This window comes from Bos mutus, chromosome 13 (assembly GCF_027580195.1).
Source record: "Bos mutus isolate GX-2022 chromosome 13, NWIPB_WYAK_1.1, whole genome shotgun sequence".
Lineage (NCBI taxonomy): Eukaryota > Metazoa > Chordata > Mammalia > Artiodactyla > Bovidae > Bos > Bos mutus.
In genome coordinates, this window is record NC_091629.1 from 80,128,322 (window position 1) to 81,247,087 (window position 1,118,766).

Consider the following 1,118,766-nt stretch of genomic DNA (forward strand, 5'->3'; position numbering starts at 1 on the left):
TGTCCCACTGGCCAGCCATTTGAGTGAAGCATCTTGGATATCCAGCCTAGCTGAACTTTCAGATGACTGTAACCCAGATATCACCTGATTGCAACTGTCTGAGAGACCCTAAGAAATAACTGCCCAGCTGAGCTATTCCTGAATTCCTGATCCACAAAACCAAAAACAAAAAAACTAAAGCTGCTATGTTTTTAACAGGGGGGTAACCTGGTATGTAGCAATACTGCCAGCAGTAAAAACCAAAAACGCAGTAACAATACCAGATGGATATGATTGTAACCAACCAAGATGGTTGGTAAAGATGCTGGAAGTGATGGTGAAATAACATAGCTTTAAAATGTTACATTTACACTTACTGATTGTGACTCAGTTTTGTCACCAGGGTAAACTCAAACAAAAAGCATGACAGAAGTACTGGGTTGAGGGCCAAGCCTTGGTGGCCTCCCATCCCCACTAGGGTGTTAGAGATACCATTTTATTCACAGTATTGACTTCTTTGAGCTTATAAATGTCATGACTGCTTCATACTGTCAAGCAAGGACTGGTTTTGCTTCCATGAATTATCTATGAAACATAGACCACGTTTGAACCTTAATAACCACTTTAAAATGTGATGTTTGCCTACAAAACAAAAGAAAACTGCAATAGATGTGAAGGAAGAAGAGGATTCCAATTTCAAAAACATCTGTGTAAACTCTGTTTTTGTAAAATGGTTTTAATCTGGTTGAATTTAAAGATGACATACGACAAAACTCAAGATGCAATTTTATTCAAAAGTATATGGGGAGTATCTGAGAGTTCATTCATTACCTGAGACCTGATTCATTACCTGAGATCTCTACAAGGGTCACTAAGTGTGTTGTTTGATTTTTGTTGTTTATTGAAATATATATATATATATATATATATATATATAAAAATTTACTAAATACGGTTCAATGATTTTTTTTTTACTGCTCAACACTCCTAGGAAATCAGAGCCCAAGTATGAAAACAGAACACTGCCATTTCCCTAGGAGTCTGTCTGTATCTTCCTCCAGTTTCTACCTATTCTAACCTTTAACACAATAAATTAATTTGTCTTGTTTTTGAACATCATATAAAAATGTCATAAATTATGTATCATTTTGTATGGGTTTCTTTTACTCGGTGTTATGTTTGTGAAATTTGTACATGTGGTCAGATGCAGCTGAATTTTGTTAATTCTCATTGCAGTATGGTACACCAGTATGCCAATATATAATACCATAATTTACTTACCCATTCTATTGATGGCCTCAATGGGTTTATAATATTTTATTCAGCTTAATGAAGAATTTTCTGCTTTAGCTGGAGTAAGTCCACTGAAGATCTTAAATATCCAATGTGATAGTTTTTGGAATATGGGCTCACTATGATCTTATTGTTGATCTCCCACCATGGAGAATTTCTGAATGGCAACCATTGTCTTTGATAATTTTTTTTAATGGCAAAAGATGCAGAGCTGACTCTTTGTGTGCCATGTTAATGATCTTCTTTGAGTCACGGAAATCCTCTGGACCTAGCATCCATTAGCATACAGCTCTAAAAATGTCTATGCTTTCTGTTGAGGGTAAGTTTATGGCAAGAAAAAAATTGAACTAAGGAAATCCTTGAGCTCATAAGGTTTCACAGGACCAACCAAATCAAAGTTCTGATTGCAGTTTACAGTGTTAGTGGACTCATGAAGAACAAGTTAATGTTAGCTTCAGAAGCCATGCTGTGAGGTAACTCTCTTTATGTGAAAATATCAAATGACACTACCTTCATATTAGGAAATAGAATCCATGCAATTCACACCTGTTAGAAAAAAGCAAGCTCAATAACACTCTCCAACAGCAATGATGATTGTGATAAACAAAGGAGATCTTTTGGGATCAACAAGGGTATAGGACGGAAACAGGCTGTGATGTCTCCCTACAACTTAGACCCCTATCTGACTAGTTGACTCTTCTTTTGTATAAAACTAGGAAACATCGTGTCAAACCTAAAGATTCTCTTTACTCAGACTCCTTAAGTCACAACTTTATGCAATGCTATTTTAGGAAGGATTCTACTTCTACACCCTCTAATTAATCTAGCATTAATTCTGCATGTTTACAATGTGAATCCATTTTTCCTAAAGTTAGTTTCTTAAAACCTAGACATTGCTTTTTGGCTTGGTTCATTTTGTGGTTTGCTGGGGGTGATTTTTTATTAACTGAGGGAATATTAACTGCTATTTCAAATAAGCCACAAATATCAGTGGTTCAGACAATAGACATTTATTTCTCACCCACACAGTAGTACAATGCAAGTATCCTTGGTCAGCAGATAGCCTTGAAGGTGACATCCAGGAGTCCCATTCTGTGCTTCTCCCTCCCCAGAGAGGAAGAAGTTTAGAGACCTTTGCAATTTAGATAGCAAACAAAGAGAGAAAAATAGAGAAGATAATTGATTCTGGAAAGGACATACATCACCTCCATCCACAGGGAACTAATCATCTGGCCCTGGTGAGATGCAGAGGACTCTGGGAAATATAGTCTCTTTGTGGGCAGCTGCTTTTCAGTTAAGTAGGGAGCACAAATTTTGGTGGAGAGCTATCCATCTTTTCTATAGAAAGGATGGGATAGTACATTTTACCTTATTTTATAAGGAAAAATTATAAAAGCCAACGTGGGTTTTAAGTAAAGTATAAGATCTAAGACTTCAAAATTGGGTGTGCAAGTTGGGGTTTGACAGAAAACAACAAAATTCTGTAAAGCAGTTATTCTATAATTTAAAAATAAATAAATAAATAAAAATTGGGTGTGCAAAACTATATAATTTTACCTTTTATAATTCAGAATAACTTACATTTTGAAGCTCTATGCCTCTAGTATGGCACAGTCATTTAATTTGGGGTGGGGGGCAGCTATCCAAGGTATGCCTTTTCCAAAATTATTTGGAAAAATTCTAGCATTCTAGAGTTCTAGAGGGCAGGGAGCAGGCAGGAATATTACCATTGATTCATCTGTTGACATAGGTCTTTGAGAAATATCCTCTATAGTAGAAAGTTTAGCTCTTCTCAGAGCATGGGAATTTTCATGGGTTTTCCCACAAATGAATCTCTTAGAAAAGAAATACTGAAGGGATGGCATTCTGTTCCTCTTTGTGCTCAGATCCCAGAATGCTCTCAAGCACTAATTTCCTAATCCTAATTCCAAATAGAGGAATTTAGTTAGAAATTTTAGCAAGAGAAATCCTTCTTCTTTCACATTTCTGGCCAAAATGTTCTATGTAAACTGAGATCCTCTCTTTTTTCCTAAAGTTTAGATTGTTCTTCAAACTTGCCAACTATATTACTGCCTCTGGACCCTTGCACTTTCCATCAATAATGGATATCCAGAACTTAAAAACAGTATTTGGGACCTAGTCATCAGTCATTAATTTGTGAGGAATGAATTACTTTCAAGACAGATCATACAATTCCCATTTTATAGAAATAAATTCTGTGACTTCATAATGCTAAGAAATCTTCAAAAAATTTCTAAAACTGGTAAATGAAAGGTCCAGAATTTTTTTAATTGAAGGATAATTGCTTTACAGAATTTTGTGGTTTTCTGTCGTACATCAACAAGAATCATCCATAGATGCAACTGTGTCCCCTCCCTCCTGAACCTCCCTCCCATCTCCCTCCCCACCCCACCCTTCTAGATCGTCACAGAGCACATGTTAGGTTCCCTGAATTATATTGAAAATTCCCATAGCTATCTATTTTACATATGGTATTGTAAATTTCCATGTTACTCTCTCCATACATCTCACCCTCCTCCCCTCCCCCTGTGTCCATAGGTCGTTTCTCTATGTCTGTTTCTCCATTGCTGCCTTGAAAATAAATTCATCAGTGTCATCTTTTTAGATTCCATATATATGTGTCAGTATATGATATTTATGTTTCTCTTTCTGACTTACTTCACTCTGTATAATAGGCTCTAGGTTCATCAACCTCTTTAGAACTGACTCAAATGTGTTCCTTTTTATGGTTGCATAATATTCCATTGTGTATATGTACCACAGCTTCTTTATCCATTCATCTGTTGATGGACATCTAGGTTGCTTACATGTTCTAGCTATTGTAAATAGTGCTGCAATGAACATTGAGATACATGGGTCTTTTTCAATTGAAGTTTCCTCAGGGCATATGCCTAGGAGTGGGATTGCTGGGTCATATGGTGGTTTTATTCCTAACTTTTTAAGGAATCTCCGTACTATCTTCCATAGTGGCTGTATCAATTTACATTCCCACCAGCAGTGCAAAAGCGTTCCCTTTTCTCCACACCCTCTCCAGCATTTATTGTTTGTAGACTTTTTGATGATGGCCATTCTGACTAGTGTGAGGTGATATCTCATTGTGGTTTTATTTGCATTTCTCTAATAATAATGAGTGATGTTGAGCATTTTTTCATGTGTTTCTTAGCCATCTGTATGTCTTCTTTGGAGACATGTTGTTTTAGGTCCTTTTCTCACTTTTTGATTGGGTTTTTTGTTGGGCTGTTTGTTTTTCTGGTATTGAGCTGTATGAGCTGCTTGTATATTTTGGAAATTAATTATTTGTCAGTTGTTTCATTTGCTATTATTTTCTCCCATTCTGAGGTTTATCTTTTCACCTTGTTTGTAGTTTCCTTTGCTGTGCAAAAGCTTAGGTTCCACTTTATTTTTGTTTTTATTTCCATTACTCTAGGAGGTGGGTCATGGAAGATCTTGCTTTGATTTATGTCATCAAGTGTTCTGCCTATGCTTTCCTCTGAGCTTTTTATAGTTTTTGGTCTTACATTTAGGTCTTTAATCCATTTGAGTTTATCTTTGTGTATGGCATTAGGAAATGTTTCATTTCATTCTAATTTCATTCTTTTGCACACAGCTATCCAGTTTTCCCAGCACCACTTATTGAAGAGGCTAACTTTGTCCATTGTATATTCTTGCCTCCTTTGTCAAAAATAAGGTACCCAGAGGCACGTGGGTTTATCTCTGGTTTCTTTTGTATTTGGTAGTATAGTCATTTTCACAATATTGATTCTTCCTACCCAGGAACATGGAATATCTTTCCATTTGTTTATGTCATCTTTGATTGCTTTCATCTGTGTCTTAGAATTTTCCATATACAGGTCTTTTGTCTCCTTAGGTAGGTTTATTACTAGATATGTATTCTTTTTGTTGCAGTGGTGAATGGGATTGGCTCCTTAATTTCACTTTCTGATTTTTCATTGTTAGTATATAGGAATTCAAGTGATTTCTGTGTATTGACCTTGTATCATACAACTTTGTTAAATTCATTGTTTAGCTCTAGTAATTTTCTTTTACTAGAAAATAGATAGTTTCTTTTGGGTTTTCTATGTGTAGTATCATTTCATTTGCAAAAGAGAGAGTTTTACTTCTTCTTTTCAGATCTGGATTCTTTTTATTTCTTTTTCTTCACTGATTGCCATAGCTAGGACTTCCAAAACCATGCTGAATAACTGTGATGAGAATGGACAACTTTGTCTTGTTCCTGATCTTAGAGGGAATGCTTTTCATTTTTCCTCATTGAGAATAATGTTTGCTGTGGGTTTATTCTATACGGCCTTTACTATGTTGACCAAGGTTCCTCCTGTGTCTATTTTTTGAAGATTTTTTTTTTTTGTCATAAACAGGTGCTGAATTTTTCAAAGGCTTTTTCTGCATCTATTGAGATGATCATATGGTTTTTATTTTTCAATTTGTTAAGATGGTGCATCACATTGAAATTGGTTTGTGTATATTGAAGAATCCTTGCATCCCTGGCATAAAATATTGATCATGGTATCAATGAGCTTTTTAATCAAATCTGTTTGCTAGAATTTTGTTGAGGATTTTTTCATCTATGTTCATCAGTTGGAATTTTCTTTTTGTATGTGTTGTTTTTGCCTGGTTTTGGTATCAGGGTGATTGTGGCCTCATAGAATGAGTTTGGAAGTGTTCCTTCCTCTGCAATTTTTGGAAGAGTTTCAGAAAAATAGGCATTAACTCTTCTCTAAATGTTTGCTAGAATTACCTGTGAAGTCATCTGGCCCTGGGCTTTTGTTTTTTGGGAGATTTTTGATCACTGTTTCTATTTTGGTGTTTGTAATTGAGTTGTTTATGATTTCTATTTAGTCCTGGTTCAGTCTTGGGAGGTTGAACTTTTCTAAGAATCTGTCCATTTCCTCTAGGTTGTCCATTTTGTTAGTATATAGTTGCTCATAATATTCTCTTATGATCCTTTGAATGTCTGTGTTGTCTGTTGTAACCTCTCCTTTTTCATTTCTAATTTTGTTAATTTGATTTTTCTCCCTTTTTTCCTTGATGAGTCTGGTTAGTGGTTTGTCAAGCTTGTTTATCTTCTCAAATAACTGGCTTTTAGTTTTATTAATCTTTGCTAGTGTTTCCTTCATTTCTTTTTCACTTATTTCTGCTCTGATCTTTATGATTTCTTTCCTTCTGCTGACTTTGGGACTTTCTTGTTCTTCTTTTTCAAGCTGCTTTAGATGTAGTTAAGTTGTCTATTCAATGCTTTTCCTGTTTCTTGAGTTATGATTGTATCACTATAAACTTCCCTCTTAGAACTGCTTTTGCTGAATTCCATAGACTTTTGGTTGTTGTATTTCATTGACATTTGTTTCTAGGAATCTTTTGATTTCCCTTCTTATTTTTCCAGTAACATCTTTGTTATTTAGTAATGTATTGTTTAATCTCCATGACTTAGTGTTTCTCAGGTTTTTTTTTCCTCCCTGTAGTTGATATCTAGTCTCATAGCTTTGTGGTCAGAGAAGATACTTGAAACAGTTTCAATTTTCTTAAATTTAATGAGGCTTGACTTGTGGCCCAAGATGTGGCCTATCTTGGAGAAAGTTCTATGTGCACTTGAGAGGAAAGTGTGCTCTGCATTTGGATGGAAAGTCCTGAAGATATCAATTAGATCCATTTGGACTAATGTTTCATATAAGGTTTGTGTTTCCTTATTGATTCTGTTTTGATGATCTGTCCACTGGTGTAACTGGAGTGTTAAAGTCCCCCACCATTATTGGGTTAGTGTCAATTTCCTCTCTTATGCCTGTTAGTGTTTGCCTTATGTATTGAGGTGCTGCTATGTTGCGTGCATAAATATTTACAATTGTTATGGCTTCTCCTTGGATTGATTCCTTGATTATGTAGTGTCCTTTGTCTCATAATATTCTTTATTTTAAAGTCTATTTTGTCTGAAATAAGGATTGCTTCTCTGGCTTTCTTTTGGTTTCCTTTCACGTGGAATGTATTTTTCCATCCTTTTACTTTCCATCTGTGTGAGTGTCTAGATCTGAAGTGGGTCTCTTGTAGGAAGTATATATATGGGTCTTGTTTTTGTATCCATTCCAGTCAGTTTGTATCTTTTTGTTGGTGCATTTAATCCATTTACATTTATTGATACATATGCTCCTATTGGCATTTTCTTGGTGACTGTATTAACTGTGCTAAATGTTTCTTGCATTTTCTTCATTCTATTTTCAAGTCTTTAGAACATCTTTACTATCATTATTCTGAGTTCTCTTTCAGGTAGATTGCTTATTTGCTCTTGTGAATTTCTACCTTGTTCTTTCATTTGTGCTATATTTCTCTGTCTTTTCATCATTTTTCCAACTTGCTCCATTTGAGGTCTCCTTTATCCAGGCTTTAGGGTTATATTCCTTCTTCCTTTTGATTTTTGCCCTTGGAGGGAATGGTTGGTTGAATGGTTTGTGTTGATTTCTTGTTGGGGTAGAGAAGGACATGGCAACCCACTCCAGTGTTCTTGCCTGGAGAATCCCAGGGACGGGGCAGCCTGGTGGGCTGCCGTCTGTGGAGTCGCACAGAGTCAGACACGACTAAAGCAACTTAGCAGCAGCAGCAGCTGGTTGGGGTGGCTTGTGCCCATGTTCTCATTTCTGGGAGCTTAACCTGGCCCCCCTGGAGGCCTGGGGTCTTCTGCTGTCGCCTAGAGGTTGCTTTGTAGGAGTCGTTCCATATCTTGATGAATTTTTGACATATTTGTGGGTAAGCTGGTGATCTCCCTGTCTTACTCCTCCACAATCTTCTTCTGCCTCTAGCTTCCACCTTTTAAAGGCAGCCACCACCAGGGCCAGTGTGATGATAATGGAGAATCAGGAGACCCACAATGCCTTCTTTCTGTAGTTCTGGGCTTTGTGAGGTTTTAGCTGAGTGCTGCTTTCTAGTAAGCTGATCTTTCTTCTGTCTTCAGGTATTTGCAGACACATCCACACACTAGCCTCTTACTCCCTCCTGAGAGTTCTAGAATTTTAACCTGGACAGTCAATCTGCATTCACATGTATTTTAAAAATATGTATAATATGTTGCTTTCTCCCAATTCATCTGCAGTGCCTTAGAGAGATTCCTGGACTCGGCATATGAAAAGTCTTTGTCTTAGTATATTTGTGATTTGGGGAAAATCACTTAGTCTTACTATGTCTCAGTTTCCTCATCTGCAGACTAGAAATAATGATGCATGTCTTACTGGTGACTGGAAGATTTAAATGATTATATGTGCATGCATGCTCAGTTGTGTCCAACTCTTTTTGACCACACGAACTGTAGCCCACCTGGCTCCTCCATTCATGGGATTTTTTAGGCAAGAATACTGGAGGTGTTGCCATTACCTCTTCCAGGTGGTGAGTTAAGGCAATTATGTCAGGTGTCTGTGGTTGCAACAATATGTAACAGTGACAACCACACAGCCACAGTGGCATACAACAGTAAACTGATTGCTTACATATATGGGGTCAGCTGGGGTTCAGGTGAGCAACTCTGCTCTTGACTGGACTCATTTATGTATCTGGGGTTAGGCTGGCTGTCAGCTGATCTAGGCTGGCCTTGGCTGGGATGATTGAGTAATTTGGTTCTGTTCCATTTATATCTCATCCTAGCAGGTTAGCCTGAAAATGTCATTATGGTGAGAACAAGGGCACAGAGGGTAACAGAAACAAGAAAATGCTCTTGAGCCAAGGCTCAGAAGTAGCATAACATTGCTTCTACTACATTCTGCTAACTGAAGCATGTCATACAGCCTAGTCCAGGCTTAAAGACTGGGGATATTGACTCTACTTCTTTAGCAGAGGGAATAGAATGGCGATTCACAAGGCCAAGGGCTTACTTATAGAGAGCAAAAACAATCAGGCCATTAACACAACATTTTCTGTAGTGATCAATAAAGTTTAGTTCAATCTGAGGGGCATTTGGGCACACTAAAAAACTTGGAATCTGTGGGACAGTCATTCTGGAATCAGTTTCATTAACTCATTTAGCTTCTTCCTTTTCCATTCCATAAGGTGAATTTCTAGCTACCTTCTGAAAGGGGAAAAGAGGATAGACACCTCTCAGTGGAAAAAGGCCCACTCATCTAACTGGAGACTGCCCCTTACTGCCAGAAAATCCACAGTGAGTAAATTACCAATGTCTATCTCACTCTGTCATCTCTCCCAGTGAAAGAAAAGTCACTCTCTTGTTTCTAAATGAACTTAAAGCATTTCTATATTCAGAGGGCCAGGCAGAAATTCCATCAGTATAGTATCTAGGACAGTTTAGAAGCTCCTTCCTATACTGTCTCAGGGTCTAGTGAGCATGCCCTGGGTATTCTAGTGGACTTGCTCACTTCCTGACCCTTCTCTACTATGCTGGCTCTGAAGACATTATGAGGTTAGGTGAGCTCCAAGATCATGGGATAATGGAAGAAACAATAGGCACTTCTACTCTGGACTCCCAACTCAGGGACTGAACACAGGTCTCCTGCATTGCAGGTGCATTCTTTACCTGCTGAGCCATTTAAGGGAAGCCCAGTGCAGCCATTAAAAAGGAACAAAATTGGGCCATTTGTGTAGACATGGATGGACTTAGAGACTGTCATACAGAGTGAAGTAAGTTAGAAAGAGAAAAACAAATATTGTATATTAATGCATATATGTGCAATCTAGAAAAAATGGACACAACTGAGTATCTGAAGTAAAACACACCCCACCTTACAAGACTTATTTCCTTCTGAAATCTCCATCTGGTCTATCTGTAATCCTTATAGTAACATAACTATGACTTTTTTCCCCTCAGTGAACAAATTGCCCTGATGCTGTTTGCTGAAACAGAATTTGTCTCCTACCTGTTCTGGGCTTCATTGTTAAGTTTTTGTTACACTTCACCTGATTTTTCTAATTGTTTTGAGGTCTGTAGGTGAGTAGTGTTGATTTACAGGGTTGCTAAAAGTAATCAATAAGCAATCAGTAATAATAGAAAAGAGTTTTATCTGAGCCAAACTGAGGACTGTAACCTAGAAGCCACATTATCCCCAGATTACTCTGAGAAACTGCTCCAGAGAAGCATGGTTTTCAGTACAGTTTTGTATCTTGTCAGAGCAAAGAACATTAAAATTGATGCAGCTACTGTGAAGATCAGTATGGAGGTTCCTTAAAAATTAAAAATAGAACTACCATGACCTAGCAACCCCACTACTGATACCCAGAGAAAACCATAATTCAAACAGATACATGCACACCAGTGTTCACAGCAGCATTATTTACAATAGCCAGGACAATGGAAGCAACCAAAGCATCCATCAACAGAGGAATGGATAAAGAGGATGGGGAACATATATATACACAATGGGAAACTATGCAGCCATGAAAGTGAGAATTGCTCAGTTGTGTCTGACTCTTTGTGACCCCACAAACTATATAGTCCATGGAATTCTCCAGACCAGAATACTGGAGTGGATAGCCTTTCCCTTCCCCAGGGGATCTTCCCAACTCAGGGACTGAACACAGGTCTCCTGCATTGCAGGTGCATTCTTTACCTGCTGAGCCATTTAAGGGAAGCCCAGTGCAGCCATTAAAAAGGAACAAAATTGGGCCATTTGTGTAGACATGGATGGACTTAGAGACTGTCATACAGAGTGAAGTAAGTTAGAAAGAGAAAAACAAATATTGTATATTAATGCATATATGTGCAATCTAGAAAAAATGGTATTGATGATCTTATTTGAAGAACAGAAATAGAGACACAGATGCGGAGAACAAATGTATGAAAACCAGGGAGAAAGAGGGAGTGGGAGCAATTATATTGGAACTCTCTCACACACACACACACACATTTATGGGTGTGCTCAGCTGCTTCAGTCATGTCTGACTCTTTGTGACCCTATGTACTGAAGCCTACCAGGCTCCTCTGTCCATGGGGTTCTCCAATCAAGAATCCTGGAGTGGATTGCCATGCCCTCCTCCAGGGGATCTTTGAGACCCAGGGATTGAACCTGAGCCACTGAACCATATCTCCAGGGGATATATATATATATATATATATATATATATATATATATGTGTGTGTGTGTGTGTGTATATATCCAGGAGAAGGAAATGGCTACCCACTCTTGTATTCCTGCCTGGGGAATCCCATAGACAGAGGAGACTGTTGGGCTCCAGAGAACTGGTGGACTACAGTCTATGGGGTTGCAAAAAGTCAGACATGACTGATCATTTTTCTCTTCTTTGATACTATGAATAAAATAGAAAACTAGTGAGTACCTTCTGTACAGCTCAGGGAACTCAGTGCTTTGTGGTGACCTAAATGGGAAGAAAATTCAAAAATGATAGGTATTTGTATATGAATCCCTGATTCACTTTGCTGTACAGTAGAAACTAACTCAAGATTGTAAAGCAACTGTACTCCAATAAAAATTAGTTTTCAAAAAGAACAAAGAACATTAAATAAATCAAGGATATGTTCCTTTAAGATTAAAAAAAAAAAAAAAACTGAAGAACCAGACTAGCCACATATATACAGAGAATCAGTATGGCCTTGGCACCTGAGAAGGCAGTCTTATTATCAAAGAAGTGCCAGAAATTCTTCCCAGGAAGATAGGCATTTAATCTTTATTTTTAACATGGACATTATTTGCTTCTGGTCAATGTGCCCTTTTGTTTAATAGCTAAAGAAGGTGTGCAATATATGTTTGCTAGGCCACAAACCAGAGAAGGCAATGGCAACCCACTCCAGTACTCTTGCCTGAAAAATCCCATGGACTGAGGAGCCTGGTGGGCTGCAGTCCATGGGGTCACTAAGAGCTGGACACGACTGAGCGACTTCACTTTCAATTTTCACTTTCATGCACTGGAGAAGGAAATGGCAACCCACTCCAGTGTTCTTGCCTGGAGAATCCCAGGGACGGGGGAGCCTGGTGGGCTGCCATCTATGGGGTCACACAGAGTCAGACACGACTGAAGCGACTTAGCAGCAGCAGAAGCAGCAGCAGGCCACAAACAGATTGTTCTAGTCAGTATAAAATTCAGTTAACTCGTGTGCAAGCCAAAATGACTTCACCATACTTCAATGGATGAGAATTTCTTTTAACAATAACCCACTCCCTAAATCCCTTGCTGTACAGCAAGACTTCAATAGGTTAACTTCATCTTTTTTTCCCATACATACTCCACCCATGTTATATATAAAACTATATTTTTATGAACCTGCTTTGTTGACTATATAATAATGAGCAATTTCCCTCTCCAATAAATTTCTGTCTATAATGTCCTAACACAACATCCCTTTGCACATTTAACCAAGTGTTTTGTTGAGCACCTAGATATTTTTTGGTTTGTCATGTTCATAAATGAAGAAGAAAGTTCTGAATGTCATATTTCTGCAACCAGTTCTTACAGATGAGTTATTGTCACTGCATTCGATGTTTCCACTGTGTAGGGGATAGAGTTTAAAAGCTATTAATCCAGACACCTGGTTATAATCCCAGAGCTTGGATTTATCCTAACGGAGCCAGCCTAAAGTTCTCTACACAGGGAAGTCTGAAAACCTATATTCACAGGAAAAGATGAGTGGGAACTCTCCAGCCTCCTTCTATTCATCAGCATTTTCAATAATTGTGCCTCGCCCCCACTCCTCACTAGTGTTATGGAAGAGGGAAGACAGATATCCTATGCCCATCTTAGAGAAGGGGGTTCTGAAAATGTGAGTGCTTGGTCCAAGTCACACTCCTCAGAAATCGTGGGATCTGTCCTCCAGCTCAGACTTTTTGACACTCAGCCTGCTGTTTTCCACTGCAGTGTGTTACAGGGACTTATTTGCAATAATAATTGTTGTAACAGGTAACTTAAGAGTCGGACACAACTGAGCGACTGAACTGAACTGAACTGAACTGTTATTAGACTTGTATTATATGCAAGACTGTGTTCTCAGTGCTTTATATGTTTTAACTCCCTGAATATTCAAAACCATCATATGTGGTAGATGTTATTATTGTTGTTGTTATTTGCTGAGGTAGTGACTGGGAGAGATTAAACAGTTTTTCAAGATCACATGGTAGATAGTAATAGAACTGCAATTCAAACTCAATTAAGAGATCAAGCTCTTAGCCTCTGTAACCCATGGATAAATATTGACTGTTAAATATAATTCAGGGTTACCATGAGGTTAGCCTGGAGCCTCACCTATCAATATTATTGCCATGCTAAATCCCAGGAAATTCCTCCTCATCTTCTTTTTCCTTTTCATAATTCTCCTGTGAACACACACACACACAATTGGAATGTTGCTTGAGCTAACTCGAGATCACAGAAGAATGTCCTTATCATCAAAACAAAGTAATCCCTTTTGGTAATCCTTCTATCCCCCTACAATCCCTTCTGGGCCAAATCTCCTTCAATCTTATTGCCTTCAGCTATAAATGATAAATTAATTGTTCATCTGTATTTTATTTCTTCTTGTTTAAAATATTACTTATTGTTTTCGTCTGATTATAAAAGTAGTATACACTTACTGAAAAAAATATGGGAAACAGAAAAGTATAGGCAATAAAGTAAAACCATCCAAAATCTCTCTGGACCTGAGAGATAACACCTGTTAATGTTTTTTTCCTATCTTCTTCTGCACATCCTCCGTAGAACTAGATCATACTGTAGTATTATTTCATGCTGGCTTTTTTCACTTAATGTATCATGAACATTCCCCTGTTTTATTAAGTACAGTGTGGCTTCTAACAACTGCATGATATCCCATCGTATTAATTAATATAGTAATTTAATTAATACACATTGATGAGCATCATTTTACACACATCTGTGTCTTATTCCTGATAATTTTTTTAGGAATGATTCCTAGAAGTAAAATTGCTGGTTCTAAAGTGCACACTTTCAGGTTCTCAGTGTACCAGCTGTCAAATTCTTCTCTAGAAACAGGTACCAGTTGGCACATGTTTCCATATGGATTTAAAATGGTGCCTGGATCCTTTTTGAGCCTGTCTCTAAAGGACCAGAGCTCCTTTGTACTTTCTAGATCTACATCTGGTCAATCCAACCCCCTGGGATGACATTTGTGGTCACTATGGGGCCACATACACCCAGATCCCCACAGTCAGATAGACTCATCTCTGCTCACACTAAGGTTTTTATTGATCCCATTTCAAAATGACAAAAGGACTAGCCCACCAGACACTTCTGTTCATGGGATTTTCCAGGCAAGAATACTGGAGGGAGTTGCCATTTCCGTCTCCAGACAAGTTCAGAAATACCTACAGACTTAGTAGGTAGAACTAGAACATGCATCATCAAAACTCTGCTAAAATAAAAGCTGAAAGTAAAGGTTTCAAAGTAAATGAAACCCCAATCTTAACTGGTGTCTGTTCACTGAAATATTTATCAATATGTTAGACGCTGGACAGAAAGACACAGTGCCTGTCTTCAAGGAGGTAATGGTCTAAAAGTGGGCACAAAGAACTAGACCCATGCAGAGAGTAAACCAGGGCGTTTACAATAAGCAGAATAGTGTCCAGGACTTCTCCCGTTGTCTTTGAATGGCAGATGGTAGGAGGTGAATACTACATAGACACTGAAGAGCTGCCAGACACATCTCACAGGGTCAGGACCAACTTTGCTTCAACTATCTTCTCATCCCTTCCTTATTGCAGCCTAAACGGTCTTAGTGGAATTTATTGGAGACACCAGGATTGAGTTTTCGGTGGAAAACTACTCCCTTCTATGAGATGTGGGAAGGAGATACTCTTTCCTCCCCATAGCCAGGTGAGAAGGGCCTACGAGGCTTGTTACCTGGAAGCAAGAGGGACTTCCTCGCTGTGCCTGACAGCTCCATGCATGTGTAGTTCTGATCATTGACACTTCGCACAAGTGAAGGTAATTGTCAAGACATGGAGGGGAAGTAGAGCAGCCCTGCCTCCACTTTGGGCACAGAGAAGGTTTTAAGTTTTTGAATTTGGGTCATTTACCCAATGCGGGCCTGGTCTGGCACTGTCTTTCCATTACTCTGAATACTCGGGTGGCAGAGGGACCACAGCAGAAGGAGATTGTGAAGTGCACTGTGGGAGCTGGAGATGGGGAGATGAAGGGGTGTTTGATGAGCTCGCCTGGAAGCAGAGCCTCTTCCTGCCAGGGATCTGGGCCCTAGCAACAACTTCAAGGATGCCCCACCAGGAGTCGGCATTTGGACCACTAACCCATCAGGGCAGGATCACAGCAGCATCTGTGAAGATACCCTGTCTGCCGTGGGTGTCTGGCTCATTGGCCATCCTCTCAGTCATTCTAAATGAGCAAGAATGACTCATCTAAGTGACATATTTCTATGCTTATGCAAAGCTGTGTCTGGAGACACTGTCCTGGCTGTAAATATGCAGACAAAAGTAGCGTTTGGTTCCTCAGAGGAGCTTGCCTGAAGAGGCGAATATGAGATCAGGTCATGAAACGCACACATTTTTCTTCCTCACAGCCAGTAACCTCAGGGTCAAGTCCTTGACAAAGGATGGTGATTACCCATCTGCTGTATCCAGGAATTTCAGCCTTTGCGCTTTCAAAGTGGCTTCAGCTATTTGACAGTTTGCTTAATTTTTCAAACTGCCTCAGGCTACTTTGTAAGTGTTGAGGCAAATTTCAGTTGTGTGTGTGTATATCCCAGTGTAGGACGTGAAGATTTACACACGGACCGGGTACCTTAGATCAATACCAAAGCGAGTGTGCTCTCATAATAAACAAATGACTACAGCTGGAGTGTAAGCTGACTAATCAGCAAGCATAGGTCAATGTTCAAGAAATCAACCCCAGTTTATTCTTATTCTTATATATAGGTTTATGTTCTAAGGTCTCTGCAGTTAGGCAAAGCCCTAATTTGTAATGCCTATTTCAGCTATAAGCAGAAAAATTACCACCTGAAGTCAGTTAGGGAATCTCAGTAAACATTTATTTCTGTGATTTAAAAAGATAACCAAAGCTAATTTATTTTAAAGCACAAGAGCAATAAAGCATTTTCCAAACTTATTATAGACATCTGCTGTGGGCTTGACCCAGAGGATACAAGGGGGAACAGAGTGGATGTGGTTTTGCCCTCAGAGAGCTCACAGTCTGGCAGAGCGTTTGCTTGCAGCGCTGATGGTCATTCCAGTAACTATTAACTCTTTCCCCATAATCACTATTTTGTTTCAATAATTCATGAATAAGTTGCCACAAAATGTGGCAGTCTAAAACAGTCACTTAATTTTTGTTCACCATCTTGTGGCTCAGAAATTGGGAAGGGTTCTCCTGGGGCTTCTCATATGGTTGAAGTCAAATATCTGGGGCAAGAGTCATCCGATGGCCTGACTGATGTTTGATGCCTGATGGGTCTGAGGGCCATAGGGGCTCACGTGACTGTCAGCCAGAAGCTCATCTCGGCTGATGATGGGAACAGCTCCATATGGCCTTTCCAGCATGGTAGTCTCAGAGAAGTTGTGTTTCTTGTATAGTAACTCTCTTTCCCAGAACAAGTGCCCTAAGAGAGGCAACAGAAGCTAGATAACCTTTCCTGACTCCGCTTTGGAAGTGGTATTCTTTTGATTTCAATCAAGTCACCATAGTTGGCTCAGATTCAAGTGGAGGAGACACAGAGCTCACCTTTTGATGGGAAGGGTCCCGAAGAATTTTGGGTCATGTTTTAAAATCACCACAATCATAATCTGAAAGAGAGATTTTTCAGGTGGTAAATGGTCTCCCAAAGTTTATATGACTGTTTAGGGAACCTATTACAGCAGAGAAGGCTGAGACCATACTCAGACAGGACTGGAATTTGAAGACAAGACAGCCTCCTCCACTCTCTCTCCCTCTACAGTTTCTGCAAAACTAATTGAAGCAATTATTTCTCTACTTATTCCATTTGATATCAAGCTTCTTAATAGCTATTTTGGGACAGAAGCCTACACTGTCACAACCAGTACTGGCACTGATACTTGTAGCATTTTGGAAAAGGGGAAATTTTACCCTGCTGAAACAAGAGCTTTCTTGTTCAGATTTGCCAATCAAAACCCAAATGAGCATATTTATTCTTTGAACTAGTATAAAATTAAGAGCAGAGAAGTTAACAGTTATTAAGGACAGCAGGTGTCATATGCTTGTCATATTACACAAAACACCCCTGAGGTATATTCACCAAGTCAATCTATTTTTACCTATAACCTTTTTTACTTTCTAAGCGTAACTTTCTCACATCCACCTGATGCCTTCCACTCTGGAAGGACTTTCCTAGGAAATAAGACATTCTCTGATGAAATTTTGAGGGTTCAGTTTTTTATTTAAGAAAATCTTTTATTACTAATATAACATTTTGACCTCATTGGGGGTAGAGATATTATTTAATATTATAGTATGTTCCCTACATATGAACAAGTTCTGTTCTGAGAGCACGTTTGTAAGTCCAATAAGCACAGAAAAGTCAGCCTAGGTACCCAGCTAACACAATCAGCCATATAGCAGTGTATAGTAATAGGCTTATATGTTTCACACAAATGATACACAACAAACACAAAAGATAAAGAAAACATTTCAAATTTTACATTACAATACCTTAAAACCCAGCTGGCATTCAGGGGCTGGCATTGAGGAGGGAGAGGAGGTGTGGAGATGCACAGCTAAAGGAACGTCAGCAGTAGGAGGTGGAGAGAGAGCTGCAATTTCACTCACAGCTGACATGATTGGACACGCGCATGCCATTCACATCTTTGTAAGTTTACAGCCTGAAGGTTTGTATGTAGGGGACTTACAGGATACCACATTTGCCACAGTCTCAGCAAGTAAGAAACCTCTTGAGGCTCCTCTCTCCTTCCTGAATTGTCTAGAATTCCAGTGCAGATGGGTCACTAGCTCAGGTCAAAGGGTCAGCATTATTTCCCATGACCAAGCAGAGAGGGGTCCAGAAGACTTGGTCAGTTTAACGCTTTTATCTGCTATCATGCGGTGTCATTGCTAAACACAGCTCTTTGAACACTGCCCACTGATGTAGGATGGTGGTCTCAATCTTATAGGTGTTGGCATTATGCGCCAGGTTAGTCTCTGAAAATCAGTTTTGTTTAGTGTTTATGCATGTATGTGCATGCTGAGTTGCTTCGGTCGTGTCCAATTCTTTGTGATCCTATGAACTGTAGCTCACCAGTCTCCATCTTCAAATATTATCACATTATGGATTAGAGCTTCAACGTGATTTTCAGGGGAACACTATTGGGTTATGATAGGCTTCCCAGGTGGCTCAGTGGGTAAAGAATCTGCCTGCAATGCAAGAGACGCAGGAGGTGCATGTTCAGTCCTTGGGTCAGGAAGATCGCCGAGCAGAGTTCCCTGTGTCGTACAGTAGGTCCTCGTTAGTTATCTATTTGTACACAGTAGTGTATACATGTCAGTCCCAGTTTCCCAGCTCATCCTGCCTCCTCTTCCCCCTTGATGTTCATACATTTGTTCCCTATACCTGTGTCTCTGCTTCTGCTTTGCAAACAGGCTCATCTCTATCATTTTTATAGATTCCACATATGTGCATTAGTATACAAAATTTGTTTTTCTTTCTGACTTACTTCACTTTGTTTGACAGTCTCTAGGTCCATCCATGGAGAAGGCAATGGCACCCCACTCCAGTACTCTTGCCTGGAAAATCCCATGGATGGAGGAGCATGGTGGGCAGCAGTCCATGGGGTCGCAAAGAGTCGGACATGACTGAGTGACTTCACTTTCACTTTTCACTTTCATGCAGTGGAGAAGGAAATGGCAACCCACTCCAGTGTTCTTGCCTGGAGAATCCCAGGGATGGGGGAGCCTGGTGGGCGGCAGCTGTGGACAAAACTGAAGCGACTTAGCAGCAGCAGCAGCAGGTCCATCCACATCTCTCTTTACTTACTTAGATGTTCTTACAAAATATCACCACAATGCCAAGGAGTTTGGGTTTAGAAGATTTCCAAATACAGCCAGGCACAGAGCTAAACACCTACCTGCCTTTCACCAACTTCTAGATCTTAGTTACCACCATATTAGGAGTGTTTTGAAGAATTTGGTTTCCTTCTCTCTTGATAAACCCCGGTCAAGATCACCCTAGACTATTACAGAATCTTACTGACTTAGAACTTCCAAAGACACAGGCCATCTCTAGATAGTTTGTCTTCTAGAATACTTCTTGGTTCCCAGTGGAATCTTCCCAACTTTTCTAAGACAAACACAGTACAAACCAAAGGACTGAGGAAAGGGCAAACTCTGGCCAAAAGGAAATAAGGATAATAGTGATGACAACAGTAACAAACAATACACTTTATGTGTTTACTATGTGCTAGGAAGCAACAGTTAGAACTGGACCTGGAACAACAGACTGGTTCCAAAGAGGGAAAAGAGTACGTCAAGGCTGTATACTGTCACCCTGCTTATTTAACTTATATGCAGAGTACATTATGAGAAACATTGGTCTGGAAGAACCACAAGCTGGAATCAAGATTGCCGGGAGAAATATCAATAACCACAGATATGCAGATGACACCACCCTTATGGCAGAAAGTGAAAAGGAACTAAAAAGCCTCTTGATGAAAGTGAAAGTGGAGAGTGAAAAAGTTGGCTTAAAGCTCAACATTCAGGAAACTAAAATCATGGCATCTGGTCCCATCACTTCGTGGGAAATAGATGGGGAAAGAGTGGAAACAGTGTCAGACTTTATTTTTCGGGGCTCCAAAATCACTGCAGATGGTGACTGCAGCCATGAAATTAAAAGACGCTTACTCCTTGGAAGAAAGTTATGACCAACCTAGATAGCATATTCAAAAGCAGAGACATTACTTTGCCCACAAATGTCCATCATGTCAAGGCTATGATTTTTCCAGTGGTCATGTATGGATGTGAAAGTTAGACTGTGAAGAAAGCTGAGCACTGAAGAATTGATGCTTTTGAACTGTGGTGTTGGAGAAGACTCTTGAGAGTCCCTTGGACTGCAAGGAGATCCAACCAGTCCATTCTGAAGGAGATCAGTCCTGGGATTTCTTTGGAAGGAATGATGCTAAAGCTGAAATTCCAGTACTTTGGCCACCTCATGCAAAGAGTTGACTCATTGGAAAAGACTCTGATGCTGGGAGGGATTGGGGGCAAGAGGAGAAGGGGACGACAGAGGATGAGATGGCTGGATGGCATCACTGACTCGATGGACATGAGTTTGGGTGAACTCCGGGAGTAGGTGATGGACAGGGAGGCCTGGTGTGCTGTGATTCATGGGGTCGCAAAGAGTCAGACACAACTGAGTGACTGAACTGAACTGAACTGAGGCATTGTTCTAAGTGCTTTATATTTCTAACCCATTATATTTTCACAGTGATTTCTTATCTTAACAGATGAAGAAACTGAAACATAAGCAGGGCAGCAGCTTGTCCATGTGACATTGTTAGGAGTGTCACCAGGACATGGACCTACTAGGTATTTTGGCTCCAGAGTTCAGGTTTTTACCTGGACTAAGCTGAATGGCATCCTTTAACAGTGGGCAAAGTTTGATCCATGGACCCGCATCACCAGTAGGACCCGGGAGCTTGTTAGAGATGAGGAATCTCAGGCCCTTCCAAAAGCTGTTGATTCAGACCCTGAATTTTAACCCCAGGTGACTTTGATTTTGAACGTGCACAGCAGTAAATGGCAGCTTGTAGCAAGCAGCAGTGAGCAGTAGCTGGAAGTACTTTCCCAGACCAGGAGTCCTAACCACTGGACCAGAGGGGCCGGCAGTGAGGGCTAGTGTCCCTAGTCCTTGCCTGCCTAGTCAAGAATGAATTCAGGTGAGGACATACAAGGTAAAGAGTAAAGAAAGCTTTTGAAAAGTGCATGCAGAAAGGTGCGTGGGCAGGCTGAGAGAGAGTCACACTTTTGGGAAGTTTAAATTCTTTAAAAGGGGCAGTTTTCTGGGACTTGTCTTCCCTCAGGTCCATTGTCTTGCTTTGTCCCCTTCCCTGGTTAATTTGCCTTAGGACCCTCCCTTGGGGTGTGCACACCACTTAGCCAAGATGGATCTTGAAGTGAAGGCTTCTGGAAGGAGCAAGACTGCTTATGGCCTGGAATTATCCTCTGACTTTTGACTCCAAGGAACCTTTCTGCATACATGTTGTGTCTCTCTTATCCTAGAAAGGGGGAAGTGGAGATCCCTTAATCCTTTGCTCAAATAGAGTTTTGCCTCTCTTTGTCCTTGCCATAATTATTTTCTTGAGATGCTTACAAGAGACAAAGACTGGCTATTTACCCTGTTTCTGCTGTTACTTCCATTTCAGAGGGCAAACTGGAGACTGGTTGTAAACTCCTCAACTGGAACCCACCTCTCTCTTGTCTCAGGAAATGCAAAGAGGAGGCTAGCTGATTGCAAATGTCCTACCTGGAGCCCCTCTCTCTCCTTTGGGGGCACATTCATGTTGGAGGAGTGCTGCTCCAGAGTGGTATATGTCTGCTCACCTTAACTTTGCATAACTTAGAGTCATCCTAAACTCCTTTCCTTCTGTCATACCTGGCATCCAAGCCATTAGCAAATTCTGGCAACTGTTACTTAAAATACATTCAGAATCTAATACTTTCACCTCCCCCACTGCTATCACCCTGTTCTCAAGCTCCATCTCTTCTCCCTGGATTTGTCAGTAGACTCCTTACATACTTCTGTCTTTCTGTTTGTCTCCCAAACAGCAGCCAGCCTATGAAGAGAGGGTGTTGCTCTACTTAGAACCATCAGAGTTTCCTAGCCTACTCAGATCAAAACCCACAAGGCACTGCATAATGGCCGTTTGCTTTCTCCTCTGTGACCTCAGCACTTTACTCCTGCTCACTCTGCTCCATTCACACTGACTTCCTTACCCTTTAAGTATGGTAACAAACCACTCTGAAGTTCCCTTTTCACATTCCCTGGAATCACCTTTCCTGCCTCTATCTGCACAGCTTGTTCCTCAGGGCTCCCGGGCAGCCTTCCTCAGCTGCTTTGCATCAAGTAGCCAGACTCCCCCCATCCTAGCTTTCCTGTCCCCCTTTCTCTGTTTGCCTTTCCTCTACTGCACTTTACCAGCATCTGAATACTTTTACACTTCACATTTTTATTTATTGCCTCTTAGCTACACTGTAATATAAGGTCCATTCACTGCTATGAATGGTCCTGCGCACAGTAGGTGCTCAGGCACCTACTGTGAATGCGGTAATGAGTGAATGAAGGAGGAGATACTTAAGTACTGAAGTGAGAGTTAAAGATCAGTAGGAAATGGCAGTTCCTATTTAAAAATTTTTTTAAAAGTCATCCTTAGACCCTCCATAGGCTAAAATAGCAGATTTTGCTTTAGAGTATATTGTTGGCCCCATGGAAATAGCAGGCAATAATGAACAATTAAAAGTTCTTTTTGAGGCCAAATGAAGCAATGAAACAACTCTAAGTTTCTGCCTCCTAACCTAGATGGCTGAGAAGGTAGTACAGGGGTTTGGTTTGGTTTTTTAAAATTCAGCTCATCTAGGGAATGCACTGATGGGTGGGGCTGTGGTGGTTTCATCTGGAACAGGCCAAGCAGCTGGTTGCTGGTTGACTGGCTGTCAGCTAGTCTTGGGTTCAGAATGTGCCAGAGACCATGTTGCAGCCTTCACGTGGTTTCCTTGTTTAGTCCTCATCACAGTTCGGTGGGGAGTACGCACTCTCTATGTTAAAGATGAATTAGCAGAGGGCATTGTGCATCCTGAGTCCCGTGGTTCTAAGAGTCAGGATTCCCGCTTCTGCAGAGCATTTCCCCTGGGCTCTTATTCAAGTCTTGCGATGCTCTGTGGGTGCTGGGGCACGTGCGTTCCTTAACACCTGGTTGAAGATGAGAGACCAAAGGTTCCTAAAACTTTAGAGACTGGGCTCAGATTTGGCACTGTATCAGGTGAGTCCTACTATCTCACCTCCTCTCTCCACATTCTACACCGTAACAAGGAGGTGGCTAGATACTACTGGCAATTCTACGCTTCCAACAAAGAAGTAAATTCCAGCCACTCCCCAGAAGTATTGAATGCAAGGTATTTGTTACTTTGGAGAATTTAAAATGACCGTGAGATCTCCAGTGCAAATGAATCCACTCACCTGGGGTTGGACTTAGCATAGCCAAATTTGCTAGTTTAAGAGGCACAGAAATCTGAATATCTCCTTTTTTTCCTGAAACTTGGCCTCTGTTCACTGGTGCTGAATAGAAAAGTGGAGACAGTTTTGGGTGAAGTAGAAAAGAGTGGCTTTTCTTGCTTTGCCCTACAAAGAGGGACACAGTGGGCTAATGCCCCCAAGACTGTGTGGCCCATCTGGAGGGGGTAGTGAGTTTTACAGTGTTCAGGGAGCAGGGTGTGGTTCAGGGAGCTCATGGACAATTCTAGGATTAGTTGGCTTCAAGCTGAAGTTTCAGGCATTATCAATCTCCTGGTTCCAACCAGTCTTGGGTCAATGTTCTTGTGGTCAGCAGTGTTCATCCAGAGGTTTGCTTCCTGTGAAAACAACTTAGGAATGTGTGTCCGGCCTTTATCTATATTGTTCTGGAAACTGAGAATTTGGTGGTTTGGCTATGTGGCAGAATTATGATCTAAACTGTTAGCAGTTTCCCAGCCCAAGAGCTATTTTCTACATCTTCAAATTTCCCAGCCATTAACTCTCGAGTCAATCTTTTACTTCAATGTACACGGTTTCACGGTCTCCCTGTGGACAGGACCAGGGCTACATTGCTGGAAGGATGGAACGTCCCTGTGTGGTCCAGCTCCTATGGCGGTGCCCGGAAGCAGTTTCCTAGAATGCAGCGCTCACTCCCAGGGGTTGGCAAAGTAATCCCAGGAGGCCAAGCCCAGCTGTACCCATGCCTTTAAGGAGGGTTTAGGGCTGCTCTCTGCTACAAAGGGAAAGTTGAACACTTGTGACAGAGATCATAAAGCCCACAAAACTGAAAATATTTGCTGTTTTTAGAAAAATGTCCTACCTTCCCTTCAAACCTCAAAATGTCCTAGTAGATAGGACAGTGGCCACCTGGCTCCTCCTCCAAGGCTCTGTGCCCTCCATAGGGTCTGCCCAGGGATCACTGCACGCTTACAGCTTTGATTGTGAGAAGTCCTATCTCCTGCCTTCATGTCATCTCAGTATTCAGATTATGCTGGAGGACACATGCTTGCGGTGCAGAAGCTGTTCTTGCTGGGTCATTGTAGGGGAGGGTATTTGGTGCAGGGGGAAGGGTTTTGCTTCCATATTAGCCCCAGTGTGACTCCAGAGTATTAAAGCAACTGTGACAGTGGCCCACCTCTCAGCTGGGGAAACAGTGCAGGCAGCTCTCGGCCAAGCTGACTGAGGCTCCTTGGGTTCAACCCAGAGTTGGAGAGATGGGCCAGGATGCATGGAGGGCTCCCTGGGTTATTCAGGAACAGGGTTGGGGCTGGGTTGTGTACTGAATTTCTCAAGTGAAGGCTGATCTCATCCTTGCTGGCAAAGCTGGCATAATTCTGGGTCAGAAATTATGGTGGTACCTAATTCTCTGTTGCCCAGCTTCAAGCTAGAGCTTGTGTTTCTCAGGGCAAGAAATACATGGGAGAGAGTATAATTCAAGTTAGAGATGATGGATGAATTTTAAGAATTTAACAAAATTCTATTCAACCTCCTGTATTCATATGACCATTTCTTTAGGGACAGAGTTCAGATTTAATCAGATTCTTAAAGATATCAATGACCAAAAACAAGTTAAGTTTGTAAGATTCTGTTTTTTTCCATAGAACCCATTGGATATGTTTTGTTGCTTCCTATATAAAATTCCTTAAGAATCGGTAACATAACCACAGAATCATATGGAACTTCTGAAAGTGATTTATCAGGCATTAGTTGAGTGTGTACTGAATGCTGTTCATGGTATGCGTGTTTCAGTCAGTTTGGGCTACTATAACATAGTACCACACCAGATGGCTTCTAAACAACAAAAAAGCATTTCTTATAGTTTTGGAGGCTGGAAGTCTGAGATCAGGATGCAAGCTTAGTTGAGTTCTGATGGGAACTCTCTTCTGGGTTTTAGAAACTATTTCCTTCTCACTGTATCCTCACATGGCTGAAAAAAAGCAAGCTAGTTCTGTGGCCTGTTCTTATAGAGGCACTTATTCCATTTGTGAGGACTCTACCCTTGTGACCTCTTCATCTCCTAAAGACCCTGCTGCCAAAAACCGTCACACAGGAAGTTAGAGTTCACATATGGAAGGGGGGCAGTATCTGCTACATGATTTTGTGAGGTTCAGGGCAAAATGAAAGTGTGGGAGCCTGTATAAAAGTTATTAAGAATTTTAAGATAGTGTCAGCAGTGTACTAAACCAAGCCTGGGCTTTGTGTGCCTACATGGGCTGAACACAGTTTGAGCAAAGAATGCTCAAACTACCACACAATTGCACTCATTTCACATGCTAGTAAAGTAATGCTTAAATTTCTCAAAGCCAGGCTTCAGCAATATGTGAACTTTGAACTTTCTGATGTTCAAGCTGGTTTTAGAAAAGGCAGAGAAACCAGAGATCAAATTGCCAACATCCGCTGGATCATGGAAAAAGCAAGAGAGTTCCAGAAAAACATCTATTTCTGCTTTATTGACTATGCCAAAGCCTTTGACTGTGTGGATCACATTAAACTGTGGAAAATTCTGAAAGAGATGGGAATACAAGACTACCTGATCTGCCTCTTGAGAAATTTGTATGCAGGTCAGGAAGCAACAGTTACAACTGGACATGGAACAACAGACTGCTTCCAAATAGGAAAAGGAGTACGTCAAGGCTGTATATTGTCACCCTGTTTATTTAACTTATATGCAGAGTACATCATGAGAAATGCTGGACTGGAAGAAACACAAGCTGGAATCAAGATTGCCGGGAGAAATATCAATAACCTCAGATATGCAGATGACACCACCCTTATGGCAGAAAGTGAAGAGGAGCTAAAAAGCCTCTTGATGAAGGTGAAAGTGGAGAGTGAAAAAGTTGGCTTAAAGCTCAACATTCAGAAAACGAAGATCATGGCATCGGGTCCCATCACTTCATGGGAAATAGATGGGGAAACAGTGGAAACAGTGTCAGACTTTATTTTGGGGGGGCTCCAAAATCACTGCCGATCGTGACTGCAGTCATGAAATTAAAAGACGCTTACTCCTTGGAAGGAAAGTTATGACCAACCTAGATAGCATATTCAAAAGCAGAGACATTACTTTGCCAACAAAGGTCCATCTAGTCAAGGCTATGGTTTTTCCTGTGGTCATGTATGGATGTGAGAGTTGGACTGTGAAGAAGGCTGAGCACCGAAGAATTGATGCTTTTGAACTGTGTTGTTGAAGAAGACTCTTGAGAGTCCCTTGGACTGGAAGGAGATCCAACCAATCCATTCTGAAGCAGATCAGCCCTGGGATTTCTTTGGAAGGAATGATGCTAAAGCTGAAACTCCAGTACTTTGGCCACCTCATGTGAAGAGTTGACTCATTGGAAAAGACTCTGATGCTGGGAGGGGTTGGGGGCAAGAGGAGAAGGGGATGACAGAGGATGAGATGGCTGGATGGCATCACTGACTCGATGGACATGAGTCTGAGTGAATTCTGGGAGTTGGCGATGGACAGGGAGGCCTGGTGTGCTGCGATACATGGGGTCACAAAGAGTCGGACACGACTGAGTGACTGATCTGATCTGATCTGATCTGATGGGCTGAACACCCATGAAACCACACTAAAGGAGGGAGATCTCACTGGATGGATTTTCTTATGGAAATAGGAAGAAAGAGAAGGCACTGGAGTAGCTGAAATGAGGGAATGGGTGGAAATTTGGAATTGTCCTTCAGGGGACTTGGAGATCATACTGACTATGGACTTGAAAAAGAGTTACTGGGCAGAGATAAAGGCCCAGCATTTGTCAGAGAACCTGACTTTGTAAGAATATGGTTGTGACTTTTCACTATTGGATTTCAGAAGATTAGTTATAGGGCTTTAAACAACCTGAATAGTAGGACTGAGGCTTTTCTAGGTATATGTTATTGAAGATCAAAAGAACAAAAGAATAAAAGTTAGTAATCAGACTAGTAGGAATTACTAAATCCCTGAGGATGGGTCAGGGGAATTACCATGCATAGAAGGTATTCATATAATGCCTGAGAGTTGAACAGCCTGTGGGTCAAGGTCTTAAAAAAAGATAAATAAATAAATAAGTGTAGAAAAATGATGAAAAGGAAGGAAAATTGAAAGATTGTGGACTGAGATGGTGTCACTGGGATTTTAGATTGTAGGTGTGGAGTTCTGAGTTTGATTAAGTCCAGGATCCAATTCTGTTGACTTGAGGCTGCTTGAAATGATAATGACTTGACTCACAGAACATCAAACTTCAAAAAATGTAAATCTTAGGATCTAATTGAGACGAGTTATTCTCCTACACGGAAGGAGCGTCCTTAACTACATACAGCAAATTGGGTGTTGATAGATGCTGCTGCATATGGTGTGACAGATGGGAAAATCGGGGAATGTGTTCTTCCCTTGTCACAGACGTGTTTTCTCTTGATGGCTTTGCTCCTTTATGGGCACAGTTGTGCTTCTCACAGTTCTCATCTCCTCCCCTGTCAGCTGCAGAGAAAGGATGTGCCAGAGGGGATTGAGGAAGCTGGCTGGCATGTCACTGTCCAGGGAACCACAATACCATTTCTACTCTGATTTTGTAAATACATTTTTCAAAAAAGTGCTACAGACCATGAGTTTACACACACTGGAGTCCATATATTAGGCCCTGAGGTCCCCTTCCCATTAAAACTCCTCCATAAGGCTAATGCTTTTCCTTGATTCTAACAGTGAAAATTAGTCTCTCCTGTTTTGTATTTTATAAGAAAAATTCTGCAATATGTACACTTCTGTATTTGACTTCTTATGCTCAACGTTGCATTTGTGAGACTTACCTATGTTGTTACATTGACTGGTTTATCCATTCTCATTGCTGTATAATATCTCCTTGTATAAATACACAACTTATTTGTCCATTCTACCATAGGACACTTGAATTGTTTCTAGCTTGAGGCTACTAAGAAGAGAGTGGTTTCTTGTATGTCTTCTGTGAATTCTATTTACATTTCTTCCACCCTCTTCTTCTTTTGCCTTGAATCTTTCCCAGCATCAGGGTCTTTTTCTTTGCATCAGGTGGTCAAAATATTGGAGCCTTAGCTTCCAGCAACAGTCCTTCAAATGAATATTTAGGGTTTATTTCCTTTAGGATTGACTGGTTTGATCTCCTTGCAGTCCAAGGGACTCTCAAGAGTCTTCTCCAACACCACACTTCAACAGCATCAGTTCTTCGACACTCAGCTTTTTTATAATGGTCCAACTTTTATATCTATACATGACTACTGGAAAATCCATAGCTTTGATTATACAGATATGAATTTGAGCAAACTCTGGGAGATAGTGGAAGACAGAGGAGCTTGGCATGCTACAGTTCATGAGGCTGCAAATAGTTGGATATGACTTAGCAACTAATGTAACTTTTACATTTCTATTGTGTCTGTACTTAAAGTTGGCATTGCTGGTTCCCAAAATATACCTACATATTCAGTTCTACTCATTAATGTCAAATAGGTTTCAAAAATGATTGAGCTAATTTTCATTTTCATGGCACTGTAGGAGAGTCTCAGTTTCCCCACATCTTTGACAACGTTGGTCTTATTTGTCTATTTAAACTTTAGTCAGCCTTTTCAGTTGTCCGATATCACATTGTATTCCTTCCTATTTACCTGGTATGGGCCCAGGACTATGCTGGATTCTGAGGGATGCTCCCAATTTTTCAGGACCTCTCTACTTGCAAATGAAGGAAACTCAACTTGAACTGCTGTAAATAAACACAGAAATAGATTTTTTTTTGTTTTTGTCTGAACTAAGGTATGGGAAGGAGGCTGAAGTGGAGACTTGAACAGTGTCAGGACCCTTGGTCTTTCATCTCTGCCTTTATCTGAGTTTGGAACTCTAGTTTAAATAGTGTAGGTATCTTGGGGGCATTTGGGGGCAACAGAATGACAAAATAAATGTAATTTAAAAAAAGTCTGGTAATGGTGTGTTGAACTGGGAATATGGAGACAGGAGGCTAAGGAGCTGGAGAATAGCCAGCCCCTGGATGTGGATATTTGGAAGACATTGCAAATATCAAGTATCTGAAGACCTTGACAACTGAATGGTTTGTCATGATGAAAGTGGAGAAATTAGTCAAATTAGTTATGAGGGTAGAGTGATGCTTGGTTTATAAGCATAAGCCTAAAATTAATAGCATCCATTTCTAATGACGAATCACTTATTCAGGACACAAAATTCAGTTGAGCACAGATCACAGCTTCTTCTGTCCTAATAAATATAGGATGTTGAGGGTTTGATCCATTGCTGTGTAATATATAACCCCAACATTGGTGGCTTAAAACAACTGTAAAGATTTTCTGGTTATCTCTCATGATTCTGAGGGCTCAGAGGGCTCAGCCTGGCAGGGTAGCTCATGGAGCTGCGGTCATGATGTCAGGGATGCTGATGTCCTCTGAAGACTTCCTTGGGCTTATGTCTGGTGGTCAGAGACTGGGAGCTCAGTTGACAATGTCAGCCGAGACACCTACACATGATCTTCCCTTGTGGCATGGACTTCCTCACAGCCTGGTAGATGGATTCCAAAAGCAAGTTTCCCAATAGACCAAGGCAGAAGTAAGTGCTTTATTTATGATACAGTCTCAGAAGTCTTACAGTGTTACTCCTTTCTGTTCTGTTGGTAAAGGCAATCACAAAACATCTGTCCAGGTTCAAGGGGAAAGGAAACAGCCTCATGACTTGATGGAATGGATGCCACCATCACATTGTAAGAAGAACATATGGGATGGGATTTGGTGGCCATCTTTGAAAAATAACAATTCAAAGGTGGAGGTAATTCCTATTTCTTCTCTTTTTTCGGTGTATTTCTAAGAATTGATAAGAACATGAACCAGAATGAGGGCAAAATGAATGGACAACAAAAGGAGAGATCAGAAGTATGAATTGTTGCTATAAGGATTTAACCAGATTTAAGATTCCGGACTGATACAGCTTTCTACCTCAGTGAAAGAAAAGTAAACTCAGAATGATGAAACTGTTGAGGTGAAGCAGGTCATTAGGGAATATCTAGCACATTCCCTCAACTCCAGACAAAACCAAGTGCAGCACATTCCAAGGAGAGATTTAAAAATCACCCTGTCTGGAATGTACCCATACATGGAGATTCTATAGAATTTTTTGATTGCGTGTTACAGGTTTATTAAAGAATTTGAAACCTTTAAATTTTTTAAAATGCTATCAGTGTTTATATTTCCCTCACCATTACATCTCATGGTATCATTGCAACCTAGGTCTAAATCTGAAATATGCAAACAGATTCTGTCAATATCCATGGGGTGAAAAATCTGCTCTAAACCAAAATGTAGCTTTTCATTCTCTTAAATGTTCCTCTTTCCTTTCCAGAAATATCTTACTGTTGCAGGAAGGGGAACCTCTTCCAGGGCTGGAGAATGGGCTCTTGTCTAATGCTTGGGGATGAATTGTCTGAGGAGACATGCATGTTGACAAAGATGCTTTATTGAGAAGGGGCTCCCCGGGCAGAAAGCACCAGGGTGAGGGAACCCAGGAGAACTGTTCCACCGCATGGCTTGCAGTCTCAGGTTTTACAGTAAGGGGTTAGTTTCTGGGTTGTCTCTGCCGATCATTCTGACCCAGGGCCCTTCCTGGTGGCTCACGCATTGCTCAGCCAAAAGGGATTCCAGCCAGTAGGATTCTGAGAGTTTGGTAAGACATGCGGTGTCTCCTTTTGATGTTTTCTGAATTCCTCCAGTTGGTGTGGCTTGTTAATTTCGTGTTCTTTTCCAGGACCGCCTGTTGTAAAATAACTCACGCCAGTGGTTTCTATGGTGCCCAGCCAGGGTGGGCGGATTCAGTGTTTCCTCTAACACGAACGCTAGATATTCCAAGATCTGCTAACTATACAGCCACCACAATAATTGAGGCTGAAGACTTACTTTAAGAGGAGAATCTATGTCCAAATAAAACTATTTGCAAAGAAACTGTCTTTAATATAGAAAACTGATTATTGCCAAGATGCTCACTCATCCTCATCCTCTGGATAGTAGCCTCATTCTGTGGGGTTTGCCAAGCTGTCCAGCTGCCTCCTTTCCCATGTCTGTCTCCCTCCATCTGTCTCCTCTTCTTCGCCTGTGTGACCGTAAGACCCTGGGCTCCACACAACTTGGTTTGAAAGTCATGGGTTCCCTAGAATTCTGAGCAGATGGGTAAGAATGATTAGCAGAGAGCTTTTGAAGTACTCTCCACATGGCATTATCACTATCATCATCACTATCGTGATCATCTTTAGAAACACTAAAAACCTAAACCTGCATGTTCATAAGCTCCGTGCAAGGTCAAATAGAGAGGAAGTATACAATTACCTCATTTGAAGAAAAAACAGCCCAGGCTGACAAGGCACAAAAAACAAAGCATGGGGGAAATAATTTCCCAAATTCAGAGTTAATATTAACATTTTTAATCTATTCTATCCAAAGAACTTAATATCCCCAGTCAACAGTTCTAAGAGAGGGGAATGGGTCTGGGAGTGACCAGCCTTGCATTGATTTCAAATCCAAGAAGAGAGATGCAAGATCTGTGCGGGGCTATGGGAGTCTCCTCTTTGTTAGAAGTCCAACTTCCTTTTCTTAGGCCTAAGCTAACTCTCCGGGTATAGTGGGGCAGTCCATCACAGAGTCCTGTAAACTTCCCTGCAACCATGGCCTGCAGCCCAAAATATTGTTAAAAGGCAGATCCTGATTGAGTAGGTCTGGGGTAGAGACAACGTCCCATATTTATAATAAACCCCTAGATGATGTCCAAAGACCACACCTGGGGACAAAGTGTTTAGAGAGACATCCTTAGAGTGTTTGAATGCATTGATTTACCAGGTTACAACTACCTGAACAAGAAAGGGAGTACTTGGAAATTTCTGGCTCATCAATTGGAAACAGTGACAAATTCCATCTACTTTCTGATACTTACTGGTGGCTAGACAAGGTTAATTACTAGTTATAAGTACTGATTAAAAAAAAATGAAAGAGGTTCTGTATATACTCCTGCATTACAGGCAGATTCTTTGCCGTCTGAGGCAAAGCCTGACTCTATGCATACATGTATATATATAAAGAATATACTATATAATATTTAACATACTAAAGCAAACACACATATATGTGTAAATATAAAACTGACTCCATCCATCAAGAATTTACCATTTAGGAATCTAGAGAGATGGTACTGACAAACCTTTATGTAGGCCGCTGTGGAGACACAGGCATGGAGAACAGACTTACGGACGCTGGGGAGTGGGGGAAGGAGAGGGTGGGCTGTGTGGAGAGAGTAACATGGACACATACACACTACCATATGCAAACTGGATAGCCAATGGAAATCTGCTATGTGATTCAGGGAACTCCAACTGGGGCTCTGTAACAACCTAGACGGGTGGGATGGGGAGGGGGAGGGAGGTTCAGGAGGGAGGGGACATTTGTATACCTATGGCTGATTCATGTTGAGGTTTGGCAGAAATCAACACAATAATGTGGAGCATTTATCCTTCAATTAAAAATAAATTAATTTTAAAAAGAATGTGCCATTTATACTTTCCTGTTAAACTAATGTAGAACAAGTTTCACAGTGGCCTTTGAAAAGAAAGACAATGCAAACTGATTGCATCACTTTAGTCCCTTTGTTTATGACATCAGCAAGAATGGATTGGGTATCTATTGTATCTCAAGCATTGGAAGCCAAGAAAGATAATGTCCTTACCTCTGGGGCGGGGGATGGTGATTCAGAGTCTTGTGTAAGAGACAGATACCCGTTTCTAGGCAGTGTGGTAATTTTATAACACTGAAGTTCTCTCTCCATATGTCTGAGAAGACATTTCTGTTTACAAACTTGTTATTGAAACTTTCAACAAAGCAGGTGCAAAATGAGAAAGAATTCTTATCCTGGAAAGCATATGGCTGCAACAGATGACTGTTTTCTTAGTACAGGAAACTGTCTAACAGTGAGAAAACGTCAGAAGCTTAAGTGAATGAAACGGAATCACAAATTCTTGACAACCTGCCAGATTGACTCTCCTGTGAAAACTAATGTTTGTTGTTTTGAAATGACGTACTTTCTCTTTTTTTGAGGCCCTCTACTCAATATGTGAGTTTAGTCTATGGCCAGTAGCTAAGCTTTCTCTCTCCTTGGTAGGTAATGACTTCTTTGAAAAGCCCTGAGAGCAATTATGGATCGTGTCCACATAATAACTTCTTTCCTCTAAGAAGATTAAGTTTCGGCCTTTCTCTAATATCCTCAGATCAGTGACCAGAAAGTTTATCAAACTCTCCAGAACTGTGGCCAGATCCTACAGAACTTCTGTGAGAGTAATTTAAAAATACAGGCATAGAGTTATGAAAACGACATCCCTTTTGCTGTGGTTATGACTCAAGGTTTCATTTTATCCTTTAGCACCCCTTCATTGGGTCCACAGATTCCATATGCTCATGCAGCTGTCCTGATTTCCTCAATTCAGAAAACCTCCTCTTGGGTTTGACACCAAGTTGGATAAATGGCAATCTATTCTAAAATCCAGATATCTTGGTTAATGCTCTCCAAGGACCAGACATTTCAGGCATGGTTTTGATAGTCATATAAAGGAGGGAAAGACAAACTGAAGCTCAATGAAGTTTACAAGGGCCACCAACAGAGCAAACCTCCGAGTGGGACTGAGCGGGTATATGGAGAGATTCAGATAGCTCCTTGGAATTTGCCCTTCTGTCAGTGATGATCCAGGGAGTCTGACTCATCCCCCATCATCTTTTTAAACTCTAACTGTACTCCTAGTACATGGGGAAGAACTCTCAACAATGGATGTCCTGCCTATAGAAGTTGTGTGTGCATGCTTAGTTGCTGAGTCCTATCTGACTCTTTGTGACCCCATGGATTATAGTCCCCCAGGCTCCTTTGTCCATGGGATTTTCCATGCAGGAATACTGGAGTGGGTTGCCACTTGCTCCTCCAGGGGATCTTCCCAGCCCAGAGGCTGAACCTGTGTCTCATGCGTCTTCTGCATTGGCAGGCAGATTCTTTACCACCGAGACACTGGGAAGCCCTTTTCTCAGGGAGCTTTGATATTTCTTAAGTATCAGGAAGAAAGTGAGGGAGCAAGTTCAAGAAATGATTTATCTAGGTAATATTTCCCACCTGGACTGTCTCAGGATTAGCACAGGTTTATAGAGTGCCCACTTGTCTCCAGATTTCACGTTCACTATATCATTTAATTTTTTGTTACTTTTTAATGATAGATCCACTTTTGTTTATTTACTTATTTAAAATTGTTGGTCATGCCCTACAGCATGTGAGATCTTAGTTCCCTGACCAGGAATCCTTGCCCCTGCACTGGAAGATGGAGTATTAACCCCTGGACCACTGGGGAAGTCCGTGTATCATTTAATCTCGGCCATGATACTGTGAGGTAGGAACTTTTATCCATTTTGTAGTTGAGGAAACAAGTTAACAAAAACAAAGGAACCTGTACAAATTCAAACAGCTAGTTAAGTGATGGGACTGAGTTTTGACCCAAGATCTTCAGGTTGAATTTTTATTTTGTTAATCACAAATATGGCTTAAAATTTTTAAAAATTTTATATTGGGGTATAGTTGACTTACACTGTTGTGTTAGTTTCAGGGGTACATACAGCAGAGTCATTTAGTTATACATATACATACAATACGGAGAAGGCAATGGCCCCCCACTCCAGTACTCTTGCCGGGAAATCCCATGGACAGAGGAGCCTGGTAGGCTACACAGTCCATGGGGTCACGAAGAGTTGGACATGACTGAGTGACTTCACTTTCACTTTTCAGTTTCATGCATTGGAGAAGGAAATGGCAACCCACTCCAGTGTTCTTGCCTGGAGAATCCCAGGGACAGAGGAGCCTGGTGGGCTGCCATCTATGGGGTTGCAAAGTCTGACACAACTGAAGCGACTTAGCAGCATACATACAATATTCTTTTTCAGATTCTTTTCCCATGTAGGTTATGATAAAGTATTGAGTAGAGTTCCCTGTGCTATGTAGTAGGTCCTTGTTGATTATCTATTTCATGTAACACAGTGTGACTTTAAATATGATGCTTGACCAAAGGGGCTTAGGGCCCAGTGTAAAAAAGAACACTGGTCTGAGGCGTGGAAATTGACTAGAGTAAGTGTGCCCAGGACATACATTTCACGGATAATGTATCCATTGCCTCTGTACCTCCCAAGAAATCTCCTGTTTGTCCACTTAGGTTCTAGGCCTTGTGTGTGTGTGATTTTTGGAGAAATAGAAAGAACTGGAAGAAACACATATGGTTAAATAGTTGCTGGGATATTTAGGACTTCGAGAAGCTGATGATGGGGAGAAAACTGTCTCATGTGATAATATTTACCTCTACCTTGACACCTTTTGCATCTTCTTGGATTCATTTAATTTTTTCTAAAAAAATTAGGGACTTGTGTTTCTTTGGAATGTGATCACATACATTGATTGATAGCTGGCCACGGTTATCCAGTTACCTCTGGGATCTACAGTGAATAGAGAGTCGCTGAGGAGATGGGTCCTGTCTGTCAATCCACTCTGACTAATATTTGCTTCAAGGTTTTATTGTGCAGCTTGGTTCCAGGGTTCGCTATGAAACATTAGGGCATCTCGGGGGGCAGGGCACTTCCGCTCAGGCTTGAATTCACAATAAGTTCACCTTGCTCCGCAATTTCCTCAGAAAAACATGTTTGAAAGGAGTTTGTGTCCGATTCCCTAGTCCCTTGACTCTGTCTTAGAGAAATGACACCATGAAAGTGGCTGACTTTTCTCCTTAGAATGCACAATGACAGTAGAATAAGCAAGCAACATTCATATCAAAGAACCTACTTTCAGATTTCTTCCATTAGGAGGACATCTCTTGATGTGCTTAAGAAGTTCTCCTGCACAGATTACATCTGTGAAACTGGCCAAGGATCACGTTCTGTGCAGAACAGGCTGCCTGGGAACAGAGACCAAGACAAAAGGAGGATGAAGACCTCAGAGGCAGGGACAGATGGGATGGGAAAACCTTATGGAAACTGCTCGTAAGTAATTACTTGAACACATCATCTGAGGCATTTGAATGTCCTCACCAAGGTCATTAGCTGTGTATGGAGCAAAGTCTTATTTTTAAAGTTTGACGCAGTCCGAGGAATGCTTTGTTCCTAATTTAGAGCACTTGTACTGGGAGCTTCCAAGCCCCCGGCGTCCACTGCCACCCACCGCGTGCTTTGCAGTGGGCCAGAGTCCGCTGGTGGTGAAGTCCCAGAGTTCGTCAGCCCCACAGGGAGCAAGCAAAGCCTGGGAGAGAGCTTATTTTGGGGAATTATTTAGAAAGAAAATGAGCTTTTGAAAAAGACCTCTTGGGTATTAGAATTTGGATTCTATTTTAGTAAGTATTCACTTCTCTCCCCTTTCTGTTGTGGGCAGAGGATTCTCTTTTGCTCTTTTAATTTTGGGATTGGCCACGTAACTTACTTGGCTTATAACATGTTTGCAGGTAGGAGGCAGACAGAGGTCTTAACTGAACTTGTGCAGTTCAGCATGGCTCTTTCACCCTGGTGATTTTTCAGAAGAGCTTCTTTTGGGTAGCTGCCTCTCCTATGAAGAGCAAATTTGAAATCAATGCATAGTCTGGTGGACCCACAGCCTAATGCAGAACCATCCAGCTGAATCCAGCCCAGATCTGTGATCTTTAGGATGTTTATTACATAGCATTATGATGACGGTAGATGACTAATACATGGAGTTAATAATTTCTATTTTTTTTTCTGTGTGGGGGTGGATGTTTATGTAGACTACTATGATAGAGTTAAAACTCCTTTCACACAAGGTATGGAAGGGAGCTTCAATTAGCTTCAATTTAGAATTCTGAGACCAAAGAAAGCAGAGGCTTGTGACACAGCAAGCCACACTCTAACACAAACATCAATTGCCCTGAAGTGAGTCCACAGACAGCCAGGTTTAGCAGACACTGAACGGCAGTGTCAGAGCATTTAAGTTAATTTGGTCCATAAGGCTGAAAAATTCATCGAACCCCTCTGGCCCATACAGACTACCTTAAAAACTGTCTAAAGTGTGAACTTAAGTTGAAAATTTTAAAAAGTCAAATTTAAGTTGAAAATTTAACTTAAGTCAAATTTAAGTTGAAAATTTAACTTAAATTTTAGAATCTCTAGCATCTCTTAGAAAAAATCAGAATGCCAGAAAATGGTGAGCTCACATTTCTTGCCGATAACAAATGTGAGAGCTGAGTCGTTCCCCTTAGTTATGCTTTTCAGCTTGTGAAGTCCCTGCTGTGTTCTGTTACTCATTTTCAGCTGTCTAGTGTGATTCAGCTGCTTGTCTCATCCTTAAGGACCAGGCATTGGGAATTGTATAATCTCCTAACTCAACAACCCTCTCTTCCTTTTAAGGAAATCTACAGAGGTAAAGAAAGACACCCTGTTTAGCTCAGAGGAGATTCTCAGTAGGGTGACCCTACATCAGTTTTGCCCAAGATAGTCCAGGTTGATGTCTCTTGTTCTGGGTTAGTTTATCAATTTGCATGAATGGCTATGGAGGCCCATCTGGCAGGTGACACTGGCTTTTAGTACCTTAGATGCATCTCACATGCCTGTTCATTCAGTCTTTTGCTCACAGCATGATGGTCTCTGGTTGTTCAAAGTCTTACATGGTGCTCGAGGCAGAGGCTGTAACACCTAGCTGGCACTGGCTTCGGTAGTGACATGCAATTACTATCATCTCATTCTATTGGTCAGGATGTCACCCAGATTCAGGGAACAGAACTTAGATACCACCCAGTGCTGAATGAGTAGGCAGTTAGTGACCAGAGCCAAATCTGTTATTCCACTCAATGTGCATTCTTTCATTCCAAGAAGCCCTATGTGTCTCCAGTCTCCATTTCACTTTTGATTTTTCCACTTGCATTACACTATTACACATATTATATTATTAATGTATGAGCACCTGTGTATTCTAAGAGAAGTAAGCCAAGAATGGTCTTCTAAAGGTCTTAAAAAATATTGGAATTATGTGCAAAAGTTGTTTGCACACAATTTGGACAGTCAGAGCTCTCTGTTACAGACGTAGTTCAAGAATTTATTAAAGGGTTTAGATAGCTCATCACATCCCTAAAAGGGTCTGAGAACGAGGCTTGGAAACTACACAGCTAGGAACAACTCCAACGTTATAGCTCAGACTGCTCTGGGGAAAAACTCCTGCCTCTGCTCTTGGATGAACTCACAACACCTCACCAGCTGCCACGGAGCCCAGTGCCAGGACCTCCACCCATGCTGTTTCTGAAAGCTCACCATCTTGGCCTTTATCCTAGCCAGAATGAATCTGGACATCCCTGCTTCCAAATGCTTTGTACATTTGTACCTGAATGGTTGGTCCTAGGCCATGTGTCTGTACCACGGTTGCATCTATAGGAAGTGAATTTCTAGCATCTCTTCTGGGGATATGCAGATTCATAAGGTGGAAAAATCCTCAAGCACAAAAACAGTGTTTATAAGGTACTGAGGAGGCAAAAATCACAAAAAAGTCCACCATATGAATGTGTACATGCATGGACTTTTCTGAATCAAGGTTTCCTAGTTTTCATGATATCTTCAGAGAGCGTCCTAATCCTTACCTAATAAGAATCACTGTTATATGGACTTCCCTTGCAGAGACACAAATCTGTGTGTTTGTGTCCATTTGTGTACATGAATCCTTTATACTTTTTAGAATTGAAGATTGTGAGGTTCAATTTTCTACCTCTGTCTACTCCAATACCATAACTCATTAGTAAAAGCCAGATGGATACAAGAGTGGTATTTTTGTTTATTGCTAAACTTTGCCAACAAAGGTTCGTCTAGTCAAGGCTATGGTTTTTCCTGTGGTCATGTATGGATGTGAGAGTTGGACTGTGAAGAAGGCTGAGCGCCCAAGAATTGATGCTTTTGAACTGTGGTGTTGGAGAAGACTCTTGAGAATCCCTTGGACTGCAAGGAGATCCAACCAGTCCATTCTGAAGCAGATCAGCCCTGGGATTTCTTTGGAAGGAATGATGCTAAAGCTGAAACTCCAGTACTTTGGCCACCTCATGAGAAGAGTTGACTCATTGGAAAAGACTCTGATGCTGGGAGGGATTGGGGGCAAGAGGAGAAGGGGACGACAGAGGATGAGATGGCTGGATCGTATCACTGAGTCAATGGACGTGAATCTGGGTGAACTCCGGGAGTTGGTGATGGACAGGGAGGCCTGGCGTGCTGCGATTCATGGGGTCGCAAAGAGTCGGATATGACTGAGCGACTGATCTGATCTGATCTGAAACCTGTTTTGTGTCCTCCTGTGGGATAATGGTAAAATATAAAGTTCACTAAAGCCTTGATTAACAAGAATGCTTATTTTAATAGATTTTTTTGTTTAACTTTTACTTTGAGAACAGAATGGCAACATCAAAAGAAAACAAAAATAACAGACTGCTTCCAATAAGGATTTGTTCTAAAAATACCCTTTCTGGGGTGAGAGTAGCTTAGAATAAGACCACATTCAGCTCAGGTTTCTACAATTTCCAATAATTGATGCATAAGCAGATTCCTAGGAGGTGATTTAACTCACTATTTAAAAAAAACAATTAAAACAATTTTTTTTCTACTATTTAAAAAAAAAAAACAACTTTTCTCACTATTTTCTTGCTATTTAGGCAAAATGTAGAGTAAAATATTTTGGGAGATTCCAGACAATAGAACTTAGATTCCAGAACATTAGAACTTAAAGAAACCACAAGTCTGAGACTTAGAGAGGGTGAAGTATTTTACAAGATTAGCAAGCTATGGCAGAGACTGAACTGAAACTGAAGACTTCTTATTCCCAATGTGGTATCCTCTCCTCTAAAACACCTCAGGAATGTTTGTAACAAAGATTTTGTATCAGTTAGTTACTGCTGTGTAACAAACCACCTAAAAATTTAGCAGCTGAAAACAAAATCATTTATTCATGTTTACAAGTATGCAGGTTGGCTGAGTGGTTCTGCTGCATTGGGCTTTCTCTGCCTCTTTAACTGGGCTCACTACAGGTCCATGTTCAGTGGTTGGTTGGCTTGGTGGCTTAGCCAGTCTCGGTTGGGCTCTATCACACATTATCTGATATAATGTCACATCTGGTGCTTCAGCTGGGAAAATGAGGTCACCTCCGCTTCATGAGGTTCTATTCTGCAGGCTACGCAGATCTTTTCTCATGGTGATCTCAGGACTCCAAAAGGTAGAATCTAGTCTGTGAAATGGATTATTGGAATCATCCCTCTCCATTATCCAAAGCCCATCTTAAAGCCTACCCAGATTCATGGTTGAAGATGAGACATCACCCCATTGAGGGCAGAATCTATTAAGTCACAATACCAAAACATAGAGAAGCTGTAAAAAAATTAGTGCCATTTGTTTTCAATCAATTTGTGTGTGTGTTTATCACTCAGTCATGTCAGACTGAGACCCATGAACTGTAGCCCACCAGGCTCCTCTGTCCATGGAATTCTCCAGGCAAGAGTACTGGAATGGGTTGTATTCCCTTCTCCAGGGGATCTTCCCCACCCAGGGACTGAACCTCTCTTGCACTGCAGGCAGATTCTTTACCATCTGAGCCACCTGGGAAGCCCTTTAATCAATCTACCATAACTTAATTAATTCATTCAAACTTTATTGTCTTTTGTAATACTTTATTGATTGTGTCTGGCCTAGTGCTACAATAAGCATTAGGGATATAATAAAGTCAATCCTCTACTTATTTCCTAGTCAAAAATATCATATAACCAAATCATTTTTTTTTTTTTAGGTAATTTGGTAACTCAGGATCAGTTTTGTTTGTTTGTTTTTAAATCACTGTCCTGAAAGTCTTTAGTCCTTAAATTTGATATTATACCTTCTATTAAAAATCATGCAAAAAGTTCAAGAGTAAAATAGTGTACATAAATTAAAATTGACTTTAGTGAGACTAATTGACTTCTCAGAGGTGCAGCCAACAGGGAACTGTCAGGCTAGATGAGTTTTTACACATCTAAGGGAGAAATTGGAGCCCTAAATGCTAAATTTAGCTTCCAGGGATATCATAGGTACATTTGACAATCTGAAGGTCTTTAGATTATATGGAGAGTTTTTACCATTTCTATTTGATATTTCATATGTAATTGCTATTTCAGGTGAGATGTATGAGGGAGACTGTAGAACGACAAATGAGCCACTTAACTTTTAGACTCCAATTGACTAATACTAACTGGTTATTGGTAGCAATATTTTCATGTTATCCAGATGTAGGACCTGGTCTAGGCAGAACTGAGGATGTCCTTTAGGCAAATAGCTTAAGATTTTCAAAATATACCCAAGAGAAACTGAGTAACTCTCCTGTAGAGAACAACTAAAATGTTAAAGTAGAAACCAAAATATTTGCTTACAGGTAATGAGGAGATTGGGAAATGAAGAAACTTGGAAAGGAGTACGTCAAGGCTATATATTGTCATCCTGCTTATTTAGCTTATATGCAGAGTACATCATGAGAAATGCCAGGCTGGATGAAGCACAAGCTGGAATCAAGATTGCTGGGAAAAATACCAATAACCTCACATATGCAGATGACACCACTCTTATGGCAGAAAGTGAAGAAGAACTAAAGAGGCTCTTGATAAAAGTGAAAGAGGAGAGTGAAAAAGTTGGCTTAAAACTCAACATTCAAAAAACTAAGATCATGGCATTCAGTCCCATAACTTCATGGCAAATGGATGGGGAAACAGTGACAGACTTTATTTTTTGGGCTCCAAAATAACCGCAGATGGTGACTGCAGCCATGAAATCAAAAGACATTTGCCCCTTGGAATAAAAGCTATGACCAACCTAGACAGCATATTAAAAAGCAGAGACATTACTTTGCGACAAAAGTCCATCTAGTCAGCTATGGTTCTCCAGTAGTCATATATGGATGTGAGAGTTGGACTATAAAGAAAGCTGAGTGCAGAAGATTTGATGCTTTAGAATTGTGGTGTTGGAGAAGACAGTCCCTTGGACTGTGAGGAGATCAAGCTGGCCAATCCTAAAGGAAATCAGTCCTGAATATTCATTGGAAGGGCTGATGCTGAAGCTGAGGCTCCAATACTTTGGCCACCTGATGGGAAGAACTGGCTCATTGGAAAAAACCCTGATGCTGGGAAAGATTGAAGGCAGGAGAAGGGGACAACAGAGGATGAGATGGTTGGATGGCATCACCGACTTGATGGACATAACTTTGAGTAAGCTCCGGGAGTTGATGATGTACAGGGGAACCTGGTTTTCTGCAGTCTATGGGGTTGCAAAGAGTCGGACACAACTGAGCAACTGAACTGAACTATTTGGAGCCAAGGGAGGTAACAAAAAAGACAAATAGCAAAAAGCATAATATTATAACCTTAGAATTAGAATCTAGCACATAATAAGAATAATTCAATATATTGAATGTTTTTACTATGAAAAGAATATACTCTTTTATTATTTCTGTTCACACCTGTTGTCTTAACTTTCAGTAATAAAATTAAATAAATTTGATTCCTTAATCAGAACAAATTGCTTTACACATTATTTACATTTTGCCAAAGTCTACAGCTTTGGAATAGAAAAAGCAAAGTATAGTATCAAGCATATTCAAGAGAAAATCCAGATGTGGCCAGGTCTGGGTCTGCCCTTTGCTGTAGGTAACTGGGGAACCACTTAGGGAAGCAACTCTTGGAGGATCAAAAGGCATTAAATGCCATTTGATGCTGAAGACCCTCTGTCCTGGTCTGGGTGAGTGTGAGTGCATATGCATATGTGAGGCACTCTCACAATAAAAGGGAATTAAACCTTCCCTTTTTATCTTTACTGGGATACAGCCTTACAATATGATTCATTTTTAGGAGATAACCTTAAAGATATACTTTTCTGGAAACAATTATAATCAAGAAAAAAGCTGAGCTTCCAATCCAATTGAGTCTGGGGCAGAACTGGTTCCTGGGAACATGGTAGGTGTTTATTAAATTGTGTTAACTGAATGTTTGGAAAATGTTGGTACTGGAGTATTTAAAGCTTCTCCCAGTATAAGAATAATTCTATTTTTGCTCACTTCACTTATGAGTCTTTTTGGGGCTGAATTAAGCAAGACTGGAGCATTCAAGAAGGATAGGATGATTTACATTGGTAAGGTTAAAGGATAATTCAGAAGGTTAAAGAAAATAGGATAAATCCAGAGATGAAGGTATGGGGGAGAGAAGGCAAGAGCTTGAAATTTGGAGAGAAATACTTTTTCAATTTGAATTTATATACATATACATGTATGCATGTAGTTATTTATTTAATTTTTTAAGCAGTGCCATGCTGCCTGCAGGATTTTAGTTCCCTAACCAGAGTTTGAACTCTGGCCATAGCACTGAAAACACTGAGTCCTAACCACAAGACAACCAGGGAACTTCCAAAGATCCTTTATACCTGATAATCATATACAGAGAGACAAAAAGAAATGGGAAAAACAGTTTTAAGAGACTTTGTAGCATGTTATGAACCAAATCCTATTTTGGTATGTTTTATAGATATTTCACAACAAATTTATTTCCTTTGCAGCTATTTTTTGGATCTTGGACTGTTGCTGCTTTGAATGCAGTGCTCTCTGGAGATTGAGCTTTCTAGCAATTTTAAATAAATGAAATGTACAATTGTCGGTTCTTATGAAGTAGAAATTTCTTTGAAATAAAGTGAAAGAAAGGAAATTATGATATCTTATTGATTCTAGAACACACTTTTACGTTTTTAAAAATTGCTAACATTTTTAATTGAAGTCTCATTGATTTACAGTGTTATACTGCTTTCAGGTATGCAGCACAGTGATCCAGTATTTTTATAGATTGCTGCTGCTGCTAAGTCGCTTCAGTCATGTCCGAATCTGTGTGGACACAGCCCACCAAGCTCCCCCATCCCTGGGATTCTCCAGGCAAGAACACTGGAGTGGGTTGCCATTTCCTTCTCCAATGCATGAAAGTGAAAAGTGAAAGTGAAGTCGCTCAGTCGTGTCCAACTCTTAGCGACCCCATGGACTGCAGCCCACCAGGCTCCTCCATCCATGGGATTTTCTAGGCAAGAGTACTGGAGTGGGGTGCCACTGCCTTCAAAAGTTATTACAGAGAACAAGATGGTGGAGGAGTAGGTGGACGTGGAGTACATCTCTCTCCACGGATGCATCAAGAACACACCTTTAGACACAGAAGTTAATGCAGAACACCAGCTGAGAGTGGACAGGAGTACCTGACCAGCAGAAAAGAATATATAGAACCATGGAAAACTTGGTAGGATGAAGGGGGGAAAACAGGAGTGTTAATAGGACTGGATCGGCCCTCAGTGGGGAAGGGGGCAGGGAACTGAAGCAGAGGTCCAATCCCCACATCAGGGCAGTTGTCTAAGTCAGAGGAGAAGTCATTTAAGGCTGAGAGTGAAACAGCTAATCTGTGGCAGCCTAAACGGAATGAGAATCAGATAGTCCTTGCCACAGCCATATATACCCCAGACAGGAATGCAGGTCCTGTGCAAGGTGCAGTGGCTGGGAGCTGGAGTTTGGGGATTGTGGAGCGATCCCAGGAAAGGGTTGCTGTTGACTGTGGAGAGATGGATCAAAGGGATGTGAGGGAGGAGACTGTGGTGGGAAATGCCTGTGGAGGAAAGCCAGGCAGCCATGGAAGCAAGGAAATACTGCTGAGTCACATGTAGAGGGTAGAGCCATCACCATAGCCTCTCTCTCCCCACACGCCAGCATCGGCAGCTGAACAATGGAGAGGCTGGCCCTTCAAACACCTGATGCACAGAACCACAGAGCAGGACCCCACCCTGGGTGCCCCTTTAAGTGACTGATGCATTGATCCGAAGGGTAGGACCCCACCCAGGGGGGCAAGCCACTATATTCCTGATGGACTGAACAACAGAGAAGGACCCCAGGCAAGGGAGCCCTCTAAGTGCCCGAACTGGCAGAGCTATGGAAAAAGACTGGCCAAAGAGGCCTTCTGATGGCCAGCTACAAGAGACTTGAAAAAAGACTCTGATAGGGCTGTAACTCCTGTGGTGGAGGCAGTCTGTGTCCCTGCACACTTGGCACCACCAGGGTCCCTGCAAGCCAAGCAGCTGCACCACCTTCACACTCAAATCTCACTGGGGCAGAGGTGCCACAGGCGGAAAAAAAAGTCTGTGTCTTTGTGCCCAGGGTTGCTTCAGACGTGTCCAACTCTTTGCAACTCTGTAGACTGTGGCCTGCCTGGCTTCTCTGTCAGGGGGGTTCTCCAGGCAAGAATACTGGAGCATATTGGCCAATACTGGCTGTCATATCCTTCTAGAGCACTATATTTCCTGCTGCCCTAGCCGCCAACTCTCTTGAGTACCTGGTGCTGCCAGAACCCCTGTCACCCAAGCAGCTGCACCACCTCCACACGTAGACCTCAGATGGGCAAACCCAAATCCTCCAGGGTAGCTTCAGGAGCAAACCCCATTGGATGATCCACATGCAGAGGTGGAAATAAAACCACAATTGAAACCCAGGGGCAGTGTGGCTAAGGAAGAAGACCCAAAACCTTCCCACCAGCTGTATAAACTGCATATTAAAACCACATGATCAACTAGGCAGACTCTGTGTCTATGGATTATATAAAAGGGCATTGAGACAAAAGAAAAGTTTAGACAAAAGAAAACACACTAATTCTGATAGCTGTGGACATTGGAGGCCAGAACACACAGGAGTAGGACCAGATTAGAATCTGAGCTGCCCCCACAGCAGGCAGAGATCAGCACAGTGTTGCAGGGCATCCTATGGAGGTGAGGTGGACTGTGACTCCCAGAGGGACTCTGACAGCGGTGACTCAAGAAAAACATTATTCTGATGTTTTGACTTGTTCTGTAGATTGTTTTGGATATTTTTCCTTCTCCCCGCTTCCCCCACTCCCCGCGTTGTAGTTGTCGATTTTATTGGCACTATGAAATCTAATTAAGCTTTTGAGCTTTTTTTCCCCTCAGTCGCATTTTATTATTGTTGCTATAAGCCTCTGCCTCTACATTGGGCTTTTGCAGTTCTGTGGAGTTTTCTCTTTTTTTAATCTTAATTTTTTAAATCTATAATTATTTTTCCTGCATTTATTCCTTTGTTTGCTTTTACTGCTGTTCTTTTCCTCTTGCAGTTAAACTTTAAGGTATATAAATCTTCTTTATCTACCTCTATTTAACTTTGCATATTTATTCTTTCTTTCCTTTTCTCTCAACGTATTTGTTACTTTTGTTTTCATTGCTTTTTTCTCCACTTGGCACCTTGCTCTAGTTTCTTTTTCCAGTTTGTGCCTTAGTGAGTTTTGTTCTTAACTGGTAAATATAATTTTTTATTTCCTTTGTTCACTGGGTCAATCTACTGTACTTTATTTTTGTTGGACTGTTTTGACTTTGCTTATGAGTGTTTATGTATATGTGTATATTCCATTATTTTAATTATTATTTGCTTGATTTTGTAATTGCCGTTTATCTGGGGTTCATCTTTGGTTTATCATTTTTGCGTATTTGTTTTAATTTCACTTAATGCCATAACAAACCACTTGTGGAATCTTTGTTCCTGACCAGAGATCAAACCCTGAGCCTTTGGAGTGGGAGCACTGACTCCAACACCCTAGACAGCCAGAGTAGTAACCTTAGGGAGTACTGAATAGTGAGAACTCACACAGAGACAAGACCCAGCATCACCCAATGACAAGTAGTACCCTGTGCAGGACACCTCATCTAAAGAACAAACAAGACAAAAATACAAACCAAATCATCAGGAGACAGGATTACCACCTCACTCAGCCTTGCCCATCAGAGGAATAACAAACAAACAAATGAACAAACGAAAACTCAGCACAAATCTCACCCTATACAAAGCTTACACAAACCACTGGACCAATCTTAAAAGGGCAGAAGTCAAAAGGAAGAAAGAATTAAACCTTGATGCCTGGGAAAAGGAGACCTAAAACACAATAAGTTAAAAAACAATGAAAAGGCAGAGAAATACTACACAAATGAAGGAACAAACTAGAAACACAGAAGTCCAAATAAATGAAGAGGAAATAGACTAACTGAAAAAGAATTCAGAATAATCATAGTAAAGATGATCAAACCCCTTGAAAACAGAATGGAGAAAATGCAAGAATTAATTAACAAAGATCTAGAAGAATTAAAGAATAAACATACAAACAACACAATTACTGAAATTAAAAATACTCTAGAAGGAATCAATAGCAGAATATCTGAAGCAGAATAATGAATCAGTGAGCTGCAAGATAAAACAGTTGAAATAACTTCTGAAGAGCAGAATAAAGTAAAAAGAATGAGAAGAACTGAGGATAGTCTCAGAGACCTCTGGGACAATATAAAATGCAGCAACATTCAAATTATAGGGGTCCCAGAAAAAGAAGAGAAAAAGAAAGACTATGAGAAATTTTTTGAAGAAATTATAGTTTAAAACTTCCTTAACATGGAAAAGGAAAGAGTCAATCAAGTCCAAGAGGCGCAAAGAGTCCCATACAGGATAAATCCAAGAAGAAACATGCCAAGACACATACTAATCAAACTAACAAAGACTAAGCACAAAGAAAGAACATTAAAAGCAGAAAGGGAGAAGCAACAAGTAACATACAAGGGAAACCCCATATGTTTAACAACTGATCTTTCAGCAGAAACTCTGTAGGCCAGAAGGGAATGGTAGGATATATTTAAAGTACTGACAGGGAAAAATATACAACCAAGATTACCTTACCCAGCAAGGATCTCATTCAAAATTGATGGAGAAATAAAAAGCTTTTCAGACAAGCAAAAGTTAAGAGAATTCAGTACCACCAAACCAGCTTTACGAGAAATGTTAAAGGGACTTATATAGATAAGAAATACAAGAGAAGAAAAAAGATCTACAAAATCAATCCCAAACAATTAAGAAAATGGCAATAGAAACATATTTATCAATAATTACTTTAAATGTAAGTGGATTAAATGCTTCAACCAAAAGACATAGACTGGCTGAATGGGTACAAAAACAAGACCCATATATATGCTGTCTACAAAAAACTCACTTTAGACCTAAAGACACGTATAGATTGAAAGTGAGAGGATGGGACAATATATTCCATGCAAATGGGAAGCAAAAGAAATCTGGAGTACTACTACTACTACTAAGTCACTTCAGTCGTGTCCGACTCTGTGCGACCCCATGGACGGCAGCCCACCAGGCTCCCCTGTCCCTGGGATTCTCCAGGCAAGAACACTGGAGTGGGTTGCCATTTCCTTCTCTAATGCATGAAAGTGAAAAGTGAAAGTGAAGTCGCTCAGTCGTGTCCAACCCTCAGCGACCCCATGGACTGCAGCCTTCCAGGCTCCTCCATCCATGGGATTTTCCAGGCAAGAGTACTGGAGTGCAGTGCCATTGCCTTCTCTGAAATCTGGAGTAGCAATCCTCATATCAGATAAAATAGACCTTAAAATAAAGAATATTAAAAGTAATAAGGAAGGACACTACATAATGATCAAGGGATCAATCCAAGAGGAAGACATAACAATTGTAAATATCTATGCACCCAAAATAGAAGCAACTCAATACATAAGACAAACCTAACAAACATAAAAGGAGAAATTGACAGTAACACAATAATAGTAGGAGACTAACACCTTACTCACACTAATGGACAGATCACCAAAACAGAAAATTAATAAGGAAACACAAGTCTTACATGATACATTAGATGGGATGGAAGTAATATCTTCAGGACATTCCATCCAAATGCAGAAGAACACACCTTCTTCTCAAATGCACATGGAACATTCTCCAGGATAGACCACATCTTGGGTCACAAATCAAACTTCAGTAAATTTAAGAAAACTGAAATCATATCAAGCATCTTCTCCAACCACAACGCTATGAACTAGATGTCAATTACAAGGAAAAAAACTGTAAGAAACACAAACACATGGAGATGAAACAATACATTTCTAAATAACCAACAGGTTACTGAAGAAATCGAAAGGGAAATAAAACATTTTCTAGAAACAAACAACAATGAAAACATGACAACTCAAAGCCTGTGGGATGCAGCAAAAGCAGTTCTAAGAGGGAAGTTTATAGCAATACAATCTTAACTCAAGAAACAAGAAAAACATCTAATAGACAACCTAACTTTACACCTAAAACAACTGGAAAAAGAAGAACAAAAAAAGCCCCCAAATTTAGTAGAAGGAAACAAATCAGAGCACAAATAAATGAAAAAGAAATGAAAGAAACAGTAGTAAAGATTAATAAAACTAAAGGCTGGTTCTTTGAGAAGATAAATAAAATTGACAAACTTTAGCCAGACTCATCAAGAAAAAAAGAGAGAAGAATCAAATCACCAAAATTAGAGATGAAAAAGAAGAGGTTACAAAAGACAATGCAGAACTATAAAGAATTATAAGAGACTATTATGAACAACTATATGGCAGTAAAATGGATAACCTGAAAGAAAAGGCCAGGTTCTTAGAAAAGCTCAATCTTCCAAGACTGAGCCAGGAAGAAATAGAAATTATGAACAACCCAATTACAAGCACTGAAACTGAAGCTGTGATTTAAAAAATCTCCCAAAAAACAAAAGCCCAGGACAAGATGACTTCACAGGAGAATTCTATCAAACATTTAGAGAAGAGCTAATGTCTATCATTCTAAAACTCTTTAAAAAAATTGTAGAGGATGGAACACTTCCATCCTCTTGTAGAACTCATTCTACAAGGCCACCATCACCCTGATACCAAAACCAAAGACAACACAAAAAAAGAAAACTACTGACCAATATCACTGATGAACATAGATTCAAAAATCCTCAACAAAATTTTAGCAAACAGAATTCAACAGAACATTAAAACTCTCATACACCATCATCAAATTGGGTTTATTCCAGAGATACAAGAATTCTTCAATTACACACAAATCAATCCATGTGATACACCACATTAGCGAATTGAAAGATAAAAACCATATGATAACCTCAACAGATACAGAAAAAACCTTTGACAAAATTCAGCACCCATTTATGATTCAAACTCTTCAAAAAATGGGCATAGAAGGAACCTACCTCAACATAGTAAAGGCCATATATGATAAGCCTACAGCAAACATTATTCTCAATGGTGAAACAGTGAAAGCATTCCCCCTAAGATCAGGAATTAGACAAGGGTGTCCATTTTCACTACTATTATTCAACATAGTTCTGGAAGTCTTAGTTACAGCAATCAGAGAAGAAAAAGAAATAAAAGGAATCCACATCAGAAAAGAAGAAGTAAAGCTCTTATTGTTTGCAGATGACATGATACTGTACATAGAAAACCCTAAAGATAATATAAGAAAATTATTAGAGCTAATCATTGAATTTAGCAAAGTTGTAGGATACAAAATCAATACACAGAAATCACTTGCATTTCTATATACTAATAATGAAAAATCAGAAAGAGAATTTAAGCAATCGATCCCATTCACCACTGCAACAAAAAGAATTAAATATCTAGGAACAAACCTACTGAAGGAGGCAAATTGTACACAGAAAATTGTAAGACACTAATGAAAGAAATCGAAGATGACATAAACAGATGGAGAGATATTTCATGTTCTTTAGTAGGAAGAATCAATATTGTGAAAATATACTACCAAATGCAATCTACAGATTCAATGCAATCCCTATCAAATTGCCAATGACATTTTTCACAGAACTAGAACAAAAAATTTCACAATTCATATTGATTCACCAAAGACCCCGAATAGCCAAAGAAATCTTGAGAAAGAAGAATGGAGCTGGAGGAAACAACCTTCCTGACTTCAGACTATACTATAAAGCTACACTCATCAAGACAGAATGGTACTGGCACAAAATCAGAAATGTAGACCAATGGAACAAGATAGAAAGCCCAGAAATAAACCCATGCACCATGGGTACCTTATTTTTGACAAAGGAGGCAAGAATATACAATGGGGCAAAGACAGCCTCTTTGATAAATGGTGCTGGGAAAACTGGACAGCTACATGTAAAAGAATGAAATTAGAACTCTTCCTAACACCTACACAAAGATAAACTCAAAACAGATTAAAGATCTAAATGTAAGACCAAAAACTATAAAATTCTTAGAGGAAAATATAGGCAGAACAGTCGATGACATAAATCAAAACAAGATCCTCTATGATCCACCTCCTAAAAGAATGGAAATAAAAACAAAAGTAAGCAAGTGGGGCCTGATTAAACTTAAAAGCTTTTGCACAACAAAGGAAACTATTAGCAAGGTGAAAAGACAACCCTCAGAATGGGAGAAAATAATAGCAAATGAAGCAACTGACAAAGGATTAATTTCCAAACTATACAAGCAGCTCGTACAACTCAATACCAGAAAAACAACCCAATCAAAAAGTGGGAAAAAGACCTAAACAAACATTTCTCTAAAGAAGACATACAGATGGCTAACAAACCCATGAAAAGATGCTCAGCACTGCTCATTATTAGAGAAATGCAAATCAAAACTACCATGAAATATCACCTCACACTGGTCAGAATGGACATCATCAAAATGTCTACAAACAATAAATGCTGGAGAGGGTGTGGAGAAAAGGGAATGCTCTTGACTGTTGGTGGGAATGTAAATCGATACAGCCACTATGGAAGATGGTATGGAGATTCCTTAAAAAACTAGGAATAAAACCACCATATGACATAACAATCCCATTCCTAGGTGAATACCCTGAAGAAACCAAAACTGAAAAAGACACATTATCCCATTGTTCATTGCAGCACTATTTACAATAGCTAAAACAAGGAAGCAACCTAGATGTCCATTGACAGATGAATGGATAAAGAAGTTGTGGTACATATACAAAACGGGATATTACTCAACCATAAAAAAGAACACATTTGAGTCAGTTCTAATGAGGTGGATTAACCTAGAATCTATTATACAGGGTGAAGTAAGTCAGAAAGAGAAAGATAAATATCATATTCTAACACATATATATGGAATCTAGAAAAACGGTACTGAAGAATTTTTCACAGGGCAGCAATGGAGAAACAGACATAGAGAATAGACTTATGAACATGGGGAGAGGGGAGGAGAGGGTGAGATGTATGGAAAGAGTAACAGGGACACTTACATTACCATATATAAAATAGATAGCCAATGGATTTGCTGTATGGCTCAGGAAACTCAAACAGGGGCTGTGAATCAACCTAGAGGGGTGGGATGGGAGGGAGACGGGAGGGAGGTTCAAAAGGGAGGGTTCATACGTATACCTATGGCTGATTTATGCTGAGGTTTGACAGAAAATAAAACTCTGTAAAGCAACTATCCTTCAATAAAAAATAAATTCTTAAAAAAGTTATTACAAAGTAATGGAGATAATTCTCTGTACTGTACAATATATCCTTGTTGGTTACCTGTCTCTATACATAGTAGTTTCTATCTCCTTGTCCCATAGCCCTATCTAGCCCCTCCTCCCTTTCCTCTCCCCACTGGTAACACTAGTTTGGTTTCAATGTCTTTGAGTCTGTTTCTTTTATGCTATACGCATTTGTTTGCTTTATTTTTAGATTCCAAGAATAAGTGATATCATAGAATATTTGCCTTCCTCTGTCTGACTTACTTCACTAGGCATAATATTCTCCAGGTCCATCCACACTGTTGCAGACAGGAGCATTTCATTCTTTCTATGACTGAATAATATGCTGTATCTTCTTTTCCCATTCATCTGTTGAGAGGACTTAGGTTGCTTCTGTATCTTGGCTATTGTAAATAAGGATGTTATGAACATTGGAGAGCATGCATTTTTTTGAATTAGTGGTTTTTGTTTTGTTCTGGTTATATACCCAGGAGTAAAAATGCTTGAACATATGGAAGATTATATGATAGAGATCATATCGTAGATCATAAGGTGGAAAAGCTCTATACATTAGGCAAAAACAAGATCTGGAGCTACCTGTGGCTTAGATCATCAGTGCCTGATCACAAAATTCAAGCTTAAATTGAAGAAAGTATGGAAACCACTAGGCCATTCAGGTATGACTTAAATCCCTTATAGTCATAAGGGATTATACATTATACACTGGAGGTGATGAATAGATTCAAGGGATTAGATCTGGTAGACAGAGTGCTCGAAGAACTTTGGACAGAAGTTTGTAGCATTGTACAGGAGGCAGTTACCAAAACACTCTCAAAGAAAAAGAAATACAAGAAGACAAAGTGGTTGTCTAAGGAGGCCTCACAAATAGTTGAGAAAAGAAGAGAAGTGACAGGCAAAGGAGAAAGGGAAAGATACACCCAAGAAAAAGCAGAGGTCCAGAGAATAGCAAGGAGAGAAAAGACAGCCTTCTTAAGTGAACAATGCAAAGAAATAGATCAAAACAATAGAATGGGAAAGACGAAAGAGTTCTTCAAGAAAATTGGAGATACTGAGGGAAAATTTCATGCAAAGATGGGCACAGTAAAGGACAGAAGTGAAAGCCACTCAGTTGTGTCTGACTCTTTGTGGCCCCATGGACTGTAATTCTCTAGGCCAGAATACTGGAGTGGGTAGCCTCTCCCTTCTCCAGGGGATCTTCCCAACCCATGGATCAAACCCAGGTCTCCCACGTTGAGAAGACTCTTGAGAGTTCCTTTCACTGCAAGGATATCAAACCAGTCCATTCTAAAGGAAATAAGTCCTGAATATTCATTGGAAGGACTGATACTGAAGTTGAAACTCCAATATTTTGGCCACCTGATGTGAAGAACTGACTCATTGGAAAAGACCCTGATGCTGGGAAAGATTGAAGGCATGAGGAGAAGGGGACAACAGACGATGAGATGGTTGGATGGTATCATCGAGTTGATGGACATGAGTTTGCTCTGGGAGTTGGTGATGGACGGGGAAGCCAGGCGTGCTGCCCTCCATGGGGTCACAAAGAGTTAGACATGACTGAGCGACTGAACTCAAAGGGCAGAAATGGCAGGGACCTAACAGAAGCAGAAGAGATTAAGAAGAGGTGTCAAGAAGAACTGTACAAAAAAGGTCTTAATAACCCAGAGAACCATGATGGTGTGGTCACTCACCTAGAGCCAGACAGCCTGGAGTGTGAAATCAAGTGGGCCTTAGGAAGCATTACTGTGAACAAAGCTAGTGGAGGTGATAGAATTCCAATTGAGCTATATAAAATCTTAAAAGATGATGTTGTTAAAATGCTGCAACATGATAGCAAATTTGGAAACTTCAGCAATGGCCACAGGACTGGAAAAGGTCAGTGTTTATTCTAAACCCAAAGAAAGGCAATGCCAAAATGTTGAAATGTTTGAACCACTGTACAATTGTGCTCATCTTACATGCTAGCAAGGTAATGCTCAAAATCCTTCAAGTTGGGCTTCAGCAGTATGTGAACTGAGAAATTCCAGATGTACAAGTTGGATTTAGAAAAGGCAGAGAAGCCAGAGATCAAATTGCCAACATCCATTGGATCATAGAAAAATCAAGGGGATTCCAGAAAAACATCTACTTCTGCTTCATTGACTACACTAAAACCTTTGACTGTGTGGATCACAACAAACTGTGCAAAATTTCTTAAAGAAGTGAATACTAGACAACCTTACCTGCCTCCTGAGAACTTGTATGTGGCTCAAGAAGCAACAATTATAACCAATGCTCAGTGGGTAATGAATCTGCCTACAATTCAGGAGACACAGAGATGCAGGTTTGTACCCTGGATGGGGAAGATTCCCTGGAGGAGGAAATGGCAACCAACTCCAGTATTCTTGCCTGGAAAATCCCATGGACAGAGGAGACTGGCGAGTTATAGTCCACGGGGTCACAAAAATTGGACATGATGAAACAAAACAATGGAATAATGGACTCATTCAAAATTGAAAAAGGAGTATGTCAAGGCTATATATTGTCACCTTGCTTATTTCACTTCTATGTAGAGGACATCATGTGAAATGCTGGGCTGGATGAATCCCAAGCTGGAATCAAGATTGCCAGAGGAAATAACAACCTCAGAAATGCAGATATGAAAGAGCCTCTTGATGAGGGTGAAAGAAGAGAGTGAAAAAGAAGGCTTAAAACTCAACATTCAAAAAACTAAGATGATGATATCTTGTCATCAAGATATCATGATGGCATCTTGCCATACTTCATGGCAAATAAAAGGGGAAAAAGTGGAAAGAGTGACTGGTTTTATTTTCTTGGGCTCCAAATCACTGCAGATGGTGACTGTGACCATGAAATTAAAAGCCACTTGCTCTTTGGAAAGAAAGTGAAAGTTGCTCAGTCTTGTCCGACTCTTTGCAACCCCATGGACTGTATAGTCCATGGAATTCTCCAGGCCAGAATACTGGAGGTATTTCCCTTCTCCAGGGGATCTTCCCAACCCAGGGATCGAACCCAGGTCTCCTACATTGCAGGAAGATTCTTTACCAGCTGAGCCATAAGGGAAACCCAAGAATACTCTAGTGGGTAGCCTAGCCCTTCTCCGGCGGATCTTCCTGACCCAGGAATTGAACTGGGGTCTCCTGCATTGCAGGTGGATTCTTTACCAGCTAAGCTATGAGGGAAGCCCAGAAAGCTATGACCAATTTTGCTTGCTGTTGTTCAGTGTCTCAGTCGTGTCTGACTCTGTAACCCCATGGACTGCAGCACGCCAGGTTTCCCTGTCCTTCACCATCTCCCAGAGTTTGCCCAAACTCATGTCCATTGAGTCAGTGATACCATCAACCATCTCATCCTCTGTTGTCCCCTTCTCCTCCTGCTTTCAATCTTTCCCAGAATCAGGGTCTTTTCCAGAGTCAGCTCTTCTCAACAGGTGGCCAAAGTATTGAAGCTTCAGCTTCAGCATCAGTCCTTTCAGTGAATATTCAGGGTTGATTTCCTTTAGGATTGACTGGTTTGATCTCCTTGAAGTCCAAGGGACTCTCAAAAGTCTTATCCAGCATCGCAGTTGAAAAGCATTAGTTTTTTGGCACACAGCCTTCTTTATGGTCCAACTCTCACATCCATACATGACTACTGGAAAGATCATAGCTTTGACTATATGGACCTTTGTTGCAAAGTACTGTCTCCGCTTTTTAATACGCTGTTAAAGTTTGTCACAGCTTTTCTTCCAAGGAGCAGGGTCTTTTAATTTCATAGCTGCAGTCACCATCCACAGTGATTTTGGAGCCCCCAAAAACAAAGTCTGTAAGTGTTTCCATTGTTTCCCCATCTTTTGCCATAAAGTGATGGGACCAGATGCCATGATCTTCGTTTTTTGAATGTTGAGTTTTAAGCCAGATTTTTTCACTCTTCTCTTTCACTTTCATCAAGAGGCTTTTTTGTTCCCTTTAGTTCTACCTCTACTTTCTTGTAAATTCCATTTGCTTGAAATATTTTTACATCTCCTCATTTTAATTCTCTGTGTGTCTTTAGCTCTGAAATTAGTCTCCTATAGCCAGCATATAGATGAGTTTTTTTGGTTTAAACCAATAAGCCACCCTTTGTCTTTTGATTGGGATGTTTATTTCATTGACACTTAAAGGATTGATAAATATGTACTTTTGGCATTTAATTTATTTTTTTTAGCTTCTAATAGCATTATTTTATTCTTTCATTGGCTTTTTATTTTTTTTAATTTTATTTTATTTTTAAACTTTACAATATTGTATTAGTTTTGCCCAACATCGAAATGAATCCGCCACAGGTATACCCGTGCTCCCCATCCTGAACCCTCCTCCCTCCTCCCTCCCCATACCCTCCCTCTGGTATAGATCAGTCTTACTTTTGGCATTTTATTGTCTTCTCTTTGTTTTTGTAGTTCTCTGTTCATTTCTTCTTCTTTTTATTTCTTCCTCTATAGTTTGATGATTTTCTTTAGTAGTATGCTGGGATACACTTTTACTTTTAACTTTCTGAAGTTGGGGTGTGCCTTTATGTTTGATGAAAAGTCATAGTTTTATTGGCAAGATTTTTCTAGATTATTGATATATTTCTTATTGACACATTGAGTTTTTTGATAACATAAGTTTGATAACATAAATTGTTAGCTTCAATTCTCAAAGGTTATGTGGTAAATATTTCCTTAGCAATATTCAAACTTTCACTTGTCCTTAATAAATTTCCTTCCATAAAAAATTCACTAAATCTCAGTGAATTCAGCCCATTTTTATGGGACTTAATTTTTAGTTTGTTCTTGAAAGGCAGAGTCAAATCTTGGAAAATAAACACATACATGAGATTTAGTGAAAAAAAAATAAGCAGACCAATTACTTTTTGGCTTCACATAGAAAATAACCAGGAGCATATTCCAAATTAACTCCAGGTATTCAGTAACTAAGGGAGGAATGATAATTGAGAGAGGCTTCTTAGATAAAGCTTTGGGATAGATAGGCACAAAAGGGATTGGAGGACAAAAATCAAGAAAGGGGACCCAGATTTTAAAATATTTACCCAATTAAAAACTCAAAAAGATTTTGAATAGACATTTCTCCAGAAAAGATATGCATATGGTCAAGACACACATCATTAGTCATCAGGAAAATGCAAATCAAAACTGCAGTGAAATACTTTTCACATCTACTAGAATGCTGATAATCAACATGACAGAGAACAACACGCATTGGCAAGGATGAGGGGAGACTGGACTCTTCATACATTGCTAGGGTTCTAAAATGGTGCAGCCACTTTGGAAAACTACCTGGCTGTTCCTCAAAAAGTTAAATGGAGTTAATATACAAATGGGCAATTCTACTTCTATGTATATACCCAAGAGAACTGAAAACATTTCCAAGCAAAAGCTTGTACATGACTATTTATTTATAACGGTCAAAAAGTAAAAATAATTAAAATGTCCATCAAGTGATGAATGAAGGAATGAAATGTCTATAAAATGGTGTATTATTCAACTATTAGGAGGACATAACTACTGATTCATGTTGTAAACTGAACCTTAAAATTTTTGTGCCAAATGGAACAATCCGGACCCAAAAGGCCACGAATTATATAAATCTGATAATTTAAAATGTCCTGAGTAGATAAATCCACAGAGATAGAAGATAGCCTAATGGTTTCTGGGGGTTAAAGAGAGGAGGCAGGGAAAAGGAAGAGTGGAAAGTCCTGTTGATGAAGATGGGGTTTCCTTTTGGGGAGATGAAAATGTTCCGAAATTAGAGTGGTGATTGATGAATAACTTTTGACTAAACTAAAAGCTATTGAAGGTGTACTTTCAAAAGATGAACTTTGTGTATGTGAATAAACTGCTAAATAAAACTGTAATTAAAAATATATGCAGAATGCCCAAAGAAACAACTGTACGTGAATTCCAGGGGACAAAGAATGGCTCCCGAGTTCACAGCTGTGGGCAAATTGGGGCTGTTAGTATATGCACTGGAATGCAAAGTGAGACTAGCTTTCTCCATCTGTGTTCCAGAATCTACTATTTGGTGACTGATGGACTTTCATCTGTCTCTCGCAGTGTTGTGTTTTGGGGTTGGTCCGGCAACTAAGGGTGGTTCTGTGCGGTCTAGCCCTGTTATCAGAGAGCTGTGAATAAATAATACTGTAGCTTTGCGTTAGTAACTCTTATTCTTCATATATAAATTGTTATTTTTTTCTACATTAGCACTAATAACTGGATAAGTAAACAAATTTATTCACAATAAATGAAAATTTACTGAGGGATTTAATTATGGTGTGTTTGGGGATGAGATGTGACTTCTGATATGAAAGGTTGTCAATGGAGGATGGGCCAGTACACTGCAGTTGGTACGTCTCTATATGTGGAAGAAATTACATGGTTTTGATGGATTCATTGTGTCAGTGGCCACCCTGTGTCCACATGATTTTCTCTATAGCACCGTAGTATCCTTTTAATCTTATACAGGACTGGTCTTGTGGCTTATGTTCACCAACAGAATGTGTTGGGAGTAATGGTGTGCTAGTTCTGAGTTTAGACTTCAAGAAGCCTTGAAGGCTTTTGAAAGGCTTTAGCTTGTTCTCTGGTTGCTGTCTTGGACATGTGAAAAACCCATTGCTAGCCTGCTGAAGGGTGAAAAAAATCACATAGAGAAGAGCCAAATCAGTCTAGTTGTTCCAGCCAACATTCCAGACATGTAAAATAGCCCAGCCAGGGTTAACCACCAGGAACTCATAGTTAACTGCAGGTTGACAGATGAGCCCAGATGAGATCAGCCTAGCCAAGCCCAGGTGAGCAGAACCAGGTACTTATCTGTAGACTCACGATAAATGGAACATTTTTTAAAAAATATAACACTGAGTGTTGGAGGTGTTTGTAATGCAGCAAGAGATAACTGATAAAGCACAGGTGAAGGGAAGCTTGGGAAGATCAATGAAAGCTTCCTAGAAGAAGTGAAATTTATTCTATAAACCTCAAGTTCAATCAGAGTTAGGGAAAAGAGAGAACTTGAGTGTGTGTATAAGTGTGTTTTCAGGAGGGTTCAAGGAAGGGAAACAGAAAGTTCGAATCTAAGTAGTTGAGGGAATAGTATTTAAAAAGCCCAGAAGGTGATAAGGCAGGAGTGGAGAGTTACGTACAAACCAAATCATGTAAGATCTTAAACATTTATTATGGGATTTAGACTTTATCCTGAAGACAGCTGGGGTTTTTTTAAAGGCTGTTAATCTCAGTTTTGTTTGTATATGATCAGTCTGGCTCCAACATGTAGAAATGGTTACATGATTTAAAACTAGAGGCTGCAAACCATTTAGAACCTTGGCAGGTGGGAGGAGATGGAGGCTGAAACTAGCATTAGCAGAGGGGATAGAAAGAGAATGGATCCGCAGGCTATTCCACAGGGTCAGAACTGACCCAGGTTGGTGGATTATTGGAAGGGGGATGAGGGAGAGGGGACTGTCAGGGATGATGTCCACCTTTTGTCTTGGGCAACTGAATTGATAATGATTTTATTCTTTGATGTAGAAAACAAAGGCTATAGAGCAGGTTTGAGTGTAAAGAAATTCGGTTTGGTGCATACGGTATGCGGCAGGTTCAATTTTCCACAGATGGCCGTGCATATATTTTCATATACTTCAATGTGAGTGACATTGCTCCCAAAGTGAAATGTGTGTGTGAAATGTGAAATGTGCATGCTTGCGTGCATGTGCTCCATCTGACTTTTTGTGGCCCCTGGACTGTTGTCCGCCAGGCTCCTCTGTCCATGGAATTTTCCAGGCAAAATACTGGAGCGAGTTGACATTTCCTCCTCTAGGGGATCTTTCCAACCCAGGGATTGAATTCACATCTCTTGCATCTCCTGCACTGGCAGGCGGATTCTTTACCACTGAGCCACCTGGGAAGCATTTGGAGGCCTATGAGACATTCTCATAACTCACATGTATATTTCTTTTTCAAAAATCAACGTGGCAGACTCTTTTTTATCTTTTGTATAAGAAAACTTACGTCAAATACCCTGTCAGTGCTTGTCACATCCATTCTTTGTCAAAAAATCCTTTGACAGTTTCGCCTTCCTTACCTTTGGTCGAAGAAGGAAGGGAATAAGGGAGAGTCCTGAATACAGGAGCAACTGGCAAGTTCAATGCCACTCCGGATGGAGGGGTGGACTGGCGGAGTGCTGGCAGCCGGGCCCTTGAGCACAGGCACTGCAGCCTCTGGATTTCCTGCACAGGCACTAAAGCGCCCCATGAGGGTGGGCATTATGGCCCTAAAAACTGGCATCAGAGCTGCTCCCACCTTCCTGCCCATCAAAAGAAGCTTGCTCCCAACACCACGAAATAATAGCTGGGTTGTGTTAAGAAATTTTTATTGTTTCCTTTGGATTTGTGATGAAAGCACATAAAATTACAAGTGGAAGAAACATCATGCCACAAAATTGCATAGAATTATTACAAAAATGTGAATTATGCATTTTAAATAATTTGAGATAGAAGAACCAAAATATGTACATTTTAAGAGCTTCAAATATTTTGTCCTATCTTTTTTTTTCTTCTGAAAAGGCAAAAGTCACAATGTCCAATCCATCACAAACAATATTTATACAGTGCACAAGCGCAACATTAAATTCAAAGTAATGCAAGCAATGGCCCTTTCTTTTGGAATTATTTAATGACTGCTTATCTATCACAGGAGTATTAATTAATGTATGGTGATACTGAAATGTTATAATGAACTGTTAAAAACCAAAACCACATGGCATGTCATTAGAACTTTGAAAATTGGTTTACACGGCCAAAACCACGCTATTCTCAGTAGTGTAAAGGATCAGAGGGGCACAGTCTAATTTAATACACAGTTCTACTCTCTATTATAGGAAAACCACAGTACAGAATTTCACACATTCAACAAGGAACAAGGCAAATACAGAAAGGCACAAACTGCACACCATATAGACCCTTTTTCTTTATCTTACTCTAGTTCAAGTAATATTAATATTATTAAATGATAGTATCACTGTAGTAGTTTCAATGATGCAAGATGGACAGTGTTACACACTAGCCCCACAACTGCAAAAAGTGTTACTGTACAGATTTAAAAATGTGATTACAGGAAATGGCCAAATACAAACGTATTGCAAAATGGTTACAGTCACTAAGATAATGGAATCCAACTACTAAACAGTTTTGTGTAAGTCAAGGTTATTCAACTTCAGTCTATCTCTGGACTAAAATGTGATATGACGTTCTGTAATAATCACCACTGTGTGTTTTGGTTATTAATGCTATTGTTAGTTCATTCTTCTGCAATTTTATACAGTCTGTAATTTTGTTTATAAAAATGCAGCATTCTATTTTGACCATTCTTGCTTCCTTATGATTAATGCCTTTCTTTCAAAGTGCAAAAGTTGAATGATGTACAAAAGTGTTCTCATTCAGTAGAAGTGAAGCTTTATTAAGTGTCTAATTAACACCCCAAATCCTTTAGATCAAAATATAATCATCTCCAAAGGGGATGGGATTTTTTTCCCCTTGTGTCTCCCTAGATGTGTTTTTTTTAATCAAATACTCTTTCCTAATGTTTAAACTAAGCCTTCATTTTGATTAAAACTTAATCGTGATCCCTAGTTATTGCTTAAAGTTAAATAGAATAATTTTCATAAAAATATGAAATTCTTGAAACACAATTTTCAGGACACAACTAGCTTTTGTGTTTTAAAATGTTTTGCTAAGCTACAATCAGGCAGGTTTTTTTAAAGTAAAATAAAACTGAGCATCTTGCTTCAGGCCTTTAACTTCAATGCTACTTGTGTTACTCTCTTAATTATATTTTCCTCTATATAATTATTCTCTCTTAAGACCTTTCAATAATGTTTTAGATCCATTTTATTATAATATAATTTGTTTCTCTTACACCACTTAACATAGGAACTTAATTAAAAAACAGTTAAGTGAATTAAATGTACATAGCAAATATATAATGAAAGATTTTTTAATGTGAGAAATAAATTGAAATCTGTCAGACATAAAAGTTATGGAAAATACTAATACATTTCCATATTGCTGTCCTATATATTTTTGTATATTCTTACCATTAAAACAAGCTTAAAATACTTAAAATCCAGTTTTTGATCTTGCAAAATACACATCAAAACCATATTCTAAGTTTTCAATCTACCTCAACTTGCATCAGAATCTGTCAACTGTTTCTTAGAATTTTGACACAATTTAATTTCCATATAATCTATATGTTTGACCGTTTTCTTCTCTATGTTGAATTTGGTTTTAAGTCTTGTGGAAGAGATTTGGGTCATTGCCAATTAAGAAACTCATATCCAAACTCATATGAATGTGTGTGTGCTGTGTATGCACTTATATGGCTGAGTGCATATATATATACATGGAGATTAACTTGTAACATTTATATGTAGGTCTGTGTAGTCTCTAGATAAATATTCAATCTTTATCTCTGTATTAAAATAAAGGAACCATAAAGAAGTCAGACAGCAAAATGACTGCTGGAACCTGTTCACTCTGATTGAATCTCTGCTCAACAGACATTGGCTCAATGAGTTTTATTCAACTGAACAGATCTTTGCAGTTTTTTTTTTAATGATTTTAGGCCAAGGACCAATGAATACCCAGACTCTGAGTGCAATAGTTGACTCAGATAGCACACTGCCTGGAAGTGTGCAGCCACCTTGCTCATGCAGCCAAATGTACAAGCCATGTTGTCAAGTCTGGAGATGGCTTCACTGAACATCAAGGCAGAAAGCCAGCATATTAAGTCACTGTGGTATCCAATAAAGCCGTGTCAGCAACAAGTACATTGATGCCTCTATGATAAACAAATCAGCAAACAGCAAGCCACCAGTGCTTGCAAAGCAAAGGATGAAACAATTTAATACGCATGTTAACCCAAAGATATGGTAGCTGAGGGGCAGTTAGGGGAAAAAAAAGCTCAAAGTTGGCTGTGCAATAGTGTTAAATAATGCTATGCATTTCTCAACTATTTCTATTACTTTGACATACTTTACACCAGAGCTTCAAATAAAAACATGAGCTTGCTTTTCTTCAAAGAAGACACTATCCTTCATTAAATGTTCCATTGAGCCTGGAAGTTACCTGCTTTGAATGTACTATTAGAAAGAAAACCAGAAGCCCACATACATGCACTCTTTACTAGCAGATCTGCAGTAGTTTCCACATGACACATGGAGCTTGGGCACAGGAAGCTGCATGGATCCTTCTGGAACTCTCCCTCCAGGTGGATTTTAATCTAAGGGATGCCTCTCAGGAAGATGCTCCTGGGCAGTGATCTTTGTAAGAAGAGAGAGTTTGATGGAGCTGGAGCGACAATGCGTGTTCTGAAGGCCTGGCAGGAATGATCACAGAGGGGTATCAAACTCTTTTCCTGGGTTTTCTCCTTCCAATTCTTCACTGGAAGGAGGCTTCTGGTTTAGTTTTCCAGAGTCTGAGGTCATCAGGGGAGGGGCAGAGCTGTGATTGCTGTCTTCACTAATCTTCCCTTTCATGGCTTCCTGCACAAATTCCAAAATCTCCAGGGGCAGCCTTTTGAACTTGTCTTGGTATTCCTGCTCCAGTTCCACCTGTAGCTGGGAGACAGCAAGAGACAGAGGGTGATTTTATGTCATTTAGGTTTCTATGAACACCCATGGAGGAGCTCCTTGAGAGATGGACAAAGACTGCGGAGGAATCAATTAATTTTAATGTCATCCACTGGTCCCTACTACGGAAAATTCTTCAAGGATGGAAATACCAGACCACCTTACCTGTCTCCTGAGAAACCCGTATGCAGGTCAAGAGGCAACAGTTAGAACCAGACATGGAACAATGGCCTGGTTCAAAACTGGGAAAGGAGTATGTCACGGCTTTGTATTGTCACCCCACTTGTCTAAATTCTATGCAGATTACAGCATGTGAAATGCTGGACTGGATGAATCACAAGCTGGAACCAAGATTTCCAGGGAGAAATACCAACAACCTCAGATATGTAGATGATACCACTTTAATGGAAGAGAGTGAAGAGGAACTAAAGAGCTTCTTGATGAGGGTGCAAGGAGAGGGTGAAAAAGCTGGCTTAAAACTCAACAATCAAAAAATGAAGATCATGGCAACCAGTTCCATCACTTCATAGCAAATAGAAGAGGAAAAACTGAGAACAGTAACAGATTTTATTTTCTTGGGCTCCAAAATCACTGCAGATGGTGACTGCAGCCATGAATTAAAAGATGCTTGTTCCTTGCAAGAAAAGCGATGACAAACCTAGATAGTGTATTAAAAAGCAGGTACATCACTTTGCTGACAAAGGTCTGTCTAGTCAAAGCTATGGTTTATCCAGTAGTCATGTATGGATGTGAAAGGTGGACCATAAAGAAAGCTGAGCAATGAAGAACTGATGCTTTCAAACTGTGGTGTTGGAGAAGACTCTTGAGAGTCCCTTGGACTGAAAGGAGATCAGACCAGTTAATCCTAAAGGACATCAGTCCTGAATATTCACTGGAAGGACTGATGCTGAAGCTGAAGCTCCAATACTTTGGCCACTTGATGTGAAGGCCCAACTCATTGGAAAATACCCTGATGCTGGGAAAGATTGATGGCAGAAGTGGGTGATAGAGGGTGAGATAGTTGATGGCATCACTGACTCAGTGGACATGAGTTTGAGCAAACTCCAGGAGATAGTGAAGGACAGGGAAGCCTGGCGTGCTGCAGTCCATGGGGTTGCAATGAGTTGGCCATGACTTAGCAACTGAGCAACAACAATAACAACTGGTTACTTACAGAGAAGATGTAAATCCGAGGGGAGTTGGACATGTCATTTGTCCTTACCTAAAAGTCAATTCTGAGTTATGTGTGGCAAAATAAAGTTAAAGGCCATTTATTTAATATAAATACATACATGCAGAGGTGGGTCTGCTGAAAAAGTTTACAGAAGTAATCTGCCATGATGTGAAGTTCTTAAATTTAGAGACTGGCAACTCCTGATAGCTGGGGGTGCAAAGTCAGCCAGAAGTCAGGCTGTGAGAGCCAAGGAGTCCACTGGAGTCGACAGATGGTCAAGGAGTGGGCTTTATGATGTGCAGCCTCACCCAGAGGCTGGGGAGCCAACACTTCTACTAAACAGGAGCTCAGTGCGTTTCACAAACCCGGCATAGTTAGGCAACCAACTTGAACTTTATAGTGACTTCTTTTAACATCTCTTTATTCTGATTCCTTTTTTAATTCTAATTTTTATTTGCCTTGTAAACTGTTTCTGTTGAATTTTAAACTGCCTTCAGATTTATCTGTTTAATGTTCTGGACAACTTTTGGTATTTCAAAATTATAGAACTTTTCTTCAAATGCAGACGTACGGTGGCCTCAGCCATAAAACAGGTAAAAGCCTGGAGTCTGGCTGAAATGGGGTGAGGGGAGGTGCGTGCTGCCTGCTGGGAAGCTCTGCTGAGCAGAGTTCAATTGAAACCCAGAATCTTGAATAGAATTCTCTTTATTTATTGAATGGTAAGCAGGGGGCTTAATCTTAGAAGCCGCATGTGAGACCAAATGCTTTTTCTAAATGCCCAAGATCTTGCATTTCTCAGCAACTCACGGGTAATTCCCATGTGGATGTGGCTGATTGGTCCCTGATTCAGACACCCTGATGATCTTCCTGTCCTGGTTCTACTCTGAGCTCCCAGTTTTGCTTTGGTCTTGACTTGGCTGTATGTCTTCCATCTGCAACTTCAGGGCAGTCTGAATGCCGAGGAACACTGAGGGCACAGACAGTCCTCAGGGTACCTGCCCCACCATGTCCTGATTCCCTTTTCTCACCCACATTCTGGACAGCACCAGCAGCTTGAAACATCCCCTTTAGTTCACTTGCTTTTTCTCCTTGCTTCTATGCCAGGGAAGTATGGCGAACTTTGTTATTTAATACTGATCAGTAATCCCTTATCTGCAATTCTAAAATCTCCGAGGTTCTATAATTAAGAAGCTTAAAAATTTGTCACAAAATGGTCTTTGTGACACTAATTGATATAAGCCTATTTATCAGTTCAGTCCAGTCGCACAGGCGTGTCTGACTCTTTGCAACTCCATGGACTACAGCACACCAGGCTTCCCTGTCCATCACCAATGCCCAGAGCTTGCTCAAACTCATGGTCATCAAGTTGGTGATGCCATCCAACCATCTCATACTCTGTCATCCCCTTCTTCTCCTGCCTTCAATCTTTCCCAGCATCAGGGTCTTTTCCAATGAGTTGGCACTTCGCATCAGGTGGTCAAAGTATTGGAGCTTCAGCTTCAACATCAGTCCTTCCAAAGAATATTCAGGACTGATTTCCTTTATTATTGACTAGTTTCATCTCCTTGCAATCCAAGGGACTCCCAGATAGTCTTCTCCAACTCCACAGTTCAAAAGCATCAGTTCTTTGGTGCAGTTTTCTTTAAGGTCCACGTCTCACATCCGTACATTCAGTTGAGTTCAGTTGCTCAGTCATGTCCGACTCATGTGATCCCCAAAACTGCAGCACACCTGCCCATCCAATCATGATTACTGGAAAAACCATAGCCTTGACTAGATGGTCCTTTGTTGGCAAAGTAATGTCTTTGCTTTTTAATACGCTGTCTAGGTTGGTCATAACCTTCCTTCCAAGGAGCAAGCGTCTTTTAATTTCATGGCTGCAGTCACCATCTGCAGTGATTTTGGAGCCCAGGGAAATAAAGTCTGACACTATTTCCATTGTTTTGCCATCTATTTCCCATGAAGTGATGGGACCAGATGCCATTATCTTCATTTTTTGAATGTTGAGTTTTAAGTCAGCTTTTTCACTCTCCACTTTCACTTTCATCAAGAGGCTCTTCAGTTCTTCTTTGCTTTCTCCCATAAGGGTGGTGTCATCTGCATATCTGAAGTTACTGATATTTCTCCTGGCAATTTTGATTCTGGCTTGTGCTTTATCCAGCCCAGCATTTTGCATGATGTACTCTGCATATAAGTTAAATAAGCAGGGTGACAATATACAGCCTTGTCATACTTCTTTCCCAATTTGGAACCAGTCTGTTGTTCTATGTCCAGTTCTAATTGTTGCTTCTTGGTCTGCATACAGATTTCTCAGGAGGTAGGTAAAGTGGTCTGGTATTCCATCTCTTTTAGAATTTTCCATAGTTTGTTGTGATCTGCACAGTCAAAGGCTTTGGCATAGTCAGTAAAGCAGAAGTAGATATGTTTCTGGAATTCTCTTGCTTTTTTGATCATCTAGCAGATGTTAGCAGTTTGATCTCTGGTTCCTCTGCCTTTTCTAAATCCATCTTGAACATCTGGAGGTTCACGGTTCATGTACTCTTGAAGCCTGGCTTGGAGAATTTTGAGCATTACTTTACCAACGTGTGAAGTGTGTGTTAGTCGCTCAGTTGTGTCCGACTCTTTGTGACCCCTAACTTGTGAGATGAATGCAATTGTGTGGTAGTTTGAACATTCTTTGGCATTGCCTTTTTTGGGGACTGAAATGAAAACTGACCTCTCAACTCCTGTGGCCACTGCTGAGTTTTTCAAATTTGCTGCAATATTGAGTGCATTCAGGTATGGCCTAAATCAAATCCTTTACGATTATACAGTGGAAGTAACAAATAGATTCAAGGGATTAGATCTGATAGACAGAGTGCCTGAAGAACTATGGATGGAGTTCATGACATTGTACAGGAGGCAGTGAACAAGACCATCCCCAAAAAAAGAAATGCAAAAAAGACAAAATGGCTGTCTGAGGAGGCCTTACAAATAGCTGAGAAGAGAAGAGGAGCTAAAGGCAAAGGAGAAAAGGAAAGATATATCCATCTGAATTCAGAGTTCCAAAGAATAGCAAGGAGAGATAAGAAAGCCTTCCTCGATGATCAACATAAAAGAAATAAAGGAAAACAATAGAATGGGAAAGTCTAGAGATCCCTTCAAGAAAATTAGAGATACCAAGGGAACATTTCATGCAAAGATGGGCACAATAAAGGACAGAACCGGTATGGACCTAACAGAAGCAAAAGATATTAAGAAGAGGTGGCAAGCATACACAGAAAAACTGTACAAAAAAGATCTTCACGACCCAGATAATCACGATGGTGTGATCACTCACCTAGAGCCAGACTTCCTGGAGTCTGAAGTCAAGTGGGTCTTAGGAAGCATCACTATGAACAAAGCTAGTGGAGGTGATGGAATTCTACTTGAGCTATTTCAAGTACTAAAAGACGATGCTGTGAAAGTGCTGCACTCAATATGCCAGCAAATTTAGAAAACTCAGTAGTGGCCACAGGACTGGAAAAGGTCAATTTCATTCCAATCCCATAGAAAGCCAGTGCCAAAGAAATGTTCAAACTACTGCACAATTGCACTCATCTCACATGCTAGCAAAATAATGCTCAAAATTCTCCAAGTGTGGCTTCAACAGTACATGAACCAAGAACTTCCAGATGTTCAAGCTGGATTTAGAAAAGGTAGAGGGACCAGAGATCAAATTGCCAACATCTGTTGTATCATAGAAAAAAGCAAAAGAATTCCAGAAAAACATTTACTTCTGCTTTATTGACTATGCCAAAGCCTTTGACTGTGTGGATCACAAGAAACTATGGAAAATTCTAAAAGAGATGGGACTACCAGACCACCTGACGTGCCTCCTGAGAAATCTGTATGCAGGTCAAGAAGCAACAGTTAGAACTGGACCTGGAACAACAGACTGGTTCCAAATCAGGAAAGGAGTACAACAAGGCTGTATATTGTCAGCCTTCTTATTTAAGTTATATGCAGAGTACATCATGGGAAATGCTGGGCTGGATATAGCACAAGCTGGAATCAAGATTGCTGGGAAAAATACCAATAACCTCACATATGCAGATGACACCACCCTTATGGCAGAAAGTGAAGAGGAACTAAAAAGCCTCTTGATGAAAGTAAAAGAGGAGAGTGAAAAAGCTGGCTTAAAACTCAACATTCAGAAAACTAAGATCATGGCATCTGGTCCCATCACTTCATGGGAAATAGTTGGAGAAACAATGGAAACAGTGACAGACTTTATTTTGGGGGGCTCCAAAAGCACTGTAGATGGTAACTGCAGCCATGAAATTGTAAGATGCTTGCTGCTTGCAAGAAAAGCTGTGACCAATCTAGACAGCATATTAAAAAGCAGAGACATTACTTTGCTGACAAAGGTCCATCTAGTCAAAGCTATGGTTTTTCCAGTAATTATGTATGGATGTGAGAGTTGGACTGTAAAGAAAGCCGATTGCCAAAGAATTGATGCTTTAACTATAGTGTTGGAGAAGACTTTTGAGAGTCCCTTGGACTGCAAAGAGATCAAACCAGTCAATCCTAAAGGAAATCAGTCCTGAATATTCATTGAGAAGACTGATGCTGAAGCTGAAGCTCCAATAGTTTGGCCACCTGTTGCAAAGAACTGACTCATTGGATAAGACCCTGATGCTGGGAAAGATTGAAGGAGGGAGGAGAAGGGGATGACAGAGGATAAGGTGGTTGGATGGCATCACCAACTTGATGGACATGAGTTTGAGCAAGTTCCGGGCCTTGGTGATGAACAGGGAAGCCCGACGTGCTGTAGTCCAAGAGGTCACAAAAAGTCAGACACTACTGAGCAACTCAATTGAACTGAACTGAGTGCAGCACTTTTACAGCATCATCTTTTAGGATTTGAAATAGCTCAACCAGAATTCTATCACCTCCAGTATTTTTGTTTGTAGTGATTCTTCCTAAGGCCCACTGACTTCGAACTCCAGGATGTCTGGCTCTACATAAGTGAGCACACCATCATGGTTATCTGGGTCATTAAGATCTTTTTTGGTATAGTTCTTCTACCACCTCTTTTTAATATCTTCTGCATCTTTTATGTCCATCCATTTCTGTCCTTTATTGTGCCCATCTTTGTATGAAATGTTCCCTTGGTATCTCTAATTTTCTTGAAGAGATCTCTAGCCTGTCCCATTCTATTGTTTCCCTCTCTTTCTTTGCACTGATCACTTAGGAAGGCTTTCTTATCTCTCCTTGCTATTCTTTGGAACTCTGCATTCAGATGGATATATCTTTCTTTTTCTCCTTAGCCTTTTGCTTTTCTTCTCAGCTATTTGGAAGGCCTCCTCAGACAACCATTTTGCCTTTTTGCATTTTTTTTCTTGGGGATGGTTTTGATCACCACTTCCTGTTCTGATGTCACGAAACACCGTCCATAGTTCTTCAGGCACTCTGTCTATCAGATCGAATCCCTTGATTCTATTTGTCACTTCTACTTTATAATTGTAAGGGTATTTATAATCATAAGGCTATTTGTAATCATTGTTTAATCCCACTTCATGTGAATATCCATACATGGTACTGTAGCTATATTAATTTGCTTGATTATGAGGGTGACCCAGGCCCCCTTGGGGTATATCATGCTTATGGTATATGCATCATATTCTCTTTCTAAAATCAGCAAATTTATGAATTTTGAAAAACAAGACGCCCCAAGAGTCTTGAATTGTGGATATATTTAAATGACCTTTTTTTTTCCTTTTCATATCAAAAAGTACCTAATAAAATTGCTTGGCCTGAGTATTGAAAGTTCCCTATTCTCCTCAAATATTAAATGTCGGGCATTTATGAATATGTTTTGCTGGCATATGAATTCCAATCAGCCAGGAAGGAAGCGTGCTATGACAGTGATACCCACAGGGCCCTGAGGGTCACACTGCCATGATGGTCAAGTCACCTTCACAGACAGCTGCACCCTCAGGGTCAGGGGACAGACCATGGGAGGATCAGACGCAAGACCATGGCCAGTTCCTCCCCAGGTTGGGTTTTTACACTGTCCCACTCAGGCATAAGTGAAATCTCAGTGTGGTGTCTGATGTTTTCCATTTACCTCCATCCTGACCTCATCATGGATTTGCCTCAGTTTTAGTTCAGCAACATGGACAATTAAAGTTTTGCTTCCAAGGAATGTAGGGAAAAGGAGGAAAGCATGGAGCCCTGTATTTAAGAAACAGCAGATTTCATTTAGGTTAGTTTGGGCAGCCTTCAGCTATAAATATATTGTACCTGACCTAGCAACCAATTTCTCTTAGATGACTGGTAGACAAGACCGCATGGTGCCTGGTAGGCTGTTACTTTTTTTAATTTATGAAAAAAAAAATGAAATGTGAGAAAATGCCAAATAAACATTTAAACTAACATTTTCTAATAATATTTTAATAATCTAATTTAATAATTATGATTTTGTACCCAGTTCAGATATGTGGCTATTTTTTCTCACACCACCAAGCAATCCTCTGTGACCAGCTGGGTGTCCTACAATTAAACTCAGTTCTGACATGATTTACCTGGAGATAGAGTCAGATCACACAGTTTAGGGGCTCAGTCCACAAGACTGTGCCCTGCCCTCACCCCCACCCAACTTTAATGCGGATCTTAAGTCCAGGTTGCCACCTGTACTTCTGCCCGACCTGCTCTAGTTTGGAGGCTCCCAGAAGCCCCTCACTGGGATCTGTTTCTTTGAGAACTTAGCGAAACATTTTACTTACTAGATCATCGGTTTATTATAAAGTGATTTAACTCAAGAACAGCCAGATGTACAGAACAAGGTATGGGAAAAAGGCACAGAACTTGCGTGACCTTCCCAGGTGGGCCCCTCTGCCCAGTCTCCACCTGTTCACCAACCTGAAGAGCTCTGAACCCAGTCCTTTGGGTTTGTGGAGGTTTCCTATGTAGTCATGACTGATGTCACTCCTTGCCTTTGGTGACTGAACTCCATCTCCAGACCCTCTTCTCTCTCCACAGGTTGAGAGGAAGTACCTGAAAGTATCAACCCTCCAATCACTAGAATGGTTCCCCTGATAACCAGTCCCATCCTTAGGTGCCTCCCCTAAATCACCTCCCTAACATAACAGAAGGAGAAGGCAATGGCAACCCACTCTAGTACTCTTGCCTGGAAAATCCCATGGACGGGGGAGCCTGGTAGGCTGCAGTCCATGGGGTCGCTAAGAGTCAGACACGACTGAGCGACTTCACTTTCACTTTTTACTTTCATGCATTGGAGAAGGAAATGGCAACCCACTCCCGTGTTCTTGCCTGGAGAATCCCAGGGATGGGGGAGCCTGGTGGGCTGCCGTCTATAGGGTCGCACAGAGTCGGACACGACTGAAGTGACTTAACAGTAGCAGCAACAGCAGCAACATGACAAAAGACACCTTTATTGCTTTTAATACTTAGGAATTCCAAGGATTTCAGGAGTTCTGTGCCAGGAACTGGGATGAAGACCAAATGCATATTCCTTATTATAAATCACAATATCATGATAATAATAATAATCTAATTGTAATTTTTTAAATTTAAAAATTGATCCAATTGTGGCTAAACTATAATTTTGGTAGATTCCTCCTTTTATCATGGGTTAGTTTATTATGGGTTTATTATGCTCTAAACTATTGTAATAAATCCAAATGATTAATTTATAAGCTAAATTAAATGTACATTAAATTGCCATATATTTCACTCTTTAAAAAGTCTTATTTATTAGTGAATTACAAAAGTGCATTTATTATTGAATTCCAACTTAGAGCTTTTCTTTTTTTACTTTTCTTGTAAATGGAACACTTATTCATTGTAAGAGAAAACATGAAAACTATGTAGTGCAAGATCTGGCTCTGTTTCCTAAAAGCCCCATTGATGAGGAATCTAGAGCTATTCTGGTCCAAGGGTTGCAAAGTCAGGTGTTCGGGGGAAAAGGCAAGTCAGGAAAAAAAGAGAAGTGGGCTGTGTGCAAGGAAGTGGGCATTGGGGAGGACACACCAGTCTAAAAGATCTAACAGGGGTGCCAGACCCTCGCTCAGACAGAAGCTTGCCAGATTCTAATTTTCAAGAGAAGTCAGACATGCAAATTTTCATGTAAGATCTCCTGAGTTTTTATTACTGGCAATCAATTCAGTTCACACTCATGAGTCCTATTGTGGAGAGTTTCTAACTTCTCTCCTCACAGACTTAAATGTGACTGAGATCAGAGGACCTGAGAGTTTGGGTCCCACTGTGGAATTTCAGTTTGGATCCCTCTTCATTTTTTCTCCCTACAATTGTGAGCTCCACTGACCACCACCATTTACTCTTGATTACTCCCTGCTCGTGTCCAGGGGGATGATCTCCCATCTAATTGCCACCTTATGGTTCATGTACTCAAATACAGCGAGCTTCAATTCTGTGCAACTCAAGCTTTGTGTTCTGCATAGATGGGCAGCAATTCTTCACCCCTCCTTGTAGTCATAACCTTTGCAGCTCTTCCCACCAAAAGTGGGGCGTATTTTTCATTTTCCTGAGTCTGGGGGGGGCTTTGTGATTTGCTTTGTCCAGTAGAATAAGCCAGAGATACAGTATGCAGTTCTGAGCCTAGACCTCAAAAAGCTTTGTGTGTTTCCACTCTCACTGCTGGAAGCTTATTCAGGTGTTGTGTGAAGAAGCGCAAGCTACCCTGCGGGAGGAGGAGACACATGGCCCAGTTATACTCTTTCCCATCACTTCAAACACCAGACATAAAAGTGGAGCTATTATAAACCAACCAGCCCTTAACTGACCCCTCAGCCAAACAGAGACTAGAGCCAGGCTACTGGGATCAGCTGGCCCAGATTAGAACTGCTGTGCCAGTTCACAGACTCATGAGCTCAGGAAGTGCTTGCTTTATGCACTTAAAGTTTCATGGTTATTTGTTAGATCAACAGTATTATGACAATAACATATAGTGGGGGGAAATCCATGAATCACACACAATTTTATTCAATTGGTGCCATCTTTCTATTGTTATGACCTCTAAACACATTGTTGAGGGAAAAATCACCGCAGAACAGACACATCGTCATGAGAAGGTTGATTTTGCAGGATATACCTTGGAGCTTGTCTATATTAGTAAACATGAGCTCCCTTGACCTTAGGTTTGTAAGATCTATTTCTAGAAAATGGGAAAAAACAGGGAAGAACACTGTCGAATTTAATCTCCAATTTTAAGGCAAATTGTTACATTATACTCAGATATTAATACATAAAAGCATAGTCAGAGTTTGTTTTATAGACTGAGTTCTCCAATTTGACTGCTGCTGCTGCTGCTAAGTCACTTCAGTCGTGTCCAACTCTATGCGACCCCATAGACGGCAGCCCACCAGGCTCCTTTGTGCCTGGGCTTCTCCAGGCAAGAACACTGGAGTGGGTTGCCATTTCCTTCTCCAATGCATGAAAGTGAAAAGTGAAAGTGAAGTCGCTCAGTGGTGTCCGACTCTTCACGACCCCATGGACTGCAGCCTACCAGGCTCCTCCGTCCATGGGATTTTCCAGGCAAAAGTACTGGAGTGGGGTGCCATTGCCTTCTCCGCCAATTTGACTAGCTAGACTCAATTTCTAAATTTCTTAGTTAACTTGATTTTTCAAAAGATGTTGCCCACTCATTGCTTCTGTGAACTCTGGAAAGTTAAGCAGGAAAAGGCAACACAGTCAAGTTCAAATGTGTTCAGTGCTCCCTGATTATATTGTCCAACATTTTTTAACTCAGAGCTCTTCTGTCTCTGGTATTATTTTCAGCTGCCTTAAGAAATAGAGATCTGATTAGTTAAGCAAGGTTTTTAGATACATAAATATAAGTGAAAACCAAGGAGAAAGCAAAGTTACTCTTAAAGATTCGTTTACAAATGAATTCAAACACTCAGTATAGCATAAATGTGTTATAAATAAAAAATAAGCCAGATGACTGAGTTATTAAAGTGATATAATCAAAACCAATTTTTTAAGGAAACAAAATCAGAGAATAATGAGCTACAGTGGGATAATGAAGACAGAAGAACTACTGAAGCTTAAAAAAATGCTACAAACAATTCACAGATATTAAGAAGATAGTCACAATTTGACCTCAAGTCCAACTCAAGTCATTTTACCCAATGAAGTATATCAAAGACCTTAACATAAAACATAAAGCAATAAGAATTTGCAGAGAAGACTTAGGGAAATAATTGTATAACCATGGGGCTTCAGAGGTGGCTCAGTAGTAAAGAATCTGCCTGCAATTCGGGAGCCACAGGAGATATGGGTTCAATCCCTGGGTCAGGAAAATCCCCTGGAGGAGGGCATGAAAAGCCACTCCAGTATTCTTGCCTGGAGAATCCCATGGACAGAGGAGCCTGGCGGGCTACAGTCCATAGTGCTGCAAAGAGTCAGACACAACTGAAGCGACTTAGCACTCATGTACACATAGAGACATTTTAAGCAAGAGAGAAAAATCATAAGCTACAAGTATTATAGGTATATTTATCTAAGTGAAAATAGCCTTTTCTGGAAAATGGGCAAAACCCAAGCAGTTCATAGGAGAAGAAAAGCAAATATTCAATATACATATGAGAAGACGTTCACTCTCACTAGCAATCAGGGATGTGCCATAGCCTAATGCCTTTTTAAAGGGCATTATACTGGTAAAAAAACTTTTTTTTTTTGAGATAAGCAATAACATCTAGTGGGTAACTGACACTTTCAAACATTAGACAATAATCTGATTATATTTATAAAAAGGAAAAGGTACATAGCTCTCGACTCAGCACTCCACGTTTGGGAATCTGGCCCAGAGAAATAGAAATACTAACTGGTAAGGATGGAAACACTAACATACTTACTGCAGCAGCTGCTGCTGCTAAGTTGCTTCAGTCCTGTCCGACTCTGTGCGACCCCCAGGCTCCCCGGTCCCTGGGATTCTCCAGGCAAGAACACTGGAGTGGGTTGCCATTTCCTTCTCCAATGCATGAAAGTAAAAAGTGAAAGTGAAGTCGCTCAGTCGTGTCTGACTCTTAGCGACCCCCCATGGACTGCAGCCTACCAGGCTCCTCTGTCCATGGGATTTTCCAGGCAAGAGTACTGGAGTGGGGTGCCATTGCCTTGTCCTACTTACTGCAGCACTGTAGAGCCAAAAACTGAAAAAATAACAGCTAACAGCAGTGAACACCCAGAAAAAAACCCTCAATAAATTTTTGCCACCTGTGTATTGTCATTGTTTATCATTATATTTTGGAGTGAACCATTTGAAAATAAATTTCAGACATCAAGGCACTTCACCCTTAAAAATAAAGACAATTTTCCTACCTAGTGGCAATACCTTAATCATTTAAATAAATTAATAATTGCTTAGTATTAGCTAACACCCAACCATGTTCAATTTTCCCATTACTCTTCCTAGTTTTTTCTAGTTTTTTTTTTTTTAACTAAAATTCAAAGTTCATTTTTGCATTTGATTGTTATGTCTTTCTCATTCTTAGCACTTGAATTATTTATTGTTTTACTTTTTTTTTTATGACTTTAGATTTCTTTGAAGAACCCTATTCAACTTCCTTGTGGAATTCCCACATTCGGAATTTGTCTGATTATTTCCTTATGGTGTCATTTAAGTTGATCCTAGAAACCCTAAATTCTCTGTAAACTGGAAGTAAGAATCTAGACTTGGTTAGACGGAGATTAAACATTTGTTTGGGCAAGAACAGTTAGTAGGAACTCTTTTTGGGGTTGGCCAAAAAGTTCATTTAGGCAGAAAAGCCTAAAAGAACTTATTTAAAAAAATTTTTTTTAATTGAGGGTAATTGCTTCACAAATGTGTTATCCTCCGGGGTAAAACAAAGCAAATCGGTTGTAACTTCATCGAGCCTCCCTCTTGAGCCTTCCCACTAACCCCCTCCCCGTCCCACCCCCGCCAGGTCATCACAGAGGGCCGGCCAGGTTCCCTGGGTTATACAGCAGGCTCCACTAATTACCTGTTTTATATACAGCTGGGTGAGCTTTTTGTCCAGCCCAATATGTCTGCATTGCCTCAGGGCACAGAGTGCCAGGTGGTTGCATTATCTGGTTTTAAGACTGATCCCTTGGCTAAAAGTAGTAACTAACAGACCTCAACTTTGTCTAATGTTTTTTCTTTTGAAATCAACACTTATTCTGAGGGGTAAAACTCTATCCACGTAAAATTTCCTTCGAACCCTTTCATGAATGTGATGAGTCTTGCTTATCTCTTTGGAGGTAAACTCTTCCTTATTTACCTAGCATTTTTCTGTAAGGAAGACGTGGAGATGAACTATAATTCCTCCTCAAAAGGCAGGACAATCTTTTAATGATTTTTGTTTAATTACATATATTGTGGTTAAGGAGTTGGAACAATAATTATTTCAAAAGATGGCAACTGTTTTCTTTTTCTTTTCTTCCTTTGAAAATAACAGGAGATGATATTTTAATTCCTGTTGTCCAAATCAGTTGCAGCCATCATTCTTTCCGAAGCTCACATTCTGTCATATGTGATCAGGGGGCTCCTTTCAGGCTGCCTCGTGGGTGCTTTTGCCATACACCCTCCCCTCTTAGTTTTTGAGCACTTGCTGATTTTTGAGGTTTAACAAGGTACCTTGGACATCCTGTGTATTTTCCTTGCCTCAGACCTGATATCAGGCACTTTTCGAAGGAGCCTGTGCAGAAGGTAAGCCAAGCTCTGGGTGCTAAAACATTGACTGCGACTGGACTGTCGCTGTGTTTAGGCCATCTCAGGGGACAGAATGCGTATTTTGAAAAAATCATTAGTACATATTTCAAATTTAAATGTCACATAATAGAGTTTTTTCTTAACTTTGGTTTTTTTATTTGTGGTTTTAAAATTTTGTACTTTATTTGTGTATTTGGCTTTCTGATAACATTAAGCTATTTACTTACTTGATTTGCATGCAATACACTGAAATAGAAAATTATGATCTATCAACAAAATGACCATCTTTGCATGAAATATTCCCTTGGTATCTCTAATTTTCTTGAAGAGATCTCTAGTCTTTCCAATTCTGTTGTTTTCCTCTATTTCTTTGCATGGATCACTGAGGAAGGCTTTCTTATCTCTCCTTGGTATTCTTTGAAACTCTGCATTCAGATGCTTATATCTTTCCTTGTCTCCTTTGCTTTTTGCTTCTCTTCTTTTCGCAGCTATTTGTAAGGCCTCCTCAGACAGCCATTTTGCTTTTTTGCATTTCTTTTTCTTGGGAATGGTCTTGATCCCTGTCTCCTGTACAATGTCACGAACCTCTGTCCATAGTTCATCAGGCATTCTGTCTGTCAGATCTAGTCCCTTAAATCTATTTCTCACTTCCACTGTATAATCATAAGGGATTTGATTTAGGTCATACCTGAATGGTCTAGTGGTTTTCCCTACTTTCTGCAATTTAAGTCTAAATTTGGCAATAAGGAGTTCATGATCTGAGCCACAGTCAGCTCCCAGTCTTGTTTTTGCTGAATGTATAGAGCTTCTCCATCTTTGGCTGCAAAGAATATAATCAATCTGATTTCGGTTTTGACCATCTGGTTATGTCCATGTGAAGAGTCTTGTGTTGTTGGAAGAGGGTGTTTACTATGACCAGTGCATTCTCTTGGCAAAACTCTATTCGCCTTTGCCCTACTTCATTCTGTACTCCAAGGCCAAATTTGCCTGTTACTCCAGGTGTTTCCTGACTTCCTACTTTTGCATTTCAGTCCCCTATAATGAAAAGGACATCTTTTTTGGGTGTTAGTTCTATAAGGTCTTGTAGGTCTTCATAGAACCGTTCAACTTCAGCTTCTTCAGTGTTACTGGTTGGGGCATAGGCTTGAGTTACCATGATATTGAATGGTTTGCCTTGGAAACGAACAGAGATCATTCTGTCATTTTTGAGATTGCATCCAAGTACTGCATTTTGGACTCTTTTGTTGACCATGATGGCTACTCCATTTCTTCTAAGGGATTCCTGCCCACAGTAGTAGATATAATGGTCATTTGACTTAAATTCGCCCATTCTAGTCCATTTTAGTTTGCTGATTCCTAGAATGTTGACGTTCACTCTTGCCATCTCCTGTTTGACCACTTCCAATTTGCCTTGATTCATGGACCTAACATTCCAGGTTCCTATGCAATATTGCTCTTTACAGCATCAGACCTTGCTTCTATTACGAGTCACATCCACAACTGGGTATTCTTTTTGCTTTGGCTCCATCCCTTCATTCTTTCTGGAGTTATTTCTCCACTGATCTCCAGTAGCATATTGGGCACTTACCAATCTGGGGAGTTCCTCTTTCAGTGTCCTATCATTTTGCCTTTTCATACTGTTCATGGGGTTCTCAAGGCAAGAATACTGAAGTGGTTTGCCATTCCCTTATCCAGTGGACCACATTCTGTCAGATGGGCTTGATAAAGGACAAAATGGTATGGACCTAACAGAAGCAGAAGATATTAAGAAGAGGTGGCAAGAATACAGAGAAGAACTGTACAAAAAAGAGCTTCATGACCCAGATAATCACAATGGTGTGATCACTCACCTAGAGCCGGACATCTTGGAATGTGAAGTCAAGTGGGCCTTAGAAAGCATCACTAGGAACAAAGTTAGTGGAGGTGATGGAATTCCAGTTGAGCTATTTCAAATCCTGGAAGATGATGCTGTGAAAGTGCTGCACTCAATATGCCAGCAAATTTGGAAAACTCAGCAGTGGCCACAGGACTGGAAAAGGTCAGTTTTCATTCCAATTCCAAAGAAAGGCAATGCCAAGGAATGTTCAGACTATGGCATAATTGCAGTCATCTCACACGCTAGTAAAGTAATGCTCAAAATTCTCGAAGCCAGGCTTCAGCAATACATGAACCGTGAACTTCCAATGTTCAAGCTGGTTTTAGAAAAGGCAGAGGAACCAGAGATCATATTGCCAACATCCTCTGGATCATCGAAAAAGCAAGAGAGTTCCAGAAAAACCTCTATTTCTACTTTACTGACTATGCCAAAGCCTTCAACTGTGTGGATCACAATAAACTGTGGAAAATTCTGAAAGAGATGGGAACACCAGACCACCTGACCTGCCTCTTGAGAAATTTGTATGCAGGTCAGGAAGCAACAGTTAGAACTGGACATGGAACAACAGACTGCTTCCAAATAGGAAAAGGAGTACATCAAGGCTGTATTTTGTCACCCTGCTTATTTAACTTACATGCAGAGTACATCATGGGAAATGCTGGGCTCGAAGCAGGACAAGCTGGAATCAAGATTGCCGGGAGAAATATCAATCACCTCAGATATGCAGATGACACCACCCTTATGGCAGAAAGTGAAGAGGAACTAAAAAGCCTCTTGATGAAAGTGAAAGTGGACAGTGAAAAAGTTGGCTTAAAGCTCAACATTCAGAAAACTAAGATCATGGCATCTGGTCCCATCACTTCATGGGAAATAGATGGGGAACAGTGGAAACAGTGTCAGACTTTATTTTTTGGGCTCCAAAATCACTGCAGATGGTGATTGCAGCCTTGGAAGGAAAGTTATGACCAACCTAGATAGCATATTCAAAAGCAGAGACATTACTTTGCCAACAAAGGTCCATCTTGTCAAGGCTATGGTTTTTCCAGTGGTCATGTATGGATATGAGAGTTGGACTGTGAAGAAGGCTGAGCACCAAAGAATTGATGCTTTTGAACTGTGGTGTTGGAGAAGACTCTTGAGAGTCCCTTGGACTGCCCTAAAGTCCATCCTAAAGGAGATCAGCCCTGGGTGTTCTTTGGAAGGACTGATGCTAAAGCTGAAACTCCAGTACTTTGGCCACCTGATGCGAAGAGTGACTCATTGGAAAAGACTCTGATGCTGGGAGGGATTCGGGGCAGGAGGAGAAGGGGACGACAGAGGATGAGATGGCTGGATGGCATCACCGACTTGATGGACCTGAGTTTGGGTGAACTCCAGGAGTTGGTGATGGACCAAGGAGGCCTGGTGTGCTGCGGTTCATGGGGTCGCAAAGAGTCGGATACGACTGAGAGACTGAACTGACCTAATAAAATGACCAAGTGAAACTTGTAACTTTTTTGAAGTTCTTTTTTTTTCTTCCACAGAATACATCCCATGAAGAATGTAATTACATTACTCCTAAATTCACTTGAAACAATTATATTCTTTGCACAGTTGTGTTGCTTTGATACATACATAAGGTCATTGTTTTAGTTTGTTTTCTCATTAGACATTTTAGATTATTTCATTTTTTCTTTCTTTGAGAGCATCTGCTATATTTTAAACATTTAAGTGCTCAAAGCCTTTTTACCTTTTAAAAATATCTCTGGCCTTTAGGAAATAGATACAGTAATATGGTACTATAATTATCTTGTTCAAAGTATTTTGAAATTTAATGCTAAAAGTTAGGAAAATGATAAAACAAGTAAACAAGCAAATAAAAATCAATGAAACTTAGAATCTGTGTAAAATACAACAGAAGGCTTCCACTTAAAGAAATATAATTTATCCAATAAATGTAAACCAATAAATTTTCCTGAAAACAGGGATATATAATTATGTTACTGTGATAAATGAAGAAAGTCGACATACAGGAGTATATGTACTGTGGTTATGAGAATATATTCTAAGAATATAGAATGATTTTGAAAAGAAATCCTGATATATAAACTGTGGTGGGATTATGAATATTTTTATTTTTTACTTCTCATTTATGATAATGTGAATATTTATTTTTAGCACAAAATAACATTATAAAGGAAAACAAAATTTAATATATATTTAAAAATACAAAATAGAAAAACACAAATGTGGATGTGAATGTGGATGACTGAATAGGAAAACCTGATGAAAAATTATTACAGAGACTATGGTATTTTAACGTTAATGTCTTCAGTTAATTAGCAAAGAGGCTATCAAAAACAAAAGTATAAAAAAGTACATACTCAGAGTGGATGGTTTCAAAATCAGTCTGAACAACCTTGCAAAGTTTTGTCTTATTTTTAGAATAATCTCATGAATTTGTACTTTGACCAAGAATAGAAATAACAGAATCACATAAAAATTACAGAGTGAGGTCAGTCAGGTTATCAGAGGATAGACAGAAAATGGGATATGGGAAAATGGGACTACATTATATATCCCAATCATTCTTGGTTGTGTTTATTTGTTTTCCTCTAAATTTTTGTAGAATAAGTTACAATGGGACTTTGAGTAAAAATGGTGGAGCAATTCCTTTTTCTGCTCCAAAAAAAGGGAAATGCTAAATGAAACAGAGTGTATTCATTTATTTAAATTTGTAAATGATTTCTCATATGAGAAAAGGAAACCCCAAAGTCATGGGGATACCGAGGAACTCAAAGCCAAAAGGCTCATGGATGGCAAAGTAGATTGGCTATTTTGGGTGGTTTCATGTTCTAAGGCGATGGGGAGAAGGCCTAAGAACTTGGGATGTTGAAGTGCTGAAACTAAAGTCCCTGCAGAAAGCCTGGAGTCTCCACACTTGAAATGAGGACTCATAAAACACAATCTGTAATCTTGGGGACAAGTTGAAGAAGCTAGTGATTCATGGGGCTAAATGGAGGAAAAATGTCAGCAACAAGGAATCAATAACCCAGACCAGCACAGTAGTGAGAGAAATTTCCAAATTCACATTACCCCTGTTCAAGGGTACTCAGTGTCAATAAAACAAAGAAATAACTGTTCAAAAATTGAGACTTCTCGGGGATCCATTGGCGAAGACCCTGAGCTTCCAGTGCTGGGGGGCCTGGATTCCATCCCTGGTCAGGGAACCAGATCTTGCATGTTGCAACTAAGACCCAACACAGCCAAATAAATAAAATATTTTTTAAAATTGTTCAAAAATTAATAAAACCTAAGAGTCTCAGAGCAGAGGCACAGCAAGTTCAGACTATTTGGAGTCTCTACAACCCAAGATAGGAATAACTTCTGTAGATAAAGAATTCCCACTGAACTTGAACTCAAAGTTCAAAATTACAAACCACTCAGGTAAAATGCAGCATTTGTTCAACCTTGTGATTCAAGGTTGCTATCAGCAATGGAAATCTAAAGAAAATGAGTAAATGATGATCTGCTTATTTCTAGGTCAAAATGGAAAGTACTCCAGACCAACATACAAATAAATGGAATAGTTCACGCTAATGTGGAAGAATACAATTAATTCATAATAGGGGTACATTCCTGATGCTTTTAATCAAGTGCTGGACTGTGGTGCATGCCTATATTTTTGGCAGATTTTTCCTAAATAATTACATCTTCTTGAAAATGATGTTAAAATGAATTTTCATCTTTTGAACAAATGCCAACAAACAATAGAGCCTGTTGCAAAGGGCAAGGAAAGCAACAACAAATTAAACTGATGTCATAGATCAACACAAGTGGATTTTTCATTGAGGGATAGATAAGATCCTCTGGCCACACAGGGTGGTTGCATTTTACTATTGACCTTGGGCAATTTATTTAATGTCTTGGAATTTAAATAGTCTCATATATAAAATGGGAATAATAATATCAGTTTCCATAGACAAGGCTGTTATGGAAAGTTTAAATAAGAAAATGCATGTTAAATAACTAGCATATTGTGCTTGCTTGTTAATTAATTTTGTGTAACTTTATCTCTGAAGAGAGAGAAAAGAACTCACAAATGAAAACATCCAGTACCCTGTTTACTAAGTGGTCTTTGTTGTTTCCATTTATATCATTTGAGTCATTATTTGGTCAATGCAAGATAATTATGGTGCTTGTTAAATCTCTCTTTTTTGGACTCTGTTCTGGGTTGCTGTTGATTTTTGAAGCATCTATTAACAAATATTTTTGAGCACCCTGATTGGTGCAAGGTCTTGTGTTTCATGCTGTGAAGAATGAAAACCTTAGAATTTTTCCAGAGAGACAAGTGATGTGGACGGGCACGTAAGTCAGGCTGAATGGCTGCCATGATAAGATGTGCTGCTGCTATTGTTGCTGCTAAGTCGCTTCAGTCACGTCCGACCCTGTGCTACCCCATAGACGGCAGCCCACCAGGCTCCCCCATCCCTGGGATTCTCTAGGTAAGAATACTGGAGTGGGTTGCCATTTCCTTCTCCAATGCATGAAAGTGAAAAGTCAAAGTGAAGTCGCTCAGTCGTATTCGACTCTTAGCGACGCCATGGACTGCAGCCTACCAGGCTCCTCCGTCCATGGGATTTTCCAGGCAAGAGTACTGGAGTGGGGTGCCATTGCCTTCTCCACAAGATGTGCTATGGGTGTTAAACATGAAGAGTAGATCAGAGTCTTGAAGTGATCCAAGAAATACTTTATGAAGGAAGTGAAAGTGAAAGTCGCTCAGTCATGTCTGACTCTTTGTGACCCCATAGGCTATACAGTCCATGGAATTCTCCAGGCCAGAATACTGGAGTGGGTAGCCTTTTCCTTCTCCAGGGGATCTTTCCAACCCAGGGATCGAACCCAGGTCTCCCGCATTGCAGGAAGACTCTTTACCAGCTGAGCCACAAGGGAAGTGGGGCTTAAATCGCTGGGCTTTGTGGGAGTCTGCTAATACACTTGGTATTATCACTATCCTGGGGCAGAAGCTTTAAAACTTCTCCCCATGGGGTATACAATAAGTGAAATTTACAGGGTGGGGTGCTGGAGCTCTCTAGCTATAACTTCTCTTGTATAAGTACAAGTTTATCTATATATGGATACATCTGTAAGTAGATATAGATATGTCTCTCTATATATCTATATCTTTGAGTCTGCTCTAATATATAAATTAAATCTTTACCAAATTTCTTTAGTGTATGTAATTAGCCACAGATTACAATGGAGGAGCCTTGTGGTCTGTGGTTGAGAATACTTTTTAAAAATATGGCTGCCTGTTAAAAGCGACATGATAAGCAAGTTTCAGGTCAGTGCCTCTCAGAAGTTAATGTACATACAAAGCACCTGATGATTTTGTTGAAATGCAGATTCTGATTCAGTAGATCTGGGGTGGAGGCGTTGAGATTCTGCATTTCTAACGAGTTCTGGGGTGGTGCTGATGTTTCTGGTCTAAGGACCATTGTTTGAATAACACCACTTTAGACAAAGGATGTCCAACAAAGTTCTCTTTTTGGGTTTCCCTACTCAAATATTATTTCAAGATCTGGATTTATCTTTAAAAAACCCTCTTTTTGTAGATTTCATACCTCTGAATCTCTGAAGTTGGCCAGTGTTCAGATTTGGATTCAAAATATTTGTTGGTGGCTATTGAGTAAAGGCAGAATGAGGATTTTCCAGTCAATAGAAAGGAAAGATGGAGGGATCAAGGACAAAGTAGGCAACAGATCCAAGTGCTGAATCAGGGGCTTCCCTGGTTCACTCAAGGTCCAGTGGTTAAGACTGTGCTTCCACTGCCAGAGGCATGGGTTTGATCCCTGGTAAGAGAACCCAGATCTCACATGCTGTGTGGCATGGCCAACTACCTCCCTGCTCCCCACCAAAAAAAACCACCACCAACACAACTGAATCAAGTGGTAGATCCAAACACTGAATCAATAAAAGAGGAAAGACAGGAGCTAGAGATCCCGTGGTTTACTAAGCATAGTTCCTAACACGTATTTGCATGTTAAATTTTATTTCAAACCAAAAGCCAAATGCATAGCTTTTATGTGTTGTTGTTGTTCAGTCACTGAGTCATGGCCAACAGTGTTCCTTGTCCTTCACTGTCTCCTGGAGTTTGCTCAAACTCGTGTCCATTGAGTTGGTGACGCTTTTGTGTGTAAACTCCTCTATACATACATATACTCCATGAAACTGCCCATCGAGAAAAGTGGCTCTTCATACATCAAAGAAAATCAGATTCCTTTGACTTTTTTCCTAGCTCCAACCTCATTTCTTCTTCACTGTCCTTTCTGAAATAAATGTCTCTTGAAATGCTGCAATTTCCCAACTTAACCTGTAATTTATACCTTTTTTGATTCTTAAAATGTATTTCATAATTTCTTTTGTAAGCAATTTACAGGTGTCTAAAGATTATTGTAGAAACCTTTGAAAGGGACATTAGCAATTATATAGTGAGCTCTTCTAAGATGAGGTAGTATTGGAAAGGAATTTTAGAAATTATATAGTCAAACCTTTTTTCCCCTTAGTACAAACCTGTGACTGAAAGAAGTTAAGTGGTTTTCTCAAGGACTTAGTTTGCTAATAGCGAAAGCAGGACCAGAACCTAGTTGATTCTCCTCTACAATAGACTGACTGGATTAATGGCCTGATGCTTACCTCTCCCTGTTTCCACCCACCGTCTTTGCCTTATAACTCTAAGTTTCTCTTAGGAAGGAGATAGACTCTATTTCTCCACCACTTGAATATGAGGTGGTCAAACACCGTTTTTGGCCAATAGAATGTTAGCAGAAACCACCCAAGCAGACACTTGGAAAAGCATGTGCATATTTCAGTTTTCACTCCTGTTATTCTGCCATGGGCATGGGAGCATGCCTAGACTAGTCTAGTAGAGGATGAGGCCTATGGAATAGAGCTTAGTCACCCCAGTCATCCCAGTCACACACCCCAAAGATCAAAGAGCAGCTGACTGGTACCCGGAGATGTGAACAAGTCTGGCTGAGATTAGTAGAGTCACCTACATGACCTACTTAATTAATCATAGATGTTGAACATGCCAAACTAAGACCAGCTATATTCAGCCCAGATCAGTTGAACTCTGAAAAGTCATGAATTAAATAAATATTGCATGTCAGTGAAGATTTGTGGTTTGTTACACAGTGGTTATTGTAGCATTTCCCTATGACCCTCATAATTTCTCTCAAAAGTGTCCATGAAACTCTGTGGTGAAGGATACCAAAATCTGAGGATGTTTACGTTCCTTATATAAAATGGTGCATATAACATATGAGCATTCTCCCATATCCTTTAAATCACCTCTAGATTACTTTGAACAGTTAATACAATGTCAATTCTATGTAAATGCTGTAAATTCAATGCAAATGCTATATAAATTCTAATAGTTGCTGGCATATGGCAAATTCAAGTGTTGCTTTTTGGAAATTTCTGGAATTTTTTTCCCAAAGATTTTCAATTTGAAGTTGGTTGACTCCACAGATATGGAACGCATGCATATAGAGGGTTGACTATACAAAAATGTAAGGCAATAATTATGCCATTTGGTAAGCCACTTCATCCCAGCTAACCTGTGCATTCTAGACCTTGAAATTTTTGTGTTAGAATTGGAGTTGTTTTTGCTGTTCAGTCTCTAAGTCATGTCTGACTCTTAGCAACCCCATGGACTGTAGCACACTAGGCTCCTCTGTCCTCCAGCATCTGGAGTTTGCTCAAACTCATGTTCATTGAGTCAGTGATGCTATATAACCATCTCGTCTTCTGTCCCCGCCATCTCCTCCTGCCTTCAATCTTTCCAAGAATCAGTGTCTTTTCCAATGAAATGGTTCTTCACATAGGTGGCCAAAGTACTGGAGCTTCAGCTTCAGCATCAATCCTTCCAATTAATATTCAAGGTTGATTTTCTTTAGGATTGGCCAGTTTGGTCTCCTTGAAGTCTAAGGGATTCTCAAGAGTCTTCTCCAGCACCAGCTTGAAAATATCAATTATTCAGTGCTCAGCCTTCTTTATGGTTGAACTCTCATGTCTGTACATGACAACTGGAAATATCACAGCTTTGTTTAGATAGATCTTTGTTGGCAAAGTGATGTCTCTGCTTTTTAATATGCTGTTTAGGTTTGTAATAGCTTTCCTTCCAAGGAGCAAGCTTCTTTTAATTTCATAGTTGTCACTGTCCACAATGATTTTGGAGCCCAAGAAAATAAAATCTATCACTGCTTCCACTTTCCCCCTGTCTATTTGCCATGAAGTGATGGGACCAGCTGCCATGATCCCAATTTTTTTAATGTTGAATTTTAAGCCAGCCCATTTACTCTCCTCTTTCACTTTAATCAAAAGGCTCTTTAGTTCCATGTTGATTTCTGCCATTAGAGTGGTATCATCTGCATATCTGAGGTTGTTGACATTTCTCCCAGCAATCTTGATTCCAGTTTGTGATTCATCCTGCCCAGCATTTCACATAACATATTCTGCATATAAGTACAACAGTTCTCCTTTCCCAATTTTGGACCAGGCCATTGTTCCATGTCCGATTCTAACTGTCACTTATTGATCTGCACACAGGTTTCTCAGGAGACAGGTAAGGTGGTCTGGTACTCCCATCTCTTTTAGAATTTTCCACAGTTTGCTGTGATCCACAGAGTCCAATGGTTTAGCATTATCAGTGATGCAGAAGTAGATGTTTTTCTGGAATTCTGTTTTGCTTTTTCTATGATGTGACAAATGTTGGCAGTTTGATCTCTGGTTCCTCTGCCTCTTTGAAACCCAGCTTGTACATCTGGAATTTCTTGGTTCATGTACTGCTGAAGCCTAGTTTGAAGGATTTGAACATAACCTTGCTAGCATGTGAAATGACCGCAAGTGTACAGTAGTTTGAACATGCTTTGGTACTCTTGTCTTATGGATGCCTGCTCTTAAAGCCTAGTGAAACTGACTCTTCCTAAAACAGAGTTCCCCTGCTGAGTTTATGATTAATCTCTCTATTCAAAACTTTATTCCATTTCTTGTTCACCCTGGTTCCCTTTAAGACTGAGGAATACCAAAGAAAAGGGGAGATTGAAACTGAGCAGGACCCTGCTGGGCTCTCCTGGGTATAAAAGCCCCTCTTTGTCGCCTGTTTCTTGTTTGCAGAAAAAGCCTTTAGTTTTCTATATCTTCCTGAGTTCCAAAGAGCAGGCACAAAGGAGTTACTAATTAGAGAAGTGAAGGAATGCAGAAACGAAGGAAACACATTTAAACAAGAAAAGAAATGATCATTTAAACAATAGTCAGTGACAAAACAGAGTCTTAGTTTCTGCTCCAGAGATATACACACAGTTTGACACATACCTGTGAGTTTTTCTGTAAAAAATAAGATACCCCCACCCGGGTGGAGGATGGTGACTATATGCTGATCACAAGCACAGAGACTCCAGACTGTTTGGAACTAGAAGCCTCATGGTTAAGATTCCTGTTAAGATCCCTGTTACCTCACCACCTACCAATCAAGAAAGTCACTTAACCTGAAGCCCTCACCTCAAATACTGTCTTAAAAAACCCTTCCTTGAAAGCCATTGGGAAGTCTGGGTCTTTTGAGTTTGAGCTGCACACTCTCCTTGCTTGGTGCCCTGCAAATAAATGCTGTACTTTGCTTCAGTACAACCCAGTGTTAACAGATTGGCTTTGCTGTGCAGCAAGCAAGTGGATCCCAGCGTGCTTGGTAACACTGGGAATTTTCTGTTTTCAGTTTGCTGCTTTCTGTAGGAAGACTCAACTGGGGCTTATCACAGCTGGGAATAAAAATGACTGTGAAAGAGAAAAACAATTTTGATTTTAACAAAATGATTATTCATAGTCCAGAGACACCCTGTCAAACTGAAAGATGCTATTGTACTTAAAATACCAAAAGATGGTCTAAATCTTTGAAGACCTGTGCTCCAGGCTGTGGGAGCTAAGTAACTTGAATGAACACATATTCTGTACATTATTAACCATTATTTTTTAAATAAGGAAACTGAAGCCTACCATCTAAGCGGTCTAGGGCAGATTCAAGGTCTAAACATCAAATTCTTGCCTTCTAACCAAGGCTCCACCCCTACCATTCCAGGCCAATCTCCTCCTTCTGTAAAAACATGGTTTGTGAAGATTTTAATATTCTGCACATTGAGAGAAGTATAACAAATAACTTCAGCGTATTTCCCTTATGTGTCTAGGATTTTAAAGTTGCTGTCACAAATAACTGGGAAGTGTCTTTTACTGAAAAGTGATGCTGAGGAGGGGTTTCATAGTATAGGGTCTAACTGACATGCTCTTTTAATAATAGAGTACACTGGGGAGAATGGATACTGGTACACGTAGGTCTGAGTCCCTTCACTGTTCACCTGACACTACCACAACATTGTTAATTGGCTATACACCAATAGAAAACAAAAAGCTAAAAAAATAACAACAACAGAGTGTGGGCATACTTTGGAGATACTGTGGTTTCAGTTTCTGACCACCACAATAAAGTAAATATTGCAACAAAGCAAGTGGCATGAACTTTTTGTTTCCTAGCATGTATAAAAGTTACACTCATACAATACTATGGTCTACTAAGTATACAAAAGTATTGTATCTAAACAACAATGTGCATACCCTAATTAAAAATACTTCATTGCTAAAAATGCTAGCAATCGTCTGAACCTTCCATGAATCAGAATCTTTTTGCTGGTGATGTGTTTGAAATATTATGAGAATTACCAAACTGTGACATAAAAACACAAAGTGAGCAAATGCTGTTATAAAAATGGTACTGATAGACTTGCTTGAAACAGGGCTGCTACAAACTCTCAATTTGTAAAAAAATAAAATAAAAATAAAAAATCGCTATCTGCAAAGTCTGATAAGGTGATGTGCAATAAAACAAGGTATGCCTGTATGGGTTCATGGAAAATAATAACGGCTCCAATCTGGCTGCAATTAGCCTGATTTATTTCTAAACCTTCACTGGGCTTTTCTGTTTGTGTCTGTCATGCTTGGAAGACACTGGCTGTTCACTCCCCCTATGCAATTTTTCAGTTTAGGATCTGTTTATTTGGTCAGCTGGCTATTTTCCTGTTTGTCATTAAGTGCAGTCTAATTTAATCAGACTATTTCTGTAAAGAGTCAGCTACTCCAAGAAAGGATAAGCAAATGGAAAACTGGAATAATGAAAAATTCTAGTTTAAAAGAGAAAATAAAGATCTCTTGGGATAGAACCTATCCAGTATATATAGCTAGTAAATTGCAATGAAATAGGGAACCACAAAAATAACGATGGTAACACAGTGAAAATAGTAATTGCAGTTTTACTGTGTGTTTACTGTTTGTTATGCACAGTTCTTAGGACTTTTCATGTATGAATTGATTTAATACAGGAACATTAATTTCAAAATCTCTAAATTCAGAAACAACATAAAGCTACATAAAGCAGTTTGGCATATGGCATAAAGCAGTTTGGTATACGGCAATAGAGAAATACCAACACCTGTGGCCGAATGGAATTGTATTTCCTGTATAAAATACTCAAATTAAAAAATGGTAATATGTACCAAAAGCCCAATAGAAGGCTCAATTTAGTCTGCAGTTTGTGGCTCCTGATTTAGCTGCTCTATAAAGAGCAAGGGCATGACAACAAAGGGTGTTTTCTGTCTACAGGAGGGATGCTAAGAAGACAGCACCAGAAGAATCTCGTTCTCTCAACCACAGAAACCCTGAAAGATCAATAAAAAGCCTCTGGTCAATGGAAATATAAGGTCATTCAAGGGCTAATTATTTTTAGATGAAGTGTGTACATTTTCTCCATCAAGTGGAATGCCACCAGCAGGGAAGAATTGAACTTGCATTATGATTTCAATTCCTATGCTGAGTCATACTAGAAACAAATGTCTATAGTACAGATGGTGCTGTAATCATTTCAGATAAGTGGGAGTCCCAGGGACTTGTCCTCCTGGCAGTCTTGGGATAGGAGCCCTTAAAACCTGCCAGAGTGGCCTCCCAAGGCTTTTTCTCAAGGAGGTCCTGCCCTGATGGGCCTCTCTTTGGATCAGTGTCCTCACCTGTACACACTTCTGTCTTAACTTCTTTTAATTCATAATTAGCCCCGCTTGATCTCCAGCTAAAAATGCTCTTTCTTGACTTAAAGCCTGTGCATTTAAAAAGCAAGAGACAGACTGTGTCGAGCGTCCTTGAATGAACTCAGCCACGTCCCTGGAGAATGCTCTTCTCCTGATCACCTAAAATTAGTTTTGGTTTTTCTTTTTATAAATGTGTATTTCACAAGTGGTTAGCTGTACTTGGGTTTTATCAGGATAATTGATCTTGATGTTTAGGGAGTGAGTATTTTCTAGACAGTCACGCCTTCTAAACATGATGTTTATGTCTTCTGCCTAAAAGGCTGTGGTTTTAGGTTGACCATTTATAACTCGATCTGAGAGGAAACTAGACATTTGATCTCTTGGCCTCAGAGGGGTTTGGAGAAGTCTGGTTGTCACTCCTGAATTCTCTATCCAAGGTCAAGTTGGAAACTATGATGAATTTTCTTAGAGACAGCAAACTGAAACAAGGCTGAGAAGAAAGGTAAATGAGAGACTGGGGCCAGGCTACGATCACAGACAGTGGTCCTCGGGTCCTTGGTTACCAAGAGGAGCTGCCCAATCTTGCCAACTAGACTGCTCCATGTTTACTCAAAGTTGGTACATCTGATTTTTCAAAGAAAACTAGCAGTCTGGATCATCCTGTTAAATCTTCTGGTTTGTCAGTGTTAGCATTTATATTAGAAATTTAAAAAACACCTTGCAGGTCAATTTGCAACTTCTAGACTATCTGGGTACTATATTCTGTGGGTATGTCTTTGGACTTGATAGGTAACTACCCAGAAGTCTACCAAGGCCTCCCCACTCAGGAACTGGCTACCACCCTCTTTGCTGCATGAATGGAGACATAACCATATTGTGCTGGTGTCCTGAATCTGTGGCAGGATGCTCATCATTGGGAAAAAGAAGATCCTTATATATGAGATAAGCTTTTGACTCTATACTGCACCAAGTTCCTCTGTCCATGGGATTTTCAAGGCAAGAGTACTGGAGTGGGTTGTCGTTTCTTTCTCCAGGGAATCTTCCCAACCCAGGGATCGAACCCAGGGCTCTCACATTGTAGACAGACGCTTCACCGTCTGAGCCACCAGGGAAGTCCCTTTATATATGAGATAAGCTTTTGACCCTATTCTAGGCAGCTCCTCCAGAAGGAACTTGTTAAATAATTTGATGTCTATTTTTCTATTTCCTTCTTTATCAAAAGCTGGTGATATGACTACTAAACCCATGGGGTCTGGAATATGGAATCTGATAAAACTAATTGCAAGGTGTTTTTATAGAAATGCTTTTTTTAAAGTCTTTAAGGCCAGATTCTTTCTCTGATGGATCTCTTTCTTTCTTTTTTTTTTTGTTCATGAAGTCTACAGAAGTGATTTGGAACACAAAGTGTTTGCTCTGCTGAATTTACCTTTGGGGTCTTACATGAAAAGCAAAAACTGAAAGTGAGAGTCACTCAGTCATGTCCGACTCTTTGCGACCCCATGGACTGTATGTAGCCAACCAGGCTCCTCTGTCCATGGAATTCTTCAGACAAGAATACTGGAGAGGGTAGCCATTTCCTTCTCCAGGGGATCTTTCTGACCCAGGGATTGAATATGGGTCTCCCTTATTACAGGCAAATTCTTTATCACCTGAGCCACCAGGGAAGCGCTTACATGAGTGGCAGTTAATTCAGTGTCTACATTGTAGACAATGACCAGCCATCCCCTGAATTTACAGTCACCCTCCAAAGTGTCTGCTGTGCCTGGATGGCAGCTGCCTTGACAGGGACAGTGCTTATAGGTCCTTTTCACCATCTTCGCCCCTGGGATGGGGGTAGGCATTTGACCTGCCCTTGCAAATGAAATATCAGGATTGGCTTCTTCCAGGCATATAGGGGCATCTCTACTGTCTCTTTCCCTTTTCCAGCAGAGTCCTAGACAATGGAGCTACATAATGAAAAGGATATGGTTATCTAAATTACCATGTGGAATCATGCTGTCTACTATTGTTGAGAATCATTTATATATTTAATGATTAAGTCTTGCTAAGAAAGTAGCATCAGATTTGGAAACTATTTTGTAAACCTAAACACATTTGACTGTTGTCAGGGTACAATGTCAGATATAAAGTACCAGATACAATACCATTGGACTCTGGATTATGGAGGCTGCAGCATTATAATCTTGGAAGGCAGGGACGCTTCTCATTTATTCAGAAGTATGGATAACTGTAGAAGTGATTATACCATAGAAACCTTTGGAGTAGATTGCCCCTGACTCTCGGTCAGGTCCAAGCCGCGGCTCCTTAGTCCAGTCTAGGGTGAGGGCTAAGCCGGCCAAGGCCCCACCTCATCCCCAGTTCTGAGTTTTGCGTGACATATTTGGGACTAGGATGGCTCGCTGGCTGGCAAGGTCAACTGAGAACTAGAACTGGATTGGTAGAATCAAGTAGCTTTCCCTAAATAGCCACTTATTCCTGTGTAAATAAAGATGCCCATGACCCATCAGAAGGGCTTTTAATCCCCTCGATTGGGTGATTTGAAGAAATCACCCAGGTTTTTGAAAGTAGCCTCAGGGTTATACACACCAGGAGACGGTTACCTCATGGGAAGGTGGAAGCAGAAAGTAAGATTTGGTAAATTAGCTCTGCTTGTTTTCCAAGCAGATAAAAAAGGAATAATGTTTTAACATCGGTTTGCAATAATAATACTTAATTGGGAAGTCACCCAGTTCTGTCCTTACAAGCATAGCTTCATGATAGCCATAGACTGTATGTTCTGTATACATTTTAATACAGTGATGACAATGGAAGAAAATAGAGACTTTTTCACCCCCATAATTTCCCTGTAGAAGAGAAATAAAGATTGATGGAAAGTGATAATGCCTTTGGGATTCATAACATCAGCTCTTTCTTTTAGCTGTTAAAGTAGGTGTATAAAGTACTCAAGATCTATTGTTAGAATTAGTCTCTAATTTTACTTTAAATGCAGAATAACCAAATATTTCCCAAGCAACTTTAAGAAGCTATCTTTACAGTACAAAATTGCCTAATAAATATGAATCATAACTAGGAGAAACATTTGTCATATCTATACATATTCCCTTAACCTTAACATAAATCATGCAACACAAATTATGTGAGAATGTATTAGTTAGCATAACACTGGCTGCTGTAATAAATTGCACCAAAATACGGGAGAATTCTATTTCTTTGTCATGTAACAATTCAGTGTGAGTGTTTCTGGTTGGTAGACAGCATGCTTCCACATGGAAACTTAGAGAACCATATCCTTTTCATTACGCAGCTCCATCGTTGTCTAGGATGTCTAACTTGCTAACAAACACACACCCTATACTGCTACCTTCCTTTTCCCATCTCCCTTCCCTACATTCCACTAGTTTCCTGGAATCACTTCTCAGAATCACTGCATGTACTTAAGTCGATGTCTCAGGGTTTGCCTCTGGGGGTACCCAAACCAAGACATTAGCTCAGCTTTTGAATTACTAGCTGGCATATATTAGGTGGGCTTCCTTGGTGGCTCAGCGGTAAAGAATATGCCTGTCACTGCAGGAGATGAGAGTTAGATCCCTGGGTCAGGAAGATCCCCTGGAGAAGGAAATGGCAACTCACTCCAGTTTTCTTGCCTGGGAAACCCCATGGACAGAGGAACCTGATGGGCTGCAGTCCACGGGGTTGCAAAGAGTCGGACATGACTCATTGACTAAACAAAAACAACAACATATAAAAATTGCAGGGGGTTATTATAATTTTGAGATTGATGTGTCCCAGTGTCTAATGCACATTGATATTATTTGACTTGCTTATAAACTACTTGAGCTGAAGATCTACCTTAAATCATCCAATGCCTAGATTTAGACTGAAAAAGCCATTCCTTTCTGAATCTACGTAGATCTAACTGGTCTTGAAGTGCATTATATTCAAGCAGATGCTTTTCCTGCTTTTTTCACTTGTGTCCCTGTTGAAGTGTATGAATTTTTTCAGTTAATCATTGGATTGCTAATGAATATTTATTGAGCATCTACTAATGTAAATGGTTGGCTCTGAGGTAGTTGGCTTGAGGAATTCTGAATAGTGTTTCACAGTTGTCTCTTAAGGGTTAGAAACTTAAAATATAATTGGTGAGCCAAGTCAAAGTTACAAAATAACATGAGCTATTCATACAAGATGAACTGCCTGTTCAGTATGTTTTATTGATTTGGGAACTGTGAATCACTGTGGGGAGACCTGCCTCTGAGCTAATCCATCAAATTAAAGCTTCTAGTTACCATGAAAATGAACTAATCACCAGTGTCTTAAGCACAGAGAAGTTTCCTTTCACTAGGCCTTTAGCGATGTTCCTGTAATATTGTCAAATAACAATGACTTACTATGAATATTTATGAAGCTTTTATTATATGCTGGGTACTGGTTAAACGACTAACATGAATCACCTGCATCTATTACTTCTTTGAATTCGTACATTACTCTATGAGGTAAATACTACCATCAATTAGTAGCTATGTCACACAGCTGTAAATAATGAAGTCTGAATTCAAACTATGTTATTATTACACTACAGTTTCTCTTATAATAACCGTCTCTTCTATTAAACATGAGCAAGAAGCCATATATGTGTATTCCCTCAAGGATTCACTAAAGCAGAAAGCTGGCAGGAGCTTTTTTATAGACTGGAGGAAGAACAAAGGCAAAACTGATATGTGCTATCATGGTAGGTGGAATGGAGACAGGACATTATATTCTCTTTTCTTCCCTCTCCTGTTCCCACTGTGTTATCCAGGTCTTACCACATTCAAGTAGATATTTATTCTGCTGAACAGTCCATAATCTTTGAAAATATTTTACATGGTCTAATATACTTCAACTTGGAGTCTACACTGGAAAAAAGACTTCAGTAAAAAAACCAATACCAATACCTCAGAATTAGAGATTCTGCAAATAACCAGACAGATAAAGAAAAAAAAAAAAAAAAAGCAGGTTCTTGAATTAATATAGGTCTGAGGTAAAAAATTCAAGAGGTTTTCCAAAGATAGCCAGAATGCCATCTCTAGAAGGAAAAGTTCTCCAACTCAGCTATGTGGGATAAAATCACCTTATAAAGCATTGCTACTCAAAGTACTTTTTTGCTTGTACTCAAAGTACATTGCTACTCAAAGTATCTTATCAAGCTTACCCCAGACCAAGAGAATCAGAATTTTTATTCTGAACAAGATCTCTAGGTAATTCATATGTATACAAAAGTTTGAGAAACATGGATTTAAATATATTTATTATTTTTAAAATATGGATATGAAGGGTTAAACTGAAAAATGTTTAAGTTGTGCTGTTTTGAAATATTTTCTATTTTTCAATAGATGTTATTTATAAGAAAGTTACAAATACAGGGCTTTTTTGAGATAAATTCAAGGTATTGAGCCAGTTAAGGATGAATCCTTTCTTCCTAAGTTCTGGCCTTAGAAGTGGATGAACCAACTAGGAATAGGAAGGGCTATCTTACCAGACACAGGGTGTTATGGAGTTATCGTAACCAAGAGGTCAGTTCACACACACACGGATAGACACGTTAACCAATGGAATGGGATGGGTGGCTAAGAAACTGGCCTGTGTATGTATGCAACTTTGATATATGAACATGGTGACATGACAGATCATTGGGAAAAAGAGGAACTGATACACAAATATGTCTTTTAGAAGACAATATAAATAAATATAATTCAGACCTTGAGGGTAGTTAAGGATTGCTTAAACAAGCCTCAAAAGCTAACACTAAGCGTTAAAACAAAAATTTTAACACTTAAAATTAAGAAATCTGTTAATCAAATGACACTGTCAACAAAGTAAGAAACAAGTTATAAATTTGGCCAAGATGTTCACAATAGACCCCCGACAAAGGTGCAGTATTGAGAATGTATAAAAACTTCTATAAAGCAATAAGAAAAAATGACCAGTTTTTAAAATGAGTATAAGAAAGGCATTTTACTTAAGAAACACATCTAGCCAAAACCAGAGTTACAGCAAAGAAACAGAAATGAGAATACATACACTCATTCATGAGATGTCACTGTATTCCCATCTTAATGGGAACTCTTTAGAAATCTGACTTGAATATTGACTGTTGGCAAGTGTCTGGATCAGGGTTCCTTATATACTGCTTAGGAAGTGTAAAATGATAGAGTTACTTTGGAAGACATTTGGCTTTGTCTTGTAAAATTGAAGATTCATATTCCTTGCTGCTAAGTCGCTTCAGTGGTGTCCGACGCTGTGCGACCCCATAGACAGCAGCCCACCAGGCTCTTCCGTCCCTCAGATTTTCCAGGCAAGAACACTAGAGTGGGTTGCCATTTCCTTCTCCAGTGCATGAAAGTGAAAAGTGAAAGTGAAGTCACTCAGTCGTGTCCGACTCTTAGCGACCCCATGGACTGCGGCCCACCAGGCTCTTCTGTCCATGGGATTTTCCAGGCAAGAGTGCTGGAGTGGAGCAATTTCACAGTTTGGTATACAATCAAGAAAAACTCTTCGGACTTCCCTGGTGACCCCGGGAATAAGAGTCTGCCTTGCAGTGCAGGGGATGTGGGTTCAATCCCTGTTGCAGGAACTATAATCCCACATGCTGTGGAGCAACAAAGCCCAAGCCCACATGTGGCAGCTAGAGTCTGAGATTTGCAATGATGGATCCCAAATACGGCAACTACGATCTGACATGCTCAAATAAATATATACATAAAAGAAAAACTTATATTAGGGTACAGGTGCAGGAACATTCATAGCAGATCTGTGTATCACAGTAATAAACGAAAAATCCCTAAAGTGCCCCTCAGAAGGAGAGTGCATAAACTGTAATATACTCATGGAGTAAAATGTTAGACTGCAAAACAAACTACAGCCACATTCAACAGTATAAACACACATATGCAGATCTAATTAATTTTATTAAAAATTCTTACTATTACAAAAAAGATCTTCACGACCCAGATAATCACAATGGTGTGATCACTCACCTAGAGCCAGACATCCTGGAATGTGAAGTCAAGTGGGCCTTAGAAAGCATCACTACGAACAAAGCTAGTGGAGGTGATAGAATTCCAGTTGAGCTATTCCAAATCCTGAAAGATGATGCTGTGAAAGTGCTACACTCAATATGCCAGCAAATTTGGAAAACTCAGCAGTGGCCACAGGACTGGAAAAGGTCAGTTTGCATTCCAATCCCAAAGAAAGGCAATGCCAAAGAATGCTCAAACTACTGCACAATTGCACTCATCTCACACGCTAGTAAAGTAATGCTCAAAATTCTCCAAGCCAGGCTTCAGCAATATGTGAACTGTGAACTTCCTGATGTTCAAGCTGGTTTTAGAAAAGGCAGAGGAACCAGAGATCAAATTGCCAACATCCACTGGATCATGGAAAAAGCAAGAGAGTTCCAGAAAAACATCTATTTCTGCTTTATTGACTATGCCAAAGCCTTTGACTGTGTGGATCACAATCAACTGTGGAAAATTCTTCAAGAGATGGGAATACCAGACCACCTGATCTGCCTCTTGAGAAATTTGTATGCAGGTCAGGAAGCAACAGTTACAACTGGACATGGAACAACAGACTGGTTCCAAATAGGAAAAGGAGTACATCAAGGCTGTATATTGTCACCCTGCTTATTTAACTTCTATGCAGAGTACATCATGAGAAACGCTGGGCTGGAAGAAGCACAAGCTGGAATCAAGATTGCCGGGAGAAATATCAATCACCTCAGATATGCAGATGACACCACCCTTATGGCAGAAAGTGAAGAGAACTCAAAAGCCTCTTGATGAAAGTGAAAGAGGAGAGGGAAAAAGTTGTCTTAAAGGTCAACATTCAGAAAACGAAGATCATGGCATCGGGTCCCATCACTTCATGGGAAATAGATGGGGAAACAGTGGAAACAGTGTCAGACTTTATTTTTCTGGGCTCCAAAATCACTGCAGATGGTGATCGCAGCCATGAAATTAAAAGACGCTTACTCCTTGGAAGGAAAGTTATGACCAACCTAGATAGCATATTCAAAAGCAGAGACATTACTTTGCCAACAAAGTTTCGTCTAGTCAAGGCTATGGTTTTTCCAGCGGTCATGTATGGATGTGAGAGTCGGACTATGAAGAAGGCTGAGCACTGAAGAATTGATGCTTTTGAACTGTGGTGTTGGAGAAGACTCTTGAGAGTCCCTTGGACTGCAAGAAGATCCAACCAGTCCATTCTGAAGGAGTTCAGCCCTGGGTATTCTTTGGAAGGAATGATGCTAAAGCTGAAACTCCAGTACTTTGGCCACCTCATGTGAAGAGTTGACTCATTGGAAAAGACTCTGATGCTGGGAGGGGTTGGGGGCAAGAGGAGAAGGGGACGACAGAGGATGAGATGGCTGGATGGCATCACTGACTTGATGGACGTGAGTCTGAGTGAACTCTGGTAGTTGGTGATGGACAGGGAGACCTGGCGTGCTGCGATTCATGGGGTCGCAAAGAGTCGGACACGACTGAGCGACTGATCTGACCTGATTATTATACATAGTTGTTGTTCAGTTGCTCAGTCGTGTCCAGCTGTTTGTGACCAATGGACTGCAGCATGCTGGGCTTCCCTGTCCTTCACCATCTCCCAGAGTTTGCTCAAACTCATGTCCATTGAGCCAGTGATGTCATAGTATGCACAGAGAAAAGTACGTATATCCTAAGTGTGATAGACTGATACTTTAAAAGGCCACACTTCATTCTTCACCTGTGCATTTTATTTTTTGTCAATAGAGGATGACAAAAGTGGCACTGTACGAGTCCTATTTCTCAAAGGCCCCTGTGCTTCCATTCCTGCTCTTTGAACACCATCACCAGCACATGAATAAGCTTGGGCTTGCCTGTTGTCAGATGAGAAGCTAGGTGGGGAGACCCTGAGCTCCCTGAAGCCAACCTAGACCAGCCTAGAGCCAGTTGACTCCCAATCCTGAAAGAGCGTCCAGCCAAGCTCAGCAGAGTTCAGCTGACATGTGAGTGACGTCGAGAAAGACCAGAAGAGTCCCAACTCTAAAACTTGTGACTAAGGCTAAATGCTTATTGCTTAGGCACTGAGTTTTTGACTGATATTTGTTATGCAACCACAGATAATACAATAAGTCAATGGATTTATGCTTTTTCTTTCATAAAGTAAGCACATTCATCTAACCAGTGCCCAGATCAGGAGAACAAGAATAGCATTTGAGAAGTTTCCCTTTTACCATCTTTCAATTGCTAGTCACCCTGTCCCCCACTGAAAGTAACTATACTTTTAACTTAATCTAAATGTAGTAATATCATGTATGCTTTTGTATCTGGCTCCTTTCACATAATATATCACTTGTAAAAAGCATTCATTATGTTGTGCGCCATTGCAGACTATCCAGTCTCATGGCTGTGCAGTAGTCAATGATGTGACTATATTACACTCCATTTATCCATGTAACACTTGATGGACATCAGGCTGATTCCAACTTGGGACTATTACAAACAGTACAACTATAAACATTCTGGTATTTGTCTTCTGGTGACTATATGTGCACATTTCTGCATATATTATATTATATTGTATTATATTATAAACAGACCAGTGGGGCTTCCCTGGTTGCTCAGTGGTAAAGAACCTGCTTGGCAATGCAGGAAATGTGGTTCGATCCCTGGGTCGAGAAGACCCCCTGGAGAAGGCAATGGCAGCCCACCCCAGTATTCTTGCCTTGGAAATCCCAGGACAGAGCAGCTTGTTGGGCTGCATCTCTATGTGGTCTCAAAAGAGTCGGACATGACTTGGTAACTAAAAACAAAAACAACATATAGACCAGTATGGTCTTGTATGAACCACTGAGAAGGGTGTGTCGTGAACTAAGGATTATTATCAGGTGTACACAATTCTGTACACCTGATGTAGTATCCATTTAAAAATGTGTAGAGGTACCTAAATGAAGGATACAGTTTGATCAGAAGGGCTTCCCAAAAGTCACCAATCTATGTGGCAATTTTATATTTGAAAAGATCGAAGACCATGAAGTTTAAATGACTTGGCCAAAGTCATTCAGATATTTTTCATGACATGAATCCATTGTGGAAAAACATTGTAAAGACAGTTTGGTTTTCTTTCTCTATGGTTTATGCATGGCATGAATTCTGTTTCCTTACAAATGCCAAGTTCTGATGTTGAAAATGTTGCCAACATAATCTAGCATTGGAGGTATCAATTGCTTCTTAAAATTAAATATTCCTGCTTTCTTCCGTTTGAAGTGTATTCTTTCTTCAGATAAATTTTCTGAACTTTCTTATTGAACTTGCTGAACTTTCTTATCGAACTTGCTAGAGCGCAGAATGAGGAAATTATAAAAGTAGGCTTTTTGTTCTGTTTTGCCAGTAATGTCATGAATTGCATCACATTTCTTACATTTCTTAGAAGTTGGAGGCAATCCTGCCTGGGGAAGCACTGATGATTTGGGGTAAGTTCTGTTGCAGCTGGACAAACTTGGCCTTTATAGACTTCCCTCTTCAAGTTTAAATCAAGAGGAAGATTTGACCACAGAGTTTCAATGGAAAACTGGCATTGTTTTTATATCACTTATTGCTTACCTCAGAGCACAATTCAAAGTATACTCTGGGCTTCATTTCTCTTATTAGACAATCGCCTAGAATTTGTAGGGGTGGATTTCAGGGAGGACCAGGCCTCTCTTCCCCCCTTTTCTGAAATGTCTGAATCTTTCTCTTTTCTAATCACAAGCTCAAGAATGTCAATAGAGAAAGATTTCCAGATCAATTTTACATTTTGATCACTTTCCCTTCTTAATCTGATGTTTTTGCTACTTCCAAAGCAGAGAGAAATTCTAAATTTCACCACACACACATCATTTAAAATCCCCCCCTCCCTGTTAGGTTATTTAAACTTTTCCTACATATCAATTAGTTTGAAATAATAAGTCTTTAGGCTATCCACTAATTGCTGCACTGTAGACACGATCTGTATTTAAAATTATGCCAGGAAAATTAAGCTGCAGCACAAAGGAGTCTTGGCTAACAGAGAAGGCGTCTTAGCCCTTCGGAGGAGCAGAGAGAGCTAACGGGGACAGGGAATACACAGGGGGCTCCTTTCCCAGTTCGTCATTCACCAGGGTGCGATGTGAAAACAGACTGCTCCAGCTGTAGACTCCTCTTCCTTGCTTTACCGTTCGCATTTTGAATTCTTACTGTATTTGGTCATGCGAAGGCAGAAGAAAACGGTTGTCAGCCAAATGTCCTTTTCTAGTAGAAATTTATTATAAATAGTCTCAAGGCAACTCGCCTTCATAATGAATTTCCCAACCTCTCCTCCCACTGCAAAAACAACACATCTTGGGCTGTGATCTTGGTTAATTTTGCAGGAGGTAAAGAGGATGGAGAGAGGAGAGGTGTGACAGCCGGCAGCCTTACCCATCAGTGGCTCGATTTTGGTAAACACGGTGGCTTTATTGGAAGAAATATCACTTACAAAGAAGAGGAGGTGGCAGGATTCCCTATAGCTGGCTGAAACCCCTGGCGCTTTGGGAGTTTCATAAACTTCCCTCTAACCCTCATCAAAGCTCTAAGTTGAGCTGAAAAAGGCCCGCTGAGATCTGTCCGACTCAGTCCCACCCTACTGAGCTGTAGTTTCAACAACTGAGAATTGCGGCATTAATTTTTAAAAAGGAGGATGGAAAGAAAGAAAGTTAGAAGGTGACTCACAGGTGAATTTTTTCATACCCACCCCCCCCCAAAAAAAAAGTTTCAGTTTATGGGTGTATATTTTGCCTTCAAGTGTTCTTGCCTGGAGAATCCCAGGGACGGGGGAGCCTGGTGGGCTGCCGTCTGTGGGGTCGCACAGTGTCGGACACGACTGAAGTGACTTAGCAGCAGCAGCAGCTCCTCTCCCCTTTCCTCTCTGACTTCTTGTTTTTGCCTTGTTTTGCGATAAATCATTTTGACTTCAGGTCTGGCAAAGGGAAGTGCTGCGGAGTCGTTCTCGCCCTCTAGTGGTGAAAGGCTACCTTAACGTGCAGGTCTCCCGGTTATCCTCAAAAGATCCTATGAGATCTTTGTAAGCAAGAACGGCATACAGCGAAGGAAGAAGCAAGTACATCTTGCTAACTGAGGCACAAAATAAACCAAGCTAGAGTACAGACATTCACAGAAACAGTTTACATCTCTGGCGTTTAGATGCTGAGTGTAGTTCCGTGAAGTGGCTTGGTGGTACCCATCTCCTGAGTTGAGTTCTGCCGCAAAACAGATGCTGGACACTATTCTCCTCCTTTTTCAAAGTGAAAATCCTCTTTGAATTTCTTTAGGTTAGCCAAACAGGTCCTAATGTAGGTCTTTCACAAAAATGTAGCTGCATAAAGTGAACTTTGGAAAAGCGGGGGATCCTGTACTAGAAACAGTTTATGACAAATAATGTTAGCATTTTCTTTGTAGAAGAATGCTTTTGCTGGATCCCACCCAATCATAATATGTCTCAGCACAGAAGACTGCTGAAGGGGCAGAAAACATCCCATTCTGGCTGTCATTGTTCAGGAGATTCACACAGAAGTAAGAGATTTTTTCCAGGGAAATTTCACACCCTTGCTTGTATTGAATTTATAACTTAGAGGCAGTTATCCTTAAGTCTTTACATTTTTCTCTGCTGTAAAGTGTTCAGAGCAGCACTGCTCATAATAGTCCATCAAGAGTGAAATGGGTAAATGAATTGTGATGTATTCAAATACACCCAACTGTGGCTACATACAACAAATAAGTGATGCCAGATGCAGAAGACTACAAACTGCATGGACCTCCCTGGTGGCTCAGATGGTGAAGAATATAACTGCAGTGCAGGAGATCCAGGTTCTATCTCTGGGTCAGGAAGATTCTCTGAAGAAAAGAATGGCTACCTACTCTAGTATTCTTGCCTACAGAATTCCATCCACAGAGGAGCCTCATGGGCTACAGTCCATGGGGTCATAAAAGAGTCAAACACAACTGAGCGACTATCACTTTCACAGACTGCATGAGTCTACTAATGTAGAGTTTCAAAACTTCAAAAAAAAAATCACTAAGTTGACTGAAGTTGGAATGATTACTTCACTATGGAGGTAGTATTGATTGGAGCTGAGGATAAGGAGAGTTCTAGGACACTGATAATATTCTGATATATATTATAATATCAGAATTATATATTATTTATTAATATATAATTATTTATATTAATAATATATTATTAATATATATCATATATATGATATCTATATAATATCAGTACAATATCTTATATTGATATAAGTGGCAATTTCATTACCTTTTAAAAAATTTGTCAAGCTGTTCACTTACGGCCTGGACATTTAATGTTTCTTCCCATGTTTATTCCCTATGGAAATAGGTGAACATGGAAATACTCTATTTTACTTTTAATATGTCTGTCATTTATTTGAAATGCTTTCCCTGGATGAGCTACTTTTCAGAAACTTCAAAGTGTATACACATTTTTGTGCCATCTTGAAATGTGTCTGGTTGGTAGGGGTGATTATGAGGGCTACTTCCCACTCACCTGCTGAAGGAAGCTCATCTCTCCTCCCCGGTCCTTATCTCCCCACTGGTCTATGGACTGTTGCCCTGTAAACGACACTGTGACCTCTGGTCACCACCCTGGGGCCATGCTAAAACCAGAGCTCACTTCCCGGACACTGGGGTGGTCCAGGGGCTGCTTGGATGTAGTGCTGGCGTATTAAGCATCCTCTGTCTGGGATATCTAGCACTGCTGCTGCTGCTAAGTCGCTTCAGTCGTGTCCGACTCTGTGCGACCCCATAGACGGCAGCCCACCAGGCTCCCCCGTCCCTGGGATTCTCCAGGCAAGAACACTGGAGTGGGTTGCCATTTCCTTCTCCAATGCATGAAAGTGAAACGTGAAAGGGAAGTCGCTCAGTGGTGTCCGACTCTTCACGACCCCATGGACTGCAGCCCACCAGGCTCCTCTGCCCATGGGATTTTCCAGGCAAGAGTACTGGAGTGGGGTTCCATTGCTTTCTCCGTATCTAGCACTAGGGAGGTACAAATGACAGGCAAAGAGTACAAGAAAACAACAAACATTACGCAGAGAGGAAAGAGTGGAGGGAATCAGAAAGAAAACAATGCTTCTGTAGGTTTGTGAGGACCTCTGGCCCTTTCCCTTCTTAGGCTCTAAAAGTGACCCTTTTCACACTTAGCAAATCAATCCCAGAACAAGGAATGCCTCTTAACTTGGGGCTCGTTATCTGTCTAGGACCGACCCCTGGATGATGTGCTTTCTGAGAGCAAGGGAAAGGTGAGGACCCACAGGCCCACCCTGAGGACGCTGAGATTCAGCCAGCTGCGCCTGCGTGGGTGAGGGTCCCCACTTCTAGGCCTGATGAGTCTCCAGAGGAAGGGGAAAGGGGCGATAGAACAAGCGGATAGGAGAGCAGGCGTCACTTCCGGGAGCAGCCCAGGCCGGCGGCAGCAGACTCTTCCCGGTTAGAGGGGGTGAGGGTTTCCGGGTTCTGGCCTGAGGATGGCTCTGTTGTCGATGAAGAGGTACAGCCTGTGATGGGGCAGTTTGCTCAAGCTCTTCAATTAGCAGTTAGAAAAATAATCAACCTTTCTCTTGGGAGACCTAAGGAGAAGATGCCAATGTCAGTAGTTACTGTTTAGAAATGACACTTAGTAATCGCAGGTGTGGCTGAAGTGACAGAATAATTGAGAGGCAGGGAAGAAGCACAAAATCAAGAAAAAGTGCAAAGAGCTGATGGCTCTGATAGCACAGCTGTGGTGATCATGGCAGACATTACTAATCAACTGTGGCAGTCTCTCTGGGGGAGTCTGCATAGCCATGGAATCCTCATCAACATAAAATGCCAGACATCTACCACGATATGTTGGAGGTGGCAAGGAAGAAGAAACATGTCATCAGGATAAGACACTTGGGGACTAAAGGTTGGATGGGCACTTGGGGTTATTTGCCACCCAGTATAGCAGTGGCCAAGCAATGACTATCTCTCAGGCTAGTGTGACCTGTTGAAGCAAGGTTCATATATAAGGAAATACTCATATCATAAATGACAAGGGATCTTGAACAACAGGAAACTTGCAGTTATTAACGATAAACACCTATAGAAGGAGGAGATGTAAAGTTTGGAGTATAAAGCAGTGGTGATGGTGGTGGTGGTATGTGTCTGTAAGGCAGCAATGAAAGATGGTGATTTGGGCTACAGGGAGCGCATATGCTCATCTAAAGTGGGAACCCACTGCTCTGGTCCAGCCAATCACTGCCAACTGGTGACATTGACTCAATGCAGCTGTGATCTCCAATATTTCAAAAGAAGTCAGAAAACATTTTAAAATAAGAAATCCCTTGATTTTTAGAAGTTAGAAATCAGTTCAAAGAGAAAATTATAGTAAAGAAAAAGTACTCTGACAACGGTGAGTCAGCTAAATTGTTTCTTCTGTTTATTTCAGCCTGGTTGTCTGTCTGCAACATCTGGCTCATGGATTTTGCTTGGAGCAGGATTTTCAGAGACTAACTTTGACAGCAGGCTGGGTAATTTCTTCAGATACTTAGGCTGAGACTCGCCAATCAATTGCCCTGGGGAGTTTAGCCTTTTATCTCTTCCTAACCAAGTAAAAGGAGCCTAGCCTTGTTTCTTGGAGAAGGCAATGACACCCCACTCCAGTACTCTTGCCTGGAAAATCCCATGGATGGCAGAGCCTGGTAGGCTGCAGTCCATGGGGTCACTAAGAGTCGGACACGACTGAGTGACTTCACTTTCACTTTTCCCTTTCACACATTGGAGAAGGAAATGGTGGCCCACTCCAGTGTTCTTGCCTAGAGAATCCCAGGGATGGGGAAGCCTGGTGGGCTTCCATCTATGGGGTCACACAGAGTCGGACACGACTGAAGCGACTTAGCAGCAGCAGCAGTAGCCTTGTTTCTAAGGAACATTTGCCTCATCCATGATTCATGAGGGCTATTGGTACAACTACAGCCTCTTAAATGCCAAGCGCATTTCTTGGTTCTATAAGCTCAGGGAGAAATGTGTCTTGTGGGTGTTTTTGAGCAACTTGGTCCACCCTGAAGCTACAGGGTCTGCTCTTGCTGTGACAAACATTAACATTCACAGTGTCACCTCCTTTGGTCTCAAGGGACAGAAACTCTGCTGGGAGTCACACAGCTCCCAGTTGAAAACGGCAGCACATTTACTGCACATGTGAGTTCTAGGAGGTCGTGGAGGGGAATGGTTTGGAGAAGGACTTCCAGGTTCCAGGTGCCTTGATTGACGTCTCACCTCTGCCAGTGAGGAGCTGCAGGAGCTTGGGCCAGTGGCCCGTCTCTGAATCTCAGTCTCAGTTTCCATGCATAACATGAAGACGCTGAATCAGCCCCACAGACAGAGTGGAAGGTCACAGGAGAAGTCTCAGTGCTTAAGCCCCTAGAAAGAACTCATTCAAATAAGCTCTCTTTATTCAAAATCCTGAAGCCAAGGTGGGCTTCACTTTCCAGGGGAACATCCAGATGAAGGCAGTGCCCAGTTGGCTGTTTGGCTTCTCCGGTATTTCTTTTTTTTTTTAATTTTATTTTATTTTTAAACTTTACATAATTGTATTAGTTTTGCCAAATATCAAAATGAATCTGCTATTTCTAAGTCACACGTGATAACAGCATTCTAGCAGAAAGAGCTCCCATAAGCTGAGGGTGCAGCCAGCCTAAATCTCTAATTTTCTCAAAGCCTGTGGCCACTCTCCTCAAATTAATAGTTTGGAAACTCTAGCTCTTTGGCTACCAAGCTCCCAAAACATGATGCATCTGCAAAAAGCATGATGAATTCCTGGTTTGACATTCCAAGTGTGGCCTCCTCAGTGTTGGGACACTTAGGTGGTGTGTCGTAAGAAATATAGTGGGTCTTTGGTTCTTACACAGTGCTCTTAAAACCCTTGGAATTTCCTAAGTGATTGGAGTGTCTTTATATCTGAGTTAATGCTGATGAGGTAACTTAGAGTAGGGCCCCTGGGTAATATCAGAATGAGACTAATCAAAAGAAGGACCAAGTGATGACAGGGTTGGAAACTTCAGCCCCTAGTACCAATCACCAGGGAAGGAAGGAGTTAGCTTGAGAATGGTTTACAAAAACTTTTGAACAACAGTGTTCAGAAAGTTTCTGCATTGGAGAAACCCTGCTGGGAGGAGGGTATACCCTAGCTCCTAGGGACAGAAGGTCCTGCAGTCTGGATGCTTCCAGACCTTGCCCTGTGTGCCTCTTTATCCATTGTTCATCTGTACCCTTTTTAACAAACTGGTTAACGAAAGTGACATGCCTTTCTGAATTCTATAAGTCGTTCTAGCAAATTGTCAAACCTGAAGAGGAAACTCCCAATTTATAGCTTATTGGTCAGAAGTATGGGGAGCTCAAGACTTGTGATGAGCATCTCAAGTTGGAGCAGACTTGTGGACAGAAACCTTAAGCTGTGGAGTCTGTGCTAACTTGGAGAAGTTAGGGTCAGCATTGAATGGGAGGACCCCAGCTACTCTCAGAAAATTGGCTGGTGTCATGAAACACATCACTGGGAAACCAGGCTTTCCTTCCCAAGTGGCTCTGGGCGCCCTTTCCAGGCCCACATAGTCTTCTTCTCTTAGTCAGTCCTCCTGAGGGCAGACCTTGCTGCCATTTTGCATATACCTAAGTCTGGGGCATCACCAAGGGAGGATGCTTGATGGGAATAAGGACGGATCTTGGACACATGTGCTGAGGTGCCCCCTCCTGTGGACAGAAGATCCTGTTGGATACAAGAAAATGAGTTGAGTGGATGGTGAGGCATTCGAAGGGAAGGGAGAAGGCCATGGGTTGAGAGTCTCCTTTTGTCTTGGGTCCTGCCAATATTATGAAATGGGTGGTCTTGACCTTCTGAATCACAATCTAAGGATCGTGGCTGAGAACCTTGCTGGAGTGGTTGCTAAATTTATTTAAACAGAAGTACTTCACCTTGGCTGCACATCAGAATTGCCTGGAAGCTTTCAATGTGACCAGGCCTTATCCCACACCAATGACATCAGGCTCTTAGGGGGTGGGTCCCAGGCATCAGCTCTTCTCAAAGATCGCCTGTGATTGTAGTATTTAGCCAAGGGTGAGAGCCCTTGAGGTTAGTAAGATTAGATGGATCGTGGGCCAGGGCTCAGTGTGACAGAGCTGGGGATTATTTTAGAGGGTAAATCATGGCATCCCTAAAAGTGTCAGCCTCCACCTGGCTCCAGCTGACTGAGGCCAGGTGGGAAGAAGGCTTGCTCTGGCCAGCTTATCCCAATTTTCAAGGGAAGCTCCAGGTGCTTACATGCGATTTCACACTTTGGATATGTTAGTAGCTAATTCTACACAGCAGTAGTGAAACAGCTACTGTCATGATTTGGTGTTTGGGCGTCTGAGTTAGAGTCTTCCTGCTCGCAGTGTAGTCCAAATAGTAGCATCGGTTTCACCTGGGAGCTTGTTATAAAGTCAGACTATAAAGGTAGACTTGTTATAAAGTCTACACAGACCTTGGAGAAGGAAACGGCAACCCACTCCAGTACTCTTGCCTAGAGAATCCTGTGGACAGAGGAGCCTGGTGGGCTGCCGTCTATGGGGTCGCACAGAGTCGGACACGACTAAAGTGACTTAGCGTGCATGCATGCCTTGGAGAAGGAAATGGCAACCCACTCCAGTACTCTTGCCTGGAAAATCCCTGGTAGGCTGCAGTCCCTGGGGTCATTCAGCGATGGACTCGACTGAGTGACTTCACTTTGACTTTTCACTTGCATGCATTGGAGAAGGAAATGGCAACCCACTCCAGTGTTCTTGCCTGGAGAATCCCAGGTATAGGGGAGCCTGGTGGGCTGCCGTCTATGGGGGTCGCACAGAGTCGGAAACAACTGAAGCAACTTAGCAGCAGCAGCAGCTACACAGACCTACTAAATGAGAGCCTGCATTTTAATAGGATTGCCCAGGTGATTTGCATGCATATTAAAGTTTGAGAAACTGATTAGCAGGTTAAACAGTATGGTGACAGCAAAGACCAAACTGTAGGAGTGCTTCCTTTATGTGCCACCAGTTTGCCTGAGTTTCCTGGTTGTAGAATTGTATACTTCCTGCTGTGTTACTTCAACAGTCAGCGCCTGCCCGGGAGGAGACTGGGCATCAGACGGCACCTACAGCTCTGCTCTGTCTCCGCTGTTAACACCAATGTTCGTGCTCTGTTGCTCATGTTGCTCTCCTACTTTTCTGAAAGGTGAAATGTAAGAGAAGCTCTTTTCCAACTTTAAAACATTCACATTTAGTTGTTCTTCCTTCCCTGCACTGTCCACCGAGGCCCCTAGAAGGCTTCGTTTTAAACGTCCTGCTCCCTGCGCGCAGCATGTTCACAGTTCGTGTTCACTTCATTTCCCGAGCATTCTTCCCGCTCTCAGCACCTTTGCTATCCGGATCATGCTCTTATCATTACGATTCAACTTAACTGACGAAAAACAGGCTTTCAGAAGCCTGGCATAATGGAAAGAGAATTGACTTGGATGAAAGTTTAGCCAACTACAATTTCAAAGTAAACTTCTTGGTATCTGGGCAACAAATGCAATTAAGTTCATTAGAGAGATATCAGTCTTGGAGTGGTGTGTTTATCAATTTTATTAAGCATGTTAGAATAATGAACCAACCCTTTAGCCTTGTGGACTTTCTTGACTATTGCTTATTTTCTATTTTGCTGATTCCTAGTTTCATTTTTTATATTTCCTTCCTTTTACTTTCTCTGGGTTAAAGGTGCTCTTTCCTTTTTACTTTCTTGAGACGGATGCTTAGAGTATTAAGTTTCTTCTTTTTTAATACATACATATATATGTATGCATATGTATGTATATATACATGCATATATATACACATATATATGTATACACACATACATGACGGAATATTACTCAGCCATGAGGAAGCTGGCCCTGGTCATTTTATTCAGGCTTTGAGGATGTTGTAAAGTACGGTATTGGCAGTGGTCAAATTTCATTCTATTTTTACACTGATGTCATCATTTCCTTGTTTTGTCCAGATTTTATTACAATTGGCAACAGTGGCCACACAAGCCAAGGTGCTTAAAACTACTGACAAAGGGTATTCGTTCCAGCTATGAGAAAGGTTGGACAATGCTAATGTCTTATTTACATTTACCCCCTTGTTACTCTAAAACAGAGACCACATCAGATAACTAGCTTTTGGCACCAAGCAAAAGAATCCAGTCAAAGCTGCTCCAAATAAGTTCAACATCCCTATAAAATGACTCCAAGATGTTACAACAAGCATGAATCACACATTCAAGGGCATGAGCTCAGTCAGTGGAGAACCTGAATTTGAAACTGCAGAACCTGAGAGCCTCCACATATATATATATATATATATATATACACACACAACCAACAGATATCATGACCTGCATAGTTCAGATTTATTTCCTTTAGTGACATTTACTCTGGAATCCTGGTCTTAATATATACTGGCACAGGTGTTAAGAATGGAAATTACAAACCAGGAGTGGCCTGCACACGTTTACCCAGTGCTTGCTGAAAAGCCCTTGCCAGCAAAAGGATTTGTCTTATGGAAGAACAGAATTATGAAGGCAGAAAACACTCGGGATCCACCTGAACACAGAATCAACAGAACTGCTGATCCCAGGTACTATGATTGCTCTGATTTTTTAAAAATCAAGATTGGTTTTAGAAAGAAAAAGGTGAGAACATTAGCCTCATGATTCCCACAAGAGGAGAAATAACTTGTCTGTATTTATAACAGTCATGAGAAGAGGTTCTTTTCTTTAAAATACAGCCATAGCTTAAGGTAATTAAGGTAACATGATGGAGTGTATTGTTTAAGAAATCACTCCATATAGTGACTTAATTGCCATTACTTACTTATTTTAAGGAAACTGCCTCATGAGTTAACAACAGGCTACTTCTGCACATAGATTGCAATCCTAGAAATGCTGATAGAAAGGTTTTTATTAGTTGCTTTCTCTCTCTCTTTTTTTTTTTTTTTTTTACTTATAATTGTGGATGCTATACCTGCATATAAAATAAAAACTGATTTCAATTTTAAAAAGAAGGGGAAGTCATTCAGTACAATGGGTGGCTCAGATCACATTATTCTTGATGAGATTCATTCTGAAGAGGTCTCTTACTAAATTAAAAAAGAAAATGAAATCAACTGAGGATTTCATGTTCAATTTGCTCTTACAGCATTTGTGAATTTATTGCCTCCAAAAAAAAAAAAAAAGCATACTGACCAAAGTTATTGGGAAGTTTTGAAAGCCTGGAAGTTTCAAAGACAGAGTCCATACTTTGCTCTGAGATAATTCACTCAACTTCCCAGTGCCTTTGAAGACTTTGCACCTTCCCTAGATGTTTGCAATATTCTTCTCCACCCAGCTTGCAATGCCCTTTCTCCTGTGCAGCTTCCATAGACTAATCACTCTTTTGCTGTTATTAAATTTTTGTCTACCGAAGGTCAGAGTCACACAGCCCGGCCCTTATCTCTTCTCATCATTTCACTTTGTTATATCACCATAATGAGATTACCAGCAACAGAAAGCAGGGACCAGGCCCTTCATCTTTAGATGCTCCCACTAGTTTTGGATTGGCTGATTGAGGTGCAGGGCTGTGCATGGGCTCAGACAGGAGAAGGCCTATTAATGCTGCTTCAGAATAGTCTGCGAGATACTTTTGCGCCCTATGACAGCACCGCAAATGCTGAAGAATTCTCAGCAGTGAAATGAGAACAAAACACTTGGTGAAGTACGTAAGAAAAACAACACACACATCAGCCTTGAATGTTTTGGAGTTCACAGCTTTAGCAGTTTCTTTTAGAAGTACAAAAAAAAAAACTAATAATGAAAAGAAAGTAGGCTTTGGAGCCTGCTATAATCATGTCTGATGTCTTGTCCTACTACATGTGTGTTGTGAGATCAGTCACTTAGCTGGTTTGAGCTCTTTGTTTCTTCATGGTGTGTGTGTGTGTGTGTAGTTGTGATAGTATCTATTTCCCGGGTTTACTGGGACATGACACATAATGTTAAATCCAGACCCCGCTGGATCATCCATTGAAGGCTGACCCTCCTCCAAGTAAGACGGAATTCTCCTGTCTAATGGTCTTTAAACTGAAGCATCTTCCTGGTTCTACAGCAACTTCTGGCTTTTGAATTTGAACTAGGACACCTACTCTGCAGATTTTGGACTTGCCAGCTTCCATAAGTGTGTGAACCAATTCCTTATAATAAATCCTTTTATATCTCCTATTGGCTCCGTTTCTCTGGAGAGCCACCTCCACCAGGTCACCCTCTTGGTTATGCCTTCCCCAGCCATCCTAGTAGTTAGGCTTCCCAGGCGGATCAGCAGGAAAGAATCTGCCTGCCACTGCAGGAGACGCAGGTTCAATCCTTGTTCCAGGAAGATCTCCTGGAGAAGGAGATGGCAGCACACTCCAGTATTCTTGCCTGAAAAACCCCAATGGACAGAGGAGCCTGGAAGGCTACAGTCCATGGGGTTGCAGGGCTGGACACGACTTAGAGAATAGCAACTACAATAAACCATCCTAGTAAGAATGGAGAACTTCCACTCCCCATCCCGTCTCTCCCTTTAATTTTCTCTGTAGTTTTTGTTTCCACCCATCATGTTATATATTTTGCTTCATTATTTTACTTATTACTTGCTTATGAACAGTTCATGGAAACAGACATTTTTGTCCATTTTCTTCCCTGCTGTATCCCCACCACTTAGAACTATGCCTGGCACACAGAAGATGCTCAAATATCTGTTGAATGAATGAACTTGAGAAAAAAGTATAAGAGTTGCTTTTTGCCAAATACTGTTTTTTGAGCTCTAGAGATTTCACACATACAATTTATAAGAAATGAGGTTGTAATGGTTTAGACTACTGCCACAGAGAATGTTCCAGATAAGGATGTGCAAGCGCAGGAAGGGAGAAAGACCTTCAAGATATCTCACCCAGAAAGCAGACATTAGGAGAGGCTACCTCCTCTAGGGTGGGGGTAGCATACCCAGATAGCATATTAGTTTCTTGTGGGGACTGTAACAAATTATCATACATTAAGCGGGTTATTCTCTTACAGTTCTGGAGGCCAGAAGTCTGAAATCAAGATGTTGTTGGGAAGACCACAACCTTTCCAAAGGCTCTTGTGGAGAACTGGTCCCTTGACTCTTCCAATTTCTTGTGGCCGCCAGCTTTCTTTGACTTGGGCATTCAACACTCCAGTCTCAGCCTCTGTGGTCACATTGCCTCCTCTTTTCTGTGTGTCAAACCTATCCTTGCCTCACTCTTATAAGGACATGACCTACTGGATATAGGTCCCACTTGGGAAATCTAGGATGACCTCTTCATCACAAAATTCATCACTTAATTACATTTTCCAAGGGTCCTTTCCCCAAATAAGGTAATATTCATAGATCCAGGGAATTAGAATGTGGACGTGTCTTTTAGAGGACACCCTTCAATCCACCATAGTTTTGAAAAGAATTGGAGTTTGCTATGATTATACAACAATTCTTTATTGTTTCCAGCTGCCAATATGGGCTGCTTTCTGAGGGATGTGAGTCTTTGTCCACATCTGCTTGGATTTCCCTAAGGACCCAGATTAATTCATGTGGTTAAATTTTAAACAACTACTTACTGAAAATCTTTGCTCAGGAAGCCATGTGTTGAAAGCATTATCAAACGTTTTCCTTAAAACAAGGAGTCAAGTGTGGGTCAGGCTTTCAGTCCGGATTCTTTCCACTCATTTCCCATAATCTTATGATAGGGATTCTTACAATCTGGCTCAAGAGCTACCATGTGCTTCAGTCCATGGAAAAGAAATACAATGCACTTTCCACTCAAGTTTACAAAATGTCAGTAGTCATCAAGATCATTTTTCAAGCCATGATACCGTACAAGGACATGCAAAGAAATCCAAGTTCAGAATTTCTGGCTGTATTTCCTGGTGCTAGCCTTTATATCTCCTGACTGCATTTTCACCTTCCCCTGACATTCAGGAGACCTGAAACTTTTAAATGAAATTTAATTTGTTTAAAGTATTATAATGGACACTTTTTAGGACCAAGTGTTCCACAATTTATTTAAGTATCATACATAACTAACTCTCCATTTCTCTGATTAAGTATAAACAATTGTTCTATTTCAATTTTAAGACCACTAAATTTTATTGCAGCCAGTAATAGTTTTTATTTTGCTGTTAGAAATGGAACCACTTAAGTCTTAGTCCTCATCATCCCTAGGTCAATAACATGTTTATTACAAGGTCATATACAAATGGCAAGTAATAGCTACCAAGTGAATTCATTAGTCTGAACAGTCTGAACTTAACTTTCAAAATCCCATGAAAATTACATTTTAACTGGAAGAATGGGGAAGTATTTGTGAAACTTACTTCACAAAATTCATTTATCAAAAAATAAATTCCCATTTAAACTCTTTTATTTCAGGGCTTAGCTTTTAAGAAAAAGAGGCACATTATAATAAAAGGAACTGGTGAGATTTACTCAACATCCCAATATCTAAGGTATGTCCTGAGGTCATTAGTGATGGACGTCACTCTTTTATAATGACCTGACCTTCATGCTGATAACCCGAAGGCACTGGAAGCCAAGGTCAAATTATGCAGTGATTTGGATAAACAGCAGGGAGAGTCTAAATAAGTCTTGAGAAGAGGAAAGGTCACTGGTTAGCCTCTGGTTGACATCTGGATGAAACCTGATGGGATGGCTTATCACGTGGCAGACAGGCGTGTGAGCCAGTGACAAAGCTGGGCTGCCCTCTCCCTGCGCAGGCTGTCCTGAACTTGAGAAGATGTCATACACTCTGAGCGCAGAGGGCCCCACCTGCGGAGAACAGCATTGCTTCTAAAGGTTGCATCTGGTCTCAGAGTCATCCCTGTGGAATCTGGGCTAGAATATACCTTCTGCCTAGATATACTGATGCAAGCCTTTGGATACATTTGATTGCAATAACACATGGAGATTCACATTTAAGAGGTAACCATGAGACTCAAATATTTTTAAAAAGCAATTATATAGTTTTGTTTCATTTAGAAAGGGTGGTTGTTCTGTTACATAAAGGAACAGGGAAGTAATGAGTTAGCAGTCTGCTAATGTGTTCTTTATCTTTCTTCATCATTGGTTGTGGAATAGTCTTATTCTACAAAAGATATATTGGGTGATCCTTACTTCTGCTTTCTTCTCAAGGGCATAGACACGAATAGCCTTCTAACTAGTCTCCTGGTTCTCTTTTCTACTAGAATGGAAAATGGACCATGTATCTTCAATGGTTGCTATTGTCCTCTGAGTAAAACTCCAAAGCCCTTATGGCTTCTTACAGTGATCTGCCTGTTCTGGCTCCATGTTCCTCCTCAGCCTCATCGCTATCCTAATGGACTTCTTTCATTTCCGCCAGCGGTCCCCTCACCTCTGGGCAGCCATACCTGCTCTCCCTCTGCCTGGAACCTCTTCTCACAACTTCTAGAGTCCTCACTCTTACGCACACCTGTTAGTGCCTCAGCATTCACATCCTCTAGGAATGACACATGGTGAAGCTAAGACTCTGTTTTATTATTAACAGGTTATTTCTTGCTACAGCAGTTATATATCAAAGACCACTGGTCCAATAAGCATTTAAAAAGAGACTTAGGGTTATAAACATAGACAATTTGAAATAATTACGAAAGACAGTTTGGCCTCATGATATTTTCTGACAAAGCCATCCATCTATCTGGTCTCAGGTACTGTGTGTGGTGAAAAAAGACCTAGTGCTTCCAAAACTGCCACTCTGTGCTCCAGTTCAATTCAGTTCAGTTGTTCAGTTGTGTCCGACTCTTTGCGACTCCATGGACTGCAGCACGCCAGGATTCCCTGTCCATCACCATCCCCCCTGGCGCTTGCTCAAACTCATCACGGAGTTTGATGGACACATCAAGTCAGTGATGCCATCCAACCATCTTATCCTCTGTTGTCTCCTTCTCCTCTTGCCTTCAATCTTTCCCAGCATCAGGTCTTTCCCAATGAGTCAGTTCTTTGCATCAGCTGGCCAAATTATCAGAGTTTCAGCTTCAACATCAGTCCTTCCAGTGAATATTCAGGACTGATTTCCTTTAGGATTGATTGGTTGGATCTCCTTGCAGTCCAAGGGACTCTCAAGAGTCTTCTCCAACAACACAGTTCAAAAGCATCAATTCTTCAGCACTCAGCTTTCTTTATGGTTCAACTCTCGGATCCATACATGAGTACTGGAAAAACCATAGCTTTGACTAGATGAACCTTGGTTGGCAAAGTAATGTCTCTGCTTTTTAATATGCTGTCTAGGTTGGTCGTAATTTTTCTTCCAAGGAGCAAGCATCTTTTAATTTCATGGCTGCAGTCACCATCTCCAGTGATTTTGGAGGCCCCCCTCCCAAAATAAAGTCTCTCACTGTTTTCATTGTTTCCCCATCTATTTGCCATCAAGTGATGGGACCAGATGCCATGATCTTTGTTTTTTAAATGTCGAGTTTTAAGCCAAGTTTTTCACTCTCCTCTTTCACTTTCATCAAGAGGCTCCTTAGTTTTTTTCACTCTCTGCCATAAGGGTAATGTCATCTGCATGTCTGAGGTTATTGGTATTTCTTCCAGCAATCTTGATTCCAGCTTGTGCTTCATCCAGAACAGCATTTTGCATGAAGTATTCTGCATTTAAGTTAAATAAGCAGGGTGACAATATACAGCCTTGACATACTCCTTTTCCTATGGAACCAGTCTGTTGTTCCATGTCCAGTTCTAACTGTTGCTTCCTGACCTGCATACAGATTTCTCAGGAGGCAGGTCAGGCGGTCTGGTATTCCCCTCTCTTTCAGAATCTTCCACAGTTTATTGTGATCCACACAGTCAAAGCCTTTGGTATAGTCAATAAAGCAGAAGTTGATGTTTTTCTGGAACTCTCTTGCTTTTTTGATGATCCAGCAGATGTTGGCAATTTGATCTCTGGTTCCTCTGCCTTTTCTAAATCCACTTTGAACATCTGGAAGTTCACGGATCACATACTGTTGAAGCCTGGCTTGGAAAATTTTGAGCATTACTTTACTAGTGTGTGAGATGAGTGCAATTGTGCGGTAGTTTGAGCATTCTTTGGCATTGCCTTTCTTTGGGATTGGAATGAAAACTGACCTTTTCCAGTCCTGTGGCCACTGCTGAGTTTTCCAAATTTGCTGGCATATTGAGTGCAGCACTTTGATTTGAAATAGCTCAACTGGAATTCCGTCACCTCCACTAGCTTTGTCTGTAGTGATGCTTCCTAAAGCCCATTTGACTTCACATTCCAGGATGTCTGGCTCTAGGTGAGTGATCACACCATCGTGGTTATCTGGGTCATGAAGATATTTTTTGTATAGTTCTTATGTGTATTCTTGCCAGCTCTTTTAATATCTTCTGCTTCTGTTAGGTCCATACTCTGTGCTCCAGTTTAGTTCAGTTCAGTCGCTCAGTCGTGTCTGATTCTTTGCAACCCCATGAATTGCAGCACGCCAGGCCTCCCTGTCCATCACCAACTCCTGGAGTTCACTGAGACTCACGTCCATTGAGTCAGTGATGCCATCCAGCCATCTCATCCTCTGTCGTCCCCTTCTCCTCCTGCCCCCAACCCCTCCCAGCATCAGAGTCTTTTCAATGAGTCAACTCTTTGCATGAGGTAGCCAAAGTACTGGACTTTCAGCTTTAGCATCATTCCTTCCAAAGAACACCCAGGACTGATCTCCTTCAGAATGGACTGGTTGGATCTCCTTGCAGTCCAAGGGACTCTCAAGAGTCTTCTCCAACACCACAGTTCAAAAGCATCTATTCTTTGGCACTCAGCCTTCTTCACAGTCCAACTCTCACATCCATACATGACCACTGGAAAAACCATAGCCTTGACTAGATGAAACTTTGTTGGCAAAGTAATGTCTCTGCTTTTGAATATGCTATCTAGGTTGGTCATAACTTTCCTTCCAAGGAGTAAGTGTCTTTTAATTTCACAGCTGTAATCACCACCTGCAGTGATTTTGGAGCTCCAAAAAATAAAATCTGACACTGTTTCCACTGTTTCCCCATCTATTTCCCATGAAGTGATGGGACCAGATGCCATGATCTTCGTTTTCTGAACGTTGAGCTTTAAGACAACTTTTTCCCTCTCCACTTTCACTTTCATCAAGAGGCTTTTTAGTTCCTCTTCACTTTCTGCCATTAGGGTGGTGTCATCTGCATATCTGAGGTTATTGATATTTCTCCTGGCAATCTTGATTCCAGCTTGTGCTGCTTCCAGCCTAGCGTTTCTCATGATGTACTCTGCATATAAGTTAAATAAGCAGGGTGACAATATACAGACTTGACGTACTCCTTTTCCTATTTGGAACCAGTCTGTTGTTCCATGTCCAGTTCTAACTGTTGCTTCCTGACCTGCATACAGGTTTCTCAAGAGGCAGGTCAGGTGGTCTGGTATTCCCATCTCTTTCAGAATTTTCCACAGTTTATTGTGATCCACACAGTCAAAGGCTTTGGCATAGTCAATAAAGCAGAAATAGATGTTTTTCTGTGCTCCAGGGATCTCAATAATAATTTCAAAATGCTTTCAGTAATAAAAAGTTTTATGCTAAGGTTTTTGTTTTGTTTTATTTAAAAGCCAAATGGCCTAAATAAAGCCAAATAGCTTATACATTTCTAGTTTGTTCTACTCTCCCCATTCTTTAATATTAAATCAAGTAAATCAGATGCATGTCAGTGGGAAATTTAAATGTCAAAATGGATGATATTTACCACTTCCCTTTTACTATGGAAATACTGGATCAATGATTCCTTCCGGGAGTGCTCCTGTTAACATTCTAATGAATCAGGGACACTGGATATACCTGTTGGCTGGAGGATATAAAGAAAGTGCAAACTAAGGTAGGTATACAGGATTCAGGCTCTGAAACCTTAGAGACTGAAGTATAAGTGTTCATGTTCTTAAGCTGAATTCCCTCCAGCAGCCAACGACAGGTTGAGGTCAACTGACATGAGAGGTCAGTGGGCACACATTTCTAAGGGGAGACTTGTACACATGCCTGAACTTGAGTCATGCCCAGGAAAACCTAGACAGCAATCTTTGGGGTCATGGACTCTTCTTAATGATTATTCCTGTGAAGTCAATTAGGCTCAAAGCTAATGCTAAAGAATTAGAGGCTTAAACAAGAAATACATTTGCTAAGGATTTCCCCTGCCCCTCAGATACAATCTTGTCCAGCAACTTATCAAATGCATAGGCTGGGCTCCCTAGGGTGCTTTGTAACAGACCAGTCAACTCACAGGTATAGAAGATACAATCCTACTCCTGCAGAAATTCTCGATAGCCTTGTGGCATTTCTAATAGAGAATGACTTCATTAAGTTCTTGCATGGATTTAAGCCTGGCCTAATAAGAGACTACAAATTCGTCTTAGTGAATGTATTCTCAAGAGGTGGGAAGAGAGGATAGACTAAGAGCTGAAGGATACTGAGTTGGCCAGGTCCCACTGCAAACTAATTTTTCATTGTCTCAGCCATTAGCCTAAGAGAAGGTTAAAAAGATAATTGGCATTGCTGTCAAGAGGGTAAGTGAATTTCCTTGTTTCATATTGTCAAGCCTTTGAGAGAATATAATTTGCCTTTTGACAATGAGGAGGATAGTGGACCACGGAGAGAAGTGAGCTTTAGACAGTATTTTTTAAAAAATTACAAAAAGACACTGAGAAAGCTGAGGGTTTGATGAAGCCCTTAGGATTCATGTTAAAGGTGACCTCCCAGTATTTCTGGAGGCTTAACACTCCAGTCACATCCTGAAAGGCAGGGTGGTGTCCTACAGCAATCAAGTCAAGACATGGGTTCTGCACACGTGTTCTCTTCCTCTGATGTCCTTTTTCAAACCATACAGGTCAGCCTCTAGTAAAGTGGGTTGTGACACTGTTACAGGGAAGAATAAAATCTGACTATATGTTGGATCTGTTTCTTTTACTTTAACCTTTTCTACTCATTGCTTCTGTTCACTGCAAGGACACTGTCTATACATAATGGCCTGTCTCAGGGAACCCTGCACTTCTGCCTGAAATGTTAAACCAAAATGCCTTTTGTTCAGGGAAACATCTGACCCTGTACTCCTGTGAACGAATACAGGAAGTAAGAAATTAACATGTCTTTTCCCTGAGGCGGGCCATTCCAGGAGATGTTTGCAAGACTTGTGACCTTTCTGCTTTACTGTCCCACTTCCTACCCTGCTGGATTCCAGCAGGCATCCAGACCCCAATAAAATGGTGATTTTGAGATGATCAGTCTACCATCTTTTCAGTCAGCCTGAAATAAAGTCATTATTCCTTGCCTCAATACCTCGTCTCCAGTGAACTGGCCTGTCATGTGGTGAGCAGAATGAGTTTGGACTTGGTAACAACACTATTACCCTCCCTCCTTTAACTCAAATGTGGGCAAACTTTTCTGAAAAGCCCGAGTAAATATTTTAGATTTTGCAGGCTTTAAGGTCTCTATCATGGCTACTCAATGGGGCTGCTGCCAGGGGAAAAGTCAAAAACAGAATGAAAAGGATGGGGTTCAGCTGTGTTCAACAAACTTTATTTAATGACACTCAATTTTGAATTTCGAATGACTTTCCCTGCGGTCTAGTGGTTAAGACTCTGCTCCCAGTGCAGGGGCTCTGGGCTTGATCCCTGGTCAGGGAACTAGATTCCATGTGCCACAACTAAGCATTCCCACGCCACAACTAAAGAGCCTGCCTGCATGCCACGTAATGAAGATCAAAGATCCCTGCTGCAACTAAGTGCAACCACAGTAAATAAATACATATTAAAAAAAATAAAAGTTTCTTCCTTTGATTGTTTTTCAATCATTTCAAAATGTAAAATCATTCTTAGTTTGTGGGCTCTGCAAAAACTGGTAGGAGCCTGGATTCTGATTCTTTCTTCAGTTCAGAGCTGTTTCACAGAACTTTCTGCAATGGTGTAAAAGTTGGATATTGGCACTGTCCAATACTGTAGACGCTATTGAATTGTGGCCAGTATGATGGAATAACTTAATTTTTAATTTTAATTAATTTAAAATTAAGTCACTATTTGTGGATTAGTGGCTTCCATGTTGGACATGCAGTTCCATTATATTCTTTCCTACTATCTTGAAAAAACATGATTTCCTCTTACCTATATTAAAATGAACAGCAAAAGAAAAGGAATCCTACTTGCTGCTTAAGTTATATAGTTAGTGCTCCTTCTGGGGATATTGCAGGTTGGTGTTTTGGTTTTAATTACATAGTAAATATGGGCAAACACACAGAGAACATGCGAATATTCATAGTGCACACAGGCACACAGGAACACAATGCAGCTCTTTCTTGGCATGACATTACTACCATGTTCAGTGAATGAATAATCATGGAAAGAAAACCATGCTTATCAATAAGGATCTTTCCATCTCATGCACTGCCTACTATGGAAACACAATATTGGACAATGAAAACCATTGTATAGCATGAACTTAAGCTTTTTAGTTGGTTTCTTCAATTATTTGTCACAAAATTCTATACTTTCTTTAGCTATACTTTGCAATAATGAACTTGCAAAACTGACTGAATGGGTGTCCTCTTCTACAATATGCAAAAGGATCATTTCTAAGTAAATGACAGTGAAAACTCCAGGTCATCTCAAATAAAATCTCAGAGCATCTCTGGGCAGCACCTCATGCAGATCTCACAGATAGATCAAGAAGAGAGTAATTGACCCTTAAAAGACAAAAGCATAAAGTCACTAACATTTAAATGGGTTTGATAACAAGCATCATTTAGCAGGCATATAAAGTCCTATTCATGAAACTCTAACCCAATTATAAAATATCTTTTGATTAAACCCATGTATGGTGAAACTTCTCCTATCATCCCTGGAAGAGGCAATTCATGGTTAACTAAGGAAATTCTAGAGTGAGAGATGGATGATAGTTGTCTATCCTTGGTAAAACAACACAACACAAAACAAAATAGGAAAGAAGTGTAAGTTAATTTTGGGGGAAAAAAGAAAAAGACTTGCCCCTGCAATCTTGTGTTGTTTTCAGAATAACCCCAACCCAAGGAGCATCTTAAAATCTCTTCAAGGCTCCATCTGTGGTCTCTTCTCTCTTTTGATAGTCTTTCTCTTGGAAACTTCATTTAATGCTCAGGCATTCTTCCATATTTATATTATATATGATTTTCAAATCTTTTTTTCCTCCAGAAGACTTCTCTCAATTCCAAATGGATATATCTCACCGTTTCCTTAATTTCTCTACTTAGATTTCAATCATACCATGTCCAGTACTAACCTCTCCTCATCTTCAGCTTTGCTGTCTCCTGCCATTCTCTAGGCCAGTGTTAGATGACAATACTCTCCCAGTTGCACACACTATTAACCCACATCACTCCTTGACTTCTTCCTTGCGCTACACTGTATCATCAACCCAGTACTAAGCTCTACCTCTCACATTCTTATACTTCTCTCCATCTCCAAGTCCATACTGTGAATGTCTGTTGCTGCATTGAGTCCTAACTAACCTCTTGCATCCTGTTTGACTTTTCCACCCTTCTATTTGTTCTCCACTTCAATCATATCACTACCTCTACCCAGGGTTAAGGCTTATTAGAATAAAAACCAACCTTGCTAAGGCAGCAACCAAGGTTGTATGGGTTTCACTTCTGTCAACATTTCTTTTCCCATCATACACTCTCCTCCTTGTTCTCTGTGCCCTACTGGTTCAGTTTCTTGAACACACTATGGTCCCTACAGCTACAATGTCTTTGCAAGTACTAATTCTTATTTCTAGAAGGGCTTCCCTTTATTTTCTTGGGCTCCAAAATCACTGCAGCTATGAAATCTAAATTAAATTAGACAGTGACTAATTGAAATTAAAAAATTAAAAAATGAAATTAAAAAATGCTTGCTCCTTGGAAGAAAAGCTATGACCAACCTAGACAGTGTATTAAAAAGCAGAGTCACTACTTTGCCAACAAAGGTCTGTCTAGTCAAGGCTATGGTTTTTCCAGTAGTCATGTATGGATGCGAGAGTTGGACCATAAAGAAAGCCGAGCACTAAAGAAATAATGCTTCTGAATTGTAGTTTTGGAGAAGACTCTTGAGAGTCCCTTGGACTGCAAAGAGATCAAACCAGTCAATCCTAAAGGAAATTAATCCTGAATATTCACTGGAAGGATTGATGCTGAAGCTGAAGCTCCAATACTTTGGCCACTTGATGTGAATAACTGACACATTGGAAAAGACCCTGATGCTGGGGAAAGGTTGAAGGCAGGAGGAGAAGGGGACAACAGAGGATGAGATGGTTGGATGGCATCACCGACTCAATGGATATGAGTTTGAGCAAGCTCTGGGAGATGGTGATGGACAGGGAAGTCTGGCGTGCTGCAGTCCATGGGGTCATAAAGCGTCCACATGACTGAGTGACTGAACAACAACAACAACAGCAAGGGCCTCCCTCCATCCATACACTCCCCCTTGCTCCATGGATCTGCAACATTTACTCAGTTATGTCCTACTGAGCTTCAGCTCTCAGTTCAAACATTACTTGCTTCAAGAAATTCCCCCTAATCTTTATCTTTTTATTAGATCATTCTGTAGTTTTCTTCTTAGAACCACGTTTCTTTCCTACAGAGGTGTCTCATTCATTTATGTGATTATTTTGTCTCATGCATTTTTGTGATTATATGCTTTTGTCTATCTCTGTCACTTCTCTGAAGCTCCATTAGAGCGGGGATCATGTCTACTTTCACAAACCATGGTTTCCCAAGAACCTGACATGGTGCTGGCACGTCAGTACATTTACAAAATGTTTGAGTAGATGAGTGAGTGCAGCAATGGAGACCTGGAGGTAGTGTGATTGAGTCCATGGAGGGCTCTGGATATGGGAAAGTGTATAATATCAACCTTCTTTGCAAGCCCAAAGTACTTCAAGGGGTTTTCTCCTATATAGCTAGTTTTGACCTGTGGACTCTGTGGCCCAACACCAATTAATATACAGGTTATTATGGTGTGGGCCAGAGAAGGCAATGGCACCCCACTCCAGTACTCTTGCCTGGAAAATCCCGTGGACAGAGGAGCCTGGTAGGCTGCAGTCCATGGGGTCGCGAGGAATCAGACATGACTGAATGACTTTGCTTTCACTTCTTACTTTCATGCTTTGGAGAAGGAAATGGCAACCCACTCCAGTGTTCTTGCCTGGAGAATCCCAGGGATGGGGGAGCCTGGTGGGCTCTCGTCTCTGGGGTCGCACAGAGTCGGACACGACTGAAGCGACTTAGCAGCAGCAGTAGCAGCATGGTGTGTGCTCTTGTGTACCGTTTACAAACTCAATCCTTCTTGCCTCTAAATTACCTTTCTTATTTTCCCTTGATCTTATTTCCCTCATTTATTTTCTATTGATTTTTATCTTTCTATTCTGAACACACTATTTTAATCTGTGTTCCATCTTATTGGAATCTTTTTATAAAATAACATTTATAATTATACTTATTAATCTCAGTCCTTACTGTACCAGTAAAGGTCTGAAGTTCAAATTGGGAACCAGTTCTGACGGTCAAAGGAAAACCCAGTAGCCAGTTGGATACACAAGCCTCTCTGTCTTAGTATTATTATTATTATTTTTGTCCTTGAGGCTACTTGTAGTTTTTATCACACATTCTTTATCATCTGCTCCCTGCTGTCCTTGAATGCCCCTGAATTTCTGGGCATGCAACAAAATTAAGGTAAACGAAGCAGAGATAGGACTTACTCAGACTCATAGCATCCAATGAAAGTAATAGTGAAATCATACAGCCAGTATTTCAACCTGTGCTGTGATCTTTGGATTTACCTTCAATGTATTCTTCTGGGAGTGGGTAAATGTCTGAGGGTCTACGCTTGGTATATCAGCACTCTTTCCCAAGGTTCCCTCTCAGAGATATATTTGCATCCATCTGACATTGATTCATGTAGCCAGATGGCAGAGGACAGAGCTGGATCACTTAACACAATGTGTGACCCACTTAGAAGTTGAACAATCTGTGATTTAATATTAAATAAAAGAATTGAGCTTTTGAGTTAAAAATGCAGATTGGTTTGTTGGTTATCTTATACTCAGCATGAATAGTCTGAATGCTGAGTGCATCGGTTTGACATAAAATGCAAAACTAATTCCCCAAGGGTGGGTGATGGGATGTGTTGGTAGGTGTCATTACCAATCTAGTGCAGTGGTAACAAAAATCATTGAGAACCAAGAGTGCACATTTCAGCACCTAAGGAGTGAAAGGTCACTAGCAGACAACTGTGATAACCTATGGCATGGTCAGTAGTGTCCTACAGTAGTTAGAAAGCACAAATTCCTCAAAGAATTTCTGAACTATCTCACAGAGATTGTAGAGGGTAACTGCATCCTTTATACCCTCTTGCTTTGAGCATGTTCTCTGTTGGAAAGGGTGTAAATAAAAAAAATATGAATGGAATCAGAGCATTCCATAAAAACAAAGATATAGTTGGGGCGAGTGTCCCTACATCAACCAGTGAACCAGTTATGCTAAAAAATGGCCTTGTTCAAAACTGGACACAGATATGTCTAATCAAATGGTAATATTTTAGCATGATATAAAACTGGGTAGAGCGCATTGACTAGGAAGCTAATGTAGCATTGTATCAGGGATATTGCAGCAACTTCTTTGTTCTCCCCGGGTCATTTCTCATCTTTCTTGCAACAGACCAAAAGTAGAAGCATGATTTCACTAATCAGTCTTGGAATTAAAAAGGGTTTTCTCAGCTGGGTTTTTCAATGATATTTATGAGGAAACATTTAGAGAGATGTAGGACCATTATTTCAGAAACTGATGCAGTGACTCATGTTTTGTTGCTTCTTATTTTTTGCTGTCTGGTGGAAGCTCTGGCATTTGGTGCTATGATGACCTTTCTATCCTAAAGCTTTCATTATCTCTGATATTCTCATCCTCTAATCTTCATGATGTCTTGAGGTGTCACTATGGAAATACCCCCAAATATCCTTAAACAGAAATACCCAGAATCTTGTCCTTAGTTCTTCAGTATCTTGGCCTCTAAATTACTCTGTTCTTGATTTTACACTGACCTCTACAAGCCCTTGCACCTAAGAGCTGGAGCCCTGTCCATCCCCAGCATGAGGTTCCTGGTACTACCTTTCTGTTCAACCTACATCCTGGCATCTAGTATAATGCCTAACACATTAAAGATGACAAATACTTGTTGAATGAAGGAAGGAAGGAACTGGCTCTTTGAAATTTAATGTTTCCCAAATTAAAAAAAAATTATCCAGAGACAGACGAAATTATATGTAGAATCTAAAAACATGGTACAAATGACCTTATTTACAAGACAGAAATAGAGTCACATATGTAGAGAAAAAACTAACAGTTACCAAAAGAGGGAAGAAGGGGCCGGGTTAAATTGGGAGATGGGTATTCATATATACACATTGCTATATATAAAACAGATATCTATAAGAACCTACTGTATAGCACAGGAAACTCTACTCAATACTCCATGATGACCTATATGGGAAAAGAATCTAAGAAAGAGTGGATATATGTATAACTTAGCTGTACTGCAGAAACTAACACAATATTGTAAGTCAATATACTCCAATAAAAATAAAAAGTGCTAAGTTTTTTGCCCAAAATATTTAACAAAAATATTTATTAATGCCATTATTTTTTTTTAAGTATTTACTTATCTGGCTGTGCTGTGTCTTAGCTGTGACCCTTGGGAATCTTTAGTTGGAGCATGTGGGATCCAGTTCCCTGACCAGGGATCAAATCCAGGTCCCCTGCATTGGGAGCATGGGGTCTTAGCCACTGGACCACCAGGGACGTCCCCATTATTTTTAATTGACAATCTACATGCCAACCTTAGTGAAAGTGAAAGTTGATCAGTGGAGTCCAACTCTTTGCAACCCCAGGGACTATAGCCTGCCAGGCTCCTCTGTCCATGGCATTCTCCAAGCAAGAATACTGGAGTGGGGGTTGCCATGCCCTTCTCTGGGGATCTTCCCGACCCAAATCTCCCGCACCAAGGCAGACTCTTTACCTTTTGAGGTACCTGGGAATCTGCCAGGTACTTAGGGCAAGACTAAAAGAGATGTGGCCCCTGTGCAGAAGTAAGGCCGCTAGCAAACACGTAACCACATGAACATGATAGGGGATAGTGTTGCAAATAAAAGGAAACAGACAGAGGCAATAAGAGTCTATTACGTAGTCTGAGAAGTTCTCTGTATGGAGTTGCTATTTGAACTGAGGACTGAAGAAAAAGGAGCAGCCACAGGGAAATCTGGAGGTGTGGTGGCTGGCAGCAGAAGGCAGAGAGGACTGGCCCAGGACTGCGCTGGGCTGAGCCGCGCAGCACGAGGGAAGGGCAGACTGCAGAGGGAGTGAGGCAGCGGAGAAGCCCGCGGAGAAGGCGGGCTTCATTTAATACTTTCCGACACGCCCACAGGGCGGTTAGCAAAGGAGCGACTTGATTTGAGTGAGTTTATTTTCCCTTTCTACATGTAATCATGGCAAATCATTTCAATCCTAGGAAAAATACTAAAGATGGCAGCATATGAAAAATCCCACCTGTTAAATTGAATTTAGTGTGTCAAAACATCATAATTACTCTTTCTTTCTATTTAAAACCTATGTTTCTTAAATATTAAATAAATATAAAAGTGGGTAAAATACTCATAAGATATCAAGAACAGTTTATTACTAATTAATACCCACTGCTGAGGCTGCTGCTGCTAAGTCGCTTCAGTCTTGTCCGACTCAGTGCGACCCCAGAGAAGGCAGCCCACCAGGCTCCCCCGTCCCTGGGATTCTCCAGGCAAGAACACTGGAGTGGGTTGCCATTTCCTTCTCCAATGCATGAAAGTGAAAAGTGAAAGTGAAGTCGCTCAGTCGTGTCCAACTCCTAGCGACCCCATGGACTGCAGCGTACCAGGCTCCTCCGCCCATGGGATTTTCCAGGCAAGAGTACTGGAGTGGGTTGCCATTGCCTTCTGACCAGTTTATAAAACACTGGGCTTCAAGTTCTTATTGTGCCTCTCCACAATCTCATCTCTCTGACGACTCAGAAGGAAAAGCAGTCTAGGGTTTTGTTGTTTGTTTGCTTATCATTCCCACACTTAAAAAGTACTTTACCAAGTTTGCATTCCTAAGCAACATACTAATCTGCTTTGCAGGTTTTTAAACTCATAAAAGTGGAAGCATGTTCTCTGGCCACTTGCTTTCCACTAAATACTGTGGTCCAGGTTGCTGTCTGTGGCTCTAAGTCAAATTTATTTGGTGGTGGTGGTTCAGTTGCTTAGTTGTGTCCAACTGTTGCTACCCCATGGACTGTATCCCCCCAGGCTCCTCTGTTCATGGGATTTCCCAGGTAAGAATATTGGAATGAGCTGCCATTTCCTTCTCCAGGGGAACTTCCTGACCCAGGGATTGAACCTGTATCTCTTGCATTGCAGGTGGTCTGCTGCATTGCCAGCAGATTCTTTACTAACTGAGCCATCAGGGGAGCCCTTCATATTTATTTTGTTGCCATGTAATATTCTTGTGTACATACTATTAAAATTTCTTCATTCTATTCTTGAAGTATAGTTATTTCCAATGTTTTTTTGGTATAAAGAGTATTGTTATGAATTCTTGCCCAGTTCTCGAGATGCATGTAAGTGGGAACTTCTCTAGGGAGTTTCTACCTTGGTGAGGAATTTCCGGTCCTGGGAATGTATTATCTTCAGCTTTCCTAGATTGTGTCAAGTTGTTGCCCAGTGTATTTGGACCAGTTTACATTGCTAGTGATAGCAATCTAGAACTGTCCTAGGCGTACCATTTTCTTGCAAATCACCTGACATCAGCAGACATAAAACTTTTGCCAATCTGACAGTATACAGTAATATAACGTTAGGGCTTAAATGTGCATTTCCTTAACTACCAAAGAGGGCTTCCTTGGTGGCTCAGATGGTAAAGAATCCACCTGCAATGTGGGAGACCTGGGTGTGATTCTGGGTTGGGAGGATCCCCTAGAGGAGGGCGTGGCAACCCACTCTAGTGTTCTTGCCTGGAGAATCCCATGGACAGAGGAGCCTGGTAGGCTACAGTCCATGGGGTCACAGAGAGTCAGACACGGCTGAGAGACTCAGCACAGCACAGTTACCAGTGAAGTTCAGCGTACTTATGTTACTGGCCATTTGTGCTTCTCAACAGAAGCATGGAAGTTCTTGCACATTTTCCAATTGTTTGTCTTTTTCATTTTTTAATAGAAATTAAGTTTATATTTTTATTTTTAAATTTTGAAGTATTATATAATTGTCGTAATTTTTTCAATAGTAATTATATTTTAATTTTATAATTTATTTATTTTTTGAAGTATAATTGACATACTTTTTCTTAACCTATAGAAATCTTATATATCTTATGGACATTAATTTTTTGATGTTATATGTGTTGCTGTTACATTTTCCACTTTCTTTAAAGAGTTTTATATATATATATATATGTATACATATACATAATTTTACTTATTTATTTTCGGCTTTGTTGGGTCTTGGTTGCTGTGTGGGCTTTTCTCTCACTGCAGACAGTGGGGGCTACTCCCTAGCTGCAGTGTGTGGGCTCCTCACTGCAGTCTTCTCTTGTGGAGCGTGGACTCTAGGGCTTCAGGAGCTGTGGTGCTGGGCTCAGTATCTGCGGTTCCTGGGCTGGAGCACAGGCTCAATAGTTGTGCACAGGCTTGGTTTTGCTCCATGGCGTGTGAGATCATCACAGACCAGGGATAGCGCCCATGTCTCCTATAATGGCAGGTGGATTTTTCACCACCAAGTCACCAGGGAAGCCCTCTAGAGTATTTTGATGAACAAAATAGCTTTTAATTTAGGCCAAATCATCAATATTTCCTTTTATGTCTTGTTCTTTTCTCTTGATATTGTTAGAAAAAGCTTTCCCTTTCCCCAGTTCACAAACATACTCTCCGTTACCTTCTAAAGATTCATAGTTTTATATTTCATATTTAAGTCTTAAATGCATTTGGACTTGATTTTTGAGTATGATGTGAGGTAAGGATCCAATTTTTTTTTTTTTTTTTGGCATATCAATAACCAATAGCCCTGACAGCATTTCTCCAAAACCCTTAGTCTCTTAGATAAAATTTTGAGTGCCAATTTTATCATAAGTCAGATTTTCACATCTCAGTACATTTGTTTATACACCACCTATTGTGTCAATGTTCAACTTGCCAAATTCCACCAATATCTTAACTACTATATTTTCATGATGACTGTGTATGATAAGTCTTTACACTCATACTTTGTTCCTTTTAGGAGACTCAGCAACTTATGGGCTTTTGCTTCTCCATGTAAATTTTGGAATCAGTTTGTCCAATTCTACAAATGTTGAGGGGACTTTTTTTTTGGCATTGCCTTTAATCTATAGATCAATTTGGAAGAACCCATTTTTTTATGCTATTGACTCTTCTAATTCATTAGCATATTATAATAGGTCTTCTTTGATGTTTTTCAATAGAGTGTTATATATTTTTCCATGATCTCTAATACATGTTGCTAAAGTTATTGGGTACTGTATATCTGCTACAGTATTAGAAATTTTAAAATTATGCTAGCTGCCTATTGCTTACTTACAGATATGCAATTGATTTTTGTATATTGATTTTATACTCAGTAAATTTGCTAAACTCTTATTGATTAAAATAGTTTATATGGAAATCCTTTTTAATAGAGAGTCATAGCAATTGCAAATTATATTTTTCTTCACATAATGTCTAATTGCTATACCACTTTTTTTTCTTTTTCTTTGATAGAAGGGAATAATAAGGGAATAACAGTGGGCATCTTTATCTAAGAGGACTATTTTAAGTATGAAATTTCCCTTGGATTTGAGTTTTGTCTTGTTGTACATGCACATAAAAACATTATTAAAGTTTTCAATTTGTGTTGTTTTATCTGAATTTTGTATACTTTAATGATATTTTTGGAGGGGTTTGGAGGGTTTGGATATATTTGGAGGGGTCTGCTTGAAATATTGATTGCTAAAAGAAATATGAATATTTTCTACTAGAGAGGTAGATTCAATATTGCCAATATTTTTGCTTTATCCATTATAAGACTGCACATTATTTTGTGCACAGAAGTTTAAAATTGTTATAGTCTGTTAGAGAACTGAAAATTTTACCATGACATAACAGCCCTCTTTCTTTTTACCTTAAAATTCATTTTATTTGATACAAACATAGCCCATGCAGGTTTCTTTAGATTAGCATTTTCCTGGTATATTTTTTCTTTTCCTTTCCTAGTCCTCATTCTTCAGCTATGTTCTTATTAAACAAAGTAACTAAAAATAACAACAACAACAGTAACATAACAAAAAAGCTGAGCTGAAAATCTTTTATGTTTATAAATGGAAAAATTTAGCAGACATACTTATTTAATTCCTCTAACTAGGATATAGATTTATGATTTCCTTCAGTGAAGGTCCTTTTATGGCAAACACTCAGCCCTTCCTGCCACACTCTCACCTAAACATCTACAGTCATCTTGAGTTGATTGAAGGTGCGTTTATTGCTTTCACTCTAAGTGATACTTTCCCTAGATATAAATTGCTAGATTAGCAAATATTTTCCTTCAGCACATTGATGATATCATCCCACTGTTTTTTTTTTCTTCCATTGTTACTGCCAAGAAATCAATTATCTAATTTTTATTTCTCTTTAGTTGTTTTAAAGATATTTCCTTTAAGATTTTAAACTTTTTCCTTTCCCTTCTGAAATATCAATGTGATGTATTTAGATATAGAGATGTTTAAAATGCTTCTTGATTAGGATTTCTGAATCTATGAGTTTGGGTCTTTCATCAATTCTGTCCACAACATATTTTGAATATTTTGCTATCCTCATTTTTGCTCACCTCTTTTTCTCACTCTATCTTTCATGCCTCTTAATCTCTGTATTGTATTTTCTCTTTGACATTCTTCTATATTCCTGAGTCATATTATAGACCTCTTTTTAAATTTACTACTTTTCTCTCTATTGCTGGAACGATGCATTACATTTTAAATGTAATTATCTATTCAATTATAGAAATTCAGTTTGTTTTCAAACATACATCATTGTTTTCAGCCGACTGATCTTCACTCGTATTGTCAGTCTTAAACGTACTTCTTTAACATCCTGTTCTCATAATACCAAAATACTAAGTTTTTGTAGGGCTCGTTCTACAGTCTTCTGTTTCTGCTGTGGTTCTCACTCATGGACTTTCTCTATATTCACTGTAATTGCTTTGATGAGTTGATATTTCTTGGAACTTTAATAGCTTAAAGCCTGCTTTGAAAACAGCCTCTTTTATAGACAAACTGATTAGTTATGCCAGGAGACCAGAGGATTTCCAAGATGAGACAGATTTACACTAAATTCTGAATTTGTCAGGTGGTGTGAATTGAATTCAGGCTTCAAGTTCACATGAGGGAGAGCTTTTAATCACAAATTCTCAGGAAGGATTTTTTTCTACCTCTGTTTAAAACCCTAGTTGTGCGAGTAACAATTTTCTTGCAGTTCTCTGAGATGACGGCTTCTTTATTCATGCCTTCCCTGAGATTATGTGGCTTCTTGCAGTCCCAGGTTTATGTGGTGAGTCTATTACTAGACTTCCCACTTTCGCTTCATTTCCTGTTTTCCCCTTCCTCATGCATCATGAAAAATCTAAGCTCAGTAACTGGCAGATAACTTCAAGGTGAAAGACAGCTTTACTGCTCTGTCTGCCTCTCTGGGTACTTGCTTTCACTAGGAGCATGTTCTTTGAGCATTCCTTGATTTCTTTTCCATTCACTGACTTATTTAAACATATTTTAAAAGTAATACAGAATCTTTGTTTTCATTGGAAACTCAGGACTCTCCAACTTGCTTTGGGACGTTTTTACATTTTAGATCCTATCAACAGCAGATGTAGGTTTTTATATGGCAGAGGAAAACAGGTGGCTTCAGGATTGCTTCGGAATCACTGTAATTCTACTAAAAACTTATCAAGTTTGAAGGGCTTATTATCAGAAATGCAGTGATATCCAGAAACCATAATTGCTCCTTTTAGTCTAAACCGGCTTTTTTAAAGCTAGAAAATGAGACAAAGAGGGCACTACAAAGAAGTGGACCCAGATGGACACTTACAGAAAAGCTTACAATTTCAAACAGTCTCCTATTTTGAACTAACTTTTACCAGTAATGGAGTCTTTTACATTAAAATTCAGAATATTTTTGATCACCTACATAATATATAGAGATAGATTATTTTAAGAAACGCATGCAAATACATAATATAGAAAGTGTATAGCATCCTGCCCACCCTCTCCAATCTCAGCCCCTTCTTCAAGTTAACCACAGTTTAAAACTTTGCTGTGTAAATGTCCAGAACTTCTATATCTATTCTTCATAGTCATATCTATACATATACACAGAAAGAAATACAGTTTGTTCTGCTTTTAAAAAATATATAGGTGGTGTCTGAAGATATTTTAAAATTCTACTCTCTTGCTTAATAGTACAGATATGTAATTCTGCATTAAATCACTTAATGGAGACTTTGCTTCACTCCCTCCAAACTTCCACTTTTTCTTAGAGAAGCCTGATCTCATTCTGACCTTCAAGTTGTGACCTATAGTTTTCTTTCTGGAAACTGTTTTTGGTGCTCCAAAACTTCCCAGCTTTGGAACTTACTGTAGATTTTTCCTTTCTTATTGCTGAACCTTTCAATTTGGTAACTAATGTCCTTCAATTGTGAAAATTTTTCCTATCATATTTCTTTGATAATTTGCTTCCCTTGGTTTTCTTTTTGGTTTCCGTCTTACAAGGGGGTCCTATGCTCTGGGTGCTTAGTTTTCTCCCTCTTTTTTTCTGCAAAATCAGTTACCTCCCTTCTATTTGCCTTCTACCTTCCAATTGTATATTGATCTTCTAAACACCATTATCTCCTCCTTTGTATTCTTCAATTTTTTTTTCACTATCATTTTATGAGAAACCACTTAAAACATCATTTCTAGGAATCTGTCCTACAGAAATATACAAGCCTCCTTAAGAATATTATACATAGTTTGCATAAATATGTATGTAAAACCATATCTTATGGCTTCTGCTGTTTTATATTTTACATGATTGTTCTGTGTATGTACATACATGTGTGTGATTATTGCTACTATAGAAGAAAGTTGTTGACTTTTACTATTTAAATTGCATCCAGTGTCTGTCTGTCTGGATGCAAAAAATAATATTTTTTCTTATGTAAGTTTTCAGCTGTCCTCTGATCAACAGATAATTTAATGTTCAAAATGTATAGGTCTTTTTTCTTTCCTTGGGTCTCACTATAACTTGCTAAGATGCAACGTGATTGGGAGCAGAAAGGAGTGGGCTCGGGAAGACAAAGGAAGCAGGAGACTGATTTCTGGCCTGGTCCCTTCACTGCCTGTAAGTGGACCCTCTGGGCCGCTTTTTACATCTGCTAAGTGAAGGTGTCAGCTCAGCTTATCTCAAAACCCCTCGCACTTCTTGCTGTCTATGTGATTTTCTAAAATTTTCTACCTTAGGATCACCAGAGTTAGCAATAGCTCTGTTATCCCACCTTTGAATGATTATAAATTCAACTTGTCCACAGTCCATCAACACATTTTTCCATGAATAATGAGAACAGCAGAGCATGACACCAGAGTCTGAACACAAGATGTTGTCAGGTTGGTAGAAAAATCCTCTATTAAGTCAGGGCAGATAAATCAATCAGGGAAAATGCTGTTCCTGGACACTGCAAGCAAGCCTTCAAGGTTATGTAATCAATTTTTCAATTAATATGCTTCTCTGTCCTTTTAATTGTGTATAAATTAATAGCAGCTGAGAATGAATAAAGAAAAGAACACAGAAGGAAGAAGAATGGAACAAACAACAAAATAGAGCAGAAATCACATTTATCTGATGTCTGCGCAACAGAGAAGGGAAACGTGATCTGAAATCAAAGGGAGCTGGATTTTTCAAGTAGTGGGCCTTATACCTGGGTATAATCAGGGTAGATACAGCTGTGTAGCAGGACACAGCAAGATGCACTCATTTTAGAACATGTTTGCTGATGTCATAGTAGAAGTATGTGTATAATAACATTTACACATGTTTTTAAAAAGTCAATCGATTAACCAATTTAAGAGATAGGTAATATACATGGTACAAAACCCAAAGTGAGTAAGAGGTTATTTAGGGGCACTCATACCCTCATTGTATTATAATACAATTTCACTGATAATAGGTTACTAAGTTTCAACACAGGCTTCTTTAGATTAAAGGTATGTAGGAGAAGGCAATGGCACCCCACTCCAGGACTCTTGCCTGGAAAATCTCATGGACGGAGGAGCCTGGTGGGCTGCGGTCCATGGGGTCGCTGAGTCGGACATGACTGAGTGACTTCACTTTCACTTTTCACTTGCCTGCATTGGAGAGGGAAATGGCAACCCACTCCAGTACTCTTGCCTGGAGAATCCCAGGGGCAGGGGAGCCTGGTGGGCTGCAGTCCATGGGGTTGCACAGAGTCGGACATGACTGAGTGACTTCACTTTCACTTTTCACTTTCCTGCATTGGAGAGGGAAATGGCAACCTGCTCCAGTACTCTTGCCTGGAGAATCCCAGGGGCAGGGGAGCCTGGTGGGTGCTGTCTATGGGGTTGCACAGAGTCGGACATGAGTGAAGCGACTTAGCATGCATGCATAGCATGTACCCAAACAATGAGTAAGTCTGCTTCTGCTTACATATATTAATACATGCAATATACGTAGAGAAAATATTTTAAATATATACAACATATTTAAGTAAATAAATATATATATGTATAAGTATCGTCATGGATGGATGGACAAATAGACAAACGGACTGCTTTCAAATCCACTGCCCTCCAGTTTCAAGAGACAAAAAAATATTAAAAAGAAAACCCATTTTCTATTTTACTCCTTGACATGTGAGTACTATAATTCCTAGATTAGAGATCTCTATGATAAAATAGTTCTCAATAAACAATTCCTAGGTTTTTCAACTAAATTAGCTCTAATCCTTAGAGAGAATGTTCCTGAAAGCCAGAATCCTGGTAATGCAATGATAGAAGGGCGTTGAGGACCATCCCAAGTGTCTATTCTTCATCTTGGGCTCTTACAAAATCTCACATAATAGCTTTTACCCATGTTAGTTTGCCAATAGTATTTAAATACTCAGGAATTGTAAGTATGTAAATGATCATAATAAAACTCTGGCCAACACACTTTGTATATTTAGGTACAAAGCTTTAAAAAAAAAAGAAGTGATTATTTGTGAAAGTTGCAGCTGAGCCACAGTTCTGGGGATTGTGTCAGCATGGAGAGGAGACTGGCAGGCCAGACCGAAAGCTTTGCTGGCTTTCGCGCCCTTGCTGGGAGGTACCTTCACCTATGGATGCATCTACAGGATTAACCCTTTGAAATAACAGAGAAGTGGCTGTCAAGAGCCAGTCTTATTAATCTATTAGGAATATCTAATATTAGAGCTGCTCTTAACAGAAGGGTATTCTGAGCTCTTACATATGAAATGGGCATTAAAAATAAATTTCTGCAGAATTAAATTCAGCAGAATTGAGCATAATTTTCAGCCCCAAAACAGTAAACATTTCTTCTTCTAAAAATAAGCATTTAAAAGGTTTTGACTAAAAATCTTGCTGAAGCATTTGAGCAGAGTTCAATTTGGTAGAGAAGTTGATGGGCGAGAACAGGGAAAGGTTCGCGCCACCCAGGCAAGGATGCCTTTTGTTCCTGTGCGACCTAACCTTCATGAAACTGTCTGTCATTCACCTCACTACAAACATCTCTGTGTCACAGCAAGTGCTGGGTCAGGAGAGGACATGGTGTCCAGGAAACCTGCAAACAGGTTAGAAAACTCCCAGGTGACCCATTCCTTTTCAAATGCCTCTGAGCGGCTGGCCCTGCACAGCGCAGTGCCTGAGCTCCCTGCCTGTGAAGCGGCTGTCATTTAAGTCACAGTGGAGGCACCTCCCCAAACCACTCTCCCTAGAGGTATCGGAGCTGTTCTTCAAATGACGGTGAGAGGAACTGTGCTGCTGCTGCTGCTAAGTCGCTGCAGTCGTGTCCGACTCTGTGCGACCCCAGAGAAGGCAGCCCACCAGGCTCCGCCGTCCCTGGGATTCTCCAGGCAAGAACACTGGAGTGGGTTGCCATTTCCTTCTCCAATGCATGAAAGTGAAAAGTGAAAGTGAAGTCGCTCAGTCGTGTCCGACTCCTAGCAACCCCATGGACTGCAGCCTACCAGGCTCCTCCGTCCATGGGTTTTCCAGGCAAGAGTCCTGGAGTGGGGTGCCATTGCCTTCTCCAGGAACTGTGCTAGCCTTTCTATTAAAGGAAATGTCAGTTTCCTTAGAGTTGCTTCAAAATTCCAGTTTCCTATACTGTTAGTTGTATGTTTCTTGCATGTATCACTCTCTTTAGCTAAAGTGCAGTCTTTCAAGATGTTCTTCCTATTTTCAATTCTCCAAGATGGTGGCTAAATCTCTATAGATCATGGGTCTTCAAAGTGGGAGAAGAGTTGGTGGTGGCTGAGACCCACTAGGCTTCCCTAGTGTGAAGGGCCTGCTCTAGGTTTTTCCATGGACTAATGGCTACTGCCCATTTGGGATGATTGATTGGTGGCTGCTGCTTTAGTCCATGGGCTGGACCAACTGACCTGGGGAAACCGCTTTGTCTTGTTCTTAAGCTTCTACCGGCCACTCCCACCACCACCATTTCCCATCACTGGGGCATTCAGAGACGCCCCAGTCCTTCCAAGGCACACATGATATGGGAGCCAGGAGCTTTGCCCAGAATCTTCCAGATGCTGGCCCGGAGAGAAGAAATCAGAGAGGTACATACACATCTCACCTCCTGCTCTATCCTCACTGTCCTTTCCTTCCCCACAATTCCTAGGGTTGGAAAAGGCAGGCCCTCCTCTCCCTGTGTCATATCCTGAGTCCTGGGGTGGGTGGTTAGTAAGGCTCTAGCCCTTCAAGCCTGGAGTTAAAAGAAACTAAAGGAATTTGGAGAAATTCCTTTCTCTCTTGAAATCTCTCTTTTCCAAGATTTCTGGCCTGTTAATTAGGGTCTTCTTCCTTGCTGGCATCTGGTCCTATCATTTTACAGCAAATAGATGGGGAAACAATGGAAAGTGAGAGACTTTACTTTTGGGGGCTCCAAAATCACTGCAGATGGTGACTGCAGCCATGAAATTAAAAGATGCTTGCTCATTGGAAGAAAAGCTATGACCAATCTAGACAGCATATTAAAAAGTGGAGACATTACTTTGCTGACAGAGGTCCATCTAGTCAAAGCTCTGGTTTTCTAGTAGTCATGTACGGATGTGACAGTTGAACTATAAGAAAGCTGAGTGCAGAAGAATTGCTACTTTTGAACTGTGGTGTTGGAGAATATTCTTGAGAGTCCCCTGGACTGCAAGGAGATACAACCAGTTCATCCTAAAGGAGATCAGTCCTGAATATTCATTGGAAGGACTGATGTTGAAGCTGAAACTCCAATACTTTGGCCACCTCATGTGAAGAACTGACTCAATAGAAAAGACCCTGATGCTAGGAAAGATTGAAGGTGGGAGGAGAAGGGGACGACAGAGGATGAGATGATTGGATGGCATCACCAACTTGATGGACATGAGTTTGAGTAAACTCCGGGAGTTGGTGATGGACAGGGAAGCCTGGCATGCTGTGGTTCATGGGGTCTCAAAGAGTCAGACACGACTAAGTGACTGAACAGAACTGAACTGAATTGATGCTGCACTCTCATTAATATATCCTTTTTATGCTGACTATTGATTCATCAGATGAAAACATAACCCTGCCAACCACTTCCTTGGCAGTCATTTATTTAGTAATCTCATGATAAACTAGCCTGGATCCTAGGTTACATGTGCTCACTCATCTGTTTTCAAGTGTGTCTTCCCTTGACTCCTGACATCCCTCGTTACTATTCCAGATTTCTGGGTTCCTTCAAGTCTGGGCTTTGAGAAGAGGGTTAGACAAGCTGTCTACTGTTCCTTGCCTCTGGCTCATCCCACTCTTGTTTCACTTTGCTCCCACCTTGCCTGTGACCCCTCACTCAAACCCAGGGCACCAATAACCTTCTGGTCACTAAACTCAAGTGACGCCTGGTCACTGAAGTAGCATCTACTCAGTTCCAGAAACACTATGGGTGACTCCCTTCCTAGGGAGGCCTTTTATTTCTCTTGGTTTCCTTCCCGACTCACAGGGTGTAGCTTTTCTGTCCCTTTCCTGTCCCTTTCAGGCCTTTTCTCCTCTACCAAACTTCTTAAAATGAAGAGTTGTCTGGAAACAGTCCTAGGATACTTTCTCTTTTCCCTCTCTATGCCAAGGATCTTATCCATCCTATTCTTCAGTTCAACCTAGATTCACAATTCTCAAACATTTGCACATGTAGGTTATCTGGAGAAAGGGTGAAAACTTCAAGTCACTTAATCTTTTCTGCTTGAATGCCTTCTTCTCTCATCACCCTCATGATCGCCTCATACAATATGCTGATGATAAAATAAATTGTAAATGAACAGGGTTGTAGTCAGAAAACAAGCTGTTCTGGGGTGTCAATTTGGAGTGAAAGACGTGGGTAGGCAATGAGTACTGTCCCTCTGTGACTCGGACAAACCACTTTTACCTCCTGGGCTACAGAGTTTAGAGGCCATAGGTGTGACTTATTTTTAGTTTTAATAAAAGATTGAATGAGAATTGTGCCAAGTGACATTTCATTTTCAAAGTCTGAGCTACTTCTAACTGGCTTGGAAGAAAAGGGTAACATTGGAATGAAATGTTTACTACAAAAAATAAAATTTCATCTGAAAGCTGTTATTTACCCCAGTAGTTTTCTATTTTATTTCATTTATTGTTACTTAAAACTGTTAGTAGAGACAAAAATGGCCTCTTTAAAATGAACAAGGCCAGTGTTGGCTTAGTTTTCACTATGGGGTAGTATTAGCAGTGGGGGGGATATTATGTTATAGCTGAGGCAGTTTTCCAGTGGGAGACATTGCTAAGTGGGTTAGAAAAATGTTGTCAATGCTTGGATTAGTTTTGAGGGGACTTTTCTGTCGCTCTCCAATTTTTTGACATGTGCAGAGCCTGAGAGTTCACAGGCCAGAAAGCAGCATTGACTCTGGTGGAGGAAACATATAAAAAAAGGTTTTAAAAGGTAATATATCAATATATATAAAGAAGGCTGAGTGCTTTCAAACTGAGTGCTTCAGAGTCCTTTAGAGAGCAAGGAGATCAAACCAGTCAATTCTCAAGGAAATCAACCCTGAATATTCATCAGAAGGACTGATGCTGAAGCTCCAATACTTTGACTACCTGATGCAAAGAGCTGACTCATTAGAAAAGACCCTGATGCTGAGAAAGACTGAAGGCAGGAGGAGAAGGGGACGACAGAGGATGAGATGGTTGGATGGCATTACCGAGTCAATGGATATGAGTTTGAGCAAACTCTGGGAGATGGTGAAGGACAGGGAAACCTAGTGTGCCTCAGTCGAGTTGCAAAGGGTTGGACACGACTGAGCAACTGAACACCAACAACAATATCAATATTACATTTTAGTAGAAAGTTTAATTTACAAAAGATGAGTAAGAATGTTTGCAAAAGGAACTCTGCGTAATTCTGACAAAAACTTATGCCATAAACAGTTAAGATTTGTGTCAGTGGTATGCTGGTCAATATTAATAGGCCGTTCTCCTGGGGGAAAAATAGCCTGCTTTGTAGCATTTGTTGATTTGGTGTAAATATACCCCCTGTAGCCTATTTCAAGTTTCTAACATGATGCTCCTGAACTGAGAGTTAGGAAGAGGTGTGTGGTAGGAATCCTTTGCGGTGCCGCTACAGCCACCGTAGATGTTACTTACCTCCAGGGCACAGACGACAATGAAATGTCTTACCTAATTAGCAATGGTGACTTTGGGATATTTATTTCTTTTGTTTTTTTCTCCTTTTCCTTTTTATCTCTTTTTTATAAATTGAAGTACAACAATGTGTTAGTTTACAATATTATGTTAGGTGTACAGCAAAGTGATTTATATATATGTATATTCTTTTTCAGAATCTTTCCCCTTATAGATCCCTTTGTTTTTAGTATGATTTGTTTAACTGTAAATTTATATAATTTACTTTTTCCCTGGTGGCTCAGAGGGTAAAGCATCTGCCTGCAATGTGGGAAACCCAGGTTTGATCCCTGGGTCAGGAAGATCCCTTGGAGAAGGAATATGGCAACCCACTCCAGTATTCTTGCCTGGAGAACCCCACGGATGGAGGAGCCTGGTAGGCTACAGTCCATGGGGTCGCAAAGAGTCAGACACGACTAAGCGACTTCACTTTCACTTTCTTTTCACTTTTTAATAGTGTTTGTGTTTAACAACCAGCTCACAGAATCCCTGGAAAAATTTTAAATAAGTTCCTGTGAGCTAGTATAACCAACTCTAGCTCACCTCTAGTTTTTCCTCAGAAAAAAAGGAAAATCAATATTAATATTTGCTTAAGCAATATTGCTTAAGCAGTCCATTCTAAAGGAGATCAGTTCTGAGTGTTCATTGTGAGGACTGATGTTGAAGCTGAAACTCCAATACTTTGGCCACCTGATGCAAAGAGCTGACTCATTTGAAAAGACCCTGATGCTGGGAAAGATTGAGGGCAGGAGGAGAAGGGGACGACAGATGGTTGGATGGCATCACCGACTCAATGGACATGGGTTTGGGTGGACTCCAAGAGTTGATGATGGACAGGGACGCCTGGTGTCCTGCGGTTCATGGGGTTGCAGAGTTGGACATGACTGAGAGACTGAACTGAACTGAAGCAATATTTAATTGCATTCAAGTTATGAGAGGTGGAACTTTGCTTTAGATTTTTTTTTTTAACTTGCTAATTTTCCAGAACCCTATATTATAGGTTAATAGACCAATAAAATACAGGAATTAAAATCATGGATTGCTAGATCAGTAGGTGATAGTTTTCTGCATACATATATTAACTGAGTGTGAGGTATGTATCTCCTCTCAGGGGAAAAAAAACAGAAAAAAGATATTTGTTTTTTGAATGATGTGTTTTATGAACTGAACTGTGTCCTCTCAAAATTCATATATTGAGGCCTCCAACATACTGACTATTTAGAAATGGAGCCATTGAGGAAGTGAAGTGAAGTGAAGTTGCTCAGTTGAGTCCAACTGATTTGCGACCCAATGGACTGTAGCCCACCAGGCTCCTTGGTCCATGGAATTTTCAGGCAACAATACTGGAGTGGGTTGCCATTTCCTGCGCCAGGGGATCTTCTGACCCGGGAATTGAACCCTGGTCCAATGGCACCCCACTCCAGTACTCTTGCCTGGAAAATCCCATGGACAGAGGGGCCTGGTGGGCTGCAGTCCATGGGGTTGCTAAGAGTCGGGCACGACCGAGCGACTTCACTTTCACTTTTCACTTTCATGCATTGGAGAAGGAAATGGCAACCCACTCCAGTGTTCTTGCCTGGAGAATCCCAGGGATGGGGGAGCCTGGTGGGCTGCGTCTATGGGGTCGCACAGAGTTGGACACTACTGAAGTGACTTAGCAGCAGCAGCTCCTGCATTGCAGGCAGATGCTTTTACCATCTGAACCACAGGGGTAGCCACGAAGGTTAAATGAAGTCATAAGGATAGGGCCCTAACCTGACAGAGCTGGTGTTCTTATAAAAAGAGCAAGATGTACAGAGTTTCTCTCTCTCTCGAGTGCAGGTCAAAGGCTGGGTAAGGACACAGCAAGAAGCCACAGCCGACAAGGAGACAAGAGGCCAAGAGGCCTCACAGAAGCCATCCCTACTGGTACCTTGATCTTGGACTTCAGACTGCAGAATGGTAAGAAAATAATTTTCTCTTGTTTAGGCCACCCTGTTGGAAATATTTTGTGATGGCAGCTTAAGCTAATACAACATTAAATTATGAAATTATGTGCAACTCCACAGCAGTTGCACGATCCTTGCACCGCAGACTTTTTCATGATGTCATGAGGAGTTCCTTCCCATCTGCTCCTCTGCTGGATAAACTCAGACTTCATCCTGTAGGTCAGGGATTACCAGCTCTGGGAAACTTTCCTAGGTTTCCCCAGGAAGAGTCAGCCCTTCCTCTGCTATAAATAGCTCTATTATAAAGATGATAATAAGAGTTTGGTTCCAACACAAATCCTTTGTAGAAAGGCAGATTATACATTAGAAATCCAGATTCAGCATGTTACCTTTCTGGGCTGTCCATATGTTAGCCACTAGCAGCATGGAGCTGTTTATGATTAAATTTAAATAAAATTAAACATTCAATTCCTCAGTTACACTAATCACATTTTAAACATTAATTAACACCTGCGGCTACTGCACTGAACTCTGAGACATGGAACATTTCCATCACTGCAGACAGTTCTATTGGACAGGGTTGCACTAGACTGTAAGCAATCTGTGGTGGGGCCAATGGGGGTGTGTGTGGTAAGGCTGCAATCTTATTACATCATTTTATTTTCCCAGCACGTAGCCCAGTGCCTGCTATGCAGTAGCATTCAATAAATAATTGAATTAAAAGAAAAAAATTGATGCTATTTACAGTTGTAGCTCCGTAAGCATTCATGGTTCCTAGAGACCAGAGAAATGAACACACATATAAACATTTATTTTTATTACTGACAAGTAAATGAAAACTAAGAAATTTCATTTTCCCTGGGATGAGAACACCCATATGCAGCATTAAGATATAATTATAGAATTTCTCTCTCAGGTGTTCATATAGCAATCTATAGCTGTTAACTCAGAAGCCCAGTATTGATTCTAATTTCTTTTTTCTAGGTCATCTATGCTCCATTGTTCTATAACTGACCCTATGGACTCATTAAATCTTTCAGCACGATATTTATGCAAACCTATTTAATGAGTCCTCCAACACCTTGAATTCTCTGGATCTCATACCTATTATTTTAGTGGCAAACTTCTGAGTTTAATTAACTGTATTCTTCATGGACTAAAGGAGACCATAAAAAGTCACGCAGTTGGTACACAACTTTCAGACAATCTCTTTGATGCCGCATTTAAAGATCCTCAAAAAGACATGGAATAATCCGTGGGAATCTCTTTGGGTGTTTAGATATTCTACCTCTCAGAAACTTTTCTCTCTTGCTTAAGTCTTTCATAATTTAGACCAAAGCAGTTCTTCTCACTCTAACTCCAGAGCAAAAGGAAAACAGGGCCCCCCGTCCTATGCTCTGGAGAAACCCCTTTCTGTGTTTTAACTCAGACATAAACATTAGACTGACCAAAAAGTTCATTTGTGAACTTTCTGGACAACCCAAACAATCTGAAAGGAGATACTGCTCTTCCAAGATGTTGCTTTGGATTTCCTAGTAATCTCAGGGTAAATACTAGGACTGAGTAGAAATATTATTTGAATGAAAAACTGAAAGCTGTAAAAATAATTCTTTAACAAATACAAATAGACCACAGAGCAGAGCTGTGTGTGGACCCCAACTCCTTTCTCATAATGCAGGATGTGACTTTCCAAATGGGAGAAGTAGGTAAGTTAACAAGGATGCTCTTCTAGAGCTGGGCAAAGAGGAGGGTTTAAGAGGACAGAGTGTGAAGAGATGAGAAGAAAGGTATTCTCAAGGGAAGCAAGCCCCCTCAGTCTCTGGTTGGCCTCAGCATCAACACACACAAGCTGGGTGTCTGTGAGTGGAGACGTGGGGAGGAGGAGGAAAGACAAGATTGGGAGGAAGTAAGGACGTCTGACCTCAACCCCAGTGCTTTAAGGAGTGGGGGGGAGGGCGTTCACCAAGCATGGATCCTTTGAATGTACTCATGCAGGCCCCACCATGTCTGATTCCCTCCCACAATCCCCGCCTACCATTCCCACTGGATGCATCAGACACAGAAAACAGCTACCCATACCTCAAGCACAGGTTTCCTGGAGATGAGGCCTGTTTTCACCAGGCTGGAAGTTTTCTAACATTTAATCTTGGGAGAGGTTCTTCTCCAAGACATTTGTTAATAACAAGTGATTTTGAGAAACTTAATGTCCTGCCAATTCCTCTTGCTGTTGTGACCAATTTGGGGACTAAACCCCTGGCAACATTTGGTGGTGATTTGTAGAGGCTGGGGTGTGCCACCAGCAAACAAGCTTTGTTCCATGTGACTGGTGTCTGGCCCTTCTAAACACCCAGAGACCTGCTTCCTGCAGCAGAGAGGCTGGGAGTCTCTCCATTTTACAGATGAGTATACTGAGGCACAGATGGTGTGCCCTTATTGCTTGCCTGTCCATGAGATGTTAGAAAGTGATATCACACCCTGACATCTAGATCACAAAATCATAGTTTCTGATATTCACTGGGGAGGCTGAAAGATTCAAAACATGGAGTCTCCAAGGCTTGACACTTCTTGTATGACTTTAATAAAGTAATTAAGCTTTCCAAACTTTACTCAACTGTATAATGGCAAGAATAAGATGACACATGTGATACACTTTGAAGGTGTCGGCAACATAGTTAAGTGCTCAGTAAATGCTGGTTGTTCTTGTTTTTATTATTTAAGTGTCAGGAAAAAATGTTAATGTGCTTCTATGGCCTTGAATTGCTCTTTTTTTTTTTTAAGAGTGTGTAAGAACTGTGGTTTTTGTGTTCCCTATTAAAATAGGCATAAAGCAGACACTTAATGCAAATTGATGGTTTTCCAAAGCTTTATCATTGTCATTTTCAGAAATTAATTTTGTTTACTTATTTTTGTTTTTATTATTATTATTTAAATAGATCATTTTATAACTCTACCTAAAGGTTAATGCATACATACAATGAGAAAACATCCTTTTTTGTTTTTAATCTTGCCCTATTTAGTGATTTATATTTATTAAAAAATAGTTAACAGAGTTAAAAAAATGATAACCTGATCAGCTTCACCTATTAGTCTTTAGTTAATAACAAGAAATATATTTTTTTATCCCTGAAGGTTTGCATTCATGAATGAAAAGATGTGAAATTTCAAGTGTTTATATGATGAATATTCTTGGGATCAATTTCATAGCAAAAAAAACTCATTCCTTTCCAGCAAATGTGTGATAGTTTTAGGTACTATTACTTTTCATTATTCATTTTGTTTTTAACTTTATCAATGGAGATACATTTAAGGTGAAGAAGGGACATTTAGGGAAATATTAAACTTGGTCCTGAGAGACTTAGGTAGGTTGATAAGTCCAAGGAAAAAGGGGTCTGGGGCTCTTAAGGAAGAGAAAAGGACACACTTTTTTTCTACATTCACTCACCTTAGTCACATAGACATTTTTTTTTTCTTTAAGCCAAGAGCTAATGATTGATTACACAACAAAACAACTCATCTTGCTCGAGGGTATGTTTTTCCTTAAACTCTGTACCAATGTATTCTGCTTGAGGACATGTTTCTCCTTAAGAAAGTGAAGTTGCTCAGTAGTGTCCTACTCTTCGCGACCCTATGGACTGTAGCCTACCAGGCTCCTCCGTCCATGGGATTTTCCAGGCAAGAGTATTGGAGTGGGTTGCCATTTCCCTCTCCAGGGGATCTTCCCAACCCAGGGATCGAAGCCGGGTCTCCCGCATTGTAGGCAGACGCTTTTACCATCTGAGCCACCAGGGAAGTCCTTCTTAAGAACCTTCTGACTAATCTTGTCATCTTAAAATGTAAATTGTAGGAGTAGATCTAGTAAGACCTTTACAAACTTGAGACATTCTTTTGATTTATTGTTAATAACTAATAGAAAAAGTATAGAACTCCCTTGCTAAGACTAGTGACAGGGTACTCTCCGTCCCCCTCTGACATCTGTGTTGGAAGCTTCCTCTGTCCTCTTTCACTAATAAAACTTCTGCCACACAAAAGCTCTGAGAGGTCAAGCCCGGTCCCTGATCCTGAAGTTAAATCTTCTTTGGAGACCATGAATCTGATATCCTTCACCATAAGCTATCAGTACAAAATATACTTTCCATATACTGCTGTAAAAGAAGAAAATTTTGCTCTTTTGCAAATAGAAAAAGTGTAATTGTTTTAAATTTTAGCAATGAGATCTATTTTTCCATGGAAAGTGTGAAATTGGCTTATTTTTATGTTGCCTTTTTATATGTGGGTAGCTAAAGGGGTCAAACTAACTATGTGATTAGATAATTTTTAATGTCCAGGTATTGTGGGAATCTCTCTCTCTTTTGAAAATAATTATTGTTGCTAAGCAGGAAGCTCACTCACATTCTGAAGGGAGATCAAATTGCGAACCAGCCATTACAAGTCTGATGGAGCACAGTGACAAAAATGTAACCTTTAAGTCTCTATTGCATTTGTTTTGAAAGACAAAACCCAAGTCATTTGTCTGTGATTCACTGTCATTCAGAGAGAATTCAATACTCTACCTGGGGTATTAAATGTATCACAATAACTCAAAAACACCAGGACCAGCAAGTGCAACAAAAAAGCAATCCAATGCTTATAATAAATGACTTTAAAGGCAGCCTAAACATTGATAACCCAATGAGGAAGACATCTTCAAGGTCTCCCTGACACCTTCCTGGGGAAATCTACTCACCCCTCCTACACCCCATCTTCCAATGCGAGCTTTATCACAAGGTCACTACAGGGACAAGATCATCACTGCTGGGAGGACATGGACAGAATTCATAGCCACCCTGTGGTGTGACTCTCAAATAACATTCTCTGCCCTCTAGTGTCACCGTCAATCAGTTCAGTTGCCCAGTCGTGTCCGACTCTTTGCAACCCCATGGACTGCAGCACGCCAGGCTTCCCTGTCCATCACCAACTCCCAGAGTTTACTCAAACTCATGTCCATTGAGTCGATGATGCCATCCAATCATCTCATCCCCTGTCATCCCCTTTTCTTCCTGCCTTCAATCTTTCCCAGCATCAGGATCTTTTCAAATGAGTCAGCTCTTTACATCAGGTGGCTGAAATATTGGAGTTTCAGCTTCAACATCAGTCCTTCAAATGAATATTCAGGACTGATTTCCTTTAGGATGAACTGGTTGGATCTCCTTACAGTCAAGGGACTCTCAAGAATCTTCTCTAACACCACAGTTCAAAAGCATCAATTCTTTGGCGCTCAGCTTTCTTTATAGTCCAACTCTCACACCCATACATGACTACTGGAAAAACCATAACTTTGACTAGACGAACCTTTGTTGGCAAAGTAATGTCTCTGATTTTTAATATGCTGTCTAGGTTGGTCATAGCTTTTTTTCCAAGGAGCAAGCGTCTTTTAATTTCATGGCTGCAGTCATCATCTGCAGTGATTTTGGAGCCCAAAAAAATAAAGTCTGCCACTGTTTCTCCATCTATTTGTCATTGAAGTGATCGGACCGAATACTATAATCTTTGTTTTCTGAAAGTTGAGCTTTAAGCCAACTTTTTTACTATCTTCTTTCACTTGCATCAAGAGGCTCTTTAGTTCTTCTTCACTTTCTGCTATAAGGGTGGTTTCATCTGCATATCTGAGGTTATTGATATTTACAGTCACAGTCAATAGCACAAAATAAAAAGATATCAAAGGGTCAGACTCTTGATTCGGCCAAAAAATTAAAACACAATAAAACATCATGAAGGCAGCTTAAAGCTTTTCCTTCCAGGTGCTTCAGCCAGAAGCATTAGATCCCTGCTATTCAAATGTGGTCCCTGGAGATGCAGCAGCCAGGATACCAATGGGAGTGAGTCAGAAATACAGATCTCAGATCCCATCCAGACCTCCTGAGTCAGAATCTGCATTTTTTTTAAGGACCTCCAGGTAATTCATGATGCTCTGAGCTACAGCATCACTGTATGTGGCAATTGATGTAGAGGATGACAAAAAACTTATACCTCTTTCTCAATAAAATAGCTGTTTCTCACTAATTCCTCAACATGTTTCTAAACTGCACTGCTTCACAGATCAACAAGTACTTGAAGACAAAACCATTAAAAATCTCACTACAAAAAAAAAAAAATAATAAATAAATAAAAAAATAAAAATCTCACTACAAATCTATTTTCAATGCATCAGAATAGAAGTTTGCTTTCTCTGTAATCATAACAAAGCCTCTTTTATCCCTGAAATGCACACCGATTGCAATGGCATAGTTCATTTTCTTATTAGCAAATAGATATCATTATGTATTTCCTCTAGCAAGTTAAAAACCTCTTTAATTTTCAAGCTTCAATTTGTTCCAACTAGAAGTCCCTGGCCCAAGCTCCCTATTGGTGAGATAGTTACAAGAGTTCTTGGTTCTAAAGAATCAGTAAATCCTGAGATATCCCCTTGAGTCAAAGTACCATGCAGGAATACAACGACTTTTACTGGAGTTTTAAAAGGAGAGGTGTGATGAATTGAGTGGAGTGAATCAAGAAGATTTCCTGAGAGTTAATTTAACCCCATTGGATTTTAAGGTCATAAGATTGGAAACCAGTGCTTTGAGAAGGAGGAATTTAAAACATGTTTCAAAAGTGGAAATAATAGTGTGAGTGTAGGAAAGATCAAGGACAAAGGGGAAGCCAGTATTGCAAAGAGAAAAACAAAAAGATGACAGAAGACAGCAATATGGAAGAAGGGAATTTATGACAGAAGAAGAGAGAACAGTGAGGAAGCAGTAAACACCCAAGGAAGACAGGCGAAGATTAGAGACACATCACCCACCCGACCACGCAGGAAAATGGTGAGAGTGTAGAGCGCGGAGCAGAGGTGCAGGGCCACGCACAGTGCCTGTAACCCGGACGGCCACACGCCATCCTTCTCTTAAAAGTGCCCCCTCCCATCGTGTCCTACCTGGCCGGAAGGACACCGGTCTCACTGGTCATCACTTGAGAGCTTGAGGGTTGGGGGGAGTAAAGTTGGGGGAAACAGAGGGATCCTCATGGCAAGTTTCCGACAAGAATGAGGAGGAACCGTCCCCCTGTGTGGAAAAAAAGCGAGGCTGTCATTTTTGCGACACTGAAACTGATTTCCGAGTCATGTGCTGTTTCAAATTCTCTGTCTGGGAGCTCTGTTAGAGTGCCTTCTAGAATGGAGATTTAAAACCTCCAGTGCCTTTATGCTTCAACACTTCTGTCACAGATGCAGTGGAACTGGCAATGGAATTTTCTTTGGTTCTTCCCTCCCTTTGTAGGGATTAGATATTCACAACTCCTGCTTTTGCGAAATTCTCCATGAAAGTGCACTACTGTCAAGAAACCTAAGAAAAGACTGCACTGAGTCACAGACAGTAGTTGAACAATACAGTCCAGTGAGTCTTTGCTTAACAGCTATACTTTTAGGGACTATACTTTCCTCTGGAAAAGACAGAACTATTTTTTAACATACGAAATTAGTTTCGTTATCTGTCAGCATAAGCAATTGAAAATTAAATTGAATTTAAAAAATATGCATTGAGCACCAGCTGTGAATCAGGCATTGTTCCTAGATGCCTAGAACTCAAGAGCATCAGTGAGTCAAAGCCCTGCCATCATGGAGCTTACTTTCTAATGGAGAGAAACCCATACTGAGTAATACACTAAGAAAGAAGTCGGTGAACTAAAGAGAGGTAATAAATGCTATAAAAACCAGAAAGTGCAGCAGAATAAAGGAGAGAGGTGATGCCAGGGATGGGAGGATGGACAAGGAGTGTAAACTTAAAGTGGTCACGGAAGGCCTCTTTGAAAAGACAGATTTGAGCCAAGACTTGAAAGGCAGGAGACAGTTGCCCAAGCAGACATGTGAGAAATGAATATTCTTGGCAGAAAGAATCTGTGCAGTAGTCCAAGGTGGAATTGGCCTGGCTTGTTGGGGCCCAGAGAGGAGCCCAGGATGGCCTGAGCAGAGAGGAGGGTCAGTGAGGACAGGCAGGCCTGCAGCTAAGTGGGGTCAGATCACGTCACACCTTGTCGACTCTGACTCTGAGATATAAAGGGAGCCGTGCAAGGATCTTGAAGAGTGGTCTGGTTTATGTTCCCAGAGGGTGACTCTGGCTGCTGTGCTGGGAACTGTCTGTGACTGGGCACACATGGAAGCAGGAAGACCCCTTAGGAGGTTATTAAGAAATCCTGGTGAAAGATGGCAGTGACTTTGCACTGCATGATTGATCTGCAGTTGATAGCTTAATGATTATAAACATGTCCTAACTGCTTTTATAATATTTTTCAAGACCTAGGGTTATTTTCATTCCATCAAAAACAGAGACTCCATAAAAATTTAAGACTTGAAACAGCGTATTATGTATTTCCCCAACCTAGTGAAATCCTTTTCAACCAAAGCTAGAAGACAACATATTTATTTTTTAGTCACCAAATATATTAGTGCTATGGCTACTATCTTAGATATGATTTTTCCATTTATTAGCATAATTAGCTAGATCAAAATCTGTTTTGATGCCCAAATGATTAGGCACACTAAGCTTCCCCCTAAGTGCATCAAGTTGTATATGTGTGTGAGAAATGGCCATAAAGAGTACATAGTGGAAAACCCATCCAAACTATCAGAAACATGATAAACTGTTTAACTATTCTAGAGTCAGAAAAAGTTAAAACCAATTCTATTGATAAAACTCTTTGAAATATAAAATATTATTCATCTTGGTTTCAATTATAAAATCAAAGATTTGTCAAATTCAAAGATTATTCTCAGCAAATGAGTATAATAAATGCAGGACCTTGTGTCAACTGCTTTTTGTTGACAGGAAATGTATAAGCAGGACTCTAAGTGGTAGGTAAATTTGTTACATTAATTTGGCCTTAATATGTGGAAACTAGAGTGACTCTTGTTCTGAGAAATTGCTTTCCTATCTGAACGGAAACTTTCTTCAGCATGTGCCTTTTTGCACTAGCCTTTTCTCTAGTTTCCACATATCACTTCATCAAAAATTTCAAAGCACTAACACATTTCCTTTTGGAACTTCTATAAGTAAATATTTGTCTTGGGTTGAGTTTGGCCATTCTCACCCTGAAAATGTTGAAGGTCATAGAAAGATCAGATATTAGTGTCCTGAGATCTATTAAATTTTACATTTAATAGTCTGTTTGATTATTTTTACTATGCTAGTTATATCAGAGCAGGGCTTTAAAAACAAACTGGAGCATGACAGAGGATGAGATGGCTGGATAGCATCACTGACTCGATGGACGTGAGTCTGAGTGAACTCCGGGAGTTGGTGATGGACAGGGAGGCCTGGTGTGCTGCAATTCATGGGGTCGCAAAGATTCGGACACGACTGAGCAACTAAACTGAACTGAACTGAACTGGAGCTAAATTAGGAACAAAACATCTAATGACTGTTGGCAAAATTCATATTAATCATGCACAGTGATAGGCACACAGTGTTGAAAGAAAAGTAAATCCAAAAGGTTCTGTGGGCCATCCATGGTTTTGGACTTCTGGTTTATGGCAGGTGGGTAGATGAAAGTCAGTGGCGTTGAAGTCCATCTCAGTGGACTTCTTTATTGATAGCATCTTTATTGATGGTAAACTCAGTGCCTGTTGGGAAGACTCAACTCCACCAATATAAATGTTATCTGTTATAGCAGGTGTTGAGTGTTGTCTTTGGATCCACTTTCCTCCATCCATTACACCCATCACCACACTCCCACACATTTTCTCATCCTTAGAAAAGGAAAATAAGGACAAAGGAAAGGAAAAGAAAGTTAATAGGGTGGAGGAAAAGGGGAGTAATCAATGGTGCCCAGGAGAATCTCAGTTCCAAATCTGTTTAAATCTCAAACTCAGTTGTCTTGTAGGGGCCAACAGATAACAGAGATGCATGCAGCAGCCTGGGGAATGCCCTGCAGGTCTGAGGAGCAGCTTCCTTTCAGTTCTAGAAATGTGTTTCCATGTTGGATCCCTGTAATTATATAATCTAATCTTTAAAGAAAGAAAATTGAATAAGAAAAGTGCTGATTTAAAAATAATTGTGAGATGGTTTCATCCTGGCTTCAACCTGGCTAGGCTGGACATATGCCAGAGTTTCCTTTCTGTATGTTCCCAGTTAGAGTGGGTTGGAGGGCTGATTAGAAAGGCAGCAGCCACATAACAACACACATGCCTTGTTGCTGATCTGTTGACTTGTCCTGGGGTGAAGCAGCAACTGGGCCTGTAATCACTTTCCCTCCTGCTTGGGTCTTGCTTTAGTTGTTCTGACTCCTAGGCCAGCTAGGCGTGTGTGTGCATGTGTGTATTCAACCCTGTGACAGAATTTCAGCTTCTTCAGGTTATCCTGATGGCCAAGCCCCACTGTGGTCTTCTCTTCCAGACTTCCTGCCAGCCAGGGTCCAACATTAGACTGAGAGACAGCCTTGTGGAGACTGCACAGCCAGCCCCCACAATGACATGAGCCAATCCCCTGTAACACATACACATAACCTCCTCCTGGCTCTGCTTCTCTAGTTGAACCCCAACTGATACAGATGCTCACATAATGTCCAAACTGACACTAAACCCAATGTATTTTAGAAACACTATGTGGAAAATTTCTATTTCTGGTAATGGTTAGGTTATTTGGACCATTATTCTCATTGAAAAACAACTAGAAAAGCTGAATTTGATATTAAAACCATATTCTTTAAAGAAACTAAGAATCACAAAAATTTAAGGAATGATCAGGCCTAAACTCCAAGGGATGGCAAAACCTACACAGGTAATTAGCAGGGAAGTTGCTTTTATCCTAAGGGGCTTTTGCTAATGTTGGAAATTTTGAATTTATCTTTTGACAGCCTTCTAGGATAAGGACAAAATTCAAAGAAAGCCTGTGGCTTGAAGGAATGAGGAATCTCACAGGAAACCTTTCCTACAATAAGCCAGACACACAAATCATAGATTTGAAAATAAAATACATAGAATTTCTAGAATTAAATAAAATACAAAAGCTATAATTAACAGAGTGGATGAGTGAAATAGCAGTATAAACAAAGAATTAGGGAATTAGAAAAAGGACCAGAGATAAAATTGTCCACAGCACAAAGGATGGAAAATACTAGAAAGAGTTAAAAAAAGGAGAAAGAATAAGAAGGTCCATTCTATCTTATATGTAAATAATGTGATGGAAGGAATTTTTTAGAATACATATCAGAAATCATTTTACTGACATGATAGCTGAGATTTCACAGGACTAGTGAAATCTAACCATCCAGTCACCTCAAATGCTTATATAGATACATTAAAGGAATGTGCATAAAACATAAAGAACATTACATAAAACTTAAAAAAAAAAATCTAAATGCATGCAAAGGAGGAAAAATACAGGTTACCACCAAAAGAATTACACTAGGATTTATAGTTAACTTCTCAGTAACAGGAGCAACTGGATGAATCTTATTTTCAATGTTCTAAAAGAAAATAACTGCCAACTTAAAATTTTATACCCAGTGAAAATTTTATACCCAGTGAAAGCTGCAGAATGAATGTCAAATAAAGACATTTACACACAGAAATGAAAACAAACAAACAAACAAAAAAAATCCAAGGAGTTTACCATGAGTAGACTCTATGAAAAGAACTTCTAAAGGATGTAGCAGATAATGATCCCAAATGGATGATCTGAGACACAAGTATCCAGCTAAGAAGTTTGTGAATACAAAGATAAATCTAAATGAATGCTGCCTATATAACACAAAATAATAATGTCTTGTGGGTGTAGAAATCTATATAATTAAATTTCAAAAATAAATCAAGAGGAGACAAATGGTGTTTAAAAAACTGTTTTAATGTTTGAATATTGCCCAAAGGAAGTAAAGCATGACTAAGCTTTACTTTAAAGAAAATAATGAATAGCTATATATATTTTTAAAAGGCAATTCTTCACATTGATAAAAATTAAAAGGAAATTTCTTCCAACCAGAAAAATAAAAAAACCAAACCAACGGATGGATCATCCAGTACTTGACAAAAGTAAAACTGGTAAGCATCCAGTTTGTACTCTTTGGTCTGGCTTTTATGAGAGGGCCCAATGAATGCTGGCAGAGAGAATGCACATTTTTCCAGAGGATCAGAGAAGGCACAAATGAATCATGGAATACAGGAGCATCTACTTTAAATCCCTAAATTGGTCTCTCTCTGAACACTGGGAAGGCAGACTGAAATAACTGCGTGTAGGGTTCTACCTCAGGGCCCAGTGGTGGGTCTGACAAGACTAACTTCAACCAGAGGGATGAGACACTCACCTTGTTACAAAGATGTCAGGGGAGAAATGAGGAAAATCAGTCTATATTCCCCTGGTGAAGAGGCGGGGAGGGGGAAACAACAGTAGCTACATGATGAAATGTTCTTTGGGTAGAAATTAAAATGCCCTAAAGCTTCCTGGAATTCTCTCTTGCTGATGAGCTCAATTAAAACAGAAAACCTGTGTTCTAAGAAGCATCAAAGACAAATTAAGCGTCAGAGAAAAAGCAAATTACATATTTATCGACTTTTATGAGGTTATGGAGATGGTTCATTAAAAAGTCCCCTGAAAAGATGATTCTTCTCATAATGATAGCCCATAGCTGCAAAATGATCAATAGATATTGGAAGAACCACAGCAGATTCAGGGCAATTCCTGATTAATGATGCTTCAACATGTTAAACTAAATCTCTTTGAAGTGTTCAAGAAAAAGGCAGATATCTTTTTCAGAATGAATCAATTCTGAGTCACACACAACCACAAAAGGTGTTATTTCTTTGCACTGGCAGTTGGGTCCTTGAGTTGTTTCTAACACTGTTTGTACACATAAGCTCTTTCCTGCTGACTTTGGCAAACCCAAGTATGGAAATCCCAAGGAAAGCAATTATGTCACTGAGTTGAAAGACTGGTTAGGGTTTATTGCATTCATCTTAAGAATTCTGAAGGTATAGATTTAAAAAAAAGGACACTTTGAACGAATCTAAAAACAGCAGCCATTCAAAGACTGAATCAAATACCTGGCTGCAAATAAACATGCAGTTGAGCATATCTCCAGAATTTAGATCTCTATTGACAAGGTGCTGAGTATTCTTTCTTAAGAACTTAATAAATTTCCGTGGGATTTATGTACAGGAATGTACAATATAATGTTATGCCCAATTGAGGGCCAAAATGTTTCTATTGTATAAGTTGCCTCTAGGGATCATTTACTTCCAGTTTCCTCAACTCTCTCAAAAATTACACACAAAAGAAACAGACTTACTGAATCTCCTTTCAAATGTGAAAAATGGATTCTACACATAAGCTTTCACACTGGGCGGGGGCGGAGGAAGCTTGCTAAATTTGGTCCCCTACCAAATACATATCAGCAGGATGAAAGTTCTTGCCCATGAGTGGAAATGAAATGGATTTTTAACCTGGTTTTGCCTGAGGCACCTTATTCTGTTCTGTTGTGCAAGGGTAAAAACGTTTGGAACTTGAGTTGATCCTTCAAGATCGTAAGCACATGGTTGAATAAAAGGCTATATTTTCAATTAATCTACATCCGTTAACTAGCTCTAAATCTAGCTAGAATTCCTTGCCTCTGAAGAATGGTTGTTTTTGAGCAACTGGATTTTCAAATTTCTTTGGTCAAAAAAAAATTTTATACTTGTTAGTTCACTTTTAAAGGAACTGTTTGGTTACCAAACACTTGGAAAATCACACAGATTGTGATTGTGGTTCAGGAAAACTGCAAATAGTGACACTTGGAGAAAAATAGGAATGGAAAAAGGGCATCTTCCTTGTTTAAGTGGAGGTTAAGAACAGAAAGTACATGATCACAATCATTAGAATAAGTGTATGAAGAGGAAGAAAATGATTGTAATCAACAGTACGGCAAAAGCCACTAATGAATGGGAAGAAATATGATGCCATGTAGTGCATGATTTGCTGTAAGTGAAAGATTAGCCTTTCCTGGTTTCTAATTAAAAATTGCTTATCCCACCTGAAAAAAACACTTGAAGGAGGAACTTTATTCTCTTCGGCAACTTCTGACAAAGTTTGTCATCTTTCCTCTTCATAAAATTCAGTTCAGTTCAGTTCAGTCGCTCAGTCGTGTCCAACTCTTTGAGACCCCGTGGACTGCAGCAAGCCAGACTTCCCTGGCCATCACCAACTCCTGGAGCTTGCTCAAACTCACGTCCATCGAGTTGGATTCATACAATTGCAGCTATCTTAATATTACCTACTACATTGTCAACTCAATTTCCCTGTCCAACATTGAGTGATGAAACAGTTTATAAATTTCTACATGTCATAAAATCACCCTGTCTTCTCATCTTTCTGACTGAATGGAACTCACTCAATTAACCTTTCTCTTAGACACTGTTGGTCACTTTCATTTCCTTGAGTTGCCCCTCTTTCTATTTTGTTTCTACTTTTGTTAGTTTCCCTCACATCTATGTCAGGTTTTAAAGGGCATTCCAATACTGGATGTGAAGAGGGATTATTTCAAAGCCAGTGCTATTCTATTTTTGGTCCACATCCAGTAGTTACATGAGCAAGGAGGACTGCTCTTCTGGCCTGGCCTTTCACTTGCTCAGTTAGCCATCCTGTGTTTTGGTCCTCCATTTGAAAGGCACTTGATCTTACTGTTTTATTCCACTGATAATTAGTGCTCCTTCTGGTCACGGTCATTTCCCTTTATTAGTCACTGTGTCCTACAATATTAAAAATCATGGTTTCTTATTACAGTGTGGTTCCAAAGCACATGTCATGCTGTCAAAGCACAAAATTTTTAGGCCCTGAAGAACACTTCTCAATAAATGCTTTAGTTGGATATAGAACCAATGATCTTCGAGGGCAACCTTCAAATCCAGACACGATAGGATGGTCATTAAGAGCAACCTCATGAGTGAAAAGCAAAGGGAAACCATTATGGTACCTATTTGCAATAAAAAATAAAGACAACTGAATGACTAAAAATTCATAAACACTTCAGATCTCTTTCTAAGGGGTCAAGAAAGAAATGGAAACTTGTTGTACATGTGGTAGGGCACACACAGTTAATTACCTACCTAATTGGTGTCTCTCCTCTTAACAAGAAAACATCAGTTTTGTTCAGAAGCCTGGTGAGTGTGGAACTGAGGAGAAAGTGAACTTCCTCTCCCCTTCTGGGTAAGTCCTAATTACTTTAAGCCTATCATGAAAATTACACTCTCCTGCTTGTAATTAGTTTAGGAATGGGCATATGACACAATTCTAGCCAATGAGGGGAGGCCTATTGAGGAGATTTAGGAAGTTTTCCTCAAACTTATAATCAGTTACAAGATGAAGACTATTTGCCTTTGAATAGTTTTATGTAAGGCTGTAATGCATGGAGCTATGGCAGCTATCTTGTAACTGTGGGTTTGCAGCCTGGGGATGAAAAGCAACAATATAAAATAACACAGGTAAAATTCTGAAAATACTCTGATTTTTTTTTTTTTTTTTTTTTTTTATTATAAAAATTTCATAAAGGAAGTCAAAACCATGTCAATTTTGCAAACACTGTCCAATGACAAAGTAAGAAAACTCAACTTGGTTTCTGGAAAACTTCATGTTAAAATTCATTTCCGTCCCAAAAGACTATTGAAACTGCTAAGTCGGCTACCTGAAAGACAATGTATGTAATCAAACACTTGCTTTTTATTTTGGAAAACTATGCTACAAATGTTTTCCATCATAGGCTTAACAGTGGCTGGAAGATCAATGAAAAACAATATTTACCTCTGTGACCACAGAAGACTGGTGATCATGACTGCATCTGCTATTTGAAGCTGGTATTGCTATTCTGTCAGCTACAATCCCAAAAGCTTTTTCCCTTACTCGGGTTCTTAGAACACCTATTTTCCTAAGGAATTCAGTGATAGTTCTAAGTAAAAACAGTAAGTAGTACAACTAACTACTACTGTTTCCTCTCACAGTCAACCCTAACTTCTTTCTGTGAAACATGATGTTTATATCACCAAATTTTCCACTGGTAAAAAATTCTTCATGCTTCTTAATTTTGAAATTTTTCATAAACTTTAGGGTTAAACTCTGGTTGGTAAATTTTTTAGACTAAGAACACTGGATAAGCTTTTCTTCATTGGTGTCAATCCTGGTGTCAAAGTCTTGAGCATTCACTGATGCTTGCATGTGTTATAGATGGGTTCTCCGGTGTTTAATAAGGTGGGAATTTTGACTGAATTTTTTTCCACATTCATGACATGTAAAGGGCTTCTCTCCTGTGTGAATTCTTTGATGTGTGTGGAGATGTGAATTTTGACTGAAGCTTTTCCCACACCAGGAGCATTTATACGGTTTTACTCCTTGGTGTGTGGTTAAGTGCTTATTAAGATCTGACCTCCATCTAAACCTCTTATCACACTGCTGACATTTATACGGTTTCTCCTCAGTGTGAATTCTTTGGTGCTTAATAAGGTCAGAACTAACTCTGAAGCTTTTCCCACATTCCTGACATTTAAAAGGCTTCTCTGTTGCACGTTCTTTCTTATGAAGCTCCATAAGTTTCAGCAGCTCTTCCTCCCACCAGTTGGAAAGTTTATTTCTTTCCTTCACTGGAAAATCTTGGTGCCATTTCCCCAGCCTATGCACATCACCATGATTTTCTTTGCCTGTTGTTTTCTGATGAACATTCACACTGGCTTTTTTTGATACTATGTCTCCTGGTACTTGTATTTCTAAGTCAGAAAGACACATGAGTTGATGATTTTCCATGTCATTTTTCAGTTTTATCTCTGAAAGCAGCTCTCCAGGATTGTCTTTGAACATTGGAGATCCTTGAATATATGGCTCTTCCCCTTGCTCTAAATAGATCACTTTAGGTTTGGGGAGCACAAATAATGCTAGAGAGATGACAGACTCATAGTTCTCGTGCATTACGTCATTGTAGAGGGCCTTCTGAGTGGGATTCAGTAGTTCCCATTCTTCCTGGGAAAAGTATATGGCCACTTCCTCAAATGTCAACAAACCCTGGGACTCAGGCAAGATGAACTCAGGTGCCACTGTCCAGTCTTTGGTGTTTGTTTCCTCAGGAAGGGCTAGGATCTGGTAAGTAGGTACCACCCTCTCACATACGGGCTCAGGTTCTTTGTGGGTGTTCCTGCTCAGTGGCTCTTGTAGACCCTGGTGTATATTCCAAACTTCTTCCTCCAGGGACATGCCCACTGGCTGGGACTCTGCTGGCTTCAGCTGGAAGCCTGGGGCCTCTGCTGCTTCTCCCAAGAGCACTGCCTCCTTTCCCAGCTCCTGGACTGCAACCTTCAGATCTACTGTCATCATTTTGATCTAGGAACAATTCTGCTCCTGTGCCAGATACACCACCAGCTCCAGATCTGACAACTGAGGCCCAGTCTGGTCTGGAACAAAGTCAATAAAACAATCTTCTTCCTTTGTCCTTCTGGGAAGATGAAAGCCTTCACTTCCTGGACCTTTTGAGGTGCTCCTTTCCATTGTATCAAAACTTGTAGGAGAGCTCAGACGGCCTGGCTTCACGGAAGCCGCTCCCTCTTCCCAGGGCTCAACCGCAAGTCGCCTCCAGTCTAACAGTGGCTCTGAGGAGGACTGCCCCCGCCTCGCCGCCTAGCGCGCCACTCAGAGGCTAGAGGCGGGGGGAAGAGGGGAACGCCGGGTTCCACTTAGATTCCCCGGGGCCGGAAAACCCGGTCAACCGGAAGGGGAAGTGACGTACTTCCCAAATACTCTGATTCTTGATGAGGTTATTCAACCACTAAATTAACTATTCTTGAACTTTCATCACCTTTGAACTTCCAGTAATGTGATTTACTAAACATTATTGCATAATCCAGTTTTAACTGGGTTTTCTGTAAAGTTGCTGCTATATGCACACTGACTGATATATTATCCAACAGTTATTTGGTCTAATATTTGGTTATATTAATGAAGACATTTACTACTGAAGTTGATTTTAATCATGGTGAACCAGAGCAGTAACATAAAACCTTTGTAGAGTTATTTATACTGAGACTTAAACACATTTGTGATTGCATTTTATTTATGAGTAAAGTGGGCTTCTGAGGTGGTACTAGTAGTAAAGAATTTGCCTGCCAATGCAGGAGGCACAAGAGATGTGGATTTGATCCTTGGATCAGAAAGATCCCCTGGCGTATGAAATGGCAACCCACTCCAGTATCCTTGCCTGGAAAATTCCATGGGCAGAAGTGTGCAAAGAGCTGGAAATGACTGAGCACACACATACACACACACACACACACACACACACACGTAGAGTAGTTGACATTTTTGGACAAAAATGAAAATGAAGCAAAACTGTGTGGGAATAACAATGTTTTCCAAGAGAGATTTTGTAGAAATATAAAAATTGGCTAGTGAAATATCAATCTTAAGCTAAGTATATCATACCAGTGTACAAAGCAATGACAAATTGGAATTCAGACAACATGGATTGAAAATGTATGTATTTGAATATATCACTGGGGACTCATTATTGTTAAGGCATTTCTGAAATTTCAGTTGAACTTTGATCTCTTGTTCCAAACATTTGCAGTTCATGGGGTTACAAGGAGTCGAACACACCTTAGCAACTGAACAAAAACATAAATCTTTTTAAATATAAATTTTTTAACATAAATTTTAAACATAAAACATAAATATTCATGAACATAAGAATATTAAATATTCTTAGCCACCCTCTCAAGTCGATTATGCATTAGTAAGGTGGAATACATTTTAACATAATTTTAGACATTGCAATGCTCTCTATTTAGGATTGATTTTATTTTTTAAAAGCTCAAATGTTTGGAGCAAGACATCCAGGTTTGACTGAAATTTCAGAAACACCTTAACAATAACGATTCCCCAGTTATATATTCAAATACATACATTTTCAATCCTTGCTGTCTGAAACAGTATTAAATTGTGTATTTATATAAAAATATAAAAATTAACAGCATGCCTCAGTAATTATTAATTCTTGGGTTTTCCTCACAGTTAGAGAATCTATATTCCCAAGTCAAAAAACTTTGAATTAGCAACATTAAATAAAAGTTCTGTCCAACAAGTATGAAAGGATAAGAGCAGACACAACCACAAAAATGTATTAATATTTTAAATTAGCCACAAGAAACCTTTAAGAAGTAGACTGATGAATGGACTATTCAAAGAAACAAAAGTGACAGTTGATCTCTGCAGGTACTTAATGGCAGAGCCTGTTAAAGAAGGTAATTTAGAAGGTGTTTACAAGAAGGTATCTTCTGTTAAAGAAGAACAGGAAAACTGAAAAGCACACTTTCCACAAACAGAACAATAGTCAATGACAAATCAAAATTAATGGAATGATCTAAAACTGAGGTTTTGGCTGAGAGTATTTGATTTATATATATTTAGTTTAAATATGTATATTTAAAGTTAATATTCATGAAACAATTGATTTTTACCAAATAAACATAAGGTAATTTTAAAGTGGAGCCCCAATAAACTATTATGGGGAAAAAATTATTTTCTTTCTGTTTTTTTTTTGTTTGTTTGTTTTGGCTTAAGAGAATATTTTGTTAGATTAAATACCAGGGTGATTTTGGTACAAGACATCCTCTGCTGGACAGAGCCTGACATTACAATATTACATCATCTGTTTAGAGCTACAGAGGCTTAGCTAACTTCTCTTTTCTTTCCTGGGAGGTAGGGGGTGAGGGGGTGGAGGGGGAAGGTGTGCTTTAAAAATATCTCTGCCTGAGCTGCATCCAAGACTAACTAAAATCAAACTTCAGGATCTGAGTTTCATGTATTTGCAGTTTTTAAAGCTGACCAATATTGGGGAAGGAAATGGCAATCCACTCCAGTGTTCTTGCCTGGTGAATCCCAGGGACAGAGGAGCCTGGTGGGCTTCTGTCTATGGGGTCGTAGAGTTGGACACGACTGAAGCAACTTAGCAGCAACAGCAGCAGCAGCAGCAGTGATGATAAATGCTTACTGAATATTGCTGTCAAGATTTTTTTCCATCATTGAGAAAGTTACATGACTTTCACGTGCAAGAACTGGTCTGAGACTGTGTGAGAGGGATCTATGAACTAGGGAGCTTTTATTCTAATTAAATGGAAAGAAAATGAAGTTACTGTGTATGATTATTTGGTTCAGTTTACCTTGGGCTTTTCATCCAGGATCTGCTGGCGGATTTCTTTGTGTTTCTCTACGAGTTTTTCTTGCCGTTTACTTTGCGCCTCTTCTAACTGTAAGACAGTTACAGAGAAAGTCATTTTCATCTAAACATTCAAGTGAATGTTTTCAGGGAAAAAAAAAAAAAAAAAAACTTTTCAGATCTCTGGCATGCATTTAACTATTTCACATCCTGGTCAGAACTGTCCTTATAGGAGACATGTAAGTGTTGAAGCTGGGTGATGGGCACACAGGGGTGGGAGTGATATGACCACTGGATATACCATTTTCACAGCTTTGTTAATGTCTGAAAATCTCCATAATACCAATTAAAATTAATTAAAAACCTTTAGAAGTTGTCATCTACCATTGGTGACAACTAAAGTTTCTTTGGGGCTTCCCTGCTGGCTCAGTGGTAAAGAATCTGCCTGCCAATGCAGGATATGCGGGTCTGATCGCTGATGTGGGAAGATGCTCTGGAGAAGGAAATGGTAACCCGTTACAGTATCTTTGCATGGGAAATCCCATGGACAGAGGAGCCTGGCGGGCTACAGCTCATGGGGTCGCAAAAGAGTCAGACACGACTTAGAAACTTAACAACAGCAGCAACAAAAGGTTCTTTTCAGGGAGGTCCCCTTGACATCATGTTTCTAGGTTCCTGACTCTAGAAAAGATTCTTAACATCTATCTTGAGATGAACCTTTCTATACAGAGGTTTGCAATTAAACTTGCAGAAACACTGATTACACACTGGCTGCTCTGGGCAGTTGCTCGGCTGGGTGCTGGTGATAAAGAGTTACCGTGAAGCGTAGCATTTCCCTCCAGAGACTCACACAGTACTCATCAAACACGTTTGCAAAAGAGAGGGATTCATGAACACGACATACCCTCTTGATGTACTGCACCACCTCCTGGATGTATGACCGGATCATCTCTGTCTTTTCCCTGAAAGTGAATGACAAAGAAATCATCACATGCACTCATCCATCATCGACAAACATGGGAACTGCAGGTTTCCAGATGAAAGTTTACGGAACTCTCAACTTTCTTCTTACTGCTGCAAGGAAGATACAACTTGTCAGCTCTGACAGAGGTCAGGTTCTACTCAAGGTACAAGCTCTATTTTCACTAAATGGCAGGAAGGCTGTCTGACAATATCAGAAGAGAAGATAGAGCTTTTTCCTTAGGGCCTGTGGGCACCTCAGTGCTTCACCGAAAACCCTTACAAAGTGAGTCTTTGGTAGGTTAATTTGAGGAGAAATTTCGCAGGTAGGTCTTTGTACGGTTGAGCCGCTGTTATTCTGTATAGGACAATCCCCGAGTAAAAGGTGGGAGAAAGGGTTCTTTCTACTTACTCCTCCATCTGGCTTTTGTCTTTGGATTTTGCTTCTGTTATCTTCTCCTGCCTCTTTTTATCCATTTTCTTCTTTAATTCCTTCTTCTCTCTGAAGACAAAATGGAAGCAAAAGGGAAAAATGGTCAATTCAATAGCAATTTGTACTTAATACATTTACATATACAAATCCAATGTAAGAGAATGGAGGCTTACTTCTCACAGATTTCTTTGAGCTTCTTTAACTGATTATTCTGACATTCTTCAGCAACATCAGTCAATTTTTGAATAAGCTGGCGGGGGCGGGGGGGGGTGGAGAAAAAAAACACGCCAGGTGGCTATTTTACATGATCACAAGCAAAGCACCCTTTCCCTCCCCCACCCCACATCAAACAGTATCTGAGGTTAGAAAAATCTGTGATTGATGTTTCTGTGCTACGTGTGCTAAGTCACTTCAGATGTTTCTGACTCTTTGAGACCCTGTGGACAGCAGCTCACCCAGCTCTTCTGTTCAGGGGGTTCTCCAGGCAAGAATATGAGTGGGTTGCCATTTGCTTCTCCAGGTTAGCAAGAGTAAAATCGTCAAACATTTTACAACACATTGGTAATAAGGAAATAATTTTAGACTATACATTATCTAGGTTTTAATATGTAATTCTTACTATCTCTTTCTAATTAAACAGGATTTCTTAGAGTATTGGGCTTGCTTTTGCCAAGTGCAATGATAGCTAACAGTGTGGACCCAGGTACCAATTCCCACTCTATGACCTACTAAAACTATGATTTTGGTCATAGAGCCTCCATTTCCTGAACCCACATTTTCTTGGTTATAAATGAGATAATCAATGCTTTTCTATCTTGGAGGTACTATGAAGTTTAAAATAAAAGTGAGTGTGATACAAATGTAAGTTTGCCGAGGTCCAGCCCTGGCTGATCCAGGGAGTTCGAAGGGGAGACAGTGTCGGCGATTAATTTAAATATTCATCAAAGATATAAAGAGTTATAGAATGAGGATAGCTCAGTAGGAAAATTCAGCGGAGAAAAGAGGCTGAGTAGCTTGGTTTACGTGGAAAATCAATATAACCTGTGACATCAGGTTAGCTCTGACCATGGAGGCCGCAGGCGCCCTCTCGAATAGCGGAAGGTGCCCCACCTTAGGCACCTTCTCGAGTGGGTCTTAGAAGCCCAGGCAAATAAATGGTCGCAGAGGACCTCCACGCTCCATATGGAGACTCAGCCAGAATGTGAAAAGAAAGAATGACATGGGGAGACCAAGCTTCAGTGAGCAAGGCCCGTAGCTTTATTTTCAACAGGGGCTTTTATACCCTAAGTTGCACATAGAGGATAATAGGAGATGTGAAATCATGCAAAGTCAGCAGTCTTTGATCCTTATCGAAACCAGGGTTTCTTTCCTGTGAACTTATCTTACACAAATGGTTTAGGTGATTTACATCATCTTCTGGCCAGAAGGCCTATTAACATTTTATGACTCTTGACAAAGGTTTGTCAACAGTAAGACTTATTTTCTCTAAGAGTAATTATTTTAAGGTTTGGCACCATCCTCTGAAGGTGTTAGATAAAGTTGCATTCCTATAGGGCAGAGGTGCAGTGGGTTTACAACAAAGGAAAAAATTTATTACCTTAAGGGTCTAAAGTTTTTAACACCAAGGCCACTACTTATTTTTTCTACATACCAGGTATATTAATTAATACACATTCAAGGATACTTGGCAGCAAGCATTGGCTCATCAATGAAATCCTTTACTAGTTTTATTCTGACAGTTTCTAACTCTCTGAGAGGCTCTAAGCTATTTGAATATCTTCCCGTGCTTCCCATGCCTCTCGAGGCTGGGAGACTGAAAACAGTCCTATGCATAGCTGTAGGAGTCTGGGTAAACTTGTCAGGCGAGTCAGAGAGCTATCTGAGGGGTTTGGATTTAAACACTCCTAATGCCCAGGAACTTTATTAACTGGAGCTGTAAGTTAACTCTTTATCAGAGAGAGCGAGATGGTGGTGGGGGACAGCCCCCAGTAAAGTCAGAGGTGAGAGCACAAAGCAGTAAAGTAGGCAGAACTCTGGTTTTGGGGGGTAGATGCTCGAGAATATCCAGGGGGACTCCTGAGGCTCGATCCCGCTTTTGCATATGTCGAGCCTCCTTCCTCACGACCTTTGCCATGGGTGGAGGTCCTCATGCCGGCTCTCGGCATAAGTTATAATCAACTGTGATTTATAATTCTTGGTTTCCAGTTATTATTCATTGCTTAATCACTTCAAGGATAATATGAGTTACCCATCTTGGAAACTGATGTTTTGTATCCTGTGTGGGCAACTTCCAAAGAGCACTGGAAATTCTCTTCTGTGCTACCATTTTGAATTTTGTCTTGCATTTATTTGCTTACCAGACTAAGATTCAAGAGGGCAGTGGCTATGTTTTCAAATCCCCAGCTCTCCACAATTTCTAGCTTTCAGTAGGTGCTCAATAAAAGCTTGTCAATTATGGGAGAGTAACTGTGCCTTCCAAGCACTGCTCTTTCTTTATTCTACATGAAGAACCTATGGAACCTTCTGCCATTGCTTAGGCAGCAGTAGCACCTGGACTTAAGTCTTCTTACTGGTGCACCAAATAGATGGTGTGGACTTCCTGTTGAACATTTACCCTGTTCCCCAGAGATGGAGATTCTCATATACAGCTGCCATTCATATATATGCCGTAGCTACAACAGTAAAGGCAATATAATCATAATGCTAGCAAACTTTCATTGATAATTTACACATGCCAGGCACAGTTTGATAAGTTTTAAATGTACTAACTTATAATATTTTACTTATTCAGTCCTAAGAGTTGTCCTATGAGGTCATATTGACACATGAGACTCAAATTTGGGGCTCAGGGCCACAGAGAAGTACTTGGCAGAACTGGGGATGTGTGTGTGCATGCATGCTAAGTCGCTTCAGTTGTGCCCAACTCTTTGAGACCTTATAGACTGTAGCCCATCAGGCTCCTCTGTCCATGGGATTCTCCAGGCAAGAATACTGGAGTGGTTGCTAGGCCTTCCCTCGGGGGATATTCCAGACCAAGGGATCAAACCTGTGCCTCATTATTTCTCCTAGCAGGTAGGTTCTTTACCACCAGAACAACCACCTGGGAAGAGCGGAACTTGGTACAAACCCAGATAAATTAGGCTCCCAAGCTTGTGGTCGTCACCACTTTCCCAGGCCACCTTTTTGTTATGATTTTAGAAATTGTTTTTAATAACCTCTTCTTATCTGAAAGAATAAAAGAAGCTGCGGGAGAAATTCTTTTACAGAATTGCCATAAAGAATCCACATTAACTTGACATTAACATGAAATTGAATGCACTCATCCGTGAGGCAGATTAAATCTGAACAAATATTAACTGGAGCTTGGGGCAGCAGAAAACCTATTTGATCATTCAAAAGACAGTACCTGATCATGACTGTCACAATTAAAGAAATCAAGAAATATTACATCCTGCTAATGCTATTTATCAAATGAGTTAGATGTAAAATTCCACTGCAGACTCTTGCCATTTCCTTGAGGATTCTCACAACACCTCTATTCTAACTGAGAGGTACCCACAGGGCTTTCCCCTCACAGGGGACCTTCCTCCTCCCCAGTTCAGCCCAAGGAATTACCGAGGGTAATCCAGGGATCCCCAACCTTGGCAACATCAGAATCTCTTGTGAGCAACTGCTTGAAAACACAGATTTCAGGGCCTGTTCCTAGGCCTATTGCCGCTACATGTTTAGGGACAGGGCTGGGGAATCAGTGTTTCCAAAGTCTCTGTTGATTCTGGATTCTTTGCCAGATATAGGGGGTCTCGGTGGTCTCTCATTTGATAGCCCCTGCTAAGTCTCCCAGCAGTGCTTCTGAATTCAGTGATATCCATGCTTCTGCTGCCATGTTCTCATCTCCAACGTTCAGCCTTGTCCAGGATCATTTCTCGATTTTGCCAGCTCCTGCTCACATTTACAGCTCCCTCCCACCCTCTTTCTCAGCAACACCAACATCCAGGCAGTGAAGCCACTGAGCCTGAGACCGCTCAGCCCTTCAGCTCACTCGGTTCTGAGGTTGACTTCCATCTGTGTTCAGCGCCCCCACAGCTGCCAGCACCAACCTCCCTCCCGCACGCTGCACACCCTGGCCTTCCTCCTTGCTCCTCCCTTGGACCATCTGCACTTGCTGCTTATTCTTTTCAGAGCTAGTTCCCACCTCCTGTGCTCCCAGAACACACACATTCATCCAAACTATTCAAATCAGCCACCATTCAGCAAATATTTGTCAAATGCTTACTTAATACCCGGCATTATTCTAGAAACTCTGAGCTATGCATTGGCTTTACAGATTCTGCTACTTGAAGTGTGGGACAGGATTCATCAGCATTGGCATTGCCAGAGAATGCAACAAAAAATGCAAGTTCTCAGCCCCTACCACTTTAGATTAAATAAAGATCTGCATTTTAATAACATTCCCAGGAGATTCATGTGCACGTTATTGAAGAAGACGGAAACAGTATAGAAACTGTTATGGACTGAATGTTGTGTCCCTCCCAAATATCAATAAATATATTGAAATCCTGGACCCTCAATGTAAGAGGTGGGAACTTTGGGTGATTAGGAGCCTTCATGAATGGATTAGTGCCCATAATTGTAAAGCACTCCAAGAGCTCCCATACCCTCTGCACCACATAAGGACACAGAATAAAGCTCTCTATGAACCAGGAACTGGGCTCTCTCCAAACACTAAATCTACTGGCATCTTAATGTTGTACTTCTCAGCCTTCAGAACTGTGAAAAATAAATGTGCGTTGTTTAAGCCACCCAGGCTCTAAGGCACCCTTTCAAATTCCCTCTTCTCTGTCTCAAAAGAGCTGTGAAACTTTATCTTCATTGTCTTCATTACCCCAAACTCAGCTAGCTTCCTCAACCCCTGAGGCAGGGATAATGCTTTCTTCCTTGGTGGTTGTGAAAGCTGGAGATGGACATGCGATTCCACATGCACCACGTCACAGGCTCTTGGTTGGTTTACCCTGCCTTCCCTGAAAAAAGGGGCTCCCCTCGCATTGCTTCCCATCTTCCCCCTGCAGGAAGACCACCATTTCACTTTCTTCTCTCAAACTTTCTTCATATTGGACACACTCTTTCCTTTTGCCTAAAAACACATCTCTATTTTCTTATCCTCCAGAGCACTAAACTTTTGTTCCATCTTTGACTTTCCTTTTCTTTCTGTGCCTAACATGGAAGACTGGCGGCTGCTTCCACAACTGTAATGCCCCACCTCACACCCTTCAACCCCACCATCTCGCTTCCACTCCAACCATCGGCATTTACCTGATTTCGCTTTAAGATTACAAAAACTCTTTTGTTATTGAACTCATTGGCCAAGTCTCAGTAGTGAACTTTTTATTATTCTAGAGATCCACAAGTTTTTTTAGTTCACAGTACCCTTAAGATCTCAATAATTTTTTCATGGCACCCCTAAGCCAAAAAAGAAGGAACAGTTCCATTTATCAAGAGATTAGGTTTAAATAACTCAATAGAAGTGCTTTGAACAGATTCCAATAGATGCTGCTGTTTCTTTCAAAAATGCAAACATCTCACAATGCCCTTATGAGTTCAACATGGTATCTTGTGGTGCCACAGCACACGGTTTGGGAATCATGACTTTATCTTCTTGATAGTATGTCAGCTGCCAACCACTCTCATAAGAAACTCTCTTCTCTTCCTTTACAGGATCTTCAACATTTCCCACATCAGTCTTCTCTGACTCTTTTAACTGCTTCAGTACATTTTTGTGTCAATGGCCTTTGAGCATCTCTAGCTGAGGACAGTTCCCCAGCATCTCAACATCTCTCATAGAAGATGAGTCATCGTATTTTCCCATTAGGTATCATCACTCAGTTTAAAAAGTGTACATTACATTTGACTGGCCCCTTGAGTGATTTCCCCATCTAGTGAGTCATGGGAATTTGTTCATTTATCTCGTCATGAAGTATCTCTTAACTTTGTGTTCACAATACTCTGTGCAGATTCTCATTAATCCTATCTGGACTTGGCAAGCATTCCTTCCTTGCCTTCAGTCTCTTCTGAATTTTTCTACTCCATACCAAATTGCATTTTTCATATGTCCCAGAGTCTTAACTGGCTATCCTCAAATATGTTATCTGTTGTTGCTGTTCAGTTGCTTAGTAGCATTTGACTCTTTGTGATCCCATGGACTGCAGCAGGCCAGCCTTCCCTGTCCTTTACCATCTCCCAGAGCTTGCTCAAACTCATATCCATTTTTGGATGGGTGCCATCAAACCACCTCATCCTCTGTAATCCCCTTCTCCTCCTGCTTCAATCTTTCCCAGCATCAGGGTCTTTTTAAGGACTCAGTTCTTTGCATAAGGTGGCCAGAGTATTGGAGCTTCAGCTTCAGCATCAGTCTTTCCAATGAATATTCAGGATTGATTTTTTTAGGATTTACAAGTTTCATGTCTTTGCAGTCAAAGGGACTCTCAAGAGTCCTCTCCAACACCACAGTTCAAAGCAACAATTTTTCAGTGTCCAGCTTTATGGTCCAACTCTCACATCCATACATGACTACTGGAAAAACCCAGTTTTACTAGACCAACCTTTGTCAGCAAAGTAATATCTCTGCTTTTTAATACGTGGTCCAGGTTTGTCATAGCTTTTCTTCCAAGGAACAAACATTTTTCCATTTCGCATCTGCAGTCACATCTGCATTGATTTTGGAGTCCCCCAAAATTCTGTCACTGTTTCCATTGTTTCCACATGTATTTGCCATGAAGTGATGGGACCGGATGCTGTGATCTGTTTTTTGAATGTTGGGTTTTAAGCCAGCTGTTTCACTCTCCTCTTTCACCTTCATAAGAGGCTCTTTAGTTCCTCTTCACTTTCTGCCATAAGGGTGGTGTCATCTGTATATCTGGAGTTACTGACATTTCTCCCAGCAATCTTGATTCCAGTTTGTGTTTCATATAGCTCGGCATTTCACATGATATACTCTGCATAGGAAGCATCACTACAAACAAAGCTAGTGGAGGTGATGGGATTCCAGCTGAGCTATTTCAAATCCTAAAAGATGATGCTGTGAAAGTGCTGCACTCAATATGCCAGCAAATCTGGAAAACTCAGCAATGGCCACAAGACTGGAAAAGGTCAGTTTTCATTCCAATCCCCAAAAAAGGCAATGCAAAAATGTTCAAACTACTGCATAATTGCACTCATCTCACACACTAGTAAAGTAATGCTCAAAATTCTCCAAGCCAGGCTTCAGCAATATGTGAACTGTGAACTTCCAGATGTTCAAGCTAGTTTTGGAAAAGGCAGAGGGACCAGAGATCAAATTGCCAACATCTACTGGATCATCGAAAAAAGCAAGAGAGTTCCAGGAAAACATCTATTTCTGCTTTATTGACTATGCCAAAGCCTTTGACTGTGTGGATCACAATAAACTGTGGAAAATTCTGAAGGAGATGGGAATACCAGACCACCTGATCTGCCTCTTGAGAAATTTGTATGCAGGTCAGGAAGCAACAGTTAGAACTGGACATGGAACAACAGACTGGTTCCAAACAGGATAAGGAGTATGTCAAGGCTGTATATTGTCACTCTGGCTATTTAATTGATATGCAGAGTACAGCATAAGAAATGCTGGGCTAGAGGAAGCACAAACTGGAATCAAGATTGCCAGGAGAAATATCAAGAACCTCAGATATGCAGATGACACCATCCTTATGGCAGAAAGTGAAGAGAAACTAAAGAGCCTCTTGATGAAAGTGAAAGAGGAGAGTGAAAAAGTTGGCTTAAAGCTCAGCATTCAGAAAACTAAGATCATGGCATCCGGTCCCATCACTTCATGGCAAATAGACGGGGAAACAGTGGCTGACTTTATTTTTTGAGCTCCAATATCACTGCAGATGGTGATTGCAGCCATGAAATTAAAAGATGCTAACTCCTAAGAAGGAAAGTTATGACCAACATAAACAGCATATTCAAAAGCAGAGACATTATTTTGTCAACAAAGGTCCATCTAGTCAAGGTTATGGTTTTTCCAGTAGTCATGTATGGATGTGACAGTTGGATTATAAAGAAAGCTGAGCGCCAAAGAATTGATGCTTTTGAACTGTGGTGTTGGAGAAGGCTCTTGAGAGTCCCTTGGACTGCAAGGAGATCCAATCAGTCCATCCTAAAAGAGATCGGTCCTGGGTATTCAGTGGAAGGACTGATGTTGAAGCTGAAACTCCAATACTTTGGCCACCTTATGAGAAGAACTGACTCATTTGAAAAGACCCTGATGCTGGGAAAGATTGAGGACAAGAGTAGAAGGAGATGGCAGAGGATGAGATGGTTGGGTGGCATCACTGACTCAATGGACATGGCTTTTGGTTGACTTCGGCCGTTGGTGATGGACAGAGAGGCCTGGCGTGCTGTGGTTCATGGGGTCACAAAGAGTCAGACACAACTGAGTGACTGAACGGAACTGAACTGAACTGTTCCTGGGGTTCTCAAGGCAAGAATACTGAAGTGGTTTGCCATTCCCTTCTCCAGTAGACCACATTTTGTCAGAACTCTCCACCATGACCCGTCTATCTTGGGTGGTCCCACATGGCATGGCTCATTGAATTTCATTGAGTTAGACAAGGCTGTGGTGCATGTGATCAGATTGGTTAGTTTTCTGTGATTGTGGTTTTCAGTCTGTCTTTCCCAAAGAAAGGCAATGCCAAAGACTATTCAAACTACCGCACAACTGCACTTGTCTCACACACTAGGAAATTAATGCTCAAAATTCTCCAAGCCAGGCTTCAACAGTACATGAACTGTGAACTTCCAGATGTTCAACCTGAATTTAGAAAAGGCAGAGGAACCAGAGATCAAATTGCCAACATCCATTGAATCATCAAAAAAGCAAGTGAGTTCCAGAAAAAACATCTATTTCAGCTTTATTGACTATGCCAAAGACTTTGACTGTGTGGATCACAACAAACTGTGAAAAACTCTTAAAAAGATGGGAACATCAGAACACCTGACTTGCCTGTTGAGAAATTTGTATGTAGGTCAGGAAGCAACAGTTAGAACTGGGCATGGAACAACAGACTTGTTCCAAATAGGAAAAGGAGTACATCAAGGCTGTATATTGTGACCCTGCTTATTTAACTTATATGCAGAGTACATCATGAGAAACACTGGGCTGGATGAAGCACAAGCTGGAATCAAGATTGCCGGGAGAAATATCAATAACCTCAGATATGCTGATGACACCACCCTTATGGCAGTGGTGAATGTGAATGTGAAGAATAACTAAAGAGCCTCTTGAGGAAAGTGAAAGAGGAGAATGAAAAAGTTGAGTTAAAACTCAACATTCAGAAAACTAAGATCATGGCATCTGGTCCCATCACTTCATGGCAAATAGATGGGAAAACAGTGGAAACAATGACAGACTTTATTTTTGAGCTCCAAAATCACTGCAGATGGTGACTGCAGCCATGAAATTAAAAGACGCTTGGTCCTTGGAAAAAAACTTAGGACCAATCTAGACAGCATAGTAAAAAAGCAGAGACATTGCTTTGCCAACAAAGCTCTGTCTAGTCAAAGCTATGATTTTTCCAGTAGTCATGTATGGATGTAAGAGTTGGACTACAAAGAAAGCTAAGCACTGAAGAATTGATGTTTTTGAACTGTGGTGTTGGACAAGACTCTTGAGAGTCCCTTGGACTACAGGAGAGCCAACCAGTCAATACTAGAGGAAATCAGTCCTAAGTATTCATTGGAAGGACTGATACTGAAGCTGAAACTCTAATACTTAGGCCACCTGATGCAAAGAACTGACTCATTTGAAAAGACCCTGATGCTGGGAAAGATTTTAGGCAGGAGGAAAAGGGGATGACAGAGAATGAAATGGTTGGATGGCATCACTGACTCTATGGACATGAGTTTGAGTAAACTCTGGGAGTTGGTAATGGACAGGGAGGCCTGGCATGCTGCAGTCCATGGGGTCTCAAAGAGTTGGGCACGACTGAGTGACTGAACTGAACTGTACTGACCCTGACCTTGGTGATAGTTCTGGTGCATCATGTCCAAGCCATGGTCTGTCTTGTTGAAAATACTTTTAAAACTACATAATTTTGATATTTAACAAGCTAAGCTTTTAGGAACAAATGCCTTATTGTGAAATCCAGGCATGTGTTTTTTTTTTAATGTGGCTTTTGTATGCAATTAATGAAAATAGTATTTCCCTAGCATCCCAAAAATGTGTTTTAAAAAGGATAATATCTGTGTTTAATATGACAAATGTCCTTCCACTCTGCTCAGTTTCCCTGTGTCTCCCCAACACTCCCATACTATAGACCCTTCCCTGTAACATTCTGCCTTTTCCAGCTGTTTTTAAAAACTCTTACTATAATTCTGCTCTTATAGCATTTACTGTTTTCATTTAAACTTCTTCTACTTAAATTCCAGGAGGCAGAGTGATTAATATTATAAATTTGTTAATAATACTGGTTTTCCAGTAGTCATGTATGGATGTGAGAGTTGGACTATAAAGAAAGCTGAGCATTGAAGAAATGATACTTTTGAACTGTTGTCTTGGAAAAGACTCTTGAGAGTCCCTTGGACTGCAAGGAGAGCAAACCAGTCAATCCTAAAGGGAATACATCCTGAATATTCATTGGAAGGACTGATGCTGAAGCTGAAACTCCAATACTTTGGTCACCTGATGTGAAGAGCCGACTCATAAGAAAAGGCCCTGATGCTGGGAGAGACTGAAGATGGGAGGAGAAGGGGACGACAGAGGATGAGATGGTTGGATGGCATCACTGACTCAATGGCCATTAGTTTAAGCAGCCTCCAGGAGTTGGTGAAAGACAGGGAAGCCTGGCATGCTGCAGTCCATGGGGTCACAAAGGTTTAGACATGACTGAGCGACTCAACAATCACAACATTGTCGGACTCACATTAAACTAGCAATGAGATTACATCTATGCATATATTTTCTGGTAAGGAGAAGCCTGTGTGCTGCTTTGGAAAGGAATAATACTAATATACAGGCTTCCCTGGTGGCTCAGCAGTAAAGAATCTGCCTGTAATGCAGGAGCGACAAGTTAGTTCCATGGGTCAGGAAGACCCTCTGGAGAGGGAAGGGCAATCCACTCCAGTATTCTTGTAGGGAAATCCCATAAAGAGAGGAGCCTGGCGGGCTACAGTCTATGGGGGTCACAAAAAGTTGTACACAACTGAGTGACTAAACAACAGCAACAATAATACTAATATACAGAGAAAATCAGGAGAGAGAGAGGTAGATAGGCAGACAGACATAGAAAGAGCTGTAAGTGATTTCTGGCAAGTGTCTGTCCACTCCTTTCCTCCTCCCTTGTCAGTCCTTTTAGGTCAGTCCTTTCTTCACATGATCTACTCTGTGTAATTTTATAGTATATACTCATCTTGTCCAAGTCCAATATAGGTTTCCAACACTTGCAACTGAGAGAATCTTGACAAAAATAAATAAATACATAAAAATTTCACCTCTTAAACCCTAAATAAGATGAAGGACTCTGAGTATTAGGCCTAGGATTTCTATTGCATGAGGCATGAAAACTGAACCCAGAAGGATTTTTCACACAATAATTGAAGTGCTTTTTAACTAACCTAAGGGTACCCTCATTTCAATGTATTTTTAAGCAGACAGGCTCTAATCAAAGAGCTGTTACATCATATATTAGTCACAAAACTCACCGAAGATAGAAAAGAACAAAGGATTAGTTTAGAATTCCTAGGGGAGAAAAATCAGGAGAGTACATAGTAAACTGAAATGCAGTAAATAACATTTAATTTTAACTTTTAATATGATTTTTTTTCTGACCCAAAGGAATAGACACATTTAAATTATTTTGCTTATTTATTTACCACTCATGACAACTCTCCTAGTTAAGTATTCCAAACCTTCTAAGGAATGAAAAAGAAAAGCCCTGGGGAATATAATGTCATGCTTATTCTCAGCTCCATGCTGAGTTTCACTTGGTTTAGTCATTTGAGGGTGAAAGAATGGTTTCCAAGGAGAATAATAATTCCTTAACTCTAACTGGAAAGGGATTAAAAGAAAAAAGTATGTGGACAGAAATTGCCATGTTTGGAAACTCTTCTAAGAAGGATAATTTGGGGAAGTGGGCAAAGAGCCAACTATAGAATGTTCATGATTGCGCTCAGTTTTGTCCAAATCTTTGTGGCCCACGTACTGCAGCCCACCAGGTTACTCTGTCCATGGAATTTAATGCAAGTATACTTGAGCAGCTTGCCATTTCCTACTCCAGTAGGTTTTTTTCCAACTTAGGGATCGAACCCACATCTCTCATGTCTCTTGCATCACAGGTGGATTCTTTACCACTGCACCATCTGGGAAGCCCAATAGAATGTTCATCCTTCAGGCAAACTCATTTCCCTTCTCCTTCCACTCACAGCTGGGAGAGAGAGCACCTACTCTTGCCTTTTTAGAAACTTTTTTATTTTATATTGGAGTATAGCTGACTAACAATGTTGTGATAGCTTCAGGCCACGGCAGACTGACCCAGCCATACATACACATGTATTATTCTCCCCCAAACTCCCTTCCTGACCAGGCTGAGCAGACCTCCCTGGACAGCACTTTCTTTTGTGCTAGTCAAAGCATCCATTCTGAGCTCTTACCATAATTTTTTTTTCTATGAAGAATTAATTTATGTTGCTTCTAAACTAAATAACAATCTATGTATTACATACATTATTGATAATTTTAAAACAAGGGGAATGTTTATACTGGGATGTAAACTGGCTTTTCAAATTGAGAAATATTCATTTATTCATTTCACTTGTATTTTCTGAGCACCTATGATGTGCTGGATACTGTGTGATGCTCCAGCTAGGAGCTGGCGGACAAGTCCTGTCCAGGTGGAGCTCATTTCACCCACCAGCTCCCTTTTCTTCTCCAAAGGAGGAGAAAGTCTTGGACTAAATGAGCAACCATCTTGATCATTTCTGAGGCAGTCTATCATACCTATGAAATTAATTTCATTTTATATTTCCATAGCTAAACAGAATTTGGAGCTGCTCATTTGAATCTAAAGATTTAAACAATCCTTGAAATTTCCTTTTTTACTTGCTGGGCAAAGCAAAAAATGAAAATGAAAATCTGATCGCAACTCTTAATCAATGTCAATAAGTTGGCCTAATGAATCTATAACATTTAAAATTATTTTTCACTTTTGAAATATACTAAAGTAAATGTCAGTTTCTTAGTTTCTGGGAAATGTAAATGGGTCAATGTAGCATACTCCCTTGAATGATATTTCTGATATTCTTTTATGAGGCTATCAACTGGAAATGCTTTGATGCATGAGACAGGGTGCTCAGGGCTGGTGCACTGGGATGATCCAGAGCAATGGGATGGGGAGGGAAGTTGGAGGGGGGTTCAGGATGGGGAGTACATGTACACACATGGCTGATTCATATCAATGAATGGCAAAAACCCCTACAATATTGTAAAGTAATTAGCCTCCAACTAAAATAAATAATTAAAAAAATAAAAAAAAAAAGAAAAAAATCAAGAAATTTGGTAAACAAAACTCTGAATGAAGTTGAGATGTTTTATCACCGTAGATGATGCTTACATTTTGCTATCTTAACCCTTGAGCCTTGTTTCCTCATCAGTAAAATATGGCATCTAAATGATCGCTAAGATTCCTTTGATAAATTATAAAATTATGTTATTCTATCATTATAAAATTTTTTTAGAATTCAATGATGATTTTAAAATGTCCTAAAATAATAAAAGTAGATATTTATGGCCATGAAATATTTATTTTAATGATAAAGGAATTTACGTTATGATAAAAGTTTCATTAAAAATAATTTATATATAGCTTTAAGTAAAAATTTATAACAAGCAAAGACTTATCCCTTTGTAATTGTAAAAGACTAATGAACTTACTTGTAAGAGTTTTGAAAAGTTGGTGAAACAACTATTTTTGATTTAATTGAAAGAAAAAGATTGCATAGGATCAAATCAGTTGGAATCATCACATCTGGTTAAACCAATTGGAAACAAAAATCCAAACCACCAAAATTTTAGGATAAGGCTTCACAATTCTGAAAGATGTCAAGACCATTTAATTTAGAATAAATGAAATAAACAAACATTGCTTATCAGTCAGATGTGGGAAAACAGCAATAACCTTTCAAACTGGAGGTTTTCAAATAATTAGCAAAGGAGACATGCCTAAAAGAGGCAAGACTTGTCCTATGGATCATAACTGAAATAATGCAATAAATCAAGGGCTTAATATTTCAATGTGTGTATTCAGTCCCTCGGTTGTGTCTGACTCTGTGACCCCATGGACTGTAGCCTGCCAGGCTCCTCTGTCTGTGGAATTTTTCAGGCAAGAATACTGGAGTGGGTTGCCATTTCCTACTCTAGGGCATCTTCCCGATCCAGGGGTTGAACCCACGTCTCTGGCGTCTTCTGCATTATCAGGAGAATTCTTTAACACTGCACTGCCTGGGAAGCCCTTAATATTTCAGTAGTCCATTTGAAAGCTAGACCTAGAAGATCTGCCCATGAAGATAAACAGCACAGCATGTCAGCTCCTTTTTTTCTTAATGCAAAATACATCATTTCAAACATCTCTCACTTACCAGATGGAGTGCAATGAGTCTTGTAATTCCAGAGGGCACAAACTAAATTATCAGACTTGTGGATTCTATTTTGGAATTATCCTTTCAGCAAAATTTCTTCTGTTCTCTAAGATCCTTTAAGTTGGTATAAGACAAGACTATTATTTTCTTTGCCTTGGGGATGGGTTCTGTTTACTGACTCTTTTCCCTTCATCTTACCTAAGTAGTTATCAGTTAACACAAAAAATACACTGACATATTGTGCACACACACACCCACAACAACAACATTTGCTTATTGATTTAAACTGAAATCCCTAATTATCATTTTAATAGATATGAGAATTGAATGATCTCTGTAGTCTATAGAAGTCAGAGGGAAACCAGAAGTCAGAGGGAAACCAGAAGTCAGAGGGAAACTTAACCAGTATTCTTGTACAAACTTTTTCTTTTAGAAATAAGGATACATACACTTAAAATGGTGAAATGATTTAGCTCAAGCTGCATAACTAAAAATGGAAGCCATGTCTTCTCACTGTAAATCTTGTGCAAACTGTCCTTTGATAAAGAATGGTGACTATGTTCTAGGCACGGTGTTAGGTTTTCTGTGGATTATTTTATTGACTCTCACATCCAAACTGTGAGGGCTATGTGTTGATTTTTGCAAAGAAAAATGGCCCTCATGCTCCACCATTCCCTGAATTCACTCTTTGCAATGAGTTGCAGGTCCCCTGAAAAAGATACAGTCTATTTCCCTACCCCTGTATCTGGGTGAACCTTACGACCTGCTTGGAGGAAGATGTTATAAGACCTGTCAGGAACTTGCCCCCTTCTGCTTGCTCTCAATTAGAATCCTTTCCAATTTCCATACAGAGAAGCCCAGTTAGCCTTGCTAGATGATGGGAGATGTGTGTCAGTCACCTGCCTGGGCCAGCTGACAGTCAGCCAAACTTCAGGAGCAGAGCCTCTAGGTAACTGGCAACTGAACCACAGATCATGAATGAGCTCAGCCAAGAGTAGAAGATCCTTCCAGAGAGTCAAGTTCAAATTGCTTCACAAAGAAACATGGACTAAATAAATAGTTGTTGTTTTAAGTTTTGAGATGTTTATTATGCAACAAAGCTAACGAATATGGATAGGCATACTACTAGAAGGTTCGTCTGTCTTCGCAACTGTGTTCTTAACCATGGTGAGCCCCTGAGGGTAGGGACTACATTTAGGCTGGGGCCACGGGAATCCCCCTACCAGTATAAGAGCTGTGGTAGGCCTTCAGTAACTATAGCTTATATGATTACATAAGCATATTTTATACTCTCTAATTTGCCCAACTTCCCAAAATAATAAATTAAAAGACATAGCATAGACTCTGTAGGTCAAAAGAATAAGACAGTCCAACAGAAAAGTAGGCAATGGATATAAATTGTTTGTAGAAAAAAGAAATACAAATGGGCAATACACATATGGAAATATGTTCATTTTTTATCATAATTAAATCAATAGAGATGACAATAAATATCATTTCTATATATTTATCCGTATCTATCTATCTATCTGAGCTTCGCAGGTGGCACTAGAGTTAAAGAACCTGCTTGCTAATGCAGGAGACATAGAGACTCAGGTTCAATCCCTAGGTTGGGAAGATCTCTTGTAGGAGGGCATGGCAACCCACTCCAGTGTTCTTAGCACGCACTCACTCACTCACTCACTCAATCTATCTATCTATCTAATCTAGAACAACATCAGTTCAATGAATTATGCAATGATGATCAGGAAGACTGACAAATAAGAACACATTTTGACAATTATTTCATTCTTTATTTCACTACTAAAGCCTTTTATTTATTTGTCATTTCTTTTTTGGTAGAGAAAGTAAAGTTTTCAGGAAAGCTAGATCATCAATTTCCCAAGAAAAATGACCTACATTAAAGTCAGCATATTGGAAGAAGACAGATCACACCACCACAGCCACAGCAGATTAGTTACTTCCTGACACTGAAGTTACTCCTGGCACACATAGAACCAGAGACAGCAGAAAACTCAAGATTGGCTTCCAGAAAGGCTGCAGCAGCAAATAACGCTGATAGAAATCATCAGAAAAGAAGATGCTGAGCTCCCTCAGTCTGTAACAGGACATCAAAAATTGCAATACAAGTTTATATTTGAATTCAAGAATTCCTAGCCAATCCATGTATTGTTAAAAAAAAGGGGGGGGGTGGCGTTTACTAAAAGCAGTGATTTGTGTACATTATCTCACTATTTTTTCTTACAGTTCAATAAAGTGAGGATTATTCTTATCTCCACTGGACAGATGAGAAAACAGAAGTCCTGAGTGGTCACATAGCTACTCGGTGGGGGACTGGTGGCCAGAAATGATGACATTTGACCCCACACCCTCACTCATCACCACTTACACCTTGATGGGCCTTTCCGTTAGCAGCTGGTCAGTATCCACCCAGGGCTTTCACTGTGAAACATAACTTCCATTCCCCAGAGTTGACAGGGAACTGGGGCACCCAGTGAACACTCAGCAGGTGCTACTGTGGGTTTGAGGCCCGAGACTGCTTGCCGATGGGACGGATAGGAGGGTATATGAGAATAATCCCCGCCATGAGATCCACGTGAAGGAAGGAGAAATGAACGGCTTGGAACACTTGGGATACAGAGTATGAGAAGAGGAGGAAAGGCAGGGAGGAAAGCACACTCAGCCTCTGCAGAGGGTAAACAGAAGGGTGCTGTGAGAGGGGATGCCCCTGAAAGGGAGAAAGAGGAGGGAAGACGGAACAGTGGGTCTAACCCTGTGGCAACTGAGAAGCGACCCCATGGATGTCACTGTAAAACCTCTTTTTCTTGAGCTGTGGGTATTGTGCCTTGAATGTGATGCTGGGGCTGATTCTGAAAGTAATCAAGAACCCTCAGAGGGACCCCCTAGGAATTTCTCTTATCAAGCTCACATTTAAAATTAAGACCTTATCCTAATGGTGTCAGGGTCAGCCTATGGCAGCTGATGAAAAACAGGTAGGTTAGAGCAGATTCCCCAAACATAAGAGTTCTTTCCTGAACACAGAGCCTTCACTGGGTTCCACAAACCCCCAAGATATTTATGAAAATTTTTCAGAGGGCGCAAACACTTGAATGGGGTCAGAGAACTGACATCTTTATTTTCACTTATGCCCAACTGAAAGTGTTTGCTTCTATCATATGAACACAGGCAGGAAATCACAGAGGGGATTTCTATAGCATCTGTCCCCTTTATGACTAAGAGATAACCATTCAGCTTGACGGTCAAGGTGTGAGAAGTAGAGACAAATTTTCTATCTCAACCTAGAACCTTATGCTTATTCTAAAATGCATTTTGAGAAAAGGCTCTAAAACCTGTTTCTCTAACTTTAAAGTATAGCAAGTCACCTGGGCATCTTATCAAAACGCAAATTGTGATTTAGCAGGCCTGGGGTGGGACCTGAGACTCTGCATGTCTAACAGGCTGGCTTCAGGTGATTTGGGGATCGCACTGTGAGTAATTGGGCTACAGAGCTGTTTGCACATAGAATTTTAAGGCTAATTATTCTTATTTGGACAGTAGAACAAGTCCTTTGAAGCTACAGAGTGTATCAATCAAGCTTGGTGTGCCTCCTACGAAAACATGAACAGTCACCTCAAAAATATTCTTTTGGTGTTTATTTTTATGGTTAGGCAAATTGTTCCCACACCTGTGTCTCTGTATCAGTTTGCTGGTATCTGTGGTTTCATTTCTCGTGTGGTGTCATGACTGGAGTACACGTTCCCTGCGTGTGTGCTGATCACGCCTTTCTCATCTGTATCTCCAGTGTCTATCAGAGGGTTTGGCAGATATTAAGTTGTAATGAATATTTGGCAGGGAGTTTATAGATGATGTGGTTTCTTTCTCAATGCTTAAACTGTGGGTTTACATTTGCATTTAATTCCCAAAGCAATTTTAGGAGATAAAATATCTTCTGTTTAATTTCCTCATCACCCAAATACTCCTTTTTACCTGCGGCCTATTTGCTGTTTAATTACACTTCCATTTGTCTCATTTAGCTTAAAAGGACATTTTTAATTCAGAACCATAACCAAAGATAGAATTGGCACCTCCAGGCGTCTTTCAATCAAAATACTTCCTGGTAGAACAATTTCTAGTTATTACAAATGGGGTTGACACAAAGTTCTAATCCACATGTCAGCTATAAAGACATGTCATATAAATTGAGGATGCTCTGAAATGACTTTAAAATAAACTCTGTGTTGCTCTAAATCCAAGATGTTTGGATCTGAGCCTTCTTAAAAGCGCCCACACAAGTGTGTTCAAAGGCACTGGGGCATTCTCTAACCCCAGATCCACAATCACAGTGGTGAAAGAGGCAGCATTTCAAGCAGGTTCCATACATTTGGCCTGAAAGGGCAGCCTGGCTTGGACATATGCATTTGTTTTTCTGAAAACCCTTTAAAGCTTTCACTATGGACTCACTCATTCCTTCCTGGGGAGAAGGAGGCAGAAGCACATGTTCTGGGATGTCACCTGCACCGGGCCCTTCCGGTGGGTTTTCCCACCTAAAAGTTCAGCTTGGTCTTCTTTAGCTCCCTGCCAACCTTCTCCTTCAGGGGACAGTCTGTCCAGCAGCTTTCTATGCCCCATCTAGTGGTATCTGATGTGGTGTCAACACTCACGTAAAATTACCCCTGGGACTTTGAGCTCGTGTAGCTGTTTCTTGGGATTTCTGCACCTCATTTCTGAAACTCAAGCCTCCTTGTCCCCAGGAGGCCTTTCTGGAATATGTGGGTTTCTGTTTCCACTCACACCCCTAATTTTTATTTCAGGAATCTGCTATGAATCCTGGGATTCCCTCTTATTCCACCATATCTCTTCTGAATAGCCATGTTTCTTTCCTTGGGGAAAGGATCCTGCTGTGGACTGGTGCTCTGAGGAAACTCCAAATGATTATGCCTGGATTGCTTAAGTCTTTGTGGTTCAAAAACTAACTAATTTAGTTCGTCGTGGAAACTTGGGAAAGTCACTACATTTCTCTCAAGTTTTTAATCTGCAAAATGGGCTGACAACAGTACCAACTGGTAGTGTTCTGAAGATTAAATTGGATAATTTCTCTATGATTTAGCACAGCGTATGGTCAATGGCAACCCACTCCAGTATTCTTGCCTAGAGAATCCCATGGACAGAGGAGCCTGGTAGGCTACAGTTCACAGGGTCGCAAAGAGTTGGACACGACTGAGCAACTTCACTTCACTTTACTTTACTATGGTTCCATGGGGAGTGTTCAATATACAGTTGCTACTTTAATTTTTATGATTGTTATTATTTCTGGAGTCCTAGATATGCGGGACTGAGAAGACCAATGGTAGTAGACTGTAGCTCCCAAAGCTATTCTCTCCTGTTAAAATTCACTTGTACTTTCTCAGGCCTGGCAAGGCAATCTCTAGCTTATAGGAAACCTGACCTCTACCCAACTGTAATTTCACTGCTTGATCTTATTTCAATAGTTCAAAAATAAGGCAGCCCCTCAACAGCATGTGAAGCTTTAAAAATAAATCCTTGAGCCCAATGTTTAGATTTAGAGCAGTGGGTCTCAAAAGGGGGGCCTGGGACCAGAAGTGTCAGAATTGCCAGCCCCACTCTAGGCTTGCTGAACTGACAGTTCAGCATAGGGTCCAACAATCTGTGAGTTAACCACCCTCCAGGTGATTCTGATGCCTCTCAGGTTGACACTAACTGACCAAGTGGAACCTGATTTTTGACAAGCTCCTCCTGTGATTTTGACCTGCTCTTTCACATACTATCATTGCAAGCTAGACCGGTAATAGAACAAGAGCATTACCCTGAACCATCTAACACACAGTCGTGACGAAACCATCCACTGTTTACCACCTACCAGCAGAGAAAGCTTCAGAATTCTCTTTCATGGAGAGGCCTCCAGCAGTGAAATGAACAAATCATATAAACACCTCTTAGAATCCATTTACCCTAGGTACACTAATTTCTATTACACTTACTCATTTGTTTTGTTTTTGGCATAAACTTATTTTCAAGGCTACTTTATTGCTTGATTCATTTAATTTACCTGTCACCAAACATTTATCATGTCCCTATTAGGTGTCAAGCCATCAACAACAATGAAATGCAAGTTGGTGCAGTCACTATGGAAAACTGGCGGTTGCTCAAAAAAGTAAAAGTAGACTTGCCACCTGATCCAGCAATACCGCTCCTGGGCATGTATCTGGACAAAACTATAATTCAAAAAAATACATGCATCCATGTGTTCATAGCCAATGGCTACTGGCTACTGGGGCTTCTCAGATGGCATGGTGGCAAAGAATCTGCCTGCCAGTGCAGGAGACACAAGAGACGTGGGTTCAATCCCTGAGTCAGGAAGACCCCATGGAGTAGGAAGTCCAATATTCTTGCCTGGAAAATTCCATGGGCAGAGGAGTCTGGTGGGCTATACTCCAGGGGGTCGCAAAGAGTTGGACACCACTGAGCACAGCACAGCAGCAGCACATTGGCTATTGACAGTAGCCAAGACAGGGAAGCAACCTAAATGCCCATCTGCAGATGAATGGATAAAGAAGATGTGGTACACACATACAACGGAATGTTACTCAGCCTTAAAGAAGCGAATTAATGCCATTTGCAGCAAAATGGATTGACATAAAGATTATCATACTAAATGAAGTTAAGTCAGAGAAAGACAAACACCATCTGATATCACTTATATATGGAATCTAAAATATGACACAAAATGAACCTATCTAGGAAACAGACTTACAGACACAGAGAACAGACTTGTGTTTGCCAAGAAGAGGTGGGAGAGGGACAGATTGTGAGTTTAGGATTAGTAGATGCACAGTATTATGTAGAGGATGGATAAGCGACAAAGGCCTACTGTAGAGCACTATATTTAACATCCTGTGATAGGCCACAATGGAAAAGAATTTTTAAAACATGTATGTATATATATAATTGATGCTTTTGAACTGTGGTGTTGGAGAAGACTCTTGAGAGTCCCTTGGACTGCAAGGAGATCCAGCCATTCAATTCTAAAGGAAATCAGTCCTGAATATTCACTGGAAGGACTGATGCTGAAGCTCCAATACTTTCGCCACCTGATGTGCAGAACTGACTCATTTGAAAAGACCCTGATGCTGGGAAAGATTGAAGGCAGGAGGAGAAAGGGATGACAGAGGATGAGATGGTTGGATGGCATCACCGACTCAATGGACATGAGTTTGAGCAAGCTCTGGGAGTTGGTGATGGACAGGGAAGCCTGGCATGCTGCAGTCCATGGGGTCGCAAAGAGTCAAACATGACTGAGCAACTGGACTGAACTGAACTGATATATAATGGAATCACTTTGCTGTACAGCAGAAATTAATACAATATCATAAATCAACTATATTTCAATAAAGGGCTTCCCTGGTGGCTCAGATGGTAAAGAATCTGCCCACAATGCTGGAGACCTAGGTTCTGTCCCTGGGTTGAGAAGATCTCCTGGAGAAGGGAATGGCAACCCACTCCACTGTTCTTGTCCATTATTCCACGAACACAGGAGCCTGGCAGGCTACAGTCCACGGGGTTGCAAAGAGTTGGACACGACTGAGCAACTAACACTTTCACTTTCATTAAAAAAAAGAAAAAAATGGAGTGTCACAATTACTGAGAAAACGTTTTGGAGGACAAAACTGATCATTCATGGAAATGGTGGCATTTCCTTTCATAGGGAGCCTCAGAAACTGAGTGGACAACATTCCATACTGGCCACTTAAATATTGCCTTTTCTAAATCTAGGCAAGTGGATTGTATAAACTTTTCTGCTCTTTTTATACCACTGCAAAGCTACACTACTGCATAAAAAGTGAACCTTTATTTGCAGTGTGTTCTTAATTTTCTTAAATATAACTGTTTTCCAATTCCTTGTAAGATTTTCAAAATATCCCCCCAAATGATTATAACCAAGAAATGAATTAGTGAAAATAAAAATAAAACATAGCCTCATTGGAGAATAGAGAAGAATTTGGAAAAGATATTAGAATAATGGAATTTACAAAATATTAGTAGGGTGGATGCTATTTGCCTCATGTAATTTCCATTTCTAAGAAATGATGTCTTTGTTGCTTTTTAAAATCCAGCTCCTGAGTTTTGATCATGCTTTTATGTCAAGCATGTGTTAAATCACATGTCACAATATGGATCTGAGAAACGCATCTTACCTCTCTCTATAACCTGGTAACAAAATAAGATTATTCAATAAGGAAGCAAAATGAAAGTGCCAGCCAAACTTGCTGCTGCCTCCTGTTACATTATCCAAGAGCATCAAACATGGATACCTATGGCCAATCCATGTATGGCGAAAACCATCACAATATTGTAAAGTAATTATTCCTTAAATTGAAATACATAAATTAATTTTAACATTCTTTATAGAGAAAAAGGTTTGGGTATAGACACATAAATCACATTTTTAAGGCTTACCAGTTTAATGTGTTCTCGTTTCTGGTATTTTTCGCTATAGTATTGCTCTTGTCGAAGATTAAGCAGCTGCTGCTGCTGTTTGTCCTTCAGATCTACTAACTTTTGGGTCATTTCGGCATCCAGGGCAGCAAGGTCTTGCTCAATTGTTGATGAGACGTGGTCAGGGCTACTGGGTTCTGATCTGCAGAGACAAAGAGCTCGGCTCACAAAATGTGCAGTTCAGAGCAAGGTAGAGAGAGGGCTGCTCACCAAAGTCCTTCCTAGAGAGAGGAATGTGTTTGGAAATAAATAGTCAAGTGGTTGAGACAGAGGCTGATACCCCAAGGACAAGCTTAGCAAGAGAGGGTCTCCAAACACGGAAAGTGGAGGAAATTTGTGTTGCTGTACAAAGAGGTAGGGGCTGAAAAGGAAAGCCAGGTAGCTAGGGTTCCTCACGATGGTGCCGAAGAGGATAAACCTCCTTGGGAAAAACAATGTCTAATAAGGACTTTTTGAGGCTTTTGTTTTTTTAACATAGGATGTATAACACAATTCCCAGCTACATCTCTTCTATGCATTTCCTATACATTTCTCCCCTACAACATTGATAATGCTGTAGGGGAGAAATGCTGAATTTTGCTTCCAGATGATGCAGATTGACAACAGAGAGCATAGGCAGACAGCACGGCAACACTCCCACCTGACATGTTCTGTTTCTTGACATCTTTTAATAACAAAGATTTGTCATTAACATAGTTTTCTCTGGGAGCTGAACCAACTTCATTGATATCTCCACCCAAATAGCACTTTGGTTCCAAGAGAAAGGAAGATGAATTGAGTTCATTATAATACATTTGTCAAGAGCTCACTCTGTGCAAGGGGAGTTCCTTTGAGTTATTCATAGATAATTACACAGATATTTAGACGCTTAGGACTAATGTTGAAACAAAACAAAGCAGTTCTCACTAATTTATTATTGTGCTAAAGTATATAGTGTGGTTCCTTCAAATTTTGTGCTCTTACTTCTTTAGGTCAAATAGAGAGGCGGTGTTGGAAACAGTACTAAGAGCAGGTCTGTTCTTTTCATTTACATAGAAACCTCTGCAGGAAGAACCACCCAGAATATCAGATTCTGTCTCTGTGGTTTCACTTGTGACCAAGTGGAAGAGGTTTCTTGGATCAGCTGGTACTGATTCCTCTTGCTTTCTCTTCGGATTAGGCCAACACAATAGTGCCATATGGATAAGCAGTTGGTAGAAGCTAGTGTTAAGATCCTAATTTGTCAAATAAGGCATTCAGGATTCCCTCAAAGATCTAAACATCAGCATCGCATGGCAGCACTGAAGTGGCCCTCTATTCTGCACAAATATAAGTCTATTTATCAGCATCAGAGTGTTGGTGGGGCAACCTCCATCTTGGCATGGACATGAGATACATTTGTCATCTTCTGTAGCAGGAAGTTGGTGCAGCCAGAACAGAGGTGATGCTTGAATGAGTGACAACCACGCCAGCAGAGACACCAGGGTAACCTTTCGTGACCACTCAGCAGGTAACAGGGGTGCTCTGCTTGGCTTCTGGCTTTCACAGTAAGCCAACAAGAAGGCACAACCACCTCCAGTTTGCATCTGAGGAAACTGAGGTTCAGTGAGGCAACTTTCCTGAGGACACAGTACAAGGGAGCGGCAGTGCTGCTCACCACAGGACAGCAGTCTAGAAACCGCAGTCTATGCTCTGGGAACAACACAGTGCCCGATGGAAACTGTCTGAATGATCTGCTCTTTGCATTAGGTGAAAGCTCAGTTGAGATGATGGGTATTTGAATAAGAAACTAATTTAATCTAATATTTTGCACACGAAACTTACAAACCAATGTTACCTCAATAAAAAATACATCTAAAATGTAGTTATTAATTCATTTGAAAAGAACAAGCTGATTACATATTAATATGTATTAATTCCCTGAGCTTCCCTGATGGCTCAGGTGGTAAAGATTTGCCTGCACTGTGGGAGACCTGGGTTCAACCCCTGGGTTGCAGAGATGCCCTGGAGGAGGGCATGGCAACCCACTCCAGTGTTCTGGCCTGGAGAGTCCCCATGGACAGAGGAGCCTGGCGGGGTCACAAAGAGTCAGACACAACTGAGTGACTAAGCACAGCACACACACACACATTAATATATTTTGTGAAAAATAGCCATACTTTCTAAACACAAAGAAAGTTAGTGGGATTTTTATGGACATTGCATCCATTTATTACTCTGAGGTGTTCTCAGGATTTTTACATGTATCATAGGGAGATGGACAAACAATCAGATCTCAGTGGCTTTGCCTCTTGGAAAAAAAAGTCTCTCCTGATGTATTTTCTGATGCTAGATGCTTAAAAATTTTTGTTTGTTTGTTGAAAGAAAGTATAGGAAAATAACCAAGGGATGATGTTTCTGCATCATCTTCAAAAACAAGGTTGAAGACATTATTCCCTGATGCCTAATTTTGCCTGCATATGATCCAAGAGATGCATTGAATCTTTTTCTTTGTAATTTATTAGTGATACCAGGAAAATGTTTCTTCCTCTTAGAAAAGAAAGCAAGTTTCCTTTAACCAGATAAGGAGAATTATCTAACCCATATTTCCTTTTCTAAGAAGCTAAGACCTAACTTCAGGGTTCAAGGACAGAAATTACATTAAAAGGTTAGTGCTGTCCAGTTGAGATATAATATGGGCCATGTATTTGATTTTTTTTGACATAGCTATCTTAAGAAGAAAAAAGAAATGAGTAAAATAAATTCTAATAATGTATTTTGCATAGCCTGATTATTTCAGTATAGAATTAAACTAAAATCAATATATGTTAATTTAAAAACATGAGTTTTTTAGTAAAGTCTTTGAATTCTGGTGTGTATCTTGTACTTGAAAAACACTTTAATTACACTGTGTCGCTGTTTGTGGCTGGTGACTCACGTACTAGGCAGCAGGTCTGGCAACTGGTAGACAGGCTGTGTGTATGTGTGTGCGTTTGGGTTTTTTTCCTACTTTTATAGGATTTTTTTTATGTCTTCTATGATAAGTTATTTCAGTATTCTATTGGAAGTTTGCAGGATATGACTTATAAGTAAATAAATATAGGAATAAACAAATGACTACATACATAGCACTAAAAGAGAAATTCAGGAGAAGTTTTAGGCCAAGTTTTCCTTAACTGTTTGTAACTGTGGGTAAATGTTAAGCCTTTAGTTTTCAGATTCCCCCCTGAAGAATTGACAGCAGTTCACCTAGATGGCTTCTAAGGCTGCTCCAGGTCTAAAACATGATGATTTTGCAGATTTAAAAAGCCCATGTACTAGATTTTGATTGTTTTAAAGTTAAACATATGTTAAAACATATGTCACAAGATGCATCTGGAAAAGGCCTCTTACCTCTCTCTAACTTGGCATCAGGATTGGAATACTGAGTAAGGAAGTAAAAGGAAGGAATGGTACAGTCTTCCTGACTCAGTTTTTATGCTCTCATATTTTCCCACATTACCACCTTAGGCACACTGGGGTGATAACTGAATAGGTCATGTTCACTGCTATGTCCCCATTGGTTGAATAAATGTGTGAGAGATGCTTCTCCCCAGAACTATCTGAGTACCTGGAGCTGTGGGGCTTAGGCCCTGACAAGGCATTATCTGGACAGAGGTTTGTGGGTTTCAGATAGGGCAGCAAAGGGTAGTAGAGATTCTCTTTTCAGTAAGACCAGTTGCCCCTTCAGTGAGGTTCTAGTCCACAGCAAAATGTCATATCCCCCAGGTTGCAAGTTGCATGCTTACTTGCTTCAATTCAGTTCAGTTCAGTCACTCAGTCATGTCCGACTCTTTGCAACCCCATGAATCATAGCACACCAGGCCTCCCTGTCCATCACGAACTCCAGGAGTTCACTCAAACTCACATCCATCAAGTCAGTGATGCCACACAGCCATCTCATCCTCTGTCATCCCCTTCTCTTCCTGCCCCCAATCCCTCCCAGCATCAGAGTCTTCTCCAATGGTCAACTCTTCGCATGAGGTGGCCAAAGTACTGGAGTTTCAGCTTCAACATCAGTCCCTCCAATGAACACCCAAGGCTGATCTCCTCTAGAATAGACTAGTTGGATCTCCTTGCAGTCCAAAGGACTCTCAAGAATCTTCTCCAATACCACAGTTCAAAAGCATCAATTCTTTGGCGTTCAGCCTTCTTCACAGTCCAACTCTCGCATCCATACATGACTACTGGAAAAACCATAGCCTTGACTAGACAGACCTTTGTTGGCAAAGTAATGTCTCTGCTTTTCAATATGCTATCTAGGTTGGTTATAACTTTTCTTCCAAGGAGTAAGCATCTTTTAATTTCATGGCTGCAGTCACCATCTGCAGTGATTCTGGAGCCCAAAAAAATAAAGTCTGACACTGTTTCCACTTTTTCCCCATCTATTTCCCATGAAGTGATGGGACTGAATGCCATGATCTTAGTTTTCTGAATGTTGAGCTTTAAGCCAACTTTTTCACTCTCCTCTTTTACTTTCATCGAGAGGCTTTTTAGTTCCTCTTCACTTTCTGCCATAAGGGTGATGTCATCTGCATATCTGAGGTTATTGATATTTCTCCCGGCAATCTTGATTCCAGCTTGTGCTTCCTCCAGTCCAGTGTTTCTCATGATGTACTCTGCATATAAGTTAAATAAGCAGGGTGACAATATACAGCCTTGACGTACTCTTTTTCCTATTTGGAACCAGTCTGTTGTTCCATGTCCAGTTCTAACTGTTGCTCTGACCTGCATATAGTTTCAGTCATGTTCAAATCTTAGCAACCCCATGGACCGTATGTAACCCATCAGGTTCCTCTATCCATGGGATTTTCCCAGCAAGAATACTGAAGTGGGTTGCCATTCTCTCCGCCAGGAGGTCTTGCTGACCCAGGGATGGAACTTGTGTCTCCTGCATTGTGTATCAGCTGCAATATGGCTAGTCAACCAGCTGGTCTTGGGCCTACAGGCTAGAACTCAAGGGTAGAACTTCCTGTGTATCTAGTCTCAAAATCTGGTCAAAGAAAGAAATTTACAGGCAAAAGTGAACTGAGGGGACACCAGAGCTGTAGAGAGAGGAGGGGGTTGGGTGGTGTTCCTTCTTGCAGTGGTATAGATCCAAACCATGGTACAAAACACTGAAAATTCATCACCTATATTTCAATGAAAAAAGTCAAGTAAAAACCACAATATGACAATTTGCAAAGGAAGAAATATATATTGACAATAAATATACCAAAAATTCAACTTAATAAAGAAGTGCAGATTAAGATACTAAAAGCATCACTTTTTCCTCCATCAGTTTGCACTTTCATATCTTGCTGATAGCTACAAACTGAAATAGAAATGTCTTTAAATTGATCTAGGGATCTCATTTCTAGAATTTTAAGAAAATAATTAAGAATATGTGAAAGATTTATCCATACATATTTATCACTACATTTGTTGCAATGCTGCTGCTAAGTCGCTTCAGTTTTGTCCTACTCTGTGCGACCCCATAGACGGCAGCCCACCAGGCTCCCCTGTCCCTGGGGTTCTCTAGGCAAGAACACTGGAGTGGGTTGCCATTTCCTCCTCCAATGCATGAAAGTGAAAAGTGAAAGTGAAGTCGCTCAGTCGTGTCCGACTCTAGCGACCCCATGGACTGCAGCCTACCAGGCTCCTCCGTCCGTGGGATTTTCCAGGCAAAAGTACTGGAGTGGGGTACAACCCTTATGTTCAACAATAGAAAATCATTTAGATAAATTGTAGTTTGTCCATTAAAAAAACATTGAAAATGCACACAAATAACACTCTTTCTTTATACTATAAAACAAACAAAAAATACCCATTCAACTTACTTTTTCTTATTGTCCTTTTTGGCTGTCTTTTCCAGAGCTGCTCTCCTTCTCAAGTAGTCGTTCTGGATTTCATTGTACTTTGTAGTGTGCTCTTTGATGAGGTCGGTGGTTTTCTTGTGGTGTCTCTTAACCAGGTCCTTCATTTCCTTGTAGTGCTTCTTTTGAAGTTTCACAAACGACTTCTGCTGCTTTAGCTCTTCAATCGTCTGCGCTTCTACTTCTGCAACAAATGGGTAGGAAAGCTCAGAGAGTGGGAGGGCTAGGCGGGCAGAGCCGCGGCTGCTGAGCAGTTATCTGTCTGACCCTGGCCCACAGGCTGGAGGGCAGGGCTTGGAGGTTGGACGGTGCTCCCGGCTGCTGGCTATTGCGTGCTAACTTTGTGACTATGTTACCAAATTTCTCAGACTCAGTTTCTTTACTGGTAAGTTTTTTAAACGTTGCTGCTAAGTCGCTTCAGTCGTGTCTGACTCTTCGCGACCCCAGAGACGGCAGCCCACCAGGCTCCCCAGTCCCTGGGATTCTCCAGGCAAGAACACTGGAGTGGGTTGCCATTGCCTTCTCCAATGCATGAAAGTGAAAAGTGAAAGTGAAGTCCCTCAGTCGTGTCCGACTCCTAGCGACCCCGTGAACAGCAGCCTACCAGGCTCCTCCGTCCATGGGGTTCTCCAGGCAAGTTAGGGTTCCCCAGAAACAGAGCCCAAGGGAGGGATTCAGGCATGTGTGATCTACCACGGGGCCCTCAGGAGGGGAGTGAGGGCAGCGTGTACAGAAGCAGCAGCAGCTGATGCGGTCTCGGCCGGGGTCTGCTCTGCCTGACCCCAGGGGGCGCTCTGCAGCTGAGACTACAGCGTCAGTTTCACCTTGAAGCAACATACTTGGCAATGACAGTGGGAGAGGCATAAGCTCCCTGGAGAGGGGGCTTCCTTTCAGCTGGGGGCAATTTTCTTTCTTTTAATGAAAGACCTCCTACACAATCTTCATCTATCCCTGTGGTTTGCTGCTGCTGCTGCTAAGTCGCTTCAGTCGTGTCCAACTCTGTGCGACCCCATGGACGGCAGCCCACCAGGCTCCTCCATAGTCCATGGGATTTGCCAGGCAAGAGTACTGGAGTGGGTTGCCACTGCCTTCTCCGTGTGGTTTGCTAATGTTTGCAAATAGCAATACACCTGCTTTGATACAAATCTTTGATGCCTAGAACATCAAATGCATCAGGGCATTGTCAGAGACACAGCTGTGTAACAAGTAGCTCAAAGGGATATAATGAGATATGCTGCATGATCGAGTACCTGACACAGCAGCTAGATATTTCTCAGATGAGAAATCCTTCTTCCCGATCAGTGTGCCTTCCGTGAAGGCAGTTTTCAAAAGCAGAGGAAGTTCTGAGCTGTTAGCAACCAACGTTCACTACAGCTGGGAGCTGGGAGCACCAGATGGCAGAGGCAACTTGGGTGGGCACCAAAAGGATTCACTTCAAGGATCACACAATGTCTATTTCTTAAGGTTGTTATGGTGATGATGAAAGAATTAATGCAGTTTTTAACAGTTTCTGGCTTAACAAATGTGTGCACAGGTTCTTGAGCACCATTTCTCAGGGGCACTATTCACAGGATGGACATGGCAGGTTTGTATGTTTCTCATAAATTGCTCCAGTATAAATCAGTAAGATGAAGGAAGGTCCTTACTGTGATTTGCCCAAAGGCACCATGAGGTTAGTGGTAGCTTACATGACTACATACTGTTTTATTTAATGCCAAGAAAACACTTAATGTGACAGAGCTTGAGCTTAAAACAGTCTGCATTTTATTGATTTATTTAATCAATTTTAGAATATGCACTTAAAAATATGTTAACATTTCTAAAACTAAGATGCATCATATAGTTAATGGATAGTCACAATTTGTTGGTGCTTTTCCTTCTAGGCACTCCATGAGTAACGGGAGACCTGAAAACGGATGGTGCCTTAAATTCAATGAATTATCATTTATTTAGACCTGGATTAAGTCATGGTTCACATGTTTCCAATCCTTTGATGTGAACTTTCCACTTCTGGGAACAAAAATAAGTCATTATAAATATTTAGCACTGTCAAGAGATTCAGAGATAATATATGCCATGAATAACAACAGACCTAAATAGAAAATGGAATGTCTAGTGGATAAACATTGATATCAGAGTAATAATTTATGTTCTTAAATGCTAAGGTCTTTAAGCAATTGAAATATGCTTCCCTTTTAATAATGGATCTATTCTCCTGACATTCAATTCCTTTTGAGAAAGAGGCGAGGGAAAGAAACACGTCCATTTGTTTAACAGTTTCCCTCAGGCCTGAGTGAACTTACTATGGTTGCATAATGAGTTATTATGTTAAAATTTATAATCCTAAGGAATCACTGCCGTTTTGGTGACATATTCAACCCCACTTCTTTAAAAATGATGTGCAATGTGTCAGCTGTGGCAAGTTTTAGGAACAAGGCTCCAGGTGTTCCAATTTATGATTTAAAATAATCCCATTGAAAGTACTATTTAAAAAAAAAAAAAAACCTGTGGATAAAAGGCTACTTTTTGAATATGTCCTTAAACATAAAGAAAATGTCCATTTATATAAGGAAATAGATAGCACTCATAAGCAAACCACCCTGATATAATCACTGCTAATATATTGATACAAATACCCACTTTTCATCTATGCATTTGTGTATTTTTAAATAATATTGCAATCATGCTCTGATTTATTTTTTCTCGTTTTGTGTGTGAACATTTTATTGTTTCTCATGGAATGAAGTCTATAAACACATGTTTTCTTTTCATACATTTCTAAAATAATTTTGATGCATATTTTATGTGTTATTTTGGTGAAATCATAAATACACATTCCTTTCAATTTTCACAAAGTGAACAGGCTTCTATAGCCACCACTTAGACCAAAATCAGGATATTATCAGACCCCAGAGGCCTCTTTGTGACTCCTGCCCTTGCACCCACCCTCCATGTAGAATCCAAATCCTTGTTTCTAAGAACACAAATCACTTTTGCCTGTTTTTGCACTTTATGTAGCTGGGATCGTAAAGAAAGTGCTCTTTTGTGCCTGTTCTCCTTTCTCCAACATTATGCTTATAAATTTCATCCATGTAGTTCTGTGTAATTGTAGTTTATATCTACAGATGAATCCTATTTTATTCTGTCACTCAACCACAATTTATTTATCCACTCTCTTGGTTATGGATACTTGGGTTGTTTACGGTTTGGGCTTCTGACCTGTAGTTCTGCTTTTGGTGTACATTTCTGTTGTATATTGGGCCAACATGCTACATAAAGCTACACACTGCTCACTGTATTAAAGAAAGGTCATACCAATTTTAGTCCTACTAGTTTAAGAAACTTACTGACTATAAGTAGTTGCAAACTGTATCATCATTCTCAAACACCGTGTATTCTATGGTCACAAATAGTCCATATTCTGCATTTCTAAAACATGCTTTATTGTGGGTACTTCGGGAAGACTGCATTCCTGTTCATTGGGTCACATTTCCAACATGAAACTATTCCTTGATTCCAAAATATATGAAAATATGTTATTTTTTATATCAATAAGGTCCTATCTACCAAGTATGGTTACTTCTCTGTGATTACATTATGTAACATGGGTTGAACCAGGATATATCTGTAGATGGTTTTAGAAAAGAAATACCAATCATGTTATATTTCAAAGATAAAATTTCCTCTCTTCTAAATACTTACACTGTGTAATATTCAGGTGTCTAAATCCATAGGGGGCAAGATGGTATTTACCTGTTAAAACACTCTGAATAAGATCTTCTGTTTTGGCAGGTGCCTTTACAGAACCTAAAATAAAAAGACAAAATAAATAGCCTCCTATAACTTTTAAAATTATCTTCTTCCTGTAAAACAACGTTTGGCTCTGGTCTCTAAGTTTCTTTATTACAGATTACAAATTCCTGAAGAAAATTATCCTAAAAACATTCTAAGACATGTCTTCATTTTGTAATTTTGTGTCAAACAAATTAAATGTGAACCTATATGCTCCATTTATAGAGAGAAAGGACATCTCTCCACTTTGAATCAAAACTCTGTCAACAAATTCAGTTTTGACAATGCTACCGCCACCTTCTGGCAAAATCAGGAGTGACAAGTGAAGACCACTGGTAGGTCAGCAGGCAGGAACAAAGTTTCAGGCAAGACCTATTGGGTGCCAAAGTCACTGGTTAAAAGTTTAAGGAGAAACAGGATAGTCTCATGGTCTTGAAGTCTCTCCCCCAAGATATTTATTAACTATAAAGGGGAAAAGTACAACTCTAAGTGGGGGAATCAGGCAGGTGGCACCTTAATCAAGTAACCCAACATGAGGTACAGCAACATCAGGTATTCCTGACATGATGCTCTGAGAACAGCATCGCTTCTGTGACGTTCCTGTCACAAATGCACACCTCCAGTCTACCTGTGAGAAAACATCGGGCCAATCCAAGTTGAGGTGCCGTCTACAAAATAACGGACCAGTACTCTAAAAGTACACAGGGCATGGAAAAATGAACAGACTGAGGGACTGTTGCAGATTCAAAGACGCTAAGGACACATGACAATTAATACAGTGTGGGATCCTGAGTTGGAACCTGGAACAATAAAGACATTAGTGGAAGGCAGGTGAGGTTCAAAGTCTATGGTTTAATTCAAGGCACTATGCCAATGTTAATTTCCTGGTCTGACTCTGACCGATGTTAACACCAGAGAAAAGGAATCCATCTTTGTAATGTATTCTGTGTTATTTCAAAAATGGTTCTAAAACACCCAGTTAAAAAAATCAAATGCTAAAATGCTAAGTTTTATCCTACTCTCAAAAGCACAAGGTTATTCGCTATTTAAAAAACTTATTCATATTCTAGAAACACACAGAATGTTTGTATTTGGTACATAAAATCTTCATTTGAAAATATCACGTCTTGTTTATACTTGTCACTCCTTAATATTAATCTCAACAATCTCCTTTCTTAAGTAGCCTCCGTAGGAGCAGAGAAGCTAAAGGGAAGAATTTTAGGATCATGGAGAATGGTGTCAGTTTTGCCTTCACTCTACATTAGCAACATGGCCTTCAAGAAGTAACTTGTTTCTGCAATTTAAAACTGCAATTTATTCATCTGTACTGTGGGGACGATGGTGGAATCAGCCCTCAGAGGCCTGGTCTGAGAGTGAAATGAGATAATCCATGTGAAGGGCTGAGCATGCTCAGCACGTGGTTGGCACTTAAAATCAGTGAAAAGTGAGCTGGAGAAAGACGGGAAGGAATTCTTGGTAGAGACTTAATTTAGTGAAGCAGAACTAAGAATGTACTTCTAAAGCATAAAGTATAAGGTGTTTGAAGAACCCCTCAACACCCTGCCAGCAGATGGACCAACATCCATTAATAAATAAAGATATGGGGAATCTGGGTGATATTTTGTTTTGGTTTCACAAGTTATCAGCAGAGCCAGATGAGCATTTACGAGTCTCATAAAGGACTTACGAGTCCTTCTTTCTTTCCTCCCTCCCTTCCTTCCTTCTGTTATTCATCCCTCAGCAAACATTCCTGGACCGCCTCCTAAGTCCATGTGTCTCCCTCGCCTCATGATGCTAACTCAGTCATGCTGCCCGCTTTTAGTGTGGACACACTAGAGACTGCTGTTTACGTAGTGCAGCTCTTTCCTCGGAATATTTACCTGGAGCTGGCTGGCTGTGCAGAGCCTGGGAGGGTGGTTTGGGTGTCAGGGACGTTGTGTGATTCACCCCGTTTTCTGCTGGAGTTGGCCTGGCTTCACTTGGAGCTTCTGATGGTGTTTCCCCAGGATCAGCCTAAAATCATAGACATACTTTCATTTTCCACACTTCTTACAGTTCTTTTGTTATCTTCTGAAACCCACAAAGTTACATTTGATGCCATTTCCACAACGCATCTGGACTCTGAATTATCACATTTGAATCTATGTGGAAAGCAGGATAAAAACAGCATGGTATTGAACCATGATTGTGGTAGGTTAATTGTATTAAAGCCCCAATATCTATGCCTTCCTGTGTTCTGGCCCTTGAGTGTGTCCTCCCATACTGACAGTGGAATTGAGCATGTGATTTGCTTTGGTCAAATGAAAGAGCAGCAAACTTAATGTAAGCAATGGATTGAAAAGCCGTGTGCAAATGTTTCTTCTCTCTCAGACCCCTGCTATAGCCATGGAGCATGAGAATCCATGTGGAGGCGAGCTGAGTCACACAGGCAAGGACATCCTGGACCAGGCAGCCCCAAGCTGACCATGGAAACTTAAGTGAGTCCAGCTCAGATGAGCTGAGACTAGTCCAGATCAACAGAACTGCCCAGCTAACCAAATGACTCATGAACAATAATAAGCAGTTGATGTTGTAAGCCACTAAATTGTAGGACTATTTGTTATGCAGCAGTAACCAACTGACAGTGGTTATAAGTGTTGATTTTAAAGTCAGACTTATCTGGGCTATAAGGCCCTGCCACTTATCAACAGTGTGATATTGAGCAAGTCACTTAACTGTCTGCCACTCATTTTTCTCATCTTTATTGATGAGGATATGTATTGGACTGGCCCAAAAGTTCATTTGCATTTTTTGAGACACCTTACAAAAAAAACTCAAACTTTATGGCCAACTCGATATGTACTGGGGATCATATTGTCTACATTGTAATGCTGTTTAGAGAATCAAGTAAGTTACTATTTATAAAGTGCTTAGAATAATTCCTGGCCCACAGTATATATGTGCATGTTAAAGAGACAAAACATTTAAGCTTGTATAACACTACCAATGAATAATAGTAACAAATACATCAAGTGAAAGTGAAGTCGCTCAGTCACGTCCGACTCTTTGCCACCCCATGGACTGTAGCCTACCAGGCTTCTCCATCCATGGGATTCTCCAGGCAAGAATACTGGAGTGGGTTACCATTTCCTTCTCCAGGGGATCTTCCTGACCCAGGGATCGAACCTGGGTCTCCCACATTGGAGGCAGATGCTTTAACCTCTGAGCCACCAGGGAAGCCCTATTAACATGTATGAAATTTCAAGACTTCCCTGGTGGCTCAGACGGTCTGTCTACAATGCAGGAGACCTGGGTTTGATCCCTGGGTGGGGAAGATCTCCTGGAGAAGGCAATGGCAACCCACTCAAATATTCTTGCCTGGAAAATCCCATGGACGGAGGAGCCTGGTAGGCTACAGTCCACAGGGTCGCAAAAAGCTGGACATGACTGAGCGACTTCACTTTCACTTTCTATGAAATCTCTACTGCATTCCCTGTAGCAGCGAGTCTGCTATGCACTGTGCAGAGCAAACATTTAATGTTTGATGAATAAATGTTGATCTTAATAAAACAGTTGCCTCCATAATTATATACCATCTCAGTGGTGCTTCCTGGGGTTCTACAATTCTTTTCTCAGAATTACCTTCTGAGTTCAGGGTGGATTTTCCTGACAATGAGGCTACCCCAATGCTCTACTTTGCAGTATCATTAAAAATATAATTAGGAAATGGCCAGAAGTCATTTAGAGCCCAATGTTATGACATTTTGTCATGTAATTACAGAAAGCAGGTTGTATTACAATAGCATTTTTAGAAAATGTAAGATGAGAATGAAAATAATTACTCTCATTGTCACAAGTGGCTTTTTTAAAATTTATTTTAATTGGAGGCTAATTACTTTACAATATTGTAGTGGTTTTTGCCATATAAGTGACTTTTAATCTGTCCCCCAAAGCATCTTTAAAACATGTTCCAACACTGCTTTTGGTGATGGATGGCAAACTTATTTTAATTCAATGAACAATCCCTGTTTACCTACCACAGCCTGCTCTGCTCAGAGCTGTGACGCTGAGATGCAAGAGATGAGCTGGGGTCAGTGGTGATGGTGGGGCAGGGAGGCAAGAACCTAGGCCTGTGGAACTCACGATACAGAACGCTGGCTTCTGAAAGATGGCTGCTCTGAAGGGGGAAGTTCTGGTGTGTGTTATTCAGTTACATCCATCAGGAAAATTCTCCTTAAAATCATGATGCCCAGGAGGGGATTGCATATTTTTTGTTCAGCAAGAGATTGCAACCTGAAGGCTTATGGTTCCACTAGAGTGCATGGAAATGCTAAGTGTTGCCAGATTTTAAAATGAAGGAGATTTTACCTTAATAAAATGGATTTCCTACTTCACTTGAAAAATCATATAGGGTACCACTGGACCTGCAATCTCACTCTGGATGAGAACAGAGGGGTTTCTGCTCCTTTAGCACAATTCCATCTTACTCATTTACCTGCCTTGGTCCTGTAGTCACTGGGTTTGCAGGAGACACTTGAGAAGAATGAACTATCAGAGATGTTTGACCACAAAATTCCTAAAGAAAGTGTATTTACATTGCACAGAAGAGAGCTGAAGTAAAGGGAGTGCTGGAAAGAGGACTGGGTCATCAGCAAAGTTACCCTCAGCTTTGTCCTCTGGCTTGAATACTGTGAGGGAAAATTTTACGCCTCCCAGTTGTAGGGGGTCTCCACCGTCATCAAACTCAGCCACCTGGGAAGTAGGGACAGAAGGTGCTCTGTTCCATGGGCAATCTGGAACCCATTTATATCCGGGCAGGTTTCTGGAACCATGAGGGGAATAAACTAGATTCTTTCCGGTATGACAGCTAGCTGATACCAGCCATCTGGAGGAAGACAGGGAAGAGGACAATTTTTATGGAGCAAAGAATGGAGGTGGTGGAAAGTCAGTTTCCATGAAGGCAATCATGTGTGGCTGCTTTTTGGCAATTAGGAGGAGTGTCAGGGGCCCTCAGGCTGGAGGCATATTCAAAATGAACGCAGAAGGTTATTTCACCTGTATCCAGTTTGCAGGTATTCCATGCCAATGTGTCCCCTTGGGAAATCAAGTTCAATCATTAACTCTAGTTGAGATGCAGGAAATAGAAACCTCTGCTTATCAAGGGTGTGTAAGACAAAGCCCTTACATTCCAGAAATTGATATAATGTATGAATTCAAAGACATTTTTAAAAAAGCAGATACATGTTGGCTTTCCCTTAAGAATCCACCTTGCAACGGAAGGGACACTGGTTGGATCCCTGATCTAGGAAGATTTCATATTCCTTGGAGCAACTAAGCCTGTGCACCGCAACGACTGAGCTCAGGCGCCCAGGAGCCGGTGCTCTGGGGAAGCCACCGCAGTGGATCGCAGACACAGGACAACGAAGCGAAGCCCCCACCCCCCGCAACTAGAGAAAGCCCGTGTGCAGCAAGGAAGACCCAGCACAGCTGAAAAATAAACAGATTTTTTTTTTTTTAAAGCAGATTAACGTTGAGGAAATACAACTGGCAAAAATTTTGTAGTTACAACTGAGGATCAAGAGATCGTCAAAGCCTGGAGCTGGATTTGGGGCAGGCTCTGGATAAATGCTTGGTCCGGGGGTCCTGCTCCAGGAAGGGCAGGCTGCATGGCATACATAATCCCAGGGTCACGTGGGGCCCCTTGCACTGTAACAAGCAGTTGGTAGAAATGATGGAGATGAGCAAAGCAGACGAGATGGAATGCCACAGGGCGAAGCGAGGCTGTGCCCAGACCTGGAGAAGGAGCCGCTTAGAGCGGTGACTGCTTTCAGCTCGGGCTTCCAGGAAAGTTGGAAAACTGCGTTTTTGTCAGCTGTCTCCCATTTTAAAACCACTGAGAAGCCAAACAAAGCTCATCTTCAGAGTGCATTTGGCTGAGAAGCTGCGCACCTGGGCTCTGCGCTCGGAGGAGAGAGCTTGCCAGGATTTCAGTCCGTCTGGGCCAGCTGTGGGCCCACCCGACGGCTGGAAACCGAGTGGGTGGGGCCACCTGCCTGCACTCCCCGCCCACTTTCCTTATCGGGGCCAGCAAAGGAGGGCAGAATGCTGAACGCTAAGGACTCGGGGCCCCTTGTGCAGACTGACCCTTGTCAGAGACCTCTTAGGATTTCCTGGAAACTGATTATAAGCTAGTGAGAATTTATAGTGGCATAAGCATCAGACTGATGCTTAAAATATGTTGCTAAAGAAGGGCAGTATATACAGATTTGAATTGGCATCTCCCTGATGAAGATCACCATGTGCCAGACACTGTCACACATGCCAGCTTCATCTCAGCCAGCAGGGAAAGCAGTCACTCAACTCCATCAGACGGCGGAGATTAGTTGTTCAGTCGCTCAGTCGGGTCGGACTCTGCGATCCCATGGGCTGAAGCATGCAGGCTTCCTTGTCCTTCACCATCTCCCAGAGCTTGCTCAAACCATCAGGGGCATTAGTAAGTGTCTTTACTAAAGACTCTGTTAAAAGTCACTAGTAACTTGCTGGAAGCCACAATGTTAACAGGGGCATTAATGTTTGAATATATGTTACAGTCTAAAGTCTAGGTTTTTCTACCGCATTAGTTCACCCTCTATTCTGATAAGAGCAACTTAAGCAACTATAATAGTAACTTACTTTATTGATGAGCTACAGAGATGTATAAATGTAAACATTATTCTCAAAGAGCTTACTCTGTTGCACTAAAAAAGCATTCGTGTATTAAAAATGAGTTGAATAAAACAGCTAAACACAAGAATTTGTGGGAGGGAGCCCAATGCAATACTATAATTTCTAATATCATTGAAAGGTTGAATAATTCACATGAGATGAAATGCAAAAACCAGATCCCTTGCCCCACTCACAAGCATAAGTGGAAGGCAATACTTGTGACTTTATTTCTCCCCAGTCCAAATATTCTTTTTCATGAGTTAGAATAAAATAAACCTGCAATCCTTTCTCATTGCACTGAAAATTACAATAGAAACAAAAGAACTAGAAATATTTTCTCAATTTAATGGCAAGACTCTTGGGATCCAATTAAACAAATTTTCAAGGAAAGAAGTTTCAGAAGTTTATTTCACTTGCACTAAATTTTGCTTATGTGAGTAGAGAAAAATGAGTTACAACAGAAATAGTTCACTACTCTCCAGTGGCCAAGTGGAAGCATTACACTATTTTTCTTTCAAAACATGAAATAGTAGACATTTTTAAAGCCAAGATTTTATAAAAAATATTTTTATCCTTCCTATTTCCAATATGAACAGAAAAACCTTAAAATATAACATAAGTGGATCAGTAAAAAATATAACTAGAAAGACCATTTTCACAAGTTTTAGAGGAGGAAAGGCTACGTGGAATGCTAGGTAAAAAGACTTCAGTCCCAGGCATTAAAAATTGGGTCTGACAATTAAGCAATAGAGAACTAGCATTTAGGGAATTTAGGGAGGAGGTTCATATGGTAAAGTAAAAGGTTTTCCAAATACCAGATGTGTGACTAGGCTATTGGTGGTGTTGGTGTTCTGCCTGAGTCATCTAAAAATACAAAAGTAATTAGCCTCCAATTAAAATAAATCAATTAAAAAAAAAACAAAAAACACAGTGCCTTCCATGTCATTGTTAGGATAATACTATCTTCACTTGGATGCCAGAAGGGTGAAGGCAAGGGCAAAGTCATTACTGTCTCCAGAATATTTAGGTCAAGGCTCATAATTTCACCATGTAGAGATCTAGTTCACTCAGGATTAATTCAGGCAGTGGAAGTGGCTACATCAAAACCAGCCTTTCCCTTAACAAAGAGCTTTCTTAAACACCTGTACAATTGGTACCTTAAATTTATACTACTTGAGTGAAATTAGATTATGTATCTGCCCCACATTTCTAAAAAATTTACATTTCTAAAACCTGTATCCTAATGTATGTGTTCTAAAGCACTGAGGGATGATGTATGCTAATATTTGCAGCCTACTTTTAAATGCATTAAAAATCAGATGGAATAATGAAAGAATAGAGGGGTTACATGTGTGATCTATATATCCATACACAGATGGATATATATGTGATAAAGAAAATGCATCAAAATCGGAATTGTGGAATCCAGGTGATATACGGGTGCTCTTTGTATAATTCTTTCAACATTAGTGCATGTTTGAAAATCTTTATAATACGTTACGACAAAGCCTCTATCTTTTTAAGAGTCTATCAGAGTGAGTTAGAAGCAAAAGACAGCTTTAAGGAGCTGAGCAAATTCATTTGTTGATTTCAGTTTTTGTCATCATATGTGTCATCATCATTCAAAGAAACTATCAGCATTCACGAGGTATCTCTTTGATGAAGCCTTAGTGACAGCTGCAAGTTACATGCATATGTGTGAATTTTAATTAAAGTCAGTTTCTTCCTCCAGACTGTAAGGACTATAAAAGCATCTGATTTTTCTAATCATTATATCTCTATATTGCCCAGTATGGAAACTGACACAGTGTGTTAAAAAAACCCAAATTTATTAAAATGAATGCATGAAGAAATCGTTTGTTTCCTCCTCATGTATAATCAATAAACGAAGTATTAGTGACAGAGTCCTGAAATTAAAGAACCACTTGAATGTTATGATAAAAAGATATTTTTTGAATGAATGAATCAATGGGTGAAAAATATGAAGATGCTGCTCTTCCTGTTGTCTGTGGTTAGAGAATCTGCATTTAATTCATAGTTGCAATAATTTATTTAGAAGGAGATTAAATGGTGACAGGACATAGCTCTGCTGAGTATTTTGTGTTGCGTATGTTACTCTTTTTACCAAATTTAATTTATTGGAAATATTTTGATATAGTCTCCAAAGAAATCAGCAGAAACAAACTCTTTGAGTCAGGCAGAAATCATGGATTTCTCCTTTAAAGAAGTCGTGGACCAACCACCCTTCACATTCATTTTTTTGTGTCTTTCATATTAATTAAGTGAAATCATTTGGCAATGACTATGGCCTATCACTCACAGAACATATTCTGGGTCTGTGATGACATGGAGGGTGGGGTGGGGTGTGTGGAAGGGAGACGTGTATGCTTGTGGCTGATTCACATTGTTGTAGGGCAGAAGCCAACACAGCTCTGTGAAACAAGTATCCTCCAATTACAGAAAAAGAACAGATTCTGGACAATTCCCCAAGAAGAGTTTTTCCTGTCACCCTTCCCAGTTTCCAGACGACAGTTGAGAATGCATAGAATTCTTGACTTTGTAATTTCATTTTGATTCCATGTGGGGAGAGCCACGTGCTTGAGAGACAGACATAGGGCTCCAAGCCAATGGTTCTCAACGTGTGGCCCTGGACCGGCAGCATTAGCGTTGCTGCAAACTCGTCAGAGTGCCAGTTCCTGGTCCATCCCAGATCTGCGGAACCAGAAACTGTGGGGGCAGGCCCAGTGATCTGTGTTTCTAGGAGCCATCCAGGTGATCCTGATTCACAATAATACTAACGTCTGAGAGCTCCACTACTCAAAGCATGATCCAGCAGCACCGGCATCACCTGGAAGCTTATTAGAAATGCATAATTTTGTGCCCTGCTCCAGACCTATTAAATCTGAATTTGCACGATAGCAAGATCTGTATGCCGGAGAAGGCAATGGCAACCCACTCCAGTACTCTTGCCTGGAAAATCCCATGGACGGAGGAGCCTGGTAGGCTGCAGTCTGTGGGGTCTCTAAGAGTCGGGCACGACTGAGCGACTTCACTTTCACTTTTCACTTTCATGCATTGGAGAAGGAAATGGCAACCCACTCCAGTATTCTTGCCTGGAGAATCCCAGGGACAGAGGAGCTTGGTGGGCTGCCTTTTCTGGGGTCGCACAGAGTCGGACACAACTGAAGCGACTTAGCAGCAGCAGCAGCAGCAGCAAGATCTGTATGCAGATTAAAATTTGAGAAGTCTTGCTCTAAGGCAGAGTGAAAAACTGTCATTTTTTAAAATTAGTGCCAAATTCTTAAATAGTGGATAAAGTGTCAAGCTTCCATCTTGGAAAACTTAAATGACATCCAATGCCTTATTGAGTTTAAACACTATACGTTTTTGAGAGCACCACCTTGGACTTTTTGCTATTGGATTATTTTACTGCCAAAATTCACACTAGACCATAGGATATTTTTCATCCTGAATAATTAAACCCTTTGAAGATGGCCAGTGTGCTACACACAGAACTAAGAAGTAAATGGTTTTAGATAAATTTCAGCTCACTTATAAGAGCATGGGTGAGAAAACTAAAAAAGTAGGCCTCTTGGAATAACTGAAATTTGAGTATTAGCAAATAGCTTTCTCTTTCAACATTAAAAGGACGTGAAGATCACTCACACACTTCACCTGTATCATGCACATACAGATGATAGAGGGCTAGCAGGCAGTGTACAAATTAACCTAACAGATCCCACATATATAAACTGAACTCTTTGAAGAGTCAAGTGCTAATAATATCCAGTGATTTAAAGGAAGAAATCTTGACATTTGATTAAACAGAATACTGAATTCAAAGTATTACTATTTAAGGTAAATGTCTTATATTCCGTGCTCAGTCTTCCAGGTGACCTGCTAAAGGGGCCAGAAAGATGAACAAGGGCTAGTCCTTATTAAAGGTTAGTAGAAAACTACAGTTTTGTTATTGAGGTAGTGCAATGTGGTGTAGTGTTGACCTTTGCTACTCAGGGTGTGAGCCATGCAACGATGCTATCCCATCGCTGGGGCTTGTCAGAGATGCTGAGGCCCACGTCCTAGCCCAGACACACTAAACCAGGGTCAGCATGTTGTCATGATGCCCCGCCCTGCACATAAACTTCCAGCAGTGTTGATGTAGAACATGAATTCTGGAGCCAGATTGCTTGGATTTCAATCTCAGTTCTGCTCCTTAGTATCTGTGTGGCACTGGGCAAGGAATAGAATCAGTCAGTGCCTCAGTTTCTTCATCTGTTAAGTAGGAATAATAAATAATCATTAAGAAATACGGACATTTTAGGACTTCACATGTGTTAATAGATGAAAAGGGTCAGAATGGTGCCAAGTTCACAGGAAACACTCAGTAAAATATTTCTTCACTCCTTGTGCTGAAAAGAAGTCATGTTCAAATAGTGCATTTGGAATATCACATACTATTTTGCAGTCAAGCCACTGGATATTTACTTTATGCTCTTCAGAGGTTTATTTTGAAAAAGAGAAAATAAAAGTGGTACTGATATCTCATTAGTGGCATCGCTCAGTCGTGTCTGACTCTTTGTGACCCCATGGACTGTAGCCTACCAGGCTCCTCCATCCGTGGGATTTTCCAGGCAAGAGTACTAGAGTGGGGTGCCATTTCCTTCTCCAGAGGATCTTCCCGACCCAGGGATTGAACCCAGGTCTTCTGAATTGTAGGCAGACACTTTACCGTCTGAGCTCATCAGTCATCTCTAATAACCACATTAAACTAGTAGAGCTGTGGAAAATTTATTTTTAATTAAGAACTTTTGTAAAGGAATACTATACATTCATAGAAAACATGCTAGAATGATGACCACCAAAAATGTTAACCTGATCTGCAAGATTACTGAGAGGCCTTTTTGTTTCTTTATTATGTTTTAAAATTTTTATACACCATTTTATCTAGAGAAGTAACTAAAAATATTATAAAGCCTTAGTAATGACTCAGATTAGGTAACTTTCTATGACTTTACTAACCCACGATCCTGATTTATGACTTTAAAAGAGACAAAATAAATTCAGCAACTCAAATCTATTATTCCTTAATTTCTAATTATATACTGGAATTATATATATATATATGTAACTATATATTTTTTTTTTCACATGATCTGAAACAAATGTCTATTGTTCAAAGCAATGGGGGAATTTTTAAATTTCCTACTTTTTTGGTTTGCCAATTACCTATGAAGACAATTTATTAGACTATTATAATTCTGGGAATATTTTGTAGTTCAATAATGTCTTTCATTTTCAAATAGAAATGACCTTTATAACTACCAAGTTAAAAGGATTATACTAAAAAAGTCTTTGCTGCTAAAATAGTGTCTCCAGTGTCTGCCATGTCCTAGATAGAATTTTCTTTTGAGAAAACCATAGTTACTTCTTTTCAGTGGCCTCATTCAAACAAACTTACATTATTACAAGACAAAATAAAGGGCATGCTGGTGTTCAAAGGTGTGAAATGCCATTTTTCTCGCAGCACTATATGGTAAGGGCAAATAATTTTTCTTCTTGAGTTTTAGAAATGAGGTCAGTTAAGGGTTTAGACATTTCAAAGGAAAAAAAAATGTATTTTCTACAGGACCATGTAAAATTTATGCAATTCAATGTGAAATTTATGTGATTCAATGCTTCTAAAATTATTTCTGCAACTGAAAATGTTCAAATATTATTTGAGTGTAACCAACATTATACATTTACTGAAAATCCTTATGACCATTGTTTTAGAGGAAAAACAAAAGTAATGTTGACCTAAAATTCTACTTCTGTATTTTTATATCCATTATTCTTATATTCTCCACAAATAGCTTTTATTTAAAAAAAAAATTAAAGTATAGTTGATTTACAATGGTGTTAGTTTCAGGTTTACAGTAAAGCAGTCAATTATATATATATATATATTTCAGATTCTTTTCCATTATAGGCTGTTACAGTTCTGTTTGCTATGTGTGCTGTTTATCTATTTTATATATAGTCGTGTGTATCTGTTAATCCTAAACTCCTAATTTGTCCCTCCTCCTTTATTTTAGGTAATATAAGTTTGTTTTCTTTCTTTTTTTTTTTTAATTTTATTTTTTATTTTATTTTATTTTATTTTTTTTGCTGGGGAAGAACTCCAGAGGATTCCATGTACAAATGGCCCATGGGGAGCCACGTTTGAGGAACAGCAAAGAGGTTTGTTTTGGGAACAGGAGGTTTGGGGTGCAGAGAGGAGAGGGTTTGTAAAGTTTATTTTTAAACTTTACATAATTGTATTAGTTTTGCCAAATATCAAAATGAATCCGCCACAGGTATACATGTGTTCCCCATCCTGAACCCTCCTCCCTCCTCCCTCCCCATACCATCCCTCTGGGTCGTCCCAGTGCACTAGCCCCAAGCATCCAGTATCGTGCATCGAACCTGGACTGGCAACTCATTTGTTTTCTACCTCTGTGGGTCTATTTCTGTTTTGTGAATAAGTTTATTTGTATCACTTTTTAGTTAAGTAAGACAGAGAAAAAAAATATTACATGATATCACATATACGTGGAATCCAAATAGCTTTTTGGTATGTGGTATCTGGTACTTTGAAAGGACAGTGACATAAAAGATCTGCAGTCTCAAAGGCCTTAGGTCTCCTACTCTGCAAAGTGACATTTTTCTCATTAGAGAAACAGTCTCTAACTGTTTCATTACAAGGCTTTTACCTCTATTACTATATTATATAAGCTGAAATTGGTGGTGTCTTGAAATCTCTTCAAGTCAGAGCTTACTCCTTGGAGAAGATGGCCAACATCTAGGTACAAGTCGATGATACAGAAAGTATTGTTTTGAAATAGTAGTAAAACATAATTTTATCTGAAAATGCTTTCTTTAAACACCTATTTTTTTAAGAAAATAAATTGCATCCAGTTGATTAAAGAGATTCCTGTTTTCTAATTAGAGAAGGCTTAATAGTAATCTAATTATATCTCCATATATTATCTTTCGGAGAAGGTGATGGCACCCCACCCAGTACTCTTGCCTGGAAAATCCCATGGACGGAGGAGCCTGGTAGGCTGTAGTCCATGGGGTCACGAAGAGTCGGACATGACTGAGCGACTTCACTTTCACTTTTCACTTTCATGCGTTGGAGAAGGAAATGGCAACCCACTCCAGTGTTCTTGCCTGGAGAATCCCAGGGACGGGGGAGCCTGGTGGGCTGCCGTCTATGGGGTCACACAGAGTCGGACACGACTGAAGCAACTTAGCAGCAGCAGCAGCATATTATCTTTACCATGAATTATATTTTATGAAACATGTTATTAAGTTAAAGTCAGTAGAAGAGAAAAGAGTTTCAGAGCTTGGAAACCCACTGATATCTAAGGGGAGCCTTTAATTTCATATTGGTGTTTATATGAGTAAAACAAGAAATTCACTAGTCTTAATCTTTTCAAAGGCCATTACAAAAAAAAAAACAATATTATCTTTGAAAAAACACTGAAATTAAAGATGTAACTATTGTCAAACATTTAAATTCTAGTTCCCAGAAAAAAAAAAAAAAACAGAAAGTGTATTCAATCTTTGGGATTCCTTATTAGCAGAATTGTACTTGGGATTCTTGTTTGCGTGATAAATTGAGAGGATGTTCTCAGGTGAAAACTGCAGGGAAGTGAGGAAAACAGACTAAGACAGGGAAACAAGATAAACCCAGAGTGGTTTCAGCTGGAGTCTAGCCTCAGCCTGATCCTGTAGCGTGGCGGGTGGGGTGGGGCATGGGAGCTTGAACTGCAGCATTGAAGGTGCCCATCCAGAAGCGAGAGCCTGGGCTGTTATTCTGTATCTGACAGTCACAGGACACAGTCACCTCCTTGAAAGAAGAATCTGCTAGACATCTGATAGAATCTGCAAGGCAGTTCCTATCAGCCTAGGCCAGGCTTCTGGAGAAGTGTGCGGCCATGAGCTGTTTTCAGCCCACCCTGCAGCAGCTCTGCAAAGGAACTCTGGGCTGGTACCAGCAAAATCTGCTTAGAGCATGGATGACATGCTTGCTCTCTGTGCCCTCTGGACCAGCCAAGCAGTGAGTGCTCAGACTAACTGCTCAAATTCAAGCAGTAGGCCTAAGTGGTGCTGTCTTTTTTTTTTTTTTAAGTGGTGTTTTTTTATTCAATTCTTTTTAAAATTTATTTATTTATTTAATTGCAGGATAATTACTTTACAATATTGTGATGGTTTTTGCCATACATCAACATGAATTGGGCTTCCCGGGTAGCTCAGCTGGTAAAGAATCTGCCTGCAAAGCAAGAGACCCTGGTTCCATTCCTGGATCATGAAGATCCCTGGAGAAGGGATAGGCAACCCACTCCAGTATTCTTGGGCTTCCCTGGTGGCTCAGACAGTAAAGAATCCACCTGCAATGTGGGAGACCTGGATTTGATCCCTGGGTTGGGAAGATGCCCTGGAGGAGGGCCTAACAAACTACTCCAGTATTCTTGGCTGGGGAATCCCCATGCACAGAGGAGCTTGGCAGGCTACAGTCCATGGGGTTGCAAAAAGTTGGACACAACTGAGCGACTAAGCACAGCAAAGCAACAACATGAATTGGCCACAGGTATACAAGGAAAAGCTTTACAGACAAGTAAAAGCTAAGTGGCTTTTAACATATGAAAAAGAAACATATGCTAAGCATAGGTGTCAAAGACACAACGTTGGAAGTAATTCATGTCTACTGTTAGGTGTACTTTTCCAGGAGTGTAACATTTCCCTGTTACTCCATTTTCTGCATACAAAGAAAAACATTATTTATGAAACTTTCCAGGCTAACTTTAAATTTCATCAAACAGGACAATATATTTATGGGTTCTATAGGATATGATGCTTGCAGTGTAAATAAGAGCCTGAAAAATTTTATTTTGACATTAGATATTTTTCTTTTTTTAAAGAATATTTATTTATTTGACATGCAGGATCTTCACTGTGACATGCAAGATCTTTCACTGTCATGTATGGACTCTCTAGTTGTGCACACAGGCTTAATTGCTCCTCAGACATGTGGCATCTTAGTTTTCTGACCAGAGATAAAACCTGTGTCCCCTGCATTGCAAGGCAGATTCTCAACCACTGGACTACCAGGGAAAACCATATTTTTCTTTTTTTCATTTCATTTTCTCTCACATTCAATTAACTCAACATCTTAGATCACAAATTTCTAAAATTCTATACAAAAAACAAAGAAATAATCATAAATGTGCTAAAAAACATACTTATATGTTTACTGAAGACCTATTTAAAATATTAAAGTATTCAAAATATCCAATTAAAATAGAGATTAGAAAGATAATGTGCAGCTATGTAATGGAAGATTACAAAGTTATTAAAAGTCATGTCATAGAATATTTTAGGACATGGAACTGTTTGCATTAAATGAAAATAAAAGGTTAAAACACAGATTGTGAATATTATCCCATTTTATGAAAAAGTACTAATTGTGCATAAAGAGACTAGCTGCGGGTATACCCCTTATGTGCATAAAGAGACTAGCTGCGTGTATACCCCTTATGTGCATAAAGAGACTAGCTGCGTGTATACCCTTTATGTGCATAAAGAGACTAGCTGCGTGTACAGTGTTGGGAGTCCCAGGTTCCACTAGCGGTAAAGAGCCCACCTGCCAATGCAAGAGACATAAGAGACGTGGGTTCAATCCCTGGGTCGGGATCCCTAAGAGGAGGAAATGGCTACCCACTCCAGTAATCTTGTCTGGAGAATCTCATGGACAGAGGAACCTGGCAGGGCTACAGTCCATAGGGTCACAAAGAGTCAGACATGACTGAAGTGATTTAGCACACATGACGCACATGTGTACAGTGTTATCTCTGTGTGGCTTGGGTGTTTGGATTAAAGGTGATGTATTTGGGATTTTCTTTTCTCATTTCCATTTAAAAATTTTTCTATGACAATTCTAGGTTTCTTTATTCTTTTGGAATAAGAAAAAGCTGATTTAATAATATCAACTTGAGTGGACTTGCTATTAAAGAAACCCAAACAAATTTCAAGGTTTTTTCCTATACTGATAATTCTCCAATTTTTCATCTGTTTCCCTGAATCTATCCTCTGAATATTCAAATGAAGTGTGAAAATAGCTAGTTTTTAATCACTATTTGTAATGTTTATGTCATCCCAATAATCATGAAATTCTATTTCAGTCTACATGGAAACTTCATATTTTTTTTTTAAATAAACACTTCAAAGATTTTATTCAACTCGATTAATTACTAAATCAATCAGATGACAAGGCAAATTCACCAGGATTTTGAGGAAGCTTCATATTTTTAAACTTCACTTCTAATATTTCTAGGCCCTTTCTTACCTATTCTTTGCATTGTGACATCTAATTTAGAATAACACACCAATTATTTTGGGAATATGTATTATAATACATAAATACACAGTAATAATAGTTGCCACTTTGTGGCCTATATAACAACAGGTACTGTGTTAACTTTTGTACTATAAGAAATCACAAAAGCACTTCGAAAACCCTGTACTTTAAAGACAAAAGAAAATGATGATGATCTTCTTCTTTTCTACATGTTTTATTCACCTTTAATCAACATGAAATGATCTAGAAAATTTCCCCTCAAACAGCAAGATGTCTACTGTTTAATGTGGTCACAAAAGAAGATGCTGGTGGTGGCCACAGAATGCCAAAAGAGAATGAAATATGAAAAATTCAGGGTATCTTCTAGATGTTTTGGGAGATGAGGCTGAACTCCACTAAAGTGGTTTTCCAGTGTTCTCTTTTCCTTTCCTGAGGGTGATGTTATGTAGGAAAAGCTAGCAACAAGATTCGGAAATCATGCTTCATGCCATGCACAAGGCTAGAACAACCCTCTCACCTCTTTCTTCACTTCTTCTTCATCTTCCAGTGTCAAAGCAGCCAGTTGTTTAGCTCTCTGCTCCATCAGATTCACATATCGGATTGGATTTGACAAAGCTTCAATCACATCTAAATAGGAAAGAGACATTTTAGATTGATGGTCCTGGAGATACTGATTATCCACCATGCATCAATCTATCCATCCATCCCTTTATCCATCCTTCCAATCACCCATCCATCCATGTATTTGTTCATCATCTCTCTACTTGTCCATCCATTTACTGATTCACCATCCATCTTCCATCTACCCATATAACTATCTACTTATCCATCCAACACTTTGGAAATGGACAAGAGCCCACTGGCTGAACCTCAGGAAGTCAGAACTCAAAGGTCATCTCTGAGCCACACTGGACAAGCTCCAATTCAGGATGTGCCAGTGCTCCAAATTTTTAAGTTTTATTTGAGCATTTCATCCAATTCAGACATGGCCCACAAATCTGTCCTGTTTCCCACACTGGTGATTCACAGGGGAGACATTTCCCATAGAAAGGCTGCTTTACAGACTGTTGAAACAACCCAGTGATTTAGCAATATGGGTATCATTTGAACATGATGCTGTCTAGCTGGAATGAGTTATGGCTGCTGTCTTCAGATTGGACACCTGCTCCAAGACTGCCATAGTCTCCACCACTTCCCAGGATCTTCCACTCAGGTACCTTGGCACCACAAGCATTTAAATGTATGATTCCAGGCTGACATCATCATAAGTTAATTTCTATAGTTTAAGATTTCACTCATAGAAAGGGTCAGGATTCTAAAACTGGCTGAAGGCAAATTCACTGCACAGACCTAGATAGACTGTGTAGTATCAGGTAGCATTGGTTAGAAAGTACTGAACTCATGAGAATAATATTACCAATGGATAAAAATGCTCAATAATTTATTGAGATTTAAACTAAAATTTATTCACAAAGGTTTGATGAATTTACTTCTAAACATGCATACAAACATAGAGGTGATTCTGAGGTCACACTCTCTTGCCTTTGTTTAGTCCTGTTTTCTTTCCACTGAGTCACAAAAATACGGATGACCCCAGATGGAGCTATCCTTCCGGGTTAGGTGGTTTACCTGCATATGTGTCTGGGACATAGTCCTTCACCTCTATGTAGACAAAGAGCGCTGGCAGCATGAGAGGCTGGTTCCTCTCATTCCTCAGACAGATGTAGTGATAGCCTGGGGGGTGACATGATACCATGCATCACAGTTTCTCATAATGCGAAACATCTGTTCAATCGGAGTACTTATTTCAGATGACTCTGGATGACCAACAGCTTACTTCTACCTCATTTTAATCATATGCTCTTGACTGATAGGCTATTATTTTTCTCATCAAACAGGAAACTAATGTTGACTCTGATTTTTTTTCTCCCTTTCCAACCCTGTTTTTCCCCACAAGAGAGAATTTGAAACCATGTGTCACAGATTGAATTATCAGTCCAAATTTGTGCCCTGTATATGATTTCTTGGTTGGGGGGTTAGCCTGTTTGGACAATGGGATGTTAGTGATGTGTACAAGCAGAGGCTTCACACGCACTTGCAGATACAAGCGTGCATCCCACTGGGCTGCCGTGAGATGCCTGGGAGTGCAACTGCTTCTTCACCTGGAGCCCCTGCGTGAGCAGGTGTGGGAAGCCCACAGCCTGAAGCACAGCTGCACAGCCAAACCTCACCAAGCCCTACTACTCCATGCCTGTGAGCACGAAGATGAAACGCCTTTTATAAGCCTTTTAATTTTCAGGTAGTTTGTTACACATTACATCTGGCAAGAGTCGACTGGCCTAGTAGTCATAGCACATCACAAAAACATAATATTGCCAGATGAAATATATAATCTCATAATCCTTTTTACAGAGTGAAACACCAAAACAACAAGTAGCTTCCTACATCATTCTTTAATAATCTTCTAAGGCAGTGATGATTTTCTTTACAACTTTGATAAAAAGTTTCCCACAATGCTATCCATACCTGGCCGAATTGCTTGTACTGGCAAGATTCGGTGACCAATAAATTTACCTCCTTCTTCATAAACTGCTATCCTCAGACAGGCTAGCGAAGGAAGAACCACCTATAGGACATTGAGAATACATGTGGTTACAAAAAGGAGTGACTCCCAGAGAGAATTAGAAAGGTAATATTCAAACAGGCCCTACTTTTCCAAATCCAAGTAGAAGTTTCTGCTGAGCCAATTGATAAAAAGTTAAGTTACTGCTCTATAATTTAGATTTTCAAAAAGAGAAGGATTACCAGAGATATGGCTTCATCTGTGTTTTATCACCTTTTCAAAATGAGGAATCTGTTCAACAAACAGACCATTTTCTTTTGACATGAACATTCTCAAGGCAGAAATGACAAAAGTTCTATGTTTAAATTCTGTGAGTTAATGGTTTAATCACAGTTTGAGCATTCACTATTATATTTTCAAAGCAAACTACCTTTGTACTTTGGAGCAAATGCAAAAATTATAAAGTAGCTTTCAAGGATAGCTTTCAAAATAAGATTGCTTTATTTATTTGTAAATTCCCAAATTAGCCATAAGTAGTACTCTTGCCTGGAAAATCCCATGGCTGGAGGAGCCTAGTAGGCTATAGTCCATGTGGTCGCAAAGAGTCAGACACGACCGAGCGACTTAAAAAAAAAAATTACTTTTTTTTTTCTCTCAGTGTAAAACATCTGGAGTACATATGCAACTATACTATATCAACATGTCAAGACCATGAGGCCAATTATACCTTAGATATGTATTTCTTTAGATCATAAGAAAACTAACATTTATTGACTACTTTCAATGGGTTAGATATTTTCTAAATGTTTTCAGTATATTTAGAAAATACTCATATAAGAATGCTATGATGTAGACAGTATTACTAAATCCAATTAACATAAAAAAAAAAAGCTGGAGTGCAGAGATCTTTACCACAGATAGGATACCCTCTTTGCAGAAGACTGCCTTTGTAGATATTTTGGCCAGATAAAAGCAAAGTGATAAAGAGTGCACTCTACTTTCTACTGCACTTAATGTCTTCCTTTTTGTTTAAACCATGTGTGAAAAAGATCTGGTTTTTGGTGAAAGCAGAGGGAAAGACAAGTTGAATGTAAAAGGTGACTCTATCAGATAGAATCCAGACAAGTTACAAAGACCAGTACCAGTGGTTGGAGATCCCAGGAGTTTAATTGCTGTGCTTTTTAAAGGAAGCACGGAGATTCCAGGAGTTTAATTGCTATGCTTTTTAAAGGAAGCACGGAGATTCCAGGAGTTTAATTGCTGTGCTTTTTAAAGGCAGCACGGACTTCCTTTATTTTGGCTACCGTATTACTCCCTACTTACCATTCCACTTCATTCGAATTGTAGTGAAGATATATCATTTATCACTTGTATTACGAGAGGCTATGAGTTAAAATTACATGTTATTCTGGTCTTCCAAATGAGGTATCCTAGAATTAACTGATTCACAATTATGAAAAATCCAAGCAAGCAATTCACAGAAATCTTGAGGTTTTCAAGATAGTTTTGAAAATGCTATTATATTATTAATGTGTAACTTCCCAAATGAAACAATAAGTAATTCCTCATTTCATATTTTTTCCAGTATGCTGCTGCTGTATAGAACACCTGAAATGACTCTTTGCGACTCCATGGACTCCTCTGTCCATGGGATTCTCCAGGCAAGAATACTGGAGTGGGTTGTCATTTCCTTCTCCAGGAGATCTTCCTGACCCAGGGACTGAACCCAGGTCTCCCACATTGTAGGCAGATGCTTTACTCTCTGAACCACCAGGTAAGTCATAAAACACCTAGAAGAAGCATTAACATCTAACGTGAAGGACATAAGACCAACCTTTTTGAATACAATGGGTTCTTCTTCCCAGATGGGATTTACAGCGTTTCCTTGTGATGTTTTGGTCTTAAATGCCTTCCTCCTTGTGTCCACAGGCAAACCAAACATATCCACTTCCACATAAGTCCCGACTTTCTTATCAGAGAGAAACTGACCTGAAATAATCTAGAAAGTTTTTTTAAATTAAAAAAAAAAACAACTCTTAAAAATGAATAACAATTATACAAGAGAAAACTTCAGGGAGGGACAAATGCTAATGATGACTGTTGAGCCATAATCAAAGTAAAACATAAACAACAGTACAAATATTATTTCTTTCTGGTTAAAGAATTGTTAGAAGAATAATGATAATGCCAGGGTTAGGGGTTAATTAATAAGACAAAGTTGTATAGGGGTGAAATACATGAACAAGCATGAAAAGTTTGATGAGATTATGGCTTTTACATTTGAGAGATACTATGTATTAAAAGTTAAAAGTTGATTTTTAGAGCCAACTGAATATAAGGATTTTTCTAATACTTAATAACTTTATAAGAGAAAAAAATTCTCATTTTAGCATGATTCAGTTCAGTTCAGTTGCTCAGTCGTGTCTGACTCTTTGTGACCCCATGCACTGCAGCATACCAGGCCTCCCTGTCCATCAAGAACTCCAGGAGTTTACTCAAACTCATGTCCATTGAGTCAGTGATGCCATTCAACCATCTCATCCTCTGTTGTCCCCTTCTCCTCCCGCCTTCAATCTTTCCCAGCATCAGGGTCTTTTCAAATGAGTCAGCTCTTTGCATTAGGTGGCCAAAGTTTTGGAGTTTCAGCTTCAACCTCAGTCCTTCAACATCAGTCTAGACCACCTGACCTGCCTCTTGAGAAATATGTATGCAGGTCAGGCAGCAACTGTTAGAACTGGACACGGAACAACAGACTGGTTCCAAATAGGAAAAAGGAGTACGTCAAGGCTGTATATTGTCACCCTGCTTATTTAACTTATATGCAGAGTACATCATGAGAAACGCTGGGCTGGATGAAGCACAAGCTGGAATCAAGATTGCCGGGAGAAATATCAGTAACCTCAGATATGCAGATGACACCACCCTTATGGCAGAAAGTGAAGAACTAAAGAACCTCTTGATGAAAGTGAAAGAGGAAAGTGAAAAAGTTGTCTTAAAACTCAGCATTCAGAAAACTAAGATCATGGCATCCAGTCTCATCGCTTTGTGGCAAAAAGATGGGGAAACAGTGGAAACAGTGGCTGACTTTATTTTTTGGGGCTCCAAAATGAAAATGAAAATTAAATGAAATTAAAAGATGCTTATTCCTTGGAAGGAAAGTTATGACCAACCTAGACAGCACATTAAAAAGCAGAGACATTACTTTGCCAACAAAAGTCCGTCTAGTCAAGGCTATGGTTTTTCCAGTGGTCATGTATGGCTTTGAGAGTTGGACTATAAAGAAAGCTGAGTGCTGAAGAATTGATGCTTTTGGACTGTGGTGTTGGAGAAGACTCTTGAGAGTCCCTTGGACTGCAAGAAGATCCAACTAGTCCATCCTAAAAGAAATCAGTCCTGAATATTCATTGGAAGGACTGATGTTGAACCATGATTGTAGATGAAATTAAAAGGTTGCTTAAGAGTACAAATTTAACACATAGCATAGTAGAAAGTCTAGGATTAAAAAAATCTTCTTGTTCATAAAATTCAATTTGACAGACTAGTTATAATACCATGCTCTCCAATTCTCAAAATTGTTACACTTTAATAAAAAGCCACAATAATGATAAAAGTACTAAAAACAAATACCAACTTTAAACTATTAAACTCAGTTTATCATCACTCCTAACTGCACTGGTTAACCATCCACATGATTGTGGTATCCTTTGCCTAGCTATAAAGCTAATGAATATCATGGAATTAAATGAGGTTTTAAAACTACACGCTCATAATTTTCAGAATCTGAGGGGTTCTCAAATGTTATAAAAGTTAATGGAGACAGACACAATGTCCTTCTGCTTTAACAACAGAGAGGGAAATGTGGAAAGCAAGTGTTGGTGGAACGGACTCAGTGATCTGTGTTATCTGATTGACAAAGCTTCACTTTCTGAGCTCCAGTCGGTGACAGGAGACAGAATCACCAAGATGATGGCTGGGCTGGAAACGGACACAATGGCGGCCTGGGGATGGCCATGGTGACTGGGGAGGCCAATGGCAGCTGCATGCTGATGTGGTTAGAGATGCCACACAAGTTAGAAAGTTATGAGGAGGAGGCTGTTTACCCTGGGAATGCATTTACCCTGGGAAAATGCATTTCTCCTGAATATTCTCTGTGCCTGAGTGCATGAGACCTGCAAGGAACAATCTCTTTGTTTCCTTTGAGGTTCTACATGAGAACAACGTAGCAGACATTTTATAGTATGTTTGAAACTTCCAAGTTAAACGAGTCATGCTGGGAATTCAGATGCATCAAAGATGGTGTGTGCTTAAGATTTTTTTAAATGAGTTTTAAATTTTTTCTTTTCCTTCTTTTATCTTTATCTGCTCAGCATGTGGATCTTAGTTCCCCACCCAGTGATTGAACCTGCACCCCCTGCATTGGCAGTGTGGAATCTTAACCACTGGACCCCCAGGGAAGTGACAATATGCTTAAGATTTTGATTAAAATAGACTTCTTAACTAAATTAATAACACTGAGGCTCAATATTCTCTTAAGTAAAATAGGATCATGGAACACAACCAGAGCTCAGAGGTCCACTCTGGCATTATAAAGTCTATGTCAGGGGATCAAAACAAAGGCAATACTGGGTGGATGTGAGCTGCATTTTGGCTCCAGCCGTCATGGTGAAGGCAGGATTCTGCTGCAGGGTCTCTGAGGCATTATGGCCTGTCCATTCAGAGGACACTGACATCTCCAGAGCAGTGTCTCCACTCTGGACTCGGGCAGCAGTGTACACCTGTCTGGGACTCAGCTGTTTTCCCCAGTTTCTCTATGTGTTTATTTATAATCACTTACATTGTCATGGTAGAATTTTCAAGAAAGAATAAACAACAAAGCAAACATATAAAATGAGATGAATTGTCAAACAAGGACAAAAGATTATTTTGATAAAATATCACTATCAGTTTGACCTGACTACAACTACAGTTAACAAGAATTCTAAAATAGCATTTTATCTGTGAGTGATGTTTGAGTTTATCTTAATCAAACTTGACAGGAATTAAACATCCTTTGCTGAAAACAATTTCCGAAACTAAATATAATCTTGAAGCTCTAATTCTGCCAACTCCACTTGGCAGATATATGGGGTGAAATAATTTCAAATGATATCATTGAGAAACACTCCAGTGCAACTTTATTTTTAATCTCTAGTGTAAATGACATAAATTTTAAAGTAAAAAAGGGTTCAACAAGCTTAGAATAGATATAAATTAGTGAAATTGTTATTGTTATTGTTCAGTCACTAAGTCATATCTCTTTGTGACCTCGTGGACTATATAGAGTACTTTTTTAACACAGTTTTTTATATGCTTTTGGTTTAGGGTCAATCGGAAAATTGCATTTATGCTTTATTAAAAAGGTTTCTTAGTGCTGCAATTATCCAGTTAAACAGAAAAGAATAGAACTGCTTTATGATCCAGCAATCCCATTGCTGGGCATACACACTGAGGAAATCAGAAGGGAAAGAGACACGTGTACCCCAATGTTCATCGCAGCACTGTTTATAATAGCCAGGACATGGAAGCAACCTAGATGCCCATCAGCAGATGAATGGATAAGAAAGCTGTGGTATATATACACAATGGAGTATTACTCAGCCATTAAAAAGAATACATTTGAATCAGTTCTAATGAGGTGGATGAAACTGGAGCCTATTATACAGAGTGAAGTAAGCCAGAAAGAGAAACACCAATACAGTATACTAACGCATATATATGGAATTTAGAAAGATGGTAACAATAACCCTGTGTACGAGACAGCAAAAGAGACACTGATGTATAGATCAGTCTTATGGAATCTGTGAGAGAGGGAGAGGGTGGGGAGATTTGGGAGAATGGCATTGAAACATGTATAATATCATGTATGAAACGAGTCGCCAGTCCAGGTTCGATGCACGATACTGGATGCTAGGGGCTGGTGCACTGGGACGACCCATTGGGAAGGTATGGGGAGGGAGGAGGGAGGAGGGTTCAGGATGGGGAACACAGGTATACCTGTGGCAGATTCATTTCGATATCTGGCAAAACTAATACAATATTGTAAAGTTTAAAAATAAAATAAAATTAAAAAAAAAGTAAATGAAACTTAGCTACAACAATCAATGGCTTATAGGGTTCATGTAAAAAGTTTTTTATAAAAATGATTTCCCATTTATAGTATTAAAAATATTTTCTCACAGCTAAAAAATACCTTGTATCTCCTATAAAATCAATTTCAAAGACTGCAGAAATCATTTGCAATTAATTTTTTGAGGGTCAGATATATGTTTAATGATGTGATTCTTGTATTTAAGCCACCAGGGAAGCCCTTAATACCATTACTCACTATGTGTTATAAATTCCTGAATACTCTGATAGATTTTCAAAAGCCATGCTATGGTAACTGGAGGACTTTTATTCAATATTTAATAATTTATTTAGAGAATACCTTTATTTTCTCTAATTTTGCTCAGTGTGGCTATTTTTCTAAAACTAACGGTGGGAGAGAAGACCAGATTTCTCCAATATGAGTCACTGATTTTTGTGGTTTTGGCTTTCCTGGTGGCTCAGACAGTAAAAAATCCACTTGTAATGCAGGAGATCTGGGTTTGATCCCTGGGTCGGAAATATCCCTTGGAGAAGGGAATCCCCTCTCCATATTCTTGCCTGGAGAAACCCATAGACAGAGGAGCCTGGCAGCCTACAGTCCATGGGTTTGCAAAGAGGTGGACACGACTGAGTGACTAAGCGCATACACACACACACACACACACACACACACACACACACAGCTTTTGTGGTACATTTCTCTGTAGGATCTTTGCACCTAAAGAAAGGACTAGCCTTTCTTTAGGTGAATCTCAGCAACTTGCTTCACTGATTTTGGATCTAATTTTTAGCCCATTAAAAAGTGGGGCATCTTGTGCATATAGCTTTTGAAAACTTTTAAATAATTTTTAATATGAATATGAAAACTTTTAATGTGAATGAAAACTTTTAATATGAATATAACTTTTAATATTAAAACTTTTAATATGAACTTTCTGAAACTTTTAATATGAATATGAAGGAAGTGAAGACTTTATTGGGAAGTAAATGCTTAATGACTAAATTACTTTACACAAAATAGGTGTTGTTGAAGACTTTTGCTGGGTACAGTCGTGTGATGGGGTGAACATACCTTAACAGATAAAGTGTTGGCCACTATGCCGTCCACGATGCCTTCTGTGAATGGATCAAAGTGCTTGTCAGGTCTCCTCATGAACTCCGGCTTCAGCCTGTAGCCACTCTTCCCATTGTATTCATACATCCCCATGTTTATCTGCATAGCCAGGTCTGTGAATAAAACACACAAACCTTACTGGGACTGTATTTACACCTGGAGCAAGAACATAAGATTGTATTACAATACACTTCTGCTCCCCCTTTAAGAAGAAAGACTTATTATAGAAACTTAGGAAACAGACAAGAAAAAAAAAACCAAGCTGTCATCTCCAAATTCAGAGGTAAACCACTGCCAACAGGTTGGTGTATATTTTGTTTTTCTATTTAAAACATATTCATATATTTGAATATATAAATTATATGCAGTATGTCCATTTCATTAAATATTCATTTGCTTTAATTTTAACAACTGTATAAAATATTTTTGGATAGATATACCTGAATACACGGACTATACCAGGCCCCACTCTGGACATATTTATGCCTCTTCCAAATTTTTATCATTACATATAATGTTTTGATTTTACCACGTTGTTGAGGTGAAATCTTTGAAATCTTTGAAGACATCATTAATGATGCTCTTAGGAGTGAATTCTCTAGGTCAGAAAATATGTTTATTGCAAAAGCCTTTTGATAATTCTTACTAAGATGCCCTTCAGAAAGTTTAAATCTCCAATCCATGTTTTTGAGGATGGACTTCTTCATACTTAACCAACAGTAGATACTATAATTCTTTTTTTAATTTATAGGAAAAATTTTTTCTTTTAATTTTTTTTATTTGTTTGATTACTTACTACCAATATCTAATCACTCCTTGACTTGTTTCTAATGGACAAAGATTCCTGGTCAAAGTTTGCTAAGACTTGATCAATGTATGAAATAAATGTCTACATTATTTGCAATTGCTAGAGCTAAACAAACAAGCTTTAAAGTCATAATGAATTTGAGAAGCTATCAATTTGTTCCAGATTGTCTGAGTTACAACTCATCTCTATTTAGATGGACAAAAAAGAATTTGATAGTAGAATTATTTCAAAGTTTCATGTAACAGGGAAAAGTCAGTGAATTTTTATTTATCATTTTGTAAGTTATTATGACTGTGATACCAAAATTGGATAAACTACCAAAATTATGCTTGAAAAATTAACTTCAAAAGCCTAAAAATTAATTGCCAAGTCATATTTTCTAAAAAAACAATACATAAGCAAGTAGAATTTTTCTCAGGAACAAAACGATACTTACATATTAGGAGATATACTAATAAAATTTATCACATTTCTCACAAAGAGGAAATGAACATATGATCATCCTGATAGATGCCAAAGAGACATTTAATAATATTCAACATAAATTCCTAAAACCAGTGTTGTCATTTAGGCCATGTGTAGATTCCTTTAGTGTGTAAAAGACTGTCTCAAAGTCACAGCTAGCATCTACTCATAGGCATCATGATGTGAAATTCTCATTAGTGTCAAGATGAAGTGTCCACTCTTAATACTATTTGTTAATATTATTTTAGAACAGTCAGTCCAAGGCAAAGAAACACTGAACGGTAATACAAAGGAGAATTTCCTTTTACATATATTAAACCATATTATTAAACATTATAATAATAACAAGGTTATTGGCTCCAGGAAGGTGAAAAATTTATTAATGGAGAAGACTTATAAATTGAAAAAATGGACCCAAATTAACAATGAAAAAGGCAACCTCTAGTATAAAAGACTGATCTCTTACCAAGATTATACATGAAAATTTAATCTGTGTAGATGAAAGGGTTAAATTACATGTGAAAAAGAAACTACGAAAGAAATAGGAGTAAGCATGGATTGATTTTCAGATGTGGAGCTTGTGATTGTTAGAGTAAACTAAGATTCCATAAAACCAAACATTAATCAATCCCATCTCATTTGTCCCATAAAATAAGACAACATAACTTTTATATTAAAAGTACTGCTATAAATGAACAGAAAAATTGATAGCAGTCCTGAATAAAAGCAGAAATGCAAAAATAAAAATCATATCATTCCATCATAGGGGATTGCAGTGCAGAAGTAGAAAGTCAAGAGATACCTGGAGTAAGAGCCAAGTTTGGCTTTGGAGTACAAAAGGAAAAGGGCAAAGGCTAAAAGAGTTTTGCCAAGAGAATACACTGGTCATAGCAAACACCCTCTTCCAACAACACAAGAGGATTCTACACATGGACATCACCAGATGGTCAATACAGAAATCAGATTGATGGTATACTTTGCAGCCAAAGATGGAGAAGCTCTAGACAGTCAGCAAAAACAAGACCTGGAACTGACTGTGGCTCAGATCATCAGTTCCTTATTGCAAAATTCAGACTTAAATTGAAAAGTGTAGGGAAAACCATGAGGCCATTGGGTATGACCTAAATCAAATGCCTTATGGTTATACAGTGGAGGGGATGAATAGATCCAAGGGATTAGATCTGGTAGACAGAGTGCTTGAAGAACTAAGGACAGTAGTTCATAACCCTATTCAGGAGGCAGTGACTAAAACCATCCCAAAGAAAAAGAAATGCAAGAAGGCAAAGTGGTTTTCAGCAGGCTTTATAAACAGCTGAAAAAGAACTGAAGCAAAAGATAAAGGAGAAAGGGAAAGATATACCCAACGAAAGGAGAGTTCCAGACAATGTCAAGGAGAGATAAGAAGGCCTTCTTAAATGAAGTATGCAAAGAAACAGAGGAAAACAATAGAATAAGGAAGACTAGAGATCTCTTCAAGAAAACTGGAAATATCAAGGGAATATTTCATGCAAGGATGGGCACAATAAAGGACAGAAACGGTAAGGACCTAAGAGAAGCAGAAGTGATTAAGAAGAGGTGTCAAGAATACACAGAAGAACTATAGAAAATTAACTTCAAAAGCCTAAAAATTAATTGCCTAAAGGAAATCAGGTCTTAATGACCTGGAAAACCACGATGGTGTGATCACTCACCTAGAGCCAGACATACAAGAGTGTGAAGTCAAGTGGGCCTTAGGAAGCACTACTATGAACAAAGCTAGTGGTGGTAATGGCATCCCAGGTAAGCTGTTTCAAATCCTAAAAGAGGATGCTATTAAAGTGCTGCACTCAATATGTCAACAAATATGGAAAACTAAGCAGTGGCCAGAGGACTAGAAAAGGTCAGTTTTCATTCCAATCCCAAAGAAGGGCAATGCCAAAGAATGTTCAACTACTGTACTACTATGCTCATTTCACATGCTAGTCTGTTTATGCTCAAAATCCTTCAAGCTAGGCTTCGGCAGTATGTGAACTGAGAACTTTCAGATGTACCAGCTGGGTTTAGAAAAGGCAGAGAAACCAGAGATCAAAGTGTCAACATTCAATAGATCATAGAGAAAACAAGAGAATTCCAGAAAAACACCTACTTCTGCTTCAATGACTATGCTGAAGCCTTAGACTGTGTGGATCATGGCAAACTGGAAAATTCTTAAAAAGATGGCAATACCAGACTATCTTATCTCTTGAGAAACCTGTATGTAGGTCAAGAAGCAACAGTTAGAATCTGTCATGGAAACTCACTGGTTCAAATTTGGGAAAGAAGTACGACAAAGCTGTATATTGTCATCCTGCTTATTTAAAGTATATGCAGAGTACATCATGTGGAATGTCAGGCTGGATGAATCACAAGCTGGAGTCAGAATTGCTGGGAGAAATATCAACAGCCTCAGATATGCAAACGATACCACTTTACTGCCAAAAAGGGAAGAGGACCTAAAGAGCTTCTTGATGAAAGTGAAAGAGAAGATTGAAAAGGCTGGCTTGAAGCTAAGCATTCAAAAACTAAGATCATGGCATCTAGTCCCATCACTTCACGGCAAATAGAAGGGGACAAAGTGGAAGCAGTGACATATTTGCTTTTCTTGGGCTCCAAAATCACTACAGATGGTGACTGCAGCCATGAAATGAAAAGATGCTTGCTCCTTTGAAGGAAAACTATGACATACCTAGACAGCATTATTAAAAAGCAGAGACAGTACTTTGCAGACAAATGTCCTATAGTCCAAGCTATGGTTTTTCCAGTAGTCATGTATGGATGTGAGAGTTGGACCGTAAAGAAGGCTGAGGGCCAAAGAACTGAGAGTCCTTTGGACTGCAAGGACACCAAACCAGTCAGTCCTAAAGGAAATCAGTCCTGAATATTCATTGGAAGGACTGATGCTGAAGCTGAAGCTCTAATACTTTGACCCCCTGATGGAGGAGCTGACTCAATGCAAAAGACCCTGACGCTGGGGAAGACTGAAGGCAAAAGGAGAAGGGGAGCAGAGGAGGAGATGGTTAGGCAGCATCACTGACTACGATGAATTTGAATTTGAGCAAACTCCAGGAGATTGTGTAGGACAAACATGAATTTGAGCAAACTCCAGGAGATAACGGAGGACAGTGGACAGTGAGGAGAGTGGAGGACAGCCTGGGGTACTGCAGTTCATGGGGTTGCAGAGGGTTGCAGGCTTAGTGACTTAACAACAACAAAAATAAGAGCACAAACTTACAATGTTCAACACTCAAAGAAATGAAATGAAAAAGAACAAGGAGATATTTGTCTGAATTATTACTATTATTTAATAATACTTAACCAAGAACACAAATGTGAGGGAAAAACATACCATATACTGCTGATTGAGAAGAAATCTCGTGCCACATTTTTGATGTACAATTTGGCATTGTACAAAGGCTCTTAAAACTTTCACTTAATTCTATTTTAGGAACTTTTCCAAAAGAACATTAGGAGATAAACTTGATAATTTATATTTCAGCCTGTTCTCAGGGCATTATTTATAGCAGAAAAAAAAGTCCTAAAGTTCAGTGATAGGAAATCTGCTTTTGTTAATTCTGAGATGTACTTAATATATAGCTACTAAAATTCATGTTTCCATATAATAAATATATATGAAGATATATATTTTAACAAGGTATTAAGTGAAAAAGCATATATATGCATAGCCAAAAACTTACAGATCACAAAGCCAGAAGTTAACAATGTTGAGAGAATCTCTGAGTGGAAACATTCCTGGAAGTTTTATTATTTTCTTTATACTTATTTTGAATTTGTAATATTTTTTAGAATAAATGTGTATTACTTTTAAAAGTGTAAAAATTTGTTTGAAAATAAGTAAAACAAATCTAAATAAAGACATCTATAAACTATCAGAGATAATTCCTCAATATTCAAAATTTGCCTTTTTTGTAATGATATTTTCTTTATGAAAATGTGTTTTGTTTGTTTTTTCAATCCAGTGTGGCAGTCTTTCTCCTCCTTGGGATGATTTTCAGGCACTTGGAAATGTGGCTTTTATAGGATGGAAATGAATACTAACTGTGACTTACCCACTGTTTGGAAATTAAGAGCAACCATTTGGCAGCCTGCATTCCAGAAGAGCTGAGGCATATAGTTAGATGAATCCACGCGTGTTCCCTTTGGATATATCCTGCTAAGCTGCATTTTGTTATATCTGGGCCATCATGTTAAGTAGTGAATACAATTACAAAAAGAATTAGCCAATAATACTAACTGAGAAGCTGCTTCCCATCTTTCTCTGAGGGGGAAATGAATTAAAGATGGATGATCTCATTGAACTAGTGAGTGAAATACGTAAAAAGCTTTCTGAACAAACAGAATAAATGTGCTTTTATAATACAAATGGAGTGTCATCTTTGCAGAGCCTTGTGGGTAAAAACTAATGAAGCAGCAAAAATGGTTGAGTCAATGCAATTTTTTGGAGATTATTAAGGACTGGCTTAGTGATTAAGGACATAAAAGGAAATCCAAATGTAGCAAATCATAGGACAGGATGATATTGTGCTTGGCAGAAGCAGATAACATGAACTGTACAGCTATTTTTGAAATGCTCTCTGCTCATTTTCTTAATCTTCTCAGGAAATGCTCTTTGCCAAAACTATGGTACTCTTTATGACTGATAACAAGGTTAATATAGCACAGAAGACTTTGACTCATATTTTGATTCCTACCATCATCAGTTTTCTATCCTGAGAACCTTTTAGTTATTGAATGATGCTATATCTTTAAAACACAATTAACTATTGCTATTACCAAGCTTTAAAGACTGCTCCTGCCAATGCAGGAAATGCAAGAAACACAGGCTAGGTCCCTGGGTTGGGGAGATCAACCTGGAAATGCAACCTGCTCCAGTATTCTTGCCTGGAAAATCCCATGGACAGAGGAGTCTGACAGGCTACAGTCCATGGGGTTGCAAAGAGTCAGACACGACTGAGCAACTGAGCGCACACACACACACACATTACCAAGTTTGGCAGAGGTCAGCTCAGGTTCTGGGCTTGACAGGGGACTTAGGCCAAAGAGGGTTTGAAATTTAATTCTGAAACTTGTTAGCTGTATGATCCAGGACAAGTTATTTCCCTTTTCTGTGCCTCAGTTTCTTCATCTATAAAATATATATGATACCTATATCATAGGGCTGTTGTGAGGATTACATTAAGACATAACAAAAGTCTACCATGTAGTTAGTACTTATTGATTACTAATGATTATGTCTATCATCACTTTGTTTATGGAGTTTACATCTGTTTCCTCTCCTATTGTTAATGAACTTTAAAGATGATATTTTTTCTTTTATATAACTAGGACATTTAATATTAATTTTATGAAAAAAATTCTAATGTTTATGACATTTTATTTTAATTCAGGAATGAAATTAAAAAACTGTCATCAGGAGTCTCAACAAAGCCATTATTAGTAATATATATTTATTATATATATTATATATTATTAGTAATATATATTTATATTCTCATCATCCCAACTATTTTCCAAATGGATGTCTATTACACGTAAGCATGTGAGACACCAGAAAGGTATCTCTATTATCTATATAATATTCTTTACGCACATCATATTTTACATATGTATAAAGTACACACACACATTTTACATATGTGATCCCTAACCCAAACAGCAAGCCACAAAGCTGGTATCATCATTTCTGTTTATAGGTGAGAAAACTTGGAATTGCCAAGGGATATAGAGCTTGATGGTGTGAAGGTAACCTGAAATTGTCCTTTACTCCAAGGCCAGTTCTCTTCCCACGGGCCAGACTATCCTTCTCACCACTGCATATGAAACCTGAAAGTATTTATCACTCCCAAGTGACAGACTTTAGCCATTTCATGAAGCTTTCCCTTATAAAAGACAAAAATTAAACCAATAGCACAAGACTTCATTTATGTCAATTCAGCACATGTCCAAGGATACTCTACAAATTCCACCGGAGACTTTGTAAGTTGCTCAAGACCTTTGGTTTCCACAAAGGAAGACATCTCGAAGCTTCTATTTCTTTCTGTGTTAACGACAGCAAAACAAGTGAGAAATAAAATTCAGTGTTATAAATAATAGCATATAAGAAGTAGGCAAATGTCCCATGAAACTGAGGGCAAAGACCCTCAAATAACTTTTATATTTAATTTTAATTTTCAGTCTTAGTTGTATCTTCTAATATTTGCTACCTGGTTAGGTGTTGTGCAAGTGAGGGACACGGTGGCCTCAGTGTTAGAAGATGAATTTTAGACATGGAGAGTGTGGCCAGGCAAGCTGATCTGTCAAAAGAGGACCTTTTGTTCTAAATCCATTTGGATTGGTTTCTTGAAGCCATCACTGAGAATTAACAATACAGACCACGACCACATGTACATTCCTGCCAGATGTCAGCACTTGACTATACCCACATTGTCATCACCTCAAGCTTGTAGGTACCCTTTTGGTTGAAAGAACTAATGTGACCTTAGAATTTTGTTATTTTAAAGCAGAAGGATCCTTGAACATTTTCCAGTTGGATGGCCTCATTTTCAGATTACATGTCAGGGGCCACAGAGGTGAATATCCTAGAAGGTCTCAATATTCTTGGACACGGAGCAACATCTTGAAAGCGAAAGTCAAGCTTCCAATTAGAGTGAGAGAAACCAAAAGAAGTTATCTTAGTTTAGAAAGACAAAGAGCCAAACAGCTTCTCTGACCTCTTTCCAACTAGAAATCACACTGCTACATATAAAGACATGTGACTTGGAGCTCAGTGATTTAAACCAAGTTACCGTCAGGCATTGTTCCCTCTTTGATGCCCATTTTCCAGAGTTAAAGCCTCATTTTTCTTCCCAGTCATTCCCACATTCCTCCTTTATCCACCTCTTCACCTTCCCCGATTTAGTCAGCTCTAAAGGAAACGCTTGCTTCTCTTGGCCCATCAAAATTCTACTTTCATATGACTATTTTAAGCACAGCTGTTAATTAAAATTAAGTTGCTTTAATAGGTTCTTTGTAAACTATGTGCAGTGTTCTTTTGGAAAAAGTGAGAAAATGGTGTAAGATACAAGGAGAAAGTACTTGTTTGTAAATCTTTGGCTGGTGCTGTTGTTATCAGGTTCTTAAGGCCTAAATGTACCAGCTCCTTCCCAGTTTGGCTACTTGTCTGGGAGCTTTTGAATCATGAATTAAGCAAACATTTAGCAGCCAAAGACAGTCATAGTAATATAAAAATAACCACTTTATAGGATGTTTCACAGCTTGTGGTAAGAAGACTAGTAATTGTAACATCAAACAAACTGTTGAAATTTTTATGTCTAAACCTTATTGAAAGTTAGGCTTCCCTGGTGAGTCAGACAGTAAAGAATCTGCCTGCAATGCAAGAGACCCCAGTTTGATCCCTGGGGAAGGGAATGGTTACCAATTCACTATTCTTGCATGGATAACTCAATGAGCAGAGGAGCCCGGTGGACTACAGTCCATGGGGTTGCAAAAAGAGTCAGACACGACTGAACACTTTGATAAAATGGCTCCTTTCTCTTGCATCCAGTATGGATGGGTTGTCGGATGAAGTAAAACATCAAGTGATGTGAAGTTAATTATATATTCCCCTAAGTATATAAAACATAGGCTGAACAAATGAAATGTGGGTCAACCGATTTGGTTCCATTTCTATTTATCAGGATCGATCAAGTCTCTGCTTCCTTTTAAAGGATGGCTAAATAGTTTATTTCAACACTGTCATTTATATAATTGCCCTGTGTGGTCATGAATGAAAAACAATGTAAAATCCTCAATTAACTGTACTCTGGTCAGGTATCTTTTAGATAATCATATATAGCCTATAGGTCTATTTAGAATTTTGGGAAAATATCATGGAATATGTTCTCATATGGTTATATAGATGTATACAATACATATAAATATATACTTATGTATATCTGGGGTTTCCCAGGTGGCCCTAGTGGTAAAGAACCTGCCTGCCAATGCAGGAGACTTAAGAGACTCTGGTTTGATCCTTGGGTTGGAAAGATCGCCTGGAGAAGGGCATGGCAACCCATTTCAGTATTCTTGCCTGGAGAATCTCATGGACAAAGGAGCCTGGTGGGGTCTCAAAAAGCTGGACACGATGAACCTACTTACCATGTATGTTTATTTAGATATATAAAAATCAAACAGTAAAGACATGCATATTTTAAAAACTTCATAGAATAGTTCTAATAAGGGTAATATTTCTTTGGTCTAATTATCTTGCGGGTATAATATACTCATTATATACTACACCAGGGGTTTTTCTCCAGGGCAAACTTACTTTTTGAAATTTCAAATGACTCGAACTTGACTGGCTGGATATAGTTCACCAGATTAGACATCTCTTCTGTGGCCATGGCCTCGCTCCCTGCGGTCCCCTGGAAGCAGGAGTAAAAGCAGTGTTCCCAGAGTCAGCATTATGTTAGTGAGGGTTGCTTTCCCAGGGCAATGATCAAATGACCCATGAGGGCAGAAAAGGATCACTCCTTTTCTGAAAACAGTTATTGCCAACAGAAAATGGATCAGAGGAGAAAGGAAAAGCAGCACCTCGCGTTACACAGTGAGGGGTGGGCCAGGGCGCGCTCCCGAGCACCCAGTTCCAGCAGCGTCAGGACCACCCGAAAGCTTGCAGGAGAGCAGCCTCCCAACCCTCCTGAACCAGGATCTGTAATGTACTAAGGTGACCCAAACGCACAGCAAAGTCGAAGAAGCCTCGAGCTGTGTCCCATCTGTCAAAGCAGGGAGTCTGCAGGTGATGTCTGAAGTTAATATATCGAGAATTCATTGTACAAGACATGCCGAGGGGTCACTGTGCCCGTGCCCTGCAACTACTGAAGCCCGCTCACTCTGGAGCTCCTGGATTGCAACTAGAAAGTCTGTGTGCTGCCAGGAAACAGTCCCTCTGACACAACCAAGATCCTGCAGGCCACAACTAAGAGCTGACACAGCCAGATAAATCAATAGTTTAAAAAGAAGTCATCATACAATACGAAAATGAGCATGTAGGTGACCACTGGATGAATGGAAAATTGTTATTGAAAAGGGTCGCCAGTGAAAGTGGGTTGGGGTGGACAAACAAATATTGCTTTTCTTTAGAACCTTTCCGATCGGCCTCCCTTCCTAGCTCCTGGGCGCCGATTAAGCAAGCAGCACAATGCATCTTTCCCGCTGGCTCAGTGGTAAAGAATCCGGCTGCAGTGTGGGAGAAGACAGGTTCGATCCCTGGGTTGGGAAGATCCCTTGGAGAAGGAAATGGCAACCCATTCCAGTATTCTTGCCTGGGAAATCCCATGGACAGAAGAGCCTGGTGGGGCCACAAAGAGTCAGACACGACTTAGCGACTATACAACAATACATAGAAGGTCAGGAGCTCAGGTTCTAGAGCCAGTCTGAGGCAAGTTACTTAACTGTTCTGTGCCTCAGTTTGGTCACCTATAAAATCAGGAAAAAATCAGTCTCAATAACAAATAGAATTCTTGTGATTATTAAGTGTGTTAACTTATGTGAAAGAGCTCAGAACAGTGCCTGGCATATTAAAGCCTCATGTTACTTTAGCTAATATTAGCTATTCTATAAATACCACTTTGATGAAGTTTTTAATAAAGAAGAAAACCTACACTGCAGTAACTGATATGGGCAGACCTCTGTAGGCTGATTTAACATTTTCTCCCACTTTTAGAAGGCAGAGTACAAGGGAGACAAGGTTTCTTCTGAAAACTTCTATAGCAAGATTAGTATTAAATGCTAAATAGGAAACAGCCATTGTAAATGGTTATCCAAATAGTTTTAAAATGATCAAAAGTTACTGATAAAAAGTTCACACAATTGAAATAATTCTCAAGAAAAGCTACTTTGTAATAGTTTTTCTTCTGGGTATTAAGTTGAAATTTAGTGGGGAAAAAATAATTAAGAATTTAGACTACATTCAAGGAAATAATTATAAGAGGAAGAACACTATGTCAGAACAGCTTATTATTTGTTATTTATCTTTATTAATTAAATTGTAAAGATATAATTACTGAGACATACTTTTCAATATATTTGAAAGCAGATTCAGTATAAATGTTTTGAACAGGACTCCTGCTAAAAGTTTTAAAATGTCAATTGACCTATCCTTGATTTGCTTCTAGAGTCTGTGCAATTAATACTTCTGAGTTATTTGGGGAATCTTGAACTTCTAAATATTAAACATACGTAAATATTCAGTAGAAATCTCTAGTGGTTCCAAAATTATAAGAATGGGGAATTCCATGAAGGTCCAGTGATTAGACCCCAGGCTTCTACTGTTGGGGCTTGGATTCAATCCTTGGTCAAGAAACTAAGATCCTACAAGCCAGGCAGCCAAACAAAGGTCAAAATCACCACGAGGAAATTAATGTCAAGTTTACAAACATTTTTCCAAACCTCATGTCTTCTCTGGACTTTGGACCATGACATCCATTTAACTGCCTCGAAAACTGAAGTGGGAAGATGGAGATCACAAATTTTGAACTCACCCTCAAGATACTACATTTGATGAAAGACAGCCTCAGCAAAACTGTTCCTTAGAACTTTGCTTAACACAATACTTGGTTTAGTGATCAATTTTGCATTTTCAGTTTTAAACTATTTTTACCACTAGATGGCAGAATGTGACCAGAACTACATTCAGAGTGAGCGGACTGGAATGGCAAGTTGGTGAAAACTCTCTGACCAGAAGTCAAGCCCTAGAAACCTACCTCATCCATTGAAGACTTTTTACAGTCATCATCATCGTCATCATCGTCACTCTCTGTATCAGCTTCTCCTGTCAAATTTTAATAACAGACCATGAAGTAAACAAGCAATTACAGGTTTGAAGCACATGTGACATGTATATTTACCAAACATTTCCTTGAAAGTTGGCCTTTCACTAAAATTATCCTTTTGGATATTTAAATTTTATTAATTATAAAGCGTTATACTGGGTTTGAATTGTTTTTCTATATTTGATGTGTGAAATTTCCAAACTCTATAAAAGATGCTTGTCTTAGCATTTTTATCTATGTTTTGCAAAGCATAGGGCATCTTTTACAGTTAGCTCTCTCTGGTACACATATCCTATCTTGATGTATACATCCTCTTTCAGGGTCTCTATGACCTAAAACAGATAAACAATCACTTTTCCATCTTTCCCTTTTCTTCTCAGCCCTAACTCTTCATGCGATTCTTGGCCAGTGCTCAGTGACCTTGGCCAGAGAGGACTTCATGGAAGTGGAAGTAGAGGACAAGAGCTGGGACAGGAACAGGGGCTATAGCAGCAACCTGATTCTCCAGAACTGTAAGGTACTGACTGTATCCTGTGATTTGCCCGCAGGCTTATCTGATGGAGGCATTGTTGTCTAAGGGCTTCCCAGGTGGCACTAGTGGTAAAGAACCTGCCTGCCAATGCAGGAGACAGGAGATGCAGATTTGATCCCTTGGTTGGGAAGATCCCTGGAGGAGGGCATGGCAACCGACTCCAGTATTCTTGCCTGGAGGATCCCGCAGCCAAAGGAACCTGGCAGGCTACAGTCCATGGGGTCGCAAAGAGCTGGACACGACAGAAGCAACTTAGCAGGCACACAGGCATGAACTGTTGTCTAAACAATGCATGTATCTTTACAAATGGCATATTCTATTTAAAAGGGCAGAATAAAATGGATGAATCTTAAGTAATTATGCATGGGAATCTCCCTCAGTCAGATCTCATGCAGTTTCATATTTAGCCAATATGCTGGCTTTTCAGTAGATTGTTTTTCTCTCTAAAGTTGAGGTGGATGTTTACATCCTTAATCATCATTACATACTTAAAGAGTCACATTGGCATGCAGCATTATGTTCTTCACAGCTCTGGGATTCAGTTAGACCCAGTGATATCAGTTACATAACAAGATTTTCAAGTAAAAAGTAATGAAAGCATACTTCTAAATTGTTTGATTTGACTTCCAGTGTCCAGACAGTGCAATAGCATAATAAACCCAGTAGATGGCAATCATGGCTCGACAACAAGGCAGTTTACATGGGCCAGCACCTCCCCTTCCTGCCATCTATAAATTAACTCCCCTGCTCGGGCTCTGTAAAAGGCACTGCCACTGCCTCCAAGAAGATTATTAATGTTTTCATTTGGCTGACAACGAGAGCAGTGGGCAAAGTATTCATGAAATAATCTTCAGAGGAAAAAGTTGTCTGGGACCAACATGGTTTATTATTTACGGCTTGTTTGTTAAAGAAAGCCACATATAACTGTTTTATGAAGCTAATATTGTGTTAGTTAATAAGGGTGAATCAATTCCACTTTGAATAGAAAACACTGCTTATTCTATAGAGATACATTCTTTTAAGAGGTTGATGCAAAATTTCTTACAGTCAAATTTATTGTCTCAAGTTTTGGTAACCACTTTTTTTTTTTTTAAATTAAAGAGGAGGTTCTTTTTATTGACTAATTTAAGTGTGCTTCATGCTACAACACACCAGAATTTCAAATAATCATGCCATTCTCCGGTTTATGTGAGAAAGAAAGGATTTGTCATCCTTTATGAGTAGGGATCTGGTTTCTCCCTTAGATTTTGGAGGGAACTTGAAGGAATCCTGTTGCGTAATGTTAATAATAATAAATTATCCTAGTTCTTTAAACAAGCGTACAGGCAAAGGGCTGGATCTCTTGGGGGAAGATCCCACCAAGAGGTGCTAAGAAAAGTAGATTAGCTTTGGTATAAGAAATATTTCATTTTTCAAGTTACTTGATTTCCCAATACTGAGCACACCGACAAGCCAAATGGCAAATTAGTAGCAGTCTTTATTCAGGGGCCCACTTACATATATAAATGTCAAAAAATTTCCATCACAATAAATAAATATTGCACAACAAAGAATGGGGCTGGTTTAGGAAATCCACTGAATTACTAACAGATTGTAGCTCTTTCTCTGAATTAAGCAATAATGTTCATCGCCTGTAAAAATCGTCATTTGTGTCATGCATCCAGTTAATAAGAAGAAGAGAACTGGCGAAGGTAAAACAACAAGCTCCCACACACAAGGGAAGACTTGGTTTACTCAAGGGATAGAATCGTGCTGGGAGATTGGTGGCCTGTTAGTGACTTGCTTTCCAAAACTTCAAAAAGAACATTCTCACTGAGACTAGAAGTTATTTTTGAAAAAAAGAATCAGAATTGTGTAGTTATGTTTTAAACACACTTTTAAAAACTACCAAAAAAATCTTTCTAGGAATTACATAATGTCTGTGGACAAGGATTTTAATGTAAACAATAAAAGTAATTGGTAACTATGATGGAAAAGTAGAAGAAAAGATAAGTCAGGCTCTTGATGAATTTTTTTTTTTTTTTCTGATTTACCTAGAGTTTGTATTTTAACTTTTTAAATTTATTTTTAAATCTTTTAATTGACATATGATAGATATACAGAGAAGTATGCATACCACATGTGTACAGTAATGGTACCCAGATCAAAACATAACCAGTGTTCAGAAGCCTCCTTGGGTCCCTTCCGGTCACCTCTTCACCAGGAGTAACCCTCTCTTGACCTCCAAAAGTCCTGGTTAGTTCTGCCATTTCTGTACTTTATATAAATGGGATCAGACAGTGGATACTTACTTTTGCATTTGACATCTTTTCCTCAACATTATATTTCTAAATGAGAGTCATCTATGTTGTTGTGTGCACTGAAGACTGCTACACATTATTCCATGAGGTGAATATTGCACAATGTATTTATCTGTTGATGTGCTATTCTGAATAGTGCTGCTTTAAGCAGTTCTTGCCCATACTTCTTGGTGAGCATCTACATGTACTTCTGTTGGCTATAGACCTAGGAATAGAATTCTCTGGGGTACAGGGACTTCATATGCATCTGTTCAGTTTAGCTTCTGTAGAGGCTGCCAAACCCTTTTCCAAAGCCACTGTCCCAATGTTAGCTAAATTTTTATTGAAGAACTTTCTAGATTCAAGCTTAAAGTTTGCTTCACATATTCAGCCTCCAATCAGGAGATCTTCATAATGCCATCACTTCAGATCTTTTCAGACTACCAAGATTCTGACTAGAACTGGAAAAAAACTTAGACTGAATGACAAATAATTCAAAGGAAATGGGTGACTGCTTTGAATTCTTTTTTCGTCAATCACAAAAGTCTATTTCAACTTAAATCTAATATGAAAATAAATGATACTAAACATCATCTAGTAGCTCTAGTAGATAATTCAAGTAACCTACCATTTACATTTTAAAAGAGTTCTGGAAAATATGGATGAACTGAATGACTCAGAACTCTTCAACAATGAGAATGCATTTGGTGACCATCTTGGGTCCAGATCTGCAGTTAATGTCAAGGGATCACTGTCCTGAGAAGCTTAAAAATCACCTGGCTCCTCCAGAGATTATTTGGCTTATATGGCGACCTCCCCAAAATGTCCATGTCCTGTGAACATCTCCTGTGTCCTGTGAATACATGGCACAGGGGACTTTTCAGATGAGATTAAGTTAAGGACCTTGAAGCGGGAGAGATTATTCTGGATTATCTGGATAGGTCCAGTGTAATGACGTGAGTTCTTAAAAGCAGAGGACCTTTTCCAACTGTGGTCCTAGGGAGACATGGTGACGGAAGAAGTGAGATGGGATCTTGCTGGCTTTGAATTTGGAGGAAGGGGGCCATGAGCCAATGGATGTGGGTTGCCTCTAGGAGCTGAAAGTGCAAGGAATGATTCCCTCAAGCTCCAGAAGGAAAAGCAGCCCTGCTGATGCCTGGAGTTCAGCCTGGTGAGGTCACGTGGGCCTCTGCCTCACAGAACTGGGGGCTCATATGTTTGTGCAGTTTTAAACCACTGGCTTTAAAACAGAAATAGAAAACCAACACAGTTTACTGTGCCCAGGTGGAAATGTTAAAAGTCCTTCTAAGTTACTTCCAGAGCAGCCGTTCTTAAACCCACACATAACAGAGGAATGAGAGTCTACCAGCCTCTCACCGGCTCCTGGGGACGAGGGCTCAAACACACTGGAGGAGTCGCTGTACGTGTTGGAAGCTTGTTCTGAGAGCTTCTTCTTGCCACTTCCTTCTGACGACTTGTGTGATTTCTTCTTATTTTTCACCAAAATTTTGTACATTAAATCCATAGGACTTGGAAGGGGAACTCCAGATTCCAACTAAGAAAGAAAAACACGTTCTTTAAAAACACTGACCTTTCCTTTCAGATTCTATCCCCAAACCCAAGGACTGCATTAGATACCACAAGCTTCTAGACTGTTCTTTACTACCTTCAACACAGCTCATTAAAGTATCTTATGTAGGGGCTGGTTCATAGCTCTTCCTTTTTTCACATGAAAGGTATATTTTAAATACTGTACCCTTTATTTTTCCACAAGAAATACACATGAATACAGCCATAGACATGTATTGGGTGATTTGGCCTGCTAACCTAAAGTTTCATGAGTTTTCTGTTGGGCATGAATCCAACCATCTTGATTTAGAACAGATTGGAAGGCCTCGGCTTGGATTATCAAAGGATGGAAACCTGTCACAGTGTGACTCCTGCCAGGAAGATGGCAAAGACAAGCAGGAGCTTCTGGGAAAGTCCTCAGAATCCACTTTTCAGATGATGCAGTTTAAAAGCAGCAAAGTCCTCATCCTGGCATGAGACTGTAAAGTGGCACATCTTCTTGGCCTCAGCAGAAGTGGACTGGGTGGCTTCAGATTTACCTACTGCCCTGAGATTCAAGCTGTTTGCAAGCCTTGTTTCTAGTGTATTCAGCTTGTCCATCTAATGGGGAAAATCAATTTCCCATGAGAAGGATATTATATATCAGACAGCATGTGTGCAAGTCTCAAAACACGTTATTTTTAGAAAGTCTATGGGCTTCTGTAAGCGGGTCCTCGATTCTTCACTTGCAACCAATTTGAGGACTGGTGTGAAAACAGGAGAGACGGGTGGAGAGTGGGGCAGGGGCTGAGGAGGGAAGAGGCAACGAGACCATCTTTCTGCTGCTTTCCTTCCCCAAGCAGGGATACGGCCACAGCAACAGGGCAGCCTGGATTGTGCTGGGCACATGCGGAAAAGAGAAGCGTGGCCAGCAGGGGCAGGCTGGAATGCCCCCCACCGCCTTCAACGTCCTGTTTTCCTGGCCCGCGTCTTTCAGAGGTGAGGATCCCAGACGTGCTCAAAGCCTGCGCCCCGGGGCTCCCTCTGTGGGCGGATGCTGTGGTGGGGATTTTGCAGCCCCGGCTGGCTCTCGAGGGGCAGGGAGCGGAGCAGGGTGAGGGCAGAGGAGCAGTCAGACAGGGGTTTGCCCCCTCAGGGGCTCCCCGCCAGCCTCCCGAGGGCTCACAGTCAACTGCGTGACACACACCAAGAGACAGACACACGGAGCGGGCTAAGGGAGCCCCCCTAAGCCGGTCATAGGGATGGGCTCAGAACGCTTACCGGGTACTTGTCCAGCGGCTCCATGAGGAGGGCGTCGCCAAAGATGAGTCTGCAGTACTCCGCCATCTTGGCTTGCTGCTTCGGCCTGAGGGGAGAGAGGCGAAAGCGGGCGGTGATGCAAGAGGCGCCTCACTCAGCATGGCTGCACCGTACAGGTCACAGACAGACGGCATTCCTCCCCTTACCGTTGGGACTGCTTTCATCTTTCTGAATTCCTGCTTGCAATTCCCACTTGTGTGGATGTGAATGCCACAGGGAGGTGGAGAGAGGAGGCTCTTCCACCGAGGACACAGATGGAGGGGACAGCAGGTCACCTGCCTATTCCTGGATGCTTGAATGTCCCAGGGTTAGAGACTCAGTCCCTTTTGGTTAATTTCCCAATTCTAAGTCAAATGCCAGATACTTGGGGGTAGAACTCATTCATGACTCTATGTGAATTTTTGGGTGAGATTTGTCTAACAGATGGAGTTGCACTGCAAAGAAGTATTTAAAAGGAGGTGAAGAAACAGGGAGGAAGGTGGACAGAGAAAAAGAGAGAATCTAAAAATGCAGAAGCGAAAAGGCTGACAGGCAGAAGTGTGTCCACTTGGGAGAGGGCACTGAAGGAAAGACAAGTGAAGCAGGCATCTTGGGGAACGGTGTCTGCAGCCCTTTTGTGCACAAGAGGGGCACAAAGCTGGTGTCAGCCTAATGAGGTGCCAGGGGAACTTGGTCTGATGGGAAAAGGCTGGAGCTGTTAAGTTGGTTGAGCTGAGTTCCAGGCTCTCAACCTCTCAGGGTCTATAAAAAGTAGAGGAAAATAATTGTTCTTGGAAAGGGGCAGAGGATGCTGAGGAGACGAAGTGAAGTCATAGATGCAAACACCTTTGAAGAGGAAGATGATCCCAATGCTGCAAGGAAGCCTCTGCCAGCTAGACGGGAGGAATGAGAGCCTGCTCATGTATAAACAGAGTTGATACGAAGGAACATCCATAATCTTTGAAAACTGCTTCCCTTGACCTTTTAAAAAGCCATTCTCGTTCTGTAGGATGTTAAATATCATTATAAAGGTATCCAATTCCATCAGGTTTTATGGACTGTGATTTTGATCTATAGGCTGTTGGACTGGATTTCCAATAGTTGTCTCTACGTGCTGCAATGTTAATACATTTTAGCAGAACTGGGGCTGTAGTAAGAATAAGTAAGTGATAAAACTTCTTTACTACAGTGCAAATTGATTAACAAATGTAATTCTAATTTTCATTCCTTTTACCATGACTATTATACCTGGATCATGGACCATGCTTTTTCCTGGGAAGGGGGATGTTTTGGGGGTCAAATCATATTGCAATGGATCCATAGGGAAAGCACTCTTCATATCCCCTTTCTAAAAAACATATATTTAGAGGAGGTGTCAAATGAGTTCTCTGGGCTTCACATTCAAGCCCAAGTTCACTACCTTCTTGAACTGCAAGGGGAGGCAAAGCAGAGCTTCACAGAACTTGCAAAACTCTACACGACAACTCCCAAATTCTCATGACACCCGTTTTGACCAGTTGGGGATTATCCTGTGTGACTCACGCAGCCTTTGGAATATCCTGCAGTTCTCCCAGCAGTATCACTGATGGAGGAAACCCTGCCAACTGAAGAACTGATCCTAAAAGCACTGGGAGTGGTTGTTAAAGGATAACGTGTTATAGTTGAGGGACAAGCAGAAGTGGCTGATTTGGCAAAGCATCCCTGGGCATTCACAGTTCAGACGCCTTTGCCCAAAAGACAGCTGGTTCCAGGGCTCCACCAAGCCAGTGGGCTCTGCAGCTGTAGATTAGAAAAGCCCATTGAGCCTGGGCCTACATGTTCCATGCTGCCCCAGGGTTCTCCAGGTGAGTGGAGTGGGTTGCCATCCCCTCCTTCAGTGAACCACGGTTTCTTAGAACTTTTCACTATGACTCGTCCGTCTTGGGTGGCCCTGCACTGCGTGGCTCCTAGCTTCGTTGAGTTACACAAGCCCCTTCACCACGGCAAAGCTGTGGTCCATGAACAACAATAACAATGTGAATAACAACAGCAACTACTTTCCAGGCTGCACAAAAGAAACTGTCCAACCCTTCCACTTCACTTTCATGGAATGATGCTATTAAATGGAGTTTTTCTGTTCCAAGTGTGGTCCACAGATTAGCAGCATCAACAGGGTTTGGAGCTGGTTAGAAAAGCAGATTCAAGGCCTCCTGGGAAGACAGGCAAGTTCCATGTTGGAATCTCAGGTTCTGAGTCAGAAAGGAAGGAAAGAAGGGAGCAGGGCTCAGGGGTCTCAAGAGGCCCCCTCTGGAGGATTCTCATATACACTCAAGTTGGGGAACCACTGTGATGGGTGAACTAACTCACCAGGTTCCTCAAGGATGTCACTTTCCTTGAGAGCCCCAAGTTCCTTTGCTCAGAAGCCTGGAGTGAAAAGGAAGGATTTATTCCCTAACACCCTGCTTTTGGGATTTCTAGTGGAGCTGTATTCTCACTCTTAGAGGAACTTCAAGATGATGTCCCAGGTGTGTCTAAACAGGTGGCAGGTAGACTCTGTCCTCTGTCATGCGGTCCCCAAATCAGACCCTGGGGAGGATTTTGCTAAGCCAAAATCTTACTCGATTCCACTAAAGAATCACCTCGGCTTTTAATGCTGCAGGTGCCAGAGCTCTGTCCCCAGGCCCCTGATTCACTGAGCTGGCAGTGAAGCCTTGGAACTTGCATTTGTAACAAGCCTGCAGGTAATAAACAGCTGGTTAATGAACCTCAGTGTTTAGAGCAGTGCTCTATCACTTCACCAAATCACCTGGGGTCTTAAGAAAATGAAGATTCCAAGGCAAAGACTGGGGTGAGGCCTGAGATTCTGCATTTCTAACAAGCTTCCTGATCATGTAGATGCTGCTGGTCCATGGATCAACCACACTTTGGAGAGCAAGGATCTGTGTTTGACCTAAACTCTAAAACCTGCTTCACCATGAGCCAAGATGGGGATAACAAGAGGCAGTGTCCATGGATAAAGGAAGATGTGTTTGAAGATCAAACACACATGCACATCTAGAGGGGACCTAACTAGAACAGAAAGCAAACTGAGCAGAAGAAGTCAGAGGAGAACAAAGAAACTTTAATTGTGGGTCATAATTGCACAAACAAGGCATTACATTTGCCATGAGAGAGAAAAAAAAAAATCCTAAAGCATTTAGAACATCAACACTGGCTACCATGGAGATACAGTGAGAGGAAAATATTCACAAATACATTTTGAGCTTCAGGCCACACCAGACTTATATGGACATGTTAAACATTGGCAAGATGATCAGTTTTCTGACCAAGGAGCAAGCCCACATCATCCAAGGTGAACTAAACCAACCTCCTTCTCTATATATGAAATATATATGAAGGATTTACAAATCCCTTCCTATATATAAAGGATTTACAACTTCTGGCAATTAAGGACTTCATCCAAAATCTCACATTCTCTGTGGCTGAACCAGGTGTGGTGGTTTCTTCACTTGAGTGTAGTGGAGAATTCTTTTAGTGAAAGTGCTAGTTTACAAATTACAAAGTAGGTGGCCCATCAGTTAACTGGGACTTGTAAAAAATATGATTCAAAGTCTTACTATACAAATTCAAATACAGGTGTGGAGGTGAAGCTCAGGAATTCTGCATTTTATGGGGCTGTGACATAGCAGGTGGAAGAAAATTTGTCAGCTGCTCACTGAAGATTTCTCCTTGTCACTCATTGATAGGTAGTTTCAAATATTAGGAGAGAAAACCAAAAAAAATTCAGAGGTTTCCTTCCTTTTTTTCCAATGTGGGTTTGTTTTGAATGCATGGCTCAAGTGGGCTGGGACTAGGGTTCTGATTCTGGCATTTTGTATACACAGTACAAAGGAGAAAAAAATTACTTGCTAGAGATGGAGAAGGCAATGGCACCCTACTCCAGTACTCTTGCCTGGAAAATCCCATGGACGGAGGAGTCTGGTAGGCTGCAGTCCATGGGGTCACTGAGGGTTGGACACGACTGAGCGACTTCACTTTCACTTTTCACTTTCATGCATTAGAGAGGGAAATGGCAACCCACTCCAGTGTTCTTGCCTGGAGAATCCCACGGACGGCGGAGCCTGGTGGGCTGCCGTCTATGGGGTTGCACAGAGTTGGAGACGACTGAAGTGACTTAGCAGCAGAGATGGCATATAGGTTTCAGATATTTTGGGTGTGTGTGTCCTGTATTGAGTAAGATTCTGTATCTGGTGTATCTAGTTCAGTGGAGAGGAGTGCTATAATTGATGAATGGTATCCACCACTGATTTGTTCAGCAATGAGGTGGGATGGCCCACGAGTCAAACATAATGTTTTACCGGCAAAGGGGAAGCTTGTCAATTTTCTTGGGGTGTGTGACAGTCCTCCCAGGAAAGAACTGTAGCTGAATGATGTTGATATGTGTGTGAGGCTCAAGGACAATGGAAATAGGAAGCAAAAAACTTCCTCCCACAATACAATTCAGCATCTCAGGATTTCACTGCCATTCCATCATCTCAGTGGTTTGGGATCAATATCATAGCATCCTAGGAAGGCTGTTTTCCTGATTTCTTTTGTTATTCATGCATTATTAATGAACTTTTAGCAGCTCAATTTCTCATTTTTTTTCCAACCTGAAAGGGCTGTATTAGGGGACAATCTTTTTTATGTTATGTCCACTGTAGATTTAGTTTTCATGCTCAGTTTGGCTCTCTGTATGATTGGGGTTGAAGACTAAAAAAATATGCTGTGGTTAAGGTCATGAGCCACAAAAACATGACCACTTGCAGGCTGTTGCCTTGTGGAATGCTCTGCTTGTCTTTATCCATGTTTGGAATGCTCATGATCCTTTGGTTTAGGCTTGGGGGTGGTATTGCTTAAACAGATGAGTTTTGAAGCCACATTAGCCAAATTTAAATCCCCACTCTCACATTTTAGCTGCCTGGCCTTGGGCAAGTTACTCACCCTCTTTGGGATTCAGTTTCATCACTTGTAAAATATGGACAATGATAAAAATATTTATTTCTGGGAGCACCTGGGTTTGTGGTGAGGTTACATGAGCTAATGCTTGGAACCTTGCTTGGCACATAATATATAGTCAATAAATATTAGCCATTGTTTAGTTTGTGGTGCTGGTGGTTGTTGATGCCTCTCTGGCTACATGGTAAAGTCCAATGACACTCAAGGGTGGACACTCAAGGTTATGACACTCAAGGATGGTACCGGAATTTTTCATTTTGTCTAACTTACATAGAAACATTTCCTGAAGAAAATGAGTGTACTAGACTTGGAGATATTTCTGCAAAAAGGAAAGGACACGTCAATCTCTCCAGGAAGTAGTGTTCTTGAAAAAAAGGCATTGTTAGAGCCCAATTACAAATAGATGGGCCAAGATGAGGAAAGTCACACGCACACCAGAGTTGTCACAGCAAGTGAAGTACTAAATACAGGAACTAAAGAGGTTCTCCTTTCATTAGAAAAGAAATTGCAATGAAACAGAATAAATGCTTTTCTCTTCAGTTGCCCCTCAGGAGTGCAGGAGTGCTAGAAAAACTATGTGCCAAATGATTACATTATTCACTGGGTGTTGTTTCCTAATGAAATAGAGTCATGAGCTGGTAAATGTAGTATGGATTTCCTGAGGGCAAACTAGAAATACAAATAATTATAATTTGGTTACTTCTAAATAAGGTCTCTCTTCACATATATATAAACAAATGATTTAACTATTTTGAAATTGCTCAAGCTGAAATTCGGTCACTACCTAACTGGTTCTTTAAGGTTTAGTGAATTCTTTAAGAATTAGTGAATTGAAGCCTGTGTTGCAAATTAGTTGGACAAAGGGAATCAGTGGCCTGGAAAAGATTTTCTACTGAAAGGAGGATAAAAAGAGATCTAAGAAATCTGTGGGCCAACTTGGGATAGGTGTTGTAGGCTTTTAGTGGAGAAAACTGGCTTAGGTGGCAGCTTAGATGCTTGAATGAAACAGAGAGCTTCCCAAACGCTCTTGTGAGCAGTGGTGGTCAGTACTAGTGACCATAGTGTCTGACTAGTCTCCAGACATTAATTCCAGAGACTAGAATTTTAGTTTATTCAATTTTGACTCAACGTAGATGAAAATCTTTCACGTTGAAGCTCTTTAGATTGAGTAACTGTGTGATAAATTAATATGTACGTATCTGATGTAAATGTGCCTAACTCTGATCCTTTGCCTTAAAATGAATGAAAGAGGTAAGTAAAAATTACCTATTTTTATGTGGCTCAGCAAAAAACTCACATTGTTTTGAAATAAAATATTAACAAATGGGAAACCAACAAAAATAGGAAGGAGGGAGAATTTGGTGGTCTGAGTTCTGTGTAAGTACAAAGTGGCAAAATATAATTAATATATTTAACTCACCTCTATCAGCTCTAGTGTGTACAGAACCGGCCATTTTAGGGTGGCAAAACTGACTATAAATTTGCACACAGTAGAAAGAGCTAATGAAGGAGGGTTATAAGAGCAGCCACTGAAATAGAGACATGTATTATATAAGGAAATGGGTTTCATTTCATTGTAAAAAGAGGAGTCCTTAAATTAAAACCCTATCATGGCAAGAAAATAGATTCCACAAGTCCAATGGATCATTCTAATATTAATGAAATTTAAACCGATGAATCCCATCATATACAGATGAACATATGCCACTTAATATACAGCTTAATTGAGGAACAGCATTAATAATGTCAAATATCTTAAATCTGATGAACAATGATTAAACATGCTCTGTCTGGAGAAAGGACTCACTACTGAATGTGCTGAATACTTACGAGTCCACATGGTTCTCAAATGAAAGCAGAATTGGAAAAGGTGAAGTCTTAAATGCACATTCAGCAATGGCTTCAATCACTTCCTAGAAATGAGAACATATGTATTCAATAAGCCAGAAGTTTAATGTGTCTATTTTTTTGAGTTAAACCCTTTAATACCATTGTCTTTTTCATTCATAGAATTGTATCAAATGGCCTAAAATAGCTAGAAGGGGTTTGCAGGCTGCTGGATTGTAAATTTTATTACTCTTATCTTAGCAAGATAAAAGAAAGAAAACTGGATTTGGGTGGAGGGGAGTCATAATTGTGAAGGGGAATGGTTCTCCTCTTTGGTAATTACATTTATTATTTTTTAATAATAAAAGAATTCTAATCTCATTATAAGAATTTTGGACAAAGAGAAGGCAAAATTTTTCATCCATAAATTCACCTGTTGAATCAAACCACTGCAGGCATTTTGTTATATTTATTTCTACATTTGTTTCTCGTGTATTTGCATAACTTAGTAAATATTTTATTTGTATTTTAATATTGTTATGAATATTGCTTATTGCTATGTTTATTGTTTATATTGTTGTGAATATTGTTTATTGTTATGTTTACTGTTTATATTGTTTAATATTGCTATGTATTGTTAATATTGTCATCCAAAGTATACAGCTGAAAATTTTTAATATTCACACTTTGCAATCATCTCCCCAGTCTAAGTTAAAACATTTAGTCACCCCCCCACAAAGCTATGTCCCCATTAGCAGTCACTCTACATTTTCCCAACCCCATCCCACACACTCAGACATAGGCAACCACTAATCCATGTTCTGTCTCCATAGACTCACCTACTCCTAACATTTCAAATAAATGAATCATACGACATGTGGCCTTTTATGTCTGGCATCCTTCACTGAGCCTACTTTCAGGGTTCATCCATTCTGTAATATGTGTCAGTACTTCATTTTTTAATCTATTTTTTTAATGTATAGGTCACAGCTTTAATATCTGTATACAATTTTAGGGAGTGGCAATATCATAATTTATTTAACCACTATCCAATTGTTGGACAGCCATATTTTAAGAGCTATCATTCAAATAATTCTCCAAAGAAACTCTTCATTTTTCCCTTTAATTTTGAATTATTTTTAAAGAATGAATTATCAGAAGGGGAATTATCAAATTAAAAATAAGAATATTTTTCTAGTCTCCTGTGTTTCTCCAAATTACTTTTCATCTTAGACTCCCTAGAATAATAGAACAGCTTTCAATGCATATTCACCAACTTTGGACATTAGTTTTTCAAAATGTTTTCCTTGGTATTAAAGGATGGTATTAAAGGAGCTGGTGTTAAAGGATGGATCTTATTTATTTTTAATTATATCACTGTCAATACTCTTGTGGCTTCACATCCTTTTTTTTTTTTTTAATTTTGTTTACATTTATTCTTTACATCTTCTCCTTCCAAGTAGGAATTTTTACTCTGAATCCTTATGCCTGAGGCCTTTCCATTATCTTCTCTACTTTCCTTGAAGAATTCATAGCTTGCTTTCTATCCATGCCAGGAAGCTATTTCTCTGGCCGCAGAGTATAAATAAGGCTTTCTAATTCTAGACTGCATTTGCATATACCCTCTAAGAAGGAATTGACTGCATGGAGCAAAAGAATCACTCACTGTTTCTAACAGTGAATTCACAGATTGCCTTTCATACATTATTTTAGTTGATACCATCAAAAATAAGTGTGCTATAAATAGCAAGCAATGGTCAGATTTTAAACTCTTTATTTGATTTATTTGAGTGTGGGCTTTGGATTCAAACAGGCTTGTATTTGAATCCTTCTTCTTAGCCTTACAAGCTGTGTGACCTTGAGAAAAATCACTTAATACCTCTGTGCATTTAGCTTGCTGGCCTGCAAAGTGGGAGTAATAAGCCTCATTCCACAAGCTTGTGAGGATGCAGAGAGAGGAGATAAAGGACGCAGCTTGTGATGGGCAGATAGTCTCAAGGGAACCAAGGTTACTTACCTTGCTGATGCCTCCCTCTCCATTCACCCTAAACCCAACTAATACAAACATAGCTGCCATTAGATGAGTGTTTACATTCCAGACAAAGATCTTATCTCATGTCATAGACATTCCCTAAGGAAAATACTATATGTTATCTTACAGATTATAAAATGAAAACTCAAGAGATATTAACCAATATGCCCAAGATCACAGAGAAGAGAGTCCAAGAAACCCCAGGAAATTCTGTCTGACTCTAGAGTTTGTGTGCTTAACTATTTTGCTAAATCCCATGCAGCTAACTGGAGAGGGCAATGGCAACACACTCCAGTACTCTTGCCTGGAAGATCCCATGGATGGAGGAGCCTGGTAGGCTGCAGTCCATGGGGTCACTAAGAGTTGGACACGGCTGAGCGACTTCCCTTTCACTTTTCCCTTTCATGCATTGGAGAAGAAAATGGCAACCCACTCCAATGTTCTTGCCTGGAGAATCCCAGGGATGGGGGAGCCTGGTGGGCTTCTGTCTATGGAGTTGCAAAGAGTTGGACACGACTGAAGTGACTTAGCAGCAGCAGCATGCAGCTAATGACCTTAGCTACCTAAGATCAAAGGCCTCAAAAGAATCACACAGCACTAGTCACAACAGCCAAGACATGGAAAAAACCTAAATGTCTGCTGACAGATGAATGGATAAAGAGGATGTGGTATATATATACAAAAGAATATTACTCAGCCATAAAAATAACAAAATAATGCCTTCTGCAGCAACATGGATGCAACTAGAGGATATCATACTAAATCAGAAAAAGACAAATACCGTATGATATCACTTATATATGGAGTCTAAAATATGGCACAAAAGAACCTATCTATGAAACAGAAACAGACTCACTGACATAGAGGTGAAACTTGTGGTTGCCAAAGGGGAGAAGGGAGGGGGGCGTGGATTGAGAATTTGGGGTTGGTAGGTGCAAACTATTACTTATAGAATGGATAAACACCAAGATCCTACTGTATAGCATAGGAACTATATCTAATCTCCTGGGATATGCCATGATGGAAAAGAATATAAAAAAAGAATGTATATATGTATATTACTGAATCATATTGTATGGCAGAGTTTGCAAAACATTATAAATCAACTATACTTCAATTAAAAAAAAAGAACTGCAAAGAGATATCATAAGGGAAGTGGGTAGATACATGGGATAAAAGGGGGCTAGATTTTGTTTATTTCCTAAATTTGGCACTGTTTTATTGGCTACAGGCAAAGCACATGAGAGCCACTCTTGATTCCTCTTTCTATCACATCTTTTAATTCATATGTAATCCTGTCCAAATATATATTTGGAATATAACCAAATATTTCCACCTCCACCTTTATCATCCTGGTCAAAAATCCTTGTACTAACTGCTGGGATAGATTTTGTTGTCATCCCCACATATTCACTCCCCTTCCTGTGATATCTGTTGAAAGTGGGCATGGCCTTGTGTTTTGTTTTGGTTGTTGAAATGCATGTGAAAATGACACAGAGTTTTGTTGAACGGGTTTTAGAGAACCATCTTGGTTTTTGCCATTTTTCTTTTCTGATTGCAATGAGCAATCTCAGATTGGTGCTGCTTTTTCTGTATGGATTGCAGATAATATAGCAAGGAGCGATAAGAAAGCCTTCCTCAGTGATCAATGCAAAGAAATAGAGGAAAACAATAAGAATGGGAGAGACTAGAGATCTCTTTAAGAAAATTATAGATAACAAGGGAAAATTTCCTGCAAAGATGGGTACAATAAAGGACAGAAATGGTATGGACCTACAGAAGCAGATGATATTAAGAGAAGGTGGAAGGAATACACAGAAGAACTATACAAAAAAGATCTTCATGACCCAGATAACTGGGTAAATAACCCAGGTAACTCATGTAGATCCAGACATCCTGGAGTGCAAAGTCAAGTAGGCCTTAGGAAGCATCACTACGAATAAAGCTAGTGGAAGGTGATGGAATTATAGTTGAGCTATTTCAAATCCTAAAAGATGATGCTATGAAACTCAATATGCCAGCAAATTTGGAAAACTCAGCAGTGGCCACAGGACTGGAAAAGGTCAGTTTTCATTCCAATCCCAAAGAAAGGCAATGCCAAAGAATGTTCAAACTACTGCACAATTGCACTCATCTCACACGCTAGCAAAGTAATGCTCAAAATTCTCCGAGCCAGGCTTCAACAGTACATGAACTGTGAACTTCCAGTGTTCAAGCTGGTTTTAGAAAAGGCAGAGGAACCAGAGATCAAATTGCCAACATCTTTTGGATCATCAAAAAAGCAAGTGAGTTCTAGAAAAACATCTACTTCTGCTTTATTGACTATACCAAAGCCTTTGACTGTGTGGATCACAAGAAACTGTGGAAAATTCTGAAAGAGATGGGAATACCAGACCATTTGACCTACCACCTGAGAAATCTGTATGCAGGTCAAGAAGCAACCGTTAGAACTGGACATGGAACAACAGACTGTTTCCAAATCAGGAAAGGGGTATGTCAAGGCTGTATATCATCACCCTGCTTATTTAACTTATATGCAGAGTACATCATGAGAAATGCTGGGCTGGATGAAGCACGAGCTTTAATCAAGATTGCCGGGAGAAATATCAATAACCTCAGATACGCAGATGACACCACCCTTATGGCAGAAAGCAAAGAACTGAAGAGACTCCTGATGAAAGTGAACGAGGAGAGTGAAGAAGTTGGCTTAAAACTCATCATTCAGAAAACTAAGATCATGGCATCTGGTCCCATCACTTTATGGCAAATAGATGGGGAAACAGTGGAAACAGTGAGAGGCTTTATTTTTTTGGGCTCCAAAAATCACTGTAGATGGTGACTGCCAGAATGAAATGAAAGGACGCTTGCTCCTTGGAAGAAAAGCTATGATCAACCTAGATAGCATGTGAAAAAGCAGAGACATTATTACTTTGCCAACAAAGTTCCATCTAGTCAAAGCTGTGGTTTTTCCAGTAGTCATGTATTGATGTGAGAGTTGGATTATAAAGAAATCTGAGAGCCAAAGAATTGATGCTTTTGAACTGTGGTGTCGGAGAAGACTCTTGAGAGTCCCTTGGACAGCAAGGAGATCCAACCAGTCCATCCTAAAGGAAATCAGTCCTGAACATTCATTGGATGGACTGATGCTGAAGCTGAAACTCCAATATTTTGGCCACCTGATATGAAGAACTGACTCACTAGAAAAGACCCTGATGCTGGGAAAGATTGAAGGTGGGAGGAAAAGGGGACGACAGAGGATGAAATGGTTGGATGGCATCACTGACTCGATGTACATGAGTTTGAGCAAGTTCTGGGAGTTGGTGATGGAAGGAGGCCCTGGTGTGTTGCAGTCCATGAGGTCGCAGAGTTGGACACAACTGAGCAACTGAACTGAACTGAATTCCAGACCTGCGTATCACCATTTAGGCCAATGAGAGGCCTGAAGGTGAGTGAAAACCCAAGGGCCTATGTCGCTTTGTGTTTGACCAATGAAATGCACACATTTGTAGAGTCCGTGTCCCCACCTGTCTTTCTTGTTCTCTGGGTGGTGTTCTCTCTATTCCCATAGTAGAGATTCTGGTGTGCCCTGAAATGCTGCTGAATTCTAGGTTTCCTAGACCTTCTTGACTCATGTATCCTGAGAAAGTGAAAGTGTTAGTCACTCAGTCATGTCCAACTCTTCACGACCCCATGAACCGTAGCCCACCAGGCTCTTCTGTCCATGGAATTCTCCATGCAGGAATACTGGAGTGGGTAGCCATTCCCTTCTCCAAGCGATCTTCCCCATACAGGGATCAAACCCTGCCTTGGGGGTGGATTCTTTACCAACTGATCTACCAGGGAAGCCCTTTGTGTATCCTGCCTGCCCCTTTCCTGCCCCTGATACTGTACACATTTGGTCTTTGCATTTGACTGAGGGCCCCATGTTCACACTGAAGCCTGCAAACACACCACTTACATCCTTCTCAGCTCCCACTGGGCCTCTTACCAAGACTGGGCTATGTTTCATTTGCCACGTAGTGTGGCCTTCTGGCCTCTTCCTAGAGGTGAAGTGGAGGCCAAACGTTGTGTCTGGGCACTCCCCACATCCTCTATCATGACAGTTTTACAAATGACTTCATTCAACCCCCAACTTCACCCTGACTTAATAACACCTTGCATATTTAATACTGCTACTATTTAAAAGTGTGGCTTTAAAAGTTTCAATTATAATGTCAGTAGCTAACATTTATAGAGTACTCACTATGTACCATGTATCATTCTAAGCCATGTTGTATATTAAGTAGGGTCACTGAATTCTTCCCTGGTGGTTCAGTTGGTAAAGAATCCACCTGCAATGTGGGAGACCTGGGTTCGATCCCTGGGTTAGGAAGATCCCCTGGAGGAGGGCATGGCAACCCACTCCAGTATTCTGGCCTGGAGAATCCCATGGACAGAGCAGCCTGGCGGGCTACAGTCTATGGTGTCGCAAAGAGTCAGACACGACTGAACGACTAAGCACAGCACTGAATGCTCAGCACACCTCTAGGAGGTAAGCACTGTTATCATCCCCATATTCTCCTGAGAAAGAGGCTGGATCTGTAAGGGAGCTTCCCCTGGTCGTGCAGGCAGTCAGTGCCAGAACCCCAGCCGGCAGCTCCAGAACTGCACTCTGAACCTCAACAGTCTCCTTGCTCTCTTCCTCCCAGACTCGCCCTCCTCGCTCTCCCCATCTCCACCATAGCTCTAGCCTTGGAAACCTTTCTGAACCTTTAAACACTGCCGAATTTCATCTTACAATTTTACTAGTTATTTTTCAGTCATTAACTCGTGTCTGACTCTTCTTGTAACCCCATGGACTGTAGCCTGACAGGCTCCTCTGTCCTTGGGATTTTCCTTCTGGGAGTGGGTTGCCATTTCCTTCTCTAGGGGATCTTCTTGATCCAGGCATCGGACCCGTGTTTCCTGCATGGCAGAAGGATTCTTTATACCTGAGTCACCTGGGAAACCCTAACAATTTTACTTGAGAGAACTTAAAAAACAAGTTCCCTGTGAGGGCTTTTGGTTTTTCATACCTTTGGAATACTTTGCATGGGGCATCCGAGGATGAGGATTCTGCTGAAGATGAGACCAGTCATAATTTTTAAGTTTGGTGCCAGGTTCGATCCCTGGGTCAGGAAGATCCTCTGGAGAAGGAAATGGCAACCCACTCCAGTATTCTTGCCTGGAAAATCTCATGGATGGAGCCTGGCAGGCTACAGTCCATGGGGTCGCACAGAGTTGGACATGACTGAGCGACTTCACTTCACTTCACTTCTTTCACATAAGCTGTCCTTAGTGGACGACGGGCCTGAAAGTACCTTAGTGGTTGATTGCCCCTTATTAAGCCAAAATCACTTTTTTCATAGATTTCTAATACTGGATCCAGTAATCTATACACTATATGGCTCAATTACTAGCTTCCAGTGGGAAAAACTGCCCTTGAAATCCTTTACCCTTGACAGACAATAGCAGGGTGTATTTGGATATCCATTTTATGTGAGCATTTATGTAGCAGTTAAATTGCATCCTAAATTATTATTACTTCTCCCAGAGAATGATGCTTTATTTCCAGAAATGCTCCATTTAACCACATACTCAAATTTAATATATTTTTATTATATACTTTATCACTTGACTCTGTTTTCCATCTTACATAATTGCTGGTTGTTACAAAGGAGCTGCCTGGGCTGGGGGAGGGGGGCAGGAGCAGCTTGGGGGTGGAGGAGGCAGGTGGGCGTCCAGGGTGGGAGGAAGAAGACTGCATGGGAGCAGAGAGAATGCAGACCAAACGGCGAATTACTATGTCGTGACCATTGGAGAGACTAAGGCAGTGAGGCAAAGACACCAGCGGGCAGATATATGGGGTGTGTAATAAATAAATCCAGAATGCAAAATAAAAAGTCCTCCATAAAGAGGCTGAATTACAGCATGTCCACTTTCCCAGAACACACCTTTTTATTTTGGCCCAACAATAAATAGGCGGTAGATGCCAATAGGAACTTCCGCTGTGGGGATACATCATAGACCTCACAAAGCTTTCCAGATCACATAGACTTAGAGCAGATAAACTGTGTGACATAAAATGATGGACTTTTGCACTTGGTTTATTTTGCTGCTGCAATACACACTGTGGCTATAGAATATAGTCTAATTACACCATGCAGATCAGGTCCAAATATACAGGATAGCCCAGACAGGCAAACATTGAGAGAATTTTTTCACCACCTATCAACATAGGAATTTTACAGCAAAAATGGAGAAAGACAAAATTCATCTTCCTGATGAACAGAGGCAAGAAAGACTAAAAATGAAGTCTCCACTATAGTTTGTCTATTTGTTTGGGGGTGGAAATAAAGTGAGAAAGTGTTGTTCATTTGTGTCTGATTCTTTGAGACCTCATGGACTGTAGCCCACCAAGCTCCTCAGTCCATGGAATTCTCCAGGCCAGAATACTGGAGTGGGTAGCCTTTCCCTTCTCCAGGGGATCTTTCCAAACCAGGGATCGAACCAGGTCTCATACATTGAAAGCAGATTCCTTACAGTCTGAGCCACCAGGGATGGAAAAAGTGGCACAATTCTGTAAAGCAATTATCTTTAAATAAAAATAAATTAATTAAAAAATTTTATTGTTGTTCAGTCGCTCAGTCGTGTCCGACTCTTTGTGACCCCACTGCAGCATGCCAGGCTTCCTTTCACCAGTACCTATTACATGCCAGTTCTTTTTAAACATTTTTTTAAAGATTTTTTTTCTGGACCATTTTTGAAGTCTTTATTGAATTTATTACAATATTGCTTCTATTCCTGTTTTGGCCACGAGCATGTGGTCTCTTAGCTCCCCAGCCAGGGATTGAATCCACACCCCCTGCATTGGACGGTGAAGTCTCAGCCACTGTACTGCCAGGGAAGGCCCTTTGCCAGCCTCTTTTTAAAGTGCTTGGGGAAGATTAGAAAACAAAACAAAGATCCCTATTTTTTATGGTGCTCAATGCTATTAGAAGGCCACAGCTAATGGTGCTAATGGTAAAAAATCTGCCTGCCCATGCAGGTGATATAAGAGACACAGGTTTGATCCCTGGGTTGGGAAGATCCCCTGGTGAAGGAAATGGCAACATACTCCAGTATTCTGGCCTGGGAAATTCCAAGGCTACAGTCCATGGGTCACAAAGAGTTGGACATGACTGAGTGAACACACACCACAGCCAATAAAGAAGGAACTCAATAAATAACTGAGTAAATTAAGCAGAGTGTTAGAAGGTGCCACTTGGTAAATGGAAGAAATAAAGTGATGGGAGCAGACCAGGGAGGTAGGAGTGGGTGTGATGGCTGGTCACAGTATTAAATAGGTCCCAGGAGGCCTCCCTGAGAAGGTGGCATTTGAGAAAGACTTCAAGGAGTTCCCTGGTGGCTCAGATGGTAAAGAATCTGTTTGTAATGCAAGAAACCCAGGTTTGATCCCTGGGCCAGGAAAATCCCCTGGAGGAGGGAATGGCAACCCACTCTAGTATTCTTGCCTGGAGAATTCCATGGACAGAGGAGCCTGGCAAAGAGTCGGACACGACCGAGCAACTAACACTTGCAAGGAGTTGAGCGGTGAGCCATGCAGATAACTTGGGGAAGACTGTCTCAGGCAGAGGCACAAACTGACAAAGGCTGGGAGGTGTCCCTGCCTAGCTTGGTCAGGAAATGGCACAGAGGTCCGTGGAGCTGCAGCCCAGGGAGTCACGGGCAGGGTGACTGAGGGTGAGAGAGCACAGGGCCGTGGCCCCATTTCTCTTCTTACCCTTTATGAAAAAGTCACTGTACACAGTCGGTGCTGGAAAAGCAGGCTGCATGCTGATAATCAGGCAGAGCGGGGCTGGGACTTGGGTGAGGCAGATGAGGTGCCTAAGTGCAAAATTTAAAGAGATGCTCAATCTCAGGTGCCACCTCTGCATTTACACACCAGTGAGAATAGACACCTCTATAAGTTTTGCATGTAAGACATTTCGCTCACCTCCCTCTAGTCCTAATCCTGATGCAGAGAGTTCCTGCTCTGTTTCTGCAAAACAGGCTGGAATTTCTATTCCTCACACTCATCCCCACCCAGCACCACCACCAGACACTCACATCTCTGACAAAATTATCTATCCTGCAAACACACAATAGCAGGAAGCAGAGCTGTGCCAATCAACCGCCAGGATGACGAGTTTCCTGCTCTTTTTTGGCCGTACCTCACCCTCAACTGCCGTAGGCAGAGAGAGGAAGCAGAATTCTGAGCTAGATTTAGTTTTTTAGTCTCTAAATCTGTCAACAAGTGTGTGCATGTGGTTGAAAAATTGTGCTTCTGGAGCCCAGGAATAGATGCTCACCAGCCCGTGACTCTGGGGTCACAAATGTGATTGAAGGACCACTTGTAAGGTCGAGTGAACAGGGAGATTCATTCCAAGCTGACTTGATGGCTGAGGCAAGAAGCAAAAGCTTCATATAAAATAAATATGCCTTAGAATGTGCTTGGTGTTTATATTCCCCCTGTAGTCCCCCTTACCCCTAAAGGAACTCAGACAACCTTGAAGATTATAAATGTTTAAGAAAATATAATTGCTCCTCACATGGACTCATGAGTGGGTGGTGGGCAGGGCTGTGAGTGGCCCTCCTGGAGTGGGTATGTGCACAAGTCCATCGGTCCCCTAGCTCACAAGGCTTCCATCTGGATGTGTTGTCTCCCATTGCATGATCCTCTTCATCCATCAACAGATGGATGAACCCATATTGCATCCACTCCACACAATGGTTGTGTGTCCCCCACTTTTTAAAAAGATCCCAACAGGTTAGGGCTGGTATCTTAGCCGACAAGGGACCATGGCAGGAGATGGGAAGGTGGGGGACTACAGAAATGGAACCAAAACACATGGATCTTCCATTAAAGAAAAACCAAAAGACATTGAGTGCTCACCCCATGAATGACCTGGTGAAGGTAATATTGTATCAGTTTTACAGATGAAAAGTTAACTTACAGAACAATTAATATAATTTGTCTAAGGACACCCAACTGATAAAAGCAAAGACAAGATTCAAACTTAGCTATGTTGATGCCCAAATTCATTGCTCCACAGTGAGATAGAATTGAACAGTTTTCTATTGCTTTTCTTTGATTACCAGCTCAATAAAATCTGAGCAGTGAAATACCAAAAAAAAAAAAAGAGTGCTCAACTTCAGGAGCAGATAAAACTTCTAAAGATTTTCATCAGAATTAAGGTCAACCCCATATTAAACATTGTTGTAAAATTTTGTGAAAGTGAAAGTCACTCAGTCATGTCTGACTCTTTGCGACCCCATGGACTATACAGTCCATGGAATTCTGCAGGCCAGAATGCTGGAGTGGGTAATTGCTATATAGTAACCTAAGTTTCAGAATACTTTGGCCACCTGATGTGAAGAACTGACTCACTGGAAAAGACTCTGATGCTGGGAAAGACTGAAGGCAGGAGAAGGGGACAACAGAGGATGAGATGGTTGGATGGCATCACCGACTAAATGGACATGAGTTTGAGCAAGCTCCAGGAGTTGGTGATGGACAGGGAAGCTTGGTGTGCTGCAGTCCATAGGGTTGCAAACAGTTGGACACAGCTGAGTGACTGAACTGAAGTTTCAGAAATCATGAAAAGTCAATTTCATAACATAGTAAATACATTTTAAGGTGTAAATATTCCTTCTGAACATATATATGCTGTCAAGTAAAATATTAGGAAATCCATTTGTCTAAACTGAATCCTGGCTGTCCCTTGAAAATCTTGGTTCTTTTTGCTGCCCTCTCAAATGATAGATGTTCATTTTATCACATCCCAAGTGTTCCAGGGCTAAAAGCTGGGAATTGGAAACTTTTTGCTCCCAATGCTCCCAATGTGGAGAAGGCAACCCACTCCAGTACTGTTGCCTGGAGAATCCCATGGACAGAGAAGCCTGGTGGACTACAGTCCATGGGGTTGCAAAGAGTCAGACATGGCTGAAGCAACTTAGCACAGCAAATTCTTTATATATGTTGTATTTTGCAATGACAAAATACAATTTAAAAAAAGAGAATGTGCTAAATAGGCAAATAAATTGTTATTTCCTTTTATAAGACAATTTCCTTAGATTTTGGTGATCAGTTCATCTAATGCCAATCACTCATGTGAAAACTGCTAAATTTTAGCCTCAGAAATTACAAATATGATTAATAGCCTATGGACTTAACTGTGATCCTTATACTGCTAAACCTGCTGAAGCAGATTTTACCCAAAAAGGGGGTCAGGTCTCTCTAGCTTCTTCTCTTAGTAATATTCATTCACTCTACCTTGAAGGATATTTCTGTGGTCATGGTGAACCCATGGGTGATGACTGGCTCCTCTTCTGCAGTTCGTCCCTTCCAGCAGTCCAGCTCCACACAGCGACAACCAGACAGGAGCACTTGGCGATACATCTCAACAGAGGAGTTTCCAGCCAGCTGGCCAGCTGTAAAATGTCAATAAAATGAATCTCAGACTCACACAAAGCAAGGAACACACTGATGGTTTCCTAGAAGAGATCTTCAACAATGGGAAAGCAAAGAGTTCAAGACCTTGAGTAGTTCTCAGCCTTTCTTCTGTCTCAACATACCAGAGGTAGTAACATAATCCCAAATGGAACTGTTGCCCCCTAGCAGGGGTTTGGAGAAGAGAGACTAAAAGGATATGTAACAATAACAGCAACTCATGTTTATTAACTGCTAACCATGTGCCAGCTATAATTCTTTGAACTTTATATATATTACTACATTCAATCTTCACAAAAATCTGCCCAATATCTTTGTTATTAAATGCCTATTTTCAGATAATAAACATGGCATAGAACATTTTATTTGTCCAAGTTCCCAACGCCTGTAAGTGGAAGATCAGGATTATAACTTCAAACCTCAGTCTTGTCATTCTGACCCTCCCTATGAGTAAGTATTACTGACAGGCTCTTGTATTATACAAGTCAAACTTTCTGTCATTTTTGTCCGAGGCACAAACACTTAGCATAGCTAAACATTATCTTTGCAAAATGGAAATAACTTTGTAGAACTAAATTTAAATTTGACAAATGAAGTGTAGAATTTGTACTCTATAAGACACTGTTTAACAAAATTAAACAAGACCTAGATAAATGGAAAGACATCCCATGTTCACGGAGCAGAAGACTTAAAATTGTTAAGGTGGCACTATGTCTCAAGTTGATTTACAAATTCAATTCCCATAAAAATCTTATCAGTCTTTTTTGTATAAATTGATCCCAAAATTCATATGGAAATTTAAAGGACCCAGAATAGCAAAAATGATCGTAAAAAATAAGGTCAAAGTTGGAAGACTTCCCAGCTTCAAACTTAACTACAAACTCCAGTGATCAAGGCAGAGTGGTAATGCCATAAGATTAGATACATAGGTCAATGGAATAAAATTGAGACTCCAGAGATAAGCCCTCACAATTATGTTAAACTGACTGACAGCTAGGATTCTAAAACAATTCACTGCAAAAAATCATCTTTTTAAGAAATGATGCTAGGACAGCTGGATTGCCATATGGAAAATAGTGAAGTTGGATTCCTATTACATCATACAAAGAATACACACACACACACACACACGCAATCAATGAAGCTCCTAATTGTATGGGCTAAAATGATAAAACTCTACACAGAGAATGTAGAGGTAAATTTTTGTGACTTAGGTTAGGCAATTGTTTCATAGATAAGACATCAAAAGTACAAATAGCAAAGAAAATAGACAAAATGTACCAAAATAAAAAACCCCTGGAAGCAGAACTGAAAATCTCCAGTAAAGTGATATGAATTGTAGTCAACAAGCACTTGAGAAATCTGTGGGCAGGCGTAGAAGCCCAACTATTTCTGTTTCACTTAAGAAGTCAATGGAAGGTTGTAATTTCTTGATAAATTATTTATTTATTTATGGTTGCACCTTGCAGATTGCAGGATCTTTGTTCCCTGACCAGGCCTTGAACTCGGTTCATGGCAGTTACAGCTCCAAGTCCTAACCACTGGATTACCAGGAAATTTCTTTGATAAAGTTTTTTGAAGATTAATAATAAGTAATTTTTGAGGCAAGTCCACTACCATCAACACACAAGTGGAAGTTTTTGGATTTCCACATTAAAGATTTCCTGTGACTTATATTCTATGTGCCTCCATTTTTTCAGCAGTAATTTAAAACTGATATATCAATGAAAACTGCCAAAATGATTTTGAAATGGACAAGATCTGCTTAGTGGAGACACACAGGACAGAGAAAATGGGATTAAACCTATGGCTTAATTTTAGTTTTATATGCATTTCACAACATCCAGTATCAGCATAGCAATAGGGTGACATTTTTCAGTTCTATAGAGCCCTAGTAAATGCATGGAAAGGCTGAATAAGTAGGTTTGCAAAATCACTTTTCTTTACTGGAAAAAATAAGGCATTTTAAATACACAAATATTTGCAAAAGCAGAAATGCTGACAAAATACCCTAGAAAGTTTCTGATGCTAGATAATTAATTTACCATTTATAATAGCTTCAAAGTTTGTTGTAATAAAGACTTTTCTGCATAAACAAAAAAGGGAGAGTGGGAATGAAGGAAAAATGATGTTCATTTACATGTTAAACTTAAGGGAGGGCTACTTTAGCTAAAGAAGTGAAGAATTAAAATAATTAATCAGGTTAACTCATTAAAAATGCTAGCTCCTGCAGAAAATTGCACAGCTATTCAAGAGTAGAGCAGATTTTCTTGTGTACTACCTAGGATATTATTTAAGTATATTACTGATTATATCCAATAGTGTTACAAATGTGCAATTTCATTAATATTTTGTTAAGTGTTACTAACTTCGGTAAGTAAGACCTAACAGAAAGACCTAACAGAAGCAGAAGATATTAAGAAGAGATGGCAATAATACACAGAAGAACTGTACAAAAAAGATCTTCACAACCCAGATAATCACGATGGTGTGATCACTCACCTAGAGCTAGACATCCTGGAATGTGAAGTCAAGTGGGCCTTAGAAAGCATCACTACAAACAAAGCTAGTGGAGGTGATGGAATTCCAGTTGAGCTATTCCAAATCCTGAAAGATGATGCTGTGAAAGTGTTGCACTCAATATGCCAGCAAATTCGGAAAACTCAGCAGTGGCCACGGGACTGGAAAAGGTCAGTTTTCATTCCAATCGCAAAGAAAGGCAATGCCAAAGAGTGCTCAAACTACCGCACAATTGCACTCATCTCACACACTAGTAAAGTAATGCTCAAAATTCTCCAAGCCAGGCTTCAGCAATATGTGAACCGTGAACTTCCTGATGTTCAAGCTGGTTTTAGAAAAGGCAGAGGAACCAGAGATCAAATTGCCAACATCCGCTGGATCATGGAAAAAGCAAGAGAGTTCCAGAAAAACATCTATTTCTGCTTTATTGACTATGCCAAAGCCTTTGACTGTGTGGATCACAATAAACTGTGGAAAATTCTTCAAGAGATGGGAATACCAGACCACCTGATCTGCCTCTTGAGAAATCTGTATGCAGGTCAGGAAGCAACAGTTAGAACTGGACATGGAACAACAGACTGGTTCCAAATAGGAAAAGGAGTACATCAAGGATGTATATTGTCACCCTGCTTATTTAACTTATATGCAGAGTACATCATGAGAAACGCTGGACTGGAAGAAACACAAGCTGGAATCAAGATTGCCGGGAGAAATATCAATAACCTTAGATATGCAGATGACACCACCCTTATGGCAGAAAGTGAAGAGGAACTAAAAAGCCTCTTGATGAAAGTGAAAGTGGAGAGTGAAAAAGTTGGCTTAAAGCTCAACATTCAGAAAACGAAGATCATGGCATCCGGTCCCATCACTTCATGGGAAATAGATGGGGAAACAGTGGAAACAGTGTCAGACTTTATTTTTCTGGGCTCCAAAATCACTGCAGATGGTGACTGCAGCCATGAAATTAAAAGATGCTTACTCCTTGGAAGGAAAGTTATGACCAACCTAGACAGCATATTAAAAAGCAGAGACATTACTTTACCTAGAAAGGTCCATCTAATCAAGGCTATGGTTTCTCCAGTGGCCATGTGTGGATGTGAGAATTGGACTATAAAGAAAGCTGAGCGCAGAAGAATTGATGCTTTTGAACTGTGGTGTTGGAGAAGACTCTTGAGAGTCCCTTGGACTGCAAGGAGATCCAACCAGTCCATTGTGAAGGAGATCAGTCCTGGGTGTTCTTTGGAAGGAATGATGCTAAAGCTGAAAGTCCAGTACTTTGGCCACCTCATGCAAAGAGTTGACTCATTGGAAAAGACTCTGATGCTGGGAGGGATTGGGGGCAGGAGGACAAGGGGACAACAGAGGATGAGATGGCTGGATGGCATCACTGACTTGATGGACGTGAGTCTCAGTAAACTCCAGGAGTTGGTGTTGGACAGGGAGGCCTGGCGTGCTGCGATTCATGGGGTCGCAAAGAGTCGGACAGGACTGAGTGACTGATCTGAACTTCGGTAAGGAAGTTGTCGGTAGCAAACAAGCTTTAGAAGAATGACATAGCCCAAGGACATGACATAAACTGATTAGAACCAGTTCACGTCCAAAATGGTAGACAAGTCCACTTCCACTATACCTCAAACCTCAGAATATACTCATTGTAACACATCAGCAAGTTAAATGACACACCCACAGGCACCATGACAGCTCCAAGTAGTTGTTCAGTCAGTCATGTCTGACTGTTTGTGACCTCATGGACTGCAGCACACCAGGTTTCTCTGTCCTTCACCATCTCCCGGAATTTGCTCAAACTCATGTCCCTTGAGTTGGTGATGCCACCCAACCATCTTGTCCTCTGTGGTCACCTTCTCATCCTGTCTTCAATCTTTCCCAGCATCAGGGTCTTTTTCAATGAGTCAGCTCCTTATATCAGGTGGCCAAACTATTGGAGTTTCAGCATCAGTCCTTCCAATGAATATCCAAGATTGATTTTCTTTAGGATCTCCCTGAAGTCCAAGGGACTCTCAAGAGTCTTCTCCAACACCGTAGTTTGCAAGCATCAATTCTTCGGCATTCAGCCTTCTTTATGGTCCAACTCAAACATCCTTACATGACTACTAGAAAAACCATAGCTTGAACTATACAGACCTTTGTCAGCAAACTTATGTCTCTGCTTTTTTTTTTTAATTTTATTTATTTATTTTTGGCTGCACGGGTCTTCGATGTTGTGTGCTGGCATTCTTTAGTTGTTGGGGGGAGGCTACGCTCTAGTTGTGGTGCACAGCCTTCTCATTGGTTGTCTTGTTGCAGAGCACAGGTTCTAGAGAATGAGTTCAGTGGTGGGGCTTAGTTGCTCCATAGCATGTGGGATCTTCCTGGACCAAGGATCGAACCCATTTCCCCTGCATTGGCAGGCCAATTCTTAACCATTGGACCACCAGCGAAGTCCATGTCTCTAGGTTTGCCATAGCTTTTCTCGCAAGGAGCAAGTGTCTTTTCATTTTATGGCTGCAGTAACCATCCACAGTAATTTTGGAGCCAAAGAAAATAAAGTCTCTCACTGTTTCCATTGTTCCCCCATCTATTTGCCATGAAGTTATGGGACCAGATCCATCATCTTCTTTTCTTTGAATGTTGATTTTTAAGCCAGCTTTTTCACTCTCTTCTTTCACTTTCATTAAGAGGCTCTTTAGTTCCTTTTCCCTTTCTGCCATAGGCATGTTGTCATCTGCATATTTGAGGTTGTTGATATTTCTCTCCACAATCTTGATTCCAGCTTGTGCTTCATCCAGCCTGGCATTTTGCATGATATAATCCAAGGTTGACCATCAAAAAATTGGGCAGTGGCCCAATTTCTGGAAATCTCTGCCCTTTATCCCAAATAGTTGGAATAATCTTACCACTCATTAGCCCATGAAATTATCCAGCCCATAAAAATTAACCACACTACATTTTAGGGTTGCTCTTGCCTTCTGAGATGGTCTACACTGTCTGTGGAGTGTAATTCTCTCTAAATAAGTCCACTTCTTACCTATCACTGTCTCTCACTGAATTCTTTCTACAATGAGACATCAAGAACCAGAACTTCATTAAGTCTTGAGACCAGGTGTGTGATCTCAGTTAAAAGACTGTGGGCTCAAATTCCATCCTGAGTTGCAAGGTTTCACACTGAAGGTATATCTTACTTAACCCACAGCAGAGTGTTTGTCATAAAAGATTCAAAATGTTTCCAAAACAGTTTTTTTTTTTTTGGATTTGCTTTCTACACATATATTTTTTTATCATTCAAATAGAAGGGATTTGATATACATTTTGAATGTTGATCAGTTAATATTTTGAAAGACATGGTAAGGCATGGAGTTGAGTTTGTGAGACAGAAAGATTCTGAGAAGAAAAACAAATCAAAACAAAGAAAGGGAAGGGGGAGAGTGTATATGTGTTTGTTTGTGTGTGAGTGTGTGTGTCTGTGTGGTGTTTACTGTTCAATATCTAAGACTCCCAAAATTTCTCTAAGGTAATTTGGTTCATTCTCAAAATGAACAATTTGTATTTGAAATGGAAACCTCTCAAAGGAAGCATTAAAAACCATGCATTTATCCATAATTGCCTTATTGCTTGGAATGCATATTTGGTTCTCCGTGTTTTCCTTCATTTATGGAGCTTTTTTCCAAATATATGAATTATTACTGATATTCTCCCCTACTCCATTTCTGCTTAAAGCCTCAAAGCTGGTTTATTGTTCTCTAAAATTTCTAACTCCTCATTATTATATTCCATCCACTCATTATATTTTCATTTTATTAGATCTGATAAATTGACCTTCTGGGGCCAGGGGATTGCTGTGGGTTAGGATTAATGATATGTCATGAGTCATTCAACCCTTGTTGTTTCTGAAACTAGTATCTGACATCATCTCTGCCTGGCTGTGAACATATTTTGGAGTACATTCCAAGCCCATGATTGAACTTTGGAACTGAAACTCTATCTCAGATTAATTCATAATACCACCCGGAGTCATAGCTCTGCACCTTTTCACTTGACTGCATTCATTTCGGGCAGCTGGTTCCATTCGCTTGAGCTTTGTCTCAGATTATCCAAGGCATCCATAGATGGAAGAGACCAAAAACTGAAAATAACAATTCCTCCATTAACACAGTCTTCTGAGAAATTTCTCATCTTGTGGACTATGATGATTGATTGCCTATATTTATATCTACTATTATTTATTGTCTTCTCTTTAACCTCAGGGAAAGAAGGTTATAGAATGTGATGCATTTGTTAATTCAGTGGCTTTCTTCAGTAAACACTGTCTCCTTCAAAAAATGGAGATAGGACCATTTCTCCTTGCTTGAAATTCTGTAAAACCAACAGCTACACTTGAGAAAACTATTCAAAATACAGAGGATGTGTTGTTCATCCTGACCATCTCTAGGACTATTGGTTTGATCTGATCTCTCTCTTCCATATTTTCTATCTGCCAACTTATACTTAAATTGAAGTATAGTTGACTTACCACGCCATGTTAATGGTACAGCGAAGTGATTCAGTTATACACAAACACACACAATGTGTGTGTATGTACTTTTTTACAATCTTTTCCATTATGGTTTATCACCATGAAGCTCTTTTGAAATAGACCCAATTGCCATGGGATGGCTTAGGCAAGTGGGAAAACAACTTTAAGCATATTCCTTATTGATTATAGGAGCCTCACCACTAGGGTCTATGCACATTCTCAAACATTCTCCGTGGGAGGCAAATACTGGTGGCTTAGGATGCAAAAATGACACAAGACATCTTCCTTACCCTTACCATTTAGGCAGGGAGGTAAGTATTGTATAAAGAAAGGAGAATTTTTTTTTTTTTTAGGGGAACATTCTTATGTGTCAGGGAATTTAAACCCTCACCCCACTATCACACTTCTCGTTGTCATTTCTTCCTCTCTTTCCTTGGCAACAGAATAATCTGTTTAGATTCTAATAAGCTTTAGGGTCTCCTTCCCAGGTCTGGGGTAAATCTTAATTCTTCTCAGCCAGTCATAGTCGTTCTGTGGCCCCTGCTAATGCTATTTGTAGGTCATTGCTATATGGTGTAACTCTGCTCTACATCCAGTAGGGAATAAAGGAAAGTCTACTGGGTGGGGAGTGGGGAACCTCACTCACACAAAGGGCCACAAGACAGAGATGTCCCTGGGCCACACGTGGAGCTTATTTCTTAGGAGGCGATGCCCCGGGTGAACAGCCGTCTTGAAACTGTAAGAGGAGCGAAAATATGGAAAGCATCTGGGTCTCTTACGACACCAACAATTCCGGATTTAATCGACCCTCAATCACTCTGCTTCTGGATTTCTTGTTGTATGAGGTAATAAATTTCTTAATGTTTAAACCACGGAGTAATAGTTTCCTTTTACATAACCAGGTGGCACCAGTGGTAAAGAACCCATCTGCCAGTGTAGGAAACAGAAGAGACATGGGTTCCATCCTTGGATTGGGAAGATCCCCTGGAGGAGGGCATGGTAACCCACTCCAGTAATGTTGGCTGGAGAATCCCATGGGGTGGACAGGTGACCCTCGGTCCATCAGGTCATGAAGAGTCAGACATGACTGAAGCGACTTGGCACACATCACCCAAAACATACTGGCTGTTTCAACTTCCTTTCATTTTCTAAATGAAGAAGTTAAAGTTGAGAAGAGTTCATTTACTTAAACACAAAATTAAACGTGGTCTGTTTATTATTTGCTAAGCTCAACTCTTTACATTCTACCACCCAACTTTCATTGGCCTGTGTGCTAACTAAAAATTGGCACTTGCCATCTGCCTCTACAAGAATTAGGTCACTAGTCCCTGTAGACCTTCATACACACTGAAAGGAGTTCAGGGTGGAGACGGCTCTATGCTCTGGGAAAAAACTGGCAGAACTGGTCTTCAGATACTTATATATCTCCAGGAGAAGATCTTATGAGCCCAATTGTTGCATCTTCTCATCCCTAGAAAAGCACTAAAATGTCTAACAGTGACACCAGCTCCTTGTGACTAGCAGCAAGCCTCTGTCAAAGCCTCCATAGCCTCTGACCACACATACCCATCTTCACTAAAATCATAAATACTATCTTCCCTCTCTCTTTGGAGCACTTTCTCAGAGCTATCTGAAATGTTGTTTCCCAGGCTATCGTCCTGATTTTGCCCCCAATAAAACGTAATTCACAACTTCCATCTTGTGCATTTTTTCAATTGACATATGTGCTCTTTAAACAAAAAATAGATGATGAAAAGTTGCATATGCCAAGGACTAAATGAGTCGAAGAGATGAAGAGAGGGAGTGACAGTAAGCCAGGGTTGGTAGTGACTGACAACCCACCGAGGTTGGAATGACTGATTCTGACAAGAGGGAAACTATTTTAAAGGGTATAGGTATATTTTTAGAGCTTTTCTGCAGTCAAGAACATACATCTTAGGAGTTGAATAATCAGATAGTTTAATTCATTAGACTGATAGCTAAAACCTCCAATGTACTGCTTTATTTCCTAAGCTGAATAAAAAATGTGAATTATTCAGAGATAACATCACTTTGCTTTTCCTGAGTATATGGAGCCATTATCTCCCACAAGCTGGAATCAAGATTACTGGGAGAAATATCAATAGCCTCAGATATGCAGATGATACCACTCTAATGGCAGAAAGTGAAAAGGAACTAAAAAGCCTCTGATGAGGGTGAAAGAGGCCAGTGAAAAAGCTGGCTTGAAATTCAACATTCCAAAAATTAAGGTCATGGCATCTGGCCCCATCACTTTACGGCAAATAGATGGGGGTAAAGTGGAAACAGTGACAGATTTTATTTTCTTGGGCTTCACAATCACTGTGGACACTGACTGTAGCCATGAAATGAAAAGTTGTTTGCTCCTTGGAAGTAAAGTTATGATAAACAGAGACAGTGTATTAAAAAGCAGAGACATCATGTTGCTGACAAAGGTCCATATAGTCAAAGCTATGGTTCTTCCCGTAGTCCTGTACGGATGTGAGAGCTGGACCATAAAGAAGGTTGAGCACCAAAAAGTTGATGCTTTTGAATTGCGGCACTGGTGAAGACTCAAGAGTCCCTTGGACAGCAAGGAGATCCAACCAGTCAATCCTAAAGGAAATCAACCCTGAATATTCATTGAAAGGACTGATGCTAAAGCTGAAGCTCCAATACTTTGGACAACCGAGCAAAGAGCTGACTCACTGAAAAGGACTCTGATGCTGGGAAAGATTGAGGCCAGGAGGAGAAGGGGGGTGACAGGATGAGATGGTTGGAGGGCATCACTGACTCAATGGAGATGAGTCTGAGCAAACTCAGGGTGATAGTGAAGGACAAGGAAGTCTCAGGTGCTGCAGCCCATGGGGTCTCAAAAAGTCAGGTATTACTTAGCAACTGAACAACACCTCCCATACTGTTTGGAGTATGGAAAGATTTACTTAGAGCTAAAAAATTTTAGGTTGAAATGAATGGACACTGTTCAGTCCTGCTGCTGCTGCTAAGTCACTTCAGTCACGTTCGACTCTGTGCAACCCCATAGACGGCAGCCCACCAGGCTCCCCCGTCCCCGGGATTCTCCAGGCAAGAACACTGGAGTGGGTTGCCATTTCCTTCTCCAATGCATGAAAGTTAAAAGTGAAAGTGAAGTCACTCAGTCGTGTCCAACTCTTAGCGACCCCATGGACTGCAGCCTACCAGCCTCCTCTGTCCATGGGATTTTCCAGGCAAGAGTTCTGGAGTGGGTTGCCATTGCCTTCTCCAGTTCAGTCCTGAAACAATCTTGTTTTGAGTCATAAGGGTAGATTTCTCAAAGGAAAACAATAATTTAAATCATAGTCACTACTTGATGTACTGCCAAGTCTATCCAAAACCCTAGAAAATGACCATTGTAATTAAAAATCTACTTATTTTGTGAGTGTATTTCTCTCAGTGATCCAATTTTATTTTTCCTTCTGGGTGTCTTGATAGTCAACAAAGGGGCAATAATGAGCAGGGAAATAGACATAATAATCAATAATGCATTGCTAAATGGATTGGTTTTTATACTGTTTATTAATTTTTACACTTCCTTAGAATGCTCAAAAGAAAACATTTGAAATATTGAAATTCTCCTTTGAATTTAGACTGGTATTTCTCAGGAAATACTCCAAGGAGATAAGTTCTTAAAATGTTCCAAGGAAATAAGTAGTGTGGTCATGACTTGGGGCGGCGGGGGGGGAGAGGATTGATCTTAACCTTAGTGAGAGTGTCTCTGTAAGTCTTTTGTCCTGTATTTGAAACATACTGCAGTAAGTGCCAACCTTTCTTTGTGCCTAGCATTTTAAAGGCTCACGTGAATAGAAAAACTTTTCTTTTTCCACCAAATACACCTTGTATGAAATAATGTTTCTATAGAAAATGTTTCTACTTCTTCTGGAACTGCTTGTAAAGTATAAAATCTAATTCATTTTCTAGATACTGATTTTAACATTTAACTGGATTCTATGGTGTTATTAAAATTTTATAATATTCATGATTGGCTTTTTGAAGTTTGAATTTCTGTATTACAGATGTTCATATTTACCCAAAGATCTCTGAAAGATGAGTTGTACATGAGGTTTATCTATATTTAAAACAAGGACACTAATAATATCATATGAATATCATACAAAGTAAAACCAAATTTTACCTCAAAAGAGGATTTCAGTCATAATCTCAAGATCCTATATTAGAATTTATATGTCGTTTTTAAAATTAATAATATAGAATTCTCCTTAATTCCACAGAAGGAAAATAAGAAATTTTGACTGGTATTGGGACAAAATAATGTTTTAAGCATGGAAATTTACATAATGCAAACTTTAGTTTGACAATATATGGCTCTGAAAAATGAAGAAGATTAGTTTAAAAACAACCTTAAAGATCAGAACATGATCTAACATAGTAACAGTTTTAAAAATTGAATATTTAAAAATATGTGAATTCTAATACTACAAGAAATTTAAAAATTGGGGAGAGTTGGTATACTTGGTCAGAAATCATGTATATCAGATGGTGGTGATATGAAATCACTGTTTAGAAATTTGGAGCTAGCTATTGGAGTTCTTTCTTCAATGAAAAATAGAGTGGACCCTTCACTTTTTTAGTAGCTGAAAGACCCACTTTCTGAAAACTATCGGCCATTAATATGCTAACATCCCAAACCCAACTTACACAAAGAAGCCAAGTTCTTTACCTCATATGTGCTTAAACAAGTTAATCAGAGGGAGGGCAAATTAAGAAATTAATTGGATTAAAAATACTTAGTAAAAAGCAGTTAAAAAAACAGAGCTGCTAAGAAAAAGTTAACAGTATTTTGTAGTTTTATTGCTTGCATTGATATTGAACAAGTTTCTTACAGTTATTATTGTGTTGCCAGTCAAGCAAATGAGTGATTATGCATAATTTGGAAGGAATCAAGACTGATAAAGGAAGCACAGCTATAGAATCAAGAATTTAAATTGGAAGGAATAGAAATAGTTAAGTGAACTCTTGTGCCTTCACAAGAAAACAAAAAGTATCTTTTCTTGCTTTGTTCACTGAAATGGTCCAGAAACATTCCATAGCACAGGGTTCAAATTGCTGTTATCCATACACATATTTTTCACACTAAAAGCAACAAGGACTCATTGAGGGTAAAGTCTGATTCCATGCATGGTGCAGGAAGGAACAAGGTGAGTCTGCAAGATCTCTATGTGCCAGAAAATAAGGCCATCTTCAAAGATTAATGGGTCATGTGAAGAAGAGAGAGCAGCCAACCTAAAAAATGTTCCCACTGACCACAGCTGAGACAATCTGACATCAAAAGGAGAATAGAGGCTGTGGTTGAGTGAATCTACATAAACTCTGAAAACTTGAGGTCCATAATGATACACATTAATTGACACACCCAGTCAATCTTGCAACTCAATTGTTTTGGTACCATTGCCTCTTTTATTTTATGGCAAATAATATAGATACTAATGGATGTAAATATATTCATTTTTGGACTTAAAAGGGGCTATTTGTAAAATTACTGCATACTGTGACTTCTAGATGAAACAACATCTAGAATTCACCCGAACATACATTTTTATGAGTTTTGTGGTCCTAAGTATATGATGAATGCAAGATTCAATCATGTGTCAAAGTCTTCACAGTTACATTTCTTAGTATCCTATTAAGTCAAAGATCTAGACTCTTAACTTGAGCTTCCATGTCAGTCCTGTCCGACTCTTTGTGACCCCATGGACTATAGAATCCATGGAATTCTCTAGGCCAGAATACTGGAGTGGGTGGATCCTTTCCTTTCTCCAGGGGATCTTCCCAACCCAGGGATGGAACCCAGGTCTCCCACAGTGCAGGCGGATTCTTTACTGTCTGAGCCACCAGGGAAGCCCAAGAATACTGAAGTGGGTAGCTTATGCCTTCTTCAGTGGATCTTCCCAGCCCAGGAATTAAACTGCGGTCTCCTGCTTTGCAGGCTGATTCTTGAGTTTCCATAGATCTCCTCAAACTTAGATGAGAAAAATGATTACATCTTCAACTCAAACCACCATGTGCAGTTTAACATTCTCTTCAGTTATGAATGTAGGTCACAAATCACTGTAGTATTAGTGATACTATGACTTTGTAACTACTAGAAATCACAGACATTTTCATATCATATTTCAACTGTTACAAATATCACATGCATTATTTATGATTCTTAAAAATTGTGTTAATAAAATACATATGATTTAAATTGTGTTAGTAAAATGTACACAACTGTATCAAAAATTTGTTTTTTAATATTTGATAAAAATATTTCAATGGAATTTATTTCCTCTTTAATTTTACATACATTATTTTATGCATTTAACATCCTTAGAAGGGTTCATAGGCTTCACCAGAGTGCCATATACATCAATGACACCAAATAAGATTAAGGATCTCTGAGAGGGAAAAAAGTCCTTTACAAAGTCTTAACAATTTGAGTGGGAGCTGCAAAACTTTTGTAATAAGCCTAGGAAACAGAATCCAAGAAAGTGGGCTAAGTGGAGACTCTCTTCTTGAAGCTATGAAACCTGTAGTAATTTTAAAAGAAGACTAAAAATATTCTAACACTCCTCCCACTGAGGGCTGTGGTCTGTGTCCCCTACCTTGAAACTGGGCAGGGTTCTGACTTTTTTGACAAAGCAGTGACAGTATGGAACTTCAGAGGCTAAGTGCACAAAGACAATTAAGTTTCCTCCGTGTTCTTTGGGACACTTGCTTTGGCAGCTATAAGCTGCCATGTAAGATGCCCACCTAACCTGAGGAAGTCCAAGCCACACAGGGAGGCCTTATAGGCAATTAGGTCAGCAGTCCTAACTAAGCCCAGCTATTGTGTCGCTAGCCCAAGAGCCAGACATGCTTGTGGAGAAGCTTCCAGATGATTCCCACAACCAAGGTGTTTGCATCACCCCAGGCATTGGCTTCCCAGCTGGAGCCCAAGACAACAGAGAACAGGAACAAACCATCTGCTCTGTGCCTTGTCTGAGTTCTTGACCTATAGAATATGGACCAAAATTAAACGGTGGCTCTTTTATGCCCATGAGTGTTTATGTGATACGAGAAGAGATGACCAGAATGGGTTTATGATGAGCCAAACATGAATCTAATTAGTTTTATACCATGAATCTCTCTTAGTAGGCAATGTGGTTGAATCAAAACAGGCCACACAAATAGTCTGAGAGCCATCCAATTTTCAAGAAAATCATGCCGTTGCAGTTCAGTTGATGGTAGAACTCAGTATATGATTCTGACTAGATGGTCTAGGATCATATGGAACCATCCTGAGAGTGCCCATTCCAGCTTTCCGGCGGCCACATATCTGTCTAAGAGGCATTTCTACTCTAAGCTATTTTCACCAAGTATGGGCTACCAGGCCAACCCTGGATTTGATGCCAGCACAACATACATTTGTGTCTAGAGGAATGAATTCCTTTAAGGAATTTAGAAGAAAGAACTGCTTGTTTGTCAGATGGCTGAGCCCTGTGAAAACCTCACACATATTAAGTGCCTGGATCTCACTGCCATTATGTGCATGGCACTGCTGGTCTGTCTTGCTACACAAACCACATGCCCCCAGACAATAAGCTATAAACGCATCAGAACCACCCCTAAGGCATGGTGAGCAGCTACTGTTTACAGATACCAAATGAGACCCCAGACTTTACTTTGTTTGCATTATGGTACATAAGGTCTGACTATCTTATATTCATTTGGATAATGGATTATGTGAAGAAAGAGCATGTAAGGTTTTTAAAAGTCTTTTTTTTTTTTTTTAACCAGTAGGTCTTTTTTTACAGTCTTTCCAAAGCTAGTAATCAGAGAGTATTCTGTAAGAAATATATTTTTATTATAAAAACATTTTTAGCTTATAGAAATTGGTATTTATTAAACTTTTAATTCTAAACTATATAGAGATTATAGATATATATATATATATATATATATATATTTTATATATTTTTTAATATTTTTTCTATTTAAAAATCTACTAAAGACTAGATTGTCAATCTACTCAATTGATATTCCTCAATTTAGGGCCAAGTTAGGAAACATAGTGTTGCTTTTTTCCTCCTTTATTATAATATTTTGGAGAAGGCAATGGCACCCCACTCCAGTACTCTTCCCTGGAAAATCCCATGGACGGAGGAGCCTGGTGGGCTGCAGACCATGGGGTCGCGAAGAGTCGGACATGACAGAGCGACTTCACTTTCATTTTCCCTTTCATGCACTGGAGAAGGAAATGGCAACCCACTCCAGTGTTCTTGCCTGGAGAATCCCAGGGACGGGGGAGCCTGGTGGGCCGCCGTCTATGGGGTCGCACAGAGTCAGACACGACTGAAGCAACTTAGCAGCAGTAGCAGCAGCCTTATAATATTTACAACAAAGTATAAGTTGTTGCCCACAAGAAATTTGTTTATGTCTAAAACCCTGTACCTTCCCTGGCTCAGTGGTGAACAATCTGCCTGACAAGCAGGAGATGCGGGTTTGATCCTGGGTGGGGAAGATCCCCTGGGGAAGGAAATGGTAACCCACTAACCCACTCCAGTATTCTTGCCTGAGAAATTCTGTGGACAGAAGGGCCTGGTGTGATAAAGTCTATGAGATTACAAAAGTCAGACACAACTTAGCAGCTAAACAACAGCAATAATAAAGCCCTGTCCACTTTGAGAAAAATTATTAATTTACCTTAAAGCCAAAGTTATTTAGGGTTTTGGAAATTTTCTGTAGATGAAAACAGTCCAGAGAACTAGACAGGATAATAAATGGATTGAAGTCCATTGAAGAATGAATACAGTTACATAAAAATTCCATTGGTCTGAAGATATCAGACATGGATACATTTCAGATGAGTTGAAAATGTAGGAAGTATGTTACAGTATTAGTTGCTCAGTCGTGTCTAACTCTGCGACCTCATGGACTGTAGCCTGCCAGGCTCCTCTGTCCATGGCGATCTCCAGGCAAGAAGGACATGTGAATAAATGATATTGTTACTTTTGGGAAGAGCCTTTAGTCATGGAACCCCCAGTTCTCAAAGGATTTTTCACAGGAAGTGAAAGGAAATCCACCTGTACTTCTGAATAACAGAAAGCAGAGGTTGGTGACATTCAGTGAGACTGGCTACAATAATTGTCAAAGAACTATAAATTCATACCTGTGAGGTAGGTGTTGTGTGAGGAATTAATGAAATAGTGAGAAAGGGGCTGAGACATATCTTCATTCAAATCCAGTTTCTCAGGTGAAACGACTCCATTTTCTTCTCCACTCAGATAGCGCATAAATCCATCCACTGATATCTGTCCTAGAGGAAATGAAGAGTTAAGAGGAATGTGAATGTAATATTTTTATGGGTTTCTGATATCATATTATTATTATTTTGCAGAAAACTCTTGTAGCATCCAAGATGGAAAACATTAGCCACAACTGCAATTTGATATGGATAAACAGTAGTCTAGGGTCATGCTGCTTTACTATACTTATCCCCGAATGCCAGAAATTATAGAGAAAATGTAATTACAAGAGTCTCACACACTTTCGGAGAATTTAAATACCTAAACATGGATCAACTGCTTTTAAAATATAAGAATGGTTACAATCCTATGCATGGACACCAAAATGTTTTTAGTGCTTATCTCTGGGTAGTAAAGTTAAGGGTACATTTCCCAATGTTCTCTCATAAAAACATGTTACTTTTATGATCAAAAGACTTATTCACACATGGTTTTATTATTTAAAATAAAGTGAAAATGTTTTCAAATAATAATCTTTTTCCTCTGAAAAAGGAAATAAATATGACCATAACTGAGGAATAAAAATCTGAATGTTCATAAAAATGAAGGTCCTTAACATTTCTTATTTAGAATGACTTTTCTTCAAATGAAAGAAATATGACTCACACTTTAGCTTACTCAGATTCTATTTAGAATTTTTCTTTTGTTGTAATATTTCTGAGGTGACTAATACTAAATATTGAGATAATTCTTTATCATTACTAAAGTAATTTTTATATAATACATGGAGAGAGCCATCTTCACGGTTTTGGCTCATCATCAGAGCTTGTTTTTTCAATATTAACAATCAAAGCCTCAAAACCCAACCAACCAACCAAAGAAACAAAACAAACACAACCACCAGGTCATTTGTGAATAGTGAAGATCTTTCTGGTAAATATTAGAGGATAGTATTTCTTTTTCCTTGTTGAAAAAGTTTTCTATTAATATAAAAGTAGTATATGTTTATGGAAGAAAAAATAGGAAATGACAAGAGCAGAGAGGGAAGAAAACTGAAATTTTTCTGAACATGCCTAACTCTTCATTCAGAGAGAATTACTATTAAAATCTTAGTATATACACTTCCAGAGGAAGAAATGTATGTATGCATGTGTATGTATAGTTCTTTTATGAAGATGCAGTCATATATATATATACTGAAAAATATATTATGAACATCATCATATAATATTAATATTTATATTTTGAAAGTGAAGTTGCTCAGTCATGTCTGACTCTTTGCGACCCTGTGGACTGTAGGCCACCAGGCTCCTCCAGCCATGGAATTTCCCAGGCAAGAATACTGGAGTGGGTTGCCATTTCCTTCTCCAGGGGAACTTCCCGACCCAGGGATCGAACCCAGGTCTCCTGCATTGCGGGCAGAGGCTTAAACCTCTGTATTATAAAATATATAGAGCTATAACATGACTAACGAATATTCCATTATCTTTGGAGTTCTCATTTTTCACTAGTATAAATAATATTGTATTGAATACTCTGGTAGCTGAATCTTTGTATAAACTTTTTCCTCAGAATGAGTCCTCTGCAATAGAATTGCTGGTTCAAAGACTGCATATTTTTCAGACTTTTAGTATACGTAACAATTTGCTTTCTGTTAAAAGTTCTAGCAATTTACTCTTTCACCAATGGTTTGCCTTCTCTTCATCCCGATGTCAAACTCAGAGGTAAAAACATGATAGCAGGGGGGTGGTCCTAAGATGGCAGAGGAATAGGATGGGGAGGCCACTTTCTCCCCCAGAAGTTCGTCAAAAGATCATTTGAATGCTGAGAAACTTCCACAAAATAACTTCTGAATGCTGGCAGAGGACACCAGGCACGCAGAAAGGCAGCTCATTCTCTTCGAAAGGAGGTAGGACAAAATACAAAAGATAAAAAGAGACACAAAAGAATTAGGGATGGAGACCTGTCCTGGGGAAGGAGACCTGAAGGAGAAGTTTCCAAACACCAGGAAACCCTCTCACTGGCAGGTCTCTGGGGAGTTTTGGAATCTCAGAGGGCATCATAACTGAGAGGGGAAAAAAAAAAAACCCACAGACTATGTGTCTAACCGCAACTCCCAGCGGAGAAGTAGCCCAGACACTCGCATTCACCACCAGCGAGCGGGGGCTGAACAGTGAGGTGCAGGCTGCACGCTTAGGGTAAGGACTGGGCCTGAATGCCCTGAGGGAAATCTGAGGGAGCTAATGTGAGATAGCAACCCAAACTGTGGGATAGCCAGAGAGAGAAAAAAAAAGAGAGAATTTTCCCACAAAAAGCTCACATCTTTTTGATTTGAGCAGCCTGGCCCACTCATAGAACAAAGGACTGAGAGATCACTAGAGGAGAGCTAGCCAGCTACAGACCAGCCCAGCCCCCGCCGGAGGCAGAGAGGCAGGCAGGCAACAGCCAGAGGCAGAAGGCAAGGGGCAATCTTGGCCCCAGAGATGGCATCCTCCACCAAACTGTCAGCAGGCTCCCAGTTGCTAACCACATCTTCCTGGGATTTTGGACAGTTGACATCCACCAGGAGGGTCGCAGTTAGAGATAAGTTCCTCAGAGGAGACACAAGGCACACCTGAGATGGCACTCTCGTGGCGCACCCAGGAAACCAAGAGGCTGGGACAGGGGAGGTGATAAAATGCCCCGCCCAGCTGGGAAGACTGCGCTCACCATGCACCTGGTCGCCTGAGCTGCTCGGACCTGGGAAGGGGACAAATTGCAGGCCCAACCTAGTCTGTGCCTTTGTGGAGTACCTGAAAATCTGAACCTGAGCAGATTAGACCTGGGAAGTGCACGCAACCCAGGGCCCACTTTAGACAGCTCCCTGCAGAGCAACCTGGAGCCTGAGCAGTGTAGACTGGGGAAGTACACATGCCGTGAGCAGCGGAACCCCAGTGTGGCCCAGGCACTGCGAGCACTCCCCACACACGCCAGTATATTTGTTTGCAGTGCTCCTCCCTCCCCACAGCACAACTGAACAAGTGAGCCTAAATAAGTGACCACCTTTGCCCCCTCGTGTCAGGGTGGAAATTAGACACTGAAGATACTTGCAAACAGAGGAAGCCAAAATAAACAAAGAAGAGGGAACCGCTCTGGAAGTGACAAGTGCAACAGATTAAAACCCTATAATTAGCATTGACTACATTGGAAGGGGCCTATAGACCTTGAGAAGAAGTATAAGCTGGAACAAGGAACTATCTGAAACTGAACTGATCCCACATTGCCCTCAACAGCTCCAGAGAAATTCCTAGATACATTTTTAATATTATCATTTTTTAATTTTTAAGTTATTACTCCTTTAATTTTCATTTTGATAACCTATTACTTTATAAAAATACTATTTTTAAAGCAAATTCATATATATATATATTTCATAATTTTTGCAATTTTATTTTGTTTTTTTATTATTGTATTTTTGAGAGTCTAACCTCTACTCTAGATTTTTAATCTTTGCTTTTTGGCATTTGTTATCAATTTTGTACCTTTAAGAATCTAATCCTCAGTACACATTTTTACTTAGGGGTGTGGTTACTGGCTTGATTGCTCTCTCCCCTTTTGACTCTCCCTTTTCTCCCCAGGTCACCTATATTTCCTTCCTCCCCCTTCTCTTCTCAACTCTGTGAATCTCTCTGGGTGTTCCGGGCTATGGAAAACACTTAGGGAACCTATTACTGGCTAGATCTGTCTCTCTCCTTTTGATTCCCCTTCTCTCCTCCTGGTCACTGCTGTCTCCTTCCTGCCTCTTCTCTTCTCTATGTAACTCCGTGAACCTCTCTGAGTGTTCCAGACTGTGGAGAACAAATAGGGAATTGATTACTGGCTAGATTGCTCTCTCCCCTTTTGATTCACCCTCTTCTCCTCTTGGCCTCCTCTATCTCCCTCCTCCCTCTTGTCTTCTCCATGTAACTCTGCGAACCTCTCTGGGTGTCCCTCACTGTGGAGAATCTTTTCTCCATTAACCTAGATGTTTTAACATCTGTGCTGTTTGGATGGAGAAGTCTCGAGGCTACTGTAAGAATAAGACTGAAAACCAGAGGTAGGAGGCTTAAATCCAAAACTTGAGAACACCAGAAAACTCCTGACTCTAGGGAACATTAATCAAGAGTTCATCCAAAAGCCTCCATACCTATACTGAAACCAAGCTCCACCCAAAAGCCAACAAGTTCCAGAGCAAGACATACCATGCTAATTCTCCAGCAACGTAGGAACATAGGCCTGTGCATTAAAATACAGGCTGTCCAAAGTCACACCAAACCCATGGACACTTCAAAACTCACTACTGGACACTTCATTGCATTCCAGAGAGAAGATATCCAGCTCCACCCACCAGAACACAGATGCAGGCTTCCCTAACCAGGAAACCTTGACAAGCCACTAGTCCAACCCCACCCACAGGGAGCAAACTCCACAATAAAGAGGAACCACAAACTTCCAGCATACAGAAACACCACCCCAAACACAGCAATCTAAACAAAATGAAAAGGCAGAGAAATATTCAGCAGGTAAAGAAACATAAATGCCCACCAAACCAAACAAAAGAGGAGGAGATAGGGAGTCTACCTGAAAAAGAATTCAGAATAATGATAGTAAAGATGATTCAAAATCTTGAAAACAAAATGGAATTGCAGATAAATAGACTAGAGACAAGGATTGAGAAGATGCAAAAACTGTTTAACAAGGACTTAGAAGAAATAAAAAAGCGTTAATCAATAATGAATAATGCAATAACTGAGACCAAAATCACTCTGGAGGGAACCAACAGTAGAATAACTGAGGCAGAAGATAGGGTAAGTGAGGTGGAAGATAGAATGGTGGAAATAAGTGAAGCAGAGAAGAAAAAAAAAAAGATTAAAAGAAATGAGGACAATCCCAGAGACCTCTGAGACAATGTTAAATGCCCCAACATTTGAATCATAGGAGTCCCAGAAGAAGAAGACAAAAAGAAAGGCCAAGAGAAAATACTCAAGGAGATAATAATGAAAACTTCCCTAAAATGGTGAAGGAAATAGCCACCCAAGTCCAAGAAACCCAGAGAGTCCCAAACAGGATAAACCCAAGGCAAAACACCCCAAGACACATATTAATCAAATTAATGAAGATCAAACACAAAGAGCAAATATTAAAAGCAGTAAGGGAAAAGCAACAAATAACACACATGGGGATCTCCATAAATATAACAGCTGATCTTTCAATAGAAACTCTTCAGGCCAGAAGGGAATGGCAGGACATACTTAAAGTGATGAAAGAGAAAAACCTACAACCCTGATTACTATACCCAGCAAGGATCTCATTTAAATATGAAGGAGAAATCAAAAGCTTTACAGACAAGCAAAAGCTGAGAGAATTCAGAACCACCAAACCAGCTGTTCAACAAAAGCCAAAGATCTTCTGTAGACAGGAAACACAGAAAAGGGTTTATAAACTCAAGTCGAAAACAACAAAGTAAATGGCAACAGGATCATACTTATCAATAATTACCTTAAATGTAAATGGGTTGAATGCCCCAACCAAATGACAAAGACTGGCTGAATGGATACAAAAGCAAGACCTCTATATATGGTCTAAAAGAGATCCACCTCAAAACAAGGGACACACACAGACTGAAAGTGAAGGGCTGGAAAAAAATATTTCATGCAAATGGAGATCAAAAGAAAGCAGGAGTGGCAATACTCATATCAGATAATATAGACTTTGAAATAAAGGGCGTGAAAAGAGATAAAGAAGGACACTACATAATGATCAAAGGCTCAATCCAAGAAGAAGATATAACCATTACAAATATATATGCACCCAACTTAGAAGCAATGCAAATATGTAAGGCAAATGTTAAGAAGTATGAAAGGGGAAATTCACAGTAACACAAAAATAGTGGGAGATTTTAACACCCCACTCACACCTATGGATAAACCAGCTTCCCTGGTGGCTCAGATGGTAAAGCGTCTGCCTGCAATGTAAGAGACCTGGGTTCAATCTCTGGGTCATGAAGACCCCCTGGAGAAGGAAATGGCTACCCACTCCAGTACCCTTGCCTGGAAAATTCCTTGGACGGAGGAGCCTGGTAGGCCACAGTCCATGGAGTCGCAAAGAGTTGGACATGACTGAGCGACTTCACTTTCACTTTAACTCTTATGGATAGATCAACTAAACAGAAAATTAGCAGGGAAACATAAACTTTAAATGATGCAATGGACCAGTTAGACCTAATTGATATCTATAGGACATTTCACCCCAAAACAATGAATTTCTCATTTTTCTCAAGTGCACATGGAACATTCTGCAGGATAGATCACATCCTGGGCCATAAATCTAGCCTTGGTAAATTCAAAAATATTGAAATCATTTCAAGCATCTTTTCTGATCACAATGCAGGAAAAATAGATGTCAATTACAAGAAAAAAAATCTATTAAAAATACAAACATATGGAGGCTAAATAACACACTTCTGAATAACCAACAAATCACAGAAGTAATAAAAAAAGAAATCAAAATATGCATAGAAATGAATGAAAATGAAAACACAACAACCCAAAACCTATGAGATTCAGTAAAAGCAGTGTTAAGGGGAAGGTTCATAACAGTACAAGCTTACCTCAAGAAACAAGAGAAAAATCAAATAAATAACCTGACTTTATACCTAAAGCAAGTAGAAAAAGAAGAAATTAAGAACCCCAGGGTTAGTAGAAGGAAATAAATCATAAAAATTAGGGCATAAATAATTGAAAAAGAAACAAAGGAGATGATAGCAAAAATCAACAAAACTGAAAGCTGGTTCTTGGGGAAGATTAAAAAAATAGAGAAATCATTAGCCAGATTCATCAAGAAAAAAAGGGAGAAGAATCAAATCAACAAAATTCGAAATGAAAATGGAGAAATCACAACAGACAACACAGAAATACAAAGGATCATAAGAGACTACTGTCAGCAACTATATGCCAGTAAAATGGACAACTTGGAAGAAATGGGCAAATTCTTAGAAAAGTAAAACCTTATAAAACTGAACCAGGAAGAAATAGAAAATCTTAACAAAGCTAAATCATCTAAATCATCACAAGCACAGAAATTGAAACTGTAATCAAAAATCTTCCAACAAACAAAAGCCCAGGATCTGATGGCTTCACAGGTGAATTCTACCAAAAATTTAGAGAAAAGCCAAAACCTATCTTATTCAAACTGTTCCAGAAAATTGCAGAGGAAGGTAAACTGCCAAACTCATTCTATGAGGCCACCATCACCCTTATACCAAAACCAGACAAAGATGCCACAAAAAAAGAAAATTACAAGCCAATATCACTGATGGGTATATGCAAAAATCCTTAACAAAATTCTAGCAAACAGAATCCAACAACATATTAAAAAGATCATACATCATGACCAAGTGGGCCTCATCCCAAGGATGTAAGGATTCTTCAATATTTGTAAATCAATGTGATACAACACATTAACAAATTGAAAGACTTAAAACCATATGATTATCTCAGTATATGCACAGAAAGCCTTTGACAAAATTCAACATCCATTTATGATAAAAAAAAAAAACCCTCCAGAAAACAGGAATAGAAGGAACATACCACAACATAATAAAAGCCATATATGATAAACCCACAGCAACATTATCCTCAGTGGTGAAAAACAAAGCCTTTTCCCTAAAGTCAGGAACAAGACAAGGGTGCCCACTCTCACCACTACTATTCAACATAGTTTTGGAAGTTTTAGCTACAGGAATCAGAGAAGAAAAAGAAATAAAAGGAATCCAGATTGGAAAAGAACTAAAACTCTCACTGTTTGCAGATCATGGCATCTGGTCCCATCACTTCATGGGAAATAGATGGGGAAACAGTGGAAACAGTGTCAGACTTTATTTCTTTGGGCTCCAAAATCACTGCACATGGTGATTGCAGCCATGAACTTAAAAGACGCTTACTCCTTGGAAGGAAAGTTATGACCAACCTAGGTGGCATATTCAAAAGCAGAGATATTACTTTGCCAAAAAAGGTCCATCTAGTCAAGGCTATGGTTTTTCCAGTGGTCATGTATGGATGTGAAAGTTGCACTGTGAAGAAAGCTGAACACTGAACAATCGATGCTTTTGAATTGTGGTGTTGCAGAAGACTCTTGAGAGTCCGTTGGACTGCAAGGAGATCCAACCAGTCCATCCTAAAGGAGATCAGTCCTGGGAGTTCATTGAAAGGACTGATGCTAAAGCTGAAACTCCAGTACTTTGGCCACCTCATACGAAGAGTTGACTCATTGGGAAAGACTCTGATGCTGGGAGGGATTGGGGGCAGGAGAAGAAGGGGACGACAGAGGATGAGATGGCTGGATGGCATCACCGACTCGATGGACATGAGTTTGAGTGAACTCCAGGAGTTGGTGATGGACAGGGAGGCCTGGAGTGCTGCAATTCATAGGGCCGCAAATAGTCGGACACAACTGAGCGACTGAACTAAACTGAACTGAACTATCCTTGAATGGTAAGAGATACGTCACCTGTAAATGGAAAAACTGTTTACTCACAGTGTAAATTTTTTATATCCAATAAATTTCTCAAAATAACTGATGAGTACATTCCCTAATTCTGGAAACATTATAGTTAAATTGTCCTTTATATTTTCCAGGAATTAATAAATAAATGAAAAGAAGAAATCTGGTTATTGGATTTGAATGAGTGGAGCTATTTAAATGGAAATCTTAAAGAGGAACAATTATCTGCACTACAAACTGCTTAAAAATCTACTCTAACATGCACCTTGATTAATATCAATAATTACCAAAGGAAAAAGTGCTAAGATAGTTTCTCTTGCATTAGAAATGAGAAATGTGACACAACATTCCTTACACTGTTATATTTGTGTGACCAATTCCTAATAGAGGCAAAAGTTTATATCTTCAAATAATCATCACCTACCAAAGTGATCATTTCAATCATTCTGATTGATGAGTACTCTTCGGTTACTACCTTTGAAGCCTTCCTTTGAAATTCATTTACAGTGGGATGCCTATATTCTTTCAGACTGGTTTCAATTTTTGTAAGCAAACCAAAGTCAATGTCAATGCCACTTAGGGCCAAAGTTGTTTCAGTGGGTAGTTTCCAACAATATTTTAAAACTTAAAACATGTAGAGGTAAAACATTTGTTAAAAAATTGAATTTCTTCCTAGTTTTCTATTTCATCCCTTTTATTAGTAGGAACAAAGATCATATAGCAGGAGTACAAAAGATGAAGATCTGGGATACTTAAATTAAGCTTTAGAAGCCAGGGTGAGACAGCCTTGCTAGGATCAGGGCTACTGGGGCGCCAGGTCCTGGGTCTTTTCCTGCTCTGCCTCATTGGGACTTTTTAAAATAGAAAAAATGGGTGTTATTTTTACTTATTTTTTTGTAAAGTGATTTTCAGTTTGTCATTTGAAGTTTGGGTGGTCCTTCATCTGCATTGTGTACAATAATCATTTCACTCTGATTAATGCCATTTTGCCAGCTTCTTCTCAAATGAGTTTCCGTTCCTCCCTCCCTCATCTCTTCCTTCTCCTCTGTCTGCTTACCTTCGACTCACTTAACATTTATTGAATCTCTGCAATGTAATGAATTCACAGAAATATAAAGCACAGCAAAGCCTCTGCCTTCAAATAGATCATAATGTAACAGAAAATAAGACCATTCACCCCTTGAACAGCAGGCATGCACTACTCCAGAGCAGGACATGCATGTCTCTTTGTCATCCTTGGGAACTACCATGATTCTCTGTGCACAGTTGGTACAAAGTCAGCACTTACTTTGATGATTAGTGATTCAAAATAGAAGAGAAATTGTTTTGAAACTGGAAAATCACCAAGGATGGCATAATTTTGATTCTTTTATCTGCTTAGGTCGAATCATACGAAATTGTTAAAATCTGGCATTTTTAACCTACAGTTTCATACAACTCAATTTCTACTGCTATTCCTCAAAGCACACAGTAAATGCAGGTGTCTTTGGGGCCAACGAAGGAAGGTAATATGACTCCCGGAATAAAGTGTGCCCCAAGGAAAATTCGCAAGTGTATACTTCTTCTAAAGGCATGCAAATATGGTGTGGCCACAAATATCACTTTTTATGTTGCTGCAGTGAACACTGAGTCTGTGTTTGTGTCTGATATCTTGAGAATAAACATTCTTTGATCTGATCAGCAACTTGTAAAAGCAATTAAAACAAACTGTATGCCAATATGGTTTGGGTAATAAGTTAATTTTAACTTTTTAGCCTCAATTTCTATGTATTACCTCTAGTGCCTTATGTTGAGAAAGGTTCTGAACCATGCTTGTGATTAATTTTTATGACAGTGATGGGTACAGGATAGAAAGTTATTCCCAAATGAGAATATTAAAATTATGGTCAATTGGTGCTCTGAAACATGCCAAAGAACACGTGTCAAAATTTTATTTAGTTCATTAATGAGGAAATCAGGAACATGACAAATCTATTTCAAAAGAGGCTATGAAATATTGACACATACATATATGTATGTCAGAACCCCTCTCAAACAAACAAACAAACAACACCAAAACCAAACTTATAAAAATATAGCTAAATTCAATATAAACCTGGTTAAAGTTCTATAGGTTAATTAAGTGTATCCTTTGGGTTATCTACTCTACCTTTATTATTTCCTGGAAATTAAAGATTTTAACATAATTTTTAGCATAGATTGACATCAGTAAAAAACAGAGTTAAGTGAGTCAGTGTTTGTAAGGATTATTTACAATTAATTATATCAAATAATTTCAAAATCCCCAGTGAAGGAATTCAGAGAAGGCAATGGCAACCCACTCCAGTACTCTTGCCTGGAAAATCTCATGGATGGAGGAGACTGGTAGGCTGCAGTCCATGGGGTCGCTAAGAGTCGGACACGACTGAGTGACTTCATTTTCACTTTTTACTTTCATGCATTGGAGAAGGAAATGGCAACCCACTCCAGTGTTCTTGCATGGAGAATCCCAGGGATGGAGGAACCTGGTGGGCTGCCGTCAATGGGGTCACACAGAGTCGGACACGACTGAAGCGACTTAGCAGCAGCAGCAACAGCAGCAGTGAAGGAATTTGCCTTCACTGAATAAGGACATGTGAGTCTGGAGGACAGTTCAGAATATGATTGCAGACTGCAAGTAGGCAGACACCTGGGAGTAACTTTTCAACCGCAAAGCTTTGTCTTGCTAACTAAAGGAGCAAATATGCAAGACTTTTAATGTGTCAAATGATTAGACAGGGATATGTTGAAATCAAGAAAAGCCAATGAAAAAGTAAAGAGGGAGTTGGAGGTTTGTAAGTTACAAGGCATCAGCTAAAGGGGTCAAAAGTTCATTTGCAAAAATGTAGATATGTTTGACATAATGAATTAGCCTAAAAATAAAGTTCTGACTAGTAAAGGCTTTCAGAATAAAACACACCCTTAGAGGATGTTCTTTCCTTGCATGTAACCAACAGCTGGAATATTGCTGTTGCTGTTGACTTAAATGCACCAGTACTTTTCCACCAATGTCTTACTGTTTTTGCAAAGCTGCTTACGATTTTTTCTTTCAGGTCCACTGAGGCATGCAGACAAAAGAAAAGCCTTGTGAATTAAGATAGGAAAAACAGTGTTTTTCTAAACAAATTTGTCAAAATTAGTAACAGTACAAGATATGTGGCTTCCTTTCCTGCCAGCAGTAACCGATCAGTGACAAATTCTTCAACTACAGGAGAGAAAACTAGATGGGCTCGTATGTTTCTTTCAATTCTAAAATACTACGAATTCAAGTAGTTAAATATATTAGGGATAATTACCAGATAAAACAAAATGTCATGTATTAGAATGAGATTATGAAACATCAAACCAAAATTAAAAGCAATGTGATGATTTTATGGAATAAAATCAACAGGAAAAGAAGTTCAGAAGGATAATGCCAGCTGGGAAAGGCTAAAAATAAAGCCGTTTACATATTTTCTTAATAAAAGATTGATATGCTTCCAAGTGGACATGTCACTCTTATAATGGCACCTAAAGATCTTTATAAGCATATACATTATCTGAACTTCTTGGAACAAAGTAGGAAAAATACATCTCTCACAGAATGTAGAAACAATGCTCTACAAAGCTTTTTGGTTCAAAAGAAGTTCTCATGTATATTGAGAAAAAAGGCTGGTGATCAAAAGTGAAAAGATCTGATTTAAATGGGGAGGAACCATCTTATAAAGGGATATGAGAGGAAAGTGGAATGACAAAATGATGGTCCCTAATGGCCATTTATACGACCTCTCATTTCTCAGCAATATCTTCACTGCAAAGAAACTGGCAAATGTCAGGTGGCTTTGGAATGCCAGGAACTGGACCTCTGCCTCCTTTGACCTCTCTGTCCCCTTGTAGATAGTGACTGAGGCTCCACTGGTATCTTCCTGAACATGTCAGAAAGACAGAAATTTGAAATTCTGTGACAAAAGGAGACCTTCCAGGGATGCTTTTATTTATTTACTTATTTTTAATGAAAAAAAGTGTTTGTTTTTTTTTTTTTTTGGCTCTGCTGGGCCTTCGTTGTGGTGCACAGGCTCCTTGCTGCTGCTCTAGGGCTTTCTCTAGTTTCAGCAAGCACTGCTATTCTCTAGCTGCAGGGCTTTTTTTTATGGGAGTGGCTCCTCATTGCAGAGAGCAGGCTCTAGGGCATGGGCTTCCACAGGTGTAGTGTGTGGGCTCAGTAGTTGTGACTTGCAGACTCTAAAGTGCTGGCTCAATAGTTGTGGCACATGAGCTCAGTTGAGCCATGGTATGTGGGATCCTAGTTTCTGGACCAGGGATTGAACCCATGTCCTCTGCACTGGAAGGCAGATTATTAACCACTGGACCACCAGAGAAGCTTTTATATCTTACAGTAAATCTAGGACATTCAGCTGGATCCATTTCATGTTTACAAGTGCATGCCAAGGCCTTTAAATATATACTGGGGAACAAGCTATTCCACTGCCTTCTTTAAACCGGGAAGCATCCTGTGGACCTTTGGAACAATTAAGAATAGGAAGATCTGTGTTCAGAAAAGGGAGCTCTGGAGAACAGAATGGAACAATCTTTGCTTTCTGGACTTGTTTTCTTATTTTCTCTAGTCCTGACACTCATTATCTATTAACTTTTAGAAACCTACTTCCCACAGAACTTTCAAGCTTGACTTCCTGTTCCAGGCATCTAAGAAAAGATATTTCAGCTTAAGTCTCTACATCAAGAAGACACAGTTATCTAAACCTCTTTGCAATTTGTTCAAACACAATAAGTATTCTCCCAGTTTCATTTTCAGTCACTTTTTTCCCACTTCTATTCTTTGTTGAATCTCTTTCATTTTTTCTAGACCATGTCTTCCTCCTTCATATTTAGTCTTCATTTTAGTGTGACCACATTTGTCAGTAGCTTCCTGGGAAAGGGTTCCTAGCTTTTGAATTTTTTGAGCCTTGGATGGTTAAAAATCGCTTCATGACTTTTGTATCCTTTACTGATGGTTTAGTTGGGTATAATATTTTCTTTTAGTTTTTGACAGAAAATTGGCTTCATTGTCTTTTAACTTCTAGTATGGCTATTAAGAGATTTAAAGACTTATTGATTGATCATCCTGAAAACATATATGCCCTGTTTTCTTGGGGCTTCTCTGGTAGCTCTCCACAATGCGGGAGACCTGGGTTCGATCCCTGGGTCGGGAAGATTCCCTGGAGAAGGAAATGGCAACCCACTCCAGTATTCTTGCCTGGAGAATCCCATGGACGGAGGAGCCTGGTGGACTATAGTCCATGGGGCTGCAAAGAGTCGGACACGACTGAGTGACTTCACTTTCACTTTCCTGTTTTCTTATTTGTTTATTTTGTCTCTTTGGAAATTTCAAATATCTTATTCAGTCCCAGTTTCTTAAAATTCACAATGATATGCTTTGTTATTGGTTTATCCCCTGTACTGGATATTCTTGGAGCCTTTGGAGTTGGAAAGCTATTTTCCTATTTGGAACATTTTTATAAATTATCTCTGTACTTATTTCTGTTCTCACTATTCTGGAATATTTGATCAAATTTTACATTTTTATACATATCCCTCCAAGTTTTCTTTTTATTTCCTTGCTTTACTCTCTAGGAGCTTTCCACAACTTTATTTCCAATTCTTCTTTGAGTGTTTTGTTTCTGTTACCCTCTATTTAATATCTAAAAGTCAGTTTATATTCTCTGACATTTCTTTTAAAAATAGCATTTTTTCCAATGGCTTAATATATTCTATTATCATTCTAAGGATATTAATTATAATATATTATATATTATTATATATATATTATATATTATTATTATATATATATATATATTATAAATATATATATATTTGGAGTTTTCTTCTCACTACATATTCATTGTTTTCCCCAAGGTAGTTTTATTCCTATTTATTTCTACTTTTTAAGGAAGTTTTCCTTATATATCTAGTGATTTTTAATTGTCTGTTCATATTTCAAATTGGTGGACTAAAAAGATAATTGGAATTTTCATATCATCAATATATCTGAAAGTGAATCTTAAAAGTATGAGAGCTAATAAGGCATTATTGTAGAGGGATCATCAGTCTTTGTCTCTTTGGAGTAACTCCTAATGTCAATACCTTTAGGTCTTTCTTCTTGAGCTGATCAAGTCCTGAGAAATCTGTTTAATTACTTGCAGGGAGAATAAAAGCCTGGACGCCAGCCTTCCAGAGCTAATGTGGGAAGAAGTAGCCAGTATGTTTATGATCCTTATATTGCTTTGCTTTCAAATGATAGGTAGCTCTGCTTTCACCTGGGGCTTTGTCTTCCCCAGACCCTCTGTTTTCTTGTCTCCAATAAGTGAGTCTTTAGTTTCCTCCCAGGTGGGAGTTCTATGTGTGTACGTGTGTGTGTGTGTGTGTGCACACGCACATGCTTTGTCGCTCAGTTTTATTTGACTCTCTGAGGCCCCGTGGACTATAGCCTGCCAGGTTCCTCTGTCCACGGAATTTTTCAGGCAAGTTCAGGGAGTTCTGATTATTGCTTACACAGCTGTCAACAGATTCTCCTTATTTTAGACTGTGGCTCTAAACCCACTTCAGAGGAAATTAACATGATCAATTTCTGAGACTTTTAAGGTTTTCACAGAATAACTTAGGTTGGTCCCCAAAGTCTCACACAGTAACCTATGATCAGTTTTCTCAGATATGATATAGCTAGAAACCTATACGTAGCTGCCAAAATTATGAGGCTATTGTCTTTCATCCTATTATTATTTCCACCCTTGCTCAATTATGCCTTAAAATATCTCTTTTAATGCAATTTTCATGTAGTCTTAAGAGAGAGTTTAATTATATGAATATGTCTAGGCCATTCTATTTATCCTGATGTTCCATGGTTTTTCTACTACACCAGACTGCAAAATTTTGCTAATTAAGTTTAAAAAGTTAGATTTCATATGCTTTGTTCTTTAATCCCACTATTTTTAGGCAAAAGGAAATCAAATGAGAGAAACTGAAGGCTCTCTGTCATAGTCCTGCTTTACCTGGCCAGGGGTTCATGATGAATCTCCTTGGTTTTCTTTAATTCATATATTTTTGGTGAAAAGTATGCAGTGATTCATATCACCACAAATGGCATTGTATGGATAATTTGTCAGCCATATTTTCCATGCTGTATCTTTTCCCAGGTAGGAGGTCAGTCACAAAGGCAGCCTGAGCTCCCAGGTACTTATCAGGTGGGAGTATTTAACAGGTGAGATACTTCCTTTCTTCTAAGACCCTCTTACCCTGCTCTGATACAGGTGGCAACAAAGCATTATAGCTTTGTCTCAGGGAATGGAGAGACAGAGGAGAAGGAAAACTAAAGAATACCTTTTCTATTTGGTTCTAAGGATACTCTATTGGGTTCCTTGTCCCCAAGTCTAGGGGACATCCCAAGTCCTGAAGAAAGAAACCTATGGCTCCTTTCCCCAGAGATGCTCCAGAAATTTCCAAGCCCCCATATTCCCCATCAGCTGGAAAAGCAGAAGAGTTTTATTTTATTTTTTGGCCCTTTGGCATGGCGGTGACTTAGTTCCCAGAGCAGAGATTGAACCTGCACCCCCTGTACTGGAAGTATGGAGTCTTAACCACTGGACCACAGGGAAACTTTTATCTTTATTCTTTCCCTCTGCCTAGCCCCTGAGGGAAGCACTAACAGTTCAGTTCAGTTCAGTCGCTCAGTCGTGTCCGACTCTTTGTGACCCCATGAATTGCAGCACGCCAGGCCTCCCTGTCCATCACCAACTCCCAGTGTTCACTCAAACTCACATCCATTGAGTCAGTACTGCCATCCAGCCATCTCATCCTCTGTCGTCCTCTTCTCCTCCTGCCCTCAATCCCTCCCAGCATCAGAGTCTTTTCCAATGAGTCAACTCTTCACATGAGGTGGCCATAGTACTGGAGTTTCAGCTTCAGCATTGTTCCTTCCAAAGAACACCCAGGACTGATCTCCTTCAGAATGGACTGGTTGGATCTCCTTGCAGTCCAATGGACTCTCAAGAGTCTTCTCCAACACCACAGTTCAAAAGCATCAATTCTTCGGCACTCAGCTTTCTTCACAGTCCAACTCTCACATCCATACATGACCACTGGAAAAAAGATAGCCTTGACTAGATGGACCTTTCTTGGCAAAGTAATGTCTCTGCTTTTGAATATGCTATCTAGGTTGGTCATAACTTTCCTTCCAAGGAGTAAGCGTCTTTTAAGTTCATGGCTGCAATCACCATCTGCAGTGATTTTGGAACTCCAAAAAATTAAGTCTGACACTGTTTCCACTGTTTCCCCATCTATTTCCCATGAAGTAATGGGACCAGATGCCATGATCTTTGTTTTTTGAACGTTGAGCTTTAAGCCAACTTTTTCACTCTCCACTTTCACTTTCATCAAGAGGCTTTTTAGTTCCTCTTCACTTTCTGCCATAGGGTGGTGTCATCTGCATATCTGAGGTGATTGATATTTCTCCCGGCAATCTTGATTCCAGCTTGTGCTTCTTTCAGCCCAGCGTTTCTCATGATGTACTCTGCATGTAAGTTAAATAAGCAGGGTGACAATATACAGCCTTGATGTACTCCTTTTCTTATTTGAACCAGTCTGTTGTTCCATGTCCAGTTCTAACTGTTGCTTCCTGACCTGCATATAGGTTTCTCAAGAGGCAGGTCAGGTGGTCTGGTATTCCCATCTCTTTCAGAATTTTCCACAGTTTATTGTGATCCACACGGTAAAGGCTTTGGCACAGTCAGCATTAAATGTCTAAAACCATGAAAATAGAAGCAGGGGACTAAAATAATTCACAATAGAGTAAGTCAATCCTCAAACAATAAAAGAGTTGACTGTCCTGCCTGACATAGACATAAGTTACCTGCTCTATTAATACTTTCTCCTCCTAACTTCTTTGATCAGTATTGCTAGAATTTCTTTTGAAATTCACAAGTAAGAAGTTTATTTGAAAAAATCCATAGGCCCTTGCCTTCTACCCAGAAGCTTATAAAAGTGACTTTCAGTGACGTTAGATAACAAAAGCTGATGGTCCTCCTTGAACTGATGAGGAGGTGACGGCAAGTCCGTAGCACCAGACTCACTCATGATACTTTACATGGGCTCTCTGGCCAGGAGGGAAAAGGACAGCAGGGAATGGTTGTAAGCTAATCTCTAAACAAAATTCATGATTCATTACTAAGGTGCCTTGTTTTGAAAGTTCCTGGTCAGGCTCTTTCCTGTTCAGTGTATGTGTTTTACTGGGATGGTTACCTTGCAAATGACCTCATCATGGCATTCAAGCAGCAACACGGGACGGCTGCTGAGTTCATCCTGACAGCAGACATAAGGGAACAGTGGCACAGCGCTAAAGTAAAAAACAGTGATGATGCCGTGAAGGGCCAAAAAAAGACGATACGGTTGTCTATGTTGAAAAAAAAATGCTAAGAAAAAGAATGTATTCTTACTTGAAAGGAAATATACTATATATATGCAAGCAAGATGGTAAGGAAAAAGAGAACCAGCTTTTGAAGAGTTTAGTGAATTTAGTCTATTTCCTGTATAGTACTTAACAAATCTTTATATACTGTTTGCGTGCTTAGTCGCTTAGTCGTGTCCAGCTCTTTGTGACTCCATGGATTTGTAGCTTGCTAGGCTCCTCTGTCCATGGAATTCTCCAGGCAAGAATACTGGAGTGGACTGCCATTCCCTTCTCCAGGGGATTTTCCTGACCCAGGGACTGAACCCAGGTCTCCTGCATTTCCAGCGGATTCTTTACAGTCTGAGCTACCAGGGAAGCCCGTATACTGTTTGCTATAAGCAAATATTCATTCCATCCTCACAGTAACTCTCTGAAGTGGGTACTATTTTTATGCTTATTTTATGAATGAGAAACTCCAGGCAAGTAGCTTGCTCAAGGTCACATGGCTTACAAGTGAATAAAATGGGATTTGAATGCAAAACCAGGTTTTTTGTTCCATGCTATTAACTACTATGCTAGCCTGCTGTAGAGCACATACTCTAGTACTGGAAAAAGGCATCAATAAATCATCACCATCATCATCATCCCAACAGGAAGGGCTAGCATTACCTGGGCAGTGATCATGTGCCAGGCACAGAAATCCTATAAGAAAGGTACTTTTTAATTCCCATTTTCAGTTGAGCAAACTAAGGCTTAGAGAGGTTAGCAACTTGTCTAAGGTCACAGGGGTACTCAATTTGAGTGCTGGAGGCAGTGCCAGGGCAACAGAAAGGCAGATGGTAGTGAGTGTGACTGACGATGTTTTATCTCCATAACTTTCCCAGCACTAGCCCGGATGAGAAACAAGGATGATGAAAAGGAGAGAACCCTGCCTCTGTAGCAGTTGGCGTCAATCTGGGCACCACAGATTAGTCCTAAAAATAGCCCCAAATGTGACCAAGGAAGCATTTTTTCCCATGATTTACTTATCTCTCCAAAACGTGTGACTTTAATCTTTCTGTTAAAAGAAGCTGGGCTCAGGCAGGACAAATGACCCATCTGGCAGAGGCATAAGGAAGGATTAGCTCTTTGATTTGGCTTTGTCTATCAAGGTCTAAAATTCTTTTCCAGACTTAATTTACATTCTATTCTCTGCAAGTAATTTAGAGGCACCCGCTAGCATTTTTATTCTCCCAATCATGAGTCTAACTCTTAGAAAGAAAAATAAAACACAGGAAAAACATGTTGTGCCAAGGTAAGCACAGCAGAAGTGCTAAACAGAGGCTGTGATATTGCTTTGTGGGTTTTGAAAAAAAATATACAGGTTACCTTTTAAAAGGAACAGCCAAATGCATGCAAATATTATCTTTCAAGGCTGGAAGCACAGAGAAATCTCTACAAATTATGCTTTGGAAAACAGATGGCCTAAGAATCCTCACAGAGTTATCACACAGTTGAGATGGGCAACTGGACAATATCTCTGCCAGCTAGCGTGGCCACCAGCCTCACTTTTTGGAGTCAAATGCCAATTGGGCAGGATCTGGCACTCACATGTTTGGATGTCACTGGGATTAGGCAGTTGAAAATCCATTCATCATCATTCAAACCCTGCTCTTACTGTAATGATACCAGAGCATGTTGGAAAGTTACTGGTCCGACGGCTTAGCACCTCCTAAAACCACTTCCAAGCAGAGCCCTCAGAAGTAATTTCCTTGGCTCATATTGGTTCTCAGTGCTGTGACTGTGATGTGTGTTCTGCTAGACCAGCTAGGAGAAAGTAAGTGCAGATAGTTCAATATCCCAGGGCTCACCAAAATCTATTTGCCTGTTATTTCAGAAATAATCTATTAAATGCCCCCTTTTTAATTATCTTTTCTCAGGCACAAATTTGCCTATTATGTTTGCCAACTAGCTGTGTTTTTGTGTAATATGTGAACTTTGCTGGCTTCTTTGTCTATTTTACCCATTTCTTTCCAATTCTGGAGTTACTATACTCCATAAATGTCCTCACACATTATTATTTTATCTTAGGTTGGAAAGTGTCATGCATTCTTAATCTATCTTGATGGCAAAAACTGCTCGCTCGCTCTCTCTCTTCAGTTGCTCAGTCGTGTCCGACTCTTCCGACCCCATGGACTGTAGCCTGCCAGGTTCCCCTGTCTATGGGATTCTTCAGGCAAGAATACTGGAGCAGGTTGTCATTTCCTTCTCTCTATAACCGTAACTATATAAAAATACAAGCCCAAGATACCAATGATAATATCCATTAAATGGATATGTGTTCTGCAGATCAACCTCATGACCCAGCTGTCATGGCTTGTGTGCCCCTGTATGTAGTTCTACTTGCATTCAGTTGAACTTGTTAATGTGGTTTGTATGGAAGTTCTTAATAATAACACCTCACTTTGAATTAGCACTTTTCCTTTTTCAAAGTATTCTCACATCTGCAATTTCTTTGCATCTCACTGTTCTACTTGGTAGGTAAGACGGCATTTTATTATTTAACAGGACAGATGAACTTTGACTGAGATTAAGCAGTTCTTTTAAATTGACATGATTAGATAAGAACAAAATCCAGATTAAAACTCCACATTCTTAAACATGGGTTTGGTGTTTTTTTTTTTTTTTCCACTAAATTTATGTAAGGGCTGATTGATCATTTAAAGCTAGAGGTACACAGAGGGTAGGGAACCAGTCTATCACATTTTATTAGTGCGCATCACATTGCTCTATCAGAGGAGACCCTTCACAATGAATCTCAGTCATGTCCAACTCTGTGCAACCCCATGGACTGTAGCGTGCCGTGCTCCTCTGTCCACGGGATTCTTCAGGCAAGAATATTGGAGTGGGTAGCTGTTCCCTTCTCCAGGGGATCTTCCTGACTCAAGGGTCGAGCCTGGGTCTCCTGCATTGCAGGCAAATTCTTAACCATCTGAGCCACCAGGGAAGCCCGCTGACAATAACACAAAGGAAACCAAAATGTTCTAGGTCCTAGACCAGGACGTCTGTTTAGATTCTTCGAATCTAAACAAAGAGAAATAGCAACATGAAAAAGAAGCACTTTAGGTTCCTTTTCTACATTTAAGGTAGAGTGTTAGGTGAGGAGTTTGATTTTTTTCAAACATCCTCATTTGTCTTCTTAAAATTGTGCTATCCCTACACTACAGGTAATTTTGCTTCTGTAACTGGAGTCCTACAGATGGCACTGGTTCAGAGAGACAGGCCTCCTACCATCTCTGCAATGAATGAATGAAATTATTGGTCAGTCTCAGCTTCCTGACATTAATCAGCCTTTGCCATGGCATATATTTCAGCTTTTTTTGTGAAGCATTAGGGTAGACAGCCCACACCTCACTTCATCTGGCTTCCTTGTGGTCATCATATATTTTCCATGGAGTTGATTCCCTTTGCATTCAATTTCCTTCCCACTTATTTGGTATAAAATCAACTATCAGCCAAACTCAGCTGTGGCACACTTTGGGGCCAAGTGCCTGTGGCTTCAAGGCTTTTCTACAGCACAGTGCAACTGCTAAACTGTTTCTTCTAACTGAGTCATTGGCCTCCATCCCTACCCCTGCTGAGAAGGGAAAATGTGTAATACTGACTGCTAATGCTTTTTTGTGATGGGAGGTCTAGAGATCTAGAGGAAAACAGCCATTATCTGCTTTGTCCCAGTAGTTCTCACACGCAATGGCAACGCATCTTGGGAAGGCATAATCTGATGAGGGAAAGATGTTTTAAAAAGACTTGGCAGACTGGGGTGGAATACGCTACCAATTCCCTTCCCTACCTCTTAAAACTTGCATTTGTTTTCGTCTTTTATGATATAAACAACCAGACTGGTTGTTTTCTGAACAGAGGCCACTTCAGCTGTGAATGAACCCAGTTGTGGCTTTCTGGCTAGAGTTGTGATTCTTAGCAGACACTGAGGTTACTGAGAGAAAAACACTAGGACTCCTGGACCAGGCATTTGCCTTCCTCAAGCCCACTTCCTGCCTCCTGGGAAACAAGGAAATGCAATCAGAAAAGGAAATCCAAGGAAGTTACCAAGTGAACTAACAAACAATGGACTCATAATGGCTCTCTAGAAAAAAATATATATTTTTTTCATTTCTGCCAATCTCAAATATTTCAGAGAAGTCTATGAACAGATGAAACACAGAGTTAAGAGGAGCTTGGAATATACTCACAGAAGCTAATGTCATTCTTCTATGACCTTCCACAGAGGTTAGAAAGTCAATAGGTGGGATTTAAATGGGCTCATAATCAGTAAAATACTACAGTGGCTTTTCAGCAGCTTTCTCAGTATAGGAACTTTAAGGCATGAAAAGAACTGGCTTTATCACACAGCTTTTATCTGTCTTTGTCTTTTGGGAAGAAAACCTATCTTATTTGAGTTGACTCTGTTCATTGATTTCTGTTCTTTTATTTCTTGTATTGCTACACAGATCATGCATATAAAAATATTTAAGTGAATGCCACCTTAACGGTGAGACAGATCATTAGGCCAGTCAATATCACCTCCAGATGAGTGGTTTTAGACTGAGCATCTTGAATCTCCTGGGGTTTGGCAGAAGTGCCTTCAGAGGAAGGTATGGAGCAGAAGAAGAAACAGGAGTAGGGCAGCTGTCTTCAGCTACAATGCACGGTCCCCAATTCAACCAAATAGTGCTTCTACTGGTTGGAAAAACCAAAAAGTTTTTCTTACACATTGACCAATGAGTGAGCCATTGTTAGAAGAAACAGACACAAAAGTATCCTGTGTCAAAGGCGGTCTGAAAACTACTGCTATGGATGCAAATTGCTAACTTCTAAATAGATGACACTGCCTTTTCTGAGCAAGTCCTAACAGAGGGCTCCACGTGGAGTCCAGAGAAGTGAAGAGAACTCCACACTGGGACACAGAAAATACAGTTCTACTCTCAACATTGTCACTTCCTTAGCTGCCTCTTCTACGACCAGTGAGATAGGGCTAAAGGGATAAGTTGCTTGTACACAAGAGATCCTGTGATTTTGAGGCTTCCAGCCAGGACTTCAGGAGTGATAACAGCTAAGACCTTAGTGACAGGTGAGAAAGGATGAGCCATGAGCACAGCCCTTTATTTATTTTTTTCCTCTCAGTGTTCAGCTACACTGACCTTACCCATCTTTCACTTTAGATTCTGTTAAGGCCATTTGTAGAAAAGTGTTTGCCTTAGTTTAGGTTCTTCTAAAAGTAGGCTTTGAGATAAGGATTTGAATGCAACAGTGGAAGGTAACCTAGGAACTAACAGGGGAGTGCAGAAACGAGAAGGGACGAAAAGGCAGCTAATAAACGGAATGTTATAAAGTAGGTTACAGTTGTTGGCAACTGGGTTTTAAACCTACTTGAGAGCTTTGGAGGATATGGAGAATACTTATTTAACTGTCCCACACAGTGGGCAAGGAAGAGAGGTACTACTTCCCGAGGGAAATTTACTCCTGGGGACATGAAGTCCTGGACACTTGGAGGTTGGCTGTAGTTGGGCTGAGAGAAAGAAAGACCTGGAGAGTTGCAGAAGATGCTGTGGACTAAATTGGAACCATGAATGCCAAGGGATAGGGAGTAAGCACTGATGTTTACTAGTGTTGGTATCATCCCATTTTACAGATGAGGAACCTGAAGTTCAACAAGACAAGTCAAAGTCACTTAACTGGCTTAACTATAACACAACACCAGCTTCTTTTTAAAATTATGGCATGTTTCACTTCTTGAGGATACACAATACACATTTATAAAAATAATCATCATTTTGATAACTTCTACCTAGTAAAGAGAAATGGTGCTGGGAAAATAATGATTTTTAAAATTCTAGTAGGAAAATTAAGTGTTAAAGTAAACAGTAAGATTCCAGTATAAATCTTTATACTTTAAAATATAATTATAATTCAACTTAGTAAAAATATAGATAAAATATTTGAGTCAGAAATGAACATTTCTGCACAGAAACGACTTGCCATATTTTTTCAGGTTTCATCATCAAATGAGCCTAATTTATTATTAATTGCAGTAAGTTAAATAAGCCTGTTAGCCAAGACACAGAAGCATTCAGGAAAGTCTTGCCCAGTGCTCTGAATCTCACTTTCAGACCCACAAATGGGTTGAAATTATTCAGCATAAATACTAATTCTTATTTTTCATTAGTTCAGACCAACAAGAGTTCAATGGGCAACAGTTAAGATATGCAACCTTCTTATCATGAGCAACTTATTTAATTCTTCCAGTAAATCTCTCAGAATATATTCAAAGATGAGCAAAGTAGGGGGTGGAAACAGTCAAAGGTTTAAATGGCTTCCTAAGGTATCATAATAGGTGGATAAACAGTGATGATAAGTTGTTGATTTCTGACCAGTTTTAGTGAGACCTGCTGTTTTATCTGCCTGGTGACTAGTTTTTTTCCAGGTAGCACACACAGGCTGAATTTCAGGGAACCACCTCTCTCCCACTCTCAATCCAAGTAGTTTAGGTATCTGACTCTTTATTGGCTCTAGGGGGAGTCATGTGACCAGTGTTTGTCCAATTGGTATACTCCATCCTCCAGGCCACAGGGGTCCTAGTTCAGGAGTGGTCCTGGGTGACTTTTAAGCCGTGCTCTGGTTTCTGGGATTTTGATGGAACTATGAGTAAGAGGAGTTTCTGCATACTGAGACTGGCAGGCCTGGAGCTGCTGGTGGGTTTCTTGCCAGGAGAGTCTGTCCAAGAATTACGGTCAGTACAGAGAACGTCACTGGGAGATGAAAGGTGGGTCTTGAGAACATCATTTGAGCCCCTGGATAAAGTTATGCTGCAAGTCATTAACACACTCGCTTTTTGCCTTTATGCACCAATTATAAGCATATATGTTTATATGCATCAATTTCTTTCTGTGCTTGTTTCAGTTAAGTTTGTCATTTTTCAACTAAAGGAGTTCCACCTAATACTGCAAGCTGCAAGACTGCCAAACCCAGTGCCCAATCTAGCACACTCTGAGTGCTTCTTGCTGCTGATAATAATGACACAATATAGTTCACTTGTAGGAGTTTCTTAAAATGATATTGAAAATACAATGGGGTTATTTCTAGTGATGCAAATCATTATTAGTGTAGGTGGATTTGGAACAAAAATGCTTTCTATACCTGAACTTCTATTTGCTTGGTTTAAAACAAAATAGCTCTGCTATTATTCATTTTGAGTTCACCTATTAAACTAGTAACTCACAGTATTTTAATAATTTAATTGCAACAAAGCAGGGAAGCTTTCATATGCCACACCTCGTAAAAATTTCAGGGAAAGAACATGTTAAAAAAGAAAATTACCTTGAAACATTTGCTCATATTATAATCTATTATATTAATTCAATTGTTTAACAAATACTTATGAACACCTGCTTTTCACAGAAGAATAAAAGTATGAACAAATTAAACTTTTCTTTTGGTTTGGCAGCTTAAACAGTATTTGGTCTTCTTTCACAGACATAACTGCTGAATCTAGAGGTCTGTAGGCTGTTACCTAAGGCACCAATACAAATATTTCATTTTTCATATGAATTTTACTCACTGTCTTCCTTCTAAAGAGTTTAAGTGATAAAAAATTAACAGTTTAAGAAACATTAATCTTCAAACTTACATTCATGACTGTTCAATAGAGGCAGGGGTCATTGTGTAGCCCTATGTTAAGCATAGTTAGTCCTCAAGTGCAAACAACATGGTAAGGAAGAAACATTTGCTGACTTGGGGCCGCATGAATTTTTTAGTGTGTGATTTTAAATTATAGAAATAAATCTAAAATCTAACTCCCTTGAGAACAGTAGCTTCTGCAACAAGATTCCAACTCTGTGCAACCCAAACACATGAACGTTTGGCCTTAGACAGCACAGAAACCTTCCAATTATTTATAACCAGTGCATATCCACAGAGACCGAAACTCCAGTGTGGAATGTGGATAACACACTGACGATAGCAGCACAGAGCATCACCCATGGTCAGCTCTTCCGGGTTTTCATTTCATGTTTCCAGGTGCTGTGCCTATGCTCAGTCTTAGCCATTAGGCTTTTAGCTACATTAAAATTTTTTCATTTAAATGAAAATTACCTTCTATGTTGAAATTTTATAAAATGCACATAATACTAAACATTAGCACATGTCAAGTTTGTGTGTTGTCTATTTGTTATGCACCTAAATTTAGAATACGTTTTTTGATATCAGAGGTATAAGTGCATTTTTGTTATTACATATGTATATTCTGGCTTCTCAGGTGGTGCTAGTGGTAAAGAACCCACCTGGCAATGCAAGATTAGCAGGAGATGTGGGTTTGATCACTGGGTGGGAAAAATTCCCTGGAGGAGGGCATGCCAGCCCACTCCAGTATTCTTGCCTGGAGAATCCCATGGACAGAGAAGCCTGATGGGCTGCAGTCCATAGGGTCACAGAGTTGGACATGACTGAAGCAACTTAGCATGCCTGCTTGTATATTCTGTATGTATCTTATTCCCATCATTTTATATCAAATATAGGCAAATATGGAAGTGTTTTTTCTCAGATTTTTGAGACTGAGTTTGGGGGTCATTTTAATTAATGCTTGAACACATTTGAAGAACTAGGCAAAATGTAAAGTACAACAGAAAAAAATATAATATTAAATTTCACTACTTATTTTCTTAGGTGTTTATTGATTAAAATGGAAACTTACATTACCATTTGTAAAATATACAGCCCATGGGAATTTGCTGTATGGCTCAGGAAACTCAAACAGGGGCTCTGTATCAACCTAGAGGGGTGGGATGGGGCGGGAGATGGGAGGGAGGTTCAAAAGGGAGGAGATATATGTATACCTTTGGCTGATTCATGTTGAGGTTTGACAGAAAACAGCAAAATTCTGTGAAGTAATTATCCTTCAGTAAAAAATAAATTAATTAAAAAAGATATTAGCTCATTGAAAATTAAAAACTGCTTTTTTGAAGAGTATCTTGATATGAGATCTTATTTTTTTTTTTAACTTTACAATATTGTATTGGTTTTGCCATATATCAACATGAATCCGCCACAGGTATACATTTGATCTCAAAGATTTGGTTTCCTGCTTTGCAAAATGATAATGTATATTTTGAAAGTCACATAATAAATGAAAGCTAATTTCCTTGCATATCAATCAATGAAGCCATATAATAAATACTTTATTAAATTGTACTTTGTTGGACATATAAAGGAGTTCCTAAAAATATGTTAAAAGTCAAACATCAAATAATATGAACTGCAATGTCAAAAAAAACTTTGAACAAATTTGGAAAAAATATCTCAAAGTCTTCGTTACTAAAAAATTGAAGTCTAATCCAACTATTTCTTATTACTACAAACACATATTTCAAAATTGTTATCCTTTTGACAATGTTACAACAGTTTCTAGAAAAACAAAACAATCTTCTCTAATCTTTGTTGTTCACATAAACAGAGCCCAAGCAGCAGACAAAACGACTTGGTGTGAGACATCACAAGTTCATCTTCTTATTGAAGTTTTGGGATTGAGAAATGAATACTGTGGTTAAAAAAAATCACATCAAGGCTGACATGGAGACTTCACAATCAATTACCATATGAAGGTGTAGAAAAAATAAAGTTGTAGAAAAATAAATTAAATTGCTATTTTATGTCTTAAATTTTATTTATTCATTTATTGGTTTTGTTTTGTGAGATCTTAATTCCCTGACCAGAGATTGAACACAAACCCCCTGCAGTGGAAGCATGGAGTCTTTAACCAGGTAAGTCCTCAGAGTTGCTGTATTAAATATACCTGAATTATATATGTCTGCATGATTATGGAATTTATATCTAGTATGGCTGCAAAACGGCACTAAACACTCTTGCATTTGCAAGAGTCTAATCTTAATTTCCATTAGAATCAAAATTGGTTTCTCCAGGATGACAGAGTTTTACAATAACCTATCAGAACATTTTCCTTTGTATCCTCTACTTTGTCTGAGTCATGTATGGGGTGTCACACACTAGATGAAGTTCGGACCATCAGCAGTGTGGTGTGAGGGGATGAGAAACGGGCACGGTTTAGATTCTGAAGGGCCTCATCGGTTTCACAAGAGCTTTTTGTTTTCCTGGTGTCATGGGCTGTTTTTAGAAGTCTTGTCGGACTTGTTAAAACACTGTTAGTTATTTTTGGCGAAGTTTGGACTTCAGAAGGGAACGGTCAAGCTATCCATGCGAAATTCCCGAGGAGTCTCTGGTTTAATGATAGGGAGAAATCCCAAGTCTATGGCACCAGGGAAGAAAGAGCACCAGACCTGAGGAGGCTGGAGGGCTGGCCTGGCAACACCAACATGTGCTGTTGGGCCAGTCGTTTCCTTCAACGTCAGCAACGGCAAGAATGATGCTACAGCAAAGGCAAAGTGCCTGACACAGAAACAGACTAGAATGAAAATATGTAAAGTAATAAAACTAAAAACTAAAGTAAATCATCTCTAAATTCTCAACTAATAACATGTAGAATAGAATTAATGATAAGATATTAGTTCGTTAGTGAAGTCGCTCAGTCGTGTCCGACTCTTTGCGACCCCATGAACTGTAGCCCACCAGGCTCCTCTATCCATGGGATTCTCCAGGAAAGAATATTACTTTGATATTAATAAATACTTCCATTTCTCATTTAGAGGACTAGTTCCAGAAAAAAATGCAATATGCAAAACTAACTTTTAAATCTACTTTTATGATAACTATTCTTATTAATGACCATAAGCTTACCAGAGCTGTCTGTTACTTATGAATTACTTGCATATTAACAGGAAATATATTTCTTCTTAATAATTATTTAATTGCACTTTATTTTCTTTACTCCTTATGGAATATTGTCCAAGTTGGACAATATCTAGGCAATTTACAGTAACATCAGTAATAACATACTAATTTTCTCAGTGAAGGAATTTCAATCCAGGGAGACTTGGTCACTAGTGATAAAGGAAGAACTGATGATCCAGTTCAGAGACAATGATGTCACATATTAATACGATTAGAAACTCCTTGAAACTGAATTTTCATGATTTATTTTTGCAAGTCTTTTCTCCAGAATCAAAGATATAAATATTTCAATAACTTTCTGGCAATTTAGTTCATCAATCTGATACCAGTTTTTTCCTCTTACAAACACTAAATTCTTTAAGCACAGAAGAACAAAGTTTAAAATATTATTTCAAGTGGAAAAATTCAATAGTGTAAGCTAGAATAAGATAAGGTTCTAATGGATTGAGTATTCTCTTCAGTGTTAGTGATTTAGAAATATCTGTGGGTCATGTCACAGAACTAGAAACAGAACCAAAAGGGTAATTTTTAAGATAGTGAGTATCCTGTCTGAAGAAAGGTGCATTCAGTCATGGGGAAAATTTAAAACAAAACAAATGATTAGACATTTAAAAAACAATGTTGCATGCACGCTAAGTCACTTCAGTTGTGTCTGACTCTTTGCAACCCCATGGACTGTTGCCCGTCAGGCTCCTCTGTCCAGGGGATTCTCCAGGTAAAAATACCGGAGCTGGTTGCCATGCCTTCCTCCAGGGGATCTTCCCAGCCCAGGGATTGAACCCACATCTCTTAAGTCTCCTGCATTGGCAGGTGGGTTCTTCACCACGAGCACCACCTGGGAAGTCCCCAAAATGATGTTACATACACATGTATACATAACAACAACACAAACATCACACAGTGATGGCGACGGCTTTGTTGCTCAGTCATGGCTGACTCTTTGTGACCCCATGGACTGTAGTCTACCAGGCTCCTCTGTCCGTGGGATTTCCCATGCAGCAATACTAGAGTAGGTTGCTATTTCCTTCTCTAGGGGATCTTCCCAAGCCAGAGATCAAACCCAGGTCTCCTGTAGTGCAGGCAGATTCTTTACCAAATGAGCCACCAGATAAACATCACATACCAAACTTAAAAAAAAAAAACAAAAAACCCTAAATGACCCTTGATGTCCGTGACTATGAAGAGTGGCCCACTCACAATTAGAACTCGAGCCTCATTCTGGTGTGGGAAAAAGTGAACTGACCTTTTTTGGCGAGGCTGTTGTTAGGTTCATACTTCTCAATCAACACTTGGACTTGCTCTTGCTTTAAAGGTGGGTAAAGTATTTCATTTAGCCGGGGATCTCGCTGCTTGAGGTTGATAAAATCCATCATCTGATCAACTGTAAGGTATGGTTTGCTTTTGGCACCACTAAAAACAGTTAAACACCAGGAAATTAGCAGGTTTTTCTGTCAAGTCTCATGCATGTATTTGCATTTAGCAGCTCTGTAGAAATAAATGCCTGCCATACCTGGCAAGAGCATGCTATACTGGAATTCCTATCTTGCCCTAAACACACTGTGTTGCTCCATCACAACTGCTGTATCTCTGTGGGATGCAAACACTTTGCAATGACTGCCACCAAATCCCAATGCCCTTGAACTATACCAGATGCAAAAGAAAACCACAGTAGGGAACATGTATTCTGTGTGTGAAGGTGCAGCACTCTAAAGGGAACACAGGTTATGGGTTGCTGTTTTGATTATGATGCTAAACTGGTTTAGTCATCAAATTCTCATATTCTGCTTAATCACCCTAAAGATGTATTTATTACTCATTACTAAAAAGAACAAATATGATTGGGGACATTTTCCTTTTCATTAAAATTATGTTTCAGCAAGAGTCTATAACTCTGAAATGTAGTGTGATTCAAACTTCCCATTTCAATCCCGTTGACAACCCAAAGACAAGTTCAGAGGTACAGATGTTGCAGATGTTCTATCAATAACTGGTGGCAATGAACTCAGCAAAGTACTGTGCTTGATTTCCATATGAAAAAAATTTTTATTTAGCTTATCAATTTTGGATTGGTCTGTCAGCATGTGGATTTCAGTGTATCAAGGAGGTTAAATTGCTACTTCCCCATATTTGCCTTGGTGTTTTGATTTGCTTCTTAAAAAAATCATTTAAAAAAAGTAATGTCTGTATAATTTCTAATATAAAAGCAAACAATTTTCAGCTGGGGGGGAGGGTTAGTGATCTGAAATTCTCATTTCACTGATGCAATGCAGAGAAGTATGATGACAGGTTCCCGGTTCAGCATTCTTTCTACAACATGAGACTATCTCTGCAAAGACTCTTGCCTACATGCCACTCAGTTCTAGCCACAGTCTTCAAACCATGCAGAGACCCTCGAGAATATTAAGACAATGACACCCTGCAACAAGTCACAGCAAATTTCACTCATTACAAGCAGTGATTGAACCTCAGAGGTAGGAATGTGTGATGGTCTCCAACAAATGACGCAGAAACACTGCTGTTACTCATTGTACAAAGAATTTCTGACATCTCCCTCTACCACTCCACTACAGCCACACTGAGTACCACTGAGTACCACTGTAAGCAGGAACAAACAGGTTAAAATGTATTCTCTTACAATTCGGAAAAGATGTTATCAATTTCAGGTCGAGGACAAAGGTTGTTCAGGAAAACTCTGTACACTTCAGGAGTGAAATCTTCTTGAGGTATCGAATCATTCTGGGGAATAAAATAAGAGGGTCAGTAAATGGTCTTTTTCTTCATTATCTTTCCTCCCTGTTTTGTCTCTCTTTCCTCCTTCCCTCCTCCTTTCCTCTTTCTTTTCTTTTAAGAGCTCAGGGTAAGCACTCAGAAAGCATCTATGGGCTAGCATTACAGGGACACTAGTTTTTGAGGTACCAAAAACTAATTTTCTGTTTTCTCATTATATTTTAAGCTTAAGAGTTTTCTCCTTCTGAAGGGATGTTAAGGCAATTTCTAAAGTAAGTTAGACCTAGTGAAACATGGTCTGTTCAGCAATTTTTTTCTTTTAGGTTGCTTTTCCTGGTGACTTTAACCTCATTTTTAATTGTGATAAAATACACAGAACATAAATAAGTCATTTTCACCACTTTTAAGTGTACAGATCAGTGGCATGAAGGACATTCACATTGCTTATGTGCTGTTTAGCAGACTTTTGAATGAATGTATTTTTCTTTCAAGAACCTGGAGAAAGATATTTTCAAAATGAAAACATAAAATTCCAATTTTGTGTCTTTTTTTTTTTTCAAACAGTGTTCTTTCTTTTTTAAAGTAAACTGATAAGTTGCAACACAGTTTTCCTAAGTAGGACACCAGTCATTATTGGTCACTGATTCCCCTCAGTCCTACTGTTTAGAAAGCAAGTCACTGATATAAAAGCTGACTTCTGTGACTAAACTGTCTGTTTAGTGCAGCTGCCATGGAAACTGGAAGCATGTCTTCCAGCATTTGTTAACAGGAAGGACACTCTTCACGCCGCTTTTCCTATTTCGGGTATGTGTTTATATGATTATTTTTATTTTTAAGCCCTTAAATCAAAGAAAACATCCTTCCTTTTACCACATACATATTTTTGTAAATATATTTTTATAGAAGTATCTAAAAATTATTGTCTGAGACTGCACTGCTTGCTAACAGATAAGAAAACTTAGCTCACCACTTGGCAAACAGCAGGAGTCCTATATTTGAGAAATGAATAAATAAAATAACATTTTCTTTACTAAATTGATTTATAGAACAGGAAAAAAGTCCATTTTGCAAAATAGCATTTTGAGACAACCAAACAACGCATATCATTTATATATAGCAAGAAGCATTAAATGATTAAGCTCAGTTACCTGGACACTAACTTTGAAATCATGAGTACAAGCAGCCAGTTCCAAGAAGGAAATTCCAACATATTGTTTCATGATGTTTTGCCACTCATAAAATGGGGAAAAGTTTAACCTATGAACAGGTTTCCAAAATTCCATTTAATTTACAAAGTGAGAGAAATCCTTTTGACTGGAGAATGTACACTTTTTTAACTGCCACACTCTCTGAGTTAGACACCCATGTCTCTTATAAGTAGCTTTGAAAATAGACAAAAATGAGCATTGCTATTCCGAGAGATACAGGGAAGAGAGATTTAAAAACAAATCTCCAGGAAATAATCAGTGCCTCATTTGGCCAACTCAAGCATCAGACTTTATTGGAGTTGATGAACCCCAAATTTGTTCTCTTATACTCCCCACTATTTCATTACTATTTAGAGCTCACTCTACTTGCCCTCCTCCTGATCTCACTAAAAGCATACAAGCAGATTTTGTCGAAGGTATCAATCATTGTCTTCCTTTTCTTAGCGGCTTCCTTTATCTTCCTCCCTTCTTGTCTTAGCTTAAAACCTCTTCCTCCTACACCAGGTTTTAATTTCCATTCTGTGCTACCCTCACACCATCTTGTCTCCTGTTTCAGTTCTTATTTAACGTGGTTTTGTGCTTCCAACTGTACAGTTTTCCGTGTTACTTGCTAACCTGCAGACCGACACAAACTAGGACCTGTGTGTTGCTTGTTAACTTCTCAGTCTCTGTAGCATATAGCGGGTCCATAATAAATATTTACTAAATGAATGAATGTAATTTATGAAAAAGATGGAAGTTGATAGCAAATATGCTTCCCACAAGACATCAGATTCAACTAAAGCCATTTACAAAAGAGTCCATACACATTTCATAAAATGACATACTTTACTAAAACTCTATTTTTTAATTTACCAGCTATAAATTAGAACTTCTTATTAGAGGGAACACATTGATGAAATAATCTGAATAAACACAATATTACTTTTATTACCAGTCGGATGTTAGCACCTAGAAAATGGAAAATGTTTCAATACAGTTTCATTTTTCTTTGGCCCAACTTGACTGATGAGGATACCCTTTGGGGTCAGTGGGTAAAAATGAGGGAAAAACGTTTTGGAGCAATAAGTTGAAATGAGCATCACTGAAAGCTAAAGTGAAAGAATATGGAGGAGATATTGAGGGAAAAGCTATGGTCAGTTAATAATTCCTTACATTTTAAGTAAGGCTGGAATGTGCAAAGATCATTCACGTATTTTATTTTCCAGGGTCTCATGATTTGGTAAAGTGGATAGAACAGACTCATTGTGTTTGAGCAGGACGAAACCCAAGGATGAGGCTCAAGAGCATACCAAAACGTCAGACACTCTTCTGTGAACACGTCTTAACCAACCAGGTAGAGATGACACGTTCTTGTTTTGCGTGTCTGCAATCCACCTGCATGTACCTTCTCTATAGCACCCACCACACAGTTTCCTTTAGTTTTTATATTTCTGATCATCGACTAGACTGTGTGTTTTTGAATAAGGCGCACTAGCTCTTATTTAATTCCTTTGTGTCTCTAGAATAATGCCTGGCAGATAATATACACCTGATGAATGTTTGCTGAATTCCCTCAGGCTATGGCACCAGACCTTAGATCTGTCTTGTGGTCCAGGACTTCGTTTACCTCATCATGCCTCCAACACAAAACAGATCATCAATGATTATTTGTTGCCATTACTATCAAACTTTTTTGGAAGAAGGATTAAGAAGGCTAATACAGTCTGAATCAGGCCCATTTATTCCAGAAACTACAAAGTATTTTCATTAAAAATGGAGTTGCTTCAATTCTGTGGTTGAATACAAAGAATCTACCTTCAGCATAACTTGAAGGTAGTACCGATGGTGTTCACATTTCCAGATCCCAAAAACACGTTATGAAATACCTACGTGCCAAATTAAAAATAACAAAGTGAAGTAAGCCGGACAAAGACAAATATTATATCATTTATATGTAGAATCCTAACAAATGACACAAATGAACTTACATACAAAACAGAAATAAACCCGGAGGCATAGAAACAAACTTATGGTCACCAAAGGAGAAGGGCGAGGAGGGGTAAACCAGGAGCTTGGGGTTAATACACACACACTTCTGTACGTAAAGTAGATAACCAACGAGGACCTACTGCATAGCACAAGGAGCCATACTCAGTATTTCATGATGCTCCATAAGGGAAAAAAAGAATCTGGGAAAAAATACATGTACATAAAAAAGAGAGAGATATGCATATTTATATATGCATATAAATAATTCTCAGAGGATAATAAGAATAAATATTTATTGAGCACTTACTATATGCCAAGCATATAGATCCAGGAGCTTTACTTGAATGCTTTCATTTAACTCCTTGTCAGCTCTATGAGGTCGGAATGGTTAGTGATCACTTTTACAGATACAAACACTAAGGAGATGGGAGTTTTGAAAACTTGTCTATGGCATCAAGTTGGTGGGGGCAGGTTTTCTATGTTTTAAATTAAGGTTTCTTGATTCCTCAACTCATGCTGTAATCCAGAAAACTAAATTTCAAGCCAGTTTTTGGATATTGTTTGTATTTTCTTATTTATACATTTATAGATTTAAAAACTCTGTAATAAATAATTATTTAACATTCAGAAGTGTTATTCTGAAACATTAATTTCAGTGGACTCTAATGAATAAGGAGTCCACATGCACATTTTATCTTGCCTAATAAATGAATCATTTTCCAGTAAATTCAGGATTTCAACCTGCTCTTAATATTTTTGTTCTAAAGAGATAAAACAAAAGTTACAGCCAGAGAGGATGTGAAATAATTACAAGTAAGCTACTGATAATGAACCAAATACTTAATGTGGTTCTAAAATGGAATTGTGTATTAGTGATTTTAACATTCACAGCTGAATAAGTAACTCTATTCCTGATTTACATTCTGGGTATAAGGTATAGGAGAAAGTCAACATATTGCAGTTATCCTGGGAGAAGTTCTTTTGTGAATTTCATTCATACTATTCTTTACTAAAATGTATCAAATTCTGTAAATCCAAAATAATCACTTTTTTTGGGGGGTTGTATTACATGTATGTTGATAGCTATAGTAAAATTTATTATTTAAAAAATACATAGATTTATTCCTATTTTTTTCATTAAAAGGCCAGTGCTATGCCAAGATTATAATGTGATTCCAAATGTCACTAAGCTTTTTTTCAAGTTAAAAAAGCCTTAAATCTAAGGGAATTTGGTGCAAGTAAATTATTTTCTGTTCTCAGAAAGCTTGTGGGCAAAGTACCAATTTTATGAATATGGAAAGGTCTCAAAGTTCTCACTGAAATATATATTTGGATTATTAATAGAAGACAGTCATTGGTTTGCCTCTCTTTTTACATACAGTACTACTTTTAAACAATTAAGGTAACTTTAATAAGCAATTGAAATAGCTAAAGGAGTACCCATTAAGGTTATTGTTATTGTTATTTCGATGGATCATGTTGATCAGGATACGAGTTCAAGCACATTAATTATCCCTAACAATGTGCACAAAGATAATGTTTAAAAAAATCACAACAGGATATCCACAGTATTTCTGGTAATGTATCTATTTACAGAACACAATTAAACCTAGTTGAACAGTTCAGTTCAGTCCAGTCACTCAGTCGTGTCTGACTCTCTGCGACTGCAGCACTCCAGGCCTCCCTGTCCATCACCAACTCCCAGAGTTTACCCAAACTCATATCCATTGAGTCGGTGATGCCATCCGACCATCTCATCCTCTGTCATCCCCGTCTCTTCCCACCTTCAACCTTTCCCAGCATCAGGGTCCTTTCAAATGAGTTTGCACAACCACCGGCTGTACGAGGCTCCCCATATGTACCGTAATTAACACAATCTGCCATTTATGTAACCTTTTCTTCTGTGAAGCGTTTAAAACACCTCTTGTCAGTACACCTTTGGTAATTAGTGGATATTTTCTAGAGCCACTGTTCTGTAGATATGAAATTACAGCAAAGATTCAAAATATATAGCCAGTTCCAGGAAACATGTGTTTCCTAGCTCTGAAACTGACTTTGGTTTATAGATCTTTTCACAGCATCTAATTCTACCACTCCTCCAAGTAGAGTATACTTTACTGTGAATAATGAGTTTTAAAAACTTTATGATGGAGGTTGATTTTTTTTTAAATCTCCAATTTGTTTTCAGAAAATTGTCATAACATTTAATTTACTAAAGATAAATATTGTTTCAATTTAAACCCTGCTATTTGAATCTCATTTTCCTTTAAAAATGTCTCCAGTTGACACTGGTTTGAAAGTGCAAACCTATAAATAAAAGACACAGTGGATTATAAAGACTCAATTTGTAATTATTGACTGAATTCTCAGAATCCAATTGTTTAGAAAGTTGTAATTTGCAGAGAACTGATTGATGGATTTGATTTTCTATTCAGTTTCTTCTATTCCTTTTTCCCTTGGCTAGATTTATAGTAACAAGTTAACATTTTTTATCTCCTCCCCCACAACAAGATGTTAGGTCAAATCAGGTAAAGGTCAAATCAGGAACAACTACAGAGAAAACAAATTCTTTGCACATCTTTCTAAATGTTTCACGCTTCTTTTTTCATGCTTAAAACAGTGATATTTTTACAGTTACTTAAACTGGTAAACTTTTTCCAGACTCATGGTGCTGCACAGTTTTCTTTTTCTGGAATGAATTTCTCTTATTCTCAATAGCAATGCTCCATTCCATTTGTTCATGGCGTTTTCCCCAATTTACATGTGTCAGTTGAATTTTTTAACTGGCACCCTCAGAGAATGTATAGTCCTTGAATCCTGGGACTGGAATTTTATTTTTCTCACTACCATATTATCAGGGATGGAGGGCACACAATAAGAGCTCAAGAGATACTCCTTGAGTCTGAATGGATAAAGAAGGTGTGGATAAAAATATAGTGGAATATACGTGGTGTATATAATGGAATACCATTCATCCTTAAAGAAGAATTAAATAATGCTATTTGCAGCAACACGGACAGACTTGGAGAGCATCGTGCTTAGTGAAATAAAATAGACAGAGAAAGAATACTATGTGATTTTACTTATATGTGGAATATAGAATATGGCTCAAATGAATCTACCTATGAAATAGAAACAGACTCAGAGATATCAAAAACAAATTTAGGGTTACCAAAGGGAAAAGGTGAGGTGAGGGGGAGATGGGGGGAGGGGTGGATTAGTGGTTTGGGATTAGCAGATGCTAAGTGTCAGACTTTATTTTTCTGGGCTCCAAAATCACTGCAGATGGTGACTGCAGACATGAAATTAAAAGACGCTTACTCCTTGGAAGGAAAGTTATGACCAACCTAGATAGCATATTCAAAAGCAGAGACATTACTTTGCCAACAAAGGTTCGTCTAGTCAAGGCTATGGTTTTCCCAGTGGTCATGTATGGATGTGAGAGTTGGACTGTGAAGAAAGCTGAGTACCAAAGAATTGATGCTTTTGAACTGTGGTGTTGGAGAAGACTCTTGAGAATTCCTTGGACTGCAAGGAGATCCAACCAGTCCATTCTAAAGGAGATCAGCCCTGGGTGTTCTTTGGAAGGAATGATGCTAAAGCTGAAACTCCAGTACTTGGGCCACCTCATGCGAAGAGTTGACTCATTGGAAAAGACTCTGATGCTGGGAGGGATTAGGGGCAGGAGGAGAAGGGGATGACAGAGGATGAGATGGCTGGATGGCATCACCGACTTGATGGACGTGAGTCTGAGTGAACTCCGGGAGTTGGTGATGGACAGGGAGGCCTGGTGTGCTGTGATTCATGGGGTCGCAAAGAGTCGGACACAACTGAGCAACTGAACTGAACTGAACTATTATATTAATATACAGGATAAATAAATAACAAGGTTCTACTGTATAGCATAGGAAAAAACTGTATTCATAGTGGAATCATTTTGCTGTAGAGCATAATCAACACACATAAATCAATTATTTTTCAATTAAAAAAATAAGAAAAAATACTACAGGTCGAATTTAAAAAAGACATATTTGTTGAGTCAAGGACAGGATCTTAACTGTTACATCTTCTGGCTCCAAAGCATGAAACAAAAGAGCAATAATAACAAGCTTGATCATTTTCTTTTGCTTATTAAAGTGATGCTGAAACGTTTTGGGGAGCCCTTCCATAGTTCTGTCCTGTTTGCAGCATCAGCAACTTTTTCCACAGACAGCAAGAGACTGACAGCAAACAGTCACTCTTTTCTTTTCTGTTACCTACAAAAGTCTTTAATCTGTTTCATTTTTTTTTTTCAAAAAAATTCTCAATAAGAACTGGCCAACGCAACAGCTCTTGACACTTTTCATAACTTATTCACAATTTAAGAATGTTTTCTCAACTTCATTCAGTGCAACTTCAATGTTGCCAGTATGTTTCAAGAGACTCAGAGGTTCTTTCTTGGGTATAAGTGTTATTTTTGCTTACTTGTTGCTTAGATACGAGGATAAAAATAATTTGTAAAAGAAAGGAGTGTTCTGCATAGAGGACAAGAAAAAGGTTTTATGCAATATACCCAGTTACCCCAGAAACAACAGTAAATTGTTTTAGAACCAAGTATGTAGAAATGCATTTAAATGAAGGCAAATTACTTTTTTTAGGAGGTTAATGTATAGTGCTGCTGCTGCTGCTAAGTCACTTCAGTTGTGTCCGACTCTGTGCGACCCCCCAGACGGCAGCCACCAGGCTCCCCGTCCCTGGGATTCTCCAGGCAAGAACACTGGAGTGGGTTGCCATTTCCTTCTCCAATGCATGAAAGTGAAAAGTGAAAGGGAAGTCGCTCAGTTGTATCCGACTCCTAGCGACCCCATGGACTGCAGCCTACCAGGCCCCTCCATCCATGGGATTTTCTAGGCAAGAGTACTGGAGTGGGGTGCCATTGCCTTCTCCGTAATATACTACGTGCCTCAAACGCACTAGGCGAAAAACCAAAAGCATCTCACATCCTTGTCCTCTCACCTATCTGTCACTTAGGTGCAAAGTAGGCAACATCCAAAATGTTTTGATTCTGCACCCTTCCCAGACAAAGCCTTTTGAGCACTGCCCTGCATAGTATGCAAATAACATTTATTTATAAAAATGTACTGCCATTCTACTTATTAACTTATCAGTCTTAAACCTAGACTTTTAAAAGGGAGATAAAATGAAATTAATATTTTAAAATCCTCCTAATCATAATTCTTAATCATCAGTTAATATCTCAAGGAACATCAAGAAAGGATTTGTTATTAATGAGCAGCTTAAATTCTTGATAATGTTAATATTTTTTTGCCAATACATTTTTGGCATTAGTTGGTTATTTTTTTAAAAAATTTACAAAGAACAAGGGGCTTTCTTATTGAAAATACTGGGATTACGGGATTGAAAAAGATACATAGAGACCCATATATTGTAAATATTAACAAATAAGTCATATTCTTAACTTTAAAAATGTTTGGATAATATCAGGGCATGGTATATTTTAGCATGATTATCCAGAGCTATTAAGCAGTGGTAATTTTAGGAAGGCGTCATGCTCACCCTTGAAGATGGAAGACTACAAGCCTCTAAAGCTGTCTCGACTCGCTTCCGGTCTGCTGAGAACAGGCGGTATATGCTGTGAAGGGAAAGCAGGCCAGGTGAGAGAGCTGCAGATGCCAGCCGCAACACCCCACTCACTCAAACCTCGGCATCCCTCACCTGTAAAGACCTAAAATATAACACTTGCTCCAGTATCAGCATCTGCGCTCTGAGAGATATATGTGTGTGCTTTTCAAAATCAAAGTGTCTAATAGAAAATTAATATTTTGAGACAATGATGACCCAATTAAAAACCATTGCATTAAAAATGCTTCTAGTATTAAGCTTTAAAATAAATATCTTAACAATTTTGTTTCCTTGCTGCTACCCACTGCTCTGAAAGTGTACATTGTTAATATTATTATTAATTAATACCTTTTTATGAGCAGAAGCTCACTGGTAGCTGTCAAAAGTTGAAGGCTTTTGACTGAATATGGTCTAGAAATGCACTTTTTTGGTCAGTGATTTTGCTTTAAAATATATAACTTAAATAATGGACAGTTTAATAATTTGGATTTATGGGTTCTATTGAAACATTAGGAAATCTATCACCTGGAAACCACTAGCCCCATGGGAAATCTGGTAGAGCTGAGTTATCCTTGTCTCTTTGAGACAGATTTCATTCTTCAGTTTTCCTTCTTGCCCCTGGCCTGCTTTGTCATGGATGTTCTCTGCCTAACTTCTGTTGACATTTGAGTTTGCAACCCTTTTTTCAAGGCTAGTGTCATCTTGGAAGAAAGAGGCATCACGGTTGCCTAATTCCCATTCCTACACTAAATCTGGGTCTCAGATGTTCTTTTAGGTTTAACAGCAAAGGTCTCCCATCCCCTCCACCCACTTCCTGCTTTGGTGTTCCTTGAAAGTGACGCCACGGGGAAGGAGGAAGCCCAGGAAACCTCTGTGAGGAAAGCAGCTGCACCAATGCACATACAGTGCATGTGGGGCCTGGCGACCACACAGCTCCAGGCTCCCCTGGACCAGAGCAGAGGCACAGCACAGATTCAGGTCTCTGAGGAAACAGAAATAGAAAATAATGGGAATCGCTTGCACAGCTTACTTTTTGAGAGGAATGCGTCCTTCTGGAGTGACTTGCAGCTTAAGTTTAGTATACCTGTTGGAGAAGCAGAAAACAGTGTTTAATTTTTTTAAAAAAAGCTTTTTATTGAAGAATCAAATGCATAGAAAAAGGCTTTTTCATATGTACAGTTGGCTGAATTTTCACCTATTGTCCAGGTTTCTGCAATCAGCACCCACATCAAGAAAAAGAATATTCTTATTTTAATAGAACCCCAGGAGCCCTTCTCATGCCCCTTCCAGAGCTGGTCCCCCAAGAGCAAACCATTATCCTGCCTTTAAACATTCAGATTAATTTTGCACTTTACATAATAGAATCACACTCTTTTATGGCTTCTTTCACTCAATATTATGTTTTCAAGATCCATCCATATATTTGCTTTTCACTATGAATCTTTCACTCTCATTGCTGTATGGTATTCCATTGTGTGAATATAAAACTGCACTTATCTCTTTCACTGCTTCTGGGCATGTAGACAGAGAGAAGGCATAGGAAAGCTTCAGTTCGGTTCAGTTCAGTTCAGTTGCTCAGTCGTGTCCGACTCTTTGCGACCCCATGAATCGCAGCATGCCAGGCCTCCCTGTCCATCACCAACTCCCGGAGTTCACTCAGACTCACGTCCATTGAGTCGGTGATGCCATCCAACCATCTCATCCTCTGTCTTCCCCTTCTCCTCCTGCCCCCAATCCCTCCCAGCATCAGAGTCTTTTCCAATGAGTCAACTCTTCGCATGAGGTGGCCAAAGTATTGGAGTTTCAGCTTTAGCATCAGTCCTTCCAATGAACACCCAGGACTAATCTCCTTTAGAATGGACTGGTTGGATCTCCTTGCAGTCCAACGGACTCTCAAGAGTCTTCTCCAACACCAGAGTTTGAAAGTATCAATTCTTTGGCACTCAGCTTTCTTCACAATCCAACTCTCACATCCATACATGACTACTGGAAAAACCATAGCCTTGACTAGATGGACCTTGTTGGCAAAGTAATGTCTCTGCTTTTTAATATGCTTACAAACTCTATTGAGGAGTATATAACTGGGACACCAACTGCTCATGCACACAGCCATTCCATTCCTAGGTGTAGATGCGACAGAAATGCTTACAGCGTGTTCCCCAAAAGGCACGCTCTAGAATGACCATAGCAGCTATTCATAGGGAGATGCCTGTTGGAAGTGGACATCTGCAATAGGCATGATGAGCCAACTAGCTGTTTTACTAGCTGTAACATGCTATGTCTACGTGTCACTTTCCACCAACATTCTGTGTGGCACAGCAGATTTTCCAGAAAGTCTGTTAGATGAAGAATGGTAAGGAGACAATTGAAACAACAACAAAAAAAAGCAGAATAAAGGGAGGAGGAGAGGGGAAGGCATGTAGAAAGGGTCCTGAAGGTGACAAAGTAATGCGATGAGAGGATGACACGAAAGAGCATTTGAGTAAACCTGTGAAGTCCGGGTTAACAGCAAAAGAAATTCAAGAAAGAGTATGAAAGAAATGTGGACTGGAGTCTTTGGTTTGGAATGATGGGTATGTCTTACAGAAGAGGGAAGACAGAAAGTTATTAAATAAAAATAGAGGACCACCTAGTAATGTTTCCATTTGTGGTTTTGATTTCAAGGCTTTCCAACCTCCTGAACATCCAGTGTCCAAACTGATCACAACCAGCTTTCCTACTTGCTCATCTGGCAGAAATCATTATTTTCCTTGGTCAAATAAATTTCAGAAAAACTATGTAATTCAAGAGTGACTGGGTACTCCTGATTTGCTTTTTTTCTTTTCCTTTTCATTCTGCTTTTCCCCTTACATTCTTTTTCTCCTTTCTTACTAACAGTTGCTATGATTGTCTAGAAGAACAGGAATCAGGACATCAGCTAACTGATTTAAGCTGCATCTATCAGAGATCTTAGACTCTGGAGAATTGAGTCCCATATGTTGTTCGTTCTCTTCCTCAGATTAATAATCAATACAATGCAGGCAGATGTAGGGCTGAAGACTCTCTGAGATGAATAATTTTTGATTCTGGGCATAGTTGCCAGGATTTAGAAGTATCTCCTTACTGAGTGTCAAAGGCATTGACATTCTCAGTGTAACACAGATGTAGAGCTCAGAGGAAAGAGCAATCTTTACTGGAAGTATTCCAATTCCAAGCAGTGAACCTATCAGTTCTCTAACAAGTCCCAGAGGGAAATTTATGTTTATCAATGTGAGAAGCCAGTGCAGCATAAACAAAAGACTCACAAAGGAGAAAGGAAACTGACTCAGATGAAGCAACACCCTTTGCAATAAAATTAGAGCTACTTACGCCTTTTCCAGAAATGCGTCCCTGGACATGTTTTGGGCCAGCAGGTTTGTTGCCAAACTGAAAACCTCATTTGTCCATTCCTGAAAAATGTGAATCACACTTTCATTAGCTTAAATACTGTGCAGTCATTAGACATATGTTTTTAGCAAGGCTACTAGGAAGACAAATTAGTTCAATTTGTATGCCTAAGGGTTTTTTCCCTTTTTTTCCCTCTGTTAAAATGACACAATTAAATTCAGATCACGGAATGACTACTCTTTTCCTAAGGAAATGTTCTTTACCCATGAACAAAATTTTACCTGCTTTTTAAAATACCTAGAGATAAGAGAACTGATGTATTGCCTTTAATAACCAAGTATGTCTCACTCTTTTTCTTGCATTATTAACACATAGAGAATTTTAAAATGTAGTCAATTATATTTCCAACAGGGCTTCCCAGGTGGCGTTAGTAGTAAACAAGCCACCTGCCTATGCAGGTTTGATCCCTGGGTTGGGAAGATCCCTTGGAGGAGGAAATGGCACCCTGCTCCAGTATTCCTGCCTGGAGAATGCCATGGACAGAGGAGCCTGGCGGGCTACAGTCCATATGGTACCAAAGAATCAGGTATGACTGAAGCAACTTAGCACATATGCATATTTTCAACACATCTGCAAATAAGATCTTCCTATTTTACTACTCAAGTCAAAACAGCTACACCAGGGAATCTTTAAATGTTAAGTACAGTTCTAGAAATGTCTCAACTAGCTGCAGTCCCAGTGTCACACGGTACTCAGTACTGTTCCCTCCCCTCAGCTCTGTCCATTCCTTACTGCTGTCCTAATCCCAATCCCTACCTCACACCATCCAACTCTGATTTCTCTTGGCATCCAAAATAAAAAATGCAAAAGAACAAATCTACAAAAAAAGCTGAAGTTCCATTCTGGGTGATGATCTGGAACACTCAACATTCTGGGCTGCAAAAAAAGTCTCTAAGAGAAGATGAGATAAGAGCTAAGTAATGTAATCATCTGATGTTGTAGTTGACTTGACTCCCTCTTCAATGTTCAACAGCTTTTCCATCTAATTTTGTTATTTCTACTATAGTTTTTACTGTTATTTTGTGTTTTGCCTCCTGGTTTATGATAATATGCAAATAATATGCCATCATGTAATACAGAAATAATAGAGGTAAAACTTGGGGTACCAAGTGATGAGGGAGGGAAAGGGACACTTTAAGCAGAGTTTTGTGTGTTTGTTTTTATTTTAAAATATTGAGCTTATTTAGAAAAATCAGCACAATATAAACTGCCACACAAATAGTTATCAATGACAGATGCTCCTATCCATTCAAGTATAGATATGTAACTCCTTAAATTAAAGATCTTTAATTTTCTTGAGAGTCCCTTGGACTGCAAGGAGATCCAACCAGTCCATCCTAAAGGAAATCAGTCCTGCATATTCATTGGAAGGACTGATGCTGAAGCTGAAACTCCAATACTTGGGCTACCTGATGTGAAGAACTGACTCATTGGAAAAGACCCTGATGCTAGGAAGGATTGAAGGTGGGAGGATAAGGGGATGACAAAGGATGAGATGGTTGGATGACATCGCTGAATCGATGGACATGAGTTTGAGTAAACTCCGGCAGTTGGTGATGGACAGGGAGGCCTGGTGTGCTGCAGTCCATGGGGTCACAAAGAGTCGGATACAACTGAGCGACTGAACTTAACTGAACTGAATTTTCCTTGACCATAAAGAAAGCTGAGCACCGAAGAATTGATGCTTTTCAACTGTGATGTTGGAGAAGACTCTTGGGAGTCCCTTGGACTGCAAGGAGATCCAACCAGTCAATCCTAAAGGAAACCAGTCCTGAATATTCATTGGAAGTACTGATGCTGAATCTGAAGCTCTGATTCATATACTTTGGCCCCGTGATGTGAAGAACTAACTGATTGGAAAAGAACTGACTGCAGCGTGGTGTGCTGCAGTCCAAGAGTTGGCTATGACTGAGCAACTGAACTGAACTGAATTTTCCCTGAAGACTTTTAAATTCTGGGGTTATATAAACTTAAGCAAAAAACATTCACATTAAGCACAGATCAATTTTGCACAAATAAGTGTGATCAAGCCACTTAAATTATCACCTGAAATAACTTGGACTTCAAAGAAAAATCTCAGATAACATTATACACCATATGTTCTGTAAAAAGATTCACATTATTCTGTGGGTTATAACTTACTGGCAGAATTTAGTGAGAATGGGGAGTAGCCTAAAATGAATTGGAAAAAAAGAAGGGAAGTTGTAACAAGAAAAGTAGAGTTGGGGAAAAATAAATTAAAAAAGAAAAGTAGAGTTTGGGGACTTCTGTCGTGGTTCACTGGTTAAGACTCCATGCTCAATTATGGGGGCTCAATTATGAAGCTGTCATAGTCCAGGTGAGAAGTATTGACACTCTACAGATTGTTAGTGGAGGGCTTGGGGAAGACAGTACAGAAGAGCTGTCAGTGAAGTAAACTTGATGGACACAGAGGAAAACTTTGGAATAACTATTAATAGCTTTAAAATAAAATGTTCTCAGATTAGATTACTTTAAACTAAGAGTAATAACTACTGGCACTGATTTTCAAAATATGTTTCTGGTATAATACTTAATATTTTTCAGGTTAGGGGTCAAACTGTAGACTTTTCCAACTCCAAGGAAACCTTGAGTGTGTGTGTGTGTGTGTTAGTTGCTCAGTCATGTCTGACTCTTTGCAACCCCATGGACTGTAGCCCGCCAATTCCTCTTTCCATGGAATTATCCAGGCAAGAATACTAGAGTGGGTTGCCATTTCCTTCTCCAGGGGATCTTCCCAACACAGGGATCAAACCCAGGTCTCCCACATTGCAGGCAGACTCTTTTTCACCATCTGAACCACCAGGGAAGTCCATGGCAACCTTATGCATTGGTAAAAGTATTTATAATTGAGGGCAGTGTACCATTTTGTATATTTACTGGGGGCCAATTGCACACCAGAAATAGGTACAGTGAAGGTATTATGAAGAGCTAAGGAGATTTAATTTGGCCTGACATTTAAGGTTGAAAGCTAAGACCTCTATTACATTCAGTTCAATAGAAATATAATGGGAGGTACACAAATAATTTAAAATTTCCAGAAGCCACTTTTTTAAAAGGTAGAAATAAACAGGTGAAATAAATTGAATAATAAATTTTATTTAACCCAATATTTCAAACATATTATTTGCTATATAATCAACATAAGATTATTGGGCAATTTTCTTTTCTTCTTATGCACTTGGTCTTTGAAATGAGGTGTGCATTCTGCACTTACAGCTATCTTAATTTGCACTGGCAACCTTTCAAGGGTTCAACATCCACACATAGTTGGGAGTTGTGGCTACGTTATTGGTCAGGACATGTCTTCTAGATCCTTTGCTCTTTCTATGGGTTCTTTATAAAGCCAGTTGAAGGACTGCATCATTACCACATTCACTGAACAGTCGTAGCTCATTCAGAAAGTAAGGCATAACTTATTTCATCACATTCTCAGAATGTGAGCATCTAAATTTCCAAGTATGGAATTCCTAGAATCCACTGATTTCCTGTAGCCTTTTGAGGTATGCAGAAGATCTAATCCAGCCTGAATCAAAGACTCAAGGTCTCAAGCAGTGACCAAGACAACTTTAGAAACAACACAATCCTTGGCTAGGTACTGGTGTCAGTCCATATTATATGGAGCTAAAACAGCATGGTATGTTGCAGTTCATGGGGTCACAAAGAGTGGGACATGACTTAGCAACTGCACAACAAAAAAACAACATGTGTTTACTTTGGGCTCCCCAGAACCTGAGACAGGATTTAGGAGAAATGGGTTTATTATGAAGTGTTCTTGGGCAACATTATCAGGAAGTGAGCAGGAATGGGAAGGGAAGAGGCAGAAGGGTGAAGTACCAAGCAAACTCTGCAGATGGTAATTTTGGTGTAATTCTTCCCTGTGCAGAACACTATTAAAACTTGAACTTTCTGATGAGCAGAAAGGGAGCTGGAGTTTGAAGATCCCTGTGCCTAACCTTCTTGGAGGGCACAAACAAAATTTTGTGCAGACCAAGACCCAGGAGAAAGGAGCAGTGACCACAAAAGAGACTGACCCAGACTTGCCCATGAGTGTCCAGGAGTCTTTGGCAGAGGCGTGGGTCAGCAGTGGCCTGCTGCAGGGTCAGGGGCACTGAGTGCAGCAGTGCATGCATGGGACCTGTTGAAGGAGGTGCCATTATCTCATTACCTCCACCATAGTTTGGCCTCAGGTCAAGTTACAGGGAGTGAACACAGCCCCACCCATCAACAGAAAGTTGGATTACAGATTTACTGAACATGGCCCCACCTATCAGAACAACACCCAGTTTCCCCCTCAGTCAGTCTCTCCCATCAGGAAGCTTTCATACACTTCTTATCCTTCTCCATCAGAGGGCAGACAGACTGGAAACCACAATCACAGAAAACTAAGCAATCTGATCACATGGACCACAGCCCTGTCTAACTCAGTGAAACTATGAGCCATGCCATATAGGGCCACCCAAGACAGATGGGTCATGATGGAGTATTCTGACAAAACGTGGTCCACTGGAGAAGGGGATGGCAAACTACTTCGTATTTTTGCCTTCAGAACCCCATGAACACCATGAAAAGGCAAAAAGATAAGACAATGCAAGATGAACTCCCCAGGTTGGTAGGTGCCCAAAATGCTACTGGAGAAGAATGGAGAAATAACACCAGAAAGAATGAAGAGATGGAGCCAAAGCAAAAACAACAGCCAGTTGTGGATATGACTGGTGATGGAAGCAAGGTCCGATACTGTAAAGAGCAATATTGCATAGGAACCTGGAATGTTAGATCCATGAATCAAGGCAAATTGGAAGTGGTCAAACAGGAGATGGCAAGAGTGAACACTGACATTTTAGGAATCAGTGAACTAAAATGGACTGCTGCTGCTGCTAAGTCGCTTCAGTCGTGTCCGACTCTGTGCGACCCCAGAGACGGCAGCCCATCAGGCTCCACCATCCCTGGGATTCTCCAGGCAAGAACACTGGAGTGGGTTGCCATTTCCTTCTCCAGTGCATGAAAGTGAAAAGTGAAAGTGAAGTTGCTCAGTTGTGTCTGACTCTTAGCGACCCCATGGATTGCAGCCCACCAGGCTCCTCCGCCCATGGGATTTTCCAGGCGAGAATACTGGAGTGGGTCGCCATTGCCTTCTCCACAAAATGGACTAGAATGGGTGAATTTAACTCAGATGACATTTATATATACTACTGTGGGCAAAAATCCCTTAGAAGAAATGGTGTAGCCATCATAGTCAACAAGAATCCAAAATGCAGTATTTGGGTGCAATCTGAAAAATGACAGACTGATCTCTGTTCATTTCCAAGGCAAACAATTCAATATCACAGTAATCCAAGTCTATACCCTGACCAGTAATACTGAAGAAGCTGAAGCTGAACAGTTCTATGAAGACCTACAAGACCTACTAGACTAATACCCAAAAAAGATGCCCTTTTCATCATAGGGGACTGGAATGCAAAGTAGGAAGTCAAGAAATACTAGAGTAACAAGCAAATTTGGCCGGAATACAGAAAGAAGCAGGGCAAAGGCTAATAGAGTTTTGCCAAGAGAACACACTGGTCATAGCAAAAGCCTCTTCCAACAACATAAGAAAAGACAACCATGGACATCACCACATGGGCAACACCGAAATCAGATTGATTATATTCTCTGCAGCCAAAGATGGAGAAGCTCTATACAGTCAGCAAAATCAAGACCAGGAGCTGACTGTGGCTCAGATCATGAGCCAAATTCAGACTAAAATTAAGGAAAGTAGGGAAAACCACTAGACCATTCAGGTATGACCTAAATCAAATCCCTTATGATTATACAGTGGAGGTGACAAATAGATTCAAGGGAATAGATCTGGTAGACAGAGTGCCTAAAGAACTATGAATGGAGGTTTGTGACATTGTACAAGAGGCAGTGATCAAGACCATCCCCAAGAAAAAGAAACACAAAAAGGTAAAACGGTTGTCTGAGGAGGCCTTACAAATAGTTGTAAAAAGAAGAGAAGTGAAAGGCAAAGGAGAAAAGGGAAGATATACCCATTTGAATGCAGAGTTCCAAAGAATAGCAAGGAGAGATAAGAAAGCCTTCTTCAGTGATCAATGCAAAGAAATAGAAGAAACAATAGAATGGGAAAGACTAGAGATCTCTTCAAAAAAATTAGAGATACCAAGGGAACATTTCGTGCAAAAATGGGCATAATAAAGGACAGAAATGGTATGGACCTAACAGAAGCAGAAGATACTAAGAAGAGGTGGCAAGAATACACAGAAGAGCTATACAAAAAGATCTTCATGACCCAGGTAATCATGATGGTGTGATCACTCACCTAGAGCCAGACATCCTGGAATGTGAAGTCAAGTGGGCCTTAGAAAACATCACTATGAACAAAGCTAGTGGAGGTGATGGAATTCCAGTTGAGCTATTTCAAATCCTGAAAGATGATGCTGTAAAAGTGCTGCTCTCAATATGCCAGCAAGTCTGGAAAGCTCAACTGTGGCCACAGGACTGGAAAAGGTCAGTTTTCATTCCAATCCCAAAGAAAGGCAATGCCAAAGAATGCTCAAACTACCACACAATTGCCTTCATCTCTGGCTAGCAAAGTAATGCTCAAAATTCTCCAAGCCAGGCTTCAAGAGTACGTGAACCATGAACTTCCAGATGTTCAGGCTGGAATTAGAAAAGGCAGAGGAACCAGAGATCAAATTGCCAACATCCACCTGATCATCGAAAGAGCAAAAGAGTTCCAGAAAAATATTTACTCCTGCTTTATTGACTATGCCAAAGCCTTTGACTGTGTGGATCACAAAAAACTGTGGAAAGTTCTCAAACAGATGGGAATACCAGACCACCTGTCCTGCTGCCTGAGAAATCTTTATGCAGGTCAAGAAGCAACAGTTAGAACTGGACATGGAACAACAGACTGGTTCTCAATTGAGAAAGGAGTATGTCAAGGCTGTATATTGTCACCCTGCTTATTTAACTTATATGCAGAGTACATCATGAGAAACTCTGGGCTGGATGAAGCACAAGCTGGAATCAAGATTGCCGGGAGTACTATCAATAACCTCAGATATGCAGATGACACTACCCTTATGGCAGAAAGTGAAGAAGAACTAAAAAGCGTTTTGATGAAAGTGAAAGAGGACAGTTAAAAAGTTGGCCTAAAACTCAACATTCAAAAAACTAAGATCATGGCATCTGGTCCCATCACTTCATGTCAAATAGATGGGGAGACAATGGAAACAGTGACAGACTTTATTTTTGGGGGGCTCCAAATCACTGCAGACGTTGACTGTAGCCATGAAATTAAAAGACACTTGCTTCTTGGAAGAAAAGCTATGACCAACGTAGACAGCATATTTAAAAGTCAGAGATATTATTCTATCAGCAAAGGTCAATCTATTTAAAGGTATGGTTTTGCCAGTAGTCATGTATGGATGTGAGAGTTGGACTAAAGAAAGCTGAGAGAATTGGACATAAAGAAAGCTGAGCACTGAAGAATTGATACTTTTGAACTGTGGTGTTGGAGAAGACCCTTGAGAGTCCCTTAGACTTTCCAAGGGTGAGTGATCCAACCAAGGTGATCCAACCAGTCCATCCTAAAGGAAATCAGTCCTGAATATTCATTCGGAGGACTGATGCTGAAGCTCCAATACTTTGGCCACCTGATGGGAAGAACTGACTCACTGGAAAATACTGATGCGGAAAGATTGAAGGCAGGAGGAGAAGGCGATGACAGAAGATGAGGTGATTGGATGGCATCAACGACTCGATGGACATGAGTTTGAGCAAGCTCCAGGAGTTGGTGATGGACAGGGAAGCCTGGCATGCTGCAGTCCTTGGGGTTGCAAAGTCAGACACAACTGAACAACTGATCTGAACTGAACTGTGCCTGTCAGTCTTGGGTCAGGGCTGCTGAAGGGGATGGCAATCCTCAGGCCTTTTCTGCTTTCCTTGATAGCAAAGGGGGATCTGGCATCCAGAGGGCACAGCCAACAAAGAGACATGGGTGCAGGTTGTTGAAAGTTAAAGCCAGTCCCCAGTTGTGTGTGAACTGGTGAAACGGTTGGAGGGGATCTTGGCAGGGCACTGCTATGGGCAGCAGCAGGATAACAAATTCCAGGACGTTTGTTTGTGTACCAGAAGAAACTACACTGTGTAAATGGGAGATGGGCAACCACAGGATCAGAGAACTGGTTCACACAGGTTCTGGAACCAGGCTGCTCAGACTTCTGTGTGCATACAGATCACTTAATGATTCTTGTTGTGTAGATAGATGCTGATGCGGATGCTGGGGACTGGAGGCAGAGAATCCTCATCCCAGGGGAGGGCCATGCTGGAAGCAGGAGGATTTACAGCCCTGACCAAAAACTTGGTAGAAATGTTGGACTTTAAGCTCCACACCAAATCATCTGACTGAAACTCTGCATTTCCCCAAGAAACCTGTATATATTTCATGCATGTTAAAGTGTAAGCATTCTTCTGGGCCAGGGACAGCACTTTGAGGAGCAACCTGCTCCAGGACCTGACTTAGGAAGCATTACTCTAATCTTTGTCTACTTGCTTCCCAAGCAAAGAAGGAAATAATTTTGGCTATTAGTTTTAGAATAACCCCAAAGCCCTTCCAGCTGTATTAAGAACAATGTGGCTAAGAAGTGTGGCCAAAGCAGCTTAGAGCAGCCTTGGCTTATCATGAGATTATGACACAGGCTTTGCTTCAGGGTAGATGGATCCTACACTGGCAGTGTTCTCATTTCTCCAGTGCTGGGCCCTAGTTAGTATAGCTTTGGAAGGATGGCTTCTTATTTAATCTGGAGGATTTGTATTTCAACTTTCACAGGCAAAGTTCTGATGATTACCACTAAGCTGGGTTCAGCCCCTGCTGTCTAAATCCTGAAACTCTTTAAGTTAAGTTTTCTGCCTTAGGATCAATCTCTTTTCCTGATGAGGACTACAGAGGCCTGAACTAGAGAAAACAGATCTAAAAATCACCTGTCATGGAATTTCATCTGGAGCTTAAATGCATGTGTTCTGTGATGACTTCGCAATTCCCTCACCCCAGGGTCATTACTGAGATCTCAGTCTTGACACTATTAAATTTTCCAAACCTGTTACAAAGTTGTTGTTCAGTCGATCAGTCACGTCCGACTCTTTGCCACATGGACTGCAGTGTACCAGACTCCTCTGTCCTCCACTGTCTCCCAGAGTTTGCTCAGATTCCTGTCCATCGAATCACTGATGCTATCTGATCATCTCATCCTCTGCTGCCCCTTTCTCCTTTTGCCTTCAATCTTTCTAAGCATCAGGGTCTTTTCCAATGAGTTGTAGTCATGCTTCCTAAGGCCACTTGACTTCACACTCTGGGATGTCTTGCTCTAGGCGAATGACCACATCATTATGGTTATCTGGGTCATTAAGACCTTTTCTACATCATTCTTCTGTGTATTCTTGCCACCTCTTCTTAATGTCTTCTGCATCTGTTAGCACCTTACTGTTTCTGTCCTTTACCATGCCCATCCTTGCATGAAATATTCCCTTGATATCTTCAGTTTTCTTGAAGGGACTTTTACTCTTTCTCATTTTACTGTTTCCCTCTGTTTCTTTGCAGTGCTCACATAAGAAGGCTCTCTTACCTCTCCTTGCTATTCTTTGGAGCTCTGTGTTCAGTTTGGTATACCTTTCCCTTTCTTCCTTGCCTTTTGCTTCACAAAGTTACTCTACTTTTATTTCTAAAGTTATTTCAGTTCTGTCATTCTTGCCACAGGATTTATGTGTTTGCTTAATATTACTAACAATTGTTTCACAATGTTCAGTTACTCTCATTGGTATTGTTTAAGTATTTACTAGGCACTGAGGCACGTACTATTTAGTATTAGTAGATACTTTGCATCCAACAACTTAATTCTCATAGTAATTCTCTTGGAGGCAGGTACTGTTATTAGCCTCATTTTACAGATGAAAATTTAAGGTTTCAAAGCTCTTATAAAACTTATTTATATCCTCAGAGCTAATAAAACAAGTTTGGGGTTGGATCACTGGTTTCTTAGGATCCAAATCCTATACTCTTAGATACTATGCTTTTTATCATTTTGTCCTAGATAATTTTAGGGTGGCTGAACATACAGTTGAACAAGATAAAAAAAAGATAAGTCCACGTTACTGTATTTAAAACACTGATTTACAGTTGCTGCGGGCTAGGCACTGTTCTAACATTTTTGTAAGTAACTAACTCATTTAATCCCCACAATCACACAGTGAGATATTAATGTTATTATCAGTCCAGTTTTACCAATGAGAGAGCTGAGACACAGAGGCATTCAATTCAAGCGTAAAGTCTCACATCTAGTTACAGGCACACCTGAGATTTGAAACCAAGAAGCTTGCCTCCGGAGACTAAACACCTTGCTAACTATGCTACAGTGATGAAACAAACTGCAAAGCTTATAAATACCTTACCACTATGTCATAATGATGGTAGAGGGGAAATGATAACAGGGCTGAGGTTGATCACAAAGTGTCAGTCCAAAGCCTTTGAACTTGGATAGAGGAAGTCACAGATTCAACTCAAACTTGACTGGACTCACATGAAGAGAGAGATTCAGTCCAAACTTTTGGATCTAGTCATGCCATGTCTACCAGTCATGCTGTTGTTCAACAAGTGTTCACAGTTCAGAGAACATTTCTCCTATTGGCAATTCACACTTCTTAACTTTTTGGCTCAACTTATGAACACAAGTTGATATTTCTGTTTGAAATACAGATATTTCTGTTTCCCATTGTTCTGATGCATACTATCTTTAATATTTTAATGTATTGTTAATCTTTCCTTTTTTCAGCACTACATATCTCTGTTATACCTGAAAATGCAGAAAATAGTGTAACTAACACATATCCAATGTAACAACTGGTACCATTTTGTGATATTTGCTTTAGTGCTTTTTAACTGTTATATACTTAAGACCCTGGTGCAGACTTATTCTGTGTTGTTCTTCTGCTTGATTCCATTCTTCTTGCTTTCTTAGGAGCAAGCTCTATTTTGAAAAGTAGACATAAAGAATATCTATTTTCATATGATATTCTGAGGACAATGGTCTTTATCAGTGTTCAACAAACCCCTGAAGGCTAAATCCAGCCTGCCACCTGTTTTTGTAAATAAAGTTTTACTGCTACACAGCCATGCTTATTCATTTACATATTGTCCATGGCTGCTTTTGTTCTACAGGGGCAAAGTTGAATAGTTGCCAACACAGACTCCCAAAGGGCAAAGTATTTACTGACTGGCCCTTAACAGAAAAAAATTTTGCCAGTCCTGGTATGGACTCCTATATGGCTATATAAAGTATTACATAAATCATATCAAACTGGATGCATCCTTTGGCCAGCTGCTATTTGCAATCAACATTATGTCTTTAAAATGTGTTCCTACTTCTCATTTAGATCAAAGTTATTAATTTTAACTACTAAACTATTCCACTGTAAGAATGTGTGCTCAGTCGCTTGAAGTTTGACTCTGAGACCCCATGGACTGTAGCCCGCCAGGCTCCTCTGTCCATGGGATTCTCCAAGCAAGAATACTGAAGTGGGTTGCCATGCCCTGCTCCAGGGGATCTTCCCGACCCAGGAATTGAACCCATATCTCTGGCATCTCCTGCATTGCAGGCAGGTTCTTTACCCACTGAGCCACCTGAGAAGCCCTCCAGTTGCTTCTTATATATATAAGAATATAAAATTTATTAATCCTTTCTTTTGTTGATGGACACACATGGTTTCTTTGCACAAACCAACTTCCTGCTGCCTCAAGCCACATCCAGAAGTTTCTCTCGGGTAACTACTATCGTGATGTTTTCTTTGGATGCGGCATCTTCAGCAGTACCAGATGCCGCTCGCTGCTTGCTCACCAAAGCAGTAAGGACCTTCTATGTTCCTTTTGGCAGTGTAGGAGAGCTTGTGTTTTTCTACATTTTAAAAAACACTTGCTATTATCAGCCTTTCAGAAATTGTTTGCAAATCTGATAGATGCAATGTGGGACCTTGGATTGGCCTTAATTGCCATCACTGATTTACCTGTCTGGTTGGCTTTGTTTAATTCCTGTCAGGGCTGTTCCACTTTATCTTTTCTGCAAATGTCCTGTTAACATTCATTTTTCTTTTGGTTATTTGTGCTTATTGTCTTTAAAAAGAGGAAAGTTTTGTTTGTTGGAGGTTTGTGCTCAAACACAGGGTAATAGTCAGTCTCAGTCTTACTGACAAAAACAGAGACACACAATGACTGTCTTGTAAATGCCACCTACGATCGTGTCATGCCAGGCACCCAGTTTACGGCTGTGACCTGACACCAAGCAGCTGGAGTCACAAAGAAAAGGCAGAGTGTGAACTCTGTCCTCAGAAGCATGTATTTGTTCAGTGAGATCTTTGGGGAAACAAAAACATTCTAAAAGGAACACTGAATCAATCTCTCTGCATATATTGAATATAACCAATTATGAGCCAATGGTTACCCTAATGAAATAAAAGGAGTCACAAATGATAATCTAAAAGCAAGTATTTTCAAAGTACCTGATTTGGAAACCTCAATCTATGTTTTTTTTTTTTTTTTAAATAAAAGATTCTTGGAATAAATAATAATTTAAAATGGAATATTTTAATATTTGTGAGCTATGTGAAAGTCCTAACAATTTTAATAGCTTTCCATTATTTTTTAGTTTGTTGGCAAACTCCTATTGCCATAATTGATAATGGTGTCATTTCTATTACTTCTGCTCATGAGCAGGCAGCAGGTTGGGATTTGAGTAAGAAATCCCAACCTGGCTCATTCAGGGTTGCATTGCCTGGCTGAGCATGTTTCTCTTACCTGCTGGCAGGCATCAGATTTCATCTTGCCATGCATTTGCCTTAATGGCACAGTAAAGAATGTTTTCATCATGAAAGACGGTATATGAGCTGCAAAGACTTTCATTAAAAGCAGAAAAGACTGTCTGAGTAGTAACCGAGTTTATGGGTCTATATTGAGTATTTAGAATTTTGGCAAAATTTCTGATACAGTTCCCTTGTTTTAGGTGGCAGTGCTGATCTTATATCTTACATTCAAAATGTTCACCTGATACAAATATAACATAATTACCAAAACAAAACAAAAACCAGGAAGCATATAACAACCCAATATTATCAGAGTTGGGATACTAGAAAAATCATATTACTCAAATGACATAATATCAAGGAAAGGTGCATAGTTATTTTCAGACGATGTGATTCAAATATCTTTAGTCTATAGTTGCCCAAACCACAGCTCAAATTAGCCTAGGAAATATGAGAATTTGCCAAGGACACTGGATCATTACTGTAACTGGAGGGAACATCTGACAAACTGCAGCAAAAACTTGTGTAGTTATAAGATCATAAGGAACCAGGGGCCTGAATGGCAGAAAGACTTTCTTCATTGCTTTTTCACTTCTCTCTCTTCCTGATATCATTACTTTCTTCCTGATTGACCAGCTTCTTCTCCATGGTCACCAATTGCACCAAGAATTGTCACATGTGGCTCCTCTCATCACTAGAGAGAGTCTGACTGATTTCCTACTTCCAGTAGGAAAAATCCTGGGAAAGGTCTCTGACTGGTTGCTCTACCTCTAGAACAATCCATTTGGATGTCCATGAGAACCAGATCACTGGGCCTGGAAGAGAAGCAGTGAGTAGAAGCATGAAGAGTATAGAAAACACTGCATATAGCCATTCATGGGAGTATATGAAAAAGCAGGAGGAAAAAAGGATATGTGTTATCCCACAACCTGTGTGGGATCTCACAGCTCTGTAACCCTTCTTTTTATATCCCAAGAAATAGATATGCACTTGATGACCTGAGTTGACTGCATGAGTGAATGAATCTGTAAATAAAAGGGAATTACATCCATGCTATATAATTTATGCTTTGTGAAATTCATTTTTATGTATCCCTTGTTATAAGTATTTAGTCACCATGGTTTGCTCTGGTGTTTTGGATAATAGCTTCACACATTTCCTATTGTAATTTGAACTGTGCTAGAATAGGTTATAAGAACTCAGAGTCCTGTGCATAGCAATTTCCAATTAATAAAGTACAGAATTTTTAGTTTTAGGGCCTAGAGCATCTACATTGGCTTCATAGATATGCTTTATGCTTTGTTCTGTTTGGGAATGCTTTCTGAAGACTTGTTGCTCAATTATTTTTCCCTGGATAAGTGAAGCACGCTGTAATAAATGGTACCTGATGGTCTAAGGAAGAGTTCAGTGTTCAAGTGCAGTGTTCAAGATATGGATGCAAGAATCACACTTTGAGAGCTAACAGTCTACTATATCCCTAATCTCTGCTCTTACACCTTTTAACATTCTACTGAGCAATGGGAAAAGCTTAATGTGGTAACAGCAAATTGAAAAAAATCTTAAGAGAATTCTTCAGAGAGGGGAGAAAAACCCCCAAAGAGCAACATACTTGGTACAGAGTGGAAAAAGAGAAAAATGTTTGCTTTGGTTACGTTTTCATGATGAGAGGTTTTCAGCTGTATCACTGTGAGTCTCACGTATTTTTTTTTTCTTTTTTTTTTTAATTTTATTTTATTTTTAAACTTTACATAATTGTATTAGTTTTGCCAAATATCAAAATGAATCCGCCACAGGTATACATGTGTTCCCCATCCTGAACCCTCCTCCCTCCTCCCTCCCCATACCATCCCTCTGGGTCGTCCCAGTGCAATAGCCCCAAGCATCCAGGAGACATCCACCTCTCTGTCCAGCTAGTTCCTGAGTCATTGTTTATTTGTATAACTGAGAAAGGTCCATCAAATGCCTCAGATGAAATTTCCAAAGCTTTGCTTCCATGGCGTTCATGTCATTCCACCATATTCTTAAAGTGGTTCTGTCCAAAACGCTCATCTCACTTTTACAAAAACACTTGCTATTATGAACCCTAAGCCTAGCAGTATCCATGCAAATTACTACCTTGATTGCATTTACCAAGGTATTATGTATTATAGACAGTAAAAATGTATGTAACCAGGTTCTGAAATTATAATTGATACTATATTTTTTAAGCAAGTCTATTTGAGGAGATCAAATGAAAAAAATTTAAAAGAGAAAAAACAGCTAATTTCTTTAGTAAGATGCATATCAAGGCTGAAAAAAGAGGAGCAATCACAGTTTCTTGGGAGTTAAGTGGTGCTGCTTTTTGTTAAATGGAATTTGTTTGACAAAGCCAAAACTGCATTCCATGAAACTGATTAGTAACTACACGCAGGTACTTGCTCATTAAAACTTAGTACACAAAATTTTAAAATATAATTTTCTCTATTGGAAACCAATTTGTTTCAAATAAACTTAATTATGCCAACCTCCACGTTTATTTTAAAACTTTTTTCAAGCCAGATTCTTCTTTTTTTTTTAATGAAGGAGTATTTGGCCCTTGGTAATTGACTTCACCTGTTAGTCCTTTCTCTCTGATAACTAGTCTTTGTCCTTGGTTCTGATGGCCTCACCTTCGGTCAATTTTCACTGCCTATGAGGGTGAAGGAAGGATGAGTCTTAAACACAATCTGTGCTTGTCTTTTCATTTAAATTTACAATACTGATACCTGTTTATTTAATGCTTCTCATTGACTCTTATATTGTTTATGCTTTTACTAGTTTATTTAAACATATATTTCATTGGGTTTCAGAACCCTACTCTGCCACTGTCTAGCTGTGGAACCCCTACTGAGAGCTAATGTCCATTTTCTCCTTCTGTCCTGAATGAAATCTAACATTATTCAGGCCAGAATATATAACTGAAAAATCTACTTTTCCCCAGCGTCTCCAGCAGTGAGAGTGGCAAGGTGACACACGGTGTCTGGCGCCGTCGGGAGTCTACGGGGAGGCTCTGGGCAAGTGTGCTTCCTGATTAGGGGTTCTGTCGTCTTGCTGCTGGGAACACGGATAGCTGGAGTGGCAGAGGCATTCCTCTTCTTAAATTTTGTGGGGTTTCTTTAATATTTATAAACAATATATTTGCAGTACTTTTTTTTAATTGACTGGTTTTAGAACTTAACTATTGATTTTCACTCTGGTTGATGAGGTTTTCTTAATTTATTTAATTGGAGGGTAATTACTTTACCACACTGTGATGATTTTTGCCATGTATCAGGATAAATCAGCCGTAGGTATGCGTGTCTCCTCCACCCTGAAGCCTCCTCCCTCCCCACCCCAACCCCCTACACTGTCACGGAGCACAGGCTCCCGGTGCCCTGCTTCACGCGTCGGACTCCCACTGGTCATTTATTTCATGTATAGTAATGTATATATTTCAATGCTATTCTCACCCTCTCCTCTCACTGAGTCCAAAAGTCTGTTCTTTACATCTATGTCTCCTTTGCTGCCCTGTATGTAGGATCATTGGTATCACCTTTCTGGATTCCATATATATGTGTTCATATATAGTATTTGTCTTTCTCTCTTTGACTTACACACTCTGCACTGATGAGGTTGATGAGGTTTTAAATCTGTTACCATATCTCCCATCTCCCCTTTCTCCTTCCTCCTGATAGAATTGTCATCACTAGTTTTCTTTTTCCCCATCACTATAACTTCAAGCAACATACTCAAACCACTTTGTAATCCACCAATTAAAGATAGTATCATTCGCTTCTCTGTTTGTGAAAGGACATTTACCTGCAAATCTTTTCACCACTGATTCTTGTTTAAATTTACTTTCTAACTTGTCAAAGTTGAAATATGTTTGTCTTATCCAGTATCCATAACTGACTTTAATATTTTGCATATAGATTGAGTCTAAAAGTTTAAAACTAATAAAAATAAAAATTTACATGACTGCATAAAAAGCAAATATACTTTTCTGTTGGGTCATATATTAGACTTTGATTATTTTACTTGCTGTAGTTATACCACCATGAACTACATGACTTTCAAAAGAAAACATTCCTAATACCAACACAATATGGATCTTTTTTGACTGCTCCTTCTATTGTTGAAAATCCTGTATATTTTCAGCATGGTTTGAGTTTAACTAGTGCATTTCTTATACATTTATCTCTTTTTCAACTTTAATTTTCTTTTAGGGAGAAGAAGCTTAAGCCATTTGCATTTATCTTATATCTTGTAGCTTCCTACTCATATTTCCTGAACCTATTCCAATCCTACACTTTCTATTTCAGCTTCAAGACCACACCTTCCTTGAGCTCTAACTTGTTTTCTTGTATTATGTTTTTCATATTTTCCTCTCTTCTGCTTTCTCTTTTCATTGGCTACCACCCTAGCTAGACTGATTATACCTATATTTCTTATATCTTCACTTTTCTTATCCTTTTTTTATCTTTCACTTTCTAGTTGTTTGTCTGCTGCCTTCATTGTTGTTGTTTTGCTTGGTTCCACATTCTGAGACATTTCCCTCACCTCCTCTTTTAGTAGTTTAGTAGAATTTTAATTATTGTTTCATTATTTTATATTTTATTTCTAAGAGAACTTTCTTATTTTTGTTACCCGCTTTTCATTACATCTTGTTCTTTTCTTAAGGGTAAAATATATTTAAAATTCTCTCTGAAGATACTTCCTAGTTTTTTTTTTTTTAACTGTTTACTTAGTTATACTAATGGGGCTTTCCTGGTAGCTCAGACGGTAAAGCATCTGCCTACAATGTGGGAGACCCAGGTTTGATCCCTGGGTCGGGAAGATCCCCTGGAGAAGGAAATGGCAACCCACTCCAGTATTCTTGCCTGGAAAATCCCCTGGACCGAGGAGCCTGGTAGGCTAAAGTCCATGGGGTTGCAAAGAGTTGGACATGACTGAGCAACTTCACTTTATTATTACTTCTTTTTTCTGTTCATCTTTGCATCCTTATCAATCAGTATTGTAGGTTTTTTTCAATAGCTTCTGGATATTTTATTGTCAGTTCCCATCTTAGATGGGGCAACAGAAGTGCTGGCTGGGAGCCCTGAGTATGGGAGTGGGGTTGACCAGCGAGCCGACTTCTTTTCCAGTGAGCATGTGGGTTCCAGCCACCATGGTGTGGTATCCACAAATGTTAGAATGAGAACTTTACTCTGGATCTTGAACTCCAGTGCTACCCACAATGATACTTTTCAATCATTTATCCAATTTCATAAAAGACACACCACTCAAATTTTTGATGCAGAAAGTAATTGGTTATTGATTATTCTATATGAGGATCAGGAGTAGGGAATGAAAGGCTGTTTTTTTCACTCCCACTTCTTAGTCCATGTTCTGCTGGGCTGGTGGAACTCAAGCCTGGAGCATCTCTTGATTGTTTCTGAGCAGGTCAGGGACTTTCTCATCTGTTGTTTTCTCCACTATGACATCTCTTCATTTTTCTCCCCCTCTGCGAACTTAGTGAAATATGTCATGTCCTAGTGACCTATCTTGTTCTCTTCATCATTGTGTATTTATGTTCCTTTATCATTATTTTCACAGTACCTCAAGAGAGATAAGACGTCATACCTATGCTTGTTTTGCTGTTTTGGGCTAATACTATTTTAAAATTTGTGTCCAAAACCAAATTTCTGATCTTCCCAGATAGGAATATTTATTTCAATAAATTAAATTAAAAGAACCTCTGAGATCATCCTTAGTTCTCTCTCTCTCATGTCATGTATCTGGTTCATTCAGTAAATCTTCTGGCTTCACATTCAAAATGTGTCAGGAACCTAACCATTCTCACCACCTCTATTCCAGGACTCTGCTCTCCCTATCTCTGTTTCTATACCCTTACTTACAACTTTTCAACAGAGGAATCAGAACAATCCTGTCAAAATGTCACCCCAAATCCATCCCTTACTCAAAACAATGTAATAGATACTTGTGTCATTGAGAGTAAAATCATTCTCACAGTGGCCACCTACCGCTATTTGGGTCACTTGCCGACACACCCAGCCTCTCCCTCTGCTCTCTCCCTGCTCATCATTCCCTCCACCAATGTGCTGGGTCATACCTGCCTCAGCACCACTCTCCTCTGTGATGACCACTTGACACACTCCATCATTTGCAAGGTCTCCCTCACAGATCATCGTATCTTAGTGTGACTCTGGCTGATGAACTGATTTAGTTATTTATTTTATGACTCCATTTCATAGTCATTATTACCTTATTAGTTTTACCTCTGTATTATGTGCTTGTGTTTTTAGGGAAATATGTACTTATCACAGTCTGTGTTCAAATACTATTATACAATTTCAGGTAAAATATGAGAACTTTACAACAGCATGTTTCACTTTTCTCTTTCTATGCTTCAGACTATTGTTGGCACACGTTTAGTTCTAAATTTAAAATATACTATACAACATACTGCTATTATTTTCATATAGATTAAAAAAACTTTATTGAGATATAATTCATCCATCTAAAGTGTGAAATTCAGTTATTTTTTTCCTTTCTTTTTTTAAAATTAATTTATTTTAATTGGAGGCTAATTACTTTACAATATTGTATTGGTTTTGCCATATATCAACATGAATCCACCACAGGTGTACACATGTTTCCCATCCTGAACCCCCCTCCCACCTCCCTCCCCATACCATCCCTCTGGGTCATCCCAGTGCACCAGCCCCAAGCATCCTGTATCCTGCATTGAACCTGGACTGGTGATTCGTTTCTTATGTATCCCCCCAAATGCTTCCTATCTCCCTTCTCTGCTTTATTCCTTCCTAGCTCCTATTACCGTCTTATTTATTTTGTTTATCATCACCCTACCCCACCATTAAGTAAGCTTCATGAAGACAATCATTTTTGTTTATTTTATCCCCAGCACTCAAAACTGTGGCTGGTACAGAGTAGGCAATGAAGTATTTGTTGAGTGAATGATTATTACTATATAACCAATATATTAAACTGTAATTTTCAAAAAAAATTTATTCTTAAGGGCAGCCTATTCCTTGGGAGCATTTGATGCATTGGAAACATAAACGTAACAACCGATATTAAGGCAGTAGATGAAACAGATCAACCTGCCACTTTCAAAGGGTGTCAGGTATTTTTCCATAGTAATGAAGCATGGAAGCCAAATTTTCTTAGATTTCTTCTTCCTTTCCAAAAATTATAGTTTTTTAAAAAGTATTTTTGTGTCTTCTTTAAGGCTAGATACACAGGAAATACAATCAGGGCTTTCTCAGCTGCCAGAGAGGCAGAGGAATAAGGAGGAAGCAGCTTATTTCTGTTTTATTGGGCGACTGGAAAGAAAGGGAAGATGCTGCTGCTTAATCAGTTTCTGACTTTTTTCCTGGGGAAAAGCAGACTTGCACTCACAGTAGCCCACAGTCTGAAGTCATGCTTATTTCTGAGTCTTGGCATATATATCCTCCCTTAAGTTGGGCATTGATTCCTCTTTGTGGCACCCTTGAATCCTGCCTGGCTCAAAAGAAGCTCTCCTGGGGAAGGTGGGTAGGTATGATTTCTGCCACAGTCAACAGAATAGCAATTGGTTGTTCTTATCTGGATGTAAGAAGAGATTAATTTCTGAATTGCCTTTTTCTCTCCTTTTTTAAAATGAATTTTTTTTTGGGGGTGTGACTTTGAACTTTTAAACCTTTATATGGATATTCCAGACAGGTGACATTTTCACAATTTAAAAGTTTAAAATATATATCCTTTATCTGCCCCATAATCATCTGAAATTCAAGTGCAGAATGTGGGGTGGATCTCATTTTCCAAAAAAGAACATCCACGACTATCAAATCCTAAGACTAACAGAGAAATATATGGACCTTGTAAGAACTTGGGCCTTATTTATGACTGGATGAAGGAATATCCTAAGATGATATAGGTATGGCTTATTAATATGAGAAAGTGAGAATGCCAGTGAATGAAGATCTCATGAAACACAATAACCAAGAGGGCTAACTTTTCACATGTGTAAAAAGCAATATATATTCAATACAGTCGTATTTTTGGCATGTATATTCTACCTCCAAGGAGATCAGCACAGTTTTCCATTATGTTCCAAAGTATATTGCCAAAAAGAATATATGGTACCTTATTCTCTTTTTCTTCACCATTTTTTGTTTAAAAAGTCAAACTTATAGCCACTGTTCATCCACCATAAGTTGGTGCTAAATTCAAAAAGAAAGTGAGATAAACTTAATTGTGTACAGAAAACCTGTTACTGTTTGAAAATTCTTATCTCAACATATATGTCCCCAGAATAGAAAGAAATATATGAACTTCATGTCTCTTGAGGTTATTTTTAAATATCTATACTATTAATTTGGAAGGAAGTCTAAGAAAAGTGGAAAGTTTTTGAGGAATCAAGTTCTATATCAGGAGTGGTCAGAGGACTGAGGCAGGACCATTCACTAGTCCCTCTTTCCCTTTTCTATTTCATTTAGTAGACTATAATTTCTTTTTCTTAAAAAGCGCCACTTTTGTGGTACAATCTCTTATTCCTTTCCTGAACCATCTCAACTATTTGGCCAGTTGAAGATATTTTTCCTTTTCTTCAGAAAAATGTGGTAACTGATGGATAGAGGAGGAGGAGGACAATAAATGATTCTGGGTTGTGCTTGGAAGGATGAAGAAGGTGGAAGCCATTGGGCATCCTGGCAGACCTTGGAAGAGGCCCGTGTTCAGAGCAAGAAATCTGGAACAACTAGTTCAAGGGCCTCAATATTTTCAACTTAAAAACAAGGGGATTAGAGCACATGATGTTCAAAGTCTCGGGAGCTCTATAATATTCCATGAGCTATTGACTGTTTTCAAGGACCCACCAGCTTTTTTCTTCCTTTCTTGGTCCTTTCGTTCCTGCACTCTGTCCTGTTTTCCTTTCTTCTTTCCTTTTTTAAACGTCCTCCTCTGCCCCCGCAGAAGACACATTTATTGGGTACCTATTATCAGTTGAGACTAAGATAGATCTTGGGAACACAAATGACTGAACTATATTTTCTGACTTTGAGCAGCTCACAAATCCAGGATAGGGTGTCAGACATAGTGACAGATAATTATAGTGTGATAAATGCAATGGGATGATCAAAGAAAAGGAAGAAACTCAGTTATTCATGGAAATCATGGGACAGAGGGGAGACAGGTGAGTTGTATACACGGTGAGTCTCTAAAGGAGGCTTGGAAATTCTGCTGATGGACAGAGTGGAGAAAGGATATCTAGGAAAGCACGTAAGTCCGAAGGCACTGGTTATGAAGGCAGGAGGAATCGCAAGTGGTTAGGAACTGCTGAGGCGGAATGGTGCTGGGTCCAGGCAGCGATTCGGCAGCTCCTAAGGGCACAGGCTATGCTTGTTTTCACCACTGGCAACTCCCTAGTGCTTGGCACATGCTAGGCCTTCAAAGAATATTTACTCACTAAATGAATGACAACGACATAGAGAAAACTTCATTTTGTAGGTAATAATGCCACAGAAATGATTTGAAGTCTGATCAGGTTTGAGGCTTTTTAAGGATCATTGCTAGCAGATAGACACACAGAGCTGGAGAACAAAGAGAGAATTCTAGAAAAGGAGGTAGAAGGTAGTTACAGAGAAGACCTGTCATGGACTTGAACAAGATGGGAGAGGGTAGCAGGATGAGGAAGGAGAGGTGGGAGCTAATTAGGAAATTCAGAGAGCTTGCAACATATTTGGATGGAGGGTAACCAACTGGTGTGGATGAAGTTAAGGCAAGCTTCCATGACACTTCCCAAATGAGTGAACTAGACTCTCTATGCTATTCATACCTGCTCAAGTAACAGATGTTACCCCCAAATTCTAAAATATACCCTGAAGGCTGATGTCAGTATATAAAACATTTTTTTGGAGCGCTCATTTATTTTGTGACAGCTACTTTAATAGCTAACATTTTAACAGAGATCCTCTATTAAACTTTTTCTCTTTTTTTTTGCATGAGTGAGTTAACATTTAAAAAACTAACTCTAACAGTTTGGAAAATTGGCAATATCCATCTAAGCTTTGGGCTTCCCTGATGGCTCAGATGGTAAAGAATCTGCCTGTAATGCAAGAGACCTGGGTTTGATCACTGGGTTGAGAAAAATCCCCTGGAGAAGGGAATGGTTACCCACTTCAGTGTTCATGCCAAAGCTGAATTCTGTCTCTTGGGGTGATGGGCTATCTCGCTATCATAATGCACTGAACAAGGATCTGGGATAGGAACTGGGCAGGTGGATGAGTGGCCAGGGACCCAGCCATGGAAAGGGACCTGAACCCAGAGGAAGACATGCAGAAAATAATTTTAGATTTCTTAATCCAAATAGAGAAGGCTTCACCTCTGCTGCCTTTGCACACAGAGATTCTTCACTAATCATAAGACAGATTCCATTTCTTACTGAAATTTTTTGATGAAGACAGGTTTCCCACTGGATCCTTGAGACTTGATAGCAAACACCAACATATTGCAATCCTGTGAATCCTGCCCCTGGTTCAGAGCAATCTGTTTTCCAACCCACACAATGGTGTTTAGGCTGCATGACTTCAGGAAGAAGCACAATTAGATGCCTCTGCGTCGCCTCCCACCTCAAAGGAAAGCAGAATATTAGAAAGAGGCACTAGAATTGGTCAGGAAGAAGAAAATTATTTTATCTTCAGACTCTTTGACCAATGGAAAAATTTGCATGGACCTGATGAATGGTTAACTTGTTCACATGATATAGATTTTTGGGTTGATGTAAATGATCTGTCTTTTGCAGTCCATATTAACCTTACCAGTAAGATCATTTATATATATAATTTTATTTGAATTATTTATTTTGGCTGCACTGGGTCTTCATTGCAGCACCTGGCTTCTCTAGTTGCAGCGTGCAGGCTCAGCAGTTGTGACCCGTGGGCTTAGTTACTCTGCAGGATGTGAGATTTTAGTTCTCTGACCAAGGATTCAACCCAGATCCCCTGTACTCGAAGCGTGGAGTCTTAACCACTGGACCACTAGCAAAGTCCTCACCAGTCAGCTCTTTAAAGAAATTCACCAACTGGTGCAGAAAAAGCCTTGAGGATTTAAAAGTTACTTAGGATACTTACTTACTTATGCTTAGCTACTGACTTCTATTCCCTTTGTCACCGAGAAAACAGAGGCAACCAGAAAACCTCCATCATTCCCTCTACCACATGGACCGCCTACCAGCATCTCTACTGATGGACTCCACTTTTCCTCCTCTTATCAGTCAAGTGTCCTTGCTCCTGTCTGAGCCCAGTCCCTCTATTTGTGAACTAAGACAGATTCCAATTTTTTTTTTTAACACATTTTTTTTTAACAAAGGACCAGATAGTAAATATTTTAGGCTTTGTACTCCATATGGTTTATGTCATAATGACTCAACTATGTCTAGAGAAAGCAGCCATAGACAATATGTAAAGAAATGGGTTTGTTGTGTTTCAATAAAACTATATAAAAACAAGTGATAGGTCAGGCTTGACCTCAGGCTATACTTTCCTGAATGCTATACTAGGTCCTGCCATGCTTGCCTACTTAAGGACATGCTCCAGCAGTTCTCCAACTCTCTTGTATTCTTTACCGTCCACAGGATCATTGCCACCAGCATACATGCATGTTGTGGTTTCTCCCATCTTAAAACTATCTCTTGATCTTGCTTCCCTCTTCCAGCAATCTTCTCATCTTTCCCCTACCTTTTACACCAAAACTTCCCACAAGAACAATCTCTTTTGTCTTCTTCATTTCTCTCCACTGATTCCTGAGCTGCTGCTGCCAAGTCACTTCAGTCGTGTCTGACTCTGTGTGACCCCATAGACGGCAGCCCACCAAGCTCCTCCATCCCTGGGATTCTCCAGGCAAGATTACTGGAGTGGGTTGCCATTTGCTTCTCCAAGGCATGCATGCTTGCTAAGTCGCTTCAGTTGTTTCCGACTCTGTGCGACCCTGTGGACAGCAGCCCACTGGGCTCCTCTAGGAAAGAATACCGGAGTGGGTTGCCATTCCTTCTGCAGAGCCCACTCCAATAGACTTTTGATTCCACTGTTCCACGGAGTTGCCCTAATCAAGGTCACCAGTGACCTCCATACCCTTGAATCCGACAGTCAGTTGTCAGCCGTCATCTTACTTGACCTGAGAGCAACAGCTGGCCCTGTTGATCACTCTTTGCTTGAAATTCTGTCTTCCCCTGACTTCTAAACTCACAGACTTGCCTCACTGCCAGGGCACTGACCACTCCTTGTCAGACTGCTTCTTCTGATTCTCTCTTATCCCCTCAGTCTCTTCAAGTTGGCGTATCAGTGACTCAGGCCTTGAACATTTTTTCTATCTACAGTTGCTTCCTGGCTGATCTCATCCTGGCTCATTAAATACTATCTATAACAGGATGACTTCCAAATTGATGCATTCAATGCCAGGCTCATATATTTAACTGCCTACTCAACATATCTGCTTGGGTATCTAATAATAATCTCAAACCAAACATAATCAAAGCTGAACCCTTGCTGTACACCACCAAATGTGTTCTACTTTAAATTCTCCCTATGGAGTACGTGGTACTTCCATCCTTTCTGTCTGTTGGGTCAAAAGTCTAACATCATTCTTGATTCTTCTCTTTCTCTTAAATGCAACATACAATCACAATTGTTCATGCTCTTGATGGTACCCTTAAGTAGATGTAGATATAGATACTCAGATTCCCTTCTTATCTCTACAAGCTCCCTCTTCCTTCAAGACACTAACAATCTAATTAAAACATTTCTATAGCTTCTTAACTGATCTTCCTGTTTCCATTATTGTCTCTTCCCTTGCCGTCAATCATTGACTGAAGAGTTGTCAGATCATGTCTATCACCTGCTCCAAACCCTCCAGTGGCTTCCATATCCCTCAAAATAAAGTCCTTCAAAAGCCTACACCACAAAACAAGAAATCAACTTCTATTGCCTTTGCTAATTTCCTTTGCTGGTACCTCCAACTTTGCCAGGAGTCCTGTATTAATACCTGTGTGTGAAGTGTGTGGAGGACTGTTGGGAGTTAATAGTGGAGGGTAAAGGGAAGGATGATGATACCCTCCATCTCTCTGTAGCTCTGAGGAGGAATCAGGGCATCCCAGAGAGGGGGGCTGAAGTCAGGGACAACAAACACGGATGTGCTCATCGGTCCTCAAGGCAGTAGGAGATGCAGGAAGAAGTGTGAGACTCAGAGGACAGAGGTGAAACAAACCCCCTATTTTCCAAGTCTATTAAAGGGAGGTATCCCTTGAGGGAGCAGAGAGATCTGATCTTTAGGACACACAGGGTTGGCAAATTGTGCTGCATATCAAGAAGAATACTGTTGTTTAACTACAAAAGATACCACTTTTGTAGTCCAACCACAGAGGGAAAAATTTAAAGATACAGTTTTCTCCCCAATCCATCTTTGAAAGGAGTCACTTGTCTAAAAAAATAAATAAAAAAGTCAATCTCAAGTGATTTATGTAACAAGAAAGCATGAAAATCTGGAAAAATATATTTAGGAAAGTTGAAGTCCTGGTTCTGACAAAAAAATTAATTAACAGATTTCTCAGGAATCGATGATACTGTTGCAGTTGAGCAACTTCCTTCAGATTTTTGCCTTCTCTGAGCACTCCATCAAGAAATACTCCCCTTCCTCCACCATCACACTCTTCTTCTGCTTTATCCCTCCACACAGACCTCCATCTGACCCACAATCAGTGTGCTTCATCATCACGATTTCTCTATTTTCTACAGAATGCTGTGTCCCTGACACTGGCACAGAGAAGGCACCTGACAAATGCGTGTTGAATGAATGAATGAGTCCGAATCCCTTTGTCAACAATTTCTTCCGGAGACATCTGGCTTTCAGAGCAGCTCAGGTTCCTGTTGGGCATTCTATACAATGAGGCAAACTGTCTCCTTCGGTGCGGCCACTACACAAGGTACTATGTACGTTGGCTCCCGAGACTAAATAGAGGGTGTGATGTTATGAGAGAGTACTGACAATTACAAGGGTGGAAATTAAGTTTTCAGAGCACATGGTGTTTGCAAATCTAAACCTTCTGGATGAGCAATTTCAATGGGGGAAAAATACCCTACAGAATATCACAGTCAGGGAAGGCAAAACATATTCTGTAGCTTCATTAATTATACCAGGCAAGTAGCTGCTGGAAAAATGTCTATAGATGTAGTTCTGACAGGGAATACTACAGGGCTTGCTAATCACAATCTCTAAAGGAAATTAATGAGCAGAAGACCACAGAGAGGAGAAAATTAAAATGTTTAGAACATAAGTGCACAAAGGTTTATTGTGACATAAAATATGCAGATTGGTTTGTAATATGAAATCTATATTCACTCATAGGAAAAGCCTCCCTGTAAGTTACTGTCATTTAGTAAATCCTTCTGACTGAGAGTTAATGAATATTATAAATTGGTCATTTTACTAAGAACTGAATATGATCGTAGTCTAGCAGTGATATTTTAAAATTATTGTAGAAATATTTAGTATTTATTTATCTATGTTCATTCATCCATCCAATCATACATACATATACTGAGAAGTGAAGTGTATACACTCAACTGATTACCAGCTGGTACCGGAATAAGGATTGCAAAGCAAGTACAATGCGGCCACACAGACAGTGTTTCACTGAACTGAAGTCTCTCCAAGCACAAATTATACCATAGATGTAAATGGGTGACTTAGTTCTTGAAGATATAAAATAGATTGAGTTTGTAAAACAGCCTTAAAAAGTAGCTTCTCAAGACTCCAGAGTATCAAAACTAGATAGTATTTTATTCATTCCATTGTAAGAATTGAAATTGCTATTATGCAACTTTTGGAAATAAACCTCTACCATAATCAGTAATTGATGCTTTAGAATTGTGGTGTTGGAAGAGACTCTTGAGAATCCCTTGTACTGCAAGGAGATCAAACCAATCAAACCTAAAGGAAATCAACTCTGAATATTCATTGGAATGACTGATGTTGAAGCTAAAACTCCAATACTTTGGCCACCTGATGCAAAGAGATGACTCATTAGAAAAGACCCTGATGCTGAGAAAGACTGAAGACAGAGAAGAAGAGGATGATAAGGATGAGATGGTTGGATGGCATCACTGACTCAATGACATTAGCCTGAGCAAACTCTGGGAGATGGTGAAGGACAGGAAAGCCTGGCATGCTGCAGTCCATGGGGTTGGGGTTGCAAAGAGTAGGACATGACTGAGCGACTGAACAACAAATAATCACTAATAAATTAGAAGTCAGGACATATTATTTGGTGCATGTAGCTCAGAAAAATGTCAGAGCACAGAAGGTCAAAAAATTATAGATCGTAATGCTCAGACAATGAACACTGGCCTGACATGACCCCATAGTTGTCATCCATGATGTGAGAAGCTATATAAGGCCACAGATATGATATGCAGATTTCAACTTTTACTTAGATTCATATACTTTTTTTTGCCACTTAATTTATTTTTTAATTGAAGGATAATTGCTTTGCAGAGTTTTGTTGTTTTCTGTCAAACATCAACAATAATCAGCCATAGTTACAGCCATGTCCCCTCTTGAAAGAAACTGTGTGTAGGGTCAGGATCAACATTGAAAGTGAAAGTTGCTCAGTCATGTCCAGCTCTTTGTGACCCCATGGACTATATGGTCCATGGAATTTTCCAGGCCAGAACACTGGAGTGGGTAGCCTTTCCCTTCTCCAGGGGGATCTTTCCAACCCAGGGATTGAACCCAGGTGTCTCACATTGCAGGTGGATTCTTTACCAGCTGAGCCACAAAGGAAGCCCAAGAATACTGGAGTGGATAGCCTATGCCTTCCCAGTGGATCTCCCCAACCCAGGAATCAATCCGGGGTCTCCTGCATTGCAGGCGGATTCTTTACCAGCTGAATTACCAAGGAAGCCCCAGGACCATCGTTAGTATCTTACAAACTATAATCATGGAAAAAGAAACCTTTCCCTTCAATATGTTCATTTCAAGCTCTTTTAATGGCAATTGAATAGTTTTAGAGAAAACATCAAATTACTTGAGTCCAAGTTGCCCAGAAGTTCATAGCTTCTTATTTGATATACCCTGCCTTTCTTCTGATTATTTCTGTATTCGTCTGAAAGGCCCACTATCTTAGTAAATTAGAAACTCTTTAATGAAGAATCCTTATCTAATTCATCTTTCTAGTACATGGCTGAATAAATATTTTTTATTATTTAAGATTTTTATTTAAAATTTTAAGAATTTTTCATCCTTTCTCATATTAATTGAGCAGTTACTATGTACATAATCATGGATTAGGTGCTGCCCATTGTAAAAGAAATTGAATAGGTATTGAAAATGTCTGCCTTTGAGGAGACAGATGGAAAGAAGAAGGTAAGGCTAAGAGAAAATGAGTTGGGATAAGATGTTTAGATGAAATGGAATGTGGTTTCATCTGTATTCTCGTTTGAAAAGAAATGATATCAAATGCCCGATTTCTAAGGAAAAAATCCATAATTTTAAGTCAACGCCATTATTTGAAAGTGTTTGAATCACACTTCTAATTGGCAGCAAGTTGATTTTTAGATGGAATTTTAACACAAGATAAATACGATGAAAACTCAAAGTCTTTCAAAGGAATCAGGATAATATACGAATTCAGATTGAGGTGATCAGCTTCAAAGGTTTCAATCCACCATACCTTGGCCACTTCTTCTTGGAAAGCCACGAGGTTCAAATGGGAGATGTTCACTAAGTCAGGCCCATACACCACTGTGATCATGCGATGTTCCAGGCGCCCAATGTTCCCCACATCCAGAAGTTCACGTAATTTAGGGTCCTGGATAATAAACAAAGATTGAAAACATTAGTCAGCTAGAGATCCCAACATGGCAGCATAATTTCAGAAGAATTAGAGCTAGAATGCCCCCAAAATAGTTTCCTTTTATTCTTTGATTTTTTTTTAATTTTAAAATTTTTATTGAAGTACAGTTGATTGACAATGTTGTGTTAGTTTCAGGTGTACAGTAAAGTGATTTGGTTTTATATATATATATATATATATATATACACATATGTAAAGCTTCCCTATGTAATATAACATTTTGGAGAAGGAAATGGCAACCCACTCCAGTGTTCTTGCCTGGAGAATCCCAGGGATGGGGTGGGGCCTCGTGGGCTGCCGTCTCTGGGGTCGCACAGAGTCAGACACGACCAAAGCGACTTAGCAGCAGCAGCAGCAGCAGAGACAGAGAGGCAGAGGGCAATGGCACCCCACTCCAGTACTCTTGCCTGGAAAGTCCCATGGATGGAGCGGACTGGTAGGCTGCAGTCCATGGGGTCGCAAAGAGTCGGACATGACTGAGGGACTTCACTTTCACTTTTCACTTTCATGCATTGGAGAAGGAAATGGCAACCCACTCCATGTTCTTGCCTGGAGAATTCCAGGGACAGAGGAGCCTGATGGGCTACAGTCCATGGGTTGCAAACAGTCAGACATGACTGAGTGACTAACACTTTCACTTTTCATATGTATATATTCTTTTCCAGATTTTTTTCCCTCATACATTATTACAGAATATCTAGTGTGTATATGTTAATCCCAAGCTCCTAATTTATTCTTCCTCCCTCCTTTCTTCTTTGGTAACCATGTTTGTTTTCTATGACTGCGTTGTAAATAGGTTTATTTGTATCATATTTTTAGATTCCACATATAGCAATATCATATGATATTTGTCTTTCTCTGTGTGGCTTACTTCACTTAGTATGATACTCTCAGGACAAAGTTGCCTTTTATTCTTAATAGAAATTGGTATGACTTGAAGTCTCTCACCACAGAAAGGTCCAGAGAGGTGAAACAATTTGCCCAAAGGTTGTGGAGAAAGGATTTCTGGATCAAGATTTATGATCCTCATGGTCTCATGGTAAGTGAAAGAAGTCAGAAAGAGAAAGACAAATACCGCATGATATCACTTAGCTGTAATCTATAAGTTCTGAAGTCATAGTAACAGAGATTATAGAGTGGTGGTTACCAGGAACTGGAGGATGGGAAAAAATGGGAAGATGTTGGTCAAAGGGTATAAATTTCCAGATATAAGGTGTGAACATCTATTGTCCAGCATGTGACTATAATTAATATTGATAATGTTATATTACATACTTGAAAAATAGGAGGGGAGTAGATCTTAAATGCTCTTACCAGAAGAAAAGAAGTGATAATTATGTGAGGTGATGGAGGTGTTAGCTAACACTCTGCTGGTAACCATTTTGCAACATATGAGTGTAACAAACCAACATGCTGTACACCTAAGCTTCCACAAGGTGATGTCAGTTATATCTCAATAGAACTGGAAGGAAGACCTCTGCAGTCAAGGTCATTCTGTCATTCAGTAACACATTTTTATGTGTCACAATTCTCCCTCGATTTCCTCCAATCAACCCATGAATTGAAATGCAAAAATCTCATCCCTCTCCTCATGGACACATTTTAAATGAAAAAGGTGGTTCTGGCGGAATCAAAGCACAGCAATGCCATCTAGGGCTGGGTCAGGAAACTAGCTGAGGGCGCAGCGCGGGCCGCCTCCAGCATCAGCAATGGAGAAAGCACGGCTGTGAGACGCAACAAGATGCCAGCACAGGCGACTGCTGCTGTTCAGCTGCTCAGTCTTGCCTGACTTTTTGTGACCCCATGGACTGCAGCACACCAGGCTTCCCTGTCCTTCACCATCTCCTGGAGCTTGCTCAAACTCATGATGCCAGCCAACCATCTCGACCTCTGTTATCTCCTTCTCCTCCTGTCTTCTATCTTTCCAAGCATCAGGGTCTTTTCTAGTGAGTCGGTTCTTCATATGAGGTGACCAAAGTATTGGAGTTTCAGCTTCAGCATCAGTCCTTCCACTAAACACCCAGGACCGATCTCCTTTAGGATGGACTGGTTGGATCTCCTTGCAGTCCAAGGGACTCTCAAGAGTCTTCTCCAACACCACAGTTCAAAAGCATCAATTCTTCGGTTCTCAGGCTACTTGATGGTCCAACTCTCACTTCCATAAATGAGATGGACTTTTGTTAGCAAAGTAATGTCTCTGCTTTTTAGTACTCTCTCTAGGTTTGTCACAGCTTTTCTTCCAAGGAGCAAGTGTCTTTTGATTTCATGGCTTCAGTCACCATCTGCAGTGATTTTGGAGCCCCCCAAAATAAAGTCTGTCACTGTTTCCATTGTTTCCCCTTCTATTTGCCATGAAGTGATGGGACTGGATGCCATGGTCTTAGTTTTCTGAATGTTGAGTTTTAAGCCAGCTTTTTCAATCTTTTTTTTCACTTTCATCAAGAGGCTCTTTAGTTCCTCTTTGCTTTCTGTCATAAGGGTAGTATCATCTGCATATCTGAGATTAGTGATATTTCCCCTGGCAATCTTGATTCCAGCTTCTACATATCCAGCCCGGCATTTTGCATGATGTATTCTGAGTATACATTAAATAAGCAGTGTGACAATACACAGCCTTGACGTACTCCTTTCCCAACTCGGAACCAGTCCGTTGTTCCATGTCCAGTTCTAATTGTTGCTTCATGACCTGCATACAGGTTTCTCAGGAGGCAGGTGAGGTGGTCTGGTATTCCCAACTCTTTAAGAATTTTCCACAGCTTGTTGTGATCCATATAGTCAAAGGCTTTAGTATACAGTCAGTGAAGCAGAAGTAGATGTTTTTTCTGGAATTCTCTTGCTTCTTCTATGATCCAATGGATGTTGGCAATTTGATCTCTGGTTCCTCTGCTTTTTCTAAATCCAGCTCAAACAACTGGAAATTCTTGACTCACATACTGTTGAATCTTAGCTTGGAGAATTTTGAGCATTACTTTGCTAGCATGTGAAATGAATGCAATTGTGCAGCAGTTTGAACATTCTTTGGCATTGCCCTTCTTTGGAGTTGAAACGAAAACTGACATTTTCTAGTCCTGTGGCCCCTGCTGAGTTTTCCAAATTTGCTGGCATACTGAGTGCAGCACTTTAACAGTATCATCTTTTAGGATTTGAAATAGCTCAGCTGGAATTTCATCACCTCCACTAGCTTTGTTCTTAGTGATATTTCCTAAGGTCCACTTGACTTCACACTCCAGGATGTCTGGCTCTAGGTGAGTGATCAGACCATTATGCTTATATTGGTCATTAAGATCTTTTCTGTATAGTTCTTCTGTGTATTCTTGCTACCCCTTCTTAATATCTTCTGCTTCTGTTAGGTCCATACCATTTCTGTCCTTTATTATGCCCATCTTTGTATGAAACGTTCCCTTGGTATCTCTATTCTAGCCTCACAAATACTGGGATTTGGACATAGAGAAATTCTGCAGTCTTTGCAGAGCAGATGTTCTTTAGGAAATCAGAAGCATGTATCTTTTGAAGACCTAGACCTGCTGGGAAAAGGATGTTTCCAAAGTTTCTGAATTCATAATAAAATCTACCCTAGTGCTCTGTTGGTTTGGCTGAATTTATTTTCCTTCCATAAGACAGGTCCTGAAGACAATGAGAGGGTCATGCAGAAAATTAGCCTCAAATGAATCACTTAGCAAATTTGCAGCCAGCTTCTGAGCAAGGAATAACTTACATTCTTATTTATTTAGCTACATGCTGGATCAACACAGCTTAATGACTTAGGCTGGTTATTCTGATCTCCCTTCTGAGGTTTTTATACACAGCACCCTTGTAAAGAAATAGAGAACTATAAAAACAAACAAACAAACAAAAAAGAAGAAAACAATATCTTTCCAGGTGAGTTATTTTATTTGGTGACATTAATTCTCCCTTTACTTAATAAACTTTCTCCTCTGTTTGGCTGCATGAAGAGGAACCCTTTCAGGTAATTTAGGAAGAGAGAAAATTTCATTTCAAAGCTGCACTCAATATAATAGAAACTTCAGTTTGACTAACACGTTGATAATTTATCAAGAACATCAGGTCTTTGTGAAAGATCAAACGCTATCACAAAAACATAATTTGCATGACCTAGAAAAGGAAAGGAATACAGTAAAAAAAATGCTAAACAAACAAACCTAGCAAAACGGGAAATTTTTATCACTTTACCATTAATGTAAGATTAAGGAAAAATGTTCAGAAAGAATGAACTTTTTCTGAAGGCTGATTAAAGAATGATACCAGCTGTTCTGTGAAACAATTAACTGCATCCAGGTTTTGAACACCACTGAGGCGAGGTTCAGAGAGAAAGCACATTGATCAGTACTTAAATTGTTTTGTGTGTACTTGAAGAAAATCATAATCCTCAGAAACCACCTGAAACTTGTAATTATAAATCTCTAGTGATTGTAGCGTTCATTGATATCCTTATTTCTACATTGAACGGGACAATTTGGGGAAATGAAAGGGCTCTGACTTTGTACCGTTCCTTCCTTTCAGTGAGAGCCACGTGATCTATCCTCTGGCTCTTTTCTCTCTCAAGTATTTTCTCTTCCTTCTATACACTTTCCTGCCTGATTCACATGTCCATTAAAAATACTTTGGCCCACTTATTAAATCAATAGTTGAATATTGATTAAATCAATCAATAGTTGATTCATGGATTCATTAGAATTTCCCTTGAGAAATAGGCAAGTAGAAAGCATCCAAAGAATGTGCCCAGAATAGAAAATAATTCTGGAAAGACTTCTAGAATTCCCACTCTCTCTAACAATACTGTTAGGTACAGAATTTATAAGAAAGATGACTCTGTGGAATTTCCATTAAGTTTTCCCACTAATGACTGTTCATACATATTTTTAAAAGCTATTGGTTTTATGTAACTAAAATTTTGTAATGAAGTATTTAGAAGTGATATCTAGGATTGCAAGGATAATGCAGGCTGGCAAATGACAGTGATGATTGAATATGAGGGGTAGTTATTTGAGGATTTATTATTATATCTCTATGTATCTGAGATGAAAGTGAAAGTTGCTCAGTCATGTATGACTTTTTGTAACCCCATGAACTATACAGTCCATGGAATTCTCCAGGCCAGAATTCTGGAGTGGGTAGCCATTCCCTTCTCCAGGGGATCTTCCCAACCCAGGGATAGAACCCAGGTCTCCTATATTGCAGGCAGATTCTTTACCAGCTGAGCCACCAGGGAAGCCAGTTAACAATTATACAATAAATGAAAAGAAGATTATTGAGCATGAACTGGAGAAGCAAGACATTTGGAACTATTTTTTCAAGGGAAACCTCACTAGTTTAGAGTCATGTAGTTCTGAAAGTAAACAGAGAAATCATTTAAATATATAAGAAGCAACTTTCTTTCTAATACCCTTTCTTGGTGATGGATCAGAATTTTTAAACTGTATCTTTCTTTTCCATCCTTAATGATTTTATTTCTCTTTAAAACTGACCCTTTTCTTCATCTATTTCATTTTTATCAACACCAAACTTGATTATATTAGAAATGCCTTCCTGAAGACATGACTTCACTTTTCTTTTCCCCTAAACTCTAAAAGTTTTCTCATTCTGAACACAACAGCTCAATCCGATGTGGTGGCTTCAAGCCTCATTCTTCATTCCTGAGCAGATTGATATGTGAAGGGTATTTTCGAAAAAGATATTGATCCTTTCAAGTACCAAAAGTTGCCCTCTATTGTTTTCCGCAGAGGAAATCCTAGGAGAGTAGGCAAAAGAGGGAAATTATCTGGAAGAATAAAGATCAAAGGCATCCAGTGTTTGCAGAAACTTCTAAGTGGAACAGCCTGAAAGTAAACGTGTCTAGGGAGTTCCTGGCACCAGTGGCTAGAACTTGGCGTTTTCACTGCCCGGCCAGTTTCAGTCCCTGGTTTGGGAACAAAGATCCGCATAGCACAGCCAACAAACAAATAAACAAAAACAAACAAAAAATAAAATAAGCATGTCTAAACTATGGTTGCCTCTGGGGGACTGTTTCTCAGATCTGGGGACATGAGTGGCTGCATTTCAAAAACAAACAAAATAAAACTATGCTGTAACAATAACAAAAATCTACAGACAATTTGCATAAAACCCCTCCCCAGAACCTATTCTACTAAGGAAATTTATATCTTGCTTCTCATTGATGGAATCTCCTGACCAGTTTTCAGAAAAGGATTTACCTACATGGGTTACTACGAGATTCAGACATATTTCTTAGTTTCTGAAATGATAAACATTCTTTGTAATTTTTACAAAGAAAAAAACATGCTATCTCCACAACTCTATAAAAATATTAAATTTCTCTGTTGCAGAGCCTGAAAGAGTATAGCTCAGAAAAAAATCAGGTGAGGTGAACTTGGAATTTCTAGTTTCAGGAATCTGTCACTCAGGCCTACTCTCCCCAGAAAAGAGCCCTCATGATGTCTCCACAGCTGGAATTAGCCAGACCAACAAAGACTCCTGGCAGTTAAATGTACTTTTAAAGTTAAGTGCTGGATCATCTCTGTTGCCATAAAAGTTACAAAATAGAGACTGTCTGACTAAATAAACTCATTTTCTCTCAATCATCAGGATTCATGATTAAATTACTTCAGTTCTACTGCAAAGAAAGCTAAACTGCTCAGATTAATGATTCCCATTTCCAGGTAAAAGGCAACTGAAAAAGTCAAGACTAGTCTACACCTGAGATAGTGTGTGTTACTATAATTATATCATTCAACATGGTTGAAATGAATAAAAGAGAACATCACAAGCTAAAGGATGATTTTTAAAACAGTCAAATTCCAGTTTCAACATTCATTCTTTGATTTATATGACTTTTAAAGAAAAACTATTTGTAGTTCAGATATTCACAAAATAAAAAATCTTTTCAATACCTTTAGATTTCATTTTGACACAAGAAAACATTCTTGGTGCAGAAAACATACCTCACTCATTTTTTATCCCCATAAAATACATCTTGACTGGATGTTAGGCTTATGGAGGCAATTTACATATTAGGCTAATTTCATTCCTATCACTTAATACAGCGTTTTCAATCCGAATTACAGTTAAATGGATGTAACTTTAATTCATCATTTACATAAAAGCCAGGTATGTAAAAGTCTATTAAAACTCAGTACAGCAATCAGAAATGAAAGAGATAGATTAATTATTAAACTAAAATGACGTTAGTATGTTTATGCTTTATTTAACTCTGTTGTGAAAGAAAGATATAAACTTATGCTGAGGATGGTTTTCCATAAAAGTCATGAATTTAATTTTTGACTTTTGGAAAATAAAAAAAATAGATGAATGAATCAAATGTCATGAGGAATACCATTCTCTTCTTCAGGATGTACCAGTAGTTTTTAGCTCACACAGCCAGCAAGCCTTTTTGGATAAACACTCACCACGTGCATGGACTGAACACCAAAATGCCGAGCCCTGAACACCCCCCTCCACAGAGGGGAAGACTTGGAGTACGTGCGAGCTGTGCGTGCACGCCAAGTTGCTTCAGTGTGGTTGACTCTGCAACCTTATGGACTGTAGACCCCCAGGCTCCTCTGTCCCTAGGATTCTCCAGGAAAGAATACTGGAGTGGGTTGCCATGCCCTCCTCCAGGGGATCTTCCCGACCCAGGGATCGAATCTGCATCTCTTATGTCTCCTGCATTGGCAGGTGGGTTCTTTACCCCTACTACCACCTGGGAAGCCCAGGTGGATGTTGTTTATCCATTTTTTCCTGTAAGTGACAATGGGGGAGCTTGAATATTTTCAGCTTTTCTTTTAGATGGAAGGAAGAGTTAGGTGAGAATAGACTGACTATAGCAAAGAAAAGTGACTATCAGCAAATACTAGAAAGAAAAAGAGCGGTACCAACCTTCTTATCTTACAGAGGCATTATCATTATCATAGCTTGTTTGGGTATAGTGGTGATGAAGTTGCATACAATCTCCACCGCACATGGGAGACTTCCATGTACGAGTAAAGAAATCTTTCAGTGGTGAAGAGAAAGTTTAGTTGGCCCGGCTATGCATATCCATCCAAAATAAAGTGCCTTGAAGATGCCAGATATTATTTTATTGAGCTAAAGACTAACAAACTGTTGAAATATAAATATAAATACAATTTGATGGAGTTGGTATAAAAATTGAGCAAATAGTTCAGATGGCAGAACAAACTTAAATAAACTGGCATCCATTCAAGTCATGTTTTGTAGTGATATTTTAGGCAGCTCCTTAAAATATAAAATAATCCAAATGTGAAATTAAAATAGGAAAGAAATATGGTCTAATGGCGCCTCTTGTCTTGTTCAGAAAGAATGGAAGCTAAACAGCGAAGTTCAATCATTATTAGCACAATCATCTTTCAGTTCAGTTCAGTTCAGCCGCTCAGTCGTGTCGGACTCTTTGCGACCCCATGAACTGCAGCACGCCAGGCCTGCCTGTCAATCATCTTTATGGAATGTCAAATGCATGAAATATATAGCAGTTGTTTTTTTTCGAAAAGTCAGTGGGAAAAGTAGTCAGTTTCCTCCACCACATCTAGTCAGTATTTGTCAAACTGAAAAATTCTAAAGTATAGACAGCTTGTCATTCATTCCTCAAACTCTCCCCATGGCCTTCTTTGACACATGCAGCCACCACCTAACTCTCAGCTAAATTCATATGCACAGTCATTTCCACTCCAATGCATGAAGAGCCACACGTCCTGAGGGCTCGTGGTCTGTGCAAATCAGGCAATTAGCCCTCGTATCTTCCTTCCTGTTTAAAATCCACCATAGAAAGGTGACATGTAGTCCCCTTCAGCTTTGTGTGTGTGAGCTGCTTCTGGGTAAGTTTCAATATCACTGTGCCCAAGTTTTAGAATAATGAGCCCTGTTTGTTAAAAGAATGCAGATAATGTTTACTAAGTTGTCTCTAGGCCGTGAGTCCTTTATTGGTTAGATTTTTTTTTTTTCCTATTTTGTTGTGGGATCTGCCTCCTTATTTGACACAGTTAGAGGGCACCCACGGGGTTTCTGAAACCTCAGAACATAAGTTTAAATTAAGCATATAAAAAAAGAAGGTCCAAAAATTCCCTACTAATGACAAACACAAACAATGCTCCCTTTGCCATTTCTGGAAAATCTGAGTGCTTAGCATAGATGCTAAGGACTTCTGACAGTTGGAGGGAGACTGTGGAAATTGTATCCTGTTTCACTGACTGAGTTTTGAGTAAGCCAGTTAAAAGTAATGCAACTTCTTGAGTTTTCTTAACCCTTCTGTGATTCAGTTTCTTTGTTACAGGAATAAATGAATAATTATACGTTAAGTGCTCAGGGCAGCACATAACAAGAAATCAATACTTGAAAAAGAAATCAATAGCCTGAAAATGAAATACAATATGGGGGCATCTACTGGATAATTTAATTTCTTAAGGGCACCAGAACATGTTAAACAAAGGTAGAAGCTGTAAATATATGCATGTAAATATAAATATATGTCTTTCTTGGTAAGTCACAAAGTAGATAAATATATGTAAATATTTATAAATATTTAGTTACAAATATATATATTTATATATATGTTTATTTATAAATATATATATTTATTTATCTACTTTGTGACTTACCAAGAAAAAAACATATATTTATATTTACATTTATATATTTACAGCTTCTACCTATATTTTAAACACACACACACTTAACTTTTATATTTTCCTTAACTTGCTCTTCCACAAGAAGCATAATTTAAAGAGTGCTAAAAGACACTTCTACAACTATTATGTTTCTGACTCCTATGTTTAAGCAGCTTCGACTTATTTTTTCTGAGCTTCAGCTTAATTTTCACTCATATGCTTGATGATGATGCCTACTCACCTTAAAGCATTAGTGTGGTGATCAAAATTAAATCTGCAACTGTACTGTGTCACATGTAAAGAAATAATTCATATATTTCTTGTGATGACTGACATAATAAACTTAAGTATCACATGAAAAATAGCAGTGAAAAGACTGTAAGCTGCTTACCTCCTTATCTCTCCTTATTAAAATTATAGAGAAATAGGAAGCTCAGGGGCTGCCCAGGTGCCACTAATGCAGGAGACGTAAGGGACACAGGTTCCATCCCTGGGCTGGGAAGATCCCCTGAGGAGGGCATGGCAACCCACTCCAGTGTTCCTGCCTGGAGAATCCCACGGACAGAGGAGCCTGGCAGGCTACAGTCCATAGCGTAGCACAGAGTCAGACATGACTGAAGCAACTTAGCATGCACACAAAGAAGTTTATAGGAGAGAAATTTTCCTGTCAATGTGTTATAGGAAACTGAAGGAGTTTGAAGTGAATTGGATAATTTATCTAGAACCCAAATATATTGAGTTGGCCAAAATGTTTATTCAGATTTTTCCATAGCACCTTATAGAAAAATGCAAATGAACTTTTTGGCCAATCCAATAGATGGAATATGTGTTTATTAAAGATTCTAAAAATATTTCAAATTTTCAGATTTATATCCTAGTTTTACTCATATCTCTTTTCTTTTCCATTATTCTAGATAAATTAACTATATTCCATAATGAATAGAGATCAATAATGTATTATTAATTCAGGAACATAGAGCTATAAAGCTCTTTATAATTCAAAGTCTGGAGGAGGTCTGATGCCTACTTTTACAAGAAATAACTAGTAGCATCTAAACAAGTCCTGTATTAAATATGCCTTTTTATGCACATGCTTCTCTTTGAAAGTAAGAAAATGTTTTCTAAAGCTCTTTGCTATCCATCCTTCAAAATAACCCAACATTTTACCTGAAGCCCAAAGTTGTCATCTCTAAGACCAGAACTTTCAATGAGAAAACAATTATCTTGAGAGTTATTTGAATGTTTCTAGTCAGTAATATTAGGCAGGTCAATAATATCTCCATGCCATTATGATATCACCAAGATTGTTAGTACATTTCTAAACAGGAATGAAACGAGAATTCAATGAGTTTGAAGCTCTCAAAACTTTACAAAAATTGTACAAAAAAGCAATTAAGTATTCCCAGGACATTATTAGCCAATTCTTTGCATTTTACTTGTCCACTTGCACTCAGTTTTTAAAAATTAATTAATTTATTTTAATTGGAGGCTAATTACTTTACAATGTTGTAGTGGTTTTGCATACATTGACATGAATCAGCCACGGGTGTACATGTGTCCCCCATCCTGAACCCCCCTCTCACCTTCCTCCCCATCCCATCGCTCAGGGTCATCCCAGTGCACCAGCCCTGAGCACCCTGTCTCATGCATCGAACTTGGACTGGCGATCTATTTCACATATGGTAATATACATGTTTCAATGCTATTCTCTCAAATCATCCCTCCCTCGCCTTACCCCAGAGTTCCAAAAGTCTGTCCTTTACGTCTGTGTCTCTTTTGCTGTCTCGCTTATAGCATCATCATTACCATCTTTCTCAAACCCGGGTCTCCTGAATTCTAGGCAGACACTTTAACCTCTGAGCCACCAGGGAAGCCCATCTAAAGTCCATATATATACATTAATATACTGTATTGGTGTTTTGTTTTCTGACTTACTTCATTCTGTATAATAGGCTCCAGTTTCATCCACCTCATTAGAACTGATTCAAATGCATTCTTTTTAATGGTTGAGTAATAGTCCATTGTGTATATGTACTACAGCTTTCTTATCCATTTGTCTGCAGATGGACATCTAGGTTGCTTCCATGTCCTAGCTATTGTAAACAGTGCTGCGATGAACATTGGGGTACACGTGTCTCTTTCAATTCTGGTTTCCTTGGAGTGAATGCCCAGCAGCGGGACTGCTGGGTTGTATGGCAGATATATTTTCAGTTTTTAAAGAAATCTCCACACTTCTCTCCATAGTGGCTGTACTAGTTTGCATTCCCACCAACAGTGTAAGAGAGTTCCCTTTTCTCCACACCCTCTCCAGCATTTATTGTTTGTAGACTTTTTGATAGCAGCCATTCTGACTGGAGTGAGATGATACCTCATTGTGGTTTTGATTTGCATTTCTCTGATAATGAGTGATGTTGAGCATCTTTTCATGTATTTGTTAGCCATCTATATGTCTTCCTTGGAGAAATGTCTGTTCAGTTCTTTGACCTATTTTTTGATTGGCTCATTTATTTTTCTTGTATTGAGCTGCATGAACTGCTTGTATATTTGTGAGATTCTTTGTTGGTTGCTTCATTTGGTATTATTATCTCCCACTCTGAAGGCTGTCTTTTCACCTTGTTTATAATTTCCTTCATTGTGCAAAAGTGTTTAAGTTTAATTAGGTCCCATTTGTTTATTTTTGCTTTTATTTCCATTACTCTGGGAGGTGGGTCATAGAGGATCTTGCTGTGATTTATGTCAGAGAGTGTTTCGCCTATGTTTTCCTCTAAGAGTTTTATAGTTTCTGGTCTTACATTTAGATTTTTAATACATTTTGAGTTTATTTTTGTGTATGGTGTTAGAAAGTGTTCATTTCATTCTTTTACAGGTGGTTGACCAGTTTTACCAGCAGCGTTTGATCACTTTTAAAGTCATTTACTTTAACTTTGTTCTCAAATATCACTTACCCTCTTTTTCATCTTTTCTGCTCCTTTCCACTCTTTTCAGTCATCTTTTCTCTTCTCTATCAAAGTAGGCCCTGGGGGATTTTTTAAATCCTTTGGAAACTGGCAAACTAAATGTTTTGACATCATCTTAAGAAGATTAACATTTAATGCATGGACTGTTTTAGAATGAATTTTAAAGTAACCCAGTTTCATATCAAGAGAAACCATCCTATTGTCAAGGATTAGCTCAAATTATTCCACTTCTTGAGTTCTCTAATTAATTCATTCAAATATTTGCTTTATGATTAATTCATAGCAAACTGACTTGGGGGCTCAAAAATAGAGCAGTATATAAAATGGAATCAAGAGGATTGATTCACGCACTTTCCTTTTTTTTTTTTCTTTAATGATTCCCATTCACTATTTTTCGTGCAAAGTATGCTTCAGACAATACTGGAAGATTTCTTCAGTTTCATTTCAGTCCAGTGATTTCCTAGCACTGTTGGCAAATTTCAACAATTAAGGACAAAAATAGATTACACTGAACCATGAATAGGGTGGGCTTCCAGGTGCTGCTAGTGGTAAAGAACCCGCCGGCCAATGCAGGAGACAAGAGATGCTTGTTCAATCCCCGGGTGGGGAAGATCCCCTGGAGTAGGGCATGGCAACCCACTCCAGTATTCTTGCCTGGAGAATTCCACGGAGGAGCCAGGTGGGCTACAGTCCATAGGGTCAGAAAGAGTGGACACAACAGAAACAACACACACGCATGCGGAAATCGGTCGCCTCTCATGGTATGCTGGTACATGTTTAAGGGTTTCAAAGGTAAAAAAGAAACAAAAACAAAAACAAAACCCAAGCAAGCAAACAAGAAGAAAGCTCCCACAGCCCTGTGGGGGCCACAGTTGTGGCATTTCCTGCTTTTCATAGTGCGAATACTATCACCACAGCAAATGCGAGCTGCCTGAATAACATCACTGAAGTCAGACGTGGAAAGAGATGTACAGCAGCACGCTATTATATAATATTTCACTGCACAGATATAAGAGCTACAGATAGCCTCAAGATCACAGATAATCACAAAATACAACACAATACATAGAAAGCAATGTTTTGAGCATTTATTACCTTTGTTTTTAATATAATTTCTTTGCTTGTAAATTCATCTTTTTGAATTTATGATAATGGCTATGTTTAATAACCAGTAACAAATTTAGGTCTGGGGGGAGTAGATGGTACGGTCATGAACTGGGTTTTTAATACGCCAGTCTGAGGTGCCTTGGAGATCATTCCTCCTTGTGAAGGAATCTGATTGCCAGAGTCCTCTCTACCAGAGAATGGCTACAGAAAGAAAGCCCCTGACTTCAGGTTTACCCTGGATTAGATCCTAAATACAGCAAAACAACCTGCAGAGCAAGATGTCAAATGGATTTGTTACTTTCTCCTCTTCCATGGATTTCAGGTCATTGTTCTTTAACCTGTCAAATATATATTTTTTCCTTTGGTTCATATCATTAAAAGCATTTTATATTTATCAAAATGTAGCCTAAGGAAGCCAAATGAAGTATATACATTTAAAGAACAATTTTTAAATGGCTTAAAGAGAGGTGACACATTTTGAATAGGTCTCCCCGCAAGACAGATGTTAACAAAGATTTCTCTGCATTGTTACATTTAGTTAGTGGAAGTAGATGATTGAATTATAAGGCACTTTATCAAACATACTGATTTCTAAGCCCATTATATTTTAAGAGGGTCATTTTGAATACTGATTTAGAATAAACAAAGCATCTTCAAAGTGTGATATATTAGATATTTATGTAACTATAACAAAAGAACTATGAATTAGTGTCTTTATTATGAATTTGATTTTACAAAATCCAAGTGATTTGCAAAACTCTTAAGTAATTTAGTGGTATTTCAAGTCAACATATAAAACAAAAATCACTTAAGCACATAGAATGGAATTTTATGCAGCATTTAGAAGTCATATTTATGATTCAATATTATATGTAAGAGCAACTCTAAGAAGTTATACACATGATATTAATAATGATCTCTGTTCATTTCCAAGGCAAACCATTCAATATCAGGGATTTCCAAGTCTATGCCCTGACTAGTAACGCTTAAGAAGCTGAAGTTGAATGGTTGTATGAAGACCTACAAGACATTCTAGAACTAACACCCAAAATAGATGTCCTTTTCATTATAGGAGACTGGAATGCAAAAGTAGGAAGTCAAGAAACACCTGGAGTAACAGGCAAATTTGGCCTTGGAATACAGAACGAAGCAGGGCAAAGACTAATAGAGTTCTGACAAGAGAATGCACTGGTCATAGTAAACACCCTCTTTCGACAACACAAGAGAAGATTCTACACATGGACATCACCAGATGGTCAACACTGAATTCAGATTGATTATATCTTTTGCAGCCAAAGATGGAGAAGCTCTATACAGTCAGCAAAAACAAGACCAGGAGCTAACTGTGGCTCAGATCATCACTTCCTTATTGCAAAATTCAGACTGAAATTGAAGAAAGTGGAGAAAACCACTATACCATTCAGGTATGACCTAAATCGAATCCCTTATGACTATACAGTGGAAGTGAGAAATAGATTGAAGGGACTAGATCTGATGGACAGAGTGCCTGATGAACTATGAATGGAAGTTTGTGACATTGTATAGGAGACAGGGAACAAGACCATCCCCAAGAAAAAGAAATGCAAAAAGGCAAAATGGCTGTCTGAGGAGGCCTTACAAGTAGCTTTGAACAGAAAGGAAGAGGAAAGCAAAGGAAAAAAGGAAAGATATACCCATTTGAATGCAGAGTTCCAAAGGATAACAAGGAGAGATAAGAAAGCCTTCCTCACTGATCAATGCAAAGAAATAGAGGAAAATAATAGAATGGGAAAGACTAGAGATCTCTTCAAGAAAATTAGAGATACCAAGGGAACATTTCATGCAAAGATGGGCTCGATAAAGGACAGAAATGGAAGGGACCTAACAAAAGAAGAAGATATTAAGAAAAGGTGGCAAGAATACACAGGAGAACTGTACAAAAAAGATCTTCATGGCCCAGATAATCACGATGGTGTGATCACTCACCTAGAGCCAGACATCCTGGAATGTGAAGTTAAGTGGGCCTTAGGAAACATCACTACGAACAAAGCTAGTGAAGGTGATGGAATTCCAGTTGACCTATTTCAAGTCCTGAAACATGATGCTGTGAAAGTGCTGCACTCAATATGCCAACAATTTTGGAAAACTCAGCAGTGGCCACAGGAATGGAAAAGGTCAGTTTTCATTCCAATCCCAAAGAAAAGCAAAGCCAAAGATTGCTCAAACTACCACACAATTGCATTCATCTCACATGCTAGTAAAGTGATGCTTAAAATTCTACAAGCCAGGCTTCAGCAATATGTGAACCATGAACTTCCAGATGTTTAAGCTGGTTTTAGAAAAGGCAGAGGAATCAGAGATCAAATTGCCAACATCTGCTGGATCATCAAAAAAGCAAGAGAGTTCCAGAAAAACATCTATTTCTGCTTTATTGACTATGCCAAAGCCTTTGACTGTGTGGATCACAATAAACTGTGGAAAATTCTGAAAGAGATAGGACTACCAGACCACCTGACTTGCCTCTTGAGAAATTTGTATGCAGGTCAGGAAGCAACAGTTAGAACCGGACATGGAACAACAGACTGTTTCCAAATAGGAAAAGGAGTACATCAAGGCTGTATATTGTTGCCATACTTATTTAACTTGTATCCAGAGTACATCATGAGAAATGCTGGGCTGAAGGAAGCACAAGCTGGAATCAAGATTGCCAGGAGAAATCTCAGTCACCTCAGATATGCAGATGACACCACCCTTATGGCAGAAAATGAAGAGGAACTAAAGAGCCTCTTGATGAAAGTGAAAGAGGAGAGTGAAGAAGTTGGCTTAAAGCTCAACATTCAGAAAACTAAGATCATGGCATCTGGTCCCATCACTTCATGGCAAATAGATGGGGAAACAGTGGAAACAGTGGCTGACTTTATTTTTCTGGGATCCAAAATCACTGCAGATGGTAATTGCAGCCATGAAATTAGAAGACACTTACTCCTTGGAAGGCAAGTTATGACCAACCTAGACAGCATATTAAAAAGCAGAGACATTACTTTACCTAGAAAGGTCCATCTAATCAAGGCTATGGTTTCTCCAGTGAGAGTTGGACCATAAAAAGAAAGCCGAGCACAGAAGAATTGATGCTTTTGAACTGTGGTGTTGGAGAAGACTCTTGAGAGTCCCTTGGACTTCAAGGAGATCCAACCAGTCATTCTAAAGGAGATCATTTCCGGATGTTCTTGGAAGGACTGATGTTGAAGCTGAAACTCCAATACTTTGGCCACCTGATGTGAAGAGCTGACTCATTTGAAAAAACCCTGATGCTAGGAAAGATTGATGTCAGGAGGAGAAGGGGACGACAGAGGAAGAGATGGTTGGAAGGCATCACCGACTCAATGGACATGGGTTTGAGTGAACTCTGGGAGTTGGTGATGGACAGGGAGGCCTGGCATGCTGTGGTTCATGGGGTTGCAAAGAGTCGGACATGACTGAGTGACTGAACTGAACTGAACTGATTGAGTTGGCCAAGAAGTTTGTCTGGGCTTTTCCATCATGTGTTACAGAAAAACTCTAATGAACTTTTTGGCAAACCCAGTATTAGCAGTGCTCAGGCCTACATTGTGAGATGCTATTTTTTTCAAATGAAAATAAGTTTTGAATGTGAAGATGTTGCATACTCATAAAATGTCAACTAATTCAGAAAAGGGTAATGAAACTACATTAACTGAAAATTCCACCAGCCTGAAGCAACCACTAAAAATACGTCGGAAAGCACCTTTCTAGATCAGTGTTGCCTGATAGAACTTTCTGTGTTGACGGCACTCTTATGTGTCTCTGCTGTCCAGTAGGGTTGCATTAGCCACAATTAGTATTCAAGTACTGAATACTTGGGGCTTCCCTGGTGGTCAGGAAAGAACCTGCCTGCAATGCAGGAAACCTGGGTTGAATCCCTGGGTTTGGAAGATGCCCAGGAAAAGCATATGGGAACTCACTCTAGAATTCTTGCCTGGACAATTCTAGAATTCCTGCATTGCATGTTGGCTCTTTATCAGTGAGCCACTGAGGAAGTGACCCCACAATATTCCATTATATAAATATACCATGATTTATTTAGTATGTCTTTCATCACTGGATAGGTTTTACTTTTATAAGCAATACTTTAACAAACATCTTTGTATCTACATTATCATGTACTTGACTGAAGATCTGCTTGAGGTAGGGTCACGGGTATCTGCAATACATGATCTGTACTGTGAGGCATATTGCTAGGTGCCCTCTAAAGTTTTTACTAGTTTATAACTCCATAAATGCCTGATGAGGTCTCAAACACGGGTTGTTGGCAATTTCATCTTTGATAGTTTACTGGAAGAAAGATAATATATTGTTATTTTGTTTTTAAAATTATTTGTGAGGATAAGTATCTATCTATGTATTGGCTATTCAGATGTCTTTTATAGTATGAACTGTTTGTCCAGGCTGTTATCTCATTCTAGTAGGATATTTCTCTTTCTGGTTAATTTATAAGAAGATTTTGCTTTTATTGACACTTTGCCTGGTATATATGTTGCAATATTTTTTTTCCAAATGTGCCATTTGTCATAAATGCTTGTCATGATGCATTTTTCCTTGATAGAAAATTTTCAGATTCTGATATTCATATCTTTCAGTCTTTTCATTTATTTTCTGATATATTGTCATGTGTGATATTACAGAAATAATCAGTTTATAAGAATTTATTTTTTCTCTATCCTTTCTGTAATTTGAAAATGTTTACAAGAATCATGCATTCTTAATACATTACTGTAATAACAAGAAAAATAAAATGAGGAAAAATGCTTTTAAAAAAACTAAAAATCAAGTTTTCTTTTAAATGGGAACTTGTGCTACCATTTTCTTTTCCATTGATAGATGGGGATTCACAAATGTTAGACTTTGTAAGAGAATCTTATGCTATTGACTGAAGGTTACATATTAGTATAGAAGGGAGCAGTCTGTGAGCATACATTCTGAATTTCCCCTTTGAGGTTATTGCAATACCCATAGGGTTGCTTAATGAATACAGCTAATGTTCCTGAAGTCAGTACCCAAATGTCATCATTGTTGAATATACTTCTAGAAGTCCTTGAAATGGCTCTGCAATAATCATGCTCTAATACCTGAGTACTTGAAATATATACATGTATGCACATACACAGCTTTTAAGCATTAGATGGGATGCTGAAAAAAAATACTTGATGGTGGTCATTTTACATGACTGCTGTTTTTCCTATGTGTGTGGCACACAGCTTTATCATGTTCAGGAGAGATTACAAATTCAACATAGTATTGGACATAACTTGAAGACCTTTAAACATCTTTTTTCTTTTAGAGAAATAAAGAGACTCATATTTAGATATTTAATACATGCAGTAGAGCCAATATTCACAGTTTCAAGCTTCATTGCTTTATGGTTAAAAAGAAAGCAAATAGAATGGCCTTGCAGGCACCCACCTCACATCCAGATTCACTTCTACTTCTCTGTGAAGCCCTAACCTGTCTGGCTGACATACTTGAATGCACCATCCATGTAGGACCCTCACGTTCTTCCTGGAAGGTCTTTGACAGAAGGTAACTTTCTCCAGATCATCTCAGAAAATGCCCTTTGTTCAGAAGGAAGGGTGGCTTTTTCATTAATTGAGTTGGTAGTTTCCTTTTTGCATAATGAAGCTTTGCCATGAAGGGGCTTAAAGCTCACAGGGTGGGCTATGGGGGTCCACAGATGCTGAGATCCAGCTGTAACTGGGGCAGAAAGGTCAGTGGTAACCTGCAGAGCTGCGGCATTCAGTGGGTCCGTGATAACCCAGGGCACTCAGGGAACACAGGGTGCTCCATGTAATGCCTCCAGGATCTATAAGCAGAGGGTGATGGTTCTCCTCCAACTCTAGAACTCCGCTTGGTCATAGTAGAGGACAGGGCTCTTGGCTACGGAAAATAAGGCCATGAGGAGACAGGACCTGGAATGTACAGGGTACTGGGTTGAGGAGGGTCAGCTAGCTTTGGTCTACACACCACCTTTTCTCTACTGTGCCCATCCAGTGAGCAACAAAGATGAGGCCTTCTGGTCAGCCTTCTTCAAAACTGCTTTTTGTATCTTTATATCACAGAATCCCAGGAAAACGGTGAATATTTACTTCTGGTGACCGTTAGTATAAGAACTGATTCACCTATGTACAAATCAATATTCTGAGAGCTTTAATCACAAAAATGCTTTTTTGAGGTATTCTTTCAGTTGTACTCTCTCCATTAATTTAACAAACTTTATGCTTCTATTTTCCTTCCCTATACGTTTGTTGTTCAGTCACTCAGTCATGTCCAACTCTTTGCAACCCCAGGGACTGCAGCTCCCCAGGCTTCCCTTCCTTCACCATCTCCCGGAGTTTGCTCTGTATTAGTGCTATGTTAGTATCACGGCATACTCTTTGCTCTCAAGATTCTGATAATCAGGTAGAGGAGAAATGTACATAGACGCTTAGCGTGTAATGGGAGAAATGTTTTGGGAGCACTAAAGAAGGCCACCGACTATATTTAAGGAAGTTAAAACCAGCTTTAAAGCTGGTTGGTTTATCTTCTTTTTAAATTAATTTTTACTGGAGTACAGTCACTTTACACTGTCGCATTCATTTCTATTGTTCAGCTAAATGAATCAACTGTATACACACACCCCTCCCTTTGGACTTCTGTCCATCCAGGTCACTACAGCACATTGAGTAGCGTCCCCTTGCTGTACAGTCTGTTCTCAGATCTATTTTATCCGTAGTAGTGTATATGTGTCAATCCCAATCCCCCAACTCCTCCCATCCCCACTATTTCTCCCCTGGTATCCATATATTTGTTCTCTACATCAGTGTCTCTAATTGTGCTTTGCAAATCAGATCATGTATGCCATTTTTTTCTAGATTCCACATGTATAAAGCTGGTTGGTTTATCAACAGAAAAAAAGTTGTCTCAAGACTATAGCTCTTAAGAGTTTGCAGACACATGAATAATGCTAAGGAACTGTTCTGAAAACACCAGTAGAAATACTTGGAATGCTGATCAAAGGGTCAGTGCTTTCTGCACACCCAGCCAATAAAACTCCTTAAGCTGTGTTTGACCAATAAAATTACTTCCAGTTCATGTTATTAGCTTTCACGGTAATCCTAGTCCTCATTAAAAAGTTGTTTTTATAGCTTCTACAAGTGAAAAATATATGGAAATCATGTTTTTAGGAATTGAGGAACTCATAATTTTATTATTAAAATAAAGCCTTAATAGAGGCTTCTAACATTATCAGATAGACAACAAGGTAACTTGATGTGAATGAAATGAGTACATGGAACTCTTTCTTTATTTCATAACTAATAGCTCAAGAAGATAGAGTCTGATGAGGCCATCTTGCATACATATTCTAACCTTTAAAACACAAGGGCTTTTACTTTAAAATAAAATTATGCACTAATACACAGCTTCACACACACACACACACACACACACACAAATATATATATGTACTTCCCTATTCCACCATCAGTTCAGTTCAGTCATTCAGTCATGTCCGACTCTTTGCGACCCCATGAATTGCAGCATGCCAGGCCTCCCTGTTCATCACCAACTCCCAGAGTTCACTCAAACTCATGTCCATCAAGTCAGTGATGCCAACCAGCCATCTCATTCTCTGTCGTCCACTTCTCCTCCTGCCCCTAAACCTTCCAAGTGTCAGTCTTTTCCAATGAATCAACACTTCGCATGAGGTGTCCAATGTACTGGAGTGTCAGCTTTAGTATAAGTCCTTCAAAAGAAATCCCAGGACTGATCTCCTTTAGAATGGACTGGTTGGATATTCTTGCAGTCCAAGGGACTCTCAAGAGTCTTCTCCAACACCACAGTTCAAAAGCATCAATTCTTCAGCGCTCAGCTTTCTTCATAGTCCAACTCTCACATCCGTACATGACCACCAGAAAAACCATAGCTTTGACTAGATGGACCTTTGTTGGCAAAGTAATGTCTCTGCTTTTTAATATGCTATCTAGGTCAGTCATAACTTTCCTTCCAAGGAGCAAGCATCTTTTAATTTCATGGCTGCAAATACCATCTGCAGTGATTTTGGAGTCCCCCAAAATAAAGCCTGACACTGTTTCCACTGTTTCCACATCTAATTTCCATGAAGTGATGGGACCAGATGCCATGAACTTCGTTTTCTGAATGTTGAGCTTTAAGCCAACTTTTTCACTCTCCACTTTCACTTTCATCAAGAGGATTTTTAGTTCCTCTTCACTTTCTGCCATAAGGGTGGTGTCATCTGCATATCTCAGGTTATTGATATTTCTCCTGGCAATCTTGATTCCAGCTTGTGCTTCTTCCAGCCCAGTGATTCTCATGATGTACTCTGCATATATGTTAAATAAGCAGGGAGACAATATACAGCCTTGACATACTCCTTTTCCTATTTGGAACCAGTCTGTTGTTCCATGTCCAGTTCTAACTTGCTTCCTGACCTTCGTACAGGTTTCTCAAGAATATAGAGGGTTATATTCTGCCATAGCCCTCTATAAATTAAAATAAAGTAAAAATTTAGGTATAAATTCCCTCAGTGATATGGAACATAGACTGATTTTTCTATAAAGCTTAAAAATATGATATATTTCTTAGATGCTTATAGTTTAGCTTTCATTTAAGGTTTTTTCTTTTTTGGTTGTCAAATTTCTTAAATTAAAATACAGTATTTTAAAATGAAACTTATTATCATGCTCATAATGAAGTTGTACCTAAAACTTACACTATATTAAAAAATATTAACTCAAAATAACTCAGAGATCTAAATGTAAAATCACTAAATCCAAAATCACTGCAGATGGTGACTGCAGCCATGAATTTAAAAGACACTTGCTTCTTGGAAAAAAAGCTATGATCACCTAGGCAGCATACTAAAAAGCAGAGACATTACTTTGCCAACAAAGGTTCATCCAGTCCAAGCTATGGTCTTTCCAGTATTCATGTATGGATGTGAGAGTTGGACTATAAAGAATGCTCAGTGCCAAAGAATTGATGCTTTTGAACTGTGGTGTTGGAAAAGACTCTTGAGAGTCCCAAGGAGATCCAACCAGTCCATCTTAAAGGAAATTAGTCCTGAATATTCATTGGAAAGATTGATGCTGTAGCTGAAACTCCAATACTTTGGCCACCTGATGTGAAGAACTGACTCACTGGAAAAGACTCAGTGAGTCTGGGAAAGACTGAAGGCAGGAGGAGAAGGGGAGGACAGAGGATGAGATGGTTGGATGGCATCACCAACTCAATGGACATGAGTTTGAGTAAGCTGTAGTAGTTGGTGATGGACAAAGAAGCCTAGTGTGCTGCAGTCCATGGGTTCGCAAAGAGCTGGACATCGCTGAGTGACTGAACTGGACTGAAATGTAAAAGATAAAGCTACAAAAATCTTAGAAGAAAAATCTATGTAATCCTTGATTCAGCTCTGGTTTCTTAGACACTGAGAGCACAAGCAACAAAAGAAAAAAGAGATAATTTGGATTTCATCAGAACTGAAAACTTTGTGCTTCAAAGAGCACCATAAAAGTAAAAAGTGATAGATGGAGAGAAAATATTTGTAAATTCTATATGATAAGAAATTTAATAGATACACTGCTGGGGCCATGGAAAATCCTGCAGTCACTGAAAATAGCTTTGCAGTTCCTCAAGTTGCTAAACATAACATGATCATGTGATCCTGCAATTCCACTCCTATGTAGTCATCCAAGTGAAATAAAAACATGTACAAACAAAATCTTGTACATGAAAACTCATAGTAGCAACATTCAAAACAGCTAAGAAGTAGAAACAAAGTAAATGTCCATCTGCTGGTCTGTCTCCACAGTGAAATAGTATACTGCAATGAACAGCAACAAAGTATTTTACACAGCACAGTATGGGTGAATCTTGAAAATATTATGCTAAGCTAAAGAATCAGGTCATGAAAGACCATGTATTGTATGATTCTGTTTACATTAAATCTCTGCTGCTGCTAAGTTGCTTTAGTCGTGTCCGACTCTGTGCAACCCCATAGACGGCAGCCTACCAGGCTCCCCCGTCTCTGGGATTCTCCAGGCAAGAACACTGGAGTGGGTTGCCATTCCCTTCTCCAATGCATGAAAGTGAAAAGTGAAAGGGAAGTCGCTCAGTCGTGTCTGACTCTTAGCGACCCCATGGACTGTAGCCCATCAGGCTCCTCCGTGCATGGGATTTTCCAGGCAAGAGTACTGGAGTGGGATGCCATTGCCTTCTCTGACATTAAATCTCTAAAATAGTCAAATCTATAGTGAAAGAAAGTAGATTAATAATTATCAGGGTCTGGTTGGAGGCAGGAAAGGGTGCGATTGTTCATGAGCACAGGAAAGGGTGCAATTGTTCATGTTTTATAATGGTGAGAATATTCTTGGGGTGAATTAATTGGTGTGAGAATACAAATGTTCACCCAGGTGCCCCCTAAAGTATCTGTGTACCTCTACTATGCTGTGAAAAAATCGGCTCTATGTCTCAGACAGAAGACATGAGTAAAAATGGAATTTAGTGTTTTTGGAGAAGGCGTCAAAATATAGTTATTCTTGGTAACTGAAGAGTTTTCTTGGACTAATAGTGAATTGAAGGGAAAGAAGATGCTTAAAACAATGGAGGCTAACTAGGAAGATGCCCTGTGGTCAGCATTTATAACAACCACAGCTTTTTTAAAAAATTAATTTATTTTATTTTTAAAATATAAATTTATTTATTTTAATTGAAGGCTAATTACTTTAGAATTTTAATGTATACTGTTAGCCTGGCTCAATGACAACTCCTTTAGGCTAATCCTCACCATTCCCACTTTTTCAAATGCTGAGGAGCTTCTAAACTGTCCATCTCCTCATTCTTAAGCTCTAAGCCACAGATAAAAATGCTCAAACTAGGACTAAATTCTTTGGGAAATATATAGTCACAGCCTATTGGGGGCAGGAGGAGAAGGGGAATACAGAGGATGAGATGGCTGGATGGCATCACTGAGTCGATGGACATGAGTCTCAGTGAACTCCGGGAGTTGGTGATGGACAGGGAGGCGTGGCGTGCTGCGATTCATGGGGTCGAAAAGAGTTGGACACGACTGAGCGACTGATCTGATCTGATCTGCTCTGATCTGATGTCTATCTACTGGGAATCTAATCCCCAGTAACTAACATTGTTTTTGTTCTACTGCCCAGCCTGCTCTGTAAATGAATGAAAAAATGCAAAAAAGTTGGAGGAAAAGAACACTTATCAACCAATAAAGTTTCTCTCATTGGGAAAGGAATCAGAGAAAGGTATTTAAATTTCCCTAAACTTAAAAGTCCTAGGAATGCTGAGGTCAGTTCTTTAGGGTATATTTAAAAGATTAGGGTATCTATTTATATTTCAAAACATTTTAGGAACAAATATACAGTTCACCACTCTTGTACAATTGATCAACAATTATGATTAAGTGAAAATTGAATTCATTCAAATATTTGAATCTTTAAATAAAACAAAGCTTTGTTTGGAACCCCAAATAACTACCTCTAGTTTAAAAAATTTTTAACCCTCATTTACTTATTTATTCAGAAAATATTTGAGTTTCTACAGTGTGCATTTCCCTATGCCAAATGGCTCATGTTTATGTTTTTATAAACTGTGTTTTTGAAGCTTCATATGAAAAGCATTAGTGTCTCATGCAACAACCACTCTACTAATCAAAGTATCACTTTCTAAACATCAGGAAAATATTTCACTTGGATATTTAGCAAATGTCGCATGGTAATATAGAGCTATCTAATTTAAGGTGAGCATGATAAAGTCCTTTTGGGGCTGAAACAAGTTTGTCCATGGGTATATCCTTTTATTTTAAGCTAGAGATGATTATATTTTGAGGCCCATTTACTACCTGAGTAAGGTGAGGAATTTTGTTTATCAACCTTATGGTAGAACCCCAAATCTTCACAAAATCCACAAGCTTATTCTCAAAGAAATATTTATTTTGCATGTGCTATATGACCCACTTCCCAGAATATTGGAAATAAAAGCAAAAATAAACAAATGGGACCTAATTAAACTTAAAAGCTTCTGCACAACAAAGGAAACTATTAGCAAGGTGAAAAGGCAGGCTTCAGAATGGGAGAAAATAATAGCAAATGAAGCAACTGACAAACAACTAATCTCAAAAATATACAAGCAACTCCTACAGCTCAACTCCAGAAAAATAAATGACCCAATCAAAAAATGGGCCAAAGATCTAAATAGACATTTCTCCAAAGAAGACATACAGATGGCTAACAAACACATGAAAAGATGCTCAACATCACTCATTATCAGAGAAATGCAAATCAAAACCATTATGAGGTACCATTTCACTCCAGTCAGAATGGCTGCCATCCATAAGTCTACAAGCAATAAATGCTGGAGAGGGTGTGGAGAAAAGGGAACCCTCTTACACTATTGGTGGGAATGCAAACTAGTACAGCCACTATGGAGAACAATGTGGAGATTCCTTAAAAAACTGGAAATAGAACTGTCTTATGATCCAGCAATCCCACTGCTGGGCATACACACTGAGGAAACCAGAAGGGAAAGAGGCACGTGTACCCCAATGTTCATCGCAGCACTGTTTATAATAGCCAGGACATGGAAGCAACCTAGATGCCCATCAGCAGATGAATGGATAAGAAAGCTGTGGTACATATATACAATGGAGTATTACTCAGCCATTAAAAAGAATACATTTGAATCAGTTCTAATGAGATGGATGAAACTGGAACCTATTATACAGAGTGAAGTAAGCCAGAAAGAAAAACACCAATACAGTATACTAACGCATATATATGGAAATTAGAAAGATGGTAACAATAACCCTGTGTACGAGACAGCAAAAGAGACAGACACTGATGTATAGATCAGTCTTATGGACTCTGTGGGAGAGGGAGAGGGTGGGGAGATTTGGGAGAATGGCATTGAAACATGTATAATATCATGTTTGAAACGAGTCGCCAGTCCAGGTTCGATGCACGATACTGGATGCTTGGGGCTGGTGCACTGGGATGACCCAGAGGGAGGGTATGGGGAGGGAGGAGGGAGGAGGGTTCAGGATGGGGAACACAGGTATATCTGTGGCGGATTCATTTCGGTATTTGGCAAAACTAATACAATATTGTAAAGTTTAAAAAAAAAAAAATCAGGTCTTCAGTACAGTTCAGTCACTGAGCCGTGTCTGACTCTTTGTGACCCCATGGACTGCAGCACGTCAGTCTTCCCTGTCCATCACCAACTCCTGGAGCTTACTCAAACTCATGTCCATCGAGTTGGTGATGCCATCCAACCATCTCATCCTCTGTCATCCCCTTCTCCTCCCACCTTCAATCATTCCCAGCATCAGGGTATCTTCCAATGAGTCAGTTCTGCATATCAGGTGGCCAAAGTATTGGAGTTTCAACTTCAACATCAGTCCTTCCAATGAATATTCAGAACTGATACTCTTTAGGATTGACTGGTTGGAAATCCTTGCAGTCCAAGGGACTCTCAAGAGTCTTTTCCAACACCACAGTTCAAAAACATCCATTTTCGGTGCTCAGCTTTCTTTATAGTCCAACTCTCACATCCATACATGACTACTGGAAAAACAATAGCTTTGACTAGATGGACGTTTGTTGGCAAAGTGATGTCTCTGCTTTTTAATATGCTATCTAGGTTGATCATAGCTTTTCTTCCAAGGAACAAGTGTCTTTTAATTTCATGGATCAGTCACTATCTGCAGTGATTTTGGAGCCCACCCAAATAAAGTCTCTCACTGTTTCCAATGTTTCCCCATCTATTTGCCATGAAGTGATGGGACCAGATGCCATGATCTAGTTTTCTGAATGTTGAGTTTTAAGTCAACTTTTTCCCTCTCCTCTTTCACTTTCATCAAGAGGCTCTTTAGTTCCTCTTCACTTTCGGCCATAAGGGTGGTGACATCTGCATATCCAAGGTTATTGATATTACTTACTCCCTGCAATCTTGATTCCAGCTTGTGCTTCATCCAGTCCGGCATTTTGCATGATGTATTCTGCATATAAGTTAAATAAGCAAGGTGACAATATACAGCCTTGACATACTCTTTTCCCAATTTGGAACCAGTCTGTTGTTCCATGTCTGGTTCTAACTGTTGCTTCCTGACTTGCATACAGATTTCTCAGGACGCAGGTCAAGTGGTCTGGTATTCCCATCTCTTGAAGAATTTTCCACCATTTGTTGTGATCCACACAGTCAAAGGCTTTAGCAGAAGTAGATGTTTTTCTGGAACTCTCTTGCTCTTTCAATGATCCAGTGGATGTTGGCAATTTGATCTCTGGGTCCTCTGCCTTTTATAAATCTGGCTCAACATCTGGAAGTTCACAGTTCACGTACTGTTGAAGCCTGGCTTGGAGAATGTTGAGTATTAGTTTGCTAGCATGTGGATGCAGAGAAGGCAATGGCAACCCACTCCAGTACTCTTGCTTGGAAAATCCCATGGGCGGAGGAGCCTGGTAGGCTGCAGTCCATGGGGTCGCTAAGAGTCAGACACGACTGAGCGACTTCCCTTTCACTTTTCACTTTCATGCATTGGAGAAGGAAATGGCAACCCACTCCAATGTTCTTGCCTGGAGAATCCCAGGGACAGTGGAGCCTAGTGGGCTGCCATCTATGGGGTCGCATAGAGTCGGACATGACTGAAGCAACTTAGCAGCAGCAGCACGTGGATGAGTGCAATTGTGTGGTAGTTTGAGCATTCTTTGGCACTGCCTTTCTTTGGGATTGGAATGAATACTGACCTTTTCCAGTCCTGTGCCACAGTTGAGCTTTCCAGATTTGCTGGCATCTTGAGTGCAGCACTTTCACAGCATCATGTTTTAGGATTTGAAATAGCTCAACTGGAATTCCATCACCTCTACTAGCTTTGTTCTTAGTGATGTTTCCTAAGGCCCACTTGACTTCACAATTCCAGGATATCTAACTCTAGGTGAGTGACCACATCATCGTGATTATCTGGTTCATGAAGATCTTTTTGCATAGTTCTTCTGTGTATTCTTGCCCCTCTTCTTAATATCTTCTGCTTCTGTTAGGTCCATACTATTTCTGTCTTTTAGTGTGCCCATCTTTGCATGAAATGTTCCCTTGGTAACTCTAATTTTCTTGAAGAGACCTCTAGTCTTTCCCATTCTATTGTTTTCCTTTATTTCTTTGCACTGATCACTGAGGAACGTTTTCTATCTCTCCCTGCTATTATTTGGGACTCTGCATTCAGTTGGGTATATCTTTCCTTTTCTCCTTTGCCTTTAGCTTATCTTCTTTCCTAAGCTATTTGTAATGCCTCATCAGACAACCATTTTGCCCTTTTGCATTTCTTTACCTTGGAGATGGTCTGAAAAATCCAGAGAGAATGAAGAGACAGAGCCAAAGTAAAAAAACCAAAAACAAAAAACAAAAAAAACCACCCAGTTGTTGATGTGACTGGTGATGGAAGTAAAGTCCAAGGCTGTAAAGAGCAATGTTGCATAGGAACCTGAAACGTTAGGTCCACGAATCAAGATAAATTGGAAGTGGTCAAATAGGAAATGGCAAGTGTGAACATTTGCATTTTAGGAATCAGTGAACTAAAATGGACTGGAATGGGTGAATTTAGCTCAGATGACCATTATATCTACTACTGTGGGCAAGAATCCCTTAGAAGAAATGGAGTAGCCATCACTGTTAACAAAAAAGTCCGAAATGCAGTACTTGGGTACAATCTCAAAAATGACAGAATGATCTCTGTTCATTTCCAAGGTAAACCATTCAATATCACAGTAATACAAGTCTATGCCTCTACCAGTAATGCTGAAGAAGCTTAAGTTGATCAGTTCTATGAGGACCTAAAAGACCTTCTAGAAAGAATACCCCCAAAAGATGTCCTTTTCATTATAGGGGAATGGAATGCAAATGTAGGAAGTCAAGAGCTACCTGGAATAACAGGCAAGTTTGGCCTTGGAGTACAGACAGAAGCAGGGCAAAGGCTAATAGAGTTTTGCCAAGAGAACACACTGGTCATGAATATTCTTCCAACACCCTCTTCCAACAACACAAGAAAAGACTGAACCATGGACGTCACCAGATGGTTGATACCGAAATCCAACTAATGAAATTCTTTGCAGCCAAAGATGGAGAAGCTGTATACAGTCAGCAAAAACAAGACCAGGAGCTGATTGTGGTTCAGATCATGAACTCCTTATTGCCAAATTCAGGCTTAAATTCAAGAAAGTAGGGAAAACCACCAGACCATTCAGGTATGAGCTAAATCAAATCCCTTACAGTGGAAGTGACAAATAGATTCAAGGGATTAGATCTGATAGACAGAGTGCCTGAAGAACTATGGAAGGAGGTTTGTGACACTGTACAGGAGGGTATTAGGTCTTAGAGTATGTGAAAATGGAATCTTCTGAGTTGGGCATGTTACTTACGCTTCGTGCTTTCTCTATTTTAAGGAAATATTCATGAATTTATTTTAAGAGATAACCTACGCACATTAAAGAGTACAGAGTGCATTCATTTTAAGTCTACAGCTTGACATACATATTTTCTAGTCACATTTATATCTATTTTAAAAATATTCTCATTCTTCAGTCTCTCAAATTCACTCACGTTTTATCATCCTGACTGCATTCATTCATTCAATGCATATTATTGAAGGCAAACATGTGCCAGAGACATGTAAACAACACATATAATGTTTATAGTATAGAAGAGCAATGGACAAACAACTAAATGAATAAGAAAATTCCAGAAAGAGATAACTCTATGAAGAAAATAAAGTGAGACAAGGTGAAATAGCGAGTAGATTGAGGTTACAGGGCCAATTTTAGATGGAGTGACAAATGAGGGCTCCATAGCAAAGCCCAGACTGCAGAAGAAGGAGCCACACAAAAGTCTGGAAAAGGATGTTCCAGGCAGTGGCGGTGCTCTGAGGTGGGAAAGCACTGGCTTATGCAAGGAACATAAAGATCAAAAAGGCTGGAATACAGCAGGAGAAGGGCACAGTAATCTATGGTGAGGTTAATTGGGCTGGGCCATCATGTGGGCTCTTGTCAGGATGGAGTTTGGATTTGTATGGAAGTCCACTTGTATGGAACACAGGAAAGCTGTTAAGCTTAATGCAGGGGGTTGACGTGATTTGATTTACACTTTTGGAAATTCACTTCGCCATGTGAAAAGCTGGAAACAGGAGGGCCAATTAGGAAGCTATTTCAGTCTATTTTATGGTGGTTGGATTAACGTGGAGTAGGGATGGCAGTGGAGTCATTTTGGATGTGATCTGGACAAGAGGCGACAGGCCTTATTGAGGGATGGGATATAGTCACAGTGGCAGGTGGTGCTGAAGAAAGGAATTAGGGAGGTTTCCAGGGAGCCTTCTAATAGGGATGAAGGTGTTGCCATATACTGAGACTGAGATTACATAAAAAGGATAAATTTAGGAGACAGGACCAATATCGCCTGAATAGACTGTTAGAAAAACTTCCTTAGTGATGGATACCTTTCGGCATGTTTCTAGCAACTCATTCTAGACAAAAATCTTATTTACCAAAGCTGATCTAAAAGAAAAGAAAATTTTTAACAGATCTCCAAATCAAAGAAAACTCTGAAATGGTTTTCAACTTCTTAAAGAAAGGTTCAGGGCTCATACAAGTTTGAGAGGAATTCTGTCAAATGTAATGTAAAATCAATTTTACATCAATAATTAGAAATAAAAATGAAATTAACAAGTTCCTTATTAAAAGCTTGACAAAGCTAGCATAAACAAAAACAGACCACTGACTTCTGAATATATAAATGTCTTAGAAAGAATAGTAGCATTTTGAGCTGGAGAGGGCAATAATAATTAAATATTACTTCTCATAGCAGTAGTGGTAATCTAATGCTGATCAAGTGCTTATTCTGCATCAGACATATTTTCATATAATATTCAGATAGGAAGACAATATTAAAAAGAATATTGGAAAAAATTGGAACAAATATTTGACAGATAAAGAGAAAGGTTGATATTTTTTAGTGTAAACAGAGACCTTACATATCAATACAGTGGAAAAATACTCAGTAAAAGCACAAAAATGTAGGTATAAGGATGCCATGACAAACCTAGACAGATAGACACTGTATTAAAAAGCAGACACATCACTTTGCCTACAAAGGTCCTTACAGTCAAAGCTAAGGTTTTTCCAGTAGTCATGTATGGATATGAGAGCTGGACCATAAAGAAGGCTGAGTGCCAAAGAATTGATGCTTTCGAACTGTGGTGCTGGAGAAGAATCTTGAGAGTCCCTTGGACTGCAAGATCAAACCAGTCAGTCCTAAAGGAAATCAACTCTGAATAATCATTGGAAGAACTATTGCTGAAGCTGAAGCTCCAACACTTTGGCCACCTGATGTGAAGAGCTGACTCACTGGAAAAGGCCCCGATGCTGGGAAAGACTGAGGACAGAAGGAGAAAGCGGTGGCAGAAACAGAGATGGTTAGATAACACTACTGACTCAATGCACATGAATTTGAACAAATTCCGGGAGACAGTGGAGGACACAGGAGATTGGCATGCTGTAGCCTGGGGGGTCACAAAGAGTTGGCAATGACTTAGCAACTGAACAATGACAACTAAGGATATTAGTTCACAGTGATACAACGATTATATTCACTTGTGGACAATTAATCAATTAATCTAGTAAATTACATCTGTAGGCTGGAATACTAGGCAGCCTTTAAAGTGGTACTCATAATATGGAAGAACACTTCCTGTCAAGGGAAATATGATATGCTAAGGGGAAAACAGGTTTCAAACTGGAATCTGTTGTGCATTATTAACTGTATCTGTGTGTGCATGTGTGCTCTGTGCTCACAAGATACAGTGGATGTTATTTCTTAGTTGTGATGATTCAGGAAAATTGTTTTCTATTTTTTATATTTGTCTCTATAATATTTCTAATACATAAATTATCATATTTCTAATATAAAATATATTTTATATTAGAGATAGATAAATAGATAGTTGGGAGGTTTATATAATAAAATGTTAATTTAAGACTTAATCTTTGCTTTTCACTCTAAGTGAATCTTCATAAGATTTTTTTTTATTTACTGAAAAAATATCCTAATAAAACTAATATATGTCCAGTAGCTAACAAATTCTTTACGCACAAAAGACAATACTTGAAGAATTTTATGATGCATAACTGTAGGGGACACTCTGAGAGCATATCATAAAAGATAACATCTATATAAGAGTCCTTAAAGACAATAAACAACAAGGTCCTACTCTACAGCACAGTGAGTGAACTATATTCAGCATGCTGTGATAAATCACTATGGAAAAGAATACTAAAAATTCCCACCAACAGTGTAAGAGGGTTCCCTTTTCTCCACACCCTCTCCAGCATTTATTATTTGTAGACTTTTGGATTGCAGCCATTCTGACTGGTGTGAAATGGTACCTCATAGTGGTTTTGATTTGCATTTCTCTGATAATGAGTGATGTTGAGCATCTTTTCATGTGTTTGTTAGCCATCTGTATGTCTTCTTTGGAGAAAATTTAGATCTTTGGCCCATTTTTGATTGGGTCATTTATTTTTCTGGAGTTGAGCTGTAGGAGTTGCTTGTATATTTTTGAGATTAGTTGTTTGTCGGTTGCTTCATTTGCTATTATTTTCTCCCATTCTGAAGGCTGTCTTTTCACCTTGCTAATAGTTTCCTTTGATGTGTAGAAGCTTTTAAGTTTAATTAGGTCCCATTTGTTTATTTTTGCTTTTATTTCCAATATTCTGGGAGGTGGGTCATTTGTGATGTAAGTGTTTTGCCTATGTTCTCCTCTAGGAGTTTTATAGTTTCTGGTCTTACGTTGAGATCTTTAATCCATTTTGAGTTTATTTTTGTATATGGTGTTAGAAAGTGTTCTAGTTTCATTCTTTTACAAGTGGTTGACCAGATTTCCCAGCACCACTTGTTAAAGAATTGTCTTTAATCCATTGTATATTCTTGCCTCCTTTGTCAAAGATAAGGTGTCCATAAAATTGGATTTATCTCTGGGCTTTCTATTTTATTCCATTGATCTATATTTCTGTCTTTGTGCCAGAATGCAAACTAGTACAGCCACTATGGAGAACAGTGTGGAGATTCCTTAAAAAACTGGAAATAGAACTGCCTTATGATCCAGCAATCCCACTGCTGGGCATACACACTGAGGAAACCAGAAGGGAAAAACGTGTACCCCAAATGTTCAACAGCACTGTTTATAATAGCCAGGACAAAGCAACCTAGATGTCCATCAGCAGATGAATGGATAAGAAAGCTGTTAGTACATACACAATGGAGTATTACTCAGCCATTAAAAGAATACATTTGAATCAAATGAGGTGGATGAAACTGGAGCCTATTATACAGAGTGAAGTAAGCCAGAAGGAAAAACACCAATACAGTATACTAACGCATATATATGGAATTTAGAAAGATGGTAACAATAACCCTGTATATGAGACAGCAAAAGAGACACTGACGTAAGAACAGTCTTATGGACTTTGTGGGAGAGGGAGAGGGTGGGAAGATTTGGGAGAATGGCATTGAAACATGTAAAATATCATGTATGAAACGAGATGCCAGTCCAGGTTCAATCGATACTGGATGCTTGGGGCTAGTGCACTGGGACGACCAGAGGGATGGTATGGGGAGGAGGAGGAGGAGGAGGGTTCAGGATGGGGAACACATGTATACCTGTGGTGGATTCATTTTGATATTTGCAAAACTAATACAATTATGTAAAGTTTAAAAATAAAATAAATTAAAAAAAGAATACTAAAAATTAAAACAAGTAGATTCCATAAGGAATAAAACTCTACTCATGGAATATATATAACTGTTTATATAATTGCTTTATAGTATCAGAAGGGGGGTCCTGTAGAACATTTTCTGAAATTAAATTTTTAAAGGCTCATTTTTATCCTTTCTGCCTCTTTTCTAATCCTCATGCTAACAATGATAGGCAACAAAAAATTTCCCTTGTTCTGTTTATAGTTCAAAATCCTGTTTGACTCATGAAGAAATTCTAGTAAGAAAATTTCCATGGCCAGCACTCAAATTAGTTTTATGAATACTCTATGTTCTACTGTATACTCAGAAAACTTTAGTAATCATGCATTTAAACTGTATCATGTATCTATAAAAAATATTAAAATTATGATATATCCCATATCAAATGATTATGGGTTAGAGAATTTTTTCATCTCTAGGTTTATGGTCTAGATTGGCATAACTGAGCAGTTGCATTTCAAAGTGCTTTCATTTTTATTGTATCTTTTAAAAACTGTGGTAAGAGTCATGTAACAAAATTAACCATTTTTTAAGGTGAAGCATCCAGTGATATTTAGTACATTTGCAATGTTACACAGCTGTTAACCTCTAATTAGCTCTAAAACATTTTCAGGACCCCAGAATAAAACCTAGTGTTCTAAGTAGTTGAAATTGGTCACTTTTACTTGTCCAACATAGATGGTCCTGAGGAAACCAAAACTGAAAGAGACACATGTATCCCTTTGTTCACTGCAGCACTATTTGCAATAGCTAGAACATGGAAGCAACCTAGATGTCCAACGACAGATGAGTGGATAAAGAAGTCATGGTACATATACACAATTGAATATTACTCAGCCATAAAAAGGAACACATTTGAGTCAGTTCTAATGAGGGGGATGAACCGAGAACCTATTATACAGAGTGAAGTAAGTCAGAAAGAGAAAGATAAATATCGTATTCTAACTCATATATACGGAATCTAGAAAAATGGTACTGAAGAATTTATTGACAGGGCAGCAATGGAGAAACAGACATAGAGAATAGACTTATGGACATGGGGAGAGGGGAGGAGAGGTTGAGATGTATGGAGAGAGTAACATAGAAACTTACATTACCATATGTAAAATAGATAGCCAACAGAAATTTGCTATATGGCTCAGGAAACTCAAACAGGGGCTCTGTATCAACGTAGAGAGGTGGGATGGGGAGGGAGAAGGGAGGGAGGTTCAAAAGGGAGGGGATATATGTATACCTACAGCTGATTCTTGCTGTGGTTTGACAGAAAACAGCAAAATTCTATAATGCAACTATCCTTCATTAAAAAAAAAATTAAAAAAATACACACTGGATTTTGAAAAGAGTATAAAAAAGAATATAAAATATCCACTAATTATTTAAAAAATAGTTACATGCTGAAATGATATTTTGGATATGCTAGGTTAAATAAAATATTAAAATTAAAAAAAAAGCAAAAGCTGCTAATTCTAAACGATGGAATTATTGGTTAGTATCAAGTTGAAACAAGTATCTATTAGTGCAAAAGTGGCTCTCAAACTTATATATGCATCAGAATCACTTACAGGGTTTGTTAATACACATTGCTGATCCCCATCCCAGGAGTGTGATTCAATAAGGTGAGACCTGAGATTTTGCATTTCTAAGAATTTCCTAGAGGATGCTGGTCTTGGGATCAAAATTTGATAACCACTGACCTATGAATTCAGAAACAGTTGAACTGACAAACTTTGACTCTTGTTTCAGTTTTTAGGACTCCCTCCTCTTCGTAGAGAGAGCAAATGGCCCAGTTGGAGCCAGTTGGTGATGCTAAAACCCACCATCAGGGATAGCTCAAAAGCTATCTTGGGAGTTCCACTTCAGGAAAAGTGCAAATGTTAACTTGATTTTGGACTAGAGCCACTTTGAAAACCTTAAACATTGGGCTTAATCATAGATTTAGAGGAATGTATACCAAAAAAAAGGGCACTTGATTCTTGAAATGTATTTTTACTGACAAGTTCCTTTCATAGTGAGTTAAGTCAATGAGCAAAAATAATAAAAAATAAACAAAAGCATCTGGAATATTTCAGTTTTTCAAAATAAGTGAAAATCAAAATTTCTTTCTTGCTAGAGCTGCTGCTGCTGCTGCTAAGTCGCCTCAGTCGTGTCCAACTCTGTGCGACCCCATAGATGGCAGCCTACCAGGCTCCTCTGTCCCTGGGATTCTCCAGGCAAGAACACTGGAGTGGGTTCTTTCTAGAGCACTTATCCTGTTTTTCCATAGACAATAAATCTTTCATTCTTTATGGTTGCAGAGTTCTTAATACAGTTCCAATGATCCTACAATACAAACAATGTAGTGCTTTAACAGTGAGTTTTATGTATCTGGGGTGTTTGAAACCAAGGTGTGCTATGGACAAAAAACAAAACAAAAGCTATATGCTGGGCCTCTAACGGGGGATTTAACTGTTTTTTGGAGCCCGGTTCTCTAATAGGCAAGCCTTTAGAAAAATTCTACTGCTTGGGAAGAGCAAGGAAAGATCTCAACTGAGATACCAGCTTTAAACTGTTCAGTTCACTTTTAGAAGCCATAGAAATTAAGCTCTTTTTAAAAAAGAAAAGCCTACATATTTGACACTACTGTAATTAATGTAGTGTAACTCACAGCACACAGGTTTTCTAAATCATCAAGAACAATAGATCAAGAGAACAATTAAGCATAATTTCTAAGCTTCTTTAAAGACTCTCTCTGTTTGCCCTGTCAGTAATGGAAGCTTTTCTGTTAATATTCTTTGACCTGAATGCATTCATCTATTAGAATTCTAAAAATTTTGATTTGGTTTCAGCTAGAATCCATGACCTCTGATTAATGGTTGTGTATTACACATTTTGTAGATAAAATACTTTTGGACAGGGATAGATAAGTCTATTCATGTTAATTCACCATTGACATTCAGTGTTTAATTCAATTTTCAGAAGTGATGCTATTCCTGGCATTTCAGTAAACCCATTTTAATTAGTATCTCCAACCCTCTTTAAATGCCATTTTGTAGTTTATATACCTCCTTTAACTTAAGAAGCCTTCTTCTGGGATTTGCCAGTCAAACTTGCCTTTTCTAATGAAAAAAAAAAAAAAAGGCTTCAAAATTTGGTGTCAAACACTGTCCTTTATATAGAACATCCATATGGATATTAGAAAACTGTGCTTTGTTTTTTATGATCAGTTTTCAAACCAGTTTCATCAGACAAATTGAATTCTTATCTTAGAAAAGGTGATGCCCCACTTGAAAACGTGTTTACAATTAAAAAAAAATTTATGTGGACCATTTTTTAAATCTTCATTGAATTTGTTACAATACTGCTTCTATTTTTTCTTTTTATTTGTTTTGGCTGTGAGGCATATGGGATCTTAATTCCTTGACCAGGGAATGAACACATACACCTTGCATTAGAAAGGAACATCTTAACCACTGGACTGGCAGGGAAGTCCCTAAAATGTGTTTTTAAGAATGTGAAATTAGATGAACTTCAAGTCTCCTTAAAGTAGAACTCATGCAGTTGTAGGAGATTAAATAGTAGTAGCAATGGTGGTAGAGCTGGAAAAAGGGAAGGAGGGCGAGAGACATAAATAGAACCATGAAACTAATGAGTTTTTCAGAACAAACCTTGTCTCAAAGTAAGGGGAGATCACACCAGTTAACATAAGGAGGTTTAGATGACTTGTCATTTCAAACTTGGCTCTCCATCAACATCTAAAAGTTTTCCAACAAATATGGATGCCTCCACTTTACTCTGATACAAAGGAAACTAGCTCAGGGTCATCTGGTTTAGAAATGACCCCCTGGGTGAGTTTTGCTTTGCCCCATTGTTGTTTTCAGTTGCTCAGTCAAGTCTGACACTTTATGACACCAGGGAATGTAGCACACCAGGCTTCCCTGTCCTTCACCATCTCCTGGAGCTCGCTCAAACTCATGTCCATTGAGTCGGTGATGCCATCCAACCATCTCGACCTCTGTCATCCCCTTCTCCTCCTGCCTTCAATCTTTCCCAGCATCAGGGTCTTTTCCAATGAGTCAGTTCTTCACATCAAATGGCCAAAGTATTGGAGCTTAAGCTTCAGCATCAGTCCTTCTAAAGAATATTCAGGATTGATTTCCTTTAGGATCAACTGGTTGGATCTCCTTGCTGTCCAAGGGAGTCTCAAGAGTCTGCTCCAACACCACAGTTTAAAAGCATCAATTCTTTGGTACTTAGCCTTCTTTATGGTCCAACTCTCACACCCATACTTGACTACTGGAAAAACCATAGCTTTGACTAGAAGGAATTTTGTCCAAAAGGACAAGCAAACTTGGTTACCACTTCTATATCCACTAAAATAATTTCAAAAAAAAAAAAAAATCAATTGGTTTCAATTGATTTTTTTTTTGAAATTATTTTAGTGGATATAGAAGTGGTAATGTGAAATCTTACAATTTTAAAAGTGACTTGAAAAGTCACCTGATTCAACATTTCTGTTTTACAGTCATGGACTGGAACATTTAACAATGTTTAATAATTAGTCCATGGCCACCCTGCTTGGGAAAACTAGAACTCAGGACCTCTGACTTCATGTGCAACTTGTTTCTTGGGTTTTAATTATTATGTTACCTACACAAATGCCAGTATAAGCAATTCTGTATTACTACTCGACTAATTTGGAAAATTTACAACCTCAGGTAAGAGTGTTATTAACTGGGACACAATGGTGACAAGTGTCGTCGTTGTTGTTCAGTCGCCCAGTTGTGTCCAACTCTTCCCAACTCCATGGACTGCAACACGCCATGGGACACAATGGTGAAAATGTACAGCTATGTTATTTCTCCCCCATTCAAGCTTGCAGGATGAGTGCAAGTACTCTCAAAAATAGAAAGAAAAATTAGAAAATGGAAAAACAAAAGACTTCCGAGGTCTTCAATAAGGGGTGTCTCTGCTCCCAGGTTTATTTTGCTACTTCATGTTTGGTTTTTTCTAACTCCTTGGAATGCCATGGAGTTCTCCCTTGGATGGGCTGGAATATATATATATATATATATATTTTTTTTTTTTTTCAGTCACACAGGATCTTATTTCCCCAACCAGGAATCAAATCCATACCCCCTATATTGGAAGTGTGGAGTCTTAACCATTGGATCTTCAGTGAAGTCCCTGGAATACATTCTTGTTGGAATTCCCCCTTACTTGAACCATAATGATATTATTATATAAGAAAGAATAGAATTAAACTAACACACTCCCTCTCGAGAGAGTCCCTGGCAGGGTACACAGTAAGAATAGTGCTGTGCATGGTCAGATAATTGTTTTAGTTTCTATCAATTAATAATAACCCAACTCATTTAGTATAAGCCCTAGGAGAATTCTCTATTGGTAATGCTCAGAGCTAAGTGGATCCTTCATCATTTCCCTTTTGGAGTTCCCAACAGCTTTTATATTTTATAGCTTTGACATTAGTCTTCTAAAATAGCAAAGACAGCAGATCACTTTTTGTTCTTAAGATTTTGGCACAGTTTTACAAACTATATAATGCTTTTTTGAAGTAAAAATACTTTCATCTACTAAAAGATATTTTTAGGCCTGCAAATTTAATAAAAATATCATCATTATATAACTTCTGAGAGCTCATCCTCTACACTTTTATGAACTCTTAAACTAAAACATACCATGTGATGCTGAAGACATATGTCTCAAAGATTCCACAGTGTATTTATATAAGGGTCTCCGTGTTTATAGCTCAGAGTTTTGAGTTAATATCATGGTTCTGGATTTCTGGACTCACAAGGTATAGAGGGAAACTTAAATTGCTCTTAATCTAATTTTCATCAAAACAAATATTGCAACAACAAATGTGAAAAGGAGACCTGTCAAACCTGCAAATTTAATATTACAAGTTTTTCCTATTTGACAATGATCACTAGGGTCTATGGCACATTGGGATTTGTCATGGTGAGTATTAGACTATACAAGGCCATCAGGGAGTAGGGAAATTAGCAAGCCTGGCCTAGCCACTGGCCCATCATCTGCTTTTAAAGGCAAATTTCCTTTTCTACTCTGTTTCATATTGATAAGAAATCTTCCATCATTACATTTAGTTGTTTAACATGTTTTCTTTGTGAAAAAATGTGCCTAGAATAAAAGTCAAAGACTGAGATTGGTGAAATGATCCAGAAAGTTGACTCTTCAGACATATCTTCTGTGACATCAAGGACATGTCAATTCTGTAAGTCATACTGCTTTTCTAAAAGTCAGACAGTGGAAACAATATCATAAAATGTCTTTGACCCAGTTTAATTGATGTAATTAATCAATAAGGCATGTTTCTTCACTAGGTCTGCATGCATTCGGCAGGGGGGGTTAATTGAATCTGGGGGTGCTGAGCTGGGTGCTAGAGTGGATTGAAATACAGTATTGAATAAGACATGGTTCCTTCTCTCAAGGAGTTTTTACAATTTGGCAGGAAATATAAAACGTGAAAACCATGAAGAAGTATTAACAAACTGTTAAATTTGCATAGAGAGGAAGCAATAAATTTGATTCGATAGGAACTGGAAATAAGAGGTAGTGTCCAAATTTGAATTTAAAGAATGGAGAATATTGAACACATGGAGCTGTCAAGGAGCAGGAGATGTTAAGGAGCAGGGTTGCCTCAAGTTTGGGAAACAGTGGAAGTAATACTTTAAAAAAATAGCATGAGGACTCAGAGGATAAGGACTTAGCTTGGCATTCTCAGGTCAGTTCAGTTCACTTGCTCACTTGTGTCTGACTTTTTGCCACTCCATAGACTGCAGCACGACAGGCCTCCCTGTCCATCACCAACTCCTGGAGCTTACTCAAACTCATGTCCATCTAATCAGTGATGCCATCCAACAATCTCATCCTCTGTCGTCCCTTTCCTCCCAGCTTCAATCTTTCCCAGCATCAGGGTCTTTTCCCATGAGTCAGTTCTTTGCATCAGGTGGCCAGAGTTTCAGCTATGGCATCCGTCCTTCCAATGAATATTCAGGACTGATTTCCTTTAGGAGTAACTGGTTGGATATCTTTGTAGTCCAAGGGACTGTCAAAAGTCTCCAACACGAAGTTCAAATGCATCAATTCTTCGGCGCTCAGCTTTCTTAATAGTCCAATTCTCACATCCATACATGACTATTGGAAAAATCAAAGCTTTGATTAGATGGACCTTTGTTGGTAGAGTAATGTCTCTGCTTTTTAATAGGCTCTCTAGGTTGGTCATAGCTTTTCTTCCAAGCTTTTAAAAGCAAGCGTCTTTTAATTTCACCACTGCAGTCACCATCTGCAGTGATTTGGGAGCCCAAGAAAATAAAGTCTGTCACTGTTTCCACTGTTTTGCTGTCTATTTGCTATGAAGTGATGGGACTGGATGTCATGATCTTAGTTTTCTCAATGTTGAGGTTTAAGCCAACTTTTTCACTCTCCTCTTTTACTTTCATCAAGAGGCTCTTTAGTTCTTCACTTTCTGCCATAAGGGTGGTGTCCTCTGCATATCTGAGGTTATTGATATTTCTCCTGGCAATCCTGATACCAGTTCATGCTTCCTCCAGCCTAGCATTTCTCATGATGTACTCTGTATATGAGTCAAATAACCAGGGTGACAGTATACTACCTTGACGTACTCTTTTCCCGATTTGGAACTAGTCTGTTGTTCCACGTCCAGTTCTAACTGTTGCTTCTTGACCTGCATACAGATTTCTCAAGAGGCAGGTCAGGGGATCTGGTATTCCCATCTCTTGAAGAATTTTCCACAGTTTGTTGTGATTCACACAGCCAAAGGCTTTGGCGTAGTTAATAAAGCAGAAGTAGATATTTTTTGGAACTCTCTTTCTTTTTTGATGATCCAGAGGATGTTGGATCTCTGGTTCCTCTGCCTTTTATAATCCAGCTTGGACATCTGGAAGTTCACGGTTCATGTACTGTTGAAGCCTGGCTTGGAGAATTTTGAGCATTAGTTTACTAGCATGTGAGATGAATGCAATTGTGTGGTAGTATGAACATTCTATAAGATTTTGTATGTCTTCATAGAACCATTCAGCTTCAGCTTCTTCAGCATTACTGGTTGGGGTGTAGACTTGGATTACTGAGATATTGAATGGTTTGCCTTGGAAATGAACAGAGATCATTCTGTCATTTTTGAGATTTCATCCAAGTATTGTATTTTGGATTCTTTTGTTGACTGGGATGGCTACTCCATTTCTTCTAAGGGATTCCTGCCCACAGTAGAAGACATAATGGTCATCTGAGTTCAATTCACCCATTCCAGTCCATTTTAGTTCACTGATTCCTAGAATGTCGACGTTCACTCTTGCCATCTCCTGTTTGACCACTTCCAATTTGCCTTGATTCATGGACCTGACATTCCAGGTTCCTATGCAGTATTGCTCTTTACAACATTGGACGTTACTTCCATCACCTGTCACATCCACAACTGGGTGTTGTTTTTTCTTTGGCTCCTTATCTTCATTCTTTCTGGAGTTATTTCTCCACTCTTCTCCAGTAGTTTATGGAGCCCCTACAGGCCAACGGAGTTCATCTTTCAGTGTCATACCTTTTTACCTTTTCATACCAAGATGGAGGAATAGGATGGGGAGACTACTTTCTCCCCCATAAATTCATCAAAAGATTATTTGAATGCTGAGCAACTTCCACAAAACAACTTCTGAACACTTACAGAGTACACCAGGCAACCAGAAAGGCAGCCCATTCTCTTCGAAAGGAGGTAGGACAAAATATAAAAGACAGAAAGAGAGACAAAAGAGAGTCGGAAACCTGTCCTGGGGAGGGAGTTGTGAAGGAGAAGTTTCCACACAATAGGAAACCCTCTAACAGGCAGGTCTGTGGGGAGTTTTGGAATCTCAGAAGGCAACATAACTGGAAGAAAAAACAAAAAAACAACATAACACGCAGCTAACCACAACTGCCGAAAAGAGAAATTTCCTGTGAAAGACTCTAACGTAACAACTTAATGGGCAGCCTGGCCCACTCACAGAACAAAAGACTGAGTGACTACCAAAGGAGAGCTAGCCGGCTGGGTACTGCCCCTCCCCGCAGAGACGCAGGCTTATGACAGCCAGAGTCAGAAGACAAGGGACTGCTATAATCTCAGCCCCAGAGACGGTATCTTCCAGCCAACTGCGAGCAGGCTCCCAGCTGCTAACCACATATTCCTGAGATCCTGGATGGTTGATATCATCCAGGAGGATACAGCCTGAGATCACTCCCCAGAGGAGACATACAGCACATCGGAGATGGTGCTCTTGCGGCACACTGAGAAACTGAGTGGCCAGGACCGGGGAAGTGATTAAGACACACGGCCCACCTGGGACAGTGCGCTCACCAAGCACCTGGTCGTCTGAGCTGCTCAGAGCTGGGAAGGCAAAAACGCACGCCCAACCCACAAAGACTGAGCCAAAAGTGTGTCTGAGTGCCTCCTGTGGAGGTACAGGTCAGCAGTGGCCTGCTGCAGGGGCTCTGGGTGCAACAGACCTGCAAGGGTATGGCACAAGCTCTCTTGGTGGAGGTTGCTATTAACCCCACCATAGAGCCAGCAGAACTTACACAGGACTGGGGAAATAGACTCTTGGAGGGCACAAACAAAACCTTGTGAGCACCAGGACACAGGAGAAAGGAGCAGTGACCACACAGGAGACTGACCCAGACTTGCCCGTGAGTGTCCAGGAGTCTTTGGCAGAGGTGTGGGTCAGCAGTGGCCTGCTGCAGGGTCAGGGGCACTGAGTGCAGCAGTGCATGCATGGGACCTGTTGAAGGAGGTGCCATTATCTTCATTACCTCCACCATAGTTTGGCCTCAGGTCAAGCAACAGAGAGGGAACACAGCCCCATCCATCAATAGAAAATTGGATTAAAGATTTACTGAGCATGGCCCCGTCCATCAGAACAACACCCAGTTTCCCCCTCAGTCAGTCTCTCCCATCAGGAAGCTTTCATGCACTTCTCATCCTTCTCCATCAGAGGGCAGACAGGCTGGAAACCACAATCACAGGAAACTAACCAATCTGATCACATGGACCACAGCCTTGTCTAATTCAATGAAACGATGAGCCATGCCATGCAGGGCCACCCAAGACGGACGGGTCATGGTAGAGAGTTCTGACAAAATGTGGTCCACTGGAGAAGGGAATGGCAAACCACTTTAGTATTCTTGCCTTGAGAAGCCCAGGAACAGTATGAGAAGGCAAAAACTTGGCATTCTAGGTTGTGACAATTCACCCAAGACTGGAGGGAAAGGAAAAGAACTGAAGTCAAGAAAGGTAAAAACTTGGTAGTTCTAAAAAGATGTACAATATGATTAAAGGTGTGGAGACATGAACCAACATGGTATACCAGAAATTAGACACTGCTGGGTTGTAACGGAGTGAAATGAGTATACAGCACCATGCAAAGAGAAGAGGTTGTAGTTTTTTGCCACTCCATCTCATCCTGAACAATTCTGCAAGAGGCTGGTCTAAGGAGGAGTCAAACAGTGACGTCTTCTGAGGTGTGCATATTTAAGTTAGTAAACTTGAGGAGTGGCAATGGAGTCTATCCCTTATGGCCCTTGCTCATATGATGGTACGGTGGCACTGGCTTGAGTGTGACTTACCTCTGGCAGCTAAGAGATCCTGAAAGGATCTAGATTTGGGTCCTACAACTTGCAGATATGCATCCAGAACAGAAGTGCTAAGAGTCTGGGATGTGTTTTGCTCCAGAAACTGGGCAAAATCTCCAAGGATCACATTGAGACTGTGACTATCACATGGGTAAGGGTGCCCAGTGGGGCTGATGAGAGGGTGCGCTCTTCCAAGTAGCAAAAGGCTAATGAGTCTTGAGATAATGGTGGATGAAAGAGATGTTTGAAATAGGCAATGAAAGGTCACTATGACTTACTAGTCCTAGTATTAAGGGAAACGATTATTCCACAGATAAATGACAATCTAGGAAAATCTACAGTGTAAGGTCAGATGGTGGTTGCTTTTGGTGGGGAGATAATTGAGGGAGATTTCTGGAGTACTAGAAATGTTCTATCTCTATGTAAGTGATGACTGTGTGTATGTATGTGTCTATAAATTTATCAAGACATACCGCTAAGATTTAGTCCCTATACTCAATGTAAGTTATACCCTAATAAAATATAAAATTTAAGAAGGTGAAGTCGCTCAGTCGTGTCCAACTCTTTGCGACCCCATGGACTGTCACCTACCAGGTTCCTCCATCCAAAATTTAAGAAAGAGGAAACTAAAGATGAGATATTCACAATTTCTGGTTCTGAATCCTACTGCTGATATGATTTATGTATTTCCATATTTATAGAATTCCTATTTGGAATGGATCAAGGCATCCTGCCAGTTACTATTCCTTCATATTTTGGATATCATCAAATTTTGCCACTTGTTTATAATCCTTATACAATCTATCCATGTTTTAAAAATACGTGTTACTTTTTAGAAAGTATTCAAAATGACTCTTATTAATAAGCTAATTCCAGAAGTGTTCTTCCTGCAGTTAATTTACAAATGCAGATGGAAACTAATATTATTTTTCACTGCTAAAGTGCTTCATTTAATTTCTCTAAGGTTTTTGTATTTTGCCCCGGAAACACTCATTTAAATGCAGGTGTGAGGATGCATAAGCTTCTTAGCAGTGACTCATAGTGCTGACAGGCCCCTTTTTATGATTTTTCCAGACGGAGAGGAATGGTTCAGCATGTTAAGTAGCTACAGATGGTATAATTTAGCCCTTAATGGCTGCTCCACGTGATTGCCTATTGCCTCTAAATTGCTCTACCTTAAATGTCATGCTAATACACTGGAGTTTCATTTCTCCTTCTCTCAACTTGGTTAAACAAAGGAGGATCCAAAGTTCAAAATGCAAAATTGAAAACTCCCCTCAAAAACATTTTGAGGTTACTACTAGATATGTACAAAGGAAGGAGGGAGAATTACAAATGAGATTCCAGAAAGCTCAAGAATCAAAGGGATGCTCTTTGCTCAAAGGAAGGATGAAGATCAAAAGTTCTCTAGACAATTCATTAGTTAGCACATGAGATATACCAGGGATCATATGCTCATTCAATGGAGGTTCTTCTGGACTGGGTATGATAAGTCATGTTCCCTAAAAGCAGAGCCTAAAATGGGGAGTCTCTTATGCTGTTTTTCAGATTCTTTTCCCTTCTAGGTTATTACAAAATATTGATTAGAGTTCCCTGTGCTATACAGTAGGTCCTTGTTGGTTATCTGTTTTATATATAGGAGTTACATATGTTAATCCCAGACTCCTAATTTATTCCGTGCCTCTTTCCCCTTTGGTAACCATAAGTTTGTTTTCTATGTCTGTGGCTCTATTTCTGTTTTGTAAATGGGTTCATTTGTATCCTTTTTAAAAGATTTTATATATAAGTGATATCATATGATATTTGTCTTTCTCAGTCTGCCTTACTTCACTGAGTATGAAAATCTCCAGGTCAAGATGGGAACTCTTAAGCCAGTGATTTTTTAAAAGAGACTCTTGGGAAAAAAACACATAAGGAAATAAGAGAAGCAAGATGGGGAAGGGGAAGCAGGTGGGCAAGGATGTGATTTCATCTGTGACTAGTCTCAGCATGATCCCAGAGGGAGCACTGGCACACACAGGGTACCACAGTGTTGTCCCAACTCGTGGCAGGAGGGCTGACCTTGGATGCTACTGCTATGAGTCAGTCTTTGGCTACAGGCCACCACTGGGTGCAGGATATTACCATCCATGCATTTCCAGGCAAGGCAGCTCCCATCAGCTGAGGACAGTTCTCAGATGAAGGGGGTGGCTAAGAGTTGTTGGCAGCCAGGACACACAGCATCTGGAGGACAGACGCACTGCCTTAGGAAAGGGATGGTGTGGAGCACCAGCTGCACCTCCAATGACTGAGCCCATCATGCAACGTCTGCCACACTTTTTCAACTCAGCTTTGGGCAGTGGTGTGCTCGTAAACATTTAAAACCCAGTCCTTGGGTGGCCCTGATTTGTAGTACTATTTGCCAATGTCTAGCATAGGAATTCTACCAGCATAGCCAATTCTGACCTATCAGCCTGACTCCCTAAATATGGAATTGGGAAGAAATGAGCAGAATTAGCTCTTGTGAGCTGATGTGAGTTGGTACCAGCATGACTCTGGCTTACAGCATTCACATTTTATTCCTTATCTTGCCAAATCAAGATTCATGGTCTTTGGAACTGAATGGTAGCTGAGATACAGAAGTTTGGAAGAGTCTAGATCTCTCTAATCCAGATTTCTGAATTCAGGTGGTCTTGCAAAGCAGACCTAAGGGTGACCAGCCATCCTTGTTTACCTGGGCTATCTCAGTTTTGGCACAGAAACTTTCTCTTGCATCCCAGGGAAACTCCTCAATCCTGGACAGGCAACCTTGGCTGGTAGGCCACTCTAGCATTCCCCATAAAGTGCTATATGTTTTAATATTGTTCTTTCTGATTGCCCATAGTAATTGTCTATATTATGCATTGTAACATTTAGCTCTATTCTGATGAAAAGCTATTTGAACTCAAGATATCCAAAATGGAGCCAATTATCTTTATCCCCAAACTTATTCCTCATAATCATTTCTGAATGATCCAAGCAAGATTTTGAGAGTCATTCTAGGTTCATCTCTCATCTTCACCATCCATATCCAAATGGTCACCAGATCACTTCTGTTAACAGTCATTGGCCAGAGCTAATTACAAGGCTCCAATTTAACTGCAAGGAAAACTGGGAAATGCAGGAAAGCATTTGGGACACATAATTAGCACAGTGGTCTCAACTGCATGAGTGTGTACTAAGGACCAGGCGCTTCATTAGGTGCTGGGGAACAGATGTGGAAAAGACAGATAGAGTCCCTACCCTAAGTGAGTACAGGATCCTCTATAGTAGAGCCCCTAAAACCTTTAAAAAATGAAGCTTTTTCATATTATTTTTCTGATTAAAACTCATAAATTGTCCCTTACTGTTGGTGGGGTAAATTCCTTAGTACAGCATTTAAGGCCCTCCTTGATCCTGAACTTCCTGCTTAGCCTAATTTCTCACCACTTTTCCATAGGCATCCAGGTTCTGGTCATACAGGAAGTGTTTTTAGCTCCTTATGACTAGCTCATTTCTACTTCTGTGGCTTTGAATATACAGTTCCCACTGCCTGAGATGTTACCCACACCCAAGCATCAAATTCATCCTTGAAGATCTATCTGAAGCTGTTTGTGACTCATTTCAACAGAGTTGACTTCTAACTGTAGCTCAATCATTTGTTTTCCTATAATTTGTGCTCAGTAAATTGTGAGCCCCTTGAGAGTCTAAGTGCCATTTGATTAAAATCCCGCAGCATTTATCATAGTGCCTGGCACATAGCAGGTACTAAATAAATCATCATTAAAGTGTATTTAGCTGACCTGCCATCTACTTATCTGAGATAGCTTCCCCTGAAACATTTTTGTCCATTCAGAGAGTATGTCATATATTTTTCATACACATTTAGCAGAATGCTAAGATAGGCCTGTGTTAATGTTGAACACAGCGGGGAAAAAAAAAAATCACAGAAAAAAGACAGGATAGCCAGAAGTCAAATGGGACTGAGAAATCCTTTAAAAATATTTTGAGAATGCTGTGGTCATTGTATCACCAGGGGGCCAGTTTACATGATTTTATGAAATAAAGTTGAGACTTACTGAACTCTCTCAGAACAGTAATATATTATTGCTTTAGGAATATAATTTTCAAATGGGGGTTGTATTAACCAAGCCTTTTTATTTTCTACTTTTCTGATGTTTGACATCTCCTCAGGCCTTGATGACACTCAAGGGAGTGCCCCTTCCAGGGTTAACTTCCTGGCCCCTTCCAGGCCAGTAGATAGTTTACCAAGAAGAGTAAACAGTTCATGCTGAAGGTTCATATACAAACCAACCAATTCAGAGCCACACCCCCAGCCCACCCCACTTCCTCTCTTGGGCCCTTCTACTCCCTGCCCTGATCACCCAGGGCTAACACTTACACCCCAGCTCCCACTGAAATTATTCAAACCAGCCAATCCTTGGCCTGCTGACCCCACATCGCCCATTCCTTCTAGGAGAAGCCACAGTAATGGCTCTTGTCTACATCTTCCCTTTTCTTCTTTCTCCTTCTGACTGACCCTACTGCTTCTCCATAAGGCCAATCGTGCCATGGTGTGTGCCCTCCTTTCAGGCACTATGAGTAGCAAACTGGCTTTCCAGTGGCAGCTGTCTTCTGATCTGTTGGTCTCACCATAACTATGAATAGTAAAACCTACATTGTAAAACAGGGGTGGGATCATCTTCCATGAGCCAGAATGTAGGAAGGACATATAGGCATGTAGGGTTCTAGTCCCCCATCAAGAAGATACAAGTGTGATGTAAGTAGATTATCTACAAAATGGCTGTCATGATTCTGCCCTCTGTAACAATGACCATGCAAGGCTCCCTTCCCTCATGTCTCTCCTACCCCAACGACTAACTCTGGGTTTGGCCAATGGGACAGCACTGAACGTGATGCTAACAGAGGTTTTAAAAGTTCCTGACCATTGGTCACATCCTCCTTTGCTGCTGGGAGTGCCTCTGCTACCATCGGAACAAACTCAAGCTGGCCCACTGGAAGACAAAAGATTTCTTGGCAAGAGGTCTCAGCTATCCTAGCTGAGAGCCTAGGCATGTGAGTGAGGTCATTGCTGACTGGCAAGATGCTACCTCAGATTAGATCTGCCTAGTCAACCTGTAGAATAGTGAGAAATAATAAGCATTCATTGTCCCATTCTGTTCCATGCAGCTGAGGAAACTGCCTTCCAGAGCATTACTAAAGTCTACTGTCATACCAGCAATTGGAAAAACTTCATATAATTCTAGAGAATTCAAGAGCAGGCCAGGTGCATTCCTCTGTATTTGTTCAATTCTTGTTATGGGGGAAAAAATGAAGAGATCACAGTTTGAACAGTCTCAGAACTTACAAAAATAAATCTATTGCATTTTTTACTTTAATTTGATACCATATCCTTAAAATAGAATCATGGACATATTTTAAGAATTTCTGTTCATTGCCCAGGTGCTTTTATACTTATAATTAACAAGTGACAATTAATTATATATTTGCATATTGAGAAATCAAATTGTATCAGGTAGGAATTATCATATTAATGCCATGGAATGAACTGACCCAACAAATAATGGCTTAAAACAATAGGCAGCTCTTTGGTTCTCACTTCTGTGGGTGGGTTGTGTGGTTCTGCTGGTCCCAACCCGGTATGCTCACGTGCCTGCAGGTAGAAGTGCTGTCAGCTGACTTAGGCTAGTCTTGGCTGAGACAGCTGAGGGTACCAGCTCTGCTCCACGTGCTTCCTCTTCGAGCAGGTTAGCCTGGGCAAGTTCTTCTTATGGCATCTGAGGGCAACTCTAAGAGTAAGCCTGACTGCACTATGAATTCCTGTCTGTGAATTTCACATTAGCCACCACTTCACTTGCCACTGTGAATCACATTGGTTGAGCTTGAAGTCAGAGCAGAAGGCAATTATAAAGTTACATGTCTAAGGGCATGGCTGTAGGACGAGGAGCACATCACAGTGAAGAGCTGGGGCCAGGAAAGCAATCAATCTCCCAACAAAGCAAACAGCAGCAAGAATATCTAAAGGAAAATAGGTGCTCTGAAAACAAACTAGATTAATATTCTACCATCTGTCATGAATGCTTGGGAATGCAGACATATGTTTATTAAATTAATTGCACTGAACTAATATTTATTCCTATCAAGATGTTGTGACTGCTCCATTTTATTATTGATCTACTCACTTGTGATTATATATGAGAGGCTTAAAGAGAGCTTGAATCATTGCTTAAAAAACAGTTTGAATCAAGAGCTTCATTGCATGAAATTGTGATTTATTTCTCAGGAATCCAGGTCACAGTTGGGTTCTTTTTTTGATGACCCTGACTGGTAATGGACATAGAAGAAAAGTGTACTGTTTAAAAACCTAGAGAAAACTGAAGAGTAAGAAAGGGATATTTTACCTAAGAATTTAATTTCATTTCTACACTCTGGATAGTCCTTTAAACAATACTGGTTGGAACAAATTTGCATACAACTTTGTAATATATTTACTTCTCTTATAAATAACTTAGATATGTTCTCTATCATAACTTCTAATCATGATCCTTTTGATCAGTCAACACATCCTTTGTTTCCATTGCTTACTTAGGAGAAGTTATTTCTTGTTGATTAATTTTTATGGGTCAATATCTTTGTTCCCTTCACTCTGTGCTTCAACAGACTGAAGACTATTCAGTTCTGATCATGTACAACCTTCACCGAAATATTGCTTTAATCATCCTGGAGAGAAAAAGGTATTATATAGAAGTGCCTGTCTCAAGTCCATCCAAAGAAAGTTGGTTCATTCAGCAAAAATATTAATGGCAGATATAATATATACCAAGCACTGGACTAGCCTCTGGAAAACACAACACACACACATGCACAATGTTGGCATTGTCCTTGCCTTGACTAAGCTATTCATCAGTGAAGACAAAGAAATGAGTACACCAAAGTAAATTACAAAGGCTTACAAAGGTTAAGATTATAGTTGTTATTAAGTTTTATTAGAATAAAGAGATGAAAGAGCTCTCTATGGCCTAGAGGACCAGGTTTATTAGTTGCTGGAGCAAATTTTTAAGAAGTGATCACAAAGGCAGAGGCCCCACAGCCCACACTGCATGGACCCAGTTGTAATGAGAATCTGGTATATATAAAAGCACAAGTGGTTTTCACAGGGCAGTTAAATACAGTTAGCAATAATGAGCTCCTTGGCATTTTAACTTTGAAAACAAAATCAAACAAAAACGACACAGGGAAGAAGCCAAAAGTAATTAATAACCTATAAATTAGTTTAGAGAAGAGAATTAGCATGGTTTTCTGTATATGCATTTACTTTTAGTCTTTTTTGTAATTTAAATTTATTTATTTTAATTGGAGGTTAATTACTTTATGATATTGTATTGGTTTTGCCATACATCAACATGAATCTGCCACAGGTGTACACATGTTCCCCATCCTGAACCCCCCTCCCACCTCCCTCCCTGTACCATCCCTCTGGGTCATCCCAGTGCACCAGCCCCAAGCATCCTGTATCCTGCATCAAACCTGGACTGGCGATTCGTTTCCTATATGATATTATACACGTTTCAATGCCATTCTCCCAAATAATTCCACCCTCTCCCTCTCCCACAGAGTCCAAAAGACTGTTCTATACATGTGTCTCTTTTGCTGTCTCGCATACAGGGTTATCATTATCATCTTTCTAAATTCCATATATATGCGTTAGTATACTGTATTGGTGTTTTTCTTTCTGGCTTACTTCACTCTGTATAATAGGCTCCAGTTTCATCCACCTCATTAGAACTGATTCAAATGTATTCTTTTTAATGGTTGAGTAATACTCCATTGTGTATATGTACCACGGCTTTCTTATCCATTCATCTGCTGATGGACATCTAGGTTGCTTCCCTGTCCTGGCTATTATAAACAGTGCTGTGATGAACATTGGGGTACACGTGTCTCTTTCAATTCTGGTTTCCTCAGTGTGTATGCTCAGCCATGGGATTGCTGGGTCATAAAGCAGTTCTATTTCCAGTTTTTCAAGGAATCTCCACACTGGTCTCCATAGTGGCTGTACTAGTTTGCATTCCCACCAACAGTGTAAGAGGGTTCCCTTTTCTCCACACCCTCTCCAGCATTTATTGCCTGTAGACTTTTGGGTCGCAGCCATTCTGACTGGCGTGAAATGGTCCCTCATTGTGGTTTTGATTTGCATTTCTCTGATAATGAGTTATGTTGAGCATCTTTTCATGTGTTTGTTAGCCATCTGTATGTCTTCTTTGGAGAAATGTCTATTTAGTTCTTTGGCCCATCTTTTGATTGGGTCGTTTATTTTTCTGGAATTGAGCTGTAGGAGTTGCTTGTATATTTTTGAGATTAGTTGTTTGTCCGTTGCTTCATTTGCTATTATTTTCTCCCATTCTGAACGCTGTCTTTTCACCTTGATTATAATTTCCTTTGTTGAGCAAAAACTTTTAATTTTAATTAGGTCCCATGTGTTTAATTTTGCTTTTATTTCCAATATTCTGGGAGGTGGGTCATAGAGGATCCTGCTGTGATGTATGTCAGAGAGTGTTTTGCCTATGTTCTCCTCTAGGAGTTTTATAGTTTCTGGTCTTACGTTTAGATCTTTAATCCATTTTGAGTTTATTTTTGTGTATGGTGTTAGAAAGTGTTCTAGTTTCATTCTTTTACAAGTGGTTGACCAGTTTTCCCAGCACCAATTGTTAAAGAGATTGTCTTTAATCCATTGTATATTCTTGCCTCCTTTGTCAAAGATAAGGTGTCCATAGGTGTGTGGGTTTATCTCTGGGCTTTCTCTTTTGTTCCATTGATCTATATTTCTGTCTTTGTGCCAGTACCATACTGTCTTGATGACTGTGGCTTTGTAGTAGAGCCTGAAGTCAGGCAGATTGATTCCTCCAGTTCCATTCTTTCTCAAGATTGCTTTGGCTATTCGAGGTTTTTTGTATTTCCATACAAATTGTGAAATTATTTGTTCTAGCTCTGTGGAAAATACCGTTGGTAGCTTGATAGGAATTGAATTGAATCTATAGATTGCTTTGGGTAGTATACTCATTTTCACTATATTGATTCTTCCGAGCCATGAACATGGTATATTTCTCCATCTATTAGTGTCCTCTTTGATTACTTTTAGTCTTTTAAATTTATTTTTTAAGCTTTTTTTTTTTTTTTTTTAAATACCAGCTCTCATCAGACTCTTTAGATACTAAACTAGGACACTGTATCATAAGATAATTTTAATTAATTTTTTCTTTTGCTAGAAGGTCATCAAAGAATATGTGAAACTGTCTTATGACTGAATGTGTTGCCTTCAAGACTGAAAAAATATTTATCTGTGATACATCTACATATAACACATGATTCGATTGCTGGTATTTCCTTAACAGAATTTATTTTACCATTCATTCTTTATCTCCATCTCCTCTGTTAGGGTTCTCTACTTTCTTTCCATGATTTGATCTTATAGAATTAAGATCAATTCTGCAATATTATTTACTTCCTATAGTGACCTCTGTTTGGTCTTCATCTCAACTAGAGGTATCATTCACCATCACACATAGCTTTTAAAATCTCAGAAATTTAGGAGGTTTATAGAATATTATGTAGTTCATTGAGGACTACCACTTAAAAAATTGAAACAAGAAATGGCAGGAAACATGATCCCACATTCAATTTTAGTTTGGCTAGATAAAGTTAAAAATGAGTGAATGCCTAAAAATATTACCAGGAAAAATGAGTAATGAATTCTTTCTAAGCCTTATATATCCATGTTATACAAATATTTCTAAAATGAATTTCCATTATTTAAGTGTGTGTGTATATATATATACACACACATACATGTGTCTACTACTACTACTACTAAGTCACTTCAGTCGTGTCTGACTCTGTGCGACCCCATAGACGGCAGCCCACCAGGCTCCCCCTTCCCTGGAATTCTCCAGGCAAGAACACTGGAGTGGGTTGCCATTTCCTTCTCCAATGCATGGGAGTGAAAAGTGAAAGTGAAGTCACTCAGTCGTGTCCAACCCTCAGTGACCCCATGGACTGCAGCCTTCCAGGCTCCTGCATCCATGGGATTTTCCAGGCAAGAGTACTGGAGTGGGGTGCCATTGCCTTCTCCGATATGTGTCTATGTGTATACATATATACTTATGAAAGTAAATATACATATACTTACATGAAAAACTGGGAAACTATAAATTTAAATTATTGTCTGGAAATACTGTTTGAAAGTATGTCAGTGTTATGTTGTTTCCAAACCTTTTGCTAAAACTGAGAAAAGAGATTATTAATCTCTGTTTTAAAATTAAGAATATCTAGTCAGAGAGAGTTCTTTTATTCTCCTTGGTGTCTTTTTTATTGCTTTATACTCTGCTCATCCCAGACAGAGGAATTGCATCAGTAATGAAGATAGGTTCATAGGAAAGCCTTTAACAGTCTGGCACAGTCTTTGAACTCCTAAATAGCATTTTTGAAAATTAAGATATGAAATCAGGTTAAGTGCTTCAGGAGGACAAGCTAAGCTACTTGCCTTTCATGAAAATTAGACAGAAATCCCCAACAATCAGATGTTTTTCAAATATTACAATTGTGAAGTAATTTATACAATTAAAGCAATTATATTTCTTAAACAATTTAAAAAAAAAAAAAAGCATTCTGCCCCTGAATATATGTGAGCATGTGTGATTTTAACTGGGATGATATTTTTATTGTATTGTATAAATTAGTCTAGTCTGTTAATGACCTAGTTAATATGCATATATTTGAAGTATGGGTATCCCCCATGAAGCAGGAAGACTTGGTCCTCACTCAATTTGATCAATCGGTTTCAAACGGTGTTTGATGTACATCTCTAAACTTGTTATTGGTGTAAAATAAAGAGATAAAACATAGCACGGACCATTTCTGAAGGTGGGTTGAACATCAACTCATATACAATGTTGGGGGAAAGGCAAATCAAACCAAGATGATTACGGGTCAGAATTCCACCTGAAATCCAGCTTTAATTTGTAATTTCAAAATTTCAAACTGAAATCCTCATGTGCAGATGAACATGAGCCCCTCTGTGAGCACTCAGGTGAGTTGAGAAACAACCAAGAGTTTCCCCACTTATGGTCAATCAGTTCCATCCACCAAAGTGATGACCAAAACACCAATCCAGGAGAATTTATTTCCAGATACAGTGCTAAGATGGGGTCACCACTTGGTCCAGGTCTAGTTCAAAAGACAAAAGGAATGTTAGCCCCACTTCTTATAAATTTTCTTTGCCCAATTTATGTCAGAGTCAAGAACAAAAACATGGCAGTCACAGGAAATCTATGTATTCCCAGATACATGCTGTGGGCACAATAATCAGCTTTCATGGTAAGAGGAGAACGGAGAACTCCCCATGGGGTCCTGATGCTGTCTACTCAGGTCTCCGTGTCTGCTTCTGACTCTGCTTGGGACTAAACATATGTTAAGCAGTTCCCACGTTGAATGCTTCACTTGAAAGTCCAAGACAGCTAATTTCTTCCTCTCTAAATATTTGAAGATGCACAATTCACTGATTTCCATAAGACTCATATATTAAAAATCAGGATGTCTGATTTCTCTATCACATCTGTGCATCTTGGAGCAAGTCACTAAGTGTCACTATGACCTCAATATGTTGATCAGTGATTTAGACTCAGTGGCTGACTTTTTTTCCCTGTACTGGTCTTCATTGCAGTGTGTGAGCTCTCTCTCATTGTGGTGCACGGGCTTCCCTAATTGTAACCTGTGGGCTCAGTAGCTGTGGCATGGGCTCTCCATTTGTAGTGTACAGGCCTGGTTTCCTTGTGGCATGAGGGATCCTGTTCCGTGACCAAGGATTGAACCTGCATCCCCAACATTGGCAGGTGGATTCTTGGCCACTGCACCACCAAAGAAGTCCCTCGGTGGCTGATTTCCAATGGGGTCATGGGAGCCTCATCTGGACTACTAGCAACAAGCACTGGAGGAACTCTGTTTTAACTTCCATGTGTCTCCTTCCACCAAACCTCTGCTGGCATCCTGATCATTCCCCCATTATCATTTTATTGTGTGTTTAGACTTGACCTCAACTGCCAGCCTTTGTATCTTTTTGGATGGAGTGATTTTTCTGTGTCCAGAGACTGCTTAGTTTCTAGCAGCCTGGAAGTGCCACAGAATTAATATTCCCTAGAAACACCCTCCGGAGAAGGCAATGGCACCCCACTCCAGTACTCTTGCCTGGAAAATCCCATGGATGGAGGAGCCTGGTAGGCTGCAGTCCATGGGGTCGCTAAGAGTCAGACATGACTGAGCGACTTCACTTTTACTTTTCACTTTCCTGCATTGGAGAAGGAAATGGCAACCCACTCCAGTGTTCTTGCCTGGAGAATCCCAGGGACGGGGAGCCTGGTGGGCTGCCATCTCTGGGGTCGCACAGAGTCGGACACAACTGAAGCGACTTAGCAGCAGCAGCAGCAGCATAAACACCCTCAACCAGTGACTAAAGGAAGTTTGTGGATAAATACTCTAGCTCCCTTGCATCTCAGGTGGGAAACCTGAGCTTTGTACTCAATCCCAGTTTCCAGTTTCCAGTGGGATTGATTCTGGTTGCCCACGGTGGTAACTAGCTCAATAACACATCCTTTACTGACTATATTCCTTCCCTGTCTCACTTCCCCGTTTCACTTTCCCAAACCTCCAGGGTTATTTCTTGAGAATTCCTTCAGAATAAACTATTTCCAGTCAAATCCCTGACTTAGGACCTGCAACAAACTAAGATACTTTCCACTACTAAGTGTTTTGCAGTGAAAAATAATTCAGGATCATAAATGTTTATTTTTCTATTTTCTATTGACTCTGACATTCTATGATCTGAAGATTCCCTAGTCTTAACCTTAGCATTTGCTGTGTACACTGATTGCTATTAATTTCTGAGATCTATTAATATATGCTTCAAACATGAATCAGACTATAAAAACAAAGTCTTAGAGGAAAATTTAAAATGTTCACATTTATTTTACTCTTCTTTTGCCCACTAAATGATGATCATCAACTACAGACAGCAAAGTATAAGTGCTCAATTATCATGAAAAAACAGGCTTAAAAAGGAGTGGAATTCTTGGCTTTTTGCCTTGTCTACCTTTGATCATTCCCTGAAAGTCATGACAGCAAATATCGCTGTAATCACCCACTGATACTCCAGAGTTCCACTCGGACAGAAACAATAAGTGAAATTAAAAAAAGAAAAAGAAAAAAAGAACTCATGATTTTGGGAGCTTGGAGCAAGGCTTGATTAGCAGATATCGACATGAAACTCAAAGTGAAACCATTTAGATGTTGATCTTTTTACAGAGGGATCATAAGGATCATGTGGCCAGAGTCTAACACTCATGAATTAGAATGTGACTAATTGGGAATTCTTTTTGTTACTGATGGAAGTGTAAACTGGTACAACCACTTTGAAAAACAGATGTATATGTAAGCATCCATACATATATTTGTTTTAAAATAGAAAAAATTATATTTAGAAATAGTCTAAATGTCCAATGGTTTAGAAAAGATATACAAAATTTGCAATAGGTTCAAGAGACCTTTTAAAGACATACAGAGATTTGCCCTTCCCTGCTAAATATACTCCAGTATGTCTCACTGTTCTTTGCATGAAACTCAGATGAAATTACTATGCTTTCCAAAGTTCTACATAATCTGGTATCTATGAACTGCTCCAAACTCTTCTCAGCCCACACTCTTTTTCATACCCCATATCTTTGTTTCACAGGACTGTCGTTTCTCCAGAAGCTCAGGATCCTTTGCATTTAAAAAAAAAAAAATTAATTGGAGGGTAAGTACTTTACAATATTGTAGTAGTTTTGCCATACACTGACATGAATTAGCCATGGGTGCACATGTGTTCCCCATCCTGAACCCCTCTCCCATCTCCCTCCCCATCCCATCCCTCTGGGTCATCCCAGTGCACCAGCCCTGAGCACCCTGTCTCATGCACTGAACCTGGACTGGTGATCTATTTCACATATGGTAATATACATGCTTATTTAACTTCTATGCAGAGTACATCATGAGAAACGCTGGGCTGGAAGAAGCACAAGCTGGAATCAAGATTGCCGGGAGAAATATCAATAACCTCAGATATGCAGATGACATTACCCTATGGCAGAAAGTGAAGAGGAACTAAAAAGCCTCTTGATGAAAGTAAAAGTGGAGAGTGAAAAAATTGGCTTAAAGCTTAACATTCAGAAAATGAAGATCATGGGATCTGGTCCCATCACTTCATGGGAAATATATGGGGAAACAGTGGAAACAGTGTCAGACTTTTTTTTTTAGGCTCCAAAATCACTGCAGATGGTGACTGCAGCCATGAAATTAAAAGACGCTTACTCCTTGGAAGAAAAGTTATGACCAACCTAGATAGCATATGCAAAAGCAGAGACATTACTTTGCCAACAAGGGTCCGTCTAGTCAAGGCTATGGTTTTTCCAATGGTCATGTATGGATGTGAGAGTTGGACTGTGAAGAAAGCTGAGTGCTGAAGAATTGATGCTTTTGAACTGTGGTGTTGGAGAAGACTCTTGAGAGTCCCTTGGACTGCAAGGAGATCCAACCAGTCCATTCTGAAGGAGATCAGCCCTGGGTGTTCTTTGGAAGGAATGATACTAAAGCTGAAACTCCAGTACTTTGGCCACTTCATGTGAAGAGTTGACTCACTGGAGAAGACTCTGATGCTGGGAGGGATTGGGGGCAGGAGGAGAAAGGACGATAGCGGATGAGATGGCTGGATGGCATCACTGACTGGATGGACGTGAGTCTGAGTGAACTCTGGGAGTTGGTGATGGACAGGGAGGCCTGGCGTGCTGCGATTCATGGGGTCGCAAACAGTCGGACACAACCGAGTGACTGAACTGAAGTGAACTGAATATACATGTTTCAATGCTATTCTCTCAAATCATCCCACCCTCGCCTTCTCCCACAGAGTCCAAAAGTCTGTTCTTTACATTTGTGTTTCTTTTGAACTTTAAGATAAGAGATCAGATAAGATATAGTTGCTCAGTTGTCTTCAACACTTTGCATCTCCATGGACTGTAGCTTTCCAGGCTCCTCTTTCCATGGAATTCTCCATGCAAGAATACTGGAATAAGTAGTCATCCCCTTCTCCAGGGGATACCTTCCCAACCCAGGGTTCCAATTCAGGGTCTCCTGCATTGCAGATAGATTCTCTACTGCAACCATCTGAGCCACCAGGGAAGGCCTCTTATGCTAACAGGCCTTCTTACACTGCTATATTTAAAATGGATAAACAACAAAGTCCCTGTGCACAGGGAACTTGGCTAAATGCTATGTGGCAGCCTGGATGGGTGGGGAGTTTGGGGGAGAATGAATACATGTATGTGTATGGCTGAGTGGCTTTGCTGTGCACCTGAAACTATCACAACATTGTTAATCGCCTACACCCCAATACAAATAAAAAGATAAAAAAAAATACTAATGGACCTTCTTGATCTATACCATGACTTTGTTTGCCTGGAAAGCTCTTCTCTTCATGCACATCTCAACTTAAACCTTTTCTCCTCAAGAGTCCTTTAACCAACCTTTCCAAACAGAAAAAAATTCATCTTGTTACTCTAACAGGCATCTTTCTTTAATTCCTTCACATCGTGTGTCTTGTTTATTTGTTTATTTGTTTATTGTTGGTTTTCTCCCATGGAGATATCAGCTCCATGAGATCAGGGAGCTTACTTGTCTCATCTAATGCTGTGTATGTAGTAGCTAGAATAGTATCTGGAATCAGATTGGTACTTAGTGAATATGTATATACTAAATGTGTATGAACAAATGAATCAGCTTGGTGGCTCAGTTGTGCTTCCTCTGGAGATGGGTGTGTATGTGTGTCTATATCTGTGCATATATGTACCTACCTGTATACATGTATATTTGCATACCATAGTAGGTACTGGCATTGTTTCCTCAGCACTTATGCTCACTGTGTAATAGCCACCAATTTTGAATGGAATCAGCCCATCTACAGTTGTAGAGCAGTGCCCTGATTGCCTTAAAGTCAGTCTTATCATCTGGCCATACTTTTGATTCAGTGATGGCCATGTTGTTGTTCAGTCACTCAGGCCTGTCTGACTCTTTGTGACCCATGGACTGCAGCACGGCAGGCTTCCCTGTCCTTCACCATCTCCCAGAGTTTGCTCAAACTCATGTTCATTTGAGTCGATAATGCCATCCAACCATCTCATCCTCTGTCATCCCCTTCTCCTCCTGCACTCAGTCTTTCCCAGCATCAGGATCTTTTCCAATGAGTCAACTCTTTGCATCAGGTGGCCAAAGTATTGGAATTTCAGGTTTAGCATTAGTCCTTCCAATGAATATTCAGGGTTGATTTCCTTTAGGATGGACTGGTTGGATCTCCTTGTAGTCAAAGGGACTCTGAAGAGTATTCTCCAACACCACAGTTTGAAAGCATCAATTCGTTGATGCTCAGCCTTCTTTATGGTCCAGCTCTCACATATAACCCAGTGGTGGGCATATAACTCAGAACTTTGGCATTTTGTTCAATGCTTGAGGAAGAGAAGTCCTATTCTGAGCCTCAACATGACCAAAGCAGCATCTAGTTCTAGTTTCTGCTGGTATCAGAGTGACAACCAAGAGAAGAGCCTGCTTGCATGTGAAAGCAGACATTCCAGAAGGCAGAGTGAAGAGAAAGTAACCAACTAGATTCAACAAACTGACTGACATGCTGGATCAAGCCTGAAGCCCAACCATGGGCTTTCCAGTTACACAGGGCACTGGGTTCACTCATTCACTGCTCAAGCAAGTACAAATTGGATTTTCTGTTACTTGCAAATAAAACACTGTACCTGACAATGGCGCTAAATTCTAATTACCATTAGCAGTTTGGGTATATTTTCTTCCAGTAAATTTTAAAGCTGTTAAAAGGTAAGATAGTTGTAACCAGAATGCACATATAGCTTCATATAATTTTCTTCTAGTTATTGTTATAGCATAAATATTGACTTTCATGCTAATTCTTATCTTCACAACCATAGTCTTGTTGATTATATAAATATCCACTGATTGCATACACTATAACTTAACCATTTGTCCATTTTTCAGACACATAGGGTATTATCACTTATGCTTTAATTTCTTCTCAAAATTCTCCAAGCCAGGCTTCAACAGTACATGAACCATGGGCTTCCAGATGGAAGCTGGATTTATAAAAGGCAGAGGAACCAGAGATCAAATTGACAACACCTGCTGGATCATCAAAAAAGCAAGAGTTCCAGAAAAAAACATCTACTTTTGCTTTATTGACTATGCCAAAGACTTTGTGTGGATCACAACAAACTGTGAAAAACTCTTAAAAAGATGGGAACACCAGACCACCTGAACTGCCTCCTGAGAAATCTGTATGCAAGTCAAGAAGCAATAATTAGAACTGGACATGGAACAATAGACTGGTTCCAAATCAGGAAAGGGGTATGTCAAGGCTGTATATTGTCACCCTGCTTATTTAACGTCTATGCAGAGTACATCATGTGAAATACTGGGCTGGATGAAGCACAAGCTGAAATCAAGATTGCTGAGAGTAATATCAATAATCTCAGATATGCAGATGACAGCACCCTTATGGCAGAAAGCAAAGAGGAACAAAAGAGCCTCTTGATGAAAGTGAAAGAGGAAAGTGAAAAAGTTGGCCTAAAACTCAACATTCAGAAAACTAAGATCACACCATCTGGTCCCATCACTTCATAGCAAATAGATGGGAAAACAATGGAAACAGTGAGAGACTACTTTTTTGGGGCTTTGAAATCACTGCAGATGGTGACTGCAGCCATGAAATTAAAAGATGCTTGCTCCTTGGAAGAAAAGCTATGACCAACCTAGACAGCATATTGAAAAGCAGAGACATTACTTTGCCAACAAAGGTCCGTCTAGTCAAGGCTATGGTTTTTCCAGTGGCCATGTATGGATGTGAGAGTTGAACTATAAAGAAAGCTGAGTGCTGAAGAATTGATGTGTTTGAACTGTGGTGTTGGAGAAGACTCTTGAGAGTCCCTTGGACAGCAAGGAGATCCAACTAGTCACTCCTAAAGGAAATCAGTCCTGAATACTCATTGGAAGGACTGATGCTAAAGCTGAAACTCCAATACTTTGGCTACCTGATGTGAAGAGTTGACTCATTGGAAAAGACTTTGATGCTGGGAAAGATTGAAGGTGGGAGGAAAAGGGAATGACAGAGGATGAGATGGTTGGATGGCATCTCTGACTCAATGGACATGGGTTTGAGTAAGCTCTGGGAGTTGGTGATAGACAGGGAGGCCTGGCATGCTGCAGTCCATGGGTCACAAAGAGTCGGACACAACTGAGTGACTGAACTGAATTTAATTTCTTAATGCTTTTTACTCAGAAATTTAATTATTAGGTCATAATGTATGTAAATTGTTTTTCCTTTTGAAAGACAATGCCAAATTGCTCGTAAAAATGATTTATTTTTTTAAATTTTTTATTTTTTTTCTTTTCTTTTAAATTTTATTTTATTTTTAAACTTTACAATATTGTATTAGTTTTGCCAAATATCGAAATGAATCCGCCACAGGTATACCCGCATTCCCCATCCTGAACCCTCCTTCCTCTTCCCTCCCCTCCCCTCCCTCTGGGTCGTCCCAGTGCACCAGCCCCAAGCATCCAGTACCGTGCATCGAATCTGGACTGGCGACTCGTTTCATACATGATATTATACATGTTTCAATGCTATTCTCCCAAATCTCCCCACCTTCTCCCTCTCCCACAGAGTCCATAAGACTGATCTATACATCGGTGCCTCTTTTGCTGTCTCATACACAGGGTTATTGTTACCATCTTTCTAAATTCCATATATATGTGTTAGTATACTGTATTGGTGTTTTTCTTTCTGGCTTACTTCACTCTGTATAATAGGTTCCAGTTTTATCCATCTCATTAGAACCGATTCAAATGTATTCTTTTTAATGGCTGAGTAATACTCCATTGTGTATATGTACCACGGCTTTCTTATCCATTCATCTGCTGATGGGCATCCAGGTTGCTTCCATGTCCTGGCTATTATAAACAGTGCTGTGATGAACATTGGGGTACACGTGTCTCTTTCCCTTCTGGTTTCCTCAGTGTGTATGCCCAGCAGTGGGATTGCTGGATCATAAGGCAGTTCTATTTCCAGTTTTTTAAGGAATCTCCACACTGTTCTCCATAGTGGCTGTACTAGTTTGCATTCCCACCAACAGTGTAAGAGGGTTCCCTTTTCTCCACACCCTCTCCAGCATTTATTGCTTGTAGACTTTTGGATCGCAGCCATTCTGACTGGAGTGAAATGGTATCTCATAGTGGTTTTGATTTGCGTTTCTCTGATAATGAGTGATGTTGAGCATCTTTTCATGTGTTTGTTAGCCATCTGTATGTCTTCTTTGGAGAAATGTCTATTTAGTTCTTTGGCCCATTTTTTGATTGGGTCATTTATTTTTCTGGAGTTGAGCTGTAGGAGTTGCTTGTATATTTTTGAGATTAGTTGTTTGTCCGTTGCTTCATTTGCTATTATTTTCTCCCATTCTGAAGGCTGCCTTTTCACCTTGCTAATAGTTTCCTTTGTTGTGCAGAAGCTTTTGAGTTTAATTAGGTCCCATTTGTTTATTTTTGCTTTTATTTCTGATATTCTGGGAGGTGGGTCATAGAGGATCCTGCTGTGATGTATGTCAGAGAGTGTTTTGCCTATGTTCTCCTCTAGGAGTTTTATAGTTTCTGGTCTTACGTTTAGAGCCCACTTTCACCATTACTATTCAACATAGTTTTGGAAGTTTTGGCCACAGCAATCAGAGCAGAAAAAGAAATAAAAGGAATCCAAATTGGAAAAGAAGAAGTAAAACTCTCACTGTTTGCAGATGACATGATCCTTTACATAGAAAACCCTAAAGACTCCACCAGAAAATTACTAGAACTAATCAATGATTATAGTAAAGTTGCAGGATATAAAATCAACACACAGAAATCCCTTGCATTCCTATACACTAATAATGAGAAAACTGAAAGAGAAATTAAGGAAACAATTCCATTCACCATTGCAACGGAAAGAATAAAATACCTAGGAATATATCTACCTAAAGAAACTAAAGACCTATATATAGAAAACTATAAAACACTGGTGAAAGAAATCAAAGAGGACACTAATAGATGGAGAAATATACCATGTTCATGGATTGGAAGAATAAATATAGTGAAAATGAGTATACTACCCAAAGCAATTTATAGATTCAATGCAATCCCTATCAAGCTACCAACGGTATTCTTCACAGAGCTAGAACAAATAATTTCACAATTTGTATGGAAATACAAAAAACCTCAAATAGCCAAAGCTATCTTGAGAAAGAAGCATGGAACTGGAGGAATCAACCTACCTGACTTCAGACTCTATTACAAAGCCACAGTTATCAAGACAGTATGGTACTAGCACAAAGACAGAAATATTGATCAATGGAACAAAATAGAAAGCCCAGAGATAAATCCACGCACATATGGACACCTTATCTTTGACAAAGGAGGCAAGAATATACAATGGCTTAAAAACAATCTCTTTAACAAGTGGTGCTGGGAAAACTGGTCAACCACTTGTAAAAGAATGACACTAGAACACTTTCTAACACCTTACATAAAAATGATTTAAATATTTAATACCATCAGCATTCTGCTTGTATTGGACTTTGTCACAATTTCACTTTTTAAAAAAAATTTAAATGCATTTAATATTTGATTTCTTGTATATTTTAATTTGCATTTTCTCTGATTCTTAATGTTTGGATAATTTCTCATATATATTTTATCATTGATATTTATTCCTTTGGGAAACATTTGTCACTTCATAGTTGGAATTTATAGTGAGCTTTTCAAACTCACTGCGGCCAATGCTATCAGTATCCTAGTGATATCTTCTGAGTTCTCATCACTCCCATGTACCCAGATAAATGACTTTCCCAGAAAACAGCAGAAGCTCTTTGCTTAAGAGATTTGTTGCTGGTGCTCACTTGATCCAAGAATGGGACAAGCATGAAATGCTTGATTCAAGTGCCCTTACACAAAGCAGAAGCATCCATCATTCAAAATCTGATAGGAGTTAGCATATAACTACCCCAGCTTCCTCTCCTTCATGTGGAAAACAGTGAGGCCAAGTCTTTACATTCTTGCTCAGAGCACCCCAGTGGGACTGAGTTCCAGTTGTCCATATTGTCAGTTTCTTGATGATTCACATCATGTTGGCTGCTTTCCCTTTCCTGCATCATTTCTCACTCCTATATTGGTGCTTATTGACATCACCTTCCAAATAAATTCTGTGCTCAAAACCTTCTCCCAGTCTGTCTCTCTCTAGGGTATGCAACTTAAGACACGCATCAGGTGAGATTTATTATGGTATAATAACTTAATACTTACAGAGAATATAAAATCTTCCCTACTCTACATTAGAACTCCTCAAATTCAAAATGAAGCAGTTCACTTTTCTTTAGAAATAAACAGAAGTACTTGTACAATGTACATTCACTATTTAAAATTTCTTAAAACACATTAAAGAAAAAGAAGTAAAAATAGCTAATGATTTGTTATGATTTTTAATCTAAAAGGAATATTTATTTGTTATATTGTAGCTTTGGGATTTGTTTGTTTGTTTGTTTTTCCCCTCTGGGGGAATTCTTAGAGTTTTTGATAAGTACAAATTTCTTTCTCCCTAGGCTTCAATCGTCATGCTTTAAGGAAATCTTTTGAAAGGAAGGCAGCATCTGTTGCAATAACTAGGCCCTTTCATTAAATTTATCCTGTAAGAAAAGCCCACATAATAACTGGTTTTTGACTTCAGTTCAAATAGAGCTTTGGTTAGGAAATTCTCAGAGGTAAAACAGCAAGAGTAATGGGAACTTTTCATATTTTAAAGTTTTCCAACAACCACAATGCACTTTTTTCCAGAATATATTTGGTTTGTGCTATTTGAAGTTCATCTGGAATTTAGATGGTGTTTTACAGATTTTATGAAGAGTCTATTATCCAGGTATATATGACCTACTGTTCTAAGGATTCATAACATAAAAAGAAATTCTTCTTTCAAAAGATAGTTTGTTGCTAAGACAATATCACAGCTATACATGTGTATCCTTTCCAAATACTGCATTTTAGAACTTCTAACTTCTTTGGATAGTTCAGTATGAGATCCATAATTCAACTGATCTTAAATTCCCTTTAAAGTCATTTACTTCAAAGTCATGTCTTTGATTGCTAAGCCACAACTTCTAAATAATATTTTTAAAGAAATTTTTACAACTTCAATGGGCATTTCAGCACTTGTTGCTTTTGAGGCGAACAGGAGCATGTACCACCTACTAATAATGATTATTGATTAACTTATTTCAAAGCATAATGAAATTGTTTCTGATGTATACTAGTGATGTTACAGGCTTATAGAATCACAATACTCACTCAAAATGTATGAAACCTGTAAGGAAGATTTTGCCGTTATAATTTAGAGAGATGTTCCATCCAGATCTTAACATTGTTGTAGAATATTGCACTTATGAACATCATGTGCTCAGGACTCGGGCTTTCTACAAGGCCAAAATGAGGTGTAAAGATTGGGATGTCTGAATAACTTAAGCTAAAAGCTGTTAGTATAATTGAGTGAAAGGGTTCAAGAGAGAGGGGGAGACTGAATGAAATCACCACAGACCTCCACCAGAGCCACTGCTTTAACAGTCCTCTTTATCTTGTAACTGAAATACTTGATCCCCGGTTTGGTCCATCCTAATCGGAGCTCAAGATTCAGAACACATCAGTCAAGAGGCTTCCTGGAAACCTATATTAGCTTAGCTGGCTGAAAAGTCTACTCCCTTCCAATGTTTATGAGGCAAATTCCTAGGTCCATATCACATAATGGCTCCAAATACCAATAATACCCTCATTGTGAAAAACTAGATGTGGTCTGATCAAGTTACCTGATGCAAAGCCAGAGTCCCAAGTGCTGTTCCTGCTCCAGCTCTCCCGGCAAATCTAAACTGTCTGTTGCAGAGTAATCTGAGGAATCCCCAAGTACAACTGATACTATCAAAACTGGAGTATCAGCATATTCTGACTGGATCACAGAAAGGATCTTCTATATAGATGTGATGTTTCCTGAATGTGTGGTTTTTAAAAATCAGAAGTGAATTATACTCTCAAGATAGCTCAAGCTAGGTACCTGAGATCCAGAAACTCTAAAACAGGCTCCAGCACCCTTAAGTACTATATAGTCACATATCATAGCTAATTGTGCACTAAATTTATGTTACATCACTGGGAATAGTCCAAGGAAACTCAGTAATGCCTGTTTATTAAATTTCATGCTATGATTATCAAGCAAGCACAACAAAGCTAAAATATATTCTACGGGAACTTCAACTGCTTAAAAGGTGTCCAATGGAAACGTTATATTTTTTGGTGATATTTAAATAATGATCACCATCTCACTCATAGTCACATGATTCTGGAGAAACGTTATGTTTCACATTTCCAAAGATAAACCACACATTATTCCATTATTTCTCAGCCCTGTTTGACTTTGAAGGCGCTGGGATATCTGTTGTCCTGTTTATTAGTAAAAAGCAACTTTTAGGTGAAGTATGCACTTGATTCATAGACTAAAAAAACACTGTAAGTGTGGGTTCACCCATTCACTTGGCATATATTTTTAAACTTATTTATTGTAATTGGAGGATAATTTACAATATTGTGATGGGTTTTGCCATACATCAACATGAATGGGCCATAGGTATACATGTGTCCTGAACCTCCCTCCTTCCTACCCCATCCCTCTAGGTCATCCCAGAGCACCAGCTTTGGATGCCCTGCATCATGCAGGGAACTCACACTGGTCATCTATTTTATATTTCAATGCTATTCTCTCAAATCATCCCACCCTTGCCTTCTCCTGCTGAGTCCAAACATTCTTTATATATAATGATGTCTCCATCTATGAATGAGGTACAGGCTGGTTTGAGGTACATTTCTCAAAGAAATACAGCTCACAAGTAGACAGTGGCTACTGTAAGGTTGTCAAATATACTGTGTAAAATTGGAACCAATTTGGAGGTTTAAAACTAATATAAAAATTAAAAAAGGAATTATTTTAAAATATCTATGTCATATCTAAATTCTGTGTGTGTGTGCTAAGTCACTTCAATTGTGTCTGACTCTTTTGCAACCCCATGGACCGTAACCTGCCAGGCTCCTCCGTCCATGGGATTTTCCCGGCAAGAATACTAGAATGGGTTGCCGTAACCTTCTCCAGGGGATCTTCCTAACCCAGGGATTGAACGCATGTCTCTGGCGTCTCCTGCCTTGCAGGCTGATTCTTTATTTAAGTTATGTAGTTGATAGCAAAAAATGAGGTGAAACTTTGGAACTGTTGAGTTTGTTTTTGTTTTCTTTTAATATATAAGAACTGATTTTCCTTCTTATGAAGCAAACCCAGAGTTGGGATCCAGGCTGATGTGGTGGCTTCATTCAGTAGGCATACAAATGCCTTGTAAATTCCGGCTCTACCATCCTTAGCAATGACTTCTGACTGCAAAGTCGCTTCATGGTCCAAAATGGCAGTTGGAGCTTCAACCTTTACCTCTGTCCTATGGGCATCAGGAAAAACAAAGGCAGGGAGGATAAAGGGGACAACCTGACCTTGGTAGACATACCCTGTTGGAAAAAACTTTAAAGTCCTACCTTATGCTTTTGCCTACATCATTTGATCATAAATTAGTCACACAACCAAACCTAGTCTTTCAGCTGATTACATTGCCACCGTGAATATTACTGAAAAAAAGGAGGGAAAGGGTATTGGTTGAGCAAATACACTGTATATTTGTGTATATATGTGTGCTCATTCAGACCTACTTTCCAGTCTTCCTCATCCTGCTATGGGCTCCAGGAGAGAGACCTCAATGACGTATAGCCATCAGCCTTCAATCTGTGGCTTTCCTTGGAGTTTGGACAATGAGACACTCCAATGGGAGACTGAAAGTGCGGGGAGGGAAGTGAAAGAGCCTTTATTCCTTCTGCTCAAGCTAAGTCCAAACCCTTACAGATGGAAACTTGTTATTCTTCAAATGAGATCTTTTAACTCGATTTGTCTTCTTTCTTTGATAAAGTTGTACCACCCCTCCCCATACTATTTTAAGAAAATCAAGTACTTGCTTTCTAATTCTTAAGCAAAGTTTCAATTCATTGAGTGAATGCAAGTCTTATTTTCCAATTCACAGAAGGACAGTTACAACTGAAAATCATTTACAAATTATCTGCCTTCCTACCTTGTGGTTTAATATATTATGTACACTCCTTTTTTTTTTGGCTGTCAGCCTCAGAGGTCTACATTATAAGCCACCAGGAAGGTGCAGTTTCAGGCAAGTGGAGAGGTAATGTCATTCATGGTCCACAGATTGGCCAGAAATGTGTCTCTCATAAAGGTGAGAGGATGTTTACTTTAACAATCCAGATCTCCATGCTGTACTTTTCCTGATTTAGAATTTATTCTAGTTAGTAAAAATAGAGTGTCACCCAAACTTAGTCATTTGAGATTAGAAATATTTTAGAAATTACTTCATTTCAGGGATTTCTAATATTAAGATTATCCCCCCAATGTTGCCTAATTTAAATCCATGTTATGCTTATTAAAAATGCCACCCTTTTCTTTGAAGAGCTATTTCCTGTCCACAGAGGAGTTGGTGTACAATTTGGCTAAAAGACTGCATACCATTCTGTTGGGAGAGTTGGCTTCATACAAATTAATGCAGCCAGAGCAAACGAGATTGCTTTGGCATGGTCTTTGCTTAAATATGCAGCAAAAGCAAAAACTATTTCAATGAGCAGGGACACTTAGTCTGCTTTTTTGCTCTTATTGAAACAATTACCTTTCCTTTCCCAAACTCTCAGATACACCCTTGCTTTACCAGGCCACAGATAAAGCACTGCTTTCTATAAAGCAGAAGTTCTCAAACACGACCATACATTTGGATCACTGAATAACTTTTCAGATTCCTAGTCCCTGGATTTCACTCCATCCCAAGTACATCAAGATCCTGGAGTGGGGCTGGACATTAAAGCTTTTAAGGCACCCAAGGTGATTCCAACGTGCAGCCATGGTTGAGCACCACTGCTATAAAAGGACACGGTTCAAGGTGTGTGTAGAATGTGGGTTTAATTTATGTGTCCCACTCAGGCAGCCCTTCCTCATTTAGCTATGATGGAGTGTGGTTAAACAGGCTAAGAGCTAACTGAGCAAAGATCTCCCTCCCCTCCATCTTTCTTCACCCAGGGGAAAATCTGCTAAAAGGAAATCAGAAAGCATGCTAAGACTTTGTTTTATCTCATACCAGGGAGAATTTCTTGCTGCAAGGATATCAAATTGACTTAGCTCTATAATTTCAAGTGACGCAGTATGTGTGTGGGGGATGACATATTAGCTCATGTGTGTTGACTGTAGTGAATGTTCTTCATTTTATACAAAAAATTCCATTAACTGTAGACTTGACTTTCTTTAAGGGATTTCTTAATTGATGACTTGATGTTAATTTGGTTACAATATAAAGCATGTTTATTCTATAAACTACAGTCTCTAATTGCATCTGTTAATGAAAGTTAATCTTTGTGCAAATTGAGGCACTAAAACAAGTTTATGTACACAAACGAAAGGTAATGAGTAGAGGAAAAATGTAAAAAACAAAAACAAAAACAAAAAAAACACTTTACTTTTATTGACAGAATTAAGCCTTAGTAGTTATTTCAACATGACAGAACAGAAAGTGTTCTTGGACATCTACCTGAAATGTCAAACCTATTAGATTTCTAGTTTCCATTGTTATGTGGGCTTGGTGCCAACTTGAGCTAACTAATAGACATATTTTCAAACTGCTTATGTCCCAACTGTCTTAGAAGTACAGACTAAGAATGCTGCTGCTGCTGCTGCTAAGTCACTTTAGTCGTGTCTGACTCTGTGCGACCCCATAGATGGCAGCCCATCAGGCTCCCCTATCCCTGGGATTCTCCAGGCAAGAACACTGGAGTGGGTTGCCATTTCCTTCTCCAATGCAGGAAAGTGAAAAGTGAAAGTGAAGTCGCTCAGTCGTGTCCAACTCTTTGCGACCCCATGGACTGCAGCCTTCCAGGCTCCTCCATCCATAGGATTTTCCAGGCAAGAGTATTGGAGTGGGGTGCCATCGCCTTCTCCGAGACTAAGAATGAGGGTCCCAGAATTATACATCATTCCACTGCTCAATACAAATCTTATTTACATGAGTCACAATCATATTATGTTCTAAGTTAAAGATACCAAATTTTACAATAGAAAATGTAAATCTAGTTCCATTACTTTAGGCTAGAAGATATAGTCACACATCACAACAAGATGGTAAAGTATACACAGAAGGCTCTCTAACTAAAAGATACATGAATAGGCAAATAATTTCTACCCATAGTGTTCAACATTCTACCTGAAACCATCCTTGACAAATCCCAGGTCATCTCTCCACGGCAATTTCCCCATCACTTGGCCTCTTAGACAGGACTCTGCTCATGTCTTCCCATAACTTGATTAATCCACACATTCATCTTTTGGACAGCTTAACTCTACTGACCATTAAGCTCTTTCTAATGAAAAACCCTAATTATCCTGCTGATACGAGAGTTTATTCTTATTGTCATTCCTCAATGAGCATAGTGAAAAGAAGACCATCCTGTGGCTTACTTAAAGATACTCTTGCAGAATTTGAAACTGCAAAATGTATGATTTGGATAAAACATACGCACATGGCCAAGATTGGATGGGAAAACGTGTATGATTAGTTAGCTCTTTTTTTGACCCTGGTTGCTTTTATATTTTTGAGCATATTTAAGAGTTGATTTAAAGTCTTTTTCTAATACGTTCAACATCTGCTCTTTCTTGAGAAGAATTCCAGGTAATTTCTTTTTTTCCTGTGAATGGTCAGATGTTCTCATTTCTTTGCATGCCTCCCTCATAACTCTTTGTTGAAAACTAAATATTTTGAATATTATGTGATGACTCTGAAAATCAGATTCTTTCCCCTTCTCAGTGTTTGTTGTTGCTGCTTGTTATGGGCTGGAATTGTTTCTTTGTTTAGTGAATTATATAAACCATGGTAAAATATACATATTAAAATTTCCCATTTTAACCATTTTAAAGTATTTGGTCCAGTGGCATTAAGTGAACTCATATTGTTGTGCTGTGCTATCATCACTGTCAGCATCTCCAGAACGTTTTTATTTTCGCAAACCAAAACTCTGTCCTCATTAAGCAATAACTCCTCATTCTCCTCAACAGCCCATGGAAACTACCACTTTACTTTTTGCCTTGAGAAATGGACGATTGCCTGCCATATCAGTAAACCAAAGATGGCACAGTCATCAGCAACTGCAGCCGTCGCAGATGGTGAGCCGGTGAGCCCCGAGGGAACAGGAAGGAAAGAACACCTGCCATCCAGCAGCCATCAGACTGCAGCCACTTCCTGAGGAGGGTATGGGGCAAGGCTAGGTTAAATGTCACAGAGCTCTCATATAGTGTTTAAGTGGCGTTTGCCTTGATTTACCTTTTGCTTGGTTCCTTTAAATCTTTGACCATTTTTCATGTTTGATTATGATAAGTTTTACTAGTTTTATTGGTGTTTCTGTGGAGGAGTGGACCCTTGGAGTTCCCAGTCTTCTATTTTTGCTGACTTTATCACTAAACCTCACATTTATAACTTTATACTTTTAATAGGGTTATTCAGTTCAGTTCAGTTCAGTGTCTCAGTCGTGTCCGACTTTGCGACCCTATGGACTGCAGGACGCCAGGCCTCCCTGTCCATCACCAACTACCGGAGTTTACTCAGACTCATGTCCATTGAGTCAGTGATGCCATCCAACCGTCTCATTCTCTGTCATCCCCTTCTCCTACTGCCTTCAATCTTTCCCAGCATCAGGGTCTTTTCAAATTTGTCAGTTCTTTGCATCAGGTAGCCAAAATTTTGGAGTTTCAGCTTTAGCATCAGTCCTTCCAATGAATATTCAGGACTGATTTCCTGTAGGATGGACTGGTTGGATCTCCAAGGGAGACTGGCTGCAGTCCAAGGGACTCTCAAGAGCCATCTCCAACACCAGGTTCAAAATCATCAATGCTTTGGCACTCAGCTTTTTTTATAGTCCAACTCTCAAGTCCACAGATGACTACTGGAAAAACTATCGCTTTGACTAGATGGACCTTTGTTGGCAAAGTAATGTCTCTGCTTTTTGATATTCTGTCTACGTTGGTCATAGCTTTTCTTCCAAGGAGCAAGTGTCTTTTAATTTCATGGCTGAAATCACCATCTGCAGTGAATTTGTAGCCCAAGAAAACAAAGTCTGTCACTGTTTCTACTGTTTCCCCATCTATTTGCCATGAAGTGATGGGACCAGATGCTATGATCTTAGTTTTCTGAATGTTGAGTTTTAAGCCAATTTTTTCACTCTCCTCTTTTACTTTCATCAAGAGGTTTTTTAGTTCCCCTTCACTTTCTGCCATAAAGGTGGTGTCATCTGCATATCTGAGGTTAGTGATATTTCTCCCAGCAATCTTGATTCCAGCTTGTGCTTTATCCAGCCCAGCATTTCTCATGATGTACTCTGCATATAAGTTACATAAGCAGGGCGACAATATACAGCCTTGGCAGACTCCTTTTCCTATTTGGAACCAGTCTATTGTTCCATGTCCAGTTCTAACTGTTGCTTCCTAATTTGCATACAGATTTCTCAGAGGCAGGTCAGGTGGTCTGCTATTCGCATCACTTTCAGACTTTTCCACAGTTTACTGTGATCCAGTCAAAGACTTTGGCATAGTCAAAAAAGCAGAAATAGATGTTTTTCTGGAACTCTCTTGCTTTTTCAATGATCCAACAGATGTTGGCAATTTGATCTCTGGTTGCCTTTTCTAAATCCAGCTTGAATATCTGCAAGTTCACGGTTCACATACTGTTGAAGCCTGGCTTGGAGAATTTTGAGCATTACTTTGCTAGTATGTGAGATGAACACAATTGTGTGGTAGTCTGAGCATTCTTTGGCATTGCCTTTCTTTGGGATTGAAGTCTTCCCTGGTGGCTTAGAGGTTAAAGCATCTGCCTGCAATGCGGGAGACCTGGGTTCGATCCCCGGGTCAAGAAGATCCCTTGGAGAAGGAAATGGCAATGTGCTCCAGTATTCTTGCCTGGAGAATCCCATGGATGGAGAAGCCTGGTGGGCTACAGTCCACAGGGTCGCAAAGAGTTGGACGCAACTGAGCGACTTCACTTTCTCTGGGATTGAAATGAAAACTGACCTTTTCCAGTCAGTTTTAACCTTTTTAATAGGGTTGAATTGGATTGACACGGCAGGTCAAGCAGAGGATTATGATGTCAAACCAGTGGTATGAGCTTTGAAGTAAAAGAGGCAGGTCTGATACAATCTGGACACACATCCCCTCTTTTTTCCCCTTCTTCTCAACTTACATCATATAATTCAGAAGCATGAGGTAAACACCAACTCACAGTCTGACCATCCACCACCACCTGGAGGGTGGCATCTCACTGAATGTAAGAACTTAGCTTTAGCTGTTTGAGGCAGCTTTTACAATGTAAGTACTTCTAAGACATACTTTCTCCCTCCTACTTGGTCTTAAGACTTCTCTGGCAAGGTCACACACTTGCATTTTCTATAAATTTCTGGCTGTATTTTAATTTTTAAGTGTTTCTCTCAAATGTGACAAGTTAAAAGCAAGTGGAAACAATTTGCTTTAATGGTAAGTTTGGATCCAGTGTGTATATTAGGGTAGGTTAAGGTGCCCGCTGTCATCATAAATGCTACAGGAGCTATTAGTTGTCAGGGCTTCATTACAAGCATCAGAAAATTGCTTAAGTTGGAGGGGAATAGACTATAATTTCCATGTCTGCCCCAAATAATCAGTTACTGACAACTCAGACAATTCTTACCAATAAAGATAAATCCAACTTTCTCTTTTCCATCAAAAATTAGCATATTATTTTCAGAAAGAATTTTTTGAGTAATTTCTAGACCTGACTAAAATTACATGAAAGAACAGTGAGTCAGTCATATGACTGAATTTTAAATAAACAGAAATTTAATCAGTGACCATGAGTGTCTGTGGATATGCTGAGCACCCCATCTTTGCATGATCAAAAGTCTATCTGATAATAACCAAAACATCTAGGTTAATGTTATGATTGAAAAATTCTTTGAACTAAAGATCTTTCTGTGATTTATGTCAAAGAGTGTTCTGCCTATGTTTCCCTCTAAGAGTTTTATAGTTTCTGGCCTTATTTTTAGGTCTTTGATCTATTTTGAGCTTTTTTGTGTGTGTGGTATTAGGGAGTAAATTTCATTCTTTTACATGTAGCTATCTAGTTTACCCAGCACCATGTATTGAAGAGACTATTAATGAAAATAAAAATAAAAACAAATGGGACCTAATTAAACATAAAAGCTTTTGCACAGCAAAGGAAACCATAAAATGAAAAGAAAACCCTCTGAATGGGAGAAAATATTTGCAAACAAAGCAGTCAAAAAGGGATTAATTTCCAATACATATAAATAGCTTATGCAGCTCAATATTAAAAAACAAACAAACCAATCAAAACTGGGCAGAAGATCTAAATAGAAATTTATCCAAAGAAGACATACAGATGGCTAAAAAACACATGAAAAGATGCTATTCAGTTCAGTTCAGTTCAGTTCAGTCGCTCAGTCGTGTCCGACTCTTTGTGACCCCATGAATAGCAGCACGCCAGGCTTCCCTGTCCATCACCAACTCCTGGAGTTCACTCAGACTCATATCTATTGAATCAGTGATGCCATCCAGCCATCTCATCCTCTGTCATCCCCTTCTCCTCCTGCCCCCAATCCCTCCCAGCATCAGAGTCTTTTCCAATGAGTCAACTCTTCGCGTGAGGTGGCCAAAATACTGGAGTTTCAGCTTTTGCATCATTCCTTCCAAAGAAATCCCAGGGCTGATCTTCAGAATGGACTGGTTGGATCTCCTTGCAGTCCAAGGGACTCTCAAGAGTCTTCTCCAACACCACAGTTCAAAAGCATCAATTCTTCAGCGCTCAGCCTTCTTCACAGTCCAACTCTCACATTCATACATGACCACAGGAAAAACCATAGCCTTGATTAGACGAATCTTTGTTGGCAAAGTAATGTCTCTGCTTTTGAATATGCTATCTAGGTTGCTATTAGAGAAATGCAAATCTAAAGTACGTGAGGTATCACCTCACACTGGTCAGAATGACCATCATCAAAAAATCTACAAACAATAAATGCTGGAGGGGATGTAGAGAAAAGGGAACCTTCCTACATTGTTGCTTGGAATGTAAACTGGTATAGCCACTATGGAGAACAGTATAGAAGTTACTTAAAAAACCAAAAATAGAGCTACCATATGATCCAGCAATCTAATCCTGGGCATGTATCTGGAGAAAAGTATAATTGGAAAAGTTACATGCACCCCAGTGTTCATTGCAGCTGTATTTACAATAGCCAGGACATGGAAGCAACCTAAATGTCTACCAACTGAGGGATGGATAAAGAAGATTTGGTACACATATACTTAGCCATAAAAAAGAACAACGTAATGCCATTTGTAGCAACATGGATGGTCCTAGAGATTGTCATACTGAGTGAAGTATGTCAGACAGAAAAAGATAAATACCACATAATATTGCTTATATGTGGAATCTAAGAAAAGAGTACAAATGAACAAATCTACAAAACAGAAATAGAGTTACAGATGTAGAAAACAAACTTATGGTTACAGGAGGTAAACAGGAGAGGGAAAACTGGGAAGACTGGGATTGACTTATACACACTACTATATATAAGAGATAACTACTAAGGGTCTGCTGGGCTTCCCTGGTGGCTCAAGAATCTGCCTGCAATGCAGGAAGTGCAGGAGACTCAAGTTCGATCCTGAGTCTGGAGAAGTTCTCTGCAGGAGGGCATGGCAACCCACTCCAGTATTCTTGCCTGCAGACTCCCATGGACAGAGGAGCCTGGTGGGCTACAGTCCATAGGGTCACAAAGAGTGGGGCACAACTGAAGGAAGTTAGCAGGCACGCATGCAAGGATTTAATTATAGCACAGGGAACTCTACTGAACACTCTGTAATGGCCAATATGGGAGGAGAGTCTAAAAATGAGTGGATATATGTATATAAATAAGTCAATCAAAAAAAAATAAGTCAATCATTTTTCTGTACACTTGAAATTAACACTACATTATAAATCAACTATACTTCAATAAGGTTTCTTTTTTTTTTTAAGAAAAAAAAGAAAAATTCTTTTAGTTAATGTGTCTAATCTCTTGGGTATCTGTCAGCTTCCTTCAACCTGATCCTGTGATCACATCCATCTCTCTTCTCCCAGTTTAATCATTTTGCTTTTTTCAAATCATAAACAATTCTGCCTATTCATTAATATCAAGCAATAGGGCAATAGGACTAGAGAAAGACACAAGTAAACGGAATTGTGCTATATTCCACATATTGGAAATCTTTCTGATGTATGAAATGTCAGTGTGTAGAATTTACTCATCTGGCTACTTTGAAGGATATTAAAATGTGGGAAAATTTTTCTCAATGCAACTTTAGATATTCAATATGAGGCCCTATTTTAAAAGGGAACAAAATAAAAGCAATCACAGATTTTACCAAGAAACTGATTTTTTTTTTTTTTTAACTTGGCCATTGACAGGGTAAGTTTCAATTTTCTGGAGAGTTTCTTTAAATAGAACAGTACTGATTCCAGTAATTTCACATGAATTAGATCATACCATAGGCTGAATTTGAATTTAGCTTCCAAGCTAAAGTAGAAAAAAACCCCAAACAGATAATACCAGTATTGTTAATCAGGAACTCAGAAGCTGGGCAATATCTTTAGTTAATGTTGCTGCTGCTGCTGCTAAGTCGCTTCAGTTGTGTCCGACTCTGTGCGACCCCATAGATGGCAGCCCACCAGCCTGCCCCGTCCCTGGAATTCTCCAGGCAAAAACACTGGAGTGGGGTGCCATTTCCTCCTCCAATGCATGAAAGTGAAAAATGAAAGTGAAGTCGCTGAGTCATGTCTGATTCTTCTCGACCCCATGGACTGTAGCCTACCAGGCTCCTCCGTCGATGGGATTTTCCAGGTGAGAGTACTGGAGTGGGTTGCCATTGCCTTAGCATTCCTTTATTGAGATGTGATTGATATACAGATAATGTACTGTGTTCAGTTCAGTCACTCAGTCATGTCCAGCTCTTTGCGACCCCATGAATCGCAGCACGCCAGGCCTCCCTGTCCATCACTAACTCCCAGAGTTCACTCAAACTCACATCCATCGAGTCAGTGATGCCATCCAGCCATCTCATCCTCTGTTGTCCCTTTCTCCTCCTGCCCCCAATCCCTCCCAGCATCAGAGTCTTTTCCAATGAGTCAACTCTTCACATGAGGTGGCCAAAGTACTGGAGTTTCAGCTTTAGCATCATTCTTTCCAAAGAACACCCAGGGCTGATCTTCTTCAGAATGGACTGGGTGGATCTCCTTGCAGTCCAAGGGACTCTCAAGAGTCTTCTCCATCACCACAGTTCAAAAGCATCAATTCTTCGGCACTCAGCTTTCTTCACAGTCCAATGTACTGTGTAGATCACAACAAACTGTGAAAATTTCTTCAAGAGATGGGAATACCAGACCACCTTACTTGCCTCCTGAGAATTCTGTAGGCAGGTCAAGAAGCAACAGCTGGAACTGCACATGGAATAACAGACTGGTTCCAAATTGGGAAAGAAGTATGTCAAGGCTGTGTATTGTCACCCTTCTTATTTAACGTATATGCAGAGTACATCATGAGAAACATGGGGCTGGATGAAGCACAAGCTGGAATTAAGATTGCCAGGAGAAATATCAATAACCTCAGATAGGCAAATGACATCACACTTATGGCAGAGAGTGAAGAAGAACTAAAGAGCCTCTTGATGAAAGTGAAAGAGGAGAGTGAAAGAGCTAGCTTAAAACTCAACATTCAAAAAATGAGGATCATGGCATCTGGTCCCATCACTTCATGGCAAATAGATGGGAAACAGTGGCTGACTTTATTTTCTTGGGCTCCAAAATCACTGCAGATGGTGATTGCAGCCATGAACTTAAAAGACACTTACTCCTTGGAAGGAAAGTTATGATCAACCTAGACAGCATATTCAAAAGCAGAGACATTACTTTGTCAACAAAGGTCCATCTAGGCAAGGCTATAGCTTTTCCAGCAGTCGTGTATGGATGTGAGAGTTAGACTATAAAGAAAGCTGAGCACCGAAGAATTGATGCTTTTGAACTGTGGTGATGGAGAAGACTCTTGAGAGCCCCTTGGACTGCAAGGAGGTCCAACCAGTCCATCCTAAAGGAAATTAGTCCTGAATATTCATTGGAAGGACTGATGTTGAAGCTGAGACTCCAGTACTTTGGCTGCCTGATGTGAAGAGCTGACTCATTTGAAAAGACCCTGAAGCTGGGAAAGATTGAAGGCAGGAGGAGAAGAGGACGACAGAAGATGAGATGGCTGGATGGCATCACTGACTCGATGGACATGGGTTTGGGGAAACTCTGGGAGTTGGTGATGGACAGGGAGGCCTGGCGTGCTACAGTTCATGGGGTCGCAAAGAGTCAGACAGGACTGAGCGACTGAACTGAATCTTGTTAGTACCTTTAAAAATTTAAGCCACTTTAGTGAATATATAGTTGTAGAATAGTTTTTTTTGGGGGGGGTGGGTAGTAAATGATTTTATTAAGGCTCCTATTTTTCTCTAGATTCATTTGCTAATTTTTTTGTTTTTAAAATATTTCTACATTCCCAAATGCTATCAATAGTTGCACACAAGAATAAGAAAAACATTATGCACACAAGATTAGAAAAACAAATGTTTCATTGTTTATGTGTGCAAATATCAGAAGCAGGCACATGGCAGAAAGTACACCTGTATAAGAATCTGGAGTTGTTTTTTTTTGAGGGGGTTGATTTTTTTTAAATTTTATTTTTTGGCTGCACCTCTGGGCATGCAAGATCTTAGTTCCCAGACCAGGGATTGAACCTGCTGTACCTGCAGTGGGAGAGCAGAGTCCCTAGGAAAGTCCGGTTGTTTTGTTATTTTAATAAAAAGCATTCAAAGACTGAGAACTCTGTGGATCTTAAAACAAGATTTCTAGGCATCAGATTCTTGTTTTATTTCAGGAAGTTATTTCACTTTGAACTTGCAGTTGTGTTGCCCTCACGGACCAACATTCGCTAACTGAGATTTTTGGCATTCCACTAAAACTTCAATGGCAAATCTAAACAGTGAGAAACTGTCCACATTCTGCCTTACAGCAAAACCCAAAGGAACCCTGAAATTGCCTTTTTTGTACTTGTAACGAGTGTGCCTTTTGAGTTGTGATTACTGTGTGTGTCATGAGAAACTATTGAATGCACACAGGTTATAAAATCACCCTGGTCCTGATATCTGACATAACTATGGCCTCCACTTGGGAACTGGGCACAAAGCTCAGCTGCTGAAGCTTCAGCCCCACACCACAGAAGGCAGTTATGGATGCAAATAGGACTGTTTTTGGGGGTCATTGCATCTATGAGTGTGCAGCTCAGGAGGAGCTTTCTTTAGACACATGCTCCTTGCTTACCAACCCAAGATTATCCTGGATTCTTAGTAACTCCCCAAGGTGATTAACACATAATCACTATGAAATCAGCTTGAAAATGCTTTTCCAGGTATAAAACTTACAACCTGGATGGGGAACTGGGAGTGCTGGGCCACATGTGAAATGTCTGCTGCCTGGGGGTGGCGATGAGGGGAATGGCATCTGGCTATGCACCTGGAATTTAGTCCACCACACTCAGCCGGTCAAAGAGCAAGTATTCACTATGGAATTGCACATGTCTGTGTGTGGTGGCAGGGAGTGGCTCTGGCATCTGGCTATGCACCTGGAATTTAGTCTACCACACTCACTTGGTCAAAGAGCAAGTATTCACTATGCAATTGCACATGTATGTGTGTGGTGGTTGTGGTGGGGGGGGGGGATTGGCCTTACATTTCTTTCCTAATGAACTTTTTAAATTTATAAAACAAAGCAGAGGTAGAAATGTAATCCCAGCAAAGTCCAATCCATTGTATTCTAGTCGGCATCCTATTTTTTGTAAGGGCAGTTCAACCTGAAATGCTGACACAATTTCCCAGAAGTTAATCAGGTATTGACTGTTTTCCCCATCCTTCATTCTCCTATTTCTCTCCTCTTATCCACATCCCTAAAAATCTAGCAAATATGGTGGAACACCAAGAGCCAAGGATGTCTATTCAGAGAAGTAATAAATACTGAGTTAGGGAAATAGAACTTCAACGTCTTCTCTACACAGTAAGCAAAGGAAGAAATCTCTTTTTATTTTTTTTAAACCACATTTACATTTTAATAGTTATTTTATTGATTATTTACTTATTTGTTTTTTTCTTTTTCTTTTTATTTATTTATTTTTTAGTCTTTTTTTTAATTTTTTTTTATTATTATTATTTTTTATTCAATTTTAATTTAAAAAAATTATACATGTGTTCCCCATCCTGAACCCTCAGGTCTCTGGGGTGGCACACAGGATCTTCCCTGTGGCATGTGGGATTTTATTTCTGTATTTATTTTTTAGTCACAGCATGAGGACTCTTAGTTGTGACAGGTGGGGATTGAGTTCCTGGGACTCTTGCATTGGCACCATGGAGTCTGAGCCACTCACTGTACCACGAGGGAAGTCCTCAGAAGAAATGTACTTTGAATCTGGGTTGGGCAGGTGCCAAATTAATCACAAATAATACTAAAATATTTAGTAACCCACACGGCAGGCACACCGATCACCTAGAACAGCTGGTGTCTGTAACACAAGACGAGGGTCTTGGAATCTCCTGTCGTGGTCTATGTTGACCCTCATTTGTGGAATCACGGGCAGAAACTCGTACCAGGGCAGTGGCCAAGTCCTCTAGAGACTTTGGAGAAGCAGCTCTTTACTAACTGATATAAAAGTACTTCAATATTTTAACAATTAGTTGGACATAATAGTCTGATAAGCCTAGCCTTAAGCCTCAAATCTCAATTTAATCTCAGCTTTTCAAGAATACCAAGCCCGCTCTCTCCGTTTGGATTGTTCTTTCAGAAGTAGACCTTCTTACAGAAATCCAAAGTCATTCCCTTTCACAGAAAAATCTAAAGCCAAGACAAGGATTCTAACACAAGTAATTTATTCGGAAAATACTGGTGGGCAACGGAAGTGAGAAGGGAAGGGGGGCAGTGAGGCAGTGGTATGGGGCAGTGAGGCAGTGGTACACAGCAGTGAGCACTTAGATGACAGGCCTTTGTCACTGGGGCCCTCTGCGGACGCTGTGGCCAGCTGGGGCTGAGGAACCGAGTGTTAACTCCCGGACAGCACGGGCTGCAGGCTGCTTCTGGGAGTGCTCACCCCCAGTGCCCAAATGGACTGTCCATCAGAGAAAGCCCTGGGCAAAAACATCCAGTTACAGGGTGGGAGACAGCAGGGAGCGCAGGACAGACAGGAAAGGTCACCACCACCCAGAACACCTCCATCAGGCCTTTAGAAGACATGAGGCCCATGAAAGAGGAAAGCTGAGTACACATTTCAGTTGGAACCAAGAAAAGTGACCAAGTGTTTAGAAATACAAAAAATGTTTCTCATAAATTAGAATAAAAGACTGAGAATATTTACTTTTTAAAGCAGATATTTATTTACTGCTCTGATCTACTCATTAAAAAAAAATTACAGTAGATCTCTTCTCATATAAAGATTTTTTTTTTTTTGTAGCATTTGTTAGAGCCAACTTAAAGGTAAAATTTCTACCCTTCTAGAAAATCCCAATTAAACTAAAACTAAAAAAATCCCAATTTAGCAAGAAAGGAATTTATGAGTGATTTGTGGTGAAATGCAGTCACTAATATTTTACATTCAAGACAATTTTGATATTACACTTAATTCAAATTATTCCTGTTAATCAGCCCAGATCTTATTTAATGCAAAGTCTAAATGTCTGTTCTTCGTCCACCTCACTTCTCTGTTTTAGAATCTAAATTGGTATAGCTCTTAGTTTGGTCCTGGTAAAAATTTCATCATTCAGAGAAAGAAAGAGAGGGAGAGAGAATGGATTAGCTAGTAAGCTGGGATTCTCCAACATCTTAACTGCTCAGGGTTATTCTTTTAATTCATTACACATCATGAATTTCGTGCAAGGTTTGCAAGAAACCATAGAAAAAACTTAAAAGCAAAGCATTGGTTTAAAGTTTGACACTAAGAATAACTCAAGGCACTGTGATGGTCCAGAGAACGAAGGGAGGTTTGGGAAGAGTATGAGCTAGGGCTTACTTTAGTAGTCAGAGCTAAATGGTATGTACAATGGAATCACTTTGCTTTACACAGATTACATAATTAACACAACATTGTAAATCAATTATACTTCAATAAAATAAATTTAAAAAGTTAAATGTCACTTTGCCATCTGGACTTTCCAGTGTGTCCTGAACTGCTCCGAAACTGTTTTTAATTACTAATTGGCTTAAAAAAATAAGAATACATAAAAGCAACCACTGACAACTGGGTCTAGATTTCCTTCTTTAATTCCACTTTCTCTCAAATATAAGAGTAGCTGAAGGGAGGGTTTCATTTTTATGTGCTTAATTTATCTCCTCATATCCCTTTTAATTTCTTTTGGTCTTCAAGAAATATGTCTTCCTTTTCCTTTCTGCATCACTGAAGACTATTTGTTGAGAAATGGTAAAATACTTCACTTTCTTGGAATCCAATAATTTTCCAGTGGTTAAGTCTTCTTGATCAACATTCAAAGCACAGCAAAACACTCTAACTTATTCTACAAATATTCATGAGAACCCACATGGGTTAGATATTGAATTAGATATTGAATATATAAAGTTAAATAGATACAACCAATGTTCTTATGGAATTTACAGTCTAGTGGTGGAGATGGTGGACACAAATAAACATAAATTTACAAATGGAAATAAAGGCTCTGAAGTACAATGAGTCAGTCCACTGAACATGTGCATATAGGATAAATAAGGGATAGATAGACAGACAGACACACAGATAAAGATTGATCCTAGAGGCAGAGTCTCAGTAGTTACACAGACTTCTCTGAGGAACTGGCACTTGAGATATAAGGTGAAGGAAAAGAATGAACCAAGAGAAGAGATGGGAGATAAAATGCAGTCTTGATGGAGGGGCTCTCCTTCTCTTGAAGGAGAGGAGAATAGTAACAGATTGTCTGGAGAAGTAAATGGGTCTAGAACAGGACTTTGGTCCTGGTACTTAGAGCAATGAAAGCTATTGAAGGGGTTTAAATCTGGGGCTCACTTGATATACTAGTTAATCTGAAAATATCACTTTGACTATAATGTGGACCAAATGCTAGACAGGAGCACAAGTGAATGGTGGGTAAACCAGTTAGGAAGTCACTGTGAAACACTAACCGACAAAGCAGGGATGGTTGGAAAAGAGAAAATGAGTGCACCCACGACATGCTAGAATGGATTTCAGAGGTAATATTCAGGAACACTGAATGGTCTGGAAATGGACTGGAAGGACAAAGTATAAAAGATGACACTTAAATCCCCAGCCTACAAAACTGGACGGAAGGAGGGGACACCATATAAACCAAGGAGGCAGCACTGTTACAATGCACTTGACACATGTCCCCATGCAGGAATAATTTCCTTTGAATCAACCTTAGGTTTCGTAAGGAATAACTGTCTGGTCCAGATCTGTGATGGATAATTAGATCCTCTTTTGGGTAAAACCCCAAATTCGAAAGTACTGTAGTTGTTTATTTTTAAAAAGTGATCCTGAAATCAGCTATAGCGCTTCAGTAAACAGAAGAGCGAGAGTAGATATGGAATGAGCACAGACACAAACTGCTGGATGCTGACTGAGTAGCCTGAAGAGACAACGAGCTGGCTTTATTACGAGTTTAGGGAAATGAGAAAGTTCTGCAAAGTGACAGCCTGCCACTTCTGATTCTTCAGAGAAGAAATGGGTACATTTGTTTTATCAGTGGGGCATTACAGCACTAACTGTTAATTAACGCCAACTCTTGATTTACAACCAGGAGGTGCAATTATACAGCTTCAGATACATATAGCAAAATATGTTCTGTGGAAACAATGAAGTATACAAAGCCACTGCCAGCAGATAATATTAAGAAAAGCACAGGCGAATTCCAAAGAAGAACTCATTTGCTGTGACATTAAAAAAATAAAAACCTCTTATTTGCAAAATAGAAATGTGATTTTTGTCAGGAAGCTTTATGGCACTAGTTATTTCCTACAAACACACCACTTGAATAAGAAGCAGCCAGCCCACAACAATGGTAATAATGTTTATTAAAATATCATCAACTGCTAATTTCAGCCACAGATCTGAGATTTGTCATCCATGTTCTGAATATACTTATTTTTGTAGTAAGGTCTGTTTAGGGGGTGACTAAGCTTTGATACACAGGTTGCATTATATTCTCTTTCTCCCACATTGTAAGTGTATGATATGAGTTTATCTGTAGAATCAGAGTGGCATTCTTGGCATTATAAGAATGTTCTGAATCACAGTGTTGTCTCAAAACACAGTTTAGGAACTAATTTGTGAATGTATCATATGTTAACAAAATACAACCAAGAAGTTCACTGGAATGATCTTTGATATCCATCCAAAGTGATCACTGGACCAGGAAATCATCTCTATGTTCTAGATTGTGTAAGACTATGCAGATGTATTGAATAGATTTTCTAGTGTTCTGCACTGTGTCAGGAAGGAGAAAACTACATTTTCTCAAAAATTTCCAGTAAAGCCACCATGTGGATTCCACATACAGCTTTCTGCTAGATATTCTGCAATGGTGATACACAAAGAATGCAATATTTATTTCTTTTTTTGATAATTTTGCCACCTTAAGTAGGTTACTTTAACTTGAGCTTAAATCCCTCTATCTGTAAAACTGACATGACCTTACTCTTCTCACAAAGCCATCTTGAAGATTAAATAGGATAACAGATGCATATGTATTCAGTATAGAAAAAATACCCAATAATATTAGCTGTACCACTGGCACAACTAACTTGGCATGTGTTAAAAATAAATATACTATCTTTCATCCAAAGCATTCTTTCCAAGGATTTTCATTTTGGCTGGAAATCTGAACATCTTCTTTGATACTTCTTGTTTACCTCCCACACCCAGGAAGTTTTAAAGTCCAGCCCCTTTTTAATATCAATGTTACTTGTATTTGTGCTTATGAGACAGGAAATGGGCAAGGCACAACCATTAAAAAATATTATATAACCACTAAGAAAAACAGAAAACCCAAAAAAAAAATATTATACAACCACAAAACCCAGTTACAACCTACTAGGCCCAAGATGGCAGAAGATTTGATTTCCAGGAGACCTTGGCCTCATTATATACTCACTGTAATACATCAGAATCTAAATGATGCACGCACAGGGGCCATGATTATTCGGAGGCTAATCATAAAGGCCAAAAAAGTGGATGGTGGTCCAACTCCTGGAAGTCCTCGCCCTTTCCCCATAGCAGTTGGAATATTCCTCCCACTCTTTAGCCTATGAAACAACCCAGCCCATACAATCAAATCACCCCTCTCCTTGGGACGATTTTCTCCTGCTGAGATGGCCCCCACTCTGTCTGTGGAGTACATATCTTTCTGAATAAACTTGCCTTCACTTTGTTATGACTCACTGTTGAATTCTTTCGTGCACTAGACCAAGGCCCCTCATGTGGTGGCCCATCCCAGGGACTCACCTGCGACCTGGGACTTGACCCTCCTCTGGCACCTCAGTTTCCTGCAGCACTTAGCTTCTTCTCCCTACCTACTGTACTAGTTCAAAGCTTCACTTTCTGTCCCCTTGATCATTGCATTAGTTTCCTAGTTGGCCTCCCTATTACTGATATCTCCCAACATGAGTGCACACACAGCAAAGTTGCCAAATTCATTTTCCACTGGCACACTTCAAGTCATACTTCTGCTCAGAAATCTCCAGTGGTTTCTCATTTCCAGCCAAGAAAGGCTGTCGCATAAAGCCTTCCAGGGTCCTGTCCTCAATTCCCCTTCTTCAGCCTGGTCTCCCGCACTAGTGCCCTGAACACCATTCTAAAATGCCCTGTATTTTTTGGACTCCTACTTTTCCACCAGAGCTTCCTTTCCTGTTCTCAGGGGATCCCTACTCACTCCTGAATGCTCACTTCAAACACCATCTCTCTCATGAAGTCTTCCAAGAAACAAGTGTTTATCCCTTTTCCAACTCCATTGTACTACGTTTTTTCTTCTGATATTTTCCACATATGGTTTTGCATTCAAATTACTTTTAGACATATATGATCCATCCTTCCAGATGACACTGAATCTGTGTTTTATTTATCTTTTCCTTGACTGTGTTTTTGGAGAAGGCAATAGCACCCCACTCCAGTACTCTTGCCTGGAAAATCCCATGGGTGGAGCAGCCTGGTAGGCTGCAGTCCATGGGGTCACAAAGAGTCGGACACGACTGAGCGACTTCACTTTCTCTTTTCACTTTCATGCATTGGAGAAGGAAATGGCAACCCACTCCAATGTTCTTGCCTGGAGAATCCCAGGGACGGGGCAGCCTGGTGGGCTGCTGTCCATGGGGTCGCACAGAGTCGGACACGACTGAAGCGACTTAGCAGCAGCAGCAGCAGTGACTGTGTTTTATTCATCTTTGTATATAATTCCAGGCCTTGCTCATGCTAGAATCTCAAAAAGGTCATTGAATACATGAATGTAAATATCTTTTCAAATCTACTTTGTGACTTTCAAATTTGTTACATGTGTCCTTTCTTTACTAAACACATTTTTGCCTTTCACCATTTTTTCTTTTATTGAGAAGAATCTACCTAAAATATGTATTAGAAGTAGGTGATGGCACCCCACTCCAGTACTCTTGCCTGGAAAATCCCATGGATGCAGGAGCCCGGAAGGCTGCAGTCCATGGGGTCTCGAAGAGTCGGACACGACTGAGCGACTTCCCTTTCACTTTTCACTTTCATACATTGGAGAAGGAAATGGCAACCCACTCCAGTGTTCTTGCCTGGAGAATCCCAGTGATGGGGGAGCCTGGTGGGCTGCCGTCTGTGGGGTCACACAGAGTCAGACACGACTGAAGTGACTTAGCAGCAGCAGCAGCAGCACATGTATGGAGAAGGCAATGGCACCCCACTCCAGTACTCTTGCCTGGAAAATCCCATGGATGGAGGAGCCCGGAAGGCTGCAGTCCATGGGGTCGCTGAGGGTCAGACACGACTGAGCGACTTCACTTTCACTTTTCACTTTCATGCATTGGAGAAGGGAATGGCAACCCACTCCAGTGTTCTTGCCTGGAGAATCCCAGGGACGGGGGAGCCTGGTGGGCTGCCGTCTATGGGGTCGCACAGAGTCGGACACACTGAAGTGACTTAGCAGCAGCACATGTATGTGAACATTCATAAAAGCTGACCACATCCTGAAATTGTCAGTGTCACTAGTACCCAATATTTGGAGTCATTTCCAGCTTCTTGGTCTCGTTGACATGAATGTAAACAAGGATGGAAATGTTAGTAACCACTTTCATCTATACGGTCACTTTGAACTTTCAAAGCACTTTCCCAGCTCTTATGGTGCACCTGACCCTTAAGCCGTAAAGTGGGAACAGGGGTTCTGATCACTACTTGAGAGAGAAGAAAGTGTCTTCCCAAGGAGAGGTGACTCACCCAAGGTCACAAAGCTGGGAAATAGTAGAAGTGGAAACAGAAATAGAAAACTATGTCTTCTAGATGCTGATTAGGTGTTTCTTCATTTCAGTATCTCGTTGGATTCTCTTTTATTCTGCCAACTCCTAAGCTTTTGGGGATCCAGGAATGATTTTTTGCAGCATACAATCTTATACATGCCACACATGCTGTTTCTCCCCAAGTTTGGAGGGAAGTGTGGCTTCAACTGTAACACTTCATAAAACGTTTTATCTCACTGCTTTATTTTACATTATTTAAATTTATCCTTGGTAGGATGTGCCTGACATTTTTTTATTTTTAACTTTTGGGGATAATTTTCATAGAATGCATTCATTCTGTGGATGCATAGATGGGTTTTGACAAACGGCTATGTGTGTTTTTCCCACAGTCAAGATACAGACTGTTTCCATCAGGCTTTGTAGCCCATGCCCCATTTCCAGGCCACCACTGATCCGCTCTCTGCCTAACATTTGAAGCTGTGCTTTGCATTTGCAACTATAGGGCAGGTCAATTAGCTTTGGGTCTCAATGTCCTGATCTGTACAAAAGACACTGAACATCACCTCTAAGGACCTTTTTGGTTCGAAGTATATTATTATATTAAGTATATGAGAACAATAACTCCCTAGAATTTGAAAAATAATTTTCCAATCAAATCAGAAAGAAAGGCAATTTTGCTCATGTCACTGAACCCTTTTATTCTGTTGTTCTTTCCCCTGAACTCCACCATTTCTGGTCAAAAGCTTCCATCATGTGATTTCAGAACAGGTCCTAGACCATACTCACAGCCACAAGGATACTTAGGCAAATCTACATAATAGCCACTGAGACGTTTGACAAGAGTGATCCATTAATGTGGAGAATGTGGGAAGAACACATCTATTGTGTTCAAAACGATCAAAAGTGGCTGCCACTTTCGCTAGCTCACTGTCAGGATTCCCACTGATGCTTGCTTTTGGGTTTTACTTGCTGGGGTTTAAGAAATACACCCTTTCCATTTAGGCAAAGATAAGGTGAATACCTGAGGCACAAATGGATTGTCACATGGTCAAATTCTTGTCTATGAAAGAAAATGTCATGCCAACACAGAAGCCTGGAGACCATTCACTTCTGAAATGTTGACCTGGCCATTCATATGCATGTTCAGCATGGCAGAAAGAAGAGGAAGGGGGGCTGTCTGAGACTACTATATGAGTTAAATCAACGAGTGCCTGCATTGACAGGGCATCTTGTGTGCAGTGCTTCTGCTACAGAATGTGCTTTCAGTCTATTTAAAATTCTACCTCTGATTGGGAGGAAAATTACTCACAGCTGGGTAACAAAGTCACATCTGTGTTCAGTAGCTAGCTGAAACCACCTCATTCCTATTTATCTGATCTGAACTCTACTGCTATTTCAAAATTTTATGCAAATATAAAGGGAGGGAAATTTGAAGGGAAAATTACATCTCAGAAGTCTTTGTGGCTTCTGGATTTGAGACACTGCTTAAAGGTCAGTGTTGATTCAGTACTGGATTATTAAACCATTACATGAGGCATGGAGCAAATTATGTTTTTACTCAGCTACTTCCAAAAAAATGAATATAAATCATCCAAAAGAACAGTAGATTATAGACCTTGTCCTGAATGCTCATCAGTACACACCCCCATTTTATCATCTTTCTTTCTTCACTTGGATTTGTTGATTAATTATTCAATCATCACAACCATTTACAGCACTTTTTATTTGTTTGTTTATAAAATGAGGAGAACAACACTGCCAGAAATAGAGCACACTTGTGTGTCCAGAAGAGTGGGGCTTAGTGACCCTTGGCATTGACATCTCCACTTTGCAAGTCATTGCAAGTCTGCCCTCTTAGCATGTTACTCTTCTGTCCCATGACCACCAAAGGCTCGGCTCTCAAGAAAGTCTGAATGTCTTGGAATGACCTTCAAGACCTCCCTCAAGGTTTGAAGAGAGTTAGCAGTTTGCCAGAAGTCATATTACTACTAAATGATGGCGCCCAGATACTATCCCTCACAGGGTTGGTTCTAAAGCCTTAACAACTAATTTCTAATCATACAGCTTATCATACAATCTATGTTTAATCTAGAAGTGCTTAACTGAGATAAGGGATCCATTAAAGTGGTTCAGATGGTAAAGAATCTGCATGTAATGCAGGATACGTGGGTTTGATCGCTGGGTCAGGAAGATCCCCTGGAGAAGGGAATGGCAACCCACTCCTACATTCTTGCCTGAAGAATTCCACAGACAGAGACAGACAGCCTGGCAGGCTGGGGTCAGAAAGGGTCAAACACGACTGAGCAACCACACAACCGAGGCAAGAACCTCATTACTTAAAATAGAGGAGACGGAACAAAAACAGGTCGGTGTGCCTTCCTTTTCTATTTGAACGCAGGGTCGGTAATGCCTTTTCTTGTCACGTGTTTGCACATATGACACACGAGCACTGTCCGAGGCCAGGCTGTCCACATGATAAAAAATAGCACACCTCACTGCATGAGCAGGAGAATTATTAAACAAACAAATAAATATAAGGAATCAGGGTTCTAAATCACTGGCTTGTAACAGCCCTGGAAAAAAGTGGTATTTTCATGAGCCAAAAACAAGTACTAACTTCAATAGCTCAATTGAAGGTGTAACAATGCTGCCTTTATTCACCGTCTGTCAACAATGTGGAGAAGGTGGGAATAATTCCAGTCATTAGAGTATCTGACACAACCTCCATTCCGCTTTTCATCAATGGGGGTTTATGACCAGGTGCGCTCCAGTGGTTTGGAAACATTTTAAAGGAAAACAGGCTTGTGGGGTCATGAAGGCTTGAGGGGTAACTTGAGAGATGAGAGGGAGGGAGTTGTCTGGAGGTTCCAAATGAATCAGGAGGAAGGTTTGTGTGAAAGGAGCCATTTAGCCTGACAGGTACAAGGCACAGGCTTTCTGAGACACAATGTGCTTCTAATTGCTGGCTGAAAAGTTATTTCCTTTTCTGTCTTCTAAAATATGCAAGACTTTTTCCATGTTGTGATTTACAACTGGGTTAGGTTTCAACCACCTGTGGGTCTCTGCAAACTGTGGCGTGTGTTCCCAGTGAGATAACATGTTTTGACAGAAGCTTCACCACATCAAGAAAGCTAGAGGGATGAAAAATCCCACCCTGCTCTCTGGATGAGACGGTTATTGACACAGAAAGACAATATCAAAGAATTGCTCATTCACTGGACCCCAAAGTTAAATAAGGACTTCAATATAAATGAATTTTTCAGATGAATGAAAAAAATCTGTAAACCTTTTTCTTTTCTGCCTTGAGTATAAAGAGCACTTAACATTTTAAAAAATAAACTAATATCATTCTATGAGCATCCATGAGTATGCTGTCCTAGATGGAAAATATATTGAATCATTCCTCTTACTATCAATTATTAATTGATTATTTAGTAGGGAATAAGACTGACATGACCTCGACTCCATCAGGGCTGTTAAGATACGGAAGACCATTTGGTCAACTCTCAGTCTGATAAGCTTGTTACATTCTTATCTCTGTGTATTTCCATTGGTGTTTGTGTTTTTAAAATGTCACTCAATTAAACAACAAAAAGAAAAAAGGACAAACAGAAGGAAAGAGAGAAAGATAGAAAGGAAGACAGAGAGGAAGAAAAGACCATTGTGAGCATCTGGTCCGTGTCAAGTATAATCTCAGGCACTGGCAATATAACAGCAAACAAGACAGGTGAGTCTTTTCCTGTTCTCCAGGGGAGAGATTGTAATTTATTATCTTTAGTTCTGTTTATCCTCAGCATCAGCATTGTACCTAAGATAGTTACTAAATATGTGTTCACTGGGTCCCTGAATAAATGAACATGAACTGGTATGGTACAGGCTGGGAAAACATATTTCACAAGTTTATTTGAAATGCATCAAAAATCAGAGAAATATGATTTCAGATTATTTTTCCAGAAGCATTTCTTTAGAGTATTCATGACATCAGAACTAGCACTTTACTAAATGGTTTCTTTTGCCATAAAATTGACTAAAGAAATGGTTGTCTGTTCTTTGTAAATGGCACTTCTGCTTTATCTGTGAGAATTAAGAGTACGGTGAAAATATTTGATGACTTTTTTTAGGGTGAGACAGTTAAGAAGTTAGCCATGAAATGAAATGGGGGACTGGTAAGGGTAAGATATTTTAAATTTATTCTCTTACAGTCCCAGAACTGAGGCACTGTCCTTTGATATCAAGAAATAGGATTGTTAGAGAGCTTTGACAAAATGTCAGATGTAGCGTGAAATATAGTACAAAGAAACAAAAATACAGCTAAGTGCTGGTTAATTTGTGGTGTATTAGCATGCTTCTCAGAGAAGGCAATGGCACCCCACTCCGGTACTCTTGTCTGGAAAATCCCATGGACGGAGGAGCCTGGTGGGCTGCAGTCCATGGGGTCGCTGAGGGTTGGACAGGACTGAGCAACTTCATTTTCACTTTTCACTTTTATGCATTGGAGAAGGAAATGGCACCCTACTCCAGTGTTCTTGCCTGGAGAATCCCAGGGACGGGGGAGCCTGGTGGGCTGCCATCTATGGGGTTGCACAGAGTCGGACACGACTGAAGCGACTTAGCAGCAGCAGCATGCTTCTAATAAGTGGATTTAGTTTGTCCTTCTGTGTTGATACTTGCAAATTGTCTGTTTCACCCCATGTACATATTTTAATTGACTATTTGCTCATTAATTACACATAAGACTAACTGAATCCATGGAATATCAATCCCCAATGCAAACAAAATACCATTTACTCATACATTTAGACACATAATGCGAATCTCCAGTGATCTCACAAAGAGGAACACTAGTCACTAGTCTTGATTGAGTCAGTGCTGATGCGGGTGGCCTTTAGTGAGTTCTGCTTCTACTCACTCTCCCAGGCACTCCACAGTCATGGAAAGACAGTGATTTTAAGGTTGAGAAACTTATCTTCAGTAGAAAATAATTTGTATCTTCTCTTTCAAAAATTTTCAATCCAAATATTAGTTTGCTATCCATTTAACTATATGTGTTATTATAAGTAAATATTTAAAAATTTCACCTAAATGCTTTTTCCATAATATAAAATTATACTGAAGGATTTCAGGAAGGTCCTTTTATTAGAGCATTCTACTTGGCAAAATGCTGCTTAAGAGTTTTCACTTTCTATAGTTGATGGTCAGATACTCTGCGTGTTTTAGGTATGGATGTTTTAAGTATGCTTTAAGTCATCCTGCTTATTTAACTTATATGCAGAGTACATCCTGTGAAATGCTGGACTGGATGAAGCACAAGCTGGAATCAACATTGCTGGGAGAAATAACAATAACCTCAGATATGCAGACGACACTACCCTTATGGCAGAAAGAGAAGAGAAACCAAAGAGCCTCTTGATGAAAGTGAAAGAGGAGAATGAAAAAGTTGGCTTAAAGCTCAACATTCAGAAAACGAAGATCATGGCATCTGGTCCCATCACTTCATGGCAAATAGATGGGGAAACAATGGAAACAGTGAGAGGCGAAGATCATGGCATCTGGTCCCATCACTTCATGGCAAATAGATGGGGAAACAATGGAAACAGTGAGAGGCTCTATTTTCTTGTGCTCCAAAATCACTGCAGATGGTGACTGCAGCCATGAAATTAAAAGACGCTTACTCCTTGGAAGAAAAGCTATGATCAACCTAGACAGAATATTAAAAAGCAGAGACATTACTTTGCTGACAAAGGTCTGTCTAGTCAAAGTGACGGTTTTTCCAGTAGTCATGTATGGATGTGAGAGTTGGAGTATAAAAAAAGCTGAGTGCTGAAGAATTGATGCTTTTCAACTGTGGTGTTGGAGAAGACTCTTGAGAGTCCCTTGGACAGCAAGGAGATCCAACCAGTTCATCCTAAAGGAAATCAGTCCTGAATATTCATTGGAAGGACTGATGGTGAAGCTGAAACTCCAAAACTTTGGCCACTCGATGAGATTCATTGGAAAAACCCTGATGCTGGGAAAAATCGAAGGTGGGAGGAGAAGGGGATGACAGAGGATGAGATGGTTGGATGGCATCACCAACTCGATGGACATGAATTTGTGTAAACTCTGGGAGTTGGTGATGGACAGGGAGGCCTAGTGTGCTGTGGTCCACAGGGTCGCAAAGAGTCAGACACGACTGAGCAACTGAACTGAACTGAAGTATGGATATGTCTTTTTAAAAACTTTTTATTTTGTATTGGAGTATAGTAATTAATAATGTTTTGATAGTTTCAGGAGAACAACGAAGGGATTCAGCCATGCCAGGAGGTGCTGTGTGTGTGTGTGCTCAGTCACTCAGTCCTGTATGACTCTTTGGGACCCCATGGGCTGCAGCCTACCAGACTACTCTGTCCATGGGATTTTCCAGGCAAGAATACTGGAGTCAGTTGTCATTTCCTTTTCCAGGGGATCTTCCTGACCCAGGGATCAAAACTGGGTCTCTTGAATTGCAGGCAGATTCTTTACCAAGTGAAAGAACAGGAGGAGACATAAGAGATGTGGGTTTGATCCCTGGGTTGAGAAGATCGCTTGGAAGAGCACATGGCAACCCATTCTAGTATTCTTGCATGGAGAATCTCAACAGAGGAGCCTGGAGTCTACTTAGCAGGCTAGTACACAGGGTTGCAAGGAGTTGGACACAACTGAAGCGAATTAGCACATGTGCACATATATGTGTCCATTCTCCACAGACTCCCCTCCCATGCATATCTTGATACTATTTTTTTTCTTTTGAGAATGCAATTCAGTTCTACATATAATTCATTATTCACTCTGAATGCCCAGGAAGATCTGCAATACCCATCAATCAAAATTCCTCACAAACAAGTGTTTGCACACAAACACTTGAGGAAGACGGGAACTGTGAACTTCAGTGTAAGACTCATTTTTTCTTCTAATAAATCCATTGACTTTTAAAGATATTCTCATATTTGATGACAGTATAACACAGCTTAAGAACAGAATCTTTAGGACTGGTATGAAAGGTGAAAGTCGCTCAGTTGTGTCTGACTCTTTGTGACCCCACAGACTATACAGTCCATGGAATTCTCCAGGCCAGAATACTGGAGTGGATTGCTTTTCCCTTCTCCAGGGGATCTTCCCAACTCAGGGATTGAACCCAGGTGTCCCACATTGCAGGCAGACTCTTTACCAGCTGAGCCACAAGGGAGAGGCACGAGTACAAGGGAAAGTAGTACCCAGCTGTGGAAGTCATTCCCTGATATGGATGCCTGACTCTAAGAAAGAAGTGGATATGCTTAGGATCGCTATGGCTCCCTGGTGGCTCAGACAGTAAAGACTCTCTTGGTCAAACAAGAGAGGTATTTCAAGTAAATGAAATTTTAAATAAATACACCCAAATTTATTGATAAATAAGGGAATCTGACATCTGTTGAGGTTATTCCCAATCCTAAATATTTTTCTTAAGCAAAGTTTCTGGATGTAGGAAGAAAAGTTTTGAACTTAATGGGCATGAGGATATCACCATACGGTAATAAGCATTTTCATCACATCCTTATTGTAAGAAAGATGCTTGCAGACCCCTGTCTAATTTGTGGCAATTCCAGAAAGCGGCAGCTGATGTTCAAAGATGGGTTACCAGTCCCTTCTCCAGGGGGTCTTCCGGACCCAGGGATTGAACCTGGGTCTCGTGCTTTGCAGGCAGATTCATTACTGTCTGAGTCACCAAGGAAGCTCTAAGTAGTCAAACCCGATAGACTGGGGCACTTTGACATATAGCAATAGGCAACTTGGGCCACATGCCTTTTTAGGGAAATAGTTGAACACTAGTATGACTGATGGAGACCAAGGTAAACTATAAGCCAGAAGGCGCAGCATGAGAAGCTCATCATGATTTAAACCTTAAAAAATTTATTAGGGGCTTAAAATGGTGATTTTCCTCACATTTTTTTTATATATAGCTATACATTTTCTTTCTTTTAAAAATAATTTCTTCCATTATAAACTAATACAACAGTTTAGCAAAACACTTGGAAACTGGAGAAGAAAAAAGTATTCTCCTAACTCCACCAGGCTTACATCATTGCAGTTAGCTATTTTGGGAAATTACCATCAGTATTTTTTTTCCCCTTGATCATGTGCATTTTGTGATATTAGCATTATAACCAAGGGTGGATCTAGGCTAGTGGTACCTGAAACTTATATAATGTAATTGGGGTGGGGGGAAGGAAAAATCTTATTTCGAGAGGAAATTTAAATACTTTTACTTAAAAATTTTCTTTCCAAAAATATATAACCATATGAAACACATTGCTACAAAGTCTCTAGGAGCTTTTAGAGGGGCTTGTATAAACGAGAGGCCCTATAGATTAGGTTACACTCATGCCGCATGCTCAGCAGCTCAGTCGTGTCCGACTCTTTGCAACTTCATGAACGGTAGCCCACCAGGCTCCTCTGTCCATGGAATTGAATTACCCAGCAGGAATACTGCAATGGGTGGCCCTTTCCTTCTCCAGAGGATCTTCCTGACCCAGGGATAGAACCCACCTCTTCTATGGCCCCTGCACTGACAGGTGGATTCTTACCAACACATTCTATTATTCTTGTCTGGAGAAGCCTATGGGCAGAGAAGCCTGGGTCCACAGGGCTGCAAAGAGTAGGACAGGACTGAAGCAACTTAGCATGCATGCACATAATGAATACACACATATATTTATATTTTATTTTCTCTCATAGTATATATCAAAATAATTTTCCATGTCAAAGCCTAGCCTTTATGATACGAGCTTTAAAGATTGCATATTTTCCTTTTGAGTTAGTGTCCTTTACTTGCCCTGAGGCAGAGTTTTTGAACCTTGTAACTATTGATATTTTCATTTGGGAGTGGGTAATTCTTTGTTGAGGTGGATAGTTCTGTGCATTACCAAATGTCTCCTCAGGGGCAAAACTGCCCCTCCCTTTGAGAGCCACTGCCCTAATAAAAGTCCTACTCTGGTTACTTATATTATTTCTTTTTTTCCATTATAATTGAAGCATTTTCATGAATATAATTTTGTTCAAGTTTTAACTTTTTAAGTTAAACTCTTAGAAATGGAATTATTATGTTAAAGAGAATGGCACTAATATGGCTTTTGATGTATAGTGTCAAATTCCCTTCCCATTATCTTAATTATAGGGCAACACAAGTTAGTATATATGTAGGTTCATCATATAATTATATATTATAATGAATCACAAAGTACTATGTTTAAGCTACACAATATAGTTATATGATTATATTTAAGTCACTTATCTTGCTGATAAATTCTAACTTTGTCTCATAGTTTACCCTCCTATAGAATGCTCAGCAAAGAAATTCTGAATTGACTCTTCCCCCTTTTCTTACTTTAAAAGTAAAAAATTTATATTTTGGAACAGAATCGTTCTACTTCTGTCAACCAGGAGAAGGGACTTGAAAACATCATTCCAGTGTGTTGTTTCCCTCACTATCTGCCCAGTTTAGCCCTTCGCAAGGAAAGCCCATATGTGAATTCAGAAAGCAAGTAGGAAAGCTGTTTCAGTGTGATGGGCCTGCTGGGTTGGGGACACTGTTGGCTTCTTGCTGGGCTCGCTCTCTGCACAGGGAAGATAGAGCAGGCTCGCCAGCCTGGGTCTCCACCTCATGGTGGAAATGAACTGCAGCTCTGGAGTCCCCCTGCACCCCCAACCCCAGAGATCAACAAAGATTTCACTTTTTATGTGTCAATAAGAGAATCTAAAACATGGCTTTTTTGCTCTGATGCCTGCTGTGAATATCTGTCTCTGACAGAAATCTCTCAAGCCTGACTCTCTTTCCCACATGTTGGAAACATTACCTCCGGTTGCTTTACTCCAGTTTCCTAGTGTTTAAGGAGCTGGGCACGCCTCTCTGAGCTGCCTGGCCCAATGGGGTTTGTCTCTGAGGAGGCCACAAGCCTTCTCCCATAGGCCTGCCTCGCCGTTGGCTCCTGCTCAGCTATGATGGCCAAAGCTCTCAGCCACTAGGTAGGTACTGTTGTTAGGTGAAAAGCTAAGTGGAGATGATGTTGTCATTGATCTAAAATATTCCTATAGGTGAATATTAGGTAAGAGTTCAAGGAATCAGTCTCTGTATTAAAGTAAGGCTGTGCATGCGTGCTAAGTCACCAGCTGTGTCTGACTCTGTGTAATCCTATGGACTGCAGCCTGCACACAGAGGATCTGTTTAAATTTTAAAAGAATGTGCCATTTACTTTTTAAGATGAAAAGATGACTGTTCATCAAATTTCTGACAAATACTCATAGAAGCAATAGATAGAAGTCATAAATATTAGTTAACATTGTTGATATAAAGACATATTCACAGATACCCAAGAAAAGTATAGGTAATCCTTCCCTAAGAGATCACAAAATTAATGTACACTTACAAATTTACTTAATGAATAGCCTCTGCAATGTAAAACATAAAATTCACAATTCTCAGAGTATTGTATCAGAAGAAGAAGAATGATTCTGAATTCCTGTGATCTGAATTTTGATTGAGGATCATACAGTGGATTGTGAAAGACTTTATTGAGACTATATGGGAAATTAATATATGTTCATTAATGAAACTGAATGGCTTTTAGTGTGTTTTGAAGAAAGGAACTGACATAGTACAGGTAGACAAGCAGCATAAAGTCTGCCTGTGAGAACGTTCCACGGCAGTCCACGCTCACGTACCAGGACCGATCAGGGTGGTTTGGCCTTCCATCTCCCCTGCCTTCCTCCCGCATTTCCTTTCTTCTTTCCCCAAATCCCTCTTTTCTTTTTTTTTTTTTTTCTTCTCTCCCCTTCACTGTCCCATTTTTTCCTTTTCTTCTAAAGACTTTTTGCCAAATTTCATGAAAATAGAAGTGAAACATAGATTGTCTTTAAATCTTAATATATTCTCATCCATACTCTCAAATGGAGAAGGCAGTGGCACCCCACTCCAGTACTCCTGCCTGGAGAATCACATGGATGGAGGAGCCTGGTGGGCTGCAGTCCATGGGGTCGCTACGAGTCGGATACGACTGAGCGACTTTACTTTCACTTTTCACTTTCATGCATTGGAGAAGGAAATGGCAACCCACTCCAGTGTTCTTGCCTGGAGAATCCCAGGGACGGGGGAGTCTGGTGGGCTGCCGTCAAGGGGGTCACACAGAGTCGGACACGACTGAAGTGACTTAGCAGTAGCAGCAGCATACTCTCAAATTCCACAAATGGGTTTATGGCTTTATTCTATTTCTGTTCACTGTGAGTCTTCATAATCAGTTAATATAAATTTACCATGTAAATTCACCCAGGAATGCCCTTGACAAAAGCGGACACACAAATGGTGTGTCTGTGCCAGGGAAACGGCAAACAAAGGAAGGGACACCAGGGCCTCCCTAGCGACTCTCTGGCCAGTTTGGGGAGCCTGGTGTGGAGGGCAGGCCTGTGCGCCACGGGTCTGGGAGGACCTGCTTCTCCTCCTGACACCTGGCAACCAAGACGTGTACCTCACCTGCCTTTTAATGGGCGAGATTATACAGTGTCTGTGTGTTTAGTGACTGATACAACAGCTTTCTTGCTGAAGAATCTAATACTACCAATAGCTCAGAAGACCTCACTAAGTTTCCAGTTTAGATGCTCATTTTGTTTTATTTAAATAGAAATAAATGCAGGCAATGTAAAGTTGGTTCACAAAGCATATTAGACTGTCAGATAAGGCACTTTCTAGAGTAAGAAAGGAAACAAAATAATAATGTCTCAGAAAAGGTAATGGGTCTCTCCATACCCCAACTTACAGGTTAAGCAGAGGCCAGTAGATCAGACTTTACCATTAAATCCACTATTATTTGAACATTGCTATATATATATATATATGTTATTTTTAATTTCTAGTTTTTAAAAATATAGTCAAATAAAATTAAACTAAAACTGTTTTTAAAAAATTACTTATTCTTTAACAGTTTCATGGGTCCTAAAATCTTGGATAAGTGGTAATGATTTTGTTTTTGATATAACATCATCACAACATTTTCAAGATATATATTTTTTAGTCTAGAAAATGTTATAAACTCTTGGTGAACCACTTTTTCTATATCTTCCCTTCTACCCACAGTCTGCTCGGGTGCTGTGCCAGTTTCAGGTGAACAATGCAGGGACTCAGCCATACCCAGGGGTGCTGCACGTGTGTGTGCTCAGTCGCTCAGTCCTGTCCGACTCTCTGCGGCCCCAGGGACTGGAGCCCACCAGGCTCCTCTGTCCATGGGATTCTCCAGGCAGGAATACTGGAGTGGGATGCCATGATCTCCTCCAGGGACTCTTCCCAGTTCAGGGATTGAACCCAGGTCTCCTGCATTGCAGTTGGATTCTTTACCGACTGAGCCACCAGGGAAGCCCCTACTGGGGTGGTCAGGATGAATTATTTAATGCATGAGGGGAGAAACAGAGTTTTAAGAAGCATTGATGAAATTACATAAAAGAGCGTTAATTTTACATGAGCTCCACATATCCTAGAGAGTAGATTATAAATACAAATGTGGAATGTCGGCCTCATTTACTAGGAAGATGTGTTCTAGGAATGAGGAATACAGGTACTAACTTCAACATAACATTCTAATTGCAGCTACTATGTCTTGCCATTTTTGTTCATAAAGTAAATTTCTTTAATCTAATTGATTTAGACTAGAGTCAAAACAGCACAGAACATGCATTAACCATATTCACCATTTCTCTGGATCACAAATATGTGCTGCAAGTGTAATTTAGTATGATGTTTATCTCCCTCACATCATGCCTTTTAAAGAGGAAAGCATTGCAGAGTCCTTTCTATAGAGTTTAAATAAATTGCTAACAGTGTGTATTTTCCTCTGATGAAACTTGCATTTTCATCCATTCTAGGTTCACTCCTCTTTAGGCAAAAAGATTATGATTCTACCTATCTTTCTAAAGTCTCTACTTCACTTGTCCATCCTTTAGCCCTTCTGTGTATTATTCCATCAAAGCTCAGTTTTAATTTTTACTGCTGACTGTCATCTAATCAAAAAGATTCATAGTTATATTAATAGATCAGTAGAAAAGAATAGAAATACACAAGCAAACCAAAAACACAATTATTTGGTCCATAATTAAGTTGACATAACAAGTAGGTAGTGGAAATGATGAATTATTCCACTATTGTATAAATAAATTTTATAAAATATTATTATATTAGATACATATATTACTTATACATAAATATTAAACAACTATATATTTGTATAGATGAGAGTGAAAGTGGAGAGTGAAAAAGTTGGCTTAAAGCTCAACATTCAGAAAACGAAGATCATGGCATCCGGTCCCATCACTTCATGGGAAATAGATGGAGAAACAATGGAAACAGTGTCAGACTTTATTTTTCTGGGCTCCAAAATCACTACAGATGGTGACTGCAGCCATGAAATTAAAAGACACTTACTCCTTGGAAGGAAAGTTATGACCAACCTAGATAGCATATGGAAAAGCAGAGACATTACTTTGCCAACAAAGGTCCGTCTGGTCAAGGCTATGGTTTTTCCAATGGTCATGTATGGATGTGAGAGTTGGACTGTGAAGAAGGCTGAGTGCCAAAGAATTGATGCTTTTGAACTGTGGTGTTGGAGAAGACTCTTGAGAGTCCCTTGGACTGCAAGGAGATCCAACCAGTCCATTCTGAAGGAGATCAGTCCTGGGATTTCTTTGGAAGGAATGATGCTAAAGCTGAAACTCCAGTATTTTGGCCACCTCATGCAAAGAGTTGACTCATTGGAAAAGACTCTGATGCTGGGAGGGATTGGGGGCAAGAGGAGAAGGGGACGACAGAGGATGAGATGGCTGGATGGCATCACCAACTCAATGGACGTGAGTCTGAGTGAACTCTGGGAGTTGGTGATGGACAGGGAGGCCTGGTGTGCTGCGATTCATGGGGTCGCAAAGAGTTGGACACGACTGAGCCACTGATCTGATCTGATCTGATATTTTCAATTGTATAAATACATATATTATAAAAGTTACTATCATTATTAGGATCTGGGAAAAAGTTGGGTCAGACTCACACTTTATATCACAATAAACCCAGAACAACCAAATAACAACCAAATATGTTTGTATATAAAACCTGAAAGCATTAGTTATGCTAATAACAGATAAGACTTTTTAATAATTGATTGGTCTAATAGTAAAGATGTAGAATTGTTTAAAAGTACAATCTTGAATTTTGATTTAGAGGAAAAGATACATTGTGTTTAAAAAGGTGAAAGTGTGAGTCACTCAGTCATGTCTAACTCTTTGTGACCCCATTGACTGTAGCCCACCAGGTTCCTCTGTGCATGGGATTCTTCAGGCAAGAATACTGTAGGAGTGGGTTGTCATTTCCTTCTCCAGGAGATCTTCCCAACCCGGGGATCAAACCTGAGTCTCCTGCATTGCAGGCAGATTCTTTACCAAATGAGCCACTAGGGAAGCCCTGTTCATACATTGTGTTCAAGAATATGTAGGCATTTTTGAAAAATGATCACATATTAGCAATAAAGCTAATGTTATCAAATTTCAAAGTATTAGTATCATATTCAACATATTCTCTGACCACATGCAATTTAATTTAAATAAATTACAAGAAATGCCCCACTTTTTTATAGGTAGAAAACACACTTCTAAACAGTTTGTGAGTCAAAGTGTAAATATTAATGGAACTAGACTATATGTATTAAGAGATGAATTACAGACGTACTATGCATTAAGGTTGGTAAGACCGAGACAAAATAACAGTTCAAGAAAAATTAACTAGTCATATATTTAAATCAGAGAATAAAATAGGCTTGAAATTAAGAAATGCTACATCCAATTTAGAGATTTACAAAATATAACTGACAAATGATATCATTTCACTCACTCAACTGAAAAGCTTAACCTTTAAGTACTAGCAAGGATATGGTTTCACAACAACTCTCACCTACTCCTGATGTTAAGATAAATTAGACCACCTGTTTGGAAAAGTTAATAATAACATAATTGGGTTGAAAATGCTCACAGTCCATAATGCAGAAATTTCACTGTTAGTTATACTCCAAGAGTTACAAAATTTTTGAAAACATGTACAATGGAAGACGTTGACAAGAAGATTCATGCAATACAGAAATAGTAAAAATGTTGATTGGTACAAAAATGTCTACTGCTAGAATGGATACATGAACTACAGTGTGTTCTTACAACAGAATATCGTATAAGCAAAGACAGAAGAACTATGCTCACACAGATCAATATGAATGATCTCAGAAATATAATGCTTTGAGGAAGAAGCAAACTGCAGAAGAATTTATACTGAATGCTTCCATTTAGGTACCTATATTTTAAAGTAATACATTATTTAGGAACCTATATATGTATACATATATATATATATGAAATATATATATATATGTATACCTACTCTACTTATTCTTGAGAAGGGAATGGCCAACCACTCTAGTATTCCTGCCTGGAGAATTCCATGGACAGAGAAGACTGGTGGGCTACAGTCCATGGGGTCCCAAAGAGTCAGACAGGACTGAGTGACTAACATTACACGATGCTACTTATAAATATACACATATATAGAAGTGGTTCTTCTATATACAGTGAGCTTCCCTGGTGGCTCAGATGATAAAGCATCTGCCTGCAATGTGGGAGACCCGGGTTCCATCCTGGGTTGGGAAGATCTCCTGGAGAAGGAAATGGCAACCCACTCCAGGACTCTTGCCTGGAGAATCCCCGGGACGGAGGAGCCTGGTAGGCTACAGTCCATGGGGTCACAAAGAGTCGGACACGACTGAGCGACTTCACTTCACTTCACTTCACTTCATAGAAGTGGTAAAAATATAAAGAAAACACAGGGCATCATAAATAAACATTCAGGGACAGAGTGTCCAGGGAGGGACATTCTCTGATAGCACAGAATCGCCCTACAGCGAGCATGGCGCCTGCGCGCACTGGTCGTGTCCAACCCTTTGTGACCCACGGACTGGAGCCCACCAGTTTCTTCTGTCCATGGGATTTCTTGGGCAAGAATACTGGAGTGGGTTGCCATTTCCTCCTCCAGGAGATCTTCCCGACCCACGGAGCAAGCTAATACCTACTAAAATCGCCAAAGCACATACTCTTATAAAACTAAGTACCAAAAATAACCCCCCACAGATAGTAATGTGCATCTAAGGTAATTCACTGCAGCACTGTTTGTAACAGTAAAATATTGGAAACTTTCTAAGTCATATTCTAGAGTAGCTGGTTGACTCAGCTACGGTTCATCCATGCAATGAAATACAACGGAGCCAAAGAAAAGATCCTTCAAGCTCCTTATGACTTAGTGCATGAAGACTTCAAAGGCACTGTTGAAAAAAGACTTACAGCATTGTATATAATATGTCAACAACATACTCATAAAATAGGATGAAAAATATATATACTTGTAAATTTAAAATTAAAGTATGTGAAAAATCAAGATCATTGTTTGAAGGGAAAGTAACAGGGTGGATGGGAAACAGCTAAGAGTGGGCTTTTTATTCTGCATCATTTTATACATTTTTCCTTTTGTAAAAAACATTTCATTTTATATTGGAATATAGCCTATTAACAGTGTTCTGATAGCTTCAGGTAGACAACAAAGGGATGTTGAACTATTTGAATATGTTATTTCTGGAGAAGAGGACAGAATGGACTGGAGAAGGATATCTACTAAAACTGCAATACAACACTAATATGAACTACTGATAAAATAAAAGACCATGAAAAAATAAAAATAAAACCATCCAGTTCTCATTTACTAGGACTCTGTTAAGAGACTGAACCAAAAAAATCTGTCAATGATTCGCCAAATACCATAGAAATGGCACTTCCTTAAAAGATGGAACTTTTCCTGATCTATAAAAACATATCACAAGAAGCCACAGGGTTACTGAAAACCCCCGCAAATGTTCCTTGGGCATGGGTCATAAGTTGTGCAGGAAGTGCTGTTGTTCATAGTGTCTTGGAGAAGAAGTAAAATATATTTAAAATAACTGACAGAAAATTGAAATTATCTTTTTCTCAAAGATACAAGAAACTGTTAATATTGCCATCAAGAACACAGAGGGGCACATTTGTGAATATTTTAGTCTTTTAATTACTACAGATTTTCATAAATTTCTTGATGAGAACACAATTTAAAATTTATCTATATGACAAACCCACAGCAAACATTATCCTCAATGGTGAAAAATTGAAAGCATTTCCTCTAAAGTCAGGAACAAGACAAGGGTGCCCACTTTCACCATTACTATTCAACATAGTTTTGGAAGTTTTGGCCACGGCAATCAGAGCAGAAAAAAGAAATAAAAGAATCCAAATTGGAAAAAAGAAGTAAAACTCTCACTATTTGCAGATGACTCCTCTACATAGAAAACCCTAAAGACTGCAGAAAATTACTAGAACTAATCAATGATTACAGTAAAGTTGCAGGATATAAAATCAACACACAGAAATCCCTTGCATTCCTACACTAATGAGAAAACAGAAAGAAATTAAGGAAACAATTCTATTCACCATTGCAACGAAAAGAATAAAATACTTAGGAATATATCTACCTAAAGAAACTAAAGACCTATATATAGAAAACTATAAAACACTGGTGAAAGAAATCAAAGAGGACACTAATAGATGGAGAAATATACCATGTTCATGGATTGGAAGAATCAATATAGTGAAAACATATACTACCCAAAAATTTAGGATTCAATGCAATCCCTATAGCTACCAACAGTATTCTTGTAGAGCTAGAACAAATAATTTCACAATTTTATGGAAATTTAAATAGCCAAAGCAATCTTGAGAAAGAAAAAATGGAACTGGAGGAATCATTGACTTCAGGCTCTTGCCACAGTTATCAAGACAGTATGGTAACAAAGACAGAAATATAGATCAATGGAACAAAGTAGAAAGCCCAGCTAATATGGACACCTTATCTTTGACAAAGGAGGCAAGAATATACAATGGATTAAAGACAACCTCTTTAACAAGTGGTGCTGGAAATCTTCAACCACTTGTAAAAAGAATGAAACTAGAACACTTTCTAACACCATACACAAAAATAAACTCAAAATGGATTAAAGATCTCAGCGTAAGACCAGAAACTATAAAACTCTAGAGGAGAACATAGGCAAAACACTCTCTGACATACATCACAGCAGGATCCTCTATGACCCACCTCCCAGAATATTGGAAATAAAAGCAAAAATAAACAAATGGGACCTAATTGTTTCTGCACATCAAAGGAAACTATTAGCAAGGTGAAAAAGATGAATTATTTCTGTTCTATATATCAGTGTCTCTTTTGATACAGGGTTATCGGACGTTAGTATACTGTATTGGTGTTTTTCCTTCTGGCTTACTTCACTCTGTATAATAGGCTCCAGGTTCATCCACCTCATTAGAACTGATTCAAATGTATTCTTTTTAATGGCTGAGTAATACTCCATTGTGTATATGTACCACAGCTTTCTTATCCATTCATCTGCTGATGCACTCTCTGACATAAATCACAGCAAGATCCTCTATGACCCACCTCCCAGAGTAATGGAAATAAAAACAAAAATAAACAAATGGGACCTAATTCTTTTAAAAGCTTTTGCACAACAAAGGACACTATAAAGAGGTGAAAAGGCAGCCTTCAGAATGGGAGAAAATAATGCAAATGAAACAACTGACAAAGAATTAATCTCCAAAATATACAACAGCTCATGCAGTTCCATACCAGAACTCAAAAAGTGGGCCAAAGAACTAAAAAACGTTTCTCCAAAGAAGACATACAGATGCTAATAAATAATGAAAAGAAATCACTCATTATCAGAAAGATGCAAATTCCATCTCACATTTTTGATGGCTGCCATCAAAAAAAAAAATAAATAAATAAATAAATAAAAGGGATCCCTTTTCTCCACCCCCTTTCCAGCATTTATTATTTGTAGACTTAATGATGGCCATTCTGACTGGTGTGAGGTAATAACTCATTGAGTTTTATTTTATTTTTTCTATTTTTATTTTTAATATAAATTTATTTATTTTAACTGCTAATTACTTTACAATATTGTATTGGTTTTTGCCATATATTAACAGGACTCATTGTAGTTTTAATTTGCATTTCTCAAATAATTAGTGATAAGCAAAAAAAAAAAAAAAATAGCAAATGGACAAACAACTAATCTCAAAAATATACAAGCAACTCCTACAGCTCAACTCCAGAAAAATAAAACAATCAAAAAATCAAAGATCTAAATAGACATTTCTCCAAAGAAGACATACAGATGGCACATGAAAAGATGCTCAACATCACTCATTATCAGAGAAATGCAAATCAAAACCACTATGAGATACCATTTCACACCAGTCAGAATGGCTGCAATCCAAAAGTCTACAAATAATAAATGCTGGAGAGTGTGAGGAAAGGGAACCCTCTTACACTGTTGGTTGTTCATACTATGGAGAACAGTGTGGAGATTCCTAAAAAACTGGAAATAGAATGATCCAGCAATGGGCATACACACTGAGGAAACCAGAAGGGAAAGAGACATGTGTACCCCAAAGCACTGTTTATAATAGCCAGGACATGGAAGCAACCTAGATGTCCATCAGCAGATGAATAGATTGGTACATATACACAAAAGTATTACTCAGCCATTAAAAAGAATACATTTGAATCAGTTCTAATGAGGTGGATGAAACTGGGGCCTATTATACACAGTGAAGTAAGCCAGAAGGAAAAACACCAATACAGTATACTAACACATTATGGAAAAAGATAAATGAGACAGCAAAAGAGATAATGAAATAGAACAAAATGGACTCTGTGGGAGAGGGAGAGGGTGGGAAGATTTGGGAGAATGGCATTGAAACCTGTATAATATCATGTATGAAACGAGTCGCTAGATGCCCAGGTTCAATGCACAATGCTGGATTTGGGGCTAGTGCACTGGAACACCCAGAGGGATTATGGGGAGGGAGGAAACGGTTCAGGATCAACACATGAGAAATAAAGGAAAAAAATTAAAAAAAAAAGTTAAGAAAAAAATTTATCAACACTTCTTAAAATAGACCAAGAACAAACAGGCAAAATAAATCAGTGCAAAGTAAAAACATCAAGTATGTGAGTTTGTTCATGGGATTCTCAAGGCAAGAATACTGAAGTGGTTTGCCATTCCCTTCTCCAGTGGACCACATTTTGTCAGAAATCTCCACCATGACTTGTCCGTCTTGGGTGGCCCCACAGGGCATGGCTCATAGTTTCACTGAGTTAGACAAGGCTGTGGTCTATGTGATCATATTAGTTAGTTTTCTGTGATTGTGGTTTCCATTCTGTCTGCCCTCTGATGGAGAAGGGTAGGAGGCTTATGGAAGCTTCCTCAGGGGAGAGACAGACCTTAACATTCATTCATTGGAAGGACTGATGCTGAAGCTGAAGCTCCAGTACTTTGGCCACCTGATGCGAAGAACTGACTCATTTGAAAAGACCCTGATGCTGGGAAAGATTGAAGGTGGGAGGAGAAGGGGACAGCAGAGGATGAGATGGTTGGATGGCATCACCGACTCAATGGACATGAGTTTGAGTAAGCTCTGGGAGTTGTTGATGGACAGGGAGGCCTGGCATGCTGCGGTTCATGGGGTCACAAAGAGTCGGACACAACTGAGTGACTGAACTGAACTGATGTGTGCTTGAGATATGATAAAAATCTATTATTGAAGAGACTGAACATGCAAATATCCACATGTGGACCTACCTGTGCCTCCACAATGAGAAATCATTAAGAGGTTGGTGTGTGGAGCTCTGTTTTCACTGTCAAACAGTCACAACTTTAGCAGAATCTCCTCAAACTTGTTTATCTTGTCTGTTGTGATCTTTTAGAGTTATATAGGAAATACCCTTTCAGTTTCTATAGGAATTGTCACAGTTTTTAATCTCCTTTTTTTCTCATTAGGGAGATTGAGAATTGAATACTATATGATCTAATCTTGGCCATATGTGTCCACAAGGAAGACACATAACCTCTGTGGGTTTTAGTGTCATTTTCGGTAAATGATAATGTCCCTTCTATGCCTATCATTCTATAATGTCAGAGTGACCACTAGTGGCTTCTAGAATTCCTGTAACTCTCATTAATAACTCCTTTTTACACTGACACAAATCAAAGCAGCAATTCCATGAGTCTTCTCTTACAGGATGTTATCAGCTACAATGATTAAACAAATAGGACTTTATCTTCTTTTACATGAGAAGTATGAAGTATATGGATTCTGTCATTGGTTTACCAGCTTAACAATTTCAGGACTGGCATCTTTACAGTTCTACTGGGCAGACCCTCAAGGTCACAATATGGCTGCTGCAGATGCTGCCAAACAAGATAAAGACTCTGCATCATCAGGCAATTCTGCACTTTCCAATTACAGGCAATCACTGTTCTAGTATCTATTACTATAGACTAACTGTGCCTCTTCTGGATCTCATATAAACGGAATCACATGGTATCTAATCATTTATATTTGGCTTCTTTAACTTTTTTTGGACATTCATTCACATGACAGTAATTGTTGAATAGTATCATGTGGTATGAATATACTATAATTTCTTTATCCATTCTCCTATGGATAGGTATTTGGATTGTGTCCAGCTTTGTGCTACTGTTTGAATAAGATTGCTATGAACGTTCATGTGCACGTCTTTGTGTGCACTCATACATCTATTGGGTAAAAATCCAGAAGTGGAATTGTTGGGTCATAGGTCCAACGTATGTTTAGGTTTACAAAATACTGCTCCCTCTAAAATGGCTACAGCACTATTTTGCAGTTATTTTTGATGACTGCATAATTCTGGAATTGATGCATCATCAAATATGTAATTTTTCTATACTGTTGGACAATTAATTTATATTGTTTTCAATACTACTGTCTTAAAACAAATAGAAAATTTTGCAATTAATGCCTTCGTGAAATTAATTTTTATCTGTTGCTGGAATATTTCTGCTGTTGGGATATTTATTTGAGACAACAGGGAAGAGTTAGTGTATTATCATCACTTTTTACTTTACAAAAATCTGGAGTAATTTACACTGCCTCAAAATTTTGATAAATCTATTGTTTTAAAGCCACTTCTTTTTATTTTAATGAGTTTTAACAAGGATAGAACTTAAGCATACAGCTCAGTGAATTTTTTACAAATATAAAATTCACTACCTATGGCCTAGATCAAGAAAGAATATTTTTAGCACCTTAGAAACTACATCTCTCCTAGACTATACCAGGGCTTACAGAAGCAACTGCTACTCTGACACTGATCCTGTAAAATGACTGTGCTTCTGTTTAAACTTCATATAAGTTAAACCGTTTATACATATTTATTCTCATATGCAAGGTTTAAAAGACAAAGTAGAGCTTAATTTTTAATTTGATTGGAATGAGCACCACCTAGTATTTCATAAAAATAATGGTCACCATTTGTGGAGCTCAGAGCTGCATACCAGGTGCTATCTAAGAAATTTACATCCATAATCTGATTTGCTCTTTTCAATAACCCAATAAGAAAGGGACAGTTATGTCCATTTTCTGATAATAAATCTGAGGCTGAGTGGAAACTAGATTGATTGCACATCTCACAAGGCTAGTATGTGACTCAGCAAGAATGCATACCCAGGTGTATTTAACATCGTCTAGCTGTTTCTGGACACGACTGAGCGACTTCACTTTTGCTTTTCACTTTCATGCATTGGAGAAGGAAATGGCAACCCACTCCAGTGTTCCTGCCTGGAGAATCCCAGGGACGGGGGAGCCTGGTGGGCTGTCGTCTATGGGGTTGCACAGAGTCAGACACGACTGAAGCGACTTAGCAGCTGTTTCTGATATCCCTGTGCATGGCTTAACAATTACCTGAGATCAGTCCTTTAGAACTGCAAATGCTTGAGCACCAGGTAAAAATCTAAACAATTATCAGAGGATGATAGCACTAGCCCTGCTTTTCTCCACTCTTCAATAAAAGCTAAAGCCAAGGTGCCAGAGATGAAGGATCGAAAGCCAATTTAATGACAGATGTAATTACCAGGCATGATTTTCAGAATAAACTGTTATCTTCAGTCACCACAAGCTTTACTAGAAAACTGAAACAGTGGGTGAATGATAAGACAACTTATCATATTACTGCTAATTGGGGCCATTTTTCATTAAAATGGCATTATTGCCCCCAAGACATCAGTATACAAAATTATTCAGAATGTAATGAATTGAGTATCCTGGAAGAGCAGCATGGATTCAAAAGTATACTTTGAGTAAAGACAACTCTCACACAATTTTACCATATTGGAGGACAATAAAGATGTTCATTACCCAGGAATGGATGATATAAAGAAAAATCAGAGCTAAGGCTTAGAGGTGAAGCTTGGGCACCATATAAACCAAGAGACTTTCTAATCCCAACTGGTCAGATGATATTAATTTGTATAATATATTGGAAATTGCAAATAGGTTTTGCATTACAGAAACAAGGCCCCAGTTTAAAAAAAAACAACTGAGAAAATGTTAGAATACATTTGATAAAAAATGCGTGCACCTAGAAAACATGACATCATCAATTAAAATGAAGCAGCCAATACTTAAGTAAAATTTCAGGCCTGTGTAAAACTTCATTTATATGAATGAATACAGGAACCCAACTGGTTTTTCTAATAATTCCTTTAATTGACAGATGAATGGATAAAGAAAATGTGGTACACACACACACACACACACAATGGAATACTACTAAGAAACAAAAAGGAATGAAATAATGATATTTGTGACAATATGAATGAACCTAGACATTATCATACTAAATAAAAGACAAATATTGTGTGCTATCACTTATGTGTGGAATCTAAAAAAATTATAAATTATAATTTTATAATTATAAAATTATTTGCAAAACAGACTCACAGTCATAGAAAACAAACATGGTTACCAAAGGGGAAAGGAGGGAGGGATAAATCAGTAGTCTGAGATTAACCATGATGTGTGATCACTAACCCAGAGCCAGACATCCTGGAGTATGAAGTCAGTAGGCCATAGGAAGCATCACTACGAGCAAAATTAGCAGAGGTGATGCAATTCTAGCTGAGCTATTTCAAATCCTAAACAATGATGTTGTGAAAGTGCTGCACTCAATATGCCAGCAAATTTGGAAAACTCAGCAGTGGCTACAGGACTGGAAAAGGTCAGTTTTCATTCCAATCCCAAAGAAAGGCAATGGCAAAGAATATTCAAACTAACATACAATTGCACTCATCTCACACGCTAGCAAAGTAATGCTCAAAATTCTCCAAGCCAGGCTTCAACAGTATGTGAACTGAGAACTTCCAGATGTTCAAGCTATATTTAGACAAGGCAGAGGAACCACAGATCATATTGCCAACATCGGTTGGATCATAGACAAAGCAACAGAATTCCAGAAAGACATCTATTTCTGCTTCATTGACTACAGTAAAGCCTTTGACTGTGTGGATAACAACAAAATTGTGGAGAATTCTTAAAGAGATGGGAATACCAGACCACCTGACCTGCCTCCTGAAAAAGCTGTATGAAGGACAAGAAGTAACAGTTAGAACTGGACCTAGAACAAGAGACTGGTTCAAAACTGGGAAAGAAGTAGTTCAAAGCTGTATACTGTCACCCTGCTTATATAACTTACATGCAGAGTACATCATGTCAAATCCCGTGCTGGATGAAGGACAAGGTGGAATCAAGATTGCCGGGAGAAATATCACCTCAGATACGCAGATGACAGAACCCTTATGGCAGAAAGCAAAGAGGAACTGAAGAGCCTCTTGATGAAAGTGAAAGAGGAGAGTTAAAAAGCTGCCTTAAAACACAACATTCAAAAAATGAAGATCATGGCATCCAGTCCCATCACTTCATGGCAAAATAGAGAAACAATGGAAACAGTGAGACACTTTATTTTTGGGGGCTTCAAAATCACTGTAGATGATGACTGCAGCCATGAAATTAAAGGATGCTTGCTTCTTGGAAGAAAAGCTATGACTAAACTAGACAACATATTAAAAAGCAGAGACATGAATTTTCCAACAAAGGTCCATCTAGTCAAAGCTATGGTTTTTCCAGTAGTCATGTATGGATGTGAGAGTTGCCCATAAAGAAAGCTGAACTGAGAATTGATGCTTTTGAACTGTGGTGTTGGAGAAGACTCTTGAGAGTTCCTTGGACTGCGAGGAGATCCAACCAGCCCATCTGAAAGGATATCAGTCCTGGGTGTTCATTGGAAGGACTGATGCTGAAGCTGAAGCTCCAGTACTTCAGCCTCCTGATGCAAAGAGCTGACTCTCTAAAAAACCCTGATGCAGGGAAAGACTGAGGGCAGAAGGAGAAGGGGGCAACAGAGGATGAGATGTTTGGATGGCATCTCTGACTCAATGGGCATGAGTTTGAGCAAACTCTGGGAGACAGTGAAGGGCAGGGAAGTCTGGCACACTGCAGTCCATGGGATTGCAAAAAGACAGGACAGTGACTGAACAACAACCGTAACTACTTGGCAGGCCTGAAATGCAGCCTAACGTGTGCCTAGGAAGAGGAGGGAAGGATGTGAGTGCTGCTGGAGCTGCTGAAACTATTTCTGCAACACAGGAGTCACTGGAGCCTCTAACTTCACTGCTCTCCATCCTGAACTGGACCAACACCACTCATAAAAAGGTGAACTCTCACTGGTTGTCAGACCCCATGGCTCTGACCGGTGACCCTGCGGTCTCATCAGCCTGGCACTGGTTTCAGTTCCAAATGTAGACAATGCCTCTGAGAGGATCTACCTCTGTTTCAAGTCTTCCCATGTTCTGGCAATCCTAGACTCCAGGCTTCTGACACAGGTCCCTTCAGGGTCTGACACCCTAGGGGCAAGATGCCAGGGAGAAGGTATCGCAGGGGTCCCCAGCCCTCGGTACAGGTCCATGGCCTGTTAGGAACCCGCCGCACAGCAGGCCGTGAGCGGTGGGCCAGGCAGAGATGCTTTATCTGCATTTACAGCCACTTTATCACTCACATCACCGCCTGAGCTCAGCGGGTTCACAAGATTCTCTTAGAAGCCTGAACCCTATGGTGAATCGGCATGTGACGGAGCTAGGCTGCATTCTCCTTATGAGAATCATCCCGAAACAATCTTCCCACCCCACCCTAGTCCGTGGAAAAATTGTCTTCCATGAAACCTGCCCCTGGTGCCAAAAAGGCTGGGGACCGTTAGTCCTAACAAAATACTCCTGACCCACTCCTTGCAGTTTCCTGAATGGAGTGTGATGCTATCTCTCTATGCAAATTGCCTAACTCCTCTAACCTCCTGATGGATTTTTTTCTTCCTTTTCAATATTTGGATCCAGTTCCCACCCTTCAGTGGTTAAACTCACTCTCTGTAAGAAGTGGCATACACACAGTATACAGGACCTGTCACCTTTTACTGAATGTGTTCTTCATTCATCTGTAACTGTAAGAATTGCGAAGCCTGGAACTGTGTCGAATTCCTCTCTGTGGCCATAATAAAGGGGACGTGGAAAAGCTTTGAGGAGTGGTTTCCTGGTTGAATGAATGACCTGCCACCTTGACTATGCTGCTGCTGCTGCTGCTAAGTCACTTCAGTTGTGTCCGACTCTGTGCGACCCCATAGACGGCAGCCCACCAGGCTCCCCCGTCCCTGGGATTCTTCAGGCAAGAACACTGGAGTGGGTTGCCATGACTTGACTATTACATCCATCTTGCCTGAGATTTTAGCTACCAGAGTTTTGAAATTTAAAACCCTTATTTGCAATTAGTAATATGGAAAATTAAACTAAAAAATAATGCATAAATGGATGTTAGGGCGTTAATTTCTTTCTGCCTATACACATCTGAGATTCTTAAAGAAACAATTCAATCCTAGTGTTCCAAGTTGGCTAAATATAGCTATGGCTATTTGGCATATTATAAAATTAACTGACTCACAGACTTTAGACATGACTTGTATTTACACATGTAAAAGGCAAACTGCCCCTGGTGGGTTAGATTGTTGTCCTGAAAGGATCACTCATTATCCTTCAAACCCAAGAAAGGATGACATCTCTCTGCTCCTTATAATCTGGGCGTGGTCATGTGACTTGGTTTAACCTCATCAGGAGCAGAGGGATTATACATTGGGATGAACTGAGAGCCTGGCTTTGACCAATATAATAATAGGAGCAGATGCGGAGGAGGCTTGCAATGTGCCTGCGGGGTTGGAAGTACTCTTCTATGCACCAGCCATTGCTAGGGCAAGGCTCAGAGGAGGAGCCTGAGGAGCAGATGGGCCCCCAGTCTCCCCACCGAGCTGCCCAGCTGACCTGACGGAAGTGAGAATAAATGTTGTTTACACCTCTGCACTTAGGGGTGTTTGTTACACATTAACACTTAATATGTGCATTTTCTATAAAGACATTTCTTTATACGGTGCCTCCTTCAAAGCCAAAGACATGCCCAGCTAGACAGTAAGTTATTTCTGATTGAAGCCCTAAACACTGACTTGATCCATGCTGGGGGAAGTAGAAATTGGGAAGGAAGTTCTAATTAACTACTCTTTAAAGGGATGATATAAGTTTCTGGACAGAGCATGCATCAATTTGCATAACTCTATGGGACACAGGAAAACAGCTACATTTGAAAGCTGGCCAACACTGACACAAATTCAGACTGTATGACAGGAAGAAAGTTGTGGGAGAGGTAAATGATTAGGGTAACATTTCTAATAATTATATATGACCTGAGTATATTTACTGTCATAATTACAAATACAATTACAGTAATGGTGTCTTCATGCTAACAGTTATTAGTTTAATAAAATCACTGCTCTAATAAAGCAGATGCTAGTACTGAAACAGTTTTTAATTGAAGGGCTATTATTACAATCACCTTAAAACGGAACATTAAAGAAGTGGTACTACTGTTAGAGTGCGGGACTGTTTCTCCTGGGCGGAATATATTTAAACAGCTACCATTTTTTACATAGCGATACAGTTAACTCCTGACCAATGTGGGCGTTAGTGGCACCCATTTGTGTTTCTGCATTCAAGGAACCAAGGATGTGGAGCTATAGTGGCTATTCATTCATTGAAAAAAAGTCTGCGCCTAAGTGGACCCCAAGCAGTTCAAACTCATGTTATTCAAAGGTCAACTGCATTTTCTGTCTTGACTAACATTTGCCTTTGGTTCTCCTTCACCGCCATTCCTGACTTTTATAAGTTAATTCATGTCAGTAAGTAGAAATATCTTTTAACCTAAGACCTAGCTATGTGATCTCTAGGTCTAACCCAGAATTGCAGAACCAGAGTCTGACTACAGCAAGATTCATATGCACATTAAAATATGCAAAACTGCTGTAAAAATAGCTCCTTATCACAAAAATGTATTAAAAATCTAATGTCCAAAATTACATGGTAAAATCCAGGGTTTATTTCTATATAATTGAATCAAAGTCAATAGTAACAACGTGGTCTATGCAGCAGTTTTAGCATCACCTGGGAACTGTTAGGAACCCAGCACTTCAGCCCATCCCTGCAGGACTGTAGAATAATCTCAGTTTTAACAAGATATTCAAGTGATTTGTATGAATATTACAGTTTGAGAAGCTGAGCTCTGTGTTTCCTTTCTAAAGAATTTCTTTACATCTGAAGCAAAATATAATACTATAGGAATATTCATTTATCCATACTATATGGGCTATATCATGAATAAACTAAAATTTACTGTTTTAATGTTTAACCATAGTTTTCTTTGTTAGGGCGGAAACAACATTATGGGAAAATAGGCACAATATTGCTTAGGGATAGGATTTCTTATTTTTATCTCCTTAATAATGAAATTATCTTTCTTTTTAATAATGAAATTAACTTTCTTTTTAATAATGAAATTTAAAATGATTTTGCTTCTTCACCTCTTGCATCCTTTACATTCATCTGAAACTATTAATTTGGCCCTATCTTCACCCAGTAAGTTTTAGGAAACACTATGCTATTTAATGACAGCAACTAGCAGTAGGGGGAATAGAATTTTTACAAGACTTTAATGGGGATGTAACTCTTGTTTTCAGCACTTGCTGTAAGTAGAGTTCAATTCAAACATTTTGAATTATTCAGGATATTCTAACATACTTGGTGCATTAAAACAAAGATAACTGTTTATATTTATAGAATGTAATTTGTCTTACTGAAACTTAACATGAAATGCATTCTGTACCCTGCTGTCATTTAATAGATTACTTTTCCTGCAGTAAATGAGTGAGTATACATGTACGCCCTTCATTACTGCCAGAGACTCTAATATTGAGTTCATGGCTTAAGAAATTTGTCCCCATCTATAGCTCATGTGACTTTCTCTTAGATGAAAAAATATCTCTGGTCTCTTCTCTTTGATTAATTTTGCCTGTTCTTGTCCATCACATGCATAGAATAATACAGTTGAGTTCATTTCAGTCACTCAGCTGTGTTTGGCTCTGTGACCTCATGCACTGCAGCACGCCAGGCTTCTATGTCCTTCACCATCTCCCAGAGCTTGCTCAAACTCATGTCCCTTGAGTTAGTGATGCCATCTGATCACGTCATCCTCTGTCGTCCCCTTCTCTTCCTGACTTCAACCTTTCCCAGCATCAGGGTGTTTTCCAAAGATTTGGCTCTTCTCATCAGGTGGTCAAAGTATTGGAGCTTCAGCTTCAGCATCAGTTTTTCCAATGAATATTCAGGGTCAATTTCCTTTAGGATTGACTGGTTTGATCTCCTTGCAGTCCAAGGGACTCTCAAGAGTCTTCTCCAACACCACAGTTCAAAAGCATCAATTCTTCAGTGCTCAGCCTTCTTTATGGTCCAACTTTCACATCTATACATGACTAATGGAAAAACCATAGCTGTGACATATGGACTTGTTTATGTCAGATTTATATATTGAAACTTTTTGTTTCAACATTTAAAGAAAGAAGCCACATAATAAAAAAGGGGAGAAAAGTTGATATAAATTCTTCAAAAATCTAAAACAATTCATTTAAAGAATATTTTGGAGAAGTTGTAGTAGGTTTATATTTACACAGCTTCAATACTTTCCCCAAACACAACCACAGCAAAGAAAAGAAATTATTTAGTAATAATAACTTCTATGAAATAATTAAAAGAACTTAAAAGACCCTGATGCTGGGAGATTGAAGGCAGAAGAAGAAGGCGACAGAGGATGAGATCGTTGGATTGCATCACCGATGTAATGGATATGAACTTGGGCATATTCCGAGAGATGGTAAGGGACAGGGAGGCCCGGCTGCAGTCCATGGAGTTGCAAAGAGTTGGACATGACTTGGCAACTGAATAAACAACAAACTGAAACTATATCACCCATGTCTAAATTGTGATTTTTGTTATGAAACAGTAACTTATTTATAGTTTCTTTACATATTTTTCTGTAAATGCTCACACTATCTCAATGAATAAGAAATATTTTAAAAGTGGTGATTGCACTTTACAGTTTTGTGATTAGAACTTCATCATTCTTTTAATTCCAAAATAATCAATCACTTAACCACAAATCCAATAAAATTTAAGTCATATGGACTGAAATTTTAGAATACAAAATATTTTTTCTGCTTCTACTTAAAATAATGATTGTTCTATCTAAAAAAAAATAGGTGCAAACATGGTAAAAATCCTCTCCTTTAGAAGTAGTCCAGCTGAGGTTTAATTAACTTCTGCAGAAAAGTAATTAAAAATTAATTCTCTTCTTCTGTGAGAAGAGTAAATTTAAAAATTACAGATTAAAAAAGATCAGTATTATCCGCCAAAATACAATTCAGACAGTTAATTTTGTTATAAATATAGAGGATTCATTTTGGCTAGTGAAAATTTCTCACTTGGAAGCAACCTGTCCCAGTTCTGAAGTCATTTGGTTACTAGAACAAACAAGATCCTCATTATACTCGACACTAAACTCCCTCTGATATCACCGAATCTTTAGGGCTCAGACATAGTAGACAAAATGATGACTTCTACATACTGAGAAAATCTTCTCAGACTCTTTGTCCCTTGTTATCCATAAAATCTGTATTAATCAATTAGTCAAATATTATTCAGTCCTGCACTGTGGATCATAAAATTATAGTCACTGTCAGAAATGATGGTGAGTAAGTGTTCCCTAATGTAGTTCCTCAAAAGAAAGCAGAAATATAAACAAAGAGATGAGCAGATATATAAACAAAGCAGATGGCAATGCTTTTTCATGCCTCCACCAGCCCTTAAGTGGCTTAATGGAGCAATGGGGTACCAAGCATTCACCTGAAAATGTACATTTACTCCTGGGTCTTCAGAAGCAAAGCTAGCCTGAAGTCACCTCAACAGTCTAAGTACTGACAAAACAACATTTTTTTTTAACTGACATCTAATATTTTTAATGGTTTTTCTCATGCCAGTGTCTTTAGTAGAGGGTGTCACTATCTAAAAACTAAACCAACTTAATGTTAGTTAACTCTACAGCTACTGTCATTTTTTTCTTCATTATATTTTATAAGCAGAAAGAATAATATAGTTCAATGAACAGCATTAACTAGCTTTCTGTTAGAATATAAGCAAGATGGTAACCATCAACTGCCTTTGATTAGACCTCACTGAAGGATTTTTCATTTGAATTTGTGTGTATTTACAAAGCACATGGAAAATGCGTTCAATAACCTCCCTGCTTTCAGCTCAAAGTGATGACTTCATTTCCAGTTATCTTACAAGGATTAGTGCTCGTTCTTGTAATTTTTGTTTGGAGGCACTCTGAAGCAAGTGCATTGTCGTTGTCTACCCAGACCCAGGCAGAGGATTCGTATGATGTTTCTGCTACAATACAGCATGAAGACCCCAAACGTTAGTAATACCAGTGAAGTTTAAACACTGAATTGCTACTACTGAAAAAGTACAAAACTTTGGTAGTCAATTAATTGTATTTTTAATAGATATTAAAAGAAAATACTAAAATATAAATATTTAGGCAGTCATGTAGACAAAGGTGAATTGGAGGAAGTTGTCTGCCCCAGGAGCAGATAACGGAGGAATGGATTATCTGAAAGAACTTCTAAACATCTATAACTACAAGTTTTTTTTATTATTACTGTCATCCTTTCCTGGCAATTCTTAACAAAGTCAGTGATAAAATACTTCGCTCTCACCTCCTCCCTTCTCCCGCAAAAGAAAACTCTGTTGGCTCAAACAATTGCTGAGCTTCCTACTGAATTTTCATAAGACACATATGAAATACAATTCTCTCTATAAATGTAACTGTTTGTATTTATTTGGGTCTCAACACAGTGACAAAGTGGTGACTTTTACATTCCTAGATAATCTTCTCAGACTCTTTGCCCCTTGTTAGCCATGAGATCTACATTAATTAGTCAATCAAATAAAGCATTATGCAGTTCTCAATTGTGGGTTGGAATTTATAATCATAGCCACAAATGATGGTGAACAGTGTTCCATAATGTGGTCGTAATATTTATTTAACTATATATTCTCATTCTACCTTGACTTTAATAATTGCTTACTATGGATTGCAGCATGTGGGAAAACATACTCCCTAACATTTTAACTATCCCAAAGGGTTTGCAACGTATTACTTACTATGATTTTGACAACTGTTACTTTCTCAGATCAGCCTTGAAGTAACCTTAGATTTACTGAGGTCAACTAATTCCTACCTAGTATGACCATGATCTTATAACTTATTGTTGAAACCATGACACTTGTGAGACTAAAAGGATTTTGACTAAGGAGCAGGATTTATTATATTAATAGCCACATATAGCAGCTGTATTGAAGATATTTTAAAGATAATATTTCAATAATAACATCCTATTTAAAATGCTGTTAAAGTGCTACACTCACATGTCAGCAAATTTGGAAAACTTAGCAGTGACCACAGTATTGGAAAAGGTCAGTTTGTATTCCAATACCAAAGAAGGGCAATGACAAAGAATGTTCAAACTATCTTACTAGCTCATTTCATAGGCTAGTAAGGTTATGCTGAAAATCCTTCAAACTAGGCTTCAGCAGTACATGAACTGGGAACTTACAGATGTACAAGGTGGATTGAGAAAAGGCAGAGGAACCAGAGATCAAATTGCCAATATTTGTTGGATCATAGAAAAAGCAAGGGAATTCCAGTAAAACATCTGCTTCATTAACTATGTGAAAGCCTTTGACTACGTGAAAGCATCACAATAAACTGTGGAAAATTCTTAGAGATGGGAATACCAGACCACCTTACCTGTCTCCTGGGAAACCATGAGTAGGTCAAAAAGCAACAGTTAAAGACCTTCATGGAACAACCGACTGGTTCAAAATTGGGAAAGGATTACGACAAAGCTGTATGTTGTTATCCTGTTCTTTTAACTTACATGTAGAGTACATCATGTGAAATGCCAGGCTGGATGAAATGCTAACTGGAATCAAGACTGCCAGGAGAAATATCAACAACATCAGATATGCAGATGATATCCATCCACACACCAGAGTTAAAACTTATATCCAGAAAAACAAGTTAAATTCTTCTCCTGTGTCGAGTTATTCCCTCAAGAAAAATGAAAAACAGTGCTTTCCCAGTTGTCTGTTTTAACAGATTTCTCCAGTAATAATAGCAAGTAATTTGCATGTAATCTAACCCATCTTTAATTAAGTTGTTATCCCATTCACTCCCTTAAAGGCCAACTTGTATCTCCAAACAGATGTGACATAATTACCAGCTCGAAGATTGCTTCTCAGCTGAGCCCACTGTATTTCCCTTCCTCTCTTTTTTACATGCTAAAATTTCCATGGCTTCTTGGAGAAGAGTTAATGTCACTGAGCAATTTGACGATTTCAGAAAATTGTCTCCATCAAATCTAGCAAAACAGGATATATTTTACAGAGCATTTCACTTGATATCCCAGCAATGAGAAATTTGGCATTGTAAAGACTTTATAGGCTTTTAAATTTTTATCTGAACACACCAAACAGACACCAAGGTTCTATTTCTTTATTCTTTCTACTTCTTTCTTCCACTAATTGGAAAAGGACATACACATTTAATTTCTATTTTATTCACCAACTGCATTAATTCAAAATGTCTCTGGTGGGATAACCAACATCAATATCTATTCCATACATCCCAGCCCATGTTTCCCTCATAGTCACAGAGGGTTGACACAGAGCAAGTTACTGAGCCTCAAGAGTGTCTTCTCCTCACTTAGAGAAGAGGCAACAGACACAAGAAAAAGAAATGACCCTGGAAGAAGGCATAGGGCAAAAATAATTGCCACCGGTCCTCCTTGAGTAAGGGCTTGTAGTTTCATCTTCGTAGGAGGAACTACCCTGTATGCGCCTTCTGGAGAGAAAAGCTACAAGAGCAGAGCTGCTCAGGTCTCAATGCTGTTCTGGAAATACTGGACAATTCAGGCTTTAGGGGCCTCCAGATAGTCTCATTTTATGTTGCTTTTTGTTTTCCTGGTGACTTATGGGAAAAACTGTTTTTAAGGTGAGGTCAAAGAAAAAGATAAGAGAAACTCAAAAGAAGGAGAATAAGAGAGACAGAGAAGAAAGTCTGGAGCAGGGGCTGAGGCACAGGCATATTATTTTTTAGTTATGTGAATTTCATATGAAACCCCCAAAATATTGGGGCTCAGGAAACAACTAAAACTTAAAAGGACTTCTGCTTTTGATTGATATTCCTCAGAAAATATTTATCAGTGTGTTTGCCATCAATTTGATATTTCTGGACCCATGGAAGAACTGCAAGTCTCCACCCAGGGTATGTCAACTGGAGTGGCCGGGGTCACTTTGAGTGGACACTTTCAAGAACTACGACGTGATTTGTCACTGCTCCTTCCTTCTGCTGCAGTAACTGGCGGAGTGATTTGATGCAACCGATGGGGGCTGCTCCGTCACAGGGTCCTCAGAGTGAACGTGACGCAGAGCACAGCGCCTGCCAGTCCACAGGCAGAACCCGACTGCAGTGCAGCTCGACTGAGAAATATGCTTTGTATTAAACTCTTCTGCCAAACAGGCAATTAAAACTATGCCTTTGAAGTAAAGCCTCATGTCCCTTCTTCCTCTCCTTGTCCCAGCTCCAGCCCTTTAGAGATGTCAGAGTGTCATCCTGCATAATGAAGGAAAAATAGACAAGGGTAGAAACAGGGACAAAACCAGCTACATTGTTTTCTCTCCTGCAAACTTACCAGTTTACAGGCTTTTTAAATGAATGAGTTTCATATTAGACTCTCCTGGGCTTTTAAAATTTTATGTTAAATGTTTATTTAATATTTAAATGAGAAATATACTCCCATGATTCAAAATTTTAAAAATGTAAACAATGAAGTCTTTCTCCAAGGCTTGATTCTATCAGCCCAATCCTAACCCTCAATTCCTTTTTATTTCTTTTTAAAATCTTTATTGAATTTGTTACAATATCGCTTCTGTTTTATGTTTTGGTTTTTTGGTCAGGAGGCATGTGGGATCTTAGTTTCCCAATTAAGGATCAAATCTACGCCTCCTGCCTTGGAAAGTGAAGTCTTAACCACCAGGGAAGTCCTTGTTCATTTGTTTGTTTTAAATATACACATTTTTCCTTCCAGAGACTTTTACTTTTTATGTCTGTGGTAGTATCAGGGCTTCCCTGAGAGCGCAGAAGGTAAAGAATCAGCCTGCAATGCAGGAGACCCCACACACTGTCATATTAAATATCTTTTTTTAAGAGAGACTATTTGTAAATAAGCAATCTAAATCATTGTAATTTATGAGGAAAAAAGGAAAATAAACCAATAGAGTTTGGTTAAAAGTTTATGAGATAAGAAATTAAGTAACTTTCTTTTCTCTCCATATTCATCCAAAAAGTTGTCCAATAGGTAAGAAAAGAGAAGGGACAAAACTGATATTCTTAAGATTTGGTCTGTGGAGTATTTTTCATGTATTTTGATGTAGCAGATAGAGCGTCTACTGACCCTTCAGGTAAGAGAGAAATTAACGGAGTTGGAGGGAAGAAGTGATGTCAAGGAGGGGATGGGATTGAGCTACATGTAGGAGTTGGACAGAAGCATCTTGCCAGAAATCCCAGGAAAAGGAAGAAGCTATAGTTTTTAGTAAAACTAAAGCTTTACTTCAAAGGCATAGTTTTAATTGCATGTTTCCCAGGGAAAGGTAGCATCTCTTAGAAATAAAAGAAATAGCTGATCTGAGCAGCTACCACCATGGTTAGAGAGTTGGATGTTGTTCTAGGAGTCTGGACACATTATATTATTGGAGGTGTGTTGTGTATTATTGGAAGTGTGTTGGAGGAAACATTTCATCAATTGGAGACTGTAAAGATTACTTCTTAGTATTCCTTTACTATTGGTGGCTTTCATGGTTAAGTGTCCAGTGTATCCTCTTCTCTATTAACTAATTTGATCTTCATATTAAGCTGTAAGGTGGATCTCATTTTCTCATTGTTCAGATAATGGTCAACTCAGGTACCAAGATTTCCCAGCACATAGCTGGTCAGTAAAGGGTCACACTCTTTCCTGTTTAGCCCTGCCCAGGACTGTGGAAGTGTAGTGACTGACTGAAATTGAGTTGTAGAGGACACTGAATATGCCCAAGGCTTATGGATTTTCTATAACTTGGAGAAAGGAAATAGGAAAACATGAGACATGGTAATAAAATAAAATTACATAGTTTTGTGAACGTATTCTAAAAATTACCAACAAAATGGAAAAATGTTGTCTTGGGTTGGGATCTGTACACATTCACCAAGAAATAGTCCAAGAATTTTTCAAAATTCACACAGAACAAAATATTTTCTCCAAGGTCTGGAGAGTAGCACTTGAAAAACTACTCACAACAAACAATAGAGTTAGTATAAACCAAAACTTTGCAAAATTTTATAATCTATGAGAATGCAGTTATTTAAAGAATAACAAGAACTTGAAAATGTTCAGTGGATAAATGCACTTAGATATGGAAAAACTAAATTAAATGCAAATCAGTGGGCCAAAAAATAAATAAACACTTTATTTCCTCTAAATAAGGACACATAAGCATGTAAAATATGATATATAACTGTAAATTAAAGATTTTCAAAGTGTAAACATATATATCTGCCTTGTCATTGTTAGAAAATTAGAAAATGTTACAAATATGTTAGGAAATTAATTTTCAGAAAAATGTATGGCTATTAATACTACCTTTGTCATTCACTGTGACAGAGCTGACAGGAGTAAGAAAAGATTTAAATGTCAGAACAGTTCATGTCAAGTATTTTTCCTTTTCGGAATACTTTAAATATATACATATATTCATAGTTACGCTATCTTTAGCATAAGCATTGTTAATTTTAGTTTATATAGTGGTATTTTTATGCGGTAGTCATTATATGTATTTAAAATAGAGAGCAGTTAGTAATAAAGAAGATAAATGCACAGATGCCTGAAAACCACTGTCACCCACATAGACCTACATCATAGCCAACCACTTAAGAATAATCCTGACATTTACATGTACACATTTGAACAAATGCTGGGACATTAAACATATCTGGATACACATTAAAGGATGTATATCATTCAGATTATGATAAGATAAAAATATTAAACTATAAATAAATATCAAAAAGCAATCTAAGAAGATTCCAAAAAGTATATTAAATATAAAGAGCTAGATTAAAAGTAAAAGTTTGGAACCAAGATATATGATGCAAAATCCAAACGTAAGGAAGCTAATGGAGTTATATTCATATCAATCAAAGTTTGAGAAACAGAACATTACTAGAAATAAAGGACCATTTTATAAGAATGAAAGCATTGCTTAATCAAGGAGATATAGCAATCCTAAATGTGTATGCAACTATTACCATATGTTAAAAATACATAAAGCAAGAATTGATAGAAGTCAAATAGAAGTAGATGAAACTGCAGTTCAATTGAAGATTGCAATATTTTTCTTTTGGCATTTAATACAAGTAATCAAAAAAACTAGAAAAGATCTCAAAGATCTGAAGGACACTATTAACAAACTAAATTGAATTGATATTACAGATGAATGTACTCAACAATGACTAAATAAATATATTTTCAAACTTAAAAAAAAAGAAGACAAATGTTAAATTCATTCAACAAAGAAAGGAAGTCATTGACTATAAATTTTATATACTTTTATATTTGATTATTTATTTTTGAATTGTATTCTTCATGCCTTAGAAGAAAGTACCAACCTTAGAAGAGGTAAAACACAGGCATTATAGAAGTAAGAGAAACCCAAAGGATATATATGTATAAAACTTGTCCCACAAACAGTAGCATGGTAAACACTGCTGTACTTTTTAATATCTTTTAGAAAGGAGACTGTCTGGAAATACTTCTTAAGACCGTAAGCATTTCCACTACCAAGCAAAAAGCACTCGTGTAGGGGAAGCTCATCTCCACAGAAGACTCATGGAACAGCCTAGGACTGCAGCAGGGACATGACCACAGATGGACACTCCACTTGCCTCAGCCTGAAAATCTCGTGGGGCTGGGGTTGACGCCCTGCAGTGTAGGAGGGGCTGTGCAGCAGGCGGGCAGGGCCTTCTCTGCAGAGCAAGCCCGGAAGGTGGGCAGCATCCAGAAGCCCTCGCAGGGGCACAGTGGAGGTGGCCTGGATGAGCACACTGTATCCGACTGCAGAGTGCACTTCATCTTGCTTTCTTAGCAGCACACTGAGGGCCTCTGCTAGGCACCTGCTGTGTACAGGAACGTTCACTGTCTCTCCCAGGCTGTCTGACTGCCGAGAAAGGAAGTTCCTGAGCAAATCAGTGAAGTGAATTTTGAGTTGGAAATTGTGCCAAGTGATTTGGTTTGGCAAGGTTGGTCTTTGTCTGTCCCCGGCCCTGAAGGGAATATGCCCTCTGTCTGGTTGGTCCACGTTACATTTCTCTCAGAGCAGCTGGCCGTGAGAGAGAGAGAGGAGGAGGGCCTGGGATCAGCTCTAGGTATCAATGTGTTGTCTGGACCTAAAGGTTAGGATATCTTGGAATTTTTTAAACTGAGGTATAGTTAATTTACAATGTTGTGTTAGTTTTAGCTTGTGATGCTCCTGGCCCTGTTGTAAACTATTTCAGGCATGATCTCCTTTAAGCCTCAAAATCACTGTACCAGCAAGTTAGAGTCAACCCTATGAATTCCATGTTACAGAGGAGGAAGCTAAATTTTAGGCAGGTTAAGCCACTTGCCCACAGTGGTAATAATAGTAAAATTGACTCCAAGACTTGGATTCAGGCAAAAAAAAAAAAAAAATCTGATCTGCATATGGGCTTGTAATCACTAATAAGAGATACATAATAAAGGAATAAAGGATTTGGTGAAAGTTTACTTTCCTAAATTGACAGAAAAACCAGTACTTAAAGGCTATGAACTCTTTGTGCACATAGTGAATTCTAACTATGACTTCCATGATCCCTGTCATTTTGTCATTTCTACCATCACTCCTCGGGCTTCCCCGGTGGGGCTAGTGGTAAAGAACCCGCCTGCCAATGCAAGAGACGTAAGATGTGGGTTCAATCCTTGGGTCCAAAAGATCCCTCTGGAGGAGGGCATGGCAACCCACTCCAATATTCTTGCCTGGAAAATCCCATGGACAGAGGAGCCTGGTCGCAAAGAGTTGGACACGACTGAGTGACTTGGCACACAGCTACCATTACTACTCATGGGACAAGGATTGTGCAAAGCTCTAGATGTCAGCAAGGACTGGTCTTTCATATATCTTAAATGGCTTTAAATCCTAGAGCCTAGAAGAGTATATAGAACCCATACCCAAACATTGGCTGTATTGGTGGTTAAGATATCTGACTTTTTGAACTCTCGAGAGAACAATCTGTATGATAAGAAAGAAAACTGAACAATCTCTAACATGTTCTGTGTAAATGCTTAGACTCTGCTTCTTTTTCCTTAGCTTCTTTATAGGTCATGGCCTGATTTTAATAGATGTTTCATATCAAAGTGACCTTTCCCTAAATGAATAAACTACTTTTAAAAAAGCACTGGAATACTTGATCCAGCTCAACTGTCATGCAATTCCCTGCTAAATTTTTTTTTTTTTTTAATTCCCTGGTAAATTTCTTATATGATGATTTTTGTTAAAAAAAATATCAGTACCTTCTTTTTAAAAAGTAGAAAATCTGAGTCATCCACTTAATATCCAACTATCGGTAAGCTGTGAATGGATTGGTGATAGAAGCAAAGTTCGATGCTGTAAAGAGCAATATTGCATACGAACCTGGAATGTTAGGTTCATGAATCAAGGCAAATTGGAAGTGGTCAAACAGGAGATGACAAGAGTGAACATCGACATTCTAGGAATCAGTGAACTAAGATGGACTGGAATGCGTGAATTTAACTCAGATGACCATTATACCTACTACTATGGGCAGTAATCTCTTAGACGAAATGGACTAGCCATCATAGTCAACAAAAGATTCCGAAATGCACTATTTGGATGCAATCTCAAAAACAATAGAATGATCACTGTTCATTTACACGGCAAATCATTCAATATGACGGTAATCCAAATCTATGCCCCATCTAGTAGTACCGAAGAAGCTGAAGTTGAACAGTACCATGAATACCTACAAGACATTCTAGGACTAACACCCCCAAAAGATGTCCTTTTCATTAAAGGGGACTGGAATGCAAAAGTAGGAAGTCAAGGAACCCCTGGAGTAACTGGCGAATTTGGCCTTGGAGTATGGAATGAAGCAGGGCAAAGGCCAATAGAGTTTTGCTAAGAGAACACACTGGTCATAGCAAACACCCTCTTCCAACAACGCAAGAGAAGACTCTACACATGGACATCACCAGATGGTCGACACTGACATCAGATTGATTATATTCTTTGCAGCCAAAGATGGAGAAGCTCTATACAGTCAGCAAAAACAAGATCAGGAGCTGACTGTGGCTCATATCATGAACTCCTTATTGCCAAATTCAGACTTAAATTGAAGAAAGCAGAGAAAACCACTAGACCATTCAGGTATGACCTAAAGCAAATCCCTTATGATTATAGAGTGGAAGTGAGAAATAGATATAAGGGACTAGATCTGATAGATAGAGTGCCTGATGAACTATGGATGGAGGTTCGTGACATTGTACAGGAGACAGGAGTCAAGACCATCGCCATGGAAAAGAAATGCAAAACAGCAAAATGGCTGTCTGAGGAGGCCTTACAAATACCTGTGAAAAGAAGAGAAGTGAAAAGCAGAGGAGAAAAGGAAAGATATAAGAATCTGAATGCAGAGTTCCAAAGAATAGCAAGAAGAGATAAGAAAGGCTTCCTCAGTGATCAATGCAAAGAAATAGAGGAAAACAACAGAATGGGAAAGACTAGAGATCTTTTACAGAAAATTAGAGTTACCAAGGGAACATTTCAGGCAAACAGAGGCTCAATAAAGGACAGAAATGGTATGGACCTAACAGAAGCAGAAGATATTAAGAAGAGGTGGCAAGAATACACAGAAGAACTGCACAAAAAAGATCTTCATGACTCAGATAATCACGATGGTGTGATCACTCACCTAGAGCCAGACATCCTGAATGTGAAGTCAAGTGGGCCTTGGAAAGCATCACTATGAACAAAGTTAGTGGAGGTGATGGAATTCCAGTTGAGTTATTTCAAATCCTGAAAGATGATGCTGTGAAAGTGCTGCACTCAATATGCCAGGAAATTTGGAAAACTAAGCAGTGGCCACAGGAATGGAAAAGGTCAGTTTTCATTCCAATCCCAAAGAAAGGCAATGCCAAAGAATGCTCAAACTACCACACAGTTGCACTCATCTCACACACTAGTCAAGTAATGCTCAAAATTCTCCAAGCCAGGCTTCAGCAATACGTGAACCGTGAACTTCCAGATGTTCAAGCTGGTTTTAGAAAAGGCAGAGGAACCACAGATCAAATTGCCAACATCCACTGGATCATGTAAAAAACAAGAGAGTTCCAGAAAAACATCTATTTCTGCTTTATTGACTATGCCAAAGCCTTTGACTGTGTGGATCACAATAAACTGTGGAAAATTCTGAAAGAGATGGGAATACCAGACCACCTGACCCGCCTCTTGAGAAACCTATATGCAGGTCAGGAACAACAGTTAGAACTGGACATGGAACAAGAGACGGGTTCCAAATAGGAAAAGGAGTATGTCAAGGCTGTATGGAGAAGGCAATGGCACCCCACTCCAGCACTCTTGCTTGGCAAATCCCACGGACGGAGAAGCCTGGTAGGCTGCAGTCCATGGGGTTGCGAAGAGTCGGACATGACTGGGCGACTTCCCTTTCACGTTTCACTTTCATGCATTGGAGAAGAAAATGGCAACCCACTCCAGTGTTCTTGCATGGAGAATCCCAGGGACAGGGGAGCCTGGTGGGCTGCCGTCTATGGGGTAGGAGAGAGTTGGACACAACTGAAGCGACTTAGCAGCAGCAGCAGCAAGGCAGTATATTGTCACCCTGCTTATTTAACTTATAAACAGAGTACATCATGAGAAACGCTGGGCTGGAAGAAGCACAAGCTGGAATCAAGATTGCCAGGAGAAACAGCAATAACCTTAGATATGCAGATGACACCAACCTTATGGCAGAAAGTGAAGAGGAACTAAAAAGCCTCTTGATTAAATTGAAAGTGGAGAGTGAAAAAGTTGGCTTAAAGCTCAACAATCAGAAAACGAAGATCATGGCATCCGGTCCCATCACTTCATGGGGAACAGATGGGGAAACAGTGTCAGTCTTTATTTTTTGGGCTCCAAAATCACTGCAGATGGTGACTGCAGCCATGAAATTAAAAGACCCTTATTCCTTGGAAGGAAAGTTATGACCAACCTAGAAAGCATATGGAAAAGCAGAGACATTACTTTGCCAACAAAGGTCCATCTAATCAAAGCTATGGTTTTTCCAGTGGTCATGTATGGATGTGAGAGCTGGACTGTGAAGAAAGTTGAGCGCCGAAGAATTGATGCTTTTGAACTATGGTATTGGAGAAGACTCTTGAGAGTCCCTTGGACTGCAAGGAGATCCAACCAGTCCATCCTAAAGGAAATCAGTACTGAATATTCATTGGAAGGACTGATGTTGAAGGTGAAACTCCAGTACTTTGGCCACCTCATGCGAAGAGTTGACTCATGCGAAAAGACTCTGATGCTGGGAGGGATTGGGGGCAGGAGGAGAAGGGGACGACAGAGGATGAGATGGCTGGATGGCATAACCGACTCGATGGACAGGAGTCTGAGTGAACTCTGGGAGTTGGTGATGGACAGAGAGGCCTGGCGTGCTGCGATTCATGGGGTAGCAAAGAGTTGGACACGACTGAGTGACTGAACTGAACTGAACTGAACTAAACCATGAACTTCCAGATGTTCAAGCTGGTTTTAGAAAAGGCAGAGGAACCACAGATCAAATTGCCAACATCCACTGGATCATGTAAAAAGCAAGAGAGTTCCAGAAAAACATCTATTTCTGCTTTATAGACTATGCCAAAGCCTTTGACTATGTGGATCACAATAAACTGTGGAAAATTCTGAAAGAGATGGGAATACCAGACCACCTGACCCGCCTCTTGAGAAACCTATATGCAGGTCAGGAAGCAACAGTTAGAACTGGACATGGAACAAGAGACGGGTTCCAAATAGGAAAAGGAGTATGTCAAGGCTGTATGGAGAAGGCAATGGCACCCCACTCCAGCACTCTTGCTTGGCAAATCCCACGGACGGAGAAGCCTGGTAGGCTGCAGTCCATGGGGTTGCGAAGAGTCGGACATGACTGGGTGACTTCCCTTTCACTTTTCACTTTCATGCACTGGAGAAGGAAATGGCAACCCACTCCAGTGTTCTTGCATGGAGAATCCCAGGGACAGCGGAGCCTGGTGGGCTGCCGTCTATGGGGTAGGAGAGAGTTGGACACAACTGAAGCGACTTAGCAGCAGCAGCAGCAAGGCAGTATATTGTCACCCTGTTTATTTAACTTATATGCAGAGTACATCATGAGAAACGCTGGGCTGGAAGAAGTACAAGCTGGAATCACGATTGCTGGGAGGAGTATCAATAACCTCAGACATGCAGATGACACCACCCTTATGGCAGAAAGTGAAGAGGAACTAAAGAGCCTCTTGATGAAAGTGAAAGAGGAGAGTGAAAAAGTTGGCTTAAAGCTCAGCATTCAGAAAACTAATATCATGGCATCTGGTCTCATCACTTAATAGCAAATAAAAGGGGAAAAAGTGGAAATAGTGACAAATTTTATTTTCTTGAGTTCCAAAATCACTGTGGTGGTGACTATAGCCACAAAATTGAAAGACAGTGACTCCTTCTAAGAAAAGCTATGACAAACGTAGACAGCAAATTAAAAAGCAGAGACATTTTGCTGACAAAGGTTCATATAGTCAACGCCATGGTTTTTCCAGTAGTCATGTACAAATGTGAATGGTAAACCATAAAGAAGTCTGAGTGCCAAAGAACTAATGCTTTTCAACTGTGGTGCTGGAGAAGACTCTTGAGAGTTCCTTGGACAGCAAGGAGGTCAAACCAGTCAATCCTAAAGGAAATCAACCCTGAATATTCATTGCAGGAGTGATGCTGAAGCTGAAGCTCCAATACTCTGACCACCTTATGTGAAGAGCCAGCTCACTGGAAAAGACTCTGATTCTGGGAAAGATGGAGGGCAAGAGGAGAAGAGGGCAACAGCATGAGATGGCTGGATGGTATCACTGACTCGATGGACATGAGTTTGAGCAACCTTGTGGAGATTGTGAAGGACAGGGAAGCCTGGGTGCTGCAGTTCATGGGGTCTCAAAGAGTCGGACACTACTTAGCAACTGAACAACAAATAAAATTTTTAAAAAGTGCATTGGACTTCATCATAATTAAGAAGTGCTCATCAAGAAAATATTCCCCAAACATAAATGTGATAATGAACCCTTTCCTAGAATATAGAAAGAAGTCCTTAAACTCCATCACAAGAAACAGGAACAATCTAATAAAAACAGGGAAAAGCTTTGAGCAGACATTTCACAATGGAAGATATCCAAGTGGCTAACATGAGAAACCATGATCTGGGTGCTAGGCATGCTGCTGCTGCTGGAATATGATAATTATTCCACAGAACAAAGAAGTAATTTTGTTGTACATGAGTGAATATTGATATTTCTAATTCCAATGTAACGTTCTAGTATTTTCCACATTATAGCATTTCCACACAATAAAATAAAGAATTTTATTTTACATGTGTTATATGAATTCAAAGAAGGACCAAAATAACCCTAAATTTTCTAGAGTGTATACATGATTCTTCCCCATATGATGATCTTCTGTTCCTTCTCTTCACTGAACACTTGATACGAAGTGTCTGGCACTGATTCTGTACAGGCATACCCCCTTGTATCTCAATTTGCTGCCTTTTTACACATTGAAAGTTTGTGATGGCCTTCTGTCAAGCAATTTCTATCAGCACTATCTTTCAACAGCATTTGTTCACCTTATGTCTTTGTGTTGCACTTTGGTAATTCTCACCATTATTCTCAACTTTTCCTTTTGATTATATTTGTTATGATGATTTGTGATCAGTGATCTCCAATTGCAGTGGATGTTACCACTGCAAAATAATTATGACTCACTGAAAGCTCAGGAAGACAGTTATCATATTTTGGCATAGAATGTTTTAAAACTAAGTTATGTAGATTGTTTTTTGGATATAATGATATTGCACACTTAATAGACTATAGTATAGTCTAAGCATAACTATTACATGCACTGGGAAACCAAAATTGTTGTGTGACTCACTTCATTTTGAATTTGCTTCATTGTGGTGGTCTGGAAGCAAATGTGCAGTATCTGTAAGGACATCTGTATATCTTTCTTGCTTCCCTATGATAATAAAAATTGCATAGTTTTTTGACTTCTCCCAATGTAACTCCTGCTCAGTGTTGTGTTTTTTAATATTGCATTAGTGTTTGACAGGCCAGGTGGATAGATGAGAAGGCATCTCACTGAGACAAGTGTAAGAGAAATATGTAGGAGAATATTATAAAAAAGCAGTATCTGTATTTTCCCCCAAATTATTTTTTTTTACCCTTACCTGGAATATCACATAAGTCCCTGTTATTATAGACTTGACTCATTAGAGTGGTCATAGTAAAATAGTTTTTCTCTAAATGAAAATCACATAACTGGTTTGAAGTTCAACAAATGTACATCTTGGCACAAGGGCAGATTTCAAAAGTTCACTTCTACCACTCCCTCAGCAGATTGAGTCTTATTTTTCTCATGGGTTTTCAACCCTGACAAATGAAACAGGAAGATTTGTGGATAATCTGATTACTTTTATTCAGCATACACTCAGAAGAATGAAACTGAGGCAAAAATGCTATTTTTCCCAAGGATCTCTGCTGCAGCTGAAACCCCTTTAACCACCATTATGTGAAAAATCTAACAGGATAGACCATCAGAAGCAGGCATGAACCATTTCAGTTGAAGATACTCTTGGCCAGTCTCCAGCTGATCTGGAAGCTGAGAGCACTTTCAGAAGTTGCTCCAACTGAGATCAACTTAGCCCAGCCTGGATCAGCAGAGCCAGACAGCTAAGCCTAGCCACACTGCAACCAGATGAAAATGAGCCTAAATGAAGAGTTGTCCTAAGTCACTAAATTTTGAGACAGCTTGTGACGCAGTAAAGCATAACTGAATTGGTCACTATTACACAGTCATATGTCTTAACTATCCTCCTTCTGGATGTTTCTTCCCTTCAGAACATAATTTCTATAAGGACAGGGGCCTTTGGCAGCCTTATTTTACCATGTGCCCCAAAGTCTCAAAAGAGTTCATAATTATCAGTAGCTCAATACACATTTGTGGAGTGAAAAAAATGAATGTTTCATACAATTATTTTGAAGGTTAAATGAAATAACCTATAAAATGAACATTTCAATTCTTGGCATTTAGCTTACTATAAGAATAGATTTTTGTTATAGACTTCATGATCTTCCTAAAAGATAACTAGTGACCAAGGGGGAAATCACGTACACACACACACACACGACAGTCACTATCACATAAAAAGACAAATGCAAACAGAACTTACACGTTTGTGAAAAATATAATGCCCTAGATGAACAAATGAATGTAGTGATTAAAGAGAAACACTCCCTAAGAAATAAGACTAAATGTCTGTAGTTAGTGATCTTCTCACCTGTTTACTATTTATTAACTAATTTTAAAAATTCATAAGGAGCTTAGATATTCTCCATGCCTTATTTATTTAACTTTATTTATTCAAACATAGTTTGTTTACCAGGAAAAATATCTTGTTAATCTTACTGGGTTGTTTTGATCATTCATAGAGATAATTGGGCTTCCCAGGTGGCTTAGTGGTAGGGAATTTGTCTGCCAGTGCAGGAGACACAGGTTTGATCCTTCTATCAGGAAGATCCCCTGGAGAAGGAAACAGCAGCCCACTCAAGTATTCTTGCCTGAAAAATTCCACGGAGAGAGGAGCCTTGCGGGTCACAAAGAGTTGGACACAACTTAGTGACTGAGTAGGCACGCACAGATAATCATTGTAGTCATCAGGAAGTCAAAGTAATGCTTGGATCTTCATAAAATCATCTAAAAGTATAATCCACCAGTCACAACCAATCCATTTTATGGTCAAGTGCATGGTTGAATCATTTATAATTAATTGGCTTGTTACTGCTGTGAGCAGCCTTCCAAAATGAAAAAAAAAAAAAAAAATTGCCTTGCTTTTCAGAAAAGGCCAAGGATAAGATGGGTAATTTGGATAGTAATTTTCTCCTCAAAACATATTTAGTAACTGTTGCCAGAACTGTATTCAAAATATTATCTTCTAAATTACTTTCCAAAATTACTTTTGGACAGACAGTATTTACATTAATCCTTACATATCATTTTTAAGTTCAGTAACATATGGGTATTTCAAATATCTGATAATGCATTTAATAAATTAAAATATTTTGCTATCAACATGTGAACAGAAGGTATATACAAAGTAATATGCAGATTTTCTATTTGCTTCCAAAATTAAATGTTTTTTTCTACATAAAATGCATGAGCTTAAATAAAAATTTTGTAGACCTTTCCTTTTTCCAAGCAATTACCCTCATTAGCTCATCTAATGTATAATTAGGTATCAGATTCCTCAGAGACATATATATTACATATACATAATATCCCTGCAAACAGAATGGTCCTTTACAACCTTATGTCAAGCAAGCTTCTAATATCTTCACAATAGTTCAGCCCAAGTACACAGAGATCTCATACAGGCTAGCATTTTTTTTTTTTTTTTTAAGAGCTAACATTTATGTACCTTTTGCTTTGTGCCAGGCACTGTTCTTTTTCCACCTGGGGTATGGTTGCTTTAAAATGTTGTATTAGTTTCTGCTATACAACAAAATCAATCAGCTATATGTATCCATATACCCGCTCCCTCGTGAACCTCCCTCCCCAAACCCCCGATCCCAGCCATCCAGGTCATCACAGAGCACTGAGCTGAGCTTCTTGCCCTCTACAGCAGGTTCCCACCAGCTGTATATTGTTTAACACCTGGCCAAGAACATGCGTCAATCTCGGTCTCTCAGTTCACCCATCCTCTCACCCTGCCGTGTCCACACTTCTGTTCTCCACGTTGTGTCTCTAAATTGTTGCTTCGTCTCTAAGTTGTGCCTGGCTCTGTGCAGCCCCATGGACTGCAGCACACCAGGCTCCTCTGTCCTCCACTATCTCCGGGAGTGTTTTCAAATTCATGTCCATTGAGTCAGTGATTCTGCCTAACTGTCTCATCCTCTACTGCTCCATTCACCTTTTGCCTTCAATCTCTTCAATTTCTAGCCTAACTGTATTATTCTCAAAAATGAAGGATAATTTTTGAGGCATCCATTTGAGTATGAAGGTTTGGTATGAACAAAAGACTATACGTTGCAGGGTTCATTCTTTTACTTAGGGTCCACTCTACCACAGGCTGTCATTGACCAGTTTCCAAGTTACATCAATGTAGATAGCATTTAAAAATGTCGTTAGCCAACCCTGTGCCAAAAATTAACCCTGGAAGAAAATCTACTTCTATAGTGGCCTTAAGGTATCTTTTGACACTGTTCATCAGCTTCTCTTTAAAAGGCCCAGAAGATAGACAGAACTGAGGACATCTCTAGTTATTAATTATGGCAAAGTTGTGATACGTATAAATGACCCCATATTTGTAAGAGTAAATTCTCCTTAAATGCTTTAAGTCTAGGACAAACCATCACTGCAGTGTAAAATACAAGCCTCTCAGTTTTTCATTCACAGTAGACATTTATTTGGAGAAGGAAATGGCAACCCACTCCAGTGTTCTTGCCTGGAGAATCCCAGGGACAGAGGAGCCTGGTGGGCTGCCGTCTATGGGGTCGCACAGAGTCGGACACGACTGAAGCGACTTAGCAGCAGCAGAAGCAGACATTTATTATATGTCAGGGATAATACTTGGCACTGAAAAGAAAACAGGAAGCAAAAAAGCAACGTCCAAACTCTGTAACACCCTCCTTCAGATGGCGGACAGAAGACAAGGAAGAAAATCTAGTAAATATAGACGATAATATCTTACTGCGATAAGTATTCTGAATAAAGCAAACCATGGAAACATGAGTGGTTGGTGGGAAGAGACTCTATTACTTTGAAGAGAGTGATCACAGAAGGTTTTTTTGGGAAAATAATATTTTGCTAAGCTGCAAAGATCTGGAAAATTTGTGGTGAGAATCAAATATATACAAAAGCTCTGAGGTAGGAAAGAAGTTGGATTTTGAGGCCAGTGCAGGTCAGTGGCATGACTGCTAAGAAAGGCAGGTAAGGCCTGACCGAGGAGAGCATGAGCACATTATAGAGACATCAATGCTACCCAAGCCCAGCTGAACTGAGACTGTAGGGTCTGAAACCAAAATGTCACATTCGACTCCACTCATTACTGGCTTATCCTCTCTAAAGTCTTGTTTCCTTCAGTATAAAACAGACAATGATAAAACAAATTTATGCAAGGGAAGGGCTTAAAATGGTGAGTCAGTGTTCAATTCTCAGTGGCTGGTGCTATTCTTTTCCTTCTGTTCATGGTTTCATACCTCTTCTTCTCCATAACATTTTTTTAAAGATTTTGAACTAAATCTGAGATGAGGGGAAAAATCACAGAGTAGAGTTTAAAAACAAAAAAAAAAAAAAAAGAGAGAGAGAGAGAGAGAAAGGAAAAAGAAAAATAATATTTATTGAGTGAAGTGAAGTCGCTCAGTCGTGTCCGACTCTTTGCGACCCCAAGGACAGCCTTCCAGGCTCCGCCGTCCATGGGATTTTCCAGGCAAGAATACTGGGGTGGGCTGCCATTTTCTTCTCCAGGGGATCTTCCCAACCCAGGGATCGAACTCAGGTCTCCTGCAGTGCAGACAGATGCTTTACCATTTGAGCCACCAGAAAAGCCCTATTGAGGACTAGGTACTAAATATCATGTTGGGCTTTCTCACTGTGGCTCAATCATTGTAAGAAATTTCTGACATAGAAAAGTATCATCTGTATTTTACAGATCAGGAGGCTGAAAGTGAAAAGTTAAGTTACTATTCAAGCTCCAAAAGAACCTAGTAGTAGAGCTGGTCTGTAAACCACAAGAGGTAGGGAGGGAAGGAAGGAAGGCATGAAGGAAGGAAAGAGAAAGAATGAAAGAAATGTGGGAGGGAAAGGAGGAAAGAGAGAGAGAGAGGAGGGAGACAGGAGGAAGGAAGGGCCAGAAAGCCAAAGGGGTGGAAGCCAATTGTCCTGGGGGAAAAGCATTATTGAACGCTGCCTAATAAAGAAAGAAGTAGAAACTTATGTAAAAAGTCAGCTAGGGGAGCATTGTGACACATTGAAACAACTCCCGGAATCACAGCCTGAGAATGGTCTATTTTACCTCCTCTCTTAGTTCCTAAAGTACTTCCTTCACTCTGGCAGCTGGCCTTTGTTTTCAGATTTAAGAGCAAGCTAGCTTCTGAGATGAAAGAAAACATTCAAGTACTTAAAATACATTACTAATTTTAAAATGTTATGATGGATCCTGGCATTTCCCCCACTACAACAATACAAGACCTATCTTGTCTCGAATGTATTCTTATATAATTTGAGTTAATTTCCTGCTAATTATCATCTTAGAATTCCTTAAACATACAATAATTCAAACCAAAATACTTCTGAACATATACTGAAAAATCTAGAGAAAACAAAATAGAAACATTTAAAAAGTAGAAGGAAAACAGTTTTCCAAAATGCTATTAATTTTCCAATGTATCAAACGCTCAAGACATTGTTAATTCATTTTCATAATCTTCTAAAGTGGAAAGGCAGATCAAGGTAAGGACTACCTGATGTTCACCTTTTAATCATGCCAAAACACACAGTACTCTGAAAACTGTACAAGAAATGAACTATCAAAAGCTTCTTATTTGCTAGGTCCTGAAAATCATTCAGAGATTTAAGAATTTATCCAGACACCCAGAATAAACCAGAGTCCTTCATCTATCCTAAACTGTGCCACAATTGGAAACTGCCATAAAATCAAAACATTAATTAAACTCTGCTGCTGCTGCTGCTAAGTCACTTCAGTCGTGTCTGACTCTGTGTGACCCCAGAGACAGCAGCCCACCAGGCTCCCCCATCCCTGGGATTCTCCAGGCAAGAACACTGGAGTGGGTTGCCATTTCCTTCTCCATTGCATTCAAGTGAAAAGTGAAAGTGAAGTCGCTCAGTCATGTCTGATTCTTCATGACCCCATGGACTGCAGCCCACCAGGCTCCTCTGTCCATGGGATTTTCCAGGCAAAAGTACTGGAGTGGGGTGCCATTGCCTTTTCCATAATTAAATTCTAATGATGCATAATCTTTGGATTAGATAAAAATTAAATTCATTGTACAACTTAAAGAGAAGATTTAATCAATGATATATTTACTTTCATTCTAAATTCAAAACTTGCTTTTGTAATAATCCAAGTTTGTGTTCCTTTTTTGCCACTTTCTGTTCCAAGCAATAGAACATGTAGGGCCCTTGATGATCAGAAACATCAAGAAATCAGTGAAAGATGAATGACATATAGAATTGACTGAAACAAAAAATCATAATGCAGAAACAGACTTTTACAAAAGAAGAGAGCTGCCTATGAGAATTCACACCTCAAAGGTGGCAAGTATGGATGAAGAATGGGATTTGGGGACTACCACTGGGAATCATTCACAGCAAACTCATTTCAGTGATGACTTCCTGGGAAAGAAAGATACTGGAGATAAGAAAATACAACTACCAATACAATATTGTAAAGTAATTAGCCTCCAATTAAAATAAATACATTTAAATTAAAAAAAAAAAGAAAATACAAGGATATTGGAGATAAGAAAATACATTTTACTTTATTTGAATTTTTTGACTTTGTTACAATGAGAATGCTATTATTACTCATGTACATACGTAGTCAAAAATGTAATTCAAGAAATAAACAGAAAAATGAGCACATATAAAATAACCTTTGTATTATGGAAATTAAGGCACGAAAACAAAGTCCCAACTTAAGACTAAGTTATTACATGAAAAAATTCTACCTCTGGGAATATCTGTGCTTAAATTTAATCCTATTATGTATTCCAAAGCGATATTCTTAGATCCTGACTTATGTCTACGTTATAATTTGAGCCCAGAGGAAATGCATCATTTTCCTCCTTTTTATCACACTGAAACTATATGCTGCTAAAATTATTCCTTAACACTGGTACAGGAGGAAATCTGACTAAAAAAAAAATTTCCTGCTTAAATTATTTACCGTTATGCCATGCTATTTTTTAAAAGGCAAGAAAAGACAGTTATGCCAAACATGTCCATAAAACTTTCTTTGATGCAAACTTTAAAAAGATTTATTTGAACAGTTTATCAACATCACCAGAATTCCATTTGGAATGACCATTTGGAAGATGCAGTTGACTATCCAAACTACACAAAAGTGAGTAACTCACACACGCAGTCAAATATGTTCTTTACATGACAGAAAGGCTATTTTCAGAATTCTAAATAATGGAGCTCTATTGTAAGTCAACAGGAAGTGGGCAACAAGTTTTTAAAAGAAAAAACAATCGAGAGGTGCTGGTTGGATAAAAATGGTTGGCAAAGCAAGTATTCATTAGAAATGAGAAGGTTTGCTAGCAAATGGTGTGGCTAAGATAAATAATACAATTTGGACCTGTCTTTCGTCCACCATACATGTATATGTATGGCTGAGTCCCTTAGCTGTTCATCTGAAACTATCACAACATTGTTAATTGGCTATACACCAATACAAAATATTTTTGGTGTTATAAAAATAAAATAAAAGACTATGTACTGATTTCTAAATCAATTTAGTTATTTCTACTTCTAAGCAGAATGGAGTAACAGAGATCAGAATAACCCTCCTACTTGAAACAACAGTCAAAATGCATGAAGCCACTCTTTTTAAGACACAGAAAATCAAATAAAGAACAGTGGTATCTGGGTGATGGTAAACAAATGAGGTGAGTCTTATTATAACCCAGCTATTGTCTAGAGAGAGCTGGCAGTCTGTGGTGCAAGGAGAAGGGACCTACGCAGATTCCAGGGATTCTCTGAATTGAGGACATAGAGCTGAGTAAATAGGCAGACTAAGTCAAGAGGACTGGAGAAAGGAGAGCTGCAGGGAGAAACAAAGCAAAAAGGTTTTTGTCTTGATAATAAGAAATATCTAACAGTAGGTTGGATGAATACTCCTGCAGTCTAAAAAATCTTAAATGCAAGACTCGCAAGGACTAAATAGTTTCTTAGTAACTTAATTGTGTCTAGAACAAAGCCATGGCCATTGGAATAGAAAAATTTCCAGCACCTAACAATGTAAAATTTACAATGTCTGAAATCCAATTAAACCTTGACAGATTTTCAAATAAGTAGAAATATAAAATACACAAAAAGGAAAAAAATCAAGCAATTGAAACTGACTCAGACCATACAAATGTTAGAAGTAACATACAAGGACATATTAAACAGTGTTCATGACTATATTACACATGTGCAAAATGTTAAGTAGAGACATATTGTTGAGTCGCTAGGTTGTGTCCAACTTTTTTGCGACCCCATGAACTGTATCCTGCCAGGTTCCTCTGTCCATGGGATTTCCCAGGCTAAAATAATACTGGAGTGGGTTGCCATTTCCTTCTCCAGGGAGTCTTTCTGACCCAGCAATCGAACCTGTGTCTCCTGCTTTGCAGGTAGATTCCTTACCACTGAGCCACTCAAGTAGAGACATGGAAGATATTAAAAAAGACCCATACACAAAGATAAACTCAAAATGGATAAAAGACATAAATGTAAGACCAGAAACTATAAAACTCTTAGAGGAAAACAAAGGCAGAATACTCGATGACATAAATCAAAGCAATATCTTCTATGACCCACCTCCTAGAGTAATGGAAATAAAAGCAAAAGTCAAAAAGTGGAACCTGATTAAACTTAAAGCTTTTGCACAGCAAAGGAAACTATAAGCAAGGTGAAAAAAAGACAACCCTCAGAATGGGAGAAAATAATAGCAAATGAAACAACTGACGAAGGATTAATTTCCAAAATATATAAACAGCTCATACAACTCAATAGCAGGAAAACAAACAACCCAATCAAAAAGTGGGAGAAATACTTAAACAGACATTTCTTCAAAGAAGACATACAGGTGGCTAACAAACACATGAAAATGTGCTCAACATGGCTTATTATTAGAGAAATGCAAATCAAAACGACAATGAAATATCACCTCACACTGGTCCGAATGGCCATCATCAAAAAGTCTACAAATAATAAATGCTGGAGAGGGTGTGGAGAAAAGGGAATGCTCTTGCACTCTTGGTGGGAATGTAAATTGATACAGCCACTCTGGAAGATGGTATGGAGATTCCTTAAAAAACTAGGAATAAAACCACTATATGACCCTGTATAATCCCACTCCTAGGCATATACCCTGGGGAAACCAAAACTGGAAAACACGTATGTATCCCATTGTTCATTGTGGCACTATTTACAATAGCTAGAACATGGAAACAACCTAGATATCCATCAACAGATGAATGGATAAAGAAGTTGTGGTACATATACACAATGCAATATTACTCAGCCATAAAAAATAATGCATTTGAGTCAGTCATAATGAGGTGCATGAACCTAGAGCCTATTATACAGACTGAAATAAGCCAGAAAGAGAAAGATAAATATTGTATACTGATGCATATATATGGATTTAGAAAGGTAGTACTGAAGAATTTATTAACAGAGCAGCAATGGAGAAACAGACATAGAGAACAGACTTATGGATACGGGGAGAGGGGAGGAGAGGCTGAATGTATGGAGAGAGTAACATGGAAACTTACATTACCATATGTAAACTAGATAGCCAACAGAAACTTGCTGCATGGCTTAGGAAACTCAAACAGGGGCTCTGTATCAACCTAGAGGGGTGGGATGGGGCGGGAGATGGGAGGGAGATTCAAAAGGGAGGGGATATATGTATACCTATGGCTGATTCATGCTGAGGTTTGACAGAAAACAACAAAATTCTATAAAGGAATTATCCTTCAATTTAAAAATATATAAATTAAAAAAAAAAAAAAAAACTTCTAGAAACAAAATTACACTATGTGAGATGAAAAATCTTACAAATGACACTTGAAGCCCAGATGGCTTTACTGGTGAATTCTATCAAGCATTCAAAAAATGAATAATACTGATAATTTACAAACTCTTATGGAACATTAAAAGAAAATTGAACACCCCAACTCATTTCATAGTCCAGCTTTACCAAGTGCCAAAATCAGACAAAATCATGAGAAAAGAAAATCAGAGTTCAACATGCTTTATCAGTACAGATGCCAATTTGGAAGCAAATCGAATCTAATAATATATGCAAAAAACTATATTGAGTGATCAAATGAGGGCTTTATTCTAGGAATGCAAAGGTGGGCTTATTAATCAATGCAATTAATCATAAAAACAAACTAAAAAGAAAAATCATATGCTCACCTCATGGATGCAAAAAAAAATGATAAAATCCAAAATATATTCTTGATTAAAAAAAAAAAAAAACCCTCAGCAAAATAGGGATTTTTGTCTCTTAAATAAAGGGCATCTACAGGTAATATCAATATTTAATCATGAAAATCTAAATACTCTCCCTTTAAGATCAAGAACAAGATAAACATCACCATTCTTGCCACTACTATTTAGCATCGTCCTGGACATTCTAGCCAATGCAATAAGGCAAGGCAATTGGATTAGAAAGAATGACAAGATTGTAGAAAATTTACTGTAATCTATTAAAAACTATTATAACAAATAAGTTTAGCATAATTGGAGTACTCATGACCAATACAAAAATCAATTTTATCTCTGTAAATTTTTTTTTCCGTATATGGGAACATAAAATTGAAATGAAAAAAGCAAAAGCATAAAAGCATGGAATTTTCAGCAATAACTTGGGGGAAAAAAAGGGTGCAAAAAATGTGTACACTGAGAACTAAAAAAATCATTGAAAAAATTAAAGAAAAACTAAATAGGTTCTTCCCTAGTGATTCAATGGCAAAGAATCCACCTGCCAATGCAAGAGACCAGCTTTCAATCCCTCATCTGGGAAGATCCCGCATGCCGCCGAGCAACCAAGCCAGGGCGCCACAACTACTGAGCCTCTGTCTGGAGCCTGTGAGATGCAACTTCTGAGCCAACAGGCCACAACTTCTGAGGCCTGAGAGCCCTAGAGAGCCAGTGCCCTACAATAAGAAAGGCCACCGCAACGAGAAGCCTGCACACCGCAACCACAGAATAGTCCCCGCTTTCTGCAACTGGAAAAAAGTTAGTGCAGCAACAAACCCAGTGCAGCCAAAAATAGAGAGTTTTTTGAAAAAGAACTAAATAAATGAAAAGACATACCATGTTCACGGGTCAGGTAACTCAATATTTTTTAAATTGTAAATTTTCTCTAAACTCATCTATATAGTTAGCACAATCCCAATCAAAATCCATGACCGATGGAATTGCATAGCTGAATCACTAATTGTCTCTTAAAACTTTTGTGAGAAAATGGTTTACACTGCTTCTCCTATATATCAGAGTTCAAAGCAAGACATGCGTCCCATCCTTACAGCAATGGGGCATGAAGAATAGTCCTTTAGAATGAAAGGACTCAACAGGGAAGACAGATGGAAGGAGCAGTAAATATCTGACAATAATTTAACTCACCACAGTACTGGAATCCTCTCTTGCCTGGTTCAAGGTATTTTCTATAGTGTTCTCCCTGGATTCCTTCTATTTTTACCTCCAGAGGTGACTAGATCACTGTGAATGAGTTCTCAGATGCCAGCAAGGAGGCAAGACTCTTAATAAATAAGCCAAATATCTACCCCAATGGTAGCATCGCCATTGGGGTTGACTCATTTGAGCTGACTCATTTGACTCAAAAGAGCTGACTCATTTGAAAAGACCCTGATGCTGGGAAAGATTGAGGGCAGGAAGAGAAGGGGATGACAGAGGATGAGATGGTTGGATGGCATCACCGACTCAATGGACATGAGTTTGGGTAAACTCCAGGAGTTGGTGATGCACAAGGAGTTGGTGATGGACAGGGAGGCCTGGCATGCTGCGGTTCATGGGGTCGCAAAGAGTCAGATACGACTGAGTGAGTGAACTGAACTGAATTGAATTACCCCAGTGGAACTCCTGCAGCCCCATCTGAGAGTCCCAAATCTGCAGAGAAGAAAGGGCTCCTCTTTAGATTCAGATATTGAAGGTTCCAGGGTAAACATGATAACCCTACAAAATTCTCTTCAAACCAGTACTTCCCCAAAGTGAGAGCTTTTTGGAGCTACCCTGGTGCTGTTAATATGATCCGCGGCCTTGCATCTGTGCTCTGGCCAACCTCAGTTCACCCAGAACCCCGCCAGTCCAAGGCTCAGACCCACCTGACTTCTGGAGGGGTTTATGGTTTTTACCACCTCCCTGATCCAATCCATAACTTGATACAATATAAACATTTTGAAAAACCTACTAAATCAAAGATAGCTTTTGAACTCCAAGAATTTATTGGAGGAAGAGGGTAAATAGAAAAGGTGTGCCAAGTTATGTGTTTTACAAAATGAGCAGCTATATAAAGATATGAAGACATTTTCATTTCCCGTGACTATTTATCTTTCTAGGTCATTCAGCTGAAATATTTTAGTTATGTAATACTGATCTTGAGAATAATATTCAGTTCTTAGCAGAACTTTCCTCTGAGTTTCTTTTGCACTTTGCTCAGATTCTCTGTTTTGCCATGTTATAGACAGGTCTGAGGTACAGATGTTTACTTATAAATTATTTACAGATCTGAGATCACCCTCAACCACCCCCCTTCCCTCCCCCAACAGACTGTGCATTTCTTCTTGGGAGTAAGATCCATATTCTACTTCTTCTGGTTTCCCCCAGACCTTAGCAGAGTGTATATACTTTTAAGGTATTCAATAAATATATGAGCACTAAATTATTTAATGTTGTAAACACTGCTTATCAGAACCATGTAAAATGAGGTATTTTATTTAGGAAAATGTTTCCTAATCTCCATCTGTCTTCTTAACATGCCACTGCTGAGATTAAACAGGACTATGAGTCTTCGTCGTGTTGCATTTTTCATTATATGAGCTATCAATCAAACATTCATATCAATGACAACACTGTTTAAAACAGAGTCATTAAATCTAGGAAATTTACATAGATTCACTGAATTCTTTTATTAGGAGGTTTACTGTGTTTAACACCAAAAATATAGTTACCAAATACAGTTCAATAAATTTTGACACTATGTTATGATGAGAAGACAGAAAAACTGTAAAAATGTTCATTGGTTACTTCAGAACCATGAAGTTTTAAAAGATCTGAGGAGTCTAACTGAGAGCAGGGAGCACCACCCTAGTGAAAGGGATGTGGGCTGGACACTAACACATTTGCTGCTTTAAAAAAAATATTTCTGTTTATGATAGTGATGGTTTCAATAGTAGAGAACTATCAACAATCTAAATCTCTAAAAAACATCCAAATTGAAGTATAGCATAGCTACCCAAAACAAGGCTTTCCATTGTTTTACTACAGAAAATATCAAACTTATGCAAGTGTACAGAAAGGTGAAAGTTTTAGTTGCTCAGTCTTGTCCGACTCTTTGCAGCCCATTGACCATAGCCCACCAGGCTCCTCTGTCCATGGGATTCTCCAGGCAAGAATACTGGAGTGGGTAGCCATTCCCTTCTCCAGGGGATCTTCCCAGCCCATGAGTTGAAACCAGGTCTCCTGCACTGGAGATAGATTCTTTGCCATCGGAGTCACCACGGAAGTCCACAAGTGTACAGAAGAAGCACACAGAGGTCCCATAAGGACTTGCACGCAACAAACATCAACCAAGTGCTAGCCTGTATTCTCTAGACCTGTTTCATTGGCCTCACTCCCCTTCTCTGATTATTCTGAAGAAATTGTCAAGCTGAATGTTTTCATCATAAACATTAATGCAAGATTTTTGAAGAATTTATGATGAACTCTTAAACTTTTAATGTTTTACATGAAAACTCAGATTATAAAAATCTATATAAAATGCTATCCCAATAACTTTGTGTATGTATACACACACACACACACAAATAGTTTGATAGAGAAAAAAAGTGGTGTTAATAAATAAAATTTTTAAGAGGGTATTATTGGAAAATTGTGAGTTTATATTTGTTTGTACTTTTCAAATTTTCTATAATGAATAGGTTCTTTGTCTTCAGTCCTCAAATGTTTTTACAAAAATGTGTCTAAATTATACCTTAAGAAAGCTGGTAAAAAAAATAAATGGTTATCTTTAAAAACCACTCCACTTTTCCAGGCCAACCTCTGAAATGGGTCATCTATTGAAACAGATAATTTCATCAACCTGTCTCCTTTGTCCAAAGAGATGGGCCATGGGTTGCTGTAGAAACTCTCTGCAGCAGGTAAGAAGAGCTCTGGCTTGGAAGTCTCATATGTCTGCTCATCCCCCTGCATCTGATCAAACCCGTTAAGAAAGACTTGGTGCCTATCCTATGTTGAAAAATGCTGGTCATCCCAGAGGAAGTGGAAGACAGCCAATCTCATCTTACAAAGTAGTTCTTCAAACCCTTCTGAATCTGGGTCATCACCACAGATGATGCAGGGCAAGTGCTGATCTCCTGGAGAAGTCCAGGACAAGAGTAGCTGGAGTCTTTGCTATGTCTTCTGGAAGCACTGATAAAGGTGCAGCTGCAGTCCTCCACTCCTTTCTTTCAGAAATCCAATCAGATATGGCCAAACCAGTACCCAAAGTGGGGGAAAAAATGTCATGCTGGACCTATTTTGCAATTTTGGGGATTTAGTCACAAAACATCTCTAACATGTGTTACATAAGTATTTCTACTTAAATTTTAAAAATATATATGAACAAAGAAAAAAAAAAACCTGAGAATAGCAAGGACTCCATCTTCTGATTCTATTAATATCTTGTAACTGGATAAGATTTTGAATTCACACAAACGTGTGCACATGCAAATGTATCCACATGCATACAAAGTCACATGGCTCATTTTTTAATATGAAAGAGAAGTGTTAGGAAGGACTTGAGAACATAAAGCACTTGAAATGCTCACATTTCTGTAAAGATGTCTACTGCTGCAAATGCAACAAGATTTCTTTCCATGTGGAGTTTAGAGGACAAGGATTATATGAAATAGCAAACCCAATGTCACTTGCATCCAGTCCTGATGAGGATGCAATGATCTATTTCTACTGTTCATATCACAAGAGATATGTTTGAACATATCTCTTGATATGAAAGAGATATGTTCATAAACAGATGCCATTTCTCTTTTATTAACATATACCTTCACAGGTGTCAGCAACTCTGGAGATTTTAGAATAGAAACAATTGAGAGGAAAAAATGAAAAATGAATTTGCTATATGGCTATTTTATCTTTCTGAATCTCAATTTTTTTTTTCACCTTGGAAGTCTAAACTAGGAAAGTAACTATCGCACTGAACAAAGGTATAGATTTGGATGGATTAGAATCACAGATATCTGAGATACTCGGTTGGAGTTTGCCTTTTCTCTGCTTTATCTTTCCTGAAAAGATTAAGATCCTTTTAAATTAGTGGACAAGAACAGCTTGATCAACTAATATGCCTCCTCATATCGTAGCTAAATTGTAGAGTTAGAACAGGAACATTCAGATTTTGCCACTGCCAGGACATTAAGTGTCATTCATCCAACAGATAGTGGGCACTTACACACTAGGCATTTGTTTAGGTTCTGGGGACACCACAGTGGAAACCCACCGCTCCCGGCCATCCTGCTTCTCTGGAATGTACGTGCAGTGGCTTGTTCCAAACAGGTTTGACTATTTATTTAATTTCATAACAAATTTCTGTGTTCCCAGAAAATATTCAGAAACTCAAAGTAATGGGTATACAGACAACATCAAGCTACTTCTCTTTTATTGATTCCTATTGAAATTAATCTTTTATTATTCATCAAAGGAAAGATCCTTCTAAATATGCCACTAATAACAAACTCTAGAACTAAAAGCTTATAGTTCCTTTAGTGTTTCAGAGGGATGGTCTTAATCATAATCCGATTGACTATTAAGTGCTCATGGTATGGTTTGATCAGCAAATTATATGTTATTTCTGTCTGTTACCATCTGGGAAAATAGTACATCTTTCAAGAACATCTTTAGTTTATGCCATAAGGGTGAATAATAACTGTTTACTTGGTTATTACAAAGTAACTGATGGGGAAATAAACAATGCAAAAGATTTTGGATAAAATGGGGAAGCCAGTTAGAGAAAATGAATGTGTTACAGATAATAGCAATAATTTGAGCTCCAATATGGAACAATCAAGATCTTACTGTATTTGGCATCTATTGCACAGTGAGTCAGTTCACACTGACTCTTCCTAAATTCAAGTCATATGTCCTTATTTAAAAAGCCATCTGTATTACCAAGTAGCACGCCATTTATTTCCAAATGATGAGAATTTGGAATATAGAAAGTATAGAATAAAGAAGTATAGAAACTTCTCATAAAAGTCTACAACTATTGCATTTCCAGTGGAAGCAATGATTGTTTTTGTCTAACTCATATAAATAATCTACTTCAGTGTTTTTTTAATCTCATTCTAATCTCAAAACCACACAGGGAGCCTCTGCCAGTTACAAAACCATCATATTCAAAACAAAACAAAACAAAACTACCATGCACCATAACAGTCACCTACAGTTAAAGACAGGAGAGAGATGAAAGCAGGGAGTCAGGCACTTAATTGGGAATTTCAGGGTGCTCTAAAACACGTTCTTAATGAAAGAGATGAAATATCATCACCAAAAATCAAAACAAAACCTCCCATTATAGATGACTAATTTGATAAGAGATTAAAGTGTGAGAAAGCTGACTAGTTTTTAGTTACCTAAAGTGCAATGGCCAGACTCCTACTAAAACATCTTGTTGAGTTAAAAGTATCCTGCAAGTTTAAGACAATAAATGATTATTCATGCCTGTGAAAACTCTGAGTGTACAGGTTTAAGGCACAGGGAGGGGACTGGGTAGGACAGAAAACACAGGCAAGCAACACTAACATTCTCATTGGCCTTGAAATGTTTTGGCATTTTATTTTGAGCATAAAACACTCCAGAGTTCTATGCCTACACTGAAATTAAATTTTCTAACTCCACCCAGATTATTTTTCCACTTGACACATATACTATAAACACTGCCTGTGTTGACATCTGCATTCAATTCAGTAAAGTTTAATTTCTATATTTTCTTTCCTCATAACAATATAACATTTTTTGGACTTGAACAACAACTGAAAAAACTCCTAAAATAGCTACTTTAACAAAACCTCTATTTCCTAACACAACACTGAAACATTTTGTCTATCATTTAAATGGTCCTTTCTGTGTTACCAAGTCAAATAAAAAACTAATCTATAATAAATGAAAACAGGACTAATCATCCTACTAATCCTCTATTATGTACAGTCCAAAACATTTAACAAACGTTTTAAGTCTAATTTTAACAGGGTCTGCAGTCCCACATATTTTAAGGTTTATGGTGTAAAAGCAATATTTTGTATTGTTAGAAAACTTTTCAGCTCCTGCTCTTGGTTCAGTGAGGTGGAAAAACAAATGTCCTGTTAAAACTGTGAAGTCAGACTAAGGTTTCCCGAAGTCGTACTTGTTTAAGGTATCTGTGGTAGACTGAAGATCAGGAAATCTTTGACACTGCCCCCAAGGAGAGGAGGTGTTTCTGTTTCTCTCTCCCACCCACAGTTCTCAGTGGGCTCTGCTGTGACTAATAGAATGCAGTGGGAGTGATATCGTGCTAGTTTCTGAGACTGAGCTTTAGGAGACTGACAGCTTCCTCTTCTTGTCTCAGAACACCCTGAGCCAAGGGAAGTCAGACTATCTAAAGTTGCCATGCTGGGGGAGTGTCACCTGAGAAACATCTAGAGAGGTTTTGCTACTGCTACTAAGTCATTTCAGTCATGTCTGACTCTGTGTGACCCCATAGACGGCAGCCCACCAGGCTCCTCCATCCCTGGGATTCTCCAGGCAAGAATACTGGAGTGGGTTGCCATTTCCTTCTCTAATGCATGCATGTATGCTAAGTCGCTTCAGTCATGTCCGACTCTGTGCGACCCCATGGATGGCACCAAGCTCCCCTGTCCACAGGATTCTCCAGGCAAGAATACTGCAGTGGGTTGTGATTTCCTTCTCCAGGAAAACAGTGATGCTAACCATTCCCAGCTGTTTCCACTCTCTGGCTCAGGATATAACAGACACTGTGGAGCTATGACAAGTCTCTACCCACAATACTCTGCCCACAGCCATGGCAATAACAGTAATAAAACAGTTGTTTCAAGTCTTAAGTTTTGGAGTAGTTTTTTTATGTGCAGTAGCTAATTAGATCCTTCTATCTAAGTTTCTCTACTTCTCCTAGATACTTTATCTATTTTCCTTGAATTGCAGTGTATTCTGCCAAGATCTGGAGAGAATTTAAAGGCTATCTCTGTACATCCTGCATCTGTGAATATGGAGTAGAGTCCAGACATCTACATTTTTAATGCTTTCCTTCTGTAACTTAGATGTACATTAACTTTGAAGAATCACTGGTATTAAGTTAATTAAACAATAAGAGTATTAGATTGAAGTGACCTTAATGCCTTAGCAGCAAACCAAAAATCTAAGCCTGTAATGCCTCAAAGTTAGGAAACTGAAACCTAATTACAACCCATGACAAACACCAAATAGACTTTCCCAAAGAAGGCAACCGCTCACACTACAGCCAATCAAACAATTTCTTCACTTTGGTTCCATGTCTTCTCTATAAAAGTCCTTGCCCCAGCCCCTGTTAGTAGAGTACTCCTAACCATTTTCAATTGATGCTGCTGATTCCAGTTGATTTTTGCTCATAAAATCTTAACTTTGTAAATATGTTCCCACTTGTCTGTTAACACTGGCACAGCAGAATGAACCTGTCAATAACTAGGTGTGTTTGTTCAGATCCAAATTCACTGGCTGAAGCCCTCTGGCTCTGAAGTTCTGTGCCCAACTCTGGCTCATGTTGTTTCCTAGAACTTGGCTTGAAAAGGTACAGATGATAAAATTTGTTTATGCATATAACAGATTTCTATGTGACTAATGAATGCATATAATAGCTAAAGCAAACCTTGATTCTCAATTAATACCAGTCAAGTATAGGGACTATTTTATGTTCTAGGAATAAGAAGAAATATAAAATTTGCTACAGTTTCTGCCCTTAATCAGCTTACAATTTATCTGAGGCATTAAAATGAATCATGAATGCAAGAAGAAAAGGAAACTTCAAAAAGTTAAATATTGAATAGCCTTTCTTTCCTTTCAGTTGTTACTGTTTGTTTTTTCTCCCGCTCCTGTCACAATTGCAATAGTGAGAAAGGAGATTTGTGGAGGGTTAGCAGAGGAATATGCAATTATTTACTCTTTTAATCCAAGGTCTATGTTCAGACAAAGCCAACCTAGCAGAAAGTTTCAGATGCAGATATGTAAATTTGTCTCCAAGGCAACATTCTATGTGACAGTTGTGCCTTTCACATTCCATTTATTTTTTATTTGAAGAAACCTTAAGATATAGCTGGGAGGCTTCTGTTTCCATGTTTACTGTAGGAATCTAACTGCCTCAGTCAGTTCCCCCTGAATGGGGTCCCACGCAATAGGAGTTCTGGGAAGCATCCTTCTCTCAATTTTGACTTCCAGAAAGCTTAGGGCCGCATGACAGCTTCATAAGAACATTCCTTCACTTAACATTATTTATAAAGAATCCTCTTGCCCTGGGCACATTTTTCAAAGTTGGAGTGAGCAAGGCCCTTGCTCTCCTGGAGTTGGTATTTCAGCTGTGGAAGAATGATAACAACACATAAACACATATGTGAACAAGAAACTACTTGGTTTTGATGACTGCTCCAAAGAACATAAAGCAAAGGGAGGTGACAGAGGTGACTGAAAAGCTTATGAGGACAAGGTGGTCAGTGAGACAATCTCTGAAAAACTGATATCTCAAAAGAGACCCACAGCACATAAAGGAGTGATCAAAAGATCTGGGAAACTGACCGGTGCAAGAATAGGAAAGAGCAAAGGCTCTGAGAGGTAGGCCAGCGTGGCTGTTAGGTCTGTGTATCCGGGTTTTGTTTGCCTTGCTTTTGGCTTCCTAATTTATTTTTTGGACGGGCTCTAATTCTTGTTTTATAGTTATTTTATTGAATATACTTTGCCTCAGTTGTCTTTGGTCTTTTACAGAATGAAGAAAGATTGCCAAAGGAGTTAAATGGTTTTGGCAAGACACAATTCTTTGTTCAAAGCCCTAGTACATTCTCTGCAACACTGTTTGCCCAGAATATTTTAAATTGCATGTGTGGTTGGCACTGAATTTCTATTGGACAGTATTATTCTCAGTTCAGTTCAGTCACTCAGCTGTGTCCGACTCTTTGCGACCCCATGAATCGCAGCACGCCAGGCCTCCCTGTCCATCACCAACTCCCAGAGTTCACTCAAACTCATGTGCACTGAGTCGGTGATGCCATCCAATCATCTCATCCTCTGTTGTCCCCTTCTCCTCCTGCCCCCAATTCCTCCCAGCATCAGGATCTTTTCCAATGAGTCAACTCTTCGCATGAGGTGGCCAAAGTACTGGAGTTTCAGCCTCAGCATCAGTCCTTCCAATGAACACCCAGGACTGGTCTCCTTTAGGATGGACTGGTTGGATCTCCTTGCAGTCCAAGGGATTCTCAAGAGTCTTCTCCAGCACCACAGTTCAAAAACATCTTCAGCACTAAGCTTTCTTCACAGTCCAACTCTCACATCCATAGATGACCACTGGAAAAACCTTTGATGGCAAAGTAATATCTCTGCTTTTGAATATGCTATCTATGTTGGTCATAACTTTCCTTCCAAGGAGTAAGCGTCTTTTAATTTCATGGCTGCAATCACTATCTGCAGTCATTTTGGAGCCCCCAAAAATAAAGTCTGACACTGTTTCCACTGTTTCTCCATCTATTTCCCATGAAGTGAAGTATTATTCTAACCTTACTCAAATCAAATGGCCCAAAGTTGCTTATAAATTTAAGGTACTAACTCCATAATTTTAATCAGAAAGACCTCAAAGAACTATTGATTCAAGTGCTTTGATCAGAAGTAGAGAAGGGTTGATCAGGTGAATCACTTGGCAAGAATTTAGAAGAATAATCTTAAACAGCAAATCACTGGAAAAAAATGTGTTCCACATTTTTGAGGACCAAGTTCATATCACTAATGTTAACTTTAACAATTTGATGAAACAATTTCAGCTGGTATATTAGCATGTGGCATGTAATTAATGAAACTATGAAAATATATGAGTATGATATCACTCATATGTGGATTCTAAAATATGACACGAGTGAACTTATCTTGGAAACAGAAACAGACTCAGAGATACAGAAAACAAACTTATGGTTACCAAAGGGAAAAGGTTGGGGGAATGGATGGATTGGGAGTTTGGGATTAGCAGATGCAAACTATTATATATAGGATGGATAAACAAGGTCCTACTGTATAGCACAGGGAATTATACTCAATATCCCATTATAATCTATAAAGGTAAAGAACATGGAAAAGAATGGGTGAGGGAGAGTAATACTGATAAAATAATATAAAACTGAATCACTTTGTGTAATAAAGCATCAAAGCACAACATTGCTGTATAGTAGAAATCAATACAGCATTGTAAATCAACTATACTTGGATACAATAAAATTTAAAAAATAAATTATATGTATATTTATACAATCTTTGTGTGAGTGCCACATTATGGAGCAGGGAAATGAAACAGTGGGAAAGGACGGAACAAGAATAATCAGGAAATGTTATGCTGAGACAGAGGGTCCATCAGTCATGGAGCCCTACTATACACCACGTACTTTGTACCCATTATCTGCAATGCTCACTGCAGGTGAAATTTATTATCCTCATTGTACAATTGAACAGACTGAGGTGGGAGGCTGGTTAAATGCTCAGAGGTACACATTTAGGAAGAGTAACATCAATAATCTCAGCAGAAAGTATTTCTGGAGGATCTTCTGTGGATAAAATATTGTATCAGCTGTTGGTCAAGAGGACAAAGTAGAAGACTTTTTCTCTTGAGCTTACAGCAGAATTAGAAAGAGAGTACACACGCTTCAGTGTGTTTGAATTTAATGTATATTAGATGAAAAAAGACGGCTGGTGCAGAAGACTGTGCTCTCAAAGAATATTGGTCTGGTTAATCAACTAAAGTTTGATTTAACCAGTCTCCTTTCTCTTTGTTTGTGTAGATGAATATTGTGTTCATTTCCAAGGCAAACCATTCAATATCACAGTAATCCAAGTCTATGCCTCAACCAGTAACGCTGAAAAAGCTGAAGTTGAACGGTTCTATGAAGACCTACAAGACCTTTTAGAACTAACACCCAAAAAAGATGTCCTTTTCATTATAGGGGACTGGAATGCAAAAGTAGGAAGTCAAGAAATACCTGGAGTAATAGGCAAATTCGGCCTTGGAATACAGAATGAAGCAGGGAAAAGGCCAATAGAGTTTTGCCAAGAGAATGCACTGGTCATAGCAAACACCCTCTTCCAACAACACAAGTGAAGACTCTGCACACAGACATCACCAGATGGTCAACACCAAAATCAGATTGATTATATTCTTTGAAGCCAAAGATGGAGAAGCTCTATACAGTCAGCAAAAACAAGACCAGGAGCTGACTGTGGCTCAGACCATGAACTCCTTATTGCCAAATTCATACTTAAATTGAAGAAAGTAGGGAAAACCTCTAGACCATTCAGGTATGACCTAAAAAAATTCCCTTACAATTATACAGTGGAAGTGAGAAATAGATTTAAGGGACTAGATCTGATAGATAGAGTGGCTGATGAACTATGGACGGATGTTCATGACATTGTACAGGAGACAGGGTTCAAGACCATCCCCATGGAAAAGAAATGCAAAAAAGCAAAATGGCTGTCTGAGGAGGCCTTACAAATAGCTGTGAAAAGAAGAGAAGTGAAAAGCAAAGGAGAAAAGGAAAGATATAAGCATCTGAATGCAGAGTTCCAAAGAATAGCAAGGAGAGATAAGAAAGCCTTCCTCAGCGATCAATGCAAAGAAATAGAGGAAAACAACAGAATGGGAAAGACTAGAGATCTCTTCAAGAAAATTAGAGATACCAAGGGAACATTTCATGCAAAGATGGGCACGATAAAGGACAGAAATGGTATGGACCTAACAGAAGCAGAAGATATTAAGAAGAGGTGGCAAGAAAACACAGAATAACTGTACAAAAAAGATCTTCACAACCAAGATAATCACGATGGTGTGATCACTGACCTAGAGCCAGACATCCTGGAAAGTGAAGTCAGGTGGGCCATAGAAAGCATCACTATGAACAAAGCTAGTGGAGGTGATGGAATTCCAGTTGAGCTATTTCAAATCCTGAAAGATGATGCTGTGAAAATGTTGCACTCGATATGCTAGCAAATTTGGAAAACTCAGTAATGGCCACAGGACTGGAAAAGGTCAGTTTTCATCCCAATCCCAAAGAAAGGCAATGCCAAAGAATGCTCAAAGTACTACACAATTGCACTCATCTCACACGCTAGTAAAGTAATGCTCAAAATTCTCCAAGCCAGGCTTCAGCAATACATGAATCGTAAACATTTAGATGTTCAAGCTGGTTTTAGAAAGGCAGAGGAACCAGAGAACAAATTGCCAACATCTGCTGGATGATTGAAAAAACAAGACAGTTCCAGAAAAATATCTATTTCTGCTTTATTGACTATGCCAAAGCCTTTGACTGTGTGGATCACAATAAACTGTGGAAAATTCTGAAAGAGATGGGAATACCAGACCACCTGACCTGCCTTCTGAGAAACCTGTATGCAAGTCAGGAAGCAACAGTTAGAAATGGACATGGAACAACAGCTTGGTTCCAAATAGGAAAAGGAGTATGTCAAGGCTGTATATTGTCACCCTGCTTATTTAACTTATATGCAGAGTACATCATGAGGAACGCTGGGCTGGAAGAAACACAACCTGGAATCAAGATTGCTGGGAGAAATATCAATAACCTCAGATATGCAGATGACACCACCCTTATGGCAGAAAGTGAAGAGGAACTAAAAAGCCTCTTGATGAAAGTGAAAGAGGAGAGTGAAAAAGTTGGCTTAAAGCTCAACATTCAGAAAACTAAGATCATGGCATCTGGTCTCATCACTTCATGGGAAATAGATGGGGAAAGAGTGGAAACAGTGCAAGACTTTATTTTTCTGGGCTCCAAAATCACAGCAGATGGTGATTGCAGCCATGAAATTAAAAGACGCTTACTCCTTGGAAGGAAAGTTACGACCAACCTAGATAGCATATTCAAAAGCAGAGCCATTACTTTGCCAGCAAAAGTCCATCTAGTCAAGGCTATGGTTTTTCCAGTGGTCATGTATGGATGTGAAAGTTGGACTGTGAAGAAAGCTGAGCACCTTAGAATTGATGCTTTTGCACTGTGGTGTTGGAGAAGACTCTTGAGAGTCCCTTGGACTGCAAAGAGATCCAATCAGTCCATTCTAAAGGAGATCAGTCCTGGGTATTCATTGGAAGGACTGATGCTAAAGTATTGAAACTCCAATACTTTGGCCACCTCATGTGAAGAGTTGACTCATTGGAAAAGACTCTGATGCTGGGAGGGATTAGGGGCAGGAGGAGAAGGGGACGACAGAGGATGAGATGGCTGGATGGCATCACCGAGTCGATGGATATGAGTTGTGTGAACTCCGGGAGTTGGTGATGGACAGGGAGGTGATGCAATTCATGGGGTCGCAAAGAGTTGGACATGACTGAGCGACTGAACTGACTGAACTGATAGGCTTCAGACAAGTAGAGAGAAAGCTGCTCCCACACTGTTTCCTCCACCATTTCCTCAGCCTAGGTAACTCCACTCAGTTAGTAGAGAACCTTTAGAAAAAGGGGTAAGAAAGAAAGTTAAACATCCTGTTCTGTTCACATCGGCCAAATATCTATTTGCCATTTATAGCAGTTTCACACTCTGTGACTTTCTGATTATGTTTTGAACATAAGTTTTCAAAACCCACTTTATTATGTACAGTCCCATTTGGCAAGCAGTCACACACACACACACACATACACATACACATATATATATAGAAATATAATATATTCCAAATATATATATATATCCCAATATATAAAATCAAGTCCTTTGTAATTAAATTGCTTTCTGGTTTTCTGAGTGTAAATTATATCTGCAGGCAGTATTCTCAAACATTTCTCTACAATCAAGACTATATGTGGTTGACTGGATAGCTAAATAATTTTGAAAATATTGCTCTTATCACTTTCAATTAGCGGCATTTATTGAATGTTATACAAATATATTGAGAAATAACCTTTTAAAATTCACTGCTATAGGTTAATGGGCATACTGCTTTGTGAAGCTTGACAAAAGACACACATTTCACCCTAGGCTTACAGAATCACAGTTTTAAAATCATTTCCTTCAAGCACAAAATAAATTGAGCTGCAGAAAAACATAGCTTTTATTGAACTGTGAATAAATGACATACTTAAATAATTTCTTAGCTGTAGCCATTCATGAAAATTCATATCACTATTAAGCTTTATTTTTTCTTTTAATTCTAAGCCAGAAAGATTTCCTGATATTTAATTTTTCATCTTTCATAAGAGAAGGGTATATAATAGACACCAACTCTTACTTTACTAAAGTAAAATATTATTCACAAAAGCACTGGCTTTCAGTTGCTGTTATTATCTGTGAATTTCAGATCAAGGAATCAGTTCAAATTATTTGTTTAGTGCCTCAGTTCAGTTCAGTTCAGTCGCTCAGTCGTGTCCGACTATTTGCGACCCCATGAATCGCAGCCCGCCAGGCCTCCCTGTCCATCACCAACTCCCGGAGTTCACTCAGGCTCACGTCCATCGAGTCAATGATGCCATCCAGCCAAGTGCCTACTACATTCAAAGTAATATTATCAAAATAAAGGACAAATAAGGCACAATCTAGTCGAGGAAAAAACAAATAGAATAAAAAATAGTCCCATCCAAAATAGTAATTAAGGACTATTACATATAAGGTGGGCTTCCCAGTGTTGCTAGTGGTAAAGAATGTGTCTGCCAATGCAGGAGAAGTAAGAGACATGGGTTCAATCTGGAGGAGGGCATGGCAAAGCACTCCAGTATTCTTGCCTGGAGAATCCCCTGGACAGGGGAGCCTGGAAGGCTACAGTTCATAGGGTTGCAAAGAGTCAGACATGACTGAAGAGACTTCGCATGCATGCACATATAAAGTAGTCTATGATTCCATTTGAAAAAATTAACAAAAATGAACTAAATTCATTGCACAGCCAAGAAAGAACAATCAATGTAAAATGCTTACTAAGGATTCACTTTGGTCAGACTAAACGCAACCCCTGTTAGCAGCAACTAATTACGGCTTCCTAAATCATTACCTTTTAAGTACAAGGCAAACAGCATGCAGTAATCAGCTACAAATGAAAATAAGATGAATATTGAGTATTAGTATTATTAACACTATTATTATTAACAAAGGAAAGAAAACAATACTTTCAAAATAAAATATACATATCAGAAGTCATCCAAAAATCCACAGTATTTAGTATTTTCAAATTAGTTCAATTTCACTAGGAATTTGTTAGCAATTAATATCAGAAGATGCCACAAGACTCTTTTAAAGCAATATGTATGGATATTTTTGTTGTTTGCCTGGTGATAACATGTACAAAACCTTAATACACTATAATTTAATTTTTTAACTTTTTATTTTATATTGGGATATAGCTGATTATCAATGCTATGTTAGTTTCAGGTATACAGCAAAGTGATTCAGTTATACATACATAAGTATCTAATCTCTTTCAACTTCTTTTCCCATTTAGGTTGTTACATGGTATTGAGCAAAGTTCCCTGGTTTTACTTTTTAAAGCCAACCTTAACACAGTTCCTGTTGTGGTTCTCAGCTATCATCAGAAGCTTCCCTCCACCCAGCTGCTGTCCCACTCCTGGGACCATTGTCTGGTTAGAATTTGGAGGACTTGATACGAAACCCCCCTTGTACAGCGGTTATCAGTAGATATGGAACCTTCCGCTTTCCGCTTGTGACAGAGGTTGTACACAAAGACTGTAATCTGTCCACACCAAAACTACTATAAAATTGCAGGGAGGCCCCAGAGGACTCCTTCGAAGATAAACATGCCTTTCTCAGTAATCTCCTTAGGAACAGCTCCTCTCCACCTCCTCCACCTCCAGTTTCTGGACTAACCTTTTCCCAGTGCTTAAAGTTTGTTCCTTATCCCTTGAACTACCAATTGTCAGCTAAACTTATATTGGTATTTTTCTGTTCATTTTGCACTGCTGAATGAACAGCACTTGATCTCATCCCTGAGTTTTTACCCTCGGCCCAGCTTGGGCATTGGACAGGGACTCTGACTTGCCACCCACTCAGGCACCAATTCACAGCTTGTGGAATCTTCCGGTAGCAAGCGCTTGACCCCAATGTTTTTCCTTTGTATTACTGAGTACTTAGGAGCCCCAGAGATGGGGAAGGCTGCTGGCCTGGCTGATTTCTCCTCTGTTTCTTGGCGACTGTCTCACTACACATAAAACCTCTAGAAACCAGTATTTGGCTATTTCCCTACCAGCATCACACGCTAGAGTTCAGCTTAGAGGATGCCCATTCACAGAAATCCCAGAACCATGACAGCATGCAGGTGCTTTTTGGGTACAGACTGGTGTCTGCAGGACCTGTACTATGGTGGGATCTGCTACTATTTATTCCACACACCCAACCGTAGCAAAGATGGGGAGCAAAAGAAATGCGAACTCATGATGCTGTTTACATGGGTGTTCAGGCTGTGAGAGTAAGAAGCATATAAACAAGTCTGTTCCGAACAAGCCTGCAGTCTAGTGAGCCACCATGTGCGTTCTGTAGCATCTTCTGTGAGTGGAGGCAGAGACACAGCACACAACGATTTTCCTCCCACAACTTTCCACTGCCAGTTTATAGTCACAGATTTTTATAAGATCACAGCTGTTCGATCAAAGGTCAAACATAGAAATTATTTCATGTAAGCCAGTATTTTACAAGTTCTTGTGTGTTTTAGTAATCCTGTATCTCCTGAAATACATTTCAGCACTCTTATTGTTGAGAATACACTGCATTTGTGTGAGTGCTAAGTCGTTTGTCGTGTCTCACCCTGTGCAACCCTATGGACTGCAGCCCACCAGGCTCCTCTGTCCGTGGGATTCTCCAGGCAAGAATACTGGAGTGGGCTGACATTTCCTTCTGCACACTGCATTTTTCTACAGCCTAAATAAAAGTGTTTGCATATAAATACATAATTTGGTGGCCTACTTCCATTCTATAAACAGTATACTTTGTTACTATTAGCATTCTAAAGTAGATAAGGTAAAACAAGTGCAGTTGATAATAAAAAAGATATGAAATAAACACGTGAATTTATTCAGCATATCATTCTGTACTATTTTGAATATTATTATTACTATTAACACATTATTACCCCAAAATAAAGCACACTTATTTATATTGGAATTATAAATCCCATTTTCTACATGGGAGAGTTGAGAACAGGGATTCCAAATAGCATCTATCTAAAGAATTAGGCGTGACTGCCAGACTGCAAAATTGTCTCTCTAAACTACATAGTGAAGATTTTACAAGTATAACAGAATGAAGTTCATGAAATATCAGACCATAACATCCAAGCAATCTTGAGCAATTTTAATTTATATAAAGAACCTACTCAAATTAACATTTGCAGTTTTTTTTTAGATCATTACTAGAGGAAAACTTTTTTAAAAAATTAAAATTTTATTGAATCTTTATACTTTCCATTTTAAAGTTAGCAAAAATTACTAGGAAACACCATAATCCATACCCTTGAGGAAAAAATAATGAAAGTGATAACTTTTGAAAATATGTTTAATTTAGAACTAACTCCCTTCCTTAATAAGAATTAGAAAAACAGCTACAATTTTCCCAATATGTGTAAAATTCTGCACCCACAATTAAAAATGCGAGCTCTAAATTAATGTTACGTGTTTAAGAGTAATTTATCATACTATTTGTTCCCTATCATCATGTGCTGCTTAATTCTTTTGCCTTTGTTAAAACTGTTGCCTCTAAATGGAATGTCCTCCACCCTGTATCTATTCAAGTCAAGGCCCACCAGCTCAGCTCAAACTGACATCGCCCTGGACTTGCCTGGTGGTCCAGTGGTTAAGAATCCTTCTGCCAATACAGGGGACACAGGTTTGATCCAGGGCCCCTGGAAGATTACACACGCCACAGGCAGTTGAGCCACAACTGCTGAGCCCATGCGCCCTGGAGCCTGTACTTGGCAACAAGAGACAAGTCACTGCAATGAGCACACCCAAAGCAGATAAAAATTTAAAATAAAAACAAAAAAACCTGACATTGCCTTTCTCTATTTTTTTTTTTTTGCTCAGACTATCTATACTCTGCTGTTAAGCCTTTCCTTGATGCTTTTTCACTACTTCAGAACTTAATAATACACTATTTACATATTGTTTGTTAGTTAAATACTCATGACTTCAACAAGTTTCAAGCAGGTGACTATTCCCATTCATCTCCATCATCTTTAGCATGATGCCAGGCATAATGTAGTTCCTCAGCAAATACTCAGCAAATCACTCCTTGCCTCTCCTGGGTTTTAGCCCAGTGACAGGAACTGCCTCCCTGCAAAGTAGCAAGAATATGAGGATAGCTGTCTTTATGGCCAAGAAATTCCAGACTTCAACTGTCTATTCAGTTTCCTTCGGATTACCTTATACTCAGTAGATTTGAAGCTGAAAGCAAGTGATGAAAATGTCTGTGAAAAAGTTGAGGAAAAATCATGAAAAACAAGGCTAAAAAGAGATGGATTGCTGATATAAAGCACTAGTTATAGTGACCTGGGTGCACTTCCGTACCTTCTTCCTATTATTTTACAGCATCTCAGAAGCTTCAGGTTAGGTCGAAGTACCATTATGTCCATTTGTCTTCTTTTAGTCTTAGTATCAGGCAGAGGCCCAAACTATCAGACAGGAAAGGAGGCATTTAATACCTTACAATTATGTTGCTGTGGCAACTATCCAGGTTTGCCTCCCACTCAGTAGTGTCTCTGGAAATTGAACGTGGATTAGAATGCTTGGGGGACTGTTTGGACTGTAGATTCATGTTCACTAGATCTGGATGGGGTGTGAGAGTCTCTATGTGTGATAAGCTTGCAGGTGCCACTGCTGCGGGTCTAGAGATGACTTCTTAGATCCAGGCCTAAAGATTCTGAGTTAGAGGTCTCGGAGGTGGGGAGACGGGGTGGCCTGAGTATCTACGCTCTTAGAACATGCTGAGTGATCTAAAGAAGATCTTGAACTGACAAAAACTGGAACGCACTCTTATCTTACTAACAAAAGTCTTTTTTTGTAACACTGGTATTTGAACAGTCCTTCATGGTAAGAAAATATTGTGATTGTGAAACTTTTGATCACTGCTCTGTGTGATAAGGAGGATGCCTCCCTTCTAACATTTCAAATTATTTGACAGTATATAACTTCCTCACCACTTTGAATACCTCACACATACACATATATAGATACATGAGACATTTTAATGCAAGATAAGGTCAAGTAAGGCCTCTCTACTCATAGTGACCCAAGGATCTATGGTGTTAGCCTTACCTAGGAGATTCTAAGAAATACAAGATTTCAGTCTCCACCTCAAATTCAATGAATCAAAATTTATATTTTTAATCAAATTCTAAGGTGATAGGTTTGCTCATTAAAATTTCAGAAACAGTGCTCAAATGAAGAAATTCTCCTGCATGTGTTCAAATGATTCACATTGATTCATTTCACAAATGGGATGACTTTAATACAGGGACCAAAGCAATTAAGAAAATTAACTTTAGCATCCAGCCAGAATGAGTAATATGAGGGAATGCACTGTTGGCTTCTTCTTGTCTTGCTTCAGCAAAATAAAACTGAGGTGACAGCAAAGAGCAGAATATTCATTCCTCAAGGTTACATACAGCTTTTCTACCTAAGGGCACATGTCTTCAGATCAGCTGTGCTGACTCTCCTAACAAGGAGTAAATGATTGGGGTGTGGTTGCTTCAGGAGTGAGGTCCAGGTTCCTTTTGTATATTTAACCCTTTTCTTTTAACCCTTTCCCATTACTCTACACTCTCTTCAAATTTCGGAAGTTGCTCTACTGGACAGTCTGCCCAGTAAACACTCTTGCAAAAGTAACCAGTGGAGGAGATGGGGACCCAGATACAGCTTCTGGTTGGTGCCAGAAATGACTGTAACCACCTTAAGCTCAAAGTGTCCAGACCATTGCGTCTGTGTCACCTGGGAGCTTGTTAGAAATTCAGAATCTCAGGCCCCAGCCTAGTCCTGTGAATCAGAATCTGCAGTTTAACAAGATCTCTAAGAGAGTCATAAATATCTTAAAAATTGAGAAGCACTGGTATATGATATGGTGTTAGATACTGTCCAGATAGAGAAGCAGCCATATGTGTGATTGTGAGTCACAGAATTAATAGAAGCTATCTCAGGGGGATGAAGACTTGTTCTTAAAGAAAAAATCATGTATGCTTTGCCATATATCCCAGTATTAATTAATTCTGTGTGAGCTGATTCTACTTGTATTGGATTATCCTGTATGTTTTTATACTGCATATAAACAATGCTCCCAAATGGATGTTAATTGTATTTTCTTAGATGTTATGCTGCTGCTGCTGTGCTAAGTCACTTCAGTCGTGTCCAACTCTGTGCGACCCCAGAGACAGCAGCCCACCAGGCTCTCTCATCCCTGGGATTCTCCAGGCAAGAACGCTGGAGTGGGTTGCCATTTCCTTCTCCAATGCATGAGAGTGAAAAGTGAAAGTGAAGTCACTCAGTCATGTCTGACTCTTTGCGACCCCATGGACTGCAGCCTATCAGGCTCGTCTGCCCATGGGATTTTCCAGGCAAGAGTATTGGAGTGGGGTGCCATTGCCTTCTCTGCTTAGATGTTATATATCCATCCAAATATACACGCATTCTATATGGATAGTGATATTTCACAATGCCAATTATCTCAAAAAATTAAAATTAGTGCAAGTATCTGAACTTTGTTTTTTTTTTTTTTTTCCCAGAAGAAAACATGTAGAAAACAATGGCATTTGAATTCCAACTCTTCATTATTAGCTCTGTGGATTGAGTACAGATTGAACCTCCAAATCTCAGTTTTCTCGTTTGTAAAATTGGAATCGTCAAGCCATACTTTGTGGTGTGATACAAGCACCTTGCTTTTGTTCTTTATTTCTTCAGAAACTCAGGTAAGCGCCACAAAATGGTTTCCTTTTTCACCACTTTGTTTTTTTAATTGAAGAATAATTGCTTTACAGAATTTTGTGGTTTTCGGTCAAACATCAGCAAGAATCAGCCATAGTTACACCCATGTCCCCTCCTTCCTGAACCTCCCTCTCACCTGCCTCCCCGTCCCACCTTCTGGATGGTCACAGAGGCCCTGCATGTGTTCCCTGAGCCATATAGCAAGTTCCCGTCAGCTGTCTATTTCACAAGTGGGATTGCAAGTTTCCACGCTGCTCTCTCCATACATCACACCCTCTCCCTCCTCCCCTCTCCCCGTGTCCACAGGTCGCAAAATGGTTCTTGAACAAATCAAAATGTAAGGAAAAAGGCTGCCTAGAACATCCTAGGTACTGAGTAAATATTAGTTTAGCTTAATAATTTCACATTTTCCATGTAAGATCTTTGATTCCAAATATTTTAAATTTCATTTTAAATTCCTATATTAATATTTCATTATTTGTCCTTGCTACATATGCTAAAGAATATATATGTATGTTTGTGTGTGTATGTGCATGTACATATAGTCTTCTTTTTTGAAACAACTATATATTGTTGTTAGATGTCTGGAGGCTTTTGTTTAGTCAATGTTTGATTATGACAGGAATCTTCAGGAGAAAGCAGTGATATACCAAAGGACGCGGGGAGATAGCAGTGGTCTGGCCCTGAAGGGAAGAGTATTTTATCCCTGAAATTGTTCAAGCATTATGATAACAAAGAGTAGACCAACTCTAAGAGCACTTATAATTGTTTTAAATTCTTCATGGACGATGTATGTCCTTATTGCCTGAATCCAAGCCCTCTCCACCTTCTCCAATCATCCAAGGCCCAGAAATGACAAACTGTAGTCCTCAGAGAAGGAAATGGCAACCTACTCCAGTGTTCTTGCCTGGAGAATCCCAGGGATGGGGAAGCCTGGGGGGCTGCCGTCTGTGGGGTCGCACAGAGTCGGACACGACTGAAGCGACTTAGCAGCAGCAGCAGCAGTCCTCAGCTATGTCAGCGCCAAGTATCATCACTCCTGGTATTCCCTCACGAAAGAGAGGCCTCAGTGGGGTAGCATTGTGGGTCTTTACGGCAGTCGACAGCAGCACCTACAGGCTTTTTTGCGTCCCGGCTCACCCAAGCAGACTCTCCACCCCTCTCCCTCTCCTTCCCTGTTGCTGCTCTATAAACTTGTCAAGCACACTGACAGCCCATGGAGTTGTCTTCTGGCTGTTCCCACCACCTGCAACCTTCTCCCCCTAGATTTCCGCATAATTTTCCCCTCACTTCCTTGCTTCTCTCTCTGCTTCAATGTCATACACTCAGACCACTTTTTCTTCCCGTCATGTACCTCCGACCTGGCATTAGACAACAGCTTTATTTGCTTATTATCCATAAGAAGAGAGATTTTATTTTATTCCCTGCTAAATCTCCAGCACTTAGGTTACTATCAGACACATAGCAGGTGGTCAGTATTGCTAAATATGTAACTAAAAACCATCTCGCTATTCTGTCCTTCTTTGCCACTTGGGATTGGAATGAGAGGAAGGCTGTCATGATGTGCCTACCTAGTCTCCAATATGTGCTCAGGTGAGACACTGACCAGAGTCAGCATCATAACAATTTTTCAATTCAATAAATTCTCTTAGAGGCATCAGTGGTGCTCTGGAGCACATTTCCTGTGTTTAAAAATAACCCACCGTGTTTCTGTAATCAGTTCAGTTCAGTCGCTCAGTCTCATCCGACTCTTTGCGACCCCATGAATCGCAGCACGCCAGGCCTCCCTGTCCATCACCAACTCCTGGAGTTCACTCAAACTCACGTCCATCGAGTCGGTGATTCCATCCAGCCATCTCATCCTCTGTCGTCCCCTTTTCCTCCTGTCCCCAATCCCTCCCAGCATCAGAGTCTTTTCCAATGAGTCAGCTCTTGCATGAGGTTTCTGTAATAGGGAGGAACAAAATCTGACTATACGTTGGATCTGTTTCCTTTACTTTAACCTTTGCTTTTCATTGCTTTTGTTAATACAGTCACCAAAAGGATTCTGTCTATAGCTGTAAGCATATAATGGCATGCCTCAGGAACCCTGCCCCTCTGCCTGAACGTTAAGCTAAAGTGCCTTTGTCCAGCTTACAGGGAGACATTCTGACCCTGCTCACCTGTGAATGGCTGCAGAAAAGAAGAACTCAGCATACCCTCTTCCCCAATGCTAGCCAAGCCAGGAGATGTTTTGCAAGATTTATGGCCTTTTTACTTAATAGTCTCACCTCCTCACCCTCTCTGTCTATGAAACAAACTGTCATCCAGAGCCCAGTAAGATGGTGCCCTACGCCACTAGTCCATCATCTTCTAGGATATCTGACTTTCTGAATAAAGTTACTATTCCTTGCCTCAACACCTAGTCTGATTATTGGTCAGTCACGTGGTGAGCCGACAAACCATGGATTTGGTAACATTTCCGTTTGAGAAAAAAGTCACTACATTATACAAAAGAGATTAAAGTTCTTCACCAGGTCTATGTACTGCTTCTGGCTCCAAGAATCAGACTGCTGAGTGCCCAGTCTCCCTGAGAATCTGCTTTGGGAATAATGACATCATGCCTTAACTCCTCAGAATCACATTTTCAGCCACTGGGCAGTTCAGACAAAACCAATTACATGACATCATTTTCTATTTCAGAAAGGAGGCCAGGGTGCTTGGGTAGGTCTTTACTTCCATTAGCACGCTGGAGATATGGCAGGTGGTGGAATCTTCCTGCTAATGGTAGCTGTTTGAATGATCATAACAAGGCTGGGCTGTCAAAATCCATTCTCCAGTCAGGTGTGATGCTCAGCTACTCAGTCTGATGTTGTAAGGGATTCCAGAGATATAAAAATGAGCCAGTTATTTGTTTGTAAATTGAAACTAGATCCTTTGTTCAATAAAATTTGCCTTACCAGGAATGCCAAAAAAAAAAAAAAAAAATCTTTGAAGCAATTTGAAAAGAACTTATTTAGGAAATTACTTAAAATGATATATATTAATTATTAGGCTGAATTTTAAATGCATAATTAATGTGTATGTTTTATTTCCTTTGTAGATAACTAACTCCTTTTCATGACTCAAATTAATTTTAACACCATGAAAAAATACAAAAAAGCAAACATCCAGAGAGAGTTGTGGCCAACACAGCTGCATTTCCTCTTTTAGGAATCCCCATGGGGTACATATTCCAGAGGGAAGATGTGGTCAAGTGACCAACCTCTAGCTGGTGGAATAAGACCTAAAGTGTGTGCTAACAACCAACCTCCACTGGTGATCCTCCATGTTCCTTTCCCTTTTGGCCTGCTGCAGCTTAGCAGGGTAAACTGGAAGTCTCTATTTGAAGATGATGAGCTATAAAATGTAAGAATCCTGGGTCTGTAAGTCATGGCCTGAAAAGAACAATCCACCATCTGGAGCATTTTGTAAACAACACACGTAGAGTCAAGTTCCTGAGATTTGGAGGTTCATGTTTTCTAGCATCTGGCATCAGGGAGGAAAATGGACTCCTTTCTTACCCTTCTTCTACCTGCATCCCGTCTTTATAATCTAGTGCTTTGATGTCATTCTTTAATCATCCAGAATAATTGAGTGATCACTGTAAGATCTGTAAATGAAAACTGTTGCCTGCCATAACAAAGAATGTCACCGCCATCAATTCATTAGTTTCCTCCAGAGTGAGCCCTGAGGGGACTCCGGATGGAGACAAATGGGCTGCCAGCTGCCAAGCCCTCAGCCAGGGCACCTGCCCCCACTGGTATACCCTGGGGGATTCAGAATGAGAAAGAACGAGATCTTAGCCCCAGACAGCTGAGGCCCAGATCAAAGCAACTATTTCAAGGAGCCCAGACTCTTGCATCTTCCCAGACACAGAAAAGTGCTAAATTCATCAACTTGAGATGTCTGGTTTCTTTAATCTTAATGTTTTGATCTTCCAGCTACCTGGTATTTGTTGCAAAACCCCCTACACATTCTGGTTCCCCTCTTAAATCTTTGGAGCAGTCTCTCAGACCTATTCTAGAAGCTGTCTCCGGGGCTTAAAGTCCTCAGAAAGTCCACCAAATAAAACATGATTCTCAAATTTCAGGTTGTGAATTTTTTTTTTCAATCAACAAATCTCAATGATTAAGATCACTTTTCATTTCGGAGAGTCATTCTACAAAATGATGGTATTCCTGGCATCAGTGTAGCTGGTCGAGATGGCTTTAACTATTATATCAGAGCTTGGTTTACACAACATCTACCTTCTACCTAATAATAAAACTAATTATCAGAACACCATCACTAGTACCATGGGCACAAAAATAAAATGAATAATACATGAAATAAGCAAAATGTTAAAGTTAAATGAAATAAAATAACAAAAAGAGAAAAAAAAAAAACTTTTCTGAGTTATATGCAGTAATTTATTTTGGCCGAAAATAAATTCCACAGTGGTTTGCAAACAATAATATCTTTAGAATCAAGTTATCTATGGTTAATTTGCCTTGAAACAAAAATTCAACTACTTTGCCAAAAACAAAACAAAAATTAAAAGCCGAATTTCCTAAGGAGCACATCACTAGTATCCTTAGGGGAAATTTGTTAGATGATCATTTTTGCGTGTATTATGAACATTGGATCATTTAAAAATCTTTTATATCTTCAACCCGAAGCAACAGTAACTGGCAAAAGCTTTTTTTGTGGTTTGGGTGAGGGCAATAAGAGAGCCAGGAACAAATAAACTCTCAATTCCTATTTCCAGAAATAGCTGTATTCCCTACACATTTATGAGAAAATTTCAGGTTCACCAAAATATTATGTAAATGATATTTCCCAGAATTACATTTGCTTCATTAAAAAGAAGATTTTGGTTTCATTTAATAGGGACAGAGAAACTTTCCCAGCTAGACCTATAGCCCATAAGTGGAAGGCTGGTCAAAGCTCACACCTTGAAAATCAGCATGTGTTGAGTTTCAAGCTCTTTGAAATACCTAACAAAGAAGGCCTGCATATTCCAATTCACTTACCAGGAGGTCAATCATGAACTTTAGTGAAAAATCAACATGGCAGCTAGCAGAGAGGAATCACAAACTATTTGTCTCAAAAATTCCCAGTTGTTTTCCTTTCTGCTTAATTAATATTAACTTTCATTTGGTAAAATCTCAGGCTCCTTCCAATATTAATTATGATAATGTAACAGGTAACTTAGAAGGAAATGGCAACCCACTCCAGTGTTCTTGCCCGGAGAATCCCAGGGATGGGGGAGCCTGGTGGGCTGCCGTCTATGGGGTTGCACAGAGTCGGACACGACTGAAGTGACTTAGCAGCAGCAGCAGCAACAGGTGACTTACCAATTGCTGCTTCTCCACCTGGCTGTCATCCCTGTCCTATCATCACCATCAGAGCTCCCAAGAGTAACTCCCTTTCTATCATGGAATCTAGTATTTTTAAGGGCTGCCTTGGTGGCTCAGATGGTAAAGAATCTGCCTACAATGCAGGAGACCTGGATTCTCTCCCTGGGTTGGGAAGATCCCCTGGAAAAGGAAATGTCAACCCATTCCTGTATTTTTGCCTGGGAAACCTCATGGACAGAGGAGCCTGAACGGCTACAGTTTATGGGGGTCACAAGAGTTGGACACGACTGAGCAACTAACAGTTTCAGGTTTTAGGAAGATATCTGCTACCTGTGATATTGTGAACAAGGAAAAACAAATATTTGCTAATTTTGCTGTAACAATGCAAAACTAATAGCCACAGTGCTTGGTCATTGCATAGTTAAAGAGCAAAGGGATTAAATTTGGACAATGAGATATTTTGTGAGAAAGACTGCATTCTCATAACTTTTATTACAATATATTGTTTTATAATATATTGCTTTAATTGTCATATTTAATTATTAGTTATTCTTGTTAGTCTCTTATAATGTATTATTTATAAATTATACCATAGGTATATTTATATTTGTCATATAATTTATATATAAATTATATGGTAAAGTCTTCCTTTACATGCAAAGGTATTAATAAAAATTTTTGACTTCCTAGAGAAAGGGAAAAAAATATGTATGGCGAGGTTGCTAAGATCTACAGTAGGAAATTATACCTATAAGACATCATGAGAGACTAACAACTCTAATGTGTATATATAGGAGAAAAGAACATATATTACTTTCAGGTATCTTGGAGGTCTTGGAACATATTCCCCAAGATAAGGGGAGACTATTGTAGACGCAAGCCCAACCCCCACAGAAAACACTTATGATGCTCATTTACATATTAAAGTTTCTAGGAAGCTTTTTAGCTAAGACACTGCATTCTACTTATTGAATCTAAGGTTCTACAGACTTTCAAGCTGCAGAATTGCTATTAACATCTAGGAACATTCATTCAGATATACCCATCTGAATGCAGAGTTCCAAAGAATAGCAAGGAGAGATATGAAAGCCTTCCTAAATGAACAATACAAATAGAGGAAAACAATAGAATGGGAAAGACTAGAGAACTCTTCAAGAAACTTAGAGATAACAAGGGAATATTTCATGCAAGGATGAGCACAAAAAGGACAGAAAAGGTATGGACCTAACAGAAGCAGATGATTTTAAGAAGAGGTGACAAGAATAAACAGAAGAACTGTAAAAAAAAGATCTTAATGACCAAGATAACCATGGCAGTATGATCACTCACCTAGAGCCAGACATCTTCCAGTGTGAAGTCAAGCAGGTCACAGGAATCATCACTACAAACAAAGCTGGTGGAGGTGATGGAATTCCAGTTGAGCTATTTCAAACCATAAAGATGATGCTATGAAAGTGCTACACTCAATATGCCAGCAAATTTGGAAACTCAGCAGTGGCCATAGGCCTAGAAATGGTCAGTTTTCATTCCAATCCCAAAGAAAGGCAATGCCAAAGAATGTTCAGACTACCACACAATTGCACTAATCTCCATGCTAGTAAAGAAATGCTCCAAATTCTCCAGTTCAGGCTTCAACAGTATGTGAACCAAGAATTTTCATATGTATAAGCTGCATTTAGAAAAGGCTGAGGAACCAGAGATCAAAATTACCAACATCTGTTGGATCACAGAAAAAGCAAGAGAATTCCGTAAAACCTATCAGTTCAGTTCAGCTGCTCAGTCGTGTCCAACTATTTGCAATCTCATGAACCGTAGCACGCCAGGCCTCCCTGTCCATCCTCCTGTCCAGGCCTCCTCCAGGAGTCCACCCAAACCCATGTCCATTGTGTTGGTGATGCCATCCAACCATCTCATCCTCTGTCGTCCCCTCCCTCTGTCATCCCCTCTGTCCGTCCCCCTGCCCTCAATCTTTCCCAGCATCAGGGTCTTTTCAAATTAGTCAGCTCTTTGCATCAGGTAGCCAAAGTATTGGAGTTTCAGTTTCAACATCAGTCCTTCCAATGAACACCCAGGACTGATCTCTTTAAATATGGACTGGTTGATTTCCTTGCAGTCCAAGGGACCTTCAAGAGTCTTCTCCAACACCACAGTTCAGAAGCATCAATTCTTCGGTGCTCAGCTTTCTTTATAGTCCATAATGACTACTGGAAAAATCATAGCTTTGACTAGACGGACCTTAATTGGCAAAGTAATATCTCTGCTTTTTAATATGCTGTCTAGGTGATCTGAACTAGGTTGATCATAACTTTCCTTCCAAGGAGTAAGCGTCTTTTAATTGCATGGCTGCAGTCACCATCTGCAGTGATTTGGGATCCCAGAAAAATAAAGTTAGCCATTGTTTCCACTGTTTCCCCATCTATTTCTCATGAAGTGATGGGACCAGATGCCATGATTTTAGTTTTCTGAATATTGAGTTTTAAGCCAACATTTTCACTCTCCTCTTTCACTTTCATCAAGAGGCTCTTTAGTTCTTCACTTTCTGCCATTAGGGTGGTGTCATCTGCTTATCTGAGGTTATTGATATTTCTCCCACAATCTGGACCCAGCTTGTTCTTCCTCCAGCCCAGCATCTTTCATGATGTACTCTGCATATAAGTTAAATAAGCAGGGTGACAATATACAGCCTTGACGAACTCCTTTTCCTATTTGGAACCAGTCTGTTGTTCCATGTCCAGTTCTAACTGTTGCTTCCTGACCTGCATATAGGTTTCTCAAGAGGCAGGTCACGTGGTCTGGTATTCCCATCTCTTTCAGAATTTTCCACAGTTTATTGTGATCCACACAGTCAAAGGCTTTGGCATAGTCAATAAAGCAGAAATAGATGTTTTTCTGGAACTCTCTTGCTTTTTTGATGATCCAGCAGATGTTGGCAATTTGATCTCTGCTTCCTCTGCCTTTTCTAAAACCAGCTTGAACATCTGGAAGTTCACGGTTCACGTACTGCTGAAGTCTGGCTTGGAGAATTTTGAGCATTACTTTACTAGTGTGTGAGATGAGTGCAATTGTGCGGTAGTTTGAGCATTCTTTGGCATTGCCTTTCTTTGGGATCGGAATGAAAACTGACCTTTTCCATTCCTGTGGCCACTACTTAGTTTTCCAAATTTGCTGGCATATTGAGTGCAGCTCTTTAACAGCACCATGTTTCAGGATTTGAAATAGCTCAACTGGGATGCCATCATCTCCACTAGCTTTGTTCATAATGATGCTTCCTAAGGCCCACCTGACTTCACATTCCAGGATGTCCGGGACTAGGTGAGTGGGAGTGATCACACCTTTGTGATTATCTTGGTTGTGAAGATCTTTTTTGTACAGTTCTTCTGTGTATTCTTGCCACCTCTTCTTAATATCTTCTGCTTCTGTTAGGTTCATACCATTTCTGTCCTATATCGAGCCCATCTTTGCATGAAATGTTCCCTTGGTATCTCTAATTTTCTTGAAGAGATCTCTAGTCTTTCCCATTGTATTCTTTTCCTCTATTTCTTTGCATTGATCGCTGAGGAAGGCTTTCTTATCTCTCCTTGCTATTCTTTGGAACTCTGCATTCAGATGCTTATATCTTTCCTTTTCTCCTTTGCCTTTCGCCTCTCTTCTTTTTACAGCTATTTGAAAGGCTCCTCAGACAGCCATTTTGCCTTTTTGCATTTCTTTTTCTTCGGGATGGTCTTGTTCCCTGTCTCCTATACAATGTCACAAACTTCCATTCATAGTTCATCAGGCACTCTATCTATCAGATCTAGTCCCTTCAATCTATTTCCCACTTCCACTATATAGTCATAAGGGATTTGATTTAGGTCATACCTGAATGGTCATACCTGAAAGGAAACGGCAACCCACTCCAGTATTCATGCCTGGAAAATCCCATGGATCAGAGGAGGCTGGTGGGCTACAATCCATGGGATCGCAAAGAGTCGGACATGAGTGAGCGACTTCTGTGTGTGTGTGTGTGTGTGTGTGTGTGTGAATGGTCTAGTGGTTTTCCCCACTTTCTTCAATTTAAGTACTGAATGTGGCAATAAGGTGTTCATGATCTGAGCCACAGTCAGCTCCTAGTCATGTTTTTCCTGACTGTATAGAGCTTCCCCATCTTTGGCTGCAAAGGATATAATCAATCTGATTTCATTGTTGACCATCTGGTGATGTCCATGTGTAGAGTCTTCTCTTGTGTTCTTGGAAGAGGGTGTTTACTATTACCAGTGTGTTCTCTTGGCAAAACTCTATTAGTCTTTGCCCTGCTTCATTCTGTAATCCAAGGTCAAATTTGCCTGTTACTCCAGGTGTTTCTTGACTTCCTACTTTTGCATTTCAGCCCCCTATAATGAAAGGATATCTATTTTGGGTGTTAGTTTTAGAAGGTCTTGTACATCTTCATAGAACCATTCAACTTCAGCTTCTTCAGCATTACTGGTTGGGGCATAGACTTGGATTACCATGTTATTGAACTGAGATTGCATCCAAGTACTGCATTTCAGACTCTTTTGTTGACTATGATGGCTACTCTATTTCTTCTAAAAAAAAAGTCTACTTCTGCGTTATTGACTACTTTAAAGCCTTTGACTGTGTAAATCACAACAAACTGTGGAAAATTCTTGAAGAGATGGGAATACCAGACCACCTTACCTGCTTTCTGAGAAACCTGTATGCAGGTCAGGAAGCAACAGTTAGAACTGGACATGGAACAGTGGAGTGGTACCAATTTGGGAAAGGAGTATTTCAAGGCTGTATATTGTTACCCTGCTCATTTAACTTATATACAGAGTACATCATGCAAATGCAGGCTGGATGAAGCCTAAGCTTGAATCAAGATTGTTAGGAGAAATATTAATAACCTCAGATATGCAGATGATACCATTTGAATCACAGAAATTGAAGAGGAACTAAAAAGCCTCTTGATGAAAGTGAAAGAGGAGAGTGATGAAGCTGTCTTAAAATACAACATTCAGAAAACTAAGATCTTGCCATCTGGTCCCATCACTTCGTGGCAAATAGATGGGGAAACAATGAAACAGTGAGATATTTTATTTTCTTGAGCCCCCAAATCACTGCAGTTTGTGCCTGTAGCCATTAAATTAAAAGACACTTCCTCCTTGGAAGAAAAGCTATGACCAACCTAGACAGGATATTAAAAAGCAGAGACATTACTTTTCCAACAAAGGTCCATTGAGTCAAAGCTATGGTTTTTCCAGTAGTCATGTATGGATGTGAGAGTTGGACTGTGAAGAAAGCTGAGCACAGAAGAATTGATGCTTTTAAACTGTGGTGTTGGAGAAAACTCTTGAGAGTCCCTTGGACTGCAAGGAGATCAAACCAGTCAATCCTAAAGGAAATCAGTCCTGAATATTCATTAGAATGACTGATGCTGAACCTAAAGCTCCAGTACGTTGGCCACCTGATGAGAACTGACTCACTGGACAAGACCTTGATACTGGGAAAGACTGAAGGCAGGAGAAGGGGACAACAGAGGATAAGATGGTTGGATGGCATCACTGACTCAGTGGATGTGAGTTTGAGCAAGCTCTGGAAGATGGTGAAGGACAGGGAAGCCTGGTGTGCTGCAGACCATGGTGTTGCAAGGAGTCCAACACAACTGAGAGACTGAATAACAACAACAATCAGTCCCATTGGCTCCAGAATCATTATCAAGTGTTTTGGGCATCAATAGAAGTTATCAAAATCTAAACTATTTATATTATGGAATTTTTCTACCTATTTTGTTCCTTTATTACAGTAAAGTTCATCAAACTATGTGCATGGTTTATGTAATTTTAAAAAAATACATATCTATTCCTTCCACTGAAGAATTGCTTTATAAATTTTATTTTGATTAATGTCTTTAAATGCAACATGACACTCCAACTGAAAGTTACAGTAAATGGTGAAACATTCAATTTCTGAGACTCATACTGTATCTTCTAGATAATATTTTAAAAATACTATGAATGAATAAATCTGTATACCCATATGCCAAAGCAAAAAAAAATAAAATAAAATCTTGCAGACGTTCTAAAGACTCCTGAAGGAAGTTTTGTACAAAAATCACAAGCTTATTATTTGAGGATGATTAAAAATAAGATCTATGGAATATTTATTTCCCCTTCTAGATAATGACATTAAGTAAAACCTGCTTCTTTGCAACTGATGTTGTGATATTACCTAAGTAGAAGTTAAAACAATGCAAGAGTAACTATACAAAAAGTTCCCAGTTTAAGCATTCCAAGACTACAGTTAGGAAAATGAAAAAACTCTCATGTGTTAAACAGTAGGTCATATTAATGTTGTCCTGAATATAGTATAGAAGTGAAAAAAAATAAAAGATTGAGGGCAGGAGGAGAAGGGGTTGACAGAGGACGAGATGGTTGGATGGCATCACTGACTCAATGGACTTAAGGTTGATCAAGCTCCAGGAGCTGGTGCAGGACAGGGAAGCCTGGTGTGCTGCAGTCCATGGGGTCGCAGACCAAAACACGGGACCATGACATTCTAAGTATTTTAAATGAAAGGAGTTTGTAAAGTAGCATAAGCTACTACTGCTGCTAAGTTGCTTCAGTCGTGTCTGACTCTGTGCGACCCCACAGACGGAAGCCCACCAGGCTCCCCCGTTCCCGGGATTCTCCAGGCAAGAACACTGGAGTGGGTTGCCATTTCCTTCTCCAATGCAGGAAAGTGAAAAGTGAAAGGGAAGTCGCTCAGTCATGTCCGACTCTTAGCGACCCCACGGGCTGCAGCCTACCAAGCTCCTCCGTACATGGGATTTTCCAGGCAAGAGCACTGGAGTGGGGTGCCATTGCCTTCTTGAAAGTAGCATAAAGAGGATGGTAATTCTGACTTCTCCTCTGCTCTTCTTCCGTGAAACAGGTTATAGGACCATCCAGAGGGAAGTGCTCTCCTCCTGGAGGAAAGGAGCATCCTTATATCCAAAGATAAAGAGATGTCCAGAAGATTCTGAACAAACAGGCCTTCCTAAGTTTGCCCCAGTTTATAACACTTACCTGTACTCCTGGATCTATCATATGTCTTTACACCTGTCATTCTTCAGCAAATCTAGCCTAAAATACTAATCAGCTATTTCTTTGGGTCTTGTTTTTTTCCTATGCAGGTTCTTGTGTCATGTAAAACTTGCATTAAATAAATTTGTATGCTTTTCTCCTGTTAATCTGTCTCTATCACTTTAATTTTCAGATCTAGCCAGGGACTCTAAGCGGGTCAAAGAAAACGCTTTCCTCCCCTACTCTATTAAACCAAATATTGACCTGTTGTTACTAATTGGCAAATCTTAGTTATCATGATTAAGATTAAGAAGAGGTGACAAGAATACACAGAAGACTATACATAAAAGATCTTAATAACCTGGATAACCACAAGCCTGCCATCCTGGAGTCTGAAGTCAAGTGAACCTTAGGAAACATTACTTCAAATGAAGCTAGTGGAGGTGATAGCATCCCAGGTGAGGTATTTAAAATCCTAAAAGATGATGCTATTAAAACGCTGCACTCAGTGTGTCAGCAAATTTGGAAAACAGCAGTGGCAACAAGACTGGCAAAGTCAGTTTTCAGTCCAGTCTCAAAGAAGGGCAATGCCAAAAATGTTCAAACTACCATATAATTGTGCTCATTTCACATGCTAGCAAGGTTATGCTCCAAAATCCTTCAAGCTATGCTCAGCAGTACAGGAACTGAGGACTTCTTAATGGCAGAGGAACCAAAGATCAAATTGCTTACATTGGTCGGATCATGGAAAAAGCAAGGGCATTTCAGAAAAACATCTACTTCTGCTTCAGTGACTACACTAAAGTCTTTGCGGGAGAAATTCAATAACCTCAGATACGCAGATGACACCACCCTTATGACAAAAAGCAAAGAAGAACTAAAGAGCCTCTTGAGGAAAGTGAAAGAGGAGAGTGAAAAAGTTGGTAAAACTCAACATTCAGAAGACTAAAATCATGGCATCTGATCCCATCACTTACTGGCAAATAGATGGAGAAACAATGGAAACACTGACAGATTTTATTTTGGGGGCTCCAAAATCACCTCAGATGGTGACTGCAGCCATGAAACTAAAAGATGCCTGTTCCTTGGAAGAAAAGCTATGACCAACCTAGACAGCATATTAAAAAGCAAAGACATTACTTTGCCAACAAAGATCTGTCTAGTCAAAGCGATGGTTTTTCCAGTAGTCATGTGTGGGTGTGAGAGTTGGACTATAAAGAAAGCTGAGTGCTGAAGAATTGATGCTTTTGAACTGCGGTGCTGGAGAAGACTCTTGAGAGTCTCTTGGACTGCAAGGTGATCAAATCAGTAAATCCTAAAGGAAATCAGTCCTGAATATTCACTGGAAGGACTAATGCTGAAGCTGAAACCTCAATACTTTGGCCACCTGATGCGAAGAAGTGACTCATTGGAAAAGACCCTGATACTAGGAAAGATTGAAGGCAGAAGGAGAAGGGGACAACAGAGGATGAGATGGTTGGATGGCATCACCAACTCAATGGACACGAATTTGAGCAAGCTCCGGGAGCTGATGATGGACAGGGAGAGCTGGTGTGCCGTAGTCCATGAGGTAGCAATGGGTAGGACTCGACTGAGCAACTGAACTGAACTGAACTGAAAGTCTTTGTGTGGAACACAACAAATGGTGGAAAATTCTTAAAGAGACAGGAGTATCAGACTAACCTACCTGGCTCTTGAGAAACCTGTATGTGGGTCATGAAGCAACTGTTAGAACTGGGCATGGAACAGTTCAAAATCAGGAGAGTAGTACGACAAGCCTGTATAATGTCACCCTACTTATTTAACTTACATGAAGACTATATGAAGTGAACTGCCAGGCTGGATGAATCACAAGCTGGAATCTAGACCGATGGGAGAAATATCAATAATTTCAGGCATGTGGATGATACCACTCAAATGGTAGAAAATGAGGAGAAACTAAGGAGCCTCTTGATGAAGGTAAAAGAGAAGAGTGAAAGCCAGTCTTTACTGGCTGAGCTACAAGGGAAAGCTCGTCCCTCCCCTCACCTCTTCCTTTCTTTCACCGTGCTCATTTCATTAATTAATCACTTTCAAACAAAAGCAAATGGTTAACCAGAGCAAAGTAAACAAACCCACAAAAATCACGACTCAATTTTTCCGACTCAATTTTTCCAACTCAATTATAAAGATATATAACCCAGTTCTAAAAAAATATATGAGAACAGGATCTGAATAAATATTCTCCAAAATGAGAAACAGAAATGACCAACGAGCACATGTAAAGATGCTCACCATCTCTAAGATTGGGTCAATGCAAATGAGACATCAACTCATATCTAGGATAACGGTTATAAACAAAAAGACAAATAATCACAGGCGTTGCTGAGGATAGGGAGAAACTGGAATTGTAATGCTCTGCTGATGTGGGTGTGTGTTAGTCACTCAGTCGTGTCTGACTCTTTGTGACCCCACTGACTGCTGATAAGAAAGTAAAAAATGCAACTCTTTGTGTACACAATCTGGAGCTTCCTGAAAATTTAAACTCAGAGTTACCATATGACACTTTCCTTGGTATATAGCAGAGAGAAATGACATGGGAGAGAGGCAGCAAAGACACCACAGATGTGAATGCCTCAGAACTGATCGACCCATCCTCATTTTAGGAAGGTGAACAAATCCTGAGGGATACCTAAAAGAAAACCCACATCTGGAGACGTAACAGTGGAACTGGAGAACAAGCGAGGCACCGTAAAAATGTTGTTTTCAGTCGCTAAATTGTGTCCAGCCCTTTGTAACCCTGTAGACTGCAACATACCAGGCTTCCCTGTCCTTTGCTATCTCCCAGAACTTGCTCAAACTCATGTCCGTTGGATCAATGATTCCTTCCAACTATCTAATCCTCTGTCACCCCCTTCTCCTCCTGCCCTCAATCTTTCCCAGGACCAGTGTTTTTGCCAATGAGTTGGCTCACTGCATCAGGTGGCCAAAGCACAGGACCTTCAGCTTCAGCATCAGTTCTTTCAAGGAATATTCAGGATTGATTTCTTTTAGGATTGACTGGTTTGATGTCCTTTCTGTCCAAGGGAGTCTTCTCCATTAGCACAGTTCAAAAGCATAAATTCTTCAGCGCTCAGCCTTCTTGATGGTCCAATTCTCACATCTATTCATGACTACTGGAAAAACCATAGCTTTGACTATACAGACCTGTGTTGGTAAATGATGTCACTGCTTTTTAATATGTTGCCTAGGTTTGTCATAGCTTTTCTCCTAAGGAGCAACCAGAAGAAAAGGTAACTTCAGGTAGAGCAACTGGACTGACAGCCAACTTGTCAACAGCTTTAGTGGGTCCCAGACTGTGGGAGATCCTTGTCATTGTGCCAAGAGGCAACCAGTGTCAACCCAGAACCAGAGCCCAGTGAATCTTTCAGTATAAAGGATAAAATTAAGTTATTTTCATTTTTAAAAAAAAGGTAAATGTTTAACAACAGATCCTAACTAGAGAAATTTGTACAGAATGCTCCAGACAGAAGGAAAATAATTACAAATGCAAATGAAAAATCAGAGACACATAGGCAAACTAAGAAACCAGTAAACATACAAGTGAGTTTAAATAAGCATTGATTATATTAAAATACCTATTTGTGTGGCTAAAGAAGATAAAAAATAAATAAATATTGGATAATAGCTGAAATTTGAATGTTTAACATTTTTATTATTTAAGACAAATATAAAGATGTTGATTAAATAAGAATTAAGTATTAAGTTAAAATTTCCAGGATAACCAAGAGATTAGAGAAAAGAATACAATATGCAAATTCAAACTAACTCAGCAGGGAAAAGAAAAAGAATAAACCTGGAAAAACTGAGACAAATATAGAGCAGTGAAACATGAATGATTGTAGCTAATTGCATCAACATAAATAAATTACAAGTAGCGCTACTGAATGAAAAATCAAGTTTCACAGGGATGTATACAATATGATTTTGTTTATATTCAGTGTGATTTTTTGTCAAAGGCTCCTAAAAGCATGTAAAATTAAACAACATACTTTTAGAGCTTTTTGGTCTGTAGTACAACTATAAAGAGAAGGATGGGAAAAATAAGCATGGAATTCATAACAGCGGTTATTGCTGGGGAAGAAAAGCTAGAGATAGGGTGGGATGCACAGACAGCTTCCAAGATAGGGCAAGTTGGTGGTGTTCATGTATGTGCTGATTAGTCACTCAGTCGTTTCCAACTCTGTGACCCCATGGTCTGTAGCCTGCCAGGCTCCTCTGTCCATGGAATTTTCCAGACAAATATACTGGAGTGGATTGCCACTTCCTTCTTCAGGGGATCTACCTGACCCAGGGATTGAACCCACATCTCCTGCATCTCCTGCACTGCATGTGGATTCTTTACCACTGTACCACTTGGGAAGTCCCATTTTATTATTATTCTTTGAATATTTTATATGCATTATAAACATTTCAGTATATATGCAATACACAATTAAAAGCATGTGTGTGCAAGTACAAACTCACACAGACACACAGACACACACACTAATATGCTGTTCTGTGCCAGGTCAGATTGTTCCTGGAAAAAAATGCCTTTATTTGTAGAAACCTTAGTTTAAGGAGATGAACACAATCTGAAAAAATAAAGGTCATCATGTCAGGGAGGTGTCTAGAAATCAGAGGGCATTGGAAATATCATTACATGAACTAACGGCAGTTTTTCCATCTAAGAATGGAGAAGTTAAATGGCTTCAGGACGCTTTTTATAGCATTTAGGTGCTTTTTATAGTCAACTGGTTAGACGGATCCATGGAAAAAGTTAGTATTGATCCATGGCAATTTATGAAGTCATATAGATTCGGGTTTATTAAAGGGCAGACATTCTGCTCTCTATCTCAGACATGGTTCAGAGCTGAAATTTGGCAACACAGGAGGAGTTAAAATATTTGCATAAGGACAGATTTAGCCTTCTTATGGGATTTCTGGTGTTAGATAACGTTTGAAACATGTTATAGTCAGTCTTTGGAGAAGGAAATGGCAATCCACTCCACAATTCTTGCCTGGAGAATTCCATGGACAGAGGAGCCTGGCGGGCTACAATCCATGGGGTCTCAAAGAGTCGGCCACGACTGAGAGACTGAGCACATAATCAACCTGGGCTTCCCAGGTGGCACTCGTGGTAAAGAACCCGCCTGCAAATTCAGGAAATGTAAGAAATGTGGATTTGATCCCTGGGTCAGGAAGATCTCCTGGACGCAAGCATGGCAACCCATTTCAGTATTCTTGCCTGGAAATGCCATGGACAGAGAAGCCTGGAGGGCTACAGTCCATGGGGTTGCAAAGATTGGAAACGACTGAAGCGACTTAGCATGCATGCTGCTGCTACTGCTAAGTCACTTCAGTCATGTCCGACTCTGTGCAACCCCATAGACGGCAGCCCACCAGGCTCCCCTGTCCCCAGGACTCTCCAGGCAAGAACACTGGAGTGGGTTGCCATTTCCTTCTCCAGTGCATGGAAGTGAAAAGTGAAAGTGAAGTCGCTCAGTCGTGTCCGACTCTTCGCGACCCCATGGACTGCAGCCTACCAGGCTCCTCCACCCATGGGATTTTCCAGGCAAGAGTACTGGAGTGGGTTGCCATTGCATGCATAGCCAATCTTCAGATATGAAAATTTCCCTTTGGGTCACTTTATACTTCATGGAAACATCTCTCTTGCTTTATAGATATCAGGCTTTCAGAGGCTGTCCAGAACTATGTTTTACATTTTTATGGTCATGTTTTATACCCATATGGTCATTTTTCACATGATATTTCTACAACAGCCTGCAATTCTCTGGTTTCCTCTTTGATAGTGGAACTCCTAATTATGGATGCTTGATGCAGAAAAAAACAGCAAACATATAAGTTTTTCTTTTGCTTACATAACAATGTCTGCAGGTTTGTAGGGCTGTTACAGCTGTTTAGGGTTCTGGGTTTTAGGTTTTTCTGCTCTGATATTTTCACACTGTGGATTTTGTCTCCATGATCACAAGATAGTTACCAGGCCTCAATTTTTCATTTGAATGAGACTGGAATAACACAAAAAGGTATTCTCAGAATTATTTGTTTTTTTCATTCATGGAAGGAGGCTCTTCATAGTGTTTTCTGCTTATTGACCAGTGGTAGTTCATGGTCTATAACATTTGAGACATGATTAGGAAAATAAAGTATTTTTCATCCAAGTCTTACTGCGGAGGGAGGTGGAAAGAAAACACACTTCAGTGATGAGACAGTTGGAGTTTGGGCCCTTTTTCCTGCCATAAAAACTCAGACCAAAGACAGTGTTGACTCAGTCTTAAGAAACTGTTAACAGTTAACACACCATGTTGGTTTTTAGTTTATCAAGGCTGGCTGATTTACTTTAAAATGTAATGTATAGTGAAGGTAAAATGTCTATAAAGAAACACTGATGAATGCAAAGAGGAAGATGAATTTTGCAATATCAAGTTTTAAACAAAACAATTTATTTAATAAGGTTTAGGGCTTCCCTTGTGGCTCAGCTGGTAAAGAATCTGCCTGCAATGTGGGAGGCCTGGGTTTGATACCTGCATTGGGAAGAACCCCTGGAGAAGGGAAGGGCTACCCACTCCAGTATTCTGGCCTAGAAAATGCCATGGACTGTATAGTCCATGGGGTCTCAAAGAGCAACTTTCACGTTCACGTTCATGGAGCTTATTTAAGAATACATAAAATCAGACAGCTGCATTATAAGCTATAAACACTTCAACTGAGAAACATAAAATCAATCCATCCTATTTCAGAAATGCCTTGATTTGTCTTAATCAATCATTCTTAAATCATTCTGATGAAGGTCTCAGTTCAATGCATTTATAAATCATGATTGTAGAAAGGTCACTGGATGGCTGTTCCATGCCACCACCAGTAGTAAGAAGGCCATCAATATTTTCAGAACTCAACACATTTGCAAACAAAAAAAAGAGCTTAAAAAGTTTATTCAGTCTCAATGGCAGCTCAATGTGTTTATACATGTAAAGTGTTTCAAATAGTCTGTACACTTGCTAAATGTTAGCTATTGTGATTTTTCTTATGCTCATGAAGCAAACAATGCTTTATCGAAAAGGGATGTGGGGAAAAAAAGGCTATTCCAAAGCCAATCTGCTCAAGAAAATATGTCTGTTGTTCATTTGATCACTATAAACAAGTGGGACATTAGGCTTTTGGCGAGTTGGAGTGGGGTATATTTAAGATGAAATGGATTCATACAATTCCAATTACACTTAGCAAGACATTTATGACCCACACTTATTAGCAAATCTAATCAAAGAGCACATAGTTCCCAAGCAAAAATACTATATCCATTTCTAAAACAAAGCAATGCAATGCCATACAGTGAGAGAAACTTGTAAAAGTCTTCCTCCTTGACCATCTGATCTGTTTTCTCCCCATGAAGAAATATACAAACTGCACATGAGTTTGTGGTATCATTTCACTTCCCAATTAAGACTGCCATCCTGTCCACATAAGACATCTTTCTCTATTAGTTCACCAGAAATAAAAATATTTAGGGGACGGAAAGAACACATGCTAATATAACAACAAAAACTAGCATTTCCAGAACAAATATCACTTGAAAAAGTGATTTGACAAAAATTTCATGTGAATAACACCTGTGAATAGCAACCCTATGTGATAGGTATTACCATAATCATGATTACTATTTTGAGATGAGTAAATTGAAGCTTAGAGGGATTAAGTGACTTGTCAGAAATTATCCTGTAATTGGTGGAGGCAGAACTACCTACACACTATGCCATGTAGCTTTAAAGTAAAACAATTTTTTGTTGTATGACAGTTCCATGAACCTGCTTTCAAAATTGGAAATAGATCTCTCACTAGGAATGCTGTTTACATGGACACATAATGTTCTTAGCCCTATGCAAGATTCTGGAAGTTCAGAGATCAGTTCAGTTCAGTCGCTCCGTAGTGTCCGACTCTTTGTGACCCCCGTGAACCACAGCATGCCAGGCCTCCCTATCCATCACCAACTCTGGAGTCAACCCAAACCCATGTCCATTGAGTTGGTGATGCCATCCAACTATCTCATCCTCTGTTGTCCCCTTCTCCTCTTGCCCTCTATATTTTCCAGCATGAGGGTCTTTTCAAATGAGTCAGCTCTTGCATCAGGTGGCCAAAGTACTGGAGTTTCAGCTTCAGCAACAGTCCTTCCAATGAACACCTAGGATTGATCTCCTTTAGGATGGACTGGTTGGATCTCCTCGCAGTCCAAGGGACTCTCAAGAGTCTTCTCAAACACCACAGTTCAAAAGCATCAATTCTTCTGTGCTCAGCTTTCTTTATAGTCCAACTCTCACATCCATACATGACCACTGGAAAAACCATGGCCTTGACTAGATCGACCTTTGCTGGCAAAGTAATGTCTCTGCTTTTTAATATGCTGTCTATGTAAAAAGCTGTCAATCTTGAGATCACCCTTCTCGAGACTGGGGAAAATCAATGAACTGTAAAGACCTTATTGTAAGTCCTCTGATGTAGTCAAATATTGTGGGCAGCTATTAAAATACAGACTAATTAAAATCAGTAAAATAAAATTTCAGTTTCCCAGTTACACTAGCCACATTTCACGTGCTCAGTACTCACACGGGGCAGTGGTCACTGCTTTGGACAATGCAGATATGGAATATTTTAACTGCTGCAGAAAGTTCTATGAACAGGCACTGCTCGAGGGCCTTGGGACTCATGGTTGCTCTGAGCATCATCTCATCACCTGGGAGCTGGTTAGTCATGAAGAATCTCAGGCCCCATACCAAACCTACTGAATTAGAACAATTGCAAAAGCCCCCAGTGATTGCTATGAATATTCAAATCTTAAATGAGGTGTTTTATAGAAAAGCTTAAAGCTTTCCCCACTCAAACCAAGTAAAATATGTGAGATGGCGAGTGTGTGGAAGAGGGCAACAGTGAGGAATATTTAGAAGACTATAGAGGATTTTATATCCAGAACAAACACTAGAAGGTCAATAATAACAGACGTCCCTGGTGGTCCAGTGGTTGATAATCCACCTGCCAGTGCAGGGGTAGTGGGTTCAACCCGTGGTCCAGGAGGATTCCACATGCTGCAAAGCAACGGGGCCTGTGGGCAAAAATTACTGAGCCCGTGCTCTGGAGCCTGTGAGCCGCAACGACTGAGCCCACACACCACAATGACTGAAGCCCACATGCCTAAAGCCCTGCTCTGCAACAAGACAGGCCACCACAGTGAGAAGCCTGAGCACCTCAGTTGGAGAGCAGCCCCTCTCACTGCAACTGGAGGGGCCTGTGCTCAGCAGTGAAGATCCAGCTCAGCTAAATAAATAAAATTTTTTTAAAGTGTCAGTAATAAAATGAATGGTCATCAAATATGGATAACCTACATATCAAGCAGCAAACAGAGATTTGCTCATGTTAAAAGCAACCACTTCTTGTGGACAGAATTTTGGACTGTGCTTGGTGCAGACAGTACATTCACCTTGTGTTCTGACAAATGTTTGAGAAGAGGGACTGTTTTCAATGGAACTTGAGCAAGCAGAACAATCTCTAGGAGGCGTTCACAGGGCTCTGAGCAGGGTGTACTGGAGGTAGACGCACTGAGAGTCAGCAAGCATGTATCTAGAAATTATGCTCGAAGCCCTGAGTAAGAAGAGGATCACTTCCCAGCTCTGAGGGAAGGCCAGGAAAGTAGTTGTGGGGCCCCTTCTGATTGCTCTTGGGTGATCTCCACATGTGACTATAGCCAAGAAGTCTAGAAAATGCTGTGAATGCTGTGATTAAGAAGGGTGTACTGGAAATCAGAACCCACCATGATAATGTCTCTGCTATTGCCTCATTCTAATCTTGAGTATGGAAGAAAATCTCTACCACTTTTCTGTTAACAAAGAAGATCTGCACAAATAAGTCTTTTCTATCCATAGAGACCAAACTGGCTTAGGAACATAATACATTAGTTCACAAACATCTTCTAAACTAAGAATTACCAATGAAATTGGCATAATATGAATGTAATTCAGTTGTCTGATATTTACATTCATTAGACTTGGGGAAGATATTACACAGTAAGTTGATTACACATCTTTCACTAATTCTAGGAAATCCTATTGGTGAATGTACTCTCATTCATCACTCCAAGGTAATTTTTAGAAACCCTGCCTAAGAGTTGTACCATTCAAAGTAGTGGTTTGTGAAATAATCTCGAATATAGTGGGGGCATGTAGAAATGTCGTGACCTCCAGGGAAGATCATGGCATGCAATGGTTTCAATGATCTGAGGTCATCTGAGGTTCCTGGAACAATCTCAATAGATAATTAATTCGGTCACATTTTTCATGAGCATCATGGTAGTCACATTAAAAATGTTAATATCACACACCTATTTCATAAAAGCATACTTAACTATCATTCTTTTAATACTTGAAATCTTATACTATATAAGAGCATTTATTAGTGACCCTAAATCAAGTCTGCACACAAAATTCAAGTGACCAGAACCTGGTAACAACAATAAAGGCAGCTGCAACACATAACAGACTAGAGTCTCAAGCATCACATTACAAAGGACCAGACCACAAAAGTAAGTACTCAATGTCAATAATTTACTATATAACGATTCTCTAGGAACTATATTAATCCCTGTCCAAAGAATATTATCAAAAAGCAAAGGATGACTTCCAGACAGATGCACATTCAGATCCAAATACAATTACTATGCAAATACCTTATGATAAAATTAACTTGCTTAGTCAAAACTTTTTCTTGGAGATAAGTAGACAGATTTCCATGATGTAGCTGCATAAGGGTTTTTTTGGTTCACCTTGTAGCCCATTGTGTTCCTACAAAGATGGATATGAATAAATACCACTGTCACTTCCTTCGCTTCAAACCAATCACATTCTTCAGAGATACTGCTAGATCTCAGCTTTGACACTGTCTAATGCTGAAGCTGAGGCTGAAGCTCCAATACCTTTGGCCACCTGATGCCAAGAGCTGACTATTGGAAAAGACCCTGATGCTGGAAAAAATTAAGGGCAAGAGAAGAAGGGGGTGACAGAAGATGAGATGGTTGAGTGTTCACTGATTTGATGGACGTGAGTTTCAGCAAACTCATGGAAATAACGATGGACTGTCTCTACATGGTGTGCTTCAGTTCAGGGCGTCACAAAGAGCCACGACTTAGCGACTGAATGACAACGACAACATCGATGTAGCCTTATGCCTCCATGTAAAATCTTGACAAGCCAGAATGGCTGCGATCCACAAGTCTACAAATAATAAATGCTGGAGAGGGTGTGGAGAAAAGGGAACCCTCTTACACTGTTGGTGGGAATGCAAACTAGTACAGCCACTATGGAGAACAGCGTGGAGATTCCTTAAAAAACTGGAAATAGAACTGCCTTATGATCCAGCAATCCCACTGCTGGGCATACACACTGAGGAAACCAGAAGGGAAAGAGACACGTGTACCCCAATGTTCATCGCAGCACTGTTTATAATAACCAGGACATGGAAGCAACCTAGATGTCCATCAGCAGATGAATGGATAAGAAAGCTGTGGTACATATACACAATGGAGTATTACTCAGCCGTTAAAAAGAATACGTTTGAATCAGTTCTAATGAGGTGGATGAAACTGGAGCCTATTATACAGAGTGAAGTAAGCCAGAAGGAAAAACATAAATACAGTATACTAACGCATATATATGGAATTTAGAAAGATGGTAACAATAACCCGGTGTACGAGACAGCAAAGGAGACACTGATGTATAGAACAGTCTTATGGACTCTGTGGGAGAGGGAGAGGGTGGGAAGATTTGGGAGAATGGCATTGAAACATGTAAAATGTCATGTAAGAGATGAGTTGCCAGTACAGGTTCGATGCACGATGCTGGATGCTTGGGGCTAGAGCACTGGGACGACCCAGAGGGATGGTATGGGGAGGGAGGAGGGAGGAGGGTTCAAGATGGGGAACACATGTATACCTGTGGCGGATTCATTTTGATGTTTGGCAAAACTAATACAATTATGTAAAGTTTAAAAATAAAATAAAATTAGAAAAAAAAAATCTTGACAAGCAATTTACATTTTATCCTACATTGACTTTTAATTCTGTTGAAATAAAATCTAAACATTTCATAGAGTAGACACCACGTTATTAGAATATTTGGTAGAGTGTCAAGCTCTATACAAACATTTCATGCATCTGAGTGATCTTTCTGGACTGGATGGCACATTATTATCACTGTTTTTAAGTAAGAAAAGTTATTTTTGAAGGTCAGATTCTTTATCTGTAAAGGAAGAAGTCACATAAGAATCGAGAACGACAATCGTACACGTCTTTCATCTCAGGCAGGTGATGTCAGTGAGGTCATCACTGACCAAACGGGACAAGCAGCAGTAACGGACTGCGGAACTCAAGTTTTCCATTTCACCTGAGGATGGTGGGGTCACCTAGTGCTTAAGGGTAAAAGCTTTGGACATTTCTTTGGACAAGGAAATCTCCTTCCCCTTGGAATCAGCATGTCCAGACCTATGTGGAAGGTTCCCTTTCTATACATTAAGCAAAGGACTTATAATTGTTGACAGATAAAGAAGCTGGAACACTGGAATTTATCATTAAGTTGGAAGTGGAGGGAATGAACACTTAATAAGCTAAAATGTTCATCTGCTCATTCAACAGATATTAATTGACCAGACAAATTGAACATACAAACAGACAACGGCCAGACCATATATGACAAGACAACTCTGACCACGACCTCTGTGGTAACCAGACTATGAAGCAAAACCAAAAGCTCTGCAACAACTGGCTACAAACAACCATTATTTGGTCAATGACTTTCATCTTTCCTACTTACGTCCCCACCATCCTTCCAACTCAGGATCAACCAGAGGAAGCCAAGTATGCTTCCTCAAGCACATCAGATGCCCACTTCTAGTCAGCTGAACTCCAGCTTCCCCATGCCCAAATCCTTCCAGAAAACCCTACCTGAAAACTTCTTTGTTTTAATGTAAAGGCTTCCTATTCTTCTGCCTGCCTTGGAGTCTCTGCCAAATACAAGTAATCGTTGCTGACACCCTTGCCAGGTCTAAATGAATAGTTTTGTTAATTCACATTTGCACGGTCTTCATTTATTTCCACAAACACATATTTAAAACAACTTTAAAAAGTGATCCAGAGGGATGGTATGGGGAGGGAGGTGGGAGGGGGGTTCAGGATGGGGAACATGTGTGCAGCCATGGCGGATGCATGTTGATGTATGGCAAAACCAATACAATATTGTAAAATAAAATAATAATAATAATAAAATTAAAAAAATAAAGTGTAGTGAATTCATATCATTCAGTCATATTCACAAAAATTTAATAAAAACAGCAGTTCACACACAAAAAAAGTGATCCTGAAAGTGAATGAAGAGAGTGATTTTACAAAGAGGAAGGCACTCAGAGTGACACACAGGATGGCATGCTAAGGACAGTACTGACAGCTGAGTGTATCTGGAGGGTAAAGAGGTGTGTAGGGGGTGTGTGTGTGTGTGTGTGTGTGTGCTTGAGAGTATAAGTATGAGATGACTTTGAACAAAGAAGCCAGGAAGATCATGAGGACTTTAATGACAAACTTGCATGTCTATATACATTTATCCTCTAATTATAAGAACAGTCAAAACATTTAAATAGGAACTAATGGGATTTCATTTGAATTTATAAAATGTTACTGTAGCAACAGGATGGGGGATGGATGGGTGGTAGGGAATCCATGAGGTGAGTATGCCTAGGAAATCATCACTGTGGTCCAGATGACAGATGCTAAAGACCTAAACATTGGCGGTATGTTAGAAATTATACTTACGTTACAGACACACAACTGCCATGGTACAGAGTAAACCAGAGAAGACTAAGAATTACTCCAGGTTTCTAGGCCACGTGCTCATGGAGAATAAAAACTTAGGAAGTAAATCCCAACAATAACTAAGAACATCTGCTAAGTGGTAGAGGTGGGGCACAAGGTCAAGATGATGGAAGCCTGGGAAGCTCACATCACCCCTGAACATGCTACATCCCAGGTAGACTTAGATGCTGAATGACAACGGACCGTGCTCTACACTTGAACTCTCTCTCCCTTTGCTGGTGGAGGTGACATACACAAAAATACATGTTCTTGTATAAAAGGATAATCGGTTAAGAAATCTAACGACCTCTACCAAGTCCGAGGAGGATAATTCTGGATAAAATGCACCATATATAAAGATAGTAGGATGTTTTTCTTTCCCTTCTATGCATGTTAATTCTTTTCTTTCATATTAGAATGTATTTAATTTTCCCTGTGTGAAGTACATGCTTTTAAAAGCAGAAAAACCTATTCCTTAACTGCTACTTCAAAGGGGGTGATCAGGTAAAAAGAAAATCAACAGTGCAACTTGTGAAGATAAGGCACTGGCACCAAACTAACAACACTGTCATTTACCAGAACGAAGCAAAAAATTCACCTCAAATCTTTTGCTTAAAAAGCACAGCAAAGACAGGAATCTACTTAACACTGTGAATAAGCATATTAGCCATTTTATCTCATGCCTATATCATTTCACTTGTAAAGAACTTTTTCTGCCCCTGGGGTGCAGGTTATTCTGTAAGAAACTAAGTAAAGGCAGATACTAAAAGTTTTTTTGTTTTATGGATTTTTTGGGGGGTCCCATGTTTCAAAGGAGAAGGATAATATGGTAAGACATACATCAAAATCTTTCTTTCTTAAAAACAAGTCTTAATAAGCTAAGATTATGAGATAAATTCTTTATACTTTCCTCTTGGCCACTCTTAAACCTAATCTTTGGTTCCTTCTGCATCAATCATGAAAGCAAGATCACAGTCATTGATTAAACTATAATATGTATTCCTCTAATTTACCATGCAATTTTGATTTTGATGTAAAAAGCCTTGATTTTTATGTACACATCATTTTGATTACTGTCCTGTCTTGATTACAATCCTTGAACACAGATGAGAATTAATACTCAGCACAAGGATGAGCGCTTATGAAGGAAGCAGGCAATCTGCATAAGCATCCATCTGCATGACAGTGGTGAGTGGGGGCTGCCCAAGGACAAAGACCATCCACAGCCACTTCCCTCACCGCTTGCTTCCCCACCACATACCACAGAGCCACAGAACCAAGAGTTACAGGTCTGAGATAAATTCAACCAGAATGCAGTCAGAGGTGGACACTGCAGGCTTAGAAATATTTATTCTCCTTGGTTTTTTCTGCCTCTTCATCTTTGTACAGAAACAAATGCTACTCTTCCAGGGTTCACTGAACTGTGTTAGCAGAGCTTCCCACCGTAGAAGCTGGCTGTGTTCTGGCACATAAACCATTATTTGTTTTAGCTCAGACTCTCTTCCGTGATATTCCTGAAATACACCACCTATATGTTAATTCAACTCACATCTTCAGCATGCCAACACGTGCTTAGCACTTTTGAGAAACACCATGCTGCTGCTGCTGCTGCTGCTAAGTCGCTTCAGTCGTGTCCGACTCTGTGCGACCCCATAGACGGCAGCCCACCAGGCTCCGCTGTCCCTGGGATTCTCCAGGCAAGAACACCAGAGTGCGTTGCCATTTCCTTCTCCAATGCATGAAAGTGAAAAGTGAAAGTGAAGTCGCTCAGTAGTGTCCGACTCTTCGTGACCCCATGGACTGCAGCCCACCAGGCTCCTCCGTCCATGGGATTTTCCAGGCAAGAGTATTGGAGTGGGGTGCCATTGCCTTCTCCGGAGAAACACCATAAATGCTTGGAAATTCAACTTCAATTCCCAAATGAGAATCTTGATACTTGCCCAAGATAATTAACTAATAGCAGAGCTGGGGTATGAATCTAATTCCTCTCCCTAAAATTTCAATGTTTTCCAGTAGGCTATATTGCATCTTTTTAAGTCATTTCAGCATATGTTCTCACAGGGCTAACAAATTCCCAGGAGGGCCCTACTCACCTTTCACCTTGAACTTCCAGCTTTGGCAAAGAAGGTTAAGAGTTGAGTGAAAATCATCTTCAGAAAAGAAAACTTAAAAAGAATAATCTCTTTCTACCAGAGAATATTTATTTCCTAGCAGAGGCATAAAAAAAGAAAGTTAAAGTTAAATGGAATGATGTTTTGCAAATTAATAACCATCTGAAGTACAGTTGTTTTATGAATATTACCATTTAAGCAAAAATTCACCATAGAAATGGTTTCAAATTTTCCTAGTAGATCTCATTATACTTGGTAGAAATTATAAAAATATGACAGAACTCTAAAACTGAGTTGCAAGGAACTTTGCAGAGGATATCAGTCCCCCCAAACATCTATATCACAGGATTTTTTTTAGATGAGGGAAAGAAATAAGGAAAGAAGGAAGGGAAGAAATTGCTCATAAGAAGTATAAGCTTTTTTAAAGAAGGCAAGCTCTTGCAGGTTTATAGGATGAGTCAGAAATAACCAAGTCCACTTAAAATTTGTATCTAAATACAAATTGCAATTGTTTCTTGTAACTAACTCTTTTATTTCTTATCACAAGGTTAGAGTGCATTATTAAAAGGAAAATAACATTTGATATGAACACAAAAAGATATAGCTGAATACAGAATCCATGAATGAATACCGTGTTTCAAAAATGAAGACTGTGTTACCACTGATGAGAAGCAAGCTTATGGTTTGTGTATTATTGCAAAGTTTAGTATTCAACTGCTGGGATAGGTCTAGAGCACGGTGGCATGAGGACCTTATCTCACCTTGCCCTTTGGTACACATCTCCTACAGGCATCGCGTCCAAATCTGTAAAGTATTTCCTTTAGGTACAAACTCTCTCTTTACAGCTTAGCAGCAAAGTGATGAAGTCTAGTGTGGGGGCTTCTATTAGTTGGGGTTTATTCTAGTACCACAGTTCCTTCACAAAATGTTTGTCAACTGTCTGAGGTAGCATAGATACCAGGAACCAGTTCTTATTTTTACCCACTCTAGTATTTCTGCCTGAAGAATCCCATGGACAGAGAAGCCTGACAGTTCATGGGGTCGCAAAAAGTAGGACATGACTAGCGACTAACACTTTCACTTTCACTGAGTCATTAGTGGTGGATTAGTGGAGGATGGTAGAATTTCTCAAAGAAAATCTTCCAGCTAGATTCACTGTTGGCACAAAATGTAGAATCTCTGGTGGCTGCTTTACTAAAAACAGAGTCCTTAAAAAGAAGCATGCTTTCTAAAGGCTAAGGGAAAAAAGTATGCATAATCTAGTACTCTTCTTGGAGCATAAAGCAAAGTCTCCAGATACCAGAGGAGCAGAGACTAAAGAAAGAAAAGATGAAAATAGTGGTACATTTGTAGAATTCTGATGTGACAAATGTGGACAAGCTTTATTACTCCAGAATTGTACTTTTTTCATGTAAGGGAAAAAAAAAAAACAAACAAACATCTAAAAATGGTCCCAATGCAATGGAAGGTAACACAGAGCCCAGAAATTTAAAAGAAAATAAATGGTCCCAATGGATACTTCTACCTGTTCATTAATTTCAGAGATTGACAAGAAATTGAAAGAAAAATATATGTGATGATTTTGTTCACTACTTTCAATAAAACTTTTTGTAGCTGTTTTAATCCATTAGATCTAAATATTAGGTTTGAAGTATGTGGAAAGAGATTTGGCATGCAATTTTTCAAAAGAAATGAAAACACAATCATTTCACCTACAATCTCTGACTCATTTAAGACCACAGGAAATAAACAACAGACACTTTCGGGAGAGGGCTGGTAGGAAGCCTAGAAAAATGATCTTGAAATATTCCTGCTAAATCATTAGGCTTTTTGAGGACTTCAAAGGGTAAAGATTCTCTTTTATTTTATTGAATAATTGAATTCCAAAGAGCAAAGCTCAATATATTAACTATTATATAATTAGAGATTCGATGCCACAGAAATAATCCCCCATTAACTTAGGTTTTCTGAAGTCGACACCACAGTGCAATGGACCTTGTAGTCCATTAGTGAGGTGGCTGTGACAAATACAGCAGTTACATGTAACTAGGGTATGTCTTAGTTTTTCACCCAGAACAGCATCTTCACTTCGGGATGTGAGTGCAGGAAGCTTATCTGGGAGAAGATCTCAGAAGTAGAAAAGAGGGCTGTGGACAATGAGACAGGGAAGGAAAAATTATTGATGAAGGATACAATAATGAGTTTATTACAACTGTGCATTGAGTGGTGGCTGAGTCCTGCTGGTAACATTCTCAGAAACTCTGCCTAAGAAGTATTCTCTTAGGGGATAGACCGCCTGTGAGTTTACCCAAAAAACATCTTCTATCATTCCACAGGTTGAAGGCTGTCCCTCGAGGACGTTAACTTCCCTGTATTCTATGTTGCACCTGCCCACTGACTGGTCTCTGACCTCCCACATGCACTAGAGGTGAGGGGCTGGTGGCACCTGCTCCAGTGTCTAGGGGCCAAGGATGAATGGTGAATTACCACCATCAGTTATAGAGATGAAGGATGGAATAGTAGCTGAAATAGTGTTTGTTTAGTGTCAGTTCCATGGCACTGTTACAGATTATCTATACTCTGCAGTTTCCTCATCAATAAAATGGTGATAATAATAGAGTCTACAATGCGCATAAAGTGTCTGATAGAGGACCTAGCATGTAGGAAGCATTCAGGGTAATGAATTGATTTCATTTTCCTAAAGAAATATTTCTAAACATCTTTTTTTGATCACCAGAAATGCTCACCAAGCCAAGAAAATGTATCCAATTTCTTTTAGTCTTTTTACTTTAATTTTCCCCGAAGCCTATGCTACACTCCTTTTCCCTTTAGTTGGCATTTGAAATAGCCTATTGATGGGTTATGAAATGTCACACTCCCTGGAAGTTGCTATGCTATGGAATCAGAAAAGATCAGAAAAGAAAGGGAGCTCCAAGACCAGCCCATCCAGAGGCTTGTGCCCTGCCTCTCCACAGATGAAAATTCCTTTCTTAACTAGAAGCCTGTTGACCTCAGTAATTGAGACTGATTTGGGTGAGAGCCATTTCTTTACTTTGTTTTCATCACCTCTCATACAAACAGCTAAAATCCAGACAGGGCAGCAAAGCACAGTTTGAAAAGCTAAAAATGTTCTTCCAAAAAGAAGTAGTCAGTAGAAAGGACACTCATTTTTCAAAAATGAATTACCCTTGAGATATTACATTGACATTTTCTCCAGATTTGATCAGAAATGGTAGGCATGCTACTTCCACCCGGATGATGAAACAAGTTTATATAAGAAGGGCTTTCACGGTCGGGGGGCACTGCTTGTCTTCAGCGGTGCCCTAGCACAGCGATTACTCTGCCAGCTCAGATCTCTTCGGCAGCCTCCTAAACACAACACATCTACAGATTTGCTTGAAAGTATATTAGCCACTTTTCCACACAAAAGCTCTGCTTTCATCAAAAATATGTCGTGTGTTGTGTATCTTTGAAAAGCTGTAATTATCCATTCCTAATGGTACAAACAGAAATAGATGCAAGACTGATGTGTGCCACAGGTTTCCAGAGGCTGCTCCATCGGGGTAAAAATACCAGGTGAGGCCAAAAGGAAAACACAAACTCTGTGACGTGTTTTTCCCACTCAGTACATTTTTCATTCTGGTCAAGAAAAGAAATCCCTTTTCAAAGGGCTTTGTTCCAAGTCAGTGAGATATTAGCACCAAATACAGTTTCTTGAAGAAGTCTGCAAAGCTGGTGAGACAGAAGCCATTGTGTGCCACCCAAAGGCAAAATCCAGCAGGCAAAATCCTCTTCACAGGAAAATATAACTGGTACTGTCAGGCCTTGTTGGGACAACATGTCTCAGGACAACCTCCAAAGAGCCCATGTGAAAAAGGCAACACAAATATAAACAAAGGTTGCAGCCGTTTTCCTGATATTCTATCTAACACACTAGACTCGAAAATCACAGAGTCACAAGGGGAAATTAAAGGTCATCTTGTCACCTTTTCCTTCTGTCATGCCACTCCCCCATGCCAGCCTTTATTACAGGTTCAGTTCAGTTCAGTAGCTCAGTCATGTCCAACTCTTTGCAACCTCATTGACGGCAGCACGCCAGGCTTCCCTGTCCATCACAAACTCCTGGAGTTTGCCCAAACTCATGTCCATTGAGTTGGTGATGCCATCCAACCATCTCATCCTCTGTCATCCCCTTCTCCTCTTGCCTTCAATCTTTCCCAGCATCAGGGTCTTTTCCAATGAGTCAGTTCTTCCCATCAGGTGGCCAAAGTATTAGACTTTCAGCTTCAGCATCAGTCCTTCCAATGAATATTCAGGACTGATTCCCTTTAGGATGGACTGGTTGGCTCTTCCTGCAGTTCGAGGGACTTTCAAGAGTCTTCTCCAGCACCACAGTTCAAAAGCATCAATGCTTTGGTGTTCAGATTTCTTTATAGTCCAACTCTCACATCCATACATAACTACTGGAAAGACCACAATTTGACTAGATGGACCTTTGTTGGCAAAATAATGTCTCTGCTTTTTAAAATGCTGTCTAGGTTGGTCATAGCTTTTCTTTTAAGGAACAAGTGTCTTTTAATTTCATGGCTGCAGGAATCATCTGCACTGATTTTGGAGCCCCCAAAAATAAAGTATGTCACTGTTTGCATTGTTTCCCCATCTATTTGCCATGAGGTGATGGGACCGGATGCCATGATCTTAGTTTTCTGAATGTTGAGTTTTAAGTCAACTTATTTACTCTCCTCTTTCACTTTCATCAAGAGGCTCTTTAGTTCTTATTTGCTTTCTGCCATAAGGGTGGTGTCATCTGCATATCTGAAGTTATTGATATTTCTCCCAGCAATCTTGATTCCAGCTTGTGCTTCATCCAGCCAGTATTTCTCATGATGTTCTCTGCATATAAGTTAAATAAGAAGGGTGACAATATACAGCCTTGATGTACTTCTTTCCTGATTTGTACTTTTTTTCCTGATTTGCTGTTCCATGTCCAGTTCTAACTGTTGCTTCTTGACCTGCATACAGATTTCTCAGGAGGCAGGTAAGGTAGTATGGTAGTCCCATCTCGTGAAGAATTTTCCAGTTTGTTGTGATCCACACAGCCAAACACTTTGGCATAATCAATAAAGCAGAACTACATATTTTTCTGGAACCCCCTTGCTTTTTCAATGAACCAACAGATGTTGGCAATTTGATCTCTGGTTCCTCTGCCTTTCCTAAACACAGCTTGAACATCTGAAGTTGACAGTTCACATAGTATTGAAGCCTGGCTTGGAGAATTTTGAGCATTACTTTTCTAGCATGTGCTAAGTTGCTTCAGTCATGTCCGACTCTGTGCGACCCCATAGATGGCAGCCCACCAGGCTCCCCCATCCCTGGGATTCTCCAGGCAAGAACACTGGAGTGGGTTGCCATTTCCTTCTCCAATGCAGGAAAGTGAAAAGTGAAAGTGAAGTCGCTCAGTCATGTCTGACTCTTAGCAACCCCATGGACTGTAGCCCACCAGGCTCCTCCATCCATGGGATTTTCCAGGCAAGAGTACTGGAGTGGGGTGCTGTTGCCTTCTCCATTCTAGCCTGTGAGATGAGTGCAATTCTGTGGTAGTTTCAACATTCTTTGGCATTGCCTTTCTTTGGGATTAGAATGAAAACTGACCTTTTCTAGTCTTGTGGCCAATTCTGAGTTTCCCAAATTTGGCGGCATATTGATGCAGCACTTTCACAGCATCGCATTTTAGAATATGAAATAGCTCTCCTGGAATTTCATCACCTCCTCTAGCTTTGCTCCTAGTGATGATTCCTAATGCCCACTGGACTTCACATTCCAGGATGTCTGGCTCCAGGTGAGTGATCACACCATCATGGTTATCTGGGTCATGAAGATCTTTTTTGTACAGTTCTTCTGTGCATTCGCAAAGAGTTGGACATGACTGAGCGACTGAATGGAACTGAACTCTGTGTATTCTTGCCACCTCTTCTTAATATCTTCTGCTTCTGTTAGGTCCATACCATTTCTGTCCATTATTGTGCCCATCTTTTCATAAATGTTCCCTTGGTATCTCTAATTTTCTTGACGAGATCTCTAGTGCTTCCCATTCTATTGTTTTCTTCTATTTCTTTGCACTGATCACTGAGAAGGTTTTCTCATCTTTCCTTGCTATTCTTTGGAACTCTACATTCAAATGAGTATATCTTTCCTTTTCTCCTTTGCCTTTCATGTCTTTTCTTTTCTCAGCTATTTGTAAGGCCTCCTCAGACAACCATTTTGCCTTTTGCATTTTGTTTTCTTGGGGATGGTCTTGATCACTGCCTCCTGTACAATGTCACAAACTTCTGTCCATAGATCTTCAGGCACTCTGTCTATCAGATCTAATCCCTTGAATCCAGTTGCCACTTCTACTGTATAATCATAAAGGATTTGATTTCAGTCATACCTGAACGGTCCAGTGGTTTTCCCCACTTGCTTCAATTTAAGTCTGAATTTGGCAATAAGGAGTTCATGATCTGAGCCACAGTCAGCTCCTCGTTTTGTTTTTGCTGACTGTATAGAGATTTTCCATCTTTGGCTCAAAGAATATAATCAATCTGATTTTGGTATTGAACATCTAGTGATGTCCATGTGTAGAGTCTTCGCTTGTATTGAGAGAGGGTGTTTGCTATGACCAGTGTGTTCTCTTGGTAAAACTCTGTTAGCCTTTGACCTGCTTCATTCTGTACTCCAAGGCTAAATTTGCCTGTTACTCCAGGTAGCTCTTGACTTCTACTTTTGCATTCTAGTCCCCTATAATGAAAAGGACATCTTTTTTGGGTGTTATGTCTAGAAGGTCTTGTAGGTCTTCATAGAACTGTTCAGCTTATTCAGCATTACTATTTGGGGCATAGACTTTGATTACTGAGATACTGAATGGTTTGCCTTGGATACAAACAGAGATCATTCTGTTGTTTTTGAGATTGCATCCAAGTACTGCATTTTGGACTCTTTTGTTGACCAAAATGGCTACTCCATTTCTTCTAAGGGATTCTTGCCCATAGTAGTAGATATAATGGTCATCTGAGTTAAATTCACCCATTAATCCATTTTAGTTCACTGATTCTTAAAATATTTATGTTCACTCTTGCCATCTCCTATTTGACCAGTTCTAATTTGCCTTGATTCACGGACCTAACATTCCAGGTTCCTATGCAATATTGCTCTTTACAGCATCAGACTTTACTTCCATCACCTGTGACATCCACAACTGGGTATTGTTTTTGTTTTGGCTCCATCTCCTCATTCTTTCTGGAGTTATTTCTCCACTGATCTCAAGTAGCATATTGGGCACTTACCAACCTGGGGTGTTCATCTTTCCATGTCCTATCTTTATTACAGGATTTCCTGCTAAAATCATATTCCACATAGTAATTATCCAGTTTTACTGACAATGACAAAAAGGCTTTCATTAGTCTGTTTCCTGTAGGACATCAGGAAACTAGAAAGGTATTTGTGATGACAGGCAAAATGACATTCCCTGTAATTTCCACTGTGTCTTCTTCTGACTCTCTAGAACATCTTTCCTATTGAACAATCTTTCACATTTTCGTAAAGCCAATGCCACTCCTCAGTATGTCTTTTCAACCAGAAACAAAACTCTCCCCAATATCCTGGACTGTTTCTCATGTAACTTGGTTTGCAGACCATTAACACCCTAGTGATTATCAGTAGTTGTCTAGGTATAATTTGTAGAGTATGTGGTCAGCACAGCTTTATGTAATTTTTTTCTCATTGAATAATCATCATGTCTTGGGATCTTCAGAGAAGAGGAATATGAGGCATCCTTCTGTCCCAAATTTCACAGCCAGTAAGTGAAGGAGCTGAGAGTAAAACCTAGGCCACTAAAATCCAGCACTCAAATCCTCTGCTCGGAACCATTTGCTATACAGCTTTCTTGTTTGTTTACCTGTTCATGGGAGTGTGCCAAACTAGAAGCATGTCTCCAGCTGTGGTCTGGTTGGTACTGTGTATAGCTGGCTTTTGATTTCTTTTAATGCTGCCTAGAATGTGATGAATACTTTTATACAGCCAAATCACAGTTACCTGACACTGGATTTATGATCAAAACAATTCACTCAGTATGTTGCCAGTCATATATGCACATTGTAATTTGTGTCCAATTTCAATGCAACTCCAATTCTATATATCCAGGATTCTAGATCATTGAGACCTCTTTGAATCATCATTGAATTAACTGCATCTCCAAAATTGTGTATCACATATTTGAAAATAACATCTTCCATGATACCTTCATAGACTTTCTTGGTAAAAATAACTGATCAGAAGAAGGTTATACTCCTGAGATATAAGCCATCATAAACACCCATTCATTGGGGATGACTATACAAAGAGATACTAATTTACTTGGCTAAATGACCTACTTTTGCAGTCTCTTGATGCTCATCTTGTTCTTGTCTAAGTATCCGCAAGCAAGGGACTTAAACAAAACCCCATATCAGTCAAGATCCCACCCACTCATGCCCCCCTCCCAATTTTAATCACAATATACATGAAGTGAAGAGACTTTAATGAAGGTATAGAACACAGTGTTCTAGGCAGGTTAGGACAGCCAATAAGGGAAGCTGGTATAGGTAGGATGAGCCCCTGTGGGGAGCTGGGTCTGAACAGATGGGGTGAAGTGGAAGGAGAGGTATGATGGGAAAAGAGGGACTATATGTGGTTAGAGCTGCAGCCATAAAAGACAGGCTACCTTTGGGGAGATACAGGTGAGGAGATATTCCACCAGTGCCAGAAATGTGGTGCTGAAGGAGACAGGAGTAGACGATAAACACCCTGCATTTCCCTCCCCCTGCCCTCCAATAGCCTGATAGGTTTCCTCCTGGCCAAACTCAAACTTTCCCCAACAGTCACCGTCCCAGGGCAAGCAGCCGAGAAGACAATGGTGGAGACTTGACCTCAGGGGAGGCGAAATGAGTGGGAGGAAGCAGAGTGAAAAATCAGCATCTGTCCCTTCTACAGCTTGGCTAATGGTCAAAAACTTTCTTGCCAATTTCTTTATCACATTGGTAAATGTGATTTTTAAATTGATATTGAATGACATACTCTTCCATTACCAGGTAAAAATCAGGGGTCTCACCCCATCAAGATGCAGGAACTGGCCTCTTCCATACCAGCTAGCAATTCTAGAGAAAAATAGAGGCTAAGGCCAGGACCCACCATCAAGCGCCATTTGCATTAAACTTCACAATGCACTTTTAGAATCAAAATGTCAAATGCAATTTTTTCCTGTTCTCTGGAAAACAGCTTTATTGAGTCGTTTTGGGTGGTACTAAGGTTCAAGAAAATAAAGATGACTCAGTAGCTATTTCATAATTAAATAGTATTATCCCAGCACACTTGGTTTTTTATGTTTGGCTGTTTTACTAGTTTTTCTATAGCATGGCAGAAGTACTTGAATCTCCTGAGTTTCATCAATAAAACCAAGAAGAATTGAAAAGATAATATTATATCTTGATAACTGATGTCAAGAAATATCTACTGAATCAGTTGCAAAAGAAGATAATTTTGATTTGGGCTTTCACTAAACTTTTAATATAGCTATTCATTGAACTGGACTTTAATTTTTTTTTTTAAATCAAGAAATTATTTTAAAAATAAAGAGGCAAATTAAGTATTAAAGATACATACAGACTTCTTTAGAAAACTCTCAAAATAAAATTCAGTTATACTCGTTGTGTCTTATCTTATTTTCTTCTACATGAAATCAGAACTAGAACAAAGTGTATTTCTTAAAACCAAATCTTTCTTTGTACATTCATTTATCCTGATACAGTGCTTCCTTATATTAATTATATAACAGGTAAAGATAAGGTACCTTATTGCTACTGCTCAGCTAATCCTCCTTACTGATAATTAAGTTGGCTTAAGAAAAATTTCCAACACAAAGAGCTTCATAGTTGAGCAAGCCAAGGGGAATGGTCCTTCTTCCTAACCAGAATTTGAAGATGATCGATTCTCCCACCTACCCTTTAGGAATTCTTACTCCCACTGGAAACATGAATATTTTCAGAGCCATCTTCTGTCCTGTTTGGTCATTGCTCATGTTTCATATCTACTTGGTTCATTAATTAGTAAGGAAACATACTTCCAAGTGTTCATGCATAACCATCTATATTTAGAGAAATGTTAAGTTACTCAGCAAACCTCCAGATTAAGGAGTAATTATTATTTCCTATTTTCATGAGTTGGAATTACACTGATTAAATTCCTTACTCTGTGATCAGATTATCTTGCAACCAGTACACTGCAGGGTATCAAAAGTGTTGGTTAGAAAATGAACTCAAAGCAATTCTTTCTTATAACCAATCTCTCTACCCTTTAGAAATTTATGTCATATTCAGGAAGTCTTTGGTTGATGGCCTTTATTATCAGACTCTTCTGTAAGTATCCTATTATGGTCTGCAAGCTTGAAATTGATACTTTCCTATAGATTTCAACTACTACCATCTAATTCTGAATTTATTCTTTTTATTAAAGAGAATCACATGGGTAAAATTTTGCACTCAAATTCAGAAATAAGATTGCTCAAAGCCAATGAACAAATGGTGATACTGCCTTAATTGCATCATCAACAGTTAGAAACAATGACTTATCTTTGGCTTAAAACTCAACATTCAGAAAACTAAGATCATGGCATCCTGTCCCATCACTTCATGGCAAATAGATGGGGAAACATTTTCTTGGGCTCTACAATCACTGCAGATGGTGACTGCAGCCATGAAATTAAAAGACACTTGCTCCTTGAAAGAAAAGCTATGAACAACCTAGACAGCATACAAAAATGCAGAGACATTACTTTGCCAACAAAAGTCCATCTAGTCAAAGCTATGATTTTTCAAGTGGTCATATTATGGATGTGAGCTGGACTATAAAGAAAGTCAAGTGCTGAAGAATTGATGCTTTTGAACTGTGCTGTTGGAGAACACTCTTGAGAGTCTCTTGGACTGCAAGGAGATCCAACCAGTCAATCATGAAATCAGTCCTGAATATTCATTGGAAGGATTGATACTGAAGCTGAAGCTCCAGTACTTTGGCCACCTGATGCGAATAACTGACTCATTAGAAAAGACTGTAATGCTGGGAAAGACTGAAGGTAGGAGGAGAAGGGGATGACAGAGGATGAGATTGTTGGATGGCATCACTGATTTGACGGACATGAGTTTGAGCAAGCTCCAGGAGTTGGTGATTGACAGTGAAGCCTGGCATGCTGCAGTCCATGGGGTTGCAAGAGTTGAACACGACTGAGCGACTGAACTGAACTGTGTATAATAATAATAACTGGAACATGGTGATCAGGAGATGTAGCTATTTATTTGCAGAGATACAATCAGATTTCTTGTATCAGATGCTTTTTCTGAAAAGACTATTGAATGACAGCAAAGACTTTTGAATTTGTCCTGTTTAAAGTCTCTCTACTGTAAAATAGTGCAACTGTGTTAATTTTTAGCTGTGTGCTAGCTGTAATACACAGACTTCCCAGATATTTGCAAACATGAGTAAGGCCTGAAGAGACAAGTATTTTACTGGTTAAAAGGGTGAGAAGAAACAACAATAGCAGTCAATTCCTGTGGAAAGTCCAGAAAACAAGTAATCTCTGGGGACGCCTTTGCTCTGAGTTCGCCTTCTCTTTTCAGTGAACCAGCTATAACTGTTAAGCAGTTTTCTTAGACAAAAAAATGTGAATAAAATAGTTCAAAGTTTTTTGAAGAATGAGAACTACAATAAAAATGATAAATTCTTATTTATCATCATCTATAAAAATATTAACTATGGGATTCCAAATGTTTAAGGCTTTCTTACCAGCAAAATATTGGTCACCATTAAAATGATTTTCCAGCTTTAGAGATAAGTTTTCCAGTCATTGATTGATTGCTGGCTTTCAAGTACAAGCATTTCTATCCAAATACAGCTAATTTAAATCATCCCATTTCATGGTGACCTTGATGTGATCAGCTTATATTTCAAATGCTCTAATGAAAGCTCTGAATGTGTGAAATTCTGCTTTTCAGGATCCCATTGGTTCTTTAGGACAAAATGCTTTGAAACTAAGATAATCCTTTATATGAATCATTCCTATACACTTAACAAGATAATATATATGTCCCTACAAATAAACTAGCAAATCTCTCAGTTCAGTTCAGTTCAGTCGCTCAGTCCTGTCCAACTCTTTGCGACCCCATGAATCACAGCACGCCAGGCCTCCCTGTCCATCACCAACTCCCGGAGGCCACCCCAAACCCACGTCCATCGAGTCAGTGATGCCATCCAACCATCTCATCTTCTGTTGTCCCCTTCTCCTCCTGCCCCCAATCCCTCCCAGCATCAGAGTCTTTTCCAATGAGTCAACTCTTCGCGTGAGGTGGCCCAAGTACTGGAGTTTCAGCTTTAGCATCATTCCTTCCAAAGAAATCCAAGGGCTGATCTCCTTCAGAATGGACTGGTTGGATCTCCTTGCAGTCCAAGGGACTCTCAAGAGTCTTCTCCAACACCACAGTTCAAAAGCATCAATTCTTCGGCGCTCAGCCTTCTTCACAGTCCAACTCTCACATCCATACATGACCACAGGAAAAACCATAGCCTTGACGAGACGAACCTTTGTTGGCAAAGTAATGTCTCTGCTTTTGAATATGCTATCTAGGTTGGTCATAACTTTCCTTCCAAGGAGTAAGCATCTTTTAATTTCATGGCTGCTGTCACCATCTGCAGTGATTTTGGAGCCCCCAAAAATAAAGTCTGACACTGTTTCCACTGTTTTCCCATCTATTTCCCATGAAGTGATGGGACTGGATGCCATGATCTTAGTTTTCTGAATGTTGAGCTTTAAGCCAACTATAAAATAGAAAGTAAAGGTCATGATAGTTTCAAAAATGAACCAGGGATGATTTAGTCAAAGTAAATTTTTAAAAGTTTAAGAACTTCAGTACATGATACATAAAAAAGAAAAGAAAAAAATCTAGCCAGTCAAAAGAATTGGGGAAAGATTTAAATCAAATGTAAGGCAGAATTTAAAAAACATAGTAGAAGAGGATAATATTAGAAAAGATTCAAGTCTTATTTACAGATCTCCTATCCACATATCATCTACCTAAATATCTAAATGTCATACATCCAAATATCCAAATGCCAAGTTGTGATTTTAGAGAGTAATAAAGGCCTGCTTGGGATGTGGTCTGAATAGTATGAGCCATATACGCCTTTGAAAAAAAATTCTGATAGAAAATCCAGCTTCCTTGGTTAAGTATCTGAGTATTTATGTAGCACAGTTTTTCTTCTGAAATAGTAAGCTTATGTTGATTGTATTTATGTATTTAGGGAAAAATTACATCCTGCCATCTCTTGAAGGCTATAAAAGAAGAGCTTTATGTTTTAGGTATTGTTTGGAAAGGGTCAGTAAAAGAATTCCTTGGTCATAAGAAACACACCAGTGTGCTAATGACCACCTCAAAGCCCGACACCTCTACCACAGCTACTTCAGCCACTGACTCTGAATCCTGTGGATGGAAAAAACAGAGGGAGCCGGCAATTTGCTCTCTGTTAAAGGCTAAATTGTTTGCTCAGTCTTGCCGAAATATTGACTGCATGTCGGTTCTATGCAAAGCACTGGGGATGCTAAGGTAGTTTAAGGGAACCTTACAGGCTCTCAAGAGATGCTCAGAAATTACTGTTGAGAGGGGGATCTGAAGAACATGGTCTTCTGAGAGTGTGTTCTGACCCTCTTTTCTCCCCAGTTTTCTTTCTGGAGTGAAGTCAACAACCAGAGACCAAACAGCCAGTGTCTGGAGGGCACACGTAAGGTCAGAAGCACTGTGCCAAGTTCCTTAGGAAGAGCAGGGGATTTGGTTTCCTTCACCTCAGGGCCAGATGAGACAGCCAGCGGTCACTGAGTAAGCAGACACTCTCCTTGTGGTTTGGGGTGAGGCCTGAGAATTCTGTGGCTGCTTAAGAAGCAAGGAGATGAGCTGGGTCCCAAGGATCCTCTGGGAAGGATTCCTGTACAGAAGCCATGGAAAGGCAGACCTCAGAGCACCCAGCCAGAGGCAGAAGGAACTGACTGCTGAAAGACTGTGTGGCCAGGAGACAGTGAGGCTTGCACTGAGATGCCCAAGAACCTCCTTTCATGTTGATATAAGCCATATACATCTGTATCTATCTATATACCTCATAAGGTTCTATTTCAATCTATAACTTGTCTTTTACCTTTGTCTGCATTTTTGGGCTTCCCAGGTCGCTCAGTGGTAAACAATCTGCCTGTCAATGCAGGAGACGATCTCTGGGTTGGGATGTGCGTTTGATCTCTGGGTCAGGAAGATTCCTTGAAACAGGAAATGGCAATCGACTTCTGTATTCTTGCCTATAAAATTCCATGGACAGAGGAGTCTGGCAGGCTGCAGTCCACGGGGTCACAAAGAGTCGGACACAACTGAGCACACGACTGAGCATGACTGGCCAAACCAAGATTCAACAGTCCTAAACAGACAGCCTGCCTGCGTTTTCCTTTCAGATTTCTGAGTTTTATATTATGTCTAGAAATGTCTTCTTCCCCTCCACAAATGTAAAGCACATTTTCTACATATTCTAGTAATTTTGTATTTCCCTCAATGTTTTAGACATTTATTCCTTCTGGAACTTTTTTATTTACACAGTGTAAGGCAGGGTGCCAAAATGAATTGCATTACATATAAACATTACAAAATATAAAGGTTTTGCCCAAAACCCTTACAGAAGATACAATTTCCCAAATAATTGGAAATGTCACTTATCTTGTTGTTGTTCAGTTGCTCACTTATGTCCAACTATCTGCAACCCCTTGGACTAAAGCACACCAGGGTTCCTGTCCTTCACTGTCTCCCAGAGTTTGCTCAAACTTGTGTCCATTGAATCAGTGATGCCATCCAACCATCTCATGCTTAATTACCAAAACTAAACATACATGAAATTATGTATACATATGTTGTGTTAGTCAATCAGTCGTGTCCGACTCTTTGTGACCCCATGGAATGTAGCCCACCAGGTTCCTCCATCCATGGGATTTTCTAGGCAAGAATACTGGAGTGGGTTGCCATTTCCCTCTCAATGCATACACATATAAAATACTAATATATACAAAATAAAATGTAACATAGAGGTGTAAAATACCCACCACTTCATGGGAAATAGATGGGGAAAGAGTGGAAACAGTGTCAGACTTTATTTTTCTGGGCTCCAAAATCACTGCAGATGGTGACTGCAGCCATGAAATTAAAAGACGCTTACTCCTTGGAAGGAAAGTTATGACCAACCTAGATAGCATATTCAAAAGCAGAGACATTACTTTGCCAACAAAGGTTCGTCTCGTCAAGGCTATGGTTTTTCCTGTGGTCATGTATGGATGTGAGAGTTGGACTGTGAAGAAGGCTGAGCGCCGAAGAATTGATGCTTTTGAACTGTGGTGTTGGAGAAGACTCTTGAGAGTCCCTTGGACTGCAAGGAGATCCAACCAGTCCATTCTGAAGGAGATCAGCCCTTGGATTTCTTTGGATGGAATGATGCTAAAGCTGAAACTCCAGTACTTGGGCCACCTCACGCGAAGAGTTGACTCATTGGAAAAGACTCTGATGCTGGGAGGGATTGGGGGCAGGAGGAGAAGGGGACGACAGAGGATGAGATGGCTGGATGGCATCACTGACTCGATGGACATGAGTCTGAGTGATCTCCGGGAGTTGGTGATGGACAGGGAGGCCTGGTGTGCTGCGATTCACGGGGTTGCAAAGAGTCGGACACGACTGAGCGACTGATCTGATCTGATCTGATAAATATATAAAGTGTATAAAATTATTCATGTAATTTACTTATGTTTGAATGCATGACATTCAAACATTGCATAGTTTGTATAGTCTATAAAGAGATGTGATCTCAGTACCCCTTACGGGTAATTTCTTTTCCCCCAGCTGTCCATCCTCTAGGGTTGCAACAATGTGTACATGACCTACTAAGTTCTCAAAGATTTTTCCTAATACCTAATTACTATATGATTGGTAATTTTACCTAATATTTCCTGATAATCATCTTGAGAGCACCCAAGGGCCCAGTAAAAGTTGTATTTAACATCAAATTGGATATTTTTCTTTTCCATTTTTGTGCATATTGCCACAGCTAACATATGCACATTTTATTAGCCATCTTGGCTCAAAAATGTTCATGATAATACAAAAATACTGCTAGAAAGAGACACCACATCAGAGAGAATAAATTGATGTGAATTCAATAAGCTTTCACTCTACTAGATGACTGGCTATTTGAGAAATATATATTAAATGCACTAAGGACAACAAGATGTGTGTTCATATGTCTGTATATAGTTTATTAAAAACATTTCTAAAACAATAGCTTTATAATGAATTAGCATTCAGTGCAGCCATTCTAAATGAGTCATGCCTATCTGAATAGTTTCTAATCTTTTGTACTCCACTAATCTAGTTTTCTCTTCCTATACTAGTAAGTGATATTAATATTTTAGTAAATAGGCTCTTTGGAATGTTCTTTCTTCTAACCCTAACTCCCTCAAAACCTTCAGATGATTGTAAATATGTTTTCCAACTTCCACCCCTTGAAAAAACTTCTATTTTTTTGAAGTCTTTTCAGAGAAAAAAAAATTTCATTCATTTCCCTTTATTTGCAAACAGAACTCCAGTCCACATGGTTTTGATTAACCAACCTTGCTTCTGGCTACAAGGAAGGGATTGGATTTCAAGCCAAGCTACCAGATCATCAAAGCTCATGGCCAGAGTGACTAGGTCAGGGGTTGGCCCATGATATAAAATGGTTCAAGGAAAGGTAGACCAGGGTTCTTGTTGGAGCAAAGGGAACCAAGGCTCTTTCTTGAATTGGAGCTAGAAGTATGTAAGTCTAGAACTGGGCAGGACTGCATGGAGGGGAGCTAACAGATATTATGATCTGAGAGATGATAGGGGAGGGGAGAGAGAAGAAGAAGAGAAGGAACAGAAACATATTAGATGATAACAGATTTTTTTTAAATTACAAACCTCTTTCCATGTAATAACAAAGCAAAAGCATTGCCTTGAAGTGCTTGCCTGCTTGAACACAAAGTGAGGTTTCTAGATTTAGTGAAGCAGAAATAGGCATTGATCAAAAAATTAATGTATGTACTCACATATCAATATTCTTAATGCAGGAACTTTCAAAATAAGTATAGAAACACATCATTATCTTTCTCATATGGAAATGAAATTTAACCCAACTCATCTAGGGATCATCCAGCATTTTTCTAATTTATCCTTAGAGATGCTTGAAATCTTATTATAGTTCATCTTTTCACCTGGAGTTAGTCAACCACAATAATGGTATTTCAAAATGCACAGCTTCAATGAGAAAAGAAAAAGAAATAAAAAGAATCCAGATTGGAAAAGAAGAAGCAAAACTCTAAGTGTTTGCAGATGACATGATCCTCTACAAAGAAAACCCTAAAGGCACCACCAGAAAATTACTAGAGCTAATCAATGAATGTAGTAAAATTACAGGATATAAAATTAATACACAGAAATTCCCTTGCATTCCTATACACTAACAATGAGAAAAAAGAAATTAAGGAAACAATTCCATTCACCATTGCAATGAAAATAATAAAATACTTCAGAAAAAATTTAGCTAAAGAAATAAAATACCTATATATAGAAAACCATAAAACACTGATGAGGGAAATCAAAGATGACACAAATAGATGGAAAAATATACTATGTTCATGGATTGGAAGAATCAATGTAGTGAAAATGAGTATATTACCCAAAGCAATCTATAGATTCAATGCAATCCCTATCAAGCTACAACAGTATTTTTCACAGAACTAGAACAAATATTTCACAATTTGTATGAAAACACAAAAAACCTCGAATAGCCAAAGCCATCTTGTCAAAGAAGAATGGAACTGGAGGAATCAACCTTTTGACTTCAGACTATACTAAAAAGCTACAGTAATCAAGACAGTATGGTACAGCCACAAAGACAGAAATATAGATCAATGGAACAAAATAGAAAGCCCAGAGATAAATCCACATACCTATGGACACCTTATCTTTACAAAGGAGGCAAAAATAGACAATGGAGAAAAAAAATTCTCTTTAACAAATAGTGCTGGGAAAACTGGTCAACTACCTGTAAATGAATGAAAAGAGAACACTTTCTAACAACATACACAAAAATAAACTCAAAATAGATTAAAGATCTAAATGTAAGACCAGAAATTATAAAACTCTTAGAGGAAAACACAGGTAGAACATTCTCTGACATAAATCACAGCAAGATCCTCTATGACTCACCTCCCAGAGTAACTGAAATTTAAAAAAATAAACAAATGGGACTTCAGTTCAGCTCAGTTCAGTTGCTCAGTAATGTCCAACTCTTTGCAACCCCATGGACTGCAGCATGCCAGACTTCCTTGTCCATCACCAACTCCCAGAGCTTGCTCAAACTCATTTCTATCACGTCAGTGATGCCATCCAACCATCTCATCCTCTGTCCTCCCCTTCTCCTCCTGCTTTCAATCTTTCCCATCATCAGGGTCTTTCCAATGAGTCAGTTCTTTGTATCAGGTGGCCAAAGTATTAGAGCTTCAGCATCAGTCCTACCAATGAATTTTCAGGACTGATTTCCTTTAGGATTGACTGGCTGGATTTCCTTGCAGTCTAAGGGATTCTCGAGAGTCTTCTCCAACACCACAGTTCAAAAGCATCGATTCTTCAGTGCTCAGCTATCTTTACAGGCAAGTCTTACATCTATACACCACTACTGGAAAAATCATAGCTTTGACTATATGGACTTTTGTTGGCAAAGTAATGTCTCTACTTTTTAATATGCTGTCTAGGTTGGTCATAGCTTTTCTTTCAAGGAGCAAGTGTCCTTTCATTTCATGGCTGCAGTCACCATCTACAGTGACTTTGGAGCCCAAGAAAATAAGATCTGCCACAAATAGATGTTTCCCCATCTATTTCCCATGAAGTGATGGGACCAGATGCCATGATCTTAGTTTTTTGAACGTTGAGTTTTAACCCAACTTTTCACTCTCCTCTTTCACTTTCATCAAAAGTCTCTTCAGTTGCTCTTCACTTTCTGCCATAAGGGTGGTATCATCTGCATATCTGAGGTTATTAATATTTCTCCCTATAATCTTGACTCCAGTTTATGCCTCATCCAGCCCTCCATTCTGCATGATGTCCTCTGCATATAAGTTAAATAAGCAGGGTGACAATATACAGCCTTGACCTACTTCTTTCACAATTTGGAACCAGTTCATTGTTCCATATCTGGTTCTATCTGTTGCTTCTTGACCTGCATACAGGTTTCTTAGAAGGCAGATAAGATGGTCTAGTATTCCCATCTCATTAATAATTTTCCACAGCTTGTTGTGATCCACACAGTCAAAGGCTTTGACAGTGTCAATGAAGCAGAAGTAGATGTTTTTCTGGAATCTCTTGCTTTTTCCACTATCCAATGGATGTTGGCAATTTCATCTCTTGTTCCTCTTTCTAAATCCAGCTTGAACATCTGGAAGTTCTTGGTTCACATACTGTTGAAGCCTGGCTTGGAGAATTTTGAACATTACTTTGCTAACATGTGAGATGAGTGCAATTGTGTGGTAGTTTGAGCATTCTTTGGCATTGCCTTTCTTTGGGATTGGAATGAAAACTGACCTTTTCCAGTCCTGTGGTCACTGCTGAGTTTTCCAAATTTGCTGGCATATTACATGGGACCTATGGGACCTAATTAAACTTAAAAACATTTTGCACAACAAAGGAAACTACAAGCAAAGTGAAAAGGTAGCCTTCAGAATGGGAGAAAATAATATCAAATGAAACAACTGACAAAGAATTCATCTCCAAAATATACAATTATCTCATGTAGCTCAATACCAAAAAATAAATGCCCCAATCAAAAAATGCACCAAAAACTAAACAGACATTTGTCCAAAGAAGACATAGAGATGGCTGACAAACACATGAAAAGATGCTCAACATCACGCATTATCAGCGAAATGCAAATCAAAACCACAATGAGGTACCATCTCACATTGGTCAGAATGGCTGTCATCAAAAAGACTACAAACAATAAATGCCGCAAAGGGTGTGGGAAAAGGGAACCCTCTTACACTGCTAGTGGGAACGCAAACTAGTACAGCCACTATGGAGAACACTGTGGAGATTCCTTAAGAAAATAGAATAGAACTGCCATATGACCCAGCAATCCCACTGCTGGGCATACACACCTAGGAAACCAGAATAGAAAGAGACACATGTACCTCATTCATTGCAGCACTGTTTACAATAGCTAGCACATGGAAGCAACCTAGATGTCCATCAGCAGACAAATGCTTAAGGAAGTTGTGGTACATATACACAATGGAATATTACTCAGCTATAAAAAATAACATGTTTGAGTCAGTTCTAACGAGGTGGATGAAACTGGAGCCTATAATACAAAGTGAAGTAAGTCAGAAAGAGAAACACCAATACGTTATATTAACGCATATATATGGAATTTAGAAAGATGGTAACAACCCTATATGCAAGATAGCAAAAGAGACACAGATGTAAAGGACAGACTTTTCGACTCTGTGGGAGAAGGGGAGGGTGGGATGATTTGAGAGACTAGCATTGAAACATGTATTTTTACCATAAGTAAAATACATGACCAGTGCAAATTTGATGCATGAAGCAGGGCACTTCAAAGCTCATGCTCTGGAACAACCCAGAGGGATGGGGTAGGGAGGGAGGTGGGAGCGGGGTTCAGGATACGGGACACATGTACACTCGTGGCTGATTCACCTCCATGTATGGCAAAAACCACTATTATACTGTAAAGTAATTAGCCTCCAATTAAAAAAAATTAATTAATTAAAAAGAAAAACAGCTTCTTTGGGAAATAACGGTTTGAATTTTAGTCTCTCTGATAGGGGGAAATGGAATATTAACTTCTCTGAATCCAAAAGCTTACCTGTGAGAAATAGAACCACAGGAATAAAACCAGTGACATAATGGTGATATTTGCATTACAACTGATTACAACTGATGTGTCACTAAACCACAGTTATTAGCTTTTCATTGCTATGTAAGAAATTACCACAAATCTTGCAGCTTACAACAACACACATTTTCTCTGTTTCCATGTCTGAGTATGAGCAAAAGTTTTGCTGAATCTTCTGTCAGAGGCTCACCAGGCTGCAACTAAGGTATCAGCCAGGCTAAATTATCAAGAAGAGACTGGACTGGGGAGTAATTCTGTTCTGCGATCATTCAGGTTGTTGGTCATGTTCAATTCCATGACCTGTGTGCTTGAAGGGCCTGGATTTTTTCTGGCTTCCATAGATCCCAGGGGCTGCCCATGGTTCCTAGAATCTGCCATGTCCTCGCCATGTGGACCCCCTGCAACATGGCCACAATCTTCATCAAGTCTCTAAGGCCAGTCTATGAACTTAGGGATGGCCCAGTCTCTTTCTTAGGGGCTTCCACTTAAGTCAAGCCCACCCAGTGTGATCTCCATTTTAAATCACTCTAAGTCAGCTGATGTGGGACTTTAATTATGTCTTCAGAATCCCTTCACCTTTGTCATATTCTACAACCAAGTCCTTAATTCTGCCCACCCTCCGGGGGGCGGGGAAGAATTATGGAAGATTTGGAAACAGAGGGTGGGGGACCCAGGGGCCATCTAGAATTCCACCTACCACATCTATGTTCTACAGTTTCGTATAAGAATACAAAGTGTCTTACTGTTTAGAAGGTAATTATGCAAGAACTAAGCAGAGTAGCAAAGGGTGAACAATTCAAATCAGCAGGTAGCTTGTAAGTTTCACACCAAATTCCATCCCCGATGGGTTAACTATGTAGCTTAATTCAACAGGTATCCTACTGCAGACATGTCACATGTCATAGGATCAAGAGCTGTGACTACATGGCAAGGTCCCAGGACAATGTGTACACAGTTTCACTAGAATGTGTGTGTGTCTACTGTCCAAGTGCTTAAGAGGCTAGGTAGATAGAGTGGAAACAGTGCACATTTGGAGTCCTGACATTGTCAGTGTGAACATCCTTTCCACTAAACAGTTCTGCCTTAGGAAGTCTCAGCTGCATTACCCATAAAGGGGAAGGGACAGTCCTTCCACCTCTGTGCTATTAGGGTAAGACAGTGTGAAAGATGGCAGTACTGGTTAAGGCTACAGACTCTGGAACCAGAAAGTGACATCTGGTTCCTATAAGCTGTATGACCATGCGTGAACTATACAACCTCTCAAGACCTTGATGCTCACTTCTGTTTTATAACATTAATAATGGCTTCTGATTCATCGTATTGCTGAAATGCCACGTACAGTGCATAGTGTATAGATATGAACTGCACAATAAATGTTAGCTCTTATATTTTTAATATATACAAAATGTTTGTTATGGCAATTTATTAAAGAAATATTAATTGAGCATCTGATCTATTCAAGGCACTGTTTTAGGAGTAGAGATAAAGCAGTTAATAAGAAAGAAATGCTCACTCTCCTGATCCTCCATGTTCATACAGAAAGTATAGATATTATTACTACTATTTCTTTTAACTGTGTCCTCTGCTACATGCTATACCATAAAAGATAGAGGCTTGGTACTTCATTACTGTGCAACCTTAGTGTCTAGTGTTTTGAATAAATTCATCCAAATTTCATATGAATGAAAAAATTTTTTAAAAACCCACAAGATAAAGACCATGCTTTCAAAAATGTTTACATTTCAGAAGGAAGTGCAGACACTAACTAACTGGAATCAATTCAGGAATTAAAAAATTGTCAACTCAATTTGTCTTTTCCAGGAACACACATTTTAGAATGTGTGTGCTTTTTAGTTTATGAATATAAAATCAAATTCATAAGAAGGAAAAGAAATAAGCATGTTAATCACAGAAACTAACAGTCACTGTGATTGAAGATCATCTTGTAATTTTCTGGTAATAAGGGCAAGAACAAAAAACATGATGGGCTGACTAATACATCCTTTTCAATAGAAGGAAGTTTACTATTCTTCCAGAGAATCAGCTTGTCCCCTGGTGCCACCCACAATTATCATAGATTCATAGAGTTAGAACTAAACACTTTTAGCATCTATATACAGGTTCTTTCACACTATTTCCTGGGACAATTAGCAGTGGAATATTATAAGATGGATACAACCATTATCATCTGATAAAACCCACCCATTACAATAATGCTGATGATACAGAAGGTGATGATGCTGGTGGTGGTGTATTCATCATTTACTGAATGCTCACTCAGTGCCAACTCCTCCTCTATGTTCTTTGTATATTTTCTCATTTGATCCTTGCAACAATCCTGGGAGACAGTTGCTTTTACTACTTGCATTTAAAAGTTAGGAAACTGAGGCACAGGTGATTAGAAAACTTGCCAAAGTTCACACAGACAGAATACGACACCAGCAAAGTCACTCCACACCACCTGTGCTTGACTTTGCAATTAATTCATAGGTCCTCTCTTTTTGAGAGACCTTCAGAAAGCATGTGCAAAAATGTATTCCATATTGCAAATCAAAATAACCATATTCTCCCCAAATTTAAAACCATCAGACTTTAACAATTAATTTCCAGGCAATTTTTCTAGAATCCATTCTTACTCCACAGTTCTTAGAAAGTTAGATTTTCATTTACAGTTACTAGAAACTTTATAGTTAAAATTTTACAGTTATTAAAAAGTTAAGTTCCTAGATGTTAACAATTGCACTCCTGATTCTGAGGCCTTTCTCTCTTGACCAACTAACATTGTGTAAAAAAAGGAGAGTATGTTGCAAGGAATTTACTTCCTATTGTAACTGTCCTCCAGAAAGTTAATTGCGCTAATAAACCATTCTGGGTCTAATTAGGAGTTTGGTTAACCTCAGCTGACTGTACCCATGATGCTGAATCCATTCATTCCAGGAAACTGGTTCTAGCCAGGGTTGGTGAACGGATCCCATGTGTGATGAGAAAAGCCTGCAGATGGCACAGGCAAGGGGAGTCACACCGCACACCCCTGCGGACACTCTAGGGAGAAATCAGTCAGAAATGGTGGGTTCAGCACTAAATTTAACTCAGGACAGGAAGTAGTTTCCATGCCAGCTGAATTTTTGTGCCTCTGTGCTGTGAATTTAGGAGGCTGAGTGATTATCTTCCCTCCTTTTTCTACTGAGAGCTAGGCGCCATCCATCACAGGTTTAATGTTAGCAACTTCAAATGACACTTCTGGGTTCCTGTCTCTTTGATCATGCAGGAAAGAGATTCTTAGAAAAGAAGCAAACATGGAATTGAAAGAAAATAGGATTTTAAAAAGACTATCATTAACCACAGCCCCTAATCATCTGACAAACAGTGAAAGCCACTTCTGAATTTTAGCATACGCTACAGACTGATTTGTGACTCTCCCAAATCACACATTGAAGGCCTAACCACCAGCATGATGATAAACAGGGAATTAATGAAAATCAAATGAATATAAGAGTGCAGTACTGGGGCTGTTGGACTAGCGGTCCTACCTGAAGAGACACCGAGAAGGCCCTCTTTCTCTGTCTGTACTCACAAGGCACACACAGGGGATGGCGGCCATCTGCCAGTCACGGTAAGGAGCCTGCAGATGAACCTCACCTTGCTGGCACCTTGAATTTGGGTTTCTCAGCCTCCAGAATATGAGAAATGAATTTCTGTTTTTAAAAATTCCATCCTCTGGTATTTTGTTATGGCAGCCCAAGCAGACTAATTACAGCATCCAAGCCCTTTCAAATCAAATTGTTAAATTAAACTTCATCTAAGAATTTGTTCTTTGTGAAACATTCACATGAAAATTTGAACTCCAAAGTAAACTTTACTGACACTGTTATCAGGAGATCTTCATAGCATTGTGCAGAATGTGCCAACATGGACAAAAATCCAGAAAGGAGACATCGCAAAGAACACTGAAGCCCTCCCCACACTGCACACGCCAAATACGGATCTGAAGTCCACCATTAAAAATTTGGAAATTTTAAAATCTCTGGAAACCACAAATATGGCCGTGAGTTTGCAGTAAATTCATTTGGTGGCAAAACTTATCAAGAAAGAATGAAAAACAATTTATGGTACTTAAAAATCACACTTGGATCCATACATCTGTTGCATTTGGTTGGAAATAATTTTTTTTCTTTTTTCTCCTCCCTCTCCATCTGCCTTTCCATTGTTTCTTTTTACAAAAGTAAAAAGCAGTGACATTCCCACTCAGGTAAACATTCTTCTAGTATAGCATTCTGATGATAATCATAACCCACTGTTCATGTCTATCCGATGACAGTGAAAATAGTCTAATGATAAGAATTGTAGAGGTTTTGTTATTCACATTAAAGAACTTAAACATTTGGAAGAATGCTTCAAACTGAGTAGGTTTTTTGTTTGGTTTTCTTTTCTACCTCATTTGGAACATAGAATTAAGTAAACTTAAAAATATATAAGCTTAATATTGAATAAAACAATATATCTTAAATCAATATACATTATATAAACTGACTTAAAATTCAACATTCAAAAAACTAAGATCATGGCATCCAGTCCCATTACTTCATGACAAATAGATGAGGAAACAATGGAAACAGTGATAGACTGTATTTTTTGGGCTCCAAAATCACTGCAGATGGTAACTGAAGCAATGAAATTAAGACACTTGCTTCTTGAAAGAAAAGCTATGACAAACCTAGATAGCACACTAAAAAGCAGAGACATTACTTTACTGAAAAAGGTCTGTCTAGTAAAAGATATAATTTTTCTATTAGTCATATTTGGATGTGAGAGTTATACCATAAAGAAGGCTGAGCACCAAAAAATTGATACTTTTGAACTGTGGTGTTGGAAGAGACTCACTAGAGTCTCCTGGACTGCAAGGAGATCCAAACAGTCGATTCTAAAGGAAATCAGTCCTGAATATTCATTGGAAGGACTGATGTTGAAGCTGAAGCTCCAATACTCTGGCCACCTTATCCTAATAGACAACTCATTTTAAAAGAGTCTGATGCTAGAAAAGATTGAGGGCAGGAGGAGAAGGGGACAACAGAGGATGAGATGATTGGATGGCATCACCAAATCAAAGGACGTGAGTTTGAGTAAACTTAGGAAATAGTGAAGGGCAGGGAAGACTGATGTGCTGCAGCTCACGGGGTTGCAAAGAGTCGGACATAACTGAGAAACTAAACAACAACAATCAATAAACAATGAGAAATTGTGGGAAAATATTTTCCCCTGATTTCCACTTTCTCATCTTTCTTTCGACGAAAAAGTAAAATGGAAATTTCCCTCATTAGCACTGCTATAGTTTTGTTAGCTTAGTTTTTGAAAAGTAAATTCTTACATCGAGTCACTTTGAGTCCTAACATCCTTGGTGCCCTAATGCTCTCAGTTAGCTTCATCAAACATGTTACCTGCAACTTGCATTCTTGGCCCAGCTCTGCATCCATTCCATTCCCTGGCAAGGTGGTCCTGAGGTTAGTGTGCACAGGTGTACCAGCTCAGCCTGCTCTAGCCATGTGCCCAATTTTCCTGAGAAGTATAATCTCAGCCTTAAAAGCGATCTGGGAGAACCTCCTGTTTCCTTTGCCTCTAACTATGTCTGGTTTTCAAATCACCTGCAGCCTCTCTCCAGTGACCTAAACCTTTGCTGATCACCTCTACCCTCTCTACTTTAGAAATTCTTCCATCTTGAACCCAACTTTGCTCTTTTGCAAATTTAACTGAAAACACATTGTACGTTTTTCTGCTTCTCCCATGGAGAAATTAAACATGTATATATATATACATGTCTTCTAGTTTAGACATGTCTTCAGATTCACACTTTTAATTGCCCAATCACAAAGTAAATAATCCTTGGCTTTACTCTAGGTTTCAGACTCTCACCCTCACCAAATGCTTCCAGTTTCTCAGTCTGATCTGTGCTTCTGTTGCCCAATTTTGAATTCTAACAACCGATTTACTGTGGCTAATGCAGATCCATGTTCGAATTCAGGCTCTGACAAAAGCAACAAAGAGACTAAAGTTAACTTGGTTTTTTAAGCCACAGACATCAATTCCCCTTTATAAGCCATTAAGGGTTCAACCATAAAAGTAGTAAAACATAATACCTAATCAGTTCACTAGCTCAGTCATGTCTGACTCTTTGTGACCCCATGGACTGCAGCACATCAGGCCTCCCTGTCCATCACCAACTCCCGGAGCTTCCTCAAACTCATGTTCCAGTCAGTGATACCATCCAATCATCTCATCCTCTGTCGTCCCCTTCTCCTCCTGCCTTCAATCTTTCCCAGTATCAGGGTCTTTTCCAATGAGTCAGTTCTTCACATCAGGTGGCCAAAGTATTGGAATTTCAGCTTCAACATCAGTCGTTCTAATGAATATTCAGGACTGATTTCCTTTAAGATGGACTAGTTGGATCTCCTTGATGTCCAGGGGATTCTCAAGTCTTCTCCAACTCCACAGTTCAAAAGCACAAATTCTTCGGTGCTCAGATTTCTTACAGTCTAAATCTCACATCCATACATGACTACTGGAAAAACCATAATCTTGACTAGACAGACCTTTATTGGCAAAGTAATGTCTCTACATTTTAATATGCTGTCTAGGTTGGTCATTGGAGAAGGCAATGGCACTCCATTCCAGTACTCTTGCCTGGAAAATCCCATGGACAGAAGAGCCTAGTAGGCTTCAGTCCATGGGGTTGCTAAGAGTCGGACACGACTAAGCGACTTCACTTTCACTTTTCATTTTCATTCATTGGAGAAGGAAATGGCACTCCACTTCAGTACTCTTGCCTGGAGAATCCCAGGGACGGGGGAGTCTGGTGGGCTGCCGTCTATGGGGTCGCACAGAGTCGGACACGACTGAAGCGACTTAGCAGCAGCAGGTTGGTCATAGCTTTTCTTCCAAGGAGAAAATGACTTTTAATTTCATGGCTGCAGTCGCCATCTGCAGTGATTTTGGAACCCCCAAAAATAAAGCCTGTCACTGTTTCCACGGTTTCCCCATATATTTGCCATGAGGAGATGGGACCAGATGCCATGATATTAGTTTTCTGAATGTTGAGTTTGAAGCCAACTTTTTTACTCTCCTCTTTCACTTTCATCAAGAGGGTCTTTAGTTTTCTTCACTTTCTGCCATAATGGTGGTGTCATCTGCATATCTGAAGTTATTGATATTTCTCCCAGCAATCTTGATCCATATTCCAGCTTGTGCTTCATCCAGCCCAGTGTTTCTTATGATGTACTCTGCATAGTTAAATAGCAGGGTGACAATATACAGCCTTGATGTATTCCTTTCCTAATCTGGAACAAGTCTGTTGTTCCATGTCCAGTTCTAACTGTTGCTTCTTAACATGAATACATATTTCTCAGAAGGCAGGGAAGGTGGTCTGGTATTCCTATCACTTTAAGGATTTTCCACAGTTTGTTGTGAACCACACACTCAAAGGCTTTGGTTGTAGTCAATAAAGCAGAAGTTGATGCTTTTCTGAAATTCTCTTGCTTTTTTGATGTTGGCAATTTGATCACTGGTTCCTCTGCGTTTTCTAAATCCAGCTTGAACATCTGGGAAATTAACGGTTCATGTACTGTTGAATCCTGGCATGGAGAATTTTGAGCATTACTTTGCTAGTGTGTGAGATGAGTGCAACTGTGTGGTAGTTTGAACATTCTTTGGCATTGCCTTTCTTTGGGATTGGAATGAAAACTGACCTTTTCCAGTCCTGTGGCCACTGCTGAGTTTTCCAAATCTGCTGGCATATTGAGTGCAGCACTTTCATAGCATCATCTTTTAGGATTTGAAATAGCTTTCCTGGAATTCCATCACCTCCACTAGCTTTGTTCATAGTGATGCTTCCTAAGGCCCACTTGACTTTGCATTGCAGGACGTCTGGCTCTAGGTGAGTGATCACACCATCATGGTTATCTGGGTCATGAAGATCTTTTTTTGTATAGTTCTGTGTATTCTTGCCACCTCTTCTTATTATCTTCTGCTTCTGTTAGGTCCATACCATTTCTGTTCTTTATTGTGCCCATCTTTGCATGAAATGTTCCCTTGGTATCTCTAATTTTCTTCAACATATCTCTAGTCTTTCCTATTCTACTATTTTCCTCTATTTCTTTGCATTTATCACTGAGGAAAGCTTTCTTATCTCTCCTTGCTGTTCTTTGGAACTCTGCATTCAGATGGGTATATCTTTCCTTCTCTCCTTTGCTATTAGCTTATTTTCTCAGATGTTTGTAAGGCCTCCTCAGACAAACATTTTGCCTTTTTCCATTTCTTTTTCTTGGTGATGGTCTTGATCACTGCCTCCTATACAATGTTGAACCTACATCCATAGTTCTTCAGGTACTCTGTCTATCAGATCTAAACCTTTGAATCTATTTGTCACTTCTATCTGAATGGTCTAGTGGTTTTCCCTCCTTTCTTCAATTTAAGTCTGAATTTGGCAAAAACTGTTCATGATCTGAGACACAGTCAGCTCCTGGCCTTTTTTTGCTAACTGCATAGAGCTTCTCTATCTTTGGCTCAAATAATATAATCAATCTGATTTTTGTACTGACCATTTGGCAATGTCCATGTGTAGAGTCATCTCTTGTGTTCTTGAGAGAGGGTGTTTGCTATGACCAGTGCATTCTCTTGGCAAAACTCTGTTAGCCTTTGATCTGCTTCGTTTTTACTCCAAGGCCAAATTTCCCTATTACTCCAGGTAGCTCTTGAGTTCCTACTTTTACATTCCAGTCCCCTATAACAAAAAGGATATCTTTTTTTAGGTGTTTGTTCTAGAAGGTCTTGTAGGGCTTCATAGAACCGTTGAAGTTCAGCTTCTTCAGCATTACTGGTTGGGCCATAGACTTGGATTACTGTGATATTGAATGGTTTGCCTTGGAAATGAATAGAGATCTTGTGTTGTTTTTGAGACTGCATCCAAGTACTGCATTTAGGACTCTTTTGTTGAATATGATGGCTATTCCATTTCTTCTATGTGTTTCTTGCCCACAGTAGTAGATATAATGGCTATCTGAGTTTAACTTCACCCATTCCAGTCCATTTAGTATTTATTATCTAACAATCACAGGTTAAGAGGATTAGAGAGTAGAGGTTAAAAGGACTGTAGAAGAGATCCTCCCATTTTTAGTGTTCCTTCCTTTTACTCTAAAGAGGATCATTTAAAAATCTTCCTAACTGAGATACATTGATGTTTGTCAGAGGTTTTACATTTTTCTGATTATCCCTCTCAGTCAAAATGCACATCATCACTCAGTACACTGATACGTATAGATATATATGTATGTGAAACATACACAAATTAGCCCTTAACCTTATTAGCTGTGTTACACTGTGTTGTTTTCTACTATATTATACTCCATTGTATTCTATTTCATTTTTAAAAAGACAACCCTCACAATTGATTTCATAACCCACAGATAGGTCAGGATCTGAAAATCCCTGACAGATAACCTCATTGTATGACCTTAGAGATGGATGGATGAAATCTATGATGCTACTTCCGAAAAGCTATAGGAAGTCTTCATACCTTGAGCTGTTTTGTGTAGTTATTAAAGAGTTTAGAAAATTTAAAAAAATCCAAGAGAGTTGTTCCTCCTCTGGAAATTAAAATTGAATGAGTAAGTAACTGGGTAGCTACTCGATGTTCCTAGCAAACTCCTAAAATGTTGAAGACAAGCAAGAAGGTATATCCAGACATCTCCTATCTGAAGCATGTTCCCAGGTCAGAGGAGGAAAGGACACAAATGAGTAAAGTTGTTTACAACTTTGATCCACAGATAATGCTTGTATAGACACGGAACTCCTCTTTTCTTACTGGGTGTCATGTCCTGGAGGCTTTTATGAATGTTTCTCTTTTAGGAGCCACTGATGGCTGAATCAAAAATCTAACCCACAGTACACAAATTCTTTATCAACTGCCATGGCACAGAATGAAAACTTTTTCCACTTTAATTCTAATATTTTTGAGAACTGTTTGACAAAGATACCAAGCAAAATTCTAGATAGAAGTCAAAGAAGCTCCTAACTTCTGACACACTCCTATTCTCCATCATTTCTCAAAGACAATATGGACCGCCTGAGTCTGCAATCACCCCTTCACTAAGATTTCTGAACTCATCTTTAATATTTAATGTGTCACACTTCCCTCTTCATAATGCTTAGTATGTCTTTGCAGTTTAAGTGTTTTGGGAGGATACAGAATACAAACCAGAGGTTAATAATCCCACTGCCCATTCTACTGACACTACACATTTCTTTACTGTGCAATTTCTTTTTTTTTAAAAAAATTAAACATAGTCATAAAAACCTTTACCATTGACCTCAGATTTACTTTTTGAGACTCAGGCTATGAAAGCTTCAGCTGAGTATGTCCATCTGGGCCCACCTCTGGTCTTATCTTCCTGCCTCAGTTTTATTTCAAACAGTTTTTTTTTTTTTTTTTTTTTTTTTGGAAACTGTTGCTTTTTTTTTGCCACTAAATTTTTTTTTTTTTTTTTAATTTAAGGATAATTGCTTTACAGAAACTGTGATTTTCTGTCATATATTAACAAAAATCAACAAGAATTTCTTTGGATAAATGTCTTTTTTTAGGTCTTTTCCCCACTTTTTGATTGGGCTGTTTTTTCTTCTTTTGGAACTTGTTGCTTTTTTTTTCCTACTAATTGTTTTTTTTAACTGAAGGATAATTACTTTACAGAATTCTGTGATTTTCTGTTTATATCTTCTTTAGAGAAATGTCTTTTTAACTTTTTAATTGGGCTGTTGTTTTTTTTTTTTTTTTTCTCGTATTGAGTTGTATGAGCTCTTTGTATATTCTGGAAATTAATTATTTGTAAGTTGTTTCATTTGCTATTATTTTCTCCCATTCTGAGGGTTGTCTTTTCACCTTGTTTGCAATTTCCTTTGCTGTGCAAAAGCTTTTAAATTTAATTAGGTCCCACTAGTTTATTTTTGGTTTTGTTTCCATTATTTTAGGAGGTAGGCCATAGAAGATTTTGCTTTATGTTTATTTTGATTTATGTCATCGAGTTTTCTGCCTATTCAAACAGTTTTTAAACACTTCCCTCTTCAGACAGCTCTCTGTGAATCCCTCACTCCTCAAGCTCCATCTGACCCCCGTCCCCTTTATTCTCTAACTCAGTGAAGATCAATTATGATTAGCAAATCAAATTTCAAGGCTGCTCAGATGCCAGGTTTCCTTTTAGACCCTCTAGTTGGGGGAACAGACTAGACTTTCATCTTTCATGAGTCTACACTGGGAATCTGGGTGTATCCATGTTCCTGGTCTTTATTATTCTCTTGTGATAATAATCTTTTTTTCCACTTTGGGCACTTTCTCATCCTCATTATTTTCCTCTGTGTTCTGAATATCTCAGCCTATATGACAGTCTCAAGCTTAGAACTGTAAATGGGCTTACATTTAAATTCCATTTTCCTTATCATTTCTTTTTTGAGCTTCAAATTTGGTGTGTGTGTATATGTGTGTGTATAAATACACAAGCATGTGTGTGTACAAAGGAAACTAGTTAAATTCTTTGGTTTTCATGAATGGAGTGAAAATCAAATTGCATAGATTTCCTATTTTCTTAAATACCACTGGAAAGAAATAGACCTCTTCCTGCCTTAGTGTTATGATTTATTTTAAGCCTTGTCCAGAAACTACTGAAAGTTAAAGAAGCGCACAGCTCATGGCCTTGGTCCCCAGTGAAGAATGATCTCTGTGCTGTGTTTCATTTTCTCCAATCATCCTTCCACATTTCAGGGAAAGAAATCACATTGTCACCAAGCCTCTTGCTTTTCCAGACAGAGAAGAAGCAGTACTTTCCATGGTCTTTTCAACTTTGCATAAAAGCAGGATCTGCTGACAGTGGTGCCAGAAAAGTGTCACCATGAAATTCAAAGTGAAAGAGGGATGAAGCTTAAGCAGGTTTCCCCACTGCTTGCTGGAAGATACCAGAAAAATGAGAAGGAAGTTTTAAAAACAGCACAGTAGGGCTCTCTCTTGAAAAACTTGCAAAAACTTTTTTTTTCTAAACTTGTGTAGTGTAGACATAACACACCAGCTGAGTGGAATGGAGAGTCTAGAAATTAAGGGCTCAGCTCTTCTGGACGTAGCTGCTGATGGTGTGTAAGACTTTTGCATACATTGCCTAGCAGCTTTATCCTTCCATTTCAGAGGCAAAGGATATGCAATGATGTTTCAAGGATGAAGATGAGATTTCTTTAAAAAATGAAAAAGAAAAAGGGATCAGTTCCAGATAAGTGACAGATGTATTTCCTTCCATGGCATCACCTGGGAACTTGTTAGAGATACAGAATCTCAGGTCTAGCCTAGACTTGTGGAAGCAGAAGGACCTTTTAAAAGGCTCTCCAGGGGATCTGGATGCACTTTGTAGCTTGAGTAGCAGGATACACTTTGTAGTTGTCCTAGCTGACTAGACTGGGTCTCTCTGAGTGTTGGTAAGTATAGAGGTGGAGGAGTTCTGCTAAACTAAACCATCTGTGCTTAACTCAGACTATTAAAAATGATAGTGGTGAAGCTGGAAGACAGCCTAGAGGGTTAATGTATTCTTACCATAAAAATATTCAGAAATTCAGGTACGAGGAGAGAGTCAAAAGGGAGATTTGGTCTTATATCAAATACTGTTTTTCCTAAAACATTCTACAAATGCTAAAAAGAGCCCCCCTCCACCTCCTGTATTAAAACGATGCTGTCACAGTGAAAATCAGAGAAATTAAGTTCATCTCAACAAAATAATAAATGTGTTATTGAACATACCTTGTTGTCTTTCAAACATAAGTGTGTTATCTGAGCTCCGTGGAAATATATTTTCCTGTTTGAGTTCCTGTTCTTTGACTCAAACATAGATCTTCACAACATATTCTGCCGTGTTGTAAAATCTTGCCTCTAGCAGCTTATCTCATAACTCATAGCTGTGGAAGCAACTCCACGCTCATTACTATGTTTGGTCGGTGTTTTGAGAGTAGGGGGATAAACCACAGGCCGAGCAGAGTCAATAAGAAAATTGCAAGCTACAAGGAGTGTGTCTAATTCCTGGATTGTGGGGTGACCCCTCTGTCCTCCCAGAATCTTAGTAAAACACTAAACCTTTCTTTGTAAATCCTGGGTCTCAAGCTCTTGGGCCTGTGGTCTACATTTTCAAATTCAATTCATATACGTTCATTATATATTGATTGTGCTTATGATGTACAAAGCACTTTGGGAAGTTTCTAAAAGGTACACAGAGGAATGACCCCTGGAGTCTGAAGCCAGGTGCAGAGATTAATGGAAATACAGCACTTGCCGAATTTGAAGGTCAAAACTTTTCTGTTGTTAGCTTGGCTTTACTGCAATCATAATATAAACCACCTAATCTTAGATGACGTATTATCCTAAAGGGAAAAAGGTAAATCTAGCATAACTAGATGCTATAATGAACGTCTTGGCTAAGCTTCTGTGTATTCTGAAAAGCAGAATTTTTTGTTTCTCTGAGACAAATAAAATCTTATTCTAAATATTGATAAACAAAATTTCTTCAGATTCTGGAATGAGCTACTACCACTGGAGATTCAGGGCCTAGCAATGGCATTTCCCTCAACCTGAAATGCTCATTTCTTGGCTTTTCCAAATGTTTCCTCTTTCATTAATGATGCTTTCTTAATCCCATCAAAACAGACTCCTCAGCTTCAGGAAGCTGTTATCACTAAGTACATGTGATAGGTCCATAATAATTTATTCACTATCGAAGAAAATGAGATTACATCTCAGAATTAACTTCTTTAAGAACTGGTTTGGTTTAAACTTTATTCACATATTCATTCATTCAATATGTCATTTAGCATCTACTATGTGTCAGGCATTGTTCCGTGCTGAGTTGTGGTGACAGGGGATGGGGGTGGTAGGTACAGCAATGAACAGTACAGATTGGTTCATTATATCTTGAGGCTCATGGACTAGCTGGGTGCATGCCTGACAATAAACATGCAAAAAATTTCACAAAAAGATCATTTTAAACAGTGCAAAGTGCGGTTAAGAAAATAAAACTGGCGAAGATGAGAGAAATGGTAGTTATAGTAGCTACTTTATTTGAGCCATTTTACTTACCTAACATATATAACCTTTGCTATGTGCTAGGATTACTCTTTGGAGAAGGCAATGGCACCCCACTCCGGTACTCTTGCCTGGCAAATCCCATGCACGGAGGAGCCTGGTGGGCTGCACTCCATGGGTCGCGAAGAGTCGGACACGACTGAGCGACTTCCCTTTCACGTTTCACTTTCATGCATTGGAGAAGGAAATGGCAACCCACCCCAGTGTTCTTGCTTGGAGAATCCCAGGGATGGAGGAGTCTGGTGGGCTGCCATCTATGGGGTTGCACAGAGTCGGACACGACTGAAGTGACTTAGCAGGATTATTCTTGCTCCTTGGAAGAAAAGTTATAACAAACCTAGAGAGTGTATTAAAAAGCATAGATATCACTTTACCAACAAAGGTCCATATAGTCAAAGCTATAGTTTTTCCAGTAGTCATATATGGATGTGAGAGCTGGACCATAAAGAAAGCTGAGCACCAAAGAATTGATGCTTGCAAATTGTGGTGCTGGAGAAGATTCCTGAGAGTCCCTTGGGCAACAAGGAGATCAAACCAGTCAACCCTAAAGGAAATCAACCCTGAATTGGAATTCATTGGAAGGACTGATGCTGAAGTGGAAACTCTAATACTTCGGCCACCTAACGCAAAGAGACAATTCACTGGAAAAGACCCTTATGATGGACAAGACTGACGGCAAGAGGAGACGGGGTGACAGAGGATGAGATAGTTGGATGGCATCACTGATTCACTGGACATGAGTGTGAACAAACTCAGGGAGATAGTGAAGGACAGGGAAGCCTGACATACTGGAGTTCATGGGATGGCAGACCGTTGGACACACCTTGGCCACTGAGTAACAACAACAAGGACTACTCTAAGTTCTTTAAAAATATTAAATCATTCATTCTTGAAAATATGACTACCAAAAAATACATTTATCACTGCCGTTTTATACATGAACTCTAACCCCTAGGCATGGCTTCCCTGGAGATCTGGCACCCCACTTGGCCTGCCTATAACATTAACATAAACCAGCCTACACAACCCATGTGGCTATGCCCTGCAATGAAATACTTGCCCTATACCGAGTAAAGGGTATTACCAAATGCACATTTTCAAGGGAAAATGCATTGCTGCATCTAATATCAACTGTATTTAAATTTCATAAGATAAAATCTTTTACTTTTTTTATTGAAGAGTAATTAAAATATAATAAAATATATAGGTTTTAAGTGAAAAAAGTTACCAAATCTGACAAATACATATACCCATGGAACATCTATCAAGATACCATTTCCATCAGCCAAGAAGAGTCCATTCTGTCCCGTCTCAATCAACTGTATCCATTTTAGTTGCTTCTGTTGATGTTTTGCATCCAAACAGTGCTTAGATTTCTCATCAATGTTTCACCTGCCAGTACAAGCCAATAGTCATATTTGAAAGTTACAATATCCATTGCAATTTTCAAAAGCAAGCTGAAATTCTGTATTTCTTGCCCTTTTGTGTGCATATCAGTCAGTTCAGTTGCTCAGTCGTGTCCAGCTCTTTGCGAGCCCATGGACAGCAGCACGCCAGGCATCTCGGTCCATCACCAACTCCCGGAGTTTACTCAAACTCATGTCCATAGAGTCGGTGAGGCCATCCAACCATCTCATCCTCTGTCATCTCTTTCTCCTGCCCTCAATCTTTCCCAGCATCAGGGTCCTTTCCAATGAGTCAGTTCTTCACATCAGGTGGCCAAAGTATTGGAGTTTCAGCTTCAGCATCATTCCTTCCAATTAATATTCAGGACTTATTTCCTTTAGGATGGACTGGTTGGATCTCCTTGAAGTCAAGGGACTCTCAAGAGCCTTCTACAACACCACAGTTCAAAAGCATCAATTCTTCAGCCCTCAGCTTTCTTTATAGTCCAACTCTCACATGCACACATAACTCCTGGAAAAACCATAGCTTTGACTAGATGGACATTACTTTGCTGGCAAAGTAATGCCTCTGCTTTTTAATATGCTGTCTAGGTTGGTCATAGCTTTTCTTCCAAGGTGCAAGAGTCTTTTAATTTCATGGCTGCCGTCACCACCTGCACTGGTTTTGGGACCCCCCCCCCCAAAATAAAGTCTGTCACTGTTTTCATTGTTTCCCCATCTATTTGCCATAAGGTGATGGGACCAGATACCATGATCTTAGTTTTCTGAATGTTCAGTTTGAAGCCAACATTATCACTTTCCTTTCACTTTTGTCAAAAGACTCTTTAGTTCTTCACTTCCTCCCATAAGGGTGGTGTCATCTTCATGTCTAAGGTTATTAATATTTCTCCCAGCAATCTTGATTACAGTATGAGCTATATCCAGCCTGGCATTCTGCACAATAATCTGCATATAAGTTAAATAAGCAGGGTGATAATATACAGCCTTGACGTACTCCTTTTCTGATTTGGAAACAGTCTGTTGTTCCATGTCCAATTTTAACTGTTCGTGCCTAACCTGCATACAGATTTATCAGAAGGCAGGGAAGGTGGTCTCGTATGCCTATCTCTTCAAGAATTTTCCACAGTTTGTTGTGATTCACACAGTCAAGGGCTCTGGTGTAGTCAATAAATCAGAAGTAGATGTTTTACTGGAACACTGTTGCTTTTACGATGATCTAACAAATGTTGGCAATTTGATCTCTGGTTCCTCTGCCTTTTCTAAATTCAGCGTGAACATCTGGAAGTTCACGGTTCACGTACTGTTGAAGCCTGGCTTGGAGAATTTTGAGTATTACTTTGCTAGCATAGGAGATGAGTGCAATTGTGGGGTAATGTGAACATTCTTTGGCATTGCCTTTCTTTGGGATTGGAATGAAAACTGACCTTTTCCAGTCCTATGGCCATTACTGAGTTTTCCAAATTTGCTGGCATACTGAGTGCAGCATTTTCACAGCATCTTCTTTTAGGATTTAAAATAGCTCTGCTGGAATTCACCTCCACTAGCTTTGTTCATAGTGATGCTTCCTAAGGCCCATTTGACTTCACATTCCAGGATGTCTGGCTCTAAGTGAGTGATCATACCATCATGGTTATCTAGGTCATGAAGATCTTTTTTGTATAGTTCTTCTGTGTACTCTTGCCATCTCTTCTTAATATCTTCTGCTTCTGTTAGGTCAGTACTAATTCTGTACTTTATTGTGCTCATCTTTGCATGAAATGGTCCCTTGGTATCTCTAATTTTCTTGAAGAGATCTCTAGTCTTTCCCATTCTATTGTTTTCCTCTATTTCTTTGTACTGATTACTGAGGAAGGCTTTCTTATCTCTCCTTGCTGTTCTTCGGAACTCTGTATTTAAATGAAAATATCTTTCCTTTTTTCCTCTGCCTTTTATGTCTTTTCTTTTCTCAGCTCTTTGTAAGGCTGCCTCAGACAGCCATTTTGCCTTTTTTGAATTTCTTTTTCGTGGGGATGGTCTTGTTCACTGCCTCCTGTACAATGTCACAAACCTCCGTCCATAGTTCTTTAGGCACTCTATCAGATCTAAACCCTTGAATCTATTTGTCACTTCCACTGTATATTCGTAAGGGATTTGATTTAGGTCATACCTGAATGGTCAAGTGGTTTTCCCTACTTTCTTCAATTTAAGTCTGGATTTGGCAAAAAGGTGTTCATGATCTGAGCCACAGTCAGCTCCTGGTCTTGTTTTTGCTGATGGTATAGAGCTTTTCCATCTTTGGGTGCAAAGAATATAATCAGTCTGATTTTGGTATTGACCATCTGGTGATGTTCATGTGAAGAGTCTTCTCCTGTGTTGTTGGAAGAGGGTGTTTGCAATGACCAGTGTGTTCTCTTGGCAAAACTCTGTTAGCCTTTGACTTTGAATTTTGTACTCCCAGGTCAAATTTGCCTGTTACTCCAGTAACTCTTGACTTCCTACTTTTGCATTCCAGTCCCCTATAATGAAAAGGACATCTTTTTTGTGTGTTAGTTCTAGAAGGTCTTGTAGGTCTTCATAGAACCATTCAACTTCAGCTTCTTCAGCATTATTGGTTGGGGCATAAACTTGTATTACTGTGATATTGAATTGCTTGCCTTGAAAACGAACAGAGATGTTTCTGTCGTTTTTGAGATTGCACCCAAGTACTGCATTTTCGAGTATTTTCTTTACTATGATGGTTATTTCATTTCTCTTGAGGGATTCTTGCCCATAGTTGTAGATATAATGGTCATCTGATTTAAATTCATCTGTTCCAGTCCATTTTATTTCACTGACTCCTAAAGTGTCAATGTTCAGTCTTGCCATCTCCTAAGTAGATTCATGGACCTAACTTTCTTGGTTCCTAGGCAATATTGCTCTTTACAGCATTGGACTTTACCTCCATCATGAGTCACATCCACAACTGGGCATTGTTTTTGCTTTGGCTCCGTCTCTTCATTCTTTCTGGTGTTATTTCTCTACTCGTCTCCCATAACGTATTGGGCACCTACCTACCTGGGAAATTCATCTTTCAGTGTCATATCTTTTTGCTGTTTCATAATATTCATATGCATATCTTCTTCAGAAGTGTTAGTTGCACTTTGATTTTGGTTCAATACCTCTGTTTCCATAACTCCACCTGCTGACACGGTGCTTGGGCAAAGGCTTGGGCTCCATTGTCCTCTGTAATCTAGACTCTCATCACGCACAGCCCACTGATTATGGAGCAGGTCTCTGAAGATGTGTCCTACCATCCTAAAATCTAGAGAGAAGGTACATACAGATACTATTTGGGTTCCACACCTTCCCTGAAGTTCCCAAACTATTTAAAATCTGCACAGGAGGTATTTTCTCAGCAGATCTCTAACTCATGGAAGTTCAGTTCAGTTCAGTCACTCAGTCATGTCCAACTCTCTGCAACTCCATGAACCGAAGCACGCCAGGCCTCCCTGTCCATTACCAATGGCTGGAATCTACCCAAACCCGTGTGCATTGAGTCGGTGATGCCATCCAACCATCTCATCCTCTGTCATCCCCTTCTCCTCCTGCCCTCAATCTTTCCCAGCATCAAGGTCTTTTCAAATGAGTCTTTTTGTTTCAGGTGGCCAAAGTATTGGAGTTTCAGCTTCAACATCAGTCCTTCCAATGAATATTCAGGACTGATCTCCTTTAGGATGGACTGGTTGGATCTCCTTGCGGTCCAAGTGACTCTCAAGAGTCTTCTCCAACACCACAGTTCAAAAGCATCAATTCTTCGGTGCTCAGCTTTCTCTATAGTCCAACTCTCACATCCATACATGACCACTGGAAAAACCATAGCCTTGACTAGACAGACTTTCATTGACAAAGTAATGTCTCTGCTTTTTAATATGCTGTCTAGGTTGGTCATAACTTTCCTTCCAAGGAGTAAGTGGCTTTTAATTTATTGGCTGTAATCACAATCTGCAGTGATTTTAGAGCCCTCAAAAATAAAGTCAGCCACTGTTTCCCCATCTATTTGTCATGAAGTGATGGGACCGGATGCCATGCTCATGGAAGTGAAGGTGGTAAATCAGAATGAAAATAGGCCTGTGCTTCTCAATCTTGAATGTGCCTATGGACTATCGGAGGATCTTGTTAAAATGCAAATTATCATTCAGCAGGTATGGGGCTGGGCCCATACCTGTCTGAATTTCTACAAAGTTCTGGGTGATGCTGCTGCTAGTAGCCCAAAGACCACAAGTTGAGTGAGTACTCAGGACAAATTTAAGGTCGGATTAAATAAACATTTACTGATGTGCCAAAGTTCTAGAGCATAAAAGGGACTCTGCTAAAATAAATTTAGGGGTTATTGGGTTAAATTTAAAATGGTTTCTTTAAGATAGGACTCATAGAACCCCTAACAGGCTAATGCAAATTGTTACTTATGGTATATGAAATTTTCCATGTTTATTAGATCAAGGAGCACTTTTTTTGAAGAGCATCAGATAGGTCCACTGCCTATCCAGTAGGGTGAAGGGACCCTGTAGATCCTTCTGAACCTAAACTTCTAGTATTTCTAAGGAAGCTCTCTCAAGCGTTTGATTATCTTGACAAAGTAAATAAAACACAAAACTTCCCATTGTTTCATATTCCTTATTTCTTTTTCTACCTTTTTGAAATTATAGAGTCCATGAACTTTCAGGGCCAGAAGGCTAAGATTCTACATTATTGGCAACTTAATGCCTAAAAACAAAGAAAAGTGGGTAGCTAGAAAGCTGTGTACGATGTAACCTATGAAAGTAAATTATTGGCATCAATGAGTTTCACAAATAATGGTTATCTTATAGGATTCATTTTTCCCACATCGTAACAATGCTGTTCATTCCTCTCACTAGCTTAACTGGGAAACTCAGTCCTCTGTTATTTCTCTAAATAGTGACTTTCCCTCAGTATGCCTCTTACGTGGGACATGATATTTGTCTGACAGCTGAGTTTTTAAATTTCTTTTAGAGTGTCAAACTGGTCTATCTTATTGAGGTATTTAAAATACAAATAGACTTTAAAAATATGCACTTCTAGTAAGCTTAAGAAATTCAGAATGGTGATGGCAAATTTCTCTTTCTGACTGGAATCTTTCCATTACTCTCACAGACACACTTGGATTTCTGAAGTACAGCCTTTCATTGTCTTATGATAGTATTGTTTTAGCTACCTAGGTGCACTGATTTAATATACAGGCTTTCAAAATTGTGTTTAGTGAAAGTGAAGTGAAAGTGAAGTTGCTCAGTCGTGTCCGGCTCTTTGCGACCCCATGGACTGTAGCCTACCAGGCTCCTCAGTCCATGGAATTTTCCAGGCAAGATTACTGGAGTGGGTTGCCATTTCCTTCTCCAGGGGATCTTCCCAACCCAGGGATTGAATCCGGTCTCCCGCATTGCAGGCAGACACTTTACCATCTGAGCCAGCAGGGAAGCAGTATTTACTGAAGATAACATTAAAAACATCACTAAAGCTATTCAGTAAACTCTGGTTACTCTAAGATTTCACATTTATATTTCAAATACTCCCAAACAAACCTGGAGGAGGGGTCACGGAATATTTAAACATTATAAACTGGAGTCATGCCCTCTGCAAGGATCAGGGGCAGGAACAGGACATGCAGACCAGTGACGGTGACGGCCCAATACCTGCAACTCGGCTCTGCTCGCTTGTTCTCATTGAGCTAATTCAGGAACCTCTCTCATTTTCATTATTATCCATAAGGTAGATGTTATTACCCATTCTTTACAGGCAAGGAAATGAAGGGCATTTTCTGTTATGAAAATGTATATTTATAAGTGTCTTAGCGGTATCCTCAGAGCTGTCAAGAGTCAGCTCCATTAATCAGAATTACTGCTGTGACCTTATTAAATAATGGAACTTCGACAGGCTCATTTCTAATATGCAAATACATTCATAATAATTTCAGATACAAACTGATGCTCACATAGATGCCCAAGGCCTACAAATCAAAGACAATGACAAACCTACCACAGTGTTAAGAGAATAGTTATCTCAGAATTTTCAAACGTTATAAGCAAACTGGATACATAAATATCTGAGTTACAAATAAACTGTACTTTTGAGCAAATAGTCCAATTTCCTGCTATTACTTCCCTGTGAAATTATCCTAACAATCACGAACATTTTTGGATGGTTTTTATAAGGTAAGCACTGTCCCAGGCCTATTTAAGTCACATTTCTGAAAATATAAGCTTACTTAGTAAAAAGATGTTTCCCGTGACAAACACAAAAGCCACAGAAAGTGTTACAGAAGCACCAACAGGCTCATGAAAAGGTACTCAAGATCACTATTGGAGAAACACACTTCAAAACTACAATGAGGTATCACCTCACACTGGTCAGAATGGCCATCATTGAAAAGTTTACAAACAATAAATGCTGGTGAGGGTGTGAAACGAAGGGAAACTTCTTACCCTGCTGGTGGGAATATAAATTGAGGAAACTACCGTGGGAAGCAGTATTGATATTCCTTAAACAGCTGAAATAGGGTTATCATATGATCCAGCAATCTCACTCCTGGAATATATGTGGAAAAGACAGAAAATCCAATTTGAAAAGATACATGTATCCCAATTTCATAGCAGCATTATTTACAATAGCCAAGACAAGGAAGTGACCTAAATGTGCAACAAGAGAGGAATGGATAAAGAAGATGTAGACATATACAATGAAATACTGTGCTGTGCTGTGCTTAGTTGCTCAGTCATGTCTGACTCTTTGTGACCCCATGGACTATAGCCTGCTAGGCTCCTCTGTCCATGGAGATTCTCCAGGCAAGAATACTAGCATGGGTTGCCATGCCCTCCTCCAGGGGATCTTCCCACCCCAAGGATCTAACCCAGGTCTCCTGCACTGCAGGCAGATTATTTACCACCTGAGCTACCAGGGAAGCCCACAATGGAATATTATTCAGCCATGAAAAGAATGAAATAGTGCCATTTGCAGCTACATAGATGAACCTATTTAACATCATATTCAACTTATATGCAGAGTACATCATGAGAAATGCCAGACTGGATGAAACAAAAGCTGGAATCAAGATTGCTGGGAGAAATATCAATAATCTCAGATATGCAGATGGCACCACCCTTATGGCAGAAAGTGAAAAACTAAAGAGTCTCTTGATGAAAGTGAAAGAGGAGAGTAAAAAAGTTGGCTAACAATTTCAGAAAACTAAGATCATGGCATCTGGTCCCATCACTTCATGGCAAATAGAAGGGGAAACAGTGGAAACAGTGACAGACTTTATTTTGGGGGGCTCCAAAATCACTGCAGATGGTGACTGCAGCCATGAAATTAAAAGATGCTTGCTACTTAGAAGAAAAGTTATGACCAGCCTGCTGCTGCTGCTAAGTTACTTCAGTCATGTCCGACTCTGTGCAACCCCATAGACGGCAGCCCACGAGGCTCCCCTGTCCCTGGGATTCTCCAGGCAAGAACACTGGAGTGGGTTTCCATTTCCTTCTCCAATGCATGAAAGTGAAAAGTGAAAGTGAAGACGCACAGTCACATCCGACTTTTAGAGACCCCATGGACTGCAGCCAACCAGGCCCCTCTGTCCATGAGATTTTCCAGGCAAAAGTACTGGAGTGGGGTGCCATTGCCTTCTCTGTATGACCAGCCTAGACAGCTTATTAAAAAGCAGAGATATACTTCGATAACAAAGTCTAGTCAAAGCTATGCTTTTACCAGTAGTCATGTATGGATGTGAGAGTTGGACTATAAAGAAAGCTGAGCACCGAAGAATTGATGCTTTTGAACTGTGGTGTTGGAGAAGACTCTTGAGAGTCCCTTGGACTGCAAGGAGATCCAACCAGTCCATCCTAAAGGAGATCAGTCCTGAATATTCATTGGAAGGACTGATGCTGAAGCTGAAACTCCAATACTTGAGCCACCGATGTGAAGAACTGACTCATTGGAAAAGACCTTGATGCTGGGAAAGATTGAAGGCGGGAGGAGAAGGGGGTGACAGAGGATGAGATCATTGGATGGCATCACCGACTCAATGGACATGAGTTTGAGTAAATTCTGGGAGTTGGTGATGGATGGGGAGGCCCGGCGTGCTGCAGCCCACGGGGTCGCAAAATATGGGACACAACTGAGAGACTGAACTGAACTGAACTGGGTGAACCTAGACATTATCATACTAAGGAATTCAAGCAAAGAAAGATGAATATTATATGATATCTCTTACATGTGGAATCAAAAAATGATATAAATTTAGTTATTTACAAAGCAGAAATAGACTCACAGACATAGAAAGCAAACTTATAGTTACCAAGTGGGTAAATTGGGCAGGCATAAATTAGGAGTTTGTGATTAACAGATACACACTACTATATATAAAACAGATAAACAACAAGGACCTACTGTACAGCACAGGGAACTATTTAACATATTCAATATCTTATAATAATCTATAATGGAAAAGAATCTGAAAAGAGTACATATACACATATATGTAACTGAATAACTTTGTTGCACACATAAACTAACACAACACTGTAAATCAACTGTGCTGCTGCTGCTGCTACGTCGCTTTAGTCGTGTCCGACTGTGTGTGACCCCAGAGACGGCAGCCCTCCAGGCTCCCCCGTCCCTGGGATTCTCCAGGCAAGAACACTGGAGTGGGTTGCCATTTCCTTCTCCAATGCATGAAAGTGAAAAGTGAAAGTGAAGTCGCTCAGTCGTGTCTGACTCTTAGCGACCCCATGGACTGCAGCCCACCAGGCTCCTCTGCCCATGGGATTTTCCAGGCTAGAGTACTGGAGTGGGGTGCCATTGCCTTCTCCAAATCAACTGTAGTTCAACTTAAAAAAAAAGAAAAAAGTATTACAGAAGCTGCTAAACATTGTGTGAAGTTCAAAATAAGTGTCACAAGTTTAATTTTATACATCAAAGACATGTTAACTTTGATTTTAAAAGATTATATGAAAAAGCTTTCAAAACTTAGACATCTTATAAACAACCACTACTTACTGTCATCAATGTCAATATTTTTTTTTTTTAGCCCTCATAGAAAAACTTTATTGGAAAGCAAGGAAAACTACCAAGATATGAATGAAGACAAAAAATTAAAAAGTTCAGACATAAAGTGTATGACCTTGGTTTAAGTGGAAATGGAACCGTTTGGTGGTTTGTAGTTAATGACCTATATTTTCACTTTGTGACACTGCTGCTGCTACAGCTAAGCCGCTTCAGTAGTGTCCGACTCTGTGCAACCCCATAGACAGCAGCCCACCAGGCTCCTCTGTCCCTGGGATTCTCCAGGCAAGAACACTGGAATGGGTTGCTATTTCCTTCTCCAAGGCATGCATGCTAAGTTGCTTACATTGTGTCCGATTCAATGCGACCCTATGGACAGGAGCCCACCAGGCTCCTCTGTCCACAGGATTCTCTAGGCAAGAATACTGGACTGGGTTGCCATTTCCTTCTCCACAATGTCAATATTTTAACATCTTTAATTTTCCACATGATCAGGGATGCTTACATAAACAATAGCTACAATAATCATGTGAAAATTACACTAATGAGCTTAACTGCAATTATCATGTGAAAATTATATTAATGAACTAATGGAAACATCCTATAAATATAAAATATAAAAAAAATATATAAAAATATAAAATACTGGTGGGGATTTTAAGGTTCGTGGGACCCTTAGAAAGCTCAGTGTTGTTCCCTCTTCTCTGTGTAGGCAAGGTGGCTTTGGGGGTTTTGGGGAAACCCAAAACCATTTTTTCCAGTCTCTCTCCAGGATAGCTAGGTTAAGATAGTCAGAATCATCAGTGTGTTTGAGTCAACCCAGACATCAAAAATACTTAGTCATTGTATGAAAATTAGACTATAATTAGAGAAGAAGGTCACAAAGTAGTTATCCTTTTTCTAAAATGTAGATTTTTATTTTCTCATTATAGCCTACTTTTTCAAAACCCAAAGATCATCTTTGAAAAAACAAAGAAAAAGAACAAAGAAAGCTTTCAGAAGGTGTTCCACTAAGAGACTGCCCTTAATCACTCACTACAGATTTCAACAAAGTAAGAATTTACATATGCTCATTTCTAAGTTCTTTTTAGAGCATGTGAACAGAAGCCATGATCTACATGTTCTGAAGATATTCAATCCCAGAGTTGGTCTGTGACTTTATAAGTGTCCCTGATCTCATGATGCTTTAAGGCTTGGAGGCAGCCTGACGAGTGGGATGGAGGGAACAGATGCTAATGCAGCTGGCACAAGATCCAGGAGGCAGAGCCACTCAGAGTGACAGGGAAGCAGGGTTACTAGAGCAAGTCCATCTCACAAAACTGTGGGAGCTGGTGAAGGGGTCTATGGAAGATTGGTGCTTTTGCATTTACTGGTGGGACCCACATGGCTGTACATCAGGCAACTTGGAAAGACAGATGGGAACGAAGCGGGAAACAGTGAGGGCAACCAGGTCTGACTCCCAGCACCTTCAACCTTATATTCCGCGGACCTGCAGAACACCCATGAGCTTCAGGCTTGAACTTGATGAAAAGGATCCACCCTGAGTTCAAGGACGGCAGGTTGCTGCCCACTCCAACTGGTCAACTGCAGACTAGTGACACCATGTATAAGGCTCGTGGGCAGCTTGGCTTTCCTAGAGGTAGGTCTGCAGGCTATTTAAGCATGCCTCAGAACATCCTTCTAGAAGAATTATTATGCAAGAATAAAAATGGCCTTTTAGTATCTGATGAACTGGATTTTCTCTTGTAAGATTTTCTGCTCAGACATTCTGTCTTGTTACAAAGTATGTGGGATTCCATTGAAAATAGAAATTAAATAACAAATCAATTAGAGAATCTAATTAGGCTGTATACAGTTTCATGGACATTTTTTTATTTAGGTTTATTACACTGAACTGAAATCATTTGTCAACCTGTAGGGTGAGGTCTTCTGTTCAGTGTTGCAGTTCTAATTCAAGGACTCAACAAAAGTAATAAATGGATGAACTCTTTAACGAATAACCCCCAAACACTGGTCTTATACAGGACAAAAAAAAAAAAAAAGAACTACTGGGACAATAACGTCCTACTGCCATGATCAAGTCCAGCTTGCAAAAACTACATGTGTAGCGAACCTGGTCCTTTGAGCTGCGGAAGAGGTCCCTAGGATTACAGCAGTCGTTATACTCCTGGCACTCACGGGCCCCCTGGCATGTTCAACTTTCCCTTTTCTGCCAAATAGTCTCCTTCGTCAGTCTACTTACACTCAGTCCTCTAAGCCCAACACAATCAAACCCAGCTCTGTTTGCATGAACCTCTTGGAAGTCTCTATATCTATTTCTAATTCTTCAAGCATTGGTTCAAATGCTCCCATGTCCAGAAGAGTCCTTACTGAGACAGCTTTGGTGCTCCCCTTGGCTTTCTCACACACACATTCTCCCAAATATCCACAGAATCTCCTTCTGGTCCTACTCATGTGATTGTGGGTAAAATATATTCATTCAAAGGTTATGCTTCTTCTTCTTAGGGATATATTAATATCTTACCTCCCAAAGGGACAACAGGTTGCTTAAAGGAAGGGAACGTATCTTTGCATCCTTTGCAATTAGTAGGACTACTTGTCCTGGGTTTTATTGTAGAGCCTTCAGAATTGTGTTTTATGTAGGAAAGTCAACCTGATAATATATAACTAAATCTGATTTTATGCAATATTTTTAAATCTAAAGGACTCTTTTTTCTATAAATACTTGCCCTTATTTTCTACCCATCCAGAACTTATTGTACTAGGAACTTATGCAAATGGTTTTCAGTAATTTTTGAGATAAACATAAATGAAGGCACACAAGGAATAAAGAACTCCTTTACCATTCCATGCATGTCCATTCTCTTGCTTCTGTAAGTATAATTCAAATACAATATCTTGAACTTAGAAGTAGCTAAACACACACAGGCCAAATGGAACTTCAACCCAAATCATGCCTATGCTTTTTGACATTCATTAGCATCTAGGTTATTTTGTGTTTCTGGAGGAGTAGGGAAAGAGATGGAAAGGGTTAGTCTCAGTAAAACAGACATAACTGATGGTTATCTCAGATAACAGATAACAGATATCTCAGATAATAGATAACACAGTTATTGATGAGGAAGGGTACAGAAGAATAATGACATTAGAGCAGAAAATACTGTCTAGGGTTTACAAAAGCTGCTGTACTCTGGGGCCCAGAGCAAGGTACCTAAGCCAAATAAAGACTAGGAGACCTAGGTGAGATTCAACTGTCCTGGTTCTTAGTCCTCACTCCCCAGTAGCTCTCATTATCTTTCTCCAGGGTAAGAGCCTATTACAGAAGCAATGAACACTATGGTCAAAAATCTGCAGGCCCCTCCCCACCATCATCACCACTTAGGAAGTCACCAGAATCTGAGGCAGACAGTTCCCAGATATGCTGGCGTCTTCCTCCCTCGAACCCCCACAGCCTCTCAGATGTTCCCCAGAGGAACTGAACCCCAGTTACCACATCTGTGACCCAGGAGGCAGTGTGCCCTGCACTGCCCTCCTTCCTATCCCTGCTTTGCTTTCACCACTGCACTCACCGTGGTTCTCGGGATCACTGGCAAACAGACGTCCCCAGGTTCTTGTCTCAGAGTCAGATTTAGGGGAAATCAAAGTAAGACATATAATAAGGGCTCAAATACAATAAACTGTTTAACCAACATCATTCTCCAATTCTAGCTCTCAGGACATTGTCTTACTTCGAAGTTTTTAATGATAACTTTAAAATCTCAGTCCCAAGAATGAAACTGGCAACGTGTTTATCCCTCCCTCCCTTTCCCTTCACTTCAGAGAAATAAAGAACATGCTCAGATTTAACTGAAGATGCTCAGTAAATATCAGACAGCACCTCCTATGCAAGGACTTTGTGTTTCTCTCATAAATGGATGAATCAACGGATCATTCAAGGGGACACATTTTATTCATGCTTGGAAAAGATTTAAAGTAAGCAGTTCCAGCGCTATTATAGCTCACCCTGACAGCATCACTCTTTTGTGGGTAAAATGAGCATGTTCCTAATGCGTTTTAGCCCGTGGTAAAATAAAGAATAGAGTTTCTTTCTGAATGGGTGATTATAGCAAAGTGAAAATTGCTCCAGGGCAGGGCCTTTCAAGCTTTCATACTACTTGCCTTAGGATGTTGTTAAAATGCATATTCTGGATCAGTAGGACTGAGTGGGAGCCAAGATTCTGCACTTCTAATAAGCTCCCAGATGTTGATACTTCTGATGCAAAGACCACACGTTGAGCTGTAAAGCTGTGAACCTGTGCCTTCCCCTAAGGCAGCCACTAGCTACATGTGCTTATTTAAATTAGAAATTAAATAAATTAAAATTTCATTTTCCTCAGTCACATTAGTTATGTTTTTTAATTTATTTATTTTAATTGGAGGCTAATAACTTTACAATATTTTAGTGGTTTTTGCCATGCATTGCCATGAATCAGCCACGGGTGTACAGGTGTCCCCCATTCTGAACCCCCCTCCCACCTCTCTCCCCATCCCATCCCTCAGGGTCATCCCAGTGCACCAGCCCTGAGCACACTGTCTCATGCATCGAACCTGGACTGGTGATCTATTTCACATATGGTAATATACATGTTTCAGTGCTATTTCTCAAATCATCCCACAACATTACTTATGTTTTAAGTGTTCAGTAGCCACATAAGGCTAAGTGGCCCTACCATACTAGAGAGCACAAACAGAGAACATTTCCAGCCATGCAAAAAAGTTCATTGGATACATTACCTTAAACACTGGAGAGATGTTCGCAGATATCTTTTGTTTATTACTCTTTTAATCTTTCTCTCCTACCTTCCCCACTCCCTACTCCCCTCCAGTTCTCTACACTGTGGAGTTTTTGTTCTTGTTTTTTACACTTTCATAAAAATTCTGCAATGGGGGACTCACAGGCATTCTCTGAATACATCTTCTCCAAGAATTGGTTGAAACTCCACAGGCTATCTAAACGATGGACCCTCCATAACTATCCTATTTCTAGTCTATATTTTAAGCTTTAGTGAATGACATATTCATTTAGACAGTTTGGGGCAAACACACTAAATGTGATATGGCTTAAATGTCCTCTTAGAATACTAGCCACAGCAATAATCTTTCTCAGTTTTATTAACCAAAACACAATATTTGTATAAGTCATTCATGTCTTAGTGTCAAGTCTGAGAAAATAAAGCACTTCAAAAAAAAAGAAAGATTTCTGCCTTTGTCCTGATAGTGCTCTCTCAAACTACCTTTTCATAAAAATGATACTTCTAAATGAATCATATTGTAATTTATCTCCCTAAGCTGAAAATATTTCAGAAACATACTTGTTTGTTTCTTGGTTAATCTGTTAATGTCTCAGAAAGTTAGGATTGGCTGTTGGATAACAATTTTTCTAGAATATATAGATACACCCAAAGTTCAAATGCAGCATGAATTGCCTGATTATAATGAAAAGCACTTAGATTTAGAGAACTATAGTAGATGGCAGAATATGCTGTAGGCAACTCTTCTATGGAAGGTGCTAGAAATGGCACCAGTTCAATCCTTCTAGCTCTTGAGTTCTAAAATCAAATTTGAGACATGGAGGGTTAAAAAAAAAATTAGAACATAATATTTCTGATCCTCAAAATAGAGAAGGATCTAGAACTGGGCTGTCTCCCGGTTGTCCTTAACCTTCATGGTCAAACAGCAGTGATGGGAAGCTTCCAATGTTAGTCCTTTCATTTTTTTTTTTAATTTTATTTTTTAACTTTACAATATTGTATTGGTTTTGCCATATATCAACATGAATCCGCCACAGGTATACACGTGTTCCCCATCCTAAACCCTCCTCCCTCCTCCCTCCCTGTACCATCCCTCTGGGTCGTCCTAGTGCAGGCTAACAAACACATGAAAAGATGCTCAGCATCACTCATTATCAGAGAAATGCAAATAAAAACCACTATGAGTCCTTTCATATTTAGTTAGAGTACTTTGACAGAGCCTGTGAAAAGTAGCAAGTAGGAATCAACTCAACTCCAAGACCTGGAGCCAATTCAACAAAACACTCAGCCTATTTCAAGTGTTTGATAAAATTCCTGCACATTAATTACACAGACTGGTAGTAGAAGCAGAACCTCATATTTTCAAAGGTCCTAATTTATTTATATTGACAACTTGAAAAAAAGAAAAACCCAGGCTGTTCACTGTTCTGTGTTACTGCTGTTAAATTTTAACAATTAAAACAAACCTGAGAGTATCTGCTTATAGTAAAGGTTTACTGTGGCAGTATACCCATCTTTGCCCGAGAGAGGGAAACAAGTAATCCTGTACCATTTTAAACAAGAGGGTAAGGCAAGAAATAAATGGATGATATTACTGGTTACACAGATGAAAAGATGTAATATAAAGTAAACTTTGAATCAATTATTAGAAATCAAATTCACATATATATGTACATAATAGAAGTTTTCTAGGGAATCCAATGTACGAAAACAAAACAAGCTTCAATGTTTGCATGAATTATCTACATAATTTGGTGAAATTTTTTGGAAATAAACAATATTGGAGCTGGAATTTCCCCATGTGATTCAATACACTGGGTAAATTATCTGTTAAAATGTATATAGATCACTGTGGAAATTTTTTAAACTATCTAAATTCATTAAAAAAAAATCATTATGCCAAAACCCGAATATAGGCACTATTAACATGCTAGTGTATTTCTTCTATATTGGTTTTCTTTGAAAAGTTCATAAACATATACATATATTTCATTATTTTAAATTAAGGGCAAACTAATTAGTTAAGTGGACAAGAAAACAGATGCAGACAAGAACTATAATCTCTGTGTCAGGTGCTGTGCACATTCCTCATAGGTCTAACCACATGAATCTTCTGATAACTTTATAAGACAGGCACGGTGTTACCTCTGTTTTAAAGATGAGGAAGCAGAAGGTGTTAAATAATAGGCTTGTATTCTCTAAGGGAACATTTCATACACAGATGGGCAAAATACAGGGCAGAAATGGCAAGGAACTAACAAAAGCAGAAAAGATTAAGACGAGGTGGCAAGAATATACAGAACTATACAAAAAAGATCTTAATGACCTGGATAACCACAACGGTGTGGTCACTCACCTAGAGCCAGACATCCTGGAGTGCAAAGTCAGTGCAAAGTACATTCCTGACTTTGTAGGAAGCATTACTACAAATAAAGTTAGTTGAGACAATGGAATTCCAGCAGAGCCATTTCAAATCCTAAAAGATGATGCTGTGAAAGTGCTGCACTCAATATGCCAGCAAATTTGGAAAACTCAGCAATGGCCACAGGACTGGAAAAGGTCAGTTTTCATTCCAATCCCAGAGAAAGGCAATGCCAAAGAATGCTCAAACTACAACACAGTTCACTTCAGTTCAGTCGCTCAGTAATGTCCAATTCTTTGCTACACCATGGACTGCCACACACCAGGCTTCCCTGTCCATCACGAACTCCCGGAGCTTGTTCACACTCATGTCCATCAAGTCAGTGATGCCATCCAATCATTTCATCCTCTGTCGTCCCCTTCTCCTCATGCCTTCAATTTTTTCCAGCATCAGGGTCTTTTCCAAAGAGTCAGTTCTTCGCATAGGTGGCCAAAGTATTGGAGTTTCAGCTTCAGCATCAGTCCCTCCAATGATTTCCTTTAGGATGGACTGGTTGGATCTCCTTGCAGTCCAAGGGACTCTCAAGAGTCTTCTCCAATACCACAGCTCAAAAGCATCAATTCTTTGGTGCTCAGCTTTCCTTATGGTCAAAATCTCACATCCATACATGATTACTGGAAAAATCATACCTTTGACTAGATGGACCATTGTTGGCAAAGTAATGTCTGCTTTTTAATATGCTGTCTATGTTGGTCATAGCTTTTCTTCCAAGGGCAAGCGTCTTTTAATTTCATGGCTGCAGTCACCATCTGCAGTGATTTTGGAGCCCCCCAAAATAAAATCTGACACCATTCCACTGTTTCCCCATCTATTTGCCAGGAAGTTATGGGACCAGATGCCAAGATCTTATTTTTTGAATGTTGACTTTTAAGCTCATTTCACAAGCTAGTAAGGTAATGCTCAAAGTCCTTTAAGCTAGGCTTTAGCAGTACACCAACGAGAACTTCCAGATACACATGATAGATTTAGAAAAGGCATAGGAACCAGAGATCAAATTGCCAACATCCATTGGATCATAGAAAAAGCAAGGGAATTCCAAAAATCATCCACCACTGCTTCACAGACTATTATTATTTTCTTAGGCTCCAAAATCACTGCAGATGGTGACTGCAGCCACAAAATTAAAAGATACTTGCTTGCTCCTTGGAAGAAAAACTATGACAAGTATAGTGTATCAAAAAGCAGAGATATCACTTCATCAACAAAGATCCATGTAGTCAAAGCTATGGTTTTTCCAGTAGTCATGTATGGATGTGAGAGTTGGACCATAAAGAAAGCTGAGCGTCGAAGAATTGATGCTTTTGAACTGTGGTGTTGGAGAAGACTCTTGCGAGTACCTTGAACTGCAAGGAGATCCAACCAGTCCATCCTAAAGGAAATCAATCCTGGGTGTTCATTGGAAGGACTGATGTTGAAGCTGAAACTCCAACACTTTGGCCACCTCATGTGAAGAGCTGACTCATTTGTAAAGACCCTGATGCTGGGAAAGATTGGAGGCAGGAGGAGAAGGGGATGACAGAGGATGAGATGGTTGGATGGCTTCACCGACTCAATTGTCATGAGTTTGAGTAAACTCCGGGAGTTGGTGAAGAACAGGGAAGCCTAGCAGGCTGCAGTCCATGGGGTCACAAAGAGTCGGACATGACTGAGTGACTGAAAAAAAACAACATGGTTAGAAAAGCTGATGAGTATGAGACTAAGAAATTTGTCTCAGCTGCCACGCTTGGTAGTGGCACAGCTAGAAACAGACTGTAACAAAGCTGTCATTTTTACAGTGTGATTTCAGCTACTTAGATTAAAGTGCTAATATGCTTCAAGGTGTAAAGCTTCCCCAAATTAAGCATCATTGTATTGAGGATGTCTTATCTACTACCTGCAAATTTACACTACACTTAACTTTAAAATCGAACAAGATAATATATCCAAACATCTTTAAAATATAAGAACATTTGGTAATGGAAGCCTAGCATTTCTGTCATTGCAATTTTAAGAAATATTTATTTGTTTACTTTGGTTGAGTCACAGTTGTTGCACGTAGGCTCTCTAAGTTGTGGCACGCAGGCTTAGCTGCCCCACGTCATGTGGGATCTTCGTTCCCTGACCATGGATTGAACCTGTGTCCCCTGCACTGCACGGTGGATGCCCAACCACTGAACTACCATGGAAGTCCCATATGTCACTGTAATTTTTTAATAAAATTTCCTTCAGAATTTATAGGTATTTCAAATAATTATGCTATACATCTAAAACTAATAACATATTATATGTCAATTATACATCAATAAAATACAAATAATAAATTTCCAATTTGGTATATTTTTACAGCAACTATCTGTTAGATTTCTGTCAATGGACACACAAAAAACTGTTGCCAAGATGGTTGAGAAAATCTGACTAAACCCCACATAAAGTTTCCCCAGTTGTTACTATCTTATAGGAGAAGGCAGTGCATGATACATTTGTTACAATTAAAGAACCAATGGGCTTCATTGGTGGCTCAAATTGTAAAGAATCTGCCTGCAGTGTGGGAGATCTATGTTTGATCCCTGGGTTGGGAAGATCCCTTGCAGAAGGGAATGGCAACCCACTCCAGTATTCTTGCCTGGAGAATTCCATGGACAGAGGAGCTTGGCGAGCTACAGTTCATGGGGTCACAAAGACTTGGACATGACTGAGCGAATGACACACAGAGACACAAAGAACAAATACTGATGCATCTTTTTGAACGAACATGCATACTTCAGCGAAATTTTCTTAATTTTTATCTACTTTTTTTTTTAATCTGTTCCAGGATTCCACCCAGGATACTAGATAATCTTCAGCCTATAAGTCTCCATAGTGTACTTTACTGTGCCTGTTTCTTAGATTTTCCTTTTTGTTGATGACTTTCAGTTTAGAGTACTGTTCAGGCATTTTGAAAAATATGTTTTGTTGATGTTTGGCTCATGACTGGACTGAAATTGTCAATTTTAAGGAGAAAGACCACTAGCTAAAGTGTCACCTTTATGACATCATATAAAGGTTACATATGGCAGAAAGTGAAGAGGAACTAAAGAGCCTCTTAACGAAGGTGAAAGAGGAGAATGAAAAAGTTGGCCTAAAACTCAACATTCATAAAACTAAGATCATGGCATCTGGTCCCATCACTTCATGGCAAAAGATGGGGAAAAAATGGAAATAGTGACAGATGTTATTTTCTTGGGCTCCAAAATCACTGCAGACAGTGACTGCAGCCATGAAATCAAAAGAAGACACTTGTTCCTTGGAAGAAAAGCTATGACAAACCTAGACAGCATATTAAAAAGCAGAGACATCACTTCACTAATGAAAATCTGTATAGTCAAAACTATGGTTTTTCCAGTAGCCATGTATGGATGTGAGATTTGGACCATAAAGCAGGCAGAGCACCGAAGAATTGATGCTTTCGAACACTGGTGCTGGAGAAGACTCTTGAGAGTCCCTTGGACAGCAAGGAGATCAAACCAGTCAATCCTTAAGGAAATAAATCCTGAGTATTCATTGGAAGGACTTATGCTTCTTTGGCCACCTGATGCGAAGAGCCAACTCATCAGAAAAGACCATCATGCTGGGAAAGCTTGAGGGCAGGATGAGAAAGGGGATAGAGGATAAGATGGTTGGATGGCATCACCGACTTAAAAAGACATGAATTTGAGCAAACTCCGGGAGACAGTGAGCAACAGGGAAACCTGGCATGCTGCAGTCCAGGGGGGGTCTCAAAGAGTCAGACACAGCTCAGTGACTACAGAACAACAGTCATCAACCTGATTCAGTGCTGATATCCTGACCCTGACTACTTTGAGGCAGTGGTTGGTGGGTTGCCCTAACGTAAAGTTTCTCTTTCTCCTCCTTTCCATAGTTTTCTCTTTGGAATGCAGGCAACATGTGAAGCCCACACTTAGAGTCTTAATATTCTACCATATTAAGGGATCATTATTTACATCAGTTATTTGGACTCTTCTCTATGGGAGAATTTTCTATTATTATCTATTATTTCCCATTTTAAAAATTTATTCAATCATATAGTTATATACTCACAGAAATGTATTTAATACATTGGGTTATAAGCCAATATTACATTATTTATTTTCTTGCTCACATGGTTCCAGCATAACCTTCGGGAGCTATTTCAGATTGCTCTAGTGTTCCTTTGATACACCCTCATTGTTTAATTTTTTGACTACTTACTTTATGGACTCAGAAATGAGCCAAGCTTATCATGTCAATTCTCTGTCACAGCTCCAGGATCAGCCACCTCTCCACGGAGCCCTGTTCTTGTTATTAGAGAATGGTATTAGAAACCAAGTTCTGCGAACTTGATGTTCTTATTGCTTCTGGGGAGTATTATTGCTCCTAAGTTTTGTTAGGGGGCAGAGCTTGAGAATATATGTGTGTATGTGTATACATATAAATACATATGTGTTGTTCTGGTGGTTGTTTAGTCACTAAGTTGTGCCTGACTCTTTGCAACCACATGGATAGTAGCCCACCAGGTTCCTCTGTCCATGGAATTTCCCAGGCAGGAATACTGGAGTGGGTTACCATTTCCTTCTCTAGAGGATCTTCCCAGCCATGGGATCAAACCCATGTCTCCTGAAATGGCAGGTTGATTCTTTTACCACACACACACACACACACACACACATATACATTTGTGTGAAAGTGAAGTCGCTCAGTTGTGTCCAATTCATTGCGACCCCATGGACTGTAGCCTACCAGGCTCCTCCATCCATGGGATTTTTCAGGAAAGAGTACTGGAGTGGGTTGCCATTTCCTTCTCCAGAGGATCTTCCCAATTTACATTTATATAAAACACTTATATATATATATACTTGTTTATGTACACATATCTATATTATTTACCTATTATCATGTGTATCTTTGTTAAGCTGAACATGGATTCATACCAATGTCTCATTATAATATCACAAGATTCATTCTACCTTTTAGCCGTTGGCTATCTGTAACAAATAAAATATTAGGAGATTATGGACCGAAAGTTAATGGCTCAACGGTAAAGAATCTGCATGCAATGCAGGGGACACAGGACATGCAAACTCGATTCCTGGGTCAAGAAGATCCCCTGGAGAAGGAAATGGTAATCCACTCCAGTATTGTTGCCTGGATAATCCATGGACAGAGGAGTCTGGTGCTCTACAGTCCACAGGACTGCAGAGTCGGACACGACTGAGCAAACACATGTGATGCAATGGACTTAAAGTTAAGAAAACGACCTTCTTAAGAGCTATTAGAGGCAGAAACTGAATCTTGATTCTTTACTTAGTTACCAGTCTATTATTTTCCCACTCTAAAACATCATATCATTTATCCTAAGTTCTCACCATGCAATACCATAGTCCAACAATTCATCAAAGCATTCTTAATAAAAGGATTTTTAAAAGAATGTATAGCCCAGTGAAGCTGATCCTCACACAGAACTGCTGCAAATTCTTGCTTTTTCTGGGAATTCACAATGAAGTTAATACAACCAAACTATAGGACTTGAGTAGCCTTACTTTTTGTATTTTATCTATTTTCTAGTGCTTCTTCAGTGAGCTTTCTTTCTAAAAAGGCTTTCTGCTTGACAGGCTTTGTGTAGATGGAATGACCTTTTGCCGTGTGGGAATACTGGAAGGCAAATGTCAACTTGGGAAAATAAATAAGACCTGGTCTCTAATCACAAGGAGATAAAACATAGTAACTTGCTTTCTGTTGATTCTTAAGGCATAAAGCTTGTCCTAAAATAATGTGTTGAAAACACTTAATATAAGGCAATTTTCTCCTGCATGAACATATATACCCTATGCTATGACCGTGGCTATCATGTGAAATAATGCCACCTTATTCCTGCACACAACCTTAATGTTAGGCTTGTACCTTAGTAACTTGAATTAATTTACGTTTTCATTTCTAAACATTAGAGTTCACCAAAGAAAGACAAAAGCAGCTGTTCCCACTATGGTCTTCATTGACTTTAAACTGCACATTTAGGACATTTAGTTTCTGCAATTACTCTGTATTTTTGCTTTCTTAAATTGAAGCAATAGAACATATAAGAATAACTAAGGTGAATTTGTGGCAACATGGGTGAACCTTGAAGGTATTACGCTAAGTACAGTAAATGAGACAGCGAAAGTCAAGCACTGTATGTGATCTCACTTGTATTTGTAATCTAAAACAACAACAACAACAACACAAAAGCCCGACTTAGAAAAAGTGATCCGATGTGTGCTCACCAGAGGTGGGTGGTGGTGCTGGGAGGTGGGTGACATGGGTAAAGAGGGTCAGATATACAAACTTCCAGTTATAAAATAACTAAGTCATGGGATTATTGCAGAGGATAGTTAATAGTGTTGTATTGCACATTTGAAAGTTGCTAAGAGATTATCTCTTAAAAGTTCTCATAACAAGAAAAATATTCTGTAGCTACATGTAGTGATGAATGTTAAAAAGACTTATTGCGATGATCATTTCACAATACATACAAATATTAAGCTAATATGTTTATATCAATTATATCTCAATTTAAAAAAAGAATAGATAAGGTGAATTTGTAACTCATGCTACAAAGGAAGGACTTGACTTAAGCCTCCAAATCCTCCATCACACTTACAGTCACTGATGTGTTGATAAATGTTAAAAAGCATATATCAAAAAAAAAAAAGGGCCCTGATTAGTAGTGTCTGTCAATTCTAGAACTGTAAATACTTTGGTGGCCAATTTCAAGCTATCAACATGAGGCACAGATTTGAGCACTGATATGCAATAGTGATCCATTATATAGCATTTCCACTATCTAGATATTATAATTGTAAATAACACTGAGAGCATAGATAATAATAAAAATAAGCAGGACATGGTAGGGGTATTCAGTAATTTTACTTTTTTTTTATTTAGTAAATTTGCCTACTTTCAAGGTAATGCATTTTCTTTAAAGTTGATACAATTTAATAGCTTCTGAAAGCTAAGACTTGCTCTTTAAGAAACACCACTAGTAAAGACTAGTATTTCAGGGGAAGGGTAATTAAAAGCATATATATTTCTTAACTTGGGGTACAGTTGCTTTACAATGTTGTGTTAGTTTCTGCTGAACAATGAAGTGAAAGAGCTCTAAGCATAATATATCCCCTCCTTCTTGGACCTCCCTCCTGCCCCACCCTCCCCCCAACCATCTAGGTTGCCACAGAACACTACAAACAAAGCCAGTGGACATGATGGAATTCCAGTTGAGCTATTTTATATCTTGAAAGATGATGCTGTGAAAGTGCTGCACTCAATATGCCAGCAGATTTGGAAAACTCAGCAGTGGCTACAGGACTGGAAAAGGTCAGTTTTCATTTTGATCCCAAAGAAAGGCAATGCCAAAGAATGCTCAAACTACCACACAATTGTACTCATCTCACAAGCTAGTAAAGTAATGCTCAAAATTCTCCAAGCCAGGCTTCAGCAATACGTGAATTGTGAACTTTCAGATGTTCAAGCTGGTTTTAGAAAAGGCAGAGGAACCAGAGACCAAATTGCCAACATCCGCTGGATCATCGAAAAAGCAAGAGAGTTCCAGAAAATATCTATTTCTGCTTTATTGGCTATGCCAAAGCCTTTGACTGTGTGGATCACAATAAACTGTGGAAAATTCTGAAAGAGATGAGAATACCAGACCACCTGACCTGCCTCTTGAGAAACCTATATGCAGGTCAGGAAGCAACAGTTAGAACTGGACATGGAACAACAGACTGGTTCCAAATAGGAAAAGGAGTACGTCAAGGCTGTATATTGTCACCCTGCTTATTTGACTTATATGCAGAGTACATCATGAGAAACGCTGGGCTGGAAGAAGCACAAGCTGGAATCAAGATTGCCGGGAGAAATATCAATAACCTCAGATATGCAGATGACACCACTCTAAAGGAAGAAAGTGAAGAGGAACTAAAGAGCCTCTTGATGAAAGTAAAAGAGGAGAGTGAAAAAGTTGGCTTAAAGCTCAACATTCAGAAAACGAAGATCATGGCATCTGGTCCCGTCACTTCATGGGAAATAGATGGGGAAACAGTGGAAACAGTGTCAGACTTTATTTTTTTGGGCTCCAAAATCACTGCAGATGGTGACTGCAGCCATGGAATTAAAAGACGCTTATTCCTTGGAAGAAAAGTTATGACCAACCTAGATAGCATATTCAAAAGCAAAGACATTACTTTGCCAACAAGGTCCATCTAGTCAAGGCTATGGTTTTTCCAGTGGTCATGTATGGATGTGAGAGTTGGACTGTGAAGAAAGCTGAGAGCCAAAGAGTTGATGCTTTTGAACTGTGGTGTTGGAAAAGACTCTTGAGAGTTCCTTGGACTGCAAGGATATCCACCCAGTCCATCCTAAAGGAGATCAGCCCTGGGTGTTCTTTGAAAGGAATAATGCTAAAGCTGAAACTTCAGTACTTTGGCCACCTCATGTGAAGAGTTGACTCATTGGAAAAGACTCTGATGCTGGGAGGGATTGGGGGCAGGAGGAAAAGGGGACGACAGAGGATGAGATGGCTGGATGGCATCACCAACTCGATGGACGTGAGTTTGAGTAAACTCTGGGAGTTGGTGATGGACAGGGAGGCCTATCGTGCTGTGATTCATGGGGTCGCAAAGAGTTGGACACGACTGAGCAACTGAAGTGAACTGAACTGAAGACTTCTTAGATTTTCTTTCTATAATACACATTTTCTTATTGTGCAGAGTATTCAAAAGGAAAGGGAAATAAGTAACAAGTGACTTTAATTGATCACGAAGATTAATTGTCTAAAGCTTTGAAATAAACAGTGTGATGAGGAATAAATTCAAATATCTAACAGCAAAGTCATAGAATACTCAAACTCCCTTCTATGATTGGATCTTTGCAGAATCTTATGCATTGTCTTGCTCAGACATTTTTATGGAAAGGCAAAGTATGTCTTGAACAACACTAAGAGACTTAAATGGATGGTATTGGGGGTGGAAGGGAAGTCCAAGAGGAAGGGCATATACATGTACAAAAAAAACTGATTCACTTCATTGTACAACTAAAACTAATCTTTACAACTTTATTGTTGTAAAGCAACTATATCCCAAATAAAAAAAAAAAAAATGTACTAAAAGATACAGGTGCTGTGGAGAAGATTGTCATGTGTACGATAAACTGAGGATTAATAATCTGTCAAAACATTTTAACTTCCCAAAGAGCTTAATACCTTGCTTCTGGGAGTAATAAGGTAAAAAGCAAAGAAGGATGATAACAGAAAACAATCCTGGGAATCGTCCTTTTGTCCTTTGTACAAGGTTCTTTTCAATCTCTTATATTTAGGTCAGCACCAGAACTTCTCTATGCATTTCTCTGCATAGAGAAATACAAACCATGGGATGTACAAGGCAAAATCGGGGTTGGTTAAAACCATTCAGGAGAGACGAGACCTAGGAATGTTATGATTCCATATCTTGATTGAACACAATAGGAACCTGATGGCAACTGGTTTCATGCCCACAGATACTTCCCCGAAATAAAAACTTATGCCAACAAACTCTTAGCACAGAGTATTCTTTCCATAAAATCATAAAACTCATTGCTTTTAATGATGGCAGACTGGCAATATTCCTTAAACTAAAATTTGTCTGCAAAGAAAACAACAATTTTACTCGTACAAAATGAATATTGCCCTTTTCACTTATTAAAAACAGGTAAAAAGTAGAAAACTTCTGTTCATACGTAAATATCTATGAGACCAAAATCAGCCTGATTTATAAGTCCAAGTTCAGGATGGATTCTGAACAACAAATGAAATTATAGACAATCTCTGGCTCTCAATTAATGAAAAAGAAATTATTCTAATTTGCAATAGAATGGACATCCAAATTAAGAAAAATGAGCTACTTATGTCTCATCCCCACAGAGATGCAGTCTCCAAATGATCTTGAATGAGCACTGGCAGACTGTTTCTAGGTGCTGAATAAAATTATCCTTCAAAAATGAGTCCTGATTGACCTCTGGACCTAGATTGGCCACCGCAGCAACGCACCCCTGTCTCCTTTTCAAACATCTATTGAGATTCCACTTAAATGCTATGTTTGCAGTGCAGCCTTGCTTGCTTTCTCCCACTCCTGTCATCTCAGTTCCCAGCCCCAAAGGACAAAATTAAATTCGTGTTATCCCTGAATGCTTTCTTTGCCTTCCTATTTTATCACTTTCCACATCTGAATTTGAATTATAGACATCTGCATACTACATGCCGCTTTCTTGTTTCAAGTATAAGAACTATGAGAGCAAGGACTTTGTTTCATTTCTCTTTTTATATCATTTGGGACAAATCATAGGGATGTTCCAGTGGGAGGTGTTTAAAATTTTTATTGAATTGTGTATGTGTGTGTGTGTTAGTTGCTCAGCCATGTCCTACTCTTTGTGACCCCATAAACTGTAGCTCACCAGGCTCCTCTGTCCATGGAATTCTCCAAGCAAGAATACTAGAGTGGTAGCCATTCCCTTCATCTAGAGATCTTCTTGACCAAGAGATCCAACCCAGGTCTCTTGCATTGCAGGCGGATTCTTTACCACCCGAGCCACCAAAGAAGCCCTTTATTGAATTAGACAGTTCTAATTCAAAAAGAGTTTAGAATCTAGTGAAATATTGGATACAACATTGATTAATTTTTTTCCCAGCAATAAAGGGAGGAGAACTTTATCAAATCATCAAAATACATACTTAAGTTCAAATATAAAAAAAAAATAGATATAAAATTTAAAAATGAGGAGACAACATTTTCATTTGTTACATATGGTGTGGCTATATACATGTTAGAAAGAAAAACATCAAGTGAAAAAGACTGAAAATAGTTCTGTGAAGTTCCTGGATATGCAACAATATACCCCAAATCAGTTTTTCTTCATTAAATACAAGGCACTTAGAAATATGAATGAAAGCTCTACTTAGAACAGCATCAAAGTGATGGAATATCCAAGAAAACAACTTAAATGTGTACGTTCTATGGGCCCCCCGCCTCTGGGATCTAATGCCTGAAGATTTGAGGTGGAATTGATGTGATAATAATGGAAATAAACTACACAATGAGTGGAATGCACCTGAACCATCCTGAAACCACCACCCTGCACCTGCGGAAAAACTGTCTCTACAAAACCAGTCCCTGGTGCCAGAAAGATCAGAGACCACTGAATGAAGCCTTGAGAACATTAAGAAGGCATGTAACAGACAACCGGAATAAAAATACAGACATGCTCTACTTGAATGGAAACACTCAGTATGCTAAATATATAAACTGCTACTGTATTAATCTAAACACTTTAGTAATACCAATAAGTAATCTTTACTGATGGCTTAAGTGATAAAGAATCTGCCTGGAATACAGGAGACTCAGGTTCAATCTCTGGGTCAGGAAGATCCACTGGAGAAGGAAAGGGCAACCCACTCCAGTATTCTTGCCTAAAAAGTTCCATAAACAGAGGAGTCTGGTGGATTACAGTCCATGGGGTCGCAAAAGAGTTGGACATGACTGAGTGCAGATGCAGACTAGACCAGAATAAATAATCAATGGGAATTTTAGGAAAATAATATAAATTGATCTTGAAATTCATATGAAAATAAAAATAAGTGAAAAAAAAACTTAATGAAGTAGGACTATCTCCATTAAATAATTATATGTATTAGAAAGCTACAAAAATTAAAACACTTCAGTATTAGTCTAAACTATATAGAAAGTTCAAAGATACCAGAATATAGAGAGGCTTTCAGAATATAATCAGGATAGCATTTAAAACCAGTGAGAAAAAGAGAGATTATACAATAATTAATGTTGGACAACAAGGTAGCCATGTAGAGTTCAATAATATTGATACTGTAGTAGACATTACGAGGTCAGTAATACAGTAAGTTCCCTGTAGATTATACAAATGAGTTCTGTTTCAGTTCGCTTGTAAGTCCGACAAAGTCAGCTTAGGTACCCAACTAACACAATTGTCTACATAGTCCTGTACTGTAACAGGTTTATAATAATTTTCACACAAATAATACATAAAAAACAAACACAAGAATAAATAAAACATTTTTAACTTTACAGTACAGTGTCTTGCAAAGTATAACAGCTGGCACACAGGGGCTGGCACCAGTGAACAGGCAGGAAGAGTTTCCGACCAGAGGAGGGGAGGAGGCGGGAGATGGTGGAGCTGAGAGGTCAGCAGCAATAGGATGTGAAGTAAGCTGGGGTTTCACTCACATCTGACACTGATGACATACATTCTGCTGGATTCAATCGCATCTACCCCTTTGAAACAATGATCCAGTGACATCGAGGTTGCTGCTGCTAAGTCGCTTCAGTCGTGTCCGACTCTGTGCGATACCATAGACGGCAGCCCATCAGGCTCCACCGTCCCTGGGATTCTCCAGGCAAGAACACTGGAGTGGGTTGCCATTTCCTTCTCCAATGCATGAAAGGGAAAAGTGAAAGTGAAGTCGCTCAGTCGTGTCCGACCTTTAGCGACTCCATGGACTGCAGCCCACCAGGCTCCTCCGTCCATGGGATTTTCCAGGCAAGAGTACTGGAGTGGGGTGCCATTGCCTTCTCCGGATGTCGAGGTAGCAGCTCTTTTTTCATCTTGTCATAGATGACACAGTAGCAGTGGACTGCATTCTGAATGGCTGCTGCAACCTTTGTGTGTTGTTCTAAGTTTGGGTCCTGTGCCACAAAATCTAACAACGCCTCCTCAAATAAAGAAAATCCCCTTGCCATTTCCTGTACCATGAATCTCTTCAGTGCTTCAGTTACTTCTCCCGCTTGTCTCTCTTCTTCCTTTCTCTGGGCTCCAATTCCATCAGGGCTTCATTCGTCAGCTCCTCACATTGCACAAGTTCAGTGAAGTTGTCCTCTTGGAGGTCTAGCTCCAGCTTCTCACTGGGAGTCACTAAGCTGCTGAAGACTTCTTTGGACTCCTCATCAATCTTTGCAAATCCCTGAAACTCATGAACAAACTGTGGGCAAATGTTCTTACAAACTCCAGTCATGGTGATGGCCATAACTTCACACCAAGCAAAGCCAATGTTTTTTTATAGCCTTGTAGATGTTAGTCCTTCCAAAATTGTTGCAAGGCTATTCCTGATCTGTCGCTCACCTTTACTGACTGATGAAAAGTATGACATAAATAATATTTCTCAAAAGTCACTATAATTCCCTGGTCCATAGTTTGGCTGAGCAATGTAGCATTGGGTGTTAGATGTACTACTTTGACATTGGAATGAAAGTCGGCCATGTGTAGGGAGTGTGGCCCATTTGTCAGGCAGCAAAAGAATGTTGAATAGGATGCTCTATTCCAAGCAATATTTCTCTGTCTCTGGGATAAAGTGGTGGAAAAACCAGTCTTGGAAAATGGCCTCTGTAACCAGGCTTTGGGGTTACTCTTCCACAGAATAGGAAAATAGCCCATGGCTATATTTTTAAGGGTTTTTGGATTCTGTGAATGATAAACTAAGATAGGCTTCAGTTTTACATTGCCAGAAGCGCTGCCACCAAACAGCAGATTGAGCTTATCCTTTGCTGCTCATACCCTCCCATCAACTTTTCCTCCTTACTGATACAGAATAACTTTGGTCTGGCACCCTCTTTCAGTATAGTCTTGTCTCACCACATTAAAAATATGCTTGGGTAAATACATGCCTTCATCAAAAATTGCTTGAAGCATTTCAGGAAATTCCCGGGCAGCTACCATATCTGCACCTGCTGTCTTGCACTTACTTTTACATAATGAAGTCTGGTTCTAGCCTTGAACTGATGAAACCTGCATGGCTCATATTAAAAGATGCACACTCTGATTCTTCACCATGTTTCTTCTTCAAGTCTTTGTAAATGCTTTTAGCTTTCTCTTGAATCAGCATTAAGCTGAACAATACTCACCAGTGACGCTGATTCTGCCTCTACACACTGAGAAGCTTCTCCATCTCCTCCATCCTTTTCCATGATTCTTCAGTATTATTACTGACATAATCAGCACGGAAAACTTCACATGCTCCATGATTTTGTCCTTGTTCTTTAGAATCATGCCAATGGTTGAAAGATTTATGTTATGAGAACAAGTACAGCCTACCATCTTTTTGCCTCACTTCAATCTCTCAATTATTTTCACTTTTTTATATTATTTTTATTGAAGGATAGTTGTTTTACAGAATTTTGCTGTTTCCTGTCAAACCTCAACGTGAATCAGCCATAGGTACACATATTGCTTAGCAGTACCATTTACATCACTGCTGTTTTTATGCTTCCTTCTGGACATCCTGGGCTTGAAATAAAGATACTGCACTACTGTGTTGTGTACAGTGCTGCAAAGTAGACGAAAGCACAACCACTTGTGCAGCATGCACGCACGTGATGTTTTGCGTGAGACGCATGAACTAACTTACGTGATTGGACATGCCAACACAAGGTCAGATCTTTGAAAATCAGCAACTTGAAGGTTTGTACATACTGGACTTACTGTATTTGGTCTTCCCTTCTTCTCTGGGCATATTGGAAACTATACTGCCCAGTCCCCATGCAGTTGAGCTGGGCCATGTGACTAGATCTGGCCAATGAAATGTGAGTAGAGGGAATATGGGTCACTTCTGGGCTGACCCATTGAAGTCTCTGTTGATTCCACAGCTGCTTCTCATCTCCTTACCCAGCAAAAGTAAAGGCCTTCTGTTGAGATGGCAGAGCTCAAAATATAAGTAGCCTATATTGCTAAGGGTAGTTTGGAAGGTTTCAGACCTCCAGCAAACAGAGGAAGTAAGAAATTTCTGATGTGCTAGTCCACTGACATTGAGCAGCTGCTTGTTTTCAGGGACTACCTTAGCCTATCCTGACTAATGAAGATCCCTTTGTCACTGTCATAAAATAAGGTCCAGATGGCTTTTAAAGGTACAATCATAAAAAATTAAAACATAAAAAGATCAGAATAAATCACAAAATTATCTTTATTATTTTATAATGGATGACTCTTACAAGTAGCACTCTAAATTGGAAGCTCACAAAGAAAATGATTAACAAATCTGATGACCAAAAAAATCTGGAAAGCAAAAATTCCACAAAATCAAATTAAAAAGTTGGAAATAACACATGACAGACAGCTCTTAACATATCAAAATATAAAGCAATTCTTAAAAATGTAAATAATCCATTGGAAAATGGGCAAAGGTTCAGTTCAGTTCAGTCACTCAGTCATGTCCAACTATCTGCGACCCCATGGACTGCAGCATGCCAGGCTTTCCTGTCCATCATCAACTCCAGGAGCTTACTCAAACTCAATCCATAGAGTTGGGCAAAGGTTATAAGAAGAAATACAAATATACTGCATAGAAGAAAAAGTTCTTCACTCATCATGGGAGAAACACAAATTTTAATAATAAAGAGCTATCAGTGTTTCATCTATCATATTTACAAAAATCAAAAAAGGTTAGTAAAACACTATTAACAATGTAAATAAATAGGTAATTTGAATGTTATTGATGGAAGTATAAATCGACCCAATTTCAAAAGCAAATTGGTAATATGTTTTATAATTTAAAATACATGTGGATACAAGAATTTCAGTTGTAGGAAATTCAAATGTACCCATATTATAACCCAAAATATATTCAATAAATCCATATTGAAGCATTATTTGGAGCAGCAGAAACTTATAAATAATAAAATACTTATTAAGAAGTAACTCAAAAAATAAATGCTGGTGCATCTATAAAATAAAATAGAGTTTTGAATGAAGTAGATATATGGCATAATTTCTGAGACATATTGTTGGAGTTAAATAGCATTTGATAGTATGTCATCATTTATATAGAGTTTAATGTTTTTAATTGGGCTGGTAAATGCATAGCTTTCCTGGGCAGTGGGGTGTGGCAGTGGGGGGGTAGTGGTGGGAAGGAAATAAGTATGAACTGCTGCTTCTGGGAAGGGAGCAGAAGAAATAAGGGTAGAATGTATACTTTTTAATGATAACCTTTAACATTGTTAGAATTTATTTTTTTAGTTAGATGCATGTATTGCTTTTTTTCCAAGAATAAAAACAATTTAAATACATTAAGCTAGACCAATTCTCCTGTTATTCAAATGACTAATAACATTTGAATGCTCACATCTCAAAGGTTATAAATGGTAAGAATGGTTATGTTCCTGGTGATCACTGTTAAGAAAAATTCTGACTCAAATAGACAGGTCACAGACCTGTCTACTTCTATTAATCTTTGAAAAGAAAAGTTAGTCAACCTGGAACATCATTTTAACTGTTAGAATGGGAAACTGACAGCTCTCACCTTCCTTAGATGAAAATCCAATCAGAAAATGTGACATTTTCACCTACATAATGCAGCTCCAGTACTTCCCTCGGCCACCACAAGCAAAAGGGCATGTAAAAAAGACTTTATGTAAGATTTGTAGTCCATAAAGTTGACAGACTTAAAAAGCACAGGGCAGATGCAGCATTAATCTGCTCCCACGTGTTTTATGGCTATTTAAAGGGCCTGCCTACATGAATAATGCACAGGAGTTATTTTTACATAAAACATGCTCAAAAATTATACAATGGACAACTCGAGGATGGCATAGTTTTCTAAAAGTCAAAACTGTAAGGCAGAAAACCACACATGTTCTCTTGTTTTTGTTTCTTGCATCTTGTGGTTAAATTTACAAGATGTCAATATCAATTGCTTATCTGATAATGATTTTGTTTTTGATTTCTAGGGATTTAAAAAAATAAAATTAAAAAAATTAAACATTTTTAAGTTAGCAAAGTCATGTCATAACTACATAAAATAAACAAGAATTGCCTCAGGGCAAGATAATTTTTCTATGAGAAGTTTAAAGTAAAGGAGAGATTAGTATTGAGAGCAAAATTCAGCAGACATATGGGTTGATTAAAAAAAAAGTATAACTTCCTTTTTTTTGTTGTCATTTTGGAGTAATATTTCACTTTCCCCTTGTAGAACCCAAGTTTACTGAACAGTGAAATAGAATATAGTCCAGAAATAGGCTCAGGCACATGTCAAAAGATTAATATATGAAAAGAGTAGAACTTCAACTCACTAGGACAAAAGTTAGACAGCTAAATAAATTGTGTAAAAAATGGACTTTATAATAAATGGTGTTGGCACAAGTGCACAACAAACTGAAAAAAGATACAATGCGATTCTTAAATGGTATTGAAACACCTTGACACCAGATTAATGCAAAAGATGGACTTAAAAAAATAGTGTTGTATGGCAGTTCCATTTCCAGTTTTTTAAAGAATCTCCACACTTTTCTCCATACTGGCCGTACCAGTTTGCATTCCCACCAACAGTGTAAGAGGGTTCCGAGAATAGCATTGAAACATGTATATTACCTTATGTGAAATAGATCACCAGTGCAAGTTCGATGCAAGAAACAGGGCACTCAAAGCTGGTGCACTGGGATAACCCAGAGGGACGGGGTAGGGAGGGAGGTGGGAGAGGGATTCGGGATGGGGACCCATGTGCCTCTGTGGCTGATTCATGTCGACGAAGCATGGCAAAAACCACCACAATATTGTAAAGTAATTAGCCTCCAATTAAAATAAGTTACTTAATTTAAAATTTAAAAAATAGTGTTTTAACAAAAGGATATCAAGTTGGAAGAAGATAAAATTGGATCCATACCTCAAACAATACAACATAAAAGATTTCTAGATGATCCAACATCTAAACGAAAAAACACGAAACCACACTAGGAGAAAACTACAGGTGAATGTTTTTAGATACAGAAAAAGACTTTCTGTGACTCAAAATCCAAAGGCAATAAAATAAAAATTTAACAAGTTGACTACATAAAAATAACAAGTGAAGACTTACTTGCATGGCAGAAAATCATAAGCAATATCAAAAGGCAAAAGATAAAGCAGGAGAACATTTTTGCAGCTTTATGATAGATAGAGGTAACTATTTTAAGGAACTGTAAGAAAAAACTAAGGAGGCTAAAAAAGCAGGTAGAAAAATGCAAAATATATGAACAGAAGCTGACAGAAAAAATAAATATGGTTCTTAAACACATGAAAGAATGCTTAATTTCAAGCAGAGTAAGAAAAATGCAAGTTAAAACTGTTTTAATAACATATCTTATCAAACTGACAAAAATATACAACTTAACAATATACCTTGTGTTAAGGCTGAGAGTAAGGGGGGGAAGATATTCTTATACATTACAGGGGGAATAAAAGCAAATGAAACAAAGCAAAAATCCTATGAAGGAGAGCTTAGCAAAATAATCAATCCTAGGAATTTATCCTGAAACTAAACCTCTGTATATGTATGGCAAGACATACATGAAGTTTTGCGTGCTTGTTGGTTCTGTTTTTGAAATTGCAGCTTCATACAGTAAACTACTGGAAACAACCTCCATGCTCATCCACAGAAGACCAGTTGAGTAAACTACAGTACCCCATGCAGTGGAGTAATATACTGTTGTATACAGGGACGAGAAAGACCCCAGGACCAACAGAGAGGGCCCTCCTTGCTTGTACACCAGCAGGTGTGGGTACCCACAGGGCGCCCTTAGGGAACAGAACTGCCACTGTGAGAAAGAAGACACACGCACGTGGACCGAGAGAAAACGAACTCCATGATAGCAGGTGTGATCAGATGTATCTGAACGAGTAATTCCACTGCTAGGACTACAATTTAAGGAAATAACAATAAAGACACAAAATAATAGAGGTTTGTTTCAGAGTTATTTATAACAGATATAAAATGGAAATTGTGTAATTATTACATAGTGAATTGATGGTAAATATTTCCCATTTCAGTGGATTATTATTCAGCCATAAAAGTGATAAGTATGAAAAGTATTTAGCACCATGTCTGTGCTTACCTTGTCATGTTAAATAAAAGAACTTTACTGTGTCATGTATGCAAATGCATAGATGAACAGAGTGTGATCTTTTGGAAGATAAACACATGATTGGGTTTTTCTTTTAACATATTTGGAATTATTCAAGCTTTAATGTAACTTAAGTTTTTTTTTTTTTTTAAATACATTTTTGTAATAGCTTCAGTGTTGCCAAAATTGAAGACCGAATCTCCTTCCATCACTCTCTCTAGCTTGTTCTTAAACTATTCCTTATGCAAGTTCTCATTGTTGGTGACTGAGTCTTTATTAAGGCAATAATTTAGAACTGGCTTCTAAAATAATTGGCTTTCTCTCCTCACTCAGAGCCAAGAGGATTTATTTAGAGTCAAGGCAGCATAATTCTAGTGTTTCAGTGCACTGCTAGAATTAATGGCGCATGAATTTTTTGCCTCATGCAACTAATAGCAACAAATTCTATTAAAGCAATATGTTTTGTTATGATTAAAGAAAATATTGTGATGGACTTTGATTCACCAGTCTGAATTTCTGCCCTTGAGTTAACCAGACCACAACTTATTCACTGTGGCAAAGACACCATCAACGTAAGTCAAGTAACAGCCCTGAACTTCTTGCTCCTCCCTGCCTCCAAGACTGCATGGTTTTGATACATTATTTATCATTTAACATCTTGTTGCCAGATAAGCTAGCTCAATTTACAAAGACAAGGCCTGGTTCAGCACAACATATTACTTTTCTCTTGCCACTTCATATTTTCTCAATTCATAATCTCAAATTGGGCAAGGATATTGGTAAATTAAAACCAAAACATTTTAAAATCTAATTAAAAGAAGCTTGATAAATTTCTCAGTTCTTGGAGCATTTCTGAAAATTTACCTAAATAATTTGGGGTAATGTAGCAAAGCTAAGTATCAGTCAAAAAATTTACAGAGCAGAGAATCAAACTATATGATTTCTTGTAATTTATGCACCAGAATAATAATTTAATTTGCTTTTTTTTTTCATGGAAAAAATAAGAGATCTTGTTGTACATCTCCACTATGCTCTACAGTATCCTTCAAACAAATTATGTGACTAAGAATTATCAACTAGAAACATGAAAATTTGAGCAGCTACCCATAAAATTAGATATCCAATCTAGTTTGCTATTATTGACACAATTTATTCTTTAACATACTTTCCAAAATATCCATCAATCATTAATTCATGAAATCTCTCATGAAATCATCTTTCTTGATGTTTTAAGAACTTTTTCTCTTTCAATATTGGGCACTGATAATTTATTTGAAAGCATCACTAACTATTAAAATGTGTAAAGAAAGAAATTTTCTTTCATTGTTCAGCTATTCCACATTCTTAGGTGTATGTGTGAGACAAAACTAACATGAGATCTTAATTTTACTTAATTTTCATCTGGTATCCATATTTGTAAGCAAAAATATATAGATAATGACTTCTAAAGAATCTTTAATCTTCAAATAAAATTACATGGGTAGAACTAGATTAATATAGAAGTGTGTTTTCAGTACAGTTCACTCCAGTCGCTCAGTTGTGTATGACTCTTTGTGACCCCATGAACTGCAGCACGCCAGGCCTCCCTGTCCATCACCAACTACCGGAGCTTACTCAAATTCATGTCTGTCGGGTCATTGATGCCGTCCAACCACCTCATCCTCTATCATCCCCTTCTCCTCCTGCCTTCAATCTTTCCCAAAATCAGGTCCTTTCAAATGAGTTATTTCTTTGAATCAGCTGCCAAAGGACTGGAATTTCAGCTACAGCATCAGTTCTTCCAGTGAATATTCAGGACTGATTTCCTTTAGGATCTCCTTGCAGTCCAAGGGACTCTCAGGAGTCTTCTTCAACACCACAGTTCAAAAGCATCAATTCTTTGGCACGCAGCTTTCTTTATAGTCCAACTCTCACATCCATAAATGACTACTGGAAAAACCATAGCTTTGACGAGACAGACCTTTGTTGGCAAAGTAATATCTCTATTTGTAATATGTTGTCTAGGTTGGTCATAGCTTTTCTTCCAAGGAGCAAGTGTCTTTTAATTTCATAGCTGCAGGCACCATCTGCACTGATTTTGGAGCCCCCCAAAATAAAGTCTGTCACTGTTTCCACTGCTTCCCCGTCTATTTGCCATGAAGTGATGGGACCAGATTCCGTGATCTTAGTTTTCTGAATGTTGAGTTTTATGTCAATTTTTCCATTCTCCTCTTTCACTTTCATCAAGAAGCTCTTTAGTTCTTCTTTGCTTTCTGCCATATGGGTGGTGTGTCTGCATATCTGAGGTTATTGATATTTTTCTCAGTAATCTTAATTCCAGCTTGTGATTGATCCAGCCTAGCGTTTCTCATGATGTAAGAGAAACGTTTCTCTGCATATAAGTTAAATAAGCAGGGTGACAATATACAGCCTTGTTGTACTCCTTTCCTGATTTGGAACCAGTCTGTTGTTCCATGTCCATTTCTAACTGTTGCTTCCTGACCTGCATACAGGTTTCCTAAGAGGCAGATCAGGTTATTACCATCTCTTAAAGAATTTTCCACAGTTTGAGGTAATCCACACAGTCAAAGACATTGGCATAGTCAGTAAAGCAGAAGTAGATTTTTTTCTGGAACTCTCTTGCTTTTTCGATGATCCAGCGGATGTGGCAATTTGATCTCTGGTTCCTCTGCCTTTTCTAAATCCAGCTTGCACATCTGGAAGTTCACAGTTCACATACTGTTGAAGCCTAGCTTGGGGAATTTTGAGCATTACTTTGCTAGTGTGTGAGATGAGTGCAATTGTGTGGTCGTTTGAACATTCTTGGGCATTGCCTTTCTTTGGGATTGGAATGAAATATGACCTTTTCCAGTCCTGAGGCCATGGCTGAGTTTTCCAAATTTGTTGGCATATTGAGTGCAGCACTTTCACAGCATCATCTTTTAGGATTTGAAATAGTTCAGCTAGAATTCCATCACTTCCTCTAGCTTTGTTCATAGTGATGCTCTCTAAGGCCCACTTGACTTCGCATTCCAGGATGTCTGGCTCTAGGTGAGTATTCATACTATCGTGATTATCTGGGTAGTGAAGATCTTTTTCGTACAGTTCTTCTGTGTATTCTTGCCACCTCTTCTTAATATCTTCTGCTTCTGTTAGGTCCATACCGTTTCTGTCCTTTATTATATGCATTTTGCATGAAATGCTCCCTTGGTATCTCTAATTTTTTTGAAGAGATCTCTAGTCTTTCCCATTCTATTGTTTTCCTCTATTTCTTTTTTTTTTTAATTTAAATTTATTTATTTTAATTGGAGGCTAATTGCTTTACAATATTGTATTGGTTTTGCCATACATCAATATGAATCCGCCACAGGTGTACACGTGTTCCTCATTCTGAACCCCCCTCCCACATCCCTCCCTGTACCATCCCTCTGGGTCATCCCAGAGCACCAGCCCCAAGCATCCTGTATCCTGCATCGAAGCTGGACTGGCGATTTGTTTCTTATATGAGAAGGCTTTCTTATCTCTCCTTGCTATTCTTTGGAACTCTGTATTCAAATTGGAATATCTTTCCTTTTCTCCTTTGCTTTTCACTTCTCTTCTTTCCACAGCTATTTGTATTGAACTCCTTATTGCCAAATTCAGACTTAAATTGAAGAAAATAGGGACAACCACTAGACCATTTATGTAGGACCTAAATCAAATCCCTTATGATTATACAGTGGAAGTGTTTTCAGAGTCTTCAATAAAAATAAACTTTTTTCAATTCCTATTTTAGACAGCAGGGATTTGCCTGTAGCAAAGATAATCATTTTAATTGAAGAACAATAATCATAATAATTGAAGAAATTAGGGAAAACCAGTAGACCATTCAGGTTTGATCTAAATCAAATCCCTTATGTTGATACAGTGCAAGTGACAAATAGATTTAAGGCATTTGATCTGATAGACAGAGTGCCTTAAGAACTATGGACAGAGGTTCATGACACTGTACAGAAGTGGCAGTGATCAAGACCATCCTCAAGAAGAAGAAATGCAAAATGGTTGTCTGAGGAGGCCTTACAAATAGCTGAGAACAGAAGAGAAGCAAACGTTAAAGGAGAAAAGGAAAGATATACCCACTTGAATGAAGAGTTCCAAAGAATAGCAAGGAGAGATAAGACAGTCTTCCCCCCTGATTAATGCACAGAAATAGAGGGAAACGATGGGATGGGAAAGACTAGCGATCTCTCAAAGAAAACTACAGATACCAAGGGAATATTTCGTGCAAAGATGAGTGCAATAGAGGACAGAAACGGTATGGACCTAACATAAGCAGAAGATATTAAGAAGAGGTGGCAAGAATACACAGAAGAACTATACAAAAAAGATCTTCATGACCCAGATAACCACGATGGTGTGATCACTCACCTTGAGCAAAACATCCTGAAATATGAAGTCAAGTGGGTCTTAGGAAGCATCACTATGAACAAAGCTAGTGGAGGTAATGGATTTCAGTTAAGCTATTTCAAATCCTAAAAGATGATGCTGTGAAAGTGCTGCACTCAATATGCCAACAAATTTGGAAAACTCAGCCATGGCCTCAGGACTGGAAAAGGTCATATTTCATTCCAATCCCAAAGAAAGACAATGCCCAAGAATGCTCAAACTACCACACAATTGCACTCATCTCTGCTAAGTCACTTCAGTCGTGTCCGACTCTGTGCAACCCCATAGACGGCAGCCCACCAGGCTCCCCCGTCCCTGGGATTCTCCAGGCAAGAACACTGGAGTGGGTTGCCATTTCCTTCTCCAATGCAGGAAAGTGAAAAGTCAAAGTGAAGTCGCTCAGTCGTGTCTGACCCTTAGCATGGACTGCAGCCCACTAGGCTCCTCCATCCATGGGATTTTCCAGGCAAGAGTACCGGAGTTGGGTGCCCTAGCAAAGTAATGCTCAAAATTCTCCAAGCTAGGAATCAGCAGTAAGTCATCCGTGAACTTTCAGATGTTCAAGCTGGATTTAGAAAAGGCAGAGGAACCAGAGATCAAATTGCCAACATCTGCTGGATCATCAAAAAAGCAAGAGAGGTCCAGAAAATCATCTACTTCTACTTTATTGACTATGCCAAAGCCTTTGTATGTGTGGATCACAACAAACTGGAAAATTCTTCAACAGATGGGAATAGGAGACCACTCGACCTGCCTCCTGAGAAATCTGTATGCAGGTCAGGAAGCAACAGTTAAAACTGGACGTGGAACCACAGACTGGTTCCAAATCGGGACAGGAGTACATCAATACTGTATATTGTCACCTGCTTATTTAACTTATATGCAGAGTACATCATGTGAAATGCTGAGCTGGATCAATCACAAGCTGAAATCAAGATTTCTGGGAGAAATATCAATAACCTCATATTCATAGATGACACTACCTTTATGGCAGAAAGGAAAGAAGAACTAAATAGCCTCTTGATGAAAGTGAAAGAGGAGATTGAAAAAGTTAGCTTAAAGCTAAACCTTCAGAAAACTAAGATCATGGCATCTGGGACCATCACTTCATGGCAAATAGATGGGGGGACAATGGAAACAGTGAGAGACTTTATTTTTGGGGGCTCCAAAATCAGTGCAGATGGTGCCTGCAGCCATGAAATTAAAGGGCGCTTGCTCCTTGGAAGAAAAGCTATGCTTTTCTTTTCTGTGCTTCTATTCAGCATATTAAAAAGTAGACACATTACTTTGCCAACAAAGCTCTATCTCGTCAAAGCTATAGTTTTTCCAGTAGTCATGTATGGATGTGATAGTTGGACTATAAAGAAAGCCGAGTGCTGAAGAATTTTTTATGCTTTTAATCTGTGGTGTTGGAGAAGACTCTTGAGAGTCCCTCGGACTGCAGGAAGATCCAACCAGTCCATCCTAAAGGAAATCAGTCCTGAATATTCACTGGAAGGACTGATGCTGAAGCTGAAACTCCAATCCTTAGGCCACCTGATGCAAAGAAATGACTCATTTGAAAAGACCCTGATTTTGGGAAAGATTGAAGGCAGGAGGAGAAGGGGATGTCAGAGGATGAGATGGTTAGATGGTGTCACTGACCTGATGGACATGAATTTGAATATTTCTGGGATTTGGTGATGGACAAGGAAGCCTGGTGTGCTGCAGTTCATGCGGTCACAAAGAGTCAAACACGACCAAGTGACTGAACTGAACTGCACTGAAAACTAATTGTCAATAATTAATTAATTTCTCAAATCAGCGTATCTGTCCTAACCCAGGAAACTTTATTAAATTCACATTAAGGTATTCTAATAATGAAAGCAAATGTAGTTCATGCACAGATAGAAAATGACAATTTCTACTAAAAACGGTGAATTTCAATTTTTAGTTAATATTTGTAAAAAGAAAATTTATGCTTGTTTTTTTTCTTTTTATTAAACTGTTTTTTGTTTTGGAGTATAGGCAATTAATAATGTTGTTATAGTTTCAGGTGGACAGCAAAGGGATGCATGCGTATATATGCATCCATTCTCTCCCACACTCCCTTCCGTCCCGGCTTCCACATAGCTGGAGCAGTACCCTGTGCAATACGGTAAGGCCTTGTTGGTTATCCATCTTAAACATAGCAATGTGCACCTGTCCATCCCAAACTCCCTGATGATCGCTTTCTGCCATCCTTCCCCACAACAGTCTGTCTTTTAAGTATCTGAGTCTGTTTTGGAAATAAAGTTTTTTGCACGATATCTTTTTAGATTCCACATATAAGGGATGCCATACAATGCTTCTGCTTCTCTGTCTGTCTTACTTCACTTGGGACGACAGTCTCCAGTTCACAGGTTGGACGTGACTGAGCAACTGAGCACATGTGCACAGGAGCAGAGGCTCAACCCCTGAACCACAAGCGAAGGCCCTGTGCTTGGCAGTGTTGGATCAGACATTACAAATTCCGAAAACTTCTTGGAAGGATATGTTTAATTTAAAAATTAAATATTTAAAATATGAATAATGAGCAAAAATTATTTTTAAAAAATGTTTTTCAAGATATGATTAAAACGAAATCTGCTACAGAGGGGAAAGCCTGTGTAATGTGGATAGCAAATGCAAGTATCTAAAGGAACATATTGAAACTATAGGTGATCAAGAAAGGAGTCTAATTTGTCAAATAATAGCCCTGACCTCAATTCTATTAAATGTATATGCCAAAGACCTTTAGCTTTTGGAGTAAGGATAGCTGCAGTTACAGAGTCCCAACTGTGAAACATACATCATGTTCTTTAATTCTCACAACAACCCTGAAAAACAGTATTATGAGCTTCATTTTACGAATAAGGAAATCAAGTCACAGAGAAATTGATTTCTGACTGTAGCCCCAAAGATAACATTGACTGGGGCTCTGAATCACTGCTGTCCCTTTAACAGGAGGTTAACAGAATTAAAGTCTCACTTCAAAGCATTAAAGTCAATTTATGTGACTAGATAGTCATCTCACACATAGACAGACAGACAGACAGACTCTCTCTCTCTCTCTCACACACACACACACACACACACCTATAAGGGAACCAGAAGAAGAGATGATTGGAAAAATTATTGGTCCCCAAGTAATACTTAACTTACTTTTACTTTAACCTCAATTCAAGCTTTATCTTGATTTCACATCCTTCCCAAAATCTAAGCGGTGTCAATTTTAAACAAGTGATAAGATATAAAGCTGTAGGAAACTGATCTCCAGAATTATCAGCAGACCTGGAATGCCCTCCTAGCAGTACACAAGCATTTGTCTAAATGCCAAACCACATCCCAAATACCATGGAAATAAATCAATTCTTTTGTCAATTTGAATACTGGTAACGCTGATGACTTTTTTCTTTAATTTTATCTTATTTTTGGCTGCTCTGGGTTTTTGCTGCTGTGCTCGGGCTCTCTCTAGTTGCACGAGCTGGGGCTACTCTAACTGTGGAGCACAGGCTTCTCACTGAGTGGGTTCTTTCTTGCGGAGCAGGGGCTCTAAGCACGCGGGCTCCAGGAGTTGTACATGGGCCCAGTGTTTGGAACTCCTGGGCTCTGGAACACAGGCCTGGTAATTGTGGCACACAGGCTCAGTGGGGCATGTGGGATCTTCCCAGATCAGGGCTTGGACTCTGTCTCCTGCAATGGCAGCTGGATTCTTTACCACTGAGACAAGGGAAGCCCCGCTGATGACCTTTTATCATAAGCCAAGGTCTACATTTTTTAATAAAATGAGGAGGATAATGCTAATAAAGTTTAAAATCAAAAATAACACATGATATAGTACAAGATAAAATTAAACTGCATATCATCAAGGGATATTTACCTATAGAAAGACTTATCTGGTTTAGATCACTCAAAACCTTGATCTTTAAACATCTCTAATTAGGTATCTGTATTACTGAATAGGAATAAGCACCACTCTTAAACTAGTGTTTCAGCCTCAATATGGAGTGTGATTAACTTCATAAAAACCAACTATTAAAATATTCACCAAAGGTAATTCAGCAAGAACACTACTCCTGTGAGATATGCTTGACAAAGAAGCCTGTTGTCAAAACAAGACAAAACAAAAAAGGATAATGGCCGCAATCCATGTCCAATACATCAAAGGCTCTGAGAAGTCCTGTAATAGAGAAACCCAACATTTATGAAGCTTAGCTGACATTTTTTACTCATAACAACTGCTAGTATTCCAGAACTCATGTGGAGAAATATGGTCCTGTTTTTTTTTTTTTTAATTTTCTGTCTAAGAAAAAGTAAAATACATCATCTTCACAAAGTTACATCTATCCATTCATGGCCAACAGTGATCAACAAGCTCTTCCAGCTCCACTGGTCTTCCTAAAATCTGTAAAGCTTGGATGCAACTTACGGTATCAGGAAACAACTGGATGCTGAAACATGAAATGGCACTGAGAAGATGTGCTGGTGTGAGAATCAAAGGTGAATTTCCTAACCTCTTAGGACCAATGGTGCTGTTTCACAGGTAAACAACAAATATTTTGCTTAATTAGTTAGGCTGTTCTACCTTCTATAAACCTCTATGGATGTTAATTTCAGTAGCCTCTGGAAAGCTCATTTCTGCCTTTAACAAGGATCTGTTAAGTAGCAAATAGTTCGCTATGTTATTTTAAATGTCACTTTTTACACAAAATCAAGGCTATTTCTTAGGGTACCTGAAATTTTGTATTTTAGATAGCAAGAATGTTAATTATGTTCATATTCAGGAACAAGAGAAAACTACAGCGAAAGCATTCTTTCATCCCTGAAAATACCTTTGTGTCAGCTATCTCATTCTCAGGAAGGGGAGGACACATGCATACCTACGGCCGCTTCATGTTGATATATGGTGAAATCCATCACAGCATTGTAAAATAATTATACTCCCATTAAAATAATAAATTAAAAAAATCTGCAATCTGGGATTTTGTACTATTGTGGTAGACAAAAGGAATTAAGGAATTTTCAGTCATTTTCCAATGAAGGGTAACAAAATGAATTACTATATATTCTTTTTTATTTGTATTTATTTTCATTGAAATATAGTAGATTTACAATATTGTGTTAATTTCTGCTGTGCAGGAAAGTGATCAGTTGTACATTTATATACATTCTTTTTTCAAACTTCAGGATGACTTTCCTAAACATTTTTATTTTATACTGCAGTATAGTTGGTTAACAATGTTGTGTTAGTTTCAGTTGTATAGCCAAGTAATTAAGTTATACATATACATGTATATATTCTTTTTCAAATTATTTACCTACTAGGTTTCTATATAATATTGAGCAAAGTTCCCTATCCTATACACAGGGAGTTCCTTGTTGGCCATCAATTTTAAATATAGCAATTTTCCATTATGGTTTATCATGGAATAGTCAATATAATTTTCTGTGCTATACAATAAGACCTTGTTTATCTATCTTGTATACATTTTCAAATTCCTTCCATTATACCAAGCTGCTCGTGACTGTGGCTGGCAAAGTCATTTCGGGTATATGCATCATTTAATTCTCACAATGACTCCGTGGTAGTCATAAACATTACTTTCACTCCCCCAACTTTTTCTTCTCTTACATCACGGGTCAAACTACATTCCACTTTTTCACCCTGTTTGTGCACATGTTAAATTACAGGAAAAGTACATTAGAAGCTAATCTCCAACAAGAAGGTAGTTCAAGTAATACATGTGCTTAATTACCCATCAGATTCACTGAGACTTAAGAAGAATAAACCAATATTGAACCCAAGGCAGGCAGGCAGTTAAGTCACAAGGAGTGAACTCCTAGAGTGTATCCAACATTAGGATGTGTGTCTTGTTACCAATGATAATTCAACTCACCAGACAACCTTAAATCTAACTGGTATTATTCTCACAGAGAAGCTAAGAAACCTTCTCGGGATCTCTCAGTTAAGATGACGCACTGGGATTTGACTCTGAGTCTCTTTAAATAACTTTGGTCTTCCCTTTCCAAACAGTGCTTCTAATTTTACTTCAGTGGTTTCAAAGTGCAGAAAAAGATACCAACATGTTCTTAACTGTTCTTAACTGAAAGTAAATTGCTCTAATATCGTGACAGCAGCCATGAAATTAAAAGACGCTTACTCCTTGGAAGGAAACTTATGACCAACCTAGACAGCATATCAAAAAATAGAGACATTACTTTGCCCACAAAGGTCCGTATACTCAAGGTTTTTCCAGTAGTCATGTATGGATGTGAAAGTTGGACCATAAAGAAAGCTGAGCACCAAAGAATTGATGCTATTGAACTGTGGTGTTGGAGACTCTTGAGAGTTCCTTGGACTGCAAGGATATCCAACCAGTCAATCCTAAAGGAAATCAGCCCTGAATATTCATTGGAAGGACTGGTTTTGAAGCTGAAACTCTAATACTTGGGCCACCTAATGCAAAGAACTGACTCATTTGAAAAGACCCTGATGCTGGGAAAGGTTGAAGGTGGGAGAAGAATGGGGATGGCAGAGAATGAGATGGTTGGATGGCATTATCGACTCAATGGACATGAGTCTGAGTAAGGTCCGGGAGTTGGTGATGGACAGGGAGGCCTGGCATTCTGCACTCCATGGGGTTGCAAAGAGTAGGACATGACTGAGCGACTGAGCTGAACTGAACATTATTTTGATTGTTGAGAAAATCTATTTAACTCTTTACAAATCTAGGCAGTTTTCTAAATAAGAATTTTAAGTCTTAGCACAACGAGTTGCTGTGATGGTCCATGACAGACAGGTGTTTGGCTGCAAGGATAAGTATGCTTCAAGTTCATTTTTCTACAGTTAATATATAAAACTAGATGTTTACAGATAGGTTTAAGTAGAGCTGCTGCTGCTAAGTCGCTTCAGTCGTGTCCGACTCTGTGCGACCCCAGAGACGGCAGCCCACCAGGCTCCCCCGTCCCTGGGATTCTCCAGGCAAGAACACTGGAGTGGGTTGCCATTTCCTTCTCCAATGCATGAAAGTGAAAAGTGAAAGTGAAGTTGCTCAGTCGTGTCCGACTCTTAGCGACTCCATGGACTGCAGCCCACCAGGCTCCTCCATCCATGGGATTTTCCAGGCAAGAGTACTGGAGTGGGGTGCCATTGCTTTCTCCAAAGGTATAAATCTCTCATGTGGAGTAAGTCATAGCAGTACCTGAATTCTACTGTAAATAGGTAACTAACTTGCTTTTGCCTGCTACAATACATGGCATGAGCATCAGTTATACATTTTACTTACTAAAAGTCATTTAGGGTGAAGGCTAAAATGTATTTAACATACACGTGGACATGGGAGTTGTGTCAAGTGCTTCAGATACATTTAACCACTGAGTCTTTACGTCAACCAAATAAGATAAACATAGAGATTATTTTCATAATTCATATGGGGCAGGCAATTAAATCTCAGAGATGTGGAATCACTTCCTGGGTTATATATAGCTAGTAACTGGATTTGGCTTGGCCATTTGACCCAAAGCTTGTACAAGTAATGACTATACTATAGTAGGCACTTAGATGTGCAAAGACACATGTTGGGGGCCTGGGGTACAGAAGAATGGGCACAAATGTAATGATGATACAAAAATAATATAAGCTGCAATACGGATCCTCTGCAAAAGCAATAAATAATGTGTATTTCTGAAATAATTCCAACTATACATTTCTATCCACTTTAACAATCAAATTGATTATAAAGAATCTAATTATTTATATTAGATCTATTGTGAAATAATCCTTTGCATGTAGTGAGAAAATATTGTTATGGGCTGAACTGTGTCTCCCACCCTTCCCCTGTATTCCTAGCCACCCGCACCACAGATATCTGTTAACCAGAATGCAGAGAGTAAGGAGTGTGCCTGCAGTGCAGGAGACCTGGGTTCGATCCCTGGGTTGGGAAGATCCCCTGGAGAAGGAAATGGCAACCTACTCCAGTATCCTTGCCTGGAAAATTCCATGGATTTAGGAGCCTGTACAGTCCATGGGATCGCAAAGAGTCGGACACAACTGAGTGACTTCACTTCATTAAAGTCCTGAATCCTTCAAGGAAATCATGATAAAATGAGGCCATTAGGGTGGGCCCTAGTCCAATACACTGACTCCTTACAAGAAACGGATCAGGACACAGTTAAGTACAGGGAGAGGTCCGTGTGAAGACAGAGGGAACAGCCAGCCATCTACAAGTCGACAAGAGAGGCTTCAGAAGAAACCATGCCTGCCAACACCTGATCTCAGGCTTCAAACCTCCAGAATAATGAGAATACAAGTTTCCATTGTTTAATTCACCCCATCTTTGGAACTTTGTTAGGCAGCTGGAAAACACTCCTACGAGAAGCACACTTCTTGTTATATTAAGTACAGCTGGGAAAGTTGAGGGAAGACTAGACTCAAAACTAGACTTTTGATGAGGGAATATTATAGGAAAGTTCTCAGTACCTTACTGTGTAAAGTCCTTATTTTAAAAAGAGAAACATCTATTTAAGCCGATTTTTTTTCTTTTCTTTTTTTAATGAAAGCAGTGCAGACTTTAACCAAGGAAATTTAAACATGGGAATCTCTGCTGCTGCTGCTGCTGCTAAGTCGCTTCAGTTGTGTCCGACTCTGTGCAACCAAATGGACATCAGCCCACCAGGCTCCCCCGTCCCTGGGATTCTCCAGGCAAGAACACTGGAGTGGGTTGCCATTTCCTTCTCCAATGCATGGAAGTGAAAAGTGAAAGTGAAGTCGCTCAGTCATGTCCAACTCTTCGCGACCCCATGGACTTCAGCCTACCAGGCTCCTCTGTCCATGGGATTTTCCAGGCAGGAGTACTGGAGTGGGGTGCCATTGTGGGGAGCTTTAAAGAAAGTATCAGTGCTTGAGCCCCACAAAAGATATTCTGATTTAATTTATCTGGGTGAGGCTTGGACATTGAGATTTTTAAAACTTCCCCAGTGTTTCTCATATCTCTATATTAGAAACAAAGTTTGCAAACCCTAGTTTAGAGAGAAATTCACTGTGTAGAATTAAAGTATTATCAGCTATATCCACAAGGTGGCGCATTATGGTATTTGAAAGAATTAAAATTGAGAAATGTTTCCAAAACGCAACTCTGTACCACTGCATGCAAAGCAGACTGCATTTAGGTTGAAGTTACACAAGACAGGAGCAATGATGGAATGAGTCAGAACCTTCTAAAAAGACCTGAAGTTTAGTTAACGCGTGGTACTAATCCTGTCACCCTGCTTTCCACAGGAGGTCCGTCGCGGCCAGAAGGAGAAGGCTCCTAGCTGTCAAGGCCTTCACCCACTATTAACCTCCGCCAAAACTGTGACCTCTCCCTGGCCCCTCAAGAACTCTTCAGGGGCCTTTGAACTCTTTGGCAGTAGATACTAAGACAGAGGCTTGCTATTCTTTTTTAAAAACAGAATCTTTCCTCAGCCATACACATATTTAGTTCACCATGTTTTACAGATGGACACACACTTATGTACACTGAGTAATGGAGGTATCACTCAAATACTCAGATTTAATTGTTGATAAGAGACACACCAACCCCTTCGCAAATTTAGTAATTTATACCAACATCCCAGAAGAGACTTATCCTATCTGTGACTGGTTATGAAGAAGTTAAAAACTTGTAACCATTAGAGAAGATATTCTATAATTTAATGGTAGCTTTAAAAGCCTTCCCTTATTCATTATAGAATGTCCATGAGGTTGAGGGGCAGGTGGAAGAGACTGAAGAGTTTTAAACACAAAGATCTACCAAAGGAACCATTCCTTACCTTCCTTAGCATCCTGATATTTCTGCTACTAAATCTCCAACTAGTTACATAAAGGTTTTTGTTTCCAAGGAAACCACTGACATCTATGGAATTTAATGAACATGAAAAAGGAGCTATGCCATATAATTTACATCTGGAGATAAATGTGATTAGCTGTCAAAACGATTAAGCACACATTGATAATTCTGTGAATTTTTAACCCTTTTTTTCTCCATTTGGTAAAGATGTAAATAAACATTTATGTAAATAAAATAACAGAAGAAAATCCTGTACCCCTCTTACCCCAAATCAGCTGTGGCACCATGTCGGGTAAATTACGAAACAGTTGGAACCAAGATTATGGGCCAAAGGTAAATCTCCTCAGCAAGTGAGTGGAAAGAGAGAGACCTTTATCTTGTTGTATAAAGGGTTTTCTTATTCTTTAGTAAACCTCAAATATCTACATCAAATTATGACTGTGGTTTCACATAATGGTGGAATCTTCAAAAATCAGGGAAATAGCTTGTAATCAGCAAAGGGAGACAATAAAGAAAGCACAATTCCAGGCCTCAAGGATGATTCATTAAAACCACTGTTGTATAACATCCAAATAACAGCTCATTATGAGATTTTATATATTGGCATCCAGATTCTATGATGAGCTATTTAAGATTTGACAACCCTTAAATAAGTAGCCTATTTTGAATATTAGCAAGGAATGCTGATCATATAAGGAAAATATTAAAAGTGTGTATAAAATTTTATCTTCAATAAAGTTACAAGTATGCAAAACTAAAAAGAAAAAGAGTAGCAGGAAGCTACCATTTTATTCAAACGATGACTCCTTCCTCCTTTTAAATGCTCTTAGGCTTCCAAGGTATACCTTCTTCTCATTCTCCTTCCTTCTCAGTCTCTATTTTTATTATTGTAGCAAAATACACATACCATAAAATTTATTATTTTAGTGATTGTCAAGTGTTGCAGTTTAGTGACATTGAACAAATTTACATTGGTATACACTATCACCACCGTTCATCGGCAGAATCTTTCATCTTCTCAAACTGAAACTCTGCCTTCATTAAACAGGAACTCCCCGTGCTCCCTCAATCCAGCCCCTGGAAACCGCCAATGCTACTTCTGGACTCTCTGAACCCGACTATTCTAGGTACCTCTTCTAAGAGGGATCGCATGATGTTTGTCATTTTGTGTCTGGCTTATTGCACTTAGCATACCTTTTCCTAGGGTTATCCTTACTGTAGCAGTTAAAATTGCATTCCTTTTTAAGGCTGAATACTATTCCCTTGTGTGTATCTAGGGCATTTTGTATATCCTTTCATCTTCTGATGGACATTTGGGTTTTTCCACCTTTTGTAAGTAACGTCACCATGGACACTGGTATATAAGTACCTTTACGGTTCCTGCTTTCCACTCCTTGGGGAATAAACCAGTTTCAGTCTCTCTCACTGTTCCTCCTCATCCCCTTGAAGCCTAAATGCTGGAGATAGCATGGTTTAGATATCAGAAGTTTCTTTTATACCTATAATCCTTAAAGGCCTCCCTTGACTTTGAGTTTTGAAGAATCAAAGTTATTAACTCCATGGCCAACATTACCCCACCTCCAGATTTGTAGATTCAAATACGATACCAGGTAGAAGCCTGATAAGCATCTCAAGCTTTAAATATCCAAAAACCAAACTAAATTTTTCTGTTTAAATGAGCTTCTTCCTTCCCATCTGCATGAAAACCCAATTCCCACACTTTCCAAAGTCAAAACGCTAAAAGTTGTTCTTGAATCCCTTCTTTACCCCATCCCTCACACCCAAGGCACTGGCAAAACCTTTTGTCTTTAAAACACATTAGACTCTGGCTTTCTCTACACCTTTTGGTCAAAAATCGTCATCAACACTGCCTGGGCACTGGCAACAGCCATTTGGTTGGTATCCTTCTTCCTTTGTCCTCTGTGGTCTGTTCTCAAGGCTGTGGCCAATGATGCTTTTTAAAAGCTAGGTCAGATCTTTGTCACTCCTCTGCTCAGAACATTCAGATCCTTGCTCATGTCTCTCAGAGGAAAAGCCAAAATCATTAACACGGCCTATGAAGCCCAAAATATGTGGCCCCCAGCCACCTACAGCCACCTATCTGACTTCTGCTTTTCTTTGCTGTACTTCGCTGTAGCCACACTGCGCACAGAGTTGGTTCCTCAAACATGCCAAGCTTGTTCCTATTTCAGGGTCTTTGCTCTTATTGCACCCTCTGCCTGGAATCCTTCCCCTTCCCTTAATTCATGTCTCTGCTCACCTGATCTCACCAAGAGAGCCTACTCTGCTAGGGCTCAGAAAACCAGCAATCCTCTCTGCCACTCAAGACCTGTGGCCCCTTATCCTTGCTTGATTCACTTCAGTGGGACTTATCTGCCATCTGTTTCCCGACCCCAAGGGGTGCTGGAGGGAACCTGCTCACAGGGCTCTAGGCTGTGTGCACATTGCTTTCGAGCTCTAGGTGATGGCAGGATCTGGTTTGAAACTCCCCAGGTTTGGAATATTCACCCAAAGGAAATGAAGAAACACAGCAGATCAGGGATTTCCTCCCCACTTCCTCCCTTCTTTCCTTCCTACTCCTCCCTCCCTTCCTCCTTCTCTCTCTATCTCCCTCCCTGTCTTTCTTTCTTTTGCTTTTTTCCTGGAAAGCCAGTTTACCACCACCACCTGTTTCCTGCTCCTAAAAAGTATGTTATATGAGAACAGAGTTGTTTTTTTCCTAGTGCCCATAACAGTGCCTGGCAGAAGCAGAAAGTCAATGGTCATGTGTCAAAGCAACAGTGAAATTGAAAAGGCATCATTCTGCTATAAGGATTAGAAAAACAAAACCCGATCAGCTTTTTGTATTTAGTTTTACCCTAACCTGCCTTATGTGAGTGTGGTGATATATACACAGGTTTCCCGCATTATCCAAAAGTAGACCATTCCTGTGAAAGTTTCCATAAGCTGAAATGGCATAAAGTGGAGAAGCAGTTGCCTTCAGACACATCTTGCTAAGCCAGGCACAAAATAAGTCGAGATAAAGCACCGGTGCTCACAGAGGCAATGCAAAGCTTGCTGAGTTGCTGAGGACAGTTCCCGGGGAAGGAGCTTGGTGGTGCCCCCTCAAAGCTCACAGTATATTGCCTCTGTAAGGGCTCCTCTGCTGCAAACAAGTGCTGAGTGTCATTTTCCCACTTTTTGCTTTTATTCTTTTTTGTAAAAGTGAAAATCCTCTTCAGATTTCTTTCATAGAGCCAAAGCAGGTGCTAATGTAGGTCTTTCATAAAATGAAGTGGTGTACAGTGAACTTTGGAAAAGCATGGGGCACCTATACTGCTGCTCTGTGCTGGGCCCTTCACTGCTGTTCTGTTACTATACCACTGCACCCCACTACTGTACCCCTGTTCTGTGCCATTGTCCTGCTGACTGTGCTGCCATGTGCCCGAGGTGTGCTCTGGTACCACTGCACGCTGCTGCTGCACTGCTGTGCCGGGACCCGCTGTACCACTTAGAATTTAACTGCAACCTGGATACATACAAGGCTCTGCTGTGCTGTGCTCAGTCATCTCCGACTCTTTGCAACCCCATGGACTGCAGTCTGCCAGTCTCTTCCATCCATGGAATTTTCAGGCAAGAAAATGAGTGGGTTGCCATTTCCTTCTCCAGGGGATCTTTCCCAACCAGGGATCAAACCCACGTCTCTTGCATCTCCTGGGTAATTATCCGTTGAGCAAGAGAAACAGTTTACTTTGCATAAAGCACAGTTTGAAAGTACAACCATGGAAATCCTTGTCAGTGATACTGCGGCATATGTATCATGAGACCTGAATAAACCCGGGAGCGTGTAAGTGTGGTGTTGCTCCTTCTGGAATCCAGGGCAATCTTAGAACTGCTTCCAAGAAGACATGTGCAAAATTTGACATGTCTTTCTTCTTTTTAAGTTCATGATTTGCTATGACCAGGGTAGGAAGTTTTACCTCAGTTTTATAAACTGAAAGATGGAGTGCCTTGGCTTGATTAACTGCCCTTAAACGTTGGAATAAGCAGCTAACAAAACTTACACGCATAAAATCACGTGCTCCCCTGACACTGCTTTCATCGATAAGAAAGCAGAGGCATGGAACAACCTGAGCTCGTTAATGGCAGGGCAGGCATCGGAGACCACAGCTCCACTTCCCTAGGCCCATCTACTTTTCAACACTCCTAAGGATGAGATACTTCCTAAGAGGTAAAGGAATTACCTTTTTTAGCAGCATTTCTGAAAACTTTCTGGGACAAGTAAAGAATCCCCCAGGAGATGCAGGTTCAATCCCTGGGTTGCGAAGATCCCTGGAGAAGGAAATGGCATCCCACTTCAGTATTCTTGCCTGGGAAATCCCAGGGACAGAGGAGCCTGGTGGGCTATAATCCACGGGGTCGCAAAAGTCGAACACTACCGAGCATGTGTGCAATGAGGATTTGGGATAGCCCATACAAAAAATATACTTTTTGTTCTGTTCCAGAGCATAAACTCACACATACAAAAAAAGTATCACAAAATTTGCTCTGCACAAGACTCTGATCTTTTTCATTCTAGTCAAGCCTATTTTATTTAATTAATGCTATACCAGTAATAGATCAGAAACCAAAGTGATACACACTCCTTTAAAAATCAAAGCTCCTTTTGAAATGAAGATCCAGTGAGTGTGTGTATATGGCATAGATAAGATGCATATAACATAGACTCCTTTTCTTACATGGTTTTATAAACCTGGGGGTGCAGAGGACAGGAGAGGAGCGGAAAGGGAGCAGAGGGAGAGTATAAAAAGGGAAACATAAACACATTTTATATCTCAAAAAATAAGGTACTTTTAGTTTAGCTTTTCTATTTGAATAAAACATTTCCTAATTTCTCTCCAATGAGAAACTGCAGACCTGCTAACCTGAACAAAAGCTGTATACAGCAAAGCAGATCTGGAATTGAATGCATTGTGTCGGGAGTAGACATTTAAAATTCATTAACACATAGAAGCTTTTTTATTTCCTATAAATGTTATTTCAAATCACAGCAGGCATAGGAAATAGTCATCTTCAACTAGATTGTGAATTTTTCTATAATGAGATGCTGTGAAAAACAAAAATAATAGGACTACATGGATAAATATCTGTGGGGTGCTTGCGTATTTTGATAAACACTCTCTGCTCCACACATGTTCTGCCTTCCTCTGATCTTAGTCCCCACAGAAAGCCTTCCTCTCAGTCTGTCTCCATGTTGCATCACCTTCCTGTCCTAAGCTTCCCAACTTTTCTCACTAATCGTCATCCTGCTGCATCTAGTCTCGCCAACACAATGGTCCCCTCCTACTGAGCTTTCCTCTTCCGGACCAGACGCCTCCTTCTATGAGGCGGTTATGCTTCAGTCTTTCTGGAATACTCTGTAGGAAGCTAACCTCTCTTTTGGTGCCTGCTACACAGAATTGCTGCAGTGTGGGAAGCCGGGTGCTGCCAGGGGTGATGTGCAGAGATGGCCACCATGAGGACCCTGAGGATGAAAGAGGAATTCCTTCCAACACCTTAGAAGCCAGTTCAGTGAAAGAAAAAGACATATATTCCTTGGTAACAGTTCTTGAGCAGCTGGATGAGACTCAATGCAAACTCAGAAATTTCATTGAATTGTTGAACACATTCCAATCATTTTTAATAAATTAACTTTTTATTTATTCAGTTCAAGATAAGATTTTCTTTTGCAATTTAAAGATCTTAAATCTGGTATTAATAACCTACTCTTTCTTGCCTGTCATTCCACCAAGTCCCTTTCAGCCAAGCCTCTGCTCCAAACTGTTTTTACAACATAAGCTTTTCTAGTTTGAGTGAAATGAAACTGATTTCTGTAAATTTGAGATTTAAATAATGATAAATAAAAAATAATGATGATAATAGTGATGATAATGGTTACTATTTAATGAGTGCTTATTATATAGTAGTGATAACTTCAGGCAGTGGTGTTCAAATTTTGTGACAAATTTACTTTTCAAAACCCAATGTCCACACTACACACAGTAACTAGATTCTTGTAGCATCTCTGGGAGTAGAAAACAAGGGTCAGCATTTTTTAAAACTCCCCAGGAATTCTATAAGCGCTTAAATTTGAGAACTCTGCTGCTGGTAGTTTGCTAATGAATTATTTGATTTAACCATTACAACAATGATATGAAGTATTCATTTTTATTATTAGTATCTAGTGTCTAAGAAACAATGCTCAGTTGTGGATGTGCTGCTGGTGAAGGGAAAGTCCAAGGCTGTAAAGATCAATATTGCATAGGAACCTGGAATGTTAGGTCCATGAACCAAGGCAAATTGGAAGTGGTGAAACAAGAGAGGACAAGAGTGAACACTGACATTTTAGGAATCAACGAACTAAAATGGACTGGAATGCGTAATTTAATTCAGGTGACCATTATATCTACTACTGTGGGCAAGAATCCTTCAGAAGAAATGGAGTAGCCTTCATAGTCAACAAAGAGTCTGAAACTTGGGTACAATCTCAAAAATGACAGAATGATCTTAGTTCGTTTCCATGGCAAACCATTCAATATCAGAGTAATCCAACCACTGTGCTGAAGAAGCTGAAGTTGAACGGTTCTATGAAAATGTTCTTTTCATCACAGGGGACTGGAATACAAAAGTATGAAGTCAAGAGATACCTGGAGTAACAGGCAAGTTTGGCTTTGGAGTACAGAATGAAGCAGGGGAAGGATAACAAAGTTTTGCCAAAAGAATGCATTGGTCATAACAAACACCCTCTTCCAACAACACAAGAGATGACTCTAACATGCACATCATGAGAAGATCAATACTGAAATCACATTAATTATGTTCTTTACAGCCAAAGTTGGGGAAGCACTCTACAGTCAGCAGAAACAAGACTGGGAGCTGACTGTGGCTCAAATCATGAACTCCTATTGTAAAATTCAGACTTAAGTTAAAGAAAGTAGGGAAAACTACTAGACCATTAGGTATGACTTAAATCAAAATCCTTACAGTTATACAGTGGAAGTGAGAAATAGATTCAGGGATTAGATCTGACAGATGCCTGAAGAGCTATGGATGGAGGTTTGTAACACGGTACAGGAGGTGATGATCAAAACCATCCCCAAGAGAAAGAAATGCAAAAAGACAAAATGGTTGTTTGAGGAGGCCTTACAAAGAGCTGGGAAAAGACGAGAAGTGAAAGGCAAAGAAAAAGAGGAAAGATATACCCATTTGAATGCAGAGTTCCAAAGAATAGCAAGAAGAAGTAAGAAAGCCTTCCTCAGTGATCAGTGCAAAGAAATAGAGGAAAACAAAGAATGGGAAAGACTAGAGATCTCTTCAAGAAAACTAGAGATATCAAGGGAACATTTCATGCAAAGATGGGCACAATAAAGGACAGAAATGGTATGGACCTAACAGAAGCAGAAGCTATTAAGTAGTGGTGGCAAGAGTACACCAAAGAATTATTAAAAGATCTTGATGACCCAGATAACCACGATGGTGTGATCACTCACTTAAAGCCCAACATCCTGGAAGGTGAAGTCAAGTGGGCCTTAGAAAGCATTACTACAAACAAAGCTAGTGGAGGTGATGGAATTCCAGCTGAGCTGCTTAAAATCCTAAAAGATGATGCTGTTAAGTTGCTGCACTCAACATGCCAGCAAATTTGGAAAACTCAGCAGTGGCCACAGGACTGGAAAATGTTAGTTTTCATTCCAATCCCAAAGAAAGGCAATGCCAAAGAATGCTCAAACTACTGCACAATTGCTCTTATCTCACACACTAGCAAAATAATGTTCAAAATTCTCCAAGCCAGGCTTCAACAGTATGTGATCAATGAAATTCCAGATGTTCAAACTGGATTTAGAATAGGCAGAGGAATCAGAGATCAAACTGCCAACATCCATTGTATCATCGAAAAAGCAAGAGAATTTCAGAAAAACATCTACTTCTGCTTCATTGACTATGCTAAAGCCTTTGACTGTGTGGATCACAACAAACTGTGGAAAATTCTTCAAGAGATGGGAATACCAGACCAGCTAATCTGCATCCTGAGAAACCTGTATGTAGGTCAAGAAGCAAGTGTTAGAACCAGATATGCAGCAATGGACTGTTTCAAAATTGGGAAAGAAGCATGTCAAGGCTGTATATTGTCACCCTGCTTATTTAACTTGTATGCAGAATACATCATGTGAAATGTAGGGTTCGATGAAGCACAAGCTTTAATCAAGATTGCTGGGAGAAATATCAATAACCTCAGATATGCAGGTGACACCACCCTTATGGCAGAAAGCGAGGAAGAACTAAAGAGCCTCTTGATGAAGGAGAAAGAGGAGAGTGAAAATTTGCCTCAAATTCAACATTCAAAAAATGAAGATTATGACATCCAGTCCCATCACTTCCTGGTAAATAGAGGAAGAAACAATGGAAATAGTGACAGACTTTATTTTCTTGGGCTCCAAAATCACTGCAGATGGTGACTGCAGCCATGAAATTAAAAGACACTTGCTCCTTGGAAGAAAAGCTATGACCAACCTAGACAGCATATTAAAAAGCAGAGACATTACTTTGCAAACAAAAGTCTGTATAGTCAAAGCTATGGTTTTTCCAGTATCATATATGGATGTGAGAGTTGGACCATAAAGAAGGCTGAGTGCCTAAGAACTGATGCATTTGAACTGTGGTGCTGGATAAGACTCCTGAGAGTCCCTTGGACTGCAAGGAGATCCAACCAGTCCATCCTAAAGGAAATCAGTCCTGAATATTCATTGGAAGGACTGATGCCAAAGCTCCAGTACTTGGGCATCTGATGCAAAGAGCCAACTCATTAGAAAAGGCTCTCATTGTGGGAAAGATTGAAGGCAGGAGGAGAAGGGAATGACAGAGGATGAGATGGTTGGATGGCATCATTGTCTCAATGGACATGAGTTTGAGCAAGCTTCCGGAGATGGTGAAGGATAGGGAAGCCTGGTGTGGTGCAGTCCATGTGGTTGCAAAGAGTCGGACACAACTGAGTGACTGAACAACCATGACAACATGCAAAGAAACTGGCTTTGAAAACGTTAAAGTATATTGAGATGCTTGAACTCCAGCAAGGAATGTAAAGTTAAAAAAAAATCAAGAATGTGGATTAAAAAAATAGAGAACACAAACCTAGGTTGAGCAAACTTTAAAAGCCAGAGTATTCTGAGGTTGAAATCTGTCCTGAAGGGTAGCATTTTAGGATCAAATAGTGGTTTATCAACCAAACAGAATACATACCCTAGTGCTGTTCATTTCTCAACATTCAGTAGACATTTATCAAACTGTGTCCATATATGAAATATTTAACTTAAGTAGGCTGAGGGCTGCAGTAAAAGAATCAAACCTAAAAGGTCTCTGTGTGCCAGAGGGACTGACTTGAACTCCCAAAGCCTAGAAACAAAAAGGGTCCGATGGAGGGCAGGCAACTGACTTTAGCCAATAATGACCATGAAACTTCAAATTAGGCCAATGAATTTGCATCAAAAGACAACATTTGTAATTGTTATCAATATAATTCTTGGAACTAATAGGCTTATGTAAAACCTGTCTAAAATCTTGGGAGAAGAATAAAATGTCTACCCTGAAAACTGAACAATTCTGAATCAGCAACAAAACATTAAAAACAATAAGCTTGATACGAAAATGAAAGACCAAACTATTGGAATACCATTGTATTTCTAAGTGAGTGAGCAAGTGAGTGAAAGCTGCTCAGTCACGTCCGACTCTTTGCGACCCCATCGACTATACGGTACATGGAATTCTCCAGGCCAGGATACTGCAGTGGGTGGTAGCCTTTCCCTTCTCCAGAGGATCTTCCCAACCCAGGGCTCGAACCCAGGTGTTCTGCATTGCAGGCATATTTCTAAGTGATTGATGCAAATAATGGACAATTTTCAGGTGAAACACAGAAACCTTTCTGAAAATAATTTTGATTTTTCTTTCTTTTCATTTACCACATTTTCCTGTAGGTCATTTTAACCTCTTCAGCAATAAAATTTGTATTGTATTTGGCTGTTTGCTCTATGACAAAATTTGCCAGCAACTACCACACTGTTAGGTATCTGAAGACTATCACTCTGCGTGACTTTCCTCGCTGCATCTCCACAGCAACAGATAATTTTTGATGTCAAAGTATATGTTTTGACTTTTAAGGAATAAAGCAAAACATGCAGGTAGATACTCAAATAGAAAATAGCTGGTTTTATATCAATTATGGAAGGAGGAGAGTCCCTGAATGGCACCTGCACTTTCCTATTTGCCAACATTCTCTCTGTGCTACAGAAGAAGTCCTTAAAATACTAAAGAAGTATTAAAATTTAAATACACTAACGCGTAGTTTCCCAGTTTGATAACAAGTCAATACATCCTGCTACTATACCCTACCAGATAATCTAAAATTTTAAAATATATGTAATGTTTTATTCAACATTTTGGGGGCCATGCTACATGACATGTGGAATCTTAGTTCCCTGACCAGGGATCAAGCCTGCACCCTCCTCAGTGGAAGCACGGCGTCTCAACCACCGGACCACCAGGCAAGTCCTATATTCAACGTTTTAAAACAATCTTCCAAAACTAAATTGCAAACACTGCTTTAGATGTTTCTTCAGTAAGTTTTTCAAATCCAAGTAAGTTGACATTCCATATAACTGATCCCAATGTCTGTGAGTGTTCACTAGGAACATTTGCAAAAAGATTTGACACTCTGGCTTCAGGGATGAAATGCCTCCAACTGCAAAACATTTGAGCTAAAAGATCCTGTTTATCTGTCTAAAAGGTAGGTTCACGTACGCTTAAAAGGCTCAGGGAATTTTTCAAACACTTTAAAGCACATTTTGAGTATTTAGAATTACCCAATAACTTTTGCATTATTATTCAAAAAAAAAAAAAAGATCCAAGGGCATAAAGCAAGTCCTATGTCCACTGATTGTATATTTGCTCATTGTTTCCATCTTTTATAAAAAATGGTACTGTTTGGACATACTGGCTTCTGGAAGGACTGGCTGTTTTATTGCATTTTATGTCATTCTACAACAGAGAAACTTTTAATTGGGGCAATTAATTGATACCATGACACAGCTAAATAATCAAGGCAGCATCTGGTGTGTATAGCATGCTCCACTTCCTACCTTGGGCGCCTTGGCATGTTTCCCACATCTGGCGTCTTTGACAAGGCTGAGATCTAACAGCTCCGTCTCCTGGAAGGCAAAAGTGTGAGATCGTTAAGCATCCACACAGATCTTTTTTCTTTTGTTTCATAGCATTGACATCACTTTAAAAATAATATTATCTTGAGACTTGCCTGAAAATTTCCCTGCAGTTGGGATATTTTTCTCCTCTTACAGGCACTGCCTGTCAATGGAATGGGAGTGGAAAAGAAAAGACAGCTACCTACTAGTTCTCAGCTTCATATATCATAATGCATTCTGAAAGTACAATGGTTTGGGTCCCCAGTCTATCCTATAAGTCATTCCTAAGTCATGATGAGTCAGGCTTTCCTGTTCCCTTGTTGAAATATAATCCTGAGAGTCACTCTGAGTGTTTGGAGGATTTGTGAGTGGGGTGAGGTGTTAGGGTGGGAGTTGGAGGAAGTGCCACCCCCAGCTCGCAGCATACCCAGCCCACATGGCCAAGCTAAAGAGATGGGTACGCCTCCCATACCTGCACCCCAAGCCTTTTGCACACACCCTTTAGGCCTATCTTTTCATTTATTCATTATACATTATTGAATGTCTATAATATTCAAGTTACTCCAGGATATAAGACACATAAGATACGGCAGCTTCTCTGAATGGACTTGCAAAGTAAAGAAATATATATACACATAAGACAAGGGAGAGTGTGTTAACGCCAACTTTAAAGTTAACTGCTATGATGGAGGGGGGTTAAAAAGAAAAGATTACTTTTCCCCTAGAGGCTCAGAAAAAAAATTCTGTGGAGGAGTCATTGAGTCTGGAGAAGAGAAGTGAGGAGATAAAGGTCTCCCCCAACTGGAGGTCCCTCATGGACAAACATCCAGCCAAGAGAGGACCAGAGGTTTGAGCAGAACCTTGAGGTCTTCGTGACTCTTAGTTGCTCAGAGAAGGATGACAGTGCGTGGGAAGCAGATGGGAGGGGGAGACGCAAAGGAAGAAAGGGATGAGAGGGGATCTGTGTACACCTACGGCCGATTCATGTTGAGGTTTGACAGCAAACAGCAAATTTCCATAAAGCAATCATCCTTCAATTAAAAAATTGTTAATTAATTAAAAAACGAGTGAGTGAGGGAAGGCGCAAGGGAAGCCACAATGGTGGTGCAGGAAGGTGCGTGCACAGGCGGCATGCAGAATTCCGCCGTGGGCACAGGACGTATAAAAGGGAGCGAGAAGACCAGAATGGATTTGGGTAGAAGGATAGAAACCCTAAAAGTCTGGCGAGGGACACTGAGCCATGGAGTCTGGGACATGCACATCACCGAGTTACACAGAGAACTCTGCCACCAGCCAGATGAGACTGGTGCAGTGAGCAGAGACATCCAAGCTGGGCGTTAGACAAGGAGCCACTGGGATGGCTCCTCTGCGCCCCTTCTCCCAGCGGGAGGTGCTGCACCCTCACAGGAGGGGCGGTAATTTCTCATAGGCCCCGGCTTTTATGAGGACCAGCACCTGGGATTCCCAGCCAATCCCTTCAAACAGCCGCCCCCGACTCCAAATGTTTGGTGCAAAATGGTCTGATTATTTTCCTGAACTGAGCTGAACTGAAGGTTGATTTCATGATTGCAGGACAATAAGGGTCAAAGATGTGATGGACTCTACACTGGGGTGCAAACCCCACAGCAGGTACAACAGAACCCCGGGCCTTGCACAGCTCTCCACGAGCGGAAGGGAGCACAGCAAACAATGCCTTTTCTGCTTTCACTCACACTGGCCTTCACAATTTGCTTTCCCCCATTTTAGTGAATTCCTTAACCCGTTATTGTGCGTGACTCTGTGGAGACCCTCCCAAACCCTGGTGTGTGACAGGAAGCAAAACCAGCAAGGATCTTGCAGGACAGAGTAGCGGGCATGATGCTTCCTCCACAGTATCAAAGGTCACCTGGTGAGAGTTAGGAACGGACAGCTCTCAAATGTGGGAATTAAGACTTCACCCAGGCAAAGGCATGCAGAGGATTCAGGAGATAGGAGGTGGGCCAACTGGCCCACGTTTCTTCATCTTCATGGCAACAGCAGCCAAAACATTTACTGAAAGAGGAGAAACAGGAAGGGAACCAAGCTTGAAGAAACTTAATCTAAAAGACAAGAACTGAGTGGAGTGTTGAGAGACAGAGACCAGATGAAGGTCAAGGTGTTAGGAATAAAGACAGAGGGTGAGATGGTTGGATGGCATCACCGACTCGATGGACCTGAGTTTGAGCAAGCTCTGAGGGTTGGTGATGGACAGGGAAGCCTCGTGTGCTGCTGTCCATGGGGTCGCAGAGTCAGACACAACCAAGGGACTGAACTGAACCAAACTGATGATAGGAGGTAGAACTGACTAAAGTAAAGAGAGAAGGCATTGACAGCTCTAGGGATTCCAGCTTCCTCACTGGGACTCAGAAGTTTGGGCAAAAGCAACAGTGCATAGAGGAGATGCTGGTTTGAGGACTTCATCCATTTGGAAATACCCGTCATTAATTCAAGGAAGCATTATTTATTGAATCCAGCAATGTGTCAGGTACAGACTAGATACTGAGGAATGACACCTCAAAATATAAAGAGACACTCATGCACAAAGCTGATGATATACTCTAAAGGAGACATTTCAAAGTGCATTGCAGACATGGGCCACAAAGGGCTAAGGCATCTTTTCAGCCAAATAAGGATGAAAAGGAGTCTGCCAGCCTTCTAATTCTGCGTTTTGGGGGGAGGGCTCCAGGGAAAGGAAACAGCAATTACAAATGCGAAGAGGCAGGAGTCCTGAGCAGAAAACAGGTCACTCTGGACACACCGCAGAAGTGCGTAGAGAGTCACCAATCACTTCCAAACTTAGCAGTTGTTACCTGTATGTTCTCTTTGTAATTATTCATAAAACACTGACATGTTTTTCAAGCTTTTTTTCCCCATAAACGTAGCATCATGTTATATATATATGCAGAATAAAAATCACACCCAGATACATGGTACATTTACCTAATTGCACACTAACATCTTCTATTCAAGGAAATTTCTCCTAGTTGAATAAACAATAGACTTAAACTTCACTTATTTGTTTTAAGCACAAAGCCCAAATTGAATTCGCAAAGAAACAGGCCTCCGCAAGCAGCGCTCTACAGATTGTCCTATTACAGATAATGGCCACTGTTTTCTGCTTCCAGCTCAAGAGCAAACACTCATTTCCCAAGTCACAGAGGGGTAGTTAACATTCATTTTGATACCACAGCAACTTAGAAACTTCTCTGCTGCGTGTGTAAAATTGTGCATGCAGGAAAACCACCACAGGGCACTCTGAGCATGGGTAATGTGGTGTGCGAAAGGCCCCGGTGGAAATCTATCCACAGACTCATTGGGCTAGGAAGACATGATTAAAACAGCCTCCCACTTCTATTAACATGCAACCGCCACCCCTCTGGGATTTAACTACATCCTATTTGCACTCCACTAAAAAGAAAATGAGGAACACAATGGAGGGACTGCAAAAATGTTACTTGCGCCATTAAAACTCTTTCTAGGTTAATTTTCTAGTGTTAATAGTTTTAACAACCCACTTTCATGATGCGAAAGCAAGGAAATGGCCCCTTTCTCAGTTCATTTAAGAGTGACTGTTTTCCAGGTCTATGGAATTCACTATTTCTTTATTATTTTCTTTAAGAGAGGGAGGCCCCATGATTTTTAATACCTGGGTTTGAGGAAGGGCCCTAAAATGAACTAGCCATTTATTTGTGCAATCATCAGACTACAGTGAGCATCAACTGTATCATCTATACAATGAGTATGATAATACTTTCTACATCAGTGGTTCTCATAGACCACACTGGAGTCACCTAGAACACGTGCAAAACATAGACGGTTGAGCACCGTTCATCAGCATTTCTAGTTCAGCAGGACTTGGGTTCACCTAAGAGTCCACATCTCTAACCCGCTCTCCTGTGATGCTGTTCCATGGACCATAATGGAAAACGTGGATGTACTCATTCACAGAATTGCTATTATAAGGCTTTTTAGGTGAACATGACAGATAAAACTATGCATTATATGTTATACTATGTTGCATGAAAAATTTAAAATGCTTAGTTCTTTATACACAGAATGGGCAAATAAAAATTTACACTTATTAAAAGCAAAAGTGTGACTAATGGTGATTAACCTAGGCTCAGATCTTATCTATTGAAGATAAACTATTGAATGACAAAAGCCACTATCTCCTATTCTAATGTGTACTTACCATTAGATTTTACTCCATAGAATAAATGTTCCTGCTTGTAAATTTAAGCAATCATTGATTTTTGATGAAAATTGCTACACTATACAACTTTTGTGTTACACTTTGTAACATTAAAGACATTTAGCAAAGTAAAAGAAGAAAATGTGTCCTTCTGTCTCACCTCTAAGCCCACCCAACAAGGAAAGAGGGTTGAGGTGCCCAAAGGCCTGTGATCAACCTGGAACAGTCAATGAAGAATGAACTAACAGACCCCTTTTATTTCCAAGGCACACAATGGCCCCTGCAGAGCTCAGAGACCACATTCCTAGCACCACCCCCCCTCATACATACAGTGACATATTGACAAACGTGCCTTCTCTCTAAGTCAGAATGGATAAAAGTCAATTAACAGTAATCAATGATTTATTTTTGATACTTTGAATGAATGATGAGAAAACCAAGACAGAAAAGCTAGGAGAAGACCAAACTGTCTCTGATGTTTATTATTCAGCAAAAAGACTTCAATTCGTCAGCCACCAATACACTGTGAGGTAGATGAGTCATGAAATGCACTGCAAACTCAGGAAAGAATACAATTTAAAACTCAGCCCTCTTCCAGAATACCAATTTCTATGCATTGTCACCAAATTCTATTAGTCATCCAATACATTAATGTGCTTCAAGTTCACACAATATACAATCAGAGCAGCAATTACAGTCATAAATATTACACAGGGAAGATATTAATGGCTGGGTATGTATACTTCCCCATGTGTTATATACATTAAGTTGTTCAACCCCAATTTACCAAAAGTAGAAGACATTAATATGTTTTATTGGCTGCCAACCCCCTAAAATGTCCAATGTTTAAATAAAGCAACTTGAGCATCATTCAATGAAGTGTTTTAATTTAAAGAGAAGCAGATAAAATAGACTCTGTGTTCTTTAACTTGATTTCTATCCTGAGGGAGTGAAAATCTGTTTAGTATACCTCCCAAAAAAATATTCCCTGCACCCACCTTCACCTGGTCTCTTGCTTTCTTTGCTGCCCAGCCTCAGATGTCTTTCCCTCCCCAGTCTGCAACGGAGCCTCAGGAGGAAACACACAAGGAAATGAGATGCCCAGGTCACCAATACCAGCCACAGCAGAGGAAAGAGAAAGATGACACATCTGGATTTCTTTATTTAAAAAATTCTTGGTGTAATATAGTGCAAATTTCATAGAACTAGAAGGCAGAACACTTAAGCTGTCTCTTGGAATTACCATTTGTAATCTGTGTACCGTTAAGTCAGTTACTACAGATGCCTGTTTCTTAAATCCTTGTGCATCAAACAGAGATGCCAATGCCATCAATATCTTTCTCAGTGGGCTGTTGTTTAATCTACTGAGATATTAAACTGAGATCTCCACTTAGCTAGCAGGGACTCCTGCATCTATATAAATTCTTATGCTGGCAATAGTTGTCATGCCAAGAGAAAGGGAAAGGACCCCAGGAGAAAAGCCAGTAACGTGTAAGTAAAGCACCTAGACGAAAAACACAGAAAGCAAACAAGAAAACAAACAAAAATGAAAATCTAGTACTTGAGATATTTCATTAAACGTTGAGTCCACTTGGAAAGGAAGTTGGTTTTACTTTCAGTGTCACAGTTAAATGCAAAATAAAATTAATATTTGAAATTGAGAACACGTGAACTAGCATGTCTTATGAATTTTATTATAAATATTGACATAGTTTTCAGCCAATCAAATAAAACTGAAAAATTATTGAATGAGACAAAAAGAACCAAAATCAAGTAATATAATTAATATGACAACAATAATAATAATTTTAACTAATAATAGAGAACTGACAATGTGCCAAGAATTGTAAATAATTTGTACATATTATCTCGTTAGTCTTGACTGCACCACTGTAGCATCGGTACCATGTTCCTCTACTTTGAAGATAGGAGAACTAACGGAGACCTTAAATGACTACTGCTCATCAGTTGAATAACTGTATCACGAATCTCAACTTTTTGCCCACCTGTAGCAAGCTGAATTCCAAGCTGACCACCAGAACTCCTGCCCCTGACTTCTGTGCCTCTGTGGAAACCTCTCTCATTGACTGTGGTCAGGACCTACAACTTGCTTCAAGGCAACAGAATACAGCAAAGGCTATTCTTCCCTCCCACAATTATGTTACCTTATGTGGCAAATGTGAAGGAATCTTGCAGGCGTCATGAAATCTCTGAACAGATAACTTAAATTTAATTAAAACAAAGACATCCTGGGTGAGTCCTTCAGAAGTGACTGGCAGCGATAGACTCGAAGCCATAGAGATGCTCACGTGCTGGCTTGGTCCTGGATTGTCTCTGGAAAGGGAAGGCCTCTAAGAGCTAAGGGCCTCAGTCCTATGGTGACAAAGAACCACAGACCTTTGTCAGCTGTGGCAACAATATGAATGAGTTTGGTAAAGAAAGTCTAGCTCCAAATGGAAACGCAGACCAGTAGATGCTTTCGTTGCAGCCTGTGAGACCCTAAGCAGATGAGACCCTGACCCACTTGAAACTTTGAGATAATATTAATAAATGTGAGTTGCTTCAGGCCACTAAGTTTGTGGTCACTTCCTATGCAGCAGTGGATAACTAAGACACTATCCCATTGTTTCCACGTTCTAAGGCATTTAATTAAAATGTAAATGACTTTACATATCTTGGCACTCTCCCCAGCATAAAAATGACTGCAAAGCTGTCATCTTTTTTGACACATCCAACAGGAAACAATGACTGTAATGTAACCATAGACTTTTGGTACTGGAGGAGATCATAGGTGAGGAAACTGAGTTTCAGAGAAAAATATATCCATTGCCAAAGATCACTGAGACTGAATACGGGATAGGAAAAGAATTCATTTTCCCCCAGATCTATATTTTTTTTCCACTAAAGAAATCTTTTTCAGTATTAAAAAATAGCAGGAATATTAGCAGAATAATACAAGTAGAAAATGAACATGTGTCTTTATTCATGTACCAAAAAAAAAGAATCATGATAAATGATTCTTTATCATGATTCTCATGATAATTGTCTTTAATGTAACAGAAGTTTAAAGAGGCTGTGAAACTGGGTCACAATATGTGAAGTATACTGACAAATACCTACTTAACTTTTCCTTTGTACATAACCAGAAAGATAGTTCAGCCCCTTATTATGCAACAGCCAAATTTCCTCCTTCTAACTTCCTTCTTCAACTCTCTGAAAAACTTTCATATATTCATCTAATAATAAAAAAGCTGCTTAGGTTGAAAGTTAATGCAACTGAACATAAAATTATATCCATAGCACCAAACCTATTATTACAATATAACATTAATAAAACTTAATTCTAACAGCATACATGGTTATAATTACACATGTATAAGCCCATGCATGTAAGACTATGGGAGAAAAGAGATCTAGAGCATATAATATCAGAAAATATATTTTAGCAATTTTTTAAAATGATGAATGAAAACCTGGAGAGACTTAAATGGATAGTAGCTGGATTTACTTTAAACTTATTTGATTATTATTTTAAAAACTGAGAAAAAGACTATAATCAACAAGGAAAATCTATACATATACTAAAGATATATTCAGGAGTATAATGAAAGTTTATGAAAATATGTTTTATTTTCCTAGCTCATATCTATTAACAGGATATGTATCCCCAAGGAGGGATTCATGGCATGTTTATGGACAAATAATGATATTGCATTTGCTAAAGACTCAGGGTTTTTTAAAAATTGTATTACAGTGATAAATATTGCATTGTCAAATTTTTCTATTATGCCCTTTCTCAGCGAAAGTCCTAATTTCAGGCTAATCAGATGAACTAGAAACAGCATTTATTGGCAAATAGTTTCATAAATGTAGAAAACTATCTTTATGGATATTTAGGTGAGCATAATATCCAATCTCCATAAAATGTCTCTTAAAAAGAAATATGGAAATAATATAGATTAATCAGGCAAACAAGCTGTTTCCACTTGAAAAGTCCAGATAATTTAAACACAGTCAGATTTTCCCCTTAAATCATCTAAAATGTTATCTCTGGTCTACACCTATTTCCCTATGGCTGAACAGCCAGCCAAGTTTTTTTATCTGGTAGTTCAAGCTGCTTCTAGTCTCTTAATCTTACCATACTAGAATATTTGAGCATACCATTTATCTGCTTCCATGACCTAAACTCTTTCATTTCCCTAAACTGGTAGTTCTTAAAATGTGGTTCCTGGACCAGTAGGATCAACAACAACATCACCTTGGAATATGTGCAAAACGCAAATTCTCAGGCCCTAGCCTAGACCTACTGAATCTTAACCTCTGGGGTGGGGCCCAGAAATCTGTATTTTAATTAAGCTTTGGGGTGATTCAGAAGCAATCTTAAGTTTGAGATCCTCTATCCTAGATATTAAATGGAGACAACAGCTGCGCATAGAGAAGGCTACTTCACCAGGGCTGGAGCTTGTAAAACATTCTGTAGAAGGCTGGACAAATTGCCTATATCATGTAATATGAAATAACTGCATCAGAGTCCCCAGAGCAATGAGAGAACTGATAATAAGACTGTTTGAGAAAAGTCTCCAGACTACTAAGTTTATCAATAGCATCAGTATCGTTACAGATTAAACCAGTGATTTCCTTATCATGCCCTAGAGCCTGGACAAAGTCAAGGAGAGGTTCTAAAGATGCTTGGCCTATTGTCAGATGTTGTGATTCAACCCTGTAGCCAGGTTGGTAACTGAGATACTTCCTTTTCTTTTCAATCACACAGTCATGGCATGTATGATGACTTTCAAATTTTCTGAAGTATACAAAAACGTCTTTGTCCTTGCTTTCCCTGGTAATCACACTGTATTAACAATATCACATCAGAGTCTCATGTTTTCTCCCTCAGCTACACATTCCAACACATTATCACAAATGTTTCTGTCCAAAAGTTTGCTTTTATCTTGCCATGACTCTCCCAGTGTTCTGGCAACCACACATCTGTTTTTTTAAGATTTAATAAAACTTTTATGGCTTCATGAAGGATATTCTAAAGCCTTTTTAAATCTGTGATTCATGGAAATTAAACAACATACTTTTGAGCAACAATTTAATCAAAGAGAAAATCAAAAGTGAAAATAGACAATATCTTAAAACAAACAGAAGGAAAACACAACATCAGCATGTATGGGATGTGGGAAAAGGAATAACCCTGGGGTTTTGGTGATCTTTTAATCTCACATGACATCCTGAACACGCAAGGAGTTAATGTAGCTTCTAAAATGAGATATTTGAAGTTGACAAGTATACAACATATCATTTTCTTTTCAAAGAAGACTTCCTTCTTAAGATCACTTTTCATTTTCTGGCAAGACAAAAGCCAACAAAGCTCTTTCCAATGTTCACGTGTAGGGATAAGGACTGGGTATATGTCCAATGAGGAGTAACATGCTTAATGAATTGTCCCTAGAAGACGAATAGTCATTGAGTCAGTGAACACATCATTCCTAAGGTCTTGACTGTGTGCTCTAAGTTCATCAGAGGTAAACTCCTTTCTATTTGACTGTTGATCAACCTAACGCAAGTACACATAAAAAAGCCAGCTATTCATACCGAGAACTGTAAATAACAGAAAAAGTTCACTAAATCCAGGGTCATGTCCTGCTTACCAGGAAATTCTAGTAAACTTCCTGTAGGAAACTTTATTGATGCCCACTCTGATGCTCGCCAATTCCCTTTCCTGACTGGACACCATTCCCAGTGCCTGAGTGATCCTCTCTTAAGCACTGACCCTGACTGCCGTTGGCCTCCTGGAGCACTCAGCCCATTTGCATAGAGACTTGGAAGAGCCTGGGGGGCAATGCAGCAGAGGGCGAGAGTTCAGGAGGGACGGGAGCACCACAGCTCAGCCACCTTGTCTCGGGTTGAGCACATTCCCAGGCCAAGGCTCCCCTTAGGTTGGCGTCTGCTCTTTCATGGTCCTGTTTCCCTCTCTCTTCTTGTTGTCTCGGGGAAGCCCTACCTTAATAAAATCTCTTGCTCGCTACCACTTGTATTTGGGTCTATTTGGAGAACATGATCCAAGATAGCTATCATTTCCAAATAATCAACTTAGAAATTAATGTTAAACTCAAAAGCATTCTGAATCACGTGCATACAAATTTTAAAATCACATTTTTATATTTATTATTGTCTTTGACCTTTGATATATTCTGTGTACTTTTGGAATTCTTAAATTTTCTTTGAAGAACTATTATGATACATCTACTAAAATGAGCATTTTTTGAGACAGTGATTCTTGGTCACTGTACACGGTATTTTATCTTGTGTCATCCTTAATCCAGTGTTAAAATATTTTGATTATTTCCTGGAAATAGTTATATGAGTATATATCATCTAATCTAACATGTAAATAGTCTTCTCTTTTTCCTAGTGAGAAAAAGATTATAAAAAACATCAGCTTACCTAATTTCCAAACTAGAGTTCCCTTTTGTCATATTTAGGGCTGGAAAGAAATATGTTCATACCCACTATATTTCAGGCCATTTTCTTTTTGGTAAAGATTTATTCTATTTTCAACCACCTACTATGGTTTCCCTTCTTTAAAAAAATATACCCCTAGGGAGAACATACACACTTTACTCCAAAGGTGAATAAAAATAATTCATTTTATAATTTTATCAAAACTTTAAATGTGAATAAAGATAAAAAAAAAAAAAAAACCTTCCTATAAACAACATCACTTTTCTAGGTATTTTTCACAAACCCTATTATTTTGGTATTACTACTTCTTTATAAATGGTGAGGGAGTAAGTGAGAAGCAAGCACAGTAAGACCTAGAGTGGGGCAGATTTGAAAGACGATGTAGGGAAGACTGTTAAACTGGAAACTTACAGCTCTTGAGGGGAGAGTCCTACAGGAAGAGGGGAAAGAAAAGACCGAACTACCATTAAGGGGTCAGACAAGGATAAAGATCAAGAAGAAGGCAAGTGGCTGCATGAAGTTTATCACAGGAATTTGGGGATAACATGGAGCTAGCACAGATTTAGAAGAGAGATAAAATTGGGATTTACACATTTATAGGAATCAGACTTTAGTGGCTAACATGGAAAGAAGGAATTCTATTAAACATAAAGTTTAATGAACTCTAAAAGGTCACTAAATATTAAAATGTTTTAAGGAGGAATTATAGAATTTTAAATTACCAGAGTAAGATGTGGACAGCAATGGGAGGTGGGAAGTAGGCTACTTGTTCAAAGGAAGCTTGAGTGAATGAACTTGCTGGACCCCAGCTTGAAGCAACACACCTATATCCTCCACATTTGCACTCCATACATAAAAAAGGTACTCATACTTTGTAAAATTTCTTTCACAAGGCCTAATGTTTACTCCAATTACAGCTTCAGAACAGCAGGTAGAAACAAGACAGAAGGAAAATTAATAGAAGATACTGTCTTTTTCCAACCCATCCTTGTCTTGACCTTTACATGAAATTCATGTGGCATTTCATCTCAGGAGATCAGATATGCTGGGGTCAGCTCCCAGGCTGGCCATTACCGGGCAGAGTCACAGCAGAATGGGCAAACCCAAGACTAAAATCGGGAAGGAGAAAAGAAGCAGGGGGCCCAGGACAACCTCGCTGCGTGATGAAGCTGTGTGATGACAGTCACTGGCAAGCGTGCCAATGTGACTCCCTGAAAACTGACTCTGAGGCACAGAGGGGCACTGGACCCTGGGTTTCTGTCCATGCTTAGGCATGAGATGCACCTCCTCAAGGCAGAACACTCTGAATACACAGAGGAAGTGTAGAGTCGTGCCAAGGAAAACAACCATAAAAACCCTTCCTGGGATAACCTTGCTGAAATATTAAATCAGGTGATGAAAGAAGAAGCAAGGGAGAATGGAATAGATCCCAAATAAAACTGGCAAAAGGCAGGGCAGAATTTCTTTGTATCCTTTCCTTCCTTCAAATCAAGACATTTTCCTTGCTAATGCCTCTTTTGTAAATATAATTGAGATAAATAATTACATAAAATTTTTCATTTTTTATGAAAAGAAAAAAGTCCAAAGAAATATTCTGACTCTCCTTGGCTGCTTGAATGTTACCTTGCTGGTGTGTAAATTGTCTTTTTACTCCAGATCATCTCCTTGAAGAATCACATATTGATCATCACTGGTCACCTTTTGAAGTGAGTCCTATATGCTGACTTTAGGCAGGCTCCATACTTAAAAAACCAACCCAATGTAATTCTTATTCTTTCATTCCACAGTTTTTCATGTTAGGTTAAACTACTCTATTCTCTAGAGTATACAACAATTGAATTTTATAATCTTCTATGCATGCATGCTAAGTCACTTCAGTCATATCTAACTCTTTGCAACCCCATGGAATATAACCTGCGAGGCTCCTCTGTCCATGGGATTCTCCACACAAGAATACTGGAGTGGGATACTGTGCCCTTCTCCAGCCGACCTTCCTGACCCAGGGCTTCAACCCACCTCATGTCTCCTGCATTGGCAGGTAGGTTCTTTCCCACCAGCACCGCCTCGACCACATTCAGAGCCCCCGGGTATATGATTTTCCAAACAAATAACTTATGAATCCTTAACAGAACGGTTGAACATCCAGAGAACAGAGCTCTTTTCCTTTTTTCATTATTGTACAACAGATTTCTTCTCGCTTAGGTGAAAGCCTTAAAAATAAATTGTCTTCAGAATTACTTAAGAAAGTAAATGTCTAGGAGAAAATTCTTAAATCTGTATAGCTCAGACCCTGCACTCATGCTTATGGAAAATATTGTAGCTTGATTTTTCATAACATTTGCATAATTTTCTGGTTATTTTGCTTAATGTCAGAGCAACTTACTCACCTGTAGCGTTGGCCCAATCACTCTTACAATTCTAATAACCAGTTTGTCTCCTTTTAGGCCCCATAATAAAAATGAATTGCATTTTCCAACCTAGCTTATTTGGGTTTTCAATTTTAAGTCAGATAAATCATATTTGTTCTATGTGGGTCAGTCAAAATTAAGTACAGAAGTCTCCATGTACCAAATTTGGTACTGTTCTACCTTATGATTATGGAATTAAATTAACTTGAGTCTTAAGCACTGTATGTCTTTTGGCATTCGTATTATTTTTTTTTTTTAGTACAAAAGCTGGGACATATCAAATATTCCAACCTTCAAGAAACTGTATAAATTCAGTAACTTTATCCCTCCTTCTTTGATATTATTTGATAGAAAGATAATTTTACTTAAAGTACTGTCCCTAGGCTAGCAGCAGCAGCATCACTTGGGAACTTGCTAGAAAAAGAAATCTATGGGTCCCATCCCAGACTCACTGAAGAGGAAACTCTGGCAGTGGGATCCAGAAATCTGTGTTCTAACAAACCCTCCAGATGATCCTGATATCCTCTCAAGTTTTAGAAACACTGTGACATGGACACACATAAAGCGGAAACAAACAGCATGTGGCTTTCTTGCTTGTAATTGCTTCACTTATAAAAGCTCACATTCAAATGAAAGCACACAAATTAAAGAAAAAGTACCTCACATTCTTTAAAGAAAATCATTGATGTTGATAATGATCAGATGCTATTTTAAAATAAAAATATGTGAATAATTGAAAATTGAGATGCCAGGGAAGAGAGGAAGTGAGAGAAAGAGGGAAGAAAATCTACCAGTTCAAGTACAAAGGGAAGTATGTTACAGACACGACAGTCCTCATTTATCTCATATTCATTCTGCAAGTCTGTATTTAAGAAAGAAAAATACAGCACAAAGAGGTTCTTTGTTACATAAAATATCATTTGATGCTGAGACTGGAGTGAGTGATTTCCTTAATATTATTTTAGTAATATGAAAGCATTCCCAAGAGCTTTAACAACACTTTCTGATAGAATTATTATTAAGTCATTTACAGGGCACAGAACTAAAGGGTTAACTGCACCATGGCACTTGGCAATTCTGAAGGACTGTGTTCTCATAGTGCCAACTGCTTCCTGTACCCAGGTGGGTGGGCTCCTGAAGATCAGCATTAATGGCCAGTGCAGGGTCTAAGGAAGCGTGGAGAACTGTCCACTGAAAGTCTGCACTCTGCCTTACAAACTGCAAGGAATTGCAGGAATTTCACCACCCAATCATAAATCACATTTCAGAGCACCCTTTTAATTTAAGGAGGGTCACATGAGAAGTTTTCATAAGCAGAACATAAATGGAAGGGATGAGGACCATTTCCGAGCCTTTTGTCCCCCTTCTTATATTACACAGAGGTCAAAGAGAGCCTAAGAGATACTGGAACCACAAGATTGAACACAGCCTATGTCCCTGGTCATCGGTAGAGAATAGGCATCTTTAGACCAGATATACTGACACTGAACTCTGAAGTGAATAAGAAATACTAGAATACTTACGTTAATACTTTGACATCCCAGATTTTATATTTTATAATAGTACCCAAGTGAAGTGAAGTGCTCAGTTGTGCCCGACTCTTTGCAACACCATGGATAGTAGCCTGCACCAAGCTCCTCCGTCCATAGGATTTTCAAGGCAAGAAGTACTGGAGTGGGTTGCCATTTCCTTCTCCAGGGAATCTTCCCAATCCAATAGTACCCAAACATCCACCCAAAGATGGAGAAGCTCTATACAGTAAGCAAAAACAAGACCAGGAGCTGACTGTGGCTCCGATCATGAACTCCTCACTGCCAAATTCAGACTTAAATTGAAGAAAGTAGGGAAAAACACTAGATCATTCAGGTATGACCTAAATCAAATCACTTATGATTATACAGTGTAAGTGACAAACAGATTCAAGAGATTGTATCTGATAGACAGAGTGACTGAAAAATTATGGATGGAGGCTCGTGACATTGTACAAGAGGCAGTGAACAAGACCATCCTCAACAAAAAGAAATGCAAAAAAGCAAAATGGCTGTCTGAGGAGGCCTTACATATAGCTGAGAAAAGAAGAGAAGCTAAAGGCAAAGGAGAAAAGGAAAGATATACCCATTTCAATGCAGAGTTTCAAAGAATAGCTAGAAGAGGTAAGGAAGCCTTCCTCAGTGATCAATGCAAAGAAATAGAGGAAAATAATAGAATGGAAAAGACTAGAGATCTCTTCAAGAAAATTAGAGATACCAAGGGAACTTTTCATGCAAAGATGAGCACAATCGACCTAACAGAAGCAGAAGATATTAAGAAGAGGTGGCAAGAATACACAAAAGAACTGTACAAAAAAGATCTTCATGACCCAGATAACCATGATGGTGTGATCACTCACCTAAAGCCACACATCTTGGACTGTGAAGTCAAGTGGGCCTTAGGAAGCATTACTACGAACAAAGCTAGTGAATGATAGAATTCCAGTTGAGCTATTTCAAGTCCTAAATATGATGCTGTTAAAGTGCTGCACTCAATGCACCTGCAAATTAGGAAAACTCAGCAGTGCCCACAGGACAGTTTTCATTCCAATCCCAGAGAAAGGCAATGCCAAAGAATGTTCAAACTACTGCATAATAGCACACATCTCACACGCTAGCAAAGTAATGCTCAAAATTCTCCAAGTCAGGCACTTATCTCACACACTAGCAAAGTAATGGTCAAAATTCTCCAAGCCAGACTTCAACAGTACATGAACCATGAACTTCCAGATGTTTAAGCTGGCTTTAGAAAAGGCAGAGGAATCACAGATCAAATTGCCAATATCCTCTGGATCATCAAAAAAGCAAGAGAATTCCAGAAAAACATCTACTTCTGCTTTATTGACTACACCAAACTCTTTGACTGTATGGATCACAACAAACTGTAGAAAATTCTTCAAGAGATGGGAATACCAGACCACCTGACCTGCCTCCTGAGAAATCTGTATGCAGGTCAAGAAGCAACAGTTAGAACCAGACATGGAACCACAGACTGTATCCAAACTGGGAAAGGAGTACATCAAGGATGTATATCCTCACCCTGCTTATTTAATTTAAATGCAGAGTACATCATGAGAAATGCCAGGCCAGATGAAGCACAAGCTGGAATCAAGATTGCCGGGAGAAATATCAATAACCTTAGATACACAAATGACACCACCCTTATGGCAGAAAGTGAAGAAGAACTAAAGAGCCTCTTGATGAAAGTGAAAGAGGAGAGTGAAAAAGTTGGCTTAAAACTCAACATTCAGAAAACTAACATCATGGCATCCGGTCCCATCACCTCACGGCAAATAGATGGGGAAACAGTGGAAATAGTGAGAGCCTTTATTTTGGGAGGCTCCAAAATCACTGCAGATGGTGACTGCAGCCATGAAATTAAAAGACACTTGCTCCTTGGAAGAAAAGCTATGCCCAACCTAGACAGCATATTAAAAAGTAGCGACATTATTTTGCCAACAATGGTCCATCTAGTCAAAGCTACGGTGTTTACAGTAGTCAAGTATGGATGTGAGAGTAGAATTGATGCTTTTAAACTGTGGTGTTGGAGAAGACTCTTGAGAGTCCCTTGGACCACAAGGAGATCCATCCAGTCCATCCTAAAGGAAATCAGTCCTTAATATTCACTGGAAGGACTGAGGCTGAAGCTGAAACTCCAATACTTTAGCCACATGATGCAAAGAATTGACTCATTTGAAAAGACCCTGATGCTGGGAAAGATTGAATGTGGGAGGAGAATGAGACGACAGAGGATGAGATGGTTGGATGGCATCACTGACTAGATGAGCTGAGCAAGCTCTGGGAGTTGGTGATGGACAAGGAAACCTGGCATGCTGCAGTCTGTGGGTTGCAACGAGTCAGACATGATGGAACAACTGAACTGAACTGAAATGAATAGTTAGGATACTCCAGGTAATATAAGGCTCATATGAACTTTTTTATCTAAAAAAAGTAAAAGACAAACCCAACCATTTCAGATCATAAAACATCAGAGACACACTGTCATTTTAATCATATGTGCTGTCAACTTGACCAGGCCATGGTGTACCTGGATATTGGCCAAACATCTGGGTGTGTCTGTGAGGGTATTTCTGGAATGACATGAGCATTAGAATCAGTAGGCTGACCTAGTGGCTCAAATGATAAGGAATCTGTCTGCAATGTGGGAGACCCTGGTTTAATTCCTGGGTCAGCAAGATCTCCTGGAGAAGAGAATGGCAACCCACTCCAGTGGGCAGGAGCCTGGAACATCCACGGACAGAGGAGCCTGGAGGGCCCCAGTCCATGGTGTCGCAGAGTTGGACATGACTGAGTGACTATCACACACAGGCTGAGAGAAGCAGACTGCCCTCTGCATGTGGCTGGGTATCACTGAATCCTCTAAGGGCCTGGAAACAGTACCAATGATGGCCCAACTGAGGAAGAAGAAAATTGGTGAATTAAAAAAAAAAGTAAAGAACTCAGATTGTCTTTACTCACAAATGACAAGATATTTTACACAGGAACCCCCAAAGAAGCTATGAAAAAACTACATCTGGATAAGGATTCCAGTAAAATTGTAGCATACAAAGTCAATGTATAAGAAGTCAATCACTTTTCTATATCCCAGCAATGAAAATTGGAAGTTTAAATACATATATATATATAAAATTTATAATCACACCAAAAATTGAAACACTTCAGGTTAAGTCTGACAATCTATGTCAAGGATCTTACATGTGAAAAACTACAAAATACTGATGAATGAAGTCAAAGAAGTTGTAAATAAACTGGGAAATATTTCATGCTCATGGATGGGAAAATTCAATATGGTAAAGATGACAGTTTTTCCCAACTAAACTACAGATTTAATGTAGTCCCAACTAAAAATCCAGAAACCATTTTTTTTAAGGTATCAACACACTTAAACATGTTTATGGAAAAGCAAAGAACTGGGAATTAGTGAACACAACACTAAAAGGAAAGAATAAAGTTGGAAAATTCACACTGCCAGATTTCAAGTCTTACTATAAAGCTATAGTAATTAAGACACTGGTATCAGAGAACCCTTGCCAAAACTTCAATGGTACTTCTTCCATTGACCAGCAACCCCATATTTCTCCTCAGAGTACTGTTTCTCCACCTGGTCCCCTCAAACCAGCTTGTCACATTTCTCCATCTTACTTTGTTCCTCTCACTTGAGTCATTTTAAATGCCCCAGCTTTCCAATTTCCATGAGAAATGCCGCCAACCCCCAACAAAGCACCCTGCTTCACTTTTCTGCTTTGCAGATACAGTCATCACACTGCAATCATCCACTCATTTCTTTGACCACAGAATTGCAAGTTGAAATGCAAACAGTAAGGTTTGTTCATAGAAAGAATCCAGGCACCAGTTGCAAAGTTTTCCTGGAAATACAGCCAGGGGAACTACACGGTCTATCATGGCGGTGTGACACTCCATCAAGAGCAGCTGAAGGAAATGAGCATTAGCAAAAGATCCTTCACCAGGACGTCAGCGGAAAACATGTCATACTAAGATAAACATCTAAAATCCCTTCATTCTGTTGACAATATATTCACTGTATCCCATTTCCTCTTTTTGTCACCTATCTAATCTTTCCTTCTAATCTTCAAAATCTAGTTCTCTGCCCAAACTCCCTGGTCTCTTTCAGTCTTTTTCAGCTGTTTCCTCTGAAGGGCTGAGGATTTCATTTCCTGTGCTAATCTTTTGCTCTTTGCTCCACTGGTTCTATTGGATTGAAGTGCTACACAATGGGATGCTTTCTATTGTTTTGCGTGTGAGCGTGTGTATGTGTGTGTGTGTGTGTGCACGCATGCACATTTTTCAGTGCTTTTTCACCTTAAAGAAAATCTCTTAAAGGCCAAAATTCCATTTCACACTTCTTTTCAATCCATATACAAATACATTTAATTGATTAATATCTGTTTCTAAGCAAACATTCTGCCCTAATTTTAGCATGAACTGGGAAAATCATGTAAATTTCTGAATATAAATGTCATTTAATCCTACCTATAATCATAGTGAATGTATGTTCAGCGATAAGTTAAAAAAACTGGTGAAAATAACAGTAGCTTAGACAGGCTAGAGACTCACTTCTTTCTCAGGTAAAGAAGTCCTGCAGACAAGAGCACGGTCTGGGAGGGCTGCACTGCAAGGCGGCTGGTGTCCCACCTTTTCTGACTGACAGTGTCTCTGTCCTCAGTGTGTGATATAGACCTCATGGTAGAGATAGCTGCTCAAACACAATTTATATTGGGAACACTTCAGCCAATATGTGATGGAGTTTTCAACCCTCCCATTTCAGCAAAGAGGGAGGGTTAAACAGCATATGCCCTTTCTTCTAAGAAAATATCTGCGAAGGCTCACAGGCTTCTGCTTACACCTCTGAGCCAGAATTTACTCTCACGGGCACACACTAGCTGCTAGGGACATCGGGAAGTGTGAAGAGCTCAGTTACTAGCTGACTTCCTCTGTCTGGAAGAAGGACATTTCTGCACATGTGTGTATTAACACAACTTGTGTGTTCAACAGTAAAGAAATAAGCATTTGCTAAAAGACAATAGAGTCAGTGCATGAACAATCCCCCCCTTCTCTGGGATTGTCCTATGACCTTCTCAAGAACATGATCTCTCAGAGATGACTGCAAACACCTCTTTTCCAACAGAAACTTGCAATATGCCTACATCTCCCCCCAGAGTACTCCCAATCTTTTTCTCTTGGGCGAAAAATTAACCATCTTAGTACCTGGCTTCTTAAGGACCTGTGACTTTTCTGTCTTTGATTTACTTGAAACTAAAGGAAACTTGAGATTTTATAAATCTCTCATCATAGAATTAAGTGCAAATTTAACTTAAAAAAATTCATCAACCTTATGCTTTCTTAACTCTAATGTCTAAGTCAGTCCCTTGTAATAGTAACACTGTCAGTAAACATTGGAAGAAGCTCTAAAAGAAACAGTAAGTGTGACAATATTTTGAGGAGCTGTTCTATTTATTTTTCAATCATTCCAACTCCCCTAAAATAGCCACATTCTCAACTAACAGCAAATAAAGGAGTGCCTGTCTCCATTATGTACCCAGTATCATCCAACTAATGAAAATTTCCATGAAAACCAATCCATGGCAATAAAAAAGCACTCATGACATGTACTTTAGACTCGTCATCTAGCTCCAGTTAGATTCTCCCTTTAGTCCAGCTCCACCTGCGGGTTTGGTTTCAGTCCTGCTCCTCAGAGTTCACAACCATGGTTTCTTTCCTGGTCAGCACAGATAATTAAAATAAGACACCTACTCTTTTGCAACAAATTGCATAATAAGACATTTCAAGACAATGGACAGTATGCTTTTACCCTGCATACACTAGAATTTTCATTGTACAAAAACGCTTGCTTGGACGTTCTTGCCTTTTATTTAATAAATAGCAAAATTCAAAGGTAAGACATATTTGCTTTTCTTAATCAGCATATTCTTAACCCTTTCCTATTTGTAGCTTTACACAGGAACCATTCAGAGTTGTTTTACTGCTTAACATCAAAGCTAAGACTATCCAGGGAGCAAAGACTATTTATTTTCATAGTTTCTATATTTAGAGTCTTGGCTTTGTTTATAGTTTTCTCTCCTCCACCCCACAAACACTTGAAAATTCCCTTTTCTCTTTTAATCCTGTATCTTCCCTCTGTCTCTCTCACTGGCCAGCTTTTTACCAAGCTGTGCATTTCCTTTTTGAATTCTCTTCCAGATGATTCTTGCCTTTCCTCTTTGATTTCTCTCTGGAGAGGACAGAAGTTGCCTTTTGGAACTGAAGAAGTGTTCCAAGGACACAAATCCTACTGTTGTTTGTCTCTCTGGGAGAAGGAACACATTCCAAAGGCAATTGTCAAGTGCAATTTGAGCTCCCAAGAAAGAATACTTTTCACCCCCCAAATCAGTGGATATGTTTAATGGCTCATTTAAAAAGTGAACATCAGTTTTATTTTAAAGCAGGTTAGGATGTGGGGACAAAATTTTGCTTGTTACTGCCTTGATTAATGTAACAACATAATACTAAATGACAGAGGTGCGTGCTTAACAGTTCAAATAATAACTAATGATTACCTTGGGAAAAGGCACGATGTGGGCAGTGCAGACCAAAAAGAACACCAGGAAACAGTATAAACTGAATCTTTATTATGCGAAGGGTCTTCCTCTGATGCATATCTCTTACATCTAATTCTCACTACTGAGCAAAGTACAAGGTCAACATCACAGTCTTAAAATGTCAAATTCATAGTAATTAATTATTCAAGCCTTGAAAATCAGATTGGCTTAATTATCTCTACCACGTGTAGGCCTTCCTACGCGTGGAAGGATAAATGTGAAGGACTGAGTTGCAGAGGCAGATAAAAACTAAGGAAGAACATGGAAGGGTGAAATTTATCAGCAGGAAAAGGTTAAGATTAGTTCAGTCAGGCCCATGATTTGGGGGTAACATATTGAATAGTGTGTCTCCGTCTTTATAACATCAGGCAATTATATTCAGTAAGTTCTTTTCTTTCAAAAAATATTGTAGAAGTCTGTGACACTATTAAAGCTCTTTTACAATTTTGTACCCTGCCACAATCTAACATAAAACATGAATATCCTTGGCCTCCCTACTTTATATCAGGACCATTTTTAACCTCTTTATTCTCATCAAACTAGAAAGCATCTCATCTTCTCTCTCCAGTCATTTTGAATGTGTGAGGAAATCATCATAGTTAAAGTTTGGTTAAAATTGAAGAGGAGAGAAATTGCAGACTATCTCTTCTGTCCTTCGTTCTTATAAAAATTCTAGGGAAAGACCTGGCTTTCGTCCAGCTCACTTTTAGATTCTCAGTAGACCAATGGTTCTCCATGGTGGTGGTGGTTTAGTCTCTAAATCATGTCTGACTCTGTGCTACCATGTGGACTAGAGCCTCCCAGGCTCCTCTGTCCATGGGATTCTCCAGGCAAGAATACTGGAGTGGTGCCATTTCCTTCTCCAGTGGTTGTCCACAGGGAACAGTTTTGCTACTCACTGCTCCTCCACCTTGAGCTCTGGGCATTTAGCAAAGCCTGGAGACAGTTTGGTTGCCAGTGTGGTAGCATGATACTGGCATCTCTGGATAAAGGACATTGGTACGGCTGCCCTTCCTCAAATGCCCAGGCCAGAATCTGTACCAGCAGAGGGATGGTGCACTGACCCCAAAGGGGTCTGGTCAGAAGACTGATGTCATCAGCTTCTCAAGGCTTCCAAATTTATAGTCCTAAAGAGTGAAGATACTACTCATTAATATGTGCATAATTTAAAAAATACTATCTCAAAACCTCAGATGTGATGATTTTTAGCTCCCTTTTGGGGGTAAGGACATTCTGCTTTTTTCACTAAAAACATCAAAATCCTAAGCACGTAGTCTGTTTCCTGACATGAACAATATATAATATTAATCAAGGGTACTGATGCTTTCAAATTGTGGTGTTGGAGAAGACTCTTGAGAGTTCCTTGGACTGCAAGGAGATCAAACCAGTCAATCCTAAAGGAAATCAACCCTGAATATTCACTGGAAGGACTGATGCTAAAGCTGAAGCTCCAATACTTTGACCACCTGATACGAAGAACTGACTCATTGGAAAAGACCCTGATGCTGGGAAAGACTGAAGGCAAAGGAGAAGGGGACAACCGAGGATGAGATGGTTGGATGGCATCACTGACTCAATGGACACGAATCTGAGCAAATTCCAGGAGACAGTGGAAGACTGAGAAGCCTGACGTGCAATAGTCCGTGGGTTGCAGAGTCAGACACGACTGAGAGACTGTACGACAAGGGTACTGATGGGCGAAAATGCAGAAGAATGTAATGAGCAAAAGAAACTCAAATTTCAGCCTGCAATTCATTTCAAATCTTTCAATTGCATCTGTGTCAACACCTAAAAAACCCAGAACAAACAGCCCAGCACTTCCCTTTTTCCTTCTAAGGCTCAGTGAAGAGTAAAGGGAGAGTCAGCTCCTGACAGTTTTCAAGCTTTTTACTTTTCAAAAACTCTACAAAATATGGAGAATGAGTATACAGTGTACCACATATACTGAAAAATAAACGTCAGTTTGGTTAGAGCAGTTTCCCACTTTTAATTGCCTTAGGTCTTACAAACAGAACGTGGAGATCATTAAGGGGCAGACGTTCCTCTCGGTGTGCCAAGACATCCTGCTCCCCTCAGTCTGCTGATGGTCAGACATTCGCCTGCAGCGAATACCTCCTCCCTCCCTCCCACATTCCTAGGAAGACCAGACCAAATAAAAATGCGGACACGACAGAGGCTATTGCCTTTTGGGGCAAAGCACATGATTTCCAATGGGCTTAGAAAGAGGCCTGCACATGTGGGTGTCAGCAGGCTGGGGAGGGAACCAGAGCAGAGGCAAGGGAGGTATCAGTCTGTGATATTTCTGGGGCCCCAGGAAGCAGAACCCCAGTGCCAGGGGCTGGAGGAAGACCAGGGCCACCAAGGGCTCAGATGCTCTCAGAAGCCTAGAAGAACTTGGCCGTGAAATGGAAACATAGCAAGGAAGGTCACTTGACACAGACAAAGCCAGAGCATCAGGCCATCGGGAAACCAAATTTTAGTACAGCTCCATAAATAAAGGGACTGCTTCCACCCACAGGAAAGAATAACGTGTTCCCTTTTACTTGTGTGCAAAGAAGAAGGTGGACCGAGGACAGGGTGCCCAGTTGGCACAGACTGCAAGACTAAACCAACCCATGAAATCCAGCTCTCCGGTGGGTCAGGAAAGCTGGAAGCCTGCGTCTGGCAGTGCATTCTGGAGGCCAGTCAAGCCTCTTTATGGGCTGCATTTGGAGTATTTACAGATTCAAAGAAAAGGAATTAGGACCAAGATCCCCACAACAAAATAGGCAGTAGCAGCAGCAACAAATAAGCCTCACATCTAGCAGTCTGGAAAAGAAATAGCTGGGGTCTCACAGGAGAGAACTGGCAAAACTACTGCAGAGCACAGAACAGCTCAGGTCAGGAGACAGGGAGGAAGTGTCTCTTGCTGACACTTGTCAGTTTCCCAAGACACTGGACAGGGTTGACAGTAAAATTCTGATGTATGGTCTGATGAGCCCATCATTGGTATCATGTTTTTATTACAGATTACTAAAAAGTTTACAGACATCATTCTTTACTGTATGTTTGTTCATTCTCAACAAAGGCTTCTGTTGTCTGCAGAAGTCCCTGAAATAAAGAATTGCCTGAGGCCCTGATACATACAGGCATGAATGCCCGGCAGACGGTGGCTACCGCTGCCAATAGACAGCCCAAGAGGCAGGCTTCTGACAAAATCCCATCTCAGGATGCTTGTCCCCAGACATATGTGACATCACGCTGAAGTGTCTAGAAATGCATTCAATAGCCCACTGAGTTTCATTGGCAGTTGTATAAACAAGGTGAGAAAATCCTCATTTTTAGGGTTTTAAGGAGAATTCTGGTGATTTGATAAAGAAAGTAGAGGGGGCAGAGAGACAAGTCAGGGGCTGCTACAATAATTGAGGGCAGTGGCTCTCAGTGTGTGGGCTCCAGTCAGCAAGATGGTTAGAAATGGGGAATCTCAGGCCCTACCCCAGAGATGACGATGAGTCATCATCTCTGTCTTATCCAGAGTCCAGGTGCTTAGTTGGTCTATTAGTTTGAAAACCTGGACCAGGTAGTAAATAAGATCCTAGAAGAAGGAGTCACTGTGGATGTGGGGAGGACAGGCAGATTGGAAGAATGCCTTGGGGGGTTAGTGAACAGCACTGATATTTCATTTATAATCTAATCCAATACAAAATATAAAACTACCCCTCAGATACCCATGAGGACTGGGTTTGCTGGCCTGTTGAGACTTGAGGGTCCCCAGGGTCTACCACAGCTGAATGACAGCGATTTTTCCTCCTGTGGAATTCCACAATCAGCCTTTCCAATTGTCCTCTTTGCCTCAAATGCAAACATTTTGGGGTTGGGGGAAGTTATATATGAATTCATTAATACAATGCATCTGAGTTTTTCGTCTCTTTTTTGGGAAGCACAGGCAGAAGGTGAGGGTGCCATGTGGAGCCACCAGAGAGGCAGAGATGGGATTTGCTGCGATCAGATGATCCCCAGTTTGAGGTTTTTGGGTGCCAGCTCAGAGCTCTGAGCCATGACTCAGAGCTACCTTCGCTTGCCAGCCACAGGTCAACAGTTCACAGGAGCGTGAACAAGCCAAGGGAGTGTGCTGCAGATTTGGATAGAGAAGGCAAAGTCCAGCCTGGGACACAGAACCCGACGCAGGCAACACCTGCTCTCTCTCGCCACAGAGTGTCTTACAGCCAGCTGCTCCATGCCAGTAATTCACGGAGAGCATGGATTTCATGATTAACTAGAGTCAGAGGGAAGAAAACGGAGATCGGCTCATCTTCCTCTCTTTGCTTTAATTAAAAGCTAGTTCCAGTTCATCCTAGATTATTGATTCATTAACAAGTAAACTCATATATATCTTGTAATTTATAAGCTGCAAGTTTCACAGATGTATATTCTTACTTGAAAACTTGTTACAGGACTTATAACGCACTGCCTCATCAGGTAATGATTCTTTGCCACACTCAGTGCAAAATGAGATGAATGTCTCTTGGTGTCTGATATATTCCTTTTTGAGTCACTATAAAGCCAAACCTTGAAATTCTCAATGCTCACTCCCTGCTGCTGCTGCTAAGTTGCTTCAGTCGTGTCCGACTCTGTGCGACCCCATAGATGGCAGCCTACCAGGCTTCTCCATCCATGGGATTTTCCAGGCAAGAGTACTGGAGTGGGGTGCCATTGCCTTCTCCGCGCTCACTCCCAAGGAAACATAAAATGTTGGTCCTTCCCAGTTGCTGTCACAAAAGATGTTCTAACCCACCAAGTCTTCCCCATCCTCTCAGAAAGCACGCGGAAGCAGCGCGATGCAGGGATTTTCACTGCAGCAACTCTGCTGACAGCTCCTGGAGTCAGAATGACGAGATGGGAATCTTTGCTCTGACATCTACAGTTATTGACAAGCACGAGTTACTGAACTTCTCTGTACTTTAGTTTCCACATATATAAAATGAAGATAATAGTTCCTACTTCCCAAGGTCATTGTGAATATGAAATAGATGAAAGTATGCGAAATGTTAAGAAGAGTAACCAGCACGCAGCAGGTCATAAATGTCACCTATCAGTATTGCCAGACATGCAATTTGACAGAGAGTGTGCCATGAAATGTTAGCATGCATATCAATCAATGAGAGTGTCAAGTACAGATAAATGCTGTTTTTTTTATAGGTAGAACTTGAGGCAAAGGAACAACAGAAGCTGCTTTGGTTAGGACAGTCCAGAACTAAGAAAGCCTCTGTAAGCAGGTTAAATCCATGAGAAGTAACATTGCCATGATGATCTGGGAGAAGAGAATTCAGGAGGTGAAACTGGCAAGGATGGTGCTGCAGAAATGATAAAGAAGAGAGAATTTCATGGAAGAAGTAGGTCCCTGAGCCACATCCCATGTCAAGTGATGTTAAGGCATCAAGTGAGATGAAAACAGATGACAAGGCGTAGGAAAGGGTGACTGTGAAAGGACCTTTTCAGCAGAGTTGGGAGGGAAGCAGAAGGGGAGCAAGAAGAAATGGGAGAGACGGGCACACTGGAGTCCTATCATGACGGATACGGCAAGTCAGCTGACTCCAAGATGGTGAGAAGGAAGCACTAATCAGAGATGGGGTGAGGCGACCTAAGGCACAGAGACAAGAATCACAGGGCTGGACTGTGTCCCCGGGGCGGGGGATCACAGCGGAAGGAGGGAGGTCCACGAGCAGGCTCCAGAGAGCTGAAGAAGGAGGCAGCAGGGAGTGAGCACATGAGCCAGACTAGGGACGGGCCTCTTGCCTGAATGCTGTATGATGAAGACCTTGGGTAAGTGAGCAGCTGTTAGATGGCAGAGTTTAACACAAAAGCCATGACCTCTCTGTCCCCAGGACTCACCAAGTGCCCTCTGTCATCATCTGTAAGGCAGCCTTGGCATCTGTGTGATCCTAGGATGATGATAATGTAGGGTAACTCTGTGCATGTGCTCAGCATGTGCTAACAAGTTTTAAAGGGGAGGCACTCTTTACATGTCAAGAACAGAGTGAACCAATGTATTAAAACCCTAGAAAATGCAAAAGAGGGATCTATATTTAGCCTAAGGTACTTAAAACTTAATCCTTATCCTGGGAAGTAGGGAAGAGGAACTCTGAAGGGCCCCAGACCAAACAGGCAGGACTTGAAAGTCTACAGTGGAAATGGTTCCTGTTTTGTCTTATTTTTCAGAGTAAGTTTCTGGCTGAGCCTTGAAAAGGGAAGGGACCTGGATAAGTATTCATAGAGCAGTTCCAAGGAGGGCTTTTGACAGGAATGATCATTTAGGAGACCCACGGGACTGGAGAGGCCACACATAAGAAGCAGAGCAGCAAGGGTCGGGCAGGGATCAACGCCTTCAGCACTTGCAGAGCAGAGGCTGTGTCACCAGAGCCGGCGCAGCACCCGGGACCCACTGTCCATCACTCACAGCATCCTCATCCCCGTCTCACAGGTGAGGCACAGAACCACTGAGATGGTCAGTGACTTGCCCAAAGCTACATGCTCCTGTGAACATGTGACTCCAGTGCTTCAGGGTTAGAGGGCCAATGAATTTAATCACCAAAAATAGAAGGACAGGGATTTTGTAAAGCTGAAAGAATGCAATGTGGGTGTGGAGAGAGAACAAGCAGAGATGAGGTCAAGGTGCAAGTGGGATGAAAACCAGTCCCAGAATTAATTCTGTAACACAGCCAGTCTGCCAATGGTGTCATTTTTAATGGAAGGTTGGCAGGCATCACCAGGCTGCAAAGAGATTACGTCCTAATGATGGGAAAGGGCAGCTACCTCTCCTGGGCACTAACTCTCATTCCATGTCTCCCATCCCCAGCCTTCTCTCTTTCCTACTCTCTCCAGCTCAAGGATACATAAGGCTGAGGAGCTGCCCACATTAGGAGCTGCTGCTTCTGCTAAGTCACTTCAGTCGTGTCCAACTCTGTGCGACCCCATGGACTGCAGCCCACCAGGCTCCTCCGTCCATGGGATTTTCCAGGCAAGAGTACTGGAGTGGATAGCCATTGCCTTCTCCCACATTAGGAGCAAAGGGAGCTTATCACTGTGATCAGGACCGTCCTTGTATGTTCACACGTTACTGGTGAGAATACAAGTAACACAGACTCTTTGGAAAACTAGGAGTTTCTAATAAAGTTAAATAGACACCCACCCTATGACTCAACAAGTCCCCTACCCAAAAGAAGTGAAAAACGTATTTCACAAAAAGTATGTATATACTGTTTATAGCAAATTTCCTCATAATAGCTCAAAACTGGAAACAAACCAAACATCCATCCACTGGAGAACGGACAAACTGTGGTAAAGTTACACAAAGGAATATGACACAGCAATAAATATGAGCAACAGAACATGAAGCCACATGGATGAATCTCGAAAACAATGTGTGGAGTGAAAGAAGCCAGACACATAAAAATATGCTGTGTGATGCCATTCAGAAGAAGGGTTAAGAATCAGTAGAACGAAGCTGGGTGGTTATTAGGAATGTGTGGGAGCAGCAGGATAGACACTGCCTGGAAAGGGCAAGATAGAAATTTCTGGTGTCAGGATAGTCTTCTATCTTGAGCTACTCTATGGTTACACAGGTGTATACATTTGTCAAAATTCAGTGACATATTTGAGATTTGTGCATTGTACTATATATAAATTATGTCTCAAAGAAGGACCATTAGCATGCAAAATAAAAATATTAAAAACTGTCCTTGTTCAGAGAACTGGGGAAAGAAAACCTCTTCCCTGGTGACTTTTAAGTGACTTCCCTGGTGACTCTATAATCCTTTTTCAGGTCTGCTAATCAAGTTCATAGCATCATCACACATCACAAAATGCAAAGAAAACCAACACATGAAGGAACTTGCACCAGAGCGACTCAACAACTAATTTTGCCCTGGATCATTTTATCGATTTTTCCCTATATGACGGTATTGATAAAAACACATATGTACCGTTAACATTAACAATTGAATGATCATGCTGGGGCTCCATTGGCGGGTTACCCTCCTGCAGAGAAAAAGGACGGTACGTGAGCTTTCCTGAGAATGTGCCAAGCTCTATGAACAATCAACATGCCTCTCATTGTTAAAATCCTGCCTTAAATGGTTTTGGAATCATGGGAATGTATTATCTGTTATTAAAATTTAATAAACTTCAGTATTCAGAAAACAGAAACAAACAGCCTCCGCTAATTCCTAGAACTATGACTCACTCACTCCACAAGGAACACCGATGTCCCCATGTCAACAGCACTTCTGGGCATCAGAATCTTCGTCATGGGCACCTTTGGGGCATTGGCCTTATTCCACTTCTCATCTTTCTCTCCAACTTTTAGCAGTGGCCACAATCTGTTGAAATGGGTATACTTCCTTGCTATGGACACATTTGTGGCTTAAGTTATCAGGGGTGTGTGCTTGGTCACTCAGTCATGTCTGACTCTTTGCAGCCGCATGAACTATAGCCCACCAGGCTCCTCTGTCCATGGAATTTTCCAGGCAAGAATACTGGAATGGGTTGTCATTTCCTACTCCAGGGGATCTTTCCAACCCAGGGATCAAACTTGCATCTCCTGTATTGGCAGGCAGATTCTTAACCAGTGAGCCACTTGGGAAGCCCTATGATACCAGGAACTCACTCTTATTTAATTACTCCTTTTCATCTTGCTTACAGAAAAAAAAATAACAACAACAACCTTAAAGAATGAATACTAAATTTTAAGCATAGTTAACTTACTAAGAAAATAAGCCTCTTTGGAAAAAAAATGCATATATGAATTAACTTCTTTCTTAAAGATGATATAGAATACTTCAGGCATTATGTATAATTTTGCAAAAAAAATTAAATTACTCAAATCAATGCTGAGATGCAGATATCCTTTAGTTTTAGCAAATGTCATAAAATTATATCTATAAATTAAAAAAAAGTCTCATAGGCATCCTACAAATGCTATTTTAAGTTTTATTTAATGAACCATTAGTCCAAAGGATCCCATACCTTCAAGACCTTTTCACCAATAAATCAGAATTTACAAAACACATCACAGATCTCTCAAAGGCTAAGCAAAGTATATTTAAAAGACTAAGTTATCACAAAAATATACTCTATTGATAATAAAATGAAAACCCACACTGTGATATTTCAGATCATCCTAATGAATTATCCCACTGTGGTTATAATGATTGAGATCACCAGCTGCGGAGCTAGCTTTAGAGCTGGGTGACCTTGGGAAAATTATTAGTTTCTCTCTACCTCACTTTATTTTGCTATAAAATGGGATAATAGTGCCTATTTCCCAGATCCACACATTAGGTTAAATATATTTTTGTGTATATATACATATAAGTAAATAGATGTAGGTTTAAGTTTATGTAAAAAAAAAAAAGAAACTTCTAGAAAGATATCACCCTACTGTTGCTGCTAGTAAGTAACTTTTAAATATGCTGTTTGAATCTCTGACTGTGACTATATTTTTTTTTAACCCTTTACTCTAGTTTTTATCCATTGGAAAATTCAAGATCAGTTTTCTATTAATTCTTCCTCAGAGAGCTGAAATAACTCCCTGCTTCCCCTTGGACTTCTTCTCTCCAAGCTAAAGGTTCCAAATGTTCTCAGTGGCTCCTGCTGTTGCAACATCCTTACATCCCCATTCTAGATCCCTCCGTGCTGAAAACAGGTCTCTAAGAAGCAATGCCAGAACCCAGGTCTTGTTGACAAGCACTAGCAATCAGCTGATCTCCAGGAATGCTTTCTTCTTAGCTAATAACTTCATTTGGAAATGTCATTTTTAAAAGCCATGATAGAAATTAGTCCTAAATAACATAAATGATTAGAGTTATTTTTGTTTGAGATGCTCCAAACGTATTGTCAATGCTAGGAAGAGCCCTAAAATGCATTAATTTTGTGGAACAGAAGCAAAAGAATAATTGTCCTGTGTACAGTCCTTGAAGGAAGACAATACAGGGGCACCTTGCAATTTTCAAGACAGGAAGAGAGCAAGAATTGGGGTATCATGGGGGAGATCTGGACACAGAGATACTCAAGGTTAGCCAACAGGAACAGTTGAGAACATTTAATTTTGAAGACAGGAAGACAATATAGGGGCACTTTGCAATTTTCAAGACAGGAAGAGAGCAAGAATTCAGTCGGACACGACTGAAGTGACTTAGCAGTAGCAGTAGCAGGGGGAGATCTGCACACAGAGATACTCAAGGTTAGCCAACAGGAGTAGTCGAGAACATGTAATTGAGTTCCTACAAATAAGGTGACAACTGATGTAACAGCCTAGAAAATATAAACCAAGAAAAGAACTTTAATAGGAAATAGTTAGGGGGCCAGGGGTTAGAAGTGGGTATGTAGAACTTTGTGTGAAACTCACTTTTCATAATTCAATGTCAAGGAAATCTAGAACAAGTCAGCATGACACAGATGGGCTGTGACAGGTCTGCCTCTTGGCATAACTGGGTGAGGCCTGGTCAGTTGAAGACCCCAGCTGGTCACCTCTAGCACCAAGGGAATTGCAGACACATTATATTTTTCCTGTGTATGTTGATCCACCTTCCCCCGCACAAAAATATTTATTCAGAAACCCTAGTATAAAAAGATATTTTTTTTCCTGTCAACTTTCAAGGCTATTTTGAAAACATATATTATAGCAGTGGAGCAAAGAAAATATTCCCCAAGCAACAGAAAGACACACGTATAGTGCAAGCCTTGATGGGTAGACTCTTGTTCATTAAGGCCTGTGTTAGTCGCTCAGTCGTGTCTGACTCTTTGCGACCCCATGGACTGTAGCCCGCCAGCCTCCTCTGCCCATGGGATTCTCCAGGCAAGAATACTGGAGTGGGTTGGCATTTCCTTCTCCAGGGGATCTTCCTTACCCAGATCAAACCCAGGTCTCCCGAATTACAGGTGGATTCTTTACCATCTGAGCCACCAGAGAAGACTCATTAAGGCCTGTTGCTGCTGCTGCTGCTGCTAAGTCGTGTTAGTCGTGTCCGACTCTGTGTGACCCCATAGACAGCAGCCCACCAGGCTTCCCTGTCCCTGGGATTCTCCAGGCAAGAACACTGGAATGGGTTGCCATTTCCTTCTCCAATGTGTGAAAGTGAAAAGTGAAAGTGAAGTCGCTCAGTCGTGTCCAACTCTAGCTACCCCATGGACTGCAGCCCACCAGGCTCCTCTGTCCATGGGATTTTCCAGGCAAGAATACTGGAGTGGGGTGCCATTGCCTTCTCTGCATTAAGGCCTAGTACTGTGTTAATCTGGGCTGACACCACTGCGTTCAGAAATAGCAATGGCTGTGGAAAACAGATGAGGTTTCTAACCCAGTGTCTGAACTTGGAGCCCCTGCAAAGAGCACCTGGGCACAGTCTGCACGGTCTTACCAACCATGATGTAAGAACAGGAGCAGCCATGCATGGAAAAGCATGGAGCAGAGTGATGCATGGGCACAGACTAGCTTAGGATGTGAATGAGAAACGAAAGAGCCAGAGCCCACAAAGAACAAGAAGGACCACAGGGGAGTGGGCAGGATCGCAACATTTTTCCAAGTCACTGCTGATAGAGGGTTTCCTACTTCTTTGTCAAGGGCCTGGAATAAAAACTGGAACCATATGAGTTGCAGCTGAATATTAAGTTTAATTTAGTTTTTCTTTGGAAAGAAATACACTTCGAAACTGTCTTAGTCTCAGCACTGCAGACCTGTGGGCCGCATGATCTCTCTGTTGTACGGGGCTGCCACATGCACTGTGGGGTGCTGGGCAGCAGCCTTGGCTCCCATGACATGCCTTCCCTCAAGTTGTGACAACAAAAAAGGTCTCCAGACATTGCCAAATGCCTCCTGCAGAGGGAAGGACAGGGCAAAATTGCTCTGATTGGAGAAACACTGCCCTGAAGACACGAAACAAACGTTTTCTTTACTGAAGAGTAACATAAGCAAAAGTGTTGGTCATTCAGTCGTGTCCTACTCTTTGTGACCCCTTGGACTGTATCTCACCAGGCTCCTCTGTCCATGGAATTTTCCAGGCAAGAATACTGGAGTGGGTTGCCATTTCCTTCTCCGGGGATCTTCTCGACCGAGGGATCTAATTTGAGTCTTCTGCATTACGGGCAGATTTCTTTACCACTGAGCCACCAGGGAAACCCCTTCTCTACGAAGAGTGGCATAAGGCATTGCTAAATTCAATGACTTGCTCAGCAGTTTAAAGGGTGGACAATAACAGAATCGTTGGTTCTGACTCTGAACCTAGATTAAGGCAACAGCACCCTTGTCCTGGGCCTTCATAGAAGATAGACTAAGTGACTCCAGCTGCTGTAACAGACAAAATCCCAGTATCTTATCTCATTGCAAGATTCATCCTTATAATCCAGTGAGGTGTGCCTGTCAGACGGCGCTCCTCCAGGTGCTCACTCAGGACCCCCATCTTCAGATGTCTTTGGTCCCATCATCTTTAACGCGTGACTGGAACCCCCTCCATTTAATTGGCCAGTGAGAGTGAGCAGGGGATGGTGAGGAGGGCGTCTGTAACCACATCAACCAGGACGCACCCACATAGGCCCTCACGTCTTTAGGGGAAAAACGGTCCGGCAGTCCTGCACTACTGGAAAACTTTTTCCAACATCGTGAAAAGGCATATGTATTTTTAGTGTTTTCCTAGCCATCTGTGCCACGATTCTGTATTTCCCAAAGGCAGCTACATAAGTACTCCAGCCTAATAAGAACCCTGTAAGTTAGACAAATATGATTGCACTTGTATATGTCTTATTTCTCCATTTTATATATGGTGAAGTTTAGACATGGGTAGTTCCTGTGACTTGAGGGTGATATCATAGAGACAGAACCCCAGAATCTGAGTCTCAGTGGAGGGTTTCCAACCACAGCACAGGTGATGTGTGTTAAGAATAACAGAGAGTGACATTAGCTAAAAAGAGGAATGGTGTTATAGTCACTGTCACTGGAGTCTGATTTGTCTGTACCATTAACAGCTACATGTGCCATCAGACAAGTAATTTAGTCCCTCAGACTTCCATTTCCACATCTAAGGATAATCATAGAGGTGGAGATGAACTTTAAATGAGATGATATATAGAAAGTACTTAATACAATGTCCAAAATTTTGGCTATTGATTTTATGCCACAAGAAATAATACATGATATGCAAATTTACAGAATTGTCTGCCCAATACACATCAACATTAGTTCTATGAATTTGGAAGTCTATTTAGGTTTGCCCACAGGGCTTCTCTACTGTAGCTCAGCTGGTAAAGAATCCCCCTGCAATACAGGAGACCCCAATTCAATTCCTGGGTCAGAAAGATCCCAGGGGGAAGGGATAGGCTACCAACTCCAGTATTCTTGGGCTACCCTGGTGGCTCAGATAGTAAAGAATCCAAGAATCCACCTGCAATGTGGGAGACCTGGGTTCGATCCCTGTTTGGGAAGATCCATTGGAGAAGGGAAAGGCTACCTACTGCAGTATTCTGGCCTGGAGAATTCTATGGACTGTATACCCATGGGGTCACAAAGAGTCAGACACAACTGAGTGACTTTCCCTTTCACTTTTCAGGTTCGTCCACATTTACAAAGAACAAGTAAAGGCTCATTGACTTTGGCAGATTTGCTAGTTACAGTAGAAACCAGGAGAGGAGGCAACTGGGAAAGAAAGTGCAGATGAATCAGTGCAAATCCACTCCCCCTACTGGAATGCAGCCCAGAGTGCAAGCCCCACTGATGGCAAGGCAGAAGAATCATGTTCATTTAAATACCAAGGGCAGCACTCAGCATTATGAAAGATGCAAGCAAGATCAAATGCTTTGCGTGTTCTTCTGTCAATTCACTGGCCAGAAACTCTAGGGCCGAGAACAGAAACCCCGCACCCAACCTCGCTTTCCAGTTCGTGGTTTTGAATTATCTTATTTTGCAGATGAGGAAACAAAGGCCCAGACAGAAGGGTGGTTAAATAAGAGACAAGAATCCCAAACTCACGTTTGCTAATTCTTGGGCCAACTGCCTTATCTATGCTGCTTTCCTATCTGTGTTACTTTATACTCCACGTTCTACAGAGGGAAGTTATATAAGCCACATGAGGCAAATACAGAAGTCTACAGAGTAACTGTGCAGAAGCTGCCAGTTTTTCCCATACACAAACACCTCTTCCAGTTTAAGAGATATTTCTCCCAAAATGACAGTGAGTCCCCACCTTCTGTGAGCATTTGACCTTATTTCTTTAATAAAAACAAAACAGAAACCAGCAACTTTACTCCAATAACAACCTCTTTGTTAAAGATCAAAATACTCCAAAGCCCCTCTTTCCATTGGAGGCTTGATAATGAAAGATGAAATGGTTTGGTGCATGTGGATGTCACAACTCAGTAACTTCCGTCAAAAAGATGGACACGAAAAACAGCTCTCACCAGTTTGGCAAACATATTCCCCCAACCACAAAACCTCATGAACAGCATCAGCCTGCCAAGAACAGAGGCTTCATCTTCAGCAGAATAGTGTAAAAAAGAAAAATCTCAAATGTCAGCTCTGGGTAATATGCTTCCAGTGATTTTAATAAGAAAAAATTTCACATGGATTGAGTCTCATTCTTTTAAGGTGTAAATCTGGCCTTGAGAATATGATAGCAACCATAACATAACAAAAGCAAGTCTCTATGTCAAAAACATTCTTTTCAGATAAAACCCTAAGAATTGGTTCTCAGGGCCAACTCCTAATTTCAGCTATGCAAGATTTTAATATCATCTGGAAGTCAAGCAAAATCCCACTAGGTATATTAAAGCTTTGTTTATTTGTTTTATTGGCTGAGTTTACATTATAAATATCTTTTGATGTGTATGTATATGTGGGTCTGTGTATATGTGTGCATGTGTATGTGAGGAAATTTCTGCTAGTCCACTGTTTTTGAATTACAAAAATGGCTATTTCTTAGGGCTCAACCCCACATATTCAAGAAATGCCTAATATATATGAAAAATGCAATGTACACTGAAAACCTACTTCATGCCCTAGAAGAATATGACATCATACTTCCTACTTCTCTCCTTCATAGTTCATTCTATTTTACATCCATCCTTTATGACACAGCAAAGAACTTAGAGGTTTTTATCAAAGATCCAGATAATATTCCTCAAACTCAACCAATAAAAAATGCCATCAAAATGCCCAGACACAGGCTTTCAGAATCTGTTATGTGACAATGAGCTTATCCTTAAAGTAGGCCTACAGAACGCTCTGCTGACTTCAGGAAACTTTGAACACTATTGAGAAAATAGAAATCCGAACCAGTCTCTTCTACAGAAACAGGAAAGCTCTAAACAATGACATGTTCATCAGAATCACAGAACTTAGAGCTAATCAGTGGATATAAGATATGAGCATTGGTCTGATGCCACTGAACCAATGGAAGGAGCTTGGTTAACCCCATCCAGTCACCTAGAGCAACACTCAAGAGGCTTCTGATGAATCTTCTGTACTAAGGCAGCATGGCTCTTCTATGGCTATAAAATTCATCCTCTTGAATATTTACATGCAATAAGAAAGAACTATGTCCTTGCTAAGCTCAAGAACTATGTCCTTGTTAAGGCTCAGGAATTAGACTGTCTGGGTTCAAATATCACCTTTATAGTTGTAGCTGTGAGACTCGATGCAAGTTACTTAATCTCTCCTTTCTCCAGTTTCCCATCTAAAACCGAAAATGAGAGTAAGGTATGCCCCCTCTAGTTGCTGCACTGATGAAGTGAGTTAATACAGTGTAAAGTTCTAAGAACATAGCCCAGCACAGGATAAACAATTGATAAATGATAACTATTATTAATGATTTAATATCACTATTTCCATTCATTCTAAGGCCCCAAATTGAATCCTACATTTTTTTTAAGCAGGAGTGAAAGAGGGTCTTTAACTAAGTGGGTTTTGCAACCAAGAAAGAATTATTCTTGAAGACCTTGTCACCTATTTTTCTATTTTAAATACAAAAAAAGCATTTAATGACAAGAAAGAAATCTGAAACACAGTTCCTTTACAAACACTGAAGTAATGCTTATTTTAATGCCCATTTATGCTGTCAGAGGTTTCATGAAATTCATAATGTGGGGTCCTAATGACATGGCACTATGTTGAGCCAGCCTAGAATTAGGGAGATCTAACTCTAGTGTATATGCTGGGACAGAGCTCTGAGTATTGTTCAGGTCAAGTCTGAGGCAAACTCCGTGAGTGAACCACAACCCAATCAAATGGTGATTTTCACAAAAGAACAACGCTGAACAGTCTCACTGCAAATGTAGCTTTGGGCTCCACCAGCAGAGAAAGATATCTTTGCCACTGGTGGCCTTATCATTGTATATATGACAAAATATGGTAGCTTCAAGAGGAAGCTGGATCACTGAGATTTTTCTTGCAGTTGAAAGAAGGGAATGGTACTGTTGTCTGCATGCAAGGTGGAAAGAAAACAATGGCTGCAAATGTGGCTGATAGAAATGAGTCTTTATTTTAGGCTGGTAGGACAAAATGCTGCCTGACCTCACATCTGGCATCTCTAGTTGAGAGACTTCCAATCATTTCCAAAAACATCTGGTAGAAAGGCAAGTAAATATTCTAGAAGTCATCTCTGAAAGAGGCTGATATTAACAGGGACACATGTAAAACCAAACTTCTCCCTTATAGAATACTGGCTATAAGTGCAGGAACACAGAATTAAATGTTATTTAAAACATCCCAAAGCTATCCAACTGAGCAGTAGTATTGAGTGAGGATATCACTTGAATGTTGCATTCTTACTGGACTCTGGATTTTGAAAATATTGGCGCCATTCAAGGTTGACTGTGTTGATCACAATAAACTGTGGAAAATTCTGAAAGAGACAGGAATACCACACCACCTGACCTGCCTCTTGAGAAATCTGTATGCAGGTCAGGAAGCAACAGCTAGAACTGGACATGGAACAACAGACTGGTTCCAAAAAGGGAAAGGAGTATGTCAAGGCTGCATATTGTCACCCAGCTTATTTAACTTATATGCAGAGTACATCATGAGAAAAGCTGAGCTAGATGAAGCACAAGCTGGAATTAAGATTGCTGGGAGAAATGTCAATAACCTCAGATATGCAGATGACACCACCCTTATGGCAGAAAGTGAAGAACTAAAGAGCCTCCTGATGAAAGTGAAAGAAAACAGTGAAAAAGTTGGCTTAAAGCTAAATATTCAGAAAACTAAGATCATGGCATCCGATTCCATCACTTCATGGCAAACAGATGGGGAAACAATGGAAACAGTGACAGGCTTTATTTTGGGGGGCTCCAAAATCACTGCAGATGGTGATTGCAGCCATGAAATTAAAAGATGCTTATTCCTTGGAAGGAAAGCTATGACCAACCTAGACAACACATTAAAAAGCTGAGACATTACTTTGCCAACAAAATTCCATCTAGTCAAGGCTATGGTTTTTCCAGTAGTCATGTATGGATGTGAGAGTTGGACTTTAAAGAAAGCTGAGGGCCAAAGAATTGATGTTTTTGAACTGTGGTGTTGGAAAAGACTCTTGAGAGTTCCTTGGACTGCAAGGAGATCCAACCAGACCATCTTAAAGGAAATCGGTCCGAATGTTCATTGGAAGGACTGATGTTGAAGCTGAAACTACAATATTTTGGGCACCTGATATGAAGAACTGACTCATTTGAAAAGACCCTGATTCTGGGAAAGATTGAAGGTGGGAGGAGAAGGGTGTGACAGAGGATGAGATGGTTGGATGGCATCACCAACTCAATGGGCATGAGTTTGAGTAAACTCTGGGAGTTGGTGATGGACAGGGAGGCCTGGTGTGCTGCAGTCCATGAGGTTGCAAAGAGTCGGACACAACTCAGAGACTGAACTGAACCAAACTGAAGGTTGAATGTGTTTCCTGATTTTGCACTCAAGGCTGAGTTATTTGTATCTAGTTAGTTAGTTGAATTGGAGAAGGCAATGGCACCCCACTCCAGTACTCATGCCTGGAAAATCCCATGGGTGGAGGAGCCTGGTGGGCTGCAATCCGTGGGGTTGAGAAGAGTTAGACACGACTGAGTGACTTCACTTTCACTTTTCACTTTCACGCATTGGAGAAGGAAATGGCAACCCACTCCAGTGTTCTCGCCTGGAGAATCCCAGGGACGGGGGAGCCTGGTGGGCTGCCGTCTATGGGGTCGCACAGAATCGGACATGACTGAAGTGACTTAGCAGCAGTTAGTTGAATGCATGCTGTGTGCTAAGTCATTTCAATCATGACTGACTCTTTGCAACCTCATGACTGTAGCCCACAAAGCTGCTCTATTCATGAAGTCATCCAAGGAAGGATACTGTAGGGGGTTTCCATGACCTCCTCCAGGGGATTTTCCCAACCCAGGGATCAAACCCACTTCTCTTACATCTCCTGCATTGGTAGGTGTGTTCTTTACCACTACTGCCACTTGGGAAGCCCAATTAGTTGAATAGATGTCCATTATTAGTTGGTGATATCATAATATAATATTATGCTTATGGCTCATTTTTCTTTCTAAGCAATCTCCCTGCTCCTTCCCCAGGGAGTCTTCTAGGAACCCTGGAGCAGCAAGAACTCTCTTGAGATATTTTATTTTGGGAAGTCTACCTCAGAGCATATTACAATTCAAAATAGCATCAACTTTAACATGCCTATGGTAGCAAAGCAATAGAACTGTAGTAAGCTATGGTTTTACATGTCTATGTACTTATTTAATTCATATATTATATAATTCCTATATAATAATGCCTAAATATATACATCTTCCTCGGTGGCACAGTGGTAAAGAACCTGCCTGCCAACGCAGACGACACAAGAGGTGAAAGTTCAATCCCTCGGTCAGGAAGATCCACTGGAAGAGGAAATGGTAACCAATCCACTATTCTCGCCTGTGAAATCCCATGGACAGAGGAGCCTGGTACCCTACAGTCCATGGGGTCATGAACAGTCGAACATGACTGGGCACTGGGCACAAAATATATGTCCTCCTAGAATAAAGACATAAAAAATAAAGCAAACCAAGAGAAATTATGCAGAATAACAAAAATTAAAATGGAATGGCTAGGACCACTATCAAGCAATGCACCAAAAAAAAAAAAAAAGAAACACGAGTCATATGCTTCAAAATTAAGATAAGAAAAGCCAACACAGTGGCAAGAAAGGCTGGCTGCAGACACCAGCAATTCCTGCATCTGCCTCCTCTTTCCATTTTGAGCACTCTGCATAAGCAGCAGAATTCAGATTTTAGCTATGACAAAGAAGTTTAGCAAAAGGAATGAGAGGAACAGAGTTTTGGTGACCAATATAAGAAAATCACCCCTAATTATGTTCTCATGTGTGTGTTTATGTGTGCATGCAAGTGTATTACCACATATGCATATATATACTAGTATTTATGTATTATATATCAGTGAAATGAATTAAAGATAACTGGTTTTATATGGTGAAACCTAGAACACAATAACCTTTTCAACTATCTATTAAATAATTTGCTGTTGTTTAGCTGCTAAGTCACATCTGACTCTTTGCAACCCCATGGACTGTAGCCTGCCTCTGGCCATGAGATTTCCCAGGCAAGAAAACTGGAGTGGGTTGCCATTTCCTTCTCCAGGGGACCTTCCCAACCTAGGGATTGAACCCATGTCTACTGCATTGGCAGACAGATTCTTTACCACTGAGCAAGAGGGAAGCCCACAGAAAAGCCTCAGAAAAGTATCTGGAGGCCTAAGTATTCCCCAAGAGCATTTCAAAATTGGAATATAGAATTGCACATGAAGCCAAATTAGGAAAACCCTTTTATCCACCAACCTAAACTATGATGGGAAAGCTTTCTCTGGTGGGGACTGCTAACTGGTCTCCAATATACAGACTGCTTTTCTTCCTTTTGGTAAGTGCAACGTCTACTGTTGGTTGGACTCTTGGCCATTGATCTAGAGACTGCATTTCCCATCTTTCCTTGCAGCTAAGCCTGGTGACAGAGAAGGCAATGGCACCCCACTCCAGTACTCTTGCCTGGAAAATCCCATGGACGGAGGAGCCTGGTGGGCTGCAGTCCATGGGGTCACGAAGAGTTGGACACGACTGAGGGACTTCACTTTCACTTTTCACTCTCATGCATTGGAGAAGGAAATGGCAACCCACTCCAGTGTTCTTGCCTGGAGAATCCCAGGGACAGGGGAGCCTGGTGGGCTGCCCTCTATGGGGTCGCACAGAGTCAGACACGACTGAAGCGACTTAGCAGCAGCAGCAGCAGCAGCAAGCCTGGTGATTTGACTCTATTTTTGATGATAGTATGTGAACACCATGATCTATTAACACTCTAAATCACGCCTCTAAAAGACAACCACTTGTCCTCTACTTTCTTCTCCCTTCCCCAGCTGGAACAAGCATATGGTGCTGTGACCCATATTCAGCCACATAACTACTCCAGCACACACAGGGCAGAATCGAGGTAAAAGAACGAAGCGTATCTGTACTACTTGGGGCAGGGTCACCTTCAACTGTCCATAGGTTCACACATGGGAAAGAACGTGGAAAAGAAAGAAACCTTCCATCTTGTTTACCTCTTTTGTTTGGGTCCCATGAAAGTATCCATGGCAACACTCAACATTTGAAAAGTGAAAGTGAAGTCCCTCAGTCGTGTCCGACCCTTTGTGACCCCATGGACTATAGCCTACCAGGCTCCTCTGTCCATGGGATTTTCCAGGCAATAATACTGGAGTGGATTGCCATTTCCTTCTCCAGGGGATCTTCCCAACCCATGGATCAAACCCAGGTCTCCCGCATTGTAGACAGACGCTTTACTGTCTGAGCCACCAACATTCAACGTTTATCCAATATCAAATATTAACTTTTGCTTCAGTGTATGTTTCAGGCTTGATAATCTGGTATACTTTTGAGGAACTTCTGGAAAGGCACAGAAGCAAATAAAAACAAGATGTGACCTGGTTATTGATTTCTTTTTAAAATTTGTTTTTAAAAGGAGGAGACATTGAGGGTTACCTAGACAGAAGATATGTCTAGTAACAGGTACTCTGTGGCTTCAAAATGTCATTGTTTGGTAGCTGAATTAAGTCAGAGTAGAAATTTGAAGTAAACAGCCTGTACCAAGAACAATTTTCTGAATCATGAGAAAGAAATGTACTTTTAGAGACTGGTTAAATCATAGGCCAAGGAAAACCATAACCTATTATTCTTAGAAAGCCTTAGAACACTTGCAAATTACCAGCTCTGGGCATCATTCTGCTCTGCTTCAGGAGCTGGTCTGGAATGCAAATCTTCCAGCACTGGAGTCTTATTCTTGGTACATGGGTGAACATTTATAAGCTGACAAATGAGCAATAATACAAAATTAAAACCACATAAATTGCTTTGTATTGAAAATCTATTACATAGAGGTCAATATTTACTCCACCATTTCCAGAGAATTAATTCTTAGTGTCAAGAGTTTTAAGAATATAGCTTAGGAATCTTTCTGAAGTTAGAGAGGCCCATGTAAACACATACGGAGATATTTACACTTCCAAGTAGGAACACGTAACAGAGAGCAAAATATTTACTTACACTATCCCAAAAGGTAAATCTCTTTTAAAAGAATTAACTTTTAATTACTCTTAACTAGAGTAGAAAAGCAAGTAGAAGTACTTTATAGCTTCATACAGATTTTAAATATATTCTAAAATGATTTGCTCCCTGGAAAAAACAGCTTCTTTAATAAACTGCTCAGTTCAGTTCAGTTCAGTCACTCAGTCGTGTTCGACTCTTTGAGACCCCATGGACTGCAGCACGCCAGCCCTCCCTGTCCCTCATCAACTCCCAGAGCTTACTCAGACTCATGTCCACTGAGTCGGTGATGCCATCCAACCATCTCATGCTGTGTTGTCCCCTTTTCCTCCTGCCTTCAATCTTTCCCAGCATCAGGGTCTTTTCTAATGAGTCTGTTCTTCACATCAGGTGGCCAAAGTATTGGAGCTTCAGCCTTAGCATCAGTCCTTCCAATGGATATTCAGGACTGATTTCCTTTAGGATGGACTGGTTGGACCTCCTTGCAGTCCAAGGGACTCTCAAGAGTGTTCTCCAACACCACAGTTCAAAAGCATCAATGCTTTGGCACTCAGCTTTCTTTATAGTCCAACTCTCACATCCATACATGACTATTGGAAAACTATAGCTTTGACTAGACTTTGCTGTCAAAGTAATGTCTCTGCTTTTTAATAAGCTGTCTAGGTTGGTCATAGCTTTTCTTCCAAGGAGCAAGTGTCTTTTAATTTCATGGCTACAGTCACCATTTGCAGTGATTTTGGAGCCCCCCAAAAATAGTCTGTCACTGTTAACATTGTTTCATCTATTTGCCATGAAGTGATGGGACTGGATGCCATGATCTTAGTTTTCTGAATGTTGAGTTTTAAGCCAACATTTTCATTCTCCTTTTTCACTTTCATCAAGAGGCTCTTTAGTTCTTTGCTTTCTGCCATAAGGTGGTGTCATCTGCGTATCTGAGTTTATTGGTATTTCTCTCTGTAATCTTGATTCCAGCATGTACTTTATCCAGCCAAGCATTTTACATGATGTACTCTGCATATAAGTTAAATAAGCAGGGTGACAATATACAGCCTTGACATACTCCTTTCCTGATTTGAAACCAGTCTGTTGTTCCACGTCCAGTTCTAACTGTTGCTCCTTGACCTGCATACAGATCTCTCAGGAGGCAGGTCAGGTGGTCTGGTATTCCCATCTCTTTAAGAATTTTCCATAGTTTGTTGCAATTCACACAGTCAAAGGCTTTGATGTAGTCAATAAAACAGTAGTTGTTTTTTCTGGAATTCTCTTGTTTTTTCTATGATCCAACACATATTGTCACCCTGCTTATTTAACTTATATGCATTACTTCCTGGCAAAAAGATGAGGAAACAATGGAAACAGTGACAGACTTTATTTTTGGGGCTCCAAAATCACGGCAAATGGTGTGTCCTTTGCAATTCAGGTCAAGGGTGCTGTCCTTCCTGGAGCTCTCAAATCCCCAGGCAAAGTCAGCCTCCCATCCTCTGCATTTTCAAGGTTTTTCTTAACATTATGCTATACCACTTAATTGTGTGATTATTTGTTTGTCCACCATCATCCCATTTAACTAGGACCTCCTTGAAAACAGCTCTAGATGTTCAAGAGCATGAACTTTTAAGACAACCAGCGTTCAAATCCTAGCTACATCAAATCATATGCATGTGACTTTAGGCATGTTACCTTACCTTCCAGAGCCTGATCTCTAAAACAGGTGACATTATTAAATTGGCAAGCAAGTCTGAGGGTTAAATGAATTAATAATAAATATCTCAGACAAATTACTGGCACATAGTAAGTGCCATATAAGTGTTTTTTTCAAATCAGTTCCTGATTTCACAAATGCCTAAAAACAACTTAAAGGTAGATTAACACTATAGCAAGCTAGCTTCAAGGATAATATGAATCTCACAAGCAAGCATTGCTGTTCAAATATTCAAAACTTTTCCAATGGAAACATAACTCCATGAAACGCTGGGATGGCCACAACCTAACAAAATTATCTCAAGAGTAGATTCCAGAAGGACGGTCTGAAATGCAAAATCTTAGCTCAGAATGTCTGTCCTTCCTTTGAAGACCTGAGATTGAAATCTAAAAGACTGCTTTAAAGAATATATCTTTAAAGCATTAATATATCTAACCAAGACATTAAGTTGTAGTAGTTTTAAGTCATTTACTTATTAGAAAGAAAGTCTGAAATCTCTCTTTTCTTTCGCCTCACTTGTTAACTCCCATGACTTTCACTTCTATGAATAGTTAGTGAATAGTGAGTGCCTTCTAACTGCTTGTACCATGATTGTTACATGAAAAACTTCTGTTTAAAGGCAATGTTTCACAAGAAAAGTAACTGAAAGCATGTCTCCTTATTGTGTCAGTGTCTAATATTATTTTAAAAAATTGGTATTTTCACTCTCTGAAAATCATTAAGAAAATTCTCCTTATATAGATAGTCCCTATGAGTACCTGGCAAATATCTAGCACCCCAGTCATAGCATCACAGTTTGGGTTTTCTTCTAGAAGCAGTGGTTGTGACAAGGATTTGAGCACAGTCATTTTTTCTTGGAATGTGAAGAGAGAGAGGGAGGGAGGGAGGGGCTGAAAGCCAATAAATGTGTGATATCAAGAAAGACTGGTTCTGCAGACCTTTGGAAAGATCTCATTAGAACTCTCAGAGCCAGAGTAAAACATGTGTCAAATTGTCACGCCCAAGGCCGGAGGGAGCCAGGCACTTGCACATCGATTTCCAAAAGTTGCAGTTTGAGGCCTGCTCCAGTGGTTATCAACACTCAGTGGCACATCCGGCTGCTACACGTTCTAGCAGAGCAATTCAGAATTTTGAGAAAAAATAAAAGGAGCAGAATTCAGACACACGTTGTATATCTGAGCATCGGGAAAGGGACTGAGCGCACTGACAGGTTTGAGGGGAAGAGAAGTGGGTGCTGATGGCATCCACTATGCCTGGTCAATCCTCCGTGCATTTATAAGCTCCAGAAGGAAAAGAACTTAAATAATTGGGAGAAAGAACCTAAGAAATAAACACAACCTGTGTCTGCTCATTGAGAAAGTGATTCCGGAAATGGATTGGGATACTGATGCCTACCCACTCTTGAGACCAAAATAGCACTGAAGACCAATGAGAAAATGCCTCTTCACTTCAATTACACTTTAATAAAATAAAGTGAGAGGAAATCAGTGCTCTTATTCTCTTGCAACACTTCTCTCTCAAGAGATCTCAGGACTCCTTGGTCCCCAGGTAGAAGACCTGTCAATGGCAGATTTTGTCCAATAATACTAGGCAAAGTTTCACTCATTCAGCAAACATTTGCATGATATTTGTGATACATAAATTATAATTTACAGGACAGAAACATATCAGCCAAGTAATTGTTGGCTGATGTGATTAGCCTTTTTTGTACCCTCTCTAACAAGGTCTATTATTTAGAGCATTCTTTGGGTTGATTATGGATTTGGGAGAATGTTGGGAAGTTTTCCCTGGTGCTTCTACAGGATATTAAGACCCATTTTTCTGTAATATTCTGTTAGTGTGACTTCTGCAGTGATGAGTAAATAATCTTTGTTAATGAGTTGACAAACAACTGTGAGCTCCTGAAAGACCCTGGACTACTTCTATTCATAATTTTATTTTATTTTTATTTGTTCTTTCTGTTTCCTTAGTCCTCACCAGCATTCCTTTGTGTTTAGTTCCTCTATATTATAAATGTTCTTTGAGTTAAAACATTACTAAGGTATTGATTTACAGTGTTAGATAGCTGTCTTCATCACAGCAGCCTAGCCCAGTGTTATGCCTGTAGCACCCACTGCAGATGTCAGCTGAATTCAAGGGAGAAAGCAAGAGTATGAGTTTCTTCTTGACTTAGAAGTCAACATCTTCCTTCTGAATCTCCAGTTTTCCTGTTTAACACTGCCCTCTAGATAAATACATTTAAAAGAACAGCTAGACACCACATTCAAATTAGCAAAAGTACTGCTGTATAATAATTTTGATAAATTAGCCTTTTTTTTTTCCAGCAGTGACCAAACACAGTGTTAGGCCAGAGGCAATGGGATTGCAAAACTGATAAGGCCCTGTAATGATGAAAGAGCACTGCACACATGGTTTTGAGAATCTTAAAATTCTTTGATAATCCTTTCCTCAGGATGCGGAGTCTCAGGCTTCTCTGGTGAGTCAGGGGTAAAGAATCTGCCTGCCAATGCAGGAGATGCAGATTCAGTCCCTGATCCTGGAAGATTCCACATGCCATGGAACAACGAAGCTGTGTGTCACAGCTACTGAGCTTGCTCCGTGGAGCGTGGGAGCTGCCACTACTGAACTTACGTGCCACAAGCACTGGAGCCTGAGGGCCCCGGGGCCTGTGCTCTGCACAAGAGAAGCCTGAGCAGGGCAACTGCAGAGGAGCCCCCGCCTTTGGCAACTAGAGGGAAAGCGAAGCAGCAACGAAGACCCAGCACCCCCCAAAATAAATAAATTATTGTTTTTTAAAAAAGAAGTGGAGTCTTTTCCTTACACATGGGGCTTTAATGATTTGCTTCTAACTGACAAAGGCCGAGGTCATAAATCAGCTGGTTGCCTGGTTCTCTCTCTTTTTCTCTCTTGACATTGCCCCTTTGGAACACTGGGGCCCCAGGTAAGAAGCCCAGCTCTCCTGAATCCACGCTGCTCAAAGACCACATGGAAAAAACAGACACAGAGATGCTCATGCCCAGGAGCCCCAGCTGCTCCACACCCCAGCTGCTGGCGTCTTTCCTGCCAGATAACCAATGTTTGAGTGGAGGGTCTGCCCTGGCAGTCCAGTGGTTAAGACTCCCAGCTTCCAACGCAGGGCATGCGGGTTCAATACCTAGACAGGGAACTAAGATCCTACGTGCTGTATGCCACAGACAAAAAGTAAAGACTTTTTAAAGATAAATAATAACAAGTAAATAAAAATGAGTCATGAAAAATGTATGGGTGGAAAAGGAGGCCTTTGAGGTAATTCGGGCTCCAGGCACCTTTTGAGTGAGGATTCCTTAGAGATTTCCAATGATTATTACCATCTGGGACCTGGAATCATAATAAATAATAGTAACAAATGACTGTTGCTGTTTTACAGAACTACATTTGAGATATGTTATATATCTATATACAACAATTATATACCCATAGATAACTGTTACATTACGTGTTGTTGTTCAGTGGCTAAGTTGTTTCCAACTCTTTGTGACCCCATGGACTGTAGCATGCCAGGCTTCTCTGTCTTTCACTATCTCCCAGAATTTGCCCAGGTTCATTTCCATTGAATCAGTGATGCTATCTAACCACCTCATCCTCTGCTGCTTCCTTCTCTTTTTGCCTTCAACCTTTTCCAGCATCAGGGTCTTTTTCAATGAGTTGGCTCTTCACATCAGGTGGCCAAAGTATCGGAACTTCAGCTTCAGCATCAGTCCTTCCACTGACTATTCAGGGTTTATTTCCTTTAAGAGTCACATTGTGCCTGTGGTGGATTCATTTTGATATTTGGCAAAACTAATACAATTATGTAAAGTTTAAAAATAAAATAAAATTAAAAAAAAAAAAGAGTCACATTGTGTACTTGTAAATAAATTGTCCTACTTTAAAGTACCCATGACTATATTTTAGAAAGGATGCCAAATATCAAAAAGAAAAGAATGGCCAGATTTTTCAAATGCGTGTGTATCAAAGGTAATTCTGGCATTGAGTCCATCTTGGGACTCAGTTTCCGAAGCAACTGGTGATCTAGTGTGGACTGGAAACTCTTTTCACACGGTGGGATGGACATTTGACTACCGCAATAAAATTTTCAGAAAAGCTTCACTTCTTTAATGAACACAAACAGTTCCTTTCAATTCTGACACATCACAAGGTATATTTTTTATGTCAGGTCTGTTGGACTTTGACATGCAGTCCAGCCCCAAACAATTCAACATCTGTCTGGTCAGTAGCAGTGATTCCCTCTCCTCTGACAGACCACGGAGGCTGCCCACCCCACTCAGTGTAGGAGAATTCTGAGGAAACCTTCCCGAATGTTCTCCTTCATCTGTCATTTTTCATTCAAAACACTGGAAGTAAATTTATGGGCACTTCTACTTTCTGAGAAATACCAAGTGTTGATTTTAAGTATAAGTGTTTTTCTACTTTATGTCTGATGACATAAAAGCTCTTTAAAAGTAATTTAAGAAATGCTTGTAGAATATCTCCTACTCTTTATTCTATTTTTATAACCATCTTATCGGAGAAGGCAATGGCACCCCACTCCAGTACTCTTGCCTGGAAAATCCCATGGACTGAGGAGCCTGGTGGGCTGCACTCCATGGGGTCACACAGAGTCGGACACAACTGAGCGATTTCACTTTCACTTTTTACTTTCATGCATTGGAGAAGGGAATGGAAACCCACTCCAGGGTTCTTGCCTGGAGAATCCCAGGGACGGGGAAACCTGGTGGGCTGCTGTCTATGGGGTCGCACAGAGTTGGACACGATTGAAGTGACTTAGCAGCAGCATAACCATCTTATAATTTAATGAGTTATGTTTCTTAAGGGCATCATCCACAAGAATTATTAAGAGTCCAGCGTCACATTCTACATACAGCACTGTATTCTACCTGCCGACTGTCTCAATTTATACATTATCCCTTCACTGGTAGTGTTCTTACACATTATCTCAGTGATCTTTACCTTATAGGATGAGGCTATGTAACCTTAGAATGCAAGGGAAATGGAGAAAAGGAGAAGGGTTGACAGAGGGAAAAAAATCATAGAAAAATTAATTGAAAAATTAGGATGGTTTACTCATTTAATTGTTGGAATCTTATGGTAGATGTCTTCAGTAGGGCTCTCTATGAAACACACCTGAGATAAAGGCTGAAGTGCCAGGAGTTCGTCGAGGAAAGTGGGGCTGTGGGGCAGGGAGGTAAAGGAAGCCAGAAGCCGGTACTTATTAAACAGGGACCGTTACTGGTGATGGGTCTCCATCCTGCTGTGGAGAAAGCACCACGGGTTTGCCCAGCTGAGAGCCTGGGGACTTGGGCTTCGACCAAACCCATCCGTACTGACAGAGTGCTGCTTCCAGGTGCTTTAACTCTACACTTTCGGCCTGCCCAGCACATGCTAAGAACATTCCGGAGGCCAGAGAGATCTCTTAGCTAGGAAGTCACAAGTACCTACAGCAAGAAGAGGCAACGCTGCCAAGGGGCCACGGGTGGTGGAACCAACACCTCCGCCGCAGCAACGCTCTTCCTCCCCAACCCCATGTGCAAGGTAGACCAGAGGACGGCAGTGATCAACGCTCTTCCTCCCCAACCCCATGTGCAAGGTAGACCAGAGGACGGTGGTGATCAACGCTCTTCCTCCCCAACCCCATGTGCAAGGTAGACCAGAGGACGGTGGTGATCAACGCTCTTCCTCCCAACCCCATGTGCAAGGTAGACCAGAGGACGGTGGTGATCAACGCTCTTCCTCCCCAACCCCATGTGCAAGGTAGACCAGAGGATGGCGGTGATCAATGCTCTTCCTCCCCAACCCCATGTGCAAGGTAGACCAGAGGACGGTGGTGATCAACGCTCTTCCTCCCCAACCCCATGTGCAAGGTAGACCAGAGGACGGTGGTGATCAACGCTCTTCCTCCCCAACCCCATGTGCAAGGTAGACCAGAGGATGGCGGTGATCAATGCTCTTCCTCCCCAACCCCATGCAAGGTAGACCAGAGGACGGCGGTGATCAACGCTCTTCCTCCCCAACCCCATGTGCAAGGTAGACCAGAGGACGGTGGTGATCAACGCTCTTCCTCCCCAACCCCATGTGCAAGGTAGACCAGAGGATGGCGGTGATCAAAGCTCTTCCTCCCCAACCCCATGTGCAAGGTAGACCAGAGGACGGCGGTGATCAACGCTCTTCCTCCCCAACCCCATGTGCAAGGTAGACCAGAGGACGGTGGTGATCAACGCTCTTCCTCCCCAACCCCATGTGCAAGGTAGACCAGAGGACGGTGGTGATCAACGCTCTTCCTCCCCAACCCCATGTGCAAAGTAGACCAGAGGATGGCGGTGATCAACGCTCTTCCTCCCCAACCCCATGCAAGGTAGACCAGAGGATGGCGGTAATCAATGCTCTTCCTCCCCAACCCCATGTGCAAGGTAGACCAGAGGATGGCGGTGATCAACGCTCTTCCTCCCCAACCCCATGTGCAAGGTAGACCAGAGGATGGCGGTGATCAACGCTCTTCTCCCCAACCCCATGTGCAAGGTAGACCAGAGGATGGCGGTGATCAACGCTCTTCCTCCCCAACCCCATGTGCAAGGTAGACCAGAGGACGGCGGTGATCAACGCTCTTCCTCCCCAACCCCATGTGCAAGGTAGACCAGAGGACGGCGGTGATCAACGCTCTTCCTCCCCAACCCCATGCAAGGTAGACCAGAGGATGGCGGTGATCAACGCTCTTCCTCCCCAACCCCATGTGCAAGGTAGACCAGAGGATGGCGGTGATCAACGCTCTTCCTCCCCAACCCCATGTGCAAGGTAGACCAGAGGATGGCGGTGATCAACGCTCTTCCTCCCCAACCCCATGTGCAAGGTAGACCAGAGGATGGCGGTGATCAACGCTCTTCCTCCCCAACCCCATGTGCAAGGTAGACCAGAGGATGGCGGTGATCAACGCTCTTCCTCCCCAACCCCATGTGCAAGGTAGACCAGAGGATGGCGGTGATCAACGCTCTTCCTCCCCAACCCCATGCAAGGTAGACCAGAGGATGGTGGTGATCAATGCTTTTCCTCCCCAACCCCATGTGCAAGGTAGACCAGAGGATGGCAGTGATCGTTAACTAGGAATTTTCACTTCCACGGAGACATCTTGATGACTTGGTTAACGTAGCTCTATTGCTACCGACAGAGAAGGCAATGGCACCCCACTCCAGTACTCTTGCCTGGAAAATCCCATGGACGGAGGGGCCTGGTGGGCTGCAATCCATGGGGTCGCTAGTAGTCGGACACGACTGAGCGACTTCACTTTCACTTTTCACTTTCAGCATTGGAGAAGGAAATGGCAAGCCACTCCAGTGTTCTTGCCTGGAGAATCCCAGGGACGGGGGAGCCTGGTGGGCTGCCGTCTCTGGGGTCGCACAGAGTCAGACACGACTGAAGCGACTTAGCAGCAGCAGCAGCAGCATTGCTACCAAAGTCAGTCTAATTTTATTGCTAATCCAGTACCAATGGAGTATATTTTAGGTGATATTCTAACAACCAGGGACTATTGATAAAAATATTTAAAGGATCCCTTGCCCTTTTGGCTTATTATCAGAAGCCTACTGTCTCTATCCCAGGACCCATATCACCCCTCCAACTGCTTCAGAGTCTCTCCTAACCTCCAGGGAAGCAAAACTGTTTATTGAAAAAGTTTATTTTTACTAACAAATATGCCAAACACACAGGCAGCAGAACATAAAAGTTTATATGAGGAAAGCAGAGGACTGAAAAACAAATTTATGAAGTACTTGGAGAATAACAATAAGGGGTTTGATGAGTAACAACTGGGAGCAGGCAAAGGGCTGCCTGATTTTAAATCTGTTTTAAATTGCAATTTTTTCATGTGTGTTTACATTCTGTTATAAAATGAAACAAGTACAGAACCATAAAAACAAAATAAACCAAGGAGAATACTTTTGCAAGTTGCAAGATCATATACCATCTTCTTTCGAACATAGAAAACCAGTTTACTACCTAAATAATTTATTTCAATGATGTGTGCTTTTAGAGCACCTCAGAGTGATGGGTGGATGAACCCCAAACTGAGGACAATAGAAAAATACTGAAATCCACTCTGCTTTTCTTCTCTTGTGTTTTCCTCTCCCTCCATCTCTTCTTATCCTTCTGTCCTTTTATTTTTATTTTCTTCCTTTTTCCCTTATTTCTTTCCTTTATTTCTTTTTAATGGAGAATACCAGAAACTAGGATGCAGGGAAAAAGAGAAAGTGTGGATCAAAAGATATAAACTTTCAGTTCCAAGAAAATTAAATTCTTGTGACCTACTGCATGCATGGTGACTCTGGTCAATACTAACGTATACTTGAAATTTGTAAAGAAAGTAGATTTCAAAAGTTTTCACCATAAAAAAGTCATATGAGGTGATGGATTTATTAATTAGCTTGATTATGTTAAACACTTTTTTGTATACAAAAACATCATGCTGTACACTAAAGTATACTTAATTTTTATTTGTCACTCATAAATCAGTAAAGGTGAAAGAAACTATTTCTCATTAAAATCCTTTTCCATTTCATGATAACATGTGAATGGATGGCAAAGGAAAATCCTGTTAGTTAGGTACTGAGCGGGGAACAGGGTAGACTCAGAGCCTGGTGAACAGTGCCCACGGAATCAGCTGGCAGTCGTGGCTGGGCTTTCCTGAGCGGTGACCTAAAGGAAAGCAGCCAGAACAGCGAGGGGACCACGTGTGGCAGTCCCCCCTGGAGCAAGGGCTTAGGGCTCTGAGCCTGGAACGACCCTGTTTGAGAGTATATCTCGCCACTGCCATTTATGAGCTGTGTAACTTGGAACAACACAGTATCTATGAACTTCAATTTCCTCATCTGCAAAAAGGGGACATTCATGATGCCTGATATGTATCTTCTAAAACTCAGATGTGCTAATACAGGGGGCTCCTAGAACAGAGACTAGCATATAACAGATACTCCATAAGCATTAACTGTTGTTGTATGGACTTTCAGATATTTGTGGTTGATTCCTACAATCCTCAGTTTTGTATGTACGTGTGTCCATGTTCCTCTGAAAGATCCTAAAGTGAAAACTTATTTACTTTATTAATAACAACACAATAATAATATAAAGAGAAGCACATTCATTCATGCATTGTATACCTCTGAGAAAAGTTCCATGCACTGATCTAAAGCCAGGTGCACACAGGCAGCCAAAACACCAAGTCACGGATCTCACCCTGTCACTGCAAACCTGGTGCTAATACTTTCAATAAGCTGCTCCTCCCCTCATCACATCACATGGGCCGTGACCCTGGGCATGGGCCTCACTCTGTGCCTTAGTGGTGAGGGAGAGGGTCTTTATTTCATCAAAGTAATGCACTACCATGACAGAAAAGCACCACTATACAGAAAAGAAAAGCATTAACCATTCCTCCTTACCCAGAAGAGGTGTGAGGACATTGCTCCAACTGGCTCATGAACAGCTTGGTAGACTGCACGCATGGCCCCAGGTCAGCAGACTCTCCATACCCACACCTTCGGCCAGCAAGAAACTGGGTCTCTTTCCAACAGATCTTGAATCTGGCTAGCCTTGTGATGTTCTTTGGTCATGAGATTGAATCTGGCTAGCCTTGTGATGTTCTTTGGTCATGAGAACACACCAGAAGTGACAGCGTGTCATGTGGAGCCTAGACCTGCAATCTTCCTGTGTCTCTGTCTCTGTCTCTCTCTCAGAGCCCAGGCTAGCCAATGTGTGAACGTCCCTGGACCACCTGGCTGAAGGATGAGACCCGTGACTCATTCACCCCTGCCACCGTAGTCAGCCAACTGGTGACAGACAGAGGACAACAGCCAGACACACAGGTAAGCCACACCAGAAGGCCAGAGCTGCCCAGGTGGCCTCTGCCCACTCCAACCCAAATGTACAGGAGCTAAGTAAATGCTTATTGTTTAAAGCAACCAAGGTTTGGAATAATTTGTCATGCAGCATTATTTGGCAATAGATAACTGATAAAATAGTGAGGGTAAGATTCCAATACTAGACCTATGTCCTTGAAGCTGTACAAAAACAGTCACTGCATAATTAAAATATATGTGTACATGTATGTATATATAAAATACATTACATTACAAAATTATATATTGAGTAGACACAGATAATGGCTTCCCCAGTGGCTCAGGGGTAAATAATCCACCTGCAGTGCAGAAGCCATAGGAGACATGGGTTCGACGCCTGGGTAGAGAAGATCCCCTGGAGGAGGGCATGGCAACCCACTGCAGTATTCTCACTTGAAGAATTCCCATGGACAGAGGAGCCTGGCCAGCTATAGTCCAAGGGGTCACAAAGAATCAGACATGACTAAGCAACTTAACACACATGCAGATAAAAATAAACTACCATACAACTAAACAAAGCCTACTTTAAGTGGGGTGGATTAGCTGTGGAAAGGAGAATAAAAATATATCACTTTGGCCAAACAAAAAATAAGTGACAATTTTTAAAAAATGAGAGAGCATAACTCTCACTTTTAATACTTAACAGATTATAAAGCATTATATTTAAGGATTTTACTATTTGACTCTCAATATTATTTGAAATCAGACCACAGAATTATACACAAAGATAAGCATTTTATTGGTTTATCAAAAACATCGTTTTCCTAACTTTTTCTTATCTGCTCTTCAAGGAACATAATACTGTCATGCAAACCCACAAAATACATACATAAGGAAATGCAGTGCCCTTGGGTAAAGCAATAATAATGAAACTTTGTTAATGGCACCTGTCACACACTGACCATGCATTTACCATGTGGAAGGCACCCTGCTAACCCAGGGATGAATAAAGCAGCCTTAGTCCTTTCCTGATTGTTCTGTGTAACTGAGTAGCAACATAGAAGCTACTTTAAAAAAAAAAAGAATGGGGAGTTTCTAAAAAATAACATCTAGCCTAGTACTTTTAAAAATATTCCAAAATGAAAGGTTCAGAAGATCTGCTTTTGACTAGTCAAAATGGTCTTAATTCTGATGCACTGTATTCAGTAAAAATTTTCCCCAGTAACATCAAAGGAGGAGTTAATAATGATACAAATACTTATCTTTGATATGATTAAAGAATTTTATAAAAACCCTGAAGGTCTTATAAACTGTACAAAAAATTAGAAAAAAATTGTTTTATTAACTCCTAGAATGAATACTGGGATATATTATGATAGAGCTCAGGCTTTAGAGAAATAATGCCTGGTTATAACTGCCATTTTATTTATGAATTCCAAGTTCACTGTTGGCCTGTGCATTCTGATATAGAAGTTGAGATACCAAATTTAAAAAGAAGAAAATAAAAGAAATAACTCTTAATGTATTCTCCTTGGAATAAAAAAAAATGCTAATAATGCTTGAGAGGAAATAAGAAATGAGAGTTTCAAATAGACTAAAAGAGAACAGATGAATGAGTTATTAATAATTATCTTTAAAACTATAGTTTTATTTTTACAAGGTGAATACTAACATTTTATGCTTTATGTCTTCAATGAACAAAATAACCAAAATTAAACTGAATCAAGATGGGTAAACAATTAATAGTAAAAGCAGGTACCAGAAGAGGCTGAGGATCCTCTCCTGTTGTACAGCTTTAACAATAACCTGGGTTGGTTTTTAGCTTTTATATATCAATTCTGGGAACAAATGGGGTATAGGAACTGTTATTTTAATTTTGTGATACAAAGGATTTGCAATTTCTCTAATTTCACATACTTGCATGTGTTTGGGGGGAGGGTTGGTAAAACTGCTCACTCAACGAATACTTACCCCAAGCATTCCAGGAGGTACCAGGAGACAGAGTGTGCTAAGCATGACCACCCCCGCCACCATGGAGCTGTTAGTCCATGATGGTGGACTTTCCTTAAAGACATCATTATTGAAATGAGGTCGTGATTACAGAATGCCTATTGCAGTGACTCACAGAAGGTCTATTCTAGTCTGAGAGGCTCAAGAAGGCTTCCCAAGAACTCCCCAAGTGAGCTGAGATCTCAAAGAAAAGGTCTCAAAGCCAAAGGAAGATTAGGAGACACAACCTCTTCCAAGTGAGAACACTGATGAGTCCAAGGAACCGCAAGGAGACATTAGTGAGCAGAGCAGGGTAAGCACAGTGGACAAGAGCAGAGGACAAGGCTGAAAACCATGGGGGAAGCCAGAGGCCAGCTCTCAGCCAGTGTGAACTCAGACCAGCACAGTAACCTCAGCTGGAAAGGCATCAGAAATGAAAATCATCAGGCTCCATCCAGACCTCTAGAATCAGACCCTCTGGGGTGGAGCCCAGCAAGCCCTCCAGGGGAATCGGATGCACCTTAAAGTTGAGAAACTGAGGTTGTTTTTAAAGCTCTTCTGTGTCCTCTGCATGTGTGCTGGTTGCTTAGTCGTTCAGTCACGTGCGACTCTTGCGACCCCATGGACTGTAGCCCACCAGGCTCCTCTGTTCAAGGGATTCTCCAGGCAAGCATACTGGAGTGGGTTGCCATGCCCTCCTGCAGGGGATCTTCCCGATCAGGGATTGAGCCCACGTCTCTTGTGCCTCCTGCTTTGGCAGCTGGGTTCCTTCACAAGTGCCACCTGGGAAGCCCTCTATGTACTGTACTTCCCCCAAATCCTCAGAGACTTTCTGCTTTTTCTCATTTCCTTTCTCTTGTGTCATTCAGCCTCTGTGGCCTCTGCCCTATTTTGCTCTCACAGTCTCACACTGCCTCTTTTTACTCAGTTATTCATTCATTCAGTATTTCTCGACACCTACTATGTGTTTATAACATATTATCAAACAAAACAAAGATCTTTGTCCAATACCTGAGCAAATTAGATAGGCTGGAAGGTGATAAGTGTTGTGAGGGGCTAAAAGGAGAGTGTTTATAAGCAGAGTGCTTGTTTAGTAAGCAAGTGGCCTTTAATCCTCTCAACAAAGCCAATTTATAAATGGGAGAAGAAACTCAACATCCAGGAACCAGGAGTTACTAGGTAGCTTCCATCCCATGTGTCTCTGCCTCCCCAGTTTTGATGTCTCTCCATGTTCCAGCAGTTGCAGCTTTGCTTACTTGGAAAGCAGACACTGAGATAGAGATTTCTACACAAGTATCTATTATGAGATACCTATGGGATCAGCACCTACAGAAGGGAGGAGAAAGGAGGAAAAGTAGGAAGGGAAGGAAGCAGGTCCAGGAAGGAGAACTTAGTCTGTGACGCAGTTGCTAAAGAAGTCTCAGCCAACCCTACTGGAGCTATGAACTGAGATGACCCTACAGAGTTGTCCTGAACTGGAGAGCGGGGTGGAATCCAGTACAGGTTGATTCCTGTACTGGAATCAATACTTACTGGATGTCTGCAGCAAGAAAGGATGTAATGATGAGCAAGACAGCTCTCTCTGGACAACACCAATCCCCAGACAGGGGACTGCCAGGGGGAGACTGTGAACCAGTACCTAGGACTGGTTAACTCACCAGTTTGGGGTGAGAGGGGAAAGACGTAAGTAAAAGCCCCCAAAACAGTTCCCTTCAGCTTTCCCAGAATCTTCTGCTCCAGAGTATGCCATGATAGCATCTTCCCCGAGAACGCCCCCCCAGCGTGGTTCTGCGGTGAGAGCACTCGGTTGAGTTCATGTCAGAACCTAAATGAGCGTCTGCATGGAGGGCACCAGCCCGAGGACGTCAAGAGGCGCGCCAGTGCTTACTCGAGGAGTAAAACTGCCAGGATGATCATTGCTTATAACCGGAGGGAGGCAAAGAAATTAATGGAGATGAATACCATGAAGTCCCCTGAGAGCTGGCAAACTGAGTCAAGACTGCTAATCATTAGAAAAACCGGAGTGAAACATCTCAGTCAATATGGTCAATTTCCCCGGAAGTCCACGAGTGGTCATGGTTAACGCAGTAAATATTTAATTCCAGCACTGACACTTGCCCTCTGACCCCAGCATTTACCTCAGCGGCTCTGAGCGCTTAGACTAACACACGGGCTCCTTCCATTGTTCTTACCTGGCTTTCCCTCTGGCTGAGCTCACAGAATTGCAGTAAATACGGAAGCAAGACTGACAGACACAAGAAATGGAACAAAGGCAGGATGACAAAAGTATAGACTTAGAACTGGAAGGGGCCTCGAGGGTTGAAAAAGTCACCCCTGCATTCCCTATTACACATGAGAGTATTAAGACCTAAAACCGAGACAGAGAGGTTATGTGGTTGTACCTAAGGTCACACGGACAGATCTAAGCTGAAGCTGGTTCTCTTCCTGAGTATTAAGACCTAAAACCGAGACAGAGAGGTTATGTGGTTGTACCTAAGGTCACACGGACAGATCTCCTAAGCTGAAGCTGGTTCTCTTCCTGTTGTCAGACAAGGTGACTAGTGGCCACTCTGCCATGCGTCAGCTTAGCTGAGCTGAACCAAAGTCCCAGTTTCCTTCCCTGCATATCTCTGATGAGGGTGGGTCCCAAGAGATGCTGTGCAGAAGCTGGAAGAAGGGAGCGACAACCATACTGGTCCTCACACTCAGAAGCTCACACACACCATGTTTCTAGTTCAAGTCCATTGCCTTATCTGATGGATCACTTAATGGACACACAATGACTCTGCCTTTTTCTGCTCTTACATTCTATGCCTCCTGGTCAGTCATGTGTCTAGCTCCATGAAGAGGCTTCTCCTGGATACCTGCCTGTCAAGGTCAGAGGAAGTGAGAATTGTCACAGGTTCAGTCTGTTTTGGTGGCATCTGTCCCATTCCTGGTCATGAGTTCCAGCCTGTACTGTTCTTGCCCATGTTACACTTGTCTTCTCTTCCTTGTAGGTTTCAAGTTCCAGCTTCAGATGTGCAAATGACAGACCAACAGACACTGTTTAGTAGCCCCCACAATTGTCTAAGTTACAATTGCTATAAATCCCTGTAACAAATCTGAGTTGGTGGTGCCCCATCTGGAATTAAACTTGACTGAAATTAGGTGCTGATGGAATCATTGCTCAAAGTAGTTCCTGGTTTCTTGCAGGTGGTTGACATGTTGTTAGACCCAGGCTCAACAATCTCCCATTCCTCTCATCAATTATCACCATCTAAGACTTCCAACTTAGGAGTTGTATTTATTTTCATTTTAAATGTATATTTGCCTCATTTGCAAATTTTTCTGCTGCTTACTAATAAATTAGTAGCTAGTATTTGTTGAGTGCTTACTAGGGACCAAGAACAACCCTATTCATCATGTGTCATATAGTGTTATTTCTTAGTACATGAGGAAACGCCGGAAACCTAAGATTATATAGTTTTCCCAAAGACACAGAGTTAGAAATCAGCAAAACCAGAATCTATAGTCAGGTTGGTCAACCGAGGCCCCACCCTTAGCACTTTACTGCCTCTTATGAAGATACTGTGCTTGAACGAATTTTTTTTTTAATGATTATCATCACTACTTTCCTCCAGAGCTTAGAAAATGTAAGGCCATTCAAAGAAGAACTAAGAATTGCTTTGGTACCAAATATGAATGGTTCATCCCCTTCTTGCATCCATAACAGATGTTAGTAATCCGTGATGATGCTCATTCCAGCTCTTTCTGGTTATGACTGTAGTTCACTTCAGTTCAGTCGCTCAGTTGTGTCTGACTCCTTGCAACCCCATGGACTGCAGCACGCCAGGCTGCCCTATCACCAGCTCCCAGAGCTTGCTCAAACTCATGTCCATTGGGTCAGTGAGGCCATCCAACCATCTTATCCTCTGTCGACCCTTCTCCTCCTGCCTTTAATCTTTCTCAGCATCAGGGTTTTTGCCAATGATTCAGTTCTTTGCATGAGGTGGCCAAAGTATTGGAGCTTCAGCCTCAGCATCAGTCCTTCCAATGAACATTCAGGACTGATTTCCTTAAGGATGGACTGGTTGGATCTCCTTGCAGTACAAGGGACTCTCAAGAGTCTTCTCCAACACCACAGCTCAAAGGCATCAATCCTTCGGCATTCAGCTTTCTTTATAGTCCAACTTTCACACCCACACATGACTACTGGAAAAACCATAGCTTTGACTACACAAACTTTTGATGGCAAAGTAACGTCTCTGCTTTTTAATATGCTGTCTAGGTTTGTCATAGCTTTTCTTCCAAGGAGCAAGTGTCTTTTAATTTCATGGCTGCAGTTACCATCTGCAGTGATTTTGGAACCCCAAAAAATAAAGTCTGTCACAGTTTCCACTGTTTCCCCGTCTATTTGCCATGAAGTGATGGGACTGGATGCTATGATCTTAGTTTTCTGAATGATGAGTTTTAAGCCAACATTTTCACTCTGCTCTTTCACTTTCATTAAGAGGCTCTTTATTTCTTCTTCGCTTTCTGCCATAAGCATGGTGTCATCTGCATATCTGAGTTTATTGATATTTCTCCTGGCAATCTTGATTTCAGCTTGTGCTTCATCCAGACTGGCATTTCACATGATGTACTCTGCGTGTAACTGTAGAGTTGTTCTCAATATCATAGCTAAGGCAGCTGGTACTGACTGAAGATGATATTCAAGAAGCTAACTTAGAAAAGGAATATAATGTAGGTAGAGATGAGGAAGAGGAAATCGGCATTGAATTTGGAGAACAGACCTCCAGTTAATCAACATACTTATTAAGCTCTTACTATAGTTTGAGCAAGTTCCCAGAGATGGTGAAGGGCAGGGAAGCCTGCTGTGCTTTAGTCCATGGGGTCACAAAAGTCTGATATGACCGAGTGGCTGAACAATAACATAGAATAAACACATTTTGGGGACACAAATAAGACAAATAAGACATGGACCCTGAATTTAAGAAACTTACTGGAACTTATATTGAAGTCATAAGACATTTACACACATAAACATGATCATTAATAGCAGGTAGTATGTCAGTGTTGAGCAATGATACTGACATTTGGTTTCCAGGAAAGTGTGAATTTGAGCTGGGTTTTGAGAAGTACTTGGGGCTTGGATAGATAAACAGAAGAGGGGGGAAAGATATTCCAAGAGGAGAAATGATTTGTGCAAAATTTCTAATGGTAAATGAAAAAGATCAAAATGAGTAGGAGCCAGGTGTCTGGATAGGAAAAAAAAAAAGAAAGAAAATATGAAGTTAAAATTCGAGCTTTAAGGTTCCAACTAGGGAGATTTGCATTTCACCTGATAAAATTCTAGAGTTGTGTAAACCTGATGCATCAATGCCTATAATTCTTAATCCCTCCCAGTATTCACACCTTTGCCCACTCATCTTGCAGGTTCTCCTACAGTAACCCCAGGCCTGATTACGTTACATAGCTTGGCCAGTGGGATCTCATCAAATGTGACCCAGGCAGAGGCATGAAGAGTGGATAGCTTGCTTGCTCTCATCCTTGTTTTTCAGGAGAACATGATCAGGCTGGCTGCTGGAGAATGAGAGAGAGACAGTTCAGCCATCCGGATGGCTCCAAACAATAACCAGTTGACCACCAGGCACAGGAGTGAGCCCCCTGGGACCGGAAGAACTGCCGGAAGAGCGTCCTCCCTGTGGGTGAAATGCAGATTCTGCAATCATCACGCAGTGCTGTTCTGTAGCTATTTGAAACAGTCTTTTACTGTTCTTGTTGATTCTCCTTACTTAAAAAGAAACTGCTAGGGTTTCTGCTTAAAACAAAATTCATGCTGCAAGTAGGCTGAGAAGCCCTCCAGGGCACCCCAACTTTTTCTCTAGAGACAAAGAAATGGATTTCCCTTCCTTTCACATTTCATTAAAATGCAAATGAGCATAAACATTATTTTCAATGTACAGTAAGCAGAGTAAACAGGTAAATTTTTTCCATGACTCTATCATCACAGTTACTTTGAAGAGAACAGTCACTTTGCAACAAATGGTGGCCCTTTCAGACACAGAAGAGGAGACTGAAGGATGAAGTCATTTTTCCCCAGAGAGAGAACATAGAGGCTCTTGGCTCCCAGGAGTTACAAAGTGTCTGGAATGAATGTGCTAATGACTCAAGGATTTATACTTCTGTATGTGTCCCTCCTGTTGAAAGTTCTACAGATGGAATGAGTGTAAATGAAGACTTTTCAGATGGTGTAAGGAAGCAAGGCAAGTAAATGTTGAAAGCATGCTTTTCCTGTTTTTCTCTCGTATATTATTAATAATATGTGGGAGGGTGATTATTCTTGGTTCTGTTTCATACAAGAAAAGTCACTCTCCCCAAGCATAAGATGCAGCTGGTTTCAGGTAAGGAAAACATGAAAATGGCCAATACCTAATTACACAGACCTAAGTACCACATGTAAATTCATATTAGAGGCAGTCAGTGCTGCTGCTGACTCTAATATTAAGATTACTTACTGATTAAGGTGGGTCCCTTGGTCCTGAGACACGCTGGGACCTGGGACCCTTGACTGCAGTGCCTGCACCTGGAAAAACATCTCCTCAAGCAACAAAATACAAAGAAACTACCAGGGACTAAAAATTACTGTGTGTGTGTGTGCACATTTGGGACAACTTATGGACAACAAGATGCGAAAGGACCCAAAAAGGCCAACTGCCACTTCGGAAGATCTGGGAGCAAAAACGGTGCCGGGAGCAAAAGCAGGGTCTGCACACGCACCTTGCACTCAACACCACCGTAGAGCTGGGCAAACCACCCAAGCACCCCCTCCCGATCCGACCCCTGGACACACCTCTACCTCACCCCATGTAAGGAGCTCTCCCACACCTGCCTTGGGTAGCTAGGAAAGGAAACGACTTATTTTTACTCCCTCCTGTGGGTGCAGGGGCCCCAGTAAAGCCCTGCCTGAAGTTCCTGACTGGCCTCTGATCAATTTATATTGACTGGAGAAGGCCAAGAAGTCTGGTTAGTATCAGTTCCCTTAGAGTTCCTTTGAGGCCCTTCACCATTCTCATGGGGAAGATAAATAGGAAGACAAGTGTCTGAGCACAGCCTTTGCCCTGATCCCCAAGGGAACTCTGGAGCTGGACTACTTTTAACAGGCCTGTTGGCTGAGGGGAGAGGGGTGTGTGTGTGTTGGGGGTGGATCTGTATTTCTCTGACAAGACAGCTCCATCAGACAAGGGTAATTCTCTGCGGAGGGAGGAAGCCTCAGAAAGCATCACAGCTGGGATGGAAATGCACAGCCTTGTGTAGGGAACGTGGATGAGCTACCCTGTGATTTCTCCAGCAGCATGGAGTCAGAGGAGAGAGAGGCATCAGCAGAGGAAAAAATCCACCAAGGAGATAGATGGAGAGCGAGGAGTCCTTCTCTCTGCACCTAGACATTACTGAAGGTGTGTTCTGTTGCTCACTTTCCTAGCCCTCATCTGTGCATTCACATTTCTATCAACTGTGTAATAAGGACTGACTGTAACTTCAAGGCAAGAACTCAGAGCCAACTTCCATCAGACCCATCTGCCTCATGTCCCACTTCCTCAGGTTCCTTGCCAAGTTCAAGTGGCTTTTTTCAAAGCCAAAGTATTGGTAAAAGCAAAAGATCACTCCAGAGTTATAGTAGCATTTTAGAAGCCAAGATTTTCTGAACCATCAGTCAGCTCACTGTCTGAGAACTGATGCATTTTACAGAGATTAAAAACTAAGCTTTCCCTGAGAAACAGGGTGAAGGAAGATGGATCAAAACGAAGGCCAAATGGTCCACTTTCTAATCCAATCAAATCATGGTTGAGCACATAAAAATTATAAACCAAGATAGTGTTTCTGGAAGCAGACACCTTTCTACAGGGATCTAGAGATTCAGGTAAATATCTGAAGTAACAGAATGAACATATGCACGCATGATTTGCAAGTACTGTTGATTGAACTGCCACTAATTATGCTACTTTAGTTCAAAGTCCAGTTTTTGTGTGTTAAGTACTGCATGCTAACCAACTGCACCATGGAGCTCTGAGTTTTTCTAAATATCTAATACAATAACCCCAGATTTTGCAATAAAAAATTTTATTAATTTATGGTGGTGGTTTAGTCGCTAAGTCATGCCTGACTTTTTGCGACCCCATGGACTATAGCCTGCCAGGCTCCTCTGTCCATGGGATTTCCCAGGCAAGAACACTGGAGTGGATTGCCATTTCCTTTTCCAGGGGATCTTCCCAACCAAGGAATTGAATCCAGGTCTTCTGCATTGCAGGCAGATTCTTTACCAACTGAGCTATGAGGGAAGCATACTTTTGAGATAAAACTGAACTGAATATACATTATATAGTGAAACACACAAATCTTAACTATACCTTCCTGAGTTTTAAACGTACACACATGTAACTCAAACCCCATCAAAATATGAAACACATTTATCACCCCAATCCTTGCCCCCACCACTGAAAAGCAACTACTGGTCCTTTTTTTAAACCATCAATTAATTTTCCTTGTTCTAGAACTTCACTTAAATGGAATCAAACAGTATACACTCTTTTGTCAAAGCTTCTTTCACTCAGCACCATGTTTTTGAGATTCATCCATGTGGTTGTATCAGACCTTCAATCTTTTGTGTTGCTAGGTAGTATTCAATAGAGACATTCTAGAACCAAACATCTTCCAGCTATAGTCCTGATGATTAAAGCTGATTAAAAACGCTGATTCAGAGAATTTGGAAAATTTCTAAAAAACATGATGTCTTTTAAGAAAATATTTCAAAGTGTACGGGGCAATATGTCTCCACTAGAGAGACCCACAGCCACAAAAACAAACAAAATCTTGAAAGTCAATCTTCCAGAAATCCACTCCTGCTCCACAATAAGATCACACACACACACACACACACACACACACACACAATCTGTTTTAATCATTTGCAAATGTCTTAAAACATACAGTAAGAAAAAACACCACTCCAGATCTCACTGGAGACATTTTATCTTTAAGACTCAGGGCTGGCCTAAGAAAGCCAACCGACCATTTTTCTGTTCTTGGGCATAACAGCAGTAATATAACTTGAAGAATAATTCCCTGGGTGCTTTATTTCTGGCATACTCTCTTAATTGGCTAGCACGCTAATCCCTTTCTTAGAAGAACACTTAGCACTGGAAATGTGTGAGGCAAACACAAAAATACAAGTCCTGGTTTGGTATGCAAATTAGCACCATGGAAACCAGCCTGGCAATGCTGAGCTCAGGGCTATCTATCTGCAGGGAGCAGATGAGCTCTGAATCAGAGCCTGAAGAAAAGTGCTGTCAACACGATTAGGGACACAGATTGCTTCTCACCCTGTGGCTCCCTTAATTCTGAACTAGGAAACTTAAACTTGACACTTCAGTGGACTAGATCATCATGGGGCCTCTACTTCTCATTTGTAGCCTCAGCTGACAAAATTTTTAGTCATTTAGAATACAGACATCAAAGTGTGACATTATTTTAGTTACTATTTCCAGATCTAAGGAATATATTTGTAGAAATATAATGTTATGCTTTGCATTCAAACAATAAAATGAATGCTTTTCTATGTCAGCTGTTATGTGGGCAACAGGAATTCTCTTGTCCTTGGTTCTACTGGCATGACCCTTGTGGTCTAAGAATGTCTTGGGCATTCTTCTGGGGGAAGAGAGAATTTCTCTCTTAATGCCTCAGAAGGGATATTTCCAAGGACTAATCATTACTCTCTTAGAAAACTGTATGTGACTCTCTTGTTCACAGAAGTATTTCTCTTATCCATAGTGCCTCCCCGAGTCCACTCAGAGACCTGAACAGACCTTTTGACTAAAAGCTTCCGTTCCACACGTAAGAGAAGAGTTGGTGAAGACAGTTGTCCAGCCCCCAAAGACTGCACTAGAGATTTCAAAGGCCAAAAACACAGTGACAGGAACGATGCAGCCAAGACAACCAGCACATGTAACAACAATGAATCACCAGGGTTTACAGCATGCTGTCCATGGAAGTCAGGGGGCCCATGGTCAGGAGGGCAAAACAGCTTTCTTTTTACTAGCCTCTAATGAAGTAATTTCTTTAATTAAGGGTGTAGATAATAAACCACTTTAATATTGGTAATATTTGTTATTTTTCCACCAATAAAACCATGACAGATGTTTTCATATGGGATTACAGATATGCCAGATGTCCATCACACATGCTCAGGGCTACTTCACGATTACAGTACTTACTCGACTATTAGACCCATGGCTAGAGCTTACTATTAATGCATTAAAAAAGAGGCATACATACCAAATACATACCAGATGCATTAGGAAAGAGGAATAATTACCAAATATTACATAATATTTTCCAAAAATATGCTGACAACTCTATTTCAGAATAGCTTCCTGTTCATGTATAAAATTATATACTTAAAAATCTTATTTTAAAAATCTTATTGAATTATGCCATAATAAAACCAACAAACAGCTATATGCACAATAACATGAAGCCCAAAAACATTATAAGGAGGGAAAAAAGCTACACACAAAAGACTGCAGATAGCATGCAGTTCACAAGTATCTTTGGTGGTAGAAATAACAGTTATTGCCTCTAAGATAGGGAGGTGATTATGCATACATTTGTCACAACTGCACATAACATATGTTCATTTTACAATATGAAAATTTACCTTAATAAAATGCTGACAACAATATTATTCCAGGGGCTTCATCAAAGGGGCCAACAACTCAGAAGAGGTTCAGTTCAGTTCAGTTCAGTCGCTCAGTCATGTCCAACTCTTTGTGACCCCACGAATCGCAGCACGCCAGGCCTCCCTGTCCATCACCATCTCCCGGAGTTCACTCAAACTCATGTCCATCGAGTCGGTGATGCCATCCAGCCATCTCATCCTCTGTCGTCCCCTTTTCCTCCTGCCCCCAGTCCCTCCCAGCATCAGAGTCTTTTCCAATGAGTCAACCCTTCGCATGAGGTGGTCAAAGTACTAGTTTCAGCTTTAGCATCATTCCTTCCAAAGAACACCCAGGGCTGATCTTTAGAATGGACTGGTTGGATCTCCTTGCAGTTCAAGGGACTCTCAAGAGTCTTCTCCAACACCACAGTTGAAAAGCATTAATTCTTTGACACTCAGCTTTCTTCACAGTCCAACTCTCGCATCCATACATGACCACTGGAAAAACCATAGCCTTGACTAGATGGATCTTTGTTGGAAAAGTAATGTCTCTGCTTTTCAATATGATATTTAGGAAGAGGTTAACAACCCCTAATCTCCCAACAGTGTCTTGGAGCTGCAGGAAAGCCACATCAGCATCAAACTGGCCCTTGAGTTGCCCAGACCTCATAAGTGACCCAGGGTGAGCATCCACAGCCCTGCCCAGAGAGTCTCTCCAGGCCCCCATCCAGTTAGCCCACCCTACATGAACAATCTTCAGACTCAGTGTTCCATGCACTCCCCAGCCCAAGACAGATGGGAGCAGATGCTTGGACACCTTGCAAGGCCATGGCGGATTGAGAGAAAATCCCCCCTCCAGCTAAAGCACGTGACATCCCACCCTGAGCCCTGGTGCAGCGGAGCCCCCAATGCTGCAGTGATATTCCCACCTCTGGAAAATGGTAAGGGACACTGATAATTGTGTTCCACCAAAGGGTGTCTTCACTCTGGTTTTCCAAAATCAAGTACCAGTCAGGCTCACTCTAGAAGTTCATCTGACATGACCATTGATAGTTGAGAAAACTGAAACTGAACCATGTTAAAAAACTCATCACTACCCTTATTCCAGAAAGCAAAGAAGAACTAAAGAGCCTCTTGATGAAAGTGAAAGAGGAGAGTGGAAGAGCTAGCTTAAAACTCAACATTCAAAAAACTAAGATCATGGCATCCAGTCCTATTCAGTTCAGTTCAGTCGCTCAGTTGTGTCAGACTCTTGGCAACCCCATGAATCGCAGCACACCAGGCCTCCCTGTCCATCACCATCTCCTGGAGTTCACTCAAACTCATGTCCATCAAATTGGTGATGCCATCCAGCCATCTCATCCTCTGTCGTCCCCTTCTCCTCCTGCCCCCAATCCCTCCCAGCATCAGGGTCTTTTCCAATGAGTCAACTCTTTGCATGAGGTGGCCAAAGTATTACTTCATGGAAAATAGATGGGAAAACAATGGAAACAGTGACTGACTTTATTTTCTTGGGCTCCAAAATCACTGCAGATGGTGACTGCAGCCATGAAATTAAAAGATGCTTGCTTCTTGGAAGAAAATCTATGACAATCTGATAGCTTACCGTGAATGGTGTCAGATTCGCGATCTCTGAAGAAGATTTAGCTTTGGGACCAGGGATCAGGCTTGATCATTTAAGACCTTCTGTGTAGCAGAGTTTTATTAAAGTATAAGGGACAGAGAAAGCTTCTGACACAGAGACAGAAGGGGGGCAGAGAGCCCCCTCACTAGTCTTATCAAGGCCTTATACACTTTTACCAACCCACTCCCACAACATACATTTTAATTTAACAAGATTAGAATTAGCAATAGAAAGGTTTTATCAGACCCATTCTCACAACATAGTCTTAAAATAACACAATTAGTCAGAAGGTTCCTGTAAAGAAAGAGAAACATGTCCTTGAGCAAGATACATGGCTATATTGACTAAGACAAAGCAATGCAGCATAAATGTTTGTCCTGTTCTCCCTGAGAGCCCCAGACCCCTTTCTCCTCCTCAGGGACCCCAGATTTCTTATCAATCTACCTAAGAATTGACTCTCTCAAAATTTAGACAGCATATTAAAAAAGCAGAGACATTACTTTACAGACAAAGCTCTGTAAAATCAAAGCTATAGTTTTTCCAGTGGTCTTGTATGGATGTGAGTGAAACAAAAAGTCACTCAGTCATCTCCGACTCTTTGTGACCCCATGGATTATACAGTCCATGGAATTCTCCAGGGCAGAATACTGGAGTGGGTATCCTTTCCCTTCTCCAGGGGATCTTCCCAACCCAGGGATAAAACCCAGGTCTCCCACATTGCAGGCAGATTCTTTACCAGCTGAGCCACAAGGGAAGCCCGTGAGAATGGATGTGAGAGTTGGACCATAAAGAAGGCTGAGCACTGAAGAATTAATGCTTTTGAATTGTGGGGTTGAAGAAGATGCTTGAGAGTCCCCTGGACAGCAAAGAGATTAAACCAGTCAATCCTAAAGGAAATCAGTCCTAAATATTCCTTGGAAAGACTGATGCTGAAGCTACAACTAATACTTTGGTCACCTGATGCATAGATCTGACTCATTGGAAAAGATCCTGATTCTGGGAAACATTGAAGGAAGGAGGAGAAGGGGATGACAGAGGATGAGATGGTTGGATGGCATCATCGACTGAACAGACATTAGTTTGAGCAAGCGCCAGGAGTTGGTGAAAGACACGGAAGCCTGGCGTGCTGCAGTCCATGGGATCTCAAAGAGTCAGACACGACTAGGTGACTGAAATGAACTGAAAACACTCATCATCAATTAACAGAAGACAAATCCAGGTGATAATCACCAGTTGTTCATCTTTTCAAAAAATAGATATCTCCTCCGTGCCAAAGAGCCAGACAACCTGTGCACCTGGCACACATATTGTTCTAGATTCTATGGAAAAACTGTTAAACTGCTTGGAGAATATGGAAAAGACCAAGGGCATCTGTTGGATTCAGACGTCAGCATGTCTTTGACCTGTCTTCTGGGCTGCGATGTCTGAAGCTATTTCAGGGGAATGGTCCACGAGAAAGGCTGGTTTAGGAGCTGGAAGTCATGTGTCCAGATGGAGCTCTGTGAGAGCACATACATCTAGTGGGAGGTATGACTCTGGTTCAGTCACTCCCCCTTCCCTACCTCGGGTTCTTCATCTCCAAAAATAAAGGTTAAAAAAAAGTACTGAGCCTCCAGCCCCATCAGGTGATGATCCCAAGGGCCGCACTATTGACCGTGTCTCGCTGTATCTCACTGTTTATGAACTCTGGGTAGGCAAGGCATGAGCGGGGAAGCTGAAAGAAAACCTACAGAGTCATAGGAACCGCAGACATGTTTATTCTCTCCAGGCTGGCACAGTAGCTGTAGTAGAAGCAGAGATGCCATATTCTCTCGCGGTTGACCCATTGGGCACATAGCCATAACACAGCCATAATGCGGCCATAACATAGCCACAAGGGCTTTTCAGCTGGAGCTTACATATGTTTACGGAGTAAAAGTGGCCCATGGCCAAGCAGGTACATGTGAGGTGCATCGCAGTGCGATAAGTGATCTCAGCTGTTACATTACCATGTATTTACAAATCGTGGGTCGAGAGAGCCTGACCACGGCCATCTTGGCCAATCTGTTCTTTCCCTACAGATCCAAACATAAAGCTTTTCCCGATAACACTCAGTTCTAAGTCTACAATGTTTTCTCCCAATACTACTTGCTTTTAGGTCCACCTTTTCAAAATTTCCTATTTGGCTGTTTATTCAAAATCACCAAATTTGATGTTATTTTCATATCAAAAAGAAAGCATGGATGAGAATTTGTATATGGGATTCAAAACGAACAGCATTATAAAGGCACAAGAGCGACAATGTTTACACTGGCAGGCTTTATTGCTGTGCTTATTGTAGCTTTTATTACACTAAATTTAGAGGTGTGAACAACTCATAGAGTGCTGACTGAGCTCATAAACACTGCCTGGGTTCAGATCCACTTCTCCCACTTAGTACCTGTACAATTTTGGACAAGTTGCTCAGCTTCACTCTGTGTTTTTGTTTTCCCATGTATAAAACAGGAAAGTTTACAGTGCTTTATTCATTTAATCCTTATGCAGATTAAATGGTATTTGCAAAGAATAGAGATTACTTGGAAGATGGTAACTGCTATATATACATGCGTGGAATAATAAATTAAAAGCAAATGTTTTACTCAGGAAAAAAAAAATTGATATGGCCTTCCTATCTCATGTGGCTTTTCATTGTTGGCTGTGAAACACTGTCCCCTTGTTGAAAGAAGGTCTCATGCATAAAGTAGTAACATATTTTGCTTGTTCAATCAAAGCAAAAGTTTCTGGATTAACCACTTTTATTTTTAAAGCTCCCTGTAAAACAGACAATAAATAGCTCTACTGTATAATTTGTAGAAAAGAAATAAAGCACCATAAGTCAACTACACGTGTTCTTAACTAACAACACAATTAACGATGAATAGGACAGTGAGGGGAGTCTGCTAAACACACACACACACACAACAAAAAACCAAAACCTTATTAACACTGAAATACTGTCTGAAGGATGAAGGGGAGCAGCCTTGTCTTTGTAGTCAGGTCTTCAGTGGACTATTTCAATTGATAATTGGTAGTAAAGCAATGGATTGTTCAATTCTTCCACCAGATTTACCTCTGCAGATTCAGTCCATAATTCATTTGAAGATGACATCGGAGAAAGAAGAAAGGCCAGTTTTACTTCATTTTATCCAATTAAAGTTGAATCCAGAGACTAAGAACCTTTTACCTGACCTATCGGAGTGCTCCTGCCTGCAAGCACATTTGCCCAGACCCATGGGCACCCACGTCAACCCTGAGGTCTCCAGGCACACTGCATTTACAAGAAACACTATTTTTAACCACTAAATGTGGATGCTTAGTTTATTCTATTTACAGATAATTGCAGGATGCCAGCTAAATGTCCCATTTTACATCATCCCTCAGCAGACCTGACAGTTGGAAACACTTAGTTCTGCTCTGCTTCCATTGTGTTTCTGAAGTCATTTGAATGATTTAAATCAGAGATAAGTATTTGCAAATGAGGTAAAAGAAAAAAAGATGTGTCTGAAAACTCCAAACTTCCTTGCTAAGAAACCACTCAGTTCTAGTTTAATTCTAGAGGATTGGTTAACGCTTCTAAACTGCAGGGGCAGTTCTCTGATGTACCGTTTCAACATAATTTTTAAGGATTCTCTGTTTCCAAATCAAATATCTATTTAAATTGAAAAGAAAACTATGTAAAAGGAGAAATCTTCATTCACTTTTCAATAAATACACAATCTAATATTCAAACAACAATAATTGTAATGGTATTGTATTTTACTGAGCATTTACCACGTGCCAAGCATTACTCTGACAGTGTAAGACATTAGCCCAATTCCCAAGTCTCAAAAAGTCGGTATTAGTTTCACTTTCAGAAGAAAACACTGTGGACTGCAGACACTGAAGAATTTGCCCAAAGTGAGAAACTGACACAGCATTCAATCCAATACTTGGGTAAATTTGATCAAAAGATAATGAGTGTCTTTCTTACACTTGCCTTATGTACAAGATTCCACAGGTTGGCATGATCAGTGACTAGTGACCTGGACCTAAATGTGTCCAGGAATCCAAGTGGGACCTTCCAGACCTAATGATTTATAATTAAGATGGAGAGGAAAGAGCTGGAGAAAGCCAAGAGAAGACAAGCCTGAGACACCCTTTGATCTTTCCACCCTTTCTGATTCCTCCTTTTCCAACAAATCACTTATTCCCTAAAGTCTGTCTCTGTAAACTGTAGCCCAATAAAGCAACTTATTCTATGAGATTTATCCACTTGCTTTATATCCTCTAAGAGTGTTTACACCTCAAAAGAGAAATGTGTTAATCTCAACAAACCCTTATCCAACCTGTTGGTGGTAGACATGGAAGAATAGGTCCTCACTTAGACTCCTGGGGTTCACTCCAGGGAGCATCCCTGCCCATTGCTTCTGGGCGCTCATCACTAGGGGCCACTTGCATAGACCCAAGTTATTTTAGCAACCCACAAATCAAGATTCCTACATTCAGATTTTCTCTTTGTAAGCAGCTCTATAAAAATCAAAGCTAGCCATTGCACTGGTATAGAAATGAACATTTCAGTAAATGATTTGGACAGCTTCTAAAAGCTGAATCTACATGGCAGTGCATGTGAGCTGAGGACCTCAGGATTAAGGAAAAGATAAATAGTAAGGCTGAAGGAGGTTCAGGTAACCAGTTTTGGGGGTGATTTTTCCTCTGAATGCCTGAGAACAAACCATAAACCAGAAAGCCCCTTGCCCCATTCTCATACTGCTAGGGGTCACTAGTCATGGGGGGCCTGGCTGTGCGATGTAGGAAGGGGCTCCTTATTCATTCACCACAGGCAGTTGGAGCCCAGGGCAAACCTCAGTAGAATGGAACCTCCATGGTTTTGACCCAGAAGTGCCTGATCTTTTTTTTTTTTCTCTCTACTGAATTGTTATTCTTTAATCACTTTGAGTCTATTTCTCAGCAGGACAGACAGGGCTGATAGTGTTTGCTGAGTGTTGAGAGGCTTAATCAAGACAACACATTACAAGTTACAAGCACATGTTCATGTGGAACAAATTTAGAAACATGAATTTCCCACAGGAAATTGTAAATGGCTTCTGTCTTCCGAAAAGGTATGGTTGAAACAGACAAATAAGAGCATAGGAGATGTGTGCATTCTGGATTCAAATCCTTGTCTCATTTTTCCTCATCTGTAAAATGGGATAATCCTAGTAATCAGTTCAGAAGATTGCTGTAGGGATTTATATGAGCTCTTAGAACACTGCCTGAACCAATGCATGTACTATTTATGATAATAATAATTATCATTTGCACAAGACCAGGTGCACACACACACACACACACACACACAATCATGCCCCATGAAGCCTGTTTGAAAGATTCAGGGATGTTTTGCCCATAGAAGGGGGAGAGTGTGAGACATGCCTTCCCTTTTATTAAAGAGCTATTGGGCATAACAAGGGTTTTGATTCATTGTGTTTGGCCCTCAGGGATAAATCAGCCTCAGTGGATTAAAGCAGCAGGGGATTCATTTTGGCTCCAGTTTAAAAAAAAAAAAAAATGTAAACTGGCCTAGCCACTCAGAGATGAAGCTGCTCCTGGAGGAGGAGTTTCAGGTCACAGGAGAATCCAAGCAGCACTGGGTACGCCTTTGGCAGAAATGGTCCCTGCAAGCATCAACCAAGTGATGGGAACTGACAACTTTCACAAATCCTCCCGAGCCTGAGGTTTATGACGATATAAGAAATAATGAGTTCAGGAACATAGATGCTCCATAAATACGCCAGCGATTAATGTTGGAGACACTGACAAAATGCCTTTGAGCCTGTCAGATTTGTTCCCTCTTTCCTGCTGCAACTAGAACCTGCTTCTCTGTGTCTGCTGGTACTTAACTGCTCACCCCTCAGAGTTGGGGAGCTGGCGTGGAAGCTTGCTCACCTCTCTGTCTGAGACGATCTTTCAAGAAAACAGCAAGAAATGCTATTCATTTGAGATGAGAACCTGGCCTTCGGTGCACCATTCCATTTTAATTCATGGCTTATTGGCAATCGCTCATCTCCCGCTGGAAATTAATTAAAGCTGGTGTTCCACAGGAGTGGTATTTGCTTTGAATACTAGACCCCACCATTGAAAGTTTGAAATGACAAAAACATGTCTCCAATTTAGGGCTCAAAGAGGCATTTCAAGAGCCCCCTGTCGCTCACAGCTATTCTGGTCCGAACAATGTGCTATAAATGTTCTCAGCGACAATGCACAGGGTGGATTTTAGCCACCTGGAAGTTCCTGCTGATTTTGCCAGGAAAAAAAAAAAAAAACGTCTACCTAAGGCTGGACATAAAAGGCCAATTTGGAGGACAAAATATGAGAACATCCCATTTGCAAATTTTAAAATGACCCTCTTAATATTATGCTTCTCTAGTTCTTTTATGAAAGAAGTAATGTACCATGTATAAGAAGGGTAGTAAAAAGTTAATGATTTATCTGCTTTGAATTTCCCTCATTTCTCTCCCAAACCCCTTTTAAAATGTATGTGCATCTGCTCAGGAGGAGAAGCCCAGCCCTCCTGGCAGGGTCAGGAAGCAGCAGCTCCCCTTGCTGCGAAGACAAACTGACTGAGAGACAAAACAACCCAGGAAATAAAATCATGATCTTTCCTCTGAAATCCCAGATCTATACAAAGAGTTATGTAACATAAAGGGAGCAGGAACCCTTCTTTCAGCCCAGACACTCTTCTATTTTCGGGGGGTGTCTATGGCAGCAGAACTTCCACTTTAGGCATGTACACAGGATACTGAGATGGGTCAATCCTGCCTGGTCCAGGAAAGAATATTCTCTATTTGTTCTCCTAGTAGAGACCACTGACTCTCTCCACGTGTACCAAGCCATATGTACCCACCTCACAAATAATGGTGAAATCCAAGTAATCTGTTACAATTCTATATATCTGTTTATCCTTTTCATCTTTTGATACCAGGCCTGTCTCCTACCATTTTCAACCCTCTATCCCTTTGTCCAGATACTATATTAACGACTTAACATGGTATTTGATCAATGAAATTGTTGCTTGGGGGAAAAAAAAAAGACCCTAGGTTTTTTACCTGAAAGAGAAGACAAAAATAATTTGTCTTGAAGAGTTCATATTTGGTTGGCCATAAGTTTAGGGTTTTTTTTGGAAGACGTTCCAAATACTGGTGCCCATGTAGCACCAATCCTGTATATGAATAAACAAGAGTTTATGAAATGAAAGTTAAAAATTGAAAGAGTCATTAGAGTATGCAACTATCAACTTCTGTCAGCAGCTGTGATTTGAATGTTCTTTAATGGAAGGAGGAAAAAAAACTAGAAAGCTATATTCTGCACATGCAATGAGAAGATACAATGCATTACTATTACATTTCTCATGGAAAGCCAAAGTTTCAAATATATAAAGTACAACACTGATTTCTCATGTTAAATACAGTATAATTAAAAGGCTAATTTTGACTTAACGTACCCTGTTTAAATTGGACTCAGAGCTTATTTAAATTGATCACTTATCTGGGCCTTAATTTCAAGTTACCAGGGCCTTGAAAAATTGTCATAAAATCTTCAGATGCTACCATAAAAGAGAAGATGAGTTCAGTTCAGTCACTCAGTTGTGTCCGACTCTTTGTCACCCCATGGACTGCAGCAACTGAGGCCTCCCTGTCCATCACCAACTCCGGGAGCTGGTTCAAACTCATGTCCATCGAGTTGGTGATGCCATCCAACCATCTCATCCTCTGTCGTCCCCTTCTTCTGCCCTCAGTCTTTCCCAGCATTACGGTCTTTTCAAATGAGTCAGTTCTTCGCATCAGGTGGCCAAAGTATTGGAGTTTCAGCTTTAGCATCAGTCCTTCCAATGAATATTCAGGTCCTTTAGGATGGACTGGTTGGATCTCTTTGCTGTCCAAGGGACTCTCAAGAGTCTCCTCCAACACCACAGTTCAAAGCACCAATTCTTCGGCGTTCAGCTTTCTCTATGGTCCAACTCTCACATCCATACATGACTACTGGAAAAACCATAGCTTTGACTAGATGGACCTTTGTCGGCAAAGTAATGTTTCTGCTTTTGAATATGCTGTCTAGGTTGGTCATATCTTTTCTTCCAAGGAGCAAGTGTCTTTTAATTTCACGGCTGCAGTCACCATCTGCAGTGATTTTGGAGCCCAAGAAAATAAAGTCTGTTGCCATTTCCATTGTTTTCCCACCTATTGGCCATGAGGTATCAGACTTAATGCCATGATCTTCTTTTTTTGAATGTTAAGTTTTAAGCCAGCTTTTTCACTCTCTTTCACTTTCATCAAGAGGTTCTTTAGTTCTTCTTTGCTTCCTACTATTAGAATGGTATAATATACATATATAAGGTCATTGATATTTCTCTCTGCAAACTTATTTCCAACTTTTGCTTCATTCAGTCTGGCATTTCTCATGATGTACTCTGCATATAAGTTAAATAAGCAATGTGACAATATACAACTTTGACATACTCCTTTCCCAATTTGTAACCAGTTCATTGTTTCATATTCTGTTCTAACTGTTGCTTCCTGACCTGCACACAGATTTCTCAGGAGGCAGGTCAGGTGGTCTGGTATTCCCATCTCTTTCAGAATTTTCCACAGTTTTCTGTGATTCACACAGTTAAAGGTTTTGGCATAGTCAATAGAACAGAAGTAGATGTTTTTCTGAAACTCTCTTTCCTATGCTCCAACAGATGTTGGCAGTTTGACCTCTGGTTCCTTGGTCTTTTCTATATCCAGCTTGAACATTTGGAAGTTCTCAGTTCACTTCCAGATGTAAATCAAGAAGCCTAGCTTGCAGAATTTTGAGTATTACATTACTAGCATGTGAGATGAGTGCAATTGTGCGGTAGTTTGAACATTCTCTGACATTGCCTTTCTTTGGGATTGAAATGAAAAGTGACCTTTTCCAGTCCTGTGGCCACTGCTGAGTTTTCCAAATTTGTTGGTATATTGAGTGCAGCACGTTCACAGCATCATCTTTCAGCATTTGAAATAGCTCAACTGGAATTTCATCATCTCCACTAGCTTTGTTTGTAGTGATGCTTCCTAAGGCCCACTTGACTTCACATTCCAGGATGTCTGGCTCTAGGTGAGTGATCACACCATCATGTTTATCTGGGTCATTAAGATCTTTTTTTGTATCACGTCAGATCAGATCAGTTGCTCAGTCGTGTCTGACTCATTGCGACCCCATAAATCGCAGCACACCAGGCCTCCCTGTCCATCACCAACTCCCAGAGTTCACTCAGACTCATGTCCATCAAATCAGTGATGCCATCCAACCATCTCATCCTCTGTCGTCCCCTTCTCCTCTTGCCCCCAATCCCTCCCAGCATCAGAGTCTTTTCCAATGAGTCAACTCTTCGCATGAGGTGGCCAAAGTACAGGAGTTTCAGCTTTAGCATTATTCCTTCCAAAGAAATCCCAGGGCTGATCTCCTTTAGAATAGACTGGTTGGATCTCCTTGCAGTCTAAGGGACTCTCAAGAGTCTTCTCTAACACCACAGTTCAAAAGCATCAATTCTTTGGTGCTCAGCCTCCTTCACAGTCCAACTCTCACATCCATACATGGCCAGTGGAAAAACCATAGCCTTGACTAGACGGACCTTTGTTGGCAAAGTAATGTCTCTGCTTTTGAATATGCTACCTAGGTTGGATATAACTTTCCTTCCAAGGAGTAAGCGTCTTTTAATTTCATGGCTGCAGTCACCATCTGCAGTGATTTTGGAGCCCAGAAAAATAAAGTCTGACACTGTTTCCACTGTTTCCCCATCCATTTCCCATGAAGTGAAGGGACTGGATGCCATGATCTTCGTTTTCTGAATGCTGAGCTTTAAGCCAATTTTTTTACTCTCCACTTTCACCTTCATCAAGAGGCTTTTTAGGTCCTCTTCACTTTCTGCCATAAGAGTGGTGTCATCTGCATATCTGAGGTGATTGATATTTCTCCTGGCAATCTTGATTCCAGCTTGTGCTTCTTCCAGTCCAGCATTTCTCATGATGTACTCTGCATATAAGTTAAATAAGCAGGGTGACAATATACAGCCTTGACGAACTCCTTTTCCTATTTGGAACCAGTCTGTTGTTCCATGTCCAGTTCTAACTGTTGCTTCCTGACCTGCATACAAATTTCTCAGGAGGCAGATCAGGTGGTCTGGTATTCCCATCTCTTTCAGAATTTTCCAGTTTATTGTGATCCACACAGTCAAAGGCTTTGGCATACTCAATAAAGCAGAAATAGATGTTTTTCTGGAGCTCTCTTGCTTTTTCCATGATCCAGAGGATGTTGGCAATTTGATCTCTGGTTTCTCTGTCTTTTCTAAAACCAGTTTGAACATCTTGAAGTTCACGGTTCACATATTGCTGAAGCCTGGTTTGGAGAATTTTAAGCATTACTTTACTAGCGTGTAAGATGAGTGCAATTGTGCAGTAGTTTGAGCATTCTTTGGCATTGCCTTTCTTTGGGATTGGAATGAAAACTGACCTTTTCCAGTCCTATGGACACTGCTGAGTTTTCCAAATTTGCTGGCATATTGAGTACAGCACTTTCATAGCATCATCTTTCAGGATTTGGAATAGCTCAACTGGAATTCTATCACCTCCACTAGCTTTGTTCTTAGTGATGCTTTCTTTTATTTTTATTTTTATTTTTTTAGTGATGCTTTCTGAGGCCCACTTGATTTCACATTCCAGGATGTCTGGCTCTAGGTGAGTGATCACACCATCGTGATTATCTGGGTCATGAAGATATTTTTTGTACAGTTCTTCTGTGTATTCTTGCCATTTCTTCTTAATATCTTCTGCTTCTGTTAGGTCCATACCATTTCTGCCCTTTATCGAGCCCATCTTTGCATGAAATGTTCCTTTGGTATCTCTTTTTCTTTAGTCTTTCCCATTCTGTTGTTTTCCTCTATTTCTTTGCATTGACCGCTGAAGAGGGCTTTCTTATCTCTTCTTGCTATTCTTTGGAACTCTGCATTCAGATGTTTATATCTTTCATTTTCTCCTTTGCTTTTTGCCTCTCTTCTTTTCACAGCTATTTGTAAGGCCTCCCCAGACAGCCATTTTGCTTTTTTTGCATTTCTTTTCCATGGAGATGGTCTTGATGCCTGTCTCCTGTACAATGTCACGAAGCTCATTCCATAGTTCATCAGGCACTCTATCTATCAGATCTAGGCCCTTAAATCTATTTTTCACTTCCACTGTATAATCATAAGGGATTTGATTTAGGTCATACCTGAATGGTCTAGTGGTTTTCCCTACTTTCTTCAATTTAAGTCTGAATTTGGCAATAAGGAGTTCATGGTCTGAGCCACAGTCAGCTCCTGGTCTTGTTTTTGCTGACTGTAGTACAGAGCTTCTCCATCTTTGGCTGCAAAGAATATAATCAATCTGATTTTGGTGTTGACGATCTGGTGATGTCCATGTATAGAGTCTTCTCTTGTGTTGTTGGAAGAGGGTGTTTGTTATGACCAGTGCATTTTCTTGGCAAAACTCTATTAGTCTTTGCCCTGCTTCATTCCGTATTCCAAGGCCAAATTTGCCTGTTACTCCAGGTGTTTCTTGACTTTCTGCTTTTGCATTCCAGTCCTTGCCACCTTTTTCTTAATATCTTATGCTTCTGTTAGGTCCATGCCATTTCGGTCCTTTATTGTGCCCATCTTTGTATGAAATGTTCCCTTGGTATCTCTAATTTTCTTAAAGAGATCTCTAGTCTTTCCCATTCTATTCTTTTCCTCTATTTCTTTGCATTGATCCCTTAAGAAGGTTTTCTTATCTCTCCTTGCTATTCTTTAGAACTCTGCATTCAGATGGATGTATCTTCCCTTTTCTCCTTTGCCTTTCACTTCTCTTCTTTCTTCAGCTATTTGTAAGGCCTCCTCAGACAATCCTTTTGCATTTCTTCCTCTTGGTATTATTTTTATCACCGCCTCCTATACAATGTTAAAAACCTCCATCCACAGTTCTTTGTATACTCTACCTAACAGATCTAATCCCTCCCTTGAATCTATTTGTCACTTCCAATGTATAATCCTAAGAGATTTGATTTAGTTCATACCTGAATGGTTTGTAGGGAATGACCTACTGTCTTCAGAGAAAAAGCATTTTCTTCAATTTAACTCTGAATTTTGCAATAAGGGGTTCATGATTTGAGCCACAGTCAGCTCCCAGTATTGTTTTTGCTGACTGTATAGGGCTTCTCCATCTTTGGCTGCAAAGAATATAATCAGTCTGATTTGGGTATTGATCATCTGGAGATGTCTATGTGTAGAGTCATCTCTTATGTTGTTGGAAGTGGGTGTTTGCTATGACCAGTGCGTTCTCTTGGCAAAATTCTGTTAGTTATTACCCTGCTTCATTTTGTACTCCAAGGCCCAACTTGCCTGTTACTCCAGGTATCTCTTGACTTCCTACTTTTGCATTCTAGTCCCCTATGATGAAAAGGACATTGTTTTTGGTGTTAGTTCTAGAAGGTCTTGTAGGTCTTCATAGGACCATTAAAAAAAAAAAGAGAGAAGTAGTTTCCTCAAATTAGAGAGTTGGCATGCATTCCTCTAAGAGAAATTAGTTTAATTTTAGACCTTTATTATTTTTCTTGACAAATTAAGAATTATTTGTGGAACATCTATACTAGCCAAAGCCCCAGGTAAAATGTTTCACAGAATACAAAAAGTACAATGTAATTCTGTTAGTAGTAGCAACTGCAGCAAGAAAAAAAAAGTAGAAAAATCCACAAGTAATGAAAACACATCTGAAAACAATAAGTATTCACATGTGCAAAGTTTCTTATTGTGTGCCATGCACCATTCAAAGTATATCATGTTTACTGACACGTCAAATCTTCCCAACTACTCTTGGGAGGAAGGTGCTAATATTAACTTCATTTTAAGTATAAGATATTTGGGCCAAAAAAGTTAAGTGATTTGCCCAAGGTCATACAGCTAGCCAATAGCAGAGCCAGGATTTGAACCCAGGAAATCTGATGCCAAAGTCACATCCCTGGTTGACAGATTTCCACTCGGGAAATGACAGAAAAACTGCTGATGTTCTGGAGTCTTACCATGAAATCTCAAAGCAACAGACTCAGTTCTATCCTTCAAAACAAATCCACTGGCTCAAAGCATATGCACAAAATTTTCATAATATCTGGTGCTTCCTGTCGCAGAGACTAGGAAGGGAGGCAGAGGGTATTCCAGATGGCGGAAACAGCATGAGCAGCAGGCTGATGGGGCTCAGGATCCAGCAGCAATAGGCGGTTCATTTGCTCAGTGTACAGAGGGTGGAATGGGATGCGTAGTGGCTGGTTGGCAGAGCAGTGGATGGGGCTCAAGTACCACATCTCTTAATGACTTTTTCTCAAAGGATTTAGATTCCTCTTGAATCCATGCAACTGCTCAATTGTACTTGTGAAGTTTGCACTGGTTATTTGTTTAAAAAAAAAAAAAAGAATATTATGGATCTTTCAAGGGCTCCTTAGTTCTTAATGAATTCTTCTGAAAACGCTTTACAATAGACAGAGGATGACTTAACTATTAAACTGTGATTTACCAAACTCAGCTCTTGGAAATGGCTTGCTTTTGAACTGCAAGAAAGTTTTACTAACAAAAATGTTGCCCTTTTAGTGGAAGATGATACTGCCTCACTCACCATTAGCAGGGTGTACATTCCTTAGGATACATTCCCTGAAAGGAGAGTTGAATTTCCAGGTAACAGTAGGGTTTCTCCAGCTCCCTTGACTGGTTCCTGTGATTTTAGCCAAGAGTGTAACAGGCAGAAATAGACAGGGAAGACTCCTCTGAGTTCAGTATTATAGTGCTGATTCCTGCCCGCATTTCTGGTCCAGGGAGAAAAGCCATCACAGTTACAGCCACAGGAAGTGGGGCATTTCTCAAAGGCTCACAATGAAGGGTCTCATGGGAAATGCGCCAATTCACCATGGGCCTGAAGTCCTTATCTCTAGCTGCGGATGTAATAGCACCCTACTCTGGGGCACACTGAGACCCACCCCTACTGCTGATTCTGTCCTGTCACATATTCCACATCAACAAGCACTAACCATGAACCAGGCATTGTGTTAGACTCTGAGATGGAAGAAACAAAAGGAAGCTCATCTCTTCCTGTTATCTCAGGGATAATAAATGGAAGTAGTAAACAGGAATTTTAAAATAACCACTTCCAAACATACGGCTATGATGTAATTGAAAGGGTGCCCTAGAGAGGTAAGACTCTAATTTGGGGAGAAAGGCATCTCTGACTTTGGTATGGCAGATTTACTGCATTAATGGGTCCATTTCATCCTCCTCCCTCCATCCATGCCTCTCGCCGTGGAATCTGCAGGTTTTACACAAGAAGCAAAGTCTGATACCCTGTCCTTTGATCCCAAATTCAAAAATGTGATTTGCTTTAAGGAACAGGATGCTAGGAGATGTGATAACCCAGAGTAACAGATTTGGGGTCTCTACTTGAGTTCTGCTATCCACATGGAGAATATTCTCCAGCTGGGCTGCTGGAGGATGAGACATAGATTAGGACCAAGACAACCCAGCCTCCTAGCTGATGCCATCCCAGATCGGCCAACACATCGCCGGGCACCAGACAGGCGAGTGAGCTCAGCTAAGCCTGGCAGAGTGAGCAGGGCAAACACCACCCCCAAAATACGTGAACAACAAATGCCCACTGTTGTCCTGCATGCCAGGGAGGCTTCGTGGTTATGAAACAGCATTAAGTGACAAGAGATCACTGACATACAAGGTTACATTGGTGCTGAGTGCTAAGGAAGGGGCAGCCAAGAAAATCCACCGGAAGTCCTTGGCCTTGAGAGAAAGTGCACATGGAGGGCCGTGTGTGGATTCAGGACGGATACTGGATATAAAATCAGCAGGACATTGTGATAGATCAGATAGTGGAAGACAAGGCTTCAAGAGGCACCCAGGGATGACCCTATGTATCCAGGGTAGGCCACTCAGGAGACAGGTATGGAATTTACTAGAAGGGGGATGCCATTTGGGGTGTGTGGAGGCTACGGGTTCAGCGCGGACGTGGAGTCAGGGAGTGTGGCAGACAAGGGGCGGCAGTGTTGGAGCCCCGGGATCAGGAGGCCGGAGAAGGAAGGTGCTAAGAGTGTGGTTGCGAGAGGACAGCAGGTTTATCTCCGCCTGTGAGACCGAATGACACGCCTCTGAGCAAGACTGCTGGCTGAAAATAAAGGAACGTGTGGGCCTGAAAGAAGTGTGTGTGTGTGTGTGTGTGTGTGTGTGTGTGTGTGTGCGTGTGTGCATTGTTGTTGTTCATTTGTATATTGAGGTATGTTGAAGAATATGTTTTATTGTGACTTCAATCAGAAACAAAACCCCAAAACTCAAAGACACCATTCTAAGGCACAGTTATTGGGTTGCTTGACTCCCCCTAGCCATTACAGTTGGTCAGCATAATGCAAAGCATAGTCTAAGAAAAGATTCCAAACAGATGTCTTTCAGAAAAGTCACGGAGACACTCCTGGAAGAAAACAGATCCAGAGAGCCGTGGTGGTGTGAATGAATCAGGGGAAGAACAGCTGCTGTAACACTGGGACTTTGTCTAAGATAACTGGGGAACTTTTACAGTCTTTCTTTTGCTATTTCTTCAGTAAAAAGTTAATGAATAAATGTGGTTTGTCTACCCTCCCCTCACCTTCCCTCCTTTCCCGCCTCCTTCGCTCTCTCTTTTTATTCTTTCTCTCTCCCTGCGTTTCTTTAATTGTAATGAAGCATGTTTATTGTTAGAGTGGTACTTCGGATATCTCTTTCTTTTAGCAGAACATATGCCCCATGCATCTGTTGGGTCCTTTGGGATGCTCCACTGCATTTAAATTTCCATGTGTTGTGTAATATCATCTAAGCTTGGAATACAATTAGTGCTGAATAAACACTTCTGAAATTAAAGAAGAAATGGTTTTACATGCAATTATTTATTTTTCTGATAGAGTGCCTGAAGAACTATGGACAGAGGTTCATGACACTGTACAGAAGGCAGTGATCAAGACCATTCCCCAAGAAAAAGAAATACAAAGAGGGAAAACAGTTGTCTGAGGAGCCCTTACAAATAGCTGAGAAAAGAAGAGAAGTGAAAGGCAAAGGAGAAAAGGAAAGATATACCCATATGAATGCAGAGTTCCAAAGAATAGCAAGGAGAGATAAGAAAGCCTTCCTCAGTGATCAATGCAAAGAAATAGAGGAAAACAATAGAATGGGAAAGACTAAAGATCTCTTCAAGAAAATTTGAGATACCAAGGGAACATTTCATGCAAAGATGGGCACAATAAAGGACAGAAATGGTATGGACCTAACAGAAGCAGAAGATATTAAGAAGAGGTGGCAAGAATACACAGAAGAACTATACAAAAGAGCTTAATGACACAGATAACCACAATGGTTTGACCACTCACCTAGAGCCAGACATCCTAGAATGCAAAGTCAAGTGGGCCTTAGGAAGCATCACTACAAAGAAAGCTAGTGGAGGTGATGGAATTCCAGTTGAGCTATTTCAAATCCTAAAAGATGATGCTGTGAAAGTGCTGCACTCAATATACCAACAAATTTGGAAAACTCAGCAGTGGCGACAGGACTGGAAAAAGCCAGTTTTCATTCCAATCCCAAAGAAAGGCAACACCCAAGAATGTTCAAACCACCGCACAACTGCACTCATCTCACATGCTAGAAAAGTAATGCTCAATATTCACCAAGCCAGGCTTCAACAGTACATGAACTGTGAACTTCCAGATGTTCAAACTGGATTTAGAAATGGCAGAGGAATCAGAGATCAAATTCCCAACATCTGTTGGATCACAGATAAAGCAAGAGAGTTCCCCAAAAACATTTACTTCTGCTTTATTGATTACACCAAAGCCTTTGACTGTGTGAATCACAACAAACTGTGGAAAATTCTTCAAGAGATTGGAATACCAGACCACCTTTCCTGCCTCCTGAGAAATCTGTATGCAGGTCAAGAAGCAACAGTTAGAACTGGACATGGAACAACAGACTGATTCCAAATTGGGAAAGGAGTACATCAAGGCTGTATATTGTCACCCTGTTTATTTAACTTATATGCAGAGCACATCATGGGAAATGTTGGGCAGGATGAAGCACAAGCTGGAATCAAGATTACCGGGAGAAATATCAATAACCTCAGACACTCAGATGACACCACCCTTATGACAGAAAGTAAAGAGGAACTTAAAGAGCCTTTTGATGAATGTGAAAGAGAAGAGTGAAAAAGCTGGCTTAAAACTCAACATTCAAAAAACTAAGACATGATGGCACCCTGTCCCATCACTTCATGGCAATAGATGGGGAAATGGAAACAGTGACAGACTTTATTTTTGGGGCTCCAAAGTCACTACAGAAGGTGACTGAAGCCACGAAATTAAAAGACACTTGCTCCTTGGAAGAAAAGCTATGACCAACTTAGACAACATATTAAAAAGCAGAGACATTACTTTGCCACAAAGGTCCATCCGTCTAGTCAACGTTATGGTTCCAGTAGTCATGTATGGATATGAGAGTTGGACCATAAAGAAAGCTGAGTGCTAAAGAAGTGATGCTTTTGACCTGTGGTGTTGGAGAAGACTCTTGAGAGTGCCTTGGATTGCAAGGAGATTACACCCATCAATCCTAAAGGGAATTAGTCCTGAATATTCATTGGAAGGACTGATGCTGAAATTGAAACTCCAATACTTTGACCACCTGATGCGAAGGACTGACTCATTTAAAAAGACCATGATGCTGGGAAAGATTGAAGGCAGGAGGCGAAGGGAAAGAGATTTCATGCAAAGAGGATGAGATGGTTGGATGGCATCACTGACTCAATGGGCATGAGTTTGAGCAAGCTCCTGGATTTGGTGATGGACAGGGAAGCCTGGTGTGCTGCAGTCCTCCGGACTGCAGAGTCGGACATAACTGAGCAACTGAACTGAACTGAATTGATTCATTTTTCTGAGCAACAAATCATAACACATACAAAGAGTAAAAAGAACAAAATTCAAATACTTAAATAAAGAATCAGTGGTTCACACTGGTTCATGCCATGGGGAAAAAGAAACCCAGATTCCACACTTCTAAATGGAAGTCCCTGTTCAGTCACTGAATAAAGCCTTTTCTCAGTACTTTAAAGTATATCAGTTTAAACAACAAATATTATGACTATGACTGAGTCCTATCTCTTAAAATAATGAATACTTTGAGGAACAGGAAAACAATATGTATTTTTTCCTCAGTACCTGTGAGCTTCAAGGACTGTTGAATGGAAAACAGAAGCTATTAGTGATTCTTCTGTGTTTTCAGCTTTACAGTCTTGATTCAAATTCTTACTTCACCTTATTAAAGAAAACCAGAGTTTGGTGGGATTGTGATTCAAAATGACAAATGAAAAGTGTGAGAGCCTGCCAAATCATATAGAGAAGCTTTGGGCAGCAAAATGAAAAAGGACACCCCTAGGTACTGAGACAGCAAATGCACGTGGAGGTTAAAAAGCAAAGGTGGCCCCATATGGGAGCTGCTCATATAACGCCGGCAGAATGCACTGAAATTAACAGGTCTTGACTGACCAGAATGCCTCAGACCTTCCTGAACAATGTCAAAACTCCTTCCCCATGGTCATGTACTAATGATACCGACATCCTGAGTCCCAGGAAAGCTTTTTGTGGCCAATCAATACCATCCTCTCTCAGCCATCCCTCAGTGGTCATCATTATTATGATTTGCCTTTAAATTGCTCTTCCCCATCTTCTCCCATTCCTCTTTGGAATTTCTTATCAATAAACAATTAAAGAGAACACATTATTTAGCATACTTTTTCCTACTACTTTGGTATTGATAATTTCGAACATCAGTATACTCATTTGATCTCGGTATATTGGACATTATTACCACTCACATGGCTATTCTCCTTTTTTGAATTTAGCTTCATCTTTCCTTGCAGATAAGGAAAATGGCTGATAGTTTTCAATAAAAGGAAAAAATCCTCAAGTGATATAGTTCAATACCAGGGCCATCTAATCCTTGATTTTACATGTAGATAAATAAATTTACTGTTATCTTTCAAACTAAGGGAAAAGTTGGTACAATAATATAACACAGGCTATAGCTGAATAAAAATTATTTTGTATCAAAAAGTAAACGTTTCCACAAATGGGAACCAATAAGGTGATAACTATATTAATTAGCTTGATTGTGGTAATCATTTAACGATTCATACACATATTAAATCATCACACAACTAAATATATATAATTAAATATACACATTTTTATTAAATATGCACAATTTTTACTTGTCAATTATACCTTAATAAATCTGGGGGTAGAGGAAGTCAACCCAAGAGACAATAATCATAAAATTAAAAGAATAGGACACTTCTAACTGGTTCCCAAATCAATAGAACTGCTATACAAAAAAAGTAAACATTTAAACCCTCTCATTTTCTATATAAATGGCCACTCAAACATATGATACTTTCATCACCTACAGCTCATGTCTAGATGAAGCTGTAGCATGTGCAGTTACTACACACTCTTACAACCTCTCTCTGTACCTGCCCCACACTTTATGAAGAGTGGTAACTACTCCAGAGACCTTCCATCTGTGCCATGATTGGTGGCAGAAGAACAGGATAATAAAGGCTGGACACACCTTGGCTGACTTAACAAAATACCTAGAGGAAGGAACACAAAACAAGGAGACGTAATTCAGGAGAAAATGACTATTCATGTCTTCCCTCCATCCTCTCCCTTGTTTCCTCAAGTCACCTTTCCTCCTAACCTCAAGACTGGTCTTTATAACTCTGAAGTTTAACGGGTAAAAGGACCTAGGAGAAATCTGCTAGGCAAATAAGCTTGTGTTATTGCCTCAGCTGGACGAGATGTAGAGAACTCCTGGTTCTTGGTGAGTATGTATTTGTTTCTATGCCCCACCATCCTTACTATATGAAGGTTAAGAGGGCAGGACACAGAGGAATGAGGATAGTGATAATCCTTACGATGCCCGAATAACACTGATGGGTTTGGGGAATGACTACAGATAATTTTGCCAGATAGCTGGACATGATACACATATACACACATTGTTTAAGATACAGCATTGCACTAAATGAACCTGTGTATTTCTCACATCAAGCCACACGAAGGCTTAGTGGATGCAATTAGATTGACATATTCAATGGCTGGTTACTATAACACATATTTGTTTGTAAAATATGGCATTGTTCTGACAGATGGTCTTACCATGAAAACAACTATAGTAATTATCTTAGCATAGATGTCAATTCCCTGACTTAGTTGGTCAAGGCAAACTTATTCAGTAAACAGTCAAAATCAGTTCAGCGATCTTTCTCCTATTTAAAAAAAAATGTTAAAATTTATTCATCTCAGTAGGTTGAATAACTATTTAATAGCATTAAACCAAACACAAAGAGACATTCCTTCTTATGTGAATGCATGTAAAATATAACCCATAGAATATTTACCTGAAATCCTACGTGGGAAAAATAATTGAGGATTTTATATATATTCTGAATATAGCCAAATGATAGCTAATGTCTTTAGGTCAAAGACATAATTGAAAAATCAGTGAATTTCGAACTTACAGATCAACCCAGAAAATGTGTTCGATTTATTTATTTATGTATACTATATTAAATATTTCTGGTTACAAACAGATTTGGTACCTTATATATCCTCAAAATATTTTTATTTTAAGGCAGGATATAAACATGACTAAAATAAGGTCACATTTTGCCCTGGAAGCTCTGAAAATTCTCAGGAAATATGCAGATAAACTCAAATTCACAACACAAGGCAAAAAACACGAAATGACTGAATAGTGAGGGAGAACCTTAATAAGCAAACTTCTCTTTTTTACGTGTTAATACTATTTTGTCACTATATATATATATTTATATTTGAAATGACATATTACATGATATAATGGTGGTTTAGTTGCTAAGTTGAGCCCAACTTTTGCGACCCCATGGACTGTAGCCTGCCAAGGTCCTCTCTCAATGGGATTCTCCAGGCAAGAATACTAGAGAGGGCTGCCATTTCCTTCTCCAACATGATGTAATATTGTGTTACAAATATATATGTATAAAACTTGTATATGTTTTGTTATAAATATATATATTATACATATGCATATACTCTAAATAATTAAAATAAACACCCATTTATCCACCTCCCCAATTGAAAATGTAGACGACCAATACCACTGCATGACCTATATTTGCCTTCCATATCACATCTTTTTGTCTACACAGCTGCCAGAAGAAAACATTTCCTTAAAATTCGGAGTTGACTGCAGGCCGGTGTTATTTCTTGTACAGTTTTATCAAATAGGTAATATCCATAAATAGCACACCTAAGTTTTGTTTGCTTTGAACTTTATAAAAAGTGTAGCTACAGTATGTAGTTTTCTAGAATTTTATTTTTTTCAAGTTTGTATTTCTTCGATTTACAGGTATTAGCGCATTTAGCAGTTCATTTGTTTTCTCTGTAGCATAGTACCCTGGTGTAGGAATACACCACTAATCTCTAACTGAGGGTCATTCCGATTTTTACCATCTTTTTTTCTGTTGCCATCGTGAGCATGCTATTATCCATTTTCTTGTAGTTATCTTGGTGAACCTGTGCCAGACTTTTGGTAGTTTATCCCTGGTGGATTTTGTGGATTGTACAAAATATAATGTTCAATTTCACAAAATGTTATGGAACTGTTTTCCAAATTGCAAGAGTGATCCCCACACCCAACTGGAAGACTAAAAGCAGTCTTGATAATGCACACCATCTTGGGATTGACCACCTTTTACATTTTCACCAATCTATTGAGTAGACAGCATTTCCTGGGATATTTGCATTTCTCTGACTAATGATGAGATTAGAATGACTATATATTGATCTGATTAGAGACAAAGGAGGGAGGAAAAATTTACATCACTGTGGGGAGGTAGGGAGGAAAATGTTGTCTTTGGTAAACTGGGATACTTTGTCATTGCCTTGCACCATGACCAGGTAATAATTTTTTTTTCTAAATATATAATTTAGGTCACCCTCTAAGGAAGCTTACAATCTCACTTAGAAAATGACTCCTGCATGAACAAAGTTCAGAATGAAGTACATTCTTATTGTCCCCAGCACCAGTGGCTGCTCTATCATGAAATCTTTCATGAATGAACACTTGCATAAGATGCCCGAAGATGAGCAACTCAAAACGGATATCTTCCAACCACTTCATGCTCCAAAGTGGAAATGATCTTTTCTACCCCAAGCCTTTGCTTTTCTTCCTCTAGCCTTTGCTTTCTCTGCGGCGCTGTCTGTGCCGACGCACATTCTCAGAATGGAACAGTAAGTCACCCTTGGCTCTGTTATACCTTCCATGCCTGTAATATACCTTTCATATAACCTTGACTCTGTTATACCATTTATTAAAGGTAGAATCCTGACAGTTTTACCTCCTGACTGTATCTGTAGCTCAGTGAGTCTCAAAGCATGCTCCACAGACACTCAGTTATCCTAGGACCCTTTTGGAGCATCCCTGAGGTCAAAAATATTTCATAAGGATCCCAAGAGGTCATTCCTTTTTTTCAATATGTTGACAGTCACACTTTTTACACAAAAGCAACAGTAGATAATACTGCTGGTAACTTCACATGAATCAAGATGATAGCACCAGCTTCTAGGGTATCCGAAGTCATTGGATTCTTCTTTCTCACACACTATTAGAAAATATGTCCTTCTTGAAGTAGTAACACTTACCAATTTTATTACAACTTGACTCTTTAAAGCATGTTTTAAAAAATATTTTGTGTGGCAAACAGGAAGTATGCAGAAGTTTTACTCCTGTAGGATACTGAAGCATAATGGGGTTGACTGAATTGCAAAATAAAGCTGTTCTTCCCATGTGAAACCTTGCTTTTACTTGAAAAAATGCCTGACAGGAAAATCATGGTTATTTAGACTTGGGGACATAGCAGATATTTTCCTGAAAATGAATGGAGTCTGTCACTTTGAGGTAAATAACTGACAGCATTTGTTGCCAGAGATAAAATGCAAGCTTCTGAACACAAAGTATTTTGAAAAACTTGTATCCATCACCATGAGCTTCACAGCTTTCAATGCATATACACTTATCTGATGAGATCAGTGGTAGTAATAATATTAATGAATGGGTTCATATATGAAATCCGTTCATGCTAAGACCAAATAATATGTCCTGGGAACTATGGCAACAACCAAAGAATATACTTTAACATGGAAAGCTCATCTCTACAGTGGCTATTGACCATCCATTCATTATTGAGCACCTACGCTAGGCTAGGTCCTGGTACAGATTAGTAATAACAAAAAGACAAAAATTCCAGACACCTCAGAGAAGTTCTGTATATATTAATTAAGTTAATGCTTAAAATAATGTTATGAGAAAAGCAGTATTGATGACCTCATTTTACAGTTGGGGAAAATGAGCCATAGGGAGGTTGAGTATCTTGATTAGGTCACAAGCTTGCAAGGAATGGAAACAAGAGCTTATTAAGTCTATTCATCATAGTACTATTATGCAGGACAATATGATACAGTTTAATCTCATTACAAATTCTTTAAATTACCCTCTGACTTTAGAAAAACAATAACACCAAACATTCAGAGCATCCTTAGTAAGTTCTAGGCACCCTTCAAACAGCTTAATGGAAGTTAATCCTAGGAAGTTAAGTGTAGATTATGTGCCCATTTAACAGATGAAGAAGTGAAAGTGAAAAGTGAAAGTCGCTCAGTCGTGTCCGACTCTTTGCAAACCCATGGACTATACAGCCCATGAATTCTCCAGGCCAGAACACTGGAGTGGGTAGCCTTTCCCTTCTAAAGGGGATCTTCCCAACCCAGGAATCAAACCCAGGTCTCCTGCTTTGCAGGCGGATTCTTTACTAGCTGAGCCACAAGCAGAGCCCAAGAATATTGGAGTCGGTAGCCCATCCCTTCTCCAGCAGATCTTCCAGATCCAGGAGTCGAACCAGGGTCTCCTGCATTGCAGATGGATTCCTTACCAACTGAGCTATCAGGGCTTGGAAGCCCTGATAGCTCAGATGAAGAAACTGAGGTTTAAAACTTAATGTAATTTGTCAGTGTTAAATACCTAACAAGAAGATGAGCGTTAAATTCAGCCCTTCTGCCCTTTGAGATCCTTTTGTTAACCATTAGGCTATACTTTCAGAGAAGGCAATGGCACCCGACTCCAGTACTCTTGCCTGGAAAATCCCATGGACGGAGGAGCCTGGGAGGCTGCAGCCCATGGGGTCGCTAAGAGTCGCACACAACTGAGCGACTTCACTTTCACTTTTCACTTTCACGCATTGGAGAAGGAAATGGCAACTCACTCCTGTGTTCTTGCCTGGAGAATCCCAGGGATGGGGGAGCCTGGTGGGCTGCCGTCTCTGGGGTCGCACAGAGTCAGACACGACTGAAGCGACTTAGCAGCAGCAGCAGCAGGCTATACTTTCTTGTAAAGTCCAATTGTTCTTGGGTTCACATTTTCAGAAATGACAAACCGATTACCAGTTATTAAGATTTGAGAAGCTTGATGTGAAAATAGAAAGGAATCAACTTGGCAGGCAAGCAAAACCTTTGTTGATTCATTCATCCAACCTTCATTGATACTTAGGGATTTGATGGTTATCTTAAAATTCGCTGATCTGAGAAAGTCATCAAGAGTCTCTCTAGATTTTCTTTTTGTTCCTTTCTTTAGTCGAGCTCTGTTGTTTTAGAACTTCAGAATGTCCTAGAATTACTGCAGAGGGTTGTGCACTTAAAATTACATAGAAATGGCTTGGAGACATTTGGGAGTACTTTCAAGGGCAATTTTGACGATGTGGCATTTTCTCCCCTATGGACTGACTTTACAATCATCCTTCACTGTAACTAAATCAGAGCAACATTTTTTCTTACAATAATCCAGAGAGAACACAGAAAAACCCTCCAATATCTATAGCAAAAAGCACTCCTGAAGCCATGTAGGGTGGCAGCAAGAAGGGACAGAGGATTAACCTAGGAGTCAAAATGGGTTAAGGGCTTCCCTGGCAGCTCAGCGGTAAAGAATCTGCTTGCCATTGCAGGAGACATGGGTTTGATTCCTGAGTCAGGAAAATCCCTGGGGGAGGAAATGGCAAGTCACTCCGGTATTCTTGCCTGGGAAATCTCATGGGCGGAGGAGATTGGTGGGCTACAGTCCACAAAGAGTTGGGTTCGACTTAGAGACTAAACAATGACAACAGAATTATTTAAAACATGCATTTCATCATTCATAATGCTGTTTTCATGAGATACGAGAGTGCTGACTTCTCAGTGCTTCAATTTCCATGACTGTAAAACGGGGGTAAAAACAGCACCTACGTCATGGCAAAGTGATGAAGATGAAATGAGGATAATTTGACAAATGCTTGGGATATTTGTCTGGCATATGGTGAACAACTGTGCTTTGTTGATTAAAATATAAGGAAAATGAAATTGTCTTACTGAATTACATAATAAAGCACACAAAGATGAACACACATTTCTCATATCTCAGAGTAAATCAGAGAGAGGTCATGCATCCTTCGGGTCCGTCAGGCCCATCAGGAACGTGTTCTTAGCGGGTGGCTGAGCATACATGTCAACAATGAGTACTCCCTGGCCTCTCTGAGTACCTTCACAGTGGGGACAATACAGTCAGAGGGGAGAGACTTTCCCAAACCTTGAGTCTGGTGTCAGACCACACTGCTTCTGTTTTATTTTCTTCCTGTGGCCAGGACAAAGGCACACAGGTGAGCAAACAGCAGCTGGGTCTGAGAGGTCACAAGAGGTGGCATGGTGGCACCACCATGCCCACGTGGTCCCAGTCAGGAGAGCCGGATGACACCGCAGAGCTGGCAGTCCCTAGGAATGAGCTGAATTTATTTCTCCTTGCCCTGGAATGTACTTTCTTCTTCCTCCTTCTCCTCTGACAGTGCTAAACATAAATGTTGCATTTGCAAGATTAATTTTTAAACCCATTAAAAATATTACAACATAGAAGCTTCTATTCAATTTTTAGTTTGGCTGGAAATACTTTGTTTTTTCAAGGGTCCACTTGAAGCCAACTTGCCATCATGATAGCTTTCTGAATAAACTGATGAAAAAAAATCCCAAAGCACTTTATGGTCTGTATAATCTCATCCATAGACAGAGTCTAACTCTGTTATTCTAGACTGGGAGACAGAGTTGTATTATAAAATGTAAGATAAGTAACAGCCCTAGTTAAATGTCTCCGAGTCGTGACACAGTCAGACTCTGGGTACTACGCAAGGTTAGGGGCAAGAGACTGGGGACTGGTAGGAGGCAGGGCACTGCTGGTACACAAAATAAGATCAAAGCCCTTGATACATGGACACTAACAGATGCCGAAGGTGCCCGGCCCACACCCCCTCGACACTGACCATTCTCACGTCCTCCCGAGGCCACTGCCCTAAGTGCCAAAGCACTTCCATCTCTTCGACTGATGGTTTTCTCTGGCTGCCTTCGCTTGCCAGGCCTATGCGCAGAAGGGCTGGGGGTTCACGCCTTTCCCCCAAGGCCTACCCCTCCACACGTGGCTGGTGGGAGCGGTGAATGAATATCCTAGCTGACTTTTTCCTTAGTTGGAATCACTCTAAAGTAGAAGACCTATGCTGTCCCTCAGAGAAGCCCAGAGATGGAGCTCCCATAGTGGTAACTAGTTTGACAATGAACCCACAATGAATGGGTGTTACAGAGTCTTCTTTCCCTTTCTCTCCTCCCATCACCTACAGGGGTTTCCTGGCACTGCCTTCCAAAAAAAACTACATGCACAAAGACCCTTATCTCAGAATCTCCTCCCCCTCCACCCTGCCAGAGAAACTCAAACCAGGATAGGGGTAATCCAGAGTGCTCTGTTGAGGTTTGGGAGTCAATTTTCTTCCTTTCTGTCTGTACCTCAACAATAAAATCAATTTCTACTTACCTATCAAATAAAAGGCAAGTCTCAAATTTTCATAACTGTTATTATACAGCTTCCTTCTAACAGCTTTCAGGAAGCCTACCGCACCATTTTAGGTACCCAGAAAAAGTTAATGAGACACAAGAAGCCAAGAAATCAATTAGAGTGAATCGGGCTATAAATCTCCAGTTGCCTGCTGTTTAACATTACATGTTGAAATATCGCAAAAGACAAATCAAATGATCTTGGAGAACTTATTTATAACTGTTATCATTCACCTCTATTAGGCACTGGCACTCACTCATTCATTACTTTTAAGCAGCTGGGAAACACTATCAGAACCCAGCACCTAATGGGTTCAAATCACGGAGGCTAGAAGATACAGTGCTGGAAATCCTTTCTTTGAGTCACACACACTCAATGAGCCGGAGCTTCCTGGGGCCGTATCAAGGCTTCATTCATCCTGAGATCAGACACATAGGCTTCACTTATTGGCCTGATCAACCCTACTCAGAACTTCATCTTTCAGCAAAGACTTTCCTTTTAATAGCATTTAAGATGGCATATTTAGGAGTCAATATGCCTGGGTTCAAACCCTGGTTCCACCTCTAACCAGCTGTGTAATTTTGAGCAAATTATTTAACCTCTCTGTGCCTTACTTTTCTCATCTATAAAATGGAAATAATAATAGAATCTACATCATGGAGCTGTTATAAAGATTAATGAGTTGAGCTACGTCCAGCAGGATTGGCAGTAAAGAATTGGATAGAAATACAATTCCTCAAGCCCCACACCAGACCGCCTATACCAGAGGCTGCATTTTACAATCATGAGGGGACTGTGTACACATTAAAGTCTGAGAAGCACTGACCTAACAAACGTCAAGTGCTTGAAGCAGAGCTCAACAGGCTAAAAGTGTCCAATTTTCACTATTATTATCTCAGCTAATGAGATGTTACCCTAGGAAAGTCTTTGCTGCTGCTGCTGCTAAGTCGCTTCAGCCGTGTCCGACTCTGTGCGACCCCATAGATGACAGCCCACCAGGCTCCTCTGTCCCTGGGATTCTCCAGGCAAGAATACTGGAGTGGCTTGCCATTTCCTCCTCCAATGCATGAAAGTGAAAAGTCAACGTGAAGTCGCTCAGTCGTGTCCGACTCTTCGCGACCCCATGGACTGTGATCTCCAAAAACTATGTAAGTGCTTCTATGAAACCATTCTTTTACGGCACATGCTACAGTCACCCTTTTATATATTTTCCATAGTTACCTGATTCACATCTTTCTCATTAACTTATTAGCTCATGTCACAGACCCAATTTCCTAAAAGGAAATCCTTGAGGGGAAGGTACTTGGATATGTGATTTGTTGACTTAAAGGGGAAACAGATAGTGGAGGGGGGGAAATACAGGATATAGAAGCCAAGTTGAGTTTGCCTCTGCCTGATCCTATAGGGAGCTCCAGAGTGTAGATTATATCAGCGTTTCTAGCCTTGAGGCGAGAAAGCTGAACATTCATCTTCATACTCCAGTCAATTGCTGGCCAACAACGTCCCCAGGAGGAAACTCCCAGGCACTCCTGGCACCTTTGAAGAGGAGTCAAGGGCTGTCTTCTGAAAAGGGAGCAGGTGCTGGGAGTGAAGCATGTGAAAGGGGGGGATGGGAACCCAGGACCGAGAAGCAGGGACCCAAGACCATCTGGGCACGAAGCTGACACGGCCCAATACAGCCAGGCACTACCCAGATGTCGGATGATCCCAAATGGGCCCCTTTGACACCCTACCTCGCGCCACCCCCAGGCACTCATTCATGTAGTCAACAAATTATGTTCCGATTATCTACTAAGTGCCAGGTACTGTTTTAGAAACTGGTGATAGAGTAGTGATGAAATATGGGGCTTATGAAATCTAATGGAGAACAGACAATAATAAGCAGTAAACACACAGATGTAGAAGATACTTCCCACCACTGATACCTGCTAAGATTGTATATGCAGAGTAATAGACTGACTTCTGGGGCCTGGAGAGGAAGTGAAGCTGGTAACTGCAGTTGGAACTGCAGCACCCCACGCGGATCCCCTCTGCTGGACAGGAGCCCCACCTCCACAGACGTGGCAGGTTTTTGCTACCAGCCCCACCCACACTCTGCTGGGGAGAATGGTCCCTTTCTGAAGAGTACAGCTTGGCAGAAGGGCACCACTCTGGCAGGAGGCAGCTGGAACCCACCCCTGGGCCAGAGAGGCTGTGGGGAGCCAAGGATGGGCTGCAGTCCATGAGGGACAACTCCTACTCCGGAGCTAGCTGAGGGATCAGGCTGAGGCGGGACCCTTTTCGCGCTTTCCTCACTTCCTTCCAGCCCTACTTTGTTCGGATTCCCTCACTCTCTTTCCCCTGAGAGCATCCCCTCAATACACAGCTTGTGGGGAATCCCACTCTGCTTCGAAGGGACCCTACATAAGACAGCCACTTCTCTTCTCCCCAGAATTCTCTTTCCCTACACAGCCCTGGGCAAGAGTCCCAGCCATAAATGAGCAGCCACTGCTCTCATTTGCTTACGGCCTCCAGGCCCTCCAGGAGAGGAATTAGGGTAGCAAAAGGCCCCACTTCCACTCGCACTGGCCTCCTGATGGAAAGGCAGGAGTGGAGAAGGGCAGACCTAAAAGACAGACCTCAAGGTCTGCCAAGAATTCTTGATATCCTGGTTGGGAGAGCGCCCTGCTGTCCAGCTTACTGGCGACCAGCCTGAGGCATGGAGAGACACACGACTGAGGATTACAGCGTGAACAGAGGAATCCTCTAGCTTACAGTGTGCTTAACACACACAGGTGCCAATTATACGTATCAAAACGCCAAAGGCAGCACGTACCTATGGCCCTCTTCTAGAAGGATGAGAAGGTCTCAACCCTTAATGCTTAAGATTCACTGGTCACTAACAAGTTTTTAACTGTCCAGAGTACTTTAGGTTTCTGAGGTAGCTGGGAGGCAAAACTCGTGGTCATATGTCAATGCAATAAATTCCTTGATCAATTACCAGTCTGTATAGGTGATGCTGAGATGATGAACAGGTTGAAAGGGTCCAGGCTGATTTTCTGTACATCCATCAAGCAGATACTATGATTCTGTTGGCTTATTACACCTGGTGGAGACAGGGAACATGCTTGCCTTGCCGGCAGCTTCCCAGAGGACCAGTGCTGAGGGATTGCTCTCCACCCCATAGGGATCAGCAGCACGGAACCACGGGTGCCATCTGGCTCCCTGCCCTCCCCACATGCCCAGCAAGCCTCCCGGGACAGATGAAGCATTTTGGGTGGCTGCTGCTGCTGCTGCTAAGTCGCTTCAGTCGTGTCCGACTCTGCAACCCTAAAGACGGCAGCCCACCAGGCTCCCCTGTCCCTGGGATTCTCCAGGCAAGAACACTGGAGTGGGTTGCCATTTCCTTCTCCAATACATGAAAGTGAAAAGTAAAAGTGAAGTTGCTCAGTCATGTCTGGCTCTTAGAGATCCCATGGACTGCAGCCTACCAGGCTCCTCCGTCCACACCCAGCAAGCCTCCTGGGACAGATGAAGATTTTGGGTGGCTGTGCTCGTCAATAAGCTGGGGACACCCTATCTCCTTCTTTATTCACATCACAAATTTTATATTATTAAACATTCCTGACACCTGTAACACAATGCTAAATATATATATACACAAATTTATAAATTTATGCTCATATTACATCCAATAATATTATATCATAGATATATTACATGTATTATAAATAATATACAAAAATACACTTAGTGTATAGTGTTAGTTGCTCAGTTGTGTCCAGCTCTGCAACTCCATGGACCGTGAGCCCATAAGGCTCCTCTGTCCATGGAATTCTCCAGAAATATATGCATACATAAATATAAATATATATATATATATATATATAAAATATTGAAGTGTGATCCTTTGAGTACAGGATAAAGAAAGTCACACATGAACAGTAAAAAAATTTTTTTAATTATTATTATTTTTTAAAGAAATAGCACAGTAAAAATTGGCTACTGATTTCTGAAGAAAATATATTCATCTGAATCTTACTTATCACAAAAATGTAATAAAGTCCTGTCAAACTTTTTTAAAGGTAACTATTAAAACAAAAGATGAAAAATACGGATGTGGGTATATATCAGTCTTATAGGTCACTTGAATATTTTTTTCATACATAAAATGAATGGAAGAATTATAAAGAAAGCCACGGATAATTTCAACAGGAAAAGATTTTTCAAATTCTTTAGGCTAAACCACTGTATGTCTTAAAAAGAAAACAGGAAGTTAGGAAGATATTTCACTACAAATCTAATAGATAAAAGTATTATGATTATTGTGAAGAGATCCTCTCAATATAAAGAGCTCTGGACCTCTGGAGTTGCACCGAAGTAAATCTCTTAGAAATATTCCCAATCTCTAACATATAATAGGTACTATATACTTATTTTTTCAATAATTAACACTTAACTACCAAACAGGGAAATGGGTAAAGAGCACACACATACAATTTACAGGGAAGGCAATATGCAGGACCACATATGGGGTGCTGTAATCACCATCACCCGGCTCTTGAATGTTGCCTGCTAACAGCTCCTAGTGGCCCTTTCTGAAAATTGCCTTCGAGCAAACGTGAGCTGCCTCACCCAGAACCGACAGAACCTCAGCTAAACAGTGACTCTTTTGGGTGAAAGATGTCTAGGCAACAGGAGGAGGTAGAAAAACAATGTATGATACTTTGACAGACTAGAAAGAAATCATTCAAATAATGTTTGCAAGAATACCAAATAATATAGAAATATGGTCATTATAGGGCTTCCCTAGTGACTCAGATGGTAAAGAATCTACCTGCAATGAGGGAGCCCCTGGATTGATCCCTGGGTCAAGAAGATCTCCGGGAGAAGGAAATGGCTACCTACTCCATTTAGGAGTATGTAAATAGAGTAAATGGAGTATGTAAATGTATTTGCCTGGGAAATCCCACGGACAGAGGTGCCTGAGGGGCTACAGTCCAAGGGGTTGCAAAGAGTTGGACATGACTGAGTGATTAATACTTTCACTTTTCACATGGTTATTGTATACTATGCAGGTCATAAATATATTTATAGTTTAAGTTAGTGACACATATATAAGGCAATCTGAGAAAACACACTTTATTATCTTATGCTATGCCTCTCAGATCCCATCTAAAATCACCAATGGACTATAACAGGCAGGAAATAACAGATCAGCCCTGAAACAATACCAACAATATTAAAAATTAAACTTACACTACACATAAAAGGAAGGGACATTGAAGGAAAACACCAAGGGCTACCTTGCATGTTTCCATCTTGAGAAACAAACACAACATAGTCGAAAGTGATCTTTGCAGGATCTTAGGAACACATCCCTAGAAATGGTGGATACAAGTGAGAAGGCCGCAAGAGCAGCCTACCCCAGTGGAGAGTCCCCAGCATTATGAACCATCTACTCAAACAAAATTTTTATTATCTTCCTAACTTGCAGTATATTTCGATGATGCAGCAAGTAGAACGTCAAGTCTGGACCCATTGTGTGCCTGACAAGGAGACTAGTCCAAGAGAAAAATTAAATACAGAAAACCACCATGTCCTTTGTGTGGAAATTAACAAGACTGTGTCAGTCAGGCCCTCTCACCCCAGAATCTCACACCCTCTCACCCCATGTTCTACAAGCAATGACTGTTCACAGCTGTTCAACAGCTGAGATTGCTTATGGCACTACACAAGCACGTCCCAAAGTGCTCACCTGGTCGCAGGCTACTTTGTGCAGCTTGCCTCTATGGGCACCGTCTGGGAAAGCTTTGCTGCGGCACTGGGGCTACACTGGGGCGGTATCATGGTTATGTTTTGTGAGGTTATGTTATGGCTATGCTATGGCTATGTTATGGCTGTTGCTACGGCTGCTGAGTCAGCAGGAGAGAGGCTGTGTTATGGCCGTCATGCTAGCCAGGAGAGAATAAACCTGTCTGCAGTTCCTACGGCTCCTCGCGTCTTTTTCCAGCCTCTTAGCTCAAGTCTTGCCTATCCTGGGTTCAGCAAACAGTGCGGACAGTGGGAACAGCAAGATAACTGGCATCATGAACAGGATCAGCAATACACCTTCAAGTAGCTAAGTCACTGAACTAGCAATATAAATATATTAATATAACACCCAGAAAAGGATTCCTTTTTTAAAAATTAATTTTTTTTTTACTGTAAAAATAGGAAAGGATCCAATCATCATTATTTCAGTGTTACAGACAAATGTCGGGTCTATATCCAGATGACTCTTTGTTCAAAGACGGAGAAATATTAAAACAAATAATAATGTTTTAAAAGTTTGATCCCTAAAGATACTGCATTTATGTGTGTGTGTATTTACATATATGTATACATATAAAACAAAGAGAAGGAACATATATTTGGGGAAACATTAACAGAGAAAAACAAGTGAAGCATCTGCTTTATGACACCGATAAAATTCCATGAAACAAGAAGTATATAAATAATGAAAACACAAGGCCAGAGGATGAGATAAAACAGGAGCTAAGACACAGGCAGAAATAATATCAGAGCTGAATAGCCAAAGAAGACAGAAGACAACATCAAGAAAGAAAAATATCATAGCAACATTAGTCTTTGCTAGAAATACGGTGCCTAATTGTCAGAGCAGAAAAATTGAGCCACTGATACAGAAAAAAAATCTTTTAAACTCAGAGTGTTTTTATTTTAAAAAGATAAAATCAATGAGAAAGAAGATAACACATATGAAAAGTACACACAAATAGTGCAAACTGATACTCCACAGGCTAAGGCCAGATAAATCCAGCAGGATTAAGAATTAAGGAAAAAGCAGAAGGAAACGTTTCCAAATCTGTCCATCTAAAAAAATTCCTGAGATTCCAAGTGAAAGTTATAAAATATTATCAATGTCAATACATATGATAATGACTTGATTTTTACAAAAATACTTCACGGGGATAAAAAAAAAAGTCCTTAGAACATTAAGGAAGATAAAAGCAGCAAGAATTTCTTACAAAGAAATAAAAATCAGGATACCTGGACTTCTTTTATCACATACCAGGTCAACAGAGTTTCAGAGAAAAATCCTGTAATGAAGGAGTCTATACAATTATCCTAGTACTTGGGTAAAATTAATAGAATGATATTTTGATATGCATGAGAATATCAAGCTTAATATATATGAAATATTTCTCAAAAGTATCACTAAAATGTATATTCTAGTCAACTAGATACAAATCAAAATTATAGCTTAAGAATGGGGGAATTGTGATAAAAAGATGAAAAACTGCTGTACAGCAGAAATTTAACACAATACTGTAAATCAACTATATTGAATATGATTTTAAAATATAAATGTTCATTTAATAAAAGGCTGAAAGAGTAAGCAATTAGATTCATTACCAGATTTTATGTTACTTGATTCTACAGACAGTGACTCAGTTATACATACATACATATATATGTGTGTGTATCAGTTCAGTTCAGTCGCTCAGTCGTGTCTGACTCTTTGCGACCCCATGAACCACAGCACGCCAGGCCTCCCTGTCCATCACCAACTACCGGAGTTCACTCAGACTCATGTCCACGGAGTCCGTGATGCCATCCAGCCATCTCATCTTCTGTCATCCCCTTCTCCTGCCCCCAATTCCTCCCAGCATCAGGGTCTTTTACAATGAGTCAACTCACTGCATGAAGTGGCCAAAGTATTGGAGTTTCAGCTTTAGCATCAGTCCTTCCAATGAATACCCAGGACTGATCTCCTTTAGGATGGACTGGTTGGATCTCCTTGCAGTCCCAGGGACTCTCAAGAGTCTTCTCCAACACCACAGGTAAAAAGCATCAATTCTTCAGCACTCAGCTTTCTTCACAGTCCAACTCTCACATCCATACATGACCAATGGAAAAACCATAGCCTTGACTAGGCAGACCTTTGTTGGCAAAGTAATGTCTCTGCTTTTGAATATGCTATCTAGGTTAGTCATAACTTTCCTTCCAAGGAGTAAGTGTCTTTTAATTTCATGGCTGCAATCACCATCTGCAGTAATTTTGGAGCCCAAAAAAATAAAGTCTGACACTGTTTCCACTATTTCCCCATCTATTTCCCATGAAGTGATGGGACCAGATGCCATGATCTTCGTTTTCTGAATGTTGAGCTTTAAGCCAACTTTTTCACTCTCCTCTTTCACTTTCATCAAGAGGCTTTTTGGTTCCTCTTCACTTTCTGCATAAGGGTGGTGTCATCTGCATATCTGAGGTTATTGATATTTTTCCCGGCAATCTTGATTCCAGCTTGTGCTTCTTCCAGCCCAGCGTTTCTCATGATGTACTCTGCATGTAAGTTAAATAAGCAGGGTGACAACATACAGCCTTGACGTACTCCTTTTCCTATTTGGAACCAGTCTGTTGTTCCATGTCCAGTTCTAACTGTTGCTTCCTGACTTGCATACAGGTTTCTCAAGAGGCAGGTCAGGTGGTCTGGTATTCCCATCTCTTTCAGAATTTTCCACAGTTTATTTTGATCCACACAGTCAAAGGCTTTGGCATACTCAATAAAGCAGAAATAGATGTTTTTCCGGTACTCTCTTGCTTTTTCGACGATCCAGCAGACTGTGGCAATTTGATCTCTAATTCCTCTGCCTTTTCTAAAACCAGTTTGAACATCGTGAAGATCATGGTTCACGTATTTCTGAAGCCTGGCTTGGATAATTTTGAGCATTACTTTACTAGCGTGTGAGATGAGTGCAATATAACAAATATATATATAAAAAATATATATATATTCGTGTTAGTTGCTCAGTCATGTCTGACTCTTTGCAACCCCATGGATTATAGCCCGCCAGGCTCCTCTGTCCAGGGGACTCTCCAGGCCAGAATACTTCCCTTCTCCAGGGGATCCTCCCGACCCAGGGATCGAATCCAGATCTTGTACATTGCAGGCAGATTAATCCTGGGTTTGATCCCCTGGAGAAGGGATTTCCACTCATATTTTGGTCTGGAGAATTGTATGGACATATAGTCCATGGGTGGCAAAGAGTCAGATACGACTGAGCAACTTTCACGTATATATATATATTATTATATATTATTCATATATATACAATATATATGTATTCTTTTTCATATTCTTCTCCATTGTGGTTTATCATAGGATATTGAATATAGTTCCCTGAGCTATAGAGTAGGAACTTGTCTTTATCCTTCCTATACATAATAGTTTACCTCTGCTAACTCCAAGCTCCTAACCCTTCCCTTCCCCACCACCCCTTCACTTTCGCAAATACAAGTCTGTTCTCTGTACCTGTGAGTCTGTTTTTTTTTTCATAGATATGGTGATTTGCATTGTATTTTAGATTTCACATATAAGTGATATATGGGTATTTGTCTTTCTCTTTCTGACATACTTTGCCTAGTATGATAATCTCAGGTTCCCCATGTTTCTGCAAATGGCATTATTTCTAAATAAACATTTATCAATTGCTTACTCAATGTGAATAAAGACTTGCAAATTTGGTAACAAAACACATTTCAAAGAATATAAATACTTGAAACAAACGAGCAACCGAAACTGGGAAATTATTTGACCATAATTAAAGACATGTTAATATCTTTATTATACAAAGTATAAAATACAAAGTATTTTCATACTTTAATAAGTATGAAAAGAGATATGGGGCATAAAGAGGAAATTTAAACTAGATTCTCAAATTACCAAGAAATTTTTTTTAAAGGTTCAGTGTTGTTCAATATCAAGGCATTTGAAATTAAAACAATAATAAGAGATCACTTATTAACTTCCAATCTTAAAAAATTATACTAGTTAGTAGTAGGAAACACTTGGTATAATATGTACACTTAGATATAACTGTGACAGTCTAAATTTGTATCACAAGTCTGAAATTATTAACAAATTCAAAATGGTCATTTCATCTCTAAGTTAATGATTTTGACATGAAAAGATTTATAAATGTGGATGATTTTAAAAAATATATTCAAAAGTATGACCTCATTTAAATATATGATATATATTTATCATGCTGCTGCTGCTGTAGGTAAATATCATACAGTCATTAAGAGAATATAGTGAAGTTCATTAAATTTGGGGAGAGGTGTTCATAGTAAGTTATTATAAAAAAATGAACACAGTATATTTTAACATGTAGTACAGTTCTGTTTTACAATATCGACTGCATTAAAGTAATGAAAGGAAATGTTTCAAAAGTTAAGGGCAAGATTATCTTTAGGTGGTGAGTTTATGAGAGATACTTATTTTCTTCTTTATACTTTTATGTATGGTGGCAAAGATCACCAGCTATTCCTGTAGTAATAGAACCACTAATTGTTCCTAAGTACATGACTATCTGAAATTAAATTTTCCAGTTTCTGTTGTGTCACTGAGCATATATTAATGAAATTTACATGGAAGCAATGTATACTACCTCTAAGAATGTCCAGAATATTCTTCTCTCTATTCTACTCCTCGCTGAAAGGTAACTATGAAGTCTGGAGTGGAAGCAGCCATATTAGATTACGAGCCAAAAGCAACGTTTGATGAGGGCAACATAGTACATGAAAGGAGTCCACGTCCTCAGTACCAAAGGCACCACGTCAGCTCTTGACTGTTCATCTCAGACTAATGTGGGACAGAAATAAACTCTAATCATAAGACACTTGGACCTTTGTTATAGTAACTAGATGATATTCTAACCAATATTCACACTTTTCAAAATTTCTACCATAAAACCTTATTAATTTTATGGGAGAAAAAATAGTACCAAAATAAAGAGAAATGGAGGTTTAATTGAAAGCAGCTTGTCTGACAACTTGGATGCACACAGTCAAAAAATAAAGCAAATTATAAACTTTTGATAGATTATTTTCCCTTACTTTCCTTATTTTTTAAACAAGTAGATTTGAGGTAATAAAATCTATCTACATCCTGCCTCCATATCGCTGCTGTCATTTTCTTTGCTGGATATAGCAGAAAATAAAGGTTATTTCATTGATAACCAAAAATCTGAACCAAGAGTTGACAAAATAGCTTCCTGATGAAGAAAGGAAAAGAGAATATGAGTTACACTTCTTGATTGTCTCTCAATGCAAATTTAAAATATCAGATGACTTTAAAGCTGAGAGCCAAAGAGCTCTCTTACCCAACATGGCTAGCTGACCTAACCTAGGTCAAATAGCCTGGAGATAGATAGATAAATATATATATATATATATATATATAAATATATATAAAATATATTGTAAAACCCCAAAAAGAGGCAATAAAAACCAAGATTAGGATCATAAGGGAGAAAGCATGATTTACACACTTTAGATTGCTTATGTTTCATCTTTATCCTCTTCCCCCTTTTATTGTAACTAAAAATAGCAGGAAGGACAACATTAATGCTTCACATACAGCTGATTCCCACAGTAGGTATTATCTATGCTGCCAGAGAAACTGCTGCATAAAAATGATACATTCCGATAGGAGATCACAGCGACTCACATCAAATGCAAACCAATGTACACAACAGTTACAAGGTATTAAATATGAAACGAAAACCTGAGCATTTGAACACAAAATTTTTAAATGGCTTTTTAAAAGTTCCTGGTTAGATTTTACTATGATAGTTTACCTAAAATTTTCTTTTTAATGAAAATAATTTGTGGCTGTACAACAAATATACTAGGAAAACACAAAAATAAAGTGAAAAATCAAACATCTCTAAATTCTGAATTACTAAGTAGACAGCATTTAGAATACTGCCTGTTACAGTAATATATATGCAATACCTTCCACAATTAGAATCAGATCAGATCAGATCTGTCGCTCAGTCATGTCCGACTCTTTGCGACCCCATGAATCGCAGTATGCCAGGCCTCCCTGTCAATTAGAATGGTAAAGGATAAAAAGAAGGGAGTATTCTAAATGGAGATAAGTATATCAGTTATTATTTGTTAACTTAAAAGAAAAATAGGACAAAAGTAAAAGGGAATAATTGAAAACCACCATACCAAAAGAGAAAAAAAAAAATAAAAGAAAATAGCAGCAGGCAACACCTTCATCCAAATTCTACCTATATTTTTGAAAATTTTTAAGGCCAAAGACACAAAGTCAATTTGGAAGTGAATTAAGGGGAAAAAAGAAAGGCTACCTAATCGAAATCTCTGTGTAGATATTTAATTTTGGATGTGTGAAGATTTATTGGTAAAATGAGTCTGACAGTTTAAAGCTATCCAGTAAACAAACATCGTCCCTTCATATGCACTTTTAAAAATCTGATCTTTGCTGCGGAATTATTTACTGAGTAGAGTTCATGGTGTCTACAACAAAATGATTTTCAAAAATAATTTAATCAAACACATAGCACAGGAGAAAAACAGGAAGAAACTGCTTTTAAAAGATTCCTACAGAGAAAACAAACTTATGATTACCAAAGAGGAAGAGGGGGAGGGGCTAAACTAGGAGTTTGGGGTTAATAGACATGTACTTCTCTCTCTATATATATAACAGATAAACAACAAGGACCTACTGCATAGCACAGGGAACGATATTCAATGTCTTGTAATAATCTATAATGGAAAAGAATCCAACAAAGAATATATATATAAAACTGAATCATTTTACCTGAAACACTGTAAATCAACTACACTTAAAAAAAAAAAAAAAAGAGTCTTAGGTTTACTTAGATGACTTTTTTAAAAACATAAATAAAAAGTCCCAGTGATTTTAAGAATGGCTTCCTACATATAACCCTTGAGCGTCCTAAAGTACCACACCTCTTCTTAAACTCACTGTCCATGATAAGCTGTCCATGATAACATTTCCAACAGGATGTTGCTTTCAGAGCTAAATGCATATTTTCAAAAGAAACATGCTAACATTGTTTACCCTGATTTTTTGATTCAACTTTCAATGCCATCTTACTGCAAAATGAGACATTTTCAATGGGGAAAATGACTTTATTCAGAAACTTAATGTGTGATCCAAACAAAGAAGTCAATTTGGCTTGCTGTGAGGCCTGTCTGTGGGGAGAACTGCTATTCTGGTTCAGGCCCTGGCCAAACAGTGTTCAGTCTAAAAAAGAAACAAAGAAATCCATCTTCCTTCACAGTTTTTTTTTATTTGTAATACTTAAATGCCTAGTGTTCAATGACCTAGGTCAAAAAGGGTCTCCAAGGAAACTTAATACAGAAAGTTGGATTCTGAAGAAAAATAAAATTTAACATTCATAGTTGAGATACATGTTTTTTTTTAAATATTTGCACAATTGTTTATATTTTCTGGAAAGTGATAGAGATTGAATATGTAAAATCAAGATTTTTTTTGCAGTTATCTAATTCAGGTTATTGATAGCTTATTGATATACGATTTAAATTTTTAAGAATTAAACATACTAATGACATAGCTAAAATATTAAATAGAATGGAATAAAATTAAGAAAATCGCACTCACTCCATCCGATTCTTCCACTACTATCTTTACCACATAACCGCTTTTATTATTATTTTTTGATATTTGGCAAAAATAATACAATTATGTAAAGTTTAAAAATAAAATAAAATTAAAAAAAAAAAATTATTGTGAAATATAACAACACAGAAAACTGGATTCAAAATGTACAGTTAAAATTTTATAAAAAAAAAAAAAATTTATAAAGTGAGTACCCAGAGAAACGGAGCACTGCCAGCACCTCGGAGGACCCCTCATTCGTCCTGACTCTATCCCCTCACAAAAGACAGCCTCCACCCTGCTGCTGCTGTAACTCCTGCAGAGCCTGCGTTACTCGCATCACTTCACTTACACCCCTACACTCTATAATTTAGCTTTGCCTGTTTTATCATGGATATAAATGGCCTTATGTACATTTAACATTATGCATTATGTCCTGTAGAGCTCCCTGTGTGCAACATTGGGTTTGAGAGATTCATCATACTGAGTGCAGCTGTAACACCTTTATTTTCATCTCTGTTCTCTTCTATGAATATATTGTAACGGGTTTTCCTATGGTAAAAACATACACACTATAACACTGACTATTTTAACCATTTGAAGTATAAAATTCATAATGAGCTTCTATGTCATAGATTTAAGTCTTTTATATCCAGGTTTCTTTTGAGTGATATGACTTCCCTTATCAAAGAACATCTAGATACATAGGAACTATAATATTGAACTTATAATATTGAAGTATAATATGTGAATTTCTCATGAATCTTGGAAAAATGAAAATTCTGATTCAGAATATCTAGGCTGGGGTGTGAGCTTCTGTATTCCTGACACACTCTCAGGAAGTGCTAACACTGCAGATCCAAGTGCCCAGCTGAGTAGTGTGGATGGTACAAAACATTCAAAGCAACTTAGAGAAGCAAATCAAGTAAAACAGTCATTCATTTAAAATAATCCAGATTTAAGATGCTGCACTCAAAATTTTGTTGTTTAGTCACTAAATCCTGTCTAATTCTTCTGTGACCCCAGGGACTGTAGCTCCCTACCCCGCCCCCAGGCGCCTCTGTCCTGGGATTTCCCAGGTGAAAATATTAAAGCGTGTTGCCATTGCCTTCTCCAGGGGATCTTCCCAAACCAGGGAAGACAACACTCAAAATACCTTCTCATTTTATGTAGCTAAGTATGACGGCATCCTCATAAAAATTGACTCCATGTATAATTTCTGTGTGAGCAAAGGGAATAAACCTCTTGGAGAAATGCAACATAATGAACAGTGAGCTATGCTTAAGTGAGGTTGAGATCAAGTCAAGGATGTAGCAATCCAAATCCTCAACTCTAGTGACCTTTCATGGAAGGGCCATGGGTGTGTGGTCACATATGGGATTTCCTTACTGCCCTGGGCCTGGACACAGGTTGAGAAAACTAAACCTGTTCCTGGGGACCACTGTACTGATAGAAAGTGCATCTGAGGTCCGTCCCCAACAGAATCCATTGACTTTACTTACATCATGTTTTAACCAGTGAAACCAACATGTTCCAGACAAAAGTTCAAATGGAAAACCTATAGAGTTTACACTTTAAATATTATGCAAAATCTCATTGAAGGCCAAAACTCCTCAAAGAGAATGTTTTTATTATAACAAAGCCAAATGAGGAGACTTCAGTTGTTGCTGCTGTAGACAATACTCAGAAAGCACTTACCAAGTGCTTTCTATGTATTTGCTCACTTCACTCTCATAGCTGCAGTATGAGGCAGGTTTCTCAAGCAGCGCTCTACACAGAGTAAAAAGATGAGAAGAAAATCTAAGTGTACCCTGTTATTCTCACATGTAAACAAGATGGATATTCAACGGAAAAAAAAAAAAATCAATTAGCATTTGAAAGTACAGAAAGTCCTAGCTCTTCACCTGGAGATACTAATCCAATGTCATTCTGCCTTTCAAATCAGTGAGAATTCCTGCAGAATATATTTCAGAAAGAAAAAGATCTTCCAATTTTAGACATACTTTATTTTAGCTACTTCCTTTTTAACGTTTTGCTTTCAAAGCATTAAAGATACTGGAGTTTTAAACAGTCTTGATAATGTATCTTATCTGACTGCTTACCATTTCCCTTTAGGTTTATAAATCTCACAGCAAAGAAAAATAAATCAAGAGAAAAAAATAAGAATTTCCAACCACAGAAAAGTCAAGGAGGTGTGAATTTTCTTTCTTATCCAGCTTCTTAGTGGTAACAACAAAAAAAAAAAAAAAAAGAAACTGGAAAAGATATGAGACCCTTGACACTGTCAAGAGCTAAGAGTAAAAATATGAAAGCGGCTGTTCAGTTAAATATCCTTCTCAGAAGCTGAGCTCACACAGGAGACTCTACTCCTCCAGACTGCCTCCCCACAGAGACAACACACCACCTTCAAAGGCCAGAGAAGCAGCTTTCTGGGCTTAGGTCAAAATCCTGTACTGATTTTCAGGTTAAGATGAAGGATGAAAGCTGCTTTGCAGAACACATTTTTTAAAAAGAACAAAAACAGATAAACACAAGATACAACCAAAGCAAATAAACAAGAAATGAAGCTTGACCCAGTGCAACAGCTCAGACAGCTAAGAAAATAAGAGAAACTTCTGGTGCAGAGTGTTGCTGTGAGTCACTGTTAAACTTCAAACACCAATCCTTCCCACAAGCCGATGAGGGAGTCCAACTTACTGGGAGTTTGTGTCCTACCCACAAATCAAGAAAGAAATAGGCTGAATAAGTTTTCCTTATAGTTTCCCTTGTCTGAGAAATACAGACATGCCTCTGGGTAAGGGACATGATAGAGAATGATTCTCCCTGAAATAAGGGAGGAATCCATCAAGTGTTGCAGAATGAATTGAGAAAGCTATCTCAAGACTGAGGATGCCTGCCTATAGGAAAGGGAGGCACCCCTTGTCCTTGATACAGGACATTTACCAAAATGTCAGAAGGGAAAATAAACCCTAGAATTCAAAGAAAGAATGTACAGGCCCCTCAGTACTTTGGCCAGCCTTCTTTTTGAAGAAAAACAGAAAGAACTCACAACTCTCAGCTCTCAAACCATAGCCTGTGAAGGGAAAACACTCTGGTCTCAGATAAAGGAAGAAGTCCAGACGTCACCAATACTTTATTCGGAAAAAAACCAGAATGTCTCAAAAGGACCATTCAATCAAGAAAAGAGCAAAGCAACTATGCAAAATATCCCAGGATAGAGGTAAATAAAGAAAAGAATGTTTAAAACATCTGGGCATCAAAAACAAATACTGTATCCTTTTGCCGGGGAAAATCAGGTTCTCCTTAGACTCTTTGCCAGGCAACATCTAGTGCTAGAAGATACTGGAATAACGGCTGCAATGTGACCCAAGAATTTCACATCAAGGTGTATTTTAACATAAAAGAGTGATACTGGCAAAAATGGAAGCCTTCATGAAACACATCTACTTCTGAACCCCTCTGAAATATATCTTTACATAGACTTTGACCATGAAACAGAGCCAATTTAGAGAGGACTGTAAACAGTTTAGAAATGCAAAGCCATGGTGAATGGTGGATGGACAATATTGACTTCACTGAAATACAGGATTAAAACTAATCAAACATGGAAATTATAGTTCTAGGACAATGCGATTTTTAAAAAATCTGATTGTTTTAATGTAAACATGACACAGGTAACAAATACGGAGAGATGGGGCCAGGTGGAAAGGGAGAGACACTGGGGGATGAATGTTTTCATGCTTCATAGACAGGTATTCAGTACAGGTCGAAATTTTAAGACTCCATGTTAAAACAGTTTCTTCAAAATTATCCTATTTTTATACAACTATTTTAATCCTTCTAGCTATATTTTTATCTATATATAAATGCTTATAAGTATATTTGGAATGACATTGACCTAATGTTAATGATGGCTATTTCTGGGCATTAGGATTTCAGGCAGTATTTGAAATTTTTATTTTTGTCTTATTTTATTATCTGTCAAACATATACATATATACATACATGAATATATGTGTGTGCAATACAAAAATAGTGCCGTGTTTTAAAAAAGGACTGAAAGTAAATATCAGTCCAGTCGCTCAGTCGTGTCCAACTCTTTGCAACCCCATGGACTGCAGCACGCCAGGCCTCCCTGTCCATCACCAACTCCCAGAGTTTACTCAAACTCATGTCCATCATGTCGGTAATGCCATCCAACCATTTCATCCTCTGTCATCCCCTCCTCTTCCCACCTTCAGTCTTTCCCAGCATCAAGGTCTTTTCAAATGAGTCAGTTCTTCACATCATGTGGCCAAAGTATTGAGTTTCAGCTTCAGCCTCAGTCCTTCCAATGAATATTCAGCACTGATTTCCTTTAGGATGGACTGGGTGGATGGTGGATCTCCTTGAAGTCCAAGGGACTCTCAAGAGTCTTCTCCAACAACACAGTTCAAAAGCATCAATTCTTCGGTGCTCAGCTTTCTTTATAGTCCAACTCTCACATCCATACATGACTACCGGAAAAACCATAGCTTTGAGTAGATGTACCTCTGTTGGTAAAGTAATGTCTCTGCTTTATAATATGCTGTCTAGGTTGGTCATAGCTTTTCTTCCAAGGAGCAAATGTCTTTTAAGTTCATGGCTACAATCACCATCTGCAGTGATTTTAGAGCCCCAAAAATAAAGTCTCTCACCGTTTCCAATGTGTCCCCATTTATTCGCCATGAAGAGATGGGACCAGATGCCATGATCTTAGTTTTCTGAATGTTAAGTTTGAAGCCAACTTTTTCACTCTCCTCTTTCCCTTTCATCAAAGGCCTCTTTAGTTCTTTGCTTTCTGCCATAAGGCTGGTGTCATCTGCATATCTGAGGTTATTGTGGAAAGTTGTTAATGCTGGCTCTTTATCATCTAAAATAAGTTTTTATATTAAAAATCTCCATCAGTTTCTCCTGTCTTCACTCATCACATCTATTAATATAGGATTTTTTGTCTTGTATTTCCTTTTCTATCACTTTCAACAGTGTTTATATATGGAGATACCTTTCCATCTTCTATGTTGTTACCCCTTGAACTATTGTTATCTGAATGTCACAGATTAGGAAACAGGTCTGTCCAAGTACATCTTATACAGAAGAGGTGACATCAGAGCCCAGATCTGTCTCGGCCCATGGTGTTTATACCATATTATTTTAGAAATTATTTATTATCTTACTCTATTTTTTTAATGTATCCATGTAGAAAACTAATGCCTTTGAAATGTACTGAAAATCAAATTCATGAAATAAATGGAAAATTTTAATATTCCTAAAATCCAGTATTTTGAAGGAGCTTTGAAAAATTCATATACAGGGAGCACATGCGAGGCAATTCTTTGCCTTGGCTCAGCCATCGGGCAGTTCGCCTGCTTATAAACATTCTTAGGGCTTCCCAGGTGTTTCAGTGGTAAAGAATCCACCAGACAGTGCAGGAGATGAGGGTTTGAACCCAGGGTCAGGAAGATCCCCTGGACAAGGAAATGGCAACCGACTCTAGTATTCTTGCCAAGGAGATCCCATGGACAGAGGAGCCTGACAAGGTACAGTTCACAGGCTCAGAAAAGAGTCGGACATGACTTAGCAACTCAACAACAACAACAAACATTCTCAATCTGGATGCTTTGAAGCAGCAAAGTGGGAGCATTTCACTGATGCAGGGCCTCCCTACATTACCACCAAGTTGGTAATTTATTTTCCACTGTGAAAGTTTAGCAGCAAATTACTGTTGCCAAATGGCATATATGGGAAATATAGCCCCCATTTTGAAATGAGTCAAATTAACAATCAGAAATGAGTTTTAAAAGCAATTCATTCTTGCCAGTTTCAATTTCTGAGACATTCAGATTGAAGTTCATTGCAGCCAAAAGTAAGTAGCTGTTCATTAATATTAATGAAATAAAAAGCCAAGTCATAAAATGAGAGATAAATACTATGAAATGATTATATTACCCACCAATATCTTTAAATATGAATTGGTTATTTGCAAACCTCCCTTATTAAAATTTAGTTCATCCAACATTAATGATGGTAATTTCTAAAGGGTAGAAATTGAAGCAAGTTTTCTTACCTGTTTGATCAACTTTATTTTCTATTTATTACTATCTCTTTAGCTGGTTTCAGGAACTGTTTTCATGTATTTATTGTCACTGCTTAACTCTTATTTGTTCTCCTTTGAGTTTCAAAATTCTGTCAATGAGTGAATAATTCCCTTGAAAACAGGGAAGTCACAGATGCATTGTATCTTCATCACCAGATGTTTGGCATTCAGAGGATTACAAATGTAGAAGGTAGCAAAATGGCTATGTATGAATTACAATGCTGTCAATTTCAGCAATTACATTTAATTCATCAGACACTTTAATTTTTTATTTCTTAAACTAAAAGTTGTCACCCAAAATTTGAGGCAATCAAAAGGCACTAAACTCCTGGTATCTGACAGAAATGGTATCGGGACATATTTCTAGATGGTTCATTGCTGTCAACAAACTCTGACTTTGGAGAAAATAGTAGGAAAAAATCTAGAAAGTGGTTCAGATTTTTCCAATTGAGTGTACTCAAGGACTATCAGGAAAACATCTTCATCAGGAATTACTGTTGTTTCTGACTTAATAGCACAGGAGAGAGAAAAGTCCTATTAAGACTGCTACTGAACAGGAGAACTATGAACATGGCAGTTGGAACGATTCTGCTGTACCAACTGCCCCTTAGAACCAGGACCGCTGATTCCTACAATAAAACCACTTATTATCATCTTCCTTTTTTCCCTCTCTTTTCTATCTTCCCAAGATGCTGTTTGACTAACAAAACATATGCCACTACCTGCATTATTTTTAACTGTGCTAATCATATATTAGTCCAATTTTCTAGCTCACACATCCCAAGGCACAATAACATGCTCTCCATATACCTAGTACCTCTCCTTCCCAATACAAAAATCAATCTATCCAAATAAAATATGTTCTTAGGTAGAGATTCTTGCTTTTCTTCCGTAGACTCAGATCTTAAAGGGCAAGTATTGGGTGTTTCTCAAATCACTGAGCTCATTTTTTCTGTTGTTGTTTCAAAGGTTGTCTTGATCAAGGACTTTAAAGAATAAAACTATAGATCACCAGGCAACTGACTGATATTATGCAGGATACCAAAAAAAAAAAAAGTTTGAAAGGAACCAAGGCACATAACAAACTGTTCTTAGTCGTCATTCCTTAGAAATCCTTCCCTATCCACCTCCTCCATCTTCGGAGCTTAGGTAGGTGGAATGGGCTGGTTGATAAATGTAGACTAATTATATAACTACACTTCTTCTTTTACAAGATGGTATACCAGAGTCACCTCATTTCTCCCCTGTTTTGTAAGTGGGTTGTAGGATATGTAAGCCCATAGCAGTGGCAACAGTGTTAAGTCGCTCAGTCGCGTCTGACTCTGTGGGATCCTGCAAACTGCAGCCCGCCAGGCTCCGCTGTCCATGGCATTCTCCAGGCAGGAACACCGCAGTGGATTGCCATTCCCTTCTCCAGAGGATCGTCCTAACCCAGGGATCGAACTCAGGTTTCCTGAACTGCAGGCGAATTCTTTACCATCTGAGCCACCAGGGAAGATCTACTTAAGCCCATACACCTACATTAATATTAGTTTTATTTCTGTCCTTTGATTCCAAGGCTTTCAAGCTCTAATTTTACACTTTTAAGGACAACTTTCTTTGAATACAAGACACTCTGCCCTGCCTCTTTTTCTATTAATCAAACAATTCATAAGCCAAGCTCTCTTATGCCCCAGCTATTTTATATGCTACTTAAATAATCTTACGCAGAAATGTCTCTACCTTAGATCAAATGAGTCCGGAAGTAATAACAATGTAAGAAACAAGGACTGACCACAGTTTAAGGCAACAGCATCGTTTTAAAATAATTTAACCTAATTTTCAAGTTTTAATTAAGTTTAGAATATGGTTAATTCTCTCAAGGGTGGCAATAAAACAACATGATTTTGTGATTATACTGGGGAGGGATGTAGCAAAATCTTCATGAAAGCTCAAGAAATATACAACAGATGGCCAGAAATTTCAATCATATAACCTGCTATTGAATGCCTTAAATGTTAATGTTATACAATCAACAAAAAATGATGAGATTAGACCAAATCCCAGGAGGGAAATGGGAGTTAGCCAGAATGTTATTATTTCCATCTCTCTCTCTCTCTCTCTATTTTCCTGACATTTCTTCTAGGCAAACCAAAGCTTCAAAGGGAATGATCCCTACCACCTTCAGTGAAACTTACTGTAAAGAAAAAAATTTAAATAGCAAACAAAACACAATGGCATGGCAAGTAACACACGGTCCTGGTTGAAGAATGTTCAGTATTCTCATTTTGAGTTTAGGTGCAACAATGCATTCTATTGTGTGGCACAGGGGTTGGTGTCCACTGTGGATAATTTCTTCCATATTTGCGTAGGTTTGTTTTGCTCTGTCAGCAGAAGTGGTGCAAGATGAGCCTGAAGTCAGTTATATAACAGCAGTTCTATAAATTTTAAATGACTGAGGCATTTCATCCAAAAACAGATGACTTATTCCAAACATTATTGACAAAGAAACAAAAATCTTCCGCCAGTGTTCACTTTCAAAAAAAAAGTGAAGAAGAAGTGAAGAAGAAGAGCAACATTGGGTTTTAATCACAGACATCAAGATTAGCACACACCAGAGAGCAGATTCAAGGAAAAAGAATTTTAAAATCTTAATCTTAGGAATTCTCAATCCAAGGTTTTCTTTGCAAAATTCCATTCTCTTGTTTTCCCCCAGATTAATCAATCTATTGCTTGATCTAAACATATATCTTTCCTTCATTAAATGAACATGCAGTACTACATGTGGACAGTTGTGTCCAAAGACCCCACATATTAACCAGTATCAACAACCTTGGCGATTTTCAAGCCCGTGTATGTCATATCCACCATATCCACCATTATGTCATAATCAGTGTCAGCCTTTTTTGGAATCTAAGTCTGCCAACACTTTTCCCTTCTCTTGAACTTTTCAAATTTCTGAAAAGATATTTTTGAACAAAAAAGGTATTTAAGAAAGGACATACAGTGTGTATTTCACCAAGTAAAAGGAAGGAAAAAGAAAGAATGAATAAGTCAATGCAATGTGATTAGAAAAGTGATTTTAAGAGGAGATCTGCTTGCAGACACTGGCCCTCTGAGTATGTAAATTTGGTGCACAGTGTTTTGAAAAATCCCCATTAGCATTTGATTTTCAGGAAGAATAAACAATTGTTTTTGGTAAATTATTTACCAATCATTCTGGCCACAACCCTAAAGATTATTTTCAATTTAACCCTATTTTGACTCAAAATACACATAAATTTTTATCACTGATGTGGTACCAAGAAAAGTGTCAGGCTAGGCCATGTGAATGCCTAGTCAAGTTCATTGACACCACATATTAAGAGCTAACCTACAGCTGACTGCAGATACTTGCATGTATGCTGTTGAGACATGCTCAAATCAGCAGGACCACCACATCTGGACTGCAAGAAGCAACAAGTAGTTGTTGTTTTAAGCCCTGAGTTTTGGGGTAGCTTGTTACACAGCATTACTGAGGCAACAGCAAACTGATACACAATTCAACTGCCAACACACAAAGCCTCAGCATTGGCTGACCAAGGAGAATTCAGAGGTTTGTCAACATGTTAAGACAGCATTCAATAAAGTAAAGAACTTTAAAAGTTAGACAATCTTATTTAAACTCTACATAAACATCCAGGTCAATACAACTATTTTTACAATTAAAAAATGAATTCTCCACTCTAATCTTAATGAGTTATTTTTGCCATGACACTCACATGATTTCCTAATGGTGACTGTAGAAAAAAATAAAACAATGGTTCAAAAATCACTAAAATCTGTTACTTCTGTCTTGGCACATGCTCATCCTGTTAAGTCACTGTTATGGTGAAAAGTTTATGATTTTGTTAATAATATTGTGATAACATAGCAACATATTTGAAAATTGTATTTATGCTCCAAAATTCTCTATTTTAGAAATTACTGAAATATAGGCAGTACAGAACCAAAAAAGTTTAAGTACAAGATAACATTAAGATGTAAACCTGGGCTTTACCAACAAGAATAGGTGCTCTGAAAATATTTTTGAAAGCATAGATGAAAGGATGAAAATACTTATGAAAGAGCTAGCTCTACATTCCATCAAAGATCCCTGGTACTAAAAATTATGGAATGACCTCAACTTAGAAATTATCAGTGATATCATTATTGGATGTTAAACAGCTCCCCCACCCTTTGGCAAATCTCAAATGATATTTAGTCATTCCCTTTTAAAATGAAAGTGTTTTAAATTAGATAATTCCAACAATAACTACCCTAGTCCCACCACATGCCAGATTCAGGACCAATTGTTCTATATGCATTACTCTTAATTTTCACAACTGTCCTATAGGCTAGGCACTGCTATTCCCGTTTTATGGATGAGAAAACTGACACTGTCCAAAATCACACAGCTAATAACTGGTAGGATTGAACTCAAGTATGTTTGCTCTTAAACATTCAGAATTATGTACAAAGTTAGACAAATGATAAGTTTTTGACAAATTTTGACATGATTTTGATATTTTGAATTTTGGTAATTCTTGACATGGCCAGGTCCTGGCCTTATGAAGAGTTTCTGCTCAAGGAGTTGGAGAATCTGGATCCACATTTCAAGGTTTCCCTATTAATCATTTCTCATAATGCATCCCAATTGTAGATGTTGGTGACTCATGCAGAACTGATAGATTTTCCTAGGGAAATATGAAGGAAATACCAAAAATCTTTAGCATGAGACTTCAAATCTGACTCCTGTTGAGAGGAAACATCCTTTGATGCCAATAAATATTAACCTTCTATATAGTAAACCATGAACTTTCAGATATTCAAGGTAGATTTAGAAAAGGAAGAGGAACCAGATATCAAATTGCCAACATCCGTTGGATCATTGGAAAAGCAAGAGACTTTCAGAGAAACATGTGCTTCTGCTTTACTGACCATGCCAAAGCCTTTCACTGTGTGAATCACAACAAACTGTGGAAAATTCTTCAAGAGATGGGAATACCAGACCACTTGACCTGCCTCTTGAGAAATTTGTATACAAGTCAGGAAACAGCTAGAACTGGACATGGAACAACAGACTAGTTCCAAATCAGGAAAGGAGTACGTCAAGGCTGTATATTGTCACCCTGCTTATTTAGCTTATATGCAGAGTACATCATGAGAAATGCTGGGCTGAGTGAAGCACAAGCTGGAATCAAGATTGCCAGGAGAAATATCATAACCTCAGATATGCAGATGACACCATCTTTATGGCAGAAAGCGAAGAAGAACTAAAGAGCCTCTTGATGAAAGTGAAAGAGAGTGAAAAAATTGGCTTCAAACTCAACATTCAGAAAACTAAGATCATGGCATCTAGTCCCAACACTTCATGGCAAATAGATGGGGAAACAGTGGAAATAGTGATAGAGACTTTATGTTTTGGGCTCCAAAATCACTGCAGATGGAGACTACAGCCATGAAGTTAAAAACGCTTATTCCTTAGAAGAAAAGTTATGACCAACCTAGACAGCATATTAGAAAGCAGAGACAGAGTGAAGTAAGCCAGAAAGAAAAACACCAATACAGTATACTAACGCATATATATGGAATTTAGAAAGATGGTAACAATAACCCTGTATACGAGACAGCAAAAGAGACATTGATGTATGGAACAGTCTTTTGGACTCTGTGGGAGAGGGAGAGGGTGGGATGATTTGGGAGAGTGGCACTGAAATATGTATAATATCATATATGAAACGAGTCGCCAGTCCAGGTTCGATGCACGATACTGGATGCTTGGGGCTGGTGTACTGGGATGACCCAGAGGGATGGTATGGGGAGGGAGGAGGGAGGAGGGTTCAGGATGGGGAACACATGTATACCTGTGGCAGATTCATTTTGATATATGGCAAAACCAATACAATATTGTAAAGTTAAATAAAATAAAATTTTTAAAAGAATTTAAAAAAAAAGAAAGCAGAGACAAATTCACAAATTTTCCAACAAAGATCCATCTAGTCAAAGCTATGATTTTTCCAGTAGTCATGTATGTATGTGAGAGTTGGACTATAAAGAAAGATGAACACCAAAGAATTGATGCTTTTGACCTGTGCTGTTGGAGAAGACTCTTGAGAGTCCCTTGGACTTCAAGGAGATCCAACCAGTCCATCCTAAAGGAGATCAGTCCTGAATATTCATTGGAAGGACTGAGGCTGAAGCTGAAACTCCAATACTTTGGCCACATGATGTGAAGAACTGACTAATTGGAAAAGACCCTGATGCTGGGAAAGATTGAAGGTGGGAGGAGAAGGGGACAACAAAGGATGAGATGGTTGGATGGCATCACTGACATGATGGACACGAGTTTGAGTAAACTCCCGGAGTTGGTAATGGACGGGGAGACCTGGCGTGCTACAGTCTGTGTGGTTGCACAGAGTCAGACATGACTGAGTGACTGATCTGAAGAAATATATATATATGTACATATTATATATTTATAAATGTAAAGTAAGAATTGAATTCTCAGCTTTGTGTTACAGAGTGTAGGCAGTCAAATTTCTTCTGAATTTATTGAGTCAACTGATGTCATATTTAAGGAAACAATCTCAGGACATTTAATGTCACAATTTGAAATATTATATCAGCTGAATATTTTGTTGACAATATGATGTCCAGTGTTTCCTTATAGATGAAATAATTGTTATTAATATTTCTCAGTTAACTATTTCAGGGTTTAATCTAAACTAACAACAGGGCTTCCTGTTGGCTCAGTAGTAAGGAATTTGCCTGCCAATGCAGGAGCCACATGAGATGCAGGTTCGATCCCTGGGTCAGAAAGATCCCCGGGATAAGGAAATGACAAACCACTCCAGTATTCTTGCCTGGGAAATCCCATGGACAAAGGAGCCTGGAAGGCTACAGTCCATAGGGTCGCAAAAGAGTCAGACACAACTCAGTGACTAAATAACAACAATAATATTGAATGTTTAGCATGTGTCACACACAATTTTAGTTGCTGTAGACATTTACTAATTCTTCCCCATTTAACAGAGGACGGAATCAAGTTTTAGAGATTAACTTGTTCAAGGTCCTCAGGTAGTCAATTTACGACTGTATGATGTATATGATTGGAATGCTGACTCTATTATTTCTATGCTGCATTAGAACCAGAAATACAGGGGAACATAAGAAATTCACAAAATAAAACTGGGCTTCTAGGTATCTAAGAGCATCAGTTACAGCAAGGGTTTTCCAATAATTGGAGGCAATTCTAAATTTGATTCTCTTCTGCTCAGTTCTGTGCTCTAAACTGTCTTCCTGTTTCCTTCACTGAGGTTTTCATAAAGCAAGGACCTCATGGTTATGCATTCCCCACTCTTTCTTTCCTCCAGGTGTCTGGGTATTTCTTCTGATAAGAAAGGAAGGAAAAGATCCAGCTGCTATCAAGAAGAGAGCAACCAAGAGCACCCTGTCAGTGACTGTAATTAATAATGCATCACTGTACACTTGAAGGGTGCTGGGTAGATCCCAAGCATTCTCCCCACACCCACAGAGTTCCCTGTCAGAGGTCTCTGGGTCTGCCAGGATGACCAAGGCATAGAGACTTGTGTGTTTGATAGAATATATCTCACTGATAATTAACGTTAGTACTAATTAGAATACTCATACCCTCTGCTTAAGAAGGAAAGTGAGTTGTGTGCCTTCATCTGTCAGGGTCCAGCAATTCATTAGACTTTGTCCTTTCAATTATTCCAGGGTAACAAGTAACCAAATGGTCAAGATTCACTTTTCCCCACTACCTCCTTAAGTGAACAGAGGGAGTTGGTTATTCTCCCACTCCTAGATGAAAACTTAGGCAGACTCCATGGATTTTTCAGCTACACTTTCCAAGGGCACCCAATCAGTACCTCAGATCATAAAAATGTCATGTTGATTTCATGTCAAGGCTTCACCTCCCATGGTACGAGGCCAGTGACAAGACTGGAATCTTGGAGGAAGGAAAGGTTCATAATGCTCTCCTTCCCTGAGCAGCTTGGTCAGGTACTGCCTTCTTGCCTTTCCATCACGGTTCCTGACAACTGAGAAACAGTGAAGACTTGGGGGAGGCAGGACAGCTCTTCCCTCACTGCTATGGTAGTAAGCTGAAATTAACTTCTGTAAACTGCACATGTTCAAAACACACAATCCACATCTGTCTGTCTCTCTCATTCTCACTTTCTCTTTCCTGCTTTTGTGGATTCTTCAGAGATCCCGATTGTAGGTTAGGTGCTCTAGATGTAGAGCCTGAGACAGGGATTCTTGTGCACAAGATTTTCGAGAGAGAGCTCTCAAAAGAAACCTCTAAACAAGATGAGTAAGATGAGACAGAAGAAAGAGGTTGGTAAAGAGCTTGTTTTAGCTGAAGTTTATTATCTGCCTGGTCCCTGGAGAGCTCTGGAGCACGGCTCTAATGCCTTGAGGCAAAGATGCTGAGTTTTTACACTGTTGTATTTTTCAGTCAATGGCCATGGGCAGCCTCCAGATTGATGGGAGCCATAAACCACAAGGCACTTCTGGGCAAGGAGGCTCCTGTCAGCCAGGGCGGTCCTTCAGAGAATAAGAGCAACTATGAATTGCTAGCAGCTGGCACCCACAGTCGCCTGCCGATGCATGCAGCTCCTCAGGTACAGATGAGGCCAGAGCACCATCACATGCTAACCTCTCTCCCCTGCCCAGGGCTCTTCTACCTGCAACTCTGTTGATGGGCACGACATATTATCTAGCAGCTCATTTTCTATTCCCTCCTTGACATTAAGCATAGACATGCTGTGTTATACTTAGTTCTTCAGTCAAGTCCGACTTTTTGTTACTGTATGGACTATAGCCTGCCAGGCTCCTCTGTCCATGGGGATTCTCCAGCAAGAACACTGGAGTGGGTTGCCATGCCCTCCTCCAGGGGATCTTCCCAACCCAGGAATCAAACCCAGTCTCCTGCATTGCAGGCAGATTCGTTACTGTCTGAGCCACCAGGGAAGCCCCTAAGCATAGATAATCCTAGCTCTTTTCTGCTGGGTTCCAAGTGCCCCTCCTGAGAGCCCCCATGGAAAAGATAGAGAGAGACCCCATATTAGCCACAGGTTATTCTGAAAAAAGCCCAACTGAATCCTGTCTCATGACACTAGACATGTATGATTGGAATCAGAGAACATTAAGAGCTCTCACACAAATTTTCTTCCAAGCTCTAGTCTCTACTTTCTCACTCTTTCCAAGCATCGGGCTATTCCTGGTGATCTACATGAACCAATGTAGCAGGCATTGTTTTTACCCCTTGTTTTTACATTGTTACATTTGTTACATTGTTTTTTCACTGGCTTACACGAAATCAGTCACTCAGTCATGTCTGACTCTTTGCAGACCCCATGGACTGTAGCACACCAGGCTTCCCTGTCCATCACCAACTCTGGGAGCTTGCTCAAACTCATGTCCATTGAGTCCATGATGCCATCCAACCATCTCATCCTCTTTGCATGAAATATCTTTCCCTTTGCCTCCTGCCTTCAATCTTTCCCAGCCTAAGGGTCTTTTCCATTGAGTCAATTCTTCCAATCAGGTAGCCAAATTATTGGAGTTTCAGCTTCAGCATCAGTCCTTCCAATGAATATTCAGGACTGATTTCCTTTAGGATGGATTGGTTGGATCTCCTTGCAGTCCAAGGCACTCTCAAGAGTCTTATCCAACATCACAGTTCAAACCATCAATTCTTCAGCACTCAGATTTCTTTATAGTTCAACTCTCACACCTATATATGACTACTGGAAAAACCATAGCTTTGACTAGACGGACCTCTGTTGGCAAAGTAATGTCTCAGCTTTTGATACTGTCTAGGTTTGTCATAGGGAGAAGGCAATGGCAACCCACTCCAGTACTCTTGCCTGGAAAATCCCATGGATGGAGGAACCTGGTGGGCTGAAGTCCATGGGGTCACGAAGAGTCAGACAAGACTGAGCGACTTCACATTCACTTTTCACTTTCATGCACTGGAGAAGGAAATGGCAACGCAGTCCAGAGTTCTTGCCTGGAGAATCCCAGGGATGGGGGAGCCTGGTGGGCTGCTGTCTATGGGGTCACACAGAGTCGGACACGACTGAAGCGACTTAGCAGCAGCCACAGGTTTGTCATAGCTTTTCTTCCAAAGAATTCCCTGGTGGCTTAGAGGGTAAAGCATCCGCCTACCATGCGGGAGGCCTGGGTTCAATCGCTGAGTCAGGAAGATCCCCTGGAGAAGGAAACAGCAACCCACTCAAGAACTCCTGCCTGGAAAATTCCATGGACAGAGAAGCCTGGTAGGCTACAGCCCATGAGGTCGCAAAGAGTCGGACACGACTGAGTGACTTCACTTTACTATTCTTTTCTTCCAAGGAGCAAGCGTCTTTTAATTTCATGGCTGAAGTCACCATCTACAGCAATTTTGGAGCCCCCAGAAATTAAGTCTCTCACTGTTTTCATTGTTTCCCAATCTCTTTGCCATGAAGTGATGGGATCGGATGCCATGATCTTAGTTTTCTGAATGTTGAGTTTGAAGCCAACTTGTTCACTCTCCTCTTTCACTTTTATCAAGAGGCTCTTTAGTTCTTTGCTTTCTGCCAAAAGGGTGGTGTCATCTGCATATCTGAGGTTATTCATATTTCTCTTGGCAATCTTGATTCCAGCTTGTGCTTCATCCAGCCCAACATTTTGCATGATGTACTCTGCATATAAGTTAAATAAGCAGGGTGACAATATACAGCCTTGACGAACCCCTTACCCAATTTGGAACCAGTCTGTTCCATGTCCAGTTCTAAATGTTGCTTCTTGAGTAGGTCAGGTGATTTGGTATTCCCATCACTTTAAGAATTTTCTACAGTTTGTTGTGATCCACAACAGTGAAAGGCTTTGGTGTGGTCAGTAAAGCAGAAGTACATGTTTCTCTGGAACTCTCTTGCGTTTTTGATGATCCAGCGGATGTTGGCAGTTTGATCTCTGGTTCCTTTGCCTTTTCTAAATTCATCTTGAAGATCTGGAAGTTCATAGTTCACAAACTTTGGAAGCCTGGTTTGGAGAATTTTGAGCACTACTTTGCTAGCGTGTGAGATGAGTGCAGTTGTGTGATAGTTTGAACATTCTTTGGCATTGCCTTTCTTTGGGATTGGAATGAAAACTGATCTTTTCCAGTCTTGTGGCTACTGCTGAGTTTTCCAAATTTGCTGGCATATTGAGTGCAGCACTTTCACAGCATCCTCTTTTAAGGATGTGAAATAGCTCAACTGGAATTCCATCACCTCCACTAGCTTTGTTCGTAGTGACACTTCTTAAGGCCCTCTTAACTTCAGATTCCAGGACGTCTGGCTCTAGGTGAGTGATCACACTATCATGGTTTTCTGGGTCATTACGATGTTTTGTATAGTTCTTCTGTGTATTCTTGCCACCTCTTCTTAATATCTTCTGCTTCTGTTAGGTCCATACCATTTCTGTCCTTTATTGAGCCAATCTTTGCATGAAATGTTCCCTTGGTATCTCTAATTTTCTTGAAGAGATACCTAGTCTTTCCCGTTCTATTATTTTCCTCTTTTTTTTTTTTTTTTTTTGTATTGATCACTGAGGAAGTCTTTCTTTTCTCTCCTTGCTATTCTTTAGAACTCTGCATTCAAATGGGTATATCTTTCCTTTTCTCTTTTGCTTTTCACTTCTCTTCTTTTCACAGCTATTTGTAAGTCACCTCAGACAACCTTTTTGCATTTTTCTTGGGCATGGTCTTAATCACTGCCTCCTGTACAATGTCAAGAAACTCCATCCATAGTTCTTCTGGAACTCTGTCTATCAGATCTATCCCTCGAATCTATGTGTCACTTCGTCACTGTGTAATTGAAAGGGATTTGATTTAGTTCATACCTGAATGGTCGAGTGATTTTCCCTACTTTCTTCAATTTAAGTCTGAATTTGTCAAGAAGGAGTTCATGATCTGAGCCACAGTCAGCTCTTGATCTTGTTTTTGCTGACTGTATACAGCTTCTCCATCTTTGGCTGTAAAGAATATAATCAATCTGATTTCATTATTGACCATCTGTTGATGTCCATGTGTAAAGTCTTCTCTTGTGTTGTTGGAAGAGGGTGTTTGATATGACCAGTGCGTTCTCTTGGCAAAACTCTATTAGCCTTTGCCCTGCTTCATTCTGTATTCAAGGCCAAATTTGCCTGTCATTCCAGGTATCGTATGACTTCCCACTTTTGCATTCCAGTCCCCTATAATGAAAGGGACATCTTTTTTGGGTGTTAGTTCTCAAAGGTCTTGAAGGTCTTCATAGAACCATTCCACTTCAGCTTCTTCAGCATTACTGGTTGGGGCATTGACTTGGATCACTGTGATATTGAATGGCTTGCCTTGGAAATGAACAGAGATCATTCTGCCATTTTTAAGATTGCATCCAAGCCCTGCATTTGGACTCTTTATTGACTATGAGGCCTACTCCATTTCTTCTAAGGGATTCTTGCCCACAGTAGTAGATACAATGGTTATCTGAGTTAAATTCACCCACTCCAGTCTATTTTAGTTCACCGATTCCTAAAATGTCCATGTTCACTCTTGCCTTCTGTTTGAGCCCTTCCAATTTACCGTGATTCATGAACCTAATATTCCAGGTTCCTATGCAACATTGTTCTTTATAGCATTGGACCAGACACATCAGAAACTGGGTGTTGTTTTGCTTTGGCTCCGTCTCTTCATTCTTTCTGGAGTTATTTCTCCAATGATCTCCTGTAGCATATTGGCCACACACAGACCTGGGGAGTTCATCTTTCAGTGTCTTATCTTTTTGCCTTTTCATAATGTTCATGGGGTTCTCAAGGGAGAATACTGAAGTGGTTTGCCATTCCCTTCTCCAGTGGGCCACGCTTTCTCAGAACTCTCCACCAGGACCTGTTGGACGTGGGTGGCCTACAGGGCATGGCTCATAGATTCACTGAGTTAGACAAGGCTAGACTAAAGAAAATAATAGCAAATGAAGCAACCGACAAACAACTAATCTCAAAAATATACAAGCAACTCCTACAGCTCAACTCCAGAAAAATAAACGACCCAATCAAAAAATAGGCCAAAGAACTAAATAGACATTTCTCCAAAAAAGACATACAGATGGCTAACAAACACATGAAAAGATGCTCAACATCACTCATTATCAGAGAAATGCAAATCAAAACCACTATGAGGTACCATTTCACACCAGTCAGAATGGCTGCGATCCAAAAGTCTACAAATAATAAATGCTGGAGAGGGTGTGGAGAAAAGGGAACCCTTTTACACTGTTGGTGGGAATGCAAACTAGTACAGCCACTATGGAGAACAGTGTGAGATTCCTTAAAAAACTGGAAATAGAACTGCCTTATGATCCAGCAACCCCACTGCTGGGCATACACACTGAGGAAACCAGAAGGGAAAGAGACACATGTACCCCAATGTTCATCGTGAGCACTGTTTATAATAGCCAAGACATGGAAGCAACCTAGATGTCCATCAGCAGATGAATGGATAAGAAAGCTGTGGTACATATACACAATGGAGTATTACTCAGCCATTAAAAAGAATACATTTGAATCAGTTCTAATGAGGTGGATGAAACTGGAGCCTATTATACAGAGTGAAGTAAGCCAGAAGGAAAAACATAAATACAGTATACTAACGCATATATATGGAATTTAGAAAGATGGTAACAATAACCCGGTGTACGAGACAGCAAAAGAGACACTGATGTATAGAACAGTCTTATGGACTCTGTGGGAGAGGGAGAGGGTGGGAAGATTTGGGAGAATGGCAATGAAACATGTAAAATATCATGTAGGAAACGAGTTGCCAGTCCAGGTTCGATGCATGATGCTGGATGCTTGGGGCTGGTGCACTGGGACGGCCCAGAGGGATGGTATGGGGGGGGAGGAGGGAGGAGGGTTCGGGATGGGGAACGCATGTATACCTGTGGCGGATTCATTTTGATGTTTGGCAAAACTAATACAATTATGTAAAGTTTAAAAATAAAATAAAATTAGAGAAAAAAAAATAAAAAAATAAAGGATGGCAGAGTAAAGGATGCGTGCTCATCTCCTGCTAACTCCAAAGTTACAACTTGCTGCTCAACAACCATTGACAGGAGAATGTTGGATCTCAGCAAAAAAAGATTCTGACATCCAAGGGCAAAGCAGAAGCCCCAGCGAGATGGTTCAGTTCAGTCACTTAGTCGTGTCTGACTCTGTGACCCCATGAATTGCAGCAAGCCAGGCCTCCCTGTCGATCACCAACTCCCAGAGTTCACTCAAACTCATGTCTATGAACACATAAACACATGGTGATGCCATCCAGCCATCTCATCCTCTGTTGTCCCCTTCTCCTCCTGCCCGAAATTCCTCCCAGCATCAGGGTCTTTCCCAATGAGTCAACTCTTCGCATGAGGTGGCCAAAGTATTGGAGTTTCAGCTTCAGCATCAGTCCTTCCAATGAACACCCAGGACTGGTCTCTTTTAGGATGGACTGGTTGGATCTCCTTGCAGTCTAAGGGACTCTCAAGAGTCTTCTCCAACACCACAGGTCAAAGGCATCAATTCTTTGGCGCTCACCTTTCTTCACAGTCCAACTCTCACATCCATACATGACCACTAGAAAAACCATAGCCTTGACTAGATGGACCTTTGTTGGCAAAGTAATATCTCTGCTTTTCAATATGCTATCTAGGTTGGTCATAACTTTCCTTTCAAGGAGTAAGTGACTTTTAATTTCATGGCTGCAATCACCATCTGCAGTGATTTTGGAGCCCCCAAAAATAAAGTCTGACACTGTTTCCATTGTTTCTCATCTATTTGCCATGAAGTGATGGGACCAAATGCCATGATCTTAGTTTTCTGAATGTTGAGCTTTAAGCCAACTTTTTCACTCTCCTCTTTCACTTTCATCAAGAGGCTCTTTAGTTCCTCTTCACTTTCTGCCATAAAGATGGTGTCATCCACATATCTGAGTTTATTGATATTTCTCCCGGCAATCTTGATTCCAGCTTGTGCTTCTTCCAGCCCAGCATTTCTCATGATGTACTTCTGCATGTAAGCTAAATAAGCAGGGTGACAATATACAGCCTTGACATACTCCTTTTCCTATTTGGAACCAGTCTGTTGTTCCATGTCCAGTTCTAACTGTTTCTTCCTGACTTGCATATAGGTTTCTCAAGAGGCAAGTCAGGCGGTCTGGTATTCCCATCTCTTTCAGAATTTTCCACAGTTTATTGTGATCCACACAGTCAAAGGCTTTGGCATAGTCAATAAAGCAGAAATAGATATTTTTCTGGAACTCTCTTGCCTTTTTGAGGATCAAGCAGATGTTGTCAATTTGATTTCTGGTTCCTCTGCCTTTTCTAAAACCAGCTTGAATATCTCGGAGTTCATGGTTCACGTATTGCTGAAGCCTGGCTTGGAGAATTTTGAGCATTACTTTACTAGCATGTGAGATAAGTGCAATTGTGTGGTAGTTTGAGCATTCTTTGGCATTGCCTTTCTTTGGGATTGGAATGAAAACTGATCTTTCCAGTCCTGTGGGCACTGCTGAGTTTTCCAAATTGATGGCATATTGAGTGTAGCACTTTCACAGCATCATTTTTCAGGATTTGAAGTAGCTCAACTGGAATGCTATCACCTCCACTAGCTTTGTTCATAGTGATGCTTTTTAAGGCCCAGGAGGGATGAAATTGCATTTAGAATCAAATCCCATACCCACCAGAGATACTCAGAAAACTTAATCAAAACCTTTTGCGCACCAGGAGATCCCACAGAGACAGAGCCAGATTGGGCTTTGAGTGTCTCCTGTGGAGGTACGGGTCAGCAATGGCCTGTCATAAGGGCAGAGGTTCTGGATGCATCAGACCTGAGTATGGCACAAGCCCTCTTGGAGGAGGTCACCATTAACCCCACCAGAGAGCTGACAGAACTTACACAGGACTGGGGAAACAGACTCTTGAAGAGAACATACAAAACCTTCTAAGCACTAGGACCCAAGAGAAAGGAGCAGTGACTGCACAAGAGACTGAGCCAGACTTGCCCATGAGTGTCGAGGCGTCTCTGGGGGAGGGGCAGGTCAACGGTGGTCTCTGCAGGGTAGGGGCACTCAGAGCAGCAGTGCGTGCATGGGCCCTTTTGAAGGAGGTGCCCTTATCTTCATTACCTCCCCTATAGTTTGGCCTCAGGTCCAATTACAGGTTGGGAACACAGCCGGCCCATCAGAACAAGACCCAGTCTTCCCACAGTCAGTCTCCCCCATCAGGAAGCTTCCATAAGCCTCTTATCCTTCTCCATCAGAGGGCACAAGAGTCCTATTTTAACATCCTGATGAACTGGAATATTTTGCATACAACACCCTCTTTTTGGGGGGCAGAGCACCTGGCAGTTACATGATTATGTCATTTACCCCCAAATTACCTGATGCAACTGCAGGAAAGCCAGGGCAGTGCTATTGTGTCAAACCTGGTATCATTTTATGTTCCGTGAAAGACAAAAGCATTTCACATAATTCATTAGAGGTACACTTAAGATTTTGAAAATGCAACATTTTAACTACATTGTGAAAATCAGAAAAAGAGAAGCAAATTTTGAACTTAAGCAACAAAGGAGCAGTGGTGATTGTTTGAGCTGGCAACATACACTGTTCTTACAACACCTTTGGACTAACACTTCCTCACCGCAACCCTCACTCCCCACACAAAAAGTATTAGTACTTCTTTTATCATCTTATTTCACTGCTTCCAAAATGAGTAAAAACATAATTGAGAATACTTATTATTAACAGAAACTAGAAACAAATAACAAATTTCCCTCAAACGGGAAAATGAATGAACCAACCGTGCTGGATCCATACAATGAAATACTACTCAGCAAGAAAACGAATGAGTTACTGACAAAAGCAACGATACAGATGCATTTCAAATGCCTTATGCTTTATGAAAGGAGCCAGATTCAAAAGGCTACATACTGTATGATTCCACTTATTCTAATTTTGGAAAAGGTAAAATTATGGGGAAGGAAAACAGACCGGTTTTTGCCAGGGGCTGGGGGGAAAGGGCTAATTGCGAAAGGGTCCATGGGAATTTGGGGAGAGGGATGACAGAACTGTTCAATATCTTGGTTGTGGTGACAGTTATAACATTTAGTATTTTATTTTATTTTATTTTTTTATTCTTCCAATTTTATTTTATTTTTAAACTTTACATAATTGTATTAGTTTTGCCAAATATCAAAATGAATCCGCCACAGGTATACATTTGTTCCCCATCCCGAACCCTCCTCCTCCTCCTCCCCCCATACCATCCCTCTGGTATGGTGTCCCAGTGCACCAGCCCCAAGCATCCAGCATCATGCATCGAACCTGGACTGGCAACTCGTTTCCTACATGATATTTTACATGTTTCATTGCCATTCTCCCAAATCTCCCACCCTCCCTCTCCCTCTCCCACAGAGTCCATAAGACTGTTCTATACATCAGTGTCTCTTTTGCTGTCTCGTACACGGGTTATTGTTACCATCTTTCTAAATTCCATATATATGCGTTAGTATACTGTATTTATGTTTTTCCTTCTGGCTTACTTCACTCTGTATAATAGGCTCCAGTTTCATCCACCTCATTAGAACTGATTCAAATGTATTCTTTTTAATGGCTGAGTAATACTCCATTGTGTATATGTACCACAGCTTTCTTATCCATTCATCTGCTGATGGACATCTAGGTTGCTTCCATGTCTTGGCTATTATAAACAGTGCTGCGATGAACATTGGGGTACACGTGTCTCTTTCCCTTCTGGTTTCCTCAGTGTGTATGCCCAGCAGTGGGGTTGCTGGATCATAAGGCAGTTCTATTTCCAGTTTTTTAAGGAATCTCACACTGTTCTCCATAGTGGCTGTACTAGTTTGCATTCCACCAACAGTGTAAAAGGGTTCCCTTTTCTCCACACCCTCTCCAGCATTTATTATTTGTAGACTTTTGGATCGCAGCCATTCTGACTGGTGTGAAATGGTACCTCATAGTGGTTTTGATTTGCATTTCTCTGATAATGAGTGATGTTGAGCATCTTTTCATGTGTTTGTTAGCCATCTGTATGTCTTTTTGGAGAAATGTCTATTTAGTTCTTTGGCCATTTTTTGATTGGGTCGTTTATTTTTCTGGAGTTGAGCTGTAGGAGTTGCTTGTATATTTTTGAGATTAGTTGTTTGTCAGTTGCTTCATTTGCTATTATTTTCTCCCATTCTGAAGGCTGTCTTTTCACCTTGCTAATAGTTTCCTTTGATGTGCAGAAGCTTTTAAGGTTAATTAGGTCCCATTTGTTTATTTTTGCTTTTATTTCCAATATTCTGGGAGGTGGGTCATAGAGGATCCTGCTGTGATGTATGTCGGAGAGTGTTTTGCCTATGTTCTCCTCTAGGAGTTTTATAGTTTCTGGTCTTACGTTTAGATCTTTAATCCATTTTGAGTTTATTTTTGTGTATGGTGTTAGAAAGTGGTCCAGCAATCAGAATCCAACAACACATTAAAAAGATCATACACCATGATCAAGTGGGCTTTATCCCAGGGATGCAAGGATTCTTCAATATCCGCAAATCAATCAATGTAATACACCACATTAACAAATTGAAAAATAAAAACCATATGATTATCTCAATAGATGCAGAGAAAGCCTTTGACAAAATTCAACATCCATTTATGATAAAAACTCTCCAGAAAGCAGGAATAGAAGGAACATACCTCAACATAATAAAAGCTATATATGACAAACCCACTGCAAACATTATCCTCAATGGTGAAAAATTGAAAGCATTTCCTCTAAAGTCAGGAACAAGACAAGGGTGCCCACTTTCACCATTACTATTCAACATAGTTTTGGAAGTTTTGGCCACAGCAATCAGAGCAGAAAAAGAAATAAAAGGAATCCAAATTGGAAAAGAAGAAGTAAAACTCTCACTATTTGCAGATGACATGATCCTCTACATAGAAAACCCTAAAGAGTCCACCAGAAAATTACTAGAAATAATCAATGACTACAGTAAAGTTGCAGGATATAAAATCAACACACAGAAATCCCTTGCATTCCTATACACTAATAATGAGAAAACAGAAAGAGAAATTAAGGAAACAATTCCATTCACCATTGCAACGGAAAGAATAAAATACTTAGGAATATATCTACCTAAAGAAACTAAAGACCTATATATAGAAAACTATAAAACACTGGTGAAAGAAATCAAAGAGGACACTAATAGATGGAGAAATATACCATGTTCATGGATTGGAAGAATCAATATAGTGAAAATGAGTATACTACCCAAAGCAATTTATAGATTCAATGCAATCCCTATCAAGCTACCAACAGTATTCTTCACAGAGCTAGAACAAATAATTTCACAATTTGTATGGAAATACAAAAAACCTCGAATAGCCAAAGCGATCTTGAGAAAGAAGAATGGAACTGGAGGAATCAACCTACCTGACTTCAGGCTCTACTACAAAGCCACAGTTATCAAGACAGTATGGTACTGGCAAAAAGACAGAAATATTGATCAATGGAATAAAATAGAAAGCCCAGAGATAAATCCACGCACATATAGACACCTTATCTTCGACAAAGGAGGCAAGAATATACAATGGATTAAAGACAATCTCTTTAACAAGTGGTGCTGGGAAACATTTAGTATTTTAAAACACAGAAATGTAGACTTACAGACGTAAATCTAACTCTATGCAAATTATACCTAAAATTTTAAAAATAATGGACAATTTACCAATAAATTCTTTGTTATATAAGCAAAAAATAATATAATTAAAGTAAAAAACATAATTCACTTACTTATTTATAGCCTTAAGAATCTCTGCCCATTTTCAATTTGTGAGCCTCAGAATCTTGAATTCTAAGAGAAATTCGAAAACACTGGGTCCTCAAAAATTACTTTTAATTTATAATGAATATTTCTTCATAATTAATTAATCCTAATCCATTGCATATCAGATTGTTGGAGTATTTATTGAAAAAACATTTAAAGTAGCCCTCCAAAAAATCAATCCCATCTAAATATCTGTTTCACTATATCTGTTTGACAAGGAAGTTGTTCAGACACTGCTTGCTGTTCTCACGGACCAGGAGCAGATAAAAGCCAAAGTCAACGCATCTTTTGATTTCTCCACAGGCATGGGGTACGGGAGGTCTTTGTCAGCTCTATGTTTTGGGGACTGATGCAGTGACTGGGCATATGGCAGGAAAAGGCTGACCTCGAGACCCATTTCTTCAAACAGCAAATGAAAGTCATACTCCACAATTTTTCCTACCACATAGCTCACCCCTCTCAAAACAAATCCACAGCAGGGAAGGGGGTGGAACCAAATCAAGAGTAGCAAAGTCAGTAGTAAAAATTTTACGGTATTGACGTAACCTGTTATCCAGGCCAGCTCCACGACCAACCAATGCATTTTATGGGGTCGAAGGATCTATGAAGAGAATTATAATTACTTCCTTTTCTTTGTGGCAGAGTTCAGTCAATATTAAATTTGGTATGGAGGGCTCATTTTCAGGGGATAATTAGAAACCACCAAATGAAGATTAAAGTCCTTAAACACTGCAAGAGTGAAGGATGAGTCACATGTCCAAGGCTTAATATACTCTCTGTAAAAAGCATGCCTTATATAATATTGGGACATTTCTGTATAATGATTTATGATACTTAACAATATAATATTTAATAATATAATAATATACTTTTTGTATATTTCTGAGAAATATAGAAGCTGAGTATAAACTTCAATAAATCCAGTTAATTCAATATACCTTAGTTGACAGCTAAGAGTATACACCTTGGTTCAGAGAACTGTATGTGTGAAATCTTTTTTTAAAAAAGAAACAAGTTTCTTGTTTTAAAAAAGAAACAGTTTCTCAATGACCTTCAAGCTAACATCCCCTTTATGGGCGGCAGCACCACGCGTGCATCTGTGTTGGGGCGGGGGCATTCATCGAAGGCTTCCAGCTCTTTGGGAGAATACCTTTGTTTTATGTTTGTGTCTCTCAGACTCCTGATACAGGACAGAACACATGAGTTCAAGCAAGTCTGGAATGAATCAGTGAAAATGCATGAAGGTTGAAATAAAAATGATAGTGAGAACTAACATTTATTGAATGTGTATCACCCATGGCCACTGCACTGTTCCTTATTGAATCTTCACAAAAACTTATAAGTCAGGTACCAGTATAATCCCCATTCTACTGAGAGGTGTATAAGATAATGTGGGACACACAGGTAACGCGTGATAGAATTCAAATTCAAATCCAAGCAGTCTGTCTTTGGAATCAGTCACCTTCCTCTACTTCATAAGACTAACTTGCTAATTATATTAGACTACATACAATAGTTGCAGGCAAGACAAGTATATACAAATGCCATATTGTGCTTAAGTTTTCCTTATACAATTATTGCCATATAAATAGGCATTTAGCACCACCCTTTCTAATTCCCTTCTAGTTGCCTCTAATTTCCTTTCTAATTTGTTCAAAATGAAACAAATGATTATGTAAAAATCACTCGAGTACCTAGTTATTTCTAGACTTAGTTGATGAAACTATTCTCAGCAGATTATATTCATTTTATCTGCAAGTTTTAAATGACACATTAGCCTTTCTGGCCCAAGTTTTGGGCTAAATATAGCAATTACGTTCAACAGGTGAAGGTCACTTTGGAGAACGTGTCATTGCAAAAACTAGGACTTCCAGATACATCTGTGGGAAGAAAACATATGTAAAAGGACCTCTTTAAATTTTAGCCTCAATATCAAAATCTGGTTTGACTTACAGTCCTATTTACCCACACTCTTTTAAGAAAGCATTTATTCAGTAAGGCATACTTTATAATGTTCTGAGAATAAACACAGTCCTTCCATTAGAAACAGTCAACTTTTAAAGCATAGTATTTATTGCGATCAAACTGAGAGAAAAACTGACCAGTTAAAGTAAATATTCTACTTATTAATGCATCAATTACATTTTTTGAGTGAACTTTTTTTTTTTTTAATTTAAATTTATTTATTTTAATTGGGTGCTAATTACTTTCAATATTGTAGTGGTTTTGCCATACATCTACCTGAATCCACCACGGGTGTACACGTGTTCCCCATCCTGAACCCCTCTCCCACCTCCCTCCCCGTACCATCCCTCTGGGTCATCCCAGTGCATCAGCCCCAAGCATGCTGTATCCTACATCGAACCTGGGCTGGCGATTCATTTCACATATGATATTATACATGTTTCAGTGCCATCCCACCCTTCCCTCTTCCACAGAGTCCAAAAGACTGTTCTATACATCTATGTCTCTTTTGCTGTCTCGCATACAGGGTTATTGTTACCATGTTTCTAAATTCCATATATATGCGTTAGTATACTGTATTGGTGTTTTTCTTTCTGGCTTACTTCACTCTGTATAATAGGCTCCAGTTTCATCCACCTCATTAGAACTGATTCAAATGTATTCTTTTTAATGGCTGAGTAATATTAATTTCCACATTTATCTTCTTTTTACTAGAAGTTCAGACAGAAGCAGGAAAGATGGTCCTTATGGACATTTATCTGAAAATCCGTTTACCTTGCTCCGAAGAAGAGGACAGCAAGAGAAAAATAATGTTAGGTTGATTGCACTGATGGTTCCAATTAATAACATTCTGTATCTCTGTCCTTTGCCCTGTGACTACTTTGCCATTTCTCTTATCAGGAGGTAGAGTCTATTTGCTCTTCCCTTAAAACTGGCTGAACTGTGACTTGCTTTAGCCAGAAGGATGTAGTCAAAGTAATTCTGTTCCAGATCCAGTTTAGCCTCAGCATGCTTTCCATTATTTCTCTTCTTCTTTCTTTCTTTCTCATTCACAACCCTGTCTCTGACTTCTGAACAGACTACTCGAGGATGAGAGGCAATTGGGGTGGGTAGGAGCTGAAGCACCCCAGTCAACAGCCAGCCAACCCTTAGAACCAGAGCTTAGCAGGCTCAGGGCTGACTACACACACAAGGGAGCCAATCAAATCCAGAGCAACCCAGGCTAGCAGAGGTTAAAGCACAGCCCTGCTGAGCTGGTACTAAATAAATGGCTGTTGTTTAAGTTGCTTGTTTTGGGATGGTTTGTTACACAGCAATAACTGACACAGGAAAATACATGTAAAAATAATTTAAATGATATTTCAAAATCTGTAACAGCCTTTTAAATATCATCTATTTATGAGATATTTATATCTCACAGAAGAAGCTAAATTATCATTTTACATATAGTATATAGGGGGGCTTCCCATCTGGCACTAGTGGTAAAGAAACTGCCTGCCAATGAAGGAGACATAAAAGACACAGGGTTGGTCCCTGGGTTGGGAAGATCCCCTGGAGCAGGGCAAGGCAACCCACTCCGATATTTGTGCGTGGAGAATTCCATGGACAGAGACCTTGGCAGGCTACAGTTCATAGGGTCACAAAGAGTCAGACACAACTTGCAAACAATTATATAATCTCAATTTCATTTGCTTGATGTAACTTTTATATATATATTTAATTCTCAAAAAATGTGTTGAACTGAACTGGATATCTGGTTGTCAATCACTCAATGATTTATGAAAGTGAAAATGGAGTCACTCAGTCATGTCTGACTCTTTGTGACCCCCTGGACTGTAGCTTACTAGGCTCCTCTGTCCATGGGATTTTCCAGGCGAGACTACTGGAGTAGACTGCCATTGCATTCTCCAGGGGATCTTCCAAACCCGGAGATCGAAACTGGGTCTCCTAAACTGCAGACAGGCACTTTAACGTCTGAGCCACCAGGGAAGCATGTTGATATATGGCAGAACTCAACAAAATATTACAAAGCAATTACTCTTTAATTAAAAATAAATTTTAAAAATGTATAAAAACAAAGACAATAACCTTTATTCTGGATTCAGAAATAATAGGCTTATGACATACAAATACCTTAAGATTTTTTGTCACAATTTACATTTAATAAAATAATTACCTAAAAATAAAAAATTTTAAACAAAGATTAAGGCAGTTGTATTCATTGGTATTGGGTTTGTTTTGCTTTGCTTTTCAGCAGTGATTTTCAATAAGGATATTTTAATTTCCATCCAGTGTTTGGGTAAACATATATATATTTACACAATCTATATATATTTATATAAATATGTCTTTTATGTCTCCTACATTGGCAGGAGGGTTCTTTAACCACTAGTGCCAGCTGGGAGCCCCCTATATACTATAAGTAAAATAATAATTTAGTTTCTTCTGTGAGATATAAATATATGTATATAAATATGTATATATTTCTCAAAACAATATCTATACTTAAAATCTCTGTTATATATGTATTCTATTCTACTGTTCTTTTTTTTTTTCTTTCTTTTAATCCTGATCTCTAACCAATAAACTGATTTTACAACCTACTCAAGACCTCTGGTTTGAAAAACATTGTCTCAGGAGTTAGTTTCCATCTGCTATGAATCATAGTCATTGAAAAACATTTTCATGATAAAGTACTTGCCTAAGGGTTAAGCTGTTCTTTGCTCACAATTAAGACTTTTTCTCTATTCTGAGTGGCCATGGGCAGTTTTTTCAATACAGTAATGACAACGATTAACAACTGCCTAGTGGTTTTGTGATTACAAAACATTTTCATATATATTACTTCAAACCTCGATTGGGTTAATTGGCAAATGAAACACAATATTCTGCCATTAAGTTTAACTGTGGTAGATCTTGTAATTTTATTATTCAAGATAAAGTGAACCTTCAGCAAGTAAGATACCTCATACCATTTTCACATGTCACAGTAATTTAGATTTGAATGTGTGATGCACAGGGATTTTCTCAAAGAAATACACAGTCTTTGAACCAAAACGCCTATCTTTAGTTCAGTTCAGTTGCTCAGGCATGTCTGACTCTTTGTAACCCCATGAACTGCAGCATGCCAGGCCTCCCTGTCATCACCAACTCCTGGAGTCCACCCAAACCCATGTCCATTGAGTTGGTGATGCCATCCAGCCATCTCATCCACTGTCGTCCCCTTCTCCTCCTGCCCTCAATCTTCCCCAGCATCAGGGTCTTTTCCAACGAGTCAGCTCTTCGCTTTAGGTGGGAAAAGCACTGGAGTTTCAGCTTCAACACCAGACCTTCCACTGAACACCCAGGACTGATCTTCTTTAGGATGGACTGGTTGGATCTCCTGGTAGTCCAAAGGCCTCACAAGAGTCTTCTCCAACAACACAGTCCAAAAGCATCAATTCTTCAGCTGTCAGCTTTCTTTATAGTCCAACTCTCAGATCCATACGTGACTACTGGAAAAATCAGAGCCTTGACTAGACGGACCATTGTTGGCAAAATAATGTATCTGTTTTTGATATGCTGTCTAGGTTGGTCAGTGCTTTTCTTTCAAGGAGTAAGCGTGTTTTAATTTCATGGCTGCAATCACCACCTACAGTGATTTTGGAGCCCCAAAAAATAGTTTGTCACTGCTTCCACTCTTTCTCCATCTATTTGCCATGAAGTGATGGGACCAGATCCCATGATCTTCGTTTTCTGAATGTTAAGTTTGAAGCCAACTTTTTCACTCTCCTTTTTTACTTTCATCAAGAGGCTCTTTAGTTCTTCTTCACTTTCTGTTTCTCATAGCCATATAAAATAAATCAACCATGTCAGACTGCAGTTTTTTTTGTTTTTTTTTTTTTCTGGTTTGGGTAAGTGTTTTTTTTTTTTTTTAATTTTTAAACTTTACATAATTGTATTAGTTTTGCCAAATATCAAAATGAATCCGCCACAGGTATACATGTGTTCCCCATTCTGAACCCTCCTCCCTCCCCATACCATCCCTCTGGGTCGTCCCAGTGCACTAGCCCCAAGCATCCAGTATCGTGCATCGAACCTGGACTGGCAGCTCGTTTGTTTAGAAGTTACTACTTTGAGCCATGGTCTAAAGAATTCTCAAAGTCAAAGACCTATAGTCACAGGCTGTGTTTACCAAAGTGGAGGGGGATAACGGAGGGAAGGATTGGGTTTGGGATTAGCAGACGCGAACTACAACATAAAGGATATATAAACAACAAGATCCTACTGTGTAGCACAGGGAGTATATTCAACAATCTGTGATAAACCATAATAGAAAAAATAAGAAAATTATTTTTCAGTGAACACAACTGAATCACCTTGCTATACAGCAGAAACTAACACAACACTGTAAATCAACTATATTTCAATAAAGATTTTTAAAAAGATCTGTAATGAACATTGGGAGGCAGTAGGAGGCTTATGAAAGAGGGAATATATATATAATTATGACTAATTCGCATTGTTGTACAGCAGAAACCAATACAACATTGTGAAACAATTATCTTCCAATTACAAAATAAGTCTGTAGTTAGAAAACAATTAATAAGCCTAGATATAAGTGGCAAATTTTTTCTTGACAAGTGTCCCTCAGAAACAAAGGGCCTGCTTTATGGTAAAGTCCTAATAAGCTGTGGAAAATTCTGAAAGATATGGGAAAACCAGACCACCTGACCTGCCTCTTGAGAAACCTGTATGCAAGTCAGGAAGCAACAGTTAGAACTGGACATGGAACAACAGACTGGTTCCAAATAGGAAAAGGAGTCTGTCAAAGCTGTATATTGTCACCCTGCTTATTTAACTTATATGCAGAGTACATCATGAGAAATGCTGAGCTGGGTGAAGCACAAGCTGGAATCAAGATTGCTAGGAGAAATATCAATAACCTCAGATATGCAGATGACACCACCCTTATGGCAGAAGGCGAAGAAGAACTAAAGAGCCTCTTGATGAAAGTGAAAGAGGAGAGTGAAAAAGTCAGCTTAAAGCTCAACATTTAGAAAACTAAGATCATGGCATCCAGTCCCATCACTTCATGGCAAATAGATGGGGAAACAGTGGAAATAGTTGGCTGACTTTATTTTGGGGGGCTCCAAAATCACTGCAGATGGTGATTGCAGCCATAAAATTAAAACACACTTACTCCTTGGAAAGAAATTTAAGACCAACCTAGACAGCATATTAAAAAGCAGATATTACTTTGCCAAAAAAGGTCTGTCTAGTCAAAGCTATAGTTTTTCCAGTAGTCATATATGGATGTGAGAGTTGGACTATAAAGCAAGCTGAGTGCTAAAGAATTGATGCTTTTGAACTGTGTTGTTGGAGAAGACTCTTGAGAGTCCCTTGGACTACCAGGAGATCCAACCAGTCCATCCTAAACGAGATCAGTCCTGGGTGTTCATTGGAAGGACTGATGTTTAAGCTGAAGCTCCAATGCTTTGGCCACCTGATGAGAAGAGCTGACTTATTTGAAAAGAACCTGATGCTGGGAAAGATTAAGGGCAGGAGGAGAAGGGGATGACAGAGGATGAGATGGTTGGATGGCATCACTGACTCAATGGACATGGGTTTGGGTGGACTCCAGGAGTTGGTGATGACAGGGAGGCCTGGTGTGTTGCAGTCCATGGGGTTGCAAAGTGTCGGACACAACTGAGTGACTGAACTAAACTGAACTGAATAAAGTCACTAATGCTACCATGGTTTCTTAACTACTTTAATTTGAATAATAGTACAATATATGGGAATGATAACTTAGCCTGTAATTGCCTCTTATTAATCCTAGTTTTGATACCTTTAGAGGTTTCTCTAAATAGAACTAGTATAACAGAAAGTAAGGGGATTAGTCCTAGGTGGGCATGATGTGACAATTGCAAATATTGTATGTAATTTAAAGGGACCTTATCAGGATCATTTTTAAAATAAACACATAAAGTAAGTTCACATATCTCCTCTAATATATGCAGGATTCTTGGCCAAAAACATCTATCCTAATTTTTGCAAATGATATTTATGGCTTGGGCTAAAATTTCCAGTGGCTGTATCATTTGAGGTTCCAAAAATTGCTGCATTTCAAATAATATAAAAAGAACTGGATAGATTCACCCCAGAAAACTTAATTGTGTGTGTGTGCGCTCAGCCGCTCAGCGTCTGACTCTCTGCAGCACCGTGACTGCAGTCCTCCTGGCTTCTCTCCCCACAGGGTCACCCTTGCAGGAATACTGTAGCGGGTGGCGTTTCCTCCTACAAGGGATCTTCCCAACCCAGGGATCGAACCTGCATCTCCAGCAGCTCCTGCATTGACAGGTGGCTTCTTAACACTGAACCACCTGGGAAGTTCAAAATTCAATTAGAGGACTCCAAAAGATGCTCCAGTGGCTTAAAAAAAAAGGGCTATATTCCCAAAAGTCATGTGACGATTTGGGGGGTGGGGGAGGTTCTACGAAACGAATAAAAGCATTATACATAACACTTTTTTTCTTAAATACAACCTTTGATTTAAATGTATATGTAGCAGTCACTGTTCGGAGAAGGCAATGGTACCCCACTCCAGTACTGTTGCCTGGAAAATCCCATGGATGGAGGAGCTTGGTAGGCTGCAGTCCATTGGTTCGCGAAGAGTCGGACACGACTGAATGACTTTACTTTCACTTTTCACTTTCCTGCATTGGAGAAGGAAATGGCAACCCACTCCAGTGTTCTTGCCTGGAGAATCCCAGGGATAGGGGAGCCTGGTGGCTGCCGTCTATGGGGTCACACAGAGTCAGACACGACTGAAGTGACTTAGCAGCAGCAGCAGCAGCAGTCACTGTTATCTGTCAATTCAATATCCCTACTTGGTGAATAAAATCCCAATTTCAGTTAGATCAGCAATGCATTCTGCCATAGGCAATCAGTCACGACTTGTCTAACTTTGATGGCATATTATAGTCATGTGGGGATAAATACAGTTCTCTTGTATCAGTGTAAAAGACACAGATCAATATAATAGAAGGGAGTGCATAAACTCACATATATAAAGTCATTCAAATGGGACTGTCCCCAATAAATTTAAATATGTGGTCACCTAAATACACCAAATACAAACAAGTCAAACAAAAACTACAATGGCACCATAGATACTGTTTTATCTCACACCTATTTAATTGATACTAATTTTAGCCTTGAGAGGAAGATAGGATGTAGACAAAGTACATTCCCTTCATGCGCTTCTCCATCAAATACTCAGTGTACTGGCTCGTGGAATTCTAACTCAGAGCTTTGTACTGCAGACTTAAATGAGGGGTGGTGGGAGGGTTAATCAAGTGAGAATTCGATCTGCCTCGGTGTGTCAATGAGGTATGATTAAAGGAATCTCAGGAATAGTGTAGTCCAGCTGCATTGCTTATGCATGAAAACAGCTATTGAATAAATCTGAAATGTCTTCAAAATGAAGCTCATATTTATTCTATTGATACATGAGATCACTAGATCAGAATTAGCCATTACAGATTTGTAAGACCCACTTCTCATCCTATTTTCCTCAACACTCTTCAGGCATAATAGAAAGGAGATACCATATAAGATGGAGGAGGAAACGGTAACCCACTCTAGTATTCTTGCCTGGAGAATGCCAGGGACAGAGGAGCCTGGGGGGCTACAGTCCATGGGGTCATAAAGAATCAGACACAATTGAGCGACTGTGCGTGCATGCGTGCACCATATAAGGTGTTCTTGGTGTTAGTAACCCTAACGCTTGTGTTGAATTAGACATAGTTTTTCCCAAATGAAGCCAGTCATTTCATGCCATCTGCAAGACCTGGATATCACTCCTTACAAACTGGAAGTACTGTGTTCCCATTGGACATGAGACCACCAGATGCCTGATTCCAAGTATTGCCCCTTGAGAGTTAAGCTTGGCCAAAGACAGCATCTCCATGTTTATTTGAGCAGCTGTATATGGAGGCCCCAAGTTCTTCTTAGGTTTCTTTTTTCCCTTTCCAGTCTACAGTGGATGTATCACTTTATCCTTGATCTCTCATCATCAATATTTTGCGGACTACCTTCCTCTCTAGCCTTGAATGTGAAAGTGAAAGTGAAGTCGCTCAGTCGTGTCCAACTCTTTTTGACCCCATGGACTGCAGCCTACCAGGCTCCTCCATCCGTGGGACTTTCCAGGCAAGAGTACTGGAATGGGCTGCCATTTCCTTCTCCAGGGGATCTTCCCGACCCAGGGATAGAACCCAAGTATCAAACCCAGGTCTCCTGCATTGTAGACAGATGCTTTACTGTCTAAGCCACCAGGGAAGTCTTCAATAGTGACCTTTAATTGAGCCCTCAAGCAACATCATCCAGGTGCTCCAGAACTTCCTGCCTTTTCAAAGGGCTTACAAAGAGCAGTTGTCAGTGTTGACCCAACAATGAGAAAGCACTCATACCATGATTCCTACGTCTAGGGCAATAAACACCATTCATTTATGGCCATTCTCAAATCCAATAATTGCTATTGAAACAAACAAATGAGCTCAAACTTCATCATCACAAAATCCGTTCCACCTCTAAAGGTTTGGGTTTGAGTATAAGTCACAAGTATGTAAGTTCCACTACTGCCACATTCTCTTTCCTGTCTGAATCATAACAGATGCCTTCCAGAAGGAGACACATCCTTCCAATACCTGCCAGGCAATGAAGACAGGAACCACTTTGAACAGCATTTATAGCTCTTTATGATCTGAGCTCCACCCACTCTCAACTACATCTATTCTTTCTTTTATTTTTTTAGATTTGCTTAACATTTTTTTTGGAGCTGCTCCTTGACTTACACTTCATTCTCCAATAAAGCAGAGTCACTGGTAGCTATGGCGGCTCTGGAGGGTTTTGTTCTTTCGACCTGGTAGTCTTTAATTTCATGGCTGCAGTCTCCATCTGCAGTGATTTTGGAGCCCCAAAATTAAAGTCTCTCACTGTTTCCATTGTTTCTCCATTTATTTGCCATGAAGTGATGGTACTGGATGCCATGATCTTAGTTTTCTGAATGTTGAGTTTTAAGCCAACTCTCTTTTTCACCCTCCTCTTTCACTTTCATCAAGAGGCTCTTTAGTTCTTTTTCACTTTCTGCCATAAGGGTGATGTCATCTGCATATGTCAGGTTATTGATATTTCTCCTGGCAATCTTGATAAATACAATAATAAAGTAAAATAAATAAGACTGTATCACAGAAGGTGAAGTATTTATAGTGGTGATTTATGCTGTATGCTAGACAGCATACTAAAAAGCAGAGACATTAGTTTGCTGACAAAGGTCCATCTAATCAAAGCTATGCTTTTTCCAGTAGTCATGTATGGATGTGAGAGTTGGACTGTGAAGAAAGCTGAGTGCCGAAGAATTGATGCTTTTGAACTGTGGTGTTGGAGAAGATTCTTGAGAGTCCCTTGGACTGCAAGGAGATCCAACCAGTCAATCCTAATGGAAATCAATCCTGAATATTCATTGGAAGGAGTGGTTCTGATGCTGAAGCTCTAATTCTTTGGCCACCTGACGCAAAGAACCAACTCTTAGAAAAGAACTTGATGCTGTGAAAGATTGAAGACAGGAGGAAAAGGGGATGATAGAGGATAAGGTGGTTGAATGGCATCCCTGACTCAATGGACATGAGTTTGAGCAAGCTCCAGGAGTTGGTGATGGAAAGGGAAGCCTGGTGTGCTGCAGTCCATGGGGTCGCAAAGAGTTGGACAAGACTGAGTGACTGAACACAACTGATGCTATATGATTAGTCAATAATTTTCTTTTTAATAAACTAATGAATAATTGCCAAGTATTAAATGGGGAACACAAAGCAGTAAGACAGCCTTTGAGACATACCTTGAAACCTCTGTCTAAGCCTGCATGTTACAACCCTGGCTTCAGATCCTTACATATACAGGGTGATGCCCATCAGACACAGAATAATAGGCTTAGACCTAAATCTTAGTTTTCAACAATTCCTGATTTGTTTGATTTTCTGGTGTATAAGAGAAAATGTGCTCTTTCTTAGATAATTCTACACAAAACGTACCCAGCCAGAAATTGGAGTGATTTGTCCTGTTAGTACTCTGCACCGAAAACAATGACGGTAACTCTCTGGCAGCAGACTTAAGCCTCAGTTCCTCAGGCTTCTAATCCACTGTCCTCATTGTCATAAATTTTGAATGGGTAACACTGGAAGCATGAATAATTAGGGAGGGCATAGCTAATACACTCAAGCAGTCACATCAGAGAGATGGCACAGACAGCAATCTGCCAATAATCAAAAGAAACAAATTGAAGCTTAAGGCCTTCTGAGTATGAGAACTGATGGAGTCAGATACTTAGACAAGCCATCTCATCATTGTTGTTTCAGACTGACATACCTGAAGACATAGCTTCCACGGAGGCTCAGATTTCAGGGTGGCTGCTGCTGCTGCTAAGTCACTTCAGTTGTGTCCAACTCTGTGCGACCCCAGAGACGGCAGCCACCAGGCTCCCCTGTCCCTGGGATTCTCCAGGCAAGAACACTGGAGTGGGTTGCCATTTCAGAGTGGGTGAGACCCAAAGTCACAGGAAACAAGGGGAAGTGGAAAATGAGCTCTCCATTTGTGATACCTTTTGTCAGTCAAAATAGGTTGAAAATGCCACATCATTTCAATAGCCTTCATAATTAATTTTGGAATCTTGCCGCCATTCACCATTGAAGATTCTGATTCCAGTTCTCAAGCAGCTTTAGACAAAGTATTTTTTCCAGCTGCTTCCAGTGATAGACAAGTCCTTAATTCAGACAAGAATAATGTACGAGGAATAAAAACCATATTCTTGTTGTTTAGTTGCTAAGTCATGTTTGACTCTGCAACCTCAATGGACTGCAGCATGCCAGTCTTCCCTGTCCTTTCCCTGAGTTTGCTCAAACTCATCGAGTCAGTGATGCTATTTAACCATCTCAGCTTCTGCTGCCCACTTCTGCTTTTGCCTTCCATCTTTCCCAGCACCAAGGTCTTTTTCAGTGAGTCAGCTCTTCACATCAGGTGGCCAAAGTATTGGAGCTTCAACTTCATTAACAGTCTTTCTAATGAATATTCAGTGTTGATTTCCTTTAGGATAGACTTGTTTGATCTCCTTGCTGTCCAAGACTCTCAAGAGTCTTCTCCAGCACCACAATTGGCAAGCATCAATTCTTTGGTGCTCAGCCTTCTTTATGGGCCAAAAGCCATGAGTCACAGATAAAGTGTTTTACTAACTTATCTCCAAAATTATCAAAATTGGTTATTGGCAATTTCTAATTTCTCATGAGACCCAAACATAAGGATCATTGGAAATAATTATATCTTAAATAGCTCATTTTTCACAAATATAAGTGCCTTTTTAAATATGTCAAACACCATGAGCAGCTTTTTGGCAATTTCCTATTTCTAATAATTCTCTTATTTAAATCAAGCCCTCAGATTTTATTATTTAATTTTCTCAACTAAAAGACTATAATGGAAAATTTCTGTAACTAGAATATTTCATTTTAATAAATATTTATGAAACTTAGTATTTCATTTTCTAAAAGAGGAATTTTAGAACTCCTTCTCAATCCTGAAACTTTCTTTGCTTTCTAAGCTGCCCATTCCTAAAAGCTCTAGTTAAAAGTTCACTCTTTTAGAAGTAAATCTCTTAGGTTAGCCATTCTTTTAGGAGGAAGAGCCCAATATGACCTGAAAACGAATCACCAGTTATTTCCTTAAAAGGAATAGTAAGAAAGCTGATTCTTGAACACAATCTTCCTTGGTCTCTAATCCCCTCATCAAATATCCCTAGCCACACTCAGATGACACCTGCCAGAAGACTAACAGGGGAGACTGAAGCTTGACACTGACTTCCTGGGTGTTTGATATTTAGAGATGGACTTGTTCCTACTGTTTGATATTGCTTTAGTTGCTGCTCCCCAGAATAATGCGTGACTTTGACCTAAGCAATAGCCTTGTCTTTGCTACCGGAGGGCCACTATCTAACCAGAGATTTGTCTTGCTGTTCCCTAGAGAGGGTGCAGTGAACACTGCTGTTGCCCACCAAGATCTGCCACTTCCATCCTTTCTGTAACTTCCACACACTTGCCTCCAGCTTCTATCTGCTCTGTTCCTAAATGCTTGCGACCATAGCCTTCCTCACAGGTTTCCCCAGGGCCACTAAGGGCTGCCCATGCAGTATGAAGAGTTGGAAGGGCCTGGAAGTTACCCCAGGATGACCCATGACCAGTAGAGACTGATGCAGGAGAATGAAAAGAGGCTCTCTCACCTCAAGGCAGGACACATTCCAAGACACATTTACACTCTAGAGCACCCCACAGACCATGCTGAGGCTCAAACTACCCCTGAAATGAAGCCCTTATTTGGCTTCTTCCCCACCCCTGGCCTGTTGCCACCACACTTTTGCACTGTTTCCTGGGATCCTTCCCTGATATCCCCTGCACAAAACCCACATCTCGGAGTCTGAATCTGGGGAACCCAAACTAATATAAAAGGCTGATGTAAGGGCTGTTCAGTTGCCAGGAGAGGGAGTAAAAGAGAAAGAAAGTCAGTATTTATAGACCCTGCACTAGGTGCTTTATATGCATTATTTCATTGGATCTTACCAAAATATGATACATGGAGTGTCTGGACACTTAAAAGAAAACTCTAAACCTAAGATAGAGAAGCACAAGAAAGTCTGCACAAGTGATCCACTGTCCTGTGGCCTCCAATATCTGACATAATAAGGGCATACATCTATTCTGCTCCTTGTTTTCAAGAGTAAGATTAATAAAGATATACAGATGGAAATAGGTACATGAAAAGATGCTCAAAGTCACTAATCATCAGGGAAATGCAAATCAAAACCACAATGAGAGATCATCCCATACCTGTTAGAATGGCTATCATCAAACAGACAACAAATGTTGGTGAGAGTGTGAAGAGAAGAGAACCCTTCTGCCCTATTGGTAAGAATATAAATTGGTGTAGCTACCATGGAAAACAGTATGGAACTTCCACAAAAAATTAAAAATGGAACCACCATCTGATCCAGTAATGTCACTTCTAAATATTTATCTGAAACCAAAAAACCCCACTAGCTCAAATAGCTATACATACCCCAGGTTTACTGCATCATTATCTACAATAGACAAGGTATGGGAAACAGCCTAAGTGTGGACTGATGGACGAACAGATAAAGAAAATATGGCACTGATATACAATGGAATATTATTCAGCGATAAAAAGGAAATTGTGCCCTTTGTGAAAACATGGATGGACCTTGGAGGGTGTTGTACTAAGTAAAATAAGTCAGACAAAGTAATATAATACACTCTAACATATTTTTGCTCTGAAAAACAAAATAGCTCAAAAATACAGGGAACAGATTGTTCTTTGCCAGATACAGTGGGAAGGGAGTGGAAAAATGGGTAAAAGCGAGCCAAAAGGTACAAACTTCCAGTTATAAAAGTCATAGGATGTAATGTGTATCACGGTTAATATAGTTAAAACTGCACTGCACGTTTGAAAGTTGCTCAGAGTAAACTGTAAAAGTTTTTACCACAAGAAAAAATTATTAACTATATATGGTAATGGATGGACTTACTATGGTGATCATTTCTTAGTATATACAAATATTTAATCACTATATTGTATACTGAAACTAATATAATGTTATACATATATATATATATAAAACTAACATAGTGTTACATATTATAATGAATAACATTAACTATTCCTCAGTAAGAAAGAGTAATAATAATAATAAACATTTACTATTTTTTTTTTACCACAATGTGGCAGACTAACATGTGTGTGTGTAGCCTAATGTCACACATCTTATAAGTGGAAAATCTGTAATATGAATCTCAGTTTGGTCAATTCCTGAATCCATACCTTCATCGACTATACCATGTGACTAAAACAAAAAAGGACCATTTACTAAACCAACAAATTTTACATGGTTTTCTACGCCTCCATCACTTCACTTCAGCTAGTAGAAATATCATGTTGAAAGGATGAGTTAACAAATATCTCATTTTAAGCTTCCAAAAGAAAAACAGAGATGGTTCCTAGAAAATCCTCAAACAACGTGAAAATCAAATTAGACAGTGTATATGGCCAACAACCAAGAAGTGAGAAAATCCTGCATCTCAGTCAATGAATGCTGTATGAAACTGACATATTTTCCTATGCCTCAGATTATTTAACTGTTAAATGCATGCCCTTCTTTAGCACAGTGGGCAAGGATGCTGGGAACTGAGTATTACGAGAGGATGCTGAAGATGTAAGAAGGGTACCTGTCTTCCAAAGAAAGCATGACAGTGTTCTTTGGGAAATGCACAACTTACGTACATTATAAGCCGCATGAATTAGAGAATTTAGTTGTGATACAATGATTATATAGCCAAATAGTCACATTCCTTTGAAAAGCCATAAATAATGGCATGTCCTCTGGCTTCCTGAGAAATAGAGATTAAAATCATTCAATACAGAGGAACTTCAATCAAGAACATGAGAACGGCTCAAAAGCCTGAGAGATTTAATTCAGCTTAGACATACAGACTGAGCCAAAAGAAAACCAGCTGTTTGCAAGCCAAAGAATACACATCTCATTTTCAGCAGAAACACAAACACAGCACTGATAAGAAATCAGTGCCAAGTTCTATGGGATAAAAGGAGTAAAACTTATTTTTCCCTTTTTTTTCCCCATTTTGGATGAGAGAAATTTTTCATCATCCTAGATCTTCCTGCCCTGTGAGTTGGTGGCAATTCCCATCAAGTGGCTGAATCTGGGATAGGCTTGTGACTTGCTCTGATTTAGAGAATGTGGAAGAAACCATGGTGATATAGTTCTAAGTGTAGGCCTCAAGAGTTTGTGTTTCCGTTCTCCCTCTTGAAACTACATGGTAACTGTTTGCATACACCTGACAAAGTCTGATACCCCATGGACCAGTTGTCCCCACAGTCCCAGTTACAGTCAGGAACACTCCAGGCTGCGCTGCTCAACGGACCCAGCAGCTAACACAGATTCTTGAGTGATCCCAGATTAAGCCAGAAGAACCACCCAACTAAGCCCAGCCCAGATTGTAGACTCACAGAATCATGACCAATATAAATGGCTGTTGTTTTAAGCCACTGAATTTTGGATGATTTCCTACACATAAATAGTTATCTGATACAAACCTCTGCTTTTGTTATGAACATTGACAACTGATAGTGTAATTCCAATGTTTTTTTGAGAGGCATTCTATTTTATGTTTTCTGTAGATATTTATATATAAAATAAAATGTCTAATGAACATTACGTTTGAGAGGCAGTGTTGCATGGCAGCTAAAATCATAGGCTCTCAAAATGGGACATGCACAATTCTAATCTGACATCTCCTGTTGACCTTGTATAAATTACCTCAACTTTTTTCATCTGGAAAATGGGAAAAATAATAACATACAGCACCTCACTTGGTGCTCACATCAAACATGTATACTCCTATATACCATGTTTTTATTCTTTTATCTTCCCTGTATTGTTGGGGGGGTAGATATAAATATATCCCCCTTTGATGGATGAAGAGACAGGCTCAGACAATGTAAGTGACACAATCTACTCACTGCTTTTGAATTCAAGACTTTCTCACCACAGTGCACAAAAGACCTTGCTCAACCAAAGCCCAGACACACAGGATTGTTTGAGTAAATTATGGCATATCTACCCCATGAACAATTAAGCACCATAACATATCACTTGATTTGCTGGCATTTTCATGGAGTTTTATTGGGAGGATTAAAGCAAGATGTAATAAAATGTATATGATAGTATACTATTTTTGCAGCACAAGGACAAAGAAATTTGTATCTATGGGCATATACATACATATATACATCTAATTATATACATGAAATAAATGTGCCTTACCATATAAGCATAAAAAAATTAGGTAAGATACACAGTAGATTGTGACACCAAGTGAGGAAGTGACATGGGGAGAAGAACCACTTCAAATAAACTGCACTAAAAAAAAATCCTCCAAGTAAGCATATGATCCTATTTACATGACATGGTGTATATATATGTATGTATGTATGTATATATGGATACACAGATATACAATTTTTAAGTAAAAATATACTGAAAATTGAAAATATTCTTTTATTGAATATATATAATATGGTATAAAATATAAAAATATTATTACTTAGTCTACAGGCCAAAAAACATAATATCTCCAAAGCCACATCATTTTGCTACTTTCCCAATAGAACCAATGTTTGCAATAAATACAAGGAAGTTAAAGCCTCCTGTATTTGTCTCAATACTTCATTTGCACCCATCTCCTCCTCAATTTAGCCAAGTAGCAACCTTCTGCATTAGAATTAGCTTGTCCATGCTCACCGGAATTGGAAAGAGGAAAACGCAGCATGAATTCCATACATTTACTGGGGTATAATATGCATGTGGTGAGGTTCTCTAAGGCACAGCTGGATGAATGTTTACATATGTTTACACTCATGGAGACACCATCTGAACTGAGATCTGCAGCATCTCTATATCACTCCCAACTGCTCAGGTGCCACTTTCCAACATTATCTTCCCCAGAAGGAAAGTAAATCACTATTCTGATCTCTATCACCAGAGATTAGTTTTGCCTCTTCTTGAGCTTCATACAAAAGGAATTTGCTGTATCTTTTGCATCTGGCTTCTTTCATTCAATATAACATTATTGAGATTTCATTCATAATACAGCATGTATTAATAGTTCATTCTAACAATGTGTTTATCCTTTCTCTTATTGATAGATGATTAGGTAGTTGCAGCTTGGGATTATTGCAAATAAAAAATTTTATGAACATTCTAATAACTGTCTCCTTAAGAACACATATGTTCATTTATCTTAAATTCATATGGTAGACACATGCTTTCCTTTAACAAATACTAATAAAAAGTTTTCCAGTGTGGTCCTAACCAATTTACACTCCCACTAGCAATGCATGAGAGTTCCAATTATCCACATCTTTGCAAAATTTGGTAATGTTGGTGTTTTCAATTTTTTTGCCATTTTGGTGGTCATGCAGCATATCTTTATACTGATTAAAAGTGTATATCATTATTAGTTTGCTATATTAATTTTTACCATACAAAATCCATACAAATCTCAGATACAAAGGATAAATCTGATCTTAATCAGTAAAAGACTACTGTTTTAATTCTTCAAAAATTAGAGAACTAAAGCATTTGCCACATTTAATTTTGAGGTAATGCATAAAAATGTTGAAGAAATTGAAATTTATTATACAAATAAATGATTAGCAATACACTGCTCTTTGGAAACTAGATGATATTTGTTTTCAATTCTAAGAGAACAGCTAAAAACAATTATTATAATCCTTTAGTGTTTGACCTTATTACAAGTTTTGGGGAGGAAAATATTCTTGGTTTCTGATTCTACAGCCAAATTACAAAGCATTCCTATGTGCAATCATATTCTTAATGAATAAAATTGAGTGGTTTTAGGAATTAAAGTGATTGTAAGTCAGATCTGTAGTTAAATAAGGTAACCACTACAAAGCATATGGCTTGTCTCCGTAAAGGTTCTATTTATACACGTCGGATGACAACCATTAAGCGGTACATAGTCCTCTTAGCTCGAGTTATAGAGATCTAAAAATACATTTCCTGGCTTCCACCAGGAACTGGCAGAATCTCAAAAAGGAGTTTGTGTCTTGGCCAAAACACAATCATTTTTTGAGACCGATGTTATCTGCATTAGGCTAAGTCCCACTAGTAGAAGTGGAAGAAACGTTTATCCCCGTATTTGAAATTTAACCATCTCCTGTTTGCCTTTGTAGTCTAAGGCACAGTTTGGGAACCACTGGACATAAGCCTTAGCACAGGCATGAAAGCAGATTCCAGCATAGGTATTTTTTATTGTAATTGGAGGGTAACTGCTTTACCCTGTTACAAACTGTGTTGGTTTCTGTCGTACAACAATATGAATCAGTTATAAATATACATATACCTCCTCCCTCTTGAGCCTGCCTCACATCCCCACCATCTCACCCTCAGTCTTATTCACAGTAACATTGGACTTTCTTCTAGATTTTTCCCTACGGGAGGGACCTCATTTATCACTATTGTTTCAGTACAATATTAGGTCATGATATTTCTCAGGTATTTCAAGACTGACCTGTCCACCTGGAAGCTCAGTCAACAAATGCAGAGATAGCACAAAATGATGCAAATTTGGATGGAAGGCAATTGGCCACTGATTCAGTTCCTCATTGTCCTCCAAAACCCATCCCCCATCTCATCTCTTTAACTTCAAATTACCATGGCTTACCACCCTATCAAATTCCCTTTGCCCACTGCACGTGTAGCCTATGGCCAGTGTTCACCCACCACAGACAGATCTGAAACCACATTCCCAACAGATGTGTTCTCCCTCTCCTCAAAATTGCATTCCTTCTCCTCCTTTATCTCCCAAAGGCTCACAGCTTTGTCTAATACTTGGACCTGAAAGCTGTCTTTTCTTTATAACCAGTCAATAATCCTGCTTGTCCTCTCCAAGTAGCTTCTGTCTGCTTTGCCATCCCTGCTCCACTCCCATCTCTCCAAATCTAGTCGCCACGGCCTATTCTGTTATCTCTTAGCTCATCTCTGTGCCAGTCTCGCACCCTTGCAACTTACCCTTCACTAAACCCCTTCACCTTGCACACTTTCCTCTCTCAATTAGAGAGCCAAGTGCATGTGTTTTCACTGGCTTTCAAGATACTCCATAAGTCTGACCACACTCACCTCCCATCTCTCACTCCTGTAGTTCAAATGCCTTCTTAGAGAAGCTGCCTGTGCCACGATATACAAGACCCCGCTCCCAGGCCAAGGGAAGTGAGCACGGGAAGCTGACTGCACTTGAGGTGGACCTCTGGCCCTTGGAATCTGGCACCGCAGCCCACCGATGCTAGTGCACCTCTGCTGCAGTGGGGCAGCCATACCCAGGGCAAAGCAAACGAGCTCTCCTAGAGAGAAAGAAAGTAGCAGGAAGGAAGTAGTAGGAGGGAAGAGACACTAACTTCCCTCGAGAGACACAGGTAGTCATCTGAGCTCTGCACTCCGCATTTCTAGCTGCTATTTCTCATCAGTCCCCACTGGGTTTCTCGCCAAAGTCCTTTATCCTCCAAAATCATGCTGCCCAAAGCCAGGTGCACAGGGTTCTGATCCTCGCTGTTAAATGTGAGTAAGCCATATTTGACACCCTACCTGCTCGCAGCTGTGTGTCTCTGTAAAGACTCCTCCTCTGCCTTAACTGCTACCCACCCCTCTTCATCAGACTCCTAACATCGCTTTTTCAGACTTAACTCAAGCTCCACTGCACTTCTTCCTAGAGGCTCTCTTTGCTCCAGCTTTCACTGATTTCTGCTGAGATGGGAGGCAAGGTGGTAGAAAGAAGGAGAAGAGGCTTAAGAACTTTTATATTTACTTGTTATATATTCCTTTCTTCTCTCAGACTCTATTTCCTAATACAGAACTTGAATAAAATAAAATTCCCTCCATGAGTCTCTTGTGAGCCTATATTAGACAACATACATGAAAATGTCTAGTCAGTTCCTGGTTCTATTCAGGGTCTACTGAAAAGTTCATTGTATTTCTTGCATTTTTTTGGTTCCTATAGAACTTTTGCTTCAACATCAAGCTGCCACTAGGCAGCAACAAAGACATATCAGTTCTTCAGAAATATGTATGATGCAGGCCCAATTTCCTTCCAATATTGGAAAGTTCAAGTGATATATTCTTCCATGTCAAGAAGTGAAGAGAACCCAAATGAAGTTGACTGAATGCCCGTCCTAGATCACTAGGTGGCTATGACCCATCCTGACCCCAGGATATGAAAGGACTTCTGGAGAGTAAATCCTCACTCCATTAAAATGATTTTTTTTCCTAGAAGCTAAAGATTTAATTTTTCAAGTATATTACTTGTTTGTATTTTTCCCATCAACTCACTCTGCAGATTTTCTTATACTTGGAAACATATCAAGCGAAAAAATAAAGATGACTTAGTTGATAAGTATATGAAAATAAAATTTCTAAACCAGAAGAATTTCAATTACATTAGGAAATACTCCAACCATGAAAATTTTAGTAGACACAAGATTACAGGATCACACAACCTGGAAAACATAAAACCAATAAGTAAAGAACCTTGTTTTTAATAGTTTCCCATAACTCCTAAATTGAAAACTATAATTATATTATTCTTCAACTTGTTGATTTAAATGACCAATCAGAAATGGTTTTGCAAGTTAGCAAACAGTAAGACAAATATAGAGCAAAGTTTCAAGGAGGCTAGCTTAATACATTGGAGAAAGAAATGGCAACCCACTCCAGTATTCTTGCCTAGAGAATCCCATGGACAGAGGGGCCTGGTGGGCTGTTGTACATAGAGTCGCACAGAGTCGGGCACAACTGAAGTGACTTAGCAGCAGCAGCTTAATACATATTAATAATTTCATATACACATTTCCTACAAACATTAATAATTCCCTACATACATTCCTATAATAATTTCATACATACATTCCTTCTTTTATAGATGAACTAATGCTTTTGAACTGTGGTGTTAGAGAAGACTCTTGAGAGTCCCTTGGACTGCAAGGAGATCCCACCAGTCTATCCTAAAGGAAATCAGTCCTGACTATTCAATAGAAGGACTGATGCTGAAGCTGAAACTCCAGTACTCTGGCCACCTGATGTGAAGAACTGAGTCATTGGAAAAGACTCTGATGCTGGGAAAGATTGAAGGCAGGAGGAGAAGGGACAACAGAGGATGAGATGGTTGGGTGGCATCACTGACTCAATGGACATGAGTTTGAGTAAGCTCTGGGAGTTGGTGACAGTCAGGGAGGGCTGGTGTGCTGCAGTCCATGGGGTCACAAAGAATCGGACACGACTGAGCAACTGAACTGAACATACACTTACATTAATAATTTCCGACATACATTTCCTCTTTTATAAATTTGGAGGCAGTTTGGTCCACTTACTTAGTGATTCAGATCGTAAAGAATCTGCCTACAATGTGGGAGACCTGGGTTTGATCCCTGGGTCAGGAAGATCCCCTGGAGAAGGGAATGGCAACCCATTCCAGTATTCTTGCCTGGATAGTTCCATGGACAGAGGATCCTGGCAGTCTACAGTCCATGGGGTCGCAAAGAGCAGGCGCAGCTGAATGACTTTCACTTTCACTTTCTTTCGCTGGTGCAGGCATTAAAAATCTGTCAGGGAGATAGTACACCTGATTCCTATTCCTTAGATTTTTATATTTGCCAAGTTATATAATTTCTGTGCCTCATTTTCCTCATTCCTAAAATTAAAAGATTGCTGGTCGGAGAGAAAATTAGCAGGCAGATTCTTTACCAGCTGAGCCACAAGGGAAGCCCAAGAATACTGAAGTGGGTAGCCTATTCCTTCTCCAGCGTATCTTCCCAGCCCAGGAATCAAACCGAGGTCTCCCACACTGTAGGCAGATTCTTTACCCACTGAATGATCAGGGAAGCCCTTTAAAAGGTAATTGCTGCTGCTGCTGCTGCTGCTGCTGCTAAGTCACTTCAGTCGTGTCCGACTCTGTGCGACCCCAGAGACGGCAGCCCACCAGGCTCCCCCATCCCTGGGATTCTCCAGGCAAGAGCACTGGAGTGGGTTGCCATTTCTTTCTCTAATGCATGAAAGTGAAAAGTGAAAGTGAAGTCGCTCAGTTGTGTCCTACTCCTAGCGACCCCATGGACTGCAGCCTACCAGGCTCCTCCACCCATGGGATTTGCCAGGCAAGAGTACTGGAGTGGGCAATGTCTATTAAAATGTAAAGTGCCTATAAACTTCTTACATTTTAATACCAGCATCTCCCTTCTCTTTGGTGTCCTAAAAAAAGCCAGTGCAAAGAGGCTTGTGCATTCCAGCACTATGCATAACAGGGGAAATTCTGAAACAAGCCAAATATCCATCTGAGAGAGTGACATGAAACAAACTATGGGCCATCCATATGATGAAATACGGTGTTAAAACATGGGGTAACAGTTGCACCACATCTGATAAAACGTGTGAAACAGCTGTTTGTTAATAGGCAGAGTTAATGTCTCTAAGACATATCATTAAATATAAAAAGCAAGTTACATAAAACATGGTGCTATTTATTACACACACACTAAATGGTAATATGTATTTTCTGTAGATACACATATTCGTATCTCAATGTTCAAGACAAGTTCAGAAGGTTGCAGAGTAGACTGATCACATAGCCAGTGCTTCTTTGGGAAGCTGGGAAATGCCAAAGTGGACACTGACTTCATTTTGTTGCTTTCGGTTTTTAGACGGAGAAGGCATTCATAGATTCTATGTATAATTACAATTATTTTTTTTAAATTAAAGTCTTAGCCTAGACAATCTCAAAGCCCTTTCTGAGTTCCATGTTTGTTGAGAAAGTATGGATGATTTCTTAGTTGGAAATCTTAACATATCTCACATCTTAACATACCTAAACTTCCCTTGCTGCTCAGATGGTAAAGAATCTGCCTGCTATGTAAGGACCTGGGTTTGATCCCTGGGTCGGGAGGATCCCCTGGAGAAGCGAACAGCTATCCACTCCAGTATTTTTGCCTGGAAAATCCCATGGATGGAGGAGCCTGGTGGCCTACAGTCCACGAGGTCACAAAGAGTCAGACACAGCTAAGCAACTAACACCAAACTTAACTAGTCTTTAATATCTGTTAGTCTAGTATTTTGTAAAACCATATCTGATTTATAAGCAAATAGTTGCAGATAGTTACTTATCATTTCAAAAGGAAGTGACATAAATGTGAAATAGTTTTATAGATTTGTAACCAAATTCTTAGAGCCTTGGGCAGGATTTTTACCACAGTTTCCAAGTCAGCGTCAACAAAGGACCCACTTTATAGCATATTAGTGGCTACAGTGTTGGGCTCTTCTGGACTGAAAGAGCTCAAAGTACACTGGTGTTGCTAATTCTGTAACAAATTACTAACACAGAGAATGAAATGCTATTTTGTGTTTAGTAAAAAAGACTGCTATAACGCATCATATCTTTCAAAAGTATTAACCAATCAACTCAATAATCCAATCAATATTCTTTTCTCAAGATTCATCTCAGAATATACCTAATTTGACTTTATCTTTCTTCCCCAAGTATTAGAGAGAGGAAACACAATTATAGAAAACTGAAGCACTATTTAGTAAAACTAAGTACAACTTACTGGAGGCAAAATGTAAGACTTTTGCAAATTACCTTTGGCACAATCTCCAATGTCTCCATGCCCATTACCGGTTCATTTGTAAAACTCTCTAAATTGGTCCCCTATGTCTTACACCCGTTGATGGTGACACTATGAAAGAGTATTATTAGTACTGCAAGCAACGGCTTAAAAGTATTTCTGCATCTATCACAAGAAATTTAAGTGTCTGAGAACTCGTGAGAGACCTTGTTCATGACTTTATTTCACATTCCAACTAGGTTTTAAGTTGAATTCCATGACCTAACTGATTTCTCTTCTGGAAGAAGTTAGCTCCTTGTCCCTCTCAGTCTCATCCTGAGAAAAGAGAGTCTCTCCTTTTTTCTAGGTTCAATACTGAGCTTGATAATCCAATCTCATCCCGCCTTCCTCAGGACTTTAATTACGAAACTTCCTTTCTTTCTCTTGCACCTCCAATTTCCCCTTTCCCCTGATTCCTTTTGTTCTACATGGAAACGTTCAGGCTTCTCTAAATAGAAATAAAGGCCCTTCAATCAAGGATACTCCCCTCTGAACACAGCGTCCTTCTCCCTCCCCAGGGACTGGCTTCCGCTCCCGGGTGCCTTGATGGCATCTTTCCTGTTACTCCGTAGACTCCACTGTCTCCAAGACTGTCCATTTCTTTATACTTTTAGGCCCAGTGGCCTGTCTCATTCCTTACTGCCTAAAATCACTTGACACCACGATCCTAACACTCCCTGAAATTTGCCCCGTTTCCTTCTTCCCAGGAGCTCACTGCCTCCTGTCTCCCCCTCTCATCTTTCATGTAATGTGACAGTCCTTACACATCTTCTGTCTTGCTCTGTTTAGAGAACTCATCTAGTATGTGCCACCTTGCATGATGAAGGCATAAAGGGACACTGATCTGACTATAGCTTATGTGAGTGGCTTGCCCTCGAGCATACCCTCAGAGAACAGAATGAGAAGAGCTGTCCTTGGACTCGGACTTGTGCAATCAGGGGTCTCTGAACCCACGTGGAACCCCTGCTTTCCCAGTGTGTCCACTGTCACTTTCGGCAACTGGTTCCCACATCAGAATCATCGCCCTGTTACTTCTCATTCAAGAGCAATTCCATAATCCCAAGTGCCTGCTGGATATTTCCACCTGGGTAGTCTGCCAGCTCCTCAAGTCAGCTTAACTGAAATCCCAGTCTTACATCATTTAGTCCTCCCTACACACTCCAAGTCACCTTTCTTTTCAATAAATTTCTCAAGAGCACAAATCATCATTTATTCACTTCATTCAACTCACTCCTACCAGGGCCATCCTGAGGGCATAATTCAGAAAGTATTTTGTCAAGTCTTTGGACCATTCACTTTCTTTCTGAGAAAGATGTTATGTCCTCAGAGAAGAAGTAAATACTGAATTCAAATCTACAATGCTGTCAAATTTAACTTTCTTTTTGTAGATTCTACCTTTTATTGAATAATCTACTATTAACCAACTGATTTAGTATCTTTATTACGTATTAATTTTGTTTGTCTATTTGTTTTATAGTTGTTAGGTGTGTTTATGGACTTTCTGTTTTGTTTTACTGATGTGTTGATTTCCATTGTCAATAAAACGCTGCATTATCTGTCTTACACTGTGTTTGAAAATTTAATCAATTTAAAAGCAACATTCCCTTTTAGTGTTTCGCAAGTAGCTTCCCCCCAAAATTTCATGTTCTCTTGAGCTGTTTTCCAAATTTATAAAATAACTTTTTAACTTTGAATTTGCATTCATTTAATTTGGGAATGGTGTGTATCTTTAACATTTTATTATATCTATAAATATGGTATCTCTATTTAAAACTGTTTTTTATTCCTTTGAAAATGTTTTAGTTTTTGTTTCTTTTTTTAATGTATAGATTCCATCCACTCCATAAGATTTTTTTTTTAATGTAGGTATTTTATTTTTTGGGTTGGGTTGCTGTTTTGACTATCATCTTCACAAAATTTTCATTACCAAACACAAGGAAGCTTCTCATTTCATAAATTTGTTTTGGAAATATTCTCTTTACTGAATTCTTCATTAGCATTAATCTTTTTAGTTGTTCCTGTAATCTTAGAGTAGACAATCATACTATATGTAAATTATAAAGTGGATTTTTTTTCTAATATTTATAGTTTTCAATTTCATTTTATTGGCCAATGTTCACTAATATGAATGACAGTTAAAAACTTGGCTCCTTATCAATTTAATGGGAATATGTCTCCAGAATGTTACTATCATATATGATGTTGGATGCTAGTTTGACATAGAATCTTACCATTCTTAATTTGCAAGATCTCTTAAAGATTATCAGGAGTAGATGTTGAATTTTATTCCATCTTTTTGTCACATTATCAGTATGACCTGGGTTCAATCCCTAGGTTGGGAAGATCTCCTCAATGAGGGCAAGGCAACCCACTCCAGTATTCTTGCCTGGAGAATCCCCATGGACAGAGGAGCCTGGCAGGCTACAGTCCATGGGGTCACAGAGAGTCAGACACAACTGAGCGACTAAGCACAGCACAGCACAGTATGATCTCATCATTTTCCTCCTTTTGACTGTTGAGGTAGTGCTAATATGGATACTTTTTCCAGTATTAGAATATTCTTACACTTCAGGATCAATCTCTACTTTATTATGTCGTATTTTTCTTATCCTGCTAGATTGTATGTATAGACACATTCAATCTTATTCACCTAAAGGACTAATTCTGCATCATGGTTTATAAATGAAATACATTACATGAATGAATAGGAAGTAATGCAGGAAATATTTTCATTTCCTCAATGCTCCACATATATTTCAACATTGTTGGAACAAAGGCTTTAAAATTATCATAGGTAATAATTTCCAAGAAAATCATAAATAAAGTACATATTCAGAAACGTCCAATAACTAGTCTCTTAGCCCCAAAAGAAGTTACACAAACTGGACTTGGTGAAATAGCACTAAAGGAGTGCTCCCTTTTAGGGGAAATTACTTCTTTTTTAAATGACTACCTCGGAAATCATTATTCATCTGACACATTCACTAGGTAATTTTGAACCTCCCAAAGATAGATTCTAACAAAGAGAAAAATAAGTTCTAGCCATGACATCGTAGACAAAAGGGGTTAAGCTGTCAGCATTATGTTCCCGGTGATTCTTAACATCGTGGTAAATAGAGACAGACACTCACACTGTCTCTTGAGACACTGAGGATCAGCCAAGAGGTCTATTTTTAGTAAAATACTGCTTTCAACCTAATAAATTGCTACTCCAAAAAACTTTACCAATTGTTGCCAGAGCCACAAAGTCACAGCAATAACAACAGAGGCCAAAAAAACCCTAGATTTTCAAACAAAAAACTTCACATTCACTAGATCCTTCCATGACAATGAGTATGTGTATGTCTTTGAATGGAGTAGCATTGTGAAGCATTATATCAGGCTCCAGGAACAAGATTTAATAGGATGTGGAAATTTTACAGTTGACCTTTAATGTAGTACTATGTTGAGAAGGAAGAAGTTCAAAAAGGGTGAAGTGTTACATTCCATTATGGCTGGAAATTTCAGGCCAGAATAAGCAAGGCAAACTCATGGCAGGATTTCAAATTCATGCACATGGCTAAACCAGTAACAACCAATTTTGACAATCATACACTGTGCATTGCTGGAAAACTCTTTCCTGTTTCCTTTTTAACTCTATGGCTCTTACTTGCTTCTTGAAACTGAGCACTAGGTAAAACCACTTTGGAAAACTGTTAATATTTACTGAAACTGTATGTATGCACGGTCTATTTATTAGCGGTGTGCAGGCTGGCATCCACCAGCTCATGAGCACACTGTACACATGTCTTCTCCATTCTACGTTTGAGTACATGACTGCTTATAACTCAGTAATTTCACTCTGAGTTACAGACATGCCCAGAAGACATGCTTTCTCCACATGTGCAACATAGACATGCACTAGGAAATCCACTGTAATATTATTAACAACAGCTCCAAACTAGATCTAGCCAAATGCTCATAATTTTACAATGGACAGATGAATATTGGATCAATCACACCGTGGAATACTTTTCAACAACGAGAATTACAATTGCATATGACAATATGGATTAGTCTTACAGACTATGTTGAGTGAAAGAACCCAGAGCAAAAGAGGCCCTGCCTTATGTTTCCATTGATATAAAGTATGAAGCAGACACAGTTAATCCATGCTGTTCAAGGCAGGAGGTGACCCTTGTGTGGAGGGGCAGGAGCATCTGGATGGGAGCAGGGTAAGGAGGGCAGGGGTACTGAGGGTTAGGTTGGGAGTAAGTGAGGACTTCTGGGATGCTGGGAATGTCCTGTTCCTTAATCTGGGTGTCAGGGTGCAGATTACATGGACATACTCATGTTGTAAAAGTTCAGGAACTGTGTACTTTTCTAACTGTATTTTGTATCTCAATAAAATATATACAAGAAAGAAAGAAGAAAGCTCAGACAGATATCAATTTCTCAAGGGAGTTTCCCCTATCTCAGACACCTGTCCACCTACCAAAAGGTTGTGAGACTTTAAACAGAAGTGTAAATATTGTATAAAATAACTAGTACAGACCCTGGCATAAAGACTGCCCCCCAAAGTGTATTTATTCTTATCATTCTCTAACTCACACCTTATCTGTGTTACATATCACTTTATATAATTATTTGTCACTGTGCTGTAATCATGTTTTTACTTCATTTCCATTCCCACTAGATGATCAGCAGCTTGAAGCACAGGACAACATCTTAACCATACCCTCAGGGGCTAGAACAGAGTGGGTATCTAATAAATATTTGATGGGATAGAATGAAAGTCTGTAACAAAGCTCCAAGACTGCTTAGCAGGTCCCAGGTGACATGTGAGTTATTTTCTCAGTCCATTTAACTGACCATGTAGTTGAGTTACAAAGGAAGCAAAAATTGCCATCCAGAAATGAGAGTGTGCTCAGGCTGAGAAAGGTACATCCTGGGTTGGAGAGGGAGTTCACTTTGCTATGAGAAAATGTAAATGTGTATACAGATAAGGAAATGTATACACATTCCCTCACGATAGTGATTTTATTTCCTTTGGATCTCAAAGCAGTACGTGCACTGTCATATTCATCGCCATCTTCACAATAACCAAGACACAGAAATAACCCAAATGTCCATTAACAGATGAATGGATAAAGAATACACACACATACACACACACAGACACACACACACACACAAACACAGTGGAATATTATTCAGTCTTGAAAAAAAAAAGAAGAAAATTCTGCCCTTTAAAACAATGTGGATGGACCAGGAGGATATTCTACTAAGTAAAATAAGCCAGACAGAGAGAGACAAATACTGCCTGATCTCACTTACATGTGAAATCATTTAAAAAAAAAAAAAAGAGTTAAATACAAAGAAACAGAAAGTAGAACGATGATTTATCAGAAGCTTCATTGACTACACTAGAGCTTTTCACTGTGTGGATCAAAACAAACTGTGGAAAATTCTTAAAATATGGGAATACCAGACCACCTAATCTGTCTCCTGAGAAATCTGTATGCATGTCAAGAAGCAACAGTTAGAACTGGACATAGAACAACAGACTGGTTCAAAATTGGGAAATGAGTAATCAAAGCTGTATACTGTCACCCTGCTTATTTAACTTCATGCAAAATGTTGGGCTGGATGAAGTGCAAGTTGGAATCAAGACTGCCAGGAGAAATATCAACAGCCTCAGATATTCAGATGACACCAATTTAATGGCAGAAAGTGAAGAGTAACTAAAGAGTCTCTTGATGAAGGTGAGAGAAGAGAGTGAAAAAGCTACCTTGAAACTCAACATTCAAAAAAAAAGAAGATAAGATCACAGCATCTGGTCCCATCACTTCATGCAAATAGATGGGAAAAACTGGAAATAGTGGCAGGTTTTATTTTCCTGGGCTCCAAAATCACTGCAGATGAGAACTGCAGCCATGAAATTAAGACACTTGCTTCTTGGAAGAAATGCTATGACAATCCTAGACAGCATATTAAAAAGCAGAGACATCACTTTGGTGACAAAAATCCATATAGTCAAAGTATGGTTTTCCCAGTAGTCATGTTCAGATGTGAGAGTTGGTCCATAAAGAAGGCTGAGAGCCCCAAAATTGATGCTTTCAACTGTGGTGCTGGAGAAGACTCTTGAGAGCCTCTTGGGCATCAGGGAGATCAAACCAGTCAATCCTAAAGGAAATCAACCCTGAAGATTCATTGGAAGGACTGATACTGAAGCTGAAGCTCCAGTACTGTGGCCATGTGATGCAGAGAGCTGACACTTTGGAAAAGACCCTGATGCCGGAAAGGTTGAGCGCAAGAGGAGAAGGGGGCACCAGAGGATGAAATGGCTGGATCGCATCACTGACTCAATGGACATGAGTTTGAGCAAATTCTGGGACTTAGGGAAGGACAGGGAAGCCTGGCATGCTGCAGTCCATAGGGTTGCAAAGAGTCAAACAAGGCAGCGATTGAACAACAATACCAACTGAACTGAGGATAAAGATAGTAAGTTATACAGTATGTGTATTTTACCCACCATACATGAAAAAGAAATGTTGACACATTTCCATTTAGAGCCTGACCATAGCATCAAGGCAATGTCAGAGTGAGATGCTAACACAAGCTGCTGCAAGGGGACCCCAGAGTCTGCTAGGATCAAATATGATCAAGTCTAGACAGGCAGTGGCAAGAGTGATGAACTAAGATGGGAAGAGGACTTCATCACCCTCCCAGTCCAGAACAAGAGAACAGCAATGTCGTGCCCATCAGAGCCTGGCATTAAGACATGGGAAACCTCTGGGGAGAGATAGTGCCCAGCCTGAAGGGCAGATATTATGAAGCCCAGGTTTTCCGAATGTTGAGAAGGGCTGATTCAGTCTTCTCAGAGGATTCTAGAAAGAAGAGTAAAGCAGAAAAGCAGACCCCAGTGACGGTGGAGACTTAGGATATAACTCCTGGGTCCTTTCTGCTTGGCTGGAGCACAACCAGAGAGCTAAGCTGGGTCACCATCCCATAACCCTTCTCCAGTGCCAGGGCCCTTTCTGGAGAGCAGAACAGCAGCAGAATACAATGCTTGGGACTTTCAGATCATGAATTTCACTGTTCTGTAACTTTGTATTATTTAGCTATAAATGATGGAGTCACAAAACTCTATGTTCATCTAGGATGCTATTGGTGACCAGAGTACGACGTAACAAAACATCCACACAGCCACAGATAAAATGAGGAGTCTGGAATGCATGATCTTTGAGGTTCCTCCAAATTCTAAATTCTTAGCTAATAGCTGCTTAAAAAGCTAACAGATATGCCAATACTGGATCACAGTTAAAACAATTAAACTGAGCATCACAGGGGGACTGTCACCTCTGATTCACTCCCAGGCTATGTCTTCGGTTTAGGAGACTGATGACTGTCCATCCTTCTACTGTGGATCAGCCAATCAAACCGACTGACTTTGGGAGATACATCTGACCAGAGACGATCCTTTCTGTGGGACCCTTCCTCTGGGTTGGTGAGTTCACTCAGGATATCAAATTATAGACATGAGAATACATTGCTTACTGTGCAAAGAATGAAATAAAAGAAAAAGGAAGAAGGGGACAGAGGAAGAAAGTAAAGAAAGACCTGATGATAGATTTTACAATCATTCATTCAATATTTGTACCAACATACACCAGCTGTGTGCAGAAACTGAAGTGTTATGAATTCAAAGTATCACACACACCTTGAGAGACTCCCTTTATAAAGTTTATAGATCTAAGTAGTGCGTCTCAATCATTGGTAATTTTGTCACTCAGGAAACAGACAACAATGTTTGGAAATATCTTTGGTGGCTGCAACTGGGGGTATTACCCGGCACATGGTGGGTAGAGGTCAAAGACACTGCTAAACATCACACAATGCACAGAGCACCTCCCTACTTTTGGCTCAAAATGTTAAAAGTATCAAGACTGAGAAATGCTGATCTAAAGGGAGAGAATAAATCAACCACAACAAAGAATGCAACATATGCACACATAGCCTTATACCTAAGAAATGAAGGGGGACAATGTAAAATTGTGCATGCGTGTGGGGGTGGGGTATATGGATGGCTTCTAGAAAAGCTTTTTGGAGCAGTTTACCCATGAGATGAACATACAGGTTAATTGAAGAATGTGGGGACTTTGGTAGAGAGAAGTAAAGGAAACAATTGTGTTCAAGACAAAGGATCAGCAGGTATGAAAACACATGAGAACTCAACTATTAATACACAATCATTCACGTCAGAGAGAAGGCCAACCTGGGGCACTGCAGGATTTGGAGCTTGAGAGGTAGGCAGGGGATAGATGATGCTGACCTCTGGATGCTGAACTAGAGACTATACTAGCACTGTCCAATCAAAATTTCCTCCACAGAGTGGTCTTCTCCAGTGAGCATTTGCAAATCACTAGCCCTGCAGACAAACATGGAGGAAGGGATGCAAATCAAAGGGATTTTTAGAAGCCATTCCAGAAATCCTGGTGGACAGTGAAGATAGAGAAGCAAGTGCAGTTCCAAGAGGAATGGAAGGGGCATAATCCCCAAGATTTGGTGACTGAGTACATGAGTGTGGGTGGAGGGCATGTGCTTGTATGGTCACTGAGCCCAGCATCCTCTACAGGGGCAGAATCTGTTTTGTAATTAGAGTAATACCTCACTCATAAGAGATGTGGAGCTTCCCTGCTAGCTCAGCCGGGAAGGAATCCACCTGCAATGCAGGAGGCCCAGATTCAATCCCCGAGTGTGGAAGAGAGGGAAATGGCAACCAACTCCAGTATTCTCGTCTGGAAAATCCCATGGACAGAGTCCATGGGGTCGCAAAGAATCGGACACGTCTTAGTGACTAAACCACCACCACCAGATGTAGCTGACTGACTTACTGGAGTGAAAGTAGCTCAGTCATATTGAAATGCACTTAATTAGAATGATCACTTTCATATATCATCGTATCTTATTTTTAGATAAGAATTAATCCAGTCTCATCCTTCTATTGATAAATCATCTTTTTGAGTGAGTTGTTTAACAAAGTTTGCTAATACCATATATTTTTCTTGAATTTCTGTGAGTGTTAAAGTCAGTGACTATTTATTTTTTTTATTAAGTTTTAGTAGAGTTTTGTTGCTTTACAATGTGTTAGTTTCTACTATACAGCAAAGGCAATGGCACCCCACTCCAGTACTCTTGCCTGGAAAATCCCATGGACGTAGGAGCCTGGTGGGCTGCAGTCCATGGGGTCTCGAAGAGTCGGACTCGACTGAGCGACTTCACTTTCACTCTTCACTCTCATGCATTGGAGAAGGAAATGGCATCCCACTCCAGTGTTTTTGCCTGGAGAATCCCAGGGACAGAGGAGCCTGGTAGGCTGCCGTCTCTGGGGTCGCACAGAGTTGGACACAACTGAAGCGACTTAGCAGCAGCAGCAGCAGCACAGCAAAATGAAGCTGCCACACAGGTACATACAATCCCTCCCTTTTGGTCTTCCTGCCCATTCAGGTCACCACGGTGCATTGGGTAGAGTTCCCTGTGCTGCACAGTAGAATTAGTTATCTATTTTATACGTAGTTAAGGGACAGCTTCTGACTCCTAAATCCTTGAGGCACTCTTCATTCGAGCCCTAAAATTTCCACTTTTATTGCACAACTTCAACTTCTCTATATTAACTCCCAAATGCTGCATAATGAAAACTTCTCCAAGTGTGGCTGTATGAACCTTAAACCAAAAAAAGGGAAGGTACAGAATTGGGAATCTAGGGTTAAATAACTAAAATGTACTCATTCAGAAGTCAACTTAGGCAGTGAAAACAGCACTCTTCTAATTGTTTCGTTTATCTATTGTTTGTTTTTCTTTTAAATTATCTGGAGATTTTCTAGGGGACCTTGGGTTACCTAAACCATGGCTGTCCAATATGGTGGCCATTAGTCCTGAATGCTGCTGGTTCAAATTGATATTTGTCATATGTGTAAAACATACACACTGGAATTCAAAGACTCTGTTCAAAGAAATGTAGAATACTTCAATCATTTTTTATATTATTTACATGCTGAAATTATAAATACTTTAGATATGGAGTTGAATCAAAAATATTTTTATATTAGTTTCACATATTTTCTTTTATTTTTCATAATGTGGCAACAAGAATATTTAATATTACCTATGTAACTTGGTGGTGAAGAACCCACCTGCCAATGCGCAAGACACAGGAGACATGGGTTCAATCCCTGGGTCAGGAAGATTCCCTGGAGAAGGGCATGGAAACCCACTCCAGTATTCTTGCCTGGAGAATCACATGAACAGAGGAGCTTGGCAGGCCACAGTCCATAGGGAAGCAGGGTCAGACACAACTGGAGCGACTTAGCAAGCACATGTAACTTTAAGGAAAGCACCAAATCAATCCTGAAAGACTTAAATGCACAGAGTTTAACAGTAAGCCCTGGAAAAAGAAGTAGGAGGCTATAATGTAAAGAAGATAAAGAGGAAAAAGCTCAAAGAGTCCTGGGAACTTCTCCAAGTATAACCTACAAGATGTGAGAGAAGCACTCAATTATGGTTCATTGCTATATATATATATTCACTATATATATATATATATATATATATATACACACACACACACACACACACTGCTTCTCCACAGTGTAGAGTCTAAGTGTATAATCTAAGTAATAATGTGTATAATAATAATATAGTATAATAATAAGTGTATGATCTAAGTAATAATGTGTATAATCCACAGTGTATAATCTAAGCTTAGTCATCTCCATCTACTTATGCTTCATTGACTATGCTGAAGCCTTTGACACTGTGGATCACAACAAACTGGAAAATTCTTCAAGAGATGGGAATACCAGGCCACCTTATGAGCCTCTTGAGAAACCTGTATGCAGGTCAAGAAGAAACAGTTAGAAGTGGGCATGGAACCACAGACTGGTTCAAAATTGGGAAAGGAGTACATCAAGGCTGTATAACGTCACCTTGTTTATTTAACTTATATGCATCATGTGAAATACTGGGCTGGATGAAGCACAAGCCAGAATAAAGATTGCAAGGAGAAATATCAGTAACCTCAGATACGCAGATGATACCACCCTTATGGCAGAAAGCAAAGAGGAACTAAAGAGTCTCTTTATGAAAGTGAAAGAGGAGAGGGAAAAACAGAGTTGGCAGATGGTGACTGCAGCCATGAAATTAAAAGACACTTGCTTCTTGGAAGAAAAGCTATGACAAGTCTTGACAACACATTAAAAAGCAGAGCCGTTACTTTGCCAACAAAGGTCCATTTAGTCAAAGCTATGGTTTATCCAGTAGTCACGTATGGATGTGAGAGTGGAACCATAAAGAAGGATAAGCATCGAAGAATTGATGCTTTTAAACTTTGATGTTGGAGAAAACTCTTGAGAGTCCCTTGGACTGCAAGCAGATCAAACCAGTCAATTCTAAAGGAAATCAATCCTAAATATTCATTGAAAGGACTGATGCTGAAGCTGAAACTCCAATACTTTGGCCACCTGGTGCAAAGAACTGACTCATTGGAAAAGACCTTGATGCTGGGAAAGATTGAGGGCAGGAGGAGAAGGGGATAACAGAGGATGAAATGGCTGGATGGCATCATCGACTCGATGGACATGAGTTTGGGCAAGCTCGGGGAGTTGTTGATGGACAGGGAAGCCTGGTGTGCTGCGGTCCACGGCATTGCAAAGAGTTGGACACGACTGAGTAACTGAACAATAGCAACAAGCCATCCGCATGACAGTGTTCTCAGCGTGACCCAGGCACAATCTAATGCAAAGGTGAGAAAGATGACTGGGCCAAAGGGTGACCTCACAGAGCCCAGCAAACCACACAGGGAGAGGAGACAACAGCCAAGAGCACACAAGTTCCAAGGATCAGTGCAAAGATGAAGGACTGGGGTTGGGGAAGACCAGATCAGGAGGGGAGCTTGTGACTAGAGGCAACTGAGAAGGTCATTAACAACGGGGGCCAGGGCGACCTCCAAAAGATACTGAATTCTCAGTGACCACAGAAGACTTGGCTTCACATCAAACAAGACGAGAGCCCTCCATCAACCTGTGAGCATTATTACGGGCAAGATGCCCCTCCCTGTGCACGCAACTGCCATCTTGTGATGGGAGGGACAAAAAGCCAAATTCTCACACAAGTGACAGGGGATGAAGTGGAAACTTTAAAAGACCAATGAGTGAGCTGAAGTTTAAACTAGAAAAAAACTGAGAGATATTTACCTGGAAACTTCAAATGTTTTCTGTGTTCAGGAATATTAACAGCTTGAAAATAAGATAAAATTTAATCAGGTTTACTTTTAAATTCCAGCCCCACTTGGAGAAGTGAGAACTTGAGGTGTGAACACATTGGCTTTCTCTACAGAGCTCTTTTCAGGGAACCTTCTCAGGGATCAGTGAAGAATCTCTTCAGACAAGCGGAGTTAAAATAGCCCATTGTATTTATCACTTGGTAGGTAAATCAAAGCAGTAAAACAGCAGGAAAAAAAAAAAAAACTCTATAATACCAAAGGCAAAAAAAAAAAAACAGATCTGCCTAAAAGCTCACCTCCAAAGCTGAAGAGGTATCTAAAGTATGCAAAGACATAAAATGTCAGGAAATTAAGGACCTGCTCAATTTTTAGGACTTCAAGCTATTGTAAAGCCCAGTAACTGATCTAATATGACTAGATTAAAATTTTTTCTCTCTTCATATGTGTCAAAAAGAACCATCAGTTCAGTTCAGTTCAGTCGCTCAGTCGTGTCCAACTCTTTGCAACCCCATGCGTGCAGCACACCAGGCCTCCCTGTCCATCACCAACTCCCGGAGTTCACTCAAACTCACGTCCATCGAGTCCGTGATGCCATCCAGCCATCTCATTCTCTGTCATCCCCTTTTCCTCCTGCCCTCAATGCCTCCCAGCATCAGAGTCTTTTCCAGTGAGTCAACTTTTCGCATGAGGTGGCCAAAGTATTGCAGTTTCAGCTTTAGGATCATTCCTTCCAAAGAACACCCAGGACTGATCTCCTTCAGAATGGACTGGTTGGATCTCCTTGCAGTCCAAGGGACTCACAAGAGTCCCCTCCAACACCACAGTTGAAAAGCATCAATTCTTTGACGCTCAGCTTTCTTCACAGTCCAACTCTCACATCCATACATGACTACTGGAAACACCATAGCCTTGACTAGACGGACCTTTGTTGGCAAAGTAATGTCTCTGTTTTTGAATATGCAATCTAGGTTGATCATAACTTTCCTTCCAAGGAGTAAGCACCTTTTAATTTCATGGCTGCAATCACCATCTGCAGTGATTTTGGAGCCCCCAAAAATAAAGTCTGACACTGTTTCCACTGTTTCCCCATCTATTTCCCATGAAGTGATGGGACCAGATGCCATGATCTTAGTTTTCTGAATGTTGAGCTTTAAGCCAACTTTTTCACTCTCCGAACAGTTCTATGAAGACCTACAAGATAATTTAGAACTAACACCCAAAAAGATGTCCTTTTCATTATAGGGGACTGGAATGCAAAAGTAGGAAGTCAAGAAACACCTGGAGTAACAGGCAAATTTGGCCTGGGAAAATGGAATGAAGCAGGGCAAAGGCTAACAGAGTTTTTCCAAGAGAATGCACTGGTCAGAGCAAACACCCTCTTCCAACAACACAAGAGAAGACTCTACACATGAACATCACCAGATGGTAAACGCTGAAATCAGATTGATTATATTCTTTGCAGTCAAAGATGGAGAAGATCTATACAGTCAGCAAAAACAAGACTGGGAGCTGACTGTGGCTCAGATCATGAACTCCTTATTGCCAAATTCAGACTTAAATTGAAGAAAGTGGGGAAAACCACTAGACCATTCTTCTATGACCTAAATCAAATCCCTTATGATTATACAGTGGAAGTGAGAAATAGATTTAAGGGACTAGATCTGATAGACAGAGTGCCTGATTAACTATGGACTGAGGTTCCTGACACTGTACAGGAGACAGGGATCAAGACCTTCCCCATGGAAAAGAAATGCAAGAAAGCAAAATGGCTGTCTGGGGAGGCCTTACAAATAGCTGTGAAAAGAAGAGAAGCGAAAAGCAAAGGAGAAAAGGAAAGATATAAGCATCTGAATGCAGAGTTCCAAAGAATAGCGAGGAGAGATAAGAAACTCTTCCTCAGTGATCAATGCAAAGAAATAGAGGAAAACAACAGAATGGGAAAGACTAGAGATGGCTTCAAGAAAATTAGAGATACCAAGGGAACATTTCATACAAAGATGGGCTCGATAAAGGACAGAAATGGTATGGACCTAACAGAAGCAGAAGATATTAAGAAGAGGTGGCAAAAAAAAAAAAAAAGAACCATACAACCACTCAAATATTCAGTGTATATAAATAAAACACAATTCCCAGCCTTACACTGGGCATTTAAAAAAAAGGTTTATGCACACTTTATTCAGACCCTGTTGTGAAAAATCCAACTGGGAAAAAAAATCACTTCTGAGACAATGGGGAAATATTTGACTCCTAATAGGATACTGATATAATGTAATTACTGCTACATTTTTAGGTGTGACAAAAAGAATCCTCTTCTTGTGACACATACTGAAATATTTATGGATGAAATGATAGGGTAGTTCAATAAAGTCATCTAGTGCTTTGGGGCAGCAGAAATTAGGTGGCTGTTCTGATGAAACAAAGTATTTATGACTTAAATTTGGGTTTTAAAAGGTAGTGAACAAATAGATGGGGAAACAGTGGAAACAGTGTCAGACCTTATTTTTTGGAGCTCCAAAATCACTGCAGATGGTGACTGCAGCCATGAAATTAAAAGACGCTTACTCCTTGGAAGGAAAGTTATGACCAACCTAGATAGCATATTCAAAAGCAGAGACATTGCCAACAAAGGTCCGTCTAGTCAAGGCTATGGTGTTTCCAGTAGTCATGTATGGATGTGAGAGTTGGACTGTGAAGAAAGCTGAGCGTCAAAGAATTGATGCTTTTCAACTGTGGTGTTGGAGGGGACTCTTGTGAGTCCCTTGGACTGCAAGGAGATCCAACCAGTCCATTCTGAAGGAGATCAGTCCTGGGTGTTCTTTGGAAGGAATGATGCTAAAGCTGAAACTCCAGTACTTTGGCCACCTCATGCGAAGAGTTGACTCACTGGAAAAGACTCTGATGCTGGGAGGGATTGGGGGCAAGAGGAGAAGGGGACAACAGAGGATGAGATGGCTGGATGGCTTCGCTGACTCAAAGGACATGAGTCTGAGTGAACTCCGAGAGTTGGTGATGGACAGGGAGGCCTGGCGTGCTGTGATTCATGGGGTCACAAAAACTCGGACACAACTGAGTGCCTGAACTGAACTGAACTGAACATGTTAGAGTTTGTTGTGCTTCTCTTTTTGGGTACATTTGAAACTTTCCATAATAAATAAGTCTTTAAAAATAAATAGCAGAGAATGGATAAACAACAAGGTCCTATGGTACAGCACAGGGAACTATATTCAATATTCTGCAATAAACTATAATGAAAAAATATGAAAAAATATATATATAACTGAATCACTTTGCTGTACAGCAGAGGCTAATACAACATTGTAAATGAACTATACTTCATTAAAAAAAAATTTTTTTAATAAAAAATATCAGAAACATATGATACCGAGCTAAAGAAGCCAGACATCAGAGAGTACACATGATATGATTCCACACATATAAAGTTGAAAAACAGGAAAAACTAATCTACGTAAGAGAAGTCACAGTACTCTTGGTGAGGAGAAGATGGAATGGAGGGAGCAGACAGGGACCCTGGTTGGTGCTGAGAATGTCGTATTTCTTGATCTGGACAATGGTTACAGGATTTGTTCATTTTGTGAAAGTTATCTTGAATTGAGTATTCATTACCCACATACTCTTCTGTATGTATAACTCCATATGTTTATGTATAAAATGTTTTAAAATTTCCTCAGAAAGCTGAAACATTGAGTATTGGCTACCATTCAATCCATAAACATACATTTATGGTTTATGTGGGCTTGCCGGGTAGCACTAGATGTAAAGAGCCCACTGCCCAATGCAAGAGACATAAGAGACGCAGGTTCGATCCTGGTTGGGAAGATCCTCTGGAGGAAATGGCAACCCACTCCAGTACACTTGCCTGGAGAATTCCATGGACAGAGGAGCCTGGAGGGCTACAGTCCCTAGGGTCACAGAGTCCAGAGTCAAACACCACGGAAGCAACTTAGCAGACACAAGGTTCACTAAGAGATTTTAATATATAGTCTCAGTTGTTTCAACCTAACATCACAACTATGAAAACAAAATAACTTAAAAAGTATTAGTCATAAACAAAATGCTTTCATGTTCTGGTCTTGTCTATTCCCAATAATGATAACATTTACTGGAGACCCACTGGGTGCTGGTTGAATTCCTAACCCCTCAATCCATCCTAAGAGGTGAGCATCATTTTTCATGTATAGAAAAGGAATTTGTGACTCAAAGGAGTTAAGTTACTTGATCAAAGCCGCAGAGCTAGTCATCCAGAATTCAAACCCACACTTACCTGGCTCAGAAAACTATGTGACTATTTCCATTTCACCACAATGATTTCCAAAACAAGCATCCATCAAATGTGAAAATTAAGTTACATGTTTATTTTACATCAAGCAGAATGTTTATTTAAATTTGGGTTTCTGTTTTTAAGTGAAATAACTCAAAATGAAAACAATTTGAAACTGTAAGCAATAGTTTGGTTTTAAAAATTCCATCAACCTCACACATGCGAATCACACATGCTGAGTCTCCTGAATTCATGTACTGACTCTATGCCTCTTGTGATTTCTAAAATTTAATTGTCTCTCTCCAAGCAAGTACTTTAGGGTTGATGCTAATTCCCTCACCTGAACTGAACATGCATTTTATTCTGAAGAATGGAGTTCTTTGAATCACTCTTGGAAAAGTCACTTTTAAAACTATTAACACAATATGCCTCCTTGAAAAGGAAGTTTAATCTACATGCATGTGTTTGAATTGAGTCACTGTTAAGAATGTATGCTCTTTTCAAATTTTACAAGTATCTGACTGGATGTTTATATATCCAGAACTTAATCCTTTCCCATGGAATTTAACCAAGATTTTATGCCCTGGGAAATGAAGAGACCTGGACTTAATTCAACAAAAGCAAATGTGCACAGTAAAACAAGTTTAATGCTCAACTGCTGAATTTTAAAAGTTGATACACATTATAATCAATTGTAAGCAGTCATTCTTCTATTTCCTTAAGAAAAGAAAGACTGGAAGGTCAGTGTTGGGACTTTACCAAGCCTTCAGGCTTGAAAGCTCAACTCGGGTTCCTCCAAATGGCTGGCCTCCAGGGTATTTGCCAATGTGACGGTAAGAATGAATCTGTAAGTCTTGTTCAGGACAGTCTTATAGCCTCCTTCTAAATAGAGCTGTGCTGCTGCTGCTGCTAAGTCACTTCAGTCGTGTCCGACTCTGTGTGACCCCATAGACGGCAGCCCACCATGCTTCCCCATCCCCGGGACTCTCCAGGCAAGAACACTGGAGTGGGTTGCCATTTCCTTCTCCAATGCATGAAAGTGAAAAGTGAAAGTGAAGTCGCTCAGTTGTGTCCAACTCTTAGCGACCCCATGGATTGCAGCCTACCAGGCTCCTCCATCCATGGGATTTTCCAGGCAAGAGTACTGGAGTGGGGTGCCATTGCCTTCTCCAATAGAGCTGTAATAGAGCTGTGAGACAATACAAATGTTCAAAGAAGACATTTGACTTGACTGACAAGTATCCTAAAAGGGTAAGTCTCCTGAGAATTGCCCTATGTTTTCTACAGTAGAAATGCAACTAACTCTGTATATGGAACATAAACAAAAAAAGCTTAATAAAGATGGAGTCAAAGAGAATGCCACTTAAAAGAACCACTGCTCAGTGCTCCAGTGAGATTGGAACATTTACCTATTAGTGGAAGCTTGATCATGTAATTGAGTAAAGCTGCTTGAGAAAGTCAATAAATATTGAGTTATATATATTGCTCATGAGTAAAGTGGTAATTTAGCTGGTTTATATAAATGACTGGTCATGCATACTTGTTGGACAGTTGAACAGTATTTTTTAAAACAAACAAATAATGACCCAACATGAAAAGAATACAGTGAAAGCACTGGACTTATTTCACCAAGAAGGCCAGAGTAACCAAGGTTGAGAAAGACCATTTTTTTGTATCTGATTACAGTATTGAAGATATAAGTTAAAAAAAATACTTAAAATAATGTAAGATGGGGCAATATAAAAAAAGTCTAACATACATTTATTGGAGCCCCAGAAGGAAAGGAGTGAGAGAGAAGAAAGAATCAATATCAAAATATATATTTTAAAAAAAAGGCTAAAATTTGCCAAATTTGGTGAAGTTATGAATTTGCAGTTAGACACTCAACAAAACCTCAGTAGAATTAATACAAAGAAAGATACATCTAGACTCTTCATTTTTAAAAAGCTGAAAAGCAGAGATAGAGGGGGAAAAAAAAAAAAAAAACCTTGATGCTAAAAGAGTAAAACAAGATACTACCTACACATGAACAATGATTTGAATTACTATCATGGGGACAAGAGTTGGACAAACATCTTTAAAGTGTTGAAAGGAAAAAAAAAATGTCACCCTAGAATTCTATATCCAGGAAAAGTATTATTCAAGAATGAAAGGAAAATAGAGACACTCCAAAGCAAAAACACTAAGATTTTTTTCTTCAGATCTTACTTCAAAAATGTAATGAAAAGACATCTAGAACTGAAATGGAAAGTTAGTCATCAAATGAGGTTAAGTGACCAGTTCTCGTTATTGTCAATATGACAAAGGTTAATTCTGATGTTTTGAGGATGAATCCTAACGGAAGCTCTTCAGAGTGAAGGGATGTGACACAAAACGTAAAACCTGAATCTTCAGAAATGAATAATGAGCATTGGAAGCAGTAAATACGGGAGTAAATTCTTTTAAAGATAACTTTTTTTTGAATTTCTTTAAAATATATAATACTGCTCAAGAAAAATTATAACATTATCCTGTTGGGGTCAGAATGTACGTAGATGTAATTATCACACAACTATTAATACTAGGGAACCAAGAACCACATGAATGGCCCTATAGGGTTGCTTGGTAATCTATACAACATGGCACAATATTAAAATAATGAAAAAAATTTAAGCTAAGCCTAAATTTCCAGACATTTGATCTTTTCACTTCAGTCTAACAAAACAAGCAAACAGATGTCTGAAAAGTATTGATAAATATACAAGCCTGTGGAATATGGAATTTTCAGGTCTCTTTAAATATTGAAACTTTTTGTGAATCTGAACTTTGACTTTGATCTCCTCTATAAGTTTCTCGTAATACTTATTTTGTAAATGCATTCAGGTTGCTATTTTGAGACTTTACTGCTGTTTGAGAACAATTCATTGACAGAGAGACGGGAGAGCCTGGCCTGACTCACAGAAAGTAGTGAGAGTGCGTGAGGAGGGTCTGGCTTGCTCCTCTCTCAATCAAAAATGCTGGAAAAAGCCACTCTGGGAGCTGACATTTCAAATCTTGCTTTTATTTTGAAACATAAACCAAGACTTCAAAGCAACTGCAAGGTCAAGGACTTTTTCAAATTCCTCCTAACTTTCTATTCCTGGGTTCCTACTCAATAAATGGCAAAAAGCTACTGCAATTACTTTAAAAATGTAACGAAAAATACATCCAGAATTGAAATGCAAGTCAGTCATATGAGTTTAATTGACCAGTTTGGGTTATCATCCTCACAACAAAGGCATATTCTGATGCTTTGAAGGCAAGGTGATCAAGAACTCTGAAATCAAAATGGAAAATGTCATTTGTTTAAGCTCTTTTTTGATACCTTGGTAGAGAATAAATATATGGAATTGGACTATTGGGCTTCCCTGGTAGCTCAGCTGGTAAAGAATCTGCCTGCAATGCAGGAGACCTGGGTTCGATCCCTGAGTAGGGAAGATACCCTGGAGAAGGGAAAGGCTACCCACTCCAGTATTCTAGCCTGGAGAATCCCATGGACTAAATAGTCCATTGGATCGCAAAGAGTCGGACACGACTGAGTGACTTTCACTTTCATTTTTGTCTCAAGTTACCTAGTATAGTAAATAACCAGAAATCTTCAAAAAATATTCCAAATGACATGTACACATACCTTCCAAGCCTCATTTAACCTTCAGATCATTTAATAGGATACAGCTATTACCACCTGGATTTTGCAGCTGAGAGGTGGAGTATACCCAAGCTTCCAAAGCATTGCCAGTGGTAGAACCGAGATCCCATCTATGTCAGTCTCAAATGCTGGTGCTTTTAAATCTTATGCTTACTGCTTCTCTTTCCACGAACGTCTGGTTAATGATAATGGTGCCGAAGACGCTAGGCAAATTTCCAGAAGCGTGAAGTTACCTCTGGTCCTGCCCCATTCTTCACAGGAGGAAAAAACAACCACACCTTGTATCAGTTTCCTAGAGCTGCCTTCACAAAGTACTGGGTGACTTTACACAGTTCTGGACGCTAGTGGCCCAAAGTCAAGGTGTCAGTAGGGCCATGCTCCTCTGAAGGCTCTAGAGAGGAAGTCCTCCTAGCTTCTGGAGGTCAGTGACAACCTTGGCATTCCCGGGCTTGTAGCTGAATCATGCCAATCTCTATAATGTCTTTATATGGGACTCTTCCCTGTTTGCTCTCTCTTCTCTTTATAAGGACACCAGTCATTGGATTTAGAGCCCATCTAAATCCAGGATGACCTCATCTTAACTAATTAATCTGCAAAAAAACAATAATATTTCTATATAAGGTTAGAGTCTGAGGTTACAGGCGTGTGTGAATTTTGTAACTATTAAGCCCACTACACCCCTTATGAATGCACCACTCCTCTGTGAATAAACCCAAATTCGATTCCATGCTTTCTGTGGGAATTATTAAACTTTATGTTTGGTTAGACCACCTTACCTATCTCATGAGAAATCTATATGCAGGTTAAGAAGCAGCAGTTAGAACTGGACATGGAACAACAGACTAGTTCCAAATTGGGAAAGGAGTACGTCAAGCCTGTATATTGTCATGCTGCTTATTTAACTTATATGCAGAGTACATCATGCAAAATGCTGGGATGGATGAAGCACAAGCTGGAATCAAGATTGCCAGGAGAAATATCAATAACCTCAGATAGACTTCAGTAACCTCAGTGGACACCACCTTTATGGCAGAAAGCGAAGAGGAACTAAAGAGCTTCCTGATGAAAGTGAAAGAAGAGAGTGAAAAAGCTGGTTTAAAACTCAACATTCAAAAAACTAAGATCATGGCATCCTGTCTCATCTATTTCATGGCAAATAGATGGGGAAAAAATGAAAACAATGAGAGATTATTTTTGGGGGGCTCCAAAATCACTGCAGATGGTGACTACAGCTATGAAATTAAAAGACGCTTCCTCTTTGGAAGACAAGCTATGACCAACCTCGACAGCATATTAAAAACCAGAGACATCATTTTGCCGACAAAGGTCTATCTAATCAAGGCTATGGTTTTTCCAGTGGTCATGTATGGATGTGAGAGTTGGACTATAAAGAAGGCTGAGCACCGAAGAATTGATGCTTTTGACCTGTGGTGTTGAAGACTCTTGAGAGTTCCTCGGACTGCAAGGAGATCCAACCAGTCCATTCTAAAGGAAATCAGTACTGAATTTTCATTGGAAGGACTGATGTTGAAGCTGAAGCTCCAATACTTTGACCACCTGATGCTAAGAACTGACTCATTGGAAAAGACCCTGATGCTGAGAAAGATTGAAGGCAGTAGGAGAAGGGGATGACAGAGGATGAGACGGTTGGATGGCATCACCGACTCAATGGACATGAGTTTGAGAAAACTCCAGGAATTGGTGATGGACAGCGAGGCCTGGCATGCTGCAGTCCATGGGGTCACAAAGAGTCAGACATGACTCAGCGACTGAACTGAACTGAATGTTTGGTTAGGACTTGATGGTTTTCAAGTTAGGTTAGGACTTTATGGTTTATCTGATTTCTCTCTTTTGATTTTAAAAATAAACTGGGCAAGAAATATATTTAAATATATATACCTCAGCTTTTAGATGATGAAAACAAAATTTTAAGTCACTCAAAGTCCAACACTCAGTTCAATGTCATATCTGGAAGTGATACCTATAATATATGACTCCAACTCATTTTACCTTCCCAAGCCCACCAGTGCCCCATGCAAGGGTTCATCCACTCCCCAAAGATAAACTACATTCTTATTCTACCTCAGGCACTGTTTTAATCACAAGATGCACAATGATATTCAAAACTGACTACTTGTCTGCAAACAGTTTGCAATCTAGACACACACACACACACAAAAATCACTTGTGAAATCCAGATTGTTTAAGCTGACCATATAAACCTATTAGAAGTAACAATGTATTACACTTGTGAAAGAGTAAGTTTCTAACATATAACGATTCAAATTCTTATCTATCTGTCTAATGTCACACTCTTAGGCAGAAGGAAAGTATCTAGGGAAACAATCTTGTGTTAGCAACTGAGCTTAAATACAGAAGTGTGTGAGTATGTGAATGGGTTTAGACATAAATTCAAGCGTGCTTTAGGTGAAGTGCCTGTTCTTCACCAGACACTAACCTCTACCTTTTGTACGAAAGTTCAGAGAGAATTATCAACATCATCCTCAAATAAACAGAGCTTGGCAAGCTAAGATTACATTAAATCCCTCATGGGACAATTTGTGCCCATTTAACAAATACCTTCCTCATGGACAGAGGCCACCGTCCAGCCTCCAACAACTGCCCAGGCTCCACACCTCTCACAGACGCTTCCCCAGGGCACTTGCTTGTACCAGTGGATCCCACCCATATAAGTCGCAGTTCTGCCACCATCTAACACATATTGGCAATAAAATAAAATTTGTTTAGAATGTAACCATTATCTAGCCATCCACTTACAAATGGCTTAAGAACAAAGAAAGAAAAAGAAAGTGAGTTACTCTGAAAGCACATGCATTTCAATATATCAGTGCCTGGCACAGCTTCACTAGAAGACACGGGAAGTCTTCGGATTTTTGTACAAATAAGGAGACCCACACTGAGTGCTTCAGGCTGACGGGGCTGCCTTGCATCGGGATGCCTACGCTGGGACTGATGTTGCATTAGTGACATTCTGAAACGCTGAATAATTCTTGGTAATGCTCTGAACCAAATAAAGTATGATCATCCCTCAATTCACAAGGCAGTTGTGTCCTGGAAAGCTCAGTGTGTAATAAAACTCCGTAACACCTTACTCTTGCAATTATGTGTAAGATGGAGTTATATGTAACTTCAGAACATTCTAAGTTTTTTTTTTTTTTTTTTTTTTACCTACTTGCGTGTGTGCTAGGAAATTTGAAAACTGTACAGGATACGCTAGCCCTTTCCCATCATACCCCCAAGCAATAGAACAACCACCCTCCACAAAATCCTGAAACACATTCTAGACCATGGTACTACCTCAGACCCACTAATTCACACTCTGTGTTTTCTATTATTTTCTGGATTTTGTCTAGCTAACTACCTATTGTTATTTACCAATACTTACATTGTGCTTGCTATGTGCCAAGACATTTTTATAAATATCAATACTAATTCATTTAATCTTCAAAACTCTATGAAATAAGTATTATTGTTCTTGCCAGTTTAGGTAAGGGGAAAAAAAAGATTTAGAAACCTGACAAAGACCACACAACTAGTAAGAAGCGGAAGCTGAGATTTGAACCTAGAATCAATACTCTGTACCAATACAGAGAATTTAACATTCATTGAATTGCCCATTTTTTACATCCTCCCAGGGAAGCAGATGCTGCTCATCTGTTCATTAGACTTGGAATAGCAAAGTACCACACCACATTCCCCACTGACGTCAGCAAAGACTACACACACGTGCGTTGTTCACCACGTGAGCCCCTCTGAACCTTGGCCATATGATGCACAATCTAACTACTGCTGAATGGATGGGTGAGTAAATGGGAAGAAGTTCATCTCTTTCAGCAATTAATCCAACTCTTTCCAACTTTCCTCAGAATCCTCAATTTTATGACTCATGCTCTGGTCAGATGTCTTTATCTCTTACTTTGGTAAGAAGCTTGGGGTCATTGACATCAAAAGCCCATAAATCCTTCCCATCACCTCCAGGTTACCGTGCAGCTCCACCCACTCCCCCACCTGCAGGTTCCTCTGTGCTGCTCTCTTTCCACCCAGCCTCTGTCCACCTATTTCCTTCTGGAACCACATCCCTTCAGCCTCCTCTGAGCTTTCTTCCCTGTCAACTGATCAGTCAGCTTATTGTTTGTCAACTCTTTCCATCTCTGAACACCATGACCCAGTCTCTTCACCCCCACTTGTGGTGGAGACCCTCTGCTAATAATAATCCTAGACCCCTTGCATCAGAAGGTGTCTTTACTCAGAATTAGAGAACATACTTTAGCTTCTGGGTCAAGGTCCCAACTACTTTAAAAAGAAATGTGGATAAGGGATGTGGTCTGGGAATGACTGGGAATAATGTCACCTTTAGTAAAGCAGAGTGTATTTAAAACAAGGTTTAGGAGAGGTAGACCAAGGCTGCACAGCAGCCGCTCACCATCATGTGGACATGATTAGAGAGGTTATGTTGAGAAAGGGAGTGAGGCAAACTGCACCGGAGGCATGCTGTGTACCAGTGACACATCATGAAGAACATCTCTGGGGAGGGAGGAGGATGCGGAGGTTCCACTCCTGATCATGGCAGGTCAGAGAAACTGGTTGACTTAAACACCATTTCATTTTGTTCTGGCTTCTGAATGTTCCACTAGCAGACAGAACTCCAAGTACGTGCATACTCATAACAGATATTTTTGTGTTCATGTATAACAAGGGGGATCAGCTCAATTTCTCTTTTATGATATATCTTTTGTATGCATGGTTCTATAGTATACATTGACCTCTTTGATAGCAAGGATCTTCTACTTCCCAGAAATCTATCTTGAGCAGAGTGGGCACCATAAATCTTGATCAGATTTCTATTCCTACTTAAATATACCCACTTCATATCTTTTCTCCAAATTTTCTTTTGAAACTCAGATGCATCTCTGAACTCTAACCCAGTTTTAGAAATACCTCTCAAACTGTGGAGACCAAAACAGAACACAATAAACTCTGCTTTGGCTCTTTGGAAGACAGTTTCACCATTCCAGTGTAGCCCCAGGTTCCTATCTGTTTCAAGTGTCAAGAAAAAGTCCTACAGCCTGATGCTGAGCTTGAGACACACCACACCCTTAGGTCTGTATAGTGTTCTTGTTCTCTAACCTCAAATTCTATCTTCCCCAGTAGATTTTCTATATTCATCCTCTGGCTAGAAGTCTATGCACAAAATATGGACTTAGCTCCATTATAAAGACTCCCTGGGTCAAAAACATACAGTTTACATAACACTTTGTAAGAACTCCCAAATACGGCATCTCTGTGACTGTGGGAGCCTTCCAGCTTCTCTGAAGTTATGTCCCCATGTCCTAGAATTATGCAAAATGTCAAAGGATCCTAAAATATCAGCTAATTTGAACAAACTCTTCAAAATCATGTAAATAGCTGTTTAAATGATAAGAATAAAAGACAGTCCAACACTGAATTATTGAGTGCTTAGAGTATCATCACATTAACCATACATAAAATAGATATTTCTCTTATATTCATGGTGTGTGTGTTACTCCTTTATATAAGTGTAAATATATCTATATAAGCATGTACTACATATAAAATTTAAAGTACAGCAGACTATTCAATATTTTGCCCCATTTAAGTCCTTCTCTAAGATTTTCAAACTTGTTTCCAGGATTAATCATTTTGTGCAAGTTTTGGATCTATGCCCAGAGCACTTGGTCTATATAATCAAAACAAGGCTGATAGTCACAGAGCATACAGCAAATTCAAGTTTGTCAAGACAGGCCCAGATCTCTCAATGTTCACAAGCCCGCCTGAGCCTCAAACTAGAATTCCAAACAGATTGCATAAGCTGTTGAAGTTTTCAGATTTTTATGGCCTTTTGAGATTCACAAGATTCATAAATGTAAAAAGCCTATGGGCTGGCTTCTACTCATAATCTGGTGGCAGTAGGCGGGAGGAAAAAACTGGGATGGGAGCTTTCTGGGAGTCAAGAGATCACAAAAACAAAACGGCTGTTTAAGTGGCCTTAAACGCACAGGGCAAGCACACAGCTTCTGCATTGAGTGTGTGCTCAGTCACTTCAGTCATATCCAACTCTTTGCGAGTGTATAGACTGTAGCCTCCCAGGCTCCTCTGTCCATGGGATTTCCCAGGCAAGAATACTGGAGTGGGTTGCCATGCCCTCCTCCAGAGGATGTTCCTGACCCAGGGATTGAACCCACATCTCCTCCATCTTCTGCATCAGAGGCGGATTCTTTACCACTCAGCCACCAGGGAAACCCTAGCTGCTGCACTAGGCCTAGTAGATTAGATGTAAATAGTCCTGAAGAAGTTGAAGTGCAGTTGGAGACACAAAAGACTTTATTAGCTAGTAGCACACAAATAAATTAAATGGTGAGAGACATATTTCATCCATAACTGCACCATTTTCAAATTAGCTTAGTTTTTCTTTGAAGAGGCTTAGCAATCCCACAGACACAATCCTCAAGCAAGAAAGTGCAAAGAGTCTCCAAAATAATTCAGAAGCAGTGCTGGGCCCTTTGTATCTGAGAAAATAAAAGACAAGTTAAATAGCACGTTATCCCCAAACCACCATCCAAACCCCATAATCACTTAATTGTCAACACAAAGGCCACATCAGAGAATATTAGAACATAAGATAAGAATGAGACTACTTTAGTCCTTAAAACAAAAAACATTAGTCCTAAATCGGGGGAAAGCAATACTGCAAAATGACGTAAGGTACATTTAGGGAGCCCTTTAATGAATAAAGACACAGATACTTTCATCAGCAGACATTGGACCTATTTCTACCAATATCATTTGCATATTGTTCACAGAGTTGAAACATTCCATCCAAAATGGTACCTTCCTCCCACCACCTTTGCTTAACTTTTGCTTACTAACAGCCTTAATGAGGAGGATTTTAAAAACACGGTTACGAATGTCCTGGCTTTGGCCAAGTACTTAAGGATTAAATTATATTGACACTGTTAGTTGTAGACACTACATTGGACTGGGACTCTCTGTCCAGTAGGAAATTGATGTTAGTATTATTTCTTTGCTAACCTCTGGAAAATTACTGCATTGTTGAAAAGAACTACTTCCAAAAGAATTATGAACTAACAGCTAACATGAGTACCTGGGACAAGGTGAGCAAGATAGTAACTTTTTAAACTTTAAGCATTATTTTCATATTTTATTACAATTTATATGTTAATATATATCTAACCACTAGACCATTCAGGTACGACCTATATCAAATTCCTTATGATTATACAGTGGAAGTGAGAAATAGATTTAAGGGACTAGATCTGATAGACAGAGTGCCTGATTAACTATGGATGGAGGTTCGTGACATTGTACAGGAGACAGGGATCAAGACCATCCCCATGGAAAAGAAATGCAAAAAAGCAAAATGGCTGTCTGAGGAGGCCTTACAAATAACTGTGAAAACAAGAGAAGTGAAAAGGAAAGGAGAGAAGGAAAGATATTCACATTTGAATGCAGAGTTCCAAAGATTAGCAAGGAGAGATAAGAAAGCCTTCCTCAATGATCAATGCAAAGAAACAGAGGAAAACAACAGAAGGGGAAAGACTAGAGATGTCCTCAAGAAAATCAGAGATACCAAGGAACATTTCATGCCAAGATGGGCTCAATAAAGGACAGAAATGGTATGGACCTAACAGAAGCAGAAGATATAAAGAAGAGGTGGCAAGAATACACAGAAGAACTGTACAAAAAAGATCTTCATGACCCAGATAATCACGATGGTGTGATCACTCACCTAGAGCCAGACATTCTGGAATGTGAAATCAAGTGGGCCTTAGAAAGTATCACTACGAACAAAGCTAGTGGAGTTCCAGTTGAGCTATTTCAAATCCTGAAAGATGATGCTGTGAAAGTGCTGCACTCTATATGCCAGCACATTTGGAAAACTCAGCAGTGTCCACAGGACTGGAAAAGGTCAGTTTTCATTCCAATCCCAAAGAAAGGCAATGCCAAAGAATGCTCAAACTACCGCACAATTGCATTCATCTCACACACCAGTAAGGTAATGCTAAAAATTCTCCAAGCAAGGCTTCAGCAATACATGAACCATGAACTTCCAGATGTTCAAATTGGTTTTAGAAAAGGCAGAGGAACCAGAGATCAAATTGCCAACATGTGCTGGATCATGGAAAAAGCAAGAGAGTTCCAGAAAAACATCTATTTCTGCTTTCTTGACTATGCCAAAGCCTTTGACTGTGTGGATCACAATAAACTGTGGAAAATTCTTCAAGAGATGGGAATACCAGACCACCTGACCTGCCTCTTGAGAAACCTGTATGCAGGTCAGGAAGCAACAGTTAGAACTGGACATGGAACAACAGACTGGTTCCAAATAGGAAAAGGAGTAATCAGGGCTATATGTTGTCACCCTGCTTATTTAACTTATATGCAGAGTACATCATGAGAAATGCTGGGCTGGAAGAAGCACAAGCTGGACTCAAGATTGCCGGGAGAAATATCAATAACCTCAGATATGCAGATGACACCATCCTTATGGCAGAAAGTAAAGAGGAACTAAAAGCCTCTTGATGAAAGTGAAAGAGGAGAGTGAAAAAGTTGACTTAAAGCTCAACATTCAGAAAACTAAGATTATGGCATCTGGTCCCATCACTTCATGGGAAATAGATGGGGAAACAGTGGAAACAATGTCAGACTATTTTGGGGGCTCCAAAATCACTGCTGATGGTGATCGCAGCCATGAAATTAAAAGATGCTCACTCCTTGGAAGGAAAGTTATGACCAACCTAAATAGCATATTCAAAAGCAGAGACATTACTTTGCCGACAAAGGTCTATCTAGTCAAGGCTATGCTTTTTCCAGTAGTCATGTATGGATGTGAGAGTTGGACTGTGAAGAAGGCTGAGCGCCTTAGAATTGATGTTTTTGAACTGTGGTGTTGAGAGTCCCTGGGACTGCAGTTAGATCCAACCAGTCCATTCTAAAGGAGATCAGTCCTCACTGTTCATTGGAAGGACTGATGCTAAAGCTGAAACTCCAATACTGTGGCCACCTCGTATGAAGAGTTGACTCATTGGAAAAGACCCTGATGCTCGGAGGGATTGGGGGCAGGAGGAGAAGGTGACGACAATGGATGAGATCGCTGGATGGCATCACTGACTTGATGGACATGAGTTCGAGTGAACTCCAGGAATTAGTGATGGACCAAGGAGGCCTGGTGTGCTGCGATTCATGGGGTCGCAAAGAGTCGGACACGACTAGCGAATGAACTGAACTGAAGTGAACTGAATCATGTTACTTGCTTATGAAAACACACACAGATACACATCAACCTCACCTTGACTTCCACCTTTGCTTACATTCTTCACTGGCTTCCTACTGCACTGAAGAAATAAACGTGGCCAACCAGGCAATCTTTATTCTAGTCCTTGTTCTGGCTTGACCTTGCACCAGCCTTCACCTGGTGTTCTGAGCTCAGTCCCAAACATGCTTTCAGCTCCTCAGACTCACTTGGCTGCCTCCTGCCCCAAAGCCTTTGCACATTCAGTCTTCTTTGATTACAGATCTCTTCCCAGACCCACCACCATGATGGCAATTCTCTATTAAGGCATCTTCAGAGGTAGGATCTGTCCCCAGCGAGCCCTTCCCCGCCAGTCACCAGCATCAGACTGAGCCAGCTCCTTCTGTACTCCCAGGCCTCTTCCCACAGGTAAGAAATGCACATGCCTTCCTTCAATTATCTCCATCGCATCTGTGTCCCTGACCACCTGGACTGTAAGTTTCATAAAGGAAGCTAGGGAAGATACTGCTTTTGTTCACAGTTGTGGCTTCAGCCTCCAATGCAATTCTGGACCTAATAAATTCTTGGGTGAATTATTGAATATAATTTTGATCACTATCCAGTTTTGAGATAATATAGAGTCCTTATGTGCCAGCAAGAAACATGGTATCTGAAGGGCAGCTGAAGAGCCTTTAGAGAGTGGGGAAAGGAACACAAGAAGTGACTTGCTTTACAATTTTCAAATTTGCAAACAATAAAAAGTTCATAATGTTGATTTTTAGAATGGCTTTTGTGGCAGCACAGGTAAAAAATTAAATTCTCACATACTCTGATGAAAAAAATTCACATAAGAACTCCAAACAATATAAAAGAATGTTCTTTAGGAATCTCTGTATGTGGGGTGTAATTAAAACTTAAAAGTGCTCTAAATGTCTTTTCTTAGGTAAATAAGCAATGGTGTGTTCATGCAAGGACACATCTATCTGTCATAAGCAAACAGTGAACAACCTTTTTTCCAAGGTTAGAAACTGTAGAGATATTTTGCCTTTTGTGTTATATTGTCTATATGGTTTGTGTTTTCTTCTTGATATCACTTTTATAATCCTAAATATAATCTTATGTATAGATGGGAGAGTTGGACTATAAAGAAAGATGAGCCTGAAGAACTGATGCTTTTTAACTGTGATGTTGGAGAAGACTCTTGAGAGTCCCTTGAACTGCAAGGAGATCCAACCAGCCCATTCTGAAGGAGATCAGTCCTGAATGTTCATTGGAAGGACTGATGCTGAAGCTGAAACTCCAATATTTTGGCCACCTAATGCGAAGAACTGACTTATTGGAAAAGACCCTGATGCTGGGATAGATTGAAGGCGGGAGGAGACGAGGATGACAGAGAATTTGATAGTTGGATGGCATCACCGACTCAATGGACATGAGTTTGAGCAAGCTCTGGGAGTTGGTGATGGACAGGGAGGCCTGGTATGCTGCAGTCCATGGGGTCACAAAGAGTCAGACACAGCTGAGAGACTGAATTGAACTTATAAGCCTAAGACACAATAATAATTAAAATTGCTACTCCATGAGGTCCTAAAATACAGAACTTGGAATAAGAATAATCACCATCATTCAATCATTTCATTTTATAAATTTGAGACAAAGGGACTCAACAAACAGACATAGAGATGGATTTGTTGGGCAAAGGCCACAAAACTGAAAGAGAAGCTGGACTCTCACTCCAGTGGTCTTTACACCAATCATATCTCCTTGATATAAATTTTGTTTAGAATAAAATATATTTAAAATGTATAGATATTCTTTTTGAAGAAACTACGTATCAATTAATATAGTGAGCCAAAAAATCAGATGCTGTTCTAAACTTTGTAAGTTGCTTCTCATTTATTTATGCTCAAGGTTTTGATGTTCTTGAACATAAAGTAGGGTAATAAAATTGCAGCTTTTTCTAATGTACCCATAATTAAGTGTCTCTGTAACAATTCTAAATCTTGCTCTCATGCAAATTATACAAGAGAGGCACATCCATCATCAGAAGTTAAATAAAAGCATGGTTCAATAAATTAAAAAATGGTTCAGTAAATAAAAATCTTGTACCTGTGCATACCAGACTGAAGGCTGCTAACATCAGCAGGATTCAAGTCCCAGTTAATGCCCAAAGCAACAACATTCGTATTTCAGCAGCTTTTAGTTGCTAATAAAGGAAATAAAAAAGTCTTATAATATGAAAAGGATATTAATAGCTTAATGAAGATTGACCTAGAAAGCAGATTTTTATTTTAACTCAGGATAGAATTATAGATAATGAACTGCTTTGAATAATTTATTTTAGGAAAATTGATACAAGAGATTTTTCAATGTTTCCCAATAATAATTCATGGAAGAACTGCAATAGATTTCAGTAAGAACTGGAATAAACATATGTACCACTATAAAATACAAACTTAAGAAAAACGTAAAGAATTTCAGCAAGCAAAGACAACTTGGTCAATATTTTCCTAATTTATTTCATCATTAGTATTCACAGTTCTGCATCTATTCCTGTTTTGAAGACTTTTATGGCAACCCACTCCAGTACTCTTGCTTGGAAAATCCCATGGATGGAGGAGCCTGGGTCCCATGGAGGAGTGCAGTCCATGGGGTTGCTAAGAGTCAGACATGACTGAGCGACTTCACTTTCACTTTTTACTTTCACGTATTGGAGAAGGAAATGGAAAACCACTCCAGTGTTCTTGCCTGGAGAATCCCAGGGACGGAGGAGCCTGGTGGGCTGCCATCTATGGGGTCGCACAGAGTCGGACACGACTGAAGCGACTTAGCAGCGGCAGCAACAGCATAGACCAGGCCACACCCCCTGACTATTTCATTTGAATATAATTATTTGTAGGGAATCTGAAAGTTCAACTTCAAGAAAATATATTAAGGCTCATCACTGGCATTTTCCTCTTAATAACCAACTCTCCTGACATGTGAACACATCAACATTTTCCGAAAGAAATGCACTGTTTACCAAGCAAAGCCTGCCCCTCATCCAGTCAGAATCTTACTAAAAGGTATTATCCCATGGGCACCCAAACAAAGGGATGATAAAAGGCTCCTGCATCTAAGACATCATTCATAGGCTTGTAACGGTGCTTTGGACCGTCTGTCATGAGTACACTCTAAGCGCAGATATGTTGTCAAGTAAGGCAATTTGAGGGCTACAATATTCATTTAACACAAGTGTCTCTCCCATCCCCTGCCCGAGGGAATAAATGCACCCATCCTGAGGGGGCATCCCATGAGAACAAATGGAAACAAAGTGGAAATACGTCTAAACAGCAGTATAGGGCCCCTTCACCAAGACAAAAATGCACAGCAAAGCTTCACGCCTCTTCTGTCTCCCACTCAGAATTCAAAAATTAGATGCATATCATGGCAGTTTGTATTAACATGTTTATTTTAATTGTAAAATTAAATCAGGCTTTTTCTGACAATGATGGCCAGGTTTCTGAATTAAATTACATGATGAACATTTCCCATAAACTGAATGAGTTAAGACTGTAGTACCAAGCTTTGGGTAGAAATAAAATTATGATAAAAGCTTTTCTCAGAAAATATTATATATTCAAAGTGTATTGAGATTACCAACAAGCTGATTTTCCAAAACCTGCAAAGGTTACACTTGCTGCCTTTAGGTGAAAGACTAACTGGTAGAGAGAATTATCTCTTGATGTCTTTCCCTTAAATTCAGAAAATGAAAGACCTTAAAATTGGCAAATAAATCATTTTACAAGTAAAACTGTTTCCAATAATTTAACAAAATTTAGAGAGTCTTATTAAGAGTCTGTCAGTCAATAGAATAATAAAATGACTTTTAGTGATATATCAGTAACATTTTTTTGATATATAGCATAGGAGTCCAAAGAATCGAGGGGCATTGCTATAAGAAAAGTATTTCTATTAGCATCCATCTATGAGCATACTTATCAGTATGTATGTTAATAAAAGGAATACTCTTGATGCTGAAGCTTATTTCATTTTAACAATCATAATTTTCACCACAGATACATCAATTTTTTAAAGATAGCATTGTCTCACTAATAGATATAATTCCAATAAAGTTTTACTTTTTATTTTAGAATTATTATAATATATAAATTATAGATATTTAATCATCATTTATCAAGAAATAGCTGTGTTTGTCAATTATAACTAATAATAATTAAACTATTCCATCCAGTATAATGTTTTCAACACTTGGAGTCTATGTTCACAGAATTTTTTAAATTCATATATAAATACCCACATATATATATATATACCTTTGCTGCAGAAAAAATAATAAAATAATCAATACAAGTATTTCAAGTATAAATATCTTGGATTAAAATTCTACAGGAGTGGTATAGAAGTTCAAGTTAAAGCAGAAAGCAATCATAGATCTCTTATTAGAAGGGGACTTTGATGTTTTCCATTGTTTAGTATTATTATTTATCTGTTTGGCTGCACCAGGTCTTAGTTACAGCACACAGGATCTTTGATCGTCACTGTAGGCAGGTGGGATATTTAGCTGTGGCATGTGGGATGTAGTTCCCTGACCAAGGATTGAACCTGGGCCCTCTGCACTGGGAGCATAGAGTTTTAGCCACTGGACCACCAGAGAAGTCCCAGCTTAAGTGTTTTCTAATTGGATAATGTTGGCATAAAAAAAAAAAAGTTTTTGGATTCCATGGGAGACAGCAGGAGGGTCAATTTTTGGGAGATCAATTTTTTTAGTATTTATAATAAAGGTGGAATTTACATCTTTTGCAGCTACTTAAGCTCAGATTTTAAAATGTAGACATTACCGTAAACACTTGTAAAGAGACAACAGATTATCAAAGTTATTTTCAAGGGTGGTTGTAGTTGTTCAGTTGCTATTTCACGTCCAGCTCTTTACAATCCCATGGACTGCGGCACACCAGGCTCCTTTGTCCTCCACAATCTCCTGGAGTATGCTCAAATTCATGTCCATTGAGTCTGTGATGCTATCAAACCATCTTATCCTCTGCTGGCTCTTTCTCCTCTTGCCTTCAATTTTTCACATCATCAGGATATTTTCCAATGAATAGGCTCCTTTGGGTATTCCCTGGTGATCCAGTGGTTAGGAATCTGCCTTGCAATACAGGGGGCACAGGTTCAATTCCTGGTGTGGGAACTAAGATCCATCCCTGGTCAGGCATGAAACTAGAGAAGATTCTTGAGAGTCCCTTGGAAAGCCAGAAGATCAAACCAGTGAATCCTAGAAGAAATCAACCCTGAATATTCATTGGAAGGACTGATTCATTGGAAGCTAAACTCTAATACTTTGGCCACCTACTGAGAAGAGTTGACTGAAAAAGACCCTGATGCTGGGAAAGACTGAGGGCAGGAGGAGAAGGGGCAACAGAGGATGAAATGGTTGGATGGCATCATCAACTCAGTGCAAACTCCAAGAGACAATGAAGGACAGGGAAGTCTGGCATGCTGCAGTCCATGGGGTTGCAAAGAGTCAGACATGACGGAGTGTCTGAACAAGAAGGCTCTTTCAAGGGTATGTTAGCTGAAACACTTGGTCACCTTGGATCTAAAAGATCAGGCAAAGTGGAGCTCAAGTCTGTTCTACCAATGATGGTTGTCTCTAAAGTAGGTCAAAGTTAAGAGACTGTGAAACATCATTAACTATGGACTGGCTTTCCTGAAAAAATTGCCTGTGTCAGTTTGACTATATTTCTGCCCTGTGTAAATCAGAAGTTTCCAGGCAGAAAGAATCATGTTTTGTTCTTCTTTGACAGTACTCTTGAATGCATGGCATATGAGTCAATTAACTTATTAAATAAATGATTAAATTTCTCTTGGATGGTCCTTCCTACTTTATTACAAACTGCCCTTTGGTGACAGTGTAAACTGATAAAGTATTTAGAGTATCTTTCACAAATTTCGAATCACCACAGTTTTTTATAATTGATTTATTTGGCTGAGTTGAGTCTTAGCTGCAGCATGCAGGATCTCTCACTGTGGAACACAGTCTCTGTAGTTCTGGTGCGTAGGACTAGTTGTTGTGTGGCATATGGAATCTTGTTCCCCAACTAGGAATCCAACCCATGTCCCTACACTGCAAGGCAGATTCTTAACCATGAAGTCCCTCAACACAGTTTTTGACTCAACAATACTACTACTAAGAATCAGTACTATAGCAATATCTCCACTTGAGAACCAGTTCAGTTACTTCAATCCCTCAGTCGTGTCCAACTCTTTGCGACCCCATGGACTGCAGCACACTGGGCTTCCCTATCCATCTCCAACTCTCAGAGCTTACTCAAACTCAAGTCCATCCAAACATCTCTTCCTCTGTCATCCCCTTCTCCTCCTGCCTTCAATCTTTCCCAGCATCAGGGTCTTTTCCAAGGAGTCAGTTCTTCATGTCAGGTGGCCAAAGTATTGGAGTTTCAGCTTCAGCAGCAGTCGTTCCAATGAATATTCAGGACTAATTTCCTTTAGGATTGACTGGTTTGATCTCCTTGCAGTCCGAGGGACTCTCAAGAGTCTTCTCCAACACTACAATTCAAAAGCATGAATTCTTCAGTGCTCAGCATTCTTTATGGTCCAACTTGAGCACCAGGATGTATATTAAAAAAAGAGCCCGTCACTTTTTTAATAGAACTCAAAGAGAAATAACGTAGATGTCTTAAAGAAAGAGCAGATCTCTAAAACAAATTATAGTGTATACCAACTATGGAACTATTAAAAAGTCATAAAACTTTTAGGAACAATACAAATAGAGCTATATATACAAACATTGGAAAGTTGGGATTGACTTATTGTAAAATAAAAAAAGGAAGATGCAGCCGATGCACTTAATGACCATATTTTTTTTTTACAAAAACAAATATTATACAGCTGGACATACATAGCTATTCAGTTTATTTTTTTAGTGTTCTGTGTCATAGTTAAGTGTTTTGACTTGGTATACATACTGCCAGGTTCGGATTCGAATTCAGGCTTTCACCATGTGAATTTGTACAAATTACTTTTAATTTCTCCCTGTCTTGTTTTCCCCTGTATATTATGGAGGTTTATAATAGCACCTATATCATAAAAGGTTGTAAAATTTAAATGATAAATGTTTACAAAAGCATTCAAGTAGAGGCAGGGCTAGGGTAAACACTCATCAATGTTAAATACAATGATTATATGTATTTCTAAGTTTTCCTCTTACTTAAAATAAAATATTCTGTATAGCAACACACCAAACTGACCCCAAACATGACTTCTGGGAAGGTCAGGAAATGAAGACAAACTATACTTTTATATCACATATAGATACATTTGATTTTTTTTTTCCAATAGAGATTTTGACTTTGCAGTTTGACTATCATCAACTGCTTTCATTAAGCAAGTACTACATTTGTAATTTTTAAAAAATGACAAAAGCATTTTTAAGCTTATAGAAGTAAAATAATACAACACATCACAGTAAAATTACCATAAAATGACACATCCCTTTTATTTTCCAAAATTACATTTTACATACACCCATTGTTTTAAGACAATAACTAACTCCTCTGAGAGCAAAGGCTACATTTGCCAAGGAAATTTCTTTCCTACTTTTATTTACAATGGAAAAGTTATTTGGTTGCTGAACTGAAAAGCTGCATACTGGTTCCTGAGAACTGTTCATTTTATTCTACAACTGTTGACAAACCTCAAGGTTAAACACCTTGTGTAACCTCAATACTATTTTTGTTAAAGGTTCTTTTCTTCTGCCCTCCAAGTTTAATTAAAATAGCAATCAAAGTTCCTATGGTCAAGGCGGCTGCCCCTCAAAGACCATCTGTACAGTCCATAGAACAAGTTTTTCTTTAATATTATCTCTGCCAGTATTAATCATCCTCTCCAAATATAACCGCCAGCAAAGCACTTTTAGAAACAAACACATAAATTCAATCTTGACTACCTGATCATAATCTTCACTGAAAAAGCCAAGAAAAGCTGAGGAAAATGTTCATATCAAGCAGGACCAAAATCTCTTGCATATTTTACTTAATTGATCTGTGGATTTGATTAAATAAAGTTCATGGATAAAAATGTTTATTTTATACACTAACTTATCTTAAACAGTATTTTCATTTTTCCTTATTTTCAACAATCTCATGAAATAAATGAAAAACATTGCTTTAGTCCTCACTGCTAATTTGATTTGCATATTTTTTATATTTGATATCTATAAACAACCATATCAAAAAACGTGTATGAACTCCTTGGGACAGAGACCATACTTTTATACCTGAAGAAGAGTACACCCTAAAATGGATATAATGATATTAAGTCTATGTTTTATTAAGACTTCTATGTGTGTAAGTGGGCTCACTCAGTTGTGTCTGATTCTTTGAGAACCTGTGGACTGTAGCCCACCAAGCTCCTCTGTCCATGGACTTGTTCAGACAATACTGGAGTGGGTCGCCATTTCCTTCTCCAAGGGATCTTCTTGACCTGGGCGTTAAACCAGAGTTTCTTGTGTCTCCGACACTGGCAGATGGATTCTTTACCACTGGGCCACCTGGGAAGCCCTGCTTGTATATTAGTGAAATAATGCCTGTTAAATCCTTTCATTAACTTTTTAAAATGCATACGTAAACAAGAGACAGGGAAATATTTGCTTCCTAGCAGCAATATGTGAGTGGCAGAATGAACCAAGCATGTCTGTGTTTGCTAATATATGGGAAAATGACACCTACTCCCTTCCCCTTCCATTGCCAACCCTTATCAAAGGTTGTATCTATAATTTTCATTTAAAATACAGCTGGTTTTTCAGAACTTCTAATTTTAAATTTATTGTACAGTAAAAAGGAATTAGCTAAGTGGACATGGGGATCAGGGGGAGAGGCTAAGATGTATGAAGAGAGTAACATGGAAACTTACATATAAAATACATAGCCAATAGGAATTAGCTGTATGTCTCGGGAACTCAAACAGGGGCTCTGTATCAACCTAGAGGAGTGGGATGGGAAGGGAGATGGGAGGGAAGCTCAAAAGGGAGGGGATATATATATACCTATGGCTGATTCATGTTGAGGTTTGATAGAAAACAACAAAATTCTTTGTTATCCTTCAATTAAAAAATAAATTATTTTTTTAAAAAGGTATTAGCCAAAGAAACACTCCAAAACATGATCTTGCCTTATGATCCTACATTCCAAGAATTTCTTCAAGTCAATGGAACAAGCCACTGGATCCTAGAACAGCACCTACAGTGTCTCAGAGGGAAAAAGAAAGAAAGACAAAAAGAAAAATAGTTTTCTACAGTTTGGTTCCAATGTCTGTCTATTCTTTGGGATCCTGACAATAGGAAACAAACCACCAAATGTTCTGTAAATGCCAGGAATACAACACTGCTGCTGGGGCTGCTAAGTCGCTTCAGTTGTGTCCGACTCTGTGCGACCCCACAGACAGCAGCCCACCAGGCTCCACCGACCCTGGGATTCTCCAGGCAAGAACACTGGAGGAGTACAATAACCCCCAACAAAAAGCCAAATCCCTCCCCAACCTCTTCCATCCATCAGCATTGCAAATACCCCTCAAGACTACGGGGAGAGTAGGACTCAAATGCTAGCACTTGAAAACATTATCTGCGATTCCAAAGTTGTAATGCAGACGAAGAAAGAAGGCAATTATTTAAAAAGGAATGCAATTTTAAAGAAAAATAAAATATGACATTGTTGAAGAAACTACTGCTTCTGGGAAGCACTGACTCTGAGATGCAAGGCCTCAAAACCATGCTTTCAACCTCTCCACTAGTGTTCAAGTGCCCACCTGGGGCCAGATGTTGTACTGGGTCACTGCAGAAGGGGAAATGGATCGAGTTTATCTTTATAGTGATTCAGTGATTCATTCAGAGTACAAAATTTGCAGAGCACTTCCCTTTCTATTTAAGGCCAGAGCCATGTATTACAAGTCCTGCATTGTCTCTTATAATACAAACTAGATTTAAAACCCAGCCAGTCCATCGCAATTTATGTATTGTATTTCTTAGTGTTAACTTAAGATTAATCTTCCATTTTCTTCCCTTTAGAACTTTATTTGCAAAACTTAGAGATTTTCATGGCAGAATTTGTTGTTTTATGCACATTTTTTTCACTTCAACTTTTTTTCATTATAACAACAGAAGGGAATTTTAAAGAAAAAAATAAATCGTTCTTAATACCACAACTCTAATGCAAAAGCTGGCTTCATTAGTAAATATACCCTCCCAGTCTTTATCTATAAATGAACATATTTCACATATTTATTATCAGGGTGAAAGCACAATATTTTTTCTGCTTGTCTTTTCCCCTCATTTCATATCTAAATATTTCCATATTGCCTCATTTTAAAAATATATTTCTCACAGTAGTTCACTAATTAATTTTGCTGAAATACCATGAATTACATTTACTTCTTACAAGTTTTTACTATTCAACTCATATCTAATTATTTTGGTCTTGAAAATACTATAGTGACTATCTTCATGTGTATTTACATTTTTTCTTTTTTGAAATATTTTCTTGGGTTACATTTATATGATTCAGCATAGCAATTCTGATAATTTTGCATACTTATCATACTTAGGACTAAAAATAATTTAAAACAGTGTGTTAATGAAGACATAGTACAATGCATTATTTATTTCATATCTCATATTTTAGGTAGAAGCAAAATCTAGATGCAGCTCCAAAAATAAATTATATTAATTTTGGCAAATTGCTCTATTACACAAGCGACTGTAACAATTTCCAACTCAAGCTATGGACATTTCCTTTACAAATGTAACAAAGATTTCTACATTCTGTTATTAAACTACCCAACATCCAACATTTCTACCTCATTTTATTGAAATTGGCAATTCTAAAACTAAGCAAATTTAATGGAGGGACAATACATAAGATTTAAACATCTTATTCAAAATACTGGCAATATATAGTAATGATTAAAATATAAAGAAGGATAACAGGAAGATGGGAGAGGGACGAAATACCTTTGGAAAAAAAAAAACGAAACCACTGTGCTAATATTTATCAAGCCATGAGTAGGGGAAAGAACATGTACCAATGTGTTCTTTTCATATTCTTTTCTTCTGTGAACACAGGTCAAAGCTGGATTTCCAATGAAACATCATAGTATGATTTTAATTGATTCTTGAACTACTTAAAATTATTTCTGTCAGAGAATTTAAAAGTCCATGGTATCATATAATAAGACATTTTTCATAGAAACATAACATCAAAGGTGATTTATTCTTATAGAATTAATTTAATTTTCATGTTATAATTTTCAACATACACAAAAGTACACAGAACAGTATAAGGAACACTCATAGCCATAAACCATCCTCAAATTACCAACCATGGCCCATCTGTACCATATATACAGATCATCCTCTCCCCCCACTGCTCTACTCTGTTTTAATTATATCCCAAATATCATGTAATTTTATCTGTAAATAATTTAAGATGCATCTCTAAAGGTGTGGACTCTTTTTTTTCACAATTATACTTTAATTTCCAGCTTTTTTTTCCTTTTTAGTTTTTTTAAAATTAATTAATGTATTTTAATTGGAGGATACTTTACAATATTGTGGCTTTTGCCATATATCAGCATGAATCAGCCACAGGTGCACACGTGTCCCCCCATCCTGAACACCCCCAACTCCCTCCCCATCCCATCCCTCTGGGTTATCCCAGAGTAACAGCTTTGTGTGTCCTGGTTCATGCATTGAACTTACACTGGTCATTTGTTTTACATATGGTAATATACATGTTTCAATGCTATTCTCTCAAATCATCCCACCCTCACCTTCTCCCACATAGTCCAAAAGTCTGTTCTTTACATCTGTGTCTCTTTTGCTGTTTTGCATATAGGATTGTCATTATCATCTTTCTGGGTTGCATGGCAATTCTATTTCCAGTTTTATAAGGAATCTCCACACTGTTCTCCATAGTGGCTGTACCAATTTGCATTCCCACCAATAGTGTAAGAGAGTTCCCTTTTCTCCACACCCTCTCCAGCATTTATTGTTTGTACACTTTAAAAAAAATGTATTTATTTATTTTAATTGGAGGCTAATTACTATATAATATTGTGGTGGTTATTGCCATACACTGACATGAATCAGCCATGGGTGTACCTGTGTTCCCCATCCTGATCCCCCCTCCCACCTCCCTCCCCATCCCATCCCTCAGAGTTGTCCCAGTGCACCAGCTTTGAGTGCCCTGTTTCACGCATCGAACTTGCACTGGTCATCTATTTCACATATGTTAATTTATGTGTTTCAATGCTATTCTCTCAAATCATTCAACCCTCTAAAATGCTTTGGGTAGTATACTCATTTTCACTATATTGATTCTTCCAATTCATGAACATGGTATATTTCTCCATCTATTTGTTTCATTTTTGATTTCTTTCATCGGTGTTTTATAGTTTTCTATGTATAGGTCCTTTGTTTCTTTAAGTAAATTTATTCCTAAGTATTTTATTCTTTTCATTGTAATGGTGAATGGGATTGTTTTCTTAATTTCTCTATTTTTTCATTGTTCGTGTATAGGAATGCAAGAGATTTCTGTGTACTAACTTTATACCCTGCAATTTTACTATATTCATTGATTAGCTCTAGTGATTTTCTGGTGGAATCTTTAGGGTTTTCCATGTAGAGGATCATGTCATCTGCAAACAGTGAGTGTTTTACTTCTTATTTTCCAATCTGGATTCCTTCTATTTCTTTTTCTTCTCTGATTGCTATGCTAGGACTTCAAACCAATTTTGAATAGTAGTGGTGAGAGTGTGCACTCTTGTCTTGTTCCTGATTTTAGAGGAAATGCTTTCAGTTTTTCACCACTGAGGATAATGTTTGCAATGGACTCTATCTCTTAACATAATAAAACACCATCAAATTAGCAATAATTCTTATATACCATCAAGTACTCAATGTTCAAATTATCTCATAAATGTCATAATTTTCTTTTTAAACTACAATCAAAATATAGGCTATGCATACAGAGTAGCCTAGTAGGCTACAGTCCATAGGCTCACAAAGAGTTGGACACTACTGAGCAACTTCACTTTCCTTTACTTTCCTTTAAGTACTTTAACCTACAATTTCTCTTTCTGTCATCTTTCTTCTTGAAATTTATTTGTTCACTAAGCCAGGCTGATTGTCCTAAAGAGTTTCCTATTTTCTGTAGTATGTATTGTGCCTTTGTATCCCCTATGGACTAGTCACATGCTTCTCCTCTTAGTAGTTCCAAAAAAAATCAATAGTTGGACCTAGTCTTTTAATGATATAAAGGTAATATGTGTATGCTAATAACGTTAGCAGTCAGAGAAGAACCAGATAAGAGAATCAGACAAGAAAAAAATTAATTTTTCTTTATTTTGGCAAATTTTAGAATATTAATGCCTTCTATGGTCCTGCTATATTTCAAAGCAACACTCCTAAATCAACTATTTTAAATAATTAAATTTTTTAGTTTTGTCTTTCCTGATTATTATGATCAATGGATTTTAGTACAAAGAATTTACAGGAAATTTCAAGAGGGATATTCAATTTAAATGCAAAAAATATTTCCAAGATAATACTTTATTATCATAGGTGGTAAAAGTAGAGAAAGTTGAACTGAGTTCAGCATCAGAAAAGTAGAAGCAACCAGTGCTATCAGATAAATGGTAAGGAAAAGAAAAAAGATGGAAAGGGAACCTGTGTCTTAAGCCAGAAAATCACAAGTGTGTCACATAGTGTGCACTTTATAAATAGTATTTGTTGAATGAATAATAATCATACACAAAGGATGAATAGAGTATCCTGGGGTATGCTCAATAAACAAGTCTGTCTCTTTCTGTAGGAAATAATAGAATAAATGATCAAGAATGACCACACCTCAGGAATTCTCTGCTGGTCCAGTGATCAGAACTCTGTGCTTTCACTGCCCAACACTAGGGTTCAATCCCTGGTCAGGAAACTAAGATCCCACAAGCTACATGCAGCATGCCCTACCCCTCAAAAAAGAATGATCACATCTCCACACCTCAAGTGTGACCTGTATCAGCTTTTCACTTTTAGGAAGAAAAGAACCCTTATTTCCATTTTGTTTTAGGTTTGTTGCTCTCCAGAAATGACTCTAACTCAAGGATTTGACTGCAAGTTGGTTATCCGGAGGTGACCCCGGGGAGGGGAGTTGAGAAGTGAGTCACGGGAGGGAGGAAGGTGACGAAAGGTGAGTTCTAATGAACAACTGATTTACTGGGGCTGAATCTTGCAGGAGGATACTTGAACACTGTGGAATTTGCGTTAGTGTGGTACCAAAGGAAGGGCAAAGAACCAGGGGATTTATGAAGCAACTGCTGCCCACAGTCCTCTTGGGCATTCCCCCTGGAAAAACTTGTTCTTCAATTTTCAAAAAATATTCTCCAACTTTTCTCCCCCATCTCATTGACTGTTCTTTAGCAAGAGGCGGGCTGGCTCCTTCTCATTATAAGCTTTAAAAGTTTCTGCTGATCAGATAGCTGGTCTCTTTGTGCATCTCTTTCTGGACAAGGTCATCTTCTCCCTTTGCTAGAGTCGTTACCCATGTCCTGCTGATATGTACAGCTCACTCTTCTGAGCTCCAAACTCACTGCCCCCATTGCACACTGGCATCTTCACCTAAATAGACAAGCTCCTATTCAAAACAGAATTCACTATTATTTTTACTCATCACCACACTGGAAACCACTTTATACCTGTGGAGGATTCATTTTGATATTTGGCAAAACTAATACAATTTGTAAAGTTTAAAAATAAAATAAAATTTAAAAAATAATAATAATAAACATTTTTTTTCCTTCCCAATTCTCCATTCCAGTTATGACATAATTTTCCCTCCTGTTTCTCAAACCAGAAACCTCCAGATCATCTCTGCTTTTTCCTCTTTCTTATTCTCCACATTAAATGTGCCGTCAATTTCATCTGTCTCCCACATTCCTAGTACTAATACCATTGTTCAAACTATGAACTGAATCCTCAACCAGGTAGTAATTTTTAACATTTTCCAGACTGTACATGATTCTCCATACAACTACCAGATCAATCTATACAAAAAAACAACACAATACATAAACCCTTTCAGCATAAACTTCTTTGGTCCATAATTGACGTTCACTGCGCTCCCTATATAATCTGCCCTCCCCCAAAGAAGCAAAGAACATCCATGATTCAATGCTTTCATCCCCTTCTACCTGAAAGACACCTCCGTTCCAGGCCTAGACCAAATTCTACTTTCTCTGTATGTCTTTCCTCATCTCTGCCCTGACATCCACCACCAAACCTTTGAAAAACTGACTGATTTCTCTCCTGTGCTATTTCAACACATTTTTCATGACATTAGATTCCCAGTCATCAAATTATCTGATGTGATTGTTTTTGTAAACAATCTCCTCTCTCTGCTGCTGCTGCTGCTGCTAAGTCACTTTAGTCATGTCCAACTCTGTGCAACCCCATAGACGACAGCCCACTAGGCTCCTCTGTCCCTGGGATTCTCCAGGCAAGAATACTGGAGTGGGTTGCCATTTTCTTCTCCAATGCATGAAAGTGAAAAGTGAAAGTGAAGTCCCTCAGTTGTGCCTGACTCTTAGTGACCCCATGGACTGCAGCCTACCAGGCTCCTCCGTCCATGGGATTTTCAAGGCAAGAGTACTGGAGTGGGGTGCCATTGCCTTCTCCACTCTATTATAAACCTTTTATTTGTATGTGAAACCTCAGAACACAATGCATTGCCTCACACACAATGTTCTCTCAATATATGTTACTGAATTAAACAAACAACCTCCTATGTATGATATCAGAATAATTTCATCCAAAAAGCTAAACATCTTCTGCATTTGAATGTCTGCAAATATGTTGCAAGTATCCACAGACAGATACATATCACTGTAGAAATAGATTTTGTAATAATGTGAGCATTATGCAGGTATACAATGGCTGAAGTTCTAAATATTAACAAGAGTGAAAAATAACTAACCAAATACCAAGAAATAAAGAAAAACATTCCAAAATACTGCCTTTCTGAATATCCTAGTTGATAAATAAAATTAAGATCAACCATGTTGGAAACTTTCATTCTAATATATGTATTAAATACTGGGAAGAATCAAGAAGGACCTATAGAATAATTTCAGTTTTTCATCATTGAGAATAATTTATCATTATTAATAATTTACCACTATTCTCAATGGTGAAAAACTGAAAGCATTTCCCCTAAGATCAGGAACAATTTAAGGCTGTCCACTTTCACCACTATTATTCAACATGGCTCTGGAAGTCCTAGTTACAGCAATCAGAGAAGAAAAAGAAATAAACAGAATACAGATCAGAAAAGAAAAAGTAAAGCTCTTCTTGTTTACAGATGACATGATATTGTACATAGAAAACCCTAAAGATACTGTCAGAAAATTACTGGAGCTAACTAGTGAATTTAGCAAAGTTTCAAGATACAGAATCAATACACAGAAATCACTTGCATTTCTATACACTAACAATGAAAAATCAGAAAGAGAAATTAAGGAATCAAGTCCATTCACCATTGCAACAAAAAGAATTAAATACCTAGGAATAAACTTACCTAAGGAGACAAAAGAGCTGTACACAGAAAATTATAAGACACTAATGAAAGAAATCAAAGACAACAAAAACAGATGGAGATTTATTACATGTTCCTGAGTAGGAAGAATCAATATTGTGAAAATGACTATACCACCAAATGCAGTTTACAGATTCAATGTGATTCTTATCAAGTTATCAACAGCATTTTTCACAGAACTAGAACAAAACATTTCACAATTCATATGGAAACACGAAAGACCCAGAATAGCCAAAGCAGTCTTGAGAAAGAAGAATGGAGCTGGAGGAAGGAACATTCCTGACTTCAGATTATACTATAAAGCTACAGTCATCAAGACAGTATGATACTGGCACAAAAACAGAAATATAGACCAATGGAACAAGATATAAAGCCCAGAAATAAACCCATGCACCTATAGGTACCTTATTTTTGACAAAGGGGGCAAGAATATACAATGGGGCAAAGACAGCCTCTTCAATAAATGGTGCTGGGAAAACTGGACCGCTACATGTAAAAGAATGAAATTAGAACACTTCCTAACACCATACACAAAGATAAATTCAAAATGGATTAAAAACCTAAGTTTAAGACCAGAAACTATAAAACTCTTAAAGGAAAACATAGGCAGAACACTCGATAACATAAATCAAAGTAAGATCCTCTATGACCTACCTGCTAGAATACTGGAAATAAAGACAAAAGTAAACAAGTGGGACCTGATTAAACTTAAAAGCTTTTACACAGCAAATAAAACTATAAGCAAGGTGAAAGACAACCCTCAGAATGGGAGAAAATTATAGCAAATGAAACACCTGACAAAGAATTAATTTCCAAAATACACAAGCAGCTCATACAACTCAATACCAGAAAAACAAACAACCCAATGAAAAAGTGAGAAAAACACCTAAACAGATATTTCTCCAAAGAAGACATACAGATGGCTAACAGACATATGAAAAGATGCTCAACATGGCTCATTATTCAGTTCAGTTCAGTCACTCAGGCGTGTGTGACTCTTTGTGACCCCATGGACTGCAGCATGCCAGGCTTCCCTGTCCATCACCAACTCCTGGAGCCTACTCAAACTCATGTCCATCGAGTCAGTGATGCCATCCAAACATCTCATCCTCTGTCGTCCCCTTCTCCTCCTGCCTTCAATTTTTTCCAGCATCAGGGTCTTTTCTAGGGTCGTCTCACATCAGGTGGCCAAAGTATTGGAGTTTCAGCTTCAGCATCAGTCCTTCCAATGAATATTCTTTAGGATTGACTAGTTGGAGCTCGTTGCACTCCACGAGACTCTCAAGAGTCTTCTTCAACACGACAGATCAAAAGCATTGCTCATTATTAGAGAAATGCAAATCAAATCTACAATGAGATATCACCTCACACTAGTCAGAATGGCCATCATCAAAAAGTCTACAAACAATAAATGCTGGAGAGTGTGTGGAGAAAAGGGAAAGCTCTTGCACTGCTGGCAGGAATGTAAATTGATACAGCCATTATGGAAGACGGTATGGAAATTCTTTTAAAAAAACTAGAAATAAGACCACCATATGACCCAGCAATCCCACTCCTAGGCATATACCCTGAGGAAACCAAAACTGAAAAAGACATATGTATTCTTATTGTTTATTGTAGCACTACTTAACAATAGCTAGAACATGGAAGCAACCTAGATATCCATCAACAGATGAATGGATAAAGAAGTTTTGGTACATATACACAATGGAATATTACTCAGCTATAAAAAATAATACATTTGAGTCAGTTCTGACGAGGTGAATGAACCTAGAACCTATTATACAGAGTGAAGTAAGTCAGAAAGAGAAAGATAAATATTGAATTCTAACTCATATATACAGAATCTAGAAAAATGGTACTGAAGAATTTATTTACAGGGCAGCAATGGAGAAACAGACATAGAGAACAGACTTATGGACATGGGGAGAGGGGAGGAGAGGGTGAGATGTATGGAAAGAGAAACATCAAAACTTACATTACCATATGTAAAATAGATAGCCAATAGGAATTTGCTCTATGTCTCAGGAAACCCAAACAGGGGCTCTGAATCAACCTAGAGGGGTAGGATGGGGAGGGAGATGGGAAGGAGGTTCAAAAGGGAGGGGATATATGTATACCTGTGGCTGATTCATGCTGAGGTTTGGTAGAAAACAACAAAATTCTGTTAAGCATTATCCTTCAATTAAAAAATAAATTAATTTTTAAAAAAGAAGGACCTATAAAACCTAGTACAGGTAAAACTGAGTTTTTATTCATACTGTAGGTAAACTGTGTTCCTCACGCATCTGCTCTTTTTTTTAAGTTACACTTTTCAATTTATTCAACATTAATCTAAAATAATGTCACTGGTGTCATTGATTGCAAATCCTTAAAGTAAATGCTGCTCTAGATGTGCAAAACATCACATTTTTTGAGCTATTCACCTTGCTTATGTATACGTGGGAATTCTAACTGCTTGCAAAGTAAATCTTTAGTTCTACCTGAGTAATAGTTTGTATGAGTTAGGAAGATTCCTGAAGCAAATTTTCTTGTCTGTTTTTAATATATTTTGAGATGAAGGCTTACTTCTGTGTTAAGTATGGAATCACATTGTTGAATTAGGTAGACACCTACATTTATTTTAAGCCTGAAACTATAGCAATTCTCTTGGGCACCCCAGCTGGTGCCATGAAGAATATATTTGAGGCTTCTGCTAAAAATGGCTTTGGACTTTTTCTCTGGTTTTAAAATAAAAATTGCATAACCTCGTCTTGGTCATGTATATAAAGAAAGAAATTCTATAACAGATAAGAAGCAAAGCTTATTACTTAAAATTTAAAGGTCAACATGCTTCCCTAGTGGCTCAGCTGGTAAAGAATCTGCCTGCAATGCGGGAGACCTGGGTTCAATCCCTGGGCTGGGAAGACCCCCTGGAGAAGGGAAAGGCTACCCACTCCAGTATTCTGGCCTGGAGAATTCTGTGGACTGTATAGTCCATAGGACCACAAAGAGCTGGACACGACTGAACAACTTTCACTTTCTTTCAAAGGTTAACACAATAAAATACAGTATCTAAATAGAAGAAAAAGGGAGGTGACTCTTTATCATGTTGGCAAGGGAGCCCTTTCTTAATAACACTCAAACCAGGGGCTAAAAAGTAAATAACTGAGAAGATTTGGAAATATTTTAAAAACAGTAAACAATGAACAAAGAAACCAATACGAAAATATTTCAAACATTTTATGAAGCTATATTATCTTGATATTGGAAAAGGACAGTACAAAAACGAATAATTCTATGTCTGTCTCACTTGTGAATATAGAAGCAAAATATTAGCAAGCAGATTTTAGCAGTGAGCAGTAGAGTTTATCCTAACATATAATAAAAGTTGATTTTAATATATGCAAAGAAGTCTCTGACAAAAATTAACACTAAAGCCCTTAGCAAATCAGATATAAAAGGGAATTTCTTTAACTTGTTAAGGAGTATCTCCTAAAAATCTAAAGAAGACATCATGCTTAACAGTAACCATGAGAAGCGGTTCCTCTAAGGCGAAGGAAAACACAGATCCAGGCAGCTCTGCCTTTACTCAGTATTGTGCCAGATATCCAAGTTGAGAAGACAAGAAAAAAATATGGTAAAAAGTTTGGAAAGAAAAATGTCGCTGTGTACAGATTATATACTTATTACTTTCCTACACAGAAAATCCAAGAAAATATTCAGAAAAAAATTATTAGAATACAAAAGACAATTGATCAAGATTAGTAAAGCAACATCCTAAGACTTTATAGCATTTCCTACACACGAGAATAACCAATTTGGAAAGGTAAAAAACAAAATGAGTTCATTTTCTGTCACAAGAAGACTTTAAAAACACCTAGAAATAATAAATAATAATAATAAATAATAAAATATCAGGTCTAAGACCTTTATAAAGAAATTAGATTAACAAATACTGCTGAAACTATACTTTCTATAACATAAGTGAAATGATAAAATTCCTGTCTCATACCAAATTAAAAATTAATTCCATGCTGATTAAGGCTCTGAATGTTAAAAAATAAATATTATAGATTTTCTGAAGAAAGTATTGGAATCTATCCTCATGATACAAGAGCTGGGATGGATTTCTTAAGCACGTCACACAAAAAAACATAATCCACCAAGGGAAAGATTCATAAAACTCATCTCATTATTATGATCATATAATGGTTAAAAGATACTTCTTCATGTCAAAAAATAGCATAAACAAAATTAAAAAAGAGACTTCCAAATGGGATAAGATATTCACAGTGCAAATGATTCAACAAAAATTAGTATCTATCATAAATGAACATATTTTTAATTAATAATAGAATACAGTGGTAAAATCATGAACTTTAAAAACAACTGTCTGACTTTGAATTTCCATGTCTCCATCCAGTAGCTATGTGAGCTTAGGCAACTTATTCAGTCTCTCTGTACCTGAGTATATTGATTTGTAAAGTGGATATAAAATCAGGACCTATCTTTAAAAAGTTTTCCAAGGATCAAATAAACTAATATGCATAAATTCTTGGAGAAGTACCTGTCACAGTAAGCACAAGTATTGCTTCATTATTTTATGTTAAATATGAGTCATAGGTACAAAGATGTCTGTCATTTATGTTTTTAATTTTTCTGTAAGTAATATTTAAGTAATTATGAAGTTAAAAGATAAGTTACAAAATAGAAGATTTTTGGCAATATAACTGATATATCACTAAAACATAAATCTATAAACTTTATAAGAATAAGATATACAACCTAGTTAAAAAATTAGTAAACTATAACCAACACTTTATGAATGATAATAGAAGGTATAATATATACAAGGAGGTTCAACTTCAAAGTAATCAAAGAAATAAAATGAAGCAATGAGTTATTTTCATTTTGTTGAAATTTTCCTATTATGGCAAATGTCCACAGAAGTGGACAATTTCCTATTGGTGGGAGTTAAAATTGAGAAAATCTTATTGTGGAAGCCAATTTAAATATATGCAACCAAAGACTCAAACATGTGTATGTTTGCATTAATAATCCAAGCCTAGAGTTATATCAAAAAGGAAATATATGGGCAGAATACAAAATCAACATACAAGGATGCCAACTGCAACAGTGTTGAGAATGGTGACATTTTCAACAATATGAGACCAATTCAAGACAGTATGGAATATAGAATACAGAAGGGAACATTACTGAGCCTTGAAAAATGATCTATTGCTCTGTATTCATAGTCAAGGAAAATATTTCTATTAGTAAAAACAAATAAATAGTGTGGGTATATATAATTATCTCACTTTTGGTAAATGTAATTGTATAAACAATTACATAAACACATAGAAAAAATCTCAAAATATACTGAAAAGTTAACGTGTTTCTGTCCAGACAGTGGGTTCCAGTGCATCTGTCTGTCTGTGCCTGTCCATTTGTCCATTACCACTGCTTCCTCCCAGGGCCCACAGTCTTGGCAACCCAGAATGGATAAAGGAGTCCTTGAAAAAGGAGAAAAATGCTCTGACCTACAGCAAGACTACAAGGAATGTCTTGGAGGTTGTTTGCAAAGGGAGGTGCACTTGAGAGGCAGCCCCTTCCCCAAGCCCACTTCCGAGCAACTGTCTTTACCCCTCCTCTTACCCTAGCTTATAAGAACACTTTGCAATATTTGGGTATGAAATTTTAATTTCCTATTTCAATATGTATAGGAAAAAATATCAGACTAAAATGCTAAATTGTAATTCCATCTCTCCTCCCTTATGCTTTTGTGAGTAAAATACAAGAGTAGGCAGCTAAAATTACAGGTCACCAAAAGCTTGCTCAGTGATGATGCAGAACTTGAATTAGAGGAAAATTGGTCAAACAGCCCCTTGTCAAATGATACTGCAAAAGATCATTTTCTCCCTGATTATGATGAGAAGGGTACATGATCACTTCTGTGATGTTCTTGTCAAAAACACATAACTTCATCTAATCATGAGAAAACACCCCAAATCTCCAAAGTCAAATGGAGATACAGTCTACAAAATAACTGACCCATACTTTTCAAAAGTGTCAAGGACCTGAAAGTCAAGGGAAGACTGAGGAACTGTCACCGATTGCAGGAGGCTAAGGAAACCTGATAACCAAGTGCAACACAGGATACTGGATTGGATTCTGGAACAAGAACAACAACAAAAAACAGCTGAAATACAGCAATGTTCAAATTAGGTCTGTAGATTAGTTAACAGTATTGAATCAATGTTAATTTCCTAGCTTTTAAAATTATACTATGAGGATGTGAGATGTAACATGAGAGCAAGTTGTACTACCTTTGCAACTTTAGATCTATGTAGATCTAAAACTACATGCAAGTAAAAGGTTACAAAATATATAGGGTTGTAGGATAAAGAAGGAAGTCTTTAAAGCTCAGTCTCTCTCTCCCTCTTTATCTCATTTGCTTCTTCCTCTTGCTCTCTAAGCTCTAGCCTCATTGGCCTCATACTGTAAGCTCTACATGTGGCAAAAGTAAAGCTTCCCTACAAAGCAAAGATCCACAGGACTCATCTGCCTAGAACACGAGGTGCACCCGACCTTGAGCCACATTTTACCTAGACTTCAGCTCCCACCTGCTAAATGCTTTCTGAGCCCATGGACTCAGGTTCCTTCATCATTCACTCTTATAGTATGGTCTATCATCCCTAACACCTATCTCAGTCTATAATCACCAGTATTTATTAAGGAATTCATTCACTGAATGAATGACTTTATCACTGAATGATAAAGACTCCTTTACATAGTTCTAATGACATCAGAGACCAACTTTGTTATCTCCAGCTCTAAGGTTCTGGCACAGAGTAGATGATCAGTAAGTACCTTCAGAATAATGAATACAGAAATGAATGAATAAAGAATATACTTGGTATAAAGATCATATCACCTCTAGCTGTGTAAGTTATTGTGTTATAATGAGAAGAAGCCTTATCTTCAATGATATAAAGACAAATGACTGCTATATCTTCTAAACTTCTTTCCCTAAAACTACTTTCTTTCTGCATATTTTCTTCTTTACTTTCTTAAAATATTTTTCACTTAATAGCATGTGGGAAAGCCCATCTCCATAATGTAGAATAATTATGTAAAAATGTGTTGTAGAATATTTTTTTCTACTTAAAGCAGAGAAAGTGGCTTCTAAATTGTATGTACAAAATAAAATCAGTATAAGGGCCCCAGAAGAAGTCATTCAAGGTCTATGGAAAATTAGAAATTATGAAATACCAATTGAATCTGTTTACTTCTTCAATCTATTAGATTTCTCTTTAGCGAAGTTATTGCAACACTTTTTAGTGAGCAGAAATTGATTTAGACAAATGGTACTGTGCAACCACTGATAGAAATGCCTGTCCCTTCTGATATGAAAAAAACTATGAGTTTTCCAGCAATGAGATAGCAATATACCTTTAAGAAAAAGGTTAATGTTTACTTAATAATGTTTACTTAATAGATATTTAGTCTCATTAACAGATGTCTTGGTGAAAATAGATCAGTCCTTCCCATCATCAAACAAATATACCATGAATTGAAGAAATAAATTTCATCCATGTGTCCATGTATTTTTCTTTATCATTCACTATACTTTTTGCCTGAATTATTGGTATATGATAACACAGACATGTCCCTTTCCAAAAATCAATGTATTTCCACATCCTTAAGTCCATGATTGAGAATCTGAACATTTATTCTGACATGGCAAGCACGGTTATTTTAACTGCCATTAAATATTAAAAATGCAGCTGTACATTTATATTTTAAAAAATGACATGAGGCACTTATGGGAATCTTTCCAAGACCAGCACTTCAGACTGTAAAACACAATGATAGATAGGAGAGGGTGAGATGTACAGAAGAGTAACACAGAAACTTATATTACCATATGTAAAATAGATAGTCAACAGGAATTTGCTGTATGTCTCAGGAAACTCAAACAGGGGCTCTGTATCAACCTAGAGGGGTGGGATGGGGCAGGAGATGGGAGGGAGGTTCTAAAGGGAGAGGATATATGTATACGTATGGCTGATTCATGTTGAGGTTTGACAGAAAACAACAAAATTCTGTAAAGCAATTATCCTTCAGTAAAAAAATTTTTTAAAAAGAGTCACATCTCATGATTCTCTGGAAAGATTTATCACAAACCATATTATTTCAACCCAAAGAGGGACTAAATTTGAAAAAGGAACAAGGGCAGAGACTGAGAGTGCCCCAGTGAAGTTCACAAAAGAAAAGATTTTAAGGGAAACATGATTTTCCTACATTGAGGGTGAATACTGGATTAGATTGTTACATATGTTCCACAACATAATGGTCAAAGTAAGAGTGATGCACACAAGACAGAAGCTAGTTTTTAGCTCTGATGTTTTTTCTTTTGCATGTAACATAAAACAGGAAGCGGCTCATATGCTGTTGGCCCCACAGCACCCACAGGGGTTCATGATTCTATCTTTCTGCTCTGCTGGCTTAGCGTATGGTTTCTGATTTCAAGGTCATCTCACTGCCCAAGATGTCTGTTGAGGCTCTGGACACCAAACCTATATTTAGGAAGAAAAAGGCAAGGGAGAAAGACCCTCCCTCATGGATAAAGAGATCCATGTAAAAATACTAACATGTACACAGCAACTCTAAGATATCTTACTAGTCACAGAACCACACCTAGCTGCAAGGGAAGCTAGGAAAACATTTTTTTAACCCTAGAGGACAATGTTCTGATTTAAAATCAAAACAATCAGAATAGATGTTTGGACGGAAAATCTGCAGTTTCTGCCATTCCTATAAGAATCCAATAGTCCTCTTTTTAATTTTTTCTCAATAACTAGTATGTGAACACAGTTCAAAAATTTGAAAGTATAAGAAGGTTTACACAGTGGAGACTTTCACACCCACCCCTGGCTCCATCTGCCAGTTTCCACCTACCACACAACACTTTTATTCATTTTTTATATTTACTTCCAGTTTCTTCATGCAAGTACATGCAAATGAGATTATCCCTGCCTTCCCTCTAGGAGCTATTTCAAAATCAGTACATAATACACGTCTTCATTTCTTCCCTTTGAAATTTTTCTTTTACAACCTCATAGTATTGCATGGCTGGATCGACCAGGGTTGATTTGTTCAGTCCTCATTTTCAAACTTTAACTTCGTTTGAGCTGTTATCTTTTTCTGTTACAATGGACCACAGTGCAGTTTTTCTACACTGTGCATAAGTGAATCTGCAAGAAAAATTATAGAAGCTAGACTTCCAGCACAAAGGGCATATTTGTAATTTTGATGGATATCACCAAGGTGTTCTCCATATGTTTCATTATGATTCACTCCTACTAGCAACATGTGAATGTGTCTGTTTTCCCACAGCCTTCTCTACAAAATATGTGTCAAATTAACAGTTCTCTTTATCCTGGATATTTTTTGTCAGCATCTTACTGTATCCTGTTATTATATCATAAATTCTATATGCAAAGGCAAAAATTCCAAAGGCTGGACATCGCTTTGGTAATGGGCATGAACAAAAATCTTAGCAGAGTTACAGATATAATAAAATGTACATACATAAGGTACTAAAAATGGATTTTTGGAAGTCACTCACCCATTAGGGATAATCTATTATAGTTATAGACTTCCCTGGTGACTCAGATGGTAGAGCAACTGCCTACAATGCGGAAGACCCAGGTTCAAACCCTGGGTTGGGAAGATCCTCTGGAGAAGGAAATGGCAACCCACTCCAGTACTCTTGCCTGGAAAATCCCATGGACAAAGGAGCGTTGTAGGCTACAATTCATGGGGTCGCAAAGAGTCGAACACGACTGAGAGACTTCACTATTATACTTATAGGATGTTAGGGACCACTTCCTTTTCCACCCTATTTTCATTAGAACTGACAGCAAACTGGAGATCTCCAACATATGCATTCATCCCCAGTTCCCATGGTATTTGGCTATACTCAGTAGCTACCTGCTTCTTTATAGCTGTATCATTTTATTTACACTGTTTCTTAGAAAGTTTTCTTCCCACCTTTGTCCATGTCCAATTCCTCCCAAGTCTTCTCTGTTTGTCTCTAAGACACTCTCTTCACCCCCTGAACCCTTAGTTACTGCACTGGTGCTAGGCAGGTGGCATTTCCACCAGTCCATGATATGAGTTCTGCTTTCGTACTTGCCTTGGGACTGATGCATGTCATATCTCCATAACCCACCTGATCATCCAGGTGACGCTACACTTGTTTTTCAAAAACTCTGAATGCCAACTAAGAGGCTTTCATGTTAATTACTCTGGAGGTACAGCTGACGGTGAGCCCTCCTCCTGCACCTCTAACCCATCCTCACAGGTGGGTAATCCTCCCAGCTGTGCTGTGCTTAGTTGCTCAGTCATGTCCCACTCTCTGCGACCCATGGACTGTAGCCCACCAGGCTCCTCTGTCCATGGGGATTCTCCAGGCAAGAATATTGGAGTGGGTGGCCATGCCCTCCTCCAGAGGATCTTCCCAACCCAGGAATCAAACCAGTCCTCCTGGCTACACCTGCCCTTTATGAGATTCTTCAGTGGTCATCTTAACCCCACCACTTAGTGTCTACACTCCAGTCATTTTTTTTTTTAATTACTTTCTAAGGCAAAAGACCTCCACTTGGCATAATACCATTTCTTGAAACACAGACTTAAAAAAATAAACATGAGAGAGTCAGTAGAAACAGATGATTCTAATGGGCAGGCATCTCCCTAAAGTCATCAGGTAGAAGGATTTAACCTTCTTTATTACTACTAAAATAGTGCTACATTAGAAAGTCTAAATACATTTGTGACATTTAAAAAAAACTGATTTCCTAAAAGTTAGTTTGTATTACTTAATATTGCTACACTGACTCTCCCACAGGTTGTATTGTTAAGTTAGGAATGTTCTTTATTTTAGATAGATTTTGCCAACTTTTTATTGTATCTTAATTGTATTTGCACTAAATTCCATACTTAAAATTAGAAATCCAATATGGTGATCAAATTCCAGGACACCGGCAATGAAGTTCACCTGAAAATTCAGCTTCAAAGAGGTACAACAGTTATGGCTGGATATTAAGGTCAAAGTCAACCTTCCTTGATCTTTAATCCAAACCTGCTTTACAAATGCGTATAAAAACTGTGCTTGACTAAGTGCCAATAATCATTTCCTTGGCAAATCATTGGGAAAAAAGAGGAAACTTCTAAGTGACTAAGAGAAGCAAAGGAGTTATTGAATAAGTGACTCTCATCTAATCAGCTTTTGGACCATTTAGCAAGTTTATAACTGAAATTTAGCCCAGTATGTGACCATTAAATAATTAAGTTCACTTTATTTCACAGTGATGTAGCATAACAATTTGCCCCAGTGCAACTAATGTCAGAATTGAAGCCATTCACTTGCATTTTCTTGTTTCTCTATATATCATATTATTTAAAAAACACAATTAGGTATATATCATCAAATTTCCTGATTTTTAAAATTATACACTCTAGTAATATCAATATATATATATATACACACATATATATGTGTTTGTGTGTGTGTGTGTGTGTGTATATATATATATATGTGGAATCATTTAGAGGTCAAGAGGTATTATGTCTTCACCTTACCTCCAAATGGTTCAGAAAAGAAAAATATGTGGATTGATAGCTTGGTAGATAGAATGATGAAACCAGTGGGAAAAATTATAAAACATCATTGAATATGTATGAAGGATATAGAGCTGTTCCTAGTTTTAGTCTTGCAAATTTTCTGTAAATTTGAAATATATCAGAATTAAAAGTTACCCAAAAAGATATTCAGCTGGAAAGGTATTCCTTCAAAGGATATTCAGTTCAAAAATTCTTATGTGTGTATATACTCTGATCTAATGAGTTTGCTATATTATACCTTAGATTTATTTCAGCCTCTCTGAGCTTCTATTTCATCCGATGATCAGCTTTTCCCTGTCAAATTATTACAGTCATCAACTTGATTTGCTGACTATGTACTGGCCGGCTACAAATAAGCAATCAACCAGCTTGTCTACCAGACCTGGGTCACTCACTTGGGAAAGAACATTAAATATTTGAAACTGTGGAATGACCTTCAGTGAACTGCACCTTAACAAAACCTGGGTATTTAAAGAACTACATGAACATCTCCAGGTCTCTGGTTACTTATTAAATGGTTCTGTGGTGAACCTGGAGAGTTAATGCTCACCCTTAAATATCCAACTTCTATCAGCCAGGGACACAGGCACTGAGAACAGAAAACCATCGGAGTTTCTGTACTTCCCAGGCTGTTTGTAGGTAACCCAGTGTCCAGTTTGGTTTGCCTATAAACATAGCGGCCAGCCAGCCCAGAGGCCTTACTGCCAAGATGATTGTCTAAAACCTTCACTTTGCTGTGCCTTCATAAACACAGAGCTATATGTGGGTATTGAGCTCATTGAGCACAGAATTTGTACATGACAGGGAGGCCCAGGGTGTTTCAAACTTCAAAATTATAATATTAGTAATCAGGAACAATTAGTTCAAAAAGAAAGTATAAAAGTGAACAATTTCACAGAATCAAGCAAAAACTGCTAACTTTTTAAAACACTAAATACAAAAGAAATATTAAGAAATGACTTATCTGAGAATTTCAAATAGTGTGTACACTCTGACCTATTTAATAATTAACTAGGTTTCACAAAAAGGGGATTAGGAATATGTGTTATGAACAAAATGGGGAATGCAGACCATACTTCAGGAACACAGCAGTACTAGTGTCAGGTGCCATTCAGAATTTAGTTTTTAAAAAACTAACTTACATAAGTACTCCGACTTTACTGCTTGGTATGGGGTCTATAGTTTTCATATATTTATATATCCATATATGGGGAAAAGAAGATCAGTGAAGCCACTTCTTCATATTAATTCAGGACATGCTACCTTGTTTTCACATCATGACCCTTTCTTAAATATTGGACAAAATTTATATTTTCTTCTATTCCACACCTGTACAACTCTTTTCCTAATAAAACATTCCATGAGAGCACAGTAAACAGTTACGTATTGAGGCTAACAGGAGAGGAGAATGACAAATATCAAAGAGGTGTGAAGTTGTCACTTCTTGAATCCTTCTCATTTAAAAAAAGGTAAGTTTATTGAATGAATTTCACCATGAATAACATGACTGAAGAAAATCTGAGTGAAAATTAATGACATTATCATATTCATGTCTCATAAGAAGACACAGATGAAAAGGTACTGCAATTCTGACAAATTTCATAACTTAATAGAAAATTCTAGCACATTCAACCACAAGTTCATTGTGTCTCATATGACTGGATAAAAGTATACCTGCCAACACTTCTGGTATAGAAGGAAGAGACACTTTCTATGTGTAATGTCTTTCCTTCCATATAAAATGCAAATGAAAGTGTCTTTTGCCTGCAAAGAAAATTAAAATTCTTCCTAATACTAGTAATAGGAAACTTAAATCATGCTCATTTAGGCAACCTTATTTTTAAATATTACAATGACTCACCTCTTGGGACACATCTCATTTTAATTTCTAAATCATTTGATGTGCAGAGTTTTTCTCTGAAACACTTAAAAATATTTTAATTACCAATCAAATCACAATCACACTAGTCGTATACTAACTATAACAGTTAACCATATAATACTTTAAGAATTATGAGTTCACCTTCTGAGAATCCATTTCCTGGGAATCAATATCCAATGCTTATGTGTTAATGTTTGACTATTTATCTCATTTTCTGAGACACTAACATAAGTGGCTGAGACTAGTCTGAAAAGTGAAAAACATCATATTATCAATCAATTCGATCTCTGAATTGGTCTAGGATTACAAATGTGAACGAAAATGAATGATTCCCAGGAAGTTTCCAAAGAACTGTGAAACCAGTTTGTCATTCGGTGGCTATTCTTATCAGAGAATTAGCATGTAATAATGCCATAAATCTATTGTATAAAAACCTAAATGACATTCTTTTAGTTTTCAATTTAATTTTCATAGGAAAATGAATCTCTTCTCCTAATGAGATTAAACATATAGCATGAGAGGCATGTACACACAACAGAGTCCAGGTTTTTTATAACTGTTTTCTTTTTATGGAAAGCAATAATTATAATTGTGTTAGACTGCATTATTGTTTCCTGTACTTCACCCCTCCCTGTCTCTTTGCAGTTCCTCTCACTAGACCCTCTAGGTTGGGTCTGTCATGTAATGTGCTTTGGCTAAAGGAATGTTCGTGGACATGACATAAGGAGAGACTGCAAATGTACTTGTTCGGTGGGTTGTGCTTTAACCCTGAGGAGAGCCTTCTTTAGATGTCTGTGAGCTTGGGCTCCACAGTGAAAACATGCAGGAAAGACCAGAGCCTAACCCACAGCCAGAGCTGGGAGTGGACGTGAAGTCAAGGCTCACTGTGAGTGCGTGTGAACGTTGTTCAGTCGTGTCCGACTCTTTACAACCCCACGGACTATACAGTCCACAGAATTCTCCAGGTCAGAATACTGGAGTGGGTAGCCTTTCCCTTCTCCAAGGGATCTTCCCAGCCCAGGGATTGAACCCAGGTCTCCCACATTGCAGGCGGATTCTTTACCAGCTGAGCCACAAGGGAAGCCCAAGAAGACTGAGTGGGTAGCCTATCCCTTCTACAGCAGATCATCCCGACCCAGGAATAGAACCAGGGTGGACTCTTTACCAGCTGAGCTATCAGGGAAGCCCCGGGAGTAGACTTGAAGTCAAGCCTAGCTGAGTCAAGCCTAAATCAGCTAAACTCCAGCAACCAGCAGATGAGAGCTAGAAACATTGATTGTAGTTGTCTGCAACAAAGAATCTGTGGTTGTTTGTTACATAAATACCTTATTAATACAGTAATCAATTATGTAATGCTTTATCTTATCCATATATTTATACACAGGCACAGTACCACGATCACCATAAAATGTGTAACAGTACTATACATTTACTGATTTAGTTACCTACTTTTGATATTTTCTGTATTTCTACATATGGATTAGGCACTGTCTGCTCTAGCACCAGGAACTTTCCCATGACACACAAAAATTATCATTCACAACAACATTACAGGTAGAAAATCTGCCACAACTCTGCCTCATTCATCATTGCAGATTTTGGCCTTTATTACAAATATAAGTGCTGAAGAATTGTCAAAAAGGAGAATTCTAGGAAGATGAGAGATACACCTGTCAATAACCTACAAACCCCATTACTGGGCATATACCTTAAGAAAACCATAATTCAAAATGGCATATGTACCCCAATGCTCACTGCAGCACTATTTACAATAACCAGGAGATGGAAAAAACCTAAATGTCCAACAGAAGACTGTATAAAGAATATGCAGTACATATATACAATGGACTATCACTCAGCCATAAAAAAATAATAAAATGAGATCATTAATAGACCTAGAGTCTGTTATAGAGAGTGAAGTAGTCAGAAAGAGAAAAACAAATACCAAATATTAACACATATATGTGGAAACTAGAAAAATGTCACAGATGAATTTATTTCCAGGGTGAGAATAAAGACACAGATGGAAAGAGCAGATATGTGGGCACGGGGAGGGCAAGGGGATGGAACCAACTGGGGGATTAGGATGGACATATACACACTAAAGTGCTGCACTCAAGCCAGCAAATCTGGAAAACTCAGCAGTGGCCACAGGACTGGAAAATGTCTTTTCATTCCAATTCCAAAGAAAGGCAATGCCACAGAATGTTCAAACTACTGCAAAAGTGCACTCATTTCCCATGCTGGCAAAGTAATACTCAAAATTCTCCAAGCTAGGCTTCAACAGTACATACACCAAGAACTAAAACTTTCAGATGTTCAAGCTGGATTTAGAAAAGGCAGAGGAACCAGAGATCAAATTGCCAACTTCCATTTTATCATAGAAAAAGCAAGAGAGGTTCAGGAAAACATCTATTTCTGCTTCATTGACTACACTAAAGCCTTGGACTGTGTGGATCACAGCAAACTGTGGGAAATTCTTAAAAAGATGGAAATACCAGACCACCTTATCAGCCTCCTGAGAAACCTGTATGCAGGTCAAGAAGCAACAGTTAGAACCAGACATGGAACAATAGACTGGTTCCAATTTAGGAAAGGAATACACCAAGGCTGTATATTGTCATCCTGCTTATTTAACTTATATGCAAATAACATCATGTGAAATACCAGGCTGGATGAATTACAAGCTGGAATCAAGATGGCTGGGAGAAATATCAACAACCTCAGATACACATATGACTCCAGCCTTGTGGCAGAAAGCGAAGAGAAACTAAAGAGCCTCTTGATGAAAGTGAAAAGGGAGAGTGAAAAATGTGGCTTAAAACTCAATATTTAAAAACCAAGATCATGGCATCTGCTCCCATCACTTCATGGCAAATATATGGGGAAACAGTGGAAATCGTTACAGACTTTATTTTTTTGAGGTCCAAAATTACTGCAGATGATGACTGCAGCCATGAAATTAAAAGACACTTGCTCCTGGGAAGAAAATCTATGACCAACCTAGACAGCATATTAAAAAGAAGATACATTACTTTGCTAACAAAGGTCTGTATAGTCAAAGCAATGGTTTTTCCAATAGTCATGTATGCATGTGACAGTTCGACCATAAAGAAGGCTGAGAGCCCAAGAACTGATTCTTTTAAACTGTGGTGTTGGAGAAGGCTTTTGAGAGTTCCTTGGACTGCAAGGAACTTGCAACCTTTCAATCCTAATGGAAATCAATCCTGAATTTTCATTGGAAGGACTGATGTTGAGGCTCAAGATCCAATACTTTGTCCACCTGATGCTAAGAGCTGACTCATTGGAGAAGACCCTGATGCTGGGAAAGATTAAAGGCAGGAGAAGAAGGGGACGCCAGTGGCTGAGATGGTTGGATGGCATCACCGACTCAATGGGCATGAGTTTGAGCAAGCTCTGGGAGATGGTGAAATACAGGGTAACCTGGTGTGCTGCAGTTCATGGGGTCACAGAGTCGGACAGGGCAAAGCAACTGAACAAAAACAAACATACATTACCATGTGTAAAATGGATAGCTGGTTGGAAGCTGCTGTATAAAACAGGGAGCTCAGCTCTGTATTCTGTGATGACCTAGACGGTGGGATGGGGAGGTGGGAGGGTGAGTCAAGAGGAAGGGGATATATGTAATAGCTGATTCACTTTATTGTACAGCAGAAACTAACACAACATTGTAAAACAATTATACTCCAAATAAATAAAAGAAATGGAGTGGCAAGCCCTATCCATTCAATTCTATTCACTTAAGCAATTTTTGGGGTAATGAAACATTCATAAATCCTCCTTTAAAATTAGCTAGATGACAAAAGTCTAGCTTACCAAAATGTGAATCAAATTACTGAAATTAAATTAAGTTAAATCTTTTTAATCATGAAGAGAAACTTGTAGACTACATCAGTACTGTTACAGAATAAATGGAAGGAGGAACCAAAATCTAGAATTTTGGTCATGACAAAAAAGGTCCAGACAGCTGGTTGGATAGTTGAGATGAAGAGCAGGAAAAGGTGAAGATAACTCCAAGGTTTTAACTTGGGAAGGAAAATAAGATAATGCAATAAACTGAAACAGGGATATAGGGACACAGAATGGGGGAGGGGTGAAGGAATATGAGTTCATTGTGGGGGGTTGAGTTTGGAGGGCTTGCAGGGCAGCAAAGTGGAGATATACAAAAGGCAATGGGAAAATAAATTTGGCACGTGATCAAAACTACAGACTGAGACTAAATAATGACTGTCCATGTGCTAGGAATGGAAGAGGTCATCCAAGAACAAACGCTAAAGGAAGAGGCCCAGTGTAAGCCTGGGACAGATGGATTCAGCCTGCTTAGCTCCTCTGAAAATCACCCACACTTATGCTAAGGCCACAGCCCCAGCTGGCGCTCCCAACCAATGCCTGACCCTAGAGAGAGACGGATGCAGACCCTTTCCTAGGTGAGGAAACTCCTCTTGCCTTTGACTCCTTCAAGTTTGTTGTACCTTCCTTAAAAGCCATGCCAGTCTAGGATACTTCCAACCAACCCCTTCTCCCTCTCTCTTTCACTCAGGGTCAAACTTACAACGCAGGCTGAAGGGTCTCCCAACCTCCCCAGCTCTCTGCAAGGTTCACTCACAGAGGTGTTTCCCCTAATTAAACCTTTTCAGGTTTAATCCCATCTTGGCATCTGCTTCTCAGATCATCTGGGCTACTGCAGGCTCATGGAGGCACCCAGGTGACTTTCCTCCCCTTGTTGTTTCAATCAGACTGTTTTAGCATCACACAGGCAAAGAGGTTTGCAAAACATTTTGTACCTTCTGCACACAGAAAAATAATTATCCTCAATGCTTATATCATAGTCAATAAAGAATAAAGTTATTAAGTGACCTACCTCTCTATTAAAGAGCATTCATACATGCAAAACCTAAACAATATGGTAAAGAGTTAAGAATATTAGCATCAGTTTTATGATACATGCAATACAAACAAGTACAAAAACTCAGATTATCCTTGCAGTTCATTCACATACTCATGGAGAATATATATATATATATAATTTCACAAAGAATGTATTAATTAAACCACTTGAGAACTAAAATTCCTTCATGAATAAATTTCATATTCAAAAGTTAAAACTAAGATTCACAAAATAAAGAAACAATACTAGACTCCCTAAAAATGAAATCTAAACTTCTGGGTAAAATTAAAAAATATGAGCCATTTTTAGTAAATTCTTTCATCTTAGAAAAAGTCGCCAAAACTACAACAACAAAAGAAAACTAGAAGGCTAAAAGAAAAAAAAAATACAGTTCGGTAAAGACACCACCATCTCATTCCAGAAGAAAGTGGAATGATGCTAACAACATTTTGAGGTAGAAACAAGTGAGACCAAAGAATTTTAAGTGTTTCCTAGTAAGGATTCACAAACCAAATTGTGATAGGCAAATATTCTCATTCATGCAGCAATTTAAGACCTAGAATCCTCATGAATCCTCCTTTTAAACTGGCTGCATGACAAAAATGCAGCTAACCAAAAAGTAAACCAAATGACAGAAGTCAGGAAAGAAGAGTCTGAGACAAAAAAAGTGATGCTGAGAATTGAACCCATTCAGCTAATGCTTTAACTTTCTTTTTGGAATAACTAATGGTCACTGACTAATAAATCACAATGATTTTGGAGAGCTAGAGTCCACTAGTGCGTCTCCTGCCCAGCCATTCACACACCAGGCAGATACTTTCACTAAAGTCATATAACTGTCTACATGCAAATACAGACAAGGAACATTCTTATCTCTGTTTATTGCACACTTTCTGAACATGAACATTTTACTGATCAGCATATCTCAGAGATCTTTCTACGTAAATACAAAGAGCTCTCCTTGCTCCTTTCCCCTCCTCCTCCCATCTCCTCCTTAGCTGCAAAACATGAAAGAATAAATTATGTCAACTAGTCCCTTATGGTTGAACACTTAGGGTGTTTTAAGATAGACTTGTTAAGCCATTCTGAGATGAATAACCTTGTACATATGTCATTTTCTACATGTACAGATATACATTACTTCCCAGCTGGTGCAGTGGTAAAGAATCCACCTGCCAATGCACAAGAAGCAAGAGACATAGGTTTGATTCCTGGATCAGGAAGATCTCCTGGAGAAGGAAATGGCAATCCACTCCAGTATTCTTGCCTAGAAAAGCCCAGGGACACAGGCGCCTGGTGGGCTACAGTCCATGGGTCTCAAAGCGGTAGACAAGCCTGAGTGACTGAGAACACATACACACCAGAGATATACAAAAAAAAGGCAAACACCCAGAAGAGAAATTACTGGATTGAAAGATAAATGCACTTAGAGTTCTGGTAGATAGTACTGAATTACACTACATGAGAGTGGCACTTATTTGCACTTTTCCCAGCAATACACGATAAGGTCTATGTCAGACTTCACAATTATTGACAATCTTAGTTATTGACAATTACCATTATTGACAATTGGTAAAAAATGGAAATCCACTGTGGTTACAATTTACATTTCTACTATTATGAATATGCTTGGGTTTTCTTTGTCATATCTAAGCACTTTTTGCATTTCCCATTTTAATTTGATTGCTGGTCTTTAAATAATTTCAGGGGTAATGACCATGGAGTACCGTGGCATGGTAGAAGCCTTAAAAATATAAGAATTAATATTACAACTAATATAGTTGGAGATTGTGAGAGTAAAGTGAAAAAGATGCAAGATTTATCTAATTTCTTAACTGTTTATGGCAATAATTACACACAGTTAAAGGGCAAAATTTTGGTTACATAAGTACTGACTTGAACTTCAATTTCTTTCATAAATTTTTTCTTTAATTTTAGAGAGATCCTTTTGAAACAACTTACTTTGCAGTGAAATTGTTATCTGGAGTTCAACCCTTTAGGTTATATTCAGATTATTTTTCATGCAACTTTGATGTAAAATGAAATCTAACATGTTAATTGAATTATAATTACCATATTTTCCATTTTTTCTAAAAGAATTTCTATTTATGTGTTACTTTTCTATATGTATAAATGTATAGGTCAATATCTGAAATATATTCTCCAAAAGTTAATGTGTTTCTGAGTGAAGGTGTCTGAAGAAAAATTTATTTTATTGTATTATTGTATTATTATTTTACATTTTATAATGACTCTATACCATTATTCAAAAAAAGTTGTTATTTAAAACTTTAAATTTTATTGTTTACCATTATTCAAAAAAAGCTGTTATTTAAAACTTTAAACTTTATTGTTAAACCATTATTCAAAAAAAGCTGTTATTTAAAACTCTAAAAACTAGAAGTAGTCAGAATTTTCAAGATGATATATGCAAAATATGTAATTTACGGTCAAACCAACAAAACCATCTTTCTTTCTTGGAAAGATAAAGATAAAACAGTAATTTTTTGTTATACTAATAAATAAATTAAATTAATTAGAATAAAAATTTATCTTAAAATTTTATTTAATTTTTATTTAAAATAAATTAAATAAATCAGATACCAAGAGTCACTTTTATCTATGTGGCTATAAATAAAACAACTGAACACTGTTTAGATTTAATTTGAGAAATTATTTCCTATACTTCAAAATCATATAGTGATCTGTGGACCATGAAGCAAAAAAACTAAAATGCATTTTTAAAAAGCCAATTATAATTAATTCTCTCTTTGCACATGCCATTACCTGATTAGAGCATGCAAATTTTACCCTAATGTACCTGAAGCCTGATAGTCATATTTCTCATTCTGAACTAAAAAGTAAATCAAAGTTTGTTTCATTTTATTTAAAGGCCCCCTTCTGTAAGCCATATTTACAAAAACTACAAAATATTTTCTTCTCTAGCTAACTTCATATTTGATTAACAGTATATCAAAACATGGAGAAGGCAATGGCACCCCACTCCAGTACTCTTGCCTGGAAAATCCCATGGATGGAAGAGCCTGGTGGGCTGCAGTCCATGGGGTCGCTAAGAGTTGGACACGACTGAGTAACTTCCCTTTCACTTTTCACTTTCATGCATTGGAGAAGGCAATGGCAACCCACTCCAGTGTTCTTGCCTGGAGAATCCCAGGGACGGGGGAGCCTGGTGGGCTGCCGTCAAAACATACCTGCATTAATTTAAAACTGATTGGCATGGCCTTAAAATACTCTCTATGCTTGTTTGTTTTATTTAGCAGGTGAAAGATCAACTGCATTGGAGAAAATTTAGACATGGTGTACATATAAGTGTAGAGTACAGAATTTCAAGTTAACCTAAATTTGAATTGTAATTCACAGCTACTAAATTCTTTGACAAATTCTTCATTTCACAGTAGCAATTTTGTGAGTTAGATAAATCTTTTTTTCCCATTTTACATATGCCAATCAGAGATATTAAAATATTTGCTGAAAGTCAAATATCTAGTTAAATGGAGAACTAGAACCCCAAAGGCTATACAGTCCATCTCTTTGTCTGTAATGGATAAAGACAGCTGTATCTGTTATCTGCAATAATGCTGCATAAGACACAACCATAAAACCTCAAGGCAACAGAATATATATCTAACTTTGTTAATAAGGGTATAGGCCAGATGAATGGACCTACTGATCTGGGCCAGCCTCAGCTGAGCTCAGCTGTCTTGCTCACACACATGCAATCAACTAGCAAGTCACATGGTTAGCCAACAGTCCAGCAGGACTCACCTCTGCTCCACGTGGTCTGCTGGCTTCTATCAGGCAGGCCTGAGCTTGTTCTCTTGACCAACAAAGAAGCAGAAGCACAAAAGAACTCTTGTAGTCTAGGCTCTGCATCATTTCTATCACATTCCACTGGACAACAAGAGTCACAATGCTAGCCAAACTCCAAGAGGTGAGGGAATAATCTCCACTTTTTTAATGGGAGAACCAGCAAAGTGAAATTACAGAGGTATGAAGACAAGGGAAAATTTGAGGCTACATATCCTCCACAACAGTGTAGCTGTTGTATACATGGTTCACATGCTTTATTTCTCAGAGAACTGCTAGTGCTGAGTAGTTTTTGACCTACATTTCAGAAAGATATGAGTGAATACTCATATTTACTGTGAGTGAATACTGCTGTGAATACTACTGCTTCTGTGTCTTACAGAGATTTCACTGCAGGTATCACTCACTAAAAAAGAGATGGCATGATCTTCTTTATAGGGACACACTTGAAGAAAACAGTTTTCTCCATTGATATGGAGAAAAGTCCAAACCAATGGCAGTGATATTATTAGCTACAGTCATCATAAAGCTTCTGAATGGCCAGTCTATTGGCTTTAATCAACACTGAGAATAACTGTATGTCCTGCTTGGAAACTAAGTAAACTGCAAAACGGTAAATTTCTTTGAGTCATTGTGCAGGCGCTCTTTGGTGTACCAACTATACCTCCAAATTCATCTTTTTTTTCCCCCATATCCTAGTTTTCTGTTTGCTCTGACATTTTCCTTTAAAAGAAAACCCTATTTATTATATTAGTTTCTGTTTTCAAAAGTGATACATAGTCATCATAAGAAAGTCTGAATATGAAAGGCATAATAAATAAAATAATTCCACCCATATTCCTATATTCCTTCCATGGAAGGAAGACCCATGTTTCTTCTAGAAGCAGAAAATATTAAGAAGAGTTGGCAAGAATACACTGAAGAACTATACAAAAAAGATCTTCATGACCCAGATAACTATGATGGTGTGATCACTCACCTAGAGCCAGACATCCTGGAATACGAAGTCAAGAGGGCCTTAGAAAGCATCACTACCAACAAAGCTAGTGGAGATGATGGGATTCCAGTTGCGCTATTTAAAATCCTAAAAGATGATGCTGTTAAAGTGCTACACTCAATATGCCAACAAATTTGGAAAACTCAGCAGTGGCCACAGGACTGGAAGAGGTCAGTTTTCATTCAAATCCCAGGAAAGGCAATGCCAAAGAATGTTCAAACTACAGCACAATTGCACTCATCTCACAGGCTAGCAAAGTAATGCTCAAATTTCTCCAAGCCAGGCTTCAACAGTACGTGAACCGTGAACTTCCAGATATTCAAGCTGGATTTAGAAAAGGCAGAGGAACTGGAGATCAAATTGCCAACATCCACTGGATCACAGAAAAAGCAAGAGAGTTCCAGAAAAACATCTACTTCTGCTTTATTGACTATGCCAAAGCCTTTGACTGTGTGGATCACAACAAACTGGAAAAGTCTTCAAAAGATGGGAATACCAGAACACCTGACCTGCCTCCTGAGAAATCCGTATGCGGGTCAAGAAGCAACAGTTAGAAGCGAACATGGAACAATGGGCTGGTTCCAAATCGGGAAAGGAGTACGTCAAGGCAGTATATTGTCACCCTGCTTATTTAACTTATATGCAGAGTACATCATGTGAAATGCCAGTCTGGATGAAGCACAAGCTGGAATCAAGATTGCCAGGAGAAATATCAATGACCTCAGATATGCAAATGACACCACCCGTGTGGCAGAAAGCAAAGAGGAACCAAAGAACCCCTAGATGAAAGTGAAAGAGGAGAGTGAGAAAGTTGGCTTAAAACTCAACATTCAAAAACCAAGATCATGCATCCAGTCCCATCACTGCAAGGCAAACAGATGGTGGAAACAGTGGAAACAGTGACAGACTTTATTTTCTTGGGTTCCAAATTCTCTGCAGATGGTGACAGCAACCATGAAACTAAAAGACACTTGCTCTTTGAAAGAAAAGCTATGAGCAACCTAGACAGCATACTAAAAAGCGGAGACATCACTTTGCCGACAAAGGTCTGTATAGTCAAAGCTATGGTTTTTGCAGTAGTCATGTATGGATATGAGAGTTGGACCATAAAGCTGAGCACCAAAGAATTGATGCTTTTGAACTGTCGTGTTGGAGAAGACTCTTGAGAGTCCCTTGGACTGCAAGGCGATCAAGCCAGTCAATCCTAAAGAAAATCAGTCCTGAATATTCACTGCAAGGACTGATGCTGAAGCTGAAGCTTCAACACTTTGGCCACCTAATGCAAAGAACTGACTCATTAGAAAAGTCCCTGATACTGGGAAAGACTGAAGGCAGGAGGAGAAGGGGACGACAGAGAATTTGATGGTTGGATGGCATCACTGACTCGATGGACATGAGTTTGAGCAAGCTCCAGGAGCTGGTGATGAACAGAGAAGCCTGGCGTGCTGCAGTCCATGGGGTCGCAAAGAGTTGGACACAACTGAACTGAACTGAACTGAAGCACTGAGCGTTTACTCTGTGTGCTATACCAAACATTTCAGGTGTGTGATCTCATTTAATCCTCACCAGATTCTTATGAAGCAGCAATATTATTCTCCTTGTGGAGAAGAAGAAACTGAAGCTCAGAGTGGTTAAATAGCTTCCTCAGAGACACACACAATGTTGAGATGTGTTTTGAACCCAGGGGGTTGGATTTCAGAGTCAATTATCTTACTCAGGGCATCTTTTCCAAAGAACACTTCCAAAGATCTTACTCCAAAGAACAATTAGGGAGATTGTGAACTAATTTTATAAAGTACAGATAAAGAGATGGCAATAAAGTGAATGTTTTAACCTCAGTGGCTCCCAGCCCAATATACACTCACTGGATAATGGCCTTCCTTGCCTTTCACTGCAGGCTCTGTTGGCTCAGTTGGATACAAATATGCTGATGCCTGCGTCTTCCCAGAGCACACTCAGCTTAAAAAAAGATGAGCTCAGAGTAAGGACTGATCCCTTCTCATGCTTCATTGACAAAACCGACTAACTCGTCCTCAGTCAAACTCATGTGTTTCTCATTCCAGAAAAATGCATTTGCGGCCTAGGACAGAAGAATAGATCTGGAAAGATTTCCACCTCTCCACTATGGAAATTTCCCCACAATCATTTTCCAGCAGTAAAGAACCCTGAGGTTTAATTTCCACTTCCCCAGGGTTCTTCCAGATTTTGAGAGCTGTCACTAACAGGGTGCTGCCCAAGTCATCATGGGTTGAAATGTGGCTCCACTGCCCCATCACCTCACAGGGATCCTTTCATCTCCAAACATCAACAGCAGACCCAAAGTCTAGGGTATGAAGAGAGACTCCCACCTCACAGCAGTATAGGATTCAGTGCTGCATGCATGCAGTCAACACAACAATCTGGCTAGGGTATTTAGCACTGCCTCAATATCTCAATAAGCCTTGGAAGCCATTTGTTAGTTCTGCCCCACTGGGACACTTCACTATTACAGAGTCTCCTATGATTTGAGGAAAAGATTCCTTTTCTGTATTACAGATGATTTGTATTACAAATCATCCCCTTCTGTGTTTCAAGACCTCTTTGCAGTATGGCTTTGCAGACCTTGATATCAAGAGCTGGCATCTATTTCCTCACCCTATGAATGATTTTATTTCACACATAAGTTGGGGCTGCTGCTGCTGCTGCTAAGTCGCTTCAGTCGTGTCCGACTCTGTGTGACCCCAGAGACGGCAGCCCACCAGGCTCCTCTGCCCCTGGGATTCTCCAGGCAAGAACACTGGAGTGGGTTGCCATTGCCTTCTCCAATGCATGAAAGTGAAAAGTGAAAAGGAAGTCGCTCAGTCGTGTCCAACTCTTAGCAACCCCATGGACTACAGCCTACCAGGCTCCTCCACCCATGGGATTTTCCAGGCAAAAGTACTGGAGTGGGGTGCCATTGCCTTCTCCGTAATTTGGGGCAGAAGTACCTATATAGCAATTTTGACTCTAGGGTCTTGCAAGTTCCATTCTCTCTCAGAACTCTGCCAACCCACCACAAAAACAAGATGAAGGATCAGGGACCACTGGGATCAGATCCAAGTCAGCAGCATCCTAGCTGCAGCCTCAGACATGAGACAGTCATGATCAACAGTTTCAAATCCATCCCCAGCTTCCTGCAGTCACCAGAGAAGCCTGGGTAAACCAGAACAGGGGTCTGCCTGAGCCTACACCACACTGTCAGCCCACATAGCAGTGGCTGAAAGAAAGGCCAATATATTTTGGAGTGGTTTACTGCACAGCAAAAGCTAACTAATATATTTAATCTGTATATAACTACAAGAAATAATTAAGGGGGGAATGATAAAGGGGAAATCTCTCTGAACAGACAACTTAAAATTTAATAAGGATGATCAAACAGTGCCTTTTCTTTTGTAAAGTAGGTTTATTTACGATATGTTCAACTCCGCCACTATATAATAACATGACCTGAATTAAATCACTTGTATTATAAAATTTTACTTATTTTGGAAGGAATGCACATTGGTAATTAAGAGATGTGCACTTTAACTTGAGTTACTTTACTAGCTAGTTACATGATTGTGCCAGATTCCATTCTCTGACCCTCAATTACAAGAGACAAAAATGATGGGATTAGCTGTGATAGTTTAATTAAGGCCAGGTCCAATTCTAAAATGAAAGATTTTATGCCGTTTTGTCTGAAATATTAGCATTTTTACCACTACATTTCTATGATGACATAAAGACACTGCATTTAACCCTCCAATCACTATCACCCTCCAGTCACTATCACCAAGGTGCCTAGCACAGCCCCAAGTCATGATGACATGCACAGCAGTGAAGAGAATGGCCATATCCTAGTGCTCTGCTAGAATTTTCTTTTAAGCTTATGAGAGGCAACTGTGTCCTTCTCTTCCCAAATTTGCGTCCAGTGGTGATGTAACAGTAGCTTAAAATCAGACACAGTGGAAGAATTTACATCATGGAAATCAGCAAATGCCAACAAATCATTTTTCCCAGCAGGAGAGCCAGTTGTTAAAACATTTACCAGGACAACATGGACACTTCTCTCATTGAGTCAACATTCTAACAGGGGTGCTAGACGCCATATAACTTTGTGCAAAATATTTTGTGACAACTGTGAGGAGTGTGGCAAAGCAAGGCAGGGAGTGATGCAAATGGCAAGAACACACCCTGCAAGCAGAGGGGAAGTACTGTGACGGCTCCAGGTGGAAGGAAGTGGGAAGGCGTAGTCTCACCAGTACGGCTAGTGTGACTGAAGCACAGAAAGCAAGAGGCCAAGAGCTTGACTGGAAGGTGGAGAAGGAAGGGGAGAGGAAGCTCTCCAGGGTCCAGATAGTGCAGGTCTAAGGAGGTGGTACCTTCAGTAAGGCAGAAGGACCAGGTCAAGGGTGAAGGGAGGAAGAGATCACTACCCACCTTAAAAATGTTGTCTTCTGGGTTTCAAGGGGACAAGATATTGGATGGTGACATAAATCTGCAAGTCTTTGTGTCCAGAAGCTGCAAGTACAGATGTGATTCTGAGAGTAGAAAAGAACGGCAACGTAGAGCCAACCATGAAAACTGAGTGGGGTAGAGGAAAATATACGAAAGCAAAGAAGTCAAGAAAATCAAATGTTTCATAGAAATGTGGCAATCAACAATACTAATAATATTCTGATAAAAGTTCAAGCACAAAGAGCTAAAAATGGCCAATATATGCTGACATATGGTTTTTCCATATGGTCATGTGTGGATGTGAGAGTTGGACTGTGAAGAAAGCTGAGCGCCGAAGAATTGAGGCTTTTGAACTGTGGTGTTGTGGTGTGTTGGAGAAGACTCCTGAGAGTCCCTTGGACTGCAAGGAGATCCAACCAGACCATTCTAAAGGAGATCAATCCTGGGTATTCTTTGGAAGGAATGATGCTAAAGCTGAAACTTCAGTACTTTGGCCACCTCATGCGAAGAGTTAACTCATTGGAAAAGACTCTGATGCTGGGAGGGATTGGGGGCAGGAGGAGAAGGGGACAACAGAGGATGAGATGGCTGGATGGCATCATCGACTCTATGGACATGAGTTTGAGTGAACTCCAGGAGTTGGTGATGGACAGGGAGGCCTGACGTGCTGCGATTCATGGGGTCATAAAGAGTCAGACACAACTGAGAGACTGAACTGAACTGATGCTGACATAAAGGTCAGTGGTAGCTTTAGAAGGAACAGTTTGGAGTGATGTGTGCAGAATCCAGGTTGCTATGGACAGAGGAGGTAGTGAAAGGTAAGCAGAGAATACAGGCAAGTCTTTAAAGATGCTTATGTAAATGACAAGGAGAAAGAAAAGAAAGCAGCCAGTTGGGGTCAAGAGAGTGCCTAAAGCTTTCTTTAGAGGTGGGACAGGCTTGTCATGCTTAAGACTGATTGTATGGATCTGGTGAAAGAGGGAATATTGATAATACATGAAATAAAAGGGATAAATATTAGTTCAAAATCTTTGGGAAGTCAGGGTCTAGGACCAAAGAGGTAGGCACTGCCTGGGAAAGAGAAGGGAAATGGGAGGAGAGAGCAGATGAAGGTGAAGGTGGGTTTCAGGGACTCACGGCAGGAAGAAGCTAGAGAGACTCCCCCTCCCACCCGCCACCGCCACACTCCCTCTCTCTTCCAGGAAGCTGGTCACAAAAACTACTGGGGGAGAGGCAGCTGGATAAGTTGTTAATAAACAAGAAAGAGTCAGGAAAACCACTGGCTTTGGGTCCTGACAGACTTGGCTTCCCACCCCCTGGCACCCTGTGATCCTAGGTGAGCGGCACAGCCTTGCTAGACTTCATTCATTTGATTAACGGTCATTTGAGCAATCGTCGTATGCTAGCAGTGGACTAGACATGCCAACCGTACTGGATAAAGTACTTAAAGACTTCCTGACTTATTGCTGCTACTGCTGCTGCTAAATCACTTCAGTCATGTCCGACTCTGTGCAATCCCATAGACGGCAGCCCACCAGGCTCCCCTGTCCTTGGGATTCTCCAGGCAACAACACTGGAGTGGGTTGCCATTTCCTTCTCCAATGTATGAAACTGAAAAGTGAAAGTGAAGTTGCTCAGTCGTGTCCGACTCTTAGCAACCCCATGGACCACAGCCTACCAGGCTCCTCTGTCCATGGGATTTTCCAGGCAAGAGTACTGGAGTGGGGTGCCATTGCCTTGTCCTCCTGATGTATTAGGCAAGTATAATGAATGAGACACAATTAGCAGAACATGATGACAGCTAAGCTGAAGGGGAGCACGAGGCACACCAGGGGGGCCGAGGAAGGGCCCCGTTCTAGGCTGGGAGCGTGGGATACCTTCTTGGGGTAGCCACCCTGCCACAGCCTCGGCTTCCCAGTGCAAAATGGGGAAAACCAACCCAGAAATTAACAACACAGTCTACAGAAGGCACACAGGCATGATGCGTGCAAAACAGTGGTCTACCAATAAGCTCTCCTTTCCTTCCCTAGAAGTCCTTCTGGTACAATTGAAACCAATTACAAAATCCAATTTGTATATTAGACTAATATACAAAGTTCCATTTGCTGCACAAATTTCCACGTTCTCCTTGTTTCTCAATATGTATTCTTCTCTAATTATGCATTACAACCATTCCTGAGAGCTATAGCTCCACACAGAAAAATGCACAAAACAACATACAATGATGTCTTGCACAGGGGATTGTAGAGAAGATTGCAGAAGTGTTGTCTTCTCTTTCCTCTTTCACATTTATGGGCCAGATGCAGCTGGATCCTAAATATCTGAGTCCCTGCCTTCCTTCAAATACCTGAATGTCCTATGATTCAGTTAGCAATCTTGACTGAAAAGGGACAACGTCCCATCTGAAACCAGCTTAGACAATGAAGGAGATTCACTCGCTCATGGATTTGAGACGGTCTGGTTTATGTCTCAAATGACATCGCTGAGGATCTGGTCCTTCACTGGTTTGTCTTCTGTGGGATCAGCCTACCTGTTAGGCTCCCAAAGTGGTATCTGAAGCACCTGAACGTCTTCATCCAAGGGAACAAAATATGAAAGTCATGTCCACAAAACATCTTAACAGGACATGATTCAACAAAAAAGAAGAAAGGTCTTTCCCCATAAATTCAAGGAAACTTTCACTTTTCACTGGCTTTGACTAGCCTATTCCTGACCCAGTCTCTATGCAGTGACACCCAACAGAACTTTCTGTTAGTGATGGAAATGTTCTTTAACTTTATCTGCCCACAGGTAGCTATGGAGCACTTGGAATGTGGCCAAGTGTGGCTGAGGAAATGCATTTCATATTTTAATTAATTAAAATTCAAGTGTAAAACTCAACATGCCACTTTATGGGACAGTGCAGATCTACAGTGGGGAATGGGTGGGTGTAGCTGACTTAGCTACTCAGTGCCCACTGCCTTGAGCTGGTGATGGAATTAACCCCCATTCATTCCACAAAGGAAAGTCATTCTGCCTGGTGTCCTATAGCCCACCATTTTTATTTCCTATAGATTAATGGCTCGACTCAACAAGAAATCTTTTGCCAAGGAGTTACTGATAAATCTAACACAGCACAATGCCATGTGAAAGTCATTTTAGAATAATAACCTTTTAAAGCTCAGAGTGAGCTCAGAGCTCACACACTTCAAATCCATATCTCATAGAGAAGAAATGGGCTTGGGGCATCAATTACTTTGCTCTGGCAGTTATGAGTAAGGCCTGGATTTGCTGACCTTCAGCCATTTTCTACTGTAAAATCAGTCTTTACACCACAGCAATCCAACAAGCCCACTCTAGCAGAACTGACTGCATTCCACAGGAGCCTTCATAATCATTAGCTTATTGAAGCTTCCAGTAAAGGATATTGCCACAGACACCTGATATTGTACACCCAAAAGCCGAAATGAAAGAGGCTGGATCCGACAGGCCCTGTCTGATGCAGGTAGCCACATGTGGCCATGGTGGTATGGTGACCAATGTTGCCAAGCCTTCTGATTTTCTGAGAAATACAGATTTGCAATATGAACTCTCAGATTTTTTAATGCTGGCTTTTACATTTTAAGATGTTATGCAAACAAAGCAAGATCTATCTGTCCGTGAATTGTCTGCACCCGTGGTAGAGATTTTTTAAGTCTCACTTAAAATCAAAGCCTTCAGAGTAGTTACTGCTGCTGGTGGCCCTGTGTATCCATGCATGCCCATTGACAGCTTTCAAAGGCAACTTTGTCTGAGAGCTTTCTCGAAGTCTGGGGACACAAGTCTGAAGGCTCCGTGGACACAGAGAAGAGCTGGCAGAGGTGCTACGGACAGAACAGCCCTGGGAAAAGCTGTCTTCAAACAGAGACACCTGGGAACTGGTGGTAGATATCAAGCTCTCTTACCTCAATCAAGATAATGCTGGGGTGTGCTCCATGCCCAGAGGTCCCAGTGGGATGGAGATTCAGTTGCCCAGAGTGTTAATGGGTATCTGATAATTCACCCTCTATCACTGCCTTCCTTTGCCTGTCTCACTTCCCCACTGCTCAGTCCATGCTTCGGGAGCTCACCTTCCAAATAAACTACTTGAACTTGAATCTTTGTTTTGAGGTCAACTTCTGGAAGAACTCACCCTACAAACACTAAAAAGCTGAAACTGTTTTAGAATTTTGTTTAGATTTCTGTTTTGTTTATTGAAGTACAGTTGATTTACAATGTTGTGTTAGTTTCAGGTGTACAGCAAAGTGATTAAGTTATACATATATATTTTTACAGATTCTTCTTCTTTATAGGTTTTAGAGAATATTGAATATAGCTCCCTGTGCTATACAGTAGGTCTTGGTTGGTTATCTATTTTATATATAGTAGGGTTTATATGTTAATCTATTTTGTTTTTAATTTTTCCCCCAGTCATGAAATATGTTAGGGCTAAAATAGATGAAAATTTCACAACCTAAAGTCCCATCTCCTCTGATCATCTAAGTCTCAATATTCACAATGTGGGGCTGAAACTGCTGGCCTCTTCCATAAGGAAGCCAGGCTATAGGAACATATGTTCATCTAAAAATAGAATCCATTATGTATATCAGCACAACACTTAGTTTCTTAGCATAGCAACTGGTTCTGCCCCATAAAACTTTTCATTGAGGCATTCACTTCACCAGGTGCATTGTTCACCATGTACAATACTAAAGAGAAATCTCATGCAAAATCTTTCTCATAACAATGCATATTGAAGACTGAAGTAAAAACCAAATATTCTTATGGGAGAAATATGGATTTTTACCACTTAAATATATTATTTAGAACTGATTATATCACAGCTTCCTATCACCCCTGCATATGACCTCATTGTCTCTGGTTTCCCTGCTGGGCTAATGTGTCAATAAAGAAATAATTTCTACAAATTAATAAAAAATGACATGTTGTCATAATTTACCAAGATGATATCTGCTTTGCATCCATAAAAGAAGTTTAAGATATAATATAATTATATAAAATCATTTTTGAAACCACATTTGCTCATTCAAAAGTATAGCTAGTTTAATTAAATATGTTCAAATAGCAACTTGGTTTAACAGAAGATCTAGAAAAACATAAAGGTTAATAAACAGGCATGAATGCTGACGACATGTTCAGCAAAAATAAAACGAATACCTAGTACTTAGAACATCCAGGGAATGGAAAATTAAATGAATTTTAATCAACTGAATATAACAAAAGTATTTTGTTTCAATCTTGGATACTAAGACTCCTTCTAAAAAAGTTAGTAATTTCCTGCCTTCCTAAGTACAATATAGGGAATATTATTCAATTGTAGCTAAATAATTCAGAGTCTTGTAGGGCCTCTGGGTGCTTAAGCTGAGTCTGATTTTTGATAGAAATGAGGCCACAGAAGGAAAGGCAGAGTGAGCACAACCCCTCAGGAACTTCACTGAATTGATTTGCAATGTCAGTTTGCTTCCTATCAGTGTTCACCTTGGCTGCACGTTAGAATCAAACAAGGAGCATTAAAAAAAAAAAAATCCAAGGTCCTGACTGCACCCCAGAGCAATTAAATCAGATTCTCTGGGGATGGGACCCAGGCAGCAACAATTTTTGAAGCTCCCCCAGTGATTTTAATGTTTCCCTGTGCAGCCCAAGTTGAGAACCACTTCACACTGTTTGCCTTTTCCTTGCACATGCAATATGCCTACTGAGATTTCTTTTAAGACAGATCTAAGGGGGAAAAAAATCTGAGAAAAACAGCTTTACAAATTAAACAAGATCTTTAAAAAGCAAGAAGTTAAGGGTCAGGACACACAGCCAGGCTACCTGGATTCTATTCCCATCTCTCTTCATGAACTGTGTCATGAGGGTCAGCACTCGTGTATATGTCAATGTCCTCACCTGGAAACGGGAGTGATAAGAGGCCTGGCCTCACAGGTTCGTGGAAACGACACACACACACACACACAAACCAGCATGCACATGCACACATATACCACAGCAGTGACTGGTGTGCAGAAAACTCCATATATGTGATTGCTATTATTGGTGATGATGATAACAGTAATAATAACAATAGATAAAAGGTGTGTGCAAATTGAACTAGTGCATATGAAAAGAAATTTATGTGATACCAAGTTCCTAATAATCAGGTTGTTTAACCTTTTAAAATTATTTAAACAAAGTAAAGATAAAATGTGAAAAATGGAAATTTTTTATTTTGGTCTATTTTGGGTAAATACTTAAATGACAATTTAAGTAAAACAATTTTCCACCTTTATTTATTTTACCAGATGGAAAAAAGAGGCTTGCCATGCTGATTAAATATGGAAAGAGTTTGACAAGAACCCCATCAGTAGAATCAAACAATTCTGCATTTGCAAGAAAATGAACTAGAGGACAACCAAACATGCTCACTCTATCTACAACATCTATAATTCAAGCAAAGAAGCATGACAGTGGGTCAATACCAAGTGTCTGGGAATTCTATTCACAATAAGGGCAAATGGTGTTTCCACATAACAAGGAATAGAATTATGAACAATACAGATGTATTTCCTCTATACATTCCTTTAATCTGGTGTCTCAAACTAATTTTTATCAAAAGGTACAAATAACCCATCATAATAACTTCATAGCATGGAAAGCATCCAATTTAATTGTTACTACAAGACTAGGAAGAGCTAAATATAAGCAACACATAAAACTGAGGCAAAATTTTGTAATTAAATTATATTAGGGGTGATGAAGTTTGAATTAAAGCCAGTGTGCTATATATTTCTAAACTCTGGTTACAACATATTCAAATGAGCACTGCTGTTGTTATCGGCCTGATGAAGTGCTGTGATAGAGACACAAAAATCAGATTAATTCACTAACACCCTAAAAACGATTCTAAAGAAAGTACAATGATGCCATTTCATAATAATCAGCTTGATTTCAAAATACATTTACCAAAAGACCATGAATCACAACCTGGTAAAGGCTTCCATTCTAACAACATGTTCTTCTGTTGCATCTACATAGGCTAAGCAATCATAGCATCTGGCTGTCCTACACTAGCTCGAACTCATTGAGGCAAAAACTCTGGGACTTGTGGCAGTGAAAGAAAGGTTGGAAATAAGTAAAGCTTAATCTGGAAGCAAAATTGATGAAAAGTGGCTTGCTCCTCAGTAATCCAACAGACCACTATCTAAATTATACTCACAAATAACTGCAAGCTTACTCTCTCAGGATCTTATTGGAATGGAGAACGAGGAGCTGCCTGGTGCCAATACAGCAGTGAAAATCCCAAAGTGATTATCTTAGGAAAAAAGATACAGACAACCATGGTGGAAGCCAAGTCTGCTTGTGAATAATAGCATTTCTCCTACCCAAGACTTTTAAATCATCTTTAAGTTCATTCCACAAGATGCTTCCAATTCCTGAGGGTCAAAAATCTTTCACCTATGATGCAGTATTTATTAGTGGATTACCCTCAGTGGGAAAGTCTTCACAACGATAAATCCCTTCTTTTGCCTTCTGTAGTTCTGCTCCTGAAATGTTATGAAATACATAAACATCTTGTTTGCTCAAACAGACCTAAGGCTCAATGCTTTAGATCAAAGACCACAACAGAGTCTAAAGAGGAAACAATCACTATTGCCTTCAAGAAGAAAAAATATTTTTAAATATATGTAAACAGACAGTCACTTGGCTTTCAAAACAGAATGTTTGTAGTCCCTAAAAATTAGTTAGGGACTAACTGTTTAGTCAGAGACTGTTAATTATATACCAATAATAGAAACTACTACAATGGACCTTGAGGGCATTATGTCAAGTGAAATAAAGCCAAACAGAGAGAGATAAATATGACATGGCATCACATATATGTGCAACCTTCAAAGGTGCGGAGGTGTCAGACTCACAGGAACAGAGAGTAGAAATGTGGGTGCTGGGGCTGGGGCACAGTGGGGCCAGGGGGATGGTGGTTCAGACACTGAGCCATGTCCGACTCTGGAACCCCACGGACTGCAGCCTGCCAGCCTCCTCTGTCCACGGGATTTCCCAAGCAAGAACATGGGAGTGGGTTGCCATTTCCTTTTCCAGGAGACCTTCCTGATACAGAACGAATCCATGTCTTCCTGTTTGGCAGGCAGATTCTTTACCACTGACCACCTGGGAAGCCAGGGGAACTAGGAAGAGGTTGGTAAAAGGCTATGAATTTTCAACTACAAAATGAATAAGGGCTGAGAATCTAATGTGTAATATGGTGAATATAGTTGATAATACTGTATTATATGAATGAAATTTGCAGAAAATAGAACCTACATGTTCTCATACAAAAAAAAGAAGAAAATAAGTGAGGTAGGTGATGGATGTGCTAATTAACTAGATGCAGGGAACTCTTTCACAATGGATACATATATTAATTTCTTTACTTTTATTTTTTTTTAAATCACCACGATGCACACTTTAAATATCTTACAAGTTTATTTGTCAACCATACTTCAGGAAAACTTACATTTAAATTTTGATTTAATTTAAAAATTAAGTCTTAAAAAAGCCACCACAAAGACTGAGTCTACAAAGCGGTATACATCGTTCTTGGACAGAGGAGCCTAGTAGGCTACAGTCCATGGGGTCACAAACAGTCAGACACAAACTGAGCAACTAAACAACAAAGCATTGTGCTACATGCTTTGTGTATCATATTTAACAGCAATGCTGAGAAAGTTAACACTCAGTCTTACAGCTTCCCTGGTGGCTCAGACGGTAAAGCGTCTTCCTGCAATGCAGGAGACCTGGGTTCGATCCCTGGATCGGGAAGATCCCCTGGAGAAGGAAATGGCAATCCATTCCAGCACTCTTGCCCAGAAAATCCCATGGATGGAGGAGCCTGATAGGCTACAGTCCATGGGGTTGCAAAGAGTCGAACACGACTGAGTGACTTCACTTACAGATGAGGAAATGGAGGCTCAGATGGTTGAAGAGATTCATCAGATATGACTCACTGGACATGAGCTAGAATTAGATCTCCAATCCACATCAGTCAGACTTCAAGTTCTGGCCTCCCATATGAAGACTCAACTAAAAAATCTCCCTGGCTTAAAACAAAGTATTTACCTAACAGGTTCCAGTTACGGTGCCTCTTAGTAAGAAATCCTTTTAAATCCCTTAATTATGGGGCATCTCCATTAAGTTGTTAGACATTAAGGATCCATGTTAGGCAGTTCCTAAACGAGGATTCTACTAAAATGAGTTTATTTTAGAGGTGTCTCCAGGACACATGTGGAATAGAGACAGAAAAGGAAGGAAGTCCATGAAGGGTGTGTTCTCAAGCCAGTTACATCTGAGGGTAAAGGGGCCTATTGCCTCTGGAGTGCACGAGGATAAAACAGAAAGCTTGCACCTTTGAGTTATGCCACCCAGAAGTTTATGGTATCTGCCCATCAAACTTGTTTGCTCAGGTGGGTGTTAGTTCATTCAGTCACTCAGTCATGTCTGACTCTTTGCAACACCATGGACTGCAGCATGCCAGGCCTCCCTGTCCATCACCAAATCCCAGACCTTGCTCAAACTCATGTCCATCGAGTAGGTAATGCCATACAACCATCTCATCCTCTGTCATCTCCTTCTCCTCCTGCCTTCAATCTTTCCCAGATTCAGGGTCTTTTCTAATGAGTTGACTCTTCACATCAGGTGGTGAAAGTACTGGAGTTTCAGCTTCAGCATCAGTCCTTCCAATAAATATTCAGGACTGATTTCCTCTAGGATGGACTGGTTTGAACTCTGTGTAGTCGCAGGGACACTCAAGAATCATCTCCAACATCACAGTGCAAAAACATCATTTCTTCGGCACTCAGCTTTCTTTATGATCCAGCTCTCACATCCATACATGACTACTGGAAAAACTATAGCTTTGACTAGACGGACCTTTGTCAGCAAAGTAATATCTCTGTTTTTTAGTATGCTGTCTAGGTTGGTCATAGCTATTTTTTCAAGGAGCAAGTCTTTTAATTTCATGGCTGCAGCCACTATATGTAGTGATTTTGGAGCCCGAGAAAATAAAGCTTGTCACTGTATTCATGTTTCCCCATCTATTTGCCATGAAGTAATGGGACTGGATGCCATGATCTTTGTTTTTTGAACGCTGAGTTTTAAGTCAGGTTTTTCACTCTCCTCTTTTACTTTCATCAAGAGGTTCTTTGGTTCCTCTTCGCTTTCTGCCACAATGGTGGTGTCATCTGCATGTCTGAGGTCATTGACATCTCTCCTGGCAATCTTGATTCCAGCTTGTGCTTCAATCGGCCTGGCATTTTGCATAATGTACTCTGCACATAAGTTAAAGAAGCATGGTGACAATATACAGCCTTGAAGTACTCCTTTCCTGATTTGGAACCAGTCCATTGTTCCATGTTAGGTTCTAACTGTTGCTTCTTGACCTGCATACAGATTTCTCAGGAGGCAGGTAAGGTGGTCTGGTATTCCCGTCTCTTGAAGAATTTCCCAAAGTTTGTTGTGATTCACAGAGTCAAAGGCTTTGGTGTAATCAATAAAGCAGAAGTAGATGCTTTTCTGGAACTCTCTTGCTTTTTGAACCAGAGATCAAGTTGCCAACATCCGTTGGATCATAGAAAAAGCAAGATAGGTCCAGAAAAACAATGCCAAAGAATGTTCAAATTTTTGAGCATTATTTTGCTAGCTTGTGAGATGAGTGCAATTGTGAATTAGTTTGAACATTCTTTGGCATTGCCTTTCTTTGGGATTGAAATGAAAACTGACCTTTTCCAGCCCTGTGGCCACTGCTGAGTTTTCCAAGTGTGCTGGCATATTGACTGCAGCACTTTCACAGCATCATATTTTAAGATTTGAAATAGTTCAGCTGGAATTCCATCACCTCACTAGCTTTGTTCGTAGTGATGCTTCCTAAGTCCCACTTGACATTCCAGGATGTCTGGTTCTAGCTGAGTGATCACACCATTGCAGTTATCTGGGTCATGAAGATCCGTCCACAGTTCTTCAGGCACTCTGTCTATCAAATCTAATCCCTTGAATCTATTTGTCACTTCCACTGTATCATTGTAAGGGATTTGATTTAGGTCATACCTGAATGGTCTAGTGGTTTTCCCTGCTTTCTTCAACTTAAGTCTGAATTTGGCAATAAGGAGTTCACAATCTGAGCCACAGTCAGCTCCCGGTCTTGTTTTTGCTGACTATATAGAGGTTCTCCATCTTCAGCGGCAAATACAATCAATCTGATTTCGGTATTGACCGTCTGGTGACATCCATGTGTACAGTTGTCTCTTGTATGGGTGTCAGCTCCCAGGCAGTGTCATGAGCTCCAGAGGTCAAAAAAAGCAAAGGAATGCAAAAGGCACTGGGGTCTAACTCTCAGCCACAGGAGCAGTAAGGACTGGGGTTTAGAGTTGGGACTATGTTGTGTCTATTAATTTCTTTACGTGAAGGAAACCTGGTGAAGGTGAAGGAAAGGACTTAATCCATTGATGCTGCTGCTTGTTGGCAATGACTGGCGTCCTGCTACAGGCCTAGCAAAGATACCAGCCTTCCAGCAGTGATATGCACATGCTCTGCATTGTTTTCTGAGATAAATCAGCTATTGTTTCAGGGTTCGGGGGAAGCTACCAAATAAAAGTGTGTAGAGCTGATCTTTTAATTTATAATCACATTGTTGTACTCAATGGACAGTTGAGTGTCCTACCCCAATTACCATAGACAAGAAAGTTCAAAACTGATGTTTCTGGTATATTCTAGAGAAGTGTGTGTGAAAGAAGAAGTGCTGTTGATAAACAATGATTAATAAAATCTGTGGTGCCTGGTGGTTCTTTATGGAGCCCAGACTATTTTTTAACACAATATTACTAGCTTTTTTTATAGAGGTTTATGATACAACAGTTTAAATATTTACAAACTCTTGACTTCTTTGCTGAAAAATATCACCATGTAATATGTAAATATGTAATTTCTGAACTTTGCATTTGAACTCAGTATAGAAATATAAGGTTACTATAAGAGAAGGCAGTCTATAGTTTTAATTAACAGAAACTTACCACTTTGAAGGATCCCCAATGACTGTCTCATGCAAAATAATAGGCCAGAACAAGACAACAGATGGAACAGATGGTGGAGTCCTCCCATGTCCTGTTCCCTAGAAATGACTGAATACACAGGCATAAACGTATGTCTATAATCTAGAATCATGGGTAAACAGAAGGTGTTGTACTTCTTGAATCAGAAAGCATGGAAGGCAGAAGATAAATGGAATAAAAACCAAGTAGGAGGTGACACCCCAGAAACAGGCATTAAAACAGGAATAGATCTGGACCACCCAAACCAGGTGGGGGAGGTGTCAGCATTGGGAGTGAAGTGGGAACATCTAATCAGGACAATTTGCCATCATAGTTCGCACTTCCCATACCCTCCACACCCCAGCCAGAAGAAAATTACATGCCAGATAGTGATACCAGTTCCAACCAGAAAAAACAGGGACCACCCAAAGACAGGACTAACCATTTGAAGAAATTAGATTTCTGAGATCATCAGTCCTCAAAATACATGATATCATTGCTATGGTCTGAATGTTTATGTCCCCACACTCCATGCCAAATCCTTATGTTGAACACCTAATACCCAAGGATGGTATTAGGAGATTGGGCCTTTGGCAGGTGATTAGGTCCTGAGGGCAGAGTTCTCCTTGATCGGATTAGTACCCTTATAAAAAAAGCTCCAGAGGGATCCTCAGGCTTCCCTGGTGGCTCAATGGTAAAGAATCCACCTGCAATGCAGGAGACTCAGGTTCAACCCCGGGGTCAGGAAGATCCCCTGGAGGAAGAAATAGCAGCCCATGCCAGTATTCTTGCCTGGGAAACCCCATGGACACAGGAGCCTGGCGGGCTACACTCCATGGGGCTGTGAAGAGTTGGACACGACTAAGTGATTAAGCACCAACCCAGAGACCCTTAGCCCTCTCCACCATATGAGGACACAAGAAATCTGCAGCACAGAAGAGGGGCTGTGAAGAGTTGGACACGACTAAGTGATTAAGCACCAACCCAGAGACCCTTAGCCCTCTCCACCATATGAGGACACAAGAAATCTGCAGCACAGAAGAGGGGCTGTGAAGAGTTGGACACGACTAAGTGATTAAGCACCAACCCAGAGACCCTTAGCCCTCTCCACCATATGAGGACACAAGAAATCTGCAGCACAGAAGAGGGGTCACTCTGGGCCATGCTGATACCCTGGTCTTGGACTTCAAGCCTCCTGAACTGTAAGAAATATGTCATTTATGAACTACCCATTCTACAGTGTTTTGTTACAGCAGCTCAAATGGACTAAGACAATTTTACATGAATTAAAAATCTGAACTAATAAAAATGATGGGTAAGAGTATAATGAATAAGAAAAATCTTAAATAAAGCAAAAAAAAAAAAAAAGTTGGAATGCGAATATACCAAATTTGAAAATGTCAAGTCATCTTTTGTCATGTATAAAAGTTAAGAAATTCAAAGATAAGCCACAGACAAGAAGAAAGTGTTTGAAATATCCCTAACAGCTAAAGGATTAACATCCAGAAATAAACGGACAACTCTCAACACAAGGCAAAGAATTTAAGCAGGTTATTGATGTAAGAGGAAACAGAAATTGCCCATAATGCTGGAAAATGTACACAGTAGCAAATTTGCTCAGTAGCAAATCAGGCAACAGCAAATCAGAGCAGAGATACAATGGTTGCATCAAATTGACAAAAATTAAAATGTTTCTTAATAGTGTTGGTGGGAATTGAGGAAAAAGTTCCTCTCACACAAGACTGGAAAAGCTATAAAATGACACAATCATTAAGTAAAATTTAGGATATATATAGCCTTCAATCAGCAACTGTACTTCTCAAAATTTACCTCAGGGATGCCTGACCCATATACTCAGAGAGAGATACATAAGACGAAGTATTACTCCAAAGTACAAGACTGTTTTCGTGTAGCCCCAAACTAGAAACAAATACCAAGAGTCCACCAAGGAGAATATTTTATTGTTAAATAAAATTTGGTCATCCATTCCCTGGGCCTCTCAGGTGACACAGTGGCAAAGAATCCACCTGTCAATGCAGGAGACGCAAGATACTAAGGTTCAATCCTTGGATCAGGAACATCCCCTGGAGCAGGGAATAGCAACCCACTCCAGTACTGATGTCTGGAACATTTCCTGGACAGAGGAGCCTGGTGTGCTACAATCTATGGGGTTGCAGAAAGTTGGACATAACTGAGTGACTAAACACACAGCCATTCCACGGGATATTATAGAGGTATAAGAATAATAAAGTGGATACACATGTACTTACATGAAAAGTTCTGTAAGACATACTGTAAAGTGAAAATCAAGTGTGTGGAAAAATAAAAATAGAATGATGTTATTTAGGATACAGATGGATATAAACAAAACAAAATATTTCCACAGTTAATACACACACAAATTCATTAAAGAGAGACCTGGAAATATACCATGAAGCTGTTCCCAGCAGTTGACTTCACACTGCACTGCACAGTTTGTGGGATTTTAGTTGCCTATTCAGGGATCAAACCTGGGTCCTCTGCAGAGTCTTATCCACTGGATCACCAGGCAAGTCCCACCAGCAGTTGACTTTGGACAAGGCCAGGATTGTGGTCAAAGGTGGGGAGGAGTCAAGGACATCAACAGTGCTTTACTCTCTTACAAAAAGAACCTATTAATATTTGCAGGTTAGCAACAAAAAGAAAAATAAATATCTGTAACAGAAAAAGATCAAGTAGTAGGAATGCTTCCTTTAAAACGTGTATCTCTCCTTCTCTTCCTTTTTAATTTCATTATGTGATCCTCTTTCCCCTTCCCCAAGTTCCTGTTTTAGGGATACAAGGAAGAGTTTACTAAACTATACTGAACTTCTTGTATCTGAACTGGTGGTGACTAGTTTTATTTTTACACCAATCTTGGCCCAGGGTCAGGGCCTCAGGTTGCAAGGCAGAGGTCTACTTTGTTTCATATTCTAACAGACTATGTTTGGGTTCACCTTTTACATGGACCCCCCTTTTCTTCTTTGGCTCCCATACAGATTCTTCTTGTAGTTCACATGTTTTTCATGGATAATGCTTCCTACCTTGGTTTCCGGTCCTGACACGGCATAGCTCCAAAGAAAAGTCATAATTTAATTCAGGAAACCTCTTCCATACTCAGCCTGTACAAGAGCCCTTTCTCACTCATGATCACAAATAAACTGATCCTCTTCACATGACACGCACTGACATAAGAAAACACCCCATGCTTAAGATAGTCATATTCAGAATCTCGTTTCTGCTAATTACAGTCAGTAAAATTTACAGAGCCAACATTAAAAGGGAAAGAATGATTAGAATAAGCCCAGAGCTGATACCAAGGATGAACATTTCCCTTAAGATGATGTTCATGTTTATCTGCTCCCCACCAACCCCCAAACATGCCTTCAATGTTTCATCAGAAGCACATTTCTGCTACCTAAAGTTATTAGAAACACATTTCTGCTACCTAAAAGCCAGCTCTGGTTTTTTACATTCTCCAATCTGTTATCTGGGTTATCAATCTTCTTTGCCACCTACCAATTCTATGGTGGCAAATCAAAGGCTGGGTTATAGGACACGTGTCAAGGTTCACAAAGAGCAAAATCACTGGCTTCAAATCAGTGGTCCATGGTACAGTGTGGTCAGGACAGGAGAGAGCATCTGGATAAGAACCCTCACATTTGATGGCTATAAAAAGAAAATCCTGTAACAATATTCTTTACTTCTTAAGCCACTCAGCTCACCTCTGAGCAGACTAGGCTTCAACTGATCACTAATCAAAGAGCTTCATAAAACAGGGAGCTCAGCTGGTGCTCGGTGATAACTTAGGGGGATGGGGGAGGTGGGAGGGGGCTCCAGAGGGAGGGGTCTATGTATACGGAAAGGTGAGTCAGCAGAAACCAATGTTTGTTGTGCAGCAGAAACCAATACAACATTGTAAAACAATTATCCTCCAACTAAAAATAAACATTTTAAAAAACAAAGGACTTTGGTACAGGCTTCATGGACCAAGGAGAAACACGGACAAAGATGAAAGAAGAAGCTCCAGGGAAAAGAGGTGAATCACACAGATACCAATGCAAGCTTTCAAGCAGAAGTGAGGAGGGAATCGGGGGATAAACTTTAAAAAGTATCATATTTTTTTTTCCGAGATGTAAACTCTGTAGTACATGTGATAGATTCACATCACTAAGACTAACTGTCAATTAAAATATTTTAAAGAAAGTGGGCCTCTAAGCAATATCATGATTGCAACATTCAACCCATCCCTTCAAATAATGTTATGCAAAAACATGGACTTAAAGCTTGCTTGCCACTGCTCACCTGTGAGCACCATCTCTGCTCACATGCATTTAAGCTGCTAATACATCACTCACAGGGGTCCATCTCCTAGAAGTGGACTCATCACTCTCTCTGGCTCTAGAACTGGGCTTAAAGCCAGAAGATTACAAACTTGGAATCATGTAAAGTTTCATTTTTTCTTAAATTACCTCATCTTTTAGATATTAATATATGATCATTAAAAAAAACAAACCTCCAAACTCTGATATATGACTGATGGTTGACTTAGAAAGTGGAAAGTGAAAAATGAAACTACCATCTCTTGGCTAGAACTGAAAGATTGATGCTCATGAAAAGAAAAGTAATAAAAAGACAGAAGTATTGCTACCACAACATCTGTTTCATCTGGTCATAAACTGCATTACAACCAAGAGAAAATGGTCTGTATTCAAAAACTGAGTTTTTTTCCTATATTTGAAAATAAGCATTAGTCAAAATACTGGGTTCATGGAACAAGAGATGTACATCAAAGAGCCTCTGGTCCTAAACACTTTCTCTTTCTCAAGCAAAGAAATATTTATGATTGGTTTTAAAGGGGAGCTTAACTGAGTTGCTATGAATTATTTAAAATCCCCAAAATATCTTCTGCTGCTTTTGTAGAAGCTTGATTTACAAGCTGAAAAATCAAACTGACAGTCCAGTCTCTTGTACAAATACCCAACTTTAAAAATGCTCTAAGCATTATAAATATATCTTTCATGAATATAGCTTCAACAGTTCTAAAAATAGCCTTTAGGAGGAAAAAAAAAAAGAAAAAGAACCCTTTCAAGCCATTGTTTTATACATAACAGCAGGAAACCAAACAGAATGTCAAAGCCAAAGTGATTAACACACCCAGTAATAAACATGAACAGTCAGTATGAAATCTTACTCAAACGCGGCTTTTGACATTAGCTTGGGGTCTATATCTGTGGCCCCACGTCTATCGCCAGAGGTGACTATAAGGCCCATATTCAGAAAGCAGCTCCAGGACAATACAGGTAAAATCTGTCCTTTGGAAGATATGTTAAAGAGACACATTCAGGACCCACCCTGGGGGCCATATATTACTTTCCAGCCCCCTAAGAATTCCCCCGGGCTCCAACCTGACCCCAAACGAGCCACTGCACAGAGAAGTCTCTGTACCATTACTCACTGATGAAGTCCAGGTCGCCCCTAAAGGCAGAAAGCTAGGCTGACAGCCAATAACCCTGGATATAGAGGCGTAACACCAGGATGTGAAAAGGTTAATAGTGCCTCACAATTTGGTCCAGATATTTTATCGTTTCAGTATCACTTTGGCAAATCTCAATAAAACCTGCCCCATCTTTCCAAATATCAGAACTTACAGGACCAAAATATACTGTGGTCAGTCGCCTTGGAGATTCAAGTGCAGAACCACAGCATTGTCTATTGAAATAATAACCACTTTCTATGAATAGTCCGGTCTAACTGCCTGTTAAACTCCAAATAAATTTTATGATCTGCAGACATTCTACTTTTTAATAATTCAATATGGAATCAGCTCAATTGGTTCCATAATAAATGAGATTCTAAATTTATGATATGGTGGACAGAAAGCTAAAACAGGAAAAAATTCCCAAAAATGGAAAGACTTTTATTCCTGATTTTCTAATGTGAACCAATTATCAAAGCCAAATTCCTGACGAGGCTGGGAGGCTGCCTAAGCAACAAAGGGCAGAGGAAGAGAAAGGGAAAGTCACAGTTACAGTCATTGGGCCACAGGGGCTCTCTCATCCCTTTTCTTCATTCCCTATGGATAGAGCTGGGGGGAGACTTACAGCAGTAACACCGACTAACTTCCCTCTACAACAAATGCAATTCACGGTTCCGTGCTCTTGTCCTGAAAAGTGCCAAATGTTCTAGGATTTAGCACATCTAATACTTCAGGCTACAGTCCTTGGAAACTCTCCAGACATTTCCATTTTAGGCATTCTTTTTAAGTAGAATCTTTAAATAAATTACAAAGAGTCATCCATGAAACAAATAGAAACCTGAATACTTTGCAAATCAACAACTCGCTGGAAAATGTAAAAGAGACATATCTCACTTCTTACCTTGTTTTGATCTGTCCAGTAAAAGAAAAATCCCTGAGGGTCAGTCCTCAAAATAATCGGAGTGACAACAGTGGAGTCCTAGAAGTGTAAGAAAACACATGTGTATCAATATATGCCACAGTAGAAAGTCTTACCTGGGATGACTTAACAAGTTAGCAATTAAGAGTTTCTCCAAGACCATCGATATTAGTAAAACTTTCAAAAAACTAACATGATATCTTTAACATCAGAGGATTATTAATTACATAACTGGAGATGCTCTCCTCATAATTAGAATACTATTTAAAAAGTAAAAGGTCAGTGATGCATGTATTTATTGATTGAGGCACGTTTTTAAAGGCATTGGCATGTTTTCTATTAAAAAGCTATATTTAGTTTTCCAAATACAACACTAAACATTACACACTTTATATGATTAAAATTAATTAAAATCCATGCTTGAGGATATTATGTTAAACTACATTTGCTCTATAAAATGATCTTAATTGTACTAAAGAGAGTTAACACAGCATTTAGGTATTGCTATTTCCAAGGTAACAGTAAATAAGGCCATCTTCTACATTTTCAGAAAGCTATACACAAAATTGTTTCAAATTTAAATTTCACACAATAAAAAAACATCATAGTCTTCTGAGTTTAAAGCATGCGTATTACAAAGCAAAAACTGCCTGCATTGTAATTACAATATTTAACATTTCTAAAATACGTGTTCTTTTCTTTTGACAATTTTCACAGAGGCATACCATCTGCACAAAAAAACACATGTCACTGGATATGGATTTTTATACTGAAACACTGAGGTCTTTGCAGGGATTGCATTTTTTTTAAAGAGACATAAATAACCAGTTTATTCCAACTTTTTCATACACATTATAACTGTGGTACGTCATATCCTCTTGATCAAAAAGATCTGTAATAAATTTAGAACTTGCAGAGATAATTTTGGAATTTAGAGTTATCTTCCTGATGGGTAGAGTGGATCTAAGGCTTTGTGCACATGGTAAGCTTTACTCTAAAGTCAGGTCAACTCGTAACTGCAGGCCAATCCCTTGAGCTCAAATCACAGCCTGTGCCCTCCCTGTGCCTCAATGTACGCAACAAAAACTGGGGAAAAAAATAAGATAATAATCATTCCTCCCTCAGAGGTTTTAAGTTAGAATTAAATTTCATTCCTATCCCAAAGAAAGGCAATGCCAAAGAATGCTTAAAATACCACACAATTGCACTCATCTCACATGCTAGTAAAGTAATGCTCAAAATTCTCCAAGCCAGGCTTCAGCAATATGTGAACCATGAACTTCCAGATGCTCAAGCTAGTTTTAGAAAAGGCAGAGGAACCAGAGATCAAATTGCCAACATCTGCTGGATCATCAAAAAAGCAAGAGAGTGACAGAAAAAAATTTATTTCTGCTTTATTGATTATGCCAAAGCCTTTGACTGTGTGGATCACAATAAACTGTGGAAAATTCTGAAAGAGATGGGAATACCAGACCACCTGACCTGCCTCTTGAGAAATCTGTATGCAGGTCAGGAAGCAACAATTAGAACTGGACATGGAACAACAGACTGGTTCCAAATAGGAAAAGGAGTACATCAAGGCTGTATATTGTCACCCTGCTTAGTTAACTTATATGCAGAGTACATCATGAGAAACGCTGGACTGGAAGAAGCACAAGCTGGACTCAAGATTGCCGGGAGAAATATCAATAACCTCAGATATGCAGATGACACCACCCTTATGGCAGAAAGTGAAGAGGAACTCAAAAGCCTCTTGATGAAAGTGAAAGAGGAGAGTGAAAAAGTTGGCTTAAAGCTCAACATTCAGAAAACAAAGATCATGGCATCTGGTCCCATCACTTCATGGCAAATAGATGGGGAAACAGTGGAAACAGTGACAGACTTTATTTTTCTCGGCTCCAAAATCACTGCAGATGGTGACTGCAGCCATGAAATTAAAAGACACTTACTCCTTGGAAGGAAAGTTATGTCCAACCTAGACAGCATATTCAAAAGCAGAGACATTACTTTGCCAACAAAGGTCCGTCTAGTCAAGGCTATAGTTTTTCCAGTGGTCATGAATGGATGTGAGAGTTGGACTGTGAAGAAAGCTGAGTACCAAAGAATTGATGCTTTTGAACTGTGGTGTTGGAGAAGACTCTTGAGAGTCCCTGGGACTGCAAGGAGATCCAACCAGTCCATTCTAAAGGAGATCAGTCCTGGGTGTTCTTTGGAAGGAATGATGCTAAAGCTGAAACTCCAGTACTTTGGCCATCTCATGCGAAGAGTTGACTCATTGGAAAAGACCCTGATGCTGGGAGGGATTGGGGGCAGGAGAAGGGTACTACAGAGGATGAGATGGCTGGATGGCATCACCGACTTGATGGACATGAGTTTGAGTGAACTCCAGGAGTTGGTGATGGACAGGGAGGCCTGGTGTGCTGCGATTCATGGGGTCGCAAAGAGTCAGACACGACTGAGCAATTGAACTGAACTGAAATAGGGTAATTTGGGTAAAGCACCTGGATCAATTCTTGGCACATAAAAATATTTATTATTATTGTAGTATATTATTGTAGTAACTTTTAAAAGTTGAATTATTAAAATATTAAATGACTATTACAGTATTCTTTTTATTGGGGTAAATATATATATATACACAAATATATATATATTTATATATACATATATAAAAGTCACCATTTTTAAGTGTAATGTCATTAAGTTCGTTAAGCAAAGTATTTAATGTACTTTCACACTGCTATGCAACCATGACCACCACCCATCCCCAGAACGTTTTCACCTTTCCAAACTCAAACTCCATACTCAATAAACACTAACTCACCATTCCCTCTTTGCCCCGGGCCCTGACAATCACCATTTCTGTATCTATGACCAGACTGCTCTTTGATAACTCATATAAGTAGCCTGGTGGGCTACAGTCTATGGGGTTGCAGAGAGTCGGACACAACTAAGAAACTAACACTCACGCATAAGTAGAATCGTACAAGTATTTTTCCTTTTGTATCTGGTCGATTTCATTCAGTATAATGTGCTCAAGCTTCATCCATGTCACAGTAGGTATCAAAATGCCCTTCCTTTTTAAGACTGAAGGGACTGGAAAGCAAAAGTAGGAAGTCAAGAAACACCTGGAGTAACAGGCAAATTTGGCCTTGGAATACAGAATGAAGCAGGGCAAAGACTAATAGAGTTTTGCCAAGAAAATGCACTGGTCATAACACCCTCTTCCAACAACACAAGAGAAGACTCTACACATGGACATCACCAGATCGTCAACACTGAAATCAGATTGATTATATTCTTTGCAGCCAAAGATGGAGAAGCTCTATACAGTCAGCAAAAGCAAGACCAGGAGCTGACTGTGGCTCAGACCATGAACTCCTTATTGCCAAATTCAGACTTAAACTGAAGAAAGTAGGGAAAACCACTAGACCATTCAGGTATGACCTAAATCAAATCCCTTATGATTATACAGTGGAAGTGAGAAATAGATTTAAGGGCCTAGATCTTATAGATGGAGTGCCTGATGAACTATGGAATGAGGTTCATGACATTGTACAGGAGACAGGGATCAAGACCATTCCCATAGAAAAGAAATGCAAAAAAGCAAAATGGCTGTCTGGGGAGGCCTTACAAATAGCTGTGAAAAGAAGAGAGGCGAAAAGCAAAGGAGAAAAGCAAAGATATAAACATCTGAATGCAGAGTTCAAAGAATAGCAAGAAGAGATAAGAAAGCCTTCTTCAGCGATCAATGCAAAGAAATAGAGGAAAACAACAGAATGGGAAAGACTAGGGATCTCTTTAAGAAAATCAGAGATACCAAAGGAACATTTCATGTAAAGATGAGCTCGATAAAGGACAGAGATGGTATGGACCTAACAGAAGCAGAAGATATTAAGAAGAGATGGCAAGAATACACAGAAGAACTGTACAAAAAAGATCTTCACGACCCAGATAATCACAATGGTGTGATCACTGACCTAGAGCCAGACCTCCTGGAATGTGAAGTCAAGTGGGCCTTAGAAAGCATCACTACGAACAAAGCTAGTGGAGGTGATGGAATTCCAGTTGAGCTATTCCAAATTCTGAAAGATGATGCTGTGAAAGTGCTGCACTCAATATGACAGCAAATTTGGAAAACCCAGCAGTGGCCACAGGATTGGAAAAGGGCAGTTTTCATTCCAATCCCAAAGAAAGGCAATGCCAAAGAATGCTCAAACTACCACACAATGCACTCATCTCACACGCTAGTTAAGTAATGCTCAAAATTCTCCAAGCCAGGCTTCAGCAATATGTGAACCGTGAACTTCCTGATGTTTAAGCTGGTTTTAGAAAAGGCAGAGGAACCAGAGATCAAATTGCCAAAATCCGCTGGATCATAGAAAAAGCAAGAGAGTTCCAGAAAAACATCTATTTCTGCTTTCTTGACTATGCCAAAGCCTTTGACTGTGTGGATCACAATAAACTGTGGAAAATTCTTCAAGAGATGGGAACACCAGACCACCTGATCTGCCTCTTGAGAAATCTGTATGCAGATCAGGAAGCAACAATTAGAACTGGACATGGAACAACAGCCTTGTTCCAAATAGGAAAAGGAGTTCGTCAAGGCTGTATATTGTCACCCTGTTTATTCAACTTCTATGCAGAGTACATCATGAGAAAGAATGTTTCTTCCAGTCCAGCTGGAAAAAACACAAGCTGGACTCAAGATTGCCGGGAGAAATATCAATAACCTCAGATATGCAGATGACACCACCCTTATGGCAGAAAGTGAAGAGGAACTCAAAAGCCTCTTGATGAAAGTGAAAGTGGAAAGTGAAAAGTTGGCTTAAAGCTCAACACTCAGAAAACGAAGATCATGGCATCCGGTCCCACCACTTCATGAGAAATAGATGGGGAAACAGTGGAAACAGTGTCAGACTTTATTTTTCTGGGCTCCAAAATCACTACAGATGGTGACTGCAGCCATGAAATTAAAAGATGCTTACTCCTTGGAAGGAAAGTTATGTCCAACCTAGACAGCATATTCAAAAGCAGAGACATTACTTTGCCAACAAAGGTCCGTCTAGTCAAGGCTATGGTTTTTCCTGTGGTCATGTATGGATGTGAGAGTTGGACTGTGAAGAAGGCTGAGCGCTGAAGAATTGATGCTTTTGAACTGTGGTGTTGGAGAAGACTCTTGAGAGCCCCTTGGACTGCAAGGAGATTCAACCAGTCCATTCTGAAGGAGATCAGCCCTGGGTGTTCTTTGGAAGGACTGATGCTGAAGCTGAAACTCCAATACTTTGGCCACCTCATGAGAAGAGTTGACTCTTTGGAAAAGACTCTGATGCTGGGAGGGATGGGGGGCAGGAGGAGAAGGGGAAGACAGAGGATGAGATGGCTGGATGGCATCACTGATTTAATGGACGTGAGTCTGAGTGAACTCCGGGGGTTGGTGATGGACAGGGAGGCCTGGCGTGCTGCGATTCATGGGGTCGCAAAGAGTCGGACATGACTGAGCGACTGATCTGATCTGATCCGATCATTTTTATTTACTCATCCATCAATGGACATCTGCGTTGTTTCCAACCTTCTCTTATTGTGAACTATGCTGCTATGAAAATGGTCTACAAATAACTGTTTGCATCCCTGCTTTTAATTCTTTTCCATATATACTCAGAAGTGGAGTAGCTGGATCATATGATAGTTCTATATTTAATTTTCTGAGGAACTGCCATTATGTTTTACCCTGACATTCTTAAAATTCGTACTTAATGTGCAGTCTGAAAATATCCTTTACAGGGCTTGTGCTGCTGCATAGAACTTCAGCTGGAATTTTAAAATTCCAGAATTATTTCTAAATGTAAAAAAAAAGACATTTGGAAACAAATTTGATATTAAAATGCAAGAATAATTTTTAAAACATTTTAGGCTTCTCCTATGAGATTACATGCAGAAAAGTTCAGAGCAATATTTCCAATAAATTATAGCAATATTTTCAGTTCCATTACATCACCTACTCTTCCAGAGTTGGGCGAAATAAAAGTTTCCATCAGGCTTCACAGAACACACAACCCCATTTCCAGGTAAATTTGCAATTAACCTGTAGATGTAACTTGTCATTCTCATGTCAGTTCTTTTTCTTATCAGGGTGTTTGACAAGAGTATTGGATAAGATTCTCATCAAAATCTTGGTGACAGTTCACTGCCAGGATCCCAGACAATCAAATACTTAAAGTTAGCAGAGTAAAACTGCTCAAATTTATATGCTGGAACATTGTGTTAGGCTGTCTTGGTGCTTCTGATACTGCTATTCCTAGCTTATTCCTTCTCCTCCTCCAAAATTAAAGTTCCTTTGTTCAATATTGTTTTGACCCCACTCTTCCTGCCACAGTTCTTCTGCTAAATGATCATTTATCTCGGATCTCTGCCTACTTCCTCCATAATCACCTCTAACATTCCAAGATCAGCTGGGACTTGGCATTCTTGCCATGCAAAGCAGGATCCTACCCAGAAATACATGAATATCCATTTTCAATTCCACTGGTTTTTTCCCCACCTCCCATATAGCAGCAAGTGTCTATTTTCTCCCCCCAGTGAAGTAGCCACTCAACCCAAACCTCAAGTATTCCTTTTTAAATTAATTTTTATTGGCACACAGTTGCTTTACAGTGTTGCGTTAGTTTCTACTGTACAGCAAAATGAATCAGCTATACGTATGTCCTCAGCTGCTCGGTCATGTCTGACTCTCTGCAACCTCCTGGACTGTAGCCCTCTAGGCTCCTCTGCCCGTGGGATTTTCCAGGCAAGAATACTGGAGTGGGTTGCCATTTCCTCCTACAAGGGATCTTCCCAACACAGGGATCAAACCCACATCTCCAGCATCTTCTGCATTGCAGACAGATTCTTTACCATTCGGTCACCTGGGAAGTCAATGTACTCATATAACTCCTCCCCTTTGGATTTCCTTCCCATTCAGGTTAACATAGTACATTAAATAGAGTTCCCTGTGCTATGGAGTATGTAGCCATTTCTGCAAAGAAGACATATAGATGGCCAATGAACACATGAAAAGATGCTCAACATTACTCATTATTAGAGAAATGGAAACCAAAACTAAAATAAGATATCACCTTACCCTGGTCAGAATGGCCATCATCAAAATGTCTACAAACAATAAGTGCTGGAGAGAGTGTGGAGAAAATGGAACCCTCCTGCACTGTTGGTGGAAGTAAAAATTGATACAGCCACTATGGAAAACAGTACGGAATTTCCTTTAAAAATTAAAAATAGAACTATCATATTTCCCAGTGATTCCATTACTGGGCTTATACCCAGAGAAATGCATAATTCAAAAAGACACATGAATCCCAATGTTCATAACATCGCTATTTACAATAGTCAATTTAAGAAGCAACCTAAATGTCTATAAACATTTAGGAGGCAATCTAGACATTTAGGAAGACAACCTAAATGTCTAGCAACAGAGGAATGGATAAAGAAGCTGTGGTACATATATACAACAGATTACTCAGCCATGAAATGGAATGAAATTGTGCCATTTGTAGAGATGTGGATGAACCAGGAGAGTGTCATACAGAGTGAAGTAAGTCAGGAATAGAAAAACAAATACTGTACATTAATGCATATATACATTAGAAGAATCTACATGGGATCTAAAAGAAATGGTATAGATGATCTTATTGGCAAAGCAGAAATAGAGACACTAGACGCAGAGATCAAATATCCTTACTTGTCAGAATATCTGCTCTAGTTTGAAGTTTGAAATACATGGCCATCCTTCATTTCCAAGGCAACTGCAGCATTTCACTGCAGAATAACAGAGATAACTCTCATATGGTCTAGTTTTTATTCTTTCTCTCTCCATCAATATCTATGTCTATTCCATAGGACAGTGGTTTTCAAACTTTTGGTGCATCAGATTTACAGGGGGGACTTGTTAAAACACAGACTCTTGAGCCTTTTCTCTTAAGTTTCTCATTTAGGAGATATTCTCAAACCGGAATAGAGTTTGAGAATCTGCATTTCAACTTAAGTTTTCAGTGATGTCAGGAATACAATGATGCAAATGCCAAGAAACACCAGTAAGCTTAAAATGTAGACGTCCCTGTTTCTTGTAAGTAAATGGCTTGTATCCAGGAATTCAACTTTAATTTGCTTATTTAAAGTTATAAGGTATTTTTCCAATAAACTTCCACCTTGAAAAGAAGAAAATTAATAAACACACTGTCTTAAGTTAGTAATTGTGGATAATGTACAGTAAACTTCTATGTACCTCTCTTTCCTTCTAGAAACCATTTCACTCTCAACTCTAACGCCTCAAAAGTGAAATGTATTATAATGATATAAGCTGCTGTTTTGCTATTTACATGAGTTCCCAAAAAAAGATTTTAGGTCAAATAAAAGACAGTCAAGGAACAAAGTAAAAGGCCTCCATAAAACCTCAATTTGGGGGAAAAAAAAAATGAAAGATAGTACAGCAAGAAAAAGTCACTGGAATCAATATTACAATCAACAAAATCCTATGACAGCTTTATTCGCTCATGATTTGCTCATCAATGTGCTGATATGAGGGCTTCTCAAGTGGCTCAGCGGTAAAAATCCACCTGCCAAAGCAGGAGACATGGGTTCAGTTCCTGGTTTGGGAAGATCTCCTGGAGAAGGAAATGGCAACCCACTCCAGTACTCTTTCCTGGAAAATCCCATGGACAGAGGAGCCTGGTGGGCTACAGGCCACGTGGTCACAAAAGAGTCAGACCTGACTTAGCAACTCATGTTGATATAAAGCAATAATAAATGCTAATACAATGTTATATGACAATCATATCTCACTAAAATGATGAAATGTGAAAATGAATAACTATAAAATAAATTACATATCCTGGGGTATGATCTATAAAAATACTGAATCAATATGCTGTACACCTGAAACTAACATAATAAATCAACCATACTTTAATAACAAATAAATAAAATGTCCTAAAGAAACTGGTAAGCAGTGACAAAATAATCCAAACTCCCTCCTGATAGTAGAATATTCTTTACAAAAACTCCCTGACCAAATAATAACAGACATATCCTAAAAATTTTTATCTGAGTTGCGTTTAAACTTTAAATGGATTTTTTCTTTTGGTATTTATAAAATTTTAAGAGGTAGACACTATTATTATCCCCATTTTACAGATAAATAGACTCAGGTTTAACTTAACTAACTTGTCCAAGGAAACCTAGCTAAGCTAGTAAGGGTGGTACTGGGATTAAACCTTTAGGATAGACTCTACACCACTGCCACTCAGTGATATTTCATTATTGACCTGCTGAAGAGCTTCTTTTGAAATCTAGTTTTCTAATCATCCTCCATGAAATGTTAATATCACAGATGTTCTGAATATTTATTTAGACATTGTGTGTATACTGTGCTTTATATAAAATAAATAGAGTTAAGCTTTTTATCCCTTAAGAACCACTTTTCATTTCTTTGGAGATGATTTGGTCCCAATTGAGAAGGCATGCTCTCTACCTACGCTGCTGAATATGGGCTCACCTGAGACCACAAAGCATTTGAAATGTGACAAGTTTGGCCAAGATGTGTTATTATATTGATTATACATTTAAATCAATGAAAGTGGGAAAGCAGTAGTCGCTCAGTCATGTCAGACTCTTTGTGACCCCACAGACTGTAGCCTTCCGGGCTCCTACACCCATGCAATTCTCCAGGCAAGAATACTGGAGTGGGTTGCCATTCCCTTCTACAGGGAATCCTTCTCTACAGAGGGAAAATGACGTGAAATACAGGGAGAAGTCAGCCACCTACAATGCCAGGCTCCTATGCCCATGGAATTCTCCAGGCAAGAATACTGGAGTCGGTTGCCATTCCCTTTTCCAGGGGATCTTCCCAACCCACAGATCGAACCCGGGTCTCCTGCATTGCAGCCAGATTCTTTACTTTCTGGGCTGCCAGGGAAGTCCATGAAAATCAATATATTGGGTTAAATAAAGTATATTGCTAAAATTAATTTCACCTGTTTCTTTTTACTTGGTTTAATATGGCACTAGAAAATTTTAAATTTCTAGTGTGACTTATTTTATATTTCTACTGGGCAGAGCAGCTCACAGTAAGTATTCTCCTTAATAGGGAAATCTTTTTCACAGTAAACTTGTTTAGATAATTCTAGCTAGAAAGTTTCAGTACTTTTTCCTATGTATGCAGCTACCATTCAGTTTTAACATCTAAGCAGTCCAAAATCTAGTTGCTTCCAAATGTCAATTCTTCAAGTATCTGAATAGAACCAATACACTGCTGCTCTCTGAGCTCTCCTTTACCAGGCCAGGTACATAATGAACTGAATTGTCCCTCTCCAAATTCATATGTTCAAGTGCTATGCAGTGCTTCAGACTGCAACCTTATCTAGAGACAATCTTCACAGAGGTGATTCAGTTAAAAGAATTTATTAAAGGTGGGCCCTAATTCAGTAGGATTGGCGTCCTTATAAAAAAAGAAATTTGGACACAGACGCATACAGAGGGAAAATGACGTGAAACACAGGGAGAAGTCAGCCACCTACAAACTGAGAAGAGAGGCAACAAGTCCTTCCCTCAGGGTCCTCAGGAGGGGCCAACTCTGTCAACACCTTATGTCAGACATGCAGCCTCCAAAAAAATAAGAAAATACATTTCTGTAGTTTAAGCTTCTCAGTCCATGCTACTTTATGGACACCTCAGAAAACTGATACAAGCTGTAACAGGAAGGCTGTAACCCATTTCGCCTTTTGTTGAGGGCCAGCCCACAGCCCCACAGCCCACATTGTCAGAAAGCCCACCCACCCACCGAGGCTGACTGTGGGCCTGACTCCACGGTGAGTCCACATCCTCTTGCTACTGAACAAGAGAACACAAGCAGCAAGAGATGCGTGCTTCTCAACTCATCAATGTTTCAGAGTCAACAAGGGAAAAGAACCAGCCGTGCTCTAAGGGATTACCCTAGACTTGCCTCAGACAAGCAGCAGAGCCAAAGATGGAAAACACATATATGATGGGGAAGAGTCGTGTGAGAGAAAAAGAATTCCTAGGGTAGCAGAAAATCAGATGTGATGCCCAACCGATGTCAGCAACATAGCCCTGACTGTGAGATACACATGCACACACACACACACACAGACACACACACACACACACACACAACAAAGGTGGTCTTAGATGTTTGAGTATGAGACTAGGATCAGTGAAGTAAACCTAGGTGCAACAGCATGCATGAGAAGCTTTTCCCCAGGGTCTGTCCAGTCTGAAATTTCCCGAAGAACAGGAAAGTGGAGGAGGGAAGAAAGTCCAGGATGGAGCAGGCAAACAGTTGAGAGAAGCGCCATTAAAATAACTCCGTTTACTGACAAGTATAAAAATCTCTTTTAACAAAATACAACAAACAGTTGAAAGCATGCGCCTTCAAATACTACACAAGGTACTGCAGGTCTGTACCAGGGATTCAAATGAACATCCAGATCCCCCAACCAATCATTTCAGGAAGATATAGATGTAGGTCTGGTGGCTGTAAGGTGGCATCTCACTGTGGTTTTATCATATTAATGCATTTCCCTGATGACTAATGACAAGTGATAAACATCTTTTCACACGCCTACTAGCCATGTGCATGTGCACGCACATATAGTGATCCAATACTTTTTGTATATGATAATGTCTTCTTTCCCTTTCTCTCTGTCTCTCCCTCTCTTTGCCTATGCCATACAGCATGTGGGATCTTGGTTCCCCAGCCAGGGATCAAACCTGCCCCTGCAATGGCAGCACAGAGTTTTAACCATTGAAGTATCAGGAAGGTCCTGGCTCAACACTTAATCAGTTAAGATTTAAATCAATGGCTTACATTTTAATCAAGGATTCTGAACCAGGGCAGTTTTGCTCTCCAGGGAAATGCTGGCCATGCCCAGAAACAATCTTGGTTGTTACACTGGCAGTTTTTTACTGGCGTCCAGTAGATAGATGCCAGGGATGCTGCTGAACATCCTACAGTGCACAGGCCAATCTCTTTAACAAATAATCATCTGGCCTCAAATGTAAATAGTGCTGAGGTTGAGAAACTTCACTTAGTGGCTTCACATTGCCTTCGTGATAAAATCCTGCAATGGCCTAAGCAGCATATATGCAACCCCTTGCCCTCTCTCCTCATTATCCGACCCATTGAGCTCCCCATTTGCTTATTCTTCTCTGTCCTTCAAAGTCCCCTGTGCCCTCCCTCCTTGGGATGCTCACCAGTGCTGTTCCTTCGAACTCACACACTTCCATCCTCTTGTTAGCTGAAGAACTACTTATAACTCAGGTCTTTCCCTACACAGAATTTCTCTAGGGACTCCTTCCAAACTTCTTACACTCATTTGTATTTTTGCACTTTTTTCTGTAGTACTTAGCACAAGTAGAGTGACATCCCTTACCTCTATTTGCTGAGCATCTATCTCCCCTAGCAGAATATCAACTCCATGAAGGTGGGAACCAAATCATTTATCATCATCAATCTACAACACTAGCAAAATGTCCAGCTTATAAGAGGCATCAATACACATTTAAAGTAGGAACTCTGAACAAAAGGGTGGATGGAAGGAAACTGCAGAAAAAGAAGCAAGGTCGATTCTGAAAAATATCAGCTGGCAAAATATCACCTGCCAATAGCATTGGCAAGAGAAACCAAAGCAGTGGCAAAGGCAGAACAAGGCTCTGGAGGACAGGTGGGAGGGGAGGAGAGGGTAGGGGGAGCTGCATCTCCCTGCAGAGGAAGGGAGGAGGGGGAGGGCGGCAGCTGAAGAGGAAGGTGGGTGGAGGGCTCTGCTGGAGTCTACGCCTGCATTTGTGGGACTACAAGGCGTATTTCCATGTTCTTAGAAGAGCGTCAGCAGAGAAGAATCTTTCACAGACACTGTCAAAGGGGAGGATAATTATGAATCCAGGATCCAGAGAAACCAGCAGGCATGGGCCCCCGGACACAGAGAAGGTACGCTGCTTCCCCAGGAACAGAAGAGAAGGCAGGACCATGGAGGTGATCCAAGTACCTTGAACTAGGAGTGGGGAAGGACATACATCAATGCTATTGTCCTGGTAACTTCCATTCCCTCTATACAGAAGAAACAGTGTAGGTGGAATTTTTAGTATTAATAATATTTTAAAACTATATGTCTTTTACTTGCTATTTTTCTCATTTTGGCAATAAAACTCACATATTCATTTTTCTCCTTGTGAATCATTATCCTGATAGAGAGGATGTTTTCACAACCGTCAGTCCTTTGTTCATCACTCCCAACACTTCCGAGTTTCTTTAAGGGCAATTTTCCTTGCAAAATCTGGGTAAATGTGTATCTTCAGAAAACAGAAGCCACTGGTAACATCCAGAATAAGAGATGTAAATACACTAAGCATCATAATTTTCAACCAATATTGAATCACAATTGAGTGCACCCTCAACTTTAAGCCGTATTTAGCCTTCACAGGAAATGCGTGCCTGTGGCTGCAATCTATGTGCTGACAGTAAACGTTTTGCTTCTGGAACTCACATGGAGAAACCAAAGTTAAGAAGGCCGCAGAGTCCCTCAGACTGCGGGAGATTTCAGAGCAATGAAAGGATGGACCCAGCACCACACTCAACATGGCATGAAGAGGTCTTGGGAGCGTGACTGTCCTCCAAGTCCTCCTAAGACCGCCTGCCTCCCTTCCCAAGAACCCACTGTGAGGGAGGCACACACTAGATGATTCCTTTATTCTACAAACATTCTCTGAGCACCAAGTCAGTGCCAAGCCTCTGCTTTGTCCTAGGGAAAGAAGATGAATAACACAGAAGCCCTGGTCCAGTTAAGGTATCACCACCTCCCTGGAGGTACCTTCCTGTCCTGGCAGCTTATATCTGACCTCTCAGTTGACACCACCTTGAATTCCTGCCTCTTGCCTGGGCTCATGGGGCAACTTCTACACTTCCGTCATGCCCACCTTATCTTCCATCTTCCAAGATCAAAAATTTCTTATAGGAAGCTGTGGGATCAGTCTTAGGGGAATCCAACAAAAGACAGCATTTGCAAGTATGTTCAGAAGAGAAAAAAATGGAAAAGCACATGTAATGAGTCTTGTTAGATACAAAAGTGTCACTTACTAGGTAATGAAAAAATGACCTTTGCTTTAAACACCATTCTTAAATATCTTTCCATAAGCATGTTTTATACTGACTAATGTAGAACATTTGAAGACTAGACTGTCTTTGTGCCTCAAAGCAGCAATGACGTTTTCCTACATTTCCAAGTCCTATGTTGTATAACAAAAGTGGACTTTCTGTGTACATCATAAAAATATTGCAGCTGTTTATGAAGACACTAGCAAAGAGGGATGAGTTTGCAAGGATCTCAGCCCCCTAAAATCGGGGGATTCTTTGGAAAAGTCAGTGAAGCAATTTCAGCTTGTATTCATTTGAATTCTATTAAAAGCGTTTTGTTACCCAAAGGTTCCTATTTCAAACCTGTTTGCCACAGTAGACTGGAAAGTGAAGTCGCTGAGTCATGTCTGACTCTTTGCAACCCTAGGTACTATAAGCCGGCCACACTCCTCTGTCCATGGGATTTTCCAGTTTAGAATACCAGAGTGGGTTGCCATTTCCTTCTCCAGAGACTAGAAGAGGCCCATAATTTAACCTAAAGACCTGACTTTGCCTCTAACTAGTTGTGGGCAACTTGGGCAACCCACCACCCACTAGCCCCAGCTGACATCTACATAAAATAGGAATAGTAACACTTGATCCAGAGAAAGCAATGGCACCCCACTCCAGTACTCTTGCCTGGAAAATCCCATGGGTGGAGGAGCCTGGTAGGCTGCAATCCATGGGGTTGCAAAGAGTTGGACACGACTGAGCGACTTCACTTTCAGTTTTCACTTTCATGCACTGGAGAAGGAAATGGCAACCCACTCCAGCCTGGAGAATCCCAGGGACGGGGGAGCCTGGTGGGCTGCCATCTATGGGGTCGCACAGAGTCGGACACGACTGAAGCGACTTAGCAGTAGCAGCAACACTTGATCTTTCCCTACCACTTGAGGTGGTCTTGATGACTGAATGGGCATGGCTATAAATAAATAATGGCCTTCCCAATGGCTCAATGGTAAAGAATCCACCTACCAATGCAGGAGACATAAGGAACAAGGGTTCAAACCCTGGGCCGGGAAGATCCCCTGGAGAAGGAAATGGCTGCCCACTCCAGTACTCTTGCCTGGAGAATCCCACAGACAAAGGAGCCTGGCAGGCTGCAGTCCATGGGGTCACAAAGAGTTGGACACGACTGAGACAACTTAGCATGCGTAAATAAATGATAGTGGTTTGTAAATATCAGGGCCTGTTACTAGGACTCACTCTCAACACTGAACCCGAGAGGTAGTATTATAGCAAAACTCATTATACTCAAATGTAATATTGAAGGAGAAAATTACATAGGCTGTGTGGATAGTTATTGCATCTCAGGACTGAAAGTCACGGAATCCTAGAACCGTAAAAGGCCATGTTGGGCAGGTATTAATGAAGGAAACAGAAACCTCTCTGGAAGCTTTGTACACAAAGGAATTTAATCACAGGCACTTGACGGCATCATTAAAAGGACCGGAGAAGTAGACTTCAGGTTGGGTCTCTGTGAATGACCCTGGAATGTGATACACTGACCCTGGAGTGGAACCGCTGCCTCCACTCCATTCAGAAAGGTGAGAAATCAAGACGAAACTCCTGAAGTCACACACACAGCAGCTTAGCTGGACAAAGGAAGAGTAATCCGAGAACAGGGAGCAGCCATGATGGCCACCACCTCTCTGCAATCAGACTCAGGGAAAGGACACAGAAGACAGCACTTCTTCCTGCAACAACCCACGTGTCTGCAGAAACAACTCAGAGACGGCAGAGAAGGGGCCTCCTTCACAGATCAGCCTTCCACAGCCCATACAAGTGCATCTCATACTAGTGGGGCTGAATTTACAGCCAAAATAGTAGATGCTTCCAGGAAGTCCAGTAAATATGGCTTTAGATTCCCAGACTCTGTATTATAAAAAGTCCCACAAAGAGGATGAGGGGACGGATGCTAAGTGACATTCAACCAAACAGCACACTTGACAGAGAGTCCTAGTCAGCCTCCTTCATCATTTTTTAATCGACTGGACCACTTGCTGACTGGCTCTGGGATCTTTCTTTTTCAGCTTATTTGGCCTCTTCTACAAAACAAATCAAATTAACTTTCCTTTACCTATTTTATAAACAAGTTTCAAAGAAAAATTGATTTTTAACAGCAAAAAAGATTTTTTGCTGAAAATAGATTTTCTTAATCTATGTATCAATGTTATATATTAATAGCCACCATGACTAGTTTAGATAAAAGCACTTTGCTAACTAATTTGTTCTCCTTGAACTTGTTTATAAAACTTCACTGTGATGAAAAGAAAAAAAAAAGAGCAAATATTGTGAAGTAAAAACGTCCTTGCTCAAGAGGGAGGGGATATATGTGTATTTGATTCACGTCATTATATAGCAAAAACACATATTGTAAAGCACTTATATTCCTATTTAAAAATAACAGTAAAGAAAAGCATACTTGGAATTGGGCTTCTCAGGTGGTGCTAGTGGTAAAGAACCCGCCTGCCAATGCAGGAGACACAGGTTCAATCCTGATCAGGAAGATCCCCTGGAGGAGGAAATGGCAACAATCCACTCCAGTATTCTTGTCTGGAGAATCCCATGGACAGAGGAGCCTGCCAAGCTATAGTCCATAGGATCACAAAGAGTCAGACACAACTAAAGTGACTTAACACACACACACACACACACATTTGGAATTAAGAAGGAAAAAAAAAAGAATCCTTGAAAACCATATGTAGGATGCTTTTAATTGCCCTTTAACACTAAATTTTTCAAAATTTTATATAATAATGTTTCTCCATTGATAATAATTTTGTTTCTTGATAAATGCATATAGATTTAATCAACATCAATTATATTTCAGCATTTTTCAGAAAAAAAAACAAAAACAAAAACAAAATGAAAGTTTCCCCAAATTGAAAATAATATGTGAAGAAAATAATAAAATCAAATCTCAGAGCACAAAGTGGTCAGAGGGGAACCTGAAGAATTCTCCAAGAGTCTAGCTTTCTTTATATTCTATTTCATTTACTTTTTTTTTTTTAATTACAGAAATCGATGGCATCCTCAGGGTCTCATGTGTAAATCTCAGAAACACGTCCTAGTTCCTTACCTTAGCGCAATACAGGGGCACTGGCTCTGATTGTGGGGTCTGATAAGGAATAGATGGGGAAAGGGGAGCATTATGAAATCTATCTGAGCTGATGGAATTTACAATAGGATCCAAAGCCTAAATAGACCTTCTATTAGCTCCAGTAACAGGAAAACTAAGGTCTTCAGTTACAAAAGATTTGTCATTTAGGTGGAGACCCAGAGTGTTAGTTAACAATTCACAATCAATCCCATTCCATTTTCTACCGGCACTCCTTGTTCATGATAAAGTGAAATGATCCTGATAAGAAACACCTAACCATAGATAACGAAGCTTGATATAAAAAAAGCAAACTGTTCCTCGCCCATTTAAACAGTCATTGCAGGTAAACATCATTTGAAGGTATTTACTGATAGGATAAAACTTTCCTGGGAAGGATTGGAGATATGCTAATAGCCAGGGTAAATTATCCTAATGTGCCACAGATGGGAATATCAGGTCAGGGAAGATAAGAGAAAAACTACTAGAGAAAAACACATTCCAGAAACAGCACTTTACTACTATGCTTTGCTATGCCAATAAAAACCTGTAGGCATTATATTTCTTTGCTCAATTACCAGAGTTTTGTTTAACTGTTTTCTCCTTGGGGGCATTTACCTGCTTCACTTCCCAGGCTTTAGGACAGATAGATAAGGATCTAATCAAGGTCCATCTAAACCCAGGATAAGTCATTTTTGTTATTGCTGAAGAAGGTCCTAAAGCAGTAATAAAAGTGCTTTAGGTTTTTGTTTTCATTGAAAATAAAAACAAAATAGCTTTCTTAGATCAAAGAGAGGCAACAGCAACCTATAGAGCTATAAGTCAGAGGAGTGGGTATAGGGGGCTGGAAGGCAGCACTCAGGACCTCGTAGGTGAGGGCTAGCAAAGCAGTTTATCTCGATCTGGTGCTGATCACAGCATTCATTTGGTGAAAACTGATCCAGCTGGACACAAGGTTTGCAAGTTTAACTTCATGAATGTTACACTCTGATCAACAGCTTGAAATAGGTTTATTGGTTCACTTTGGAAAAGTGATATTCTTACACTTAAGGCTGCAGTAATCACTGTCAATGAGAAAGTCACAAAAGCTCTTTGGAAATGAAAAGCGGACGTATCTGAGCATATTTAAGTTGAGAGGGCTTCCCTTGTGGTTCAGCTGGTAAAGGATCTGCCCACGATGTGGGAGACCTGGACTTGACCCCTGGGTTGGGAAGATTCCCTGGAGAAGGGAAAGGCTGTCCACTCCAGTGTTCTGGCCTGGAGACTTTTCCTGGAGACCCCATGGACTTTTCATGGGGTCGCAAAGAGTCGGACATGACTGAGCAACTTTCCCTGAGAGGGCACCTGCCAGCCCTCTGGGGCTACCTTTGGATCCACAATCTGCCGACCAGCACTGTTTCTCCCTTTCTCTCAGGCAGCTCGCTCCAAGTGAATGCTGCTGACTTCCCACCTCAGAAACCTTCCCATCTCCTTCCTCATTAATATCGTCAGTGTCATCTTGTCACCGCTTTGGAAACTGCAAACTTCAGATTCTACATAATCCGAAAGTTCTAACTGAGCTTTTGTGTAGGATGTTGGGAAAAGCACGATATACTACTAAGGTTTTTTATTATCATTACCTGTTTTAGCTGTGGGTTTTCTGGTGCAGAGGGCAGAGTGGTGTAGAAAGGAGAGGGCGTTACTTGCTTCAGTTCTTCAGCCTTTTTCCCAAACAATGTACCCAGTCTAGCAATTATGACTTTCCAATGTCAGATTACTCTTGTGACATACAATGTACAATGCGAGATTTACATGTATCTATTAATATATAACTTTTTCTTGCTAAATCACAAGAATATTGTTCACTGTTTCCTCCCCTTTCCAGGCATCAAACCTGTGTACTTATTCTGTGTGTGGGTGTGGGGGGGTATATATTAAGGTTTTTAAGTAGAAATAAAAATTTAGAACACTTTGGAAATTGACTTGCTTTAAAGAGACAGAGTGCTGATTTTTATATATTTTTATACATTTATATATTTCTCTGAAATACATTTTTTAAAAGGGTAAAAAAATGGATTTTTTTTCCTTTTCAAATTATAAAGCATGAGAATCAAAATACACATTAAAGGAAATGGAAGGAAGGTCTATCTCCTCCCACTTGGATTATAAAACTGTCATCCAACACATACTGACCACCTTGATAGAGTTCACGGCCCTCTGATTATTGGGAGACCATCACTCTTCCCAGGTGGCACTAGTGGTAAAGAACTTGCCTGCCAATGCAGCAGACACCAGAGACGTGGGTTCACCCCTGTGTTGGGAAGATCCCTGAAGAAGGACATGGCAACCCATTCCAGTATTCTTGCCTGGAGAATTCCATGGACAGAGAAGCCTGGAGGGCTACAGTCAGGGTCACAAAGTCAGACACAACTGAAGTGACTTAGTATGTATGCATCACTTTAAAAAGATGGTTTAAGAACCTACTATATAGCACAGGTAACTGTACTCAAAGCTTTGTGGTGACCTAAGTGAGAAGGAAATCAAAAAAGGAGGGGTAATCATTGAGAAAGTCCCTGATGCTGGGAAAGATCCAGGGGAGAAGAGGGTTTCAGAGGACGAGATGGCTGGACGGCATCACCAATGCAATGACCATGAACTTGGGCAAAGTCCAAGAGATGTTGAGGGACAAGGAGGCCTGATGTGCTGCAGTCCACGGGGTCGCAAAGAGTTGGACACAACTGGGTGACTGAACAACAACAACAACATATGTAAACATAAAGCTGATTCACTTTGCTGTACAGCAGTAAAAACACAAAATTGTAAAGCAACTATATTCCAATAAAAATTAATAAAAAATAAAATAAAGATTAAAACATACTTTATTGAGTGTTGTGTGTCAGGCACCACACAGAGCAAGGCATGTACCTTTGCTCTTTTAATGGTACCAGCTACTCTGTGCAGCAGGAGATAATACAAGCCTCACCTTACACATGAGGAAAATGAAGTTGCAATGCATCAAGCTATTCATCCACAACTGAGCTCTGAATTTGGAGGGTGAGAGTAGAGAAAAGGAAACAATCAAATGAGCAGCCCTCCATGCTCCAAAGTTTGTGGAACAAAGACACAGATCTTTAAGAGGAAGAATGGGCAAACTTAGAAAACAAATTTTCAATGACCCATTAGAAAGCATAATGGTGCACTCGAAAATGATGAGTTTGGGGCAAATCCAGGACTGGGAAACCTTTGTCTTTTCCTCCACATCCTGTCCAACATGGAGAAATGAGAGGGGTCAAGCTCATAATCTCCCAAATTCCCTAGCTGTGATGGGGAAAGTAACTCATATCTCACAGACCTCTCTCAAATGCCCAGTCCTGTACACACACCTCCTACCACCAGAGTCTGATCAGATACAAATGCAAAATAAAAGCAAGGTACATCCTTTCAAAACACTGATGAAACAAGTCGCCACCGTAGGTTAGTTCCTTATCTACTGGCCAAGCTCTGGACAGCAAGGCCTGGCCTTGATGTTCAACTAAATATACCTATACACCATTATTCGTTGTTCAGCTGAGCTATTTAAAATCCTAAAAGGTGATGCTGTTAAAGTGCTGCATTCAATATGCCAGAAAATTTGGAAAAATCAGCAGTGGTCTCAGGACTGGAATGGGTCAGTTTTCATTCCAATCCCAAAGAAGAGCAATGCCAAAGAATGTTCAAACTACCGCACAATTGCACTCATTTTACACGCTAGCAAAGTAATTCTCAAAATCCTTCAAGTTAGGCTTCAACAGTATATGAGCTTAGAACTTCCAAATGTACAAGCTGGATTTTTAAAAGGCAAAAGAACCAGAGATCAAATTCCCAACATCCGCTGGATTATAGAGAAAGCAAGAGAATTCCAGAAAAACATCTACTTCTGCTTCACTGACTATGCTGAAGCCTTTGACAGTATAGATCACAAAAAAGTGAGGAAAATTCTTTAAGAGATGGGAATACCAGATCACCTTCCCTGCCTCCTGAGAAACCTGTATGCGGGTCAAGAAGCAACAGTTACAAACGGACATGGAACAACAAACTGGTTCAAAATTGGGAAAGGAGTACGTCAAGACCGTATACTGTCACCCTACTTATTCACCTTATATGCAGAGTATATTGTGTGAAGTGCCAGGCTGGATGAATCACAAGTTGGAATAAAGATTGCCAGAAGAAAAATCAACAACCTCAGATATGCAGATGATACCACCCTAATGGCAGAAAGTGAAGAGGCACTGAAAAGCCTCTTGATGAAAGTGAAAGAGGGGAGTGGAAAACAGTGGCCTAAAATTCAACATTCAAAAAGTAAGATCATGGCATCTGGTCCCACCATTTCATGGCAAATAGGGAAAAAATGGAAACAGTGAAAGACTTTATTTTCTTGGGCTCCAAAATGACTGTGGATGGTGACTGCAGCCATGAAATTAAGACGCTTGCTCTTGGAAGAAAAGTTATGACAAACCTAGACAGTGACGTCACTTTGCTGACAAAGGTCCATATATCCAAAGCTCTGGGTTTTCCAGTGGTCATGTACGAATGTGAGAGTTGAACTATAGAGAGAGCTGAGCGCCAAAGAATTGATGCTTCTGAACTATAGTGTTGGAGAAGACTCTTGAGAGTTCCTTGGACTGCAAGGCGATCCAACCAGTCCACCCTAAAGGAAGTTAGTCCTGAATATTCATCAGAAGGACTGATGCTGAAGCTGAAACTCCAATACTATGGCCACCTGATGCAAAGAACTGACTCATTTGAAAAGACCCTGATGCTGGGAAAGATTGAAGGCAGGAGGAGAAGAGGACAACAGAGGATGAGATGGTTGGATGGCATCACTGGCTCAACGGATATGAGTTTGAGTAAGCTCTGGGAGTTGGTGGTGGACAGGGAGGCTTGGAGTGCTGCAGTCCATGGGGTCACAAAGAGTCAGCCATGACTGAGCAACTGAACTGAAATGAACCGATTCATTGGAAGGACTGATGCTGAAGCTGAAGCTCCAATACTTTGGCCATCTGATGTGAAGAGCCAACTCATTAGAAAAGACCCTGATTGAAGGCAGGTGGAGAAGGGGATGACAGAGGATGAGATGGCTGGATGGTATCACCGACTCAATGGACATGAGTTTGAGCGAGCTCTAGGAGTTGATGATGAACAGGGAAACCTGGTGTGCTGCAGTCCATGTGGTCACAAAGAGTCGAACACGACTTAGAGACTGAACAAGAACAGTTGTTCAAAGATGGAAATATTTCCATTTGTCCCTGGAGACACTGGGGACCCCCAGGCCTTCCCATGATTGGGCAAAAGAAAGGTTAATATCTGGACTTAATGGAACAGGATCTCTCCAGGACCCCATTCCAGCTCCACCCCCACTTTCTGTCTGCTGTGATTGGTTAACTCCAGTGTCAAAGCTTTAAACTACCACCCTTAAGAGTGTCCACAGCCTCACCATGACATTGGTAGGTAGCCAACAGACTATGCGGGCACTGCACCCTCTGGGTGACATCTTCTGTTCTATATGGGGTCAGGACAGCAGGACTGGCGACTACAGTGCTTTAGCCACTCAAGGAACAAGGGAGAGTCTCTTCACAATTCTAAACAGCCCCAAATGCATCATTTCCAAATGTACCATTAAACTTTCTAATGGGTTATTGAAAATCTGTTCTGAGTTGCCCATCCTCACTCTTAAAGATCAAAGAGGGCTTACAATTTTTAAGTGAGGTCAGATATTTGAGGTATTTTAAATTATTTCCAGAATTTACTTTTCTTCATTAGCAGATGGGGCACACCCTTGGGGCAAGGGGGCAGCAGGTATTTCCCAAAGTCAGATCCAAAAGGAAAAACACAGCAGCCTCCCCTGCTCAAAGGCAGGAAGTCAGACTAGACAGCCTCTCAAAACGTTTCTCTGCTTCCTTTCCTTTTCTAACACTCCCACTAGAAGCAGATGAAAATGCTGAAAACGTTTCATTGACTGTAAGAAATTCAAAAGAAATGCATGAATGTGAGTTAAGTCAACCTGGGCATCAGAGACCGTTCCTAAAATATCCCAGAAGATCTAAAAAGATTATCCATGATTATGTTACTGAGGTTGTTCTACCTCCTAGGTAGGCAGAAAGGTAACAGTTGGAAGAATTCTCAAAATGCAAACAGAGATAAAATGAAATCAACAAACCAGTGGAAATATATGCAAGCCAACAAGATTATGCTCTCTACCATACTTTCTAAGTTTTGTTTTTTTTTTTTTGTCCCCACAAATCTTATCTCAGTGGTTTCAAAGTGTGGTTCCCCAAACCAGTAGCACCAGATCTCAAGATCTGGTGAGAAATGATCCTATTCTCAAGATCCTATGAGAAATGCAGATTCCCAGACTCACTTCAGACCTTCTGAATCAGAAATTGAGGCTGGGTCCCAGTCGTCTGAATCCTATAAAGCTCCACAGATGTTTCTTAAGTATGCTCAAGTGTGAGAAGTACAGTATCAGCTACTGCCAACTTTCAGAAGAAACAGGAAATGTAGCATTCTCAGACTGTGCAAAACACACCGAAGATTCAGACAGGTTAAGTGACTAAGCTAAAGTCACACAGCTGACTGGTAAAAGAATCAGAAGGTACTCATGGACTGAAAAATCTAGTTCTCCATCATCTTCAACACACAGTTTCATGAATATACAATATAATTAGCCAGATAATCAAAACTGGTTTGATCCCAGAAGAACAAATATGAACTGGGAAGAGGAGAAGGGTGACACTAGGGAAGAAAAAAACCATCCTAAGAAAGTCTGGGTTCTCTCACTCCACAGATCACCATGGAGACCAAGAAGACCAAACAAGGAACTTGAATTGCATTCTAGATAACTTGACTCCTGGGTGCAGCCTGGGTTCTCACCTTCGAAAAATCTGAGATTCCACCGGCTCTCTCCTTAGTCCCCACAGTCCTCCTACAGGGCTGTCCCAGAAACTCACTGTTCAATGCTCAGAGGGAGCCCTTCTTAGCATCTGCAGGCGGCGTTCAACTAGCAGGCTCTCCAACACTCTCCCTGCATCCCTCATACTCTCTATATCACCGGTCCTCTAGAAAACATTTTTTCTCCTTCACCTAGGCTATAAGGTCTGCTATAAGGTCAGCAGAAGGGTTACCGTTTTCTGTATCACACCAGGCTCTAGTCCAGGGCCTGGCATTAGTAGGTAAGAAAGAAATACGTGTGACATAAATGCACATAATAAAAATTATCTACCTGGATATATCAAAATGTGTTTCTAGGGAAGACCGTCACTTCCAGTGACACTCATATTTTCTTCCAAACAAGACATTCTGGATCATTACTTAAAAAGCAATTTAAAAACATGGCTGTGAATAAATCCAGAGCTTATACTGGAATATCCTTCTCTATCCTGCAAAGTCTCTCTCTCTCTTTTCCTTCTACTCTTCATTCTTTTTCTCACTAAATCCATCATCACATCAGCTCTCTATCTAAGGATCTCCAGAAGAGCAAGACTGTTTTATTTGTTGTTTAACTGCATTGTCTTTGTTTCTCCTTGACACAAATAAAGCCTTTCATCTGTGGCTGAATTTATTGTTTAGATTCTACTATATTCCATTTATACAAAACATCCAGTCATTAGACTAGGACAGAGGAGAAAGGTGTAAAGTCCATAGTAAAAGGTTGCTACAGCATTTAATAATTGGTATGAGCTTTCAGGAAAGCTGTGGACTCAGCCTCTTAAGTCCCGTTGGCACTTCCAAATGGATAAAATACAGACACAGACCAGCTCTGCTAAGTAACTGGATTCTCTACCTGGAATATTTAAATTGTTTTCAAACACTGGAAAATGTCTTAAGGAGATTAAAGAAAAATACTCTGGAGAATAACAGACTATAATTTACTAAGTGGAAAATCTTTTCAACAAGAAAAGATTCTCCTATAATTTCTCCTGTTTAAGAGATGCCTTAGTCATTTGGACCTAACTATCCTCTGATCCAGCGGCTCAAGGATCTAAGGACTGACACCTTAAATGACACCCAAGACATAAATTCAGAACTTATTGTTCTCCATCTGAAGATCCCCATGTATACAACAAAATTATTAATTTAAATGTTTGAAAGCAATGGGGGGATTCATTTTAAGTCCTAGGGTCCAGGGTCACTGGAGATCCGGGCTGGGCTTTTGCCCGTCCTGGCAAAAGATAAAGGTAAATCGAAGGAATGTCTCGTGTTCTATGTCTATTTCGAACTGAAGACTCAGCCAGCTCAGTTCTCAGAAACTCGCATTCCCATAGCCTGCAGGCCCAGCGCGCCCCGCTGACCCCTCAGTGACTTCCTGTGCCCTCCCCCGGTGCGTCCTCCCGACACTTCTCTGGGCCCTTCCCTGCAGAGCCCAGAGCTGAAGTTTGGCATCACCAGCCACCTGTCGGCTGGGCCGCCGTGTCCTCTTGCCTCTGCCGCGTGGGCACCCAGAAAAGCGCTAAGAGGTGAGCCACCACTCAACAGTTCGGACTCCGAGGCAGCTCCTTCTCCAAAGGGGCCAAAGGAGGTGCCGGTCGGGGGCGGGGTGTGCATCTGCCTGCGGAGAAGGGCGCTACTTGTCCACATCCCAGCAATTTCCAGCGGGTGCCAACTTCACCCTCCCCACTTTCCAAACTCTCAGGACCAGTCACCGGCAACACCGGCCCCTCCTGCGCTTCTGCTCCACTGGCCCCAAGATCCCAGACCCTCACGGGGCGCCGGTCAGACCCAGCCCGGACGCCCACTGCCGACCTAAGGGCCCAGGAGCGTGTGCCCAGCGCCGCCGTCGCGCGCCCCGAGGCCCCGCGCCCGCCCGGGCGCCCGTTGCGTAACTCGCCCCCGCCCCGCCCCCGCGAGCCGCCCGCCGCCCGCGCCCCCGCCGGCCGCCCCCACTTACATCCTCCCACTTGACGAATTTGGTGCCCTTCTTGAGGCTGTCGGACACGCACACCGGCTTGAGTTGCAGCGCGTGCACTCCAGGCTGTGCCCCGGCCATCAGGGCTCATCGGGGCTCCGGGCGACCCGGGCGCGCGCGGCAGGGACGGGGCGCGGGGCGCGGGCTCCTGCCCGGCTCCGGGGGCGCTCGCCTCCGCTCCGCGCCGGCCTCCCCGGCCTCCCGGCCTCCGCACCGCCTCCCGCGAGACTCAGCAGCCGGGGCGCGCGGGGGCGAGGCGCCCGGCCATGCCCGGGCGGGACGCGGGATGTGGAGCCTCGGAGGGCGGAGAGCCGCCGAGCGGCAGCCCGGGCTGCCAGCCGCCGCCGGGAACGGCTCCTCGGCCCCCGCCGGGTACGGCTCCTGGGCCCCCGCCGCCTCCCGGCGCCGCGCTCAGCACATCCTCCCGACTCGGAGGGAGCGCGCGAGTGACACACGCCCGGCGCCCCCCCGCCCGGCTCCTTCCCCTGCCGCCTCCCGCCCCCTTTCCCCGCCGCCGCGCTCGCTCCGTCCCTCCTTCCCCTGGCGGCTTCCAGCCCAACTTTGCGCGCTGGGTCAGGCGCCGGGAAGCGTGGACGCAGCGGCACCTCCCGGCGCCCGGGCCCCACTGCAGCCGACGCCTGCGCCGCCGCCCTCTGAGCATGCCCGGTGCCCGGTGGCGCGGTGCCCGCGCTGCCGGGGGTCAGGGGGCCCGGGTTCCCGGGGGCTGGCTGAGGAGCGGGCGCCAGAGCCCGGGGTGTTTCTGGGTCCAAACGGGGTGGAAAATGGAACCGTGGGGAGGGAACGGAGAGGCAACCCGCAGCGTTCCTCTCGAGCTGGAGCGCTCCAGCGCTGACCACACACCAGCTCTTTGGAAGAGACAATTATTATTTATTGGTAGAGAAGGGAGCAGTTGAGAGGCTTGGAGTGAGAGCTCTTTGGGGAAAGCTCGCTGCGCCTGAGAGTTTGCAGCGCCCTAGTCTTGAAGCCCCAGCACCCGGTTGTTGTGCTTCTGAGAAAGCAAGCCCTTTCTACGAGAAACAATGGTTTTATTTCCCAGGATGACAGAAGGCCCCCGAGTGAGTGTGTGTGTGGGGTGTGTGTGTGTGTGTGTGTGTGTCCGTGTGAGACAGCGGAGGAAAGAAAGGTGTCTTACAAATAGAAACTTGCTCATTTAGGAACACAGGGGTAAAGATGCTTTTTGCACTCATTCAACAAACATTGCTTATTTCTTTTAAAACAAAGAAAGAGATACCCCCTTCAGAACAGATCAGATTTAAAAGACATGTAATACCAGTGGTTTAGAGGGTGAGGAGCAACTGGAGATTTCATCCATTGCTACAGAGAATATAAAATGGTAAATCCACTTGGAAAAACAGTTTCTTATGAAGTTAAACATTTACTTATCACAAAACCCAGAAGTTCCACTTCTAGGCATTTGCCCATGATAAATGAAAATGTATCTTCACACAGACTTGTTCAGTAATGCTCATAGCTAGCTTTCTTCATCATACCCTAGAACTGGAAATCACAAACGTCAGTCAACAAGTAAATGGATAAACACAATGTGGTATGTCTAACTATGGAATAATATTCAGTAAAAAAAAAAAAAAAAAGGAATGGGCATACAACCACACAGACAAATCACATAGACTCTAAACCTAGTGAGAGAAGCTGGACACAGTAGTCTACATACAGTACAATTCTATTTGAGGGATTCCAGAACAGGCAGTCTCTGTGTTGACTCCTGTGGCCAGGAGTGGGCAGAGATTGACAGGGAAGGGAAACCAGGGGACTTCTGAGAGTGATGGAAATGTTCCATATCATGTGTGTACACAATACAGAATTGCAGAACTGTACACCTGAAATGAGTACATTTCATTGTAGGTAAATTATATCTCAATAAAGTTAATTTTAAAAAACAAGAAACAGAATATGAACAAAGAAGGAGAGAAACAGTCTTTTCTCTTAAGTGTTTCTTCTTTCTTCCTCTGCCCCTGAGGCTTCCAAGGCCCAGTGTTTACAAACTTGGTCAAAATATTACCCAAAATATGATGGGGAAATTTGCTATTAAATACATCAATGCATTCAAAAACTATGTATTGATTAGCAGCTGTATACTAGACGCTATGATAATCACCAAGAATAATCTGGTGAACGAGTGTCCTAACTCCTGCTCTCTTTTGGGTGTTTTGGCTGATCCTTGGAAGCCAATTGATGAAAGTGAAAGAGGAGAGTGGAAAAGTTGGCCTAAAGCTCAACATTCAGAAAACTAAGATCATGGCATCTGGTCCCATCACTTCATGGCAAATAGATGGGGAAACAGTGGAAATAGTGTCAGACTTTATTTTTCTGGGCTCCACAATCACTGCAGATGGTGATTGCAGCCATGAATTAAAAGACGCTCACTCCTTGGAAGGAAAGTTATGACCAACCTAGATAGCATAATCAAAAGCAGAGACATTACTTTGCCAACAAAGGTCCGTCTAGTCAAGGCTATGGTTTTTCTAGTGGTCATGTATGGATGTAAGAGTTAGACTGTGAAGAAAGCTGAGCACCAAAGAATTGATGCTTTTGAAGTGTGGTGTTGGAGAAGACTCTTGAGAGTCCCTTGGCCTGCAAGGAGATCCAACCAGTCCATTCTGAAGGAGATCAGCCCTGGGATTTCTTTGCAAGGAATGATGCTAAAGCTGAAACTCCACTACTTTGGCCACCTCATGCGAAGAGTTGACTCATTGGAAAAGACTCTGATGCTGGGAGGGATTGGGGCAGGAGGAGAAGGGGACGCCAGAGGATGAGATGGCTGGATGGCATCACCGACTCGATGGACATGAGTTTGAGTGAACTCTGGGAGTTGGTGGTGGACAGGGAGTCCTGGCGTGCTGCGATTCATGGGGTCGCAAAGAGTCCGACAGGACTGAGTGACTGAACTGAACTGAACTGAACTGGAAGCCACTTGCTAAAAAGAATCTCTTTAAAGACTGACTTGTTTCGTTTTGATCATATGTCCCTAAACTGAAACCTGAGTATATTGTCCAAAGACCCTCTATCAGCGGCCTTGGCTTGCTACATGCAGAAAGCCCCATCACATTCTCACATTGCTCCTCTCTGCTCTAGAAAACAGCAACACAACTCCACTCACAGCATTCCTGCCCTTCTCAATTGTGCTTACAACTCGTCCTACCAGGCTTGTTCTTCTCTCTTTTCTATTATTCCTCCACTGACTGCCACAATCTCTCAGTTATCTACTGAAAAGATTAGTGGTCTATTAGGCTTTACCGGAGAAGGCAATGGCACCCCACTCCAGTACTCTTGCCTGGAAAATCCCATGGATGGAGGAGCCTGGTGGGCTACAGTCCATGGGATCGCTAAGAGTCAGACACGACTGAGTGACTTCACTTTCATTTTTCAGTTACATGCGTTGGAGAAGGAAATGGCAACCCACTCCAGTGTTCTTGCCTGGAGAATCCCAGGGACGGGGGAGCCTGGTGGGCTACTGTCTATGGGGTCCCACGGAGTTGGACATGACTGAAGCGACTTAGCAGCAGCAGCAGCAGCAGGCTTTACACCAGAGTGACATAGAAGGTAAGACAGATCAGAAATATGCCCTCTAGAAGAGGGGTTTGGAGGATTAGAAATAGACTGTAGGCTAAGTGACAAGATAGACTCAGCCTGTTCGTGGTGGCCGATTGCATCATCTCTCTGTATTCCCTGTCCCTTCCCCTTTGTCATGTGACCTTATAGTGACCTGTGTATTCATGCCACTGATATCAGCCAATGAGATGTTAGAAGACTTGACCTAAGAAAAGGTTTGAAATATGCTCGTGAGGATGGGCTGAAGTTTACTTGCCCTCTTGGATTTCTGATTATTGCCATGAGATAAATGTGTCTCAAGAAGCCATATGGGGCAGATGTAGGCCCGACCTACAGCCTGGAGGCAAATCCAGCAGAACCCATCTTAGGTCTGCCAGAGCCCAGCCACTGCAGACTTGTGAGCATGACAGTATATGCTCTCTGTTGAGTCTACCGAGCTGGCCAGGGACTATGGGATCATTTGTTATGCACGCTTCCTGTGGAAGTAGCTGGTTGAGTCATCCAGCTAGTATTCCTGATCTTTCCCAGCTATTGCTCCTTGCTGTGAATGTAAGGAGAGTAAAGCTGTAGAATTCTGAACAGTGCTTGGCTTCAAGACAGACATGGACTTTGGGAGCTTCTTCTGCCAGCAGAAGGATGTAGTTTGATCCAGGAGAGCTGTGGGATAACTTTCTTCAACATGTAAGATGAGGCTTGAGGCAACTTGTTTCAACTCCCTCATTTTCCACACCTCTGCTTAAGATACAAGACAGAAGTAGTTCTAAAGGTGGGGACTTTTGCCATGCAAAAGGTTCGGCAAGAACATCCAAAATTGTGTGAGCCAGGCCTGTGATCCATCAAGTTCAGTGCTCTGTTCTGTTTTTAAAACAAGAGAAAGGTCTGTTTTATGTGAGAGCACAGAATTGCCCTTGGGAATGCTCGCCTTGGGGAGTTGGCAAAGCTAACCATTATTGAGTATTCTCCATATGCCAGGGCACTGGGCTAAGCACTTCCCAGATACCCAACAGCATAACACTTACTGTGCAACAGCAGCCTCCCACCCTCTTTTCCTTGGTAAGCAAACCATGATTTGGTCAAATAGCAACATGTTCAGGGGAGGGGGCTCCTCCTCTTCCCAGAAAATGAACTCTGATAGGTCTGTTGGTCTAAACCAATTATAGAATCACATTTCGTCTTCTCTATGGTTGGTTTGGAAGGCCATTAGGAGACCCTGGTATGCCCAGTGGATTAAGGGAGATAGAGTGTGTTCCTCTCCCTGACCCTATCTGTCTCCATCACCCTGTAAAGAGGACAGCCAGCTAGAAACAGGCAAACAGGCTGATCAATCCTTCATGAGAGTGTTAACCCTTTCAACATCTCTAGAATTCCTGATAAATGAGGCACTAAGTGTTGTTATTGCTTAAGCCTGGGGCCATTTTATTGTTATAAAATTGAGACTTGGAGAAGTGATTTGACCTGCTTAAGGTTACCCAACTTGGATCCAGGTTTGAGACCTATGATATCTGACTTGATAACTTAACTCTTAACCACCATGCTAGGTACCTCTAGAACTAACAACTCAGATCTGAGTAGTTTTCCCCTATTGAACTACAGTGTAATGTAAATAACCCCAATTCTTCTGGAAAACTAGTATGTAGCCCAGTCTCTCGGCAGTTCATCACTCACTCAAGGCATGCCACCGTGGGAAGGAAGGGTGTTTTGATTTGAACAGCTGGCTCTTTCTAAAAGCCAGCTCTACCAATGACTAGCTGTGTGACAATGGGAGAGTGTCTTCCCCCTTCTGAAATACATAAGCCTTACATATTAATAGTAATTAATAATGGTGATGAAGGCCTACTATGTGCCAGGCACGCTTCTAAAGTTTTACACTTTTAATGCATTAATCTTCACATTAACCACAGGAACTGGGTTATCATTATCATCTCCATTTTATAGTAGAGAAAATTGAGTCAGAGAAGGGTTAAATACATGTACAAGATTTTTCCAGCTAGTAAGTGGAAGAACCAGAAATAAATCCCAGGTGACTTGGCCCTGGAGGAGACATTTAAATACCACACTATGCTATCTTGAAGAGTTATTGTGAATATCAAATGAAATCATGTATGCTAGTCTCTATCACACAGTGCTAATCACTAATAGTTAATGCACTTATAATTATTCTAAAATTGTACTATATTGCCTTTGTGTGCTCTAGAATAATGTTTTATGAGCATTATTCAAAGACAGCATCCTAATTCTGTGGTCTGTGATTTAGTCAACTTATTTCTCCCTGCACTGATTCTATAAACTTTAATCATATCCATTTTCATCTCTAACCTTCTAGAATTCAAAAATTCTTTTCCATTACCAATAAATGAGTTCTAATTGCATCCAAGCATCAGGGTTCCTCTCAGTTCAGTTCAGTTCATGTCCGACTCTTTGAAACCCCATGGACTGCAGCTTGCCAGGCTTCCCTGTCCATCACCAGCTCCCAGAGCTTGCTCAAACTCATGTCCATCCAGTCAGTGATCTCATCCAACCATCTCATCCTCTGTCATCTCCTTCTTCTCCTGCATTCAATCTTTCCCAGCGTCAAAGTCTTTTCCAATGAGTCAGTTCTTCATTGGGTTCCTCTATCTTTTTGGAAATAACACAGAGATATGGAGGAAAAAGTGGTCAGAACCAGCTTTCTCATAATCACATCTGGGTTACATTAAATAGTCTTTGGGATGTAAAACCTTCCATCTGTGCTGCTCCATGCCCTTCCCCTGCCTGCCTGTCTGGAATGAAGATGACCCCCACAGTGACCTTGAGGATCATGTGTTGAAGAGACAGAGCCTCAGTCAGCCTGGTCCCTGAAGGACGCAGGCTGAAGGTCATGCGGCCACTTGCACAGTACAATTCTGTTATCAAGAGTTAAACTTTTAGAGTACTCAAGCTAAGAAGTAAATGTCATTCCCATCATTATTACCATTATTAAATTTCATATCAATATGAGTTAAGATTTGAACATCCTAGATGGTAGGTAAGAATGGGCATTGTGATGAAATCACCAAGTTCTGACTCAGTGAGTTCTGTTATCAAGTAAAACCCTAAGATGGGGCAAGGACTCAAAAAAAAAAAAAAAAAAAAAAGACAGCTTAAAATTATCACCAGTGTCTGGAGAAAAGCTATGCTTTTGCTTCCCCAGGGGCTCTCGCTTGAACCCTTTCTTAATAGCACAATGCATTTTCTCTAAATTCTATCATACAAAAGAAAAAAAAGCTTTCAGATTGCTTTAGTTATGTTACAAAAATGGTAGGTTTTTTCCTTCTTGAAAAACAAGAAAAATGACCTGATATTCATTTACACTCTATTTTGTCCTTCATTTAAAGTAAAAGCTTTCACTGAAATCTGTCTGATCATCTTAAACAGCATTTTGGGGGAAAAAATTAGAAGCACAGATCCAAAAATGTCTAAAGAGAGACAGTCTAAGAATTCAATTTCACAGAAGATGCAGGTGTTAGAGTGCATGGCCCACGGAAGCAATGCCTCAGGACAGGAAGCATCAGAGAAAAACCACTGCACCTCACCTGCTTCTCTCCTGACATCTCCAGACCCCCCGATAGAGTGGTGAGACACCCAGGTCAAGATATAATCTTCATGAATCATTTTATCTTCTCTGTTCTATAAAGTAATGTCAGAACCCCCCTAATCCTCTCTTACTTCAAATATCAACATAACCAGCAATCTTTAGGTCCCTAGGGATATCTCACCAGAATTTAAAGGAAATGTGTTACTTTTGAGCTTTTGAATATATGAATAAATGAATTCACATTAAAAAAATATTTTGGCCTACTGACTAGTTTCAGATAATAATGCTCCACCTAATTAAACTGAAATTAAATTCTCTAATTTTGAGCCTCTTCTTACGGAAAGATTTCAATCACCATTTACTGGTACACTGACATACATAAAATATGGATAACCATCTTTTTGTATTTTCCCAGTCTTTTAACAAACAAGAACATGACTTTGGTTCCTATCTGGACTTCTCTTTTCTGGCATTTTCTCATTTCACTATGGTTGCTCCACCTTAGGGGTCTAGAGCAACCTTTTCCATTATAATCAATCATACAATTATGTAAAACATAAAAAATCAGTAGGGAAAGATGCTCCTCATGGAGTCTCTGTTAGAGAGAGTCTGATTGCCTATCCAGTATCCATTTTCCTAGAGATCAAAAGCAGAAGGATTCCTTTGGCTCCAAATTTCAAAAGTTTCCGGTGGCGGGGGGTAGGTGGGGGGTGGGTTGGGGGGTAGGATTTTAAACCAGAGGGCAGGAAGAGACCAAAGAAAGAGGCAGACACTCCAGATTGGTAGGTGGCAGGTTAAAAAGCAAGGGAACCTATTGGATTGGCCAAAAAGTTCATTTGATTTTAAGTAATAGACATTTTTTTTTCACCAAGAACTTTATTGAACAACATATTTACTAACCAAACAAAATTTTTGTCCAATCCACTATATACCTGGTTTGTCTCCGACACCGGAAGAAGAGTGGATCTCTCCACTGGCCCACCAGAATCGTAAACTTTATACTTAATGGGGTTCAGTCATATGGCCCATTCAGATGGTCTCAACAACTCAGTCCTTCTGGGGCTGCGTTCTTGACAACTGCTCCCACTGTGAAAGTTGGGCAGAATGTACATTTCAGGGACAGGAGATGGGACAGGTAAAAAATCTATTGCTCAGATTCGGCTTGTGGCCAAACAGGTCACATCTTCTTGATGACCTCCTGCAACAGACTCCCACAGAATCAGGGATGGCTGTGTGCTTTGTTCACCTGCCCTTCTTTCTGATTCTTGCTGCACTGAATGCCTACTTGAGGGCTGAACTTGGAGCCATGAGGTGACCTTGAGAATGGAAGTCAGAAAATAGACAGGTAGATCAAAAAGATAAAAGTCCTTGGTTTTTCCAACAATCACATCACCAAGACCACCAAGATATTAACTCAGAAAAAAAAAATTCTATCTTGTTTAAAATCCCTTCAATTTGGGGGTGGGGGCATGGGTTTCCACCTATGCAGCCATAACCAGCGCTGACTGATTCAGAAGCAAACATGAACACTCTAGTAGCTTCTGATGCTGTAGTTTTGTTCCTCATCAGTTTTCTAAATGACTTTCAGTGCTCTGTGCCAGCAGGTTATGAAAAATGTCTTTTGTTTTTTCATATATTTCCTCGGGGTTTCTGTTCCTGAAGAAATTGCTGGTTTTCAGTCATTCCACCAATTCAGGATGAGGGTAGGAACACTGGTTTTCGTGGAAAAGAATTGTATCAAAGTATTTGTGAAGTTAATAAGAGAGATGGCATAGTGATGCATTTTATTAAAAATAAGTCCCAGTGCTACTATAGCAGCTACATAAGTAGAGATGGATGTCGCCATGTATGTCAAGCTATGATGATTTACAGAGACTGTGAACTTGTGCTTTTTCTAACTTGCATACCATCTTTTACTTTAACGCTGACATTATAATATGCTAGGGAATTGACAGGGCTTCCTGGGTGGCTCAGCAGTAAAGAATTTACCTGCAATACAGCAGACATAGGAAACACGAGTTCAATCCCTGGGTTGGAAAGATCCCCTGGAGAAGGGCATAACAACCCACTCCACTATTCTTGCCCGGAAAATTGCATGGACAGAGGAGCCTGGCAGACTACAGTCCACAGGGTTGCAAAGAGTTGGATACGACTGAGCACACATACAGGGAATTGACAGAATAAGGGTTTCATTCTTTATCATACTAAATAGCATGACTGAAAGGAAAGAAATACATTTCAGCTTCCTTTTAATTTTAAAGACATAAATAAATAAATAATCCCACATCTTTATCGATCCAGCTTTGTAATGCCAAACTGAATCATAGATTAAGAATAATGTTGAGCTGAAATTTTGTATTCACAAAATAAGTACCAGGCTAGCACTTTAAGGCAGATAAAAAATTGAGTCAAATTGTACATGTATTTATTGGTTAAATACAGATATTTTATGAACATATATGCATTTCTCTAATATAGATTACCTGCACTGGTATGCATTAAATAGCAGATTCCCTTATACAAATGTGTACAAAGAGCAGAGAACAGCTAAGCCAAGGAACCGATGGCAGTGACTATGTCACACATTTTAAAAGAAAAATAACTTGGAAAATGTTTTACTTAAAGTGGTAGTAAAAAAAATCAGATTATAAATTTGAAGATGCAAAACACCCACTTTACTTGACTATAGAAAAAAAACTGAAAATGCCCTAAAAAGAAGTAGTCACCTTTGTTTGGGAAAACAGTTAAAAAGAAAAGTTAACTTGTAAATAGACAATGGAGGAAACTGCCCCCTTCCAAATAAAATGCATCTTTTGTTATTTGAGCTATGTTGCTGCCCCTGTGCCTTCCAAAGGATGAAACAGTGTAAGATTTGCAATCACCCTGTATTCTAATTCTAATCTTACCAACTGAAGATAGTAATATTCTCTCCTGTCACTTATTCAAATTAATTTATTAGGAAGACTATCTTTAGTTGTATGGCAGGATTGCTGGGCAAATATTTTAAGGTCAGAGAGTAAATATTTTAGGCTTTGTGGGTCACATGGTCACATGATCTTATCACTATTCAATTCCATCCCTGTAGACTGAAAATAGCTATAGACAGTATGTACATTAAGGGGTGTGTCTGTGTTCCAATAAAACTCTTTTTACAAAACAGGTGGCAGGCTGGATTTGGCCCATAGGCTGTAGTCTGCAAACTTCTGTTCTATAGGAAGAAAAATATTCAAGACTTCTTGAACCTTTCCCTGAAAGTAATTGAACATTTATTGCATCATAAATGTCCCATTTATTTCTCTGTGGCATGGAATGTGTAGCTCCAATAAATTCTACTAGTAAACTATAAAGAAGTAAGCCCACATAATACAGCAGATCAAACCCAAAATATATTCTATACATGAAGACAAGCAACTGTCTGAACTAGGTGAATATAAGTGAATATAAAATGTGGCCCATAACAACCCCTACCAACAAAAACAGACTGGCAATAGCAAAACCTGCAGTAATGAAAATCTAAGGAAATCATCTTGCAAAATCGTGTTGCCCATAAAATAATGTTTGGTATATCTAATTGGTAATTATTCAGATTAACCATTCTTGCAAATATGTGAGAAATTCAGTTGTTAAAATAGCACTTCTCAGTGTTATTAAATAAATTTGAATAAATATATGCACTCAACATATAGAAATACAGAGTTCAATTCTCACTAAATATGGCTAACATATGTTCTCTGGGGTTTCTCTTCAACTCCATACTTACCCAAGGATAGCACAATCTCTTAAAAGATATAAACTGAGTTCCTACTGTGTGGTAGGTAATCTATTAAACTCAAACTCTATACTTATTTTTCTCTCTTTTATGGCAACATAGGAAACTTAGCTCTCTAGTCAATGAGAATCTTATGATATCACTTAGCACCTAACTATTCAATTTGTATTCTACAGACTGGCAACAGCCTTGGGACACTCTTTAGAAATACAGAATCTTGGGCCACCTCAGACCGCTGTATCATAGTGTGCTTTTATCCAAAGCCCAAGGGATCAGTATGCATGCAGGACATGCATGCATGCTCTAAGTGCCTCTGTAGTGTAACAGTGTCATAGACAAGCGATTGTCCAGTATCCTGGAGTCATGATTCCAACTTACTAAGTAACCAATTTCTTCCCAAGGAATATCTTGGCATTGAGGAGAATCTATTTTATTACACATAAAATACTAAATCGTAGTGCCTTCCAGGCATACATCTTTAGCCTCACTTCCTGAGATATGTGTTCTTTACAGAATAGCTGAAGTCAACTTCATATAATGTCACACTTTAAACTTTGATGGACTGTTAAAGTTGAGCAACTATCCATATTGACTCCACACTCCATGGGCAACGTACCAACTTGCTAATTGCAGATGTTAGGATACGTTTAATGGTGCTATTGTGGAAAACTAAGGTTGCACCACATGAGAAAGCTAACATGCTGCTTAATTTCTATGCTCGGAGAATTATTTGTCTTGATGCAATCTCTCTTTTTCATCCCTGAGCATTGGGAGTATTGATTTTTTTATGATAGTAAAACAACCAGTGCTACCCCCAAAAATGCACTACTTGCTAATAGTTGATATTTGAATTTTTAAATATTGAGATTTTCTGTTTACATAATGATTTGTCTCCTTTGTATGCATTTAATTTCTGATCCCTCATTTAGGCAAAGACATAAATTTTGATGAGATCAATTATTACCTTGCTTCATTTTTGGAAACATTTTTTAAATAATAAAATATGCTCTATACTTGCATAATTGTTTTTTATTCCAGAGAAATGGCAAAAGAAGGTTGGTCACTGCTTCTTGTGGACTAGCCTTAGCTATAAAGTTGCTTGGCAGGTTTGGGTTCCCAAGAGTGTGAGATTAAAGCTACAGACAAAAGTTAGACAAAGAACTGTAGTACTCACACATAGGGGGAATATATGTTTCATGACTAGAAAATACTAGTAATTGCTTGGTGATAGTGATGAATATCTCTGTGTGTGTGAGAGAGAGAGAGAATGTTCATGTTTAAAAACTCTCAAAAACCTGCTTATTTGGGGAAATATTTGTCTTCATTTTCCAATAAAAGCAATGTCATGGATACATTGCTTTTATTTAGATTTTATGTTCATCGAATTACACAAACTCTGTTTTTAAGTGCCAAATGAATTTATAGAGCTTCTCATAGGCGCAACTTCCTGTCCCAACCCCACCCAATTTCCCTCTCTTCAAATGTAAGTACTTTCAGTCGTGTCATCTGATTCTTTTGACAGTTAGCTGCGTATCACTGAACAGTACATTTTGATTATGACTAATTGATTCACTCTGTCCCCTATCTGTTGACTTCTCAATATGGAAGATAAGGAATTTGCTTTTTATCATCCTTTCCTCATCTTTCCTCTGCCGTCATTATCCCACTATAAATGTAGGTATATCTTAAGTTTGGTTAGCTTTATATTTCATATTTATGTTATGAAATATGTTATATTTCATGTTTGTGTTATGAATACTAATCATACATATGTGAATGTATATATATATATATATATATATATATTATAATCATAGGTGAGTCAAGCAACTGTCATAATTGCTTTTCATTTCCTGCACAATATTATTTTCCCTATACCTTGTTTTATCATTTGGTCAGATTGTTTTTTTACTTATTGCTAACTCCATATAGTTACAGCCTCTGTTGCTGACATCTCATGACATGTGGAAACATGTTGACAGTCTTACAATCTTTTTCATGAAAATGTCGTCCCTGGGACTTCTGACCCTCTCCAATCTGAATCCTCTGTCCAGATCTTTGTTCCACTATCTTCTCAGGCTTCTTCTTCAGAAGGTTGAGAGTGGATTACCTTTGCCTTGTTACTGTGCTGGAACTTCCAATTCTTTTCTTCCTCATTTTTGCTTAACCCTTTGGTTTCAAGAATTTTATCTTTATGTGCTTCCTGGGAAAGTATGGAAGAGAGATACATTATTTGGGACCTGATATGTATAAACATTTTGATGTTTTCATTCCACTCTTCAAACTTAATTGATATTTTGGCTGAACAGAAAATTCTAATTTAGAAATTATTCCTCTCAGAATTTGGAAGGGTTTGTCTTTTAGCTTCCAGCATTAAAAGCTAGTTCTCTTTCTTGATTTTCCTTATGAATAATTTTTTTTTTCTTTCTTAAAATTTGTTGGACTTTCTCTCTGCCCTCAATGTTCTGAATTTACAGGAATTTTGGACTTCGGTTTGGGTTATTTTTATTCACTACACTGGGCATCCATTGAGTTCTTTCAATTTTAAAAACGGTGTTGTAATTCTGAGAAATGTTCTAAATGTTTTTATTTATTACTTCCACATCTCAATTTCTCTCCTTCTGAAACACTTCCTATCTTGAATATTGGACTTTCTGGGTTGTTTGTGTAATTTTCTTATCTTTTCTCTCTGCCTGCTTTATCTTTTTGTTTTACATTCTGTGGTATTTTCTAACTTTACCTTCCTTCTCTCTTCTGTTCCAGTTTTCCTCTTGCTATCATATTATGACTTTTAAGGAGCTCTTTTTTTGTTCTCTGAATAATCATTTTTATAGCATCTTGGTTTCGTTTCCAATTCCCTCCAGGGTATTAACTGACTTTTTATTTTTAAAGTCTTCTGGTGGCTGGTCTTTGTTCCTGCCTGGTTATTTCTCCTGCTTCCTTTGTGTCTGTCTTTCATAACAGAAACTTCCCACAAATATCTGGTGATTTCTGGCTGTGGTCTGTTTAAAAGAGAGAAGCAAAAAGTTGAAGCAGTGACAGATTTTATTTTCTTGGGCTCCAAAATCATTGTGGATGGTGACTGCAGCCATGAAATTAAAAGAAGCTTGCTCCTTGGAAAGAAAGCTATGACAAACCTAGACAGTGTATTAAAAACCAGAGACATCACTTTGCTAGCAAAAGTCCATATAGTCAAACCTATGGGGTTTTTTTTCAGTAGGGGTGAATGGATGTGAAAGTTGAACCATTAAAGTAGGCTGAACAACACAGAATTTATGCTTTTGAATTGTGGTGCTGGAGAAGACTCTTGAGAGTCCTTTGAACTGCAAGGAGATCAGACCAGTCATCCTAAAGGAAGTCAACCCTGAATATTCATTGGAAGGGCTGATGCTGAAACTCCAGTACTTTGGCCACCTGATGCAAAGAGCCAACTGATTGAAAAAGATCCTGATGCTGAGAAAGATTGAAGGCAGGAGGAGGAAGGCGGCAACAGAGGGCGAGATGGTTGAATGGCATCACTGACTCAATGGATGTGAGTTTGAACAAACTCTGGGATATAGTGGAGGATAGAGGATCCTGGCTTACTGCAGTTCATAGAGTCACAAAGAATTGGACATGGCCTAGCAACTGAACAACGGCAGCAGCAGCAAAGAAAAATAAAAACTAATTAAGACTTCCAAAGTCACGGGCAAAGCTTAGGAAATGTGGCTTGCTCTGTAGGGTGATCAGACTGCAATATTTCCTTGTGTAACTTCAGTATCAATGTTTTTAGTCTTTCCTCTTATGTTAGTCAGATTTCTAAGCAAAAATTTCTCCACAAGTTACTATGAGTGTGTTTTAAACAAAGCATAAATTCTAGATATCGTCATTTATTGAAAGCTCACTATGACTTTACATATATTACTTCATGTATTATTATAATAATCATATTAAATAAGTAACATTATTATCCCCAATTTAGATGTGAGAAGATGAGGTTTAGAAGGTGAACTACTCCCTTGTGTTTTCATGCTTAGTCACTTCGTGGTGTTTGACTGTCTGTGACCCCATGGACTGTAGCCCGCCAGACTCCTCTGTCCATGGGCTTCTCCATGCAAGAATACTGGAGTGGGTTGCCATGCCCTTCTCCAGGGGATCTTCTTGACCCTGGAGTCAAACCCGGGTTTCTTGCATTGCAGGTGGATTCTTTACCAACTAAATCACTGGGGAAGCCCACCCCCTTATCAGTGTCATCTAATTAGCAGCATAGGAGCTAGGATTTAACTCTTAAACTCAGCTTTCTCCTCTGCATCCTTAAAGGTTATTATTATTTTAAAATGTTGCAAATATCTCACTCAATACATGAATTCAGTGAACAAAAAGTTACAATAGACAATCAGTTAATGTTCAGTAAATAAAAGCCAAACAGAACTCTGAAACAGAAGGCTACACAAGATTTTAATCCCCAAGCATAGCCTGTAGATTGTCACAGGCCTTTGAGTTCAAAGGCAGTTCAACAAGCTGAAGAGATGGAAAATTTGAGAGAAACAAGAATTCCAATTAGAATTTTGGACAGTGAAATATTAGAGTAACAGTAGTTTCCTCATATAACCCACTAAGTGTATGTTATATACACTATCTGACATTTTTAATCCTGACTAGAATGAGTAAAAGCCCTGTAGGTTGCAGAATATCATGAAAGTTTTATTCTTACTATATATATTTTATTATACTGTATTTTATTTTAATTTATTATATTTACTACTATATTTTATTATAATTTCAAACTTTCTCTTAAGAATGACCATGGCCAGGCTGTATTTTGAAATATCTAAAGCCATCAGTGGAGTTATAGTCACTGTTTTCTCAATTATATAATTTAAAATTTTCTGCTTTGATTTGTTTTTTTTTTTAATTTCATTGAAGTATAGTTGATTTACAATGTTGTATTTAATTTCTGCTACAGAGCAAAGTGATTCAGTTTTATATATATGTATTTTTTCAGATTCTTTTCCAATTATGGTTTATCACAAGATGTTAGACAGAGTTCCCTGTGCAATACAATAGGACTTTGTTGTTTATCCATCCTATATATAATAGTTTATATCTGATTTAGCTGAATTTATTATATTATCTAGTTTTACTTTCCTAATAATATTTTTACCACTTTATTTTTTAATAAAGGATAATAGCTTTATTATCCTTAATGTAATAGTAATAGCTAATATGCTTAATGAGGGATAATAGTTTTACAGAATTGTGTTGTTTTCTGTCAGACATCAACAAGGATCAGCCATAGGTACACCCACGTCCCCTCCCTCTGGAGTCTCCCTCCCCATCCCACCCCTCTAGGTTGTCACAGAGCCTCTGGTGAATTCCTGAGTCACACAGAAAGTTCTCACTGGCTATCTATTCTACATATGGAATTGTAAGTTTCCATGTTACTCTCCCCATCTATCTCACCCTCTCCCTCCCCCACCTCCTCGTGTCCATAGGTCTGTTCTCTCTGTCTGTTTCTCCATTGCTGCTCTGAAATAAATTCATCAGTACCATCTTTCTAGATTGCATACATATGCATCAGTGTATGATATTTATATTTCTCTTTCTGACTCACTTCACTCTGTATAATAGGCTCTAGGTTTATCCACCTCATTAGAACTGACTCAAATGCGTTCCTTTTTATGGCTGAGTAGTATTCCATTTGTACATGTACCACAGCTTCTTTACCCATTCATCTGTAGATGAACCCTAATAATATTTTTAATTTTATTTTGTCCATATTTATGAAGATACAGGCAAAAAAAGTTTATTAACAAAGGCCAAGCAAAAATATATTATTTTCATTGATCTAAATTCCTCTTTGAAGCTCCATATTTAAATGAAGAAAGTGTCTACACTGCAGAAGCAAAGACTTGCAAATAATCCACCAGCTTCCCCGTCTACACACTCACCTTTTAGTGTTAAGCTATGAATGATTGCACTATATAACCACCCTTTGTACAAAGGCCTGCATTTCCAAATATGATTAAGTAAAGATAACTTTCCTCCCTCTAAAAAATAAGCAAGTGAGATGGAAGTTTTCAGAAAATGACATATGTTTATTCTGAAAATTAAATCCAATACATAAAATAAATAGTCTTAAGAATTATCCTGTCATAAAGGTGGCAGAGAAAGGTGTCACACCACCAGTTACTGTATCTTATTTGATTGCTTAGGTTGCACAAGTGAAATACTCCAGATGTTAGAAAATGTAAGTCAGCCAAACTTGTACATCCATAAAAATAGATGACATGTTTTATCCCTCTAAGTACAAATTTGGCTTTGTGCATGCAGATCGCTTATTGCAGTGGCATGTTGGCATAGCAATGTCAAAATTCTGAAACCTTCCAGATGTTTATAAGCCCTTGCTTATTGCTCACAAGACAATTTAGGTTGAGTAGTATGGAAGGCCGAATGCCAAAATGGCCCCAGTTCTCTCACTCCCCCTGTGGCTGTACACTGCAGTGTGATTTTGGAGCTTCTTCCATCCAGCAGTGGAGTCTTTATCTACCCCTCAAATCTAGCCCAGCATTGTAACTTGCTTTGCCCAAAAAAAAAAAAAAAAAAAAAAATGCAGAAGTGGCAATAGACCACTTTTGAGCCCAAGCCTCAACCCTGTATAGCCATGATGAAAATAAGCCCCAGTTAGCCTGCTAGATGCATGGAAGAAACCAATGAAGAAAAGCTTAGTCATTCCAGCTGAACCTATCCAAAACAGCTTAGAGCCAGTCCACCTCCAAACATGCATTAGACCCCTGCCAAGGTCAACACAGTTGCCTCCCAACCCATAGCTGACTGCAGACATGAGTGTGTCCAGCCAAGCCAGCTGACCCCATACTCAAAAGCAATTATAAATGTCTGCTTTTTTAAACCACTGGGTTTTGAAGTGGTTTATAACACACAATTGTAGCAGCAATAGATAAATTATGAGTACACATACCCCTAGCTTGTAAACCAAAATTTTGCTAAACTTATTAAAAACTTAAATATATATATATATAAGTCTTTAGTATTCTTTCTCTTTACAAATCCAAGTTTCTTCCACTTGACCGAAGTCACTTCGGTCATGAATTTCATATTTTCTTTTTAGAAATGCTGAAAGATTCCATCTTCACCGATTAGAATCCTGACTCTAATATTGATCAACAGTAACACAACAGTATTTATGCAACATGAAAATAAACTGATGTTTCAAATATTATGACTCATCATCTGCACTAACCTAAAAAGTAACTTTCATTTTTATGACTTCATTTTTTTAAAAGCACTTCTGGTTCTAGAGAAAATTCAGGAAATAAATTCTGATTACCCTTATTTCTCACATAGAAAGAAAGTCTAAATCTTAAAAGTAAAGTAATTTTTCCTTTATCATGCAACTTTCCTGACTGGTTAAAATAAAAGCACATTTCCTTTATTTTAATTAAGACATTGCTACTTCATGAACCCCAGGCACTATTCTGGAGAAAACAAAAGGCAAATGTAAACCCTTTCAAATATTTTAAATTGATGTTTAATAACTATAGATTATTTAATAACTATGTATTATGCAGTTATATTATAATTAGGTAGCACTTTAGAGACTTCCAAACCCTGGGGATGCAGGAACGGAAAATAAATGTTTCCTATCCATAGATGGAAATACCCAACTTTGCAGAGGTAACAAGTTCACAGGGTCATACAGTGGTGGAACCAGATGTATTTCATCCCACTTTTAGACATTGTTGCCAGAAGCTTGAGTCTGACCCTTTGCTTGAAAGAGATTTATTCAGATCACTTCCTTAATATTCTGTGTGCACACGTTGCACACCAACACAGCTGAGATCATCATGGTCCAAGAGGAAATGTCACGCCAAGTAAGTTAAAGGGGAGACTACTGCTGGATGAGCGGTGCTGAGAATTTTCAAGCTCGGACTCATTTGGACACACCACACAGAAGAATCTATTCATGAAGCAATAGACCAAACTGATTCATTGGCTTCTGTGGTGTGTGTTGTTTGGAGTTCATCGTCAGAACAATCTTTGAATAAGTATCTTGTTCTCTCAAAAAAAGAGGGGTAAATGCACTGTCATAATCAATTAATGAAGAATATCCTTTGATACTAGCAGTGTGGCTAGATTGTGCCTGTAGTTACTGGGCAAAGAGTGTGCCAGTTGTTCTTTGGAAGATCTGCAGTGCAGATTACGGCCTGCAACTCTCTGGAACCCAGGACTGTAGCCGCTACTGACAGCCGCACACCATGGACGTGGTGAGTTAAACCGCGGATCCCATCTGTTTATGCTCCTCGACAAGAACGAGTCACTCTTCCAAAGCGTGGCACCAGCCTCGTTAACACAGCACACCCTTCCGAGTACACTGGCTTCCCTAGTCTCCAGCAGGCGGAGACTGAGTGCTCATGGCAGCTTCACTCTGTCCCGGAAGGCTGGGGGCGACAGGTGCTCTGCGCTGTCTTCTGTCGACCTCCTCGAACCCCCTCCCCATCCTCCTTCCTGCCCTCCGCCCTGGCCCTCCGGGTGTTAATCTGGACAGATTTATCAACAGAAAGAGGTAGATGAAACTGGAGCCTATTATACAGAGTGAAGTAAGCCAGAAAGAAAAACACCAATACAGTATACTAACGCATATATATGGAGTTTAGAAAGATGGTAAGGATAACCCTGTATGCGAGACAGCAAAAGAGATACAGATGTATAGAACAGTCTTTTGGGCTCTGTGGGAGAGGGCGAGGGTGGGACGATTTGGGGGAATGGCACTGAAACATGTATAATATCATATAAGAAACGAATCGCCAGTCCAGGTTCGATGCGGGATACAGGATGCTTGGGGCTGGTGCACTGGGATGACCTGGAGGGATGGTACGGTGAGGGAGGTGGGAGGGGGGTTCAGGATGGGGAACACGTGCACACCCGTGGCAGATTCATGTTGATGTGTGGCAGAACCAATACAATATTGTAAAGTAATTAGCCTCCAATTAAGATAAATTTAAATTAAAAAAAAATATCTTTCTCTTCATTTTCTGGCTTCTGCCGTGGTACACACCAGGATGCAATGCGAGGAAGAAAGGAAAGTGAAGTCAGGGCGTTTATTCTCCTGTCCCCTGCCTCCTAGATCTCTGTGAGTTAGCTGGCTCCATCTCCTGAAGAGCCCACTCCTGCTTAGTTGCCCTTATGTGATGCTCTCCCCATGGGTTCCAGGAGCTCCTCTTTACCTCTCCAGTTCTAGGAGTGGTAGAAACTCCCAGTTCTGATCACTTGGCCCAGTGTCCTGCACTCTCCTTTGTCTTCTTCCTTGACCTTTATAATAATAATGTAATAGTCCTTTTATCAGCCCTCCCCATTTACTCAGCTTGAGTGTGTCATCTACTTTCTGCTGGGACCCCTGACTCACTCTTTGTTGGATGGCATCTCGCTAGACCCACTCAAGGTTATTGTATTCATTTATTCTGAAACATATGTGACATTGATTGCAATTTAATGAGCCATTTACATGCTGTACTGAAAAGCACAAAAACTTGGTTTTCATCCCAGTCTTATGTGACTTAGTTTTGTGACCACAGGCAATTAAATTCTACTTTGAAAACTTTTTTCTAGTCATCTGACATATGCCAGGCACTGGCTAGGATCTGGGAATACAAAAATAAATGCAAGATATCCACCCCTGTGAAGCTCATAATCCAAACAGGTGAGGTAGAGACATAAAGATCTTGAGTACAATATGAGCAAATATGTGATGGTTTATATGTGTTATGTTTACCTACATGACCTTCGGTATCCTTGTTCAGTAAACGAACACAATGATATTTGTCCTGCTGATTTCATGAGATGAGAAAACAAGTTATTTGGTACTATGAGTGAAAACACTTTGAAAGAATTAAGAATATTCAACAGTAAAGTTATTAGTAGAAGTATTACTATCATGTTATCATTATGTCATCTGCTTTACTCCTTATCCTTTTATGACTTTTTATGACCTCCTGTACTGTAATCCACCAGGCTCCTCTGTACAGAAGGTTTTCCAGACAAGAATACTGGAGTGAGTCATCATTTCCTATTTCATCCTGATCTTCCTGACCCAGGGATCAAACTCACACCTCTGCTGTGTCTCCTGTATTGCAGGCAGATTCGTTACTGCTGAGCGACCAGGGAAGCCCTATCCTTTTAAAATGAAATAATTATAGTGTTAGTTCCTCCCCATCTTTATCAGAAACTTAGGTATTACTTCTCTCCAGGAAAAATTTTGACTAGCATGAATTTAAAGAAGTAAGAATAAACATTTTGAACAGCTAAACTTATGACTTTAGTCTCATTTTTAGCAAGCAGTATTTATGATAGATGATAAAAATTAACTCACAAAGTAAATGGAATCCTGTTGAGCCACAAATAAATCTGCCCAGATAGGAGTTGAAGACATTGCTTCAACTAATTTAGAAAGTAATTAATAAAATAGTTTGCTGGTTGTACTCAGGTGGCTTTCCTTGCAGATAAATGATCTTCTGTAACTTTAAACTTCTAGCTGAACTATTTGACAAAAGAATTAAGAATCAGTTGTTTTCCTCAAAATACACAGATGTTAGGTCTGATGCACAACTTTTGTCTTCCCTTTCTTAAAGCAATATTAGTATCTCTTTGAGAGAACTTAATTCACATAGTTTAGGTTAGGGTGCTCATCTTTTACCTCTCTTCACCTGGGAACACATGATCCAGGTCTAAAAGAGTCAGAGAATCTCAAATACATGGCCACAAAATTTGGCTTAAGATTTGTCATGTGACCTGAGGCAAGACAATCAAATCTTCACTGAAACGATTCTGCTGCAATTACTTGGAAAGACTCCCATGTACCCCGGGCATCTTGCTCCTGTGAATAGAGTGTTCAGAAGATGGAGAGTGAGATAGATGATTCATCCATAAATTAAGCCAAATAAACACATGGAGTTTTCAATTACATCAGCAGGAAGAGGAGAAAAATCCTTTCTTTGCTTAAGCTAAGTTGATTTACATATCTGGCAGTGACAATCAAGTCTTGATTATTGCATATCACCATATAACTTAAAATGAAAATAACTGAATTAATTGGAAAATAAGATCCACCTTTTTGCTTAAAAAATTTTGAAGAAAAAAGAACTTTGAAATATTTTAATTACTATTTTCAAAGCAATATGAGATGATTTTGCAGTTGTAAAACAAACATAGGAAACTATGATCAATGAATAATTTGAGAAAAAGAAAGGATCCATGTAAATTCAAAATAAAGCTATTGAATGAAATGTTTCATTGAGGAACTGGAAGAAAGAACCATTTAATTTTCTAAGACACATTCAGTCAATGACTATTAATTAAATATCTACTATGTGCCTCGTTCTGATAGTATATATTAGGTTCTTCAGTTATACCAGTGGGAGCAGATACAGATCACTGTCCTTCAGAACTGACCTTCTAGCTGCTGGAGAAAGACAATAAATATAAACATAATAAATAGATAAACATCAGAGTATTAGGCAACAAATAAGAACATGGAAGGGCTTCCCTAGTAGCTCAGCTGGTAAAGACTCCACCTGCAATGCAGGAGACTCTGGTTCGATTCCTGGGTCAGGAAGATTCACTGGATAAGGGGATGGCTACCCACTCCAGTATTCAGGCCTGGAGAATTCATGGACTCTACAGTCCGTGGGGTCGCAAAAAGTTGGACACGACTGAGTGACTTTAACTTTCAAGAGCATGAAAACAAACTTGGGAATACTGTGGGAAGGGGGAAGATTTTACAACTTAAACAGGACCACTGGGGACAGCTTACTGTTTAATTAAGATATAAGCAAAGACTTGAGAGAGGGTAGAGAGTGGGGCAACTGAGTATCTTGGGGAAATGGCAGTTCCAGGCAGAGGGACGAGCTTGCACAAAGTCTCTAAGGCAGGAGTGTGCCTTGGAAGGTAGAGACAGAGCAAAGAGGCTATGGAGCTGGATTAGGGTGAACAAGGTGAGGGTAGCAAGATGTGAAGCCGGATACCAGAGGAAGATCATGTAAGATTTTATTGGCTATTATTGACTGCATTGATCACCGCCTCTTCCAAATGTCACAAACCTCAATGCATAGTTTTTCAGACACTCTATCAGTGATCCAGGAGGCAGTGATCAAGACCATTTCCAAGAAAAATAAATGTAAAAGGCAAAATGATTGTCTGAGGAGGCCTTACAAATAGCTGTGAATGGAAGAGATGTGAAAGGCAAAGGAGAAAGGGAAAGATATACCCATCTGAATGCAGAGTTCCAAAGAATAGCAAGGAGAGATAAGAAAGCCTTCCTCACCGATCAATGCAAAGAAATAGGGGAAAATAATAGGATGGGAAAGATTAGAGATCTCTTCAAGAAAATTAGAGATACCAAGGGAACATTCCATACAAAGATGGGCACAATAAAGGACAGAAATGGTATGGACTTAACAGAAGCAGAAGCTATTAAAAGAAGTGGCAAGAATACACAGAAGAACTATAAAAAAAAAAAAAAGGTCTTAACGATCCAGATAACTGTGATGATGTGATCACTCACCTAGAGCCAGATCCTGGAATGCGAGGTTAAGTGGGCCTTAGGAAGCATCACTACGAACAAAGCTAGTGGAGGTGATGGAATTCCAGCTGAGTTATTTCAAACCCTAAAAAGTGCTGCTATAAAAGTGCTGCACTCAATATGCCAGCAAATTTGGAAAATTCAGCAGTGGCCACAGGACTGGAAAAAATCAGTTTTCATTCCAATCCCAAAGAAAGGCAATGCCAAAGAATATTCAGACTACCATACAATTCCACTCATCTTACATGCTAGCAAAGTAATGCTCAAAATTCTCCAAGCCAGGCTTCAACAGTACATGAACCAGAACTTCCAGATGTTCAAGCCAGATTTATAAAAGGCAGAGGAATCAGAGATCAAATTGCCAACATATTCTGGATCATAGGAAAAGCAACTAGTTCTAATGAGGTGGATGAAACTGGAGCCTATTAAACAGAGTGAAGTAAGCCAGAAGGAAAAACACCAATACAGTATACTAACGTATATATATGGAATTTAGAAAGATGGTAACAATAACCCTGTGTATGAGACAGCAAAAGAGACACTGATGTATAGAACAGTCTTATGGACTCTGTGGGAGAGGGAGAGGGTGGGAAGATTTGGGAGAATGGCATTGAAACATGTAAAATATCATGTATGAAACGAGATGCCAGTCCAGGTTCGATGCACGATACTGGATGCTTGGGGCTAGTGCACTGGGACGACCCAGAGGGATGGTATGGGGAGGGAGGAGGGAGGAGGGTTCAGGATGGGGAACACATGTATACCTGTGGTGGATTCATTTTGATATTTGGCAAAACTAATACAATTATGTAAAGTTTAAAAAAAAATAAAATAAAAAAAAAAAAAAAAAGAAAAAGCAACTAGAAATACATCTACTTCTGCTTTATTGACTATGCCAAAGCCTTTAACTGTGTGGATCACAACGAACTGTGGACAATTCTTCAAGAGATAGGAATACCAGACTACCTGATCTGCCTCCTGAGAAATCTGTATGCAGATCAAGAAGCAACAGTTAGAACTGGACATGGAACAACAGACGGGTTCCAAATTGGGAAAGGAGTGTGTCAAAGCTGTGTATTGTCACCCTGTTTGTTTGACTTATATGCAGAGTATCATGCAAAATGCCAGACTGGATGAAGCACAGCTGGAATCAAAATTGCCAGAAGGAATATCAATAACCTCAGATATGCAGATGACACCACCCTTTTGTTAGAAAGTGAAGGGAACCAAAGAGCCTCATGATGAAAGTGAAAGAGGAGAGTGAAAAAGCTGGCTTAAAACTCACGTTCAAAAATTGAAGATCGTGGCATCTAGTCCCATCACTTCGTGGCAAATAGATGGGAAAACAATAGAAACAATGACGTACTATTTTCTTGGACTCCAAAAACACTGCATATGGTGACTGCAATCATGAAATTAAAAGACGCTTGCTCCTTGGAAGAAAAGCTATGACCAGCCTAGAGAACATGTTAAAAAGCAGAGACATTACTTTGTCGACAAAGGTCCTTCTAGTCAAAGCTATTGTTTTTCCAGTAGTCATGTATGGACATGAGAGTTGAACCATAAAGAAGAGTGAGCACCAAAGAATGAGAAGACTCTTGAGAGTCCCTTGGACTGCAAGGAGATCCAACCAGTCCATCCTAAAGGAAATCAGTCCTGAATATTCATTCCAAGGACTGATGCTGAAGCTGAAGCTCCAGTACTTTGGCCACCTGATGCAAAGAACTGAATCACTGGAAAAGATGCTGGGAAACATTGAAGGGGACGACAGAGGATGAGATGGTTGGATGGCATCACTGACTTAATGGACATTAGTTTGAGCAAGCTCCAGGAGTTGGCGATGGACAAGGAAGCTTGGCTTGCTGCAGTCCATGAAGTCACAGAGTCAGACATGACTGAGTGCCTGAACTGAACTGATTGACTGTGTTTGCTTTCAGAGAAATGGGGACCCACTACAGGGTTTGAGTAAGAACATCATGACCTGACTTATGCTAAGCCTAGTTCACTCTGGCTACTGTATTGGGTAAAATGCTAATACTAAAACCATGGATGTAAAGGAGAAAAATTATTTTAAAGCACAGTTAAAAGCATCAAAGTTCAGTTTAGGAAATATAACATCTACATAATAGATGTTCCCCCAAAAAAGAAAACAGAAACTGAAGATGAGGAGTTGGAGCCACAGGGTAAATAAATAATCACAGAAATCATAGCAAAAACTTCTCATTGTTAAATGAAAACACAAGTCTTCTACATGAAAGCACCCTGAGATCTGGATAAATTAAAAAGATCAATAGCTGAAATCAAAGTTAAAAAAAATTTTTTAAACACCAAAAATATTTTGTATTGGGGTATAGCCAATTAACAATGTTGTGATAGCTTTAGGTGAACAGTGAAGGGACTGAGCCATATACATTCATGTATCCATTCTCCCCCAAACCCCACTCCCAACCAGGCTGACACATAACATTGAGCAGAGTTCCATGTGCTATATACAATAGGTCCTTGTTGGTTATCCATTTTAAATAGAGTAGTGTACACATGACCTTCCCAAAGTCCGTAACTATCCCTTCCCACACAGCAACTATGAGTTTGTTTTCTAAGTCTGTGAGTCTCTTTCTCTTTTGTAAGTTCATTTGTATCTTTTTAGATTCCACCTGTAAAGGATGTCATATGATATTTCTCCTTCTCTGTCTGACTTACTTCACTCAATTACTTCACTTACTTCACTAGGTCCATCTATATTGCTGAAAATAGCTTTATTTCATTCTTTTAATGGCTCAATAATATTTCATTGTGTATATGTGCCACATCTTCTTTCAGTTCAGTTCAGTTTAGTCGCTCAGTCGTGTCCGACTCTTTGCGACCCCATGAATCGCAGCACGCCAGGCCTCCCTGTCCATCACCAACTCCCGGAGTTCACTCAGACTCATGTCCATCGAGTCAGTGATGCCATCCAGCCATCTCATCCTCTGTTGTCCCCTTTTCCTCCTGCCTCCAATCTCTCCCAGCATCAGAGTCTTTTCCAATGAGTCAACTCTTCACATGAGGTGGCCAAAGTACGTCTTCTTTAGCCATTCATATGTCGATGGACATTTAGGTTGTTTCCATGTCTTGGCTATTGTAAACAGTGCTGCAATGAACATTGGGGTGCATGTATCTTTTGGGGCCATATTTTTCTCTGGATTGGGACTGGGATTGCAGGGTCATATGGTAGCTCTATTTTTAGTATTTTAAGAAACCTCCATACTGTTCTGCATAGTGAGTGTACCAATTTACATTCCCGCCAACAGTGCAGGAGGGTTCCCTTCTTTCCACACCCTCTCCAGCATTTGTTGTTTGTGGAGTTTTTGATGATGGCCATTCTGATGAGGTGATGTCTCGCTGTAGTTTTGATCTGCATCCTCTGATAACTAGTGATAATGAGAATCTTTACATGTGCCTCTTGGCCATCTGTATGTCTTCTTTAAAGAAATGTCTGTTCAGGCCTTCTGCCCAGTTTTTGTTTGTTTTGATGCTATTAAGTGTCATAAACTGTTTGTAAATTTTGGAGACTGATCCCTTATCAGTCACATCATTTGCAAATATTTTCTCCCAATCTGTGGGTTGTCTTTTTGTTTTATTGTTTCCTTTGCTTTTGCAAAATCATCTGAGTTTTAAGGAAGTCCCATTTGTTTATTTTTGCTTTTGTTTCCATTATTCTTGTCAATAATTACTTTTCATTTGCACTGTAACATTGTATTTAAACTTTTGTTTGTTTCTATATATATTATTTTTATAAGAAATAAACAAAATTTAAATTTTTGGTTTTCTGTTTCTCATTTTCACTGAAACTTAAAGAATAAAGTAGAATGTCTTGAAAAGATATCCAAGAAAACTTTCACAGGTGATGTGCGATATCTAATGTATGAACACCAGGAATGTTATCTGTTATAATGCAACACAAATAGAAAAGTCTGTCTATGAAAAAGGCAACTTTTAAACTTTCTCCCAAGTCAAGTTGCAGTATAGAATATAATAGGCAGTCACAGCAGAAATAACTAGTTATTTGAACCAATAACAAAACTTTAATTCTATAATTAGTCTATGAGTTTGCAGCTAAAACAACACAGGTTTAAAAGATACACACAATACTCCAACACATACTTGTCACGGTTAATTGTAGAAGATAATTTCATTGAGTATAACTCTAAACATTATTGAGTACATATAAGTACATATATGAGTACATATAAGATCAGGAATAGAGAAGATAAGGAGTAGATATATAAGAACATATAAGTACAGGAATAAATCCTTGTTCATAGAGAATTTCTTCACGTTTTCCATTTTTCCAAATACTTTATAGTATAATTTTTATTATAATATAAAATATTATATTTTGGAATATTTATAATATAAAATACTTTTATATTTTACAGATGAGGAAGACTGGGCTTAGAAATAAATTTACTAAAATAGCAAAAACAAGATATGAATACCACATGAGTATCTGGAGTGTGAATGTTGTTAAAACACTTTCTAATTTTTCTCACTGAACTCCACCCTAAAATCATGAACAGAGGAACCTGGTAAGCTACAGTCCATGGGGTCACAAAGAAGCAAAGCCCCAATAGCCTGTGTGCACTGCTTAGTGAAGGAACTTTTAACAAGGTATGCTAGTTCAAATGCCCTTGCAAAGTGTCTTCTACCAATGGCATCCTAAAGAACCCCCTTGAAATTTCATGCTTCCTTTGCAACACTTTTCTTATTGGCAATTCTCTTTGACTGAAAATGACTGCTTTTTCTGTTCTGTGTCTAATCCCTGTCATTTAAGATCAGAAGGGCTTTTGTTGTCCTCATGTGGTTAGCTATTGGGGACTAAAATCTACTCTGTTTTTGCTTTGCTAAGCTAAGTGTCTCAGTGGGTTGCATCATAAGTGGAAAAAATTTGTTTTGTTCACACAAAAGCTTTGTACCTGTGAGGCTGAAAGTTTAGTTCTTTTTCCTCCTTTACTTAATGAGTTGTATAGTGACAAGCTGACAAGCATTGTATCATCCTGACGCTACCATGATCGAATCCAGGCTCAAGTGTCTTGCAATTCTTCAACTAAGAATGTCAGTTCCATCTGTATATTTTTTTAATTTAACTTTTTATTTTGACACCATTGTAGATTTACATCCAGTTTTAAGAATAATATAAAGAAACCCTTTGTACATTTTACCCAATTTCCCCCAAAGGTAATATCTTAGAAAACAGTAATGCAGTATCACAACCAGAATACTGACACTGATACAGGGAAGATACAGAGCGCTTCTGTCACTACAAGAATCCCTCAAATCATCTTGCTATAGACACACCTGCTTACCTCCTAACTCCTCCATTTCCTTAACCCTTGCAACCACTAATCTGTACTCCATTTCTATAAATTTTTTTCAAGAATATTATACAGTAGAATCATATCATATAAAACCTTTGGGGATTGGCTGTTTCCCTTCAGCATAATATCATGGAGATCCACCCAGGTTGTGACACGTATCAGCGTGTGCTTACGTGCTCAATTGTCTCTGACTCTTTGCAGCCCCGTGGACTATAGCCCGGCAGGCTTCTCTGTCCACAGGATTTCTCAGGGAAGAATACTGTAGTGGGTTGTCATTCCCTTCTAAAGGGTCTTTGCTAAGCGGGGATCAAACCCACATCTGCATTGCAGGCAAATTCTTCACCACTGAGCCCCCTGAAAAGGCTGCATGTATCAATAGTTTAATTGTTGAGCAGCATTTCATAGTGTGGATATATAACAAAGTATATAGCCATTCACCTGTTGAAAATCTGCCTTGTGTTATACTATTATGAATAAAGTTGTTATATGCATTTGTGTACAGGTTTTTGTATACACATAAGTCTTTACTTTTCTGGGACAAATACCAAAGAATAAAATTGCAGGATTGTATAGTTGTTGCATGTTTGGTTTTTTACAAAACTAACACACTCTTTCCATGAGTAGATACACTATTTTACATTCCATTCAGCAACAGCTGAGTGATCTAACTTCTTTCCATTATTAACAGCATTTGGTGTTATCAATATTTTTTATTTTAGTCATTATGATAGTCCTCTAATGATAGCCCATTGGATTTTTAATTTGTATTTTCCTAATGGCTAGTGATGTTGAACATCTTTTTATGTGCCTATTTGCCATCTGTATATCTTTTTAATTCAATGCCTGCTGGAGGAGGTCGCTGAGAGGACATGACTGCTAGGTCAAGCTCAACACTGGACCGGGCTGCTTACTCCCTCCTTTATGGTTACAATGTAGTTTCACCCATGGTTTCTGCACTAGAAGCCACTTCAAGGTCACAACCTTAAGAGACAAACATGTCATTGAGACCATTTGGGCTGGATACATGATTGAACTTGGTTAAGGCATCTACACAAATTCTTAAGATTCTGGCAGGCAGGTGCAGACCTACTTATCTTGTGACAGTCCAAGAAAAGCTTCATTTGTAAGTTCTTTGCTTATTAAACACAAACACCTACTTGAACAGAGTATTGAGGGAAAAAGAACCCTCTTATACTGTTTGTGGGAATGTAAATTAACACAGCCACCACTATGGAAAACAGTATGGAGATTCCTTAGAAATCTAAAAATAGAGCTATCATATGATCACACAACCCCACTCTTGGGTGTATATCTGGAAAAGGTGAAGAGTCTGATTCAAAAAGATACATGCACCCCAATGTTCACTTATTTACAATATCCAAGACATGAAGCAACCTAAATGTCCATCAACAGATGAGTGTGGTATATGTTTGTGTGTGTGTATATACACACACACACAATGGAATATTACTCAGCCATAAAATGAATGAAACAATGCCATTTGTAGCAACATGGATGGATCTGGATATTATCATATTACATGAAGTAAGACAGAGAAATACAAATATCATAAAATATCACTTATATGTGGAATCTTAAAAATGATACAAACGAATGTATTTACAAAATACAAATAAAGACAAAAAATAAACTTATGGTTACCAAAGGGAATAGCTGGAGGAGGGAGGGAGAGCTAAATTAGGGGTTTGGGATTAACATATACACACTACTATATATAAAATAGATAAACAATAAAGGCCTACTGTATAGCACCTCAGATACGCAGATGACACCACCCTTACGGCAGAAAGTGAAGAACTAAAGAGCCTCTTGATGAAAGTGAAAGAGGAGAGTGAAAAAGTTGGCTTCAAACTCAACATTCAGAAAACTAAGACCATGGCATCCAGTTCCATCACATCATGGCAAATAGATGGGGAAACAATGGAAACAGTGAGAGACTTTATTTTGGAGGGCTCCAAAATCACTGCAGATGGTGACTGCAGCCATGAAATTAAAAGACACTTGCTCCTTGGAAGAAAAGCTATGACCAACCTAGACAGCATACTAAAAAGCAGAGACATTACCAACAAAGGTCCATTTAGTCAAGGCTATGGTTTTTCCAGTAGTCATGTGTGGATGTGAGAGTTGAATTATAAAGAAAGCTGAGCACCAAAGAATTGATGCTTTTGAACTGTGGTGTTGGAGAAGACTCTTGAGAGTCCCTCGGACTGCAAGGAGATCCAACCAGTCCATCCTAAAGGAAATCAGTCCTGAATATTCATTGGAAGCACTGATGCTGAAGCTGAAACTCCAATACTTTCGCTACTTGATGTGAAGAACTGACTCATTGGAAAAGACCTTGATGCTGGGAAAGGTTGAAGGCAGGAGGAGAAGGGAATGACAGAGGATGAGATGGCTGGATGGCATCACCAATGAGATGGACTTGAGTTTGAGTAGGCTCTGGGAGTTGGTGATGGACAGAGTAGCCTGGCGTGCTAGAGTCCATGGGGTTGCAAAGAGTCGGACATGACTGACTGAACTGAACTGTATAGCACAAAAATTATATTGAATATAGTAGCCTATATTATAGTAGCCTATAATGCAAAAGAATCTAAAAAAGAATATATATGTGTACCAGCACACACACATATGTATGTGTACATGTATAACTGAATCACTTTGCTGTATACATGAAACTAACACAACATTGTAAATGAATTATGCTTCAACTAAAAAATGTTTTTAAAAAATCCACAAACCTTGACACCTACGAATCTAGAGTAGTCTGTCTCTTCTCTTTGATCTCCTAGAACAGGAGCCAGTTTCAAATTTCACTGAGTAAACTCCCAAGGCTGCAAAGCACCAATGTTTCTTCATATCTTTAGACTATATTCTAATTGGACTGCTTGGTCTTTTATTTTTGAATTTTTAGTGGTCTTTATATAGTCTAGATACTAACTAGTCCTTTGATATGTGACCTGACTATACTCTACTGGTCCCCTGATCTCAGACTTTCAGCCTCCAAGATTATGAGCAATAAATTTCAGCTTTTTATAAGCCATACAGTCTGTGTTTTTCTTATAGCAGCCTGAATGGACTAAGATGTATGATTTACAAATATTTTCTGCCATCCTATAGCTTAACTTTACATCCTCTTAGCACTGTTTTTCAGTGTTTAATGAAGTCAAATTTATGATTTTTTTTTTGGTCTAAGAACTCTTTGCTTAGCCCTAGATCCCAAAGATTCTCTCATAATTTTTATCTAAAAGTTTATAGATTTACATTTTATATTTGTCTGTGATCAGTTTTGATGCAATTTCATAATAAAATGTGAAGTTTAAATTAAAGTTTTTATATCATTTTATTTTTCTTTTGCTTATGAATGTTTTGGCCTATGGCTTTAACAACATTTATCGAAAAGGCTTTTCTTCTTCCACTGAACTACTTTTACAAATTTGTCGAAATCAAATTCATATTGTATCTCTATTCTGGCCCATTGATCTATACATCGATTCTTCTGTCAATACCACAGTCTTGACTACTGTACCTGCATAAAAAAATGTTAAAACCAAACAGATCAATTCCAATTCTTCCCACTTTAATATTTTCAAAGGGTTTTTTTGTGGGTTGGGGGCAGGGTATGATGAAAATATTCTGGAATCAAATAGTGATAACAGTTGTACAACTTGTGAATATACAGAAAACCACTGAATTGTACACTTTTAATGGGTAAATTTTATGGTGGGTGAATTGTCTTAATACTTTGAAGGAAATGTGCAGAGTCGGAGGAGAAAGTAACAGGTCTCTTCTGATCAAGAAAATCCTAACTTAGTGCTGACTTTCAGTCCTCATTTCCAGTTTGGTGCGTTCACTACTGACTTCCGCTTCCTCACTGGCCTGATGTTTATTTCTACATTTCTACCTAACAGACATTCCATGGGAGCTCTTAATGGAACTGAAATTTTCCTGTAGGTCTCTAGGTCACCTCAAATTATCTGAAATATTTTGCCTACTTCACCTATGTAATTGCATTTATCTAAACTCTGTGGAGACTTTGATTCTTACATTTGTCCAGTTTGATTTCTGACCACTTATTTGACCAATTTACTGTATTTTCTCTTTGCTGTTCAGCTCTGTAGTTGGATCAAACTAGACTATCTGGTTATGCAAACTTCTTATCTTTAGTGTCTGTATGCCCACGATCACTATCTAATGTCTAGCTTCAGTAATCTTCAAATATTTTGGCCTTGAACTCCATCAGTAAAAATTGTTTTTTTGTTTTTGTTTTTTTTTCATATACCATCACAACATATCTGTCTATGTACTAATATATTTATACATTTTTATTCAGATCAGTTATTGCATTAAAAACTGTCACAAAAAAATAAATACATAAAAACTGTCACAAAACCTAATAATATAACATTTTTTATGCTCATGTACCCTGTGCATCAGGAACTTGGATGGGGAATGATGGTCTCTCTTTGCTCTGTAATGTTTGGAGTTTCAATTGGGAAATTCAGTTGCCTGTGTCTGGAATCATCAGAAGACTTCTTTAATCACATGCCTGGTGCCTTGTCTGAGCTCAGCTGATACTTTCGAAAGATCAGGGTGTTTTATAACTTGGGCTCCCTCACAGCATAGTGGTTTCCACAGTGGCTCAGGTTTGCCAGGGCAAATGTTTCAGCAAACTAGATAGAAGCTGCACGGCCTTTTGTGACCTAGCTTGGGAGTTGCATAGTCTTCCCTCTGCCACACTCTATTAATGTAAAGTAAATTCAAATTCAGAGAAGGGGACAAGGACTCATCTCTTCATAGGAGAAATGTCAAAGTACTTCTGGCTTTGCTTTAACCCTTCTGCACGTGACATTACATGCACTCAAAAAACAAATTTAAAAACCATGAGATAAAAATAAATATCAACATAAGCTGTAATATTTCCTTTTTGCCCCTTGAATCATCTTGCTCATGTCTTTGGGTACGGACCCCACATTGGAGATGCATTGGTCTAAATAAGTGAGAACACTTGTCTGCTGAAGCCTTAATGAGGCTGATGTTCACATAAGGAGCACACTCTCATGGATGTACCACTTTTATGCACACTTCTCAACATACTTGTTGCAACTCTACCTCTCTCTCTCCCACTCTAGAATTTATATTACAATGCAAAGAACTAATTATGATATTTTTTGCAGAAGTAATCTTGAATCCATCCTCACTTGATAATAAATATTATTCACAGTACAATAGTAAGAAATTACTTGCTCTCACTTCACAATAGATTGTGACACCTCAGTGCAGTGACACAAGGATCAGTTCAGTTCAGTCTCTCAGTCAGGTCCGACTCTTTGCAACCCCATGGACTGCACCACACCAGGCCTCCTTGTCCATCACCAATTCCTGGAGTTTACTCAAACTCATGTCCATTGAGTCGGTGATGCCATCCAACCATCTCATCCTCCGTCGTCCCCTTCTCCTCCCACCTTCAATCTTTTCCAGCCTCAGTGTCTTTTCAAATGAGTCAGCTCTTTGCATCAGGTGGCCAAAGTATTGGAGTTTCAGCTTCAGCATCAGTCCTTCCAATGAGCATTCAGGACTGATTTCCTTTAGGATCTCCTTGCTGTCCAAGGAACTCTCAAGAGTCTTCTCCAACACCACAAAATTTTGACCACAGTTCAAAAGCATCAATCAAAGACATAAAGATCAACAGTTATTATATCAAGTATTGTCAGGTAGGTCTCGTCTTGCCCCGCCCCCCCTATCCTGTAATCCACGTCTGAAAAATTGCCCAAGATAGTGGTTGGTGGATGGATAATCTTGAGAGAGACTGACATATCATTTTAGTGAAAAGTCAGAGACATCTAAGAGGAAATTCAGCTCTGAATATCTAAGACCTTCAGTCCTTAGATAAGGACTAAGGGAATCTAAAAATAAAGATCACAGGATGGCAATATTTAATTATAAATATCTGCTCTTCTGTGCTGTGATGTAACACCCTCTTCAGTTGTTACAATTGTGTCCTATGCTAGTGACCCCTATCCTCCCTGAGGGGCACAAGGTGAGAGAATAGAAGCCCTGTTGAGTTACAAGAGTAAACTCTAAGACAGAATTTCACAAATAAGAAAGTGGCTAACTGCCAACTGTGAGGCTATAAACCCTCCTTGGAAACTTGGAAATATTAAGGAGGGAAAGAACATTTACATAAGACTCGGAGTGGGAATTCAAGCCAGTTTTGTAAATCTCAAAGGACACGATGTAATATTTGGTTAGAAAAGTATAAAGCCAACAAAAGAGTTGGCTGGTCCTGGGCCAAAAGTCCAGTTTCCTCCAGTCTTTGTTGACAAAGTAAAGGAACCCGACTCAGCTGCCTGTAAAATGAAGTCAGGAGAACCTACCATGTGGTAGGTATGGCCGATAAAAAGCAATGCTAGTCTCCAGCATCCACTGCCCTGTCTCATGCGTGCTCCACCATGGGGCAAGTTTCAACAAGAAAAGCAACAGGTCTCACACCACATGGAAGGCACACCACGGAGCGCACAGGATGATCTATTGGAACTTGGCAAGAAAAGACTTGAACTCTTGTCCTGGGAAGAGGGACCCCTTCTAGTGCCTGAGAATGGGCTCTTGTCTAACACTTGGAAATCAACTGTCTGGGGAGAAACCGGTGCTGACAGCAAGACTTGACTTTATTGGGCAGGGCACCTGCGAGGAGAGCAGCAGGGCAAGGGAAATCAGGAGGGCTGCTCTGCCATGTGGCTCACCATCTTGGGTGCTATGGTGACAGGATTAGTTTCTAGGTTGTCTCTGGCCAATCATTCTGACTCAGGGCTCTTCCTGGTAGCATATGCAAGCTCAGTTCAGTTCACTTCAGTCACTCAGTTGTGTCTAATTTGTTGTGACCTCATGGGCTACAGCATACCAGGCTTCCCTGTCCATCACCAACTCCCAGAACTTACTCAAACTCATGTCCATTGAGTCGGTGATGCCATCCAACCATCTCATCCTCTGTCACACCCTTCTCCTCCTGCCTTCAATGTTTCCCAGCATCAGGATCTTTTCCAATGAGTCAGTTCTTCACATCAGGTGGCCAAAATACTGCCCCGCATCAGTCCTTCCAATGAATATTCAGGACCAATTTCCTTTACAATTGACTGGTTTGATCTCCTTGAAGTCCAAGGGACTCTCAAGAGTCTTCTCCAACACCACAGTTCAAAAGCATCAGTTCTTCAGCACTCAGCCTTCTTTATAGTCCAACTCTCATATCCATACATGACTACTGGAAAAACCATAGCTTTGGCTATATGGGCCTTTGTTGGTAAAGTATTCTCTGCTTTTTAATATGTTCCCTAGGTTTGTCATAGCTTTCCTTCCAAGGACCAAGCACTGCTCAGTAAAGATGAATTGGTAGAAAATGTGGACTGGCATCTCCTTTTGATCTTTTCCAAATTCTTCTAGTTAGTGGTGGCTTGTCGTTCTGTGTTCCTAACCAGGACCACCTGTGGTAAAATAACATACAAATGGTTACTGTGGTGTCTGGCTAGGACGGGTCGTTTCAATTAGTGTTTCCCCTAACACTTCCATTTTACTTGTTTTTTATCTATACTTTAAAACGTGTTTACTGTGTTAGTATGGAAGAGCATATATGTCATTTATAAATAAGTTTATTTTAGAGATGGTCTGCACAAACTGTTTTACTGATTTGGGCATCAAAATGTTGGATATTGCAAATTTTGAGGATAGGGTATGGTTTTAGGACCTCCTAGAGTTGAATCAGAGCATGCTTCTAGGTAGCCTAGCAAGATTCAAAGGATCTGCTAAGCTCTAGCTCAAGGAATAGATATTTTTTTCCCAGTTTTTCTATATGTACCACAGCAGTTAGTTGCTTTTAGGACTGTGATGGGTGAGAAATACTAAGATGAATTATACAAGTTCCTTGGGAAAACATCTACTAAGAGAGGGCAATATTCCTTGTAATATTAAATTAGCCCATACATCACTTTAAGTCATAAATCTGGGAAGATATGTATTGATACTTCCCTGATTCTTCCACCACTGACAGATAACATGATTCAAACTCACAGTATGTGCCTTACCATGAAAACAGAAGGAATTGATATTCATTCTCAGACTGCTGCTGCTGCTGCTGCTGCTGCTGCTAAATCGCTTCAGTCGTGTCCGACTCTGTGCAACCCCATAGACGGCAGCCCACCAAGCTCCCCCGTCCCTGGGATTCTCCAGGCAAGAACATTGGAGTGGGTTGCCATTTCCTTCTCCAATGCATGAAAGTGAAAAATGAAAGTGAAGTCTCTCAGTCGTGTCTGACTCTTCATGACCCCATGGACTGCAGCCTACCAGGCTCCTCCATCCATGGGATTTTCCAGGCAAGAGTACTGGAGTGGGGTGCCATTGCCTTTCTCAGACACTGCATGTGTTAATTTATTCATTCTCAGGCACTTTACATGTTCATCTAATCCTCATTGCAGCTCTAGAAAATAGCCAGTTACATAGGAACCAGAGACTATGCAACTTGCCTATTATGTCACAGCTGGGATGGAAAGATCTGAGAGTCAGATCTAGTTTTTCTTGATCTCAAATGCCATGTTCTCAAACGCCATGTTCTCAGCGGTTCTTCTCATCTCGACAAAGATATAAGAGTTCTTTGAAGCCATAGGATCTAAAGCTATCTTTCCCTTGTGTTTTTGGAATAAATGAGAGGCACTGCCCACAGCCCTGATATTTTAAAAAGGAAGTAGGCACATTAAAAGATTATCAAATTCATTTTAAAAAGAGAAAGTGAGATCATTAAAACTCTAGTCACGGAGTTTAATTGTTGACCCCTGAATGATTTGTGGTGCTCCCTTTGACACTCAGCAACCAAATGTTGAATTAGAGAAATGATAATTGGAAAAAGTTAATTGTCATCTCGTTCCCATTAAACCAATTTTGTGAGACAATTCAAGAGAGTAGATGGCTTTGCAATTTCCATGCACCATTTGTTTGCTAAGTCACTCAGCCCTGGATACCATTTATTTTCCAATACAGAGTCAAATACATCTATAATTTCTTTAAAAAAAATGAGTTTAGACAAAGAGTAGATGTCGGTTTGATGGAAAAAGGTCAGTGGGGGCCCTTTCAGCAATAACCCCATTGGACAGAGAGCGTATCTCCCCTTAAAGTGTATGCACTTCAAAGCATGCTATTAAATGATAAGAAGGAGGAGGAAAATGTAATTTCTCCAGAATAATTTTTGCAACCACAGAAATATCTTGCTCAAGTGGACACTCAGTTCACTCCTAAATGTGCATTGGTTGGGACTGTGATGAAATACTTAGAATATCTAAGGAACTGTGTCTTCTGGGAGTTACAGATAACAAAACCATTGCCTACAAAAATCATATTTCTATTTCCTGAATAGGTGAAAAAAAAACACAAGGGGACTACAGATGTGAGTTAAAATCCATTCAGAACAGTGGGCTTGCAAACGGAACTAGTAATAAATTCCAAAAGAAAGACTGAATCTCATCTGAAGAATCATGAGATGTTAATACAAAATATTTGAAAGTAGTTCTTTTTTTAAAGACAAGGAAAAAGTAATAGAAGGTTTATGCTCACTGCATAAAATTGTCTGATAAAATATGTAGATAGTCCTTTAACTATTTGGAGTATTTTACATACTCAATTCCTGTTTCACTGATGTTAAATATGCAAAACATTTTTTTTAAAGCATTAGTAAGTAAATTAGAAAACACACACACACACACACATTAGAGTCACATAGAATCACCAAAGATGGGGAAGGCATCTGTTGTCCAAGCCTGACCTATCATTTATCCAGAAATATCTACTTTTTAAATATAATTATCTCTCCTTCGGGGCTTCCCTGGTAACTCAGACAGTAAAGAATCTTCCTACAATTCGGGAGACCCAGGTTCAATTCCTGGATCAGGAAGATCCCCTGGAGAAAGGAATGGCAACCCACTCCAGTATTCTTGCCTGGAGAATTCCATGGACAAAGGAATATGGAAGTCCATGGGATCACGAAGAGCTGGACACGACCAAGTGACTGCACTTCCACTTTCAACTCTCCTTCATGCTCCCCAATCCTGTTGAAGTCTTCAGCCTTGCATTTCTTTTCTTGATTCAGTAGCCTCCAAAGTACTTTGAAAATAAAGGTTGTCCTGTGTGTCAGTTGATATGGTGGCTAACCATGCTTATTAAATATTTCCTTCCATTTAGGGTTTTTTGATAAGTTGGTAACTTGATCCAAAAGGAAAACAGATTCCTTATATTCTCCACTGTTTTATCTATACCTTCTGCCTGTTTTCCTGTTTCTGAGTGAATGCTAAATTATTCCGAGCCATGGTACACTGTCCTCCCTTACTCTTTTCCTTTCTCTCAAATTTCACATTATATTCTCCTCCAGTAATATTTTCATCCCCTCAAATGTTCATTTATAGAAACATAAGGGGCCAAATATTAGGCACCTAGCACCTACTCTGTACCAGGCACTAGGCAAGCTTCTCTAGCTATTTGGAGGCAACAAGGGATGAAAAAGAGGAGCTATTTCATATACTTTTCTACTTCAAGGTTTGCAATAAACATCACTTTATCAGCTGCAAATGCAAAGTATTAGCTGTCAGCTACAGCAAGTTATGAGAAATGGTTAGAATTAATCAGATAGAAGCGTACGGCTAGAAGAGATTTTAAGATGCCACTTCTAGGTTTATCAGCCTTTTGTGGTTTGGGAAATGTAAGTACTAATTCAGTACAAACTTTTATATACATGCTTCAGAAACAAAATGATAAAGATGCCCATTTTTAAAAATAAAAAATATGTGACAATAGATTATTGGTGACATCTACCTTCCTTTTTCCTCTTAACTCTGATAATCACCTGGCCCTCTCATTCACATATTTCCCAAAACTGAACTAATCAGAAATGTTGGCCCATTTCTCATAAATCAGTTCTGATAAGATTAAAAACAGTGACTTTCAGCAGAAAACTATTTGGAGAAATCCATTTTAGATCTCTTTATATATATATATATATAGAGAGAGAGAGAGAGAGAGAGAGAGATCCCAGATTCACAACCTTCAGTAACCCAAGAGTTCTTAAATGTTCAAAAATAAAAACTTCTTAAAGTTTAATCTGAATCCATTGTGCTAGGATTTAGATCTATTTCTTCTTGGTCAAACTTAGCTATTTCAAAACAATTTTTTAAAGTCTACACTTGAATTACTTACTTTTTCACAAATTTCATATAATTTGTTTATAAGATCTAGAATCCCTTGCCTGTATATAACTAATCTGATCCTTAAAATCATATTTCTGGTCCCATTAAAATTGTTTACTTCTATGTAATAGTTTTTGTTATTATATTAAAATAAGGACTACTTGTTGAGTGCTAACTAGGTGGCAAGCTCTGGAATACTATTTACATAATTTGTAGGGAGTAGGGGTCAAGAATTAATGCTCTGGAGTCTGAAAATATATGTTTGAATTATGGTTTTACCACTTGAGGAAATTATTACCATTATTTCAGTTCATTCATTTGCTAAATTATAATAAGACATTACTTATTCCTTATTCTGCTTCTAGCAAAGATGAAATAAAAGGACTAGATTTACCTTTCCATCAGAAATAATGAAATAACTGGAAAAAATAGACAAGTGATGGTTTTCAAGACAGTGGCATCAGAAACCCAACAATGGTAATCCTTAAGAGACATGAAACAAAACAACAACAAAAAAAGATGAGCCTTGTAATGGGCCCAGTTTACAGCCTTGAGAGAATTTCCATATTCTGGCACAGGGAAGGAGAAACCCAGGAGGCTCCAACAGATTCTGTGAATTGGCGAGATAGCTGAGAATAAGTTGGCTTCACATCTCTTGACAGAGCACTGTAAAGGGGTGAGCTGCAGAAAGAGAACAGAAAGATAACCCTGGAGATATGTAGAGGACCTCCCTTGAATATTCAGCAGAGCATCAATCAATATGTGCATAAAAAGGAATTATCCAAGGTCAGGAAAAAAATCATATGAAAGGGTTAACATTAACCTTGTTTGGCGTTCATTCAGGACTGGTAATAGTAGCTGTACCAACTACCTCCAGCTTCACAGGACAAGACATTGGGTTCAGTACTTAGAAGGTACTCAGTAGTAGGCCTTAGTAGTTGGGAATACTTAGCCCTAAACTAAATATCCCATGAATATGCCAAATTATAAAAGCAAGACTCTAAAAAAATAATCTAACTGTTTTCAAGTAACTTTCTTCCAGAATAAAATTCAAATATATTTCAAGTAATATAAAACATTTTAGCGTCCCCAAAAAGGTAAAATTGAAATCAGTATGAAGCATCCAATTAAAATTCCTAGGTAGGAAAATAATCAGGAAAGTAATATTCATCATAAGAAGAAAAATTAATCCATTGAAATGGATCTAGAACTGATACAAGTGTTAGAATTAGTAGAGAAGGACATAGACATAGTTCCCATACATTTGAAAAGGTAAGTAGAAAAATAAAAGATGTAAAAGATTAAATTAAAAATCCAGGAATAAAAACTATGGTGTCTGAGATGAAAAATACACTGGATGAGATTAACAGCAGATTCAAATTGCAGAATAAAATGTTAGAGACTTAAAGATATAACAGTGGAAATTATCCACAATGAAATACCAAGGGAGGAAAGAAAGACAAACTTGAAAATAGCATCAGTGAGCCACGGAACTGTCAATTGCCCTACTTGTATGTGTGAACAGGGACTCCAAAGAGGGCGAGGCTATTCAAAGACAGAAAAGTTGACATTTTTCCCAACTTGAAGAATGTTAAACAAAACAAATCCAGTAAGCTCAGTGAACAAGTTCAAGAAATATTTTTAAAAGTATACCTGCTGCTGCTGCTGCTGCTGCTAAGTCGCTTCAGTAGTGTCCGACTCTGTGCAACCTCACAGACGGCAACCCACCAGGCTCCCCCATCTTTGGGATTCTCCAAGCAAGAACACTGGAGTGGGTTGCCATTTCCTTCTCCAATGCATGAAAGTGAAAGTGAAGTTCCTCAGTCGTGCCCAACCCTCAACGACCCCATGGACTGCAGCCTTCCAGGCTCCTCCATCCGTGGGATTTTCCAGGCAAGAGTACTGGAGTGGGTTGCCATTGCCTTCTCCAAAAGTATACCTAGGTACAGCATAATCAAATTGCTCTAAATCAGTAATAAAGATAAAACCTTAAAAGCAGCAAGAGGAAAAAAAAAAGAACATGTTCTGTGTAAGGAAACTAAATTAACTTAGCAGATGTCTTGTCAGAAACAACACAAGAGGGAAGACAATGGAGCAACATCTTGAAAATACTGAAGCCTCCCTACCCTCCCCAATCCCCATGCCAGAAAAGGAAAAAAAAAAAAAAAGGAAAGAAAAATCCTATCAACCTAGAGTTTTGTACATAAGGAAAATATTTTTCAACGATGAAGGTAAAATAGTGATATTTTTTCAAATAAACAAAAACTGAAAAAAATCTCTTGCAACTTATCCACACTATAGGAAATCTTAATGAAATTCCTTTAGGCAAATAAAAAATGACTACAGACAGAAATATAAATCTATAGAAAATAAAATGAAGTACCCTGGAAATGATAACTACATGTGTAACTATATGGTGATTATCTTTCTTATTTATTTAAACATCTTTTTTCTTTTCTATAAGCAAGAACTTTTGCTGTGTTTTCTTTTAAAATTTATTTTATTTTTTATTGAATTATAATTGATGCACAAAATTATATGTTAGAGTTGTACAATATAGTGAGTCTCTATTTTTAAAGGTTATGCTCCATTTATAGTTGCTGTAAAACACTATATACTGTTGTATAATATATATTTACAGCTTATTTTATACCTGATAGTTTGTGCCTCTTAATCCCTTACCACTATACTGTGCTTCTCCTTTCCTGTTCCCTACTGGTAACCACTCGCTTATTCTCTGTACTTGTGAGTATGCTTTTTTCATTATATTCATTAGTTAGTTGTGTTTTTTTAGAAAACACAAATAAATAATATCATACAATATTTGTGTTTCTCTGACTTATTTCACTTAGCATAATACCTTTCAGGTCTATCCACATTGCTGCAAATGGAAAATTTTTCATTCTTTTTATGGCTGAATAGTATTCCACCACTTCTTCTCTATCCATTTATTCACTGATGGATATAGATAGGTTGCTTCCATACCTTGACAACTGTAAATAATGCTGCTGTGAACACTGGGGTTCATGTATCTTTCTGAATTAGTTTTTTTTTTTTTTCCAGATATATGCACAGGATTAGAAGTGCTAGGCCATATGGTAGTTCTATTTTTAGTTTTTGAAGAAAATTCCATACTGCTTTTCACAATGGCTGTACCAATTTACATTCCCACCAATAGTAAATAAAAGTTCTTTTTTCACATTCTTCAAATGGGAGAAAACAATAGCAAATAAAGCAACTGACAAAGAATGAATCTCAAAAATGTACAAGCAGTTTACGCAGCTCAATACCAGAAAAACAAATGATCCAATCAAAAAATAGGCCAAAGAACTGAACAGACATTTCTCCAAAGAAGACATATAGATGGCTAACAAACACATGAAAAGTTGCTCAATATCACTCATTATCAGAGAAATGCAAATCAAAACCACAATTAGGTACCATTTCACGTGGGTCAGAATGGCTGCTATCCAAAAGTCTACAAGCAATAAATGCTGGGGAGGGTGTGGAGAAAAGGGAACCCTCTTACACTGTTAGTGGGAATGCAAACTAGTACAGTCACTATGAAGAACAGTGTGGAGATTCCTTAAAAAACTGGAAATAGAACTGCCACATGACCCACCAATCCCACTGCTGGGCATCCACACCAAGGAAACCAGAACAGAAAGAGACAAGTGTACCCCAATGTTCATTGCAGCACTGTTTACAATAGCTAGGATATGGAAGCAACCTAGATGTCCATCAGCAGATGAATGGATAAGAAAGCTATGGTACATATAGACAATGGAATATTACTCAGCTATTTAAAAGAATGCATTTGAATCAGTTCTAATGAAGTGGATGAAACTGGAACCTATTATACAGAGTGAAGTAAGTCAGAAAGAAAAACACCATTAGAGTATATTAATGCTTATATATGGAGTTTTGAATGATGGTAACGATGACCCTATATGAGAGACAGCAAAAGAGACACAGATATAAAGAACAGTCTTTTGGACTCTGTGGGAGAAGGTGAGGGTGGGATGATTTGAGAGAATAGCATTGAAACATGTATAGTATCATATGTGAAATAGATCACCAATGCAAGTTCGATACATGAAACACAGAACTCAAAGCTGGTGCACTGGGACAACCCTGAGGGATGGGATGGGGAGGTAGGTAGGAGGGGTTTCAGGATGGGGGACACATGGCCGATTCATGTCAATGTATGGCAAAACCCACTACAATATTGTAAAGTAATTAGCCTCCAATTAAACTAAATAAAATTTTTAAAATCTATCAATATTAATAGACTAAAAAAGAAGAGCTCCATTTTCTTCTCTATAGAGGGAGAAAAAGCATTGATAAATTCTGTAAATATTTACTTAGTTCAGTTTGGTTGCTCAGTCATGTCCGACTCTTTGCAATCCCATGGACTGCAGCATGCCAGGCCTCCCTGTCCATCATCAACTCTTGGGATTTACTCAAACTCATGTCCATTGAGTCAGGAATGCGATCCAACCATCTCATCATCTGTTGTCCCCTTCTCCCCACGCCTTCAATCTTTCCCAGCATCATCCCAGCATCCTGAATCCTGGCATGTGAAGTCAAGTGAGCCTTAGGAAGCATCACTATAAATAAAGCTAGTGGAGGTTATGGAATTCCAGCTGAGCTATTTCAAATCCTAAAAGATGATGTTGTGAAAGTTCTGACCTCAATATGCCAGCAAATTTGGAAAACTCAGCAGTGGCCACAGGACTGGAAAAGGTCAGTTTTCATTCCAATCCCAAAGAAGGGCAATGCCAAAGAATGTTCAAACTACCGCACAATTGCACTCATCTCACAAGCTAGCAAAGTAATGCTCAAAATTCTCCAAGCCAGTCTTCAACAGTATGTGAACCATGAAATTCCAGATGTTCAAGATGGATTTATAAAAGGCAGAGGAACCAGAGATCAAATTGCCAACATCCGTTGGGTCATCAGAAAAGCAAGAGAGTTCCAGAAAAACATCTACTTCTGCTTTATTGACTATGCCAAAGCCTTTGACTGTATGGACCACAACAAATTTGTATTAGATAAAATCTAAATCAGGAAACTAGGAATAAAAGGTAAGTTTTCTAACCTGGTAAAGAACACTCATGACAAAACTATAGCTAACATCATAATTAATGGTGAAAACTGAATTCTTTCTCCCTTAAATTAGGAGCAAGACAAAGATGTACACTCTCATCACTTATATTCAACACTGCACTGAAGATTCTATCTACTGAATTAAACAAGATAAACAAGTTTAAGTCATTCAAATTGGACAGAATGAAACAAAATTGCCTTCATTCTGAGATCAGCTAATCTGTATTGAAAATTCAAAGGAATCTATAAAAAAACTTCTCAAACTAAATGAGTTTAACAAAGTTGCAGGATATAAGATCAAGGTAAACATTAATCATACTTCTATATACTAGTAATTGGGGCTTCCCTTGTGGCTCAGAGGATAAAGCATCTGCTGCAATGCAGGAAACCTGGGTTTGATCCTTGGGTTGGGAAGACCCCTGGAAAAGGGAATGACTACCCACTCCAGTATTCTTGCCTGGAAAATTCCATGGACAGAGGAGCCTTTTGGTTGTTGTTTAGTCTCTAAGTCATGTCCAACTCTTTGTGACCTCATGGACTGCAGCATGCCAGGCTTCCCTGTATTTCACCGTCTCCCAGAGTTTGCTCAAACTCATGTCCATCGGTCAGTGATGCCACCAAACCATCTCTTGGTCTATTGCTCCCTTCTTCTCCTGCCCTAAATCTTTCCTAGCATAAGGGTCTCTTCCAATGAGTAAGCTCTTTGTATCAGGTGGCCAAAGTATTGGAGCTTCAGATTCAACATCAGTCCTACCCGTGACTATTCAGGATTGATTTTCTTTAGGATTTGGTTTGATCTCCTTGCTGTCCAAGGGATTTTCAAGAGTCTTCACCAGCACCAGAGTTCAAAAATATCAATTCTTCAGCATTCAGCCTTCTTTATGATCCAACTCTCACAAGTCCAGTACGTGACTACTGGAAAAACCATAGCTTTGACTGTATGGAACATTGTCAGCAAAGTGATGTCTCTGCTTTCTAGTACACTGTCTATGTTTGTCATGGCTTTTCTTCCAAGGGGCAAGTGTCTTTTAATTTCATGGCTGTGGTTACTATCCACAGTGTTTTTGGAGCCCAATCTCCAAAATAAAATCTGTCATAATTTCCATTGTTTCCCCAACTATTTGTCATATGTGTTGGGACTGGCATGATCTTAGTTTTCTGAATGCTGAGTTTTAAGCCATTATTTTCACTCTCCTGTTTCACTTTCATCAAGAGGCTCTTTAGTTCTTCTTCATTTTCTGCCATAAGGGTGGTGTCATCTGCATATCTGAGGTTATTGATATTTCTCCCAGCAATCTTGATTCCAGCTTGTGATTCATTCAGCTTGGCATTTTTCATGATGTACTCTGCATAGAAGTGAAATAAGCAGGGTGGCAATATACAGCCTTAACGCACTCCTTTCCCAAATTTGAACCAGTCCATTGTTCCATGTTCTCTTCTGTTTCTTTGGACCTGCATACAGGTTTCTCAGGAGGCAGGTAAGGTGGTCTGATATTTCCATCTCTTTCAGAACTTTCCAGTTTGTTGTGATCTACACAGTCAAAGGCTTTGATGTAGTCAATAAAGCAGAAGTAGATGTATTTCTGGAATTACCTTGCTTTCTGTATGATCCAGTAGAGTTGGCAATTTGACTTCTGGTTCCTTTGCCTTTTCTAAATCCAGCTTGAACATCTGGAAGTTCTTGGTTCGTGTACTAGTGAAGCCTACCTTGAGCTAGAGTTTTGAGCATTACCTTGCTAACATGTGAAATGAGTGCAAGTGTAAAGTAGTTTGAACATTGTTTGGCATTGCTCTTCTTTGGGATTTGAATGAAAATTGACCTGTTCCAGTTTTGTGACCACTGCTGAGTTTTCCAAATTTGCTGACATATTGAGTTCAGCACTTTAACGGCATCATCTTTTAGGATTTGAATAGCTCAGCTGGAATTCCATCATCTCCACTAGCTTTGTTTGTAGTAATGCTTCTTAAGGCCCAGGTGACCTCACACTCCAGCAAGTCTGGCTCTCAGTTCAGTTCAGTCACTCAGTCATGTCTGACTCTTTGCGACACCATGAATTACAGCACGCCAGGCCTCCCTGTCCATCACCAACTCCCGGAGTTCACCCAAACTCATGTCCAAGTCTGGCTCTAGGTGAGTGATAACAGAGGAGCTTGGCATGCTGCACTCCATTAGGTGGCAAAGAATCAGACATTACTGAGTGACTAAAGACTAAGGATTCTCCAGGCAAGAACACTGGAGTGGGCTGCCATTTCCTTCTCCAATGCATGAAAGTGAAAAGTGAAAGTGATGTCGCTTAGTCGTGTCGGACTCTTAGCAACCCCATGGACTGCAGCCTAACAGGCTCCTCCGTCCATGGGATTTTCCAAGCAAGATTTCTGGAGTGAAGTGCCATTGCCTTCTCCAAACATACTAGTAATTAATAATCAGAAATTGAAACTAAATAACACCATTTAGAATAGAATCAAAATATTAAATTCTTGGGGATAAGACTGACAAAACATGCAGAAATCCTAATTACTGAAAACTACAGATTTAATTAGAATATATTCTTAAGTGAAATTAAAAAGACCTAAATATATGGAAAGACAGACATCCCATGTTAATGGATCAGAAGACTCAATATTGTTAAGATAATTTTTTTTTGAATTTGATGAATGGACTCAATGCAGTACCAATAAAATATAGCAGACTTCTTTGGAGAAATTGACAAAGTGACTTTAAAATTCATATGAGAAAGTGTAGAAGAGTCAAAATAATGGAGAAACAAGAGCAAAATTAAGGACTAACTCTATTTTAATACTCATAAAGCTATAATAGTTGACAGTGTCTTGTGTTAGATAAATGCATTGGAATAAAAAGTGCATAAAGACATCCATACACATATTGACAACTGAAAGAAATCAGTGGAGAAACATTTTTTTTAACAAATAGTACTGGCTCAATTGGATATGCAAACACTAAACTTTGCTTCATATCTCTTACCACATATAAAAATAAACACAAAATGAACTGTAGACTGCAATGATAAACTTAAAAATTTTAAACTTATAAGAGAGACTATAGGAGGAAATCTTTATGCTTTTAGGGTAGGCAATGAGTTCTTAAGTAATATACTTAGAGAATAATCTATTAAAAATTTATAAATTGAACTTTACCAAAATTAAAATTTTTTTGTCTTCAAAGGACAATTTTAAGAGAATAAAAAGAAAAACCACAAGCTGTGAGAAAATGTTTGCCAATCATATATCTGATAAAGGATTTGTATCTAGAATAAGTAAATGATCCTGAAACCCAAACTATAAAACACCTAACCAAATTAAAGTGGGCAAATTATTTGAACAGACACCTCATCACAGAAGACACATAGAAGGTGCATGAAATAAGCATGTGGAAAGATGCTCAACATTATTAGTCATTAGAGAAAGGCAAATTAAAGCTATAATAGGATAGCACAGCACACTTGCAAGAATTGCTGGAAATAAAAAGTGTAATTATACCAAGTACTGGTGAGAATGTGAAAAAACTAGAATGCTCATACATTGCTGGTGGAATATAAAACATAAAATGACCTTTTATTAAACTATGACACATTTCATTTGTCATACAATACACTTATTCCAATCCTGATTATTTGCCCAAGAGAAATGAAAGCATAAATGTATATAAGCTATTGTACATAAAAGTTCACGGTGTCTCAGATGATGGCAGAGTAGAAGGACATGTGGTCATCTTCTGTAAAAACACCTAAAACACAACTAGCTGCTGAATAACCATCAACAGGAGAATGAGATTGTTGGATCCCACCAAATAAAGATACCTCAAGTCCAAGGGCAAAGCAGAAGCCCCAACAAGATGGTAGGAGGAGCACAACTGCATTTAAAATCAAATCTCATACCCTCCAGAGACCCTCAGAGGGAGCAAACAAACCCTCGTGTGCACCAGGACCCCGGGAAAAGAGCAGTGACTTCCAAAGAGACTGAGCCAGATCTGCCTTTGAGTATCTGAGCGTCTCCTGCAGAGGCATGGGTCAGCAATAGCCTCCCAGGGGGACAGGGGCTCTGGCTGCAGCAGAGCTGGAGATGCAGCAGGTCATCATAAGCTCCATGACAGAGCCTCTGAGCAGATGACCTAGAAACTGGAGAACAATTATGCCAAAGAAGTTCTCACACTATTGAAAAAGTTCTAGGTCCCACAACAGATTTCCCAACCTGGGGGTCTGGCAAAGGGACTTAGAATCCCCAGGGAATTTGACTTTGAAGTTCAGTGGGATTTGATTATAGAACTAATACAAGACTGGGGAAACAGACATTTGGAGGGCACAAACAAAACCTTGTGCATACCAGGACTCAGTAGAAACAGCAGTGACCCCACAAGAGCCTGAACCAGACTTACCTATTAGTGTCCAGGAGTTTCTGGCAGAGGTGTGGATCAACAGTGGCCTGCTACAGAGTCAGGGGCACTGACTACAACAGTCCTGGGAGCCTCAGTGTGCTGGCGTAAGTCCTTTTGAAGGAGGTCACCATTACTGCCATTACCCCTACCAGAGTTTGGCCTTAACTACAGGCTATGGGGAAACACAGCCCCACCAGTCAGCAGATAATTGGATTAAAAATCTACTGTGCATAGCCATGCCCACCAGAGCAAGACCCAGTTTCCCCCAAAACCAGTCCCTCACATCAGAAAGTTTCCACAAGCCTCTTATCCTCATGAATCAGAGGGCAGACAGAATGAAAACCACAATCACAGCAAATGTACCAAACTGATCACATGGATCACAGTCTTATCTAACATTAATGAAACCATGAGCCATGCTGTGTAGGGCTACCCAAGATGGATGGATCATGATGGAGAGTTCTGGCAAAACATGGTACACTGGAGAAAGGAATGGCAAACCAGTTCAGTATTCTGCCTCAAGAACCCCATGAACAGTATGAAAAGGCAAAAAGATATGACACTGAAAGATGAACTTCCCAGGGCGGTAGGTACCCAATATGCTACTGGAGAAGAGTGGAAAATAACTCCAGAAAGAATGAAGAGGCTGAGTCAAAGCAGAAACAAGGCCCAGTCGTGGATATGTCTGGTGGTGAAAGTAAAGTCCACTGTTGTAAAGAACAATACTGCACAGGAATCTGGAATGTCAGGTCCATGAATCAAGGTGAACTTGAAGTGGTCAAACAGAAGATGTCAAGAGTGAACATCAACATTTTAGGAATCAGTGAACCAAAATGGACCAGAATGGGCAAATTTAACTCAGATGGCCATTATATCTACTACTGTGGGCAAGAATCCCATAGGAGAAATGGAGTAGCCCTCATAGTCAACAAAAGAGCCCAAAATGCAGTGCTTGGGTGCAATCTCAAAAACAACAGTTTGCTTCCAAGGCAAACCATTCAACATCACTGTAATCCAAGTCTATGCACCAACCGCTAATACCGAAGAAGGTGAAGCTGAACAGTTCTGTGAAGACACACAAGACCATCTAGAACTAACAACAACAAAAAAGGTGTCCTTATTATCATAGGGGACTGGAATGCAAAAGTAGGAAGTCAAGAGATAACCGGAGTAAGAGGCAAGTTTGGCCTTGGAGTACAAAACGAAGCAGGGCAAAGGCTAACAGAGTTTTGCCAAGAGAATGCCACTAGTCATAGCAAGCACCCTCTTCCAACAACACAAGAAGACTCTACACATGGACATTACCAGATGGTCAATACCGAATTATTATATTCTTTGCAGCTGAAGATGGAGAAGCTCTATACAGTTAGCAAAATAAAGACTGGGAGCTGACTGTGGCTTAGATAATGAACTACTTATTGCCAAATTCAGACTTAAACTGAAGAAAGAAGGGAAAAACCACAAGGCCACTCAGGTATGACCTAAATCAAAATTATAGTGTGAAAGTGACAGATTCAAGGGATTAGATCTAATAGACGGAGTGTCTGAAGAACTATGGACGGAAATTCACAACATTGCACAGGAGGTGGTGATCAAAACCATCCCCAAGAAAAAGAGAGATAAAGAGGCAAAATGGATGTCTGAGGATGTCTTACAAGAGCTGAGAAAAGAAGAAAAGTGAAAGGCAAAGGAGGAAAGGAAAGATATATCCATCTGAGTGCAGAGTTCCAAAGAATAGCAAGGAGAGATAAGAAAGTCTTCCTAAGTGAACAGTGCAAAGAAATAGCAGAAAACAATAGAATGGGAAAGATTTCATGTAATGATGGCACATAAAGGATAGAAACAGTAAGGACCTAACAGAATCAGAAAGATTAAGAAGAGGTGGCAAGAATACACAGAAGAGCTATACAAAAAAGGTCCTAATGACCCAGATACTCACAGTGGTGTGGTCACTAACCTAGAGCCAGGCATCCTGGAGTGTGAAGTCATCTGGGCCTTAGGAAGCATCACTACCAACAAAGCTAGTGGAGGTGATGGAATTCCAGCTGAGCTATTTCAGATTCTAAAAGATGATGCTGTTAAAGTGCCGCACTCAATATGCCAGCAAATTTGGAAAACTCAGCAGTGGCTAATGGACTAGCAAAGTTCAGTTTTCATTCCAGTGCTAAAGAAGGACAATGCCAAAGAATGTTCAAACTACTGTGCAATTGTGCTCATTTCACATGCTAGCAAGTTAATGTTCAATTTCTTCAACCTAGACTTCAACAGTGTGTGAACCAAGAACTTCCAGATATATAAGCTGGATTTAGAAAAGACAGAGGAAACAGAGATCATATTGCCAAGATATATTGTGTCATAGAAAAAGCAAGGGATTCCAGAGAAACATCTGCTTCATTGACTACACTAAAGCCTTTGACTCTGTGAATCACAGCAAACTGTGGAAAATTCTTAAAGAGATGGGAATACTAGAATACCTTACCTGCCTCCTGAGAAACCTCTTCTAGGCCAAGAAGCAAGTTAGAACAGGACATGGAAGGATGAACTGGTTTAAAATTGGGAAAGGAGTACATTGAGGTTGTACTTGCTAACTTAACTTATATGCAGAGTACATCATGCGAAATACTAGGCTGGATGGAGCACAAGCTGCAATCAATATTGCCAGGAGAAATATAAATAAACTCATATATGCAGATGACACGAATCTTATGGCAGAAAGTGAAAGAGAACTAATGAGCTTCTTGATGAAGGTGAAAGCTGAAAGTGGAAAAGCTAGTTTAAAACTCAACATTCAAAAAATAACATCATGGCATTCAATTCCGTCACTTCATGGCAAATATGGGAAAACAATGGAAACAGTGACAGGCTGCATTTTCTTGAGCTTCAAAATCACTGCAGATGGTGACTGCAACCATGAAATTAAAAGGTGCTTGCTCTTTGGAAGAAAAGCTATGGCAAACTAGAGACCATGTTAAAAAGCAGAGACATTACTTTGCTAACAAATGTCTCTATAGTCAAAGCTATGGTTTTTCCTGTAGTCATGTATGGATGTGAGAGTTGGACCATAAAGGAGTCTGAGCACTGAAAAATTGATGCTTTTGAACTATGGTGTTGGAAAAGACTCTTGAGAGTCCTTTGGATTGCGAGAAGATCAAACCAGTCAATCCTAAAGGAAATCAATCCTGAATACTCATTGGAAGGACTGATGCTGAGGCTGAAGCTCCAATATCTTGGCCACCTGATTCAAAGGGTTGACTCACTGGAAAAGACCCTAGATTGAAGGCAGTAGGAGAAGGCGACAACAGAGGACGAGACGGTTGTCTCATCCTGACCCAATGAGTTTGAGTAAGCTCTGGGAGTTCATGATAGACAGGGAAGCACTGGCATGCTGCAGTCCATGGGGTCACAAAGAGTCAGTCATGACTGTGTGACTGAACAACATAAATGCTCACATTTGTAATATCTAACAAATGTGCTAACAAAGGTGTGTCTAGTCCAAGCTTTGGTTTTTCCAGTAGCCATGTATGGATGTGAGAGTTGGACTATAAATAAAGCTGAGCACCGAAGAATTGATGCTTTCGAACAGTGGTGTTGGAGAAGACTCTTGACAGTCCCTCGGACTGCAAGGAGATCCAACCAGTCTATTCTAAAGGAAATCAGCCCTGAATATTCATTGGAAGGACTGATGCTGAAGCTGAATTGAAGCTCCAATACTTTGGCCACCTGATAAGCAGAACTGACTCATTTGAAAAGACCCTGATGCTGGGAAAGATTGAAGGTGGGAGGAGAAGGGGTTGATAGAGGATGAGATGGTTGGATGGCATCACCAACTCAATGCACATGAATCTGAGTAAACTCCGGGAGTTGGTGATGGACAGGGAGGCCTGGCATGCTGCAGTCCATAGGGTTGCAAAGAGTCGGACATGACTGAGGGACTGAACCTAACCTAACTGAGTATCTAAAGCTGGAAAGAGTTCAAGTATCTTTCAATAATGAACAGACAAACATATTGTAGGATATTCACATAATGGATTAAGCTCAGCAGTGGAAAGGAAAGAATTATAGATATACACGATGATATGAATGCATCCCCAAATAGCCATAAGTGAAAGACATCACGTTGTAAAATAATATATTCTGTATTATTTCATTTATATAAGATTCTAGTAAATGCAAACTAATCTATAGTGACTATTTTCTGAGGAAGAGAAGAGATAAGGAATGGAGAAGGAAATAATCCTTATAAAAAAGGATTTTTTAAAAATCCTTATAAAAAACTTGAAGAAACTTCTAGGGATGTGGGTATCTAGGTTGTGGTAATGGTTTCATGGATATATGCAAACTTAAAATACTGCACATTGTAAATATGTGCAGTTTTCATGTAAAGAGTGAATTTATATATTAAAAAAAAGTCCAGTAAGAACAGTATCTAGAGTTCAAGATTTATTAGCCATAGAATAAGTAATCATATATAAAGCACTTAGCATGTTTCCTGACTCATGTAAGTTTTTAGTAAGTTAGATTTTTTTGTGTGTTGTGAACCATTTTTTTGTCAATCCGCAATTCTCTTAGGTTGAGGAATCGTATATTTACCCTCAGTTTCATGCAAGTTTAGAGACCATGCTGGAAATCTCTGCTGAAGCAAAAACAGTTGGCCTTCTGGGATCACCTCAAAATTAAAGATAAGAAAGAGAAAATGTACCAAAAATTAATAAATACATCAAGGTGACATACCAAGTCTGAATTTGGCTCCTAAATGAAGAAAACTTACTGCTTTTTGTATGCCCTATATTAAAACATTTCAGAGGGTTTAAAACTTCCCCAAATTCTTTCAGAATGTAGAATCTGATTTAAATGTGCAAAATTGCCAAATAAGGTGTCAGGTCGGGTTCCTGAGATGTGATTTGAATCCAACCAGCAACTGAACCTGAGACATGGAGTTGAGTCCAGATATGGATGGCCCCAGGAACACTGATTGTTATTAGATGTTATCTCATGGCACCCCACTCCAGTACTTTGCCTGGAAAATCCCATGGATGGAGGAGCTTGGTAGGCTGCAGTCCATGGGGTCGCTAAGAGTCAGACACGACTAAGCGACTTCACTTTCACTTTTCACTTTCAGGCATTGGAGAAGGAAATGGCAACCCACTCCAGTGTTCTTGCCTGGAGAATCCCAGGGACGGGGGAGCCTGGTGGCTGCCATCTATGCGGTCACACAGAATCGGACATGACTGAAGTGACTTAGCAGCAGCAGCAGCAGGAAACACTGATAGTGGAATAGGGAACTGAAACAGAGTGGGAAATCAGGCAATAAAGTTTACATCATCAAATAAGTTACTACTGTGGGTAACTGTTTCTTCAGTGTAGCTGGGGAACTCTTGGAGACAGCGTAGAATACATATTAGAATTATGCCAACAGAGTGGCAAGGGAGATTGTGCATCTGTCTTCTAATCTCTGTGCCAACATCAGTTGGACTTTGCATCCAGAACATTATCCTCCCTCTGGCATTTCTGGCTTGCCAAGAGCATGGGCCAGAATGAAAGCTAACAGGCAGAGAGCAGCAGGTGTTTGCACTAAATAGCTTTCCTAGTGTAGAGTTGAGTACCATGGGAGAAAAAGCAGGCTCTTAACAGCCTCAGCTACATAAATCAAGCAGGAATGTGGCCTTCCTTCAAGTGTCCTTCCCAGTTAAATTATCTTTAGAGTCTATTTAAGCTACCAATCTTTTCCAGCTGCTATTGAATGAATTGCTTCACCACATTTGGTGTATGACTTCAATTGGTTAGTAATGTAGTTGGGAAAAGCTGTAGGTTTCCAAGATGCATTGCAGCTGTCTGAGGCTTGTTATTAACAAGGACAAGTTCATTGAATAGTCTGATCTGGATTACTATTGTATAAATTTTCATCCTAAAGAAGCAAAATCATCGACATGTCTAGGCAAACATCACATGTGTTTTGTCTGTTTTAAAAAATAGTTGTGGGTATTTATTACCATTCTGTTGATAATTCATTTTTTACTCTCTATCATGTTTTTCAGAGCATGATTATGTTATTGTTTTCCATTTCCATTTTCTGGAAGTGACATGTTTTACACAGGAAACATGACTACAGAAAAACTCATTAGACTTTCTCCTAAATAACATACTTTTTCTATCAGCCTTAATCAATAATATAATTTGCTTTATCCCAATAACAGTTGATGACAGAGATATGAAATTTTATCATTATCAAGAAACTATTACAGGGGAATTTCCAAACCCAACTGAAAATCATGCTAAAATGCTCAGAACAGGGGAGGTATTCAAGTGTGCTTTAGCCATCATTAGCAGAAATTTTATAGAGATTCTCAAACATTTAATGGGGCATGGAGCTAGTTGATTTTAAAGTATTTTCCTATCCCAAGATTCTGGATACTTTACAATACCCACAGAATTTTCCATTGTGAGGTGGCCTGTATTGGTTACCTATGCTGAATAACAAATTACCCCCAATTTAGGTAACAAGTCTTTAGGCAATAAACCTTTATTATCTCACAGATTCTGTGGGTCAGGAATCTGTGTGTGGCTTAATTGGTCTTCCATCTTAAGGTTTCTCACAGGGCTGTAATCCTGTTATGAGTCAGAGCTCCATTGGGGGAGAATTTGCTTGTACGGTTGCTGATAGGATTCTGTCCCAGGTTGTTGGACAGAGTCCTTCTTGAGTTCTTCACTCAGGCCTCTTTCTAGGGCAGCTGACAATGTGGCATTGGCTTTCTAATGAGCAAGAGAAAGCCAGAATGGATAAGCAAGTTGAAACTTAATCTTTTGTAGCTAAATCTCAGAAGTGATATCCTGTCATTTTTGCCACATCCAGTTAGTTGCAAGCAAGTCACTGAGCCTGGCCCACACTCAAAAGAAGGATTATATCAGTCATGAAACTCCAGAGGGAGTGGTCATCAGGAGCCATGTTAGAGGCTCCTGTAGGACCAGAAACTCCCCTAAGACAAAAAGCATCTCTTCTCCCAGGCTGCCCCAGAAGCTGATATTGTCACATACTTTCTAGGAAAGGGTTTTCTATCTCTTGATCCCCAAATTATGTGAAATGCAGTGTGTTTTACAGGAGAGTTACTTTCAGGAGCAGACATGAGAAGTCAGGAGGACAGATCATCTTTAGGTTCATTTGCTTTTCTTTAGGGTTGAAAAGCAGAGAAGAATAGTTAGTATTTCTAGGGGAATCAAAATATGGAAGGCCACTGTGCAGGAGAAAAGGTTGGGCCAGTAACATGGAGCACACTGAGGAGATGAAAGGATTTCAACTTTCTCAAACAAAAGATCAGTAAAGACAATCTTTTGTCTTGGGAAGTCCTGATTTCAAGATTTCCAGGTATATCAGTTTATGAAATCACAAGGGGATCAAGTTCTCCTTCTGCTTAAAAGTTTTCTCTTGGTTTCCCTTAACGTATATAACATATGACCAGCTTCTTAGCTATTTATTTATTTAAAAAATTTTTTAAATATTTATTTATTTTTAAAATCTTTTGGCCACACCACATGGCATGTGGGATTTTAGTACCCTAAATAGGGATCAAACCCATGTCCCCTGGATTGGCAGCATAGAAGTCTTAATCACTGGACCACCAAGAAAGTCCTTTCTTAGCTGTTTAAAACTCTCTCTATCTATATATACTGTTTTTTCGGTCTTTTCTCTAATAACATATCCTCCATTTATTCTGTTTCAGATAAACTGACTCAAGGGATTGAGGAACTCCCCTGATTGGGAACCGCATGCGCATCGTGTCTGCGTACTTGCCTTTCCAGAGCTACGGTCAGAGTTCAGAGTCTAGCTCAATCTTTCCACAGCACAATAATCTGCTTTCCCAAACAGGCATGGTTTTTATGGTTTATTCTATTTACTTGAAAATTAATGCTGTGCTGTCTTGAAGCTGCTCATTTATTATTACTTTTTTCTATTTAAGTCATATCATTTGTCTTGTTTATATCTCATTTCTCCAGATAGAGTTTAAGTTGTTTGGGGGCCAAGAACTTGCCATGGCTTTTTTTTTTTTGTAGTTTTAGAGTTTTGCATATTGCTTGTTACTGATGTGCAGTTTAGATATGGGGTCATTAAAACAAACAAACAACCAACCAAGTACCTTACATAGACTTTGGTGTAGCTAGAATGGATCTATATTGTTAAACACTACCTGTGAGAAGGTCACCACTTTTTAAGCTTGACGTCTTGCAGATCTGCTGTGTCGTCAGCCACTGGCTTTGTGGCGTCTTTGGGCACGCTGACCCACACAGAGCACTGCAGCCAGAGTGCAGGGATTTGGCCTGTTTCAGTCACTGTTTTCTCCCAGGGCTTAGGAGAGGGTGACTGGCAAATAATAGGCACTCAGTAAACTCTTAAATGAACGAAGAACATAATTAATCATTGCCAATCTAGGGACTGGAGGCAGGAGGAGAAGGGGACGACAGAGGATGAGATGGCTGGATGGCATCACTGACTTGATGGATGTGAGTCTGAGTGAACTCCGGGAGTTGGTGATGGACAGGGAGGCCTGGCATGCTGCAATTCATGGGGTCGCAAAGAGTAGGACATGACTGAGCAACTGAACTGAACTGAACTGAATCATAATTAAATTCCTAATCCTTCTGTGGGTTTGATCCCTGGAGGAGGGCATAGCAACCCACTCCAGTATTCTTGCCTGGGAAATCCCATGGACAGAGGAGCCTGACGGGCTACAGTCCATGGGGTCACAGAGTTGGACATGACTGAAGTGACTGAGCATGCACGCATGCAAACTAGAGAGTCAAGAATACGTATACATCTATGAGAATTTCGTGTATTAATTAGGTGATATCTCTCATCAGCGAAGTAGTCACTAAATGATATTGGGAAATAGATTTTTCATCTGGAAAAAATAAAGCTGGAACCCTACCTCCTACTCACAAAAGTTATTTCCAGCTGGGTTTACATCTAAATATATAAACAAAACATAGCAAAAGTGACAGAATACGTTTAAGACTTTGGCAAAGTGCTGAAAATGCTATGCAGAGAAAGTTTGATGAATTTTAATCATATAATTTTAGTTAATTATTAAAATAATTATAAAATATATGATGATTAAAGTTAAAAGAAAAGTCAGAAAATAGGGAAACAATATATCACACAAATTAAATAGATATTCAGGATATATAAATGATTTTTACAATTAGACAAGAAACTACTTTCATAAAATACAAAGAAACAGTTAAATAAAACATTTCCAATCTCTCCTCCAAAACAACTATACATGGTGGTTAAAAAAAGATGAACAGTTCTTTATGTTCTGACAAGGCAAGAACTCTGAGGCATTTCTAAATAACCCAGATAGAGATACAAGTATATTAAATTATTCATATATCAAAAATCCCTATATATTTATATTTCTATAAGGTCTTCCCTTGAATTTCATAGGAAATAGGAAATCCATACCTAAGGAAATGCAAATGGCCAGTATGTGGAAAATAAACTCAACTGCACTTGTTTTCTATATTTTTATAAGTGTCTGAATGTATTCACAAACATCCACACACTCTTATGCGCCCACATACAAGCATCACAAAACAGAAGAGAGGGTACATATATGGTGGGAATGCTGGTATTGGTGACTACTCAAAGTGCTCTTGAGAGTTCCTTGGACTGCAAGGAGATCAAGTCAGTCAATCTTAAAGGAAACCAATCCTGAATATTCATTGGAAGGACTGCTGCTGAAGCCAAAGCTCCAATACTTTGGCCATCTGATGCGAAGAGCTGACTCATTAGAAAAGACCCTGAACCTGGGAAAGATTGAAGTCAGGAGGAGAAGGGGATGACAGAAGGTGAGATGGTTGGATGGCATCACTAACCCAATGGACATGAGTTTGAACAAGCTCTGGGAGATGGTGAAGAACTGGGAAAGCCTGGCATGCTGCAGTCCATGGGGTCACAAAGAGTCAGACATGACTGAACTGAACTGAACTGAATGATTTAATTCCCAATGTTCCTATTGTTTGCTAGAATAAATGTATCAAAACAAAACAAAATTTTCATCCTGGAAAATTACCATATTCATTTTTAAATACTTTTAATATGAAACATCAAACCATGTGTTCAAAAATGCCTCTAAAAATGCAAGCCAGGTCTTCCCTTGTAGCTCAGAGGTAAAAAATCTGTTTGCCAATGTAGGAGACACAGTTCCATCCTTGATCCTGAAAGATCTCACAAGTCTCGGATCAACTAAACCCAGGCACCACACTATTGAGCCTGTGCTTCTGGAAACCACAACAACTGAGCCCATGGTACTGCAACTACTGAAGCCTGCATACCCTAAAACCCATGCTCCACAGCGAGAAGCCACCACAGTGAGAAGCCTGCACACCACAGCTAGAGAGTAGGCTCCACGTACCGCAACTAGAGAAAAGCCCGCACAGCAACCAAGACGAAGCTCACCCGAAAGTAAATAAACACATAAAATTAGGTAGATATATTCCTAAGTATTTTATTCTTTTCATTGCAATGATGAATGGAATTGTTTCCTTAATTTCTCTTTCTATTTTCTCATTATTAGTGTATAGGAATGTAAGGGATTTCTGTGTGTTGAGTTTATATCCTGCAACTTTACTATATTCATTGATTAGCTCTAGTAATTTTCTGGTGGAGTCTTTAGGGTTTTCTATGTAAAGGATCATGTCTTCTGCAAACAGTGAGAGTTTTATTTCTTCTTTTCCAACCTGGATTCCTTTTATTTCTTATTCTGCTCCGATTGCTGTGGCCAAAACTTCGAAAACTATGAGAGTGGATACCCTTGCCTTGTTCCAGACTTTAGGGGAAATGCTTTCAATTTTTCACCATTGAGGATAAAGTTTGCTGTGGGTTTGTCATAATAGCTTTTATTATGTTGAGGTATGTTCCTTCTATTCCTGTTTTCTGGAGAGTTTTTAATCCAAAATGGATGTTGAATTTTGTCAAAGGCTTTTTCTGCATCTATTGAGAGAATCATATGGTTTTTATCTTTCAATTTGTTAATGTGGTGTATTATATTGATTGATTTGTGGATATTGAAGAATCCTTGCAGTCCTGGGATAAAGCCCACTTGGTCATGATATATCATCTTTTTAATATGTTGTTGGATTCTGTTTGCCAGAATTTTTTTTTAAAACACAGGCCTAATTCACTATTAAGCATCCTAAGAGTTACTGCTTTTTCTGACCATATAAAGTTGCCAATGGTTGGCTGATCTCAGCCTTTTTCTCTCTTTTTTTCAAAAAATAATTTTTGCCATGTGTATTATTAATTATTGGGGACAAATTTATACCAGTTCACAATTCTTTACATGTTGAAATCAATTCCCTAAATATTGGGAACTGATTCTTCTTTGAGTTGCATTCTTGTATAATGTTTCATGTTTTCTAGAAGTATTTGTATATGCTTTTAAAGGACTGACTGCTGCACTTCAGTCCTTTAAAATAATGGTAATGTATTTTTTCCATATATAAAGGGTCACTCAAGAGAGTAGGAAGAAAAAGTTATTTGGGTCCATGGGTTTTCTCCCTAATGGCTGCTTCTAGTTGGCATTTGTAAAATTTACCAAAGTAGAAGACATAAAACTTACACTTCATGATAAAATGTGTCAAGGTTCTGTTGGTTATTTATAACTTTGGCAAAATCACAGTCATCTGAATTATATCAAATGTAAAAGCCAGAAGCTGACTAACCTTGGTTATCTCTTCCAAGTATGCAATAAGGCTGCTTCTGATAAATTCTGTCCTGAAACTCTTATTTAAAGAATCCTTGTGGCCTACAAACCATGTTTGATTTGTGAGTTGCACATAAATTATCCATGTGCTTACTCTCAGTAGGGTTTCCTAGGGTCTTCATCAAAGAGCAAGTCTCTCTCCAATATTCTGAGTCTAATGACACCTGGAGAAAATGTTTGAATAAGGACACCAATCCTCCCAGCAGGAGCTCAGTTCAATCTTGAGGAAAATGTAGCACGGAAGTGTAACCCCACCAATCATGCTTGCTTCAAAATTGGAAGTTGGAACTTCTACTGACAGCCAGCATCCCTCCAACATGTAAGGCCGAAGTGGATAGGACCACTTTCTCCCTGTCTGTTTGATATTTACAAATAGTAGATTCCTGGAATTGTGAAGCTGGGTAAACTCACTTCAGAGCTTCTATTATTAACAGTGGGGAATAAAATGTAACAGTCTGGGAACTGAATAAAGAATGTTATTTGTACCACAAATAACATAGAGTCACAAACTGAATAATAAATTGGTTTTTGAAGTTGACCACTTTAGTAAATATTCTTATAAGGCTACAAGAAAAACCATGAGTACTTATGAGTATGTATGGTAGATGAGTCTTACTAATATCCTGAAGTTTTCACACTTCCTTGCGTCTGTGGTAGTGCTTGCCTCCACTGATTGTGGCTTTGGACAGGTAGTTATTGACCCAAACAGAGCTCTGAAAAAGCACTTGGGTATTTCACTTTCTTTCTTGGACCCCTGCACAACCTCAAGAACATGTGTGGATTAAACTTCAGAGGATGAGACCTGAGCTGTCCCGCTGAAGACATGTTGCATCATCCAGTACTCAGCCAACCCAGAAGTTGACATCAGACACATGAGTGAGCCTGGACAAGATCAGCAGACCTACTAAGATGAGCGCTACATCCATGCAAAGTAACAAGTGATTATTGTTTTAAACCACTAAGATTTGGAGTGATTTGTTAACCAGGAATTTGTGATATTACATGTGATCAGATTACAGCGATGAACTAGAAAGCTGTGAGTTAAATTACAAAAGCTGATAGTGAAGATTATATGTCTTTGAGTTTCTTCGTTTATTTATATGTGAAGAGAAGTGGAAAGTGTCAGTCACTCAATTGTGTCCAACTCTGCAACAAATAGTCCAACTCACATCAGCTTTCCAGCCTGAGATGTGACATGTGATAAGACTTCAAAGCAAGGAGATTTCATCATAGACATTTTTACTGACAGCAGTGAGAAATGTTGTCATGTATATTAATTTAGGCAGTTTTCTGAAAATCTTTGTTGCTGTCTTGGAAGAAAGTGAAAGTTTTAGTCCCCCAGTCATGTCTGATTCTTTGCTCTTCTGTCCATGGGAGCCCTCCAGGCTCCTCTGCCCATGGAATTCTTCTGGCAAGAATACTGGAGTGGGTTGTCATTCCCTTCTCCAGGGGATCTTCCTGACCCAGGGATTGAATCTGGGTCCCCTGAATTGCAGGCAGATTCTTTATCAACCGAGCCACTAGGAAGCCCCAGTTACTCTCTTGGGCTAATATTATTCACAGAGAACACAATTGCCACACAGAATCCTTTTTATTTTTAATTTTGAAAAATAATATAAAAATAGAAGGATAAGAAAAATGTTTATATCATTCACCCCACATTTAAGCATGATTATATTTTATATTAATAATAATGTGTTTAAAGAAATAATAAAAACAGGCCTAAAAATAAAATAATAAAATTTTTATTGGTTTCTCCTGGAATCACTTTCTTCTCTCCTTTCCAAGGTGATGGTTATCATGAATTTGGTGTATATTTGGTCATTTTTCAAATAATAATAATAAAGAATCACTATTATATATTTTTATTTATCTCAATATTTTTGATGTTTTAACATATAATTTCAAAGCATAACTATAACATTTGGCTATTGATGGACATTTGGGGTGTTTTCTATTTTCATTATTGCAGAAAAGCCCAAAATATGTACCTTTGTTCATATCTTATTGAGAATATACCTAGAAATGGCAATCTGTTTCCTAGCTATGCATCTTTTAATTTTTATAAAATGGTGCTAAATTGATTTCCACAGCAGTTGTGATACTTACACTTTTACCAACAGAGCATATGAATTCTCATTTTCACATACTCAGGCCATACTTGATTTTATCAAACTTGTAAAGATTGTGTCAATCAAATAGGTATATACTTATTCTTTAAGTTTCATTTATTTCCCTGAATGTTAGCAAAAATAACCAGTTTCATTTGTTTACTATCAACGCAGGTTTCTGTTCTGTGAAGTACCTGATCATTTCATTTGCCCATTTTTAGTGATTATTTTTATGTTAATTGATATAATTTTCATATGTACTATGCTTTCTGAATACTGTACTAAATCTTTGACTGTTATGTGTGTTATAATGTCTTGTCTCACTCTGACTCATGTCTTTTTGTTGTTGGTATCTGTATTAATTATCTATTACTGTAAAACAAATGACCACAAACTTAGGTTAAAACTACACATGTGTTTTATCTTACAGTTTTTGTGGGTCAGCAATCTAGATGTGCCTTAATGCAGAACTTCTGACAAAGCTACAATCAAGACGTCACACAGGGTCAGGGTCTTATTTGAAGGACCAGCCAAAGAAGACTCCCCCCAGATATGATTTTTGGCAATATGCAGTTCCCTTTGGGCTAGACTAAGGGACTAACTTCTTTTCTGGCTGTTGAAAAGGCAACATGGCAACTTGTTTCATCAAAGCAATCAAGGGAGAGAAGGTACCGGCAAGACAGTTGTCAGAACATTTAGTAATCTAATCATGGAAATGAGTTGCCTGTATTTTGGGGGTTACTGTTGGTTAGAAGCAAGCTACTTCAGGGGATTACCCAAAGTCATTAATACCAAGGTAAATGAATATTTGGGGACCCTGCTAGAGATTACCTACTTCAATATCTTATTTGTACAGAAGCTTTTAATTATGATGTAATTCAACCTGTCAATCTATTACTTTCAATAATGACTTGTTTACGATTTAAATTTTCCTTTAAGTCTATATTAAAAAATCATTCTATATTCTGAGGTAGAAAAGATAATACTGTTATAGGTTCACTTTTTTTCAAAGTTAGTCTTTACCCACTTAGCATATTTTATGATACGAATTTTGGATTACATTTTCCATATAGGAAACCAAATATGCTAATTCATCTGCCACTCAGAATTTCAAATCCTTATTTTTTCTCATATCAATGTCCCATGCATGATTTTGTTTCCTTTTGTTTTATTCAGTTTATTTATTTATTGAAGTACCACTACTACACTTTAAAAAAAAATATCTTAGTTATGGTATCTTTATCATGCATCTTGATAATTGGTAGGAAAGTAATCTTTCTTCTACTTTTTCAAAATGATCTTAGTTATTCCATTACTTTTCCTCTTCTATACATCTTAAAATAAGTTTGTCAAATTATTTGATAAATTGTGTTTACTGTTTATTGGAATTGACTATATTCTCTGTTATGGCTAGACACAAAAAGAATGGAAATCTTTTTATATTGGATTATTTCATCCAGGATATATTTCACCATTTCATAAGGTCTTTCTTTTGTTTTTTAATTTTTTTAAAACAAATTTTCTCCAAAAAGGGCTTATACAGCTTTTGTTTCAGATTATTTATTCAAATTTATTTAGACATCTAGTAATTTTTATTACCATTTTGAGTTACCTTTTACATAGATTTTTTATATATATATATATATATTTATACACACACACATATATATATATATATATATATATATATATATATTCCAAATCTTCTGTTTGAGTAAATCTGGGTTTTCACAATATTGGTTTACGAAAATGGAAAAAGGACATTGCCTGTATAAGGTAACTGCTCTCTTCAGTGTGACCCAGTTTTCTGGTATGGGAAGACTGAGTCAGCATAATTTCTTTTATTAACTAGACAGAAACAGATAAGAATTATTCCATGAAAATGTAAGCACAAGGATTCTCATTTTAATTTATTGTTTAAAATTAAATTAGAATGTGTGTCAGGCCCTCTCTAGTGAAGCTATAGAATCAAATCCTTGTGGCTTTATGAACATTACAGAGCTATGGAGCTCAAACTTCCTCTCCTGTATGGGTAGGAATAATGGGACCTTAAACTCTAATTTGATTCTTGCTGGTGTTTGTTCTTAGTGGAAAATGCACCAATCCACTGAGCTATGCTGTGCTGGGATTTTCTTGGTCATGCAAAGGCTTATACAATATTCTTCCCATGTTCAGACTGATGCTAGGATCTCTTAAGATGGTCTCCAAGGATTCAACCTGCAGCATGTACCCACCTCTTGGGACTTTCCAGGTGGCTCAGTGGTAAAAAATCCATCTGCCAATGCAGGAGATGCAGGTTTGATCCCTGCATGCACACACACACACACACACACACTCATAAATTGAGTTTTGCTGGGTCTTCTGTCACAATTTTATTTTTCCGTATTATTGCTAATGATAAGTAATTTAAACCATTTTATAAAGAGGACCTAAAATAGTCAAAATTAGATGAAATTTTAGAGGTAATAGTCCACAGTCCCAAGAAAACAGATGCTTGTGGAAGGTGCTTTTTCTTCTACCCAGAGATAACTATTCTGTCCTTTTCTATTTGGAAAACTTTTATGAAATATTTGGGGATCAGTGGCATCAGTGATCTCATGTTCCTGTTTTAAATCTCAAACTAACATAAGACAAAATTTTGGATACCCTTTTTCCAGATGAGGAAACTGAGGCTTTAGAATTGGTAACAAACTAGCATCCTAGGTTGAAATAACAAAATTAGAATGTCTTCTTGACTTTGAAGTCCATGCTTATAAGCATTGTATGGTTATAATGTTTCTTTTGCTCATATACTCTGAATTATAAAGCATAAAAATATTTAAAATGACAATGTATTATTTTTTGTATTAAGACCTTGATTATTTAGAATTGGATTAATCACACACCCTGGTATGTGACACTCTCATGTACAGCTTACCTTTGTGGCTATATTATTTACTTAATAATAAATCAGCCAACTACCAAAAAAAGAGGGATTTCCCTGTTGGCTCAGATGGTAAAGAATCTGCTTGAAACACAGGAGACCTGGGTCCAATCTCTGGTCCAGAAGATCCCCTGGAGAAGGAAATGACAACCCACTCCAGTATTCATGCCTGGAGAATTCCATGGACAGAGGAGTCTGGGGGGTTACAGTCCACAAGGTCACGAAGAGTCGGACACACATCAAAACCAAAGCTAAACTTAAAAAAAAAATTGCTTATTTGTTTATGATTCCATTGGGCCTTTGTTGCTGTGCACGGGGCTTCTCTAGTTTTGCTGAGCAGGGACTACTCTAGTTGCAGTGCTCAGGGTTCTCACTGTTGTGGCTTCTCTTGTTGCAGAGTGCGGGTTCTGGGGCACACAGGCTTCAGGAGTTGTTGCCCATGGGCTAAGGATTTGCAGCTCCTGGGCTCTAGAGCATGACCTCAGTAGTTGTGGCACACAGGCTTATTTGCCTTGATGTGGAATCTTCTGAGACCAGGGATCAAACTCATCTCCTCTGCACTGGCAGATAGATTCTTAACCACTGGACCACCAAGGAAGTCCAAAAGCTAAACTTTTGATCATGCTGCTGCTGCTAAGGCGCTTCAGTCGTGTCTGACTGTGTGCGACCCCATAGACAGCAGCCCACCAGGCTCCCCCGTCCCTGGGATTCTCCAGGCAAGAACACTGGAGTGGGTTGTCATTGCCTTCTCCAATGCATGAAAATGAAAAGTGAAAGTGAAGTCGCTCAGTCGTGTTCTACTCTTAGCGACCCCATGGACTGCAGCCTACCAGGCTCCTCCATCCATGGGATTTTCCAGGCAAGAGTACTGGAGTGGGGTGCCATTGCCTTCTCCAAAACTTATGATCATAACCTTCCTAAATAGGATCCCTTCCCTTCCCACCTTTATCTCTCATTGCTGTAGATAACTATTATCCCGAATCCTATGTTCATAATTTCCTTTGATTTCCTCTCCCTGACCCAATATTTAAAACATAGTTACTGATGGTTTTAAAACTCTCAACCTTTTTCAAACATTCAAGACTTTAATCCATCAGGAGTTCATTTTTTTAATATGATATGAAATAGAAATTCAACTTCATTATTTCCCAAATAACCAACCACTTTACCTGTGTTCTATTATTGAACGATCCATCCATTTTTGACCTGTTATAGACCAAAGTTCATTGCTTACTAAGGCCTCTTTCTGCATTTTTGTTAAGTTTCATCATTTAATATTTCTCTTCCTGTGTCATTACCTCCTTGTTTTAAATTTCATAGCTTAAAAATATATGTGGATTCCTGGTAGGGCAAGCTGGCTCTTTCTGCTTCAGAAGGAATTTTCAAACAAGTCCTGAGTATTCCCAGCCTATTATACTTCCTTGTAAATTGAAGCTTTATCTTTTCTGTTTCCAGGAAAAGCTCTGTCAAGATCTTAACTGGAATTTCATTAACTCTATAGGTAATTGGGGTGGGGGGCGGATTAGAATGTTTATAACAACAATTTAATCATAAAAATCTCTCCATTTATTTATTATTTCTTTGGTTTCAGTTCAGTTCAGTCGCTCAGTCATGTCCGACTCTCTGCGACCCCATGAACTGCAGCACACCAGGCCTCCCTGTCCATCACCAACTCCCGGAGTCCACCCAAATTCACGTCCATCGAGTCAGTGATGTCATCCAGCCTTCTCATCCTCTGTTGTCCCCTTCTCCTCCTGCCCTCAATCCCTCCCAGCATCAGTCTTTTCCAATGAGTCAACTCTTTGGTATTGGAGTTTCAGCTTTAGCATCAGTCCTTCCAAAGAACACCCAGGACTGATCTCCTTTAGGATGGACTGGTTGGATCTCCTTGCAGTCCAAGGGACTCTCAAGAGTCTTCTCCAATACCACGGGTTTATCTCGATGCAATTTTATAATTTTCTCTGTTGTGGTCATGCATATTCTCAGTTTGATTTATTCCTAGGTCCTTGGTATTCTCTGATATTATTGTATATGGTATCATTTTCTTTAATTATGTTTCCTAGGTATTTAAGGGCTTCTCTTATAGCTCAGACAGTAAAGAATCAGCCTGCAATGCGGGAGACCTGAAATTGAACTAGGGTCTGTTACATTGCAGGTTGATTCTTTACCAGCTGAGCTGCAACTCTATTACATCTAATAATATGTTTGTGAATTTTTTGTGGTTTCTGTGACCCATGCAAATAGTGAAACAAACATCCCATGTAAATAGTGAAAAATGCAATTCTTAACTTTTCAAATCCTTATGTGTCTCATTTCTTTTTCTTCTCAACTGCACTAGACAAGACCTCCAATATAATATGTAAAAGTAATGATACCAGAGATCATTATAATTAATTTTAAGAGGGTATTTTAAATGTTGCTTCATGTAGAATGATGTTTAATCTAGTTTTAGATTTTGTTTTTTAATTTTTGGCAGAACTTAAAATTGTCTTCTACTCCAGTTTTAGTGAATTGTTTTCTTTAAAAATCATGAATAGGCACATATTTTGTAAGTGCTTATTTTCTACAACTTTGAAACTTATTATGTATTTTTTCTCTTAATGTGACAGTGACAAAGGCACTGAGTCAAGTGTCATTACCTAATTCGTTTCCGTCCCAGGGCTCAGTTTTTGGCCCTCTGTCATTTGTTGATACCATAGGCAATTTGAGACATACTCCTGAGTAGAGATACAAGGATCTTTGTGACTAGTCTTCCTGTCACTAGGGGGAAGAAAGTTACCCGGAGAGAAGACCTACATAATTGTTCCTACTTTAAATGATTTAAATATGCTTCTTTCTTTGACATGGGTGTAGCTCCTGCTAGACAAAGTTACCTGAACTTATGAAAATTTTGATATAGCTTAATCAGTAGATTTGGCACAATTTTACTACTTTCTGTTGCTTTACACAAGAACTACATAATATCACTAAAAGATTAAAAATGCATTCATGACTTGTTTCTTCCCAGTTACTTATATTTCAAAGACATAGCCAAGTATACAGAAAAAGAATGGGAACTAAATAAAAATATGAGCTATGGTCCCTTTTGATGACTATTTAGATGTCATCACAGTTAATTCATTAACAGAGAAACTGCCATATGATCAGATGAGATTTTTCTTTCAAGATTGACCTAAGTAATGAAAGGTTGAAAAAGAACCGAGCAGAGTTTCTGGAATGAGATTCCCCTCAGTTGTTTGTTTCCCACAAAATATACATGATTGGCTCCAGAACAAAGACACAGCAAAGGAAGTAAAAATACTTATATTTTCAAAGTCTAATAACAATGTCTGTTTTGAATTTTTATTCTTTTGGTAAATTGGAGAATAGTACATAAATTATGAATATTCTAATGAATTTAACACTAGTTTCTTCTCTGTTCAAAAATGTTGCAGCTGCTTATGAGGGCAGAGATTCAAGTTCTCAATCTCCAGTTTTTCAAATAAACAGACCTTAGGTCACATTTGTCCTGGGTCCTATTTCTCCTTAGCCATCCCATAATGGTAAAGGGTAGTTTCTAGATCCAGATTTATCAGTTTTGAGATTTTAGGAGAGCTTCTTAATTTCATTTTCTGTAAAAATTGGACCTCTGACAGACTCAGCTTACTTCTAAAGGTAATTTGTTTAATTAGGTTATGCTATATAAGAGTCACTAATATTTACAAATTGTTTCTTTACAATTTGATTTGAGGCAGGCATTACATTTTACAGCTAAGGAGGAAATCAATCCAGTTTTTGACAGGAATATGTTCCAGGGAAAAGAATGAAGTCATCACACTTTTTATAGATCATCCTTCTCCTCCTTCCTTTTTTTGAGGGCAGAAGTCACATTTTACTTTTTTATCATGTTGGTCATTTGAACAAGTGATTTGTTTGCCAGCACTTGGTCTGTTCACTGTATACTACTTGTGTGTGTGCTAATGTCAAGGGAGCTGCAAAGTGCAGGTAATAAAAGTGACTTGAAATGAATATGAGCTTTACTAGGTAAGTAAATATAATTTGGGAATATAATTTGATAAAAGTCCATTTTCTACCTGTTGTGTAATCTATAACGCTTAGGTTATAACTAAGTAAGACCACTGAATATGCCTTCTCAGGTCAGCCCCTGTAATAGCTTCTGTCTTTAATTCTACTTCCTTTCTTCTAACATGAGATAAGAGAATTATTAGCATTTCACCAAAAATATATAAACCTAATAATGTTACTAAGTGGAATCTGATATCATTCTTATAAAATGAAATTTGTGATTATCTGGAAATCCACTGGAAAAGATAAAGACTATGAAACAAATCATACACATGGGAAATGGCCTTCCCTTCATGTTAATGGCTCACTTACCACCAAATATTATCACCAATAGTATTATCCTTCTGTCACATGTTCCACCTTAAGCTTGTAATGTCTGGACCACAAAAAAAAAAAAGGAATATAATGTGAATTGTATGTTTTTTTTTTCAGATTACATTTTTTTACATTTTTAGTAGGCTTCAATTTTAAGATAATGAGAAAATATAATATTATTCTAAATTTATTGGTGAAGATAGAGCAGAGCACTTAGCATCTTAAGAGAGAAAGTTAATAAAAGTGATTGCATTTCAGTAAGTTGTTCTTTAGCAATTTATATCACTTACACGTATACGCATGCATAGTTTTTGGCACTACTCAAACATGACTCCATCAGCTAATACTAAGTCAATTAAACATAACCCATTCCATCTCTCTCCATCTGGGTTCCTGCATTAGCAGTCAGTCAGTTCAGTCGCTCAGTCGTGTCCAACTCTTTGCGACCCCATGAATCGCAGCACGCCAGGCCTCCCTGTCCATCACCAACTCCCGGAGTTCACCCAGACTCACGTCCCTCGAGTCAGTGATACCATCCAGCCATGTCATCCTCTGTCATCCCCTTCTTCTCCTGCCCCCACTTCCTCCCAGCATCAGAGTCTTTTCCAATGAATCAACTCTTTGCATGAGGTGGCCAAAGTACTGGAGTTTCAGCTTTAGCATCATTCCTTCCAAAGAAATCCAGGGCTGATCTCCTTCAGAATGGACTGGTTGGATCTCCTTGCAGTCCAAGGGACTCTCAAGAGTCTTCTCCAACACCACAGTTCAAAAGCATCAATTCTTCAGCACTCAGCCTTCTTCACAGTCCAACTCTCACATCCATACATGACCACAGGAAAAACCATAGCCTTGACTAGCAGAGTCGATTACAAAGATTTGAATGCAAGAAGTATATTTGGAAGGTGATCCAGGAAGTAACAGGGTACTGGTGACATCTCCTCCACAATCCAGTTGTGTCTCAGGATGTCCTAGAATAAATACAAATGAGAAATAATGTGATTCACTAAAGATTTAATCCTACAAGACCTCTCTTTATCAGTGATGCCAAAACTCTTATATGTACCACTATCACAGAAAATTGTCACAACATATTTTAATTATCTATTTTCTCTTTAGTTTCTGCTTTCTCTCCCACCCCATAAAACCTTCTCTGACTGCCTACCATCAAGAAATCTGTCTCCTTTAAATCCACATAGTGCTTATTGTCTGTACCAGTTATTAGCAATAGCCATGTTCTCCTTTGTAATATACATTTATGCACCCATTTTCTCACATCTTGATGTATATATCTACAGCCCAGTACCTAACAGTTAGTGAACATCCAAAAATACTTTCCTTACCTTGCTTGCTGTAAATAAAGGAAATTCATGGTTCCCAAAATTTAACACCTAAGAATTACAAATTTACTTGCCTTTAATTTTAATAAAAAGAGTTGGGGTCCTTACAAAATAAGAAGGAAGCCAATATAAAATGAACAATAAGTAGTAGCATTACAAACTTTTCTATTAGAAACAATAATTTTTAAAAATTAAGAATGCAGAAATGTATTTTTGAGCTATGCAATATTTATCAAAAGCTTCTAAAAGCTTCTAATGCATCCATGACCATTCACTGAATTTTACCTATGTTGCCATTTAAAAACTGAAAATGTTTCTTTTGCCTTGGTAAAAAGCAAGTCTGAGAGTTTCTGTCAATTGTTATACATCTCAGTTTTCTCTGAAAATAAAAGTGACTTTTCCCTGTCACCACCTCCCATGCCCAGCTGAAAGCCTGTTACCTTCTCCAATGATGTAAACTATGGAAATAAGTAACTGGATTGCTACTGACCTAGGTCGTGCAGCCTCAAAATATGGTGGTCTTGCAGGAGCCATAAACTAAGGAACACCTTCCTGGCAGCTTTGGCCAACCAATTTGATTGTTTACAAGACTAGGATAGATTTAAAAGTGAAAGTGAAGTAGCTCAGTCATGTCCGACCCTTTGCAACCCCATGGACTGTACAGCCTTCTAGGCTCCTCCATCCATGGAATTTTCCAGGCAAGAGTATTGGAGTGGTTTGCCATTTCCTTCTCCAAGACATCTTCCCCACCCAGGGATCGAACCTGGGTCTCCCGCCTTACAGGCAGACAGACGCTTTACCGTCTGAGCCACCAGGGAAGCTAAAAGGATGGTTTTAGCTCACTATTAAAATCCCAAGTCATGGCCAAAACATACATGCCTCAATATTTTTCAGCTATTTCGAACAACTTGAAGACTATGGAAGCTCTATTCACATGATTGACTTTTGCTCAAAGAAATACCAAAATGTTGCTCATCTCCACTGCACTCTTGGCAGTTAATTTTTTAAAAGATTTGTTTATATCTTGCAGTCTTCAGTAGAGTGACAAATAAATTCAGAACTTCAGTAAGGTGAGAAATGAACTTTGAATTCCAGTAAAGAGAGAGAAACTGTGCATACCATTCCTTTAATCAAAACCATTCAGTATTTTTCATGAAACAATCACATCTAAGCCTCTAAAGATACACTTAGTGTGGTGTTAAAAATAAAAGAGCAGATAAGCCAACTTAATCATGTGTTTTGAAAAATTAAGCCAATACTGCAAATAAAATCTTGGAGGTATAATGTATAAAGAGATTCAAGATCTAATCTAAAGATTTTGGATTACATAGTGACAAGGAATAGATTATGTAGTTAATGTATGACTAACACACTATAGAAGAAGCTTTTCATGCAAAATAAATTTAGCAAGCTATCTTATTTATAGTTTTATTTTATGATTTCCCCTGCTGGAACCTTTTCAAGAGAAACTAGTTGGCATTAAGAAAAATAAAAAATCTATTCATCACTTTTATTTTTTTTAACTTCTTCACATAGATTTTTTTAAACTTACTTTTTCAAGACTTCTGGTAGATATTTAGCTTTCTTTATATTCTCTCAGAGGAAAAACGTATTTCAAGACAGCTGTAAAATCTATAAATACAATGAACAGAATCTTTTTACTCTAAAATAGTGCTCATTCAAGGTAAGAATATCCTCTTAAATTCTGGATTTCTTTCAGATGGCTATTTTGAAATGTTTTGTCTTATTTCAGTTACATTTTAGTATTTTAGGCAACTTTTACATCTGTGAGCCTTGAACTGTGTTAGTTAAAGCAGCCCAAAATAAGTAGCAATAATAATAAATTTCAAGGCAAGATTTACAACACACAGAGGCCATAGTTCAACTAGGATAAAAGTATGTCTGAATATGATTTTAAAATAAATATTTACTAACATCCTGTTTGTAGATATTTTGATTTTTAGTGACAATTGAAGAAAGTATATATTTACTTTCAAATCCTGGGAACTTTTCCAGGACTAAGATAAAGCATCAGCCAGTTTTAATAGTGTGAGTCAACATTATATACGGGATTTCTCACAGTGAAGTGTCCGCAGTGCCTTGTATTTTATGACAACTATGTAGAATTCCAGAATCAAATTCAAAGGGGAAATAATAGTAAAAAGCAGCAATGCAGTTTATTGAAAGTATAACATCCTAACCAATGACCTAATGACATCCTTCCAGTAGGAATTTTCTCTGTCTTAAGGCTGTGAAATTGGCTGTGTGTGTGTCTGTGCTCAGTCACTCAGTCGAGTCTGACTCTTTGTGACCCATGGACTGTTCCCTGCTAGGCTCCTCTGTCTGTGGAACTTTCCAGGCAAGAATACTGGAGAAGGTTACCATTTTATACTCCAGGTATCTTCCTGAACCAGGAATGCGTGCCCTGCATTGGTTGGCAGATTCTTTACCACTGAAATGGGCTACTAGCCCTGGAAGGGGTCTGCTTTCCCTTGAGCCAGCCCACTGTTCTAACAGCAACTCTCACGCTAATAAATTCTGTTCTTCTCTCAAACAAACAAATAAAATATGCCTTTTATATTTTTGTAAAGGACACCACTTAGAATAAGATCCAGACTTAAAAGACGGAAGTAAAGAAGAGAAGTAAGCCAAAGCCTATTAATACAATGAGAACATCCAAATTTTCACAATGACAGCAGAGCCAGTTCACTCAGAGGTTAGTTAAATAATTGTTTTAAGGACTCACTGTCCTTTCTGAGAAAATGAACAGTGTAAGGCTAAAGCTCTCACCATGCGAACAATTGGAGCAATCACGCACATAGATTAATACATACTCACAAAATACTGACTTCATTTACTGAATCACTGGAGGCACTTAAATGTTTATTTGCATTTTACAGTTAACATAGTTGTACTGAAATCTCAATACTAATTTATCTCTATTAGATATCACACAGCCCATTGTGATTGCCAAGTCCATTGCAGGTTGTACCTTACAATCGTGGGTGTATTTGGCTGTGGTTACCTTTGATAATGGGAGGAAGAGTATAAACAAACAGATAAGTTAATGTTAATTTTGGGGGGAGGAGGGTTACTTTTTGGATAACAAACTGCACAAAGGTTCTTGAGAAAGATTAAGATTTGAGGTTGATTGTATGCATTCCTATATCCAAGTGCTTAGAACAATCCCTGAAACAGTTGGGAAATTTAAAATTATCTTCCAGAGGAATGAACTACAGTGATACAGCACTAATATAATAATAAAAAGACAACTTATTTGGAAGATCTCTTTTCCCATATCAGTTCAGTTCAGTTCAGTCACTCAGTCATGTCTGACTCTGCGACCCCATGGATACAGCATGCCAGGCCTCCCTGTCCATCAACAACTCCTGGAGTTTACCCAGACTCATGTCCATTGAGCTGGTGATGCCATCTAACCATCTCATCCTCTGTCATCCCCTTCTTCTCCCACCTTTAATCTTTCCCAACATCAGGGTCTTTTCTAATGAATTAGTTCTTCGCATCAGGTGGCCAAAGTATTGGAGCTTCAGCTTCAGCACCAGTCCTTCCAATGAATATTCAGGACTGATTTCCATTAGGATGTATTGGTTGGATCTCCTTGCAGTCCAAGGGACTCTCAAGAGTCTTCTCCAACACCACAGTTCAAAAGCATCAATTCTTCGGTACTCAGCTTTCTTGATAGTCCAACTCTCACATCCATACATGACTACTGAAAAAACCATAGCCTTGACTAGACGGACCTTTGCTGACAAAGTAACCTCTCTGCTTTTTAATATGTTGTCTAGGTTGGTTATTTGGAGAAGGCAATGGCACCCCACTCCAGTACTTTTGCCTGGAAAATCCCATGGATGGAGGAGCCTGGTGCCCAATGGGGTTGCAGAGTTGGACACGACTGAGCGACTTCACTTCACAAACAATGGTGGAGGTAATGAAGAAAATGGTGACCTCCTTCAAAAGATACCTTGTATATACTTCTACACTCAGTGCCCCCAACCCTGCAGCAAGCCATCACCAACCCACACCTCCACTGGAGACTCCTGGACACTCACAGGCAAGTCTGGATCAGTTTCTTGTGGGGTCACTGCTCCTTTCTCCTGGGTCCTGGTGCACAAGGTTCTGTTTGTGCCCTCCAGTAACCCCTATAAAAGCATTCAAAAATATGGAAATTACTTAATATGATTTCCCTTAACTACTCATTTTTTATGGTGTTGATGACTTCCCATTCAATTGGGATTTTGGAATGAAGATACCATGAAGGAGAATTTTTGTATTCACAGAGAAATCTATCGTATGTTTTAGATGTCTATCATAAAACATATCATCAGTATAGAATCTCTATTGTTTCAATGTCCAGATTTGTTTGTCTAACAAAGTTACCCCATGTTTTATGTTTACTTTTCTGCTTCTTCCTATGTTTTATTATTTCCCCCACAATGCTCTGATCTTGGTAATACATTTTTTTTCATCAGTATTCTCATTGCATTAATAAATTCAAAGGAATTAAATTATCAGATTAAAAAGTCTCACATTAAACTCATTGTCTTCTTCCCAAATTTGGACCATCCAGTCCTATTAAGACTTTGTAAAATTATAAAGTACTAGTTCAGTTCACTTCAGTTCAGTTGCTCAGTTGTGTCCGACTCTTTGCAACCCCATGAATCACAGCACGCCAAGCCTCCCTGTTCATCATCATTTCCTGGAGTTCACTCAAACTCATGCCCATCAAGTCAGTGATGCCATCTAGCCATCTTATCCTCTTTCGTCCCCTTCTCCTCTTGCCCCCAATCCCTCCCAGCATCAGAGTCTTTTCCAAAGAGTCAACTCTTCTCATGAGGTGGCCAAAGTATTGGAGTTTCAGCTTCAGCATCAGTCCTTCCAATGAACACTCAGGACTGGTCTCCTTTAGAATGGACTGGTTGGATCTCCTTGCAGGCCAAGGGGCTCTCAAGAGTCTTCTCCAACACCACACTTCAAAAGCATCAATTCTTTGGCAGCGCTCAGCTTTCTTCACAGTCCAACTCTCACATCCATACATGACCACAGGAAAAACCATAGCCTTGACTAGACGAACCTTTGTTGGCAAAGTAATGTCTCTGCTTTTCAATATGCTATCTAGGTTGGTCATAACTTTCCTTCCAAGGAGTAAGCGTCTTTTAATTTCATGGCTGCAGTCACCATCTGCAGTGATTTTGGAGCCCAGAAAAATAAAGTCTGACACTGTTTCCACTATTTCCCCATCTATTTCCCATGAAGTGATGGGACCGGATGCCATGATCTTAGTTTTCTGAATGTTGAGCTTTAAGCCAACATTTTCACTCTCCTTTTACACTTTCAGCAAGAGGCTCTTTAGTTCCTCTTCACTTTCTGCCTTAAGGGTGGTATCATCTGCATATCTGAGGTGATTGATATTTCTCCTAGCAATCTTGATTCCAGCTCTGCTTCTTCCAGCCCAGCGTGTCTCATGATGTACTCTGCATATAAGTTAAATAAGCAGGGTGACAATATACAGCTTCGGTGTACTCCTTTTCCTATTTGGAACCAGTCTGTTGTTCCATGTCCAGTTCTAACTGTTGCTTCCTGACCTGCATACAAATTTCTCAAGAGGCAGGTCAGGTGGTCTGGTATCCCCATCTCTTTCAGAATTTTCCACAGTTTATTGTGCTCCACACAGTCAAAGGCTTTGGCATAGTCAATAAAGCAGAAATAGATGTTTTTCTGGAACTCTCTTGCTTTTTCCATGATCCAGGGGATGTTGGCAATTTGATCTCTGATCCTTCTGTCTTTTCTAAAACCAGCTTGAACATCTGGAAATTCACGGTTCACATATTGCTGAAGCCTGGCTTGGAGAATTTTGAGCATTACTTTACTAGCGTGGAAGATGAGTGTAGTTCTGCGGTAGTTTGAGCATTCTTTGGCATTGCCTTTCTTTGGAATTGAAATGAAAACTGACCTTTTCCAGTCCTGTGGCCACTGCTGAGTTCTCCAAATTTGCTTGCATATTAAGTGCAGCACATTCATAGCATCATCTTTCAGGATTTGAAATAGCTCAACTGGAATTCCATCACCTCACTAGGTTTGTTCATAGTGATGGTTTCTAAGGCCCACTTGACTTCACATTCCAGGATGTCTGGCTCTAGGTCAGTGATCACACCATCGTGATTATCTGGGTCGTGAAGATCTTTTTTGTACAGAAGTACTAGTGGTGACCTAAAATCTTCAGTGTAATTTAGACCACTCTTCCATTCTCTTCATTCAACAGGTTATCAAATTTAATCAAGCTTGTTTCAAAAATATACTTCAAATGAATCAACCCTTTCAGATTTTCTCTCTCACCAACATATTAAAAAGCAGAGACATTACTTCACCAACAAAGGTCTGTCTAGTCAAGGCTATGGTTTTTCCAGTGTTCATGTATGGATGTGAGAGTTGGACTATAAAGAAAGCTGAGTGGGGAAGAATTGATTCTTTTAAACTGTGGTGTTGGAGAATACTCTTGAGAGTCCCTTGGACTGCAAGAGGATCCAACCAGTCTATCTTAAAGGAGATCAGTCCTGGGTGTTCATTGGAAGGACTGATATGGAAGCTGAAACTCCAATACTTTGGCCACCTGATGCAAAGAGCTGACTCATTTTAAAAAACCCTGGTGCTAGGAATGATTGCGGGTAGGAGGAGAAGGGGACGACGGAGGATGAGATGATTGGATGGCATCACCGGCTCAATGGACATGAGTTTGGGTAAACTCTGGGAGTTGGTGATGGACAGGGAGGCCTGGAGTGCTGTGGTTCATGGGGTCACAATGAGTCGGACATGACTGAGTAACTGAACTGAACTGAGCCTATGATCAGGCTCACATCATATACCGACTCTTGCAAAAGTCTTTCTGGTTTTCTTGCTACCAAACTTAATTTGGTTGCATCCATTCTTTTCAAGGTTTCTAAATTTACCTTCCCAGATTATATGCACATCTTTTTATCAATTCAAAACCACTTCCCTAGTCCCTAAAGGCTACAAAACAAAATCCAGAAAGACAGTCAAGATCCACCATAATCTTTGCAGCCTGTATCCCTCTACTACCTTTTATGTGCCAGTGTTTCCAGATCTTATGATCCTCTGAACATTACATGTACAATATTTTGTCAGTTCTTTCATTGTTATTTTTTAATGACTTGATATGTTCTTCTTGCCTTCAACTCCAATATATCCTACTCATCCTTTAAGGTTTATATCATATGCTGCTGCTGTTGCTGCTAAGTCGCTTCAGTCGTATCCAATTCTGTGCGACCCCATATGCTAGTTTGGTATTAAAACGTCTACATGTCGATTTTTATTTCATCTGCCTATGCAGTAGACTAGTACAGTCCAGACTCCACTTAATGGTTCAACTGATATCAAAAGGTGATAATTATGAAAATAAGCCTCAGATTAATTGTGCTGAGTATTATCAGTGTATCTTATAGATATTAAAATATCATTCATTCATGGACCAAAGATAAAAATATCTAGGTCAATGAAATGTCAAAAATCAAATTATAGTACATATACATTGTCAAAGATAAAACCTTTTAATGTCATTATTTTGGCCCTCACTTTGACATTTAAGATTATATTTATCATTGAAACAAAAATAGTACAGTGTCTGAAGTGACTTTGATTAGTTTATTTCTGTTCCAGTGCCCGTTCATTTTTATTGGCTCCATGAAAGTGATTCATGTTTGTTTGTTTGTTTGTTTGTTTTTCACTCAGCAGTGACTCTGGATTTCATCTTCAAATGGAATCAGTTCAGTTCAGCCTCTCAGTTGTGTCTGACTCTTTGTGACCCCATAAATCGCAACATGCCAGGCCTCCCTGTCCATCACCAACTCCTGGAGTTTACTCAAACTCACATCCATCGAGTCAGTGATGCCATCCAGCCATCTCATCCTCTGTCGTCCCCTTCTCTTCCTGCCTCCAATCCCTCCCAGCATCAGAGTCTTTTCCAATGAGTCAACTCTTCACATGAGGTGGCCAAAGTACTGGAGTTCCAGCTTTAGCATCATTCTTTCCAAAGAGATCCCAAAGCTGATCTCCTTCAGAATGGACTGGTTGGATCTCCTTGCAGGCCAAGGGACTCTCAAGAGTCTTCTCCAACACCACAGTTCCAAAGTATCAATTCTTCAACGCTCAGCCTTCTTCACAGTCCAACTCTCACATCCATACATGACCACAGGAAAAACCATAGCCTAAGAAGAGGTGGAAAGAATACACAGAAGAACTGTACAAAAAAGATCTTCACGACCCAGATAATCACGATGGTGTGATCGCTCACCTAGAGCCAGACATCCTGGAATGTAAAGTCAAGTGGGCCTTAGAAACCATCACTACGAACAAAGCTAGTAGAGGTGATGGAATTCTAGTTGAGCTATTTCAAATCCTGAAAGATGATGCTGTGAAAGTGATGGTCTCAATATGCCAGCAAATTAGGAAAACTCAGCAGTGGCCACAGGACTGGAAAAGGTCAGTTTTCATTCCAATCGCAAAGAAAGGCAATGCCAAAGAATGCTTAAGCTACCGCACAATTGCACTCATCTCACACGCTAGTAAAGTAATGCTCAAAATTCTCCAAGCCAGGCTTCAGCAATACGTGAACCGTGAACTTCCTGATCTTCAAGCTGGTTTTATAAAAGGCAGAGGAACCAGAGATCAAATTGCCAACATCTCCTGGATCATGGAAAAAGCAAGATAATTCCAGAAAAACAACTATTTCTGCTTTATTGACTATGCCAAAGCCTTTGATTGTATGGAGCACAATAAACTGTGGAAAATTCTGAAAGAGATGGGGATACCAGACCCCCTGACCTGCCTTTTGAGAAATTTGTATGCAGGTCAGGAAGCAACAGTTAGAACTGGACATGGAACAACAGACTGGTTCCAAATAGGAAAAGGAGTACATCGAGGCTGTATATTGTCACCCTGCTTATTTAACTTACATGCAGAGTACATCATGAGAAATGCTGGGCTGGAGGAAGAACAAGCTGGAATCAAGATTGCTGGGAGAAATATCAATCACCTCAGATTTGCAGATGATGCCACTCTTATGGCAGAAAGTGAAGAGGAACTAAAAAGCCTCTTGATGAAAGTGAAAGTGGAGAGTGAAAAAGTTGGCTTAAAGCTCAACATTCAGAAAATGAAGATCATGGCATCTGGTCCCATCATTTCATGGGAAATAGATGGGGAAACAGTGGAAATAGTGTCAGACTTTATTTTTGGGGGCTCCAAAATCACTGCAGATGGTGACTGCAGCCATGAAATTAAAAGACGCTTACTCCTTGGAAGCAAAGTTATGACCAACCTAGACAGCATATTTAAATGCAGAGACATTACTTTGCCAACAAATGTCAAATGGAATATTTAGTAGCAAAGATCATCACATTTTTAGGCTATTCTTTATCAAATAAAATACTGACATTAATATATAATGTTAATTTGTGCTCTTACTCTCTGCCAGGTGTCATATTGAGTGTTTGAACATGGATCCTTTCATGTAATTATTGCCCCCTCTGTGTTATAGATACTATTATTATCTTCATTTATAATTTCCATAACTACTTGTAGGATGAATTATTAGCAGCCTTTAAAACATAAACAATTAATTGCCAATGGAAATATAAAATGCTAACTTCATTAATCACCAAGGGAATAGAAATGAAAACTACAGTTTAATACTTTGACATAAAATGGCTAAAATGTGGTTTAAGAGGGAGGAGATAAGTGTATAGCTGATTTACTTCCTTGCACAGGTGAAACTAACACAACATTGTAAAGCAAGTATACTCCAATTCCCCAATTAAAGACAAAGACATTGTCAGTTGTCTGATATGAATCAGTAGAAATTCTAACACATTGCTTTTAGAGAAAAAAAAAATTGTTCCATCACTCTGGAAAACTATGTGGCAAAATCTACTAAAGCTAAAAAATAATGCCTTTTCTTTAACCTAGCAATTCAACTCCTAGTTAAATAGACACAAAGATGTGTACCAAAAAGATATAAAGATGTTCATAGCAGCACTATTTGTAGTAGTCCAAACAAAACTACAAACACCCACCAATATCAGAATGGGTAAATGAATTGTAGTTTGTTCAACTCAAATAATTCACACCCAGCAAACAAAATGAACAAAATACAACTACATTCAATGACACAGATGCATCTTACAGAATAATGTTGAACAAAACATATCAGATACAAAAGAATACATATTATTTTATCCCATTTATAGAGAGTTCAAAAGAGATAAGCAATGGATAATGCTAAAAGTTAGAATAATGGCTACCTTTGGGAAGTTGAGTCACATTTTATTTTTTCAGGTGGCTCAGTCGGTAAAAAGAATCTGCTTGCAATGCAGGAGATTGCCTGCAGTGCAGGAGACCTGGGTTCAATCCCTGGATCAGGAAGATTCCGCGGAGAAGGAAATGGCAAACCACTCCAATATTCTTGCCTGGGAAATCCCATGGACAGAGAAACCTAGTGCGCTACAGTCCAAGTTGCAGTGAGTAGGACACGACTAAGCAACTAACCACCACCACTGGATGTTTATTGCATGGATGTGTTCAGTTCATGAAAATTCATCTCTTTGCAAACATGATCTTTAAACTTTTCAACATGCTTGTCATTTTTCAAATGAAATTTTATGTATAAAAGTAAACATTTGCTGTTTTTCCTAAGTTTGTGGCCTGAGGCTGGAGGAGAGCAGCCATTTTGTGACCATGAAGCAACTTCATCATACATTCACTCCTCAATTAATGCACGATTGTCAAATTAATTGACTTGAGGTTAAATAAAGATAATTTGAAAATGATGGAGAGTTTCATTCCACACCAGAGGGTCTTTGCTCTGTCTCTTGTCCCCCAGAATCTCACTCTTCATCCCCCAGACTCAAGTCTTCTGGCAGCTGCTTAAACTTGCCAAGCAGGAGGCATGGCTTCTGCCCTGAGCCTCATGGTTTCTGCCTGGAGCTGTCCCTCAAAGGTATCTGCAGAGCTTGATTCCTCGCTTCCTCTATGCTTCTGCTTAAATATCTTCTCATCAGAACGACCTGCCCTCAGCCCCACATGTAAAACACAACATTTTTATCCACACCCTCTCCAGCATTTATTGCTTGTAGACTTTTGGATCACAGCCATTCTGACTGGCGTGAAATGGTACCTCAATGTGGTTTTGATTTGCATTTCTATGATAATGAGTGATGTTGAGCATCTTTTCATGTGTTTGTTAGCCATCGGTATGTCTTCTTTGGAGAAATGTCTATTTAGTTCTTTGTCCCATTTTTTGATTGGGTCGTTTATTTTTCTGGAATTGAGCTGCAGGACTTGCTTGTATATTTTTGATATTAGTTGTTTGTCAGTTGCTTCATTTGCTATTGTTTTCTCCCATTCTGAAGGCTGTCTTTTCACCTTGCTTATAGTTTCCTTTGTTGTGCAGAATCTTTTAATTTTAATTAGGTCCCATTTGTTAGTTTTTGCTTTTATTTCCAGTATTCTGGGAGGTGGGTCATAGAGGATCCTGCTGTGATGTATGTCGGAGAGTGTTTTGCTTATGTTCTCCTTTAGGAGTTTTATAGTTTCTGGTCTTACGTTTAGATCTTTAATCCATTTTGAGTTTATTTTTGTGTATGGTGTTAGAAAGTGTTCTAGTTTCATTCTTTTACAAGAGGTTGACCAGTTTTTCCAGCACCACTTGTTAAAGAGATTGTCTTTAATCCATTGTATATTCTTGCCTCCTTTGTCAAAGATAAGGTGTCCATATGTGTGTGGATTTATCTCTGGGCTTTCTATTTTGTTCCATTGATCTATATTTCTGTCTTTGTGCCAGTACCATACTGTCTTGATGACTGTGGCTTTGTAGTAGAGCCTGAAGTCAGGCAGGTTGATTCCTCCAGTTCTATTCTTCTTTCTCAAGATTGCTTTGGCTATTCGAGGTTTTTTTGTATTTCCATACAAATTGTGAAATTATTTGTTCTAGCTCTGTGAAAAATACCATTGGTAGCTTGATAAGGATTGCATTGAATCTATAGAGGGAACTCTCTTACACTGTTGGTGGGAATGCAAACTAGTACAGCCACTATGGAGAACAGTGTGGAGATTCCTTAAAACACTGGAAATAGAACTGCCTTATGACCCAGCAATCCCACTGCTGGGCGTACACACCGAGGAAACCAGAATTGAAAGAGACACTTGTACCCCAATGTTCATCGCAGCTTCCAGGACATGGAAGCAACCTAGATGTCCATCAGCAGATGAATGGATAAGAAAGCTGTGGTACATATACACAATGGAGTATTACTCAGCCATTAAAAAGAATTTTTTTTTGGGGGGGGGCTTCCAAATCACTGCAGATGGTGACTGCAGGCATGAAATTAAAAGATGCTTACTCCTTGGAAGGGAAGTTATGTCCAACCTAGATAGCATATTCAAAAGCAGAGACATTACTTTGCCAACAAAGGTCCATCTAGTCAAGGCTATGGTTTTTCCTGTGGTTTTGTATGGATGAGAGAGTTGGACTGTGAAGAAGGCTGAGCACCAAAGAATTGATGCTTTTGAACTGTGGTGTTGGAGAAGACTCTTGAGAGTCCCTTGGACTGCAAGGAGATCCAACCAGTCCATTCTGAAGGAGATCAGTCCTGGGATTTCTTTGGAAGGAATGATGCCAGAGCTGAAACTCCAGTACTTTGGCCACCTCATGAGAAGTGTTGACTCATTGGAAAAGACTCTGATGCTGGGAGGGATTGGGAGCAGGAGGAGAAGGGGACAACAGAGGATGAGATGACTGGATGGCATCACTGACTCGATGGACGTGAGTCTGAGTGAACTCTGGGAGTTGGTGATGGACAGGGAGGCCTGGTATGCTGCGATTCATGGGGTTGCAAAGAGTTGGACACGACTGAGTGACTGAACTGAACTGAAAAAGAATACATTTGAATCAGTTCTAACGAGGTGGATGAAACTGGAGCCAATTATACAGAGTGAAGTAAGCCAGAAAGAAAAACACCAATACAGTATACTAATGCATATATGCGTTATTTAGAAATAACTAATTTCTAATTAATATATAATTCCATATATGGAATTTAGAAAGACGGTAATGATAACCCTGTATGTGAGAGAGCAAAAGAGACAGAGATGTATAGAACAGTCTTTTGCACTCTGTGGAACAGGGAGAGGGTGGGATGATTTGGGAGAATGGCATTGAAACATGTATAATATCATATAAGAAATGAATAGCCAGTCTAGGTTTGATGCAGGATACAGGAAGCTTGGGGCTGGTGCACTGGGAAGACCCAGAGGGATGGTACGGGGAGGGAGATGGGACGGGGGTTCAGGATGGGGAACACGTGTACACCCATGGCAGATTCATGTTGATGTATGGCAAAACCAATACAGTATTGTAAAGTAAGTAGCCTCCAATTAAAATAAATAAATTTAAATTAAAAACAACAACAACAACATTTCTCCCTACTCTCTTACATTTATTTTCATCACTGAAATTCTTATCTATGCTGTTTAAAATGTTACTTATTGAACTGCCTCTGCCCACTCAAACTTAAGCTCTATCAGACCAAGAGTTTTTTGCTGTTGGTTCATGGCAATAACCTCGGAGCCTAAAACATTTCCTGGGAATATACAATAGGTATACGATAACTATTTTTATTTAAAAAATATTTATTTATTTTTGGCTATGCTGGGTCTTCATTGCTATGAGCAGGCTTTCTCTAGTTGTGGTGAGTGGGGGCTACTCTCTATTTGCCATGAGTGGGCTTCTCATTGCAGTGGCTTCTTTTGTTGCGGAGCACAGGGTCTAGAGCACATCGTTGTGGTACATAGGTTTAGTTGCTTCTTGGCATATGGAATCTTTCTGGACCAGGGATCAAACCTGTGTCTCTTGCATTGACAGGCGGATTCTTAACCACCAGGGAAGTCCATGATAACTATTTTTGAGTGAATGATAGTAACATATGACTTTATTAAAGCCACTGATAATCTCCAGGTATCTAATTGTCCCTTTTCCTCTCTAATTGAGGCAGAAAAAGTTTGGTGGAGAAATACCACAGGATGATGGTGGAGTGGGAAGTTCCTAGGTCCCCTGATCCATGATCCTCACTCCCTGCCATGTAACTGGATCTCTCTTACAAGGTGAATGTTCAAACAGCCTCTTCTCTCTCAAAAAAATCCTCCTCTGAAAAGTCAAACCAACTTCTCAGACACATTTTAAATATCAACTTAGAATCCCCTAAATTCCCCACTGTTCTTTCATTTCCTCTGTATGGTTTTGTTTTCTCTTCAATACTTAGGCCCCAAGCAATAAAGAACTTTTTTCATATTGGTAGATAGGCAGATCCTAGGGTCAACGACAAAGCCTCTTAATATACAAATCATGTCCTACAGCATAGACATGCATACAAATATAATCCCTTATCATTCAACAAATATCTATCTTGAGTGTGAGATGGGGCAGGGTGAGAGGTGTGGGGTGTGAATATAATGATAAATAGTTTCAGATGTTTCCTGCTTTTAGTGAGGTTTACATTCTGCTTTATGGAATGTTTTAGGTTGGATGTCTCAGAAATAGATCTGAAACAAGTACATGGGATGAATGGCCTACGTGAAAGATGTTAGGTGGGAAGGAAAGCAGGCAAGAGTATATTGAAGAACTGTTAGTGCTCTGGGCAACTGGGGCTGAGTGCTGCTCTGTCTTTCTAGGCTCTGTCACAAAGTACAGCTCAAAGCAGTCCCACCCCATGGCCCATCAGTTTTCAGCCATCATTGGTTGAGGGCTGCTCATAGGACATGAACACATGGCACTTTGGCCAGCTCCTTTGTGCATGTTGAGCATGATTTGTAGCCAGAGGAAGACCCATACAGAAAATATTGGATTCTTAGAGTGGGAATCCCATAGAGTGGAAGACACGGGAAGGGGGAGCCATTAGAGGACCCACCCTTGCTGCAGAGGACTGGCAGTACATTTAGGAAGAAAGGAAAATTCAAGAGAAACAAAAAAGAACTAGAATGAATGGGTAGCTCTGTTCAGTTGGCAAAGAAAAGTCGTTCTCAGTGTTGATGCTCAGCTGAAATATTCAAGACATGAAGGAGTTGGTGCCGCTTGTATCAGAGGAAGAGCTTCCTGGGGTGGAGGACATCCAGGACAAAGACCAGAATGAAGGGAATAGTTTGATACATTTAAGAAACTAAGAGGCCTGCAGGTCAAAGTGAAGTAAGCAAGTGAAAGAAAGGGACAATGTCAGAGACCTGCAGGTGCCATGAGTCACTGAAGGTTCCATCATGGGAATCCCACAAACTTGCATTCATGTCTAAAGTTATACAGACATTATGCATTATACATACACATATGTATGCCTGTACATCTGTATATTCATTAGATAAACATTTTAAAATATAGATACATATTTATATAATTATTCACAATTGGGCTTCTCTGGTGGCTCAGATGGTAAAGAATCTGCGTGCAGTGCAGGAGACCCAGGTTCGATCCCTTGGTCGGGAAGATCCCCTGGAATATAAAATGGCAACCCACGCTAGAATTCTTGCTTAGAAAATACCATGAACAGAGGAGCCTCGCAGCCTACAGTCCATGGAGCACAAAGAGGTGGACAAAATTGAGCGACTAAAACTTTCACTTTCACTTATACACAATTAGTAGTAGTTGCTGTTCATTGCTAAGTCATGTGCGACTCTTGGTGACCCCATTGTTTGACAGGCTCCTCTGCCTTTCACTGTCTCTCAGATTGCTCAGATTCACATGCATTGACTTGGTGATGCCATCCAACCATCTCATCCTCTGTCACTCCTTCTCCCGCCCTCAATCTTTCCCAGCATCAGTGATTTTTCCAGTGAGTTGGCTCTTCCCATCAGGTGTTCAAACTTTTAGAGTTTCAGCTTCAGCATCAGTCCTTCCAAAGAATATTAAGGGTTGATTTCCTTTTGGATCGACAGGTTTGATTTCCTTGTACATTTTCCCATATCTATTTGCCATCAAGTGATGTGACCAGATGTCACGATCTTTGTTTTTTTAATGTTGAGCATTAAGGCAGCTTTTTCACTCTCCTCTTTCACCTTCATCAACTCTCCTCATTTCACTCTCCTCTTTCACCTCAACTAAAGAGGCCCTTTAGTTCCTCTTTTTTGTCTGCCATGCAGATGGCACCACCCTTATGGCAAAAGTGAAGAGGAACTGAAAAGCTTCTTGATGAAGGTGAAAGAAGAGAGTGGAAAAGTTGGCCTAAAGCTCAACATTGAGAAAACGAAGATCATGGCATCTGGTCCCATCACTTCATGGGAAATAGATGGGGAAACAGTGGAAACAGTGTCAGACTTTATTTTTTTGGGCTCCAAAATCACTGCAGATAGTGACTGCAGCCATGAAATTAAAAGATGCTTACTCCTTGGAAGAAAAGTTATGACCAACATAGATAGCATAATCAAGAGCAGAGACATTACTTTGCCAACAAAGGTTTGTCTAGGCAAGGCTATGGTTTTTCCTGTGGTCATGTATGGATGTGAGAGTTGGACTGTGAAGAAAGCTGAGCGCCAAAGAATTGATGCTTTTGACCTGTGGTGTTGGAGAAGACTCTTGAGAGTCCCTTGGACTGCAAGGAGATCCAACCAGTCCATTCTGAAGGAGATCAGTCCTGGGATTTCTTTGGAAGGAATGATGCCAGAGCTGAAACTCCAGTACTTTGGCCACCTCATGCAAAGAGTTGACTCATTGAAAAAGTCTCTGATACTGGGAGGGATTGGGGGCTGGAGGAGAAGGGGACGGCAGAGGATGAGATGGCTGGATGGCATCACTGGCTTGATGGACGTGAGTCTGAGTGAACTCTGGGAGTAGGTGATGGAAGGGAGGCCTGGCGTGCTGCGATTCATGGGGTCACAGAGTCGGACACGACTGAGCAACTGAACTGAACTGAGAGTAGTATCATCTGCATATCTGAGATTGTTGATATTTCTCCTGGCATCTTGATTCCAGCCTGTGATTCATTCAGCCTGGCATTATGAATGATGTACTCCTCATAGAAATTAAATAAGCAGATTACAATATACAGCCTTGTACTCTTTCCCAATTTGGAACCAGTGAGTTGTTCCAAGTCCAGTTTTAACTGTTGCTTCTTGACCTTCAGATATAGTGGTCTGATATTCCCGTCTCTAAGAATTTTCCACAGTTTTCTGTGATGCACACAGTCAAAGGCTTTAGCATAGTCAATGAAGCAGGAGTTTTTTGGAATTCCCTTGCTTTTGCTATGATCCAACAAATGTTAACAGTTTGATCTCTGATTCCTCTGCCTTTTCTAAACCCTGCTGGTACATCTGGAATTTCTCAGTTCATGTACTACTGAAGCCTAGCTTGAAGGATTTTGAGCATAACTTTACTAGCATGTGAAAATAGAACAATTGTATGGAAGTTTGAACATTCTTTGGCATTACCCTTGTTTGGGATTGGAATGAAAACTGACCTTTTCTAGTCCTGTAGCCACTGCTGAGTTTTCCAAATTTGCCAGTATGTTGAGTCAGCATTTTAACAGCATCCTCTTTTAGGATTTTAAGTAGCTCAACTGGAATTCCATCACCTCCACTAGCTTTGCTGGTTGTCATGCTTCCTAAGGCCCAGTTGACTTCACACTCTAGTATGTCTGGCTCTAGGTGAGTGACCACACCATCCTGGTTACCCAGGTCATTAAGACATTTTATGTAGAGCTGTTCTGTGTATTCTTGCCACCTCTTCTTAATCTCTTCTGGTTATGTTAGATCCTTACAATTTCTGTCCTTTATCATGCCCACACTTGCATGAAATGTTCTCTTGATATCTCTAGTTTTTCTGAAGAGATCTCTAGTCTTTCCCATTCTATTGTTTTCCTCTATTTCTTTGCACTATTTCTTTGTTTATTTAAGAAGGCCTTCTTATCTCTCCTTGCTATTCTCTGGAACTCTGTACTCAGTTGCGTATATCTTTCCCTTTCTCCCTTGCCTTTCAGTTCACTTTTCTCAGCAAAGCCTCCTTGGACAACCACTTTGCCTTCTTGCATTTCTTTTTCTTTGAGATGGTTTTGATCACTGCCTCCTGTACAGTGCTATGAACCTCCACCCGTAGTTCTTTAGGCACACTATCTACCAGACCTAATCCTTTGAGTCCATTCATCACCTCCACTATATAATCATAAAGGTTTTGATTTAGGTCATACCTGATTTGCCTAGTGGTTTTCTCTACTTTGTTCAGCTTAAGCCTGAATTTTTCAATAAGGAGCTCATTATCTGAGATACCATCAACTCCAGGCCTTGTTTTTGCTGACTGTATAGAGATTTCCCATCTTTGGCTGTACAGAATTTTATCAATCTGATTCTGATATTGACCATCTGGTAATGTCCATGTGTAGTCTTTTCTTGTGTTGAAAAAGGGTGTTTGCTTTGACCAGTGTGTTTTCTTGACAAAACTGTTAGCCTTTGCCCTTCATTTTGCTACATTTTGTACTCCTAGGCCAAACTTGCCTGTTACTCCATATATCTTTTGATTTCCTACTTTTGAATTCACATTCCCTGTGATGAAAAGGACATATTTTTTGACGCTAGTTCTAGCAAGCCTTGTAAATCTTCAGAGAAGCAGTCAACACCAGCCTTCAGCATTAGTGGTTGGGGCACACACTTGGATTACTGTGACGCTGAATGGTTTGCCTTGGAAAGGATCTGAGATCATTCTGTCATTTTTGTGATTGCACCAAAATACTGCACTTTGCAATCTTTTATTGACGATAATGGCTACTCCATTTTTTCCAAGGGATTCTTGTCCACAGTAGTAGATGTAATGGTCATCTGAAGTAAATTTGCCCAGTCCTGTCCATTTTAGTTTACTGATTCCTATGATGTTGATGTTCATTCTTGCTATCTCCTGCTTGACCATGTCCAATTTACCTTGATTCATGGACCTAATATTCCAAGTTCCTGTCCAATATTGTTCTTTGCAGCATCAGGCTTTACTTTCATCACCAGACACATCAACAACCTAACATCATTTACACTTTGGCCCAGCTGCTTCATCTTTCTGGAGCTATTTGCAGTTGCCCTTTACTCTTCCTCAGTAGCATATTGGACACCGTCTAACCTATGGGGGTCATCTTCTGGTGTCATATATTTTTGTCTTTTCATACTTTTCATGGAGTTCTGTGGAAAGAATACTGGAGTGGTTTTCCTTTTCCTCCTCCAGTAGACCACGTTTTGTTGGAACTCTTCACTATGACTTGTCTGTCTTAGGTGGCCCTGCACTGCCTGGCTCATATCTTCATTGAGTTATGCAAAACTCTTCACCATGACAAAGCTGTGATCCATGAAGCAATACATTTGGTTAAGTACTTATTTATAAATACCAGTCTAATGGATGATGAAAATAATAGAATCTGCTTTCATTCCCAGTCATTGTGCAAACATGAACAGTGTATACCATGTGTGAAATAGATAGCCAGTGGGAAGCTGCTATAAAGCACAGGAAGTTCAGCTCGATGCTGTTTTGACCTAGAGGGATGGCCTGGGGAGGGAGAGGGAAGGTCAAGAGGAAGGCTATGGGTATTCATATGGCCGATTCACTTTCTTGTACAGCAGAAACTAACACAACATTGTAAAGCAATAATATTCCAATTAAAGAATGAACACTGTAGACAAATAAGTGTATATTTTGTGGTCCCTGGTTGAAGTATCTGTGGATAACCCTGAATGTCTAGTCAGATATAACCAGCACACTGCTGAGGAGAGTTACTGAGACAGTAACAGTGGGAACTAGTTGGGAGAGAAAAACAGAAAACAGATGGATGACAGGCAAATCTAAGTTGGGACTCATTTTAGGTTTTTGATTGAAACTCCTTAAAGCAAAGAAGTATTATAAAATGAAAAGAGCTGAAAATATACTTTAAAACCCATCTAACTTGAAGCTTGAAGCATGATGGGTAACATTTTTCTTTTCCTATTATTTTTCTTCTTTTTAGAAAAATTGGCTGTCACAAAATCAGAGAGTTTGAGTAGTGAGTGACTCACTCCAGGACTCATCTCTAATTTTTTAGGTCTTGTTTTTTTTTGTTTGTTTGTTTTAAACCAGATTCAAAGTTAGTGGGAAAGGCACAGGTATGAGTTAACTTAAATTCAGCATGCATTGGCATTACTTACAGTGATTTGGAGAGCCTTTGAACAAAGGAGAAAAGATTACTGATAGTGAAATTAGAGAATTGGGCAAACACATTGTGTGGAGTTGACAGGGAAATGTTTGTGTTACCCCTATTTTAAGAAAATGGTATGGTAGCAGGAGAAAATCAGTGAGGCAGCATTGTTCTCAGTTGTTTTAAAGGCAAGGGGTCATGGAGACAATGTAGATACAGGCTAATTTTTAATGGATTTAAAATTCATTTCTAACCTATTGAAATCTTATACACCATGTGCAATGACTCACTGAGTTATTGCTGAGAAGGAGCCGGATAATGGAAAAAGCAGAAATATTCATGTTCTTTCTCCAAGGGGCCTCCCACTGCCCTTGACTGTTCACTATCTGTCCTGCAGAAAGCTCATGATAGCCTAATCAACAGCATTATCAAGGATTGAGCCTTAAACGTCAGCCAGAGAGGGTGTTCCATCCCCAAATCTGACTTCTGGCCCAATTTTTACAAATTATACACTTGGATAATCCCTTTGTCATCCAGTTGCTATGAGGCCAGCTGTTCTTCATTGGAACATAATCATCCTTCGATGTTCTCCATAAACACGCTGGTTGGGAAGCAAAAGCAACTGCATTAAACCAGAAGGAATTCAGTGAGAATATGATTGATTAGAAAGAGACCACTGCTCCCCGCCAAACTTGCATGGTTTCCATCAGATTGATTATTTCTAACTTTTGTTAGTAAAAAACTAAAAATGACTTGAAACTATGAAGACAGTTGAGAAATTAAAGACTCTATGGCAAGATAGATTTTTACTCTTTTCTGTTATTTTTTAAATGTTGTATATTGAAATCAGCCCAAGTTTTCCTCATTGGGTGAATAGATTTTTAAAAATGTGGTATATGGTTCATGGAGTCGCAAAGAGTCAGACACGACTGAGTAACTGAACTGAACTGAACTGATAGTCTTACAATACTTAGAATACTACACAGCAAGAGAAGGTAATGAGCTCATCATGTATGAAACGAGTCGCCAGTCCAGGTTCGATGCACGATACTGGATGCTTGGGGCTGGTGCACTGGGACGACCCAGAGGGAGGGTATGGGGAGGGAGGAGGGAGGAGGGTTCAGGATGGGGAACACAGGTATACCTGTGGCGGATTCATTTCGATATTTGGCAAAACTAATACAATATTGTAAAGTTGAAAAAAAAAAAAAAGAACAAATTAAAAAAAAAAGAAGGTAATGAGCTATGGATAAATACAACCTGGATGAATCTCAAATACATTATAGTAAGTGACTCCGCATATATGACCTCCTCTGAAAGATTATGGGGAAATGGGATCAGTGGTTGCCAAAGGCTGGAAATGGATGAAAAGAGCTGACTATAAAGGCACAGTAGATTATCACTTGAAGTGATGGGATTATTCAACAACATAATTGTGGTAGTAGTTATCTGACTGGGATCATATATTTTAATTTGTCAAAAATCATAGAATGGTGTATCAAGGAAGAATGAATCTTACTGTATGTAAATTATACATTAATAAACTTATCGATAGGGCTTCCCTTGTGACGCAGGGGTGAAGAATTCACCTGCCAAAGCAGGAGACACCAGAGACATGAATTTGATCCATGGGTTGGGAAAATCCCCTAGAGTAGGAAATGGCAACTCACTCCAGTATTCTCGCCTGGAAAATTCCATGGACAGAAGAGCCTGATGGGCTACAGTCAATGGGTTTGCAAAGAATCAGACACAACTGAGCACACACAAACCTTATTTAAAAATTGTTCTTGGTTGAAAAGTCCATTTTGTTTTTACTTTTTAGAAGAACAGCACACCACTCTTGCTTTACATAGCATGCCGCAATGCACATGGTGCAGACTATGAGGTGGTATGGGTCAATGGTCTTTCTGAGTTTACAGGTGTTATATGTTGCTTTGATTTACTGATGTGGGTAATAGGAAATGAAGGTCATACATAATCTTTTTCTTTCATCAGTAAAAGGCAGTTTTGTTGAAGGCCCTCCTGCTTGCTACCAACACAACCTACTTAGGATTCAATGTAATAAAAATTTTTGAAATATGTCCCTTATTAACTCTTTTAGAGCTCTTTTAACTTAACTAACCAAAATCTGCTCCAAACTAGAATTATAAAAGAAAAGTTGAGAGCTAGAGTTAATAGCACAATTTGCAAAAGAATCAATATGTCATGATGTTAGAAATGCATTTAAGCAGTTTGGATTCTTCAAAGAGATTAATGATATTCTGTTGGTTTAAAACACAGCCTAAATTCTTTGACACTATTCCCATTAAAAGGTAGATAATCTGTGTACCTTCTTCTGTATTAATCAGTACAGTAGATCAGAAGTGGCACTATGTGGCTTCTGAGGCAAGGTCACTGAGGGCTCTGCAGCTTCTACAATATAGTGCTAGAACACTTGGTGTTAAGTCTGGAGCCTAACTCCTCTGAGCCTGCCATGTTGTAAGGGAGGCTAAGCAACATGGCAAGCCCACACACATGTAGGTGCGCCAGTTGACAAACACAGCTGAGTCCAGTCTTTGAATCATAACAGTTCAAGTAAGAGATGTATGAGTGAAGAAGCCTTCAGATGATCCCAGCTTTTAGCCAAATAACTGATGAGACATCAGGCATCCCAGAGTAAAGACAAGCCATCCTCACTGTGCTCTGTCCATGATTCTGACCTGCAGCATCTGTGACCATAATTAAAGGATGGTGGCTGTATACTGGCATTAAACCACTGAGTTGTAGGGTAGCTTGTTGGGCAATGGTAGATAACTGCAACAACGTGTGGGGCAAAAGGTCAAACAAAACAAAACACCTTAAAAATCAGAGACTATTTCTTGGATTTAAGGAGACTTAAGTAAACTGAATACCAAGGAGAGATAAGACAGCCTTCTTAACTGAACAATGCAAACAAAGAGGGAAACAATAGAATGGGAAAGACTAGAGATCTATTCAAGAAAATCAGAGATACCAGGGGAAAATTTCATGTGAAGATGGGCACAAAAAGAACAGAAATGGTAAGGACCTAACAGAAGCAGATAAGATTAAGAAAAAAATGGGAACCGTGCCAGACTATTTTTTGGGCTGCAAAATCACTGTGGATGGAGACTACAGCCATGAAATTAAAAGATGCTCCTTGGAAAAAAAGATATGAAAAACCCAGCTTGCTTATGCTTGTGTTAAGTCGCTTCAGTCGTGTGTGACTCTTTGTGACCCTATGGACTGTTGGCTCCTTTGTCCATGGGATTCTCCAGGCAAGAGTACTAGAGTAGGTTGCCATTTCCTCCTCCAGGAGATTGTCCACACCCAGGGGACAATCCTCCATTGGCAGGCAGGTTCTTACAGCTAGCACCACCTAGGAAGCCCCTATGACAAGCCTAACAGTGTATTAAAAATCAGAGGCATCACTATAGGGACCTTATAGTCAGTTCAGTTCAATTCAGCTCAGTCCTCAGTCATGTCCAACTCTTTGTGACCCCATGAACCACAGCACGCCAGGCCTCCCTGTCTATCACCAACTCTTGGAGTCCACACAAACCCATGTCCATTGAGTCGGTGATGCCATCCAACCATCTCATCCTCTGTCATCCCCTACTCTTCCCACCTTCGATCTTTCCCAGTATCAGGGTCTTTTCCCAATGAGTCAGCTCTTCGCATCAGGTGGCCAAAGTATCAGAGTTTCAGCTTCAACATCAGTCCTTCCAATGAACACCCAGGACTGACCTCCTTTAGATAGAATGGTTGGATCCTCTAGCAGTCCAAGGGACTCTCAAGAGTCTTCAACACCACAGTTCAAAAGCATTGATTCTTCTGTGCTCAGCTTTCTTTATGGTCCAACTCTCACATCCATACATGACTGCTGGAAAAACCACAGCCTTGACTAGATGGACTTTTGTTGGCAAAGTAATGTCTCTGCTTTTTAAAATGCTGTCTAGGTTGGTCATAACTTTCCCTCCAAGGAGTAAGTGTCCTTTAATTTCATGGCTGCAATCACCATCTGCAGTGATTTTGGAGCCCTCCAAAATAAAGTAAGCCACTGTTTCCCCATTTATTTGCCATGAAGTCATGAGACCAGATGCCATTGTCTTAGTTTTCTGAATCTTGAGCTTTAAGCCAACTTTTCCACTCTCCTCTGGCACTTTTATCAAAAGGCTCTTTAGTTCTTCTTCACTTTCTGCCATAAGGGTGGTGTCATCTGCATATCTGAGGTTATTGATATTACTCCCAGCAATCTTGATTCCATCTTGTGCTTCCTCCAGCCCAGCACTTCTCATGATGTACTCTGCATATAAGTTAAATAAGCAGGGTGACAATATACAGCCTTGACGTACTCCTTTTCCTATTTGGAAGAAGTCTGCTGTTTCATGTCCAGTTCTGACTATTGCTTCCTGACCTGCATACAGGTTTCTCAAGAGGCAGGTCAGGTGGTCTGGTATGCCCATCTCTTGAAGAAATTTCCACAGTTTATTGTGATCCACACAGTCAAAGGCTTTGGCATAGTCAATAAAGCAGAAATAGATGTTTTTCTGGAACTCTCTTACTTCTTCGATGATCCAGCAGATGTTGGCAATTTGATCTCTGGTTCCTCTGCCTTTTACAAATCAGGCTTGAACATCTGGAAGTTCATGGTTCATGTATTGCTGAAGCCTAGCTCAGAGAATTTTGAGTATTACTTTTCTAGCGTGTGAGATGAGTGCAGTTGTGCGGCAGTTTGAGCATTCTTTGGCATTTCCTTTCTTTGGGATTGGAATAAAAACTGCCCTTTTCCAGTCCCATGGACACTGATGAGTTTTCCAAATTTGCTGGCATTTTGAGTGCAGCACTTTCACAGAATCATCTTTTAGAATTTGAAATAGCTCAATTGGAATTCCATCACCTCCACTAGCTTTGTTCGTAGTGATGCTTCCTAAGGCCCACTTGAGCTCACATTCCAGGATGTCTGGCTCTAGATGAGTGGTCACACCATCATGATTATCTGGGTCGTGAAGATCTTTTTTGTACAGTTCTTCTGTGTATTCTTGCCACCTCTTCTTAATATCTTCTGCTTCTGTTAGGTCCATACCATTTCTGTCCTTTATTGAGCCCATCTTTGCATGAAATGTTCCCTTGGTATCTCTAATTTTCATGAAAAGATTTCTTGTCTTTCCCATTCTATTGTTTTCCTCTATTTCTTTGCATTGATCGCTTAGGAAGGCTTTCTTATCTCTCCTTGCTATTCTTCAGAAATCTGCATTCAAATGGGTATATCTTTTCCTTTCTCCTTTGCCTTTCACTTCCCTTCTTTTCACAGCTATTAGTAAGGCCTCCTCAGACAGTCATTTTTCTTTTTTGCATTTCTTTTCCATGGGGATGGTCTTGATCCCTCTCTCCTGTGCAATGTCACAAACCTCCATTCATAGTTCATCAGGCACCCTGTCTATCAAACCTAGTCCCTTAAATCTATTTCTCACTTCCAGTGTATAATCGTTAGGGATTTTATTTTGGTCATATCTGAATGGTCTAGTGGTTTTCTCTACTTTCTTCAATTTAAGTGTGAATTTGGCAATAAGGAGTTTATGATCTGAGCCACACTCAGCTCCCAGTCTTGTTTTTGCTGACTGTATAGAGCTTCTCCATCTTTGATGCAAAGAATATAATCATTCTGATTTTGGTGTCGACCATCTGATGATGTCCATGTGTACAGTCTTCTCTTGTGTTGTTGGAAGAGTGCATTTGCTATGGCCAGTGCGTTATCTTGGCACAACTCTATTAGCCTTTGCCCTGCTTCATTCTCCACTCCAAGGCCAAATTTGCCTGTTACTCCAGGTGTTTCTTGACTTCCTACTTTTGCATTCCAGTCCCCTCTAATGAATAAGATACTTTTTTGGGTGTTAGTTCTAGAAAGTCTTGTAGGTCCCATAGAACTGTTCAACTTCAGCTTCTTCAGCGTTACTGGTCAGGGCATAGACTTGGATTACCGTGATATTGAATGGTTTGCCTTGGAAGTGAACAGAGATCATTCTGTCATTTTTGAGATTGCATCCAAGTACTTATAGTCCAAGCTATGTTTTTTCCAGTAGTCATGCACAGATGTGAGAATCGGAGCATAAAGTAGGCTGAATGCCAACTAATTGATGCTTTCCAACTGTGGTGTTGGAGAAGATTCTTGAGAGTCCTTTGGATAACAAGGAGATGAAACGAGTCAATCCTAAAGAAAGTCATCTGAATATTCATTGGAAGGACTGCTGCTGAAGCTGAGACTCAATACATTTGCTACCTGATAAGAAGAGCCAACTCATTGAAAAAGACCCTGATGCTGGGAAAGATTGACAGCAGGAGAAGGGGATGACAGAGGATGAGATGGTTGGATGGCATCATCAACTCAGTGGATAGGAGTTTGAGCAAACTCCAAGAGACAGTGAAGGACAGGAAAATGTGCTGTGCTGCAGTCAATGGGGTGACAAAGAGTCCAACATGACTTAGCTACTGAACTAAATTATACTGAAGGTAATCTGACAACTAACATGTTGTTTATGTAGATGTTTGTATCTTCATTATGTTTATCTTCATTACATCTTTGGGGGCAAAAACAACCTAAAGAAAATATTAGGGACAAAGAAGGACTTTTCAAAATAAAAACTTGGGGAAAAGAATAGAGTAAAAAGTTAAAAGAGAGAGAAAGAGAGAACACACTTAGGCTCTGGAGTCATTCACCTGGGTTAACATTGTTGCTCTTCTCTTTGGGGGCTCTGAGACCATACAAAGATAAACTCTTTTTCCATTTGTAAGGTTGCTAAGAGTATTCGGTCATCTTTTGTTATGTGAATTGAAAGAGAGAGGACATCATGTGTAAAATAGAACAACTGCCAGCTCAGTATCACTACAGAAAGTGAAAGTGATAATCGCTTAGTCATGTCCAACTCTCTGAGACCTCATGGACTGTAGCCCACCAGGCTCCTCTATCCATGGAATTCTCCAGGCTAGAATACTGGAGTGGGTTGCCATTCCCTTCTCCAAGGGATCTTCCTGACCCAGGTATTGCACTCAAGTCTCTTGAACCTCCTGCATTACAGGCAGATTCTTTACCATCTGAGCCACCAGGAAGTCCAGTATCACTACTAATAGTGATTATTTCTAACACAAGGAAAATCACTATGAACCCAGGCAACTGTTCTCTATTTCCCTCTCAGCCTCTCTCTGTGTGTCCACTTTAATCTTACCCTTGTCTTTGCAGAATGATTTGCCCTCTTTCTGAATACATGTCTTACTTTGTTGTCTCTCTTGAGCTTCTCTGTCCTCTGTTCAAGCAACTGGTCCAGAATCTCCTGTGTCCCTCAAGTTCACTCATGAAGACATAGTCCAATTATAGATCTTGGGTCATTCAGATTCAGTCAACTTTAGAAACAGGTTGAACAGGATCCTGTAGTAAAAACATGACTGTGAGGCCCAGGATCTCTTAGAAAACAACTCTAAGAAAGGAGAAATGAGCTCTACAGACCCTTCTTAATTAAAAGATGGTTTTAACATAGAGCTGAGTGTTGAAGAATGGATGCTTTTGAACCGTGATGTTGGAGAAGACTCTTGAGAGTCCCTTGGACTGCAAGGAGATGCAACCAGTCCATTCTAAAGGAGATTTGCCCTGGGTGTTCTTTGGAAGGAACGATGCTAAAGCTGAAACTCCAGTACTTTGGCCACCTCATGCAAAGAGTTGACTCATTGGAAAAGACTCTGATGCTGGGAGGGATTGGGGGCAGGAGGAAAAGGGGACGACAGAGGATGAGATGGCTGGATGGCATCACTGACTCAATGGGCATGAGTCTGAGTGAACTCCGGGAGTTGGTGATGGACAGGGAGGCCTGGCATGCTGCAATTCATGGGGTCACAAAGAGTCGGACACGACTGAGTGACTGAATTGAACTGAACTGAGCTGTCCATTTTAGGTCTATAGAAACTATTTTAATTGTGGAATTAGAGTTTTATTTTTTAATTGGAGAATAATTGCTTTACAATGTTTACTGGTTTCTGCTGTACAACAATGCAAATCAGTCATAATTATACATACATCCACTCCTTTTGAGCCTCCCTACTCCCTCCCATCCCACCCTTCTAGGTCATCACAGAGTGCCAGACTGGGCTCCCTCTGTTATATGGCAGCTTTCCATTAGCTATCTATTTTGCATGTGATAGTGTATGTATGTCAGTGCTACTTTCTCAATTCATCCTACACTCTCCTTACCCCACTGTGTCAACAAATCTGTTCTTTGCATCTGTGTCTCCATTCCTTCCCTGCAAATACTTTCACTAGTACTGTTTTTCTAGATTCCATAGATATGAGTTAATGTTAGATATTTTTCTCTTTCTGACTTATTTTACTCTGTATTAGAGGCTCTAAGTTCATCCACTTCACTAAAATGGACTCAGATTCATTCTTTTTGATGGCTAAATAATATTCCATTGTATAAATACATCACATCTTCTTTAGCCATTCATCTGTTGATGGGAATCCAGGTTGCTTCTTCATTCTAGTTATTGTAAATAGTGCTCCAATGAACACTGGGGTACATGTGTCTTTCTCAATTATGGTTTTCTCTTGGTATATATGTAGTAGTGGGATTGCTGAGTCATATGGCTGTTTTATTCTTAGTTTTTTAAGGAATTTCCATACTGTTGTCCATAGTGACTATATCAATTTACATTCCCACCACCAGCACAGGAGATTTCCCTTTTCTCCACAGCTTCTCCAACATTTATTGTTTGTAGATGTTTTGATGATGATGGCCATTCTGATTGACGTGAGGTGATACCTCATTGTAGTTTTGATTTGCATTTGAATGATACTGAGCATTTTTTTCATGTGTTTATTGGCCACCTGTATCTGGTGTTTATAATCTTAAGACAATATAGGTAATGGCCAAGTGAAATTGGGAAACCTACTGGGCTTAAAGAAATGTCTTGCTTTTCTAATGCTTCTATTTAAAAAATCATTTGCCTGCAATAAAATGATTGTGAAAAAAAGTGTTGTTTATCTTCTCTGAAGCCAGTAGCCTGGAAAAGAGCAAGAGTGTACTGATAATATCATTTATGTCTTATGAAATAAATGTTGAATTTGTTGCACTTAAGTTATTGTAAACCAATAATAAACTTTTATAATCTCTTAAAATATTTTAAGTACATAGTATTACAGGAATACATTCTTATAGAAACTTCAGTAAAGCATATGCTATGGCCAGAACTTTGATAGTAACAAATTAGATATGTACCCTCAAAAAAATCTCTTTTATGCTCTACATATTTTCCTGATCTCTGATAATCATTTTCACTCATTATTGGGAAAACTTAATACAGTCACTTCTGATATAGTTGCTGCATTGAAGGTTATGAGGGCTTAAAATGTAAATAATCTAGTAAAATTGTACTCCATATTTTAATAATTCTTGTCAAATTGACAATTCATCACTGGTATAAATGAGAATATTCATTCTCCTACATGTTTGTCAAGCTAGATGCTTTGAATTTCCTTGTTTCTAATAATCCAAGCATTTGTTGGGTTAAATTCTATTCTGGTTAGTATCAGTGAGTTTGAGAACCTTTTCTTCCTTTAATTGCCCTTTTGTATTTGTCTTCTGTAATTTGGTTGATTTGTAGATGCTGTTTATATGTTCTAGATTTAATCATTTTTCTATTACATATTTTGAAGGGATGTTTTCAAAGAGAGTCCATTTTGAAACACATGCACACAACCTCATCCACAGGGGTTGAGAAGATGGGCAGAGGTTTGTAAGGGATTTCTTAGGAGAGCCTCTGATGTGAGTTCAATCCCTGCCCAACCCTGACCCTGGGTAAATGGTCCTGTTTTCTCCTCACATCTAAGTGAGCAATGCTGCCTGTAAGGTTGCAGTTGGGGAAAATCTGACTGCTGGTTGTCTCCTGCTCAATATGTACAGAAGGTGAGAGATGGAAAAGAGAGAGAGTATAAAGGGCTGCATTGGAAGAATAACTTCTTCCCACTCAGGGGTACAGGGAGGTGGGAGTCCACCTGTGTGACCCCTGAGGAGGGGTCTGCCAGTTACTGGAAGTATGGACCAGAGAGTCATAAAAGGTATGGTTGGGGCTGGGGAGAATCATCCTGGTTTCCAAAGACCACACCAAATTTCCCAGGAGGGTCTCCTTCAAACATATCAGACCCAGAGTACAAGACATCAGCTGTGACAGAGGCCACCCCTAGCTAAACAGGAACTTCCCTGCTTTATCCTTTTACCGTTCCTTCCTTAATTGTACACTTTACCATCAGGCAGGGTCTAAAACCACAACCATATTCCCTTCCCTAAGAGCTGGGGCTCCAAAAAGGCAGAGGAGGAGCAGGAGAAATCTTATCTAAGAGAGAAGTTTGAAGTGTTAATTAATACCTTGGACCAAAATGAGAATGTGTTTCTGACTTAACATGAACATAGTACAGAAAAGTCATGATACCCATTAAAGCTTCTCCTATTTAAATCATCTTTAATATGTCCACTGGGAGACACAAGTAATGTTACTTTTTGTTATATCCCTTACACCATGCCTTCATTAAAACACACTGCAGATGTTTTTCCCTAGTCTGTCCTTTGGTTTTCTTTGTGTTATAATACGTTTATAGACATTCTCGACTCTAAGTCAGCTAATCAATCTATCATTAGAAAGACCTTCTTACCCTAGGATTATAAATATGTTCTACTTAAAAAAATTCACATTCCATATTTTAGTTTCCTACAGATAGTTTTAGATACATCTGGAATTCACTTTGTGACTATTGTGGTGTCAGCTCTCCATGGAATACTTGCCCTCAGCTGGGGAGAGCTGCCTTGCTCAAGGTCACGCCCCCTTCGCAGGGGCAGCATGCACCCAATGACTGATTCCTGTACAGGACACTTTCTTCCAACCTCAGCGCTGGATACTCAGCTTCAGAGGCTCCACTTAGGGTTGGCCAAAGCCACTGAGACTAAATTGCAACCCAGTTTCTCTCTTGCCCACTGCTGCTTTGTTCTCATACCCCTCAGGTACTGATCCAGAGAGCAAATCCTCAATAAACTTCCTGCCAACAAATCCGTCTTGAAAATTGCTTCTTAGGGAAACTGATCTCCAACGAATTTGAAAAAATTAACTGAATTTATTTTTCTTCCAAATGCAAAATTAACAATCTCAGTACCTTTTACTAAACAATTAATCCTTTTGATTTAAATGTCATATTTATTATATATTAAATTTCCCATTGAAAACAGGTCTGCATTTGGATCATTCAGCCTATTTGATTTTTCTATTTGTATTTTCTGAAAGTATTGTCACATTGCTTTTATTCTGTAGATCTAGAGTAAACTTTGTTATCAGGCCAGACAAGTTACTAATTACTTTGTTTGTTTAAAGAAAATAATACATTGGCTTTATATCACTTTGTCAACAAAGGTTTATATAGTCAAAGGTATTGTTTTTCTAGTAGTCATGTGCAGATGTGAGAGTTGGACCATAAAAAGGCTGAATGCTGAAGAAATGATGCTTTTGAATTGTGGAGCTGGAGAAGCCTCTTGAGAGTCCCTTGGATAGCAAGGATATCAAACCAGTCAAACCAATGAACCCCAAATGTTCACTGTAAGGACTGATGATAAGCTTGAAGCTCCAATACTATGGCCACCTGATGCAAAGAGCCAGAAGAATACCCTGGTGCTGGGAAAGATTGAAGGCAGGAGGAGAAGAGGGCAGCAAAGGATGAGATGGTAAGATAACATCACTGATTCAATAGACATAAACTTGAGCAAACTATGAAAGATAGTGGAAGACAGGGAAGCCTGACGTGCTGCAGTCCATGAGGTCACAAAGAGTTGGACACAATTTAACGAATGAACAACAATAACAACATATATTAGCTAGGACTTCCCTGGTGACTCAGTGATAAAGAATCTGCCTGCTAATGCAGGACGTATGGGTTCGACTCCTGGATTGGGAAGATATCCTAGAGAAGGAAATAGCAACCCACTCCAGTATTCTAGCACGGGAAATCCCATAGACAGTGGAGCCTGGTGGGCTACAGTCCATGGAATAGCAAAAAGTTGGACATGATGTAGCAACTAAAAAACAACCAATTATATTGGCTATATTTTTTGTTTGTTTTTCTTCTTCCAGATGAAATTTAAATGTATTTTCTCAAGTTTATATAAAAATTCATATAAAAACACCAATGTAGACTTTATTTATTATTGCATTGAATTTAAGGAACATTGTGTAGAGTGGAATATTTACAATATTGAATTTTCTCTTCTAAAATTTGTGCATGTTCTTCTGTATATTCATGCACTTTTCATTTTGGTAGAGTTATCTTTTTATATACTGTATTGTTATCACCTGGCAGATTTATTGCTAGACATTTAAGAGTATTTATTACTGTTCATGAATAGTATCTAAGATTTGTATGTTAATCTTACATTTGACCACCTCGACAAATTCTCTTCTCAGTTGTAATGATATTTTGATTTCTATTCAAATTTTGGGGGCAGATGATATCATGTGTTATTAATGTTGGTTTTGTCATTTCCTTTCTAATAAATGTGATTTAACTCCTTTCTTGTTTATTACATTGGCTATTATCACCAATATAGTGACCTTGATAATGACCTTTGCTTTGTTTAAGATTTTGATAGGAATTCCTCTTACATTTCACTGATAAATATGATTTTTGCTGGAAGCTTCTGATAGATACTAAATACATACTTAAAGTTGAGTCCTAAAAGTAAGAGATTCATGTCGGTGAGTCAGTGAAAGCCGCTCAGTCATATCCAACTCTTTGCGACCCCATGAACTCTACACTCCATGGAATTATCCAGGCCAGAATACAGGAGTGGGTAGCCTTCCCCTTCTCCAGGGGATCTTCCTAACCCAGGCTCAAACTTGGGTCTCCTCCATTGCAGGCAGATTCTTTCCCAACTGAACTACCAAGGAAGCCCTGATAAGCGATTCATGAGTAAGTGGCAAAATAACAATAAAGCGTGGTGAACCCAGAAGTCAGAGAGAGAGTGATGGGTCTGATTACCCAAAATGGTAACTTTAATCAAAAAAGAACTCCTTCAAGGAACAGATGGCAACCTTAACTAACTAACTAAATAAATAAAAAGGATTAAATTAAAAAACAGAAAGTTCTTTTGAGAACAAAATCAAATGATTTTCTATTTATGCTTCAGGAGAGATATTGAAAGGGAGAGTAGGCACAGCTGAGATCAGAAACAACCGGCAGGAAAACCCTGAGTAACAAATATCTCTAAACACAAATATTAATTATAAAGATTTGGAAATCATGATGCAATCAAAAGCCATTTGAGTACCACCCCGGACGCTTTAGTATGCAATTAATAAGAACCCCAAATAGAGATAAAGGAAAGGATGGAGAAGAGGTAACAACTCAATAATAGGATAAATTTTCTCTTAGTGGAGGGAAGATAAATTCTTCATAGTTAAAGGGGTGAATAAGTTCCTCACAGGGCTGATAAGATGAGTCTTGACATATCCTGGAAAAATTTCTGAACTTCAAGCATAAGTAGCAACTTATACCAGATCTAAAAAAGAAAGAAAATAATTCCTTAAAAAAAAAAAAAAAAGAGAGAGAGAGAGAGAATTGGCATGGTAGCTCCAAGGTAATCAAAACTAAAAAGAACATAAATTTTGTAATAACAATGTAAAGAAGGAGAATTTAAGATTGAAAGTGCTAACAGGATAAAGGAACATTATGCACAAGAAAAGGTACAATTACTGATGAAGATAACAAGTTATAGACTAATGAATATGACAGCTAAATCTGCCAACAAAACCAGTCAGAGGTGCAGAGAGATCTTAATAAAATAGAACTATGGTGAGATATTATAAACATCATTTTAAGAATCAGTAAGCTCTTGAACAGGAAATGAGGGACAATCAAACATGGATTTTATGATATAGCAAATATTTATATGTAGAGAATATGTAACTTCCCCATATACATGGAACATTTATAAAAATTGCTTACATAATTGACAACCCAGAACATGAAAAAATCAATTTTATAAGCCAAATCTTCTGATTGAAATCTCTAAACATAATAAAATACACCCCCAAACTAAAGAATTCAAGCTATTAATATAACACCAAATGACCTTTGAGTTAATTAGAAAAACAAAGTTAACATGAGAAGCTACATATAAATGACTATAGAGTTCACACCAGTTGAGACATAACTAAAGCGTAATCTCAGGAAAACATAGTTTGAATGTTTTTATTAATAAAGAGAAAGAGAATAAAGAAGAAAACAGTACTTAAGATGCTTAGTATATTCTAGATAATGTTCTGTGTTTTTTATCTATATCACATTATTTAATTCTCACAGAATTTTAGGAGGGAAATATTATCCCTATTATTTAGATGAGGAAACTGAGGCACAGAAAGGTTAAATAGCTTGATGAGTGTAACATAGTAAGTGGTAGCATGAATCTTCAAAACTAGAGAAGTCTGGTTCCATTGTACACCCTGAATCACTATATTAAAACTCATCTTAAGAAGTTGAAGAAAGGAATTCCCGGTGTTCCAGTGGTTAAGACTAGCTGCATTCACTGCCCCAGTCAATCCCTGGTCTGGGAACTAAGATCCTGAAAGCCACAAGGCACAGCAAAAAACAAAAATAAAAGTTGTTTAATATAAATGAAAATAGAAAGAGGTAATGTATAAAGATATATAATGAAAATTTAAAACTAGAAAATAAAAAAGTAACAATTGATAAACAAATCCTAGACCTAAAATAGATAAAAATGGTTAATGAATAAAAGAGATAGTAAAAAAATATTCACTAATAAGAATGAAAAAGAAGATATAAAAGTGAAGAGATGAAACAAATAAAAAGAAATGATTATATGGAATTCTGTGACATAAAATTAGAAAGTTTAAAGAAAATATATACTTTCTTAGAAAAATAAATATTTTCAAAATTGACCCCAAATTTGTAAAAAATATGAAGAATTCTTTTGCCTAAGGACAGAAGGAAAACAATTATTCTTTTAAAAAAATATGAAAATAGCACTAAAACCAAATGAGTGATTGCTATGTTTTTCAGAAAAGATATGTTTAATATTAACTCCTTAGTGGAGGAAAAACTTGGAAAACTACCCCTCTTCATTATATAAAATCAGAATATCAAAAATAATACATTGGGAAAAATAAGGTGGATACCAGGAATATTTTGACAGTAAAATATCAGAAAAATCTTTCCATTTATGTTGTCAACAAATTATCAGATCTCGTAACCTCTGGATGGACGTTCATAACATTGTACAAGAGGCAGTGACCAATACCATTCCAAAGAAAAAGAAATGTGAGAAGGCAAGGTCATTGTAAGAGGAGGTCTTAGAAATAGTGAGAAAAGAAGAGAAGCAAAAGCCAAAGGAGAAAGGGAAAGATATACGCAACTGAATGCAGAGTTTAAGAGAATAGCAAGGAGAGATAAGAAAGCCTTCTTAAGTGAATAATGCAAAGAAATAGAGGGAAACAATAGAATGGGAAAGACTAGAAATCCCTTCAAGAAATTGAAGATATCAAGGGAATATTTCATGCAAAGATGGTCATAGTAAAGGACAGAAATGGTAAGGACCTAACAGAAGCAGAAAAGATTAAGAATGGGTGGCAAGAATACACAGAAGAACTATACAAAAAAGTCTTAATGACCTGGATAACCACGATGGTGTGGTCACTCACTTAGAGCCAGACATCTTAGAGTGTGAAGTCAACTGGGCCTTAGAAAGCATGAGTATGAACAAAGCTAGAGGAAATGATGGAATTCCAGCTGAGCTACTTAAAATCCTGAAAGATGCTGCTGCACTCAATGTGCCAGAAAATTTGGAAAACTCAACAATGGCGACAGGACTGGAAGAGGTCAATTTTCATTTCATTCCAATCCCAAAGAAGGGCAATACTAAAGAATGTTCAAACTACTGTGCAGTTTTGTTCATTTCACATGCTAACAAGGTAATGCTCAAAATCCTTCAAGCTAAGCTTCAACAGTACAGGAACCAAGAACTTCCAGATGTACAAGTTGAATTTTGAAAAAGCAGAGGAACTAGAGACCAAATTGACATAAGTTGGATCATAGAGAAAGCAATAGAGTTCCAGAAAAACATCTACTTCTACAATAACTACTGAGAATCAGTAGTTATTAAAACTGAGGAAAATTAGTAGTAGTTAAAACTGAGGAAAATTCTTAAAGACATAGGAATATCAGATCATCTTACCAGTCTCCTGAGAAACCTATATGCCGGTCAAGAAGCAACAGTAAGAACCAGACATGAAACAACAGACTGGTTCAAAATTAGGAAAGGAGTAAGACAAGTCTGTATATTGTCACTTTCTTATTTAACTTATATGCAGAATACATCTTGCAATCCAAGCTGGATGTATCAAAGCTAAAATCAAGATTGCTAGGAAAAATATCAACAGTCTCAAATATGCAGATGATACCACTCTAATGGCAGAAGGTGAGGAGAACTAAAGAGCCTCTTGATGAAGGTGAAAGAGGAGAGTGAAAAAGCTGGCTTAAAACTCAACATAAAAAAAAAAAAAAAAATATATATATATATATGGCATCCTGTCCCAGGACTTCATTGCAAATAGAAGGCACAAAGATGGAAGCAGTGACAAATTCGGTTTTCTTGGGCTTCAAAATCACTGTGGATGGTGACTGTAGCCACAAAATTAAAAGATACTTACTCCTTGGAAGGAAAGCTATGACAAATCCAGACAGAATATTAAAGTCAGAGACATAACTTTGCCAACAAAGGTCCATAGAGTCAAAGCTATGATTGATTTTTTCCAGTAGTTGTATATGGATGTGAGAGTTGGACCATAAAGAAGACTGAGTGCTGAAGAATTTATGTTTTTGAATTGTGGTGTTGGAAAGGATTCTTGAGTTCCTTGGACAGTAGGGAGACCAAACCAGTCAATGCTAAAGGAAATCAGCCCTGAATATTCACTGGAAGAACTGATGCTGAATCTGAAGCTCCAATAATTTGGCCCCAGATGCGAAGAGTCAGCTCATTGGAAAAGAACCTGATGCTGGGAAAGATTGAGAGCTGAAGGAGAAGCGGCAAGAGAGGATGACATGATTGGATGACATCAGGGACTCAATGGACATGAATTTGAGCAAACCCTGGGAGACTGTGAAGGACAAGAAGCCTGCTGTGAGGCAGTCATGGGGTTGCAAACAGTCTTAGTGACTAAACAACAAGTTAAAGAGAAAGCAAAAATACAACATACAGACATTAAAAAGGAATTTTAGAAAATTCAGCACCATTTGCTATACAAATGTAAATAAAATAAGGAAAATAATATTCTCCCACTTCAAAAAATAATTGCCACCATTCTGATTAAGAATCACTAAATCCATACCCATTAAAATAAAAAATAAGAAAGAGATGCCTACTATTGTCACTAATCACCACTACTTTGAGACTGTCTGCTGTATAGGGAAAGAGATTTGTAAATGATATGCCTTATGAGGGGTTAATATTGAAAATACATAAACAACTCATACAACTTAATATCAAATATACAAAAACCAACCCAATCAAAAAGCAAAGAAGAGCTGAATGGACATTTCCCCAAAAAGACATACAGATGGCCAACAGGCAAATAAAAGAATGCTCAGTATCACTAATCATTCAGTTCAGTTCAGTTGCTCAGTCGTGTCCTACTCTTTGTGACCCCATGAACTGAAGCATGTCAGGACTTCCTGTCCATCAGCAATTCCCGGAGTCCACCCAAACTCATGTCCATCAATTCGATGATGCCATCCAACCATCTCCTCCTTTGTTGTCCCCTTCTCCTCCTACCCTCAATCTTTCCCAGCATCAGAGTCTTTTCCAATGAGTCAGCTCTTCGCATCAGGTGGCCAAAGTATTGGAGTTTCAGCTTCAACATCAGTCCTTCCAATGAACACCCAGGACTGATCTCCTTTAGGATGGACTGGTTGGATCTCCTTGCAGTCCAGGGGACTCTCAAGAGTTTTCTCCAACACAAGAGTTCAAAAGAATCAATTCTTTGGCACTCAGCTTTCTTTATAGTCCAACTCTCACATCCAAACACGACTAATGGAAAAAACATAGCCTTGTATAGACAGACCTTTGTTGACAAAGTAATGTCTCTGCTTTTTAAAATGCTGTCTAGGTTGGTCATAACTTTCCTTCCAAGGAGTAAGCGTCTTTTAATTTCATGTCTGCAATCACCATCTGCAGCAAATTTGGAGCCCCCCAAAATAAAGTCAGCTATTGTTTGCACTATTTCCCTATCTATTTGCCACGAAATGATGGCAGCGGATGCCATGATCTTAGTTTTCTGAATGTTGAGCCAACTTTTTTACTCTCCTCTTTAACTTTCATCAAGAGGCTTTTTAGTTCTTCACTTTCTGCCATAAGGGTGGTGTCACTTGCATGTCTGAGGTTATTGATATTACTCCCAGCAATCTTGATTCCAGCTTGTGCTTCCTCCAGCCCAGCACTTCTCATGATGTACTCTGCATATAAGTTAAATAAGCAGGGTGACAATATACAACCTTGACATACTCCTTTTCCTATTTGGAACCAGTCTGTTGTTCCATATCCAGTTCTAATGGTTGCTTCCTGACCTGCATACAGACTTCTCAAGAGGCAGGTCAGGTGGTCTGGTATTCCCATCTCTTTCAAAATTTCCACAGTTTAAGGCGATCCACATGATCAAAGGCTTTGGCATAGGCAATAAAGCAGAAATAGAGGTTTTTCTGGAACTCTCTTGCTTTTTCGATGATCCAGTGGATGTTGGCAATTTGATCTCTGGTTCCTATGCCTTTTCTAAAACCAGCTTGAACATCTGGAAGTTGTTCATGTATTGCTGAAGCCTGGCTTGGAGAATTTTGAGCATCATTTTACTAGTGTGTGAGATGAATGCAATCGTGTGGTAGTTTGAACATTCTTTGGCATTGCTCTTCTTTGGGATTGGAATGAAAACTGCCCTTTTCCAGTCCTGTGGCCACTGCTGAGTTTTTCAAATTTTCTGGCATTTTGAGTGTAGCACTTTCACAGAATCATCTTTTAGGATTTCAAATAGCTCAACTGGAATTCCATCACCTCCACTAGCTTTGTTCATAGTGATACTTCCTAAGGCCCACTTGACTTCACATTCCAGGATGTCTGGCTCTAGTTGAGCGATCATACCATTGTGATTATCTGGATCGTAAAGATCTTGTTTGTATAGTTCTTCTGTGAATTCTTGCCACCTCTTCTTAATATCTTTTGTTAGGTCCATAAAATTTTGTCCTTTATTGAGCCTATCTTTGCATGAAATGTTCCCTTGGTATCTCTGTTTCCTTGAAGAGATCTCTAGTCTTTCCCATTCTATTGTTTTTCTCTATTTCTTTGCATTGATCACTGAGGAAGGCTTTCTTATCTCTCATTGCTATTCTTTGGAACTCTGCATTCAGATGCTTATATCTTTCCTTGTCTCCTTTGTCTTTCATTTCTCTTCTTTTCACAGCTATTTTTAAGGCCTCCTTAGACAGCTGTTTTGCCTTTTTGCATTTCTTTTCCATGGTATGGTTTTGATCCCTGTCTCTTGTACAATGTCACGAATCTCCATCCATAGTTCATCAGGCACTCTGTCTGTCAGATCTAGTCCCTTAAATTTATTTCTCACTTTCACTGTATAATCATAAGGGATTTGATTTTGGTCATACCTGAATGGTCTAGTGGTTCCCCTACTTTCAATTTAAGTCTGAATTTAGCAATAAGGAGTTCATGATCTGAGCCATAGTCAGCTCCTGGGCTTGTTTTTGAAGACTGTATAGAGTTTTCCATCTTTGGATGCAAACAATATAACCAATCTGATTTTAGCGCTGGCCATCTGGTGATGTCCATGTGTAGAGCCTTCTCTTGTGTTGTTGGAAGAGGGTGTTTGCTATGACCAGTGCATTCCCTTGGCAAAACTCTATTTGCCTTTGCCCTGCTTCATCCTCTACTCCAAGGCTAAATTTGCCTGCTACTCCAGGTGTTTCTTGACTTCCTACTTTTGCATCCCAGTCCCCTATAATGAAAAGGACATCTGTTTGGGGTTTTAGTTCTAAAAGGTCTTGTAGGTCTTCATAGAACCATTCAACTTCAGCTTCTTCAGCATTACTGGTTGGGGCATAGACTTGGATTACTGTGATATTGAATGGTTTGCCTTGGAAATGAACAGAGATCATTCTGTCATTTGGGGGTTGTATCCAAGAACTGCATTTCAGACTCTTTTTATTGACTATGATGGCTACTCCATATCTTCTAAGGGATTCTTGCCCATAGTAGTAGATACAATGGTCATCTGAGTTAAATTCACCCATTCCAGTCCATTTTAGTTCTCTGATTCCTAGAATGTTGACATTCACTCTTGCCATCTCCTGTTTGACCACATCCAATCTGCCTTGATTCATGGACCTAACATTCCAGGTTCCTATGCAATTTTCCTCTTATAGCATCAGACCTTCCTTCTATCACCAGTCACATCCACAACTGGGTGTTGTTTGTGCTTTGGCTCCATCCCTTCATTCTTTCTGGAGTTATTTCTCCACTGATCTCCAGTAGCATATTGGGCACCTACCAACCTGGGGAGTTCATCTTTCAGTGTCCTGTCTTTTTGCCTTTTCATACTGCTCATGGGGTTCTCAAGGAAAGAATACTGATGTGTTTTGTCATTCCCTTCTCCAGTGGACCACATTCTGTCAGACCTCTCCACCATGACTCATCAGTGTTGGGTGGCCCCACAGGGCATGGCTTAGTTTCATTGATTTAGACAAGGCTGTGGTCCATGTCATCAAATTGGCTAGTTGTCTGTGATTGTGGTTTCAGTCTGTCTGCTCTCTGATGTCCTCTCTCAGCGCCCAGGGAAATATAAATAAGACCACAAGGAGATATCACCTCACATGAGTCAGAATGGCTATCATGAAGATGAACATAAATAGCAACTGTTGTCAAGGATATGGTGAAAAAGGGCCCTTTGTTCACTGTTGGTGGGTTTGTAAACTAGTGCAGCCATTCTGTAAAACTGTATGGAGTTTTCTCAAAAATCTGAAAACAGAATTATTGTATGGCCCAGAATTCTACTCCTGGGTATATATCCAAAAAAACTGTGAACACTAATTTGAAAAGACAAAAGCATCACAATGCATTATTTATGATAGTTAAGATATGAGAGCAACCTATGTACCTATCAACAGATGAATGAATAAAATGATGTTAGATACACATACACATGCACACACACATATACAGAGTGGAATACTGCAAAGCCATAAAAATGAAAATTTTGTTATTTGTGACAACATAAAACTTGGAGGATATTATGCTTAGTGAAATACATAGAGAAAGACAAATACTGCATGATATGTGTGGACTCTAAAAGTTAAAAAATGCTAGTGCATATAAAAAAAGAAAAAGATTCACAGATATAGAGCACAAACTAGCTAGTGGTTACCAGTAGGGAGATGGTGGGGGTGGAGGGGCAAGATTGGCATGGAAGATTAAGAGACACAAACTATGTAATAAATAAGATACAGAGTAACAAGATTAAGATTAAGTAGTGCGCTCATCCTTGCCAGAGCACCAAAAATGCAACTAGTTGTTGAACAGTCATCAACAGGAAAACTCTGGAACCCAACAAAAAAAGATACCCCTCATCCAAGGACAAAGAAGAAGCCGCACTGAAATGGTAGGAGGGGAACAATTATGATAAAATCAAATCCTATACCCAACTGAGTGGGTGACTCAAAGTTGAAAACAATAATACCAAAGAAGTTCTCACATTGTTGTGAAAGTTATAGGCCCCACATCAGGCTCCCAGCTTGGGAATTTGGTCAAGGAACTGGGAATCCCCAGGGAATCTGACTTTGAGGGCCAGGAGGGTTTGATTACAGAGCTTTCATAGGACTGGGGGAAACAGAGACCCTTGGAGGACACAAACAAAATTTTGTGTGCACCAGGACCCAGGAGAAAGGAGCAGTGACCCCCACAGGAGACTGAGCCAGACCCACCTGTGAGTGCTTGAAGGTCTTCTGCAGAGGCCTGAGCTGGGAGTGGCCTGCCCCAGGAGATGTGTCTCAGCATTAAGTCCTCTTGGAGCTCACCAATAGCCCTACTGTAGAAGCCTATATACTTAGGCCAAACAAATAACAGGGAGGGAGCACAGCCCTACCTATCAGAAGACAATTGGATTAAAGTTTTACTGAGCACAGCCCTGCCTACCAGAGCAAGACCCAGTTTACCCCACAGCCAGTCCCTCCCATCAGGAAGCTTGCACATGCCTCTTACCTCATCCACCAGAGGACACACAGAAGAAATAACCATAACCCAATCAATCTCTAGAACTAATACCACAATCACAAAAAGCTACCCAAAATGAAAAGAAATAGGATTGTGTCCTAGATGAAGGATCAAGATAAATCCCCAGAAAAACAACTAGATGAAATGAATAGGAAACCTCCCAGAAAAAGAATTCAGAATAATGATAGTGATGATGATTCAGGATCTCAGAAAAAGTATGGAGGCAAAGATTGAGAATATGCAAGAAATGTTTACCAAAGACCTAGAAGAACTAAAGAGCAAACAAACACAGATGAACAATACACTAGAAGGAACCAACAGCAGAAAGCTGAGGCAGAAGAACAGATAAGTGACCTGTAAGACAGAATGGTGGAAATCAATGCTGCAAAACAGAATATAGAAAGAAGAATGAAAAGAAACGAAGACAACCTAACAGCTTAACCTCTGGGACAACATTAAATGCACCAGTATTCACAGTATAGGAGTCCCAGAATGAGGAGAGAAAGAGAAAAGACCTGAGAAAATATTTGAAGAGATAATAGCTGAAAACTTCCCCAACATGAGAAAGGAAATTGTCGGCCATGTCCAGGAAGCACAGAGAGTCCCAGGAAGGATAAACCCAAGGAGGAACACACCAAGACACATGGTAATCTAATGGACAAAAATTAAAGACAAATATGTTATTAAGACATATTAAGACAACAAGGGAAAAAAATACAACATACAAGGGAAAACCTATAAGGTTATCAGTGGATTTCTCAACAGAAACTCTACAAACCAGAAGGGGATGACATAATATATTCCAAGTAATGATAGAGAATAACCTATGACCAAGAATACTCTATCCAGCAAGACTCTCATTTGGATTTGATGGAGAAATCAAAAGCTTTCCAAACAAGCAAAAGTTAAGAGAAGTCAGCACCACTAGACCAGTTTTACAACAAATGCTAAATGAAGTTCTCTGGACAGGAAACACAAGAGAAGGAAAATATCTACAAAAAGTAAACCCCAAACAATTAACAAACTGGTAATAGGATCACACATATTGATAATTACCTTAAATATAAATGGATTAAATGCACCAACCAAAAGACATAGAGTGGCTGGTGGATACTAAAACAAGACTTATATATATGTCTACAAGAGATCCACTTCATACCTACAGACACTTACAGACTGAAAGTAAGGGGATGGGAGAAGGTATCTCATGCAAATGGAAATTATAAGAAAGTTGGAGCAGCAACACTCAAATCAGATAATATAGACTTTAAAACAAAAGAGGGACAAAGAAGGACACTACATAATGATCAAGGGTTCAATCCAAGAAGAAAATATAATAATTATAAATATATATGTGCCCAACATAGGAGCACCTCAATATGTAAGGCAAATACTAACAAACATAAAAAGAGATATTAACAGTAACACAATAATAGTGGGGGACTTTTAATATCCCACTTTTATCAATAGACAGATCATCCAGACAGAAAATCAATAAGGAAACATAGGCCTTCAGAGACACTTTAGATGAGTTGGACTTAATTGATATTTATAGAGCATTTCATCCAAAAGCAGCAGATCACACATTTTCCCCAATATTTTTGGAATATTCTCCAGGATTGACCACATGCTGTGTCACAAGGCAAGCTTAAGAAAATGGAAATCATATCAAGCACGTTTTCTGAATACTACATTATGAGATTAGAAAAAAACTACAAGACAGAAGCTCTAAGAAACACAAACATGTAGTGGTTAAACATTATGCTACTAAACAACCATTGGATCACTGAAGAAATCAAAGAATAAATAAGACAGATATCTAGAGACAAATGAAAACAAAAGCACAATGGCCCAAAACTTATGGGATGCAGCAAAAGCAGTTCTAAGAAAGAAGTTTATAGCAATACAATCTTACCTCAAGAAACAAGGAAAATCTCAAGTAAACAATCTAGCCTTACATCTAAAAAATTTAGAGAAAGAAAAACAAACAAAATCTAAAGTCAGTAGAAGGAAGGAAATCATAGATATAAGGGCAGAAATAAATGAAATAGGGACAAGGGAAACAATTGCAAAGATCCATGAAACTAAAAGATGGTTCTTTGGAAAGATAAGATAGGTAAACCTTTAGCCAGACTCATCAGGAAAAAAAGGGAGAGGATTCAAATCAGTAAAATTAGAAATAGAAAAGGGGAAGTTACAAATGAATCCACAGAAATACCAAGAATCATAAAAGACTACTATGAACAACTGTGGGCTTCCCTGGTGGCTCAGATGGTAAAAAGTCTGCCTGCAGTGCAGGAGACCCAGGTTCGATCCCTGGGTCAAGAAGATCCCCTGAAGAAGGAAATGGCAACCCATTCCATATTCTTGCCTGGAAAATCCCATGGATGGAGGAGCTTGCTACAGTCCATGGGGTCGCAAAGAGTTGGACACAACTTAGCAACTTCGTTTTCACTATAAACAACTGTATGCCAATAAAATGGACAACCTAGAAGAAATGGACAAATTATTAGAAAGGTACAGTCTCCCTAGACTGAACCAGGAAGAATAGAAAATATGTACAGACCAATCACAAGCACTGAAATTGAAACCATGATTAAAAACCTCCTAACAAACCAAGGTCCAGTGCCTGACAGCATCACAGGCAAATTTTATCAAACATGTGGAGAAGAGTTAACACCTATATGCCTGAAACTGTTCCAAAAAGTCACATATCAAGGAAAACTTCCCAACTCATTTTATGAGGCTACATCACTCTGACAGAAAAACCAGATAAAGATACCACAAAAAGAAAATTACAGGCCAACATCACTGATAAACATAGATGCAAATGTCCTCAACAAATACTAGCCATCTGTATCCAACAATACATTAAAAAAGGTCATACATCCCAGGGATGCAAGGATTTTTCAGCATCTTCCAGTCAGTGAGTGTAATGCACCATACCAACAAATTGAAGAATAAAAACCATATAGTCATTTCAATAGATGCAGAAATAGCTTTTGACAAAATTCAGCACCTGTTTATGATAAAAAAGAAAACACTCATGAGAAAGTGGGCACAGAGAGTACAAACCTCAACATGATAAAAGCCATATATGATAAACCTACAGCTAGCATCATAATCAATTGTGAAAAGCTGAAAGCATTGCCTCTAAGATCAGGAAAAAGACAAGGATGTCCACTCTCACCACTTTTATTCAGCATAGTTTTGGAAGTCCTAAAAACAACAATCAGAAAAGAAAAAGAAGTAAAGGGAAACCAAACTAAAAAAAAATTAAACTGTCACTTTTTGCATATGACATGATACTATACATAAAGTAATTAGCCTCCAATTAAAATAAACTAATTTAAGAAATAAAAATAAAAAAAAGAAGATCCTAAAGATGCTACCAGAAAACTACTAGAACTCATCAATGAATTTGGTAAATCTGCAGATTAGAAAATTAATATACAGAAATCTGTTTCATTTCTATACACTAACAATGAAAAATCAGAAGGAGAAATTCAATAAGCAATTCCATTTACCATTGCATCAAAAAGAACAAAATACCTAGGAATAAACCTACCTAAGGAGACAAAAGACCTGTACTCTGAAAACTATAAGATGCTGATGAGAGAAATCAAAGAAGACACAAACAGATGGAAAGATATACCACGTTCATGGATTGGAAGACTCAATATTGTAAAAATGACTGTATTACCCAAGGCAATCTGTTGATTCAATACAATACTTATCCAATTACCAATGAAATTTCTCACAGAACTAGAACAAAAAATCTCAAAATTTGTATGGATATACAAAAGACCCCAAATAGCCAAAGCAATCTTGAAAAAGAAAAATGGAGCTAGAGGAATGAGGCTCCCTGACTTCAGACTCTACTAAAAAGCTACAGTCATCAAAACAGTATGAAACTGGCACAAAAACAGAAATTAGATCAATGGAGCAGGATAGAAACCCCAGGAATAAGCCCACACACCTGTGGTCAATAATCTATGACCAAGCAGGCAAGACTACACAATGGTGGAAAGATGGTCTCTTCAACAAATGATTCTGGGAAAACTGGGCAGCACATGTAAAAAAATGAAAGTAGATCATTCCTTAACTCCATACACAAAATAAACTCAAAATGGATTAAAGACCTAAATGTTAAACCAGACACTATAACACTTAGAGGAAAACTTAGGTGGATTATACTCTGACATAAATAACAGCAACATCTTTTTAAATCCATCTCCCAGAATAATGGATATAAAAGCAAAAATAAATGAATGGGACCTACTTAAAGTCAAATGCTTTTGCACAGCATAAGAAACAATAAACATAGCAAAGAGATAACCCACAAGTTGGGAGAAAATATTTGCAAATGATCTGACTGATAAGGGATTAGTCACCAAAATTTGCAAACAGCTTATGACACCTAATAGAATCAAAATGAACAACCCACTCAAAAAATGGGCAGAAGACCTGAGTAGACATTTCTGTAAAGAGACCATACAGATGGCCAAAAAGCACTTGAAAAGATGCTCAACATCGCTAGTTATTAGAGAAACGCAAATCAAAACTACAATGAGATATCACCTCACACTGGTCAGAATGGCATCATCAAAAAAATCCACAATAAATGCTAGAGAGGGTGTTGAGAAAATGGAACCTTCCTGCACTGGTGGTGAGAATGTAAACTGGCACACTCAGGAAGCAACAGTTAGAACTGGACATGGAACAACAGACTGGTTTCAAATAGGAAAAGGAGTATGTCAAGGCTGTATATTGTCACCCTGCTTATTTAACTTATATGCAGAGTACATCATGAGAAATGCTGAGCTGGAGGAAGCACAAGCTGGAATCAAGATTGCTGGGAGAAATATCACTAACCTCAGATATGCAGATGACACCACCCTTATGACAGAAAGTGAAGAGGAACTCAAAAGCCTCTTGATGAAAGTGAAAGTGGTGAGTGAAAAAGTTGGCTTAAAGCTCAACATTCAGAAAACGAAGATCATGACATCTGGTCCCATCACTTCATGGGAAATACATGGGAAACAGTGGAAACAGTGTCAGACTTTAGTTTTTGGGGCTCCAAAATCACTGCAGATGGTGACTGCAGCCATGAAATTAAAAGACGCTTACTCCTTGGAAGAAAAGTTATGACCAACCTAGATAGCATATTAAAAAGCAGAGACATTACTTTGCCAACAAAGGTCCGTCTAGTCAAGGGTATGGTTTTTCCAGTGGTCATGTATGGATGTGAGAGTTGGACTATAAAGAAAGTTGAAAAAAAAAAAAAAAAAAAGAAAGCTGAGTGCCGAAGAATTGATGCTTTTGAACTGTGGTGTTGGAGAAGACTCTCGAGAGTCCCTTGGACTGCAAGGAGATCCAACCAGTCCATCCTAAAGGAGATCAGTCCTGGGTGTTCATTGGAAGGACTGATGTTGAAGCTGAAACTCCAATACTTTGGCCACCTGATGCAAAGAGGTGACTCATTGGAAAAGACCCTGATGCTGGGAAAGATTGAGGGCAGGAGAAGGGGACGACAGAGGATGAGATGGCTGGATGGCATCACTGACTCAATGGACGTGGGTTTGGGTGGACTCCAGGAGTTGATGATGGACAGGCAGGCCTGGCGTGCTGTGGTTCATGGGGTCACAAAGAGTTGGACATGACTGAGTGACTATACTGAACTGAACACTCACTATGGAGAACAGTATGGAGGTTACTTTAAAAACTAAAAGTAGAGCTACCATATGACCCTGCAGACCCACACCTAGGCAGAGAAAACATGGCCTGAAAAGATAACATGCACCCCAATGTTCATTGCAGTACTGTTTACAATGGCAGCAACTAAATGTTGGAAACATTGGACATGGAAACAACCTAAATGTCTATTGACAGAAGAATGGAAAAAGAAGATGTGGTATATATACACAATGAAATATTACTCAGCCATTAGAAAGAATGAAATAAGGCCATTTGCAGCAACATGAATGGACCTAGAGAGAGTCATGGAATGAAATAAGTCAGAGAAGGAGAAATATCATACAATATCCCTTTTATGTGGAATCTAAAAAGAAATGATACAAATGAACTTATAAAACAGAAAGAGACACACAGACTTAGAAAATGAATTCAGGGTTTGCCGGGGGGCAGGGATAGCTAAGGACTCTGGGAAGATACTGTGCACTGCCATATTTAAAATGGATAACCAAGAAAAGCCTGTTTGTATAGCACGTGGAACTCAGGTCAATGCTATGTGCCAGCCTGGATGGAAGGGGTGTTTGGGGGAGAAAGGATGCGTGTGTATGTTCACCTGAAACTCTCGCAACATTGTTAATTGGCTATATCCCAATACAAAATATTTTTGTGTTATAAAAAACAAAATTTAAATAAAATAAAATAAGATATTAAGATATATTGTATACTACAGGGAATAAAGCCAATATTTTGTAATAACTTTAAATGGAGTATAATCTATAAAAATATTGAATCATCATGTTATAGACCTGAAACGATCATAATATTGTGAATCAACTGCTGCCAAGTCGCTTCACTTGTGTCCAACTCTGTGCAACCCCATGGACTGCAGCCCACCAGGCTTCTCCATCCATGGGATTCTCCAGGCAAGAACACTGGAGTGGGTTGCCATTTCCTTCTCCAATGCATGAAAGTGGAAAGTGAAAGTAAAGTAACTCAATCGTGTCTGACTCTTAGCAACCCCATGGACTGCAGCCTACCAGGCTCCTCCATCCATGGGATTTTCCAGGCAAGAGTACTGGAGTGGGTTGCCATTGCCTTCTCCCATGAATCAACTACACTTTAATTAAAAAAATAAAATGTATGTAGTTATACTACATAATACTCAATGAGCTATAACAAATTAAAGAATTATAGGAAAATTAGACTCTATGAAAAATTAGTCTATAGAGGAAAAAATACAAATAAGCAATAAACATGTGGAAATAATGCTCAATTTTCCCAGTCCCTTAGAGAGTAGAATTATCAGTAACAGCAGATAAAACTTTATATCTTTCAGACTGGAAATGAATCACTACACCTGCTTCTGGCATAGTTGTGGAAGAAGGGTATCCTCTCCCCTGGCTGATGAGAATGTGTACTGTAAAAGGGGCTTTTGGAATGCAATTTGCAATACTTGTTCAAATTCAAAATATGCATGTTCATACTTCCTGAAGTCCTTTGAAAATATATCCCATTGAAATAAAAAGTTTGGTACATCTGTGTATATAAAATGTGCATTATATATACAAGTATTTTTATTGCAGCACTCTTTTAAATACTAAATGATTGAAAACAAAAATTCCCATAACAGGAGTAGCTGATCAACTGAGGGACATCTATGCCAGCAAATGTTGTGCAGCCATTAAAATAACAAGTTAAATCTCTAAGGTGGACTTGGAGCCAGAGCCACACTATCTTAAGTGGCAGAAGCAAATGAATAGAATTATATGTGATACCATCACAGTTTTTAAACAATACTAAACCTTCTAATGTGTGCTTTTTATAAAATTAGGTCAGTTGGAGAAAATAGATATTTTTGTTCTGTCCACTGGGAAAGAGATGTTGAGATGGGTTTAAGAGTGCAAGAAGTTTTGTGGTGGCTAGTGTCTGAAAGATTGAAGGGGGGAAAATGCAGGATAGGATAAAGCAAGCCATAGACTATAATTCAGTTCTGTCAAAGCCTTGACCAGTACAATGGGAAGCCCTGAAACTAAAATTGCCCACTGAAGAAGTCCCATGTAGGGCACAAATGCCCAGTCATTGGCTGACTTCTGTCCCAAGCTGTGCAGCATCAACTCAAAAGCTGAGGGGGAGCTTGAAGTTCATGGCTTTTAACTAACTGTGTTCCTTGCAGCTCAGTGTCCAGTTCTTTCCTGAAAGGAGATCCAAGCAGCACATTTCCAAGGCTGAACATATACTGGGATTTTGGTAGGGGTGAAAACATAAGACTAAAGGGTGAGGGTGAGGTAGAGGTGATGAAACAGGAGAAGACTGTGGTGCTTTATCGTTCTCTTGCTTTTGTTCACAGATTAACCACATATCCCTAGATAAAGTTGAGTTTCATTTGTTTATTATCTTCATAAGAATGGAATTATGTGCATTCTTTTGTAACTTACATTTTTTTCCTTTAAAAATTATATTCTAAAATTCATGCAAATGAGAATTCTAGTCTATTAATTTTCACTGCTACATAATCTGTTAGTTATGATTATACCACAATTTATTTTTTCTACCTCTGCGATGCACAATTGTGCTGCTTACTCTCTTTGGGAGTCTATTACAATCATCTCAATCTATGTCTGCTGAATTTCCCCATCATGTATATACCTAAGGCTTGAATTGCCAGGCTATGCATATGGTTAGCTTTACAAGATAATGACAAATAATTTTATAAAGTGGTATTTTAAAAGTTTTTATCATAGATTTTACATAAAAGTATGTAAATTAATAGTGAGGCAGAGTGGTGAGATTTCAGATGATCTTTACTTTTCTATATGTAGCATTATTTATGTAATCTGGGGGGAAAGCTCAATAAAGGTATCTGCTTGAGAAAAACCTTAAATCTTCAAAAATATAGTAGCCATGGTAACACATACTGTAATAAGAAAAGCAAGCCAGGACATCTCATTAAGAAAACTAAACAAAACTGAGCCAGCTCTCCTAGTCCGCTATCTGGGAAATGTTACAGATAAACAAAAGCTATCAAAACAGATGAGAAATCATAATCCTTGCATCTTAATCCAGCTCATTTAACTTTCCTTTGACAGAATTCCTTCCCAATTAAACTGGGGCTGCCCTTTGAGAAAGGCATGCTGTTGAATGAAAATGAAATATTTGAATGGTTTCTTTTGACTCTGAGAAGCAAGAAGATGTAAAAAACACAATGGGTTGAAGTAACTTTGTAGACAATGTAAAAGCCAGGATTACAAACATGTCCAGTTTTCTTTTACTGTTTTATGGATACTGATGTTTCTGTTTCAGGGTCAAAGTATGTTCCCCATTTTTGAAGTTGTTGAACTGTAATTTCCCAGTCAGTTTAAGTAATAATTGAATTTTCAAAGATACTTTTGTTGTAGAATCCAAGCATATATTTTGCAAAAATAGCATCTTTGCTAGATGCCTCTTTGGATTTTTTTTCTATATTGCCATAAGCAATATCTCTCAATTTCATTTTAGAATACAGATGAAAGTTTGCTAAGTGTTAATTCATGTCTCATTACCCTGGATGAGAAATTTACCAAATTTTCAACAGGGAAGATTTGAAATATGCTTCCAAGTGACAAAAGGGTTATTGGTCAGTGTCTATTCAGGGAACAGAAATCATGCCAGTTTTGTTGTCAGTGAGAAATCAGTACAAAGAATGATTAATGCAGCAGAGAGAAAAGAAAAAAAAAAACTATTTCTCAACTTAAAATTGCAGGAAACAACTAGCACTCATAAGGCTAAGAGAAGAAAAGGGAAAGTGTTGGACTAATCAAAACTAGACATTTAAAGAAGGGGTTCTGTAGACCTGAACCTCGGGTCTCTACATAGAAGATGCTGGTGAATTGCACTTGGAGGAGGGGTCCTGTGGGCCTGCCACTCAGACTTGTGTGGAGGAACAGGGCAGCTGGTGGTGGGGTCTCTGGGCTCAGAGGACGGGCCCCAGAAAGTGAGAAAAACTTGGGTGCATATTAAAGTTCACTCTAAAATTCAGGACTGGATCAGAAATAACCTGGTCTCGGGTGGGGAAAACAATGTAGGGAAAATATAGCCATTGGCTGAATATATTCTGTACGTCTCTCATCTTACTAAGTGGATCTATTCTATTATATGGCTATTATGTTACGTGGAGTGACTTTTCCAAGTTACACAGGAAGAGCCAAGCAGATGTGGAATTCACTCTGTCTTTCGTTTATAGTCACGCGGTCCGTTTCAGCTGCATTTGATTTTAGACCCTCAAAGAAGGATAGTTCCCCCGCCCCACCCCGTGTGTTGATTACTGTAACAGGGAAACTTTTAAAATAAACATAGGAAAATATGATTGTTTTAGGAGATGCAACAAAGTGTTGTTTCACTGTAGTAACTGTCCGCTGTCAAATTCAATAGTCACTTAATTGTGATTTTAAAGAAATAGCATATTTTTGAAGTGATATTTATTAGTTTAGGTAGAATGAAGAAGATGCGAGCCAAGTGACTACATTCATTCATTCAACAAATATTTATTTGGTTCTTGCTGTTTTCAGACTGAATAAACAGTGTGAACAAAAAACTTCTTCAAACATGAAAGCCAGCAAGTCCTTATTTATATGACAGTAACAAAGGAGTGTGGGCTTCTCTGGTGGCTCAGTAGTAAAGAATCCGTCTGCCAACGCAGGAGAGGTGGGTTTGATCTCTGGGTCGGGAATTTCCCTTGGAGAAGAAAATGGCAACCCACTCCAGTATTTTTCTGTAGGAAATGCCATGGACAGAGAAGCCTGGTGGGCTACAGTCCATGGGGTCACAAAAGGGTTGGACATGAGTCACAACTAAAACAACACAACAAAGGAGCATATGTTGCTATTTAACACCTGCCTTTATGTTACGGATTATATATTTATATAATATGTGGCATATATAATTTACATACTTAATATTTTGTTTTGTTTGTTTAATCATGCAGTCATGTTTGACTCTTTGCAACCCCATGGACCATAGCCCACCAGGCTCCTTTGTCTATGGGATTTCCCATGCAAGATTATTGGAGTGGGCTGCCATTTCTTTCTCCAAGGAAATCTTCCTGGACCAGTGATGCAATCCAAATCTTCTGCACTGGAGCTGGATTTTTTATTCCTGGGCCACCAGGAAAGCCCACAGTAAATATTGTTGTTCAGTTGCTCAGTCATATCCGGCTCTTTGTGGCTCCCTGGACTGAAACACACCAGGCTTCCCTGTCCTTCACCATCTCCCAGAGCTTGCTAAACTCATGTCCATTGAGTTGGACTGCAAGGAGATCAAACTAGTCAATCCTAAAGAAAATCAATCCTGAATATTCATTGGAGGGACGATGCTGAGACTGAAGCTCCAATACCTTGACCACCTGATTCGAAGGGCTGACTCATCAATATGATTTTGGTATTGAGCATGTGGTAATGTTCATATGTAAAGTCATCTCTTGTGTTGTTGGAAAAGGGTGCTTACTATGACCAGTGCGTTCTCTTGGCAAAATTCTGTTAGCCTTTGCTCTGCTTCATTTTGTTCTCCAAGGCCAAATTTGCCTGTTACTCCAGGTATCTCTTGACTTCCCAGATTCCAGCCCCCTAAGATGAAAAGGACATCTTTTTTGCTATTAGTTCCAGAAGCTTCTGTAGGTCTTCATAGAATCGTTCAACTTCTGCTTCTTTGGCATTAGTGTTTGGGGCACAGACTTGTATTACAGTGATGTTGAATGGTTTGCCTTGGAAAAGAACTGAGATTATCCTGTTGTTTTTAAGATTGCACCCATATACTGCATTTCAGACTCTTTTGTTGACTGTGAGAGCTACTCCGTTTCTTCTAACAGATTCCTACTAAATATATGCTATTTAAAAAAATATATACTACTGAGGTGAAGTATTAAAGATTACACAAAGCTATAGAGACAATAGGACTTCCCTGGTGGCTCAGATGGTAAAGCGTCTGTCTACAATGTGGGAGACCTGGGTTCGATCCCTGGGTCAGGAAGATTCCCTGGAGAAGGAAATGGCAACCCACTCCAGTACTCTTGCTTAGAAAATCCTACGGATGGAGGAACCTGGTGTCATGGGGTTGCAAAGAGTCGGACACGTCTGAGCAACTTCACTTCACTTCAAAGACAGAGACAAGGCTTCTGTCATCTAGAAATTCAAGTATCTGAGTAACAATTATGTTTGTATTATAACGAATAATCTAAAATAAATAAATCAAATGCAAGAATAATGGAGCTTTGTAAAGATCCTACAGAAAAGAAAGGACTGTATACTTATAGACTCTATTGCCATCTTGTGGCGCAAATCTTAAAAGCTGGCTAGAACCAATCCACAGAACAGTCAGGTTGCCACCTGCCTTGGGAGCACAGGGCATTGTTCTCAAGAACCAAATGCCCTAGAATATGATCTTCTTTTTTGCTCCCAGCCAGTATGCAGGTTTGGAGAGTTACCATGTGAAGTATAGGTTCCTTATTTAGATTCTAAAAGAAGGGTTCAGAAGGAAATTGTATCAATGGAATACAAGATATGTTTGCACCATTTCACTTAGCATAAAAACTAAGTTATCATTTTAGGAAAATTTTTATTTTTCCTCTTATATGAAAGGTACTTGTGGCTTCAGAAACAGTGCTTATAGTATTTTCTTTTAAATAAAGATATGAGAATTATCGATGATTTTTATTTAAACTGTTTGAAGGTACGACTTTTTTTCTAAACTTTGTTTTCCTGACTTTGATAACAGATGAAAATCAGATTCAGGGAAATGATCAACCTAAAAAAAAAGGTAAACTCTTTGTTTAAAAGGTTAGTGTAGCATTGTATTAAGAAAACAAACCAATTAAGCTTTGGAAGACCCATAACTTGACCTTGGGGGAAAGGACATGTGTGTAACTGAATAAATATGTCTCAACCTGGGTTTCCTGATTTATGTAAAAATGACAAGCACTTGGATCAATGATTACAGTAAAAATAATTTAAATTTTTTTCTGAGTGTAAAAACAGGAGATGTATAAGATATAAAAGCTTGTTTGGGCTGGGCTATGGCTTTAATGTTTACCTACCACTTGGTGGTGGTGATTTACTTCTAATTCATGTCTGGCTCTTGGACACGACCCTAAGTCATGTCCCAAGGACTGTAGCCCGCCAGGTTCCTCTATCCATGGGATTTCCCAAGCAAGAATACTGGAGTGGGTTGCCATTTCCTTCTCCAGGGGATCTTTCCAATCCTAGGATTGATCCCAAGTCTCCTGCATTGCAGGCAGATTCTTCAACCAACTGAACCCCAGAGAAGCCTGTTATCTATCAATCATGTAGACAGTGGAAGAAATAAGATATATTACATATCTGCAGTGGAGAAAACTTCAGAAATGTTTGCTTTTGCTTAGCTAGTTGCACAAGCAGACAGTTCTTAGGATGCTATCATTATTTCATGCAAAATTTCTTTCTCATTTTATTTTGCTTTCCCCTCTCCTCACACCACAAGTATCATGCTCCAGATATCATTCAGTTCTTCTTTTCACCCCCAAGCTCTTTTTAGAATCCTCCTTTTGCTGTTTCTGCTATAGCTCTTTGCATCTAATTACACAGTATCCATCACTTTTTTGTCTCCCTGTGTTTCTAATGGTAGCCAATAGGATTGCCTCAATGCTTGGTACCACAAGTAAGACATCGCTGAGACCTTAGATAAGCATCCTTTCATACAACCTTTATGCAGGTTTTTCTCTGATTTATATTTGCAAAGGTATTTCATAAGGATTTTGCAAGAATAATTTTAGAAAATTATTATCTTTCTTTTGAATGTTGCACTGTCTGAAGTTGTACCTGAAGTTCAATATGACTCACATTTTCCTGTGGCCTTGCTATCACTTGGTATATCACTGGTGTTTTTTTCTTCTTTTTTTCAAAAAGATAGGGCCATTATTGTAGCATTCCATTTATCTGATCTCTAGGGTGATAAACTTCATAGTCTTTCTAGTCATTTTTGTTTCTACTAAGAATGCCTCAGTCTTACTTTTTGCCTATTTTTCTATGGGTTGCCCATTATTTTTCTAGTGTCCTTGTATATTATTGATATTAATAACATAGATTATAGTGCATTTCACTTCCCCAACTTTGTCTATGATTCCTACACTGAACAGGAATTCTGAATTGTGTTTGTAAAGTTAATCCGTCCATAGTTTTGCCTTATGATTTGTGTTTTTTTTTTTTTTTTAGTGTGTTTTTTAAGACATTTTTACCCACCCCAACACTTGTTGAAGGTATAATGTGACAAAGGTTTATTTTTATTTGTTTATCCAGTTTTCTCAACACTACACCTTCTAGTAAACAAGTCATCATTTCCCTACTGATTAGAAGTGCCACCTCTATATTATGCCAAGTCTCCATATACACATGTGCTTGTTTTCTGACTTTTCTATATGGTTCCAGAATTTTGCCTTTAGTACAATGGCTTTGTAGCATTTCTTCATTTCTGGTGAAACAGCATTTTGCTCACAGACCAGAGCCCTAGCCCTTGGGAGGCCTTTGGTCTAGAATGGGACCCTTTTTGAAGCTTGACATATGGCTAGTTTAGCAAACTCTCCCTCATATATCATATCAACATAATCATTTATATGTGTCCGTTCCCAAGGCTGGGAAGAGAATGTCAACATCTGTGTCATCAGTTCTTGGTGACAGGGGATCAATACCAGCTCCAGAGCTTAGAACTAGAACTTCAAGGAGAGACTGAAAGAGAAATGGGGGAGGGTGGCAGCTAACCAAGCTTAGCTTTGCAACTGATAAGGAGGAAATTTTGTCCCCTCCATCATGTTTTTATGAAAAAATTTTAAAAGTAAAAAAAGGAATCAAAGTATGTTCTATCTCAGAGAAGAAACTCCACAAATTTAATAAATCTTACACCAAAAGAGCTTGAGCAATAAAAGACTGGAAATTTAGTTTCCTAAATTTTCATAAGAATTTTATGCAAAGTATTTAAATTTTTTTTAAACTCCAGATTTTCTATTTTATTGTGTAAGATAAATAATGATGTTTAAGTGTTTAATTTTAATATTATAAAGTGACAAAATGTTATATAAAGTCAAATACAAATTACTTAAAAAAAAACTGTCATTACACCTCTTGTTTTCATTTACTTTCTCCACATTTACTGTGCTTTAGAGTCATTTAAATTTTGTAAAAAGTCTTTCTCTTTTTTCCACTCACTTTGTTTCTCTTCTCAAGTTTATCTGTTTTCTTAAGTATCATTTACATTGCTCTTCTGTATTTTCCTTCCTTCTTTTTCTCTTACAACTTACCATCTTTCTTCTGTATGGAGATTAAATCACTTTTCTTCCAGGATAATTATTTGGCTTTTGTAAATCCCAGTCATTTTTATTAACTGCATGAAAATTGTTTTTATTTTAAATGAAAAAAAGGAGAAATTCTCATTTTAAAATTACAAAATTACAAAATGAGCTGAGAATCTCCTTTGGTGCCAGAAAATTAGAAAGTGATCAGAAAAGGATGTGGACATGTCGAGAGGACCTAGGCTTCAACTGAAAGAGGCCAAAAGTTACATCATTTTGAGCAAAAAAATAAATAATGAGAATATGTATTGGCTTCTAATCCACAGAATAAAGGAAATATCCATGTATTCCTCCTGATAGAACAAATAGCTGAATAAATAAATATGTGGGAGAAAACAGAAAGCTCTGTCTATAGAAAGACTCTAATATGGAAGGAATGAGGGAATAGATCATGACAAGGCAAACACCAGAGAAATAATTATTGCAGGCAAGAGTCACCAACATAAATTCTGAAAGCAGCAGGCAAAGTTTGAGAAGCAGGCTTCGTGCATAGTTTCAAAGCGTCTTCCCCAGGATACTAATTTTAAAAGAAAAATGGTAACTTTATGGAGCAGAAACCTAGCAGACAACACCTTTACCAAGAGAACAGGAATAACTGATAATAAGACATATTTTCATCTCACCTTCCTGATAAGATGCCCTGAGCAGGGTACAGCATCTCTGGTGTGCTGTTCTAGACACAGATGCAGAACTTCAAGATAATCCTGAGAAAATACCAAGTCAACCCAAATCAAGAAATATTCTGCCTGCCAAGGTCATGAAAAACAAGGAGACACTGTAGTACGGTTACAGATTGGAGAACAAGCAGACATGGCAGCTAAATAAATATATTCTAGTGTTTTGAATTAGATCTTGGAACAGAAAAATGGACATAAGTGGGAAAAGTGGTGAACTTCAAATAAAGTAACATAGCAAATAATATTGTACCAATTGTTTATATCCTGGTTTTGATGGAGGCCCAGGGGAAAGCTTGCTTGCCTCCCATGTCTGCAAGTGTCAATGTCTGCAAGTGTCCAGCCCCTGGTCTGGATGCTGCCAAAGTCAGGGTATCTGGAGTCCTGTCAGCTCTTGAGGTGGCGAGGACAGAATCATCTGTGATGGGCTTCATGTATGAAAAGCCAAGGGGTGGGAGGGCCCATTCAGGTCTGGGAGCTCAGGGATGTCATCAGGCTCAGTGCCCCTTCCACCTCTGATTCAGCTTTCCTGGAGTGACCTCCTTCTCAGGGGACCCCAGAACCTTTAGATTCCTTCCCTCCTCTCCCTAGCTCAGCTACAGAAAAGAATTGTCTCATAACCAAGTTCCATCCAAGGGGCTTCCCTGGTAGCTCAGATGGTAACAAATCTGCTTGCAATGCAGGCTACTGTCCATGGGGTCACAAAGAATCAGACATGACTGAGTGACTAACATACAAGTTTGATCATTGTTGGAGGAGCCTGGTGGGCTGCAGTCCATGGGGTCGCTGGGAGTTGGACACGACTGAGCGACTTCACTTTCACTTTTCACTTTCATGCATTGGAGAAGGCAATGGCAACCCACTCCGCTGTTCTTGCCTTGAGAATCCCAGAGACGGGGGAGCCTGGTGGGCTGCCGTCTGTGGGGTCCCACAGAGTCGGACATGACTGAAGCGACTTAACAGCAGCAGCAGCAGGTGTTAACATCAGGGAAATCTGGGTAAGGGGTGAATGGGAACTGTCTTCTTTTTTATAATTTTTCTTCAAATCTAAAATCTTTTCAAAATTAAAAGTTATGCATTTTGATGTACTATATGTATGTGTCTGTATTAAACATTAGTTTTCTCTTTCTTGGACTTACGTTCTGTGCTTGTGTTAGTTCATATTATTTTTTATTTACTAAAAAGAAAAGCCTCCTCAGTTTTCTATGTACCTTAAGTTGAACTTCACATTTGTATTTTAAAAGCAACAGCAACAAAACACAGACTTTCTAAATAGCTTATATATTATCCATAAATGTGCAGTATGTTTTCTTGCTTCCACCAGAGAACCAAGAGGTTATTGTTTTGAATTTTTATGACTGCCTTGATGTTCTATTGACTTCTTAGAAACTGATAAGAAAAATAATGAAAGAAATTACCCATCTCTCCCTGAGCAGGGCAAACTGCATTCTCTTCCCAGGATGATTTATTCTATGACAGTGGTACTGTTGTGTTGTTTGGTATGACCGGAGAGGGATGGGACTAAGAAAGTGAAGACAGAAATTAGAGTACAAAAGCCTCCAGGAAGGGGGGAAAATCTTCACCTAATCACTATTCAGTGGCTCTGCTTGGTGGCTCTAAAGGCTACCTGTGTTGTCAGGCACCTGCTATCTACTGCTGCACTTAGGCTAACTCCTTTGTTCCCAGTAGTTAAGCATTTCTCTTAGCATTTCTCAAAGGAAGTAGTTCAATTATGTAATGATGAGAGCTCTACTTTGAATACTATGTACATTTATTATTATAAATGAGTTAAGATGTACATACCTGTATATACAAGCAAGGGTTCTCAAGCAGAGGCAATTTTGGCTCCCAGGGAACATTTGGCAAATTTGGAAATATTGATGATTGTCAGCACTGGGGGAGACGGTACCAGCATCTAGTGGATAGAGGCTGTGGATGTTGCTAGATGACCTACAGTGCACAGGACAACCCTGCCCACCCCCCCTCCCCCCGCCAAAAGAATTGTCTGGTGCAAAATATCAATGCTGTTGAATATGCTAAATGTATGTTTTTTTAAGGAACTATTTTAAGTACCAAATCAGAATTCTTAAGTCATACACCCAGCTAGTTTTACACACATTAAAAAAAAATACTCATACTTCTTCCTTCTTAACATGTTTATACTAACAATGTAAGCTGATCGACTAAGCCTTATTGTATCATCATCATCATAATAATGAATAATTTTTATACAGAACTTTAAACTATTCTCAAGATTTTTTTCACACATTACACCATTTGAATCTTGGCTTCGGGGTTTTATAATGTGAAGTCATTCCAGGATAGAGTCCATTAATCTTTGCTGGCAATATCCAAATTCATATATCTAGGGGGTCTTAGCAACAGTCTGTACTACCACAGAGGGCACGGGGGTATCTAAGTAAGATAGTTCTCAGAATCAACCTTCAAAAGCCCATGGTGTTCTAGAATAAGTAGACTATTAATGATCATGGATTATGTATCTACTTAAACTTTTGGCAGTAATCAAAAGAAAATCAAATTAGGTTGTTGCTATGAAGTAGTATAATAATATTCCCTCTGATTTTTTCCATTCTGAGAATAGTTGAGAAAAGAATTATGATTGCCATTTAGAAGGAAGCTATTTTCTATTCGTTTTTTTCCCAGTAAAATGTAATAATATTTATTAGACTAGAAGAGAAGCTTAAATTTTCATGAAACTGTCTCACGTTTTAATTATCATGTTATTTTTCTCAGCTACCACTAAATGATAATGATTTCCAAATAGTCATTTCTGCACTGTACCATCTCAAATTCAACATCATCAAAATGCCAGATTCCTTGTCATTTGCACAATTCCATCCCTCTTCTTTCTATGGGTTCAGTTTTGACAGCATGAGTAGCCTCACATCCCATGAAATCTTAGGGTGATCACCAATTCCTTCCCTTCATTCACTTCCTAAAAACCAATTTTAAGAACTGTATTAATACTTTTTTTGTTTTTCAATATATTTTAAAATTATAATAAAATATATTAAAATTTTTTTCTACTTTAATTGTTTTAAAGTGTATAATTCTATGCCATTAGTAGCACCTACAATGTTGTACAATCACTACCATTATCTATTTCCAAAACTTTTCATCATCAGAAATAGAAACTCTACCCATTAAACAGAAGGTTATGCACAAAATCCTCCAAGCTAGGCTTCAACAGTATGTGAACTGAGAACTTCCAGATGTACAAGCTGGATTTAGAAAAGGCAGAGGAACTGGAGATCAAATTGCCAACATCCGTTGGACCATAGAAAAAGCAAGGGAATTCCAGAAAACATCCATTTCTGCCTTATTGACTACACTAAAGCCTTTGACTGTGTGTATCACAGCAAAATGTGGAAAATTCTTAAAGAGATGAGAATACCAGACCACCCTACCTGCCTCCTGAGAAACCTGTATGCAGCTCAAGAAGCAACAGTTAGAACTGAACATAACTGACAACAGACTGATTCAAAACTGGGAAAGGAGTGTGTCAAGGATGTATGCTGCCACCCTGTGTATTTTAGTTACAAGCAGAGTACATCATGTGAAATTCTGGGCTGAATGAAGCACAAGCTGGAATCAAGATTGCCAGGAGAAATGTCAATAACTTCAGGTATGCAAATAACACCACCCTTATGGCAGAACCTGAAGAGGAATGAAAGAGCCTCTTGATGAAGGTGAAAGAAGAGAGTGAAAAAGGTGGCTTAAAACTCAACATTTGGGGGGAACAAGATGGCGGAGGAGTAGGTGGACGTTGAGTACATCTTTCTCCACAGATACATCAGGAACACACCTTCAGGCACAGAAGTGCATGCAGAACACCAGCTGAGAGCAGACAGGAATACCTGACCAGTGGAAAATAATACATAGAATCATGCAAAACTCAGTAGGATAAAGGACCTAGGGGGAAAAACAAGAGTGTTAGTAGGACTGGACCTGCCCTCAGTGGGTTGGGGGAACTGAAGCAGAGGTCCGATCCCCACATCAGGGCAGTTGTCTAAGTCATAGGTGAAGTCATTTAAGGCTAAGAGTGAAACAGCTGATCTGTGGCAGCCTAAATGGAAATAGAAACAGACAGTCCTTGCCACAGCCCTACATACCCCAGACAGGGATGCAGGTCCCCTGGAAGGCGCAGCGACTGGGAGTTGGAGTTTGGGGTTTGTGGAGCAATCACAGGGAGAAGGCTGCTGTTGACTGTGGAGAGACAGATCGAGGGGATGTGAGGGAGAAGACTGTGGTGGGAAATGCCTATGGAGGAAAACCCAGCAGCCATGGAAGCAAGGCGATACTGCTGAGTCATGTGTAGGAGGTGGAACCATCACCATAGCCTTTCTGCCCACACGCCAGCATCGGCAGCTGAAAAATAGAGAGGCTGGCCCTTCAAACACCTGATGCACTGAACCACAGAGCAGGACCCCACCCAGGGTGCTCCTTTAAGTGACTGATGCATCCATCTGAAGGGTAGAACCCCATCCAGGAGGTAGGTCTCTATGTTCCTGATGGACTGAACAACAGAGAAGGACCCCAGGCAAGGGAGACTTCTAAGTGCCCGAACTGGAAGAGCTATGGAGAAAGACTGGCCAAAGAGGCCTTCTGATGGCCAAAGAGGCCTTCTGATGGCCAGCTACAAGAGGCTCAAAAAAAGACCCTGATAGGGCCATAACTCCTGTGGTGGAGGCAGTCCGTGTCCCTGCACACTAGATTCTGCCAGGGTCCCCACAAGCCAAGCAGGTGTGCCACCTTCAAACTAAACCCTCACTGGGGCAGAGCTGCCACAGGCAAAAAATGTCTTGCATCTATGTGCACAGGGTTGCTTCAGTCATGTCTGACTCTTTGTGACCCTGTAGACTGTGGCCTGTCAGGATTCTCTGTCAGGGTGGGAGTTCTTCAGGCAAGAATACTAGAGTGTGTTGGCTAATACTGGTTGCCATACCCTTCTAGAGCACTGTATTTCCTGCTGCCCTAGCCCCCAACTCCCCTGAGTACCTGGTGCTGCCAGAAATGCTGCAACCCAAGCAGCTGCACCACCTCCACACCAGGCCCTCACAGGGGCAAACCCAAGTCCTCCAGGGAAGCCTCAGGAGCAAACCCCAGTTGACCACCCACATGAAGAGGTGGAAATAAAACCACAACTGAAACCCACTCCTGTGGTCGCACCGTGGGAGGGGTGGCTCGCCCCTCCAAACCTGGCCAAGGCCAGGTTACACCCGGGCGTCCCCATGGGGAACGCCCCTTCGCAGGAACGCCCCTGCAGGGGTGGGCACCAGGAGGAGGGAGAGCGTGGCAACAGGTCTGGCTCCCTCAGCCCTTGGATTTGGGGAGTGCTGCTGCTGGGGGCTGTAACACTCGGGGGTTGGCCCGCCCCCACAGTACCCCGCCCCCACCTCCAGAGAGAGAGGGGGACAAGGGGATGACAGGGCACCTGAGCCACCTTCCCTGCTGGCCTTCCCAGCCATCCCGGACTGTGGCTAAGGAAGAAGACCCCAAACCTTCCCACCAGCTGTACAAGCTGCAGATTAAATCCACATGATCAAATAGGCAGACTCTATGTCTATGGAATATATAAAAGCCACTGAGAGCTCCCACAACAGAAAACTCAGTAGTTTTGATAGCAGTGGACATTGAAGGCAAGAACACAGAGGAGTAGGACCAGATTAGAATCTGAGCTGCCCCCACACAGCAGGTCCAGAGACCAGAACAGTGTTGGAGGGCATCCTAGGGAGGTGAGGTGGACTATGACTCCCAGAGAGGGAAAGGACTCTGACAGCAGTGACTCAAGAAAAACCTTTATTATTCTTATGTTTTGACTTGTTCTGTATACTCTTTTGCATTTTTTTCTACCCCCCCCCATTATTCCCCCTCTGTTGTAGTTGTCGATTTTATTGGCAATATGAAATCCAATTAGGCTTTTAAGCTTTTTCCCCCCATCAGTCACATTATTTTTTTATTTTTTTAAATATAAATTTATGTATTTTAATTGGAGGATAATTACAATATTGTATTGGTTTTGCCATACATCAACATGAATCCGCTACGGATGTATACGTGTTCCCCATCCTGAACCCCCCTCCCACCTCCCTCCTCTTACCATCCCTCTGGGTCATCCCATTGCATCAGCGCCGAGCATTCTGCATCATGCATTGAACCTGGTCTGGCTATTCATTTCACATATGATATTAGACATGTTTCAATGCCATTCCCCCAAACCATACCACCCTCACCCTTTCCCACAGAGTTCAAAAGACTGTTCTTTATATCTGTGTCTCTTTTGCTGTCTCACATACAGGTTATCGTTACCATCTTTCTAAATTCCATATATATGCGTTAGTATATTGTATTTAGCACGGGCGGCTGCAACCAGCGAATTTAGTGCGGGCAGCGGCTACCCCAAGTCCGAGGTCAAGGGCAGAAGCCGGGAGCACCCCATGTCCGAGAGGAGGCGGCCAAGAGGATTTACCCCATGTCCGAGGTCAGGCGCAGAGGCTGAGAGTGCCAGGCTGCGACTGCACAGGAATGGCTGAGAGGAGCTCCCCCACGTCCAAGGTCAGGGGCGGCAGCCGAGAGGAGCTACCCCAAGTCCGAGGTTAGGGGCGGTGGCCGAGAGGAGCTACCCCACATCTGAGGCCAGGGGTGGTGGCCGGGAGGAGCTACCCCATGCCCGAGGCCAGGGGCAGCAGCCTGGAGGAGCAACCCCGCCTCCAAGGAGTGGTGGCTGCGTGGGCACAGGAGGGCCTAGAGAAGCTATTCCACGTTCAAGGTCAGGAGGGGCAGCGGTGAGGAGATACCCCTCATCCAAGGTAAGAGAAACCCAAGTAAGATGGTAGGTATTGCAAGAGGGCATCAGAGGGCAGACACACTGAAAGCATACTCACAGAAAACTACTCAGTCTAATCACACTAGGACCACAGCCTTACCTAACTCAATGAAACTAAGCCATGCCCGTGGGGCGACCCAAGATGGGTGGGTCATGGTGGAGAGATCTGACAGAATGTGGTCCACTGGAGAAGGGAATGGCAAACCACTTCAGTATTCTTGCCTTGAGAACCCCATGAACAGTATGAAAAGGCAAAATGATAGGATACTGAAAGAGGAACTTCCCAGGTCAGTAGGTGCCCAATATGCTACTGGAGATCAGTGGAGAAATAACTCCAGAAAGAATGAAGAGATGGAGTCAAAGCAAAAAGAATACCCAGGTGTGGATGTGACTGGTGATAGAAGCAAGGTCTGATGCTGTAAAGAGCAATATTGCATAGGAACCTAGACTGAATCAAGGCAAATTGAAAGCAGTCAAACAAGAGATGGCAAGAGTGAACGTCGACATTCTAGGAATCAGTGAACTAAAATGGACTGGAATGGATGAATTTAACTCAGATGAACATTATATCTTCCTCTATGGGCAGGAATCCCTCAGAAGAAATGGAATAGCCATCATGGTCAACAAAAGAGTTTGAAATGCAATACTTGGAAGCAATTTCAAAAACGACAGAATGATCTCTGTTCCTTTACAAGACAAACCATTAATATCACGGTAATCCAAGTCTATGCCCCAACCAGAAACACTGAAGAAGCTGAAGTTGAATGGTTTTATGAAGACCTACAAGACCTTTTAGAACTAACACGCAAAAAAGATGTCCTTTTCATTACAGGGGACTGGAATGCAAAAGTAGGAAGTTAAGAAACACCTGGAGTAACAGGTAAATTTGGCCTTGGGATACGGAATGAAGCAGGGCAAAGACTAATAGAGTTTTGCCAAGAAAATGGACTGGTCATAGCAAACACCCTCTTCCAACAACACAAGAGAAGACCCTACACATGGACATCAGCAGATGGTCAACACTGAAATCAGTGTGATTATATTCTTTGCAGTCAAAGATGGAGAAGCTCTATGCAGTCAACAAAAACAATACCAGGAGCTGACTGTGGCTCAGACCATGAACTCCTTATTGGCAAATTCAGTCTGAAATTGAAGAAAGTAGGGAAAACCACTAGACCATTCAGGTATGACCTAAATCAAATCCCTTATGATTATACAGTGGAAGTGATGAATAGACTTAAAGGCCTAGATCTGATAGATAGAGTGCCTGATGAACTATGGACTGAGGTTCGTGACATTGTATAGGAGACAGGGATCAAGACCATCCCGATGGAAAAGAAACGCAAAAAAGCAAAATGGCTGTTTGGGGAGGGCTTACAAATAGCTGTGAAAAGAAGAGAAGCGAAAAGCAAAGGAGAAAAGGAAAGATATAAGCATCTGAATGCAGAGTTCCAAAAAATAGCAAGAAGAGATAAGAAAGCCTTTCTCAGCAATCAATGCAAAGAAATAGAGGAAAACAACAGAATGGGAAAGACTAGAGATCTCTTCAAGAAAATTAGAGATACCAAGGGAACATATCATGCAAGATGGGCTCTATAAAGGACAGAAATGTTATGGACCTAACAGAAGCAGAAGATATCAAAAAGAGTTGGCAAGAATACACAGAAGAACTGTAAAAGAAAAAAAAAAATCTTCACGACCCAGAAAATCACGATGGTGTGATCACTGACATAGAGCCAGACCTCCTGGAATGTGAAGTCAAGTGGGCCTTAGAAAGCATCACTACGAACAAAACTAGTTTAGGTGATGGAATTCCAGTTGAGCTATTTCAAATCCTGAAAGATGATGCTGTTAAAGTGCTGCAGTCAATATGCCAGCAAATTTAGAAAACTCAGCAGTGGCCACAGGACTGGAAAAGGTCAGTGTTTATTCCAATCCCAAAGAAAGGCAATGCCAAAGAATGCTCAAACTACTGCAAAATTGCACTCATCTCACACACTAGTAAAGTAATGCTCAAAATTCTCCAAGCCAGGCTTCAGCAATATGTGAACCATGAACTTCCAGTTGTTCAAGCTGGTTTAAGGAAAGGCAGAGAAACCAGAGATCAAATTGCCAACATCCACTGGATCATTGAAAAAGCAAGAGAGTTCCAGAAAAACATCTATTTCTGCTTTATTGACTATGCCAAAGCCTTTGACTGTGTGGATCACAATAAACTGTGGAAAATTCTGAAAGAGATGGGAATACCAGACCACCTGACCTACCTCTTGAGAAATTCGTATGCAGGTCAGGAAGCAACAGTTAGAACTGCATGTGGAAAACAGACTGGTTCCAAATAGGAAAAGGAGTACGTCAAGGCTGTATATTTCACCCTGCTCATTTAAATTATATGCAGAGTACCTCATGAGAAACGCTGGGCTGGAAGAAGCACAAGCTAGAATCAAGATTGCCAGGAGAAATATCAATAACCTCAGATATGCAGATGACACCAGCCTTATGGCAGAAAGTGAAGAGGAACTGAAAAGCCTCTTGATGAAGGTGAAAGAGGAGAGTGAAAAAGTTGGCTTAAAGCTCAACATTCAGAAAACGAAGATCATGGCATCCGGTCCCATCACTTCATGGGAAATAGATAGGGAAACAGTGGAAACAGTGTCAGACGTTATTTTTGGGGGCTCCAAAATCACTGCAGATGGTGAATGCAGCCATGAAATTAAAAGACGCTTACTCCTTGGAAGAAAAGTTATGACCAACATAGATAGCATATTGAAAAGCAGAGACATTACTTTGCCAACAAAGGTCCGTCTAGTCAAGGGTATGGTTTTTCCAGTGGTCATATATGGATGTGAGAGTTGGACCATAAAGAAGGCTGAATGCAGAAGAATTGATGCTTTTGAGCTGTGGTGTTGGAGAAGACTCTTGAGAGTTCCTTGGACTGCAAGGAGATCCAACCAGTCCATTCTGAAGGAGATCAGCCCTGGGATTTCTTTGGAAGGATGATGCTAAAGCTGAAACTCCAGTACTTTGGCCACCTCATGGGAAGAGTTGACTCATTGGAAAAGATTCTGATGCTGGGAGGGACTGGGGACAGGAGCAGAAGGGTACTACAGAGGATGAGATGGCTGGATGGCATCACTGACTCGATGGACGTGAGTCTGAGTGAACTCCGGGAGTTGGTGATGGACAGGAAGGCCTTGTGTGCTGCGATTCATGGGATCACAAAGAGTTGGAGATGACTGAGTGACTGAACTGAACTGATATTGTATTTGTGTTTTTCTTTCTGGCTTACTTCACTCTGTATAATAGGCTCCAGTTTCATCCACCTCATTAGAACTGATTCAAAAGTATTCTTTTTAATGGCTGAGTAATACTCCATTCCGTATATGTAGCACAGCTTTCTTATCCATTCGTCTGCTGATAGACAACTAGGTTGCTTCCATGTCCTGGCAATTAAAACAGTGCTGTGATGAACATTGGGGTACATGTGTCTCTTTTCCATTCTGATTTCCTCAGTGTGTATGCCTAGCAGTGGGATTGCTGGGTCGTATGGCATTTCTATTTCCAGTTTTTAAAGAATCTCCACACTATTCTCCATAGTGGCTGTACTAGTTTGCATTCCCACCAACAGTGTAAGAAGGTTCCCTTTTCTCTACACCCTCTCCAGCATTTATTGCTTGTAGACTTTTGGATAGCAGCCATTCTGACTGGTGTGAAATGGTACCTCATTGTGGTTTTGATTTGCATTTCTCTGATAATGAGTGAAATTGAATGATTCTATGGATAGCATCACTGACTCGATGGACATGAGCCTAAGTGAACTCCAGGAGTTGGTGATGAACAGGGAGGCCTGGCGTGCTGCGATTCATGGGGTTGCAAAGAGTCAGACACGACTGAGCGACTAAACTGAACTGAACCTAACTGAGTGATGTTGAGCATCTTTTCATGTGTTTGTTAGCCATCTGTATGCCTTCCTTTGAGAAATGTCTATTTAGTTGTTTGGCCCATTTTTTGATTGGGTCGTTTATTTTTCTGGAATTGAGCTGCAGGAGTTGCTTGTATATTTTTGAGATTAATTCTTTGTCAGTTGCTTCATTTGCTATTATTTTCTCCCATTCTGAAGCCTGTCTTTTCAACTTGCTTATAGTTTCCTTTGTTGTTCAGAAGCTTTTAATTGGGTCCCATTTGTTTATTTTTGCTTTTATTTCCAATATTCTGGAAGGTGGGTCATAGAGGATCCTGCTGTGATTTATATCGGAGACTGTTTTGCCTGTGTTCTCCTCTAGGAGTTTTATAGTTTCTGCTCTTACATTTAGATCTTTAATCCATTTTGAGTTTATTTTTGTGTATGGTGTTAGAAAGTGTTCTAGTTTCATTCCTTTACAAGTGATTGACCAGTTTTCCCAGCACCACTTGTTTAAGAGATTGTCTTTTCTCCATTGTATATTCTTGCCTCCTTTGTCAAAGATAAGGTGTCCATAAGTGGGTGGATTTATCTCTGGGCTTTCTATTTTATTCCAGTGATCTATATTTCTGTCTTTGTGCCAGTACCATACTGTCTTGATGACTGCAGCTTTGTAGTACAGCCTGATGTCAGGCAGGTTGATTCCTCCAGTTCCATTCTTCTTTCTCAAGATTGCTTTGGCTATTCGAGGTTTTTTGTATTTCCATACAAACTGTGAAATTATTTGTTGTTAGCTCTGTGAAGAATACCATTGGTAGCTTGATAGGATTGCATTGAATCTATGGATTGCTTTGGATCAGTTCGGTTCAGTTCAGTTCAGTCACTCAGTCGTGTCCAACTCTTTGCGACCCTATGAAACGCAGCACACCAGGCCTCCCTGTCCATCACCATCTCCCGGGGTTCACTCAAACCCACGTCCATCTAGTCACCGATGCCATCCAGCCATCTTATCCTCTGTCGTCCCCTTTTCCTCCTGTCCCCAACTCCTCCCAGCATCAGAGTCTTTTCCAATGAGTCAACTCTTTGCATGAGGTGGCCAAAGTACTGGAGTTTCAGAGTTAGCATCATTCCTTCCAAGGAACACCCAAGGCTGATCTCCTTTAGAATGGACTGGTTGCACCGCCTTGCAGTCCAAGGGACTCTCAAGAGTCTTCTCCAACACCACAGTTCAAAAGCATCAATTCTTCAGCACTCAGCTTTCTTCACAGTCCAACTCTCACAACCACACATGAGCACTGGAAAAACCATAGCCTTGACTATACAGACCTTTATTGGCAAAGTAATATCCCTGCTTTTCAATTTGCTATCTAGGTTGGTCATAACTTTTCTTCCAAGGAGTAAGTGTCTTTTAATTTCATGGCTGCATTCACCATCTGCAGTGATTTTGGAGCCCCCAAAAATAACGTCTGACACTGTTTCCACTGTTTTCCCATCTATTTCCCATGAAGTGATGGGACCAGATGCCATGATCTTCGTTTTCTGAATGTTGAGCTTTAAGCCAACTTTTTCACTCTCCTCTTTTACATTCATCAAGAGGCTTTTTAGTTTCTCTTCACTTTCTGCAATAAGGTTGGTGTCATCTGCATATCTGAGGTTATTGTTACTTCTCCCGGCAATCTTGATTCCAGCTTGTGCTTCTTCCAGCCCAGGGTTTCTCATGATGTACTCTGCCTATAGATTGCTTTGGGTAGTATACTCATTTTCACTATATTGATTCTTCCAATCCATGAACACGATATATTTCTCCATCTATTTTTGTCCCTTTTGATTTCTTTCACCAGTATTTTATAGTTTTCTATATATAGGTCTTTTGTTTCTTTAGGTAGATATATTCCTAAGTATTTTATTCTTTTCATTGCAATGGTGAATGGAATTGTTTCCTTAATTGCTCTTTCTGTTTTCTCATTATTAGTGTATAGGAATGCAAGGGATTTCTGTGTGTTTATTTTATATCCTGCAACTTTACTATATTCATTGATTCGCTCTAGTAATTTTCTGCTGGAGTCTTTAGGGTTTTCTATGTAGAGGATCATGTCATCTGCAGTGAGAGTTTTACTTCTTCTTTTCCATTTGGATTCCTTTTATTTCTTTTTCTGCTCTGATTGCTGTGGCCAAAACTTCCAAAACTATGTTGAATTGTAGTGGCAAAAGTGGACCCCCTTGTCTTGTTCCTGACTTTAGGGGAAATGCTTTCAATTTTTCACCATTGAGGATAATGTTTGCTGTGGATTTGTCATATATAGTTTTTATTATGTTGAGGTATGTTCCTTCTACTCCTGCTTTCTGGAGAGTTTTTATCATAAATGGATGTTGAATTTTGTCAAAGGCTTTCTCTGCATCTATTGAGATAATCATATGGCTTTTATTTTTAAATTTGTTAATGTGGTGTATTACATTGATTGATTTGTGGATATTGAAGAATCTTTGCATCCTTGGGATAAAGCCCACTTGGTCATGGTGTATGATCTTTTTAATGTGTTGTTGGATTCTGTTTGCTAGAATTTTGTTAAGGATTTTTACATCTATGTTCATCAGTGATATTGGCCTATAGTTTTCTTTTTTTGTAGCATCTTTATCAGGTTTTGGTCTTAGGGTGATGGTGGCCTCATAGAATGAGTTTGGAAGTTTACCTTCCTCTGCAATTTTCTGGAAGAGTTTGAGTAGGATAGGTATTAACTCTTCACTAAATTTTTGGTAGAATTCAGCTATGAAGCTATCTGGACCTGGGCTTTTGTTTTCTGGAAGATTTCTGATTACAGTTTCAATTTCCGTGCTTGTGATGGGTCTGTTAAGATTTTCTATTTCTTCCTGTTCAGTTTTGGAAAGTTATACTTTTCTAAGAATTTTTCCATTTCTCCCAAGTTGTCCATTTTATTGGCATTTAATTGCTGATAGTAGTCTCTTATGATCCTTTGTATTTCTGTGTTGTCTGTTGTGATCTCTCCATTTTCATTTTTAATTTTATTGATTTGATTGTTCTCCCTTTGTTTCTTGATGAGTCTGGCTAATGGTTTGTCAATTTTATTTATCTTCTCAAAGAACTAGCTTTTGGCTTTGTTGATTTTTGCTATGGTCTCTTTTGTTTCTTTTGCATTTATTTCTGCCCTAATTTTAAAGATTTCTTTCCTTCTACTAACCCTGGGGTTCTTTATTTCTTCCTTTTCTAGTTGCTTTAGGTGTAGAGTTAGGTTACTTATTTGACTTTTTTCTTGTTTCTTGAGGTATGCCTGTATTGCTAAGAACCTTCCCCTTAACACTGCTTTTACAGTGTCCCACAGGTTTTGGGTTGTTCTGTTTTCATTTTCATTCGTTTCTATGTATATTTTGATTTCTTTTTTGATTTCTTCTGTGATTTGTTGGTTATTCAGCAGTGTGTTGTTCAGCCTCCATATGTTTGATTTTTTAATAGTTTTTCTCCTGTAATTGAGATGTAATCTTACTGCATTGTGGTCAGAAAAGATGCTTGGAATGATTTCAATTTTTTTTAATTTACCAAGGCTAGATTTATGGCCCAGGATGTGATCTATCTTGGAGAAGGTTCTGTGTGTGCTTGAGAAAAAGGTGAAATTCATTGTTTTGGGGTGAAATGTCCTATAGATATCAATTAGGTCTAACTGGTCTATTGTATCATTTAAAGTTTGTGTTTCCTTGTTAATTTTCTGTTTAGTTGATCTATACATAGGTGTGAGTGGGTTATTAAAGTCTCCTATTATTATTGTGTTGTTGTTAATTTCCCCTTTCATACTTATTAGCGTTTGGCTTACATATTGCAGTGCTCCTATGTTGGGTGCATATATATTTATAATTGTTATATCTTCTTCTTGGATTGATCCTTTTTCCTTCTTTGTCTCTTTTCACAGCCTTTGTTTTAAAGTCTATTTTATCTGATATGAGTATTGCTATTCCTGGTTTCTTTTGGTCTCTATTTGTGTGGAATATATTTTTCCAGCCCTTCACTTTCAGTCTGTATGTGTCCCTTGTTTTGAGGTGGGTCTCTTGTAGACAGCATATATAGTGGTCTTTTTTTAAATTTAATTTTATTTTTAAACTTTACAATATTGTATTAGTTTTGCCAAATATCGAAATGAATCCGCCACAGGTATACCCGCGTTCCCCATCCTGAACCCACCTCCCTCCTCCCTCCCCATACCCTCCCTCTGGGTTGTCCCAGTGCACCAGCCCCAAGCATCCAGTACCGTGCATCGAACCTGGACTGGCGACTCATTTCATACATGATATTATACATGTTTCAATGCTATTCTTCCAAATCTCCCCACGCTCTCCCTCTCCCACAGAGTCCATAAGATTGATGTATACATCAGTGTCTCTTTTGCTGTCTCGTACACAGGGTTATTGTTACCATCTTTCTAAATTCCATATATATGTGTTAGGATACTGTATTGGTGTTTTTCTTTCTGGCTTACTTCACTCTGTATAATAGGTTCCAGTTTTATCCATCTCATTAGAACTGATTCAAATGTATTCTTTTTAATGGCTGAGTAATACTCCATTGTGTATATGTACCATAGCTTTCTTATCCATTCATCTGCTGATGGGCATCTGGGTTGCTTCCATGTCCTGGCTATTATAAACAGTGCTGCAATGAACATTGGGGTACACGTGTCTCTTTCCCTTCTGGTTTCCTCAGTGTGTATGCCCAGCAGTGGGATTGCTGGATCATAAGGCAGTTCTATTTCCAGTTTTTTTTTGTTTTGTTTTGTATCCATTCAGCCAGTCTTTGTCTTTTGGTTGGGGCATTCAACCCATTTATGTTTAAGATAATTATTAAGTATGATCTCGTTGCCATTTACTTTATTGTTTGGGGTTCGAGTTTATACACCCTTTTTGTGTTTCCTTTCTAGAGAAGATCCTTTAGCATTTGTTGGAGAGCTGGCTTGGTGGTGCTGAATTCTCTCAGCTTTTGTTGGTCTGTAAAGCTCTTGATTTCTCCTTCATATTTGAATGAGATCCTTGCTGGGTACAGTAATCTGGCCTGTAGGTTATTTTCTTTCATCACTTTAAGTATGCCTTGCCATTCCCTCCTGGCCTGAAGACTTTCTATTGAAAGATCAGCAGTTACCCTTATGGGAATCCTCTTGTATGTTATTTGTTGTTTTTCCCTTGCTGCTTTTAATATTTGTTCTTTGTGTTTGATCTTTGTTAATTTGATTAATATGTGTCTTGGGGTGTTTCACCTTGGGTTTATCCTGTTTGGGACTCTCTGGGTGTCCTGGACTTGGGTGATAATTTCTTTCCCCATTTTAGGGAAGTTTTCAACTATTATCTCCTCAAGTATTTTCTCATGGTCTTTCTTTTTGTCTTCTTCTTCTGGGACTCCTATGATTCGAATGTTGGTGCATTTAACATTGTCCCAGAGATCTCTGAGATTGTCCTCATTTCTTTTCATTCGTTTTTCTTTTTTCCTCTCTGATTTATTTTTTCTACCATTCTATCTTCTACCTCAGTAATCCTATCTTCTGCCTCCGTTATTCTACTATGTGTTCCCTCCAGAGTGTTTTTGATCTCATTTATTGCATTATTCATTTTATATTGACTCTTTTTTATTTCTTCTAGGTCCTTGTTAAACCTTTCTTGCATCTTCTCAATCCTTGTCTCCAGGCTATTTATCTGTGATTACATTTTGTTTTCAAGATTTTGGATCATTTTCACTATCATTATTCAGAATTCTTTATCAGATAGAGTCCCTGTCTCTTCCTCTTTTGTTTGGTTTGGTGGGCATTTATCCTGTTCCTTTACCTGCTGGGTATTCATCTGTCACTTCATCTTGTTTATATTGCTGTGTTTGGGGTGGCCTTTCCGTATTCTGGCAGTTTGTGGAGTTCTCTTTATTGTGGAGTTTCCTCGCTGTGGGTGGGGTTGTACAGGTGGCTTGTTAGGGAAACTTGTGTTGGTGTTCTGGTGGATGGAGCTGGATTTCTTCTCTCTGGAGTGCAATGAAGTATCCAGTAATGAGTTATGAGATGTCAGTGGGTTTGGGGTGACTTTGGGCAGCCTGTGCTACTGAAGAATTTGTGTGGTATGTCTTGCTTTGGAACTTGTTGGTCCTTGGGTGGTGCTTGGTTTCAGTGTAGGTATGGAAGTTTGATGAGCTCTTGTTGATTAATGTTCCCTGGAGTCAGGAGTTCTCTGGTGTTCTCAGGATTTGGACTTAAGCCTCCTGCTTCTGATTTTCAGTCTTATTTTTACAGTAGCCTCAAGACTTCTCCATCTATACAGCACTGTTGATAAAACATCTAGGTTAAAAATGAAAAGTTTCTCCACAGTGAGTGACACCAGAGAGGTTCACAGAGTTACATGGAGAAGAGAAGAGGGAGGAGAGAGATAGAGGTTACCCAAATGAGATGAGGTGGAATCAAAAGAGGAGAGAGCAAACTAGTCAGTAATCACTTCCTTATGTGTGCTCCACAGTCTGGACCACTCAGACATGTTCAAGGAGTTACACAGAGAAGAGAAGAGGGAGGAAGGAGACAGAGGTGGCCAGGAGGATAAAGGGGAGGGGGGAATCAAAAGGAGAGAGACAGATCCAGCCTGCAAGCACTCCCCACAGACGCCAGTGATATCTGCTCCAGTAATCAGTTCCCTAATTGTTCTCCATCATCTGGAACACACAAAGAGATTCACAGAGTTGGGTAGAGAAGAGAAGGCAGAGGGAGGAGATAGAGGCGACGTAGTGGAGAAAAAGGAGAGTCCAAAGGGGGAGAGAGCAGTCAAGCCAGTAATCTCGCTCCCAATTAAAAATGAGTACTGAAGATTGGGTTCTTAAAGGTACAAAATTGATAACAAATACCAAAAAGCAAAGATTAAAAATCTAGAGGTTGGATTTTCAAAAATACAATATTAAAGGGAAAAAAAAGTCACAAAAATTATAAAATATGAAGTTTGCTTTAAAAAATAACGTCTCTCTCTTTTTTTTGCAAACTAATAGTAGGTTATAAAAATTAAAATTAAAGGAGTAATAGAGGACTTAAAAATTAAAAAAAAAAAAAGAATGATAGTAAAAATAGTAAAAATATATCTAGGACTTTCTCTGGTGTTGTGGGCAGTTGTGGGGTCAGTTCATTGTCGGATAGTTTCTTGGTCCGGCTTATATTTCTCAAGATCTATAGGCCCCTTCCATGTAGTCGGTACTAACTACAGGGTTTTAATCTATTGCACCTGTCACTTCCAAGGGTGTTCCCTCTGTTTTAGCTTCTTCTGTTTTCTTGTCTCCTCAGTGTCTAATTTCCACCCTGACACAAGTGGGTGGTGGTGGACACGTTTTTAGGCTCACTTGTTCAGTCGTGCTGTGGGGAGGGAGGGACACTGCAAGCAGATATCACTGGTGTCTGTGGGGAGTGCTCGCAGTGTCTCGGCCACAGTGGTTTTGACCCCCGCTCACGGCGTGTGTGCTTTCCCTGTCTACGCTGCTTAGGCTCTAGGTTGCTCCACCGGGAACCGTCCGAAGCCGGCCCTGGGTTGTATGCACTTCCCAAGTCTAAGCTGCTCAGGTTCAGGTACTCGGGTGCTCCTCAGAGGTGCAGACTCGGTTGGGCCTGTGTTTTGTGCCCCTCCCAGGTCCGAGCAGCTCAGGTGACCAGGTGTTTGGCGAGCGCGGTCGCTGTGACTTATCGCCTCCCCCGTCCCTGCCACTCAGTTTTCTGGGTGTACAACCAGTGCACCTTCTCAGGCGATTGTTGACTGTCCAGAATCCCAAGAAGTCTTAGTTAGCAATGAAGCCTGCTTGCAGTTTGGTAGATAATGCCGCTCTGGGGCCGCGATTCCCCCCTTCTGGCTCTGGCTGCCTGTCACTGGAGGGGGATGGTCTGCAGCCAGCTAGCTCTGCTCGGTCCTTTGTTCTGTGAGTGGGCCTGGTGGTGTCTTAGGTTAGGGCTTTTCACGTGGTCTCTATCCCACAGTCTGGCTTGCTAGCCCAAGTTAGTGCCCTCAGATTGCCCTCTGGGCATTCAGGCCCAGTCCTTACTCTAAGCAATGTAGCCAGTGCCTCTCTGCCCAGCCCCCGTTTGCTAGTGGTGGATGCAGGCATCTGCTCTGCTTCTCCGCTGGGGGCGTTACCATTGGGCATGTAATCTGTGGGTTTTAATTATTTATTTATTTTTCCTCCCAGTTATGTTGCCCTCTGTGGTTCCAAGGCTCACCACAGACTTGGTAGTGAGAGTGTTTCCTGGTGTTTGGAAACTTCTCTCTTTTTTAAGGCTCCCTTCCTGGGATGGAGCTCCATCCCTACCTCTTTTGTCTCTCTTTTTGTCTTTTATATTTTTTCCTACCTCCTTTTGAAGACAATGGACTGCTTTTCTGGGTGCCTGATGTCCTCTGCTGGCATTCAGAAGTTGTTTTGTGGAATTTACTCGGCACTCAAATGTTCTTTTGATGAATCTGTGGGGGAGAAAGTGGTCTCCCCGTCCTATTCCTCTGCCATCTTAGGACTGCCTCTCAGTCACATTTTTTATTTTTGTTATAAACCTCTGCCTCTACATTGAGCTTTTACAGTTCTGTGGAGTTTTCTTTTTCTTTTTTTTTAGCTTTAATTTTTTAAACCTATTATTATTTTTTCTACATTTATTCCTTTATTTGCTTTTCTTACTGTTCCTTTTACAGTTAATTTTTAATGTATATAAATCTTCTTTATCTAACTCTATTTAACTTTGCATATCTACTGTTTCTCTCTTTTCTTTCTTTCCTTTGCTCTCAACATATTTGTTAGTTTTGTTTTCAGTGCTTTATACCCCGTTTGGTTCTTTGCTTCAGGTTTGCTTTCCCATTTGTGCTTTAGTTAGTTTTGTTCTTAACTGGTAAATACAATTTTTGATTTCCTTCATTCCCTGAGTCAATCTACTGTACTTTATTTTTGTTAGACTGTTTTTGCTTTGTTCATTGCTGTATATGTATTTGTGTATATTCCATTATTTTAATTATTATTTGCCTGATTTTGTAACTGCTATTTGTCTGGGGTTCATCTTTGATTAGTTGCCTTAATCTCACTTAATGCCAAAACAAACCACTTGTAGAATCTTCCTTCTTGACCAGAAATCAGGCCCTGAACCTTTGGAGTGGGAGCACTGACTCCAAGACCCTAGACTTCCAGAGAACTAACCCTGGGTTGTATCAAATAGTGAGAACTCACACAAGGGAAACCACTTGAATACAAAACCCAGCATCACACAACCACCAGTAGTACCCTGTGCACGATGCCTCACCTAAACAATAAACAAAATAAAAATACAAGTCCAGTCATCAGCAGACATGATTACCACCTCACTCAGCCTTGCCCATCAGAGGAAAAACAAACAAAAACCCAGCACAAATCTCACCCTATACAAAGCTTACACAAACCACTGGACCAACCTTAAGAAGGCAGAAACCAAAAGGAAGAAAGAATTCAACCTTCTTCAAGGAAAGAATTAAACTTTTCTTGAAGCCTGGGAAAAGGAGACCTCAAACACAATAAGTTAAAAAAAAAAGGCAGAGAAATACTACACAAATGAAGAAACAAACTAAAAACATAGAAGTCCAAATAAATGAAGAGGAAATAGGCAAACTACCTGGAAAAGGACTCAGAATAATGATAATAAAGATGATAAAAAAAAAACCTTGAAAACAAAATGGAGAAAATGCAAGAATCAAATAACAAAGACCTAGAAGAATTAACGGAGAAGGTAATGGCACCCCACTCCAGTACTTGTGCCTGGAAAATCCCATGGATGGAGGAGCCTGGAAGGCTGCAGTCCATGGGGTTGCTGAGGGTCGGACACGACTGAGCGACTTCACTTTCACTTTTCATTTTCATGCATTGGAGAAGGAAATGGCAACCACTCCGGTGTTCTTGCCTGGAGAATCCCAGGGACGGGGGAGCCTGGTGGGCTGCTGTCTATGGGGTCGCACAGAGTCAGACATGACTAAAGTGACTTAGCAGCAGCAGCAGAAGAAGAATTAAAGAATAAACATACAGGCAACACAATTACTAAAATTAAAAATACTCTAGAAGTAATCAATAGCAGAATATCTGAAGCGGAAGAATGAATCAGTGAGCTGTAAGATAAAATGGTGGAAATGACTTCTAAGAGCAGAATAAAGTAAAAAGAATGAAAAAAAAGAAAAAAACAGGATAGTCTCAGAGAGCTCTGGGAAAATATCAAGTGCACCAACATTGGAATTATAGGGCTTCCCTTGTGGCTCAGATGGTAAAGAATCTGCCTGCAATGCAGGAGACCTGGGTTTGATCCCTGGGTTGGGAAGTTCCCCTGGAGAAGGGAAAGGCTACCCACTCTGGTATTCTGGCCTAGAGAATTATATGGACTGTATAGTCCATGGGGTCACAAAGAGTCAGACACAACTGAGTGACTTTCGCTTTCCTTTCACTTTCAGAAGAGGAAAAGAAAAATAAAGGGTATACGAAAAATTTTGAAGAGATTATAGTTGAAAATTTCCCCAGCATGGAACAGGAAATAGTCAATCAAGTCCAAGAAGAACATAGAGTCCCATATAGGATAAACCCAAGGAGAAACACAGATAGTAATCAAACTAACAAAGACTAAACACAAAGAAAGAATATTAAAAGCAACAAGGGAAAAGCAACAAGTAACGTACAAGGGAAACCCCATATGCTTAACAGCTGGTCTTTCAGCATAAACTCTGCAGGGCAGAAGGGAATGACAGTATATAATTAAAATAGTAAAGGGAAAAATCTGCAACCAATATTACTGTACCCAGCAAGGACCTCATTCAAAATTGATGGAGAAATAAAAAGCTTTTCAGACAAGCAAAAGTTAAGAGAATTCAGTACCACCAAACCAGCCTTACAACAAATGTTAAAGGGACTTATATAGTCAAGAAATACAAGAGAAGAAAAACGATCTACAAAATCAACCCCAAACAAGAAAATGGCAATAAGAACATATATATCAATAATTACTTTAAATGTAAATGGATTAAATGCTCCAACCAAAAGACACACACTGGCTGAATTGATGCAAAAACAAGACCCATATATATGCTGTCTACAAGAAACCTACTTCAGACCTAAAGACACATAGACTGAAACTGAGAGGATGGAAAGATATATTCCATGCAAATGGGAAGCAAAATAAAGCTGGTGTAACAATCCTCATATCAGACAAAATAGACCTTAAAATAAAGAATATTACAAGAGATAAGGAAGGACACTAAATAATGATCAAGGGATCAATCTAAGAGGAAGACATAACAATTGTCAATGTCTATGCACCCAACATAGGATCACCTTAACACATAAGACAAACACTAACAGACATAAAAGGAGAAACTGACAGCAACACAATAATAGTAGGAGAATTTAGCACCCAACTCACATCAATGGACAGATCATCAAAACAGAAAATTAAAAAGGAAACACAAGTCTTAAATGACACATTAGATGAGATGGATCTCATTGATGTCTTCAGAACATTCCATCCAAATGCAGAGGAATACACCTTCTTTCAAGTGCACATGGAACATTCTCCAAGATAGACCACATCTTGGGTCACAAATCAAACCTCAGTAAATTTAAGAAAATTGAAATTGTATCAAGCATCTCCTCTGACCACAATGCTATGAGACTAGATATCAATTACAAGGAAAAACTGTAAGAAACACAAACATATGGAGATTAAACAACATGTTTCTAAATAACTGATAGGTTGCTGAAGAAATAAAAAGGGAAATTAAAAAATTTACAGAAACAAATGACAACAAAAACACAACTCAAAACCTATGGGATGCAGCAAAAGCAGTTCTAAGAGGGAAGTTTATAGCAATACAATCCTACCTCAAGAAACAAGAAAAACATCAGATAGACAAACTAACTTTACACCTAAAACAATTGGAAAAAGAACAAAAATCCCCAAAATTAGTAGAAGGAAAGAAATCATAAAGATCTGAGCAAAAATAATGAAAAAGAAATGAAAGAAACAATATTAAAGATTAATAAAACTAAAAGCTGGTTCTTTGAGAAGATAAACAAACTGATGAACCTATAGCCAGACTCATCAAGAAAAAAAATAAAAGAAGAATCAAATCAACAAAATTAGAAATGAAAAGAGAGCAGTTACAACAGGCAATGGAGAAATACAAAGGGTTAGAAGAGACTATTATGAATAACTATACGGCAATTAAATAGATAACCTTGAAGGAATGGACAGATTCTTAGAAAAGTTCAATCATCCAAGACTGAACCAAGATCAAATAGAAATTATAAACAAAACAAAACAAACAAACAAACAAAAATCAGAAAGGGAGAGAAATTAAGGAATCAATCCCATTTACCATTGCAACAAACAGAATTAAATATCTAGGAATAAACTTACATAAAGAGACAAAAGAACTGTACACAGAAAATTATAAGGCACTAATGAAAGAAATAAAAAATAACATAAACAGAGGGAGAGATATTCCATATTCCTGGGTGGGAAGAATCACTGTTGTGAAAATGACTATACTACCAAATGCAAACTACAGTTTCAGTTTGATCCCTATCAAATTGCCAATGGCATTTTTCACAGAGCTAGAACAAAAAAATTCACAATTCTTTTGGAAACACAAAGACCCTGAATAGCCAAAGCAGTCTTGAGAAAGAAGAATGAAGCTGGAGGAATGAACCATCCTGACTTCAGATTATACTACAAAGATAGAGTCATCAAGACAGTATGATACTGGCACAAAAGCAGAAATATAGACCAATTGGACAAGATAGAAGGCCCATAAATAACCCTATGCACCTATGGGTACCTTATTTTTGACAAAGAAGGCAAGAATATGAATGGGGCAAAAACAGCCTCTTCAATAAATGATGGGAAAACTGGACAACTACATGTAAAAGAATGAAATTAGAATGTGTCCTAACATGATACACAAAGCAAACTCAAAATGCATTAAAGACCTAAATGTAATACCAGAAACTATAAAACTCTTAAAGGAAAACATAGGCAGAACATTTGATGACATAAATCAAAGCAAGATACTCTATGACCCACCTCCTAGAGTAACAGAAATAAAAACAAAAGTAAAAAGTGGGACCTGGTTAAACAGAAAGCTTTTGCACAGCAAAGGAAACTGCAAGAAAGGTGAAAAGACAACCCTCAGAAGGGGAGAAAATAATGCCAAATAAAACAACTGACAAAGAATTAATTTCAAAATATACGAGCAACTCATACAACCAGAAAAATAAACAACCCAATCAAAAACTGGGAAAAACACCTAACAGACATTTTTTCAAAGACATACAGATGGCTAACAAACCCAGGAGAAGATGCTCAACATCACTCATTATTAGAGAAGTGCAAATCAAAACTACAATGAGATATCACCTCACACCAGTCAGAATGGCCATCATCAAAAAGTCTACAAACAATAAATGCTGGGGAGGGTGTGGAGAGAAAGGAATGCTCTTGCACTGCTGGTGGGAATGTAAATTGATACAGTCACTATGGAAGACTGTATGGAGATTCCTTAAAAAACTAGAAATAAAACCACCCTATGACCCAGCAATCCCACTCCTAGGCATACACCCTGAGGAAACCAAAATTGAAAAAGACACATGTATTCCATTGTTCATTGCAGCACTATTTGCAATAGCTAGAACATGGAAGCAACCTAGATGTCCATCGACAGATGAGTGGATAAAGAAGTTGTGGTACATATACACAATGGAATACTAGTCATAAAAAGGAATGCATTTGAGTCAGTTCTAATGAGTATGGATGCGAGAGTTGGACTGTGAAGAAGGCTGAGTGCCGAAGAATTGATGCTTTTGAACTATGGTTTTGGAGAAGACTCTTGAGAGTCCCTTGGACTGCAAGGAGATCCAACCAATCCATCCTAAAGGAGATCAGCCTGGGTGTTCATTGGAAGGACTGATGGTAATGCTGAAACTCCAATACTTTGGCCACCTGATGCAAAGAGCTGACTCATTGGAAAAGACCCTGATGCTGGGAGGGATTGGGGGCAGGAGGAGAAGGGGACGACAGAGGATGAGATGGCTGGATGGAATCACCGACTCGATGGACGTGAGTTTGAGGAGACTCGAGGAGTTGGTGATGGACAGGGAGGCCTGGTGTGCTGTGATTCATGGGGTCGCGAAGAGTTGGACATGACTGAGCGACTGAACTGAACTGAATGGAGAAACAGACGTAGAGGATAGGCTTATGGACATGAGGAGAGGGGAGGAGAGGGTGAGACGTATGGAAAGAGCAACATCGAAATTTTTGGAAACATGGAAATGTATTTCACATTATCATATGTAAAATATATAGGCAATAGGATTTTGCCGTATGGCTCAGGAAACTCAAAGAGGGGCTCTGTATCAACCTAGGAGGTGGGATGGGGAGGGGATATATGTATAAATATGGCTGATTCATGTTGAGGTTTGATAGAAAACAACAAAATTCTGTAAAGCAATTATACTTACATAAAAATTAATTAATTAAAAAATTTAAAAAAACTTAACATTCAAAACCTAAGATCATGGCATCCAGTCTGATTACTTCATGACATATTAATGGGGAAACAATGGAAACAGTGAAAGACATTATTTTCTTGGGCTCCAAAATCACAGAGGACTGTGACTGCAGCCATGATATTAAAAGATACTTGCTCCTTGGAAGAAAAGTTATGACAAACCTAGGAGTGAAAGTCACTCAATCATGTCTGACTATTTGCAACCTCATGGACTATACAGTCCATGGAATCCTCCAGGCTAAAATACTGGAGTGGGTAGCCTTTCCATTCTCCAGGGGATCTTCCCAATCCAGGGATTCAACCCAGGTCTCCCACATTGCAGGTGGATTCATTACCAGCTGAGCCACCAGGGAGGCCCGATGACAAACTTAAACAGTTTATTTAAAAGCAGAGACATTACTTTGCCAACAAAGGTCCGTCTACTCAAAGCTATGGCTTTTCCAGTAGTCACGTATGGATGTGAGAACTGAACCTCAGAAGGATAAATGCCATAGAATTTATGCTTTTGAACTATGGTATTGGAGAAAACTCGAGAGTCCCTTGAACTGCAAGATCAAATACAGTCAATCCTAAAGGAAATCAACACTGAATAGTATAGTAAGGACTGTTGCTAAAGCTCCAATACTTTGGCTACCTTATGCGAAGAGTCAACTCATTGGAAAAGACTGTGATGCTGGGAAAGATAGAAGGCCGGAGAAGGGGATGACAGATTACAAGATGGTTGGATGGTTGGATGGTATCATTGACTCAATGGACATGAATTTGAGCTATCTTTGGGAGATGGTGAAGGACAGGGAAGCCTGGCATTCTGCAATCCATGGGGTTGCAAAGAGTCAGACATGGCTGAGTGACTGAAAAACAACAACAACCCATTAAACGATAACTCCCTTCCTTCCTCCTCTGCTTCTAGTAACTTCTAATCATTTCTGTCCTTATGAATTTTCCGATGTAGATATTTCATAAAAGTGAAATCTTTCAATATTTGTCCTTTTGTGTCTGGGTTATTTCACTTGTGTATCCATGCTCAGTTGGTCAATCACGTCTGGCTCTTTGTAACACCATTTACTGTACCCTGGCAGGCTCTTCTGTCCTTGGGATTTTCCAGGCAAGAATACTGGAGTGGGTTGCCATTTCCTTCTCCTGGAGATCTTCCCAACACTGGGATCCAACAGCCGTCTCTTGCATCTCCTGCATTGGCAGACAGATTTTTTTTTTTTTTAAACCACTGAGCCACTTGGGATGTTTATTGCTTTTAAAGTTCACAGAAATGCATTCCTTTTATGGCTGGAGAATATTCTATGGTAGGTAAATGCCATTTTTTGGTTATATATTAATCTGTTGATGGACAGTTGGGTTGTTTCCACCTGTTGATTATTTGAATAATGCTTTTGTGATAATTTGCATAAAGATCTATTTTAGTTCCTGTTTTAAAATCTTTTGAGTATATGCCTACGAGTGTAATTGAGTTATCTGATAATTTTATATTTAACTTACTGAGAAACCACCCAACTGTTTCTCACAGCAACTGCATTATTTTACATTCTCAACCATAATGTACATGTGTTCCAATTTCTTGGAAATTGCATTTGTATTTATTTCATATAATTATTTAAATTGTGATAAAATACATAGAACATAAAAGTCATCATTTAAAAATTTTAAGTGTGCAGTCCTGTGCATTAAGTAGAGAATTTTCATCTAGTAAAACTGAAACTATGCAGCCTTAAACAATAACCTCCGTTTTCATTCTCCCCCGAGCATGGACAATCACCATTCTACTTTTCCACTCTATGAATTTTACTGCTCTAGGTACCTCATATAACTAGAATCATACTAATTTGCCTTTTTGTGACTAACTTATTATCACCCCCACTCACCTAGAGCCAGACATCTCAGAGTGTGAAGTCAAGTGGGTCTTAGGAAGCATCACTATGAACAAAGCTAGTGGAGGTGATGGAATTCCAGATGAGCTATTTCAAATCCTAAAAGATGATGCTGTGAAAATGCTGCACTCAATATGCCAGCAAATTTGGGAACAGTGGGAAAAGCGTCAGACTTTATTTTTTGGGCTCTAATCACTTCATGTGATGGTGATTACAGCCATGAAATTAAAAGATGCTTACTCCTTGGAAGGAAAGTTATGACCAACTTAGACAGCATATTAAAAAGCAGAGACATTACTTTGTTAACAAAGGTCCATATAGTCAAGGCTATGGTTTTTCCAGTAGTCATGTATGGATGTGAGAGTTGGACTATAAAGAAAGCTGAGTGCCAAAGAACTGGTGCTTTTGAACTGTGGTGTTGGAGAAGACTCTTGAGAGTCCCTTGGACTGCAAGGAGATCCAACCAGTCCATCCTAAAGGAGATCAGTTCTGGGTGTTCATTGAAGGACTGATGTTGAAGCTGAAACTCCAATACTTTGGCCACCTGATGCAAAGAGCTGACTCATTTGAAAAGATCCTGATGCTGGGAAAGATTGAGGGCAGGAGGAGAAGGGGAAGACAGAGGATGAGATGGTTAGATGGCATTACCAACTCAATGGACATGGGTTTGGGTGTACTCCAGCAGTTGCTGATGGACAGGGAGGTCTGGCATGCTGTGGTTCATGGCGTTGCAAAGAGTCAGAGATGACTGAGCAACTGAATTGAAGTTTTCACTTAGCATAATATCCTCAAGCTTCACTCACGCTGCATCTTGTGTCAGAATTTACTTGTCTTTTAAAGCTGAATAATATTTCATTATACTTACACTACACGTTATGTTTATCCATTTATCCGGTTGATGGACACTTGGGTTGTTGCCACCTCTTGGCTATTGTGAATAATGATGCTATGAACATGACTGTACAAATATTTTTATAAGACCTTTCTCTCAATTATTTGGATATAGAGCTGGAAGTGAAATTACTGGATCATATGGTAATTCTATATTTAGTACTTGGTTGTTGTTCAGTTGCTACGTCTTATCTGACTGTTTGTGAACCCATGGACTGCAGCATGCAAGGTTCCTCTATCCTCCTTTATCTCCCAAAATTTGCTCATATTCATGTCCACTGAGTTGGTGTTGCTATCTAATCATCTCATCTTCTGTCGACCCCTTTTCCTGCCTTCAATCTTTCCCAGCATCAGAGTCTTTCCCAAAGAGTTGGCTCTTCACATCAGATGTCCAAAATATTGGAGCTTCAGCATCAGTCTTTTCAATGAATATTCAGTGAATATTGATTTCAATGAATATTCAATGAATATTGATTTCCTTTAGGATTGACTGGTTTGATCTCCTTGAGGTTCAAGGGACTCCCAAGAGTCTCCTCCAACAGCACAATTCAAAAGCATCAAATCCTTGGCACTCAGCCTCCTTTATGGTGGAACTCTCACATTTGTACATGACTACTTGAAAAACCATAGCTTTGACTATATGGACCTCTGTCAGCCAAGTGATGTCTCTGCTTTTTAATATGCTGTATAAGTTTGTCATAGCTTTTCCTCCAAGGAGCAAGTGATTTTTAATTTCATGACTTCAGTCACTGTCTGCAATGATTTTGAAGCCCAAGAAAATAAAATCTGTCACTGTTTCCACTTTTCCCCCATCTATTTGCCATGAAATAATGGGACCAGATGCCATGATCTTCGTTTTTGAATGTAGAGTTTCAAGCTAGCTTTTTCATTCCCCTCTTTCCCCCTCATCAAGATGCTCTTTAGTTCCTCTTTAGTTTTTTGAGGGGCTACCATACTTTTTATCCACAGTGTCTTCATCTTTCACATTCCCACAAATAGTGCATAAAAGTTCCCATTTTTCCACATCTTTTCAACACTCGTTATTTTGTTTTCTTTGACAGTAGCCCATCCTAATGGAATGAGATGCCATCTCCTTATAGTTTTGATTTGCATTCCCCTAATGATTAATGATCACTTCATGGCAAATAGATAGGGAAACAATGGAAACAGTGACAGACTTTATTTTGGGGGGGCTCCAAAATCACTGCAGATGGTGACTGCAGCCATGAAATTAAAAGATGCTTGCTCCTTGAAAGAAAAGCTATTACCAACCTAGACAGCATATTAAAAAGCAGAGACATTACTTTGCTGACTAAGGTTCATCTAGTCAAGGCTATGGTTTTTCCAGTAGTCATGTATGGATGTGAGGTTTGGACTATAAAGAAAGCTGAGCACCAAAAAATTGATTCTTTTAAACTGTGGTGTCCGAGAATATCTTGGGAGTCCCTTGAACTGCAAGGAGTTCCAACCAGTCAATCCTAAATGAAATCATTCCTGAATATTCATGGGAAGGACTGATGCTGAAGCTTAAACTCCAATACTTTGGCCACTTGATGTGAAGAACTGACTCACTGGAAAAGACCCTGATGCTGGGAAAAATTGAAGGCAAGAAGAGAAGGGCATGACAAAGGACAAGATGGTTGGATGGCATCACTGACTCGATGGACATGAGTTTGAGCAAGCTCTAGGAGTTGGTGATGGACAGGGAGGCCTGGCGTGCTGCAGGCCATGGGGTCACAAAGAGTAAGACAGCCTGAGCGACTGAACTGAAGTGAACTGAATGATTAATGATGTCAAGCATCTTTTCTGTGTTTATTGTTCACTTGTAAATCTTCATTGCACAAATATCTATTAAAGTTCATTTTTTCAGTTGCATTGTTTTTGTTGTCATTAAGTTGTAGGGATTGTTTATATATTTTTGACATTAACCCCTTACCAAATATATGACTTGAAAATATTTTTCTCCCATTCTATTGGTTATCTTTTCACTCTATTGATTGTGTCCTTTGTGCATAAATTTAAAATTTTGATGTAGTCCAATTTATCTGTTTTTTATTTTGTTGACTATGCTTTTGGTATCATATTCAAGATATCATTGCCACATCCACTATCTTGAAGCTGTCCCTGTATTCTTTTAAGGCTTTAATAGTTTCATCCTTATGTTTAGTTCTTTTTAATTTGCTTTGAATTAAAAAACAGTGTAAGGTAAGAGTCCGGCTTCATTCCCTTGCATATTATGTATCCAGTTTTACCAATGTCATTTGTTGAAAAGATTTTCTTTTTCCTATTGAATGGGATTGGCCTTACTATTGCATTTAAACCTTTTAAAAATATTATTTCCTCTTCATCTTTTCTCACTGTTCTTGTGCTGAGTTAGTTTTGCTGCTGGTTCTGCTGCTAAGTCACTTCAGTCGTGTCCGACTCTGTGCAATCCCATAGATGGCAGCCCACCAGGCTCCCCCGTCTGTGGGATTCTCCAGGCAAGAACACTGGAGTGGGTTGCCATTTCCTTCTCCCATGCATGAAAGTGAAAAGTGAAAGTGAAGTCGCTCAGTCATGTCCGACTCTTTGCGACCCCATGGACTGCAGCCTACCAGGCTCCTCCATCCATGGGATTTTCCAGGAAAGAGTACTGGAGTGGGGTGCCATTGCCTTCTCCGGAGTTAGTCTTGAAACATAGCTATATGACTTGGGCTACCTCAAATGTTTAGAAAGAAATGTTATGTGTATATATAAATGGTATGCACACACACACACACACACACACACACACATATATATATATAGACAGAGAGATTGAACTTTTCAGCATTCTAATGGGATGAAATCTATTTTAGAGAAACAAGAAAAAAATGTGTATTCAGTCAACTATTTCGAAATAGCTTGAAAATGTAGCAAAGTATTTATAAACTGTTGAGAATTGTTATTTTAAAATGATTTTACTATTTTAAAATAAATCATAGCAGACATTTCTTATTCTTCAGAGATAACTAAGTTAATGGACAGACAAATAGTTGAAAGAATTACATCAAAGGCCTACAGAAAAACTTGAAAGATTTTAATTAATAGTTTATTTTTATAGAACACAGCTGGGCTGTGAAAATGTATAGATATTGGGCATAATTATGATGGTAAAGCTATAGGTTTTTTGATATAATCAAATAATATTTCTCTCACAAAACATTGAATTTCATATCTTATCTGACTTGATGTAGGAGAATTGAGAATAGATATCTCCAAAAAATATAACCTGTGATGAAATATATAATTTGTAGCTAGGCAGGCCATCTAAAGTTCTGATTCCTCCAGACACTTGAGGATTTTGATAAAATATTACACCACAGGACTTGGGTTACAGCATCCCAAGAGGCAGCTGAAAGGGCCAAATGATGCCACTTGGCAGTGAAGGGGATTGAAGTCCATTTGATGGGAACTTTTTCCAGTGGGAAAGAGGAGATATGTGACACCTAGCCAAAACATTCCCTCTTTTTCCTTCTTCTGAAGAACTCATCTGGTGCAAGGATACTCTTTCCTGTTATCCAGGATGTCTGTGCCAGGTGGATACTTCTGCTGATGACTCCATACCTCCTGACTCCATACCTCCATGACTCCATACCTCCTGACTTTGTACTGTTTCAGACTTTCATGAACCCAACACATTAAGCATCATTGCTTTTGATCTGGCCTCAGGCTTTGTTTTCTAAGGATCTGGGCTGAAACAGTTGTCACTGATTTCCCCATTTTACAGATGGGAAGAATATTAGTGAAACCTGTAGAAGCTGAATAACTTTGAAGTCATACAAGTAAGAAGTGGCCCAAATTCTAGGTCTGTAACATATTACATCTGCATCTAAGACAAAAAAGTTATGCCTTGCTAAGGCAATAAAGTGACAAGGACAGGGCTAGTACAATGTCCTGAAGCCTCACCATTACTTAAGAAAACACAATAAAATACAATGGTCACCCCTAAAAATTGAAATGTCATTAATCCACCAGAGTGCCCATAAAATCCACTAATATAGTTTAGGATGAAAAAATAAGCTATTATTAGGCAAAGCTTCAAATCCAAACTCAAGGATCTGTATTGTTCTTAGCCAAAAGAGTTTAATCTTGTTACACTTTCTTTCTCATTCTCAAATTTTCCTGTGCCAAATATTCCATTACCAGAATTAAGTTAGTGATGTTTAAACATAACATAGAAATATTTTCCATGAGTACAGACAAAATAAAGATCCAGAAATATCATATTCTCATGGTTATAAACTGGATGTTTCTAACTTACTATTTTTGCTATTTGTATTTATATGATCATTTAATAGGTAATACATTTATATGGACAAAAAATATATTCAGTTTAAAACCTCCATCTCACCCTATTCCCAGCTATTCAACTTTTTTAAGGCATGGTACTTTATCCTTCAGGAAGAAAGAGTTAAATCTGTTGCCTGAGATCTGCTCATGTCTTTACAGAGGATTTATCCCCCATGGAAAAGGCAGGTAAGGGACCTCCGTTCCTGGACCTCCAGGTAAGCAGAATTACTGATTCCTATTGGAAGGCAGAGGCACTATTTCTTAAAGGCCCTTGGTGGATGTTCCTGGCTAAGGAAAGCCTATAGTAAATGTAACCCAGCTTCATAGAGATGGGCATTTAAGAAGAATGTCATGGGCTATATCTAGGTATAAAATGGAGATGCTTTCTAATTGAATGCTCCCACTGTGGGAGGGGATCCCACAGTGAGAATGAAGCTCCAGCTGATGTGGGATAGAAGGGGAGGCTCTGTAACTTCACAGACCTCTGTCTGCTTCATCTCAGCATTTTGGTTCTGTATGCCCTTGACATACTTAACAAAGCTCAGGACTAGGAAATAACTCTTTGATTCATGGGAATTTATGAACTATTTCGACTTCTAGAGAACTTCTCTGAACATACATAAATATACACTAATATAATTTTTCTAATATTTTTATACACATGGTAGCATATTATGCATACTCTTCGGTAGCTTGATTTTTTTTCTTGTTAATTTGAAAATCTAAGAAAAAAGCCAAGCAAAAAATGGGGGGTAGGTGATCATTTATAATACCATCCAAAGTATTTATTTGTCATGTAGCTTTAATAATTTCTGCATTAAGCAAATTTTGGGGAGTGGGGAACAGAATACAAACAAATTTCATTGACAGGAAAGTACTTTCATACATAGTGTGATGTGGAAACAGGTACTTTTGTGTATTGCTTATGGGAACATAAAATTGAAACTATCTCTTTGAAAGACCATTGGGCCATGGCTGTTAAAGATACAAATGCATATACCCTTAAGTCAGCAATTCTATTTCTAGGAAACTCTTCTATAGATAGACTTGCACTCAGGCAATACATTATGTGTAAAAATTATTCATTGCAACAATGTTAGGAGGGTAAAGTTTAGAAATAAACTAAATGTCATCAACAGAAAACTGAAACTATACATAAATACTGAAGTGGTAAAAAATCAAGGAACTCTTGATTGTTCCTATATACTAATATAGTACTATCTATAACTAGACTAGTTGTAGCTGCACACTATTCTTTAACAGCCTAGAAAATCACTGGTGAATATATATTCAGTTTTTTATGAGTGCATGAACATGCTTGTGTATTTTTCCAACACGATATTATACTACTGTGGTATTTTATAACCTACCTAATGTATTGATTTTCCAACATGATCAACATGGTCATATGTTAAACAAACTCAAGAATATGAAAATTTCCAATACTTCAGATACCGTAATACATGCATATATAAAAGTATACGGGGACTTCCCTGGATGTCCAGTGGTTAAGTTTCTGCATTTCCAATGAAGGAGCATTAGTTTGATTCCTGGTCAGGAAATTAAGATCCTGCACGCCACATGGCATGGCCTAAAAATAAACAAAACAACAACAACAACAACAAAAATGCCATGAAAAAATAAAGGGGGCAGAAAATGCAAGTAGATACTTAAATAAACATTAAACATTACATATACATATATATATAGAGAGAGCACATGAAACAGAAGTGTATAACCCAATGAATTATCACAAAATGAACAAACTCACTTTACAAAACCTGTGGGTGTCTCTACATCCTCTCTCCTGACTTGCTTATGAATTCAAAGTTGGTCATTCTGGAATAAAATCCCATTTTAACAAATAGAAGTGTTTGTATATGTTACAAATTTTGTATTTTAAATATTGCAAAATATTTCCCATCTGCAATATAGGGTCAGGGGTAACTTTCTGATAACAAATTAACTGAAAATTTCTTCACTGTGTACTTCTTAACACCAGCTGCTCACTTACAAATCTGAGCTTGTGAAGGGTTTATAATGTAATACGTGTGAGGTTGAAACTATTCTATAAATGCACATGGCTCAATGTGACAATGGCCTCTAATAAATTAAAGCCACAAACTGTTTCTAAGTGTCTTTCAGATGGTTGACAACAGGCTATATGCCACACCTACTGATTTTAGTATTTAGTACAGTTTAAACAAGAACATGCCCTTCATGGAACACAGTCTTGTCATGGCAAAGGGGCTTGCATAACTCAATGAAACTATGGGCCATGCCTTGCAGAGCCACCCAAGACGGATGGGTCTTAGTTAAGAGTTCTGACAAAATGTGGTCAACTGGGGGAGGGAATGGAAAATCACTCCAGTATTCTTGCCTTGAGAACCCCATGAAAATATGATAAGGCAAAAATATATGGCACCAGAAGATCTGCCTTCCAGGTCCAAAAGTGTCTAATATACTACTGGGGAAGAGCTGAGGGCAGCTACTAACAGCTCCATAAAAATGAAGCAGCTGGGCCAAAGTGGAAACAATGCTCAATTGTGGATGTCTCTGGTGGTGAAAGTAAAGTCTGATGCTGTAAAGAACAGTATTTCACAGGAACCTGGAATTTTAGCTCCATGAATCAAGGTAAATTGGACATGGTCAAGCAGGAGATGGCAAGAATGGACATCAACATCATAGGAATCAGTGAACTAAAATGGACAGGAATGGGAGAATTTAATTCAGATGACCATTATATCTACTACTGTGGGCAAGAATCCTTAGGAAGAAATGGAGAAGCTCTTATAGTCAACAAAGAGTCTGAAATGCACTACTTAAGTGCAATTTCAAACATGAGAGAATGATTGTAGTTTGTTTCCAAGGCAAGCCGTTTAATATCACAATAATCCAGGTCTATAACCCAACCACTGATACTGAAGAAGCTGAAGTTGAATGGTTCTATGAAGAGCTACAAGATCTTCTGGAACTAACACCAAAAACAGATGTCCTTTTCGTCATAAGGAACTGGAATGGAAAAGCAGGAAGTCAAGGGATACCTGGAGTAACAGGCAGGTTTGGCCTCGGAGTACAAAATGACTCAGGCAAAGAGTTTTGTCATGAGAACATACCGATCATAGAAAACACCCTTTTCCAACAACACAAGAGACTACTGTACACATAAACATCACCAAATGGTCAATATTAAAATCATATTGATTATATTCTTTGTAGCTGAAGATGAAGAAGCTCATACAGCAAAATCAAGACATGGAGCTGACTGTGGCTCAGAGCATGAACTCCTTATTGCAAAATTCAAGCTTAAGTTGAAGAAAGAAGGCAAAATCACTAGGCCATTCAAGTATGACCTAAATAAAATCCCATATGATTATAGAGTAGAAGTGACAAATAGACTCAAGATATTAGACCTGATAGAGTATCTGAAGAAATATGAACAGAGGTTCATAACATTATTACAGAAGTCAGTGATGAAAACCATGCCAATGAAAAAGAAATGCAAGTGGTTGTCTGAGGGGGCTTTACACATAGCTGAGCAAAGAAGAGAAGCAAAAAGCAAGGGAGAAAGGGAAAGGTATACCCAAATGAACGCAGAGTTCCAGAGACAGCAAGGAGAGATAAGAAGGCCTTCTTAAACAAACGGTGCAAAGAAATAGAGGAAAATAATAGAATGGGAAAACCTAGAGATCTCTTCAAGAAAATTGGAGATACCAAGGGAACATTTGATGCAAAGATGAGCATGATAGAGGACAGAAACTGTAAGGACCTAACAGAAGCAAAGAGATTAAAAAGAGGTGCCAAGAATACACAAAAGCACAATACAAAAATGATCTTAATGACCCAGATAATCATAATGGTGTGATGACTCACTTAAAGCCTGGCATCCTGGAGTCTGAGTCAAGAGGGCCTTAGGAAGCAGTAATAGCTCCAAGCCTAATGGAGGTGATATAATTCCAGCTGAGCTCTTTCAAATCCTAAAAGATGATGCAGTTAAGGTTTTGCACTCAATATTCCAGTAAATTTAGAAAACTCAGAAGTGGCCACAGGCCTGGAAAAGTTCAGTTTTCATTCCAGTGCCAAAGACGAGCAATGCAAAAGAATGTTCAAACTACCTGTATAGTTGCTCTCATTTTGCATGTTAGTAAGGTTATGCTCAAAGTCCTTCAAGCTAGGCTTCAGCACTACACGAACTGAAACTTCCAGATGTTCAAATTGGACTTAGAAAATGCAGAGGAACCAGAAATCAAATTGCCAACATTTGTTGGATAATAGAGAAAGCAAGGGAATTCCAGGAACACATCTACTTCTGCTTCACTGACTACACTAAAGCCTTTGATTGTGTGGATCACAACAAACTATGGAAAATTATTAAAGACATGGGAATAACAGACCAACGTACCTGTCTCCTGAGAAACCTGTATGTGGGCCAAGAAACAACAGAGAGAACCTTACATGGAACAATGGACTGATTCAAAATTGGGAAAGAAATATGACATGGCTGTATATTGTCACCCTGTTTATTAAGGTTATATGCAGAGTCCATCATGACAAATGATGGGCTGGCTGAATCATCAATTGGAATCAACACTGCCAGGAGAAATATCAATAACCTCAGATATGCAGATGATGCCACTCTAATAGCAGAAAGTGAAGAGGAACTAAAGAACCTCTTGATGAGGGTGAAAGAGGAGAGTGAAAAAGCTGGCTTAAAACAACATTCAAAGAGCTAAGATCATGGCATCCAGTCCCATCATTTCATGGCAAATAGATGAGGAAAAAGTGGAAGCAGTGACAGATTATTTTCTTGGCCTCCAAAATCACTGTGGACAGTGACTGCAACCATGAAATTAAAAGAAGCTTGCTCTTTGGAAGAAAAACTATGACAAACCTAGACAGAAAATTAAAAAGCAGAGATATCACTTTCCTGACAAAGTTGCATATAGTCAAAGCTATGGTTTTTCCAGTAGTCATGTACAGATGTGAGAGTTGGACCATAAAGGAGGGTGAGTGCCAAAGAATTGATGCCTTCAAATTATAGTGCTGGAGAAAACTCTCAACAGTTCCTTGGACTACAAGGAGATCAGATTAGTCAATCCTAAAGAAATCAACCCTGAATATTCATTGAAAAGACTGATGCTGAAGCTGAAGCTCCAATACTTTGGCCACCTCATGAGAAGAGTTGGCTCATTGGAAAAGACCCTGATGCTTTGAGGGATTGGGGGCAGGAGGAGAAGGGGACGACAGAGGATAAGATGGCTGGATGGCATCACTGACTCGATGGACATGAGTTTGAATGAACTTAGGGAGATGGTGATGGACAGGGAGGCCTGGCGTGCTGCGATTCATGGGGTCGCAAAGAACTGGACATGACTGAGCAACTGAACTGAACTGAAATATAAGATAGCTCTCCCTAAGAATGAAAGGTTGCTTTCATATTCACATGTCAGTTAATACAGTGCAACATGATAATTTTTGAGGAAAAAAATTCTGTGATATTTTTAAAAGGTGAAGAACACATATTTGATAAAATTCAGCCTCTATTTCTTTTAGTTTTTTTTTTAATTTTTTAATTTATTTTTTAATTGAAAGATAATTGCTTTACAGAACTTTGTGGTTTTCTGTCATGCATAAACAAAAATCAGCCATAGGTACACCTACCTCCCCTCCCTCCCGAACCTCCCTCCAATCTCCCTCCCCATTCCACCCTTCTATATTGTCACAGAAACCCTGTTTGAGACTCCTAAGTAATACAGCAAATTCCCATTGGCTATCTATTTTACATATGGTATTGTAAATTTCCATGTTACTCTCTCAATACATCTCACCCTCTCCTTCTTCCCTTCCCCCTGTGCCAATAAGTCTGTTCTCTATGTCTGTTTCTCCATTGCTGCCCTGAAATAAATTCATCAGTACCATCTTTTTAGATTTCATATATATCATAAGTATACGATATTTATATTTCTCTTTCTGACTTACTTCACTCTGTATAATAGGCTCTAGATTCATCCACCTCATTAGAACTGACTCAAATGTGTTCCTTTCTATGGCTGACTAGTATTCCATTTATATATGTACCATAGCTTCATTATCCATTCATCTTTTGATGGACATTTAGGTTGCTTCCATGTTCTAGATATTGTGAATATTGCTGCAATGAACATTGCAGTACATGTGTCTTTTTTCAATTTTGATTTCCTGAGGGTATATGCCTAGGAATGGGACTGCTGGGTCAGTGAAGTGAAAGTGAAAGTTAAAGTTGCTCAGTCGTGTCCGACTATTTGCAATGGCATGGATTATACAGTCCATGGAATTCTCCAGCCCAGATTACTGGAGTGGGTTGCCTTCCCTTCTCCAGGGGATCTTCACAACCCAGGGGTCAAATCCAAGTCTCTCACATTGCAGGTGGATTCTTTACCATCTGAGCAACAAGGGAAGCCCAAGAATACTGGAGTGGGTCATTTCAGTTCAGTTCAGTCACTCAGTCATGTCCGCTCTTTGTGACCCCATGAATCACAACATGTCAGGCCTCCCTGTCCATCACCAACTCCCAGAGTTCACTCAAACTCAGGTCCATCGAGTCAGTGATTCCATCCAGGCATCTCATCCCCTGTTGTCCCCTTCTCCTCCTGCCCCCAATCCCTCCCAGCATCAGAGTCTTTCCCAATGAGTCAACTCTTCGCATGAGGTGGCCAAAGTATTGGAGTTTCAGCTTCAGCATCATTCCCTCCAAAGAAATCCCAGGGCTGATCTCCTTCAAAATGCACTGGTTGGATCTCCTTGCAGTCCAAGGGACACTCAAGAATCTTCTCCAACACCACAGTTCAAAACATCAATTCTTTGGTGCTCAGCTTTCTTCACAGTCCAACTCTCACATCCATACATGACCACAGAAAAAACCATAGCCTTGACTAGACGGACCTTTGTTGGCAAAGTAATGTTTCTGCTTTTTAATATGCTATCTAGGTTGGTCATAACTTTTCTTCCAAGGAGTAAGAGTCTTTTAATTTCATGGCTGCAGTCACCATCTGCAGTGATTTTGGAGCCCCCAAAACTAAAGTCTGACACTGTTTCCACTGTTTCCCCATGTATTTCCCATGAAGTGATGGGACCAGATGCCATGATCTTCGTTTTCTGAATGTTGAGTTTTAAGCCAACTTTTTCACTCTCCACTTTCACTTTCATCAAGAGGCTTTTTAGTTCCTCTTTACTTTCTGCAATAAGGGTGGTGTCATCTACATATCTGAGGTTATTGATATTTCTCCCGGCAATCTTGATTCCAGCTTGTGCTTCTTCCAGCCCAGTGTTTTTCATGATGTAATCTGCATAGAAGTTAACTAAGCAGGGTGACAATATACAGCCTTGACATACTCCTTTTCCTCTTTGGAACCAGTCTGTTGTTCCATGTCCAGTTCTAACTGTTGCTTCCTGACCTGCATATAGGTTTCTCAAGAGGCAGGTCAGGTGGTCTGGTATTCCCATCTCTTTCAGAATTTTCCACAATTTATTGTGATCCACACAGTCAAAGTCTATCCCTTAACCATCAGATCTTCCTGACTCAGGAATCAAACTAGGGTCTCCTGCATTGCAGGCAGATTCTTTACCAACTGAGCTATCAGGAAAGCTGCTGGGTCAGATGGTGGTTTTATTCCTAGATTTTTAAGGAATCTCCATACCATCGTCTATAGTGGCTGTATCAGTTTACATTCCCACCAGCGATGCAAGAAGATTCCCTTTTCTCCACACCCTCTGCAGCATATATTGTGTGTAGACTTTGTGATGATGGCCATTCTGACTGGTGTGAGGTGGAATATCATTGAAGTTTTGATTTGTATTTCTCTAATAATGAGTGATGTTGAGCATCTTTCCATGTGTTTCTTAGCCATCTGTATGTCTTCTTTGGAGAAATGTCTTTTTAGCTCTTCATTCCACTTTTTGATTGGGCTGTTTGTTTCTCTGGTATTTAGTTGTATGACCTGCTTGTATATTTTGGAAATTAATTCTTTGTCAGTTGTTTCATTTGCTATTGTTTTCTCCCATTCTAAGGGTTGTCTATTCACCTTGTTTGTAGTTTCCTTTGCTGTGCAAAAGCTTTTAAATTTAATTAGCTCCCTATTGTTTTTTTTTTTTTTTTAATTTCCATTTCTCTAGGAGGTGGGTCATAGAAGATCTTGCTATGATTTATGACATCGAGTGTTCTGCTTATGTTTTTCTCTAAGAGTTTTATAGTTTTTGGTCTTAAACGTAGATCGTTAACCCATTTTGAGTTTATCTTTGTGTATGGCATTAGGAAGTGTTTTAATTTTATTATTTTTCATGTAGCTGTCCAGTTTTCCAAGTACAGCTTATTGCTGAGGCTATCTTTGCCCCATTGTATATTCTTGCCTCCTTTGTGAAAAATAAGTTACCCATGGCCTTATGGGTTTATCTCTGGGTTCTCTATCTTGTTCCATTTGTCTATATTTCTGTTTTTGTGCCAGTACCATACTATCTTGATGACTGTAGCTTTGTAGTATAGTCTGAAGTCAGGAAGGTTGATTCCTCCAGCTCCATTCTTTTTTCTCAAGACTAGACTGCTTTGGCTATTTGGGGGACTTCTGTGTTTCCATATGAATAGTGAATTTTTTTACTAGTTCTGTGAAAAATGCTATTGATAGTCTGATAGGGATTGCATTAAATTTGTAGATTGCTTTTGGTAATAGTTATTTTCACAATATTGACTCTTCCTATCCAGGAACATGGAATATCTCCCTGTTTATGTCATCTTTGATTTCTTTCATCAGTGTCTTACAATTTTCTGTTTACAGGTCTTTTTTCTCCTTAGGTAGGTTTGTTCTTAGATATTTTACTCTTTTTGTTGCAATGGTAAATAGGATTGATTCCTTACTTTCTCTTTCTGAATTTTCATTGTTAATATATAGGAATGCAACTGATTTCTGTGTATTGACCTTGTGTTCTTTGAACTTTTGTTGAATTCACTGACTAGCTCTAGTAATTTTCTGATAATTTCTTTTGGGTTTTCAATGTATAACATCATGCCATGTGTAAACAGTGAGAGTTTTACTTCTTTTTTTCCAACCTGGATTCCTTTTATTTATTTTTCTTCTCTAATTGCCATAGGTAGGACTTCCAAAACTATGTTGAATAATAGTGATGAAACTGCACACCCTTGTCTTGTTCCTGATCTTAGAGGGAATGCTTTTAGTTTTTCACCATTGAGAATGTTTGCTGTGGGCTTATCATATATGGCCTTTACTATGTTGAGGTAGGTTCCTTCTATGCCTATTTTTTGAAGTGTTTTTTTTTTTTTTTAATCATAAACGAGTGCTGGGTTTTGTCAAAGGCATTTTTTCATCTATTGAGATGATCACATAGTTTTTATCTTTCAATTTGTTAATATGGTGTATCACTTTGATTTATTTGCATGTATTGAAGAATCCTTGCATCCCTGGAATAAACTGAACTTTATCATGGTGTATGAGCTTTTAAATGTGTTGTTGAATTCTGTTTTCTAGAATTTTGTTGAGGATTTTTGCATCTATATTCATCAATGATATGATATTGGTCTGTAATTTTTTTTTATGTGTGTTGTTTCTGCCTAGTTTTGGTATCAGGGTGATTGTGGCCTCATAGAATGAGATTGGAAGTGTTCCTTCCTCTGCAACTTTTTGGAAGAATTAAAGAAAAATAGGCATTAGCTCTTCTCTAAATGTTTGATCTAATTCCCCTGTGAAGCAATCTGGCCCTGGGCTTTTGTTTTTGGGGAGATATTTGATCACAGTTTTGATTTCACTGTTTCTAATTGCATTGTTTATAATTTCTATTTCTTCCTATTTAAGTCTTGGGAGTTTGAACTTTTCTAAGAATCTGTCCATTTCCTCTAGGTTGTCCATTTTATTAGCATATAGCTGCTCATAATATTCTCTTATGAACCTTTGTATTTCGGTGTTGTCTGTTATAACTTCATTTTCATTTCTAATTCTGTTGATCTTATCCCCTCTCCCTTATTTTTGATGAGTCTTCTAGTGCGTTTTCAATTTTGTTTATCTTCTCAAAGAAACTGCTTTTAGTTTTATTAATATTTGCTACTGTTTACTTCATTTCTTTTTCAATTATTTCTGCTCTCATCATTATGATTTCTTTCCTTCTGTTGACTTTGGGGTTTTTTGCCCCTTTTCCAGCAATGTAGACCTAGGTTGTCTATTCAATGTTTTTCTTGTTTCTTGAGGTATGAAGGATCTCTTAGGACTGCTTTTTCTGAATGCCATAGGTTTGGGGTCATCGTGTTTTCATTGTCATTTGTTTCTAGGAATTTTTTGATTTCCCTTTTTATTTCTTCAGTAACATCTTTGTTATTTAGTAACATATTGTTTAATTCTCATGAGTTTGAATTTTTTTTTTCCTGTAATATCTGTAATATCTAGTCTCATACCATTGTGGTCAGAGAAGATACTTGATACAATTTCAATTTTCTTAAACTAACTGAGGCTTGATTTATGGCTCAAGATGTGGTCTATCCTGGAGAATGTTTCATGTGCACTTGAGAATAAAGTGTATTCTTCTGCATTTGGATGGAAAGTCCTGAAGATATCAGTTAGGTCCATTTAGTATAATGTTTATTTAATGTTTGTGTTTCCTTATTGATTCTCTGTTTTGATGATTTGTCCATTAGTGTAAGTGGGGTGTTAGAGTGCCCTACTATTATTGTGTCACTGTCAATTTTCCCTCTTATGACTGCTAATGTTTGCCTTGTGTACTGAGGTGCTCCTACGTTGGGTCCACAAATATTTCCAATTGCTATGTTTTCTCCTTAAATTGATCCTTTGATCATTATGTAGTGTCCTTCTTTGCCTCTTTTAATATTCATTGTTTTAAAGTCTATTTTATTTGAAATTGGATTGCCATACCAGCTTTCTTTTAGTTTCCACTCTTATGGAATAACTTTTCCATCCTTTTACTTTCAGTCTGTATTTGTCTCTAGGTCTGAAATGGGTCTCTTGTAAGCAGCCTATATATGGGTCTTGTTTCTGTATCCATTCAGTCAGTCTGTATTTTTTGGTTGATGATTTAATTCATTTACATTTAAGGTAAACATTGATAAATATGTTCTTATTGGCATTTTCTTGATTGCTTTGGGTTTGTTTTTGTAGGTCTTTCCTTTGTCTTGTGTTTACTGGCTATATAAGTCCCTTTAGTATATGTTGCAAGGCTGGTTTGGAGTGCTAAATTCTCTTAATTTCTGCTTATCTATAAAACTTTTGATTTCTCCATCAATTTTGAATGAGATCTTTGCTGGGTATAGTAATGTTGGTTTTAGATTTTTTTTCTTTCAGTTGTTTAAATATATCCTGCCATTCCCTTCTGGCCTGCAGAGTTTCTGCTGAAAGATTCACTGTTAATCATATGGGTTTTCTCTTGTATGTTACTTGTTGCTTTTCCCTTGCTGCTTTTAATATTCTTTCATTGTGTTTAGTCCTTGTTAATTTGATTAATATGTATCTTGGCATGTTTCTCCTTGAGTTTATCCTGTAAGGGACTTTCTGCACTTCTGGACTGACTATTTCATCTCCCACTTTGAGTAAGTTTTCAACTATAATTTCTTCAAAAATTTTCTCAGTGCCTTTTTAAAATTCATCCTCTGGGACCCCTATAACTCTAATGTTGGTGTGTTCAATATGGTCCCAAAGGTTTCTGAGGCTATCCTCAACTCTTTTCATCCTTTTCCCTTTATTCTGTTCTTCAGCAGTTGCTTCTACTATTCTATCTTCCAGCTCATGTTTCTGTTCCTCTGCCTCAGTTAAATCTGCTGAGCAACTGAACTGAACTGAAAAGTTCACTTAAAAACATTTTTTTAAAGAGCTTTAACAGTTTATCTAAAAATTTGTGTTCTTTAGTTATGTTTTAAAATAACTGAAAAAAAAAAAAGAAATTTAATAAGTGCTCCAAAGCACAGACTTGAATCCTGTGTAATATTTTAAGTTCACAAATCTGCAAAACATATATTCATGTGTTCTTACATTCACACACCTATATTCATATAAAGTATTTTAAAGTTTTTACATCCACCTCTATAGTATTCAGAACAACAAAGGATAAGCATTGTATTAAGTGGTAGCATAGTATTATCAGTGCTTGTAGTGGGCTTCTGGAGGCGTCTTGCCCGAGATTATAAAAGCCAACTGATCAATTTTCAGAAATGCTACTAGTTCTTGGACATCAAGTTGGCAGTTTGAAATCAATCATGTGGGAGTAGTTACCACACAGAAATTGGCAAACTCAACTAATCTGAGCTTCTCAGCCTCAGGGTCGTGGGTTGTTAATCCCACAAGTGATTAGTAGCATCAGTGATCCAGCAAATCACTGACAATTGGGCTAAACGCTGTTACACAGAATCTATCCTACCACGTCTGTAATTCTGAAGTATCTCCCTCCTGCTCGCTGGTGAGGAACATCTGAATGCTGGCAGGCCGAGGTTGGGGAGTTGGGAAGCGCTGTGCCCGCTGCACAGAGTTTGATTTGAGGATTGGTGTGGGCACCATCCGGCGTGACTCCATCTCGGGTGGGAGGTGCTTTTGTGCTCGGCCCTGTTCTCGCCAACAAACTGCTGTGGCTCCCAGCACTGCATAGGTGTGTCTGATTCAGACTTGACATATAAGTGATATCACATGATATTTGTCTTTCTCTGTTTGACTTACTTCACTCTGCATGACAATCTCTAGGTCCATCCTTGTTGCTACAAATGGTATTCTTTTGTTCTTTTTATATAGCTAATAGTCCACTGTATCAGTTCAGTCACTCATTCGGTCCGACTCTTTGTAATTCTATGGACTGCAGCACTCCAGGCTTCCCTGTCCATCACCAATTCCCGGACCTTGCTTAATCTCATGTCCATAGAGTCAGTGATGCCATCCAACCATCTCATCCTCTGTCATCCCCTTTTCCTCCTGGCTTCAATCTTTCCCAGCATCAGGGTATTTTCCAGTGAGTCAGTTCTTTGCATCAGGTGGCCAAAGTATTGGACTTTCAGCTTCAGCATCAGTCTTTCTGATGAATATTCAGTACTCATTTCCTTTAGGATTGACTGGTTTGATCTCATTGCAGTCTAAGGGACTCTCAAGAGTCTTCTCCCAACACCATAGTTGAAAAGCATCAATTCTTCAGGGGTCAGCTTTCTTTATAGTCTAGCTCTCCCATCCATACATGACTACTGGAAAAACCATAGCTTTGATTAGAGCAGACCTCTGTCAGCAAAGCAATGTCTCTGTTTTTTAATATGCTGTCTAGGTTGGTCATAACTTTTCTTCCAAGGAGCAAGCATCTTTCAATTTCGTGGCTGTAGTCACCGTCTGCAGTGATTTTGGAGCCCAAGAATATAAAGTCTGTCACTATTTCCATTGTTTCTCCATCTACTTGCCACAGAGTGATGGGAACAGATGCCATGATCTTCAGTTTTTGAATGTTGAGTTTTAAGCCAGCTTTTTGCCTCTCCTCTTTCACTTTCATCAAGGGGCTTTTTAGTTCCTCTTCACTTTCTGCCATAAGGCTGGTGTCATCTGCATATCTGAGGTTATTGATATTTCTCCTGTCAATCTTGATTCCAGCTTGTGTTTCATCCAGCCTGGCATTTCACACGATGTACTCTGCATATAAGTTAAATAAGCAGGGTGACAATATACAGCCTTGACATACTCCTTTCCTGATTGGGAACCAGTCTGTTGTTCCGTGTCTGGTTTTAACTGTTGCTTCTTGACCTGCATACAGATTTCTCAGAAGGCAGGTAAGGAGGTCTGGTTTTCCCATCTCTTTAAGAATTTTCCACAGTTTGTTGTGATCTACACAGTCAAAGGATTTGACATTCTGGAACACTCTTGGTTTTTTGATGATCCATTGGATGTTGGCAATTTGATCTCTGGTTCCTCTGCCTTTTCTAAATCCAGCTTGAACATCTGGAAGTTCAAGGTTCACATAGTGTTGAAGGCTGGCTTGCAGAATTTTGAGCATTACTTTGCTAGCGTGTGAGATGAGTGCAATTCTATGGTACTCAGAACATTCTTTGGCATTGCTCTTATTTGGGATTGGAATGAAAACTGATTTTTTCCAGTCCTGTGGCCACTGCTGAGTTTTCCAAATTTGCTGGCATATTGAGTGCAGCACTAGTATAGCATAGTCTTTTAGGATTTGAACTAGCTCAGCTGAAATTCCATCACCTCCACTAGCTTTGTTCATAGTGATGCTTCCCAAGGCCTGCTTGACTTTGCATTCCAGGATGTCTGGCACTAGGTGAGTGATCACACCACAGTGGTTATCTGGGTCATTAGGATCTTTTTGTGCTTCCCTGGTGGCTCAGACGTCAAAGAGTCTGCCTGCAATGTGGTCCCTGGGTTGGGAAGATCCCCTGGAGAAGGAAATGGCAACCCTTTCCAGTATCCTTGCCTGGAAAATCCATGGATGGTGAAGCCTGGAAGGCTACAGTCCATGGGGTCAGAAAGAGACACGACTGAACAACTTCATTTTCTTTCTTTATGCTAATGCTTTAGTGGTACTACTAGTAATTTTTGTGAAATGTGAACTTTTGCTTCAGTCAAATTTTAGTTGTATTTTCTCCTATAGAATGTACCCTGTTTTCTCAGCTCTTATAAGTAACATATAAATTACTGCCTAGTAAATGTCCTAGGGGCTTCCCTGATAGCTCAGTTAGTAGAGAATCTGCCTGCAGTACAGGAGACCCAAGTTCAATTCCTGGGTCAGAAAATTCCCCTGGAGAAGGGAAAGGCAATCCATTGTAGTATTCTGGCCTGGAGAATTCCATGGTTTGTATATTCCATGGGGTTGCAAAGAGTCAGACATGACTGAGTGACTTTCACTATCATCTTTCAAATATCCTAGATAATTTTGTTAGGTAAAAAGCAAAACATTCAATACCTGGCCTGCATTATCTAATATTTTAATGCCTATCTGTATTTAAGTTTAAAAAATATTTAGTAATTTATTTAGCTGCACCTGATCTTAGTTGTGGCACATGGGATCTCTTTCTCTGACCAGGGACTGAACCTGGACTCTAGATGACCAGGAAAGTCCCTGTCTGTTTCTAATTTTGGATTTTGAAATTGTGCATAATGACAGAGGGAGAGGAGTTTGAAATAAGGGTAAAAATTATACTTAGGAATATAAAGTTTATTAAATGGTGAACAGTTGTCTCTTTACCCTCACTGAAATGTAAACAAAACAAAAGGAAACACTATCTAAATACATTAATTAAGTCTTTGGGAAATATCTGGTTCAAATATCAAAAATATTACCAAAATGAGATCTGTAAAGGGAATTCTTGTATCAATACCAAGAACTGATGATTTAGTTAACAGGTTTTCTTGCCTTGAAGCTGAACAATAAACTCAAAGGACATCTTTGATGCTTTCCAATTTCTTCTTTAGAGTAAAAACATATCTTGACTAAATGTGTTAAGTGCATGCATACAATTAGTTCCTGATTTCCCAGGTTTCAAATACAAAAGACAACAGATATTTGTTCATAATAAACATGGCTTAGATTTTTAGCTTTTCTCTTTAAGGTTGAGAGTTTGGAGGTTTTAATAGTTTCTTATTATCAGGGCATTATCTCCATCTGGAATTTTCTGTTTCTCTTCTTTATCTGTTCTATTCCTGTCTCCATATCCGAGTAGCTCTAAAGTGCAATATGGCATATTCTTAAGTCTTCCTACTACAAAATGCTCCCAATTCAGTTCAGTTCAGCCACTCAGTCGTATCTGACTCTTTGTGACCCCATGGACTGCAGTACCCCCAGTTTCCCTGTCCATCACCAATTCCCAGAGCTTGCTCAAACTCATGTTAATCAGGTTGGTGATGACATCAAACCATCTAATCCTCTATTGTCCCCTTCTCTTCCTACTTTCAATCTTTCCCAGCATCAGGGTCTTTTCCAGTGAGTCAGTTATTCGCATGAGGTGGCCAAAATATTGGAGGTTCAGCTTCAGCATCAGTCCTTCCAATGAATATTCAGGACTGATTTCCTTTAGGATTGATTGGTTGAATGTCCTTGCAGTGAAAGGGACTTTTAAGAGTCTTCTCCAACAACATAGTTTAAAAGCACCAATTCTTTGGCACTCAGCCTTCTTTATGGTCCAACTCTCACATGCATTCATGACTACTGGAAAAACCATAGCTTTGACTAGACAGACGTTTGTCAGCAAAGTAACAGCTTTGCTTTTTAATATGCTGTCTAGGTTGGTCATAGCTTTTCCTCCAAGGAGCAAGCGTTTTTTTCATTTCCTGGCTGCAATCACCATCTACAGTGATTTTGGAGCCCCCCAAAATAAAGTCTCTCACTGTTTTCATTGTTTCCACATCTATTTGCCATGAAGTGATGGGAGAAGATGATATGATGTTCGTTTCTTGAATGTTGAGTTTTAAGCCAGCTTTCTCACTCTCCTCTTTCAATTTCATCAAGATGCTTTTCAGTTCCTCTTTGCTTTCTGCCATAAGGTGGTGTCATCTGTACATTTTAGGTTATTGATATTTCTCCTGGCAATCTTGATTTCAGTTTGTGCTTCATCCAGCCTGGCAGTTCGCATGATGTGTTCTGCATAGAATTTAAAAAGCAAGGTGGCAATATACAGACTTGATGTACTCCTTTCCCAATTTGGAACCAGTTCATTGTTCCATGTCTGGTTCTAACTGCTGCTTCTTGACCTCCATACAGATTTCTCAGGAGGCAGGTAAGGGGGTCTGGTATTCCCATCTCTTTAAGAATTTTCCAGTTTGTTGTGATCTAGACAGTCAAAAGATTTGGCTTGTTCATTAAGCAGAAGTAGGTGTTTTTCTGGAACTCCCTTGCATTTTCGATGATCCAATGGGTGTTGGCAGTTTGATCACTGGTTCCTCTGCCTTTTCTAAGACCAGCTTGAACATCTGGAAGTTCTTGGCTCACATACTGTTGAAGCCTGGCTTGGAGGATTTTGAACATTACTTTGCTAGCCTGTGAGATGAGTGCATTTGTGTGGTAGTTTGAACATTCTTTGGCATTGCCTTTCTTTGGGATTGGAATGAAACGGACCTTTTCCAGTCGTGTGGCCACTGCTGAGTTTTCCAAATTTGCTGGCATACTGAGTGCAGCACTTTCACAGCATCATCTTTTAGGATTTGAAATAGCTCAACTGAAATTCCATCACCTCTACTAGCTTTGTTCATAGTGATGCTTCCTAAGGCCTACTTGACTTTGCATTCCAGGATGTCCAGCTCTAGGTGAGTGATCACACCATCATGATTATCTGGGTCATGAAGATCTTTTTTGTATAGTTCTTCTGCATATACTTGCCACCTCTTCTTAATATTTTCTGCTTCTGTTAAGTTCATACTATTTCTGTCCTTTATTGTATTCATTTATGCATGAAATGCCCCCTTGGCTCTAGGTGAGGGATCACATCATCATGGTTACCTGGGTCATTAGAGAGGAGAGTGAAAAAGCTGGTTTAAAACTCAAAAGGTAAAAAACAAAGATCATGGCATCTGGCCCCATTACTTCATGGCAAATAGATGGGGAAATAATGGAAACTGTGACAGCTTTTATTTCTTGGGATCCATAATCATTGCAGATGGTGACTACAGCCATGAAATGAAAATATGCTTGCTCCTTGGATGAAAAGATATGATCAACTTAGACAGCATATTAAAAAACAGAGACATTGCTTTGCCAACAAATGTCCATCTAGTCAAAGCCATGGTTTTTCCAGTAGTCATGTATGGATGTGAGAGTTGGACTATAAAGAAAGCTGAGCTCTGAAGAATTGATACTTTTGACCTGTGGTGTTGGAGAAGACTCTTGACAGCCCCTTGGACTGCAAGGAGATCCAACCAGTCAATCCTAAGGAAATCAGTCTGGAATATTCATTGGAGGGACTGATGATGAAGCTGAAGCTCCAATAATTTGGCCACCTGATATGAAGAACTGACTCATTGAAAAAGACACTGATGCTGGAAAAGATTGAAGGCAGGAGGAGAAGGTTGGTTAGTAGAGGATGAGATCATTGGATGGCATCACTGACTCAATGGACATGAGTTTGAGTAAGCTCTGCAGATTGGTAATAAACAGGGAAGCCTGGTTTGCCACAGCCCATATGGTTGCAAAGAGTCAGACACAACTGAGTGACTGAACTGATAAGATCTTTTCTTGTATAGTTTGTCTGTTTATTCTTGCCCCTCTTCTTAATATCTTCTGCTTCTTTTAGGTCCATGCCATTTCTGAGTAGAAGGACTTGCACTCATCTCCTCTTGGGAGAACTCCAAAATTGCAGCTCTCTGCTGAAAAACTATTGACAGGAGAAAGTTGGGTCCCACCAAATAAAGATACCTCATGTCCAAAGGCAAAAAGAAGCCCCAACAAGATGTTAGGAGGGGCAAAATCACCTTTAGGATCAAACCCCATTCCCTCCAGAGATGCTCAGAGGGCTTAAAAAAACCTTGTGTGCACCAGGACCCAGAGACCCCACAGAGACTGAGCCAGACCTGCCTTTGAGTGTTTAAATGTCTCCTGCAGAGGCATGGATCAGCAGTGGTCTGCCACAGGAACAGAGCCTCTGGCTGTAGCAGACCTGGTACATGCAGAGTGTGGCATAAACCATCTTGCAGGAGGTATCCATTAGCCCCTCAACAGAGCTGCTAAGCAGATGACCCATTAACTGCTGAACAATTATACCAAAGAAATTCTCACACTGTTCAGAAATTTCTAGGCCCCACAACAGATTTCCAAACCCGGGGATCCAGCAAAGGTACTGAGAACCCCCAGGGATTTGACTTTGGAAGCCAGTAGGATTTGATTACATAGTTTAGACAGGACTGGGGAAACAGACTCTTGAAGGGCACAAAGAAAATCTTGTGTGCACCAGGACCTGGGAGAAAGGAGCAGTGTCCCCACAAGAGATTGAGCCAGACTTGCCTGTGAGTCAGACTCCAGGAGTCTCCAGTGGAGGTGTGGGTCAACTGTGGCCTCCTGTGGGGTCAGGGGCACTGAATACAACAGTGCATGGATAAGTCTGTTTGAAGGAGGTCACCATTACTGACATTAACCCTACCATAGTTAAGCCTCAGGACAAACAACAGAGAGGAACACAATAGTCCTCCCACTCCCATCAACAGAATATTGGATTAAAGATTTACTGAGCATGACATCGCCCATCAGAACAAGACCCCTACAATCAGTCTCTCTCATCAGAAAGCTTCCATAAGACTCTTGTCCTTATACATCAGAGGGCAGACAGAATGAAAACCACAATCACAGAAAACTAACCAAACTCATCACATGGATCACAGCCTTCTCTAACTCAATGAAACTATGAGTCATGCCATGTAGGGCCACCCAGTACAGACGGGTCATGGTGGAGAGTTCTGACAAAATGTGGTCCACTGGAGAAGGGAATGGCAAACCACTTCAGTATTCTTGCCTTAAGAACCCCAGGAACAGTATGAAAAGGCAAGAAGATATGACACTGAAAGATGAGCTCCCCAAGTCAGCAAGTGCCAATATGCTACTGGAGAAGGGTGGAGAAATAACTCCAGAAAGAATGAAGAGATGGAATCAAAGTGAAAAGAACACCCAGTTGTGGATCTGACTGGTGATGGAAGTAAAGTCCGATGCTGTAAAGAGCAGTATTGCATAGGAACCTGGAATGTTAGGTCCATGGATCAAGGTAAATTGGACGTGGTCAGTCAGAAGATGGCAAGAGTGAACATCAACATTTTAGGAATCAGTGAACTAAAATGGACTGGAATGGGCAAATTTATTTCAGATGATCATTATATCTATTACTATGGGCAAGAATCCCTTAGAAGAAATGGAGTAGTCCTCATAGTCAACAAAAGAGTCCGAAATGCAGTGCTTGGGTGCAATCTCAAAAACTACAGAATGATCTCTCTTCATTTCCAAGGTAAATCACAAGGTAATTCACTATCATAGTAATCCAAGTCTATGCTCCAACCACTAATGCTGAAGAAGCTGAAGTTGAAAGGTTCTATGATGACCTACAAGCCCTTCTAGAACTAATACCCCAAAAAGATGTCCTTTTCATCATAGGGGACTGGAATGCAAAAGTAGGAAGTCAAGTGATACCTGGAGTACCAGGCAAGTTTGGTCTTGGAGAACAAAATGAAGCAACGCAAAGGCTAACAGAGTTTTGTCAAGAGAAGGCACTGGCCATAGCAAACACCCTCTTCCAGCAACACAAGAGGTGACTCTACATATGGATGTCATCAGATGGTCAATATCAAAATCAGATTGTTTATATTTGCATCTGAAGACGGAAAAGTTTATATTGAGTCAGCAAAAACAAGACTGGGAGCTGACTGTGGCTCAGATCATGAACTCCTTTCTCTCTCTGGCTATCCCACAATTTGGGTTGCTATTTCACATTAGTTCCCTCAGATTGCCCTCCGGGCATTTGGGCCCAGTCCTTATCCTAAGCAATACAGCCCACGCCTTCCTGTTCAGTCCCCACTTGCTGGTGGTGGCTCCGAGCACTGGGAGTTGCTGTTAGGCACATAATCTGTGGGTTTTATTTATTTATTTTTCCTCCCAGTTATGTTGCCCTCTGAGATTCCAAAACTCCCCACAGACCTGCTGGTGAGTGTTCCCTGGTGTTTGGAAACTTCTCTTTTAAGACTCCCTTCCTGAGACAGATCTCCGTCCCTACCTGCGGGGAGCTGCCCGTGAGAACGGGGTCCTTTGTCTGAAGGACACAGCTCTAGGAGCTGCCTCAGTCCTTGAGTGTTTGCTTGCAAACATAGCTCTCTGTCCCGCCACCCCAGAGATTAGGCGATTATTTACTGCAGACACCTGGAGTTCTGGACAAACTTCTCACTCACACAGAAATGTTATCTGGTGTAAGAAATAATAACAGGGTGCCATTCCCATGCTCTCAAGATTTCTTGTAACTGTTTGTAAGATGTATAGGTCAACCAAGAAAAAAGTTAACTGTCTTGTCTGTCTCACGCTCTCCTGTATAAATATAAGATGCTGAATAAAGCTGGTGTCAGACCGCTTCCCTTCGTGGAGACGTGTCTGAACCTCTCGACCCCATCTTTGTTGTAGAATTCTTTTGCTGTAGTTTTCTTTCTCAGCTGCGCCGTGCACGTTCTCGGGACCTGATCGACTTTGCCGGCTGGCACCGGCACCTACCTCCTTTGTCTCTCTTTTTATCTTTTATATTTTGTCCTACCTCCTTTTGAAGACAATGGGCTGCCGTTTCTGGGTGCCTGCTGTCCTCTGCCAGCATTCAGAGGTTGTTTTGTGGAATTTGCTCAGTGTTCAAATGTTCTTTCGATGAATTTGTGGGGGAGGAAGTGGTCTCCCCGTCCTATTTCTCTGCCATCTTAGGACCACCTCCAGATCATGAACTCCTTATTGCCAAATTCAGACTTAAATTGAAGAAAGTAGGGAAACCACTAGGCAACTAGGTATGACCTAAATCAAATCCCTTATGATTATACAGTGGAAGTGACAAATAGATTCAAGGCATTAGATCTGATAGACAGAGAACCTGAAAAACTATGGATGAAGGTTTGTGACATTGTACAGGAGGCAGTGATCAAGACCGTCTTCAAGAAAAAGAAATGCAAAAAGGCAAAATGGTTGTCTGAAGAGGCCTTACAAATAGCTGAGAAAAGAGGAGACACTAAAGGCAAAGGAGAAAAGGAACAATATACCCAAAATGCTCTAGACCATTGAATATTTAATGTTTTCTGAGCATTATTTCAATCATTACTATTTAATGTTATTAATACCTCGCTCCTTAAGAGTGGAGACACACTTTTACTGATCTCATGGAACCTAGCACAAAGCCTACACACAATACATGCTCCACAAAATTTGTTGACTGAAATGAAGATATCAGCTGGTTTACTCCAATATCTAGGGCCTGATTATTATTAGAGACTACCTAACATCACACTTGATATCTAAACTTGATTCATGAGAGTTTTGTTTTTTCTTTTCATGTACAATTTGCCAGATTTGTAGCACACAATTGCTTTGAATAAAATTTATGCCCCTCTCATTTCCAGTTTCCACTTAACCCTACTTTAAAACTGACATGCTTGCCAGGTTCCCAAATATCATATAATCAGAGAATATAGTCAAACAGTGAGGGGATAAGTAGTTATAGAAAGGGAGCTATTGTATTTAGAGTTCACTGAAGAATTTTTATAATTTTGGGGTGGCTGGTCTTCATCACAGCAGTTTGTACTCCAAGAGAAATCACAGGGAATCATCAAATAAACTGCATTTGCCACTATGAAATGTCCTTTTTGTGACCTGCAGTATGTATCTACGGTTTTTCATATTCATCTGGCATTTGGATTTCTTCTCTGTATTTATATTCTTTTCTGTTTTCTTTATTGGGCTATATATCTTTTTATTAATTATTTGTAAAATTTCTTGAATTTCAGGAATACTAAACCTTTATGTGGTGTAAATATTTCAGGTCATTTTACAGTTTGGCTTTACTTAAAATTATCTAACTGGGTAGCAAATTTACCAGAATCCCTTTATGGATTTAGTGTTTCTTTTGTTACTCAGGAAGGTTTTCCCCATCAGATGATCATAAAAGTATCATCCCAAAACTTTTCCAAGAGCATTTACTATGGTATGCTTTTTTTACTAGTCGATCTGAAAATTATTTTGGTATATAGATTGAGTCAGAGGTATTTATTTTTTTCTCGAAGGAGAGGAAATTGTCCTAACATTATTGTGGATTCATCAAATTGCTCCCACAGATTTGAGATGCCGTTTCTGGACATTATTAGTGTGCATCAATATTCAAGCTCTCATGCATGACCACCCTTAGTATAAGTGCATGCTGAGATGCTTCAGTCATGTCTGACTCTATGTGACCCTAGGGACTGTAGCCCACAAGGCTCCTCTGTCCATGGGGTTCCCCAGGCAAGAATACTGGAGTGGGTTACCATGCTCTCCTCAAGGGCATCTTCCTGACCCAGGGATCGAACTTGCAGTCTCTTACATATCTTGCATTGGCAGGCAGGTTCTTTACCACTAGCACCACCTGGGAAGCCCATCCTACAAGTGAGGCAGTCATAATTAATTCTGGCCAGCGAATCATGAGCTGAACCAGGATGTGCTACTTCTGGACTAAGGAAGCCTGAAGCCCCTTGCAGCCCTTTTCTTTTCCCTTTCCCTGCTATAATCACGGAGAAGGCCTTGCATTGAGATGGCAGAGTTGTGAGAATGAAGCAGCCTGGATTGTGTAGAGCCTGCGTAATGTTCAGTTTCCCCAGAGTATCTTAGACAGAAGTGGATTTTACACGACATAGAAAGGAGCTTTCTGAGTCAAACCTCCAAAATTTGGGAGGTTTGTTATTTGTTAATGCAACCTAAATCTACCTTATGTTGTTAACTATACCACCTTTAACATATATAAATATCCACATACATATAGTTTCATTTCTTGAGTCTTTACTTTGATCCATCCATCTATTTGCTTGTTCTTATACAAATACCTCCCTGCTTTACTGTAACTTTATATCAGATTTAATACTCAGGCAAGACCTACATCACTGTTTTTGTTTTTTTTTTTTAATTCTGTTAGCTTGACTTAAGCATCAGCTTTTTAAAATAAAATTTTAGAATGCTAGGTAAAAGAACTTGGTTGCATTTTGAATCCTATTGCATTGGATTTATAGATTAATTTGGGAAAATTGACATAACCATACAAAATCCTCTAGCTTTCTTCATATGTCTTGCATGTTTCTCTCCTTCTTTCTTTAGGTAGTTTTATAGATTTTGTTGAGATGTTTGTCCATATTATATTTTAAAACTAATTCTTACTGGTATAGAAGAAGAGAATTGATCTGTGTCTATTTCTGTTGTATGCAGCTTTCACTGAACTCACTTATTAGTTCTGAAAAAAATTAATTGATTTTCCCAAGAGGTCATCCAGGAGTTGCTGTTTCTTAGAGGCCTAGCAAGGCTCCTTATGGGTTCATTTCTAGTCACTATCTTGGGACAACTCAGCTTATTTGAATCATCTATGGCTTCTTCTACCATCTGTTCCAGGAAGTGTCCTATTTAATAATTCTCCCTCTTGTTCCTATAAGACATTTAGCAAATCTGTTTGTGTAATTCAATTCCTGTGCTATTATTACTTTATGGACTAATTTTTACAGCACTGTGTAGCTTATTTAATATTTCCATACCAGTTTCCCCATCCTCTTGTGAAAACCATTGCATTACTTCTATGCCCTATTATTACAGAGTTTACAACCTAAATACAATCTCCTCAACCCGCATTGATTATCTTCATAATATTAAGCCCTATATTACCAATTTTACCTTTTACCAAGGTCTTTGTTCATTACCATGTATTTGAACTTTCTACCATTGGACTATTTGTTACCTCACTTTCTTTTCCTATTAGGAACCATGCACTTTTGTATAACCATAGCTGCCTCATAGTGCCATCATTGGAAACTACCCTAGGGACAAAAACTCTTTTTCCCATTACCATGTACCAATCTTCTATAAACTGTGATCCCATGCTTTAAATGCAAAGAAGGATTGAACACTGGCATTTTATTTATCTCATTTAATCTTAAAGCCACCATCTGCAGTAGGCTCTATTATTACCTGCATTTAAACAGAAAACTGGTGTTAAATGATTTTAGCCCCAAGTCACAAAGGTAAGAAGGGTCAGGCCAGTGCCATCCCTCATGTATGCCACCCCACCACATTCACTTGCCCACACATTCTTGCTAGACACCTTCCTACTAACTCTAGTCTGAAGGCCATTTGTGTTAGAAATAAGAAAGAGCTTCAGCCATGATACTCTCTTTCACTTTGCAAATTTTCCAGCCTACACAAAGGTAGAGAGAATAGCAAAAATGAACTTAGATTCAGCTTTGATTGATGTGGTGCCACTTTTGTTTCATGCATCTTCCTTCTAACCCCCCAAATTTTATTTCTGCTGTACTTTAAAGTGAATTCTAGACATCATATCATTTTACTCATAAATAATTTACCATCTGTAACTAATAAAGACTTTATAAAATATAGTCATAACACTATTATCACACCCAACAAAATTAATAGTAATTTCCTAATATCAGATTCTATTTTTAAGAAAAAAAAATTTTGCCAATCATATACATATACAAAAGAAAGACAGTGAAGTCACTCACTCGTGTCTGACTCTTTATGACCCCACTGCCAAGCTCCACTGTCTTGTGGATTTTCCAGCAAGAATCCTGGAGTGGGTTCCATTTCCTTATCCAGGGGATCTTCCCAGCCCAGGGACTGAACCAGGTCTCCCGCACTGCAGGCAGACTCTTTACCGTCTGAGACACCAGTGAAGCCCTTTACATATATAAGGGACACTGAAAAGAATAATAGAATTTCTGTGTATGCTATTTCTTTTTAAAAACAAAATATTTTCCACTGAGTTTATAGGATTGATCTGTAAAAGATAGCTGATTTTTGGTAACATTTATTTCAAGGACTTCATCCAAATTTGCAATGGTTTGTAAATTTGGGTCCTATACTTTGAGGATAAGGACTGATTCCAAATAGAATTGAGCAACTACAATTAACAACTAAGTCAGGTATGATATCTTGACTTCCTACTTTTTCATTCCAGTCCCCTATGATGAAAAGGACATCATTTCTTTGGTGTTAGTTCTAGGAGGTCTTATAGGTCTTCACAGAACCATTCAACTTCAGCTTCTTTGGCATTTGTGGTTGGGGCATAGACTTGGATTACTGTGATACTGAATGGTTTGCCTTGGAAACGAACAGAGATCGTTCTGTCATTTTTGAGATTGCACCCAGGTATTGCATTTAGGACTTTTTGTTGACTATGATGGCTATTCCATTTCTTCTAAGGGATTCTTGCCCATAGTAGTAGATATAATGGTCATCTGAATTAAACTCACCCATTTCAGTCCATTTTAGTTCACTGATTCCTAAAATGCTGATGTTCACTCTTGCCACTCCTGCTTGACCACTTTTAATTTGCCTTGATCCATGAACCTAACATTCCAGGTTCCTATGCAATACTGCTCTTTACAGCATCGGACTTTACTTCCATTACCAGTCACATCCACAACTGGGTGTTGTTTTCACTTTGGCCCCGTCTCTTCATTCTTTCTGGAGTTATTTCTCCACCCTTCTCCAGTAGCATTTTGGCACTTGCCGACTTGGGGAATTCACCTTTCAGTGTCCTATCTTTTTGCCTTTTCACACTGTTCCTGGGGTTCTTAAGGCAAGAATACTGAAGTGGTTTGCCATTCCCTTCTCCAGTGGACCACATTTTGTCAGAAATCTCCATCATGACCTGTCTGTGTTGGGTGGCCCTACACAACATGACTCAGACTTTCACTGAGTTAGACAAGGCTGTGGTACATTTGATTACTTTAGTTAGATCTCTGTGATTGTGGTTTTCAGTCTGTCTTCCCTGTAACGAATAAGGATAAGAGGCTTATGGAAGCTTCCTAATGAGAGAGACTGACTGTGGGGGAAAACTGGGTGTTGTTCTGATGGGCGGGGCCATGCTTTTTAATCCAAATTTCTTTGATGGGTGGTGCTGTGTTTCCTCCCTGTTTGTTGGCCTGAGGCCAAATAACCCAGATAACCACAATGGTGTGATCACTTACCTAAAGCCAGACATCCTGGAGTCTGAAGTCAAGTGGGCCTTAGGAAAGATAACTAGGAACAAAGCTAGTGGAGGTGACGGAATTCCAGTTGAGCTCTTTGAAATCCTAAAAGATAATGCTGTGAAAGTGTTGCACTCAATATGTCAGCAAATTTGGAAAACTCAGCAGTGGCCACAGGACTGGAAAAGATCAGTTTTCATTCCAATCCCAAAGAAGGGCAATGCCAAAGAATGTTAAAAGTACCACACAATTGCACTCATCTTAAAGAAGAAAAGTTAAAATTTTACATAACCTCCCACTGCTTATGCCTCTATAACTCAGCCTGCTCCTTGCAAAGTCTGGATCACATAGGTCTCAGAAAATGAGGACTCACAATACAAGGAACTAGAGCTTATTTCACTCACCCTTGTCCTGCTGTTTGCAATCACCCAGCCCCTGCAGACCCACAAGCCTGCTTAATTATGCCTGTTCGTGTGTAAAAACTTTATAACTCCTTTGTTTGGGGCTCAGAGCTTGGATTGTTAACTCCTCTGGGCCAGCCGGCATAATAAACCTGAGATCTCCAACTCTCCAAGTGTGGTGCTTGGTTTCTCATAGTACTGGTTTCTGCAACAATCTCACATGATAGCAAAGTAATGCTCAAAATTCTCCAAGTGAGGCTTCAAAAGTCTGTGAACCAAAAACTTCCAGATGTTCAAGATGGATTTAGAGAAAGCAGAGGAACCAGAGATTAAATTACCAACATCCATTGGATCATTGAAAATGCAATAGAGTTCCAGAAAGACATCTACTTCTCCTTTATTGACTACGCCAAAGCCTTTGACTGTGTGGATTACAATAAACTGCAGAAAATTCTTCAAAAGATGGGCATACCAGACAGCCTTACCTGCCTTCTGAAAAATCTGTATGCAGGTCAAGAAGCAACAGTTAGAACCAGACATGGAACAGTGGACTGGTTCCAAATTGAGAAAGAAGTACATCAAGGCTGTATTGTTGCTGTAAGGAGAGTGCAGAGAAAAAAAGAGCAAGCCGGGCAGTCAGGCAAGAAAAGGAAATTTATTAGAGAGAAAAGAGAGGGCGACTGGCTCTTAAGGAGAACCAGCGTTCTCCCTTTATGACGGAGTCCTTCTTATACCCCACCAATGAAAAATTATTTGAAGGGATGGTCACATAGCCGGAGGTCTGGAATCTGGTCCTCTTGCAGATTTGAGAAGTTAGGCACCAGTGAAATAACATGATGCCATTTGGACAATTTGGTCAGTCTCACAGAACACTGTGATTTATTCTTTGTTTGCGAGGTTGACATAATGAGCCATTTTATCAATGAGACCCCATGTGGGTCCTATCAGTCATCCTGCTTATTTCACTTATGTGCAGAGTACATCATGAGAAACGCTGGGCTGGATGAAGCACAAGCTGGAATCAAGATTGCCAGGAGAAATATCAATAACCTCAGATATGCACATGACACCATCCTTATGGCAGAAAGTGAAGAGGAACTGAAGAGCATCTTGATGAAAAGTGAAAGAGGAGAGTGAAAAAGCTGGCTTCAAACTCAACATTCAAAAAATGAAGATTGTGCAATCTGGTCCCATCAGTTCATGGCAAACAGATGGGGAAACAACAGAAACAGTGACAGATTTTATTTTTTGGGCTCCAAAATCACTGCAGATGGTGACTGCAGCCATGAAATTAAAAGACGCTTGCTCCTTGGAAGAAAAGCTATGACCAACATAGACAGCATATTAAAAAAAGAGACATTACTTTACCAACAAAGGTCCATCTAGTAAAAGCTTTGGTTTTTCCACTAGTCATGTATGGATGTGAGAGTTGGACTATAAATAAAGCTAAGCACTGAAGAATGGATGCTTTTGAAGAAGATTCTTGAGAGTCCCTGTAAGGAGATCAAACCAGTCCATCCTAAAGGATATCAGTCCTGAATATTCATTGGAAGGACTAATGCTGAAGCTGAAGCTCCAGTACTTTGGCCACCTAATGTGAAGAATTCACTCATTGGAAAAGATTCTGATGCTGGGAAAGATTGAAGGCAGGAGAAGGGGATGACAGGGAATGAGATGGTTGGATGGCATCACTGACTCGATGGACATGAGTTTGAGCAAGCTTCAGGAATTGGTGATGGACAGGAAGCCTGGCGTGCTGCAGTCCACTGGGTTGCAAAGAGTCAGACACAACTCAGAACAACTCAGCTGTTGTTGTTATGTCAGCTAAGGTATGATTGTCTCTGCCGGCAAAATTCACCTTTCTCTTTCTCACCTGTAAGTACAGATTGGATACTGATCTCATGTTCCTTGCAATACTCTTAGTTGTATAGTTGTCTTTAAGCCCAGGACAGAAATGACTGTTTTTCATGATAAGTGGACCACACTATGCTTTACATATGTAATAAATTCTTTTAAACCACACTTTGTAAAAGCACACCTGGCCTCTAATGGTAATTGTCATACATTCTTGGGTGTGGTAATCTCAAGGTACAGATGCATCAAACGGGTATCTGGAAAGAGATTTGCAAATAATTTAAGGTTACTCTCATTTTGGATCTGACAAATGTGTAGCCAAGAGGAGCTCGAGGTCCATTTTATTGCAACTGGCACTATTCCTATAAACTGATTCATTTTATCTGTTAGCATCCATGCTTTAAACAATATTTTTTTGTGTGAAATTAAATTCATTTTTGTAAAAATTAAAACTGCACGGTCTGGTTTCATTATTTACTATTAGGCAGTGCTACTTCGTTATACACATGCAAAGAGTACTTAAAATTTCCTCTCCTTTTCAGTAAGGGATGCCCAACGCATCCCTT

General features: G+C 39.5%; 2 protein-coding genes across 3 annotated transcripts; both read right to left on the bottom strand.

Annotated features, from left to right (window-relative positions):
• Window positions 1-61,197: 61,197 nt before the first annotated feature.
• PLCB1 (phospholipase C beta 1) lies at window positions 61,198-927,013 on the bottom strand. Of its 2 annotated transcripts, XM_070382003.1 has the most exons (33): window positions 926,519-927,012; window positions 900,320-900,397; window positions 647,366-647,434; window positions 353,365-353,502; window positions 323,697-323,776; window positions 321,379-321,432; window positions 320,283-320,358; window positions 311,456-311,556; window positions 310,064-310,230; window positions 279,953-280,099; window positions 263,562-263,719; window positions 251,200-251,282; window positions 244,375-244,459; window positions 242,923-243,100; window positions 238,666-238,733; window positions 236,229-236,325; window positions 233,876-233,960; window positions 231,973-232,097; window positions 226,573-226,727; window positions 221,209-221,373; window positions 219,338-219,437; window positions 218,441-218,545; window positions 217,329-217,438; window positions 201,627-201,759; window positions 199,708-199,761; window positions 195,919-196,138; window positions 190,064-190,244; window positions 167,116-167,192; window positions 166,922-167,011; window positions 166,454-166,511; window positions 165,554-165,640; window positions 152,336-152,462; window positions 64,334-64,471 (listed from the first exon to the last, which is right to left on the bottom strand). In XM_070382003.1, exons 1-32 carry the CDS (start codon window positions 926,615-926,617, stop codon window positions 152,367-152,369), a joined length of 3,519 nt encoding a protein of 1,172 aa, XP_070238104.1. In that variant the 5' UTR covers window positions 926,618-927,012; the 3' UTR covers window positions 64,334-64,471; window positions 152,336-152,366. The 2 variants fall into 2 exon arrangements, with proteins under 2 accessions (XP_070238103.1, XP_070238104.1); XM_070382002.1 differs by lacking the exon at window positions 152,336-152,462 and having other exon boundaries at window positions 61,198-64,471; window positions 926,519-927,013.
• LOC138990554 (zinc finger protein 75A-like) lies at window positions 161,125-163,085 on the bottom strand. The gene has a single exon (XM_070382145.1). The coding sequence runs from the start codon at window positions 162,714-162,716 to the stop codon at window positions 161,574-161,576; it is 1,143 nt and encodes a 380-aa protein (XP_070238246.1). The 5' UTR covers window positions 162,717-163,085; the 3' UTR covers window positions 161,125-161,573.
• Window positions 927,014-1,118,766: the final 191,753 nt, after the last annotated feature.

Excerpts from the sequence above, each read along its gene's own strand:
- LOC138990554 (XM_070382145.1), bottom strand. The coding sequence starts at position 162,716 with ATGATGACAGTAGATCTGAAGGTTGCAGTCCAGGAGCTGGGAAAGGAG.
- PLCB1 (XM_070382002.1), bottom strand. The coding sequence starts at position 926,617 with ATGGCCGGGGCACAGCCTGGAGTGCACGCGCTGCAACTCAAGCCGGTG. Across the intron at positions 219,438-221,208 it reads AACCCATTGTATTCAAAAAG|GTGGTTCTTCCTTCGCTAGC; the intron begins GTTGGTCTTATG and ends AATGTCCTATAG. Across the intron at positions 218,546-219,337 it reads AGTACAAGCAATTCGGCCAG|GCTATCACTACATCTGTCTG; the intron begins GTATGGATAGCA and ends GTCACCCCCCAG.